The sequence below is a fragment of the Balaenoptera borealis genome, assembly GCF_965194805.1.
Source record: "Balaenoptera borealis genome assembly, chromosome: 9".
Classification (NCBI taxonomy): domain Eukaryota; kingdom Metazoa; phylum Chordata; class Mammalia; order Artiodactyla; family Balaenopteridae; genus Balaenoptera; species Balaenoptera borealis.
Genome location: NC_138873.1, coordinates 21,365,161 through 22,391,442, shown reverse-complemented (window position 1 = coordinate 22,391,442; position 1,026,282 = coordinate 21,365,161). Strand labels below are relative to the sequence as shown.

The window sequence follows — 1,026,282 nt, the reverse complement described above, 5'->3', positions numbered from 1 at the left end:
CACCTTTACCTTATAACCTGATATGCTTGTGTTTCTGCAGACACTTTTCTGGTGCAAAGTACACCCTCCAGATCATAACAGAGCCATTGTTTCTGTATAGTTTCCATAAACGGGATCAAATCAAATTTGTTTTTTAGTTGGAGATGGGAGTAATGTGTATCGAGGCAATAAAGCTTTTCGAATTCGAATCACAGACATCAAGATATGTTTATCCCGTCCCTTAAATCTTATTGCCTACTTCCTGTGGGACCGGAAGGAAGCAGCGAGGAACTGTGGGATGCAGTGATTGGCTCATGGATCTACCTGGCCTATGTAAATGGCCATTGTCATATAGCAACCGTGCACGTTGTAATTTTCCTGACAATCCAGTCCTTAAAGCTCTGAGGGATAAGACCAAGTCATTTAAAAAGAGGACAGTCATACAAAAACTGCGTGATTCCTCTTATTTGAGGCATCTAAAATAGTCAAAGGTATAGAAGTAGACAATAGAACGATGGTTACCAGGGGATGGGGGGAGGGATATATGGGGAGTTGTTTAATGAGTATATAAAGTTACAGTTATACAAGGGGAGTAAGTTCCAGAGATCTGCTATATAAAATAGTTAATAATACAGTATTGTAGACTTAAAAATTTGTTAGGAGGGTAGATTTCATGTTAAGTGTTCTTACCTCAGAAACAAAAGCAAATGAAAAAGGAACACAGGAAACTTGTGGAGGCGATGGATATATTTATAACCTGGATTGTGGTGATGTTAACACAAGTGTATACATAAGTTCAAACTCACCAAATTGTATACATTAATTATGTGCAATTGTTTCTTTACCAATTATATATCAATAAAGCTGGGGGAAAAAAAAGAGGACAGTCATAAAAAATAACTTAACTTTCCCAAAATATAAATGTTTTCATTTACTGCCAGACCATGAAAATGAACAATTAAACTATAGCATGTTTTCCCTAAGTAATTAAAAATAAAACCCTCAGTTTTCTTCCATATTCTCTTTTTTCTGAAAAGTGACAGCATCATTCTTTCATAAAACGCTTCTTTTGCATCATTAATCTTTCAGGTATGTAAGCTTTAGCTTAATTCATTGAATTATTTCAACTGCATGTGTGTTTGAGCATGATTGTGTGTATCGTAAGTCTAATATTAGATAAATAGATAACAGTAACAGTCACTATTCAGAGATGACCTATAAGTAACCAAAGTCTGGCTTCCTGTTACTTTGAATGGTTAGTTTTTCCAAATATTGTTTAAATTTTGTTATGAATTTGTAATTATATATTACTTTTTCTGTTGTCATTTGATTAAATAATTAGTTTTACATGTATATGGATATGTGCATTTTTCAGTGCTACTTTTCCATTTTCCACTTCGGCTGCTTTTATAAGATTCTAAACTTCTGGAAGAAAAACTTCCCAGAATTTATCTTTTCTGGTGATGTGCCCATATCCTTTCAGCTTTTCCAGACCACCACAGCCTTGTTAAGAGTCCTTCTTGATGTATAAACTCTGTATTCACTTGTGTAAGATATTCCCAGAGTCTACCTTGCCCCATGACACATTCACCATGTGAGAAATTTAAAAACATACCCCAGATTCATAATTATATCTTCTAATCTACAAATGTATGAAAAATTTCATATCCTCTGCTACATTTATTTGTAGTAAAACTGATTTTCTTATTTTTAACATTAGTACATTCTCATGTTGGCTAAATCAGAGGAATAAATATTTTCATATTCTTCATTCTCTAAAAGTATAAAACAGCATGAGAACTGTGTGTAAATGTATAACCGTGAGCAGCATTATTTTTTTCAATTTACATTTTAAATTGTGGCTTTAATTGTGACTTGCAAGTATACTGCCTCATCTAAATGGGAGCCATAGGTTTTTCAAGAGGTAGTGACAGGTCCTTTGGAGGTTCCCAAGATATTTCTCTGACCTCATCAAATCCTGGAGTAACCAAAATTTTGGTCGGGGTGAAAGCTACCAGTGAGTCAAGTGGCACTGACTCAAACCCCATCCCGTGTGCCGTGGGAGTCCCACTTCCTCCCAGTGTTTTGAGGGATTCCTGGGAGAGGAGGATAGGGACGGTCCTCTCTGACCTGAGTCTCTGCTCCCACTAGATAAATTCGATCACTTTGTGCATTTCTTGGTGTTACAGAGAACCTGTTACCTGCTCCTCAGCCAAACCTGGAACTGAGCCCCACCTCATGATTTCACACACATACACTCATACAGATATGGAGGTCTTTGTGTCAGTAGCAGATTTTATTGACATTTTGGTGAAAAGTAAAGAAAGTTAACATTATAGAATGAAAACTTATAACACAAACTTTTTTTCATAGTTTAAGACCTAAAAGTTTAAACCAGATATTCCTTTTGGAATATGTCCCTTCTCCAAGAAGGCTCTGTTTTCAAACAGCTGCATAATGGAGATGCCTTTCTCCTCCAACCAAGGCTTGAGTGGTTGGTCTTCATTCAAGATTTATCCCTAACCCAATTCTACATTTAAGGAAGAAAAGAAAGATTTTCCTACCAGGCCTGGACTTTGCAAGCCTGCTTCCCTCTGCACAGTGAAATTAAAATTAAGGCTTCGTATTCACATGCTAGAAAATGTTTACTTTTTCCCCTCACAACAACCCCTAACACTTTTAAGTGGCACCCTTTCAGGTCTATAGGTATCAAAAAACTATGACCCCCAAACTCTTGGTGGCTTATTTATGAAAAAAAAAAAAAAAACAGACCACCCCACCTGATACATACGTAGCTCTGAAATGACCCCAGTAAGAGCCTCAGCGCTATTCCCTGACCGGGCAGCCGCACACCAGCACCAGCCTCTGGCTGTCTCGGCTGAGCCCCTCCCTACCAATCAAAGAACCCAGGGCCCACCTAAAGGCTTGGTCACGTGGGCCACGGTGGCCTCCATTTTCACTTGTGTCCCCAGCCTTGCAAATGATAGGAAGGGTCTGGTCATTTATTATGCAAGATAATGACCTCCTCTCCAGTTTGTTAGGCCCCCAGTGGTTTTGCTCTTCCAGTTATACTGGTGTGCAAAGAGCTTGGGTAACAGGGTAATGATAAAAAAAACATGTGCAACTCTCTCAAATAATGCTACATTTTTGTTTCATGGAGTGATCCACAAGAGTGCAATAAACGGAAATTCCAGTACAGGCATACCTCAAAGATTTTTTTGTGGGTTCAGTTCCAGACCACTGCAATAAAGCAAATATTGAGAGAAAATGAGTCACACGAATTTTGGGGCTTCCCAGTGCATATAAAAGTTATGTTTATACTATACTATAGCCTGTTAATATGCTATAGCATTATCTCTAAAAAAACAATGTAGATACCTTAATTAAAAAATTTTTATTGCTCTAAAAAATGCTAACCGTCATCTGAGCTTCAGTGAATCATAGCAGTAACATCAAAGATCACTGATCACAGGTCACCATAACAAATATAACAATAATGAAAAAGTTTGAAACATTGTGAAAATTACCAAAGTATGACACAGAGACCCAAAGTGAGCAAATGCTGTTAGAAAAATGGCTCAACTCAGAGTTGCCACAAACCTTCAGTTTGCAAAAGATGCAGTATCTGCAAAGTACAGTGAAGGGAAGCACAATGAAACGAGGTACACATGTCCTGATTCACACTGTTGTTTTTAGCCCCTAAGATTGAGCTGAGATTCTAAGTGCTATCAATGAACTTTCTAATAAAACAAAACACCGTTCTCATGAAAAGAGAGATTCTTACAACTGCTTCTCATGTTTTTGGTAGGACCTTCAAGGAACTGCCTCACAGTTGGATGGAAAAAACACTAAAGTTCTCACCTTCATTACCAATATTGGGTGTGGAATATCTGCTATTTTTTCAGCAGCTACCCTCCTGACATATGTTGCTTTTGAGTAAGTATTTTTTTTTTTTCTATCTGCCAAATCCAGAGCTAACTGTCCCAGAATGTGAATAACAGAATTGCCTCAGCTTTTAAAAACACATATACACTTTGTGAATCACGTACAGTGGTTCAGTTTTAATGTTCAGATTTCTCATAAGATATATCACGAATTTTCCACCTTTAGAATCTTAATTTATAGTTACTATATTTCTATTGATAAAATGTATTTAAGCCTGTTAGAGATGCTTAGCATTTAAGTAAATAACAATTGTATGAAATGCTTTTTACATGGTAAAAGATGAAAACATTTGCTTCACAAATCTTATAAAATTGGTTTTGAAACAGGAAATTTTTTTAAAAAAAGGATCCTGACCTTATTAAAAATCAAGAAACATCAACAAATTTTAAGGAAATTGTTTTTTAACAAAAGTATCATTTTTTATAAATCTAAAATTTTTCCTGGATTAAAAAAATCAATCTGTTGTAACCAATTAGAAATTTTGGAAACAGTTTTGAAATAAAATTAGTATTTAAAAAAGTCTTTATAATTTGCCAAATACTCCTATATCTTTAGCCCTCCTCCTAGTGGAACCATGTCATAAAGATGGTACTACCTAGGCTATTGCAGAGCTGTATAAGATACGAATTTACTGCCTGTGCTTAAAAGATTTATTTACAATATTATTCTCATATATCTTTCTTTTGTCCTTTTTTTAGAAAATTACGAAGGGATTATCCCTCCAAAATCTTGATGAACCTGAGTACAGCCCTGCTGTTCCTGAATCTCCTCTTCCTCCTGGACGGCTGGATCACCTCGTTTCATGTGGATGGACTTTGCACGGCCATTGCAGCCCTGCTGCATTTCTTCCTTCTAGCTACCTTTACCTGGATGGGGCTAGAAGCGATTCATATGTACATTGCCCTGGTTAAAGTATTTAACACTTACATTCGCCGATACATACTGAAATTCTGCATCATTGGCTGGGGTAAGCCTCCTAAATTATGTTTTCTTTTTTTCCATCATGGAAATCACTAGGTTCTCATAGGAAAATCCCATTTTGAAAGAATAGCACTGCTAAAAGAAACTTCAAAATAGTGAATGATGTGGATTTGATATACATAACCTAAGGAAGGGGCTTCCTCAGAACGGTGTTTTTAAAAACTGTTCAACATTCCTCACTAAAGTCAGGAGTAAAGGGAAAAAACCCTTGCTCTCCTGAGTCACCACCACCTTATTTCCTGTGTCCAGAGCCAGCCCACCCAAGTCTGAAGAAGCAGCTGGCAGAAAGTGGTGCATTTCTATTATATTTCAAAATAGAAAGGCCAGCTCAGGCTCGGAACTAACTCTACTCACCCTAAACACATGCCCATGTCTTGGAAACCTGAGCAAGAAGGTTATTTTTGTGTGTGCAACCAGAATACTGACAGAATTCTTGCTTTGAGCTTCTTACCATGATTCCTCAGCCACGCATGGACGGCTGTGTTAGCCTGTTTGCAGTCTTCTAACTGGGCTCCTTTATCTGGGTTTTGTATTGGGCCAGGCATTTTCGAGCTTTCTCACAAATCTCTTTTTCAGATAGCAATGTAGAAATGAGATGTTTCCAAGGTGTTCAGTACCACCTTAGGAGGCAATGAAAGCATCTTTCAGGGAATTCAGGTGGTGTAGCGCTTCCCCACTGAAACATACATGGAAATACTATATTGGTTCTCTTGAGAGAAAAGAGAAGACTATAAAGACTTTCTGTCCCCATTGTTTTCCCCCCAACTTTTTCTAAAGACTTTTCCTTCTATAGAAAGGGGCAAAATGAAGCTGTAGTTACCTTCTTACCTGAACTCAGGCAGTCTGACAGGTGTCATTAATGAAACTACATTTTCTGGTGCAGCATACAGTATAAATCAGGTCCTGGTACACTAGTGGGTACCAGTAAGCAAACAGAATATTTAAATATCTGTCATTTAAGAGTAGGTTTAGATTGCTTCTAATTAAAGTTGGATGTTTCACACCACAAAAGGGATTTTATTGTTGTTTTTAACCAAGTTGCCTGTTCTAAGAAATTTGATTCTATGATATGGAGTGTTTTCTTTCTTTTTTCCCCCTTGCCATTATCAGTCTTATAAAGCAGTTTTCAGATGCTTCAGAAAAGTTGTTTCTATCATGGTCTTGTTATAACAGGTCTGCCTGCCTTAGTTGTGTCCATTGTTCTAGCAAGCAGAAACCAAAATGAAGTTTATGGAAAAGAGAGTTATGGAAAAGAACAAGGTGATGAATTGTAAGTAATAAAAGCTTGTTGGGAATTTATTTGTGATGAGTATATATCCTCTGTTTGCTGAAGTTTAATGTGAGTTTCCATCCCAATAGTGAGTGAGCTTCTATTTTGGAAGGTTGAAGTGTATTTGTATGTCTTTGCCAAGGTCTCTGCTACACCACAGATGAATTCAGTCGAATGCTCTGAACTGTGTGAGCTGCTTTTCCATATTAATGTTGTGCTTTCTCATCTGGGGGAATTCAGAAGAAGTGTAAGATACTGTCTTCTAGACACAGAAGACCTATTCTATCTGAGGAGATTCTGTGATTCTCCCACCTCCTTAAACCACACACATCTTCGAGAGAGTTAAGTAGCAGCATCGGACAGTGAAGGATTCAATGCCAATATGAGTGTTGTGTGGAAGTGGAGAGAATGGATCTTGAATAATTTGGAAAATTCCCTTCAGGCTGTGAGATCACTGAAGCTAAGATTTTTAAACTATTCAGTTTTGGCAATTAGTTCTCTTGTATTTTATGTAGTACATGGTACTCAATATTATTATTTGTTGATTGACTGAATTACTGAATGAATAAAGAGCTTACTCCTGACTGTGATGCCACATTTCTGTGCACATTTCATGGATGGATAAAAATTTTATATCCAGTCAGTATCCAATCCTGTTCCATTCCTCCTGGCCTTCCCATTTATATTTCCAAAGTAGCAGTCAAAAGCCCCCACGAGAACTAGTGGGAAATAAAGCATCTAGGTCAGGAATTTCAGATTCTAGGGGAACTTCCATATGGAAAGAAAGATTAGCTCCAGGGACAAGCAGTGTCATTTTGGGGACCTTTAAAATAAGATATATTAAAAGTAGAAGTCAATACATATGTTCTAAATAAGGGAACTTAAAAAGTATGTGAGTCAACTCTTATAGGACTTTAAAGTACGACTTATTAAATTGTTGTGCCATCAACAACTTTCATTAATTGAGCATTTACTATATGCCAGGAATCAGGTTATAAGACTCAAAGATGTTCAAGACAACTTTGCCTTTGTGAAGGTTGTGTTCCACCATGAAAGACACAACCAAAATGATGACCATTTACATTAGAATTTTAAGATTAATTTAATTGTCTTAAATAATTCTTCGATTTTTTTTGGTACCTAAGAACTTCCATAGTATTAGTTAGGCACTGGGGCATCTACAAATTGCAGTATTTTAATTTTACTCTTAGTTCCCTTTAAAATTACTTTCATCTATTTTCCGATCTATATCATTCTGAATATCAAGTATATCCTTCCTGATCTCATAAGGATGTTATGATTGATGTAAGCCTTTTAATTGTGCATGAGAAGTGTCAGCATAAGAATATCAGAGTTCTACAATAAGGTCTCGCCTCAACTAAGCCAATTATATTAATAGGAATTATTTTGTCCACAGTAAAGGAATCCACAATTATGTGTGTCTTAAATAAGTAGGATTTACTCTTCTCACATGATAAGACATGATAAGGTTTGGAAGAAGGCAACAACTGGCATTAATTTTGTGGCTGAAAATGTTAGGGCCAGCAATTCTGCAGCTCTCTTGGCCTTTCTTTCCTCGATATAAGATGATGACTACAGCTGCAGAGCTTGCATTCATGTTTGAAGCAGAAAGAAGGAATAAGGGCTTTGCCAGTTGAGTCTGTCAAGAATAGGTGTCAAAAATCCCTTAGCAGACTCTGCTTCCATTATCATTTTGTAGAACCATGTCCACATGGCCCTCCTTTAAATACAACGGAGATTGAGAAAGTTTCCCACCCTCAGGAGTGCAGGCACATAAGGGAAAGGGGGTACACATGGTTTGGGTTGAGCCAAACAGAGTGTCTTCATGCCAAGTCAGAGTTCAGGAGACCACCTTGTTTTCTTAACTGTTGACTTAAATAGCTAGGTATTAAGAGGATGACTATCCAAAACAAAGCAAAAACAAAAACAAAAAAACTATGTAAACATTGAGGAAGAAACTGAGGCCCAAGAAAACGAAGTGACTTTCTAAAGGCATTTGAGGAAGGCCCAGCTATGAAATCTGCAGAAGCCCAAACTAAGCCAGGAGGAGTCTTTTAGGTAAACAGGGCATGATGATAAATCTCATTCTTTCTTGTCTCTTCTCCTTTAAGCTGTTGGATTAAAGATCCTGTCGTATTTTATGTGACCTGTGCCGGGTATTTTGGACTCATGTTTTTCCTGAATGTCGCCATGTTCATTGTGGTGATGGTGCAGATCTGCGGGAGGAACGGCAAGAGGAGCAGCCGGACGCTACGCGAAGAAGTTCTAAGGAACCTGCGCAGTGTGGTCAGCCTGACATTTCTACTGGGCATGACGTGGGGGTTTGCTTTCTTTGCCTGGGGACCTTTGAATGTCCCTTTCATGTACCTTTTCTCCATCTTCAATTCTTTACAAGGTAAGATAAATGGTAACCGCACCATTTTCCCTTTCTAATTTTACCATATTTGCAAAGAGCTTCACTGTTGGACAGATGCCATGCTAAGTTTCTAAGTCATTGTCCCAAGTGCTGAGCACAGTTCCAGGCACAGGGTGGGTACTTGTGAAAAAGGCCTTGAGTGGAGAGAAGAGGTAGAACGTCAGTTTGTTTATTTGTTTTCAGTGATATGTATACCAACCACCTAGAACTATGCCTGGAATATAGTAGGTGCTCAATAAATACATCTTGTTGCATGAGTGGATATGGGCAAGGAGGTGCCCAAGGGGAAGTGTAAAGAGAGGCACAGATAACATTTGCTTTCTTTACAGTTTTGCTGAGTGTTGGTGCTCTCCATGGAACCATGTGGGTGTAGTGCTCTTGGCCAGAAGAATCTTTAGACTCTGCGCAGGGACAAAGCAATTCACTTTGATTCCTTGGTTCCTTGGATTTCAGAAAAAATACCAACAATCTATTTCAGAAATGCTTATTTTTTCGTAAGATATGGCAGTCAATTCAACAATCTAACAAATGGCTTGCTCTGTTTAGAAATACAAGGCTTCCTTTCAGGAGCTTACTCTCATACTTCAGATTCCGTAACACTTACCCTAGTGTACTGTAGGATGAATTTAACTTTAAAAAAAATTTTTTTTATTGAAGTATAATTGATTTACAATGTTGTGCCAATCTCTGCTGCACAGCAAAGTGACTCAGTTATCCACATACAGACATTCTTTTTTTAATATTCTTTTCCATTATGATTTATCCCAAGAGACTGGATATAGTTCCCTGTTCTATACAGTAGGACCTTGTTGTTTATCCATTCTAGATGTTATAGTTTGCATCTACCAACCCCAAATTCCCAGTCCATCCCTCTCCCTCCCCACTCTCCCCTTTGGCAACCACAAGACTGATCCCTATGTCTGTAAGTCAGTTTCTGTTTTGTAGATAGGTTCATTTGTGTCGTGTTTTAAATTCCACGTATAGGTGATATCATATGGTTTTTGTCTTTCTCCTTCTGACTTATTTCACATAGTATGATAATCTCTAGTTGCATTCATGTTGCTGCAAATGGCATTATTTCATTCTTTTTTTATGGCTGAGTAGTATTCCATTGTGTATATGTACCACATCTTCTTCATCCATTCCTCTGTTGATGGACATTTAGGTTGTTTCCATGTTTTGGCTATTGTGAATAGTCCTGCTATGAACATAGGAGTGCATATATCTTTTTGAATTATAGTTTTGTCTGGGTATATGCCCAGGAGTGGGATTGCTGGATCATATGGTAATTCTATTTTCAGTTTTCTGAGGAACCTCCATACTGTTTTCCATAGTGGCTGCACCAACTTACATTCCCACCAACAGTGTAGGAGGGTTCCCTTTTAGGATGAATTTAACTTTTAAGCTTAAGTGAACATAAAGTATTTTTTTTGAAAATTCAATAACATTCTATAAGACATTGGATATACCCTGTGTTGTTGATGAAACTCCTTAATGTTGGAAGCACCATGAAGCCCACACTCCAGTAGGAATGAGGTGACAAAGTTTGGAATCTTTTTTAGCAGGGCAGTATTACTGGCTTACCTGAAGCTACTGGTCACACACTTGAAGGTGTCTGGGGAAGGAAGAGCTGACTAAAGCTGAACAAATCTAAGCTGGGATGGAAAGTTTGGAAATCAGGTTTGTGCTTCTCACCAGGTGAGATGCCTAGGTAGGAGCTCCCAACAGGTGTGTTCTAAGAAAAGTCTGTATTTACCTGCAGGAGAGTGTTTACTGCTTTGTATCATACGTATCTGTTTTGCTTCTCCTCCTAGGTTTCCCACTAGCTCATGAGCTCCTGTAGAAAAACCTGTCACTTAGAAGGTGCTCAATAATTATTTGTTAAATCAATAACTGGATTGGTGGATGAAGAAGGGAGGGGCTTTGGGGATGGCCTAAATTCAATCTGAGACTCCTCCGGCATAAATATGCATTAATTAGTTGAGCAAATTTTATTCAGATTCATTCTCCCATAACAGAGGAACTATGTGGGCTCATTATCTTTAGTGAATAAAATAATAAGCCTCAAGTGCACCTCCACAAGTTGGAAACTGAAGAGGTAACATATGAATACCTCTGCATTGGGATCCAGCTTTGTAAAGTGAGTTTTCCTCTTTTTAATCTCTACTATCATATACAACATAAAAGTGCCTAGACAAATATTGACAAAAATGTCCATTAACATTAGAAAATTCCATGGTTTTATATTTCAGGATTGTATATGAAAGGCACATTAATCTGCCAGCCCAACCTTGTTTTTGCTTTTAGAATTTCCTGGCAGTTTCAGCAACCTTCAACAGTTACAGTTGTCTGTTCAGCTCTGTTTCCATTAATGAGAATTGGGATGTTTTATTTTTCCCAGCATAGGTCTTCTCTCAGGAGGGAAAAATGTTGTAAACCATCATCGAGTGAGTGTTCTTCATAAATCACTGACTTTTAAGGCTGATTTTAAATGATATAAATTCAGAGCAGATTTCTGCACATCCAGTGATATCAAAAACATCTCCTAAAAAGGAAATTTAAATTAAAAGACAGTGATACAGAGCACTTGTGATACAGAGCAGTTGTTAGAAGAGTCTAACAACTCCTTACTGGCCAGGCTTGTACAAAAGCTTCAGAGGACACGATGGAAAGTCATTTAATGGTTTTTATTTGCATCATTTTCAGAACCTTCCATGAGAGACTTGGTTGTTGTTAAAAGTATATGCTTTATTAAGAGAAGCATGTAGAATTTAGACAGTTTAAAGAAACAATTCAGTGAATGCATGTTGAACTTAGGTGAACTACATTGTGTCGACTTCTTTCTAATATTCTTTATTCCAGCAAAAAAACATGACTTGACCCCTTTGTCTCATGGAGTTTATATTGTAGTAGGAGAGACTAAGGTTAATCAAATACATCACTGTATAACGTGTACATGGTGGTGTTGAGAGTGCACATGACAGAAGACATGATGTCTAAGCTGAAATCTGAAGGATCAGTAGGAATTAACTAGGTGAAAGGCAGGAGTAGGAGTGAGGGAAAACTATTTCAGGTAGAGGGCACTTCGTGTGCAAAAAAATTGCTGTAGTTGGTGATTATAGCGAGGTTTAACTCTCTTGACAAGTTCATCAGGATCTAAAGTCTAGCCCCATAATGAGAGCTTAATCTTCAACTTTAGTTTTCCATGCATGTGAAACAATATTGATTGTTTTGGGGGTAATCAGCCCATCTTCTGTATGTATATATGACAACATAATACCATGCAGCATATGGTTGTGCAAATAGAAGCTGCAATGGCGAACACAGAAGGGTATCATCAGTCTACTCAAAGGTCATGTATGCCATTAATTCGTTCAGTAATATTAAGACACCCAGAGCAACAGAAATAACTTATATTTGCATAGTGCATTGTGGTTTACAAAGCCTTTCACATAACATCTGTGATCTGATATAATTCTTGTAGCAAATCTGAAAAGTAGGTACCCAAGAAAAAAGGTATTCGCTCCATTTTACAGATGAAGAAACAGGCCTAGAAGAGTTAATGACTTTCCTAAGATCAGTGTAATCCTAAGATCAGTGATTTATAACATAGCATATATGAAAATAGAAAAACACATTATTAGGTGACAAAGCATGAGCAAAAAAAATAAAACAAATTACTGCCCTTTCAATTTTTTATTTCCAAGTTTCTAGGAAGTGAGTCTCTATGTCCTTTTAAAAAAACTGTTAGTAAATGTACATTTAATGAATAAATGGAAATTTAGTCTTACCCTTATTCAGCAAAAACCATTTATAGAAATATATTTATCATTATTATTTTAATCCTATTGGTAAACTAAGAAAATTAAATAAAATTATGGGTTAGGAGCCTCCTGACGGTTAAGCTGGGCCATAATCACATGTATAACACACACGGTGAATCGGCGCCAAGGTAAAGAGATGAACCACCTTTAAACCCGTTAGCATCTGAAACGGCATCATGTTGGCCGAGACATTACACACTGCAAGGAAATAAATTACTCATCTTTTGGCAGAGCGTTTTGTGCCACAGAGAAATAATTTTCTAAAGGGCACCTTGTCGAATGAAAGGAGGATTCAAGAGGTTCCCAAAGAGAGTCATAAACTCGAGAGATTCCCCAGCCCAGCAGCCAGCTGGCTACGTCTGTGTGACAACAAAGCAGATGAGCTGCTGGAAGATTTGGACTTAGGCTTGCTGGGAAGCTCAGAAGTTATCTAGGTCGTTTTTGTCAAAGATCAGTTATCGAGACCATGTATCCTTTTTTGCCCAAGCACCTGGTTTGATTAATTCTTGATTGATTCCCTTTGTCAGAATGTACTGATGATGAGCCTTGCTGAAAGTGTCAGTGGCCCTTAGCTGGTAAAGAACTCATTAGGAAATGAGCACCTAAGGCGTTTGTTTTGTTTTGTTTTCCTTCACCAGACTTCTTGAAAGTGATTTTTTAGACCAGTAAAAGGGTGACAATACATGTTTCCCTGAATTTTACAGTATGGCATTTATTTTCAAATCCAAGGGAAGCTATTCCTGGGCAGTTTTTTTAAAAACTTTTGAAAATGAGGCTAGAGATCTGAGAACATCCTTTTGGCTACTTATTTTACATTTGCTGCACATATTTTTGCCAAAACTCAACCAAAGAGAATGAATTCTATGTGGGAGCCAAGTTCCTAGCCAAAATATTGATGCTAAGGATATCTTTTTTTTCCTAAATAAATAGTTAAATAGCTCTTAGAAAGGCCAAGATTAAACACAAGCCCCTACAGTCTGAATATAAAGCCAATACTTTACAAGGAAGCTTTTTTTTTTTTTCAAACCTGCTACTTGATGAGATTTCTCAGAGTGTTTCTCACTCCACATTTAGAGGTTTAGAGCACCCTCTTGGGTGTCCCTTCTCCTTGTTTTCTGAGCCAGCCTTGGCCCCTGGTGTGCTTCTCTAGGAGGGCTTGGCGAGGTGGAATTCATTATGTTTTCCTTCCTACCAGGACTCAGAGACAGGCCCTCTTTCCCACACGCCTGTAACGCCCTTCCTCCATCACAATGGAAAAGGTCATTTATTTTAATTGAGAAAATTGCAAGATTTGCTGAGAATTAAGATATCTTGAATTCATATATTGGTCTAAGTTATTTTTAAAAGTGAGCAGAAACCTCTGGTTAGTGAAAGATGGAGGTAAAAGGAAGGCAAGGGACGAGCAGGTAGAGAACTGGTTAGGATCTGTTCATTTAAAGAAAGTTTAACTTTTTTTTTCTTGTTTTAGCATAAAATCTGGGTTTGTACGGGTAAGATAAAGAATCAAAGCAGTTATCAAGCTGAAGAAACTATTGCTAAGGTATTGGCTTAGATTCATCAGAGTGGTCATTTTCTGGGCTAAAATTCACCCCAAAAGGACCATCATGAAACTAGCACAGGCCTGTCAAGATGAAGCAGTGACTTTGCCTCTGATTTCTATCTTTTCAGTCATTTTAGCGTCCAGCTTTTATGGGCAATGTTCCCTACTCCTTGGTCAGTTAAATAAAGCTGTAAGGCACTATGAGGAGTAAAAACCAATTATTCTGGTCCCTGGTCACAGCTTAAAGCCCTTTCCAGAAAACTAGAAGAGCATATTTTTCCAGGTGGTATGAAGAGCCTCTGTGAGGTGCGTGGGTTTATATGAAGATTCTCAAAGGGGAAACATTTGATTGAAATGAGCATTGAAAGAGAGCAGAGATGGGGATTAGAATCAAACAGATTCCCTTGGATGCCAATGTAAAACTCTATAAAGTTTTGTGATTTTAAGTGCTGCTTCTGGCACCAAAATCTGTTAAGTAGATGGAAAAAAAGAAAAACCCTCAAGACTGAAGAGGGACTAGCCCTCTGTTTTTTCACTTTGGCCTCCAAGTGCCCTTGGCTCTCCTGCTGCATTTTCTACGCCTCCTCCTTGCAGTGTTCAGAATTTCTTTCCATACTGCATGTGTGCTCTTCCAGATGTGGATACCTTCCACATTTCCCACAGCTGAACTCTAAGCGGGCTATTTTGTCCTAAAATAATCTTGGGATAATATTTATTGCCAGACTGATTTAAATTCATGTGAAAAGGGATAGTTACTACAAATAGTAAAATAACCTATTATGAGAATCCTATTCTAATTTAAAATGGAAACATATCTCACGGCTAAAGAATCTGCATAATACCTTGGAATTTTAAAATATATTTATTCCAGAGAATTCTAATTTCTCATGCCTATTATCTGCTTTTTTTTTTTTTTTTTTTTTTGTGGCTGTGTTGGGTCTTTGTTTCTGTGCGAGGGCTTTCTCTAGTTGCGGCAAGCGGGGTCCACTCTTCATCGCGGTGCGCGGGCCTCTCACTATCGCGGCCTCTCTTGTTGCGGAGCACAGGCTCCAGACGCGCAGGCTCAGTAGTTGTGGCTCACGGGCCTAGCTGCTCCGCGGCATGTGGGATCTTCCCAGACCACGGCTCGAACCCGTGTCCCCTGCATTGGCAGGCAGATTCTCAACCACAATTATCTGCTTTTGTCCCATAGCATCACAATTCATAGTGGGAGACAGAGCATGTAAATGACTTCGATCAAATAATTTTAGAGGAGATGTATCAGATTTAAAATCTAATTTATATACGTGTCTCTTAAACTTAGTGGATGCCTGTATATTTACAGGTTGCTTAAAAGTAGGCAGTGTCATCTAATGCTATGTAATTACGATACAGAGAAGCACTGCACAATCTAAAAAATTGTTTTATTAAGTCAGTTTTTCTTAGCTTTAACCTGCTCCCATGTGACAGTGGTCAACATCAGAGCCTCAAAATAATTCACATCTTAATATCCCAGCAAGGCCAAAGGAACAAATCCAAGAACTAGGTCTCTTCCAGTGTCCTCAAAACACCAGACATATGCTCGGAAGTTTTTCCTCCGATATATATGACATTTATAAAAACTTCTGAGTGTTAAGGGAAACAACATCTAGAAAATTTCAACTTCTGCCTCAACTAAAAGAAAATCATTTGCTCAGTGTGGGACCCGAGAGTGAGTAATGCCAGGATTAATGCCTGAGAACCAAAGTCCTTAATTGGAGTTTATAATCTTTTACAGCTCTGATACGTGAGTTTGTTAAACAGTTGCTTAAGAAACGCGTGGTTAGCTATATTTTCAGCTGTAGGACAAAAATACCTCCAACAACAAATTCTGCAAATTCTGCCCCAGTTCACAAAAATAGAGTCAACCCAAGGCAAAGGCTTCCTTCTCCAACCACAGGCTCCATCTGTGACCTATGATGACCTTACCTCAAGCTTCCATGGCTTCTGCTCTCTTTACTCTGAAACTGCCACCACCTCTTAAAGACTTGAAAGATTCTCAAAGGGAAACCAATCCACATTTTTTATATTCTTTGGTTATTCACACTACCCATGTTACAAAACATGTGTGCTTATTAAAGGGATTTTCTGTGTTAGCAAGCAGGTTAGGGACTTGGGGGTTTGTCGGTGAGGAAGGCTTTGAAAGGCAATCAGATTTAGTCAGAGTGTGCAGATGAGGTCCAAACCCAGTGTCTATTCTGTACTCCCTGGGAAGGTAGATCCACCTGCAGGTCCTGATTCTGAGGGGTTTTGAGTGTGGAGCAAAGTCTTTCTCCCACTCTGAGACTTGTCATGTCCGAGCTCCAGGCCAGGCTGCAAGTCGATTTCTTGTCTCCAGCTCTCCCTCCCCAACCCAGCTTCCCTCCTTGTCCACAGCACAGGGGCCTTCAGGAGGGGTGTGTGTGGGTGTGTATGTTCTGAATGAATGAAATTTGATTCATATTTATTAGAGCTTTCTTTTAAAATTAGAACTCCCCTATCCTATCTGATATCATCTTAGACAAATAACTAGGTCACTAGGATATATTTTCTTCACTAATTATTTTATTACTAATAAAGTATTATTAATAAATAATATAATAATAAAATAAGTGTTTTACTTAATAAATATGTATAAAATGATATAGTAATAATAATAAATAAACTGGTACTATTACTGATTACTAATATTACTTAGGTCATTGAATGCCTGATTTATACTTCTCAGAGGTAAATGTGTTTGAATTTCTCAGGAATGTTTTAATAGGCTAGTTGTCTATTCGAAAGCAGTGACCAAAATTTAGTCAGTATTTTCATAATGGCATTCCTCTGTGAGTCAACATATGTAATGATTTTCAACCAGTAACTTCATTAGGAATTTATAGAGCACCTTCTAAGTAAGTGTCAGGTACTCAGTGATGACCGAACAAGCCAAACTCAGAGGAGGGGAATCAGCCACGGTCATTTCACTGCAGTCAGGGCCCAGCCTGTAGAAATCCAGCACGCTCCTTTTTCTAATAGTTCATAATAATGTAATTCATTCTGGAATAAAATTATGGGCCACTTTCAGCTAAGATATTGAAAAATAAAACATACAAACATAACCTTAGATCTATTTTGCAAATTTAGCTATACACATAAAAAAAAAGAGTACTTTCAATACTTTCCCCCCACTTTTCCAGTTATATATGCTACAGTGTAATTTACATTTTTCTTGATGAATACTCCATACTCAAAAAGAACAGATAAGTCTTAATGTCCCCTAAAGGTACTATAATCATTTTTACTTTTATGCTGTTCCATGCTAGACCCTTTGCCCCTTGAACACAATGATCATCTACCTTGTTCCCCTCTGAACTTGCAGCTTCTAAATCAAAGTGCCTCCTGCTTAGCAGTGCTTCGTAGTCACTGAGTGGATTATTCTCTTGGAAACTTCCCTCACCTCCCTACCAAAAGGTTTCTTCAGGTTCAGTTTAAGCCCTTGCACCCTCCCGTATGTAGATATCCTGCTTAATATGGTGTGTCATTAAGGCAATACCTTGGCAACTAATTTGTGTACCTTTCAGAAACTTTTGCCTTAAATATATTTTATTGTATTCCTGTGACTCCTTAATTTGTGTTCTGCTCACTCCTATTTTTTAAACCCCTACCCCTAAATACATTTAAGGCATTCAGATGTACATGTAAGTATTCAATTAACTCATGTAGAATAGATGAACGATTAATCATGGTTACTATTCATTCATTCAACAAACATTTATGGAGTTCCCGCTTAGTTCCTGGCATCATTCTGGGAATGGCTAGTACAGCATTGGATAGACAAACATCCCTGTGCTCTTGAAGCTTATTATTTACTAGCAAGAGACAGTTAAGCAAAGAAATAAATGAATAAATTAGGAATACAAGAATATCAGGTAATGATCCGTGCTATAGCGAAAATAGGTGTGTGCAAGGGTGTGATCTAAAACATAAAAAATAAAAATAAACAGTTGATGATGGCCTTTTTGAGGAGTTAACAATTGATCTGAAGCCTGAATGACAGGTAAGAACCTGTTAGGGAAAGCTTTGAAGGGAGAGTCTTCAAATTATTGGGCAGAAATGAGTTTGATGTGTTTGTTTGAGGGTAATGATGAAGAAGACTTCTATTTAGAATATCAGGGGTGTGAGATGCAATAAAATGGAGATACAGCCAAATGAAGATGTCCTGCGAGCAGTGTGGGTTGGAATCCTGGTGGTGGTGGTGGGGAGAGAAGGCAATGGGGGAACATATAAAAAGTAGTGTATGGTACTTATACAGCATGATTAGTACCTACTGGAACAGTGTAGCCATAGAAAAGATGGAAATCCAGGGCTGAGTCATGGACGTGTCAACCTTTAAAAGTAAAGCTGAGGGATCTGCTACAGAGACCAGGAAGCAAATTAAAAAGACGCCTAGGAGAAAGTGGTACCGAGAATGTATTTCAAAAATGAGAGAATGGTCAATTGTGTTGAATACTGTTGAGAGATCTAGTAAAACAGGAATGAAAACTGAGTTAGTAATAGGGGAGTCCCTGTGACCTTCACAAGAGCAGTTGTAGTGGCCTTGTAGATGCGGATAGTAACCTATTTGGAGCAGGTTGAGAAGAAAAGAAATGAGAAAAGGTAGAGACGGCAAAAGTTAACCATTTCAAGTTTTATTGAGAAAGGGAATGAAGAAGTGCACGCTGGAAGAAGATTGGGCATCAAAGGAGAAATTTTTTGTTTGATTACTTAAAAGAGAGTTACTAGAATATGCTTGTAAGTAACGGGAATAACCCAAGTATGGAGGAATAGAGGGAGAAACTGAGGCAGCAAAGGGAGAGTAAAAAGGCAGAAGCAAATTCCTTGAAAAGTTAAAAAGGGTTGGCTCCCAAAGCACAAATGATACAATTAGTTTTTGATAGATGCAGGGAGTGACTAAATATGAAGACTACTTGACAATACAGAAATATTTCTGCATTAAAGTATTGAGAAACTAAAGCAGGCTAGGTGGAGCCACATGAATTTGCTGATTTGGGCCCATTTTTGACTTGTAAAAATACCGCTTTTCTATGGCCCAAACTTACAATAATATGCTTACATAAAATAGCTGAGAATATACAAGTTGAAGTAGATGATGAGCTCATGGATGTTTTCAGTTTTCTCTTTTTTTCTAAATTTTGTGAAATGTTTTCACATAATTTTAAAACAGATATAAGGGAAATATAAATGCCTCTTACATTGAATATTGCCTATTTCAGCTTAGTCTTTAGGTTAAGTCATAACGAATACCGAACAAAACAAAGACAGAATTAGATCCATGTAATTGTTCTAGTTTTATCAGAGCCTCCGTGTTCTGTTCTAAAGGATTAAAACATCTACTGCCTACCTAAAGATTCCTTAGGATCTGTTTCTTCGTGATTCGGATGTAAAAAAGTTTAAATTAAAATAAATCCATATGTTTTGTAAGATTTATCTTTAAAAATGTGTCCTTTGGCCTAATTGTTTATATTTTCTTTCTTCCCAGGCTTATTTATATTTATCTTCCACTGTGCTATGAAGGAGAATGTTCAGAAGCAGTGGAGACGGCATCTCTGCTGTGGTCGATTTCGATTAGCAGACAACTCAGGTAAAGGAGCATGTTGGTGATCGTTTTTCTTACATCAGAGAGTAGTTAGAGACCTTTGTCATTTTGATTTTCTGTGGTCTGACCAACCCAGTCCCAGTGGTAGCAAGTTGTAAAGGCAGAGTATATAAAGGTGCTTAGTTGGAGTCTTAGATTATTAGGACTGCAAGAGATCTGAGGACTCTAGGCCTGACCTTCCTATTTTGCAAAGGAGGAGCATGAATTCCAGGCAGGTTAAGTGAGTTGCCCAAGGTTTCATGTCTAATTTAACAACTCATATATCCACTATACCAAACATACCTTTCCATATTTTTGAAGTCTTTAATTACATTATTAGGCAAAGAGATCTTTCTCAATATAAAAAATCCCTGAAGAAGAATATTACTTTTTTTTTAACCCCCAGTGGTTACTTCTCCCCCTTAAGATATTAAAGTATAATTTTAAACATAGGTTCAAAGTAAGAAACTTTTCTGTTTCTTCGGGTTGTTATTGTTGACATGTCAGTCTCTTGTGTGAGTCACTGCCAGGGTGTCAGAACGTCTAATGCTCTGGATCAGTTACTTAAATAATGTGGTGATGATTCTTCAGGGCAGAGTATATTCCCCCTAAAGCAGACTCATGGAGAGATGTCATTTCTTTCAGACTGGAGTAAGACAGCTACCAATATCATCAAGAAAAGTTCTGATAATCTAGGAAAATCTTTGTCCTCAAGCTCCATTGGCTCTAACTCAACCTACCTTACATCCAAGTCTAAATACAGCTCTACCACCTACTTCAAAAGGAATAGCCACACCGGTGAGTCATTCTGGCCATGGTAAAGATGTTCTCTGGGACATCTTTGTGAATATTTTGTCTTTTTTAAAAATATTACAACCAAAATTGAATCTATATTGCCAGAATATCATTAACTGAATATTTTTGTAACTTCATTTGCTTTAAAACTTAATTTTCCTTAAAAGGTATGGTATCTTGTTTTTAAAAGTTATGTGTTTTTATTTAAAAAATACAGAAATTGAGTTGTAGATTATTTCAGCATAGTAGGAAAGTTACTTGGCAAGTTGGCATGGGAACAGAAAGAAATACCATCCAGTTTACATGTTACAGTTAAGACTTAAGTCCTTTGAAATATATACAAATATAAAATCATAATGTTGTACACCTAAAACTAATATAATGATATATGTCAATTATTCCTCAGTCAAAAAAGAAAAAAATACCTAAGTCCTTAACCGTTGGAAGAGTTATTGGCAATTGCTCTTCAAATCACTGATTAAGTATGAAATAGGGAGCATCATACTTGGAAAGTGATACAGGATGGTGAGAAACACCGGGTCTTTGTTCATCTACTGAATCTTCATGATATTTACAATGATCACACTTTCTGACACTGAGCATGTGTATGAACAATCCTGAAGACAGTGTGCAAATACAGGCAGACCTTGGACATACTGTGAATTTGGTTTCAGACCACTATAATAAAGCGAGTATTGCAATAGAGTCACACAAAGTTTTTGGTTTCCCAGTGCCTATAAAAATTATGTTTACACTATACTACAGTCTATTAAGTGTACAATACAATTATGTCAAAAAATGTACACACCTTAATTTTAAAAAGTACTTTATTGCTAAAAAAAATGCTTATCCATCATCTGACCACACAGGGTTGCCACAAAACTTCAATTTATAAAAACTATAATTTATAAAAAATATAAAGAAGATGTGGCACATATATACAATGTAATATTACTCAGCCATAAAAAAAAAAAACGAAATTGAATTATTTGTAGTGAGGTGGATGGACTTAGAGTCTGTCATACAGAGAGATTAAGTCAGAAAGAGAAAAACAGATACCGTATGCTAACACATATATATGGAATCTAAAAAAAGAAAAAAAAGATTCTGATGAACCTAGGGGCAGGACAGGAATAAAGACGCAGACGTAGAGAATGGACTTAAGGACACGGGGAGGGGGAAGGGTAAGCTGGGACGAAGTGAGAGAGTAGCACTGACATATATACACTACCAAATGTAAAATAGCTAGCTAGTGGGAAGCAGCTGCATACACAGGGAGATCAGCTCAGTGCTTTGTGACCACCTAGAGGGGTGGAATAGGGAGGGCAGGAGGGAGACGCAAGAGGGAGGGGATATAAGGATATATGTATACATATAGCGGATTCACTTTGTTATACAGCAGAAACTAACACAACATTGTAAAGCAATTATACTCCAACACAGATGTTAAAAAAAATACTTTATGAAAGAAGGAAGCAAAAAATAAAAATAAAAACTGTAATCTCTATGAAGGACAACAAAGTGAAGTGAAATAAAATGACATATGCCTGTGAAGACTATTTTGCAGTCCTTGATAGCCAGTGAGCAGTGTGAAAAGGTGTAATCCTTTAATAATTTCAATTGAAAATAGCAGAAATGCTACTTTTAAATACTAATTAAACCTCGAGCAATCAGCTCTCAACACTCAGCATCCAGCACTTTCCTAATTAAAGATGCTTCTAAAAGGATAATGGAAATAACTTTTAAAGTTTGTGTTTGTTTAGCTAATTAATGTAGGCAAAGGCGAATGGCACCAAAAAGATTCATATTTGGCTTTTTGCAAGTAGGGAGTGATTTGTGTATGTGTCTATAAATGTTCACATTGCAAACACTTGAATTTCAAATGACCCGTATGTACATTTGAATCCTTCCACATGTCCCTTGCTTGCACCACTAGGGCCCCCACTGCCTGGGATTCAAGATAGCATGTGGGAAAATAGTATGAATGTTTACTGAGTTTTTTAATTCCAAGGTTAATTAAAGAACGATCTGAAAACTTGGAACAGCTTAGTACAGCAGTTTTTAAGGTTTCTTGGAGTCAGGGACATTTTGGGGAATTGAATAAAAGCTATGGACTCTCTTCCAGCCTTTGAGTGCAGCCTTTGAGTCCTGCACACAAACAGTTTTGCCTAAAATTAAGAGGTCTGTGCGCTCCTGCTCGAAACACCTGTGTAAGAAAGTTAATAACAGGTATATAGCCTGAGATAGATAATTCTACCTAATTGGTAGTTCCCTGGCACAAAACATCTTGTACAGTTGACTCTTGAACAACACAGGTTTGAACTGTACAGGTCCACTTAACACAGATTTTTTTCAGTAGTAAAAACAACAAATAGTAGTACATGATCCGCAGTTGGCTGAATACGTGGATACAGAACTGCAGCTACAGAGGAACCTCAGACACAGAGGGTCAACTGTAAATTATACTCAGATTTTCAACTGTGCAGGAGGGTCAGTGCCCCTAACCCTTGCCATTGTTCAAGGCTCAACTGTACTTATAATGAGTGAATTTTTTACTTTATTTAATCAGCCTTAAAATCAGATACTCATTTTCTCTCCCCTTCTAAAACGCAAATACTTAATGCACTGTAGTCATTTGTGAATGGATAGGAATTAGACCAATTGAATTGTTTTCCTCTTAACACAGCTAATAGTTGGCTTAAAGAACCCCTTTTAAAAGACGAAAGAAGATAACAAAGTACATAATTTGGAACAGAGGACATTTTGGAAGTATTAAAATATTTGGAAATAGTAAGCATCATGGGGAAAACTGACTAGAAGATAAAATGAATTTCAGAAATGGGGATACCTAAGGAAAACTTAACTCTTTCAAAATCTTGTGTGTTTTTTTTTTTTAAGAATTCATTAATGTTTTTCTGTTTCTTTTAAAATCCTTGTGGTTAAATGGGCTTTTGTCAACAAGTATAAGGACGTAGTCAGCTGTATGACATTACTTCCATGGTATAATAAATTCTAGTTTCCAATCAGCAGACGTACAAACGGTCTTCTGCGACCTAGCCAGTTCTCAGTGAAACTGCTGATGTACTTGGGTCACTCAGGGTATGCAAAAAGTCACTGCATAGCATCATGGATATCTAGATGGTTTATTTCTTGGCATTGATTCATATGTTTATGGTGTAGATAATGTCTTCTAAGAGCATTCCTTCAACAAAAGTGGATCATTCAGGTAAACTTTTATTACTTCTTTGAATGCATGAATTTTTTGCAAGGTAATAAGAGAATATTTGCATGGATTAAACTAAGACTCTTGCCGCACCAGCAAAATTGCTTGTTCTTTACAATACTTCTCAGCTAGCACAAGGAAATTCCTGCCTTGAGCTGGAATTTCTGAAATTTCAAATGGTCATGTGCTGTGCTGGCTCTTCTCTGCATGGGGGTGTCTGCAAGCCGCTCCTTCTAGGAAATGTACCATGCTCTGGAGTTAGTGGGTCACATTATCAGGTAAAATAATGAAAAAAAAAAAAAAAAAAAAAGCAGTTTTTGAGAGGTTTGTTATAGAACAGAGTGAAATTCTTTACTTTTTCACTGCTCTTATGAATTACTGGATATGTCACCGTACATTCACAGAAGTCAAAAAGAGAAATTGTCGATTCCAAGCCTGCTTTTTGAGGACTTTTGTCTGCTTGAAATTTAAGCATAGGTCAAATAATAGTTCATTTCCCTAGCCCCTGGTTTTCAAACTTGCAGCCATAATCAAAATCTATATTATCCACAATATAATAGCTACCCAGAGGACTGGGAATAGCATATATATTGAAATACAAACCTTGCTCAGAATTTTACCTTCTTAGACTGTGAAGACCCAGAAAACTGGGTCACGTATTTGGAATGGAACTGGTCAAAATCTCTAAAAAGTATGTGACCCTGGAAGTTGTCAGTGAAGCAGAATGATTATATCCTTGAAGTTTCTTTGAGGATGTGTGGCTTTCTAAAAACATCAAGTACAAATTGTTCATTATTGAGATTTAAGTCAGTAGAAAAATTCCCAACAGAAAACCAATGGCTAGTGAACGTATGAACTAAAGGAAAGCACAGAATCAATCAGCTTGTTGAGAGCCGAATGGGAAGGGGCCCTTATAAAATGACTCCCTGAGCTTTTTTCTCACCAATCCTGGGACATAATCATTCCACCATGCTTCGGTCTGCCCACTCTTCGCAAAGGCTGTCTGTTCTCTCTTGCTTCCTTTAGTGGGATGGACACTCCATTTTCTATTTTAGCCTTCATTTTATTTAGTGTCTGCTCCAACACCAAGACCACAGTTGAACAATTTGAGCCGTTTCCAAAGACAACAGATAAAATGATGATGGCTTTTACCAATTATTGAGGATTTTTAATGTTATGTCACTTAGTGGGTCAAACTTACTCAAAATATAAAACACCTAGAGTGAACATTCCAATTTTTCAGCCATGATTCCTAGAAGCAGGTTTTCATGATAGAGTTTTTGCCTCTTCCACAGTGACTAGAAAAGATACAACTGTAGGGAACTGAGTACTTTGTAGAAGGTCATTTGCTCTTTCATTGATGTGAAATCTCTGTAGTTAATTTTAAGACAGCATTTTTCTCCAAAATGTGGAAAGCAGATACCTATAAGATACATGAAGACAGCCATATGTATTTGTAGATAATAGTGCTTAGCTGAGCTTCAGGGCACTAGCTGTACCACTTTTAGAAAGCTTTGGGTCTAGGAAAATAATGTTTAAATATGTGATATTGGGAAATTCAGAACAGAAATATATTTAGCAGTTCTTTATTGCTATCAATTGCTCTGATATTAGTGCTGCCAGCAATAACATCATTCTGAGACTGTAGTATAGTTAAAGAAAATATATACTTAAAATATTTCTGATACAGATAATTTTGATTTTTATAATTTAAAAATAATTAATAAAAGATACCTTTTTACTATATTGCAATCATTTCACAGGTTTTTTCCATGAGAAAATGTGTTCAAAATAGCCTTTATGTTTTTTTATTCACTTGTCTTTTCCAAAATTCTTTAAATTATATTTTATTAAAAATTGTATTATGAAAAGTGTCAAACATATGAAAAATAGAGAGGATAATATAATGAATCTCCTTGTTCATATCAACTCATAGCCACCTACCCATTTTCCCCTCCCTGTATTACTTTGAAAACATATCATAGACATCATATCATTTCTTCCACAGATATTTCAGCACCTTTTAATTCATTTGTTATATAATCTGTTACTACCTTGTTTGATTGATTTGCCACATATATTTTTGCAGCAATTTTCTGATTATTCTATTCACTGGCTCTTTGAAAAATACCACTTACAAGAATATTTCTTAAAACAACTCCCAACACAAATTACTAGAAGGCACGTTAACATTCTTTCATATGCAAGGATGCACTTTGAAGATGAAAAACATGAAATTTTAGTGCTGCCTCTTACCTAAACTAAGAGAGAAGTAGAGCTTCATTTCCTTTGTGATCTTCTTTAATGTGCAAAATAGAGCGTCCAGAACGGTAGCCCTTAGGCGTGTCACCAGCTCATCTTGCAGCCTAATTTCTTGTATCATTTCTTGCAGACAATGCTTCCATGGACAAGTCCTCATCAAAACTGACCCATGCTGATGGAGAACAAACATCAATCATCCCTGTCCATCAGGTCATTGATAAGGTCAAGGGTTATTGCAATGCTCATTCAGATAATTTCTATAAAAATATTATCATGTCAGACACCTTCAGCCACAGCACAAAGTTTTAATATCTTTAATAAAAGAAAGAGACATCAGTCTGCAGCAACGTGAAGATGTGCAAGCTGTGAAAACTCTGACTAGCAGATGTAAACGTGGTATTACCTAGGTAACTGCATATATATGAAGAATGTGTTTTGTGAGGAAGGCTTCTGTGAAATTCAAAATCTGTCTTTTCAGTGTATTTCTTCCATGGGGGAGTTTCCACCATCACTAAACTTCAGTACTAAGAGCAGCATGACTCAGTAGCCACAGGGGATAGGATTTTTTAAATATATGATTGAATGGATCAATCAGAACTTGGGCTGTGGGGTGGAATATTAAAATTAGAGGGCAAGGGACAGACCGAGCTTGGGACAAGCCCTAGTTTAGAGCTCATTCACACCCCACATAATAATTAGATTTGGATATGGCCATTTGCTCCATCATCTTTCTCTGCAATCAAAAGCATACTAATATTTATAACTATCTTGGATGCCCACAAGTCCCATCTCAGTGCTAGTTTCTATGAATGCATTAAGCATTTCCTCTTTTTTAATGAAATTTCAACCACAGATACAAAAGAATATTTAATGTCTGACTCAAAGTTTAGAAAGGAATATTTTCTTATTATCTCAGATGTTTAACCCTGAAGACCACAACATGCTTAAGAAAGAAAGAATTCCCAAAATGTTGACCCAGTTAATATGAGGCCATGTTATTTCACTTATCCTATTCAAGACACAAGGCTTAAACGTCGTCATTAATTATAATTTAGTCCTATACATTTGAATCAAGTTTAGTGTTGATGTTGCATTAGAGTGGAGCTCCCAGGAGCTGAAGAATGACCCTCTTACACCTCTGCTTTTGCTGCTCTGCTGTACATTGAGCTGCGGGCTCATGGGAGGAATGTGGATTTCCATTAGGCACGCTGTGTACAGTAGTCTCTCCCTTTCGGGAAAAACAACCATTGAGACTCTATGGTCTTGTCTTTGCTCCAGAGACTTTTTAAGACATTTCCATTTGCACAAATGAAAAGCCCCTTACTTCCTCTTTCCAGAGTTTTGTTCCAAAGAATATAAACTGAGACTTAGGTGGGTGACTTATCATAATCAAAATAATTTATAAATGTGTGGGTCTACACTTGCCAGTCTGCAAACTATTTGTACATAAGTCCTCTGATTATAAGAGCCAGAGGAGGTCTGGCAAGACAGATGGGGTGTTATTTATGGATTAGGTTTCTGCATATAAGCCATGCATAATATTAAGCAGCTTAACCTAACTGTCAAACTATCCTGAGTAATATGCTTGCCAGTGAACGTGTAAGAGACCACATTTTAATTGTTCTTAAATGACGGACTCATATCCAGTTTCTCAGAAATCGGTCTCAGTACATGCTGTACCTTTACATTTGCTCTGGGTTATCTGAGACATTTCAGGTTCTGGGAGGTGGCAGCCTAAGTGATGAGAAGATGAGACATTCTGGCAGAACCAAACTGCTTAAAGGCAGAAGCCAGACTAAGCACCTGGGGACCTTTCTCTCTGTGCAGGAAGCAGGTAGCTCTCAGTCTGAGACATAGGAAAGCTTTTAGGCTATGCAGCAAACAAGGGGCCTCTCAGCTTTTGCTGATCTTCGATCATGAAGCTTTTGGCCAGACTTAAATGGATGATAATGTGCTAATGGGTTTTCATACTGTTCCATTTTGTAGCATCCTGAAACACTGATCTGGAAGACAGGAGCATTGCCCAGCTTGGCCTTCACAGGGGAGGGGTGTAGATAGTAGGAAAGGATAGTAAATCTAAGGTCACTAAGACCCTACAGTAGAGCCATTTCCTTTTCTCTAGGCATATATATTAACAGGCTGCTTATTTTGGCAGAGGTTACATCTAGATGAAAATTAACCTTAAATAGTCACTGAATCTTCATATACTTTCCCCCAAACCTTAGAGATGGTAGAATTTAATTAGCTTTCGACTGTGAGATTTCTACTCAAAGTGCTTATTGAGTTAAAAGTAATTAAGAGATAGCTTTAAAAATAGCTTTGATTTCTACTCGTATTCATGCAGATCTGGGAAAACTTTTTTTTTTTTTTCAAATTTGACAACAGTATCACCTCCACTTTATAAATTTCCAGTAATCAGGTAAGGAAAAAAAAAAAAAAAAGGATAAACAGCTGAATAGAAACATTTGCAAGTGGACTTAAAAAACTGAGTCAAATTCTACCCTCAGTTCTGCACATGTAGAGCTCACCTTCATTTGGCCCCCCCTCAGAACAGAAATACAGGAATTTAGCTGTGGAGCCAAAATTTAGTTTAGCTTAACTTTTAGAATAATATCAATTTAGACTCTCTGGGGTATTTTGGGTTGTTTTTTATTTTCTTCTTTTTCCTTTTTTTTAACATTATGTTAGAGTCAGTCTAAGATCCTGAGATATTTTCCATTGTTGTCACGATGACTTGCATTGTAAAGCTTTTATTTGTTCAATGTTGGCATAGATTCTTTTGTATATATTTATTTATTTGTGTTTATAAATGTGAGCTTGTTTTATATCTTACATTTATATTGCCTGGCTTTGTTATTTTAATTAACTTTCTATCAGAGAGACTGTATATATTTTTTTCTAAATACTTTGTGAAATAGTTTTCTGTAGCAGTATCTCTGAATTTGATGAATAAAAAGTGACTGTGAGTGCAAATTAGAATTAGTAGTAAGAAGCTACTATACCTGATTTGCCATTTTACTTAAATAGAAAATGTTTTTCAAATAAATACTTATGTTGTTTGTGATCCAAATTATTCAATTCCTTTTTGAGTGAATGTTTTTATTTCTGACTCTTAAATAGGAAAAGATTATTTGACAACTGGAAAATAACCTGGCAGCAATTAAGCTAGTGACATGGGGCTACTTTGCCAAAACACTAAAAATGAATATTTTAGAAAGATTCAGTTCACTGGGGATTAATGCATTTTGAAGTTCTTAGATTTTCTTAAGATGACTGATGCAAAGCCAAGCTCTGTGGCAAATTAGAAGTAATGTAGGTTTCCTTTTTGGGAAGTCTTCAGCATCCTTAAAGGGAAACAAATCAATAATACTACATAGAAGTTAGGTCATGGGATGTTTTTTTCACATTTATAAGAGGCTTAGAAAATGACAGAATTTAGCCAACTTGACTTGCATGAGTAGAACAGAACCTCCTTACTTCCTTTTGCTGTGATTATTTAGGATAACTCTCTTCTGCAGAGAGCCAAGGCCCACTCTGGCTCACGGCCCTACTCAGTGCTAAGCTGTGAGGCTTGTTGGCTGGTCACTGCTCGCTCAGGTCTTCTGAGCCAACATTCACAACTCCTGGCCAAGCCGTATTAGGAAAACAGGCAAACATTTGCTGAAGCTTCATTTGCAGTTACATACAGCAGGTTAAAGCTGAGGGAGCAGCAGTGAGAAGTAGGTGGGAAACACTTATTTGATTTGCAGGCTGACCTGTATTTGTAGTAGTTTGAAATCTGAAGGAATTGGGCTTTGTAAATACCGTGTTTTGGAAGAATGCCCGTGTTTCCAGTCGGGTAACATTCTATTTTTCTTGGGTAGAAGCACTAAATCTCTCTCTCCTTCTTTCTGTCCCCCTCCCTCCCTTTCTCTGTCTACCTCCCCCCAACTTTCCTGCTTTTCTCACTTCTTCCCTCTTTCTCTCTTCCTTCCCTCCCTCCCTCTTCATCTCGAGGAAGAATACTTAACCGTTTTCTTGTTATGCTTCCCTAGAGAAAAAATAAGAATAAATGTGAAGGTGCAAGGGTGAGGATGATGAGAGTTACAGGGACAGGGTTAGCCCTGGCAAAGAGAAGAGGCATAGCTTCCTCCTGAGTTTGAAGAACAGGTTATTAGATGAGCAAGGAGGTATAGAGGGGCTGATAGTGAGGCAGTGTTGAGTTTCCTGATTTTTATCAATTAAAATAATTAGAGGCTCATTTCACAAGTTGGGTATTGTAAGGGCGGTAGTATCAGGATGGGGATATGAGTAAAATTAAAATTTGAAACAACCTTATGGGGAATGCAAATCCTTGGCTAAATTAAGTCAAATAAGCTGGTAAATGGTGTTTGCCCTTAGAGTAGCTTTTGCAAGTACATTCTCCAAATCATTTTATTAAAATTTTTTATTTGGTGTGTTTTGAAAAACTAGTTTATTTCAAGTTCATAACCAAACATTTAATATTCTAAAGTCTCAAACCTTATTGATTTATCTTAAACATTTGTGAATAATTGGATGACAAATGATTGCACACTTACCCCACAATCTTTTTAATCTTTTAAGTTACATCTTCTGGTTGGCTTATTTTCATCATGAATTAATTTAAATGATTTTTATAAATTCAGGATATCAGTGAGAATAGAATATTTGATATTCACATTAAATATAATTTAATATTGATATATATAGTCACACCGTGTGAGAAAATAACACAATAATAACAAAATAAAGAGTTTAAGTACTCTAGGAACAAAAGAAAGATCTCCAGAGCACTACAGTATTTTCCTGCTTCATCGTCCTAAAGTTCAATCAATCAATCAAGGATATTAAGTGACGACAACCCTGTAACCTTCCTACAAGGAGTTCACTGGCCTGAACTGACAGATCTGACACATTTGAAACTATTTTAACTAAAAAAAAATCAGTTTATCTGTAAAGATCTGAAATGTAATCATTACTGCCAAGTTAGAGTTAATACATTGTCTCCCATAATACTGTTAACAGCAATAAATAGTAAGTGCCTGCAATGTCTAGAGCACTTAAACGTGACACGTTATACTGTATTTTTGGTTTTTTAATTTTCATATGTGTGGCTCTTCTACTGAATGACATTAATATTAAAGTCTGATGCACTGGGTTATGTTTATTCTCATCATTTTCATAGGTGATAGCATACTGCTGGCTACATAACCAGTGCTTAGTGCTTTGTTCATGTTTATTGAATTTTTTTTTTTTAATTTATTTATTTATGGCTGTGTTGGGTCTTCGTTTCTGTGCGAGGGCTTTCTCTAGTTGTGGCAAGTGGGGACCACTCTTCATCGCGGTGCGCGGGCCTCTCACTATCGCGGCCTCTCTTGTTGCGGAGCATAGGCTCCAGACGCGCAGGCTCAGTAGTTGTGGCACACGGGCTCAGCTGCTCCATGGCATGTGGGATCTTCCCGGACCAGGGCTCGAACCCGTGTCCCCTGCATTGGCAGGCAGATTCTTGACCACTGTGCCACCAGGGAAGCCCTATGTTTATTGAATTTATATGGAGTTTACCTGGTCCATTTGCATTTTATATTTTGGAAAAGTAGATCTCAGAGTACCTCGGATTTGTGTGAGTTTGTAAGAATATGGACTAGAAATACAAAGTAAAGAGGAAAAAACATATTAGCATTACACAGTTCAAGATACTTTACCCACATTGCTAAATGTCACCTTATATGATGCAGGCAAGTAAGATAAGAGCAAGACGATACCAAGTTTGATGTTCACTCTAAATCTTTTTTTAACAGTTTTGGGAAAGGAACTAGGTTCAACCGAAGTCTGAGATGAATAAGTACACAAACCTGCTTTTGAGCAATTGTCTTGGGAACTGTTTTCTGGCTCAAACTGGCTTCAATAGGGAATTTAATGTACGAGCACAAAGGGTCCTTGTGGAGCCCTGTGACCAGACTTTGAAGAATCTGGGACCAAGGGATATTTTTCTCTATCTACTTTTACTACGTAAAGTCAAGAGATGTTTTAGAAACCAAGCTGAACTGATCATTTGAAAAATCTTTCTTTTCATCCCCATTTGATAAATTCATCAGTTTCCTTGAATGGCTGTTAGGTTGCTGAGAGAACAGTGGTAATTGGTTAACGAAAATCCAATATTTGCTAGACTTGCTTTGTATGAACTTCTGATAAATATGTTTTTGCTCTGGCTAACTCATTGCAAATAAAGAATAAACTGAGATACCAACCAACTTACTAGCCTGGGTTCTATTACTATCTGTCTAGCAGTTTCCACCAGTGAGAAAGCCATGGTACAACCTGCAGGAAGGATGGTGAGCTGTGATACTGTTAACTAGTAAGGATGAGAAGAACTAGAGAAAGCAGTCATATAGAATTACTGTTGTTTAAGGCTTACAAAGGTAGATTGACCCCATTTTGCTAAAGCCAACAGTTCCTTCACTCTGAAGGAATCACAGAATGTAGAAGAAAGGTCGCTGGTAATGGTCTGTGCTCTGTGACTTTAGTATGTCACCTCTCTGCTGTGGGCCTCAGTTTATTTATCTGGTAAATAAAAGAAGCTGCTTACGAGCTAAAATGTTTTCAGCACTAGAATTTTATAGTTCCCGTTAACTTCTTTAAATAGAAAAATTCTAGTCATTTTTATTTAAACACAGAATCCAAAGACCCAAAAACTAAATGTCAAGCAAATCATTTGATCTTGTTCAATCTGAATTTTTCAAGGGAATGCATGCATTCTATGTCTTTTTTTTTTTTTTAACATCTTTATGTCTTTTTTATTTCCAAAATAAACGCCTTTTCTATACAAACACTTCAGTATTTTCAGGGCACTAATTAAATCTTTTGCAGATAAAATTAATAGGAAGAGTCACTCTCAAATACAAAAGAGAAGATGCCCCAGCAGTAAGGCAGTACTTACTCATTGTGAAAATCAGAATTAAAATCCCGGTTTTCTTTCGGCAAATCTGTGGAATTAATGATCCTCCCAACATAGGTACAAAAGTCCCATTTCTCCTCCCCAGCTGTGTTACAACGCTGTGCATGGTCCACAGAGGGAAAGAAGAAAACAGATCAGCAGGAAATATGAAGACAGCAAGCAAAACAGATTCGACAGTTGCCAAGAATGTGCCTCAGATGGGCAATTCAGGGTCTCTTGCTGGGTAAGTGAGAAAGACAAAACCAGTAGGTGTCATGTAATAAACGCACATGGACGTGCCCCACGGTGCAGAAGAGCTTATTTACCTTTGCTCTGGGTGCCTCGGCCAGGTTTGCGTTCAAATTAGAGACAGCTGTGTGCACGTAAGTTATGGAGGGCAGTTCCTAGTGCACAACTCATTGCCAAAGATCCAAGAAGCATTTTAAAGACATAATATTTCATGTGATTCCTTTTCAAGGACCCTGAGAGTCTCCTAATTTGTATTAAACACCAGTTTACAGATTTCCCATTACAATGGGAAATCATCTATGGCAATACAAAGATGTGGAGCAAGGTGAGAGGGATGCTTGAACAGCTTAGAGGTCAATACAGCTACCAGAGTAGTATCTTAATATTTGTTTTTAAAGTAACAGATCTATTTCTGCAAGTAGAAGTTGTCACTATTTGATTAGCCCACTTCCAGTTAACATTTTAATCTGAAGGTAATAGAAAATTATTTCTTCAAAAACTTTGGTAGAAAACTATATACACAGAATGTTTTCTAAATAAAGAATTGTAAAAAGGACATTTTCTCAAGAACGATTCCAAGCAAGGATTCCAAACAAGGGTTAGACAATGTTTTACTAGGTCTTTGCCACAGTTATAGAAAACTCAGTTTGTAGTTACAAAGTGTTGGTTGGTTGTTTTTTTTTCCTTATCCGCAAAAGCTATAAGGGATTGCTAACATAGTTGTGGCTTTCATTCTTCCAAATAATTCCCAATTCACTTCTAACTTTTTTTCCTTCACAGGATCTTTTTCCTAACTTTGGTTCTGCTGTTTTACATGATCCCTGTTTACTCAAAAAGAGCACTTGAAGTTTAGACATTCTCTCCCTAATCCTCAAGTTAATTTTCCCCATATCTCACTTAGCATGTATGTGGGGTGAAGGGGGCTGTGATGAGCCCAGAGTCATGGGGAGGAAGCTGTATTTCATGGCCTCTCCTTGTTTTCAATCACCCCTTTTCTGTCCATTACTCTCACCGGTGTGAGGGGCTTTCAGGGCTTCCAAGTGCTTCTGGGTAGAATTAGGATGTGCAAAGTCTTGCTTTCTTCAGTCACAGCAAAATAGCAGGGCAAATCTACTGGACCCTAATCCCTCTTTCCTTCTAAATTTTTGTTAGCACAAACCTCTAAAAGGCTCGCGTTGGGGTGGGCAGGGACCCAGAATCTGTTTCCTAAATGATGGTAGTGCTATTTCCTAAAACTCATGAAAATGAACTGTGAGGTTTCATGAAATAGTTCTTCCCTTAAAAATTGTTCCATGTTGTTCAGGCAAATGAAAATGGTCCAAGAATGCAAAGTGGAGTTCTGTTTGCTTCCTTCACCGAGAAGAAAGCAACTCAAGCATTTAGCTGAGATTATTGTCTTCTCTCTTGAACCCTGAACCTCAAACCTAGAGACAACCAGGGCATGGCTGGCATCCTCCTAAAAGGATGTTCTCTTCACTTGGTCAGCAGGCTAGTTTTAACTTGATGTGGGGGGCAGTAGAGCTCATTCATTTCAGTGGTCGCATAGTGTGTGTGTACATATATGTTATGTACTATATAACAGATCTAACATTCTTGATTATTCAGGCTTCTCCAGAGAAACCAAACCAACAGGATATGTGTATATATAAAGAGAGTTTTATTTCAAGGAATTGGATTGTAAGATTGTGGAGGCTTGGCAAGTCCAAAATCAAGTAGTTTTGTTCATGGAAATTTCATTAATAGAAACCAAACACTGAAACAGTTTTACCTTCAGATTCCAAAGATTCTCCAGGAGAGTGGAAAGCTCTGTCTCACCTCACTTTGCATCTCCTTCCCCAGAAATACCTGCCCTGGGCTTGAAGGGCATGTGGAGTCAGGGCTTTTTCAGCATCAAAATTCTCTTTAGAACTGTCTGGGCACAGAGGCACAAGTCTGAGGAATCTGAGGCAAAGTATTCTTGTTGTTTATTAATTTTTTCATCATCTATGCTTTATAATAACTTATATAATTATGGGGATTTTATTTTCTTCATTTATATCTTATAACACCTCATACAGTTGTGGGGATTAGGTTGAAAAATTACCTTGAAACAGTCCTTCATTTCTAAGGCACTGAAATTATTTAAAGAGTCTTAAGAGACCTGATTTAAGGTTCCCCTTCCCACTCAGTAGATCTCAAATTTAACATATTTTGTGCATTTTATTCCTACATTATTGTCTAATTTTCCTTCCTGTCTCTTTTATATGTAGAGTTAACTTACTGATGTTTTGTGGAAAGAGGCAAGGTCTTCCCCTGTGTAGGTAGATTAATAACAGTTGTTTCAAATATATGAAGATAATTTACTTTTCCATTTTCATGCCCGGTGCATCTATTTGTCTCCACAATTCTTGCAGAGGTACCCCACTAAATTGTTTCTTACTTTGAGCAAATATCAATATGGTCTTTTGCAATCTTTATAATATATGCTAAAAGAAAGCAAAGTTAAATGTACTCAGAGTTGCTTATTCTCCTGATTTCAAATATGTCAGCAAGTCCTTACCACATTTAGTTCCCTATTCTTAAAACCAACGAAATAGCTTTTCAAGGATGATAGCATGATCTAATGGGAAAGAAGTCAAATCAATAAGTTGACATTTCCCATGAGAAATGAATTCATGGAAATCATGGATTTATAAAATAAAACAATCTTGGGTTTTCTTTTTGTGCCAGACGACATTGTCCCGCAAATCTTCTTCACAAATGAGAGGGAAACTACAGACAGAATACATCACATTCCATGCATTTAATTTCTATTAAATGCGAAGAGCAAGCTCTGCTTAGATATTACTAGCACGCTCTCAGTCAGCCTCCCAAAGACAGAAAACACCCCGTGTCCAGCTGGACCCCGGGGTCTAAGCTGGTGACACCTGCTCCTACTGAAGGCAGAGGGCAGGACAGATGTGTCTGTGGCTTCACTGCAGGTGCTACAGCAACTGAAAGGAGTCCTGACCCTCCCCTCCCTATCCATTATGCTTCTTCCTGGGTCTGTGAAGGCAGGTGAAATGTGCGCAGGTTTCTTGGTCTTTCTTACTCCCATAATTCCTTGTCGGGCAAAAACCCGTGTCCAGGCATTTGTCTAGTCCTTAAACAAAGGAACAAATTTTTCTAAATAGATGAGGGATCTGCAGAGTAAGCCAGCAGAATCCCTCAACAACATCATCAGTAACAACAAAAAGAAACTTTGAGTAGAAGAACTTTCAATTTATTTTTCATCCTTCATTAGGCGAAAAAGTAATAGAAAAGTCATCTACTGACCATTGGCAGATCTTACACGGGAAATGGTCATAAAAGTTATCGACATTCTTTTTTCCTATAAAAAAAGGATAAATGAAAATATGAAACCAGGCAATATGAAGTTCAAGCCTCCATAAGGAAATTTCCATAGTGGTTTTTATTATTTTTGCCCTGGATTTCCACATTAGCCTTCTAACTACTTTCTTCCTCTGTCTACCCACCTGGCAGTCTATCTCCTGTAACACAGGAATGATTTTTTTTTCCTAAAACATAAACCTGATCAAGTCAGACCAGTGCTCTGTGGGTTCACCTCACTCCTGCCTGCATCTCTAGCCTCATTTCTTATCATATCTTCCACTGAAGCCCTTACCTTCTCCTTCCTGACATGCACACAGTCCCTGAAATTGTGATGATCTTTCATTTACCCATGTGTGGGTGGACAGCACTCCCCAGGATACTGTTTTATTTTTTTATGTTTTTTTTTTTGTGTCATATTAAAATCTTTCAAATATCTGATACTTTATTAACATTTTATAGTGAAAATGCTGACGATAAACCTAATTAAACCATTCCTAGGAAACCAGGCTATTAAAAAATTAGCTTTTTTCCCCTGCTTTCCCAAATTTATGTGCCCATAATTTAATTGTTCATGCCTGTTTCCTTTTTTTTTTTCCTGAGATATACATTTTAAAGTAATAACTAGAATTATGACTTATAGCATTATACCAGAACATATAAGATTTTTAGAAATTTCATGTAATGTCTGAAACATTTATATTAGCATATTTCCATACAAATAACCCAATGAAAGTTTAGTATTAGTTGTTTTGTTTGTCTTTTTATACTGCAGGTTCTTATTAGTCATCAATTTTATACCCATCAGTGTATACATGTCAATCCCAATCGCCCAATTCAGCACACCACCATCCCCACCCCACCGCAGTTTTCCCCCCTTGGTGTCCATATGTCTGTTCTCTACATCTGTGTCTCAACTTCTGCCCTGCAAACCGGCTCATCTGTACCATTTTTCTAGGCTCCACATACATACGTTAATATACGATATTTGTTTTTCTCTTTCTGACTTACTTCACTCTGTATGATAGTGTCTAGATCCATCCACGTCTCAACAAATGACTCAATTTCGTTCCTCTTTATGGCTGAGTAATATTCCATTGTATATATGTACCACAACTTCTTTATCCATTCATCTGTCAATGAGCATTTAGGTTGCTTCCATGACCTGGCTATTGTAAATAGTGCTGCAATGAACATTGGGGTGCATGTGCAGGACACTGTTTTAAAACCATGTTCCATGCATGAGCTCTCAGGGGTCTGCTAATTCCCCAAAGCTATTTTAACATGTTTTTGTGTCATCATTTTTCAGGGGAGAGTTTATAGACTTTATTTGATTTTATCTGAGTTCTAGTAGCTATTTTATAGATTCCATTGGATGTTCTATATATACAATTGTGTCGTCCAGGAATAAAGACAATTTTAATTCTTTCTTTCCAGTCTGGATGACTTTTATTTCTTTTTATTTTACTTCACTGGATAAAACCACCAGTTCAATGTTGAATAGGAGTAATAACCAAGACGGGTTTCATTTTAGACAATCGCTGTGATGTAAACAGAATAAGGTAGAAAAACCATATTATCATCTCAATAGATATAGAAAAGTCCTCTTTATCATGAACACCTGTTAGCAAACTACAAGGAAATGTTATCTACAAAATAAAACTACAGTAAATATCAGATTTAATATTAAAATATTAGAAGTTTCCCCTGCATTTTGGAACAAGAAAGGATGCATGCCAATATCACATCTATTCAGTAGGTCTTAGCAGAACAACAAGGCAAGAAAAAAAAGGAATTTATGAGGATTAAGAAGGAAAAAATAAAAGTTTATTTGTGTATAGATAGATAATGTGATTCTGTACCCAGAAAATCTACGAGTCATAAATAAATTATTAGAATTAGTAAATAAATTTAATAGGTTACTGGATAAAATGTCAAATAAAAAATCAGATGTACTTTTGTATTTCTATATGTCAAAACTCTACTATCTATTTCTTTTTTTGGCATTCATTTTATTTATTTATTTATATCAATAAGTTGTATGAAAATAAAATTATATAAAATACCATTTGCAATTGCATAAACATAATAAATATAGAGAAAAATGTGCAAGATCTCTACATTGAAAAATGTAAAGCATTTTTGACAAAAATGAAAGATGACCTGAATAAAATGGAGATATATACAATGTTCATAGATTTTAAAAGTTAATAATATAAAAATATCACTCCTCTTCAAATTAATCTATACATTCAATTCAATCCTATTAAAAATCCCAGTGGGCTTTCTTTCTGTGTGTATAAATTGGCAAGCTAAAACTAATTTTTTTTTTTTTTTAGTACAAACCTTGTATTTTATTTTATTTTATTTTATTTTATTTTATTTTATTTTATTTTTAACATCTTTATTGTACTATAACTGCTTTACAATGGTGTGTTAGTTTCTGCTTCATAACAAAGTGAATCAGCTAGACATATACATATATCCTCATATCTCCTCCCTCTTGCGTCTCTCTCCAACCCTCCCTATCCCACCCCTATAGGTGGTCACAAAGAACTGAGCTGATCTCCCTGTGCTATGCAGCTGCTTCCCACTATCTATCTATTTTACATCTGGTAGTATATATATGTCCATGCCACTCTCTCACTTCGTCCCAGCTTAACCGTCCCCCTCCCCGTGTCCTCAAGTCCATTCTCTACGTCTGCGTCTTTATTCCTGTCCTGCCCCTAGGTTCTTCATAACGTTTTTTTTTTTTTTTAGATTCCATATATATATGTTAGCATATGGTATTTGTTTTTCTCTTTCGGACTTACTTCACTCTGCATGACAGTCTCTAGGTCCATCCACCTCACTACAAATAACTCAATTTCGTTTCTTTTTATGGCTGAGTAATATTCCATTGTATATATGTGCCACATCTTCTTTATCCATTCATCTGTCGATGGACAGTTAGGTTGCTTCCATGTCCTGGCTATTGTAAATAGAGCTGCAATGAACATTGTGGTACATGACTCTTTTTGAATTATGGTTTTCTCAGGGTATATGCCCAGTAGTGGGATTCCTGGGTAGTATGGTAGTTCTATTTTTAGTTTTTTAAGGCACCTCCATACTGTTCTCCATAGTGGCTTTATCAATTTACATTCTACCAACAGTGCAAGAGGGTTCCCTTTTCTCCCCACCCTCTCCAGCATTTATTGTTTATAGATTTTTTGATGATGGCCATTCTGACTGGTGTGAGGTGATACCTCATTGCAGTTTTGATTTGCATTTCTCTAATGATTAGTGATGTTGAGCATCCTTTCATGTGTTTGTTGGCAATCTGTATATCTTCTTTGGAGAAATGTCTATTTAGGTCTTCTGCCCATTTTTGGATTGGGTTGTTTGTTTTTTTGATATTGAGCTGCTTGTAAACTTTGGAGATTAATCCTTTGTTAGTTGCTTAATTTGAAAATATTTTCTCCCATTCTGAAGGTTGTCTTTTCGTCTTGTTTATGGTTTCCTTTGCTGTGCAAAAGCTTCTATGTTCCATTAGGTCCCATTACTTTATTTTTGTTTCTATTTCCATTTCTCTAGGAGGTGGGTCAAAAAGGATCTTGCTGTGATTTATATCATAGAGTGTTCTGCCTATGTTTTCCTCTAAGAGTTTGGTAGTGTCTGGCCTTACATTTAGGTCTTTATTCCATTTTGAGTTTATTACTGTGTATGGTATTAGGGAGTGTTCTAATTTCATTCTTTTTCATGTAGCTGTCCAGTTTTCCCAGCACCACTTATTGAAGAGACTGTCTTTTCTCCATTGTATATTTTTGCCTCCTTTATCAAAAATAGGGTGACCACATGTGTGTCAGTCTGTATGTGTCTGTAGGTCTGAAGTGGGTCTCTTGTAGACAGCATATATACGGGTCTTGTTTTTGTATCCATTCATCCAGTCTATGTCTTTTGGTTGGATCATTTAATCCATATACATTTAAGGTAATTATCGATATGTATGTTCCTATTCCCATTTTCTTAAATGTTTTGGGTTTGTTATTGTAGGTCTTTTCCTTCACTTGTGTTTCCTGCCTAGAGAAGTTCCTTTAGCATTTGTTGTAAAACTGGTTTGGTGGTGCTGAATTCTCTTAGCTTTTGCTTGTCTGTAAAGCTTTTAATTTCTCCGTCAAATCTGAATGAGATTCTTGCTGGGTAGAGTAATCTTGGTTGTAGGTTTTCCCCTTTCATCACTTTAAGTATGTCTTGCCACTCCCTTGTGACTTGCAGAGTTTCTGCTGAAAGATCAACTGTTAACCTTATAGAGATTCCCTTGTATGTTATTTGTTGATTTTCCCTTGCTGGTTTTAATATTTTTTCTTTGTATTTAATTTTTGATAGTTTGATTAATATGTGTCTTTGCTTGTTTTCCTTGGATTTATCCTGTATGGGACTCTCTATGTTTCCTGGACTTGATTATTTCCTTTTCCATATAAGGGAAGTTTTCAACTATAATCTCTTCAAATATTTTCTTAGTCTCTTTCTTTTTCTCTTCTTCTGGGACCCCTATAATTCGAATTTTGGTGCATTTAATGTTTTCCCAGAGGTCTCTGAGACTCTCCTCAATTCTTTTCATTCTTTTTTCTTTATTCTGCCCTGCAGTAGTTATTTCCACTATTTTATCTTCCAGGTCACTTATCCGTTCTTCTGCCTCAGTTATTTTGCTATTGATTCCTTCTAGAGAATTTTAAATTTCACTTATTGTGTTGTTCATCATTGTTTTTTTGCTCTTTAGTTCTTCTAGTTCCTTGTTAAACATTTCTTTTATTTTCTCCATTCTATTTCCAAGATTTTGGATCATCTTTACGATCATTACTTTGAATTCTTTTTTAGGTATACTGCCTATTTCCTCTTCATTTGTTTGGTCTGGTGGGTTTTTACCTTGCTCCTTCATCTGCTATGTGTTTCTCTGTCTTCTTATTTTGCTTCACTTACTGTGTTTGGGGTCTCCTTTTTGCAGGCTGCAAGTTCATAGTTCCCACTGTTTTTGGTGTCTGCCCCCAGTGGCTAAGATTGGTTCAGTGGGTTGTGTAGGCTTCCTGGTGGAGGGGACTAGTGCCTGTGTTCTGGTCTTTGTGGTGGGCAGAACCACGTCTGGTGGTGTGTTTCGGGGTGTCTGTGACCTTATTATGATCTTAGACAGCCTCTCTGATGATAGGTGGGGTTGTGTTCCTGTCTTGCTAGTTGTTTGGCATAGGGTGTCCAGCACTGTAGCTAGCTGGTTGTTGAGTGGAGCTGGGTCTTAATGTTGAGATGGAGATCTCTGAGAGAGCTTTTGTCATTTGATATTACATGGAGCAAGGAGGTCTCTGGTGGACCAATGTCCTGAACTTGGCTCTCCCACCTCAGAGGTTCAGGCCTGACACCCAGCCAGAGCACCAAGACCCTGTCAGCCACACAGCTCAGAAGAAAAGGGAGAAAAAAAGAAAGAAAAAAATAAAATAAAAAGAAATAAAGTTATTAAAATAAAAAAATTATTAAAACTTAAAAAATTAAAAAGTAATTAAAAAAAGAAGAAAGAAAGAGAGAGCAACCAAACCATAAAACAAATCCACCAGTGATAACAAGCGCTAAAAACTATACTAAAACAAAAACCAAAAAAAACAGACAGACAGAACCCTAGGACAAATGGTAAATGCAAAGCTATACAGACAAAATCACACAAAGAAGCATACACATACATACTCATGAAAAGAGAAAAAGGAAAAATATATCTATATCTATATCTATATATATATATATATATATAAAGGAAGAGAGCAACCAAATCAATAAACAAATCTACCAATGATAATAAAGTCTAAATCCTAAACTAAGATAAACATAAAACCAGAAAGCAGTCAATCGCATACAGCAAACCCAAGTCTACAGTTGCTCCCAAGGTCCACCGCCTCAATTTTGCGATGATTCGTTGTCCATTCAGGTATTCCACAGATGCAGGGTACATCAAGTTGATTGTGGAGATTTAATTGCTGCTCCTGAGGCTGCTGGGAGAGATTTCCCTTTCTCTTCTTTGTTCACACAGCTCCCAGTTTTGGATTTGGCCCTGCCTCTGCATGTAGGTCACCTGAGGGCGTCAGTTCCCACCCAGAGAGGACAGGGTTAAAGGAGCAGCTGCTTCGGGGGCTCTGGCTCACTCAGGCTGGGGAGAGGGAGGGGTACAGATGCCGGGCGAGCCCGCGGCGGCAGAGGCCAGCGTGACGTTGCAGCAGCCTGAGGCGCGCCGTTCGTTCTCCCGGGGAAGTTGTCCCTGGATCACAGGACCCTGGCGGTGGTGGGCTGCACAGGCTCCCGGGAGGGGCGGTGTGGATAGTGACCTGTGCTCGCACACAGGCTTCTTGGTGGCTGTAGCAGCAGCCTTAGCATCTCATGGCTGTCTCTGGGGTCCGCGCTGATAGCCGCGGCTCGCGCCCGTCTCTGGAGCTCATTTAGGCGGCACTCTGAATCCCCTCTCCTAGCGCACCAGGAAACAATGGTCTCTTGCTTCTGAGGCAGGTCCAGACTTTTTCCCAGACTCCCTCCCGGCCAGCTGTGGCGCACTAGCCCCTTCAGGCTGTGTTCACGCAGCCAACCCCAGTCCTCTGCCTGGGATCCGACCTCAGAAGCCCGAGCCTCAGCTCCCAGCCCCCGCCCGCCCCGGTGGGGGAGCAGACAAGCCTCTCGGGCTGGTGAGTGCTGCTCGGTGCTGATCCTCTGTGCAGGAATCTCTCCGCTTTGCCCTCTGCACCCCTGTGGCTGCGCTCTCCTCCATGACCCCGAAGCTTCCCCCCTCCGCCCCCTGCAATCTCTGCCCGCGAAGGGGCTTCCTAGTGTGTGGAAACCTTTCCTCCTTCACAGCTCCCTCCCACTGGTGCAGGTCCCGTCCCTATTCTTTTGTCTCTGTTTTTTCTTTTTCTTTTGCCCTACCCAGGTACATGGGGAGTTTCTTGCCTTTTGGGAAGTCTGACGTCTTCTGCCAGTGTTCAGTAAGTGTTCTGTAGGAGTTATTCTGCATGTAGATGTATTTCTAATGTATTTGTGGGGAGGAAGGTGATCTCCACATCTCACTCCTCCACCATCTTGAAGGTCCCCCCAAATTTTTATAGAAAAATGAAGGGTCGATAATAACTAAGGCAATCTTAAAGATTCATAGTGGAAAATTACATTGCCATGTATCAAGACTTACTATAAAGCTACAATAATTGAGACAATGTGATATGGTCATGGAGATTTGACAAATACACAAATAGAATAGAGAGTCCACAAATAAATCCACAGGTTTATTATGGTATCTTGACTTCTGACAAAACTAACAGCTTATGGAGTAGAGTATAGATAATTTTTTCAATAAGTAACGTGGAGTCAGTTGAATACCCATATGGAAAAAATAGGATTTGACTCCTACTGCCCACACAAAAAAATCAAATCTAGGTGACTGGTAAATCCGAATGTGAAAAGTAAAACAGTACAGCTTCTATCCAGTAACATAGGAGACAATGTCTGTGACCTTGGAGTAGGTACATATTTCTTAAAGAGAAAACACAAAAATATTGTGAATTTTTGTCCTTCAGTTTTAAATTGAGAACCTCTGTTTATCAAAAAACACCATTTAAGAGACTGACAATGCACACTATTAAAATATTGAAATACATATATCCTGCAAAAACTCACATCTAAAATATTTTTTAAATCCTACATTTGGAAAGAAAAAAAAAAAGGTTAGGTAGTCTAATAGAGAAGGGGCCAAAAGACTTGAACAGGAACTTCAAAAAATTAAAATTAAACTCACACTAAGATATCATATACACCTCATAATGGCTAACATTTACAAACCGTCAATAACAAAAGAACGTAGCACTCATACATTCTTGGTGGAAATATAAACTGATAGAACAGTCTGGAAACCTGTTTGGTAGTAATAACTCCTAAGGTTGAACAGACACATGCTCTATGCCCAGCTAGTCCATTGTTAGCTATGTGACTAATGGAACGACAAGTTGTGTGTATTGAAAAATATGCACGATGATGTCCATAATGTTACTGTGTGCAGTAACCCCAGTGTTACTGTCCATAAACAGTGCCATAGATAAATAAACTGCTTTATAATCACATAACAAAATAGTATTCAGTTGGGAAAATGAAGACAATCCAGCTACAAAACTCAACAACACAATGTCAAGTAAAAGAAGCTAGAATGAAAAGATTATATGCTGTTGATTTCATTTGTATAAGGTTCAAAACAGGAAAAAGTCAGATAGAGGTAAATTTTGGGAGAAAGCTGGTAGTGATATGAAGTGACTATGAAGAGGCACTACGGGAAGGCTTCCTGTGGTGCTGGGAATGTTCTATTTCTTGATGGATGGTGATAACATGGAAACATTCACTTTTTTCAAAATTCATCAAGTTGCACTTATGACTTCTGAGCTTCTCTTTATGTATGTATTTTTAAAAATAAAACGGTGTGATGGTTGCTAAAGAAGCAACTGTGACAGCTGTCCTTGGGGTGCTATAAAATAACACCTGCAATTTCATAATGAAAAGCAGTGGAAAAATTGATTTGAGACACCTATGTACTTTTTAGGAGTCCTTTCTGATGCATGCCTATTCCATAAGCTAAAGTATAGCTGCACTTGGAGGTAATCTCTTTGTGTGACTGTATTAGTTTCCTATGGCTGCTGTAACAAATTACCACAATCTCAGTGGCTTAAAACAATACAAGTTTATTCTCTTGTGATTCCGGAAGCCAGAAGTCTGAAATCAGTTACACTGGGCTAATATCAAGGCGTCAGCCAGGCTCTGCTCTTGAGGAGGCTCTAGGTAATTTTGCCTTGTGAGCCCTTCCTTTACCTCTAAAGTGAAATCTCTTTTTACTTCAGTCACATCACCTTCTTCTCTGTGTGTGTAATTCCTTCTGCTTCCCTCTTTTAAGGACACGTGTGATTCCATTTAAGTCCTGTGAAATTAACCAAGAATAATCTTCCCATCTCAAGAGCCTTCATTTAATCACATCTGCAAAGTCCATATTGCCGTACAAGATAACATTCACAGATTCCAGGTACATCTCTGGATATCTCTAGGAGGCAGAATTCAGCCTCCCACAGTGAGCAAGTCAAGGAGTGAAAAATCCAGGCGATATCCAGGAACCATATCACACCATAGCCTTTGAATGGTTTCATTTTGCTTTTACCGCAGCTGATATTTTGTGTGGGCGGGGCCGGGATGACATTCATTCTCAGTCTCAACTCAGGAACTAAATGATATTAATCATCACATTCCAATTTGCCTGGCTTTCAGGTACTCTCTCTGTTAGACTGTTAGTCTCTCACCTACACTTCTGCCACGGGAACTAGAGCAAGAGGTGTTCTTGCCTAAGCACTCATGCTTTGCCCTCCACCCCATCGTACATTTGTTGCACACTTCAGCTCTCTAAGCAGCAGCTATTCATGAAGAATATAAGGTGGTTTCAACAGCAGATGTTTCCAAGATTTGAATCTTGTCTCTGTTAATCACCTGTTGGATGATATTTACCAAGTTACCGACCTCTAAATTTCAGTGTGACCAACTATATGATAAGATAATACTACCTATTTCTCAGAGCTGTTATAACAATTAACTTTAAAACTGTACATAAAAAGAATTGTCACAGAGTGGCCAATCAATAAATGGTGACTTCGTCATTATAGTGTGATATCTTTCTGACTTGGTGTATAGAGTTACAATAGTGAAGTTGAATTTTCAGCAATTTCACATCAAAGCTATTATTGATGTGATCTATTTCAATTCAGCCTGCTCTTATTAAGCATCTATGATATGCTAGGACCTGGGCATTGTAGGAGATACATTACCGAATGGAATCAACACTTCTTAATAAGCTCCTGGTCTGTTGGGGAAAGTAGGTATCAAACAGGTGATGACATACACCTTGATTAGAGCTACAAAATCAAGGAAATTTGAATATGGTATTTGATATGAAGGAATGATTAATTTTGTGAAGTGTGACAGCATGATGATTGTATTAAAAATTCTTGTTTCTTAAAGATAAGTACAGGGCTTCCCTGGTGGCGCAGTGGTTGAGAATCTGCCTGCCAATGCAGGGGACACGGGTTCGAGCCCTGGTCTGGGAAGATCCCACATGCCGCGGAGCAACTGGGCCCGTGAGCCACAACTACTGAGCCTGCGCATCTGGAGCCTGTGCTCTGCAACAAGAGAGGCCGCGATAGTGAGGGGCCCGCACACCGCGATGAAGAGTGGCCCCCGCTCGCCGCAACTAGAGAAAGCCCTCGCACAGAAACGAAGACCCAACACAGCTAAAAATAAATAAATAAATTTATTTTAAAAAAAAAAGATAAGTACAGTATCAGTTCCCTCTTGCTGTAGTAACAGATTACCACAAATTTGGTGACTTGAAACAACATATTTGTTCTCTTAAAAAACAAATTTATTTTCTTAAAGTTCTGGAGGTCAGAAGTCTGAACTGAACCTTCTGGGACTAAAATCAAGGTGTCAGCATGGCTGGATCCTTCTGGAGATTCCAGAGAGAATCCATTCTTTGCCTCTTCCAGCTTCTAGAGGATGCCCACATTTGGCTGGTGGCTGTATCACTCCAGTCTCTGCTTCCGTTGTCACATTGCCTTCTCTGACTTTGGCTCTCCTTCCCCCTCTTATGAGGATCCTTGTGATTACATTGGGATGACCTGGATAATTCAGGATAATCCCCCCCATCTGAAGATTTTTAATTTAATTATATCTGTAAAGTCCCATTTGCCATGTAAATTCTCATATTCACAGGAACTACATCCTAGAGAGGGAAGGGATGGGGAGAACAGAAAAGCTGAATTGCTTATCATATTCAATGGCTTTCAGAGCTATAATTACCTTACAGTTTCTCTAGAGCAATCCATATTTCATAGGACAAACTTGAGGCCCAGAGAAATCCCACACGGCAGCAACTTATCCTGGCTTCTAATAAACAAATTGTGCTCACAAGGGTTTGTGTTAAAACGTGGTGGGAAGAACTTATACATGCTCAGGGAGATTTTATTTGTAAAGAACCAGGCCCAATAATCAATGAGACTTCGGATTTTTCTAGGGGTTCAGGAATCTCACCATTATTAAATTCTCTAAGAAAGGGTCTTACCGGTAGAACCTTCATCCCTTCATTCTAGGTAAGGCTCTGAATGTCCAGGGCGGCGCCCCTCACCATTGTTTGATTCCTTCTCTCTCAGGTGCATCTGTTTATATCCAGCCTTTCTTTTCCCAGGCTTGCGTAAATTTCTCAGTATAGGTGAGGGTACATAATTTATCATTTTGCAGGGAAAATGAAGAGATTTTCTGGTTTAAGTAGGTCATATTTTTTTATTTTATTATAAAAGACAGAAAGTGTTCACACAATATTTTCTCTAAACACTGTTAAAGCAATATAAAAGCAAAAAAAGGAAAGTGTTCCTCTAGATTCCATTCCCAGGGATGTAGCTGTAATTATGCACATTGCCAGCAGGTGGCATTGCATCATTAGTAATGGTTGAGCAAACCATTAGAACAAGGTAGTTGTTCAATTCTTCGGAGATCTATAGACTAAACAAGTGCTTATGGGTCTCTTACTGTGTGCAAGGTTCTTCTTCAGACTCCGGGTTACACTGGTAAACAAACAGACACAAACTCTGCTCTGATGAAGAATATTCTAGTGGAGTAAGTTGCACAAGCAAGATGCACAATGCTCCAGCTTGTCTTTTTAAAATTTCTTCTCCTTCTTCACCCTTTCTCAGCTCCTTGAAAGTCACATTTCTGAGAGAAAGTGTTATAGTGAAAAGAAGAAAAACAAAAGACAACTATAACTCTTTTATAAACAAGGAGACTTAAGGAAGGTAAAATGATTTGCCTAAACACACAGCTAGTAGTAGATGCAAGTCAGTTGACCCAACATTTTCTCCAGCATTTCACTACAATGATTCTTCAAGTGACACATTCAGGGCTGAAGAGCTTCTGGTCCCTGTCCTGCCACTGACTCTTTGTGGGTTCTTAAGCAAATCATTCAAAGTGGGCCTTAATTTACTTTTCTATAAAAAGTAAGGCATTGGATGAGGCAAGTAGGTTCAAACATTTTTATCAATGGAGTATTTTTTTTTTTTTTTATCTTATCCAAGAGTTCAGTAAGTAAAATAAAGCAAAATGCTTGAATTGAAAGAGATTTGTTCCCCTTGAGCTTCTGTCTTCCTCCTCTGGAATCTTCAGCTTCCCCAGAGCACAGTTTGAAAACTACCACCCTGAGGGATCTTGCAAAGACCTTCCAGCTCTAAATATCCATCATTCCCCAAATGCATAGAATCAAGTGTGAGAGAGTAATAATCTCAAAATGTGCTTGCTGCTTGGTTAAAAAAAAACCAACCCTAAATCCTGAAGATTATGACAAACCGGTGCAATCAGTCAAGAACAAAGAGAAAGTGATATTTAAAGCATTCTCAATATCTGCAGCACAATTTCTTTTGAATAAGGACATTATCTTCACGCTTGACACACGCTCAGCCAGGTCTCAGCTGCGAACATCCTCTGGCACAGAATCTCAGAGGTGAAAAGTTTGCCCATGGAGAACACTGGCTTCCCTGCATTTAGGCATCAAATACACAGGCTTTTGGCTGTGGTAAGTGCCCAAATCCTAAGGTGGTACGGCTTACTGCTGAATCATGGTGAATGGAGCCAAAGGCTTCTGGAAACCACTCAAACACAAAGCCACAAACAGTGGTGGGAAGGGCGACTTAAGGGCAAAGGACTAGGGGAGGCTGGCTGCCACAGACCTGAGAATTCATCTCCCTGGGTTTCCATCCCTGCTTCATCACTTTGGACAAGTTACTTTGGTTCCTAAATTGTAATTTTGGATAATAACAGTAACTACTTCCTAGGAATGATGAGACCTCATAGGACAAATAGTAGCAGTAAGTAAGTACCGAGTAAATGTTTCAGTGGTCTCTCACAGGATTCTTGCAAATGCCTCCAGGCTGGGTTCCTCACTCTTGTCACCTTCTAATCCTTCTCCACAGGCTGCATGACCTTTAATTGTCTGTCAGGTCACATCACTCCATTTTTAAAACCCTTCGGTGACTCTCCCTTGCACTTGAGAGAACAACTAAATTTCCCACGCTGACTCGCAAGCCCTGCATGGCCTTCCGTGTCCACCCTCCAACCTTTATTTGCCACTTGCCAACCACCCTCCGGCCACACTTGCCTCCTGACAGTTCCCGGAACAGCCCAAGTCTTTGCCATGCCCTAGAGCTCTCAGGCTTACTGCTTCTTTTCCCAGAACACACTGGCTTCCCCTAAAGTCTCAGTTAAAACATTTCTCCACAGAGAGGTCTTCTCTGACCGCTCTGTCTCAAGTATCAAGAATAAAGTGTGCTTTATTCCATTACACAGACATTGGAAAATTTTGACCCATGAACCAAACAGAGGTCTCTGCCAAAGGTCTGTAGATTTAGATACAGAAACAAATGTTTCTGTATCAATGTTAATTTCTTAGTTTTGATAGTCAAATTGTGGTTGTGAAAAGAATGCTCTTATTCTTAGGTAATATCCACTGAAGTATTCATCAATAAATGGGTACAATGTCTGCAACTTACAACTTACTCTCAAATGGTTTAGAAAAAAATTACCTATTTATGATCTATTACTTATAGAAGAGAAAGTAAGACAGATTGAATGATAAAGCAAATGTGGGAATATGGTGATGTTTGGGAATCTGGGTTAAGGGATGTACAGAAATACTTTATAGTATTTTTTCAACTTGTTTATAAATCTAAAATTGTTATGAAATATTATGCTAAAATATGAAGAATATAGGTTTCAGGGTGGCCCATGGGAAATATTATAATTTGGTCCTCACACTTCAACGTATTTTATGGTAAATTATATTTACTTTTGCAAGATGAAGCACAATACGTTCTTAGAAGGGCTTAATACTTTCATACCTTCTTCCCCCTTCCGAACATAGTAGAAGTGAGCTGGAAGGCTATATAAAAATGTATTACCAGTGTTTGTCTGTAAACTGTATATTTCCTCAAGCCATTTATTTTCTTCTTTGAAGCTTTCCATTTTTCTGAATTTTTATAATGAGTGCTTACTACATGTATTATAGAATCCTTGAATTTCTTCATATTTTCCTCAGTCCCAGAAAAGAAAGGGAAGAGGGGAGAGAGAGAGAGAGAAAGAGAGAGGCAGAGAGATACCTGATACCTTCCTGGCTGCCTCGGAGCCACTGAACGTACCTGGATGGGAAAATCCCCGAGGTTGCATGGTGTCAGCTAATACTCACAAACTGTTACCTGCAGCCCTAGTATGATCTGGCTGCTGGAAGGGAATGCAGCTGTTCAACTCTCCAGGCTTGACAACTCAGGGGTAATTGAAGATCTAGTCGGGTGGCTAAACTCAGGTTTCATTCCTCTCGTCCTCACACCACCCTAAAGAGAGAACCTCAGCTCCAAAGGCATCAGCAGAGTAAGATCAACATGCAAAGACAAAGATTGCACTGCCAGTTGGAGCATAAAACAATGAAGTATGTGTGAAGAACTGATGCTGACACAGTGCTGGACAGATGAATTTGTGCAAACTTGTTCAGTTTTAAAACTCTGGAAGAGTATCAAGGACCACAAAGTTCACAATTTCCTTTACTAGGGACAATTTGTTTATTAAATTGCACCAATGACAAGCTAAAAGCCATTTATGCACTAGCTATTTGACTTCTCTCTTCCAGAAGGAGTTACTCAAAGGCACATAAAGAGGTTTCTCCCTCCACGCCTGTCTCCTACTCCTGTAGAGAGACATACACTCCACACCTGGCAGCGCTAAACACATCACGGTGCCACATGTTCCCTAACAAAGCCACGTGTGAGGGTGGGAGTGAGTGTGGGAGAAGGAATGTCACAGAGTTTACCTGGTAGGGGGAATAACTCAGAGTACTCTGGTCTGAAGGGAGCTTCGTGATGTATGGGTGAGAAATGCCTGGACTTATTAAGCGCTGATTCTCTGAGTCTTGCCATTCTATAGGACTCCTGTTCTGAAGATGTTTTATAGACGGCAGGGGGCGGTGGGGGAGGGATATGACATCATTTCTGAGAGACCACACTGCTTCCTATTTCCACTTTCCTTCAAGCCACGCTTCACTCATTCATTCATTGGCCATTTGGAGCCATTGCTTCAGGAGCATACACGTCATAAAAATTATGTCCCATCATGGCTCACAGATTGACAAAGAAGCAGCGTGCAATACCTCCTTAGATTCAGTTAAGCCAAATGTTTCTGGGATATAACCATTTGATCTCAAATTAAATAGTCCTATCTACAACCACTCCATTTTAAACACCAAATCTACCCCAAGCATGACAGTCTTCTGAGTTTCCAGGACAGGCTGCCTGAGAAAAGAACGTGGATTTTGCCTCATGTGCACCTCACTTCCCATCCCACCTCTAATACAAGGTCACTGTGTGACCCTCAACAAGTTGCTTACTTCTGAGAGCCTCACTCTCTTTGCCTGTAAAATGGGATTAACAACAAGTACTCGTTAGAGTATTTTTAATAGGATCAGAAACAGTGTGTAGAAAGTACCTTGCACACACTAGGTGCTTAACAGGACAGTATCTATTGTTATTACTCATGTAACATGAGAATGCACTTATAATTCTTTGACAATTCTTAACAAAAGAGCTTTTTTAACATTCTCTAATCCAACTGGCAAAAAGAGTTGAGAGGAAATGTTAGAGAGAGAGAGACAGCGAAAAAGACAGAGAAAGAGAGAGCAAGTATTTAAGGAATAAGGCAGAGTTGAGAAGAGAAGGAAAGAGAGAGAGAAAGGAAGGAAGGAAGGAAGGGAGGAAGGGAGGGGGGGAAGAGAAAGGGCAGGTAAGTACAAGTACTTAGGGAATAGCTTATTAGGATATTTTGGAGACCTCAGGTCTGTTACCAGTGGAAATTTAGACATAGCCCCTTGGGCAGTCAATTTTCTTATTTTCAAAAATGAGGTCATCTGTTGTTGAGGGATGAGGCTTGGGAGGGGGCAGTTTCTGGGTGTCTACTTGAGGAAAAGTGTATATTGTCCCTATGGGCCAAAAGGTCAGCACCTCCCTCCTCTCTCCATCCCCCGTGGAAACTGCACAATTCACCTGAAGGGGCTTATTTCTCAGGGTGAGGTTTCTCCCACAGGGAATTTCCAACTGAGAATTCTACCCTCTGGAAGCCCTCACCCCCAGCCTCCTGATAAGAAGCACTCCTTGCATTGGGCCTGCATCCACTCAACACTTATCTCTTTGTTTTGAGATATTTTTAAAATGTTATTCAAAGGAACTTGTGGTGGTTTTGTGCTCTTGGGGTTTTGTTTTGGCTGGTGAAATTTTACTCTTTTATCTCATCTTCCTAATTGGGAAACATTTAGATTATTTTAGTGCCTGTCTATTTTTAAACAAAGTCTGAGATATGGCTTCAAAGAGTGAATAATCCCAAGACAGGTCCACACTTCTGTACAGATGTGTCTTCCTTCTGGTCTGCAGCCCCAAGGTGCCAGCCTTTGATAAAATCCGTAGGAAAGACGCCACTTTTAGAATTGTTTTTTTCAGGTGATTTCAGGAGAACAATAGCCAACACTAGCGCCTAAAAAGAAACACTCTGGCCACTCCAAAGAGACCACTGGATGCAGGGCTGGGACAGGATGATTGTTTTCCATTTTCAGTATCCCCAAGCTCAGCCAATGACAGTGTACTGTGAAGGTGAAGAGTACGGATTTGGGTCCAGGCCACTGTACTTGGATCCCAGCCCTGCAATTTACCAGCTGTGCCACCTGAGGTCTGTAAGTGATGACACTGTCTGCACCCAGTCGTCTTATCTCTGGAATAATACCATCCTATAGGTTGTTAACAGGGCAAATGAGTTCATTTATAAAACCCTTATAGCAGGGCCTGACATACAGAAGTGCCGTATTTAAATGCTGGTTAGATAACAGCCACTAATAAACAGAATTAGAGTTTGGATGTTCCACGTAAGTTGCCTAGTCCAAGGAGAAAAAAGGAAATAAGTGACGATTTTTACGATTTCTTTTCTCTGTGTGCGTGTGTTTTCTCCACTGTTCCACCTGCTGCTTTATTCCTCTCCATTAATTCTCATATCAGCTATGTGTGTGGTCGGCGTTGTCACTAGCTGTAAAGGGCAGAGATGGGATTCACGTTCCTGTTGCCAGCACCCAGGGCTGGTTCCCTCTGCCCTCCCCACGACCTCCAGAGATGCACACGTACACCTGCAGCTGACCCTCTACTTCTATTTTATAAGAATGACTTTGGGGATCAATTAGATGGCTTTTAACAGCAGAGGATCTGTGACAGAAAACAGTCCCAAAGGCCCAAAGTGGTTTTGTAGAATGCTGGGATAATGAACTTTTCTCCTTTCTTTAGTTTTTAAATATTCCCTTTTATAAAATTATATTACTGGGGAGGGGGAAGGGTAAGCTGGGACAAAGTGAGAGAGTGGCATGGACATATATACACTACCAAATGTAAAATTGATAGCTAGTGGGAAGCAGCCGCATAGCACAGGGAGATCAACTTGGTGCTTTGTGACCACCTAGAGGGGTGGGATGGGGAGGGTGGGAGGGAGGGAGACGCAAGAAGGAAGAGATATGGGGACATATGTATATGTATAACTGATTCACTTTGTAATAAAGCAGAAACGAACACACCATTGTAAAGCAATTATACTCCAATAAAGATGTTAAAAAAATAAAATAAAATAAATAATAAAATTCTATTACTTTTATATAAAACCATGTGCTTATTTTTTAATGCATCAGTAATTGGTAGAATTATTTTTATGTTCTCTATTTAGACTAAATTTGAGTCAACTAATTCCCTTTAAAGGAAGAGATTCAAAGACTTCCCCCTTCCCTGACCCCAAACATGAGAACTCAGGAGTCTGGGCTAAGGCTGGACTTGGGAGGACAGGGCATTGATACCCACCTTGTATTATGGGTGTCCCCCTTTTCCAAATCAAAGCCCTATACTGTCTTCTCCCATTCAGGCCTGGAAAGAATTGTTGAATCCACCAAGACGAGGGAAACTGCTTTAATTCCCAAACAGGTCAATCTACAGCTTTTTCCATAAGCATTCTGAGAGCAAACAGGGATAGCTGAGGGGCTGCCATGGGAGTAGGCCAGATGCCTCCCAGAAAAAAATGACCAGTGATGGGCCCCAGGCACCAGATAACTCAGTGGCTCTAACTACTGACCTTCCCTACTACATCCTAAGCATGAATCCCACTGCAGACTGTCTCACACCCTTGGTTCTGATAATACACTTGACACTGATCCTGTCCTCATAACAGGGGACAAAGATTTTTGGCTGGTCAGCATCTCTTTGTCCTTCTTTATTTGGGGATCTTCTGCCCTCTGAGTCGTGGTGGGTGGAACTGACTCCCATTAAGAAAGTAGAAAGTTAGGCTTGCTCTATTCGGCCCTTTTGCTCATCAGACCCACCTCTCCAGAGCTCTGAATTTGGAGATTGTGATGAAAAGAAGGAGGCAAAATGAGAATTTATGCCTTCTTGGTGCAGTGGCAACACCAGGCACTTTGAAGGGTCGGCAAAGGCAGGGGTGCCCGGGCTGTGTCTGATGGCGTCTCCAGGAGGGTTCTGGGCAGTGATTTTGGAACATTCTGCTTAGGCTATCTACGTCCCTGCTTGCTCCCGAGCCTGTATCTCCATCAGTTCCATGAGCTACATTAACCAGAGTCATATTCTGGCTCTTGCTCCCAATAACATGACTAGTTCCCAGTTCTAACTCCTGGTTTGACCAGTTTACTCCGAAATCCTTTCCAGTGGTTACCTTGACCTAACTTGCACTTCATCCATCCCAGCTCCAACTACATCAGTCAAGACATGTTATGATCCTTTTACAGTTGGATGATCCCTTCCATCTTTAGTGATCGGGCTTAGAAACCGTATCAATTCTTCCAGCACGAGTAATGCTAATAATAATAGCTAACATTTACAGTGAGTGGGGGTTTTTTGTTGTTGTTTTTTTTGGCTAGCTACTTTCAGGCATTGTATCAGATAATACTTAGGAAAAATAAATATGGGCTGTCTCCTATTGTAATACAAATTTCACGGATTAGGAAAACCGTCCTCAGACACTTATGGTTACGTAACGGTCCAGTGTGCAAAAGCCAGTGCGTGGTAGAGATGAGGACTGAATCCAAGTCTGTCCAACTCCAACGCCTGAGTTCAAATCACTTCAAATCCCATATCTCTGCGGAACCCAACTAACTGTGTTCCACTTCAGCCCAGGAAACTGGGTCAGGCTGCAAATCAATCACTACAGAATCATTTCATTTAAATTTCAAAAGGCAAATAAGTAAAAGGCACCTGAATCTGAGAGAGGTGATGAATCATATTCTATGATGATTAAAATATTTTCTCTTTTCTTAGAGAGGGAGGGAAAGACTGGAATAATTAACATTCCTCTGTAGTTTCAAAATTCAAGAAATGAGGAATTAAAAAAAAAATCTTCTCTTGTTTAGGTGTTAAGTCCTCTTTCAGTATTTCCACTGGGCAACGAGACATTGGCCAGGACACAGGGAAATTTGCACATGTCAATTTCTGTCAATTCAAAATCCAAAGCAATTCTCATCAGAGCTTTTTTTTGTTTTGAGGGCCTATATTAGGCATTGTGCTCAAACAAGTTAATCCAAAAGACTATTTCTGATCTAAATGACTGAGCAGGAAAAAAAAATATTTTTCCTCCTTCCAATGAGAGGCTGATAAGATAGACATGGAACTCGAAGTGTAAAAACTATTTCCTAGTAAGGAAGCCATTGGTGGACCCCTAGTTCCTCCTTCATAGTCATTTAATTCGTAAATATTCAAAGAACCCTGTAGTTGACAAGAAAAGTCAATGTCAAGATCAGAATTGGTGCTGCTTGAGCCTAATTCATGGATGCTTATCTTCTTAAAGACAATTTAAAATTTTTGTTCTTTTTGGTATATCATCATTACTTTTAGGATCTGCCTATTTTTTCATGATGGCGATAATTCAAAACAATGATGACATTTTACTTCAGGTTAGCCAAGCTCTAGAAACCACATCAGAGTGCATAGTCTTTCCTGGCAGGAGGGGAACATACGAAGTTTAACCAGTAACTGACAGCACATGGGGTTGGGACACCTGTGTTTCTGCCGCAAACCATGTAAACTTTGGCTAAATAACTTGATCATACAGATCTTCCTTGACTTATGATGGGGTTACATCCTAATAAATCAGTTGTAAGTTGAAAATATCCTAAGTGGAAAATGCATTTAATACACCTACCCTACCGAACATCGTAGCTTAGCCCAGCCTACCTTAAACATGCCCAGAACACTTACATCAGCCCACAGTTGGGCAAAGTCATCTAACATAAAGCCTGTTTAATAATGAAGTGTTGAGTATCTTATGTAATTTATTGAATACTGTACTGAAAGTGAAAAACAGAATGGTTGTACGTGTCCAGAATAACTGTAAGTGTACTGGTTATTTACCCTGGGGATCACGCGGCTGACCAGGAGCTGCAAGTTCCGTAAAGCTGCTCAGCGTCACAAGAGAGTATCACACCACATACCACTACCCCAGGAAAAGATCAAAAGCCAAAATTTGAAGTACAGTTTCTATTGAATGCATATCACTTTTGTACCACTGTAAATTTGAAAAATCGTAAGTCAAACCATTGTGAATTTGGAACTGCCTGTATTGCCTAAATTTTCCCAGCCAAAAGCTGGGAATGGTACCCTTGAGTCCTACAACTCAAAAGTATTATTAAAATTAGGTGATATATGATGTGTTGAAAGTACATTTCATAAAAGAGAAGATTTATAAACTTGTCTAATATCTTCCCTCAGGTTGTTTTATCAATTTTATTCTATAAGCTTCTTCCTTGAAAAAATTCACTATGTCACTCATGCTTGCCTTACTATAAAACCATGATGTATCAGCTACGGCAGAAGAGCAAGTTTAATAATGTATTCTGCAAGAACATTACCACTGACTTTATGCTATAGCCATCCTTCACGGGGCAAACTAATCCATATTCCATTAGAGGCCCAGAGCAGCTAATGAAACATATCATTGACCTCTAACCCTTATGCTCTCTGCTTGTTGCTTCTTCCTCTTCTTCTTCTTTTTTTTTTTTTTTAGTCGCTATGCCCAGTTCTGTTTTTAATGTCTCCTCTCCACTAACTGCCTTCCTAGGTTTTCTACTCTGCCTTTCCAGAGTAGAACCACAGAGACTTCACGGTGGTCGCCATGATATGGACGGGGCCCCCAGGGAGCTTGTGAAATGCCTGACAAGTTCCTGCACACTGGTCTGCTCCAAAGTTCACCAGTTTATCAGAGCTTCACTGCGGGTAACAGGAAGCAAGGAGATGAGGAGACTCTGGCTCTTGTTAGGGTCAACGTTACAGCTGAACTAAACCTTGATTCTTTAAAATTAGCTTTAACCCCTCCTAACTTTGAGGAGAACAGATGGACTCAAGATAGAAGGGTGTTAGGACCATTAGAAAGCAGCAGATTTCCCAAGATAAGAATCCTCTTTTAACCCCAGCAACTCTAGTGTGGGACATTAAAATAGGGAAAACTGGAATTGAAAAATCCAAATAGTGCCACTTACTATCACTACTGTCACTACAATGTGACAATTTCCTTAATTTCTCAGAACTTCCATTTCTTAAAAAATCATTTCTCATAGGATTGCTTATACTATGCAAAATCCTGATATATACAGTAGGCACTCATGACATGTTGGGTCTTTCCCCCAAAATATTTTTGGAAAATTAGATCTTTTAAATATTAATATACCAATATCAGCTTTAAAATCCATTTATAACAAGCACAAATCTCTCTCTCACACACATACACAGACACATATATTCATTATGTAAAATATAAGAAAGTTTAAATACACTCTGAATTTTTTTCATGGTTTCTCTGGATTGGTGGTGAGGTTTGGAATGCGATTTAAAGGAGAAGAAGAAACAAGAATTTTTTAAAAAAGATTATTTTTTAGAGCGATTTTAGGTTTATAACAAAATTAAGAGGAAGAAACAAAGATTTTTGACTTCTAATGTTTTTGAAAGGCAAATATAAGCAGAGGCTGATGTTTTACAGAATAAGATCTCCAGGCCCAAATACATCATCAACAACTGCTCTCTGCCCACAAAGAATTAGTATTGTTTGGATCGTGAAGGAATAAATATTATGAATCCCTACTGACCAATTAATAGCATGCACAATACGACTACTGAACAAATATAGATCAAAGAAAGAGCATCTGGCTTTTTGGCAATAGGAGGATACATAGCAAATGCAGTGGGAAATTATTCAGGGAACTGCAGAGAAATTAAGCTGCATTGCTCTTTGTTAAGGAAGCCACACAAAGGTCATGTTACCATGCAAAAAAGTATTGGAATGTAATCATCTCCTCTTCCTAATACAAGCTTCAATTCTATTCAATTCCAGAGATATTTATTGAGCACCTACTATGAGAATCTATTATACTATATTTCAGGGGCATTGGTTGGCATTTGTCGGGAGCAGAGCACTAGAATGGTGACAAACACAGATTTCGGGGTCAGGTACGGAGGGTTTGAAGTCCAGCTCCATCATTTACTAGCTGCTTTTTGTTTCTTGGTTTTTTTGTTTGTTTACCTTGGGATGTTTGATAGTTCGCTCTTTCTAGAAACAGACACCTAGGAGAGTGATGCTTATAGACAGACATATGGATGGACATTCATTGAGATACAATGAGAAAGGGATTACCGTGTTAAAAACCACTGGTTGAGTGATGCTTGGCAATTTTCTAAGTACATTTTATATGCCATTTTTCATTTTGATAGCATACTGAGGCTAAAGATATCAGACTTTTTTTTTTCTTATTTCTACATTATAAATGATTAAAGATGATCCAACCATAAAGAAGTTATAGTTAGGGGCTTCCCTGGTGGTGCAGTGGTTGAGAGTCTGCCTGCCAATGCAGGGGACACGGGTTCGAGCCCTGGTCTGGGAAGATCCCACATGCCGCGGAGCGACTAGGCCCGTGTGCCACAATTACTGAGCCTGTGCGTCTGGAGCCTGTGCTCCGCAACAAGAGAGGCCGCGATAGTGAGAGGCCCATGCACCGCGATGAAGAGTGGCCCCCGCTTGCCGCAACTGGGGAAAGCCCTCGCACAGAAACGAAGACCCAACACAGCCATAAATAAATAAATAAAATAAAATAAACCATCTCAGCCGTACCTTTTAAAAAAAAAAAAAAAAAAAAAAAAAGAAGTTATAGTTAAATTTGACAGAGTGTCTTCAGATGATCAGCAGTGAAGTAAGGAATTTTTACTGAAACAGTGACTGACACATAGCACGACTTCATATCACTTGGCTATACTTGACTCTGATCATAGTTGTATGAAGCAATAAAATTTTAGCAATAATCAGAGATGAAGAAGCAATAAAGCTTTTAGCAATATGTGGGAGTATATGAGAAATTAGCCTAAATAAAATTTACTGAATAAACTGTGGAGGTATATGCTTGGATCCAGCTACCTTAAAAGGTAAAAACATCTACCCAGGAACTAGTGGGATAACCAAATCTTCCTGGAATTTTCTTTTGAGAAAACAGTTCTTTTTATTTCACTTATTAGTTATTAAGAAAAATGAAATAAATACAATTATAAGAAAGCTTTTCAATCATCATTTTTGGTTTATAAATTCTAAAATACTTTATTAGAATCTTTAACACATGCCTCATAATTTGATATAATTGATGTGCAATCAACTGCATGTATTTAAAATGTACAATTTAACATTTTTATACAATTTTGTACAAAAATAAGTACAACTTTAAAGTTTTGACACATGTATACAACTGCAAAATCATCACCTCCAAAGTTTCCTCTCATCTTTTATAGTCTGTCCCATCCCATCCATGACCCCATGCCCAAGCACCCACTGACTTACTTTCTGTCACTAGAGATTAGTTTGTATTTTCTAGAGTTTTATATAAATGACAGTATGTATTCTTCTTTCACTCAGCATAATTATTTGGTGATTCATCAATATCACTGCATGTGTCCATAGTTCATTCCTTTTTATTGCCAAGTAGTTTTCTATTTTATGGATAAACCATAATTTGTTGATCCATTCATTGTAGATGGAAATTTGAATTATTTCTAGTTTGGGGAGATCATAAGTGCTCTGACATTTGTGTATAACTCTTTGTATGGCAAACGCTCTCTTCGCATAAATAATATGAGGGGAATAGCTGGATCATAAAAGGTGAATCTTTATCGTTTTTGGAAACTGATGAAATTTTCCAGAAAGGCATACCATTTTATATTCCCACCAGAAGTGAATGAGAGTGCCCATTCTTCCATATCCTTGCCAGTGCTTGGTATGGTCAGTCTTTTTAATTTTAGCCATTCTAATAAGTCTGTAATTATGATTTTAATTTGCATTTCCCTAATGACTGAAGATGATGAGCATTTTTTCATATGCTTGTTTGCCACCTCTATGTCTTCTTTGATGAAATGTCTAGTCAAATATTTTGATCGTTTTTTTAAGAATTAAGTTTTTTTTTATTTTTGGGTTTTGAGGATTTTATATATGCTGGACACAAGTTATTTATCATATGTATCTTTTAAATATTTTCTCTAGTCTATCTTTTCAGTCTATTAACAGCATCTTTTGAAGAGCTAAGGGTTTTAATTTTGATGAAGTCCACTTACCATTTTTTTCTTTTAGGTTTAGGACTTCTAGTGTGGAATCTAAGAAATCTTTGCCCAACTCAAGGTCACAATAATTTTCACCCATGTTTTCTTCAGTAAATTTTATCATTTTAGGTCTCACATTTCGTTCTACAATTCATTTTGACCTAATTTTCATATACGGTGTGATACACAGCTCAAAGTTCATTTTGGAGGAGAGGTGCATATGGATCTCCACTTATTCCAGCACCATTTGTTGAAAAGACTATTCTTTCTCCACGGAATTACCTTTGTACTTTTGTCAGACGTCAGTTGTCCATAAATGTGTGATCTATTTCTGGATTCTCTATTCTGCTACCTTTATCTGTTTACCTATTTTTGTTTTGATACCACACTGTGTTGATTACTGTCACTTTATAATAAATCTTGAAATAGCAGTGCAAGTCATACAAATTTGTTCTTCTTTTTCAAATTTGTTTTATCTGTTCTTGGTTCTATGCATTTGCATATGATTTTTACAATAAGATTGTCAATCTTTACAGAATAGCATCCTGGAATTTTGATTGAGATTGTTTGGAATCTGTAGATCAATTCTGAGAGAATTAGCATCTTAACAATATTGAGTCTTCTAAGACATGAACAAGGTATAGCTCTACATTTATCTAAATATCTTTTAATTTATCTCAGGAGCATTTTGTAGTTTTTAGTGTAGAGGTCTTACACATCTTTTGTTAGATTTATCCACTAAGTAGATCATAATTTAATGCTATTGTAAATAGTGTTTTTTAATTTCAATTTCTGATTGTTCGTTGCGTATATGTAAAAATACAACTGATTTCGTAAATTGAGCTCATATTCTACTATCTTGCAAAACCCACTTCTTGTTCTAGCGGGAGAGTGGACATCAAGTGTGGTTTATCTGAGGAATGCAAGGATGGCTTCACATTTAAAGATCAGTCAATGAAAATCACCACTTTAATAAACTAAAAAAGAAAAAAAACATATGTTATCTCAAAAGATGAAGAAAAAGCATTTGACAAAGTCCAATATCTATTCCTGAGACTCTCAATAAACCAGAAATAGAAGGGAATTTCCTGAATCTAATAAACAATGACTACTAAAAACCTAAAGCTAACATCATACTTAATTGTGAAATTTCTTCCTAAAATCAGATAAAGATAAACGTGTTATAATTTTCCTACCTGAAGCCACTACTATCTTTCACATGGAGGGCTTCAGAGACCTCCTAACTGGCCTCACTGCTTCTGTTGTCTCCTTAAAAAGAATTCACACAGCAGCCAGAGTGATATTTCTTAACCTTTAATTTTCAACTAATTCCAGACGTAGAGAAGAACTATAATAGTTCAATAAACTCCCACTTAACTTTACCCAAATCTATTAATCATTAATATTTTGCCACATTTTCTTTCTCTCATGCTTATGTATCTCTAAGTACTTTAGCATGAGTTTCCTAAGAACAAGGATAGTCTCTAAGATCATGTGCAATGATCAAATGTGCACTTTGATACCATAATATTATTTAATATTTCCTATTTAAAATTTGCCAATTTCTCAGTCATGCTCTTTATAGCAACCACATGTCCTTCAATCCAGTATCCAATCTCAGTATTGAACATTGCAGTTGATTGTGTTTTTCTTTCTTTCTTTTTTTTTTTCTTTTTGTCTCTTTTAATCTGGAACAGTTCCTCCATCTTTCACTGTTTTTTCACTACTGACATTTTTAAAGATTACACATCAGTTATTTTTGCAGAATTTGGGTTTATCTTTTCTTTCCTCATGATTAAATTCAGGTTATGTATTATTGGCAGAAATATGGCATTACGTATAGTGACGTGACATATATATATAATGACACCACATTAGCTGGCTTATTTTTCCTACTGTACCCAATCCCTTGCTCATTCTGTTTCAGATACGCTGGCTGCTTCCTACCACAGAGCTTGATAATTGAATTCTCCCTGCTTGGTTCCTCATAGGGAGGAACCTTCCAAGTCTCTGCTTGAATGTCCTCTCAAATCGGTATAAACTGACAATAATATCAAAGTAGGACCCACCTTCCTCCACTCCATGCCCAGAAGGTATCTTCTCTCATATCAAACAATTTCCATCATGGCATTTCTCATTGTTTGAAATGATTTTGTTTCTTTATGTGTTTACTTCTTCATTTCCTGTCTCCCCAGACAAGAAGTTCTTTGGGGGAAGGGATACTTCTGTTTTATTAACTTCTGAATTTCCAGCATCTGGAATGGAGAAAAAACAGTTGTGACTTCCTATTTCTTCTTCCCGTACACTTTGTTGTCATTTTAATTTCAAATATGGAAGGAGGATGGGTAGTATGTTACCGAAGTGAGATTTAGAGTTAGATGCCTGATGTTTAAAGCACCAGGCAAGACATCAAAGTTGTCGATGTAACCAAATTTGTATTTACATGCAATTTTTGCCCTTCTAAATGTTCCTGAGTCAGATAAGTGGCCTAGACCTACTTTTCATTATCCTATGCAATAGTAAATGGACATTTGGCTGTGGAAATGAGACAGTCATTTTCTTACTCAGTGCCAATTCCATTACAGACAAATAGTGTTGAATAGCAGTTACTTTTTACAACCCCATTACTTACCTCAATCACTGGATTTGCCATAAATAAGTAAATAAATAAATAAATGAATAAAGTATTTTCCCATTGATAGGTGTAAATATTCACTAACTTTAGAGATCAGAACATTTTGTCCCTCTTTTTCAGAATAAAAGAAGGCCTTTTAATCACTTCCTGGGCCCCAGAGTTCTGGTAATCTCTTTAGAGTTTTAGGTATAGAATACAGAATAGCAACCAGAGCACATTACAAAACATCTCAGTTGAAATCATTCTGGAAATGTGCACTTAATGTGATGGAGTCACTCTCAGCTGCTAGGAAATATGAGGTTTAAAAATAATTGGAACAATTTATAGAAAATTTCCAAACACTAGGTTCAAATATTCATTTAGATAAACAAAACGTGGAGAGAGAGTCATTTAAAATGTCTATTCCAATAAGGTGCACTTTAATTAAGTTTATTTCTTATTCTTTTATTTATAGTTGCCTTCATCTATTTACTTTCTGAAATCACCATATTAACCCATCAGCACTCGGGTGCTTGTGCATTCTTCAGAGCATTTCTCATTAGTAATTGTTTATAAATTGCTACCTTTGAAAGGAAACTGAACTAAAGCATTGCCTAAAATTTTTTAGCTCTAGCACAACAATTCTATATTCACACATTGAAATGAAAAGCTGTTGTGAAAAAATCCCTTTAAGGTGATTAGATGATGCTATCTACTCTTGTAGACTTTTAACATATTTCTAAGATTTTTTTAAAAAATCCACAGACAAAGGATAAAGGCAGTTTTTTGGTTCCTTCATTCATTATTCAACCAATCATTCAAGAACAGGCATTGAGTGTAAACTTGGAATCCAGAGAGAGTTCAGGCTTGCACACAGCATGGCAGTTACTATGAAAGAGCCATGTATCAGTTACTCTGGAAAGCCAGGAAGGAAGTGGGGCTAACTGAAGCTGGGGAAGTAGGAAAGCCAGCAGAGAAGAGATAATATTGGAGCTGAGCCACAGAGAGGACATATATGTTCATCAGCAGGGAATGTGAGTGAAGAGCAGTTCTGGATGACAGAATGTGTGGAAACAAAGAGGTGAGAAAGGACAGTCAGTGGTACTGCCAATCACCTTGAAATTAAAGACCTAATAGACAAAGACATAAGACAAGTTTGTTCATCTCCAAACAGCTATTAAATGCCCACTAATTGGAAACTTGGGGTTGAGTGCTGGGTGTGGGGAGAGGGTTGAATAACCCATTCCTGTCTTCCAGTTTACATTCTAATTGGGAAAAGAAGGCATAAATGCATTAAACGTAAGCAATGATACAAGGCAATAATAAATGCTGAAAGATTTAGAGAAATGGGAACTTTATTGATTACAGTAGCTGGTACTCAGCCTCTTCACTACTCATTTCTATCAGTGAAAAGTGTCAGAGTGTGCGTGCCTCTATGTGTAAATTCACTTACTTAGAAACAGTGCATACACACTATTGTCCCAATTCATTCAAATTGGTGAAGTTTAATTTTTCTTTTCAGATAAAGCGAATAGAAATAGAAATTCTAATTTTTCCCCACACCCCAGTAAGTCACTTCGTGTAGATTTTAGGGTACACACACCACTTAGAAGACCACTAGCGTCGAGCATTTAGAAAGAGTTGTGCACAAGGAATATTTTTCTTTTTCACAGCCTGGCCTAGATTTGGCCCAGAAATGAGTGCCATTTTTAAGAAAAAGTGAAAATGGGAACAGGATGTGTTCTAGAAACTGAAGGAAGAAAATACTTATTAGATCTTTGATTAAAGGAGGCCATTATATCAAGCTTAGTAAATCTATAGCAGGTTTCTCAGACAGTCTATGGACTACTTACATCAGAATGGCTTGGCGCTGCTTGTGATGTATACTGACTCCTGTGATGTATATTGACTCCAAGACTCACTGAATCAGAATATCTGGAAATGGGCGTAGGGAGTCTGTAATAAGCTGATTCTTTTCATCACTAAAATTTAAAAGAAGTAGTCTAAACAAGGGAGACTTCAAGTGGTCTAAACTAAATTTTAGTTATGAAATCTTAGAGTCACAGAGACTCTAGGTATGCAACAACAGACTGTTCAAGAATCCATAGGTCACAAAAAATATAGACTCTGTGGAAAGGATTTCTTTTCATTGCTTGGTTTTGCCACATGGAGGAAAATCTGCTATTTTGATCCCCATTCAAAATGAGAACTATTTTATTTGAGAGTAGTGAGCCCATTTACAATTAAGGTTATACAGTTGACCCTTGAACAACACAGATTTTAAAATATAAATAAAGTACCTATATTTTCATTTTACAGATCTTTAAATTAAGTAAGGATGGGGAAAAGTTTGTGTTCCAGTAGAGAGCACAATGTGTAGAATCAAGAGAACTAGGGTTTGAGTCCTGACTCTATCCAACTGTTTCGGCTTCCTGCCCTTGGGTGAATCATTCTTTCGTTTTTGAGACAGAGATAACAGTACTTGGATTTTCAACTATGCAGGAGTTGGTATCCCTTAACCCCCATGTAGTTCCAGATTCAACTAACTAACTGTACTTCTTTTTCACAATAGACTACATGTCATATTATGCAGGATAGTGGCTTTGAGTCTTTGGGACAAATTGCTTTTCATGTAGATGAGTACAGACAAAAAGTGATGGCTGATGAACAGTTCACTGTAATGATCATTAGTAAGGCTTAATCTTTGGTTTATAGCCCTTGTCATATTTTGGAAGTTCTGATACAATTAGCTCCTTCTTCTCTAAGGTTAATCTTATATGAGATAACTGAATTAGAACCAAAATTTCTGACCAGCCCGTTCCACCAATATTACATACTGGAACTGCCACTCAAGAATACAAACCGATCTTTTACCTTAAATCAAAAAGGAACCAAATATTGGTTTATGGTGCTATTTTTGACACAGTTCCAATTTGTACCCAAATGTCCCCTGATTGAACTGGAGCACAGAACTTGTTTGTGTCTCAATGACCCCCTATTCAGATATGGCATTTGTTGGGTTTAAAGTGTGGGGAGCTTTTTTAAAAAATCACATTTCTATTCCCTCCAACTGGAAGTAATAATCTTTTAAACTCCCATAACATTTGATCTATACTTTTCTTATGACACATGTCACTTTTTCACTTGTACCAATATACATATGTGCCTGTGATGACCTACGCTTTACAGAGGCAGCATTTGGGTAGATCCCACTATACCTAAAAGTAACGTAAAAAATGTCTCAAAATGATTTATTTAATATGAAATGAGCTGTCAACAGCTAATCAAGAGTCAGAGAAAATCATGTTTCTACCTACAAACATAATGCCTGCTTTTAGATCCCATTTTGGACACTCCAAGTTCTTACCATAAGCCTGCAACTCTGTACCAGGCAAGGCAAGGACTTGAGATCTGCTGCATTTCCACTCTTGGTCACCCACTTATGCCTTAATCACTAATAACAATAGTTAATATCTACTATGTTTATTTATAGAGTTGAAGAAACTGATACTTACACAGTTTAAGTAAGTTGCTCAGGGTCACAGAGCATTAACTGGGCAGAGCCAGTCTTTCAAACCAGGTCTGTTTGACACCAGAGCCGAAGACTGTGGTCATACTCAGCCTGCCCTCTGTTGCTCTCTTATCCATTTCTCCATTCTGGTCGCTGTCTAGTTCCTAAATTTATATAACAAAAGCAAAACATATCTACAATATATTTACAACTTTTAACACTGAATCATGATGCTTGGTGAAAAAACATATTATTTATCATTTAACTGGTGTATTACATTGGTTTATTCGTAAAGAGTGAAGAACATTGGCTACATTGGACAAACGTGTTGGGGCATCACTATGTTATTCATACCCCAAAGCCAGAGTTACCAAACATTTCTTGGGAAGCTATATTTAAAGGTTTGAACATTCTCTGAAATAATTATAGGTACTATTGGTTTAGCATCACTCATATATCAGGCATTATACCACCTACTTTCAGAGATAATAAAACTCCAAGGAGGTAGAGGTTAACTTGCTCATTTTAAACAAGAGAAAGCAAAGACAAGGTGGAGGGGTAAGTGTTCTTGCCCCATGAGACACAGCTGGAAAGCCACTCTCAAATCTTTCCCTCTCCAAAGCCTTGTTCTCTCCAAATAAACTACATTTCCCTTTGCATGTGTTCCCTGCTCACTTCAAAATTCTCCCTTTGAAGGGTGAAAAGAGGTGTCATATCGGAACATTTATTATGCATCTAGTCTCATACCTCTCCTGTGCTCTGTTCTTAATTTTTTATGTGGAAAAAGCTCTGTAAATCTCCAGTTTATACCTCTTTCCCTTTGACTAAGACTGATATTTTCTCAGCTAGTTGGGCATCCTACATCTAATTAATCTAGTAATCTTGTTCTATTCCATTTTTTTCTCTCTGACACTTATTCCCCATATATTTATAATTCTGCATTCCCCCCCATGAATGTGAAGATCCTTTCCATTCTCATGTTCTATTTTGAAATTTCTTTATTCCACACATATCAGCATTCTTCTCGGCCCCAGTACCAATGAAAATGTACAGTGTGAGACAAACTGATCGCCTGCCTGCTTCCCATCACCTGACTTATGGAGAAGTCCACACAGCTGCATCGTCAAAGTCCATTCTAGGGCTGAAGGAACACACTAGCCACATAAAATATTAACAGTTCAAACACCTGTCCTCTACATATCTAGAGTGGGTTGTTATTTTCACAAAAGGATTCAAATTATGCTAACATGATCCTCAAAGGGAAGAATTTTACTGAATTCTCTCTTCTCTGATTGTGACCAAGAAGAAATAGAAAGAAAAAAAAAAGCTTGCTATTTTAGTGCTGGTGGAGGCTATATTTGGAGAGAAAGCTTGTGTTCTATTGGAAGTTAATTTTGGAGAAGATTACAGTGGAAATTAAGGATAGCTGAGATGGAGGGCATTAAGTACATAAAATTGAAAATGTTACTTTTACCTAAAACCAGCCAAGCTCAGAAACACTAACACCTGTTTTGTAATATTTCTTCAATGCCTTTTTGAAGATGCTATAGATTCTGTATTAAAGGCACAGTGCATTCACCAGTTTCAATGAAGCTTCCCTTCCCTCAATTGAAAAAAAACCAAAGGCTCTTTTTTAAACATCACACTTGCATTGGAGAAAATGAAATATTCTGAAATGATAAATGAATAATAATCTACCACCTGAAGAAAGAGTCACACTTTCACAGAGCATTTTTCAGGATAATCAAGATACCCATTGATCATGAATATTTACTCCTGACATACCCAGACCACCTGTATATTTCCTGGTCTGGAATGGAACATAGAAAATGTTTGCCACACCATTACACTCCTCCCAGATGAATGCTAACACTGTGTGGACAGCCTTTTGTGTCAGAAGAGATTTAACACGAGAGTTAACTGCTTTTTGCCTGTGAAAGGAAAAGGTACAGGAAAATGTGGTCTATTAAGGATGTTAGTGATGGAGAACTATGGGCCATGTAGGTATAATGTTGACTGAAGGAGTTGATAGAATATGCATTTTTCTTGATTAAAAATAACATTTAAAAATCAGAAATACTATATTTTCATCACCAAAAAAAACTAGAAAATTTAGAAAAGAAAGAAAAAAAAAAAAAAAAAAGAAAAAACCCACCCCTGATTCAAACATGTAGGGAAAATTATGTGATACTTTGGTATATATCCTTCCAGGAATTTTTTCAATGTCTAAATTTATAATTTTTCCTAAAACAAATATTGAACATATGCTTTGTAAACTGTTTATTTCGCTTAAATGTATGTCATAAATAGGTTTTGTGTCATTAAATATGCCTATTCTTTTTCTCATTAATTTCGTGGTTGTATCGAATTTAATAAATATTTTAATGTAATTTCCTCTTACAGATTACTTTTTTCCAATTCTTTTATTATTATTAACATTGCTGTGATGAACGATTACATAATTAAATCTTTCTACTTTAAGAAATATTTTCTTTAGTTCATGGCAAATATTCAAATTATCAAAATTTGAGGGCTTCTCTGCATAACACGAAATTATTTTTTGAAGTGGACAATTGTGTAAACAGAATTCGCAAAAAAGTTACAATATCATTTAAGTCCACTTAAAAGTCAAATTGTTGGCAATAACGAAATTTAAAGGCACTTTTCAACTTAGGAATAAGTGTGTTCCAAAGGATAATTTGTAATTCAATTATTCTTTCCTTTGGACAGCAAGTTTTGTGTTTTAGGTTTGCACATGCTGGTACAGTATCTAGGTCATTCGTCATTCATTATTCATTCCACAGATAAATTTTTGAGAGCCTTCTGCATACAGAGGTATGGTTAAAATCCTATCCCTGCTGGGAAAATGGTAATAAGGACTTCTAGAAAGATGAAAAGGAGTACACCAGAGGAGAAGGCAGACATGAGGTTACTGCAGATGAGCCCGCCCCTCCCCCATGCTCCAATCTCTGGCCAAGACCTCTACTTGCACATTGGATCCTATCTTCTTTTGTCTTCTCGAAGCTAGCACTTTAGCAACTCTCCAGTCTCATTTTTTTTTTAATATTTATTTAATTAATTTATTTATTTGGCTGCACCAGGTCTTAGTTGCAGCAGGCGGGCTCCTTAGTTGTGGCATGTGGGCTCCTTTGTTGTGGCATGCGAACTCTTAGTTGCAGCATGCATGTGGGATCTAGTTCCCTGACCGGGGATCGAACCCAGGCCCCCTGCACCGGGAGCATGGTCCACTCTCATTTTTAAAAAATTGAAATATAGTTGACTTACAATGTTGTGTTAGTTTCAGGTGTACAGCAAAATGATTCAATTATTCCCCTCTCATTTTGCCATCAATTACTGCTTCTCTATATTGGGTCAGTTGGGTCATTTACATCAGTATACAAACATGTTTTTGTATTTCCTATCTTAAAAAAAATAACCTCTCAACCCAATTTCCTCCAAGAGTTTGTATCCTATTTCTCTGTCCCCCTATACAGCAAAATTCCTCAAAAGCATGGACTATACTCTCTCTTCCTCTCCTCCATCTCCTCTTTTAAAACTTAGCTCAGGCATCTCCTCAATCCAGAAATCCTCTAGGACCCTCCGAATCCAAGGTAAACAACTTTCCTCTGTCCTCCTCTGCCCATCATGGCTCCCATCACTTGGTATTGTAATGACCTGCTTACTGGATGCTTCTCTCATTAAACTGTAACGATCTCCTGAACAGCTACAATGCCTTATAAAATATTGAGTCCTGAATGCCTAATGCAGTGTCTGGAAAATTATAAATGGCCAATAAATGTTGCTGGATGAATTGAAAGATGATCAGGAGTCCATGATGACCAAGAAAAGAGCATTCTAGGCAGAAAGAACAAAATGTGCAAGGGCACAGAGGCCAGAAAGACTGGAACAGGTACATTCAGTACCAGTCATTCAGTGCGGTAGGAACACATGGCGGGAGTGTGAGGGTGGAGAAAACTAAAAGCAAATTCATCCTCTCTTGGGTCACTAAGCTTCTAGTACCCTATGCCAAAGAGGTTGGACTTTATCTTATCCACAGTAAAGATTCACAAAGGAAATGTAAGCTGGCTAGTCACCTGGTCAAATTTGCATTTTACTAATATTAACTAATATTTATTGAGCTACCTGATGTCTAGGTCACATAAAAGGAGAATCACACAAAAATTTTTTTAGTTAATTTACACAGCGTATACAACTAACCAGTTTAAGGGCAGGTATTCAGAACCAGACCTCTCTGAGCACAGGAGACATATTCTAAGCTCAGTTTTCAATAATGAAAGGTCACTGGGACACAACATGGTAGATTGGAGAGATGCACCTCTTAGGAGGCTATTGTAATAGGCTGGGGAGACATGGTGACAGTGTGAACTAAGCTAAGCTCTTTGAGGGCAGGGACCACATCTTGTTCACCATTGTCTAACATGATATTCCCAACACATTTAGGTGTTTCATAAATATTTTCTGAACAAATGAAAAGGTAACAGAAAGAGAAGCACTGCTGACGGATGGGAGGTGACGTATGAGGGTTGGTGAAAGGAATAGTTGAAGAAGACTGGTTTCTCTTAGAAGTCATGAACTGATTTGTGATGTGAAACACCAGAGGAGGTGCAGGTTTGGTGTTATTGAGGAGGATGGATTTTGTTTTGAATTTTAATGCTGAGACAGAGATTTCTGGGAGTCAGCTGGAAATACAGATCTGGAGCTCAGAGAAGAGGTCTGATCTGAAGATAGCCATCCATGTATTGACAGGCATAGATATAGATGATAAATAAACATGTGGGTATAAATTTACAGGCAAACTGTGCAATAAGAGAAGATTGCCAAGAATCAAATCTGAAATACACCAACATTTATGGATGGACAGAAGATGCTAAACGTGTAAAGGGCACTGGGAAGGAGTAAGAAAACTCAAAAAAGAACAGTGCCATGGAAACAAAGGGGAGAGGGTCAAGAAGGGAGTGGTTCACTGTATCAGATTCTGCAGGAGTCCTTATTTAAGTGTATCAGTCAGGGAAGGAAACAGAAACCCCTGCAGGTATTTTAAGTAAGAAAGAATTGAATTCATTGAATTAGCTGCTTACACAGTTGTTTAAATAGCTGAAGCTTCTAGGCTGGGCTTTCTGATCAATGCACAACTCGGTCATGTCTCTTCACTCTGTGACCCAGGCTGATGGCAATGCCTCCATCTGGAGTGTCTCTGATTTGTCATGGTAAGGGGAAGGGAGCAAGGACAGAGGAAGCACTATATCCTAAATCTCTGTCCAGAGTCGCACGTGTCACCTCCACTCAGATTTTAAAGGACAAAGCAAGTCAATGGTAATATCTGCCTTCAGGAAGCAGGAATGTGAGATCCTGTCAGGTACTCAGAAGCAGGGGAACTGTTGTACAGGCCTTCCATACCCCTAGGTTTTACATCCACGGATTCAACCAAATGAGGATTGAAAGTATTTGGAAAAAATTTCTAGAGAGTTCCAAAAAGCAAAACTTGAATTTGCCATGCACAGGCAACTATTTACATAGCATTAACCTTGTACTAGATATTATAAGTAATCTAGAAATGATTTAAAGTGTACAAGAGGACGTGCATAGGTTATATGCAAATACTACGCCATTCTGTATAAGGGACTTGAGCATCCGAGGATGTTGGTATCCATGGGGGTCCTGGAACCGATCTGCCGCGGATACTGACGGACAGCCACAGTGGTGAGCTGACTTAATTGACTCCCACAGGTAAGTTACTTAACTTTCTGTACTTCGCTTTATTCATTTGTAATAATTCTACTGTACTTATACCTGAGGGTTGTTAGAGGGTTAAATAAAATGATGTATGTAAGATGCTATGAACAGTGATTGATCTATAGTAAACTCCAAATAACTTTTAGGTATTATTTCATTCTCTAGTTCTCTATTCCTTCTCCTTAACTCTCTTCTCCTCTGGTGCATCCTTTTTCAGTCCTGGACTTGCTCTGTCCAGCCTGCATTTTGTTCTGGTCTGCCAGTGCATTCACTCTCCAAATGAGAACAGACCCTCTCTCTCCCTGCGCCCCGACAAGTCCACTGCTAGGGAAAGAAGAACAGAAAATCCCTCTTCTTTGTCCAAATAAATCAGATTTCTCTCTTAAAAGAGGACAAGTCAGGGAGATTTTAAAATTATACCTAAGAAATTTCCCTCTGCCCCCTACCTCCCCTAACTGGTAACAATGGTCAGTCTGTAACAAGCACTAAAAATTAATTTGGGGCAAATCGATTCCTTAACACTGTGATCAGCTACTCAGTGGACGTTCACTTCTAATCAGCCTCAAAGGGCTTGGAACTGCGTATCCTCCAAAGCAGCATCTCAGACAGGGAAGAGTGGGTGTGGACAAGCTTTCCTCTCTCTCTCTCTCTCTCTAAACCAGGGAACTGTATGCCTTCACCAACCTATTTCTGTCCTCTCCCTGAGAGCAACAGAATCCATCACAGCTGCAGCCTGGAAGGGGAAGTGTCCTGAGTACAAACAGCTGCCTCTACTCCTCACCAGGAGAGCTGCAGTGGAATTTATAGAACCGCACAGGGTCAGAGCAGGAATTCAGCCATTCCCCAGAGCCAGAGACCCTCTTTGCCTCTCTCTTCCCGCCCCCCACCCTTTCTCTGAATCTCCAACTCGATGGCAGTCTAAGACACACTGGGTGGTCCCCTGCTGCCCTAAGATTTTCCTCCTTCCCCCAGTCTCTTGGGAGAAAGATATTCTCCTGGGAATTCTTGACACTGATGAAAGGCATCCGGCAACCAAACATCCCTTCCTGGTTCTGACCTCGAGTTCTTAAAGAAGGAAGGATAATGATAGTTTTCTCCATACTGTCATCTTCATCACAAATACATTGTCTGGGATGTCTGAAATCTCCTACTGCTTCCCTGTGGAGTCCTTTGGAATGAATGGAGCCACTGGCCGCAAGGCTGTCACCTGCCAATGCTGCCCACCCTCTCCCTGCAAGCCTGAGGATTCTACCAGGTTTTTTCATACATGAGATATGGTACTAGAATGTTCTCTAATGGCATTAAATATTCCAAAGTCCATTGGTTGACTAACCAATGAATTAAAAACACTGTATCCCAAACATGCCCTGGATGCTGAGAATATGGGACATGATACATGTGTTACTCTGTCTTGCTCTCAAGAAATTTTTTTTTTTTTTACTATAAAACAAAGCAAATAGTCAAAAAGTACAGCCATTAATATAACACTAAGTAGATATAAATGTCAACATTTTGCCAAGTTTTCTGGAGATCTTGTATTGGTAAAAAAGAAAATGTTACCAACAGAATTAAAGAGCTTTCAACCAACAGTTTAATTTTCCTTCTCCCTCTCTCCTTCCCTCTCTCTCTCTCCATCCTTTCCCAAAGGTAACTACTAGTCTCGTTACCCGGTGGTCCTGTATTTATAAAATGTATGATTTTGATTTTTAAAAATATTTCAAAATAGTATCAGACTCTATAAGCCCTCTTGGAAGTTACATCTTCCATTCAAATTATGTTTTTGACATTTATCCAAGTTGATCCTTGTAGACTTAGTTCAATATATTCTGCAGTTGAATGTTATTTTGTTATGAGTTTATAATAATCTATATTTTCTACTTTTGATGAATATTTACACATGTCAAAGTTTTTTCTATTAAGTATAGTTCTCCAGTGAACATTCTTGTATATGCCTCCTTGTTCATGTCTGTCAGAATTTCGCTAGGGCAGTGTTTTTCATCCTCATTTTGACAACGACCCACAGTCTGACTACATTATGTATCGTCATCCACAGGCCCAGGTGCAAACACACAGAAACATATATACGTGCATTTAACTGAAACAAAATTGAGGTACGTTCTGCTGTATTTCTACTCTATTCTATTCTGTTCCTTTTTAAATTCTGAGAATGACATACTAAATTACTTCTGTGATTCAACAATGAGTTAGGACCTAAGGTTTGAAAAACACTGGTTTAAGGTATATATCTGGAGCAGAATTGCTGGGTCAGAGGGTATGAGAATTCTTAACTTGATCAGATATTGCCAATTGCTTTCTCAATAGTAAGATATATCCAAATTTAGAGATATCAAAGTGTGAAAAATGTGCATTTTATAATCTAGGTTATGAGATGTCCTGGATACTAATTCTTTGTCCATTTTACGAGTTTGTGATGTTTTGTTTACCTGTCCTTTCACTTACTTTATGTGTATTTTATTGTGTGGAAGTTTTTAATTTTAGAGTAGTCAATTGTATGCAATTTTTACTGTATGGCTTATTTATTTATTTAGGCTTTAAGTTGTCCTAATTTATGCCATTAAGATAGTCTCCTCTGTTGTTTTCTGAACTTCTGCAATTTTGACTTTTTAACTTTAGACCTTTAGACTTTTAAGGGTGTTGATATTTTGATTTAGACCTTTAATCCATATGGTGTGACATGGCAGTTAATATGAATAGCCAGTTATCAAAAAAACCATTTTGAGTAATCCATCCTTTCCTCATTGGTTTTTAATGCCATCTCTTTCATATACCAGGTACCCAAAATATGTAAGTTTGTTTCTGCTCCATTTTTTCAGTTGATCAATTTATTTATCCTTGCATCAAAAGCACAGTATTATTTACTAAAGCTTTATAAAAAAAACTCACATCAAATTGTATTGGTTCTTCTTGATGGTTTATTTTCTTATAATTTTTTAGAATCAGTTGTCTAATTCCAAGAAAAGCTATGCTGAGAATTTGGTTCAAATTACATTGAATTTATACATCAATTTAGGGAGAATTGTTTTATTTTAACTATTTATTTTTCCAGTCCATGAATGAAGTGTATCTCATATGCGTTTTGTTATTCTTTCATGTTTTATAAATTTTTAATAAATTTCTCCATAAATCTTGTATATCTTTGTTATATTTCCTTCTAGGTACCTTGGATATTTTTATGTTATGCTTTATTCTATTATTATTACATTTTCAGATTGATTAATGCATGTGAATAAAAATATGAAGGTAGTTTATATTTTGATCTTTTATCCAGCAAACTTGCTAAACTATATAATTGGTTTTAGTAGTTGGTCTGTGATTGTCTTGGCTTTTCTATGTAGACAAGCATTATATGTGAAAAAAAAAAAAAAGACAATTTGCTTTATTCATTCCAATTCTTAAACCAGTAAGTTTTCTGGCTTGTGGTGTCTTGCTGTTCTGACAACTTGTTATACCTTGTACATATGGAGGTACTGAGCCCCATGGTATGATGCACTGAGAAGAATACAACCTTATTTCAGTGTTAGACTTACCAAGTTGCATAACCCCAGCCCAATCATAAGAAAACATCAAACAAATACAAACCAAGAGACCCTCAACAAAATAACTGATCAACGCTTGCAAATGTGTCAAGGTCACGAAAGACAAGGATACACTGGTGAACTATTACAAATCACTGGAGACAGTTAGGTCTAAACAAGGAAATATAATGTAGACTCTTTTATAGGAAACTAGACCAGGAAAAGGATATCAGTGGCAAACGAGCAAAATTTGAATAAGGTCTTAGTTGATTATATTGTACCAACGTTAATTTCCTGGTTTGATAACTGTACTATGATCATATAAAGTATTAATATTAGGGGATGCTGGGTGACCGATATAAGAAGACTTTCTCTAGTTTTTTTTCAACTTTTCTGTAAGTTTAAAATTAGTTCAAAGTAAAAAGTTAAACAATCATGTTTGTAAATTAGCATCCTTGTGTTATTTGGGACTTTGCAGAAATGCCTTTAATGTTTAATAAGTAGATTATGTTATTTGCTGTAAGTGTTAGGTAGATATTCTTTACCTGTTTAAAGGGTTCCCTTCTTATTCATTGTTAGCTAAGTGTGTGTATGTGTATGTGTGTGTGTGTATCTTGAGTAACATCTGGATGTTGGATTTCATCTAATACTTTTTTTAGATCAATTGAGATATTATGCACTTTGTTTTACCCCCTTTTCCATTTTAAAATGTGTTTCCTACACATTTGTGATTTTATTACATTTTCTAATATTAATCCATCCTTATATTACTGAGATAAACCCTTCCTTGTCACATGGATTTTTTTAGACTTTAATTTTTAGAGCAGTTTTAGATTTACAGCAAAATTGAGAGGCATGTACCTACTTCCCCCACACATGCATAACCTCCCCCATTATCAACATCCCCAACCAGAGTGGTACATTTGTTACAATCAATGAACCTTCAATGCCACATCATTATCGCTCCAAATCCATAGGTTACATTATGGTTCACTCTTGGTGTTGTACATTTTATGGGTTTGGACAAATGTATGACCTGTATCCATTGCTATAGTATCATAGAGAATAGTTTCACTGACCTAAAAAGCCTCTGCGCCCTGCCTATTCATCTCTTTCTCCGCACCCTGTCTGTATTTTTAAGGTACACTGTTAGATTTGATGTGCTAATGTTTCACTCATGGTTTTTATACCTGTGTTCATTAGATGGGATTGCTAGTGGTTTTACTTTTTATAATTTCTATTGCTTTGTATTTCTACTCTTTTTCTTCTGGGTTTCATTTTACTTCCTAAATCATGGCTTTTATATTACTAGTGACTCATTCTCTTACCCTTTTTTCAGTTTAGCTTTCTCTTAGACTCCTTCTTGAACGATAGGTCCCCTGGTGTATAATTCTAGTTGAATGTTATTGTTCGTAGTATTTCAAAGGTATTGTTTTATTTTCTTCTGGCCTTTACTTTTACTGATGAGAAATTTTGTTGCCAATCTAATTTCTGTTCCTTTATAGGTTTTTTGTTTGTTTGTTTGTTTTTTAATATTTCTTCTTTGTCTTTGGTATTCTGCTGTCTATTGAGCATCTGGAGTGCTCAGGGGTCAATCTGAGGATCATGACTTTTCTTAATTTTGGAAAATTATCAGCCATTGTCTTTTAAAATATTGCCTCATTCACATTAATTTTCTTTCTTTCCTCTGGAGTTATTCTGAATACATATTGGATTTTCTTTTTCAGTCTTCCATGCCCCTTACTCAGTCTTTTACATATATATGCATATATATACATTTAATGTCTTCAACAGTTTGTGCTTCTTTCTGAACACTTGCTCCAGATTCATCTTCCAATGTGCTGATTTTTTCCTTTGGCTATGTCTAATCTATTGCTTAGTCAATTTATTAAGTTTGTAACTTTAATAACTATATTTTTTATTTCTAGAGGATCTATGTTCTCTTTTCCAAGTCCACATTACTCTTCTTCTCATCTTTCATTTTATTTTCTGTTTTTTCTTTTATGTCTTAAACACTTCAGTAACTATTTTATAGTGGATTCTTCTCATAATTGCAAATCCTTTGGATATTTTTATTATTTCAAATTTTTGTCCCTTAGTGTTTTACATGATACTTCTTTATTGTAGAACATTGGTAGATCATGTCCTTGTATGCGCTGTAATATTTTTACTGTGAGCTAATCTTCAGATGTGTGTGTGTGTGTGTGTGTGTGTTGGAGTCCTACGTGACTTGATTGGAGGAGATGTTTGCACTGATGTGGCACTATCGGTATTTCACTACCCTGGGACCAAATTTTGTATTAATGTCCTGGTAGTGGATTGAATTGTGTTCCCCAAAACAATATGTTCAAGTCATAGCTCCTAATACATGTGAATGTGACTTCAATTGGAAATAGGAACTTTGCAGATGTACTCCAATTAAGATGAGGTCGTATTGGATCCAATATATAGTATCCAATGACTTAAATCTTTTTTTTTTTTTAATTATTTTATTTTTGGCTGCATTGGGTCTTCGTTTCTGTGCGAGGGCTTTTTGTAGTTGCGGTGTGCGGGGGCCACTCTTCATCGCGGTGTGCGGGCCTCTCAGTGTCGCGGCCTCTCTTGTTGCGGAGCACAAGCTCCAGACGTGCAGGCTCAGTAGTTGTGGCGCACGGGCCTAGTTGCTCCGCGGCATGTGGGATCTTCCCAGATCAGGGCTCGAACCCGTGTGCCCTGTACTGGCAGGCAGATTCTCAACCACTGCGCCACCAGGGAAGCCCCCTTAAATCTTTATAAGAGAAAGGAGAGGGAAATTTTGATACAGAAACACAGGAAAGAAGGCCATCTAACAATGGACACAGGGATTGGAGTGATATACAAGCCAAGGAAAACCAAGGATTACTAGCTACCACCAGAAGCCAGGTGAAAGGCATGGAACAGATTCTCCCTCAGAGCCTCTAGAAGGCTGTCAACACCTTGATCTCAGACTTCTGGCCTCCAGAACTGTGACAGAATAAATTTCTGTGGCTTTAAGCTGTACAGTTGTGGTGCTGTTATGAGAGTCTAGCAAACTATAATAATATGGTCCTGGCTTGGGATTCCCTGTGAGGACATCAAAATTTCAGTGTTTAGCATTTAAGAGCTTTTATTTGGGTTAGATACCCCCTAGCACTGGCTTAGACACTCGCTGCTTTGGCTTCAAAAATCCCATTTTACCTCCTAGCACTTGAGAGTTTCCTTTCCCTATGGGTAAATTTTATAGTATTTTATTTTGTTTTAAGTATTTTATCCACTGCAGACAAGTATATCTAAAAGGAAAGATATCTATCTGTGTTAACTCAATCTGCCATAATTCTGGATGCTGAAATCTGATTGTCATTTGCAGATATGGAAAAGAATCATAATAGAATGCTCTCAAGGAAGAGTAAAACGTCCAATGGGCACAAAAGATGGAGAGGTGTGGAAAGCAGGAAGTGTGAAGGGATGCCCTGCATTTCTGCAAACCCTTCCACGCTTTCAATTACTCTCCTATGAAAGAAAGCACAAGCTCCTTCACGTAACCTGCAAGACCCTGCCTGCATGTCCCTCCTCATCTCTCACCACCTCCTTCTTTGCATAACCCAACACCCAGGCACAGGAACATGTTTCATTTACTCAAAGGAACTATTAGTCTTTCACTTGCTTCCTTCACATGGGAATTTCTTTTTCTGAGAACATTCCCAGTTCCCTTCTGGAGTCCAAATCTTACATACGTTCCGGGCCTTCTCCAGATAAGAAAAGCCCTCCAACTACTGAATAAAGAATGGACAAGAGAAGAGCAAGACTGAAATTAGGAGACCAGGAAGGACATGTTGGGATTCAGACTAAGGTTCGGGGATGGAGATAAATAGATGGTACTTGGGTGGGAAGAGTCATTGACTTCTTATTAATAAGAGTGTGGTGTTATCTAATAAACAGATACCATGTGCATATTTTGTCTTTATCTTTCTTACCAGATCAGAAATTCCTTTAGGTCAGGAATATTATGGAAACACGTTTTTATCCCATGCAAAACCAGGACTTTGTAATAACGCAATAAATATTTTTTGAATGAGGAGAGTAAAGGAATAAATTCATGAACATATATTCATTGAAAATATATTTTTTCACATATTCTAGTATATATAGTCTGACTATCAATTGATGTGTCTCACTGTGGGTTGCATTTTGTTTTTTATTGGGAGGGGGCAGTATTTTGTGTTGTTTTGAGAACAGCTGGTGGAATTCATTTTATAATTCTATAGTTGTGGCTCCTGTCTTCAACTTTTCTTTCTCTACCCCCTTTGTGTCTTGATGTGAACCTCAGAGAAAGGGATTTGCTCATTCTATGTACCACTGAGGGCTTAGCATATTTTTGGCCCTCATTAAGTGTTAACATCAACAAGAGCATCATGAAGAATGATTGCACAAGAGGGAAGTAAACAGAAAGGCAAGATTTGGCAAGCTTCAAATGGATCCACCCACTTCTTCCCCCAAACTCCTGATTAGAGAAGGTCTTTATTTTCTCAGCTTCTTTAACTCTTTCATTTCCGGTTTTAAGTACAGAGCTGAACAGACTGAAAATATCATTTTTCTAAAGAATTCATCAAGAATTCAAGTCGTTTTTTCACTGCGGCAGCTATTCCAAGAATCATAAAACAGCATTTATTCTTTTGAAACCTCCAAGGTCAGCAGCATCCATATTGGTAGGAATAGTACATACAGCCCTCATTTTCCTTTTCCCCAGTAGTGAATGGACTCCAGGGTGAGAGGCACTCTCTTGTGTCAAAGGACTGTACCTCCTCAACTCACGTCTATAGCAAAACCAGGAAAATAACAAAAAACCTAGCAAGATCCAGCTACCAAACACCTTGTCTCCATCACCAGTTCTGGTTGGATCCGCTGCTTTCTGATTCTAATTAAGCCTTTCCAAAAAAATTTATATGTCAGCAGAAGTGAGAGAAATAAAGGAAGCACTTTTACTTGGCAATGGTGAAACTTTTCGCTGGCCAAAAAATATGTGAATAAAGTAAGCTTTTAAGAGCTTATGGTTTCGGGCTTCCATGGTGGCGCAGTGGTTAAGAATCCGCCTGCCAGTGCAGGGGACACGGGTTTGAGCCCTGGTCCGGGAAGATCCCACATGCCATGGGGCAACTAAGCCCATGCGCCACAACTACTGAGCCTGCGCTCTAGAGCCCACAAGCCACAACTACTGAAGCCCGCACACCTAGAGCCCATGCTCCACAACAAGAGAAGCCACCGCAATGAGAAGCCTGCGCACCACAACAAAGAGTAAACCCTCTCGCCACAACTAGAGAAAGCCCGCATGCAGCAACAAAGACCCAATGCAGCCAAAAATAAATAAATTAAATTAATTAATTTAAAAAAAAAGAGCTTATGGTTTCTTTGTCAATATAAGCCTAATAAATTAAAATTGGAAATATTTTCTGCCATCCCCACAAGATCTCATCAATCACCAGTTTGCTTCATCTCCCTCTCTCCTCCCTGGAATCCAGTGAGGGTGGAGAGCTGGCAAGCTCTGGGGCTTAGTTGAAGCAAACCCTGTTATTAGTGAAGAAACGGGGCTCTTGCTAAAAGAAGTTTGAAGTTCTAGCTTCAGATTTATTTTGTAAATGTGCAAAAGGAAGAGGGATGTTTTTGAGGAAAGAGGGGAAAAAAAGAAAACCTTTGGAAATTTCAAAGTTAGTGTTTGTTGACATTACAGCTAAGTGTTAGCACAAAAGCCCCAAAGACATGGAAATGAGAGGAATGAATTAAATATTACCCTCACATCTACGTCCTTCAGTCTGAATGGCATATAGCACTACTCAGGCAGAGAAGTAAGTGTTCTCTGAGGATAAATTTTTAAAAAGCTTTTACTAGGTAAAATTTGCACTCTACTTAAATAACAAAACTAATTTTTTCTCCCAGATATGTCCTTAGGTTAGGATATCATTAGCTCCTTTGAGTATAAATATAATATAGACTGAAGCTTTGTCTTCCTTCTTTTGTTTTAAAAAGGGAAAGAAAATGAAAAGGGCTTTGCATTTGGATCGTTTGGATATTAAACACTAGAGCTATCAAATCATGAAACTCAGAACATCATAAAAAACTATTAAATACCTAGACAAGGGGTCATAAACTGAAATGTTTACAGATCTTAAATGAGTGCTGCAGGGCCAGTGTAAATATTGTGGAATGGCGAGGACTATGGCAAAGTGTAAAACTCAATTCTTATCTTAAGGGCATGATTTTTCAAAGCTGTCATATAAGTAAAAAATATTTTAGAAAGCAAGACCAAGTTCAAGCAACAGTGTAATGTATTATATTTACACTATGTTGAAGACCAAGAAAGACTCATCTGCAAAGTCTCTGGTTTTCAATTTGCAACCTTTTGTCTGGATAAAAGGATTGCAGAATTTCTGACCATTTTCAGATTTCTAAACAGAAAGGCTGTTGTCTTGGAACATTAGTCGAAATATTCTGATGCCAACCTGGCTTTTGTAGCCACATCTGCTTGTCTTTACAGCTCATATATATTCTGTTGCTGACACATCAACCAAAATAAGAGATTTTCTTTACTTCTTTGGCTAGAATAAAATCTCGTGTTACAAAAGTCCCCCCCCCCCCCCCGCCCTACTCCACCAAGAAATCCAGAATCGTTTTCTGTACTAAGGAGAAATGATGACATTCTAGTAACACTGCAGCTGCTCTGTAGGGACACAGAATCCAGAGCCCAGAGTTCCCATTTGAGCTCTACGGACAACATTGCATGAAGTAATGACTTCACTGTGGCGTATGTATGTTAACCAATGGTGCAACATTGAAGAATTAATGATGTGGGGTTGGTGGGAAGAACACTGGCTACGGGTAGGACAGATGCTAGTTCAGATCCTGACTCTGCTTACCGTCTGATGAGCATATTGCTTAGTCTCTCTGAACTTCAGTTTCCTCACCTGTAAGATGGAAAAGTAATTGTATTAGTTTGCTAGGGTTGCCATAACAAACTACCACAGGCTGGGTGCTCAGACAACAGAAACTTATAGACTCACAGTTCTGGAAGCTAGAAGTACAAGATCAAGGTGTTGGCAGGATCGGTTCCTTCTGAGGGCTGTGAGGGAGAGTCTATTCCGTGCCTCCTTGCTAACTTCTGGTGGTTTTCTGCCAGTCACTGGTGTTCCTTGGCTGCAGCTGCATCACTCTGATCTCTGACATCATCTTCACATGGTGTTCTCTCTGTTTCTGTATGTGTCCAAATTTCCCCTTTTTATAAGGACATCAGTCACGTTGGATCACGGCCTACTCCTGTATGGCCTCGTCTTAACTAATTATGTTTGCCATGACCACATTGCCAAAAAGGCCATATTCTGAGGCACTGAGAATTAGGCTTCAGCATATGAATCTTGAGGGGACACAATTCAACCCATCAGAGTAATTCTCGCCTCCAACAGTGGCTATAGAATTAAATGGCCCAATACCCTGTAAAAGTCTGGAACATAGTAGATAACCAGCAAACCACCTTTGTAGGATCACTGATCCCCAAATCCTCCCAAAATTGATCCTTAAGCTTGAAATATGCTTATAGCCTTATGTTCCAGCCCCTTCAATCCATCTCATGCATTAGTGCCAGAGTTAATTTTTTAAAATTCTAATGCAATCATGTTCTTCTCCTGCTTAAAGCCATGCAGTGGCTCCTTATCCCCACTGGAGGAACTCCAGTCTCCCCAGTATAACATACACGGTCCTGTCTCCATGGTCTATACTCTCCTAACTCTCCAGTCTCAGTCTCTACCTCTTCTCTTCAGAACCTCCACTCCAGCCAGGCTGAATCACTTGCTATTTGTTCTTTTCTCTTCCACACCTTGGTGCTTTTCATGGTTTGAAATGTGTTTCCTCAGTGTCCACCTGCAATGCCCACCCATCGTTTATGATTCAGCTCAAAAATATCTTTAATGAAGTCATTCCTGATATCAGCCTGTGAAACTGGCCGCTCTTTCTTTTGTGTGATTTGTGTGCTTTGTGTGCCTTATTTTATTCATAATGTGAAACTATGTCCTGGTTTTTCTTGGACCGTTCTGTTTTATGCTGTTGTCCCGATATTGCGTGTAAGTCAGCTTATCCCAAGTTAGTGCCCCCCTTAAGTTATTTAGCTACTCTACCTAAACAGAGTTTTTCTTAGCACCTACAACCCTTAGCTTACCTGCTTATAGGTCACATATTTTAAGAAGGTAAGTTCTTGTGAAAACAAGGACATTATCTTATTTATCTCTATATAACCATTGCCCAGCCCTAGCACATGCTTAATAAAGAGTAGGCTAAGCCATAGTAGGTGCTTAATAAATATTTGTTGAATTAAACATTGTGTCTATAAATGTTATAGACTAACCTACAAATTATACAATGAAATACAAAATTATAATCATGCAACCATCAATTCTTGAGGCATTTCCTTCCATATATTCCCTTTTCTCTACTTTCCTTCTCCTAGCTGTCCTTTCCATGAAAACTCAGCATGAGGAAAGAGGTCAAAAGAGCTGAAAAACAGCACAGAGATGCATCCACTAGAGGGGATCAGGAACAAGTGGTGTTCAGCCCATAGCAGAGAATCTTTGCAAGAAGAACTACTGTGGTACAAGCCTCACTTAGCAATGAGATTCCAAGCTCAGTGGTGGTGGCACAGCAGGATTTTCCATCAGGTGGCTGATTGGTCTCAAGTTATAAGGCATATTATATTGGACCCCTTCATCGCTGCCACCAGGGCTACTCCGTTCATGCACCATTGTTTATGCACTGGCATCTGATGACAGAGGCTGGCCGATCTGGCCAAGTTATTCTGTCCTGTGTACTTGGTTGTTTAGTGGTAGATATTCTTTTGTAGTGGATGCTCTCTGGTGACCATTAACATGGAAGGCAAGGATCTACCTTTCCACTCCCATAAATCCAGACACAGCTCTCTACCTAGACTTCCTTAATCCTGTTCTTCCAATCTTTCCCGATTAACTGGCTAAGCAATTTGCTTGTCCATGAATCTGTATATAAAGAAATGGAGAAAAAGAGGAAGGGAGGAAGGAAAGACAAAGGTTGAAATATTGGGTAGTCTTTTCATGAGGACATGGAGCAATCAAAATGCTGTGGAAGATGTCACATATTCCCAGATAGTTGCTACTAAAGCCTCCGAAGACTGAAGACAGATATTTTGTTTCATATTTGAAATATTCAGCAGGACAAATAATGCTGATATTTAGGTTACCTCAGACATGAATTATTTGACACATCCATAAATCATCTTCTTCTCTGAAATTTCCAGTAAATTAAAAACAGGCAGATAGAAACAGCTTTCAGAATGAGGTAGTTCCAAATAAATTTACATGAACTCAAGTAAACAAGAAAGCTTCCTTCTTTGTGAAATGCTAAGGCAGAAAGGAGGAGAAGGAGGAGAGGGGAGTGGCCAAGGAATGTGCAGGACGTACACTCCTGTCGGACACATCACACCCTCCGTCTTCAGCTCACATTTTAAAGGAAGCAGGACCCAGGGAATTGCCACTTCCTTATCTGCTCCCAACATTTTGAGCAGTTCAGAGTTTTCTCCCCAATCACATTTGCAGTTTTCTTCCCCAACACCAATGACAGTTTCAGCTCTTAAACCAAAGCTTTCATCCCTGTTACAAAGCAAACACTCTATAGATGGAATAAAGCTGTAGTGTCCTTTTTGTCACTTATTACTAACATTCTTAATAAATTTTGGTTGAATGCTTCACAAAATGCTAGGCTCTGGGTGTATGCGGATGAGTAACACAACCTGTTTGAATCCAAATATAGCAACGTATCACGCTTGTAATGATAAGAGAAAGAAGGGGATTGTGGAGGCAAGTATCAGGGGCACTTGGCCCAGTCTGGGGGGAGTTGAGGGGTGGGTTCAGAGACTTGACATTTATGCTGAGACCTGAAAAGCGTCCTTAGGAGTAAGAACAATTGAAAGAGTTAGCCATGGTGGGTGAAAGGGAGGGAGGAGAGAGTTGGAGAGGCGGCAAGCAGGTAATGAGAGGCTTGAGTCTCTCCCAAGGCCAGTAGGAAACCACTGATGGATTTCACGCATCTTTCTTTCTTTCTCCCTCTTTTCCCTCCTCTCCTTTTCCCCCTCCCTCCCTCCCTCCTTCACTTCTCTCTTCCTTCCTTCCTTCCTTCCTTTGACTACTTCCCATCATTTCCACTGCTGTTACCCTGATCTGAGCTGCCATCATTTCTCACTTGGATTCCTGAAACAGCTTTCTAATGTGTCTCCTTGTGTTTATCCTGCATCCTACAGTCTACACTCAACAGAGCAGTTCCTTTTAAAACAGAAGTCACATTAGTCATGTCACTCCTCTGGTCAAAACCCATCACTGATTTCCTAACTGGCTCAAAGTAAGGACTTATTAACAAAACAGAAACAGACTCACAGACATAGAAAACAAACTTATGGTTCCCAAAGGGGAAGGGAGGGAGGGGTAAGTTGGGAGTATGGGATTAGCAGATACACACTACCATATATAAAATAGATAAGCAACAAGGATTTACTGTATAGCACAGGGAAATATATTCAATATCTTGTAATAAACCAGATATTCGGTTTTTTATATATATATAATATTTTATACATATATATGTATCCAAATCACTTTGCTGTTCACATGAAACTAAAACAATATTGTAAATCAACTATACTTCAATTAAAAATAAATAAATAAAATAAAATAAAATTGCCATTCTTCTTGACCTAGCATTTCCAATCACATGATATCTCCTCCAACCTTGTTCTACGATTTCTTTTTCCACTGTACCTATCACCTCCTAACAAACCATATAATTTTCTTATACATGATGCTTATTCTGTATTGTCTTTCTCTCCCCACTAAAATATAAACTCCATGAGGGCAGGGATCTTTGTTCATTTTGTTTTCTAATGTATCACAAAAACCTCAAATAGTCCTGACATATAATGGGTGCTCAAAAGTGTTCATTGAATTAATGAATGCCTTCTTTTGGATAATGAGGCCATTCAGTCAGTGGTATACTCTATTACAGTTAACAAATATTCCGTGTCCCTGCCTATAAGGGAATTCAGTCACAGCACTTGTTTAGCCGATGACATCTGAGCAGAAGAAATATGTGTTATATTTGGTTGGAAACTTTAAGTACCAGCGTGTGGTTTGCACCCTCTCTCTTCCCTGCTTCTGCATTATGGAACCGTGTGGTGAGATGGGGCCTCCACCATCCCAGGTTCCTGGGTGTCTATGGTGGGGATAACCCTCTTGCCAGATCATGATGGAATGTAGATTAATGACAAAAGAATTTTGGTGTCATAGCCTATCTTGACTGACAGAATCAAAGTCTGGGATCTTCATACTCACGTTCAATATTATTAGATGGTTAGATTGCATTTAACTTTATTAACGCTTCTGTATATCATGCTCTCACAGTTAAGGCAGAACACCAGGGAGTCACACTAGGCCTTTAGAATCAAGGTGATTGCAAAGTAGGTAAGAAAATGTGTTACATGTTTTCATTGTTTCTTGACATGTCAAGATATAGGGAGGCCCCGTGATGCTAGAGGAAACACAGTGACAGCTCACTTCCTAAGGCAGCATGCACACAACAGCCAGAGACAAGGTAAATCAGATGTGGTGGATAAGCAATCACAGTGTAAATGAACCTCACCTAGATTGGGATCAATGTGTCATCACGTCAGCTCAGGTCACTTCACACATTAATCTGTTTGCAGGGCATTTTTCAGTTGTCAGAGTTTCACACCATTCATACACAGAAGAGACTGAGTCTCTCAAAAGACAAGACTAGCCAGCATCTCCATTGCTCTGCAGGCAGTGGAGACGTTCTTAAAGCCTACAAAGAATTCAACTCAATACCCAGGGAGACCAGTGGGGCCCTAGATGACCGGAGCCCCAGACCAATTTTGCCTGTAGCTGTGGACAGCTCTATCCGGTTAGCCCAATGATGGTTGCCAATATTTTAATTTTAAATGCATGCTGTGGGCTGAAAAATTCAGAAATCACTACATACCATGTGACAAGTGATAGCAGAAGGTAAGGTGCTATGGAAACCACAGGAAGGTCAACCCATCTGTGATTGTTGATCTCATTAAAAATAAATAAAGCAAAATTTCTGTCTGAATCCAGCTATAGTGCAACTATAGGTTGCTTCTTAGGAGTTACCTCACAGCCATAGTGCTTTGGGAATTATTGTCAAAACCTTTGCTTACTTTTTTATATTAAAAATATTAATGATAGACTATGACAGGGATTATAACACAATAGTATTCCGGAAATTTAATTAGATTTATCTATGACTAGAGAGGAAGTTTACCAAGACTTGGAGGTGGGGGAAGGCCTGCTGTGCCAAAACTTTCTACTTAGACATCTGTAGCATTGTCAGCAGCTGTGCTCCTCTATTTCTGCCCACGGTGGCCTAATGAACACTGCATGCTGTCCAGCAGTTAGGTAAAGGCTGTGATCCTTCTGTCTGTAGCTATGTTTCCACTATCTTCTCCAATGTGTCCGGTCACATGCATCCTCCAGAAGTTCAGAGAACCTAGGTACCCACACATATCGGAGCGAGTAGGAGAGAGAGGAAGGAGATGCACACTCCAATTCCGTTCTTTCCCACCTCAAGCCTGACCTGAGATGCCCAGCTGGCGGTCTTCCCTACTCAGAGAGGAGCAAGATACCAGGTGGTCGCTGCTTGCTGCCACTCTCACCCGGTTCCAGGCATCACTGATCGCTCAGTGTGGGCAAGAATGGAGCAGTACCCAAATAAGGCACCGCCCCCAACAGTCTCCTAACACTGATGCAACATCTGTGAAATAGTAGTGGATAATTGGAAACATTACTGAGACACAAAGACCTTGGAGCACATGTTTCTGCCTCCAGGTTCAATAACAGGTCTGGGAAAGGTTATACAGTAATTCACTTACCTATAACATGTGTAGGAAAGGGAGCAAAGGACGCACCTGCATTTTAAGGATAATATACTAGGGTTCCCAGGAAAGGCGAGCACTGAGGTAAGCGGCTGCCCTAAAACAAGGTCGAATTGGGGCAAGGGTCTTACAACACGCCACTTCGTCTCACCCAATCTTGGTTACAACATGAGGTCGCATCCCTGGTTGGTCCCTTCAGCACCCCCTTGGGATATCTCCACGTCTGGGCTCCACCCCCTGTGAGAACAGGAGGGCTAGTGCCACGTGCGTATACACACTGCTCAGAAAACAAACCAACCAACCCCAAACTGAAACTTCAGGAGTCCTGGTATATAAATCTGAGGCATTGAAGCAGTCTCTCTTCTAGAGCTACTTTTGTTTTTTTGTTTTTGTTTTTCTTCACGTCTTTATTGGATTATTGTTGCTTTACAGCGTTGTGTTAGTTTCTGCTGTATAGCAAAGTGAATCGGCCATATGCACACATACATCCCCATATCCCCTCCCTCTTGAGCCTTCCTCTCACCCCCCCATCCCACCCCTCTAGGTGGTCGCAAAGCATGGAGTTGATCTCCTTATGCTATGCAGCAGCTTCCCACTAGCCATCCGTTTTACAGTTTGAATTCAGCCAGCTCCATAACTGCTGCAGAGGCGTGTGTGTGAAGGTGGGAATGGGAGGGGGGGGTCTCCCTTTACTCCTTTCCCTGTTCTCAGATCTAGTCTGTAGAACATTCTCATACACAGTAGCTGGTGGGGAATTATTTAAACTTCAAGGAATACTATCTACCCCCCTACTTTTATTTTAAAAGAGCATATTTATTCAAGTGTCATTTATTAAAGACACTTTGTAGAAATCTTCTCTGTGCTTTCTGGGGCTCTGTACGTATTCTCTCAGAGCGTATGTAGAGTGAACCTGTCTCTCCAGTGTCCCTAAGAGATGATCTCTGCCTGCGGGGCCTTGTACAGGACTCTGTGGCAGCCGTCCCCTATCGCACTGTCCCTGTTTGAGGGTCACCGCGAGGTAGGGTGCTGAGAGAACAGTCCAACGCACACGTGTGTGCTCACACACACACACACACACATACACCCCTGTGCCGGCACACCCACACACACAGACGGGATGATTTAGTGATAATGCAGCCTTTGAGTATGTAATCTCACTTCTGAATTCAAAGCATATGGTTAACTTCTGATTTTTAAAAAATAGCCAATTTGTATGCTTGCTGTGCGCAAGGCTGGTTTGATTTAACTTAACTTTTTCCGGCTGAAAACTTTTCTCGGTTGCTGCCATCAATGGAAAACAGATTAGGAGACAAGTTTCAAATGAACGCTTGAAGCCCTTTCTTGAAAGTAGGAAAACAGAAGGGGACTACTCTGCCGGGGCTGGTTTTTGCAAGGCTCGCTGTCATCAGCGCAGGCCTTATTCTACTGCATCCCCAGCGTATATTTAACCAGTGCTGAAAATGTGCTCGGCTGTGGCAGTGTGATGGTACCCACTCCATGAACATTTCAGGGTCACATCATTTACTGGAACACAATGATATTTTTTTGCACATAAATTACCTATGTGTCTTTAGATTAAATCTACAGCCACGCTCTGTACCCAAATTCCACATCATTATTGAACTGCCGTTTCATACACTTAACCTGAAATTTCCATTCAGTCAGTATCACTCATATTACCCACAGCTTCAAAAGACTAGAATCATTTTTACTGTAACTATTTTGTTTCAATACTAGGCCAAGGGTAAATGTGGTTACACTGATTTCTCACAAACGAACCTCAAACCCCTGATTTAAAATGAAAACAACACTGGTCACAATCATTTTCCATCTGAGGTAAGTGTAACTGGCTTTAAAGAAACATTGCCAACTCATTTGCAAAAAAACGTTTAAGCTGGCTCCTGTTTCCAATATCTAGAAGAAGCTTGACCATGAAATAACCTTTCCTTCTTCACTGGTTTCATCTACTTCACCCTCCTGGTTGTTTCTCTAGGAAAGTGAAAGCCACTAGCCTCCCGTTGTCTTTCCTCCTGAGAGCCCTGTCTGCTTTGGCCAGAATTCAAGTATTCCCAGTTCCAACTCCAGATTCAGACAGTGATGTTCACTTCCAGGTTCTGAGGGTGTTATTAACAGGTAATCTCTGTTCCCAAGAGCCTTTAGTTTAGAGAATAATTATCAAATATTTGTCAATCATATATGATCAGCATTGGTCCACAGAAAGTTCACTTTGCCTTAATCTTACTCTCAGTCATTGTCTGCTCTGGTCACTCTCTGTTTGCCTCTCAGATCCACTCCCCTCACCTGCTCTTGGAGCCCTGGGAGACTGAGCTCCACCTCTGCAGCAAAGCCTCTCTTGCCCCCAGGCTTCTGGCTGGCTTCTGCCAGGGGAGGCGCTGGGAGGAGATCAGAGTGAGGAAGGAGAGGACAATCAGGGTGGGTGTGTTTCCCTGGCCCCATTACAGCTGGGTCATCACTAAGGTTGCTTGAGTTTTTTCTTTTCTTTCCCATTTTTTGTTTGAAGGCTGCAGCTCCTGTCTGCCCAATCTCGTCTACAACTACTTCTACTACTAAGTACCACACTATCTTTAGGTTCTGTTAACCTGTCCCTCTCTTTGTCCCTTAGACCCATGGGTGGTATCATCATGCCAAGGTGCTTGTTAACATTTTGTTTTTCCTTAATCTCACCAATTCCTTGATAAAACTCACTTTTAATAGCTTCTTTGAATGACCTCTGTTTCTAAGACAAATATTGATACGTTACCATAATCAAAGGACTGTTCCTTTACCTATACTTTCCCAGAATATAGAATGAAGGATATACTGCTCACCAAAAACTAAGTTCAAAAGACACAGACCTACTAGAGAATGGACTTGAGGATATGGGGAGGGGGAGGGGTAAGAGGTGACAGGGTGAGAGAGTGGCATGAACATATATACACTACCAAATGTAAAATAGCTAGTGGGAAGCAGCCGCATAGCACAAGGAGATCAGTTCGGTGCTTTGTGACCACCTAGAGGGGTGGGATAAGGAGGGTGGGAGGGAGGGAGACGCAAGAGGGAAGAGATATGGGAACATATGTATATGTATAACTGATTCACTTTGTTATAAAGCAGAAACTAACACACCATTATAAAGCAATTATACTTCAATAAAGATGTTAAAAAAAAAAAAAAAAACTAAGTTCATTAGTCACTTAAAGATACAGAGCCTGATAGAAACCCAGGCATGTGTAAGGTAAGAAAAAGGTGAGGCCTACTTTACGGTATTTCGTGTAACCTACCTGAGGACCCCCAGGCTAGCTGCTACACTCCCTTTAATTCTCTTTTCAAATTTTCTGTTAACCCTACCCACCAGAAATAAAGCTTATCTATTTGTCTGTCTGCATTAGCATTCCTTCTTAGGAGATTAAAAGATCCATTATTAATTTTTTAAAGGTGCATACATTGAATTTGAAATTACAAATTCGAGCACGTATAGCTGCTCTGAGTGACATAAACAGATATATGAAGGGAATATTAAATCCCTTACGTTTCTGCTTTGAAAGAGGATTGAGCAAAGACAGACCAGTTCAGCTGCAGATTGCTTCAGCGTTATCTACAGATGAAAGTGAAGTGGAAGCAAGGGGCCCAAAATTGATATTGATGTTTCAGAATCAGATCATCTGGGTTTAGGTCCCACTCTTAATAGCTATGCTATTTTGAGCAAATTAGTTTTAGAGAGAGGAGATTAGAAGGTAGGTTTCTATGATACAGTGTTGCTGTCCGGTATTCTGCTAGGAATTGGCTTCTCTTCATTCAAACATTAAGATCTTAATCATTGGGTTCCCTACTCTACATTGTAGCTACTGAGACATATGTTTTGATTCCTGTAATTGAAAATATTTATGTTAATCATTTAATTAAAATTAAAATGATAATAACAAAAATTTTGTCTATTTTTCTAGACTAGATTGGCTAAATTCTGTCTCTAAATTATTTCTGAAACGGACAGGAGTCACCTCCCAATTACAAGTCCTAAACTCACCTAAGCATAATGCCAAACATAAATTCATAAATTCAGCATTTCTTACTTTAAACACATCTAAACCCCAATCTCCCCATAGTGATATTTAATCCAACAGCTCCTCTTCACCAGATCAAATGTTCTTCCTCAGTCTTCAGATTTCTGGCATTTGTCCTCCTTACACAAATTGTAAGGGGACTTGTACAATTACATTAAACCCTTCTCGCTACTCATTTCCCTCACTGTTTTGAAAATACGGATCCCCAAACTTCTTATCCTTGATTTCTTCAACACTTCTGCATCCCACTCTGGCAAAATTCTGAATGTTCCAATATTCTTTGCAATGGCCTATCTCAGGTCTTTGGTTTCTTCCATTAATGATGGTGAAATCTAACCGAGGACCCTTAGGGGCACTCTGGTAGCCTGTCATTGCCTACTGGTCTTCTTCTTGATATTGCTTACACGACACACAAAGGTTTTCAGGCCATGAAGTCCCTTCTTTGATACTGGTTCAATACCCACTGAATCGAGATTAGTAGATTGCATAGCAGAAAACTAGCGCCGGCTCACAGAGATAGCACTGAAAACGCTGATTTTATTTATATTTACTATTGACAAATATACAAGGTAGATCTACTAAGTTTAGCCAGTTAGTTTAATTCAGGTATATTTCATTATAAAAAATTTCTCAAGTAAATAGAGTGTTTACAACTTATTCCATAAGAGCAACGTAGCAGGGAAAGAGAAACCCTTCCACATGCAGGAACAGCATGTCACAAATCAAGAACGTGTCATTTGATGGGCATGAGCGCACCTCCTGAGCACTTCTGACTCCTGCTTGGGTTTCCTGACATTGCTGCTAATTTAATGCAAACAAGACAAAATCCATTATTGATAATAAGCTAAATGGTAACTTTAACCTGCCTTTACTCTCCTTCTGCCTCTGGGATACTTGAAAAATGATGGAGGATGAAGTGAAGCAAGATTCACTTGTACCGATGTAAACTGACCACTCACTTATTACCCTCTTTTTTCTCAACTGATTCCAATCATACCTATACTCTGTTTAATATCAATAAAGAGGAATTATAGAAAGGAAATTTTTTCTTTAATCTTTTATTAAAGAAAAAAAACATCACTGGACAAGAACCTCATTGTCTTGTAAATCTATAACTAAAATAACCTCCCAACTGTTGCCAAATTCCTGAATTCAGATTCTCTAGACTCAGTGTTCATAAACATTTTCAGCACCTAATCCCTGAGCGTCTAAATCCAGGTTCCAGTGTCTGGTTAAGGCCTTCCATAACTGGGACTCACCCTGCTTATTCAAACTTATTTTTCATCACTTCCAGCCATGCGTGTGTCAGCTAATCTTTTAAACACCCTCTTCTCACCCCTTAAAACCATATCCCTGTTTTCCTCTCTGTCTGATTATTCTTCTCCCCTACATGTCCTCCTTTTTTTCCTTCTCGTAATTCAATCTCTTTGGTCTTCAAAGACTACCCTTCATAGCTCACTCACACCTGCTGCCTTTACCCTTCCCATACTTCCCTATACTCTTTGGTTTCTTATTGACAGTCCATGTGATTTAGCACCTCGCTTAGCACCCTTATATTGTTCCAGAATTAATGTACATGTGCTAGGCTTGTCTCCTCAAGTAGACTGTAATCAGGGACTGTGAGGGAAGTTATTTGTTTATATATATCTACGTGTGAGATTAAATTCGTTTTAACATATGTTGTGCATGAAAATAACTCTGGTCTTTTCAAAAGACGCTAAGTGATTAAATCATTTGCCTAGTGTCAAACCTGAAGATTTGGAAGACTGAAGTCATCAGAAGCTGGTCCGCACAGGCATAAGGTACCTAAACAGGATCTCAGAATTTCAGAGCGGGGAGGGTGGTCACACACAAGAGCAAGAAGCTTAGAGCAAGAGGGGCCGCTCCAGGAAGAGAAATCTTCACTTTAGATGGCAGTTTGATGTAGGAGGAAGGTGTTTTTTTGGGGGGAGGGGTTCTTTCAGGAAGAGGCAATTGACTGTTTTGAAATCCAAGAAATAAGCAAAACAGAAAGATGGAAGGTATTTAAACTCTAAACAATATTAATTTGTAATTTTCACTGGGACTTTAATTATTTAGAACAGAAGGTATATATATTTTAAAGATGATAAAACAGCCAGTGGCAATGATGGAATTAGGTCAAAATTAAAAGATTACATATCTTACAAAGAGACAGTATGTAACAGGTCCAGTTTGAATTGTATGTGTGTGTTGGGGTGAGGGGTCTGAGGGTGAAACCCAGCAGTGGGAAACGAGAGGAGATGAAAGCAGGGAGGCAGAGAGGGTACTAGAGAATGTAATGACAGGTGAGAGAACGTAATGACAGGTGAGAGGCGGCAGACAGGTAGGCTGGGAGGCAGCTTGAGGAAGGTTTGGCAGCAAGTACCAGGTACCTACTTATGGGACTGGAGTGAAGAGGCAAGATACAGTATCTCAAGGATCTGGAAGGAGCAAGCAGGAGGCTAGTTCCAGGGAAATTTGGGTATAATGATCAAGGCAAGTGTGTGCTTACTCTTTTTTGAAACATGAAGTGGGGCTTAGTGCAGTAACTGGAGGACTGCTGGCCAATCACTGGATAAGAGCCCTTATAATGCTCAGACCAGGAGGAGCTGAAAGGATGCAAAGACAATTAGTACGAACACTTTTTCTGATTTGCCTTTAGGTATCATAATGCTTGTTGCATTTAAGGTCGACTAAATAAATTATTTTATGTTTGTTTTAAGACTGTATTTTTCTTACTATGTGTCACCTTGGCTTGGTATTTCCCAGGGGTTCTTACTTAGTCAATGCCAAAGCACCTGTCTTCCCTTCTGTGCTCTATTCTCCTTTTTAGAAGATAGCATCACTTACCCTGGAGGCAGTGCATGGGGAAAACCAGCGTTCAGAATAAAAACCTTTGATGCCCTCACAGGACTGGGTTCAGCTCTTAATGTTCTGGCAAAGTCGCAGAGGCTTTTTTAAAATGCTGTTTCTGAAATCAGCCCCTCTCCACCAGCAGGCTGAGCACATGGCAGGGGCTCAGAAAACACTTGGAGGGGTCCACACAAATGTTAAAAGATGATCTCATTTGCAAAGTTTACTTGCGGGAGCCCTGTTCACTGAATAAAAGATTTTTGCCTTGGTTGCAAGAATTTAAATGTTACCATTTTCTTTCAGGGGGTACACATTTTACTTTAAATCAGCATGCATTATGCATTTCAGTTTAATTCTGTGCTGCTGACCCTGGACTCTCACAGCCCTGTAATTCTGCTGCGTACCAAGGGTCTTCTAGGAATAAGGGCCAGTCTGAAGCTGCAAATAACATAAAACCTCTGATATTTCCATTTGCAGCTAGCTACTTGGGGAAACTTCATAGCCTTTCATAAATTCATCTCCCCACCAGTAGAGGAGATAAATCTGCTGGCACAGCTCTGAGCAGAGAATATGTTCCATCCCTGAAAATACATGTTTAAATATTTAATAAAAGCATAAATTTGAAACACATCCAGCAGCTGTAGAGAGAGCCACTGAATAGAAGGCAAAAACAATCTTCATTTGAGGAGATTAAGAGAGTTGAAGCAATGGTTGTGGTATTATACGACACTATGGTAAATAAACAATCCAGGCAAAAAGGAAAGGGAAAAAATAAAATGCATGGAATGCTTGCCTTATCCATGTGAGGAAGTGAACACAGCACAAAATATTCTGGAGGTTCAAGTCTGAAGTAAAATCCATGCCTCGCTTGTAAATCAGCCTGGTCCCTGGGGAAGGCAGATGGCTCAGCGTATAACACTTACGTAACCACAACCTGAGCTGAGCCCGACCTGCCAGGAGCCAAGGAACAAGGATGCTTTTGAGAAAAGATAAATTGTGCTCGCCTTAAACCCACTGGAACTGCTCCCCCTGGCAATCCAGGATACAGCAGGGGGCATCAGAATCTTCCAACACACAGGCAACCAGCTGAACAACCTTGGCAAAGCCGCCAGTAACCACAGCCAGGCGTCTCATTAACTCAAGCCTCCAAACCCCAGGGTGGCTCCCAGGTTCCCCAGGCTGTTCACGGGAGCTGCAGGAGCCGCCTTCTGAAGGTTTAGAGAAGTGGGCATCCCAGCGCCTTGGGGTGGGGAACCTTAGTCAGCCTTCCTGAGCGTAGACAGTACCAGACTTTCACATTCCTAGTTTATAAATAAGTGATCCAGGAGTGACACAGAGGGTCATTCCTGCCCAGGCTAAAGGAAGCACTACCATTTCTGTTTCCAAGAAATTCGGAATGAAATAACAGAGCATTGAGAGAACCGTGGATCCTCAAAGCCAGGCAAAATCTGGGAAAAACAAGAACAGTTTAGAGGACTAACCTCAATCCCCGCTCAACAGAGCAAGCGCCTCACAGATAAGTCATTCACTTTCGTGGGATTCATTTGGATGAGATTGTTTTGTGTCGAATGCAAGCGCGAGATCTCATCCAGTGAGAAAATCTGCGTTGTGATTGGAGTTAAAGGGGATATTTTTAAAAGTGCAGCATTTTAGGAAATAGGACGGATCTAGGATGAGGCAAAATAGTGCTCTACGATAAATGGAAGAATCTTAAATATAAATATTCCTTGAAGGGCCAACCCCGGACAGACAGGAGAAGACAGACCCTTTCCCTTAATTTCTGCATTATGAGACCCCTGTCCCCCAGTCCCGATTTCCTTCTTGTTACTTGAGTCTGATGATTCCACAACACTCCCTGTTACACTGAATTTTATAGTTTAGGCGGGAACCTACCCACCATACATCAAAATTGGGCATTTGGGATTAACATATACACACTACTATATATGAAATAGATAATCAACAAGGACCTACTGTATAGCACAGGGAACTCTACTCAATTCTCTGTAGTAACTTATATGGGAAAAGAATCTGAAAAAGAATAGATATATGTATATGTGTAACTAAATCACTTTGCTGTACACCTGAAACTAACACAACACTGTAAATCAACTATACTCCGATATAAAATAAAAAATGTTTTAAATGTTTTTCCAAGAAACCCTTTCTGAATTTCCTACAATTTACCTAATAAAATGAGCTTTGGGAAGGCCCAATGTTTATATACTGGGGGCAAACTGTCTATAACACCCCAGCTTATCATCTGTGGTGAATAAAATTCATAAAATAGGGGAGAAATATTCCCCAAATTTCATATTTCACATCCTCTGTCATTTGATAGTTTATTGGGTACTTGCGAGAAGCTGTAGATTCAGAAATGCATGGGACATGGTCCCAGCTCTTAAAGAGTTCGTACTCTTAAGAAGCAATTACCATACGGTACATGCAGGACTGTCATAGAAGAGGAAACAAGATGCTTTCCTGAGAAGGGGGCTCCTGGGGAAGCACAGCCACAGACTTTTAGGAGGAAGTGGCTTCAGACTTGTATCTTGAACGACAAGTACATTCAATTTCTCCTGAGGACCATCCTTGCATAATACTCTCTTACAGGGTGTGGCCTGAGTCTATTACATTGTGACTATTTAAAGCAACTATTAAGTGCTGCTGTAATCTGAAAACCCCCTGGACAACACCATCTAGCTACCTCCCATGCTCCCTGGCAACACCATCTGGTCTCCCTCTCATGCTACCATATCCAGTGGAGCATTTGATTTATTTTTTGGACTTGCCTGGGATTGATCTCTCTAAAGGTAACCAAGTAGAAATATTCCTACCAAATTCCTGGATACTCTGAAAACAGTGGATCTATGGTTTAGAGACACCTGGTAGTAATGAAACCTTGACATACTTCGTGACAGACTCCGCCTCTCCCTCCAGTCTCTATGAGCCTTTAGGGTCAACTGAGCTGCTAGAATTCACAGAGGAACAATCAATGGAATTTAGCATTTTGTTGAATATTTAAATACATTCATTAATTTAGGGGATATTTCAAATATTATATAGGCATAGAATTTTGTCGGTTGGTACACATGTGGTTCATCAATATCGGTAATACAGATCAGCACTTCTCTACTGGCAGGTACTAGTGCAATGTTGGGCCATGGATAGGCCGTCGGCTGCTGAGATACCACTTTCCTTGGCCTTATGGCAGTCATGTGGGGCCTGGAGTCACCAAAGCTCCTGTACCAGTGGGCTTGGTCCAAGAGCATCTTTACCCACTTACCCAAATGCCATGAAACATTATCATTTTCTAATTTTGCATGATTGGGGAAAAACTGGGAAGCCTCAATTTGTACTCTAAGCTAGCTAACTAATGGCTTTGACCTCCATTGTGCTGGACCTTGGGCTTGATACCGGCTGACTCCTATGCCCCACGATAGCTCTCAGAAACAATCATCTGAGCATTGTGGTCGTTCATTCCAACCACGTGCAAACAGTGCTTACAAATTGTGCTTGGTGATGATGATGGTGAAGACAAACAGGTAATTGTCTTGGTGATGGTGGTGAAGTCTAGACTCCACCTGCCTCACTCACTCATGCATCTGAGTCAGAGGATCAGACAATCAGCTACAGTCCACTCCGTACGCCTCCATCTGCCTCAACACCACTCCCACCCCAACTCACTCCTCTTCCCACAGAAGCAATTGAAAGAAAAAGTTCCTACCATCAGTAGAAAACTTTGATTTGTTCTGACTTGTGAGCAATTAAATAAAAGATTTAGAAAAGTATACAATGACATATAAAAGGATAGTGTTCATATAAACCTGAGGCCAATGGACTATCAAAGCTTAGGCTTAATCATCCAATTAAGGGTGAAAACCCATCATCAAAATTCTCCCAGGGATGATAGCAAGTGAGGGAAAGAAATGTAGATGTATGTTACTGGTGGTGATGATGGCTCTGTGGCAGCCTTTAGGACACTTGTCGTGACAGAAAATAGAAGACCCCCTGAGCAGTGGAACCTGAAAGACCACACTGCTGACATGTCACCTTTGTTACCCCTCCCGCACACTGGAACTCTGGACAACGGACATTTGCTTGCTACAGAGTCCAGAAGTGTGAGGGGCAGTGGGATGGCGGGCACACGGAAGGCACCTCATCTCAGCCATTTTATGCCAATCTTACCTACATGTGTCCTTCATTTCAGACTGAGGAGTTGCACCCAGCCAAACAGCTCAGAACTGGTCACTGTCTTCCTCAGCTTGTTTGAGAGAACCAGCTGTGCCTCTGCAATGAGTGGTCACCGGCTCAGGACGGAGGGGTCACCACAGCAGGCCTAAGACCTGGAAGGCTGGCTCAGCAGCCTGGAGACAGATGTTGGAATAACAAGTGGATGAACCTATGCTTTTGAAAAGATAGAGATGTATACATCTAGACTGATGGGGAGTGTATTTTCTGAGATCTTTAAAGGCAATAGCACATAGGAATTTTCCTGGGGTCAAAGCCTAGATGGTCCAAGTTGTGAGATGACAGTAGACACTTAAAAGCAATTTCTCAGGAAGGACTCATGAATATCTGTTCTGAGTGATCCTGGTGTACATTTTGCAACAGGGTAGAAAGAAAATTACTATGTTAGATGAGAGATGTAGAAGGCACGTGAGACAAATAAGAGTTTTAAGAATAATAATTTGCTTCACACTGATCCTGTTGGGAATACATAAAGAGTGTATATACATATGTAGAATATATATATCTTCTACATATATATCGTAGTATCATATGTAATCTACATATGTACATATCCCATATGCATATATACATATACATGGGGGGGCTGTGCACGTGAATGTGTATACGTGTATTATAGTATCTTTATCCATGGTGGTTCATTCATCTCTCAAACATGAAAAGGAATTTCTTTTCCTTCTGGAAAAAGACAAACCTATAATTTGACAAGAAAAAATTCAAAAAAAGAAAGAAAAGAAATTCAATTGCATCAATACTTCAAAGAAATGCTAAAATAGAAATTAACTAAAACTGGAGGAAAATCAAATTAGTCAATTACAAATGTTAGTTGTTACTTGACTTCTCAAAGACAAGAATTGTTTTAAAATTAATTTGCATAGACTACTAGACAATTAGGTACAAGGTTTGCCCAGATCTCTTTTACATGGGATGTTCTTGAAAACAAGCAGAGAATTAAGTTACATCAACTAACTTAAAAGTTAGTTGTAACTAACTTTTAAGCAAAAAAACTTAAAAGTTTTTTAAGTTTTCTTCTCTTGTAGCCAAAAGTAAAAAAACTCAACAGTTCTAAACTCTTCTCACCCAATTTACAGTACCCACAGGGAGGCAGCATCCTGTAGAGGACAGAGCATAGGCTGGGGAATCAGATAGAATGGACTGAAATTATGGTTTCATTACTTACTAGCTGGATATGTTATTTAAGTATTTAAGGCTCAACTGGTCTATATAAGTCACAGACTATTACAGAGTTATTGTGAAGAATAGAGGAGATAGCATATGACATTCTATATGTGTGTCTAAGTGTATATGTATATGTACTAGATGCTTTTCCAACTACAATAACCTATAATAGAATTTAATACTTGCTCCAGTCCTGTATGTCTCCGTATCCCATTTTATAGATGAGTAAGCTGAAGTTCTGAAGGCTAAGTCACTGTAATCATAGAGTTTTCTTCCATATATCAAGCTCCACTGACTCTCTGTTGAAGAGAAAGTCCTATGGCAGCATTTGCTCCAACAGTTGCAGGAGACATCTGCAGTCAGGCTGGAGTATCATGTAAAGAGCCCTCCCCAGGCTCTGCCCAGCCTAAGCACTCCTTTGGCGTCCATTCAAAGACATTTACTGAGACTTCCTATATGCCAGGCATTATCATAAATACTGAAAAACTCTACTGAAGATACTTAGATAACCCAGTCTCTTGGGACTTAAATTTTTAATTTTCTCATATCTCCTGCTGTCCTCCCAGGCTTTGCTGATAACCATGTGATCTTCCCATGATCAAGCACTGCCACACACCTTGTGACTCTAATGTTTCCTTGAACGTCTGCGGATGCCATGTGCTAGCCCTGGCTTATTCCAGATCCATTTTGAGAACTATGTCAGACTCCTGAAAAGAGGGTACCTCTTCTACAGTCAGGTAAGTTCTGAGTGAAAACTGTTTGGATAATGGGCTTCATGGAAGTGGTCAGCTCAACATGTAAGTGTCTCTCCCTCCTACAAGTGTAGCATCTAGTGCATGGAGGACACAGGAAATGAATAGACACCAAACAGCAGTGCACCTTATTTTTGACTATCAAGCTGAAACCCCAGCAGCGTGACAGAGAATCTCAGTCAGCAACTACCAGAGGTGTTCCTTATAGCAGAAAACATCAACAAAAGTACCATGCAAGGTCTCATCCTTCAGAGTAAATGTTATCATCAGTCAAGGGGCACTTCTGACACTCCCCTGAAATTCCAGGATGCTCTTAGTGTCATTGGGCAGTGAGGTTGTCAGGGTTAAAGTGATTACAGAATTTACAGTGACCCAAAGCTACCTCGGGAAGCATTTTCCAGCTTGAAGGCATTTTAGCCAAATGGAACACCCTCAATCCCTCTTTTCTCTCTCCATGAGAACTGCACCAGTATCCTAAGGTTCTTGGACTTCTTATGGTTCCCTCAAACCACACTACCTCAAAGAAGCCCTCGTCTCTCCTGCTGATAGAAATGACTTCCACAGGTGACTGACTACTCAATCTTGGTCAACCCTATCAGGCTTTGTAGGATAAATATCTGTCCAGTTGCCCAACATGCTCACCAGCCCAGAAGTGAGTGTTGCCAGCATGAAGATCATCTGTGATAAAGAGAATCACCACAATCCACTCAAAACATTTGGTGAGCAGGGTTCTTTAATCGCTGGCTGAGAAGCACTCCTCATCAGTTATCTCATCATCATTTTTACTTCATGAACTCTTCAAGTATTGACCCCTTTGTTCCAAATTCTATTCCTGAAAGCTCTCTGACATGGTACATAATTTCTTCCATTTGTTGGATTAGTGTGGATCCCATAAACCCACATATGCAAGTGTGGGAAATGAACAGGAAAATGATGTCACAAAGCAAAGGAAGTAAGGCTGCAGCAAACCACAAGTCAATACAGAAGCATCAGCTAACCATTTATGACCAATCATTAGTTTTTGTCTCCAGGTGGAACAGATAAGATGTGGAAGAGACAGAGTTCTCTTCCTGTCTGTGAATCAACTTACCTTGGTCAACATTACTTTTAGAAGAGGAAAAAATACTCTTAAAAAATAAGCAACAGCCTCTCTTTCTGTTTAATTTTCTCCAGGTAGTTTTTCTGTGACTCTTTATAGAATAAAAAATAATGTTTACCCTGAGGCCATGAAGTTGCTGATACAAAGGACAAAGGAAGTTCTCTCAAATACTTGAGGACGACTTAGAAAGGTCTCTGATGTAGGCAATATGTGCTGTACTGATTCTGCATCAGTTCCCTGAAGCTGATGAAGGAGAGGGGGTGTGGAATAAGATACATGAGTCAGTGGCACCTTTATACACACACACACACACTCCCGTCAGTCACCAGATGTGTAGTCAGGAAACTTCCAGGGTCTTCTGAGCAGTTTCACACCCAGGACACGAAAAAAAGGATCTTTTGGGGCAAAGAGGAGGTCAATAGAGCAATATTTTCCTATATACAAACATATGTCTTTCTCACAATGTGACTATAGTGGCCCTGAAATTCATTGTAGGTGCTACCGTTGCAAATATTTTATTTAAAAACAACAACAACAACAAAAAGCTGTTATATTTGGCTGCAGCACACATAACATGTTGACAAAGAAAGAACTGCTTAGTCTCTAATCAGCAATTTGAGTCACAAGTAATTATTCAGAGATAATCCCCAGGGGACTGGAGAACAACCTAAAGGGCAAGTCCAGTACCAAGACCTGAGCGGCCTAAGGCAGCCACAAATGTACTGGGGAACTGTAGCTTCTTCAGGGGATTCATCACTCTATCCCTCAAAAACTGCCTAGGGGCAGTTGCCTTAGCTGCAGGCCTCTCTGGCTATCTTGCCTAAGCCAGATAAGACTCTCAGATATTCAGGGGTCTTGCCAATATGTTCCATCAATCCTCTCCATCTTCTTCCCTTTGATAACTCCTTGCTCTGATCTGGGAGCAAAACCTCAGTGAAAATCGGTTCCCAATGTTCACAGCTTTATCTCCAACCCCTTCATCCCCAAACTAGCTAAGGATGCCAAGGCTTTCTAGATTTATGGACCCTCCTCAAAAGTCAGGACAACAAATACAAAAAAAGGCCTAAAATTGTGCCCCGTACAGAAAGCTCAAGACTTGGTTCTTGTCAAGGCATTGAGAGAAAGATTGATTAAAAATGTGCACAAAAGGGCATGCCTCAGGGGCAGACTCACTGCTGGAAGGATGGGGGTGTGGCTTTACCGCATAATAGAGCTCTCAGGAGCTCTCAGGTTAAAATCCGTGTTGTTTTCTTTTTTAGCTAGGCGACCTTGGGTAAATTACTCAACAACTCTGAGCTTTGGTTCCCTTATTCACAAAATGGGGATAAGGAAATCTATACTCTTGGATTGTTGTACGAATTAAATAATAACTGGAAGGTACTTTGTGTAGCACTGTAACAGGGAAGAGCAGAATCTGACTCCATGTTGGATCTGTTTGTTTTACTTTAACCTTTGCTTTTTGTTGCTTTTGTTATTATAATCGTACATAATGGCCTGCCTCAGGGAACCCTGACCCTCTGCCTGAATGTTAAAGTGCCTTTATTCAGCTCACAGGGAGACATTCTGACCCTGCCCACTTGTGAATGGCTGCAGAAAAGAAGAAATTAACACATCCCATTCCTGATGCTGGCCAAGCCAGGAGATATTTTGCAAAGCTAATGGCCTTTTTACTTTACTTCCTCACCTCCTTCCCCTCTCTGTTCTATAAAAGAAACTGCCTTCCAGACCCCGATAAGATGTTTTGGGGGGACACTACGCCGCCATCTTCTTGGTCTCCTGGCTTTCCAAATAAAGTTGGTATTCCTTGCCTCAACACCTCGTCTCCCGATTTATTGGCCTGTCGTGCAGTGAGCAGAGTGAGCTGGGACTCAGTAACAGCAGCTGCCATATAACGGGTACTCAACAGATGATAACCCCTTAAAAAATAGTATCTTTGGTGTTTCTTAACATGCTGATTAAAAAACCCTAATAATGACCTTCATCATTTTAACTCCTACAGATGTAGAATTATAATAATAGTTAACACTTTCATAGTGTTTTCTATATGCCAGGTACTATTCAGCACTTTTACTACAAGGAGCCATTCTTACCCTCATCCCCATTTAAATATGAATAAATGAGGTCAAAGGAGAGTTTAAGCAACTCGTCCAAGGTCCGCTAGTTAGTATACAGTGGAAACCAGGTAGAAACTCACGTAGTTTGACTCAAAAGGCCATGCTTTTAGGCACTTCACTTTACTGCCTCTCAGAGCACCCAATAGTTTCAAATAAAACACAATTTATTGTTTTCAGCTCTATGTATTACAGCTACCCACAGATTTCTCTGGCTCTAATTCTGATCCTTGGATTTATAAATGTATTCCTACTCCAGTCTCCTTAGTTCATCTTATACACAAATATATACAAATAGTACACTTTCTTAGGTGTAACTCATAGTCAGTTCTCCCTGCTGACTTTAAAAAGGCAACACTTAGCTTCACCACTACAGTAAAGCTCATTTTTTAAAAAGTCCTACCCAATGGTACGACCTATTTTCTGATAGTGATGGAAATTCTAAATTTGTTCTCTCTCTCTCCCACTCTCTCTCTCTTTCCTTTCCATTTCCCAATCTCTCTTTTTTTCCCTCTCTTTCTCCTGTGTGCTCTCTGTCATCTTCGTTCCTATGTGAATAAATTTAAACATTAGAAAATAAGAAAGATTTGGAAGCAAAACATTTCCCTAGAACACTCCAGAAAACAGTCAATTCTTAAATTCAAAAAAAAAGAATGACTCCAAGGTAAGGTGATTGCTGTTTTTAATAACCTCAACAGAACTTCAGCATTCAGAATTAGCTTTTGCCTGAATCTTCCTGGAAAACAGACTCTGCTACAATCCCAGCTAGGAGATAGAGTGCCCTAGGATAGGCACAGAAAGTTCTCCAGTGTCCATGGAGGACTCCTGTGGATTAAAATCCTCAGTTTGACTAATGGTTAAGATGCTGTCTGTTACCTTTCTTTCTACCTTGTGTTAATTCCTGTGGTAGATTTGTACTGTGTCAATTTAGAAAATCTAGCACTATGTTTTTTAGAATTCCCATCACTGCATAGTTCTGGATTAACATTAGCTACACGAGACATTTTGCATGAGATCTGGCAGGCAGAAATGAAGCAACAGCAATTATTTTTTAATTTTTTTTTCATGCTTGAAAGGTTGATGCAGACCATGAAGCACTGTTGATTTCAGACATGCTGTCACTTACCTACTGAGTCTCCTGCTTAGTATCAGGCAACAGCCAGACCCACAGCCCCTTTGCTTTGCCATATCACCTCCTTTAGTTTCTATGATTCCCACGACAACTGCATGGTTAGCTCCATAGCAAAGGATGCCAGCTGCTCCTTCAGGTCACTCCATCATCAAGGTTGCTGTCCTAGAGGTGATGAGAGACCAGGAAGTTCCAAAGCATCCTTGGGACCTCTAATACTTCTTTGCAGGTTCTACTTTGTCCTTGCCTTCTCTGCTTCATAGGATCACTTTTCCTCTAGTTTCCAACAGCAAGTTCTTCATTTTCCTCTGAGATCTCACCCAGAACTGCCTTTAATGTTCATATTTCTACTAACAGTCCCTTCAAGGCAATCTTGACGTTTTCTAGGATGCACCTCAAAACTCTAGCAGACTCTACCCACTACCCAGTTCCAATGCCACTTCCACATTTTCAGGCATTTGTTATAGCAGCAGCCCACTTCATGGTACCAAAATCTATATTAGTCAGCTCAGGTTTCCATAACAAAATATCACAGATTGGGTGGTTTAAAAAACAGAAATTAATTTTTTCGTAGTTCTGGAGGCTAGAAGTCCAAGATCATGGCCTCACTTAACCTTAATTACTTCCTTAAAGGCCCTATCTCCAAATACAATCACACTGGAGGTAAAACTTCAATGTATGAATTTGAGGGGCGGGGACATCATCTGGTCCATAACCAGATAGAGAATATATCTATATCTATATCTGTTTATATCTCCTAGTTATTCTGCTTTTCTGATCAAGCACAGATTGACACAGTTCTTTACTGGGAGTTAAATTCCCCCACTATATTATAGAGAAGGGCATTTATTCCTTTTATCGCTTTATTCTCAAACTATAACCTTTTATCCACTGAGCCATCCCTACCTACAGGAGTCATCCCTGACTGTTCCGAGCCAAACAATGATTTCCCAATTCCTCCCAGCAGTAACTGACTTAGGGCTGTGCCCATTAGCCTAGTTGATCTAGTCAGAGGAAGCCCAGGTCTTTCACTAGGTAATATATATGAATGAGAGAGCATGTGACCCTGGGAGCTCCTTGCAGCCATCGTACTAGTATGTGTGAAGTCAGCCCGAGGACAAAGCAGACATGAAGAGGAGGGCAGAACCAAGCGCACAGAGCTGGAACTACAGCTTTAATGACACTGTGGACCTCTGGATCCTGAACCCCCTCTTGGCTTTCACTTTAGATGATCTGTTCCCTTTATTAAGAAAAGAGAAAAAAAGTTGCATATTCTGTAATAGAGATCCTTAATGATACACTCATTCCATGTGGGAGGCATGAATATATAACATCAGTGCCTGATGCAATGATGGATCTTGGTCCTGACCGTGGCCAGTTGGAGTGCGTGGGTGGTGGGGAAGGGACAAAGACTCAGGCAAAGGAAAAAAGATGTTGTCTCTTTTTATGACAGTCTAGCTATGTCCACCATGTAAGCCTAGATATCTTCTTTTGCAACTTTGTGGAGAGAACTTACAAAGGGTAAAACCAACACATTTTAACAAAGACCTGAGAGATGGAAAGAGACAATTCCTACTGACGTCCTCTGAGCATCTGCATCTAGTCCTATTTCAGATCACACCTTTGCATTTGCAAGATTCATAAACAAAAGTTTTCATTTTTGCTGTAGTTAATTTGCTTGGGTTTCTGTCCATTCCAACCTAAAGAGTTCTGATGAACGTATTATTTTCAGGATGCCTCTGCTAAATGCAAAAATATCCCTTAAGATGATTAACAGGAGTCCATTGTCACAATGAGTTTGTCACAGTAGTTGCCTAACTGTGCCCTATTGGGTTGACTCCTGTTGAAGGCCAAATGATTATGGCTGCAGGTCCTTCCCCCTGCAGGCTAAGCAGGTCTACTTCTATCTGTTTTATGTACTGCCGTTCTGCATGAAATGATATTTGAAGAAAGGATTCCATTATTAGAAGTATTTAAACATCATTGGCTTTTCAGATTTAGTAGAAGGGAGTGAAACAAGAAGGCAATGGGATGCAAAGCCATCTGTTTTCCAAGGCTTTCTGCAGACTTTCTGCCTAGAAGAGACTGAGCAGTACCAGCAGCGACGGCCAGAGGGTGGTCTAGAGGCACAGGAAGCCTGGGCCCCAGTTATCAAAAAGGTAAGTTGGAGGGCATTGAGAAAAGGACTGGCTCAGACTGCCTGCTTCAGTATTTTTTTTTTCAATGTTATTATTATTTATTAGTCCTCCCCATGGTGAATGTATGAATTCAACTCTAGTGAGAACAGATTTCAGAGCATTTTCCACTGCCTTTGCTGTTAATCCTTATACTTCTTGACATACATTGGCCAACTGTCAATTCATGTGCATTTTTGTTGGTTTGTTTTCTGTTTTACTAAAATGATCCTTCTGACAGAAGGGCAAACACCTCTGTATCTGTATGTTGTTCTTTCCAAATTTTTCCCCAGGTTTCATGAGTGTGTGCCTAAGTCCATTTCCCACCATGACCCATACTGGATAATTAATTAACCACTCTGGCCTCTTCTAATAATGGGGACCACAAAATCGATCTCTCAGCTGTTCTAACCTAAGGTCCAAACACTCATGCTGAAGCCAAGGTTTTTAGACTTCATATAAATCCAGGCAAATTTTCCCTAGATGTTCTTCACAGTCTTGGAAACGCAAATTCAGCTGGAATGGTTTCCACATAAGTGAATAAAAGTCTGTGACGGGAACACTAATCTCCCAGTCACCTGGCTCCCTCTGTGTCACAAGGTCTTCTAGCAGAACAAACATTCTTGGTCTAACTACTGACAGAAGTATGATACTCTCTCTCTTTCCCTTGGCTCCCAAAATCTCCATTAGTCATTTCCTCATTGAGACCATTTGCTAAAATTCTCCATAGCTTCAAAGTTGAATCTATTCTTGCTGCTTAATAGGCCATCTTATGATCTGGTTTTCTTTTCAAAAGCTTTTTATGTTCCCTCTTCTCAAAATCATTTCCACTTTGCCAAATGATACTATTTTGAATAACAGTAAGAGCATTCTAGAAGTAAATTATGATTCTAAAACTGGCTTCATCAAAATAGGAGCAGATGAAGAAAAAAAACTTTTAATGGGCCTAATTCAAAAGACCTGAGCCAAGGAGGAGAGGCAGAAATCAACTGAACTTCTAGAACTACATTTCTCAAAGCGGACCACCTGCTTTAGAATCACTTGGACTGCTGGTTAGAAATGCAAAGTCCTGGCCCCAATGTATAACTTTTAAAATCAGAATCTCTGGGAGAAGGGCCTAGACATCTGCATTTTGAACACCCTCCCCAGGGGCAGTGATGCAGGTGACACTGAGAACCTCTGCCCTAACAGCTGGGTGCATGCTCACTAAACCTTCCTTATGTGGCCTTTCCCTCACCTGGAGAGATCCCCTCACCTAGGAGGCCAAAAACAAGACCGTGGCCCTTGTTAGTCTAATACAGTTTCATGACCTCAGACTATGTCCGAGCTGTTCAGAAATCCTATTTCAAAGGCCACAAAGAAGAACAAGCAAGAGGGTATTATGAGGCACCAGACTAAATCCATCTCTACTATTGAAAAGACCAGGCCAGAACATCCCCTCCTGATCATAGGCACTTGTATCAGGCGAGAACACTGTGTAGATGGCTACACAGTTCAGTGTAGCGCTGTGTGTATAGGGGAGTCTACAGAGCACCAATCTCAATTCTTTTTATTTTTTGAAAAATTTTTATTTTTATACTATTTCTAAAGGTTACTTTCCATTTACAATTATTACAAAATATTGGCTACATTGTCCGTGTTGTACAATACATCTTTGAGCCTATATTACACTCAATAATTCGTGTCTCCCACTCCCCGCCCCTATATGGCCTGTCCCCTCCCTCCTCACCAGTAACCACTAGTTTGCTCTCTATATCTGTGAGCCTGCTTCTTTTATGTTATATTCACTAGTTTGTTGTATTTTTTTAGATTCCACATATAAGCGATATCATACAGTATTTATCTTTCTCTGTCTGACTTATTTCACTTAGCATAATGCCCTCCAAGTCCATCCACGTAGCGGCAAAATTTCATTCTTTTTTTATGGCTGAGTATTACTCTACTGTGTGTGTGTATATATATGTATATCTCACTTCTTCTTTATCCATTCATCTGTTGATTGATACTTAGGTTGTTTCTGTATCTTGGCTATTGTAAGTAGTACTGCTATAAACACTGAGGTGCTCTCAATTTTTATATATTTTTACCAAGTGATCACTCCTTGTAAATTTTTCTGTGCTACCTGGCATCATTCTCAGCCTCTTCCTACGTCATATTGTTTCTGCAGACACCTAATTTGAATTCACCTATCTATCACTGCATACAGGAGATGTGCTCCTGAAGAATTTTATGAAAAGGTGCTTTTTGGTTTTGATTTTAGTTTTGCTTGTCAAATCAAATCATCCTCAATTGATTCGAAATGTTATAGGATCTCGAGAAAAAATATATAACAATCATCTATTTTAACTTCTCATGTCACAAACGAGGAGACTTGAGTCCTTCCTGTCTCTAGAATGATATGATCTAGATAGATGTCTTCACTCTTCAATTACAAATTTTATTTCTGGAGACTGAGTCTCTTTAGGAATATGTGGGTTTAGTTTCTTATTTAACTATCACTTGATCTTAAGCTATCTTTTATGACCTGCACCCTTGAGGAGGTCTTTTAAAAGGTCAAATTTGAGACATGGGGGAAAACGCTTAACTCCTGCCTCCCCTGCCCCCATCACCCCTCCTAGTATTCCAGTATTAACCTAGAAACTTGACTGTTTTAAGACGTTAGGCTCTGTATGTTCTAAAGGTAAAATTTACAAACAGATTATATGGCCCCTTTCTTTCCTGAAAGTTAATTCATTAATTCCTTTTGGTAGAAGGGCTTCGTATTTCAACATGCATCATTCCTTATTCTAAACTTGATAGTGACATACCTCTGCCTAATCAATTCTTTCTTCTAAATTACCCTTCCCACTTCAGCCTTGAATCACATTTTATAGTACCCATAATCAAAACACAAAAGCTCCAGAGTTCTATTTGCCCTGAGCATGTGAGGTAGGAAAAGGGAGAGAGATGGGCTTAATGGTGAGACAGGAGAAGAGAAATGTGATTAGATGTCTAATGACTTAAGCAGTCACCCTCTGGGGCAGCTTCTAGAATTACGGTACCGTCTTCTTACAACTCTGTTCACCTAACACAATTCATTTAACAGTACTGCCTTCCAGTTTGCCTCTGTGCTAGGCATGTGCAAACACAGAAGGAAATAGACAGTAAAGTTCTCAAGTGGCTCATTGTCTAGTGAGAAAAACAGACATATGACTAGTAAGACAATGTGTCCAGTGACATTACAGTGTTTTGGAAAAAGGAACTTTGAAGCAAAGAAAGAACTCTTTTTTTTTTCCCCCCTCAGGAAGAAACCAGATTTTTCTTTAGATAATGAATAATGTAAAGAAGGAGAAGGACGGTTTTGAGATTTTTAGGTGATGCCTGTTTCAGAGTAGACTGCAGCAATTGATGGATAATTTTAAATATCAAATATTTAAATGACATTTTAAATATTTAAATGAGACGGTATGTAAGCAATTGCCACTGTTTATCCAGGAGACCTGAGGAGGGCTGACATCAGGTAAAGGAGGATAATGGAAGTTGAAGTACATGAAAATATAAGAGAAAATGAGCTGTAGAGCCAATGGAGGGATTCTGTCATGCATAAAAAGATCAGATTTTAAGAAAAAACTGCATGTATTATAGCCTTCTATTTCTCAGAACCTTGCACCAAACACATTATATAGCAGACTCCCTCTGCCATTAAGAAGTCAGAATCTTGATAATAAATGCTGATTTTTTAAAAAATAGATTCTGCCATTCAGGGACTATTAGTTAGTCAGCAGGGGAAGTTGGCCTTCATAAAGTGCAATATAGTAATTTGTAAATGACTGACCAACTTAAAGATTTCTTATAAACAAATGACCAAAGGAGCTCTAGAGCAGCTTTGGTTTTGGCAATGTCTGGAGACATTTTTATTGTCATGACTGAGCAGGACGGGACAGAGATGCTACCCGTATTTAGTGGGTAGAGGCCAAGAATGCTGCTAAACATTCTGCAATGCACTGGACAGTCCCCGCCACAAAGAATGATCCAGCCCCAGATGTCCATAGTGCAGAGGTCAAAAACCTTGCTCTAGAGTTTATCCAAAGTCCTTGGCATTCATATATTAAAGCTGTTGAATATGCATGTTTATAAAGAAAACAAAAGTTATCACTTTTTGGTGGTGAGCAAGCTGTACTGTATACCAAAATAGAGATATAATGTTGCACACATGAAACTTATGTAATGTTATGAACCAACGCTACTTCAATAAAAGATAAATTAAAAAGAAAAGTTATGACTAGCAGATAACCTGCATGGAACATAGAAAAAGGGGCTGCATCAGAATTTTATCAAGAGTGTATTCAGAATTACCCAAGTGAGAATAGTGTTGGCCATGGGACTATAAGTACCTTATCCCATGAGCAAGTTTATCCCTCTCTCAGCTGAAGGTCTCTTTATGAGATTATCTGAATTCCTTTTTACTTTGTATTTATTTTTTATTTTTGGCTGCGTTGGGTCTTGGTTGCTGAGCACGGGCTTTCTCTAGTTGCAGCGAGCAGGAGCTACTCTTTGTTGCGGTGCGTGGCCTTCTCGTGCAGTGGCTTCTCTTGTTGCAGAGCACGGGCTCTAGGCAGGAGGACTCAGTAGTTGTGGCACACGGGCTTAGTTGCTCCGCGGCATGTGGGGTCTTCCTGGACCAGGGATCAAACCTGTGTCCCCTACATTGGCAGGTGGATTCTTAACCACTGTGCCGCAAGCGAAGTCCCTGAATTCCTTTTAAAACTGATCTCTATATTCACATATTCACCAAAGAAACATTCTGATGATGATCTTGCTTCTTACATAACTGAACATCATTGAGAAAATGCTGAGAGTATGTCTTCTGCATTCTGGAGAAAACTTTTACTCCATTTTTAACCAATGACATTTCAGTCTCCCTTTGATTCAGAAATCCCTCTATGGCTTCTTTAATAAGAGTACATGTAGCATTAACTAAAAACTTCTGGGGTACCATTTCATTTCTTTTTTTTTTTTTTCCTGAGAGTCTGCTCTGACTCATCAATGGGTGTGAAACAGAGCTGTGGAGAAAAAGAGATAACGGCTCTGATCAAACATCAAGCATCACATTTTCCTGAAATTCACAGAAGATGCATAATGAGGTATCACCTTACATATTCTTCACAGCCTGTGTTTACCCAGAAGTACCAAAATGCAAAGCGGCCCCAAAGAACTCCTTCCTCCTTACAGGTGCCACAGACTCAGAAACCAAATAACTTGTGAGCATTTGAGCTACAATGGAAACCTCTCGTGTGCATTTTTATTTATCTAAATTAAGATTTGTCACTGAGCTCAAGCATCTATTTAAAGTTCAAAAACTTATGATTAATATCTAAATTGCTGATGAGATACTTTTCTGGTCCTGATCATCGCTGAGCAAATGGCATGATGTTAAATGCTGAAACAGCAAGATTTATTTTCCAAAGGACTGAACTCACAGAACATGAGAGGGAGGCAGGAAGAAAAGGGGTGGAAGGGTCTGAGCAGCTTAATGATAAGCAAAGATTCTTCTCTTCGCACCATGGAATCAAAGGCATCTCAGCTCATTTCCCACACCTGAGATGTTGTCACTAAGCCACTTCCTTGTCTCTGAAGTGGTTTTAGACAGTCATTTTGCTGTTCTGAAATTTACATCCTATTCTTTTCCCAAACCACATCCATCCATGCTTTTCTCAGCTCATCCTCCCCAGAAACACCTACTCCCATGTAGGGTTTGAATATGCAAGTTTAGAGCCTAACACAACAAATAGAAAACAAATTAACTGGGGGAACCGTTCTTTTTTTCCAAGGAAATTGTAAAACCTTTTGAAATGTAGCCTATTTTGCCAGATTCCTGATCTTTGCCAGCATGAAGACCAACCAAAGCAAATTACGTTGTGATAAATGTTGTCAATCCCACTGAGTTTTCTTTAAACTTTAAGTATGTTGATGGAAGCTGACAATTTAACCTTGTTTCACTGCTTACCTAAAACTCACCTCACACATTCCAATTTCTGAAGCACTTGACAAGTTTTGACTTGTTCATAGTTCTCTACTGAGTTTTCGAAGAGTAGAAACCTGGTATTTAACTTTGTGGTTGGCTAGGTTTTAAATTTCTCTTGCTATTGCAGCTGGCTTAGTATTGCTAATCCCAAAGCAAAGAGTGATGCAAAAAATTCATGCTCATTTTGAAAGCGTAAGAGACTTTTTTTTAAAATGTTGACTCCTTGAATTCTCCAGGAAATGATGTCATCCAGTGCAAGCAACCACTACTTTCCACAGAGCTGCTAGTCAAAGGCACATGCTTTCTATCTTCTGGGAACTCCCCAGGTTGGTGTTATGAGAGGTGGGCAAGGCCATTAATAAATAATAGCAAGGAGGGAGTTCTAAGGAATTTTAGTCTTGAGTGATTACCTAATTCATTCCCTTCACTTCAAACAGTTCTCTTGATAAACCATCTCTGACCAGCACCTTTCTATGTGTTTTCAAATATTTTTAGTGAACATTTCCAGGTTAGATAAAATGGGTAAACAGTCAAGCTTTAGATGAGCACTAAATGAGAATTAATATATCCACTTTCATGACTGTGAGCAAATTCTAGATTTAACTAAATCTCTTCACATTCAAGAATATGTAAAGAAATCTTTAGAGAAATGACACTGAATTATAAGAGAATATAAACATAGCTCCAAAGACTCAGTGAAAAGGCTTGTCTTTGAAAAATAACTTCAAGTAAGAAAGAAAAAAAAATTATAAATGGTATTTTCTTAATGTCATTAAAAGAAGTCAGACTACATGGCAACTGTGAAAGAGGAGTAGGAAATTACCAAGAAAATTCATTAAGATGAAGACAGATAAAAAAGAAAGCACTCGGAAATAAAATCTTCTAATGCAGAACCAAAATTAATATCTGAATTGGAGGCATTAATGAATAGACTTGACAACGCACAAAATAAATTGATCTGTGAACTATCAACTTAAGTGTCTCCCACAGTTTCAACTAAAACATGAATGAGTTTAAAATATTGAGAGTGAAGACAATTTATGATCAACATAAAGGTCCAGGGAAAGAGAGTAATAAAATTATAAATGTTCTAGAAAAAGATATGTGGCTAACAGGAATAAAACAGAAATAAAAGATTTTTAAAAATGCAATAAATACCAAGAAAGATCAAAAAGGAGAAGCATAAGGCAAAATAACAGAAGAAAAAAACAAGTAAATTAGTTTAGACAATAAAAAAAGTAAAGGGGAAAACATCCCTTTCTAAAGGACAAACACTCAGAAGAAACATAAAACTACCTAGGCTACTAGGCTCCTGATATATAAATCAGAATGACAAAGGAATATTAAATATAAAAGAATAAAACTTATTAGGCAAATATTAAACATAAAAGAGATCAGAGTTATGGTATTTCCATCCAGACAAAGTAAACTTATAATTACAATGAGGAAGGGAATCTTTTCATAAGTTGGTAAAAGTTATAATCAATAACAAAACAAAAGCAATCAAGGACATTTACATGCCACCAAACATAGCATCAAAATACAGAAAGCAAAAATTTTAGACAATCAAAGAATGATTAACAAAACCAAACACAAGTTCCAGCTACTGGTATATTGGGAGAAATAAACATCTATTGACTTCTGCACTTTAAAACAGTTTCCCAACTAATAAGCACTCTTATGTCCTAGGACCTACTAAGCCTTCGATCATTCATGGAGCTTGAGGCTGCTGGAAATTTCAGATTGGTCACCTCCAACCTTGAGCAGCATTTTTTTTTTAATATTATTTATTTATTTATTTATTTATTTATTTATTTATTTATTTGGCTGTGCTGGGTCATGGTTGCAGCATGCAGGATCTTCGTTTCAGTATGCGGGATCTTTTAGTTGCGGCATGTGGCATCTAGTTCCCTGACCAGGGATCGAACCCGGGCCCCCTTCATTGGGAGCTTTTTCTGGGACCGCTCAGGGAATAGCCTGAACAGAGTCTGACAACATGACTCTGGCAACAACAAATGCAATAACAGCATCTTTTCTCTGTACCGCAGTACACAGAGCCTGGTCAAAGAAACGCTCTATCACTTAGGAACTTGATTCAGCATCCACCTGAAGAGTGATCTGCTGCCTGCCATAGATAAAAGGCCTTGCAGTTGCTAAGGAGTTCATGTGGTGATGCCCAAGGAGCAGGTTGTGCAGCTAAGATGGAGGCTGAATGTTAGGGAACGTGAGCAGGAACATGCCCAGGCAGCAGCCCTAAGTCTCTATTACCACGTATTTTGGGTATTCCCATGCTTTTGTGTTTAATGTGCCTTTCAAGCCAGCAGCAGAATGGCTGTTCTAGTGATGCAGCACAAACCGCAAATTAGAGCTTTTGTTATTTTTAAATATTGATATACAAACTTTAATTACATATAAACCCATTTGCTTTATCACAATTTATTTCAAGAGTGCATTTTTCAGGGAAATAAAAGGAAGAACTCTTAGTTTTTTTAAAATATCATTTTAACTCTTGCAAAATTTGGGGTGGCTATTTTTTAAAATTTAAATTTGTTATCTATTTGGGTAAACAAAGTTTATTGTCAGTGGTAATGATAAATTATCTAAAGAAATTACCCTTAAAAAGTTGTGGCTAGGAATTGTGGGTACATTTAACCAGAGAATAAAAACTAATGTTCATGGAAGTAAGTTCAATTGCTCATTAAAAATATTTGGGGACTATTTTAATTTTAAAAGTATCTTAACATATCAGCATTTATTTTATTTTATAATCTTGGCATTCTGTTTTCCTTAACAAAACTGTATGTGTGTATATATATATATATAAACATATATAATCACTCCCATATTCCCTCAAGTTTACCCCATTATATCATAGAAATAGTTCCCTTTCTAGTGTGTTATTCTACGTAAAAATTGTAAAGTACTGCCCTGGAGAATAATCCTTCTTTTGCAAACGTATGTTTCTTCATGACAATTATAAATATCTAAAATTATATATGTTATTAACTTAGTTATTGATTATTGCACTTCTACCTCTGTGAGAACAGAAAATCTGTCGTTGCAGGGACCCTCCCTGTATGGTTCATTACTGTATGCCCAGAGCCTGCAATAGTGACACACATGTGGTAAGTGAAAAGCTCTGTTTGATTTGTAGACTCAAGTTCTTTTTCTATGCACTCTCTCTTGCACTTTTAATTATTGCTTTTATTCCACTCATCTACCTTTCTTCCTTTACAACAAACAGAATTGTAATTATGGACCACTATTCTCTTTCCTCTGTGATTATAATCTCCTCTCACTATTCTCAACATAGTTGACCATCTGGAAATGTTTCAAACGATCCTCTAAATTACATTACCCTCTTAGTCTGCTCAGGCTGCTATAACAAAATACTACAGACTGGGTGGCTTATAAACAACAGAAATGTATTGCTTACAGTTCTGGAGGCCAACAGTCTGAGATCAGGGTGCCAGCATGGTTGAGAGTGAAGGCCCTTTTCCAGGTTGCAGAGTTCTTGTTGTATCCTCACATGGCAGAAGGGGTGAGGGATTTCTCTTTAATAAATACATTAATCCCATTCATGAGTGTTCTGCCATAATAACCTAATTACCTCCCAAAGGCCTCATCTCCTAATACCATGACTTTGGGGGTTAGGATTCAACCTATGAATTTTCAGGAGGCACATTCAGACCATAGCAATTATTGATTCCTTTTGCTATGTTCCCAATTTTTATCTTTACTTCTTCAAATGCATAAACTTTGGTTTTGCCACTGCATTTGGAGTTTCCTTGCATTCCTTATTTTATCTGAGTCTCCTTTACTTGCACATTTGCCTTGATCTCATCTTTAATTTTAACTCATTTTCTCTTTGTTGCTCCTTGCTTTTCCATCATAACTGCCATGTATTCTTGCTTCTTTTTGAAGACACAAAGTGCATATCACTTCAATACAATATTTCTAATATGGCATGCAGACTAACATGGGATTTTAAATCAAATATGCTTATCTTGTGTCTTGTCTCTGTATCTATACAAACAACTCAAGAAATTCAAAATTTATTTTAAAATTCTGGTAATAAACTAGCAGCTTGTATCAGACCAACATTCCGACAGAAAAAAAATTATATGCTCTGGATAAAACATTTAAAAAAAATGATTGAAGGTACCATAGAACAAATCAAATCAGACAGAAACTGGGAGAAAGTTGAACCGTGAAAGAAAGGAATTGTACTAGGTGACATTTGTCTTTATACGGCTTTTCACCTGAGGAGACCTTTCAGTCTACACAGTACAGGGATATCAGGAATTGGAGCAGAAAGCCTTGACTTTACTGGTTTAAAGGGTCAAAGTGCAGGGTTCAGGGATGCCAAAGCAGCAGAAAAATGTGAAGATAATTCCAGAAAGAAGAAAAAAACAGGAGAGAGAACACCAAAATCTGAGCACAAACATCATTCAGTTTCATGCCTGAACACTTACTTATGCAGGTGTAAGGTAGACTTCATGTGTAAGGTAGACTTCAAGGATTTCAGCAAAAAGCAACAGCTGGAAGATAAAACAACAACAACAACAACAAGCTGAGAGAAGATCTCAGCTGCTGCTCCCTTCGAGAGAGAGTATGGATTTGTTTCTAGCCAAGATTATTGCTTTTTAAAACAAACAAACAAAAATCGACATTTTTTTTAGAATTAGATATAACAGAATCAACAGTTCTAAGATGTATTTTTCATGATATCCATTGTTATGGGATGAATTGTGTTCCCCCAAATTCATATGTACCTCAGAATGTGATTGTATTTGGAGACAGGACTTTTAAAGAGGCAATTAACTTAAAAAGTGTTCATTATGGTGGGCCCTAATCCAGTATGAGTGGTGCCACTATAAGAGGAAGAGATTAAGACACTGTAAGAAAATGAATTTCTCTTGTTTAACCCACCAAGTTTGTCATGTTTTGTTGTGGCAGTCCTAGAAAACTAATACAAAAATTATTCAATAAAAATTACTAGACATGTAAAGACCTGAAAATGTGACTCTTAGGAGAGAGGAAAAAGCAGTCAATAAAACAAACTCTGAGATAATGGATATTTTGCCAAAAGCAGATGAGAACCTTAAGGGAGCAATTACAAATATATTCAAAGACCTTAGTGTATTACAAATATATTCAAGACAAATTGGGCCATAATAAATGAACTTACAGGGCATTTATCAATAAAACTAAAGATATAAAAAATACAATGGAAGTTCTGGAACTAGAAAATATAATACCTAAATGAAAATTTGACTAGATAGGCTTAACAGCAGAGTAGAGATGGTAGAAGAAAGAGTAAGTTAACTTGAAGATAGAACAATAAAAATTATTCATTCTTAAGAAAAGAGAATAAAGGATCATGAACAACAGCAACAAAAGTGTACAGAGCCTCTTGACTGTGGGGCAATATAAAAACTCTGATTTACAAGTAATTAGAGTCCCACAAGGAGAGAATAAAAAGGAGACAATGGAGAAAACTTTAAAGAAGTATTTACCAAAACTTTTCTAAATTTGGTCAAAAAAATTGACTGAGAGACCAAACAAGCTCAGTGAATACCAAGCAAGATAACTTAAACACACACACACACACACACACACACACACACACACACACACACACCTACTTTGGCCCATCATAAACTGCTGAAAACAAAAGGTAAAAAAAACTTTGAAGGAAGTCAGAAAAAAAAAAATGGCACATTGCATACCAGGAACCAAGATATGAATCCTGGTTTCCATCTCAAGAGCCATAATGGAGGACAGAAGACAATTAAATGTCATCTTCAAAGTGCCTAAAGAAAATAAAAAGACTATTAACCCAGAATTCTACATTCAAAGAAAATATTGTTCAAAAATGAATGCAAAATAAAGACTGTTGCACGTAATACAGAAGTAAGAGAATTCATTGCCATCAGAGCTTACTTACAAGAAATGGAAAAAGGAAGTTCTTTAAGCTGAAGGGAAGTGACATCAGATGGAAACTTCATCTACATGAAAGAATGAAAAGCCTTGGAAATGGCAAATATGTGGGGTAAATATAAAAGACTAATTTTTTTCTTATTTTCTTTAAAAGGTATATGACTGTTTACAGCAAAAATTGTAAGGCCATATTGTGAGGCACATAATGTATGTGGACATAATGTATGTGAAAAACTCACACAAATAATGGGGGTAAAATAAGCTACACTATTACAAGGTTCTTATATTTCATATGAAATATCAGCTGTATATGTTTTAGGAATGCACATTATGATCTTTACAACAGCCTATATACATATATAAGTAGTGCAAAGAAGTACACTAAAAACCAATAGAGAAAATAAGGTAGAATTCCACAAAATACAATAATTATTCCAAGAAAAAAAGGCAAGGAAAGAGGCGGAATGAAAGAAAAGATGCCACACAGATTTATTATCTTACAGTTCTTGAGGTCAAATGTCTACACTGGGTCTCAACGGGCTAAAATCAAGGTATCAGCAATGCTGTTTTCCTTCCCAGAGGCTCTAGGGAAGAATTTATTTCCTTGCCTTTTCCAATTTCTAGAGGCTACCAGCTTTCTTTGGCTTAAGGTTTTCTTTCTCCATCTTGAAAGTCAGAAATGGCAGGTCGAATCGTATCACACTGCATCACACGGACATGTTCTTCTGCTTCCCTCCTCCTCATTTAAAGATCCTTGTGATTACATTGAGCCCACCTAGATAATCCAAGATAATCTCCCTATGTTAAAGTCAACTGATTAGAAACTTTAATTCCATCTGCAGCCTTCATTCCCTTTTGCCTTGTAACCTAACATAGTTACAGATTCCCGTGATTTAAGAGGTGGGCATCTTTTGGGGACCAATATTCTGCCTACTACAGTGAGTTTAACAGACATGAAGAAAGCCAGGGTGGCTGGAGTTCAAAGAGTATAGGGAAGGCTGACAAAAGACCACGATGAAGAGGCAAACACTGGGACTATACTGCCGCTAAGGCTACAAGAAGAGGTATAGATCCCTACTTTCCCAAACCTAATTCCCATCCTGTCTTTCACAAAAGTACTTGGAAAAAGAATGATATCTTATCTAAAAACTAATTGGAAATTTCAAAATTTTAGTTGAATGGTTAGGTATGCAAAAGCAAGGAAGGCTGGAAACACCTGAAATGGGAGGATCGATTTCTCTCCTTAGAGAGAGAGAGCAGAAGAGTCAAAAGGAGATGGTAGGGTGGCAAGAAGAGAGGAAAGATAATCAAGAAACACAGGAGATTAGCTATAGGATCTTTAATAACAAAGCTGTTTACATCTTCGTTTATTGTAAAAAAAAAATTACAGTCTACATAAATTTTTTCTGCTCCTAAAAAAAAAAATCTCTTACTTTCAGCAAAGTTTTCAGTGCATGAGCAAGACTTTGTGAATAGATTTGTCATAGGAATCAAGAATAGTGACCTCATGCATCTCTGGGAGCCATCTATGGTAGAGATAAATGAAAATTGTAGATGCAAAGTCAAAAATAATAAACCAGTAGAGGCAAAAGTCCAAATCAGAGGTCATCATAAGATGGTAAAAATACACTCCCCAAAATTCACAGATATCTTGGGAGGTCATTCAAAGCAAACTTAACCAGATCTTAAGAGTCCTGAAAACTCTAGGTTGATGTATGGACTACAGGTCTACCCTCTTCCCCTAAAAACATATAGTTTTAAAGATACTTGTTTTCAGTAGCATTTCAAATTCTCTCATTCCTTTTGCAGCTTCTTTGTTTTGCCAAGATCACTTTTCCATTATTTTACTCCAAAATAGCTCTTTGAGTAAATAGGTGTGGAGAAAATCAAGGAAGAAGAGAGCATGTTTGCAAGTACAAGTCAGAACTGAAATGGGAAATAGAGTTCGGATCTTCTGAAATAATCTCACGGGGCAGCATGTGAAGGGCAGCATGTGAAGGACAGCCTAAAGGGTAACAAGCATTGAGTTCGGCCAATTTAAGGACTTTCCGATTACTTTTAAAGCCATCAGTTGAATTTTCTATTCTAAAATAGTTGTACAGTGTTCAGTTACTCAATTCAGGACAGAGACTTTTACAAAGCAATCAGTAGTTTAGTTTCTTGAACTGTTAGCCAAATTGAAATCACTTCGGTGTCTGACACCTCGTTTTTCATGAAGTTCGGAAATGAGATGTAGTGAGAGATTAGTCTCCAAGTTAGAGAGAGTTCACAGCTCTAGAGGGAGTGAAGAGAAGCCAACTGCCCCCACCCCAAAAAGGAAATGCTTCCCAACACGTACATATTTTTAAAAGATAAGTTGCATTTTGCATGTTATTTTATTTTAAATAAAAACAGCTTGAAAAACTCTGTAGTGTCATGTACTACAGCGCCTTTCCCTACATCTCCTTTTCTGATTTCCCAGGATTTAATTTCTCTCCCCGTCTTCAACTCTGTATTTATCTTGAATCAGAGCAGTTACTCCCCTTAGAAGTATTCGCACTTCAGGCACTTCAAGGGCCTCCAGCAAAGTGGTCAGAGGAATAGTCTAGGCTTCGTACTTTGCTTTGATTTCAATAGACTTTATAATGAACCCCCAAGTACCCATCCCACAGCCCAGGAGTTGAAATAGTACATATGCTCCTGTTGAAAACCATCTTTTAAAATTACATAGAAACATGAAAAAAAGAATCATACTGTGAGGTACTGACATAATGATCTGGTTCATCCATAAATGAACCTGAGCTTTTAAAATGAGGAGAAGTGATTAATTTTGTTCCCATCAAATAATTTTTAAAGACAGGATTTATATACAGCTTTTAACATCTCATATCTGTCATGTACAAAATTCCTATGACAAGACAGAACTCTCATTGAAAACAAGATTTGATCTAGACCACTTGAAAAACCAGTGGTTATCTCTGAGCTATTTGTTTACACTAAGAGGTCTTTGGCTACTCCCAAGTTTTACTCTCTGTCTCAGAAATCAACATATTTGCACAGAAACAAAGTTACCTTGGGTTTACAGTTATTATTTTAAGAGTTTGATTTTTTAAAAATTCACTAGTCTCCCCAGTCTTTGCAAAAGACCTGCAGTGTTGTTTTGTAAAATTTTTTTTAAATGGAGGAAGTGAACAATTTCATTTAAGATAGTCAATAATGTCCTCTGGTATTGAAACCAGGATTGAAGTTTCTGCTTCTGTCTAACCTATGCTATTTTTTTTTTCTGATTCTTTGCTATATATTATAAGCATATAGATTGAAGTTTAGAAATGACTCTGCCCTAACTCCTCCCTCCCCACCCCCCAAATTTCTTTCCTCCTATCAGAAATATTTTGATTTAAAGAATGGCAACAGATGACCCACTGTGCTTGGGACTTTTAGGATGACTGTTAGGATGAGGAGGAAAGCAGCATTCAGATAAAATAAAAATGAGATGAGACTGAATGAGAAACTTGGAAAAGCTTTTTTTTTTAATTAATCAGTTAATTTATTTTTTATTGGCCGCGTTGGATCTTTGTTGCTGTGTGTGTGCTTTCTCTAGTTGTGGCGAGCGCAGGCTACTCTTCGTTGCGGTGTGTGGGCTTCTCATTGCGGTGGCTTCTCCTGTTGGGGAGCACAGGCTCTAGGCACTAGGGCTTCAGTAGTTGTGGCACACGGGCTCAGTAGCTGTGGCTCGCGGGCTCTAGAGCACAGCCTCGGTAGTTGTGGCGCACAGGATTAGTTGCTCCGCAGCATGTGGGATCCTCCCAGACCAGGGCTCGAACCCGTGTCCCCTGCATTGGCAGGTGGATTCTTAACCTCTGCGCCACCAGGGAAGTCCCGTTATTATTATTGCTTTTTTTTTTTTGGCCACGCCCATGGCTTGCAGGATCTTAGCTCCCCTCCCAGGGACTGAACCCGGGCCACGGCAGTGAAAGCGCCAAGTCCTAAATCCTGGACCACCAGGGAAGTCCCAAAACTTGGAAATGCTTTTGTAAATCACGCAGATGATTGCCAACTGAGGGGGATAATTCTTTATAAGGGAAAAGAAGGAAAATGAATACACTTAAGAGTCTACAATGTTCTCTCATTTAATTTTCAAAATGGTATATCCATTTCTGTGAATAAGAAAGCAGGTCTTGGAGAGTTTAGGTTATTGACCAAAGTGAAACTACAAATATGAGTGACGGAGTCAGTGTTAAATCCGCAGCCATCTGACTCCAGCATCTCTTCTTTTTCATTAAAAAGCATAGAGATGTGACATCTTTATGCATTCACAGGGGGAAAGGAGGAAGAATTTAACATAGAGAATGGTGAATGAAAGGGAAGAGAAGAGGCTCCCGTCAAAATGCAGCACCTCAAAAATAAAAGAGAGACGTGGTTAGGAATTTCTGAGCACAGAGGCCAAGAAAAATGCTAAGCTGGATTTCAGTGGTCCATGAGGAAAAATGATATGGATTTACTTGCTCATGTTTGTTTCTTTGAAACAAACCCCACCACTGGGCTCTCATTTGAAATGTTTCCTGCTTTGCAGGCCTCTATCTCCCTCTTTATTCTCTTTTCTCTTCCATAACTTTGTCCTCTCTATCATTTTGTTTTTTTTTAAATGGTTCTTTTTTTTTTTTAATTTATTTATTTTTGGCTGTGTTGGGTCTTCGTTTCTGTGCGAGGGCTTTCTCTAGTTGCGGCGAGCGGGGGCCACTTTTCATCGCGGTGCACGGGCCTCTCACTATCGCGGCCTCTCTTGTTGCGGAGCACAGGCTCCAGACGCGCAGGCTCAGTAGTTGTGGCTCATGGGCCTAGTTGCTCCGCGGCATGTGGGATCTTCCCAGACCAGGGCTCGAACCCGTGTCCTCTGCATTGGCAGGCAGATTCTCAACCACTGTGCCACCAGGGAAGCCCCATCCTCTCTATCTTAACGGACATCTTTACATCATCATTTAAATACCTTCATGTCTCTTTCAAAAACAAACATCTTTTTCTCTGCCCTATATTTCTCTCCAGCTACGGTTCTATTTCTTTTCTTCTTCTTTGCAAGCAAACTTGTTGAATTCACTGTTTTTACCCCCTCATTCCCCATTTACCCCTCAATCTAGTTTCCTGCCCCACCAAAATCCACCACCAGCATGTCATTAACTCCAATGAACATTTTCAGACTTCCACCTTGCTTGCACTTTCAACACTAGACACTTTCATCATTCGTGGGTTTCCCTGGCATCCCTCTCTCCTGGTTCTCTTGCTATCTCTGTCCATGCTTCAGTGTCCTTTGTAGAGTCACCTACTTCTTTCCCCCCTTCAGGTACTGGTGATCCTCCGAGTGCTACCACGGGCCCGAGGCCTTTCCTACTCTAATCACTGTCCCAAGGTATCCTTATCCATGCCCATGGCTTTGATTAACAGTCGTATGCAGATTACTCTCAATATCTCCCTTCCACTTCTCCCTCAAGAGTTCCACAACCTTATTTCCAACTATCTACTGAACATGGACACTTGGATATCTCACGGACACTTGAAACCAAGCATCTGCAAATCTGAACATGTTATATTATTCCCCAAACTAGCTATTTCTAGAGCAAATCACTCCACTCACTTTTTAGTCATGCAAGGTGATCACCTGGAACTCGACTCTTGACTTGTTCCCTCCCTCACCAACCCATTCCCACTGCAGCTCATCAATTACCCAATCACTTTTGCCTCCCAAATACTCAAATCTCTCTATCTCGCTCCATTCTCACTACCACTATGCTAACCAAGTCAACATCATTTCTCCCCCTCACAAGAGCCATCCATCCTAACTGGCTTCTCTGCTTCCAGCCTTGGACCCTTTAGCCCATTCTCCACACTGTTCTCTCAGCCCATCATGTCACTCTTCTTAAAATATTTTAATGGGCTCCAAGTGTGTTTTAGATGAACTTTGAACTCTAAAATAGCTGACAAGGCTCTGTACGATCTGATCTCCCCCTCTCTCCTACCTCATGTCCTGACACACTCTCCTCTGACTCTTATGTTCTAGTGACACAACTCTCTAGAATGCTGTTCCTTCCACCACATCCCTCTTCCTTTTCATCAGGCTGACTGTTACTCATTTTCCAGGCCTCAGCCAAAACATCACTTTTTTAGAAGGGCCTCCCTGGCTCTCAGTCTGGATTAGATTTTGCATTCCATGGCCCCCAGCATTTTCCTTATCATAAAACTCATCATACATTATGGGAACTACTGACTGGGTTGTCTTCCCCACTGGGCTGTGAGCTCTAAGAGCACAGGTGCTTGGGGACATGCTCACCACTATATTTGCATAGTACATAGTCGGTCCTTGGTAAACGCTTGTTGAATAAATGAATGCAAGCTCAAAAGACAATCGTATAAAACTAGAAGGTCACCATGAAGTCTAAGGTGGCTGTACATCAAGGGGTACTTTTCAATGCCATTAATTTGACCCCATTGTTTGTTTTTTGTCCACACCAATGTCAAGGATGGTGAGTACATAGTACACAATGTGATCAGAAGCTCATGGAATAAAGTGATTAATAACAGAATTTTTAAATCCTAAAAAAACTTAATCATGAAATGTCTGGAAAAAACCTCTCACCATCATCTCACAGACTTACTAAGAAATAAACTAATAGTCTCTTGTCCAACTCATAATGAATACTATTGAATCCAAAAATAGATTTAACAGAAATAATAAAATAAAAATATAAATAGCTAGACTGGCCTATAAATTTTGTTATTGTCCAAGTATTTATAGAAAAATGAGAAATCTTAGTAAAAGTTATAGCAGTAAATTTGATCTCAGAAAATCAGACTTGGAGAAATAATAACCATAAAAGAGAAAATTCTAAAAGGAAGAACTTATACTGCAGAAAACAATGTGGATTTCAAAAGTGATCAAATGAAATCTATAGTAAAATTAATTGATCCCACTGGAAATAATTTTAGGAAGATAAAAATGGAAAAAGAGAATTCAAAATGGTTTGACTGTTCTTTAGAAGGAAGTCAACAATAAACTAAGCTTAATGAATTTTTATCTGAAAAATAATATTTGGCAAAAATTATCATTAAATATGTATATACACACAAATATATATCATTATACTATGTATGTATGTATATATCTGTGTGTATATGTGTATATCATCAATGGTATACATACATACAGTTGATGATAAACATATAATTAAGATAAAAATATGATATATATGTATATAATAGTGAATATATTTCCTTCGAGCAAAGAGCAAAATCAGCAGGGTCAAAACAGTTGGATCAAAAATATCTGAGACCTAGGTATCATCTCTTAGGGTCAATCTCACAAGCTCACAGGAATGTCAAGTGAGAATGGAAGTATTGCTTGGTGAGCACAGAATCCAAACAAAAAGAATTAACTCAGATTAAAGTATTAGATAGGAAAAGCCTAAGATAGGCTGATGTGTCCACCTTCATAGCCACGACTGGACAGCCCAAATATTTCGGCCTCATAATTGAAGTTTTCAAAATGTGTGTGTGGGTTTTTTTGGTTTGTTTTTGCCAAATTTGGAAAACACATTTTCACCCCCTTACTCCTCAACATAAACGCTTAGTTTCCAATGGACTGGTTTTCTCATTTACTCACAAATAATGTTAGATGCAATCCCATCTTTGCAGTTTTGCTCCTTACCTGGAATCTACTTTTCCTATCCTCTTGTTCATGTCTGATCTGTGCTTTCCACTTCATAAGGTCTACTCTGATCAACACAGCCTCATATTTATCTTCTACAGCCCCCTTGAATTCTTAGAAATTGTTAGAGCTTATAGAAATACTTCTTTGGTGATTACATTTGTCATGTTTTGGAGGAATGGTACTTTATAAGAAAGAATGTATAATGTCTGTTTCTCCAAACTAAATAATTACTTCCTTGAGGAAAGTGAAAGATGATGACTTAGACGGCTTTGTATCTCCCACGTTGTCTTGCATATAGCAGGCAACTGATGCAAGTTTTACTGCCTTTTAGATTCTCAAGGAACTGGAAGATATTTAGAGAAGAGTCTATCATAACATTGTTCTGAAAGATGTATTTCTCCATGAACACTTAAGAGACAGTGATAATATCCTGTTTGATTATTTCATTTAAAAATGCCAAACCTGTGGGATGGATAGACCAGAGATTATAAATTAATAGCTTTTGGTCACAGACGTATTTTGTTTAGCACTTAAATATTGATGTTGTTTTCAAGTTAATTCATTGTCAATCTGTGAAATCAGAAAAATTCACATTAAAATCTGGATTTATATTTTCTCTTGAAAAATCAGAAGTGTTGGCAAAATTGGGTCCATATGGTTCAGCATGACAATAATGTCCTAAGCCAGGCATGGCTGCCTCTTTAGGTGCATATAGGGATTTGGGGTTGCTGCCTTGACCCTTTGTGTCATTCTGAAGCAATGACAATATCTGTGGTTAGTTTTAGAATAACTTATTTTATTAGAAGCAAACCTCTTTCTCATCAGAAATATGCCTCTGCTTTTCTGCCTTCAAACAGGTCAAATAAATCATGACTCAGATCTCATTCTACTGATGTCTGAGGCAATCCAAATAAAAGGTAGCATTCCAAATATTCAAGGAAAGAAACCAAGCTACTATTTATGTGATGAAATCATAGGATGGCTCAAGAAAAAAGGGAATATATCATTAGTCAGCCAGACAGAATGTAGGATCTGCAGGAACCGGCAGAAAGTTCACTGAAATCATAGCAGAGAGGAGTACAAGCTTGCTCAAAGAGATGTGCAGAAATTTCAGCCCAGCAAAGACAGGATTCTAGCCCAGCTCTGTGAACAACTGAACAACTGTTTTTGTTCTCACACTCAGGATACCTAATTTAGAATGCTGTAATGAGCCTCAATTGTCACATAACTTCTTAGAAACACTGTACAGCACAATCCACACCAAATGACACCAAGATTTCAGCGGTTTTAAAAAGTTGGTTGGGGGGCTTCCCTGGTGGCGCAGTGGTTGAGAATCTGCCTGCCGATGCAGGGGACACGGGTTCGAGCCCTGGTCTGGGAAGATCCCACATGCCGCGGAGCAACTGGGCCCGTGAGCCACAACTACTGAGCCTGCGCGTCTGGAGCCTGTGCTCCGCAACAAGAGAGACCGCGATAGTGAGAGGCCCGCGCACCGCGATGAAGAGTGGCCCCCACTTGCTGCAACTAGAGAAAGCCCTCGCACAGAAACGAAGACCCAACACAGCCATAAATAAATAAATAAATAAATAAATAAATAAATAAATAAAATAAATTAAAAAAAAAAAAAAGTTGGTTGGTTGATCATAAGAATATATTAGGGGTGGGATCCAGAAAGGCAGAAAGAAGAACTAAGTTCAATCAAGAGGAAATGGAGAAGAAATATATATGTGTGCGTTTTTATATGGAAAAGAATAAGAGGATATTTTGGGGCTTTGGCAAATATCAAATCCAACAGGCGCATGTCTGTTTCTCACTGAGGATATTGTCAAGATTTGAAGAATATATCACTAAAAGGAGCAGTCTCTATACTCTAACTTCTGCCCCCAAACTATCAGACCATGGAGTTTTTAACAAGTTGTTTAGTGAAAAGACACAGCCTGAAAAGACTTGGGAGATTTTAATTCTCTTGTTTTACAAGTGAAGAAACTGCAATCCAGACACTGCTAAGGTCATGCATTCAGGAATTATTTATTGCATACCTCTTTCTGATATGCAAAAACTAATTATCCAAAGTAATTGCACACAGAGAACTTACAGTCTAAGGGGAAAAGGGCAAGAACTCAAAACAGTATATACTAATGAAATAATAAAGATAATAATAATCAGTTACTATGGGCGGCCATGTGTCAGATGTGGTTACATGATGTGTTTCTGTCACCTCATTTATTCTCCCAATCTCTTACAAGTAAGTATAATTGTTTCACCATTAAAGATGCACTGATTGAGGCTCAGGAATTAAATTCATTCATTCATTCAACAAATAATTCTAATTCAAGATACTTGAAACAGAGCAGTCATCAAAAAGAAAAAGATACGTATATCTTTTTATCTTTATATATCTTTATATATATTTTTATATGTCTTACCTAGGGATAAGTCTTATGAAGAAAAATAAGACAAGAGGACAAAAGGACAACAATGGGGAGAAGTTTCCTTTGTGAGGTGATACTTAAGAAGAGACTTAAAGTAAGTGAGCAAAAGAACCATAGAGATACTGGGGGAAGAATATTTGAAGCACAAGGGATAGAAAGTGCAAAAGCCCTGGGACAGGAGTTTATGTGAGAAATATTAGTTCCCCCTTTCTTATTTCTTAGGGGATAACAAGATAAACCAGACTTGAAGCCTGCCCTCAAGAAATTTGTAATTTACTAGAAGGGTAAAACCCATGGTAGAGTAATGAAAGAGATAAAAATAAAATTAACGGTGGAAAGAGGTAGAGATTTTGTTCAATTAGGAAAGAGGGAAATAACTGCAGATTTGAGAAGACTGGAAACCTCCCCAAAGTGGCTTTTGAACTCTAACTTTAAGAACAGGTCATTTGACCGCTAGGAAGTTAGAAATGGGTAAGTTCTCCAGAGTAAGGAACAGTTTCTAACCAGTGGGAACAACTTGATCAAAGTAGAGCATTACAGAAAAAGTAGTTCAATTTGGCCAGAATATAGCAGGAAGGAGAGCAAAAGGAGACACTGAATGAGGGCATATTTAGTCCAATCTGTGGTACTTGCTCATCAGTAATGGCAGGAGTTGATGACTTTTTGAACATAGGGTTTGAGGGGGAAGGATGAATTGACATTGACGTTTTGCACCTTGATGACAAGAAGAAAGGTTAATAGAAATAAGGAAGTCAAAAAGGGGAGCTGGTGGTGACTTTGAAGACAGTCGACATGTTTAGTATGTTAACTATGGTTCCTCATACTGAGCAGTGGTCCTCAAGCAGGAGCACGCATTGAAATAATAGGGAATGTTGTTAAAACCCTGATTGCTGGGCTCCACCTGCTGAGTTTCTGAATCACTAACGAGTCATAATTTGCATTTCTAGCAAACTTCCAAGTAATTCTATTACTGCTGAAGCAAAGGCCACAGTTTGAGAACCACTATCCTGGAAGAATATTTAAGTTGAAACAGACAGAGGAAAATTCGGACGACAAAAATTTACCTGCAGAGAGCGGCAAAAAAGCCAATCAGAGCCTGTGGAAAAGTGGCAAAGTTTTACAAAAGTCACTGTGAGCGTCTTCCTAGAGAACTGAGATTACAACTCAAATCATCTCTTTCGGTTTCTCTCCATTTTCATTTTCACACATTTTCTGATCTTTAAATGCCAATGACATAGAGATGGTTCTAGGATTAAGAACAGATGTTTACAAATTAATTTGAAAGTGTTCTGGAAAGCAGTAATAGAAACATAATGTAAGTCACATATGTGATTTTTAATTTCCTAGTGCACTCATTTAAAACATTTTTTTTAAAAAGTAAGGAGAAACACATGAAATCATGTGTAAAATATATTTATTTCAAAGTGTAATAAATATAAGAGATTATTAAGGAGATATTTTACTTTTTTGTAGTAAATCTTTGAAGTCCAGTGTGTAGTTTACTCTTATAGGCCACCTCTATTTGGATTAGCCACACTGTAAGTACTCAGTACTCCATGTGAGAAGTGGCCGTCATATCGGGCACTGCAGTGCCAGAGACTTACAGTGGAAATGCCCAATAATAAAAAGACAGAATTAAGTATACCTGGGACTTAAGAGCAGCAGTCAGAGATGGGACCAAACTAATTTAAATGTTACTGATCCTAATTTCTTTACACTAAGGCAAAAGCCAGAAAATGGTTCATGAGACAGGGGAAAAGATGAGATTAAATAAAATTAAATTGACTTCTCTTCCAGCCAAGATGGAGTAACAGGAACCAGATTTACCTTCATAACTGAAAAATCAAAAAAAAACCCCAAACAAACAAAAAACCAAAATCCCTCCCAAAAGACCCCCAAATATATGAAACAATGGTTTTCATATATTAGGTGTCAGTCAGTGTAGAATGTAATTCCTGAGAGAGAAGAAATAAACAAGGTGAACCTTACAAATGCCTCAGCTTATCGTTGGGAGAATTTCTAGGGCACAGTAGACTTCTGTCTGAACTAGAACTATTAAAATAGGCCAATATCCACATTCTTTTGGCTCTAAGGATGGTGAAGTTGGTTGGTTCAGATGGATGAGGTAAATCCTACCCTGTTAAGGAAACTAATTTTAGAGTTCTTCTATATAATTTGCTATTGTCAACTATTAACTTTACAAAGTGAAACTGCTATAATTCAATTTAAAATTTAAAGTTAACAAAATAGGAAGAACATACAAATATTTACTGAGAATTGCTTAGATCCACAAATCTGATCCAGTGGATTACAAACTGCATTCCTCTTTTTTCTGTAACTCATCATTGCATTTGTTTTGTAGCTGTGCATACCCTACCCACCTTGTTCATCGTCACTGTAAGTTTAAAATAGGGTATTTCCACGGAAAAGCTTCAGGGATAGTTGTTTCTTAGCAATTCCTGTTCTTATACTCTTACTTTAAAATATGGTCATTTTTTTCCATGTATTTGATTTTCTAAGTTTCAGATTTAATATCTGTTATTTCCTAATATGTTAGTTACCAGAATATTAGAATTTGTCTAATTGCATGTGGTGGGTATTAGAGAAGTTATGGTTAAATTATAATTTAAGGGTTTTTAAAAGTGAATAAGTGGGAGGGGAGTCCCAATGGAGCAATGAAGAATATATCTCTGCAGCTTAGTTGTATTATTTGAAGAATATGCTTTTTCTCAATGCTTATGGAAGAATAAAGGAAATTATCTACAAACTCTATTTTCTCTCTCCCATATTGATTCTTACCACAATTGAAGAAGGTGTTTGCAACTCAAACTCTATAATAAAAGATTAGTTGAGAAGAAATGTTTATACTGGTTAGAAGTCTGACAACTTTTTATAAAGGTTAGCTCCCACAAGTCACGTTGAACCAAATAAGCATTGCAGAGTCCTTTCTTTAAAAGAAGAATTCAACTACTTTATCTCCCTTAAAGTTGGCTAATGCTGGTAGCTAGTCAAGGCTTTTCTGACTCCCTGCTCCCATTCCTAAAAGCAAAAACAAATGTACCAACAAGTAGGGAAAATGAGAATGTCATATGCTAAGCTTTCCCCTGAACTCTGCATATAATTTCTCAACTTTTTCATATATCAACTTTACCATAATCAAGATGGTAGCTCTCAAAGTATCTTGCAGGAAAATTAATTACTGAGTTCTTTCTGCCACACCATAGTATAGAACTATAAATTTTTATGTCTAGGACGATCTCCATTTTCAAGATGGAGAAACTGAGGCTGAGGAGAGTGAAGTCAGCTCTCTGTGGTGTTAATAGGTTTTTGATGGTGTTTTCTCCCTTGGAGGCATGTGTTAGCAATGGAAAGGACACAGCTTGGAAGTTAAATGGACCAAGATTTGAATTCTATCTTTTTAAACTATATTTACATAGACAATTTACTTAACTCATTGAGCCTAACTTTTATTAACTATAAAACGGAAATGCTAGCTATTTATTGTTGTAATAGAAATTAATGAATATATGTATGTGGCAGTGCCCAAATTTACACATTTATATTTGAATTGCTTAAATATAATTTTATTATTTATTTCTTATATCAAAATTCAACTTTTTTCTAAAGCTCCCAATCTCTGCAGAGTGAAAAATTATTATTTATCAGATTTTAATAAATCTAGAGCAATCCATTGATCTTTTTTTTTTTTTTAATTTATTTATTTATTTTTGGCTGTGTTGGGTCTTCGTTTCTGTGCGAGGGCTTTCTCTAGTTGCGGCAAGCGTAGGCCACTCTTCATCGCGGTGCGCGGGCCTCTCACTATCGCGGCCTCTCTTGTTGTGGAGCACAGGCTCCAGACGCGCAAGCTCAGTAATTGTGGCTCACGGGCCCAGTCGCTCCGCGGCATGTGGGATCTTCCCAGACCTGGGCTCGAACCCGTGTCCCCTGCATTGGCAGGCAGACCCTCAAGCACTGCGCCACCAGGGAAGCCCCCTATTGATCTTTTATTAATAAATTGAAATCTCATCTCAGTTACTTTCTAATACTTAGACACTTTGGGGTACATATTCAGTTTTTGGAGGTTTCTTCCCTTTCCTCTTCTTTATTATTAAGCCCAAATTTGACCTGAGTTCCCAAGGAGGTTCCTATGTTGCACTGTCTTGGCACCAAGAAAAATTTAAACAATGCCCCTGGGGCGTTGGTTGGAAATATCTCATCCCCATAATCTCTGGCCATGAGCCCACCATATCACCAGGCATCCTCAGCCGATACCCACTAAAGTTGGTCTTTTGGGCACTGTGCCAACATCCATCACAAAAGACAATGAAATTAGTCACTGCCTCCAGATGAGAGTTCCCTGCCTTCTTCAGCTTCTTTATCTCAAACTCAAGCTTTAGTCACCCATTTACCTCTGTACTTTCCCTCATCCTCCTTAGGTGCTCAGAAACTATCAGCTGCTTTCCATGAAATGCCCCTGAATCTTCTCTTGAGGCCAGTTGCCTGGAAATCTCCCTGGATTATGGCTACCTGATCATGCCCACTTTATGCTGGCTTCCGGAGCACTCGTATTCCAAAAAAGAAAGTGGAGCACAGCCTTCTTTGCTTTCGGATTCTCACCTCACGTTGTCTGAGGTTTGTTTTACCTCACCTCTCTCCATCCTGGGCAGACCCAGGGAATGAAGGATGCTAGTCCCCAGAGACCTCAGGTAGCATCTCCACCTTTAGTCTAGTCTCCTTAATTCTCTCCTCAAGTGCTTCCCCCAAATCCAGAGGGTCTTTTGCTTCCTGCCCCGTGAAGTGGGAGAGGAGACTTCCTTCATGCTAGGCTTCATTTTTTTCCTGCTCTATGACTTATACCATTGCCAAAGAGTTTTGCTTTCTTTAAATCCTCTCACATGTATAGAGACAAGAAGTCCAATATCAGTATCACTGGGCTGAAATTAAGGTGTTGACAGGGTCACTCTCACAACTGTGTATGTGGGAATACATTCCTTACCTCTTCCATATTCTGGAATTACATTCCTTGTCTCACGGTCCCTTCCTCCACTTGCCAAGCCAGCTTCAAACCTCTCTCTGTTTTTGCCTTCTGACCATGTCCAACCTTCCTCTGCCTCTCTCTCTCTCTCCCTCTTTTTTTTTTTTTTTAATATTTATTTATTTATTTATTTGTTGGCTGTGTCAGGTCTTAGCTGATGCATGCGGGATCTTCCATGTGGCATGCGGGATCTTTTGTTGCAGCCCATGGGCTTCTCTCTCTAGTTGTGTCGCGTGGGCTCAGTAGTTGTTGTTCATGTGCTCTGTAGTTGCGGCACGCAGGCTTAGTTGCCCCGCGACATGTGGGATCCTAGTTCCCCAACCAGGGATCAAACCTGAGTCCCCTGCATTGGAAGGAGGATTCTTAACCACTGGACCACCAGGGAAGTCCCCCTCTGCCTCTCTCTTAGCAGGACACTTAGGACACTCAGGGTCCACCCAGATAATGCAGGATAATCTCCTCATCTCAAGAGCCTTAACTTAATCACATCTGTAAAAACAACTTTACCATAGGATAATGTGCACAGGTTCTGTGGATTAGAACTTGATATTGTTGTGGGGGGGGGGGGGGTCGCCATTCAGCCTATGACAGATGCCAGTGTAATTTAATGAGAAACAAAGTTCTTTTCAACAAAATTGTACTGGAACAACTGGATATCTATATGGAAAAAGATCACATCTCATCCCTATTTCACACTATATGCAAAAATTAATTTAAAATGGATCACAGTCTTAAATGTAAAAGCTAAAACTGTAAAGCTTCTAGGATAGCTATTTTCCTGAATTTGATAGTCTTCAAAGCATCTAGTATATTGTCTAATATAGTTATATTAAAGTTGATCAGCCTAAGTACCTCATTCATTCATAACCCTTAATGGAAATTTTAAACTGATGTTTTATATCCCTCCTTATTACAATGGGAATGCACATTAATTTATAAAATGCATACACTAGAATAGGGCAACATTATAATAACCAAATAAGCAGGAATGTTAAGAAAAAAAGTGTTTGGGAAAAATTAAATTAAGTAAGGAAATAGGTTAGTAAATAAACTGCATGTTGGGAGTCCAGTCCAAGAGGCTCAAAATTTGACCTTTTTATCTATCAGCACAAAGAAGACAAAATACATACAGAGTCCATAAAATAAAAGAGTATTTGTTACCCAAAGATATCATGATTTTTCTGATACTGAGAGATGGGAAAAAATTCTGCCTGAGTTTTCATGAAGAGAGAACTGGACAGTCGAGAAGATAAACAGCAGCCTTTCAATTAGTTTAATAAGGAGCTTCCCAGACAACATCCCAGCATGCTACTCAGTGTGGGCAGATGGAAGAAAGCCAAAGGGCTGTTCAGCCAAGCATATTCTACAGAGGTCTCATAGGTTGTCATGATTGGGCTTGACCTGAGGTGAACAGGTGCTATGTAAAAGAAAAGAAAGAGGAATCATATCTTAGTTTGAGAGACACTGGATTAAAAATATGAAAGACATTTCATTGCTATAGGACTTTGCAGAGGCTTTAATTTATTAATACATATTGTGAATTTCCAAAAAAAAATGACATTATTTCCTGTACTATCAAACTATTTCGCCAGGAATTAACTTCCCAACTGTGTTTCCCAAGTTAACTTTGTGGAGAGTACTTTACTTTGGAGTATCTGTAGGGTGTAGGGGTGAGCATTTTATCTAAGACATTTTGACTAAAGGTGGTCCAAAGAAATAATATATCTATGTAAGTGCTGAGGCTCATGTCAAACTGAGGATTCTGCATTGGGAAGGAACTGTGGCTGTGGAAGTATGAGAGAGGGCAGAGCAACCTCATTTCCTGCACTCGCAGGATAGCAAGGCTACTTTGCATGGGCTCCACACCAGAGGACAGGGCATTTTTCTCATGCGTGGGCCAGAGTTGAGTATCATCCTTGGAAACTTGTCACCAGTAGATGTGTTTATATGATGAAGCACTGGTGGGGTGTTTGGCCAAATGTCCATAAATCTGAAGCATTTTTTCCCCCAGTGGCATAGAAAAAGTTGAAGAAACAAAGATTTTTACTTGGTTAGGAATAAAAACAATTTAAAATCAGTACCTAACAACAACAACTGAAAAAAAAAGGCTTAAAAAAAGACAAAATCTTCAAAACAAACACACTATGATAGAATAAAAAATTAATTCCTGTAAAAGTAAAAGCAATTCTGAATATGCAAAATATACTCACAGATTTCCAAAGCTCCATGCCTGAAGCTTTTTGCTTATAGAACAAAATACTTCTCACTCCCCTAACCCAGCTGTCTCTTAAGACATGGATGAGAGCTGCTAACTCTGGGATCCTGAGTGCCTGCTGGGGGATCCCAGGCATCGTTCCAAAGTCAGTCTCACTCGATAGCATAGTCCCCTTGCTCCCATAACCGTCGGAGAGTTCCCACTGCTGGACATGTTTCCTCCAAGCGTTCCAAGAAAGGTCAGCAAGATCAAACAGCAACTTTCAAGGAAGAGGAATTGCCCATGAACAGCCTTATCAGACATTCTGAGCTACTGTGTTGAGTAAGGAATATTATCTGCCAGACTTATTCTTTGTCTAGGCTAGTCTAGTCTTGCTATGAAATAGCTGAGGGAGAGGCAGAGATGGCTTTCTTCCTTACCCTTAGGGTTCCAGCTATTATGATTTGAGGACACAAGGAAAGATCTTTCTGCCTTAAAAAATGTATCCCACTTGTTTAAGTGGTGTCATTGTTGCCATATTTTAGAAAAATTAGGTAAAAATAAGATGAAATAAAATATTCTAAGTGTGGACTCATTTCTTAAATCTTTCCAACTAAGAGTGAAAAGAGCAGATACTTTTGGAAATGGATCCCTGAGAGATGTTAAATAAGGTCTTGAAAGGCAACTAAATGGAATAGACTCAAAGAAAAGAGAGACTGATGTCTAGCTAAACCAAAAGAGTTTGACAGACATTGACATCCTGTAAGGGGAGGGAAATCACAGCTCTGAGGTCACCTACTGTAGGGAAGGGAACAAAAATACGATAGTTCAGAGAGAAGAGTTAAGGCCAAAATATAAGTGGGGAAAGTAGATAAGTAGTTTCTAAACAGAGATTAGGTTCAACACCTAAGAATATGAGGACTGAGCCTAAGACAGCCTCTCTTACTCGTTGGTCTTCGGCATCCTGCTTAGGATGACTTGAGATGCACTGGAGGCAGAGAAATGTGCCTCCACCGGCCACTTTAATCCCTCAGCTATGGGACAGCAGAGAATCACAAGGAGAGTTCAAATAAATCTTACAACTGACTTTGCTCATTCCATTTCATCAAACAATGCATAGCAACATTGGTCCTTCATCCATTTTCTGAACTCTTCTACTTTAAAATATGTAATTCTGAGACCATGACTTTCTAATCCTACTCCTCAATCCACTCATCTTTCTCATCAAATCTTCTCTTTGATAGTGTCACACTTCAGTCCCCTGGTCCTTCCATGATGGCTCTCCTAGTTTGCCTAACTCCCTATCCAGCAGAGACAAACATTTCCCTCTGCATTCTTATCCAAACCCTCATGTGCCTCAACCCACCAAACCTAGACAATCCTCTCTCTCAGGTCAATTGAGCCATCTGTTTGTCTCTTGTATCTACTACCTAGGTGCTGAGACAATCAAATTGCATTACTCAGCTGGTTGGTTGTACTACAGAATAATGGTTTCTGGTCTTAGTTTGTCTCTCAGAGACACACTTTTTTTTGAGTTCATTTAACAAATGATCATTGCTCACTACTTTCCCAATACATGCAAAATATGCTAAGTGCTGAAATATATGGCAAGAGTACTAAATATTTATGCAAGTTTGAAAACTGAAGGGCTCTTGTGAGATGCTTGAAATGATTAAGATGCATTAATTATCTTTTTACCTTTTCTTTTACTGTAAGAATCATGGCATCTTAGAATCTCTAAGGACACCTTAAAATAAATCTGAACAAGAGCAGAAGCTAGTTGTCAGCATCCGTGGAGAGCGACACCATAGATCCCCAAACCTGTCACAGACCAAACTTCAAGGGAGAAGCACTGATGTCCAATGCCTTTTTCTCTCTCCTCCCCCTTAAGAGCCCTGTGGTCTCCAGCATTCTTTGTACTTCCTATAATTCTGGCTGTGTTACATAGTCTTTCCTCTTTAATCTGAGCTAGAAATCCATCCTCTATCCTACTCCAATTTGTTTGAGAAGGCACACATTGGATATTTACTGTATGCCAGACCCTGTACTGAGGATACAAACATGAATATCACACCTTCGAAAAGTCACTGAATCTCCTTTTGAACTTCCATTCAACTGACACTTTATGATTGTTTTTATCATCTTAGTTTAAGAAAAGATCATAGGCTTATATGCAATTTTTAATAAGGTCTGGCCTTGGAATTGGGTAAGTACATTTCTTCCTTAGAAAAATGTAGGAAAGTCAGAAGGATGGGTAACCCTCTAAATAAGTCCTAACATGAATATGAGGGAAGCGGAAAAGTTTATCTACTGGCAGCCTGAAATGTAAGAGGATCTGTGGTGAACAGTAAGGGTGATGGGGACATGGATGAAGTTGGGAACTTTAATGAGAAAAAGGTCTGGGATAGCTGTTGTTGATATGCGAAGAAAAAAGATAATATGAGCACATTTGTAAAAGCCTAATCTACTAACTTAATAGGTTATTTAACCTATTTTTTCTCAAAACCTGAATGCTAGTTTACTCAAAGGTCCATGCTTACTTGGACCTTTTAACATTAAAATACAGGCCCCTGGATAATAGTTACTGAATGATTTACTTATCTTTTAAACCATTTTCTGGTTTCCGTAATGTCTGAGAAAAGAGGTTAGAAAAGTGAATGAGACTTACCATCCAGAAGAATACAGACATGGGAGGCAGTCTGGTGCATTGATTAAAAGCATGGGTTCTTGGTTTGCAGGGCAGAAATTGAGAAATATGAGAATGTCGACCATGGAAAGCAGTAGAAGTTTCTCATGGATTTATAAATTTACAGATGATATGACCAAGATTTTACCTCAACTGAATCAAAGTTGTTTATATTTCAGAAAGGGACATCAAATCCTAAATCAGGGACCAGCTGAAAGAAGAATTTTGCTTCTTTAGGCCATACATAATGGTTTCTCTCTTGGCCCTTTTCTCAGCCTTTCTCTCTTCACTCTCTTCCTGGTAATCTCATTTAATGCCATGACTATTCCCTATCCACAAAGTCAAACTAAATTGAAAAATAGAATTATGACTTCTTTCTTCAGTTTGGAATAGATGTCCAAAAGTGGGTTTGGTGAAGAGCCTGCCCTACCAAACAAAGTCTGTAAAAAGGCTTAGGCAACAAACGGTAGGATGGAAAAGAGGTCATCAATCTCGGTCACAACCGATCACAAACACACGTCTGCATAATTATTGGCTCTAAGTCAAACGAATTTCTGAGAGCAGGGGAAAGTTAAACAATCCACATCTAGTAAACCTGGCTGTGCACTGCAGGAATCAACCTTCTTTATTAAAAGCATGTGAGCTGTGGGTAAAAGTGGTCAGGGATGACAGTGGGCCATGAACTAAGCATATGAAAATATCCCCTTCCTCCATCATATAATATCTCCTTCCTTCATTTTTATGATCCAGACTACAGAGAAAAAAATCAGGAAGTAAGAAGTTGAAAATAGTATGTAAGAAACATAGCCCTCATTCATTAGTTTTATTAGTTTAGTCAACAAAAATTCAAAAATTCCTGAATGTCCACCATGTTTCGGGCATTGTCAGATATCTAAACCATGGCATGTGGTAGGGTTGGTATTTAGCTATCCATCAATTCTACTGTCTTCTGGAGAGCATGCCTCTCTAACATTTTCACATCTTTCTGACTCCTTTAAAATATACCCTCTCACACACACAGAGTCACCAGTGGCTAAGACCTTGTTCTATGACAAAGGAAAAAAGTGTAACTATGACTGCTGATTACACAAAGACCTCATTTTTCCCATTCTTATTGTCCATGATTGTCCCTGGCATACATGTCTGGAACTACTGATGCGGTGGGCTGAAGGGACATGTCCTTCTGCTCAGACAACTGATGTCTTGGGGTGCAGGGGACACGTCCTTCTGCTGGTCTCCCTCACCTTGATGTCAGCCTCATGAGTCCTCTACGACTCAGCCTCCACTGAAGAATTAAATATTAAGCAGGATCCAGATGGAGACTGGACACAGAAGACTTTCGTTCCTTGTCTGACCATGTTTAATATTTGCAAAGATGTCAGGTTTTTATGGGTTGAATTGTGTCCTCCCCACCAAATTCATAGATTGAGGTCCTAACCCACAGTATCTCAGAAGTGACCTTACTGGGAGTTGGGATCTTTACAGAGGTAATCGAATTAAAATAAGGTTGTAAGAGTTGGTCCTATCCCAACATGACTGGTGCCCTTATTAAAAAGGAAAGTTTGGAGACAGATACACAGACAAGTAGAACACTAAATGAAGATGAAGGCAGATATCAGATACACAGACAAGTAGAACACTAAATGAAGATGAAGGCAGATATCAGAATGATGCTTCTTTCTACATGCGATGGAATGCCAAAGCATTGCCAGCAAGCCACCAGAAGCTCGAGAAGAGGCATAGAACTGATTCTTCCTCATAGCCCTTAAAAGAAATCAACTCTGGTGACATCTTGATCTTAGACTTCTAGCCTCTGGAACTGTGAGACAACAAATTGCTGTTGTTTAAGCCACTCCGTTTGTGGTATTTTATTACGGCAGCAAACTAAGACACAGGGCTAATGCCTTACACTGTACAAGGTACTGAATTGTCTCTAGGTTCATATGCAACCTCTTAAGAGATATAAATGCCTCTCGAAATCTTTTCAAGTTTGTATGTTAAGAGCTTTGAAAATGAAAAGAAAAAAGAGCAAATATTATTTCTTCAGAATGATTCTACAAAAATGATGACAGTGTGCTATTTGAAAAGACCCTCTCTTTGGAAAAGGGCACCTTACATTCTCATCATTTATTTCCAACTGAGACAAAGAACTGATCTTTTATTTCCATGTCAGATAATCACATTTTCAATGATCTAACTAAAAAAAGCGGTAATTCACATAAATTGTTGTATGTGCTGCTTGTCATTTTACACTACCTTATTTTGTCTCATGAGCAGGGCACTAATGAATTAAAAGTCCAGAACAGACCAAAGATGGGCAAGTTTGGATGCATTAATATTTACCATGAAATCTTGGTTATGATCACTCTATGTAAACTGAAAACTATTTAAACAAGTCTTCCTTGTTTCTTTGCTCTAGGCTTATAATCATCACCACTAAAATCTGGAACACCAAACCAGAGCATAGTGAGGTATAGTGACTTAGAAATTAGGAGAAAGGATTCTAACCTAAGTGTAGCAGGGCCAGCAACATAATTTTCAGGGCCCGGTGCAAGAAGAAAATGCAGGGACCCTTGGCAAAAAGCAGGAAAAAAAGAGTAATTGAAGGTAATAAAATATAAGCTATTTCTTTTCTTCTGCATCATGGTGTTTTTATTTCTATTTAATATTGTGCTAAGTAAAGAAAAATTAACATTTTAAATGATTAGCATGAATTTTGCCGTTTACCATTATATTGTGCATGGGAAGTTTTAATTTGTCCTTATGCAAATATAAGGGCATATAACTCATATGCAAAAATCACTGAAATAACACAATTCATATTTAATACTTTTTACATTCATATGTATTTCATTCTTACCAGACAGTGGAAACTCTGCACGGAACTAACTCAGCTGTTTTTTGTTTGGTTTTGTTTTGTTTTTTTAACTCAAATGTTTTTATTTCAATTCTTGATACACACATATCCTACCAATACTCTCTACCTTAGAGGTAAGGAAAGATCAAAAAGAAGAAGAACTATGAGTTGCACTATCTTTACCTTTCCTTCTGTGTCATCATGTTCAGCATAAGTGGTTAACTAATACAAGGAAGTCACATAACTAAGAAAGGATATGATAGGGTTATTTGGTTGTTTGTGTTTTCTTAGAATGCCAGAGCCTTCCTGTGTTCAAAGCAAGTTCTCATTGGAATGGAATGGGTAGTCTCTCAGGGCTGTCAGGATCCCCACCACCACCACCCACAGTTACTCAGTCGTAGAGCTAACATGCATACCTTGCACTTGCTTTGAGTCTTCTTGAACTCCATGCATCATGGGTCTACCAGAAGTCTGTGATCAGGGATACCACATGCTATGTGCAAATGAAGTAACAAAGAACAACACACACTCCATGCATTTCTCTTACAAACCACAAGTTCAAAGATAAAATGATTAAGAGTTTCTGAATAGTGACAACAGAGCATTAAACCAAACATGGGGTCCTGTGTAATGGCACAGTTTGCACGCTTACAAAGACAGCCCTGGGCTCTCACCTGGATTCTCCCAGTAACTTGCTACATCTTGAGTAATTCATTTACCTCTATGGGAGTCATTTCCTTGTCTGTGAGATAAGACGGAAGAAACTCTGACACCACTCAAAAATTCTATGGATCTTTGCTCTTCATTTCATTTCTTTCCAATCTTTACTTATCTTTTTTTTTTTTTAGCAGTCTTACCACTTCTACTCACAAGAATATAAATTTTATGAAGGTAGGAACTTTGTTTAGTTCACAACTGTATACAAAATGAGTAGAACTGGGGCTTGGGATATAGTATGTTCTCTATGAATGTAAAATAAATGAAGGAAAAATAAATATACACATCCCATGCTGCTTGATTTTCCTCACTCTATCTATATAGAAAGACCTAGAATCAAGCATTTTATCTTTTTAGTTTTTCTTTTAGTTTTTCTTTTTTTGAAGTAAAATTGCTTTACAATGTTGTGTTAATTGCTGCTGTACAATGAAGTGAATCAGCTATATGTATACATATATCCCCTCCCTCTTAGACCTCCCTCCCTCCCCCCCATCTCACCCATCTAGGTCATCACAGAGCACCAAGCTGAGCTTCCTGTCCCCAAAAACAGATGAACGGATAAAGAAGATGTGGTACATATATACAATGGAATATTACTCAGCCATAAAAAGGAACAAAGTTGGGTCATTTGTAGAGATGTGGATGGACCTAGAGTCTGTCATACAGAGTGAAGTAAGTCAGAAAGAGAAAAACAAATATCATATATTAATGCATATATGTAGAATCTAGAAAAATGGTACAGATGAACCTATTAACCTATTTACAGGACAGGAGATGCAGACATAGAGAAGGGACATGTGGACATAGTGGGGGAAGGGGAGGGTGGGACGAATTGGGAGATTAGGATTGACATATAAAGCACAGGAATCAAGCATTTTAGAGACAAGGTACATTGAAGCCAAAGGCCAATGCTAGCCTAATAATATTGTTTTGATGATCTATGCAATTAATAAAAATATAGAGCAAAGATCTTACATTTGGACGATTTCACATCGTAATACAGAATTCCACCTTTTTTTTTTAACCTAAGGAAATAGAACTACACATCCAAAGTACTCTCAAGTTTGTCACTGCCCTATAAGTCTCACTTGGCTTATGAATGTCACCTGCTGAGTCTCCTCTAAATACTTGACTTAGTGGTCCCTGCCTTAGACCATCCAGAGAGAAATAAAATAGTTGATCTTGGTGACTTGAAGTCACCTCATGGCTACATGGCTTATTGAGAATTTTTTGGCTTTTTTTTCAGGGCCAGATTTCTACCCAATGGCATGAATAAGTGTGAGTCTTCTCTCACCAAAGTCCATTCTGTATATCTTTGACCGTGTCTTTTTGCATCCACAAGTCATCCAGTACAATAGAAAAACTCTGATAAAGAAATAACTCATAGCAACATCATAATAAGCCAATGAGCTACTCCTTCTCTAAAGCAACTTCATTTTTAAAAACTCTGGCCAACTATGGAGCACAGTATGGAGGTTCCTTACAAAACTAAAAATAGAACTACCATATGACCCAGAAATCTCACAAATGGGCGTATACCCTGAGAAAACCATAATTCAAAAAGATACATGTACCACAATGTTCATTGCAGCACTATTTACAATAGCCAGGACATGGAAGCAACCTAAGTGTCCATTGACAGATGAATGGATAAAGAAGATGTGGCACATATATACAATGGAATATTACTCAGCCATAAAAAGGAATGAAATTGAGTTATTTGTAATGAGGTGGATGGACCTAGAGTCTGTCATACAGAGCAAAGTAAGTCAGAAAGAGAAAAACAAATACCGTATGCTAACACATATATATGGAATCTAAAAAAACGGTACTGGTGAAGCTAGTGCCAGGGCAGGAATAAAGACACAGACGTAGAGAATGGACTTGTGGACACAGGGAGGGGGAAGGGGAAGCTGGGACGAAGTGAGAGAGTAGCACTGACATATATACACTACCAAATGTAAAATGGATGGCTAGTGGGAAGCAGCTGCATAGCACAGGGAGATCAGCTCGGTGTTTTGTGACCACCTAGAGGGGTGGGATAGGGAGGGTGGGAGGGAGGGAGATGCAAGAGGGAGGGGATATGGGGATATATGTATATGTATAGCTGATTCACTTTGTTATAAAGCAGAAACTGACACACCACTGTAAGGCAATTATACTCCAATAAAGATGTTAAAATTTTTAAAAAAAGGGAACAGTGAACAAGTTTCATCCCTTTCAATTGGTTAAGCAATTTGAAATTCTGAGCAAATCCCATTTCAACAATTAGAAGTCTTCACTGTTTTCCTCACAAAATCCAAAGAATTACAGAATTTTTTAAAAGCTGGAAGACCTTAGAGACAGAGGTCAAGGAAAGTGCAAGATGTTCCAAAGAATGCTGTCTGGGCAAGCCATTTCAAAATATTAAATGGGTTATTGTCTTTTCAAAACAACACTACTGGGAGCTGTATAATTATATTTTATATATGGCATGTCTCATTTTATTGGTATCTCCTGGGAGTTCTGAAGTGCTTTGTGACCGAGTGGTTGCCTGCCCCCTCACCTCTGAGTAATGACAGAAGACCTGGTCGTTCTGACTTGTGCATCTAAACTGCTTGCATATATGCCTTTAATGTACCTACAGCAAATTGGAAAGAATGTGCTAGATGCTGCACAGTACATAGTACGGTTCTTCTTCATAGTCCGTGGTTAGAATACAGTCCTCTCTCGGTCTCCCTTCAGGACTGGTTCCAGGATCCCTCACAGTTACCAAAATCTGTAGATGCTCAAGTCCCTTATATAAAAGGGCATAGTCCAGTCGGCCCTGCCTATCCATGGTTGCCCGAAGATCTTCAAACCATGGTTGATTGAATCAGGGATGCCGAACCCACAGGTACCGAGGGCCGACTCTGTACAGAAACAGTTTGACTTTGAAATATAAAGAACACTGGCCCTAAGATACTGTGAAATATTCATTTACCAACTAAAGCATCAAGTTCACACTTGATTTTTAGGTATTTTCCCAGGAAATGACCCTACCATAAAAGGCCTCTGTACTTGTTTGGTGAGAGAGAAAGCACAGCCTAAGAAGAGGGGTGAAGCACTGGGCTGGAAGAAGCCTTCAAAGCTCTGCATTCAATATTCACAATGATTTATTTAACAAGCATGTATCGAGCACCTACTGAATGCTCAAAGCTGATAGCAAAGTATTTTCCATACAAAGAAGACTCCCACCCAAAGTAGGAGTGAAATTCACAATCAGTTCCAGATTTTCCTGGACACATGACTTCCTTTCAGAGCCGTAACTTGTGAATAATAAATTTGGTCACATTGCTAGGAAACTCCCCTGTGGTATTGAAGAATTAGACTTTAAAAATGCCTAGAAAAGTTGTGCCTCCAGAACATTTGTGCCCTGGGATATCTGCAGTTCTTTGGGTACCTCTATCTCTTCTGGTCCCTTGACCACTATAATATACTTCCTATTTTCTTTAAAAGTATACTGGGTTTTGCCTTAAAAGTTGTAAAGATGCTGATAGGATTTATTTCATTTTTTCATCTGTCCCCTGGGAAGGCTGGACTGAGAGAAAAATATATACCAGTAAATTTTCATTATGTGTATGTACAGTTGATCTGAGCATGAAATGAAACTCACCGTTATGGTTGAACTATTTACAGAAATCCACAGATGTGCCTTACAAAGCTGTGTATCAGGGCCCTTTGATGATATATATTAGGGAAAAGATTGTAAAAACGTGAAAATTATCACAATCCTACTGAGAACCTAGAAAATAAAAACTGAGCCAGACATACTGATATGTGCTTTTTTTCATTTACAAATATAAAGCTTTAGTCAAAGTAGTTTTATTCCAATCCATCCATACTCAGTCTCATTTTGATCATTGGTATCTATTTATAATTAATTTATAACAAAATTACTGGACTAATTCTAGTCACAGTGGAATAACTGGAATCAGACTTTCCTTCTGGCTGTAAACAATTAGATGATAGAGGTAGAAACCAAGAAAGTAAACAGTGCCCCTGCTAAATAAAAAGAAAAATTCAGATAATCTATACAATCTTACCTTTCTTGAAGCCATCACAGAGGTCACATAATTACCAGTTAACCTAAAATCTAAGGAAAGGTAAGCACCATAAGTAGAGGTGGATGCAAGCACTTGCTTCCTTTGGACAGAGCACAGAGGAAGAGATACCCGAAACCACACAAACTGCTAAAAGAATTTAGATAGATATAGTTTTTTTAAGTATTGTTAAAAGCCAATTCTATTCAAACTCTTCTGGAAAGTAGAAGAACAGGAGAGCTTCCCAACTCATTTTATGATGCTAGCATTATTCACATACCAAAACCAGACCAAGACATTACAAGAAAAGTAAACTACAGGCCAATATCCTAGTGAATATAGATCCACAAATCCTCCACAAAATGTTAGCTAATCAAGTCCAAAAATGTATTTTAAAATATATCACAATCATGTGGGAATGTTAGGCTGGTTCAACATTCAAAAATCAATGTAATTTACCATATCAACATGCTGAAAATAATAGACTATTTGCTTGTTTCAATAGAAGCAGAAAATTCATTTGTCAAAATTGAGCATATATTCCTGATCAAAAACAAATTCTCATCAAAGTAAGAATAGAAGGGAATTTCCTCAACTTGAAAAAAGGCATCTATGAAAAAACTATAGCTACCATCATACTTGATGATGAGATACTGGTTTTTTTACCCCCAAGATCAGAAACAAGACATAGCAGTATACTGTTACTGCTTCAATTTAATATTATTCTGGGGGTGATAGCCAGTGCAATAAGCCAAGAATCAGAAATAAAAATTACAGAGATTGCAAATAGAATGTCTCTAGTCACCAAAAAAGAAATTATCTACATAAAGTATTCCAAAGAATCTACAAAAATTCCTAGGCCTAATTAGTGAGTTTAGCAAGGCCTCAGGGTATAAGACCAATATTCACAAATCAAATGTATTTCTAGATACTAGCGACGAACACTTAGAAGTCAAACTTTAAAGTACCATATATGACAGCAATTAAAACCATGAAATGCATAAATATAAAGCTTAAAAATTATGTGCAAGAGCTGTATGTTGGTAATTGCAAACACTGATTATAGAAATCAAAGACCTAAATAAATGGAGAAATATATCATTCTCATGCATCAAATGACTTGATATTTAGATGTCAGTTCCCTCCTCACTCTTACATAGATTCAACACAGTATCAGTCAAAATCCCAGTTTTTTTTTTTTTTTTGGGATAAAGTGTCAAGCTAATTTGAAATTTATATGGAATTGCAAATGACCTTGATATAAAAAGCAATTTTGAAAAAATAAGATTTATATTAGAAAGTGCACATTACTAGATTTTAAAAATCACTAAAATGTTACTTGAGTCATGATAATATATCATAAGAATAAACATATAGTTCAAAGGAAGTCCAAAAATTGACCCACACATATGTCAAATGATTTTTGACACAGGTGCCAAGGAAATTCAATGGATGGAAAGATTACATTTTCAACAAATAGTGCTGAAATTTAGAAAGCAAAAATTAACCTTTACTCTCATACCATTTACAAATTTTATTGCTAAATGTGGTAAAGACTACATTTAAACTGTAAAACTATAAAACGACTCAATGAAAATATAGGTGAAAAATCTTTTCAACATTGGTTAGGCAAACATTTCTTAGACAAGACACAAAAAGCAGTAAACTTGAAGAAAAAAAGTAAAACATTTGAATTCATCAAATTGAAAACTTTCGTTCTTTGAAAGATATCATTAAGAAAATGCACAAGCAAATCACAAACTAGGATGCAATGTTTATAATACATGTACAAATGCAAAGGACCCGTATCCTAAATATAGAAAGAATTCTTAAAACGCAGTAGTAAGAAGAAACACAACCTAATTTTTTAAATTTGGTAACATAGGTGAACAGACACCTCATGAAAAACTATAAATGAATGGCCTTAAGCAAGTGAAAAAATAATCTGCATCATTAATCATCAGCTCACTAAATTAAAACCACAATGAGATACCAGTTTATATACACTAGAAGGCCTAAAATTTTTAAAGAGTGAGCGCCAAATGTTGATGAGAATACAGGACAATTGGAATTCTCATGCAATTATTGTGGAAGTAAAAAAAAAAAAATTTGTAAATCACTTAGAAAAACTGTTTGGCAGTTCCTTAAAGTTAAATGCGTAAGAAAAATTTACAAAAAAACTTGTACAAGAATGTTCATAGAAGCTTTATTTTTAAGAGCCAAAAATGGAAACAAACCAAAAGTATATCAACAAGAGTATAGTTAGAAATTTGTGATGTATTCATACAATGGAATTATTGCTCAGAAACAAAAAGGAATAGACTAATAATACATGAGAATGTGGATGAATCTCAAAAACATGCTGAATAAAGAAGACAGACACGAGAGAGTATATTCTGTATGATTTCATTCATATGCAGCTCTAGAAGAGAAAAACAATAATCTATTCTTGCAGAAAGGAGGCAGATGGTTTCCTGGAGGTAGGGTGGCAGAAGGACCCTCAGAGAAGCAGGAGTGAGGGCAGTGGTATGCCAAGGGCAGGCAGTGGGCATGATTTACCCTGGTTACTGGCCATAAAGTGGATATATTGTCTGCAGAGATTTTTAAAACAAGAATAACATGTACCAAAAAAAGTTGGACTTCTTAAAATCATTTTATCTAAACAATGTCAATGACAAATTTCTCTTTACCACCAAGCTTTTTTCACCATCCTCCTCCTCCCTCGCTAAACCAGTAGGTGATGGAAATGTTGACTGGGGGATGAATGTATACATTTATCAAAACTCATCACACTGTACACTTACAATCGATGTATATTGTTCTAGATAAATTAAAACTGAAGACAGTTGGTTTTAAATTTAAACAAATAAAATTAGTGAGCATCTCATATGCAATGTACTGTTCCAGGAATCATGTAGAGATGAATAAAATATGTTTCTAGTCTCAGGGACGTTACTCTTTATTGGAGGATGGATGATGTGCTCAGGGGACTATCAGAATGTGATAAATAGTAGAGTAGAGGTATTAATAAAATGCTTGGCGAGAAACAGCAGGGATTATCATCTGGGAATATCTAAAGCAGTTGCGCAGAGAAGGCAGAAGGCTGTGTCCACGGTGTAAAGAAAAACTAACTAGCTTCCGCAGTGGTCACATCTATCCCCGGGAGCTCAGTGAGGAATGGTTTCACATACAGAGCACTCGATGGCACTTTTAATTTGTCTTCCTTAATGTGAGAGCAGAGGCAGTGAGCGACCATAGACAAAAAGAGTACAATACCTGTGTGCCAAGATGGATCTTTAAATGTGGCTAAAATTTGTGATGTAGGTCTATGTAGGATCTGCTAACATGAATATAAAACAAGTTTATAAATTGCTGCACAATGCTGTGGTCCATAAAACGTAGGGCTGTGAAAATTCTGAAGAAGGAGGGATTGTCTTCTGAGAAGGGACTCAGAATGTATTCTGAAGGGGGTGCTATTCAAACTATAAGAAATGGGTGCTATATGAAATGGGTAGATTTTCTAGAAAGCACAGTAACACAGAGTGGGTGAGGGTGGAATAGAGTGAGGCATCCCAGGAAGCAGGATGGCATTACTAAAGATGCAGAGGGAAGAAAGGATTGGGTGGGTTTTAGGAATTTAGGGAAGTATCTTGACCTTAGCCTATTTATCTGAATCACTTGAGGCTTCTATATGCTGTGATAAAACAAAGAAATACTAAACTATGAAAAGAGTAAAGTTTTGCTGGAACATAAGGAATGTAACGTTTAAGAGAGAGGAGGAAGATAGGGTTGAAAAAGGAATTTGTAGCCGGATTATTAAGAATGGTGAATGTCAGGTTCACAAAGCTACACAACCACATGTATTATACATTTGCAAGTGAGGTATCAGAGGTGAATCCACAGGCACAGAAGCCCTGGAACTGCACTCTGCTGGTTACCATTCTCCAGCTCCACCATATACCTCTGTGTGACCCTGTCAAGTCACTTAATCCCACTGTGCTTTGCTTTCCTGTCTGAAAAATAGCTATAATAATATCTTTGCCACAGCATATGTTGATGACTAATTGAGTTAATACAACCAAAGTGTTATAGAAATGTTAGCTATAATAATTGTGTATATGTATGTGTGTATATATACACACTGACTTATATGAGACATTATTCTGTGTTTGTTTTTCTGTTATACATTCTGTGGGAAGTCACTGCTCCCTATGGTAGAGAACAAAAACATAAAGTGTCTAGCATACACCATGTATACAATTTCCTTCCATCTGAGTCCAGGAAGTCAGTCTGATAACCATCACAGTTTTCCTCCATTCATCCAACTCTAAATGGAACCATCTGGGTATTATAAAAGCTCAACCTTGAACTGCCTTCTAGCACAGCCAGGAGCCCAGGTTTATTTAAGCTTTTGAACTTCTGTTTTCCCTGTGTGTGAGATGGGATTATTTCTCCATCAGTATTTAAAAGCGAGTACCAAATGACCTTGAGTATAGTTAAATAGTTTTCTGTATCAGCTCATCTCTTTTCGTTTGGCTCCAATGAAGTTTAAGGAAGTGATTTGATTACAGAAGGAGCTGAGATTCTACTGACTGCACATTTCTAATCTTAGTGGAGGCATTTACTCATTTCATTAAATGTTCACCTGATGTCTAACCCTCTTGGAAGAGTTTTATCATGGGTACCTGCCAGGGTTCAACCAGAGAAGCAGAACCATTAGGAGATTTACACATGTAAGTATGTTTTAGGGGATTTCACAATTGTGGGAACTGGTTAAGTGGTTTTTGCAAGGTTATTGTCTTCATGTCTGATGTGGCTGCTCAAAGTCCAGAGCGCAGGCAGTCAGGAAAGATAGACGGTCATAAAGTCAGAGAGGGCAAGACCCAGCTGGAGCTCAGGCACACGGAACTGGACCTGGAACGCAGAAGGATGGACTGCAATTTGTTGGTTCCTCTTGCTTCTGGCATTAATGGTATGGGTATCCTGCAGAAGCCATGAAGATAAACACCTATATCTGGCCCAGGAGTCAGAGAAGGTGGAGAAGAATCCTGGGAAAGGTAAAGCAGGTACGACCCAGATGCTTCTTTAAGCCAACAAAGCTAAGTCAGCACATCAGTGAGTCAGAAGTACAAAATGGTTGCTGCTTCCTTTCTGCTCTCTAAATCTTCCAAGATTATCCCTTGGGGCTCAACAGCAGAAAACCTACAAGAAAAGGAATTCTGGGAAATGTAGTTCAGCCTAGCCAAGATGATGCATTACAAAGCCACCACAACTCATTTTAAACCTTTCTTTTAAATGAATAACATAGTCTTGAATACTAAAACTTCTAAATCCCTTTGCCTTTAATTTTCCCCTTATGTAAAGTCTCTGCTATTTTCTTATGATGAAAAGATCTGGGAAAACAACAGTTCTTAACACTCACTATTGTAGAGCATGATACTTCTCCTTTTAACTGACTCCTTACAGAAAACTATTGTTTATTATTTGTGTTGTAAACCAGCAGTCCCCAACCTTTTTGGCACCAGGGACCAGTTTCGTGGAAGACAATTTTTCCACGGACTGGGGGAGGGGGATGGTTTGGGGATGATTCAAGCGCATTACACTTACTGTGCACTTTATTTCTATTATTATTACATTGTAATGTATAATGAAATAATTATACAACTTACCATAATGTAGAACCAGTGGGAGCCCTGAGCTTCTTTTCACTTGCCACTCACTGATAGGGTTTTGATATGAGTCTGCAAGCAATTGATTTATTATGGTCTCTGTGCAGTCAAACCTCTCTGTTAATGATAATCTGTATTTGCAGCCACTGCCCAGAGCTAACGTCACCTCTTCAGCTCCACCTCAGATCATCAGGCATTAGATTCTCATAAGGAATGCACAACCTAGATCCCTCACATGCACCGTTCACAGTAGGGTTCTTGCTCCTGTGAGAATCTAATGCCTCTGCTGATCTGACAGGAGGTGGAGCTCAGGCGGTAATGCGAGTGATGGGGAGCGGCTGTAAATACAGATGAAGCTTCACTCGCTCACCTCCTGCTGTGCGGCTCGGTTCGTAACAGGCCACGGACTGGTACTGGTCCATGGCCCAAAGGTTGGGGGTCCCTGTTGTAAACTACCATATAAACTATGGAATCATGAGGCTAGTAGGAATTGCAGGGGTCGTTTATTCCAGTCTTCAGTCTCTGGGTGGGCTTTGTTTAAATCCTTGCAGACCAAAATTCAGCCAGCTCTCTGTGTGAAGTGTCCTCACATAGACTTTTTAACCATTCTTTGCATTATTTAACATAGATGGGACTCGGTTTATGTATCCATCAATTGGAAAATTGAAATAATGTAAAGAAGTCAGGCCAGTATATCTACTATTTAACTAACATTTCTTGAAAATTTAAACAAAATGGGATTTGGGAGAATGGTGAGAAAATAGTTATAATTCTGTACTTAGCATTGACAGTGGCTATTTCTACATTTAGCCAGTGGTCATTTTGACAGGCTACTCCAGACCTTCATGGCAGCTCTGGCTCAGCAGGTCAGAGGACTGTGCTGAGGCCATAACAAGCCCTAAGACCAAGACTCTTTTTGGAGACGCAGGTGACCATGCCTCTATCTTGTGAGTAGATATTGCCACTTCTAGTGAGATAATTTCTCCTTGTTTCTAATCTAAATCTCTTCAACTTCAAAAACTCCAGTTTCGTTATTCAGGTAGAATAAGGAACAGACTGTCCATCACCTTGCTAGAAATAGGCCTTTGGATAAATAAAGACATTTTATTGCTGCACGAATTTTCTTAGCTGATTCTGATTTCTCTTACTGTCCCTCTTCTTTATTTTCAAGCCCTTTGGTCTTTTTTTTCCCTCCATCTCCTAAGATCTTGGAAAATTCTCTTCATATTCCCTAGGCTCTAAAACTAAAAGTTGGATAGAGGACATTGTATGAACATAGCAATTTGAGGATTTGCAACGGCCATTTTTGCTGCGTAACTTGCTTATTTTAGTCAGTGTGGATGGCTTATAAACAGAATTCTGGAAAGAAAGTTATCAGTCCTTCAGCTTCTCAGCTCTGCAAGTCACCTGATCATTTTGTCTTCACAGAGTCCTCGTATAGCTGTAAAAGCTTTACAAGGACTTTAAAGATTGTTTATATCATTACTTAAGCTACAGTTATGATATAAACAATCTTTAAAGAGCCCTTGAAAAGCAAATTGAATTTTTTTTTCTCACAGTCACCAAAAGGACAACTCATCTTCTTGAGGTAGTTATGTTTTGCTTGCCAAGCATTCTGAAATAAGAATTGTACTGTAGAATTACACTGAAACACTCTCAACTGTCAATGCCTTGTACAGATCACTTGCATTGACATTACTGAAGTTGAAAAGTGAATGTAGTCTTTCTAGGTACCCTGCATGAGGCAGTGATCATATGCTTTGCTATCCTGTTACCTCTGGACTATTTAGAGATTCTCTGAAGAACTGAAATGGGTGTTGCCTCAGTCTGCTCAGGCTGCTGTAACAAAATACCACAGACAGGGTGGCTGAAACAACAGAAATTTATTTCTCACATTTCTGGAGACTGGAAAGTCCAAGATCAAGGTACCAGCTGATGTTTTGCCAGTTTTGGTGAGGCTCTCTTCCTGGCTTGTAGATGGTGACTTCTCACTGCATCTTCACATGGCAGAGAGAGGGAGAGAGAGAGCAAGTCCTGGTGTCCTTTCTTCTCCTTTACCAAAACCTGTATTAGACAGGGTTCGCCAGAGAAACACAACCAAGTAAATTACTTACTTATTATAAGGAATGGGCTTATGCAGTTACAGAGGTTGACAAGCCCAGATCTGCAGTCAGCAGGCTGCAGACCTAGGGGAGCAAAGGGTTTAGTTTCCATCCAAACTCTGGCAGGCTCAAGCACCAGAAAGTGCGATGCTTGCATTCTAGTCCAAAGCAAGGAAGAACCGATGTCCAGCTCAAGACAGTCAGGCAGAAGGAGTTCTCCCTTACTTGCCGAAGGGTCAACCTTTTGGTTTTATTCAGGCCCTCAGCTGATTAGAGGAGCAGCCCACCCCCATTAAGAAGAGCAATCCCCTTCACCCAGCCTACTGATTTAGAAATTAATCTCATCCAGAAATACCCTGAAAGACACACCCAGAGTAATGCTGGGCCAAATATCTAGGCTCCTCATGGTCCAGTCAAGTTGACCCATAAAATTAACTAGCACAGGTACCTTCCATTTATTTCCGTAAACTACCCAGATTTGGCGAGAGGATAATTTTTTTTATTATCTGTTGGATTCCTCCAACAGACATTCCTAAGTTACTATCATGTGCAGAGGTGTAGTTTTTCCTATACTCTGCACACAATTCTGCCCACTCAGAGCAAGCCTTGACTTTTTCCAATTATCACTTTAGAAGAGAAAGGGATCATTCCTTTATCTTTTCCTTTAAGAGAAATAAGAGGTTTGGAAAAATACTGGTCAGTGGACTATCTGTCCTGCTCAGCAGAGGGTTCCAACACTGGCGTAACAAAAAAGCATCTTCTCCTCTCACAAATATTGAGGCTGGCATTCTCGAGACCCAGACGTGGACAAAAATGTACAGTGCAAAATATTTTTGTTTAAAGAGTCATCTAATCACTTGCAACTGTAGACGTGTACAGATGAGAAGGGAATGAGAGCTGAGATCACCAGCCACTCGAAATTGTCTGAGGGCCCTGCCTCAGCCCTGACCCTCTCCAGGGAAGGGGCGGGCTCCCAGAGGCTGTTACATTTGGGGCCTCTGACTCTGGAGAGGTCGGCTGCACTTGTGTCATTTAAGGAAACAATTTGATGCTACGATTATTCAAAAGGTCACTGGATAACTCTGATTCTTGACCTCTGCCTGTTTCTGCCAGATTGATGTAGAAACCAACAAACAAAAAATGTTGATCAAACTACTTTCTTTCCAGAAAAGGTAAAAGATAGTAGCAGTGCAGGTAACCCAGTGACTTCTCAATGCTATTCAGATGTGGCAGAAGAACCTCAATAAAGAACTCAGGTGTCTGGTGACTGTGAGATCACCAGAGTGACACGCTGGGTTTTCAGGGGCTGGGCCTCAGTCTAAGCTACTTTCTTGATATCCGTTTTGGAGCCCATTCTGCAGTTACAAACACCAAATTGTTATTTCTGTTTTAAAGGAATCTATAACAAATGAGAGAATGATGAAATATTTACTAAAACCTTACCAATAGAGGGAAAAGGAACATAGTTTCCTAACACATCAGAGAGTTCTCTGACAGTAAATCAATTTCTAGGTAAAATAGAACTCAGTAAGTATAATCGGAACATCCAAAAACCTTCAAAAAATTTGCTCAATAATAATATAAAAAAAAAAACTAAAAAAAGTTTGCTCAAAAACCATCATGAAAAATGAGTCACAATATGGCTATTCCTGCCATTGCCTGGTGACTAGAAAAGAAGTTGATATACCAAGAACAGAGAAATGCCTTGGGTAGGAATAAATGAGCACCCCAATGGATGAAGGATTTTAAAGCACTGGAAAGATCAGTACTCTCACTAATCTCACATAATAAGTAAGTGCCATGGAGAAGTTGGGGAGGAACGCTGATGGCATTAAACTCCTTGGAAGAGTGAAAACACCAAATTAATGAGGAGTACATGGAGATTTAACTTGGTCCAATGAATGGGGATAAAATGGCAGATGAGTTCATTGTGGGTAAGTGCAAAGTACCACAGCTATGGATATAAACTGATGGGCACTGAGCTATACTTTACAACACAGAAAAATGTTTAGGGAAGTTGTGAAGGGTATTCTGAAAACATGCATAAAGCTCTTTTAGCAACAGGCAGGGAATAAATAAATGGATAAAACCCTAAATTACTGACAGGTCAAGGTGCTATTTTTAAAGCCCAGAAAAGCATTGAATATCATCAAACTCTCAAACCCCAAGCACATCTATTAACATTTATTATGTTTATAGAGATTCAATTTAATATAGTATGGAGTTTTGTATTAATATGTAATATGGCAAGCTAAGTAATCAGACCAGATGTTCTACTGAAAACATCTAAAAATGCCTGGAAGCATATTTTAAAGTATTTCTAGAAGGCACTGAAGAACTAGCAAGATACTTTTGCCCTGAAAATATTTGCCAGTCTCTGAGAATTTGAGTTCTGGTTTTGATGATTCTATGGGGGGGGGGGGGTAGTAGTCAGAAGTCAAAGCCCAAAACAAGCCCAGGATGGGGAGTCTAAGAGGAGCCCCTCTCTCCACTAGGGCTACAGTCTCAGAATGAGGGTGACCCGGAGATGATAAAGCCCATCATCTCCACCTTCAGTAGTTCTATTCATAAGCCTGCTCTCGATTTGCTGCACAGAATCATATCACCTGAGTGGTCCCTGAACCTCAAGCCAAGAATCTAAAGTTTTAGAGGGAGACAGCACAATAGTTAAGTTTTCCTCTAGCTAGATGCTACAGCCAGATTGTCTGTGTTTAAACACTGAGTCATCACTTGGCCTTGGGCCAGCCACTTAAGCTCACTGTGCCATTATTTTCTCAACAATATATTGGGATGATAGTAATGCCTCACAGGGTTGGACAGAAGGATTAAATAAATTAAAGCACTTAGGGCTGTGTCTGGCACATAGTAAGCTCTTTATAAGTGTAAATAAATTTTAAAATTTATTTGAGAATAAACCAATGAAAGATGGGAGGGAGGATATGTGATTAAAAAGGGCAGGCAGGGGGCTTTGGGGGGCTTGCAGCATTGTTCTTGACCATAGGGAGGTTATATGGAAGAAGTCATTTAATGGCATTTCTTAAATTATATATCTATATGTTTTGCACTTTTCTGTATGTGGTTGTGTCTCGTTTTTAAAATGGAGTAAACCCAGTAAAAGTGGTTCTCAAACATATTGGTCTAAGCTTCCTTTTATACTCTTTAAAATTATTAAGCATTGCAAATAACTTTTGCTTATGGGTTGTATTTATCAATACTAACAGTATTAAAAATGAAAACTGAGAATTTGAAAATATTTATTAATTCATCTTAAAATAATAAGCACATTACATAGTAACATAAGTAATACAGTTTGGTTACTTTGCCATATTTTCCAAAACAAAAAATAATGAGAAGGGTGGCGTTTTAAAATATTTTTAGCAAATCACTTTAATATCTGGCTTAATAAAAGCCAGCTAGATTCTCATGTCTTCAGCATTCAGTGTGTTGCAATATGTTGTTTCAGTTAAAGTATGTGAAGAAAATCCAGCCTTATACAAATATGCCTTTGGAAATAGAAGAATATTTTAATGGTCTTTTTAGATAATTGTGAATATTCTTCTTCGTTACAATAGGCAAAGTTGACAAGTGGCACTTTCTTAAAGGCTGGTTGCAGTATAGAATCAGAAATGATATCAATTAAGTTTCATGATCCATTGCATTAATATTCAAAAATCTAACTTCACTTTAAATGGATCTTTCATCTGTAAAAACTCATACTGGTTCCCTGAGTTAGTTAGCACATCTTCCAAACGTTGACATATTTATCAATCAATATTAAAAAAGTCACATTCATTAAAATCCCCACTGATTTCATCAGAAACTTTCTAAGTGTTGAAAAACTGTCATGCTAAAAGTGGCAGATACAAGTTTTTTAAAATTCTAATTTTTGCTTGAAACCTATTATTGTACCATTAGCAACCAACAGTGATAATTATTTTCCTTGAACTAATGGATTTTTAACAAAATGTCTGCCAAATACCCAAATCTGAATAACCGTAACTAGTCTGTCAGTTGTTCTTTCAAGAAAAAAAAATGGTATTCCACGAAAAAACTAGCTAGTTGGGCTTGCAACGGAAACCACCTCACAAGCACTTTCTATACTTTGGTAGCTAGCAGAATTACTTTATATACACTTCCCATTTTGTTATATTAGATATTAAAAAGACACGTACTCAAGAATCAGCATTTAATAATAGGATTCCCCAAGGACTGGTTGAATAGAAGCAAGAAGGAACACGTGGGCTTCTTACCTGTACTGCGAGTCTTTTGAATGAAAAGGCTATTCCCCTTACATTTAAATCCTCAAAACCTAACAATGTTACCTCAAAGTAAATTCAATAAATGTTGTATGATAAAGTGGTTTTTGCTAGTTTTGTGGCAGATGTCTTAGTGATAATGGCGTTGATAGAGATGGCAATAATTATGGCAAAGAAGCCAAAGTCAGAGAAAGGAAAAGAGAAGATCCTACCCACATGAGGGGCTACTGACCTATGGCCCCAGGTCAAGAAAGCGTTGGGGTAAAATATTTCATTTTGTGGAGAAAAGATGAAAGACATAGGAATTATCCATATGCCTCTGTGAATGGGTCAAAATGTGAGCAATATTCACTTAAACCAAGGGGTGGAGGAATTAATGCCTGCTATGTGTCAAATGCTTCTCAAGCACTGTCATATTTAATCCACCAAATTACTCAGTGGTCTAGGTATTCTATGCCAACTTTTCACTTGAAAATGGGTTCCAGGGATGTTGGTCTTTCCTGAGGTCATTCTATAAATGTCAGCCTGGTCTTCTGTCTCTGAAGAGCTCACTCCACTGTTCCACAGTTGCTGAAACTTGTCCTTCTGGAACACAACTGACAGTTCATTCTGGTCAAGGGTGAGTCCTAGCAGTATTTATTTAAGTCAGAAATCCAGGTTCCTTTCAAAGAGGAATATCACCCATACCAGTGGTTTGCCCAGACATCCTCACTGCGTTCCAGAAATCAGTGTACCTACTTTCTCGGTGCTTTCCTGCCCTTAGCTAATGATGTCCTTCCTTGCCAGGGAAGAGCAGGGCAGCCTGAAGCAATGACTAGTCAGACATAACTCTTGGTTTCTCTGTTCACAAGCCCCAGAGAAGTCATTCGACCATAAGCTGGAGGGATGTCTGGCCTCTGGAAAATGCTGCTCTTTAACCAAACCAGAAAGATTGTTGTCTGTCTTTTTCTTGACACTCAGATAAGGCAACACCCCTGATCCCCTTGGAGACTCATCGTGGTCAGTCAGGAAGTTTTCTCCCCAAGTGGCACCAGCAGTAAAAATAGAAAGGGTAATTATTAATCTTAACATAGAGACTCCAGATGGCAATCTGGCCTTTCATCTCAACGGAAGGGAAATGTCAGAGACATAATTCAAGAGATGGAAAATGGAAGAGATATCGCCTGTGGGTGCTTCAGTTAGCATTTTGACGACTTTAGAGATGAGTCTCTATCAGGCAAAATTGAGGTCTCTTTTCAGAAGGTGGACTGCAAACAAAAATTTTTAACTTACAGGATGCTGAGTGCTGCTCCCTGGTCCCTTGAGCACATGTATGGCAAATGAGGCTTATTACACAAGAATAAGGCAAATAAAATTGCTTCCAATATTTTTTGGATGAATACTGTGGGAGGCCATTGGGAAACAGAAGCCAGTTTTCACACATATTTAATTTTCAAAAAAAAAAACCACTTAAATAGTATTAAGCTTTTCCACACATCCATATTGGCTTAAAATTCATAATGTTATGATTCAAGTACTTTTTAAAAACTTAACAATTCTAAATACATGTTTATTAAAGGAAATGTATTCTGCATTGACCTTTTGCCTTTTTCTAACTCTCTTGGATTTTAATAGCTGAAAAGTATTTAATGGACAGAACTTTGCCCAGTAGTCAGGAGACCTGAGATTTCACTACTGACCATGGAATTAACCAAGTCAAATTTGTCTCTATATTCCCCTTGACTCACCAGTGCTAACACCTAACTGGAACCATCCTGATTTCTTAAGGACTTTTAGATACTAGTTGTGGTTTTCCTATTTTGTTAGAGGTCTTTGGAGGTAATAACTGAGGCTTTGAGATCAAACAGAGCCAAAGACAAACTACTTACGAACTGTATATATTTGAGCAAGTTATTTACCTCCCTGAACTTCAGTTTCTTCTTCTGTTAAACAGGAATAATAATAAGTACTTCTGAAGACTGTCATGAAGAGTTTATGAACTCACATATGTAACATAGTAGGCATTCAATAAATGGTAATTTATTTGTATTGCTGTTATTATTCTTTTCCTCTTTTAATTTATTCTGCCAAAAAAAAATCTCTCTTGTTTCTTATATTTTCATCCATTGAAATTGAAACCAAGCAGGACCCTATGGGGCATTCCCAGGGACAGGTTCCCATGTCCCCTGCCTCTTGTCTGTAGAAAAGCTTTAGCCTCCTCAGCTTTTCCCAAGTTCCAAAGAGCAAATTTAATTAGAGAAGCGAGAAAATGCAGAAACAAAGGAAAGCAGTCAAGCAAGAAAAAATAATAATAGTTTAGCCATAAAACAAAGTCAAGAACACTTAGTCCCTCCTCAAGGGCTATAGATAATATTCTGAGCTATAGCTTTGAGTTGTTTTGCAGATACTAAAACCCCCGCTAGATGGAAGAAGTTGACACAAGAATGTAGATCATAGACCGGTTGGAACCAGAAGGTTGATGATATTAACTCCCGAAATACCACCCAGTTACCTCACCACTAACCAATCAGAAGAATGTCCACAAGCTGATCAGGCACCCTGCAACCCTCACCCCTAATGTCGATTTTAAAAACTCTTCCCTAAAATCCATCAGAGACTTTGGGTTTTTTGAGCACAAGCTGCACATTCTTCTTGACTGGTGCCCTGCAAATAAGTGCTGTGCTTTCCTTCACCACAAGCCAGTGTCAGTAGATTAGCTTTGTTTTGCTTTGGGCAAGCAGACCCAAGTTTGGTTCGGTAACAAAATTTCACCTATTAGTCAATGTCCTTTCTCAGGTATGTGTTCTCCATGGTGCCTTCTCCAATCCCAGAAGCTAGAAGTGAATTTCCATAATTTCCAATCCTGTGCCACTTCTTTTATATACCTCACATAGCACTTGTCACTCATTGCCCTGTACTGTAGTTTTGTTTTGTTTTTTGCCCAAATCTGATCATTCTAATTTAAATGATACTGTCTGGAGGGCAGGAAGCAAAATGTTCTCCCTTAGAATACTTCTTGAATGTGTGTTGAATGAATATGCATGCACTGTAGAATAGTGCCATATGGTTTATACATTAATTTGTTGAATCCAAGGAAAGGGGGTTTTCGTTTTAGTATTTTTTTAATTTTAGCATTTAGATATGTCAATTCAGTAAAAAAAATTTTGTCTTGAAGTTACTAGATAATAGTTGAAGTCAGAATGAAAATTTATTTTGCTGAAAACTCTTATTCTTTTGCTCTGACAGGGCACTGCAGCTGTCAATCTTTGAATCCCTGTAAGTAGACATAATGCCTTCTAAAGCTGAGTAGTAATGCTTCCAAATACAACCATGTAACTTCCAGCAAGCCACTTCACCTTTATCTGCTTCAGTTTTCTCATTTGTAAAATGGGCGGGAGTATAAGATCAGATGATCCTTTAAGATACTTTCCTTCTCTAAAAATTTCTAGTTGCCGTTTTTAACATGAGAGCATTGAACTTGGTGACCTTGACATTTCCTTTCTGTGGTGTGATTCTTTTCTACCTTCTCTTTCTAGACTACATACGGTCCCCAGAAGAATAACCAAAATTAATTTTTCAAGCGTTGCATCTACTATTCAAAAATTTCCCAGCTACTTCTGAGAGTTCTCCTAGGGTGTTTCATATGTATTCATTGATAAGTTTCTCTCTACTCCCTAAGGATTCCATCACTGTTTTTCTTTATTCTAGCCGTATCTTCAGTTGTTCCTACTTCTCATAAAGTTACCTGTGCTACGGTGCTGTTTTTGAAACAGGATTTTTGCCTGGGCTTTCTCATCCTTTAAATTGACTACATTTTATCATGTTTAAAATGAACAATATCTCCTCCAATGTTTTCATGCAAAGCTAGGGGTGACTGAATCTGACGTAAAACATATTTCACATCACCAAGAGAGACTCCCATTTTATAATAATGAGATAATTTAGATGTACTGTAAGGTGTTTGATTCTTAAAAATAATGTTAATATAAGAGTTGATCAAAAGTAATTCTTGGGGCTTCCCTGGTGGTGCAGTGGTTGAGAATCTGCCTGCCAATGCAGGGGACACGGGTTCGAACCCTGGTCTGGGAAGATCCCACATGCCGCAGAGCAACTAGGCCCGTGAGCCATAACTACTGAGCCTGCGTGTCTGGAGCCTGTGCTCCACAATAAAAGAGGCCGCGACAGTGAGAGGTCCACGCATCGCGATGAAGAGTGGCCCCCACTCGCCACAACTAGAGAAAGCCCTCGTACAGAAACGAAGACCCAACACAGACAAAAATAAATTAATTAATTAATTTTTTTTTAAAAAGTAATTCTTATTAAGAATCCCCAAATACAACCAGGATTGAAGTAAATTTGTCAGTCACTGCTATTTGAATGATCCAAAATATTTTGTGAATTACCAGCACTTAGTGTAATTATTGGAAGGATGACACCAGCTTGGCTATCTTGGATACTGTATTAACAGTAGCTTGGAGATCCTCTGCCAGTACAATATGATCTTGAGATCTGGAAAGAGAAGTGCAGAGGCAGAGTTTCTGCATTTCTTCATTGATTCATGCAAATCATATGTGAGATGTGTATTCCAACTTCCACAAACAAAGAGCTCAAGGTAGAACTTTTGTCCAACTGCTTAATCTACATTGAGAAAAATTTGGACGAAGGTCAAAGATTTAAAAATTAAGCAAGCTTAACTAGAGATTGGAGCATTTGCAGACAGGATCAAAGTTACTAAAAATGTTTTTGCTTTGGTGGAATCCCACTTTAGGGAATTTTCCTTTGGATTGTCTCTTTTTCTTACAATAGGAAAATGGTGGTGTCAGCCTCTTGAGAGAAAGTGACCTCTCAGCTGCTGAGTGATTAGACCTTGTAAAAGAAGCTTCAGGAAGAGGTTAAGGGTGGGAAAACTGTCAACAGCTCTGCTCTCCAACGTCTAGTCTGGGTAACAGATACCTCATAGATAACGCGCAGTGCAAAGCATTTTCTCAATAGGAAGCTACATAAAAGTTTAGAGCCAAAACCTCAGCTAGGAATAGAGTGTTATTTTTCCTGGAGGGTCCCATCTTCTTGCTTCCCTGAGGACCTGCAAAGGTGGTAGGCAGGCAGTGGAGGATTCAGGGTTTTACGATCCTAGCCATCTCACTCTCTCTCATGAAAGACGCTACTAACACCTACTATATGCCTGACACTGGACTCAGCACTAGAAAGATGGGGAACTATCCAGGCAAAATTATTGCTGGGAGTTATCACTCTGCTGTAATTCCCAAAGGCTGGGACTTCAGGACTCCCGCATCCAAGCTGCTCAGGGAGCTCAGTTGCAGGAGAAGGTAGACGCTCACCACCTTCTGGAATGTGACTCCTACCCTATGAGCCAAGGTAGGAACCCTACTGCTCCACAGAAAACCACAGCACCTTACTCTGCTGTGCTGGCTGCTTCTCTAGGAGAGAAAGAGAGGCTGCAGTCAATTGAACAACATCTGTAGGTTGCAAAAGAGGACAGTTTTTCTTTAGGGAACTATTTTACTCTGAAGTGTTTTCCTTAGAAAACTGGATCTCTGTCTTCTCTTCACCCACTATTCTTTGATGAACTTATCCACTCCTTTTTGTGGGGTGGTGTTCTGGCTATCAGGGCACTGTATATTTACATTCTTGCATCTAGCTGACCAGTGTAACTAGCAAGCCAGGTTGCTAAGTTATAAGAGAGATTTAAAAGGACACACGGAGAGCTTATTATAAGCAAGATGAAGCACTGAGTGATGGTCAGCATTTCTGAGGAATTCCAGGGAGAAAAATAGTTGGCACTGAGGTGGAAAAATAACCAGGTGGAAGAGAGTATTTCTATCCCTCGCCTAACCTCTCACCCCAGCCTTCTTCCTATGAGCAATTCTTGCTGTGCCCATCTTCCCACTGGAGGGGAAAACACTGAATTAGGTGAAACAGCTGTTCTTTGAGCTTCCAAGGTTGTAGAAGTGCTAATAAATGCTGTCCTTGTTACTTTGCATCATTTCCCCTGGGTATTTGTCATTCGTACACTGAGACATTCTGACAGCCATTTGGCACTTGCATTTTGTCAGGTCGTAATGGAGTACATTTCCACTGCCTTCAATATTTTTTCATTCCAATTACATGCATTGAATCAAACCCTTGCTATGGTGAAATTCATCTGAAGCCCTCTCCAGAGCCAAGAGCCGCTGGAGAACCCTGCTCTGATAAGTGCCAGTTCTGTACAGTGACTTCCTCTCAATTTGAAGAGCAGCTAATTTGATTTGTTCTCTTATTTGAGAAGGAACCAGATCATTTGCATTGTAAATAAAACCATTTCTTGTCTCTATTTCCATCATTTTTGATTGCTTTTGGCTGCTTAACTTGGATAATTGAATCATGGGCCATATGAAAGAGAGCAGAGAAAGATTTTAAATAATTTAAGAGTGAGCTCAAAGCAAATCTGTGGCAGTAACAGATGAGTAAAACATCTCTGATTTCAGTCTTTGTGAGCGCTATATGGCACCTGAGTTACTATCGCTGCTTCTGGAGGTCATAGGGAGACTGGAATAGAGGCCTTTCAAAATACATTCCCCGTGTTAAACTAGGGCTTGGTTCTACATGTGGGGCAGCATTTCAGTGAGTCCCCTGTGTTGTACCAGCTCCCACTCAGAGCTGCCTCTGCTCTACTCAGCCTAAAGCCCAGGTGAAAGCCAGGCAGCACTGCGTGGGATTTGTTTTCTGCAATGATCCTTAGGGGATAGACAGTGGAAGAAAAACCTCTCCTAAATCATTGCCTTTTTGCTACAATTTAACCATTTTGAGAAGGCAGCCATTCCCCAGGATAGCTAAAAAGGAAATGAACTTAAAATAGACACAAAAATCATTTTAAACCTAAATTATTTCTGTTTCTACTGAGTTGTCATTGATTTGGTATCCCCAAGAGCTACAGTTATTTCTCCAGAGGATGGTACTTGAAGATGAGGCCTTCTAGATTCCCAAGAAGGTCTCAGAGGTGTTTCTTGCAAAGTTTCCAGCAAAGATTTTCAGTCCATCTCTGCTTCTTGGTGATGGCGGTGAGCAACAGGTGCTGTTTACAGTGGTGTGGAGATTCTTACCCCACTTACGGATAATGTGAAAAATCTCAAGGAGAGCCAGCCTGTCCTTGGAAGGTGCAGCCTAACCCAGCCTCAGATGACTCTTTCCAAAAAGGTAGGACTGCAAGCACCCCCTGGAGGTTCTCTCTTTCTGGAAAGGGCAGTGCCACCAGGCTGACTATGGACAGGTCTGAGGGCCACCACCTGTGAATCCACCAGGGGACCCCTGGGTATAACCTTGGCAACTCGTGGCCAGCTAAACCCATCCTGCTCACCTCCCTTGCCCCTTGGGTTCTGATCATCTCTCCTCTTTCAATATTTTATCCTCATATTGCCCTGAGCTGACTCTTTTCTTACCCAGATTTCTACAATGTTCTTCTTTTCCTAACACTTCTTCGGTGCTCCCTGGAACTCGGGGGGCCAATTCTCTTAATTCCATGATTATTCCTTTGGCCTCCTAGCCTTTACTGAAGACTGGCACTGGCCTGAGGATTGCCTGTTCCCAGAAAGTTTCTCCAGGTAGAACCTTTAAATCCTGTGTCCCAGGTTTGGGAAGATGGATTAGCAAGCTCCTCATTTCCCGCTGTTCCTTCACATCGTTATTTCTCTTCCATCAGGCAAAGTCTCCTCCCCAGCTTCAACTGAAGCTCACACCAAGCGTCCACATAGCCCTGAACACCACGCCCACTCTAGATGCCAGTGCCTGCTGGGATCACTGTTGCACCGTATTATCTCATTGTGAATATGTTGACTGTTGCATACATTTGGGGTTCTATCTTTGGTTTAGAAATAAAATTTTTCACACTTATGTACAGCCCCAGTATTTCACTGATCCTGCCACACAAATACACCCTTTGCTTTTGCCATCTCTATGCATTTATCTATCTCTACCTGACCCCCTCCTGCCCACAAGCCATCCAGTCTCTTTCTTTCCAATTCATTAAGTTTCTGTTCAACTCTTATCTTTCTCATGAAATGCCTCTAGGCATATCAGCCCAAAGTGATTTCTGATCCTGCATAACCAGGCTATGTATTACCTCTGCCAGGTGACCAAAAATGAAACATGTAATAGCTCTGATTCTGTGAAACTTTCCAGTGAATTCCCTGCCCTTTCAAATATCTTGCTGTTACTGTTTGGTACCAAACAAGAGGCTCTCATTGTGTTAGTCCTTCCTGCTCATCACCACCATGGGGTACAAGAGTGAACCCTACAAGGGGCTGGCCAACACCTCGTACCCAAACAACAGATTTATAATCACCATCACACATCTGATGATTAGAAACAAAAAAAACTGACATCAGAACTCATTCCCAATAGTAATTTACTCACTTCATTTGCACACTTATGAATTTGTTCCATAATTTAAAAATAGACTGCAAATTAGTTTTTTAAATGCAATTATAGTGACAAAACCTGCCTAGAATCATAACATTTTAGACATGAAGGGCCTTTAATTCCTACATCCCTCATTTTACAAAAAAAATTACTGTATGTTATTTTATCAGTCAGTATAACTTTAAACCAACAAAGTTTATTTTTCACTCATATTTTGTATCCAGTGTGGATCAGTTGAGGAGTCTGTTCATTGCAGTTTTGCGGGAATGCGGGTTAATTGAATCTACATCTCAATACACGTTTCTACTATGGGGCAAAGAAATCAGGGCTCTGGAGGGTCTTTCCCTAGTGACTCCAAGTTCTGACCTCGAAGTGACATCAGTTGCTTCCCCCTGAACAAGCCAAAACAATGGGCTAGAATCAATCCATGACCTGCCCAAAGGAGCCAGAAAGTTCAGAAGCAAACTAAGAAGCGATGAAATTAATGAGCAGCACTAATAACTACCATAACTATAGCTAATGTTAAGCCACCTGTGTTATATTTATTCCGTATCATTATATTATTATGAGAGTAACCGGAAGGCATTAAAATGAGCATGCATTTTGGAGCCAGAACAGCGTAGGTTCAAAACTCTATTCTGCCACTCATTAGCTGAGCCTTCTGTGGCCTGGGGCAATATGCTTGACCTCTCTGAACCTCAAATATATTAACTGCTAAATGAATATTTAACCTGGCTGCCTTGAGGGTTCAATGAGAGAAAATGTTTTTCAAAAAGTCTAGAAGAATTTCTAGCTAATAGGTAATCAATATATGTTAGTTTCTTCTTTTTCCCCTCTCTCTGTTAACGCTTTGTTCACCTGCTTTTGCCTTCTTTTTGTCCTTCCTGACTTCCCTGTGGCTATGGATTTGGTCTTGCCCTGGGTTTCAAGGATTCAACCTATTCCCCTCACCTGCAGCTGAGCATGGTCACTTCGGTGCTCTAACAAGCTGTGCTTTAATCAATACTCCACCATATTTATCACTTCCAGGGTTGGACTGTGTTAGGTAATTTTCTCTTTTTGACCTGATCCAGCTGTTGCATCAAGCCTTTAAACAATTTGTGAATCACTCCTCTCCCCAAACTCTCTAGAATTTTGTTAATTTTTCAAGACCATATTGTAACTCACCACATCAGTCATAAGTCTTTCAGCGATAAGAACCACATTATAAAACGTTATAGCACTCGCAGAGTCAAGCATTTTACTTTCTTTTACCCATAGAATATCAGATGTAAAGTAGTTCATTGATGATATCCACAGTGTATTAGTTTTCTGGGGCTGCCTGAACAATGGCCCACCAGCTGGGTGGGTGAAACAACTGAAATTTATCGTCTCACACTTCTTCAAGCTAGAAGTCCAAGATGAAGGTGTTAGCAGAGTTGGTTCCTTCTGAGCGTTGTGAGAGAACCTGTTCCATGACTCTCACCTTGCTTCTCGTGTTTTGCTGACAACAGTTTGCATTCCTGGGCTTATAGAAGCATCTCCCTGGTCTCCGCCTTCATCTTCACACGGCATTCTCCTTGTGTGTGTGCGTCCAAAGTTCCCCTTTTTAAAGGACACTGGTCATATTGGATTAGGTCCCACCCTAATGATGTCACCTTAACTAATTATATCTGCAACGTCACTATCTCTAAATACATTCACATCCTGTGGAAATAAAGGGTTAGGACAACAACATATGAATTTTGAGGGGACAAATTTAACCCACAACATATGGGTTACTATGGTCAAGGTGAATACTTAATAATTTTACAGAGGGAACAGTATGACGTCAATATTTGTGCATGTCCAAGTATAATTTTCAAATGACAAAAAGTTGATACTGATATAGAGTGAACGTTATTCAGAGATTAATTTACTTAATTCATGTGAGAACTAGCAGAATGGTAAAACTTATTCCAAGAGCATTTGAGGAACAGAAGTTTGTACATTCCTCAGCAAAGATAAGCCAAAATCAGTTTGCTAAGTTAGAGACAAAAGTGGAAAATGGTCTATAGACAATAGACTCACAACCTTTGAGATCATCTTTCCTACCAGACATAAATTATTTACATCCATACTGGACAAAAGTCAGAAACTGACATGTAACTTCACAGAGTCTGTGCTCTAATCAGTAGTATACAGCAGGTCAAAGTTGTATACTCCTATATAATTAAATATTAATTGGGGTGGAGAAATATGATATCGAAAGGACATTTAACCAACCTTTTTCCATGTTTTGGATGTGTTTTCTTAGTAGTCCTCCCTAAATAGTCTCTAAAGATTATTCCTAACACAAAAAGCTGTGTTCATAATGTGTCTACCCAATTACTTTATACAAGTGAAACAAGAGGTGTTATTTAACTATATAAACTTCTGTATGATCATCAGATCCAGAGCTAGTTACTAAGGTCATAAAATTAACTTTTGTCTTGAAATTTCATAAAGAATCCTGGACTCTGAACAGACTTTGAAAAGCCTCCATTACTTGTTCTTCTATACGGAAGCTAGGAAATGAAGCCCAAGAAATTCTCTCCACTAGGTTTCACTTGCACTATTAATAAATATGGGTGAATTCCTCTCTCTTCGAAGTTTCTAATATTTGATCATATACCTGACCTGCAAAGAAATGACCTTTCTTCCTACCTGTAATGCAAGGACTCTGTTAGTATACAACAGGTATCAGACCAGTTTCCTGGGAGGGCTTTATAGGCATATGTTCCACATGTGATTTAAAACCCTTGATCTTTAGTTATGGTCTTACTATAAGTGTATTAAATAAGATGAATTCTCAAACTTGACACTCCAAGCATGTCTTTGGTTACGCAGTCAATTTGTCCAATTATATCCTAGTAAAAAAAGAGGTCAGATTCTTATTGAACCTATGCAAATAATTATATTGCTATGAAAAGTAGAGACATAGTAAAAAAATATTTTTCTGTATTCTGAGAGTTCAAAAAGAAAGAAATAACATTTAAAGAACCTTTCATTTCAAGCTTGCCAGCTTGCTATTTCACTTGTCAGCAAGAGCTTCTCCCAACAGATGCAGCAGTGGTGTGGACTCTGCCCCCCACAGTGCTGGCTTCTGCAGGAGCCCTGGAGACAAGCTGGATGGGGAACCCGCCTGCACTCATTAGGCAGCACGTTAGGTCATGCAGAGAGGGGGGCTCCCCTGACTGCTCTCAGGATGCGACACTGCAGCTCAGAGAGGTGGAGGGTGTGCTCAGAAGTATTTTCTATTAAGTTGAGGCATAAACATAGATGAAGGAAAAGGAGAAAAGGCTTTCTGGAATACCCAGTAAAATACAGAACATTAAAGACAATACCAATAATATTTCAAGACAAACAACCATAATTCTGCTTCCTTCCTCATCAATCCTAGTTAATTGTTTCTACTGGTCCCTGGATCATCAGTTGCTTTCATGAAATTATCTCATTCTGGATTGAGAAGAGTTAATAGAAATCCTCACTTACTCCCCAAATACAGTCAGAGTTGTCCAAGTGAAGGCAGTTTGAAAGCCTGTACTATTAAAATACCACATTAAATATATTGGTTTGCTAGGATACCAGAACAAAGTACCACAAAGTGGATGGCTTAAACACTAGAAATTTATTTCCTTATGGTTCTGGAGGCCCGAAGTTCAAGATCAATGTATTAGCAGGATTGGTTTCATTCTGAGGCCACTCTCCTCGGCTCGCAGATGGCCATCTTCTCCCTTTGTCTTCAAATGGTCTTGTCTCCATGTGTCTGTGTCTTAACCTCATCTTCTGAGAAGGACACCAGTCATATTGGGTTATGACCCACCTATATGGCCTCAATTTACCTTACTTATTTCTGTAACGAACCTATCTCCAAATACAGTTACATTTTGAAGTACTGGAAGTGAAGATTTCAACATATGAATTTGGGGGGATAAAATTCGTCCATAACATTAAGTATACCTGGATTAGTCTTTTCCAAGAAATTCTCAGGTTGTCCTTTGTTGACAATCAGATTCATGACTTCAGGCAAACATGAGAGGAAAGTTGAAACAACTTGCTGATGTTAAGACTGAATGACAGTTAATTCATTATAGTAATCAACAATATCATAAAGGGGAAGAGTAAAATTCTCTATTGAAGTCAATAAGATACATAACTCTTTTTAAAGGATTAGATCCATGTTTCCATTGAGGATAAGAACATAATACAGACTGACAAATCTCCAGGGCCTTCTAATGCATCTTATAAAGTGTACAACCAATAAAACATATTTATATCAATAATTTTTTCCTGTACAAAACATATAGAAAGCTTCTTCCTTCATTTAACAACTTTTCTCATGAAACTGATTCAATGATGTTGAGCTAATTAAGAAAAATAGAACATACCAAAAATCCTAATTATTTTTATCATCTCTCTTTTTTTATAAGGTGAAAGACAAAATCTTTGTGATTTTCTAATATTCATCTGGGAAATCTCAAAGACAGTTTCAGATATAAAAGACATCTTGATATAGTTTTTTTGTTTTTAATATAAGACTTACTTTTGTGAAGAGAAAATGAAATGTGATGTTAGGAGAGAGATCATCACTTCATTAAGATTGGAGCACATATACATAAGAATAATGAATGGTTGAGCTAATACTGAGAGAGATTGAGCTAATACTGGGTGAGTTTACGTGTAAATTGAAATGATACTATAATATTTTAAACTAAATATGAAGTAAGAATATACAATTGGAAGAAACCATAACAGTTTAGAAATGAGAAACTTTTTTATTTGTTTTTTTAAACAAATAAAGATATAACAAAGTCATTACAAAGCATAGAAAGTTATTTTACTGACATATAAAATCCTGCTATCTGGTAGGATTACCTAATGAGTATAGAATATCATTTTATAAATTCTTGTTGAGAACCAGCTGGGTAATCCATGACTAATTTGCGACTTTAAGATTGAAAAAAAATGAATTAATTTTTTTTTTTTTGGCCACACAGTGTGGCTTATGGGATCTTAGTTCCCCAACCAGGTATCAAACCTGGGCCCCCATCAGTGAAAGCGCCAAGTCCTAACCACTGGACCACCAGGGAATTCCCAAAACTTTAATCTTTTTTTAACAAAACACTTTTAAGAATAAACACATCAGAATGAGACAAAATCTTCTTCTTCTAACAATGATGTAATAACAGAGACAGGATTTATCACCCCACCCTAAACAACTAGATCACTAAATAAAATTATACAAAACAATGATTCTTCAGACATGGAACAATAGCAAGCACAGGACCATGATTCCTAAGAGAAGAGAAACAAATGAGGTGAACTCTATGATTGCCCCAGCTTATTGCTTAGAAGCAGTTGAATTTGTAGTTAAAATTTTCCAACAACACCCCTCCCAAGTTGATTTAACTGAATTTCCCCATATGTCTAAAAAAAAAGAAATAATATTGATTGTATTATGTATATCTGTCTACAGAAAATTGAAGAGGAAAGAATACTTCCCAAGTCCTTTTACAAAGCCAGTATTACCCTAATAGGGAGACCAGACAAAGACATTACAAGAACAGAATACCAAAATTAATATCCTTCATGGACAGAGAAATGAAAATCCTTAGCAAAATTTCAGCAAATTGAATCAAGCTATTTATAAAAAGGGTAATATCATGACCAAATGATATTATCCCAAGAATGCAAGTTGAATTAAGCATTATAAAATCAACCAATGTATTTCATCATATTAACATACTGAATAAAGGTATGATCTTCTCAACACATATGAAAAAAGTTTTTGACAAAATTGAATACTCATTCATGACAAAAACTTTGAATAAAGAAGAAAGATCATGCACCGCACGTTTGTGGGGAACCTGGTGCTAAACCATTCGTAGACGACCTGCTTCTGGGTCGGGGTTTCGTACGTAGCAGAGCAGCTCCCTCGCTGGGATCTATTGAAAGTCAGCCCTCGACACAAGGGTTTGTAAAAAGAACAACAAATAAAAAGAAAAAAATAAACAAAAAGAGAAAAAGAAAAAATAAATAAAATATAAAATAACAAAAAAAAATAAAAAAAAAAAGAAGAAAGAGAACTTCCTCAACCTGATTAAGGACAATCTACCACAAACTTACAGCTAACATCATACATAATTAATCATGATATAATAATATATTCCCTCAAGAAAGGATAATTTGAGAAAAGCTATCTGCTTTCACCACTTCTATTCAATACTGTTTTAGACAATGCAATAAAGCAAGAAAAATAAGGCATATAAATTGGAAAAATGAGGCAAACAGAAGCTTTATTCATGGATGGCATACTTGGCATTGTATAAAATCCTAAGTAATCTACAATAGACTATTCAAACTAACAAAGGAGTTGAGCAAGGGTACAAGATACATGAACACTATACAAAAATTATTTTCATGTCTATATATTAACAATAAGCAACTGGAAATTGAAATTAATAAAAATATCATTTACAATAACATCAAAATATATGAAATACTTAAATATAAATTTGACAAAAATCATGCAAGACCAGTATACTGAAAACTACAAAATGTTGCAGAGAGACATTTAAAAGAACTAAATGGGGCTTTCCTGGTGGCTCAGTGGTTGAGAATCTGCCTGCCAATGCAGGGGACATGGGTTCGAGCCCTGGTCTGGGAAGATCCCACATGCTGCGGAGCAACTAGGCCCGTGAGCCACAACTACTGAGCCTGCATGTCTGGAGCTTGTGTTCACAACAAGAGAGGCCGCTACAGTGAGAGGCCCGCGCACCACGATGAAGAGTGGCCCCTGCTCGCCGCAACTAGAGAAAGCCCTCGCACAGAAATGAAGACCCAACACAGCCAAAAATAAATATAAATAAATAAAAGAACTAAATGAATGGAGATACATAGAGACATGTAAAAGAACTAAATGAGTGGAGATACATAAATCAATCAGAAAAGAGCTCTTTCAATTTTAGAGGTTTTATAATCTAATTTATTAATACCTTCAGAAAGTAGGAAAATATTTCAAACTTACACAGTGAGAGATAAAGACTTTTCTCAATTATAACCATACGAGCACAAAAAGAGTTTACAGCATCAGTTCTACAACTTTAGCCATAGCTAAAAACAAAAAACAAACAAACAAAAAAACCCTGCAGAACACAAAATCTTACTAGTCTGGATCTCAAAGGACCATTCTACTTTTCATGGGTCATGAAACATTGCCATAGTTGATTTAAGCTCATTAAAAACAGACTAACAATTTCCATTTCTCTGTGGTATGTCACTCAACAGAAGATAACTCTCGACTGTTCACCTGAGAGAGATCACAAAGTGATCAGATTATAAAACAAGATTTCCAGTTATCACTGTCTCCAACAGGGAATAATTTATCAGTTGTGCACAAACTATATTACTATATACAGAGTGATCTCCTGACTACTCAGTTGAGTCCAGCCTAATGGTCTGATAACCACTAGACTCCAGAGCAAGTTGTAGAAAGACACAATACCCAAACAATAAATTTTATATACAAGTTGTTCTATTGTTTAGACAGTTATAACCAGTTGATCTGATGACTATCGATCCTTGGTCCCAGCCATAGAAAGAAATAGAGTCCTAACCCTAATATAGACAAACATCAGAGACCAACTCACCTAGCCAAGATCCAGAAACAAAAATACAGAAATAGAAAGAAATAGAAAAACAGGAAGGAAAATAAAAACAAAAGAGAAAAAAGATTCAACAAAGGAAAGGTTCCAGGGCCACTTGGAATTCACTCTGGGAAGCAAAAACTGTGTGCCTGGGTAGGTCCTAATTGAAATAAATAGCAAGTCAAACAAAGATATATGCCTCTAGAAGATTGGGTAATTTTTAGTTAGACATTTCTCTCAATGACAGCCTTCCTTTACTCTAATTTTCATATATTTGACTTTTTTTTCTAACAGTTCCACGAGAAGTATTTGATTTTAGCATCGACTTCAGCCAGGAAGTGAAAATAGCAGAATTTCCCCTGCCTTCCCATCACCACATTATGAATTGGAATATAACAAAAAGTTGCAGATGGAAAGAATGTCTCAAGATGCAGGACCATGCAAACTGAAAAAGAATCCATTTTCTAGATCATAGTAAATCTGTGGCGGGGAGTTGGCATGTGCTACAGGGCACTGGTGAACACAAATCTAGGGGTCTCATTAATCAGGAAACCACTTAGGTTAAAATCTGAGAATTTGTAGAAGCACAAGCCAAGTGCATTTAATGTTTTTTTGTAAAAACTCTTCAGTCTTTGGATAAATTCTCTATGAGCTAAAGGAGGGAAACAAAGAAACACAAGCGATATGGATTTCAGAAAATACACTCATTTTAACAGGAAAGTACCAAAATAGAAAGGACACACATACACAGAAAGACCTACAATCACCAAGTGAACAGAGATTTTCCCAGTCTTTTCAGCTTTAATGTGAAAAATCAAAGAATCATTTTAAAAGTATATATTGTACAACTGCAACATACAGGTGACATGAGACATTCAAACATGAATAACACACTAACTGGCTATGTGACATCAGTAAATCTAAACCTTTCCAGGATCCAATTTTCTAATGGGTAAAAAAATCTCTCAGTCTTCTTGAAGTTGTAAAAGGCCATAAATCTATGATTTTAAAATTCATGTCCTCAAAGAGCTTAGTAAAGTTTTTGGAAGACTTTTACAGATGCACATGGTGGGAAAGTGGTTCCCAGAACAGAGATACTTTCATTCAGAGTTTTTCAGTTTTTTATTTTTTATTTTTACCACAGAATTATTTGTTCAAAAGCACTATAAACTGGAAACATAAGGAAGTAAAGCAAGTCTGTAGAGATGTTCTGATTGAATCAGGTGGGAAGTACCAGGACTCTTGCTCAGCAGCCCCTCCCATCTTGGCCTTTAGACTTCTGTGGTCCCTAAACAGCTCCTCTGAGCCCCCAGAGCTCTCTGGAGCATGTTGAAAAATCATTTATGAAGTTCTCTCTAGTTTAAAGATAAAATAATAAGCAAAAAGAAATTAAGTTTCCTTAACCGGGAAATGTTCTTCTCCCAGTTCACAGAGATCAGGGACAGAATTTGGAGCAGACCACCCAACTGCTTCCTCTCCAGGCACTCTCTGGTTCTCTATGTCATCTCTCTAAAATATTGATCATTGTCTGTACACTGCCCACTCACTGACCCTCTTTGCATAATAACTCCACAAATGCAAAAGGGACTCATATTTGCTTTCGAATCTACTAAAGGTTGTTATTTTTATAGTCTTGCAAAGGGACTTGCAAATCCAACACCAAGATCAATACATCTGAACATTTTTATATGAGACATCTAGTAAATGAAAAGAACAAAGGAAAGATGGCTTGGAGCTATAATATAGTAGGCTTGGATAATATCTGCCTCCTAAAACATTCAGTAGAATTTTCATTTTTGTTCATGAACATATTGATGGAGGATCTGTGAGTTTTCTTCTAGAGCTTCAGAGGTCATTTTCAAATCTTTCCATTTTGTCTGTCATTTTATATCACTTCCTGCTCCTAGATCATGTTCTGTATTTCCTGCCGTGTCCCTATGTTTCCAGTGAGGCAGAGTCTCGTTTTTTTTAATGGTTTATCAATTTAATGAACTGTTTTATGATTTAGACCCAAATAATGGGGATTTTGTGGAGAAAGGCACGGAGGTAGAAGGAGGGAAGGAGAGCGGGGCTGTGAAGTAGAAGAATAAACTCTAGCATATTGGGATTGCCTTTTAAAATCCTACACAGATTTTTTTTCCCCTCATTCAGATAACTTGCTGACCTTATCCTATGCTACATCTGATTGCAATTACTTCAGTTTGTTAAGCTGACCAATTTTAGAAACTTGGACAATGTACTTCGTTGCAATCAGATCTGCATTAAAACCCAGAAATGAAGGATAAATTGGTTATTGCCATTGAAGTTGTTATGGTGTGTTTTTTCCAAAAGAAATACACTCATGTCAGCAGCCCTGAACTTTCATTTCTCCAAACTTCTAACATGTCTTCTGCAAATAAGTCTGGTATCTTCTACATAATCTGTAATCTCATGAAACTCAATTACAGGCTGTTACTATAGATTTTCCTTAATTCTTCACTTCTCCTTTGTAAATTTTATAATTCTTGACAAAACATTTTAAGGTACAAAACACACAGAAAGGAAAAAAATTAGGGGAGAGTCATACCATAAATTTTTTAGCATTAGAATATAGATTCTCCCTGTTCACTGATAAATTTCAATTTATCTATCAGACTGCCATTCCCATGGGTGGATTTGGCAACTTCTCAACACAATATGATTTGAGGAGTACAAAAGAAGGTATCTCAGAGGAGTTCCCTGGTGGTCTAGTGGTTAGGATTCCGGGCTTTCACTGCCATGGCCTGGGTTCAATCCCAGGTCGGGAAACAGAATCCCCAAGCTGTGCGGTGTGGCCAAAACAAAACAAAAAACTAAAGAAGGTATCTCTGATTTTTAAAATTCCCTCCACAAATTTGCCTCCCAAATCCTGACCCTTTCCCTCTAGAGTAGGGATCTGTGTGCAGAAAACTCAGTTAAAATGCAGGTGTGTTACCAGACTCTTATTTAGGATCTGCGCTCAATGCTTTGTAATTTCCCAAGCAGACAGCAAAGCCCTGAGGGGATGAGATGGGACTTCAGAAGGGTAAAGCGAGTCAAAGAAAGAGGCAAAGCCTTTAGGGCAGCTAGCCCACTATTGGAATCATGAAGTTCTATATGTTTTTGTTGGCAGGGAAGAGCAGGCCTAGGTGAAGGACCTTGACAGGGCCACCAGCAGGTGCAAGAGAGTGAGAAAACCAACTCGTTGCCAAGCATGCGGGGTCTCAAATACATTATCTTGTCTCACTTAATCCTCAAGACAAACTTGAGGGTTAGGGGCTACTATACTAATGGAGAGAAGAGGAAATGAGCCCAAAGGGACTCAAATTCACAGCATCTGGATTTGAATTCACGGTCACATAACTTCCACTTCATTATCTCAAAGAAAAAGCAGGAAGGATGAAGGCGTGGAACATGGGGAGAGCTGGGGAGATGGAGAAAGCTGAAAGCCATTGTACTTACTCCCCATCACACAAACGGGACGTCTTGTGTGTGAATGTGAAGTGAGCCCTAAGTCTGACGGATTCTGAACAGTGTAGAAAAACTGGTTTCCGGATGGGCAAATATTCAGTTTCCAGTTCATTTCCTGAGGTTCCTCTCCCAGCTCTTCCCTGTGTTCACCCAACAGTCTACTCTGCCCCATCTCTGCCTTTGTTCATGCCATTCCCTCCACCAGGGACGTTCTTTTCTTCATCTCTGTTTGTCAGACTCCTATAAAGTGGAGTACCTTCTTGTATTTCTGGTTAGGTCATAGAATCAACACGTAGGCATAAAGCAACTTAGTCACAGTTAATCTGTATAACTCCTCAAATCACATTTAAAGTCCAATATCGGATTTGTCATTGCAAACTTCTACCGCCCAAGAGGACTGAGGCTACTGAGGAAAGGGCAGATTCATAGCTCCCATCTCCTGCTCCCTCCAGGATGCATTCTCATTAAATAGAAGGGCAGATGGAAATGGCCTTGCCCTAATTTAGTTGTTTTGTTTCTTGCTCCCTCCCTTTCAGTTAGAGCACGTATTATTCAATTAATTACTCATATGATATAGTTTTGCCATAATTCATTCAAAGTGGATTGATAGGACACTTGCTTCCTCCACAAATATGACATGACTGCCTTTCACCTCTTTTGGCACTTAATTTATTCTCCCTTGTAATGTTATTTTTATTGGGCTTGCCTTCTACATGGATTGTAAGATTTTGTGGACACAGATTGTGTTTCACTCATATTTCTAGGACCTACCATGCATAACTCATGTGTTAAATTTAATTAACTTAAGCAGGTAGTTATACAGAGAGAGTTCTGCTCTGGCTGGCCAGAATCACTTGCTGAAAAGGGCCCAGATACTTTATGACGTCTCTGGGTGTAACAGTGCCACAGGGACGTTGGGTAAAGTAGGAAACTCCTAGCAGAGCAAGAGCCCCAGCCCTAGCCTGGCAGCCGTTTATAGCCTGGTGGCATCAGCTAGGCAGTCAGTGGTTCCAGGTTAAGGTAGGGAAAGGACCCATCTTCCTGCCATCTCTCAGGAAGTACCAGAGGTTTCACTGTATAGAGTGACCCTGCCTTGAGATTGATGGACGGTGCTGGAGTTGAGAACATTGCTTAGGAAGGGAAGTGAACGGAGCAGATCATTGGAAGAATCTTAGTTAGAAGTGTCATAATGAATAAGAGAGGTAGACTTTCACAATGTTTCCTTGGGAGGCCAACAGAAGGATAAACTCTGTCTAAAGAGATTATCTACAGTAAGCACCATGGGGAGACATTTCTTTTAAACCCTCACATGAACTCAAGGTTGGCCTCAATATTTTAACATCTGTTCATCCTGAGTTTGTCTTTCAACCTTGGCAGCTTTAAGTATATGGCTTGAGTGAGTTTCTAAACTGTTCTGTGCACCAGTTTTTTCATCTCTCAGGTGGAAATGGTTATCAGACTTACCTCAGAGCATTGTTTGATAGATTAGATAAACTAGTCCAAACAAATCACATAGGATAGTATTTGACCCTTAGTGAGTTCTAGCTAAAATTAATCTTGCACTTTATCCATCATTATCAATTCATTTATTGACTGCAGTTTGGCTTTCTACACCATTTCCCACTGCCCAGTTATTCATACCCCAGCCTCTGTGCTCAGTCTGCGCCATCTCAATTTTAAGACTCTCTCAGGCTGAGTGGCAGAATCTCAACCTGCCGCAATGATAACAGTACTCCTATTATCATCTCTTTGCATCTCTCCTGAGTTTTAGCTGGTCCCTGAGCCACCCCCACTAAAGACTACATTTCCGAGCTTTCCTTGCAACTAAACATGGCCATGTGACTAAGTGCTGGCCAATGGGAGCTGAGGTGAATTGGTGTGTATAATTTCCAGAACATGCCATTAAAAAAGAAGGGGTAGGGCTTCCCTGGTGGCACAGTGGTTAGGAATCCGCCTGCCAATGCAGGGGACGCAGCTTCGAGCCCTGGTCCGGGAGGATCCAACATGCCGCGGAGCAGCTGGGCCCATGTGCCATGGGCTCTAGAGCCCACGAGCCACAACTACTGAGCCCATGTGCCACAACTACTGAAGCCCGCATGCCTGGGGCCTGTGCTCCACAACAAAGAGAGGTCATGACAGTGAGAGGCCTGCGCACTGCAACGGGGAGTGGCCCCTGCTCGCAGCAACTAGAGAAAGCCCACGCACAGCAACAAAGACCCAACACAGCCAAAAATAAAAACAAATAAATAAATAAATTTATAAGAAATAAACAAAAACAAAACAAAAAAAAGAAGGGGTATATGGGAATTCCCTGGCGGCCAGTAGTTAGGACTCGGTGCTCTCACTGCCGGGCCTGGCCATGCAGTGTGGCCAAAAAAAAAAAAAGGAATCCAAATAAATAAATAAGAAAGAAGGGGTATGCTCTCTACTCTACTGGCTTGAAGTGTGGACGTACCACAAGATGGAAGCCACGTGGTGAGGATAACCGAACAAGAAGACAGAATGAGCATAGGTCCCTGATGAATTCTTAGAGCCAGCCCCCCACATTTAAACAAACTCAGCAAGTAAACTCTTCTCTCTCTTACAACTTACCTTTTTTATAACTTATATTAGAAACAAGGATATCCGTAGAAAAAATCAGTTTCAGGCCTCCAAGAATTTATGATTTTGTGAGACCCTAAAGTGAAAGAAATGGCAAGCTGGTTTTTCCAGATTCCACTGAAAAGACATTTACAGAGACTGACTCTTTTCCCCTCTTTGCTTCCCTTTTGATTTGAAAAAAACTGAATTCACATCACCTCCCTCTTTCTTGCTAATCAGTACAATTTTTAAAAATTGAGACACCTTAGATAAATCATACATTTTTTATTAAAATGCATTCTTTGTAAGAATTTGCCATGACTCATCTATGATTGTTCCAAAGATTTATATGACCAACTCATGTCAGTTTTTCCACAGCATAATCTTCCCTCTTTTCTGAATATCTGTCAGCACACATCTGTGCTGTGTGTACAAAATTTCACCACTTGAGAGCCCTACATTTGAAAGAATCAAGTTTGCCTCATTTTTCAAACAGTGCTAATTCGGTTTAAAAATACTTTTCTCATTATGTTATTGCAAGGGTCTTCTTTTATTCTATCTCACGCTTTAGTCTATCCTGGATCTAATACTTATTTAATTAGGATTTTACTGTTGGGAAGGCAGAAGGCTGAATAAAATTTGGCTATCATTTCCCAACCCCTGTCAAATTTCTTGTCATGTATTAAAAGGATGAAGGAAGGTATTGCTTTCTTCAGATAACACAAGACAAACACTAGAAATTCAATCCATTTGGAAAACATCTTCCTCACATCTTTTATCTGTAGGGTAATTTCCTTTTTTTGTTGTTTTTTTGGTTTTTTGTTTTATTTTATTTATTTTTTTATACAGCATGTTCTTATTAGTCATCTATTTTATACATATTAGTGTATATATGTCAATCCCAATCTCCCGGTTCATCCCACCACCCCCCGCTTTCCCCCCTTGGTGTCCATATGTTTGTTCTCTACATCTGTGTCTCTATTGCTGCCTTGCAAACTGTAGGGTAATTTCCTTTGTAGTGGGTTTCTCAATGCAAATTGGACACAGTTTATTCATATACAAGTCCAGGGAAACGAATTTGTATGTACCCCACAGGAAAGATTCATGGAGACATCTACTCCTCGTCACTTTAGAACTACAGCAATCTCTGCAATATATCTCTTTCTGTAAAGATCTTAGGGCTACCCAATAGTCAGTTTTCATAAGGCAAGATACCTCCATCCCTGCTCTATATGGAAGACAAACTAGAATCATTATTACCACTTTAAATCTCTTCAGCAAGTTAGTGTATTTTTAGTAGTATAACTCAATCATCCAACATATATTTATTGATTTCCAATTAGAAGAAAGACTCTGCCCTTTATAGGAGATACAAGTAAAGATATTATTTCTGCCCTTAAGGAGTTGCCAATCCAGCTGCAGAAATTTGTAAGAGTCCCTAGCTTTTCAAGATGAACAGAAGCTTTTAAAAGAACAAAGTAATGATACCTCATAAAAGAGCATTCCTAAGAAAGGCTACATTCCGCCTTGGGCTGTTCAAATACATTATGTTTGTCATCGTATCACCTGCGTTTGAATAGACTTTTTAATCTTCAGTGAATTTAGTACTTAGTAAGGGCTGCATCCTATAAATCCTTGTGGTCCTCAATGTCCATCTTAGTGCCATAAACACAAAACACATCAATGAATGAATGAGTGAAAGAGTAAATGAATAAACTTCCGATACAGTGTCAATGGAGTTCACAAAATGATCTAATTCATCTTCAGATTAACAACCAGGACATTATGGCACAATAAAAGAGGGACTAAAGGCACCTTGCTTGCACTTGTATCAACCCAAATCTTCAACAAGTACTTACTGAGGGCTCTGTATGTGTCAGATATTGTTTTAGTTGCTGGGAATACAGTGATGAATAAGCCAAGAATTTGTCCTAAAGAAGCTTACATTCTAGGGAGAAAATAATGCTGAAGAAAGGATTTCTCTATGGTAAATGAAGCAGCCAGTGAGAAAAGGAAGATTACAACCATGTCAACTTGGGCTTACAGGTGAACAGAACTTGTTCACGCAAGCTTTATAAAATTCAACAATAAAATGGCTTCAGTCTCTCAAGTGAATAAAGCAAAATGAATTACTCTTTGAAAAGCAGAAATGAAAAGTTATTACAATTCTCTTTTACCTTATTGGTTCACCCGTAAGGGAGACATTTTTTAAATAAACTAAAATAAAAATTTTTAATTTTCAGAAAGAAATAGCTGAACTGTGGTTTGAATAAAATTTTATTCTGTGCCTTAAGCCAATGTTTCTTCAATTTATGTGCTATCCTTTCTTAATTCCTTCTGTCTCTTTTAGCAGTCTTTACCAATGCATTAATTTCTTCACTAAAATTCTTATGAGAAAAACACTGATACGTTGCCCAATTTTTAAAAAGTACTTATGTCTTATGTAATCTACTGAATAAAATACTGTTAATTAAAAGAAGTTTAACTGTTCTTAGCTTCCTCCCCATGACCAGTCAGCCCCCTCCCTTCCCCCCTCTGTAGTGAGCCAGAGATTAGCTATCAATGAAATGAATGTTTCTTTCTTTCTAAAATTTAAATTTCTAAGTTGCTATAATTGAATCACTGTCAGGAAGGTACCCTTTATCACCAGTGGTAGGTAAAGATGGAGAGTAGAAATCCATCCTTCACTAACTTGAAAAATTATTTTGAAAGTAGGAAATTTGAACTTAAAATGTTACTGCTTGTTATTCATTATAAATACTGCTAAATATTGAATTAGACTAGATAGAGCTTCCACCATATATAAAATATTTGGGCTCAATTAATTTTGGAAATATTTCACTTCTATGATGTCAGGCCATGTCAGGAGTTTTGCAGCTTTTCTGTAGAAAATAATATACTGAAGATATATATGTGTCAGCCATACTTTATTCATTTTTACCCTTTTAATTCTTAATGATTAAAAAAAATTTTTTAAAGCACTTGTTTCTGAATCTCCTTCCAGACCACCCATCCAACACTGAGTTAGGTTTCCCAGTACAGAAGTGGTACCCAGACCACTAAGGTACCATCATGGAGGGGGAGAACATGGAAACCTGTCACCAAAGCAACCAGAACACCATAGATTCTGGGAAGGAAGGAAGGAAGGAAGGAAGGAAGGAAGGAAGGAAGGATAGAAGAAAGGAAGGAAGGAAGGAAGGGAAGGACAGGGAAGGAGTCTGGCATCAGTGGTAGAGATGACCACATATTCACAATCTCATTTCTCCTGCTGCACTCAGAAATACCCCACATTTGCCATCTCCCTTGCATTTGAAAGTGACCATTAGACTATGTTCTAGGGGATGGAATGGGGCAGTGGTGTTCGCCACCTTCAGGCTTGACCCATGAAACTCCCCAAATAAAACTGCACATTCTCCTTCCCTTTTCTTCCAGGCCAGCCAGCTGCAGAGGATTAGGGAAGCTATCTCAGGAGGCTCCAGGTGATGACGGAACCACTAGTGGGAGTGAGGGCAACAGAGCATCCATATTGGATGTGTGATGTGAGTAAGAAAGACATCTTCTCTGGGGTAACCCACTGAGATTTTAAGGTGTCTCTTACAGTAATACAGCACCCTGACCAATACAGCACCTAAAGAAATGAATTGGTAAGGAACTCCATATCTCCATCTAGTCCTGTGAAGTGGTGGATCCTCATCAACAAGGCTCCGTTAGGTCATCTCTAAGGAGAAAACAAGCAGCTCTAGAAGCTTCTCCACGTCAACTGGGAAAGGGATGCATCTTGTCCATTTATATACCGTAAAACATCAGGGGGGAGAATTTCATTACTCAAAAGGGGAATTTAATATTCTTTGATGCTGTATTGATGGCAAATGATCTCTTTATTCCTTTGGGGGGGAGGCGAGAATCCTGGGGCAGTAACGATAGATTTCGTTGACATATGAAGCACTTTTGGCAAACCTAGCGAGCCTTTTGGTTGTGATTTATATCTAGTCAGGGAGAAATGACATCTGGGCTGTCTGATTTATTCACTAGCAAAATGCTGGCTGAACCTAAAATAAGAAAATAGAGATTTATGTAACAGATTGCAGCGCCTTAATTTAAGAATGGTTAGGAAACCAGCAGACACTCCACGGCTCGGCTCTGCTTGGAATCACATGCTGCAAGTTAATATTACCTTTCTCAAAGCATTAGTCACATGTTGAGAGTTAGGGCACTATTTCTTCACCTGAACATTTTCAAAATGACTATTTCATATCCAAATAAGTCCTGGCATTAAATGACCTTTTGACTGCCATGAAAAAGCAAACAGCTCTTGTGGAATTTAGCGCACCGCTATGATCTATTGTGCCTCTGCTTGGAAGCCCACAAGTGACTTCGCATGCATCTCCATGCCAGGAGAACTCGGAAAATACTGGGACTTGATAGTAAGAATTCTGTCCCCTCTATTAAGAAGTCAATGTCATAATTGTTTCCTTTTCAAAACTCCCCAAATTTTTCCTGGAGTGCACTCAATGCTGTAAACACCAAAATGCAATTTCTCCCTGGTCTCAGCGCCGGCACTAGATGTTCTTCTCCCAAGACACCAATTTCTTCTCGTCTTGGGAACACTGAGTCAAGTCACAGAGCTCTGCTTCTTGCTTCCTGCTTTACCTGGTCTGTGAGAAATCTCAGCAACGTTGTGCAATCCCCTCTAGAGAGAAAGTGGACTCCTCGGCAGGACTGTGTTGTGCTAACCTTATTCTAACCCCTCCCTGCATTTCTCCCATTTCTCATCCATACATTAGTTGATCAAGCAATACATTTATCATGTTAACTGGCTGAAATTCCAAATGAGCCTGGGGCATTCGCGGAGAGCGCGAAAAAAAAAAATGGTAGTAAAGAGAAGAATGATGAAATAAGAAGGGAAGAGGAAAGAAGATAGGGAAGAAACAACAGGATAGAGAGAGGAAAAGAGGGAGGGACGCAGTCCATATTTCCATCAGTGGTCAGCAGGTGAGAAAGTTGAGTGCCGTATCAAAGGATCATTAAACAGGAGTATTTACCTTTTTCCTTTAAGGAAAACTTTTATTTACCTTTTTCCTTTAAAGGCTCTTGCTATTGCTCCTTTATGCTTTCAAATTCCCTATACAGTGAAGAGATTGCACTGAAGAATCCCTCCCGCCATATGGAATTTTGTCAACTCATCATGCCTTCCTCAAAGCCAAGGTTTGGGAAGAGTCACTGTTGTAACAATTGAGGATGAGATTTTTATCCTTAGCAAGGTGGGGACACTAGATTATAAATACAACTTCTTCCAGGAATATTTGTCCGTTTAACTACAAGAAAAATTTTTCTTCAGCCAAAGAAATGGATCTGTAGTGGATATAAAATTTGGTCCACAAAACTAAAGTGCAAGAAATATCACATTTATTTCTTGTCTTAATCTGCTCCAAGTTCACTTTTCTCTGAGGCTGTGAGAAATTCAATCACTGTCATTACTGGGGCTTTAGTTCCACCTCCCCAATCATGCAAAGTTCCCTGTAATCTTATGGATTAGACAATGCTAGAAGGCCCTGGTCTTCTGTCCACATGTGGTCATCACTGATATGCTTGCTTCCCAACCCCAAGACGTCCCCCAGAGGCAAGGAATTCCTCAGTTTCAAGCCAAGCCTACACTCCCAGGGGCTCAGGTCATATGTCCGCCCACCTCACCCCCATCCCCCAGAGAAATCCCCCTTCTCGGGCTCTGTGTCTAAGTGTGTGATGGAGAGAAGTATCTGGCACTTTCTTGGGCCCCCAGTTTCCTTTTCTCCTTTCCAGCCCATTCAATTCTTTCTTTTGAACTCCGAGCAGTATAATTCATCTGCCCACTCCTCTTCCAGGAGCATCCAGTGTGACAAGCCCGAGTTTTCACAAATGAACACTAAGCATCGAAGAAGAAGAATCGCCTTCTTTGCCTCGTAACTCCTGCTTTCCTCCCTGTATCACACACCTTTCCAAGATAAGGGAACACAGAGACCTGGCCCCAAGAACAAAATAACAGTCAACAACTCAATAAACAATCTCTCCACAAATAACCAGACATGGAATGAGAGGCCTCACTGAGGGGATGAAGTGGAAGAAACTGCAGGGCAGTGGGGTCTCTGGCTTCACCCCGTGTCCCTCCCCTGAGGAAGAAGCACCCACGCCAGTCGCCCAGACACGAGAAGAGAACCTCCACGGGAAAGGGACTCGATTTAGTCTTGGAAGGAACAAAGCTTTTGACTGAGAAAAACTGGGGCTCAAATAGCAATTCTACCGTTGAGAAACTATGTGACACTGTGCAAATTAATCTCTACCTTGCATCTTAGAGTTCTCTCCGTAAAATGGGTAGTAACACCTTCTTGCAAAATACTCATGAGGAGTAAATGGGCCCCCCCCCCTCTCTTGACTCCTCTCCCAAATGTACCAGATGACTCTCTAGGATGCAGGATGGCCGGGCAGGCCAGGGGGAACAGCCTAAAAATCCCAGAAGCTCTTCCTCTCCAGCCCAATGTCTTAGTAAGGTCCGTGTGCCAGATCAAGCAGGTGAAAAGGAAGGTACCTGGAATGAGAGGTCACCGTTCCCACCCCCTCTCCTTTCCCTGAGGCCCTGAAGAGGATCCTCAAAAATACATGACATGGTGGTTTAAGCCCTAACTAAGCCTTGGAGTCAATCAGAACCAGGTTTGGATCCCAACTTCATCTCGACAGGCTGAGTGAGCCTACCAAAGTGTGAAACAGGGATAATCCTCTTTACAACAAGAAATATTGTAAAAAAAAAATAAATAAATAAATGAGAGGGCTTCCCTGGTGGCGCAGTGGTTGAGAGTCTGCCTGCCGGTGTGGGGGACGCGGGTTCAAGCCCTGGTCTGGGAGGATCCCGCGTGCCGCGGAGCGGCTGGGCCCGTGGGCCACAATTACTGAGCCTGCGCGTCTGGAGCCTGTGTTCCGCAGCGGGAGGGACCGCGATGGTGAGGGGCCCGCGCACCGCGGTGAAGAGTGGTGGCCCCCGCTTGCCGCGGCTGGAGAAAGTCCTCGCACAGAAACGAAGACCCGACACAGCCATAAATTAATTAATTAATTAATTTTTTAAAAAAATGAGATGACACTAAAGGTTTAGCCCAGTGTCGGACAATCATATAGCAGCACGCCTATTATCATGGTCATTAACATCTTCTGTCCACCTGCTAAGAAACCTTTCCATAAATACACCAGTTGTGGAGACCTTTCCTTTTCCTTTTGGTTTAGTTGGTTTTATTCTCAAACAATTTTTAGCCTCTTCTTGATTATGTTCAATCATGTGTGAATTCCATTAATTCACTAATTTGGAATCCTAATAATTATCAGCAACTCCAAAGCAGCTCCAAGGTATCAAAGCTCACAAACAGCAGAGAGCAGCTTCCATGGAGCTACAATGAACATCCTGCCCCACGGTGCAAAGCCAAGTGTGCACAAGACATATGCTTGTAAACAGTCTCGCCTTCACCCAGGATGCCACCTTTCATTATGATGATTACTCTCTTTTTCCTCTTCAAGGCTGACAAGTTGCACCAGGTATTTCCTTCTTACTTAGATACCAGAATAAAGTCTCTTCCAAACTTCTGGTTTTTGAGTTCTGATGTCAGGGTGTCGGAGCCAGCCCCTGAGTCACGCAGCCCGAATCCAAGCTGAGGGAAGGTGGTTTTCATTTCAGGAACTCGGCTCGGCTTCCTGGAGACTAAACACAGCAGCATCAATAAACAGGGGAGAAAAGAGGCAGTAATGAAGGAAAAATTTAAACTTCAGTTTCAGTATTAACCAACAAGCATACAGTAGTTGAACATGGCTGTACAATAAATGCATTTCTATATGGTAGAAGGCAAGGATGAAGATGGCCCGATTTTGCCATCATACAGCCAACAGGGATGGAAATAGCATTTTCTTAAATGTGCAGCCTTTCTACTAAAATAGCCCAGACGATCCTAATGGGTATTTGTAAGGACGCTTTTTTTTCTTTCATTCATTCTGTAAATATTTATAAACACCTCCTATGTACCAGATGCTGAGGATACACCAGGGAACAAGACACTGATGGTCCCTAACTTCATGGAGCTTATATTTCACTGGGAAAGACAGATCATAAGCAAAGATCTGTCCTTAAACCAAGGAATGATGAACAAACTGTGTGACCCAAGGCAAGTTGTCTTAACCTTCTTATGCCACGATTTCCTCGTCTGCTTAAGGAAGGTATTAAAAGTCCCCACCTCTGAGATTCGGTGCGGGGTAAATGAATTGCTGTGTCAGAGCCAAGAGCAGGGCCTGGCACAGGGAAAGCCTTACCTGAGTGTGGGCTCTTGGTACCACCCCACCCCGGAAGATGAGCACAGGGAGAAGGGGTCTTTTGCCACTTTCCTTTCTGCCTTATTCCCCATGCTTAGGACGTGCCTGAGATAGAATAGGTGCTCACAAGTATTTGTGGAATGACTGCAATAAAATCAAAGCGTAGACTGTAATTCATGTTGTTAAAGATGTGAATGGCATCCTCTAAAAGAAGAGTAGGAGAGCAGGGAGCAAGGATGATACAGCCAGAAGGGTCTCTCTGTACATAGCTAGGGGAAGAGTTTTCCAGTCAGAGGGAGCAGATGCAAATGCACGGAGGCAGGAAATGCTTGCTGTGCTCCAGAATCTTCTAACACAGTAGGTGAGCACAGACATCTGCTTGGATGCTGGTTTTCCAACCTGAATCCTGTTGGCGCCTCTGAGGTCCATCTCCTGCCCTTGGTCTATTTTCCCCACACAACACTACACAACTTCTTTAAATCTGAATATCTCTCAACTTGAGTATTTCCTTTAAGGAATAGTGTTGGATTGTAGAGGGAGCAGGAAGTCTCTGCAGACTCGGGGGAATCTGGTTAGTTGCAGTGTGATCACCCATGAGTTCCCAGACATTTCTCCTTATTTTTCCCTCTGTGTTTCACTCCTCTTCCTGAGATGTTTGACAACTTGGAATTCCCAAGACTTTTCCTTAAGCTCTTAAGCAAAGAGGTTGCATCTCATAAACTTGCTCCCAGTAAGGGATTTCCACCCTAGGTGTTTCCATCCCTATAAGCTCAAAATTCTTCTAAAAGGTGTTGCTGATGTGTTTTTAGAAATGCTCATATTTGCTCAAAAGAGAAAGTGGTATTTCTTTTCTCATAATAAATAAAAGTGTACTTCCCCCTGTTTTATGATGAAAACTCGTATAGTGTAGTAGGATTTAATTCTGATTAGAAAGACAGGCAGGAGGAACTCCAGCTCCTCCTGAGTCCTGATTGATCGGTCAGGCCACGGCTGTGCCCACCTAGACAATGGGACATAGCAGCTGCCACAACCCAGTTCCCTGCACTGCCCCGTTCCCTCAGCTCTCTCACCATCAGCCTTCTCAAATTCGTTGTTTCCCAGCCATGCTGAGGAAAGAAAAGAGGAGTAACTGAAGAGATATACACTCTCTCTGGTAGTCAGAGTAAAAGAAAAGAGCAAGAGAACTTCTAAATAAGTTCTCTGCTGGCTTCTTTGTCATGGTTGTTTAATATCCAGGATATGTTTATCAAGTTGGGAAATGTAATTCCTTGGAGAGTGGATCAAAATGCTTATATTTCACAGTATCTTCCTACTGGACATCAACATTGATTCCCCTTTCTTTGTTCCAAGACTGTTTGGTGTACTTATAAAAGTACCCAACTGGGAGCTGAGGCACAGGGTTTGAGTCCTGGGGGTGAAATTCCGTTCCTCAGGAAGTCCCCTTGGCCTGTGGCATCTTTGCCTATATAAAGAAGGGCATTGGACTTGGGGTCTGTCCCAGCTCTCAAACATTCCATGGATCTATGTAACAAGCTGTGGATGTTCATCTGGCACACCCAAAGAGGAATTTGCCTTGTTCGGGCACCATTTAGTGAAGTCTACTGCTTATTGTCTTTGCCAATATCAGTTGGACCCACCTAGTTAGAATATCTTTCTGTAGCTAGTTCAGATAGGATTACTTTTATTTAAATTAGATAGCTAGACAGATAGATTGATAGATCGTGAACTGATGTTGTAAACATAAAATGTATAATTTATTAATATTATGCTGAAAAATTCTGAGTTCCAACAACTAACATACAGATATAGGGTGGTTTGTTGTATTACCTCCAAAATTTCCTCACTAAAGTATTGATAAAACACTTAGCCAGATACCTGGAAGGCAAGTATTTCTATCATTGCCCTGTCCTTATCTTCCTTTTGTGTTCAGAGCAGGGCAAAAATCCTCCTAATATTCTGTACCAGTCTGTATGTGACCTTCTTTATAGACTGATTTGGAGAAATCTTAGTGTCTTCTATGATTTCACGACATTCACACATTAAAGTTCAGAGTCTGCATCAGTTGTCTTTATATAACTTTAGCTATTTCGATTCCTACTTGTGAATGCATAGACTAATGCAAATGCAAGAACTGTGGAAAGCATGGCTCATCTCCAGGGCCCACTCTACAACTTGGGAGGGATTGCTGCCACTTGCCTGCTACAGAATACCTTCTCTTCTTTGTCCCACAGCCGTAGAAGGGCTTTGACAGATCACCCTGACTTTTGGAGAGAAAAGAACATCTGAACGAGCTCTGCCTAAAGAATTCTTCCCCACTAAGCGGAAGCCATTACTCCAAGGTACTTCCTGAATCTCACCAGCCAATGGCCCCAGAAAAATAGCAGCTGTGAGTAAAACCATGAACTTTCTGGTCACAAGGATTTTCTGGTTTAATTGCTTTAACCCAGCTTATTCCCCATTATACTCTCTTGGTTGTCAGGGATTTGTCTTCTTTAGTTCTTGTCTTCTTTAGTTCATGTCTTCAGAACTCATAGTTATCTGTATGCAACCAGCGTATCGCCATTTATCAGGAATTACAGAAGAGGAAGCTCAGCTAAGCCTCCTTTCAAAAGTTGGCTCAGAATTATGCAAGTGGGTTGAAATGAGTAGTAGAAACATGATTTTAATTCGTTTCATCTGTTCACTACCTGCGGCGCAGATGTATGGTCCGTGAGTACTGCAGCCCGTGTTCCATTTCTCTATTATCACATCCCTTGCCCCCTTCAGTGAACTACAGATCCTTAAATTCCCTTCCCAGAAAGTTATATATCATCTCAACATTCCTGAATTTCCATCTTGTGCTTTTCATGTGATCAACAAAAATATATAAATGATTGTAAAACTGTGAAAGACTACTTCTTGTTTCTGCTGAGAAACGGATCCGTTCTCAACATTTCCTTACAATGTATCCCCACGTTTGTTCCCTTCAAAATGTGTGACTGTTCTGTTACTTTCACTATAAATATTCGTTCAGTTTCAACCTTAGGAGGCATCTGGTTGTGGTGCATGTAGACTCCCCCAACCCTACCTGAGGGTTTATCACTTAAGAAGAAATTGGCTTTGTATCATATACTCTCTAATCTCCAGGAAACATATATGGTACCTCCATCCCCTACAATAGGTAGTGTTCTTGTTTTGGATTGTCCTATTTGAGATATACAAGTGAAAATCCTATCAAAATGCTAACCGTCTTTAATGCTCAGCTCCAGCGTGGAGGCTTTCATAATGACTCCCACCTTCGTGGACCACCATCTCCCCTGCAGTCCCGCAGCACCAATGTCCTGTGTCCCACAGTTAGCGCGTAATCAGATCCTGTGTCAAAGTGATGCCTGCTGGTCTGGGTGGGGTACTGTGGTCTCACCAGTTACATTAGCATTTCCCAGAAGGCTGTGGACTTGTAGCTGGTTCTTGGAGTCCTCCCTGGTCCTCTGCCTCCTCCCCTTATAAACAATAAAATGAACCCTTTCTGTGATTTCCCAATCACCTTCTTTTTCCCTCTAAAATGATAGTTTTCACACTGAATGTAATTTTCTTCTGACATTCCTGGATGTACCAGTAGATTGTGAACTCATTGAAGGCAAACCAGTGTCTTGTTCATCATTATATCGTCAGGTACAGAACAACTTTTCAATAAGTATTTGTTCCATAATGAATAGATAAATGGGTGAATAAATAAACTTTGTCAAGAATTTCTTAATTGCTCGTAGCGCTTTAATCTAATGTTTCGACAGAGCACTTGTGAAGTATTAGAGAATCAATAAATATCACACTTGAACAGTTCAATGAGTATTTTTGACCAGCCAGAGTTATTTTCCTAAATGAGTAAAACATTCAATAATGTGCAAGAGGACTCAGTCATTGCTAAGATGAAAATAAAATGTAGCACCCTGTGCTAAAAAAAATGTGACCTGAAAATAGTTGCTAGTTTGTACATCACAGGCTTAGAAGAGTGCAGAAATGTTCAGTGATCCCTGTCTGATAGCTCCAAGAATGACATCAAAGTATCATTAAAAAAAAATTTCTTGCTAAATGTGGAAACCTGACAGTCTGCCTTGTCTCCTGCGGAGGGTCTGCCTCATGCCTGGTATCTGGGAGAAACACTTTCTTTGTGTCATCAAAGTCGGCAGTGGAGATTGAGGCGAACTTTCACCTCACCTGAGACGTCCAACAAAATACCCCTCTACCTCTGCTCTCTAAGCTCTCTGCCAATGAGCTACCCTAAATATCGCATCAGCCAGTTCAACCCACTGCTTTTTCAAAGTGCACCCACATGTATGAAAGGAGCCTCTGGTAAGCCTTTCAAGGTGTTAAAACCGTGACTCACTGCCAGACAGAAAAAAGGTGTTCTCTGCCCAGAAACTCAGTAACATTATGGCTAAAATTAAAAATAAAAAACTCTCAAAACAGGCCTGCGATGAATTTGTATAAATGATGGCATTACAACATAAATCCGAAAAGAAAACAGCTTAATCTTCCAGTAAGTTCATGGAAAAACATTAGATAATATCAAATAGCAGCAGCAAAACAGAAGAGATAGTCCCTGAAAAATGCCTTCTTTAACTGAATGAAGGCACAGAGTTATGAGAGGGGAAGGACGGTCTGGCTTTTTTGGCAAGACTGTATTTAAACCAAGTTTGGAAGTAATTTCAAAAAGAATTACCATTCCACACAAAGAAGTGTATCAGCCCTATAATGTTCAACAGCAATTTACTTTCCACCAAGGACAGATTCCTTCTTGTGTCCCCAGCCCATGCCTGAGATTGAGATGGTCACTGATAGTAACCACAGGCCCTGGGTCGCACTCACTACGTTTTACAGCAAGTCACCCTGTCTTTCTGGGAGTTTACAATCAATGTATCAAAAGCACATCTACATGATAAAATGAAGCAACAGTTCAGGAAAAGAAATCAATGTTGCTATTAGAAAATATTGCTTTACATTTTTTCCATCCAGGTAGTTGCTCAAGGTGAGTGAGAACAAGAAAAGATTAATATGTGTCTCCACAATGTCAAAATAGGTTGGAAAATGAAAGATTCATTTAGTCTCTCAGTTGTTTGTATTTGGGGTGTAAACAAATGCTTGACTCTTTGGGAACTGAATTGGTCCCTTTGGATATTGCAGAGCCAGAGTGGGACTTGGAGGAATGATGAGCCCACAATTATTTAAAAGAGCAAAAAGGAACGTGGAAACATGGACAAGAATAATGGAGGAAGCCTGCAGTATGTGAAGGAAAACACAGTTTAACATACGCTCATCATCCAGCTGAGAGCAACTTCTAGGAACGCCACCCAAGGAGCCAAGAAGCTTTAATGGCAGACATTTGCTTCATAAGCCAGAGCTCGTGATCAACAGCTCACGTCCAGAGCATCAGGAGCTTGTGTGAAATGTCATGTCCACACTCCATCCAAAACAAGCCTTCGGAGACTTTAAGCACATTAGCGATTTAAGCAAGGAATCCTAAAGTGAAAAATTAAGTAAATTCATATTAACCATATTCTTTACCCACTGCAAATAGATTCATTGAGAAAAGTTTCTTAATGCAAAACACAATTAGATAGATCTGGAAAAGTCTGGAGAAAGGTCTATGGTGTCACAAAAACCTGTCCTGGGCTCTCTTACATTTACCATTTCTTGATAATTCATATGATAATGTAGATGCCATTTTTATCATTCACCAAAAAAAAAAAAAAAATTAAATTGAGATCCAGAATTATCTCTGTGGGCTGGGAAAATGGGCTGAATCTCACAAGAATGAATCTCAATCTTCCTTCAGGTCTTCACCTAAATCATATTTCTTCAGCAAGGTCTTACCCAAGCCTTGGACCATGTAAGGACTCCTGTGTGCTTCTGTAGCTACATCTTCTAATCATGCACTCAGGTTGCTCTAAGCCTGAATGCATAACTTTTTGTATATTCTTTCATTAATCCAACACATACTCATTGAACACTTGTTGTGTGCCAGAAACTGCTGGGGTACTAGGGATACGATGGCGTTCTCTGCCCGTCAACAGACTTAGCAATCTGTCATAAATAAAGCACACTCCTGTGTGCTTCTGTAGCATCTTTTTAGCTATAATTACTAAAAATTTTTTTCTTTCTATCAAGTTGAAACTTACCTCTTTATAATTTATATACATTGGTCCTTTCTCTGTCCTCCAGAGCTACATGCAATAAAAAGTGTCATCCTTCTTTTCCACACAGCTCTTCAAATATGTGGAGACTGCTTTCAGATCTCTCTGAGTCTAATGTTTTTTTAATTATTATTTATTTATTTTTGGCTGTGTTGGGTCTTCGTTTCTGTGCGAGGGCTTTCTCCAGTTGTGGCAAGCGGGGGCCACTCTTCATTGCGGTGCGCGGGCCTCTCACTATCGCGGCCTCTCTTGTTGCAGAGCACAGGCTCCAGACGCGCAGGTTCAGTAGTTGTGGCTCACGGGCCTAGTTGCTCCGCGGCATGTGGGATCTTCCCAGACCAGGGCTCGAACCCGTGTCCCCTGCATCGGCAGGCAGATTCTCAACCACTGCGCCACCAAGGAAGCCCTCCCTGAGTCTAATTTTTGACCAACGTATGATTAGAAGATATAGCAGGGTGGTGGTGGAGATTGTGATTACTCAAGAGCAGCAGGTATGAGAGTAAGACATGGAAGACTCAGTAGGTCAACAACAAGTCAAGACTTCAAAAAGCAAACAGGACACTGGCTACATACAAATATTCCAAATTCCACCAAAAAAAGGAGGTGATAATCATCTTTTAATCTTCCCTGAAATATTGTATCCAATTTTGGGCAAAATGACATACTGAAATTAATCCAGAGGAGAGCTTTCATGATAGTGGAGCCTGAGAACCATAAAGAGGCCTGAAAACCTGAGGCTGATTGAAACCCAAAAATAAGACTCAGGGAGATCTGAAAGCAGTCTCCACATGTTTGAAGAGCTGTGTGGAAAAGAAGGATGACACTTTTTATCGCATGTAGCTCTGGAGGGCAGAGAAAGGACCAATGTATATAAATTATAAAGAGGTAAGTTTCAACTTGATAGAAAGAAAAAAATTTTTAGTAATTATAGCTATTTAAACAAATAAAGTATGCTTATTCAGCCTCTGAAACTGATGTTATGGAAAATTACTAATGACAAAGGATGATAAAAGCTGGTTCTAAAATATGGGTAGTATGATTTTTTCAAAATGAAAGTATACACATGTGCACACACGCACGCACACAGACACCTGGGCATATACATCAAAAGGTTAATAGTGGCTATCTCTGGGTGATAGTATTATAGATATTTTCAAATTTTATTTTGTGCTTTTCTCTTTTGTTTTATAAAATTATTACAGTGAAGATGAGTTATTTTTCTAATGACAGAAAAATACTGTCCCACAGAAATGATTGTCTTGGCACACAGGGAGTTCCTTTTAGCTGGAGGTGTTTGAGCAGAACCTATAGATGTTGTAGCTCTCAGGGGTACGGAAGGAGAGACCCTGCTATAGAAAAAAAGATGTCTATTGCTTCTATTGGCCTCTAGGGTGCCTTTAGATTCTGAAAGTCTATTGCACAAAATAATTATGAATAACTATTATAATTATCAATCAGTACAATACATAGTCATTAATGATAGGTGTTAATTATTTTTAAAACTCTCTGACTCTCAGATTTGTCAGGGAACTCAGAAGTCATCTTTTCTAGCCCATACAGGCAGAATTAAAAAGACTTTAGGCAGCAAGGACAGCTCAGTGATTGCCTATGGCCAGGAGCTCACATCTTTTCTTGTTGCGCATTTCAGCATGGTCTGCTCTGGAAAGTGTGAGACATTTCTGTCTTAAAAACACCCAGCCCTATGGTATGTGAAGCCACCTAATCTGTTCATTTCTCAAGCATGAGAGTATAGCTTGTACTCAAGCCTGTGGCATTGTAACCCTTCTCTGATCTTTCACGATGAAAATAGAGAAGAGTTATTTATCCTGTTTATACAATATCTTTCTCCTGACTTGAAAATCTCATCTTATATTTCTTCAAAGCACTTAACTTTTTCCTCAGTCATGTCATGTGTACTGTTTTCAAATCTACTTTTTGTTGTTTCCTCTGCTCAGGATGTCTGAACATTTTTACATATGTCATCTTAAGTACAAACCTAAATAGAATTCAAAACAAGCCACCTAACTCTAAGGAAAGCCTTAGGCAAAGTTTTGAGGTCCAGGATATATTTATCTTGATTGCCAGAAGAGGTCCAAATTTTCCCCAGCATCCTCTGTTCACTTCTCACAGGAACCTGGTGCCTTCCCAACTCTTCCTCTCTCTGCCACCTAAGAATCAAAACTCAGTCTTAGGAAAGAGATCTGAAATTTTTTCATATCAAAGCTGACAGTAGGAATCAACAAATTTTGTCATTGTCTCTTATATGCCCTGCATTGTGCATGCCCCCATGGAAGAAACAAAGTGGTATGACAGCCCCTGTTCTTATGAGCAGACAACTTAGCTGGGAAAACAAAACCAACTCACAAATCATGAGATCACACAGTAATATGTAGTCATTAACAATCCAGCGTTACAAACAGTTAAATGCAAATTGGTAAATACTATTTAAGTTCAGAAAATAAAAAAGAATTATCTCTGAGCTGACAAATTTACAGTGCCAGCGAAGGAATGAGGGAATCATTGAAGTGTGCTAGCAGGGCTGGTTGGAGTGTTGGTGGAGACGGCAGCCCTAGCAGAACTTCAGAATACTATAAACCACACAGGCCAATCAGAGGGGACAAACCAGCCCTGCATGCTATTTGAAGTGCTATCAAAGTGTGGTCTGTGGACCAGCATCCTCTATACCACTTGCAGCTTGTTAAAGATGCAGAATTGAGGGCTCCACCCAGAACTACCGAATCAAAAATTTTAGCAAGATCTTTGGGTGATCCACATGCACATTAACGTTTGAGAAGCTGGTCTAAACAATGGAGAGTCTGCCCACTTTCTTCACATTTGAATCCTGAGTATATCAAAGCTGCTTGCTCCTTTTAAATGATTATTAATTTGTAGTCTGCAATTGTTGCAGTTGCAAATTTAACTCATTACTGGACTTTATTTCTCATTTATTCCCCCTTAATATGTCCTATTCATCAAAGGGGGTGATTGAGAATGGCTTGAAGGATTTTTCAGCTTCAACCCAGTAACCAAGGAACTACCTTTCATCCTACACTAGGGGGTGCATGAGGACTAAGATTCAGAATTTTCTTGGCCATCTTCTCCACAGTGATTTGAATCAGCTACTGTCCCCTTTCTTCAGAATTGGTTTTCCAATGTCATGACTTGGAAGAATGAAAAGAGCTACTAGAAACCTCCCCTACACCCACAAACCAGGCCTGTCCTCCACCGGGGCTGCTCTGTCCTCTTTACCACAGGATAGGCACACCGTGACCTCCCCACCTGGAGGAGCGCCGCTGGGGCATCCTGCCTGGAATAGGGGACCCAGAGAAGAAAAGCTTTAAACACAAGGACAGGTCAGAGGACTACAGGGCTTTAAACACAAGGACAGGTCAGAGGACTACAGGGCTTTAAACACAAGGACAGGTCAGAGGACTACAGGGCATACTGCCGCTTTCTTTTCTAATGAGTTTCTTGTTTTATCGTGTGTACAGTCTTGAGATTTTTTGACACACACCCTCCTCTCTTCAGAGTCCCAGGTTTCAAATATTTCAGAAGGCCACAGTCTTTTATAATCTAATTTTTAAAAACTCCTGCTCTACTTTGTTCTTTCATTTAACAATGTTAGAGACTTCCAGAGAGAAAGTAGCTAAGTGGTGTGAGGATGAGAAATCCAGGGATGACTCTGGATTCCCCACTACATTACTCAACCTTTGGCCTGAAACCTAATTAGAAAATTTAATGTATCATTCTTTTAAAAGGACTTCCCTTTTCTCCAGTGGAACCCATTACTCTCTGGGGTTTTCTTTTAGAAGGTCTCTAGTAGAGCTCATTTACTGAGTCCACGATGTTTACCGCTTATACACAGTGCCCTAAGCATTTTGGCAGCCAGCAACTCACAAATGCATTTTGGAAATGATTGTAAATTTTCAGTGTTATATGGGTTTTCCACCTCCTAAAAGTTTTCCTCCTGGTGGGATCCTTTAAACAATTATTTAACTGTGTTTATTCCTAATAGGCTCTATTTCAAACCTTAAAAATTATGATGATTCGTATCAGTGTGCAACCCACACTTCAACAAATTGGAGCCCACTCCAAAGTAAAATTAAAATGGCTTCAAAGAATGACAGAAAAACATCTTTTTGGCAGGGAACAACAGGAAGCCAGAAGGAGTAGAGGAGAAATCCAGTGGAGAGTGTAAAGCAATGAGAGACCTTTTCCATATGTGTGGCCATTAAAAAAATTATTACCATCCCTTATGTTGCATATGCAGGAGACAACTCTATCTCACAATAAAAATAGTCTTTTTTGCCATTCCTGCAGAGATTACCAAAGAGAGTTTCTCATAGAAGAAAAAGAATATGATGAAGAAAGAAACATAAAAAAATAAAATAAGACCCAGGGCTAAAAACGGTACACCCAGCTTACACTCAGTAAACGCAGGTGGATCACAATGGTAGACTTAGGCATACCTGTGACACAGAGCAGGCTTCTTTCGCATACAGTTAGAAACTCAGAACTAGCTTCCTCAGGCTTCTCATCATAAATATCATCATGAATATTGTGAAATATTGTGTGACCCACACTCATGGCAGAGCCCCATGTGTCCTGAAATGCTCAGTCCTCAACTGTGCTCTGAGTGAAAGAAGCATTTCTGTTCACCTGTTGGGCCTCTGAGCAAGAGAACAGGGCATCTCTATAAGTTCCTTGGTTATATTTTCATCAGATGGTTAAGCAAGCCATTCATGGGTCTTTCCCTCCATCACATGGGCTTTCATTTCATGATGTAGTTTATTGACATCAAACAGAAAAAGAAGTTAGATGAAGTGTTATATACTGTGTGTTCATCCTCAAACCTCTTCCCCCCTTTACCCCTAGGAGAACAATGGCACTGCCCAGTTAACTTCCCAGGGGCTGGAGACCCCTCACTTCTTCCCCTGCTGGAGGAGAATCAGGATCCCTGGATAAGCCAAGGACACAAGCGACCACTCCTTTTAGCTCATTCATTTCCTCAGGAGTTTAGATCTATTTTTTTAAATTGGGTAATTCTTTTATTACCATACAGATATTGGCAGGGACCAGATACCGTGCCAGGCACGCGAAAGCCAATTGCCTATAGGTGCTGTGCCCCATCTATAGTCAATTTTTTCATCACCAAAATTTCTGTTTCCATAAGTCAGCAAGTAGAAACCATTGCACTTGCCAAGAACACAAACAAAAAAAACAAAAGCATCCAGTATCCGATCTAGATGTATTTGCATGGCCACAGAGAGAGGGAAACAAACCCCTTCTAAGCCTAGCGAGCAATCCCAGTGGAAACAGAGGAAGGACCAGAGGAGTGGGTTCAGAGAAGTGTGAAAAAATGCCAAGACTCAAGCAAAGCTGCACGTTGCGGTGGCAGGGGGAAATCATTTGGGATGGGCAGGCAGGGGGTTCACTGAGAGCTAGATAAAGGGTCGTTGTCATGGTAACATAGCAATTGGGAACTTCACCCTGACTTTGAGTAGAGTCTTAGAGTCAAGATATGATGAAAAAGGGTAAGGTTAGGGTTAGGAATTGCAGCGTAGATTAGAGCCACAGATGTCTGTGGTGAAACTTGTTACTGTCTTTTTAAAGTCTTTTTGTTTACATGTATCAGGAAGCAGTGGTGGTAGGCTGATCAATCAAATCAATAGGAATTTAAAGACCCGAAGTCATCTTCAGAACCCAGTGGAAGGAAGTGTAAGCAGGCTGCTTTTGACTCTGCTTTACTCTGCATATTTGCATTTCCTTCCCCCCCTCCCAAGACGGACTTGTTCCAGTTCTCCCCGCAGATGACCACCATTGCTCTAAAATGTGTGTCTGAGCCAAACTTAGATGCTAACTAGCTTTCTTTAATTCCAAATTCCTAAGAGAAAGACTATGATTGGCCAGCTTGGAACTCTGATGCAATCTATGATGGAGGTCGAGGGTTCCTGGTGAATAAACGATTACTTGAGCTTCTTTTTTTGTGCAGAGGGGGATGATTCCCAGGCAACCGCAGAGTCAAGGGCTGGGCAGGAACCCCAAAAGGTGTTTACAGAGACCAGCCAGAATTCTGCTAGTGTATTTTAATCCTGGAATGATATCAGCTTTATGTTCATACGAATGGGGGAAAGGGGGATAACTATAAGGAATTTCTGTCTTACTCCTAGTAACAGGACCAGTTTAGGACACATAGGAGTGTCAGCCATGGGGGTGGCACCAGGATAGGGTGGTCTGAGCACAGCTGAATGGAAAGAGTTGTTTACACAAGACTGCCTGAGGCAGTGTGCACTGGTCTAGGGTCAGTAGAATTCAGAGACCCACAGCGGATTGCTTTTTAGAATAACTCAGAACATCACGTGCGCTGGCTTTCTCCTTTAAGGTGGAGATGGGTGTGGAGTTCTTAAAGAGGTAAGCAAGACCTGATAATTTGCAAACATGGGAGGAAGAGTTCATCTTCAGAACATTCCCAGTATTATTAATCAATTCCCCCAATATTTACGAAGGCCCTACTCTGTGCCCAGTACTGGTCACTATTACAGTGTGTGGCTTGGGGCTCTCAAGACAGAAAGGCCATCGCTCAGCTGTGCTGGGGAAACTGAGCCCAGCTGCTGGAGAAAGCCCCTGTCTGGGGTCTGAAGGGAGCTTGACGCCAGGAAGTTTCCTCTCAGCCTCCCTTCCACAACTCAGAGGAGCACGTCCTCCCTCCGCCCTACTCTTCTGCCTGCCAGAATTTCCAGATTTGTTCTGTTTTGCAGTTTGCATCAAGCCACACTCAATTCCAACCCTAGCAGAAGGCATAAATTAACATTTTATTATGTGTACTTGTTAGGGTCTCCTAAAGCAGACATGCAAATGTGAGGCTCCCATAGTCAATGAGGGCATACCCAGATGAACTGAAAATAAACCAGGTGGCCCTGGCCAAACCCTTGGAAAGCAGGAGCTCGCTGAACTATCCTGGGACAGATACTCACCTCAGCTCCTGCCCCTCGTTGTTTACCCTGGCCCCTGGCCACTTCCTGCTCCGTTTGGCACCCTGGCCCTCCCTGTCCGGCTGCCATTGGCTCACATGACTCCTGGTCAACTTTCATTTACAAGGAACCAATTTCACAAGCAGCTGTAGGTGAGCCTTTTACGGACCTCTGGTGAGTGAGAGGGCTTCTGCATCAAGCAGCTGGACAAATACATCTGCCTTGGCCTTCCACGGGGACCAAGGCTATTTTGAGGCTGCCCTCTGATTGGCTCTTGCTGTTACTGTGCCTTTAATTCCAGCTTATAGCTCTTAAAAATTTGTATAACAGGAACTTCAAGCTAGATGAAGTTTGATTGGATTTGGATTGGCTCTAGTGGAGGAATTAGTAAAACCAAAAGTGAGAACAATTTGATAGGCCACTTATAGCTCTACCAGGTGAAAATTTAAATTGTTCTAAGGTGTTTCTTTTCTGAATGTTGATTTGGTCATATATTTTTGCATATCAGTTGGGGAAAGTCAGATAGGGCAAAGAGGGAAAGAAATTTGTCCCATTACCACTTTAATTTTCCAGGTTCTCTTTTGCATCCCTTGTATTTTATGTTATTTTAAACATCTGCCTTCTTGTAAGCATGTGTTGTACACGGATTGTAAGCAATCCCACCCAAGCAACCAAACAACCAGAGAAGGCAGGAAAAGAAAGGAAGATGGCAGAGCCTTCCAGAGTCCATCCCGGGGTATCTGGTTAGAACCAGAAATCCTGGTTCTAACCTCGTAGGTGGAAGAGCTGGATTTCAGTGGCCTTGTACCAGCCTGTGTGTGTCCAGTGAGCATTTGCAGGGTAGAATATTTGAGCCTCTTTACCTTACAGGTTACACAGGAAGCCACCTGGTAGTGGGTCCTGTGTAGTGAGCGTATCTAGAGATGCCTCCCTGATCTCTGCCCCCCGCTGCCAGGTGAAGACTGCCTGACACCCCGAGCCCTGGGGTTCTCATGATGCCCGCGTGGATTTCCAAGTGCTCATTGATGCCCCTGTACTGACAGCTGCCGCTCTGTGGTGCCTGGCTCTTGCCTGCCATGTTGCTGCCTAGGTTTTAGTTTTCTTTCTCAGCAGATGCTTCTTTACCTCCCTCCTCCCTCCTCCCACCTCTATTCCAGCTTTTCCGCTTCTCAGCTCTTCTTAGCATATCATTTCACCTTTCTGCTCTGTAGAGAGCTATGTGGGGTTCTTACCTTCCCCCAGTGGCATTTAAAGTGTTTCTTGGTACAAAACATCCTATTCATTGCCATAGAAACAGGAAGCTCAGTGTGGAAGAAAAGGGAAAAAAAAAAAAGAAGTCTGGGAGTCTGAAGCTTTGCAATTCTGTTATTTTGCCCAAATCCATAAATGGTAACACGCTGGGAGATATGCAGAAGCCTGCTCCAGTCTGGAACCCGAGGAGCAGGGGCTGCCCGTTCCAAAGGCATGGGTTTTAAACCCTGGTTTAAACCAGGAGAGAGCAGGCTTGTGCAGAAAGGATCTCTGCTTTTCCCTCACAGGGGAGCTCCCAGTTGAGTCTGGGGAAGTTGGACAAACTTACATTCTATTATCAGTTCTGCATCTTAAAAGCTGAAGTACTTAGGACACTTCCTCAACCCCTCTCAGTGTCCTCAGCTATAAAATAAACATGGGAACATCCCGGTGGCCTTTTGGTTGGGGTCACAAGAGAGACTGTGGAGTGACAGCTTCATGGCCTCCCTGAGTGGCCTCCCCATTTCCTCACCACACCATTGGACAGCACTGAGTTTGGGCCACCTGTTCTCAACTGTAAATCCCTCCCTGATACCAAAAAAGAGAACTTCACATTCACATCGTACCTAAAATCAAGCCAATCTGCTACCATTTTCCTTGAAATGCAGTAAAATATGTTTAAATTTTTACATCTTCTTGCAAAACCTGGAGAGGAGTCTTCTTCAAACCATTGATTTCAAAGATGTACCTTCAACCTACCCTCAATGCTGTCCTTTTTGTTTGTGTCCCCAGGCACCTGAGGGGGCCATTATTACTAAGCTGAGAATGGGCCAGCTCATTGTGTGGATTAGAGCCTCAAGCTAATGATGTGAAGTTTGAGGTTTCAATCTCTACTGAGACAGTGAGTTTCTCAGAGGCATTCATTAATAAATTGGCATTCATTCATCATAGGGTCGAACTAATTGCCAAAGTTGTTTACATTTCCCTTGTGATACAGATTTTGCAAGGGCACAAAAATCATAGCACAGACCCTCCAATCAATGCTGGGTCCAAACCCCCAACCACCTCTTTTAACTGACACACCAAGCCAATATTTCTCCTGCCCTGAATCACCCAGACAACTAGAGAGCCCACCCATATAGCCCAGAGCCTATCAACATCATTCAAACTAGCCAGTCCTAAGCCGTTTCCCCTGCCCACCTTTCCTTTCCCATGGAAAACACAATAAAGTCTCTGGACCATGCTTTCCCCTGGATGCTGCATCTGCCCCCCTGAGCGAACCTCGTGCTTCCCCATGTGGCCCTGCATGACATAGCATGGCCCCTCTGGGAAAATGTAAGCCCCTCCCTGTAAGTAATAAAAATCTTCTTTCAATAGGGTTAACCTCTCTGTGTTGTCAATCAGTCACATTTATAAATTAAAATCCAGGCATAAACCAACCTTGTCCATACCTGTTCTATCAGCTATAAGGATGTCCTGATGAGCAGATATAACTGGCTCATCATGTACACATCACAATTAGGGAAGGATGGTCCCAGGGGCATGCTTTGTTGGTGCTAGTTCAGCAGCATCTTCATCTATAAATAGGGTGACCATATGTCCCACTGTGGCCTGTAGAGTCCAAGCTTACCCCTGTCGACCTGTGCAGTTATTAATAGTGCCCTCTTTCACTCTCAAAGTAGTCCTGGTTTGGAATATAAATCATGTGGCTACCCTAATATAAAGGACCAACAATTAACCACTCATTAAATAGGTAAATGTCTTTGTTATAGAGGACTAATTACAACTTAATCATTTAGTTTCACATTTCCACTTGAGGAAAGGGTCTAAATGAATGTTACGGACTTTCTAAATATATAAATGTTAGTCTTCACATAATATGCAAGAAGTTAAAAAAGAAAAACCAGCTGCATGAAGTATGTATACAAAGCAGAGCAATGAATCATGATTACTCCGAGGTTTTCTCGTGAGGATTGAGGGAGACGGTAGTATTGTCCACCATGACTGAGAAGCTGAATAAGGATAAGGGTAGGAGTCACTATGGGCCAAGCCATTGCTTAAACATCTCCATGTGTTTCAATGTTTGATATTGGAGATGAGATACAGTCACTCAATCATCGCACAAACATATTTTGTTTCTCTACAATTAGAATCAGCTTCTATTCCTTTCCTCAAGGAGCTTATTCTAAAAAGGAAGAAATTAACACACAGGAGAAGTATTTCCAAAGGCGTTAAGTACAGGTTACTATAGGCCTGTCTAAGAGAAACATGTATCCTCATCCTGGGGGTATAAAGAAATTTACAACTGAAATTTGGAGTGGGTTGTGGGGAGATGGGAGAGTGAATTATAAGACCCTTTAGTAGATGACCCAATGATAGTAGAGCCCATTGTTTAAGGTTCCAGAAGTGAAAGGACAGAGTCTGAGGGTATTGGAGCATCAGGTTGGGGGACAGTCTGACATCAAGCATTCAAATAAACAGGATGTAATGATGCTTAGAATGCTACTGAAGGTCTGGCCCCAAGTCTTAGCATTTCTTTTTTTTTTTTTTTTCCTTTTTAATTATTTATTTATTTATTTTTATTTATGGCTGTGTTGGGTCTTCGTTTCTGTGCGAGGGCTTTCTCTAGTTGCGGCAGGTGGGGGCCACTCTTCATCGCGGTGCGCGGGCCTCTCACTATCGCGGCCTCTCTTGTTGCGGAGCACAGGCTCCAGACGCGCAGGCTCAGTAGCTGTGGCTCACGGGCCTAGTTGCTCCGCGGCATGTGGGATCTTCCCAGACCAGGGCTTGAACCCGTGTCCCCTGCATTGGCAGGCAGATTCTCAACCACTGCGCCACCAGGGAAGCCCTCTTAGCATTTCTTGACATGTAGAAATGAGAAATGCTCAGGATAGCCTTTTAGTAAAATTACTAAACTCAAAATATGAATTGATGGTGAATGATCCCAATTTTCAACCCATCCCTAAACAACCTATATTATTCCTTAGGTGCCAAGACTGGTGCTGATATTTGCCCTTAAAACCACTAGCCTGTTCTGTAGAGGAGAAGGATCAGCTATGTCACAGGCACAACTTCCTCATCATTCTCCCAGGGATGTCTGTCGGAGGTTGTTTGTAATCAAGCCCTAAAAATCTATGCCATGCAGCTGCACTGTCTGTGATGTCATGTACGTCAATGAGAAAAATTCATGATTTAGGAATGCATCTGAACTGTGTTTTGCTTCTCCATGCCCTAGGCAGATGTAAGCTTGTTTTGGTCCTCTACAGAGTTACAAATAAAGAGCCAGCTCTAAAGATTTGCTAAAGCAAACCCAGAGCTGAAGGAGCAATCCTTCTTAATTGACCTGACTTACACAATGTTTTGGGCATATGGTTTTGCTCTCCCCAGGCAAAGCAAATTCCTATAAAAGGAAATACATAATATTGGCCCTCACTTTGAGAGTCATGGAATGTTAGACACAAAAGGGACATTAGAAATCTTTTTCCCTTTGCTTTCATCTTAGAGATGAGGAGTGCCAGAAATTGTAGAGCTATTTAATGGAAGTCCTCAACTGGGGTTTTTTTTTTATTTCAGAAGCAAACGCAATTAGATTCAACACCTAGAACTTCGTTATATTGCTAAGTTATAGACATCAGTCTCTGTTGTATGCTTAGTACACTTAACACTTAGACTAGGCAAAATAGCACAATGGACTCTGTTCTGCACCCCAAAGTATTCAGTGTCTCATAGTACAGCCCCCAGGATCCCCAGGGCCCATAATGAGGCACTCCTGATTAGTGTCACCTACTTGGGATCTGTCTCTCCATGTCCTTACCCATCATCAAATTTTCCTATTACATTCCTTTTTATCAGAGCCCTGGCAGGTGAGAACTGGTCTGAAAAACCCATTCACCCCAAGATGTTCATATATGATAACATTCTAACGAAGGTAAATCTGTAAAATATTTATGTACTAAATAACACAAAAAAATAGACGCCAAAGTTTTTGAACGTGAAGAGTCAGGCATTGTACCAACCATTTTAAATACATCAGCTCATTTAATCATGACAACGACTCTACAAGATTGACCTCATATTATTCCCATTTTTCAGTTGAGGAAGGTGAGGTTTGGAGTGTGGTTGCTCAATATCATACTATTAAAAAGTGGCAGTACTGGGACTTGAGTCCAGGCTGTTTGCATTCAAAGCCTATGAACTTCACCACAGTGCCTGGAATGATGCAGGTACCTTATGAATTGTGACTGCTGTAAAGACAACAACAACAAAAATAATGATAATTGCATGTCTGTTATAATGCATCTCCCCAAAGGCACAAAGTGTGGTCTTCCTGATCCAATCCTCTTTCAATAGCCTTCATGTTGAGAGTTTAACTAAACTACTTCATAGTATTGCTGCCTTGGCATCCTTTTGTATGGACAAGTGGCCTGCAGGGACCTTGAACTGACACTAGCCCCTCCCCCTGGCACACCCGAGACAATAGCCCTCAGAGTCACAAGTAAATGAAAGTTCCTGACATGACTCCCCCAGTCACCCTTATGATAAACCATCTCCCCCGTCTCCCAGGGCCTTCTTCTTGCGTGCCCCTTAGGTAAGAGCCCCGAAAAGCTTACAAAAACCCTGCTCTTTTTAAATTGAATTGACCAATCCAGCCTTAGCCTCAAAGCATTCCTGATAAAGGCATGTGCCCCAGGTCCTGTCGGCTCTCTACCCACGCCTGGCCTTGACCTCCCCCTGTGGCCCCTGGAGGCACGTCATGTACTCCTCCAAGGCCTGTGAGTAATGAACTTCTCTATTCCAATTCCCTTGTGATCTTTTGTGACCCCATGGCTCAGACACCATCCGACACCCTAGGGCACTTCTTAACAAATGTGCATTTAACAGTCATAGCACTTCATATTACAGCCTATCAGCAGCTGCTTCATATCTCCATTCATCAGTTTAGCCCTAATAATTTCAGTAAACATAAAAAACAACAGCAGTAAAGACCCTCTCTGACAGTGAAGCTGCCTCTACTTTTCCAAGATGAGAGGGTGCGATTTCGGCTTCACTTCTCTGTACTCTGTTTTCAATCATAGCATCTTCATCAGTGTCATTACTGTTCTCCTCCCTCCCTCCAGACTCAGTCCAAACTACCAGCTCCTGGAAATGTTCCCTGTTCCAGTAAGTGACTGGAGAGAGAAGGGCCCTGAACTCACCCCGAACTGCTCCAGAAAGCCCATCACCCTTCGACTTCTCCTTTCCTCACCCCTAGCTCTGTCTCTGCTCTTCACCTTCCTCATCTGCAGCATGAGAAGGTGTGCGGGTGAAACGAGCACAGGACGAATCTTGGAACACACTTATTTTACTTTTCACGAAGAGAATATTCACCTCTGGGCCCAGAAGCTCACTCTCGGCCCCTCCAGCCCAGAGGAGAAGGGTCTATTACACCAGCCTCCCCGAGACTGACGCAGCCACCCTGGCAACATCACACATGGCCACCCTCCCCGGTGGGGGGTGTTTTTCACCCTCTCTAACCCTCTCTGGAGCTTCTGCAGCTGCCTACAAGTTCTTTAATCCAATCAGAGCTACAGTGTCCTGTTTCTGGTATCATCACGCTCAGATTGCCAGACACGAGGTATTCATCCATTCTGTCAAACTCATGTCTCTCAAGAGAGGCCATCTCTGAGGCAGCTTGAACTTCCTTCCCTGCCCAGACTGTCCAGGGACTTCCAAGGTAAAACTCCACTCTCCAGACCTTTCCCAAATCATTCACACTCTCTCACTCTCTCCAGGATCCTTAGGAGCAATTTCGTGTCCTTAATAATGTCCTGAGTACGAAGGGGAGCCCCGTTTCCTGCCAGGTAATAAAAGGGCATGACACACAAAGGCCACACTCTCTCTGTCCACAGTATTCAATCAAGGACCTACTTACTGTAGGAGTCTAACAAGCCACCTCCAAACTCTCCTGTAGTGGAATACTGATCTACCAGAGAGCTAGCTGCAGATAGCATTTAGAAGTTCCGTGTAGGGCTTCCCTGGTGGCGCAGTGGTTGAGAATCTGCCTGCCAATGCAGGGGACACGGGTTCGAGCCCTGGTCTGGGAAGATCCCACATGCCGCGGAGCAGCTGGGCCCGTGAGCCACAACTACTGAGCCTGTGCTTCTGGAGCCTGTGCTCCGCAACAAGAGAGGCCGCGATAGTGAGAGGCCCGCGCACCGCGATGAAGAGTGGCCCCCGCTTGCCGCAACTAGAGAAAGCCCTCGCACAGAAATGAAGACCCAACACAGTCAAAAATAAATAAATAAATAATTTTTTAAAAAAAAGAAGTTCCGTGTATAATTTTTGCCAAAAAAAATGATAATTCTCTTTTTTAGTTCAAGGTAGGCAGAAAAATAATCGCCACCCCCCCCCCCCCAAGATGTTCACATTCTCATCCCTGAAACCTGTGAATATGTTACCTTACCTGGCATAGAAGACTTTGGATTATGGTATTGATCTTGAGGTGGAGAGAGGATCCTGAATTATGCAGGTGGGTTCAATCTAGTCACATGGGTCTTAAAAACAGAGGACCTTCCCCAGTGGTGATCAGAGAGAGAAACAGGGTAAGAAAGATGAGACATTGCTGGCTTTGAAGATGGAGAAAGGGGCCACAAGCCAAGGAATGCAGACAGTCCCCACAAGCTGGAAAAGGCAAGACAACTCCTTCTCCCCTAGAGCTGCCAGAAGGAACACAGCCCTGCAGACACATTGACTTTACCCCAGTGAGACATGTGTTGGACTTTTGACCTCCAGAACGGTAAGGAAATGAATTTTTGTTGTTTTAAACCACGGAGTTTGCGGTAATTTGTTATGGCAGTCACAGAAAATAAACACGGGCTGAAAAAAAGAAGCAGGTGATTCAAAGTCCTTGTCTTCGAGTTCTGTTAGACTAAATGTTATCAAATGACTCTCAGATGGCAGTTACCTCTCAATAAGCAACTATTATTACAACTATGGAAAAGTCAAGGTCATTGTGTCTCCAAACCGGACAAAAGAAATTTCGAGAAAGAAAGAAAAAATGTAAAGGGGCAACATTAACTAGGCTATGTAAGGATATATATTGCTGCCAATGGGGGAAGGCATGGACTCATATACATTAACTCCTGAGGTCATTTTCAATGCAAACTGCTAGCCTTTAACGTAAATGTATTCTTTGATTACAAAGTAAATAATACAGCACAGGGAGATCAGCTCAGCACTTTGTGATGACCTAGAGGGGTGGGATAGGGAGGATGGGAGGGAGATGCAAGAGGGAGGGGATATGGGGATATATGTATGTATACGGCTGATTCACTTTGGTGTACAGCAGAAACTAACACAGTATTGTGAAGCAATTATACTCCAATAAAGATCTGTTTTTAAAAAAGAATACATTGCATTATATATTTGAGTTATACATTTTGTTACACATTTTGTTTTCTAGAGTCTGAAAGACATAAAGGGGTACTGAGAATCTGTGAGATCGCCTGGAATCAGGGCATCTTGAATTATCTCAACTCACTATTGAGCCTGAAGAACTTGCCTGTAGATCCCTGAGCATTCCATATCATGGCGTTTGGCAGCTGTGCAAAGTCTAATCACCAAACCCTTCGAGTAGAGAAAACTTGACTCAATGCCCTTCCACTAAGAAATGAAGCTTCGCCAAATTTGATCAAGAGCATTTAAGCAAGTGTCAAGGTATTTGATGCTTTCTTCCATCAGTGTTTCATTTCATATCCCCTCTCAAATACTAACAAAGTGAATTTTTCTCTCCCCCCTACCCTTGAATATAGTCTTGAAAATCAGTTTCATGTTTCCTCTTACTACTTACTTTTATTTATGAAATTGTAAAAAATTACATTAATAAAAATTCCTACCATTTACTGACTAACTACTATGTGCCAGACATCTGACATTCACTATCCCGTTTAATCCCTTAATTAAGGATTATTATTCCTATTCATTGGATGATAAAACCAAGGCTCAGAAAGTTCAAATAACTTGCTTAAGTATACAGAGGTGAGAGATGGCAAAAGCCAGAGCACCTTCCCTACTCCTTAATCAGGGACTTCTTGGTTTCATTAATAACTCCCCATGTTTCTTGAGTGTGAAATATGTTCAAAGACAACAGTAAGAGTCAAATAAAATGGATCAGTAACCGGTGGGTCCAGTGTTAGATCATCAGTCTATTTCCCCATCCCAAGTTTGGGGTTCCCCATAGCACACACAGAGAGGACCACTGGCTTCCCTCTCTGGGATGAACAAAGAGGGAACTAATAAACCTCTTCCTCGTTTATTAGTGTGGCTTCCATCAGTCAGTAATTAAATTTCTTTTGTAATGGGGCCTCCTGAGAACCTTGAAAGAGTAGGAATACATGGCCTGAAAGTACATATCACAGTTGAGAGTTACAGAGTTAACTGCACCATTTTTATCAGGTAAGAAAACAATGTTGTTTGATCACTAAGTCAGCACCCCCCATTCTTTACTCAGTTGCTTTAATTTTATTGCTGCTCCCCCCAAACCTTTCCTTCAAAGCAATATTTAGTGTCCCGGTGCCATGCAAAATCTACTTGCTCTGTCAAGGTAATAAACCCTCAAATATTCCTTTATCTGTAGTTCACAGCTCACCCTCCACTCTCTACATCAAAACTGTCATTTCTGTGGATGTTTTCTACAGCAATGACTGCTGGAGAATAATTCCTAAATCCCTTCTCCTTTCTTTGTTTCCTTTAGCTGTCTTATTTCTGCTCCTTTTTGCGATTTAAGAGGCCAGACTTAATTTTGCTAATTAGCTGTGTAGTTGCCATGATGTTACAATATCCTTGTAAATCACATTACAATGCCTGGAGCCCCTTTCAGGTGGGTGGAGTACATTAAGTAAACAATTAGCAATAATAGTATGATTTCATTGGCTGCTATAGAAATGACCAAGCATAAAATAAAGTGAATTAGTTGCTTTCAGTTTCCATTCACCAAGGAGCCAGCTTTAGATAATTTGTATGATTATAAATATCTATAACATTTTACCACTTATACAGGTATATAATCAATATAATACAACTGTTCTTCACATGCTGTGGCAGTAGGTAAAAGAAAAAGGAGAGGTAATTTTAGGGGGATCGTATTTATAGGCTTAGAAGAATCACAGAGACTGAGGGCAATATACCCATAGACAGGTTAAAATATGAGTAATGGCTTATGAAAAAGTAGGTCACTTCTTGTGGAGGTTGTCCTAACGCTAGGAATAAAAGAGAAAGCAATCTATCTGGGATCTGGCCTTTTGGTTTTCTGATTTCGAGTTCAGATCTAAAAGTAAGAAAACCTGGATTCTGTTTCTGTATTTGGTACTCATTCTCCTAGGGTTCCTCAGGGACAAAAGTAATGAAACAGGCAGAGGATAGTAAGCAAGAAGAAACAAACTTCCTTCTAAAATACTGGACAAGGTAGGGACAATGTACCGACTAACACAGAGTGAAATGGTGCCAGCAAACAAAAATTAAAAAGCTTAATGTCAGCTCAACCTCAGAAAATCTAGCTACCTATAATTTGCCTTAATAATTACTGAAGTGAAATGTAGGAATTATACACAAGAGTGATGAAAAATAAATTGCAGAATTTGCAGGTGCTGGTCTAGGTGCAATCAGACCTGAAACACATCCAGATTCAATATCAAGTGTCTTGATGCAAAATATTTCCCCAAAGGAAGTTGAGGAAAGCTTAGTATATTAAAATAAGAGTAGAACAGACATTGTCTTTATTGCAAGGATAACTGATATCTGCACTAATCACATATATAATCTTATTTGTGATATTGTTTTCCCCAAAACTCAGTGTTTCTACTGCACATCTCAAGGTAATGATTTTTCTCTCAATTCTAGAGTTTATCAAGCACATTAGAAATTTACTTGAATGAACTATAGCGTGGGAATAGAAAGGCAAGATGCTAGTATTTTTTTCAGGTAACTGACCAGAAGACAGGCAAAGACATGTTGAGTGATATTTTCAGAATCGTAAGTTAGACCTTTACTTCTGGCTAAGGTGAAGTAGCTTGCACCAGACCAATTATTCTGGTTAGAACAAATGGAAAAGTCAGCTGAAATGTAAAGAAAAAAACCAAATAACAGCCTTCTGATTGGAAGCCTCAGAAGTGACTGAGGCAACCAGGATTTGAGGGGCCAAGACCCAGGAAAAAAGAAAAAAGGCAACCACAGACCTCTGAGCTGATATTCTGCAAGCAAAATTTCCCCTCAGGGTAATAGCTCGTTTTTGGCTTGGAATCAGGGGCTAAGAATCCACCTAGAGAGCTTTGGCTAATTAGCAGAGAAACAAAGTTTATGAAAATATCGAAAGGCTGCAGACTGGAAAGGGAAAAAAAAAAAAAGATTGGGAGAGAAGGGGACGTTGGTTTGCCAAAGCATCCAAGACTTGAGGGAGCAGAACGCTGGAGAAAAGAGAAGCATAGAGAAATAAATTAGATACCTCATTTTCTCCTAGAAGCATATGCCAAATTCTTAAGCTGCCTAGGACAAGAAGCTAAGCAGAAAGTCACAGAAAATCGGAGCAGAGTTTTGAGCCTCACACAGTTGAAGAGACAAAAATTGGAGTTCAGAACCTGACTTGGAAGAGAAGGCCCAGTCACCACTCAGGCTCTCAGTTGGAATTCCTGGGAACTACACCACTGATGAGGAGCAAACCAGAAGTAGATGCGGCTTTTAAAACTTCAATCCAGCCTCCAGTCAGTTTAGTTACTAATTGAATCAAAGTGATCTGCCCCTTCTCTGATTACATACCAAAGGATAGGGTAACCCTCTCAAAGGAAGAGGGTGCCTAGACAGTTCTCCATATACAGTATCCATTACTCAATCAAAAATTATGGTCATATTAAGGGAAAGAACCAAGAGAAAAAAATAGGTAATATAAGCAGACCCACAAGTGTTTTAAGTATCAAACTTATTATACTTGGATTTTGAAAGATATAATTAATGTGACAAAATTAAGAAAGAAAAAGTCAAATGTAAATATATTATCAATAAAACAGGTCAAAGATGGAAAATTTTTTACTTCTCTGGCTCTCTATTGGCATTTTAGAATCAAATGAAAAGTATAGAGCAGAAAAAATATAATATTTGAAATTAAATACCCAATAGATAAACTGCTGGATTTAATAGCAGTTGGGACTCAGCAGCTATGTAGATTAGTGGTGGAAAATAGGCCAGGAGGAAATCCACCTTGAAGTACAGAGAGCATATAAGATGGAAAATGCAGAAAGGAAAATGTGATGGTTAATTTTATGGGTCAATTTAGGTAGGCCAGGATATTTGGTTAAGCATTATTCTGGATGTTTTTGTGAGGGTGTGTGTGTGTGTGTGTGTGTGTGTGTGTGTGTGTGTGTGTGTGATTAATATTTAAATCAGAGGCCTTTGAGTAAAGCAGTTTGCCCTCCACAATGTGGGTGGGCCTCATCCAATCAGTTGAAGGACTCAATAGAACAAAGACTGACCTCCCCCTAAGCAAGAATACATTCTGCCAGTGGATGGCCTTTGGACTTGAACTGTAACATCATTGCTCTTTTTTTGGGTCTTGAGCCTGCAGGCCTACCCTGCAGATTTTGGATTTGCCATGTTCCATAATCACATGAGCTTATTTTCTGTCTCTCTCTGCATATATATGTATCTTATTGGTTCTGTCTCTCTGTAAAATCTGGACTAATACAGAACATGAGAGACATGTGGGCACAGGAAAAAGGCTTAATATATGGCTTAATTGAAATGCAGGAGAGAAGAAGAGAGTGATAATGAAGAAGAAACAATATTTGAAGGTATAATGGCTTAGTATTTTCCAAACTTGATGAAAAGAATTGAGCACAGATTCAAGAAGTATTATAAGTACCAAAGAGAATAAATACAAGGAAAAACATTCCAAGACAATAGTAACATTGCTAAAAACAGAAATATCACTTGGGAGTGATATCAGCAAAATGGTGGAGTAAGCAGCTCCAAGCTCCCAAAAAACATATTCCCAAAAAAACATCGAAAACAAGCAGAAACTGTTAGAACCAACTTTTTCAAAACTCTGAAAAATACTTAAAGTTTTACAGCAACCAAACAAATGCTTAATCAAGAAAAAGGCGATGTGGAAAAGCTCCTGGTAAACAAGGAACTCCCTGTCAAAACACATTCTGAACACAAGCTGAGGAATAGAAATTCCAATGACCTCATAATTCAGGCTTCAGGAACACTTGTATATTGCTCGTGAGAATATAAAATGGTGCACCCATTTTGGGAAATAGTTGGGTAGTTTCTCAAGAAGTTAAACATAGAATACCATATGACTTAGCAATTCCACTGTTAAGTATGTACACAGAATAATTGAAAACAGGGACTCGAACATGTATGCCAATGTTTATTGCGGCATTATTCACAACAGCTAAAAGATGAAAACAACCCAAGTGTCCATTAACAGATAATTGGACAAACAAAATGTGGTCAACCCATAAAATGGAATATTATTCAGTCATAAAAAGGAATCCATTTCTAACACATGCTACAACATGTATAAACCTTGAAAACATTATGCTATGTGGAAGAAGCCAGTCACACAAGGATAAATATTGTATGACTGACTCCATTTATATGAATTATCTAGAATGGGTAAAATCACAGAGACAGAACAGAGCATAGAGGTTAGCAGAGGCTGGGGTGGGGAGGGTGTAATGGAAAGTTATTGCTTAATGGGGACAGAGTTTTGTTTGTGCTTATCTTGGTCAGCTTAGGCTGTTATAACAAAAATATCATGGACTGGGTGGCTTATAAAAAACAGAATTTTCAACACAACATTGTAAGTCAACTATACTCCAATATAAAATAAAAAAAATTTTTTTTAACCCAGAAATTTATTTCTCACAGTTCTGGAGGTGAGAAGTTTAAGAACAAGGTGCCAGCATATTCAGGTTCTGGTGAGAGCCCTCTTCCAGGTTGCATCTTGCCAGCTTCTCATCGTATCCTCAGGTGATAGAGAGCAGAGACAGGGAGCAAGCTCTCATGATTCATACGGCACTAAGCCCTCCATGAGAATTCTACCCTTATAACTTCATCGGATTAAAATTACCTTCCAAAGACCTCACCTCCTAATACCATCCCATTGTGTAGTAGGGTTTCAACTTATGAATTTTCAACAAATGTTCAACAATGGTCATGGAGAAGCTTTGGAAATAGATAGCGGTGATGGTCATACAACATTGTGAATATAATTAATGTCACTGAATTGTATAAATTGTGCACTTAAAAATGGTTAAAATGGAAAATTTTAGGATTTATATATATCCATATATATATCACCATAACAAAAGAAAAAGAAAAAATAGCATATCTTAAAAGTAGCTAGATAAAAAATATTATTTTTAAAGGATTAACCATGAGACTGACAGCTGACTTCTCAACAAATGTGAAATCAGAATATAATATACTGATAACTTCAAAGTGCTAGAATAAAGTAGTGATTTACCTTAAATTCTATAACCAGTGGAGATATACTTCAAAACTAAATGCAAAATAAATAAAAGCTTCTAGAAAAAAAAAAAACCAAGAAAATTTGTCACAGTAGATCTGCATAAAAGAAATATTAAAGGATTGCTCATACAGAAGGAAAACAGTGCAATTTTGATGTAAGGAAATGCAAAAAGGATGATGAGCAAAGGAAAGGACAAATATTTGGCCAAATATAAATAAATGTTAGCTGTACAAGCAATAATAATATGTCTTATAAAGTTTTAAATATGCATAAAATTAAAATGCATGAAGACAATAACCAAAAGGTAGGAGGAGGTAAGTGGAGTTAAAATGTTATAAAATCTTTGTATTATAGGAGAAGTGATAAATATATTCATTTTTGTTAGATACTGATATGTCAAGGATACAAGTTGTAATCTCTAGGGTAATGACTAAATGAAAAGTCAAGGAAGGTATAACTAAAAAGGTTCTGAAGAGGAAAAATGGACGGCTAGCAATAGTTGATTCATCCAAAAAAAAAAACAACACAAGAATGAGGAGGGAAAAAAAAGGAATGTAGAGCAGGTAGATAAAACAGAAAATAAGTAATAGTAAGGTGGTTGATATAAACACAAATATATCAGTTATTACATTAAATGCAATAGGATTAAATAGTCCTATTAAGAGGCAAATATTGTCCAATTAAATTTTTAAAAATTCATGTGCCAGGGACTGATCAACAGAAAGAGTCAGCTCTGTCATTGGCCAACTCTCCCTGTTTTTATAACAGTGTTTCCTCAGTCTTCAGCTTGTATAATAATCTTTTGAAGATCTTCTTAAAACACAGATTCCTGGGCAACACCCTTCAGATACTTGAGGGTTGGGAAGATGATTTGCATTTCCATGAGCTCCCAGCTCTAAGGTCATTCTGCTGCTGCTGGACTTTAAAACTCCATTTTGTGCAGCAATTATCTGCTCGATGATATCTGTAGATTCCCAGAGGCTGTGACAGAGACTTGACCTTTCTCTTTTTTAGGAGTTTATATGAAAGGTGGGATAGAGGGAGCAGATTGGCCCATGTTTTGCAATTGGGTAAGGCATCACTGTGCATTATGGTTCTGAAAAGAAATAGCATATGGATACAACATTCTTCATCTTTTCCATGAAGAAAACAAGACTTTCCTAGTTACCTATGCCCATCTACCGATCTCCCTATTGACAGGGAATCCTCACAGTGTGAGATAAATTTATGACCCTGTATCATCAAAAATTCTGCTGGTACCACTGTCAAAACAAAATGGACACCTGGCAAGAGAGGCACCACAGTAGGATGCAAGCTTAGAAATGCATCACCTATCATTTCCTGTGCTGTGTGTTCTGTCTCTTCACCTAAATTATACCCCATATGAGGCTAGGCGTCACCTCTGCCATTTCTTCTGTATCTTCCCAAACTTCAAGCACAGCCATCTCCTTCAGTGTATTATGAAGACTAAGAGCCAAGGCAATTGTTAGGAATTAGCAAGGAGATCATCCAAGTTTGTCTTCTACCCTATCCGGCACTCCTGTGTATCTTATTCATCACCCCTTATCAACTCCACCCACCTGACTCATACCAACCCACTCAGTCCTTCTGCAGTGGCTGATGGAAGCCTAGTGCTACCAATATCCCAGTAGGAAGTCATTAATGAACCTCCTACCTTCACAAGTATTCAGAGAGAACCTACCAAAATAATTGTACACTCCCTGCCACCCCCATGCTAGTGCAGACACTCTGACCCTTGGGTACAGCAGGCAAATCAATTGCTGTTGAAAGGTCAGAGCTGTTCAAATTACATTTGTAAGTCACCAACTAGTTGAGCCCTGGCAGGCAACCGACTTCGACTCAGTTCACTCGGGTCTTAACTGACATAAGCCTCCAAGACTGTTGTTGGCTTGAAGCCAGTTGGTTTGCTTAATTGTTATTTTTATGGGTAACAGGCACTGTGTTAGACACTAATGACTAATATCTCCCTTATTTAAGTGACACCAATGATCAATGGTTTCATTAGGGAAATGCCACGGTTCGTCTGCAGACTATAAAGCATGATTAATATCAGAGTTCTGAAGGAAATAGTCCTGAGGTGACTTTTGATTTTATTTAAGAGATAGCATGAAAGTCCAACCCTCTCCTTTTCTTGTCAAGAGAAGGGAGATTATGGATCTTTCCATGTAGAGTTAGGAGGTCCCCGGAAATACTAGACTAATGTCTAAGATTCAGCAAGCTTTTCTCCTTACGGTAAAGTATATTTGCTTTAAGAAAATGGATGTCTAACTCCAGATAATGTCTTTTACTTTTAAGAACCCCCTCTGAATTGGGACTAGGCGTTCTTTCAGGGCAAAGAAAGTCCTGTGAAATCTTTCTTGAGACAAATATATCAGTTGATAGCTAAGCGACTGTCCCTCAGGTATGCATTTAGTTATGGAGATATCCAGGAGAACCAAGGGAAATGAAGAGACGGGCTACTTTCCATTTCTAATTATAAAAAAATGTGTAACTTGTTTGGAAATTGCCAGTGTATCGGGGATATAGGAGACGTAGGGGACAGTGAATACATCTAATGAACATGGGCCCTAAGTAACCCCAGCTGTGTCCAGCCTGTTTCCTCATCAACTTCTCCAAGACACTGTTCCCAGACTCCCAGTCATGCAGTCTCCACCACTGGGATGTCATCTGCTACAACCTGTTGAGCCTCCAGACCACTGAGCACCTGACAGTCACCAAATTCTATGGACAGTTCACTCACTGACTGTCCCTAGAAGCAGGCACAGTGCCCTCCCAAGACCTGGTTTCCCCTCTGACACGCCCTCATGAATGTGTCTCACTTCCAAGTCCGGATCACTCGTAGTCTGACTGTATCCCTCTATCTACTGCCTCTTAAGTGTGACCCATCAAACTGTGTGCATGTGTATATACGTTCATGTGTGCATATATGTTCATGTGTGCATGCATGTTTACTCAGGGAATGATACAGTGAAAAGCACTTTAACTAATTAGCACATATATTTTAGACTTTCTTTTTATGTCCCAGGGATTCTGTAAAATCCCTTCAAGGTTAGGGGAGGAGATGAGGAAACCCAAAGGGCTCAGGGTCCCCCAAAGCCCCACGATCAGTGCAGCTTCCTCAGCATCAGATTTATATATTGACTTTTGTAGTAAGCATACTTTTGAAGAAAAGGTGCTCTCGCTTTAAAAAAATATCTGGTTTGAAAACCAGATGTCTAGTTCAACGCCCTTTGTTTTACAAATGATGTCTTTTACATAAGACATACAAATAATGTATGGAAGAAAAAAGGAAGAAAGGAAGATTCTAGAAAAAAGGAAGATTCTCCCACAGTCACATCGCTATTTAGCTGGAGTTGGAACTAGAACTGAGGTTGCTTGATTCTCCAAGTGTGCATTTTCCAGGCATCACACAGCAAGGAGAAAAGGAGAAGAAATGATACTTGTGTGCTTGTTGCATGTGTTAATGGTTAGGATGTGTCTGGATGATAATCTAGGGTTTAAATAGCACAGGCTGGGGCTGCTCAGCCTTCTGGCAAACCTCTCATACCCTGCTCCCCCAGGAGGTGCCCTGACAGCCTGAAGTTCTGCCCCAGGGAGGGAGGCTGGAGTTCTGTGGGAAGAGAACTGGAAATGTATCCAACCTCCTTGATACTTACGTTTTCATTTAGTTAGCAGGAGCCTCCTGAAAGCCTACTCTGTACTGTGTATGTGAGAGGTGGGGGAATTAGAGCTGTTCTGAGGCAGGAGGGGCAGTGGGATAATAATTCCAGGAGTCAGGAATTAGGAAGTCTGGTCCCAGGTTCATCACTAACATGCCTGGGACTAAGGGCAAAGGTCCCTTTCCACATTCCTAAAGCAAAATGCTCTCTAACGAAAGCACAATGGGAATGGAAGACTTGGTGTTTCTCTAGCTAGAAACCTGAATAGGAAAACAATTGGAGCACAAAGGAAATTATTTGAGAAGAATCCCAGGGCCACACATACAAAATTTTAAAGTACTGTCTTCAATGCCTTAAGAAAGGAATGTTATATTAAAGGAGAGGTATATGAAACAAGAATTGAGGGTGCTGAATTTCATGAAGAAACACGATTATTAATATCTGGGTCACTAGTTGCACATATAAGAATTGAATGTTCCCATTTCCTGAACACGCAGAGCCTTTGTTCTCCATAGGCTATATGTACGTTCCATGCCCTCACTTCCCATCAGAAGTGTTCAGAATGCCCAGATCTTGGAGAACTGGGATGATTTTGCATCTAATAACTTGGCTTCCAATTTGCATCCCCTGGGAAATGAAATTCTAAAGGGAAATTTAGTCCAAATGAAGCCCTCACAAGAAAAGCTTACAGGATGCCAGCTCCCTCAGTAATGCTGAGAACGGCAGGCAACCATCAAGAGGAGACAAAGAGCCAAATGTGTTTCACAGATAAATCCACACTGTGAATGTGCCAGTGAGGGTCTGAAGATGTCCCTGACAGCACAAGCTGCTCCATCATGGACTCAAGGAAGCCCCATCACTTGAGAGATCTAAAACTGGCCAGAGAGTAGGCTGACACACAGCCTTAAGTGCCCCACACTGTTCCGACAGGGAAACCCACAGTGTGTCCTCATCCAGAAGGTCTTTTCCTCTGTGGGTATCTGGGGATCTGCAGGCTGGGAGCTTCCTAGGATGAACAGAAGGACGGGTCTGTACATGTTCACACATCTCATTTCATTCATTCACACTTCAAAAGGCTCCAGATTCTGTTAAAATTTTAGCTCTTTCTTATTTTCAAATCCATTTTTGAAGCTGGCACCAGTATGCCTGAGTTCCAGGTATAATATATAGCTCCTCACTGCCTCCTACTTCCAAGCCTTGCTACCAAGTATGCCACTCACATTTTCCTCCTTTCAACACAAACATGATGCTTTTCATGCTTTCCTTGGCAAATGATGGATGGTAGCTGAGCTAAATGTGGAGACAGGGGTTACAGACACATTTTTTTCCCTTTAAATATTCTACCTCTTATGCTGTTGCCTCCTCTGCTTCACATTAGCTCACTTCCTTCCTAGCCTCTAAAAAGTAGGTGCCTATGATTGGAGCCCTGGAGGTCAAGAGCTAGACTCCATATTCCAGATCTATCATTTGGTCTAAAGAGTGTGTCTACGGATCTGCAATTTCCCATTAGGATGGAGTAAATCACCTGTCACTTTTGTGGTCTACGATCAATACGCTTTTCAAAATTTGGGACGCCTGTTGTTTTCTGATCAGTTGATGAGACTGAAGGATGAATTGTGAAAATGGCACTTCTGGAAAACTGATGTTTAAGATTTTCCTCTAGATTACTGGACTGAATGTCAATATTATGACAGAGTATGAGTGTGTTTCATGTTTGGTAATTGCAATCATTGTTGCTTTTGTTGTGGTCATCCATGTACAATGCTTGGTGTCAGTCTATTTATCTCTTGTAAAAATAAAATACAGTGTGTGTGTGTGAAAAAAAAAAAAAAGAAAGATTTTCCTCTAACTTTTAACAAGCTAAATATGGGGTCTTGTGAAAACCCATGAATACTGACAAAAAGTTGAGTGCCAGACTTTGGAGATGAGCACAACCAGTTTGGTCTCCTCTTCTTGCCTCTTACTACCTTGTGACCTGGGGCAAGTTTTTTATGCTTGGACAGCCTCGGTTTCCCACTCACGGTTCCCACATTGCATTTGATGGTCATATTTCTTTAGTCTCTGTTAATATAGAACAACTCCCCTGTATTTTTTTAAAATGTTGTTTATTCTTGTCCTTCTTGATGTTGACATTTTTTGGTAATTCAAGACAATTGTTTTGGAGAATGTCCCACATTCTGAATTTGTCCTATGATTTCCTCATGATTAGGTTCATATTAGAAATATTTGGCAAGAATACTACAAAGTTGGCGCATACTTCTCATTGCCTCTCATCAAGTGGCACTTAATAGTTTCAGATTTGATACCAAGTCTGATTACTCTTTTGAGGTAGTTTCTGCCAGAACACCCTGCTCAAAAGAAACTTCTTCTCTTTGTAATTAATAAATAATAATATTTGGTGGGGTAAAAATTTGCAAGCGTATTCTTTTACCTAGTGACTATAGTATCCATTAATTATTCTTGCATGAAACGTTTATTCATTTAGGTTTGCAAAACAGCAATTTTTTAAAAGGTCTATCATTCCTTCTGCATGTACTAATTGGAATTCCTTTGGATTTTTTAAAATGTTTTTTTTCTCTTCTTTTTTCTCTCCTTCCCTCTATCACTCTCTTTCTTTCTGTCTGAACATCATTATGAACTGATGGATTGTTTTTAATCAATGCGCCATTACGCTCATTATTCTTATTAATGTTCAAATTGCTGCAGATGTGATCAATGAAAGCCCCTTCAAAGGGGATCCTATGAAATGTTAGGTATTTCTCTTTATTTTGTTTTGCCTTTACTGGTTGCTTAAGAGTTTACAATATGCATATCTAACTAATCACAGTCTACTTTAAAATATTATACTGTCTTACAAATAATTTTAAAACTTTATGATATGGTACCGTATCTCTCCTCCAGTCATTTGTGCTGTTGTTGTCATACAATTTACTTCTGTATGTATTGTAAACACAATAATAATTGTTATTTTTGTTTTAAACAGTCAATTATGTTTCAAGCAATTAAAAATAAGAAATGTTTTATTTATATATACATATAATTTTCTAGTACTTTTTTATTCCTTTGTGTAGATCCAAACATCTACCGGGTATATCTACCTTCATCTTATTGAAGAATTTTCTTTAACATTTTTCTACTGCAGGTCTGCTCGTGGTAAATTCTACCGGATTTTTGTTGACAAAAACATCTTTATTTTGTTTCATTTATTTTTTGCTGGGTATAGAATTTTAGATTTATTTTTATCTTCTTGCACTTTAAAGATACTATTCCATTGTCTTTTAACTTGCATAACTTCTGACAAGAAGCCTGCAGTAATTCATATATTTGTTTCTCTGTTAACAACATGTCTTTTTCTTGTTAGTTGCTTTAAATATTATCTTTCTTTAGCACTGGTTTCAACACTGGGATTATGATGTACTTCAGTGTGGTTTTATTTTAGGTTTATTGTATTTGGGGTTCATTGAGCTGCTTGCATCTGTGGGGAAATATGTATATATATATATATATATATATATATATATATATATATATATATATATATATAGTCAAATCAAATTGGGGACACTTTGGCTATTTTTTCTCAAATATTTTGTCAAATACTTCCTCTTCAGAGTTCAATTACATGTATATTATATTGCTTGCTATTGTCATATAGCTCCCGAAGTTTGTTGTTCTTGTGTTTGTTTTGTTGTTGCTGTTCTTCTTCTTCCTCGTCCTCTTTCTCCTCCTTCTCTCCTCCTCCTCCCCCCAATCACTTTCTTCTCTACCTTCTCCTTCTTCTTTAGTGCTTTTTCTCTGTGATTCATGTGTTAGTTTCTATTTCTATATCTTCAAGTTTATTGACCTTTTCTTTTTCAGTTAATCTATTAATACCATTTAGTATACTTTTCATTTCTAATATGTTTTTCATCACTAGAATTTCTGTTTGGGTTTTTTGTGTCTTTCTTTTCTGTCTTCATTATGGTCATTTCTCCTTTACCTTCTTGCTCATACCAAGCATATTTATAATAGAAATGTTAATGTTTTTGTCTGCCAGTTCCAACATCTCAGTTATTTAGGGGCAAATTTGTATTGATTGACTTTTTTCATAGACATGGGTTATATTATACTACTTCATTGCATGACTATTCATTTTTGAATGGATGCTGGATATTGTGATTTTTAGGTTGTCAGTGCTGTATTTTGTCATATTCCTTCAATTATTATTGGAACTTGTTCTGGCATGTAGTTACTTGGAATAAGTTTTATTTGTTATGTAATTTGGAATAAGTTTTGTTGAAGTGGGTCAAGAGCAGCCTTTAGTTTAGGGCAAATGTATCCCCACTACAAAGATGATATCCTCCTGAGAACCCTATCCAATGTTCCATGTGCTATGAGTCTTTCCCTCCTGGCTGGTGGAAACGTAAACCATTCTCAGCCGTGTGTGAGCTCTAGAAATTCTGCAGCTTACTGCATTCCAATAGGTCATTCTTTGGCCTTGAGTATTTTCTTCTCAAGCATGCACAAAACAGTACTCTGCTAAAGCCTTGAGGTGACCCTCTGCAAATCTCTGGAGCTCTCTCTATGCAGCTCCCTCATCTTCAGTATTCTGCCATGAAAATTCTGGCTGCCTTGGCCTGAATTTTAATCTTTTTCTCCTCCAGTTGATGAGAATTCCAAGTTCTGTTAGGTTTCCCCTCCCTGCTGTAGCCTAGAAATTACCTTCAAGAAGTAAGCTAGGTCAATTGAAAGGTTAATTTTATTTATTTCCTTTTCTCAGGGTTTATAATCCTGTGATATCTGTTGTTCAATGTCTAAACACTATTGTATCTTTTTTCCCCCCAGTTTTCTAGTTATTTAGGACAGGAAGGTAAGTTAGATACCTGTTACTCTATCACTGTTGAAAGGAAAAGTCCTCTTTGTCTCTTTGTCCATCAGTATCTGATTATCTTTTTGCTGTCTAACACAACTAGTTATTCTAGGCTCATCTTGTGCTTTTCCAGTCCCATGCTCAGAGTCAGCCATTTCTGCAAGGAGCTCTGGTTCCTTTAGTAGGTAGTAGTATGGAGCTAGATTTGCTCATTTAAACTGTGTTGTCATTTGTATGGATCTGTAACTTTTAAAATCATTACTTCATACTGATACCTTGAATTCAAATCTGCCAGCATTCTCTTCACCTCCCCTGATGTCACATATCTGTCTCTCTTTTACCACAGTGCAAACCCCAGTTCATAAAACAGCAATATATTTACTCATTAGCTTAGCACACACAAAGATAACTTTATAATTATTCCATCAACACCATTGCCATGACAAAACTAATAAAGTTTGGGATTCTTTGGCAATTATTCTTTTCTTTAAAATATTTCTCACATAAGAAGTACAGCCAGAGCATTGTGTTCAAAATTATTTGGATTAATTTTTTTCTATGTGATTTCATTACAAAGTTGATATATAGGTAAGTTTTTAAAATCTAATATTAGGGTTTGCTCTTATTTCACCATTTTTAATTCAATTTTATTTTTTGATAATGTATAATATTTATATGGTACAAAAATCAAAACTAGCAGAGAAATCTCACTCCTAGCCCAGTCACCTCTACTTCATTCTCATGAACTTCTAGAGTTAACCATTTAAATTACTGATTTATTTTTCCTTTGTTTCTTTTTGAAAATATGAGAAAATATGCATATATGAGAGAACATATCTATTCTTACTTCACTTACTCTTTGCCTTATTTCATTTACTCTTTCCTCTTTTTTCGTATACAAAAGAAAAACCACTGTGTACACTCCTTTTTTTTGCATTTAACAATAAGCATGCTACATATAAGATGTCTCTTAGGCATTCAACTGTAGATATCAAATAGGTAAATTGGACATGTAATTATGGAGTTCAGAGGAGAGATTAGAGCCCAAAGATTTCTTCCTGATAAGTTTCTCTACCAAGTATAAAGTAATACCCTGCCAATTATCAAGAAATACTTCATTTTGATTTTGTTAAAGTCAACATCTCTTGAAATTTCCTGTACACAGCTTTAAAACAATAACCTATGCTCTCTAAAGCACAGTTTTAGAGACATATTTCTCTTTATCCTGACAAACTGGAGTTACATTATCCTCTTATCATTGACCCCATTTTTCAAAACTCAATTTTATCTAAGTATGACCTTTGAGAACTTTCCAAGTTAACCACAGCTTGCTTAATTTGAGGAGGTCCGTGAATGAAATTGTCCTCAATTCAGATTCAACTTCCTTGTTTCTTTCTGAACATCTCTTTAAAGTTCAGGGACCTTTTGAATTCTATATTTACTCTACAAGCAGATTTCCATAGGAGCCAACATGAAATTGGGGGCAAGAAAGAATTTCTGTCACCTGATCAATTAAAGTCATCTTAGTGCAAAACAAACAAATAAAAACTGCTCTTTGCTGAAGAACTAACATTGAAAAAATGTTGTTAGCATTACACAAGAAGAATAGCTGATGTTGATAAATTTAATAGACTGTCTTAGAGCTCTTTAGTACCATGATTTTTCATTCTTTCAACAGTGTAATACTACCAAGTGGAAGGTCTAGGCTAGGGGCTGAGCAATTGCACACCTGAATAAATCAGAACTTTGCCCTGAAAGAGCTTGCCGACAGTTAAGGGGACAACTAAATTATACTGCATATTATTATGAGAAGAGCCTTAAGTAAAAGGCAATGAGAGTTCAGTAACAGACATTAATTCTGGTGGAATTCGATAGACCTCTAGGAGGAGATAAGATTCAATCTCAATCTTTGAAGGCTGAGCAAGATTTTGACAGCAATGAGTGACAATTGGTTTTGATTTGAGCTAAAAAGACCTATTGGAGGCTGTTTTAAGACACAAGACAGCTTTAATTAAGGCAATTTCAGTGGGAATGGGGAAGACAGATTCAAAGGTCAAATGTCCTAAAGCAGGAAGATTTAGCGAAATGTCATTGTTGGTCCCACATGGCACGTTATTGAAAAGAACCTAAAATGAAGATTTAATACTTAAAGATGCTGAGAAAACAAAGTGAGTTTTCTGATGGATTTGTTTTACTTTCTTCACAGGGTTGTCATGAATATCAATGAAAGTGAATGTGAAAAATATTTTGCTTGTTGCATGATGTTCTTGCTATTTCTATTAACAAAAAGAGCAATAATAATATTGCTATTTAAAGGTTTTCTTTTTCCTTTGTGAAAGCTTGGAAGTGAAGAGAAACCAAAGACTGAAATGAGTTTTGCTGCAGAAAATAATCCTACAACAGATTTCAAAATAAACTGTCTGTAGCCGCTGGGATTGAACATATTGGGTTCTACAATGGTAGAAAAAGAGCCTCCAAACTCATTTTTAGCAGGAAAACTAGTTTTTTTCCCTGATGAGAAGGAATCTGTTGGAAATATGAACAGCTCAGTTTCCCAGGAGTGCAGGATGAGTTGTGGTAATCCGAAGCTCTCAGGAATTTGTATTTGGCTCTTGCATAGTGAGACAAATGAACACTTACTCGAGGCAGGAAGAATCCAATTCTATGACCACCTCTGACCTTTTCTGTACTGCACAGGTACATGGCCTCAAAGGGACAAATTCAGGCCATAAATTTCCAAAATAAGTATTTTCATCACCATCATCATTGCTATAGACCGAATGTTTGTGTCCCCCACCCCTCCCAAATTCATATACTGAAACCAGCACTCAATGTGTTGGTATTTGGAGGAGTGGCCTTTGGGAGGTAATTAGGTCAGGAAGGCAGAGCCCTCATGAATGGGATTAGTGCCATTACAAAAGAGACCAGAAAGAGCTCCCTTGTCCCTTCTGCCGTGTGAGGACACAGAGTGAAGACAGCTGTCTATGAGCCAGGAAGCAGTCTCTCACTAGACACTAAATCTGCCAGAGCCCTGATCTTGAACTTCTCAGTCTCCAGAACAAAATAAATGTTTGTTGTTTAAGCTGCCCTGTCTATAGTGTATTTGTTATAGCAGCTGGAACAGACTAAGACAATCAACCACAGAGCATTTTGATAAGTATCTCATTTCATATGGCAGTGTGATGAGTGGTGCTGATGGAATGACCTTGGCCTTGCCCATCCCTGGTGGTACAGATAACCATAAGCATAGGCCTTACAGACATAGCTCAACAACTATAGTGCAGCATATGTTTCTTATAAACAGGGAAAGTAATAATACTTAACAGTTATGGAGTGCATACTACACACTCAGATACTATTATAACAGATTCTCATGTTTTGTCTTATTTAATTTCAGCATCAAATCACCATCTGAGGTAAGTATAATTTTTAACCTCATTTTACTGATGAGAAAACTGAGGCAGAGAGTGATTAATTGGCTCATCCAAAATTGCACAACTAATAAGTGGTGGGTCCAGGATTTTAACCCAGGCAGTATGGCTTCAGAGTTCCCCATGTAACCATAGTTTATTTTCTCCAGCGGTACATTTTTTTTGGGGGGGGGGGTATAGTTGCTTTACAATGTTGTGTTAGTTTCTGCTGTACAACGAAGTGAATCAGCTATAAGTACACATATATCCCCTCTCTCTTGGACCTCCCTCCCACCCCCAGCCCCCATCCCACCCATCTAGGTCACCACAGAGAACCAAGCTGAGATCCCTGCACTACACAACAGGTTCCCACTAGCTATCTGTTTTACTGATGGTAGTGTATATATGTCAATCCCAATCTCCCAGTTCATCCCACCCCCCCTCCCCTACTGTGTCCACACATCCATTCTCTACATCTGTGTCTCTAGTCCTGTCCTGCAAATAGGTTCATCTGTACCATTTTTCTAGATTCTGCATATACACGTTAATATACAATATTTGTTTTTCTCTTTCTGACTTACTGTATGACAGACTCTAGGTCCACCCACATCTCTACAAATGACCCAATTTCATTCCTTTTTATGGCAAAGTAATGTTCCATTGTATATATGTACCACATTAGAGAAATGCAGATCAAAACTACAATGAGGTATCACCTCACACCAGTCAGAATGGCCATCATCAAAAAGTCTACAAATAATAAACACTGGAGAAGGTGTGGAGGAAAGGGAACACTCCTGCACTGTTGGTGGGAATGTAAATTGATACAGCCACTATGGAGAACAGTATGGAGGTTCCTTAAGAAACTAAAAATAGAACTACCATATGACCCAGCAATCCCACTACTGGGCATATACCCTGAGAAAACCATAATTCAAAAAGACATATGCACCCCAGTGTTCATTGCAGCACTATTTACAATAGCCAGGACATAGAATGTCCATGGACATTTAGGTTGCTTATAACCTGATTAAGAAGATGTGGTACATATATCCAACTGTACAGTTTAAGAGTTAAGAATAGGAAGGATTTATAACTGATTGGAGTCTAAGAAAAGAAACAGAGAACACCATGTATAGATATGGGGTCAAGAGATAATGGCAGCTTCCTGGGTCAGAAGAAAGAGAAGAGAGCAAATCAGTCAGGCCTGGGTTTGAATTAGAGCTCTACCACTTACTAGCATTGTGACTTTAGGGGGATACTTAGCCTCTGCATGTCTATTTCTTCAACTGTAAAATTAGGATGAAAGTCCTCATACAACAAGGCTTGCAGTGAGGTTTAAAGAGCTAATGCATATGAAGGTAGTAGTAGACACATAGAACATATTAAAATTATATTATTATTATCATCATCATTATCATTAAAAGTAAAAATTGAGTACTAGACAGCTCCTCCAAGGATAGAGCTTTATATTCCTGTACTAGATTGCTTGTTAACAGTTACCAGAAAGTTTTCTCTTTGGATACGGACAGATTTGAATCTAGGAGGAATTGAGTGGGAAGGTGTTTGAGGAATTGAAGGCTCACCCTTGCTGAGACTCAAGCTCTCCACTAATGGTTCCCGAGTCATGATCTTGAAGTACATCTCTGAAGTGGTTTCCTTCCTTCCTGAGACTCCAGCCTGGATTCTGGCTTTCGTGGAGTAGACTCTCCAGGACGTAGGCTCATCCTCAGTGACTTTCCCTTGCAACAGTCACAGAGCAGCACTGATGCTCACAGCCTCCTGGGTGCCCCCCTCTCACAGGAACACATGGAGATGTTGTCTCACTGGGGACGGGCCCTGTCTTTCAGAGAAGCTCAGCCTCCTAGAAGATGGAAAGAAAGCCAAAACAAAGTAAGAGCGTTAAGGCATAAGTGAAGGAGTTTATAATTTAGAACAGAAAAGGTCTTAACAGATATGTCCACTTAACAGATGAAGACATTAAAAACTGCAGAAGTGATTTTCCAAAGATTCCTTAGCCAAGGTTAGCAGAACTGAAATGGCCAGATTCCTGGTCAAAATGTTGATGTTTTCAAACTATGCTCCTCAGAGCACCAGCGTGTCTCTGATGTTCTTCAGAACCTCCAGTAGGGAAGAGAGCAGGGAGACTGCTAGACATTTCCTCAATGAGGGTACCTCCATGACAATGTGGTTTACATATGGCACTTCTGGCCAAGACTGGTTTTGAAGGAAGGGCTCTAAGGCTAAAAGAGGGTTTGAGAACCACTATCTTAGAACTTTTTGCCTCTCACTCACCATTGATTGAACAATTTCAAGAAAGCAATCTTGAAAGTTTCCCTAATCATGGAGCCTTTCATTAAATATACCAGGGGCCATGGAAGCCATATAATTATACCACAGGCCGTCAGATAAAATGCTCAAATAAATCTGAAAATAAAAGGAGACATAAACTTCAGTATGTTTCTGTGTGACTTACATGTTTATGAATTGTATTATTTTTCAAATTAATGGTAAATAATTTGTCTGAATAGGATAGATATTGAAAGAGTAATAAAGATGATATCTTCAATATTCATCAAGTGCCTACTATGTGTGTCTCAAGCCTTGCCTATAGCTTAATTAAATTTCTCACACATATGTGCTATCATTTTTCAAATGTATCCAGATGATTTCAGCACTGATCAAATTAAAATGCATCTTAAAATGTTATTGAATTTAGCATAACTTTCAGTTATGATATTTTCAGATATTTTCTAAGTTAACATTTTCCTCATTATAGGTCTATAAAATTTTTTTAACATGAAAAAGACATTCCCAGGTGTGAAAATTTATGGAACTCTGGTTGGACTGCAAGACAAGAATGAACCTTGAGTAATAAATTCTGCTATGCCATTAGCATAAGACAAGGGAGAGGTTTCTGAGCCTTTCTAGGTTAATTCAGGTTCTGCCTTCTTTTTGTGAGACTGACCATAACTGTAATTTTATTTACCACTTGAATTAAACAAAGTCTTCTGAACAGAGGGATGAGAACTTGGAGAAATGAGCTGGTTACATTATCTGGATATTAATAAAAATAAAATCTTTTGAAAAGAGATGTAATATAACTTCTTTATTTCTCTCCAACACATGACAACACTGTAACTGTATAAGGGAAGGAGTCTTATATAGAAAAGTTAACATTTCCTTAAGCTAAAAGTTGATCAGTAAAGATGAACAAGAGGGTAGACAGCAGAAGCACGAAGAACTACAATTCTTCAGCCTGTAGAACAAAAACCACATTCACAGAAAGATAGGCAAAATGAAAAGGCAAAGGACGATGTATCAGATGAAGGAACAAGATAAAACCCCAGAAAAACAACTAAATGAAGTGAAGATAGGCAACCTTCCAGAAAAAGAATTCAGAATAATGATAGTCAGGATGATCCAGGACCTCAGAAAACGAATGGAAGCAAAGATCGAGAAGATGCAAGAAATGTTTAACAAAGACCTAGAAGAATTAAAGAACAAACACTCTGAAGAATTAAAGAACAAACAAACAGAGATGAACAATACAATAACTGAAATGAAAAATACATTAGAAGGAATCAATAGCAGAATAACTGAGCCAGAACGGATAAGTGACCGGAAGACAGAACGGTGGAATTCAATGCCTCAGAACAGAATAAAGAAAAAAGAATGAAGAGAAATGAAGACAGCCTAAGAGACCTCTGGGACAACATTAAATGCACCAACATTTGCATTACAGGGGACCCAGAAGGTGAAGAGAGAGAGAAAGGACCCGAGAAAATATTTGAAGAGATTAGAGTCGAAAACTTCCCTAACATGAGAAAGGAAATAGCCACCCAAGTCCAGGAAGTGCAGAAAGTCCCAGGCAGTATAAACCCAAGGAGAAACACACCAAGAAACATAGTAATCAAACTGACAAAAATTAAAGACAAAGAAAAATTATTAAGAGCAACAAGGGGAAAATGACAAATAACATACAAGGGAACTCCCATCAGGTTAACAGCTGATTTCTCAGCAGAAACTCTACAAGCCAGAAGGGAGTGGCATGATAAATTTAAAGTGATGAAAAGGAAGAACGTACAACCAAGATTACTCTACCCAGGAAGGATCATTCAGATTTGATGGAGAAATCAAAAGCTTTACAGACAAGCAAAAGCTAAGAGAATTCAGCACCACCAAACCAGCTCTACAACAAATGCTACAGGAATTTCTTTAAGTGGGAAACACAAGAGTAGAAAAGGACCTACAAAAACAAACCCAAAACAGTTAAGAAAATGGTAATAGAAACATACATATTGATAATTACCTTAAATGTGAATGGATTAAAGACTCCAACCAAAAGACATAGGTTCACTGAATGGATACAAAAACAAGACCTGTATATATGCTGTCTACAAGAGACTCACTTCAGACTTAGGGACACATATAGACTGAAAGTGAGGGGATGGAAAAAGATATCCCATGCAAATGGATATCCAAAGAAAGCTGGAGTAGCAATACTCATATCAGATAAAATAGACTTTAAAATAAAGAATGTTACAGGAGACAAGGAAAGACACTACATAATGATCAAAGGCTCAATCCAAGAAGATATAACAATTATAAATATTTACGCACCCAACATAGGAGCACCCCAATAAATAAGGCAAATGTTAACAGCTATAAAAGAGGAAATCGACAGTAACACAAAAATAGTGGAGGACTTCAACACCTCATTTACACCAATGGACAGATCATCCAGACAGAAAATTAATATGGAAACACAAGCTTTAAATGACACAATAGACCAGGTAGATTTAATCGATATTTACAGTTCATTCTATCCGAAAACAGCAGATTACACTTTCTTCTCAAGTTCACATGGAAAATTCTCCAGGATAGATCACATCTTGGGTCACAAATCAAGCCTCAGTAAATTTAAGAAAATTGAAATCTTATCAAGCATCTTTTCTGACCACAACGCTATGAGATTAGAAATGAATTACAGGGAAAAAAACGTAAAAAACACAAGCACATGGAGGCCAAACAATACATTACTAAATAACCAAGAGATCACTGAAGAAATCAAAGAGGAAATCAAAACATTCCTAGAGACATATGACAATGAAAACACGACGATCCAAAATCTGTGGGATGCAACAAAAACAGTTCTAAGACGGAAGTTTATAGCAATACAATCTTACCTCAAGAAACAAGAAACATCTCAAATAAACAACCTAATCTTACACCTAAAGGAACTAGAGAAAGAAGAACAAACAAAACCCAAAGTTAGTAGAGGAAAGAAATCATAAAGATCAGAGCAGAAATAAATGAAATAGAAACAAAGAAAACAATAGCAGAGATCAATAAAACTAAAAGCTGGTTCTTTGAGAAGATAAACAAAATTGATAAACATTTAGCCAGACTCATCAAGAAAAAGAGGGAGAGGACTCAAATCAATAAAATTAGAAATGAAAAAGAAGTTACAACAGACACCACAGAAATACAAGCATCATAAGAGACTACTACAAGCAACCCTATGCCAATAAAATGGACAACCTGGAAGAAATGGACAAATTCTTAGAAAGGTATAAACTTCCAAGACTGAACCAGGAAAAAATAGAAAATGTGAACAGACCAATTACAAGTAATGAAATTGAAACTGTGATCAAAAATCTTCCAACAAACAAAAGTCCAGGACCAGATGGCTTCACAGGTGAATTCAATCAAACATTTAGAGAACAGCTAACACCCATCCTTCTCAAACTCTCCCGAAAAATTGCAGAGGAAGGAACACTCCCAAACTCATTCTACGAGGTCACCCTCACCCTGATACCAAAACCAGACAAAGATACTACAAAAAAAAGTAAATTACAGACCAATATCACTGATGAATATAGATGCAAATATCCTCAACAAAATACTAGCAAACAGAATCCAACAATACATTAAAAGGATCATACACCATGATCAAGTGGGATTTATACCAGGCATGCAAGGATTCTTCAATACACGCAAATCAATCAATGTGATACACCATATTAACAAACTGAAGAATAAAAACCATATGATCATCTCAGTAGATGCAGAAAAAGCTTTTGACAAAATTCAACACCCATTTATGATAAAAACTCTCCAGAAAGTGGGCATAAAAGGAACCTACCTCAACATAATAAAGGCCGTATATGACAAACCCACAGCCAGCATCATTCTCAATGGTGAGAAACTGAAAGCATTTCCTCTAAGATCAGGAACAAGACAAGGATGTTCACTCTCCCCACTGTTATTCAACATAGTTTTGGAAGTACTAGCCATGGCAATCAGAGAAGAAAAAGAAATAAAAGGAATACAAATTGGAAAAGAAGAAGTAAAAGTGCCACTGTTTGCAGATGACTGGATACTCTACATAGAGAATCCTAAAGATGCCACCAGAAAACTACTAGAGCTAATCAATGAATTTGGTAAAGTTGCAGGATACAAAATTAATGCACAGAAATCTCTTGCATTCCTATACACTAACAATGAAAGATCAGAAAGAGAAATTAAGGAAACAATCTCATTCACCATTGCAACAAAAAGAATAAAATACCTAGGAATAAACCTAAGGAGGTAAAAGACCTGTACTCAGAAAACTATAAGACACTGATGAAAGAAATCAAAGATGATACAAATAGATGGAGAGATATACCATGTTCTTGGATTGGAGGAATCAATATTGTGAAAATGGCTATACTACCCAAAGCAATCTACAGATTCAGTGCAATCCCTATCAAATTACCAATGGCATTTTTTAAAGAACTAGAACAAAAAAAATCTTAAAATTTGTATGGAGACACAAAAGACCCCGAATAGCCAAATCCATCTTGAGGGAAAAAAACGGAGCTGGAGGAATCAGACTCCCTGAATTCAGACTATACTACAAAGCTACAGTAATCAAGGCAGTATGGTACTGGCACTAAAACAAAAATATGGATCAATGGACCAGGATAGAAAGCCCAGAGATAAACCCTTGCACCTATGGTCAATTAATCTATGACAAAGGAGGCAAGGATATACAATGGAGAAAAGACAGTCTCTTCATTAAGTGGTGCTGGGAAAACTGGAAAGCTACATATAAAAGAATGAAATTAGAACACTCCCTAACACCACACACAAAATGGATTAGAGACCTAAATGTAAGACTGGACACTATAAAACTCTTAGAGGAAAACATAGGAAGAACACCCTTTGACATAATTCACAACAAGATCTTTTTTGACCCACTTCCTAGAGTAATGGAAATAAAAACAAAAATAAACAAATGGGACGTAATGAAACTTAAAAGCTTTTGCACAGCAAAGGAAACTATAAACAAGACGAAAACACAACTCTCAGAATGGGAGAAAATATTTGCAAATGAATAAATGGACAAAGGATTACTCTCCAACATATATAAACAGCTCATGCAGCTCAATATTAAAAAAACCAACAACCCAATCCAAAAATGAGCAGAAGACCTAAATAGACATTTCTCCAAAGAAGACATACAGATGGCCAAGAAGCACTTGAAAAGCTGCTCAACATCACTAATTATTAGAGAAATGCAAATCAAAACTACAATGAGGTATCACCTCACATCAGTTAGAATGGGCATCATCAGAAAATCTACAAACAACTAATGCTGGAGAGGGTGTGAAGAAAAGGGAAGCCTCTTGCACTGTTGGTGGGAATGTAAATTGATACAGCCACTATGGAGAACAATATGGAGGTTCTTTAAAAAACTAAAACAGAATTACCATATGACCCAGCAATCCCACTAGCATATACCCAGAGAAACCATAATTCAAAACGACACATGCACCCCAATATTCATTGCAGCACTATTCACAATAGCCAGGTCATGGAAGCAACCCAAATGCCCATCGACAGATGAATGGATAAAGAAGATGTGATACATATATACAATGTAATATTACTCATCCATAAAAAGGAACGAAACTGGGTCATTTGTAGAGACGTCGATGGACCTAGAGACTGTCATACAGAGTGAAGTAAGTCAGAAAGAGAAAAACAAATATCGTATATTAACGCATATATGTGGAATCTACAAAAATGGTACAGATGAACCGGTTTGCAAGGGAGAAATAGAGACTCAGATGTAGAGAACAAACGTATGGACACCAAGGGGGAAAGCGGGGTGGGGGTGGTGGTGGGATGAACTGGGAGATTGGGATTGACATATATACACTAATATGTATAAAATAGATAACTAATAGGAACCTCCTGTATAAAAACTAAATAAATAAAATTTAAAAGGATTAAAGGAATAGAATAGAAAAAAAAAAGAAAAGATGAACAAGCACATCAGAATAGATAACATAGTCACTTGCCATAGTTAGTATGAGCATGGGAGAGTGGTGTAGGCAGTCTGATATTATGATATGAATATGATATGTGATATCTGATAGGATGACATGAAAGTGAAGTTGCCACTCAGTGCATATTTGATAACTGAAGGAAAATCATAGCTGGACTTAGTTGTAATGAAAATCTAAAGTAACCAAGATATCACAATACCACCACCTTGGGAATATTGGGAACATTGGATGAGCAACATCTTTTCGTGGTGGTTTTGTTGTTCTTAATCTCCAGTCACAGTCTGGAGGATGACCATGAGGCTACTCAGAGCTTAAAGGGGCATCCTCTCAGGAGCAAGAAGGCAGTCCTGGAGGGAGAGGCAACATTACAGCCAGAAGACAGAGCTCATCACCAAAGTGTGAGGCAATTGAGACTACAAGAATTCACAGTCATGTCAGTGGACTGGTGGGTTAAACAGGAGAGCCAGAAGTCCCCCAGATGACTAGGACGAGGATCCCTTTCTCTTGGTCCTCCACTCCTGAAACTTGGGCAGACACAACTCTAAAAGGTGCCTCATGGGCTGAGCTTCCCCGGGGGGTTGAGTCACAAGCACAGCTTCTGCAGTAAAAGCTGTATTTTGTCACTGCGCTTTGAATGAATACCCTGGATGTCAGGGAAACTCCCAACACCTTCTCACCCAAGAGCAATGAAATGTTTTACTGCTCTTGAGCTTCTTGAAACCATAAGTGCTTAGGGTGGTTACCTTCCCAGATGACAGATAGTTTTTTGTCAAGTTATTTTATCCAACACTCAACGAGGCTCCTTCCAGGATTTATATTCTCTAATCATACAGTGTTATGGACTGAATGTTTGTGTTTCCTCAAAATTCATGTGTCAAAGCACTAATCCCAATGTGATGGTATTTGCAGGTGGATCCTTTAGGAGGTAATTAGGTTTAGATGAGATCATTAGGGTAAGGCTGTCATGATGGGATTAGTGACTTTGTAAGAGGAGGAAGAGACACCAGAGCTCTTTGTCTACCATGTAAATATACAGTGAGAAGGCAGCCTTCTGCAAGCCAGGAAGAGGGCTCTCACCAGGAACAGAATTAGCCAGAACCTTGATCTTGGGCTTCCTAGCCTCCAGAAGTGAGAGAAATAAGTATCTGTTATTTGAACCACCCAGTCTATGATATTTTGTTATAGCAACCCAAGCGGACTAATGCATACAGTTACAGGAGCAGGTCAGGTAACTCTTGACAATATGTTGGTATCTATTACATTCCTTTTACTTTCACAGATCCATCGAAAATACTTTTGAGAATAGATAGAGGTATGTGAAGAGCTCTTGAAAGATTCCCACAGCTCTTGGAAATCAACGCTCTAGGCCCTGTGAGGATTTGAGTGGTGTGTGAGATCATGCTAACTAATTTTTCTGGTTCAGAGAGTATATAAAAGGATCCTCGAGAACTAAGCAGACAAGAATTGTACCAGACTGAATTAACTGGGGCTCCTCAAGTGAGGGCAAGCCCAGAACACCTGCCAACAGTTAAAGATTGTGACCTACAGTCATTGTAACAAATTGTGTAAGACTGATCTGGCAGAATTCCAGGTAACACCTCACTGAGAACTGCTACCAGGAAATTACAAATGAAATGCCAAGAAAAAGTGGCTGTGAGTTGCAAGTTGCTGTCCTTTTTCTCCAGTGTAAGAATTTTATTTTTTATTCCCGTATGTGTGTGATAATTTGGATTTAGAGGTTCAAATTTTGATCTGTTTGATAGAATTCTCTTAGAATAAATGTTAAAATCCCTTGCCTCATAAAACATCATCTCCTGGGGAAGGGCAGTGAGGGGAGTATGCAGGGAAAAATGCTGTAATGGGAAAACAAGAATGAACTCACATTCCCACAGACTTTGCAGTTTGAAAACAATTGGCTTTAAGTTTTGTGTTGTTTCCTTTGCCTCAACTTCCTCCTCATATCAGTAAACCCCAATCGTGTTTCTCAAGTAATTGAAGGTCAACATGTCAGCATCTACTCCACACCCAAGGAATCTCTCTTGATGTTTTCTTGGTGAGTACCTCCTAGACCTTAATGTTTCCGGAAGCAGAGGAGACCAACAGCCACACAGACCGTCGCGGGGTTTAGTGATGCACAAACTATAACATGAAACATCTTTAATAAATCATCTTCACTGTGTTTCCTATTCCTGTAGTGCAGGAAGTGCTGGTTCCACAGTCCCCTGTGCACTCAGAGATAAGGAAGATTCTGCGCTGTTCCGGGTTTTAGAAAGACCATTGGAATTTTGCACCAGACGTAGAGTAGGCAGTCCTAAACCGACCAGACAAGAAGCCATTCTTCAGGTGTCATCACCCACTGGAACTCCAGTGGATAACGTGGATAGCTGGGTTTCCTCCCTGGGCTTGTTGTGTGTATGTATAAACTTACATCTAAGTTCCTATCTGGCCATTGCTGTGGAATTTCTTTCATGGGAGCAATGTCCATAGTAAATGAAGCAGATCAAACTGTGTTTTGTTTCTTCCCCAGATAAGAAAGCGGGCTTAGATTTGACAGCTCAGCGTCTGGTTAGAAGATCAAATGAATCAGTAGGTAAATTATTAATCATTTTTCTTTCTGTGACTTGAAATGCATTCCCACCCTGAAGTGAGGTAGGATGCGTACAAGAGTGAATATCTACATTATAAAAAGATGACATGAAAAGTCCCAAACGGGATAGTCAGAAACATTAAAATGCCTCTATAATAATTTTCAATAGATATAAAAGCAGAAAACGAGGGTTAAACACATCATAAAGCATGCAAAGATGACTTCATTGTAGAAATCGTGTGTCTATTAATGTTGCTTGAAGGAAACATAAGAAATGAAAGTAGTTATATTCTTGGAGGATAGTGGTTCTTCTTTTTCCCCCAGGACTGTCACAGTTAGGAGATACAACTCTTAGAATAGTGGACAATGCAATTTCTGCTTTCTTTGGAATCTCTTTGAAACGTACTTTGAATGTATTCTGAGGTTAGGGAATTATTTAGCGATCTGTTGTACAACATTGTTCCTAGAAGCAACAATACTGTGTTATACACTTAAATTTGTGAAGAGGGTAGATCTCCCGTTGTGTTCTTACCACAATAAAATAAATTTTTTTAAAAAATTGAAGGAATACCTGGGAAGCAGGCTGGTTTTCTTGCTTTGCTTCCAGAACTTGTTCATATTGGGAACATCAGCATATTCCCCTCAGCCAACAGCCTCCTCTCGAGGATTTGTGTATCCCAAACACTTCCCTGAAGTGGGTAAAGGAAGTATTTAAATGTTAGTCTTTTAAAATATTTTCCCACTGATAGACTCCAAGTTTGTGGGGACTTCTTTGGTCACAGTGATCATGTTCTCACTTCCACATCCTGTAGGGATCTACTAACAAAGGCCATTTTTCTGCACTTTAAGTGTCAAATCAATGCCACTGAAAATTCTGCCTATTGAGTCATGTCCACAGCTCAGATTAAATCTCTCAGAGTAATACATGATTTCTCTCCTTTTCTCTCATAGCATAGCGTGTGCTTATAGTACAGTCTATACCTTAAGAATATAAATATGACCATTCCTCCCTCACCATCATTTCTCCCCTGAACTGCTGCAATGGCTCCTAATTGGTCTCCCTGCTTCCATGCTTGCCCACCCTTGAGGACATTGTCTATGGAGTTGCCCACAGAAAGAGCTTTGGACATCCTCTTATTACTCTGTTGAAGGCAGGAGAGACCTTGAGAGAATGGATGAGATTTGGAGGCATTGACATGGACTCATGATTTCTAAAATGTGTATGTGTTTGAATATATGTATGTATTGATACACATGTGTGGATATGGACACACACACACACACACACACACACTTCCTGGTTCTATCTGCTGAAAGAATCCTGGAGCAATGACACTCCCAGTAAAAAAAAATGAGCACATTTAGCAACCAGAACTTGACTTCTGACACCACCTCCACTCAAAGGAATCGCGGATCTCAGAGAAATGATTGTTTCCTGGGCTGAGGTAAGGGAAATACAGTAAGATACAATTTTTCCCTTTATGTGAAAAACTGAGGAAATGTTGCCTCAAATTGATAAGGACTTGTCACAAGGACAAAGTGAAAAATTTGAAGTAGCTCCCACTGGGACCATTTGAGAAATAAAACAATTCAGGGCAGTAATTAACCATAAACCATTAAAAAATAGGAATCCGCAAGTCCACACTGATGATAAATAATGAGTCAAAGAATGAAGAAGAAGGAGAGGTTCTTGCTAACAGTAGAATATTGTAAATGCGGGGTGAGTACTGGATATGGAAAATCATCATTTGCAAACATCACAGTAAAGAGAAACTCAGGCAAGAATCATCAAGAAATGCTAAGTCTAGGGAGCAAATTTTGGTAAGAATCAGTATTATCTGCGTGGTTATTTGTTAGTAGCAAGGAGAAAATAATAACTATACAATGGACAACTGGATAACTTCTTGACTGGGTGCTTAAAATTAATATCACGAACAAGGCAGTTGGATATTGAGTGTCTCTAGATGGGATATTCTGAGAAGGGCGAACATCAGTTCTATGATATTCCTACCAAGAATGCTTAACCCAAATCTAATCATGAGGAAATGTTAGACAAATCCAAAATGGAGATTGATCTATTAAAAGGGGGGGGGGGGCATGGTGTGGATAGGAGGTAGAAGACTGCGTGCTTCAAACCTGTCCGTAGTCATAAAAACAGAACAAAGGCTGAGGAACTATTTATTACGGATTGAAGGAACTAAGACATGAAAACTAAGCACATGTGTAATCCTAGATTGGATCCTGTATTGGAAGAGAAAAAGAATGCTATTAAAGGTTATCACTGTCTCCATTGATGCAATTGGAATACAGATGGTAGTTTGGATAAAGGTACTATATTAATGCTAAATTTAAGTTGATAACTGTTCTGTGGTTACGTAAGGAAAATCAGGGTTCTTCAGAGAAACAGAACTAACAGGAAATAGATAGATGATAGATTAATAGATGATAGATAGATAGATTGATAGTTAATAGATAATAAGGAATTCGTTCACACAATTATGAGGGCTGGCGACTCCCAAGATCTGCAGAGTGAGTCAGCAAGCCTTCCAGTCCAAAGGCCAGTAGGCTCAACACCCAGGAAGAACAAACGTTTCAGTTTGAATCTGAAAGCGGAAAAATGTTCCAGTTTAAAGTCCATCAGGCAAGAAAAATTCTCTTACTCGGGGGAGAGTCAGCCATTGTTTTCTATACTGGCCTTCAACTGAGTGGATGAGGCCCACCAACACTAGGGAGGGCAATCCGCTTTATGCCATCTGCTGCCTTAAATGTTAATCTCACCCAAAACACCCTCACAGACCCAGGATAAGGTTTGATCAGATATCTGGGCACCCCATGGCCCAGTCAAGTTGACAGCTAAAATTAATCCTCACATAAGGAAATAGCTTTTTACTGGGAAATACACATTGCAGTGTTTAGAGTTTAAGAGTCATGATGATGTATGCAATTTACTCTCAAATGGTTCAGATAAAAAAGTTTTTGGGAAAGAGAGAGATAGTAAATAATAAAGGAAGGAAATTGAGCAAAATGTTAGTAACAAGTGAATCTGAGTAAAGAGCATAGAGATATTCTTTGTACTCCTTAACCTAAATTTTCTGTAAATTTGAAATTATTTCCAAATAAAATTTTCTTAAAAGCCTTTCAATGTCCTGCTAAAAGTATTTCAGCTTCAGTTTCCCATGCATTCGGGGTGAATCCAGCTTTCCCCACTTGGCCCGCAGCGGGAGAAACGGCCCAGCCTCTGCCTGCTCCTCACCTCAGCTGGTCCCGCTCACCTGCCACAGCAACCCCCAGTGGCCCAGCACCACCCAGCACTCGCTCTGCTCCTAGAAGAGTCCAAGGGCATTCTCTCCACAGAACTTCGCACTTGCACGCTCTCCACCTGAAAGCTCTTCTTCCCTCTTCACGCGGCCACTCCGTCTCATTGCTCAGGTGTTTTATCAGATGTCACGTCCTCAGAGAACCTCTTCCTGAAGGAGCCCATACTCAGTCACGCTGCTCTATTTCACTTTACTCTCTGAACTGAACCATGGTTACTCACTCCTTTACTTACTTATTACACCTCACTGGGACATACATTTCAGAAGGGCAGTTGCCTCATCCGCCATGTTTACTCCTATATCTCTGATATATAATACATGACCTGGCATATGGTAAGTCCTAAAGAAATAATTTTGAATAAATGGATACATGTTTAAGTGCCTATAGCACCCAAACCTTTTTTAAAAAATTTTTTTTCTGTTTCTTTCTTTTATTTATTTATTTGGCTGTGTTGGATCTTCGTTGCTGCACGCGGTCTTTCTCTAGTTGCGGCGGGTGGGAGCCACTCTTCGTTGCGGTGCGCGGGCTTCTCATTGCAGTGGCTTCTCTTGTTGTGGAGCACGGGCTCTAGGAGCTCAGGCTTCAGTAGTTGCAGCATGCAGATTCAGTAGTTGTGGCTTGCGGGCTCTAGAGCGCAGGCTCAGTAGTTGTGGTGCACGGGCTTAGTTGATCTGCGGCATGTGGGATCTTCCCGGACCAGGGCCCGAACCTGTGTCCCCTGCATTGGCAGGCGGACTCAACCACTGTGGCACCAGGGAAGCCCGAGCACCCAAACCTTTGAAATTAAAATTCTTAACTTATTAATTATTTGTTTTTCATTCATACTATATAGGCTTTTCTAGTTTGTGACAAGAATTTTAATGATAAATATTATGTTACTGGTGAGTATCAAATATAGATTGTTATAATAGAGAAGTTAAGAGAAGTACTAGTGGATAAAGGGAAACATTTTTAAAGTAATTCTTTCAATCCAAAAATTAAATTAGGCTGACCTAGTTAATGTAAAATCTCCAATAGGCATAGTAGTAAGAAAATCTCTTGGTAACAGGTCCTTGAATTCCAAATATCTAGTACAATACCCAGAAACTAGTAAAGTGCTCATAAATGTTTAACAAATGCAAGAAATAAACTATCAGTTGTTCATAAGAGGATCACTCCAGGGAAAGTGAAGAGAGAGGGCTGATTTTGCACCTTGAAACATTAAAACAGATACATTTTTTTTTAACTAGAAAAAGAGCTCATGATTGTCAGAGGTAAGTTCTCCTCAATGGAGTAAGAACAACATTAGAAATAACAATGACAGCATCTGCCTCAGGATAGGAACCACCTTCTTAACATTTTTGTTTTGTTTGGTTTCAGAAGGTTTTTTTTTTTCCACACCTCTGGTTCAATTGATGACTCATACTTCCCAAGAAGCTGTATGTTTCTGTAGAAGGCATTCACTCTCTGGATTCCCTAGGGATGAGAGCCAAGCAAATATAATAAAACCCCTTTTACCCATCAAAAACAAGAATGAAATTCCAATTTCAGCATGATTTAATTAGCAGGCTGTAAATCATTTTGGTATTGAAAGCATACACTCATCATTTTTACAAAAAATCTAGACTTTTCCAAGTTCCATGCATTTAGGTGAAAGTGTAGCCTCTGGGAGGTCCCCTTTGGTTGCTATGTCCTGTGTATTTGCCTCCCCTGTTTCTCACTTTGCAGCATGCCATACTCTGTCTCCATGGCAAGGACAACGTTCACTTACATATAACTGAGCTATTTTGTAATTAGTTTTAAAACTTGAAATTATCATTGGATCATGATTCTGTGAATATACAAATGTACTACTCTTGACCTCTTCAATAATGGAAGACCAATGTTGCCACGAGCATTTCCTAAGCTTAAGAAAACACCAAATTGTCAATCCAATCTTTCTTTTTTAAAAAAATGAGATATAATTTGTATGGAGTAAAATTTACCTTTTTAATGTATAACACCATGAATTTTGACAAATGTATGTAGTTGCATAACCACTACCACAATCAAGGTACAGAACAATTCCACCACCTCCAAAAATTCCTTCCTGACCCTCTGTAGTTAAGCCTTCCCTCCACTCCCAGCCCTGGGCAACCATCGATCAAATCCAGTATATGAACACATACAGCATACCTCACTCTTTCACCCTAATGAAAGTAAGACTTTATTAGAAGGAATTCAGGGATAAAAATGAAATTTCGTCTGCAGAAAGTGAGAAAAGGCAAGTTAATAACGATACCCTTATATTTGTTTCCATCATATGTTATGTTTAATTATTTTCTCTGTATTCTCAGTATGTAGAACTCTTGGTTAATAAAAAGAATGTTGTTATATGTCATGGTAGATAAGCAAAGAAATCATTTTGGTGCCCATGGTGAGCAAATGTCATTTCCATAGCAGTATCTAAATTATTAATTAGCTTATATTAACCTTCTGAAGTGATTGATACTAATTAACAAACCATTCTCTTAATCAGGGATATGAAAATGGTCTCAATTTGAATCCTGACTAATTGCTAGTAGCTGGCAAGAATTCTAGGTTACAAAAAATTCTGAGGCTTAATAGGAAATTTTAATATGAAACATTTAAGTCTTAGAAATTATTAAACATTATATGTGTATTATCTTATTTAATCCTAACAAGAAGCCCAAGAGAATTCCTGTTGTTATCCTTATGCCATGAGAGGGGAAACTGAGTTTTAGAGTGATTAAATAACTTATTTAAGGTCAAACGGGGAGAAGTGATGAAGGTGGTATTTGAATCCATTTAGTCAGACTCCAAAGGTTAGTATTTATCAACTTTGCCACTTTGCCCCCAGGAAATTAATCACACAATGCATGTGTGTGTCAGGGGGTCATGCAAATATTTCTGAGGAAGTGAATCTGGGGTGAAATTTGAAGCATGTGTTGAACAGAGAAGGAGGCAAAAGCACAGAGCAAGGAAGAGCTTTTCGGGCAGAAAGTAGAGCAAGTACAAAGGCCCAGTAGGTGGAGGAACAAGGCACTTTGGGGGAACTGATGTGCCCCATGTGCCTGAAGCACAGAGCCCAGGGAACGAGAAGTGCGGGAAGAGACCAGAAGAGAAGCCTGCACGCTAGGGCACTATAGTGATGTGAATGACTTTGATCTTCCTCCCAAGGGCATTGGGAAACCCTGCATCATTTTAAGCTGGCCAGTAATACAATCAAATGTAGGCTTTCAAAAGGTCACTCTGCCTGCAGGGAGGGAGGCTTATTCACAAGGGTAAGAGAGATGGAAGAATATTGCAAGTCATCCAGTTGAGGATAGTGTCTGAGTCTTCTCACTTTCTATATTCTGATGCTTGGGCATCTGGGGCCTGGCTGACCCTGGAGGGACTGCCCTCCCCAGGATTAGCTAATTCCTAGAGATTGTAAACAACTGGCCATCAAGCATATCTTTATATGCAAACCAAACAATTCAGAGCCCATACCCCCAACTGTCTTTTTTTTTTTTTTATCAAGCTCTTACAATCTGGGCCACTATCCACCTGCCCTAATCACCCCAAGACCGGGTACCAGACAACCAGACAGCCCTAGAGCCCACTGAAATTATTCAACCAGCTAAACCTAAACCTGTTTACCCTGCCTTGCCCATCCCTTCCATTGGAAACCACAATAAAGGCTTCTGCCATGTTACATTCTCTCTCCCTCTGCCTCCTGACAAACCCTGGTGCTTCCCTGTGTGACCCCCCATGGAGCGATATGCCCCTTCCTCTTGGGATCTGTGAGTATAACAAACTATCTTTTCAATGGCAATTGTCTCCCGAACCTTTGGCCTTGCTGTACCTCAATAACAGTAAAACCATATTTTACAATAGTGGCATAGTGGAGAAGAGAGGGGACATCTGAGAGATATTAGAAATCAGTAGGACATGGTGATTGATTGCATACGGGGTAAAGTAGATGTCAAGAAGGAAATCGAGATTTCTAACCTGTAGGCCGAGAGAAATAACAGTAAACACTTACACAGCATTTGTGTTGTTCCAGGCCCTGTTCATTCAATTCTCTTTAAAATTTTAATCCCATTTCACACAAGTTGAAACAGAGACACAGAGAAGTTAAGTAGTCTGCAGTGGCCGAGACTAGCGAACTATTATCCATCTCCTCTCTTTTGCTTCCTGAGAAGGCAGCTGGGCTACATTTTTTCAGCCTTTTTTGAGGCTAGGTGTGGCCAAGTGACTGAGTTCTGGCTGTGAGAACATGGTTGGGGGATGGTGTGTAGCACTGCTGGGCCTGGATCATTAAATCCTCCCATGTACCAACCATCCTTCTTGATTAATGAATGGACTCTGGAAGCCTCCTGTTACATATGGTGGAGCCATAGGTAGATGGAGCTTAGGTCCCTAAATCAAGGAGAGATCAAGCAGAATTTTTCTGTAAAATACCAAAAAGTAAATACCTTTGAGGACCAAGAAGCAGAATTGAAGGTATTATGTAGATACGACTATAACCATTTAAAATATGGTAATTTAAAAATGTAAGAACTATTCTTAGCTCATTGGTTGTACAAAAAAAGTGCAGCAGGCCAAATTCAGTCACAGGCCTTAGTTTACCAAGCCTGCCCTAAATCATTGCTTAAAGGAAAGCTACCTGCTGATCTAGTAAACTTTCCATGAGTTTCCAACAGGCAGCTTGTGTGTCCAGCCCCTGAAACTTGGGGGCTGTTTTTTCCAGCAATTAGCCTCCCATAACTTACCCAAGGCCACATAGCTGAGAAGTAGCAAAGCACAGATTTGAACTTGCTGATATTGCACAATGCTGCCTGTTGAGAAAGAGGACAAGTTTGACTGTTGACATCCTCCAAGGGCTGGGAAGGGGCTGAGGAGGCTGGCATGCTTCATACTGCCATCCCAATTCTAAACCTTGAGTCGGAAAGAAATGCACAGAGACAAGCAGTAAGAGTTCTACGTTACACAACTGTGCCTTGAAAACCCACATGTTCCCAATTTAATAAAGAGATCTTGTTTGATAGTGTCAAGGATAATGGCTTGTTACTGTTCCTTCAAGGAGTAGGACTAATGTTCCGCTTCTTATAAATACCCCCTAATTGCCATTTCTTCCAACTCCAACTCTACCTGCCACCTTCTCAGGAGTGTCCCCCAGTGCAGAGTCCACCCAAATCTGGAAGCAATACTGCACTTCTGCTGGAAAAAGGGGGGATGGAGAGATGTATAAGGGCTGGCTCTGGGACCATCCCATGCTTTCCAAAGTCTACATTCCTTAGAGATTTTTGACACCTTATTTAAAATGACTAAGAAAACAAATACAGAATTTTTTTTCCTGGAACTTTACAGAAAATAAAAATGAAAGGAATGAGGTCTGGTATAGATTATCCTAAACACGTCCATGTCCAAAATATTGGATGGTGTATACTGTACCTAAAAAATCGGCAAGTCTTCCTGGTATAAGTTTGGAAAGAAAGAAATTGGCATTCTAAAACACCATTTCTGCTCATTCTTGCCATCTTTCCCCACCAGGCAGGATTTGTTTACTTCGGTGTTTATAGTTACCGGTTGGCCTCAAAATAGATATTTTAATTCTGAGATCTCACTCATGGACAAAGAATGTGAAGAGAAGTTTTCTGTGGTGATGTTTGCATTTTTAAATTAAGGGTAATTAATCTCTCTTGTCCATCTCAGGAAAAAGAAGATGATTAATATGAAAACAGAGGTTGTTAGAAGAGAAAGCAATTAATAATGATTCATTTTGGGATTTTCCTTAGACTTTGCTTTTTTGTTTTTGGTTCAGGGAGGTAGATGAAAGATATTATTTTTACTTATCCTGGACTCTCAGTGTTTTAAAGACAAACAAATGATGATCTATATCTATATAATTTGCCCTATTTGTGAATACTCCATTATTGGTTGCTGTGGTTTGGTTCTCACATGCCAAATTCTAGAAATGCCATGCATAGTAAGTTGTCTGGTACAATGCAACCAGAACTAGTGGTTGACTGATTAATTTTAAAAAGTCAACTGATCATAAAAACTTCATAATTACATCTTCAAATATTTCCTTTTAACTTAAAAGTTAAAAATGCTCATACATTTACCATCTTTTAGTGTACTATAGTGTGCCATCTCTCTTTTGAGTATGAGTCTGTTGTTGGAAATCTAATCAGGTAGCTTAAATAAAACCCAATCACAATAAATTAAAATTTGAATTTGAATTTATTTAAAGAGGAATGAGAATTCAAAGACATTCAAGAATCAGTTGGAGGGAAGAATCATTTTTTATTTTATTTTTTGAATCTTTTACAGTTGTATCAACCACACATAATTCAATGGAAATTTTTAGTGACTCATCTTTATTAAGTCTTTCTAAAGCATATAACTTAGTCATCATAGATATAAGCACTCTATGCTTGTCGCATTTGTACTTCATAGTTTTATGGGACATTTAAATTATGTAACTTCAGTAATCCACAAAACTTGCATAAACTGGTTTGGGATTAAATTCGACCGCAGATAATTCAACTGGTGAACACCAAAAATGCACAGATGTATAGGGAGCGGCTTTGAGCATTCAGCTTGGTTTGTGAAGAGAATGAAGAAATGCAGTACTCTTACGAATCTATTAGGTAGAGGGCAATTTGAAGATCTTTGAATGTGTATGTAAAGTGATGTTTGCCTGCTTGTAGATTTTACAAGTCTATGTTATCACACTGAATAAACATAGTAATAGGGAGACTGCACGTACTACATTAATGTAATAGATATAGAAGTGATCTTGGTGTCTAAATTACTTGGATTTGAACTTTATCATCTTAGTAATAGCAGCCACAAAGTAGGAAAAAAGCAGTTATTGGCATCGTTATTTTTAAATTGACTCAAATAGTAGTAGTCTTCTTAACACGCTATGGGTGAACTTATGTGTTAACAACTATAATCAGAATAGACTTACAGAAATTGTCAAATGCTTTGAAAAATTGTTTCACACATAAAACTCACAATGCTTGATTCCATGATATTGAGGATGAGCTTTTTAGAATAAATAAATACATTTCTGTCTGATGAATTTCTATTCATCTTTATTTCCCCCAGCTTGAAACAGACCAGTGGTTCTCAGCTGGGGCAGTATCACACACATAAACACCTAGGGTATTGTGGAAAATGTATGAAGGCTTGTCAATTACTGCTATGGTTGCAGGGTGTCATTATTGCAGGGAGCTACCGGCGCTTAGTAGACCGGGTTCTGGGATACTGGGGTCCCAGCAATGCGTAGGACAGTTTTGTACAACTTTCTGATGTCCCTCCAGAGGAGACTCTCATGAAAATGAAAGATCTATTTAGATCTCTATGAATCTAGAATCTGTTTTATTATAAAGACAAATTGGGGGGGTAGATCTTTAATAAGTCATTTCTGCTATAGGAAGACGTGTGTTTCTAAAAATCACTGTGCTATGCAAAATCATGCAATAAAAACAACAGGGCTTATGAGAAAAATGGGTTAAGGGACACGATACTCAAAAACTTCATGAGTGACATAAATAAAAAGGTGGGATCCCAGTAAAAATAGTAGCACAGTTTTATACATGGTAAATGGTTAAGAAATACACAAGAACTACAATAAATACTTTACTGGAAAAAAACCTAAAGTTCGCTAGTAGAAGTGGGCAACAGAAGAGCCGCCATTTGTGAGTTATTGTGAAGTGATGGAGGGAGGGTTATGTGAAACTGGACGGAAAATTACAGCCCCATTCACTACGTGTGCAGGCGTGGTGAAACGAGGTAGCTGGTAGGTGTTTAGTGTGTTAGCATGTACATGTGTGTATTCCTACATGGCTCGTTCAGCAAAGTGCACTTCTCTGGATTTGCCTGGTGTTTCTCGCTGAAAAATTCCTCATAAGCAAATGTATTATGTTCAGATTGTTCCTTAATATATCAATTGCTTTTGAACAAATTTTAAAGCAAGTGTTACAACAGAACTAACTGTAGACTGAATTGTTCTAGGAAGGCAACTACCATGTAAATCAAGAAAAATGTTTTCTTTTGTTTGGAACTTTCCAAGATTTGTTCACCATTCCAGAAAATCATGTCCTTGAGGCAATGTCACTTGTGGTTCATGAGTTCCCAACACGACGCACTGGTATGAGCCTGCATTGGTAGCTGTCGTATTCTTGGTGATCTATATAGAGGTGCAAGTACCAAAATATTCATTAGATCTTCTACTCTAACCTTTAACTGTAATAGTTAAAGAGCATTTATCTAAGAATAAAGAAATAAAGTTGTATTAGAGATTACGTTCCTGCCATTTCTCCCTTACATACAGTTAGGATATTATATTGAAATTTTTGAAATGACATGTAAAGCCAATTATATTATATAAAAGGGGCACAATAAAATACGTATTAGGAAAAGAGGGTGGCTGTGAACCACGAGTATAGAGTATGTTTCTTTTAAAAAAGAAAGGAAATGTTGGCATATATTTTTATCCATGAATACATGTGAGGGTTAAATGAGATATGCCTGGCATATGATAGGCTTTAAATAAATGATAGTGGTATTATTATTTTTTGATACAGTATTAGAAGACACACATATCCAGTTGCTCCCTGCATCTTTCCTTTTGGATGTCCCACAGGGCCCTCAAACTTAGGAGATCAGGGTCACCAAACTGCCCATTACTCTCCCAAACATGCCCCCTACCCGGGTTATTTATTTATTTATTTATTTATTTATTTTTGGCTGCATTGGGTCTTTGTTGCTGCACGCGGGCTTTCTCTAGTTGCGGTGAGTGGGGGCTATTCTTCTTTGCGGTGCGCGGGCTTCTTATTGTGGTGGCTTCTCTTGTTGTGGAGCATGGGCTCTAGGCAAGCGGGCTTCAGTAGTTGTGGCACGCTGGCTCAGTAGTTGTGGCTCACGGGCTCTAGAGCTCAGGCTCAGTAGTTGTGGCACATGGGCTTAGTTGCTCCGCGGCATGTGGGATCCTCCCGGACCAGGGCTCGAACATGTGTCCCCTGCATTGGCAGGCGGATTCTTAACCACTGTGACACCAGTGAAGTCCCCTACCCGGGTTTAACCAATAGTGAAAAGGCTTCATGTTTAACCCAGTAGTGACCAGCTAGCAAAGGAGCATTATCAGTGACTCTTCTCTTTTTTGAGAGGCCTATATCCAATAAACCCCCATTCCCATAAATTCCAGATATCCCCCTCTCTCCCGCCATGTGTTTCAAAGCTATCTGCTTTTCTCTAATCCAACTACTACCACATTATTTCAAGCTACCATCATCTCCTACCTCAATTATGGAAATAGCCTCCGAGCTAAGCTCAGTCTCCCTTCTTATCCCCTCAGATCTATCTTCTCTTTAGCATCAACTAATAGAAATACAATGAGCCACATATGCAATTTTCAATTTTCTGGACCATCATTTAGAAAAGGAAATGTGGGCAATCAATTTTAATAACAACTTATTTAACTTACTATATCCAATTTTTAATCATTTCAACATGTTATTCATATGAAAAATTATAAAAGATATTTGGCCTCCTCCTTCTGCTATGTCTTCAAAATCTGGCACATATTTTACATTTACAGCACCTATCAGTTTGGACCCGCCACATCTCAAGTACAATTTGAGAGAATTTTATGCTGTGCTGTGATACTCAATATATAATTTCTGGAAAGCCAGGTTTGATTCCGTGACTGGGATTGAGTTGAATTGGAAAATATACCACGGTCCATCCTTTTACAAATAGGGTTCCACAAGAAGGGTAAGCCCTGATGCCCTAAGACATCCATTGTGTGTCATGAATTAACTTTTCTCCTGTGAGAGTCCTCAAACTTCCTCTTCTACCCCTCTGTGCACATACACCCTGAGTGATTTCATCCAATTCAGTGCTCTCAGCTACCAGTAAGTGACAAGAATAGACAAACCAGTCTCCAGCTTGGGCCCTTCTTGAGACTGAACTCCTCCTTCTGAACTACTGTAGGGACCTCATTTCCTTACCTGCATCTCCAGATGCAATATAAACCCACTCTTTTTCTTGGTTAACAAGGCCACCTCATTCCACTGCCAGGTTAAAACTCCAGTCGTCTTTATCCCCTCTATCTCTCTCTCCCTGACGCCAAATCAGTCACTAGTTATGATCAATTCCTCTTCATTAAGTAAACTGTCCCTTCTATCTCCATGACCCGTTTGTCTGTTTGGATTGTTGCTGCCCTTATTTCCAGGGAAACGACATAGCTTCATAATTCTCCCAGTTGGTCTCCCTGCCTCCACTCTTTCTCAAATCCATTATCTTCCTTGCTGTCACATTGATTTTTCTCTGAATAATAACAACAACACTAACAATGGCAATGTACTTTCTTGCTTCAATCTTCCCTTACCTCAGCTCCTTATTGCTTACAGGGTCAGATCCACGCTCCTTGGATTGGATTAGGAAATTGGGCTTTGACGTACCTTTCTAGCTTAACCACGTCCACCCTGTCATAGACTCAGGGAGCTAGCTGTAATACATCTGGCTTTTCCCCCATTCACAGCTTTACACAACCTGGATCATCTAACATGCCATTTTCCACTTTATTTTTATGCCTCACCTCTACCAGAATATAAAATGGAGGCAAAGACTTGCTGTGTTTTGTGCAGTACCATGCACCCAGCACACAGAACAGTGTCCCAGAGTACATGATGAAATTTATCTATTGAACGAGTAAGTCAATAAATTGTTCTGAGACAGGCTGAGACCTGGGACCCTTTGCTGCTGTGCTTACACCTGGACAAATGTCTCCTTGAGCAACAAAATACAAAGAAACTATAAGGGACTAAAAATAACTGTGTGCATGCACAGTTGAGGCAAATTATGGACAAGAAGATACAAAAAGAACAAAAGATGCCACCAAAAACTACTAGAGCTAATCAATGAATTTGGTAAAGTTGCAGGCTACAAAATTAATGCACAAAAATCTCTTGCATTCCTATACACTAACAATGAAAGATCAGAAAGAGAAATGAAGGAAACAATCCCATTCACCACTGCAACAAAAAGAATAAAATACCTAGGAATAAACCTACCTAAGGAGGTAAAAGACATGTAATCAGAAAACTATGACACTGATGAAAGAAATCAAAGATGACACAAACAGATGGAGAGATATACTATGTTCTTGGATTGGAAGAATCAATATTGTGAAAATGGCTATACTACCCAAAGCAATCTACAGATTCAGTGCAATCCCTATCAAATTACCAGTGGCATTTTGTACAGAACTAGGACAAAAAATCTTAAAATTTGTATGGAGACACAAAAGACCCTGAATAGCCAAAGCAATCTTGAGGGAAAAAAACGGAGCTGGAGGAATCAGACTCCCTGACTTCAGACTCTACTACAAAGCTACAGTAATCAAGACAATATGGTACTGGCACAAAAACAGAATTATAGATCAATGGAACAGGATAAACCCACACACCTATGGTCAACTAATCTATGACAAAGGAGGCAAGGATATACAATGGAGAAAAGACAGTCTCTTCATTAAGTGGTGCTGGGAAAACTGGACAGCTACATGTAAAAGAATGAAATTAGAGCACTCCCTAACACCATACACAAAAATAAACTCAAAATGGATTAGAGACCTAAATGTAAGACCGGACACTATAAAACTCTTAGAGGAAAACATAGGAAGAACACCCTTTGACATAATTCACAGCAAGATCTTTTTTGACCCACCTCCTACAGTAATGGAAATAAAAACAAAAATAAACAAATGGGACATAATGAAACTTAAAAGCTTTTGCAAAGCAAAGGAAACTACAAACAAGATGAAAAGACAACCCTCAGAATGGGAGAAAATATTTGCAGATGAATCAATGGACAAAGGGTTAATCTCCAAAATATATAAACAGCTCATGCAGCTCAATATTAAAAAAACAAACAACCCAATCAAAAAATGGGCAGAAGACCTAAACAGACATTTCTCCAAAGAAGACATACAGATGGCCAAGAAGCACATGAAAAGCTGCTCAACATCACTAATCATTAGAGAAATGCAAATCAAAACCACAATGAGGTATCACCTCACACCAGTCAGAATGGGCATCATCGGAAAATCTACAAACAACAAATGCTGGAGAGGGTGTGGAGAAAAGGGAACCCTCTTGCACTGTTGGTGGGAATGTAAATTGATACAGCCACTATGGAGAACAGAATGGAGGTTCCTTAAAAAACTAAAAATAGAACTACCATACGACCCAGCAATCCCAGTACTGGGCATATACCCAGAGAAAACCATAATTCAAAAAGACACATGCACCTCAATGTTCATTGCAACACTATTTACAATAGCCAGGTCATGGAAGCAACCTAAATGCCCATTGACAGACAAATGGATAAAGAAGATGTGGTACATATATACAATGGAATATTATTCAGCTATAAAAAGGAACGAAATTGGGTCATTTGTAGAGACGTGGGTGGATCTAGAGACTGTCATACAGAGTGAAGTCAGAAAGAGAAAAACAAATATCGTATATTAACGCATATATGTGGAACCTAGAAAAATGGTACAGATGAACTGGTTTGCAAGGTGCAAATAGACACAGATGTAGAGAACAAACATATGGACACCAAGGGGGGAAAGTGGCAGTGGGGTGGGGTGGTGGTGTGATGAATTGGGCGATTGGGATTTACATGTATACACTGATGTGTATAAACTGGATGACTAATAAGAACCTGCTGTATAAAAAAATAAATAAAATAAAATTCAAAAATTCAAAAAAAAAAAAAAAGAGACCAAAAAGACCAATGGCCACTTCTGAAGAGCCGGGAGCAAAAGCAGGGTACTGCGCATGCCCCCTGCACACAACACCACCAAAAGGGGGAGCAAACAACCTGAGCCATCACTCCAGCCCGACCCCTGGACCTGCACGTACCCTCACCCCATGTAAGGAACCAGCTCATTCCCCCTCAGTGAGCAAGCAAGCAAGGGAAACTGTTGCTTGTTCTTGCTGCCCCCTGCTGCAGCAGGGGCCCCCATAAAGCCTTGCCTGAATTTCTTGTCTGGCCTCTGATCAATTTCCATTGATTAAGAAGGCCAAGAACCCTGATCTGTAACAGTTCCAGGGCCACCTCTGCAGTGAAGCCTGCTCCATGCTTCCTTTCATTCTCAGCAGGGTGATTGCTCTCTCCTTTGTGACTGCAAAACACACCAAATGCGCCATTATTTTAGCACTAACAGCATACTGTATATATTTACTCACATATACATCTCTCCTCTTTATTTGCACTCCTTGATGGCAGGAATAACTCTCTTATTCATCCTAAATGCCAATTATAGTACCCAGTTCATAGTAGGCATTCAAAAACTGTTTTATGAACAAGTGAATACATGAAATGAGTTAGATAGAGGAAGAAGAGTATTTGATTTGGCCAGGGATCACACACACACATGCACACACACACACACCCCAGTGAGGAGTAAGACACACAAATCACCCTATGCAACTAAATGTTGCAAGGATTATTGTCTGTGAGAGACAGATATTAGGCTAGCTGTGGTGGCCTTTAGTTCACCTTTGTAAAACACAGTTTTAAAAAGACAGTCTGGCTCATAAAACGTAATAGGTAAGTTGTAAATCCACCAATTTGAGATTTTTGGAATGAAAATACTAATAGAGGTTGAACTTTAATGAGCTATTTCCATTATTAAAAAGGTTCTACTTTTTTGTAATGAAAGAACAATGATTTCTGGATGTTTTACGGTGTATTTGTTTCAGTTGGTTTTTACCTTCAGTCACCTCAGCAAAAATAAAGAGGTTTCCCCACTGGGGGAATTTCAGACATGTATGCATACTGAGAGGGAAGCAGAAGGGGAAATGATCATTTGATTTACTCATGACTCTTCTCAGATACCCATTCCCATGCCCAGGTTCTGAGGACCCCATTTCTAGAGCTCGCACTGTGTTGACCACTCTCTGTTCTAATCGGATGACATATGGAAGCCAGTGACTGCCTTCTCACATGTTAAAAGCGTTCATACTCTGCACACCTCGGGATAGGCAGAGCCTAGCAATTAAAAGCACAGATGGTATGTTGGTAGCCTCAAAATTTCTGCAGCAACAAAACTGGGAAATTAAAATGTAAAACAACACATAAAAACTAGACACCTCAAGCATGTAATCTTATATTTATTTCTCTTTTTAAAGAACACTCCTTAATGTAATTCAATATACAAACTTGGTTTCACAGAATTATAATCCACTATATAGCACAAAGATAACCCAGATTGTGTGTGTGTGTGTGTGTGTGTGCGTGCACACACGTGCGTGTGTGCGCATGTGTTGTACCCCTTCCCTTCCTTCCATTCTTCTGAACCTACAAACAAAGGCTCTGCCCACCGTCCACGCTAACCAAAGCCCATTCTAAATGTTATGTACAAAAGACATTATCCTCCCACAAGTTCTTTTCCCTGGAAAGCTTCTTTTCCGTTCCCCCTGAGATAGCCAGGAGTGTGACACTCTTCCCCTCTGCAGTAGGGTCAAGTGGCTTCCCCTAGAGCTGATGCCACCCCTGTTACCGTGCAGACTGGCTGACAGGAAGGGCTGGGGAGCAGGTCTCCGTGCCCTTCCCCGCTTCCACACCCACCCCTCAGTCCAAGCGCGACCCCTCTGTAGTAGCCTTAGTTCCAGTCACCATCTCGTGCAGCAAGAACCAAGGAGATTGCTAAGCCCAGGTCTTCTCCATGGGCAGCGCACAGCACTGCCTGCCAAGCCACCGGGCCGGCCGATAACCAAGCTCAACACAGTCCCATGTGCTTTGTCACTTTAATTTTTAAAGACACCCTAGCATAGGTCTGTGGCAACCTAGTGTCCAACTGAGTTACATAAAATTGTACCAGTGATGCACTTGTACATATTTACATGGGGTGGAATGTTTTCCCATATATTTAGATGAGTATATAGATCAACATGTTCACATAAGACCAAATACTTTTAATATTATTTATAACTGATTTATAAAGCTTTGAAAAAACTCACAATAGCACATTGTTTACTTTAATGCTTTACGGTACTATCAGTTTAAAATCACAATCAGCACTTAAGTTATAGTCAATCCAGCAAACAAGAGACAAAAAAATTTACAAGAGTTAAGAACTGACTGATACATCCTTTATCTTTTTTTTAAACTAATGCATAAGTGCAGAATAAGATACTCTAGTTTAAATATCTTGTTTACAATATACATTTTTGTTCTAGTTACGCAACAGTAAATCCCATGCTTCACATAGAAAAGCAATCCACAACATTAAGAAAAAATGTACAATTTATGAAACAAAGTAAATAAATATTAGTATTACAGAATCAGAGCTGTACATAAAAGCTGTTCAGTTTTAATCATATAAAAATATGTTTTAGTGCAACCTCACATATATATTGATGCTGTTTTGCTTTACATCATTTAGATCCAAGTGTCCAAAAAAGGAAAGAAATTACATTTATTACAAAGCAGATACACAAATTCTAAAATATGTACAAATTACTGCTAAAAAATGCTTATAAGAATATAAGCAAAGTAAAGAAAAGGCACAAACATCTGTACAATTTTAAAAGTACCAGACCCAATAGGTTAATTTCAAATTTTGTTTTGGTCAGGCTCATGATGACTTGTTAATTTACCTAATTCTTTTGATATAACAAAAGTATATATAATAGCAAACTACTGTAACTTAGGACAGGCATGCTATAAACTTGATTACCTCTATTTCTAGAAAAACAAAAACAAAAACAAAGGGGAAAATGTGGAAATGAAAGTCTCCATGCATCTTAGATCAATGTAGTTGACTCTTTTCTGACGAAGGTTCCTTGTCTTCCTCTGTGCTTGAGGGTAATTCTTTGCTGCCTTGAAAGCCCGACTGTTTGTCATCCAGACAACTCTTGCTGTAAAACGTGGAGTGAGCGAATGCAGTCTGTGATGTACCAAAATTGTCCTTTTCACCATCATGCAAGTCAGGGTGGGTAGCTGAGGTACAGGGCTGACCTGGCTCAGGTCCACTAAAGTGTCTAATGCTCACATGTGCACTTTCCAAGGGTTTCTGATGGGGCGCCTGCCCCCGGGCTGGCTGGTCTGCCCCCAGCAGAGCGGCCTCTTCTGTGGCAATCCGGAGGGAGGCGATGGCTTTTGTGCAAGTCTGTATGTTTTCCTCCTGTTCCCGCTCTGTTGCGTTCAGGCTGTCTTCTGAAGTGCTCTGTTTCATCAGTAGCCGAGGAGAGGAGGGTGTGCTAGGTGGACCAGATGACTGCAGAGCGTGAGGAGATCGCTTCTCATGCTGCTTAGGAACCACATAGGGATCCTTGGCGAAGGAGTCCCCTGAAGCTCCTCTCTTCTCCTCAGAGCCCTCCATTGGCAGAGGCAACGTGGGTGGAGGGTGTAAACCGGAAAGGGCCGGCGGCATGGAGTGAACCATTTGGATCCCACCAACTGGCACCATGGGGATAGGAGCTCGCACTTGCTGCTGAGAGTGGAGTGGAAGATGACTGAAGACATAGTCATTAGGACCCTCAGGGAAAAGGCTGGAGCCTGGATGTTCATAAGCACCTTCTTGGTCTCCATAGAGACTGAAGTAAGGAACCTGAGGTAATCCTCTTCTTAAATTCTGCATCGGGAAACAGAGAGCACAATACTTAGGACCCATCACGCTTCACGCTTAGGTCAAGCTGTTTCATTCATTCACTCACTCACTCATTCTTTCAAGACACGTGAAGACAAAAATCAATCTAATAAATGTCTGATATTAGCAGGTATAAGCCCCTAGAATTTACCCATCATATCCCAAGGTTATAAGAAGGCATGTTTAAATACCAGTATCTGCTGGTTAGGCTGGTGCTTAGAGCCTTACAAGTCATCCTCTCCCTCCCCTGAATTCCCTCATTCCTCTGCCCGCTATGTCCTTTGAAGCCTAATGGATCATTTTCCATCAGACATTATTATACATTCCAAACCATGGACGATAATTAAGCTTGGGCAGAGGGGCATAGAGCTGTGTTCCCAGGATCCAACGCAATAAAGTGGTTGAGCTTCACTAAGGCAGACAGGGGTCTGAACAGAACTGGAGCCAGCCCCCAGCAGAAAGGCAGATAGTACAGCTGAGAGCATAGATCCAGGCACAGCTTGGGAACAAGTTATGTAGGGTTTCTGACAGGTATCTTAGCAAAAGAAAAAAAAAAAAAAAAAAAGAAAAGAAAAGAAAAAAAAGACACGTGAAGACTCCCTAATCTTTTTATCCATTTTTTATTTCTCAAGACAAAAGAGATTTTCTCAGTGGTCTTTTAGGATTCTTGAATGAGGCGGTGGGTCTGTGAAAAGTTGCCTTTGCTGTTAAACAGCAATGTAATAAATCATGCAGTGTGTTTTCCACTAGGTACAGAGACACGTTCCAGCTCTGTTTTTTTCATAAGATGGAATGAAAAGAAAATAATGGATAATTACCAAAAAAACTTTACTGAGCCAAAAACCACTAATAATAGATTTTTTAATTCAAAAGGAAGTTAAAAGATTACCATCTGTTTACATACTGGGCAGATTTTTAATATTTTTCTTAAGTGTTGATGAATATAAATGGAGTGACAAGCCTGAAAATTAGCTTTCTTTTTTTTTTTTTAGTTTTCTACAGAACAGATGACAAAATGGTGGTGATAACACAAACTGGTTACTCCAGTGTGCAAGACATTGGTCTAAAGGAATAAATTCCTGCTCAGGAGACATCGAGGCAGAAGATCAGCACCAGCTTCTCCATCAAATCTTAATTCAAGGCCAGATTTTGTATGGAAACTATGCATCAAAGTAGTTAATATTAAATATTTCAAATCGTTACAACTCACATTCAACTACACAGCTGGGAACCAAAGATGATTGTGTTTTAATTCTTCTGTTTATACTACTATTTCCACTTAAATATCTTCTTGGCAATTAATGGATTAAGATACTTAAAACTGGGGGCCAGTATTGCAGATTTTATGGTCCCAGTCCTGAAAATGGAGAACTTATTTTGTATAATTGTTTCTGTAGCAAAACCCAACCTATACTGTGAGATTATCAGGTTTTAATCAGCCTGATGAGGTTTCAGTTACTGAGATTCATTCTTTTAATGAATCGTCATCTAAAAGAGACTCACTGTATTTTTATTTTTATTTTTTTGAGAACTTAAAATCAGAGAGATACAAATGTGTCAAATATGGTAGTAATCAGGAGAGACCAAAAAATGTTCTAACTCATTTCAAGGATGTTTCAGTTCTAAAATTCAAGATATGCTCTATACCATTAATGATTCATCCAGTTCTATTTGGATCGTGAGACCAGCTCAAGAACGATAAGTTATGCATTGCCTCTGCTACTCTGTACCATGCTTGGCCCTTACCCTGTTCTGGGCTTCACCTTATTCAAGCCAAAAACAAATGACTTGTGCTCAAAGTGCAGGAGAAATCATGTAACCATCAACCCTATAACCACAAGCATCTCATAAGCTAGGTAAGGGGAGAATTTTATGGTATGACAAAGAATCATTTAAATGCTACCAAAAAAAAAAAAAATCCCTCTTATACTTGCTCTGGTTTAGAAAAAAGGCATGTTTCCTTCATCCATCACCACGTAAGGTGGAAGAACATAATGCCTACAATAATGACCTTTGAAGATAACCAAATGAATCTTCTTTTAATTACAGATTATCACAGATTCAAAGTTTAAAATAAAACGTAGGTTGGCTATTTTTCCACTTTGCTTTTGATTGCTATTCTGTGATGTCCACTGCACACACCTAATCAGAACGGGGGTCTGTGAGGCAGCCAGAGACACAGCTGTCACATTTCATGAGATCTCCGCGTCAAGTCTAACAAAGGGAGTGATGAACTGTCCTCTAAAAATAGGAGGTATTCAGTATGTTCAAAAGCCAATAGAATTCTGTGTTAAGAGTAAAAGTGTTATAGTCAGACCTTTACTGACCAGAAATTAAATGATTACAGTCACAGAAGCAAGTGCACAAGTACAATTCCTATCATGTAACCACTTCCACGGCTCCAAATACTGTCAGGCTTTTCCACATATCCTCTGTCCTTGAATTGACCCTTTCTTCACCCTCCAAATAAACTCTCAAGAAGATTTTTCTACTCTAACTTTTACTCCATTTGCAACACTATTCTCATAACTTGGACCTTATCATTGTAATATCGTGAACACACTCCCATCTTATTGAAAAATCTTGATATGGAAAGATGAATAATGAATGCATGTGTGGGTTGTGTTAAGTGAATGCGTATGTGTGTGTATATCTATACATATACCCCATGTACCAGATATTTACCCCACTCATCTTTTCAACAGTGTCAGTAGGTCCTCTGGAAGCAAAGGCTCAGAAGGAGGTAGGGGTGCAAGAGGTTCAGCTGGGGGTGATGATGGGGGATCGGGGAGTTAATGTATGTGAAGGTAATGGGAAGAGGAAGCAGGTGGTCAGCTGGGGCTGATCCAGGCTCAGCCATTGACTGGGGGCTGCAGGGGAGAACGTGGCCTTGGCTTGCAAGTGGAGGCCTAGCCTGAAGGTATGAACAGCTGGAGGCTGTCAGCTCACTGCATTCCTTACAGCTGAATGGCAAGTTCTTTCAAGGACAGAAATCTGCTCGGCCCAGCCCCCTGACTGCCACAAACAGATTAAGAAACTGTGGCCAAGAGGTTAATTGACTTGCTCAAGATCACACAGTGAGCAAGGGATGGAACTGTAGGACGACACTTTTACTAGACAGTGTTCACGGACACTCTGTACCGAGGACCAGGACACACTTTCTTTGTCTCCTTGCTATCTATCTACCAAAACTTTAAAAATAGAAAAGGAAAATTTTTTGTTTAAAAAAGATGAGGCCAGAAACTGTACAATTTTTTCCTCATCATCCTTGAGCCACATATGATAAACCCTCAAAAAATATTTACTGAATGAATGAATAAAAAACTCTTTTCTCTCTTCTTCTCTTCCTTCCTCCCTCTCTCTCTCTCTCTCTTTCCCTTTCTATTGTTTATCTATCTACCTTTCTATCTATCATATATCTACCTATCTATCATCTATCTTAAAATTAACACTAACCGGAGGGCATTAGGGAGGAAACAGCAGCATACTAGAATCTCAGTGACTGCTCCAAACCTGCTCCCTGGGACCTACCACTCCAGACTGAACCAGGTAATGAGCATGCCACACTGGACCACAAGGTCCTTTCATGCCACAGTCACTGCCCTGTGAGCCCTTGGTCAATGTTAAACACCAAGGTATTGCTAATAGAATTTCCATCAAAAAGAATTATTTTTAGGGTTATTCCAATTTAATACGTTCATACATTATTTAGAGAGGGGGAAGCACTCATCTACTACAGCAATCGGGAGACGTACTTCTCATAGGATCATTGATTCTTTTTTGCTCTGGCAATGAAAATCTTGTCCGTACATCATAGAAAGATGAAAACCCTCTGCAGCCCCTCCAAAACGGTGTGGTAAAGCATCAAACGGGAAGCATTCGAGACCAACTGTCTCTGCTTGGGGAGGATCCTCAGGGAGGATTCCAAGGTCTATTCCTTCCTATCACATGAACAAAGCAGCCTGCTAAGAATTCTCTACAGAGGATTAAACTGGGTAATAGACCAAAGCCTCAACAGTTGGGCTTCATAAATGGTAAAGTTCAACAATTCTATTAAGTATCCAGGTGAACTGGTATTAAAAAAAAAAACTGGTGCAAACTGAATGACTAATAAAAACCAATCTCCTTTCAACAACAACCTTCTGGCCATAGATCCAAAATTTAGATGAAGTCCTTCAGTCTACTCCTTCACTTCCTTTGCCCAAGTTGGCTGCGAGTTGCTATTATTTTTTAATAACAATAGTGTGTTGGCACCAAAGGGTTATTTTTTGTGGCTGTAGTTGATCAGGAACAGGAGAGCCTCACCTCACACACTTCACCAGCATCATTGGGTCTATACCAGAAAAAGCATTTTACACCCTGGATGTGGTATCCTGGTATTGGAGGGATTTCTCACTCCATTCATGCTGCAATAGCATGAACTTCAGAAGAGCCCTGCTTTCTACTTAGCACCACCAAGACACAAAAAACCTGTGGAAATGTCCCTCTTTTTCTTAGCTTGCTAATTTATTCGTTTGACAAATAGTTACAAATAGTCCTGATAGCTACGCATGCTTCTGCAGTAATTGAACCATGAAGACTAAGCTGGTGGCGGGCTTGTAAACAGAGGGTGCTGGGGGCAGGGGAGTGGAATGCAGCAGGGAGTTTTCCTAAAGTTCAAAAATGACAACCTAAGCATATAATTCAGGGTGGTGAAAAGGTGATGAGAGGGAGGAAGCCGACCACTAGGGCAATGATAAGACGGCAGAGCTGGGAGCTGGCAGTGCTTCCTTTGGCTGTGAAGGACAGTGCCGACCCACAGGATGGAAATCCAGAGCAAAAAGAGAATGGCAAAGAACAGAGCCCAGGAAACAAAAAGCACATTTAGAGCGACCAAACTCCAAAGGTATCATTCCTCTGTCTACACTAGGTGCCTGCTTCATTCATTTTTTAAAACGCTACACAAGCTGAAAGAGACATCAAGGTCTACCACGCTGGTGGAATGAGGCAGGGCAGGTGCTTTTCTATGGATTTGCATAAGCCTACTGCCTACATTTCATCCATGGTTGCTGCTGTTGTTATCTTAATCTATAATGAGGGCATACCACAGAAATTGCCTCTGATGCTTTCTCCCTTAGCTTTCCCAACTCCCCATTCTCTGTGGGCTCAAGATCTCACTTTACAAGGGCACTCAGTAGCAGGAAGTGGTGGTACCAGGAAGAAAAGCATACATGTTCATGCCTTTCATTTATAAACATACCAAGGGGTTCATTCTCCCCTCGTCTGATCCCTCACTGGTTTCACATGTCCACTCACTGTGGGCAAAGTAATGAGTTTATTTTAAAATATTTTTTTTGATTGAAAGTCAATGCTAATGCCTGCATCAGAATCATTACCTGGCAAAGAGTTACATAAATGACACCTAAATGTCCCTGAGAACGTCTGTCTAGGCAGCCATGCGATTCCAAAGACTTCACCTTTTCTACTCATGCAAAGGTTTCAACTCCTGTCAATAATGAGTTAGGCTTAGAAAGCATTTAGAAAGATCTCCCCTGTTACCCGCTGGAAATGCTCTTCTCTGATGTAATACTACACTTGGGATAATACCACAGACATGTTACTGACAATAGCATGCAACAAAAATGTCTTCCTTCTATTTTCAGTAACCAAGTTTACTCCTCCCCATGAGAGAGACCCATGTCATAAAACATTTCACACTAGTGTGTCATCAAGAGACTCCAATGTGCTTGGACTTATATATTAGAAAGAGAAAGCTAATTATACTTACAGGAGGCCCCAATACAATTGGCTCTGCTTGCAAATACTGTCCCATGGACAACGGTGGGTTGTGGTATAAAGCCCTTCTGGGAGATGGTGCTCTTATGGTGGTCATGTATCTTCTCTCTCTTCTGGGAGAGAGGTCTCTTCTGGCCGTGATCTCTTTCCCAGGTGACACTGGCCTCCTTGGGGACAGATGCCTTCTTGGTGAAACATCTCTTTGTGATATCTCTCTTCTCAAGGCAGCTTCCTTTCTTGGTGAAAGATGTCTCATGGGCGACACATCTCTCCTAGGTGATAAATGTCTTCTGGGCGACAAATCTCCTTTGGGTATCAGATACCTCTTTGGTGAATTATCTCGACAGGGTGAAGAATCATATCCTGGTGAGGAATGGCGGCTGGAGGGTGAGAAGTCCCTTGGGGAGGAACTCGGCTCTGAAGACAGCATGCATTCTTCATCCATACAACTAGGGATGTCTAACCTGTCTTTGTCTGGTTCCGAGTCTGTACTTTTGCTCTGGAATAACCTCTGGTATTCTGTCATTGGAGTATCTTCACATGAGTCACTTGGTGTCATAAGCTGAGTAACCTGAATACTTGGCAAAGTAACCAAATAGCTGATCAATGAAGAATGCCCCAGGGAGCTATCAGAAGGAACCCCATGGGGCACAGCGCCAACATTCACAGGTAAGGAGGAGAATCTAGGAGGCTGGGGACTGGTGCTTCTTGATCTTGTTTTTGGTGTCAAATCTCCTTGGTCATCAAAGTCATCATCATCTTCATCATCATCATCATTATCATCTCCATCCTCACCATCCGATTCTTCAGCATCTGAGAACTGATGATCAGTTGAAATGCTGGACATGCTATGCTTCTCAGCCGCTTTGTGCAAATCTTCCATCGTTTCTGAAGCAATTGAACAAAGAGAGTGAAGATCAAGATCCAAACATGAAGGTTAGGAGCTAATTTAGGTCCCATCTCTTTCCAAAAGCTTTCCTCAACCCTCCAGCCCTTAGAGACAGTCCTATCTCTGAACTCCTATAACACACATGGGCACATACCTCTGTGACTCTAGATTGGTTCTTGTGTTTTTTTTATGTACCTATCTGGTTTCATCTCCACCCTGTAATACGGACTCCATAGTAGGACCTTATAACTCAAGCATCATACCACTCATAGAAAACCCTCAATAAATGGGTATGTAATGTTGTTAATGATGGTATTAGAGGAAAAAGAGAAGCAAGACTTGTCTCTACAGGTATAAGACCTCACAAGGCCCAGCTGACCCTCAGGTTTTCTATTGAGGTTAGTGATGGATTATTTTTGCTACTAGATTTCCTCTTAATAGGAAAAATAAGACAAATTGCTTTTCAAGTTTCCCAAAAAGTTTCATAAACTTTAAATCACCATCACAACTTAAGTGCAATTAGATTTCCTTTATGGTTCTAGATAGAAGTATTTCCATAGTAAGGCCTTTCCACCTCCTCAGCCAGAACTGAAATGCATTTCTTCTCAGTAAGTTTCAAGCAATTCAATGTGTCAGACTTCTTTTCTATATTTAGTATTTAGTAAAATGAAATGTGATCAGTATCTTTTTTAAATACCTAAATTTATTTCACCACCTTGGCCACAAAGCTCCAGCATGCACAGTAAGGAGGTCAGTCAACTAAAGTATGAAATACCTGCTTCCTCGGTTTCGGTATCATCCACTGATGTCATTGAGACCCCCAACTCCAGGCATTTCTTCATGTGTGCTTTAGATTTCATATGCTTCGTTAGGTTTCCTAGAAAATACAGCCCAAAAAAGAGCAATTGGTTACCAAAATGTGATGATTGCTGCAAAATTCAGTGTGAAATGAACTGACTTGAGATAACAAAGATTTGTTTCTTGCCCCTGCCCCTTGTCTCAAACTTAAGAGGAACAATTTGGCTTCTGAAGATATTAACCCCAGACAACTTCAGCCCAATCTCAGGTTTTCTTCATTCTAGAAGACTTGTCAAAGTCTAGGGTCACAGCTTTTCAAGAGTAGGCTCAAGTACGACTGGGAATCCCAGGCTTTCCTGGTTGAGAAGGGATCTAATATCTTTGGCCCAGTTGGGCCCACCTCCTTGGATTCCATATAACCAGGATGGCACAAGCTGGGTCACAACTCTCTGAGCAACTTCAGAATGAAATATTGCCATCAACACATCCACCGGACCCCAGACCTTCTGGCATTGATCAGATATAGATTAAACTTGCAGGATCCTCACTTGTCAGAAGAAAAAATATATGCAAACTAATGTTGGGGCCAATCCTGTAAATGAATTCAAAGATCCATACAAATACTTAGCTAACTACTTATAGGAAGCATTAGTCTCAGTATTTAGCATCTATCCATCTGGCATATATCAGCAAAGTTTATGACAGCAGCTTCTAAAGTTCTGGAGCAGCAAAATTCCTTTCTTATTTATCTTGAAACTCCCACTGTTCTACGAAAAAAGAAAGAATTTTATGTCAAATATGTATTATGATGATGATAAGACATATACAATTGTCCCTTATGTAAAATGGTGTAGTACAATTGGCCCTCCATATCCACAGGTTCAGCATTCACAGATATAAAGAGCTGACTATACAGTTATACGTGTACCTAAATACATATGTGTGTTTCTATAGATTTATATAATTGCTATATGGAATGTGAGAAATTATGAAAACACTGATCCAATCACCTTTGATTTAGGAGCTATGAAATTATATATATATTATTCCATGTCATATATATAACTTATCAAAAGAGATCCAGGAACTAATTCAGTTGTAATGGCCATATTATTATCTTTGTGCTTTGACGTTACTTTAGTAACATAGCAGCAAATGCTTTATTTTTAAGAGTAGGCTCATTGAATCTAGATGGAAACCCAGCCTGCTGAAATAGTTTATTTCCCCTTGTAGGAGTGTTTAGCTTACTATTAATGTAATATATGAGCCACAACTCTAAACTAGGGCACTGTTGTTTATTATTTTATTTATATTACTTTATTTTTTACTTAACGTTTGGCTTATTGCTCATATACCTATAAATTTTATGTGGTATTTTGATAACTCCAAACATAGAAATATGTTCTGGCCCTTATTGCTCTTTTTTATCAAAAAAATTATATCTACAATTTTTCTAAAGATCTAAAAAATTTTTAAAGACATATCATCAAGAATTCTACAATCTGTAAATTAATTAAATATACCTACAAATTAATGGAAATCATCTGCTTCTGTAAGGGTGCAAGTGATCTGAGTATGTGGACATATGTAGATGTTAGGTATGTCAAGATAGTTTTTTTAGATCTTAGTATGTGTTTCTTCTCCTATATTTTTCTTTCCACTCGTTTCAAGTAGGCAGTCAGGCTTTGAGCTCTCATCCTCAGGGTAGGTTTGTAGTTAGAAACAGGGCTCAGAAACAACCCCACCCTGACTTTGGCTTATTGAAGTCTTGAACATCTGAAGGATTATAGCAAAGAGAGGGGAGCAGGATGGCAGGAAAGGGCACCTGGAGAAGTGACACAGGCACAGAGGAGGTACCGGTCCTACAAGTGCGCTCTGACTCTGTGCTCAGATGACATGACAACAAGCACTTCAGCCAGAAGTGAAAACTGGCGAGGGGTTTCCCAGGATGATCTGCTCTTTTTAAGATTCCAAGACATTTGTACTTTCCCGAAGGGTGACAAGGAAACTCCAGTAATGACCAAGAATAAATTATTTCCTGCTAAAACTCCAAGACAATGGTTCAAAGCCAACTTTAATTTGGGAAAAAAGAAATAGCTATGCGATGTTTCTTCACACAGTGTTTCATGCAGCTATACCTACAGTTAACTCATATGCCCAGGGAATATCAGTTGTAATGACTGGCGGATTTGCAGTATTTCCTAAAACCAAAGTTTATGTTTTCTTATGTCCTAGGGAGTCTCTCAGTGAAGTTCTACATAAAAGGTCTTGATTGTGCAAAAGTGGATGGTATTTAAAGGACCTTATGTTTATCTCTTTTGAAATGCAAATGAACACTCCCTCCCCCTCTTTCTGGCTTACAAAGAGGCATACTTATAATATAAATATCTTTTTAATAAAGAAGAAACAGATACGTTGAGAGGCTACACATTTTTACTTCTGACAAACCAATAAAGACAATTTAGGATTTTGTGTATAAGAGAAAATAGGTACACATTTCTCTACCAAAGATTGTTTTATTTGATATTTATTTTTCTTGATGGGTAGTGGAGCAGATTAATTGACATGCAAATCTAAAGTTAAAACATTGGAAAATGTTAGTGTGAGGTTAGTGAGGGTGTGTCTAGAGGATCCATTAGTACTTCTACAGTAAGTAGTAAAACATACTTCTACAGAAGTCATCCACCTCTAATTCACTACTATTTGTATTCTGAGAACACTGGGTTTATACACATTTTCATAATTTTATAAAATGATAGAAATATAATTGAAGCAACATTTTAGTATAAAATATTTTCATATAAATCTACCTTCTAAAACCAGATTTTTTTTTAAAAAAGAGAATATCATTTCAAGGCAAGTCTTAGTTTTATGAGATTAATAGCTGTGGCCTGAGAGTAAGAAATTGTCTCTGTGCTGATAGATACACAGAATACAAGCTATCAAATTTCTATGCATAATTAATGCAAGTGTGGATGGAGGGGCCCACCAGGGAGTCTGCGGGTCTCTACATCATTTATAATCTTGAAACTGACCATGGGCACATGTTTTCTTTCCGGCTGCTGCCTTGCTTTTCTAATGCCATGGCATGGATTATCTCCCTGCAGTATTTCAATACCGGTGCAAAGATTCTCTAGACCACATAACATTTCCAACATGAGGTAATAGCTATCCAGGCAATTCTTAGCCACTTCCTTCGAGACAACTAGCCTGGACCTAAGTCTGTAGCTCTTACTTAGGTCATAAAAGGAGCCTCACTGTCTCATGTACATCCTCAGACCACTTAACATGAAGAGGAAAATACATTTTGTGGGGTCACATTTTCACAAAGAAAACCAACTAATTGTCGATGACAGTTATAAAATAGTATTCAGAATCTGGAGCAGTCATCAAAAAAAGTGTTTTTCCTCTAAAAAAAAAAAAAAAAATCAGACCTGTACCTTTTGTTTTGAAGGCGAAATTACATAACTTGCATACATAAGGCCGGACATCAGTATGAGTGCGGATATGCTTTTTGAGCATGCTCGGTTTCTTACAGCGAATCCCACATTCTTCACAAATGTACTTTCCACGTCCACGTCCTCTGACATATACATAATCTTCATTTGACTTATACCTGTTAAAAAAGGGAAAATACAGTGTGTTTCCAAATACTTTTGCATGTTATACATCAAACCAAAAGCTAATCATTTGCAAGACAAATTTTTAGGAGGGACTTTTACAAACAATTATTCAACTTTATTTCTACAAAGCCTGTGAAAACTATGCAGTAAAGTCCTGAAAGAACAGATTTGGCATTGTAAATAAAAGGGAATTTTTTTCTACACGGAGTTCAAAATGGAATTGGCTCTTCTATGAAGTGTAAATATATGGACTCCGTACAGATGTTCAATGGGCTTATATAAGCCTCAAAGAGTTGCAGAGCTGTGTACCTCACTGCCTCTGGCCAAGAAACATCCAAAAAGTTATACTAGCATATTTAAATCATCACATATCATTTGTTAACATTCCATCATCTAAGATGTGCATACACAACACACATACCCCTCTGAATTTGCTAGAATAAATATAACTGATTATAGAATTCTTCATTGCAAGTTTCTACTCTATTTTTACAATCCTGGCATGAGAGTCAGAAATTTCTAGCTTACACAGGCTGAGCTGAGCTCACCAACTGTTGCCTACAGATTTGATCTGCTCTTCCCAAGGACCATGAATCTGTACTAAAGTGAAGTCTAAATTTCAAGTGGCTTCTGGAAGGTACTGTTACATAATGAAAACTAGAAATTCTATTTTTCAATCAAATTTGCATTTCTTTCTGGAAGGATTTAATAGAGAAGTTTGAAAGGATAACTGAGGTCATCTAGTTTAATTAAATCAGTTAGATGAGCAAAGTCTTAGGTAGTCACTGTAATTATCAATGGAAGAAACCTATCTAGTGCTCACCATCCATCACATTTTGTTTAGAATACAGGGAAACATGACCTATCATAGAGTATAGCAGCATTCTACTGAATAACTCAATGAATATCATTATCTCTTAAATCTCAGGCGAGAATTATGAGTCTAATGTCATTCTTGGGAAGATATTCCTTTCGAAGGGCTCTTTTTATAACTTCAAAAGGTAAAGTGACCTACAAAATGCCCTAACTCAGTGTGGACTGACTTAAAGGCACTAGATTTACAGTTTTGTTTTGTTTTGTTTTACATTCTAAGAGCACTGCAAACTTCCCTATTTTGTTCTAGCTAATCAATCATCAGAAATAAAAGCAAGTTCAACTTCATTTGTCCAATCCACTGAAGAATATTTAAGAGAGAAAATCCATCCAACATATTTAAATATCCACTCTGCTATGGATATTATTTAATCTTAACATTATCTATTTTTTGGTCAGTACCAATCCAGGTGAGAATTGAGTAGTATCAGAAATATGAATAGTCAGTTTTGCATGCTTTCTGCTCCTTTAAATCTTTCCCGGGGCTTCCCTGGTGGCGCAGTGGTTGAGAATCTGCCTGCCAATGCAGGGGACACGGGTTCGAGCCCTGGTCTGGGAAGATCCCACATGCCGTGGAGCAACTGGGCCCGTGAGCCACAATTACTGAGCCTGCACGTCTGGAGCCTGTGCTCCGCAACAAGAAAGGCCGCGATAACGAGAGGCCCGCGCACCGCGATGAAGAGCGGCCCCCACTTGCCGCAACTAGAGAAAGCCCTTGCACAGAAACGAAGACCCAACACAGCCATAAATAAATAAATAAATAAATAAATCTTTCCCACTTAGGGACAAGGAATTTCCAAAGTCAACTTTTTCTTCAAAACTATTTTGAACTTTATCTTTCATCTCACATTGTCTTTTGTAATAAAGAAGAAGAGAACCTAAAGATGCAAAATATCTTTCATCTTTTAATATCACTATTCTCTGCCCCAAACTGGATGAAACTACCTCAGGACAATAGAATAAAACAAATAATTTTATAGAAAGCAACTTTTCTTCAGGGAAGGGTACTTTAAGCTTACTGTGGCCCAGGCCCATCATTGAACTTGATGTACAATGTATTATCTTCAAATAACACTATTTTAATGTCTCAGCTGATTAACTTGCTTCCAGAATGAAAATAGAGTAAATTTTGTATAAAATATAACTGTATTAGAAAAGTCTGCACAAATAAAATATTTACCCTTCAACAGTTCTGCAGACCCATGAATTTACTTGATACAAGAATTAATGGATTTTGAAAAAATAATTAAAAGATATGATGAATTGGGCAATTGGAATTGACATGTATACACTGATGTGTATAAAATTGATGACTAATAAGAACCTGCTGTATAAAAAAATAAATAAAATAAAATTCAAAAATTAAAAAGAAAAAAAAGAATTAATGGATTTTGAAAAAATAATTAAAAGATATGTTTGATTAAATTACTAAGTCTATGAATTAAATAGTAATAAGAAACATATACACTTAAAAATTTGGTCAGTAATACTTTTTTTTTGAACATATCACTTTGCAATTGGCAAAATAAGAGGTGGTAACACACTTCTTGGAATAAACAGCTGATTACCACCAGGCAGAAGATGGATCACAGATTAAGGAATGATATCAATTACAGGAAAAAATCTGTAAAAAATACAAACACATGGAGGCTAAACAATACACTGCTGAATAACCAAGAGATCACTGAAGAAATCAAAGAGGAAATCAAGAACTACCTAGAAACAAATGACAATGAAAACATGATGACCCAAAACCTATGGGAGGCAGAAAGAGCAGTTCTAAGAGGGAAGTTTATAGCAATACAATCCTACCTCAAGAAACAAGAAACATCTCAAATAAACAACCTAACCTTACACCTAAAGCAATTAGAGAAAGAAGAACAAAAAAACCCCAAAGTTAGCAGAAGGAAAGAAATCATAAAGATCAGATCAGAAATAAATGAAAAAGAAATGAAGGAAACAATAGCAAAGATCAATAAAACTAAAAGCTGCTTCTTTGAGAAGATAAAATTGATAAACCATTAGGCAGACTCATCAAGAAAAAAAGGGAGAAGACTCAAATCAATAGAATTAGAAATGAAAAAGAAGTAACAACTGACACTGCAGAAATACAAAGGATCATGAGAGATTACTACAAGCAACTATACGCCAATAAAATGGACAACCTGGAAGAAATGGACAAATCCTTAGAAAAGCACAACCTCCTGAAACTGAACCAGGAAGAAATAGAAAATATAAACAGACCAATCAGAAGCACTGAAATTGAGACTGTGATTAAAAATCCTCCAACAAACAAAAGCCCAGGACCAGATGGCTTCACAGGAGAATTCTATCAAGAATTTAGAGAAGAGCTAACACCTATCCTTCTCAAACTCTTCCAAAATATAGCAGAGGGAGGAACACCCCCAAACTCATTCTACGAGGCCACCATCACCCTGATACCAAAACCAGACAAAGATGTCACAAAGAAAGAAAACTATAGGCCAATATCACTGATGAACATAGATGCAGAAATCCTCAACAAAATACTAGCAAACAGAATCCAACAGCACATTAAAAGGATCATCCACTATGATCAAGTGGGGTTAATCCCAGGAATGCAAGGATTCTTCAATATATGCAAATCAATCAATGTGATACACCCTATTAACAAATAGAAGGGTAAAAACCATATGATCATCTAAGTAGATGCAGAAAAAGGTTTTGACAAAATTCAACACCCATTTATGATAAAAACCCTCCAGAAAGTAAGCATAGAGGGAACTTACCTCAACATAATAAAGGCCATATATGACAAACCCACAGCCAACATCGTTCTCAACAGTGCAAAATGGAAACCATTTCCACTAAGATCAGGAACAAGACAAGGTTGTCCACTCTCACCACTATCATTCAACATAGTTTTGAAAGTTTTAGCCACAGCAATCAGAGAAGAAAAAGAAATAAAAGGAATCCAAATCAGAAAAGAAGAAGTAAAGGTGCCACTGTTTGCAGATGACATGATACTATATAGAGAGAATCCTAAAGATGCTACCAGAAAACTACTAGAGCTAATCAATGAATTTGGTAAAGCAGCAGGATACAAAATTAATGCACAGAAATCTCTTGCATTCCTATACACTAATGATGAAAAATCTGAAAGAGAAATTAAGGAAACACTCCCATGTACCATTGCAACAAAAAGAATAAAATACCTAGGAATAAACCTGCCTAAGGAGACAAAAGACCTGTATGCAGAAAACTATATGACACTGATGAAAGAAATTAAAGATAATACAAACTGATGGAGAGATATACCATGTTCTTGGACTGGAAGAATCAACATTGTGAAAATGACTATACTACGCAAAGCAATCTACAGATTCAATGCAATCCCTATCAAACTACCAATGGCATTTTTCACAGAAGTAGAACAAAATATTTCACAATCTGTATGGAAACACAAAAGACTCCGAATAGCCAAACCAATCTTGAGAAAGAAAAACAGAGCTGGAGGAATCAGGCTCCTGGACTTCAGACTATACTACAAAGCTACAGTAATCAAGACAGCATGGTACTGGCACAAAAACAGAAATATAGATCAATGGAACAGGATAGAAAGCCCAAAGATAAACCCATGCACATATGGTCACTTTATTTTTGATAAAGGAGGCAAGAATATACAATGGAGAAAAGACAGCTTCTTCAATAAGTGGTGCTGGGAAAACTGGACAGCTACATGTAAAAGAGTGAAATTAGAACACTCCCTAACACCATACACAAAAATAAACTCAAAATGGATTAAAGACCTAAATGTAAGGCCAGACACTACCAAACTCTTAGAGGAAAACATAGGCAGAACACTCTATGACATAAATCACAGCAAGATTCTTTTTGACCCACCTCCTAGAGAAATGGAAATAAAAACAAAAATAAACAAATGGGACCTAATGAAACTTAAAAGCTTTTGCACAGCAATGGAAACCATAAATAAGATGAAAAGACAACCCTCAGAATGGGAGAAAATATTTGCAAATGAAGCAGCTAACAAAGGATTAATCTCCAAAATTTATAAGCAGCTCATGCAGCTCAATATCAAAAAAACAAACAACCCAATCCAAAAATGGGCAGAAGACCTAAACAGACATTTCTCCAAAGAAGATATACAGATTGCCAACAAACACATGAAAGGATGCTCAACATCACTAATCATTAGAGAAATGCAAATCAAAACTACAGTGAGGTATCACCTCACACCAGTCAGAATGGCCATCATCAAAAAATCTACAAGCAATAAATGCTGGAGAGGGTGTAGAGAAAAGGGGACCCTCTTGCACTGTTGGTGGGAATGTAAATTGATACAGCCACTATGGAGAACAGTATGGAGGTTCCTTAAAAAACTAAAAATAGAACTACCATACGACTCAGGAATCCCACTACTGGGCATATACCCTGAGAAAACCATAATTCAAAAAGAGTCATGTACCACAATGTTCATTGCAGCTCTATTTACAATAGCCAGGACATGGAAGCAACCTAAGTGTCCATCGACAGATGAATGGATAAAGAAGATGTGTCACATATATACAATGGACTATTACTCAGCCATAAAAAGAAACGAAATTGAGTTATTTGTAGTGAGGTGGATGGACCTAGAGTCTGTCATACAGAGTGAAGTAAGTCAGAAATAGAAAAACAAATACCGTATGCTAACACATATATATGGAATCTAAAAAAAAAAATATATATATATATATGGTTCTGAAGAACCTAGGGGCAGGGCAGGAAAAAAAGAAGCAGACGTAGAGAATGGACTTGAGGACTTATATATACTACCAAATGTAAAATAGATAGCTAGTGGGAAGCAGCTGCATAGCACAGGGAGATCAGCTCGGTGCTTTGTGACCACCTAGAGGGCTGGGATAGGGAGGGTGGGAGGGAGGCTCAAGAGGCAGGGGATATGGGGATATATGTATATGTATAGCTGATTCACTTTGTTATAAAGCAGAAACTAACACACCATTGTAAAGCAATTATACTCCAATAAAGACGTTAAAAAAAAAAAAAAGGAATGATTGGGACATAGCCCATAACATGGTACAATGAAATGAGGAGAAAATTAAATATGGCCCAATCCTTTTGGATCATCAAAACACAGCAATAAAATGTTCACATATGCTTTTTCATTTGTGTCCTTCGTTAGTGGAGCATACAGTAACTGTGAAAGTCTCGCTAATCTAGTACAAGTTCACTGTTATGAAGAAGACTGCTGAATGTAAGGGTTGATTCAGTCACAGGGATCACTCATTCTCTATAAAGATAAAATCTCTATTTCTCTTGTTTGTATTAAAAGATGAGGAATGTGAAAAAATAGTGAGACAAGCTTCATGACTACAAACAGCTGTGGCTTTAGTGGTGACAATACTAGGCATCCTTCCAAGGGGGCCAACCTTACCAGGGAACCAACTTTGATAATCCATCTCCAAACTCGTAAATCTATGTGAGAAATTGATACTTCATATCACCAACCACTCAACATTTTAGAGTCAAACAGGTAACATAATTTTGTTCTCCAAATATAATTAGAATAAATTCATGCTCATGGAAATACGTAAATTATAGATCTGTTGCAAAGATAAGGTAGACACATCACAATCCCCAAACGTGGTTAACGTCCTTTAAAATTTTTAAATTTTAAAGCAAAAGTGTGGGCTTTTTCTCTCCTGTGACTAGATTTAAGACATCTTTCTATCAAAATCTAAAACTGGATATTACACATACATGCAGTGTTTCTTAACTAGATAGACAACAAAATCATTGAACCTTATTACTTGAGTTTCTGCAACTCAGAATTCAACATTTAAAAAGAAATTCCTAAAGACAGAGAAACTGTCACAGACCAGAGAAGTTTGGGGAAACATGACAACTAAATGCGAAGTGGTGCCCTGGCTTAGATACTAGAACAGAAAGAGGGTATTGAAGGAACTGGTGAAATCCCAATAAGGTCTGGACTTTAGGTAATAATAAAAACAATAAAATAAAACTAGTTTCTAGGTTTATACATGAGTGTGCATGACTGCATTTTTGTAAGCATAGAATAAAAATATGTCCATTAGTAACACAACAAATGCCTATAAAAATAATACCAAAGAATGAACAAACTTAGACAATATCAAGAGTCCAGCAATTTAGTCGATTTCATATTAAATTAGAGGTATGAAAATTTAAGGCAGAAGTTCGAACCATATACAATAGGGACATTTTCATTAAAAGCAAGTCATGAAAGCAAGGGCACAAGCTCATTATCTATTACCAGACAGACTTCAGAAATGTGTATAGAAAAAGGAATTTGCTTTATGCTTCAGACCAGAGGAGATACGACTTTTCCATGCAGACACTCAGGACCATTTACGCTGAATTTAATGGAATACTTTAAATTTGCACATGTGTTTCCTTACCCTCCTTCAAAGATTTTAATTCGAATGGGCTCAGCTTGTTTGGATCCAATATCCTTATCTCCATGAATATCTCCTTTCCCTCTTTCCTTTAAGATATTTCCCATTAGTTTCCTTTCTAGCTTGCTGCCAAATAAAAAGGTCGCATCAGGTTTCATCTGTAGGCCAAAAAGAGAGAATCATTTCGTATGCATTCCCTAAGACACAGAGGAAGCGCACACATCCCACTCTTCCATGGTCTCTGAAAATCAGCCTAAACTCCATGCTAAAAGGCTATAGGCCAGCTACATAAAATAAGGGACAACAGGGATAAAATCAGAAAAGATGACAGTTTCTACAGAATAAATTCAACATTCTGTTAAAAAAAAAACCCAACAAGACCCCACTAGCACTTACACTGTACAACACTAATAACAATGTTAAAAACATGTTCTGTTTTTGGAAGTAGCTATTCAAACAATCTCTAGGCGTTTAGAAAATATTCTCAAAAATTATTAAAGAGAAATGGTAACTGAAATGAGTAAATATATTTTATATTTTATTTATTATATATTTTTGTTTAAGACCTCCATGTACTTCTTTATTAATTTAGCATAAATTCCAAAGTGGCCCTTATTAATATTTTTATAATCCTATATGTAAGGCAATAATTGTTCATGTAGGAATGAACCTGCTAATCCCTTGGAAAAATGAGTTTTGAGAGAAATATATTAAAAATAAATTTTAGTAAAACGTATAGCCAATGGGAACAACTCCTCCTTCAGAAGTTCACAAAGTTCAGTTCTAACACCCTGCAGCCTCCTTCCTGACCTTTCCTCTCCTGTGTCCACTCCCTGTTCTATGTCCTCATGTCACAATTTCCTGAAGTCCTCACATCAAAGGAAAGTTGGTCTGCTAGGTCACTAACAGAGGTCGGAACGGAGAGGAACTCAAAGGAATTAGTCCCTGCGGTGGGATTTCACTGCACCTGGCTGAGGAGATACTTTGTGCTTGGTACTTTCCTAAGTACTGACTGGTACTGACCCCTCATAACTAAGTTCAGGGTCAATGGGTAAGGCCTGTTTGCAGAGGACCCCCTCCCCAACTCTGGTCTTCATTTTACTTGTATGTTTTTTTCCGTACGTCCTTCACTACGTATTCTGCCCAGCAATCAAATCCACAACACAGAATGCTTTCAGAAACAATATTTGTTACCTGAGCAAACTGCTTCCAAGCACTTGATGACGTAAGCTTGCCGGCTCCAGGCCTGTGTATAGCAGCCAGGGTATAAATTTCTGCGGTGATTTTTTGCTTGGACCTCAGAAGAGCCAGCGTGGTCTTGGTGTTCAATCCTGATGGGTTTGGGTTACAGGAACTAATGCACCATGAAGCATATACCGAGGATTTGAAGGTGGCCTGTTGCACGTAATTGGGTTTTGTATAATTCAAGAAGCACCAACTCACAGTCGTTGTCGTCCGCAGACTCGGGAACTGCAGAATCTGCTGGAAATCTACCACGTCCGTGAAAAGAAGAGTTGAATTCGCCACTTTCCCGCTTGGGTCAGACGCTCTGGGGACCAGCACGCCGGCAGGCAGCTTCTGGCCCTTTCCTTGCTCTTCAAGCTGACTATCCCCGGGTGGCAATGAGGAAGTCTGCGGGCTCATGCTCATATCAGACGCCGTCTCATCAATGTCTAACTCATCTGAGGACTCTTTGCTTTCAGAAGGCCCACTGGACTTCTGCCCCAGAGCAGGTGCCCTGGAGCTTGGAGGGAAGGGCTCCCGCAAGGGCACGCTGGCAGACGGATGGTCTTGAGATGAGGAGGGGGACAGCGAGAAGGACGATGACACTGACGGCAAGCCATCCTTTGGCTCAGAAGCACAGCCCTGTCGAACCAGCTGGGGTTTCTGTGGGCGGGACAGATCCTTTTTGATGTCTGAGTTGGTCAGCTCCACGGCGCTGAGCTCCTCCACGATCTGTCCATACATCTTTTCCTCCTTGACCCTTTTCTGCTGCTTTGTTTCCATGAAGAGTTCCAAGCTGCTGGCTGGAGAAAGCATCCGCTTGCTGCCTCCCAGGGTGGCGACACTGTCCGAGGTGGAAGGTAAACATAAGGGGATCGAGGATTCCAAGCCAAGGGGTATGGTCTGAGGTACTTTCCAGATGGGGCACTTTTCCAAGCCTGCGTGCTGCCCCAATACCTGGGCAATGTTAAATCCTATCCCTTGCATGGCCGGGTTGGTTACCAGTGTTCTTTGGGTCACATTCTCGTCGACTTTGCATATGACAATGGCAGGGCTGTTCTGCCCAAGCATCTGAGAAATGCTTGTGTACATGACACTCCCATAGGACGGTACGTGGGTCTGGATCCTAACAGGAACCACTGTTCCTGGTAAGGACTGTAAAGGCCCAGCGTTTGCTGAGGTGAACTCTTCTTGAAGAACGGGCTCGGAGGGAGTATCTGTTGACTTGGTGCTCTCCCCTGATGGAAACTTTGGAAGAAGGTTCTTGGAGTGTAGCCCTGATGTTCCTGAATAACCCGGGTAGGTTTGCTCTTTCGTGTGCGCATAATCAGCGGATTTCTTTCCAGTGTGCTCTGCCACAGGCTCCAAGGGGTAGCTGGGGTGAACTTCTGCCTGGAAAGAGGGCTTTCCATAGCTCTTTGGAGCGTGCTGAGCAAGGGGGTGGGGGAAGTGCGCCTGCCACCAGGGGGGCTGCTGAGCTGGGAAATGAACCATACAGACAGTAGGATATTGGAACTGAAACAAGGTGTTCTGGATTGGAGAAAACGGAAGAGTCTCTTGATGTGGAAATAAATGGGGCTGTTCAGTCAAGTGCTTGCTTGTAATATAGGATGCCGGTTGTATCAAGGGATTTCTCAGAGATTCCTGACTATCCAGGTGCATGATCTGTTGCTGGGCCAGGTGGAGCGGTCCTGAGCTCAGCTGGGCACAGGGACCCACAGCCTGCTTCCCTGGGTCCTCTGCCTGAAGGGCGGGGAGCACAGAGCACGGGGCGTGGTGCCACGTGGACCTGAAGCTGGCGTGCAGGTGCTCCAGTTGCTCCTGCTTTACGCTCAGATCCGCCCCGGCCTCCCCCTGGGCGATCTCGGGAGAGCCACTGAATGAAGCCTGCCGCACCAGAAAGCATTTCTTTCTCTCCCGGGATGGGGACAGCGCGGATGCCGACGCCCCTGCCACCGGAGCATGGGACAGATTCCCGTAATCAAATGATTTGCTCCGAATTTCTGGGACTTCCGTTGGGTGAGGACAAGGCATCTGCTCGGACGAGCAGCGTCGCATCTCCTTTTGGTGGTGGTGGCCGGGGACGGACAACGAGTACGAACCAGCAGGGACCGTCAAAAACTCTGAGTGCTTCCCAAACTCATCCGGCTTGGGAGGTGCCGCAAGCTTCATGGTTTCTTCTCTTTCGAAAGACATGGAGAAACTGGAGCTGTGGGACAAGTTACTTTCTTGACTGGGGCTGCGGGAGAGGCCGGTGCCTGTGGATTCAAAGCTGGATTCCCCGGAGGAGTGCTCCATATCCGCGAGTCGCAAACGCTTCTTTTTGGGCGGTAGCTTCTCGGCCGGGAGCTGGGAGAGGGTCTCACTTCTCTGGGGCCACTGAAATTCCTCCACCGGCTTTTCTGGCTCTTTACTCTGGGCCTCCTTCTCCTTCTCTGGCTTGTCAGGCTCCTCGGTCACGCGGATCTCGGGGACTTGGATGTTGTGCTGACGCACGAGGCGGGGCTGCGCGTGGTAGGGCGGCTGCGGGACCGGCTGCGAAGGGGATGGTTTCCCCCCGCCTTCCGTGCTCTCCCCGGGCGGAGCCCACTCTGGGCTCACCGGGGCTTCTGAGATCTCACTGTCACAGGTCTCGGAAGGTGACGAGGCTTTCTCCTGGGCGCTAGCGGCGAGTTCAGCGGACTCGGACCTCTCAAATGAATTGGGGCGGCTCAGCGAGTTCGTATGCTGAATCACAGAGATCACATTGCCTGGAGGTTTCCTGCCCCCTCCGTCCGACGGCTTGTCTGATTCAGCAGCTGCGGGTGACTCCTCTGACCCAAGAGATGGACTTCCAGATTGCAGCGGGGGTCGACACGGGTCAAAGCGCTCAGAGTGACCATGAGAAGGGTTTTCCTGTCCAGCCAGGCCGAATCCACTCCTGGCTCCTTCCTGCATCTGCAATTTGGGCTCGTAATCTGAAGTCGTGATGCCCATGGGCGTGCTGACGACGCTACTGCAAATCATGGGGGTGTCCTCCTCGTCCCCTACACTCTTCTCTTTCCGGCGTTTTCGATTTTCACAAGTAGTTCCAAACATGGTTGGCACTCCCTGCAATGGCACCGAGGGATCCATGAAATACTCTCCGCCGTGTTTCAAGGGGCTGATGCAGGAAACATCCCTGTAGCTCTGCTTCGGTGTCTCAGAGTCCTCCCACTTCTTATAGGGTTTCCGACAGACATCATAGTCGTACCCAACCCTGTCCCCAGGAATCAATTTCTTTTCCTTCAAGGAGGGACCTGTGACGCTCTTTGACATCCTGCCATGGTGTTCTGCTTCCACGTGCCCCTCCTGTACCGAAGGCAGCTCAAAAGCCGCTTGTCTTCTTAACATGCGCTGAGGGGGTATTCCTACAGTCCCTGGATAGAACACATCGTCAGAACCAGTCATCCGTTCATCAAATGAGTGACTTCCTCTCAAAGAAGGAGGAAGACTTAAATTAGTTGCTGAAGAAGTTGGCATTGAGTTGCTTCTAATAAGGGGTGAAGAGTCAACAGGAGCTTCTAGGAGAACTGGGCTGCTGCCTTGGAAACCGGCTGGATAAAGTTTTCCTTCATTCCTGATAGATGATGGAATAGTCTGGGATTGTCTTGACTCGCTGTTGAATTTAGTGGATTTCAGCATGCTTGTCTGACTGGGGTCGATCTCTCCCTTGCTTGGGATCAGCTGTGAAACAGGATCTTCAAACATCTTGACATCCAACCTGGTGTTGACGTGAGGTAACGAGTCCATGGTGCCCTTCCTACCCATCGTGGTGCGCTCCTGACTTGTGGTTGTAACACTGAGTGTATTTCTCGGACTAAGCCGACAGTATTTTCCAAAGATGATTTCTTCATAAGACTTTGCATTTGTGTTTGGAGGGCTTATCTGCTGCTCTGCACTTTCTGAGCGGGAAAAGTAACCAGAGTCAGTGCTTCCTTTACTGTGCGGGCTCAGAAGGTTTAGAGATGGCTCAGAATCTTGTCCTTTTTTCTCCGACAGTCTTAGTGCAAGTTTCTGTTTAACTGTGTGAGAGTCATCAGCCTTAGTACTTAAAGACGGATTTGGTAGCATATCAGTGCCAATATACTGAGAACTTTCATTAGGTAAAGGAATCCCGCTTTTGGGGATAATCAAAATCGGCACCTTCATTGGACCTCCCAGGGATTCTTCCAGTGACCCATGATAGACACCTCTGCTGGCGATATCCAGCGGCATGGGTGGGCCAGGACTCATTTTGTCAGAAGCCTCAACAAACAAAGAACTCTCCTCATCTGTGTCTGTACTCTGTTCACCGTCTGAATGTATTTCTGCTTCTACGTCAATAAAACCGGCCTCTAGGTCCAATTTAGATACAGCTGACTCTGTGAAAGGGACTAATCCTGCCTTAATTGCATGGGCATGTGACTTCCTGTGCTTGTACAAATTGCTCTTTGTCTTGAAAGAGAAACCACAAGGTATACATGGATATGGCCGCTCACCAGTGTGGGACCTGATGTGTTTTTTCAGTACGCTGGGTTTGGCACACGCCCTGCTGCAGTAAGGGCAAATGTACTTGCCGGGCTTTTTGGGTTTGTGCTCTTTTTTATGAGCATCTTCCGACTGTTCGATACTTTTCTGGGAGTATTGGCTGTAAGCAGGGTTCAGACTTGAAATCTTTTTCCTAGGATAACCACCACTGTGGCCATGTATAGGAAAGGAAAATAAGTCCTCGGAGGCAACAGATGGCAAAGGGCCAGGGAAAAGCCACGGAGGGCCTTCAAGGCTCTGATGTGGCTTGTTGCTGTGCATGACCCCCTGTGGCAATGAGTGCTGAGGGAAAGAGAGTGAATGTTGGCATGAATAAGGACTCAGACGGTGCGGTGGGTATTGCTTCTCTGTGACTTGCTGTGCCACTTCGCTAGGTGAGGCCAGTTTCCCAGAACCAAAGAGTTGTGCTGATGCCGTGTTTCCGATATGCTCAGGATCTATTTGTGGTTGCCTCTGTCCCTCTTGACTGCCAAAAGTGCTCATCTTAATAACAGCTGATTGTTCCTGTCTCCATCTACCTGATGCTTTATCAGTTTCTCCAGACCTTGAGGTAGCTTTTTGTCCTAGAGCTGTGTCCCCAGTGTCCATTTTGTTACACAAGGTCTCAAGTGCTAGTTCGCTTGAAAGCCGTGCAGACTCATGGAGTGTCTTCAAAGCTGTGCCTTTCAAAGCTTGCTTGCTTCCATGTTTCAGGGTGTCTGCAAACTTGCTGAGTGCTCCTTCTCTTTGGAACCTTCCACACCCACACCGTAGTCTATGGGCATTAGATGGTAATGTCCTTGGACCGGGGCTATAACACAGTTCTCTCCATTGTAGAAATGTCCATCCAAAAGCTAAGTGCAAATCTATAAAGATTTCTTATGGCATTTGAATATTTTCAACTAGGGTGAAATTGGGGTGATGAATATTCTAGGAGAAATTTTGCCCATCAACTAGAGCAAAGTTCAATTGCCAGTTTCACTAAGATAAAATGGTCTGAAAGAAAACGAAACACAAAGAGATTGTCATAATAGTTATCAAGCAAGAAACCAAAACCAATCCTAAATAAACAGCCTAAAATTAGATAAATTGAAAATTTTTTTACTCCAAGAAATCCTTTTAATAGTTCTTACATTAATTCCACAATTAAAGGTTATTAATTTCAAACAGCATTAAGTCATAAGCATAAATCTCCTCAATGCTTAACTTTTGGTCATCCTTTTAAATACCCCTTAATTTTGGTCAGAAAAGCATTTAAAGGAAAACTTTTCATACATATTATTTATAAAATCATAAGATTTTTAAAAGCCTTCATTAAAATAAATTTAGAGCTATTTCTAACCAAGTTTTATGACTTACATGCTAAGTGTACTACATATTTCTCTATATAGATATATTTCATAGGTTAATATAAAATATGTGTTAAATATATAATATAATATAATTTATAAGTATATAATACAACAGTTAATATAAAATATTATATGTATTATATGTAATGTTAATAAAAATATAGATATATTTTACAGCTTAAAATTGGTGATTAGGAGTGATTAGAGCTAGACTAAGCCTGTAAGAATCAAAGATTGTCGCAGAACTTTGGAAAAGGCAGAAAAGTGCATCTAAATAAAATAGTTATAAAACCTTCATAATATGGACAACAAAACGTATTTTGGTGACAATTAAAAAATATAATGATTACCTGAATGGTTTAGAGTTCTCATGGGCATGATTGTCTTGACGCTTCCTGGGTAGAAAATAAATGCAGTTAGGAAAGATTGTTCCATTAAACTACAACATTGTTGTATGCAAATGTCAATTTAACGTTCATTATATGTAGAGCTTACAATGTTATGTGCTCTAAAAAAATCAGCAGGTAACTGCTTTAGAAAACACTGCACTAAAGTAGTAAACCTAATATTGATTGACACTGTGTCCAAAAACAACTCAAGGAGAAAAAAATTTTTTAAATTTCAGATTCATATTTTCTAAGATATAAGATTAATATATTAAAACATCTTAGACTTTTGACGCAATAAGCCTGGTTCTAGTTTTTTAGATATTAAAAAGTTGAGAATAGTGGGGTTTTAAAAAATTTAACCTATAGGTTTAAATATTTAAACGTATAAATATCCTTTTTAGGAAATTTGCATGACAGCAAAGTGAAGGAGTCCTCCAGATGACTGTGAATGGCTCAGGAAAATTTGACAACTTAGAAACTATCAGATTTTAAGTGAATACTCAATTTCCATAAGGGAATGGCCAATGTAGTACCCAGAGGATTCTGAGAACTTCAATGCTCAACTCTATCAATTACGACAATAGCTGAGGTATTTCCTTGATAGGCAATGTAGCAGTGCTTATCAAAGTAAGAAAGCTCATACCCTTTGGCTCAGAAATTCCATTGCTGGAAATGTATCCTCACGGATGTACACAAATGCACAAAGTTATATGTACAAGGATTAATTAAGTCAGTCATAAAACTCAGCCATTTAAAAAAATTAAGTATAGTTATAAGTACTAATATAAAAACTCATTCAGGAGATAGTAACATTGGATGTGAAAAAAAAAAAAGTTTATTGCACCCTAGAATGTATTTTATAATCCCATTTGCGTAAAAGAGAAACAGGCAATAAACAGAAAATTTCCGCAAGGATGCCAAACAGCTTTTACATTGGTTAAATCACATAAATGGAGCCAGGGAGTCAGAAGAAGGGACACAGGAAGGGATTTCTACTTTTAACCTTATGATTTTTGGTAATCTTTATTTTTGCTTATTTTTTTAACCCGGGCATGTTCACATTTTAAATAAAATACTGGTTAAGAAAAAGGGTGCCACCATGTAAACGTACTCTAATTTCCCAAACTAAAACTCAAATACTGATTTTATTTCCATGACCAATTTGCTCCCTAATATAGAATGCTACTTTGATGATGATAGTAGTTGCACTTAGAAAGGGTGGAAAACATGGAAATTCCCACAGGAACAATAAATCTTTTGGATGAGAAATCAGAAGCCCCCACGTATTTGTAGCAAGGTATCTATAATCAAAAAGTCTTTCTGCTAATAGCCATGAAGCACAGTAGATTTGTAAAGCAGTTGTCAGAAAACTAAACAACAAGCATATTAACTTTGGTTTGCTAAAAAGTTTTACTATTGAATTACATTTTTCCCCGCACAGTGATTTTCCTATGAATCCCTCTATAGGTAAAGAGGCAAACGCTGAAAGAGAAGTGATGGCTTCGTTAGACTTCAATGCAAATAAGAAGAATAAGCATCGCCAAGCCCAAATTGGCTGAATTTTTGTTTAATTAACTACATACTTAAGGTTCATGTAAACACAACCTCTGTCAGACCTTTAAAGGTAACACCCTCCAAAATGGAAGTACAGTGTATTTCCAATTCAAGTCAGAAACTTTGCACATCTTTCCTTAGTTAGGAGTCAGAGCTTGAACTGAATAACTTCTAGGTTGCTTTTCATATTTATTATCTTATCATGGTATTGATCTATGCATGCAGTTCTGTTGATGCTGATAACAAGGATGATGACTGTTGTTTACTGTGTGCTTACTACATGAACTGGTAGAGTTATACTGGTATAGAGCTTCATGACGGTCCTATGCCACAGGTGTTATTACCCATATATACAGTTGAGGATGATACTTAGGGTCAGAACCAGAATCAAATCCAGATTTGGCAGACTGCCAAGGCTAAGGGGTCTCACCTCCCCAACTAGCACCTGCCACCCCCAGCTCCACTGCTAAGTATTATCACAATGTAAAATAATACATCTTCAATAATACTTTCTCCTAAATATTTTCACTTGACTCCAATACTTCCAGTGCTTGAATATTTCATGGTCCTGGGAGAATATTTGAGTTTTGTATGGATTTCAAACAAATCCATAGTGTAGATGATGTTCAAAATCTGTATATTAAAGTATTAATGAAGACAGCTCCTCGTGAGAACATGATTAATTTTCATGACATACAACTGTTTTACTTTGTTCTTTGAAAAGCATTACTTTTAAGGAAAGTAAGAACCTCACAAGTGAAAATTAGGCATATGGTCACTTCCCATTCCTTGGTTTACATAAAATATATAATTTTGCTTAAAACACGGACTTCAAGTTAAACACATACATAAAATTTTATGAAAAACAGGACTGGGATACTATATTTAATAATTAAATAGAATGTAGTGTTTTCATTTAGCAACGAAGCAATAACTTTTTAAATCAGATTTAATTTTTATGGTTTATAGTAAAAAATTAAAATTATTACACCCTGAACCAGACATATACAATTCTTATTCACTAAGGACATATCATAAAAAGAGAATCACCAAACAAACTTCAAGCAAAAGCAATAATATTTTGCTATTAAAGAACAGACCAGAGATGAAGAAGAATGATTTACATAAAATTCAAAAGTAGATAATTAATGGTCAGAACAAAAATTATCTAGAATAGTTATTTAATTTCTGATGGGTGTAAATTTTAGAAAAGGACTCATCAAAAAAGTCACACCTACTATTTTATTTTTAAAAAATCAATTTTGCTGATCTTAACAGAAGGCCGTCCTGTATCCCAATAGCATTTATTATCAGAAAATGTTTTAAAAATTCACAGCTTTGATCCCAGTAAAAAATGACAATTATGCAAATAGCTTTGGTCAGGAAAACCTCCTCCTTTTAAATTTCTATGACAAACCTGCCTAAGATGTCCTACCATTTCATCATGAAATTAGATAAACCCGGTGCCAGGCTCCCTACTGCTGTTCAGGGAAGAGCTTCTGTCCTTCTGTCTGAGCTGGAGATCCCAGAAGTACTGGGGACACCTCTGGTCTACATTCCTCTGAACTACAGTGTCTAACTTCACTTCAGTGAAAGGCTTAATTAAGAATATTACTCGGGAATTGGAAATCACTCCTATTTCACGTGATCTCTTTACATGAGATTGTAAACATATCTGAGCATATAATATTCTCTCCAACACCATCCTTGGACAGCCTTCAACTAACTGCTATCCATAAAATCACTCTCCTTCTTGGAGTTTCTGAGGCGTATAGAAAGGTAGATCGGAGAAAACAGGAGTGATGGGTCCTTTGGGAACTTATTGATCATATTCATGAACCAATAAGAACATGGACTCTTTTCATTAATCTCTTGTCTTCAGTTGCTTTATCTTGGAAACTGAAAAAAATTCTGCAATGCAGACTGTTTGCACCATAGATCTATTCCTGGGCATGGCATGTCTGTCTAGTGTTCAAAGTCTCTTTGCTGATCTCCTCAACTTACACTTAGGGAAAAAAATTCACTTGAAAATCCATAAGGCTTTCAAAGTTTAAGCCAAAGTTTGATAATGACATTTGTCTTTTTTTGCTAGGTGATACTTTTACTTAGCCATCTTACTCTACCAACAATGGCGTAAATTCCTGAGCTTGTGCTGTATTACTTAAATGTATGAAAATGCTTATAAGATAGGGAAATATTTTCCTTGGATCTCAGAATATTATTATAAACCATCAAATGTATTATTGTATATACCTGCAATTTTACCAAAATTTTCTCAATAAAGATCTACTTGGAGCTATAAAGATCCATAGTAATGTGGTTAATTATAGCTACATTACTTCTCTATGATTGTGTAGACTCATTTCATTTTTCATATTCTCTAACTGTGTGTTATAAGTAAATCTCTGGTTTTCCCAATTGATATGTCTAAAAATGCAATATTTGAGCAATCCTCATATGAAAAGAAAACAGCCAGTTATCATTTCATTCTCTGAGATTTCTTTATATGGTAACCAAACCCGCGCAAATTCATTTTTGGCATCCATTGCCAACAAAGGAACGGTATTCCAAACACAGCTTCACATTGACATTTAAAATTTTCCCTAATGCCTTTGAGTGCTCTGAAAGGAGTAGGATATTTTGCAAGAGGATATGACTTTTGGCTTTCCTGTGGATGGTGCCCCAGCCCATAGGAGTCCTTCGGTTGGTAAAGAAAGGCAGGCATTGTCTAGCAGGCTCAGTGCATTTTTCAGAGGGGGTAATATTGAAAAAGACACTGCCCTCTGCGTGGCTATTTCAGTGGTAATGGAAATAAGGGAATTGAGCAGAAGAAAAGAAAATGATATTACTTGGAAGAGTTGCCATTTTTCTAAAAGTGTGCCCACTCCCTTGGCCACGCTTCAGTCCCACTCAAATAAATCTGGCACCCAGTTAAATAATTTCCTCAGACAGGCCCTGAAAGGAAAGGCACAGAAACAGCCTCCCGTATAGACCTCCACAGAGGTCTCTTCAGGATAACAGCTGGGTGGGATTGGCAGAAGGGCAGCCTAGCTCTGCAGATGAATAAAGGCCTACAGTATCCAGGGCTGTCAATCTGGGATCTTTTGCTTAGAAAAACACTATCTCAGAAAAAAAACTTTACCTCAGGAAATTAATCATTACTTGAGTGGTGGCAAAAGTCAAGTGAGCATTAAATAATAACATCCTAGATAATAATGGTATAAAATGATGGGCAACAAACACTACTTCTCTGCTTCCAATGTTTTAATAATAAAACATTTCAAACAAATTAAAATGGTTATTTGGGTTTTTGTGGTTGAGAATTTGGTGGTATTACACGTGTAAACAAAACATATGTCTTCTGATAGCAATTACTAGACAAAAATTTAGAGGCCATTTCCATATATTTGCTTTCAAAATGCCATAGATCAACTACAAAATATTTTAGGAAATACATGAGCATCTCGGAGCACCGTTGCTTTAATGCTGACGGACCCGCAAGTCACTACCACATGTGAGTACCAGATGAAGGAAACAAGGATCTACCGAAAAACCATGACCAGTGCCAGAGTCCAACTGAATACTGACTTATTTCCACAGGATGATTAAAAAAAGGCACCTTCCTGAGAGCCAAATTCATTATAAATGCTTCTTTTATTAGTAAAAACTCCCATAACAACCTTAGTTCTCCCTAAACGGAGCAAGTCGCCAATATGAGGAGGATACTGTATACGATACAAAACCCTGCCAAGCAATTCAGAGAACTTTTGGATAAAAGTAAAGAGACTGTGATGATCACCCTCTAATTGGGCATACATTAAAATCTAATTTGACATTTAAATCCTAATGGAAAACTGAACTATATTTTTTCCATGTTGGCTACAATGAGTGCAGATAGTTGTACAGTTTGCATATCTGTTCAGAGTATTTATGACTTATTTTGACTATAGCATGCTAATTTTAATATTTTGTCATAAATTTTTCTTGGCAATTTTTTTACAAGTGTGATTTTGCTCTTCTGGTGCAATGTGTTCCCATTCTATAACAAACGTTATTAGGATTTACTACATAGAATTTTGCATGCAAGTAAACTGTGCCAGAAAGAAATTCTCTTAAATGAGGTTATCTCAATTAAGCAAATTATAATTAAAACTGGACTATTATGAAAAACAAAACAAAACCTTCACTGTATTTCTCTCCAAATAGCATATACATTGTTTCTTCCCAGACTGGAAGACAAAGTCAATTCACATACTGGTGTGCAGTAAGTTAAAACTGCTTTTCAAGTTCAATGTAAAAACAGTAGAATAAAACAATAAATTTTAGTTATTAACCTGTTATCCTCATATCAAAAAACTGCATCATAACCGTCTTTGCTATCCACGATGCCAACTCTCTCCACAGGAACTCATGCACAACTTCCGGGAATCTAAAAGATGAACAAGAAGATTTTTTAAATGATGACACCTGTAGTGAATTTAACAGACATGCTTATTCTTCACTCATAGAAATGCCTTCCTTGAGAAAAGAAAATCTGGAACTGGATCTCTCGAGAAGACTTTTTCTTTCAAGAAAAAATTTCCTTTCTTTTCACATAGTTTAAATCTTTTGAATAAGTACTTGCATTATAAGAGAATTGTCTATAACAGCAAACGTGGAAGCAATTTGGAAAATAATGCTGGAGTTAAAACGATGTATTGGAACTAGAAATTATGCCACTGCAATCCACAATACAATTCTGTCTTAAAGCTGAGATTCCCACAAAACTTCTTTTGGTGCATCAGCAACTAAACTCCACAGGATGAAGAACCTCATAGAAAATTCTTTTCTATAGTTTATTTCAGTAATGTTATGTTCTGTGCTAAAATTAATTTCTAAAATAGGAAGCCAAAACCAACCAAAGTAAAATCCTGAGACATAACAAACTCTGGAAAGTAACAAAGAAAGGAACTTTCTCATACTTAGAATTAATTTATTCAAGTCTGATCCAAAAAAAAAAAAAAAAAAAAGCATAGAAGGTCAGTCAAACTACTTAATCCAAATAGATTAATAAGTCAACCATCTTAAGATGGTTTATCTCCTGGTAAAAAAGGCCCATATAAAAATATTACTACATATCTGCAGATATCTATTGTATATTTGTTCATTTTTAAAAACATTGCTCTTTCTTCCAGACGAGTTGTGTTTCATAGGAAGGACTAAAGCATCAAGACAGGACAGTTAAAATGTGCCTTAATCTACTACCATGTCATGTGAACGTTCAAAATGCTTACAGGAAGCAGTTAGCTTTAATTTTCTCCTCCTTTCTGCACATCACTGCAGTAGCACTTCAGGACACCCTGTGCCCTTTGCAACATGAATCATTATAAGCAAGTAGGCCCACTCGGTTCCTCAAAAGACACAAAAGGTGCAAAAATAGCTTCTGCAATTGAAGCAAGAACCACGTCAGCAGCCAGATGAATGTGGGTGGTCAGATAAGATTCTGTTGCTGCAAAGGGCAAATTATTAAGCGAATGCTAGATTTATTTTCTTTTTTAACTTTGTTCTTCTTGCCTCAAATCAACCATTTGCTGGCACTTAAATGACTCCTGACAAGCTCTACCATTCTCAAAATTGAAAGCTTCATCAAAGCCAAAGAACATGATTGATTAAACACTGAGAGAATAGTGGTGGGGTCCTTCATATATATATATATATATATATATATATATATATATATATATATATATATATGATGATTAACCACATCCATATTCACAAACCAAAGAGCACCTCTTCTGAAAAAACAATCAAGTTAAAATGCTAAAAAAACAAAACAAAACTGTACGTTGGCAACATGACCTAAACTAAAGTAAAGCATGGCATCTCTCAGATAAAAAAGAATAAATCACTGAGCTATTTTGCACTCTGAACAGAATTCACCCAAGACATAAATGGACCAAGATTCTATAGATACAGCTATTTATAGGGAACAACAACTTGCAGTATTCAGTGACTACCTGTGATTGGCAATCCCACAGTCATTGAACTAAGAGTTAAAAGAGAAAAGGAGAACTTAATCCTCAGAAGGCTAGCACTGACACCCACTCCTTCCAGCTGTGTTGCAACTATAGACAAGCACCCAACCATTCCCTAACCCAGAAATCATCATTCCTACCAACAGCTTCCACAGGCAAAAGAGAGCACGTAGGTCCTCCAGACAAGCTGTGTCAGGGACAGTGTTCCCAGTTCTGACTCTACTTTTCCAGTCTTAATCTCCAGGACTATGGCTCCTGGAAACAGAAAATAGTTGTCTCATGATACGCACATATATCTGGAATTTTAGATTACAGAAGATCCCTCTTTTCACTCACTAAGAGGATTTGAAAATTGTTTCTGTTGTCTGGATTGCTATGCATGACCTCTTCAATGATTGGTTTTTCCTTGAAGAGCAAAAAAGCGGTGGTCGTAATGTTGTACTTATATTTTACCTCACAGAAACTTCCAGGTAATTAGTGTGATTTTAAAGCAAAGATCTAAACGATATTAACATGAAAGATGTGACACCAAGTTTGGGGATTTTGCACAAATCATTTTGTTGCAGTTGAATTAGTAGTGGCCTCTACAAGGGAGGTAATTATTGTTACTCTTAAAATAAAGACATAGAGATAATCATCTCAGAAATTTGTTTTTGCATTCATTTTAATTGAGTTTTTGTGCCTCAGTTTCTTCATCAAAATAAAAGAAAAATATTTCCTCAAACAGTTCTTGAGAATTTGGTATTACAACTCATGCTTATGTTTCCTAGAAATCAGCAGTTCACATAGCACACTTTTTAAACAATGGAATAAAGGAAAGAGAGACTTCTCATTTTTTTAAACTTTACTTTTAGGTTTTTAGATTCATAAGAAATCACTATGCAATGAAACCTTAATATTCAATAAAATTAACAAGTTTTCAGAAAATTGTGTTAACGGATCTTGTTAAATATCCCCAAGTCATTTAAAATTCATTCCTGAATATGAGGTGAAAATTATCCTTCACTTTACTAACAAAGTAAAGACTGATTTTTCTGTTGTCTGCAGGTTTATAGGAGAGTGCCTTTAAAATATTTTCCAATCCTCCATCTACTATTTGTAACAAACACTTGGAAAGTTTAAGCATTATTGTTTCTCAGCCTTTCCATTTTTAGAAAAAAGATCCTTGGCATTAGATATTTATTCTTGGATGCTTACAGGTTATTATTACTAAGCTAAGCAAAGGTCATGTTGAGCTATGATTAGATAAGTAGGTAGATAGATAGATAGATAGGCAGAGACAGATTTTTAAAAAAATATCCATTGTTGGTAAGATTCTTTATTATTTCATTTCTCTATTCTTCTAAATTATTATTTAGTTATGGTTTAATGGTTTACTACGGTTAAGGCTTTATTGGCAAACTTCTCATGCAAATATCAGTGCCTCTCATCACTCCTTTTTCTGAAGTTTAACACATACAAACTAGATCATAATTTCAGTAGAAAAGCCAATAAGATATACCAGTTACACTTTAGATGAGAGTTGTCACAATTAAAAGTAATAATTATGGGCATCAACTCTATGGAAAAAGTGGCAAATAGGACCTGCAAACAAGATATGATCTTTATATTTCTTGGTTAAAAGGAACGTTTAAAAGAATGACCACCACTCTTCATATACTAGAGAAGAGATACTTCTTTTATTTTATAGAAGGGAGTAGAAGGGATTCAAAAGTACTAGGTAAAGATGGGAGGAGAGTACTGAAAGTTAAATGCACGCTCAAGATATACTTTATCAAAGTGTACCAAAAGTGTACCAAAAGAGGCAACTTTTCCCTGCTACAGAAAAAGACTCTAAATGGGGTCATTGTTCCACCTGGAGTATCTGGAGGGGCAAGGTAACAGCCACTTAGGAGGTGGTAGAGAAGGCAGTTATAGGCTGGGAAGAGACACACAAACACACACACACACACACACACACACACACAAACCCTGATCAATATGATGATTATAAGCTCAGATCTTTAGAAACATTTATGATATGAAGGTAAAGGTTGGGATTGAGTTCGGAATGTAAAGAAGATGAAAAAGGGTTAAGGAGATACAAGTAGGAATGGGAAAGAGTGTTAATCTGGGAGCACGGGGCAATTCATTGCTGGGACAACTACGTAGAAGGCTTTGAAAAGTCAAAAGTGTGTCTGGGAAAAAGGAGTTTTCACAAGAGGAGGGTGGGGCAAACTGAGTCAAAATTCGCCTACTCTGCCATTTTGTTTAGGGTTACGGTTCTGGAAACTGCCTAAAAATGATCTTAGAGCTACCTTTGGTCTATTGCCACTTCTCAGCAGGTCCTCAGTGCTTCAGCACAGAAAAGATACAAAATAAAAGCACTGTGTAAATTAGAACTACTAAAAGCACAAAAAAGTAGGTACATGTGAATTAGTGATTATAACTTAAGCCTCCTTAACTAGGGTTTCTGACTATTTTATGACACTTTTAGAAACTTACAGAATGTCCATATTTGTCAGAAAATGAGCTAAGTTTACAAAATACAAAAATGGAAAAGGCAAGCTCTACATTTAAGAGCTCAGAGCCTAGAAGGGAAATATTTGTGAACAAATAAGTGCAACAAAGTGTTTTAGGTGCTTTGAGAAAAATATAAACACAGTACAGGGGGAGCAGAAACGAGGAAATGGCCAACCCTACCAAAAGAAGTAGAAAAGGTTTTAGAGAGGCAGTGATACTGAGTAAGTCTTTAAAGAAAACTATGTACGCTAATATACAAAAGCCCACAGTTCTCAGTGTTAGATTTAGAGATAAATACATTTATCAGATGAAATAAAAACATAAGACTATCACTCCTGAGTTGCATATACTTTATTTTAGTGTGGTAAAAGGTTGGTTCATGGGGAAGCTTAGGAATACGGTGAATGTTCTAGTTAGTACAACCGTATGGTTAGGTAAAGACCACAAAGAAATAATTTTTGTTTTAACATCTGCTAGTGATTATTTTCCAAAGTACATTAGCCTTCTCCTTGAGTTAATTATAGTCTCCTGAACGTAATTTAATCTTTCTTTGATGATTCAGGATCGTATAGTGTTCTCTGCTCCTTACTCTGCATCAGGACTGTGATTGTCTGGTATTGGCAATGCAAACTTCTCCCCCACGTGTGTTCTTAAACACATGTCAAGTTTTCCAAGATCAGGGCTGTAACTGAGATTTTTTTTTTCCTGACCGCATATTTGACATCAGACTAACTTATTTTAGGAGCAAGTATATAACCATCCACTTCTATCACAATTACTTGTTGAGCTTATTCTAAATCATACAGGGAGTATTTAGTATTGTGAAAGATTTTAGAAATCATTGACTCCATCAGCCAAATAATAGGGAAAAAAAGCTGAGAACCAGATAAGTTAAAATACTTGCTTAAGGACTCATAGGTGGTTATGAATGAGTCTGGGCTATAGCTTAGGTCTTCAACCTTTCAAGTCAACTATTTTCCACTATCCATATTACTATCTTATTCAAAGTTTATTAATCTGGCCCCATTGCAGAAACTGACTGAATGAATAAAGGAATAAAAAAATGAAGAATAAATAAAATTGAACTTAGAATGAGCAAAGACATTTATCATCCATACCTTAAAGCTAATCAGTCAAATGAACGGAAAATAACAGTAGGTAAAAACCAATGTCCCATTAAACTGTTTATCAATTTTTATTCCCAAAGCAAGGACAGCTCTTTCATTCACAGTCAATGGAGGTAAGCCCTTCAGTTCATAAAATCAAAATTTCACCTATAAGGCCTATAGACATATGGTACCCCATCTCCACAGGTACTACTTCTCTTGCAGAATGGTGTTTGCTGACTTGCTTTTGCAAAAGAACAGGGCCAATTAGATGTTTTGTATAATTAAAAAAAAATTGTTTTTGTTTTCTCATGTGTGCTACATTTTATTTTTATATTCTCACTTTTATTTTTCTTTCCCTTCCTTTCAATTCCCTCTATTCTATCTCTTAATAACATTATGGCAGGTAAATAACTCCTTCTTGCCGAGCTATCTTAAATATTTATTCTTTAACTTGATATTTGGAGGATAAAACCAAAGGAGGACTATTTGACTACTATACGCTAATGAGAAATATGACATAACAAAGTCATAACTCCAAGGTATTGTTTTCTCCAGTTTTATCTTTTATGGCACTTATGGTTACTAGTTGGTTACTATTTCAGTATACTTAAATAAGGTCATAACTCTTTCTCCAATTCCCTTTTACTCCTGGACGTGCCAAGATTAGCATAAAGAAAAGCCAGCGTTAACTGTGGAGTATGTAAACAAAGAGAATGAAGAAATCAAATGGTAAAATATGCATTATATTCTTGAGTATGCATAAAACAGGCTGACCTTGCCTGAAGGAAAATCCATCTCTTAGGGAAGAGCCTCCCACATCAATGGAAATAATACCAAAAGTAACGAAAGCACAGCTGAAAACTTGAATTGCATTCCAATATTTCATGCTACAACTGATTCTCAGACGTAATGAAAAAATTGTTTTCAGTCTCCCTCCCCTAGGTCCACAATACAATAAAGATCCTTCGAAAAGAAATCAAGGCAAGGCCTATGGCATTTCATATAACCTAATCAGATGGGCCCTATCCACTGTTAGTAACTGAGCTGCTGAAAGAATCAGTTCTGTCTCTTCTCTTGAAAAGCTTTACAGGGAATGGGGAAATTGACTCATGTGCCAGTGTAGAGGTACCTCAAATCTTGATTACACACTGTCCAAGGATTGGTGAGGCAACGGAATAAATAAACAACAGGGTACCAACCCTTAAGAGTTTAGAAATGGACATAAAGTTAGAAAACAACAAATAATCTGAATATCAGTTATTAACAGAGTTTAAGAAAGCATGTGCTCAAGAAGGGTTTGAACAACCAGGTAGGACTCAACAGAGGTAAGTGGTTCAATTGCAAGCCATGCTTCATCCAAATGAAGTAAGCAGAAAAGCTTTATAATCACCTCTGCTATGTGGTTATTCAGGTACTCCCCTGGCACTTTGATAAACTCTGGATGGCGTTTATATTTTCAGCCTCATCTTGGAGTATGTCATCACCTACAAAGTTTAAGGCTAGAAAAATGCTCAAGTTTCAAGCAGGTATTTATAATATCCTAATAGGCAAACTCTGTCAGACAGTTCCAGAATTTCATCTACTGACTCATTCACTCAGTCAAATGATATTTTTTCCAAAGCTTATATATACTAATGTAATGAAATAAAATATTATTGGAAATCAAATTTCATATTACTTTGAGTTTGCATCTAGATATTATTGTCTCAGTTATCCATCTATTAATTTATATCAATTTCAATGACACCAAGTATGAATTCAAAATAATGTACACATGTGGAATTCAAAGATAAATAAGACAAGAATCCTTCCTTCAAAGAGCTTGCTGTCTAGTGTGTGAGAAAACCATATAAACAACAAGTTGTAAAAGCTACAGAGGCATAAAATGATATTATGGTAGTACAGAAACAAGAGACTGGGCATGCTGCACTCTCTTAGGTCTTAAAAGAATGCTAGGATTTGGTAAGTAGAGATGCAGAGGAAAGGCATTTAATATGAACATATCACTGTGCAATAGAGAAGAGCAGGGGATGCTGAAGAAATAGCCGGTGTGACTAGAACATTTGGCATATTGAGGTAATGGGAGTGAGGGCTGAGAAGGAAAGGTGGTGACAGATGATAAGGGAACTTCATTTGGTAGACAGTGATTGCCATCAGAGGCTGCCACAATCAGACATTTTAGAAAGTTCACACATATCTCATCTCTTTCCATCCCTTCTTGGGCAAACTACAAACGTGTTACCTGAAAAAGAATCAAGATTGAGACGAAGTTTGTTTTTTTTTTTTAATTTTATTTATTTATTTATGGCTGTGTTAGGTCTTCCTTGTTGCGGCAAGTGGGGGCCCCTCTTCATCACGGTGCGCGGGTCTCTCACTATCGCGGCCTCTTGTTGCAGAGCACAGGCTCCAGACGCGCAGGCTCAGTAATTGTGGCTCACGGGCCTAGTTGCTTCGCGGCATGTGGGATCTTCCCAGACCAGGGCTCGAACCCGTGTCCCCTGCATTGGCAGGCAGATTCTCAACCACTGCGCCACCAGGGAAGCCCACGAAGTTTGTTTTAAGATAAAGAAGCCTTGGGGTTTCCCTGGTGGCGCAGTGGTTAAGAATCCACCTGCCAATGCAGAGCACATGGGTTCAAGCCCTGGTCCGGGAAGATCCCACATGCCACGGAGCAACTAAGCCCGTGCACCACAACTACTGAGCCTGCGCTCTAGAGCCCGTGCTCTGCAACAAGAGAGGCCACCGCAGTGAGAAGCCTGCGCACCACAGCGAACAGTAGCCCCCGCTCGCCACAACTAGAGAAAGCCCGCGCACAGCAACAAAGACCCAACGCAGCCAAAAATAAAAATAAATAAATTTATTAAAAAAAAAAAAGGTAAAGAAGGCTTGAAGCTAAGGGGGAAAAGATACAAGTGATAAGATCATTAGGGAATAAACTCTTGGAAAAGTAGGAAAGAAAAGGGAGCTCAAAGGCATAAATTAAAGGATCAGTTTCAGAAGAAAGAATGAAAACTTCTGTTTTAGACTGGAGGAGAGGAAGGAATAATGAAGCAAGATGACCTTTTAGATAGAGAGAAAAGAAACTGAGAATTTCCCTTAAGATGTTCTTAATCTGCTCAGAAAAGTAGAAGGCTGGTCATCTGATGGGTGTGAGGGAGCTAGAGCTTGCTGAGGGGCTTGATGAGTTTAAACAGCTATTTTTCCCGAGTAATTAATGCATTTAACAGTCTTAGGAAGAATACTATTTCTTATTAGGCTATTTAAAAGAATATTTTGCACCAGGATATATGTAAAACTTATCTAAGTTGATAAATATACCTAAATAACATAATTATATCAAATAATACAATAAAATATATAAATTTATCTTTTATTTTTCAGTAAAACTCTGAAGATGATGAACTATATACGCCACTATCTATGGATAGTAGATTTAAAACAATTTTAAAAAACTTTATATACTCTTTTTTTTTTTTTTACTGTTTCTTTAAAAGAACAGCTGTGGAGATCTACTATAAACATGAAAACTTATCTATACTGATTGTAGAAATGTTGTAGATTTTAAAAGATCACACTGTTAGTTAATATCTGGATACAGATTCCTTACCTTATTGAATTAACTACATATATTCAACCACATATGAAATATACTAAAGGTTAAAAAAAGTCATTTGAATGTCCCACAGGATATAGGACACTGGCTGGCAGAGTAGGAAGTCAATAGATATTTGTCAGTTGAGTGAATGGATGAATAAATAAATATGAATAAATGAATGAAATAATGAATGAGTGTGAATATGCCACGTGTGTGTGCCCAGCACCTGAGAAAACACTCTTCTTGCTTAACGACTGAAAAAGAGCTTCATAAACCCTCAGACATCGAGCACAGATGGGATCTTGGTAAGTCCACCACCATGTGCAACAACTGAGGACATGGAAACCCCTCAGGACTAAGTGACTGACCTAAGTGGACTTCAGGAAAGTTGAGCATCTCAAAACCTCAAAAAGGGTTAGTTTTAGAATTTCTGGCACCTTTTCAGCTACCAAACACAAAGAGAAATTTTTTGCAAATGTTGAAAGGTGCAGAGAGGTTATTTGTTATTTAGAAGCTTAGGTAGGAAAAAAGTTAAATATATATATATATATATATATTTTTTTTTTAACCAAATAATAAGTTTAAACATCCAATCACTCTACCTTTTGTTAAGAATCTCATCTCAACACAGTAACTAAAGTAAGTAATTAAGAGTTAGGCTTAAATCTCTTTACCCAAGATGTAAACAATAAAATATTAATTTAACTTGTTCTCTCCAATTTCTCACTCTTTCTTTCCTGTCTCCTTACTGATTGGAGTGGTCATTGTAATTGCTAAAGACCTGTGAGGTCTGAGCTGATTCTATGTATACTTATGTCAAATATGTAAATGTGAAGGTCACTGAAAACCAGGGGAAAAGATTGTTCCTGGATTAGAACTTGAAGCATGGAGGCAACACAGCCACAAGCTTTTGTCTCTGCCCTGAATGGTGGTCAAGACGATTAAGGCAATGCTGACATCAATGGCCCTCATGATATAAAAAGTCATCACTTGGCGTTGATCATGAATATTTTTACTTTTGCGGTCTTAGCGTACATTTACCTCACTGACTATCAAGATGCTGGTCTACTCGCTAACTAGAAGGGCAGAATGGGGTAGTATTTAAGGCACTGCAATCAGACTGTGTAGGTTCAAATAAAGCATGAACTAAGCATCTACTAGATATGTGACCATGAAAATCTTAGCACAAAGGGAAGTAATAGTATCAAATATCACCTATCAACTTCATTTAATTGTGAGAATTCAATGAGACCCACTAATTCAATGAACCCAAAGCAATTAGTAGAGTGTCTGGCACGTGGCAATTGTGCAAATATTATCATTGTTATTATTATGGGTTCTAACTGCTCTCAGAGACTGCCGGGCCCTTGGTCACTCCAGTTCCAAATGGTACCAGGGTGTAGAGCCAAACTAGAATGTGAGGCAACTGCACTGGATGACCATGACTCAGTCAAGCTGCCTTGGTGCTAACTTAAGACCCTGAGTCTAGGTTGAGATCATCATGCACAAGGGGCACAGGAAGGAGTGAGGGATGCCTGACTGCACTTCCTTAGTGAAAGTTTCTCATTAATTGATAATTGTTAGAGACTGAATGTTCATGTCTCCCCCAAATTCACGTGCTGATGCCCTAGTCCCCAGTGTGGCTACAGTTGAAGATGTGGCTTTTAAGGAAGTAGTTAAGATTAAATGAGGTCACAAGAGTGGGCTTATATCCTCCCACACTAAAGTGTCTTTATAAGAAGAGACATCAGAAAGCTCTCTCTCAGTTTTTCTCTCTGCATACACACAAGGAAGAGGTCATGTGTGAACGCACAGTGAGATGGTGGCTGTCTACAAGCCAAGAAAAGGTCTCAGAATTAAACCTACCCTGCTGACACCTTGATCTTGGACTTCAAGCCTACAAAATGTGAGAAATGAATTTGTCGTTTAAGCCATCCAGTCGGTCGTATTTTGTTATGGCAGACTGAGCAGACTAATACAATAATTTAACACAGTTTTACAAAAGTACATAAAGCTGCTGTGATGAGGAAGAAAATGTGCAATGAAAATAATACTGCATTTTGATTCAGGAAATTCCTACCCCTGTGCTAGTTCTAATGTCTTGTAGCTGTGTAATCTTGGACAATTTATTTAACCTTTTGGATCCTTCTTTCTCCTCTCAGAAAATGAAAACAGTAATTCCTCCCAATCAGGGTTGTTGTAACTGGATGTCTGTCACAGTAGGTACTCAATAAATTAATTTTTAAAAGATAGTAAGATTAAGGGGGAATCCTGTGAGGAAGAGAATACAATAACTACAGATATCATATCTCATAATTCTATATTACCACCTAAAGCAGAACATTGCAATAGTTCAGAACATTGCAAAAGTCATGCTGTGCTTCATTCTATTAACATTAAGGAAATATTTATTGATGGCCTGAATATTCATTTTTATGGTATTGTTAATGATTGAGATGATTTGTTTCAGTGTTTTAATCAATAATTTATCAAAGAAAATTGATGATGACTCTATGCCACGTTTTGGTTTCCAATTCAATGGTAATGAAAATATGCATTGCTTGCTACTGTGGACAAGGCAAGGTGTCTATTCCAGTTTATTTAGCAATTAAAAAGGAGCTGTGCAATTTACAAGTTTTAATTGTCTATTTAAAGTGAAGACAGATGAGAGGAATTTATCTGGTATCAGTATTTAGAAGAATTTTATTTTTGCTGAAAACTGAATTTATAGACACTACATTTTAAGCCTATTTAGTGTCACTTTTTAGGTTGGCTGCTAGAAAGCAAACATCTAAATTTGGGGCCTTTCTCTAGGAAGTATCTAGGCCTTGTTGGCATGTATTCTGATCATTAACATCATTTCTAGCTTCAAATACTAGTCATACCTTTCTTTTCTATTGTCTCATGCTCACACTTACTAATTTATACACATACAAACCTCAATAATGAGGAATATTACAAAGACATAATAAATGTAGCTGGGAACTGTTTCCAAAATTGAATCTATTTGTATATTTCAATAGTGTTTGGGCAGCACAACTGTGAAAACTAATTGGTTCCAGGTATATAAAAAGTAATGTGGAAACTCCCCAAGTAGTTTTCTTTCCTTCAGGCTTCAACTGTATTGATTCCAAGAAGAGAAAGGATTTCATAAATACAACAGAAAAGGTACATATAACACAACTCAAGAAAAACATTAATTACTTTTCCTTCTCTAAGGAATTGCATATGAATAATATGGAAATAATATGGTCAAATTATATTATCTTTGAGACATGGTCAAATTTCCAGCTACTGTCAAGGCTCAGCAGCAGACGTGGTAAATGCATCTGACATATTCTTGGACACAGATAACTTACACTGGCAGATCCTACACGCAGATCCTGTGCAGAGTATTGAAAGGGTTGGATGAATGTTTTTTATTTGTTGAACATCCATAGGGTATAAAATCAGATTTGGACACATGTACTTTAACAAGTTTAGAATCCATTTGATCAGAAAGCATTTCAAGTCTCAAATCAACCTCTACTTTAAAGATAAAAGCATCGTCTATCATAAATGTTACTAAAATTTTAAACAATGAATTAGAGTCTAAAAGCCATTTTCAGTGAGGATTTGATTAGCCAATCATATGTGATTTAATTTGCTCTTTGTTTTCAAATAAATCTAAATGCTGGAGAATGTGTGTTTGGATTCATAATTTTGGGTTTCAGTCAACAATGACCAGTATCCAATATGGGCATATTAGCTTGATTTCTATATTCTTCACATTTATATAAACGACTGAGGAACACAATTTAAATAATGCAACCAGCAATAATTCACCCTGAAAAAAATTATAATAAATTTGAAAGATATGCTTTGGTTTCAGCTTTAAAGCCGTTTGCCAAAACCTGCAGGCCTACAAATGGTCTTAATTCACACATTATTCATTGACTCCACATATACTGATGTTATTTGGAATCTCACTTTCATTCTCCCTGATATATCACTGAAGGGAAAATAATTTGTTTAGAAATTTTATTAAGAATTCTTCATTAGCACAGATTCTCATCAAAACAAACAAAAGTAGAGAAAAATAAGCAAAAACAATTAAGCAAATAAAAACACAAAGAAGATTACAAAATTAACTATTTTATCGTATTGTCTAATTTATCAGGCTTGCTCTGATTTCATTAAAGGCCTTGGACTAGGTGCCAGAACTAATTTTACTGCAGCATCTGCTCTCTGGTTTTAACATGGGTGTACAAGTAGATTATAATATTTCTTTTAATTGATAACTAGCAATATAGAGAAGAAAATGTTTTAATAATGCCTTGAGTATGTACATTATTTTATTTTTCACAGCTTATCATTTCATCCTCATAATTTCCTTATATTGTGAGAAGAGCATGTGGAAATTGAGGCTTAGAAAGGTTAAGCAATTCTCAAAGCAATCTCTCAAAGATTACACAGTCAAATCAGTGAGTAGCGACCTGGCCTCCTGTCTCCTAACACGAGGCTACTTCCGTGGACCACAGAAGATCCTATAAACCAGTTTTAAGAAAGCATGTATAGGATTCGTGGGCAGGAGACATAGGTTTAAGATCCCCTCCGCCATGGACTGACCTTGGGTGTGGTTCCCTTACCTTCGCTGAGCTTAAATTTCCTCGTATACAAAATGGGAATAATAAAGGTGCCGGCCCCATTTTTCTACCGCTCAGTTGGTGAGTCAAAAATTGAGAGGACGTGAAAGTTGGTGCCATGAAAATTTTAAGTCACCAAATAGTAGATATTATTGTTGTTGATACTCATGGGCAAATCAGTTTGGTTGGTAAAGAAACAAAAACAGAAGAAATGAAAAGGCCTGAGACTTAACTAATACTTCCTACTTCCCTGACGGCCCTGACCAAGTTCTATCAACACACAGTAACCCGTCAGAAAGCTTTCTACATAATAATGTGACTACTCCATGGTTAAGCAAGGTCAGCCAAAACCTTCTGTACACATCTACCAACAACAAACTTATATTCATTTTATGTACTAATGAGAAATCACTTTAGCATCCACCCAACAGTGAGATTCCATTGACAAGGACCTGCAAAGGCTGGAAAGGCTGTAGGCACGTGAGTCCTGCTGGGCTGCGGTGGGAAGATGCGTCAGCGATGGGAGGTTTACGGCTCGTCTTAGTGCAGGCCCTGCAACATCTTCACCCCAGGAGCTAAAAACAGTATTATTTCAGCTGTGCCTGGCACAGTCTACAGTAAGCATCAACCTTTAGTTTAGTAAATGGGAGGGGACACATGAAAAAAACACTAGGATCACTAGTGTTTTTAATTGTAGGGAATCACTGATACCCTTGAAAACCCTTAAATAGTCACATCTGCTTAGTGATAAGTAGTCCATAAAAAGGACAGGGCTCTGCGTTTGCAGACACACTGCATATTCACCCTTAATGTTTTTCTATATTTGGACCATGGTCCTTTTGACTATTACGGTCCCGTCTCTTCAGATCTGTTAACAATAAAATCCATTTTTCAGAACCTGAAGATGAGTGAACAGGAGGGCAGAAACAGTGCAATAAATAAGCCTGTGGAAAACCTTATTTTATTACCTGCTACCATGACTTGTTTCATAAAATAGATCTTCCTTTCTTTTCTCCTCATGGAGAAAGGGGCACAGAGAGTGGAACTCCTTACTCATAAGAAAAAAAGCAAGAGAAAAGAAATAATACAGACATAGTACTCAGAACCAAAAAATACAAGCACATCATATGGAAAATATTTATAAATAGTACCTCCTCACCAAGGGTTTACTATAAATGGAGGGTTTTCATATTCTTGTTAGCTTATTTTCTCTGACAAAAACATCTCAGAGAAAATTTCAAGTGACTATATTGCTATGTGATTTAATTTCTATGAGATACAAAAAAAGTTCTGGATGGGAAATTGGTATTTTTATTTTTATTAGGCATTAATTAAACTTGACCTACACAAGTGAATCCAAACATCGAACTGAAATATTTAGTTATAAATTGTTTCACAACCCTTTCCTACATGGAACAAAGAAAACAGTTGTAACTCATGAAAAGCAATACATTTGAAATACTTTCTTCAAGGAGACAGCAATTAGGACTTTAAGCAAAAATTGGCACAAATCATTTAGACAGGAAATGGAGACAATGTCATCCGAAATTGTAAACAAACGGCTATTTTTCTGGAATAGCAGTTTTCCCGTTGTGTACATATGTGTTTGGTATGCCCAAATACCATGTACACACACATATGTGCCTCAAAAATCCTTCCCTGGACTTCCCTCGTGGCATGGTGGTTAAGAATCCGCCTGCCAATGCAGGGGACATGGGTTTGATCCCTGGTCCAGGAAGATCCCACATGCCGTGGAGCAACTAAGCCCGTGCACCACAACTACTGAGCCCGTGTGCCACAGCTACTGAAGCCTGAGCACCTAGAGCCTGTGCTCCGCAACAAGAGAAGCCACCGCAATGAGAAGCCCACGCACCGCATCGAAGAGTAACCCCCGCTCGCCGCAACTAAAGAAAGCCTGAGCACAGCAACGAAGACCCAACACGGCCAAAAACAAAATAAATAAATGAATAAATCCTTCCCTTTGTTTCTAATGTGGTGATATTATGTCAAGAAGAGTATTATAAGTAATTATGAATTGAGCTTCTAGGCAATAGCAGGTAGTGCCTGTCAAACATAAAAGAAGATTTTCATCCTGAAAAGCCACAAGAAATTGTCTCTTCCTTTGATTTGTGTGGTGAGGAGAGGAAGTCAGGAATCTCATCTGTCATTGCTACTACCATGAGGGGAGCGAGCCTAATGACAAATCTGATACACAGAGGAGACACAGTCAAAAAATCCCAACAGAAGAAACCAGATCCTGAAGGCTTCACAAGTCTCTGGATCAAGCCTAGCCTGAAAGCACACTACCCCTGGACTGTTGAGGATCATGAGCCAATAATGTTTCCATTTTTGTTGTAGAGAGTTTGGGTCAGGTTCTCTGTTCTTTGCTATCAAAGGCATCATTATACAAATACTATGATTAAAACACCTGGGCTGGTGTTTCCCACTTCCTAGATCTACCTCCATGGCCGTGAAGAAGGCCTGACACCAAGGAAAGGTGTACAGTCTTTCAACTGGGTTGCAATTTTCTGCCTCACTCTCTCAAAATGAAAAGTATTCTGCTCCTGACTGCTCAGGGTCACAGGTGACCCCACGAAGACTGTGTCAGGATGATGAAGTCCATGGACTCTGGAGGAGAACTGGGGTCTCGATTCTAACATACCCACCAGCTGTGAGACCTTGGTTAAATTACTAATGCTCCTAACATCTGCTTCTTCATTATAAAATGGGGTTAATGATAGTTCTTATGCAAGAAGGTTGTTGAGTGCCAGATGAGATACCACACGTAAATCACTCAGGACAATACCCGGCACATAAAACTACCAATAAAGTATTGGCATTCTTATTGATATACTATCAGAGTTAAATTTCCAGCAGCTGTAAATATAGGCAAACATTATATTTACAAAAGTAGGTACTTGACTTTTACTATTTGAGCTATATGAATAACAAATGTATCAAATTCGTTGAAAATGGTTATTTAATTTTGCCTGTATCCAACCACGTGTGAATATATTGTCTCAGTGCAGGTATAACTTAAAGCATGAAAATATTCAAAAGGTAAACTTTAAAAACCTGTATTTTGTAAAGTAAAACTTGTAAAGTAGAATATCAATGTTGTAAGAGTTTCTGATTTTTACGTATATATACATATGGCAGAATGGCTAGCCATCAAATGTAGCTGGTTTCTTGGCTTGTCAGCAGGAAAGCCATTCAGGCCCCCCAGCGCAGCCCACGAGGGACATCTAAGTACCCATGAAAAGCAAATGTGAATATGTATCTTGTCAACTTCAGGAGAGCCATCCCTCCTCGAGAGGTTAAAACGCTAAGAAAAGGAGGAGGGAGAGGGAATCAGGGATCATCTTTTCTTGGAAAAACTGGATGTCCATATTGCTGTTTATTGTTTCCTCTGCTCCTATAGAATAGTGACTAAAAATTAGTGAATTTCTGGTCGTTAATAGTTGGCTTCAAAATCGACAAGTTATTTGGAAAATTAGCACATGCTAAAAGCAATTCCACCTCCAAAATGATTAAAGTTCCCAACATCAGTTTTGTCAGCTAACTTCTATCACGCAACCTGAAACTGTAATGAAAGTTCTAGGTGGCGGAGGAACAAACTAGTCACATCAGAAAGCAGAGAAATCTCTGGGCTAAGATCCAGTTAGTGGGAGCAAACAGCACCTGTGCAGGCTGGCAAGGGGTGAAACACCCCTGACAGTGACCCAGCACCACTGATTAGTTTGGAATTCACCTGACTCACCTTGTACTTGAAAATCCACAGATCACTTAACACTAACGAACAACGGAGTGTCTTCAAATGCAGGTGAAACTGCTAGTCTATTCCACACCCCACCCCCACCCCTGTATGTTTAAAACCTTATTGCTGCCCAAGAACTCCCCAAGAAATTAGATTAAGCAGCACGTATTTTCCCTTAACTTCAGACTTAGTGCCTGGGTTGCAGTACAGCTGGGTGGCAGCAAAAAACCCTGAAAATGTCTGCATTTGACTGGTGTGAAAAAACCGTCTCAAAGCTCACAAATCACTGAGGCATTAAGCCGAGGGAGAGAGAGCATCACGGCACTCAGCTACTGCAGTGTGGCTCTATCGCTGCAATTTTTAGATACTTATCAACATTCAATTAACATCCATGATATGATATTAGTCACTGTTAACACTTATTAAGCACCTCTGTGCAAAGTGCAGAATTCAAGTTTAATAAGGTAGGGCTCCAACTGCCAGATGGCATCTTCATTTGATTTATGCTTCTTTATGAGAATTTGCTTCCATTCCAAGTGAATCGCCTCAAGTTTCAAAGTATCTGGCCTTCATTTTTATACACGCCCAATATGCTTAGGAACAAGAAATGCATGGCGGATCATCATGAGTAAATTTATGTATGAGAATTTATAAAAGAACACATTTTCTACTTAGAATATCTAGTTGATGAGAAAGATTTCAATTTGTTGAAAGAGATTAAAATGTAAAACCAGAAGGTAAAATTTTAGAAACGGCTTCCTTTTAGTATTCTGAGGGACGATAAGCAGAAGAAAAGGGGAGAATTGGGAAGATTTAGGAGGAGGAATCCCTGAAAATGCACAGAAAGTATTAACATCCATGGCAATAATTGAAAGAACTGGTCCTCTTTGCCGAAACTGGAAATATCCTTATTTAACATGGAGTGTTTCTCCCTGCTATCGACACGCAATCCAAATGGTACCAGACAACAGCTTTGAAGCCATCATCATTTTACCCTTTGCTGCTTCTTGGTGTTAATGGGTAAATGCTGGCTTTGCTTGACAAAGACTGGTTACATAATGATCATTGTGTAGAAACCCCTACATTTTGAACAGACTGAGGAAGGCAGGAACCCCCTCAGTGCATGGCATGGAGAACACTGTGCACTTAGAGTCTGCTCGGGGAAGGGGGGCCAGGATGGCTCATCCAGCGGCCCAGCCTGTCCTGCCACCCTGCTCTGATGCTCCGCAGATCTGAAAAGAGAGGGTCTTCCCCGAGGCCTTACCGAGTATGAATGAGGTTAAGCAGTGGCCGGTATCAAAAAAGCAGGAACAAGAGGCACAGAGAGGCACAGCTGTAGGTAAGAGGTCTTATAACAACAGGAAAAGAATGCTAGATTAAAGCAAGTACCAGTACACTTTACAATACCCAAATTCATTGAATTTTCATGATAATACTGAAACTTAATACTTTTACAGCTGAGAATGTTAGATAAAGCCAAAGATCACACTGATAGTACAGACCAGGCACAGAATTTTAAGCTAATTCTCTTTTACTCCAGTACCCCAAATATTTCCACTCGGCCACGGTGCCTCTCAGCACACGAATTCAGCTCTCCTGTTTATGTATCCTCGGATAAATCACTTCAAATCAGTGGGCCTTGGTTTTCCCACCTATAAAATGGACACCATAATTCCTGCCCTGCTATTTTCCTTAGTTATTTTAAGAACTAAATGAATCTATACACTTGAAAATAATAATAAAATGAAAATCATTGGAAGATATGAATATTAACTCCATGGCCCTTTTCAGTCACAGTTTTATAGATGTCCCCATCCCAGGCCTTTTGTGTCATGACTCAATTTCTAACAGGATTTTGATCTTTCATGGATTTAGGGACATGTCTGGTTTATCCCTATTCATCTTTAAGTCTGAATATGTCCTGCCTCCCTGAAGGTACCCCAGATCCTCTTCTGTGACCCCACAGGATAGACATCTACTAATGGTTCATCACCCTGTGCCATAGTTTTGATGTATGTATCTCTCAGACTAGAGTGGGAGGCCCCTGGAGGCAGGAATTCTATCTGTATTTGTTAATGTACTCCAGGGTGCTGTACCAAACAACACCCAAAACACATAATGACTCATTCACAGTAGCCGTCTAAAACAAGTGTCCTGACAGATGGGTGGCTCCCCTCAATTCAAGAACCTAAGCTCCTTCAGTCTTACAGCTCACCATCTGAAACAAGGACTGCAAGGCCACCATGATTATCTGCCTCAAGCTGGCAAAGGAGGGAAAACATGGAGGGTCACCCATGGAAGGGTTTACAAGTCAGGCATGGATGTGACACCCAGCACTTCCTACTTCATTCCATTCACCAGAACTCAGCCGCATGGCTCGCCTAACTGCAGGAGGGGCTGGGAAATGCAGTCTAACTGTGAGCCCCGGAAGAATAGGACAGAGGCTTGGTGAAGAGCCAGCCTCTCTCTGCCACGCTCATACTAGAAACTTCAGGTATGCTTCCTCATGTATGAATGGTACACCCAAGTCTTGGCCATGTAGTAATGAAGGGGAAAAATCTACTGTATCTAAAATATAGTATTTAGATGTAATTCACTGCTTGCCTTTCTTTCCCTAATGCTACACCCAAACCCAGTATTAAGGATAAAAACTATATTACCTAGAGAAAGAAGAAAAGCATCATAAGCAAAGCCCAAAGTTCCTAAAAAGAAGAATCACTCCATAATAAGGGAATACTACAGAGAGGGAGAATCATAAACAGAGAAAATGTATTGCTAGTGATACATTAAGAAAAGACAGAACATGACAGAATCTACTGGCTGTGCAATTTACTTCAGAATTTTACATTTTTATAATACTGAGAGGAAAAGTCCTGTCATGTGTCCAAGCTAAGTTAGACTTCACATCATAAAATTCTGATGTTGATGTTTTAATATCTAATTGGTTTTAAAATCAATTGAGTTTAAAAGTTGACCAAACGCACAGATGAAAAGACATTTAAAATATTTTGCTTTAAGTAAAGTCACTAAAAACAGCAAGAATGAATGCATGGTCTTTTAAAGGCATCATAGAAAACTTTGTAGAATGTAAAGTACTTTTTAAGTCTACATTTGACCAAGTCAAAATTGCTAGTGCATTTAATTTTTGCTAAAAGAAATCTATCAAGTATAAGTTTAAGCTCCAATAGGAAACTAGGTGTATATGCCAGTATTTCATCATCCCTGGGAAGTTTCAGGTGATGACAGGCTGTGTGGGTAATCCAGAGGATCTCTTTACGTTAGTGGAATTTGCTTCACCACACAAGCTCTCAAAATAGGTTTATTTCTGCTATTTTTCTAGCTATATTTTAAAAGAGAAATGACATAGGTTTCACTGATGCTGGTGAAATAATTACAGTTGCATAGGCAAGGCATATAATTAGTTGAAGAAGAGGGTAAAAAAAGACTTCACCTACACTATGTGGGCACAAAGAGTTAGGATTAACTAGGAAACAACTGCTGTCTGTATTTTGCACAGCCGTAACCAACCCTGAGGCAAAAACAACTACACATACACACACACACACACACACAAGTAAAACTGACTCAGAACACAAAGAGAAGATAGCCTTCTGCACTGAAAGTAGACTCAGTAGTTATTTTCACCTCACACGTGTGCAGCAAATATCAGGAAGTGGAGCAAAAGGAGGAGGGAAAACAATGAAGTAATTCTTCTTTTTCTATAGTCAAGGCCAAGTACACGTGCCCAAGTCACAGAGTAGAAACCTCTCTTCTGCGTGCCCTGTGTGTGGGAATGTTGCCCCTTCATGCACCTGAGTCCTCAGGCAAGGGAGGCTAGAAGTACTGGGAAAGGAACCAAATTCTCTCATTTCCATATAAACCTTTGTTGAACTGGCAAGCGTTTCAACTTCTAAGCTGAAGGAGCTCTTAAGCATGAATATCAAAAGCTATTTTCACCTGTTTTCATAATCTCCTTTAATTATTTTATGAAGCTTGCAAGCAAGTTGACAATGATACAGTACAGCAGCTCCGGTTCAAACATTAACTGCTCATGGAAGCACAATACCAGTTTACTTTTACCCAAATGTATAAATTATAATTAGAAGAATTTGCTCACAGCTTCAACAACCACACCTTCGTGGGAAGGAGCTCAAAGGAATTGGGAATAATTACAAATAAATACTACACATGGCCAGCCTCATTCACTATTAGAAAAAACTGCATCAGTATTGAACCAGATCGACTGTCCCACAAAGGTTGGACTTTTGTTGTGAAGGTATGTACAACAATAGGTTCACTCTCTCCTGTTCTAGCTTGACACCAGGATAAATTTTAGAATATCAGGGTTCACAATTCTAGTCACTTTGGGGCCAGGCAGGTAATGAAAATGAATGGAGTGTCATGGTGAAGATAAGAGGGAGTGTAGTGTCCAAGAGCCAGCTGAAGAATGAACGTGAATTTCAGGTGAATTTCACTTGAATGGACTGTGCATGTCCCCCCAGAATCCATACGTTGAAATCCTAGCCCCCAATCGGATGGCATTAGGAGGTGGAGTCTTTGGAAGCTAACTGGGTCATGGGGGTGTAGCTCTCATGCTGGGATTAATGCCCTTAGAAGGAGAGATACAAGGGCATCTGCATCCCCTCTCTCCCCATCATGTGAGGATACAATGAGAAGATGGCCATCTGTAAGCCAGGAAGATGGCCTTCACCAAGAACTTGACTACACTGGCACCCTGATCTTGGACTTCCAGCCTCCAGAACTATGAGAAATAAATGTGTGTTGTTTATACCAGCCTATGGTATTTCTGTTATAGCAGCCCAAGATAATTAAGACAGATGGCCAATGGGAGAAGGGCAAAGCTGACATTCTTTTAAGAAAATAGGGCACCCTAATAAGGACATGTGCCTGTATAGAAGGCCATTTCACCTCAGCTTGGAGAAAGGCTGAATGAATCACCACAGGAAAAGTGCTAGATTATTATTTTGAATAGACTTTAAAAAGATGGAGAAATATCAGTCCTTTACGTTTGACCCCATAGGGCACGACCACCAAAGTTTCAGCCCATGCCCCGAAAATAAACAACTACAAAAACAAGAAACACATACTCAACAGAATCCTTTAACATTGCACTAATTGAATGTCACTTTGTGTAATGCTGGACTGTGAGGTATCTACCCTGCAAGATGAACTATACGCAAAATGTAGACGAAGTAACTTAACTGGAAGCAGAAGGGTAATTACATGGGTTGCCGTGGGCAAACAGGCATCTTTAGGCAAACAAAGAACCAGGGGAGCAAGGTAAACATGGCCCGTGACCCTGGGCCACTTCTCCTGGCTGCCCTCACATAGAGGGCACAGCCCGTGCTCCCCAGGAGGGAAAGGGAAGCAACTAATGCCAACATTCCTTTCCAAGGAGCCCTCCAACTCCTCCACATTCTCTCAGATTCCAACAAGCTTCAGAGAATACAATGGGAAGAAGCCAGAACCCCTCCACCTAACACAGGAACCTTGTACACCATGGAACTTGCTCTTTCTTTTGTTGGAAGAGAGGAGCAGAGAGGCAGAGGGGCCCTGCCTTCATTTGATCTTCATTTGCTCTCTTATCAAGTAGGCAGAGTTTTTCAAAAATAAATCTTCCACTTTTCTTCTAGAAAAGGGGCTTATTCAGAAAAAAAAAAAAAAAAACTCTACATGGAAACAGTTTCTAGAGAAGGTCTGAGAATGCTAGGTGTCTCCTGACCTAGCTTTATCCTCTCATAAGCTTTCTGAGCTCATGTTTAAGGCATACCAGAGCTCTTCAGACTCTACATATATTATATTCTGCCATCTGCAAAGGACCCAAAAGGAATCTGGTAGAGACTCATGAAACACCAATATGTGGGGCGCCAAGATCCTCATCATTCGTTCATTCAACAAATATTTATTGAGCACATAACCATGCTTTAGGTGCTGTGCTTGGTGCTAGGTCTAGAGTGGGGAAACAAATGGATATGATCCCTGCCCTCGAGAAATTCTGTCTAGTAGACAGTCCTCCTATCACAGGTTAGAATGACCATTCTCCACTTACATTTAGCCTAACATATCTACACATTACTTATGCATTCATTTAAAAAGCAGCATTTAGATCATGGTCAATACCAATACAACCGAAGCATGAACTGGGTCACTGCTTTGTAGATTTGCCCTGGTTCCACTGCCCTGTCAGAACTCCCAATGCACTCAGTACATTTTGGAGAAGTGAGATATGAAATGGTTTGTGTCCTCAAGTAGATTACAATCTCCTTTAAGAGACAAAATATCTACATGAAGAATAAATAACGATATAGTTGGAAAACTACCACGGACATTTCAAAACTGCAAATATTCCATAAATAGGGTGCCCATAAGATTTATTATCCAAAACATCAGAGCAAAAGGGAGCACTATGAATACTTAATACCGGGACTTTCCTTGGCAAACCAGAACCTAAGGTCACTTTTTTCATAAAGCCCTCCTTGGGGTGTGGATTCTGCAATTTAAAGATCACATTTAGTTCCTTCTCAAAGAAATATTTACGGAATATTTGCTGTATTCAAGCACCATGACAGGCCATTTTAAAGGTAGGCTTTGGAGAGGAATTCACGAAGAAAAATAAGACAAAACACTTGACCTCAGAACTTATTCTGAGAGGAGAGACGCAAAAATTGCTAACATGTTCTGAAGACATACCACGTGACAGATAACCCTATGCTAAGCTTTTTGCATACATTATCACATTTAATCACAAAACAATTCTCAGAGGTAGGTGGCATGACTCCCATTTTATAGATGAGAGCTATAGTGGTTAAGTAACTTGTCCAGGGTCACACAGGTTGTAAATAAGGAGCTGGCATTGGAACTAGGTGCATCCCAATGCAATGCCCCAGCTCTTAGTCTGTGACAAGTAGCACAAGAATAATCCATGGGAGGTAAAAATGTATTTATGGCTGGAATAATCATGAATGGCTAAATGAAGAACAGTGACATTGGACACGGACCTAGAAGAGTTAGAAGGATTTTAAAGGCAGAGATTACAGGAGAAGGCAACCCAGGGAGGTGGGACGATGAACCAACAGCCTAGAGATGGGAAAGAGTAGGTGGGCAAAGAGGAGTCAACTTGGCTAGTACTTTGTAGTTTTGTATAGAGGATTGAGAATGGGAAGGCTAGAAAGGTCAGCTGAGGCCAATGTTGCTTTCATGTTTGATTTAAGCAAATATGAAACTCAGTTTGCATGCCCTGAGTACACTCCATATTTCATTTGCATTGAGGTCAACCAGTGCATCCAGATCAAGATATCTTGTAGGAAGAGTTCTCATGAGGCTGGGCTGAGGGGGAAGCTAAAAGGAAGACAAGCAAACATGTATTTCATCCAAAGACAGGTAGGATGACAAGTTGGGGTTGGATGCAGTCCTGGGAAATCCCTGTATGTTGAAGTGATGTAAATCAAATCTTATTTTTCCACAAGAACAATGTTATAATGAGAGTAACATTTCATATCAGTGGTCTAATAAAAAGCATCCCAATTCTAATATATGCTCCCCTCACAAATTGTTTCCCCAGCAACAATTTAAAGTTTCAGAAATTATTAATTAATTAAAAATCAATATTAATATGGTTTTACTTATTATATTGTTAATTTTTTCTTCTGGACAGCTATAATTATCTTAAATTTAAGATGTATTTGACAATCCCTGTGTCTCTCCTCGGGGCAGAAGAGTAAGCTTTGTTCATTTCTATAATCCATCATCCCCAGAGCAGGATCTGGCACACACTTGGCACTCAATAAAAGTTTCTTAGTAATATTTTATTTTAGAAGTATTTAGTTAGCATTTTATCTACTAAGTATACTCATCACTGTTAACAAGCCTGGGATATGTTGCTTAATCTCTTAGGGTAGTAGAACTTTAGTCTGACATCAGTTCTGCTTCTTACTAGGGATGTGATCTTGCACAACTCACTTACATTTCTGAGCCAATTTCTTCATGTCTCCCAAGGGGATAATAGTACCTACCTTGCAGGCTGTCGTGAGGACTAGAGTTCATGTAAATAATGCACCTAACAGAGTTCCTGGCAATTGGATGTACTCAAGGATGACAGCAGTTATAAGTACTACATCAAAAGGACAGGTAAAAGTAAATGTTGATATATTTTTTTTTCAATGAATATATATAAATCACTTTCTAGTAACCCCACACAGACATAGTCCATATCTTTGGGGCTACAAATCATTTGCCATGTTTCCAGTAAGAATCTTGATTCAACTGGCAAAGAAAATATAACAGAATCTATAGGGGATGTATTGAGTTGACAGAAAAACATGCAAAACATGGCACGAGAGGTAAGGTTATAAAGTCTGTCTTTAATCTGATTTCTATGTTATGGTTTGCCAAGGAGAATTAAAACAAAAATCAGTGGAGAGGAAAGAGGATGTTTCCCCAACATTAAATATTTAAAGTAGATTGATAAGGGCACTTCATATCAGGAATTCTTCATCAGTCTCCCAAACATTAAATATGTAAGTTGTTCATATGCATGCCATATTGAGAAAAACCAATGTGGAAAATGTGTTTCTGAAACAGTTTCCAAAGAAAAGCATCCAGTGTCTAGCTTCCAGTGTAAACAAATGTCATCACATTCAAAGAACAGTACATCAGGAAATTCTCTGGAAGATGTCTCTATTTTCGTGTGTGTGTGTGTGTGTGTGTGTGTGTGTGTGTGTGAGAGAGAGAGAGAGAGAGAGAGAGAGAGAGAGAGAGAGAGAGAGAGAGAGAGAGGGGATCTGACAGCATTCCACCACAGTGACCTCAGAAGCATTATAAGACAAATCATGAAAAATGCAGCACATCTAAACTCTTCTTCCATTGTAGATGCAGAGAGGTTAGTGAAAGCAAAATGATCACTTAAGATCAATTTTAAAAACCTGGCTTCTTACAAATAGGAGTAAGTAGGTGGATTTGTCCAAACCACACTATTTACATCTTCTAAACCCTATCATTTTGTGCAATGGCTAAAATTTCATGCCTGTCACAAGTCTCTTTCCCCTCCTCCCCCGCCACACAATGTGGCTGCTTTTAAGAATATCAGATTGGGAATAAGGAGAAGAAAGAGCCATTATTTTGAAATCTCACAAATTCACAACTGGATTTAAATCACATAACTTTTTAGTTTATTTTAAAATGGATAAAACGTTTCGAAAGGAACAGCCAACAATACTTTTGCATCGTGCTATGAAAACACCTCCTAACACATTCTCTTAACACAGATTTCACACACCTAACTCCCTATGTTAGGTGTGCACATTAAGTTAAATCCTTTATTTAGCCATTATCTAACAGCACCTTGAATTCTTCAGGCTAATGAATATTACATAAATGAGTAAATAAATACTAAAATAGGCCTTGACTCAGCCTCAGATCGACATGGAGTAGCAGGAACCAGATTTATTCTCCCGCTTGTAAAACACTATAAAGGTAGACAATAAATATATGACAATAACTTTTAAGATACTGGACAACTGGCAACAAAGGACAGACATCCTTGAGAGAAAGCAAACAAGTGAAGTGAGCCCTAAAATTGCCCCAGATTACTACCTGGAGAACGTTTTCACCATGCGCAGGAAGGGAAACTCAGGAAGAGACCAGTGGTCTCCCTAGGTTGAAGTGCCGGGAACCTAAGGTGTTTAGGGGTCACAGGGCATGATAAGGACAGCACTGGACTGAGAGAACTTGGAAGATCTGTAGATAAAGTACTCAGGTGAATTTTTTTTTAATTTTTATTTTATTTATTTTTTATACAGCAGGTTCTTATTAGTTACCTATTTTATACATATTAGTGTATACATGTCAATCCCAATCTCCCAACTCATCCCACCACCACCCCCACCCCACCACTTTCCCCCCTTGGTGTCCATATCAGGTGAATATTGACCAGCATATGCATATGAGGAAACTACCCACAGTGAGGAGAAAAAACACTGAAACTATTAGAGGCAACAGTGCCCAGTACTCAAAGGGACCAAGAAGAGTGCCTGTTTCCAACAGCCAGAGTGGATAGCCTCATAATTTACAAGGTGTCAGAGTACTAAGAAGGGTCTTGCTTTAGTAGGAGGAAAAAATTAAACCTAGGCTAAATGCTGCCCTGGTTCTACCTAACAAAGCTTAAAAGCAAGATCTGAAAAAAATCAAATTATTTTCGAGTATCTTAACTATGTCCAATAACAAAACTTGAAGATATTTGAGGAATACAAAAGTCTTTGGTACCCAACAAGGTAAAATTCTAGCATTCAATCAAAACTGACCAAGTCTGCAAAGAAGCAGAAAAATCTGACCCATAAATAGGAGAAAAATGAATGGATCAAATGACACAGATGACAGAATTAGTAGAAAAGGCCCTTAGAAGTTATTTTAACTGTATTCCCTATGTGCAAGAAACTAAAGAATGAATATATAAGTGGAAGCAATACGGAAGATATCTTTTTAAAAGGCCCCAACTGAACTTCTAGAAAGGACAATCTCAAAATCTGAAAGGAAAAATACACTGGATGGCAGATTAGACATTGCAGAAGAAAAGGATAGTGAACTTGAAGACATAGTAATAGAGACTATCCAAAATGAAACAGAGGGACAAAGTATTTGGCCCTACTCAAAGTCCACAATTCCAAAAGTGTGTCTGAAAGTTAAATGAGGGCAGTTGTCCTGAGGCTGAGACAAAATTCGCGGTATAGTTGAAGATCCATTTAACACTGTGAAAAGAAAGTACTCATATTTTCATATTCATATATTAATAAAAGTATATGACATTATGGACTTGTCTCACCTTACAATCTTTCTATTGATGGTTATACACACTGTTTATAAGACCTGTCACTGCTATAGAACCTTAAATAAGGACTAACAAAACTTATAAATAACTTTACAGTTTTAAATAACTAGTTTGACTTTACCAAGTACATATATATTAGTATATTCGGCAGTAATAAAAACCCACGGGCAGGCTATTATTTTTTATGATTGTAGACAATCATCTTATATTAATGCAATCAAAATTGTTAGGAGAGTTTATTTCACTTAAAAGATTAATGGTTCTTTGTTTTTCTGATCTACTTTCTAACTGAACCATCTTTTGGTTCATCTACCTCTCCGAGTTTTTGTTGTTGAATCTTCTGGATTCTGCAAATATTCACACTCAAGGTTTTATTACCCTAGATACATGGATAACACACATATTTAATTAATTTTCTTAAATTTGCCCCTTTAGTGTAGTAATAAATAGTATATTGTTAAACCATTTAAATGCAATGAGTTATAAACCACAAGACATTTAAATGTGGATGCCTCATCATCAATTCAGATGTTTTATAATAGAATATATATTCAGCTTCTCTTCACAACCTTTCCTTTATTACTTTACAGAATGCCTAGCAGGTCATGATGGTCACTGGAAATATAATGATGCATAAGACACAACCTTCAAAGAGCGTATGGTCTAGGGTCAGATAGGTGAAAAAACAATTGTATACCATATGTGTGGTGGAGTATGGAGAAAGCACTTCAGGAAGAGAAGTGAGAAGGTGACTAACTGTGCTGGGGTGACAGAAGATGGGAAGAGGGAGTAAGAAAAACTTCACAACAGAGGCAACCTTTACATCTCAAAGTATCTGTGGAAATTCACCTAATGTAGAAATTGGAAATGTCATTAGAGGCAGAGGAAATAGCAACCGTAAATGCACAGAAACAGGAAGAAACAAGACACATTGTAGGAATAAATAATTTGGGTATTATTGAAGTATCAGTTTTGTGAGGAACAACAGTGAGATGAGAGAAATGACGTAGGAATTACAGAGTAGGTTGAGATAATAAAGCACCTTGTATAATATGGTAAGGTTTTGAATTTCATCCTAAAGCAGAAGGAAGATTTCTCTTTTAGAAACATAGCTTTGGAAGCAGTGTGTAGGACACATGGGAGGTAGGTGGAGCTTAAGGCCAGGACACCCGTCAAGAGTCTACTGCAATAGTTCAAGGACACACCATGAGGAACTGAATGGGGCAGAGTTAGGAAGAGCTGATTAAAGAGATATTTAGGAGGAAGAATTAACAGAATTTGGGAATTGTTTTTGTGTGTTTGTGTGACCTGAAGACGAGGAAAGAGTGAAGGATCACTCTAGGGCTCTAGCTGGGATGACAACAGGGATGGTGGGACTTTTGATGAAAGAGGGAAGGAGGAACAAGCCTTGAGGGAAAAATACAATTCTGGACATGTTGAATATGAAGTGTGTCGGGTCTACTTAAGCAGAGATATCTAGTATATGGTTGGAAGTGCAGAAGTAGGAAACTAGAGCTTCTACCACAGCACAGTCGTTGAAAAAAATGGAAGAGGAGAAAAACACTCAGTCCTTGTAAATATGTAGAGTAACAAGGAAAGCAAGGAAGCCTGTGACAGAACTCTGCACTGCAACATTTATTGGGCTAATGGAGGGACAGAACCAAAGATGAAGATATGGAGAAGGCATAATCAGAGAGGCAGTAGAGAACACAGGAGAGGGTGGTGTCAAGAAAACCAATAGAGGAGAATGATTCAAGGAGGAGAGAGTTCAAATGCAACAGAAAAGTCATATTGAATAAGAAATGAAATATGTCCACTAGAGTCACCAATTAAAAGGTCAGTGGTGGCTTTAATGTGAATAATCACAGTCGAGTTGAGCTATTAAAGCCAGATTCCTAAAAACATAGGAGATAAAGAACCTGACATTGCTCATACAGATTAATATTTAGGTACGTCAGTGACAGAAGGTCTAGTCAACAGTTGTATTAACATTAATAGTAATGATAGTTATTTTTAAAAGTAATTATGGAGTACTTACCATCAGGCACTGTACTAAGCACTTTACATGCATTATCTTGTCTAGGAAATGTATATGATTCTAAAACAGTCTTTCTCTAATGCCAAATTTCCATCAAATTGCTAATATTCTACACAAAAAAATCCAGCTTGGTTATCTATACTTCAAGAATAAGGACTACCTCTAAACTTCCTTTTCCCCCCATCCAGTAAAGTTTGAGCAAAGTAGTAAAAACCCAGTACCTTTTAAAACTCTTAAAAATATATTGACTTCTTGCTATAGGCACCACTTCATATTAGACCACAGAAAAGATTTTTTGTTTTACACTATCAAATTCTACACAAGTTTAGAAGTTCACTGAAGAGACAAGACATGCAGGTGGAAATTTAAATTATAGCTTTAAACATCAATTAAGTGCCACTGCATTTACAACAGTACTATGTAAGCTCAGCAGAGGAGCAACTGCTATGAGCTAGTGTTGTGAAAGAAATATTTATGCAGCTGGTAGAAGTTAAATAAGGGCTTGAAAATTCTGACAGGCAGAGACGAGGCTTTCCAGGAGGTGGAAATGCTTGAGTAAAGGAATGGTGTGCATCTCACAAGTGCCAAGAATTCATGGCCAATGATGTATTGAGCAAAATCTTCAACTGTTCTTTGTCCCCAAGTCAGCCCATTTCCGACACGTATTTTTTCCTTCCCTATAGCTTAAATTCATCTCTTTACCTATATCTCCCAGGCACAAGCCTCTGTTCATATTCTGTTTCAACTATGACAACCTCTTCATCACTCAGCTCAACACCACTGGCACCTCTACGGATCCTCAGTTCTATTTCTGAAGTTTCTTCCATCGGTCTGATTCGCCTATCACCCCAGCCAGTGTTCAACCCATGGTTTTCTAGTACGCTAAAGATTAGGACTCATAGTTTCTTTCTGTGTGTCAAAAACCTTCCCCAGACCACCAGATATCATCCCATACTTCTCACATTTCCCTTTCTGCTCTCTCCACTCTCTTCACTTTCTCCATTCTATCTCACTGCCGTTTCCCCACACTAATTTGCTCCAAGACCCCCAGCAGCCAACTAGACGTTTCTCTCTTCCCAGCCTCCCAGGGCTCCTAAAGTCATTCTTTATGCTCAAGGCTCCAAATCATGACTTACTGCTTGGAAACCATTCAACACATATAGAAAGAACAGAGCTGACTGCCATTGAGTTATTCAAGTATTAAGACAATGTGGTTTGATATAAATTTTTTATTTAAGTTGCCTTTAAAAATATTTGTAATAGCTGCAGGTGTGTGTGTGTGTGTGTGTACTAGAAAGAGAGAGAGAGAGGTTGAGAAATGGGAGTTGACGAATGACAGCTCCTCAAAGACAGGCCACATTTTTGTTCAACTTGAATTGAAAAGCATTAGCAAGGGCAGGTGAGGACTTAATCCAAAGAAAGGCAGATCAGTACGTCCTTCAAGCTATCGTTCAACCCCAGATTCTAAATAATAAAATATAAACTAAGGCTTTGGGAGCCCACATTTTCTTCTGAGAGTCAGATAATGTATAGATATATATATTTTAGTAAGGCCATAGCATCGCTTTTCCCCAATCACCTGGTGATTAACCTGACTAAAAACTCTAGCCAAAATACCATAGCTCTGGTTTAGAATACACTCTGGACGTAGCCAAAACTGGAAAACACATACTTTCAGTTCGAAGCTCTGTTCTCTCACTAAATTTCACTTCGGCTGTACACGGATCATTTGACCTCCCTTCTGAGATGACTAGCTGCCACATAAACATTATATAATTACAATTATAAGCCCAAATCCAAATTATTTCATTTCTAATAAGCATTATACTATTACTACTAATTTAATAAACAGGAAATGTCTGTGTCTTAAGCACTATGCTGGACACAGCATGCAAAGAGATAAATAAAACATCACTAATAAAATACAAGAGCCTCAAAACTCACACCTTTAGTTGTAACCAATGAATGATGACACAATTTTAAGAGTAAAGAAATTTACAGAGCACTAGAGAAACACTGAGGGGAAAGTGAAAAAAAAATCTGCCTTCAGAAATCGCAAAAAAATGTGTAAGAAAGTGACATTTAAGCTACATCTCAAAGGAGGAAGGAAAGAAGAGAAGGGAAGGGATATATATTGAGGATGGACTATTTGCCAGACACAAGTAACATATTACCCCTGTTGCCACCATTTTACAGATCATGAAACTGAGGCAGGACACCTAAAGTCACTTGCTAAAATGTCACACAGCCACCTTCAAAGCCAGCTTTGTATGTTCTGTCCAATGTACAAGCTCCCTTCCAACGACAAGGAAGCATTTTCCAGGTGGAAAAGGGAATGAATTATTATTGCTACAGTTAAAGTTTCTTAAAAAGTGCCTCTTATAAAATCTTTACTTGGAACGAATTAACATTTTCATCATAATTTTTTATCTGTCCATAAAAAGCTTTATAAAACTAGTCCTAGAAAAAATGCCTGAGGTCCAAGGTCACTTAAGAGATCTGTGAAACTTTTAAAATTGTATGTAAAGTGTTGTTTATATATGCATTTTTCTGGGAGAAAGGGTCAGGAGCTTTTTTTCAGAGTCCTGAAGAGGTCTGCGAATCCCTCCCTGCAAAAGGCTAAGAACCACTGATTTAGAGAGCGTTTTGCTAGGTTGTTTAATGTTTTCCAAAAAGGCAAATATATAGGTAAAATCTAGTTTCATATATAAAGAAATATATTTCACATGTCGTAGGAAAGAATATTAATATAGTTTATTAATAATGTAACAACTTGATAATGAGACATTGAAGTGATCCTTTCCCAGGTTTCTAATAGCTACTCAGGATGTTAACAGTGAAAGGATCATTTAGAAAGCTAATTTCCTTTTCATCATGCTTGTTAAGTGTTTACTTTAATTCACATCCTGTGTGACCCTATGGGAAAATTTTTAACTAATACTGGGGAAAATCCCATAGGGTTACACAGGATGTGAACTGGGCCTGTACTGAACTACCTTTGGCTTGAAAAATAAAATTAGATAGGTGAGTTTCACTTTCTGTTTGTCATAAGTTCCACTTTCTGGTTCCCAAAGTTTAGATTCAGAGCCTATCTGCGTTTCTGAAACAGCAGCTCAGGAAAATCCCCAAATCCTCACTCTCTTTTTCAGGAATGATGTCTCAGTGCGGCAGAGCAAAAGCCTTTCTGCAGAAAATAAGGGGTCGTGCCCATCAAGGAGAGTCTGCTGGAGCAGCCCCAGAGACCTCCATACCTGTGCTCACAGAGCTCAGCTGCCGTTTTCCACTTCCTGTGGAGAACACACATCATACCACTTCCCCTATAGAAAAAAGAGAGCAGCCCAGCTTAATTGCTGATGGAAACACTGTCATACTTTCCACTGGCCAAGCTTGAAACCATTACTGATCTAACCTTCATTAATTTTTCCACAACAATTTGCAGAAATGTCAGGAAGCAGCTGCATGAAAACTGATTAATTGTCCTTATCACCGCTACTTCACCAGGCTATATATACATATTTTTTTCCAGTTTAAAAATAAGATTTGGGATTTTTCTGTTTTGATTGGTACTGATGGTGCTATATCTTAGTCTGAAAAACCCAGATCTATTTTTGACACTTCCAATGGCCCAACATTTTCAGATCTGGAGGAGACCCCATATAATCTGGCACGGCCTCCATGAAGGAAAAGATTGCTTCCTGCCGATTACTCAGTTATATCCGTTTAAACAGACGTTAATGAATTGAAGTCTTAGAGCAACACTGCATTTATTAGTCAACGACAGAAGCTAAATTCACTTCCGAAATGTGAATTAGAAAATCCAGTGCCCCTTTTCTATTGTTTCACTTTCTTCTCTCCCTCGTCATTTTAGCTTGCGCTATACCATCTGTCTCATGCTATCAAATAATGTGCTGTGCATGGCTGAGAAACAAGTGGAACAGTACACCTCATAACCCCAAGTATGCAACCAGTGAACATCTATAAAAGTGGTACACAACGGAATCTGGCCATCTGGGGATAACTGGTTACAACAAGCTTAGCTTCTCAGCCAGCACTCAGATTTTCAGACATTTAACTGGTTGGCAAAACAACAACTAGTGTTCAAGAAGAGAAACACTAACAAACATTTTTTTTTTTCAAAACACAAGAATTCAGGTACAAATTTTCAAAGGTATATTTGCCAATGCTGCTGATGAGAAGGCTTCAAAAGCGAAGATGAAAGCGCTGTCAAGCCCTTGAAGTGGAGACAGAGTCAGTCCACAGCAAGCATTTTGCAGCACTACTAAACCTTTTGGGTATGAATGTGTTTTTCCTTCTCCACATTGTCTGAATACATAGAAGCAAGGGATTAAAGCTGAACAGACCTGGAACCAAACGACACAGTACCTTTCGGACACAGCCCCGAGAGACTGGAAAGAGTTCCTCCTAGGACTGCCTCAAAATAATCCAAAGGCTCCCTTCGCCCCAGATATGTAGGTTCCTAGTCTAATCCCAAACCAAAGAAAGATAGAGGTTGGGCAATGGTGATGTGAGACATTGAAATAGTAACTGGACATGTGGCATAGTGACCCAGACCAGGGACTCCGGAGCCAGAATACCTCTTTTGAATCCCATATCTGACACTTAGTAGACATATAAATAACTTTTGGCAAGTTACCTAACCTTTCTGTGCCTTAGTTTTCCCATCTGTAAAATAGGGATAACAATAATATTGTTAGAACTGGTAAGAGAATTATACAGTGCTTAGAAGTGGCACTAGGAAGTGAAAGATAAATATTAGTAATTAATTCTCTATTTCTCTGCTGATTTCAGTCTTAATGTTAGTCTAAAAGAGGAAGAAACCATGTGACAAGAGCTCCTTACTTAATTTAACAAAGCCCACTGGGTTCGATGAAAGATTTGCCCTGCTAATATGGGGATACCAATATTGCCTGAAATACCACCACTAAAACGGGGTCAAGCAACCAGGATTAAATTTTCTGCTCTTTCTGTTGACCTGCTCAGGTGTCTTAGGACAACATGCTTTGTGATGCTGTGGGACCCAGGGGCAAGCACTGCTGGAGATTACTCTACCTCCCCATCCACCACCAGCAGGCCTGGAAGTGAGAGGTGGGAAGGCCACTCCAGGCCAGAGAAGCACAAAGAAAGAAGGAAGCTGGCTTGGCCTTCATCATAATAAAAGGGCTTGCTGAATAAGACCAAGGAGCTCATTTCCCTGGCCCTGAGATCAGGACTGAGGTGCCAGGAGGCCACACAGAACAGGAAGGACACCACTTTTAACTCCTGCTCCACTAGGTGACCTTAAGCAACTCACTAGCCTTTCCAAGGCCTTGATCTTCTGCAGCAAAATAGAAGATTTTATCTAGATCAGAATTTCTCAACCTTCTTGTTACCATGAACCCCTTTGACAGTCTGAAGAAGCCTGGGGATCCCTTCTTAGCATCATGTTTTAAACTACATAAAATAAAAAACACAGAATTATAAAGGAAACCAATTATAATGAAATACAGTTACCCTAAAAAAATTTTAAACAAATTTGTTGACAGGAACATATGTGACTCTTTATTAAAAATTGGAAACAAGATATAGTGCAGGGTAATATATACAATGGAATATTACTCAGCCATTAAAAAGAATGAAATAATGCCATTTGCAGCAACATGGATGGACCTGGAGATTATGATACTAAGTGAAGTAAGTCAGAGGGAGAAAGACAAATATCATATGATATCGCTTATATGTGGAATCTAAAAAAATGATACAAATGAATTTACAAAACAGAAACAGACTCACAGACTTAGAGAATGAACTTATGGTTACCAAGGGGGAAGGGTGGGGAGAGGAACAGATTGGGAGTTTGGGACTGACATGCACACACTGCTATATTTAAAATGGATAACCAATAAAGACCTACTGTATAGCACAGGGAACTCTGCTCAATATTCTGTTACAACCTAAATGGGAAAAGAATTTGAAAAACAGAATGGATACATGTATATGTAAAAATAAATAAATAAATAAATAAATTTTTAAAAGATATAGTGCAGGATAATATCCACCATCATTTTGAGTAGTTATAAAGATACTCTGAGATATTATCCACAATAGTAGTGGGACATGAAAATATCTGTGATTTCTACTGGCGACCAAGTCACAGATGCCGCTAAAACTACTATCAACTGTTGCCTACATTAATAATGGAGGGAGTGCTGAAGCTCAGTTAGATGTTTGTGAAAATAAAGTTTTAATTTTTCTCTCAACCAAGTTCTCAGACCCCCTGAATTCTATCCATTTGTGGTTAAGGCCCCCAACCTACGTAAATAATAAATCCCTTCATCATTTCACTGATCTCGGATCAATGATTTAATTGTTTCCCTAGCTCCCTCCGCAGAGAATATTCATAAAAGAAATTGGAACTATCCTATCCTTTCCAAATGTGTGGAGAAAACGGATTTCCAGGATAGAAGTGTCTTTGCCCATCCCTACGGAAGTGAAGGGAGTACTTATTGACTTGGAAATGAGCTACCCAAACACTCCCAGACCCTCTCAGCCTACAGGTGTATTCAGATGAAGTGGCATCAACACCAATTAACCACAGCTCCTGTTTCCAGCCCCACCTGCTCTTACAGGACCTCCAGTCCCCTTGAAAAGTCCCAACCAAGTATTTCTAGGATGCCAGCAAGGGGGACTTATAAGAGCCCAAAGGGAGTCTGACAGCCAGTCACAACACCATCTGCCACTTCTCCCTTCCTGCGCCAGCTCCCCCTAGTGTCCTCAGGAAGGAACCACTCTGCTGCCTCTGCAGATGGTGCCCCTCAAGGGTACGCTCACGCCCAGATACAGCCAGCAGAGCCCACACCGCCGAGCAGGAGGGGTTCCTGCCTTGGGTCCCATGCTTCAGAAAGGCCACATACCACAAATACACAAAAGAAATGTATGGACAAATATACGGGCACCTCTGTCACTGGCATCCAGTTGTCCGGTAGCACTAAACGTCCCAGCTCTTGACTAGAGCTGTTTAGGCCGCAGGAAATGCTTTTCCTCATCTTGCGCCCAATGTCTTTGCTCCAGTCAAAAAGTGAACGAGTTCAAATGCCCTGAAGGTTTGTGGGCTGTGACACTGCAAAGTGTGGAGTTCAACATCATTTCAAAAGCAGAGAAGATGTAAGCAGCATTAATGCTTAAGAAAAGACTATCTAGGTTGCTTCCATGTCCTGGCTATTGTAAACAGAGCTGCAGTGAACATTGTGGTACATGACTCTTTTTGAATTATCTAGTCAGTCATTTCTCTCAAATGGCACAACCAAGTCTTTTATAGCAAAGTACAGTAATGGCAGCATCTTTTTTCTTGCTTCTCTTAGTGATCTGATCAGTGGTTCTAGAATTATTAATAATTAGTGCAACATTTGGAAAAAGAATCACACATGGTACCTCAGGCACATTTCACAAGTAAACAATTCTTATTCTTAAATTTGTATAGATGTAAACTGCATAAAACATGACACTAATTCTTTACATTAGCAACTAAAAGAACACTGAATCCTAAACCTGTGTGTAGATTTACTTTGATTAAAATATTTAAGAAGACAATAAAATTTCTAGAAAATATATTTACAAGCTTTAGCTTTGTTTAAATAATTTAGATTTTAAATGTTTTATACATTCATTATCATATGGATTTGCCTTTTCATTTTAAAGTAATTTTGGATATTTAATAAGAAAAATCAGTGTTTTAAAATAGTTTAGTTTTTGAATTTTTACTTATCTAGTTTACGTTGTTGATGAAAACATAGTGATATTTTGTATACTTTGAATACAAGTAACATTTTATTTTTATATCCCTTAGCTCATTGAGAATGTGTGCAAGTCAAGATCTTGGTATAAGTAGCTTCTTTTTTGGAGTTCAGAAACAATAAACTAAGGGGGAAAAAAGGAAGAGAAAAATCTAAAAATTGTCAATCTGCTTAAATTTTTAAAGCTTGAAAACAATGAAAGTAAGCAAACTTTTATCAAGCATGACCCATATAAAATTCACTAACAGGACATTACAAATTCTTTAATGAGGATATAATTACTATTCACAACAAAAAGGAGCCAGAAACTTATTCTCACCAAATCCACAACTTAAACAGGTCAGATGAAATCCCTGCAAATTCACATTCTTTATAAATAAAGATTTAGTCACTGATCCAGTTAAGAAGAAGGCATGTGGGCCTCCATTTGAACTCTTGCCCTGGAGGCCCCACAAATATTGGTGGCAACAGCCGAATCCCGAGTTGTGTGTTCTTAAGTCCAAACCAAGCTTGGCTTCTAACCAACTCGCCGTCAAGACTGTCATGAAAGCAGTCCACCAGGTTTTCGTCTCTACTCCTCTTCAGAATCTCACGGATTATTATTTTAAACAGAGGAAGAATTTTAGAGGTTTTGCAGATATATATGGAAATGCAATTATATTATATATATAAAAATTAAGAGGGTGAGTAGTAGAATAAGGGAAGGTTGAGTTACTTGCCCAAGATCGTAAACTAGTCTATGAGATCCAGGGCAAGAACCTTGATGGTTTCCTGACATTTCAACCAATGACTTTTCTAACCAATCACTGCTCCCTACCTACCACAGTTAACTACCCACATAATGTTTATGTGTTGCCATGTAATGTTGGTATTATTCAATTCAGAAATCACTCATTAAGGTTTTGATAATATTAGAAAATAAGACTTAGACATCATTGAGTTACCAAGAGTCATCCTTCTCATAAGTTATATATCTTATTACTAAATGTATAAACTCAAGCATGTTTAATTATAATAGACATTGCAGAATTTATACAGAACATTTCCAAACGGAATTCTCTAAGATTTCTAAAAGAGGGTTTAAATGATAATGATACCATGAGTAAAAAGATTTTAAAATGTGTGCTTCAGAAAATGCTAACTAATTGCATCTGTTCTGAAGAATAATTCACAGTGCCAACCTTAAAATGGAATTAATTTATTTTAATTTAAATTTTTATCAGATTTCCAAAATATATCAAACATATGTATATAAAACAGGGTACATTAAAAATAAGTGATTATAATCCTAGCAATGTTTAAAATAAAGTAATAAATATCTTCAAATAAATGATTAAGTTTTCTTTGTCCACTGGCTCACCTCTATATTCTAAGTAAAATCCCAAGTGAACAGATATTATATCCCATATGTTGTACAGGCCAACCACATTTGTGTCAAAAAATACAAATATAAAATATCTGATATAGAAAATTTTTTTCAATATCTGTAGCTAGCTCTTTAAAATAAAATGTCTCATCATAAAATTCTTAAGAATAAATTTCCATTAGGTATATATTTAAATAGCTTAAGAATAAAAGCTTAGATGAGGACTCTGAAGAGCTCTATTTTTATTGAAAGTAGTAGAAAATTTCTTTTTTTTTCATATGACAAATATTTATTGAGTATTGACTCTGTGCTAGGTATATATTTATCTTCCTAATTCTTTTAATGTTCTTTTTTTTTTTAATATAGTAGAAAATTTCTTGATAACTAATCAAAGTATTTTAAGTCTTGTTCCTGCCACTGGTAAAGGTTCACAGCACATAAATTTAAAAGCACACATATAGTTCTAGACATTTTTAAAAGACTATATCCCTTTTACCTGTAAATGATCAAAGGGAATTTTATAATTAATTAATCAACAATTTATTAAAATGATCCTATTATGTATTTCCTGACCAGGTGGCAATTTTCCATCCACTTACAACAACCTTCTGTTTACATATGTTGTCAAATCCCTCCCCGTTAATACTATATTTTCCAGGTAAAAACATTTAGTTTACTCGCATTTATCAAAATGGAAAATACAAGTCGTTTGTCAACATCCGTCCCTATCCTGGATGAATGAATGAATGAATGAGTGAATGAATGAATGATCTAGGTACACACATCAGACCAGTTCCTGTCCTCTCCTCCATGGCCCCAGATAAAAGGTGTAAGAGTATATATATATGCTTAGAAAACGATATAGGCAGGCACAAATGCATACTATTTAGAAAATAATACCGAAGTGAAATTAACTTTTTTCTCTCTCTAGAATTAAAAAAAAATCCACATAAACATTTTATTTTTGTCAATAAATATTTCCAAATTTGGGTTAGTGCATTCTTAAAGTATGCATAATAAAACTTTCAAATTAACACAGAGTTGAATTAAAATATTTTAGTTATCTCTACAAAAATCTATGTTAATATGTTCATCAACTCCAAAATCTCAAAATTTTATTTTTACATAATAAAAATTATTGACATTTATAATGAAAATTATTGCCATTTACACAAATATGATTCACATATATATTTTTTATTTGATTTGGAAACAAAAGAACCCAAGATTAAGAGTTCTGGGACAAAGGTCCCATAGGTTTCTTAGTTCAACTTAAATTTTTGACTATTTAAAATAGACGTAAACATGGTAGCATGTTATAGCTGACCCCAAAACATGAATGTATGCTGAAAAATCAAATGGGGGGTAGAAGATGAAGGTCTTGTTTTCTTATACATCACCAAGGTGACATTAAAACAAGTCCTGCAAGACATAAACCTATCAGCCACAGTTGTCAGTTGGAAAAAAAGTAGAAAATTATAAAAATGAGGCAAAGAGAGGTAATAAATAAAAAAGAGTAAAAAGAGAAAGTATTACCTGGCAAGGAACATATCGCTAACTCTCTCAGGTTTACTGTGCCCAAGGAGAGCAGCCTAAGTCAGACTCAATGGTCCTTCCCACTTCTGAGTTTGATTGCTGGTTGAAAAGATCTTGACAGTGCTTTCAAAGGTAGAAGATGGCCCTACATTTGGAGAATTCCCTGAGGCTATTTCTATGGATACACAAAAAAGCATACTGACCCTATCTATCCCAAGGCATCTGACAAGACAGAGGAAAATCAGCCTGATAAATCATCCTGCCAATTCAATTCTTAAGGGAAAGGAATTCCAGTGGTGTAGTAGGTAAAGTCTGATGAGAACATATGACAATTTCTTTAGAAGCTCTAACAAGTCCCATTACCATTAATCTAGTAACTGAATTACTATATTGTAGCAGGTTGAACACATTTTAGGGTTTACAATGGCAGGAAAGAACTTTGAGGGGTAAAATCAGGAGTATATAATACTCACCTCATAAATGTACTTCCATCAAGCTGTATACTTATAAAACAGGGAAATCTACTTATATTGTCTAGTTTCCCATAATAAGGAAGTATTTTATTTTAAATGTTACTTTTTTTTCTCTACTCATTTATATTTCCCAGCACTCAGCCTGGGACACAACAGGAACTCAGTAAATGTTTATGGATTGACGGATCAAGTGTGTGAATGGATAAACGAATAAATGAGTGAATGATTATAAACACACACTTACCATGTGCATGTACTATTAAGCATCCGTGGGGTAAAGAAGCAATTGCTTCTTCCTCCACTCTACTACTCCTTTTAAATTCTCTCCTTTCATTCCTTTTAAATTACGGGGTGGCAATGGACATAGTATACATCATACACAAGAAACCCCTCATTCAGCTCTCTAGTCAAACATTACCACCTCAGAGAGGGCTTCCCTGACTTTCTATCCAAAACACTACACCCTCCTTACTTTTTAATCCCCTTAACTTACTTTATTTTTCTTTATAACACCTATCAAAACCCAAGATTGTATGGTTATTTATTTGTTCATTGTTTTTTCCCCCAATAAATTCAATGATGTCAGGAAAAAAATATAAATAAATAAATAAATTACGGGGTGGCCTGATACAATTTAAAATGCCCCTCTGTGGTAATGTGAGTGCCTCTGTGAAAGTTCTTTTACTGTGCCCAATTTGCTGTACTAATTGATTAAAAAAAAAATCCACTAAACATAACCTTGATACAAATGTCATCCCTTCACACTCTATAGTAATATGCTATTCGTCTTAACAAAGTAATTTTTAAATTTTTCTTTAAGTTCTATTATTATTCCTAAATGTTAATAGTATCCCCATTACCTCCTACGAGATGACTGCCTCCCTGCCCAGTTTCCTAAGGGTGAATGTGACACAATATGCCTGTATGTGACAGTGTGTTTTGTCTGTTTATTGGCACATGAATACCCTAAAGGACAGGAAAAGAACTGGGGTGTGTGTGTGTGTGTGTGTCTATGTGTGCGTGTACTTCCCTGGATTGTTCTCTAGAAATTTCCTTCCACGTGGGAAAAGTGCCAAGGAGAGCCCGAGGACTTCCCTGACCCTGAGCCAAGGGTGTGGCAAATGTGCTCACCCTAACCAGCCGGGTGCTTAAAGGGAAGCGGTGGGAAGGAGGAAGGAGGAAGTGAGAAAGAGGGAGGCTCGTAGTCAGTGTTGAAATCTTGGACCTGTGAGAAAATCATCTAGGCATCCAACATGTTTGCAGTATTGTAAAATTTACAAAGACTTCTCAGGACTAACACATTCTCAAGGGGTACCTCAAAGACCAGCCGGTGAGCTAAGATCTACTGAGGCTTCTATAAACTTGACCTGTCAAGGATAAATCACTGAGGAAAGCTCAGCCTTTCTTTCACTGATGGAGTTTAATTATATGTTCAAGACAAGGAATAACCTTTAGAATGTTTCCCCCCCTGCTTAACTGAAACCTCTTCAAAAACCACTCTTAACCCTTAAATTGTTGAATGCAGGGGCCCTTTCTTAGATGACATTGTTACCACTTTGCAGCACTTCACACTGTGGGGCACACCTTCCTTAAATACAGAGCTTCCAGCTCAGGATCTGACATACCAGGGGCAATAAGTAAGAGCTCCTCTATCTGTAAAGGTCCTCTCCCCTTAGCTTCTTTGACACTTGCCTCTCTAAGTTTTCTTGCTATGTTTCTGACAGCTAAAATATTTTGGATTCCTCTATCTGACCTTCCAGGCCCAAGTGTCTTCTCCCCTAGATGCTTCCCTACTTCTCCAGCATCAAAATTAATATCACTCTCCTCTGTGTTCTCATAACTCTTGGCGCTACTCCTGTTGTCACACTAATCATGATCTGGTTTGGATTTCAGTTAATTGAGTACACTTATATCCCCACTCAAATTTTCAGCTACTTGGAGACAAGACCCTTCTCATTTTTCTCAGTACACACCTCTAGCACAGAGCATAACGTCTTGCACATGGCTTGGTTTTCCATAAATGTTGGCTGGATTCAAAAGTTTACTAAAGTCGTTGCATGGAATTTTTAACTCCTTCCTCTTTTCCACCTCTCATGTAGGCAATCATGTGTCAAAACCTATAGACAAATGATTGCACTATTTCTCCCATCTGTCCCCTCCTTCGTATTCTTATTACAACCAACTTAGTTCAGAAACTTATTACCTCTCACGGAGATGATCCCAATGGCTTTTTAATTTGTCTACCTTCAGGTTTTCTACCTCTTATTTGTGAGGTGAGGTGAGGTATATTTCAAAAATATAATCCAATCATATTATTCCTTAGCTCAAAATTGGTTATTTAATGTCTGCCAAACTGATGTGCTACTTACTCCTTCAAGGTCCTCTATGCACTCTCTAGGTCTCTAGGTATCTTTCTTTCCTCTCTTTGGTTTCTCCTCTTCACCTACCAATGCTGTGTTCCAAACACATCATGTTACTTTTCGTTCCTATGACACCCACATTACCCATCCCAACTCTTTGTCTATGTGGTTGTAATTCTCTCCATCTGTCCAAACCTTGCCTGTCTTTAAAGCCTTCCTCAGGAAACACTTCCTGATCTCCAAATCCCTCCCTCCACATTCCCATGAGAAAATGCATGTGATTTCTTTCTCCTCTGAATTTGCAACACATTTTATTTATACATTTCTGATGGCGCTACTTAAGCTTCCTTATATCCAAGTCAGTTATGTACTAATCTTGTCTCTCTTTTGGGTTTACAAGCAACTTAAAGACTAAAATGCAGACTTACTCATCACTGTAGTCCTCCAACCACCAGAACACTAAATTGCATATGGCAGAAACACCATGAACATTCATTGAATTTAACCGAGTTAAAGCTTTTACAAATAGCCAAAAAAAGCTCAGGTTCCATGTAAGAAGGATGGGGGCTCAAGCCAATTTAGTGTTGGTGTCTGTGATGATTGGTGTTCTCAAACTTTCCACTTAAGGCTGATGACAGAATCAAGCTCTGCTACAGTCAATGAATAATTTATTTGTGCCCAAACATTCTGTTAATGGAAATCTTTTTATGGCTCAAGATCTAAAATATATTTACTGCCCTTTGGTTATTAAATGTTTGCTTTAATCATTAGTACACAAGGTAATGACAAATGATAATTACAGGATCGTTATATGCTTTTAAACTGATTGAATCAAGAGTGTCTCTGCTGAAATTCAAAAACTTCTCAGTGGATGGGGATGGGAGTGGATTACATTGGGACCGGCCGACTCACCGCTACCAACAAATTTAAGAGCCTAAGGATCTTGTTAGAAACAACATCAATTGAGAGGACAACTTGCAATTCGAATGGCTAATACACTTTTTCGATTTTAGCGCTCAAGTAAAAATACGCCTGCTTCCCTGAACTAGACTGCATCATAGTAAAGAAAAGAAGAAGTGCCTGTGTTGGCGCATTCCCTTGATTTTCCAGCCTGCCCAAAAGTGTTCCTTTGCTGTGCTATTTCAGCAAGTTGTGAGGTGACAATACTCATGCTTATCAAAAGGAAAAGATAGCTATTTTTCCCGTATGTTTTATTTTGGCAGGCCGAAAGGCACACTTCTGGCTGCTGTTTAATCTCCCTAATATGATTAAACATGTGCACTCTGACAAGTACACATGTTCCTAAGGAGGTGAATTTGTGGGGGATTTTGGCAGGGGTAAGGTTGAGAAAACCCAAAACATCCTAAGCTCTTGGGAAATATTTAAGGAGCTGGAAGAACAGTAAAAAGAGGAAGAAGACTAATGCCTTCCAGTGAATTCCTGTTTCCAGCTATAAATCCTCATGGGAAAAAAAAAGTTGAGTAGTATAAAGTATAAGCTTTTTATCTACTTTTATATCAAACTCAGTACACAATCAAATTCATCATCCTGAGACCCAAGCCAGCTTCTCTCTTTACTTCCTTTTTTTCTATTAAAAGTTCTATTCAAACTCGCAGGCTCAAAAGCCTGGTGTCATCACTGACAGCTTCCTCCAGTTCCCTGCCCCCAGAAGTGCGTATATAAGTGTGCGCCCGTGCACACGCACACACACACACACGCACACATACGCCTCCTACACCCAATCAGGCGGCCCTACGTGGGCCTCCTGCACATTCTCTCATCTTGTCTGCGTCCTGTCAACCCTTATTGCCGCCACTGCAATTCAGATCTTCAACACCTGCCTGAACTCCCAGTGTACAAAGTCAGATCCGAAAGTGCTTTGGGTCCACCTGTCAAATTTCCACAGGACAGGTCTAGGCACTATGCTCTCGGGTATTGGGTATATGGAATCCAGGGACAATTATCAGAGGCAATCACCTGTGGAAGCATCAGGAGAGTCCTAAGGAAAATACTTTGAGCTGAAAGTAGCCACAAAGGCACCAGGATGCAAAACTTGCGAAATGAGGAACTAAGGAAGAGATTGGAGGAAGTTAAGCCAGAATTCCAGCACAGGGTAGTATAGCCATTATTGATGGAGTGTAATCTATAAAAATACTGAATCACTATGCTGTACACCTGAAATGAACACACTATTGTAAATCAACTATACTTCAATTAAAAAAAAAAAGAATTCCCTGAACTTGGGATTCAAGTGTTCACTAAAGTTTTCTTAGTGCTTTCATCTGTGATATACGTGTGGGAGGAGAGGGAAAGGGCATATAACATGCGGTGACAGCTCTTGTGTGAATTAATGCTAAGTGCCTCCTAAGTGGCTTCTGTGCTTTCAGGGACTCTTGCACCCACGCACCCCACCCTCACCTCTACCCCCGCACCATCCAACACAACCTGGCCCGATTCAGCTTCCTAAAATGCAGCTCTGATGACATCACTCTTCTGCTGAAAAATTTTCAGGGGCTTCCCAGCACCGCAGGCCAAATTAAATGTACATCCTTAGTCCTGAAGCCAGAGACAGCTGTGCTCCACAGCCACACGACCTGTATCTCCCAGGAAGCCTCTATATTCAGAGGCCATGTTTTACTTTATCTCATTAAATCTTTTCAGAGCTCAATTGTTTTTGTTCCCATGGTCAAGACAAAGACAATAAAACATCCTTGTAGGGGAATGTAGGGAGTTTTGTTTGGTTTTGGGGGGTGGGTTTGTTATTTACTTCAAGCCTAATTTTTTGCATTCAAAAAGATCACCTAGAAAGCACATAAATTTGTTTATGGCTCTGCTCTGGATATTTAATTAGTATCAGACTTGCTGATTCATCTCCCTAATATGATTAAAATTAAATCTGTGCCCAGGTATCAATTTGCAGTCCCCAAAATGAATTTTAGATGAAAACTCACAATCAAATATTTTTATTAGGGGGCTTCCCTGGTGGCGCAGTGGTTGAGAATCTGCCTGACAATGCAGGGGACACAGGTTCGAGCCCTGGTCTGGGAAGATCCCACATGCCGCGGAGCAACTGGGCCCGTGAGCCACAACCACTGAGCCTGCGCGTCTGGAGCCTGTGCTCCGCAACAGGAGAGGCCGCGATGGTGAGAGGCCCGCGCACCATGATGAAGAGTGGCCCCCACTTGCCGCAACTAGAGAAAGCCCTCGCACAGGGACGAAGACCCAACACAGAAATAAATAAATAAATAAATAAATAAATAAATAAATAAATAAATAAAATAAAACCCAAAAAAAAGTTTTAAAAAAATATTTTTATTAAATTCAACGAATATTTATGGAATATCTATTAGTTTTTTCAACCACCATTTTCAAGGCTGAAGAGGACACCAATGAAATAAAGATGTAGTCTTTGCCCTCAAGCAGCTTACAATGTGGTAGGTGAGATAAAAGCCCCACATAAATCCCTTTACTAAAAAGCATAAGCACAAAAATACATACAAAAAAAGAGACAGGAGGGAAGTAAAAAGCATTAAGGGGATTCAGAGAGAAGAAGAGATAAAGCATGAAGATCTCTGAAGCGGATGATGCTGTTCAATATCTAATTTAGTAATTCACAGGGAAACTATAACCAAGGGAATCAGAATTCCAAAAGCCATTCTTGATCTATAAGGATGTTGCTTGGAGTCTATGAGATTCTCAGAGCAGGGGAGTGACTGGGTGAATTTCACAGTTATCATCAAGGAAGGGAAGGTACACTGCCTCCAAGATTCCCTAAAACTCTGAGATCTGATTCTTCCCCCAAACTCCAATATGGCTTCTACTTCCTTTATATGTTTCATACTAAACAGAATATACAGATCGTATCAACAAAGCTCCAATATTTGAACACTACCAGTCAACCAGACCAGTGATCTGGCATCGAATGACATATTGCCTGTAGTTGGGAGAACCAGGGTTGAATCCTGCTTCATGACGCACTAATGCTGTGACTTTGAGCAAATCACTCAACTGTAACCCTTAGAGCCTCTGTTTGCTCATATACAAAATAAATCGTAAGTAATATCTACATAACAGTTCTTGCCTTAAGTGAGATCATGTAACATGGAAGCCATTGGTAAACTGTACAGCATTACACAAATGGTAATTCAGGTCGTCCTAGAAACAAGGTATTCTATGTAGCCAGTAAAAGATGAGAGGTCCCGCCACACACAGCCATCCTACACTGCAAGCTAAAGGAAGGAGACGGGAAGGACGAAAAGCAGGAGGAGTACTATGAAATGACATAAAAGTAACCCTCAGTCAGTTTTTCAAATGGCTACAGAATGCTCAAGGAACAAAATGTGTTTTGCTCATACTACTGGTTTAATTAATCTTGCTGATGATGAATAAATGAATGGGTAAGGAGCTGAATGTATGAATGAATCAAGGTATAGTCAAGTGAAGTGCTTGAAAAACAAAGCAGGAGGAGTCCAGTATTATAGAAGAGGTTAAGAAAATAATTCTGGAAAAGTGAAACCATGTAGCCTGAGAAGCTAACAGTAATGGGCTCCACTCACAAAGGCTGTAATGGCAAAACAAACCGCAGTCCGTATAGTAAGTAAGAGCTTACGAGTCTATAGGTTTCACATCGGTTTAGTAAAATTCAGTCATAAATACTGATACCCTCTTCAGTTACCTTAAAACACAAAGGACCCAACAGAAGAACTGTATGCATCTGAAAACCTATAAAAATGGCCCTATATAAAAGGAAACGTACTGAAGGCCACAACACATTGAAGCTCATAAGGTTTGCTCTGAATTTTATGTGATTGCAAGAAAAGTTGTATCAAACCACAGTGAACAGAGAGCAAATCTTATCTGCAACCTCATCAAATCTTTATAAGACCTACTAAAATGTGCCCAAGTTAAATAGATTAAAAGTTTCCCATTTTATTTTCCATACTGGTGTAAGTAATAACAAAAAAAGTAAAAACATAAAGGAACAGATGGATGGATAAACACTGAGTCTGGGGAAATCACAAAATACAGCAATTTCTACAGGAAATAGAGTTATACAGTTTGGATTTTCTAATTTAAAGTAAGATTTCAATAACTTCTGACTCCAAAAATTACTATCATAACTATGTAATTCTCACCAAATTAATTTCTGCTCTGAAACCTGATTTTCTCAAATGAATATGGGATTCTTAATTCTTACTTTTCTAAGATTAAGCCGCTATAGCAAAGAACCTGACTCTGCAGAACACATCCAGTGAATGCTAACAATTTTCGCCTTCCTTCTTATCTTTCCTCAGCTTAAAGAAGACATACCACTTACATAATTCTTAAATAATTACATCCAATGCAATGAGAGCATATAAATCTGTGCACCTGGTTTAAAGGTCTATAGTCCAGCTACTATTACCTTAAAATGTATAAGGTCAAGACCAGTCAAAACCCTGGCTATCTGAAGGAAAATGACATGAAAAGTCACATTATTATAAAGTAATTTGTATTTATTATCTTTTACAAAAAGTACCATAAAAGAAAGACCATTCTAATGATGCGGGTTTTTTCCTTTTATAGCGTGTAAAATTTTATCACGCAAACTTTCCCTTTTTATCTTTTTTACCTTGTTTTCTCTTACTACCAATTTGGAGTGGGGGAAATTGGACAAATTTTTTAAATTTATTATTTGAAAGAAAAATCCTTGCTTGGCTCAATGGACAAGACCAGGCTCAGGCAATAAAGTGATTGAGAGGTTGCTGATTATGTTGTATACAGCACGAAAAAAGCTTACCAATTTCATATGAAGTGTTTCCTTACCAAGTGTTTGGTTTAATGTTACTCATCTCTATGTACATTTCTATTATGTCCATGATGATAGGCTAAAGAATCAGTCATGTGATTAATAAAATACAATTACTGTTACATTTAAACCATGATTGTGACTATTACCAACATGAATCACTACTGTCAATAATCACTACTAGCTACTGAGTCTCTACCTCCTGCCAGGAGTTTAATCCTCACATAACCTTATGAATTAAGTAGCCTCCTTATGTAATTAACAAAAAAATTATTTTAAAACACAGTGACCTCAAAGAGGTGACTTAACCAAAGACACCCAGAATTCATAGTGAGATAAGCAAGAAGGCCAATGTCCATTCTCAGGAGGCACTTACAGAACAGTTTCCTAAACATTTAAATTAGGTCCCACCAATCGAAATTTAACTGTTAACACAATGGGGTACCTTGGGAATAACTGTAAAAGCCAATCCTTGTGAGTAGAAGGAAAATTAAATGTGGCAGACAAAGACATTTAAGTGAGTAGTTCAGAGTATCAATTTTCATCTTCTAACATCTATTATGACTACTGAAGAAATTAAGGCTTTGCTTTTGAAACTTTATCATTTCTCTTCATGATGGGTTTTTCAATCTAACTGCCTTATATCCCTCTAATTATCCAAAAAATGTTCCGAATGGCACCATGTGCCCATAACAATGGAAATTACTGGTCACAAATGAATCTTGGGTAATGAACCTCACAGGCCAAATGAAAAGATTCCCTGGGTTTCCACACTTGATATTTCTGCACTCACTGGATGCTCAAAAGCTACACTAACAAATCAAGTTCCAGGGAAGCAGCCTCAAGGAAGATTATTTTAGACAAAGCAAAGGCAGTTGTCAGCACTGTATAAACCATATGCGACAGTATCCCTGAAAAATCACCTGACCCCACCACATCTGAAGATGCCCAGAGGTAAAGCAGACACTACTAGTTTGGTTTGGAAGTCTGCTCCCCGAATGATTAGACACTTTCCTCTCTTATTTACCATCATTCATCAGATTTTTAAATACTTCTAGTTTATCCAGAGGGAAATTGAGTAACGAGATGCACAATTTAGAATCATGAATAAAATTTAGAATTTCAGAAACTAAAATCTTGTGACCTAGACTCGGAATACAAAATTTTTTCCAAATTTTCTGTGACTGTGTAAAGAGTTAATTAAAGCATGAGTTTGCCTGGATTAAAACAAAAATTACCAAACCCTAAAATCAGTATCATTTAGATTTCTGATGTCAAAAATCTGTTTGACAGAGCAGGCTTTACTACACTGACATTTTAACAGTAGCCAAAGTCCTGTTCCCACTAAATTCTGTCTTGGCAGTGCCAAGAATTTGCTAAAAGCCTAAACTCTTCCTGGTTAAGAATTCTCTACCTCAAGAGCGTTCCAAAGCAACACAGTGCAACAAGGAAGCTGGATTAAGCAAGTCCTTAAGATTTCTATTCTTATCACAGAAACTAAGCTTTCTGCAAAATGAGAATGGTTTAAAACAAGGAGGGTGGACTTCCCGGTGGCACAGTGGCTAGGAGTCCGCCTGCCAATGCAGGGGACACGGGTTCGAGCCCTGGTCCGGGAAGATCCCACATGCCGCGAAGTGGCTAAGCCCGTGCGCACAACTACTGAAGCCCGTGCGCCTAGAGCCCGTGCGCCTAGAGCCCGTGCTCCGCAACAAGAGAAGCCACTGCAATGAGAAGCCCACGCACCGCAACGAAGAGTAGCCCCCACTCGCCACAACTAGAGAAAGCCCACACGCAGCAATGAAGACCCAACGCAGCCAAAAACAGAAATAAAATAAGGAGGGTTACTAATTTACTCAATATATTCTTTATACCTTAGATTTGAATCTGATACTATACAGTACAATTACACATATCTCACTAAAAGTAAAATTCGATATTCTCACATTACCTCAAGATTACAACAAGCAAATAATCATTAGAACAGTAAATGAAGGGATCTGGTTTCAAACTGTAAATGACAACATTTTCTAATCTTCCCATTTTTCTAATCAGGATAGTTCCGCTGATGTGGTAAAGACTTATCAACATTTTCATTTAGATAGCATCCCAGACATCTTTCACAGGTTTTGAGGTCCTCAAGTTATTACTGTCAAAACTTCACATAAAGCTTAATATTTTGCTTGAGAGATCTTTCCAATAATTTTGAAATCAAACCACATAGAAAGTACTTGACTCAACTTACCCAGTGGTTAAATGTTAAAGAACTGGTAAAAGAGTGTCCCAAACAAATCAATTCACTTAATTTTTCAAGTAGATCTGATTACCATCGTCTTTTAAAAAATTCAAAGACTCCACCTAATGAAGAAAGAAAAAAAACACAACAAAGAATTGCATTTAAACCAGAGCAGCATTATATGATCTATACATTAATAACACAGAAATCAAAGCAAGATTATTATTATTATATCTTCTCCTAAGTTACTGTGCTACTTAAAACTATAAAACAACAAAAGCATCTGGCAACTAGATTAAATTTTCCAGTTTGGAAATAAAAAGAATGTTCAAGCATAGAAAAAGCAATAAAATAACAAAGTGCAAGAGCAGAAGAGTTTATTTTCAGTCCTGATTGGCATACGAAAGTGATGACTACATAATGTCAGTTAGGACATGTAAAATCAAAGATGAGGAAAAGATGCAACTGACTACTTTGGAATTCTATTCATTGGTTCTTATTAGTTTATTGATGCAATGAAAATGTGTAGGTTGCAGTTCTTTAAAACTGTTAAGCCCTAGGTACAGGCAATTTCTGTTGAGGAATATAAACTAATACCCAGACAGATCATTTGAAGAGAATTCACTAGCATAAATTTCCAAATCATTCTTAGAATGTTATACCTTGTCTCCCACAGAAAGTGTTTACTAAAGATCCATAAACAGCTTAATTACGGTTCATAAATAATATCAGTTAATTCTATTCATTTTACCAGTAGATGTACCTTTTCTGAAGCTCAAATATTAAATTGCTATCTTAGCTCCAAGAGAAAGTTTTAGAGAAGGAAAGCTATATCTCAACTGACAGAACCTAAGATAAATGGGATTCTGGGGGGCAGAGCAGAAGAGTGAGACCGAAAATTGGACAGCTTCCAGCTACTTCTGAATCAGGTCCCCCCAGGGTAGATTAAGTAATTTTAAAGTCCCTGGACATCAGACACAGCTATATTCCAGTGAAAGTTCAAAAACCTATTGCAAGGCCATAAATACATGATTTTTTACTATGCAATTTGGAATTAGCCACATATTGTCACTCCCCTAGTCTCACTACACATATTAGGAAAATTGACAGTTACTTCAGTTGTAAAAAAAAGGAGATTGAAATAGATTTGTTCCCACTATTTGAAGGTAGATGCTCCAACTAAACAAAACAACAAAAAAAAAAGTTCCTACCAATGGAGAAGACAAATAGCAATAATTATACTAAGTAGAAACCCATAGTAGTCATGGGAAATATGTTTTCACTTCCAAGACAACTAATGTCTAGATTCTAGTCTTGCTGCTATTCAAGAAATAGTTATCTAGGAAACTCATTTGGATATGGTCTCAAATGGCTTCTTCATTAACAATGATAAACAGCCATAATTATTATTCTAGGGTTCTTGCCATCAATATGACAAGACAAATGTCAAATGGTTTGGTTATTTTAATTACACTGGACCAACAAATATAGCACCTAAACAATGAGATGCAAAATGGTATATAATTTGCACGCTGAGTATCTAGAGCTGTGAAAATATTTTTTGGTACTTTTACAGGCCCTTTATGAAAGAGTTACAAAGGCGCTTTCAAATGATGTTGGGTAACTAACTTCCTATAATCTCTGGATTCTTACATGATGGTTTTGTGCTAGCATACTGTTTAAGTTAGTCACTTTCCAAGAAAAAGCTAGGGCACATCCCATCATGATGCAGAATGACTTGAAGATTCTTAAGAATCCTTTTCTCACTGATTTTTCCATGTATAATATGAAACTGACCTGTATAAGAGTCTAGATCTACAATCCCTCTTTGTGTCATTGTTCATTTTTTTGGTAAAGTACTTTTTTCTTCAATTATGTAGTTTTTGCCTCATTTCTTGCACCACTTCATGGCTAGCCACCAAGCCAATATCTTATTTAGGTTTTTCACCTACAATATAGCAAGTATGCTCTAGTTTCAAATCTAACTATGGTTATCTGAGTGGTCAGTGACTTCAAATCATTTAGGAATTTTTCAGCTGGCATGGGCACTTCCTACCAAGCTTCAAAAGCAATAAGTACAAAATATGTTAGTCACCTGTATGGATGTATCAGTTAAATGACCACCCTTAACTGACACGGAAGGTACAGATATGTTGCCTGTATGACAAGGGAGCCTCATGTGTACAAACCATGATACAACATTCCTTAGAAATGTTCATTTCCTTGGCAATGACTAACACCTGAGAGATGATGGCTGGTTCCCTATAATTCTTATACCATACAGTAGTACCTACCTAAAACAATTTTATAAGCTGATGAAAGCAGTTGAGTCTACTTCTCCTTGCCTTCAACTTGTTTTTGTTGCCTGCCTCACCACACTAGGAAAAAAGAAAAGCAAGACCAAAAAAAACCACTTCAGTCAGCGGTAGTTTGGCTCCATCAGAAAATCTAAATACATCTGAACTTTGTATTTCAGTCAGGTACATACTCTAAACAATGGAGTAATTTATCATTAGCTAATATTTGATCATGCTTGTCACCAATTGGTGTGTTTCAGTCATTTTTGTATAATAAATAGGTGTACCTACAATGCAGGATTAGAGTGACTTTCTCTGGCTGAATGGTTGGTTCCCCATGTAGTAGCCAGGAACCACGCTCCCTGAGCTGACCAGGCCATTCCCGGGAACACTTTAGCTGTCTGCTCTGTTGCAACAGTGAACACAGTAAATTAGCTCTTTTAGGAGCACGCAAAATTGCCCTTGAAAGGAGTAAATGACACCCTGGAGTAAGCTTGTGAACTGTAATGTCTTTATAGCCCTGGTACTTAAAGCTTAGCAGCCGTGGATCACCCTCCTTGTATTGAGGATGAGACTGAGGCCCAGAAGGTCACAGTCACTTGCCTCAGGTCACACAGCCGGAAGGCAGGTCTCCTGACTACTCTGCTACCATTTTCCCCTTTACATCACAGAGCGTCTTTGCCTCCCGTAGGCGAAAGTTCAATAACACTGAGCAGGAGTTTACTGAGTACCAACGACATTAAAGATGCTTCTCCGTTTAGGAGAGGAAGAAAGTGGGTGCAAAGTGAGTGAGAACAGACCCACAAATACCACAGGTGCCATACCACCCTCTTCAGCATAGTTAAAGTCAACTCACTTCTCTGCAAACTTAGTGAAAAACTGGCCAAGGAGAACAGGAGACTGAGAATACCTTAGACTCTTACACACCCAAAACGTCTGGGCATATTTTAGCAGAGCTCCAAAATAACAGTTAGAAAACAGTGTCCTAACGGTCAGTTAGTACAGCTGCCTTACTTAGTCATAAAGATTATTTTTCCTTATAAATACATAACAACATTGAAAACATTTTTAACCAGAGAAACACCCTTAATGCCATGACTCAAACACAATTATTTTCATTAAAAAAAATTTCTAATCTAGTATTTATTTGCTCCCCACGTAAGCATATTTTCACACAGATGCTCTCATAACACACATAATTAGGCATTCTATTTTTTTTCATTTAACACTTCATAAACCTATACTATATTGCCATGTAATTCACAAAGTTCTCATTTTTACCAGCCATATAATATTGCATAGAGTTAGCATGCTTACTTAGTCATTTCGTTAATCATTCCTATATGTGGGAGTATTTCAGATGTTCTCATTTATTTTTAACACTGGAAACACAACTTTCTCCTTAAAATACTAACAGAAATACAATTACTAAATCAAAGGGTATAAATATTTGTATGGACTTCATAAAAAGCCATATTGATGTCAAGAGATTGAAATTACCTATAAAGCCACCAGCAACATGAGCATTCTACTTTCACTAAACTTCCTCACCGTTGTATGTGATTAAATTTGTTTGGTGATTTACTTAATATAAAATGGTATTTTAGGATTGCTTTTTTATTTTAATGGTGATCATAGTCTCCTATTTTAAGATCATTTTATTGCTTCATCTTTAATATAAAATTTTACATTATTCTATTCACATAATTTGACTGTATTTAGGTCCTAATTTTTCTTATGAATTTAAATGGCCTTTTAATATATGTATACATTAAATTTTATACAAATTGTTCTTAAGTTTGTTTTTAGATACTAACCAGTTAATATGTCTGGTGTGCATTTGGATCCTCAGTGTGAGGTATATATTCAAAGATTTTTTGACCAAGCCCATTCTCCCACAATGCTGTTTACTAAACTTGCTACATTATGTTTTATGTGTATATTGTGTTATTATGGGTCCATTTCTGGGTTCCTCATTTTGTTACATTGATCTACATATTTAAAAGGGAATGTTTGTTCAGACCTAATAAATGTTATGTGATGGGCATTGTGCTATATAGTTTTCATGTGCATTATTACATGAACTTGTGTGTGTGTTAGGTGGTTTTAATTACTGTTATTTTTTTATAGTATGTTTGAATCCACAGTAGGTCTAGATTCTACTCCCTAGTCTCTTTTTTTTTCAAATATTCCTTAATATTTCCTTGTACGCACACATATACTTGAGAAATTCTCACCCATTTTCCCAGATTATATTATTTGATTAAGTGCATTTTCTACCCTCCATATTCAGCCATACCCAAACAATTCTCATCAGGAGTTTGAATAGAATTGTGTTGAATCGCATATATAAGCATCTTTCTAATATTCTGTTTTCCCATGTAAAGAAAACATAGTATATTATAATGCACCTCTACTTCTATTACATTTTAACTTTTATATTCAATAAACATTTACATTCTACAAGTCTCCTCCTTCTGTGTCTTTCCTCATTTCCATTTCACTTGCTTGGAAATACTTCATTCTCAAGTTCAGCTACTAAATTGTGTTAATTCCTCACAAGGTCCCCTGAATAATATCCGGCACATGTAGGTGAACACTGATTAAATGGAAGACAAGTATTTTAAGCCCTATCCTAAATAAAACATCTTAATTGCCTCAACGAAAATGAAATGAAGCTGTCTAAAAGGACAAAACCACCACAAAATAATAGCCCTGGCAACCACTTTATTTTCTTAGTGTATTTACAAGACAAAGCCCTGAGTTCATTTAAAACAAAGCTGAATGGCTGAGGTTACCTAATACCTTCTTTTCCCTCCATCTTGACCAATATCTCTTATTTCTGCTCTTCGTGAAATAGGTGTGTATTCACAGAGAAAGAAAAACCAACAGGGAATGTAAATGACTTAAAATTAAATATTTTAAATGTAAACTTGACTGAGATTAGTCTACATAATGTTATACATCATAATTAAATCCACGTTATCTTCCTTGATTTAATGGACCTAGATACTCTAAAAAGAAAAATCTCATATTTTATGAAATCTATGTGGTATATGAAGAATTGTAGACACTACGGTGAAAGGGAAGAGAAGGACAAATAGAAGGAATGGGAGGGGAAAAGCCAGGAATATCTATCAGTGTGAAGGTAGACAAATAAGGACAGGAGTCGTTTTCCATCCACACTTAGAAAGTCACACTTTGTGTCAAATTGAGTGAAAGCATGAATGATGTGCTTCTCCACTTCCCTGAAGAAAGAAACACGGAGAAAATGTGGCAAATATTTAATCTGAGCCTTGTTTCCTGAAAGACTGCAAGATGCCCACAAATTTTCTTTCCCAGAGTTCAAAATAGCAAGTTGAGTGGGTGTAAGCACTTCAAGTGCAAAAAAAAAGGTAACTAAGAAAAAGGAAATCATACTTTTTGCTCCTCAGTTTGAAATTTTAAAAGAGGCCATTTAAAGGGATTTTAAGGATTTGGATCTAGCGTTTGTCTTGAATCAGAACACAAATACGGTCCTGAATAGTTAAACAAGCCCTCTGGCCCTTTTAAATGGTACAGTTTCTATGTAAAGACCACATTTACAACCTCATTCTTACAGTAAGAGTGCGCAGTTTCCACCCTGTTACAATCAGATACCTAAATACAATGCTGGCAGAAAGTAAAAGTTAGTTGAAGGTTCATGGGATCTCTGCCATGCCCAGGGAGAAGGACCTTCCTCAATAGGGCAATGAAGACTTTACGATGCATATCAGTCACCAGGGGAGCTTGTTAAAATGTAGATTCTGATTCTACAGGTCTGGGTGGGGTCCAGCTTGGAGTTCCCAGGTGATGCTGACGCGCTCGACTGAGGTCCACACTTTGAGAAGCAAGATTCTGGTCTGTAACAATTGTTACTGACTGCCAGGCAACAGAAATAATAATCAACAACTAAGAATGTTTGCAAGGTACCTAACACTAGGCTGCTTGTTACAGGAGATAATAAAGTACATATGATTAGCCCTGAGCTAACCCATCAAAAATGATTTTTTTTAAAAATTAAGTGCTAAATGCTAAAATGTGCGCTAATGATTCTAAGAATAATAGGAATTGAAAACAGGAAGAGTTCAGTCAGGGCTAGAATAGTGGCAAGGGGCTTCAAAGAGCAGGTTGGACTTGGTCAGGCCCCAGGCTGGGGGGATGTGGATAGAGAAAGAGCAGGACCAGAAAAGGCAATTCTCGAAGGGAGCTATGCACCTGGAGTTCCAATAAGAGAAAATTACGTCACCTGCTTTGTGGCTGCAGACATCATCATTAGAAATGTTAACCAGAATTCACTTTTAACCAGGTGAAGGGAACTTCTGACCTTGTTTAAAATGTGTAGGTTTGGTGGGGCTTCCCTGGTGGCGCAGTGGTTAGGAATCTGCCTGTCGATGCAGGGGACACGGGTTCGAGCCCTGGTCTGGGAAGATCCCACATGCCGCGGAGCAACTGGGCCCGTGAGCCACAACTACTGAGCCTGCGCGTCTGGAGCCTGTGCTCCGCAACGGGAGAGGCCGCGACAGTGAGAGGCCCGCGAACCGCGATGAAGAGTGGCCCCTGCTTGCCACAACTAGAGAAAGCCCTCGCACAGAAACGAAGACCCAACACAGCCAAACATAAATAAATAAATTTATTAAAAAAAAGTGTAGGTTTGGGAATTACAATGCTGTTTGAGGACAGTAAAGCAACAGGCAATCTTGCTTTAGTCTTAAATTTTCTTCACCAGCAACATGAAGAGTTATTAATGACATTTGAAATGTTTAAGCCTGGTACCACAAAGTTACCATTTTTGTATACATATTTATGCAGTATATGCCTTTGATTAACTGATGTTTTTTAATGATTAATGATTTTAACAGCATTAGGATATAACTTTTCACTACAGTAGAATTAATAATTTTCTGTTATTCAGAGTGTTTGAATTCTACTTTTATTATAAAAATAAACACTTTTTTTCTCCTAGAAGATACTTTTGCATGGCACATACCCACACAACACCCCCGGCTCCAGCATTATTCTTCCCTTTCCTCCCACGCTGGCTGACAATGGGAAGAAAACACATCCAGAAACAGAATGAAACTATTAATGAATTATACCTTAGGGTTTTGGTTTTTTTTTTTTTAACCTCCTTAGAGAACTTTTCCCATCAACCCCCAGTATGTCGGATATATTGTCCAATGGATTCAACTGAAAAGGAACAGAGGATCGCAAGAGTCAATATAAACATGAGAATTCAAACTCCACACTTTTTTTACTAAAGGAAATTACAGGGCGATGAGGATACCTATAAGCTGCAGGAGGGAAGGGAGCATCTGAAAGAGAAACAGTACATTTTAGCATTCCCAAGGCAGGTCAACAATCTCACCAAGTTCCTGTTCTGTCTTTGGCACTGCCAACCTTATCACCTTATCGTAAACAACAAGAAATGCTACGTGAGCTACCTGCAAATATTACACTTCACATGAATGTTAAATGCCATGAATATGGTTTAACCACAACTACTGTCCCTTCTATGTTTCTGTCCTACAAAACTTCCCTGTGCTTGCTGGAAGATGGAATTTAGGTAATAGATTATGACAAAACTCTGCAAGTTCAAAGTCTTGAAACTTGAACATAAGATACATTCATCACTACAGCTGTGCTAAATGAGGCCCTGGTATTCAGGATGCACGGCTGGTTACCTACTCCCCCACTACTCTCCCCTATGCCCCACTAATCCACTCAGGCGAATCCCCATTAATGACAAGAAAAAGAGATTAATATGAGACTGCTAAATTAACTGTTACCCATGAATGGTTGCAAAATACTAAATAGAAGGCAAGCGGGCATGCCCTAATAAGACTGTGAAGTTTATCTTCTACAAATCTCTTCCCCTTTCTATTCTGAACCCTTTCAGGTGTCCTCCCCTGACTAGGTCATGGGATCCTTCAGGCTGCACTCCCCATCTACTGCAAAAAAGAGCTAATAATCTTTTTCATACTTGGCTGCCAAAAATGTAATACACTCTCATTAGGAAAAGAATTTACTTTATGAAAACAAACAAACAAAAAACTTGGAAGATTATAAAACTTAATACAAAGGAATAAATAATGGCTGGCAAAGAGGTATATTTGGGGAGTGGGTTTTACTAGGATAGAAGCAAGAAAGCCCCCCTCTGTGGGAGATGCTATTACTAATCCTATGCAGATCCAGGGCAAGGTACTGTGCCATCTAAACTACAATGAGATATGGTCTGCTTTCAGTTTTGTAAGGCCATTTCTATTTGAATCGAATTGGCCCTTCTGAAGACGGTTCACCAATGAGAACTATTCTCTCTCTTTCTCTCTCTCTCCCCCCTCCCCCCTCCCTTTGGCTTGGATCTGGCCTTTTGGTTAGTCATAAGACATAGCCCCATTTTTTCTTCTCTGGTATCTCTCCTTGTAATCCTCTGTGTTTATGCATCCACCTACTTTTAGAATTACCCACAGATATTACCAGAAGTTTTAAGAGTTAAATTTACAATGGCACCGACTTCTTACTGCAAGCCTGGAACCATGGTGGAAATAGGTTCAGTGAAGAGAGATTTCCCAGAGCCAGAACTGATGTCCTCACTAACCGGGCTGCCAGGCCTAGATCAAATGAAGGTCGATTCACGGTCCCCAGAGGAAGCTGTTCAACTCGTCGGGTCGGTTCCCCTGAGCCCTGCCAAGGAGGCCCTTCAGACTGACAGCCGACCTGGCAGAGCTGGTGTCTTCCCCCAGGCAGAGAGGCCCTCCCCCAGGACAGGCACCAAAAGCCAGCAGAGCGAGCTGAGCGGCTGGGGGCAGCCACTTGTGGTGACACAAAGGCAGCTCTCTCTGCCTCGGGGGGGTTAGAAACCCCTGATGATGACTTGGGCTGTCGAAATGTATACTGCGAGACAGGACATCCCTTCTGGCCTTGTGGGTGAGTGAAGCCCAGGCCCGGGCAGCAACAAAAGCCTGGCCCGAGGACAGCCTGCTCCTCACATCAAAGCCGGAGGCCCTGGGAGGCTGGCGAGCAGCCAGAGACGCAAAGAGCGGCAGGGGGGTGTGTTGCCTTAGGATAATAGCAAACTGGGACAGGGTAGCGTCTGTGAATTCCAAGCACTGGGGAGGTCTGCTCAGAGATTTTACCCTCTCCTGTCAGGGATGTGATTTAATTTCCTTTGAAGAAAAAAAAGAAAGAAAGAAAGAAAGAACAGCAAAGAACATACATTCCCAAACCTTCTGTCTGCAAAAGCAGACACCACAATGCAAGTGAATGCACTCTGGTCCTTTTCAGCTTGCAGCCACTGTCTCAAACAATAGGGCTAAGTGAGACGTGACATTCTCCCGTCCATCTTAATAGGGCATTAAGTCTAAGGGGTAATTAAGATCATTTAAATGCAAACATCACTGTTCCATTGCTAATATCCTCCCAGATATTTCCCATCAATTCTGTTTAATTAGAGAAGCACTGCATGTTAATTATAACCTGACAGTTTTATTTATTTGACAGGACACAGCATAGAGTCTCATTTTGAGTAACAAGAACTTACTTTCGGTGAGGCATCGAACTCTGTCATAAAGATGACTCAGCTTTTGGACCCAGAATGTTCTACCTGGAAAAGTTTACCCTACTTGCTCAACAGAAATGGGAGTTCATTCAGGAATTAATTATCTTCTCTCCTCCCCACTTTATTGTATAGTTTTTTGCATAGAAACATACAAAAAACAAAGTAAGAAAGAAAAATCTGTAAGAGAGTAAAAGAAAAATTAATCAACCACTCTCCCTTCTGTAATCTTAAAATGTGATTCCTCAGGACCAGGATAAATGTTGTGAATGAACCGAAGCCCTTTCAAGGAAGCAAGCATCACAGGGAAACATGGCACACGTAGGCCACTGGAGTGACTGGGTGCCGTCGTGAGAACCCACACTGCATAAACACTGCTTAGAACAGAAAGGGCCCTGTGAGCTTTCCTTTCCGAGGAAATGAATATGAGTTGAGGTCACTCAGCTCTAATCCACCCAGGACGTCAGGGTTATCCTTCCAGCCGCACATGCTCCCTTTAGGCGGCAGGTTGTCATAGCCCAGCTAGTCATCCCTAGTGGCATGCTGGGGGCAGAATAACTTCCAACTCCTTACTAATCCGGTGTGGGGAAGGCCAAGGTACAGAGTTTTACTTGATTGCATAAAATGTAGAGTTATTTTCAGCTTCTGAATCATCGTTCTGGCTCTTTTACCAGTCCGAAAGCCATAGTACAACCCTTTAAAAATATCTTTTCTATTCAATTTTAACTTATTTGAACATAAGCAAAGTTAATCCTGCAGAATTTCAAAAAGATGAAACCGTGAAATGGAAGGGAAAAAAAAAGATCAAAAAGAGTTTTACAAATATTTGCAATTTAAAATGGTCACCACTGCTATTCCGTTTTCTTCAAACTCAATATAAAAACCCTGGACAATTAACACTTAGCAGGACTTCGGTGCCTGAGGACACAAATCAATTTTGTTTTAGTTACACTTCTAAGACTTTGAAGAGAAACATTAAATAATGGAAGTTCCAAAAAACTGCTAACTGTTATAGGAAGAACCTTAGCTATTTCTGAAATAATTCCACTGGGATTTGTTCTGGATATTATAAAAACAGGATGTTGTGTTTGTTGTTCCTCATAAAAGACTACGAAGCCAGTATAAGGCTACAAAATACAACAAAAAGACAAATCTATGTGCAGTATTAAAAAAACCAGATGGAATTTTTATTCATGTATTTAAAATTTTTGCTCAATGTGGGATGACCTCTGGAGACATATTTCTTGTTTTTATGAATGCCAAAAGGGAAATAGTTACATAACATAATTCTGCAGTGGTCCAGTATCACAGTGCAGAGAACTTAATCTTAAATACAGGACGTTCAGAGATGAGTCTTCACTGCTAAGACCTCTTATTAACATGGATTAATCCATTAATATTATACCTGTTCCATTTAGTTAGAAGCTGATCCCAACAACATAAAGATTCCAATAAGAAACTTTTTTTTTAATACTCCTTCAATGCAATGTGATGAAGCTACTCTTACCAAAGGATAATATTAGTGGATTTAGAGATGATTTTAAATGGGTGTGACTAGCCCACCCAGATACACAATTTTATCTGTGCGTATGGGGGCAGGGAGGGAGGATGGAGCAGGGGTTAGCACTCTGTAAGTTAAACCGTGATTTTTCACTACTTTCTGCCTAAGTAACCAGAAGCCTATATATCATCCCCGTATCCTGACCCACATAGCCCCATTTGGGAATGAAGAGTAAGTGGAGAGGAAGTGCATCTAGGAAAAAATTACACCTAAATGTTCTCCCAGCAGATAGTTGAGCTCTGCTCTGCGCATTCAGATGCTTTTTGAAATAGCTGGGAAAACCACTCAAAAAACTACACCTGCTACCAGGACTCCATGAATGAGTCTCCATTCAAACCAAGTGCAAGTACCGGGTCGACCATGAGTCTAGGAAGGAAATATAGGCTTCTCTTCCCTTCTGAAGTCCTAGGAGCTACATCTAATCAACAAAGGTTTCATTTTCTATAAAACTATTAGAAAATACCTTTTTAATACCCAATCACTTACAAACGTTTCTGCCTGGTGAAATAAAAATTTTGTTTCCTATTTCAATATCTATAATTTGCAGTTTCTGTCACCTGTTAACATATTCAGCAATCATTTTCCAAGTACCTATCCCACACCAGGCACTGTGCTGCATCCGAAGGCACACAAATGTGTTTTCTGATCTCAACGAATACCTGGCTTGCAGGTAGCATGAAAAGTGCTGTAGTACAAGTTATAATAAGGCCCACAGGAGAGTGAGGTGTACGGATCAAGGAAGGGCTGAGAATGGAGACACTTGAAATGGACCTGGAGTAATCAGCAGAAGCTTGTCAGGTAAACAAGGAGAAAACCAAGTTTGAGAGGAAATAGAGTATATTCCGTTTTATAACAAACTAGGTTTGAGGTGCCTTAAGAATATTCAGATAGAAATGTCCAAGCAGACAGCGGGACATATAGATATAAAACCCACAAGAGGGCTTCCCTGGTGGTGCAGTGGTTAAGAATCCGCCTGCCAATGCAGGGGACACGGTGTTCGAGCCCTGGTCCGGGAGATCCCACATGCCGCGGAGCAACTAAGCAGGTGCGCCACAACTACTGAGCCTGCGCTCTGGAGCCCACGAGCCACAGCTGCTGAGCTCAAGTGCCACAACTACTGAAGCTCGCACGTCTAGAGGCTGTGCTCCGCGACAAGAGAAGCCACCAAAATGAAAAGCCTGCGCACTGCAGCAAAGAGTGGCCCCGCTCGCCGCCAACTAGAGAAAGCCCACATGCAACAATGAAGACCCGATGCAGCCCAAAATAAATAAATAAATAAATAAAATTTATTTTAAAAAAAAAAAACAAAAAACCCACAAGAATATGCGAGCTGAAAACCCAGTTTAGAAGACCACTAGCATCATTGGCATCTAGGGTGATACTTGAAACAATGGGCCTTGTCAACGGTTTGGGAAGCTACAGAGAGAAGAGGCATAAGGGCTGCATTTTGGGGAAAGCCACAAAGACTGAGGAGTGTGGGAAGGGGCTGAGAACAGAGGTGGGTACCAGGTCACAGCATCACACAGCCAAGTGGAGAAAAAAATCAAATGATAAACAGTGTCAAATATAAATCAAAAATAGGTAAAAAAGGCAAAGACCTAAAAGATTTCACTGAATTTCAAAATTAAGAGGTTACTGAGATTCCTTTCTAAAGCAGGTGGCCAAAACCGTGATGCAGTTGATACGATACGATAGATAACGTATGAGCTAGAAAAGCCATTAAGATTATTGGTTTCAGTTTGCTTGTTTGTTTACTTCCAAAATGGAAGATATTTGACCCTGTTTAATTTTTGAAGTTGGGAGACCTTTCAAAAGCTATAGTCCTGGAAAAAAAAAGTGTTCTAACAAGATTATATTTTAGCCACAGTGGAGAGACATAATTAAAACTTGACCACGTTAAAGTAAAATTTCAAATTCTCAACAATTAACTAACTACTAATATTGATTTATTGATTTGGGGAACCAAAAGGAATCAGCAAGAAATCACACAAAACTGGAGAAATCTTAAAAGTAAAACTACTAAAAGGCAAAAAGGTGAACTTTAATCATAGGATTTTCAAGCTGAACAAAACTTTACAGATGATCCACTTAAATCCCTTATTTTAAAACAGATTTTAACTCCATGCACTAATAACAACTTCCACCGGGAAATATCAAAACCAAATTTAAACTGTGCAAGATGAAAGAAATTGCTCATGACAAAGAGGAGGCAATTCCTAAACCTGGCAATTACAAGTTCCCGGTGATGTACCAGGAAGATTTCTGAAGAGCCCCCTAAAAGGTCCACTGACATCCCACACGCTTGGTACCTCATGACTAACTCATCCCGCTCAGTCTGGGGTCATGCCCCTCAGTGATCCCCACCCTGAAAGTTATGACATGAAAAAGAAGTCCTAAAAAGAGTAGACAAGAAATTTTACCAAGGTAAACATATTAATGTTCATGTGATGGTTTGTGTTGCATGATTATAACTGAAAACCCAGTTTCATTTATGTGATGAAAAATTCAGGAAAAAAGAGTTTCTTTAGAACTTTGAAAATGATTTATAAAGTCAGTTTCTGGGAAACATAAAAATAATAGAAGCACTTTTGTACTTCTTTTATAAGTTTAATTTATAGGTTTCCAACTCCCTTGGTCTTTATGTTTTAAATAAGAGTTGAGAAAAAAAAAAAAAATCACCCAGAGGAAGCATCTTTATCAGGCCTGAAATAAATAAGGCCTGGTAATAGGATTTTGGTTCCCAGCCAAGAGTGGGATCCACCTGCCCTCGGTCTGGCAAGATTTAGGGTTGTGATTCTTTCATATGGAGGCCCACACATGTAAAACAAGCATTATCTTATCTCTTTATAAGATGTAGCAGATAGTTTTGGCAGCCTTGACTCTGTTTAGACTCTGACTTCCATAAAAAGGAAGCTTAAAAGTTTGGGCTTACTACTGAAAACCTTAAGAAAATGAAAGATCTAGAAATAGTAATGGAGTTTGAAATAATCATCACATAGAATGATATAAACAATCAACATTTACTGAGTCCTTGTGTTCCAGCAATGTACTAAGTGATTTATGTGTATTTTCTCATTAAATCTTTTATGAGGCAGGTACCATTACTATCTCCCTTAGAGAGGACTTAAGGCCCCAAGAGTTTAAGAAACTTGTCCATGGCCTCACAGTAAGTGCTGAAAATGGCTTTCTAATCCAGTGAGCCTGACTCTAAACCAATGCTCTTGAAAAGATACACATAGTGGCAATATAAAAAGATTCTCGAGTTGAAGAAATCCAAGTACCCTGTAGTTACTTGCACTCAATTTTCAGTTCTACTCATGATTTTGATCTGGCAAATGGACCATCAGTGCCAAACCAAAGAAAGTTTAATATACTGAACCATTCCTGATTACTCACTATCTATGTTGGTACTACTGAACCACATGGCAACAGAGTTTTGGGTGGGTCAACCAGGTCTTTATACGACGACGAGGGAAGGCTTTCATGCTTAGAATGAAGGTCATTGCTCTAAGTTTGGCAACAAAATCAAAATCTTTCTTATACAGCTCAAGATTATTCTTTTACCCTGATCATTGTCCTAATTTACTCTGGCACTAAAAAGTGTTTATTACTATAAACTAAGACTAAAATTGATGGGTTTAGAGGACTTTATATGCCCATGTTCCACTAGATTAATTTTGGAGGGCATGCCATGCTCTCCTTCTCTAGAAAACACAATATTTCTTTGTTCTTAAAAAAAGCCAAAAATTTCCAAAAAGGAAACAAAACTTCACTACATGACATTCTTTTCAATCTTGTTTTAACTTCATTATTGGAAAATTTCTATATTTTATTTTTCTATTAAAAAAAAGCACTATGCTTTTCTTATATAATGTTCATGATGAATTTTTTCCCCTCATTTATTCAATTATTCACTCAACAAAAAACTGTGTACTCCCAAAGCCATGGCTCTTGTCCTCATGGAACTTAGGGGCTAGTGATGGACGGACATTGAAAACAGATTGTTACTGTGTAAATTCCAAACAAAAGGCATGCTGTGTAATCAGAAAGCTATGTAATAGTATTTGAGTAAGGCAACTCTTTTCTAAATGTTCACTATTTAAAAGTTGGGGTCTAAGCATTCCTCCTGTCATGATCTGAAGCCTCAAATTTAGAGGTGATTAAAACAGACACATGTCAAATCCACCACAACTATACTTTTTTCAAAACTTCTAGATGTTCCAGGATACCCTGAAAATCTAATTTGAAAGTCATCAGTATAGGTGTTCTAGAAACTTCCCCAAAGAAGTCATTGGCTACCATTCTTATATTCTAGTTTGCATAGATTTATCACTCAGTCTAACATGTTAATGTGTGCAACTTGACAAATTTAGAGGGAAAGGGAAAAAAAACCATAGGATTATCAGAATTGGAAGACCCTTTCAAGTCTTGGAGTAGCCTTCTTTTCCGTTGGATGTTTCTAGTCTAAAATGAAAAGCATTCCTATCTTTGACAAATTTGATGTAAATATTTGTGATTTGATGTAGAAACAAAGAGTAAGGTAATTTTTTGTACTTATCTTTTAATTAATCCAAACTCTCCTTAGTTTAATTGCACACTTGCACAACATATATCTTTCTCTTACTATTTCTAGACCTGCTAAGATTCCAGTTGTTTTCTTATTGATTTCCTTCATTTAGTATCTCAACCCATAGATTAAGGTGTTCTTCTCTTCCTCTTTTGGCAAACTCTGGCAGCCTAAGTTCACTTGGCAGAGATTATACACACAAGCATGTCCAAATGGAATCCAAGGAGATTGCCAGATGCCTATTTTTTCCACATCAGAGAAGCAAACCGTAGCTGGTCCAGCTCGTCTGCCTGCCAAGTCTGGGACTTAGGGTAAGAAGGTTCAGTCCCAATGGAAGGGAGAGAGTCTGAGCTGCCTATCTGAGGGTCTCTTTGTGGTTTGGGGGAAGAACTTGCTTGAAACAGGTGCAAGCTGGACTACTACATCTCATCTGCCAGCCTGCCAAAGTGGTTCCCACTTAACGTAAGTTGTGTTCTAAAAGTTTGCTTTTAAACCTACTATTTGAAATTTGGAATGTGTCCCTCTGGAACCAGTGTCACAAATAGTGGTTGGCATTCCAGGCTAGCCTTCAAAAGTTTATATAACCTGATTGAGAATTAGCCTAAGTCAATGTAATAAGTGGACTCTGGGGCCTACTCACCTTATACGGCATAGCTTCTATTAGAAAAAAATAGTCACACTGAGGACTGGCGTCCATAGGATACGAAACTCCTCACCGTTCCCTACACGGGCCATAAAAATCTAGGTAAAATTCTAATAAGTAAATAACGAAGTAAGAATAGCAAGACGCTTTCCCCAGGATCGGAGTGATGGGTCAGCGTCATCAGCTGGAAGATCCCAGTGGCTCTAGGCTTTTGCCGAGGCAGCAGTGGTGGACCAGTCCCTGGTGGCAACAGACAGACATGGCAGAAGAGTGGAAGAGAAAGTGAATCGGAAGCTAGGGCAGTCCTGAAAAGGGAGCGTCCTACAGTAGAGGGCGGCGGGCGGGAGGAAGAGAAAGGGAATTCCTGCCACAAGCCAGCAGGGGAAATCCCCGGTTTAGGTTGCTATTCACTGACTAGGAATGTTCATTATTTAGTAATTTAACCCTCCCAATCCTTACTTCTGACTCTGGCTTCTTAGAGTCAAGCTGTATGTTGTTAACGACAATCTGCTTCAGTCTGGTTGATGCGCCATCCTACCAAGATAGACTGTTAGCCTACAGTGGGTTCACAACCAGGGTGATTTTGACCCCCCAAGGGACGCGGGGCCACGTCTGGGGTTATTTCTAGTTGTTATGACCAGGGCGGAGGTGCTATTGTCATCTAGTGGGTAGAAGCCAGGGATGCTGGAAAATATCCTACAATGCACAGGACAGCCCTCTACAGCAAAGAATTACCCATCCCCTAATGTTAATGGCACCAAAGTTGAGAAACCCTCTAACCTTTGTACTGCAGTAACTTTCTGTTACCTGTGAACCGTGCTCCTGATGTGTTTAAGCAAGTGATTATGACACAAACACTCAGACTGCACTGTGAAGGTCATGCTCAACTAAGAGAAATTCTGCAAACAACCAACAGCACTATTCAGCGTTACAAAGAATGACATTTGTTTTTTCATTGATGTAATTAAAGCAGGAGAGCCAGACTTCGAGAGGATGGCAGAAAGGGTATGGCACGAACTTGGTATATCACCTGGATCACACGGCAGCTTTCTAGAGCAGCATACTGTGCAAGCTCCTATGTGAAGGTAAACCCTGCCACCAAGGCCACATCCTGTTTCTTAAGCATTTCCATAAACAGCAGCCGTATCCTTCCCCTAGCATCCAATGACAACCGAGGCACGTCAGCTAGTTCCTGAAATGCTCACAGCTCACTAGTATTAAAGTAACCATCTCCCCCAGGAAAAGCCTTACCGTGCTGTCTGTGTGAAAAAGAATGAAAACAGAGCCACTAACCAGGGCACAAAGAGTTCCACGACCCTGGCAAGGAACGTAACCTCTTTCTGGCCCTCTCTTCAACTAAGAAGAGAAAGAGTGTGACTTAGTCATCTCCAACCTCCCTGTCGAGTCTCACCACCATGATGGTTTTCTTCCCAGATGGTAATGAGAGGCGGGGCTGCTCCAAAGAGAGTAGGTAAAGTCCCTTTGTGAAGCCCTCCACAGCGAAGGCTCCACTGGGTGGGGGGGTGCCTGGGAGCACAGCACAAAGTCCCCGCAGTCCCCGCAAGAGAAACCTCCCGGCCCCAAGCTTGACACAGCGAGTCTCCATTTCGCTTCGGGCTATACTAGGAGTGATGACAGCAAGACATCAAGGGACAATCTCCATGTGCGCACCTCAGGAAAGGGCTGATCATCACACACTGGCCTCGTCAGCCACAGCCTCCTGCACAAACAGGCATCACCTCCCAGCACCACCTTCTCATTCGGAAGGACAGGAAAAGAGTACAGTGTGTTTTTAACTATGTCTTTGTCGTAACAATTGCCAAGGAAAACAAAATGGGAGGGCAACAACAATAGGAATTGGAGGACCCTTTAGTAGTTAACAAACACATACTTTAATAACCCTTTGGTAGAGACCCAAATTAGTTCTGGGGAACCGCTCAGCATTGCTGCATGATCTACTGGGATTGTTTTCATTCATTGCTCTACTGAAGGAGTGGATATGGTTTCCCCCAGTCTCCCCACTGAGATTTCTACTCTGTGTTTTTTCTGTTCATATGCTTAGTGGGGCTATTTAAAAGTAATAATGTCAATGACAGCCTCAGGCTCTACCAAGTCTGAAAAGTAGATTATATTTCTAGTCCTCAAGATTTAAAAAATCTGAATATGAAAACATATTAAAAATAAACCGGGCTTCCCTGGTGGCACAGTGGTTGAGAATCTGCCTGCCAATGCAGGGCACACGGGTTCGAGCCCTGGTCTGGGAAGATCCCACATGCCACGGAGCGACTAGGCCCGTGAGCCACAACTACTGAGCCTGTGCGTCTGGAGCCTGTGCTCCGCAACAAGAGAGGCCGCGATAGTGAGAGGCCCGCGCACCGCGATGAAGAGTGGCCCCCGCTTGCCGCAACTAGAGAAAACCCTCGCACAGAAACGAAGACCCAACACAGTCAAAAATAAATAAATCAATTAATTAAAAAAATAAAAATAAAAATAAAATAATAAACCATGCTAGAGAAGAAGGGAAAGTAATAAAAAGCCATTTTTTCTGCCATTTCAACATTATCACACATTCCCAGGGCTGTTTTCCCAGCTAAAAACCAGTATTTTAATGTGTTTGAAATAGGAGGCATTCTGATAAAACACGTTTGTTTGCTGGGTTCATTTATTATTTTGTTTTTCTCAGTAAGAGCTGGTACTTTTTTTTTTTTTAAGTTTTTGTTTTGTTTACTCTCATTTGTTAAACTGATAATACATGGTACAAAATTAAAAATATATAGAAGAGTATTTGATAAAGTGTCTTCCCTCTCCCATTCCCCAGGCACCCATCTTTCCTTTTCAGAGCTACTCAGTGTTGCTTGTTCTTGCATATCTTTACAGAGATTTTTAAAACACTTTATCGAAGTATAATTTACATACCATAAAATACATCCATTTTAAGTACACAATTCAATTATTTTTAGTAAATTTACAGAGCTGTGCAATCATCACCACAATCCAGTTTGAGAACACTTGTGTTACCCAGAAAAGTCCCTTATACCTGTTTGCAATCAATCCACATTCCCAGCCCCAGACAACCTCCAATCTGCCTTTTTCCTTTTCTGCACGTTTCATGTAAACAGAATTATATAATATCTAGTCTTTTGCATCTAGCTTCTTAGCATGATGTTTTCAAGATTCATCCTTGTTATAGTATGCATCAGTACTCCTTTTTATTGCTGGTTAGTATTCCATTGTATGGCTCTACCACATTTTGTTTATCCAGTTGCCAGTTGTTGGACATTTGGATTGTTTGATTTTTTTTTTTTCAGATAACGTCACTCATGCTGCTATGAACATATCTGAAAAAGTTTTTGTGTGGACATATGTTTTCGTTTCTTCTGCATATATATGTAGGACTCGAATTGCTGGGTCATATGGTAAGTTTATGTTTAGCTTTTAAGAAAATGCCAAAGTGCAAGCCCCACATCTCTAATTCCACATTTAAAACATCTGTCATCTGCATTTGAGAGTACTTGACAACCATTGTCTCCTTACTTTTGGCCACATGCTGGTGAGGGGGAAATGGCAGGTACTCCCATCCCATTTCACTAGGAAGCAGGTTGCAAATGGTTAAAAATAGGGTGACCTTCATGCCCCCCGGTCCACCTACTGCTCCCCAGGCTGCCCCTAGAGAAAGGAGGGAAAAGAATCTCCCTTGAGTCCTGTTACTGCCACCAAGAGACTAAAGTGTTGGTATACAGTACTTTTGTAGTGAAACAAAAAGGCAGATGCAAGGAGTTGACTTCCCTTTCATTGCAAATAACTCTAACATGACCAACATGCTACAAAAATCAATAGCAGTAACGATTGCCCTTTTGGAGCAGACTGGGCAGTCAGCTGGACAGGGGGCATTGCTTAGCCCAGGCACACCACCTGGATCAAGCACTGCAAACAAGTTTCACCAGCGAGAAGCATAATTTACTTATTAAAGAGATAACTGTAAAGTCTGATGCAAACAGACAAGCGTAAATCCTTCAACGCACAGACCAAATGCTTGGCTTGGCGACCATAAAATGCAATAAGCAATCAAATCTAGGTTCTATTACTCAACCCCTTTTTATCCTTTAAAAGATGACATCTCCACATGCACAAAGAAATGGCCTACAAGGGAGTGCTCTGGTTTAGAGGGGCTCCCCAATAACACTGAACCCACACAGGAAGTTGAGGGGAAACCTCAGTGACTAGTGTGTACTAACCTGGTCTTCCGTATACGAATAAGTGCAGATAAAGGGAACTGCTCTTTTTCAATTTGGTTCTAAAGCATTTTACCTTATTCAAAAGAACACAGAACTAATCAATAATTGCCCAAACAATCCCTTCTGTAATCATTTTTCCTATTTCACAAATGCAGCAGTAAGGGCACATTTGTGAGATTCTGAGAGCAAGAGACAACATCTCTATGACTTCAACAATTTTACTTTTTAAATCATATTTAATTGCCACCAACCAGCAAATATAAGCAAAAAATAAAGAGGTCTGAAACATTGTTAGAAAGTAGAGCTTGAGTTAATGAGCAAATTAGAAAAAATATTATGTCACTTGCCATCAAATGTTGTTTGGCAACTTTAAAAAAATCCAAATAAAGAGAGAATTCAAACCGTCCATCTACAATAAGCTATTGTATGGTTCACAGGTCTGGGTCATTCACAACTCCTGGAAATAGCTGCATGGTGGTCAAACACTCTTATTTTCTGTGTTTTCACGGGCTTTCAGGACTTGTGCAAATTGTTTTCCAAGCACCATCCGGCCATAATAACCAGGTTACTACTGATAATTATGCTTGCCTCTCTATAGGTTTGTCAGCTGAAGAAATCCACAGACAGCTGTCATAATGAGCAGAAATCTACTTCTGGCACAGCTGCACTGACCACAATGCATTAGAAAAACAACCCTCTCTGCAATAACCAGTTCTGGGCATTGCTGGTTAAAAAAGACTAGTTTCCTGTTTTTCTCAAAAACTTCAGAGTGTGGGTATTGCTATTTTTTACCCCACCCACACCTTTTCTCTTTAATTGTTGAAGATTCCGTACTGTAAACACCTAATCATGGCATTTTTTTTTTTTTATATTATAGCTCCAGGTTTAATTTTAGGTCAGATTCATCCTTTCCAAGCCAGGGCCTTCCCTGTGCCAAGACCCAAGGGTGGGAGGAGGAGCTGAGGCATAGGGTCAGGACCTAGGGAGGAAGGGGGGGCACCCTTCTGGAAAGGGGATCTCAGCCTGGGCTTGGGCAACACTCCAACTCCACGGCCGTGCCCAGGACCGGGAGCCGGCCAATGGCACCTCCAGGTTGGCCGAAGCCTAGGTATGAAACCTGGTGGCCCACACATGGTATAAAGCATCAAATGCCCTGCCTGATATATTATCCCATTTATAATAAGCTATCCCTCTTCCTCACTTTAAAATGTTCATTCCTTTCTTTCAAGGGGACATGTAAATATATGTATGCAGCCCACACTATTACAAGGGCAGCTTTTCCTTCTGCCGGAATGGTCAGGTCCCTGCTCCAATGTCATCTGCCCCCATACCTTTTCCTCTCCCTACCTAAATCACACACACACACACACACACACACACACACACACACACACACACACATACACACAAAGCATATGTGCTAGGAAGGTTGATATATATCTGTCCCCCACACTAGGATAGAAACTTCTCAAGAGAGGCAGTATTGTTTTGTTTACTCCCTGTAGCCTGGACACCTTAAGCAGTGCCTAGAAAACAGCAAGTGATTGATTAATATCAGAATGAATGCCTCTTTCCCTCCACTGTTATTCACAACCTCCCGCCTTCTGTGCCGGCCTCTGTGGAAACCCTCACCTACTGCACTGAGTTCGTTAATATCTGCCTTTCTTCTAAACCCAGAGCTTCTGGAGGTGGAAACTCTGCTGAGCACCTAGCACATACCAGGTGCTCAAAACAACATCTGCTGAGTGTTGTTAAATGAATCACTTGTGATCGCCTACTTTGGGGCCAGGGACCATGTAGACAGTGTAGAAATATAAAAAGGAGTAAAACACAGATTTCTGTCTGTATTTTTCTTCTTTTATTGATACTGTAACTTTTGGTCACTACTAGAGAAGTCTGCGGCATTTTCTCAGCCAACGACATCCTCTCAGAGGCAAAGCAATAAGACTTAAATCCACGTAAACTTGTCCAAACAAAGACCAGAGAAAGAATTTTTTTAAAGGAAGTTGGAAATAAAATATTTATTGCTGTCCCGCTAAGCAAGAAGTTGAGGTAATATCCTTTGAAAGTCACTGAAAGGGAAGGATTCCAACCAGAATCAAAATCTTCATTTGGGTTACACTTCACAACAGGGAAAGTGTAAACACTTCCCCCCTTCCTACAAGTTCTCCTTTTAAAAGGCAGAAATCAACAAAGAAAATAGAGATCCTCTCAGACCTGAACTGTAACATGGATAAGAAAAACTCTGAGTCACAATTATGCTTAAATGTACATGTGTTCCCTTCACATGATTCCCACTAATATTAAGAAGAACAAGAGGATAAAAACTTAAAGGAGCTCCTAATGTGAGAGAAATAAACTCACAGTACTCATCATCTGTTTCAAGATTTTTTTTCATTACTTATATGTTCACTCCTATTATAAAGTTCCACAAGCTATCTGTTACTGTCACTACTGGCCCTGGTAGAAGGCCTTATTCCTAACAAATGTTGCAACTTGTCTGAGTAATAAATAGACTTCTTAAAATGAGGTAAATACTCTTTAATTTCTAGGTGCTTCATTAAACTATGGAAAAAATAAAAGAGAAAGAGAAGTTAAAATTCAACCATCATTTCATAGAAGACTTGGATCAATTTTCAAGGAAGTTAAAAATCTACTTAGAGAGTACATGCATCAGATAACTGGAAAACACCTCAACAGAGTCACTAACAACAAGTGACAAATGAAGGCAGCACAAGCAGCATATGCAAATGCTGAAGTGCATTCACAAAGACAAATGTTGGCTAGAATAACAAAGCCTCTTTGCTTCTATATGTTTGGAAATAAACATGATCACTGTTGTATTTTATTAGGAAGCAGCAAAGTCTTTCCCTGTTCATTGACAGATCAATTAGAATGGCCTTCCCCAGTAGTAATACTCACATGATTGATCTATAGAAGCAATTTGCTAATAATGGTGAGCTCTAACAAATGTATACTACTGGGCTTCCCTGGAGGCACAGTGGTTGAGAATCTGCCTGCCAATGCAGGGGACACGGGTTCGAGCCCTGGTCTGGAAAACTCCCACATGCCGCGGAGCAACTGGGCCCGTGAGCCACAACTACTGAGCCTGCGCGTCTGGAGCCTGTGCTCCGCAACAAGAGAGGCTGCGACAGTGAGAGGCCCGCGCACCGCGATGAAGAGTGGTCCCCGCTCGCCGCAACTAGAGAAAGCCCTCGCACAGAAACGAAGACCCAACACAGCCAAAAATAAATAAATAAATAAATAAATAATAAAAATAAAGGAATTCCTTTAAAAAAAAAAAAAGTAAAACACATGTATACTACTATAAACTTGAGATGAATAAGCTTTAGTTTCTGCATAGGAAAAAAAGGAAGGCCATGTCCCATGTAAACTAAAGATCTGATGCAATAACATTGATGAACTATGAGCAACACGACCCACCGAACAAAATTATTCTGTTTCTTGCAGGTGTCCTTGGATAAAGTAGAATAGCACCACACAAATAACAGGAGTTTCTAAAAGATACACACAAAAACACACACATACACATTTTGCAGTCAGGCTGATGTTAAAAATTTAATATTCCAAAAAACAAGATCTGTTTTGGCTTTCTTTCCAAGTTGTCAATAAATGCCCTTGAAATTCATCCTTTCCCTCTGAACAATTTCATGTCTTCTTAGGTTCAAAGTTGTCAGCCCCACACTTTCAAATTATAAATAGATAAAATTCAGTGTATGGAACTTCTATTTAGAAAAGGATTCCATTTCAAAGTGGGATCCTAAGAAAGAAATGGTAAGTAAGCAGACCAGACAGTGTGACAAGCCTTACTAGAGATTAGAATTTGGTCCACCTGCAAGAGCAGATGGTAATTCCGGACAGCTGCAGGAAGATGGGGAAAATAGTTTGAGAGCTATTGATTTATGTAATGATTAAAACCAACAACAACAACAATGAAACAGCATTTGGATTTTTATAATGTCACTTGAAAATTTTTTCAGATTTTAGGTTTATAAAGTTAAGGAAGCACATCAGCCAGCAATCTCGATAAGACTCTGTTGTCAACATTTTATACCTGAATCTTTATCAAGCTCTGTCCTCTTTTTCTACTATATAAATCTCCATAACAGAGAAGAAACACTAATAATTGAAACATGTGTTTGACTAACATAATTACAAGAAAGCATGACACAAATTTATTTGTATTAGATTCCAGATGTGAAAGACAAGTGTCACTTCTTCCTCAATTTTTAATACTTCCAACAGTTAAAAAATATATTGAATAATGGATTTGTTACTGTAGCAAATGAAATACATAAAAATGGCAAAAACAGATTTGGTTATATTTTTCTTATAAATTCTCTGTCCATAGCTCCATACATAAAACACCACAAAATTTAATATGAAACCTCAGACAGCAGAACTATATGTATAAATAAACTCTGAATTCTACTAGTTTGGGTTTCTTTAATATAAATTTTGAATACAGGCAAAATCTTTTCTCAGCCTTGTCAATGTTCCTGACGTTAACACAGACACTACTTTTATTTTAAAACCTAAGATCTTTTTGGAAATTACGAATTAACTTCTTTAGATTATTAATGTCTATTAATGGTTATTATGCATAAAAAACTTTCTAAAATACTGCTTTCTGAAGAACCAAAAAGCATATAAGATACAAATCAATTATCACTGCAAAGTAAAGGAGCTGTTACAGTGGAGGATTACTGGACTGAAGGTCAATTTATGACATAGTATGAGTGTGTTTCGTGTTTGGTAATTGCAATCATTGTTGCTTTTGTTGTGGTCATCCATTTACAATGCTTGGTGTCAGTCTATTTATCTCTTGTAAAAATAAAATACAGTGTGTGTGTGTGTGTGTGTGTGTGTGAAGAAAAAAAGCATATAAGATATAATATTACAAAATATTTCTAAAGATAGTGCATGGCAAATATCAAGTTATGAATCCTTCTACAGATTTAATTGAGTTCTTAGAAGTAAAGAGGAAATAAGTTTAGAAAGTCTTTCCCCAAAGAGGTCAAATTCAACAGTAAATGTCATGCCAGATTTAAAGTAAATGAAAAATATCAAATCAAAGTTTTCACAATAATTCACATCTATCTTCGTCTAACCATGCTTTTACATGTTACACATTTTGAGGGCCTGTAATTTATCAAACTCTGGGACAAGAGCTAGGATCTTATTAGATGCATATCTTTCTATGGAAAAGCTCACATTCCACTGAGCATTGATTTGAGGAATACTTATAGTCCACAGGTCCCTAAAACACATTTATATGCAAAATCTTTATTTAAATATCATCCTTATTATTTTATGCAGCTTTTGTTCCAGTATGGAAAAATGTTTATACTGCTATAAACAAAGACTGTATTAAAAGGATATATATGTGTTAGCAATTTTCAAATTAAAAGTACATGATTTACCTTTTGCTCTTCCACTGGAAAGACCACCCAGTAAGCAGCCAGACCAGCAAAAGGGCCGTAGGGGATTCCTTTTCCCTCCACTACCCACATTGGGGATATCACTCTTTCGCCTCCCTCTCCCCCCTAGTCCTGCAGCCTGAAACCAAAACCGACCTTTACGGGTTCTCTCCCCTACTCTCCAGCCCACAAGAGTGTCAGTAGGAGCCTCCCCGCATCTCTTCAATCAAGAACTCTAGGAGAAGCCTAGAAATCAGACGTAGGAGAGACACTGCTCCCACAATAGCAGAAAGAGCTGTGTTCCCCAATATCGCTCAGAATGCATTTCTGCAGAGAAACTGACACCCAGGTATGTAACTCCTTAATTATTACCAATAATTCAAGTACTTTACAGGTCATCTCAGCTTTTGTGACTCAGCAAAGAAAAATAAATATTATCCAAGAAAACTGTTTATAAGTTGAGGATATCTTATATGCACATAGAGGGGCAAAGAAACTGGAATCTTTACATGTGATACTTGTTTATCCACGAGTTGTCTGAGAATCTAGTAACTTTTAGGCATGTACATTTGCTAATACATAACTCAATTAAATGTGTTTATTCTGCTCTCCATTGCCTTTTCTTTTTTTAAGGATTGCCTCTTTTGGAATTACAGCCTTCAGTTCCATCCACCCCCCAAAAAATTAAACACGAGGAGGGGAAAATCCACTGCACACAATCTGTCACTCACGTGGATGACACCTGATCATGTCTCTCAGTATTCTCCTTTTCCTGAAGGCCCAGATCCCAAAAGAACAAATTCAGCCAATTCCATTACAAAATGTAATTACTTCCCAAGGGGCTGAAACACCTATCCAAGTTATTTCTCCCCTCACGTAATAAATATACATATATATGCACTAGAGCTTAGAATTGAAAAGTAAACTCTTCAAAAATAGTTTCCTCCAGCAAGAGTTTAATTATACCCTATTTGGTTTTTGTTTTTGTTGCTGTGGTTTTTGTATTCCTTAATAAGAAAATAAGCATCTTAACAGTCAATATGGCTCTGGGAAAACCAAATCTCCTCTGAATGATTCCAGGTATCTAAAATGCTACCATTTTTATAGTTCAAGACAGAATTGGACTGCAATATATAACCCATGAATTTAAGTTTTGTTTTCTATTATATTTCTAATTGCTTATTCAGTTAGGATGTGGGATGGTGCGCATTAATGCTGCCAGGAGCATTATAAGAAAATGCTGAGTGAAAGACCTAAAAATCCTAATTCATTAAAAGTTACCCCCCAAGACATTAGGGTTATGCTACTAACTAGTGAGGATCTCAAATTATTGAACTGAGAAGAGCAGAAATAGAAAAACCTTTAAAGACTAGTGTTACCATTTGTTTTCTCTTTCACTTGGTTCTAAATCCTTGAATAATTAATACAGTAACTTAATAAATGCATATGAATCCACCACCTCTCTTCTCTTGCAGTTTAATTAGATGATTGACTTCAGGCATACTATAAATTGTAAAGACAATTTAATTACTTCTGTAATGTGCACACTTAAAAGATTTATAAACAGGAATAGAACAGCCCAGTGCATTGAAAAGAGGCACACCAAACGAACTGAAGCACAACCCAGGAGGATGACATAGGCAGATGATTTCTGGAAGAGAGTTGAGCCAGAACGGGTTTCTCATGCCTAAGTAAACAGCTACTCTATTGCCTTATGACGAGCTATGAACAACCTACACAGGATTCTCTATAACCTTAACTGTCTTTACAAGGAAAGAGTTAGACCTCCCATATTTTGTGTGTGCCAGCTGGGCCACTGAGCCTTCCCAAGAAGGCCTCCTCTTGCAGTGAAAAGGCACAGACCTTCGAGAGAGTCAGACCTTGGTTCAAATCCTTCTTCTGCCTTTGGCCACCAGTGACTTTGACAAAGGTAACTCTGGGCTTCAATTTCTTCAATTTGTAAAGTAAGGAAAACCCCTAGTTTGCAGGGCTGTGATGGAAATTGAATTAGATAGACAGCAGGGTGCATTGGTTAAGAGGCATACTCTGCCTCTTATTACCTCTAGAACCTTAAGCATGTTATTTATTCTCCTTGTGCCTCAGTTTCCTCATCTAGAAGGTGGAGGTAGTAACAGTAACTGCCTCAAAAGCTTGTTGGATAACTAAATAAGTTGATACAGTTGGCCCTCCATATCCGTGGGTTCCACATCTGGGGATTCAACCAACGGAGGATTGAAAATATTCAGAAAAACATTCCAGAAGATTCCAAAAAAGCAAAACTTAAATTTGCTGCACACTGGCAACAATTTACATGGCATTTGCATTGTATTTACAACGATTTACCTAGCATTTACAATGTACTAGGTATTACAAGTAACCTAGAGCTGATTTAAAGTATAAAGGAGGATTTGTGAAGGTTATATGCAAATACTATGCCATTTTATATATGGGACTTGAGCATCCACAAATGTTGGTATCTGCAGGGATCCTGGAACCAATTCCCCAGGGATACTGAGGGGTCACTGTACATATAAAGCACTCCCGCCTGGCACAGAGTAAGTACTCAGTAAATGTTAGCTATTAATAAGTCACTGAGCATAAACATTGGCACGCACTTCCTTTTCCTCAACCCCCAGCCACACAGATATTTCAGCAATAAAGAGTTCCTGAAATTCCATGTCACTGTGAAGCTTTTTTTCAGAATTAGGTAAGAGCTAACTCCTTTATTATCTTTGTCCAGTGTATGTGTATCCATATCAAAGCACCTATCTTTAATGTTAAGTATTTTGTCTGGGAGGCTGTCTTTGTAAGGCATCTATAGCCTAATGAATCAGTATATGCTATCAGTTACTTAGAAAACATGTGGACAATCTCAAAAGCAGTATGTATTCTGATGTTAATGACAGTGAGAAGAATTATTGGGAGGTCTAATATGTAAAACTGTCAAAGGGCTTTCTTTTTATCTTTAAGGTAAGTCTCTCCCTTAATTGATTTGACCATATCAGGATTTCATTTTACTCCAACAGGGTTAAAGAACAAGGAGAGGCAGCCCAACATGGCTAATTATCCCTTTCTAACTGCTACTAAGAAAATAGTTTCTCTTTCCCCTGAACTGTCTTCATAAAAAGTGGGAAAAAAGATAAAAATCTGGCTACAACTTTTTGATGGGGATTTTTAGTTCTCTTCTCGGCCCTCATGGTAAACTGGAAAATGAGAATGATGAAAGATGGGGAAAGGTGAGATCCAGTAGGTTATGAGAAATCTTAGATAGGACTATACTAAGTCCAGTATTCCTAACCAGCTCTAGTAAGTGTGGTGTTAATATTCTTCTAATAAGCAACTGGATATGTGCCTTGGTGTAAATATTTACTTTAATCAAAATACATTTAATTAGAAAGCATCATTGCCCACTTACATCAGAAAACATATATTTTACTCTTTGGCTATTATGTATTTTCATTTGTCCTCTTTTAAAATGTTGCATGCTATTAAAAATCAAGCTTTATGTTAATAACTTTATAGAAAGGCTGCAACCAAAACTAATGAATATTTCACATTAATGAGTATTTCTTATTGTACAAGTCAGACAATCGTATATCCACAAACAGTTTATTAACTATCAGCAGTACTTATCGCTATGGCATCCAAGCTACTGTACATTTGGTCAAAGATGAAACACATATCTGGCTTTATCTGCCTTCTACAAGCCAGTTGTTATCATCACAGATTGACTGCAACAGATATGCTTCTGAAACACAGAACCTGAACACAGCATCTCTGATTCTTCCTCCACCCACTTCTCCAACAGCCTTGGTCAGCAACAGCTGCAGCTGATATATTACTCTACTTGTTTAAGAACGTGGCATAAATATAGAGATGAGATGACATAAAGCTGTGGATACTGGACATAGCTCTTATAAAGTTTTCCTGAGCTAGTTAGAAAAAACATAAGCTATGTGATGAAAGGATTTGTATGTGCTATCAGTTACTTAGAAAACATGTGGACAAAAATATGCTTTCAGTAATTAATACATGAATAGTGGAGGAGTAGCATGCAAGAGTTGCAAGGCACCCTAGTGGTTTTAAGACAATAAAAATTCCAACAGGATCCCATGTGAAATTCTTGAAATTTTGTGCTAGGTCATTTCTGTCTGTCTATGTTCTTATTTTTAAAAAGAAAAAAGAAACTTCCAACAGTCTCAGGGTCACCCATCTGAATAACCCAACTTCAAGTCTTATATATTATCTTGTACCTCTAATTGGCACAATTAGCAACAGAAAGGAAACATATGTCTATAATCTTAAAACTAGAAAGACATCACATTGCAAGACTGCTGTGTCAGTAATTTCCGTTTTCAAGAGTTACACAATGCTTAAACAATAGTTACCCTACTGAGCCACAGTTCACTTAACCTCACAGTCTGGCTGATGACTGATGAAGGGTCAAGAGGGTAGCAGACTTTGGGTGCACAACACTTCAATCCTTTATCAAAGATGGCGAGAGGCCATGTACTATAATAACGGAACAAATACTTCCTTTTACCTTACAGTCCATTCCTTCCTCTGATTGGCTAAAGCTTCAGTTCATGGTTCACAAGAATAAAAAATATGTTCTATCCTTAACAAAACACATTTTAGAAAGCAGTCATGTAATTCCTGGGCCAAGTGAAATGTCTGTATCCCTATGGGAGTTAATAGCCAGGTGTATCTATCTGTCTCCTTATGCTAAAACATCCACTAAAAAGTCCAGAAAGGGGTTTCTGAAACTAAACTTCAGCACCTTTTGCACAACTGCTTCACTGAGGCACATGCTCATCTGTAAAGGCAATGAAGCCTTTCAGTATGTGCATGAGGAACATACAGAATGTTCTTATCAGAGAGAGCATTTAATATGTGGCAAACCACACTATTATTTCCAGTTATGTGAAGTTAAAAAAAAGTCATTGTTATAAATTAATTCAGAATCAAAGGGATACATCTACTTTGAGAGAAAATGAGGAGACAGAATATCCAAACATCTGGAATGCTGGTAAATTGGATTTGTCATGGTAACTGAGAGTTCATAAAAAACATTTCAATGCATAGTGAAGAAAAATCTTATTTTTTTTATAATTGATGAGTACAGTTTATTGCCTCTATAAATATAGTATTTGCTTCTTTTTGGTATGATTCTGAACATCTATTCAAAATCATAAAATAATATAGATTTAGGTAAGGTAGACGATTTGAGTATACATTGAAAATCCTAGATCAATGGTTCTCAACTGGGGATGATTTTGCTCTCTCAGGAACCTTTCACAATGTCTGGAGACATTTTTGATTGTCAAGACTGGGAATAGGGGGTACTATTGGTGACTACTGGTGGGTAGCCAGGGACGCTACTACACATCCTATAATATACAAAACAGCCTACCCACAACAAAGCACTGTCCAGACTCAAATGTCAACAGTATCAAGATTGAGAATACCTGGTCTAGATGTTGCTTAAAAAAAAAGTCACTGTTACCTACCTCTTCTCTGAAAAATACAGTGCATATAGACCAAAAAAAAAAAAAGGGGGGGGGGCTTCCCTGGTGGCGCAGTGGTTAAGAATCTTCCTGCCAATGCAGGGGACACGGGTTCGAGCCCTGGTCTGGAAAGATCCCACATGCCGCGGAGCAACTAAGCCCGTGAGCCACAACTACTGAGCCTGCGCGTCTGGAGCCTGTGCTCCGCAACAAGAGAGGCCGCGACAGTGAGAGGCCCGCACACCGCGATGAAGAGTGGCCCCCACTTGCCACAACTGGAGAAAGCCCTCGCACAGAAACGAAGACCCAACACAGCCAAAAATAAATAAATAAATAAAAAATTTTTTAAAAAAAAGTATTATCGCTAATCAAAATTTTAATGCATAAAAACAAATTTATTTATTTGAAAAACATATTGTATCAACTATATATAAATTTCTTATTCAGAGGAGAAAATGATTTCATAAAAATAATGTATTTAAATATAATACTAAAATCAATTCAGTCTCTACTCGTTAGCAAGCATAAATTAATTCTTCCAATTTTAATTTGTTCTCAATGTTTTTAAAATTCCAAAGCACTCTACTGAATTTTCCCTGATCACTTGATTTTTAATATGACAAATAGGACCACCAGGATAAGGAGAAAATCGAACTTTTAAAGCTGTGTTTAATCTTAGAACCCGCCCCCCCAAAAGTAAAATACATATTATATAACAACCACCATTTTAAAATGTACACTTGAACCGACTCACAATCAGAAGACTTACTTAAATCAAACTAAGGTTTAGATTATATATGTTAGTAATTTCAAGTTCATCAACCCCAGCGACCCCAAACAGGTCTAGGTTAAGGTATATGCATACTGCTAATCTTGCATCGCTTGTGTCTGACCACTCAATAGACGTTCATTCCCTTCCTCCCTAGCAAGAAGGACAGACTGACAAATTCTCCCATAGAACACCAATTCGAAATGGCCCTTCAGAGAAATGAAACACAATTGTCACACAGAGGCCAAGAGGAGCTAGGGGACGCTTACAACCCTAGCAGTGGCAAGACCAGCCCTGAACAGCAGCGGGTTAGTACTCTGAGGGCCACAGGAGGAGACGCCCCTACCACCAGATCTCCACCAATACCCTCCCCCCGGGTCTGCAGCAGCATGTGACCCTCTGCTCCTTTGGGATTCAGCACCAAGGTTATCATAAACACTTGTATACAGCAGAGAAGGACCATGTCCTGGAAGGACATTACCACCCAAGTCTAGGAGTTCTGCTTCTCTGACCTCCTTGAGCCCCTTTCTGGCTACTTGTCTGGGAGCCAGTCAAGGAGTATCTCCGAGGCACAGTTCCCATTTCCATAAAATACGGGTTGTTGTGAGGAGTGAAGGGAAGATATGTACATGAGAGAACTCTGTAAGCTGCTGAGTACCGTAAAGCACGTGGGTTTGTGTCTAGGAAGGGCCACCCCAGCCCCGCACCTTCCTTCGTGTTCCTCCACGTGCAGCCTCTGCTCTAACCACCCCTCCTCGTCCCTTTCTCTTCCTCTCAAGACACAGTGTCAAACTCAACCAAATTCCATCAAATAGAGCCTAAAACAGTATAAGAAATGGTACATGTCATCACTTCAACACAGAATTTTATTTCCTCTTTAATCTATATTGAGTGCAAACTACTCTAGATGCATTACTCCATTTAAGCTTCATAACAACCCTACCGTGTAATGAAATTATCCCTATTTTAGAGTTAAAAAAACTGAGGCACAAAGTGATTAAAAGCTTGCCCAATTTTCACCCAGCTACAAATGAAGGAATCAGGATGAGAAGCATGACAATTTAATTCCAGAGCCTGCACTCTTAACCACTACCAAGAACAGCCTCTCACTTTAAGAATAAAGATATTTATAAAAACCAAGTATCAGTTTTGTAAAGTGAGCCTCACGGTATGCAGATAGCCAAACAACGCACAATTACCACACAATATAAATAGACTGAATCTTTTCCCTTTATAAACCTCCTCATCACCTCTTTTCTCTGACAATCTCACAATCTCAGTCAGGACACCAATAGCAGGTCTGGTGAAATCAACATTTTGCCTATGACAAGGTCCCATCAGTGAACCAAATTTTCTTAAGCTCAAGCAGAAAGTAGCTTCTATATTGAGATAGTCACAGTCATCTCTGACATTGCAGAAGTGAAGTATGCTTGGTAGGACAATGCAAACAGTGGTTACATGAAAACAGTAACAACAATGATAGTAACAATAATAATATATGCTTATTCACAATACCTCCCAGCTTACAAAATGCTTCCTTATACGTTATCTCCTTAGATCTGGATCATCCAGCCAAGAGTGTAGGAGAAGGTTTGCAAGAATTGGAAGGAAAAAGGCAAGTCAAGTGTCAAAATAACCAAGGAGAGAACTACTGTCTGAAATTCCCAAGGTTCTTGTTTACTCAAAGGCCAGAAGTGCAATTTTGGAGCTTCTGAAGGGCTGGAAAATAACACATATCTTGTGATTTCAGATAATTATGAAAATTCTTATTTTCTTTTTAAGGAAGATAATAAAACAAAAGTTTTATAAAAGAAATTCTATCTGCGTCTTTATATTGTAAATTAAATCCTAAAAATACAAAATTTACCTTATGCAACACACTATGCAATACAGCAGTCCCCAATGTTTTTGGCACCAGGGACCCGTTTCATGGAAGACAATTTTTCCACAGATGGGGGTTGGGGGGGCGTGCCAGCGGTTCAGGCGGTCATACGAGAGATGCGGAGCGGCAGATGAAGCTTCACTCACTCACCTGCCCGCCACTCCTCCTGCTGTGCAGCTCCATTCCTAACAAGCCGAGGACCAATACTGGTCTGCAGCCCAGGGGTTGGGGACCCCTGATGTAATAGACTTATAAACTAAAATCATAGAAATACGTAACTGTAATAGTAACATTGCATATGTTTACATTAACACCCTTTTGGGCCCCTCCATTTTGATCTCTTATCTCCCCAAGTACCACTGCCTCCTGAATGGGTACAAATGACTACCTTGCCGGAAATGATTTACCTTTGCCTGTGGAGCCCCAGGCCTCCAACAGGACTTTGTACATAGTGGGAACTCAACTAAGGCATGGACTGGTTAAGTGATGGAAATTAGGCATTAACCCACTACTATAAAGTAAATAATCTTTAAAAATATACTGTTGAAAGCAAACAGACAAGCAATCCTAAACTCAGCTGAAATGCAACTTTGAGCAAAAGCAAACAGCAGATTTAATGGTAGTGCAACAAAAATGCTCCTTTTGAATTTGACAGCGTCCAGTCATTCAGGTTCAGTGTTACGCGCAGGGAGCAGTCCTCTAAAACTACTGTGGTATCTTCTGAATCACTGCCATCACCGGAGAAAACCCCAGGAAGTGGTTTGATTGAGTAGCTGGACCAGTGCGTAGGTATTACCTGATGTCTCTCACATATACACACAAGTCGGTAACAATGCGGACATTGTGAAACCAGGAATAACCTTCTCTTATCTTCAGTAGTTTGGGAAATCTTTTCTAACCCAGTGAGTATATAACTTGGGAACAAGTCAAATGGTTAATTATTCACTGAGAGTTCAGTAATCAATCTGCTTTAGACCAAATACCGTAGAACCTGAAAAACATAAGGATGTCCGATGTCTGGAACAATGAGTCTTTGGAACCATTCCAAAAAAGCAGCAATCTTCCCTCAACAGTTATGACCCAACCAAGAACAAAGCCCAAGTGCGGGCAGTTGCTGGCAAAAATTAATCAAAATGGACGGTGATTTCATAAAACCTTTCAAACTCTATTTTAAAGTATAAAGTGATGCCTTCTTTTTTTGTTCAAGCAAATGTGTGGTGAAAGTCACACTACTACTTGGTGAAACACCAGCTGCTGATGAGTCTGGGGGATGACAAGCCGGTGAGCTCACCGGGAAAGGAAACCCACAGAATATCACAGGGAATCATTTAAAGAGCATTCACGTCTTTACCCAAAAACAAAAGGAAAAAGTCCAATTCATCCTACCAAAACAAACTAAAGAGATACTGTGATTTACCTAAACACATAGGTCTGAATTAAATATTTAACCTTTCCCTGAAACTGAAGTCAGCCCTTTTATGGCCAATTTTGAGGGTTACAGTAAAATTCCATGCGTTATTGGGTTTCTTCCTGGTTCATTTCCCATCCGACACTTTTCGGTGTATTACCCCGATGGTTCCCACCCTTTTCAATTGAGGCACCCTGAATCCACTGTTTCTCTATATTGCCAGTCTCCTCAGCCCCGACCTCTGTAGGTATTAATTCCCTGAGGGATCTAACTGGGTCACACCAGCAGCCATAGGATACAATCCTTCCACCATCCATATCAGCAATGTTCCCCTAACGGGAAGAATTTGCAACGCCAATCCTAAAGCATTACACAGCAAACCTTTTTCCAGACACCACACAGCTAGACCCCAGCATGAGGCTGCTGTATAAGGACACAGAACAAGATTCCCCTGCCTTCAACAGCCCTCAGTGCACCCAACAAGTGTTCTCCCAGCTCTCCCATGCAAAAGTACAGCAACCTTTTGGGAAATACTTTGCATCTATTCACTAGAAAAAAAAAAATGGCTATTTACCCCAAACAAGATATTTATAGAAGCAGACTTTTTTTTTCTCATCTCTACTTTTCCAAAAGAAATGGATGCCTCGAAAACAAGCCGTTTATGCAAAACAGCAAATTCTGGGATAGACCAAGAATTAATCCAATCACAGGCATTATTTAGAATAATGCTCTTCACCAATAGTTGATGTACACAATGATTACCATGGGCTACTAAGCGCCATTTATGTTATTAAAAATAAACTTTAAATACTCTCAGTGTATTTGACTGAATTCTTTGAAAACAGTTAATCCATGAATGGAATATATGATTACCCTTAATTTTGAGCACACATTTTCCAGCCACTCTGGATTAAGAGGAATTTACCATTTGTGTATACACACAATCATACAGCATTAGGTTTACACACGAAATGAAGAAACAAGCCTGTGATTCTCCCCAACACCAGCTCTTCCTGTCCTAGCCAACGGAAATTTGAAAAACAGCCTCTAAAAAAACATAATAAATCAACATGTTTATAGCAAGAATAGATGAGGTGTTCCCTAGCTCCTGAATTTTTAAAAATTTGACCAGTAATTCTTCTACTTTTATAAGAATGGGTAACATCCTGAGTTACTGAGTTTTCAGGCATCTGGCCAACAGCAAAAAGCAAACACATTTGCACCAATCCCTGGGCAGTTAGCATGACTTCTGCTTGGGATGGGAGGACACACTGTACTTAAATTTACCCACTACAAATGGTCCCCCCTCCACTCAGCCATTTGCTATTAAAAGAACCAAGCTGTTCCGAAGATAAGCAGGAAGTGGATATTCAAAATGTGTAGGTGGGATATTTTCATAGAGCTTCTCTAAATTCCTAATATCTGAACCAACCAAACCAAATTAAAAACCCAGCTCAAGCTTTAACCTCAGTTTATAAGAACACAATGCCCATTTATTTCTCTTTTCAAATATCTATGAATATATATTTTTTAAAAACTTTTTTGTTAAGATTGCTTACAAATGTTTGCAAAATATCACATCATCATAAGCCTAAATTTCCATTTGCAGATTTTTTTTTTCTCCAGTTCAGGCTTAAAAAAGATATACCTATTTGGTTGCTTTTTAAAAATGTTTTGTTCCAAGTAAATTAGTAAAACAGTCCAAACATTCTTACTGTTCTGAAATCAACATTTTGTGACATCATGCCCTCATTACTGAGTTATAAGGCATGTACTGAGTATGTGGTATAGGCTAGCACCATAATAGCTGTCATGGGGATTCAAAGTTATAACTATAATTTATAGCCCCATGCTTAGGAGCTAACTATCTAGTAGCACAGGCAAGACACATAGACATAAAACAATTACATTCCTCTCTGAGGGTTACAGACAAAAGGAGAAGAAGGGAAATCCTTAAGGAATCTGTCAGGCACAGAAGAGGGGAAGGACATTCAGGAGAGAAGAGAGTGAGCAAAGGCCTAAAGACCTGAATAAACACAGCCCATTCACAGGACATTAAGGAGGTAAGTGGACTCCATCAGAGGGCTGAGACATGATGAGAATTAAAACTGTCTGGGTAGGACAGGTTCGGAAGTCACCTGTCCAAACACCTTTATTTAATAAATAAGGAACTGGGTTCAAGGTGGTGAACAAGTCCACAAAAACTTTGACATGCCCACTATGCACTATTTACTCTGCTGGGCACTGAGATGCAGAGAGGCGTGGCAAAATGTCACTGATCTCACAGAGTCCAGAGTGGGGAGAGTCACACAAAAAAACACATAAACAATTAAATTGATCATTTCAGGTTCTGATAAGTTCTATCACAATAGTGTGATATCGGGTGCATTGCAGATGGAGAGAAGAACTCCTCAGACTTGGGTCCCAGATGGCCTGTCCAAAGAAGGCATGTTGCAGTTGAGATTTAAACTAGGAAAAGAAGCCATACCTCAGAAGATGTGGCTTGACCACATTCCAAGCAGGAAAAACAGTAAGTGCAAGACCAAGCAAGGAGGCGGGGGTTAGCAAATTTAAGGAATAGAATGAAGGCTGAACGTTTGGTTGAGTCTCACAGGGAATGGGGAGTGTAGAGGGAGATGCGCTCAGAACGGCAGAGCCCTGCGGGGCATGGTGAGAAGCTTGCATTTTATTCTAAGGGTAATGAAAATATACTGGAGAATTTGTAGCAAGGGAATGCGTTATATGATTTATACTTAATAGGCAACTCTGGGGAGTGCGGGGTCAGGGAAGTGAGCTAAGAGTTTTTGCATCAGACTAGGCCAGATGCTGGTGGCTTGAACTGAGGCTATGGCAGAGGAGACAGTAAGAAGACCTCTCATTCAGCAGTTATTTTGGAGAGAGAGCCAAAGGACTCGCTGCGCTGAATGGGAAGCCAGAGGGAAGGAGATGAATTCTGGAATTTGGGCCTGAGCAATGGGGGCGCATGGTGGTTCTACTTACTGAAATGGGTCAAGTTCGGTATGGGATCAGAGCTGTTGCAGGGGGACACTGATAGCTCCTTTTGGACTTTCCTAACTTTCAAATGTCCATCAGACTGCCCAGGGCACATATTAAGGAAGTATTTAAGTCAGGAACTTAGGAGAAGACCCATTCATAGATATAAAACTTTGAAAATTACCAGCATATAGATGATATTTGAAACCATGCAATTATTGATATCTGCTAGAGAGTTTAGATAAAGAAGATAAATGGATTTAGGACAGAGCCACGGGGGACTACAACACTTAGGTGAAGGCCAGCAAAGAAGACTGAGAAGGCAAGGCAGACAAAGAGCCCTGAAAGTGTAGGATCAGGGAAGCTGGGAGAATCAAGCATTTCATTACGGAAGGTGATGGTCAACTGCTCCAAACACTGTTAAGAGTTGAATATAGGAAGACAAAGAATGACACCACTGGCTTCGATAAGATGTACGGGAGGTGAACAACTTGAGACTGTTAGTAGAAACATATAAATCTGAGGAGTGTTGATGAACAGTCATGTTTCCAGGCCCAGCAATTTAAAAGCAGGTGTCTGGACTCCACGCCCTATGCTGTTTTTTGTCTCTAAGCTGCCTCTCATCTTGTAAACAATAAAGACCCCCTGAGGAATTCTGAACCAGAAAGAGGGGTGCTCTGAGAGAGTTATGGTCAAGTTAACTGGACCATGTACAAGATCAAGTTGAGGTGGAAGATGCCGTGGTCTCCAGCTGCAGGGTGATGATAGTCTGCATTGGCGGGGCGAGAATGGAGGTGAATGGGCCACAGGGGCAGCTCTAAAGAAGTGAGGATGACTTTAAACTGAGTGCCACTAATAGTAAAAGTCATTTAACAAGGTAGGAGAAAAACAATGTGGTGATATACAAAAAGGCTAAGTAAGCCCTTTTGAAAAATCCTATTACAGATATGTCACGTGACATCTCTATTTAAAAAGACTGGCATAAAGATATCTACAAAATATCAATTTTCCATATTTTTGTTCTTCTCCTTATCAAATATTATAATCAGGCTTCTTTTAGTTTTGCTAATACTTTAAATAAAATATAACTTAGTCTACCTAACCATCTTTTACCTTATTGTACAGTCCAACAGGTATGCTAACAATCTTTAACAGTACATATATATCTAATCATTTTTAACCAAGAATGTCCTCTTTAATTATTCAATTTTTATTACCTGGCCAGCTAATTGTAACTAAGGCCCAATGAAGAATATAAGGTCACAATATAAGTCAGTATTTCCAATGAGTACCTTAATAAATAAAACTTCAAAAAATTACCTAGAAGGTAAATAATACAACATTAAGAGTTCAGAATGGAAATTCCATTTCAGAAATATTTCCATTCAACACTATTTAGAATTTACATATCTTGTTGCCTCCCTAAAATGCTTCACTACCCAAGTTCAAACTGTATGTCATTCCAGTATTTTGTATATCATAATACCTTTGGTAAAATTAAAGAAAGTAAAGGGAAAAAAATCCAGAGTTTAGCAGTTGAATCCTTCATATTCCTACCCCCATACCTTTACTGGCCTTTTAATTCCAACATATGGAAAGCATTAGAAAAAAATTAAGAGATACATATCTCAGTCTCCTGAGACGTACGCTGTCGTTCCCAGGAGGAATGTACTATTACAAGGGGGTGGAAAACAATGAGGACTATAAAATACTTCATTTTACAAAAAAGTATTGCAACTATTCTTCCTAAGCTTTTGTCATTGGAAAGATGCACCCTTCATCACAGAAACACAGCTTAAAGGATTCAGGGTCACAATTTCCAAACAGATTCCAGGATTTGTGCGTGTGTGAGTGTGTGTGTGTGTGTGTGTGTGTGTGTGTGTCTTAAAGTGGAGCCCTCAAGGCAGTGCAACACTCTTGCAATACATTCTTTAGCTAATCCTTATGCATGTATTTCCTACATCTGTTTTTATAGGAGTGGAGGCAATTCTTGATATTCTAGACAACTGTCAGGCATATTTTTTTATATCATTTAAATTTCGAATACAGTAAATTGCCTCCCCAAACTGTCAAAATCCAAATCACATTGGCTTCAGTACAGTGAGAAAATGATGGAAACAGAGTGTACTCTAAAATCATGTTAACACAGACTCACTCATCATTGCATTCTAACAAATGTTCCTGATTTTAACAAGTAGTTCAAAGCACAGCTCTACCTCCTTCTGTATACAGTATTTCCCAGAACTATTCATGTCTAAATGGTAACAAATCTATACATTCATCAATATAACAAATAAGAATACATTTTTAAACAAGTTTTCAGACCATTAGTTCCTCTGGGTGAAAAGGCAAACTGTGCTTCAGTGACACCTTATCGGAGAGAGAGCAGTCAAAGGGGGAAGAGATGGTCCTGCCAGCAGTCAAAAGACATCCATAAACCACTGCAAAGTCAGTGAAAACCCCCTCTACAAGTCCCATGAGACAAGCAGGCACTAAGGATGACATCAGGGAAGTACAGAGTGTTTTCTGTGCCTCCCCAGATGTCCTGGCAGGAGACAGACTTTTCCCGGTCTAAGGGAAAATCAGCCAGGAAATGTGTCTCCATTGACAACTCTAGATCACAATTTCCCAGCGGTTCTCAGCAGATAGAACAGTGACTCCAAGGATGCCGAGAGGCCTCAGTGTACTCCTGCTGGAAGGGAAGGCACACCGACCACCTTGTCACCCTAATTACAGAAATCACAGGGTTAGAAGGGAGATGGGGCTCCACAGGCAAGGTGAGGCCATGGTGTGGTACAAAGCACCTTGAACTTGAACTCAGAAGCCCCTGATTTCTATTCCTGGCTCTGCCATTCATGAACTCTGTGACTCCGGGCATGTCATTTAACCTGTCTGATCCTCTGTTATGTCATTTATGAATTTAGAAAGAGAGCAATATCTGTCCTGTACACCATACGGGTTTTGTAAGAACTCAGTAAGGTTATGTATATGAAGCCCTTGGTAAATTATGAAGCCTTGTGAAAATGGACATTTCTCATTTTATGGAGGAGCACATCCTTTAAACTGTAGGCAATGGGTAGCCAGTGAAGGTTCTAGATCTTACAGTAACCTATTAAAAATGGTATTTTAAGAAAATGAGCCTTGCAGCGGACTGAGAAATGAATCACAGGTAGAGTAACTTGAGTCAGGAGTACCATCTAAAAGGCTGTAGTAGATTAGGTGTGACATGGCAAAGCCTTTCGAGGGTAGTGGTAGCTGAAATATACAGTAGGGAATTTTTTTTTTTTTTTTTTGGAAGAACACAAAGGTTGAGTATCAGGGATAATAATGCATTAGGGATGGATAGTACATGAGCTACCATTAGGATCAACTCAGTCACTCAACCTTTTCAGCCCTCCACTAACATTCCAAATTTAACCCTCTTGGACCTTCTTTCTCCTCTATCTCAAACTCAGATCTCTATTTGCTCAGGCCAGACTCCTTTCATGAAATGTTTTTCACTTCCTCACAGCTGGAGAGGAGGCTCTTTGCCCTCCTGTTGACTTCTGGTCCCTTAATCTCACCCTTCCCAGGCCTTTGGACTTCAGCTGTTTGGGCAACCACGGACCACAGAGTCAGACATTTCAGTAACACCCTCACCAGCCTTCTACGGTGTCTTCTCCTCACATCCCTCCATCTTCCCACCCCGACCCCTCTCCTAACCTGGCTCACCCCACAGGCTGCTTCTCTGTTTCTCTGGGTTTCTTTGAAACACCAGCAGAAGTCACTCAATCGTGCCACGTGGGCAGAGATCTCTGGCTTCCAAAGACTTCTTTGAGGACAAGGACAATGTCTGGTTCACTACTGTATCCACAGAAGCTAGCACAGGGCCTGGCATACAGAACACCCTCTCTATATATATTGAACAAGTAAATTTGATAGTATTTGGAAACTCTATAATGCACCTCTCTTATTCACTCTCTTTTCTTGTCTTCCATCTACCCCCTCACTGCTCCTCTCTACTAGATTCTGCTTTTCTTCCTGTCCCCCAAATAAGACTATTTCCCAGGGTTCTAAAGTCGGCTCTCTTACATTCCCTTTTTATTCTCTCTCCAACAGAGATCCATCCCCACCAACACAGGAGAACGTTGAGATATTTCAGACAATTATTCTCACTAGGACACAAATTCAACACTCCTGCCAAGATTCCCATAACTTGAGGGCTGCTCCAGGAGGTCAAGCCTTGCCAAAAAAAACTGATTCCAGTGAAAAGGAACAAAGGTCAGAGAGGAATCGGACCCTCCCAGTGGGACAGCTGAGCCTCAAGTGGGACTGACAGGCAGGCCTTTGCCACCAGACAGTCACCAACGTGTCCTACATTAATGACAAAGAAGCCTCTTTTCTCAGGGATCATTACTGCCTTTCAAAGTCCAGGCTCTCAGAGGCCCGAGGGCTTTACACCTTTAAAAGCACTTGGTGCCCTTCCTTGAAGACAGTCTTCCACATAAAAGAGAAAGGTCTCTTCAGTACTTCATTACAAATGGGGAAAACGGACCCACTCTGCTTCCGCAGTTGGCCAAACCTGCCCTTTAGCCAACATGGCTTTGACTCTGACTACATCTCCAGGCAAAGTTCAGCCTACAGCTGGGTTCCATCTTGATTTCTCTTTCCCATCAACGCCCAGGCATAACTCAAAGTCACGATCATAATGGCAGGTTCCTCACACATCTATTGGACAGAGCAGTTCTATAAAATCAAATATGTCTTCACCCCAGTGATTCTGCCTTCTCTTATTAGGACCCCCCTGCCTTCCTTGACCCACTGGGGCTCAAACCTCAGTCACCCTTGATGCGTCCAGCACTCAGTTTAGATAAAGCATGGGACACACACCATTTTCTCCCCATACTAGACTCAAGTTTCTTGAGGACAGAGGTTTTCTATCTTATGCTTTACAGTTAAAAAGCATAGGCCTTTTTCATGGTTGGTACCATTTATTCTTGGTCTTTCTTAAACTTATTCTCTCAGAAGGAAGATAAATTATTTATTGGATTATGCTATGTGGCCTTGTGAATACCGCTCCACTCACATAAAACTAACCTAAATAACAGAAGGAAACCATTTTCAATATGACCTTACCTAGTTCACACAGGAGTCAGACTGCAATTTTATAGAAAATGAGGCACTTGTGCACAATTAGTTATTTAAATACCTGTAAGTCTCCATGTCAAGAATTTTTAAACAATCTAAAGATTTGGAAAGGGAGATATTTTTAGATGAAATTCTGCAGTAAGTGAATGCTGAGAAGGTGAGTGTAGATAATTACAGCAACCTGTTTAAGACACAGCAAGAATTCCCCTACACAGGATCTTAGAGGATATTCCTGTCCATCCCTTAGCTTTGAGGAAATTAGATAGTGTCATCTAACTTTAGTAAGTTAGAAGGATGCCTCTGATGAAAATTCTTAGACCTGAGTTCCATCATTTGTATCCAAAAATATAGCATCTGGGTTCTTCCTTTTATAGAAAATAGACCTTCCACACTAAGTGAAAAGAGTAGAATGAAATATTTCCACAAGAAATACACTTATCTCCATCCACTGTTGTCCAGAGTGATTTGCATCTATCACTGAGCTCCTTGTTCCTGCTCTATGAGCCACCATTCAACAGGAACCTCTACCCTGCTGACTCAGGTAATGATGTCTTGTAGTAGACATCTGAGGACCTCACACTGGATCCACACAGCAGTCACTGAAGGACACTGGCAACTTCTGTCCCAGGAAAATCAAGACAAAACATTCAAAGATGCAAACATTGCCCTACCTAATTAGCAGAGTTCTGTTACCATTATCAGGGCTGCAGGAGGACTGGGCCCAGTGTCTCCAAGCTCTCTCCTGACACCACACCTATGAGATCTGAGCCTTCCACCTCCTAAGCCACAGCAGGAAAGTTCCAATGGAGAGGGCCTGTCCCTTAGCTGCTTTCAGTACAATGTGTAATTTTGGGTATAAAGCCCGTCGGTTTATTAGACCTCTTAGTCCTCATCTGTAAAATGACAACAGTAAAATACAAAGCCTCTTGAAACTTGAAAAATCACTAAGAAGAATTCATAAAACTAAGGAATTCCTTCCATTCTGTTAACATACTAATTACATAGGTAAGAAGCGGAAGAATCATTCGCCAAATGAAATCTTTTTACACCCTCCAAGAATGAGCTATATATGTAGGTCATTCAATTGTTCTGACACTTCCCTATAGGTATTATCCTAATTTTACATAATTTTGAGGGTTTCTTCTTTTCCTTGTGTAACACTGGAGTAACGTATCTATAAGAAGGTAAAATTAATTATCATAGCGCCTCAATGTTTTAGGTGGGTTTTTGGTATTTGCATCAACCCCTTGCAACATAACAAGAAACTTAGTGAAAGATCACATATTAACCAGGAAACCCCACCAGCCGCACTGACCAAAGCCGATACGCCAGTCACTCCTACTACATTCAAATGTTCTGATCATCCATAAGTAATAAAAGTGTCTCCATAGAAACCAAGTATACAGAGGAATCCACTCACAGTGAAGGGTCTGCTTTAACAAAAAGACTCCACTTCAAGGCAAGGTATTGCTCTAACTTAGATTTATACATCACCGTACACTATCATTAGATATTACACCTTTGGAATTTCACAGTCTTGAAGACTGCAAAAAGCTCTGCACATAGAGAGAGGGGGAAAGAAAAGGTTTGGAAGAAAAGATTTGTACATGTAGTTACAAAAATACCAAAGCAGATTCCATGCTAAGTTCTGCCAAAAAGAGAATAATTACTGTTGCCCATCAGCATGCAGCCTTGAAATTACATTCCCTTCTTCAAGCAGAAGCAGTCATCAAATTATCAAAATGAGGTTATCCTTTCTAAACTCAAATAGTTCTTACACGGAATAAGCACAATGCAATCAGCAGACAAGCAGCTATTTCCCTCCCACACAAACTATAATCTTTTGTGAAATATATTTTTAATGAAGAATACATAACCCTCCTACATGTTTGGTTCCGCTCTTACACTCCTCCACATAAAAGCATACATACATTTTAAAGAGAAGGAGAATTTTACAGCTTCTAATAACATCCCCTACAATGTAGGGCAAAAAAGAATCTTAACATCTGAGCAAACACCCAAATGTACCTTTTTCACATAATGTTACTTTCATGAAAGTAAAGCTAGTCACCAATGGTTCCTGCAGAAAGTATCATGATATAAACATAAACAACAAATCTAACACTTTAATGATTTCTTTCGAATTAGATACATTATGAAGCCTTACCTCATTCAGCTACTAATGACTCAAAACTCACAGAGTTCTGAATTTTAATCTTTCACAAATTTCAAATTATAAATTGCTGGTCATGAGTCACACTGCTTACCCAAGAAGAGATTTTTTGAGAGGAAAGAAAAGTGGGCTTTTTTGGTAGATGAGGTTTACAAAGGCATTCATTTATCTTTCTCCTTTAGCCATCTGAATTTTAAATGTCTGAAATTGAAACAATAAGACTTGACAGTTGGACAGATCTTTACCATTAGGATAGCTAATTGGAAATGAGGCTATCAAAATAATAATGCACTCAGTGGCATCGGATGAGGTACAAAAGATCGGAATAAACATCTCTTTTTACCATTAGGAATTTTTTTACCCCACCTAGCACCTGTTTGGGGATACTAGCCTCTTGGATATATCTCAGAATGTGGTTCCCAGGAGGCAAGCCAGTAAGAAATTAGTTACATGAATGGTAACCTTAGTAATCTGTCACACTAAGGGGCTATGGCTTCAGTACTGGGGAAGAAAGGGGGGAATAAAACTTGGATAGTCAAATCAATAAATGTTATATTTCCATAATGAAAATAGTCTTAAAAGATCAGAAAACCAATTTTGCCTAAATGCTTAAATGATATAATTGCATTACACTAAAAAGAGTGCTGTAATTTTGTCTAATTGTCGCTTAAAAAAACAAAATAATCACTGGAAGGACAGCCTGCAAACACGGGCAGACCAGCATCGGTTTGATTCACATGTGTACCTCACTCCATCTGTGCAGGATCTGGTCATCTTTAACTCAGCAAAAGGCCAAGAACTGCTTTTGCAAACAAAATAACACCAGGGAAAAATAGAGAGGAAGAGGAAAAAAGAGGATGAAGAAGAAAAGGAGGAGACGGGAAGTCAGAGACGAGGAAAAATGTTTAGGAGATGGACACGCTTATCCGAAAGCAAATGTAGCTCTGAAAATGCTGGTAACTCTCATTCTACGGTTCAGGAAACTTATTCACCATGTGTAAGAAAGAGGTGGGGAAAAGGAAGAAAATGAGAAAACATTTTTGTGAATTCAGTTATAATTCATTTCCACACACATACACCAATGCACGGCTCTACTCCCCAAAAATGTGTTGATGTGAGGTGCAGGTTAACTTTTTCGAATCACCTCCAAACATTTCTAGATGAAAGACAGCACTGGATTCCTGTGCATCGCCACGAATGCTGGTACATCTTCAATTCAAAGCCCCTACTTCTCTCCAGGATCAGAACAATCCAGTGGCTCATGGATCAACCCAACTGATTAGAAAAACAAAATCTTAACTCATGAAAGAGAACTCAAGGCCCTCCCTGGCCAACCCCACGGAGTCACTGGGTGCGTCCATCAAGGCTCTGACTGCCGCTTCCTCGGGTTCAGAAAACGCACCTTTCCCCACACAACACAGCCTCCAAGGGCGAAGCAACCAGCTGAGCTAGAATTGCCGCCGTTCACCAAAGGAATTCCCCGTCCCTTCCCCTCCTTCTCCCTCCCCTTGCTTCTCCTATCCCTCCTCCCATCCTCCGCTGGTGAATAATATCACTCTGCTACCTGCCTGGATCAACACCGTGAGCCCCTGTCTTCAAGCATTCAGAGAATGTGACAGCCTGGAAATTCCTGTTGTCCGTTCGCTGAGGTCACAGATAAGCTAAACAACAGCCGTGGTTCCCATCAATCATAAGTCACTCACTGATAGAATGTATGGTAGGAGACCTGATGTAAGCAAGTCACCAGAGAAAATACCCACTGATGACGCATATCCAGGCATAAAAATAGTTACAGGGCCCTCAAAGGGATTATTCAACAGCCTACATTTAGACTTTCTTACAAGAGACCTGAAGTCACTATGCTGCAGTTAAATGGCTGGAGAGAGTTGAAGCTTAAGCTTCCTCACCAGACATAACCACAAAGAGCTGGTTTAAATAAGCTCCTGCAATACCAAGCTATTTAGTAAATTTTAACACAACTTTATAAGCATTAAACAGTACCACCATCTTATAAAATGCCACATAATCTTTTCTCTTAGTCACAATCTCCTTCATATAACAGTCCCTCGTTTTTCAAAGCGTGCTCCCCAAACATTAACACTTAATCAATCCACAGAAGAACATTAGTTGCTTTCCAAATAAATGTTAGGAAAGTGACAGATTGCAGTTCTGCAGCTATATTCTTTTAAAACATGCTTTTAAGTAGAGTTAAGCTTAATTATAAGTTTCACCCAAGGAATGGACGTTTTGCACACCATATTTGCAATTAATCTCTTCTGAATTGGTCTGATAATTTATAGAAATAAATCTTACATGTATTAGAAATACCTACTGTGGTATTTTACACATAGTAGGCATATTACTGTGTGCCAAAAAGGTGAATGAATGAATCAATCAACCAATGAAATGCAATATGCAAATATTTTAATTAAGTGACAAGATGTTAACTCAGACTAAATTCTGGTTTTTTATTTTATGAGGAGGAAAATAACTTTTTACATGTGTAACAATTTCAATAGTTTTCAAATTATCTGTCTTTTTTCTCCCACTCAAACATATGGACAGTTACCCTGCAAAGGAAGGTCTTTTCACACAGCTTTCATGTTAGAAAATGCTGGATTTATGCACGTTTTAATATTTGAATATCTAAAAATGTTCCCTCTCCAGTTTCCTTTAAGCAAGTGTGCCGACACAATGAACCAGAAAGGCAACTGGCTTTGACGGAACCCAAAATGCTGTCTCGGGACCTGAACACTTCCTACTTGCATGCCCTATTTGGAAGTCTTAATTACCAATCTTTTCCTAATAGTGGACAGATTTTCATTGTTACCCAGTTAATTATTAGGCACAGAACACTTCTCTGTGATAGAATGTATCTCAGTACTTAATGATATTAACTATCCTGCCCATGCAATTGGAGAAGACTTACGAGCAGCATTGCTCTAACTTTGGACAAACTGAAGGGCTTTATTCTAGAGGGCAGCTCTCCAGGAACAGTAACAAGATGACATTTTTCTTCCTATACTGGTAGGTTCTACATCACTTTCCTCAAGTATGATAACACTGCTATAAATACAGGTGGAAATTATTTTTAGTACTAAGATTTCGCAAAGCATTCACGTTTCTCTCCTGTGCATACGTGTCAACAGTATGTGGCCTAGTTTAAAGAACCCAAATAGAAATGTTCGCTGGTGCCCTCTAGTTCATCACTGCTAAGCAACTTTGAAGAAATACACACGTACCTGCATCACTCTCCCCATAGAAGTATTGCAAAGTTCCTAATTAATAACAGCTCTGCAGGTAATTCCTAACATAAAATGTGAGATAATAAAACATTAAATCTAGACTCTATTTTATTTCATAAGATTTTATTATTCATTTTGAAAATGAATAGAGGAAAAAAAATTTTAAGAAACTGGAAAAAAAAAATCTAAAACACAAGATAATGAGATATGTCTGTATTTGCCCAAGAAGAAAGAAGTACTTAAAGTTAACTGACTCAGAAACCAAAAATGTTTCACAAATTTTACAGAAGCTCGTGTTTTTAAATAGCTCAAAACTAGACAAGGCACCCGGAAATAATCAGGTTTCACCCCACATCATGCATTTGACAGCCTTCTGTCATGGTGGTCTACGCTGGTCAAATCTGAATTGAGGATCCTCATATAATTTTAAAAGAATGACAATCTCCAAAGCAGACACTGTTTCAAACTGTACAGACATAACTATCAATCCAGAGACCACAGATTGAGTTCCAGAAGAAATTATTTCCATCAGCACTCCTGGTTTTAGTAATTCCATGTCTGTTAAATGTACTATCAGCAGAACAACTGATTTTTTTTTCCTAAAGAAAATGGAACCTCCTTACTCTAGATTGGAACCTATGCTATCATTATAATTATTTAACCCTATGAGGTTATTTTCTGTTGCAACACAAACAAACCGCTGCTTAAAATTAAGAACTGCCAGAAACCATGTTAGAGAACACCTGCTAACTTTTATCTTTTAGAAATATCAAACAACATAATTACCTGGTCACTAAGTTAAAGACAGATTATTTAATTATATAAAAAGAAGAGGGGGGGCGCATATACCAAAGAAAATGTAGCAAAAATCTGCCTTTTCAACATTAGGCTCCCTAGAAGCCATACTTAAATCCATCCTCTATGTCACTATTGGAATCTCATGATAATAAATATTTTTACATGTTGTGACTATATGGAAAAATGGGAAAATACATCTCTAGTTCACTATCCTATGCCTAGCCTAGGACAGATGCATCCTATTTAGACTATAAGGTTAGTTCTCCCTTTTAGTCTCAGTATTATGGCAGGATTCTGTTTTATTTTTCATTTTTTTAATTGCATTCTTAAAAGATGTCGTTGTTTTATAGCGGCCTTTTCCACTTGCCAAATAAGATTGCTTTCTGGATATTTTATGGGCTTGTGGTCAATTAAGTCATTATCTTCACCCCTTCCCACCCTGCAATTCACCTACTTGAGGGTGATTGCTCACACACACAAAACACACACCACATACACAATACACACAACACACAACAACACACAACACACACTCATGCACAACATTTTCCTCATAGCTAATCTACTTTGAGGAAGCCAAACATTCACCAGGCACCCAAGGTAGATACGAGAGAGTCATCTTTAACTGCTCCTTACCCTCAGCTCTAATCACCGAAACCTGACAATTTTATCAAGTTGCCTCTCTCTCTCATCAATCTTCTCTCTAACTCCACCACTATGACCTTAGTTTTAGCCTTCAACATTCCTTCACTTAGGTAAATACAATAACTATCATAGGTTCTCCCTTTCCTCTCAAACAAGACTCTCCATGACTAAAAAGGGAGTTTTACCAAATATAAATCTGACTATGGCACTCATTGGATTGAACCTTTCAATGGCTCCTGGTTGCATCACACAGTCTTGGGTCAGAGACTATGCTCCACTATCACAATTATTCTTTATATGTCTGAACTCTCTATTTGGTTTGGAGCTCCCTATGGTCAGAGACTGTGCTGTGCTGATTGCTGCACCTCCTGCTTCCAACAGAGTGACTGCCTGGCACATTTGCTGAACTGAAGTGGACTGAATGATAAGACAATGCATTGAGAATGTTAACTCCTGATGTAATCCAATTAGGCTACACAGAAAGACAGCATGCTACAGCAAAAGAGCGTCCTCTTTGAAATCAAAGAAAACTGGCATCAATCCATAGCCCTATCATATCTTAGGCAGTTACATAACCTCTCAAACCTCTCTCAGATTCCCAGTATGAAAAACGGTGTTAGGATAAAATAAAATAATATACATTATGTGCCTAGTGCTTATTGAGAAGGTGCTCAATAAATGGTAGCTATCATTATGTCTTAGGTAGAAATGTATAACAGAACAATTTCACTTCCGGTGTGCAATTATACATACATGTATCAGACATCAAAATTATCTATTTCAGTGACCAGACACATATCTACATATCTGTACTATCCAGTATAGTAGCCACCAACCTTAGGTGGCTATTGACACTTGGAATGTGGTTAGTGTGACCAAGGAACTGATTTTTAAATTTTAATTAATGTAAATGTAAATAGCCCTATGGGACTGGGGGACTACCTTATTGGACAGCAAAGATTTATTTTGACTCTGACATCAGTGGTTCCCCCTTTCATGGCCTGTCTCCTCTTCTCCCCCAACCCCAAACCAGTATTTTTGCAAGGTTCAAGTGTATGTGTCACTACTTCTCCTTCCATTAAAGGAATCAGACATAAAACAACCCATTCTATCCAAAGAGATTTAGTCCTGGAGTATGAGATAATATGACAGAGTTCCACATAGAGTATTCATGTTGAATGAATGACTGTATCAATGAAAGAAACCAATGAAGAGTACAGTCCACAGAATGGAACCCCCAACACAGCACAAAGAGACAGGTTACAGCGGCAAGTGCACAGGATGTGGGACCAGAAGACCTTGTTTCAATTCCCAGCTCTGCCATTCACATTCCATAAGGTCTTAGGAAAATCTTTTGACCTCTCATTCATCAGATAATGATAATATTAATTAAAACTCACAAATATTCTGTAATATCAAATGAGATAAATCAGACATATAAATATTAGAGCAAATGGTGTAACTGAGAACGTCGTAAAAATAACATTTAAATCTCTACCTTCTATATGATTATACTTCCATTTGGAAACTATAATAAAAGGACTTATTAATTCATTGCAATCACTATCTGCAGAGTACAGTCTTTATCTGACACCAAGGTCAGAAAATGTTGAAGTCTGCTTTTGAATATATGACCTATCTCCTTAAACATACCTCATATGCTCTCTGGATAGGGTTTGTGGCCCTCAGGAATATTTGGTAATAATAATTCATTTCTGTGCATTACGGTTCATGTAGTACTTTCACATATATTCATAAAGTTATCTTCAGGACAACTTAAGATAGGCCGAGAAATTTATTATTCCCATTTTTCAGAAAGGTAGAGTAATGATAGCATTAGTAGGTAAAACTGTCAGGTTAATGACTTTAAGTCTAGAGTTTTTACCATACATCCGGGAATTTCATGGTGCTTCACATTTCCAAAGAAGAATCCAGATTTTTGTTAATATGCTCCCACAAGAAGAATTTTAACAAAATATTAGGTATCACAGAGTACATATATCTCATCATATGTGTATATATATAATCTACTATTAATTAATATTAATATATACTTTAATAGTTTTTAAAAGTGTTTCCACCCACAGTCATTTAGCAGATCCTTAAAATATCCTACAAAGAAGGTATGCCAGGTAGCAGAATCCCCATTTCTAGATAAGGAAACAGGGACTTGGAGAGATCTTGACTCTTTACAATGTCATTGCAGCGTGAGGAAGAGCAATGATGTGTGTACTTGGGCTGTAGGTCCAGATCTACTTCCAACCTAAAGTTCAGTAACTTTAGGTAAGTCACCCAACCTCTCTGAGCCACATCTTCCTTCTAGGAAAATTAAAGAATGTGAGTCATTCACAGATACCACTTAGCTGACAAAACTCAATTATTCTGCAGCTCAGCTAATTCAGTAGCATGGCTGAGACAAGGCCCCGGATGGTCTAAGCCCTTGCTGGTTCTTTGCCCCCTCCCATACTGTACCGCCTCTTAAGATATCTCACTGTTTTCACAATTGAAGACTTCATTCCATTTGTTTGTTTGTTTATCTTTACAGAGCATTAGGCCCTGTTTATTCTTTGTTCCTTGGGCTTATGTACAGCCAGTAAAAACATTCCTTACAAGAAAGGCTGGTGAGACAGACACGTGCAGGCACAGGGGGTCCAGGGGAAAAGGCCGTGTCCTCCCGTGACCTCCCCTCACTGCACTGCCATGCTTTCAATTTTGGGATGGGAGGTGCAGTTTGTTTTGATGGCTTTTGATATCGTTTTCATTTCTGTTTTTCAAAGAAACAATCCAAAAGCCAGGGTTGATAGGAAAGACTGGCTCCGACATCCAGGTCCAGGGACAGGGTCACAATGAATCGAATGCCACTTAAGTGGCCCAACCAAAAACCTTCCTACCATGAAAAAGGGGGCACGTCCAGAAAAAGTCAGAGGTGAGGGCTCCTGGCTAGAGGTGGGGACTCCAGTGCACAGATCCACCCAGACCCCCTCTGCTGGCATAAATAAACTTCTTCCTACATTCCTGCTGAGGTAGGTGCCAGAGAAATAAGCAACCTGACCCCCTGAAGAGTCTTTGGAGCCTGGCAGTAACCTGAGCTGCTCTAGGTTATTTTTGCTGAGGGCTAGTGGTTCTTAAAGGGACTGTGCTCTGAGTGCACATATCCAGACACAGGATGCAAATCAATGAAAAGACCGACGTGATGTGCCCATCTCCACCTAAGGCAGTTGATCGGAAGTACGTAACAGATCAATGAGAAGGTATGTGAGCAAAAATTTTAATGCCCTTTCAAGGGGATCGGTTGCAGAATCCTGTGATATAACACCATTGGTTTAAAACATGGGAGTGCTGAATAACAGAGAACCCCATTGGTTTAAAGTGGAAGAAGAAAGCAGGCATTCCCCCAAGGCTCTGTCCTCAGTGCCAGACTGCTACTTAAGAAGGGAGTGGGGAGCAGAGATTAGAACTGGAGATGGTTGCCAGCACTGTGCCCTCATCCCCCGTTTAAATGCTCACTGCAATCCTGACAAGTATAAAACTGTACAAAGAAGGAAAGTGGAGCTCTACAAGGCTTCATAACATACTCAAAAGTTACATGATGGGTAAGCGCTGGCCCCTTCCAATACCGTCTACCCGAACGAAGATTCCGAAAGCAAATACTCACCCTACTCAAAAAACAATTCTCGTGAAACAACTAGTCCTTTCATTCTCTGTCCCACATCCCTAAACTGGCCAGGGAGGAACAGGAATAATCCAGTAACTAGGGAAGTGGGATCCGGAGTCACAAGCGCCCAGGTTTGGAAACCTGCTCCGCCATAAACTTGCTGGGTGACCTTGGACACGTTAGTTACACTCCTGGAGCCTCAGTGGTCGTAACAGTAATACCTCCATCATCAGGCTGTTTTGGAGATTAAATAAATACTCATAGGTGTAGTGTACTTGGACTTGTGCCCGGCACATGGAACCCTTCAGTTAAACAGTTGCTATTATTAGTTGCATTAGTATTCCTATTCAGCAAGTGTGTAATTCAAGTTGCCTTGAAATTTGGCAGTGTATAATCATGAGAAAAATAACATATCAGCTAGCTGCTGGGCAGGTACCTTGCAGACGTGATCTCTAGTGCCCACAACTCTGCCAGGCAAGTGATTCTACCCCTCTGCAGATGAGGGACGTGAGACTCACAGAGGTTTCGTAACTTGCCTGAGTCACAGCTAGTAAGTGACAGAGCAGGGATTTTAACTCAGGTCTGACTTCAAAGCCTGTACTCCTTCCACTCAGTTGAGAAATAGTCAAGGAATGGTGTGGAGAGCGGAGGGGAGAATCCTCCGGTTCAGTTCCTATTCCACAGCTTGTGAACTGTTTCCTTAGGTCAGACACATAACCTCTCTGTCCTGTTTCACCTTCCAGCTGCGACTTTTTGGGGCCTCTGATTTCTGCCACAAGTTACCCATCTATTATTGATCTACAGGTAATTCTACAGAGAATAATAAAGTTCTCTGTAATCCTATTAAATCTACATTATTCTAAGTGCTCATTTCTGAGCCATGGATCTTCAGAAATCCGCAAGCCTTATATAATATAAATCATGAAAAAAACCATACAAATGCCTAACATCTCGTAGTTCATAAAACATCTTCACAAACATTGGCTTATTTAAACAAGCTACTCAGCAAAGTGGCTATGTGCCTGTTTCTCAGGTGAAGAAATGGAGACATAGGTCAAATCAATTGCCTACAGTCACATAATCAGGAAATAGCAGACTTAGCACTTGAATATCCAGTTTTTCTGATATTGTATCTCTGTTGCATCCATTTTACTATATCTAGCTCTGGAAGAATACCAACATCTTTTCTTGGGTGATCTGCTATACTTAGAAATACATCAAGGTATGATCTATTATTAGCATCCCCTTCTGTCCTTCATGCACTATCTTTTACTTGTGCTACAAAACATAGTTTCAATTAACACCTATGCCATTCCCCAACATAGCATAACATCTACCCCAGAAAACCAAGTTAACAGGATAACTTACCAAGGCTCGAGTGTCCAGGGAGATGGGGCCATGTTTTACTTGTCACAGAGCTTGGAGTGTCTTAGGAGTGGGTATTCAATGATTTAATCGACTAAGGCTCAATATAGGTATAACTTAATAAAATCGTATGTATGTCCCTATTTTGAATAATCATTTTTAAAAATGTACGTGCTTTTATGGAGAATGACAATAGATGTTATGTTTCAGAGTAACATTTGTTGAATGTCTACCATGTGGCCTGCACTTTTCCAAATACTTTACATTTACTAACTTATTTATTTTTGGCAACATTGCTACAGGTAGGCACTATTATTATCCTATTTCACAAATGAAGAAACTAAGCCGCATTAACTTGCCCAAAGGTATAAAGCTGGTTAGTGGCAGGGCAATAATTTGAACCCAGGGATTCTGGCATCCAGAGTTCAAATCTCATTTAATCTTTACAACAACCCTAGGCAGCAGTGCTAATCATCTTGGACATTGAAGGTTGCCTTGATAACTCACTGGCATGATCTGATATTCAGGAGAAAAATAAAATAATCCAATTTAATTGTTTATAATAACAATCCTGTTCTATCCCAAGTAATACACCCATCACATTACAATTTCAAAAGTTGTTGGAAAAATAAAACTTACTGCTACATTTTAATTTTGATACTTGAAGTTTGAATTTATAACCAGTTTGGCTCTTCATGGACAGTATCTTTTGATATTTTTTCCCATGTAACCTTGCATACTTCACATTATTTTTCACTTGTAATCTTAAAATCGCTGTGATTCTATCTATCATCCTTTGAAATCTGCCTTTTAAAACAGAAATTTGTAGAGGGATTTCTTCAGGACTTAAAATTCTTGTCTCTTTTCTTGCCCTCATCAATCTTATTTTCTCCTTATCTTTTTCTTTTCTACTTTACTTTTTCTACTTTCTACTTTTTCTTTTCTTGTTGTTTATTTTGTTTCTTTGTCACAATGACTTAGGGTGGTGCCCAGTACTGTAGCAATTGTTGTTTTCCCGCCTCACAGAGACACTCAGTTCCTCAGCCCCTCTCCTCCAATAGTTCAGGACCTCTTCCTCCCCATCCTATCTCTCTCTTCCCCAGCTCCTTCCTCTCCTCCCCCTCCTCCTCCAGGCTCCTTTCTCCATCCTGTCTAGATCCTGCTGGGAACCAACTTCTCCCTTATCCTTGCCAGCACCCTCTGCCACCTTGGCCTTCAGCGTACTCAGCCACAAAACCACTTTTAGATCACTGCCCCTCCGGGTCCTGCATCACCTCCTCGGAGTGGCTGAGGACCATCACCTGTGGAGACAGAGCTACTTCTGCTGAGCCGTCTGCAGGTCAGGTGAGCATTATCACCATGCTTCTAGAGGCAGCTCCAAATGTTCCCCATTTTCTTCAGCATTATCCAGTTCTTACGGACAAGTGGCTTTGCCTTCTCCTTCACAAAAACCGTAAGTAAAATGTAAGGTACAAACTACTGGGTGTAAGACAGGCTACAGGAATGTACTGTACAACACAATATTTTGTAACAACTGTAAATGGAGTATAACCTTTAGAAATTGTATATAAAATAAAAATAGTAATAAATAATAAATTTTAAGAAAAATAAAATAATGAGTTTGTGAAGGAAAAATTTCGTCCACGTACAGTTTCTGCCCATAAACTTAGTAGCACACCTCCCTATCCTCCCCTCCTTCTGCCCCAATCAGCCCTTCCGGAGTTAAGAGCACTCTGGCTGCTTCAGCATTCTGCTTAATCAATGATCACCTTTCCTTTATATCAACCACCTTTCCCTCTCCAGTGGCTCTATATTGGTAGCACACATACATAGGTTCACATCTATACAAAAATGCTCTCTGGGTCCCACCGCTATCTGTCAATCATCTCACTCCTCCTGTGCACAGCCAAGCTTTTGGAAAGACTGGTCAAGATTATGAGGGCAAAAGTATGACTCTACTGTCCTCTCCTCTGATCCCCCTGCTAGAATAGCTCTTGGTAGGTCCTCCGTAAATAATTCTCCTTGTTTAAAATTGATGCTTGAAAAAGGCAGAAAGTTCAATAGAAAAGTGAACGAAATATTTCAAGCACTTTATAAATATTACAGGCACTTTATAAAAGAGAGCATAAAACAGCCAAAAACTTATGAAAAGGGGCTCAACTTCATTAATCATCAGAGAAATGAAAACTAATACTACAAGGCTATACCACTACATAACCATGAGAATGGACAAAATGAGAAAGATGAAAATACCACAGCAGGGTGGGGGCAATTAGGACCCTCAGGTACTGTTGAAAGGAGTATAAATCGGCACATCCACTTTGAAAAAGTGTGTGGTTGTTAACTACTAACACTAAATATGAACAAGCCCTGAGATCCAGCAATTCCACCCCTACGTATACACCCAACAGATATGTACTAAGATATTCACAGAAGCATTATTTGTAATAGCCAAAAACAAAACCCAAATTCATTAATAGCAGAATGAATAAATTGTAGTAAATTCATACAGTGGGATTCCATACAACAATGAGACAATGATTGTTACATCCCGAAACATGAATGAATCTTGCTAACGTATTGGTAAGTGAAAGAAGCCAGAAACAAAAGAGAACACAGCGTTCATCACAGCGTTCATCCATACATGTACGGTATGATTCCATACATGTAAGGTACAAAAGTTGGCAAAATCTATATGATAGTAGTTACCCTTGTGCTGGAAAAAGACAAGAGAAGTGCTCTTGGAATGCTAATAATGTCCTGTTTTTTGATCTGCTCTTTAGTTCATGAAAATTCATCCAACTGTATATGTCCTTTTATGAATATATGTTATGTTACACAACTTTTTTTTTTTTTTAATTTATTTTTGGCTGTGTTGGGTCTTCGTTTCTGTGCGAGGGCTTTCTCTAGTTGTGGCGAGGAGGTGCCGCTCTTCATCGCGGTGCGCGGGCCTCTCACTATCGCGGCCTCTCTTGTTGCGGAGCACAGGCTCCAGACGCGCAGGCTCAGTAATTGTGGCTCACGGGCCCAGCCGCTCCACGGCATGTGGGATCTTCCCAGACCAGGGCTCGAACCCGTGTCCCCTGCATTGGCAGGCAGATTCTCAACCACTGCACCACCAGGGAAGCCCTATACAACTTTTAAAATCTGGATATATTGATTTGTCCTGATCCTCTTCTTATTCAAAACACTCTTGATTCCCTTCCCTGTGTCACCCTTATAGACTCTAAGATCCTTGAGGCCAGAGACAGTCTTTTTCGTCTTAACTTCCCTAGTTCTTGCACAGAACTTGACACATACCCGCTCTGAACAACTGATTCTGGACGAATGAATGGGCAGGCTGCCTTGGCCCCTGATAAATTCTGTTCTTGCCTATGCTCTTGACTCTGAAGGCCGCATTTTCAGCCTCCCCTCTAGGCTCCAGTTTTCAAGATCTGCCTACAGACCATAGCAGAGATAATAATCCGCCCTTTATTTAAAAACTGGCTTTGAGTCAGGAGCTTTACGTAGATTATCTCTCTTCTCCCTCACCAATGGGCTTCAAGCTAGTAACTACTAGTGCCCACTTAACAGACCAGGAAACTTAAGGACCCCAGAGGTTACGTAACTTACCTAAAACTACACAGATGATAAATTGGAGAAGTAAAATTGAAACTGAGGTTCTTTCTGATCCCCAAACCAGCGATCCTTCCATAGACCACAGATGACGATAGATACAACAAGTTTAAAACGCAGGTTCACTGCTTTTCTCAAAGGCCTGCTCATCCTTCTGTATTTCTCATCCCGGGCAATGTCATCACTATGCACCTTGTGGTCCAGCTAGAGTCCTGAGAACTGCCTTCTCTTTCCCTCATCCTTCACACTGACTCAGTCACTAGTACTGTTTCCCAGACTTGAAAATCCATCCTGTGCTCACTATTCTGAATATCCCAGCGTGAGTTCAGGCCTCCAGTTTTTTCTTTTGAATATTACTGTAACTGTCTGCAAACTATGTCTTCCAATGCAGGCTTGGGTCCCGCTAATTCATTCTCGTGATGCTGCCTGAGAGCTCTTGGTAAAATGCAAATCTGAACGTGTCTCTCCTCCTTGCCTACAGGATAGAGCTCCAACATAAAGCATGGCATACCTTCCTTGACCTGGTTCCTGCCAAGCATTCCAGATCCTTCCCTCGTGACATCCACTCCTCCTCTCCCTATACCCTGTAATCCAGCCATATGAAGATTGACTTGTTGGTTTTATGTCTTTGGGTCTTCGCATGCCAGGGCTCTGTCTTCCTGGAATGCCTTTCCTTGTGCTGCCTTCCAGACAGACTGCAATGCAGCTTGCGAGATGCAGCTCTAGCATTTACTCCTCTGTCAAGCCCCTCGGCAGAGCTTGATTCCCTGTTATGTCACAGCTAGGCTTTGTGTATTTTCTCTTACAGCCCATTTCAACGCATTGCAATATTTTGCAGTCTGCACTTTACTTCTAGAACGTTAGCTCAGACACTTGCCAGTTGTGTTTTGCATGCTCAGGCCAGCACACAAAAGTAAGTCAAAAATAGTAAAGTCATAAATTAATTAATAAATGAAACTGATGGTATGTGGGTATATGTCGTATTAGTTGCAGATCATTTATTTTTAAGAGTAAAGCCAGAAAGAATGTTTCAAGCAGAAACAATGGGGGAAATAGATCATTTCTTTGGGTGAAGAAATGATGAGTGTGGCCCAAAGTGTAAGTTGAAAACATTTAGCTATTATGCCCTCAGGCACATAAAATCCTCAGGCCTCTCATCAATAATTTCCTTCTACCACCACAGAGCCATCCATGAGGTTGGGCAGGCATAACATTTAGGAATGAAAGGAAAAGAGTAAACATTTGTACCTCTGAACCTAGTGCAGAGAGCCATCCAAATTCAACCTCAAATTTTAAGTGGTACAAAAATGGTCAAAGACTTATTAGAGATTATTCTCAGAGCTAACCAAGATAGAGCAGGACATTTGATTTATCCCATGGATCAGCTAAATTGAAGCACAGCAAAAATAAACATTTTCCAGATTTTTCTGTCATTCCCGAAATACAGGACAGGGACATGGACAAATAATAAATAGTCGGGTTGTGAAGTTATCTCTTCAAGTGAAGAAACTAACCAAAGGATTGGTGGGATTGACGGAGATGAGCGTGGCTGTGAGGCACAAGTTCGGTAAGGGACTTGAAATTTCAGAGTTGAGACAGAGGCCAAGTAATGGTGGGCAGGGATACTTAATTCACCAATCACTCCACGCCACCCCCAGGGCCTTAAGTAGAAGGCAGGACACCAGATGACCACCAAAAAGCACTCCTACCCACAAAGGAGGAAGCTGATTACAGCTTTCAGGAGCCCCCCACTACGTGAAGACTGCAATTCAAAGGCTCTCCCTAGAAAAAGACGGTGGACAGAAGCAGCCAAATACCCCTAGAGACACACAGAAAAGCCGTAACTCTGTTGACATTCCAAAAAGAAAAAGGGGGAGGAGCATTTCCCTCCCAGCAGTATTCTTTAATTGCCTTTTCTTGCTTCCTTTCTGAAGAGACAAGGGAGGTGGGTGATGGCAGCTAGATCATGTAAAAGTCCAGAGGGCAGCGGACATGAAGTTCTATCTAGCCTCCTTGCACAAAGGCCTTATTATAATACACACATAAAAATGCGTTGGCAAGACTTGGAGGGTTGGTCCCCGTGCCCCGGCCACCGTGCCCGCCCCTAACTCACTCCCACCCCCGTGCTTTGAATGCATTTGTGTACACACACCCTCTGACAGATAGGTTCTTCATGTTCCCATGGAGCTGAAATCTCTGTAGTTTAGCTGGAGGGATCACGCTGCTTTTATACTTCCAACAGCAAAGGTAAGAATCACTGCATGATGTTAATTCTAGTTGTATTCCAGATTTTCAGTTGCTTGTCTTCATGTTCACATGAACTCGATTTTTTTTAACTTACTCTTTGTAAGACTGCCACAGTGGCAAACTGATGCTTGTTTTTGTAACATCAGTACGCAGATACTCGAGCACATGTGCGATCTGGGAGCTTCCTCTCCCTGAGCCCCTCCTTTCTAACAGAGTTTATGACCTTATCACATCTTAGGGGAGTTGATGAGAAATGTCAACTAGAAATCAATCCGTATTTAGTAAATATTCTGTGAAACACATAAAACATCCTGTAACCACAGCTGTCTTCTGACACGAAAAATCTGATTATTATTTCTACTCTGATGGGTACTTCTCAATAGGCCTCAACGTTCAAAATCATATCTATAATAATTTTGCAAATACAGATAGACTTCTCCAAGTTCCCCTTGGGTTTCATTTCAAAGCTCAGCTATTACCTTACTGTTTAAAAATCAAATAAAAGAATCTTAAAAAGAATCTAAAAGAGGAACACAACGTGATTTGCTAACGCAACCCCAATATTTATGCCACCCCTCCTTTTGGAATTTTGCATGTCACAAGAAATGGTGATTTGACGTCTACAAAATCAAGTGCAAAGGAATTAAAGAAAATCATTCTGATTTCCTACCTGGAAATCTGCTTTCGGTCCTAGTCACACATTCTCACAATCTTGAGTCTCAATTTCTCAGGTAAATTCGCCAATCTGCTGACAAGAAGCTTTGTGTTATGACTTCTCCTCCCACAGCACATACATTAAGACTTGACTATGAAAATGACCTTAAGTGCTAACCAAAGCTGCAAAACCAAATCTCTTGGTTTGAAGAAAGAACATAAACACGTGGAGGTGGGACAGGCCAAAAAGGCATGTGATGCATGCGGCACCAAGCTACATACAATACCAGGTGGCTAAGCAAAATACAATTTTAAAAGTTTAAAATAGCTTATGAGCAACAAAATAAAGAGTGATTAGCACTGGATGATAACCGAAAGAATAAAATAATAAATATTTATGAGTCCATACCAAAATAAATAAATCATGTAGATACTCCCTCCCTCCAAGGGGTAAAGCTTAATTATTCTCCCTTTAAGTGTGGGCTGATTTCCAATGAACAGAACATGGAAAGAGAAAAGTAGTAACTTTACAGTGGAAACCCTAGCAGACTCTACCTTAACCAAGTGATCAAGGTTAATATCATCGTGATCAGTTATGTTGACAGGACACACCCCATAATATAATGCAATGAGAAGGGCACCTTCTCTGGTCTTCTTCTCCAAAACCCATAACTCCAGTCTACAAAATTCCTGGCCAATATTCTTCAAAAATATCCATCCCTTCTGAAACAAGTGGGGTATGCCGTGGTATGCTAGGTATGTTATTATCTATCATATTGTATTTTGTGTTAGTTTATATTTAATATTTTAAAAGTGAGTAGCCAATTAATACTAAATGAACTTTTCAGGAAAACCAGACAAGTCTTTTAAACTGTTAACCAAGCAGTCAAACAGACTAGTGTTTTTAGGCAGTAATTTTGTTTAAATAGTCATTTTTCTTTTTCTTTAATTTTAATGCTTCCATAACACGTCAGAATGACATCTCCAAATGCTGTAGACGTCAGTTTTTTTCTCACCACAAATAGTATGTATATTTTCACTATGACTAGCAACAACATGCCTGCTATTGGTGATTCTGGTAATTATTTAAATAGGCTGACTCTACATGGATTTCAATGGCACAACAGTGACGACAATTCAGTGTTAGCCAGTTACAGGACCTGGTGAGCACCCTAGCCAGACACCCCATGCTGCTTGTGGACAGGCATTCCCCAGCCTCTTGGCCGGGTGACAGCAAGCACAACAGCCCACAAGGCGGGTGGAGAACCGATGAATAAAATGATAAATATTTGTGATGAAACAGGATGTTGGAGAGGGGGGAGCAGGGATGGAATAGCTCAACTACTGAACTACTGAAGCTACTTTGGAACTTTAACAGTATTCCCTTGTTGTAAAACTGGGAGCAGTACACAGATAGATCTTTTCTCCAGTATTTTCCCCTTTACTGTAAATAATTTACAGAATTACTACTGTACAACACAGCATCTACCCGGGCACAAGATTTAAGACTTTGGGCTGTTGAACCATAAGCACTATACCCTGAACAAATGCTGTAATCATCCTTTGAAGGCAATGCAAACAATGATGTGAAAATATAATATTTTTTCAGGCCAGAAAACACTTTTAATAGATCTGCCCTTGCCGTTGATTGAATATATAATTTAAATGATTATTTACTAAGTTCAGTCTCTCATCTATGCCACTTAGTAACAACAATGATAATAATTTACAGGCTCAGGGGCATTCTTGTCAAGAGTAAATTCAAGAAATTCTGAAATAAAACATAGTGCTTCTTCTGTATAGAGTATCTAGATTCAGAGACTTCATTTATATGGAGTCTCCATACTCGGGCAGATGACTCAAGTGATTCCCTTTTATTCCCATACTGATTCTGATATCCGATATCAATTAAGAGAACAAAACAGGGCTTCCCTGGTGGCGCAGTGGTTCAGAGTCTGCCTGCCAATGCAGGGGACACGGGTTCGAGCCCTGGTCTGGGAAGATCCCACATGCCGCAGAGCAACTGGGCCCGTGAGCCACAACTGCTGAGCCTGCGCGTCTGGAGCCTGTGCTCCGCAACAAGAGAGGCCGCGACAGTGAGAGGCCTGCGCACCGCGATGAAGAGTGGCCCTGCTCGCTGCAACTAGAGAAAGCCCTCGTACAGAAACGAAGACCCTACACAGCTAAAAAAAAATTAATTAATTAATTAATTATTTTTTTAAAAATTCATATAAGAGAACAAAACAAATCGCCACTATGGGGGTACACTTTAGGGCTCGTTTGTCAAGAAAGTGTTATCAACCAACAATGCCTTCTTGAAGTCCACAATATTCCTCTATTTCACTCCTCTCTTGTTTTCTTGCTGATTATTCCACCAAAATAAAGTAAAAAATAGCCAAAACTAAACCACATCTCTGTGACAATTTGCTGCTTAAATAAGTCTCTGAGCATCTCTTTCACTCAAAGTGTCCTAACACTGATTGGTCATTTTGTTATATTATAAGGAGACAGAATGGCAGCCTGGTATTGGGGAATGAGGACAGAGAAAAGAACTGAGCAGGATGTACAAGCTCACTCACTGAAGACTAAATATAAATATAAGAGCTTGTATCAATATAAAACACGAGCTTCTCGTACTTTTAAGACTTACGATATCAATTCGCCCTGCCTGGATTTCAACTAGTATATTTGACAAGAACCTCCAAATGAGGAAGAAGGAAATAGATGAGTAGGAAGTAGATGAGTTTGAAGACACATGTTCTTTTGTTTTCCATTTGTTTTGTTTTCCATTTGTTATAATGGAAATCATTATAACATCATTCCCAAATATGATTTATCAATTCCTTTTATGCCAGAGAATCCCTTTGATTCTCCTTAAAAATCATTTCATGGAAAACTTAGTAAATAACACTTGAAAACAATACTAGAGTCAAAAGGTCACAGTGTCACATATACTTTCCTTCAATAATATATTAGATATGATTCTATAAATCTGTTGTTCAGCATGAGCAATGGGACAGCAAACTTGAAATGAAAAAATAAAACCTATGAGAAAATACAGTAGGTGCAGAATCAGAGATGAATGTCATATTCCATTCCAAACACTATCAGAACTGACAAATTTCCCTTTAGTGTACTTAGGTCTAAACAGTAACTCATTATGGATATTAGTTCCTATCCTCTTTCTGAGTGAAAATAAAGCAGCTCAATGAAATTGATCATGTGATCAAAGAAGATAAATTGCCCTTTCTTACCCCTCAAAAGAAAAAGTCCCACATGCAAGAACATCTTTACCAATACTGAAGATATTAAAAATGTAAAACCGAACCTATAATAGTCTGTAAGAATAGTTTATTATTCATTTGCTCTCATCTGTCAATCCTAACTTGCCTCAAACTTCATTCTGAGCCTTCCTAATTGAATTGGTTCAATTTCATATCCCACACCATAATTTATCAGTTAAGTAACCATGAGCAAACTGTGGTTTTCGTATCTATTGACCCAGGGTAAGAGTATGCTGATATGTCATAAGCACACAACTGGCATGACTCCTCCTCCTCTGTGATGTATTAAAACCAACCTAACTACTGTTTTGATGATTTTGTTTACCCATTTATATTTTTGATATAGCAATTTATCTTCTGAAATTACTTAAAGGAAACAGTCTTTCATTAGCTTTTTAAATTCTTCCTCCCTGTAATGAAATACTGGAAGATATATTGAACTCCTATTTCTAAATCAGTTGAGAAATAAAACTGCTCAACTATTACCAATAAACTAAATATTTATCAGGTAACTGAGGTTATTTTTAAATGATTATAAGATCAATTAAACCAATAAAAAGAAAATGTTGAAGTGCTTTATAAATTCCAAAAGTATACCCCAGTTACATAATAGAATCTGAGCCTCAGAAGAAGAAAAGCAACAACAAGACGCAGTTTAGATAATCAATAAGAGGCCACTAAAGTGATTTTTGCAAATGACCAATGATTTAAAGCCACATTTCTGAAATTATATTTAAATTTTAAAGTTAGGACACTGGAAAGCAGTGTCATAAATGCTCAAAAACATGGAAAAATTGATTTTCAAACAGTGTTTTTAAAGTGTTTTATAAACATGATACAATTTTTCGTTATTAAACCCTGAAGTTAAATATATTTCTTAATTTACCAACCAGCTTCACTGTATTCAGGTCTTAAATGTAATTTTCATCTACTTTCTAAACTCTCATCTGGAAATCTACATTTATCTGTAGATATGGGAAATATTATTTGTTAGATCCTCTAAATATTAAAAATATAAGCTGATAATTTCCCTCTGGCTTGATCAGTCCATGATTCTAGAATATACACGTCTTTAAGAATCCAATACACTTGACAGTAGACCAAGAAGCAACATGAATAATAAGCAGAGAACTGCACTACCTTTATGACTATAATTTTTAAAAAACTTTGAAAGTATTCATCAAATACTAATCAGAAATAGATACACCAGATAAAACTAAGCTAAAATGGTTAAACTTACAAAATAACAAAACAAAATTAAATCCCATTGTGAAATATTAGAACCAAGTATAAGTAATAAGAATTAATATTTATAATATGTAAAGAGCTCATAGAAATTTATTTTTCAAAAATAGCTAGGAAATAAAGTAGAAAATATGACAAGCCAATTCAGAAAAGAAATATAATTAAAAAGGAAGCTCACTAATTATTAAAGAAATACAAACCAAAACAACAATGCAGGGAAGATTTTCACTTTGGCACTGTTATGATGAAAATGGGAAGTGACCTAAAAATAGGGACCATGTATACTAAAAATATTCAAACCCTTTAGCAAACAATCCCACAGGAGAAAATTTGAATATTCACAAATAAGAGAATTTTAAGAAAACTGTGACCATTAAAATAAATCAAAATTATATAACTATTAAAATTAGAGTACAGAAATTAGCAAAATGGGAAGTGTTTATGAAAATATGGTTTTGAAAATAAGGGCTATATCAATATCATGATTATAACTATTTCAAATGTGTGACTAGGAGCAAAGATCAGGAGTATACAAGGAAAAATTAAAAATCAGATCGATAGATTGTAAAAGGTGATTGGATAGTTATATCTTTTATTTATTTGTTTCATAATAGTGCATGAGGGATAAAATTTTAGACTTGACTAGAACAAATGAATGCAGTAATCTAATGAGTTCCTAAATAAAATCTCCCAAATGCATCAACCAGTACCTACCATGAGACAATGACTATTCCCCAGGCAAGTTCACCAACGGCCGGATCTCTGTACCCAAAGCAAGACTCAAATTTTACACAAAATGAGACTGTGAAGGACCCATAGCATATCCGTGTCCTCAGAGCCATTAATCCACACCCAGGTCTTTAAACATTTACTGTATAGCTTGTGATGTTAGGAATGGCTCACTGTTATCCTTTTAACTGTACCACATCCATTATTTCTACGGGAGTTCATGACATGCTACCAAATCACGTTGCTTGAATACAGGCAATTCTCAACTTACAAACACCTGACTGAGGAAAACCAAAAATAAAACCAGCTGCCGCTGTCCCCGGGTTGTTGCCTTCTAACACTACCAGAGTTCTTGCTGATACTCCCAGAGAGACTCAGCTGTTGTGAAAAAAATCTTAAACTTCTTAGAGCATTGGAAGGGAGGAAGGGTCAAAGAAATGAAAGCAGGACCAGCCAGGGAAGCCACACAAGGCCGGTGCTTACCCTCAAGAGGGCTCAATAAACATTTGATGAATTAATGAATTACTTTCCATGTTCACTCCTGTAGTTTGAGCCTGATGACTCTGTCCCTATCCTATTCCAACAGCCTAATAACAGGCCTCCTTCTTGGGCTCCTGATTCATGGAGCTGGAGCTAAAGAAGGGAATCGAAATCCAGAAACAAACAGCTGTGATCAAGAGGCTGCCCACTAAGGCAGTTCACAGGACAGAGTCCAAGCCTAGGACCAACTCAGAAAGGTCTATTTCCAAAAGTGCAGGCAGAGGGTACATGATATACAGAAAGACAAGACATAAATGGTGAAAGAAATACAGAAGTTGAAAGTCTAGCAAAGCTTATTAATAAGGATGCCAAATGAGAGATCAAAAAAATGAAGTCTTAGTGTGATATGGAAGAAGTAAAGATGTATCAAAGTTAAGGGTGGGCTGGTTTGGGAATAATCTTGTGACCCCTCAGAGCCCCAGTTTGATGTATTACTCCAGCATCACTTAGACGGCAGAATCACTTTATACACATCTGAAGTCTAGTAACTTCTCAGTTCATTTCACCATATATATATATATATACTCATCTTCTGAAAATTTGAGCCACTCCATTGCTCAAAAATCTTCCTCAGTCCCTCTTACCAACTGAATTAGAGAAATCATAGAATCTTAGAGTTTGAGAAGGTTTTAAGACCTTTTCGCTCACAGTGAAAGGGGTAAAACAACTTCACTCTTTCATTAAAGATCCATCACAATATCGTCCAGGCTATATACTCCTTATGATTCTCTGATCCTATCCTTGCACGCTTCTTGCCTCCTGGCTTTCACTCACGGCCACAATGCTGAACAACTACAGGGGGCACCATTTATATCACAGTCTATGTGAATGGTGCCTTCAAAAGTTTTGCAATATTCAACTCTTAGGCAGCCATATGGGGTGCTCCTACTTTCACCTGTAACACTCTCTCCACCTGGAATGCCATCTTTCAACCGCATCTCTGCTTTTAAAATGTTAAACATTCTTCAAAGTCCATAAAACCTTTCCCAGTTCCCACAATTGGTTGTAATCTTTTTCTTTGAACTTTCATTTCATTTGGTTTATGCCTCTTTTATGCATATTCTGTCTTCTAGTGTAATGAGTTAGTTATGCATGTCTTATAAGCAATCCTAGATTGTATGTATACTCCCTGAAAATGTAAATAGCATAGGATTCACCTTTCCTTCTACACAGTTCCAAGCCCATTGCCCAAATCAGGACAGGTACTTAAATAACTGTTGGCTGGGACTTTTGGTTGGAATGGAAACAGATGATTCAGGAACTAGAAATGTTGGAGTAGTTTAGACTGGAAAGGAATACAGCAATAGAAAACATAGGACTAAATTTTGATAACCTGATGCCCTCAGGCCCACTAGGTTGGAGGGGGTGCTAAGTGGCAGGATGTCACTCTCAGAGTCACACTTCTCCTTATTTCAAAATTTTGCCTAAGACCAAACATGTACTTATGGGAAAAGAGAATTTCCTCTTCACCTCTTCCTCCTCCCAGTAAGACACAACCTTCTGAGAAAATGAATTCCCAATTCTACACGACCAATTAAAAACACAGTTTTGAAACAAAATACAAAGTAAGCCAGCACAATTTAACCTGCTTTATATAATATCAAGAAATAATTTTCCTTTTTCAGTTAACAAAAACCTACTAAAGAGCAAGTTTAAACACAAATGAGAAACACCTGGAGAGCAGATATACCATCTCGGAGGGATCTAAATATGGTTTTCTCTACTATATGGAGCCCATGTTTTTGCCTAGCGCATAATATATGTTTTCTTAATTAGTGTGCATGCTAAAATATCTATTTTAATAGATGTATCATGCTCCAGGGAAACCATTATGATATATCAAAGGATAATTAGCCATATAAAATATGATTTGGCATTAACTATATAAAAAGAGACATCTTCAAATTGGTATATACAGATTTCTATCTATATACATAAATCTATCTGAATATTTTTGAAGACTTTAAAATATGCTGTGTTCATGTGGCATTGGTATAGTGTACACTGGTTGATGATTCAAAATATTTTAGTATACATCTACATATATGAGCATTTATAATCTGAAAAATAAACCCCATGCATTTTAAGACAATTTAAATATGAACAGGGCAGAGGAAAGGGCAACAATATTAAAGAGTTCAGAGCTGGGGAATGAATTACACACTAAGGATGTAGAATAAGCCTTCACATACCAAAAATTTTTGAGATTTTTTTAAAATATATATCGAAAAGTTTAAAAGTACTCGGCTTTCAGCCAAAAAATTCTCAGGGTCATTATCATGAACCCAGATCACCCAGAAAACCTACATATTTATTTATATTGATTTATTAGAAAAATACTAGAGTCATTATCATGAGCATAGATTACTATAGCAAATCTTATATACGCACACACACACACAAACACTTATGGAGACTCTTCTATAAGACAAGGAATACATTAAGCCCTGGAAATGCAGTACCAGATGGGATAAGCATGGTCTCAGCCCTGGTAGAACTCAGATTCTAAGAAGAAAGATCAACAAACAGTTACTGTAAACTGGGGTAACTCAGTAATGCCTCCTCAAGCTACTGAGATGCATGCATTTGCTTACTCCTTCACTCTTCGGCTTCCCCCTTGGCCTACATTTTGTTTGCCTTTTTAAGATCTTACGTCTGATCTCTATAGTTTGTCTATTTCCTTCTTCACTTTCAGGCTGTCCGCTATCACTCTTGCAATCAGTGTGCCATCCTTTACCAGCGACACTCTTCTCCTTCCCTCTAATGTACAGCTCTTCATCATCTCTAGAAGATTGGATCATTGAGCCAGTGAAAACTGAGACTAAAATAAGGACAAATAAGCTCCAAGTGATGGCTTATTAAGTGTTTTATATCACTGTGGTTTGATGAAATTGTGGCGTTCTTTCTGATGTGATATTTCTATTATCTCATTGACCCAGACAGGCATTTGAGAAGACAGTTTAAGCAAATGTTCTACCCACAAAATTTCCCACCTCTTCTCCCATCCCCTTCTAAAAAAATTACAAAAACATTAAAATCCCCACACTTCTGCTTAAAAGAAATATATTTGCTGTCAGAAAAGGTTTCTTTAAGCAGAGTACTTGGAAATGGTATCATAACATATAGACTATGTTTCTCAAAGAGCAGTCCTCAAATCACCTGCATCAGAGTTACCTGATTTGCTTCTTAAAATTCAGGTTTCCTATGCTCCTCCTCAGACCTAGTGAATCATATTTATAGAGCTTAAGAACTTGAACTTTTTTAAAGCACCTCGGGAGCCTGTTGAGCATGATAAAGCTTGAAACCACTGATCTGAATAATCAAAGAGTGCTCATTGAAGATGTCAGGCTGAGCTTAAAGACCCAAGTCCTTATTTCACTATCAGCCTGTCACATTTACCGAGTGCCACCCTCTGCAAAGCACTGGATAAAATTAAGTTTAAAAAGTTTTAAAAAAATAACGTTGAAAAGCTGTCGCTGCCCAGGAAGCTTCCATTCTGACCAGGAAGACAAAACATAGACAAATGAAAAAGCTTTAAAATAGACACACGCAGCATTCAGGGGGAGCTGATGGGGGCCCAGCAGCACTCCGCTGTACGGTGGGCAAACGAACATTGAGAGGGGCCGAGTCCAGAACTGAGCAGAGTACCACTGGAACCCATAAAGGACGACTTCCAAGACAAGCGTGGGGCAGAACTGAAAAGGAGAGATTTTCAAGCGCGAGCCTCTGAAGAGGTGTAGGGGTTGCCAGAGGGCACTTAAGATCAAGAAGAAAATACGTATCATCATATGTCTTGCTGCCACAGAGAAATGCCCAGATGCAGGGTTAGCAAAACCTTAGACATTGTTTGGGCGAACCTTGAAAATGAGCTTTTACAAATACATATCCTTTGAGGCAGACAGAGGAGGTATTGTTATGCCCAGTCTATAGATGAGGAAACTAAGAATCATCTGAGGCCCTTTCCAGAACTGGTCCTTTCCTTCCATCAGAGATTCTCCGCCCGGCCTGACACTGCCCCAGGTAGAAGGGTAATTAGTTCATCACCTGTGCTTCAGAACAGCAAGCCATTCAAAAACATTATGTTTCTCCCTCCCTCCATTTCAAGAAGCCAGGGGGAAGATGTGTGTGTGTGTGTTTGTGTGTGTGTGCACGCACCTGTGTGCACGTGGCCACATGTGAGCATACACGTATGCACAAGAGTGTGTGACTAATTTAACTAACCAGTCATTATTTCTTAATAAAGTCACTGTATTTTAGCATTCTCACGACTGCTCCAGCAGCACTAGCATTTATGACAAATTACGTTGAAAAATAATCAAAGTCTCTTTGATTTGTAATCAAAATGACCACCCCAAATCGCCATACTGGGTTAGCCAGGCACATCTTTCCTCTGGTTGTAGTGTCCAATGTGATAACCACAGGTAGCTGTTTAAATTTAATTTAAAATTAACATTAAATAAAATTAAACATTTAGTCCCTCAGGTGCACCAGCCACATTTCAAGTGCTCCAAAGCCACATGGGGTTAGTAGCTACCCTGTGGCCAGTGCAGATATAGGGCAGTCCCATCGCTGCAGAGTTCTGTTGGACACCACTGCTCTAGAGTACCATTCCTTCCGAAAATACAACTACAGATCCCAATACAAACAACAGTTGTTATTTACATCTAGTTCTAAACATATGCCAACAACACTGACCAAACTGTGTTGTTCCCTTCCACTAAGCCTGTCCAAGTGCCTTGAGTGGAAATTCATAGCTTGCTCCTCAGACATCTATTAATCCCTTCTGCTCATCGTACTTCTCTTTTCATGGTGGTTTTCATCCTAGCTTGATAGTTATGTGCACATCATTCCCCCTACAGTGAGCTCCTCCAGACCAGCGGGGTCACAGTCACTTGAGCACTCTCACAACCCAACTCAGTAAGAGTTCCATAAATACAAGGTATATTCTTAATTAAAAGACTACTAGGTAGAACATAATATTAATGGGAACATCCAGAGGATAAAAATATAGATATGAAAGGAAGACAGAAAAAAGTCTAAAGCATGGTAAGGTTTTGTAATCATTATCAAGTGGTAACTGCTTACTTGGAAATATTGCTTGTGCTGCATATTTAGAAGGAGAAAAATCAAATTCTTTTAGGAGTAGGTCCGAAAATGTACTGAGCTGATATCATAAATCAGAGGGCTATCTGTCAGCTACGCTACGTCAGTGTCATCAGCCAGCACACAGAGACTGGCCCCAACCCCTGTGCAGGGTGACAAAGCCAGTGCTCTCAGTGACCTGTGGGAATTGGACAGCATAGCTTAGGAGAAGCTTTTTCAATAAAGTTTGTATCCATTTGATTCTTATTCATGCAACTACACTGTCCTCAAAAACTCAAGCCTTGGGAGTCAAATGAGAACCCCTTCTCTCACTCTGAGAACTTCCTCTGGACCACTGAAAAAAAAGAAAAAAAAAAAAAAAGGTACATTTCCTTCATGTTATCATTTGGATAGTTTCAAATAATCTAACATATGAACAATATCTGATATTTTTTTAAAAACCTATTGGGGCGGGCTTCCCTGGTGGTGCAGTGGTTGAGAATCTGCCTGCCAATGCAGGGGACACGGGTTCAAGCCCTGGTCCGGGAAGATCCCACATGCCGCAGAGCAGCTAAGCCCGTGCGCCACAACCACTGAGCCTGCGCTCTAGAGCCCGCGAACCACAACTACTGAGCCCACACGCCTAGAGCCCGTGCTCTGCAACAAGAGAAGCCACCACGATGAGAAGCCCACGCACTGCAACGAAGAGTAGCCCCCGCTTGCCACAATTAGAGAGAGCCCGCACACAGCAACAAAGACCCAATGCAGCCAATAAATAAATAAATAAATAAATAAATAAATAAAAGGTCTCATTTAAAAAAAGAAAAAAACCTGTTGCGGGGGGCAACCCATGTATCAGGGCACACTGGATGTGTCTATGAAGACGGAAAAATTAAAAAGGAAAAGTTATCACGTTTGTACTTCACCACTCAGGGTTTTATTTAGTCAACTTTAATTCAGTTTCCAGTTCTTAATTAAGCTTCAGGACACTTTCCCACAAGCCGTGGAAGCTAAAGATACCTTCAGGGCCACCTTAGGCCAGGGGAAAGGTAACTTCACAGGAAATGAAACCAGGCAAAAGAGCGAGAGCACAAGTGATGACAGTCGGAGAGATTCGAGATAAGGGCTAGAGGGGGTGCTGAGGTGGCCTACAGAGGAAGCACTACTTCAAACCCGTGTAGACGCATCATTTTCCACAAGAAAGTCACCCACTTCTGCCCCAACCTCACCTTCACCCCCATCTTCTTTGCTCATCATTTTGGCCTTTCTTCATTTTTAACATTTTAGATTGATAAAAAGCAGCCAACCAAAAGCCCCACCCTGCCAAAAGCTTGATTAGTCAAATCGCCAGCAGCAAGTTGCACCTCTGCACACACCTTTTCTGCCACAACATCCCCCAAACTTGGTCAACCTGGGGCCCTGAAACACTACCAGGCTCTCAGTATATGAACAAAGGCGCTGGGGAGGTGCTCGGATTTTGCAGTCACGGTACAGGCGATGGAGCAGGATGGCTAAGCCCCCTGTGTTAGAATCCGGGCATCACTGCATATCTGTGTGTGACCCTGGGCAAGCTATTTACCTTCTCGGTGCCTCCATTTCCTCATCTGTCAACTAACGACAGTTACCATATGCCATCAAATTTAAGTTGTCCACCAATTCTGAGACATATGCATATTCTTCATATTTCAACATTTCTGAAACCAGATGGTGTCTTACTATCATCAAGAGCATCTTTCAATTAATTGCAGGGTTTATTGTTCTTTCTTAGAAGTACATCAAATGCCATCTTACAAGTGATGGTACCTTAACGTCTATGAAATATTGTAGAACCTATTTCACAGGGGTTTTGGTAAAGATTAAATTTGTTAATATAATGTTAGTATTTAGAATAGTGCTTGGCCCTGAGTAAGATGTGCAATTATTATTAGTTAAATTTATGACTCTGAAAATGGATGAGGTCATAAGATAAAATCCTCCTATTATTAACCATAAACTGTGTGTTAGAATGATGGTTAATGCAGAGGTGTGGGGAGGGATGGTGAAATACCTAATTAAAATCTGATTTATCCCCAGCCCTTGGCACTGTGCCTGGCACATAGTAAGTTCTCAGTAAGCAACTGCTGACTAAAGCAACTGAATGTACAACCCAGCCTTGTTCATGCCACAAGACTCCTTGCAACAAACAAAACACCTAATATCCCTTTATATAAAAGGAAACCAGTAGGCACATGGCTCTTTAATGTTAAATTACATATAACAGATTCCTACGTTTTAAAGCCTGGGGACATTTTTCTAGATCAAGACTTTGGGCAGATTTTCTCCCCCATAATGGCCCCTCTACTTCGACTGTCCGCAAATTTAAATCCTGAACGCCATCTGTCAAGGCCCAATTCAAATTTCATTTCTTCTAAGATTTTTTTCCCATCTTATCCTCCCTCTTTCTATCCCCACCCTCACATTCATCTCAGCCACCATACTCACTTTATTTGGACCTCATTGGACAGAAGAACACTACCTGTGCTAAAATATTATATCAGAATGGGAACTCTGTCTTAATTGTCACTGCCTCCCCTGTAAGGTCTCACACAGAGTCCATCTGCTTGTATTTGAATTGGGGCCCTGCCCCACAAAAAAAAAAAGATACTGAAGTTCGAACCCCAGTACCTCAGAATGTAACCTTATTTGGAAATAGAGGTGTTGCAGATATAATTAGTTAAGATGAGGTGATACTGGAGTACAGTGGGACCCTAATCCAGTATGACTAGTGTTCTTATGAGAAGATGCCATGTGAAGACACAGAGACACAGAGAGAACACCATGTGAAGATGGAGACCGATATTGCAGTGATGTATGTACCAGCCAGGGAACCACAAGGACTGTAGGCCTGGACCAGAAGCTAGGAGAGGGGCACGGAATATATTCTTCCTCATGGCCCTCAGAAGGAACCAACCCTGCTGACATTTCGACTTCAGACTTCTAATATCCAGAGCTGTGAGAAAATAAATTTCTGCTATTTTCAGGTACCTAGTTTATGGTACTTTGTCATAGCAGCCCTGGAAAACTAACATCTCTCCTCACTTTGAGGCTGTGACACTGGACTTTCTTTATTGTTGTCCTTCTTCTCTGGCCAGCCTTTTCTAATCTTCTTGGTGGGCTCATTCCCTTGTTTCAAGCCTTTAAAAGTTGGGGATTCTCCAGGGTTGGCCCCAAGACTTCTCTTCTTCTCACACTAAATATCCTCCTTTACATCCTCTCATCTACCCCAATTCAATTACCATCTATATGCTGATGGCTCCCAAATTTCTATCTGCAATCTATCCTCTCCTCTAGATCCACATGTGCAACTGGCTACTTGACATCTCCACATAGATAGTTCAAAGCCACTTTATACTCAACAAATCCAAAAACTAACGTCACCACTCCCTGAAACCGGGCTCCTCTCAGGCCAATGAACGGCAACTCTGCCCATTCAGGTGCACAGGCCACACACAGGATTCATTCTTGGCTATTTCCTCTCCTTCACTCTCCACATCCAATCCACCATCAAATCCTCTATTTCTCCCCATGGAAATTTCTCAAATCTCCCCTCTTTTCCCCATTCTCCACCTACACCGCTCCACTGCAGTGGGTTAATCCAATGTTAACAATCCACTCCCTAGATTACTGCACTAGCCTCTTGACTAGCTCCAGATCCATTCTTGGCACCCTCCAGTTTGTTCCCCAGCAGACTGAGTAATATGCACAAAGCAAATCTGACCCTTTCATCTCCATGCTCAAACAACTTCTTTGGCTTTCCATTCCATTCGTCTTAGGATAAAGACCAAAATCCTAAACCAAGGCTCTGCATGGAATGGCCCTACCGACTCTCCCCCTTCACCTCCCTTGCTCTTGAAGATGCTCCAGCCACAGCAGTGCTCCTTTGATTTTGATGGGACCCATGATCCCGCCCATCACGGGCCAGTGTGCAAGCTGCTCCCTCCACCTGCAGAACCCGCCAACTCCCTTCACTTAGTTAACGTCTCCTCATCAGTCACTCTGGGCTCAACACAACCCTCCTCAGAAGATCTTTCCTTGGCTTCGCCAAAAAGACGAAGCTGCCCCATTCTCCTCTCCTCGCACCTTACTCTTCTCCTGTGTAGCACTTAAGCATAGTTTGTAATTATACATTCATATGATTATTGGATTAATATGGATGAGTGTCCCCCACAAGGGCTGAAACCACGACTTTCTTGTTCCCGCTGTATCTCCAGCTCTTAAAACAGTGTTTGGCATATAAACAGACATTCGATAAATATTTGTTAAGTAACTTAAGGAATAGTAAGCAAACATGATATATGTGTTGAAAGAAGCTACGGTGTTTTAATTGTCTATCATACTGTAATGCAAATTCTTTCTTTATATACAGTAATTTTTAATTTTCCAAAATTCTATTCTAACCCAGTGGACATACAAAAATATTAAAGGCAATAGTTTAGTTTAGCTAAACTAGATTTTAAACATATTTCTTCTAATATGGTATTGTTAATATGTATGCTGCCATAAACAATTATTAATTTATGTCACTAAAAATTTCAAAGCTAATTAGCTAACTTCTTTCCTACTCTTATTCTAATTGTCCACATATGAGTAAGTGAAAGTTAAGTAACAGTTTCATCTGTGATATGCTCTCAGTTTTGCCACCAATTCTTCCTTCTCTAAGATGATCAATCTACTTGATTTGAAAAATAAAATATGCTTAATAATAGCAAAATAAAGTACTGGTGTTACATCACCAAAATGAGAGTCACTTACTCACCCCAGCCCTATTAAAACATTTTCCTCAAATTTTCCTGAGAGCATGTCTTGGTGTGGTGCTGAGAAGGCCACAGCAACAGCCAGCAGAAGTCACATGTATGACTTCCCTGTAAAGCTCACCCACTGAAGATGGCAACAGGTATGAGTGTATGTGAACTTCAAATTGACAAATTTCATTCTCATTAACAGTGATGATAAAAGAGAATGTAACACATCTTTCTAAATGATGAGGAAATGTTAGTATTTCAGATTTTATTTTATTTAATGAGAGCCTTATATACAACTTCCAACGATATGTGTACCCAACAGCTGCCACAAACCTTGGACATGATTGTACAAAGGGCAACAACGCTAAGCAATATCCCCAAAATAATCGTATCTGTACATCAGATAAACAAATTCTGTCTCTCAAATAGCTTCACACACATTCTCAAAACCATATTTTTCCAGAATTTTAACAAGAACACTATTAGTACTGAAATGAAACTATCACAATAGTCTCTCTCCTCTCTTTTTCAATACTTTCTTCCTTCAACCCCCCCGACCCTTCTCTTCACCATCCTATTTATTTTTTCTATTAAGCAAACTCAGAGTTAAAACTGCAACAGTACCCAGAATTTTCATGGATGCAAATTCTGCTTCCTACTAGCTACATCCTCCTGGGCCGTATACCCTACTTGGTCCTCTTATCTTTGAATTCAGTTTTGAATTTAGATTCTACTTAAAAAAAAAAACAAAAAAACCCTATTAAAGCACTAATAGACTAGATGCCTCCTAACTACAGCATTTGAGCATTCTGCATTGGCTTTCAACTCTGCAGGCCTGTGGCTGTTTCAGAATTGTCTCCCCAAGATTCATGCCCATGAGGTCATGCCCAGCTGACCTCTTTGGAACGTGATGCCATGAAGCACAGCTGTAAAAATAGAGCACTCTATAAGAACTTCTTATTCACCAATAAACACAATGTGCTTTCAATTTTAGAGAACTAACATGTTCATATCTTGTAAGTACAGGGGAAATAAATGAATGAAAGAGCCTTAACTTACACAAATGTTTTCTTCCCATGACCAAGCAATGTAAAAACAAACTGACACATACAGGTTTCAATAATTTCAAAAATGAGGATGGCATAAAAGCAATTTAACTGAGAGAGCCTGAAGTCTCAGATTAAATCATTCCCACCATTATTTTTTTTTAATATAAATATCTGTTATTAACACATTCATGTGTTTCTTCATAGTATATAATTCCCTACATATTATTTTACTTTTAAGTCATACAATTTAGATTGTTTTATTTTTTAAGACATATTTTCCACTTTGATTTAAGTGTCTTTGTTAACTCCAAGTCACTGATCTATCCCATATTCTACCTAGTTTAATGACATTTTCATTCACTCACACTGGATTTCTTAATTCCAGTGTATTCGCCATTTTTTAAAAAATTTTAGGTCTATAAAAACACAAGCAAAAAGAACTGTCAAAAATTATAAAGACCTTTAAAGTAAGTCAGCTCAACTCTCTTTTTTCATGAGATATGATCTAAATAAAATAAATAAAAGGAAAACTAGAAAATAATAGTATGAAATGCATTTTGTATGAAATATATAAAATTCCTCTATCCTCTTCCTGATGACAGAGCTTTGATTCACCCATTTCAGAGCTTCATATTTTAAGATTTGATTATAATTGTGCTTTAGAAATTAAAAAGTGAATCTTACTAGATTCTCTTTGGTGAGGCCAGGGATGTGCTTTACCAATGACAGCTCAAATCAGGAACCGTCTACAAATATCTTCTAATTAAATCTAGGTCCACAGTAACCTTCTCACATACAGGCTTTTTTTTCAAATCACATTGCTCTTAATGAAACACATGTCGTAATGCAGTTTATAGGATGGATAAGTCTATTATTATTCTATTCAAAGACCCACTTTTATAAATTTCCTCTTATTTGCCTTCTACAAATAAACTCTATGTTCAAACCTATTAACCTTTAGGAAATAAAACACAATATCCATCATCTGTGCAAGAATAGTAACGTTACATGTTTAAATATTGATAATCATATTTAGTTTAAAAAAACATACCCTGACACAGCTCTCACTCCACTCCTTTCACATTTAGTGTGACTATTCTCAAGTAATATTAATAACTTATAAATAAATATATACCAACTCCACATTGGTCAGTAATGTTAAAGAGCAAAGAATCTTGGTCCTCAGTGGAGGCAGAAATGTCTCAGTTACCTATTCACAGATAAAACCACAGGAGTTAAAAAACACTCTACATATTCTTTATTCTGGGTAAAAACAGAGACCTTTCAAGCACATTTTTATGTCCTTAAACTTTTAAAAAGTATTTCTACAGTAGGAAATTTAGTTTCATCATATGAAGTTATTCTGTTCATTGTAAAGACACAGTAGTCAAATTTTCTATAAGCCCTGCAAACATTTCCTTTCACACTCATTTCACCTCCAAAGATAAGAAGTATAGACCATTTTGCATACCTGCTACATAAGGTCACAGAGTTACAGCTAAAAAGAAAGTCACAAACATAAGAATAATGTCCCTCCTGTCATCTTCTGCTACTTATTTGTCACTTAGTTATCTTAGTATCTCCAAGAGTCCTGGCTTCCAAAGGTCAGGGCACTCAGAGCTGGCCTTGGTCCAGTGGCTCACAGTGCTACCATTTCCCGGGGAGCTCCAGTGCTGTTCCACTCTTGCACCACCCAGATAACACGTTCCCGTTCTGGATTACCACCACTAACAAACTGAGGACCCACCCCCCCCAAGACCCATACCAGAAAGAGAGCTCATTTGGCTATTCCCCAACTACCAAGAAACAAATTCCCAAATACATCTTAAACTTCAAGACTTTAGGAGCTGGATTATTGTTTGAAATAATTAAAAAAAAAAAAAAAGTGCCCTTAGAAAAAGAAAAGAAACTTAACCACTAACAGGGAGAAAGACTTTTTAAAATCAGGTTTACTAACCTGGATAAGAGTAATTATCAATCCCATCTGTTTTCAGTCATTCATTCATTCATTCATTCACCCATGTATCCAGCAAATGTATAACAGCTACAGTAAGGAAGCAGGAGGGTCAGTCATGATAAAGAGGTGTCTTGAGGTTTTAATTCAGACTGCCTGTTAAATGCAAGCTCCAAAACACACTAGCTTTGTGACCTTGGACAAGATACTTTATCTCTCTGTCCTTCAGTTTTTTCACCTATAAAATAAGGAGACTGAAAGCCCCGCCTGATAAGAGGATAAAGATTTAAAGATATGGATTAAATTAACACACGTAAAGTGCCTAGAAAAGTGCCTGGCACTCAATAATTTTTATTTTTAGTTATCACTATTAACTAAAAGCTTGATCAGATTCTAAAGTTACAATGATAAATAAGCTCCATTGCCCACTCCCAACTGAAGATGACAATGGAGTGGGGCCATGAACTAACTTTGAACTTGTTTATCCTAATCTGAAAACACTAGAGAAAAAAGGATTTTAAACTTCTTTTGGTAATTCGAGGATTTAATCCGAAATCAGAAACCTCTGTGTCTAATTTAAATGTCTCCCCTACACCTACCAATAGTAGGAGCTTAAATAGCCATTCACACGACATAGCAAATGACAGACAAAAAATAAACGCCAGCCATCTCCTAGTTATTAAATCACTTTTCAGTTTTTATCTTACTTTAACTGTCCATAGCCTTTGGTATTGACACTTCCTCCCTCTTTGGGGAAACCCTGGCTCCTACAATATGACTTTCCTGGTTGCCCTCCTGTATCTCTGGTCCACATCTTCATGGCCTGGCCTCAGCTTACATCTCTACCCTATTTTTCATGAGCTCCCAATTATCCTTTAAGCTTCACACACACTAAACTATTTAGGATTCCCCAAACTCCCCCATGCACTCTCAAACCCTCACCACACTCTTCTAGAGACCTACTGACCCTCAGAAGAACGGCTGAGAAAACGGTTCACCCCTCCCCCAAGGATGGCTTAGGGCTCCTTCTAGGCCTTCTTATCACCCTCTACTTCCTTCTATTTTTGTACTTATTCCACAATATCCTAGTCCTTAGATTCCAAGTCAGTTCCCTCGCTAGACCATGATGTCTTTGAGGGTAGCGATGTAAGCTTTCAATTATTATTTGATAATATGTAAGTAACTTAAATAGGTAAATAAGTAGACTTTTTACAATTTCCTCCTTACCTAGTATGTACTGAGTGCTTATGATAGACCAAGTACTTCACATATATTAACTCATTTAATCCTCAGAACAACCTTTGAGATCCGTTTTAGGAATTACCCCTGTTGTACAGGTGAGGAAAACTGAGGCTAAGAGACATAATGCAACTTTCCCGAAGTCACACAGCTAGAAAGTGGCTGAAGCAACGTTCAAACCCAGGCAGCCCAGCTCTGAAACCCACACTCCTGGTCATGCTCTACACTGCCTCTTCTCCAGCCATAAACCTGATTAAGCAACAGAACTGGCTCTCAACAAGGATGATGAAATTTACATCCCTAGAGCGTTAAGTATAGATTTTTTTTTTTTTAAAGATCAACTTGCCTCTGGAGGCAAAGGAAAGGCCAGATGACCACAGCATGCTCCTTCCACTACTATATACCTTCTCTCATTATTTTACATACTCATCCATACTCTCCAGAAAACAAAGAAACATGTTTTAATATAAATTCTGCCCAATATCTAACACACTGAGTATTATCAATAAATCCATAATTATGAACAATTGTATCACTGATAAGGACAAATATTTAAAAGTTAATATTTAAATAAACATGAACTGAAATACAGCTGACACTATAAAGAAAAGAATAAAATAGAGAGGTGATGCTATTACATTTCCCATTATGTTAGCTTCAATCCTCCACATTCTATCAGAACTTTTACTTAGGCCAACCCAACCAAGAGGTTATATTGAACACTTTGGAAAATACTTTTTTTTTTTAAGGTCATTCATATTCACTTCCAAATAAGTTTCTAGTTGAGATACTTTATCGGATGGAACCCAGTCTGTTTTTCATTCATTGCACCTCAGAGAGATAGGGAAACTAAGACCCACCATCAAACCAATGCTTTCAGGAATAAAATATCTAAGCTTCCAAGTCCTATAGTCAAGTTACTCATTTTGTCACAAATATTTATTGAGCACCAAGATCAGCTACATAATTTACAAAGCCCAGTGCAAAGCAGAAATACAAGGCCCCTCGTTCAAAAAATAAGAATTTCCAGGCAACAGAGCATTAAACCAAGCTCAGGGGCCTGTGGGACTGCACAGGTCACACACCCACCCAAGAAGCTAGCCCCCTTGAGCCCCTAGATTCTATGCTGGGCACCATCCTAGGCACTGAAAGTAGAGCAGTGGCCTTTTAATCCACAATCCCCAATTCCAGAAAGGTTCAAAGGCAACATCAAAGATCCTATTAGGCAATGAATGGTAAAAGAGAAATCATGTTTAAGAGCTCAAAGAATCTTTGGATCTCATACTGGTATGTAGCGCCTTAGGGTTAAGTGCTAATAAAAATGATTCAAATTCAAGTGGACTGATCTTTTGCTTCACTGAATGTCTTCCTTTGTAAATCAACAGGTCAATACGTTTGTTAAAAAACGATTCTCCTTAGATGAAAAAGGAGGACTACACATAATTAGAACAGTAAACAAAGCACCCAGGCTGACAATATTGCTAAATATCATGCTTCTTTCAACATTTTTCAATGTACTAAATGCCTACTGTGCATTTACTGTGTGTTTACACTTCGTTGAAAAAAATCAAATACTGTCTCATATTCGCTGAATTCAAACCACTGAACAAAAAGAGGACTCTGAAATTACAGCCCAGAAACAGGAAACAGCGTCTAAAACATGAGAGATAGTGGCAGCATCTTGGTATCTTCAATGGGCACCTGTGCCCTGGGCATCTGCTCTGGGGAGGGCCCTGCTCTAGGTCTTGAGGAATCAGTGAGGACAAGACAAACTCTGCCCTGGCTTGTGAAATTCACTGGGAAAGGCAGACAGTAGAAAACAAATTTTTTTAAAAAATACTCTAAAATATTTCAAATTATGATTCCAAGATATAATGGATTGCATTTATTCTAGAATTTTACTCCAAGAAGCACAAACTTCTCAGCTGAGAAATAAACGATTTATTCCTCTACCCATCCTACTCAGATTTATAGTTTTGTTCACTATCCAGGCACAAAATTCTCCTGCCGCATAAAAAGTAGAATCTACCCCCCATAGTAGATATATTTGTAACTCCTATATGAATCAAGTTATATATGTTTGGACCACAATTACAGATGAGGTGTTGGGTTTGGGTTAACATTATAAAAAGGCAGATTCTATGTACAGTCCATAAGAATTCCTCACACAGCGGTTTTTACAAAACAGCACGCTAATCTCCTGGTTGTTATGCGATTTAATTAATGTGTCTAAGGATCCTACTTGGCACCCCCAATGAGATGCTGCATAAAAACTGCGGATTATTGCTAATACAGATCTGGAGTAATTGACCCTTATATTAATACTGCTAAATAAATACTCCCATAATACCAGTGCTATAAATGGCCAAGCTGGGTTTAAAAGCAGTTAAATCTTACCATAAAGCAAATAAGCATAGTGCAGGAGACCCAACTCTATTGTGGCCACAAAGGACTGAAACTAATTTCCACTTTAACAGTTTTCCTTGTTGTATCAGATATTCCTCCTGTGTAATTTTATTATGGGGCAGAGATGGGAAAAAAGAATCACATTAAAAAAAAACACACACACACACAATCTTGCATTAACGTATTGCTTTCCAGCTTTACAACACATTTTCCCTCAAACCATCCCATTTGCCCCTTGAATCCGTTTAACTATTGAGAGCAACCTTCAGTGGAGTCCACTCTCTTTGGCATAATATGGAGCAGTCACAATTTCCCCTCTGTTTTTAATTTCTAACTTTATTTCCTTTAGAGGGTCACCGAGAATATCTGTACAAGTATTTGTGTGCATCTCACAACCAAATAAGAGTGCTATGAAAACAACTTGAATGAGGCTCCCATGGTAAAAAGAGAGGATATTTAAGTTATATTCCGTCAAAGGAAAAAGCTATCTAGGGCCTTCCCTGCTGGCGCAGTGGTTGAGAATCTGCCTGCCAATGCAGGGGACACGGGTTCGAGCCCTGGTCTGGGAAGATCCCACATGCCGCGGAGCAACTGGGCCCGTGAGCCACAATTACTGAGCCTGTGCGTCTGGAGCCTGTGCTCCGCAACAAGAGAGGCCGCGATAGTGAGAGGCCCGCACACCGCGATGAAGAGTGGCCCCCACTTGCCACAACTAGAGAAAGCCCTCGCACAGAAACGAAGACCCAACACAGCCATAAATAAATAAATAATTTTTTTTAAAAAGACACTAGAACCAGAACATTAAAAAAAAAAAAAGCTATCTAAAAACGATGTAATGTTTAAGTCTATAGCTCTTATTCCAAGGGTACTCAAATACTCTTTAATTCCCATATTGCATAGATCAGCTGAAAGCATCCCAAGGGAAATGACATGGTACTACATCCACATCTAATGATCCTGCGGGAATTTTTCTAAAGGAAAATATTTAGGCAACGATTGTAAAAGCATAGGTCAGTCATTAGCTTTGTGACTCAGTTTGACTTAAAACATGTTAACAGTGTATGTGCCAGTTTAGAATGATTTTCTAGGTTTACTATGAACTACTAAATCATATTTTCATCTATTAAATCCTCTCTCTGTCAAGTCTGTGATATAAGAAACCTTAGCAGACCTCCCAGGGAACCCTGGCATTTTGACCGTGGGACCAAAGGCACAACCTACCATTACAAAGGCCACTTGTGAGTCGACCAGAGAAGTAATCACAATCATGACCGCCCAGCTGATGTTACTATTACTCTTCTTTACCATGCTCACTAGTATAGGAAAGAGGCAAGATTCATGTGACTAAATAATAGATTATTACTGAACATTGATTCTAAAATGTAACTCAAAAGATCATTAACGCAGAGTAAAACACGTTGTTATTAAAAAGGCTGGATTTGCTTGGCTTCAATTTTTTAAGCCTATCTATAGCAAAAGAAAAAAAAAAAGTAGAAAAATAGTAAAAACAAAAAAACAAAAAAAACCTGCATCTATAATTTGAGCATAGTAAATCCAGGGCCACAGTACTGTTCCTAAATTCACAAGATCATAAGCATTTTTTCAAATAAGATTCACGACCTAAATAACAACGATGAAAATCATAAATACTGAGTTTTCTTGTAATGATTCTGTCTCGAAGAGGATAAGGGCACGACGCTTGTGCTTTGCACTAAACATCCTATCTTTGCTTCCACAACAAAGTCAAAAGGTGACAGAAGTAGGGTGAAACAAGAGGTTGCCTGTAGGGCTTTGTAAAAGGAAAGATGGTACATTCTGTCAAGGCAATGAAAACGTCCGCTCAGGCCCTCTGCAGCCAGCATTATTTAGCACTTATCCGCCCCAAGGCTTCTGGTCCAGCGGACCGGGGTTCTCTATGATGCAAGTGCCGTGGTCTCCCCCAGGGCCTGTGACGCCCGACCTCCCGGCCCTTCCAGCACAGCGGAGTCCCCAGGCAGGCTGGGCAGAGGGAGCCTTGGCAAAGTCGGTGCCTTGCCCCCGGGGGAGCCGGCGGCGCCGCGGCCCCGAAACTAGGTCTGGGCCGGCGCAGCGGGAGCACGAGCACGAGCCCCACTTTCTCCGGGCAGGAAGCGGGGAGGCCGAGAGCATTTCCTGTTGTGCAGCTGAAACCGGCGGGGACGTCACCGCATTCACACTCTCTCGGGTGTCAGCGGCCCGGGGGGCCCAAGTTCAGTCCCTTCCTGGGCGGGCGGCCCGGGGTCGCCGGGGCTGCAAGGACCCCGGCGCCGGGGGCCGCGCGGGAGCCGCTTTTCCGCCCGCCCGGGTCAGCCCAGCCCAGCCCGGCCCGGCCGCTCCTCCTCCTGCTTCTTCCGTGGAGTGAGGGGAAAGGCGTGGGTTTCCAGGTGCTCAGAGGAAGCAGTTTCCTGGCGCAAGTTTCTTTTCTTAATTTTTCACGTAATTTCCCCCAAGATGACTTTTTCTCCAGTAGGATTATTTTTAAATAATCAGAAGTTAAAAGCATGTCAGTGTTGTTGCAATTATGTTTTCTCCTCGTTTGCCATCTCCTGTTTGTGGATTCCTTAAGTAACTGTCAGGTGTAAGAGGAAAAAGAACATTTCTCTCCTGCACAGCTCCAGTGGGGTCAAAGAAAGCAAGAAGACACCCCTTAGATGTTTCTAAAATCATATTCTGAACGTTTTCATTATTAAAATACTCACTACACAACATATAAAGTCCTTTTACTTATTAGGTCCTAAGTTATCATATCTAATATTTTAAAAAATCAGAGTCTCTTAAGAATCAGTCTTGTACGTATCCACTTTAATGGCACACAAAACTTTTGGCCAGAATGTTTTAAAATGGAAATTACCTATTCATATAAAAATAATGGTGAATTTTAAAGTTTCCTTTATCCTAAATTTCCAGCCTTCCATTTAGTTACAAACCATAAACCAGATTATAACCACGTGTAATTCCAGAGAAGCAGTGACTTAAGGTTAATAAGGGTTAAAAATGAGACCATAAGGTATTGTATAATCATTTTTAAATAAAAACTGAATGAGCTTAACAAATTATAGATTCTGTTCTGGCGAATCAATGTTACAGACGTTATACTATGCCAATATCTTTAACATTTGAACTAAGCAATGTTTCACATCAGGACATGGAATTTAAATATTTAGGGCTTTACCATGGACTTTAGGTGATAATGACATGTCACTGTAGGTTCACTGATTGTAATAAATGTACCACTCTGTGCAAGACTTTAATAGTGGAGGAGGCGTGCTGGGAGGAGGAGGGGAGGAGGGAGGGGGAAGAGGTGGATGGGAGCCAAGGGAGTATATGGACGTCTCTATTCCACTCAATTTTGATGTGAACCTAAAACTGCTCTAAAAAAATAGTCTATTTTTAAATACATTTAGGCTGCTAAAAGAATCATGATATTGAAAAAGTGCACTGCATTGTAACCTATGGATTCACAAGTAAATGAATCTAAAGACTTACAAATCATCATCTTGATGCTTTCATGAAGTTCATCATCCAGGTCTACCCCTCCATGATAAAGAAGTTACTTTTTTTCATTTTTCGGCCACGCAGCTTGTGGGATCTTAGGTCCCCGAACAAGGATTGAACCCAGGTCCACGGCAGTGAAAGCGCTGAGTCCTAACCACCGGACCACCAGGGAACTGCCAGAAGTTACATTTTTTTAAGTTTACTAAGATTTTCTTTTTTTTTTTTTACATTTTAAACATACATGAAAGACCTTACGATTTAGTAAATGTTAGTTGTCCTATCCGGGCATGTACTACCTAAGGGCAATATGGAAGGTAACCTTGGCTTCCACTCAAAGTAACCCAAAGCCCCTGAGAACTTCTGCTGTCCTATTTTCCAAACATCTGAATAACACAATGGGATATTTTATCACCTAATAATATCAAAGTGGCACAGTTTATTAGAATTAACATTTATTTCACATATATTCCCTATCCCCATTTTATCAAGAAACTGGCTCAGAGAACACAGGACTAGCATAGATGTACGGACCTCAGATGGGCTCCTTCCAATCTTTTTGAAAAGGAATACAAACCCTTCCTATTTCCATACTCGTAACTCCAAACTAAAACCACCCTTCTGTACTACATAAGATGTTCTTAGGCTAGCTTGGTAGCCAGCGCCTCTGTAATACCAGTGCTGGGAGAGGCCTGGGAAATAATCAAACTGTTATTTCCTTAGTTTGAATACAGCAACTTTTAAACTACTTCCCTGGGCTTCCCAAGTTGTATCAAAGGATTCTCGATTGTAAAAGTGTTTCCGAAAGTGTTCGATCCTAGGAAATGCTGCTGTGGTTGTCTGTCTCCTGGGTGATCTCACATCAACTTTTTTGTGTCTTTTTTCTCCTCATATCAATCATCCTTTTATCCATTAAATCACTGCAGTGATTCTTGTGTTTTTGATTAGAACATATTTTTACTTATTCTTTCAATCATCTGTCAATGGTATATAATTAACACTCCACAAGCTGCAAGTAACTGCCCAAATACTGTCTAAGCTCACTGAAGATTTTATGCAAAGTTCATGCTCTCTGGTTTATACTTAATTGCTGACGATGGCACTTGGAAAGAACAAAAGAAGGACGACTAAAAATCACCCTATTTTATAATCCTAATTACATACTAAAGGAAATCAGTATTACCATAAATCTAGTATAGACTTATGATATGAAGACCAGTATGACAGCAATAAAATAAATCAACTTGTGAATAAACATATAATTGAAAATATAAATCATAATAATAAACTATGAATTCTTTAGGTTCCTGGTGCTATTTTCAAATGCATCTCTTTTATATCATGAAAGAGAACAAATAAACGTGAGGATAAAAGGATGTTTTGCAGGATAGCATATTTTAGACTTTCTCGTTAACAACTGCCAGAAAAAATTTTTTAAATGTTCCAATTTTTTGCTTTGAAGTATGTTATGAGAGTGAACAAATCCAACTTAATAAAATATATTATCACTTCATTCAATGAAAAGGATTGAGACTTGAATTTTCCCAAGTTAATTCTTTTAAAACTCATTATTTCATTCAGGATTGGTTTCCCTTAGATGTGTAGTGACGAGATGAGAGTAATAGTGAGTTACTGCAGTAATTATTTGGGTCTCCATGTTTCTTGAGATGCCAGTTTGCTACAAGAGGTTCCACATTTTCTTAGACTCTGACTAGTCTTTGATGTAACTTGACTGTGAGAGACTGACTTGTCTCACAAGCTGGCATCTCTAAAAATATACAGGCATCCTAAGTTTTTATTCTTCTCTCATAATATCCAATATTGAGTCTTTCTCCTTCTCAAATGGGCATCTGCCAGTCATTTGTTGTTTTTCCAGAAAACTGGCTCCCAAGAAATGCAGTGACAAAATCATCAGGACGCTCTTCTTTCTCAGGTCACATCCTATTTCATTACACACTGTAGGACTGCACTGTTCCTCTAGAGCCAGAACTTTCCCAGGTCAGAGCCCGGCTCAAAATGAAATATCTGAAGCATAGTCCAATGGAGAGGATAGCTCACTGAGTGAACAGGAAAGTACAGGAATAAAGGGAAAACCGCTTTTTACACACACACATAGATGCACACACACACACACACACACAAATGAATAAACCTTTCCTGAAAAACCTACCTGCTTACATGCTTCACAATCTGGTTCCAGTAAGACCATTTTTCTACTTCCGTATTTCCAAGCCCCATGATTTTATTTTTCTTACAAATCACCCCCCGAATTATAACTTTCTCTTTATTAAGTGGCCTTCAGCACAAATGACTAGTGCCTTGATCTCTTCAAGACTGGATAACCATACAAAGGACAACACTAAAACAGTCCGAGAACCTACAGGTGGTTCACCCCCTCCTCTAGACGACAGCAAGAGGAGGAATCATCACCTCATACCCTTCAGGCTCTCGGTAAAAGTCAGTGTCTTCTCCAAATGGAAATATATTTATGCAGCACTCAAATGCTTAAGAACACCCTTCCTTTTCCCTCCATCTATATTTAATATTTCAGAATCGGCCCTCGATAAAGTCTAAATAATAGTAAGTGCCCCCATGGCCTATCATCAAGCATGTTATTGGGACATCAGTGCTCCCATATGAACTAAAGTGAGATCAAAAATTAATGAACTCTACAAATTCTTTTATTACGATACCATATTTTTTTTTTCTCTCCTAGTTCCTCACAAAATCCTGTGTACTTCCTCAGAGACTAAACGTGTGACTAGAGTTAAATCTAAAATAAGCTACTTTCCATAGTGGTTACAAGGATTCCACAGTCAAAGTGCCCACTCAGAAAATGATAACCTTTGTTTCAGTAACATACAGTTATTAACTTTCAGTTATTGTCTGATACATCGCTTCTACATACAGTGTCACTTGTTCTATGAAATATGCCCCCATCTAGGTACCCACCTTCTTTCCTATTCATTATGTGGATTAATAAGCAATCTGTGCAGGCAAATTAAAAGAAGAGAGTTTTCTCACGGACACTAAAGACAAGCTAGATCTAAATTAAGAATATTTCTCAAAACTGTGATTAAGATGCAACAAAACCCATGCAGGTACTGTCTAGATAATATTCTTAAAAGTAATACACCTGCATGGAAGTACCTCCCAACATTCTATATCTGCACTTTTAATTAACAGAAAACATAAATTGAAGAAAAGGTTAATTTATATTAAAGTGGTAACCATTTGAGCTAAACTTAATATCAGTATGGCATGTCATTTCTATGGCCAAAAAGTGGGAAGTAGAAAAGGTTTGAATAACTGGCACAGGTTTGAATAACTGGTACAGGTGTGAATAACAGTGTGTCCACTAGCAATATATTTGCTTTATTTTTATGATTAAAGTCATTATACTCGAGATTTCTGGGCTCCCGGGACAAAGACAGCAATAATAATATGCTAATTCAAAGCTAATATGTCTCCTATGCAAAATACACATACTTCAAACTATTTGTAAATGCAATAGGATTTTCTACATAGAAGTTTTCACATACATGTCTTTCATCTGTTTCATTTAACTGTGTTTGTATGGAACTGCCCAAATCGGGGACCAAACTCTCCATGTGTTACAGTACGTATGCCTACCACTACTTACCATTTTAGGTACAAACTCTTTACGCTGAAATACAAGCCCTTAGACAACATACCGCAACCTTTCTAACTTTTTCAGCAACATTCACTTAATATGCATTTTGTGCTGCCCTCAAATCAGATGCTTCTCTGAAAACACTCTTGGCAGTTTCCCAGGTTGGTGCCTATCAACATCAAGGCCTATCTAAAGCATCTCCTCCCAGGTAACCTCTCTGGATATCCCCAGCCAAGGGTGATACTCCATATATGCCTCTTAATACTTAATACTTAAGTATTAAGTATTGGTTAATTAATTCATATATGAAGTATTAAGTATATTATACACCTTAATACTTAATATATGCCTCTCTTGTGGTACTTAACCTGCTTCTTTTAATTATGGCTTCTTTTGCATAGTTCTTTTCCTCACTATAGTAAATTGTAAAAGTTTTGATGACGACACACAGGGGCAGAAGAAAGCTTCTGGCAGTGAGGATTATGTTCATTATCTTGATCGTAGTGATAGTCTCACAGGTGTAAACAGTTTGAAACCGTGCCCCATAGGGTTAAGAGAAACTGGTGATTACCAGAAATTCTTGAGCTTGTCTTAAAGAACAGCAGGTAAGGGAACCGCTTGTTAAAAACCCCTCTGCTTATAACCTGCCTTCACTGACCAAGCTCGCCTTAATTATTATTTAAGTTTATTTTATTAAAAAAAAGTTTTGATGATGAGAATAGTGAAACACTCTTCTTTATATTTTATACTCTATTTATATTTTATTTCATATTCCCATATATCTTACACGTACCAGGATCTCCAAAATTATATATGTTAAAATAGGTTTGTATTATATTATTAGACATTCCTGCTCTGTTCCAGTTGTTAAGTCTCAGCAAACATGTCTAGGCCTTTACTGTAAAACGTTTCTAAACCAGTTGGCAAGAGGATATATTCTGAAGAGTAACTGAACATAAGTAATTCTTTTTGAGGATTCATTAAAAAAAATAATAGCCTGGAGTAAATTTCAGAAATGAATAGCCTGATCCCTAAAGAAATTAATAAAATAAAAATGAAAACTATATAATAAGAGGTCTAGTTGAAGGAGTTAGGGATATTTAGCCTGGAGAAAAGGACACTTACGGTGAACATGATCGCTATCTTTAAATAATGGTAAGATTGTCATGCAAGTTGATGAGCAAACTTGCTCTGGATAGCGGCAGAGGGCTCAACTGCTGATAAATTGAAGTGTCCAACAGTGGAAAAGGCCTCCCTAAGAAAGGAAGAGGTGTGTAAGCAGAGACCAAATACAGGCAGTCCTTGGTGATTTGTCCTGAGTGATTTCTACTCGCTCAGTTGGGGATTAAATGATGGTTTTCTCTAATCCTGCAATTCTATGAAAGACTTCACATTGCAAAGTGTCCTGTCACCACTTGGCAAATCAATACATCAGATCCTACCCTTAAGGAAATTAACCAGCATAATTCAAATTAGGCACTTTAAGGGATGCCCTAAATAAGTCATCACTGCAGTACCACACATTGTATCAGAGTGACAGGAAGAGGTAAAATTTCCCACAAAACACTAAACTGATACTGAAGATGCAGCCTGTTCAAAACCAAGATCTGACCTGTCTGGAAAAAAGCACAAGGAGAGGTTCCATTGAATAAGGAAGGAGGCCATTTGCATATTACAAAAGAGTCTCAAAATCCCATTTCCCCATGCCTACCCCTCTCATTGCCTCATTTTTCAGAAATACTTACATGCCAGACATAAGAACAGTAGTTTGATTTACACAATTGTGTGGCATATTATAAAATTTTTTTATGAAACTTAAACCAAAACCAGTTGGCTTAAAGGAGATGACAAATGTTAAATATACTGTTAGACATTGATTGCTTTTACAGCTATAAAAAGGTTACAATAATCACAGCAAGTTTCAAAGCCAGGAAAACTTTGTTATTAATTTCAAAATGTCTTCTATTTGCTTCTCATTGTTCCCATTCTATATAACCCAAAAGAATATAGGAAAAGAAAGACAAATTATCAGGACAATGTCTTCACAATATAAGTTCCTGAGATTATTAGCTAGAATGTAAAATTTTTTCCAGATCAGCTATTAATATCCATCATACCTATTTTCAGACACTATTAGGTTTAACATTAGTAAATTCTCACCAAACATGGACAAAAATCAACTGATGACAGAACGAATTTGGAGTTTATCCATTTAAAAATCTAATCTCCACACAGCATCCCATTATTTGCTATATTCTATACTGTCAGGTGATTTATTTTTAAAGGTCATTTTGAATATTCTCAGCCACTTGGCCCATTTTAAAAGCTAGACTTGATTAAATTTGGGCAACAAGTTCATCGTAAATATTACTGAGGTCATCTGAAGATGTAAACAGATTACAAATTCAAAAACAAATGTCTTCGGATTCCTTTTCTTTTGCTTCACATGGGTATAACTATCTCGAAATTTTTACACGTGTGCATTAGTGACCTACGCAAAATTTAGATGCATCAGGGATATTACACCAAGCTGTGGAGCTGCTGACCATGATCTTTCTGAAAACAATTACATATGCCTGTAATAAACTGCATCAATAGCAGTCAATTATCTCAAGAACACTCTACTAACCCTTGTCACAAATGTATTGCTGTGCATCAGATTTTTTTTCAACAATTGAATTATTCTCAAAACTTAGTGTTGCTTCACATCCTAAAAATAGTTCCAATTCTCTCCTGTTACCCTGCTCTGTTCCCAGGAGGCAGGGCAGTGCTATAAACAATGCTTCATTTTTTACAGATGAAGAAACAGTGAAATATAACAGAGGTACAGCCACTTGGCCTGAATCATTTTGAAAATCAATAATGAGGCAAGCAGTAAACTAGTGGGGATCAGGGTTTCCCGTCAGCCATTCGGTGTCCTCTGCACCCCTGGCGTGGGCTCTAATGAGCACACCCACACGATGCGGGCACAAAAGATATTTGAAATCCCCATTTTACCCCCCAAAATCTCTATTTCTCCCAACATAAACTTGACACACGACAAATACACTGAATGACAAGAAAATTAATTCAATGTTTCTGACCCTGGATTTTTCCCTTGCTTAGAGAAATGGGGATTATTCAAAATGTAAGCATCAGGAGAAAAAAGAAAAATAAAGTTTGATAATTGTTCCATGGATAATGAGAAGCTGAACTTCCCATGACCTGTCCATAAAGTCTCAGCGCCAGCCATCAGGATTGTCCCATGGGCACTACTGAGTTGCAAAGCCAGATTTCATCACTAGCTTCAAATGAGAGGAAAAGATTCACCCCCAGCCTTTGCTTATTCATTTTTCTTTGCCTCCATGGGGCAAGCGTCTTCAGAGGAGGAAAGGAATATATACAGTACTCCCTCTTTTCTGCTAATTCATCCAAGCAGGCCCACCAAGAAACAACTCTTCCTCAAACCCCACCCTCCTGAGCAATGACCATCCTCACACCGCTCTCCTTCTCAGAGGACCCTGCACAAAACACATGCAAAGAAAACTGTCCTGTACAGAAGAATTCCAGTTCAACTCTAAACTTCTCTGTCCAACTGTAGGAAAAAATTACCTCAAGATGACTCCATCTGTGCCCTGGCTATAAAAACAAACGGGAACTGCAGAGCCCTAGGAGGCGCTGACTATGGCTTCAAGCAGCGTCTGTGATCGCAGCGTGGATAGGTGAGGCAGCTGTTTCCTGGAGGACTTCTTTACAAAACCAAAGAAGCAGTGAAGGGTGAACAGACTGATGGACCGTGCGTGCGGGAGCCGGACTTCATCCCCTGTGTGGTTCTGATACCCCTCCTCTTACACTGGGTCAAACATCTTTTCTCACCATGTAGACAGTAAGCTTCTTGAGAATTATGACTATAAGCATTCACCAAATATCTATTGTGTGCCTACTGCATACCACGCACTGCGTTTACCATACTTTTGTAAAAGTGTACACCAGCCTAACCCACTAGAGATTTTATAACAAAAATTATCAGTTAAAAAAATGAAAAACTCATTTAAATAAGATTAAAAATATACATTCCAAATATAATTTGTGGTAATCTCTTCACTTTAACAAGCTTATCAATGCATTTTACAATAATATGTGTCATTTGTAAACCATTTTTTTTCTCCTCCCCATAAAAAAATAGCCAGAACCTGATTCTACAGGTATGAAGAGTGGAAATGCTGACCCATAAAGAGGAACTTTTTTTTAAAAAAACTAATGCTATGGGGAATTCCCTCGTGGTCCAGTGGTTAGGACTCCGTGCTCTCACTGCTGAGGGCCCAGGTTCAATTCCTGATAGGGGAACTAAGATCCCACAAGCTGTGCGGCACAGCCAAAGAACAAAAGAACAGAAAAAACTAATCCTATAATATTTAGTCATGTAAAAACAGTACCTCTTCATAAACTACCTTACTAAGAAAAAAAATATATATATATAATAAATGGGATATTTTCATTATTGATTTAGTAAGATTTTGCAATGCTTCTATAACAGTTATTTGGGTTGAGAGACCCAATTAAAAAGTAGAAATTCCTAAAAACACTAGAAAGTAGTACAGTGGCTGAATATGCCATAAAAAGTTTCTAAATTAGTCCACTAGCATGTAAACGTCATGAGGACAGGGAATTTTTTTTTTCACTGTTTTGTTCACTGATGAATCCCCAGTGTCTAGAATAACACTTTTTCCAGAGTAGGTGCTTAATAAGTTTTTGTTGAATTAATAAATGTTTGTTTAAAAGTCAGCAGTCCCATATATACACTACCAAATGTAAAACCGATAGCTAGTGGGAAGCAGCCACATAGCACAGGGAGATCAGCTAGGTGCTTTGTGACCACCTAGAGGGGTGGAATAGGGAGGGAGGGAGGGAGGGAGGGAGGGAGACACAAGAGGGAAGAGATATGGGGATATATGTATATGTATAGCTGATTCACTTTGTTATAAAGCAGAAACTAACACATCATTGTAAAGCAATTATACTCCAATAAAGATGTTTAAAAAAAGAAAAAAACAAAACAATAAAAGTCAGCAGTCCCAAGAACACTTTAGCTGGTCTCCTAAGAAAGCCCAAGGCCCCAGGGGTAAATACTGATTCTCTGGCTCTTGCAATTTACGTAGAAGTTCAAGTTGGGTAATTCCGGCCCCAAAGGCTATTTTTAGACCAAAAACTCCAGAAGGATGATCCACAGAGAACCAGAGAATTTAGTTCACTTCACTAGTGTAGCACTGGCTGAGCTAAAGGAAGAACACCCCGAACTTTAATTGCTATTTGCATTTGTTAACTATTGAAAAACAAGTGCCTTCTGACTTCATTTCTTAAACCATTTCAATCAAATTTAAGTATTTTATTGTCATTTCTTTTGATCTCACCTTTTCTTAATAATAATCATAGCTACCAGGTATCAAATGTTTACTGTGTGCTCATTGCGATTGGTATACACATTCTCACAAAAATTTCACAGTGGCCCTTAAACAGATATTATCATCCTCATTTTGTAACCTCGGAAAGGTAACTGACCTTCCTAAATTCCCCCAGCTGGTCATGGAGCTGGAATTCACCCAGCTCTGTCTGACTTCAAACCAGGCTCTTAACCCCTAGGGCTACCTGCATTTCCCACTGGCCGATGTGCATAAACTGTTGTGAAGAACATTGTGCTAAGGGATAAAATGGTTGACGATTTTTTAAATTTTTGAAATAATTTTGATGTGTAAACAATTGCTTATGCTGTATGGAATGGTGAAAAGACCAAACGTTTTTGGAACCAAATGGCCCCGAGTTCAAATTCTGCTTCACCACCAACTATCAGAGTGTCCTTACAAAAACCACTTAACCTTTCTGAGTCTCAGTTTCCTTAAGTGTAACCATGAATATGGCAACAAATCTTCTCGGGTTTGTTACTGGAGAGTGCCTGGTCTGAAGCCTGCACAGAGTACGTGCTCTTCAAGCCTAAATTCCTTTCCTTCTAACGGATTTGCTAAATTGGCACTGTGGTGATTTTTTTAAGTGTTTAGTTCATCCTTGTAATACCATAATTACAGAATATAATGACACTGCATTCTCTATAACTACAAAGTAGAATTTATAAACTGATAAAATATGAGTTGGAAGAGGCTTTAGAGGCCATCTGTTCCCATCCTTTCCATTTCCAAATCAAGTCCAGAGAGTTTAAAACGACCTGTTTCCAAGTTTTGACGGAAAGTTAATTGCAAAGACACAACTAGACCTTACGTCCTCCGCCCCCCCCACTCCCACTATACCCCCAGTTTTTGCCTCACATTACACAGGCATGGCAACGCATGTCATTGTCAGACAATTAAGCAGTATAAAATAACCTCAGTTTAATTGCATCCAATTAACAAGCCCAATTAGTGTTTCATATGTACACTATTAAACTAGTTGTCTGGCTTCCAAAAGAAATAAAACATGTTTCAAATGAATGTAGCATTTTAGTGAACAAAGCTGCTTACAATTTAAATTACCTTTCCTATAATCTTCTTTTTATGGAATTAGACTTAATCTCCATTTTAAAAGAAATACTTCCTGCGACTATAAGGATGAGAATTACTATGCTGTATTTTACGTATCAAAATTTTCTTTCTCACTGAATACATATGATTTTCTAAGATTAGTATATGTGTGTGTTCACGTGCACACACGTGCCCATATACATATGCATGCCTACAGATCCCCAAGCAAATACAAATGAGGGTGTGTCTACATTTACCTACTGCCTAGTTTCAAAAGTCCCATCTATTTGTTAAGCTTCTGAAATTAAGTGAATCTGCCACAATGCAAATAATAAGAGCTTTAGTGAACTCCTGCTTTCTTCTTCAGAGAAAGTGAAACCACCAAATAAATCTTTGTCAAAAAAAACACTGCTTTTCAAATACACTGCACTAGGCTATATCTGTCCAGTATTGTCGTGAGTTAGGTACAATTGGGTATCAAATAAAAAGCAGCACTCTAATGAACCATGAAATGAATCATCTATTCATTTCTTAAATATTTATACCTAAAAACACAAATACCTTGCAATTCTAAGTATAACCATTTTTATAAGTTGGCGTTTGATGGTCAACTTTCACTATTATATTTATGAGTATTTTCTGGAGTAAAAAGTTTTGTAGTAGGTTACAATAATAATGCAGTACTGTAGTTAAAATGTAATTCAGAATGACAATCTGCCATATCTATTTGGCCATGTTTATCAAAATATTTTAATCACTCTTGTTACTATTTTATAGGGTGCTTTAAAGATGTCCATTAACAGGATGAAAGAATTCCTATTGTTAGGCAGTAGTATCAATCTACTACTGAGTAGAAGTAAGAGTAGTTACTTCTCTTTTGGGCGTTACAGAAATTTTACTGCCTCTTAGCTACCAAGATATCCATCTCACATACCCTTTTGTAAAATTATTTATTTGTTTATTTGGCTGCGCCGGGTCTTAGTTGCAGTATCCCCTATACCGTTATAATCTTTCTAAAACATACATATTATAGCATCACTCTTCCGCTCAAAAATCTTAAGTGAAGTCCAGCTTTTTTAGGAGGGCCATACAGCCCCACAGGATCTGGAACCAATATGCCCTCCCAGGCTCACCTTGTTCTTTCCCTCCCGTTACTTTTAACTATTCCCCACGACTCCAGATCAAATTATGCTGAAGCCCTCCCTTCCCTTTTTGCTCACCGAAATTCTACTCAACTTTCAAAGGCCCCCAATCAAAAAAATCACATCTTCCCATAAAGACTTTCTAATCTTTCTTGTTGGAAAAAAATATGCCTTCATTTATACACTGCTTTCACTTGTTTTTCTGGGGGTTTTTTTGGTTTTTTGGTTTTTTTGGGTTTTTTTGCTGTAGCTATATGATTCCATTTATTTAACATTATTAATGTGAAGAAATTACAGAGATGGAGAACAAATTAATTATTGTCTAGATTTAGGGATGGTGGGGAGGAAGGAGATAGGTATGATCTATATCCACACCTCCTCAAGGCAGCACAAGGAACATCTTTTGGTTCTGTTTCTTGATTGCAGGGTAGTTACATGAATCTATACCTGTGGTAACAAGACATAGGAGTATACACATGCCATATAACAATATCAATTTCTTTGTTTTGGTATAATACTCTCATTCTGGAAGGCAGCCACTGGGAAAAAACCAAGTGAAGAGTACATAGGACCTGTCTGTAGTATTTTTATAACTTTCTGTGACTCTATAATTAGTTCAAATAAAATCACTAGTAAGTTTTAATAAAGTTTACTTAGAAGCCATATGCCTTCTCTAGACTATAAAATTCTTGCAGTCAGGGATCTTTGTCCTTTTATTCTCTCAGTTACTCATTCTGACCCCCAGTATGACTCCACAGCCCAGGCTTGGGATTACTACATACCCTTTCTGCCACCTAAATAGAATTTTCTATATTATATAAATTTTAAAACAGGGAGCAAATAGTTAAATGATACTGACAAAATGGAATATGAGTCCAAGGCTACATAAAGGAATGTTGTATTTCAAGAACCTCGTTTTTTCTATTCTTTGCCTTCATACTCTTTTGTATGTATTACACTGACTCCTCATCATACGGAAAGTAAAAAAATCACATCCAAATTTCTCTAAACTTTCTGATATTTGCAAACATGTAGACAAATTATCTGGGGAATTGACTGTTTCAGTAGCTATTTAGAATCATACGGATTCAGCTCATGCAGGGCTCTAAAGATTAATCGGTTACTTCACACAGTGACCTTGTAGAGACTTTTGAATTTGCAGTTATTCATTAACTGAATCAATGATGCTGGCCAATTTGGTTAACTGGAGCCCCAAATAATTATTTTTTAAAACAAATTATTTATTCCTAAAAAAAATTATCTGCAAATAATTATACAACTAAACCCCTCAAACTAATGTCAGCACATAAAATCATAACAAATTTCCAGGGGGGTCATTTATGTGGAAGCATTGTGAAAAGACACATGCTATACATAAGCCTCCTCCAGCTTCTAGGCCCTGCCCCCCAAATTCCCTCTCCAACGATCAGTCTCTAACATGGCTAATAGTAGGGTCATCACCTGCCCTGATTTGCCAAGGACAGTCTCCATTTATGCCAAGTTAGATAATGATTCATGTGGTCAACGTGCCCACATGCTCTGGCCTCACCTTGCATTACCTCTCCTGTTATGTGCCCTCCAGCCCCACTGGCTTGCTTTCAACTCCTCAAAACACTGTACATTCCCCAACCTCAGTGCATTTGCATCGTTTCTTCTTTGTACAATATTCTCCCTCTCCCCACCTACCTTTTTCTTCTCTTATTTATCCTGCAGTCTCAGCTCAAACATCACCTCCTCAGAGAGACCTCTTCCTCACTCCCAGACAGGGGCGGTAGACCCCTTGTTATACACTCCTTTACATTTCTTCCACAGTACGTATAACAAACCTCACGTTTACTATCTGTCAGCCTCACTAGATTACAAGCTCTTTTTCTGGTCTGGGTCATCATTATACCTTTGGTGTCTAGCACAAGGCCTGACCCATAGTAAATATTGGTTGAATGAATGGACGAATAAATTGCATTGATCAAGACAACGAGGGCACCTGTCATAATACTCTGAAGAAAGGGCTAAGATCAGAAGTGAGTGACAAGTCAAAAATGCTGGACGTCCCTGAGTACTTCCTGACCTTACATCCAACCATCTTGTGACCGAAGGGGTAGGTCAAACCCCACCTGCTTTCTGCCCAGAATTGTCATAAGGCACACAAACATCATTTCCATCGTTTCTCTCCAAAGCACTTTCTTCAAATATGTCAAATGGTCAGACTCCAAATTTGTAACTGTTAGGAAATCTAACATTATGGACACTTGTAGGGTAGATCACACGTCACAGTTAATACCACACATGATGGGTAACGGGAGTGTATGTTAAGATTAGCAGAGCATTATTTGGCCCAGGACAATGGTGACACAAAATATCAAGCAGTTCTGATTCTATTCGAAATGCAGTGTTTAAGACGGTATAGTCCTATATCTAACTTCATGCTAGTAGCCATGATCCACCTCACAGAAACCAAAGATTGCACAGACCAAGTAAGCTGTGTCCTCTCTGTATATAAAGACCTGGGTGTTGCTTCACAGGAATAGACAAAATGCTGAAATATTTTTTCCAAATTATTTAGAGCCATCTCATAGCTACAAATACTGATTTATAACCTCCTTTTTGTTAGCGTTGCCATAAATAGCATATAGAAAGCAATGCTTTTGACTGTGATCAAATATCAGGAACAAACAGAAAATTACATCACTTACAAAATTTGCTTCAAATAAGCACAATCTTGTTTTCATAAAGTTTTCCCATTTTCCCTCCATCTTCTGTGTTCACCCACAACTTCAAACTTTGAGAAGACTCACTGGAACATTCACTATAGTTTTACTCAAGATTAATGAAGGCGGGCTTCCCTGGTGGCGCAGTGGTTGAGAATCTGCTTGCTAATGCAGGGGGCACGGGTTCGAGCCCTGATCTGGGAAGATCCCACATGCCACAGAGCAGCTGGGCCCGTGAGCCACAATTACTGAGCCTGCGCGTCTGGAGCCTGTGCCCCGCAACGGGAGGGGCCGCGATAGTGAAAGGCCCGCGCACCGCGATGAAGAGTGGCCCCCGCTTGCCGCAACTAGAGAAAGCCCTCGCACGAACCGAAGACCCAACACAGCCAAAAATAAATAAATAAATAAATAAAGTAGCTATTAAAAAAAAAAAAAAAGATTAATGAAGGCTCTGCCCCTGTGGTTACAGCAAAGCCATACACATGGTCTGAAGTTCCTTATGAAATCTGAAGTCCACTGAGTTGAGTTAGAAAACTGCCTCTGCTCCTTTTTATAATATCACTTAAAAAGGTGCAATACTTACCTACCAAGTTTTAGCCAAAATATGGATTCACAATGAATTCATATATAAATACATTAACCAGAAGCATATCACTTGAATTTTCAGGTGGAGATTTAAATTGCGAACCATTTCTCCACCTACAGGACTACTGCACAGACCTACAGAGAGTTCCACTGATGTTGACTATGAACCAAACATGAAAACAGTGTTTATTTGTGATAGACATAGGTGATTAGTTTGATCCACCACCATCTACCCAGTTGATCTTAGCCACCTTCCCCTTATTATAATAGTTACCACATCAGGTATTAAATTATTCCCTGTCTTAATGGATTACACTTTCCACGCCAAATAACATTTTCTATAAGTCTTTAAAGCTACTTTTCGTATGTTGAAGCTTTCTGATTAACTTCAGCTAATTACTGATAACTCAAAAATCTAAAACCAACACAGATAGAGTACACGTTATTTGTTGTTACTACTTGTTGAAATAAGTCCTGCTTCAAAAAACAAAACTGGTAAATTCTTAAAGATTCTTCATTTTAGACTGAATCAGCATAAAAGATTCAGCCTAATTTTTTGAACAGTGACAAAGTGCCAAAAGCTCAAGCAGACACATGTACCATTATTCCACAAGGAACACCTGCATACATGTTGTCTCTGTTTTGGTTTCATAGTAACAAGAACATTTGTAAACACATCTCATGTAAAAGGAGCCTGATCAATTGAAAGATTCTTCTGGCTAATCTTTCAATGTAGTCAAATAGCATGATTTCATTATGTGATAACATATACATAGTTAATTCACTTTTACATTCCATGTTTAAGAGAAATATAGACATGTTTTATCTATTCTAATGGTATTTTTCCAAAGAACTCCACAAGGATCTAACCAGTTAAAAATCACTTATATCTTAATTTGTAATATCATTAATATATTACCATTCTCAAAATTGTCCCCAAATCAATTTCACATCAGTTTAATCATAAATACCCTTACATAAATAAAAGCAGTCCCTAATAAAGCCACCACATAAAATACAGTCACCATCACAGAAATAGTCGCCAACACGCAGATTTTCTTTTATACCTGACCTATGTTCAAAGCAAGAAATTCAGACAATTTTCAAAAGATTCACCATTGTAATATAACATTTTTCTGTATATAAGAAATATACTGCATTTCAAACCTAGTGGTCAAAAGGGATTATGACACTTGAAGCACACTATCATTAAGGTGATGTTGGTAAATCCCATTCACCTCAAAATGAAAATGCACAGTTTTCATCTGGTACCATGACTTCTTGGTGTTCCACAGGAATTTTGTCTGAATAATGAAAATAATATGCATTTTACTCACGTGGAGGGCATTTCTGTCTTGATAAACTATTTGGCCTATATCCTAAAAATCAAAACCAATCTACTCATTACACAATCTTCTTGGTTAAAATTTTGCTTTGGCACTCTTATAAGGTGAAAAAGCACAGGACATTTGCAAATTCTAATATATATATGTGATATGAATATAATATATATAATATATACCTACACATAATATATATGCAAATATTTTTTAAAACTTGATTTCCTCAAGGACAAATATCACCAAATATTACTGTATCACTAGAGGAAATGTTTCTAATAAAGTTAAACTGCCTTTTTCTAGGAGGACAGATCATTGCAAACTTAATTAAAATGGATCTTATTAATATTTCAAGTAATTTCTGGGCTTGATTATGCACTACAGAAGAAACAACTGTACTGAAAAGAAAAATCAATAGCCCTTGACTAGGGCTCTGAGCATGCTAGAAAAACACAGCTCTCTTGTGACTTACCCAGGTCTAGCCTTTGGGGATGGGGGAGGGTACTAATATTAATTTGGAAGTAGACTGAATTATTTTTAAAATGGCAAAAAAAGGAAGGAGAAAAATCAGTTCAAATTTTCCACTATAATGAAAGTACCGGAAACGAGCCTTTTTATGTTCATTTTAGGCCTAAGTAAGTGTGCAGAGAGTAAGGCTTTTGCAATGTCAGTTGCACACTCCGCTTCCTGTGCGAATTCTAAACCATTACAGGTGTCCTAAACCCTCCAGCGAAACCTATCTGTTATCAGGGGATTCCTCCGGTCCCCGCAAAGCCATCCCCACTGCCCCCTACCCCGCACGTATTATTGCCCATCTCCTCCGAGTGTCTTTATTAAGGACCCTCTCTCTTCTCTGCACTCCCGAGGTTAAAGTACCCACTTTTCTTCGGCGTAGCATGTAAAAGCTTTCCCATTAGAGAGGACTAGTTCCTGCAGTCCTTTTTACTTAGATGCTTTCAAGTCAGACAAGAAGAAGAGCCACTTGAAGAAAACCCTCCTTCCCCCCCTTCTTTTCCCCCACTGGAGCCACGTCCCTGAAGGACAACACCGAGGGACACTTCCTGACCTTCTATCCCCTCACCCAGTTTGGTCTTGGAGGGCTGGGGTCGCATTTTCTCGTGTCCTCTGCTGCACTGGATGTGTTATGTAAGAGGGACAGGACACGGGAGGCACATGCGTAAAAAGCGCACCGATCTGTGATAACAGCTGGGCTGGCAGAGCAGATCTGGAGTCTCCCCCACCAAATACGACAGACACCACACACACATCACCACCCCCATCCCCACCCCCACCCCACCCCCGCCCAGCAGTGTTTTCCTGTCTCACCCCTACCAGTACCAGACGCTCAGAATGGAAAGGCGGGGGGAGGGGTGAAGGGAGGTGAGAGAGGAGGAGGAGCAGCGGCAGCACATCTGCTTTGATAGCAGCCGGCAGAGCCGCCGCGGCAGAGAGCCCCTCGTTAACCCCCTTCCTGTGGCTGCACCACGTCATGGAACATTCCCGGAACGGGCCAACGTTCCACCCACTTCAGGGAACAGACATAAAGGCGCAGACCCAGCTCCCCACAGTGCACAGCCCAAACACACATGTCCCTTCCCGGTCCCCGGGCAGACGCACAGAGGAACACGCATGCAAACCGCCCCCACCCGTCTCCGCGCGCCCCCGGCCAGCCCGCCGCGCGGGGAGCCGCTCTGCGGCCGGTGCACCCGCAAGCCGAGGGCGCCTCCGCCTGAACCTTCCATCGAGTCAGTCCCCTCCTTCCTCGCTTCCTTCCTTCTCTCGTTCCTTCCTTCCTTCCTCGCTCGGGAGGAGAAAGGAGTCGCCGAAATGCCAACAGCCGGCTCCTGCGCTGCGCACGCTCGGCCGCAGGCCGGCGGCCCGGCCCTCGCGCCGCCCGGCCGCCCGCCCCCGGCCAGCGCCGCGCGGCCCCCTCCCCCGCTACCTGAAGACTGGCGGCCGGCGGCCGCGGCAGCCGCAGCGGTGGCCCGGCGGTGCACGCCGGTGCACGTCCCTCATTAGTAACCAGGCACATTCCTGCCTCCAGCGCTCCCGCGCCACCCCCTCCCCCCCCCCAGGACCTTACGCAAAGCAGCGTCCCCTCATCTGCATAGCTCCTCGGCCAGGGTATTCCCCGCATTTCCCAACGCGCCGGACCCCCCTCCCGAGGTCTCCCCCATCCCCGCCCCCTCCGACCCTCACCCTCTGGACGCCCGCCCGAAGCCGGGGGCGCGCGGCGGGAGGGGCCGTGGGGTCCGGCGGAGGCGATTTCGTGTAAAGTGAAACGAGCTCCTAATGCTAAAGGAGACAGGAAAAACACCGCGCCGAGGCCACTTACCGAGCCGAGGAACCTAGATTCCCGCCGCTCCACTCGCCCGAATGGTCTGTCCGCCCTCCGCGCACCCCAAGGCTGCACCCAGCACCCCAAAGTCGAGACGTGTAGGAATATGGTTAACTGGCCGGGAGACCCTCCAAGTTGCTCCGGGCTCCCGGGAGCTTCAACGTCCAGGACACAACTTGGCCAAGACTTGTGCCACAGTCACCGAAGATGTTCCTGTGGAGACCCTCCTCCGGCGGGGAGAGACAGCGCTCGGCGGCGCCCCGCTCGCCTCCTCTCCACCCCCTCACCTCCAGCCCGCCTCCCGCCGGCCGCCAGCCTCCGGGCCGCGAGCCCCTCGGGCGGCTGTCAGCTCCCGGCCGCCGCCGGGTGACAGGGGCGGGAGGAGGGCGCGACGCGGCGGCCCGAGCCCAAGCGGGCGAGGGGGATCCTCGCAGCAGCAGCGGCGGCCGCTCACCTGGAAAGTCACCGCTGAGAAGAAGGAGGAGGAGGAGGAGGAGGACGGAGAGGAGGAGGAGGAAGAGGAGGGAGAGGAGGAGGGGGAGGAAACCCCCCTGGTGCCCTTGTTCTCGCTGCCGCGGCGGCCGCTCCTCGCCAAGGCTGAGCGTGTCTGGTGGGGGGTGTCTGGTAGCATTTCCTTAAGGACAGAGGGAGGGCGGGCGCGGAGGGAGGGAAGCGATCCCGACCGCCTGCCCAGGCTCCTCTTCCCTTTATTTATTTTTCTGACACGGTACGGAGATGGGCCCGGGGCAGGGGCCACCGGGCTCGGGAGGGAGCCACGAGGCCCGGGCCGCAGTAGTCTGCGTGCGGGAGCCGCAGCGGCCGCCTCCCCTCCCGGTCTGTGGACGCACCGGGTTATTCCTGGCAGCGCCTCCCCGAACAGAAGTTACTAGGAGGAGTGCGCGGCGAGGGCGGGCGGGGGGAGAGGCGGGGGGAGGGAGGGAGGGAGGAAGAGGGAGAGACTCAGCCAGCGACGTCATCGGATCCCCCAGCGCGTCCCAGGGAGGGAGGCTGAACCAGAAAAACCAGTCTGGAGCCGGCGAACAGAGAGGGTTGAGCGGCGAGCGGGGAGACTGGGGAGGGAGGCGACCGGGAGGGCAGGGCCGGGCCCTGCCAAGGCCGCTCCGGGCGGGAAGATCGCGGCCGCGCTCCCGCTCCCTCCGGTCGGGGAACTCCCCGGAGAGCCGGTCTCTACTTGTCTTGCAAAAAAAAAAAAAAACCTTGGGCGTCTCTAGGAGCCTGAGAATTTCCTTTAGGGATGTGGAAACCTCCTCCCCCCACCCCCATCTTCCCCATTCCCCAGATGATAGTTCCCTGTCTTGAAGACACGCGGAATTATAGAATAATTAGTATTCTTTATGATTTTGTCCGGGTACCTCTGATCCCTTTCCTCTCCCTCGCCCCCGCCTCTACTCACATTTATGCTATCGGTCAAGAAAAACAAAATCAGACTGTAGCTCCTGGCTGCGTTTCTGGAGCTTTGCAAAGTGTTTTAGTAGCCCTTCCCTTGCCTCTGGGGAAGCACGAACTTTTCACGCGCTCGAAATGCCCCCATTGCCTTCCCCGGGGTCACTCCTCAGGGCTCCCTGGGCGCACCCAGTTCGGGGAACGCGGCCCGCCCTCGCCGGGGTATTCAAATCGGCTTGGGCAGCGGCGCGGGGAGCAGCTGCCGGTTTCCTGGTGGGCCGCGCTGGGACCTGGGGCGAGCAGCCGCCTCCAGCCTGCGCGCTTCCCTTCCTCCGATGGGACGCGAGTGAAATCACACCCAGAGCGGGGAGAGCGGGGCCAGCGGGCGGGGGAATCCCAGGCGAATGGGGCCGGGGCGCTGGGCTTCCTCCCCGGCCCGGCAACACCCGGGGGACACCGGGGCTCCCTCGAGCCGCTAGCCTGCCTGTGTGGACTCGTGTGCACCCTCGGGGGAGGTTCCCGGGAGGCCGCGGCGGCCGGACCGCGGCGAGGGGCCGCCGGGCCGAGCGGACGCCCTGAGCGCCGCGTCCGGGTGGTCTCCGGGCCGGGCGGGGACCGCGCGCCGCCCCTCCCGGGCGCCCAAGCAGCCGAGCCGAGCGGAGCCGAGTGCCCGGGCGCCGCTGGCCGAAGCGGCCCTCCCCACCCAGCGGCCGCGCCGCCGCCCTGCCCCGGGCGGAGTAAACAAGAGACGCGCAAGATTTGACCTGGCGCGACCCGGATTTCTGGCCGGGGTTCCCCCTGAGCAGGTGACTCCGTGGGAGGGGTGGAAATTAGTCTCTGGAATTCCGGGCCAAAGACATTCACTGTGGTTCTGCTTTTAAGGCAGGTATTTCACCGACAACTGCGGAATGTTTTGCATCTCAAGTTTCAGATTTCGCGGAAAGGGACCAAATGTCAAGGCATATCAAATATTCCTTTCCCTTTTCATTAAAAGCGAGTGCATTAAAAGGACAGCCCCTTTAATGACTGCGAGAATAGCACTGCCGGTTTCGTTTTTGTTTTGTTTTCATTTCGACCTCTAATCAGTGTATTTCTGAGGTGCCCGAGCAATAGCGACATAGCCGTGAAGGGCGACTCTGCAAAATAAAAAGGTGATACATTTTTTTATCGATACTTTTTTTTCAAAGGAGAAAAATCTGAACTATTTGAAATAAGTTGCACTGTGTCCTTTGAGATTGATCTCATTTAACTTCAGGGCCTACTTCCACTTAAGCGGCTTCTTTCATTGTATAAGTTCTTTAATATTCAGCCTTTCTTGACTTGAAGCAATTAATAAAAACTCCCTCATCATCATTTTCTCTTAAATGTACGCCATTGCATTTTTAAACATCCACTTAAAACGCAAAACGTGATTTTCGAAAATTTTTTTCACTTCCAAACCCACCTGCTACATACTCCCAGAGCCCATTTTATTTAATTGCTTAATAGAGAAGATTAAACACTTTCTTTAAGAATCCAATTTCCCTTCAGCACACACAACAGCAGCTGCCCAAGCTCCCAGAAACTGAGCAAGGAAAGTAGCAAGCAGCGTTTTGCTTCACAAGAATAAATATTAGTTGAAATCTTAAATGCCTATTTTAAAGGACTAGATTAAGTGGTATAATGTGAATATTAGGATATTTGGGTAATTAATTTAAATACTTTTTGTAAAAAAAAAGCAAATAGACATCAGTTTTGATGACCTAAGACCCCTAAAGACAGTCATTAGTCAAACTTTGATTCTTACTGCCTTGTTCCAAAATCATCAAGCACTAAAGAAGATAGCCTGAATTGAGTTGAAGCACAAGTAAAAATATTTATGAATATGTGTAAACTAGGTGACATCCCCTCTGCTAGGAAGAATCACTGTCTTTAAGTAAAGGCATCCCTGTCTCCAGCCCCTAATGCTGAGACATGTCTGTCTAGTTGCTTATATTTAAGGGCAATATGGTAACAGAAAAACTCCTCTCCCCAGAAAACTTCTGAAGTCAAAACCAAAACTGGCATTGGTAAACTGTGCACTCAGCCCTAAGGAGATCTATGGGAAGTGAGGCTGGCTGGAGCATAGCTGACCCCATCTAGCTGACCCCATCTAGCTGACCCCATCTAGCTGACCCCATCTAGCTGACCCCATCTGACCCATATGGAGCATCACAACAAGGTAGGAACTTTCTTTTCATTGTCTTTCTCATTACTTTTCAGTTTCAAAGGAAAGGGAAATCTGGTAATCTGGATTATGAGATATTAAGAAAGTAAAAGAATTAATGTCCACATGGCAGTATGGAATTTTTACAGAGTCAGAAATCACTTTGAACTGACAGCACTTTCATTCAAAAAATATGCACTGAGTGCCTACTATGTGCTGAAGATACTTAAGATACATCAGTGAACACATGAAAGATCTCTGCTCTCCTGGAGCTTGTATCCTAGTTGGGGGAAAGGAGATGGAGGAGGAACAGGATAGAAAATAGCCATAAGAAATAAATGGTAGAGAACTTCGGAAGATAAGAAGAATTACAGGGAAAAACAAAAATAGGGTAAAGGATATGGGTGGGGTGGGAGGTGTGTTTCTGTATTAAATAGGAATGTCAGAATAGGACTCATTGAGAAGTGACATTCCTGCCAAGGCTTGAAGGAAATGATTTAGCGGTGGACAGACCTGGAGTAAAGAACTTTTCAGGTAGAGGGACCAGCTAAGATAAAGCTCTAAGACCAGAGCAAGCCTGGCATGTTTGTGGACCTTAAGAGAAACAGTGTGATGGGAACAGCTGTGACAGCCAGTGAATAGAACAGCCTCCCAGGCCACGGTAAGGACTTTTCTCATTCAGGAAAAAGCTTGACAAAGGACAGATTTATGGCCATTGCCACCCAATCCCACTGAATCTGAATCTTTGTGGGCCCAGGAATCTGCATTTTAACAGATAATGCAGTTGATACTTATCCATTCTAAAGCTTAAGACCTACTGCCACAGAGCACGGAAGCTGATACACCCAGGCAGGAGAACTGGGTACCAGGAGCCATTGTACATAAAGCTTCCAGAACCAGGCAAGGCCATGTTACTAATCAGGACTCTTTCAGTTGGCAAGTTTCAATCCTCAACCCAAATTAGCTTAATGAAAGGGACTTCATTGACTCACACAACTAGAATTTCAAGGACTAAATTCCAACTCAGTGGGATCCTGAGGCTCAAATGATGTTACCCTGGTTCAGTCATTTCCCCTCTCACAGCTCTTTGTGTCTCTCTGCTTCATTTCGGTCTTCAGACAAACATTCTGCACGGTGGTGGCAGCAGTCCCAGATTATTGTTTTCCTAGGTTAGCAACCCCAGTAGGAAAAGACCTTCCCACATAGCTCAGGCAGCCTTAGTAGTCAAGTCCTTGCACCTGAACCAATCACTGAGCTCTGGGTGATGGGATGATCTGATTGGTCATATCTTTCCCTGGAGTGGGGATGTGGTCCTCATGGAAAGACAAGTTCCCAAAGGAAAGAAGAGGAGTTAGGTATTGGGGGTTGGAGGGGCCTACTAGTTTCCTTAAGTCTTTGGCCTTGGTTTCTCTCTTTTTTAAGTAAGGGAGTGGGTCAAGATGATGTGGCTGATTCCTTATGACTATACATTCTGTATAAATCTCTGTAATAAATACCTCCGCAAAACTGTGCAAAATGAATGAACTGGCATGCCGTTCCCTCAGATAAATTTATAAAAAAGGTTTGAGATACTGGCAGCTATTAACATTGCAAAACTGGACTATACTTCCCTTATTTAAACAAAATGTGTTCCTGGAATAAGTGGCAGCTGAACACCACAACCAAGTTCCAACTCTGTTTCTACTCGCCTCCAGATTATGTGAGTTTAAGTACGCTTCTTCCTCTCAGCATCCAATAATCGTGGCCTCTTGATTTCTTTGTGGTCACCTGGGGTACAGAGCAAGAAATCTTGCTCTACACAAATGTATCTATAAAATGCCAGACCCTGTTTGGCATGAGCATACAATTTTTTTTCTAATAATATGGCCCTATTTGGGGAAACTACTCCAAATCAGAAAGGATGTGGAAACTATGATGTAGTTCAAACTCTGGGCAGCCTGTGAATGAAATGCTATTTTCTTTAGAATTATAGTAGCTGCCTTCAACATTATGAGGTATATAACTAGTATTTAATATGTCCTATAAATGTCTTCAGTGTTCTTCAGGGTAATTGGGATCTCAAAAGGTTTAGTTAGGATCCAAACACATACACATTCTGTATTTTAGCTCAGTGTTTTTTTTAAAAAAAAGAAAATGCCACACATCAAAAGGTGTTTACTTTGCTGGACAAACCAAATCGGTTCTCAAAAAATGACCATCGCTTATGAAAAGTAATTATTCAGGAGCTCTAAAACAAACCACCTGAATGCTTATGACCAAGAAGGAAATCAGACTGTATCTAGTATTTACATTAGACACCAGTTTCATAATCACTGACTTGTGTGAAAACTGGTGCAGAAATTCTGTAAACTCTTTGCTGTTTTTGATACCTGCTTTTTGTTCTGTTTTGTAAAAATGATAAACTTCAGAAAATAAAATGTCAGTGTTGAATAAAAAATATATATATATATATATATATCAATAAAATACTAAATGGGTACCTGCTATGGGGTTCTGATGAATAAATGGATTATAGCCTTGGGTCTTACTAAAGAGGGATGATTTAGAACTGCCTTCTAATGGATCTCCCACTTCCTACTCATCTGCTTTAATTGGTATATGGAGAAAAATTAAGCAGAATCATGATTTGTGTGGTGTGAAGAAGACTTAGGTCTCCAAAAATTAGTTGAAGAAAAGAATCTTGAGGGAGAATCAGCCTGTCTGTTGAATTGTTACTAGGATACAAGCCACTGTAATGCAGACCAGTCTCTTTATCCCACTATAACCTCCTTTGGTTGGGGAGTGGAAGGAGGGGGGGGTAATTAAGGACCAATCAGCTAAGCCAGACTTATTGAGTGAGTCGCAAGGTGACATCTGTTAGGATGAAGGATAAAGCTCTGGTCCTCCTGCCTTTCTTAGGGTGGGTGGAGCCCAGAGATATCCAACCAACCACATGTCACCCCACACTCCAGAGTTTCTCTAGGTATATTCCAAAGACCACCTGTAGCAACATTTCTTGAAATGCTTATTTAAAAGTCTGGGCTGTCCCCTAAACTTACAAATCAGAATCCTCAAGATTAGGCCTGGGAAACTCCTAAGTGAATAAGATACCCCTGACTCCTATTCTCATTTAAGCTTGAGAACCACTGCTTTACACTTTACCCCTAAGACTGATCTGGGGCTGGCTGGCTGCCTGAGAACCCCCTTCTCCCCTCTTTATCACATTCCTCAGGTTTCATGTGATCCCTTTTGACAAGTTGGCCCTTTTTATTCTTCAAAGACATTCTCTTGGATCTTATTTTAACCAGATTTCATCTTTGTAAAAATATGTTAGAAAAGAAAAGGCCCCAGTGAATAAACCAGCCCTTGGGATGGGAAGGATGGAGAACGGATGAAGGCATGCTGGAGAACAGAATTAGGAATGCACAGGGGAGAAAAGGGTGAGGGAGAGTTTAGTTGATGGGATGAACAAGATGCAAACAAACTTTGATGATTTTCTGGGTTAGCTTTGGACTAGCCACGTCCACAGTTTCTGGAAGGGTACTGCACATTTCAGCAGTCCAAGCTGCTAGGGAAACTAGCTTCTTCATTCTTGAGAGCACTCAAGGGCTGCACACTCTGGTCTTTATCCCAAGGAAGACAAGTTCAGTGGTTTCTCATGGAAAACCTTCTTGAAGAGTAAAGAACAAAAAAATCAGATTAGGAAACAGTCAGTAGCAGGAGTAGGACTCTTTCCAGGATTACTGAAGCCCAAATGCCCCCTTAGATATAGGGAAATGTAGGCTTACAATGCCTCATTAATAATTTAACAACATCAAATTAGACCTTCCCCACTCTACTCTCTTCCATCACCTCCCCACTCCAAAATAAGTCGGAGCTAAAATTCCTTCACTCAACAGTCATTACTTGGGGTTAAGGCTTTGCACCTATAGAAATCTTCCATTACAAGCCAAATACAAATAGTGAGGTCTTAATATCCTAAGCTCTTAATAAGTCATTAACTTCTTATGAGAGATTAATTTATTAAATTGCCTTTCCAGAGTGACAGCTACCTCAGGACGCACACTGATTTATCTTGATAAAGCAAAAATGGGAATGATATGGGGAGGGGGGTAAGACAGAGAGGCCAAAGCTTGGACAGGACTGCTATGGGCTAAACTAGAGGTCTAGGAATAGGACATAGACTAAAGGGGAAAAGTTGTGGAAATATGAAGTGAGACAGAGGCAAAGCAGAACAAGGTCTTTGGCACCCACTGAGGATGCCTCTGCTCAGGGCCCGTGGAGAGGGCACCATGATGATCTGCGCTTCTCAGGGAGCAGTGAGGTGGGTGGCTCTGTCAGCCCAGAGTATATGTCCCACTCTCACCCTGAGCTAGAGGGAGACTTGTCTTCCCTCTCTAGGCCTCCACTTCCTCATCCAAACAGCAAGGGGATCCCCTTCTAACCACAGATTCTGAAATTTGAACTCCTGGCAATCCAGCAGGGTCAGAAGGGAGGGAACAGGAAGAGTGGAGAGCAGAAAGGAGAAAAATAGGGGAAAGAGCTTATCAAGGACCTTTGCATTCCTCCCAAGCTCTTGAGTGGTTTCTTAAGGCAAAACCTCAATTTCTAGTTCTAAAGAAATTGATATATTTGGGAGGATGGATAAATAATGGGTAAGTTCGGATGCAGCAAAAGCAGTTCTAAGAGGGAAGTTTATAGCAATACAATCCTACCTTAAGAAACAAGAAACATCTCAAATAAACAACCTAACCTTACACCTAAAGCAATTAGAGAATGAAGAACAAAAAACCCCCAAAGTTCGCAGAAGGAAAGAAATCATAAAGATCAGATCAGAAATAAATGAAAAAGAAGTGAAGCAAACGATAGCAAAGTTCAATAAAACTAAAAGCTGGTTCTTTGAGAAGATAAACAAAATTGATAAACCATTAACCAGACTCATCAAGAAAAAAAGGGAGAAGACTCAAATCAATAGAATTAGAAATGAAAAAGGAGAAGTAACAACTGACACTGCAGAAATAGGATCATGAGAGATTACTACAAGGAACTCTATGCCAATAAAATAGACAACCTGGAAGAAATGGACACATTCTTAGAAATGCACAACCTTCCAAGACTGAACCAGGAAGAAATAGAAAATATGAACAGACCAATCACAAGCACTGAAATTGAAACTGTGATTAAAAACCTTCCAACAAACACAAGCCCAGGACCAAATGGCTTCACAGACGAATTCTATCAAACATTTAGAGAAGACCTAACACCTATACTTCTCAAACGCTTCCAAAATATAACAGAGGGAAGAACACTCCCAAACTCATTCTACGAGGCCACCATCACCCTGATACCAAAACCAGACAAAGATGTCACAAAGAAAGAAAACTACAGGCCAATATCACTGATGAACATAGATGCAAAAATCCTCAACAAAATACTAGCAAACAGAATCCAACAGCACATTAAAAAGATCATACACCATGATCAAGTGGGGTTTATCCTAGGAATGCAAGGATTCTTCAATATACGCAAATCAATCAGTGTGATACACCATATTAACAAACTGAAGGAGAAAAACCATATGATCATCTCAATAGATGCAGAGAAAGCTTTTGACAAAATTCAACACCCATTTTTGATAAAAACCCTGCAGAAAGTAGGCATAGAGGGAACTTTCTTCAACATAATAAAGGCCATATATGACAAACCCACAGCCAACATCATCCTCAATGGTGAAAAACTGAAACCATTTCCACTAAGATCAGGAACAAGACAAGGTTGCCCACTCTCACTACTATTATTCAACATAGTTTTGGAAGTTTTAGCCACATCAATCAGAGAAGAAAAAGAAATAAAAGGAATCCAAATAGGAAAAGAAGAAGTAAAGGTGCCACTGTTTGCAGATGACATGATACTATACATAGAGAATCCTAAAGATGCTACCAGAAAACTACTAGAGCTAATCAATGAATTGGGTAAAGTAGCAGGATACAAAATTAGTGCACAGAAATCTCTAGCATTCCTATACACTAATGATGAAAAATCTGAAAGTGAAATGAAGAAAACACTCCCATTTACTATTGCAGCAAAAAGAATAAAATATCTAGGAATAAACCTACCTAAGGAGACAAAAGACCTGTATGCAGAAAATTATAAGACACTGATGAAAGAAATTAAAGATTGATACAAATAGATGGAGAGATATACCATGTTCTTGGATTGGAAGAATCAACATTGTGAAAATGGCTCTACTACCCAAAGCAATCTACAGATTCAATGCAATCCCTATCAAACTACCACAGGCATTTTTCACAGAACTAGAACAAAAAATTTCACAATTTGTATGGAAATGCAAAAGACCCCAAATAGCCAAAGCAATCTTGAGAAAGAAAAACGGAGCTGGAGGAATCAGGCTCCCTGACTTCAGACTATACTCCAAAGCTACAGTAGTCAAGACAGTATGGTACTGGCACAAAAACAGAAATATAGATCAATGGAACAGGATAGAAAGCCCAGAGATAAACCCACGCACATATGGTCACCTTATCTTTGATAAAGGAGGCAAGAATATACAGTGGAGAAAAGACAGCCTCTTCAATAAGTGGTGCTGGGAAAACTGGACAGCTACATGTAAAAGAATGAAACTAGAACACTCCCTAACACCATACACAAAAATAAACTCAAGATGGATTAAAGACCTAAATGTAAGGCCAGACACTATCAAACTCTTAGATGAAAACATAGGCAGCACACTCTATGATATAAATAACAGCAAGATCCTTTTTGACCCACCTCCTAGAGAAATGGAAATAAAAACACAAATAAACAAATGGGACCTAATGAAACTTCAAAGCTTTTGCACAACAAAGGAAACCATAAACAAGACCAAAAGACAACCCTCAGAATGGGAGAAAGTATTTGCAAATGAAGCAATGGACAAAGGTTTAATCTCCAAAATTTATAAGCAGCTCATGGAGCTCAATATCAAAAAAAACAAACAACCCAATCCAAAAGTGGGCAGAAGACCTAAATAGACAGTTCTCCAAAGAAGATATACAGATTGCCAACAAACACATGAAAGAATGCTCAACATCACTAATCATTAGAGAAAATCAAAACTACAATGAGGTATCATCTCACACTGGTCAGAATGGCCATCATCAAAAAATCTACAAACAATAAATGCTGGAGAGGGTGTGGAGAAAAGGGAACCCTCTTGCACTGTTAGTGAGAATGTAAATTGATACAGCCACTATGGAGAACAGTATGGACGTTCCTCAAAAAACTAAAAATAGAACTACCATACGACCCAGCAATCCCACTACTTGGCATATACCCTGAGAAAACCATAATTCAAAAAGAGTCAGGTACCAAAATGTTCACTGCAGCTCTATTTACAATAGCCAGGACATGGAAGCAACCTAAGTGTCCATCGACAGATGAATGGATAAAGAAGATGTGGCACATATGTACAATGGAATATTACTCAGCCATAAAAAGAAACGAAATTGAGTTATTTGTAGTGAGGTGGATGGACCTAGAGTCTGTCATACAGAGTGAAGTAAGTCAGAAAGAGAAAAACAAATACCGTATGCTAACACATATGTATGGAATCTAAGAAAAAAAAAAAAAAAAAAGAGGTCATGAAGAACCTAGGGGCAAGACGGGAATAAAGACACAGACCTACTAGAAAATGGACTTGAGGATATGCGGAGGGGGAAGGGGAAGCTGGGACAAAGTGAGAGAGTGGCATGGACATATATACACTACCAAATGTAAAATAGATAGCTAGTGGGAAGCAGCTGCATAGCACAGGGACATCAGCTCGGTGCTTTGTGACCACCTAGAGGGGTGGGATAGAGAGGGTGGGAGGGAGGGAGACGCAAGAGGGAAGTGATATGGGAACATATGTATGTGCTTTGTTATAAAGCAGAAACTAACACACCATTGTAAAGCAATTATACTCCAATAAAGATGTTAAAAAAATAATAATAATGGGTATGGATAAGGGGATAGAGATTTTGGTTTAAACCTATGCTACATAAATTCGATGTGCTGTATGCCCAGAAATGAGAAGAATTTTTTCCCATTATCAGCCTTAAAACGTTTTAGGGAAAAAAGTGTTTTTCTTGAATTTATCCAGTGAAGTCTTTTATTGGTACCTAAATCCTTACACTTTGGTTATTTCTGAGAATAGTGACTTGACCCACTCCCAATCTATCCACTGATCAGATCTGACCCTCTTTTATATAGCTTGGATTCTGAGTTAAGAGGAGAAAAAAAATGTCAAATAGTTGTCACAAAGCTTGAGTAGTGACTCAGGCCCTTAGCTAGACACTTTATGTAAAATAAGGTAGCATGTTAAAAGCATTACGTCAAAGAGGAGATGTACTAGTGGAGGATATTATCTGAGACCCAGAGCAGAACACTCTCAGCAAAGAAGGAGATACCAAAATTACATAGATGTGCAGCAGGGGCGTTCATCAAGCTGTTACTTCAATAGCAACACAGTACAGGGCATAACCACTGAGATGGTCCCGTGCAACCATCAGTGTGCATCATGAGCTCAAACAGCTCAAACAGGAGTGTGTCATAGCAATACATTTTGCATAAGGAAAGGAAGAAATCCATGATCGATAGAAAGATTTCCACAAGAGAAAATTAAAGTTATTTTAAAAATATTTTGTAGCTAAAAGGGTTAAGATTCAATTATTTGGAAAGTCCACCTACATAGATGAGACCATTCTCATTGATTTTCATAGACTATAGCAGTACCAGAAAGCTAATTATTCGGTTTATATCTTTTTAAAAAATTTTTATGGAGGGGCCACTTATTCAGTATGTCATTTCCCATTGACATTTTGCCTATATAGATGAATATGTCAAAAGGCTCTGTCCCAGCAAACTGACATACTTCATGTCCCCCTAGTGCCCTCTAATTTTATCTATCATTGTCTTCTAATTATTTCTCTTGATCTAGACTGTGGAATCCTCAGTTAGCAGAGGCTGTGTCAACTATGCATTGGGGTGAATAAATACAATAAATTTTAAAGTTAATGTTTTACACCTGCCTTCTTACCTTTTCCTGGCCACTATGTACAAGCCATGGCATGGCCTTAGCCAAATAAAGTCTCATATAATGACACAGATAGGGTCAGAGTTAAAACAGGTCTACATTAAAAAGAATAATATTTGGATCTGTTCTGCTGTTGATCTTAGATCTGTCCTTTAAGGCAATAATTACTTTCGCACAATCAAAGATTTTGTGCTGAGCATTAGGGTTGCCTGGCAAAGCACCAAGCTTACCAAATGCCATGTGCATAGACTGGGCCTTGTTGGACTGATACATCGGTTAGTATTATTTTTAAATTTAGGTACACAAAATGAACACATTGTAAGTATATAACTAGATCACTTTTTGCTTATACCTGTGTGTGCGTTTGTGTAACCATTACCCTGATCAAGATGGAGGCTGTTTTTAACACTGCAAGATGATTTCTTGTGGCTTTTCCCAGTTATTATACCCCTGAGGTAATCAGCATTCTAACTCCTATCTCCATAGATTACCTTTTGAGTGAAGACATCTATCATCTATCCATCTATCTATTTTTTTGTTCCCAAAATTAATGTATCGAGTGCCCATGTGGTGGGTACTATTTGGTAGCTAGAGATATAGGGATAAACAAGGCAGACGAGGCCTCTGGGCTCCGTGGGGCTCACACTCTGGTTGGGGAACTGATAATAGACAAATTAACAAGATAGTTCTAAATCATGAAAAAAGTCATGAAGAATGAAACAAGGTAATCGATAGACAGTAGATAGATAAGGTAGAGAAATATTGGATGGGGGTGGGGAGTATCCTCAGAGGTGACATTTGCGCTGAGAACTGACCTAAGAGCAGGGAAAGAGAGCCCCAGGACGAGGGAACTGAAAGTGTAAAGTCCCTAAGACAAGAAGAAGCTCTGTGCCAAGCAGAACTGAAAGGCCAAGTGTGGCTGGACGTGAGAAGTGGGGAGTCGGGGAGAGAATCGTGAGAGATGATGTAAGAGAAGCCACCAGGAGCCAGAGGAACATGCCTTTTTGGGGTAAGTGACTTAAAAAAAGGGGACAGACATTGGAGATAAAAAAAAATATGTATGATATATTCTTTTAACTAACTTTTAAAACTTTTCCCATAAAGAACCTTCAGTAAATAAGTAGTGGCTGCTGGATATGACTTGCAACTGGGTGGCAGGTCAGCAAGGAAAGAATTCCAAAGCAGAGGACTTTCTGAAAGCGTAATTATACGCTTTGAACATAACAAAAGGAAAATAGTTTTTAAGGTAGCAAATCCTAAAGAGAATTTGGATAATATGGGTGCTATTCTTCACATTTTTCTATGGCTAATTAGAAAGAACTGGGAAACACATAATGCTGCCCACAGCCCTGCCAACCCATTATGGGCACTTCTAGTTTCAGATAAATGAAGCCCTTGGTTACCACCCCCAGCTTGTCTCAGACATTCATTGTGTTATCAGAGTAGATGAGTAAAAATAATAGCCTTCTGAATATCTATTAAGGGTAGCTTTCTCTTATTAGCGAATACTTAACAAGTTCAAATCACGTCTCCATGTTAATGAAGCAACTCCCAAATTCACTTTGCTCTTGAAAATCTAATTTTTCAGTTTTTCCCCTTTATACAGAAAATGTGATATTTGGCCGGGCAGCTTAGAAAACCAACATTTTCATGTGTGTGTAACTAGAAAAAATGTGATTATATAAAATTTCAGTTGGGATCGACATATATACACTAATATGTATAAAATGGATAACTAATAAGAACCTGCTGTATAAAAAAATAAATAAAATAAAATTCAAACATTCAAAAAAATTTCAGGTATATATATATATGCACACGTATATATCTTCTCTTTAGTCAATAATATATATTTCTCATTTTAAAAAGCATTTCTAATATTTACTGGTCCAAATGTGTAGAAACAAATATATGCTAAAAACAAATAGCCAGTTATCACCTTTAAAACATCCCTTATTAATTAAAACCATGATGTTATTTGAAAAAAAAAACTGTGAGATATACATACTGGGAAATATTAAATTTCATTGTCAGGGTGAAATTTGAGGAAGGAAAAAATCAAGACAACTTACATTTGAATTTAACTTCTCAATAAGTGGTTTCATCACTAGGTTCATTCATATAAATATAATAGCAGTGTTTGCAATAAGCAACCTCCCCCCCCCCAAAAAAACCTAAATGAAAGCAGAAATGAAGAAAATTTGCATGATTTTAAATATCAAAATGTCTGAAAGCATAAAGCTATATGGTTGAATTTTCTATTATTATGGAGGTTTGGTTTTATATGGAAAAAATTGAAAGGCTCTTACTGGTTTAGGTGGTTCAGAATTTAGAAGAGAAGCTGCCACTCATTTTGGTTTATTTCTTCAATCATTCCAGGATCCCATGAACTGCTTCCTCCCTCATCAGACCTCACAAGATCAGAGATTAACATGCAGCTGCTTATAGCCTAAGGAGGAGGCCAGCTGGTACGGGGGAAAGCACACACAGGAGAGGTGGTCCTATTTGGAAGGCAGTCTACTGATATTATTAAGACCTCTAGTGAGAGACCCAAGTCCAAATCCGAAAACCCTCATTTACCTGAGGTCAATTTGCACAAATACCTTAACATCTCTGAGAGCCTATTCTCCTGCAGAATGGGACAATAGTATTTATTTCAGTGTTACTGCAACAGGTAAGTGGCATGCAGTAAGTGCTTAATATGTGCTGGTTGTTTATATAAATATCTGTGGCTTTGCCACTAACTTTTTATGTGACTCTGAGTAAGACATTAATCTCTGAGCCTAAGAATTCTTGTTTATAAACTGAGAGTTGAACAATGTGAGCCCGAAGTGTCCTTTTAACTCTAATATTCTGTAATTCTTACTATGTGGCCTCAGTTTCCTCATCTTTATAATGGGCATACTAAGAGCACCTACCTCACAGAATTTTTGAGAGGATAAAATGAATTAAGACAGGTAGAAATTCTTAGAACATTGCCTAGCACATACATGTTAGCCATGATGGTGATGATGATACTGATAACTCCATTGGTAAATAGTGTGATAGTTATAAAACATTTAGTATCTGATTGATCATATGATCTCTTCTTTCTGGAGTCAATGCCAGCGTTACCAAGATTTTATCCCCTAAAGTTCTTCAAGACTAAACTTATTCACTTCTCAGTAAGAAATAGAGATTTCCCAGTGTAGATACCCTGATCTGCTAACATCTTCATTTTTTCTTTTGGTAACAATGTTTTAAAAGATTAATTGACTCACTTATCACCACCCTCTCTTTTTGTGAGTCTGAATATGAGTACTTTTTGTGTGCACTTTCGTTCTAAAAAACTATGGCACCAAAATCCTACACATATTGTCAAAGCTCACTAAATTTGCTTGGAGAGTTTCCTGCTTCAAGTTATTTTAAATAAAACATAATTTCATCAAGTAACTCAAGCATGCTAATGTTTAATTGGCACTTGAAGAAAAGTTGTGATTTATCCAGAACTGCGATTTGCATAGGTCATTTCCTCACTCTCCCTAACCTTTTTGTGAAATGCTACACACAATTAAATAAGCCAGTTAAACCAAATGAACCGGTGAGTGCGTTATAAATAGCAACCAAAATTATACTTCAGATGTTAACTGGTTTGTCCTGATTCAATAATGAATTACATCATTTGACAAATGAGATAAGGCCTTCACCTTTATCTTTCTGATCCAAACTTCTAATAGTTGAAATGTACTATTACCATCTGTTGTCTGGCCTCTGAAATGCTCCGGTGATGTCTGCCTCATTTCAAGTAGTCAGAGCTTGTCTGCCAAAAAAGCACTCTCCTAAGTGTCTTGATTGGCAGGCCCAGTGAGAAGGCTAAGAACCTAATGAACCATGGAGACACAGCTCACACTCTGTAGAAGTTTCCTCTAGTTCAAAGCAGACTCATTTTCTTAGTTTGTGTTGCAAAGAAATTGTCACTATTGAAGTTGTTTTTATTTTGCATCTCAATCTTGAAAGATGCAATTCCTACTCTTTTTAAGAATGTTTGGACCTCTCTTAAGCTATTAGGCACCCTTTACCAGATGGCCATCATTTCAGTGCCTTTCATCCTCAGCGAAAATAATCTGAGAATGAAGCTGAGAGTGCTATATAGCCTAGGGTTTTAACTCTGTGAAGCCACACGAATCTGTTCTTTATTGTTCTTCATATTGCTCTAGGTTCTGGGACAAGGCAAGATGAATCTTTCTGCTTTCAAGAAACTTACAATAAGTTAGGAAGGGCAGAGTAAACACACACAGAACCATAGCCAATAACATAGATGAAGGTGAAAGTAAGTGCCAAACAGAATGACGCAGGTTATAAGTGTGATCAGTTCCTTGGTATGTATAAAAGAACATTTAAAAAGGCAAAATTTAGGAAAACAAATAGAAATGAAATGCAAATAACAAGATAGAGAGTGACTCTAGAGTTGAAAAGGATCTGTCTTGGTAGGTTTGAGCAGTGTAGAAATGCCAAGCCCGGGCAAAACAGGAGTTTCCAATAATAATGTCGGCAGCATTCATTACTAGACATATCCAAAAGACAGTTGGTGTTAAGTCCCTGTTGGTCTGTGGGAAGGCTGAGAGCAAGAGAAGTTAAATAATCTACCCATAATGACCCAGCCAGCAAGTGAGAGCTGAGATTCAAGTCCAAGAGTAAGGGCTCTAAAGATATGGGCCAGACTCTTCACAAATGCGTTTAGTAACCACATTTCCCTTTGATTGACTTTACTGAAGTGACCATACATTTGAGAGTGAAAGGAGAAGCTATGAATAAACAAGCTTGGGCAACTGGCATGAACCAAGACAGTCCAGGGCCAACTGGGATGTATGATCACCCTCTCTCTTCATCTCTCCACTCCCAGCCATCTATCAGACACTCTTCTGGCCAGGTGCTGATTTCTTGGACTAAATTGATTAAAGTCTTATAATTCTAGGAAGTCTTCCATTTTCAAAGAGCCCACAAAGAAACAGTTCCAATCAAATAAATCACTGACAGTGAAATTACAAGTAGTCAGGTGTCTGATAATGAGAACTATTTCAAAACAACTGTATTTTCCTGGCATCTGTCAAATCACACCTCTCCTATGAGACTTAGCCAGCTGGGTGTTTAAGAATTATTGGTCAGCTACGTACTACATGTATTGATGGATTCACAGGTAAAAACTGTAAATTAACGAGGTAAAGATGAAAGGCGTTCTGCCCAAGATGTTTAGCACTACCCAGACCTCTGTGAGAGTTTCATATCCAGTTCAGAACTCATCAACAGGATGAAAAATATGGAAACTTGGAGCGATTCAGAAGAGACTAAAGACTAAAACAAAATTATACATATGTTGAAATGTTTAAAGCTACCAAAATGTAATGTGTTTCAATAAAATGGTATATGTCCTCAACACAGCCAAGTTCATAAATGTGTAGTAGATGCAGAGTGACAGATTACCAAATGCCTGTGTATCATTTGTATAAAATATAAGTTAAAACTCATTTCCATCCCAAGTATATGTGACACCTAAATTAATATTCTACCTGTTTTGCTTTTATTTTAGATTTTTGGCAATTTTAAATTTCTTTTTGATTTGCAAAAAAAATTAAAAGGTGTCTACTAGCAAAATTAATGGAAAAAAGGGCAAATAAGGGAGGGGATAAAATAAATACTAAAGGAGGAAATGGGAACAAGGAAAAACACCAACACATAGAAACATAAAAATACTCCAGCCAGGCTCAGAGAACCAGCATCCTTGGAAGCAAGTGTTGTTAAACATCGGAACGGGTTGCTGAGGGAGGTGAGGGAATCTCCCTTTCCCAGAAGTCTTTAAAAATAGGATCACATCTGTTGGGATAGAATAATGGTGGCACTGCCTGACTAAACAGCTTCTCAAGCAAACCCATAGGCTGGTAATTCTACCACTTCTATTTCTGATTGTGAAAAAGTAACAAATAGCTTCAGTTCACCTAGCAAACTGGGACTTACAACGACTATCATTTTAATTGCGTTATAAAACAGTTTTCATTGGGTTTTGCAATGCAAAGATAGATAACTAAATTATTCAGGATATAGTTGAATGTACAGCAAAGGCTCAAAACTTACTTAATATTAATGTAATATTTTCCCAAAACATTATGAAACCAGAAAGGTACTCAGTTTATGTCCTCACATGGAAGTTAGAGATAAGGCAATGTACAGAATCCTATATTTAATTTTTAATTTTAACTGAGTAGCACTTGCAGGGGTGAAGTTACAGGAGGGCTGGATTGGATAAACCTTATTAAAAATAAGAGTCTTCCAGGCCGGTATCCCAAGAAGTAAAAGGATATTTGTTCCCTGAAGAGAATTTAGGTTGTGATCTGATGTATCTGCAGTGCCCCCTCCATCAATGATATTTTGCTTTATACTAAGCTATCAGATTCCAGAAATATCACAAAATCTAGGGGAAAAAACTATATTTTTTATTAGTTAACTACCTGGTTCACATCTATAATTCTATTTGTCCTACATTTTGGTTGCATATTGTTGACCACATGACAAGAATTTTGTTATATCATTTCCCATAGAATGATAATTCAGTTATTCCTCTGGTATGCTTGATCAAAATTTGTTTTCTTTCCGGTTCACAACTTATTCATAATTAAAAGTAAATTTTCAGAATTGTCGAGTAGAGAAAAAACTCAGTCAAGTTTCTTTCATACATAAGCTGTAAGAGCTGTAAGATTTCAGGGCACTGCAAATTTTCTGATGTATGAATAATTTTAAATACTCTTCCTATTGATGATGCTTGTGAATCAGCTAGTCATTCGTGTCCTTTTTATAATGGTATATTGTGAATTTGATTTTGTCTCCATCAAAGCCAGTGTTGTGTATCTAATTTGAAAGACATTTAAATATTTTTCCAAAAAGTTGATGTAATTCACTCTTCTTCATTAATTAGATTATCAAAGAATAAAGAGCCTGTTTAGTACTTTTAATTCAAAACTTATCTCTTCCTCTTAATGAATTATTGCTCTTTGTATTATCTGAAAAATGTTTTTGCTATAATTTACTTCTTGATATTAAAAGAATCTCTGTTGATTTTATCACTCGATTTTCTTTTACAGTCTTTTTTCATCTGGATTTTTTCTCAGTGCTTTCATAAATTAATTCATGGAAGTCATTGATTCCTCAGGTTTTTTTAAAATTGAAAAGTTCCAAAACATCTACAAATTGCAGTTAAAATGACAGGGAAGTCTGGGGCTTCCCTGGCGGTCCCATGGTTAAGACTCCGTGCTTCAAATGCAGGGGACGCAGGTTCAATCCCTGCTCAGGGAACTAAGATTCCCACATGCCGCACGGTGAGGCCAAAAAAAAAAAGTATTTATGCTTTATCATCTTCTTGAGTAAATTTTTTACACCTAGTTTGTGTTTATAGTTCTCTTCCATGACTTTGAGAATATATTTTAGGGTCATTATATTGTAATGGACCACACTGCAAGACTTGAGCAGCTTTTCTGTGGGCAAACAGTATTATTATCCTTAGACTCTTGAAAGAAATATTCTCGTTGGCCTTTTAAAAGATGGAGGTATAATTATCATTCAATAAAATGCATAGATCATAGAGTTTAACTCAATGAGTTTTGACTAAACCCATGTAACCACCACCTAAAACAGGAGAAAGAATATTTCCACCATCCCAGGAAATTCCCTTTGTCTCTTTCCTATCGATTTCCCCTTCCCCATCCACCCTGACACCCAGAGCAATCACTTTCTGATTTCTGTCACCGTAATATATTTTGCCTGTTCTTGAACTTTATATAAATTGGATCATATAGTATGTGATCTGTGTCTGTCTTACTTTGCTCAGCATAGTGATTTTCAGGAGCAGCTATGTAGTTGCATGTCTTGGTAACTTGCTCTGTTTTATGACTCTGATTCCATTATTTAAATATATCACAATTATTCATTCTCCCATTGACAGACATTTGGGTTCTTTCCAGTTTAAGGCTATTATGGATAAAGTTGCTTTGAAAAGTCTTGTACAAGTCTTTGTGTGGACATAATGTGTTTTCCTTTCTCTTGAGTAAATACCTGAGAATAGAATTGCTGGGTGACAGGGTAGAAGCTTGTTTAACTGTATTAGAAACATGGAATATGGATTTAAAATATTCCATCTACAAGGAAAAAACAAAACAAAACATGTAACTGCTGTACAATATCCACGTGGTCAATGAATGTGTGTTCTGTAAAAGCAGCTCTTCCTCCACCTGTGCTTCCCCTCCTGTTGCTCCTCACCCACCGTCATTCACTGGTCCAGCCATGCAGAATGATTTGCTGTTCTGTGAGTACGTGACTTAGTCTCTTCCCTGTAAGTCTGCCAGAAAGGTACCTCCTCTGGCTGGCTGCTCTTCTCTTCTCCTTTATCTGCCGTAGCTATCCTTAAAGACTTGACTTAATTATTTTTATCTCTGGAATGCCTTTATACCACCCTTCTCCAACCTCCCCACCATCAATACCAAGGCTGAATGAAGGGTCCTTCCTAGGTGCTCACATAGAAACTTGTGTTTTCCCCTGTAAGTGGAAAACTTGGTTATTTATCTCTGGTTATTTATCTGTCTCCACCACTGGACGATAAGCTCCCCAAGGATAGAGTCCTGATCACAGCCAGAATCTAATATCCAGCAAAGTTCTTCACCCAGAGTAGTGCTCAACAAATATTAGTTGAATCCATGAATAAACACTTGAACAGGTTTGATGTTGTTGTTGGGGATGGAGAAGTTGCTTTATACCTGTGTGATATTCAGGTAGAAACAGGCAGTTGACAGTATAGGTCTGGAGTGTGAGTATTGGGCTTATGGTATGGGCAGGAGGTGGACTGCAGTATAGATAATAGGGACACTCGTTACTCTCGGTCATGTTGTACATAGGTAAGAGTTGAAAGTTTGGGATCGGATGAGCTCACCTGGGAGCAGGTGCCATTTTTGAAAGTAATTGAGAATGAGAGGAAGGGGCCAAATTGTAGTAGACTGTGGAGTAAATGGTAAGAGAGGAGAGAAATGCAAACTGTATGGACAACTAACTCAAGAAATTTGGTGCTGAGATGTTGAGTAAAGCAATTAAGATAATATCCTAACAAGTAAATGAGATTGGATAGTGTTATACTGTTTTCACTTTTGTTTTCACTAGTTTAAAAAAGAAAAGCCCATTGAGCCTACTTTCAAATTGAGAGACCAGAGTCACTGGAGAGATGATATTATTTTGAAATACGATACCAAATGAGAAAAGCTTAGTTTGTATAAAGTTTTTGCTGAGGTCTCACACTGTAGACCCTGATTTGGGTTTTATTTTCCATCCTCAATGACCATATTTTCATTTCAAGGCATTGATTAGGATTGGAGGTCAAAAGTATCTGGGTGGCTTAAAGTAGAAGCCTTTATCCATAATGAGTGCAACTGAGTGAAGGCTGTATGAGAGGCTTGGATATCCACCAGGAACTCCATGTGCTTGCTCTACTGCTTGTATTAGAGAGAGAGACCATTTCATAATGGATTCTAGATAATGACATTTTGGAGCTGGAAATAAGCTAAGACCATCTTGTCCAGCATCTTCCAGACTTTATTTCTTGGTCGGGACACAGCTTAGCTATCATATCTTCTGGGAATTCTTCCTCAGGATGTGAATAAGTACACCTTAAAAAAAGTCACAGGCAAATTTTACATCCTCCTCTTGGAGTTTCATAATGTTTATTATTAAATGTACACATTAATTCTGCAGTAAATATTAAACCTGCTTAATATTGACTCACAAGGTAGTTTTCAATCTTACTTGAGCATGAAACCCTTATGTTCTTATTTTGTGGACACCTATAGGCACCTCATAGAACCTACTCTGAGAATCACTAAACTACTCTAATTCTTTCATTCAGACGGAGGTCTCATTCAATGTTTTTATCTCCTTGTTTCAGCTAATTAAACTTAGTAGCTTTTTATTTTATTATCTTTGTTGACTGGGATAATCTGGGCAGTTCTGTTCCACATGTTGGCTGAGTCTGCAGTTATCTGTGGCTTGACTTGGCTAGAACACCCAAGATGGCCCACTCTAATGCCTCGATAAGGATGGATGTGAGGCCAAACTTAGCTTTGGATGCTGGAATGATCGGGCCTCTCTCTCTCCATCTAGTTTCAGGATCTCTAGCTCTTCACATGTGTTTACCATGTGATCTCCCCTTATGGTATCTTCATAGGGTAAGAAGATGACTTACATAGTGGCTCAGGGCTCCCAAATTATAAAATCAGAATATTCTAAGGCCTTCTTAAGGTTTAGGCACAGAACTGGTACAGTATCACTTTCATCACATTCTATTGGTTAAAGTGATCACAGGGCCAGCTCAGATTCAAGGGGAGCAGAAATAAACCACCTCTTCATGGTGGGGACAAAAAAATTGCAGTCATATTTAATCCACCACACTTCTCATGGGCTTTTGGCATCTTGTGAGATAAAGAATCTGTTCACTGACATTGGAAAAGTCCCCAGATAACTCAGGCTTCTTGGCACCACAGAGATGGCTGAGATCCATTGATGACTTTCCTGATATCCAAGATCAATGAGTTAGGCAAATGGCCAGTAGGACACAGATCCAACTTATCAAGTAGGGGGAAGTTTGAAAGACTCACAGCAGTGCTAATAATCTAAACCAGGGGGCCAAATCCACTCACTGTCTGTTTTTGTCAATAAAGTTTTATTGGATCACTGCCATCCCCATTCATTTATGTATTGTTTATAGCTGCTTTTGTGTGGTAAAGTCAGAACTGAATAGTTGTGACAGTGACAATCTGGTCTGCTAAGCCTAAAATATATACTATCTGGCCCTTCATATAAAGAGTTTGTCACTCCCTGGTCTAGACTGTATAAGCATTGCATTACTAAATGACAGTTACATTATCATGAGATGACTCTATCCATATATCTTAGTCAATTCCAGCTGCTGCAACAAATATACCATAGATTGGATGGCTTAAAAAGCAGAAATTTAATTTCGGTTTTGGAAGCTGGGTAGTCCAAGATCAAGGTGCTGGCTGATTCAGTTCCTGGCTCCATCCTCTTCCTCGTTTGCAGAAGGATTGTCTTCTTACTGTAGCCTTACATGACACAGAGAGAGATCATCTCTTTTGTGTCTTTTTTTATAAAGGCACTAATCCCATTCATGAGGGCCCTACCCTCATGATCTGATTGCCTTCCAAAGACTCCTACCTCTAAATACCATCACATTAGGAATTAAGGCTTCAACATGTGAATCTGGGGGGATATAAACATTCAGTTCATAGCATCATACATTCGGAAATGCAAAATATTAGCAAACTGTAAAGCACTTTCCATGGATACAAATATTGTTTTGTGTTGTCACATGCATCAGCAGTTCATTATTTGTCAATGCGGATTGTATTTTATTTTTTATCCATTCACCTGTTGATGGATATTTAAGTCATTTGCAGTTTTTGATCATTACAAATAAAGCCTCTGTGAACATTCATGTACAGCTTTTTGAAGAGAGATATGCTGTTATTTCTCTTGAGTAAATACCTAGAGCCAAAATGTCTGGATCATGTGATTGGTATATATTTAACTTCTTCAGAAACTGTCAAAATATTTTCCAAATATTTTACATTCCCATTAGCAGTTTATAAGAATTCTCCTTCTGCCACAGCCTTGTCAACACTTGGTGTGGTCAGTCCTTTAATTTTAACGATTGTAATAGGTATGTAGTGGTACCCTATTGTGGTTTTAACTTGCATTTCTCTAATGACTAATGATGTTGGGCATCTTTTCACATGCTGATTAGCTGTAAAGTATCTTTTGAGATACTTTGGCCTATAAAGTATCTGTTGAGAACTTTGGCCCATTTACAAAAATTGAGTTATTTCTTATTGTTGAGTTTTGAGAGTTCTTTAAATATTCTGGATAGAAATGTTTATCAGATATCTGATTTACAAATATTTTCTTCCAGTCTATGGCTTGTCTTTCATTCTCTTTTGATGAAGTTCAACATTTCCATTTTGTTTTCTTTCATGGATAATGCTTTTGTTGTCATATCTAAGAAATCCTTGCCTAATCCAAGGTCACAAATGTTTCCAAACAGTGGTGATAAGAATGGAGAGAAATGTACAGATTAAAGAATTATGTGAGAGTAAGGTCTACAGGACCCAGTTAAAGAGAAATAGGAATTAAGAATGATTCTCAATTTTTTGGCCTGGGCGCTTAGGTGATGTCATTCAAAGGTATAGGGAAAGATAATGGATTCAATGTGGCTATCTTGTGCTTGAGAGTTTGCAGGTACATAGTAAGTTTTTGGCATAACCTTGGTGCATAGTAATTGTTTGATTTTTAAAAATTAATAAATAAAGGAGTCAAATTTGTTAATTATTTCTTCAGCTATTTTTATCCTGAAGATGGAAAAGATAAGGAAAACTTCCTCTAAGGTCTAGAGAAGCCTGAATCAATTGATGCTCTGGTAAATTCACGTACTTCTATGGAGATTTGTCTAGAAATGAAACAATGTTATTATTCTTGAAATTTTGTTTTGTTCTAGACTCACTCATTGTATTAAGCAGATGGTAATAAACAATCCCCAAATCAGGGATTTAATATGATAAAAATTCACTCTCTTGAAACATTTCAAAGTTGGTCTAGTGGTTCCCCTTATCAGAGCTCCTGCTAGCTCAGTGATTTAAGCTCCTGCAATTTTATAAATCTGCTATCTTAGAGATGTGACTTCTGAGGGTGTCACATTAGGTGATAGGGCTGAAGAATTGGAATATGCCTAGAAGGAGATTAAATCACCTTTGCCCACATTCCATTGACCAGACAGAGTCACATGGTCTCAACCCAATGCAAAGAGGCTGTTAAATCCAACCCTGTGTCTGCCTAGGAATAGGAACTAGGATAGATGACCATCTAGTCAGTCTCTACAACAATTCAAAATCAAAGAGCTAGTTTTCAGGTAAGTGCTCAAATAACAAGTATACAATACCAATTGTCAACATTTGTGCTCCCATGCAGATTTATTGTTCAAAGAATGTATCATTTATTTTGTAATTCCAAAATAAGATCATACTAGTCTCTTCTACTCATTTAAGACACTTTGTTATTTGGATGCCAAAGGCTTGCTTAATTCTTCCAGAGAAATTCAAATCCTTATGCTAAAGATAATACTTAGTGGTTCTTTAATCCTGCATCAACTTTTAAAGTTTTGAAGCACTTTTCTCATTGCTATCGAGACTTAAGAAAAGTTTCGTCAGGATAGAATAATTACTGCACTGTATCTAGATAGGTCAGCCTTTCCAATACTTAGTGGTTCTTTAATCCTGCATCAGCTCTATGAGAATTTGCCACCATAACTACAGAGGAGAATTTGGCAAACTGAAACAGAGACCTTCAAGAGATGTAGAACTCAGATGTTTCAAGTTACAAAATCTCAAATGTCGTTGTTTAAAAAAAAAAAAAAACAGTCTTTTTAGGGATATCCTAATTAAATAACATCTGGCATAATACATAAGAATCCCTTATGTTCACATAATATCTTATGTACATGTATTATCTTATTTGATTATCATAGTCACCCTAATATATTCTCTTTATTTGTCATCATAGTACCCAGATTTTCTATGGGGAATGCTACTCTTCACCTACTCTCTCAAGTTCCTACTGTTTGAGTGGAGCTGATACCTCTCATTTATGGGACGGACATACAGCCTAGACCGGGCCAATAAAACTTCACATCTGCCTTATTGCAAGGAGTAATTCAGAGATAAACACAAATCCAAGTCATGCTAATCAGAGTCATTGCCAATCAATGATTTAACTACTGTTGTAACAGTTGAGAAACAGACCTTCTCTTTCTGAAGCTCGCTGGATATAAGCTGGAGTTTTTGGTGGCCATCTCACCCCATGAGCAGAACCTGCCTGAGAGTTGGATCTAACAGAAGAAAGCAGAGCCACGGCATCGAGAGTGACTGTCTTAGTCTGTTCGGACTGCTGTTGCAAAATACCATAAACTGGGTGGTGTATAAACAACAGAAATTTGTTTCTCTCAGTTCTGGAGGATGGGAAGTCCAAGATCAAGTTGCTTGGCAGACTGATGTCTGGTGAGAGCCTGCTTCCTAGTTCATAGATGTCATTTTCTTGCTGTGTCCTCACATGCAAGAAGGGGCAGGGGTGCTCTCTGTGGTCTCTTTTATTTATTTATTTATATTTTGGTCACGCCACACGGCCTGCGGGATCTTAGCTCCCCAACCAGGGATCGAACCCCAGGCCCACGCCAGTGAGAGTGCCAAGTTTTAACCACTGGACTGCGAGGGAATTCCCTGGGGCCTCTTTTAAAAGGCACTACCTTTTATCAGGTCACCTCATGACCTTCATGCCCTAATCACCTGCCAAAAGCCCCACCTCCAAATACCATCACACTGGGGATTAGGTTTCAACATATGAGTTCTGGGGGCGACACAAGCTTTCAGTCTATAGCAGTGACTGAGTCCTCAGTGATATTGTTTGAACCGGAATCCAGCCACACCAATGCAAGGCTACTCCTGGAGGGTCAATGCATTATTTTTGTTTCCTTTTGCCATTTTGAGCTGAGTATCTCTCATTTGCAGCTGAAAGAGTCCTATGCTTTTACTTGAGCTGTTACTACTTTCCCTATTTTATAGGAAAATAAACTGAGGTTTAGAGAGCTTAGGCAACTTAACTGGTAGGGCAAAAGGAAAATTGACTGAAAGGGCAATGCTCTAATTTTTTATTTAATTAAGATTCTTTTAAAGTTTTAAAGCACTTTTCTCTTTGCCATCAAGACTTAAGAAAAGTTTCGTCAGGATATAATAATTACTGCACTGTATCTAGATAGGTCAGCCTTTCCAATATTTATTGGCAGTTGTTGTGTAGCATTTTGTTATTATAAATATGAATGCTGAGTCATTCCCAAGAAGTAAATAGTAAATTTAAGCACTTTATGAGCCGTATGATGGATGTCTCTGCTTCTGTTCTGTACTGTACTTGAAATGAAATTTTATCTACAGTTGAGCCCCATGTCTGATCTAAAATCAACAGAGAAGGTTTGAAATACTCAAATGTGTGCCTCTTATGAAATCTAGTGGTTTTAGAAAAAAGCATGTATGTACTGTATACTTCAAAATAACTAAATAACAGTATTCTTAATGGGAAAAAAATCCCATTTTTTCCTGGAACTGTGAATGGAAAACTCAACTGCATACCATTCCAATTCAAGGATCGGTAATCTTAGACCATTGAAGAGTTCCTCTTTCCAAGGAATGTTTCTCTGTGTGGTTTCTAAACCTCCTGACTTTTTGCAAAAATTTAGCATACCCTGGGAAGCTTAAGAGAAACAGCAATATAAGAATATTACGGGTCTTCTTGAGTTTTCACGTTTGACGCATACTTCTTCCATTTTTATCTATCCTATTTAGTCACACTCTTTACTTCATTTGCTTTTACTTAATCTTCAGAACAAAACAGTGAGCTATCAGGTAGTCACAAGGATTTTCTCTTTCACAACAAATGTGAAGACAAAATTTGCTAGGCCTCAGCCATAGGTACTACAGAAACATGTGGACAGCCAAGTTGTTAGGAATCTGGTGTTCTGCTTTACTCTTTTAAAAGTCAATAGTTATAATTTCAGAGCGCTAGATTTAAGATTTTTCTTTTTATAATAATAATAATAGCAATAATTAACATTATAGAGTGTTACTTTGTAGTAATTAATATGCAAATAACGTTATGCACATTTTCTCCATCCTGACAATAGCCATTAATTTTATTTGAATTTCAAAGAAATTAAACAACTGTCTCAATTTAATCAACTAAAAAAAATAAAATAAAAATAAAAGTCAATAGTTATCATTTTAATCAAACTCTGTAGCATTCTATATGGTGTTTGTTTACCTTACTCAGATTGTTTCCTAATTGCCTGCTTCCTCCTGATGCCCTCTGAACAACATATGTGAATAAATAGCTCACACAGAGTCACAAACAGGGTAGAGAGGGAAGTTAAGTTTCCTTAGCTGTTAAATAGAAATACTAATGCCTTCCTCAGGGAATTTGTGCAGATTGAAAGGTTAAATGTTCTTTTCACCTTTACTGTTCAGTCCAAAAATAAGCACTGTAAATCTGTATGTGAATATAAGATATTAACGATAATTTAGCACCAGTTTTTTTAACTCCTCCCCTGACATAAAAATTATGGAAATACATTTAAAATCCAAGAACTAACAAACTACAGTCACCTATAAAACATAACCTCTGACAAATTAAAGTCAAGTTAGAACAAGAGTAATTGTACAGTTAAACTGTATTAGCTACCATATATATATACACACACACATACACATAGTTTCAATTTAAGTTTAGCCAAATAGAGAAATCAGATTTGAGAAAAGTCCCTGTCCAATAGATGAAGATGTTAGGAAGTGATTTCTGTGGCAGTGCTCTGATGACTCATCCCTCAACTACCATGGTTTCTTAATTAATTTGAGATATTTTAATTAGATTCTTCCTCATCGTCACTTTAGCCCGGCATCTCTGGGTGGGATCAATCCCTCCTCTCCCCCACCCTCACCATCCCCAACCCCAGCCCAGGCAGCAGCCAGTTAAATTTTTTTTTAATATAAATTTATTTATGTATTTATTTATTCATTCATTCATTCACTTATTCCTGGCTGCACTGGGTCTTCGCCGCTGCACGCGGGCTCCCTCCAGCCACGGCGAGCGGGGGTCACTCCCCACCTAGGTGTGCAAGCCTCTCACTGCAGTGGCCTCTCCTGTTGCGGAGCGCGGGCTCCAGGCGCACGGGCTTCAGCATTTGTGGCACGTGGTGTTTAGCAGTTGTGGCGCACGGGCCCAGCCGCTCCGCGGCATGTGGGATCCTCCCGGACCGGGGCCCGAACCCGCGTCCCCCGCATTGGCAGGCAGACTCCCGACCACTGTGCCACCAGGGAAGTCCCTGCCAGTTAAATTGCCACCAGGCAAAGCATTTCATCACCTAACCACAAGGAGAGTCAAGTGGCAATAGGACATAAATAAAACTTGTCTTTGCTACTTCGCATTTCAACTTCTTGGTCCTTATCCTCTGTCTCCTAACCCTCTCCTTATCCTTACCCAGATTCCTGCTCCCCTGCTCCCTTGAGTCTCATGTCTTCTCTGAGGTCCCCTCCCTGCCTCCTCTGAAGGCTCTCCCCCTCCAAGATGATCACTACTTTTTTCCAGTTTCCTTTTCCATCAAACTCACATTCTTTCAGACCTGCTGATCTCAGAGAAGTGTAAACAGAAAAACCAACTAATCAAGCCTAAAGTGTGAAAAGTTGCTTTTTCCTGCCTGGGATTTTGCATTTTAAGCATGTTAACCCATACTCATCTACAATTAGTGAAATCCCATGGAATTTAAAGGGGATTTTGGTTACAGGGTGGGGACATCTATGGCAACAGACTTCTTCATTCCCTTAACTTTCAACTCATTTGTGAAGCTTCCTCCCCCTTCGGTTAGGGCCAGTCTCTAAAGACTCTACATTTATTTCCCCAGAAAAGTCGCTTCCGGCTGCCATCTCAAGCTTGATGGCAAGAGTGCAGCGTTGTTCATGGAGCATGAAAGCAGCTTGCAGAGTCCTGCTGACTGGTATGAACCCACGAGGAAATAAAGTTTTTCATTCATGTGTGCACATACACACACACACACACACACACACATACACGCATATGCACACAAAGCAACACTTCTTCCTCATTCATGGGCAAACACAGTTTCAATTGCATTGGACACTTTTTCACCTTTTTGGTCTTAGAACATAGAAAAAAATACAGGTGTGACTGGTGATTAAATACTGAATTGTCAATTGACAAGTATAGAAGCTACAAACTTCAACTTCCTTGGCCTTTGATGAACTTACTCTCTGGAGGTCTTAGAGAATCTTGGGAAGAATGAGTGTTTTGTGTAAATTTTATTATTTTTGCTGAATATATGAAGTTGCAGTGATTCTGTCTAGGGCAGTGTTCATAAATTTTTGCAATGTATTATCTTTATTAATTGCTTTGCATAAACTTACATCGAATTTATTGGTAGAAATAAATTGCATTTATGGTTTATTTGATATTTTTTGTTTGCGCCCCTTGAACTCCAGGAACCAGGAAAATCAAAGTGTTCGAGGACCATAGAACCCCATATTCCCTCAGTCTGAGCACAGACCCATGAAGGGAGCAAGAAACGTACATTTGCTCTTTAGCTCTTGTTCTCAAGAGCTAAAAGTGAGGCGGGAGTTACTAAACTGTTTATGTGAAAAAAAATGATTTATGAGACAGGGCTTGAAAAAATAGTCTCAACATTCTTCCACATGTATAATCCACCTTTTGCCTCCACCATGCTACTAAGATACTTCACAGGCTGATTCACCACCTGACTTCCAATGGTCATGTTTTATGGCCTCATTTTAGTCCTTGTATCCCACACTTGACACATTCTCATATTGATCCTTCAATGCTGGAGTTCCCAGAGTTTCATCCACTGTCTACTGGGCTCACTCTTCTTCAGAGTTCTCAAAGTAGAGGCCCACAAACTGGATACAGTCCACAGATACTTTCAATTTGGGCTCAGTAGTATTTTAGGCAAATATAAGAAACAGGATTTGAAACCTGAACTTTTCATTTATTCATTTAGATTTTCCAGGTTCTTTTAAAACATGGAAAGATTTGACAACACTAGACCAACATTTGTGCATCATAGCTAATTAGTTGGAACTAAATAGAAGTTGCTGGCCATTTGCTCTCCGGTTACTATAGTCCTCACCACTCCCTACTTACTGAAATCTCTGGTCCACCCCCTAAACTCACTTCCATGAGTGAGTATTTGCAGCTACGCCTCATGAACTCCTCCTGTGGAGTCTTATCCTTACTTGTGGTTTGAACTACCTCACTCTAAAGTTCTAATCCAGAACACATTCTCAGACACCCTACAGTATCTCTGGTCCCCCCAGATGTACTGTAGGTTCCTCACTCTCGACGTGTCCAAAACCAAACAGATTTTTTTCTCAATTGCCCCCAAATTCGCTTCTCCTGTAGTCTCTATACAGTTAATAGTGTCACCGTCTGTAATGGTCAGTTGTATATGTCAACTTGTCTAGGCCATAGTAGCCAGTTATCAGATAAACACTAATCTAGGCCTTGCTTAGAAGGTATTTTGTAGATGTGGTTAACATCTACAGTTAGTTGACTTGAAGTCAAGGAGAATATCTTTATAATCTGAGTGAACCTCATCCAATCAGGTGCAAAGCGACATTGAGTCTTTCCTGAAGAAGAAGAAATTTGGCCTCAAGACAGCAGCATCAGCTTAGCTCCTGCCTGAGAGCTTTCAACCTGCCAACCTCCCCTACGTACTTCAGACGTGCCATCACCCACCATCCTACTGGCTCTGTTTCTCTGAAGAACCGTGGAATTGATGCCCCAGCCATTTCGACATCCATACTAAGAATCTAAAAGCCTTCCTCAACACTTTCTCCTCCATATAGCTTTCATCCAGTCATAGCCCTTTCCAATTATTTTTCAAAATAATTATCAGATCTGATTTCATATTTCTGTAACTTGGATCTTTTCCCTATTACTTAGACATCCAAGTCCAAACTCCTAAGTAGGGTACACATGGCTACTCATTTTCTGGTACCTGCCTACTTCTCCAGACTCATTTCTTACTGTGCTACCCGCTTCCCTGAGGCTGATGAGCTCAGCAGTGAGCCGGCTGTGTCTGGGTTTTAAAAGCTCGGGTCTGGTGTTTGCATTTGGTCCTCCTGTTGTTTGCACAGGGTATCTTCTGCTTTTCAACCTCTGGACTTTGACTTAGTTCCAGCTCCAGTCCCTGGGAAACCCAGTCTTTGACACATTCTGCTCCACTTGGCCAGTATCTGACTGACCAGGCCAATTCCATCTCCTACACGTAGGGGTGAGTTAGCAAATCAAACAAGGGGGAGGAATGGCTAGGTTAGAGCCAAGATTGAGGCGAGATAGGAGGCTGTGAGCTGAGTGGAGAAAGTGCCAGCAGCAAAGCAAAGAATTTGAGCCCACAGTTGGTGCAATGGGAAAACAAGACTAGGAGAGAAATATGCCAAACTATTGCTAGGGTGATCTGATTTACTGCTTCAAAGACCATGTTCATTTCATGCCCAGATGAAATATCTATATTACACATTATGACCCTTTTCCGACATAGGTGTAGGAAATGGACACTCTTAGGTACTCGAGTGGGAGTATAAATTAGAAAAATTTTTAAGAGGGCAACTTGACAAGTCCCTTAAATATTTTAAATGTGCATTCACTAGCAGCAAAATATTTTTTAAGGAAAGAAGGGGTTCAGCTTTATTATTTAATATTGCTCAAGATGTCCTACTTATGCAATAAGACAGACCCACACTCACCTATCTACTCTATTCCCAAGAGTAATAATTAATTTAATAATAAATACATAAAACTCATATGAAGAAAACTATAATTTCATTGATGTTTATATGAGGGCTAAAAACATCTCTCTTTGATGATGCTAGTATTCTTATATATAGAAAACCCAAAGAAATAACTGATAGTTTCACATTAGAGTTCAGTAAGGCGGTTAGAAAGAAGGTAAATATATAGAATTAATTATATACATCAGCAATACTACTTAGAAAAAAGAATGAGGAAAAGGAAGCAGTTCAAATAGGTAAATGACAGGTAGATTAATCAATAAATAATTTGGGAAAATTTGCTAGCCAAGAAAAATTATATTCTTTCTTCATACAACACACACACAATCCAGATGGTTTAAATATGCAAATAAAGAATATAATAATATAATAAAATATGGGAGCACCAAAACAAAATATAGCACTAAAACAAAACTCTTTCACGGTGTAGAAAAGCCTATTGTGACACTCAGGAAAAAATCCAAAAAGTGAAAAGGAAAATATTGACAGTTGATTGCATAAATTTAGAAACTTAAATACCATAGAAAACTTGGCCAGTATATAACAGACTAAGAGGAAATACTTGTGATGCATTTGAAAGGTTGAATATTTTTGTTATAAAGCGTGCCTACACATGGGAAAAGAATCTAAAAAAAAAAAAAAAGAGTGGCTATATGTATATGTATAACTGATTTACTTTGCTGTACACCTGAAACTAACACAGCAACATCGTAAATCAACTATACTCCAATTAAAAAAAAAAAAGAGTGCCTACATATCAGTAAGTCAAACACTCATTAGGAAATAAGCAAAGAAAATGAAAAGGTAATTCACAGGAGAGACTTATAAATGAAGAACAAACGCAGGAGAAGTTGACCAACATCACTAAATAAAATACATACAAATTCAAACAAAGCAAAACATAATCTAATACCTATTAGGGTGACAAAGATTAAAAAGATTTCTAATCAATGTGGAAGACAAGAAACACCTCAAGAGAAGAATGAGCAAAGAAAAAAAACCAATTTTTGTATATCAGATTAACAGAGATGAAAAAGATAGACATAATGAAGCAGAACAGAGTGATTAATTTGTGTTTGTTCTTCCTGTAAGCATGTTCTACCCCCATTCCAGCCTTTCTATTTTCTTATCTCATGGATTTTTCCAGATTTGCCAGACAAAATCTCCCTGGCTCTCCCTGTCATTTGTACATAACTGAACTTATTGACCAAATTGTCTGGTTTCATAGAGAGGTGGGGAGAAAGTGGTAAGAGAGATGGAGACAGGGATCGAAGAAAACAGAGGGTGATTTACAGGGAAAGAGAAAGTTGAGGTTCAAAGGGTCATGAGGGCGGCAGGACTTGAGCCCCCTGCCCCCCACCCCGGGGTGGGGGCAGCACCCTCCCTTCGGAGTCTGGAAACCAGCTCTAGGTTTACAGCTTTTTAAAGTTCCCCAAGTATGGCGTGGAAACGGCAGAGTCATCAGATGCCAAGGGATAGTGAGGCCCTGGAGAATAAGCACGGCTGTTGCAGCCCTGTGGACAGAAGGCTTTGGGGATCTCTCTGCTGCACTGGAATAGCTTTAAGAATCCCCAGATTTTGCAAGACCTTGTGGCTTAGGGTGGGGGACAGGTTTGGAGGAGATCCCCAGTTACAGCTGTAATTTAATCCCTTTTCCCACGTCAACAGGATAGACCACCAAGTCTAATTTAAGTTTTGTTTTGTTTTGTTTTTAAGTAAATAAGGGAATATGACATTTCTTGTGCACCAAGGCTTGGTGGCTTAGTTGCAACATTGTTATCCAGCATGTGGAAGAACAGGCACCGCCAGAAAATAAGCATAACTATTCAGGAGGACTGTTTGTTAATACGTGTTAAAGTGTAAAATGAGCGTTTTTTTCACTAGCAATCTTAATCCCAGGACTTTACACTAAAGAACTGTATTTATTGAGCAAAGCGAATAGATATACTGCAAAATTGCTTATAATGGCGAAAAGAATTTGGAAAATTCTGCTTGCCTATCAGTAGGAAACGGCTTAAATAAATTGTGAAATAAACCAGGGTACATACATACAATGGACTATTCTGAAGCATTAAAAGTGATTATGTGCTCAAAACATTAGTCATTAAGGAAATACAAATCAAAACCACAATGAGATGCCACTTCATATCCACTAGGCTAAGTATAATTTAAAAAAAGAAAGAAAATGACAAGTGTTCGTGAGGATGTGGAGAAATTGGAATCCTCATACATTGCTAGTGGGAAGGTAAAATGGTGCAGCCACTGTGGAAAACAGTTTGGCAGTTCCTCAAAAACTTAAACATAGAATAATCATACCACCCAGCAATTCCACTCTTGGTTATATATCCAAATGAATTGAAAACATATGTCTACACAACAACTTGTACATGTATGTTTGTAGCAGCATTATTCATAATAACCAAAAAGTGGAAACAATTGGAATATAGATGAATGGGTAAACAGAAGTGGTGTATCCATGCAATGAAACATTATGTAATGATAAAAGGGAATGAAGTACTGATACAACCATAAAAAGGAACAAAGTACTGTGATGGTTAATATTTTGTGTCAGCTTGACTGGGCTAAGGGATGCCCAGATAGTTGATAAAACATTATTTCTAGATATGTCTGTGGGAGTGTCTCTGGAAGAGAATCAATAGACTGAGAAAGAAGATCTGCCCTCCCCACTGTGGATGGGCATCATCCAATCCAATCCAATCCAATCCACTGAGGGCTCAAATAGAACAAAAAGGCAGAGGAAGGGTAAGAGTTACATTGTGTGGTTCTTGTAAAGACTGAGAAAATGCGCATTAAAAGATCCAGATTGAAAAAAAGAGTGAGAGAGAGGGAGAGAGAGATGGGACATTCACCTCTCCTGCCCTACGACATTGGAGCTCTTGGTTCTCCAGCCTTCAGACTCTGGGACTTACATCAACAGATCCAAGTTCTCAGGCTTTTGACTTCAGACTGGGAGTTACATCACTGACTCCCCTAGTTCTCAGGCCTACAGACTCTGACTGAATTATACCACCAGCTTTCCTGGTTCTGGGGTTCCAAACTGTGGGACTTCTTGGCCTCCATAATTGCATGAGCCAATTCCTATAATGTCTCCTTCTATCTATATCCTTATATATCCTACTAGTTCTGTTTCTCTGAGGAACCCTGACTAATACAGGTACTGCTACTGATACCTTTCTCCACATGAGTTACATTCACAGGTTCCTGGTGGACATACCTCTGTGGAGGCACCAATCAACACACTACAGACATGTAGCAAAATATCTCAAAAGAAATCCTTGAAGGGTGTGATTTCAAGCATTATTAGTTTTTCATATACTTAACTGTATTTTTAAAATAAGGAACATGCACTATTTTCCCAAAACCAGTAGAAAAAAAAGAATTGTTAACAACTAGAGTTTGCTGGGGTGTAGAGAATTGAGATTTTCATGTACCATTGGTATAATTGTAAATTGGTAGAGCCTTTTAGAGGGCAATTTGACAATTCAATTTCTAGGAATTTATCCTGTGGGAGTAGTTATACCCTTGTGCAAAGTTATATAGGCTCAATGATGTCCATTAGAGCATTGTTTGTGATGGCAGAAAAGTTTTAAAAATTACTTTTTGTGGTCTATTTCCCCTAGGCAAAATTTCCTTATGGACCTAGAGCAAGAAAGAGTAAATAGTTCTATATTATGCAGCCATTAAAAATAAAGGAGAGGGGTTGTTTTCTGTATAATGACAAGGATTAAGAGCCACAATACATTGTTAAATAAAAATAGCAAGTTAAAAGCACTATGTATAGTGTGATCTCATTTAAAATTACTGTTTTTATACACTCCAGAGAAAAATTCCAAAGGATGTATACCAATTGGATAGCAACAATTATCTTTGAGGGATGGTATTACAGAATTTTTACTTCCCGTTTTATGCATTTCTACATTGTAGGAATATTTTACAATTAGCATCTATTATTTCCATTATAAGAAGGAAAACAATGTAGGTTTTTTTTTTTTTTTTAAGAAAGAAAGAAAAATCCCACAGAGAGCAGCCTTGTTGCAGGGCTGGGTCTTGGGCCAAGATTTAGACTCTGCTGCACAGCAGTGGACAGGACCTTACTCAGCTGGAGCTTGTGAATAGCTTGATTGACGTTCTCTGCCTGGGCTGGGCTTTCATGCATCTGGCATGGCTCAGCTGGGAACCCCCTTGAAATTTCCATGAAAGGGCCTCTCCTGCTGTGTGTGTGATATTGACCATTTCTTAGTTTTCTGCACAGAGAGCCAAGAATGCCACCAGCAGTGGAACCAAGCTCTACTCAGCTCATTACTTCTTAGCTGTGTGACCTCAAGTAAGTTATTTAACCTCTCTAGGCTGCCTACCTCAAAGGTCGATTTTGAAAATGAAGTTAAAAAACATGTAAGATATCTTCATAGATGTTGCAACATAGTAGGTGTGTAATAAATGTCAATTCACACCCCCACCAACTCCGCCACTCAATGGGAGCCCTACCATCCTCTTGGTGGCATTTTATAAATGGGAGAAGGAACAATTTTGGGTTGTCACCACAATGAAGAAGCTACTGACTTTGACTAGATCTGTAGGCAGGGTCCAGGAATGCTAGATGTCCTGGAATACAAGAGACAGTCCAGACAATAAAAATTTATCTAGAATCCTACAAAACTTGTCATTGTTCCACAAGGTATTCATATAAGTTAAAAACCTATTTATATTACCTGAGTCTAGAAGCTAATTCTATTTTATATAACAACACTACATTTCCCAGGGGGAAGATCGTATTTTGTTTTGTTTGGACTTTACCACTGTTTTTGATCATATTCTGACAGTAGCACCACTTATGTATGCTATTTCAGTCTCCAAATAAAACACACCTCTAACCATCTGCCTTTATAGTTGTCACAAGTAGGTTTGGTACATAGGTACAGTCATCTCACTACAGTGTTATGTCTTCTAGAATGCTCATTCCTATGCATTTACATAATGAAATCCATGCTAATCTATTATGAATTATTTTTCTCCTATTTCTCTTTTATATAAGTTTGTACATTCTTTTTAATTTTTTAGGAAACTTTGTGTATATAGGTTACATTATTCTTGGCTTTTACTTTGGAATCATAAAGGTAGCATTACAAAATAGTTATTACAAAAAGAAGACATGACAGAGTCTAGAAGATCATAAATTTTTTCAATTGCAGCCAAAAACCTGGAAGAGAATATCTCTCCGGTGAAGTAGGGTAGGTTCAACAATTGCATGCTTTCAATTGTAGAATAGTGACATTGACAAAAACTCAAGTATCTCACTGTCTGCATTTCCACAGGGCTTATAAGCATTCAAGATAACAGCCAACATTGATCCTCTGGAGCCAGAACCAGGGAGGCAACAGGGCCCAGAATAACACTTACGAGAAAAGGTTCTGTCCAGTTCGAGAAATCAAATAATCTTGCTGTCCTTTGTCAAACTGGAAGGCAAGAGATACATCATGATCCTATAGAGAAAGTGAAAGGCAAGAAGCAGAGATGCAAGTACACTAAGAAGGGGCAAGGTGGAGACAGGTGTTGGCAGGTAGTGGACAAAGTAATAAGTTGGATGGGAGTAGGGTGAGGAGTGTGGAGCTCTTTTTTGGCCACAGCATCTCTTTAATATGGGGACTGGGCTCCAGCTGGGCACCTTGATTTGCATGATTCCACTGAACAGTGAATCTTTGTTACATGGCTTCTTAAAGGTGTCATCCAGCATCTGAAAGACAAGAATTAACACATCTGACTTCCTCAGTGGGCCAGATGCTAATGGGCCAGAAGATGGAGGAAAAGCATCAAAAATTGCCAATAAATAAATTGCTATTTATATTTTGGAATACTCTGTGTTACTTTTATTTTAGTTTATATCTGCTGGTGATGGAAGGTCTTCCTTCACAAAGTCACTGAGAACATCAGCATAGGAAGAACCATGGTAAGCTTGGTCTAGACTTAATAAGGATAAAGTGTACGTTTTGTTTGGAACTGCGGGCATACTGCTGGATAAGGGCAGGTCCCTCGCTGTCCTCACACCAAGCATCCTGAATGGAAGAGCATTAAACTCTTGGAGCAGTAGGTGGGAAGTCTCCAAGCTCTGCTCCAGGAAATCTCACCTTGTCGTGATGGGCAGTATAGATTAAAGTCAGGCAGGACTAATGGCAGAGAGACCAACCAGGTTTCAACAATCCAATCACTATGTGAAAAAGGCATCTACTTGGTGGCTCTGTGAGTATGGAAAGGAAAGGGTATTAGAGAGACCATGAGGTAAGAGAGAGAATCTAGAAGGCAAGTGAGAGAGAAGAATCTCCATCCTTGGACATGCTGGTTGAAAACGCCAGTTAGCCTTGCCCCACTGCAGAAACTGTGGGGATCAGGCGAAACCAACTGAAATGTCAGCACAAGTATCAATATTTGCCTCTATTAGTAATGTGAGTACTAAGTTACCAGTCCTCATAATAAATACAACACAGAGCATGGAGACCATGAGATGGTACTTGTGAAAGCAGTTGTTTTCTTGGAAGACTTGACTTCGGTGCTGTTAAAAAACAAAGCTAGAGGGGCTTCCCTGGTGGCGCAGTGGTTGAGAGTCTGCATGCCAATGCAGAGGACACGAGTTCGAGCCCTGGTCTGGGAGGATCCCACATGCCGCGGAGCAACTGGGCCCGTGAGCCACAACTGCTGAGCCTGCGCGTCTGGAGCCTGTGCTCCGCAACGAGAGGCCGCGATAGTGAGAGGCCCGCGCACCGCGATGAAGAGTGGCCCCCGCTCGCTGCAACTGGAGAAAGCCCTTGCATAGAAACAAAGACCCAACACAGCCAAAAATAATAAATAAATTAATTTATTAAAAAAAAAAAAACAAAGCTAGACAGCTCAGTTGTTATTTGGCCGATAAGATTTATTTATCTTGCTTATATGAAGTAATAGTTAACAACCTTAATAGTTTTAAATAGCCCTGAACAGTTCTCTGTCTGAGAAAAGTTAGTCAGCTCATATATAGGTAGGTATGATGGTGTCTCAATATAAATTAATTAGTACACAGAACCACAGACAAATCATTTGTTTTCTCCACTTTCTCCACGATGGCACACCAGCTCCTCCACCTTTTACCACTGGTTAACACCGGCCCGGGAGAATCCAAAGGAATACATTCATTGCAGGGTTCTTTTCTACATACCTAGATGCCTATGTGGAAAACTTACAAAGAAATACTAATAGAGAATAATAAAGAATAAGCCGATTTCAGGACTCGAGTGGGTGAGATGCCTTGAAACTTGGTTTCAGTACTAATTTTAAGAAACAGACAATTGAGAAGCATGGCAAGTTCCTGAACTAGGTAGGGACAATTAAAATGGTGTTTTAACATTTAATTATAGTTATTGTTTAAGGTAAAAGCGGGAGGGAAAAGACCAGAAGGCTTTACGGGAGCTTGCAGGAGGAAGAGTCGTCGTGATCCATTCAGGCTGCTATAACAAACAACCGCAGATGCAGTAGCTTATAAGCAGCAGAAATTTACTCACAGTTCTTGAGGCTGGAGGTCCAAGACCAGCATGATAGGGTGAGGTCCTCTTCCAGGTCCCAGACTTCTTTCATCTTCCCATGGTGGAGGGTCTAGGGAGCTCCGTGGGATCTCTTTTGTAAGAGCACTATCCCAATCATGAGGGCTTCACTCTCACTACGTAATCACCTCCAAGGTCCCCATCTACTGATACCATCATCTTTAGGGCTTAGGATTTCAACATAAGAGTTTTGAGAGTACACAGACACTCAGATCATGGCATTCTGAGTGTGTTTTCTGTCATGCACTGTATAGCTGTATCATGTTAGGTGGAATTATGATCCTGTTACTGTCCTTACTTGAAAGTTAAGTTGAAGGAGATGCATATGGGTACCAAGCTGATAAGAGTAGACTCGTGATGGCCAGTTTTATGCATCAACTTGACTGGGCGAAGGGATGCCCAAATTGCTGGTAAAATATCATTTCCGGGTGGGTCTATGAGGTGTTTCTGGTAGAGACTAGCATTTGGTTCAGTAGATTGAGTAAAGAGATCCATTCTCACCAATGTGGAGGGCATCATTCAATTCATTATGGGTGCAGATGGGACAAAAAGACAAAGGAAGGGTGAATTCCTTCTCTCTTCTTGAGCAGGGACACCCATCTTTTCCTGCCCTTGGATATTGGAGCTCCTGGCTCTTGGGCCTTCAGACTCCAGGGCTCACAGCAACAGCCTCCCTGGTTCTCAGGCTTTCAGACTGAGACTGAATTCCACCCCCAGCTTTCCTGGTACGTCTGCCTGCAGATGGCAGATTATGAGACTTGTCAGCCTCCATAGTCACATAAGTCAATTCCTATAATAAATCTCCTCTTCGATCTATCTCTCTATCTCTCTATCTATTCACCCATCTAACATCTATCTATCAATCATCTATCTATCTATCCTGTTGATTCTGTTTCTCTGGAGATCCCTAACAATCATCATAGCAAATAAAATGGAAAACAGGTGGAGTTTCAGATTTTTTTAGTGCCTGGAAAAAGGGAAAAGAAAAAGTGGCTATAAAAGATGTTTTAGATAATGTGGGTACTATAATTTGAAGCTATGCCACGTGTGAGAATGAGGAACTGGATGAGAGATGTGAGGAAATAGGTGCTACCACAGAAGAACAGATTAAACAGCAAGGCCAGTAATTAGCATTAAGGCCAGTAATTAGCATTACGGTCAGTACAGGGCAACTAAATTTAGAGATGCAAGGCCACTAGATTTAACCCAGAAGAAATCACTGTTAATCTCAAGTGGATACCCAATTAAAGGATAGTGCAAAAGGAGGGGGAAAATGCTAATAGAAAGCAAGGGAATAATGAAATTACAAAGAGGGATAGGGGGTGGGAGAAAGAAAGCAACAACATGTGTCTGGACCTCAGAAATATGGAAGTTGAAAGATAAATTTGAAAAGCGTGAGTGAAAGTCAGAACGTTCTGGTAGTTTTAGAATTCCTGCTACTTTTTATTGCTCTATGAAGTATGAATTGTGGAGCCTTAAAATTGTTTTGAACATAGCATAATAGATGGGGGAGAGCACGGTTTCAGCACACAGCACCTCTGTCTTGTCATCCATCCATGAGAAGGACAAAGGCAGTGCCTGAACACAGGGGAGCGGGAGAAGCCGGTAGACGAAAGACGGATACAGTAACGGGAATAATGATTAAAGAAACAGAGGAAATAAGTGTGGGGAGGGAATAAACATCTATTTCCTGATAGGAACCAGATGCTCTAAATACATTATCTCATTCAACCTTCACCACAGCCCCGAGGAGTACGCGTCACCACGACCCGTTTAGGATCGAAGAAGCAGGAGGTTAAGCAACTGGTCCAAGAACATACAGCTACATGGAAGCTGAGACTGTGTTCAGAGTCTCCTATCACAACACTCGTCTCCTCGATACGACAAAAAAAAAAAAAAAAGGCATTTGTAGAGTCGAAGAAACAAAAGGAGAAAAACTGAAGCTGAAAATTATTAAGTAGAAAAAGTCCTAGAGAGGTGATGTTAAAAACATTCTCACAAGCCATGGTCAAAGTCAAGTCAAGGGTCACAGTCATGGAACAGTTGTGGAAAATGCCCCTGAACTATTAAGGAAATAGTAACTATTTACGAAAATGTAATTTCACATATGGAGTGGTGGGAAGAGACTTGGATAATCAACCGAGACATAGTATGAAAATTGTAAATAATGAGGAGACTGTCATGTTTCCTCTGGCAGAAAAATACGGCCAGATTGTGGCAACAGTTCAAGAATTTTATGAAGGAGAGACCCCCCCCGGAGAAGAGTCATCTTTCCTCTCCCTTTCCCCAGTCCCTTCTACGAGCCAGACCTTTCTCAGAAACTCTTGATTTGGGGAAATAAAACCGGCAGGAAATTCAGTGTTTGCTCCTGGCAGCACTGCCTTTCTTTTCAGGCCGCCCCCCTACATTTCCCATTTGATTCATCTATTATAATATGTATCCACATCTCATAGCCTCCATAACTAAAAGAACTACTAGCTATTAGCAAAAAAGTATCTCCTTCACAAGCGATTTTCTTAAACGTCATTACTTTAAGTCCACGTAGAATAAATAAATCAATAAAATGTAAAATGTCTCTTTCCTGGACAAAACATTTCTGAAAATTGTTTATTTCATGAGAAATGCATGACAGATGGTGTGAGGAGTGGTGAGGCATTCAAAACAGTACAAAGTTTCCTACTGTTCTGTCAGATGTTTCCACTCTCTGTTCCATCCATTAAACGCTGACTGACTTTTCCTCCACAAACTTCAGTTTGACTTTTTAAAAACAAATAATGCTTCTGGTATTCATTTAAGATTTTATTACACTGTTACTGGAAACCTCCATCTGAAATGGAACCTTCACGTGACACAGAACAAGTGGTTGGAAGCATCCATTCTCACATAAATGTCACAACACAGAGAATATGATGCTCGTTGCTCAAGGAGCGTTGATTAAATTACCTATGATCGCCGAAATTATTAAATTCAATGTGTAGCGTGATACATAAGTAGTTGTTAAATTTGTTTAGTTAAAGAAAATTACTGTTAAGATTTTAAACGTCCCATCTGTCAGTAACTGATTTGTTAAAACAATACCATAGAAAATTATGTTACCTCAAGGATAGTTCTATTTGGCTACATTTGGGTAAACGATGACTGGTATTCCCCTTGAGGTCCACTCTACTTTATGGCTGTGAATTGATAAATACATGAAATTGAAGTATTTGCACGCCCACTGGCACACGTGTGCATACAAACACAACTTCCAACAAGATATTGTTTAAATATGGTCCTACATGACCCAGATGTTCCAAGCCTACTACATGATTCTCCCTCATTCAGTTTGTTTCATTCATTCTCCTTTTATGAATCTTTCGAAAAACAATTTTGGATCGAAAGGAACAATGAGCTTCTAGAAGAAAACTTGTAGAGATGTGGATGATAATGTTTTCAGTGGGCCTTCCAGATGACAAGTGTGTCACCTTTTTGTTCTTCCTGCTGAGTCAGATCCTTTATTGAATCAAGTGACTTGGTATGTGCTGATCTATGGTCAAAACCTAGATTTTTATCACATTTATATAAAAAAGACCATAATCTCTAAAAAGAAACAAGAAAAAAGGAAAGATATTTGGATGAAATACCCCAATTAAAGGCCAAAAACTTTTCAGCAAAACCATATCTGCTGAAAATTAGAAGAACGTTTTCAAAGTCATTCTGGAAATAAATTGACTCTACTTGGCAACCTTCACGAAATGGAAAGTACTGCAGTGTCTCCTGCCAGTTTTCTTGTGTGCAACTGACCAGTGCTAAATAAGAAACAAGCCCCAAACTCCTTTGCTTTAGTTTTTTGTCTGACCAGCAAACCAGCTTAACGAATTATATCATTTTTATAAAAGATTCGTGAAGTAGATTGCCATCTGTAATTGTCTGTTTTTGAAACACAGCATTCAGTAGCATAATTGGCTAAAATTTCGTTGTTAATAGAATCCTAATGGTAATTACCAACTGAAGAGAAAACGAAGATATTGAAATCTGAGTAATTTGAAGCCACATTTTTAAAGTGGCAGCAAAATAAGTCTGCTATGCTGTCTTGCCTTCTAGGTTTCTTGTCTCCAGAATTCAAATTTGTGACAAGCACAGGTTGGTACTTCAGCATTATAGAGTTAAGTTTCACTGGAGGATTAATGGAGAGAGAGATTGGGAGAGAGGGAGAGAGAGAGAAAGAGAGGGGCTAGCAATGCAAGCATGCTACACATGGTTCAGAACAGATGCCTAAGTCACCTTGTCCTGACTTCCATGGTACATTCCAACCATCTTAGTAGAAGAAAGAAAATGTGATTCCTTCTTCTGAGGCTAACTAACTACTTTAGTGCATCCATTAAGAAGTATGTATAGAGTATTTATTTGCCAGTAATTACAAAGTGAATGTTAGCCCCAAAAAGCAATTTCATTACCAATGGTGAATATTACCACTAAAGAATGGAATTTTTAGGTTCTGGTCCTTTGTTATGATATGAGGATTAAAATAAGATTCTGCTGAGATTAAGTCTCTGTTGGAGGAAGGGAGATAGAACTATCATCAATTCTCTTGTGATAGTTTTTTGGTCAGACATCCTACTTAGCATTAGGATCTAGCTCAGCCCCTCCATTCCCCATTTCAACCAGATGTTCATCTTAAGTTGCAAAATGTCAGTAAACTAACATACAATCCTTATATATTTTGCATTAGATCGTGGTTCCCATTGCCCTTAGAATAAAACACTAATGCTTTTCCAGGCCACACGAAGCCTCCTACAATCTGGACCCTGCCTATCTCACTGATTTCATATCTACTACACTGCTCCACTATTCTCTAGCCACACTGCTCTTATTAATTTTCCTATAACATTCAAGGTCACTTTTTAACTTAATTTTTAAATTTTTGCACTTCCTGTTCCCTCTATCTGAAATGCTCTCACTCCAATCTTTTTTTTTTTTAACATCTTTATTGGAGTATAATTGCTTTAAAATGGTGTGTTAGTTTCTGCTTTATAACAAAGTGAATCAGTTATACATATACATATGTTCCCATATCTCTTCCCTCTTGCATCTCCCTCTCTCCCACCCTCCCTATCCCACCCCTCTAGGTGGTCACAAAGCACCGAGCTGATCTCCCTGTGCTATGTGGGCTGCTTCCCACCAGCTAGCTATTTTATGTTTGGTAGTGTATATATGTCCATGCCACTCTCTCACTTTGTCCCAGCTTACCCTTCCCCCCTCCCCGTATCCTCAAGTCCATTCTCTAGTAGGTCTGCGTCTTTATTCCTGCCCGTCTTCCCCCTAGGTTCTTCATGACCTTTTTTTTTTTTTTTTTTTTTTTTAGATTCCATATATATGTGTTAGCATACGGTATTTGTTTTTCTCTTTCTGACTTACTTCACTCTGTATGACAGACTCTAGGTCCATCCACCTCACTACAAATAACTCAATTTCATTTCTTTTTATGGCTGAGTAATATTCCATTGTATACATGTGCCACATCTTCTTTATCCATTCATCTGTTGATGGACACTTAGGTTGCTTCCATGTCCTGGCTATTGTAAATAGAGCTGCAATGAACATTGTGGTACATGACTCTTTTTGAATTATGGTTTTCTCAGGGTATATGCCCAGTAGTGGGATTGCTGGGTCGTATGGGAGTTCTATTTTTAGTTTTTTAAGGAACCTCCATACTGTTCTCCATAATGGCTGTATCAATTTACATTCTCACCAACAGTGCAAGAGGGTTCCCATTTCTCCACACCCTCTCCAGCATTTATTGTTTGTAGATTTTTTGATGATGGCCATTCTGGCTGGTGTGAGATGATATCTCATTGTAGTTTTGATTTGCATTTCTCTAATGATTAATGATGTTGAGCATTCTTTCATGTGTCTGTAGGCCATCTGTATATCTTCTTTGGAGAAATGTCTATTTAGGTCTTCTGCCCATTTTTGGATTGGGTTGTTCGTTTTTTTGTTATTGAGCTGCATGAGCTGCTTGTAAATCTTGGAGATTAATCCTTTGTCAGTTGCTTCATTTGCAAATATTTTCTCCCATTCTGAGGGTTGTCTTTTGGTCTTGTTTATGGTTTCCTTTGCTGTGCAAAAGCTTTTAAGTTTCATTAGGTCCCATTTGTTTATTTGTGTTCTTATTTCCATTTCTCTGGGAGCTGGGTCAAAAAGAATCTTGCTGTGATGTATGTCATAGAGTGTTCTGCCTATGTTTTCCTCTAAGAGTTTGATAGTGTAGTGTAGTTTTGATTTGCATTTCTCTAATGATAAATGATGTTGAGCATTCTTTCACGTGTTTATTGGCAATCTGTATATCTTCTTTCTCACTCCAATCTTCATGGCTGAGCTCAAATGTTGCTTCCTTACACTGACCTTCCTTCACCTTCTTAGTTACTGTTACTTCACCTTGCTTTATTTTCTTGGTAACAGTTATTTTTATTTGAAAAATTTGTGTTCATTTGTTTGCTGGTTTATGGTCTATCTTTTCTGTTGCTAAAATGTAAAGGACATGAATGCATAAACCTCATTTCTCTTTTCCATTGCTGTGTTTCCTGTGCCTATGACGATGCCTGGCACCTATTTGGTGAATAAATGATTGAATAAAAGAATATGTAGAAAAAATCCTTGATTGAGGTCTCTGTTCACAAGGTCTTCTGGTTATTGGTGCCTCTTCTCCATTTTTCATGACCGGCCAGTCTAAGTTGCTCAGATTTTATTTCCCCAAATTTGAAGGCTCTGATCTCGCTCCACCCCCTGGTGTTTATGTCCTCCTACCTTTGTGCATCCACTTGGCATGTGGCTGACTCTAGTACTCCCCATGCCCGATGCCCCTAGCTGGACCCAGATGTAACAACTTAATTTCTTGCCACGGCTTCTGATGCCCAAGGCAGCTGTGGGATAATGGGAAAAAAGCCTGGATCTGAGTCCAATTCTCCTGCCACTCTGTGACCTCTGGGAAAATCATGCAAAGCATTAAACCTGATGTGTTTTCTGAGAGGCTAGGTGTGGGCTGTAAGAGAAAGGAAAAAAAAGAGACTCTCACGTATTTGACTTGAGTAAACAGAGCTGTGTTTACTGAGATGGAGATGAACATTAGAGAAGCAGGCGTGAGATGGGGGAGAAGGTGGGCAGCTCCATGTTGGATGTGTTAATTTCGAGGGTCTAATTAGACATGCAAAGTTAGAGGTCAGAAAGGCACTTTACTATAGATGTCTAGATATCAGGAGAGCAGTCCGGGCTAGAGGTACAATTTTAGAAGAATTAGCGTATTGGAAGTGTTTAATGTTTCAAGATTGGATGAGATCACCTACCTGTCACCTACAGCATAGAAAGAAAAGAGAAGTGGCCCAAAGTTTGAGGTCTGGGCATGCAACATTTAGAAGTGGATGAGTGAAGGAGCAACTGGCAAATGAAGGGCAAACAAGGGTGAAGAGAATCCAGGAGAATGTGAAGAAATGATGTAACCTCAATCACATATTTTATATATAACTTAATAGATATTTACTAAGCATGTAATCAGTGCAAGTCACTTCAGGGTAACAAAATGAATCAGATTTGCCATGAATCCTGCCTTCAAGGTGATTTCACTCTAGTAGAAGGATAAAGGTCTACAAATCATTCAAATGCAAGGTAAAGAGTGATAAATGAGTCACAGATAATAGTATAAGATTTTAAAAGTGTGTAACTAAGTGCAGTGTGGTATCCTGGATTGAATCCTGGAACAGAAAAGCACATCAGTGGAAAAGCCAGTGAAATCTGAATTAACTCTGTGTTTTAGTTAATAGTATTGTACTTTTGTTAATTTCCTAGTTTGGACAAATATGCTATTGTTATTTAAGAGTTAACTTTTAGGGAAGCTGAGTCAGTGGCATACAGAGATTCTCTGTAATGTCTTTGCAACTTTTATGAAAGTCTAAAATCATTTTAAAAAAGTTAAACAGTCTGGAGATTGAGATGAGACAGACCTGGGGAGCGGAAGGTACAAAGGGGAAAACATCATGGTTTAAAGGGGGGTGGGTAGGATTAGTACACAAAACTGAAGAGGGGGTGCATTCTAAGCAGAGGCAAAAACATTTTCAAAAGCAAGGAGGTACAGTTCTGACTAAACATAAGATGTCAAACAGCACGAGCTCCTCGGCTAAGTGGTTCTAAGTGTGGTTTAGAACTACTTCCTTGCTAGACTCAGAAATGGGGGACCAATCACTAGACCTCGGATTTTGCATCATGTCCCCAAACTTCTTATCTATTAGACACTCAACCCAGTTCCCCCAGAGACTATCTGTCCCCATCTGGTGAATCTCATTTTCTTATTTGGTCCGTGATGGCAGATATATAACATATTTTTACAGCTACTTTGATCAAGCTGTTTTGACATGGGACTTTTTGACATCACTTTACCCATGTCACAACTTCAATTCAAATGCTACTTAAAAATGAAGGAGTCTTCCTTTCTTTCTCTTGGACTCTTGAGCATTTTTCTGAAGGAATCACTTAGTAATTATCACTTTTTGCCTTAAAGCAAACCAGTGCCTGAGAAAAAAGACACTGTACTGCAATGGGGAAGTACTCATGGTCTGTAGTTGCTGTTCTATTTCCTGCTGGTTACATAAGGTATAACCATAATCATCGTCTTTAACTTTTCTGAATGGTTTCCTCACTATTGTGATGCTAGTAACCTAAGCATTGGGTTGCTGTAAGCATGTAATGAAGTAAAATCATGTAGTCCAGGGCCTGGAATAAAAGAAGTGCTTGATAAATGTTTGATATCATTCTCAAGAAGTTTTTCTCTAAGAGGAGAGATTTTGTCTTATTCATCTTGAAACCCCTATAACACAGTGCCTTATGACTATCAAGCTGAATCCTCAAAGGAAAAGACAAACAGCCTGTCGAGATATTGTTCAGTCCCTCTTGAGAACTGTACTGCATTGCTAGTCTTTAGTGTATAGAAAGTGTAGTGCTTTGTGCTGTAGATATCTTAGCATTAAAGGGCTCTCATTGTATAAATTTTACATAAAGAAATTAAAGATCAAAGGGGTTAAATGACTTGCTTAAGAATATACAAGATGGCCAGTGGCCATGTTACTCCTATGAGATAGTTTCTATTTCACAAAAGATGAGTCAACATATATTATTTAAATATCTACTCTGTGTCAATCACTATCATGAGTACTTTCAAATAAAGATTTTATTCTTAAATATGATCTTAGAATTTGGATGTTACTTCCTGCATTTCCCCTGACTACTGAATTGTATTTTGGTTGTGAGCAGTTGTAGCTGGATGCCCTGACCTAAAAGAGTCCATTTTAGTTTGCTGTCTAATCTCATTAAGTTCCTAAAGTCATGTGACAAGTTTCAGATTACTAACAGACTTCTTTCCTACTCTTTCCTTTACTCATACCTGCTTTCTCTGCTATTCTATGGCCAAGGAACTCACCATAACTCCTGTCACAGCTGATGAATGATATCATTCAGCTCAAAAACATCCACTTCTTCATTCTAGGTGAAAATTCTACCTAATTCAGACAAGATGTAAAGTCACAATATGTGATGTGTGACAATGTCTGGTAAAAGATCAGCAAATTTCCCTAGTGCTTTTAACGCAAAAGTGTGTGATGCTGCACTTCCTTTCTATAATTAGAGGTGGATATTTGTTTTATATATATATGTGTATGTTTTATATATCTATAAAACATATAATTCTTCTCATTTGTGAACATTAAAACATATTTTAAAAACTCAACATGTTAGCCACAATATTGAAATCATTGGAATGAGTGTCTTTATTTTTTCTATCATATTTGTAAATTAACAATATTTTATAAAACCCTATATTTCTATTTATACTTAATATGAAAGTGTGCTTGGGGTTGAGACAGTAAAAATCTGAATATGGTTGAAAGCTATATTAAAGTATTTTTAATTAGTTTTTTCTAAATTTTTATAGAATTTAAAACTTGTTGTGTTCATCAAGTTAACTATTAATACATAATAATATAATAATTGCAGACGTCCCCTTTTATATTGTAAGAAATACATGACTGGTTTGGTGCAAAAGATGTAGAACACAGATCTTTCCTTTCTATGTCAGCAGAGAGATGTTACATGCCCAAGTTCTTGCATTTGATCAAAGCAAAACCTGTTTGTTCAATACCTCCTCTAACCTCCTGAAGAATTGTTTTTTCTAAGTGAATTTGTTACAAATATTTATTTTATGGTTGTTAATAATCTATTTGCCTAGTACTGTGCTTTTGTTTAGCTTACTGGGTCCTCATATGGATGTTAGGGTGGATTGGTGAATAGAGATTTTTATTGAAATTTGAGCCTTTCTAAGTTTCCTGAGAATGTCCTTTATTACTCTTCTGCATAGCAATTTTACTCCTTGAGCTGTGGGCAGCTTAAGAAGAAATAACTAAGGATATGAATAGAGTAAGAAAACGTTGTTTTTTAAAACCAGTATTTTTAAATGTATCAATGTCTTCTATTGAATCATACCATGTAAAATTGGTGTCCCAAAATATTGTAATGTAATTTCAAAAGAATTGCCCTGATGTAATTTTTTTATAATTGGCCTATATGCAATTGTCTACCTAATCTTTTGTTCCTATAATGATAAGAGAGAAGTTCCTTAATTCCATGTTTTCCACAAAGATTCCTTTGACAAAGTTGACTCTTTAAAAGAAGATGCTTTCAATAAGCCAATCAATTAAATTCCCCAGGAGGTCAAGACACAGGTAAACACTCCTACCCTGGCTGCCTCTTACCTTTCCTTTCTCCACACATTTGTTGTTGCTGTTGTTCCATGAACCCCTACCCCAAACTAAGACGGTTTGCCAAGACCAGAGCTGATTCTATTCTGTCTAGTACAAATTTATAGTTAGTAAATTCCTTCTAGTTTTATTCCATGAATGAAATTCCATGTCTCTTCATTATGGTGTTTTATAATAATCCCCTCACTCATTGATTCATTTATTTTTCTGGAAAATTTTTATTATCTGGCTAAAATGTGTCAACCACAATATTAGAATTTAGAGATGAAAATATGAATAGGAGAAATTTACAGTCTTCATAGACCAATGGTAATATAGGCTTATAAATCATCAAAATACACTATAACAGATAAAAGTGCTAACTGTATAGAAGCACAGAGGAAGAAGTAAGAAACTATAGTTGACTGAACAGAAGTTTCCCAGAAGAGCTGGGTCATAAAAACTGTGTAGGTGCTCATCGGGTGGAGAGGATGAGGATGGACACCTAGGGCGCAGGCAAGGAGTGGCAGAGCAGGCAAGTCAAAAGAAGAATCTAGGCATTTTTCCAAAGAAAACATACAAATGGCCAATAGATACATAAAGAGAAGCTCCACGTCACTAGTATCACTAATAATCAGGGAAATGCAAATCAAAACTACAATGAGATAGCACCTCATATGTTAGAATGGCTATTATCAAAAACATAAAAAATAACAAGGGTTGGCAAGGATGTGGAGGAAAGGGAAGACGTGTGCACTGTTGGTGGGAATATAAATTGGTGCAGCCATTATGGCTTCCCAGTAAGAAGGTTCCTCAAAAAGCTAAAAATAGAACTATCATATAATACAGCAGTCCCACTTCTGGGTATATATCTGAAGGAAATAAGAACACTATCTGCACTCCCATGTTCATTGCCACATTGTTCACAAAGCCAAGACATGGATACAACTTAAGTGTCAATCAATGGATGAGTGGATAAAGAAGTTGTGGCATATATTTATATATACAATGGGATATTATTTAGCCATAAAAAAGGAACACCTGCCATTTGTGACAACACGGATGAACCTAGAGGACATTATGCTAAGTGAAATCAGTCAGAGAAAGACAAAAACTGTACATTTTCACTTATATGTGGAATCTAAAATAAATAGATTAAATAAAATAAATAGATTAAATAGTTGAAATCATAGAAATAAAGAGTAGAACGGTGGTTGCAAGGGGCCACAGGCTGGTGGAAATGTGCAATTGTTGGTCCAAGGACACAAACTCCCAGATATAAAATGAATAAGTTCTGTGGATCTAATACACAGTGTAGTGACTGTAATTAACAATACTGTATCGTATATTGGAAGGTTGTTAAGAGAGTAGATCTTAAATATTAATACCACAAAAAATCGATAATTATGTGAGGGGATGGAGGTGTTAGCTAACTTTATTGTAATCATTTTGTAATATATACATGTATCAAATCACCACAGTGTACATCACAAACTTACATGTGTTATATGTCCATAATGTCTCAATAGGGGCTTCCCTGGTGGCGCAGTGGTTGAGAATCTGCCTGCCAATGCAGGGGACACGGGTTCGAGCCCTGGTCTGGGAAGATCCCACATGTCGTGGAGCAACTGGGACCGTGAGCCACAACTACTGAGCCTGCGCGTCTGGAGCCTGTGCTCCGCAACAAGAGAGGCCGCGATAGTGAGAGGCCCGCGCACCGCAATGAAGAGTGGCCCCCACTTGCTGCAACTAGAGAAAGCCCTCGCACAGAAACGAAGACCCAACACAGCCATAAATTAATTAATTAATTTAAAAAAATAATGTCTCAATAAAGCTGGAAAATAAAAGAGAGAAGAGTCTAGAAAAATAGAACTCAGCCAGATACTAAAGGGTCTATATCCCAATCATCTTGAGAACAGGGAGGATTTATAAAAGGGTTTCAGTCACAGGTTGAAATAAACACACAAAGTCATAATTTCCTCTACATAATATATATCATTTTCTTTTTTCTGGCACAGAATGTTAGGATGTTGTTTAATTTGGCTATTATTATCGTTAGGTATGACTTTATTGATATTAGAACACTTAGCAGCCAAAAATGGTCCAGAATTATTTCTTGTTTAATTAACTCTTCCCCTCCAAGTCCCTAGTGAGGATTCATAAAATTTTACTTGATGATAGGAAAGCATTCCCTTCTAAGAAAAGAGCCGGGTTATTGGGCCATCAATATGCAGCCCACTGGGGGACCTTCAAGATGGCGGAGGATTAAGAGGCAGAGATCACCTTTCTCCCCACAAATACATCAGAAATACATCTACATGAGGAACAACTCCTACAGAACACCTACTGAACGCTGGCAGAAGACCTCAGACCTCCCAAAAGGCAAGAAACTCCCCACGTACCTGGGTAGGGTAAAAAAAAACAGAGACAAAAGAATAGGGACAGGACCCGCACCAGTGGGAGGGAGCTGTGAAGGAGGAAAGGTTTCCACACACTAGGAAGGCCCTTCTCGGGCGGAGACTGTGGGTGGAGGAGGGGGGAGCTTCGGAGCCACGGAGGAGAGCACAGCCACAGGGGTGCGGAGGGCAAAGCGGAGAGATTCCCACACAGAGGATCGGTGCCGAGCAGCACTCACCAGCCCGAGAGGCTTGTCTGCTCACCCGCCGGGGCGGGTGGGGGCTGGGAGCTGAGGCTCGGGCTTCGGTCGGATCCCAGGGAGAGGACTGGGGTTGGCTGCGTGAACACAGCCTGAAGGGGCTAGTGCGCCACAGCTGGCCGGGAGGGAGTCCAGGGAAAAGTCTGGAGCTGCTAAAGAGGCAAGAGACCATTGTTTCAGGTGCGCTAGGAGAGGGGATTCAGAGCACCGCCTAAAGGAGCTCCAGAGACGGGCGCGAGCCGCGGCTATCAGTGTGGACCCCAGAGACGGGCATGAGACGCTAAGGCTGCTGCTGCCGCCACCAAGAAGCCTGTGTGCGAGCACAGGTCACTCTCCACACCACCCCTCCCAGGAGCCGGTGCAGCCCGCCACTGCCAGGGTCCTGTGATCCAGGGACAACTTCCCCGGGAGAACGCTTGGTGCTCCTCAGGCTGTTGCAACGTCACGCTGGCCTCTGCCGCTGCAGGCTCGCCCCGCATCCATACCCCCCCCCTCGCCCCAGCTTGAGTGAGCCAGAGCCCCCGAATCAGCTTCCCCTTTAACCCCATCCCGTCTGAGTGAAGAACAGATGCCCTCAGGTGACCTACATGCAGAGGCGGGGCCAAACCCAAAACTGAACCCCGGGAGCTGTGCGAACAAAGAAGAGAAAGGGAAATCTCTCCCAGCAGCCTCAGGAGCAGCGTATGAAATCTCCACCATCAACTTGATGTACCCTGCATCTGTGGAATACCTGAATAGACAACGAATCATCCCACAGTTTGGGGGGTGGACTTTGGGAGCAATGATATATATATATATTTTTTTCCTTTTTCTCCTTTTGTGAGTGTGTATGTGTATGCTTCTTTGTGTGATTTTGTCTGTATAGCATTGTTTTTACCATTTGTCCTAGGGTTCTGTCAGTTTTGGTTCTTTTTTAGTATAGTTTTTAGCCCTTGTTATCATTGGTGGATTTGTTTTTTGGTTTGGTTGCTCTCTTCTTTCTTTTTTCTTTTTTTTAATTACTTTTAAATTTTTTTATTTTTAATAATTATTTTTTATTTTATTTTATTTTGATTTTTTTCTTTCTTCTTTCTTTTTTTCTCCTTTTCTTCTGAGCCGTGTGGCTGACAGGGTCTTGGTGCTCTGGCTGGGTGTCAGGCCTGTGCCTCTGAGGTGGGAGAGCCGAGTTCAGGACATTGGTCCACCAGAGACCTCCAGGCTCCACATACTATCAAATGGTGAAAACTCTCCCAGAGATCTCCATCTCAATGCTAAGACCCAGCTCCACTCAACGATCAGCAAGCTACAGTGCTGGACACCCTATGCCAAACAACTAGCAAGACAGGAACACAACCCCACGCATTAGCAGAGAGGCTGCCTAAAATCATAATAAGGTCACAGACACCCCCACACACACCACCGGACGTGGCCCTGCCAACCAGAAAGACAAGATCCAGTCTCATCCACCAGAACACAGGTACTAGTCCCCTCCACCAGGAAGCCTACACAACCCACTGAACCAACCATAGCCACTGGGGGCAGACACCAAAAAACAACGGGAACTACGAACCAGCAGCCTTCAAAAAGGAGACCCCAAACACAGTGAGTTAAGCAAAATGAGGAGACAGAGAAACACCCAGCAGATGAAGGAGCAAGGTAAAAACCCACCAGACCCAACAAATGAAGAGGAAATACGAAGTCTATGTGAAAAAGAATTCAGAGTAATGACAGTAAGAATGATCCAAAATCTTGAAAATAGAATGGAGAAAATACAAGAAATGTTTAACAAGGACTTAGAAGGACTAAAGAGCAAACAGACAAAGATGAACAACACAATAAATGAAATTAAAAATTCTCTAGAAGGAATCAATAGCAGAATAACTGAGGCAGAGAACAGATAAGTGACCTGGAAGATAAAATAGTGGAAATAACTACTGTAGAGCAGAATAAAGAAAAAAGAATGAACAGAATTGAGGACAATCTTAGAGACCTCTGGGACAATATTAAATGCACCAACATTCGAATTATAGGGGTCCCAGAAGAAGAAGAGAAAAAGAAAGGGGCTGAGAAAATATTTGAAGAGATTATAGTTGAAAACTTCCCTAATATGGGAAAGGAAATAGTCAAGTACAGGAAGTGCAGAGAGTCCCATACAGGATAAATCCAAGGAGAAACATGCCAAGACACATAGTAATCAAACTATCAAAAATTAAATACAAAGAAAAAATATTAAAAGCAGCAAGGGAAAAACAACAAATAACATACAAAGGAATCCCCATAAGGTTAACAGCTGATCTTTCAGCAGAAACTCTGCAAGACACAAGAGAGTGGCAGGACATATTTAAAGTGATGAAAGGGAAAAACCTACAACCAAGATTACTCTATCCAGCAAGGATCTCATTCAGATTCGATGGAGAAATTAAAACCTTTACAGACAAGCAAAAGCTAAGCACGACCAAACCAGCTCTACAACAAATGCTAAAGGAACTTCTCTAGGCAGGAAACACAAGAGAAGGAAAAGATCTACAATAACAAACCCAAAACAATTAAGAAAATGGTAATAGGAACATACATATCGATAATTACCCTAAATGTAAATGGATTAAATGCTCCAACCAAAAGACATAGACTGGCTGAATGGAAACCAAAACAAGACCCATATATATGCTGTCTACAAGAGACCCACTTCAGACCTAGGGACACATACAGACTGAAAGTGAGGGGATGGAAAAAGGTATTCCATGCAAATGGAAATCAAAAGAAAGCTGGAGTAGCAATTCTCATATCAGACAAAATAGACTTTAAAATAAAGACTATTACAAGAGACAAAGAAGGACACGACATAATGATCAAGAGATCAATCCAAGAAGATATAACAATTGTAAGTATTTATGTACCCAACATAGGAGCACCTCAATACATAAGGCAAATGCTAACAACCATAAAAGGGGAAACGGACAGTAACACAATCATAGTATGGGACTTTAACATCCCACTTTCACCTATGGACAGATCATCCAAAATGAAAATAAATAAGGAAACAGAAGCTTTAAAAGATACATTAAACAAGATGTACTTAATTGGTATCTATAGGACATTCCATCCAAAAACAAAGGAATGCACTTTTTTCTCAAGTGCTCATGGAACATTCTCCAGGATAGATCATATCTTGGGTCACAAATCAAACCTTGGTAAATTTAAGAAAATTGAAATCGTATCAAGTATCTTTTCTGACAACAATGCTATGAGACTAGATATCAATTACAGGAAAAAATCTGTAAAAAATACAAAGACATGGAGACTAAACAATACACTACTTAATAACCAAGAGATCACTGAAGAAATCAAAGAAGACATCAAAAATACCTAGAAACAAATGACAATGAAAACACGACAACTCAAAACCTATGGGATGCAGCAAAAGCAGTTCTAAGAGGGAAGTTTATAGCAATACAATCCTATCTCAAGAAACAAGAAACATCTCAAATAAACAACCTAACCTTACACCTAAATCAATTAGAGAAAGAAGAACCAAGAAACCCCAAAGTTAGCAGAGGAAAAGAAATCATAAAGATAAGATCAGAAATAAATGAAAAATAAAGGAAACAATAGTAAAGATCAATAAAACTAAAAGCTTCTTCTTTGAGAAGATAAACAAAATTGATAAACCATTAGCCAGACTCATCAAGAAGAAAAGGGAGAAGACTCAAATCAATAGAATTAGAAATGAAAAAGGAGAAGTAACAACTGACACTGGAGAAATACAAAGGATCATGAGAGATTACTGCAAGCAACTATATGCCTATAAAATGGACAACCTGGAAGAAATGGACAAATTCTTAGGAAACCACAGCCTTCTGTGACTGAACCAGGAAGAAATAGAAAATATAAACAGACCAATCAGAAGCACTGAAATTGAGACTGTGATTAAAAATCTTCCAACAAACAAAAGCCCAGGACCAGATGGCTTCACAGGCGAATTCTACCAAACATTTAGAGAAGAGCTAACACCTATCCTTCTAAAACTCTTCCAAAATATAGCAGAAGGAGGAACACTCCCAAACTCATTCTACGAGGCCACAATCACCCTGATACCAAAATCAAACAAAGATGTCACAAAAAAAAGAAAATTACAGACCAATATCACTGATGAACATACATGCAAAAATCCTCAATAAAATACTAGCAAACAGAATCCAACAGCACATTAAAAGTATCATACACCATGATCAAGTGGGGTTTATCCCAGGAATGCAAGGATTCTTCAATATATGCAAATCAATCAGTGTGATACACCATATTAACAAATTGAAGGAGAAAAACCATATGATCATCTCAATAGATGCAGAAAAAGCTTTCGACAGAATTCAACACCCATTTATGATAAAAACCCTCCAGAAAGTAGGCATAGAGGGAATTTACCTCAACATAACAAAGGCCATATATGACAAACCCACAGCCAACATTGTTCTTAATGGTGAAACACTGAAACCATTTCCACTAAGATCAGGAACAAGACAAGGTTGCCCACTCTCACCACTATTATTCAACATAGTTTTGGAAGTGTTAGCCACAGCAATCAGAGAAGAAAAAGAAATAAAAGGAATCCAAATAGGAAAAGGAGAAGTAAAGCTGTCACTGTTTGCAGATGACATGATACTATACAAAGAGATTCCTAAAGATGCTACCAGAAGACTACTAGAACTAATCAATGAATTTAGTAAAGTAGCAGTATACAAAATTAATGCACAGAAATCTCTTGCATTCCTATACACTAATCATGAAAAATCTGAAAGAGAAATGAAGGAAACACTCCCATTTACCACTGCAAGAAAAAGAATAAAATATCTAGGAATAAACCTACCTAAGAAGACAAAAGACCTGTATGCAGAATAGTATAAGACACTGATGAAAGAAATTAAAGACGATACAAACAGATGGAGAGATATACCGTGTTCTTAGATAGGAAGAATCAACATTGTGAAAATGATTATACTACCCAAAGCAATCCACAGATTCAATGCAATCCCTATCAAACTACCAATGGCATTTTTCACAGAACAAGAACAAAAAATTTCACAATTTGTATGGAAACACAGAAGACCCCAAATAGCCAAAGCAATCTTGAGAAAGAAAAAGGGAGCTGGAGGAATCAGACTCTCTGACTTCAGACTATACTACAAAGCCACAGTAATCAAGACAGTATGGTACTGGCACGAAAACAGAAATATAGATCAATGGAACAGGATAGAAAGCCCAGAGATAAACCCACACACATATGATCACCTTATTTTTGATAAAGGAGGCAAGAATATACAATGGAGAAAAGACAGCCTCTTCAATAAGTGGTGCTGGGAAAACTGGACAGCTATATGTAAAAGAATGAAATTAGAACACTCCCTAAGACCATACACAAAAATAAACTCAAAATGGATTAAAGACCTAAATGTAAGGCCAGACACTATCAAACTCTTAAAGGAAAACATAGGCAGAACACTCTATGTGATAAAACACAGCAAGAACCTTTTTGACTCACCTCCTAGAGTAATGGAAATAAAAACAAAAAATAAACAAATGGAACCTAATGAAACTTAAATGCTTTTGCACAGCAAGGGAAATCATAAACAAGATGAAAAGAAAACCCTTGGAATGGGAGAAAATATTTGCAACTGAAGCAACGGACAAAGGATTAATCTCCAAAATTTATAAGCAGCTCATGCAGCTCAATATCAAAAAAACAAACAACCCAATCCAAAAATGGGCAGAGGACCTAAATAGACATTTCTCCAAAGAAGATATACAGATTGCCAACAAACACATGAAAGAATGCTCAACATCACTAATCATTAGAGAAATGCAAATCAAAAGTACAATGAGGTATCACCTCACGCCAGTCAGATTGGCCATCATCAAAAAATCTACAAACAATAAATGCTGGAGAGGGTGTGGAGAAAAGGAACCCTCTTGCCCTGTTGGTGGGAGTGTAAATTGATACAGCCACTATGGAGAACAGTATGGACGTTCCTTAAAAAACTAAAAATAGAACTACCATACGACCCAGCAATCCCACTACTGGGCATATACCCTGAGAAAACCATAATTCAAAAACAGTCAGGTACCACAATGTTCATTGCAGCTCTATTTACAATAGCCAGGACATGGAAGCAACCTAAGTGTCCATCGACAGATGAATGGATAAAGAATATGTGGCACATATATACAATGGAATATTACTCAGCCATAAAAAGAAATGAAATTGAGTTATTTATCGTGAGGTGGGTGGACCTAGAGTGTGTCATACAGAGTGAAGTAAGTCAGAAAGAGAAAAATAAATACCGTATGCTAACACATATATATGGAATCTAAAAAAAAAAAAAAAAAACTTCTGAAGAACCTAGGGGCAGGACAGGAATAAAGACGCAGATGTAGAGAATGGACTTGAGGACTCGGGGAGGGGAAAGGGTAAGCTGGGACGAAGTGAGAGAGTGGCATGGACTTATATATATTACCAAATGTAAAATAGATAGCTAGTGGGAAGCAGCTGCATAGCACAGGGAGCTCGGCTCGGTGTTTTATGACCACCTAGAGGGGTGGGATAGGGAAGATGGGAGGGAGACGCAAGAGGGAGGAGATATGAGGATATATGTATATGTATAGCTGATTCAGTTTGTTATAAAGCAGAAACTAACACATCATTGTAAAGCATTTATACTCCAATAAACTCCATAAAGAGCAGATATGACTGCTTTCCTCCAATAAAGATGTTAAAAAAAAAAAAAGATTCAGCCCATCTTTATGCTTATTTAACGTCACTTCGACCTTGAGAGCATTTAAATGTTTTATTCATTATTTCATGTGCTTGATATGGTCTCATTTCTTGTTTAGGTCCTCTCTAAGGAATTGAATCATTAAAGTGAAGCAGAAAGCTCTCTGCAGTCTTTGAAACACAGGTCAGTGTGGGGAAAAATGGGCTTAAGAAACAGTGACTTTGTGAGATGTAACTTAGCAAATCAGAAGAAAAATAGTAGACCTCTGTATTCAGCCTTAATAGAGTAACAGAACTCAGATTTACCTTCCTGCCGTAGACAGCTGGAACACTGGACAAAATACATGAAACAAATGTTTTTAGATATTTGGCAATAGGCACTGCATGTCTGTGATCTCTGATAAAATTTCTTTTTTTTTTTAAACATGAATCAAGCATCAGTGACCTGTGGAACAATACCGGGTGGTTTAACATATTTGAGTCTTGGGGAGAGGGTAAGATTATTTGAGGAAATAATGAACAAAAATGTTGTAAATTTAATGAAAATTTCAAAAATGTCTTCAAAGAAAAGCTAACAATGTAAATTAAGAATAATAATTTAGATCTAAATTCCAGATTACATCAATCAAAATTGTGAAGTGGGGAGAGACAGTAAGGACAGTAAAAGACTAAAAGATTTCTCATTTTACACAGATGATAAGTAATAGATACAGTTACATTATTAACCTTGATAGAAAATATTTCAAACTGCTTTTAATAACAAAAAGATAATCACTAATAGAAAAAATTGTAATTGTGCCTTCCAAATTACTAGAGAAATAAGAGCTAAGAAAATATAGTTGATGAAAATATAACAGGGTAAAAAAACTATTATACAATATGATCCTGTTTTATTATACGTATATATGACATATATCGGAAAATAAAAAAAAGAGAAAAACCCCCAAATTATAAAAGTGGTTGTTGGGCTTCCCTGGTGGCGCAGTGGTTGAGAGTCTCCCTGCCAATGCGGGAGACACGGGTTCGAGCTCTGGTCTGGGAGGATCCCACATGCCACGGAGCAAATGGGCCCGTGAGCCACAATTGCTGAGCCTGCGCATCTGGAGCCTGTGCGAGAGGCCGCGACAGAGAGAGGCCCGCGCACCGTGGTGAAGAGTGGCCCCCGCTTGCCACAACTGGAGAGGGCCCTCGCACAGAAACGAAGATCCAACACAGCCATAAATAAATAAATAAAGCACACCTAGTATAGTGTAATTAAAAAAAAAAATTCATTAAAAAAAAAAAAAAGTGGTTGTCTCCAACAGGTTGGGATCATGGGGTTTGTGGTTTGTTTTCTTATTAATGTGTTTCAACTGTTCCTAAATATTCTACAATTAGAACACTATTTCTGTGATTTAAAAAAATCAATAAACATTAAAATTTTAAATTAAAAAAAAAACCTCATGATATATGCATCCAGATAGATTAGATTCCATGTTGGTGAGGATGGGGAGTAGTAATTGGAACTTCCATTCATTGCTGATAGGATGTAAACTGGTACACCATTGTGGAAAAACAACTTGACAGTTTCTCATAAAGTTAACATATGCTTACTATACAACCAAGAAGTCCCATTTCTAGATATTTACACAAGAGAAATGAAAACACATGTCCACAAAAAGACTTGTACATTAATGTCCATTGCAACTTTATTTATAATAACCAAAGATGTAAATAGTTCAAATGCTCATCAACAAATGGTGAATGGATAAAGAAATTGTGGCATATGCGTACAAAGGACTACTACTATAAAAAATAACATATTACTGACATAGTCAACAACAGGGATGAGTTTCAAAACATTATCCTGAGCAAGAGATGTCAGACACAAAAGAATATACACCACATGATTCCATTTATATGAGGCCTTAAAATGACAAATTCAATTTAAATGGACAGAGAGCAGATATGACTGCTTGGGGCTGGGAGAACGGCAGCAATTGACTACAAAGGTGCATAAAGGAATTTTGGGGTTTGACAGAATGTTCTATAGTTTGATCGTGGTGGTTGTTACATGGCTATCTATATCTCTCAAAACTCACCAAACTGTACTGTTAAAATAGGTACATATTATTGTATATAAATTATTTCTCAATAAAGGTGATTTTTAAAGCAGAATAACAATGGCATAATTATATGATGAAATTGAATTCTAACGTAGCACTTATCTTTTAAGGCTTTAAAGTCAGAAGGTCTTGAAGTCAACATTCACTGACCCTGGGATCTTACAGCAAGTGACTTCAACTTTCTTAACTTTTTCCTTATCTTAAAAATATCGATACTGCCTCACAGGATTGTTACTACTAAAAGTACTTCAAATTCTATGTAAAATTATTTTTCAACCCATTTTTATGCGTTGAAAATAATTTTTTACTTAATTTTCATATAATTTCAGATTTATAAAATAATCACATTCTCCATATAACTTCACTCAGATTCCCCAAGAGTTAACATCATGTATAACCAAGAGATAAAAATAAAGAAATTAACATTGGTCAGTACAATCATTGAATCTTACTCACATTTTTATCAGTTATCCTTCGAATGTCATTCTTCTTGTCCAGGATCCAATTCATTCCAGGATCTCCTGTGACACTTAGTTGCCACATATTCTTAGTTTCCTTTAATCTGGAACTGTCCCTCAATCTTTCTTTGTCTTTCACGCCCTCGACACTTTTGAAGAGTGCTGGTCAGTTATTTTTTAAAATGTTCCTAAATTTAGGTTTATCTGATATTTTCTCAAGATTAAACTCAGGTTATTTATTTTGGATAAAAATTCCACAGAAATGTTATTGTGTCCTCTTCACTGTAACACATCAGCAGACACCTGCTGTTGATCGTCGTCTCATTACTGGTAATGTTAACTTTGATTAGTTGGTTAAGATGATATCTTCCAGGTTTCTTCACTGTGGTTACTATTTTCCCATTTCAATCAATAAGTAACTTGTAGAGAAATACTTTGAGACTACATAAATATCCCATTTCTCATCATATTTTTCACCCAGTATTTTGGCATCTATTGCTGATTCTTGCCTGAAACATTTATTACCGTGTTGGTTGCCAAGTGATGATTTTCTGTTTTCACCCTTCCTTCTCTATTTGTTAGTTGGAACTCTAGCATGAGGAAGAGCTTTCCACTCTCTCCACTTATTTATTTGTTTCAATTATCTATTTACATCAGTATGCATTCATGGCTTGTTATTTTAGCCTATAGATTTTAATCCATTATAATCATTATTAGTTCATTCATTTTTTGCTCAAATTGTCCCAGATTTGACCATTGAAATTCCATTCAAATTGACTCCTGTATATTTTTGACATTTCCCCATCACTTTTAGGCACCTCCTTGTTTTCTGGTACCACAACATATTTATCTTGCACTTTTTTGGTCTCAGTCCTGGAGTCAGACATTTCTCTATGGAACACTGCCTTCTTTCATTAGGCAATAATTTAACACTCTATTAATGAAAATGAAAGCTCATGTTCCACCTCTTTAATCAATCTTAAAATATGAGCCTCAGAAACGGAATGAATAATAGATGGTAGTAGAAAGATGAGAAAAGACATGTGGAAGCTTGGGTTTTCATCAAGTGATTGGCTTTATAATCAAAATTGTTGTTGGCTTTCAGTCTTGCCAGTTGAAACATACCTTGGGATTTTACATACTATCCAACTGATACTGGAGTCAGAAGGTAAGGATGGGTTGGGAAGAGTATGAAACTGCCATTCAAGATCTTGCTGGTGCTGCACAGAATGCCTCAAACATGGGTCATAAGCAGGACTGTGGAGCTAATATTTGAGTCATCATAAAATTCTGGGCTCAGAGCATGGCAAAGAGGAACTAAGTTTAGAGAGTCAATGAATGAGCCATTTGTTGTCCCAAATGACTTACTAGTTAGGCAGTAACACAAAAAAGCCTGACTGAGCTCTGGGTGAAGTTCAACAACCTGTCTATGAGGGAATCCAAAAGAGTAACTTCAGTCTCTTCTGCACTGAGAAATGGGATTGAGACCCTAAAAGACATTTTCCATTGGAATTTCTGTGAAAAAGGGAAATTCAGTCACAATTTTAGAGAAATGACTATCATATGGACCATTTCACTTGGTAGAACTTTTCAAAATGACTCTCCTAAATTTTTAATCAATCTTCAAACATCATATATCTTTTCAACACAAGAGTGAAAATTAATATGATTAGCATGTAACTGGCATAACAATACTTGAAGAGTAGCCCACATCCTGAAGCTACTCAGGCAAAATTCCAGGCTTTTATAAAAATGGATAAAAATCCTCAGAAAGTGTACACTGCCACATTTTCCCACCCAGGTTGGCATAAATAGAGAGAGAGAGAGCGAGCGCAGAGTCCTGACATTTTTTTCAGGGGTACATTGTATCCCTTTCTACATTTCCATATCTTTCCTCTAGTCTAAGTGTTTTTCTTGAACTACTTTAATTTTTTTTTTAAAGTAGAGATGGAAGGAATCTCCTCTATCCCCATCCCAGTCAGGTTGGAGTTAACGGAGCCATGCCAGGGACAAAGAACTCACCAGGCCCCTGAATTGTGCTGATAGCAACTCCTTTTAAGTGGGAAAGCCTAAGAAATCTGTAAGGGGACCAAGAGTGTGCTAATGTGGGTCTTTTCCTGGGTTTTTCTCCACGTAGCATGCCATTTTCTGCTTCATAAAATAGTCATGTGAGCTGCTGTCCCTCATTCCACCCTAGAAGATGGCCTTGAATAGCCTGGAGAAGTCAGGAGTTCCCTCTCTGGAATGTTGAGCAAGTACATTTTTACCTGATGCTGTAACCCTGGATTCATCCTTGGCTCTGAAATCTTCTCCCACGTGGTCTGCAAATCAACTTATCCTCATCCCACTACGCCTGCTTACTCCACTGCTTCATCTGATGATTGCTTGTAATGGCAACATCTGTTGCTTATCTGCCTTTTAGGAGGTTGTGGAGATGAGTGAGGTAATACGTGTGAAAGTGAAAGGAAAGCACTTCAGCTCACCCTTTGCCAGGGGTAGAGTGTCACTGAACACCTCATTTTCCCAGAATGCCTCCTGATTTAATAATAGGTGTCCTTTTACGTATAGGAAAACATAATTACCAAAGAATGAAGAGACTTCGTGGAAACACAATTGAAGATGCATATAATCCAAATTTAGGACTCAAATTTCCAGATTTTACAAGGGCTATATTTAAAACACTGCTATCTCCCTACTCCATGGAACACATAAGAAATGTGTACTAACACATGTAAGATCCAGCTTCCTAGTTACACCAAATTGCGGCTTTCTAGACTCTAAAGCACGAGGCAGAGTAATTCTTCTCATGGTGGAATGCATTTAATTAAGAGTAAGGCTATGGTCAAACCATTTGAAAATAACTTTATTGAATTTACGTTCATATCACAGCCTATTTCTAAGCGATTAAATTTTTTAAAATAATATGCATATTTTCTGGTTTAAAAAGTAATATAGAATCTATGTAAACCTTGAAAATGTAGAAAAAATGTAATGTAAAAAATGTGAAGTGTAACACAATAAAAATAAAAATCACTGTTAAAGATAACCACTACTATAATTTTGGTTAGTAAATCCCCTCCAATTTTTTTCTTTCTGTTTTTTGAGGTGTAATTGACACATGCCATTGTGTAAGCTTAAAGTGTATAGCATGTTGATTTGATACATTTATATATTGCAATGTGATCGCCACCCAAAACTTTTCTGTCCATGTATTATAATTATACTTTTATATATTTTACAATTACATTGTATTATACAATTACATTTATTACATATAGTTATATAGATTTATATAATATAACATACATGTGTTATATATCAATGTATTATAGAATATTATATATTAGTATCTATTATTATACACTATTAATATTATATAGCAATAATTATTATTATTTTATTTAAAAATCAGATGGCTCCTACTTTGAAAAAAACTCCTTCTTACATTTATTATGAAACTTTTCCTGTGAACTTATACAACCTGAGTTTTAATGACTGTGAAGTATTCTATTGGATGATTGTACCATAATTTATGTAAACATTTTACAATACTTAGGTAAATAACATATTGTTGGGACATGGATTCTTTTTTTTATATTATTAACAGTGGTCAAATTAGTGTTCATATATTTGAATCTCTATGCATATCCGTAATTTTTCCCATAGAATACAAATAGGCGAAATATGTACGTATTCAAATTTAAAAGTTTTTGTCACATATCTCCATATTGACTGTAGAAAGTTTGCCTCAAGTTACACCCTTCAGGCCCTGTTTCCCTATTTCTTTATTCTAACTATTAGGATTGCATCTGGCTACAGACAACATAAAAATCTGACCATAGTGGTTTTCAAAAGTAAGAGGTCTAATTGTCTCAGGCCGCAAAAAGCCAGGAGTCAAGGTCCGCCTGGTACAGGTGCTCAATGATATCATCGGAAAGCCTGTCTTCTTCTGATCAGTTTTGCCAGATTTGGCATTCGGCTTGCATCCCCTGGGTTGAAAGATGGCTGTTGCGCTTACGGGCATGTGTCAGTAATGCTGATTCAGAGAAGGAAGAGCACAAAGCTTTCTCCTCGTGAACCATCATCATTTGTTCAGGAAGGGCCTCCCCAGGGACAACTACCTGCATTCCATCACAGCACACCCCTTGCTACCAGGATAGGTGATTATTTTAGACTTCCTAATTCCTGATTCTATAATAGGAAAAGGCAGGAAGAGGGGTTTTGAATATCGTTGAGTAGTCAGACTCAGGGCTTGCAACGTATGGTACGTCTATTTGAAGTTTTTTAAAACATAATGCTAAAATTACCCTTCCCCCTGAACGCTTGAACCAAAATACACATATTTTGATATATGTGTTGTTCATATTTTTTTGCATTTTTTTTACTGGAGTATAGTTGCTTTGCAATGTTGTGTTACAGTTGTTTCTACTGTACAGCCAAGTGAATCAGCTATACGTATACACATATCCCCTCTTTTTTGGATTTCCTTCCTGTTTAGGTCATTGCAGAGCACTGAGTAGAGTTCCCTGTGCTATACAGTAGGTTCCCATTAGTTATCTATTTTATACATAGTATCAATAGTATATATGTGTCAATCCCCACCTCCCAATTCATTCCACCCCCCGGCTTCCCCCTTGGTATCCATACCTTTGTTCTCTACATCTGTGTCTCTATTTCTGCTTTGCAAATAAGATCATCTATACCATTTTTTTTTTAGATTCCACATATATGTGTTAGTATATGATATTTGTTTTTCTCCCTCTGACTTACTTCACTCTGTATGACAGTCTCTATATATAATTTAATATCATCTTTTCATTTAATATTATTTCATATGCATTCTCCTATGCCATTATACTTTTGAAAAATTGACACCAAATGGCTGCCTAATATGATGATTTTATTCTTATCTTCCCCAATTTCCCCTTTTTTGCTATCTTGATTAATTCTGTTTTGAACAGCTCTACGTGTAATTTTTAGTCTGAATCTTGGATTATTAGAGTTCTATGAATGAGGGCTTCTATCTACTTTGATGTTGTGGTCTAGTACGTTTTTTAAAATTAAAATTTTTTTTTAAATTTATTTTTAAATGAACTTTTTATTCTAGAATATTTTTAGATTTATAGGAAAATTGTAAAGATTGTAAGAAGGTTCCCATAAGCCTTGTACCCATTTTCCCCAGCTGTCAACACCTGACATTAGTAGAGTACATTTGTCACAACTAATGAGTCAACGTTGGTACATTATTATTTACTAATGTCCATACTTTATTCAGATGTCCTTAGATTCTACCTATTGTCCTTTTTCTGTTCCAGGATCCCATCCAGGATATCATTTATTAACATGTCTCCTAAGGATCCTCCACACTGTGGCACTTTCTCAGACTTACCTTGTTTATCACGGTCTTAACAGTTTTGAGGAATACTGGTCAAGTACTTTGTAAAATATCCCTCAAATTGTACTTTTATGATATTTTCTTCATGACTAGACAGGGATTATGAATTTGGGAGAGGAAGAACACAGAGGAGGAGTATTATTTTTATCACCTCATATCAAAGGTACATGCTATCAACATGACTTATCACTAATAATGTTAAGTTTGATCTCTTGGCTGAGGTAGTGTCCTTAAGCCTTCTCCACTGTGGGGTCACTCTTTCCCCCTCTTTCCATACTGTACTCTGGAAGGGCACCACTATGAGAAGCCCACACTTAAGGGGTGGACGTTATTCTCCACCTCCTTGAGAAGGCAGTATCTATATAAACTGTTTGGAAATTCTTCTGCATGTGCAGTTATTTATTCATTCATTTATTTACGCCAGTAAGAAACTCATGGATATTTGTTAAATACTTTGGGTTATAATTCAATACTACATTATATCTTTTCTTGCTCAAATGGTTCCAGCTTTGGCCACTGGGAGCTCTTTCTGTTGGCTCCTGTTTCCCTCTGGCATACTTCCATCTTTGGTTTTGTTGTTGCTGTTGAACACTTCCCTACTTTATAACACTACAAAATGCTTCAGGCTTATCTTGTGTATTGCCTGGTCCAGGCCTAGAATCAGTCATTTCTCCAAAAAGCCTGGTTCCTTTTTCTGGAGAATAGAATTAGAAACTAGAATCTGGACACTGGGCTTGTTTAGTACTTTACATCTTGTAATCATGAATATATTTTCTCCAATTTTAATCTTGTTCTCATTATTTATATATTCATTATTTATATATTCTAAGCCTATTCTTTGTGTCCTTTTCTTGATAGAAATAAAGCAAGGATGTTTCCAAACATACGTTAGGTTTCTTCTAATTTTAATATGAGTAAGGGTGATACATGGATATTTGCTTGCTGACAGAGGCCTTTTCAAACTTCCTGAGGTCCACCTGAAGTTCCCAGCCTCAGCCTTCTGGTCACCCTTTACAAACCCTGTGAACTTGCACAGGAGGAAGGAGAAGGTCCACTCTCTCATTCTGCATCACCTCAGTAAACCCAGCCATAAAAAGGCACTTCTGTTGTAGTTTCTCTTCCTTCACACCTCCCACTAAATACCCCCAAGAGTCTGCCTCTGAAAAATAAATTTTATATAGCAAAGTAGCAACTGAGCAAAATACACCCTGATCTGAAGCTCCATTTTGTACCATTCCATTTTTAACACCGTTTTTGTGAAATGACAAAACAAGAAGAACAGATTTAAGAAACATGAGGAGCCCCATTCATTCTTATGCAGGCATTATAGGCATCATACAGTGACAGAGGCCACTGGCATCAGAGCTAAAATAAGAAGAGAAGTAGTGTAATGGGGAATCCATCAATCATATTAACAGCAAATTGCATACTAATCATTTATCTATTATTTATCATACAGATAAGTGTATCCTGTCTAGACTGCAGAAGCACTTAAATACAAAGGTGCCAATAATTACAAATAGAGAATAACTTTATTGAATAATAATAGACATTAATTATAAATTAAAATGAATGGAATATAAGGAAAAACACCTTCTAGACTGTGTTTATTGACACAGCCTATTCTATGAAATTGTTCAAGGAATTATGGTTTATGTTAGCTGCTGAATCTGATTTTGGAAATTAGGTGAAAAAAGTACTTGTTCAGATTTTTCAAATAAACATACTTGTTAGAAAAAGGATCCCAAAAATGAGTAGAATTTTTAATTTACATAACCAGTGGCTTTGGTGTTTCCAGATATTTTTATTTGATTTTCAAATTTTTATTATATCAATTTTATGTCCAATAAAAGAACTAAAGCAAATAGTTTACTTGGTCAAATTTACCAATCATGACTTGTGTAGTGTTAAACAGGGAAAGATCTCTGTTAAAGACAATCACTATTATAATTTTGGTTAGTAAAAATCACAAAATGTAGTGTAGAATTTAACACATATTTAGATAAAGTCAGGAAATAGCCCCAAATCTTCCTAATTTTTTTTCATTCAAAAACTGAGTTTCCCCTTTTTTGCTTAGTTGTTCAGTTAAAAGAGAATTTCATTTGGACAGTGTGACCAATGGCTCACAGTGGGACAGGGCAGGCAGGGAGGAGCCAGGCCTGACAGAAGGGCCCATTCTGTCCAGTGGGAAAGCTGACCTGCCTCCTAAGGCTTGTAGCCTGGGTTCAAGCTCATGGGCATTTACTCAGAGAAAATTGAGTACGTGGGGGACCCTGGAAATCATTACCTTCATCTAGGGAGTCCTTGGCTCATGTGATAGACGCCAGGGTTGAGAGTGGTGATCCATGACACGACACCAGCGTCTCAATGAATGTGTGGGTCCCAGCCGCAGGAGATCCAGGTGTCCACGGATGGACTTGATTTCAGGAACAAGATTCCAATATCTGGCAGAGCATTTGCCTGGAATAAAACAAGCTCCTCATTTTCTGAGAATATCCAGATAGGTCATTTAAGAAAGGTCTTGAACTGGATTAAAGCAGAAGCCCAACTTTAGAATCGGAAGCACATAGCAAGAGTGGGTTTGGGTACAAGACCACCTTTTAAGAACATGGCACCAAAGGGAGGTTGTGTTAGGGCATGAATGCAGAAGTCAAAGTTCAGCTGAAGACACTTCATACTGGATCAAATAAAAAGCAAAGGGGTCTTGGTCTCAGCAAATCAGTTGCTGGAACAGAGCACCATGGAAAGCTTCGGGACTGATTTGGTACCTCAGCAGGAACCTTTAGTATGGGGTCAGTTTGATGATGATGGGATTTTAGGTGAAGGCTTCTTTCTGCTGGACCAGAGCAGATTAAATATCGTTGACTCAGGGCTGGAATTGCTCTAGAAAATGGGAAGGCAGGAGGCACAGCTGTGGGGAACTGGGAATTACAGGAAGCTCAAATCTGGAGACGTGACAACTAAAGGTAACGTGACATCCTGAATGGGATCCTGGGACAAAAAAAGATCATAGCTATCTGAATAATGTATGGACTTTAGTTAATTATAATGTATCAATTGTATATTATTAGTTACAAATGTGTCATAAAATGTACAGTGTTAACAGTAAGAGAAACTGGGTCCAGGGTATCTAGCAATCTTTTGTACTATCTATGACTTTTCTTTAAATCTGAAACAATTCAAAAATAAATGTTTAGTTTAAAAAAATCAAGCTTCTCATCATCTTCCTCTTCTTTTTTCTCTTTTTCTTGTAAACATTTTTCCTGTTCAATGAGAAACAGCATTTCTAATTTATTTGATCTGGGTGTTTTTGTTATTATACAACTCAAAATGTCTTCCCAGTAATATGACATTTATACATATATTTTGTGTATTTCATGTACAAAAACTGGCCCATTTGCCTATGTACTACTCTCTGTACTGTATCAAGAACAAACATATACTATGACTTCAAATGTAATAACTCATTTGAAAAAATACTTTTGTTAATTTGGAAAAAGCACATTTTAAGAACAGTATTATTGAAAAACAGAATCAACTTTTGCCAATAAAGATTAGATTAAAACTTGAAATCATTCTAAATTTACTTCCTTACTTCTTTCCTTCTTTCCTTCACCTCTCGCTTTCCTTTTTCTTTCCTCCTCTGCCTCCTTCTGTTCCTTCTTTTCCTCATTCCCATTTTCTTTTTTTTTTTTTTTAATAAATTTATATTTATTTATTTTTGGCTGTGTTTGGTCTACGTTTCTGTGCGAGGGCTTCCTCTAGTTGCGGCGAGCGGGGACCACTCTTCATCGCGGTGCGCGGGCCTCTCACTGTCGCAGCCTCTCTTGTTGCGGAGCACAGGCTCCAGACGCGCAGGCTCAGTAATTGTGGCTCACGGGCCCAGCCGCTCCGCGGCATGTGGGATCTTCCCAGACCAGGGCTCGAACCCGTGTCCCCCGCATTGGCAGACAGATTCTCAACTACTAGCGCCACCAGGGAAGCCCCGGGAAGCCCCCCATTGTCTTTATTTTTCATTTTAATAGGTTTGAAGTCCTTACTTAGATAAGTCTTCTTTGGATTCCTCCACATTCTAACATTATTTAGCAACTCCCTGTGGATTAATAACCTGGAATATATATACCATGAAGTATTCTGTTAAAATCTACAATTATATTTGATAACTATAAACATCTAGTTCAATCCCATCTTTTGATAAAGAACTTGAGGTTTAGGGTTTGGAGAGGTTGCCCAAGATGAGCTATGTAATTCCACAGATTAATAAATAGCAGAACTGGGCCTGAATCCAGTGGTCCACCTCCCAGTCAAACGCACATTTCACTGCACAGTATTGTCTTCACTCTATAAAAATTACTCTGTTTGCAGAGTTACTCTTGAAATTTCCCTTCCTATAAGGAGAAAAACAAGTTTGTGCCAGTAACTATTTGCCTGGACTTTATCATCTATTGTTCAGCAGGATGTCGTGAATCCTTTTACAGCCTAACTTTATTATCTCCCTAAAAGTAAATGCTGAGAAAAATTCATGATTCTCTTACTTAGATGAAAGTGTCAGCTAGCTAATAATTTATAAAATTAATTTACTACCGTATGGATTTCCCTCTCATCTAAACCTTTTTTACAAGTACATATATGGGCTGAAATTTTAATAGTGTAAAGAGTGGTGTTGTTTTTCAAATTGTCTTTACAGTTATACAGCTGTAAAGGAGATGAAATTTGTTAGCTGTGAAGGTGATGCTGTAAAGATATACAGTTACTTGTTCAAAGAGGCATGCTCATTTGTGTATTCTGGGCTGTTCTCTATTTTGTAGCTATAGTCTATTTGCTGCAATTTTCTCTGAGGGAATTTCTGCTTCTATCACAAATGGTCTGTGTCCCAGAAGAGCTATCCAAGTTAATTTCTAATATTCTTTTTATTCCCTACAAGTCAATGTCCTGCTTCATGAAAGATATGTTTTCATGTCCTGAGGGCAATTCTTTTGCTCAAACTAGCAGCTGCCTCAGGTGGTTTTACCTGATATAGCAACTGCTGTCATCTTACTTGTCTTTCAGTGGTGGTGCATGGACCAATGGAAGAGTATTTAGAGATTTTTAAAAATGGCTCTATAGGTCAGATTATTGGTTTGGCAGGCATGGGTTTCTGGTTTTGTTGACAGGGGATCCTACCCTGCTCTAACACTTGAGTTTCATTAGGGCTAGGTGACTCTCTGGCGCCACACACTGGCATCCTGCTCATAGGCAAATCCCTTTGGACTCTCCATCAATCAGTGCAGCAGGTAATATCCAGAAAAATCAGGGGAAGAGCAAGGTAAACATTTCTGCAAAATCTATCTGATTTCAGAGATTTAGGACTAGCCTAAGTAATTTTCTTTCAAACTTTCTTCCCTTCAAGTATTTAAAGTTAGAGCTAAAGCACAAATTTAGCTTTGAGTTCCCATTTGTACCATATATTTCTTAATTTTCATGTTTTTCTGTTTTAGATTTTCTAATTACAAATAACATAAGCATCATTGAAACAAATCATTTAAAAGGAAGAAAATAGCGAGAATCTCCACCCTATCCCTTAGAGAAAACCACTAATCACACGCAGTATATATCCTTCCAGCTTTTTAACTGTGTTTATGCAAACATGTATGTAAACATACTACCAAATACTACCAAATAATACATCATAGTGTTTGTGTGTGTGTGTGTGATTTGCACTAGCTTTTTAACTTAACAGTACACATTGACCATCTTTCTATATCAATACACAGAGTCATCCCACTCTTTTTAATAGCTGCGTAGTATTCCACTCTCTGTTATATGGAGTTGTCATAATTTATTTAACCAGTCCCTCAGTCACGTACCTTTGGATTGCGTTTATGTTTTTGCTGAAGGTAACAGCATTATACATGTACCTCTGATTACTTGGGACAATATTTCTGTAGGGTAAATTCCTAGAAGAGAAATTACTAAGATGAAATATTATTTCAGTTTATACTTTTCCACCAAGAATGTATGAAAATGCTTATTTTCTTATGGTCATACCTAATACTTTAAATTTTAATCCTTTTTATTCTTCACCAGTCTAAGTGAAATTTGCTTTCAGAAGTGAGTATCTTTTTTAAAAATGTTTCATGATCATCTGAATTCTTTTATGAATTTTATGTTCATATTTTTTGGGTATTTTACATAGTAGTGTTTTCCTTTATCTCACAGATTTGACAGTTAAATTTCCCTCCTTTGTCATTTGTCTTTTATCTTTGTTTATATAATCATTTCTGTTCATCTTTTTCTTTACGGTTTCTATCATGCTGTTATTTAGCAAGGTATTCGTCACATAAAAATTATTTTCTTCTGGGACATTTATTATTTTTGTAATATGTTCTAATAAACTACAAGTCTAGATTTCATTAATCCTTTGTATATTTTTCTTGGCTGTTCTAACTTATTTATTCTTTTCCAAGTGAAATTTAAAAATAATTTTTCAAGGTTCTGAAAATGCTACATTTAGTTTTCAATTGTAGTTGCAATAACTTTATTATAATTTATCACTTTATACTCTTTCCCCGATATGGTTATGTTTACTCTTTATTTTGCTTTTTGTATTTCATTAAAGGCTTACGTCTTTCTTGTTGGATTTATTTCTAAGTATGTTTATTAGTGTTTTTAATGAGTCTTCTCTCCTGTTTCATTTTCTAACTTGTTATTGATTTTTGGTATATTACTCTTGAATTGACTGTTTCCCTGTACTTACTTTCTGTTGCTATTAATACATCAAATAATTTTCTTGGTCTTGCTCCAAGGATGTTATATAATTGTTGTTAAGTGATAGTACATTTTCTCCGAATATGTATACTTTATTTCTTTTCCTTATATTCTTTCATTGGTTAGAAGTTCCAGAATATTGTTGACTGATAGTGGTATTAGCAGAAAGATTTCTTTAATTTATGACTTCAATGTAATTATTTTTGATATTTAATTACTAAGTATCATATTTGTTCTGGATTTCTGAAAAATACTCCTTATCAAGTTAAGAAAGCTTGTTTCTTTCATAGCTCACTAAGAATTTTAATCAGAAGTAATGTTGAGATTTAGGAGATGACCTTTTAGCATCTATTAACATTAAATTTACGTATTTCCAACACTGGATACATGACATCATACATTTGTCAAACCCATAGAACTGGACGACACAAAAAGTGATCCCTAATGTAACTATGGACTTTTATTAGTAATAATGATCAATTGTAACAAAAATACCACACTAATGTAAGATATTAATAATAGGGGAAACTGTGTGTGGCAGGGAGAGAGGGAATATATGAGAACTCTATACTTTCTGCTCCATTTTTCTATAAACCTGAAACTGCTCTAAAAAATAAAATCTATTAATTTAAACAAAATAAAAAAAGAAAAAATACACTAAAAAAGTCATTTAACTCTCCTCAGCCTCAGTTCCATCATCTATAAAATGAGAGGCTTAGACTAGTTGATCTCTAACTTTTCATCCAAAAAGAAGATTCTATCATTCTCACTGCCAATATAAAGATGTCTGGCTGCCAATATATATATTTTTTCTTCCAGTTTTACTGAGATATAACTGGCATACAGCATTGTGTAAGTTTAAGGTGTACAGTATAATTATTTGATTTACATGCACCACGAAATGATTATCACAATAAGTTTAGTGAACATCCATCATCTCATATACATACAAAATTAAAGAATTAGAAAAAAAATTTTTTTCTTCTGAACTTAGGGTTTACTCTTTTCACAACTTTCATATATAACATACAGCAGTGTTAATTATATTTATCATGTTGTACATCACACCCTCAGTGCTTATCCATCTTATTACTGGAAGTTTCTACCTTTTGACCACCTTCATCCAATTTCCCCTCTCCCACCCTCCACCTCTGGTAACCACAAATCTGATCTCTTTTTCTATGAGTGAGTTTGTTTCTTTGTTTTTGAAGTATAATTGACCTACAACACTATGCTAGTTCCTATTACACAACATAGTGATTCAATATTTCTATACATTTCAAACTGATCACCACAGTAAGTCTAGTTATGATATTATATAGTTATTGACTATATTTCCCACACTGTACATTTCACACCTGTGACTAATTTATTTTGTAATTGGAAGTTTGTACCTCTTAATATCTCTCACCTATTTCTTTCCTCCCCCCCACCTCTCTCCCCTCTGGCAACCACCTGTTTGTTCACTGTATCTATAACTCTGTTTCTGTTTTGTTATACTTGTTCATTTGATTTGTTTTTTTCTTTAGATTCCACATATGAGTAATATCATGATTTTTTTTTCTCTGTTTGACTTACTTCACTTAGTATGAGAATCTCTAGGTCCATCCATGTTGTCACAAATGGCAAGATTTCATTCTTTTTTATGGCTGAGTAGTATTCCAGATATATATATATCACATCTTCTTTGTCCACTCATCTGTTGATGGATACTTAGGTTGCTTCCATATCTTGAATACTGTAAATAATGCTGCAATGAACACAGAGGTGCATATATCTTTTGTAATTAGTGTTTTTGGTTGTTTTCGGATAAATACTCAGGAGTGGAATTGCTGGATCATATGGTAGTTCTATTTTTAATTTTTTGAGGAATCTCCATATTGTTTTCCATAGTATATTTTCCATAGTATATATTTTCCAATATTTATGAAGGTAGAAGAAAAGAGTATTTTGAAAAACATAACTCATCAGTTTAAGCAAACTGTAAAGGAACATCATTATGCAATTCTGGAAAATAAATGGAACCATATAATTATTGAATGAATCTGGTAATGAAATTGTAGTTTATGTGAAAGGGATAATGGTGAAATGGAGTGTAAATAGGTATTGATGAAGCATTCATTTAAAGAAAATAGCTCAAGTTTTTAAAAGATAACTTCAGATGCCTCAGGTGCCGTGAAACTAAATGACATGGTCTAATGATAACTAAAAGATTGTCAATCATGGAAGTTTTATGAAAATTATTATAAAATGATTTGTGGCTTGGGGAATTCGTATCTAAAATTTTCTCATCCTTATAAATCAGACGATGATGTCCACAAAGATGCTGAGATACAGATGTTGTTTCTGCCTCATATGATATATTTCTGTCAGATATATCAGATATATCTGCATGGGTGGAGCAGGCAGCTGCCTGTGAGGGGTGGTGGGAACTGTAACATATGAGAAAACACAACCTAGAGCACATGGCTCTTCAGTAACAGAAAGGGAATTAAACCTGGGGTGTGAGAGGCACTGACTGGCAGTATCCACAGCGTGGTGTTATGATTAAAACCCCAAAATACATGATTTCATATCCCAGTTCTGCCCTTTGCTGGCTGTGTGACTTTTTGGGCAGTTTACCTAATTTTCTCTCTGTCTCCATTTCCTTTTATGTAAGATGCAGATAATAATAGTAACCATTCTCAGTGAGGATAAGAAGAGCTAATATTTGTAAAGTGCTTAGATCAGAGCCTGGCCCACAGTAGGTGTTATATGGGTGTTTATTAAATAAAAATAGATACACTTGAACCCTGGTTTCCTTAGCACTATCCCACTATCCTATGACTCAGCACTTTTTTGAAGCCTGCCAGGAAATCACCCCAAGTATCTCCTGGTATCATCATTTAGCTGCGTGTAACAGAACACCCTACTACATTGCTTTCAACAAATAGGGGGTTATTCTCACATCACAAGAAGCCTGGAAGGAGGCCACTGCTGGCATGGGTTCAGCAGGTTATAGATGTTAGGGCAAAGAGCTCTGGGATCCTCTGATTCTTTTCTTCGTGCTTACAAGGTGACTACTGAAGCTCCAGTCATCCTGTATGCAGTGAAACAGGAAAAATAAGGATGGCGGTAGGGCTGTAGGGAGGGGTGTACTAATGGAATACTTCTCAGAAGTGCTTTCAGCAGATTTTGACTTTACACAGAATCGTGGCTTGGCCCAGACACATCACTGCACGCTCCAAACGTCCTTTTGGGTCTGTTCTCTTCTTCTGTGTGCAGAGTCCAGCAGGCTTGAGAGGGTTTTTTGGACACCCTGGGTAAGATGTTAACATGGCACTCTTCCAAAGTCCCACCCTGCAGCCTGCTAGCTGACTCCAGCATACAGGTGTGGTGGTGTTGTTCTCGTTGTTGTTGTCTTGGCTGATACAATTTTTAAAAATTTGGACTACAATGAGTCTACATAGGGCATTTGCTCCAGTTTTTCAAAGATCCAATTTTACACTCTTACCTTACATCTAGCTTGACTGAATTATATACATGCCTGGTCTCTGAAGGATTTGGATTTAAGACTTCTGAAATATCTTTAAACTATCTGTTGAACATTTATTTAGACTAGAAGCTGAAGGCTGTTGGGAAAAAAGCCCCCCTGGTGGTAGGGGTCTGCCTCTTCTCTACTCCCCTGAGCAAGTAAGTTCTAGTCCCAAACTCCTGCATATGGTCTACTCAGCAAAACAAAAGCTCTGCAATTATCCTGACACCCACTGGGGAGAAGAAGTTTAGCAATGATTTACTATTACTCTAGAGCGCATTAGGAGGGCTCTCTCACCAGTCATTCATCCACTGAAGCAGTTTATGAAAACGTTTCCTCCCTGAGAATAATTCTGGTAAGTGGATTACCTTCAATTTGCCACACTTCCAGGGATATTTTGGTGCCATTAAGTGACTGGCACCCCCAGGCCATCTGGCTCTTCTAACACAGCACACTTGTGATGCTTCCAGACAATGCAGACACTGCAAAGGGGGCAGTTTTTGACAAAGGAAATGGTGAGTACAGGTAGAATTCGGATCGCCACTAAGCCATCCACGTGGATTGTTCAAAGCAGGAAGATGACATCCTACATCCCGAAGAGGGACTGGCAAAGTGGGCTTTCACTGAGTCTTGCCCAATGTGCTGGGTCTGGATATGTGCACACCGAGAGCATTCCTGGCAGGACGAGTAGCTTTGGCAAAGTTACTGACAAATCTCAGGAGTGAAGGGGATGTTTCAGATCTGTCTGAGATCTAGCCGGTGCCTCACGCCAAATGTCAGCACTACTTTTTCTAAATCTTTTCAGTCACTGTCTGTAGAATCCTTGGTGTTTAGAAATCTCATAACTTAGGGTTCTTTATATATATATATATATATATATATATATATATTTTTTTTTTTTTTGGTGGCACTCGGTCTTAGTTGCAGCTTGCTGGCTCCTTACTTGCGGCACATGGGCTCCTTTAGTGGTGGCATGCAAACTCTTAGTTGCAGCATGCATGTGGGATCTAGCTCCCTGGCCAGGGATCGAACCCGGGCCCCCTGCATAAATCAGTCGTAACCACTGCATAAATCAGTCGTAACCACTGCGCCACCAGGGAAGTCCCGTTAGAGTTTTCTATAGCAATTCAGTCCATTTTTAAACCTGAAAAAAACTGTTGCGATCAGCAACATGAGCACAACTGCTCGTTGCTGCCGCTCATTTGCCGTGTAAGTAACAACCCTTCCTGGTTAATAGCAAAAAAGTCTGGCTAATGAAATGTATTGGCACTATGTTTCATATCTAAAGCAATTAAGAATATCTGTAGTGAGCATCAATTATTGGGGAAAAGAGTGATTTTTGCCCACTTCTTAATCTTCCCAATTGCCCTCTAGGGCAAAAGAGCTCTCCTTGGAACCTCAGTCCATAATAAACACATGTGAACAAATATACACATTAGGTTGTAAAAGGATGGTTTCTTAACTGGTTTTTGAGCTACAAATAATCCCTAAAAAGTGGCTTTCTCAACTAAATATGCAGACATTACAGTGTATTTATAGTGATTAGAAACTGGAAACAAACTAAATATCCAAAAATAAAATTTAAGCAAAATTATGTTCCTATTATGTCATGCTATGCAACAATTAAAAATGATTTTTACAAAGAGTTTTAAATAATAAGGTAATCTACTTATTAAATTTAAAGCAAAAAGAATCTGCTTGATGCAAATTGTTACACGGTATGTCACAACTAAGTATATATTGTAAGAAGGACTGGCAGGTATGTGCTAAAATGTTAACAGTGTTTTCTGTGGGTGGTGAGAGTGGGAGTAATTTTTTTTAATTTCCTATTTTAATATCATAAATATGCTGCTTTTATAATGAAGAAAAATGAGCAACCCAAAGGTATCTTTTCTGCGATACTGAAGGGATTCTTCCCAAGCCCAAACCTCTCAAAGGGACACATCCCATCTTCTACCCTTATGGTGCAGACAACTGTGAAGGGGGAAAAATAATCCTTTCAAATACATTGACACTGTTAGAAAATGCTTATCCAATGTAAACACAGAACCAAAGGAAATGCATAAACATTGAATATTATAAGGATACGCATAAACACAATTACTCCTCCTGAATTTGTAAGCAAATACCCATGGCTATATGAAGTTGGCTTGGTGGAATACAATGTAAGGGAGATAGAGGGTCCTTGTCATTTCCAAAATTAGTAGGGATTATCATCACCAGTATGTTAGATGCTCTCCCCCTTCAAAAAAAAAGAAAAAAAAAGAGAAAGAATGAAGAGTCTGTATCAGTTTTTAGAAGTACTTAAGGAGGAATAACTTGAGCCCATATATAGACTAAGAACTATTAACAATAATCAAAGAAACACTAATGTATAATAACTAGAAGCTAAAACAAGGTCTTAAACTCTTCCCTTGGGAAACACGTTTTCATGAAACTCCACTGGACAAGGCTATTCTCCTCCATCCCCACTCATTGTGGGGCAGTATGAAAAAGCTAAAAAAGTGACATGCAGATATTTCTTCTGTATAGTGTACAATGAAAAACAGTATTCTCTAACTCAAATATGGAATCATGTAAAACTTATCAGTGATTAATGTATTATAGTTCATAAAAAAGGATAACCTTCCCCAGAGTGAGGTTTTAAGTGCAATACTGTATTGCTGTACTTACACTAAAAAAAACGCAGTCTGTGTGTAGGTTAATATTTTTTTCACAGAGACATGTGAAACATGTCTAAGATTACTAGATATGGTCTAAAAAGCAAAAAGAGCAACCTGGATGTGTTCATAAATAATCATCAAGATGTTCCAAAAATTGTAGACTGACATTCTCATAAAATATTTGAGTCAATGTTTATGCAAATGTTTCATTTTTTTTAAAAAAAGCCCACAAAACTCATTATCTTATTATGGTTAGCAAATAACAAAAGCAAACCATTAGAATAGGTTCAAAACACTTTTTGAATGCTATAGTTACTTAAAAAGAAATTGAGTACAGAATAAAATTTTAAATGGCTTTATACAAATATTATTATATTTTTCAAGGATGGGATAGGGAGTCTTATTTATGATTTTCTAAATTGTAAGGTAGGAAGGTATATCAAATTTTAAGGATATCACACGAACTCAAAACTCTATTAAGGACTTAGATCTTCAGTAGATCTACTTTTTAATTTTGCAATCTTATGAACCTGTAGCGTGGACACACAATTTTTAAAAATGCACCCAACTTTTACATGAAGATAAAACTAGAAATCATCAATAATGAATAGTTTTATGCTGGCAGAACCTTCTTGGAATTATCTTGATTTGGAGGACATTAACTTCTATTGGCATAATTATGAGGCCGATTAGAAAATATCTACTGGGTTTCTTTATTTTGGTTAAGGGACTGGTTGGAAAAATTCAGGAAAACGTTCATGAGTTGCTACTTTACCTCTTAACACTCTGCACTCTGCTTTCCCTGCCCCCTCACTCCACATTCTGTGACTCAGAGACTATTTTCAGAGGACACCTGTTTTAAATGGATCCACAGGAAATACCTATGTTGTCTTTTCATAATCTGACCCTGCATCTGGTTAGCTGAAATGTGATGCGGCCCACAGAATGAAGCAACTTCAGTGTGACAACATTTACTGGAAGGCGGAGGGGATACAGTTTATATTTATTTTCCTTCCATTAAGCCCTGGCATTGGAGTGTAGGAAAAAAATAAATAAGGAAAAGGGCAAAACCAGTTTAACCCTCAAAAGATTAGTATTAAATTACACAAACGGGTTTTACATCCAGACTCAGGATGATCTGCTCCTGAACTGAATGTAATCTTGCAGCAGAAACTTATCTGACACTCCTTTCTTTACAACGTTTTATTTATAAACCCCTGGTCCACAGTTCACAGTCTGCCTTGTTATATATTGATAGGATATTTATAAACCCCCTGTGGAAAGTGCAGGGCAGCCTAACCCATTGGAATAGAATAATAAGGGAATTTCAGAGTGGTTAACAGTAGTCTACCACTAAAATTCCAGTTGGGTCCAAAATAAAGCAAGTCACTCGGGGGGCCCCGTTTCACGGGTTTGCACCCCCCCCCCCCACGTGCGCGCCTCCACCGGTGCCACTTGGCCAGCAAGTCCCCGAGCTGGACCGTTTGCCCACACTGGGGTCCGCTCCTTCCGGGCGGGTTGCCCGGCCCCCGCGTCCGGCCCCGCGCCCGCTCACCCTGGGCCGCGCTCCCTCTCCGCCCGGCCGCTACCGCTGGCGGCGGTCCCCGCAGCTCGGCGCGCGCTCCCCGAGCCCCGGTCGCCCTCGGAGGCCGCCCACCCGCTCCCGGGGCTCTGAGGGGCTGCCCCGGGCCGGGTCTCCGGGGCCCGCGAAGGCAGGAGCAGAATGACGGAGATGACGAAAGAGCTGACGCCACGCCGCCCACCCGGCAGCCGCCGGTGCCCGCACACACCGCCCCGCCCCGCCCCGCCCGCGAGGTCGCCCGCGCGCTCGCGCTCGCGCCGGTCCCGCGGGACACGTCCCGCCCCGGCCCCCGCCCGCCCGCCCGCGGCCGGAGTTCCCACAGCGCCCGCCCGAGCCCTGTGCCGCCCGCCCTCCTGGTCGCCGAGCCCGTCCAGGCCTTTCGCGAACATGGCGCTTGTCCCTTGCCAGGTGCTGCGGGTGGCCATCCTGCTGTCCTACTGCTCTATCCTGTGCAACTACAAGGCCATCGAAATGCCCTCGCACCAGACCTACGGAGGGAGCTGGAAATTCCTGACTTTCATTGATCTGGTAAGGCCGCCCCCCTCCCCCTCCCCCGTCCTCCCCTCACCCCGAGCCCGTGTGTGTTTGTGGCTGCGCCGGCACCTGCGCGCGTGCTCCAGCATCCACCCCGGTCCTCGCCTCCTCCCCAGTGACTGCGTCTAAAGGCCAGGCTGCCCCCGCAGCAGCACCTTCTGAAGCACCCAACGTTACCTGGTAGCTGGGGCACGAGTGGAGGTGGGGCGCAGCCAGGTGGTGGGTTCTTTGGAGGGGAACACACACCTGCTTCTAAGAGGTGACACGGGAAGATTCTCAACTTAGCAACTGGATCAGACGACCTTGATCATGAGCGGCCTCAGCCCCATTCGCCCCCAAGGTGCTTTCCAGAACACCCACCGTGGGATCAAGTCGCAGCAGCTGAAGGAAACTGGGTATTGTCGAATTACTTGGCGCTTCCTCTGAAAGGACTGCCCTCCTAACAAAGGAGAGAAAGCTCCTCATAAAGAAGAAAAATCGCCTAATAAAGTTGTCTTCTTTGCATCTGTTTTTGCCCATTGTCAGTAATTTACTTCCAACCTCCCCCCCCCCCCCCCACCCCAGAAGCATTAGAAGAGAGAGCTTTTCAAAACGCATTCACAGTGGGACTTTATACTTTCCCCATCTTCCTATGTAAAAGTTCACAATAGTCTGCATAAGCAGTTCCTCTGTTGGCACAATGATGGCCTTGGCAGTTGGAGGGTTTTGGTTTTTGGTTTGTTTTTTTTTAACAGTTTATCCACTTCTGGCACTAAAAGGGCTGGAGAAATATCACATGAGCATAAAATCCAATAAGGACATGGGGTGGAACCTAGGAACTTCAGGGTGAAAGACTGGCTCAAACATACACTAAAAGATGGTCAAGTATGGACAGAGAATTAAAACAAAAGCGAGGAGTTCTGAGGACTAGAGAAAAAGTAGAACCAATTCCTGGATCGCCAGAACTGCCCGTCCAAGGTTATACACAAGGTTGGCTACACAAGCAAGATTGTAATCTCTAATTGTTGACCCTTCATTTTGATGAAGAGAACTTGACACCTGTTTTAAGATACTTCCAAAGGCTTAGGATGCTTCAAAGATATGCAGTCAGCAGGTTTTTGTATAGAAATACCATTTTAAATTTGTATCATGTTAGATACTTTCAGAGAGGAATTTAAGTCCTTTTCCCCAGCACTTTCCAAACTGAGCACCAAGACTGACCAGGACATAGAGTGTTTCAGGGGTTTCAATTTTCAGTTCCTCAACTTCCAGCTCTTTCTTGAAACTGATCTTCTCTGAATACGGGTGTTGCCTGCCAGTTCTCCTTTCTTCTGCCCTGTTCATCCAAGGGACGAGCACGTGACAAGGCTCTGTGCTATATTTATCTGTTCCTTTTAGGATTCAGAAGATAGACAGTTGTCACTAGAACTATCTTCATATTTGATTGAAAAACAAAGTCAGACTTATCTTGACAGAAAGTCTTCTTGGGTTGATTGGCTCGTCATTGAGGATTGGCTCTACCTTTTATGTTATGTAGCAGACTTCCGGAGACTGAAACCTGCAGCCCTGAAGTTCTGATAAATATGTATCAGAGTGTTAGAAATCATGTCCCCTTTTCAACTGTTCAAACTTATGTTAAAAATATTTAGATGTTATTTAAAAAATATGTGCATAGATTTGCAGAATTCTTTTACTGGCTATGTGAACAAAATTTCTCTTGGATCACTACCTTATCCCATTTCTCCTGATCTCACTTTGAGCTGGCCCATTTGAGTGTTGTCAAGGAACAGCACTGAGCTGAAATACGGATGGAAACCCTACCAGAACCATAGAAACTATGAACAGTTCTCAGAAGCACCTTTGCATTAGATATAGTTTTGGGGGCGCAGGGGAGGAGATTAGCAGGTGAGAGCGGTAGAAATTGAAGGTATTGTTAACCCATGGGAGAAATGACAACTCACATTGGCATTGCTTACTGTGTGTTATAATACAAGTCTCACAAGAAACAATGTACCTCTCATAACCTTTGAGTGACGTGAAACTGTAGTAGAGCCAGTCTGACTCTGCTTAAACTGTCATACACTTTATATTTTAGCATTTGGTGGTTGGACCTGCCTATTTTAAATAATAATCATGACAAATATATTTTTGTCTCTCAGAATTCAGGCCATAAATTCAAATTTGAAACTTTTACTTTGTTTCATATTTAAATTCAGTTTGTATAGGGCCTTCAGCCAATTATTCAAACTTTTTATCTCTGTGGCTTCTGATTAAAATATAATAAATCTTTAATTGAGGGTTCCTGTGAGAAAATATGTCTAGAATATATTCAAAGAAACAGTCATACAAAGTGTTATTCTTTTTGTTATTAGAGATTTAGAGTCTTTGGAGCCTAAACATTGTACAGCTGTTAAAACAACCAGCCTGTGAGTCCCTACTATTGGCATGAAAAGATTAGGCTACTATAATTTACCCATTTAACTTTTCATTTTTCTGTGTTAAAGAAAACTGAATAAACTTTATTACTTAGTGCTTTGGACATTTTTAATGATTCTAAGCTCATTAGAGCAATTTTGGAAGAGGGTTTAGCCTCTCAAAACTTCAGTGAGAAGGCCCTTGTTCTAGCCAACTTGGATCACAGAGAGTCAGGACATTTATCCTGGTGGCCACAGTCTGATTCCATGATCCGTGGCATCAGTGTACCAGAATGTAGCTCAGGAATCTCAGGCGACACATATCCAGGAGCATGTGGTTATGTGGCAGGGGCCGTTCCAGCTATATCCATACCTTACTTTGAGTATGAGAGTCATCCCAATAGAATCAGAGCTCATGGCAAAAAGTGAAATGAAAGTTATTGCATAAGTGAATGAATCTGCATCATTTGAAGAAAATTCATCAGCTGTGATACTGGTTAAGAAGATACTTGAACATTAGTAATGTTCAGTAATCTTATCCTGTTATCAGTAATCTTATACTCTTATTGTTATTCCCCAAGAGCTTCTTTTCCTAGAATCGAAGAACTGTAAAAGAACTAAAAAGTGCTTCAGGAAAATTCAAGCTAGTAAATGGAAATGGAATACTGTCTCCGCATGATAGGCAGAATAATAGGCCCCCAAAGCATGTCTACATCCTAATCCCTGGAACCCGTGAGTATGTTAGGTTACCTGGCAAAGTAATTAAAGTTGCTAATCAACTGACTTTCAGATAGGGAGATTTGCTCAGATTATCCATGTTACCCCAAGGTTTCTTAAAAATGGAGGGAGGCAGGGGAGAAGAGTCAGTTGGAGGAAGATGTGATGGTGGAAGAAAGTCCCAGAGAGGTGCAACATTGCTGGCTTTGAAGATGGAGGAAGGGACCAGGAGCCAAGGAATGTGGGAGGTGTCTACAAGCTGGAAAGGGCAAGGAAATAAATTATCCCTAGAGCCTCCAGAAGGAACACAGCTCTGCTGACACCTTGATTTTAGCCCAGTGAGACCCATTTTGGACTTCTGACCTCCAAAACTATAAAATAATAAATTTGTGTTTAAATCACTAAATTTATGCTAATTTGTTGCAGCAGCAATAGAAGACTAGTACACTTGGCTCTAAATCCTGTGACCTAGAAAAAAAACCTTAAATGTTGTTGTACTGATGTGGTGACTCAGCTAGTTCTTTATGTGTATTAGATAACTGGTTAATTTTAGTTTTAACCAGAAACTATGCTGAGGAGACATACATGTGACAACAGGCAATATGAGAATCTATAAAAATGGAATAACTTTGGAAAAACTAGGCCTTTTCTTTACTGTGAAGTATTTTAGAAATTATCATTGCGAAACATGCCATGCTGGGAGGAATACTCTTAACTGGAAATAAGCTGGAAAGAAAAAAAAATTAAACTGACTAATGTTCAAATATTTTCTTAACCAATATCACAACTGGTGGATTTTCTTCAAATGATGCAGATTCATTCACTTATTCACTAATCAAATAGTTTCCCAAGTTATATAATAATTGTCCCCCAAAATAATAGAAATGAGGAATCAGTCAAACCAACATACATAAATTAAAAGAAAGAAACTGGATGTTGAGGCCTCAAAGTAGTGCTGGAATACATTGGGTGTTAGGAAACATTTGAATAAATGGAACTTTCCAGATGTTCAATGAGTATTCTTTTCTTGTCCCGTTTCCTCCTAAAAACATTCAAAACACTACGGATTTTTTTTTTTTTTAAATATATCAACCAGAATTTTATTCGGCTCTATATGGTAGAACGTCTAATATGTGAATAAGAATCAACTTCTTTGAAAAACATGAACTGGACATTTGTTATAAAAAATTAATATTGATTTTGGATTTAAGACACTCTGATTTTTAAAGGTTGAAATAGAAATGTGATGATCCCGTTTGCTCTAGTTTGTGGTACTCGCCATTTGGATAGTTATCATGTCTTAGGGCTCCATTATATTCATTATTTCTCCTATACTGACTTTCCATTCATGCACAGGCTGAACACCGGTGAGGCCCCACCTCCTCAAAGTGTGGTGTGAGGACCAGCAGTGATCTTATCTGGGAACCTGGTAGAAATGTGGACCCTCCAGCTCCACCCCAGACCTTCTGAATAAGAATCTACCTGTTGATAAGATCACTAGGTGATTCTTTTTCACATTTTAGTTTGAAAAATGCTGCTCTAGGCCATGCTGTTTTTGTTTTGTAATTTAACATGGAATAGCTTGTAGGACACAGCCTTCATATATTAATTCTGCCAACTATATTTAAAACATATTTAAACATATTTCAAAATATATTTAATTATGTCACTTTTACTGTGACATAGTTAAAAACATGTTGTAAAAAAATTACAACTGTAAAATAAAAGAAAGAGAAAAGTATGTATTTGGCACCAAGGGTAAGCTATTTGTTGCAATTGAGAAACAAGTTTGGCTAATCTTCAGGGAAATCAGGTGAAAAAGAATACACGTTTGATTGCATTGTCTCTACTGTTGGAATAAAGGAAGCATAACAATTTATCAGGAAAAATACAATTCTTTCCAGGCACTGACTTTGCAAGGTTATTTATCACTCAACTAGTCATATAAATGACATCGGATAGCATAGCAGATAGTGCCTTTGATTGTTTTCTAGCAGATTATCTATAGAAATATTCTTATCGTTGATTTTTTTTATATTGTGATTTTATGAAAGCCAAAGGCATGGTCTTCTGTTTTGACTGGGTGAAGGCATTTTTGCAGAGGTTTAAGGTAATACAATCTGGGTACTTATTTTTGTTATCTAAATCCGTTTTGCAAAAGAATTTGAGAAAACCACAGAGTGAGCAGGATAAATAAGGGCTGGGATGTTGAAAAGCTTGGGGTGTTCAAAGAGCAGGAAATGGTCAAGTACACCTGGAGGATACATTTTTTGCTTTTAGACACACTAAGAATTTTTGACCTTTAAAAATGTTTAAAAGGGAGAAAAAACTGCATAAGTATACTAAGTGATGCGTTTGAGTTTGTCTTATATTTACTTATATACTTATAATAAAATATTCTTGACTCCATTAAGTCCATGGCTTAATTTTAAATAGGAAATAAAATATCTTGAGAAGAGATTCTATATACTATTATGTAACTATGATATTTAGCTTTGCCAGTCAAAACTGCAGAGTGCCATGTGAAGGCCAGTAGTTCATTGAGTAGTCTGAACAAAATTAGATTGGTTTGTTTTGGTTTGGTTTTTTCTTTTTTTTGTTGTTGGATATTATACAAAGAGGGTGAAACTGCAAATTTTTTTTCAGTACAATCAGACTTGACCCTAAAATGCACGTAAACTTTAAGGATTAAATAATGCTTTTTCCTAACCTGGGAGAAGAATTTTGAGTATAATACTTTACACAGAGTCCTCTTCCCCCTCTTTGAAAGTGTTTCTTTTGGATCAAACATAAAATAGGGGCCTGGTTTTGTCAGAGTCGGGGAAACAGTTGATGATATAATCTCTAATTCCCTTTCTTAGTTGCAAATGTTATTGAAATTACAGAGTCATCTGACCATGTTGAGGTCACTTCTTTTCCCATCTCTGCCATCCCCCATGTCTGGTATAACATTTAACAAAATTGGTAGCTGCTCTTGAGGCTTTCATTTGTTTCTCTGTGTTCCCCTGAAATGTCATATGTTTCTGTGGAAGTGTGAACAATAGTACAATTTTCCATATTGAATCAGATGTTCCTGTGATCCAAGCACGCTTGGAAAAATCTTACTGCTTAGGATTCCATAACAACATAGCTTTCTTTTGTGTCTAGCAGCCCGTGGCTAGACAGTTAAAGGGCCCCTGTCTCACCTGCAGGGTAGTCCTGCCAGAGGACAGTGAGTACAGACCTCTCTGCATGTGAGAGACCCCTGGATCAGATCCATCGTGGAGGGCAGCAAGGTATGCAATGTTGCTTTGATAGGCTGGATCAAGACAGGCTAATTGGGAATCACCAGAGAAATTGCTTGAATTCACCAAGTGATAAGAATACTGTCATTTTGAATCTTGAGCAAATGGCATGTGTTCATGACAGTGCTTTAGAAGCATGGAATTCTAAAAAGTCAGTGAGACAATGGTCTAGCCCTTTCAGACTGACATATTTAGAACTGTCAGGCTGTGTTATAACTTAAAATTTTAATTTCAAAAGCAGTACATAAAATTCCAGAAAATTTGTATAATACCGGAAACCGTAGGGAAGCAAATATATTCCATCTTAAGTAACCCTAATTTTCAGTGCATCTTAGCATTGTAGTGCTTCAAGATGGTATTTACTTCAGAACTTCATGAACACTCAGAAACACACATAGAGGGAAAGTCAGACTGCATATATATGCATGTATACATTATATGCATGTATGTGTGTATATGTGTGTGCACATTTATATATTCAGGTTTCAGAAAAATCATATTATTTATAAAAATTATTTTTAAATTATATTTAAATTAAAGGAGATACCAATGTTAGTATTTTGACATTTGCCGTTTGAGCCATATATGTACTTTTCTTTAAAACAGAAATTCAATATATACATATGGTTTGTATAAATTTGTTTTTTAAAATTAATATACACCATAATTCACTCTTTTTGGTGTGCAGTTCTGAGTTTTGACGGATGCATAGTAGCCACCGCCACAATCACCTAAAAATATTAAAATATTCCCTTGTGCTGTCCCCTTATAGTCAAACCCTCCCCTGAATCTTAACAATCACAGGTTTGTTTTCTATCCTTGTAGTTTTGCCTTTTCTAGAAAAATACGTAAAGCATACAGGATATAGCCTTTGAGCCTGGCGCTTTTCGTTTAGCAGAATGCATTTCAGATTCCTCTCTGCTGCTGTGTGTATCCATAATTTGTTCCATTTTAACGCTGAGTAGTATTTTATGGTATTGATGTATCGCTTTGTTGATTCACTCATAAATTGAAGTGCATTTGAGTTTTTCCTAGTTTGGGGTGATTATGAGGAAAGCTGCTATAAACATTTGCATACAAGTTTTTGTATGAACATGAGTTTTTATTTTTCCTGGGAGTGGGATCGCTTGGTTATATGGCAAATATATGTTTAGCTTGATAAGAAAGTGCCAAACTGTTTTCCAGAGTGGTTGTGCCATGTTGCACTGCCATCAGCAATGTATGAGAGTTGCAGTTGCTCTGCGTCCTGTCAGTGTGTGGCATTGTCAATTTTTCTTCTACTTTAGCTATTCTAATAGTTGTGCAGTGGTATCTCATTGTGGTTTTAATTTGCATTTCCCTCATGACTAATGGTATTAAGCCTCTTTTCTTATACATTCTTTTTTTTTTTTAAACATCTTTATTGAAGTATAATTGCTTTACAATGGTGTGTTAGTTTCTGCTTCATAACAAAGTGAATCAGTTATACATATACATATGTTCCCATATCTCTTCCCTCTTGCGTCTCCCTCCCTCCCACCCTCCCTATCCCACCCCTCTAGGTGGTCACAAAGCACCGAGCTGATCACCCTGTGCTATGTGGCTGCTTCCCACTAGCTATCTATTTTACATTTGGTAGTGTATATATGTCCATGACACTCTCTCACTCTGTCACATCTCATTCTTATCATACATATATCTTCTTTACGAAGTGCCTGTTCAAATCCTTTGCCCATTTAAAAAAAAAGGGTTGTTTTCTTATTGTTAAGCTTTGAGAATTTTTGTGTATGCTGAATAGAAGTTCTTTGTCAAATACATGATTTGCAAACATTTTCTCCCTGTCTGGGGGTATCTTTACGTTTTGTTGGTATAGACAGGCCCCAATTTACAATGGTTCGACTTTATGATTTTTTGACTTTTTTATAGTATGAAACTGATACACATTCAGTTGAAACTGTACTTCCAGTTTTGAATTTTGATCTCTTCCTGGGTTAGTGATATGTGGCACGATATGCTCTTGCAATGCTGGGCAGGGCAGTGAGCCCCAGCTCCCAGTCAGCCATGCGATCAGGAGGGTAAACAACCAATACACTTACATTCTGTTTTTCACTTTCAGTAGAGTATTCAGTAAATTACATGAGACATTCAACACTTTATTATAAAATAGGCTTTGGGTTAGATGATTTTGCCCAACTGTAGGCTAATGTAAGTATTTTGAGCACGTTTAAGGCAGGCTAGGCTAAGCTATGATGTTCAGTAGGTTATGTGTTCAGTGCATTTTTGACTTAGGCAATATTTTCACCTTACCATGAGTTTATCAGGATGTGACACCGTGGTAAATTGAGGATGATCTGTAGTGTCTTTTGCAGAGCAGAAGTTTATCATTTTGATGACATCCAATTAATTTCTGATTGGTGTGTAGTGCTATCTCATTGGGGTTATAATTTGCATTTCTCAAATGTCTAATACTCTTGAACATCTTTTCATGTCTTACTTGCCATGTGTATGTCTTCTTCAGTGAAACAAATAGTATTGTTTTGTTAAGTTTTACTTTTTGTTAAATATTAAATACATTTGATTTTTGCATATTGACCTTATATCCTATGATTTTGCTAATTCACTTATTCATTCTAGGAGCTTTGTTGTGGATTTCATGGAATTTTCTTTTTTTATATAGACAATCATATCATCTGCTAATAGAGACAGTTTTCTTCCTTTCTAATTGCCATGGCTTTTATTTCTTTTTCATGTGTTATTGCATTGATTAAGACTTCTAATATGATACTGAACATAAGTGGTGAGAGTGGATATTCTTGTCATTTCTTTTTTAGGAGGAAACAGTCTTTTACAAGTAAGTATAATAGTAACTATAGACTTTTTTTGCATATACCCTTTATCAGTTTGGGTACATTTCCTTCTGTTTCTTGTTTACTGAGAAGCTTTTTTAAAAAATATCATAAATGGATGTTGAATTTTGTCAAATGATTTTAACTGCATCTATTGATATGTTCATATGGCTTTTTTTCCCTCTTAATATGGTGAATTACATTGATTGATTTTTGAATATTAAGTCAGTGTTACATTCCTGGGGTGAATGCACTTGATTGTGGTATATTGTGCTTTTTATATATTGCTTAATTTGATTTGCTAATATTTTGTTGATTTTACCTCTTTGTTAATGAGGAATATTTGTGTGTAGTTTTTTATTTTTCTTCTTTGCCTGACTTTGGTATTAGTGTAATGCTAGCCTTATTCCTCCTCAGTGTTCTGGAAGAGATTGAGCAGAATTGGTTTTGCTTCTTCCTGAAATTTGTGACAGAATCTATAAGTGAAAACCACTGGGCCAGGAGTTTTCTTTGTTGAAAATTCATTTTGGTTGATTGCAAGATATAGGAGTATTCAGCTTATTTCTTTCTTTTCACTGAGATTTGGTAGTTTATATCTTTCAAAAAGTTGATCCATTTCATCTAATATCAACATTCTTTCCTTATCTTTCTCTTATTGTCTTTAGGGTCTGTGGTGATAACCACATTTCATTCCTGGTATTGGGAATCTGTGTCTTATCTCTTTTTTCTTCATCAGTGTGGCTAAGGACGTCTCAATTTTATTTATGTTTTTCAAAGATCAGCTTTTGGTTTCACTAATTTTTTCCTATTGTTTTTCTGTTTTCAATTTCATTGATTTCTGTTTTTAAAGTTTATTACTTTCTCCCTTTTGTTTTGGGTTAAATTGGTTCTTCTTTATTAGTTTCTTAACTAATAAATCTGTGGAAACAGATTGTTTATTTATTAAATTGAGTCCTTCTTCCCTTTTAAAACATTTAATACTAAGTACTGCTTTAGTTGCATCTCACAAGTTTTAATACATTTTATTTTCATTGTCATTCACTTCAAAATATTTTTTAAATTCCTTTGAGTCTTTCTATTTGAAAAAATTATCAAGTCTTTTTTTTTGGAGCAGTTTTAGGTTCACAGCAAAATTGAGGGAAATGTAGAGAGATTTCCCGTATATTCCTTGCCCCCACAAGAGTCTTTCTATTTTACAATGGTTATTTAAACATGTGGGGTTTAATTTACACATTTTTGGCTATATCTGAGATATCTTTCTGTCATTTGTTTCTAGTTTAAATTCCATTATGATCAGAGATCATTTTCTGCATGATTTCAATTCTTTTAAATTTGTTAAATTTGTTTTTATGGCCTAAAATATGGACTATCATGTTGAATAGTTCATGTACACTTGAAAAAAAATGTATTCTTCTCTTGTTAGGTAGAGTGTTCCTTAAATGTCAATTACATTAAGTTAGTGGATAACATTGATCAGGTCTCCTATATCTTGCTGATTTTCTGTCTGCCTGCTCTCTCATTAACAGAGAGGAGCACTGAAGTCTCTCTGTAATGGTGTGATTGTGTAAAAGTGTAATTGTGGGTTTGTCTATTTCTTGTTTCAGTTTTATCAGTTTTGCTTCCCATATTTTGGGGCATATACATTGTTAAGTACATACACATTTAAGAATGCTATATAGCTTGATGAATTGTTTGTTTTATGATTATAAATATTCTTCTTTTTCCTTGATAATTTTCCTTGTTCCAAAGTCTGCTTTGCTTGCTATTAACATAACTTTTCCAGCTTTCTTTTGATTGTATATTTTTTTCATCCTTTTACTTTTATCTTATCTATAGTGATATATTTAAAGTGGATTGTTTTTTGACAACATACTGAGTCTTAATTTTAAATTTATTTGATAATCTCTATACTTCAGTAGATACCATTTACATTTAATTTAATTATTGAAATGGTTGGATTTAGGTCTACCGTTTATTATTTGTTTTCTTTTTCTTACCCTTTTTTTTGTTCCCTCATTCCCCATTTCCTGCCTTCTTCTGGATTATGTGAGTATTTTTTAGTATTCATTTTAATTTAACTATTGGCTATTTGGATTATCTCTTTGTATTATCATTTTAGTTGCTGTTCTGGGATTATCATATACACACCTCACTTTACACAATCTAGAGTGAATAGTTTACCACTTCAATTAAAACATACAAACCTTATCACTTTACCCTCCCCACTTTATGTGATAATTGTCATATTAAGTACATCCAAATAACTTGAGAACTCCATAGACAATATCATAAGTTTTGCCATCAAGTCAAATATTTTAAATAATTTAGTAGAGTAAAATAGTCTATTATATTTACCCAGATATTTACCATTTTTATTGTTCTTCGTTCAGTCCTTGTGTCTATATTTCCCTCTGATATCATTTCCTATAAGCCTGAGAACTTTTTTTTAGCATTTCTTTAAGAACGGATCTACTGGCAACAAATTCCTTTAGTTTTCCTTAATCAAAGACTTCTTCTGTTTTGCCTTCAGTCCTGAAAGATATTTTCACTGGGTATAAAATTCTTGTTAATAGTTCTTTTATCACTTGAAAGATGTTGTGCCACTGTCATCTGGCCTCTGTGATTTCTGATGAGAAATCTGCAATCATCCAAACCATTGCTCCCTTGAATGTAATGTGTTGTTTTCCTCTGGCTTGCTTTAAGTTTTTTCCCTTTATCTTTAGTTTTCAACAGTTTGATTTTGATGTGTCTGGCCCTGTTTTTGTGAGTTTATGCTATTAGGGATTTGCTGAACCTCTTGAATCTGCAATCTGATATCTTTCACTCAATTTGAGAAGTTTTCAGTCATTGTTTCTTCAGATATTCTTTCTGCACCCATCTATCTCCTTTATCTCTTCTTCTGGGACTCCATTGATATGAATATCAGACCTTTTGATTATTGTCACACAGGTTTCTGAGGACGTGGGGGTTTTTTTTTCAGTCTTTTTTTTCCTCTCTGTTCTTTAGGTTGTATAATTTCTATTGATTTGTCTCCAAATTCACTGACTCTTTCCTTTGTTATCTGCATTCTGCTATTAAGTGCATACAATGAGTTTTTAAATTTCAGCTTTTGTCTTTTTCAGTTGTAAAATTTCCATTTTCTTCATAGCTTCTACTTCCCAACTAAGCATTTCTATCTTTTATTCTTTTAAACAATGTTCACCTTTTACCTTATGGAGGATCGTTGAAGAGCTGTCCTAAAGTCCTTGCCTGATAATTCCAACGTCTGGGTCATCTTGGAAGTGGCATTTGTTAATTGTCTTTTTCCTTGAATATTGATCAGATTCTGGCTCTTTGTATGTCAAGTTATTTTTGAATGTACCCTGAACATTTGGAATATTATGTTGTGAGACTCTGGGTCTTGTTAAAGCCCTTTGGAAAACGTTGACTTGCTTTTCTGTTTGATTGTTTAAGAGGCAATCAATCGGGTTAGGTTCTAACTTCATATTCTGTCTCATAGTGGTTCTGATGTCAGCTGAATTTTCAAAGATTTTGCAAAGCTTTTTGGATCTTACTGGAGCTTACACCACTCAAGGGTTAGTCTAGAACTACGGTAATGTTTTCTATGGTAGTTCAGGTCTTGATGCCTCTGCTATGCTTCTTTAGGTTTGTTCTGGGCACGTCCAAGACTTATGTCAGTTCATAACATAGACTTAGGAGTTGCTTCTTTTCAGCTCTCTTCTCTCCATGATTTCTCCCATACTCTCCAGCCCTCAGACACTCTTTTTCTTGGTTTCTCTGGCCAGAAAGATGGAGTCCTCTCAGAATCTGAGCCTCCTATGCTGCCATGCAGTCCTACATAATTGGAGCGTCCTTCACAGAGAAGCAGCAAGAGAAAAAATCCTCTGTAAGAAGGCCTTTTCCCAGTTCCTCTGGTTTTTCTTGGGGTTTAAGATACATGTGCTGTTGCCTGTGCAACTCTGTGACTGGGCCTGGCCTCAGAGCACGGCTGGGAGAGAAATGAAAGGTGAAAAAAAAGGGATCTCCCTCAAAATCTCCAGCACACAGGAGTCTTTTTCCCAGACCTCTGGCCGAGAAGAAGGTGTTTCTCCTGGAGTTTTTGCTGTCTGTACTTGCTGCACAGTTCCAGAATTCAGCTTGCCCTCAAGTCAATTCTAGGGAAAAAAGGAAAATAAAAATTCATGAATCTCACCCATTATGGATCCTTAATTCAAGTTTTCACTTTAATTCCCAATACACCTGGTATGTGTACTTTTCAAAGTCCTTAGGTGGTGGTTTTTTGTATTCTGTTGTGAGTTTTAGTTGTGATCAGTGGAAATGATAGGCTGCGGTCAGCTTTCTCCATCATGGCTGGCACTGGAAGTAGCTTACATATCATTTTAATACCTGTTTTTTCCACCTAGAATATTTTGTAAATATTTTTCCATGCCATTATACATTCTTCCATAACATCATTTTTAATGACTGCATATTCCTTTTTATATGGGTGTTTATATTGATTGTCTTAGTGAACAAATGGATAAATAAATTTTTACACACATCTGTGATTATTTTCTTAGGATAAATTATTAGAGGCAGAATTGCTATACAAAGTCTTTAAAAGAGTATCTTAAACTTTAAGTCAGTAAATTTACATTCTCTCCAATATTTAGAGTGCTTATTTCTCTGTATTCCTGCTAATACATTTTTCTATGAATAGAAAAATAATGCTAGTGATCACTTGAGGTGCTTCAACCACACAGTTTCCTGTCCAGGAGATGCTGTGTAAATATTTCACCACATATGTCATAAATATAAGTGACTAGCTATCTTTGCCTGTTTATAAAACCCAGTGGTATTAGGCACATTTAGTTTGGGCTCATAAATACTTGAGGCAAACATAAATCTTTAAGTGCCTAAAACATCCCAGTTAGGATGGAATTGACATGGCTGAAGTGAGCAAAATAGTTTTCTATGCGCAGTAATCGTGGGTTTGCTTGTTCATTCTACTCATCTTGCATTAAAATTGTATGTTAACTGAGTCATGAATGATTTATTAGATCCAATTTGAAAAGTCAACATTAGGAGTCCAAGGAAAGTGTGTTTGCTGTAACATTACCCATCCTTTTCTTTGTAATTACACTTACACATCTTTGCTATTTCTAAAAAGACATATGAACATTAAGAATGCATATAGTATGGGAAAATATCCTCTTCTAAAATATTAAGGCATTTGTTCTATGCCAGAACAGATCATTTCTGTATCAGCCCAGGTCTTTGCAGAGAAGAGAGATGGCACACTTAATTTCGGTAATTTGAGTGAATTTAGTGAAGGGATGATTTACAAGGGTGGACAGGGTGTAGAGAAGTCACAAGATATAGCACAAAACTTGTGGGCTAGTAACAGGGGCAAGTTACCACTGTGAGGCCCGAGCAGTGACCTTCGGTGCTCATCTGGCATGCAAGGACCCTCAGGGATTGAGGGAACAAAACAAATACCCCTGATTTCCTGCCCCTTCCTCTGTCTGATTTCCTGCCAGTACTCCTCCTTGGTTAAACCCTACAGGAAGTCAGAGGGTAAGAAAGCCCCTTCATGCAGTGCACAGAGATCTACCAAAATGAATATAGGAAAATTTATTGAATTTAAATCCCCTACCACAAGCACATTCAGAAATCTCTGGCCAATTTGCAACCATTTGTATATGATGAAGGAAAATTTTTGTTTCAGAAGGTATTAATTTATAGTTGAATATATAAAATGATAATTCTTAACATATGAGATTTTTAGCAAAATATACTATCAATTTATTGTAGAATTATATGCAACATATTATACCTGTTAAATAGAGGCTTTATAGCATAAAAGGTGAGCAGTTGGGTTTAGAAGTCAGATCGAATTTGAATCCGAGCCTTTCCATCTACCAGATCTGATTCTGGGTAAATTTATTACCATCTCTAAGGCCTAATGTTATTATTGCTGTTGTTTTTAATTTGTTAAATGGGAATAATGATAGTATCTATCACATAGAGTTGTGAGGATTAAATGTGATAATGTATATTAATTGTATAACCCAATGCCTGGCACATATCAAGTAGTAAATAAATGTTATCTACTATTTTTCTAATTGTTACATATACACCTGTCAACAGAGACAAGAACCATGATTTGAGAGGACTGTGGTCATTATAGGATGAAACTAATTTTTTAACTAAGTATAGTGTTCAGAAAGGATAGAGAGTTCAATGATTAAGTGCACAGGCTCTGGAGTAAAATCTCCTGGGTTGGCAGCCTAGTCCTGCCTCTGACTGCTTCCTTAGACAAGCCACTTATCTGCTCTGTGACCTAGTTTCTTCATCTGAAAAGTGAGGATGATAGAAATATGTGTATACATAGAAAGGATGAGGGACTTCCCTGGTGGTCCAGTGGTTGAGACTTCACCTTCCAATGCAGGGGGTGCAGGTTCAATCCCTGGTCCGGGAGCTAAGATCCCACATGCCTCAGGGCCAAAAAACCAAAACATAAAACAGAAGCAATATTGTAACAAATTCAATAAAGACTTTAAAAGTGGTCCACATCAAAAAATCTTTAAAACAAAATAGAAAGGATGAAATTCACAATAATGTAAAAAATTTAGAATTTACAGTCAACCTGGTTTCAGAATCTGAGAGGATAGTCCCATGAAAGCCAGGGCTAGCGAAATTGTTTCCAGATATGTAACTGATGGCCCTCCATATCTGCTGGTCTAAAATCTGAGATGATAGTACTGAAGCTCTTTTCTTGTTTCTGATTCAGGGATAAAGTGCCTGGAAAGACTTCTTTATTCCAGGGGCGTACATCTGGGAGGCAGCCAAAGTGTTGCCTAATTGGTGTCTGTAAAACCCAGAAACAACTAGGCAAGAGGGAAGTAGGAAAAGGTCTAACAGAAGTGCATTACGTCCTAAGAAATGTAATATACACGAACAGAGCATTGTAGGTTTCTACTAATAAGCAGTAGTGTACTCTGAGATTTATAGTTTCTTTTTCATGTACTCCATTACTTCAGAGTGATAGAGAACCAACCTATGAGTGGGGCAAAATGCCTTCTCAACAGGGCAAATGCTCATTACCTGGAAAGCTTACAAAATACTACTAAATTGAGCTAAAATTGTACATATAAATTATTATTCATCCATAGTTTTGGGACTAGAGCAGCACTGAAGTAAAAGAGTGACCCCCAGATCAATCTACATATCCTATCTGTTGGAAAATACTAGTCTTAGATAAATCTTTTTTTGTTATGAGCTGATAAATAGAATAAAACCCAACTATATGCAACCCTTGAAAATATTTGAATAACAAAGGAAATGTAATATCATCTTAGAAACTCACAAGAAGAGCATGGTAATAAAGATTATTTACACTAGGAAACCAAAAAATTTTAGAAAACTATTCAGAATTCTCAGATTCATTAGAATGAATGGCCTCCAAGAAACAGAGTACAATGTTGCAAGTTGAGAATAGAAAAATGAAAAAGCAACAGGATGAGATGAAAAGGAAGGTGGGTGAGAGAACATTAATTGCGAGACTCTAAAATCCACAATGGGACCAGTAAAAACTAAAATCGATACTGTGGAAAATCAGATCAGTTTGATGGAGAACAAGCTAAAAAAATTCTCCCAGAATTCAAAAGAAAAAGGAAAAGGAACTAAAATAATGAAAATGAAGCCATAATGTAAAGAGAATGGAAATTCAATAACAATTATTGATTATTTCTGAAAGATAAACCACAGCAGTTAGAACAGAAATAATAATCAAAACAAAATTGAAAAAAATTCCCAGTGCTGGGAGGAAGAAAGTTCTGGGTATATGAATTGAAAAGGTTCATTATCTCTCAGGCAAAATAAATAAGAAATGACACACATCTGGACTCATCCTGGCAAAGTTTGTGATTTAAAATAATTATTAACTATCATATAAGTCTCCATGCATGAAAAACAAAATAAGACATAAACATAGAGCACTTTAACAAATTACCTGCTAGGGAGCAAATGTTACAGTACTCTGAGTCATCTAAATTTAGTATCTATCATTTAGACTCCAAATTAAAGTAACAGAGCAACACCCACAGAATTTTGAGGAGAAAATGATGTGATTTAAAATTTTGTATTCAACGAAGTTATCTTTTTGAGTTCAGGTAATTGACATTCATTATCAGTTATGCCAGTTTTCATAGAATCCCACCCCTATTTACCTCTTCTTTTTTAAAAAAATTCTATTTATTACTGCCTTTTTATTGAACAAACTGAGAGGAATTAAAATGTAAAATTCAAGAATGAAGTAGGCATAGTATAAAACTTGTGTTGTCTATGAAAATGATGAATTATAAGGTAAAGTCTAAAGAATCTGTTAGGTTTTTTCAGGTTGCAAGGACCAGTGGAATAGTTAAAAACTAAAATGTCACTAAGGGAGACTATTGGCCAGACATCTAGCTGAGTTAGTGAGGTCCGAATTATATATTTTTCTAATGTTGTTTTCTTGATTAAAGTTACACAGAACTAATCTGAACAAATGTTTCCTAGCAGAGAGACTACTTTAGTGAGTACAAGAGAATTATTTGTAATTAGCACCTGAAAGTACTAATCTGAACAGTGTTGGTTTTGCTGCTTCTGTTGCAGTTTACATGAATTGATATACCAAAACTGGCTAAATCACCTTTCTAAACTGTTAGAATGCTTTTATTATTGGTCAGTTTCAAAGGCAAATTACAGTCTTATTTAGGCCAGTCTAAAATAAGAGATCTCACCTGTCTAGACTGCTCCTCTCTTTGCTCTTAAAATATGATTTCAAATAGCATAGAATTTAAAAAAAGAAGAACCTTGTGTTGTCACTGTAAATAAGACTTAATCTTGAAATCTCACGATATGAATTTCCTTGGACTAAGATTTCACTTATGTGTATACCACCACAGTGCTATAAATACTATATGATGGTCAATAAATACTATATGATATTACTTGATTAGAAGTTTTCTTGATAACTTCTCTGTCTTCAAAAAAATAATTTTAAAAAAAGGAATATCCTTCAATCTAGACATGGGTCTCTACCAAATTTAAGTTAGAAATTAATAGGAGTATATCATAGATACAGTAATACAATTACAATTGCTTTATTCCTACTTTACATTTTTACTGAAGGACAACCTAGCATTATCATTTTAAATGAACTTTTCCTTCTAATATCTAAAATTTCTCCATATGTTAACAGAAGTTAAACTCATAACTTGACTGTAATAAACATAATCTGAGCCAATTTCTGTTTGTCACAGAGAACCATTATGATGTGACCTAATTTGATATTTTAAAAATTGCTACTAATGACTTTAGGCATAAATAGAAAGGGAGCAGCACTATACCAGAGGATCGAAATTATAAAGGAAAAGTGAGATGTTTTTTTTCTAGAAGAATGCCTGTCAGATGTAACCTCCCTTGCTTTTTGCTGAAATGGGGATTGCTCTGTTATTTTGTAGAGGGAGAATTTCTCAGAGATATTCTGCTGTAGCCTCTTTCCCAGTCCTTATGTCCCCCCTCATTTCCTCATTTTTTACGCATAGATTCCATGGTCCAACATTTTCACACCCTTGCACACCATCAACTACCATGTCCTTTTCTGCTTTCAGTCTTATTGGCCTAGAGAACCTTTAATTCTGATTAAATCCAGCTACTACCTACTCATTCTTGCACCTGAGCAGCTGAGCATGATTAAAGAAAATCATGGAAGCATGCTGTTTGGTCCTCCTTCATATTTATGGCCACAGATATCATGTGGGCCCTCAGTACTGCCCAACAATGCACTACATTTCCCTAATCATTTGAATCTCCTATTTTCACAGCACCTTTTTCATCCGTTTTCCTCTATCCTTAAATCTTGGGCATCCCTTCCCTGATCCTCTCACACAGAGAACAATCTTTATACTGGCCAAAGAGCATGGTGAACGTGCTGTTTGTTTCAATTAGAAAACAAAAACAATCAGAAGAAACTTCTTCATCCTCCCACCGTCAAATCTGCCAATCTACCTTCATCTGAGCCTGTACTCCATGTTCCCTCTGTTAGGATGGATGAACTGCCCGTACTTCTAAGGACAACTCTTCCATGTGTGCACTGGACTCCAAAACTTCTTGCCTACTTGAGTGTTCCATTACTGAGATTATTTCCTCTCCTTCCTGTATTATACAGTTTCCCACTTCAGCTGCTTCATTTCCATTAATCTGCAAACATACTTTACTATCTTTTATCATAAACAAAATAAAATAAAATTTATCTTGGTCTTGAATCTTTTAGTGCCACCCTATGTCTCTTGTTCTGTTTCCAGCAAAACTCTTTGAAAGAGCTGTCTACACTTCCAGTTTCCACTTCCTCTTCCCCCATTATCTCTTAAACCCACTCCATTCTGATTAAGGTTACCAATGACCACCACAATGACAAATATAATGGCCAATTCTGAGTCCTCAGTTAACTTAAACTCTCAGGAACATTTGATCCAGTCAGTCACCTTCTCTTTCTTGAGACACTTTCTTAAAACTTGGCTTCTGGGAAAATACACTCTCCTGACTTTCCAGCTACCTTTCTGGCTGTTTCTTCTTAGTCTTCCTTTTGTAATTCTCTTCCTCTTCTTAACCTTTCAATTTCGAATGCCCCAGAAATCAGTCCTAGATCCTCTTCCCTGTATAGTCCACACTCACTCCCTTGAGGAACTCATTTAGCATCATGACTTTAAATATATTCTATGTGATGATGATCCTCCAAATTTATATCTTGAGCCCCAATCTCTCCTGAGCTCCTTATTCTTATATCCAACTGCCTGCTTTTTGTCTCTGCTTAGAGGATTAATATGCATTTCAAACTTATGTTCAAAAACAATTACTGGTTTCACCTTCCAAACTTGTTTTTACCTCATTGTTCTCTATTTCAATAAATATCACCATCATCCCGGACAGCGGTGTTGTACAAATCTGGGTTGCATTGTTCCTCTGAATTAACTGAATTTTTAATTTGCATCTTCTGTGTACTTTTCCCACTGGGATCTCATTTATTCAAAATAGGCTTAAAAATGTAAACAATTAAGCATCAGTATCTAGCTCTTGAAATTTTTAACCTAACTGGGCAGCTACTATATTAATAATATGATGAAAATGATCAACTAATATCCCTTTGTTAGAGAAATTGCTGTAAATCAGGGAATAACCTTCATACCAGTCAAAGCACACACATAATGCACCCAAAAATCTTTTAACCAGTTTTATGTCTTGAAGATTTTTTAGCAAAGGGTTTTTGATTTTTAAAAATTCAGCTTTTACCTAGTGTTTAGGGAAGTAGCAAATATTTTGTAATAACTGTGAATGGAAAGAAGTCTTTAAAAATTGTATAAATAATTAAAAAAATAAATAATGGATAGAGGACCTGAATAGACATGTCTCAAAAGAAGACATACAAATGGCCTACAGCTATATGAAAATGTGCAAAACATCACTAGTCATCAGGGAAATGCAAATCAAAAGCACAATGAAATATCACCTCACACCTGTTAGGATGGATCTTGTTAAAAAGACAAGAGATGACAAGTATTGGCAAGGATGTGGAGAAAAGGGAATGCTTGTACACTGTTGGTGGGAATGTAAATTCGTATAGTCATTATAGAAAGCAGTATGGAGGCTCCTAGAAAAATTAAAAATAGAACTACCATATGATCCAGCAATCCCACTTCTGGATATATATCCAAAGGAAACGAATTCACTATCTTGAAGAGATATCTGCATTCCCATGTTCACTGCAGCATCATTCACAGTTGCCAAGATACGAAAACAACCTAAATGTCTGTCAGTGGATGAGCAAATAAAGAAAATGAAATAGACAGATAGATAAATAGATAGAAAGAAACAATGGGATATTTTTCAGCCTTAAGAAAAGAAGGAAATACTACCATTTGCAACAACTGGGATGAACCTGGAGAACACTATGCCAAGTGAAAAAAGCCAGACACAGAAAGACAAATACTTCATGATCTCACTAATATGGGAAATCTAAACTGGCCAAACTCATAGAAGCAGAGACTAGAATGGTGCTTGCCAGGAACTGGGAGAAGGGGAAAACGGAGATGTTTATCAAAGGATGCAAAATTTCAGTTATGCAAGATGAATAACTTCTGGAGCAGTACTATATTATACACTTGAAATTTGCTAAGAGGGTAGATCTTAGACATCTTGAAAGAAAGAGAAAGGAAGGGAGGAAGGAAGGAAGAAAAAGAGGGAGGGAAAGAAAATGATAACTATGTGAAGTGATGGATGTGTTAATTAGCTTGATTGTGGTAATCATTTCACAATGTATACATATATCAAAATATCAAATTATAAATCTTAAATATATACAATTTTATTTGTCAATTATACCTTGATAAAGCTGAAAAAACCAGTTTTTACCTAGTGTTTAGAGAAATAACCATAAATCATTTTTTGATTTGACCAAAGATGGCCACATTGTTTTTGACTAAAAAGTGGTAAATATTATGTAGAAAATCTGAAAAAGATTGACCAAAAAAACCTCCTGGAACTAATAAGTGATTATAGCAAGGTTACAGGATACACTCACTTTCCTGTATACTAGCAGTAAACAAATGGAATTTGAAATTTAAAAAAAAATACCATTTACATTAAGATGCCCCAAAATGGAATACTTAGGTATAAATCTAAAATAATCTGTGTAGGATCTATATGAGAAAAACTACAAAATTCTGATGATGAAACCAAAGAAGAACTAAATAAATGGGGAGAGATTCTATGTTCATGGATAGGAAGACTCAACACGTCTGTTTCTCCCAACTTGATTTAATGCAGTCCCAATCAAAATTCCCAGAAAGTTAGTTTGTGGATATTAAAACACTGATTCTGGCAAAAGACCCAGAAAGCCAACAGAAGATTGAAGAAGAACAAATTTGGGGGGCTGACTCTACCTGACTTCAAGACTTGCTATAAAGCTATAGTAATTAAGGCAGTGTGGCATTGGTGAAAGAACAGATGGACAGATCAGTGGAACAAAATAGAGCCCAGAAATAGACCCAAATAAACACAGACTAATCTTTGACCAAGGAGCAAAGGCAATACAATGGAGTAAAGATAGATAGTCTTTGCTGGAACAACTGGAGGTCTACATGCAAAAAATGAATCCAGACATAGACGTTACACTCTACACAAAAATTAACTCAAAATGGATCACAGGCCTAAATGTAAAAAGCCAGACTATAAAACTCCTAGAAGATAGTATAGGAGAAAACCTAGATAACCTTGGGTATGGCGATGACTTTTTAGATACAACAGTAAAGGCATGATCCATGAAAGAAATAATTGATAAGATGGACTTTATTAAAATTAAAAATGTCTGCTCTGCAACAGAAAAGAAGAAGACAGATTGGAAAAAGTATTTTCAAAAGACATATCTTAAAGATCTGCTGTCCAAAGTATACAAAGAACTCTTAAACCTCAACAATAAAAAACAACCCAATTAAAAAATGGGCCAAAAACCTTAACAGACACCTCACCAAAGAAGCTATATGGATGGAAAATAAGCATATGAAAAGACACTCCACATCATATGTCATCAGTGAAATAAAAATTAAAACGAGATACCACTACACACCTATTACAATGGCCAAAATCCAGAACACTGATGACACCAAATGTTGACAAGAATGTGAAGCAACAGGAACTCTCATTCATTGCTGGAAAAGGTACAGCCACTTTGGAAGAGAGTCTGGCTATTTCTTACAAAACTAAATATACTCTTGCCATATGATCCAGCATTTGTGCTCCTTGGAACTTATCCAGAATAGTTGAAAACTTATGTTCACAAATGAACTTGCACATGGTTGTTTATCGTGACTTTATTTGTAATTGCGAAAACTTGGAAGCAACCAAGATGTTTTTTTGGTAGGTGAATGAATAAATAAACTGTGGTGCATCCAGACAATGGAATATTATTTAGCACTAAGAAGAAATGAGCTATCAAGCCATGAAAAGACATGGAGGAATCTTAAATGTGTGTTACGAAGTGAAAGAAATCAATCTGAAAAGGCTATATACTGTAGGATTACAACTATAGGACACTGGGAAAAAGGCAAAACTATGGATACAATGAAAAGATCAGTGGTTGCCAGGAGTTGAGGGATGGGAGGATGAATAGGCAGAGCATAGAGGATTTTTAAGGCAGTGAAAATACTTTGTATGTATTACCATAGTAATGGATACATGCCATTATACATTTGTCCAAACCCATAGAATTTACACACCAAGAGTGAACCCTAAGTTAAACTGTGGACTTCGGGTGATTATAATGTGTCGATATTGGTTCATCAGGTGTAACAAATGTACTGCTCTGATGAGGGATGTTGATAATGTTGGATCTTGTGGAGGAGGGGCAGGGGGTATATAGGAAATCTCTGTACCTTTCCCTCAATTTTGCTGTGAACCTAAAACTGCTCTAAAAAAACAAACAAACAAAACAAAACAGAGCTGGAGGAATTAGGCTCCCTGACTTCAGACTATACTACAAAGCCACAGTCATCAAAACAGTATGATACTGGTGCACAAAACCAGAAATATAGATCAATAGAACAGGATAGAAAGCCCAGAAATAAATCCACACACCTATGGTCAAATTAATCTACAACAAAGGAGGCAAGACTATATGATGGAGGAAGGACAGACTCTTCAAGAAATAGTGCTGGGAAAACTGGATAGCTACATATAAAAAAAAAAGGAATTAGAATATTCTTTAACACCATACACACAAAAAAGACTCAAAATGGATTAAAGACTTAAATGTAAGACCGGATACATTAAAACTTGTAGAGGAAAACATAGGCAGAACACTCTTCGACATAAATTGCAGCCATATCTTTTTTGAGCTGTTTCCTAGAGTAATGGAAATAAAAACAAAAATAAACAAATGAGATATAATTAAACTCAAAAGCTTTTGCACAGCAAAGGACACCATAAACAGAATGAAAAGACAGCCCACAGAATGGGGAAAATATTCGCAAGTGATGTGACCGACAAGGGATTAGTCTCCAAAATTTACAAACAGCTTATGTGGCTCAATATCAAAAAACCAAACAACCCAATCAAAAAATGGGCAGAAGACCTAAAGAGACATTTCTCCAAAGAAGACATACAGATGACCAAGAGGCACGTGAAAATATGCTCAACATTGCTAATTATTAGAGAAATGCAAATCAAAACTGCAATGAGATATCACCTCACAGCAGTCAGAATGGCCATCACCAAAAAAATCTGCAAACAATAAATGCTGGAGAGGGTGTGGAGAAAAGGTATTGCCACTATGTATTCCCACTACATATTCCCACTATGCTGTTGGTGGGAATGTAAATTGGTAGAGCCACTGTGGAGAACAGTATGGAGATTCATTAAAAAACTAAAAGTGGAGCTATCATATGATCCAGCAATCCCACTCCTGGGCATATATTCAGAGAAAAACATAGTTCAAAAGGATACATGGACCCCAGTGTTCATTGCAGTGCTGTTTACAATAGCCAAGATATGGAAGCAACCTAAATGTCCATTGACAGATGAATGGATAAAGAAGTTGTGGTACATATATACGATGGAATATTACTCAGCCATTAAAAAGAATGAAATAATGCCATTTGCAGCAACATGGATAGACCTGGAGATTATCTTACTAAGTGAAGTAAGTCAGACAAAGACAAATATCGTATGATATCGCTTATATGTGGAATCTAAAAAAAATGATACAAATGAACTTATTTACAAAACAGAAACAGACTCACAGAGTTAGAGAACAAACTTATAGTTACCAGGAGGGGAGAGTGAGGGGAGGGATAGATTGGGAGTTTGGGATTGACATGTACACACTGCTGTATTTAAAATATTAGATAACTGACAAGGACCTACTGTATAACACAGGGAACTCTGCTCAATATTCTGTAATAACCTAAATGGGAAAATAATTTGAAAACAAATAGATACATGTATATGTTTAACCGAATCAATCACTGTGCTGTACACCCGAAACTAACACAACTTTGTTAATCAACTATATTCCAATATAAAATAAAATTAAAAATAAATAAAGTCCTAATTTTGGGACTTCCTGGCGGTCCAGTGGTTAAGACTCCACGCTTCCACTGCAGGGTGTGTGGGTTCGATCCCTGGTCAGGGAACTAAGATCTCAGATGCCATGCAGTGTGGCCAAAAATAAATAAATAAATAAATAAAGTCCTAATTTTCAAAGAAGTGTAAATATCAAAGAACTAAAAGTGCATCATTAGCTCTTTTTATATGCTGCTACTACTGTCGAAAACTTTATTTGCTTTTCAGCCAGAAATATTGCAAAGATCAAAGAGCTTTCTAAGGGATTTCTAACTAACAATAAAAATAGGTACCCTGCATAATCCAGGCTTGCAATGCTCTCTTACATAGAGGACTCCATATTCCAGGAAAGATAGAGACTTTTCAAAAGTCAATCGTGGAAAAAATTATACACATAAAATAGTATAATAGATATATGCAAAAGTTATTAAGCATAATTATAAAATTGATTTTGCTGTTGTTGTTTTCCACGTCATGTTCCTTTCCCATCCCATATTTCTGCCTCCTGCCTAGAGGTAGCCGCCATCCTGAATTTTGTGTTTATCATTCCCACTTTTAAAAGTTAGTGTGTACTCCTAAACAATATATCGTGTTGGTTAGTTTTGCTTGATTAGGGCCTTCCTAAAAATGGTATCATTGTGGAGGCTTTCTTTATGCAAATAGAAATGGCATGTTTAAGTAGGGTAAACCTGACAGTACAATGAGCCATTGTGACATTGTTTACATGCCTGTGTTTCTTATTGCCTCAGTACTGTGTAATTTGGTCTTGCAACTGATTAGCCAGTTAGGAACTGGAAGGGTGATATGTAAATGTTACTGTCTAACTGACAGAATGATTTATTAGATGCGTATATTTGAGGAATTTCACCTGCTTTGTTGTTTGGGAGGCCCAGTGCCAAACTGAAACATGTGTGTCAAGGGCAGAACTGTGGCCAGCTTTTTAAGAAAATTCAGCCAAAGTTGAGTTCCATTCAAGTACAATTTGGTTTGTTTGCCAGTGGTGTCATACTGATTTAAAAATGGATTTATCTTTCCTGTAGCTTTGATCAGCAATGTTGAAACTTTCAGCACGCTTAGATATAACCCATGGGTCCTGATGTCACCCACTCGTTGACTACACTAGCTTAATTTTTGCCACTGCTCATGCTAGGACTTTCTATTCTTCCAATGTCAGCTGCCAAGTGGAGCCCCTGAACCATAAGATTTCCATAAAGATGTCTTCCCTTTTTGCTTAGAAAACTATGTGTACTATTCATTGACCCAGGTTGTTTACTTTGGTCTCAGAGATGGTTGGCGTTTTGTTTTCATTAAAAATATTCTTTTGGGGCTTCCCTGGTGGCGCAGTGGTTGAGAGTCTGCCTGCCAATGCAGGGGACATGGGTTCGAGCCCTGGTCTGGGAAGATCCCACATGCCGCGGAGCAACTGGGCCCGTGAGCCACAGTTACTGAGCCTGCGCGTCTGGAGCCTGTGCTCCGCAATAAGTGAGGCCGCGATGGTGAGAGCCCCGCGCACCGTGATGAAGAGTGGCCCCCACTTGCCACAACTGGAGAAAGCCCTCGCACAGAGGCGAAGACCCAACACAGCCATAAATAAATAAAACTAAAAAAAAAAAAAAAAAAAAAAAAAATTCTTTTGAATTCAGTATTTTGTCTCAGTGTGATTTGGATAGAAAATGCTATCAATTATTTTTATAAAGAAAGCAGAAAAAGAAGAAACTTGACAGTTGGCCATAACTTTAATCAAAAAATAAAAAAGCATTCATTTACTTTAGGAAATAACAGGACTCAATATTATAAAAATGTGTTAGTTAAAGGTTCCTAATTTTAAAATGGCTCCCTTAATATTCTGATCTTTTTAACCTTTGTTTTAAAAGGCAAGTGATATATACATACCCCCATAAAGATTTTATAAGATGCTAATGGAGAATAAAATAATATGGTCATACTTAAAGTTTATTACCTTAAATAATTAATTTAAGCTCGCTGGTATAAAAGCTTGAATTTTATTTTGTACCATTTTTGTATGCATATCTGAGAAGCTTTTATTTTTCTTATAACTCCTTTTACTTGTACTGATGTCAAACTGCTTTAAGTAGCAGACATAGGTAAAATTTATAAAAATGAGCTGTCAGGTTGATGGTTTTTATTCTTCAAGTTTCTATTTTAGTGGAATAAGGTGAGAAAATATGGCAGTGAGATGGCACATCTAGAGGCATCTGAACCCAATGCTCAAAAATCCCAGGGAGCACATTCTATCAACTAAAGTACAAGTAGCCCACGAGGGTGGTACATATCAATAATACCCAACATGTGTGAATTACTCTGTAATCACATTGTTTGCATTCTAACATCTTAGTCTAATTTCTAGGGAATTGTTGGTTGGAGGAAAGAGGAGCAAGTTGGAAGTGTTGGGGAGAGGAAGACCATGCTCAAGGGCATGAATGGAGCCTGGAACAGAGAGATCTGCAGGGGCTGGCATCTGTTGGAGGACACATGAAGGGTGGGGTCCTGAAAATGAGGGAGAAAGAATCCAGAATGGCTTGTCAGACAAGACCACCATAGAAATCATCTACTGTGACTCCTGAATTAATGTCTGAGCAAACATTTTCAGTCAGAAGAATGGCTTAAAACATCCAGGAGATGTTAAATGGAAATGTCATTATTGCAGGTCTCTGAATATTTTTTAAAGCTCACACACAGAACATACCCAGTGGGAGATTACATTAATTGTTCATCATTGCATTCATTTTAACATTCGGAACCCTGCATGTAAAACTGTCTAGATAAAATAATACTGCTTGATATTATTTTTCATCACCATCATACATATTTACTTTCTGTTCTAGTTAACAGATATCTGACTTAAAATACAAAAGTTAGTTATGAGCAGAGACAGATGTAGACATGCCAAAGTCGTCATTTATATTTTCACCAAAGCCAAAACCAAAGTAAAACAAAGAAACAAACCAAAAACTCCATACATCTGATTGCCACTTTATTTATTTATTTATTTATTTTGTGTACTTAACATAGGTGTTGAACTTATCTTTTTTTAAGTTTGGATATCATTACTTTATTATAAAAGAAACACGGAAATTATTTACAGGATGAAAGATTTCAGAACTTCAGTGGCAGCTTCACATGATGCCATTGGGGGAACGGGCAGCTTCACGTGATGCCATTTCAATAGTGACTTATTTTAGTCGACATATTTTCCAAGAATGTCACCATCTCTAAATAAGAAATAATCCTTGTCATCTAGAACTACTTTGGTTCCTCCATATTCTGGGAGAAGAACTTTATCTCCAACTTTCACACTAACTGGTTGAATCTCTCCACCCTTTCCTTTAGAGCCTGATCCAACAGCTACTACCATTGCTTGCAATACTTTTCCTTGCGATTTTTCTGGAAGCATAATGCCTCCTTTGGTTACAACTTCGGGTGCACTTCTTTCAACTAATACTCAGTCAAAGAGGGGAAGAAACTTTCTAAATGCCTGTCCTGCCATGACTTGGGTTGCCGCACTTTGTACTCTCGCTCTCTGGCCGCCGCCGCCGCCACAAAGGAGAGCTGAATTTATCTTGATATTGACTTTATCCAATTATTTTTTTTGAATTTTATTTTATTTATGTTTTTATACAGCAGGTTCTTATTAGTCATCAATTTTATACACATCAGTGTATACATGTCAATCCCAATCGCCCAATTCATCCAACCACCACCCCCACCCCCCGTCCCTTTCCCCCGTTGGTGTCCATACGTTTGTTCTCTACAACTGTGTCTCAATTTCTGCCCTGCAAACCAGTTCATCTGTACCATTTTTCTAGATTCCACATATATGCGTTAATATACGATATTTGTTTTTCTCTTTCTGACTTACTTCACTCTGTATGACAGTCTCTAGATCCATCCACGTCTCTACAAATGACCCAATTTTGTTCATTTTTATGGCTGACTAATATTCTATTGTATATATGTACCACATCTTCTTTATCCATTCGTCTGTCGATGGGCATTTAGGTTGCTTCCATGACCTGGCTATTGTAAATAGTGCTGCAATGAACATTGGGGTGCATGTGTCTTTTTGAATTATGGTTTTCTCAGGGTATATGCCCAGTAGTGGGATCGCTGGGTCATATGGTAATTCTATTTTTAGTTTTTTAAGGAACCTCCATATTGTTCTCCATAGTGGCTGTATCAATTTACATTCCCACCAACAGTGCAAGAGGGTTCCCTTTTCTCCACACCCTCTCCAGCATTTGTTGTTTGGAGATTTTCTGATGATGCCCATACTAACTGGTGTGAGGTGATACCTCATTGTAGTTTTGATTTGCATTTCTCTAATAATTAATGATGTTGAGTAGTTTTTCATATGCTTCTTGGCCATCTGTATGTCTTCTTTGGAGAAATGTCTATTTAGGTCTTCTGCCCATTTTTGGATTGGGTTGTTTGTTTTTTTAATATTGAGCTACGTGAGCTGTTTATATATTTTGGAGATTAATCCTTTGTCTGTTGATTCGTTTGCAAATATTTTCTCCCATTCTGAGGGTTGTCTTTTCGTCTTGTTTGTAGTTTCCTTTGCTTTGCAAAAGCTTTTAAGTTTCATTAGGTCCCATTTGTTTATTTTTGTTTTTATTTCCATTACTCTAGGAGGTGGATCAAAAAAGATCTTGCTGTGATTTATGTCAAAGAGTGTTCTTCCTATGTTTTCCTCTAAGAGTTTTACAGTGTCCGGTCTTACATTTAGGTCTCTAATCCACTTTGAGTTTATTTTTGTGTATGGTGTTAGGGAGTGTTCTAATTTCATTTTTTTACATGCAGCTGTCCAGTTTTCCCAGCACCACTTATTGAAGAGACTGTCTTTTCTCCATTGAATATCCTTGCCTCCTTTGTCATAGATTAGTTGACCATAGGTGTGTGGATTTATCTTTGGGCTTTCTATCTTGTTCCATTGATCTATGTTTCTGTTTTTGTGCCAGTACCATATTGTCTTGATTACTGTAGCTTTGTAGCATAGTCTGAAGTCAGGTAGTCTGATTCCTCCAGCTCCGTTTTTTTCCCTCAAGACTGCTTTGGCTATTTGAGGTCTTTTGTGTCTCCACACAAATTTTAAGATTTTTTGTTCTAGTTCCATAAAAAATGCCATTGGTAATTTATATAGGAATTGCATTGAATCTGAGATTGCTTTCGATAGTATAGTCATTTTCACAATATTGATTCTTCCAATCCAAGAACATGGTATATCTCTCCATCTGTTGGTACCATCTTTAATTTCTTTCATCAGTGTCTTATAGTTTTCTGCATACAGGTCTTTTGTCTCCCTAGGCAGGTTTATTCCCAGGTATTTTATTCATCTTGTTGCAATGGTAAATGGGAGTGTTTCCTTAATTTCTTTTTCAGATTTTTCATCATTAGTGTATAGGAATGCAAGAGATTCTTGTGTATTAATTTTGTATCCTGCAACTTTACCAAATTCATTGATTAGCTCTAGTAGTTTTCTGGTGGCATCTTTAGGATTCTCAATGTATAGTATCATGTCATCTGTGAAGAGTGACAGTTTTACTTCTTCTTTTCCAATTTGTATTCCTTTTATTTCTTTTTCTTCTCTGATTGCTGTGGCTAGGACTTCCAAAGCTATGTTGAATAATAGTGGTGAGAGTGGACATCTTGTCTTGTTCCTGATCTTAGAGGAAATGCTTTCAGTTTTTCACCATTGAGAATGATGTTTGCTGTGGGTTTGTCATATATGGCCTTTATTATGTTGAGGTAGGTTCCCTCTATGCCCACTTTCTGGAGAGTTTTTATCATAAATGGGTGTTGAATTTTGTCAAAAGCTTTTTCTGCATCTATTGAGATGATCATATGGTGTTTATTCTTCAATTTGTTAATATGGTTTATCACATTGATTGATTTACGTATACTGAAGAATCCTTGCATCCCTGGGATAAATCCCACTTGATCGTGGTGTATGATCCTTTTAATGTGTTGCTGGATCCTGTTTGCTAGTATGTTGTTGAGGATTTTTGCATATATATTCATCAGTGATATTGGTCTGTAATTTTTTTTTTTTTGTATTATCTTTGTCTGGTTTTGGTATCAGGGTGATGGTGGCCTCATTGAATGAGTTAGGGAATGTTCCTTCCTCCGCAATTTTTTGGAAGAGTTTGAGAAGGATGGGTGTTAGCTCTTCTCTAAATGTTTGATAGAATTCACCTGTGAAGCCATCTGGTCCTGGACTTTTGTTTGTTGGAAGATTTTTAATCACAGTTTCAATTTCATTATTTGTGATTGGTCTGTTCATATTTTCTATTTCTTCCTGGTTCAGTCTTGGAAGGTTATACCTTTCTAAGAATTTGTCCATTTCTTCCAGGTTGTCCAATTTATTGACATAGAGTTGCTTGTGGTAGTCTCTTAGGATGCTTTGTATTTCTGCGGTGTCTGTTGTAACTTCTCCTTTTTCGTTTCTAATTTTATTGACTTGAGTCCTCTCCCTCTTTTTCTTGATGAGTCTGGCTAATGCTTTATCAATTTTGTTTATCTTCTCAAAGAATCAGCTTTTAGTTTTATTGATCTTTGCTATTGTTTTCTTTGTTTCTATTTCATTTATTTCTGCTCTGATCTTTATGATTTCTTTCCTTCTCCTAACTTTGGGTTTTGTTTGTTTTTCTTTCTCTAGTTCCTTTAGGTGTAAGGTTAGATTGTTTATTCGAGATTTTTCTTGTTTCTTCAGGTAGGCTGTATACCTATAAACTTCCCTCTTAGAACTGCTTTTGCTGCATCCCATAGGTTTTGGATCGTCGTGTTTTCATTGTCATTTGTCTCTAGGTATTTTTTGTTTTCCTCTTTGATCTCTTTATTGATCTCTTGGTTATTTAGTAACGTACTGTTTAGCCTCCATGTATTTGTGTTTTTTACGTTTTTTTCCCTGTAATTCATTTCTAATCTCATAGCGTTGTGGTCAGAAAAGATGCTTGATATGATTTCAATTTTCTTAAATTTACTGAGGCTTGATTTGTGACCCAGGATGTGATCTATCCTGGAGAATGTTCCATGCACACTTGAGAAGAAAGTGTAATCTGATGTTTTTGGGTGGAATATCCTATAAATATCAATTAAATCTATCTGGGCTATTGTGTCATTTAAAGCTTCTGTTTCCTTATTTATTTTCATTTTGGATGATCTGTCCATTGGTGTAAGTGAGGTGTTAAAGTTCCCCACTATTACTGTGTTACTGTTGATTTCCTCTTTTATAGCTCTTAGCAGTTGCATTATGTATTGAGGTGCTCCTATGTTGGGTGCATATATATTTATAATTATTATATCTTCTTCTTGGATTGATCCCTTGATCATTATGTAGTGTCTTTCCTTGTCTCTTGTAACATTCTTTATTTTAAAGTCTATTTTATCTGATATGAGTATTGCTACTCCAGCTTTGTTTTGATTTCCATTTGCATGGAATATCTTTTTCCATCCCTTCTCTTTCAGTCTGTATGTGTCCCTAGGTCTGAAGTGAGTCTCTTGTAGACAGCATATAGATGGGTCTTGGTTTTGTACCCATTCAGCAAGCCTGTGTCTTTTGGTTGGAGCATTTAATCCATTCACGTTTAAGGTAATTATCGATATGTATGTTCCTATGACCATTTTCTTAATTGTTTTGGGTTTGTTTTTGTAGGTCCTTTTCTTCTCTTGTGTTTCCCACTTAGAGAAGTTCCTTTAGCATTTGTTGTAGAGCTGGTTTGGTGGTGCTGAATTCTCTTAGCTTTTGCTTGTCTGTAAAGCTTTTGATTTCTCCGTCGAATCTGAATGAGATCCTTGCCGGGTAGAGTAATCTTGGTTGTAAGTTCTTCCCTTTCATCACTTTAAATATATCATGCCACTCCTTTCTGGCTTGCAGAGTTTCTGCTGAGAAATCAGCTGTTAACCTTATGGGAGTTCCCTTGTATGTTATTTGTTGTTTTTCCCTTGCTGCTTTCAATAATTTTTCTTTGTCTTTAATTTTTACCAATTTGATTACTATGTGTCTTGGCATGTTTCTCCTTGGGTTTATCCTGTATGGGACTGTCTGTGCTTCCTGGACTTGGGTGACTATTTCCTTTCTCATGTTAGGGAAGTTTTCGACTGTAATCTCTTCAAATATTTTCTCTGGTCCTTTCTCTCTCTCTTCTCCTTCTGGGACCCCTATAATGAGAATGTTGTTGCATTTAATGTTGTCCCAGAGGTCTCTTAGGCTGTCTTCATTTCTTTTCACTCTTTTTTCTTTATTCTGTTCTGCAGCTGTGAATTCCACCATTCTGTCTTCCAGGTCACTTATCCGTTCTTCTGCCTCAGTTATTCTGCTATTGATTCCTTCTAGTGTATTTTTCATTTCAATTATTGTATTGTTCATTTCTGTTTGTTTGTTCTTTAATTCTTCTAGGTTTTTGTTAAACATTTCTTGCATCTTCTTGATCTTTGCCTTCATTTTTTTTCCGAGGTCCTGGATCATCTTCACTGTCATTATTCTGAATTCTTTTTCTGGAAGGTTGCCTATCTCCACTTCATTTAGTTGTTTTTCTGGGGTTTTATCTTGTTCCTTCATCTGGTACATAGCCCTCTGCCTTTTCATCTTGCCTGTCTTTCTGTGAATGTGGTTTTTGTTCCACAGGCTGCAGGATTATAGTTCTTCTTGCTTCTGCTGTCTGCTCTCTGGTGGATGAGGCTGTCTAAGAGGCTTGTCGCCACTTTATTTTTTTATAATATCGCAGAGTCCTGAAGATTTGTGTACACTTTAAGCACAAGTATCTAGCATTCAAATATGACTTAGGCCGTTACCAGTGAATCTGTATTTGTTGCTGGAGTGTACATTTAAAATCAACACAAAGTGGGGCTTCCCTGGTGGTGCAGTGGTTGAGAATCTGCCTGCCAATGCAGGGGACATGGGTTCGAGCCGTGGTCTGGGAAGATCCCACATGCTGCAGAGCAACTAAGCCCGTGCGCCACAACTACTGGGCCTGTGTGCTGCAACTACTGAAGCCTGCACGCCTAGAGCTCGTGCTCCACCACAATGAGAAGCCCATGCACTGCAACGAAGAATAGCCCCTGCTCTCCGCAACTAGAGAAAGCCTGCACACAGCAACAAAGACCCAACACAGCCAAAAATAAATAAATTAAATAAATAATTTTTTTTAAAAGATTCATTTCAATATAAAGATGCCTACACATTGTAGAGATGTGTCATGAGTAAATAACCTATGTGGACAGTTTATTTAGATGGAGCAAAGTGATAACTTATCTATAACATTGCCATAGACGCAAATATCTATCATCTAGATTGTGGGAACTAACTATACAAAATTCTAGTGATGTTGCGAGTGAACTGAGATATTTTCAAACTAGAAGTGAAAATGTGAGTCCTTAAACGTAAACTGGAAAAATTCCTCCCCTCCAAGTGCAAGCAATGAAAACATGCCAACTGGCTGTATGTGGAAACCTCATCATTTGTTTACTTACCATTTAGCCTTTGTTCCAAGTGGCTGAAAAGCAGAGGGGAAAGAGCCTTAGTGAAGACTCTGAAGGGGACAAGACAATTCAGAAGGACACAAGGAAGGGGAGAAGAATTCTGAATCAGAGGTGGAAGGGATATCTTCTGTAATACTCGTTCTCAGAACCCCTGAGTTACAAGTCTTTTCTGAAAACTTGGAAATCACTGAAGTATCCTTACACCGTGATAACTTGGAAACACTTCTAATTTAATATCTTTCATGTGTTTTGGTTCCTGTGGTTCTTTGTGTTTGGTTGGTTGTGTTTCTTCTAAAAGAGGGAAACGAAGAACAAACACTTTCATTAAATTCATGGTCTGGTTAAACAGATGATGGACAGCATGGTTTTACAGAAAACTTCCCTCGGAAAATTTATGTGCTTGAATTATTGTTGTTTTAACTGGAGTTATATGTTTTGCATCAATGTTTCGACCTGTCAGAATGGCTGCACAAAAGCTTTCATGCTGAATTACATCTCTCAATTGACAGTTATGTAAAAAGTATTTTCAGAGTACAAGGAAGATATATCCTATGTGGTCAGAGGTGACTCCATGGCAGCTTTCTCGTACTGTGTTTACTGGGTGAGATTATTGTAAAGTGAGCTGCAGGCTCTAGAGTCAAACCTAGTTTAGGAATATTCCAGATTTACTCTACTGAAAATGGAAGGTAAAAGTTTTCTGTGAGATTTCTTACCTGCTACATAACACTTAAGAAAAATTTACTCAAGACAGTATCTCGAGAAACCTAAACCCAAGCGAAAAGGCTTGAAAGGGAAGACATCTTCTGACCCTGATGGTCATTCGTGGTGTCTATATGATAGCGCAACAAGCGAAATAGAACTCCTTGCTTTTCCTTTTCCCTGATCTAACCTCTATTTCTAGGAATACAAAAAAAAAGGGCAGTTTGCAGCTCAGAGAATTCTCACTTAACAACTTCAGCTGGATGGGACCCAGAACCTGGCTCTGGTGTATAAAATTACACTTTTAACTGTACGTGAGAATATTAACACTTGCCTTTGCCAGTTTCAAACAGACACATATATGTGGTATACACGCAGGTATTTAACTTTCTGAGATATTTACTGTTAGAAATGCCTTTTAAACCCCTGGACTATAGGTGTATTAGTGTGGAATGCCATGATTCCATACACTTGACCATACCTCCTTACTGTGTCCCTTATACATTTATTTATTCACTCACTCACTTGTTTATTTTATTTTATTTGTTTATTTATTTATTTTCTAAGCACAACAGATATACTGAGAAGTGCGCAGATCTTACATGAGTAGCTCAAAAAACGTTTACAAAGGGAACATATCTGTGTAACCACCACCCAGGTCAAGATATCAAACACCAGCACCCCAGAAGCCACCCTTGGCCCCTCCCTGTCATCACCCCCTCAAAGGTAACCACTCTTATGGCCTCTATCACTATAGACTAGTGCTGCCTGTTCTTGATTTCTATAGAAATGGAATCATGCATTTGTGCCGGGTTTTGTGGTCCAGCTTCTTTTGCTCAGTATTGTGTCTGTGTGGTTCATTCATGTGTTTGCACGTAGCAGTGATTTCTCCTTTTTCATTGCCATGTAGGATTCTACTTTGTGTATTTTAAAATTTACTTTCCTTTCTATTGCTGATGCACTTCTGGGTTAGTTTCAGTTTAAAGCTATTAAGAATAATGCATCTATGAACATGGTGGTGTATGTGTTTGTTGCACGTGTATGTCTGCCTAGGAGTAGAATTGCTAGGTTAATATAGACTACACTTATGTTTAGTTTAGTAGATACTGCCAAACGGTTTTCCAGAGTGGCTTTAAAATTTTACATTCCTGCCAGCAATGTTTAAAAGTTCCAGTTATTCTATATCTTCACCAACAATTTATGGTGCCAATTTTTTAAAATTTATTTTATTTTATTATTTTAATTTAGCTATCTGGGGGTTATACATTAATACTTCATTGTGTTTTAATTTATATTTCTCTAATCACTAATAATGTTAAAATTTTTTATTTGCTTATTGGCCATTTGAATAGCCTCTTTTATGCAGTACCTGTTAAAGTCCTTTGCCATTTAAAAAAATTTGGGTAGTCTTTCTTTTCTGATTTGTAGGAGGCTTTTAAAATACATATATTAATATATATAGTATATATTAATATATATACGTATATATATTAATATATGGATAGATGTGTATATGTATATGTATATGTATGTATATTAATATATACATATACATATATATAGGAGTCCTATTTCAGAAGTATATATATATATATATATTACAAATATATTTTCTTTCAAGATATCTTGTCTTCGCTCTTCATGGTGCCTTTCGATCAATTGAAGTTCTTACTTTCAATGAAGCTCAATTTATTAATCTGTTCCATTACTGTACATGCTTTCTTTTGTCCTTTTAAGAAATAGTTATATAATCCAAGATCATGAAGATATTCCCCTATGCTATATTTCCAGAAGTTTTGTCATTTCACTTTTCACATTTATCATCCATCTGGTAGTGATTTTTGTGTCTTGTGGGAAGTAGGAGTCAAAGATCATTTTCTCTCATGTGGATATCTGTTCTTTTGCCCAAAGAATGGCAGTGGCAGCTTTGTTATAGATCAGGTGACTGTTTATGTGTCTGTCTGTGTCTGGATTCTCTTCTGTTCCATTGGTCTATCTATTCTTGCACCAATGCCCCACACTTATAATTACAGTAACTATAAATTAAACCTTGATAGCTGGTAGTGTAAGTAAGTCCTCCAACTTTACTCTTCAAGGTTGTTTTTATTCCTCTCGGCCTTTTGCATTTCCATTTAATTTTAGAATCAGCTTGCCATTTTTTACACACAAAAATTAGGATATTAATTGAAATAACATTGAATGTTATCCATTTAGGGAGAATTCACATTTTGCAATATTGTACCTTCCAGGAACATAGTATATTCCTCCATTTCTTTAGGGCTCCTTTAACCTTATCTTAGTAAAGGTTTGTGGTTTTCTATGTGGTGGTCTCGCACATTTTTATTAGCTTTATTCCTAGTTATGTGCCCTCCTTTTAGTTAGAGAGCTGCTTCTAGTTTGTATAGAAGCAAAATCTTCCTTTAGACTCACAACCTCAAGCAAAATGTTATGGAGAAACTATTTTGAAGCTGAAGAGAGGAAGTGCCCCTGTGCCTTGAGGAGGAGGTGGGAGTTTTTTTGGTTGGTGGTTTAAGGTAGGTGAGATGCAGTATGTCTTGTCCAGATGGAATCTCTGGAAATCTTAAAAGCAGCAGATGGGTGTGGGAAGAATGACAGAGAATATTGAGAAGCAGACTGACTTACTGTCTTGGGTAATTGCATAGTTGAATGAAGAAACCAATGTGTATTTTAAGTATCTGAACCAAATTCATTGACTTGAAGCAAAGACCCATTCTAAACAAATAAATTATATCCTGGACCTACCTTTCTACATCTTTGACTTACTTCACCAATCACCAGAGATTAAAAATTTTATAATTAATGATCAAAATATTATCCAGGTGACTAAGTGATAAACTTGTTGGATTTACCATCAAGCGGATTTCCCATTAAATAAAACAAATCTTCAAAATTTAATAAATCATGCATGAGTCAGTGAGAGCATACTGCTTCAGAGTTTCAGAAGTCTCTTGGAATTCCTTCTAATTACTCTTCTGTTTTTCTTCCCTTCCCCAGACATGCTTTGGGAAAGAATATTTCTTATTCACTGACTTCAGTGTCTCAGCTCCAAATGACTTCTCACACTGGCTCCTGATGTCTGTTGAAATTGCTTTTCTCATCAAGACACAAAATCTCCTCATTGTCAGATTCAGTGGAAACATTTGTACTTCTCCAGCTTCTTTTCAATATTTGAGGTTATTGAAATACTCCTTCTCCATGGAACTCTTCTGTCATGGCTTCCTTGACGTTCATCATCCTCTCCTGGTCTTTCTCTTCCCTCTCTGACACTCTTCATCAGGCCCTCTCTGACACTCTTCATCAGGCCATTTTCCAGGCTCTCTTTGTCCTGCAAATGTTGGTATTGCACACGGCCAGCTTCAGACTCGTTTTCTGATTGTGAACTCTCATTCTAGTGGAACTCATTCATCTCTGTGGTTTCATCGATAAATCAGCATTCTGATATTTTCGAAGGCTGTCTTGAAATATCCTATGCCACAAACACCTCTGTCCAGCTACTCGTTGGATTTCTCCATTTAGTGCCCCAATGACACCTTAAAATTAATGTCAAAAACGGATACTTTGTAACATGCTCTGCATTTTGGTGAGTGGCACCCTTTACAGTGGGCCTGAAACTGGGAGGTGGTTATTGACTCTTCTTTCTCCTTTCTCCTCCCATGTCCAGTGACAACATCCTGGCTAGTCTTCCTCCTTAGTATCCTTAATATTCTGCAGTCTCGGTCTTCTTCTCTATATCCACTACTATTTTTCTGTTCCCACATCCCCTCACACCTGGCCTTCCTAAACAGCCTCCTGATTGGCTCCTCTGCCTTCAATATTCTCACACTCCAAGCTGTTATCTGCTCTCAGGGTGAGCTCTCCTAAATGTGCTGCTCCTCTGTTTAAAATCGTACAGGGCTTCTATTTCTCCTTTGACATAAAGGCCGAACTCCTCGCCATGGATTTCTAAACCTGGCCCTACTGGAGCCCCTCTCTGCTTCTCTTGTCTCCTCTCTTGACGTTAATTCTCCAGAACTGCTCGCCGTCCCTTCCATCACTCTGCTCGCGCTTCAGAAGTGCTGCTGCTTCTGCCCAGAACAGGCACACCCCTCTCCTCATCCATCCCCCTCCTTCTGGCCTCCTACTCATTCTCCAGAACTCAACGCAGATAGGACACTCTAGTGAGACCTCATCTCATCCTTCCCCACCAATCTCGACTCTAATGTTATATTGCATCGTGTTTATCTGTTTTGATCCCCCCCACTCTGAACTTCTTGAAGGCAAGAAACATGCCTTTCATGTTTTTTTTTTTTAAATAAATTTATTTATTTTTGGCTGCATTGGGTCTTTGTTGCTGCGCTTGGATTTCTCTAGTTGCGTCAAGCGGGGGCTACTCTTCGTTGTGCAGCTCGGGCTCTAGGTGCGTGGACTTCAGTACTTGTGGCTCGTGGGCTCTAGAGTGCAGGCTCAGTAATTGTGGCACATGGGCTTAGTTGCTCCACAGCATGTGGGATCTTCCCGGACCAGGGCTCGAACCCGTGTCCCCTGCATTGGCAGGCGGATTCTTAACCACTGCGCCACCAGGGAAGCCCGCCTTTCATGTTTGTGTTCTCCCTCCACAGTTGCTTTTATAAATAGGCACTGTGTTAGGCCCTGGGGATGCAAAGATGAATAAGACATCATCTTTGCTCATGGGCTCTCACAATATAGAAGGTGAAACAGAAACATCAACAGGTAATTACTGTGTGATTTGATGAGTGCCGTGTTACAGGTGTTTTTAAAACAGGGAAGAAGCGGCACCTGATTCCAGGTCTAAGAGAGTTCTATTAAAGTGTACGCAAGGGCTCTCTAGAGAAATAATGTGTGGGGAAATAATCCGCTGAGTAAAGATCATCTCCAGGAAAATTCCTGGCAACCCTATAACACTGTAGTCGGTGTTACCGGTTGCTCTCCTGAGATTGTCCCTCAGATCTCCAGAGGCAGAGAACTGTATAGGAGTTAAAATATTTACAGTTGATACCAGAACATGTAAATAAACATTATGAGGTTTGGATGGAGAGATATATGCATTAAGCTGTATTTTGACTAGAGAGATATATATGCATTAAGCTTAGTGGAGACTTGAGAGAATTAGCATCTTATTTTGTGTGCCCAGGAGCTCTCTGACCAAAACCCAACCCTACTTGAGACAAAAGTTCACCCTGACTTTGTAAATGTTTGCCTTTACGATGAATGAGAAGAACCTAAAGCCTTGAAATGTTCAGTCTAGTTCTTTTTTCAGATATAATGTTAAATCCCAGAAAAGAATCCAGCAAAGCAGGATCTTCACATTTTGGTTTCCCTCTATCCATATCCGAGGAGGGGACACTTCACGGTTGAGAGTGATTCCATAGGTGTTCTACTGGGCCTGGAGGGTGGCCAGAGCCTTGTGCAGTTTAGGATGAACTGACACTAGAGCAGTCAGAGAAGGAAGCTGAATTCATCTGGACCAGGGTAATCTAGTCTGTGTACAGGATTGTCTATGGTAGGGCCTTGTTCTGATGTCTATATACTTGAGGGACCATGACTGAACTTCAGGAGGTTTGGAGAGTCCCTGAAATTCCACACAAAATTGAGTATGTGTGCATAGGGGGAGAAAGGCCATCGCTTTCATCATATATTTGAAGCTCTTGTAACTCAGAGAACCGCTGGTCTACACCCTTTGGTTTCTGTTTACTATATTTACTCCTCTGATAATCATGTCGTGAGGATCTAGGTCTTAGGCATTTTGCTCCATTCTGACTTACTATTTTGACGTGTGTTGCAGCAATTCAAGTCAGCAGTCATTGAGAGCCTAGGTTGCAGGTGCTTCCACGTGCAAGATCTTGTTAAATCATCACAGTAAATCTGTGTGTTATATATTCTTATGACCCTTTTACAGAAGAGGAAACTGAAGTTCAGAGTGTAAAAAGAACTTTCCTAAGAGCAGCTGAGCCCTCAAGCAGGTGAACTGGGCCTAAGAATCTGAAGATGAATAGAACATTATGCTCTTCTTCAGGAAAAGCTCACAGTCTTCTAGGGCAGCCAGACAGAAATGAACACCTAAATACAGCGACATAAATTCAAGGGTAAACCAATATACAATATAAAATCTCAGCACCAAGGTGTATTTCATCCCTGCAGCTGTGCTTTGTCAAGGAGAGAGGAGCGGGTCTTGAAGGAGGAGTAATAGTGCACTAGGTGGACTGAAATTAAAATGCATACCAGGCTGATGTAAAAGCATTTGCAAAACACAGGTGTGAGCTAGTCTTCTGCTTGTGATAAAATGATAGTGGTTTGGGATGGTGAGCCCATAAATAAATATCAGAGCTTAGAAAGAGGCAAGTCGGAGAACCAGGTTCTGCCCTGTGTATTTCCACATATATTAACAAATCTACTGTTCCTTTCCAGAAGGTAGCCCAGGCTATACAGGTAGCCACAATTTAAAATGCCTGTTTAAGATTTTTTTTCCCCAAGGCTAATTCAGTAGGTGTGTCCCTCACACTAATAAGTACTGGAACGACTTGTTGATTCTGTGAGTTCTCTTAGGACAGAGACGCACTGTAAACATTTTCTTAACTTGATCTGAATACAAACCAAATCCCAATCTAACAACTCACCCAGACACACAGGTAATTGTTTTCATCTACTTCATAGCTCTGAATAGCAGGAAAGTTCATAGAAAGTACATCTTCAAGCTGAGCTATCAAAACATATCTGTTTTCAAAACTCTTATAGGGATAGTAAATTAATGCTTGTTTTTTTCTCCTGAAAAACAGTGTAACTAGTTTCAAACAATGCTAGGTAATTCCTAAGGGGAAATAGTGTGAGAAGCTTTGACATAATTAGTTTATGCTTTAGCTTACTGTTTTCATTACAAGTTTTCAACAAGTTCTCAGAAATATGAATGGAAAAACTTCTCTGATTCCACTTTAGAATATGTGGGAAAGAAAATGCACAAAGGTGAAAGTGATGGCAGGGAAAGAAAGAGAATACAAGCAAATATGAGGCCAGCACTATTTTTATTTTATTACCAATTAGACATAGTGAGTTATAATTTGAATAAAATGTTCAGCTTGTAAGTGTATATTTTTCCACTTGAAAAAGTCAGTTAAACTGTGATAAGATTTTCAATGGATGTCAGCTTACTGGTAGTCCATCACTAGAACATAGTATCCTGGCATACTATATACCCTTATAGGATCATGTCCATCGATTGCTTCAGGTATCCTGACTAAAACCTGTATTTTTAGGTCTCTGTTTCTTTGTATGTTTTACAAAAACTTGAGATCATGCTCTATATCAAATATTTTTCTGGGCCTGTATTCCCTCATCTGTAATATCGAGATTATTGGAGTCCCTGGCTCCCGGGGTTATTGTGAGGATTAAATGAGAAGGGTTAGTAGAGAGCGTAGCTCAGTGCCTGGCACACAGTCAGCATTCAGTTATATTAGTCGTTGCTGTTGCGGTTATGGTTACTTCGTGTGTGATGAGAACTTTTGAGATCCTTCTCTTAGCAACTTTCAAATAAGCAATACAATACCATTAACTATAGTCATCTGTGGTTACTTTTTGTTACTTGTTTTTCACACTTGATTATATGAGTATTTTCACAAGTTGGTAACTATTGTTCAAAGGTATGATGTTTCAAGGATATATAAACATCCCACCATTCCTTCAAGTTTTAAATACGTCATTTTGGTCAGTTTAACAATTTCCAGATTGTTAATAGTATAAACTCCAGTGAAATAAACATTCTTGTCTGTAAGTTTTTGTGACCCAGTAAGGTGCATTTATAAAAGTATTTTAAAGACTTTTGATTCATCTGTTCAGATTACATCCCTGAAAGATTGTACCCGTTTAGAACTCCCCATTTCTATTACAGTGTTGAAATAAGAATTAAGTAAATGTAAAAGAATGTGGAGAAACGTAACAGAAAGCTGTAAGTTTCAGAACCAGAATATTTGCTTTCTTTTATACCTTGGGAGGCAAGGCAAATATAATGTCTATTATCTTTCATATTTAAAAGAAGCTTTTGTGTGGGGACATAAAACATTGTGTAGAAGTCAAGAGGGCTAATTCCAAGACTGACTGATAGTGGAATGTATACAAGCTTGAGGAATTCACTCTACCTCTCATAGTTATATAGTTATAGTTTGTAAAATGGTGATACAGTACCTATCTTAAAGGACTCTTGTGGTAGTTAAATAAGATTGTTAAGCACCAGGCAAAGATCTTGGCACAAAGTAAGTACCTGTGGTTGACCACAGTGCTATTGACCAAGGATATAATTTTTGCTGAAGAGCAAGGCTTCAGCCTTCCTCATTTACTGCAACTGTAGATTCGTGAAGTAGCAGAGTTCCCATCAGGTGTCCTGGCTGCTCTGTGAATGAGCAAGGGGAAGAATGCCATGACACCTGTCAGCTGTGCTGTCAACATTTTCGATGATCCTGGTTAAGGTTAGCTTAATATGGTTCTCTTTCTTGATTGAGCATACATTTAGCTCCAGCCTTGTTCCAAGCACTGAACCAAGCACTGGTGATTTGAGAATGAATAAAATGTAATCTTTGTCCTTGATGGGCTCACAATATAGACAGGAAGTGGTTACCATCTTCTCTGGGTAAAATCCTTCTCTGTACTTTTAGTGAACATTTTTTATGTTCTTCTGTTGAGACATGCACTGGTAGATATTTGGGGTTAAAAGTGAGTAATCAGAAAACCAGGCCCACCCCCTGAGATGGTAAGAATGTGGTATTACAAGTTAATAAGCAAGCATTGGTAGAAAGAGGATGAGCTTTCCATCAAAAGACCTGGGTTCACAGTCAGCCTGCAAAACATACTGGTTGAATGATTTTGAGCAGGCCAGGCCACTGTATTCTAAGCAAGAAGACAAAAAGAGTTAAAATTTGATTATTCATTCATTCATTTGGCAAGTATTTATTGAGCGCCAGGGAATAACATATACAACAAATCCCAACCTTCAGGGATATCAGATTCTAGTGAGAGAAAGGGGAGGATATAAAAAATGTTTCTTGTAAAGAAAAAGAAAAGGCAGAGAAGAGAGCTAGGGAGTGTCACTGGGGAGGAGGGGTGGACATTTTACAGAGAGTTACAGGGAAGGCCTCACTGCAAGCTAATGTTTGAATGAAGACAGTGAGTAAGTAGTTCAAGGAAACAGCAAGTTTAGAGGCTCCAAAGAGGAGAGCACTGGGGCTGGAGCAGGGTGAGGGAGGGGGCCAGTGGCAGGAGACAGGGGAGGGCCTTGTGGAACATGCTATTGAGGACTTTGGCTTTTACTGCACATGAGATAGGAAGCTTTTGAAGGACTTTGAGCAGAGTGACATGATCTGACTTTTCACAACCTCATTCTGGCTGCTGTGTAGAATAGAGTGGAGAAAGGCAGAAAAGCAAGGTGGTCAGATGGGAGCTTTTCCAACAATCTAGGGGAGAGTTGGTGGTGACACGGACCGTGGAGGTAGCACTAGAAGTGGTACAAAGTGTCAGACTCTGGAGATGATTTTTTAAAATAGAGCCATCAGGATTTGCTAATGAATTGCATGAGCAGAGCTTGGGGGCTGCGTTACTATGAAGTCAAAGTTGCCATCCATGGAGATGAGGATGACTGTGGGAGGAACATATTTGTTGGAGAACACAAGGAGTTTGATGTTGGACCTGTGAAGTTTGAGATGCCTATTTGAAACATTCAAATGAGGATGTTGAATAGATAGTTGGACTTCAAGGGAGAGGTCTGGGCTAGAGATGTAAATGTGGATAGGAGTCCTTATCAGAGATGGTATTCAAAGTCAGGAGACTGGATCAGATCTCCAATGTAGTGAATGTGGCTGGAAAAGAGAAGCAGTCCAATATCTGAGCCCTGCGGTACACAGAGTTTAGAGGTTGAGAAGTTTGGGAGGAACTAGCAAAGAGACTGAGAAGGAATATCCAGTGGGAAAGGGGGAAAGGCCAACTTGCATAGCAACTATATAAAAGCACATTACATGTTGTAGACTACCATATAGATGATCATTATATTACTATAACATGCTTTTGGAAAAATGCAGTATATCATGATTTTGGGTGCAAAATTTGACTGGAGTATATTTCATGTATAGCCTTTACAACGTGTTCAATTGTGGTGACTACCAAACACACACACACACACACACACACACACACACACACACACATATTTTTTTTCTAAATGTTGTCCTCATGACATGAAAAATTTAAAGAATTTTCTTATCAGAGATTAATTCAGGCACAAAGATAATTTGGGCATCACTGGAGCTGGTTACATGCAGCCCTGTGCAGAATGTTTCATGATAATGTTCAAGTAGAAATAGTCATCTCAATCTCTATATTTACTACGTGATTTGGAAAAACACCAAAGGAATTTGGGTCCACAGAGATTATAATATTACTAAAATCGATGTATACATTATTTACAATATGCTTTCAACATTAAGGTAAGACAGACCTGTTGATTGGACTTAAGACAGGGGCCAATTTTTCTATATAAAAGACACCTCCCAGAAAATGGTTTGTGTAAACATGCTTTTGTCATTATGTATCTGTAGAGAGCCTTTTCACATGTTGACTGTATTTATTCAATTTAAAGACCTTAGTTTAGTAGCTTGACACATTATGCTAAGTGAAATAAGCCAGTCACAGAAGGACAAATACTGCATGATTCCACTTATACAAGGTATCTAAAATAATCAAATTCATAGAAGAGAGTAGAATGGTGGTTGCTAGGCGGTGGGCAGAGGGGGAAATGAGGAGTTGCTAATCAATGGGTATGAAGTTTCAGTTATGGAAGGTGAATGAATTCTAGAGACCTTTTTTACAACATTGTGCCTGTAATTAATAATACTGTGTGGTACACTTAAAATTGGTAAGAGGGTAGATCTCATGTTAAGTGTTCTTACTGCAATAACATAAAAAATAAAAATGAATTAAACAAAGGAATTAATTTAGTGGCATAACCCCAAGACCTGTCATTTATTGCCTTATGATTTGGTAGTGTTAATAAGTAACTAAATCATAATATCCTATTAAGAGTTTTACAACAAAGAGGGAATTGAGAGACCTAAAGAAAAACATTGCCAATGCCACTCCTATATGGAGCTTCTGGAGAGTGTTCCAAAGAAAGAATTTTCATAGTACTTTCTCTTCATCACTTAGTAACACATTTCTAAGCTCATGTCTGGGAGCATTCTGGCTACCAGAGCAACTTAGATTTTTGCCCATATGTGCTCAATTTAAATATCAAACATGTCATAAACTTTGCCACATATATCTTTAAATCAAAGATTTCTGAAGACAAAGCAATTCAAAAGTATGGAATAATTTTCATAATATGCTGCCCTCTCAAGATGTATCCGTCTCTAGAGCGATACTTGAGTTAAGTGGAGTAAAATCCACTTCTGCGCATGGGTAACAACCACTAATCCAAAAGCGCACAGGCAGCTGGTCCTGATCATAATAGATGCATATACTGTGGATGGAAGAGAATAGCACTGAAGCACTACGCTTCCTATACTCCCAGAGGAAGGTAGGCTTTGCAAAACTGTGGAGCCTTCACTTAAGATAAAGGGGAAAACAGTTATGTGTTTGCAGTAGCTCATGAACACTTTGGACTTAGTTATCTAGGTGGCTTATCCCTTCTTCCTCCAGTGTTTGGGATTTGAGGCTTCTACCTAGATAAAGAGTCTTGGGCAGAGGCCTTCGTCCCTACCTGTAAACCCTATTCAGTGCACTGCTTGGTGTGATTAGCACAATCACAGCATAACAAAGGAAAAGAAGGCCACTAAAAAGAAAGATTTTTCTGATTCTGCATTTGGGGAGATTTCATTCATAATATTTTGTTGTCACAAAAGTATATTCTGTCCTGGGCTCAAAATCAGTAATAGATTTTTTTTAAATAGCCAAAGCAGATGTTATATATACTATACATAAGCTTCCTCGTGGTCAATCTATAAATTTGACATAATTTGATGAACACCTGTAGATACGATTTTCAATTCAGTTCTAGCATCTGATGTCAGTCACAATAGAAAAGATGGCTAGATTAGCTGTTATTTGCCCACCATATTTCTATGTGATTTCTTCTAGCATTTACCAGTTTGAAACATCAACCTTCAGCTGCTGCATTCTGATCAAGAGAGTTATTGACTGTAAGTTGAACATCCATGTAATATTAAGAATGAAGCGTATATGTATTTTTTCCTTCAGAATGTGTGAGCATACTACAACTTTACGTTTTCTACGGACTAAATTTTTGTCTCCCTCCCCCAAAATTCATATGTTGAAATCATAACCCTCAAGGTGATGGTATTAAGAGGTGGAATCTTTGGGGTGATTAGGTCATGATAATGGAGCCCTAGTGAATGAGATTAGTGCCCTTATAAAAGAGACTCCACAGAGGTCTCTTGACCCTTCTGCCATGTAAGGGCGCAGCAAAACCAAATGTAAAATAGATAGCTACGGGGAAGCAGCCACATAACACAGGGAGATCAGCTCGGTGCTTTGTGGCCACCTAGAGGGGTGGGATAGCGAGGGTGGGAGGGAGACGCAAGAGGGAAGAGATATGGGGATATATATATGTATAGCTGATGCACTTTGTTATAAAGCAGAAACTAACACACCATTGTAAAGCAATTATACTCCAACAAAGATGTTTAAAAAATAAATAAATAATTATTTTTTAAAAAAATGATCCTGAAAAATAAAAAAAGACAGCCATCTATGAACCAGAAAGCAGGTCTTCACCAGACACCAAATCTGCCAGCACCTTGATCTTGGACTTCCCAGCTTCCAGAACTGTAAGAAATAAATTTCATAGTTTATAAGCCACCCAGTGTATGATATTTCTATTATAGAGCCCAGATGGACTAAGATAACATTACATAAAGCTTTTCTCCCAAAGATCATTTAACATATCTTCCTTTCCCTTTTTTTCCCTTCCTCCTTCCCTCTCTCCTTCTCTTCCTTCTTTACCTACCAAAGTTGCCATTAAAATATCGCTACTAGTTATTTGGAGAAGCTATTAAGGCACTTTCTTAGGATCAGCTCCAGTGTGGTCCGCAGCTAGGGCTTTCTCACTAGCAAGTGGTCGAAGGCTGCACTGTTCACATCTTAACTCGTAGAAAACATAAGTAAGCATTTGATTTTTCTAAAGCCCCGTGGCAATTATTTCAAATAAAGTTATTGTTAATGGTTCTGATTTTTAAAAACTACATCCAGAAAAATCTTATTTGGAATCACTTAGAAATTTATAAACAGTTTTTTTTTTTATATACTAAATTTAGTATACTATACCCTGGACAGGACAGTTTTTCATAAAGTTGTTTTTCCCAGCCATCTTTAAAGTTTGGTATAAATTTTAGTATGCTTCCTGATATAAAATTTAGTATACTTTCTGATTTCTAACCAACAACAGATGATTTTCATTTATTTGTTATTCTGGTGAGGAAATTATTGCTAGCTTTCAAAGTTAATGTACCTTATGAAGCAACATAAAATATGCATTTTCTGTTTTCTGAGTTTTTAGAGCTCTTAGGCTGTTTCTCCTTGATTTTATACTTTTAAATTTATTTCGATTTCTTAATGGGTGGTATTGAATTAGAATCTGTCGGGAGAAGTTTCCAGATGAATACTGTTTTTAGAAGAAGAACTGCGTATTTTTATTAATACCTATTGGAACTCCAGAAGATTTTGGATTTTCCTTCATTATCCCATCCACAATAAAAGTGATGAGACTACCTTTACCCCTTTATGGGGTATATTCATTATTTTTTTTTGTTCTGTCCGTGTACAGCCTTGGCTACTGATGGGTTTTTACTATTTATTAGCTTTTAAACACACACTTTGTATGTTTATGAGAACGGAAATGTGACAAAGTCAAAAGAAGATGTATTACTTTAATGTAACTGAAAGGAAAAATGCCATTGCTTGTATTTCTACTGCTGCAAGGCACTCAGTTGCTCTTCACTGTTTTATAAACATATATTTTATATTGATATACTTAATTGATAGTTCTCTAAATTATCTCTGATATTTTTTTTAGAACCTATGCTTCTGCGCATTTTGGTTCCAATTTCTTTTTAAATTTTTCTTTGTCCCAGACGTTTACAATCACCTCAGTACATGAAATTCCCTCCTCACAGTACTTTTTTTCTCCTCAACTCCCCTGACACTTATCATAACCACCCAGGATCTTCTTGCCACGGCCATCCCTGGGTCTCGTGGTCATTGAGAACAGCTTGACCTCTAGCTCATTCTTGGATCACAGCCTCCCATCATTCAACTTGTTCACTCCTACCGGACCTGTGACTCGTACCCCCCGCCCCCAAAAAGAGCTCATGCTGTATCACTCCCCTGTTTTTCTCTAACCACTCTAAACCCTGTGATCTAGCTCTTTAGTTATTCAGCTCCGGACACCCTCACTGCCCTAGCACCTTGTGGGTTTGCCCCGCCGACCCTCATACCCATTAGGTCCGTTTGCGTGCCCCGTGACTGGGGCACTGAGCACGAGTGGAAGCAAATGCAGGTACCCCCCGATTTTCCAGAGCTCACTGTACACCACTTGGCTTTTATGAAAGTACCTGTTTTCCCTAACTGAAAGAAATCCATAGAGGACTTTCACTTTTATGGAAAAAAGAAAAAGATAAAAAGTGGAAAGAGCGTTCAGCATTTGTTTTACAGTGAGTTATTATAGACGCTCCTGAGCAGTGAGAATGGCCTTGCCACGCTTCTTTCCCTGGAAATACATTCAGTATCACAGCATCAAGTCACCATAGCTTTGAACTGTGTCTGTGAGCACCTGTGCTTTATGTCAGTTTATTTTGTGCACCTGTTAGCAAGATGTGTCCTAAGGTAATTGCTTCTCTGCTTTACCCTTTTCAGCTTATGAGAGGTTCATACGAACACTCTACTTTCGGAGAGCGGGGGACACCTGTAATAAAACAGTGCAGCTCAGTTGAAATATCGCTGTGTGATCTCCTTCTTTACAGGGCCCCCAGCATTTCCCGGCCATCCTTCTACTGGCCCCAAGTCAGGTCCCCTCTCTCTCCACTCAGCTGTCTTTGCCACTGTCGTTAATTCTGTAATTAGTAAATGTGTGTTAATACTACACCCCAGATGTTGTGCCAGTCTCTAGGGATACAACATTGAACTAAAACCTAACCCTGCCGCCATGTGCCTACAAAAAAGTCAGGCATTTATAAAACAGCAACACTAATGGTGATTGCATTACACTTGAATCAAGTGGCAAAAAAAAATAAAAGGTGACCTGAAATGCAGATTGGGGCAGGGAGAGGGAGACTCTAACTTGCTCTAGGTAGCATTTTATTGTTATTCTTGTCTTGCTTTTCCTTACAGTTTTACCACATGTGTGTCCCTGGTCTAATATTGTGGGGTTGGTTTTTTTTTCCATTTCTTTTAGAACTTTATCTAAATAGTGTGATACTTTTTCAGTCTTCTAAGATTTGCTTTTATTGTTCAGTGTTATGCTTGTGCAATCATCTGTGTTGATATATGTAACTCTAGGTAATTTATTTTCACTGCTGTATATTATTTTTTTAATATCTCTGTTTATCCATGGTTGAGTCTGTGCACATTTGGGTTGTTTTATTTATTTTTGTCATTATAAACAATTCAGATATGAATAGGAAAGGTATGATAGAGATTGGTTAATTTTCAATATGCATGCAAATTTCAGTTCTGGTCTTTCACTTCAGCCTTCTCTATCGAACACAAGTACCACAAATTAGTAGCAAATTTGACCACTTTGAATGTTGCATCATATTTAAAATGTTACAATAATATCTCCATCAGTTTTCCTGATGTACTATCTATAGAAGGTGGCATAAAATAATTAAATGACCCAAAGTCAAGAGATAGGTCAGACCGTCTATCTGAATAATTAAAAGCAAATGTCCTTCCCTCATTCGTAGCATTTCATTAGAATAACTAAAATATTGTCAGCAACGCTATTAAATATCAGGGAAGTCATGGTGAATTAAATGAGGTCTCTATTGTCTCTCGGCTCCAAATTCACCCTATAATACCTGCTCTTCTGTAACTTTTTAAGCATTTCTCCTTCACATTGAGGATAATGTTGAGCTTTCTCAGTAAAGGGCACTGAAGGAACATTGCAGGAGGATGGGGCTTCACTTACTGCTTCCAGCTGCTGCCCCAGTGGTCAGCTGTGTGGGTAGAAGGACATTCAGTATCGTTCTGCCCCAGCCACAGGCAGGGAACGTGCAGTCCCTGCAGCTCTTCCAACAAGAGCACCACCTGCACCAGGTCTCCTGCCCACAGTGGTCACTCAACTCTTGTGCACCTGCCCATCAGCAGAGGCCCCCTTTCCCTGGGAAGGCTGCTTCTTGGTGGAGAATTTCTCCACCATCCAACTGGCTGCAAACACACCTTCTCTAGTCTGAAGCCCATCCTTGGGGAGGGGACTTCTTCCAAGTTCTTCTTTCCTTGGGTACTCTCCCTGAGCCCTGAGGCACCCTCTAGCATTCTGTTTACATCTAATACTTACTCTCCTATGATAGCCTAATCATTCTTTATATTAAACTTACCTTACTTTAAAAAAGTCAATGAAAAATCTAAAACCTAGCATAAACTTACACATCCAGTGTTCTAAATGTCACCAGTTTTTAAAGTACAAGAAAATCATGTTACAATTTAGTTATGACTCAAAATTATGTCCATTAAGTTACAGTTGACCCTTGAATAAGGTAGGAGTTAGGGGCGCCGACCCCCATGCAATAGAAACACCCATGTATAACTTTATAGTCAGCCCTTTGTATCCAAGGTTCCTCATCTGTGGATTCACCCAACTGCAGATCATGTAGTATGTAGTATTTACTACTGAAAAAAATCCGTATGTAAATGGACCTGGGCAGTTCAAACCCATGTTGTTCAAGGGTCAACTATTTTAAAGCTATAAGAATAGCTTGTTTCTCAATAGAAACATAAGGTGATAACTTTGTGAAGAAAGTAATGGTCATATTTACTTTGTTACCTAAGTAATTGAGAACTGTAATGTATTTCTTAAGTTTCCTAATGTCATAAATAACAGTACCACTTCTAACTTTTTAAAATTTCATACTCGTCTAAAGGACAGAAGCGTATACCTAAAACTCCAATCCCATTCCATGTTGTATACTCTAGGTACCAGGAGACATACATAAGACCATTCATAGGTATATGCATCCTCAACTTTACTAGATAATGCCATTATTTTCCAAAGTGATTGAACCAAAATATACTCCCTCTAGCATTGTTCCACATCATCTTCCACAATTGATATTATCAGACTTTTCTGTATCATTAATGTAATTATAAAATGTCTTAGGGACCTTTCATTTTTTCTGAGATTTTATATTGGCACTTGAGTTGATTGGTGGTAGGACCCTTCCAGCACTAGCTTCGTACTTTCTCAAACTATAAGAACCCTGGTATTTTATAAATACTCTTAATCTAGAGGTAAAATATTATGGAGTCATAGATGAACTAGTGGAGAATAGAAATGAAAAGAATGGTTCATCTTATACCTTTTAGGCTCTGCACCAGTAAACTTCAAAATGATATATTAAACAAATTAACGTGGTAGAACAATGGCCGGTTTGAGTTAAAAATAGAAAATATTATCTGTTAGGGAGTGAGACCTTTCAGAGCCCATCCAAAAGCTTTGTGTGGAAGACCCTGTTTCTGAAGGCAGAAGGCAGCATCTAGAAACAGGGAACTGCTTTCATAAGTATTTTAACCATTCAGTTCCCTGCCAAGTATTTATCTACAATTATGCAGACATAGTCTTTATGTAGACTCAATGTTAGACCAAAATCAATAGATTCATAAATATTAAAATAGAAACGTCTATGGACAGGGGCCATGTTTTTCTAATCGACTTTATTAATACAACTTTACCTGCAGGTGTATATGCTCTTAATACATACAGTTTTGTTTGTTATATATAGATTGTGCATGGGTTATGATTCTATGTCAACTTATCACTTAAGATCTGATTTGGCCTTAATTCACGTCCTTTTTTATTTAGGTTTCAGATTTATCTAACTCTTTAACTAATGATTATGTTTGGCACTTAAATCATCTTCTGCTGCAGTAAATTGTTACCACAAGTAAAAATTTAGTCAGATAAAATAGATTTTACAGTGTTAGAAAATTTAATGCACTTCAGAACAGATTTGTGTTATTAAAGTTACAACATTTTTTTCTTTAAATAACTGTTCACCACTGTTACTGTGCACTTAGCAAACACAGGTGCCACTAAGTTAGAGGTTAGACACTTCTAAGTACATTCACGTTTGTCGCACAACATACGATTGTTTAATAGTCTGCGTTAGTAGTTTACTAAGTGTTTTGTATGTAGTAATCAATAAATATTTGTTAAATAAATCAATGGTGTGTTTAATTCAGTATTTGAAAGGATTCATGCTAATACTAATAGTTGAAAAAAATCTTTAAGCCTATAAAAGTTTTGAGTAACTTCTAATGTCAGTGTAGCGCCGTGAAAACACCCAAGGGAAATTTTCTGTCGTATTTGCAGATTAGAATGGAATCTCTGGAAAGATCCCTGCAGTACTCTTATCAGGATGGTGTTGGAACATGGCATGATTGCACCCATCACTTTGTGAAGCACATCCAAATGCTTTCTTTAGATGACTGTTCTCCTTACTACTTAGATATTGAAAATGATTCTGTGATATTGTAACGAATTTGTGGAAAAGCTTTCCTTTCCAAAGCTGCTTATCTAAGTGCATTATTTCTGACTGAAAAGCTTATTTTTCTTTCTGTCTGTCTGAATGGATTGCTAGCCAGTGGTGACTTATGGCTGACTTCATCGATTTTCAGTAATGAGATAGACCAGTATGAGGTAAATGTCTGTGTACATGGGCAAGGACTCTAAATCACATTCTGAAAACCACGGGCTTGATGATGCAATGAGTCCATCTCCTCAGAAATGTTTGTGGTGAAGATTCCTTGAAAATGCTTGGGCTTAAAGCACATCACTTAAATGGCGGATTTAGAAAAACAAAGTTACAGTCATTAGAGTGGGAGAACCATATTGTCTTGTTCAGGCTAACTCTCTCCAAGGGTAGTAACGGAAAATTCACCAGGCAGTACATCTGATGGGTATAGTCTCAGTGGATGAAGGAGGCAGAGAGAACTTGTGGTACTTTTAAATGCATTTATTTCTCTACAGAGTAACATTCAAAAATGTAACTGATCATGGCTTCCATGTAACTGATGGACTCTATACTGTAGAATTGCCACAGATGTTTAGATGTCTCAGGCAAGGAAGGCACTGGAAGCAAATGCAAAAGAATCCTTGCAGAATGCACTCATCTGATTTCATACTGAGTCACTGCCCCTTGGTGTTGAAATACGTTTGGGATTCACTCTTGATCTGGATAATAAGAAGGAGTTGTGCACTATTAAAAAGTAAGACATTTGTGGAATGGAGGGGGAGTCCCTTAGAAGATTGTGTGTTATGGTATTGCTATTTTGTAGCTGTTGTATTCTTTCAACATGGTGTTTAACTCCTTCAGTCAAATTCACTCTTCATTGAACACACGAATTGCCATGGATTGCTTTTAGGCAAGAACTGCATTGAAATTTTTATGAACTGAAAATAAAATAACTGTTTATGCTATACAGTACCACATGATATATGACTGTGTGAGATACAGGAAGACCTCCAACTCACACCATTTTTCCAAATGTGTTATTCACCCTTCTGCATAGGAGAAATTACACAGATACAAGACATCCATGTATGTTACATGGGCATGAGTCACCTTTCTTTTCTTCTCTTTTCTTTTCTTTTCTTCCTTCCTCCCTCCCTCTCTCTCTCTCTCTCTCTCTCTCTCTCTTTCTTTCTTTCTATTCTACTATTCTTTCCTAGATTACATGTACGTTTACTATACATAATATTGTACACTAATTACAGAAGAGTTTAGATAGATTTTTCATTTCTTCTGTATCATCTCCCCTTTAATTCATGCTCTGTCCTCATACAGAGGACTCCTCTAGACCTTCCCTTATGACACCTATAAATCTCACTGCCTTCTTCCCATCTGTTCTCTCCACAGTTTTCCTTCATTCCATGATCCACGTCACTCCAGTTTCATTGCCACCCCTCAGACTTCTGCCTTCTTGTTTCCTCTGTCTGCCGTGTCTAAAATTAACTTTAAAATAAGCAAAATCTTCAAAACAAACACTGTGGTACTCTTTGCATTAATCTTATGAAAGTACAATATAATCAAAACGCAGTTCAAGATAGATACAAGTTACTGGAAATCTTACTCCTCCCAAAGGTCAAGACAGCTGTACTGTCTTTAAAAATTCATACAAATAGTGATTCCATTTCTTACTTAAGGTGCTGCTTTTCTTATTTTGGTGCATGCTTAGTTCTTGCCTGAGTTTGGCCAAGTAGGCTGAAATATAAAAATTAGCAACTGAAGTAATGACATAACTTGATATATAGACTATAGCTTTCGTACAATCACATATAAATGAGGATATCGAAGATGACCTAGTGAAATAAAATAAAGCCCATTCTGGATAAACTATATCATATATGTTTGGGAATAAATGTTAGAGATCTAATGAATTTGCCCTCTAGTACAAACAGAATTGTAATAGTTTAGTGCATTCCAGAGAAAAAAGGAAAATAATGTTAAATTAATTTAATAAAAACCACTCATGTAAAAAAGATAAAGATATGAATGGAATTTTGGTACATTTCCACACTTGTGGAAATGAACCTAAACCTAAAATGACTCAGTAAACAAGTTGTGATTTCTGACAGGGAGAATTGAGGGGGCGGAGAGAAGATGCAGGGCGAATTAAACAGTAGAGAACATTCTAGAGGAGCAAATGCTAGAATGGCTCAAAAATATCCTGGGATTTTTTTTTTCATTCTGATAGATTTCTATTTATATTTCTTGGAGAGGTATGGTACATTTGACCACTTCATTTCTACACATGATGATACAAAATAATAGGAGCAACCAGCCTGCTAAGAACTCAAAGCCAGATGGTGTATATGTGTGTCATGCTGGGTTGATGGTTTGGAAATGCCAGCTCTGCAGAATGGCTGGAGCCGAATAATGCTTCAACGTAATCCTACATAAGATTCACTTGTGCATCTCCATGTAACTTTTACATTCTTAACTTAATGAATTTTAAGTTACAATGGACAACATGATATATATAGGCAATAGAGTAAAATGTCTCTAATGTGATTTGTTAGCTGTCAGCTCAAATCAAATTTTAACAAAGTAGCAGAAATCTAAAATGGTTTAACAGTTTTGGCTAACTGCTTCTTAAACTAGCAAATAACCAAAAGTCAATCCTTGCTTCTCTGCAGGGAGTGATGGCCTGTTCCATCATTTTTAGGTATTACATTTTGAGGATTAGCCAGTGTGAGTTAAAAAAACAAAAACAAAAACAAACAAACAAAAAACAACCCTAACAAAACCCAACAATTCTCTCTCTGTCTCCTGATGTTTGGAAATCAGGTGAAAATTGTTTTGGGTACCTCCTTTCTTTGATTTCCACATACTCACTTTGGGGAAGTCTTCCACAGCAGTTCAGGCATGGCGGCCATACTGTGGTCATAAGCAGGGGAGAGCCAGTGGAGAGACCTACAGACAGTGACAGGGTAGCCACCAGGTAATAGTGAGGGGACTGCTGTGTTAGATGACACCAGTGGATAAAAAGAGTAAGAAAAGGAATCAGCTGTAAAGAAGTATAAGATTTCATAATACCATTAATCTTCTAAATTTGGCAAAATGTTGTTTAGACTATTACATTTATATTTGCAGAACTTCTTTTATTTTTCTCTTCTAGAATATGAGATTGTTTCTCCCCTTTCATTTGCATTTTAAATCTTCATAAAAGTGTCTGTTTCCCAAGAACCAGTGAATCATTTATTTATTTAACAAACACTTATTGAGTAATTTAAACCCTTCTTAAATAAGTTTTTGCTTCCTCTGTTTTGAGGCTCAGCTACAGTATTACACATTTAAGATCATTATGCCTTCTTAGTGAATTGATCCCTTTATCATTATGAAATGTTCTTCTTTATTTCCGGTAATATTCTTTATCTTGAAACCTACTTTTTGATATTAGTATAGCTATTCCATCTTTCTTATGATTAGCATTCGTATTCATTTACCTTTTAACAAATCTGTACCTTAACACTTGAAGTGCTGTTTGCTTTTTAAATGCAATCTGTCAATCTCTGCCTTTTAATTGGAGAGTTTAAACCATTTGTATTTAATGTAATTATAGGTATTGCTGGATTAAAGTCTGATATCTTATTTTTTTCCTCTGTGTCATCTATTCTTTGTTCCTTTTTCCCAATTTCTGACTTCTTTTGGACTACTTTGGTATTGTTAGTATTCCATTTTATTTCCAGTATTGGTTTATTAGCTGTGATAGAAAGAATTTCTAAATTGACCCCGAAAGATGTCCCACTGTAATCCTGGGAACCTGTCAATGAAAGAGCTATAACTCCTCTGATTACACTATGATATATGCACAGTTGACCTTAAGAAAGAGACATTATCCATGTGGGCCTGATCTTATCACATGAACCCTTAAAATCAGAAAGCTTTTTCAGGCCAGAAGAGGAAAGCAGAAGAGTCAGAGAGATCTGAAGCATAAAGAGTATTTGATATTCTGTTGTTGGATTTGAATATGGAGGGAGCCATCATACAAAGATTGGAGAGCAGATACAAGGAGCTGAGAGTGACTCTGGCTAAGAACTAACAAGGGAACATGAACCTCAGTTTTATAGTCTAAAAGAACTGGATTCTACCAACAATCAGAATGAGCTTGGAAGTAGATCCTTTCCTTGAACCTTGAAATAAGAGCCCTACTTGGCCAACGCGATGAGTTTGGTATTGTGGAACCCTGAGCATAGAAGCCAGACTAATCCACCTGGACTTCTGACCTAAAGAACTGTAACCTAATAAATTGGTGTTTTAAGCTGCTAAGTCTGTGGTAATTTGTTTTGCCACACAGACAACCAACACATTAGCTAAAGATCTCCATTTTATTGTTTTAGTGGTTGCTCTAGGGTTTACTATATGCATCTTTAACTTATCACTGTCTTCTACCAAATAATATTATACCACCTTATATGTAACTAAGAATTCAACAGTAGTATGCCTTCCATTTCTACCTTTTTGTCTTTTGTACTATTGTAGTCATAATTTTATTTCTAAATATGTTTAAGACCTCACAATATATTGTTATATTTTTGCTTTAAATAGTCAATATCTTTTAAAAATTAAAACAAATTAGAAGATAAATCTTTTACAATTATCCACATATTTACTATTTTAGCAACTGTCATTGCTTAGTATAGATTTGAAGTTATATTTGGTATCATATTCTCAATTCCTTTTACATTTCTTATAGTGAAAGGCTATTGGCAATGAATTCTCTCAGCTTCTATTTGTCTGAAAATGTCTTTCACCTTTGACAATTTTTCCCCCTTAAGCACTTTAAAGATATCATTTTACTGTTTTTGGCTTGTGTCGTTTTATACAAGAAGTCTGAGATAATTTTTATCTTTACTTTTCTGTACATGATGTCTTTTTCTGTAGTGACTTTCAAGATTTCCTCTTTTTCACAATTTTCAGCATTTGATTGCACTTCTGTATACCCAATAATCAACTTAAGAAATAAAATACTGATATAGTTTAGGACCTTGTGTCCTTTCCTCAATCTTATCCTCCTTGTAGAGGTACCTAAATTTACTGTTATTAATTCCATGTGTTTCTTCATATTTTACTTCATATACATGCATCTTTAAATTTATCTTTGCACTTTTTGAAATTTATTTTAATGGTGTCAATATGCAGCATTTTTTGTTTCCTTTTTTGTTTGTTTAGTGTTTTGTTGTGAGAATGAAAAATTGATGTGTGCTTAGAATTCCATTGTGTGACTATAGCATGATTTATTTATCTAGTCAACTATTAAGAGATATTTAGATTGTGTCATTTTTCTGAAGCAATGAATGTTAAAATTAACTTTCATGTAAATGTGACTTCATAGTGAAGTCACTAGATAAAAGAGTATATGCATCTTTAAATTACTAGATATTGCCAATTGTTCTTCAAAATGGTTTTCCCAATTTGCGCTCCCACCATAAGGATTCTGGTTATTATCCATCCTTATAATACTTGGTACTCTCAGAATTAAATTGTGAGTAGTTACATGGATGAGAAATGTTATCTAAATTTGCATTTCCCTGGTTATCGATCAGGTAGGACACGTTTTAATATATTCACTGCCAGATTGTCATAGAGATTATTATTCCCCAGTATGGCCACTTCAATTTCTCAACCCCCTTTAGGGTTGACATAAACATCTAACATCTAAAGTCATAAGATGTGCTATGGAAAATTTTCCCAAGTAGGAAATTATTCTCTGAGTCATTTAAATCATTTCTGGTCATCACAGCATGATTCTTGCCAACACTTTAATTGTGCCATGCTCAACGTGGCAGTCTTAACTTCTCCTCTGGTTTTTCTAGTTGTAGAAAAGCAAGAACCCTTAAATCATTGAAGGCAAAAGATAGGCTAAATTATGAAGAAGAATAGAACATTACTCTGACTAAGAATGACTGATAATAGCCGGATTTGTTGAGTTCAGAAGAGCCTGGTGTATTATACGTAAAAAATACTGCAGGATTTTTGTTTATTTGACTAAACCTGGTGGTGGAATCTCCATTACTGGGAATTTTCAATGTGTCTAAGATAAGAGTTTAAACAGAGTGATTAACAATCTGAGTATGTCAGTGCTTTGCTGAGGATAATTTTGAGGGTCCTTCTTCCTTTTGTTCTGTGCCTCAGTGAGGAACAGAGTTTTCATAGATTTGTTCCACTGCCAAGATGGTAATTCACTAAAAAAATTATTTTGTTATGTTTGCTAAACATAATGAGTAAAGTTGTATCTTTTACAAATAAATCATCAGTAAATTATTTCTTGTAAATGAAATCAGAAAAATTCCCCTAAATCTATTCTCGGTGCTAAATGGGTATGATTTTGAGCCTAGGGAATATATTTTCTGCCCTTTCCATAATTTGAATTATCATCTGCCAAGCTGTATTACAGTATGCTGCCTGCCTTCACTCGAGGCTAGGGATCATCAATACTTTTACCCCCACTTTAGGAATTTCACAAATAACTGGGCTCTAGCGTTTCAATGTTCTCTCTCTGTGATAGTCCAAGTAAACATAGCTGATGTCAGTAATTCAATTTGTAATTGATTGGGGAAGGTACAAGCGGTTGTTTTACATTTTTTGGGAAAATGGTGTGGGTATCTAAGTTTACATTACTTTGGACAGATTTTATTTCATAAAGATTGAAAACCCGAGAAGGAGGTCATCTAGTTCAAGTCTGACAACAGAAAATTCCTCCATTTCAGTCTTGATTATTGCGTTCAGTTGATTTCTCTATGACTCAAGGACTAGAAGCTTTCTACCACTTCCTTCGGTAGAAAAAATTTTGACTCTAAGAGATTAAATCATAGGAAGGTTTCTTCACATTCAGACTAAACTGTCTCATTTATTATTGATCTTTTTTTTAATGTATTTATTTTATTTATTTATTTTTGGCTGTGTTGGGTCTTCGTTGCTGTATGCGGGCTTTCTCTAGTTGCAGCGAGCTGGGGCTACTGTTCGTTGAGGTGCACGGGCTCCTCTTTGAGGGGACTTCTCTTGTGTGGAGCACGGGCTCTAGGTGCATGGGCTTCAGTAGTTGTGGCACGTGAGCTCAGTAGTTGTGGCTCGCGGGCTCTAGAGCGCAGGCTCAGTAGTTGTGGTGCACGGGCTTAGTTGCTCCGCGGCATGTGAGATCTTCCCGGACCAGGGCTCGAACCTGTGTCCCCTGCATTGGCAGGCGGAGTCTTAACCACTGCGCCACCAGGGAAGCCCTATTGATCTTTTTTAAGTCTTTTTCTTTGCACTTTTTAGATGTTTGTTAAATCACACTAGTCAATATTACTAAACCACAGATGTGATGTTTTAAAATAAGGGACATGTCATTTGAGAACTGATACCACTTTCTGTCCATGCATGTTTTGCATTTGTCCTTAGGTGTGCAAAAATGGAAGCAGTGTTTTTAAGATGAATTTTCTCACCTATGATAGCAAGTTGTAAATGTCTGACTCTTTTTCTATTTGCAGGGCTAGCTCTTAAAATGTGCTTCTGATCCTCTTTTACCCTGTGTCATGTTGCAGAGGTGTAGCTTGTTTGCTGCCCTACAGCTTGGGTTTCTTTCGATCTCATTGACTAATACCAATCATTGTCTCCCTCCAGGTTATCCAAGCTGTCTTTTTTGGCATCTGTGTGCTGACTGATCTTTCCAGTCTTCTGACTAGAGGAAGTGGGAGCCAAGAACAAGAGAGGCAGCTCAAGAAGCTCATCTCTCTCCGGGACTGGATGCTGGCTGTATTGGCCTTTCCTGTTGGGATTGTGAGTAGGATGTAAAAAAGCATTTAACCACAAAAGAAACTTGGGTCTTATATCAGACTTCTAAGAGGGAAAAAAGGGCTCATTATAGGCTTCCGTATTGGGGCTGCCATAACAAAGCACCACAGACTGAGTAGCTTAAACAGCAGAAATTTATTTTCTCATGGTTCTGGAGGTTGGAAGTCTGAGATCCAGGTGTCTGCAGGGTTGATTTCTTCTGAGGCCTCTCTCCTTGGCTTGTAAAGGGCCTCCTTCTCCTTGTGTCTTCATATGGTTTTCCCTCTGTGTGTATCCCTCTCCCAATCTCCCCTTCTTAAAAGGACACGAGTCATACTGACCAGAGCCCCTCAATGAACTCATTCAATCTCAATTGCTTCATTAAAGACCCTGCCTCCAAATACGGTCACATTCCGAGACACTAGGAGTTAGGACTTCGGCGTGTGAATTTTAGGGGGACACAGTTCAACCCATAACCGTTTCTTAAGCAGCCCAAACTTGAAATGTATGTTCCGTGGGTCTGTGACCATTCTGGTATTTTTGAACTTGGGAGAGGAAGTCAGTATTAGCTCATACTTCTTCACTTACCCAGCGGTGCCATTAGCTAATATCACTTAAGTAAATGCTGCTTAATGTTTGGGTCTGTTCTGGCTTCGTTGATTTTCATTGTTTTCAGTTAGATTCCCTCCTTAGCTTAACTTCCTTTACAGATCTGTTCATCATCCATTGTCTGTACATAAACCATGTTTCTTGAAAGGGCTGGGGCCCCATGAGATTCTATAGATTTTAACCTGTGTATAGCCAGGAGAAGGATGAGAGAATGCTTGTAAATTGTGAGAACAATTAAGAGTGTGTTATCTAATTCAAATTCAGAACTTTCATTGGCCACCTGATTTCTGGGAAAAATAGAAACCCATGCACCGAGTCCAAGGTCCTCTGTAGGCAGAGTCAGAAAGTTGTTTTTTAAATCCTTCCAGGACTTCCCTGGTAGCTCAGTGGTTAAGAATCTGCCTGCCAGTGCAGGGGACATGGGTTCGATCCCTGGTCTGGTAAGATCCCACATACCGCAGAGCAACTAAGCCCGTACACCACAACTACTGAGCCTGCACTCTGGATCCTGCGAGCCACAACTACTGAGCCCACGTGCCACAACTACTGAAGCCCATGCACTCTAGGGCCCGTGTGCCACAACTACTGAGCCCACATGCTGCAACTACTGAAGCCCGTGTGCCTAGAGCCCATGCTCTACAACAAGAGAAGCCACCAAAATGAGAAGCCCGTGCACTCCAACTAGAGAAAGCTCGCACACAACAACAAAGACCCAACTCAGCCAAAAAAAAAAACTTTAAAAAAATAAATAAATAAATCCTTCCAATGACTCTTATTTATACCTGGCAGAAACCTCTACGTGCTTATTCTAAGACCAGTTAGTGGACACCCAGACTATCACTGAATTGCTTTTTCTATGTACTGAATTGTGTTTTCTTGGATGAAGTAACCCTCAGCTCTTGACAACAACACAAGGAGAGTAGTATAATCTGGTCACACTTCTCTGTTCATTCCTCATCCTTACCCTCTGAAAACCTAGATAGATGCTCCGATTGAAGCCATCTACCAAATCTCTCAAACTCTGTTGCTTAACATAACAGAGTTAAATGCTTTATATAATATATTTGATATTTCCTTCTCTGGACTTGCCTTATAAAATGCAAACACCTTCTATCAGAATACTCATCTGAGAGAAAATTTCCATTGGTATAAACTGTAAAGACTAAACTTTCTGCATGAAAGAATTATCTAGAAAATCCAAGTCTGTATATTTTCTGTTACTTTTTACTGGCTTACTCCCTTGGAATTTTTCTTCTTCTTCTTCTTCTTTTTTTTTTTTTTAGTTGCAGCATGCAGGATCTTTTAGTTGTGGCATGCAAACTCTTAGTTGCAGCCTGTGGGATCTAGTTCCCTGACCAGGGATTGAACCTGGGTCCCCTGCATTGGGAGCGTGGAGTCATAGCCACTGGACCACCAGGGAAGTCCCCTTACTCCCTTGGAATTTCCATAGGCATGTCACTGACTCTGGAAATCTTCCTTGGCTAGAAGGAATATAATAATAACACAATACAAAGGTAAATAGGAATACAATATTAACCATTTCTCTTAGCTCTGCCTCCCCTTCTGTTACGTGGTGTCAAACTGTGTCTCTGTGAGCTTAAGTTGTATGTCTTGCCACTCTCACCAAAGGCTCATTGCATATGCCCTTTAGACATTTATGACATTACTTTAGCCGAAAACTTTTTGCTCCTGCTTGAGACTTGAGATACTTGTCAGCTTTCAGTATCCTTCCTGAGTTTAGCCCATGTATGTATGCTTCATGGTTTGTAAAAGAATGGGAGCCTTTTTTGTTTGCTTGTTTGTTTGATTACATCTGATATTTTCCTTTGTGCTTCACAATTTTTGTTGTTTTCTGTGTGTTTTAGAAGAGGGAAGAGAAGTAATAATGCCTTTAATTTCACCCCCCTTTTTAAGCCAGAAATCATAATATTATATTTGCATTACATAATGTACCTTCTAACTGATGAGCCTCACAGAAGAATTTAAAGAACAAATAATGAATCAGAGATGTGCGGTTTCAATGATTTCTTTAACTCTTATTTTTTTCTTGCCCACTGGTATTTTATAGTCAATATTTATGTTTTTCATAATTTTTCCTGTTATTATGAGTCATTTTCCCTTTTACAGTCACTGGCCTTTTATTTTTCCTGACCTTTTTGGAGCCTCCTCCCCACTCCTTCCTCTCTTTTTCTCTTTCTGTCTCTCTCTTTAATATTAGGAAGAATCCTGGCCCGTAATTTCCTTACATTTTCCATTGTTCCTTACTCAGTCATTTGATTTTTTGTATCTGTTTACCTGACTTCTCACTCTAATGCACAGAAATTCATTCTGAGGCAAAAAGCTGTTAATGCCTTCTTCCTAGACCCCATTAATTTTATTGTGAAGTCATATTTACAGAGGATATGAATTTGGTTCTTTATAATCATTTTTATCCAAAATATTTTTTTCATTAAAACATACAGTTTCATGATTTTTTCCTATCTTTCCCCATGGTTATTTCCCAGCTTTCCTTCCCAATGAGCCCTAATCTTTGCTATGACTTCTGTATCTCCTCCATCTCCCCCAGCTGCTCAGTAGGGTCTGGAATTCCATGGTAGTTTTACCACTTAAGATTTTCTTCCTTGTTAACATATGTACCCTTCCTGAAGCAATGCCATTAGGAATCACCTGAAGTGGTGTCGTCTTTACTCTTCCTGTGGCTCCCGGCCTGGGAGGGAGGTGCCTGGCCCAAAGAGTTCATTATATCAGAAGGACAGGAATAGTAGTAATGCCCAGGACCTGTGGGATCTGTAGTGTAAGAATGCCTATGTGTGCAAATGATTGGTTATAACATTTGTAATTAAACAGCTTGTACCATGTTGGTTGACACAGTCAAGATCCTAAAGGGCAAACTATGCCCAGAGAGCCTGGGGCGTGGCTCAAGCATCCTAAGGAGGAAGGTACAGAGGCTCCACTTAGAAGCCTGTGGTCGGTCCCCAGAGACCTCCAGGCTCTGACTGCCAGGTGACTGCCAACCTCACAGAGGACTTCCTCTGCTATCTTCTTCTGGCTTCCTCAGCTCCACGCCTTCTGTTTGTCAACCACAAGTTTGCGGGGGGAAAGCAATGTTATTTTTGCTTCCTGGTACAGGGCAAAAAGGCGATGGGCATAAAAAGAGGGCAGAATGGCAGCTGAATGTATCACCTCTGCTCAAAGTTTCCCAAAGAGACCTCTTAGCCCCGAGCTTTTCTGGCACTCCCATTGTCTCTCTCTCTCTCACCTCAGCTGTAACTATGGCAGCAAGAAAGACCTGGTAGGTTATCTAGGATTTGTATTTTCTCCACTAATGCTTCCTCCAGTAACGAGCTGACAGTAATTGCTTTATGTGGGCATGAGGCACTAAATATGATTTTGTGACCCATGGACCTGATGTGTGTCTACTTCATGTACTCTCTGTCTCTCTCTCAAGTATATATAAAAATAATGAAGCATTCCAATCCAAGATAATTGGGGTAAGGCTTTGTTTCAGCATAACCTTGAAGAAATCAGGCAGGGTTGCTTGAGTGAACATAGCATGTATCATCCTGATTTGTGTAGATTCCCATCAATGCAAAGCTGGCCTTGATTAGTAACGCTAATGGCCGGAAACCACCGCCACTCCCAAAGCCTTGCAGCTCATTTTTGCAGGGATAACCCCTTGGAGGCTCTTCTTACCATGTGCAGTTCATTTCTGAACGCTGTCCCCCTTTTAAAGAAGCATTACAAATAATTCTATGACATTATGTGGTCTGGAAGCACTGAAGTTTATTAGGAGCAATCAAACCAAGAATGTCTTTTGTCTCCTGTGAGTTTGTTGACTTTTGTGCTGGCAGATACTCTTCTAGTTAAGAGAATAAAGCTAAGGCTTTTTCAACCAAAAAGAAAAAAAGAGAAAGAGTAGCAAACAATGAGTATGATGAGTATGAAATTGCCTCTTTCAAAAATCCTAAATGTGTCTCCAACTGCTATCCCAAGCAGCCCATTTAATGACGAAGAACAATTATATATTTTCCATTCATTCGAGTCTGTGCCTCCCGTTCCTCCGCAGCTGCTCAGCTTGCGTGATGCACATAATCAGACCTCACCACCTCTCCAGTACACCTTTGTCCCTGGGCTTACTTGGGTTACTCTAGACCAGATGCTGGGTGGCTGCTTTGCTAACCGTGATGGATGGGTGAAGATGAGGATGTACCTGTCTCAGTAAAGAAGCAGTGGGTCTGAGAAGGTCCTGGAAATTTGGATCTGTTCTAACCCAGGATGGGATCCAGGGTATCCTGAGCAAACTAGCATGTGCCCCGATGAACTTTTCTGGAATCTGAGCTTTTCATCTGAGTTTCGTCTCAAAGCTATTTGTTAACTCTTTCTGGTGTTATAATCATGTTCTGGTAAAGACTTTGTGAAGGTTTTACATGTAACAACCTAGTCTAGAACCCTTTAAAGCTCATTTTTGCTTGTGGTGGGAACTGTATGGTACCTGCTGCCTTAGGAAACATGGAAAATGGAGTTTGAGGTTTCAAATGCACACTCAAAGAAAAAGTATCTAGCAATTATTTTCAGAAAGAGATTCCTCAAAGTCTTCATTTATTGATATACTAGCTAACTCTAAGCTATCCTTCAGAAAAATTTTGTGATGCATATAAATTTAGATTGTCATACCTCTACGATTTAAAAAAACATTATTTTCATTTCCGATTTTTAGAGGTAAGAGATTGGCTTAAATGGAAAGCAAACTTAGTAATGAATATTAGTTACTAATATTAATGTCTGTTAATGTAACACACAAAGGAAGGGAATTTGATTCTATTTGAGATTGTAAATAAAAGCCAATGCTTTTCTTTCTGTTTTGATATTAAGGGGAAACTTGGGATTTAATACACTTAATATCTCCTGATCCTCTCTTTATTAAATTTTCACACAGGTACCTAAAATCAAACTCTTTTCTATTTTCTTTAAGCCTTCACTGATGTTATAAGTTTCTTCAAATGCCCTTTTTCTTTCTCTTCACCTTTGAAGTTAAAAATATAATATCTGCTAGGTCATATTTTATGGTTAAACCCAGTTCATTTGGGGTTGAGTCAGTCATAGGCTTTCCCCCTGCGCTGAAATGAGTGTGAGTTGAGTTGCCTAAGGGGAGGTTCAGAGATGAGAATTCATTCAAGATCAGTTAGCAAAGGGAGCCTTTACCTCCCATACCATTTTTCAGTCTTCTGAAAAATGTTCAGAAGACTGTCATAACCTAACCTAGGTGAGTTGTCTTAAACTCACCTTTTTGAACGCCTTTTCAAAAGACCAAGGGCATAATATGACTAGACAGACGTACCCGATAGAGAACCAGGTTGCTTCTTGACCATCTTATATATTCTTCTCTCCTAAATGAAAACCAAAGATTTTCTGCCTTGGTGAACTATTTAATTTGTACACATTCATGCTAACTCAGAGTAGTCAGCTTGCAAGACAAATATCTTCAACACAAAAAATAACCACACTTTGACAAAAATTTTACTGTAGGTGCCTACTTTTAATCACTCTACAGTGAAAACCACACATTTATATCCAGAACATTCAAAGGACAGAAGTTCGAGTCAAGTCAGTAGTTATTTGCAGGTACGTGGAGTTTACTAGGTATAGCAGGTACTGAGTGCTAGGAGCCATATAGTGGTGACTAAGAACTGATCTTGCCCTTCAGGGTCTCACAGTTTAGAGAAGGTGACTTTATAAGCCATATCAGCAAGTAAATTAAAAGGTAACATGATGAGTATAACAACATATGCAGGTACAGAAGTAGCCCATAAGAGGAAAGGATTGGTTTTACTGAGTGGGAGGTCCTGGAAGACTTCCCAGAAATGATGATATCGGAGCTCTGTTTTGAAGAATAACTAAAAAACTTATTGGATGTGTAAGTTAGTGATACTCTCAGCTGCAAGTAACAGAACACCCCCAGATATTCACCTGGCTCACTCTTTCACTTCATTCAAGTCTCTACTCAAATTATTCCACCTCAGAAAATCTACCATGAATAACCTTTATAAATCAGCCTCCCTCCATCATTCTGTATGCCCTTAACTTACTTTATATTCTCCTTCATTGTTACTGCTACCTGGCACATTATATGTTTATTCTTTTATTTCTACTGTATGTCTTCTCTGACTCGACACCTGCCCTATGAGGTTAGGGAGATTGTGTGTCTAATTTACTGCTATAAGCCAAGCATCAGAAGCAACGTGTAAATAATTCAGTATTTTTTGAGTGACTATCCAACCAACCGTGGCTTAAGCAGTAAAGATATTTAATGTTTCATAAAACAAGAAGCCTATAAGCAGGTAGTTTCCGGGTTGTATTGCTCAGTATTATCATTTGAGGCTTATGCATTTTCTGTTTTCCCCTTTTCTGTCTCCAGAGTCTTGGCTTTTTGTCTTTGAACATGCTACCTACAATCTCAAAAGGGTTGATAAACCACCAAACATCATATGCTTTGCACCCATGTTCAGGGCATGGAGAGGAAGACACTCTTAAGGGAGCTCTCCCTAAGGGTTTGTCTCTTCATCGTACCAATGAACCTTTCCCAGAAGCTCCATCAGCCAGTTTGCCCATACATCTCATTTGACTGTCACATGGCTAGAACTAGCTGCATGGAATGCTGGGAAAGCCAGTAGGAGACAAAGGGAATGAGCTCACCATGAGGGCTTAAAGTAATTATGATTTCTCCTCATGAGTTAGGCACACTGCTGCCCAAACAAAATCACTAGTTTCAAGAAATATTATAAGTAACAAATTTTGAGAATAATAATTAAATGTAAAGTAAATAAAAACTAATAGAATTTTAGGTTATTTATTGTTTATGTTGATATAAAAAATAGATATTGTAAAACTGATGAGACTAATCATGGACATTTTCTATCTTAGCCAAGAAAGGCAGATTTTTTCCATTCATTCTCTGCCAATACCATTTTTTGGTGCATTCTCAGCAGTATTATCATGAACAACTGTCTAAGTCTGACATTTGAAGAAGTTCTTCTCAAAGAAAATCACATATGTTACACAACTGACTAAATGGCTTATGTTCATGTTCTGAAACTCCATATGAAATTTGTCAGAGGTAGCCCTGCTTTAGTCCAGCAACCGGGTTCAGTGAGTAAAAATCTGCCTTTAATAATAGTCCCCTAGAAATCGTAGAGAATTATCGTGTTCTGTATACCATCTCACAGAGTTCCCACTCTCTCTAGGCGAAAAGGCCACAAATATATTCAGAAAATGAAGATATCTTCTTCCCATATTTATATCCATAAGTAAGATATGTATTTGAAATATGTAATGGAGAAAAAAGTAGACTTGTTAATTAAGTCTATTAACAATTAACATAATTAATGTTAATTCAATAACATTAATAATGTATATGATTCTTGTTCTCAAAAATATGAACCCCCAAGACTTCTCTGGTGGTGCAGTAGTAGAATCCACTGCCAATGCAGGGGACACGGGTTCGAGCCCTGGTCCGGGAAGATCCCACATGCCACAGAGAACTAAGCCCATGAGCCACAACTACTGAGCCCACGAGCCACAACTACTGAAGCCCACGTGCCTAGAGCCTGTGCTCCGCAACAAGAGAAGCCACCACGGTGAGAAGCTCGCGCACCATAATGAAGAGTAACCCCCGCTTGCCGCAACTAGAGAAAGCCCACACGCAGCAACGAAGACCCAACACAGCCATAAATAAATAAATTTATTAAAAAAAAAAAAGTGACCCCCCCCCCCCAAGAAACCAGGACCTTTTGTATGCCCTTGTTTGGGGGACCAAGAACAAGATGCAGTATTAGTTGTTGATTTAAAAAAAAAAAAAGAAAAGGAAAGAAAAGAGGAACACTTTCATTTTTCGTCTTCCTTCTCTGCATGTTTCCTTCCCTCCCTATCTCTCTACTTCTGTTTCTGTCTCTCTTTCTCTCTTACCTTTGCCCCACCCCATCCTTCTACCACAAGCGTCTCCTTCTTCATAGAAAAATAAATAACAATTTGCTGTATGGGTGTTCCTGAAATTACTACAGCCCCTGTGAGCATTTTGAGGTAACTCTTACCTGTTTTAGCTGGATCAAAATGTGCTGTGTTAAAGCAGCCGATATCAAAAGGAATATTTCCCCCCAAGGAAGGAGCTAGTGGAATTTCCACCTACACAGAATGTATTAACTTTTTGTTGTGCGATTACCATGCTAATGATTTGTTTATTTTACCACAAAGAGCCAGTCTTGGATAGGACTTTCATTCATCATGCCTTCTTGTAACTCTCCTAGGAACAGAAGTTGAGGCATGATTCTGGCTTTGGGGGACGTTTTCCCAGAGACACAGGCAGGAAGGCGGGAAGGAGAGAAGACGGGAAGATGAGGGATGGTGAGGGGAGAGAACGTGTGCAGCCACAGTTCACAGGTGGCCCTGTTGCCCTGCCCACTGTCTCCTAAGTGCCTGTGAAGAAACTTTTCCAAGAAGTTTCCCTCTTCAGAACGTCCCTTTAGCCTGTAGGTTAGGTCTGTGCTTCAGTTACACAAGGGAACAAACATATGCCAGCAGTTTGGGCAGTGGTGGCCAAAGTTTGGTGCAACATAAGGAAAATGAAGGGAGCTGTGTCTCAGAGGGAACCAGAGGAGCCCTTCTGTCCCAATCTGCTTCTATGCTTCTCTGAGTTCCCTACCACTTTGTTCATTATTCACCAAGGGGAAACTGGGGAGGGATGTGAAGTAGGAAAGAATCCTAAGCATAAATTAGTGGTGTGCCAAGGTTGGAAGGCGTGAATGGAGAGGAGTTTTCTCTGCCCATTTTTATCACCTCACCCCGCTTAATCCTAAGGAGGGCCCCTCCCCTTTCTTTGCCTTAACAACCAACTACAAAATTAGAATGGCTGCCTTCATACAAACACAAATAACAAAACAGAAAGAGCCTCAGCGCCCCCATGCCTAGAAAATAATACATAGGAGCCCAGGGGTTTGCTGTCAAAATTAGCAGAGTCAACAAGGGAAAACAGCCCCTACATTCACTGATATGGTAACATTATTGTCTGACTATTCAGAAATTCTACCTATACCCCCTTCCCTCCCAAATTACTTTAGAGTCCTAAAGAAGATACTACATACGCAGAGGCATTTGCTGTCACCTTCTGAAACTTCTTGCCGTCTCCCTTCCCATAGTGGCAAAACCCACCAGCATCTCAAGAGCCTGAAAAGTCTATGAATGAGAGCTCGCTCCTACTACATGCTGCTGGGGGTCAGACACTGCACCAAGGGCTGTACTCTGATTGTTTATTTAATCCTCAGAGCCCCCAAAGGTAGGAATGTCCATCATTCCCACTTCACAGAAGATGCTTCTGTTGTACAGCTAGACAGACAGGGCTCCCATTTTACAGGTCCCTTGCCTGAGGTCCACAGCTAGGAAACGGTGCGACCTGGACTTGAACCCAATCATTCTGATAATGGAGTGCTTGCTCTTTGCAAGTACTCTAAACTTTTTGACAAACCAAACCCAGCTTTGCTTTTCATCATTCAGCTGATAGACACTTCCAGCTATGTACGTGAACTCCAAGCTGACCACAATTTCTCATTTAGGACAATGCATCAAAAATGAGAAAGGGGCTTATGCAGAATCTGGCTCAAAAGTCACTGTTTATCTTTTTCCTTGAGGCTGTTTAACCAAAGCCTGTTCATTTGTGCTTATTATTGTTTCTCTGTGATACATTATTTCATTGGCACCATAGAGCCAGTGGTTTCATACGGTTTTACAGGCCAGTTTACAAAGTACGAATTTTGGCAAGGAGAGAACATCTTCCTGCCTTGTCTTCTTGTTTCAACAATTGGATACAGATTTAAGCCACCACGGATTTTACCCAATATACTGGTTTTTAATATGTGAAAATAAGGTATTATCAGTAGAATTAGCTACGTTTTTTAAAAATGGATACTGAATGTATCTAGTATCATCTGTAAATCATCTCTGGGTTTCTAAGAAGGCATAGTTCAGAGCTACACAGTTGCAAAAGAATATTTTTGGCAAGAGATGATCCAGTACATTCTGCATGGGTATCCTAACAAATCAGCTGTGCCTACCCAGTGAAATACCTTACTAAGAATTCTTAAGAGCCATTTTGTTCTGCTTTATCAAGAGAGAGTTTTCTGTCAAATTCGCTTTTCTTTTAAAATGTATAATTTATCCCCCCCCCCCGCCTCCTATTTTCGACAAGGATTTGAGGTGGTCTGAGGTACATCAGTTAATCAAAGTGGCCCAGCCTCCTGGGCCTCAGCATCGTTCAGCAAATGCCGCCTGTAAGTAATCTTGCCTATTTGATGTGTCTTCTATATTACACTGCGGGATACACAGAGGAACTTGCTTATGTACTTTATCTTGAAAAATGAGGCAAGCCAGGAAAATGGGGAGAAACCTTCGATAGACCTTCTGGCAAATTCAGTTAACATTTATTGAGTGCTATACACCAGGTACTGTGTGAAATGCTCTCACACGGTTTCACTCACTCTATTAGGGGATCTTATAAAAACAAGAGGCAGTAGGCAATAGGAAGCTCAGTCATCCCTACAGACTGTGATGCCAACATAGAGGACTGGGGCACCGAGGAGGGGAAGCTGCTGCCATGCTGGCCATCAGAGCCGCTTCTTGCTTTGCTCAGTCCTATCTAGAGAGTAATGCCTGTCGTATCGGACCCAGTCAGAAATATCTGTTGCTCTGTGCTTGAAGAGTCTCAAGCAAAAATGGAGTAAGGGAGGAGAAAGCAAGCAAGCTCTGGGGGTGGTGGGGATCATCCATACAAAGTAGATTTTCTTTGGGTCTCCTTGCTCTGTTAGCACAGCTTAAAAACAGATGTTTCTTCCCAATCTTGGCACCTTCCTGAGATGCTGATCCTCAAAGTAATTAGTTTAGCGTAACCTCCTGGCTCTTAATTGACGAGAAGGGTTCTTGAACCAAAAAAAAAAAAAAAAAATCTGTAATTGGTCAGCAGTTCTAGAGGGGGCCTAAACAGATGACAGAGAGTTCAGGTAGACCAAATGCCAAGGAAAAAAACTCCTGAAGTGCTGTCAGGCAGACCGATTGCTGACACTCAGGCTGCACGCGTGCATCTTTGAGCCATTTTGGTTCCAAAGATGACGATTTGCTTTTTGACTCCTTCCACTTTATTTATACAGCATAGATCATCATAGAATGATATAAAGGCAAAAACAAAAATCCACACAAATTTCTACAATAAGCGTTTGTTACTTTTGTAATAGGAAAACCGCACATGTGTTCTCATTTGCAAATGTCTTATTTAGAGATGGTCTAAATTTAAAGGGTAAATTGTTCATAGAGGGAAAAAGAAGGAACACTGGTGTGTTGTTGATATGATACTAAAAAACAAACACACCAACCTCTCCAAAAGGTCTTTTCCCATTGCAAACTATGGCTAGAACTGGCTACACGTTTTCCTAGTTTGTTTATGCACATAATCTAAAAATTAACAAAACACAGAAAACCTTAACCTCCTTCCTCTCTTATCTCCATAGCAATTCAAAGGCAGTGAGGTGGCCATTTGTGGGTGTCCCAGCTGGGACAGTACTCAAATGCCATTAAAGCCTGGGACCAAAGACCCAGACATTCAGTTTTGTGAGTCTTTTTTACAGGAATTCTTCTCTCAGTAAATGAACTCATGCTAAGTGATTATAGACTGAAGTATAGCTCAGAAAGATAATTAATTTATAATTACAAAAAAAATGGTCAGGGCAACTGGAGTCTCTGTAAGCTCTTCCTAGAGGCAGAGCAACTTTGAAGAAGACAAAGGATAGCCAGAAGAATCCTGGGGGAACTCAAAAGCAAGGCACAGGGTTGGGGGGTGGTAACTGGATGATAATAGTGGCAGGTAGTCAGATTACTATGGTCTGATCCATTCTTTTGCATCCTAAGGATTGACTTGCTAGGTAGACTATAATGCTACCTTGGGTGGCCAGGGGACCCCCTGCTCTATACAAAACTGGAGACACGTTCGTGTTCTTTAATACCAATAAGCCTAACCACTGTGATGACCAGTTTTCTCCTGTTAACATATCCTTCTTGGGTGGCTCTAATTCATTTGTTCAGGCTTCGTCTTCCACTGTTACTGTAGTATTCCTGTCAAGCCATTCTGATACTACACCCAAGACACTGAATATAGGCAATCATTGACACATAGCCACCTAACATAGGATGCTTCTATGAAAGAATGATCTAATTACTTACTTAATTAACTTTTTATTAGATTAGATTACATTAGATTTTTCTTTATTCTCTGGTGGAACTTTAAATTCAAGTTGTGGTTAGCTGGATGTCTCTCTTATGTACTTATAGCTACCCTGTGAATATTCATTTTAATGTAATCATATTAAATAACTATAGTCCCCTTTTATTAAAAAGAGAGGGAAAGAGACAGCAAGAGTTGGATTATTCAGTGATTTTATAATGACAAAACATCCAAATCGTTTTTCGAAAAAGAAACTTCTATCAATGCTAATTGACTGGCGGTGGTTTTCTAACATAATAAGATAGTCTTGTGTGAGGTTTCTGGATGTGTTTAATTATTCTATTTATGTCACTTGACAGAGAGTGAGAGAAGCCTTGATCAATTTATTTGGGTGCAGAATTCAGTTTAAAATGGATCCATTTATACACTAATATGTATACAATAAATAACTAAGGAGAACCTACTGTATAGTTCAGGGAACTCTACTCAATGCTCTGTGGTGACCTAAATGGGAAGGAAATCCAAAAAAGAGGGGATATGTGTATACATATGGCTGATTCACTTCACTGTACAGTAGAAACTAACACAACATTGTAAAACAACTATACCTCAATAAAAAAAATAAATAAATAAAATGGGTTAATTTAAAACTTTGAACCCATAAAGGAGAGTCAGTTATTAGAATGCTAAAATGACACACCTTATGGGGTCATCTCACCAGTGTGAGGCGTAAGGTAACCAGATATTGTCAAAAGAGCATGAGCCTGGAGACAGACCGGTAGTGATCAATCTGTGTCTGTCTCGCACTCTTTATGGGAAGATTTTTAACTTCTGATTTGATTTCACAATTATAAGGCCATTTGTGTTTTGTCCCTGTTTCTGTAGTTTGGCGGATGACCAAAAAGCGGAATAAACAGAGTTTCCGCCCTCAGGGTCCCCTCTTTTCCACGCCCTACCCTCTCACAATGCACACCACTTTCCTAACCAGGTCCACCGCCTGTGGGACGCTCTCAGCACAGTGTAATAAGCCTTCAAATATCACTCTTCACAAAAGAAGACTGCCACCATTAGAAGCCAACCCCAGGCAATTTGGGTTCTGTTGGTGGGAAAGAAAAGCAATCTTTAATAAAGGCCATTAGTTTCATGTTTCAGTCAGTGGTGAAACAGGCCAGGCGGAGGTGCCATGAAACGCTGGAAAGAGCCAGAATCGGGGGAACCACGTGATTGGTGTGGTTTCAGCCTGTAGGCACAGGGATGACCCTGGACATGACCCTGGGCAAATAGTCTGGAGACTCCAGGTCGTAGGGCTCCAGCCCCACAAGCTAGTATTGTGGGGAAAAGCTTGCATCTCAAAGATGACATGAAAATAAGAGAGGATCCTGCTAACTGAACTTTGAGTAAGGAAGGGGGCATGGCTCTGCGGAGCAGGACAAGCCCCTAGTGTCAGTTAGGACCAGCACATGTTCTACATCGGCACTGCGTCTCTGTCCTGTGGACGCGAATTTGCCAGAGGGAAGATGTACCTGGTCAAATCATCCTTGCTGAGGCGCTTGCGATTCTATGAATACACTTTTTACTAATGAAGGCAAGAATGATGCTTCCACCTTGTTCTGTGTTTCATGCTACTGTCCTGTGGTTTTACATGTATGTCATGTTAGATCCATGATTTTTGGTGATTTTTCTCCATCTCTGACCATTTTCCTTTTCCTTTTTCTAGAATGATTAATCAAAAGTATTTACTCACCAAACATTCATTGAGTCCCTGCTCTATGCAGGCCTTCCTAGAGAACTGAGAAATGAAATAGTCTTTGGCATCTGTGAGATAATAGAAATATATATATGGGTCTCTGCCCACAGTTCCTGGCACAGAGCTCCTAAAACCCTTGTAATTTCCTAAGTGATAAGAACACTACTAGCATCTCTTGTTCTAATATTTAGTCGTTGACCCCGTAACTGACACAGGGCTCCTGAAACCTTTGTAAATTCCTAAGTCAAAAGAGCACCAGGAATGTCTTTTGTTCTAATGAGGTGACTCTGGGTGTGCTCCTGGATAGGGGCTGGTCACCAGAAAGACCAAGGCATGATAGAAGCTTGGAATTTTCAGTCCCACTCTCTATTCTCTTGAGCAGGGAGAAAGGCTGAAAATGGAGTAAATGATCAATTATGTGTACATGATGAAGCTTCCAAAACTGCCAATAATATGGTGGTCGGGGGCTTCTGGGTTGGTGAAGACGTGGAGGGAGAGTGGTGAACCCAGACAGGGCACTGAAGCTCCACACCGCTTCCCACATACCTGCCCTATGCATCTCTTCCATCTAGATGTTTATATGTATCCTTTATCATATCCTTTATAGTAAAGCAGTAAATGTAAGTAAGTGTTTCCCTGAGTTGTGTGAGCCGCTCTAGCAAGTTAATCGAACCCAAGATGAGGATTGTTGGACCCTCGATCTACGGCCAGTCAAGCCAGAAGCACAGGTGACAACCCAGGCCTGTGGCTGGCCTTTGAAGGGTGGAGGGGCCCAGGCTCATGGGACTGAGCCCATAACCTGTGGGATCTGCTGCTATCTCCAGACAGTAGTATATGAACTGAGTTAAACTGTAGGACACCCAGCTGGTGTCAGAGAATTGGTTGGGGGGGGAAAATAGCCTCCACACAGTTGGTGACCAGACGTGTCAGAAGTGGAGTGTTCTTGGTGAAGGTAAAGAGACACACAGGAAAGAAAGACATAGTAGGGGAGAACTGGATTTTTCTCCTACTCAGGAAGGAAAAACCTGAGTTTTTCCTTTATAGCACTGAATTATTCGTTCATTCAATTATAATTCCTTCAAGAGTATGAACTATGTGCAAAAAGTGTTTAAGGAGGTTAATAGCAATGGCTCTGGGTTCCCACTGTCTGGCCTCACATTCTGGCCAGCTTATTAACTTTTTGACTCTGGGAAAGTTAAGTTTTCTAAAGCTAAGTTTCTTCATCTATAAAAGTAGAAAAATAATAGTAGCTATCTCAAGGTAGTTGTGATTCTTAAATAAGATCTTACTCATGAAGCCTCTGGCCCATATATAGTTGAAACTAAATAGATGTAAACCATCCTTCATAAAGTACTAGGAAAGATTACATTCATATAATATTCTAGAAATGACGAAATGTAGTGATGGAGAACAGATCCATGATTGCCAGGGGTTAAGATTGGGCGGAGGGTGTGATTCTAAAGGAATAACATTGGGGAGTGTCTTTATGGGGATGGGACTCTTCTGAATCCTGATTGTGGTAGAGGTTGCATAAATGTATACACATGGTAAATTTTTATAGTGCAATAACACCCTCTAAAAAAGAATGCATGTAAAAACTGGAAGAAGATCTGTAGTTTAGTTAATAGTATTATACCAATGCCAGTTATGTGAGATGTTATCATTGGGGAGAGCTGGGTGAAGGGTACACAGGAACTCTCTGTATTATTTTTCAACTTCTTGTAAGTCTTAGATTATTTCAAAATGAAGAGTTAAGAAAATTATGAAGCACCAAGAGAGATGTGATGACACAACAGAGAGGGAACAGTCGGATCCTTGCCTTCATGGACCTTCCATTCGACTGGAAAGAGAAACTATTAATTACACCATCAATTATCTAATCCTAATTACACTCAGTGTTAGAAAGGAAAAGCATAATATGCTTTGAGAGCACATGCAGGGAAAGGGGGCCTGAGTCTGGGGCAACTCAGGGGAGGCTTCTTGGAGGTTATGACATTTCTGAACCATCTCTATGGTAAGGATGAGCTGGGAGGGCTGGTAGAAGGCATTCCAGGCAAAGAGAGCAGCACATGAGGGGGACTTGGGGTGGAAGGAGCCCTCCAGCAGCTTAGAGGGGCCAGCAGGTTAGAAGGCTTGTAAGAGTCACAGCTAAATGGGCTACTGTTACAAGCAGAAACCTGTGATGGGTCAGGGAAGGAAATAATTACTCCGGATAAGAGACTGGGGTGGGGGAGGGGAGGAAACAACTGCACAATGAGAGTAACACTGATTGAGCTTGGATTTTGAAAAAAAAATTGTAATGAGTTTTAAGCTATGGTTATAAAAAGCACAAAGGAATGGGTACTTGGAGGTGTGTGGTGAGTTTGGAAAACGACACATAGTGTGGTGATTGGGTTCCTGAAAGGAGCTGGCAAGGGACTGCAAAGAGAATTTGGGGCCATATCACAAAGGGAGTTTGGATTTTATTCTGCAAGCAAGGGAGAGTCATTGGAAGCTTTAAACTGGGAAGTTCTTGAATGTTGTTATAACAAACATTTTATAACTCTGAGGCCAAGATAAAGTAGAAATAGAGTTAAGAGGACACTGAAGCCAGTGGGTCTAAACAAGAAGCGACCACAACAGTCCAGGACAGGGACAGGGACACGGTGGCCTGCAGCTGGGGTAAAGGCAGCTGGCGCTGGGAGCGGGGAGTGACAGAGGAGCCTTTGTGAAAGTCAGCTCGACAGGCAGTGGTGATCTCGGATCCAAGAGCTTCACGTCTAGTCATTTATTCCCCTGAGGTTCTCATATAGGTGCAAAAACCATTAACATAACATGTCCACTGCAACGTTATTGGAAATTGTAATAATTGGAACGAACGTAGGTATTCATTAGTGAGTGCTTAAGTAAATGATGGTGTGTAGCATACAGTGGGGTACTATGAAGTGCTTCAGAAAAATGGGGTATCTTTTTAAAATATTTTTAAATTAAAAAATTGCAGAAGACTAGGTATAGTATGACCTAATTTTGTAAAATACCGTATGGAATGCATTTTAACTGCGTGGAAAAAAATCTTGAAGGATATACCTGTCCTTTTGGCAATGACTCACTACTGCAGGGTGAGATTGCAACTAATTTTTGTACAATTCTTTATGGTGATTGATTTACAACAAATGTTTTCATATTTAAAAATATCTGTCTCTTGCACTTTTACATGAATGGCATGGTCTTGGATTGGGGTCCCTGTGAACAGCTCTGAGATGGAGAGTGCGTGCAGGAGGGGGCTCTTGGGAGATATACCTGTTAGGAAGTGAGGAAGACAGCACTGGGTAGAGGGAGAAGATGACCCACCCTGCAGCTGTAACGGGCATCCTGGGAGCTCTTAGAGCAGGGATGACCCTTCAGCGTTGCCTTAAATTGAGGCAAAGGCGCTGGGTCTTTGTATCCTTTCATCCGTAAGTCATTGGATTTAGACTGTCCCTGGGGTAGGGGCATGGCCTTGAGCAAAGCAGTTCCTTGCAGTTGAGGGCAATTCTAATGAGGGATGCAGCTGACAGTGGCCAGCAACTGATATTCCCAACATCTGCAGGATGGAGGCATGGACCCTGAAGAGGGAATCTGGGGTAAGTACTACAATATCCACTACAGTTAATTGATATAAGTATAAAATTTATTTTCTGACTTTGCAAAACTTGCCTAATTACCACACGTAGCTTTCATGAATACAAAGATAAAGGAGGAAAAAGGATGATCTCAGTGCAGAACAAAATCAATGAAATGAAACCTTTTTGATTAAAACAATCTTAGCAGTTAGGAATAGAAAGCAATTGATTTAACCAGATGAAGGGTGCTTCCTCTAGCCTACCCTTTCTTTGAAGGTGGGCCAGGCCCCTCAGGTTCAGGACCCAGTCCATAGATTTGCATGGGCCCAAGGCCATTGTCATTCATCTCAGTGGCCACAGTTCACAGAACACTCAGATTCTGGTGTTAGCATTTGCCTCCAGGGCAGTCCCAGTTTCTGTGTTTGCTACTGTTCTGGTTTTTTTCCTTGTTCTTTTTTGTCTGTATGGTTTTCTTGGCTCCTAGTGATTTCCCTTCCTTTCTTGTCCGCTCAGCAATACATTTGAAAGTATATTTGTCGTAATTTATTTAGCACCTAGTGTTTCACAGCAGGAAGGTTTCTCAGTGTACCTAGTCCACAGGACTGAGGAGAGCTAAACCCCCATTGTCTATACCAAAGGCAGTTTTTCCTTTCACTGCTTATAATGCGACTTTCAGTTTTATGTGGTTTTATTTTTTATACTTTATTTCTTGCCAAAATTCTACCCATTCACTTTTATCCTCTTCTCTCGCTCTATCTTCTCTTCTTTAAGTCTCAATTTTTCATCTCTGACTGCTTTTCTTTAATGGAGAATTATTTGATCATAAGTTAATTAATACATTTTCTGGTTTGTATTGTTCAGTTACCCCCCGCCCTTTTGGTCATATTCAGCTTTATCTCGCTCTCTTTTTTGTGGTATCTCTTTTTTTGTGGTAATGTAATGAATACATTCCATGCTATTTCTTTTTTAATGATTACTCATCCTTAAATCGGTTTGTTCTTTCTGAGCCAGCTATTTGTGAAAGGCTAGAACTAGAGACAGGCTAAGGAACTGAGTGAGGGCAGCTTGAATTTCTGTCTGTTTCCCACCACCGCCCTCCCCTGGAGAATGGTTTCTTTCTGGGTCTGACTCATTTCTCTCTCTTTGACTCATATTGATCACAGCCCTGTCGTATGGTGACAGAAAGCTTGGTCTTCATCAGGTGAGCAGGAGAGGTCCATTCGGGCTGGTTACCACAGATCCTGTCTTGTTTACCTCACATGCCCACATCCTGCTTCTTGCAGAGATGCCATGCTTGCCCACTGCCTCACTGAACGTCATCACCTCTGACCCCTGAACGTTTCCCCAGGGCTCCCATACATCTCAGAGCTCTGGTTCCCAGCAAGGGTCACAGAGTGTCCCTTAGAGTGTGTCACCTGTAGCAATCTCTCTGTTCTGCTCGCTAGACCAGAGAGCCCTCGGATCTTGTTTCTTACATCAGTGTCTCCCCCTGGCCGTGTTCAATTTCCTTAACACCTGGCAGCCAGTTGAGAAGAGTGATTATTGGATTAAGGATGTTCCCTGCTTCCATTGGTTTCTTTCTGTTTCTTATTCCCCTTATTCTTGGTTGATTTCAAGAAAGAGAGCCTTTAGTCTTCCATCTTGATCTAGAAATTCAGGGAAGGATTATTTTAAGATGATAGAAGACATAAACAGGTAAAAGAAGAGCTAACGGATAAAAGATCTGAGAAGGGATGAGCTAAAAGAAAAATCTTGGAAAGAAAGGCTTATCTCCTCACCGACAGGAGGACACAAAATGTGGACAACATAAAAGAGAAATCTTAGGTCAATGGGAAGAAAATTGAAGAAGTAAAAAGGTACTTGCTTCTCTGGGAGATGTGGGGTCTGACACATATAAGGAACAGCAATGCACCTTTATTCATTTATTCAGCAAATTTTTACCATAAACATGTTATATGCCAGTTAGTGGGGAAACAGCAGTAAACAAGACGGAGAAGTCCCTACTTCCTGAGACTTCACTTTCTCATAAAAGAGCCAGACAGTGAACAATTGAACAACAACAAAAAGCCTATTTTCTATCAGGGTTTCTGATAGAAAATAATGGAACAGTGGTGAGGCTTCCATGCTGTCTAAAGTAGACCTGAAGGAACAGAGAATCCAGCCATATGAAAATGAGGGAAGGACATTCCTGGCATAGAGTGGAAAATGCTGTGGTTCTGAGGCAGGAAAGCACATGATGAGTTTTAGGAACAATCAAATTGCCAATTTTAGCTTAGGGAGCAAGAAAGAATACGGTACAAGTGAAGGTTGGAAATATAGGCAGGCATCAAATCATGCGGGCTCCTGTAGGAGCTGGGCTTTTATTCTCACATAATTACTCAGTCAGAAAAGATAATTAAGGACCTAAGTGTGGATAAATATGGAGAAATTATAAATTCTACCAAAAAGATGAAAGCCATGAGAAAGGTATAACATCAACATGTGCTTTAGAAACTCTCTAAATGGAGATTCTGGTTTTTAAAGTAATTTGAGCAGAATGTACAGCATAAAAAAATATAATGTAACTCACAACCTCATCATTACAGTAGAGGAGTTCTTTGTCACACTTCTAGGAATGAGTACTAGAAAAAAATTGTACTCTGGAACAAAAGATACTATAACATTTCAGAGTGCCCTATGCTTCCCTGTGCATTTCTGAAGTTAACAGTATGACTGAGGGAAGTCAGCCAGAAGGAGAGCACCTGCGGACTCAGGATCTCCTAGATGTGCAAAGTGGGAAGACAAGGGCCATGTCAAAATGAGGCATTCACTGTCTGCATGGAGGCCATCAGAGACAAAGCCAGCTAGCATCCAGAGCACACAACTTACTCTCATGCTCTGTGCATTTGGAAAGAGAAATCACAGCTGGAAACATGTCTAAATGTTACTTCTCAGCAACAGTGTGACCTTGGAAAGAATCGATGGGAAAGCAAATCATGAAAAGGAAATCTAGAAGCAAAGGAGTAGAGCCCAAAAGAGAATTTAAATGTTTTCCAATCAGTAATTGGTAAAGTCTGAGTACTAATAGATTTGTTTCAAAAGGGAAAGCAATTCCATAAACTCATGTCATGTTGAAGCTGAAAACTTAAAGATGCATTCATTTAGTTCCTCCTTCCCTCCTTCAACAGTGGATGTTTGAGATCACGCTAAATGGCCTTCACAGACCAATCTACAGATAAGTGACTTTTTAGCCTCCTTCAGGGTAAATGTCTCTGTGACATCCTTTGCATTCTAATTGGTGTTACTCAACTCCAAGGAATTTCCCACTGATCACTAAAGCTTTTTCTTAGAAGTAAACTAAAGCTGATTAGCTTCAGCTTCTACTGGACTCCATATGAGAGACTCCTTACAAAAAGAGGACAAAGTATGAATCCAGTTTTCTTTTGTGTTTATTTCTAATCCTTCCGGGGGGTTCAAATGAGGCCTCAATAACCACTGTAACACAGGTGTTTTGTCTGGGAAGCTTGAAGAACTCGGAAGTGACTGTGCTTCTCCCACTCTCAGTTCAAGTACAGTATTCTGGTCCTGGCAGCACAGAAGCAGCAGGTGTGTGCTGGGGAACAGCTGGCTACCAGTCCTGGACAGAGAAGAAGCTTCTTCACAACAGTAGGACGTTTCAATATCACTTAGCCTGTCCAGGAGAACCTATTTTTGTTCATATCCATGCCCTGGTAGTAGAGTTCAAACTTATTTTGGGTTTGCTGATGACCATACCATCAAGAGGATGTCAGTGCAGGAAGCCAAGAAGCTACCATCTGTGTAGCGTTTTTATCTCAAGAATTGTTTAGAAGGCTGATTACTCAGTTAGCTGTACCTCTTGATCTTCTAGTGTTACACTGAGAAAGGTGACTAACACTTTCTTGAAAGTCACTTTGCTTTTAATAACCCATATAATTCCGTCAATCTATGGTAGGGGTCAAAGGATTGGCCAAATTGCACTATTAAGTATCGACCCCACAATGCTTTATATGTGGTAGGGACACCATGAATGATCATTCCTGGTGAACAGAAAGTTGCTCTCCGAGTGATGTGCTGGCAAACTTTAACAACCAGCTCTCTAAGGATAAACTACCTGATTTGTAGCATTTGCTGACTTCCATAGCAGAATATTCAGAACAACTTTATAAATTCAAAAATTTAGATGAAATGGAGAAAATCTATAAAAGGCAAAAATGACTAAAACTAACTCAAGAAAAAGTAGAAACCTGAAACCTCTATATCTATTAAAGAAATTGAATTCACAATTAAATCTTCTCACAAGAAAACTTATAAGTCCAGATGATGCCACTGGAGAAGTATATCAAATAGGTAAGGAAGAAATAATACCAACTTTGCACAAAGTCCTTCACAAAATAGAGGAGGGAATACTTCCCACTTTATTTTTTGAGGCCAGCATTATCCTGTAACCAATATTAGAAAATGATGTTATGGGGAAAAAAAAACTAGCTAGACGTTGATATACTTTATGAATAAAGATGGAAAAAATTCCTTAAAATATCAGCAAGTCGAATCCAATAATATATAAAATATTATAAAATAAAAAATAAAATAAAATAATTAAATATAAAAAAGATCATCATAATGACCAGGAAGGCTGGTTTAACATTAAAAATCAATTGCTATCATTCATCATATTAACAGAATAAAGGAGAAAAAAATATGTGGTCACCTGAAGATATGCAGCAAAACTATCTGAAAAAATTCAGTACTCATTCATTACATACATAAATTAAGAATAGGAGAGATTTTCCTCAACTTGATAAAAGACATCTAAGAAAAACCTGCAATTAATATTAAACTGAAATGTTGAGAAACTGAACACTTTCCCTAAGTAGGGAAGAAGACAAAGATGCTCACTCTTCATCACTTCTGGTCAACATTGTTTAATAAGAAAAGAAAAAGAACTAAAAGGCATACAAATTGTAAAGAAAGAAGAAAAACTGTCTTCATTTGTAGATCATGTACATATAAAAACCAAAATAATTTATAACATAACCACTCAAATGACTAAGTGAATTTAGCAAAGATACAGGATACCATGTCAATATACAAAAAATCATTTGTGTTTTTATATGCTAGCAAACAAAGAATGTAAAAAAAAATTTAATGCTATCTACAATAGCAGAAAAAACATAAAATGCTTAGTGGTAGACTTAAAATATGTGTAAGAGCTGTCACTGAAGACTACGAACATTGAGAAATTAAAGATCTTAATAAATGGAGACAAATTATGTTCATAGGTTAGAAGACTCAATATTGTTAAGATATCTTTTCTCCTCATATTGAATATATTGATTCAGTACAGTCATAATCAGAATTCTAGGGGGATGTCTTTGTAGAAATTCACAAGCTGAGATTCTAAAATTTAAATGAAAATGCCAAGGACTTAAAATAGCCAAAACAATATTGGAAAAGAAGAGTAGAAGCATATGGTAAGCAGGAATCTAAGATGGCCCAAAGATTCTGCCCCCTGCTACACGGGCCTGTATAATCCCCTCCCCTTGAGTATGGGAGGGGACTTGTGACTGTGATGGGATGTCGCTGTCATGATTAAATTACATTATGTGGCAAAGGTAAAGGGATTCTACTGATGGCTCCATCCAGGATTGAAATGGTTTCATGCCTGTGTATGGACACCCAGGCCACATGTAAAACTTTGGTTCTCATCCTACAGGAGTAAATACCCCTTAACCATCTCTCTGGTCAAGGGATACAAACAATTATTGCACAGTCAGTCTTCCAGGGTCAGACCCGAGAAGGAGACCCACACAGGCCCTGAGGCATACTTGTGTCTACTTAGGCAGGAAATTCCAAGGTCATGGTTTCCCAGGATGTGGTTTAGAAGGGGAGGGGGTGCAGGCTCTGGGTAGACCAGCCACTTGGACCTGGGATTGCCTCACTCCATGGCGAGGGAGGAGGCTCCAGGTGGCTGGAGGAGAGCCTTCCAAAGCAGGACATCTCAAACGTTTACGTGCATAGGAATGACCTCAGGATCTTATTAAAATACAGGATCAGAACATATCAGGCTGAGACCTGCATTCTGCACATCTAACAAGCTCTCAGGTGGCGTGGGTGCCGCTGATTCATGGGACCACACTTTGCGTAACAAGAGTGTAAAGCATGGAGCCCACCCAGGTCTGAGGGCAGGGAACACTGATATTCAATACACATGAAGTTAGTAGTGGAATGAACAAACCCAAATTGTGGATAATTCAAAAATTATTTGTTGTACTTGGAAAGATCCTGATGATAGTTAACCTTAAGCTAATAATAGATGTTTTTTTCTTTTTTCCTCTTGTGCATTTATCCACTGAGTGAAAATAGTTGCCCCCAAAGCAGGATAAATAACTGGGGACCCTAATCTGGTATTAAAACTACGTGTGTTATCTACAGTTGCCTATTGTAATTATCATTCAATGTGTTTTATGAATCAGTAAATGTTCATAACATCCTGGGTTTTAAGGGTGAATTTTTTGGGGGGGTTAAGACTATCCGTGTGATAACTGACGTGCTTCTAAAAGAACTTTGGAATCCTTCTGATTACTAGCCTTGAGCTATAAACACCAGGAGTTTTATAAAAAGTGGCAATAAAATATATATTATTAATAAAATGACAGGGCATGGATGACTTACAAGAAATGAGATAAAATTGTTTCTGTTTAACATTGATGCCACGTTTTATCATTGCGTAGTATTTATTATTTTGACACATAACTCTGAAGAGACTATGAGACCTCCCTCTGGGATGGTTCATTCCCTTTTCTATGCTACATTTATAGACTATTTACAAAAGCATTCATTTTTTAAAAAAAAAATTCTATGGTGAAGGTTAAGGCCTTGGGCCATTCATTTCTTTATTTTATCTGAGCTTCTTCTCTCGCCATTAGTTTGAGGAAAGATAAGATAATAAATTGAGTACTTTCCTTGCTTTTGTTGATGTTGCTGATGGGTCAAAATAAACCTCTGGAATCCAGATGAATTTATGAGTTATTCATAAATTAGGAATCTTCCTTAACTCTTCGTACACTCTGCTTCTCAGTGTCGCTAAAGCCCCCGCTTAGGCTATATAAATTAATACATTTGCTGGAATTGTGACTTTGGGACATTTTATAGCAGTGATTTCAATGCTGTGAGTGGTGAAATAGAAACTTGAGAATGTGAAGATTAATTTAAACCACATGATGGGTTCAAGGAAAATACACTACAGCTTCTTGAATGTGTTCTAATGCTGTACAGTGGGGAATGGGATCCAAAAAACCACCAATGAACTTTTAAACCCTCTTGAGAGGAATCAAACCAACACATTTAGCCCTGGAAGGGAGCTGTTTCAGATGACAGAGAGACCATCTCTCTCTCTCCCTCACAAACAGAACCCTTCGCCTGAGAGAACACAGTTGGGAGATCAAGGAAAGAGGAAGGACCCCAACAGTTACCACTAATGGGTTGACGTTAGAACAATCTTTGCAGTTATTAGCTGGCTTACTGATTTGTCTTTCATTATAAATTATAGTTTTGTTGGGTTCTTTGAACAATAGATAACCAACAAATTGTATGCTGTGGACAGTTGGTGCCTTTGAAATAAAGGATCTCTTTTTCCCTTCCAGTTCGTTGTAGCGGTGTTCTGGATCATTTATGCCTATGACAGAGAGATGATTTACCCGAAGTTGCTTGATAATTTTATCCCAGGGTGGCTGAATCATGGAATGGTAAGTGGACTAAAACAAATGATTTCCTTTTATTTAAAAAAAAAATCTACTAAAGAGCTGTTTTCTAATTTAGGCTGTCCACAGAATCTACCTAAATAGCTGTGAATTGAAAATTATAATGAGAGAGTACAGTTAGAGAAGAAAACTGAACGTAAATAAAAAAGGTCTTCTCATGAAATTGAGTCACTATTAAAACTACGTAGTAGATGAATCCATAGTTTATAAGAGGTGTCAGTGGTGTCAGGTATAATGCAATTGGCTCACTCCAGGATCGATTTAATTTCTGTGCCATTCAAAGGTTTGTCCCCTGTTGGAGACTAAGGATTGATTCCCACCTGCACCACTATGGACACCCCATGCCTCCTCCACTTCACATCAATGAGACTGTGTTGGAAGTAACCAGTGTACTTGGAGAATTTCCCCTGGAGGGGAGGCAGGGCTGTTACTTTCCGTGGGAGAGTTGCTACAGACGTTGGAGGTGTCCTCAGTGGTGGTTGTCCACCTTGTCAGGGTCTGCCCATCCCAGGGTATTTGCCTGCAGCTGCGAGGTCTTTTCCTTCTTCTCAGTCTAATCCTTTCAGATGCTTTAGCACTGATGTTACCTTCACAAGTTTCAAATCAAATACTTTGGCTGGTTTGCACATTGCTTGACAAGATTTGAGGGTATATTTTCTGCAGACAAATTTTGTGTCGTCTTCCCTTTCCATCTCTGGGATTGAGCACTGTTTTGTTATTAACTAAGAAGCCTGCATTTTTTGGTTACAGCAATTTTTAGAATGTGTCCCTGGGTGCTCCTAGTGAAAAGGGCAACCCATGACAGAAATTATAGGGGAATGGAGAACTGGAAATCACGCATCTGAGGTCCAAAGTGTTTCCCTTCTGCCCCCAATTTTGGTATATTTTAAGAAAATGCTGTGTAGTAACAAACAAACATTATTGTACTGAGGGGCATTGACCAAACCTTTTGTAAGCCAACCCCTCAAAAGTAGCACATCTCAGAGAACTGGAATTTTCCTTGAGTCCAATTAGAGCCACACTGTAGAATGATTAACATGGCACCTCAGGTCTAGTTACAAACAAATCAGTTGGGTCTTGTCAATTAAATTTAACCAGGAGCCTGACATGGTTACTCTGCCTCTCTCCAACTTTTTGCTTTTCTTGAATGTGGAAATGCTTTCATAACTCCCAAGTCTTTGCAATCCTCTGCCCCCAATGCCCTTCCCATTCTTCACTGGGAAACTCTTGCTTATCCTGCCAGCTTGTATACTGTCTTCTTCATGGAACCTTTCCCCACTTTTACAAGCCAAGTTTGCTCCGCTGTTAGCTGTGCTGGCCCCGCACTTCTGTATCTCCATGGTACATGTCCGCAAAAATGTTATACAGCTAGTGCAAAATGGCAGCCTTCGAATCCTGCGTCTCTGCCCAGCCACCTGGCATACAGGAAGACCAGTACATAATCATTAGATTGATGACTAATGCAGTACAGCCAGTCCCCATAATTCTTTGCCAGTCAATACTAATAACTACTATTTTTTGATAACCTACTATGTACCAGGCTATATAATTTAATTTTCTTAGTGGTTCTATGAACAAGAAATTATTATCCCTTTTACAGATGAAGAAACTGAGGCTTAGAAAGTTTCTGACACCAGAAGGGCCTTAGCTGAGAACAAATGATTGCATCATGTGCTATAGAAGTAGAGTCCTGAGCAATCTGGCCTGTTGTCTACATCCCTAAACTGTACAGTGTTACCTTCTGGCCAGAGAATAAATCACAATCTTTGCAGATACTGGCACTGTCTAATGTTGCAAATGAATGGTTTATTAAGTTTGTATGAAGTTATTAGAACTTCAGCTGGACTCTCCTAATTTTCCCTTGATTCACTTTGATGGGTTAAAATTCTCACTCTTGGAGAAAAACACTACTTAGAAATGCAAGGAGGATTTGAGTGACAGAAATATTTAGGAAAGGGAAAAGATAAATTAACGAACATGTCAAGTCCTCTCAGATAATATGAGCTCAGTAGATTTCTTTCCCAATGAATTTTGTCTTAGAAAAGCTGAATGACCATTTCTTGGCTTTTTTTCGTGTTCCAATTCATGGTTCCAGAATTACTAACAAAGATGTTGGATTTGATGGCTGAGGAATATTTTGCAATATTAAACTATTTACATTACTCTAAATATGTATATATGAAACTTTAAATACATCATGCATAAAACATGGTGCTAATGCTTTGGATTGGCAATTAAAATATGAACATTAAATGCTGGAATCATGAATAATTTAATCTTTATAAAAATGTGTAATATGATTTATGAAACATCAAAAAATTAAATGAGCATTTTCAGCTTTTTAAAAATTGTATTTAATTAATTATAGTTTGTATTTGCCTTTAATTTTAATAACTACTTTTGAATATCTACCTTTAAAGTATGAAAATAATTCATTAAAATTTTTCCATGTATTTAATGTTCATGTTTTGATGAAAACATTCAAGTTGTATACACTTTAATTATAATTACATTTTATTTTTAATTGATATTTTAGATTAATACTGTTAGTAGAGCTCCAGTTTTGTAAGAATTTCCATTATAAAAACATATTTAGTGAATTTGCTGAAATGAAGGTGAGAAAATAAAATTTGGGGATATTTATATTATACTAAATATTTATATTTGTAATTTATAAATTTTACTACTCATCCAATCATATTATTTTATTTTATTTTACGAAAATATATCTAAGAATGTAGGAGGATAGAACATATTTTATTTAATACTGCCTAGTTTAATTTGTAACCGTCAAATATTTCTGCAAATGGTTTACGGCTCTCTAGGCCTGTTCACTATTATTACCTGCTTAGATCTTTATAACTACAAGAATTCCAAGAGAGAACGTACTCTGTTCTTACATATAGAATTGTATTCATTGTTTGAAGAATCTCAACATAATTTCTAGGGATCCAGAGCCCCGAACCACAGAACTGAGATGCAGTGTATAAGTCTATCAATCATGACACCATTTCAGGAGAATCATCAAGTCAGTCTTGAATTTGCAGCATTCAAACAGGCATAAGAGAAAACTTACAGGGTCTGAAATCCACAGGGGTTTCAATTTTGATTTACACTAAAGTTGCCCAAAGTTAGACATGATTATAACTAAAGGAAAATATTCTACCTCTTTCTTTCCATTGTCTTCCTCTTTTCTCTCAGCAAGCAATCCTAGAATTTATTTGCAGAAGAGAAGAGGAAATGGGTGAATAGCAGGGTAATACACCCTTGCTGTGTAAACACTAGGTTATCTCCAGGCTCCATTAAAATAGCACACACACACACCCCCTCCACACAAAGAATTTTAATTTATTACAACTAAAAATACAAACATATAAAGTATAGCATATTTATTTATTTATTTATTTATTTGATTTTGGCTGCATTGGGCCTTCACTGCTGTCCATGGGCTTTCTCTAGTTGCGGCGAGCGGGGGCTACTCTTCGTTGCGGTGCACGGGCTTCTCACTGTGGTGGCTTCTTTTGTTGCAGAGCACAGGCTCTAGGCGCAAGAGCTTCAGCAATTGTGGCACGCGGGCTCAGTAGCTGTGGCTCGTGGGCTCTAAAGTGCAGGCTCAGTAGTTGTGGTGTACAGGCTTAGTTGCTCCGTGGCATGTGGGATCTTCCCAGACCAGGGCTCGAACCCATGTCCCCTGCATTGGCAGGTGGATTCTTAACCACTGCACCACCAGGGAAGCCCCAGTATAGCACATTTAAATGGAGTCAGTTCAATATTCAAAATCAAAAATTGTTCTGTCCTTGCAACCCTATTTATCTTTGTATTCCCAGCAATTCAAACAGCATACATGCCCATTAGGCATTCACTAAGTGTTGATAATGTAAAGGATGTTTGTGTATGTGCTTTTGAAACTTAGAAGAATGTCAAGTTTACATTTATTTCTTTCTATCACCTTTTATTCTCAGTCCACTGATAATCAGACAAAAGGAAAAGAGAAGTGATATCAGCAAATGAATCGGAGTTTCCAAAATGTAATGAGAGTGGTCACAGATAGTTGTGGTAGGATTCCGCATGGCTGCCACATATGGGGGCTGAGCTTTGGTTTAATTCAATCTAGCAAACATTTTTTGAAAACCCACCACATGCAAAGCACCCTGCTAGGCACTGTGTAGTTAGGGGATGAGAAAAACACATGCAGTTTTAAAGGATGGGAAGGGCATGTTTGAAGTGGATAAAGGTAAGTAAGAAAACAGTTTCCCAGACCAACAGAGTACCCCCAACAGACTGTGTTCACTCTGGCAAGGAGAAGCACTGTTGTTACTCTGGCTTGTTTCTTAGTTGCAAAAGTAGAACTGTGAACATTTCTCTTCTGCTGATTATAATTTTAAAGCATTGTCAATGGAGTAAATACACTTTAAAAGCAATAAGTAAATAAATATTTAAACTCTAGAAAGATGGCAGACTCTCAGTGATGCTATAACAGGAAAAAACCAACAAGACAGTATCAGCTTATTGAAGACCTAATTAATGTTTATAAAGTGCTTTTGAGAATGCCAAGCACTGCAGAAGGTTAGGATATTATTATTATTCCACAGATCTTTAAGCAGACATGACCTAGATGTTCTTATAATCACAACAGGAGTTATCCATTCCCCATATAATTTATCAGGAGACAAAAACATAAATCCCACCTCTCATCATGCTTGATTTGTCAGTTGTTCTTGTTATATGTAACTGATCCTCAAGAGAACCTTAATTTAGGCAAATGTTTATTCTGTTCAATATTATTTTGACATTTGGTAATTACTAAAGTTTTTGTACATCTGTCTTTCCCAGAAAAGAAGGCATTAAATACTGCTTGGATGATCATTGGTTTTGCAGGAACTCAAATTTGACACTATTCTTTTGGTAAATAATACAGCTTATAGAAATTTTCCTTTTCTGGGATAAAAAGATTATGCATTTCATGACCTGTGGAGTCTGCCACCCTGATATTGGATATTTCATAGAATAAGTTGTTGGTTGAAAGAAGACCTTCTTTTTCATATGAAAAAACTACCTTTCTCAATTTTCACAATATATTCTAAAGTAACTAGAAGATATCTGAAAATTTTCAAAAATAAAAGTAAGACTGGAACAGAGGTCAGAAATTTCTTGGGAACGTCTTGCTAAGACTCCTAATGGACCTTCCAAAGAAAACAAATAAGACCCCAAAGAACAAGAAGGAGAGCTACATCCACAGTGAGGCAGATACTTTCAGAATTATTGAATACTGTTCTCGTCTGTAAGCTTTTTTCGTGTCAAATTTTACTGATTTTAGCTTCTTCCATTGTGAATTTTCATTTGTGATCATTAGTTCTACCAAGCCCAGTTCTCCTGTGTTAGATATTGCCCTTCTAAAGTTTGACATGAAGATTCGATTATTCTGTCTCTTTTAAATCAGTAATGGATTTTAAGGTATTTTATTTTAGCTTTTGTCGATTCTCTTTCTTATTTATTATTTCAACTGGAAATATTGTAAATTGAGAAAATGTATTCTTTTAAATGACGTTTGAGAAACCTTTGAACAAGTTTGTGAGGCAGAGACGAAGAGGGTTTTCTGGTTCCACATATGAGGAGCTTGGAAGTTGCAACTCCGTCATAACAGGTAAAAAGCTCAACAGATTGAAAACATCAACAACGCTTCTTGGATCCATATGAGAAGGGAGAACATAGAGCAAACCACTGCCCCAAGGTTAGAGAGACAGACAAGCAAATACAGAGAATAACAACTAAACTGGAGCAGAGTCTCCTGAGCAGAAACACTGCGGGAACCAGCACCCGGGGAGGGAAACCTGAATGGTAATTGATGGATTACTGGAGGCTCAGAGAGGACAACCTGAGAGTGAAAAAGTCCAGGGTGGCCCAGGCATAGAGAGGTTCCCACAATATTGTGAGATTTACCTGCAGGAGCTCAACCAGATTCCCAGAATAAATTTCAGAGAAACATACCTTCATGCTTCCAGCAGAGGGAAGAGAAAGGAACCATTGTGAAATACATCAGAACACTCAGCTCTTAGCAAAGCCTGACCTTAATGGAAACTAGTTAACCAGAGTCTAACCTGCTGAGGTATCATCAGAGCCTAACTGACCTGGGAGGAGGGACATACCCAACTCCAGCGGGCTCTAGCCTTCCTGTCCTACCTGAGGGGGAAAAAAAAACCCAAGAAACACTTGGGAAGTTCATAGTCCAGAGGCACCGTCTCACTAAAAGACTGAGTCCTAATCATAGGACTGTAGAACACTTTTCCTCCTCTGACACCTCACCACTATATTACTAAAGGCCTTTTACAGTAGTTCCTTTTACTCAGTACATCATGTCCGGCTGTCAAAAAAAAAAACATCACAAGGCATACCAAAGACAACAAACACAATTAGAAGAGAGAGCAAGCATCAGAACCAGACATGGCAGGGATGTTGGAATTATCAGACTGGGAATTTAGAACAACTATGATTAATATGCTAAGGGTTAAAGTAGGCATCATGCAAGAACAGATGGGCAATGTAAGCAGAGAGATGAAAATCCTAGGAAAGAACCAGAAAGAAATGCTAGCAATAAAAAACACTGTAACAGAAATAGAGAATGCCTTTGGTGGGCTTATTAGTAGACTAGACACAGCTGAGGAAAGACTCTCTGAGCTAGAAAATATATCAATAGAATCCTCAAAACCCGAAAGGCATAAAGAACAAAGACTGAAAAAGCAGAACAGACATCCAAGAACTATGGGATAACTACTGAAGGTGTAACAGATGCATGATGGGATTACCAGAAGGAGAAGAAGGAGAAAGAAACAGAAGAAATATGACTGAGAATTTCCCTCAAATTAATTTTAGACCTTAAACCACAAATCCAGGAAGCTCAGCGGACACCAAACAGGATAAATGCAAAATAAAACAAAACAAACAAACAAAAAACCCTATGCCTAGGCGTATCACTTTTAAACTACAGAAAATCAAAGGTAAAGAAAAAGTCCTGAAAGAAGCAAGAAAGAAGAGGAGGAGATAGAGAGGCTAGGATGGGGAAGGGGAAAAGATAGAGAGAAGAGAAAAGGAAAGGAGGGAACATCATGGATGAGAAGAGAAATGGCCACGAAAAGGAGGGAGATCGAATAGGAGATGAGAAAGAGGAAGATGGGGGGAAAGGGAGTTAAAAATGTCCTAGGGTAAAGAAGGCACAGTGTCACGGCCAAACCACACAGTTTTAAATACCATATCTCCTTCATAGCTTCTCGAGCTTTGGGGATTAATTTTTCTCTCTTCAGTACCTGGCACAGTCCTTGGCATAGTATAGGTACTCAATAATCATTTGATGAATCAATAGATGTTAGTAGATTGAGCTGGCCTCCTTTCTGTTCCTTGAACACACCAAGCACTCGGCTTGTCTTGGAATGCTCTACACCAGAGATCTGCCTAACTCACTTCTTCAACCCCCCTCAAATCCTTGCTCAATGGCACTTTCTCAGTAAGGCTTATGCTGAGTAGCCTATTCGGCACTTCAGCCACCCCGTCCCCCCGGAATCCCCTTACCTTGCTCCTTATCCCCCTCATGGCACTTACTGTCTTTGACGTATTATATGCTTTTATTTATATGTTGTATTTAGAGCTTATTGTCCATCTCCTTCTTCTAGAATTTAATTTCCATAAAGGCAGGGATCTTTGTTCTAGTGACTGATTTATCCCTAGCACCTGGAACAGTACCTAATTCATTGCATGAATGAATCGACTTTATCAGTAGTCTATGTCCACATTTTCTCTTGTTCTCTTTTATCCCACTCTTTCTCGTTTCCCCTCCATAATTGTTGACAGAGAATGCCACCCCAAACCATTCCCTTTTTTCTAACTTGTATTTTACTTCATTTTTCAAATTCAGCTGCACTGCAGCCAAATCTTGCATGCATGGCCTGCTGTCCCCCCAGAGGGGCTTATTGGTTGTACGTATATTGTTTCTCTTACCTGAAAAGGCCAGAATTGATGTCTGAAGAACACACCATGGGTCCTTGGAACATCTAAGAGCTACAGGCCAGATAAGTAGTAGCCTGGATCAAATGTATTGAAAAGCTCTTCCATATATTGATTGTTTTATTTGGGTATTAGTTATTTTTTCTCTAGCGTAATAGCCAGATGCCTTTTTAAAGTAACTTCCTGCCATCACAAATTCCTTTGTAGAACTGATTTTCCATGCAAGGGTAGAATTCAAGGCTAATATTACTTGGCTTACACTCTGCCCTTTTTCTTGCTACATTTAATAGATGAGCAGGCCCAGCAGTACTGTGAGTTCATCAAAAGGTCTATAAATTATATTCAGATATTTTGGGGTCAGCAAAACCCAAAGAGTGGTTTACTCAAGTTTTTTTACCCCTAATCCTTAAATCCATAGATATTTCAAAGTAAACTTCATTCATATGTTTCCCATTCATCTGCCCTTAGCTCTTCATAGTTGGGGGACGGGTGGGGACAGGCAGGCAGGTGTTGTCCTGGAAACTGGCTTCCTTCTTCACTACCACAGACAGATCATTCATTAGCCACAGACTTAACTCCTTGGCAGAAGTCCATCCCTATATCCTTTCCAGTTCCCTTTTAATTGAAGTTCCAACCTCAGCAAGCATCAGTGATGGCTGCCAAAGAAAGTGAAGTGGGAAAAAAGCTGCATTTTCTGTCACAGAGGCACAGAATGCCAGAATCTTGGACTTGGGAAGTGACTCCAAAGATCATCTGGTCCATACACCATGTGATACTTAAATCACTTGAACAATATACTGGCAAATTCAGTCTCTGCTTGAGCATCCCTGATGATGGAGCTTCAGTAGTAGACCAAGACCACGGGGTCTTCAGCTTAGGAAAGACTCTCATAAGGAACTGAGTCTTCCGTTCTTTTTAAGTCCAAATCTGCCCAGTCCCTTCATCCATTATTCAAGATTGAAACACCAGTCCTATTTGTTCTCCTCATGTTCTCTTCCAAAAGGGTCTGACTCTCCCTCATGACTTCTATCTCTGCCCTACAAGAGTTATTCCCAAGTCTGTACTTCCTGGTCCAGTGTCTCATAGGGCATCACACTCTGCATTTGACACAAGGACCGTGAGATAAACATATTGAAACAACCTCATTAACCCCTCCTCTAAATCTTGTAACCCCATCTTTCATCTCCTTCTCAATAATGGCAAGATGCATCTAAAAGCTCCTTTTTACCAGACCCCTCAGAGTTAGTTGGCAAGCCATATGGTATATACCTCCAAAGTAGCTGTCGAGTCTGCCCCAGCCTCCTAACCTCCACCATCCTTGCTTTAGTTCAAGGCTTCATCATCATTCAACTGAACTGAGGCAACAAGCTCAATTCATCTCTCTCCTCCCCACTGTCTCATCACCAGACCCCTCTCCGCACTGCTGCCTCAGTTACTTTTCTAGAAGAACTGAAGGTCTGATGCCCCCTTTCTGCATTTCTTTCTCAGACACCACCTATGAGTGAAGTAGCCCAGAGGCTCCTCGGCATCTGAGTAGGTCTTCTCACTGCACTCATAACACTTTGTTTATACACCTATGTTTTCTCTCATCACATTGTTTGGTTACTGTTCAGTTACTTGCTTACTCCTCCAATTGGCTATGAGGCCATAAAGGACAATAAAATTTTTTATCCTTTCCTCCAAAACCTAGCATAGTGTCTGGGATTAAGTGCACACTCAGTAAACGTTTATTGAGGAAATGGTATACACGCCCTTCATCACACTCTCTCCGCTGACCAGGCTTCAGCTTGTCTAGATTTGTTTTTACACTTTCACATGATTTGGCAAGTGCAATCGTCCTTGCTTATTAGTGTTGTCCAAGCTTCCATCAACTTTTTTGGCAGTTTCCCTGTTCTCTACACTAAAGCTTCCACATCATTCTTACCTGACCAGTGTGGTTAAGCTAAGATTTAAAGTTGTTGTTATTTTTGTTTTTCCACAAATTGCAGGACCCTAAGATGTATTCCTAGGGAATTCCAGCTTGTTAAATGCAGTGTGAATATGGGATGGGCTCTGGGGAAGCTGCAGGACTAAGAACTTGAGGATCATTGAATGGATACACTGGGGTTTAGTAAAATGATGTATTCTTTGTTTTGAATTGCGGTGCCTAAGTTTGTGCCATTGAGTTGAAGCTGCTTTGGAGACGACGCTCTGAGTAAAGTCAGTAACAACATAATTGATTTTTCAGAGCAGTAAATTATAACCACGTTGTAACTGTGCGTGGAGAGGACGGTTGATTCCTAAGGTCAAGACAGGTATTTAGATGATGATGACATACGTGGTGGCAGACAGGAAGAGCAGGCAGCAGTAACTGTTACTGAGAATGATGTCCGCTTGTCCAAGCTCACCCCGCTGGTGAGGGGACTAGCTGGGAGTAGAATGCTGAGCTGCCTGACCCCACGGCACTTGCTCTACCGAGGGCCTCTCTCCAGGGAGCTTGAACGTCGAGTTAAAGACATGTCTTTCAACGTGAATTGTCATTATAGCTCACAAACATATTTCATCAAGACACTGGTAAACATTCCTGGCATTTTAAATTATTTTCCTTTTCATCTAAGCAAGAGTGATTTTTTTCCTATTGTTCTGCCATATCCATATTCAGAGAAGGAGCTTACACCTAATGATCTAATTAAGATATGCTTTAACCTAAGTGCAAAGATTAGCCCTGATTGGTGGAAATGTCTCCCTTTAATGCAAACTTTTTCATCCTTATCAAATACATTAATTCATGTGATCTGGTAATAGATCTAATTATCTTATAGGTCCACGTGCTGCTGTTAACATTGCTACTCTCTATATGTGTAGGGTAAAAAGATCGATGTTAATAAACATTCCTTTCTTTTTTTTTTTAATTAATTTATTTATTTATGGCCGCGTTGGGTCTTCATTGCTGCATGAGGGCTTTCTCTAGTTGCGGTGAGCGGGGCCACTCTTCATTGCGGTGCGCAGGCTTCTCGCTGCGGTGGCTTCTCTTGTTGCGGAGCACGGGCTCTAGGCACGCGGGCTTCAGTAGTTGCGCACGTGGGTTTAGTTGCTACGCAGCATGTGGGATCTTCCCAGACCAGGGCTCGAACCCGAGTCCCCTGCATTGGCAGGCAGATTCTTAACCACTGCACCACCAGGGAAGCCCTAAACATTCCTTTCTATACGTCCTTGTTGCCTTGACCGCACACACAACAGAATGTCTTTTTTGCTCTATTCTCTTTCTCACACCACGTAAACTCAAAAAAAGCTGCTCCGTTACCGTATGCCGTACTTCAAATAGATGCAGACCTGTGAGCCACCTAGAAAAGGGAACTGAACCAAGTGACCTCCGTAGTTTTCTCCAGTTTTATTATTCTATGGAAACAGTTTAGTGTATGTGATTTAAGAGGCTAATCAGAATAGCATTCTCTGCTCAACAGTCTCTCTAAATTTCTCTGCCGAGTTCCACTAGTGGAGAATTTAAAGCTTATTGTGGGAGTTCATGAGATTGTAGCCATGGAAGTACATAGCCCAGTGCCTGCCACATAGTAGGCCAAATAAATGTAAATCCTCTAAAATAGGATGGGAAAAGATAAGATAAGGTAAAATAAAATAAAGTACATCCCTTAGCTAATGATTTCAACTTATCATCATATAGTAAGTAACAAATTAGTGTCAAACTCTGTCTAAAGCTTCCAGGGAAGGTGCCCTGGTAGAAATCTTGTATTTGTAGCAACACGGAATTTGTATATACTCCTAACCTAAAAAGTTAATGAAATTCCTTAAAGGCTTATATAAAATGTAAAATATTTATCTTTGGACATAGGCTTCAGATCTTCTTTATTTATTTTTAAGCATTTGCCCTCAGTTGCACTTCTTGAAAAGAACTTTGCTTAAACTCAGAATTCGACTGCTAATATTCACACATATGGCAAATATGAACTAATCAGACCACAGATATTTTGCTGCATTCCATGGTGTCTCATTTATTTGTTTAATTTGCAGCTATAGCAACTAGATTCCACCACTTCAGGCTTTCACACAGACCTACAGTCTGATTAGCTTGGTCAAAGTTTGGCACTCGACACTGTTCTCAATTGAAGACATATGCACAAACTTCACTTACCACATTTTTTAACCCGGTTTTCACACTGGGTAGAGATGTAATATTTGCATAAAAATATGAAAAGCCACCGTCTGCAAGGATAGTAGGCAATTAAAAGAGGCAGCAACCTTCTTTTCTGTAGCATTTCAAATCTTAAAGTTTTCTTGGCATGCTTTCTAAAGCCCATCTGACTCTGAAGCCGGCTGCCTCTCCACAGAAGGCTCACTCCAGCAATGACTAATGGATTGACCTGGTGCCATGCTAGTGCTGCTCCACGCATGCTGCTCTGCACAAGACGAGCACTTGGAAATGACCTTGAAACGAAGTTTTGCCAAGTTAGTGAAATATGGGCCTTCAAGGAGTGCCATTTCACCAGCCATTTCCAGAAGGGTATTCATCACATTGTCAAAACTCAGCCCCTTCATTTGGTATTGGTGTACCATGAGTGTTTAACCTGCACAAGGAACGATGCTCCCTCTTGATGTTATTAGTTGCGCTTTGTAACAGGTTGGAAAAATTAGGTAATGGTGAAAATTGGCTTCCCGCTGTTGTTCCTCCTAGGTGTTTCTTTTTCAAACGTTTGCTGAAGGAAGGGAAGATGTTCAAAGGATCCAACTGTAAGTGGGGAGATGGGAGCTTAAAACGGAGGGTTAGCTGCAAACGGGGGCGAAGATGCAGGTGGTGGATAAAGAAAGGACGGTAGGAAGAAGTAACTCTCTGTGCTTGAAAACTGCCCAGTTGATATGATTCCATTTCATCAGATTTAGACTCCAGGCAGGGAACGTTTCTTTTATCTCAGTATGCGCACCCATATAGTAATCTGTTGCAGTTGTTTAAAAATGTTCAGCGATGTTGACATCAGTTGTTGCTGTATGGATTTCCGTTTTACTGAGTGGTGTGTTTTAAGTCAGTGCCCAATGTCTCCTTTTGATTGCACTTCTCATGCTGGTGAAGTTGGCTGACATTTCAGGCTCTGGATAATGAAGCTGTGCTTTAACCTTATTTGGAAGTCAGTGATCAAGCTGCTGGATCGGTATGACTTGGAAAGGTCCCCCTCAGCTGCCCCTCCTGTGACCTCGCTTTGACCCACATGGGACAGTTGTGACAGTCCAAGGTCAGGGCAGTCAAGGTGGGCTGTTGGAAGGACATTGGGGAACAAGTCATTTCTCTTAATTCATTCTTAATTAATTCTCTTAATTCTTCATGATTTCTCTGAAGCCAGCTCTCAGATTTTTATGCAAAATCAGATTCTATACTTCTTTTTAAAAAAGAAGAAGAAAAGACCATTCAACCCCTCTAGAGTTCCCTGAGGAGACTGTAAAAGACCTCCAGCAAGTGTAATTTTTTTAATGCTGATAATCCTCTCTAAGTAATCCTGGGAAACATACATCTATAAGATCAGGGCAACACACTGTCAACAGCAACTTCCCAGAACATTCCTTGTTACTTCATCTGGGATTTTTCAGTAAGTAATTTGATATTTCTGTGAGTGTAGACTGGACTCACTAAAATGAAGGCATTTTTTCCTTATAAGCTCAAGCCTTCCAGACTCATCATTTTGTAGAGTTACATAAGTAAGCCATACAACTAAGCTAAAAGTCTAAATTATAGAATATAACTATTGCAACACACCTTCTACAGCAACCTATGTTAAAACCAGTAATGTATTTGCAAAACAGTTTTTGCATGCAGCAATTTTATATTGAAATCAAGTTTGGTGATTTTTCATTAGATTTTACTAAGTGTCATGTGCTAAATTATTTGCTTGTGAATTTTCTTTCTCCCCAGTTGCCTGTATTTGGAAAGTTTGCTTGAAAAGTGCTGGCATAGGAAACTCAGAAAGATTCCTTTATCTTATCCTGTTTTCTTTGTCTGTATTTAGGAAGATTTGCTTTAAATTGCAGTTACTACCTTTTTTCCCCCACTTTTCAATATTTTAAAATGGAGAACATAATTTGCCAAATAGCCCTCATTCCTAATATAAAGCTCTCTCATATTAACATGACTGATTTTTAATGTATTTCCTAAAACATCTCTCAACTTCTTAAACGATGTAGGAATGAAAAAAATGAATAAAAGACTGAAGGAGGAATGATAAAAGGAGAGGGAAATGCAGCAGGGAACATCAACTATAAGGAACACTGTGACTTCTGGTATTCAACATCATAGATCACAGACCATAGGGACCGAGAGCCAGAATAAAAAAGAGAAGGCCCAGGCCAAAGAGCTTTTGATCACCGAGAATCCTTGTGTCGTTGTTTTGCTGACTTCAGCACACAACACTGCCTTTCTCCTGATGATATTTTTCATTTATCTTTTCAGTAAACATTTTAGATCTGAGAAAGCAGGGAGCTTATCACTATTCAATATAAGTCAGACAACACCTTCACCTTTAATCTATATTCACAATCTCACCATCCTATTTATTAGAATCATATGAGATTATTTATGTGTATGTGAATAGAATGTAAAGCATTTTCTTGAGAAAAATGCATTGATCTATTCTGCATTCCCCCATAGCTCCCTTCAATTGAACAGGGGCCTTCTCTCCAAAGGTGGGGACTTTCTCAACCTTTATTCTAACATGACGGCACTTTGTCTTCTTTGCTGTTGTGGCTTATCATTGCAAAATCTCTCTCAAATGTTTTCTATGTACCTTCATATATATTTATACTAGAACATACAGTTAAAAGAACTATGATCCTGTGTTGGTCAGGGTTCTCCAGAGAAACAGAATCAGTAGGATGTGTGTATATAATAAGGAATTGGCTCACGTAACTATGGAGGGTGAAAAGTCCCAAGATCTGAAGTCGACAAGCTGCAAACCCAGGAGAGCCAATTATATAGTTTCAGTCCAAGCAAAGGCTTGAGAACCAGAAGAGCTGATGGTGTAGATTCTAGTCCAAGTCTGAGTCCAAAGGCAGGAGTAGATTCTAGTCCAAGTCTGAGTCCAAAGGCAGGAGAAGACCAATGTTTCAGCTAGAAGACAGTTAGGCAGAGAGAGCAAATTCTCCCTTACTCAGCCTTTTATTCTATTTTAAGGCCTTCAGTAGATTTGGATGTAGCCGATCCCCATTGGGGAGGCTAATGTGCTTTACTCAGCCTATTAATTCAAATGTTAATCTCATCCAGAAACACCCTCACAGACACACCCAGAATAATGTTTAACCAAATACCTGGGCACCCCGTGTTGACCCATAAAATTAACCATTACAGATCCCCAATGAAAACTCCTCTTTCCCTTTAAAAACAACTTCACTTTTAGAGGTCTTGAATAATGCCTTCTTCTTTCCATGCCGTTAAAACTGCACTAATGTTGGTCAGCCAGGTTGGCTTAGGTCTCGTGCTCAGAGACCAACCAATGAATGCTGACCGATTCAGTCTGCGATGGGACCCATGCATCATCTGTATTTTTTTTTAATGCTCCTTCACATGGTTCTGAGGCACAGTCAAGTTTGAGAGCCCTTGAATTCATGCGTCTCTAGGCTTCCTTGGGGTTTGATGAAAGTGGCTGATGGAAGAACACAGAGAGGGAAGTCACCGTGGTGATGGCTGGAGCTGAGCTGAGTGGAGGGCACGGCAAAGAGACAAACCTGGGTAAACATGCATGACCAGGTCAACTTAACCATTATGCGTTGGTCACAAGGTGCCTCGGTTTCTACTGGGATAGAATCTGGCACCACCCCAAGATTCTAAGAAAAATGAATCAATATTAACATTACTTAGAAGATTAAAGGCATAATACATGTGTCAGTTATCATTAATCCTTGAAAATATTTATGGAGTTAAATGGTCTGTAACTAATTAGAGACGGCAGTTAACAGGGGATATGGGTTTCCTCTGAGTTATATGAAACAAAATATAAATCTTTTATATAACTCTATTTCCTACAGAATGGATTTTTACTTGTCAGTGGGATTTTTAAAGTTTTATTTTATTCTCTTGGATTTCACTCCTATTCCATAAATCCTACAAGGAGAATTACAATGAGGTGAGTCACAGCCTTAACACTTTTTTGGAGCTTCTTCTGCCAATGCGGCTTAGAATATAGGGAATTTTTTTTTAACTGTGTTTGGGAAACATGGTAAGAGAAAAGGAGGGATGGAGGGAGGAAGGAGAAAAGGAAAGGTACAAAATATTTTACTTTAGATTACATTTTTTAACACCATGGCATTATGAAGGTGAAACTCTCATAGTATCTATCAGTACGTTGTAGACCACCTGAAGTACAAATGGACCGGGTTTCAGAAGTTCATTCATGAGCTAGTCATTTAGAACTGGGAACATATTTTCACCCAAAAATTTTGTTCTATAAATGGTCATTCATTTTCGAGGCTAGCTCATAAACTCTCCTCATTCTGTTTTGAAGCTGATTGTGCACTTTCAGTGATAAATAGTAGACTGTACTGTTGGAAACACATAGATCTAAAGAACATAAAAGCAATGAAATCAATAGCTGAGTTGCTTAACAATTTTCACTTGAATGCTGGTGCTGGAGGGAAAGCAGATTTAAATGGAGGAGCATGAGATATTCAGAACATCTAACGTGGATATTTGAGAGCGCCTGTCAAGTGAGCAGAAACCGTTCTCTCTTGAGGGTCTCTGCATCCACGTGTACTCCTCAAGCTACTCACCAGAAAGCAACACGCTTAGACCATGTTAGTAAGTTCTCACTAAAAATGCCTTCTTTCCTTCCCGCAATAAATATTGGTGGAGCACATACTTGTGTAGTGTGCTCCTTACCACTTATGCCAGAAGAAAAAACAGGAAGTACCTCTCTCCTTGTGGAGCTTGCAGTCTAGTGGGAGAGACAATCAAACAATTTTACAAATAGACAACTTATGATTCATCCATTTTTATGAAGAATTATAGATGAGCATTAAAGTCCATACATATTTATTAGGAATAATGACTCATACAGGGTACACCTGTGGGTGGGGGACACAAGTCTTTGTTAAACGCTTGCCGTGGCCAGCCACTTACTTGCGCGATCTCATTTCACCCTCAGAGTGACCCTGGGGAGCAGGGATCATGATCACCGTTTCTGAGATTCAGAGAAGTTAATGTGTCAAAGAGGGTAGGACACTGTAGCCTAGCCTGGATGTAAACCAAGCCTGTCTGACTCCAGGCACTTTTCTGTCAATCTCAGCTGCCTGTTCTGCAAAACGACTCTGAAGATATTTCCTATTATTCGACTCAGTATTTTTTTATGTAAGTATCCATGCAATAATCTCCTCCTAGAATCTAATACTGGAAACAGTGCTGTCTCTCCTGGTGCTTCTCATTAATGGGAGATATTTCCGCTTCTCCTCTGATGCCACATTTCGTGTTCTCATGCCATAGCCAGCTGGTTTTCTCTCCTTTCCCAGTGTACTTTTTTCATCTGATTCTTTATTTTGTGTTGATTTCCACTGCCCTGAGTGTTTTATATGGCAAGCTGCCTTGTCGTTTTGAGAAATGGTTAGAATATACAGCACACAAATAGAAAAGAAATAGTTATGACTTCCGCAATTCCTCGCTGCTCTTTTTTTGTATCCTCCACATGACCTAGAATAGGGCCTTGCACTTAGGAGTGAGAAATAAGTGTTGACTGATTGTTCTGGTTATTTTAAAGAGGGTGAGGAAGTTGATGGCTCTGGCCATATATGTTAACTTCACCATAAGACTTACTATCCTTTTCCTTAGTAGGGATTTATCTCTTGCATCGTCCTGCGTTTGTTACCCATAAATGGAATATAAAGGGCAATGATCACAGCCCGCATATACCACGCTCCCCCCTTCTGCTGTGCTAAGCAGTTTATAGATATTGTACACTTCATCCCAACCCTATCCTTATTCCCATTTCACAGAAGGAGAAACTGAGGGCTAGAAAATTTAAGTGGTCAATGGGGAAATAACCTTTTTCCTGGTAATTCAGCAAGAGATGGAAGAAAAGAGTGGGGAAAGAAAAAGGATTATATAAGAGAAATAAATTGCTTCAAGTGTGATCAGTCAAATGCAAAAGAAGGCCGGGAAGAATTGCAAGTGACTTAGAAGGGAATTATTCTTCCCACCCATCCCCTGCTCTGTTGACCGAGAGGAGGAAGAAGTCACATGCAAATGGCTATTTTTATATATGAGACAGTCTGTCATCAGGAGATCATAACTCAGTGGGAGGCTGATCTTAGAAATGTCTTTAATCCACATATTTATTTGGATAATTTCAAGTTATATAGTTTAACGTATGGACAGAAACCTAAAGGTCTTCTTTATCCTTCTGGGCTGGCCCTTACTTTCCCGTGGGTCCCCAGCCTGCTGTAACCTCAGGATCCCTGGAGAATCTGGATGTGTGCTCGATTCCTCTACCTCTTGGGTAGTGACCCCAACACACCTGTGGTCATTACTGCCCCGGGAGCAGTAGCTGAGGCTCTCAGTGCACCTCTGCGGCTCTTCATGGCAGAAGGACAAAGAAACACACTGGAAGGAGGGAGAAGCAGGACCATCAGGCCTCCCCGAGGGAATTGAGGGAGAGTCAGAGTAAGAGATGAACCCATTCATGGGTATTTGCTCAACTGAACACTCTTGTGCTTGGGACTGTTCTGGGTACTGATTTTGTTCTTCTTGAGAAAGAACAGCCAATCATGGGAGAAAAATTAAAACTCCAGGAGAGGATGGAGGAGGTGACCACTTTTCAGGAGCTGACATTGGAAGTAGATGCCATGATTCCGGGAGAATTTCCTTTCAGGCTGAGCTTCGGGAACTCAAAATAATTGGATATTTCTGGAAGTGAAGTCAAAGATATGGGCATAACTGGAGCTTTGGTTAGAGAAATAAGCAGGGGCTCAGATCTGGGAAAGCCCTACATACCAAAAACTAGTTTCGGTTTTATCTCTTAGGAAACAAGAAGCAGGGCAAAGTTTTGCATGAGGGCAATGATTTGATTTACACATTAGAGAGATGGGGAAAAAAAGGAAGGGTGTCCGAGCTAGAGGAACAGCATATACAAAGGCAGGAAATACCACCATATGTTGGACAAGCTGTGTGGAGAGTAATCTGAATGCAGAAAAGGTGTGAGGAGTTCGGTGGCACTGGGAGGTCACCCAGGACCAGGCCAGAAACACCCAGTGTCCTGGTGGAGGAGACTGAACTTGATCCTAATGGCTTTGGGGAGTGGTTGAAGGATTTCAGAGGGAGTGTGGAATCAGACAGTTATTTCCTTCTTCGGGGTTGAAGGAGAAGAATTGACAGGGACAGCCTGCATTTAGGAGGGAGGGGAAGAGGCTGAGGGTGGAGCCTTGGCCAACGCCCACACTACGGGGAGGAAAAACTGAGAAGGTGTCATCACAGGGGTGGGGGAATAGCTGAGGGAGAAGGGGAAGAGAGAGGAACCAAGAGAGGAGAGTACTTCCTGGATGTTACAGGGCACTTCCGGAGACGACAGGTGCGCAGTATCCTGGGCCACAGGGAGGTCTGATCAGACGAGGGCAGCAACCCGCACAGGTGCTGACGAGTGGCAAAAGGACCACAAGGGGACAGACAGTGGAGAAAAGAGGAGCCTGCCTGAAGAGCAAAAAGCATCTTTTAAAAAAATCTCATCAGGGGCTTCCCTGGTGGCGCAGTGGTTGAGAATCTGCCTGCCAATGCAGGGGACACGGGTTCGAGCCCTGGTCTGGGAAGATCCCACATGCCGCGGAGCAACTAGGCCCGTGAGCCACAACTACTGAGCCTGCGCGTCTGGAGCCTGTGCTGCGCAACAAGAGAGGCCGCGATAGTGAGAGGCCCGCGCACCGCGATGAAGAGTGGCCCCTGCTCGCCACAACTAGAGAAAGCCCTCGCACAGAAACGAAAACCCAACACAGCCATAAATAAATAAAATTTAAAAAAATTTTTTTAAAATCTCATCCATGTGGCATTTCTTTAGATGAGGGAAGATGGATCGCTTCATCTTTCACTTGAGCCAGAGACAAGGACAGCTCAGCATTTGAGGGGTAGATGATTCTTCCCTTACTGGTCTCACCTCCTTGTGACCCTCCATTTTCTCCTGGTGAAAAAGGGGCTATTTCTGACACACACCTTCCACAGGGTCAGTTTTCCCAGCTACACGAAGATGGCCTTTGGTGTTCTTACTACCGCTTAGTGTACTGTCATCCAGAATTTTTTTTCTATATTGATCTGAATGTTAATCTATACATAATAAGGATAAATCATAGGAGAATGTGGGAACCACTGATAAAAAGAATTTTTTCTTGTTTTGTGCATTTCTTGAGGGGTGGAGAAAAGAAACTTTAAAATAATACTTCCCATTTGTGACATCCCGTTTGTCAACACATCAGAAGCCAGAAAAACAAAAACAAAAACATAATTTGATTAATTGGAAAGCTGAATGATTTAGATTATATATCTTTCTTTAAAATTTTCTGAAATCTGATTTAGATGTTTAACAGCCTTCGGAAATTTCTGTGGACGTGTCGTTAGAGACAAGCCATTTGTTTTGGTGAGGATTCAAAGAGAAATGTATTTTAGAAAATGGATGAAATTGGACCTGACTTAGAGAAATAGTTCCCTGAAGTTCATTTGAAGACATTGAACTGTGGGCTCCCTGCTTTGACCATTTCTCAAGATAAATATGGAGACAGGAACCGGAACGGGCATTTTAGGTTGCTGTGAAGTTGGTGTTAGAATGTGCTAAGCATGCCCATGACATCCTTGGAGGTACGAGAGTACAGATGAGACATAAATGCTTCTCAGTTCTTTCTCATACTTTCTCTAATCTTTCTGGCAATAAAAAAAAAGAAAAAAAGAAAAAAATTTTCAGGAGTATGAAATGTTATTGAATTTGCAGCCGTTGTCATGGTTACCTGCATAGTTTCATTGCTTTATTAATGTGTAATCCCCTTTATTTCTGGAAATATCATTATAGTGAAACATAATAGTCCGCAGCCTCTTAGCAGGTTTCACCACGTATCTCAGAGATTCTGACAGTGGCTGTGATGAATGTGTTTGTGGTTTCTGGGCCACCTGTGTACTGTTGATTCAGTACCTAGGACATCATTGTTTAGGAAAAGACAACTTGAAGTTAATAACTCTGAGAATCCCTTAAAAGTTTAAATGCTTTCCTAAACAAAAGTGCTTATTTTTTCTTAGAGGAAAATGATCCACGGCTTGAGTCTTTTTCTAACTAAAATAATTTAGGTTTTCTGACATTGAAACTTTTTAAAGTAATTTTTATTACTTACTAAAGTCACTTGGAGGTGATCAGGAGATTTTTTTTCTGATCAACTCTTTAAAATATTATCTTTCCTAAATTTGTTTCTTACATCATAAAAGGGTTTTTGTGAGAAACTGTTAATAGAGATTTTGAGTAAGTTTTTCCAAGTGTATTCTCCCACTACTCAAGTTGAAGCTAAATACTATAGTTCAGTAAATTATCTTTCACTCTCACTGCTACTTATGGTAGATGCTGCTGGCTGATCCCCAGATTCATTTCTCTTCTTCCTGGGTGCTCAGCTGACTACATTTCCCAGCATCCCTTGCAGTTAGGTCTGACCATAAGACTCATGGGACAGTGGAATGTGGTGGAAGTTATGAAATAATATATCAACTTCAAATCATACATCAGCTTCCAGTTGTGGCCCATAAGTACCTCCCCCTTGACCCTCCCATCCCTTGTTACCACGCTGGTTGGTGACTCTGCCAATCTGGACCCTTGAATAACTAGATGGAGCAGAGCCTCCCTGCCAACCAGAAACATCTATTGTTATTGAAAGGATTCAAACCCTCTGAGATGTGAGGGTTGTGTGCTATATTCAGCTCATGTTACCCTAACTAATACGCTACTAATCAACATTTCTTCTAAGCAGCCGTATAATCCTTGGGATAAGGTCCGTGATTTTCATCCACAAGTTTTTCCTATAACTTCTTTCACAGTCTTTAGAAACAAACTGGCATTGAAAATCCCAGGACCCCTAATCAGTGTCCAGTGATAACTTTGCTGTTTTGAACAAGTGCTGGAGACCTGAATGGCTACAGCTATAGTAGAGAATTGGAAAACATCATTAGATCCTTCTGACTTATGGCACAGAGAACCAAAAGAAATGGAATTAACCTTTTCTGGATACTTCTGTGTGTCAAGTACCATGTTCACTCCTTTAATATACATTATTCACTGTAATTCGTCTTCTAGGGAACACTGTTATTCCCATTTTATAGATTTTTAAAGTGTCATATAGTTTTAATAATTTCTTCATAGGTAGTAGCATGGGGAGGACTCAAATAAAAGTTTGCCTGGAAAGTGTCCATCGACAGATGAATGGATAAAGAAGATGTGGCATATATATACAATGGAATATTACTCAGCCATAAAAAGAAACGAAATTGAGTTATTTGTAGTGAGGTGGATGGACCTAGAGTCTGTCATACAGAGTGAAGTAAGTCAGAAAGAGAAAAACAAATACCATATGCTAACACATATGTATGGAATCTAAAAACAATGGTTCTGAAGAACCTAGGGACAGGACAGGAATAAAGAGGCAGATGTAGAGAAGGGACTTGAGGACACGGGGAGGGGGAAGGGTAAGCTGGGACGAAGTGAGAGAGTGGCATGGACTTATATATACTACCAAATGTAAAATAGATAGCTAGTGGGAAGCAGCCACATGGCACAGGGAGATCAGCTTGGTGCTTTGTGACCACTTAGAGGGGTGGGATAGGGAGGGCGGGAGGGAGACACAAGAGGGAGGAGATATGGGGATATATGTATATGTATAGCTGATTCACTTTGTTATAAAGCAGAAACTAACACACCATTGTAAAGCAATTATACTCCAATAAAGATGTTAAAAAAAAAAAAGTTTGTCTGGAACAAAATCCAGCCACACTGGATTTTCACAGTGTACATTCAGTTAACTAGTGTCAGTCAATCATCATACTTCAAGACAGAGATAGCTAGTAATAATTGAAAACACATGCAAAGAATATTGGATTATCTGTCATGTTGGCAATAGAAACTCTCATTAGATTTTTAGAAAATTATAAGACTGACATTGTTGAGTTTTACCTTCTATCTTAATTAAGATATCAGAACAGCTGTTGTAACAGATACCAAAATAACCATAGTTTAAAACTGATGGTCTGGAGGTTGGCAGGCCAGCTCTTCCTCATGAGGTCAACCAGGGCCCCCGGCTCTTTGATCTGGTTGCTTTGGGATCCTCTAGGGTTTTTCTTCATCGGCATCTGCATATAAGCCCTTAAGAAGTGGGTATAAGAGAGGAGAGGGCACACGTCTTTCCAGTTAAAAGTGTGATCCCGAAATGGCACACATCACTTTTGCTCAAAAAATTGCATGGTCTCATAGCTATCTAACTGCAACAGAGTCTAGGAAACGTCATCTCTAAGTGCTTAGCCTTGTGCCAGGACTTCTATTCTTATAGAAGAAAGGGACAAGAGGTATGGTAGGACAAATCACAGCTTTTGCCCCACCTCCTTTCCCTTCCCATTCTTTGATAAACATGCTAATGAGAAAGATCCAAAACAGCAGTAGTGGAAAAAGGGAAGGAAATGAATCAAGCAAACTAAGTAATTCAGAAATTGAATATCTCCTTTCTCCTTAACCTCTTCCAGCACATATGCTAAAAGAATCAAGAGTTAGTGCCTTGCACTAAGTTGTTTAAAATAGGCTATAACTATTAAAGCAAGCATTCTCTGAATAAAATGATTGCAACAAATGGAGGACATATGAACAAAGACTAGATATTAAATCATCTTAAGTAATTAGGATTAATTTCGTTAGGTCTGACATGTGGTTGAATTATAAAACAAACCTCATCTGGTAGAGATATTTCCTGAGGGATATATAAGTGAAATGATATACTGTCTGGAGTTTGCTTTAAAATACTCCAGAAAAAAAAAAAAAAAATGGGAGTAAGGTTGATGAACAGATGAAATTAGATTGGGAAAATGTTATGAGTTGTTGAAACTGGATGATGGGTTCATGGGGGTTCATTATGCTATTCTTTCTACTTTTATGTATATTTGAAATATTCCATACCATAATACAAAGTTAAATAAATATTTGTTCCAGGAAAGAAAAGCAGTTTTTGGCAGTGCCCTGATATTCATATGAGCTCATTTCTGTACTCCAGTTAAGTACACTCTTAAGTTTCCAGTGAACTATTATTTATTTTGCATGCATACAACTGGAAAAATTCACTTCATCTAAAGAATTCATTAATAATTTGAGCCAATTAAACAAAACTTTGGTGAGTGCCTGCTGCATCTAGTGACGCAAGGGATGCAAAAATGAATACAATAAAGCCCATGAGTTTAAAGTCTAATCAAGCAGATAAGACAGTCTCTCAAATAAATCTAATTTAAGAGAAGTATACAAGGAGGTTTAAAGGTTAGGAGATCACATCAAATTGGAAGGATTAGCAGAAGTTTCCTGGATCAGATATCATAAGCTTTAAAGAAAAGGGTAGGCTTTTGGCAGATGGGAGTGGTGGAGAGAGTGGTCTGGGCAGGGGACCACCAAGAGAAAGGCTCCAAGCCAAAGACTATGAGTTGGTTCCCTGGTGACAGGAAAGGCAGATATGGTTTTGAGTGTTGAGTATCTGGATGTCCCATTAATGGAAATCGGGGAGTAAAGAGGACCCAACTGAGAAAATTTGTGTTCTTTATAGAGACCTGTTATCTTTGAGACCCTGGTGAGACCCCAGATGAGATGTCCATCTCCAAATATGGTGTTGAGGTACAGAGAGGGGTTAGTGTGGGTAGTCAGCTGCATAAATGGGTGGTTGAAACTGTAGTTACATGATGGATATACTACTGAAGAGAACAGAGAAAAGATTTATTTTAAGACTAGTTTTATTAGAGTAGAGGATGGGAATTATGACAACAACATCATTGTGAAAACTACATAATGATTTCAGTTGATTTTTTTTTGACTCTTTTTTTAAAAATTTTATTTATTTATTTATTTTTGGCTGTGTTGGGTCTTCGTTTCTGTGAGGGCTTTCTCTAGTTGTGGCAAGTGGGGGCCACTCTTCATCGCGGTGCACGGGCCTCTCACTATCGTGGCATCCCTTGTTGCGGAGCACAGGCTCCAGACGCGCAGGCTCAGTAGTTGTGGCTCACGGGCCTAGTTGCTCCGTGGCATGTGGGATCCTCCCAGACCAGGGCTCGAACCTGTGTCCCCTGCATTAGCAGGCAGACTCTCAACCACTGTGCCACCAGGGAAGCCCCCATTTCAGTTGATACTAAAGACAAAATGAGTCTCTGGTGTGACAAGATCTGTATCTCTCCCTCCCCACTCCCCGCTGAGTTCTCAGCCTTTCTTACCCTCCCAGAGCCCACCTATCTCTACTTTATCTCTCCTCTCTCCTTCAGCTTAAGCTTCTCCAAAGAGTTGTCCCCACAGAATGTCTGCATCCCTGACTTCCATTCACCCTTTACCCAACTCTGCGTCAGAAGCCTGCTGCACCACTCCACTGAAACTGTGTTCAGTTCAACATGGAGGATTTGCAGTGACCTCTGTTGACCAATTCCATTGACAGTTTTTACTCCTCACTTCCCTTGACATTCTGAGCAGTATTTGAGCGAACTGGCCACTCCCTCTTCCTTAAAATACTCTCTTCTTGGCCTCTGGTTTTCTCCTGGCTACTGCTTCTCATTTTCTGTGCAATCTCCTCCTCTCCAGAAGGTTTATGTATTGTGGTGCCTTGGCACCAATGCTGGACTCTCTTTTCTTCCTACAGTGTCTCCTAGAGGGGTTTCCTCCTCTGTTCCATAGTTTCACTTAACAAAAACCAACAAAGCTCTCACGTGTTTATCTCATCTGAGTTTTGTATCTACCTAATACCTCCACTCAGATTTCTCATAGGCATTTCATATACAACAGATCCAAACTGAAATTTGGACCCCTCCCTCCCTCCCAAACCTGTTCTCCATCTGAGTAAATATCACCGCCATCTACTTTGCTTTTCAAGCAGGTCAAGTGAATCATTTCGTCTGCAAAAGATCCATAGGACAATTCCACTAGGAAGCCCAAGCAACCACCACTTCCTTATGAAATGTCCTTTGATACCCAGACTGTTCCCTAAAGTAGCTAAAGTGTGTAAGCCATAAAAATAACGCTTTCCCACATAGCTTCATTGTAGCCCAGCAGTTTGATTTAGGCACCAGTGCTAGCTTTACATTTAAATCTGTGCTTGGCTTTAAGCTGTACATTTTAAAGGGGTGTGTGGGCTACTTATACTGGGCAGACCGGCTCTCCGAGCTGACCTCACTTGGTTACAGTCAGGACTAGTCCCAGGGGGCCCCATGAGTAGATGGGACCCCACAAAGCATCCAAAAGATGCTTTTCTCTCAGCCAGATTAGAAATCCACAGGCTGTGGACCTCTTCATCACCCTTTACTGCCCAGAGTGGTGAAAAACGATAACTCTAATTCTCTTTGGTGGAGAATTGGGGGCACTTTCCTTTCTATCCCACTAGGTCTCAAGAAGTGGAATTAAAGTCGACTTGTGTTTTATCCTTGTCTTATGAATCTCTGTTCTCTGTGGGAAAGCACAGTGACTTGGAGGAAAGAGAACCTGCTTCTAGTTCCACCTCAGGGACTAGGAAGTTAGCTGTACAACTGATGGGTAGAGTTGTCCTTACCTCTTTCCTGTACCACCCTCCACATCCAACACGTAGCAATAAGTAACACTTCTTGAGTATTTACCTTGTGCCAGACACTGTCCTAATGCTTTGCACCTATGAACTCATCTAATTCTCATAACAACCTATGAATTAATTGTCATTTTTATCCTTATTTAATAGATGAGAAAACTGAGGCATAGGAAGTTAGTAAATTGCTCAAAGACACCCAGCTAATGTGAAGCCAGGACTTAAATTCAGGTTATTCGACTCCAACTTGCACCCTCTTAACCACTCTGTTATACCAAACTGCTTAGAAACTACCTCTGAATTACGTTTCATTCCCTCACTGCTATTGTGTCATTGATGTCAGATGTACCGTCATTTTAATTTAATCATAGTTTTCAGGAGGAAAGTAAGCGCTACCAAATCAAGTGTAGTTATAGTAGGACTGTCTTTTCAAATTCTAACCAATGTTTTTTTCTTCTTGGTAATTCCTTTTTTTACCTCATACACAAGCTAATTGCAGAAAACAAAGAAACAAAGAGGCAAATTCTTGGTGATTGACTTCTAAGATTGGGTCATGCAATTCATAAAGGATAGTCTGGAGCCAGGGTTGGGGTTTTGTTTTGTTTTGTTTAATTACTAGGGAAAATTTTTTAAAAGATAAACTTCAAAAAATGTCTTCAAGGTTTGCTTTGCATATCAAGAGCCAAAGCCTGACAACTTAGTAGTTGGGGAGAAGGAAGGGTGGTGTCTGAGAAGTTTTGTGTCCCAAAGGAGATAACATTTTAGCTGTTGGCAGGAGAGGAATCTGCAGTTGAGATGCTGAAGGACCCTTAGAAGGTGATCCACACCCAGTGCCTCTGGAGATGGGAGATAACGGAAACCCCAGCAGCACCTGGGGAGATCCCACAATACAAGAGAGCCGGGTTAGATTCCAACCATCGTTCCGGGGGGAGCCACACCTAATAGGATCTCTTGCAGCAGCATAATGGTGGGGAGGAAGCAGCAGCAGCTGGTTGAGACATCCACACAACCTGGAAAGCATCTTAAAATTCCCTGTGTCTCCAGAGGCTTCCCTGGGAGGGGATCCAAAAGGCCTTGGTGTCCTATGGAAGGAACACCATCAGCATATTTGATGCAGATTCCATGTTCCAGAGGCTGTGGAAACAGAAGCAACCTCAACAGCAAAAGCACTGTGGGTCGAAATCCCCCAAAAAGATTAGCAGGATTGGTGGAAGGGTGGAGGGTTGCGGGGGGGGGGGGGGGGGCGGAGATTAGCAGGATTGGGGGTGGGTGAAAACTAATGGACCAGATGTCTCTTCCTTGATGCCATGACACATATGGGCCTTCTTAGAAGTTAGATACTACCCCAGGAAAAAGAAAAGGAAGGGCAGAACCCTAATTTGACTCTAAACAAGTTCTGAATTTGACTGAAATAACTGAACATGATTGAGTATCCCTAGAAGTGGCTGTAGTTTTAGAGGCTAAATTTCTGAAGGTCATATAGATAAGAAAGAACTGCAGCTAGGATTCTACCACCATCTATGCTGTATCATTCTGTACTCTACTATCTCCATGTTTCCCATAGCTAAATGGAATGATGTCTCAAGACCCAAGTTCAATTACATTATAGAAACAAAAGAGGTGATTGTGACATTCACCCCGTGACATTAAGCATCAATTTTAAGATGCATACACATTTCAATACCACTAAGATGTCTTTGACTGGAAGAAGTGTAAAATATACTCTCTTCTCTCCATCTCTACTGCCACCACCTAATCCATGTGTTACCTGGATGATTGCCCAGTGCCTCCAACTTGGAGAGATTAGTCTTTTTGTATATAATGAGGAGCAAGAGAACTAGGACCAATGGATGGAAACTTTAAAGAGACAGAATTCTGTGCAGAATCAGAGGACTTCCTGTAATCTCAGATATCCAAAGATAGAATGAGTATCCTTGAGTGGCACCAAGCGCCACATCCCTTGAGCTGTTAAGAGTATCATCAAGACGCCTACTACTGAGAAGGGACCTTATGGAAGGGAATTCAGGAGAGAACATATGGCTGGTTGATGCAGCCTTTAAGGTACCTTCCAACTTTGGAATCCTGCCATTTCAGAATGGAGACTGTGACTGCCAGATTGCTGTGTATTTAAAGAGTGAAATGAGGACATGAGCAGTGGACTAGTCTTTTGAAGCTGTTTACCATCGAAGGAAGCAGAGCTTTGTTGTATGATGTGGTAGGGTTGAGGGAAGATTTTAACACTGGAAGAACTGAGCAGATTTCTAGGAGAAGGTAATGAACTGGTAAACATGAGAAATTAAAAGTTAGAGTTCTGTTCCAGCACCTACAGCTAGAAAACACACTACCCCCAAACTTAGTGGCTTTAAACAGCAACCTCTGTGCTACATCTCAGGATTTTGTAGCTCTGGAATTGAGGCAGTGCTCAGCTGGGTGGTTTTTCTGTTCCACCTGGTATCAACAGAGGTCACTCAGTGGTATTCAGCTGGCACAGTCCTGTGCCTTGGTGGGGATGGCTGGAAGGCTGTGTTCAGCTGGGACGGTTGACCAGGGCACCTACATATGGCCTCACCAGTCTCTCAGGCTAGTCCAACTTCTTACATGGCAGCTCACAGCTCCCAGAGAAGTGTTCCAGGAGGTCCAGGCAAACTGCAAGGTTTCTTAAGACCTAGCCTCAGAAGCCTAAAGAATCACTTAGGCCACATCCTATTGGTCAGTCAAGTCCTTAAGGCCAGGTCAGATTCAAGGGGAAAGGAATTTTATGCCACCTCTCAGTGAGAGGAGTAGCAAAGGATTTATAGCCATCTTTAATCTCCCATATAGAGAAAATTACTCATATTCTGAACCATGTGGGGGGTTCAAGTTGACAGCAAAGATAGAAAGATTATCCTTAGAATGGTGGGGGGACATGTCTGCCTTGGCAATAAGGACCAGGAAAAAGGGTTCCAGGGAGTGGAGATAGAAATTTCGAGATGAAAACAAGAGAACTTAGAAGGAGTTATTTTCATCGATTTCAAGTAATCCAAGGCTATCTAGTGGAAGAAGAGTTTCACATAATGGAAATTACACTGCCTACCCACTCTCCATATATTTTACCTCTGGGTTGCTTCCTCATTCTGATAGTATATCTTCACTGGTTTTTACCAGGCATGCCTCACACAGACTTTTGTCTGAAGTCACTGACAGCAAGATTTGGGGCTTATATTTTCAATGCTCTTCATGCACTCCATCCAGCACACCAAAGTCTGCTGTGGTCCAGGGCTGTGAGGGAGGTAAATTGGTCTCCCTAGAAAGGGAGCCCGTCTGTGGCTTCATCCCCAGTCCATGCTTAAGGGATTGAGCAGACCAGCCGTGAACCAAGGCTGGAGTAGCAAAACATGAACTCTGCCTTCTACAAATTATCCAGATAATCTCTTCCAAGCCCCTTCTGGATAAAAAAACTGAGCCACGTGAGGGTGACATTCTGGCAGGTACTCAAAGCAGCAGTGGTCGTGGCTTAGCTCCTGTTGTATGCACAGAGCAGTTGGTTTGGGTTGATTGATATAGGTCTACTTGTATGTAACCTTTTAATAAGTTTCTCAAGAAGCTTGCTAATTAATTTTAAAGGAATGTTTCTCTTTTGCATCATGTCTCATTCTTTTCACATTATATATTCTGGTGATAAATGATGGATGCATAAATACATTACTTTTGCTCAATCAGTGTTTGCTGTTGTTGATATAAAGTTCACAAATTGGATTTGTTTCAGGATAGCTGAATTTGGAATGTAACATTTTGCCAAGTCAGAAGCTCACTTGCCCAGACAACACACATGTGGATTTTGCTGTTGTTTTCCTTTTAAAATAGTGTATGTCTCTGGTGTCATTGATTAATGTAATATTGCATTAATGTGCTATCACAACACCCTAGGGCATGCATGAGTTCTTTTAGCCAGCAGTAAAGAATTCCCCAAACTAAAGTTTTTAATAAAATACAGATTGCAGGGCAAAAGAAAAAAAATCAACCTTGAGAATTTATGGATAGCAAAATTGCTTGAGAAATCAACTTTTGGTGGATTTGCCAATGGAAATACAGGGCAATTGTTATATAATTTCATTCCTCTAAATCATTAGACATTGTCTGTATCTATTTATTTATTGTATCTGTGTTTTTAAGTGCCCCAGATATCTGACTACATTGTTCCACAACTTCTCTTTTTATTTTTAAGTTTCCACTTGCTCCAGTGTTTGTATAGTCGTTATTGTTGGATCCAAAACTTCAATGAAGGCTGACATAGCCACATGTGCAACATAGCTCAAAATGCAAAAATTAGAATTGAATTCTTCACTGTCCATTGTAAATAGCTAGCAGGCAACTTTCTTCACTGCAGTGCTGATGTAACTCTGGCATGGGGTCATTCTGTACCTATTATAAGTAACAACTATTTTTTTTCTTTCTCAAGATAGTTTTCAATCTTTAACCATCATATTTTCTTTTCACAAAAATCTGGAATAATATTTTTTTAAATCAATTAACTGATGTAAAATTTAACTGAATAAAAACATTCTTGATACAATATCTTCAACTTTGTAAATGAAGATGCTACTGCAGCCTGCTAACAGAGGGTATAAAGCCAACTCTGCTCTTTTTTTTATTCCAGGGGTATTGTTGTTTCCCGACATTATTTGATAAGAAAAACACAGGAAAGGTTTTGCTTTTTTACTGTTAACCTATCTTAGCCTTACAGCAGATGTAAAATACAGAAAGTATCATCTTTCCTTTTAACCCCCTAAAACTCTTAAGATCCACAAGAAAGCAAAAGATGAGAAAACAAACAAAAAAAATATGGTGCTCCTTAATGGAAAGAAAATTTTTATGTAAGCAAGTTATATGAATCAGCACTTCGATACAAATAATTTACAGCTATGATCATAAGATCAGTAAGCATGCAGAAAACCATCCTGCTCTTTGCTAATAGTGCTTAATAGAGGCCAATTGAAATGAGGTAGGTCACTGGTCTTAACATGCTTTCAAATCCAACTGCCATTGATGGTCACAGCTGAGATAAAGAAGATGGTATTTCTCTTATATTTGGATACTTTTAGATCTGAACATTTTTCAATGGAGTCTGTAAAATAAATATCAATTAAGATTGACAATTAAAATTTAAAATAGGGGATGATATCTCTGTGGTGAGTGGTTATCTGTGTTTAAAAACTGTATGCCAAGGGACAGGGCTTATAATGTCATAAGTAATATAAACCCAGAAGGCGTTGGGGCAGGTATCCACTACCCTGTAAAGTGGTGCAAGGAGGGTGTGGTGGAACTGTCACTCCTTCCCAGATATCATCTCTTTTGTTAATGCAGAGTTTTTTTCTCTGTTACCCAAATTGTAATGACCTAAGACATAGATTCCATCCCATGACTGTCCTTTCCCTAAAACCACCAGATAGAATGCCTCCCATGTCCCAATTATACAGTCCTCTTGTGTTTTTCTGGTGTTTGTATTCCCATAGTTGCAAATAAAAAGTATATTTTTAGTTTTAGAATTTTCCTTTCCATTAAAAAAAAAATCCCCGAAGATTTGTGGCACCACTGTTATTTCTGTTAATGTCATTGCTTCCATAGCAGCAAGCTAAGACTTTGTAAGAAACTATGTTTGCAAAAAAAAAAAGAAAAAGAAAAGCAGTAACTTAAGTGAACATTATAGCTACATGTAGCAAAGTTTCAATTTAGATTTTTTGTAACCATTACAGCACACACACATACCTTCCAATTTGTGTTATAAACACAGTGTAACTGGCTATATTCTACTATCCGTGGAGCTGAGATGTGACTGATTCTTTGGGTTTCTGTGGCAGAATGAAAGGTCAGGCAACTCACATTCTGAACCATAGAAAGTGGATTCTTCTCTGCTCTCCATTCCCAGTGGGAGTAGAATATAAAATACATGAGTTTGTACTGATATTTAAGCATTAGGGTGGATTTAAGGAAAATTTAAAAATAGAAAACAAAGAAAAAATTTCTGGTTTTCACAGATCATTGTGCTAAGCATAAACCTTACATATTTATTTTGCCTAGAAGTTTTTTTCCTCTCAGAATTTCAGTTGGTAGAATCGTGTCTTCAATTTGGGAGATTTCAGGTTTGCTTTACCATCTTCTAGGTCAAAGATTTCAGTGACTGTTCTATAGAGAAATAAAAATGTCTGTATGAATGATCATATCTAATTCTATCTAACTTGGCATGAGGTAAGACGAGAACATTTAGAGAAACCATGCTAAGGAATGCACTGCTGAGTTTTTATCCTTAGATGAGTTGGGTTGGCCTCAAGTGTCCAAATGTGGCTTGGCGTTACCAGTTTTCTCTGAAAAACTAATTCCAAAATCTTTCTGATAGACATGGCCTGTGTTCAGTTCTACAGGTAAAAGTTAGCTGAGAAGTAATATTAATATTTTTCTGCAGCATTTTCAAGCAATGCTTTTTACTAAAATAATTCATAGCACCTTTTGGCCACAGAACTCTGTAGCCGTTGTGTAGAAGTACAAGCAAAATAACAGCGATGTGCCACTTCCTCCCTTCCTGCTGAGAGCTTACAGTTGCATGGAGAACATAGCCATGAATCCAGAGTAAAATAGATGGATACAAATAAAAGAAGCAAAGTGACACATATTCAGCCAACTGTGTTATATAATCAGGGGGCAGGAAGGATCACTGATGCATGGTCTTGTTAAATTGTCAAAGCTTAATTCTTATAAGACATTTTGAGGAACGAAGGCTATAATTTAGTGAGGAGGAAGAATTGCATGCTTTGGACCAGCAAAATCGTGGCAGCAAAATAGTGGCATCCAGCAAAACAGGGGCATCATAAAATCAAGCAACACTGCAGAAATTAAAAATTAAACTCACCATATTCATACTGCCTAAAAGCAAACCCTAAAACTATCTAATCTCACAGTCACCAGGCAAAAGTCTTTCTAAATCACTTTAGATATTTCCCCCCAGCTATTCTAAAATTCAGTTTCCTTATCTGGAACATGTTCTCCTAGGATCTTTTTTAAAAACTGCATTTTATAATTCAGGAAAATTGCCAAAGCCAACAGAAATCAAGGTAGTGGAGCTCTCAGGAAGCTGCAAAAAGAAAGGCTGTGGGAGGAGAGGAAGGACGATCACCACCAGGGATCCCGCACTAGTGATACCGCGGGGGCCAGCCCCACAGGAGAAGCAGAGGGGGCTTCTCCTCCAGAGCCTGATGCGGCAGGGGCTACTGAGCCTCTCTCTGTGTTGGGATAACTTTGAGTTAACCTGGAAGGTTGACCGAAACTACCCACCCCTCACCAATTCTGCAATACAGAAAACACAGCTCTTGTTGTGGTCATTTAACAAGAAGCAAATGTATATAGTTCTGATCCATTCACTAAGTATTGAATTTATTAAGCATCTATTCTATGTAGGTTTAGAAGAGGATACTAAAATTATAGTCCCTCCTTATATCATTGTGCTAAGCAGATTAATGGACCCCAAAAAAAGTCTATGCCCTAATCCCAGAAACCTGTGAATATGGTAGAGGGGGGAATTAAGATTATAGATGGAATGTAAATGGCTAATCAGTTGACTTTAAGATAAAGAGATTATCCTGAATTATCCAGGTGGATGCAAGGGTCCTTTATATGTGAAAGAGGGAGGCAATGTCAGAGAGAGAGATGATTTAAGAAAGGCCTAACTGGCCATCGCTCGTTCTGAAGATGGAGGAAGGGGCCACTAGCCAAGGAATGTGGACCCCCTTCTAGATCCTGGAAAAAGCAAGAAAATGGATTCTCCCCTAGAGCCTTCAGAAAGACAGCAGCCCTGACAACATCTAGAGTTTAGTCCATTGAGACTCATGTCAGCCTTCTGACCTCCAGAACTGTAAGATAATAAATTTGTGTTGTTTTAAGCCACCAAGTTTGTGGCAATTTGTTATAGCAGGCATAGAAAACTAAGGCAATCATGCTGTTGATCTCCTTTATATAGTGTCAGAAATTACCTTTTGCATTTGCTTCTTTGTTTTCTTTGGTCCCCCTTCACACTCAAGAATGCCCCCTCCAGGAAGGCAGGACCTTGCTTACGTGTTCACTGCTGTACCTAGGAGCTGGGAGCAGAGTTTGGCATACACTGGCGCTCCATAAATGCTTCCTGAGTGTCAAGTGAATGATTGCATACATAAAAGAATGATTAGAAATCATGCCTCTCTCTGGAGCTTCTGCAAGATATATTACGTAGGAAATAACCAAGGAAAAACGAAGAGTAGTACGGGATCAGAGACCTGAAGGGAGAGTAGTTGTGAAGAGCAGAAAATATCAATTACAAAACAATTAAGATTTAAATCCTCTGGGTGCTTGAGAGAGTCCTATGCTACAGAAGAATGTAAGACTGCAGAAAGAAGTAGCATTTACACAGGAAGAAGGCTAGCAGTGTTCAACCACAGAAAACTGTTAAAGCCCTTTTTGAGGTTGACTAACCATAGTGCCGTAAATCAGTTTTTAGGAGGAGACGATAGAAAATGAAATTAACCTATCACAATAAATACAGTGAGAAAACTGGACGTGGCAGAGAAACTGGGTAGAACATTTATTGTGAAGTAAAATCAATATGGCAAAAATGTATATCCTGCTAAGACTTTCACTGCTTTTGCCTATAAATATTAACAAACTGCTTTCCACATTTGTTTCATCACAAAGAAGAAAAATCTTACATTTCGAAGCTCCCACAAAGTAAAAGCCAAGTTGTTTTATGTGTTTTTCTTCGTTCTTCATTTTCTTCATTGGTGGTTTGCAGGCAGATTTTTTTTTAATTTTTACTGAAATATAGTTTACTTACAATGTTGTGTTAGTTTCAGGTGTACAGCAGAGTGATTCAGTTTTAAATATATGTATATATATATATATATTTGTGTGTTTTTACTTTCTCTTCCATTATAGGTTATTACAAGATATTGAGTATAGTTCCCTGTGCCATAGAGTAGGTCCTTGTTGTTAATCTATTTTATATATAGTAGTGTGTATATTTTAATCCCAAACTCCTAATCTATCCACCCCACACACACACAGGCTGATTTTTAACCCTATCTTTGTTTGCTTTTTTGATGCTTCACCCATCGACAAATATTAATTAAGCACTTTGTGCATATTAAATTACTTAATTCTACTTATGAGGCAGGTGCCATATATCCTTGTTTTTGTAGATGAGGAAACAGAGTTTTTGTGAGAGTGAAGTGACTTGTCCTGGGTCAGACCGTGAGTTAGTGGAAGAATGCGGGTTTCAGCCCAGGCAGTGGGACTCCAGCATCCACTCTCTTCGCTTCCCCCCAGCCCATCCCCAACATGAGATGCTGAGCTGGGTCCTAGGATAGACGGGAGACACATCAGTCCCTGGCCTCATGAGGCTTACACTCTAGGAGGAGAGGCATATCACAAATAAGAATGACACAGTGTTCATGGTGCCTGGCGCTATGAAGGAGACACAGCACAGGATGCTGAAGAATGAACACCAGGGTAGACTGACCCAGTTCCGGGAGCACCAGGGGCCAGTCACACTGCACATCTCCTAGTAATACTCTGTACCAAGAGCAAATGAATATTTGTATGTGAAAAAGTGCCTCGTATGCAAACATTAGATGAGGTGGAGGTTGATGAGATGTGATCTGAATGATTTTTTTAAATTCCAGCAGTAAGTTAATTTCTACATTTTTTTTCCTTCTTAGTACGACACCTGCTCTGAATGTCTTTTGTCTAGCCCAGGGCTTCCCAGCCTCAGCAGTATGGAATATTTGAGCCAGATAGTTCTTTATTGCGGGCGAGGGGTGCATTGTAGGGTGCTTAGCAATGTTTCTGGCCTCCTCCCACTAGCAATGACCCCTCCCACCCCCAAGTGTGACAACCAAACATGTCTCCAGACATTGCTGAATGTTCCCTGGAGAGCAAAATCGCCCTGGTTGAGAAGCACTGGTTACCACCCCCCTCTCTGATAATTCAAATTCCACCGATCCTTGAAGGCCAACTATCTGGTCTGATGCTTCTGGCTGTTCCCCTCGCCACCTTCTCTTCTCAGCAACCCTGCACAGTCTCAGAAGCTCAGCCGTTACATTTCTTGTATTCAGCCATCCCCCGGCCTCCACACCGGCCACCTTAGGATGGGACGACCACATCACAGAGGGCAGTCAGTCTGCCCTCAGCTCCCCATTGCTTCACACAAGGCTTGATTTGGGGTTTCTTCCGTACTCTGCCCCACAGACTCTCCCCTCTGCATCCCTGAGCTCTGAAGGTGTGCAGGTTTGGGGGCTCAAGAGCAGAAGAAAAGAGGAAAACTGAGCTTAACAAAGCAAATGGAAGGAAAGAGAGAAAGGTCAGGGTGGAAGGAACTGTTCTAGAGCTAGAGACTGGTTGAGGGTATGGATATGAACAGCGTCTGAGGCAGTTCTGAAAGATGGCTTCCAGACATGTGTAGAGCAAGGGACCGACCAGATAATGAATTCTGATCTGTTGGTGAAAATGTCTCATTACTTTGTAGTTACACCTATTCAGTCCTCAAAACTGAATCATAAAATGAAAGCATGGTACCGTATGCTGCTGGGCTCTGGAGGAGAGAGGGTAAGCTGTGTGAGTGGAGAAGAGCTTTGGATCTGAATGCCTAGGACAAGAGGTTCCTTGTGTTTAGCTCCCATGTGGGCCAAAACTTTAGGGGCTCCTTACTGTAAAGTACCAACATGGAGAGCAGACAAAGAATAGAAATCAAAGTGAATTTTAAAGGCATATGTGCCCAGCATAACATCTGGTCTTCTAAAACAGCAACTCAAGAAAGCAGAAAGACTTTGCTTTTAAACCAAGAAAAGCAGACTTAATCTGTAAAGCCTAGGCTTCTTGTGGGCGATGTGACGGAGGGGCAAGGGAAAGGAACCTTGAAGCAGCCATCTCTGGATCAACTTGTTAAAAAGGCATTGTGGTCCTAAGTCTAAACAAACAGCAAAATAGACCCCTAAACAGCCCCTCTGAATTCCACACCCCTGAAGCTTTACCTAGAGCTTTTGATTTTTTTGCAGGAAAATTACAGTGAAGGTAGATTTTTTTTAAATGTGCTCAATATTCTACTCCAGTGCCATTTTAAATGTAATTGTATGTGTTTAGTTACATTGTTGGTCCATGTTATTAATTAATCTACAAACAGTTATTGTGGGCTATCAAGTGCCAATTACTGTGCCTGGAGATGGTATAAAGATAAATAAATACCCTGTTGCTGACCTCAAGGATCTTACTGTCTAGTGGAGAAAAAGACAAGGAAACTAACTAGCAATCACAATGCAGGTTTTTAAGTGTCTTGACAGAGTGTGGGTGAGAACAGGTATCTGGAAAGTTCTTTCTGAGAAGACAAAAATCTATGAGAAAAATAAAAATATTATTTAATTCTGTTGATTCAAGACTTTAAACAAGTCTGTTTTGAGAATCTTTACGGCTCCCCACATAAACGAGGAAAGATGGGCTATAATCAAATAGAAAGTTGGAACCGTAGAGAAACATAGATCTTTCATGAGTGTTTGAATAATTGCCACAGCACTGAACAAAGAATAATAAAATATATGGTTGATTTTTCCTATTAAGAGAATTTTCCAAAACCTAATAAAATACTCTTGATATCTTGCCTCACAAAGTAACTGAAGGGAAATGCCTCCATGTTTTCCTACATTTAATGCCACTAAGATATGCTACTGCCAAGACATGCAAATAGTACTGCCTGGCCTGGATTTAGGGGTGACAGGTTGAGTCTGGAATGCTTGCTGCTCTCAACATGCAGTAAAAAGAGCACTGGACTTGGGATCAGAAAACCTTAATGCAAGCCCCACTCTGCCACTTACTAGTTGCGAGATTTCAGATAAACCACTTAACCTTTCTGAGCCTCAGTTACCTCATGTGTAAGGTGGGGCTTCACAGGAGGGCTGGGAGGATTAAATGAAATACAGGTTATTTTTATTCATCATATCTCTCTATTAATTAGCTTTTGGGTGAATGGATCTTCTCATGCAACAATACAAGATTATACTTTAACTTAAGCATAATTGCAAACATGTAAATGGAAGCCTTCTGCTGTCTTCCTATCTCTTCACCCCACCCCAATCTATCCTCACTATGACCAGAATGATCTTTATGAAACACAGATTGATCATGTCACTTTCCCAAGTGATACCCTTCAGTGCCTACTCACCACTGTCCAGAGGAAACCTAGCACCTTGGTGCCAAGATCCCTTCTGTTCTGGGGGTGATGTGTGCCCACTTCCCCAGCTGATCTCTTGTGGCCCCTGGCACACCCTGTGCTCAGCCAGGCTATCCATGCTCATTCTCTTTCTCCTCATGTCTTTGCACATGCTGCTCCCTCATATTGGAATGCCCTTGCTCCCACTTCTTCACTGGCAAATTCCTTCCAACTAGTTCTTCAACATTCAGCTCAAGTCTTAAGACCTTCCTGTGTGCTTTCCATGATATGCCAATATCTACCTCCCCAGGAAACTTCTCTCCCTGAAATACCAGTGTCCACAAGCTTATCTGTCTCCCTTGCTGACTCAGACTTTTTGAGGGCAGGAACTGGAGGTCATCACACTTTGCCTTTGCCTCATACCATGCGTGGAACATTGCAGGTCCCCAGTAAGCCTTGTTGAATGGATGAATTGATCAAGCACTATGATGGACTAAATGGTTGTGTCCTCACCAAATTCGTATGTTGAAATTGTAACCCTCAAATGGTATTTGATGCTATTAGCGGTAGGGCCCTTGGAAGGTGGTTAGGTCATAAGGGTGGAGCCCTCATGAATGGGATTAGTGCCCTTATAAAAGGGACCCCCAGAATGCCTTCTTGTTCTCTACCACATGAGAACCCAGTGAGAAGAAGGCTGGTTATGAACCAGCAATGGGGTCCTCAACAGACATCAAATCTTGCCAGCACCTTGATCTTGGACTTCACAGCCTCCGCAACTATGAGAAATAAATGTTTGTTTTTTAAGTCACCTAGTCTATGATAGTTTTGTTATTTTTGTTATGGCAGCTCGAATGGGCTAAGACAATCACTGACATAATTGGCTAATATACATACCAAATGGTAAACATAAGACAAAACAAGTAGTATTTATGATGTCAGAATACAAATTCTTCATTCTTTAAAAATTTCCACCCTGTAAGGTATAGGGAAAAAGTATGGGTTACCTGTGAATCTACTACTTGTGATTTCACTACATAGTGTTTTATGGCCACGACTGCTACTTGCCTAACTCAGCATCCACACTCTCTTTTCTCCAAAATAATAGACCCTTATTTTTAGGTGGGCACAGGGCCACCAGAAATTTTTAAAAAACAAAAACAAAAAACCTTTATTTCCCAGTCGCCTTTGCAGCTAGACAAGACAAATGGCGAGGTTCTGACAAATAAAATGGAAGTGAAAGTGTTTTGTGGAACTTCCAGGAAGGCTTCTTATTATGAGCTGACTCATCAAGGAGGGGTCCCCCTTTACCTTCTGCTTGTCCTCTTTCTTCTGGCCTGAATTTTAGAAATGGTAATGAGAGTCTCAGAAGCCAGTTGGATCACGAGGTGCTCTTGACGATGAAAGTTAGGATGTCAAAGCAGAAAGGTAGAAGGAGTCCGTTCCCTGATGACACTATTAATCCTCTGTGCCGCTGGCCTCTGGGCTTCTTTACATGAGAGAGAACTAAATTGACACTATAAGACAGTGGTAGGCACACTTTTTCTGTAAAGGGCCAGATAGTAAGTGTTTTAGGCTTTGTGGGCCATATAATCTCTATCACAACTGCTCGACTCTGCTGTTGGAGTGCCAAGGCAGCCACAGACAACACATAAACAGATGAGTGCCTGTCTTCAAATAAAATTCTAATCTACACAAGTAGGTGGCAGGATAGATTGGAGCTTGCTAATCCCTGCTCTAAGGCACTGAGATGTCAAGTCTTTCTGATACGTGTAGCAAATCTAACCCTAATACATCTTGTTGGGTGAGATGAATCTTTTGATTTGGAAGAGAGAAATTGCCAAGACTCTTGTTTCATTTTTTAAAATGTTTTATTTCAGTAGACTCTTTCTCCCTTACCGTCTCCTGATTGAATTATACAAAGTTCTGACATTGCTCTTTCCAGATTCTTTTGATTATAAAGACCAACTGAATTGGACTCGGGTTTGTCTAAGTTTCCCTCAACTTCATTATGTTCAGTTTGGAGGATTCCAGCAGAATATAAATGGACAGGCATCAGGTGTGTGGACAAGGAGAACAGAGGACAAAAGGCAAGGCCTGTAAGAACTGAATGACGAATGCCACGCTGAGCGCTCCTAAAATGTGTTTGAACTATACAACAAAACTTTCAGGCTGATGGGATGATACCTCATTGTAGTCAGTTACCAGGGAGATCGTACAAGCTGAACTGATGTTTAGCAGCAGGACAACAGCTGGTCTTGAAGATTCTTTTGAGCAAAGACTTTGTCTGATGCTCTTAGGATATCTTGGTTTTTCTGGTTTAGCTCATCCTGTGAAAGCAGAAAAATATACTACAGACCAGGAATGGCAAATTGATTTCCCCTTACATGCAAACTCCAACCGATGGGTAGTAGATATCTGGAATATTGAGAAGGATTCTGTGGCTGTATTGTGTTTTAACAGAAGTGGCCTCTGCTTCTTCCCTAACAGTGTTTTTCCCCAGGTGCATGGGTGCAGGAGAGGAGGGGCTCAGACAGGTCTCTCTCTTGGAATAGACTCAAGGATCATGAAAGCTAGAAGGGAGCCATAGTTTAAACCATCTCTAACCTGGTTCTTTATTTTACAGAGAGTGGTATTAAGGCTCAGAAATGTAAAATAACTTACGCAGGGTTACACAACTAATTAGAGGTAAAACCACAATTAATAGTCAACAGTGGGTTCTTTCATTATACAACACTACACGCATTTAATTAAGATCTTTTTATACTTTTCACTAATTTTTCATACTTTCTTTCTAACACAAAACTTGAACCAGCTTGTTAGTGAGATGTTGCTTGGTTCCCATGACCACACCTCTAGACCTCTTGTTCCTGGCACTTTACAAGATGATCCTTCAGACTCCATTTAGTCCTGTGAGCCCCTGATAGCCTTCCAAAAATTGCTTGTTGTTGTTGTTGGGTTACTGATGATCAGAGTCAGTTTCAATTGCCTGCATTCAAGAACTATTGTTGATATGAAAATTGATCCTGGGAGTGGGGTTCAGGAAACATATTCAGGAAATAGGAAGAAATGGGAACTGATTTTCTAACGTAGATTAGGTGAGATGCAGAGAAGTCCTAGTTGATAACTAGAGTACAGTTCTAACAGCTCATGGCAACCAGTGGCAAGTGAATGAATTAAATTCACCTGTGCTCACCTGGCATCATGGAGAGAAGGCAAGGTTTTGGATTACCACTGTCATAGAAGAGTAGAAAGGATCTGAGGGGTTAAAGGGCCCAGAGGTGAGAAGTAGAATGACAAGCTCAAATCCAAACGTGCCTGGTTCAAGATAAAGAAAAATCCAAGAACTTTCTGATAACCTATATGAGAAAAGAATCTGAAAAAGAATTAATATATGTATATGTATAACTGAATCACTTTGCTGTACACCTGAAACTAATGCAACATTGTAAATTAACTATACTCCAATAGAATTAAAATATTTTTTAAAAAAAGAGAAACCCAAGAACTTTCAATGGCTACGTTTGAAAAAGACGCTTTTATGTAGCCTCGAAACAGCGCTATGTTTTTAAAAAGCCCACAAAGATTGATGCTGTGGGTATTTGAATCACAGTGTTAGTTGAACTCACAGTGTCTTCAGGTCTCCTGGAAAGAGCAGCGTCCAGGGAACTGGAGCAGTTAATTTAGGGGCTCACAATACCTGGGAAACCCCTGCCCCCGTGGGCCTCCATCGCTCTTGGACATGGCTTCTCCTCCTTACATTGCCTGCAGGAGTTCATTGCCGGCGGAAGCCGCTTTTCCCACCTTGGTTAGGACACCAGAATCGTATCTGTTCTTCACTTTGGAGTGAATTTTAGCCTATCATTTTTAGGTAGCAGAATTGTGTAAGCTCATGCTTCAGAGTAACTTTTATTTATGTGAAATTCATAAGGCCTCCATGAGGGAAATTCAATAAATCTGTGGTTTAGAACCCTCATAATTTTTCCACTAAAATAACACAGTTTATTGAACTAACAAATCATTTGTATTAATAATTGCTAAAGATATACAACTAAAAGCAGTTTTTAAATAAATAAAAATTCTTAACTATACTTAGTACTTTTCCTCATTAATCTTCATCTTTATTCAATCACCACCTCATTTTTCTGTTTCTCTTCTTGTTTATTATTATCTTTATTTTAAAGGCACTATAACCACATTAGAGTCAAGAAAAAGAAAACATGACCCATTCATTATTCCATCATTGTTACCATTTTAGTTTACTTCCTGCTTGGCTTTTTCATTTGTTTTTTTCTCCTAAACACTGTGGTAAATATAATGCTTGTTTACAGCTTTTTAAATTTAATATATCACACACATTTTAATCACTTAAAATGTATTTCCATGGCCTCCTTTCCAGTGGTTTCATAATATTGAAAAGAGGACAGGCATTAAGTTGTGATTATGAATTATTGAGGGAAGGAATTCTGCTTTATTATACCCAGCTACTTATAGGTATTCAATTTTCATTTGTTGAATTGAATTGAAATCCCATGCCCATTCTAAGTTTGTAATATTTTGAACACTATTCCAACAAACACCCTTATGGATATAGCTTTTCACATATTTTTTTAATTTAAGATAGATTTCCACAAGTGGGATTACTGGTCATGTGGTACGATCATGTTTATGGCTCAATACATATTGCCAAATTGCTTTCCTTTTAGAAGGGCTGTATCGATTTACAACGCCCCCTGCAATGCATGAGATCACCAGTTTTCCTATACCCTTGTCATCACTCATGGCATAGGCGTACAGCATCTCATTGTGATTTTATTTTCTCATGTCTGTCTTTACTAATTGCATTTTCTTGTTTGTGAATTCACTTACTTGAGCAACTTGAATGAACTCTATATAGAGTGAAGATGTTAACTTACATTTACTGCTAGTATTGTCCTCATTTGGGATTTTTTTTTTTTCCATCCAGTTGTGGGATTTTTTGGAACACCTTTACTCTCCTTTGAATAGAAACCTGTTAGCCTTCTTCTGAAAGTACCTTGAGCTCTGAAAAGTTGCAACCTGTGAGCATGTGCCTGTCACCTTGCTTTCGCCGCCAACATTAATTGACTCAAAGAGGGCAATTTATCCATGACTACTGTCAGCCAGTCCAGGAAACACCTTGAATTACCTTCTCCCACATGCTGGTATTGCTTTCCATGGTTAAAAATAGAATAAAATATCATAATATCATACGTTCCCCATTGTTAACTATCCTCTTCCAAGTAGGAAATTTGCCTGTATTTGACCCAACTCTCCTGCCCAACTTCTGTCCTTGAAGGAGGTGTCTGACATATGTCTTTACAAATCTTTGCAGACTTCTGCCTTCCTCTAAACCTGCTTCCAATGTTTTAAAGTAGCCAGGTTGTCCTCCCGTCCACCAGAACTTGAGTCTAAACAGAACATAAACTGTTCCCTCTACCTCAGGTAGTGATTCTTAAAAAATAGGCATCCTGAAGGATCCCTTATTCGTTCTCAGTATTTTGCAAACCATGTCTTTTCTTGTTTTCCTAAACCTGTGGTGCTTTCTGACCCCTGATTCTGTTTACCCTTTTACCAATTTCAGTTTTAGTTTTTCCTCAGGTAGGAAAGAGGGATTCAGCTTTTTAAAAATCTTGTCAGAAGTTGCTGCTTTAATCCTATTCCCTCAAATTTCACTCCTCAGCCCTAACTGACACCTCCTTTGGTTCTGAGGAAACCTCTGTGAACTTCAAGGCACTGAATACAGATCCTGTATTGTTGTTCAAAATTAATTAAATAGAAGTGGTACTTCCCAAAGCATCAGAACTCAGAGCAACAGAATTCACATAATTATAGTTAACAACAGAACCTGGATTCAAACTCAAGTTTGGCCTAAGAACAACACTCCCCTGTTTCTTGGCCTCTCTTGGTGGAAACATTTTCAACTCTAATCAATGCCCATATCTACGTGATGGAATGCTAATAAGAAAATGATCACAATGACCATGAAAATTGTTATACCAATAACTGTACACCCTGTGAGTGTTTCCTGGGCCTCCCTCTTCTTGGTCACCCACAAAGCACACACCACCTCAGCCAGCAGCACAGTTGTCGTTGGATACCACTGGTTTTTTTTTAAAAGTTCTCTCTTTTATCTTGAGCCAAAATCTACCTTCATGCAACTTCCACTCACTGATCCTCATTTACTCCTCTAACAAAGCAAAAACAGAATGAATCCTTTCTAGTTGCCAGGTTGGAGAGGAAGTGGGTAGCCGTAGGGCGGACTCTGTCTGGATCTCCCTAGTTTCTTGCCAGTGTGCAAGCACCTGGTATGCCAAGCACTCCCAAGTGGGCAATTTACAGGGCAGTTTACCTGCCATGAGTGCTTTATTGAGTAGTATTGTTGTTGTTTCATCTTAATTAATGGTGATATTCTTATCCTCCACCAGGAGATCGGTACATTCTTATTAAGGAAGTTGGGTCCTCACCACTGACTTTGAGTGATTAGTTTTGTCTTTGCAAACTGCCTTCATATGAAAGAGGTCTTCATACTATGTTCACTTTCCTCTCCAACTTGAATGTGGTTAAGATTGATGAGGAGATGGGCGGTAAACCCTCTGAGCTCTTTGAAACCAGTGCCCAATACAAACCTGTTTAATTCTGTTCTTTTGTGGTCTCTGGCTTCAGCATTTGGCCTTTGAGAGCATTTTGGTCCAAGCTACACTGTGGTCTCTGTGGTCTCCACTGGTGGCAACTGGTTCCCTGGGATATTACCTATGTTTGAATCTTGTATGGCTTATAACTTTCATCTAGATCCAACTTCTCTGGTCTGTTCCACATGAAGAAATAAGGGAAAATGTGATAATAACAGCTAGTATTAGTATGCCCTGTGAGCCAAGAGCTGTTCTAAATCCCTACCTTGGATTATTACATTTAATAGACAATCATGTATCCTGGGAAAACAGCATAGGCTGTGTGCTAAGTGCTTCACATTCATTATTTCATTTCATTCTTCATTTCCATTTCTTACTTTATGGTAGTCTAGCCTCCTCAATGACATGACATTAGATGCAATAATCCATGTAAAGTGCTTAGAACAGTGCCTGGCATAGCTAACACTTGAGAAATGTTTATTATAATTACTTTCTTAATGCTGAATAGATTTAGTATTTTTGGATCTAGACTCACAGTGAAGCATGCATTTTTCTGGCTTAAATCAACACACCAGGGACTTCCCTGATGGCGCAGTGGTTAAGAATCCACCTGCCAATGCAAGAGACACGGGTTCAATCCCTGGTCTGGGAAGATCCCACATACCGCGGACCAACTAAGCCCGTGCGCCACAACTATTGAGCCTGCACTCTAGAGCCCGTGAGCCACAACCACTGAGCCCACACACCGCAACTACTGAAGCCCACGTGCTCTAGGGCCCACATGCCACAACTACTGAAGCCCATGCGCCTAGAGCCCGTGCTCCACAACAAGAGAAGCCACCGCAATGAGAAGCCCGCGCACTGCAACAAAGAGTAGCCCCCACTCGCCGCAACTAGAGAAAGCCCATGCGCAGTAGTGAAGACCCAACATAGCCAAAAGAAAAAAAAATCAACACACCATACTACAGTAGACAGGTTAATAAGGTAGAAATTGCAACAGGGCAAGAGATCAGGAGTCAGGCATGAGCTGTGCCATTAAATAGACTGAGCACCCAAGCAATTTCCTTGTCTCCTGAGAGCTTTGATTTCCTCATCTGTACATGAGATATATGACCCCGATGATCTGTAAGATCCCTTGACCTCTATAAATCTTCCCCCACATATTTCTTTGTCAAAATGTGAATTTTACCTTATTGAGGGCTATGTTTAGTCTTAGTCCATACACCATGTTAAAGACCCAAAGCACCACACTGGAAGATGCTTCTGGAAATTCTTGGGAAGGAAGGTGAGAAGAGCACCCTCCAGGACACCTTCTGTCTGCTCCCCCAGCCCTCTCACTAGTAGGTGAAGCCGTCAGTAACCAATTGGTTTAGGAGTTGTCAGTGAAAGTGCAGTGTAAAATGCATTATTGGTAGTATTGTTTTTATTTGCTTTTTAAATCAGTTTCTTATAATTCTACTGCATGGAGGTGGTATGTTATAGTAAGAGAAGTGCTGGCCCAGGAATCAAGAGCCTTTGAGTTTAATTCCAACTCCAGCTCTGCCACTGTCTGGTCCTCAGGCAAATGACATTTACCTTTCTTGGGTCTTAGTTATTTCAGCTGTCAAAAAGGGATTGTTAAAAATTTCTTCCAATTCTAAAACTCTGCTACTAAGTTCTTTATATGAGAACAAAACTCAGATGAAATCCTATGGACAGAAAAGCATTTTGTCTCTCCTTTCTCCTTTCTTTGCCAGGCATAATGAGAGTTGGTGTGGGAAAAAAAAAAAAATCTGCTGTGAAAAGGTTCATTCAGCCTTTTCTTAATAGATTGAGTGGTTGGTATTTCTGCTGGCTTCTGAAATACATTACAAATCACAATCTGGAAAAAGTTCCAAAGCAGCTCCAAGCCTTCCTGCTGAATTTGGATACATCTTTAGGTCTTACTCTGCAGCTCATCCTTAACAACTGACAAAATATTTACTTTGCTCGGTACAGAAAAGGGTAACATTTTCCAAAATATTAAACTAGGTTGGATTCAGAACACAGACAATGAGGCAAAAAGTTGGACCTCTGTTTGAAGCCATGTCGTTGAATCATTTTCCAGAGTGCCATGAGAAACAGGGCCTGAGTGCGTGTTTGTGCTCCAGGGTAATTCTGAAAAGGACAGAAGCCAGCCGGTCCCTGTCTAGCGTATCCGCTGGTGTGTAGACCAGAGGTTCTCAAAGTGTGGTCCCCGGACCAGCAGCCTCGGCATCACCTGGGAACTGGTTAAAGATGCAAACTGTCACAACCCATCCCAGAGCTACCGAATCAGAAAGTCAGATGTGGCCCCGCAGTCTGTGTGGTAATGAGTCCTCCCAGTAAACAATTCCAGGGAAATCTCATGCCAGGAAGAGTCTGAGAACCACTGGTGAGGCCCATGGGAGCTACAGTGCTTATTAGCTTTGAATTAAAAGTATGAAGCAATGACGAGACTAGTAACTTAAGTTCTCATTAATAAATTTTTCTAATATAAATGAACGGGTATGTAAATTGGAAGCCTGGGCGTATTGCTTTTTGAAATGCTCTCCACTCTTTACCTCCACCCCTCTCCTCTCCCCACCTTCCTCTACCCTCTCCCCAGCCCCACTTACAGGTTCATGACAATAGTGTCTGAGTTTTGCTTGGCTGCTATTTAGGACGGTAAAGAGGCACAGCAATTTGTTTTCACATACTTGCATGTAGCTAGTGATTTTGATAAGCACTAATTGCACTTTTAAAAACCTCTCATTTGAGGCCTCTCCTAAGATAAAAATGTGGACAAAGATTGAATGACTACAGTTTATCATTTTCTTTTCTATTAAGTAAGGCTTATCATTAACAAATTACTATTTCTGCAAATAAATTGTGATTTCTTTTTAATTAAATTACTGGAAATTGCTGTAGCTGCCCGCTTTAATTAAGAAATAGACTACTGTTTTAATGACTGTATTGTTTCGATAAAATTGCAAATACTTTCTGGGAGAAATTAGGATAATCCTCACAAACACCTCCCTCTTCCACTGCTACCTCACTCACGTGTGTTACTTGCCTGGCCGCTGCAGGCATCTGAGCTGTGACCTTTGTCCTGCAGTCTCATGCTTGGCGATGTCATTCAGTCCCAGGGTCCTGCATCTGTTGATTTGGAAGGCTCACAAATCTGTAACTAGAGTGTGATTTTGCTCCCAAATTCCAGCCAATATCTCCAACTGCTTCAGTATCCTCCCAGCACCTTAAGGAAGGAAGGGAGGGAGGGGAGAAAAGAAAGGAAGGAAGGGAGGAAGGAAGGGAGAGAAAGAAAAAAAGAAAGAAAGGAAAAGAAAACAAGGCATAAACTCAGACTGTGCCAAGAAGAGCAGGATGTACGTTCATCCTGTGTCATGTATTGTGATGTGTTAGAGTAACATGTAGTATGTCCTCAATAAATACCAGTTCCCTCACCTTTCCTTCCCACCATCCCGATGTCTGCCTTCAGTGTTTTCTGGATCGGCCTTTAATTTTCCTTCCTCCTGCCCCCAAAGCTATCCTCAGTCCCTGTCACTGGGAGGATAGTAATGCTGTCTTGATTGGTATTTCATCCCTCTGTTGTAATCTATGTACTGTTGCCAGATTAATCTTCTGGAAACACCTCTCTTAAACCATTCTCTGCCTCAAGACCCTTTAACGACTTTCCATTGCCCACTTAATAGAGGTAAAACTCCCCAGCATGGCATTTAAGAGCCTCCCTGTTTGGGGTCCAATCTATTTGTTCAGACTTCATTTCAAGCACTGCCCTTTATCTATACCAGGTTCTCGGCAAACCCGACCACTTCCCCAACTGTCCTGTCTTCCCTTGTGCCTTTGCTTCTGTGCTGCTCCCTGACTGTACATCCTTCGTTTTTGTCCCCACTGTTGAAATCCACTTTGTCTTTCATGCTGAAGGTGACTTCTTACAAAAAGCCTTCTCCAGGCTGCCCAGTGAGAAGCTCTCCCTCTACCCCCTAAATTCTAAACATGTCACATTCCTATCCTAGAGCCCTGGATGCTCTCTGTTTTATTTTGAAGTTCATCAGGTTTATGTTTTAGGCATACCACAGTAGGGGGTGGGGAGGGGAGGCAGCAAATACATCTGGCTCAGGCCTCTTTGCCTTAGATGATCTGCACATAAGAGGAACTCAGTAAATGCTGCTTGAATGAATAAATGACTGAATGAAAGTCACTTTTGCTCTGCCAATAACTAAATACTGCCATTGCCTCCTCAGTTAGCCAAAAGTTCCTTAAACTATATGGCAAAGATTCCCATTGACTTTGCTTTTTTTAAGAACTGGGAGATTAAAGCCATCAAGTCTGTAACAGTAAAGATTCTAAAACTACACATAACTTTCCCTTGACGCTTCACATTGATTCTTTTAGCCTGATTTGCCCAAAAGGAGATTATTTGATATTTTTTTTAAAAAAATTTTGGCAAAATAAGCAAATTTTACACATGCATATTGTGAAAGCCAGGTATCTGCTTACAACTTGGACATTGTAAAATACTTAAAATCAATCTCTTTGGCTGCCTCTCTCCAAACTCCAGAATGTCTGGGACAATTTTGTCTAGCTTTTTCCTTGTTCTGTCCCAGTTTGAGAAGCAAATTTATATATATTCTAAGGTAAGGTGGCATTACTATCTCTTTTGGCATACTTGTTTATGTAACTGTTTTATAGTCAATAAAAATATACAGACTTTTTTATGAGTATCTGCAGTTAAAAGAATGGAAACAATAGGTTTTGTCAAAACATTTTTTTTAAATTTTTACTCAAAATCTCTTTAAGAGAAAGTGCCTTGTCTGAAAAGAGATCACTTGGAATGGTGGTAACAGAGGAACTCAGTCATAATTTTCTGAATTCTTCTATTTTGATATTTATCCACTTGTTTGACTTACAAAAGTGCTCTGGTGTAGTGAAAAAAAGTCACACCTGTACAAGCTTACCTTAAAATGACAGTTCTAGATCCCCTTCTCCATTAACTTTTTAATTCGAGATCATTTTTTTGGATTCAATAATTGCTCAAATAATTCTGCAAACTGCTGTGAATATTTTTACCCAAGACTTTTATCTCAGCATGAGCTTTCAGAAATGAAAATACAGGCAGTTAACTTTCATTGAATTTGAAATGCTTAGGCCTCAGAATTTTTATAATTTTATGAAAATAATAGAGAAACTACTTAACTTAGGTAACCATTAAAAAATCAATGGAATTACAGAGGGGCAGTTAATTCACATTCTGTCTAAGGAAACTCTGGGATGTCAGGACAGGCCACCAAGCATCCTATTTCCAAAGATAACCTAATGCCCTATGGAAAAATAATTAACTGTCTGAATTTCTGTCGTTGAGTTAAGACTCTTGAACAAAGATAATAGACTTCTCAGAGGTAGGAGGGTTGTCCCAGAAAGCAAGAATCTTACCTGGAGTCAGTCCGTCAGTCAGTCAGCCTGTCCATAAGTGCTTATACAGTGCCTGCCGTACACCAGGTACTGGGCTAAGTGCTGGGATACAGAGGGAAGCCAGGCACTGCCCTGCCACACGGAGCACGGTGTCTAGTGGAAAGGAGCCATCACAGCAATGCCAGTGCCTCTGCCCTGGGCCCTTCCTTCACCCCCATCCAACTCAACTGGCATCAGGAGGAGGGCTTTAGAAAGCAACACTGAGAGGTATCCTACAAGTGTCCTCCAATCTGGGATCTGGACATTTCTAAATTCTTTGACCTAAGAGATTATGAGACTGGGAAAAAAAAAAAAGGCAAAAAATAGACCAACTCTTAGGGCCTAAAATACCTGTATGATGATGCAGAGGTCAAGTCCTTCCATGATACGCCAAAAGAGCTGTGATCTCTCGGTTAAAATCTTTTGGGTAGTTTGGGGTTCCTTTAACAGGTTCTTCAGATGCAGGACCACTCACTCAGCTGCCTTAAGTGATTGGATGGGGGGAGGAAGTGGGGTGCGGGGTGTGACCATTTACTCTACACCGGGCCCGGGGCAGCCAGGAAGAGCCGGGGCCCCAGAGGAGCAGAAGTGCATGGCTCTTGAATCAGTGGTCTGCATTAATGGCCATTCTCCCAGGGCCACTGCCTCCTCCTTCACCTGTTAGATAGCTATTATCTAGCTTCCTTAAGCTTCTTTGGTTCTATTTTTTTCTCTTTTTTATGACTTTCAAACACTTTTAAGCAGTAAAAACCTTTCTTCAAGCAACATCGTATACTTAAAGCTGGTAAAAGTGGAAATAGTCTGAATAAAGTGGGTGTGGGCTTGTCTCCTCCCCGTGGACCTCCCTCACCCTTACCTCCGTCCCTTGTGTTACATCCACAGACCTCCAGTGACTCCTTGGAATGAGCTCTGAAAACCTTCACTCTCCCCTTTTTGGCTTTCTCATCGTTTACTTTTCCCCATCACCTAATATAACCACTGTGGGCCCTCAAGAGAGAATCTAATGGGCTGTATCTTGACTTTTTGCACTAGGCCTATTTACAGAGCAGACTATTCTGGAATGAAGTGGTCACCCTTGATTCAATCAGTTGAGGCCAGGGTGGGCGTGGGGTTAAGTGGTGCAAAATGTGGCTACGTGGGTCTGTCCCTCCAACCAGGGCTGGATAAGATGGTGGCCCTGGGCGGGGACGGTGTGTGTGGCGGGCACCATGACAATGTCTAATGCATGGTGGGTGTGGGACCTTGCTGGCACCCAAACCAGCAGAGTATGTGGAAAGACGGAAGCATCAAAGAGCCATAGGCCAACACGAAGGAGAGAACAGCTGAGGAGCAGGAAAGAGAATCTGGGCAGCCGTTATGGGGATATGAACCTCCTTTCCTTACACAAATGAGAGAGACTCTGAGGGCTCTGGACTCGGGGGACTGTTGGAAGCTCAAAACCAATAAAGAATTGATTGTCACCAAATTGATGGGTGTGGTCTGGGGAGCAGGGAAAACAAAGGTAACTTTCATCTGCCTCTTTGTGTAGGTGTAGAGCTAGCTTTTTAAAAATGTGTTCTTTCTGTTTCAAGTGTAAAGCACCAACTCATTCTCAATTTAAGAGTTCAATTCTTATTCCCAGGAAGTCAAAAGTTGCTTTTGTGGCCTCATGAGACATTATTTTGAAGGATGCTTGGCCAAGACTTTTTTTGCTGTTGGATCACACCAACACCGTGGTAGAAACCCAGATGGGAGGAACTGTGATCTTTCCAGCCAGAGGAAGCTGAAGGCCCCTACGTGGGCCCTGTGCCTCCTGCGGAGGGAAGGCCTGACTCCAGGAATGCCCTTGGACTTGGCGGTGAGGCACTGTGAAGAATGCAGCTCTATTTCCTGCAGTTTGAACAAAGTACTTTAAAACTATTTGTACTTACTACTCACATTTGAAGACCTTTGCCTCCAAAACAGAGTAAGTCTGAAGAGACTCAACTTCTAACTCTGTCACTGGCACCGGCTTAAGGTGTAATTGAGCTCCACTTGCCTAGCCCCTTGGTGTCTCTTTCTGTGAAAGAAGCATTCCACAGCTAATATTTCCCAAGTCGGGAATCCCAACAAAGCATTCCCACAACCTAGTGCTGGTTCTCTTCCACCTTCTCTGGGTTCTATCCCAAACAGATAGGTGGTGCTTGTTGGCAGTTGGAAAAAAGACATTGCATCATGTAATATACATTTCACATTTGCAAGTTAATGCCTTAAAATCCACTAGAACAGGGCTTCCCTGGTGGTGCAGTGGTTGAGAGTCCGCCTGCCAATGCGGGGACACAGGTTCGAGCCCTGGTCTGGGAGGATCCCACATGCCGCGGAGCAACTGGGCCCATGAGCCACAATTACTGAGCCTGCACGTCTGGAGCCTGTGCTCCGCAACAAGAGAGGCCGCGATAGTGAGAGGCCCGTGCACCGCGATGAAAAGTGGCCCCCGCTCGCCGCAACTAGAGAAAGCCCTTGCACAGAAACGAAGACCCAACACAGCCAAAAATAAATAAATAAATAAATAAATTTATTTAAAAAAAAAAAATCCACTAGAACACATAGTGGATGCTACAACTCCTGCCGTACGGGGAGACTGCTATGACGTCACTGACTGTGTGTCTCACGTGGGCTGGGCAACCATGGCCTGGCCAACTGGTCACTCTTATTTCATCAGATAACACCATCTTTGCAAACCACCCTCCGCAGAAAATGATCAGGCCGATACCATTTAATTTTTTTTCTTAATCCTTTTATAATAATTTCATTGTTTGGTTGCTTCTGGTATTTGGACTCCCAGAAAAATGATTTTTGACTATAGTCATGGAAGAACTTTGCTGGATTATGTAGTACTATTTCATATGCAGCCTGCCCCATTTACAAGGCCTCATTTAGAGGTAGAAACTGACATTACATCAGACGCAACATGACATTTCATGATCTTAGTGTTTATTTTATTTAAAGGTAATTTAAAATGTGGTTCCAAGCTCACACGACTTCTCTTAACTTACTATTTGCTAGAGTTCCCATCCCAATGTCCTTCCTTCTTTTCACCCTCAGATTAGGAGATTGGCTTCTAGAAGTCTACAGGGTCAACCTGATTATGTCACTTCCAGGTTTAAAATCCTTTAAAGGATCCCTGATGTCCACAGCAGTTTCCCAGCGGATGGTATGGATATTCCTAATGATGTGTGAAATTATTTTAGGGACATACTGGTGAATATTTTTACTACTTACATATCTATTTTACTATTTATTAGGAAAACTATAAGTATATATGTTTAAAGCTAAACTGAGGCATATTAAAAAGAGTTTATTTGAGCAAAAAATCAATTTGAATCGGGCAGTGCCAAACCAGAAGTGGTTCGAAGCACCACACAGATGGGAGCTGGGGCAAGACTTTTATAGAGAAGACATGGAAACAAAGCAAGGAATTATTTGATGGGCTGTAGCTTAAGCAGTTGCCTTATTTGGGAAAGCCTAGTTGGCTTTGTGATCTGTTGTTCTTAGGTGTTGATTACTTAACCTTGAGGCATTTACAGGCTTAGGTTTTGGCATTAGAACTTCCTCCTCTAATGGCTTCCTTGTTTAATTAATTTTACATATATTAGAGTAAAACTATAGTATATATTACATAGAAATTATTATATATTAAGAATATATTGTACATTAATAAGAATAGTATACTATCATATTATTGTATTTTAATAATAGTATGTATATATCAAACCATTGTTATTGCTGCTTAACATGAAAAGTAAAGTAAATCAGTCAATATATTATAGAATCCATTTTAAAAGTACTAAGAAATAGTAGCCCAGGTTGTTCACAGGTGTGGCAGAGTTCATAAAGATGGTAGGGACTGACTAAAAGTAGAGGAACATTGAGAAAATTCAACTCCTTAAAGTGTCTCCAGCTTTCTATCTTGCCACCCATCATTTCAGCCACTCAGAACTATTTGTTGCTCCTTAAATATGCAATAAACTCCCATTCTTGGGTTCTAGTGTCGCATGACCTTGGGAAAGTCATTTAAACTCTTTGGGCCTTAGTTCCCTCATCTAAAAGAGGAATACAAATAAAATGGCCTACACCCAGCAGAGGTTTTTTTTTGGAAGAAAGTTACTGGACATAATAGTACTTTGTAAACCATAATAAATTATACAAACATAAGGGATTATAATATTTCATCTTTGTGTCTCTCATAGTGCATAGCAAGTGCCCATTGAATGTGTGTTAGGGAGTAAATGAATGAATACCATGAACGCTCAAGTTTGAAATGGCATTTATTTAATTGAGTATTCATGGAATGGCAGGGCCTCATGCAGAAATATTGGAGAAAGGGTTTTTATCTTCAAAGAGTCAATCCAGTGGAGGAGACCAACACCTTAAAGAGGTGCTTGCAATGTCAGGTATCATGTTAATGTTTTTTATAATACAGATAAGGATGAGGAGCATTAATTCAGCTAGGCAAGCTTCCCAGGAGAGGTGATGCTGAAGCTGAGTCTTACAGGGTGAGGAGTTGCATCTCGGTGGACGAAGTGAAAAAGGGAATGTGGGCATAGCTGTAGACCAGCATTGCCTAGCAGAAACATCATGCAAGCCACAAATATGAACCAGATTAAACAAAAGTACAAAAAAGCAAGTGAAATCAATTGTAATCATATATTTTATTTAATTCAACAAATCTTAAGTATTATCATTCAGCAGATAACCAATATTTTTAAACTATTGATGAGATATTTTGCATTCTTTATTTCATACTAGGCCTTCGAAATCTGGTGTGTATCTTACACATAAAGCACAGGCCAATTTTAACTAATCACATTCCAAGTGCTCAACAGCCATGTATGGCTAGTGGATACTATCTTTGGCAGCACAGGCATAGATGGTAGAGGAAAAGTCTGGAATATTAAATAAACTGTGAGTTCCTTGATATGCCTTTTGCACAACCTGTGTGTGGACGGTGGGGGATGAAAGGAAGAGGTAGTCAGACACCAGACCACAAAGGCCTTAGATGCCAAGTCAGGAGAGTCTCAGTTTAATCATGCGGGCATTCAGGAGCCTTTGCTGCCTCGGACAGGTTTTATGTAGATCAAATTTAAGGTTTTGAAACATTATGCTGGCAACTGTGGGAAAGGTTGATTGGGGAAGCAAAGAACAGTGGTGGTGTTTCTCAGTCTTGGTGTTTCTCAGTCTGTTGCGTTTCTCTGCATTTAATGAAACTTTCATATAAACTGTAGCAATTAGTAGACAGCTGTTCTCAATTTCCAGTGTTTTATGAGTTTTTATCATTTTTCTGGACCTGTATGAGAATTTTAAGGGTAAGGTGGAAGAAGAACTGAGACTATCAGGTTGTAAGAGAGAAAATATTGGGCTGAGGCTAAGCAGCTCCCGGTGAATTCATAGACAGACCCTGCCCTCCACAAAGCTCTTTGTTCAGGCATCGTGGCATTACTAAACACGTGTGTGCAGGCCACCTGTCCTTAAGGCAAGGTGAATGCATTGAAGGAACTATCTCACCATCACCTTCCAAATACTTTCTTTTCCAAGATGTTCCAACCCCTAAATTCCTTTGGGAATCCTTCCTATAGCTTTCCTTTTTGGGGTAAAATTTGATTGTTTTCTAGGCATCTTCTCTAAAAAGGCAAATGTCTTAAATAGGCTACTTATTTTATCACCATAACCTGCTTATAATTTGGTTCCTTGCTTTGCTTTTCCCTTTGCTGCAGAATACAAGCTTTCTGGATTCTTTTTTTTTTTTTTTAAAGCATTACCTACCTTACAGGGTGCTTTCTTTTTCTTCCCATCTGCCCTTCCGCCATTTTGTTCCACAGCTCCATTTCAACTCCATTGGTTTCTAATCTAAAAACAGCATCTCAGGGCTTCCCTGGTGGCGCAGTGGTTGAGAATCTGCCTGCCAATGCAGGGGACACGGGTTCGAGCCCTGGTCTGGGAGGATCCCACATGCCGCGGAGCAACTGGGCCCGTGAACCACAATTACTGAGCCTGCGCATCTGGAGTCTGTGCCCCGCAACGGGAGGGGCCGCGATAGTGAGAGGCCCGCGCACCGCGATGAAGAGTGGCCCCCGCTTGCCGCAACTAGAGAAAGCCCTCGCACAGAAACGAAGACCCAACACAGCCAAAAAATAATTAATTAATTAATTTTTAAAAAATTACTTAACAACAACAAAAAAACCCAGCATATCAATACATTTTTATGTGTGAAAGGTAGAGCAAATGAACACAGAAACGTAAAATGGTGTTGTTTCAAAATGATATGCTGGCCACGCCCCCTCTTTCTGATGCTCTGGAAGCTCCCCAGCCCACGCTAGTCTCCTGAGCCAAATGATAACAACTAAAATGTATACGGAGCGGCTGGCAAGGACAGAAGCCAGGAGCAAAGCGAGGTGTTGTCCTCACTGATGGGGGGGCTGTCTGTGAGTCTCACATCCCCCCCACTTTAAGCCCTAGCCAACCCGCCTGTCCCTGACGCCCAGAATGTGACAAAAGCATGTGAAAGTGGCTGAAGCCTGAGGTGCTTCTGATGTCACCTTAGGGTTTGGTCCATAGCGGTGGCTCTACCTGACACTGCATCCATTTCTCAAATCTTATATTTTCAACCTAAATTTTAAAATCTACAATTTCTTAAATGTCAAAACCAAGTCCTTGGATTACATGCCCATGGTTGATTGATTTATTTCGCTCAAATGAAAGACCAGGAAATTCAGGAATGATTGGTAGTTTGATGAGATAATAAAGAGGAAGGGGGGAATGAACCCTGTTTAGGTACTTGGGAAATCGCCTCAGCTTTGCTGGGCCAGTTGTGAATAATTGCTGTTCTGTCTCTATCATGTCCACGGTTTACTGAGTTAGTAAATCATTAGAAAAGGCTTTCTTTCTTCCTTTCTTTAAAAAAAAAAAAAAAGTATCTGCATTTTGAGTTAGATGCTTCTTCTGGGAAGCCAGCCCCAGTGCCTGCCTGGCATCTGTCCATGGTGCTCGAGCAGCAGGGGTGATGTTCTGAAAACAACAAAGCCCTCCTAAAACGTACCCCCGCCCAGCCTTGTGGGGCTAGGGGGGCGGGGGGGGGCGGGGGGGGGAGGGGGTTAGTGGGTGTGGATAATGTCACAGGGAGGAGAGGAAAACCTGGGCTTTGACAGTTTTTCCCACTGTTAAATAAAACACTAGGCAACTAGCCTTTTTAAAGGTAAAAGCTTTCTTTTTATGATCTCTTCACACATTGTCCTCACTCATAAAAGAAGAAAAAGTAATTATGCTCTGGAAGACTGCATGTGGTCTATTCCTGTTCTTTGTCAGTTGCCTTCTTTCAAAGGTAGATTAGAGTGATTAGTGATAATCAGATAAGTATCCTAAGGGGGTTTCCCAAAGAAAAGAGAAAATCCTTGAGATTTTCCCACTTGGTTGGGAGCATCTGATACCTTTCAGGAACTTTGTCTCAAAAGAGAAGAAAAATTGACTGAGCGCTGACCTGGAGGTTTTGTCTTTGTATGGGGGAAAAATAATAATAAAGTTAATTGCTGGAGAAATATAGTAGGAAGGGAAAACAAGAATTCATCCAACCAGTGTCACCTTGCAGGATCTTCTTTTCTCTTAAGGTAGATGTTTCACATGCTCTTTTTGGATGGGGGTGAGTGAGGATTCCTCAGACAAATCCTGATTAGGATCCTTTTATCAGGGAAGAACGGATCCCAATTAGACTCTAGAGCCTAAACCAACACCATTGATAACAGGGTGGAACAGAAATACTTGGACCTTGAATTTAGAAAGTGGCCTTTCACACCTGGGGGTGAATATTCTATGATTCATAACATCAGCGAAAACTAATTGGGGGATGAGGATGAAATGAACTTCAATCAGATTGGCTGACAACACAGCAAAGGGATTATTCCATGCTGAGCTCAGATGCACTGCCCTTCCTGGGGAAAAAAATTAATGATTACTCCATGGCCCTGTATGCATGCGTTTATCCATTCACTCATCAGTCATTAATTGAGGGCCCACTAAATGTTAGGTAGGTGGTCAGGGATTTAAAAATGACCAATATATGATGCTGACCTTAGAGGGGCTGAAATTCTAGTAGCAGAAGTGGGTTAAGGAATGGTCACAGACAAGGTAAGGGAGTAGAATGTGTGGAAGGCGGAAATCCGGAAGACAGGCTTTGTCTTCAGATGGAATGCCGTGAGGACTTTATTCCATGCAAGAGTTTTTTTAAATAGTATTTAGTATTTTCTTTTCATCGTTGCATGTCTGCATCAGGGCACATGTTATGTGTTTCTATATTGTTGGAAGAAGAAGAAAATCTACAATTTATTTCGATACTTTTGCACATGGCTTGGCACGTGCCTATATTTTATAAAATAATTGCAGGAAAAATATGTGGGAAATATACGTATCTACAGGACATTTCTGATTTGAAGCTAAACCTGTGTGTGAGAAAGTAAGTGTCTCAGATACGTTCCTGGAATGAAGAACAGGAGAGTTTTTCTGCTAAATGCCTCCCCCAGACTCTCCATCTTCCTCCCTTCTCCCCTGATACATTTTTATTTTCTTGAACCAGTAAGCCCAAAAAGAGGTGTGAAGTTTTACCTGGCCAGGATATTTTGGTTTGTTTGATCCTGGGAAGCCTCTGTGGGCTTTACAGGCTGTGCCAGCTCTCGGGAGTGGAGCGTGTTACGGCTGGTGTCTCTCCTGGTGACCTCCGTGGCCATCTGGGCTGGGACCTGCGTCTGCCCGCTCAGCCCAGCAGGGCAGGACCTTGGCCGTGAGTTTGCAGATGCTTCACTCAGACTCCGCTTCCGTGACTCACGCCATCTGTTGGCAATTTGTCGTTATTCTGGAGTCGGGGGTTTCAAATGCTTCCGTCCCTGGAGTCCCTCCATGGAGTGTGCTGTCTGACTGCAGTTTTCTGACACCAGCTTCCCATCCGGTCTCAAGCCAGACCCCAGCGCTGGGTCAAGCTGCCATGAATGTAATGATAATGTTGTTTGCACTTTCGAGAGCTTCACACCAAGTTCCTGGCCCCTCTTGAGCAAGTTACGCTTTTCGTGGGACTCGTTTGAAGTTCGGCCAAGCTGGCAGCGTGGGGTTCCATTTTTACAAGCTCTAGAAACAGTAGGCTGCAGTCCTTTGTGTCACCAGGCCATCTGCTTAGCTTTTTCCCCTCTTCAAACTGTAAGTAAAATGAGCTACCTGCACCAGAAATGCACCCCCCATTAAAACCCATTTTCATTGTCAACCCAAATGCCACTGCTTTGTCTGTTCTAAACCACATTCCTTTCTCATACCTCTTTAAGAAATTTTATTTGCACCAAAAGCATAGACAACAATAATAGTGAATATATATTAATTTTTTTCTACGTACCAGGCACTGTGCTACATCTTTTGTGTTCACACGATTCCATTTTATCCTCAGAAAAAAAACATGAAAGAGGTACTGTTCCTATTCCTGTTTCTGCATGTAAGGAAATAGGGGCTCAGACAGGTGAAGTAACTTACCCATGACTGTTCTGCTAGTTAGTGATGATACCCACACCTAAACTTCACCACCTGGCTCCTGAGTGCAAGAGCTTAACTTTTTGCGTGTACTGCCCCCCTCTTGACATTAATTCTCCAATGCTTTGAATTTGAATTAGTGTCTTTGACTAATTAATCCCTCACTCCCTAAATACAGCATCACATCCGTTAGCAATTCCCGTTCATTCATCCACCCAACAAATATCAGTATTTATTGAGCATCCACTGTGTGCCATGCACTGTACTGGGCCCTGAGGACGCAATTATGAAGAGGTCTTATCTCGTGGAGCTTATAACATAGTTGGGGCTACATTTATTTATTTAACAAACTTTTGTAAGGAACATTGTACACTCACTGTGCTAGAGACCGGGCCTATAAAGTCAAAAACGATACGATCCCTCAACTGTGTGACTCTCAGAGTTAAGATTTCCAGTATAGCGGGACTCTCAGGGAACTGCAATTCCAGGATTAGGAATCAGAAGAACTGGGTGCCAGCACCAGTATTTACGTTCTGTCCAAATCATTGAACTTCTCCCTCCTTTGGTTTCTTCATCTACTCTAGAAAAATCATCTCTACTCTAACCGAACTTAGGTTCGCAGGAAGGCTAGGGTTTAGAACTGTGGGGAAAGAGAAAAGAGGAAAGTCTAGGTTCATGAGAAAAGCAGGAAAAAACTTCAAGAAGTGAATTAATCAGAAAGCTTTTGGCTTCAAGTAACAGAAAACATGACCAATGACTTGAAAAATTAGGAATTTATTTTCTCACATAAAAGAAGTCAAAGGGTAAGTGTTTCTGGTGTTATTTCAGTTGCTCATTGATGCCACCAAGGACCTTGTTTCCTTCTAAGTTTCTGATCTGCCACCCTTACTGTGTTGGCCTTTCGTCTTCAAAGTTCATGCCTCGTGGTTACAGGATGATTCCTATTGTTTCCAGAATTCTTTTCTTATGATGGTGTCCAGAGCGGAAAGGAAACCATAGGAGAACAAGCCTTTCTCCCTAGTGTGGCACTTTTTTTGGTGCTTATTCTCAGTTCCTGTACTTATCTCTCCATGGATCTGTACCAACAGCCAGCATTGGTCCACAGACCACACTCTGAGTGTCTGATTGAAAGGACTTCCATGAGGAGCTAGTTATTCCTCAGGCGGAAATGTTATACATTTCTGTTTGCCCTTTGCTGGCAATATTCCTCAGATCTCTCTAGATTTTCCTACACAAACATTGATTGACCTGATGTTTGCAAGGCCGCCTGGAGAACTTCTATCCATCCTCACAGGGCATGAGAAAAATGATCTGAAAAAAACAAAAACAAAACCCCACAACCTCTGCAGTTGATCCTGTGCTGGGCACAGGTAAATGATAAAGTCACTTTTAGCAGAGTCAAGAGAGCTGCTGAAAGAGACAGGCCCTGGGCGTACTCAGAAACCCTGTTTTAGCCCGGAATTAGTGCAAATCCCCCGTGAAGCCCAGCCCCCGTGAATGAGACTGAGCCACATTAGGGTTATGTGGTGCCCTTTTACCCCTCACCCTATACCCCGACTCAAGCCAAACTTGCTTGACAACTTTTTCCTCGGGTCCAAACTCACATTTGACTGTCACCATCTTCCCACTTCTGGGATGGGTTGTTAAAAGACAAACAGAAAGAAAGGAACCAGGCAGAGGGTTTATTCCCATTCAGCCCAGCTCTTACACCTCCTATCAAAATTTCCATTTTCTATTTTATTTCCTTTTATTTCTGTTTAACAAATATTTTCACAGTGCTTATTGTGTGTCAGGCACTGTTCTAAGGAATTTGCAAACAAATTCCTCATGACAGTCTTATGAGGTAAGTTCTGTTACCCTCCCTATTTTATAGGTGAGGAAACTAAAGCACAGAACATTTAAGCAATATCTCAAAGTCACACAGCCAGGTTTTTATCCGTGTCAATGCATCTTCTCATCTGGGGTAAGAAGGAGAGTAGAGGGAAGGGTTTAGAATGAGTGAGAGTGATAGCAGTGTGAGGAGAATTGAGCCTCAGTCCAGAAGAAACAAGGCTTCTGGCATGAGAAAGCAGCCACATCTCAGAAATAACAAAAAAGGGATTCTAGTCACCGTAAGGGAAAACAAACTTCAGTATGAGTGGCAGGGTTGGGATGTAATATGAGAAAACAGAACCAAAATCACATGTATATCGTAACCAGACTCACATCAAAGGGCATGGTGATACATCTGTAGCAATAACAATAATAAAATGGCTATGCTATTTTGAATATTATATGGCAGCTTAGGTATGTAACTTTGTTTAATTTTACAATCCTATGAAAAAAAAACAGTGTTATTCCCATTTTTCAGATGAAAAAGTTAATAAAGGGAAAAAGAGGTACAATCACTTGCTCGTAATCTCACAGCTACTGATTGGCAGAGCCAGAATTTCTATCCAGTTTTATCTTGACTCCAAATCATAGGCCGTTGTTACTCAGCAACACTGCCAGAGTTAGTGACTCCCATGCCATGGGGGAATGGGATAGGGGAATCCTAAATCTATGTGCCCAGTCACTATGTGTCCAAGAAGTCTCAGAACTATGGCACCCACAGATAAAACTAAACCAGTTATTAGTTTGTTTTCAATTGGAAAAACCCAAGAAAGGTAAACCTAGCCCCCCCCCCCACCACTAACTAGAAACAGAACACTTCTACTTCCTAGAAGTGGCAATGTCTTAGGCATCTTGCAAGAGGACTATCCCACATGATGGCTGAGACTATGTGCCCCTGACAACCTCAGTGAAACTTCAGTGTCGGGGGCGGGGGGGGTCTGTCTCTAACACCAGGTTGTGTGTGGTCTATGGAAGGTGAAGTGTTACTGAGCCTGACGCTGATCTGATGCCCTGGATGGATGACCCACTGGAGGTCTGGGGTTCTGCCAAGGTTATTTCCATCCTAGATCCACATAGAGTTTGTTGGCAGATAGAGCTGGTTCTTGAGACTAGACCAGAGGGTGTTTTCATTACCTCACGGAGCTTATATAAATTCATTCCCTTCCGTTTACAGTGATCTTTGGTCCAGCTTCTTTTCAGTCGTTGATAAACAATCAGTTGATTGTGTGGGAACATTTGCAGTTGCATATGTAGATGCTAAAGCCTTACTGAGTGCAGAATTGGAATTCTAGCTAGGATATTCATGGTTTATCTAAAGCAATTCAAGAAGGTAATAAAAGCCAAATAATTCCAGGATGGGTCATCCGGAGTGATATTCTTGGAATGCTAAGTGAAATTGTGAAAATAGCATTGATAGGCATTTCAGAAGAAAGAAAGAGACAAAGAAAGAAACAGAGAGAGAGAGGGAGGGAGGGAGGGAAGGAAAGAAGGAAGGAAGGAAGGAAGGAAGGAAGGAAGGAAGGAAGGAAGGAAGGAAGGAAGGAAGGAAGGAAGAGAGGGAGAGAAGAGGGAGGGAGGAGGGAAGGAGGGAAGGGAGGAGGGAAGGGAGGAGGGAAGGAGGGAAGGAGGGAAGAAAGAAGCTCATGCATTCTTGGAATTGACAAGGTACTTTCCCATAATTATATACTTGCTTGGCACCCTAGTCTTATCTCTCTTTGGATGACCTCCCAGTTAAAAATAACCAGATAAAGTATCCTAGATTCCAAAATGCCAGGAATCTTTTGACCAGGTGAAGTCTCATCTTTCAAGATATCTGATGTTAAGTCACCCCAGATCGACTTGTACATTTTATTTGGTGACATAGGTATTGTTATAGTATTGCTACAGGACAGTGGAGGAAGGAGACTTTCTATAACTTGTTTAAGAAGAGAAATAATTCTATATTGCCACCCAGCTATGTTTCAGAAGTATTGCTCTGGACTGTCACTGAGGGTAAAATAGGAAGAGAAATTCCCTGTGGTGTGGGGGGAAAGGAAGATTCAATAGATGGAGATTTTCTGGAGAGAGCTGAGGTTAAGGGAGGGGAAAAAACAACAAGTATTTGTAATCTGTTCTTGCCAGACTCATCTGTGACTAGATGTCCATTCAGTTTGAACCAGAAAGCATTCTCCGTCCACACCACAGACATTATCAAGCTCACACCTCTATGGAAAAGCTCTTAACTCTCCCCTCCTGCTCTCAGTGCAGACATAGCTAATCAATCACAGCACTCTTCCCTGCCAAGCCAAGATTTGGCATCAAAATGCTCCTCACCCCAGTGCTCCAGGCAGATCCTCTCATGTGCCGTGACGGTTAGCACATGAGTTGAAAGCTGTTTACTTTCTCGGTCAGCACTGGTGATGCAAACATGAATAAAACATAGCACCTGACCTCCAACAGCTCACAGACTCTTGAGGGAAACAGATCTAGCAGCAGTGACTGACAATATTTTGAGATGAAATGATAGAATTATATATTCAATGGTGTGGCCACACAGAAGGAAAAGTCACTGTCTACTCCTGAAGGAGTTTTTCCCAGAGGAAATGAACATGAATGAGACTGGAAAGAGGAGAGAGCTCACTTCTTAGTCAAAATGGGATAGGCATGGGAGCTCTGAAGAGCTTGATCTGTGACGGTGCTTTCTCAGCCTCGGGTCTGAGTGGGGGAATGGCAAGACTCTGGGGGCAAGGGGCAGGCCAAAGGTCAAGAGCTATCTCCCCTTGATCGCCAGGTAAGATGTTGAGGATTTTTCATATAGAAAAATTACCCTTCTGCAGCATGTGGACCCCTTGGGGGCATAAAATTATTACAAGGGCTCCGTGAATTCACAGCGCATTGAGTAGCCTCCAGTAACAGTAAATGCGTCACATGGGTGTGTACTCATAATGTCACTGCTAAGAAGGTACAATGTGCTTGGAGCAGAAGATACAGGGGAAAGAATACTTTCACCCTCAACAGTTTAACCCGAAGTCCACAAACCAAAGACTGTGGACATAGGGGGGGTACCAGCTTGGAGAATCAATTTAATTGTGAAAATGCACTACCTGTGCAAGCTGGGAAAATGTGAAGAGCTTAGAAGAGTTCTGGACATCTACTCAGGTGCTCTTATGGTATTTTACAGGTTAATTCTCCTTTTTTTGGACAAATACATAAATTCAGTTTGGGTTCACAAGCTCATAGCATCTGTTACCCCTAAAGCCTTTTCCTGACAACCTGGAGTACTTGAACTTATGTTCATTCTCTGAGCAGTCATTATATTTAAATAAATACTCTATAAAGGAAATAAGCTCAGCCAGTAATCTAATAGTTCAACCTTGAAAGAAGAAACAATCTGTAACATTGTTATCACTAAATTAGCAGCATTAAGAATCAGCAACCATTATCATTTTTAGTTGGGCGTCACACCTCTCAAAGCCCAGTTAATGAACAAGGCTTTTGCGTTTATTCATCAAAATATTAAACACTAGCCAGCCCTCATTACACAAGTTAATATTATAATAATCTCTTACATTTGAATAGGACAGTTCGCAAAGCACTTTCTCTGATGTACATGATATCTTTCGAAGCTCATAATAACCATTCAGGGTAGAGGGAAAGGTATTATTAAACCTAGTTTAGTGGTAAGTATTGCCATTATCCTAGGTCTGGGTTTTTTGTTTTTTTGTTTTTTTGAACAAATATCTGTATAAACAGAATGAAACAGAGGATTGAATAATTATCTTCAATGAGAATTTGGGGACAATTAAGTGTACTGGCCCTTTCCCACACCATGCCAGTTAAATCATAGGAGGGCTATGCAGGGTTTATAGGAGCCCTTTAATACTTTTCAAGGTGAGTAGGCACCCCAAAGATGAACCAAGTGAACCTAATAAAAAATTGGGTCCCCTGGCAACCAGGCAGCATGCAATTTGAGGAATTATCCCAATTTGAAACATTGCTATTAATAGCACATTTTCATAAGTACAGAATGTACTCTGGGAAGCATGAAAAACAAAGTCAAATTTGTAAGAAACTGAAGAAAAAGGAAGGAAGTTGAAATGAACAAGACTGGGAAGGAGAAAAGGCTGGGGTGCTAGTTGCCAAGGAAAGGTGAAATAGCGGGTGTGTCATCAGTTCGATCCATCAAAGGAGAGAAATTGCAGGATTTATTGTCACTTCTTTTTCTAGACAGCATTTTGATGTGTGCAGCAGCAAAGTGTACTGAAATGGCATCTATTTATACAAAAGTAGTAAAAAAAAAAAAAAAAAAAAAAAAAGGGTGTGGGAGAAAAACACAGCTTCCAGAGATTTTAAGTGTGTAGAGTTTCATGGTGATTTGATTTTTCCCCTGAGGGTTCTACACTAAATTTACTGCTTCTTTCATTTTATTGATACTGTAATGGAATTTGATACTCTCTAATTCAGAAACTAAAATGTTTATTCATTTCATATGGCAGTACAAAATCCAATCAAGAAAAAAGATTGCCCCTCCCAAAGCTAAAATCATACAGAGTGATAATTGCTTGGAAAAGAAAGAAACAAACTTGAGATGAGGGTGCTGTTCTCTGCTATCAGCCAATGAAGCAGTTTCAAAAGTGGGGCTCTTCTTCCAGATTTTTCCTGCAGAAATATTTGTGTATTTCCATGCAGGAAGGACAAACACTGGGAACTTGATGGCTGTGGCTCCCATTGATTGATCACTTTGCTTGGGAGCTTGCAAACCTCATCTGTAATCATAGCAATGTAGTCCGTGTATACCCTCAACAGTGGTATCTTATGCCGCAGTCTAGCTTATCAGCTAGAAGCAAAGGCTTTCACGAAATACGGGTCTGTGTTCAAGTCACAAAGATTAGGGTTTGAGTCCTGGCTTCTGCTGACTAACTGACTTAACTTAGGTAACCCCTGTAAGTTTCATTCAGTTTCCCCATAGAGTTAGTGGGAAATAAATGAGACAATCCATTTGAGCCATTCAACACAGAAACAGGCACATAGTACGTGTTCATTTAAAAAATGATTTGTAAGTGTGTGTAAAGTTTATAAAATAAAAGCCAACATTTATTGAGCAATTTATATACTATGTATTGTCCTAGATATTTTGCATGTCAAAACTTGTGTAACCCTCTCAACAACTATATGAGGGAATGCAAAAGGTTCAGCCCACAGTGAGAGCCAACTACAAAATTACACAAGACCAGCCTCACTACTGACACCCATTGCAAGTTCAGGGGTTCTTGAAACCATCCTCAGGTTCACAAATCCACTAGAAGGACTCACAGAACTCACTGAATGCTGCTAGGCTCCTGCTTATGTTTATTACAGGAAAAGGACACAGATAAAATCAGCCAAGGGAACAGGCACAGAGCAGAGTCCTGGATGGATCCACATGTGGAACTTCAGTTGAACAGCGTGAATTCCTCCTGGTGAGGGTGTGTGACCCTGTGCACAGAGTACAGCCAGCCAGGGAAGCTCACCTGAGCCTTTGGTGTCCAGAGTTTTACTGGGGCTCAATCCCATACTGCCCGCATGGCTGACCTTCAGTCTCCAGTCCTTCCTGGGGGCAGAACTGCTACCACGCGGCCCAAAGCCCTCATCATAAAATCACATTCTTAGATTGGCTGGTGGCCAAAGTTCCCAGGCAAACAAAGACACTCCCCATCAGGCAGGATATTCCAAGGGTCTAGAGAGCAAGTCCTAATAGCTAAGAGCAAAGACCAGACCTCTCTTTGGGTAGGTTCATTCTTCATTACGAATATTCCCGTCTCATAGAGGAAGAAACTGAAATGCAGAGAGGTTAAAAAAAACTGGCCTAAATAAGTAAATAAATTGCCTTAAAAAAAAAGAAAAAAAAAACTGGCCTAAGAGCTCCTAGCTGTAAGTGGGAGAGCCAGGATTCAAATCTAGGCAGTCTTTCCCTGGATCTGTAAACATTACCCCTTGCTGCCTGCTGCTGTGTTCATTGAGTCTATGGAGATCAGACTGCTGATAGATAGGAGGATCTGGATTTGAACTTGGGTGGATCTGATTCAAAAGTTCTTGGTCTCTCTGTTTTCCTCTGGCTTTTCCTTGCAAAATCATAAGAACCCCACTGACCAGTGTCTAAGAGACTCTTCTTTGGCTTCTTGTACCCCTGAACGCAGATGAAGTTGCTAGCAACCCTCCCTGGGTTCTGTCTCTGGCACATCGAGCTGTGATGAACGTCAGTGCCTGGCTCAGAAGGCAAGTGCTCCTTAGTGGTTTCCTGGGACTGTCTTATGACTATTAAGAGTCAGTGGAGTTTTTATGAGCCCTGAAAATAATATTATCTATGAAACTAATAATTCTGTATTATTTCTACAGGAAAAAAAAAATGTGCTACCAGTACTTACCCATATATGCATGTAAGTTTAAGCCAAGGGAAGGTATTTTAGTCCCGAGCTGTAAGTGTCTCCATGAAAGCACGGCTAGAGCTGCCTGTTTACATACAGTGCATCACAATGGTACATGGAAGACCATGCTTCCTCACATATTCTTGAAGGCACAGTTTGATGTCTCTAGTACTCTGAAATTTAGGATGTAATTACAGATACCAGGCTAAAGCTTGTAAAACCCTAAAACCCTGTCTCGGTTGCTTGTCAGGCCTGGAAGGTTTTGAGGGGAGTAGTGGGAGGGAAGCCATACCCCATCACCCTCAGAGAAGAGCTTTTCTGAGTACACTGCAAACAGAGAGGGATCACTGATGAAAACCAAAGGGGCGAGCGTCTCCCACCCACAGATCAGCCATGCTGATGTACACGACCCGCTCAACACCAAGCCAGGGGTCAAGTTATGTGAGTTCAGTTGATTGAACTTGAATCAAGGCAAAAAGTAGGTGTAACCCAACCCCCCCCCCCTTCCTACAGCTCCCATCAGTTACTTGAATTCCTCATTAATCAGAATCTCCCAGGGTAAGACATATATTCTCAAAGTTCCACAGAGATTCTGAGGTGCAGCAAACGTCAAGAGCGTAATAGATCTGAAATGATGCCACCACTGAAAAACTTAAATTTGCAAAATATATGAAACAGAACAACCTATCATCTAATATTCATTTTCAGCATCTAGAGCACGTTCATTCTTTAAAAGGAAATGAAATAACCAACCCCCACTTACATTTAATTTTGGTTTGTCAGAGGGGCTGTTAGTATTAAGTGAAAGTTAAGCACATAATTATATAGTATGCACATTTTTAAAATTAGGGCAAGTGTACCACAAAGTAATTTAATTGTCATTTACAAATACATTGCAGTTTTTAAAGGGTTTTCACACTGGATGTTAATGCCCACAGCTGAAGAAAATCCTAAAGCCACTTCCAGGCATGGGGATGTCCCTTGACTCATGTTTCTTCTTTGGGGACAAAGGGTTGGTTTGAAGCTCTTTCCTCCATGCACAGTCAGTTTCACACTGGCAGAATAATCAGTTATTAACTATTTATTGACACCAATGGGATGTGCAGGCTGTGTTTCAGGTTCTTTCACTGAAGTACACGTGGATGCAGTAGGAGGGTACACGGTAAAGTGAGGGAAGACATAACACCAGCTGGGCAGCCTTACAGCCGGGCCTCACAGAGAAGCGAACATAGGTCATTGTTAAGGCCAGGACCGGACAGTAGCTCCTTTCATCTGAAAGTAGTTCTAGAAACCCGACAGCAACTCTAATAGCCTCCCAAGTTCAATGCTCAGCTCTTCCATCTCTGTTCCTCCCTCTGGACTTCTCATTCCATAACCAGCTATGGTTTCTGCTGCTGCTACAGACGACCTTCCCACATCAAAGCTTCTGTTTACGCAGAGCTTCTACTATCTCATGGCTTCTGCTTTCTGCCTTCTTCTTGTGTCTCTTGCTTTAGCTCACCCTACTGTTTGCTGATGCTCTCTGTGTGTCTACCACTTAAAGCCTCTAAAAGCAAGACTGGGGGCTTCCCTGGTGGCGCAGTGGTTGAGAATCTGCCTGCTAATGCAGGGGACACGGGTTCGCGCCCTGGTCTGGGAAGATCCCACATGCCGCGGAGCAACTGGGCCCGTGAGCCACAACTACTGAGCCTGCGCGTCTGGAGCCTGTGCTCCGCAACAAGAGAGGCCGCGAAAGTGAGAGGCCCATGCACCGCGATGAAGAGTGGCCCCCGCTTGCTGCAACTAGAGAAAGCCCTAGCACAAAAACGAAGACCCAACATAGCAATCAATCAATCAATCAATCTTTAAAAAAAAAAAAAAGAATCCGCCTGCCAATGCAGGGGACACAGGTTCGAGCCCTGGTCCGGGAAGATCCCACGTGCCATGGGGCAACTAAGCCCGTGCGCCACAACTACTGACCCTAAGCTCTAGAGCCCGTGAGCCACAACTACTGAAGCCCACTCACCTAGAGCCCGTGCTCTGCAACAAGAGAAGCCACCGCGATGAGAAGTTCACGCACCGCAACGAAGAGTAGACCCTGCTCGCCTCAACTAAAGAAAGCCCGCGCGCAGCAACGAAGACCCAACACAGCCAAATACATAAATAAAAGAAAGACTGGAATCAGCAGTCAGGATTCCATATGATGCACCTCCACTGAGTACATATCGCAACAAGCAAGTCACCATGAGGGTCACAGACTGCCTGCCGAAGGCTGGCTGTGGATCAACCACTGGTTCTGCATCCAGGTGGCTTCAACCAGGAATGGAGAGTCATGGGATATACAGCATGACAAGCTATGCATAATAAATCCCTTAGGAAAAGGAAACTGTGAGCATGGCAGGCACCGTGGCGCTTCTCAGAAAGCACTGCAGCTGTCCACAACAAGGCGAGCCACATCAGCACCGCTGTGGGTTGACGTCTGGCCTGGTCCCCCTTCAGCCCAGCTGTCTGTGTGCCCTGAGCTCAGGCCCAGGGGTTCAATCGCTCTTCTCCATGAATGCTTTCCCATCCAGGCTGGCTCTCCAATAGGAAGCAGCTCTTTATATTCTTCCTCCCCTACCCTCTGTCCCTGAAGGAACCATGTGGCTTTTTTGTTTCAAATGCTTTCCTGCTAATTACCCTGGTTTGAGTATGGGCTAACTACAACACCAAACATTAGGGAAGTTATACATCTCAAAGTAGTTCCATGAGTTATTTAGATTGAAATGTAAAAATTTTTGACCAAAAAATATGTCCTCATCTTAATTTACAGAACCTGTGAATTTTACCTATTATGGCAAAAGAATGACTGTTAACTTAGATGGCAAAATGATGTGATTCGTTAAGGATCTAGAAAGGAGGAGCTTATCCTGAATCATGAGTGTCGTTATATGAGAAAGGCAGAGGGAGATTAGACAGAACAGAGGAGAAGAGGAGGCAATCTGACCACGGAGGCGGAGGTTGGAGTGATGCAGCCACAAGCCAGAGAATGTTGGCAGCCTCAAGATGCTGGAAGAGGTAAGGAAGGATTCTCCCCTGGAGACTTTGGAAGCACTGCATCCCTACCGACACTTTAACTTCAGATTTCTAGCCTCTAGGACTGTGAGGGAATAAAATTTTATTGTTTTGTTATCCAACTTATGGCACTCTTTATAGAACCCCTAGGTATGTAATACCTATACTGTCTTAAATGTTCCCTGGAAGTCTCCAGAGTTCTTACATTGAGAGACAACCTATCTGATGCTATTTGTTTGCAAACTAGAGGGGACTGTGGCCTGAGGTAGGTTCAGGGTAACATCATGACTAGATCTGCTGACATAGGTGGTCTGCAAGCTTCATGAGAGTAGAACTGGGCTGCACATTACAGGTGCATGTTTGTTGAATGAATTAATGCATTCTCTGGTTTCCTTCTAATTGTTTTTTATTTTCTGGTTCTGTGCACCCAAATGACTCCTCTGGCCTCAGATGGCACTGAACTTGAAAGCTGGGACTTTTCTGGCCTTTTTCTGCATCCTATCCTGGCCCCTGGCTTTTTACAATTCTTTCCACTGTTCTTCCTTTCACCACCTGCATACACACTCTGGATAAGAAAGGCATTCTGCCCTTCCTTTTGTTCCCTTTAAATCAAGCAAACTGTTGTTTCTGAAATAAACCTCAATACAAACAGACCTTGTTTTATTGCATTTTGCTTTATTGCACTTTGCAGATGTTATCTTTTTTACAAATTGAAGGTTTGTGGCAACCCTGCATCGAGCAAGTCTATTGGCTCCATCTTCCTAACAATACTTGCTCACTTCGTGTCTTTGTGTCATGTTTTGGTAATTCTCACAATATTTCAGACTTTTTCATAATTGTTATATTTGTTTTGGTGATCTGCCATCAGTGATCTTTGATGTTACTTTTATGACTCACTGAAGGCTCAGATGATAGCATTTTTAGCAATGAAGTATTTTTTAATTAAGATATGTACATTTTTTAGACATAATGCTATTGTACACTTAATAGACTGCAGTATAGTGTAAACATACCATTAATTTGCAACTGGGAAACCAGAAAGTTTGTGTGACTCGATTTATTGCAATATTTGCAGTGTGGTCTAGAATCAAACCTGCAATATTTCCAAGGTACGCCTGTATATCTTCTTTCCATTTCTACTCTCCATTTCTCCATCTCCAAAGCTTAATCAAACTCTATCCTCCCCACAGACAGAACTTTCTCCTCCTTGGAATTTTCATGTCACCTTATCCTTTTTCTATGTCACTTATTTCTCTCTTGAAAACAGATATTTATGTGAATACCATCCTTTCTGCCAGACTTTAGAGTATTCTTACCATCCACTTCATCTTTCTCTTAGTGCATGTTATAGGAACAGCTAACAGTATAGCAACCCAAAAAATACTGGATAATTGAATAGACAGAATATGCGGGAGAATTGGGGATGTTCAACAAGAGAAGAGAAATTTTGCAATAAAATCCTTAATATGCTAAGAAGTTAATAAGGTAAATAAAATTATTTTGAAACAGCGTTGAAGGCCCAGTTGAAATGATGGTGGGCTAGTCTGAACTTGGATGGGTAAAGTTGGAATAGTTAGATGAATCTACACTTGGTTTCTTAGGTTTTTTCTGTGGCTCCATAACAAATTACTACAAACTTCGCAGCCTAAAACAGCACATATTTATCATCTCACAGTTTCTGAAGGTCAGGGCTCCAAACGTGGTTTAGCTGGGTCTTTTGCTACAGGGCCTCTTACAAGATGCAAAGTGTCAGCCAGGGTTGGGGTCTTATTAGAAGGATTGAGTGGGGAAGGATCTGCTTGTAAGTGCACATGGCTGTTGGCAGGATTCAGTTCTTCAAGGGCTGCTGGACTGAGGGCCTCTGTTTCTAGCCATCTGTTGGCCAGAGGATGCTCCCTTTAGGTCTTGCTATGTGGGCTTCCCCAGCATAGCTACGTGCCTCATCAAAGCCAGCAAGGGAAGTAGCCTGCTAGCAAAACAGAACCCACAGTCTCATCTAAACTAATCATAGAGGTGATATCTTATCAACTTTACCAAATACCATGAGTTAAAAGCAAATCCGTGCCTATCTTCAAACAAAGGCATAGATACCAGGAAGCTGGTATCATTGAAAATACATCTTAGAATTTGTCTGCCATGTCTGGTAAGTACCATAGGCATTCCCTGGGTATTTTGAAAGGGTCATGTTCCAAAACTTGTTTCTTGCTTGGTTGGAACTAAGAATTCAGTAGGATTTCCTTATAAAAACAATGGAGTTAAATCCCTGGGCTTACCTCCAGATAAGAGCCATTTTACCCAAAGTAGACTAAGTAGCATGCCAACCAAACTACTCTAACTTACGTTTATTTATGCCGTTGTTATTCTTTGAGAATATGCTTTTCAAATGTCAAGTTGGGATGCTGGGACAAATTCTCCAATTAACAAATCTTTAGCATAGCCATGTAGGGAAGTTAGGAGTACTATGCCTCTGCCATCAGGAACTCATTAATTATTTCACACTGTGTATATGAACAGATGATCCCCAAGCAAAGTATTTATCCATAAGCTGATAATCAATGATGCATTTACTGTGTACTCATTATCTGAAGTCCTCAATATTTGTACTGAAATTCTGAATGTTTCAACAGGGAGTGCGGATCATTTTCAAAGTCTTTCAGAAAATATAATTCAAGGAACCATTTCAAATCATTTTTAAATTCTTAAGACTAAACAAAAACTTCCACCACAGCAACACTGAAGCCCCTATGCTGAAGTTCCTGGTCCCGGTTAGTTTACACTAAATCTCACAGGTTAGTAATGATGCCACCTCCTCTCCCTACAGGTGAATGTGGAAGAATCTCCTCATTAGGCCAGCAGAAGAAATTCTTTTGAATTTTCAGCTTCATCAAAGACTGGCCCTTTCCCTGTTTGAAGTCTTCTCTTGCTTCTTAGCCATTGGGGGTGCTTTGAACTCAGCTCCCACTGACCCTGTTTCCTCTTCAAAGGCTTCTTCCCTTCCATGTAGGGAGAAGATGCCTTTTGAAAGTAGTGGGTTCCTGCCTTATGTGAGTCTGTCGGTGTAAGCAGAAATAAACAAAAATAATAATAAGCAGAAGTAACAGGTCTTGGTAATTACAGAGAGATCCAGAGAAAATGGGAAAATGGAAGGCAAGCCACTCTGCAGTATTACGTGGAAGAGAGGGTATTTAACATGCCTTATTCTCCTCTGTGCTGCAACTTCTGTAGCTTGCATGAAGCAGGGGATGGGCATTTAAAGTGGCCCGTCCTTAGGTGGAAATTTCGGCCCAGGTGGACACCCCAGAGATGTTATACGTGGGAAATTTAAATTTAAAACAACTTCAGTTATCTGAGTGAGACTCTTCCCCAGGCACCTAAACAGTTAGACCCTGTCATGAGACAAAGTCCTAGACATCTTGCATCTGTAAACACCATCAGAAGCTGAAAATTCTTGAGAATTTTTCTTTTTCTTAGCTATTGACTCATGAACTCATGGACTAGTTATGGGTTGATTCTATTGTACTTTTTTTTTTTTCCCCAGTTTAAGTTGCTAACTTACATATGTACAACTTTAGCTCCAATGAAGTATTTTCTGTTTTATTTTCTAAGGAAGATGCTACTAGAGCTGTGATAGCTTGTAAGACACTTAAAAGTAGGTCCTTCCCATTCTGGAAGTCTCTGATTATGTGATCTTAGGTAAACTATCAGGTAGGAGCATCAGCCAGCGTGACGTAGAATAGCTCCTTAAATTGCTGCCTGATACAGAATAGTTCAGGTATTAAACAGCAGTGGCCTGTACTTAGCAACACTAATCAAACCACACTTTCCTTCATATCTGATAATGGGGTGTATTAATATGCTAGGGCTGCCATAACAAAATACCATGGACAGGGCAGCTTAAACAACAGAAATTTATTACTCACAGTTCTGGAGGCTGGAAGGCCAAGATCAAGGTGTTGACAGGGTTGGTTTCTCCTGAGGCTTCTCTACATGGCTTGCAGATGGCCGCCTTCTCACTGTGTCCTCACATGGCTTCTTCTATGCATGATCACACCCCTGGTGTCTCTTCCTCTACTTATAAGGACACTAGTCCTATTGCGTTAGGGCTCCACCCTTATGATCTCATTTAACCTCAATTACTTCTTTAAAGACACTATCTTCAAATAGTCACATTGGGGGTTAGCACTTCAACATATGAATTTTGGGAGAACATAATTCAGTCCGTAACATGGGGTTACCAATAATGCCCATAGATGGATTGGAGGTCATAAATAGTTTGTGAAAATGTGTGAGTGTGTGCGTTTGTGGATTTTTCTGGAGAGAAAGTTCACGCCTTTCATGGGAATTTCAAAGAATGCTAATAGATAGGACACATTGCTTTATATCAACTTCTCTAATTACTTTTTTAGTTGGGATGATATATGCTGATCCTTCACAAAGATTCTGTGACTTTATTAACTCTATTGTTCCATCCTCCCCAGATTTTGAGATATTCTGTTTGGCTGTGAATCATTACTCTGTCCAAAGATTAGGGAATAGTTGGAGAACGTGTTTTCTTACCCTGCTGAGATGACTAAAATAATGATGTCGCATTTTTTTAATTGATGTCCAGTTTTAGAGTGTCTTCCTTTGTAAATGGTGGCCTAGGTACTTAAGAAAATATGTAGTTTTATAAATCAAATAAATATCTGAGGAAGTTAAAGAGAATAGCAATTAAAATCAATTATGAATTTAGGACATAGAAGTAGTACTTCAAAAATAAATAAAGTTGAACTTCCCAATTATAGGCAGTGTTGTTTATGCCTATATCATGTGCAAAGGAAAGCACTGAAAACAAGTGGTAGGGAAATGGGCCCTATGATAAAAACCTAAAGAAATTAGACATTTTTAAATGGAAAATAGAGTATGACTAATACTTCAAAAGTTACCCCTACCCATTACTTTCTCTCCCTCTCTCATAGGCCTGTACCTTTATTTGGGTCCTATCATATGCTGATCTCTGGGGCTACTATTTTTATTGCATATATGTGCCACTGACTTTTTAAACCAGAACTTAGGATTTTCATTTGCCATCAATAAATTTCGTTTTGATAGGTTTAGACATTTTTCTTACCCAGTGGTTTTTATTTTTATTTTTTTTTAGTTATGGAAACATTAAATCCACACAAAATCAAAATCTTCCACAGATGCCAAGTGGATAAAAATGGAACTTATAGCTGAAAGAGGGAGAGGAAAGGGTCCTGCTGAAATAAAAACATGTTATCAATATGGTATTTCCCCAATCCAAAGTCTTCTCTATGTGGAATTCCCAGTCCATCAACTGCCCATAGTAGATTATTTCTTTCTTTGCTTAGCATTCTCTATATATTAAAATATCAGAAGAAACAAAATTATGTTCCCAGTTTGTTTTTTTTTAAAAAAGGACAAAATCAGCTGGGACATATTTATTTCCTCTGACTGCAACCTCTTGTAAAAATGTCAGTAGTGGATGGGAAAATTAAGACAGTGCTCACTTCCCTCTCCTCACTTAGGAGAGTGATAGTGGGAGGGGATTGGAAATCCTAAATCCTAAAATTGGCTTTGGAAACATTTTCAATCTTTGGTCTCATTTGCTCCTAAAGCACGCAGCTGCAGTCATAGAAAGTAAATATGTAAGACATCCTATGACTTTCTGGTGAATGGCTATTTTGGAAAGACTCCTTTCAAAGCCCCCAGGTCATTTTTTGCTGAAGTCATTGTGTCAGTATCGAAGACATCTGGCAGCTCACTGCCTTGATCCATGCCTGATGGCTTTTAGGGAGCACTCCAAGCTCCTGGGGTTCCATCCATTCTGTTCCTGGAGTCAATAACACCTGAATCACTAAAGTAAAATGAAGTTTGAAATGTGCTGTTTACTATTAGAGACAGTTTGAATATTTCCAATTTTTAAATAAAAAATGTTAAAAGAAAAAATCTTCATTTACTGACCTTTGCAAAGAACTGAGGAAACCTTTTTTAAAGAAAAACAAATTAAACCTCTGAAATTAGTACAAATGCAACACTTGTGAGTCTTTAGGGTTTTCCGTGGAAATGCATACTGAATCCCTGCATGTGTGTATGTGTTGAACTGTTACAATTAAGCATTTATATTTTTACAGAAAGTTTTATGCTTGCTTTTTTGGTTTTTGTTTGTTTGTTTGTTTTTGGTTTAGTTTGGTTTGCTTTGGTTTAGTCTGGTTTGCTTTGGTTTGGTTTAGTTTAGGTTGGGTTTTTTGTTTTGTTTTTATTCTCACATTTTGGCTCGAAATGGCTCGGCAAAGAAATAAAGTTGCAATGTTTTATGTAATTTGCCCCCAAGTCATGCAGAGTTTGTGTCAAAACTAAATTGAGATTTTTTTTTTTCAGCCAGGATTTTTAAATCTGCTTTAACTAGCCAACACACCATCCTCTGTTTCTTAAGGTATCTGGTAGGTTCTGATACTGTACTAGGGGCCATGAGGACACAGAAATATAAGTCATGGCCCCTCTCCTCACATGTGCACACTATGCCTTGACTCGACAAACTCAGTCAGTCCAATAGGCCAGCATAACCTCTTCATGAGTTCTAATTTTTACTTGTGCCAAATAATGTCTGTGGAAGATGGAGACTTAGTTCCAAAAGCATGCATTTTGGTGAGAGGCTGAGTTCCCCTTACCATTCATCACTTCCTGCCAGCCCTCAAGGTTAAGCATATCCACGTGCAGCTGGTGGTGCTTTTTCTTTTGGGATTTTGAAATTTAAGGAGGGAAGGGAAAGAAAACTAATAACTGTTGAATGCCTGTTTATGCTCAGCTGTGGGTTTATATAATTTAATCTTCATGACAATATTATTATCCTCATTTAACAGATGAGGAATAAGAATCAGAAAAGCCAAGCAGATGTCCAAGGTCCTCCAGCTTAGTCCCTGACATCAGCTGTATTTGAATCTAGGTTTCTCCAAAGGCAAAGGGCAGATGTTTCCCACTAGACTGAACCATTTCTATGCAATTGCTAGAGAAGCCCTTAGTTTCCTCACCAGTAAAATAAAGACAAAATCTTCCACCTTGTTTAATATGTAATAAAATAAGAGAGTATTGAACATGCTGAATAAATTCAAATGAGATTGTGCTCATTCAGCCTCTTCTTGAGTTGTGAACAACCACTGGCAAATTATGACTCAAGTCATCAATAACATTAATGTTCAAGCTGACTCAGCAGTGCTGAGTCATCCCGTCAGTTTTCTTCTTTACCATTGTTAACATTAAAGAGAGTACTACCTTCCCCCTTCTCACCCACACCCTTTTGCAAAACTCATAAAACTTTTGTTTAAAGATTTTTCTTCTCTCAAATGCTTCTTACCCTGCAACCTCTGCTAGCCAATGAAGGTATTTCATAGACTTAGTTGGCAGAGAGAATCAAAAAGGGACATGTAAAAAGAATGAGAAAAGAAACCTGTAGAGGGACTGGCATAGCTGAGGCAAAGAGACACTTTGAAAATTATATATGAAAGCTTAAGTTGAAAACAACTTGAGGAACAATGAAGGAAAGGTCTTAAATTCTAGTACCAAGAGTTTAGATTGGATAATATGGGTTATCAGGATCTACTGCACTTTCGTCTTCTGTCCCCATCAACTACTGACATGGGTTTTACTGAGGTCTCTTTTGTTCTCCATTTGCCAGAACATTGGTAGACATTTTTGGTCCTCATTTTGCCTTCTCAGTGCCATTAAATGCAGTTGACTGCTCCATCCTTGTATCTTCTTCCCCTTGGCTTCCATGATACATTTTCAGGCTTTCCTTTTCTCTCTCTGGCTACTTCCTCTACTATGCATTGCAGGCTTATCTTCTGCCATCCAGCTTTAAACATGGAGTTCTTCAAGGTTTGTTCTCAGGCCCTCTTCTGGTCTTAATGTACACCTTTCTCTTAAGTGAGCTTGTCTACACCATGGCTTCACCTAACTAAGGATTCTTTCCCAAGCTCTAGACCCACATGAACTTGAACATCATAAAGTTTCCTCTTGTCTAACATGCTCATAGCCAAAGTTGGGAATGTACACAATGTCTTTTTTGAGCAAGTGTTTGGATAATGGACAGGGAACACTAGGAGAGCAATGACATGGCAAAATGGCTGATGGTGAATTTACTTTTGGACTTGCTGCTTTTCAGCTGCCTAAAGTTTCAGTTCAGTAAGATTTGGATATAGTGACCTGGAGGCCAACTGAACAATTTCTGTAGAATATGTGGGCCAAAGTTGTATTGGAGAAGGGGATAAATGGAGACAGAGAGGGTCTTCTACTTCTTAAAGACAGCCCTCCCTACCCACTACTTCAGTTCATTATACATAATTGTACTCAGTGTTTATAGTTGGGATTTACTTCTGTCCTCTGCTTTTCTTTGGGGACCAGTAAACTTAATCCATTCATTCGTTCATTCATTCATGCATGATCATAGATTACCCATACTGGCCAATTAAGTCTGTTCTATTCTAAGTTCACTGAAAAACCTTTGGGATACTGTGATCACAAGGGAGAATCAAGGAAAGACTAGAGCTAGAACAATTAAACAACGATTAACACAAACATTTATTGAGTGCATACTCTATGTCAGGTACTGTGATGAATGCTTTCTCTATGTTGTCAGTTTTATTCCTGCACAGCACGATTCAGTTATTCTCTCTAACCCCCTTTTAGAGATGTGTGAACTGAGGTTTAAATAAGTTAACTGTCTGTCCCAAGATCACAAAGCTAGTGAATGAAAAGCTAGAATTCCACCCAGGTCTAAATTGAGAGCCCTTCCCTTAACCACTGTTCTTCTTATCCCACACCTGCAAAAGTTTCCAATTCATTGATTGGTATATTTTGCATAGAGAAGCCCGCCGTTGGCCTCCTTCTTCATTTTGCTCATTAAAGTTAACAAACAAACCAAAAAGCATGCCTTTCTCTTTAACTTCAGCTCTTTAGTTGAAGGGAAAGGGAAGAAAAATTAAAAATGACAGTCCCCTGGAGATGACCTGAGAACCTTATTATCTCCCACACACGGAGGATGCCGTGCAGAGGATCAGGGAAGGAGGAAGGGAAGCACAGCTTACTCTTCAAGTTGGCATCTTGCGACCCATGCAAGGCTGGATTCTGGGGTCACGTGTGACTACTGGTGGCCTTGACCTAAGCAGACAAGTTTCCCCCTGAAAAGTAGCTTTGTTTAAATGTTTAACAAACCCTTTGTTTAATAGGGGGAAAATAAAGCTATTTTAAAAAACATAGGCAAATTGGGGCTTCCCTGGTGGCTCAGTGGTTAAGAATCCGCCTGCCAATGCAGGGGACACGGGTTCGAGCCCTGGTCCGGGAAGATCCCACATGCCGCGGAGCAGCTAAGCCCGTGCGCCACAACTACTGAGCCTGCGCTCTAGAGCCCATGAGTCACAACTACTGAGCCCGTGCACCACAACTACTGAGCCCGTGCGCCACAACTACTGAAGCCCGCGTGCCTAGAGCCCGTGCTCCGCAACAAGAGAAGCCTCTGTGATGAGAAGCCCGCGTACTGCAACGAAGAGTAGCCCCCACTCGCCACAACTAGAGAAAGCCCGGGCACAGCAACGAAGACCCAACACAGCCAAAAATAAATAAATAAAATAAATACACTTATATTAAAAAAAAAATAGGCAAATTGTAACCCTTACCTTTCCTTCATGTAAAAAATTTTTTAATGCTTGAGCCTCAAGTTTTTCAACACAGCTGGAGAAATAGAATCACCAGCAGACTAACCCCACAATGGGTGGAGTTCACAAAAATGGAAAGTTAGAGGAAACCCCATTAACTTAGAGTTAACATTGCCTCATGAAAAGAGAAGAAATCTAGTTCAGGACACCTCCAAGAGAGCAATGAGCTAAACAAACAGCTCTAACCGCACAGTGATTTAAGGAACTTCCTGAAGTTCTTTTCCCTCCTTGCTGTTAGTGCATTAAATTTAAGTTGGCTGGTAATCCTTGGGCTCTGGGAAAATCAAATGGTTAGTTTATGGTCAATTTCTCTCAATGATTATCTTTCAGAAAACGTGTGAGTTGTGAGAGAGAATGGGAGTACTTAATTCATCCTGCTGTTGAAGAATAGAATTGGATGACAGGTCCTAGGTGCTGCTGCTAAGAGGCTTTCAGCAACTGCTGTGCTCAGCCATGGATATTTCAGTGAAATAAATAACCAAAAGCAGTCTAAGAATTTGCAAGAGGAAGTGTTTTCATACTATGGCTTAGCAAAAACATCTCTATATTAAATCTACTTGCAAATTTAAACTGTACCAGGGGAAGGGAGATGGGTTTATATAATCCAAGTAGCATAGGAAATATTAAATACTTCATGTTGTTAAAACAGAGTGACGTCATTGGCAAGGCACTTTTTTCTCTAGGAAATTGAAGGCTCCATCCACCAGTAAGAGGTAGGAAGAATTAGTCACTGTGGGAGAAAGTCTAACATACTCACAGCCCTGCCTAATGTTTGTGGTGCCTCTGGAAAACAAGAACTGCCCTGTTTTATCTCATCATATTTTCAAGCTGCAAAACAAAAAGAGGAGCAGAGGTAGGGAAAATAAGGAAATTCTGGGAATCCATGGCCTTCAAATAGAGGAAACTGTGGCCAGGAATCACATTAACTTACTACTTGATCATATATGGGTTTTAAGAAAAAGGATTCTTAAGGATTTCCAGAATGAAGGAAGCGATTTTACTCAGGATTAAAAAAAGATAGAGGCAGCCAATATACATCAAACAGAACTACAAACCGAGGACTTTTTTTTTCAAAGGTTTACAGTCTAGCAAGTGGAAGATCTTAGACAGACATATAACAATTATGCTGTCCACTCGTTTCCCAGAGGGCCAATCCAGGGATAGAAAATCATTAAGGGGACCACAGATGAGAGTTATGCAATTTACACTTTTCTGCCTAAACATTGTGGTCAATATTTCAGAAGTTTTCAATGTGCATTGTTACTGCAATCCTTTCTAATATTCTCCCCTTTACATTCCTCCTCAAATAAATCTGCTTAGCCATCCTGAAATATTATACACAAAATTAACAAAAGAGATAAACAGGGGGGATACTAATCCAGTTGGCAGGGGAAAGCCACAAGGAATATTTGCTAGGACACTTAGGTCCCAGGGGGCCGACTTGAAAACTTGAAACCTAAAACACCATGACTCTTGGCCATGACTGCGTACAAGGGAAGTCACACTAGTAACTCTTCCGCACTTGGCCCAACTGTCTTTGACGTTTCTGTTTGTAAAGTCAGTGTTACTTATGGTGACCAGGCATTTTTAAGTGGCCCTCTAGCCAAGCGAAAGGGTTCTACTATTTGGCTCTACAACTTTTATTTGATACATTTTCCTTTTCCTTTTCTGTGTCTTGGTATTTTACTGGGTTTTCTTCCTTACTTGTCACTTACTTAAGCTTCTCCTTCCCCCTCACTCTATTTTATTTCTGGTATCTGGAACTTGCTCATTTGCCCCTTCTCCCGTTCATCTTCTCAGCTTATACTATAAGCTGTGTCTTGTTTCTTCGTATTTCTTTTTTCTTGAAAATGCTATATTCTAATATTTTCCTATACATATGCCACATTCTCTTCAGTGTATCCTTTTAAACATTTAAATGAAGTTAACTTTAAGATGTGCAAATTAAAGAACATTTGAAAAAATAGAAAAATGTAGAAACAGGAAGGAAGACCCCTCATTGTTCTTCAGACAAAGGAAGTCACTGTTAACACTAGAATGTGTTCTTTTTAGACTGCTTTACACACAAGATTTTTTAAAACTATGTTTGATAGTATAAGTAGTCTTTGATAGTCTTTAATGTCTAAATATGGTAATGTAAGTGTTTTTCTTAATATGTTTTAATGGCTACATAATTGAGTGGATATATCTTAGTTTAAAAACCGTTTCCTCATTGTAGATCATTAAGATAATTTTTAATTATTTTACTGTTGTAAATAGTGTTAGGGAAAATATCTTTGTTTACTAAGCCAAGGAAGGGTGTATTTTTATTTTGTGTTTATTTGTTTTATTTAGGGTGATTATTATTTCTTTAGCATAGATCCCAGAAGTTCAATTACAGTCTTTGGGAAAGGGTTTGGGGACCTTGATAATAAGGTCAATTTGCTTTCAAAACAATATTTGCAATGTATTCTTTGTCTGGCGTTCATGAGCGTGTGTTTTTCACCTCATTCTTGCAACATTAAGTGTTCTCATTTTAAAAGAAAGGTTTGCTAATATAATATGTGAAAATGGCTTTTCTCTTGAATGAAACTGCTTATTAGTAAGGGTGCATGCATTTCCATGAATCTGTTTATTATTAACCCTTATTCATTAGGTCTTTCACCCCTTCTTTCCCTTTCCATTACCTCGTGCCCACATGCTAATTTCCTGTGCTTATCCTTAGTCCCTTCTGCTTGCTTTTTAACCCCCAAAGTTAATTTTGTAATTCTCTTTTGTCTCGTGTCCAGTAACTTGTGGGGCAGTGGGACCCAAACTGCATTTTAGGAGCATTTTTATGAGTTGTTCTCAGCAGGTGTCTTCAAGGCCCCAAGTTCTTTTTTTGTCCCCCACTGTGAAAAACTGATTGGCAGCTGGTGACAGGCAGGGCACTGGTGCTTGGCACTCACAGGAAGCCTTGCAGGAGGTGCCCAGAGTCACAGTGGAGGAAGTGTGGCCAAGCCAGCACAAGGTGGGGGACCAGATGTCGCCCGATTATGTTCCATTGAAATCCAAACAAAGCCCCGGATTCAGGATCATTTCCTTGAGACTCCCCAGTTGGAAACTGGCACCGATTCAGAACCTCACAACAGCTGGTCTCCCCATGCTAGGATTTATGTGCCTTGCAGGAAACTTTACCTGTGTGTTATTGATTGATTTCTGTAAAGCAATCAAACACTATCTCGAAGACCCAAAGCGTACTGCTCTCTGCTGAAAATAAAAAGAGCCCGTATATCACTGAACACGTGAGCAGTCTTATTACAGGCTTGGGAACTCTGAGAAGGATGCTTTGTCCTTGTTATTTATGCCACCCATGTTAACCTTGAGGCTGTATCCTGACACTCGCAGCTTGGCAATGACAATGCTCCACTCTTGTTAGGAGACTAAACCCACCCTTTAGAAATAAATTCTATTATAAAATAAGCTTTCAGGGGACACCAGCAGATGAGAAATCATGCTTATGCTTCTCATATTCCAGTTCATGTTGGGAAATCTGAGAATCTTTCCAAAAGCTCCTTACTTGTAATCGTCCAGGTCATTTGCATCTATGCCACCCACTTTCCTGCTCCCAAGGAAGGTGAGCCGGAAGCCTGACAATTTCCTTTTCTGAATATCAAGGAGGAAAAGCAAACAGAAACCGTCCTCCCCACCCACCGTCACCCCCAAAGATATTGTAGTTGTTTGTGCTGAGCAGCAGAGGAAGGTTTCAATCTGAAAACAAAACAAGTATTTTTAAGAAAAACTAGAACAAAGAATAGTGAAAGTACATCAGTTTATCTAATATTTAGCTAAATACGTATTCCTGACTTAGATCCAGGAGCTCTATTTTATGCATCACCTTTATAATACTGGCTGCTCCTGCTGTTTCCATCACCTGATAAGGTCTGGGTGACTCTCCCTTCCTCTCTCCCTCTCCCTCTGACTGCCTGGCGGTCCTCAACCCAGATTCTCAGACCTCACAGTGAGATTCTGGAGCTAGCCCTCTCCATTAGAAACAAACAAAATAAATTGTTTCCATTCCCCAAAGGAATGTGCTAAAGCCTTTTTTCCTCTTTAACATGGATGCAATTTAAATTTGGCAAGAGCTGGACACAGTATACCTCACTCTGAGGAGAAAGCCTTGTGAGAGAGACCCTTACAGAAAGACCCCTTCATCCTCCCTGTGAACTGTCAATGACAGAAAGTAAGCAGGTCATGCCCTCAGCATCCACAGGGTTTCTGCAGAATCCTCACCCATTCCCTCATTCCACAAAAATGTCTTCAGTACCTACTACCTGGAAACCCTGTGTGCAGGTTCCTCCCCGGCTGTTCCCGCAAGGCTGTGAAGTCAGAGCTTCTTACCGTGTGCGTTTCGTCCCCTTCATCTCTTACCACACCAGGGGCGCCCAAATATCGTTCAGTGGCATTTCTCTTCGTTACTCTGATTCAGAATCCTGCTTGTCTGTAATGCTCCGTAGGTGAGGAATTAAAGGGAAATAAGGATAAGACATGGCCCATTCATGACAGGCATTAAAGGGAAATCACCTGAGATGATCCGTCAAAACTTGATCAAAGACAATAATGTGATCAAGGGCCAACTCAAGCAGAACCAAAGAATATGCACATGACTCAGAAAAGCAGCCCTGGCCCTTGCCAGTGTCCTGCTTCTTTCTCCTTCCCTTCCCTGTTCCTCCTCTATGTTGGTAAAACATTTCCTGCTCAAGAATCTAACAGATTCCAACATTTTTGCTCAAACACTGGATGTCATCTTGTTTCCCCTGGACTGGGGCAATCATCTCGGAGGGTCAGACCCCAGGTCAGTTAAGGCCAGAGGAAAGGGTCCTCAAGGTCATGTTGGAGATGGACTTATCTGTCTTTCCTTAACTCTAAAAACACTTGATATTCTTTTTTCCTTTTTGAACAACTATTTTTGAATTTTATTTTATTTTTTTATACAGCAGGTTCTTATTAGTTATCCATTTTATACATATTAGTGTATACATGTCAATCCCAATCTCCCAGTTCATCACACCACCACCAACACCCCCCGCCACTTTCCCCCCTAATGTCCATACGTTTGTTCTCTACATCTGTGTCTCTGTTTCTGCCCTGCAAACCGGTTCATCTGTACCATTTTTCTAGGTTCCACATATATGCGTTAATATACGATATTTGTTTTTCTAAAGACACTTGATATTCTTAACGCACCCTAGCCTGTCCTAGTAATCCTTTATTCATTGATCATACTCACAAATTCACCAAAACATTTACTGAATCAATTTATACTTTGAGTCCGTTCCACTTTCACAACCCCTCTTACGGCACAGCACACAGCTTTTCATGTTCCTCAGCTCACTTTATCCCTAGCCCCAGTGTTCTGGGAACCGGTTGTCGTGTCTAGTTCACACAACCCATAACGGTTCTCATTTTATACCTTTTGAACAGTCTTTCTCTCATCCATTCTCCCTTCATCCTCTTCAATTCTTGAAACTGAAAAGATTCTCAAGGTTCCAAGTGAGCTCTGACCTCATCCTGCTTCCTTCTTTAGTGGCTCCCGTAAAGCTTAGATTCATGAGTATCAAAGTGAGAGGAGCATTGGGTCAGGGAGACATGTTGGCTGGAGCAAGGGGTTGACCTGCAGACAAAAAGTGACGAACGGCCCTTAAAAGTCCACTGTCCACTAATGAGGAAGGTTCCTGGTGAAGTGTCATAAATTCCACTCATCACTACAGACACTGGGGATTTTTATGTTCACCTCAGATATTCGCAGAATGGTGACCTGACTCCCAAGGGGTCAACGAAAGCAGGTGTGGGGAAGAGTCCACAAGCTGTGTATAAGCTTACAAGATGCATCTCTACCCTTGATTAGTCTGGAGAGGCTAAGGAAAATGTCAAGTTTCTTTGATTTGGCTGAACTATGTGTACAGTGTAGTTAATCCTGTGGATCTCATACTGATCCAAACAAAGCTGGCCAACATATATGTCTTTGATTAATTATATTAAAATGGGGAGAATTAGGACTTGAAATATACGTTTTGGCAAATAAAGCATTTAAAATATTAGCCTGTGTGTGCAAATAACAAGACATAAGGCCTTAAGGAAAACCTAAAGCTGAAGATCTTTCCTGTGATCTAGATATGGAGCGTGAAGCATTTTTCTTCCTCCAGCAACCCCTCCCAAATGCAGTGTCTCACAAGGGAATACGAGCTTTATGACAGGGGCTTCCTGGTGGTGCAGTGGTTAAGAATCCGCCTGCCAATACAGGGAACACGGGTTCGAGCCCCGGTCCAGGAATATCCCACATGCCACGGAGCAACTAAGCCCGTGAGGCACAACTACTGAGCCTGTGCTCTAGAGCCTGCACGCCGCAACTACTGAGCCCACGTACCACAACTACTGAAACCCGCGTGCCTAGAGCCCGTGCTCCGCAGCAAGAGAAGCCACCGCAATGAGAAGCCCGCGCACTGCAATGAAGACATAACACAGCCAAAAATAAAAGAAATAAATATAAATAAATAAATAAATACATTTTTTTTAAAAAAGACCTTTACGACATCCGTATGACTGGCATTGTTCCTAGAGCCTCAGGTTCACAGGGATCGAAACTAAGTGGTCTAGCTTGTGCCTTATTCAGCCTTCCTCAGCGGAATACATTGTTCAATAGCTAAAGATTGATAACAAGTTTTAAAGAGCATGATGTGCCAGCTATGCCTTGGTTAATGAGAAACCCAGTTACGTGTCAAGGAAGCTTATTAGTCACGCGTGACCATATATAAAATTACGGTAGCTGCCTTTATGGCCCCCAAATTAGGCGGTAGTGAGGAATTTACCGTATACTGACCAGTTTCTTGTCTCCTAAAACAGTCAAAAGTCATACGATGCCAGCGTAGTCATACTCCTGCAGTGCAGTTGTGAGCTGTCAGGCTCCATCACTGTAAATATTCCCTTGAAGAGTTTCACACACAGAGGCTGGAGCTGGCTATGTGATGACCGTGGGTGTGTACTCGTGATGCTGTGATGTGCTAGCCAGGTCCCCTTTGGGGACTGAAGGACTTACTTCCCCAGCAGCTGGGGACGCTGCCTCTTCAGCCCCTCACTGAAGATCCTCTCCAGGAGCCACTCTCACCTGAACTGAGCTGTCTTGCTAAAGGTCAGGCCCCCTTCCCTGGGGCAGCCCCATCCCATCACTGGTCCATGCTTGATATAAAGACCTGCCCCACTTACCCCACTTTGGGGCAACACTGAACGGCCAGCCCAGCTTCAGAGCTCTTGGTGGGGTCAGCTAAGGCCCTTGTTGAGACTGCATCATAGGCACGCTTCTCCCTCTGCCGTACCACCCTTCCTTCTTTTCTGATCCTCAGACACTCCCTAATAAACCTGAGTCTGCTGGTTCCCATCTCAGAGTCTGCTCCACAGGGAACCTGACCTGCTGTCAACTGCTGCAGACTCTTACAGGTGAGGAGCCTGGGGTCCAGAAAGGCCCCAGTTGGCTCAAAGTTATGTAGTCAGCTACTGGTGAACGGCTTCCTGGTCCTGTCTTCTCTCCACCTCTCCACAGCGAGCAGAGCCTATGTAGTCACTAGAGTCTGGACTCAGTGCTGGCCACATAATCATCAGTGCAGCCTAAGCAAGACGAGAATGTGCAGGGAAATACTGCTTGAATAAAGACCTAGAAGGAGCACTGAACTTGATGTACTGAGCCCAGGATAATCCATTTCTTAGAAGCCTCCCTCCACCCAGTACCTACTGTCTGCCCACCCACACGTCGGTAACCACCAACATTGCTTTAGGTAGAAAGTGTGTCCTTTTCTGTTTGCAAAGCCAAATTAAGAGGCGACGGAGAAAAAGTTTTGAGCTTTGAGCTAAATTGCCTCTTTCTCCCTTGACTTTCCCCTGTAATCTTTGGGAGAACATTTGAATACTTTGTGCTGTAAAGTTTCCTTCTGACAGTATTACCTTATGTCATGGAATCACTGTAAAAAAGAGCTAAGTTACAGCTACTTCTATATGTGTTAAATAGTGCTTCTGCAAAAGCTTGAATTTAGTTTAATAGATAATAGAGATGAACTTCAAGATTAAAACTGAAATCTTCCCCATTCCTTAAGTATGTTGGTATGTCTGTGTGTGCGCATTTGTGTATATATACATATGGGTGTGTGTATGTGTGTGTTTGCACGGGTATGTGTGGGTTTATGCGTGTGTGAATGTATGGGTGTGTGTTTGCATGGATGTGGGGGGGGGGTATATGCATGGATATGTTTGCGTGTATATGTGTGTGTTTGCATTGTGTATGTGTGTGTATGCATGCACGTGAATGCATGGATGTGTTTGCATGTGTGTATGTATGGGTGTGTTTGCATGGACATGTTTGCATATGCCTTATGGTGTATGCATATGTGTGTTTGCATGTGTGTGTGTGCACATGCACATTCTCTATTAACATGATGCCATTGGCAGGGTGCATGTCACTCTCTGGAGACTCACGGCTCTCTGCTTTCGATTACACTCAGCCTAGTCCAAAACCCCTCTGAACTAATCCTAATCAACTTGGAAGCCACCAGTCTCAGGCATGAGGCTGTCAAATGTGAGTGTTTGCAGATGTCAGTGAGGATGGCAGGAATCCAGGAGGACAGATCAAGGCTTAGTCACTGAAAAATGCATGCCAGTGCATCCTAGCTCCAGAGCCCCATCGCAGCCGTAAGAAAAATGTGTCGTGACAATAAATCAATAACCTCTTGGAGATGATTCTTCTCTGAAATATCCCTGATTAATTATGCCAGCGCACACTTGGCCACAGTACTTTGCTCCAGCATTAACTTAATGCTTTTTGCGTGAAGCAGGATTATAACTCATTCTCATAAGTCAAATTTGACATTTCAAATTGGGCTTTAAAGGTTTGGGTTATAGATTTTATAACGTCTTCATGTCAAACATAATTGCTCTTATTGCTGCAATCAATAAACGTTTGCCAATCAATCAGAATAACATTTATTTTATCATAAACAAGGCTAAATTAAAACCATTTGAAATCATTGTATTTGAAGACTCAGTGAAGAAGGTTCTTTAGGACCATTGAAATCTGCTTGTGCACTGCGGTGGAAGAGTGCGGGGAAATTACCAAAGTTGATGGAAATGTGTTACTATTATCTCACTTCAGAAGAATTAATGCCTCTCTATATTTTGTGAACATGTAGCTTTAGTTGGGGGACTTAGTCCCAGATGAATATGGTTTGGGGCAAAGTAGTTCCCTTCCTTTCTGTAATAGAAGATTATAATTTTTGTACCTTCAAGATGAAGGTACTTTTTAATTTATTTATATACTTCATCCAGGAACTTATTTTTTTTATTCATCTTAAATTACCAGGGTTTTTTTTTTAAATAATAAAACTAATGGAAAATACTGTTTACCTAAGGGAAAATCATACTATCATGGTCCTTGAAGAAAGGTTTGTTGAGACCCTGTTAAGTTCTGCACGGAGAAGAGAGCTGAGTGTACAGCGGTCAGTAAAGCTTGTTTCTTCTCCCTAAAGAAGCGTTCCCCACGCCTCAGGGCCCCCTTCCTTCGTGTTCACTGTGGCATTATGTGGCATATTAATATTCAATCTCTTCACAGCTGCATCGGCCTAGAATAGTGTCCACATCACTCCTATTAATAACAGCCCGTTGACCAGAACTCGTCCCAACGGCCCCACCAAGCTGTGAAGGGGCAGAGGTCTGTGAGGGATGATTCCCGGATGAGCAGAAAATAAATGACCTTGCCTTAAGTGTGTACTACAGAGAAGGCCCCAAATATCCAGGGGATTCTAATCAGAGAGAAGAGCATGGGCAAAGGCATGGCCGTGGAAAGCCTCTTGGTGGAGCGGTGAAGTTGCCAGTACAGAGCGGTAGGAGATTAGTCTAGAGAAGCACGCTGTGTCCGATAGATAGTAAGAGTCTCTGAAGGCAATGCTAAGAAGCTTGGATTTTGTTCTGAAGATAGTGAGAATCTTCTAGAGAAGGGAATCAAGGGGTCAGAATAATACTCTGAGAGTGGAGGATGCACACGTGCGTGCATGAGTGGATTCTGTGGAGCTCAGAATAATTTTTGAGAAGCATATGAATAACATTACAATCCTAGTTTCTTATTTTTTCAGTTTCTTTTTTAATTTCAGAGCACTCCTAATAATGAGTTTCGTTTTTCTGTACTTGCTCCCTGAACTTGACTGTGTGTAATGATCTTTAAGAATGCTGTAAATTTTACTGATGACAGGAACACTTGATTAAATTTCCTTTCCCTTGCCTTCTACTACATCTCCCATTGCTCTTCCTTCCACCCCTCTTCTACCCACCCCCTAAATGCTTTCCAAGTACTTTTAAGGAGAGTAGACCAAAGAAAAGACAGGAGACTAACACCAATAGCATCTCAGAGAGTGCCTGTCTGTGTCAGTGGATTGGGGTTATTCTTATTCCTGCCGCTCTGCCTGCCTGAGGGCCTTAGTACCCATGGGATTTACCCCCAAGCATGAGCACAAAGTCTGGTCTGACAGTCTGCCTTTTAAACTTGGATGTAGAGGCCACTCATCTCTCAGCCCCTGAGTCCCCCTGAGATGAGTGGCTGGGTGAGGGAAGGGCCAGGCTCCTTCTCCCAGGCACAGCCATGAGACCAAGAGCTTCCCTTCCCTGTACCCGTTCTTGCATTGACTGTTCCCAATCCTCACGTCTTCCCAAGGGCTTCACAGGTAATAGAGCATCACGGTTAAAGGATAAGCTCAGAAGCCAAACTGCCCAAGTCTAAGCCCAAACCCACCGCCTTCCAGTTGGTAACCTCAAGCAACTTCTCAACTTCTCTGTGCCTCAGTTTTTGTAAAACAGAACTGATGTTAACATATGCCTCAGAGGAGCCCTGTGAGATGCAAATGACTTTAATCCGTGTAGAGGACTGGCATGCAGTAGATGTTAGATGATATTATTGAGCACTTTGTCTTAAGTGAGAAATATCCCAAAATAACTTCAATTATTTTTTGTTTATACTGTACAAGCCACTTTTACTACAGAATCTCATACAATCCTCATGCAGCCCTAATGAATTTGGTCTTTTCTGAGCTGAGAGACTCCACGTTTGTATTAGCCTCATTGAAATGCATTCCCAAGAACAGCCGTCTATTGGGGCAAGGATCTTTGTCTGCTCTGTTCTGGGATATATTTAAATACCTGAAATCGTGAGTGGCACATGGCAGGAATACAATCAGCATTTATTGAATGAATGAACAAACAAGCAAGCTTGGGGAGCAGTGTGTGTCACAGTAAAAGCACAGATTTGTGGTCTGGTAGATCTGAGGTCTGAGGCTGGCTGCACCGTTTACTAGTTCTACATGACCTCTGACAAGTTAATCCCTCTGTTCCTGCATTTCTTCATTTATAAAATGAAGGTGCAAATACCAATTTCATTAGAGTTGCTCTAAGAATTAAACATGATGCTGGTGCAAAATGTTTAGTATAGAACTGAGCTTGTTTTACTAGCTCAGGAGATGGTAGCCATTCTTATCACTATGTATTCAGTATTTCTGCACATAAATGAATGACGGGGGAAGCAACATAAGACACAGAGGGATGAATGAAGTCATTAACGTGTTTACCTATCATATATATGCTTTGCCAGAATTAAGACCAGCTTTCTTTTTTAACCTTTCCCCTATGCTGTTTTCAGTATTATGGTAATTACTAAAGTAAAAGAGAAAAGAAGAGTAGAAACGGGGAAATTGTAGGTGAGGAGGCTGAGGAGAGGTAGGGGAGAGGGGAGGCTGAGGAAGACCTAGAAGAAAGTCATGGAGAGAATCAAGTCCCTTTCTTCAGGAAAGAGCGAGAAGGAAGGAAAAGAGGCAGGAGAGAGCAGCAGGTCGGTAGATAAATCTGTCCTCTCTGCAGTCTGTCCTCCACCCAGCCTCCAGCTTGCTCTTTCTACTATTAATACCCAAATATGTTTCCCCTGTGTCTGTATACCTTCAACTCTATGGAGGAGTTTAAGCCTATAGAGCTAGCTCTGCTTCTTCCAGGACAAAGTCCATGTACAAGCCTTCCGCATTTTGGCTTCTGCCTACCTCACCTGTCCAGACTTAAGTCTTCATGGCCTTTCACGTCCCACAATGGTGACAGTCCCTCGGTGGTCTGTACTGTGCTTCACACACTATTTCTTCTTCTTGGCCTTGTGAATGAACTTCTTCCTTTACCCTTTCTTCTGCTTGCGAAGCCCTAGTCACACATAAAAACCTGGTTGAACTGTCTCCTGCTGTGTGAATCCTTCCCTCAACCCGCCCTAGCAGACCAGATCACTCTGGCCATTGCACTGTTGCGAGTCTGCACGTCTGCATGCATCTCATCGTATTATAATCACTTGATCATCTGAGGGCAGTAATTCGAGGTGCTCTTCTGTGAGAACTCCAAACACTAATTGTGAAATGTTCACGGAAGAAGTGAATATCAGGTCATTTTCAAGTTGCTGTTACGTTTTAAGGTACAACGTGGGTTAATTCTGGAATCACATTCACAAAAAGAAGAATTCCTTTTGGTGGCCCACAGGCTGCTGGGCTGAAAAGAAGGCACCACTCTGGAGCCCCCCAGTAATGCCACAGACCCTTGGCACCTTGTGGATACCTTCATTAGGAAGATTCAGGAAGAGATATTAACTTCCCTCAAGTCATATTAAAAATGCTTTTTAAATGCAAAAATAACAGCCCAGTAAAATGGTGCCACTGTCTTAGCGTAATTGTTTCTGTAATGCACCATTTGCTCTTAATTGCAAGGATATGCATGGCTTGGTTTAATGCGTGGCACTATTTTGTTTATTTGGCCTAATTATTAAAACCATATCCTAAGAGCTGTCGGGGCTAATGTTAGAACTGGATGAGTCCATAAAGCATTCTGGAAATGCCTGGAACATACTGGCACTTAATGGCACTTAATAAATATTGGTTCCATCTGAATCTGAGTTTCTGACCCTGGGTCACTTTTCTAATGTCATTCTGAGATGCCCTTGTAAGCGCCTCTCAGACCGATTTGACAGCCAGCAGGAACGGGTATCCAACACCACACAGGAAAAGGCACAATTTAAAAGGCTCTGGCAGTTTCTGGGGAGATTCTGTGTCATATTGTACCGGCATCACCACATTAAAACCAGCACCTCAGCCCTTAGGAGAGGGAGGCCCGTGACGCGGGAAAGTTCCATTTGACTCCTGGAGACTGGAAACTACTGAGGTTAAAACGGGCAGTTTTAAAGCACTAAAATATCCCTACTGTGAAGAGAGTGAGGGAAGGTGGCGAATCCTGAGCTGACCCATCAGTAAAATTAATAATGACAGTTTCTGGTGGCAGGATAAAACATTTGGTCAGGGTTTCAGAGTTAAAAATGTAGGTTTTTTAGAGCCTGCATCAGCTTTGTTTCCAAGCTTCCTGGGATGACATTGCCGTGTCCTCACATCCACTGACTGAATTTACGCTTGCTCCAGGGGAAGCCCCCACCCCAGCTCTGCGCATGCCCCACCCAACGCTGCTTTTCCCTGCGTTCATCAAACGTTTGCCTTATTTGGAGAGCCCGGAAGATTTGCAAAGGTTAGGATCAGTTAGTGTTTTGTGATTTTTTTTTTTTTTTTTTTTTTTTTTTTGCCAGTCTTTCTCATGTCACCCTTCCTATCGTTTTAGAACACATTTTGCTAATACGATGGGTTTTGTCTTCAAACTTGGAAATTCCTTCTTGCTTTATTATAGCACAAAAATTTCTATTTTAATCCCCTTTTACTCTAGAGGTGGTTAAGGGGTGGGGGGAGCAAAGGAACAAAATATTCATGTTACAATATGGAATTAATAATAATTATTAATTTTACCTTTCTGTATCCTAGAGCAGTTTTCCATATTATTTTTATGTATGATATACCTGTCAATTGTTAGGACATCATAAGGACTCTCCCTCACCACATCCTCCCCAGCAAATCTAGTCACACCTCTAGCCCTGCCTGCAGCCAAGTACCCACAAGAATGCAAGTGCTCTGAACATGTACACACACACACACACACACACACGCACACAGCCATCCTTCAACTTTTTACTTACGATCAAAAGTTGTCATAGGATATAAGAAAAACTAGATATCCTGACACCCATGAAGGCAAGAGCTGTGGTCTACCGTCGTGGGGGCCACCATGAGTGCTACTCCACTGGAATCCAGTAAAGCAAATGCCGCAGGAGCTGGGCCCAACAATCTCATTTTTAACAAGCTCATCTGGCGATTTGATGCATCCGTTACTTTGAGGACATTCCCAGAGGTCTGCCTGTGCTCTACAGATGCAAATAAGTGGATATGGGGTTGCCGGCTCTCTCATTATCCAGGTAGGCAGGGGCTGGTCTGGCACACCTTATGTTCTAAAGCTGCTTTTGCTTCCAAGGAAGAAACAATTCTTTTTGTCTTTTCTTTAAATTCATTTTTATTGGCATACAGTTGATTTACAATGTTGTGTTAGTTTCTGCTATACAGCAAAGTGAGTCAGTTGTACATATATATATATCAACTCTTTTTTAGATTCTATTCCTATATAGATCATTACAGGATATTGAATAGAGTTCCCTGTGCTATACAGTAGGTCCTTATTAGTTATCTATTTAATATATAGTAGTGTGTATATGTCAATCCCAATCTCCCAATTTATCCCTCCCCCCCCTTCCCCCTTGGTAACCATAAGTTTGTTTTCTACATCTGTGACTCTATTTCTGTTTTGTAAATAGGTTCATTTGTGCCATTTTTTTAGATTCCATGTATAAGCGATATCATATGATATTTGTCTTTCTCTGTCTGACTTATTTCACTCAGTATGACAATCTCTAGGCCCATCCATGAGGCTGCAAATGGCATTATTTTGTTCTTTTTTATGGCTGAGTAATATTCCATTGTATGTATGTGCCACATCTTCTTTATCCATTCCTCCACTGATGGACATTTAGGTTGCTTCCATGTCCTGGCTATTCAAAAAGATACATGTATCCCACTGTTCACTGAAACAATTTTTAATCTTTGTTCATATGGTATGGTAGCAGTACTCTTCTATTTAAAAAAAAAAAATACTTTGGAGAGAAGGAGAAAGACCAGAGAAATGGCAGGTGAAGAGTCCTCACATCTTGTTTAATATTTTTTGTGTTGCACACTCTGACTGCAGCCACAGATGCTAGAGCTCTGAAGTAATCTTGAGTGCTCCCCTAATTCATCCGCTCTAGTTGCCTGAATCCATACTATCACACAGCATATATTTTTATCCTTCTATTTATTCCACAGCAAAGTTTATTATAGAACTTCCCTTTAGTTTATAGGCTACTGAATGCCATCACAGATAATGAAAATATTTTTCCCCATAGCAAGTCCAGATCCTTCTTGTGTCATGTAAATTCATTTCTTTAATCTTGTTAAATACCATTAAGTTCCTCCATCAATACCTAAACTTCCTACTCATCTGTCTTTCCATTTTTCTGGCAAAAGAACACCTGTTCATAAATCAAATAATTTAGCAGTTAGAAGGTACAGCTACAATTTATAGATAATCTGTTCCAGTGCATAGGTGTGTCTCTGATTGTATGTGAGATAATTTATGTGGTACAGGGGCCTGGCATTAAATAGTGTTGAATCACCTGGTGAAAAGGTAGTTCCCCGTCAATTATCTTTCAGTCCTTCTGATTTCATTTAGAAGAGTCTGTATTGCATTCTAGTATGTCTTTAATGCCCCTCTAATACTGACTAACATCCCTATTTAGCAGGCCTCAGAATCAAACAGGCAAACATGTCTATCAAACATTTATTAAGATCAATTAGTTTTCATTGTATTTGTTTTTGTGGTTATCTTTCTTAATGTGTTCCATTTATGAGAGTTTATAAATCTCATAAGTTTTCCTTTAAATATATTTATTTAAGAAAAAATGTGAATTGACTAAGAAAATAATTTTTTTTAAAAAAATCAAGTAGCATGCGACAGGACTGCATTAGGACTTTTGACTTTAGTAGGCACTTTGCATTTGTGGGTCCCTTCCTCCGTATAATATTGTTCAGAATGCTTATATGCCACAGGAAAGAACTCATTTAGTAAAATATGCTTTTCACAGTGAAAATCTTTTTGTTTATTTTGAGGCTCAACCAAAAAATAGTTCTTGTCTGTTGAGAGACATCGTAAGTGATCTTCAATCATGCACTCCCACAGGTTTTTTGAGTCAAAGATTATTTAACTCTGATATCTTTTAAAGATATAATTCTAATATAGAAAACAGAGCATGGAATTTGGAGACAGACGGAACTGGTCTTGAACCCTCTCCAGACTTAATAGCTCTGTGATCTTGGGCAAGACAATTACCTTTTATGAGTCTTTATTATCTCATCCGCAGGATGGAGTTGGTAACTCCCACTTAAGGTATGGTTTTGAAGATGAAATTATCTCCACCAATATTTATTGAGCCCCTCCTATATGCCAGGCTCTTTTTTAAGTGCTACAAATACCACAGTGAACAAAACATAAGCTTACCATTCTTGTCCAGCTGATGGTCTTACATGGAGTTGAATATTTCCTTGCTGGTTCTTAAGTCATTGAAGCAGAGTGTTGCCTGGGAGTGGATTAGAACTGAATTTCTTGTACTCCTAGTTCTAAAATAATTATCCCTCTTGCTGCTACAGATTTTGAGTCACAATTAGCTACCAAAGGTTACTTAGAGATTCAGCAAGACCTTTTGTAGATTTTTTTACCGATTTTTTTTTTTTTTTTTAGTTCATAAAACTTCAGCTACCTTCAGGGAAATATATTTGCTATAAATATTTTGCACTATTTTTACCTTTTTTAATATATACTGTTTATCAGTAAACATAATTTGCATTATAAATTTTTAGAAAGGCAGATACACATTCTTCAGTGCCTGAAAATTCTTGATGATAAGCTGTTACCCTCATATAACATTTGCTGCTGGCCAGACTGACATAGGCACAGCTAGCCCCCAAAAGATCTTTTGTCCTCGCTTACGGAACAAGTAGCTCCTTTTTAGTGGTGATGATGCCAGAAATGGAGTGATCTGGAGAGATTTTCATCTTTCAAAGAGATTTTTTTTTTTTTGCCTGGCATCACCAAAGCACATCCTAAGCTTTCCAGGTATGACATCTGATGATCAGCAAGTAGGCTAGGTAAAATAAAGTTAACTGGATAACTGGATAAGAATATTCAGATTAGTTATTTGAACTTATATAACTTTATAGAAAAATGAGTGAATTTTTACTCAGTTTGGAGCAATGGAGGAAGAGGTAGAGCTTAGATATTTTTTAATATTAATGAGTCAAAAATAACATCATCATTCTACAACCCACACAGGCTATTAGAGTCAGCATTATCTTCAGTGTAAACGTTTCATTTGCAGGTATTTTTCTTCTACGATCGATTCGATAAGTCTTGGCCTTAGTGCTAACTATATATTTGAATTTTACATGAATGCGCTATTGTAAAACTGTTGTTGGCATCTCAAATTGTTGGTGAAATTCCAGGCCAATGTTATCTGAGGTGACTAGATTATAGTGAAAAAAAACCAATAAAATAGATCTTTAAAATACATACTGTCTCTGTTTTAACACATATGTATATTTTGTGTGGTTCCCTTCAGAGCTAATTATACTGTTTTAAAACAATAACAGAGAAGCAAAGGATAAGGAAATATAAAGCTGCCCAACTGTGGAATCACCCACCTGACATTCTAGGCATACCATAGTCTAATTACCATGTATTGGCAGTCAGAACAGTTACGTAGAGGAGAAAGTTTAAAGCAAAGAGTTTCCAGTGTCTTATTATTTCTTACAGTATCCTGTCTATTTTTTCTATGAATATAAACAACAAGTTGCTCCGAAGATGTTCGCTTTGATATCCCCACCGTGTCTTTTCCTGCCAAGACCTGCCTGTCACCTGGTTCCATTTTGCTACAATATTTATTAGAGTTTGAAAATCATAACATTCAATTTCCTGCCTTTTCCTTGAATATGCAAACTATACAGCAAGAGCAGAGCAAAGATTCTTTCATGGCCATTAAGGAGTATCCTTAATAGAATCCAAACTTGCTGGTGGTTCAGTTCTCAGTTCCACCATCTTCTTACTCTTGGGAAGCTTTCCAATGCTGGAAGGTAAATCTATATCCTGAGCCAGTTTTACCTAAGAAGCTCTTTTTCCCTTATATCTGTCCACCAAATTTCAATATCAAGAGTGCTTGACTTTCTGCTTACCATATGGAGGGGGTAAGTTTTACCCCACCCTGCCCTGCTGAACTGAGTATCTGGAGTGGCCACTGGGTTTGAGAAACAAATGGAAATGTTCCATGCAACTTCTTTGGCGTCTATCTTCCAACATAGTATCTAAATCCATGCACTGCTGGCATCCTTTCTGGAAGCTCATTTGGCTTTATTTTCCAACCTGCTGCTGGTTCACACATAATTTGGCATTATGTATCAACAGCCTTAAAATCTTCATAGCCTTTGACTATAAGAAAATAATTTAAATAACTATGTTGTACACCTGACACTAATATAATATTGTAACTCATCAATACTTCAATTAAAAAATTAAAAATAAATTTAAAAAATAGTTTAACATTCAAAGACTTCTACAAAAGATATTCATCATGATATTTTTAATAAATTAAAAATTGAAAATCTTTTACTACTTAATGTCCAAGAATAAGAATCAGTTAAATAAATGTTGGTCAGGGAATTCCCTGGCGGTCCAGTGATTAGGACTCGGCACTTTCACTGCTGGGGCCCAGGTCCATCCCCTGGTCAGGGAACTAAGATCCCACAAGCTGCTCGGCCAAAAATCAATCAATCAATCAATCAATCAATCAATAAATGTTGGTACATCTATAAAATGGAGTTTCAAGCAGCTCTGGTCAGCGTTTATATTCTAGAAGTATTTCTATAATGGCATGTCAAAAAGTCTCATACTATAATCCCAAACAAAACTGCATGCACAGTATGATCTTAACTTCTTAACTGTGTATAAATAGCATGAACAAAGAGTGAGGGAAAAGAACGTATAGCAAAATATTAACAGTCGTAATTTTTATTCCTTTCTTATGTTCCAACTTTTTTCCCTATATATCTTTCTATAATTTCTATAATTTCCTGTAACGGGCATAAAGAAAATACAATTTTAAAAATTAAGATACAGAAGAAAAAGAAGGGGAGCAATTGATGGGCTGCATGTTTTCACGTCCATTCTACCTCCTAGGTGAGCCATATACTGCTCTCTGCTGTGGCACTTTGGCTAGAAATGTACACTATCCATTCTCCTACTGAAGACAAATAGCTAATTAGGGGTGATGATAAGAACCTGTGTCACCTGGTCTCTTCTTTTTCAGCACACGACGGTTTTGCCCTTTATATTAATTGAGATGAGGACATCACACCATGCGTATCCCAGCAGGAGCAGCGGACTGGCCGCCATATGTACCTTCTCTGTTGGCTATATATTATGGTAAGGACAGTGCCTGCTGGGCTTTCTTACTGTATTAGATTTTGCACTGCTAAATTTGGGCACATATTTCATTATGGATATAATCACTAACAGATTCACACTGCGTGCCTCATTTGGTCCAAGACCTGGGCTTTGTCTCATTTCCCCAGATGCTTATATTTTTAGAAAGTATATGCCAAACCTCACACAACAGGAATTTGTTGAACAATTCCATGTAAGCAGTGGTTCTTCCAAGGCTACATTTTTCAACTCTTTTTCAAACTAAATGTTTTTCTTGGACATCAGTTTTATTGCTTAAGGGCTTTTTTGCTTGGGATTTTTTGTTGTTGTTGCTTTTTTTGGAAGTGAGGGAGTTGCAGCAAATGCAAATGAGGACAGAAGAAATGACCTCTTAGAGGAGTGACTTCTATCCTCTAAGTGAAACAAGTGAAAATGTACATTTTCCTGAGTCAGTTTAAAACCTTTTCCAGAATTTGCTATTACATATAGCATGCATTTAATGGTTTTGTTTTGAAAAATTGAGATAAATAAATAGCAGGAAATCTCTGCTTTGTCTATTGGGCATGAATAAGCCCCAAGTGTGAGGTGCCAAATTTATCTGATAAAAGAATTTTTGCCTGTTGAGTTTACTTCACTTTAATTTCAGTTCTAACCATGTTTTAACATTTCAAAATTATTTATCTTAAGATAGTTTCTTATTTCTCTGTATAATTCCAAGTGCTCTTTGATATATTAGCATACACAGAAAAGGTCTCTCCCGTCAGCATTTCCGCCTCTTGGGACTCTCTTGTCCTGAGTTCTGGGTCACCATCACCTCCTTTAAGTCTTTAGGACTGAATCACGTTCTTCCAAACCCAGGACTGCACTTAATCCCACCAAAATCCGGGAGCACTTTGGGAGGTCCAGTCCCTGTGGAGCGTTTGGCTCCAGCCAGTCAAGAGATATAAAATAAAGGTCAGTACAGTACTTCACATACTCTGCCTGAATGATCACATAATGCTCCAAATCTGAACAAAAAGGGAATTTGCTTTTAGGAAGTCACACCCTGTGGCTGGATCTAAGGGGACATCCAGGCTACAGACCCCAGAACAAACATGCGGTCATGTTCAATTCCATCTGCCACTTCATTGATGAGTCACCGACTGTTCACGAGGACTGGGGAACGTTTGTTTTCCTAGTGACTTTTTAGATTTTTTTTTCTACCCAAAACATTAAGTATTGGCTTTCTCTGAAAGAAAAAATTCAAATGATCCGGGCTCACAGGTGAAGTGTGACTGTGAAATTATATCTTAAAAATGAATGCATGTGCTTTATACATAAGAACTTGATGTTCCAATGACTCTTATCTTTCAGAAGAGTCAGGTAGGAAAGCTAACAGTTATTCCAGGGTTGCTACAATGTTTACAACACGTCTGGAACTGCCTATAGATTTAGTTTAAAAATCAAACGCCCCGGGGCTTCCCTGGTGGCGCAGTGGTTGAGAGTCTGCCTGCCAATGCGGGGGACGCGGGTTCGAGCCCTGGTCTGGAAGGATCCCGCATGCCACGGAGCAACTGGGCCCGTGAGCCGCAACTGCTGAGCCTGCGCGTCTGGAGCCTGTGCTCCGCAACAAGAGAGGCCGCGATGGTGAGAGGCCCGCGCACCGCGATGAAGAGTGGCTCCCGCTTGCCACAACTAGAGAAAGCCCTCGCACAGAAAACGAAGACCTAACACAGCCAAAAATAAATAAATAAATAATTCTTTAAAAAAAAAAAAAAAAAAAAAATCAAACGCCCGGGCTTCCCTGGTGGTGCAGTAGTTAAGAATCCGCCTGCCAATGCAGGGGACACAGGTTCAAGCCCTCGTCCAGGAAGATCCCACATGCCTTGGAGCAACTAAGCCCGTGTGCCACGGCTACTGAGCCTGCGCTCTAGAGCCCGCGAGCCACAATTACTGAGCCCAGGTGCCACAACTACTGAAGCCCGCAAACCTAGAGCCCGTGCTCCGCAACAAGAGTAGCCCCCGCTCGCCGCAGCTAGAGAAAGCCCATGCGCAGCAATGAAGACCCAACGCAGCCAAAAATAATAAATAAATAAATAAATAAATAATAAAAATGATAAATTTAAAAAATAAAAATAAAATGCCCTTCCCACCTCTCCCCCCAAAACACAGCCTCATTACTTTGCACTCATATTCACTTACCTGTGGGAAGGGAAGACTTTTACTCTGGGAACTCTGGGTGTATTTCTGTGAATTCATTTATATGCCATTAAATTATCCGAATCTTGTAGAGCCCCAGAGATTTTAGGAACTACATACTTTCTGATGGCTTTTCTTCCACTGTGGGTGCCATCAGTCCACATTCCAAAGAGACACGTGGGAAATACCACATAGTCTTCATTGTAGACCCCCAAGATCCCTCATTAAAATGAAGCATTACTCACGCTCTCTGTGCCAAGGGCGGCCTGCCAACTCTGCACCCTCCCTGAGCAAACCAGTGCTTGTTTGGACACGTATCTGCATTAACCAGCGAACTCTCCCAGCTATGTTCTGAGAAAGCTTTCAAAGTAGACTTTCCTTTGGTGTTCTGCCCTAGGCATTCATAGCTATGCCAAGAGCTAAACAATGCCCTTCACACCAATGTCACATTATACAAACCCAGGGATTTTAATTGTCATCAAAAAAGTACTGGGTTTTACTCCCTTCCGGACTATCTCAGATGCGACGTACCAGTGACACAACAGCAAAAGGTTCAGAATGTGAAATCTTTACCATACCACATACCAGGGTTGTTCTGGACATTCCAGGACCTTATGCCAAAATGTAAGAAAGCATTCCTCTTGTCACAGGCTAATTATAAAGTAGATCTCCCTTAAAATCCTCTGTGTGGTTGAGCTGAATCTATACCTCCGAGGCTGCTGGCCAGCCTGCCTGTCTGCTTGGCTCTGATTCTAGCTCGCTGCCCATTTTCACAAGTCTCCCTACCCATCTGAATCTGCTGTCTTCCTAGGTTTGGGTCACAAGAGTTGAGAAAGCGAGGGGCACCGGAGCTTTCCCTCATGGACTGGAGCCCACTGAGCTCCCACGCTCAGTGGCTCCACTTCCCAGCCCCCATCTCAGTCCGACCCAAGCTCAGCATCTGAAGTCATCCCAGACCCTTCCCTTGCCCACCTCCACTTGTCTTTCCACTTACCCAGGGGTCTGGGACACAAATATGCCCTGACCATTGATGGTGGGCTCTTAACTCCCTTTCTGTACACCTCTCCTCCACCATCCCTCCTCCGCGCATTTCTCTGCACCTTATTTGTGACATTTCCCCTTAATGAGTGAGATGATCCATATTCTCCTATGCAGGACACAACACAGAAGTCCCCTTGGTTTCTAATGCAACAGCAATTATCAGGAATTGTACTGAGTACCATTTTTTCGACTGCTGTGCCAAAAGCGATTTTAAATATTACCGTATTTAGTTCCCCAAAAAACACTTGGAGATAAGCATTATCTGGCTCATTTCCACACTCCAAATCCTACTGCCCCAAATGTGTCCATTGTACAACTTTCCAACCTAGAAAATAAAACAAAGTAAAATCATAGTGAAGCGTGATCTTTTATGATATAGACTTAAATGGTCCAAAATCAGAATTTTATCACCACCAAACTTGGTTATGTCTCAGCCGTACAATTGCAGATTTTTTTTTTGTTTTCTTATTGAAACGTTTCTATATTTCCTCAAATTTTTGCTGGAAACATACATTATTTTTAAAGTAGAGAAAAAATTCTTAAAAATAAAAATAAGAGTGTACTCTAATTAAGAAGTCTTGGAAAGAATATTAAGCCATGAACAAGTAAAAATTTTTTGCATAAAATTTGCACCTGCTTCACTAAGAAAATTAAATTTTGGACCACATTAAACTCCTGTTTAGTTGGATGTTTCTTCACCAGTTAAACAGATCTGGCCAGCAGATGACCAGCATTTTCTTTTGTTCAACTTGAATCTTTCACTCTACCATAACTGCCTACTCTGTTGACCTTTACATCTGGGATAGTGTGTGAAAGTTTTCCTAATTTCCTGGCATCGGAAAACTGGAACCAAGCTGAAAGAGTGACGTGCTAAGTGCCTCCCATTCTGAAGAGAGATACCTTTCTTGGGTCTTATAAGAGACAGCCAGAGGACCCTGCTTCCTTACCCATCCCCAAAGCCATCGACACTCTTTGCCATGCCCATCCTCTCCACCCTCCTTCCTCAGCCTGGCTGGGGAAGAGGGAGAGGGTCTTTGCATTCTTGAGTTTGGGGTCTAGGGGAGCTACTGGGAAAGGAAGTGCCTCCCCACACTCGCCAAAGCCAGTTAGTTTTAAGAGGCTCCAAAAGAAGCCCTGGTAAATATCCAGGGTGAGACAGGAATCTAATTTAGGAATCAGACTTGTTAACCTTCCTTATGCCTCCTTCCTGAGCAAAGAAAAGGGCATTGGAAGGATATGGCAGGGTGGAGGGAGGGGCAGCTGTAGAGCAGCCTAGATCCTACCATCGTAAGTGGCAAAGATAGATGGGTAAGTTTCTTGTGGATCTGGTGTGACATCAAGGGAGGTTGCTGGGCTTGAACTATCCACTCAAGAAGGCCAGCCCCTGGACAAGGGTTTCCCAGGGGCAAAAAACTAGAAGGTTCCGCCGTGGGCAGGAGCCAGGGGGTGTTGAAGAGGGCACGCTGGAGCCAGCCAGGCTCCCACAACGTCTGCAAGTAGAGAAGCCCTTCAGAGACCCCCTACAAACCTCCTGCCTATGTACCCCATGCACGAGTGAGCATCTGAGAATCAGCCTCACAGCCTGAATCAGTGCGAATTTGGTATTAGCCAGAGGAGCAGTGGCAACCACTTGTACAACTATAGGCAATGAAGGCAGAAGATAGTCATCCTCCCATTTCACTTCCTGGATGGAGAAGAGACATCCCAGAATCAGGATTTACCCTCCCCTTCTACATCAAGGTACTGGAGTGGAGGGCAGCATGAAAATGTAGCGTCCCCTCCCGCTCAAGTCTCCAGCGATAATCCTGGTGTGTTCAAGGAAAGCAGAAAGCCAGTGTGTTGGAGCAGAGCAAGAGGGAGAGTGAACAGAGACTCTTGGGGTAGAGGGAGGGTCATGTAGGACCTCGTAGGCCATTGTAAGGACTGTGTCCTTAATTCAGAATGAAATTGAGAGTCACTGGAAAGTTTTTTTTTTTTTTTTTTTTTATTTATTTATGGCTGTGTTGGGTCTTCGTTTCTGTGCAAGGGCTTTCTCTAGTTGCGGCAAGCGGGGGCCACTCTTCATCGCGGTGCACGGGCCTCTCACTATCGCGGCCTCTCTTGTTGCAGAGCACAGGCTCCAGACGCGCAGGCTCAGTAATTGTGGCTCACGGGCCCAGCTGCTCTGCGGCATGTGGGATCCTCCCAGACCAGGGCTCAAACCCGTGTCCCCTGCATTGGCAGGCAGATTCTCAACCACTGCGCCACCAGGGAAACCCCACTGGAAAGTTCTGAACAGAGAATTGACATGATCTTAGACGTTTTTAAAAATTCACTTTGGCTACTGTGTTAAGAACAGATGGGGGCAAGGATGGAACAAGAGAGCAGTTAAGAAGCTATAGAAGTCATTTTGGAGGGAGATGATGTGATTTGGACCAAGGTGGTAGAAATGGCAGTGTGAGAAATAGTAGGATTCTGAATATATTTTGAAGATAGAATCAACTGTATTTCCTGTTTAATTTAGACCAAATCCAAATTAAACTCCAGACTCAAACCCCTTTAATACTTTTTAACTTCGGTGTGTGATAGGCAGAATAATGATTCCCAAAGATGTCCACATCCTAATCCCCGGAACCTGTGACTATGTCACTTCACATGACAAAAGAGACTTTGCGGATGTGATTACATTAAAGATATTGACCTGAGGAGATTAGCCTGCATTATCCAAGGGGGCCCAATCTAATCTTAAAAGGAGAGACCCTTTCCCAGCTGTGGTCAGAGAGAGACGTGACTGGGAGAACAGTCAGACACACGTGCTGTGAAAAGGACTCAAACGACATTTGCTGGCTTTGAAGATGGAGTAAGAGGCTATGAACTAAGGAGTACGGGCTGTCTCTAGAAGCTACAAAAGTCAAGGAAACAGATTTTCCTCCAGAGCCTCCAGAAAGGCATGCATCCGCACCAATATCTTGATGTTAGTCCCATGAGACCTGTGTTGGATTTCTAACCTACAGAATTAGAAGATAAATTTGTGTGGTTTCAAGGCACAGAGCTTGTGGTAATGTGGTACAGTAACAACAGACAACCCATACACTTGAGCAAGTCACTTAGTCTCTGTGGACCTCAGTTTCCCCATCTGAAAAAATAGAGGGTGATGATACTTAGGCAGGATTGCTGTGAGAATCAGAAAAATGGGTACAAAATGCCTGCCACGTGATTGGCACTCAGTACAGTATCCATTGTTGTTGATCTGTGTTTATGCTAAGAATACTCAGTCCTTAGGGAGCCTGAATCAGCCCCTTTCTGCATGTTTCTTCACTCGTTAACCTGTCATGCTACTCTGGCAGGTAGAGGTCCATATCCTTGAAGTCAGACAGTCCTTGTTCAGATCCCCTCTTCCTAAGGGCTTTGAGCAAATTACTTATTCTCTCTTAGCCTCATTTTTACCACCTCTAAAATGGGAGGTAATGCCTGCACATTATCTCCCACTAGAGATAATAGATTATTGAGCACGTGGGTCACTCAAGAAATGATAGTATCTTTCCTTTCTCCCAGGCGATAAAAATCCTGAGTGTCTGAGTCTCTGTGAAGAGGTCTCATTTCTCTCCCTTCCTCTTTTCCCCACCATCCTTATTTTCATTTTATCCTCGGCTCTTCTTAAGGATTTTGGTCCTGCTTGGTGGGGTTTGTGTCTCCTTGCTACCTATTAAGAATGCTAAAGAATGTTCTGAAAATTTCTTATGCTTCATGTATTAAGTTATTCCCCAAGCTCGGCTTTTCCCCTGAGATTTGAGAATGTCGTTGCTTTCCCATTATTCTAATCTGTTTGTTTCTACAAACACTTTGTGTAGTGGTAGTTGTTGTTTTCTTATCCTCTGAGGAGGAGAAGCCTATCTAGACAGTTGAGGACTTGCCGAGTAGGAATGTGGCTGGCACGGGACTCCTCAGAGTGTCCATTTGGGTGCTGGTTGAATCAGCATCTGGACAGAAAAGGTTTTTGTGTACCATCCATCTCAATTCCCAGTGTTTATTATTCTGAGTTTCATCTTCTCTTACCCCGAACAGCTGGTTCTCAGGCATCCTGGGTATACATGAAGAACTAGAATTCCCCATATGCTATTAACCAGGCCCCTCACCAAGACCATTTTATATGCACTTATGACCTTTCCCCCACTCCTCAACACCCCTACCCTCCATCCACCCCAACACTACTACTTCTCTTCCCTGCCGTCTTCCGGAACCGCCGTTTGGATGCTGCTTGTGCCTTTGATGCTATCGGCAATTTTACTTTGTATTTCTCCAGCCAGCTCTGCCCATCCCCCTCCCCCTCCCCCTCACTGTCCCCTGTCCTCTCTCAGCAGACGGCCTAGTCTTTAACTTCGCAAAGAATGTAAAAAACTCTCTGGGCATCATTTGCTGGCTCTTCCCACTCTACCCAAACCTCAGTGCTGGAGTTGTTTGGAGTTCAGCACACGGTCTTTTTCTCTTTTTGTTTATTATTTTTAAATTTTTTTTTGTGGCAAGAATACTTAACTTGAAATCTACCCTTGTAACCTAGGTCTTCTTTTTTTAGTACCTCTTCTCCCTGGATAAATCCATCCACTCCGTGTTTACAACTACCTCCATCTCAGATCTCCAGCTTGGAGCTGTCTCCTGATGTCCGCTCACAAGCCTCTCACACTTAGCAACTGCAAACCAAACTCACGCAGTGCCTGCTTTCCCAATCACACCCCCAAACCTGTATCCCCTTGGCATTGCCACCCATCCAGTTATTCATGCCAGAAATCTATGAAACCACCTCTTCAGCCCACCTCTCTTGGGCCTATTACAGAGAATCATCCACCAATTTCTAGCTTCTATACCTCTGAAGTACTTTTAGAATCTGTACACTTTGCTCCCTCTCCACTGCCAACACCATGGTCCAAGCTGCAGTCATCCCTCTTCTGAACCACTGCTTAGAGCTGGCATTCCCCCACTGCCACCCCATCTACACGTAGGATCCCTCAGCTCTTTTTTAAAAATACATATGATCATGCCACTCCCTTGCTCAGAGAATGTGGATGACTTCCCATTGCTTCTAGGGATAAAGTCCAAAATTCCTTTACATGGCTTAGGGGCCCTGCATTACGTGACCCCACCGACCTCTCTGGCCTTATCCTCCTCCTCTTCCCCCTTTGCTTATTACAGCCACGGTGACCTTCTCACTGATGGTCAAGAGCTATATGGTCCTTCCAGCTTCAAAGCTTCCACCTGCCCCACACCACCATCCAAACCCCATCTCTCCTCAGTCACATCACCCATAATTATTAGTTACAAATCCTACGCATCCTTCAGGTAGTAGCTGAAATCTCTTTCTCAGGGAGACCTTCTCTGATTCCCAAGACTTGGGTCAGCCCCTCGATGGTACACTACTGTAGTCACCTGTTCATTTCCATCTAGGAAGTGAAAAACCAGTTGTAGTTATATGGTTATTTGGTTAATTTTTTTTTCAAAGTCTGCCACCCAAATCCCTTCCCCTCACTATCTAGAGGGAGAGAAAGAAAGTTGCAATGATCTTCAAGAAAATAAAAAGAGCCTCTTCGTCTACAGTTTTCTAAGGGTTTATACAAATCCATTCTCTTTAGACATCACATCAATCAAATTGTCAGAGAAACCATTCTTAAGATAGATTGCTTAATAAGAGAAATTGTGATAGTATGTGAGTTTTAAACACAAGCAGATAAAGTAAGGAAACAATTTTAAATTATATATATTTTACACCTACCTTACCCTTAGCTCAATCATAACCATGTAAAGTGTTTATGATACTCCTACCATCTACTCCTCTGATGTTGAATTTCAGCTTTATTGCCACTTCTCCTACTTGCCTGGTTCATTTAAGTTGCCGACTGACGTTGATAGACGTGTAGGAGGGCTCACAGTCTGTGCACCTCGCCAGAGTAACATCCTATAGGGGATCCTGGGGAGCTGACCCAGTTCAGGCAATAAAAAATTCCAGGTAGAGGAAAGATCCATTTATTAGCCAAAGTACAGCCTCTCCATTTCCCTGAGGGGAGCCTTCTCGATTTCTTGGAGAACGTAAGAGTGTTTTGAAGGCTCAGAACATACTCTCTGGCGGCTGCATGGGTGGGATTACGTAAACCTCTTTGCCGTGATCCCAGGCCCGCCCGGTCCCGCCTTCAGCAGGTGGTTTCCACAGCCTGCGATAACTGGGCAGAAGCGTGTTCCGAGCTTTGCATCACCCACAGCACCCAGCAGGGCTGGGCTCCCAGGAGACACAAAATGAAAACCAACTGAAAATAATTCAGATGAGGAGATATCTGCGCCAGAGTTGAGCTTATACCCCAAGGGTCAAAAGAAATTTACAGCCCCAAAGACCTTTTGTTTGAGATATAATGGAAATGGCAAGAGAACTTGGTCTAAAATACCCATGCAAAACTTTGTCTTTATTCATTTAAGTAGGCCCATTTCGCTAATAATTTTCAAAGTAAGAGAAGGAACTAGCTTGATTATTATTATCATATTTTAATTCTCCCATATTCTGAAAGAACCAGGTCCATGTAGATTCAGCATGAAATTCCTTAACTCTCTCCAGCAGGTATTTATTTATTGAGTCCCTCCCATGCGCCAGGCATGGTGCTAAGTGCAGGAGGTAAACAGTATATAAAGCTTTGGCTCTGTCCTCAGGAGCTTACAGTCTGTTGGAGGATACAGGGAGATTAAAAAGCAACTACCCTACAGTTCATAAGTGCTATGTATAAGAGAAGAAATACAGGAGGCTCTCAGAGTCCAGAGGTACATTCCCTATCCCAAACTTACGGGGTCATGGAAGGCTTCCCTGAAGAAGTGACATGTAAGCTGGCCCTTGAGGGTGACTAAGAGTTAGCCATATGAAGGTCCAGGGTAAGGGTATCCAGGGCAGAGAAGGGAGATGGCCTGGAGGCAAGAAAGAGCAAATCACAGTCAGGCAGTGAAAGAAGTTTAGTGCACCTGGAACCACTGGCATTTTCCCAACTCCAATCACTACCTCTACTCTCCCCACCACAACTGCTTTTATTTCACCTCTCCACAACATCCTTCTTTGAGTTGGGATTTTGTTTGGTTGGTTGGTTGATTGATTTGCCTGTTTCCTGAGATGCCAGGCTGTGTATGGCTGCTCTCTCAGCCTCCTTGATGGGCCCCGTTCGTCTGCTCACTCCCTAACGCTCAAGCCTCTGAGCAAGCTTTCCCCACCGCCTCCCATCCACTTGCTACTTCCTGGCCAAAGATTATTTTAAAATGCAAATCTGATCCTGTCAATGCTCCTACTCAAAGCTCTTCAGTAGTTTTTTTTTTTTTTCTTTTTTGGTAGCACTTTTATTTTTCCTTATACCATGACATATCCTTGGGCCATGATATTCTCACCTGACAGTAGAAAAACAAGATGTTTCAGTCATCCTTAAAAGCTGAGAATTCCGTACAAAAATCTCACGTAAATTAAAACAGTGCATAAATTTGCAGGTACAAATACAAATCGTTTTGTGACTATAGTGAGTAATTTAGCCCCATGATATTCTGCTGGAAAAACATTGGATAAGAAAGAAAATGGAGTCTGAAAGCTTGGGTTAGCTATGTTTCTTAGCTGTGATGGAAGACTGCAAGAAAGAAGTCACAATTCATTCATAAATTCTTGTCAGCCTCTAGAGAAATCCAGAAATTGTCATTAGTGCTCTGTTCAGATCTGATCAGGCCCCAGAGGGGTGAACAGCTCACAAGAAATTGTCATCAGATCAGGCCAAGTCCCTTCCATAGACACATTACCCTTTGCCTCCCTTGGTTACACAAAATCTTCAACCAGATACACTAATCTTTAAACCAAATGTATGTACAGAATTTCAGAAAACATGTTATAAATAGTTAACTTGAGTACAATGTGAAATGGTGCTATTTGCCTGCCTATCAGGCAAGGGCAGGTGTCTTTTTAAAAAAGACATATTCGGGTAGATGAGTCTAACATAAGATACGTACCTCTGCCAGGGCAAACTTGTACTTGTGAACTAACTCGTACAGAAAGTCAGTGTATCTGCCAGCAGTCCATTTAAAAGTATTTGCAGTGGCCAATGCCGGACTCATCAGAGCCCTGCTTGCTGGTCCACATCAGCTGGAGTAGCCAGATACCATATTTGCACTCAGAGGAGTGATCATCTTAATTGTCATCGTGGTTGGTTCCAGGGCTGTGCATCTGTTTGTGTTCTAAAGTCACTAACACCAAGATACTTGGTGATCCCACCAGACCACACAGTGCACATTGTGTTGGCATATAGGTCCTTTCCAATATCAGCATCACATCTTTAGGTTGAATTGGAAGCATTCCCGTGAATGCCAGGATTCCATGCCCAAGAAGAGTGGCTGGAAAGCGCTCCCGGCTCTCAGAGCCTCCCACGGCTGGAGAGCCTTAGCTGACGTCAGGGAGCTCAGTTCTCTTCTCCAGGGAGGACGGGAAGCAGCACGAGCTCCTGTTTGACAACCAGGGTGGGGCAGCACCTCTTCTCCTTGATGTCATGTGCAATTTCTGCTGTGGCAGTGAAGCTGTAACGTCTTTTTCTCACAACCTTTAGAAATATTCTTCCCAGTATGAGCTAGCTCGGTCCAGAAACAGGATAACATGGAGCGTGCGTAACCGTCCTAGATGGGCATCGTGTGGGTGACAGCATCACCCCAAGTCTGTACACGCAGCAGTGTATGACCAGAGGCGCACAGGGATGGCACAGCTGGAAGAGCAGCATGCACGGCTGGTTACTGAAGGGGTCAAACAGGACCTGTGACAAGTGGCCTTGAGGTCCAAGGGAGCTTCACCAGGGAGAGCACGGTGTTTCCCAGGAGCAGCACGAATCACCGCAGTAGGTGTGGTGCCAGATTCCCCTCCTCAGCCGGTAGGAACTGAGCTACGTTCATCAGCGTTCTTCTCTGACAGACACCTCTCTTGTTCTGGGTTCGTCGTCCGTATGGTTTTCCTTCTGCCCCATACCTACCATTACGTCCTGTTATCTTTGGCAATAAATAACAGAAGGTAACCAGGCACAGGGGTTATCGTCCCCAGCAGAGACCCCTTTGCTTGTGCCCGAGCCATTGTTGAGGGAAAGAAGAGTGAGTTCTTGATTCTTCCTGTGACTTTCATTTGCTGCACGCATAGATGGAGAAGAACTGGCCGTGAAGCAGGGACGGTACCATTTCACACTGTACTCAGCTATTTATAACATGCTTTCTGAAATTCTGTACATACATTTGGTTTAAAGTTTAGTACATCCAGTTGGAGGTTTTGTGTAACCAAGGAACGCTAGGGGTAATGTGTCTATGGAAGGGACTTGGCCTGATCTGACGGCTCTTCAGCCAGCTGACAATTTCTTGTGAGCTGTTCACCCCTCTGGGGCCTGATCTGATCTGAACAGAGCACTAATGACAATTTTTGGATTTCTCTAGAGGCCCTGTGAGATCTCGCCCCTGCCTACCTGTGCTACCTCTTCTTCCCGTCCTTGCACTCTCACCTCCCACCCTCCAGCCACACTCCACTTCTTTCCACCCCTCAGAGCCGCCATGCTCTTTCTTGCCTCAAGACATTCACACATGCTTTTCCCTCACTGATCACTTGATTTCCAGCCCAACCCCTTAACCTACTGAGAGGTTATCTACCCGCCCTTGGATTTTTACCTTAAACATCACTTCTTCCAAGAAACCTTCCCTGATTCCTCATCTAGTTTAGGTCTGTACTGCTTCTTCCTTCTTGCTTCTTGCTTATTTGGAATTACTCCTTAGATATCTGGCTTTCCTACTGGATGGGGATGTCCTGAGGGTGGGAGCTAGGCCTCTTCTGTTTTTTCTATATCCCCACCTCCTAGCATAATGTTTGTGCAAAGCGTTTGTCAAGAGGGAAGAGATATGGGGATATATATATATGTATATGTATAACTGACTCACTTTGTTATAAAGCAGAAACTAACACACCATTGTAAAGCAATTATACTCCAATAAAAATGTTAAAAAACAAAAAAAACACAGAAATGAAAGAATGAGGAAAGGCTATAAGCAAATGTTAAGGTTTGGTGACCACAAGCTGAGTAAATTATCTCTTGATTTCTGTTTTCATTGTGACATGAAATTATCTAAATGCAAGGAGAAAGGTGGGTGACAAAGAAGGGGGTTTTTGTTTTCTTTTTAAAGAAAGAATAATATAATATACCCCTCTTATCCATCACCTAGTTTCAACAATTATCAATATATTGCCAAACGTGTTTCACCTACACTTCCAGCTTGTTTTTTTATAGAGATATAGTTTACATACCATAGAATTCACCCTTTTAAAGTGTACAATCCAGTGGTTTTTAGAATATTCACAAAGTTGTGCAACCATTACCCTAATTCCAGAACATTTTTATCACCCCCTAAAGAATCCCTGTACCCTTTAAGCAATCACTGTCCCGTCCATCTCCTCTTCCCCCAGATCCCAGCAATGACTCATCTACTTTCTGTCTATATGCATTTGCCTATTCTGGACATTTCATATAAATGGAATCATACAAAATGTGGTCTTTATGCTGTCTTCTTTCACTTGTCATAATGATTTCAAGGTTCATCCATGTTGTAGTACAAATTCATACTTCAGACATTTTTATAGCCAAATAATATGTCATTGTATGGATATACCACAATTCTTTTATCCATTTATCAGTTGATGGACATTTTTAGATTATTTCCACTTTTTTGGCTGAAGATGGAAATGTGAAGGTATAAGGTATCCACATAATTAAAGGGAGAAGAGCTAACAGGGAAGCAGAAGGATGTCAGGACACAGAGAGGACCCATTTGAATTGAGACCAAAAATAATGCTGCACAGGCATGTAACTTTATGGCACACAAAACCCTTTAAACGTGAGCTCTGCCTCTTCTCCAGAACTGCACAAGCCAGTTCTACTAATCTTCTTGTAGTTCCCCAAACCTCCCTTGGTCTGTCTTACCTCTGGCATTTGCAGTATCCTCTCCATGGGGACCATTTTCTTCCAGGCTTTACTCCCACATGCAGTCTATCTTTGAATCTCAGATCAGATGTCACTTCCTGCAGGAAACCATCCCTGACACTCTGTGTTGGTGTTAGGTGCCCCTTTCCAGTCCTCCCATGGCATCCCCCCAGTCACTCATCAAAACACTCACAGCACTGCTCTGCAATCTCATCCCTGCACCACTGCCAGGCTGGTGGGCAGTAACTACTACGACATTCTCCATGTGATCCTTAGTGCCTCAGACAAAGCCTGGTACATAATCAGGGCTCAGTACATTTTGAAGGAATAAATGAATGAATGAGTGATGTATATTTTAAAAACCGTGAGTCCATGAGGGTCAAAGATGCTAAGAACTGGGGTAGGATAGTAATATGGCTGTCTTTCCAACACACTGACAGTTGCAATTCCTCAGAGATAAATTTTCACACCCTTGATAAGTGAGAACTAGAGTGATTAATGTTTTTCAAAACATAATTATTTGTATTTCTGAATAAGTTTTCCATCAAAGTTGGAAATAAATATTTCAGAAATATTAGTTCATCTATTCTTCCGTTTTCTTTCTTTGTCCACATTTGGTATTCCATTCTTGAATGAAGGTCTCTAGAATATAAACCAAAGTGGCAAGAGGCTGTTCACCCAGGTGAAAACAGGTAAAGAAGAATAGGATACTAGCCAGGATTTCAAATGTAATCTAGCATTAGAGAGATAGACTCTTAATTGACACTGGAAAGGGTGAAAGTGCTTTTTCAAAAGAAAGAAAACTACTAGTGATATACCGCCCATGGGGTACCATCCATTTTGTTAACTCAATTTTTTATTCCTTTTGTTAACTCAGTTAAAATTTTGACTATGTATACTCCCCCAAAATATTAAATATTATGGAAAATTAAAAATTTTACTAGCATAGTGAGTTAATAGGGATAGTTCCTGAACTTAACCAAATAAATCCTTCTTTAAAATATTTATGCATATAAAATTCAGCAACATTTAAAACATTGTATGCTCCAAGCCTTTGAATTAATTTTCCTTTGAGGAAGGCACTGTGTAGAGGAAGCAATATTGGACACATACAAATTAAGTGAGGTTGATCTATTGAAATGTAGCTGGCAACGATCCAGCTTCCTAGTTTGCTTTCAGTAGTTTATTTCTGAGTGCATGCATCTTTAAACTAACTATGTAGCTTGTTTTTACAGGAGACAGATAGTGGGAGATGGCCTTAAATTGACTCTTGCTTTGCAATCCAAAGTATATCTTAATGCAAGTTCCCCTGTGTTTATCTAATAATGAGGTTGGACAAGAATAATGCTGCCTCAGATTGCAATGTCCAAGGCATTCATTAAAGTTAAGAATCAGTGCTCTTGCAGAGAAGCTTTATGCCTAATGTTGATCAGCCCTTTATTGTGTGGAGTTTGCATGTATTCAAGTAGCAAGGAGCTCACCACAAAGGCCACCAGGTGGGTTTCCATGGTAGCAGTCCTTCTTTTGTTATTCCCATTTGAAACATAGACAGTATCCAAATACTCACCATGTCACTGCTTAATGAAAAGAAATAGAATATTGGTAATGCCAGTAGAGTCAGGAAGCTGGTCTTTGGGTGCAACACCAAAGGAGGACATGCTGTCCCCTCAGGTTTTCTTTTAAGCAGCTGTCCATGAAGCGGGACTAATGTCCCTTTGATCTTATATTATGTCCTATTAATGACCTTCAGTGGCCTCATATCATTGCTCTAGGGACAAATAGAGCTAAATGATGACCAGGATAGTGCTGAATCTTACGAAAGACAAGTTTGTGATTGTAACTAAGAAGAGTGCAATGTGAAACTAGGGAAGAAAAAAATCAGCTTTTTAACATATAAAGGATAACACTGTGGAAAGAAAATTGCTTCTGGATTTTTGTTGTGTTTGTGTAGGTGTTCATCTTTCCTAGTGACTCAACACCTGGATTTGCCCACTGTCTTTGTTGTTTAAAAATAAATGTAACTGGGAGGTGTCATTCCCATTGGTTGTGAGTCAGTTATTGGAGTTCACAGCAGCACATGGGAGCTCTATGATGCAGCCTGGCTTGTTCTAACAGAGATCGCTGGAGAAGTCAACTGGTACTCAGTCATTCAAATAGAATAATTTACTAAGGCTTAACATTATTTTTCTATTCAGTCCTCCCAAAACATCATTTCTGCCACTTACTCAGGAGAGAATAAAAACTGTAACTCTTAATTTAATTTACTTTTCTCCCTCCCAGAGACTAGGAGATCCGAAAACGTTTATGAACTGGTAAGACTTTAGTGCTTTAATTTTAGCTACTTAAATTCATGAAATCTCCACAGGGCTCTATAGGGCTTTCCCTTGTAGTACTAGCCTTCATCATAAATGGCTCAAGTAAGTGTAAAATACGTGGAGGTATGTAAAATTATGCCAGATATTAAATATATTTTAAAATACTTTAAAAAGAAAACTTCAGTGAGATCGAGAGTAGGAATTACTATGGAATTGGATAAGAGTGTGGCTGGTGAGACAGAAATGGAAAGGACCCAAGACTGAGATGGAAGAAATTTAAACTGAATCAAGGGTTGAAGGTTTCCAGCTTGAAGTTGTTGGGAAGCATCCATTTACCTTTCAGGTGGGATGGATGATAGAGGAAATGTGGGCTTTCCCAATGAACAGAGAAGAATGAGTTCAAGGGAGAGATTCAAAGTCAACAGGACTAGAAACTGGGGGACTTACTGGATACCAGAAGGAGAAAAAGCTAGGGCAAGCAATTAAGGTCTTGCAAAAGAAAAAACTTCTGAGGTCAGTGTTCATTTATCTATAGTTTCCATTGCTTTATTTACAATTGACTTGGATTACAAAATGTTGAAAGGAAAAACCAACAACCTAGAATTCTTTATCCAGCAAAATTATCGTCCAAACGTGAAGGAAAAATAAAGATTTTCTCAGACAAAAAAAAAAAAAAAAAACCTGAGGCAATTCATTGCCTGCAAACCTGTCCTAGAAGAAATGTTAAAAGATATTCTTTAGGGAGAAAGAAAATCATGAAGGTCAGAAACTTGGATCTACATAAAGAAAGGAATAACAAAGATAAAAGAATAAGTAAAGATGAAATAAAATATTTATTTTTCTTACTCTTAATTGATCTATTAGAGAAGTGTTCCTCAAAATTACAATAGTAACCATGTATGTGGATAAATGAAATGAATGACAATGAAGTTATAAGGGATGGAAACGAGGAAGTGAGAATACCCTGTATTAGGTATCTGCACTACCTAAGAATCAGTATTTGAAAGTGGACTTATATTAGTTATGAACATGAAACACTAGAAAAAATGTGGAAAAAGAAGTATAATTGATATTCTGAGAGAGAAGAGAAAATGGAAGCATATAAAACACTTAATTAAAACCAGAGAAAATGGAAACAAGGGAGAAGAAAAAAAGAAACAAAAAACAAGTACAATGAATAGATGCTACAAACAGTTATTAGTCCAACTATATCAATAATCACTTTAAATGTAAATGTTTAAATACATCAATTAAAAGACAAAGATAACAGTAACCAAATATGTGTTGCCTACAAGAAACCCACTTTAAATATAAAGACATAGATAGGCCAAGATTAAAGGGATGGAGAAAGATTTAACAGGCTAATACTAATCAAAATAAAAATGGTTTAGCTATATTTATTTCAGACAAAGCACACTTCAAAACAAACAAAATTATCACAGATAAGAAGAAGCACTATATAATGATAAAGGGATTTATTCTCCAAGAAGACATAACGACCTTTAACGTGTGCTTCTAACAACAGAACATCAAAAACCATGTGAGGGAAAAACTGATAGAACTACAAGAAGACATATTCAAATCCACTATTATAGTTGGAGATTACAACAACTGTTTTTCAGTAATTGATACATCAAGCAGGCAAAAATTAGTAAGGATATAGTTGACCTGAACAGCACCATCAATCAACTTGATCAAATTGACATATATAGACTACTCTATTCAACAAGAGCAGAGTACACATTCTACTCAAGCTCACATGGAACATTCACCAAGACATAATATTCTGAGCCAGAAAACACACCTTAAATTTAAAATAATAGAAATCATACAAAATATATTCATAGTCCACAATGGAATTAAACTAGAAATTAATAACAGAAAGATATCTAAAAGATCCCAAAATATTTGGAGTTTAAGTAATATGCTAATAAATTACACAGGTCAAAGAAGTGTCAAGAGAAATTTAAAATATTCTGAACTGAAAGAAGATGAAGATACAACTTATCAAAATTTATAGGATTCAGAGAATGCAGTGCTCAGAGGTTAATTCAGAGCATTAAATGCATATATTAGAAAAGAAATAGATCTAAAACCAATAACCTAAGTTTCCACTTTAAGAGACTAGATAAAGAAGAGCAATTTAAACCAAAATCAAGCAGAAGAAAGAAAATAATAAAAATTATAGATGAAATTGAAAGCTGGAAATTGATAAAACCAAAAACTAATTCTTTGAAAAGATCAGTAAAATTGATTAAGCTCTAGCCAGGCTAACCAGGAAAAGAACAGAGAAGACACACATTACTAATATTAGAAATTTAAGAGGAGTCTCACTACTGATCCCATGGACATTAAAAGAATAATTAGGGAATATTATGAACAACTCTGTGTCCACAAACTTGATAATAACTAGATGAAAGGGACCAATTTACCAAAACTCACAGAGGAAAAATAGACAATCTGAATAGGCCTACATCTACTAGAGAAATGAAATCAATTTTTAGTAACCTTCCAAAGCAGAAAGCTTCAGGCCCAGAGGGTTTTACTGGTGAATTCTGCCAAATGTTTAAGGAAGAAATGATACCAATTCTTTACAATCTCTTTCAGAAAATAGAAGCAGAGAAAGCACCCTCTAACTCATTTTATGAGGCCATCAATATCAATACTAGAGAAAGACATTACAAGAAGGAAACTTACAGACACATATCTGTCTTGAATATAGATGTAAAACTTCTCAAAAATATTAGCAAATCTAATCCAACAGTGTATAAAAAGTTTTATTCACCAAGACCAAGTGGAATTTATTCCAGGTATGCAAGGCCAGTCAACATTGCAAAATCAATTAATGTAATCCACCACATCAACAGACTAAACGGGAAAAATTGTATGATGATATTAATAGATGTAGAAAAAGAATTTGACAAAGGCCAACACCCATTCATGACTTAAAAAAAAAAAAGAAAACTCAGCAAAGTATGAATAGAGGAGAACTTTCTGAGGTTGATAAAGAACATCTATCAAAAAAACCCACAGCTAACATCATACTTAATAGTGAAAAACTGGATGTTTTCTCTTTAATGTTGGGAACAAGGCAAGGATGTCCCCTCTCATCATTTCTGAAGTCCTAGTGCATCATTCCTAGCTAGTGCAATAAGACAAGAAAAGAAGGTAAAAAGTATATATAGATTAAGGGAAAGAATAAAGCTTTTTGTTCACAGATGACATGATTGTCCATGTAAACAATCCCAAAGAATTAACAAAAAACTCCTGGAACTAATTAGTCACTGAATACAAGGTCAATTGATTTCCTGTATACTAGCAATGAATAATTGGTATTTGAAATTGAAAACAATACCACTCACACTAGCATCAAAATAGTGAAATACTTAGATAAAAATCTGACAAAATATGTACAAGATTTATATGCAAAACTATAAAACACTTGTGAAAGAAGTAAATAAGATGTAAATAAGTAAAGAGAGAGTCTGTGTTCACGGATTTGAAGACCCAATATTTTTAAGATGTCAGTTCTTACCAGCTTGACCTATAGATTCAACACAAGCCCAGTTAAGATCCCAACAAGTTATTTTGTGGACATAAAAAACTGGATCTAATTTTATGTTGAAAGGCAAAAGATCCAGAATAGCCAATGCAATATTGAAAAAGAAGAAAATTGGAGAACTGACACCACATGATGTCAAGACTTACTATAAAGCTACAGTAATCAAGACACTGTGGTCTTGATGAAAGAATATACACAAAGATCAATGAAACAAAATAGAGAGCCCAGAGGTAGAAATCTAGTCAACTGATACTTGACAAAGGAGCAAAGGTAATTCAATGAAGAAACCATACCTTTACAACAAATTGTGCTGAGACAGAAGTCCTTATGAAAAAAACTGAATCTAGACACAAACCTTATACCTTTCACAAAAAATAACTCAAAATGCATCATAAATCTAAATGTAAAACTCAATACCATCAACTCCCAGAAGAAAACACAAGGAATTTGAGTTTTAGATACAACACCAAAGCATAAGGAAAAAAATACTGAAAATGTATTCAGCTTCCCAAAATATGTTACAAATGTATTTGGTGGGCAAAAAATAGGAAAAAAAGAGAAAAGAGATTGTAACAGAGCTGAACCCATATCTTTCATCTTAGGAAGTCAGAAGATAATATCTAAAATTGATAAGTCAAGAAACAGCAATATATGGGTATTTTTAAGAAACATGGGACTAAAGATAAACGAAACAGCTGAAATTGTTGAAATGTGGCTTCCTCTGGGGAAGAGGATGGGGCATGGGAAGGAGACTAAGGGCTGCAGTTGGATGGGGCAGAGAGTTTCTGCTTTTTTAACTTCAGCTTTATAGAACTTTTGATGGTTTAATTTGGACAAAAATTAAAATGAAGTTGAAAAATGAACACTACAACTCGACTTAAAAATAGTAATTGACTATTACTCCTCCCTCGTGCATAATACTAAGGTGTCATCTAATGTCTGTGTTACTGTTAGACTTGGGACCCTGTCTCAAGGGCAGGGATCACATCTACTTCACATACTGCTATATTCATGTCTGACACATCCAGGCCCTGATATGTATTTGTTGAATGAAAAAAAATAAAAGAAACATTTAGCAGTTGTAGAAGCAGCACACAGAGGAGAAATATGACAAATAATGCAGAGATGGCCTCACTATAACTTGACACAGGGCACTGGCACAAAGCAGGAGCTCAAGAAATGTCTGGAAATGTTGCTGTTTATTAAAGAAGGTTGGCAATTAGAGAGAGGTTGGATCAAAGAAGATGTAATCATGGCAGGGATAACCCAAACATTGTTTGTAACCTAAAAATAAGAATCTAGGCGAGGGAGATGCATGAAATGTGCTAGAGAGACACTAGAGATCATTTCTGCAAAATATGGAAAATTATGATTTTCTGTTGTGGGTATACCATGTTCTTCCTCCTCCTTTTCCAGAGGTAGTAGTTTAAACGCATGGCTTTCTCATTCCTGCAGCCAATTCTGATGATTGCTTGGGCCATAACAATCCCTTGCTGACCACCCTTCCCACCTCCCTCCAGAAAGAACACATGTTCCCTATGGTGTTCAGAAATGTGTCAACTTGATGTTTGGTACCTGTATGCTTTGAGAACATCCATCCAAATGATTAAAGTTAAGCAAAACCAGTCATGAATTTTATTAAGGGAAATTTGAACTGAATTCTCTCCAGGGCAACATCACCATAAGACCAGGTAGGCTGTAGAAAGTGGGACCCAAAGGAAGCCAATAATTTGAAACCAGTTTAGACGTGTGCCAGGACATTTGTTGTGGGAAAATATTCTGAGGTAGCTTATTGGCCTGCCTTTGTGGATAAATTACTCTGATATTTGTGATTTAGAATCAGGAAGAAAACACATCCTCTCATTACCTCATTACAGGAATTCATTTTGGGAGGCACACACAATTTGCCTGTTTCCCCAGGGATGGGTGGAGGGACTAGTAACCTTGAAAACATCTTTGTGTATGAGAAGTTTGGGAAAATATTCTATATTTCTGCATAAAGAGAAGCAGTGGAAAGCTTACTCGTTTGTTTGGTTTGCTTGTTTCTTTGTCTAACCTAAGTTGACTGTGCTAAGAACTTCACACTATCTAACGATTACAGTTCTGAGGGAAGCAGTACTGTTTACACCCTTTACCAAAGGGGAGACCGAGGCTTAAGAAGTTCAATAATACCCAAGGTGACCGGACTACCACGTGGATGGTCTGCAAGTTAATCTGAAGTATAAATGGCACAACTACATGAACAGGACCCACTACATAATTTGTGGGGTCCAGGGCAAAACAAAAGTGTGGAGCCCATTGTTCAAAAATTGTTACGAATTTCAAGATGGTGACAGCAGAGCATTAAGCCAACTGTGAGGCCCTTCTGAGCACAGGGCCCCATGTGTCTGCACCCATAAACCTTGCTCCATGTATAGATACATCCCAGGTTCTATAAATTTGGGCTAGCTCTAAGGAGAACATTGAAAAGACTTTGATGAATCTTAAATTATGATTTTACCTTAAAAGATTGTCTTGAAGAATACTCTATTAAACCTGCAGTAAATGAAGAATTATATAATTATGTCTGTAGCTTCTAAAATTATGTCTGTAACTGAGCTAGAGGATGTTTCAGCACTGCTTCAGATGGGATGCCTCCATCTGGTATTTGCCTGTGAATTAACACATTAATTCTCTAGCACCACCATACACATCACCAAGGAGAATTTGTTGAGTCCTGTTTTCAGAGCCCTGTTCTCTTCTAGACAAATGTCCTTTGTCATATTCCCTGGGACCTACAGCCTTTTCAGTGGGAAACTTGGCACTCCTCCTCAAGGGCACACCTTTGCACCCCGACTGCTGCTTGCTCCCACCCGGCACACAGTGGGAACTCAAGAAATGTTTGTTGAATAAATCAGTGAGTACATGAACTCCAGAACACTTCAGAATTCTAGATTCTCAGAAATGTAGCAAGAACCAGTCTCCATGCAATCAATACTCAGGAGATGTCCAAGGGGCCTTTAGATTGGCCCTAAAATGAGACAGTTAGATCTAAAGAGAGGGCTAGGTCTAAAGTCAGCATTTGAGCCAAAGGTCAAAACTACCCTTGAAAAGTCCTTCAGAAGCATCAGGTTGGAGGTACCATGTGAGACACACAGAATCCGCTGGGCAAGAAGCTGATGCACATCCTTTGTCTAACCCAACCTTGGGGCACAGGCTCATTGCAGAATCGTAAATTCCAGTAGGCTAACTGCACGTATGATGTGACTGTTTCTTAAGAGGTGAGTCAAAGCTTTCTCTGAAGGAAGTGTTTAATCATTTTATCCCTGCAGTGGCTTTTCTCCCCTTGGGAGAAATTGTAAAATTCGATTTCTGAGTTTTATAAGAGACTCAGTCTTGTGTTAAAACGTCACCAAAACTGATTTATCTTACATCTTGTAAAATTTCTATATCTCACACATTTTCTACACTGAGCATGAGTTGCTTTTATAGTCAGTGGGGAAAAAAAGAAAAAAATTTACACAGAGATTTCAAACTTGGATCATTTTTTTTGGTTCCGAGCACATTAACAGCTGTTCCCATCCACTGTAGCCTAGTCTTCAGAGCATGAGGGGAGCCTGGCATACAGGCTAAGAGCTAAACCACTCAGGTGGGTATCTCCGCTTCTCCACTTATTGACCCTCTCAGGGCCTTGGTGTCTTCATCCGTAAAATGGTACTAATATAATCCCTTCCCCGAAGATTTGCTCCTATAAAACACTTAGCACCGTGCCTGTCACTAAGAATTCAATGTCGTTACCTATTAGCTGTTACTGCATATGAGTCTGTGTCCTGTGTCTTTTGCGCTAATAGCCCAGCTGTCAAATAGCCTAGCTCCTTATTTAAATGTGAATAATAAAATCAGTTTTTCAATCCTCTTTCAAATAAACTAATCTTAAGAACTGAAAGGTTATCTGAGGTAAGATAGGTACATGTGTCTATCTAGGATAAACAAGGGTGACAGAGCCAAAAAAGGGAAGGATGCTATTTCTCCCTTACTACAACTCCTCAAGGGCTCCAGTGACCACCGCAATTCATGGTTTATGTGATAGGATGAAATTTGGCCATGGGACAGAAAGAGCTACTGAGCTTGACAAGGGCAATTTTTCTTTACTTACTATTTATCATTTATACCTAGTCAACCAAAGTAGATTTCAGTGATACACATACCACTTGGAATCTGAATTTTTTCTTGCTTCCACTTTGTAGGTGGAAAGTCAGTTTTCTAATTATTCTCAGTTCTCAAAGATACTGTGATAATAGATGCCTACTCTCCCCTGGAACCACTTGTCCACTGGCTTCAAGGCGCTACACTTCTGGCTTTCTTGCATGTCTCCAGCCCATCTTTTTCAGCCTCTTTTTAACCTCATCCTCCTCGAACTACCCCTTAAATCTTGATCTTTTTCGGGGCTCTCTTATGGACATACTTCCTTCATACTGTGTACTCTACCTTAATCTGTTCTGATGGCCTCAACCACCATCTTTTTGCCAGTGAACCCAATATCTGTATTGCCACATCAGTCCTTTCTCTACAGTCCAAACCCATGTAACTGCCTTCAAGATCTCTCCACTTGGATATCTTACAGATGCCTCAAACTCAACGTGTCCAAACTGAATTCATCATCCCCCCAAATCAGCTCTCTGACAGCATTCCCTATCTCAGGAAATGGCAACACTCTCCACCCAGTTAATCAAGCCAGGCATCTATGATTAATCCTTAACTCATCTCAGTTCCCTCATTGCCTAAATCCAATCAATCACCAAGTTCTCTTAATTCCATTTCCTAAATCAGTGCCTTTCACACTAATTTTACTGTAAATAAATGAAACATCTTTTGCATCATGACCCAACCAGCATGCACACACACACACACACACACACATACACACACATACAAGTGAAACAGAAGTTTTGCAAAAAAAATTTTATCATCGTTATATGCAAGGCTTTCTGATATTTTCTATTATGTTTTCTTCTGTTGTTGCTTTTTAAAATGCTAGTAACCAGTGGGTTACTGGCAAGTGTTTAACAGCCAGCTCTCTGGAGGCGAGGCAAGGAGAGCCAGATATGTAGCATTTGGCAGTTTTTGGTATAAATACTCCCACCATGGTTGAATTTAAGCCACCAACTAACAAGCCTGCAAACATCCTAAAGATACCAGCTCTCCTGACCATATACAGCATGCAACTGCTTATGACCTACAGTTTTTGATGGACACTGGTCTAAATAGCTCTAAATCTACCAACTAATTTCCATTCCCAACGCTACCATTCCAGACCTGGCCACTGCCGTTTCTGATACAATTGTTTTCCAGGTCAGTCTGATCTGTTTCATATTTATTTAATACCCTTCAAAGACTTCCTGTTGTCCACACTAGGACAGAGTCTATAATTCTTACCATGGCTTAAAAAGCCACCCACAGCTTGGCACCTGCCTGCCCCTCATGCCCTCTTCCTTGATTTCAATAAGAATGGTTTCTTCTTGAACATCTGGGAATTCACCCTTGCTTTCATGTCTTTGACTAGAAAGTTCTTGCCGCCCATCTTTGTTCAACTAACTGTTACTCATCCTTCCCATCACAGCTTAAATGCTACGTTATTCATTTATTCCTTCTCTTACTATATAACAGGCATTGTGGTAAGCACTGAGGATACAATGATATGTAGAAATAGACTCAGTCCCTCACCTCACAGAACTTAGATATGCTAGAAGGGGAGAACCATTATGCAAATGAAGATATTCAAATTTAAGTACTAATAAAAGAAGAGCTTAAAAAATAAAAGAGATTCATGGTTCTATAAGAATGTATAAAATCTGACCTACTCTAGCAGATCAGGGAAAACTTTCCAATGTGATGGCTGGTTAGTTATAATAGTTGAGCTAAGCTATAAAATAGAAATATAACTTAATGAGTCTAAGGGGTGGATAACTAACAGCATAGGCAGAAACAGAAGCATGTGTAAATCCACATGGCAGGAAGGAACGTGGTAAAATCAAGGAAACAAATGAAAGCCAGTGTAAGAGGAGCAAGGTAGGAGGTGGGGGTATGAGACAGGTAGAAGCCAACTCTATGAAGGGCACTCTAGGCTTCATTAAAAATAGGGGTCTTTCGCAGATGTAGAGAATGGATGTGAGGACGTGGGGAGGGGGAAGGGTAAGCTGGGACGAAGTGAGAGAGTGGCATGGACATATATACACTACCAAACGTGAAATAGCTAGCTAGTGGGAAGCAGCCACATAGCACAGGGAGATCCGCTCGGTGCTTTGTGACCACCTAGAGGGGTGGGATAGGGAGGGTGGGAGGGAGATGCAAGAGGGAGGAGATATGGGGATGTATGTATATGTATAGTTGATTCACTTTGTTATACAGCAGAAACTAACACACCATTGTAAAGCAATTATACTCCAATAAAGATGTTAAAAAAATTTTTTTTTAATAAAAAAAGATAGGGGTCTTTGAAAAAGAGCAATGGAAGGCCAATAACATGTTTGAAGCTGGCATATAATGTGTCAGGTTTCTAGTTTGAAACACTCACTCTGGTGGTTGTGAGAATGAACTGGAAGGAGGCAAAAATAAATGCAGAGACAAACTAGAAACTATTACACTGCTCTACACAGAGATGATCACAAAAATTAAGATGTTGTTCATGGAGATGGGAAAAATTGACTTATTAGAGAGATGTGTGAGACGACCTTAACAAGACAAAGTAATGGACTGAATATATATATGCGGTGAAAGAGATGGACACAGCAAAGATGACCCCCAGGCTTGAGTTACAAAACTGAATGAATGATAGTACCATTGAATGAAATGGAATACCAGAGGAGGACCAAGCTTGTTGGAAAAAAGCATGACTTCGGCTGTAGCTGTATCGAGTTTGAGGTACCATTAAGATGTGTAAAATGAGATGTTCTGAGGACTATTTGATCAACTGTTCTGGAACAGAGGAGAAATCTGGATTAGGACATAGATCTGTGGAATATCTGTATAGGTGGTAGACATGCAGCATTGAACATGGAAGAACTCATCAACCAAGAAGACATAATATGAGAAGAGTGTTTAAAAGCCAATCCTTAAGGAAATTCAACGTTTAATGGCTGGAGTAAAGGGTGAACTTAGAAAGGAAACCAAGAAGTGCAGCCAAAAAGGTAGGAAGAAAACAGGAGAAACTGAGGTCGAAGAGCCAATATGTTTTGGTGAAGCATAAGAAAAGAAGCCAGACTGTTGGAGGAGGAGGAGTGCAGAGTACAGACCGGGAATCAATGAGTGTAGACTCACTGGAGAAGTTTGTCTTTGAAGAGAAGGAGAGATATAGAGCAGTATTTGTGAAGTTGATGGAAACTTTTTGATTGTGTTTGAATGAAAAGCATTTGAGCATATTCATAAGCTGTGAAAAAACTGGTTTGAAAGGAAGGTGAACACTTATAAGAGAAAGAATGCCTAATGGTAAGTGTAAGGTTCACAAAAAAGCAGAGAATGATCCCTGTGCCCCCATGACACTCCTACACTTACCCTAATTCTGACTACACTTGTGTTTTCTCTGTGAATATCTGTATTCCTCGTTAGACTGTACTGCGTGAGAACAAGAACCACCCTTGCCTCATTTGCTTCTGTATCCCTAGTGTGCAGCACAACTCAGACAGGAGGCATTAATAAATTTCATTCTTTTTTTTTTTTTAATTATTTATTTATTTATTTATTTTTGGCTGTGTTGGGTCTTCGTTTTTGTGCGAGGGCTTTCTCTAGTTGCGGCGAGTGGGGACCACTCTTCATCGCGGTGCGCGGGCCTCTCACCATCGCGGCCTCTCCTGCTGCAGAGCAGAAGCTCCAGACGCGCAGGCTCAGCAATTGTGGCTCACGGGCCCAGTTGCTCCGCGGCATGTGGGATCCTCCCGGACCAGGGCCCGAACCCGCGTGCCCTGCATTGGCAGGCGGACTCTCAACCACCGCGCCACCAGGGAAGCCCAATACATTTCATTCTTAATTGCACATTCAAGTGAATGAAATTGGAGGTACATTTAATAAAATAGTCAACCCCAGAAGTCTCATAATACTATAGCATATGTATATATATGTATGCACACACACTATGGTTATCAATTTCTTTAGACTAAAATTTAAATTGACATCATTACCTTAAGCATAAGCTGTTTGGGCACTAAGATGAGAAGGTCTTAGAATGAGATAGAAATTGAAAGTCAACCAATAACTGAGAACTCTCCACAAATAGATGAGCAAGGCCGTGAGTCATTTTTGTGCAGAAAATTGAGCCCTGATTATATCAAGGAAACAAATTGTGAAAGCACACAACCTGTTAAGACAAGTGGATGCATCATTCACACCAATCCAGGTGAAACCCCACATAACAGGACTTCTGTATCTGAGATGGTATGATGACCTACTAAGTCAAAACAACTTAAAAAGAAAAGAAAAGAAAAGAAAACCTTCTCTTTGTTTTTGGAGACAATATTAAATGCCTCATATAAAGAAGCGAGTCCATGCAGGAGAAGAGAAATCAGATGTGCGTTCCTTTCCCAGCTTTGCCATTTTTAAAGACAAGTTCTTTAATCTAGTCTCAGTTTCTTTATCTGTGAAATGGGGATAATCGTACTTCATAGGGTGCTTGAATAAGGTAAGGGGGATTATATACTCAGAATAGCTATCCACTTCCCTAACCTGAGAATTTTACATTTCCATTGTCAGTTCTGACATATTCTGACTATACTCTATAAACTCTGATTTTTACCTCAGTAGAATGAGGATGACATGCTGTATCTGGGATTGCTGAGAAGACTAAATAAGATAATGTGCATGAAGGTCCTTTGTGAAATAAAAAGAACTACTTTTTTAAATTGAAGTATAGTTGACTTACAATATCATATTAGTTTCAGATGTACGACATAGTGATTCGATATTTTTATAGATTATACTCCATATAAAATTATTATAAAATAATGGCTATATTCCCTGTGTTGTACATTACATCCTTGTAGCTTATTTTGTACCTAATAGTTTGTACCTCTTAATCCCCTTCACCTATCTTGCCCCTCCCCTCACACTTCTCCCTTCTGGTAACCACTAGTTTATTCTCTGTTAACTGTGAGTCTGTTTCTGTTTTATTATATTAACTCATTCGTTGTATTTTTTAGATTGCACGTATAAGTGATAACATGCAGTATTTGTCTTTCTCTAATTTATTTCACTAAGCATAATTCTCTCCAGGCCCATCCATGTTGTTGCAATGGCAAAATTTCATTTTTTTTATGGCTGAGTAATTTTTCATTGTGTATATATACCACATCTTTATCCATTCATCTGTTGATGAACACTTAAGATAGTTTTCCTATCTTGGCTACTGCAAATAATGCTGCTATGGACATTGGAGTGAATATATCTTTATGAATTAGTGTTTTCATTTTTTTCAGGTATAATTCCAGGAGTGGAATTGCTGGATCATATTGTAGTTCTATTTTTAATTTCTTGAGGAACTGCCATACTGTTTTCCATAGTGGCTGCACCAACTTACATTCCCACCAACGTATATTACGGTTCCCTTTTCGTTACATCTTCACCAACACTTATTATTTCTTGACTTTTTGAGGATAGCCATTCTGACAAGTATGAGATGATATCTCATTGTGGTTTTGACTTGCATTTCCCTGATGATTAGCGATGTTGAGCACCTCTTCATGCGCCTATTGGCCATTATACAAAGAACTACTTAAATTAGGGAGCAGCAGACTACAGCCAGTGGGCCATATCCAGCCCACCCACCGTCTGTTTTTCTTTTTTTGTTCTTTTATGACCCAGCTAAGAATGGTTTTTACATTATTTAATGATTGGGAAAATATCAAAAGAAGATGAATATTTCAAGACATGTGAAAATTATATGAAATTCAAACAAAATATGATGCATCAGAATCCCTTAGGGTAGTTCAACTTAACTTCTGTTGATTCTCACAAATGCTTCCGTTTTTTTTGTTTTTTGTTTTTAATTGTGACTAGCTTGGCTTCCTCTTTTGGTAAAAATCTTTTAGTTTGGACAATCAGTCAAGGTGACCTGGGTGGGCTTAATGAGTGCCTCTCCCCTCTATGGCAGTGTTTCTCAATCTTTCTTTCATTATTGACTCCCTCCACCAAGGAAATTTTTAGATATTTTTTTCCTAATTTCCACCCCATGGAAATGTTTTATTGTGGTAAAATATGCATAGCACAACATAATATTTATCATTTTAAGCATTTATAAGGGTACAATTGAGTGTCATTGAATCCATTCACAGTGTTATATAAGCATCATCACTATCTATACCCAAAATATTATCATTATCCCCAACTTAAGCTCTGTACCATATATAATCATTCCCTATTCCCCACTCCCCCCAGGCCCTGGTAACCTCTATTATACATTTCATCTCTGTGAAGTATTCTAGGTATTCTAGTATCTTATATAAATGGAGTCATATAATATTTGTCCTTCTGTGTCTGGCTTATTTCACTTAGCGTTAAGTTTTCAAGGTCAGAATTCCGTTCCTCTTTATGGCTGAATATTGTCCCGTTGTACGTGTATACAGCATTCTGCTCATCCATTTATCAGCTGACAGACACTTGGGATGTTGCAGAGTATCAGAAGCAAACGGCGACTGGCCTTGCTGAAGAATGTTTGGAGTAGGGGGGGTCTGTATTTGTAATATCAGCAGCTTTAAAATCTGACACAAGAGTAACTGCTGTCTCTGTCTTGTTTCCGATTCCACTGCAGGGTGTGTTGGGTGCATCACGTAACGGGGATGTGGGTGTACCCTTTCCTGGAACACATTGGCCCAGGAGCCAGAATCCTCTTCTTTGGGTCTACAACCATCTTAATGAACTTTTTGTACCTGCTGGGAGAAGTTCTGAACAGCTATATCTGGGATACACAGAGAAGTAAGTATTGTTTGGGGGAGCATAAAACAAAAGAATTGCTGCCTAAGAGAGTGTGTGCAGAGACGGATGGAAAATTCCACTGTAGCACAGGATCCCTTATGAAGAGTTTCATTTTTATAACTACCATATTAATGTGAGCTGCTGGCAGTTACCTGAAAGGTTTATTACTCACTTTGTCATATTAGCTAGTAAAACATCCAAATCTAAGACAAAAGAAGCATGTCTATAAAATTTTATAGGGAGAAATGTAGCGTTAGCAGAAAAAAAAAGTTTAGGAAGTTCACTCTGACTAACAAAACACTGCTGTAGCTAAAGGGACCCCCCCCCCCGGTGAAATAGACAAATTATTAAATGTAACCAAATAGTCTCATTAGAAATCAGCCAAATCTCCACTTCTTACATCATCCTTCGCGTGGGCGCAGCAGCTTCCAAGAGGGCTTGCCACCACTCTGCCAGAACTCTCAGCAGTGCAGAATACCTCTGGCAAGTGTGATGAAGCAGTGACTGTCATATTCAAGACTTGAAGGTGGCAAAGAGGGACAGGCAGTAAAGGGTAATACTTCATTGCTGCAAAAACTCTCTTCACCTATGATTTGATTTCCCTTTTGTTTCTATTTATGGCAGAGCCTCCATCTTGGCAAGGCATGTAATCTTAGCCCAGCTGTGCAAAACATAACTTGTCCAAAGTGTATGTCAGATAACGTAAAAATAGGAAGGTGGAAAAAACGACAGCACAGATATGTAGTGACTTGAGTCCTGCATGAAAATACATCCAAAGGCAAGATGGGTTGGGGATTTTAGAGACCTCTGGGTATCGCCTCCGATACAGTCACAACATCGTAGACATCACCTGCAAATGATCTCTGTTCCACAAACATTGAGCACCCTCCTTTGTGCCAAATACTATGCCAGGAAGTTGATCTAATTAGACAAATAAAACACAGTCATTGCATGTTATCGAATTGGACTTCTTCTGTGCATGGATCTTCTAGGACTGTATGCGTCAAGGTGTTAGCCAATGTTAAATGGCCCAGAGGAATTTGAGGGTTTCCTTTCACAGTAGCTGGCTTGATTTTAGGCAGTGGTCTATTAGAAAAAGTGTTAAATATTTTTACCAATTCCTGCTACAGCTTGGGGGACCAGAAATTAATCTTTTAATAATTTTCTTCTCTGTTCAGTGGGAATTGTAATCTTTCTCTATTAGATAACTTATAAAAATATTTAGTTAACTTACAAAAATATTTTCAAAACAAAATATAAACTTTTCTCAGCTTCTTGGGAGAAAGGCTATATTTAAATTTAAGCTAATGTGTCCAATCTATGTTATTCAGGAAGTACTTATGACTCCTGTTTCCCCTTGATTAGCTCGATTCCAAAGTTCATTTGGCCGTTGTTCTACTACTTTTAAGAGAAGATTGCCTGAAAACCAGGAGAGAAAAAATCCAGTCTAGATTAATAGAATATTGCTGTTTAGCAGCTTTGAGTTAGACGTTAAAAATGAATAGTGAAGCTAAGGTTTTTGTTTCTTGTTTTTAATGATCTGTCCAATTTAATTTGTGCCATTCTCTTAATAACATGAGTTAAGGTTGACTAACATTTTGTAACTCATTTCAGATGTAGAGATTAATTTTATCTACATGGAACCATCTAGTTAATTCCCCAGAGGCAGATGTTTTGTGTCAAGTGCATCTTTTTTGTTTATGAGAGTGATTGCAAACTGATGGCCTCCTCCAAATTTTACCTGCCAAAAAGTTTTGTTAGGCCTACATAGGATTTTTGTTTTTGAACCAACATTTAAAAATTGGGAGATTTCACATAAAGGACAGATTTCTCAGCTAATCAAGTATTTTAACATCTGGCAACACCAAGCCCACTATCCTCTTCTGGCAACAATGGATTAGAAATGAGTATCAGTTGCCCCTGTTATATGGCCCTTTAATTTTCCCTAGTTCTCACCAGGCCATTTTGCTCCCTCACAGTGGCTTGGTTCTGTAGGTAGTTGAGTTTGAAACTGTTGATTAAAAGCAGTCGTTTCTGTGTGTGCATGTGTGTTTGTATGTATTAGAAGGAATTGAATACAATCAAGTACAGTATTACAATCCTGAGTACATTTATTACACCCCAAATAAAACCCCCCAAGGAGCAGGAATACCACATTTGAGCCCCCTTCCTTGGATCCATCTTTACAGGTTTTTAATGGCTCAGCTTCCTTCACTTGGTTATGTTGGCTTCAACTTCAAAATAAAAATCACATTATTACAGAATCTTAGAATCAAAAATTAGATTAGAAACCATCTATGACAATTTTTTTTTTTTTTTTAACTAAGAGGCAGCTGAGGCCCAGCAATAAGTGACCCACCAAAATAAGTGGTTGTGGCTTCCCTGGTGGCGCAGTGGTTGAGAATCTGCCTGCCAGTGCAGGGGACACGGGTTCGAGCCCTGGTCTGGGAAGATCCCACATGCCGCGGAGCAACTGGGCCCGTGAGCCACAATTGCTGAGCCTGCGCGTCTGGAGCCTGTGCTCCGCAACAAGAGAGGATGCAATAGTGAGAGGCCCGCGCACCACGATGAAAAGTGGCCCCCGCTTGCCACAACTAGAGAAAGCCCTCGCACAGAAACGAAGACCCAACACAGCCATAAATTAATTAATTAATTAATTTTTTAAAAAAATAAATAAGTGTTTGCAAAGTCAACACCTTCTGACTGATGTTCAATCCTCTGTTATTTCTAGTAAACCATCAGAATGTCACCATTGGAAACCCAGACACATGAGAGCTCAGAAATTTTACTCAGAATCATGGATCTAGCTTATAAAATAACAAAACAGATAAGCCTGATATGAACTATGAACAAAAAGCCCTTAAAATAGGCTAAATTAACAATGAAGCATTTGTTCTTTTTAAAAGAAAGTAACTCGGACTTCCCTCGTGGTGCAGTGGTTAAGAATCCGCCTGCCAATGCAGGGGACGCGGGTTCGAGCCCTGGTCCAGGAAGATCCCATATGCCGCGGAGCAACTAAGCCCGTGAGCCGCAACTACCGAGCCTGCGCTCTAGAGCCCACGAGCCACAACTACTGAGCCTGTGTGCCCTAGAGCCCACGCGCCACAACTACTAAGCCCACGTGCTGCAACTACTGAAGCCCACACACCTAGAACTCATGCTCTGCAACAAGAGAAGCCACCGCAATGAGAAGCCCACGCACCGCAACGAAGAGTAGCTCCCGCTCACTGCAGCTAGAGAAAAGCCCGTGCACAGCAACAAAGACCCAACGCAGCCAAAATAAATAAATATTTTTTAAAAAAATAAATAAGGGCTTCCCTGGTGGCGCAGTGGTTGAGAATCTGCCTGCCAACGCAGGGGACACGGGTTCGAGCCCTGGTCTGGGAAGATCCCACATGCCGCGGAGCAACTAGGCCCGTGAGCCACACCTACTGAGCCTGCGTGTCTGGAGCCTGTGCTCCGCAACAAGAGAGACTGCGATAGTGACAGGCCCGTGCACCGCGATGAGGAGTGGCCCCCACTTGCCACAACTAGAGAAAGCCCTCACACAGAAATGAAGACCCAACACAGCAAGAAAGAAAGAGAAAGAAAGAAAGAAAGAAAGAAAGAAAGAAAGAAAGAAAGAAAGAAAGAAAGAAAGAAAGAAAGAGAAAGGGAAAGGGAAAGGGAAAGGAAAGAAAAGAAAAAAGAAAAGAAAAGAAAGTAACTCAAGGTGGCTTTGTGGATGTTACATTGGTTTGCTAGGGAAGCTACAACAAAGGACCACTAAAGAGCTTAAACAATAGAAATGTAATGTCCCACAGTTCTGGAGGCCTGAAGTCCAAAATCGGGAGATTGGCAGGATTGGTTGCTTCTGAGGACTGTGAGGGAGGGATCTGGCCCAGGCCTCTCTCCTTGGTTTGTAGATGACCGTCTTCATGTTTACATGGCATTCTCCCCTATATGTGAGGCGATCTCCACATTTCCCCTTTTTGTAAAGACATCAGCCATATTTGATTAGGGCTCACCCTAATTTTAACTTGGAAAAGACCCTATTCCCAAATACAATCACATTCTGAGGTAAGAGGGGTTATATTTGAAGAGACACAATTCAGCCCATAACATTCTACCTCTGCCCCCCAAAATTCATGTCCTTCATTCATGCAAAGTACATTCCCAACAACCCCCAAAGTATTTCCAGCATCAACTCTTATGTCCAAAATCTCATCTTAAATATCATCTAAATCAGGTATGGGTAAGACCCAGGGTATGATTCATCCTGAAGCAAAATTGCTCTCCAGTTGTGAACCTGTGAAACCAGACAGGAATTTATCTACTTCCAAAACACAGTGGTGGAACAGGCATAGAACATACATTCCCCTTTCCAAAAAACAGAATCATAGGGAGAAAAGGGTCACAGTTCTCAACCAAGTTTGAAAGCTAGCAGGACAAATTCCGTTCGAGTTTAAGGCTTGAGAATAATCCTCTTTGGCCGAATGCCATATCCTCAGGACTCCTCAGGAAGGAGGGTGTGGCCCCGCCCTCTTGGCGCTGGGTGGCGGCCCTCTGGGGCCAAGGAGCAGCCAGCCCCTGGGCCACCTTCAGATTCATTCTTCCTTTATTTCATCCTGTCTCTGTCTCTTTCAGTCCAGGCTGGCTGTGTTTCTGCTGGTACAGAATTCTCCCATGTAATTCGTGGGGTTCCAAGTCATCAGATGAGAGGTCTCCCACAGGTCCTTCCTGGCTTCTACTGAGATGGTTCCTTGGATCCATGAGTCACATGCTTCATCTCTTTAGCAAATGGTTGTGCAGACACACCCTTGGCCTCCTCTCACATTCTGAGGCCCTGGGCATCAGGACTTCAACACATGAATTTGAGGGAGACACAGTTCAGCCTATAATTGCTGAAATATTCTGTGCTTAAGCTAAAAATTTATTCTAATTCCAGTGTGTCTGACTGGGATGACCAGTCTTATTAAAGTCAAATTTTATACGACGAGAAATGCAAGTGTCCAAAAGTGAAAGGTTGGGGTGAGGGCGGGGAAAGCAGGTAAAAGAGGAGACGGGAGAGGAGGTCGGAGCCAGGCCCATGTGACAGAAACCTCCACCTTTGTTCTCCCCCAGCCTTCCATCCAGCTCATGTCCCACGCAGGCCTCCAGGGTTCCAGCGCCGCCGGCCCGGCAGGCCCCTCTCCCAGCATGGGGGAACCGCATGTGACTGACTCTCTCAGGGTCAATCAGCTCTTCCTCTACGTTTCTGAAAGAGCATCCTGCCTCAGCTTTGTGACAGGTTTCTTTCTGCTAGTTGTGTGGAAATTATACCTCTGGTTCTTCCAAATATTATTTACAGCTGTCTAATTTTTTCCGTCCACCTCAAAGCTGCCAAACTAAAGTAGGTGGGGAGCCATTTTCCCTGTCTGGGTCAATGAACACCCCCTGTTCTCCACCCCCGCTTTTTAAGATTCCACTATTGCTGCCAACTCAACCCATCTGCAGGAGAACACTTAGGAGAAAAGAGACTTTGAAAAGAAAAGCAAGCAGTTATTAGCTTCTCCACAGGAGAGGGAACATGGGACAGAGCTGGGACCCAAGTCATGTGTGCTGTTTGAACAGAATCTATGTTGTGTTTTTCTGCCTTTGCCTTGGTTACCCAACAACTAAGCCATCTCCTGCCTTCTCCCCCTCAACCCTATTCCTCCTCCCTTCAGACGTCCTTACTCTTCAATTTGAAGTTTTCCTTAAAATGATTTCTGAGAAGTACTTTGGAAAAAGTGTTATAGATCTCTGCCAGTTCCTTAGTCATGAAAACCAAACCTAAAAGACTGTCTAAGGACACCTGTTCTGAGAATGTTACCCGCATTCTGCTGCTACCACCCTGATCACACAAACACATGGTGCTAGGAGCTGGGAGCTGGGGGAAGGCGCAGGGGTGTCTCTCCTACTCTAAGCCCTATTGTGACGACCCTCCATGTTTCATTCTACTGCTTTCCCACTAGTTCGGCCTTCTCTATGTTCACCGTTTATTAATTTATTCCATAAAGATTAATTGAACTCCTACTCTCAGACAGACACTGTGTTAGGTGCTTGGGTTATAATCAGGAACAAAACAGTTAAGGGCTCTACCTTCAGAGAATTTGCAACTTATAAGAGAATACCAACAAAACCTGCAATGCAGTATCTGGGGTTCTTTTGTTCCAGCAAAAAGGCTCTGAGAATTTGGTGTTAGGAAAAAGGTGTTTACGTAGAAGCAAAAGAAAAAAGAAGTGGGGAGCATTTACCAGATTTAACTTTAATTTATGAGAATGACTTAAACATTTTCATCTCCGGGAAAATGAAATATCACTAACTATTCATTACAGACAACAGGCAAGGTCTTACCAATCCGGTACGTATGAGTCTTTCAGGAAGAAAAACATAGTTCTACCGGGCCTGGGTAGAACAGAGGGAGAACTTGAGTTTAAGTACACGTGGGTCTGGAAATAAATAGTTCTTGTGGCTAATAAGCTCTCTATGGGCCTTAAAAACAAAACAAAACAAAACAAATAAACAAAAAGATTTGCTTTTGAAAATCCAGAGTCCTTGCCTTGGGAAGGGACAGGAGTAAAATAAAAATAAATGAGGTCTCTTTGAAACTCATCAGCTCCACACCTCCTGTTGCTAGAAGCTGGTTACAAGGCAGTCCAGTTGGGATTTCTGTGCAAACTCAACGAGTCAAGAAATAACTTGCGTCCCTCACTCCCAGAGGCCTTAAGAGCTGGGTGTGTCTCAGAGAAGTTATGTCCCGATTTGGGGGGAAGGGGAGGGAGGGAGGTCACTGAGGAAGTTTCTGGAGAAAGTTGTAAATGACTTTTCTTCTTAGCGAGGCGAAAAGGGGTGAGCATGAAGGGTTTGTGGGGAGAAGTGTGGAGAGATGAGAGTGGCAAACCTGCTCCTAGTTTAATCTGATGTCCAAATAAAGAACTTTGCCTGTATTTCTAGGTATGGAAGAAGAGAAAGAGAAGCCTAAATTGGAATGAGATCTAAGTCTAAAGGGAAGAGCAGGATGGAGCCACCAATGAAGACTCATTACCCCCGGGCGTTGGTAACGCAGGAGAGGAAGCTTCAAAGAAACCATTGGAATCCACCTTCACCTCCCTGCCCCAGAGAGAGGGAACACCTTTTATGTAGAAATATATACATAAGAATAAAATACAGATATTTCCAAAATAAATTGCCCTCAACTGTGTTTTAAAGAATTCTTTCCAAATTCATTATTGATAATAACATCTTTTTTCTTTTTTTTTTTACCTCTTCTAATTTTTAAAACTAAAATTGGTCATTGGATTTTAATTTTTGCAATTGTAATTCCATTTAATCAAGGAAGAATAGAATCCTACTGTGTTTCTTGTTGAGAAATATGTGAAAGTCAAAGGAGCAGATGTGAGGCATAGCATTCATGTATTTATTTAGTCCTTACAGGAGGCTGAAGAATGTAAGCATAAGCCTGGAGGAAACAAGATGGATGTTCCCTATTGCAATAATGTCACAGTTGGTCTCCAACAGGCAATATGAGTAATAATTGCATTGATTTAGTTAAAACCCTGAGTGTATTTGGATCTCATGATTTAATTTTGTGAAACATTTCCTAGATGCAAACTATAACTTTAATAAAGAGCAAGCAACCCCTAGCCTAATGCCTGCATGGTGCGTCTCAAACCCCTAACAACACTGGTGTTTCCTTTCTTATTTTGTTTCTATTACCTGTTGAAAATGGGTTTACTGAGCCTGGTTCTTGCAATTTTTTTATTTTAAAAATATGTATCTTTTTGATAAATCCAAAAAGAATAATCTTGTTGAAAAAAAAAGCTAACTTACAAAATCTTTGACCATACTGATTTTTAATAATACTAATGCCAAATAGGTAGTAGAAAACACATAAAAATAAATCTTAGAGAAATATAAGGAAGGAGTGAATAAAAGCAGAAATTAGGGGCTTCCCTGGTGGCGCAGTGGTTGAGAATTCGCCTGCCAATGCAGGGGACATGGGTTCGAGCCCTGGTCTGGGAAGATCCCACATGCCGCAGAGCAACTAGGCCCGTGAGCCACAATTACTGAGCCTGCGCGTCTGGAGCCTGTGCTCCGCAACAAGAGAGGCCACGATAGTGAGAGGCCCGCGCACCGCGATGAAGAGTGGCCCCCGCTCGCCGCAACTAGAGAAAGCCCTCGCACAGAAACGGAGACCCAACACAGCCAAAAAATAAATAAATAAATAAAATTAAAAAAAAAAAAAAAGCAGAAATTAAGTAAGGCAGCAAGAAAAGAAACAGTGGAACTGATAAATAAATTGATTAATAAATGCAGTATCTCATCTATACAAATAGCATTAAAATATGAAACTACTGATATATTAACTGAAAAGAGAGAAACACAAACTACTTGGCAATACAAGCACAGATGTGAACAAATTTTTAGTTATACAAGTGTCATAACTATGACAACAAATTCTTAGAATCCAATGAAATTGAAGGAAAATGGATTCAATAAGAATTAGAAAGCTGTAATAGACTGATATTCGTGAAAGCCATTTTTTTAAACATCTTTATTGGAGTATAATTGCTTTACAAGGGTGTGTTAGTTTCTGCTGTATAACAAAGTGAATCAGCTATACATAAACATATATCCTCATATCTCCTCCCGCTTACATCTCCCTCCCACCCTCCCTATCCCACCCCTCTAGGTAGTCACAAAGCACCGAGCTGATCTCCCTCTGGAAAGCCATTTTTTTAATGTTCAATTAACTATCTCCAAAAAAGGAGTTGGGTCCAGAGCATTTTATGAGCAAGTTCTTGAAAACTTTCAAGTAACAGTTCTCATGTTTATTAAACTGTTCCAAGATTACAGAATGATGAAACACTTCCCAAATTATTTTTCAAAGTTAATAAAACTCTCAAAACAAAGGCAACATGCAAAAAAATACTTTTTTACTTGCTTTAGCTAAAATGTCAGCAACATAAAGCCAACACTATAGAAATCATTTTTCAAAAGTAAGGTTTATTCTAAAAATTCAAGGCTGGCTTAATATTAGGATCTTTGTTAAAAACATTGTCTCAATAGTGCACAAAGAAAAAATCATATGATTCTCTCCACAGTTGCTCTAAGGCATTTGAGAAATTTTAACATTTATTTTTGATAATACCATTAGTAATATAAAAAGATCTCATATCATGAGAAGAAACAGTCATCTCAAATACCAAAGGCATTCCCTTTTAAGGTCAGAAACCAGATAAAGATGTCCGTGACAGTGTTATTTTTCTGAGAGGTTTGTGTGTTACATCTAGCATCAAATAAGTTATATTTTGACCTGAAGTGAGAAAGGTCTATGTTTTAAAAAAAAAAGTTTTATATAACTATAGAATTGATATTATTAACAGAAAATCAAATGTTGTTTAAAAAAAAAAAAAGGCAGGAAAGAAGAAAAACCACCATTTAAAAGGAGATTATTTCTCCAGTTGACTCTCAGAATGAAAAAACCTCAAGGAATGGAATATTTTTAAGGACTTTCTGGGACTGTTCATCTGGAGCCCTGTTACTACCCCTCTTCTTTAGCAAATAACACTTTCCTACTTTTTGCCACCAAACCAACACCTAAAGGAGTTGACACCTGTGGGGCCTTAGACCTAAGGCTGATTCAACTCACTTATACTGCAGCACGTTGGATTTATACATCACTGCTAGGTTTGAAATACGATTATACGATCAGATTTGGGGTTTGGTTTGGTTTTCCCATGGTGGGTCATCTTTGCTTTGGGAACCCCAGGCCCTGAACTCTGGCCACACTTCTGGCAAGACACCCAGGGCTGTCCCTCCGGGGAAAGGGAATGTGCTAAGACACGCCCACCCAGCCCAGGTGCTGCCAATGCACCCACTGACCCTTCACAGAAACTCCAGGCTTGTCCTGGAGCAGAATCCATCCGGATGACTCTACTACTTGCTCTATAATCACCGAGTGGTGAGAAAAAAATGACCTGCGGTTTCTCCCTTTGGCTTGGAACCTCCGGCTTAACCCCACCAGTGCTCAAAAGGATGTTCACGCTTTACCCTTTTCTCTACGTGCAAGTGTAAAGACGAATCCACCATCCACATTCTTGAGGAGGGGAGAGGAGGAGGAATGTGCTTCTAGCTCCACTTCTGGAACAAGAAATAATAATTAACTAATGCAAATTAATAGGCAAGCATTTAACAAGAAATTGTACCAAAGGTGCAGAACAATGAAAAGCTTCTCAAATTATTTTTCAGACTTAATATACCCCTCAAACTAAAACCAAAATTTTGCTTATCATAGATAAAATACCAGCAACCTAAATCTAATACTATAATAAAATGATAATTTTTCTCCTGAGGGACTTTTTAAAAAGACAAATAAAAATGGAAAAATATCCTAAATTCTGGAAAAGAAGACTCCATTCTTAAAGAGGTTATTTCTTCCTCCAAATAATTTATAAGTACTATGTAACTCCATTCTAAAATTGCCGTAGTTTTTTTTTCATTTAACAGAAGAAACAGGTAAAAACAACTGAAAAATCTTGAAAATGACACATAATTCAAGCATACTTGTGCTGTTAAAACATATTATAAAAATGCAATAACTAAAATACTGTGGTATGGCTCAAGAATAGAGAGGAAAATCAATAAAATAGAAAGCAAACCCAGAAACAGGTCCTAGAATATATATACATTTAGTAAATAATAAAGATAGCATTTCAAATCAGCAAGGCATACTAAATGATTGAAAGGTGCTACCACAAATGAATAACTATTTGGTAAAGAAGAAAAAGCTAGATTCCTCCCTTAAAACACACACCCACACACACACGCAAAACGTACACACATACAATTTCAGATAGATTAAATAATGAAATGTAAAAAAAAGTATAAAAAATATAAGAATATAGATGAACATCTGATCCTATAATAGAGATATGGGAAAAGTATGTACATATTATATATAATATGTATAGTATATGTACAATAATGTATAATGTATTTATGTATAATATAGGTATTAGGAAATTGACTATTATATATAATATATATGAGGAAATTGAATATAACATATATTAAGAAATTGAATCTTCAGGTCTTGTAGCTGATATACTGTAGGGTAATTGAGAGAATACCATCTAAGATGCGATCAAGATAATGAGAGCACCATTTCCTTAAATAAGAAACCTGGAGGAGAATTAGCCTGGGATGGGTTTGATAATGAACTTGACTTTGGATTTTTCTGTATGTAGGTCAGGTGCCAATTCAGTGAAATTGTAGGGACAGAATCTAGATTCCAGAGAATTGAGGAGTCATTGGCATTAGTGGATGGTAAAGAAGTAGAGCTAGCAATTACAGGATGCCATTTTTTGTTTTTGGCCACACCCCGAGGCATGCAGGATCTTAGTTCCCTGACCAGGGATTGAACCTATGACCCCTGTGGTGGAAGTGCAGAGTCCAAACCACTGGACCACCAGGGAGTCCCCCAGAATGCCATTTTGAAAGCAGAACTTAGACCTGTAGAACACAGCCTGCGAGGGGAATGTGAATCAATTGTGGATATTCCTGGTTTGTGACTATTCTGGGTTAGCCTTAGGAGGAAACACCTCTCCCACTGTCACAGGAAAGAGGAAAGAGACAAAAGTCCTTGGAAGTGAGTTTGCAGGACAAAGGGCAAAGTTCATGGACTTCTTTTTTGGTGGCTTTGATGGCTGCAATTTTTTCCTCAAAGAATTGTCTGAAGAGAGTGAGAGAACAGAGAATGGGGTTGGAGTCTATAACGTACCCTAAAAGAGTGGCCTAGGCTATGAAAATATAGAAAGCTGTCAAGCCCACACTGAGGGCCCTCAAAGATCATGAATTTACCTTGGTGATAACAAGGACCATTTGGGGATTTCCTCCAAGAGACTTCAACAAACCAGGCATCATGAAGAAGTTGAAAGTAGGTGCTACAAAAGAACAAGCAGGTGTGAGCCAAGGGCATTGGCAAGGATGGTCGGAAGGATGAACCATGGGGTCTAGAAGGAACTGAGGAGGAAAGACAGAGGACCAACACTGGGACACAGTAAAATGGTCCAGAGATTGGCAGTCTCAATAAGGTTGCAGACAGGGAAATGAGGGCAATAGACAGATAGGAAGTCATGATCATAACAGTTATTGGAATTTAACGTTTTACAGGTGCACGAGATCATACGATTTTTTGCTTTTTTAGTTAATGTGACGTGGTAGTAACATCCCCCAAAGATGTCCACATCCTCTAATCACCAGAGCCTTTGAATATCTTACCTTTCATGGCAAAAGGGACTTTGACATAGAATTAAGGTTAAGATTTTGATATGTGACGGTTACCCTGGATTATCCAGTGTATCCAGCGTAATTACAAAGGTCCCTGTAAGAGGGAGCAGGAAACTCACAGTGATTGCAAGACATGTGACCATGGTAACAGAAGTTGGAGTGATGCAAGGAAGAGGCCACAAGCCAAAGATTGCAGGTAGCCTCTAGAGGCTCAAAAAGGCAAGGAAACAGACTCTCCCCCAGAGCCTCAATACTGCCCTTATTAGCACCTTGACTTTAGGACTTCTGACCTCCAGAACTGTTAGGTAATTAATTTGAGTTTTAAGCCACTAAGTTTTGATAATTTTTTACAGCAGCAATAAGAAACATATGTTATCATTAAGCATTTTTATATGTTTATGTGGGCTAGACTTGTGCTACGCTAAACACACACACACACACACACACACACACACCTCTACACACAGAGTAATAGCCACGTGGTAATGTCTAAAACTCATATTTGTGACTTTCTAATCATTGAGTGACCAACACTGCTGTCCTTCACTAAGCCGAACCAATTACCCAGTGCTGAAAGCCTGTCAAAATCGCTCAGAATCTGATTTATTGAAATGGAAGTGCTGAGGATCATTGAAGAAGTCCCCATGGAAACATCCAAAGACATTTGGATGCTTTGCCTCCTCATCAACTAAGCAATGAAAACTTTTGAGACAGATAACTCTAATTTCAAGTACAATTCGAAGGATTTTGGAGTAATAACAAATGCCTATGTTAGCTACAGGGAGATTTGCCGGGAAGAGAGGTAGCCATCTTACGTCCAAGCTTTATTGAAAATATACATTTTCAAAGCCCCAGTCAAATCAACCCATGCAGTAATATTCTCTCAAGGGAATTGTGCAAGCATGTAAAATCAAACACAACGTAAGAGCTTTTTTACTGCTATCTCCAGTTTTACATACATGCACAAGCATATTAATAAGTTTGAAAGAATAGTCTCAACATAGATATTTGCAAGAATGGAATTCATTCATTATCAAGCAGCGCTAAATGTTCTGGGCCCTCAACCCTGCATCCTACCTGAGCCAGACACCTTATTTCTTCATCCCATTCAGGTTTAATATTTCATCCTGTGCTTTTTGAAATCCAAACTGTCAAAACTTCCCCATCCCCCTCTCTCTCCTCCCTGTGCCTGGGGAAAAAGGGAGGGACTTCTGCTTGTAGAGCAAATGACATCAGAGCTGGCAACTCCCTTCTCTGCCTCTCAGTCTGACACCAAGGGGCTGGAAACAAGTGTTGGCTCTGGCTTTAGAGTGGGGATGAAACTGTCAGCTCTTTAGGGAGCTCCACGAGGGTCCATCCTCTGCTCCCCTATTTCCAAGGCAACAAGCAATCCACCCCGAGGTCTCTGCTTCTGTCCAGCCCCAGCTACCTTCCATGACAGGCACTCCTCCATCCTTGCCAAGCTAAGGGTGGGTACCCAGGCTGCTCTGGGGCACCCTCTCTCACAGCTCCAGCAGCAGCACCAAATGTTCTGTCAGCTCCATGGCACACAACCCTACCCCCAACCCCACAGCTCTTACTGAGGGTGGAGGGAATTGGGGAAACACAGATTTCAACAGAAGAGGGTGGAACAAATAGAAATCTCCCTGCTTTCTGTCTCCCAGGCTCTCCAGCAAGGAAGGAAGGAAGGAAAAGGCATTGTTAATACTTCATGAACCTTCCTTCAGAAGTCTAATACCCTTGTCCCTGCTGTGTTCTTTATTCTATAAAGACCAAAGTAGTGGGGTTTAAGAAACTGGTTCTGGGCTTCCCTGGTGGCACAGTGGTTGAGAATCTGCCTGCCAATGCAGGGGACACGGGTTCGAGCCCTGGTCTGGGAAGATCCCACATGCCGCGAAGCAACTAGGCCCGTGAGCCACAATTACTGAGCCTGCGCGTCTGGAGCCTGTGCTACGCAACAAGAGAGGCCACGATAGTGAGAGGCCCACGCACTGCGATGAAGAGCGGCCCCCGCTTGCTGCAACTAGAGAAAGCCCTCGCACAGAAACGAAGACCCAACACAGCCATAAATAAATAAAATAAAATAAAACAAACCTATAGAAAAAGAAACTGGTTCTGCTGAAGGCCTTCCGTTAGCACATCTCACAATGTGGGACTGGCATCAAGAAGGCAGCTCTCTGAACTGAAGAGGTGAGACACTTGGCAAGTTTTATCCTGAACCATAGATTCTGGTTGGCAGTTCCAGGGAAGCACGAATGTCCTTCATCACCATTTTACCACTCCTTTTATATATATAAATTCTGTAGTATGGTTACCAGTAATTTTGGAATTTTTATATTACAAAATGGTTTTCCAAAGACAGATCCCCTAAAAGATTGTACCTCTAAGAAGTGAGTTTTCCACTTAAACTGGCTCAACTGGAGACTATAATCTTGGCACTAGTTCAATTATAATTTAGGAAGTCCCTATATTGATTTCAAAAGTCTAGTTGAAAGTCTGGGTAAAAGTTTCTGAGAACTGAGGGTGGTAGGTATGAGGGGAGGAAGCCCAATAATAAATAGAGCTTGCATCTGTGATAGAACCTGGCAATTTGCAGCATGTATTCTGCACTCAAAGCAGAATATTAAGGCAAAGTTGAAAGAAAGTACATTGTGTCTAGGGAATTTCTGCTTCCAGCCATGAAGAAGTGATAACATCTGGAATTATCTCCCCCACACTGTAAACTAGAAAAGATTGTTAAAATATAATAAAAGAACTAATTTTCAGACATTGGTCAACAGAGCTGCTGAAGGCTATGATCCCTGAAGAAAGAGAATTAACTATGTGTGCCCTTTAATCGCCTTGGCTTTCTGCCTGGAGGCGATTCCCAGGTCATAGCACTGGGAGAGGAATCTCAAACAAAGCCCTGGGGGTCTCACTGAGTTAAGGAGCCCAGAGTTCAGAGATCCTGAGGTGGTAGAATTTGTGGAGAGAGTACTGGAACATAAGGGAGCTCTGAAGAGAAGGGGCTGCAAAAATCTGCATAGAGTTCCTTCTAGTCTTTGGCTGAATATCAGTCTTCACATGAATAGGATGAAGCTCTACAGTTTGAGGAAAAGAACAATTACTGAGGGTCTATAAACTGAATAAATCCAAGAGCCCATTTACGGCCAGGAGTAATTCGTGTTCCCACTAGCCAGAGTAAAGAGACCTCATTGAACAGAAAGGGCATAAAGGGTCAGGTATGAGTCACTGTTCTTGAGTAAATGTTACTCAAGTCCCACTCTTTAAAGCGTTAAAAGTAGCTTCAAAATTATTCAACTGATCTTCAGAAACTAACTGCCTGAGAGAAAAAAGAACACTACCCTTTAAGGAAGAACAAAACAAAACAAAAATTCAAGACAAAATTTATCATGCCTGGCATCCAACCAAAATTTCTAGACATGCAAGATGCAGGAGAACTTGACCCAAAACCAAGGGAAAAGTCAGTCAATAGAAACAGACTCAGAATGGATAGAGATGAAATTACCTGACAAGGACATTAAAGTGACTATTATAAATGTACTCCATAGGTCAAGAAGACAGAGGGAAAGTTGACATGACTGGGAGAAGAAAGGGAAGATGTTAAAAATGCAAACAAAACTTTTATGTATAAAAAATACACTGAATGGGATTGACAGAAGATTAGAGAATGTAGGGGGAAAAGGATCTGTGAATGTGAAACCTTGCAATAGAAATTATCCATCCTGAAGCACAGAGAATAGAAAGACTGGAGGAAGAAAATGAACACAGTCTCAGTGACTTGTGGAACTATATATATATAACTGGAGTCTTATTTTTAAAAAGAAGAGAAGGGGAGGAGGCAGAAAATAATATTTGAATAAATAATGGCAGAAATTTTTCCAAATTTGTTGAAAACTATAAATCCACAAATCTGAGCTCAACAGATCCCACGCAGGATAAAAACAAAGAAAATCACATCAAGAGAAATAATAATCATGTTACTGAAAGCAAGTCATAAAGAGGAAATCTTAAAACTGTCCGTAGAAAAAAGACAGATTACATAGAAAGGGATAAAGATAAGAATCATAGGTTTCTTCTCAGAAATTATGCAAGTTCAAAGAAATGTAATGACATCGTTAAAGTGCTGAGAGAAAATAACAGTGAACCTAAAGTTACATACCCAGAGAAATGTATTTCCAAAATTAAGGCAAAATAGAGATTTTTTTTGAGACAAACTAAAGTTGAGAGAATCTTTCATCAGCACTACACCTGCAGTACGGGCAGAAGGCAAATGAAACCAGATGGAACTTGGCTGTCCATACAGAATGAAGAATATTAAAAATGGCAAATTTGTGGGTAAATATATGTCATTTTCTCATATTATTATCTCTTTAAAAGATAATGAATGTTTAAAGCAAAAATAAAACAATACATTGTGAGGTTTAAAACACACGTAGGAGTAAAATGTATGAAAACTTGTAGCACAAAGAATGGGAGAAGGAAACTTCATAAGGTTCTTCCATAATTCAGAAATTGGTATACTGTTTTTGAAGACAAACTGTCATAAATTAAAGATGTAATTCGTAAATCCGAAGGCAACTACTAAAAAGGGGAGATATGGCTAATAAACTAATTGTGGAGATAAAATGGAATACTAAAAATGCCCAATTATGGAAGTGTTCTGTATCTTGATTGTGGTGGTGATTCAATATGTGTATACAACTATCAAAACTTATCAAATGTACATTTTAAAAGAATGCAGTTTATTGTACATGAATTATTTCTCAATAAAGTTAAAAAAATAATCTAGTGGAAAGCAGTAAAAGAAGAAGCATAAAACAGATGGAACAAATAGAAAATAAATCATAAGATTTTAAATTTAAACCCAACCATTCAATAATTACATGAATCTAAATATTTCAATAAGAGTTAGGAATTTTCTGGCTGAGTAAAAAGGCAAGACCAAACTATAGTCTGCCTATAAGAAATCCAATTTTAAAATAAAGTTACTGGTTAAAAATAAAAGGATTAAAAATATATAACATGCACCACTAGTCATAAGAAAGCTGGAATAGCTAAATTAATAACAGACAAAATAAACTTCACAACAAAGAATACTACCAGAATAAAGAAAAACATGTGGGACTTCCCTGGTGGCGCAGTGGTTGAGAATCCACCTGCCAATGCAGGGCACACGGGTTCGAGCCCTGGTCTGGGAAGATCCCACATGCCACGGAGCAACTAGGCCCGTGAGCCACAGCTACTGAGCCTGCGCGTCTGGAGCCTGTGTTTCGCAACAAGAGAGGCCGCGATAGTGAGAGGCCCGCGCACCGCGATGAAGAGCGGCCCCCGCTTGCCGCAACTGGAGAAAGCCCTCGCACAGAAACGAAGACCCAACACAGCCATAAATAAATAAATAAATAAATAAATAAATAAATAAATAAATAAATAAATAAATCACACACACAAAAAAGAAAAACGTTATAATGATAAAATTGCTAATTCATCAAAAAGACATAACAATCCTAAATGTGTGTGCAACTAACAATTGTTTCAAAATATATAAGGAAAAAACTCATAGTTTTGAAAAAGAAATCAGCAAATCCACAATTGTAATTGGATATTTCAACACTCAGTAAGTAATTGATAGAACAGTTAAACAAGATATCAGTAAGGGTATAGAAACTTAAATAATACTATCAACCAACTTAACCTAATTGACAGAGACCACTCCTAGTAACAACTGCAGAATACACATTCTTTTCAAGTACACATAGGACATACAACAAGGCAGACCATATACTGAGCAATACAATGTCTCAAATATTTAAAAGGATTGAAATCATTTTAAGTATATTCTTCAGCTACAATGGGATTAAAATGAGCTAAGTGATATTGAAAATTCAACATATCAAAATTTGTGTGCTACAGCTAAAATAGTGCTTAGAAGAAAATTTATAGCTACAGATACTTATTTTAGGGGAAAAAAAAAAAAGGTCTAAATCCAATGCTCTAATCGTCTACCTTAGCAGGTAGAAGAAGAAATCAAAACAAACCTGAAGTCAAAGACAGAAGGAAATAATAAGAACAAAAATGAATGAAACAGAAAATGAACAAACAATAAAGTCAAAGAAACCAAAAAATGGTTCTTTGAAAATATTGATAAAATTGGTAAACTTCTAGCTAAACTGATCAAGAAAAAAAAGAAGATAAACATTCACCAATATTAGGAATGAAAGAAGGGAAATCCTACACTATACTAGAAATCCTACAGACATTAAAAGGGTCATAAGAGAATATCATGAACAAATTTATGCTAATAATTTAAATTCAGGTAAAATAGACAATTTCCTTGAAAAGAAAAAAATTACCAAAATGTGCTCAGGAAGAAATAGAAAACCTAAATTCCCTATAAAAACTGAATAAATTTAATTCCTAATTCAATTGTCACTAAGATAATTCCAGGCTCAGAAGCCTTCACTGGAAAATTCTATGAAACACTTAAAGAAGAAATAATATAATCCCCACTTTCAAGAAGTCTCTCACACAGTTCTGGCCCGGGGCGGGGGACTGGCCTAGGCACCTACACTGGGAAACCCGACAGCATTTGCCTGGGGCAGGCTGTGAGCAGAGCGGCTGGAGAACCCAGGGGCTGTGACCAAACGACCTCTCCAGCTACCCCTGTGGCCACATCGCAGGGAGCAGAACCAACTCTACTTCACACGTGGGTGGTGGGACCCTGACCCTTGGGCAGTGTCCATGGCCAACCCTGTCCCTGCGCAGGACCAGGAGCTGGCAAAGGCCCAGGGAGCTGCCCCAGTGAGAGGGCACCCTGTGGGTCCTCACTGGCCCGTAGAGTAGAGGTAAAGGTGGGGTGGCTCTTTGTTTAGTGGTTTAATGCCCTCCTGGAAGGCCGGGCTGCGTCCACCGTGTTCTCACTGTGTCCTGGGGTCCTCAGCGTGCCTGGCACGAGGCAGCCTTAATAGTTGTTGTACCGATGAACAAATGAATGCATAAATTGGGAACATGAAGGAACCCTCCAGGTGAGGAAGGATTATAGACAATGACGTTGAGCCTGGAGAGGATCAAGAGCCCCAAGTCATGAAAGGGATGTTTGGGGTACTAATTCATATAAAGAAGGCACTAAACTACAAAGAAGAAGAAGGAAAAAGAGAAGGAGTCATCTCTCACAGAATGGGGGTTGCCAGAAGTGGAGAGTAGAAGGTGGAGGAAATGGATGAAAGTGGTCAAAAGTTACTAACTTCCAGTTATAATATAAAGCATTTGGGGGGACGTAATGTACAACATGGTAACTATAGTTAACAATATTGTATATTTGGAGGTTGTTAAGAGGGATTTCCCTGGTGGTCCAGTGGTAAAGAATCCGCCTCACAATGCAGGGGATGCAGGTTCGATTCCTGGTCAGGGAACTAAGATCCCACATGCCGCGGGGCAACTAAGCCCATGTGCTGCAACTACTGAGCTTGCGTGCCACAACTAGACCCCCCGGGTGGCAAACTACAGAGCCCACGCGCTCTGGAGCCCACGCATTACAACCAGAGAAGAGAAAACCAGCAGGCCACAGCTAGAGAGGAGCCCACGCACCTCAACGGAGATCCCGTCTGCCACAACTAAGACCTGACACAGCCTAAAATAAATAAATAAATAAATAAATAATAAATCTTAAAAAAAAAAAAGAGTTGTTAAGAGAGTAAATCTTAAAAGTTCGTATCACAAGAAAATAAATTGTAACTGTGAGGTGATGAATGTTAACTAAACTTATTGTGCTAGTTATTCTCCAGTATATACATATATCATATCATTATGTTGTACACCTTAAACTAACACAATGTTATATGCCAATTATATCTCAATAAAACTGGGGAAAAACATTTAAAGAACAAAGAATACCAATCCTGCATAAACAGTTATAGATTACAGAGGAGGGAGGAATGCTTCCCAACTCATTCTATGAGGCCAGCATCATTCTGATATCCAGTAGATATCCCTTACACCTGAGCAAGCAGGGTCCTTGCTCTGGACTCTTAAGCCTCAGGTAGCCCCATACTTTGAAGTGCACTCCTTAAGATTTCCTAAGTCCCCTCTGGTGCCTGGGATCAGCTGAGGCTAGCAATGACACCTTGGGCAGGGTGCCTTGAGCTTGGACTGGGACCCTCAGAAGTCCTGGCCCCATGTTCTTTCTTATCTGACCCTCTACCCTTCACCTGGGCTCAACCATATGCCCCTATTTGCTCAGGCATTCATACCTATAGGGTCAACCCAAGATCCCAGGGCAAGGTTCCAGTACCAGGAAGGAGGCCTGGCAAGCAGATTGCTCCCTCTGACTAACACAATATTGCTTTTGAGGGATCATGAAAGGTTGGGCCTCCAGAATGGAGCTGATGTGCAGAGTGTGAGCGACTCTCACTTATGTCAGACACATAGCAAGTTTAGGTCTCTGGGCTACTAAGAGTTCACTGCCAACACTTGGGTTTGAGCCACATATTTGGACCCATGCCTTGAATCTCACCCCCTACATGCTGACTGCTGCGCTGCCCGTGAGCACAGCCCCTGAAGGCAGCAGGCGTCTTTTTCCTGTGGTGGCAAGAATGCCTCACCCTGTGCGCTCCGCACTCTGGCATCTGGGTTGATCACCCAAACCTTCTGAAAGCTCTGTATGCCGTGTCAGGCAGTCCCCTGGAAGTGGCTGCACCTGTCTCCTCCGGGGGCTTTAAGATCATTGCTCAGTACACCCATTGCCTTTCCGATTGATTTCTCCCTCTCACCTCTGACTGGTGCGGTTGTGCTAACCCAGGATGGTTTTAATCATGCCAAATGATCAGGGGACATTCCTTGTACAAATGGGACTGCCCTTCCTGCTCTACCCACAGGCCCCCACGTCTTTTCCCAGCTCGTGGCAGTGTCTGGAAAGCAGCAGTGTGGTCAACATTGAGAAAGAGCACATGCTAGAAGGCACTGATTATAGTCTAAAGGCTTCTACATCCATGTTCTAAAATTCCGAACAGTACATTGACCATGACCAGAAAAAGAAATATCATTCTGGGGTGAGACCTGCATTTGTGGTCACCATCAACAAAGCATAGTAACAACTTTACTGTGTCTCATTGGAAGCCAGTATTCATGGGTGGCAGATGGGTGATGTGACATCATGAGTAATGGTGTGATCAGCATTAAGTCGAAGGTAGTAGAGAATTGCAGAGGTAATACGGCAAACAGTGCAAACAGATTCCAGCTTTATGAGTAATACTAGCATTGCTACATCATCTCTAGTTGTGAGATAAGAAATAAGCCAAATGGAATATTACTCAGCCATGAAAAGGAATGAAATTGAGTTGTTTGTAATGAGGTGGATGGACCTACAGTCTGTCATACAGAGTGAAGTACGTCAGAAAGAGAAAAATAGGGCTTCCCTGGTGGCGCAGTGGTTGAGAATCTGCCTGCTAATGCAGGGGACACGGGTTCGAGCCCTGGTCTGGGAGGATCCCACATGCCGCGGAGCAACTAGGCCCGTGAGCCACAACTACTGAGCCTGCGCGTCTGGAGCCTGTGCCCCGCAACGGGAGGGGCCGCGATAGTGAGAGGCCCGCACACCGCGATGAAGAGTGGCCCCCACTTGCCGCAACCAGAGAAAGCCCTCGCACGAAACGAAGACCCAACACAGCCAAAAATAAATAAATAAAGTGTCTATTAATTTAAAAAAAAAAGAAAGAGAAAAACAAATACCGTATGCTAACGCACATATATGGAATCTAAAAAAATGGTACTGATGAACCTAGTGGCAGGGCAGGAATAAAGACACAGACGTAGAGAACGGACTTGAGGACCCTGAGGGGGAAGGGGAAGCTGGGACGAAGTGAGAGAGTGGCATGGACATATATACACTACCAAATGTAAAATGGATGGCTAGTGGGAAGCAGCTGCATAGCACAGGGAGATCAGCTCGGTGCTTTGTGACGACCTTGAGGGGTGGGGTAGGGAGGGTGGGAGGGAGACGCAAGAGGGAGGACATATGGGGATATATGTATATGTAAAGCTGATTCACTTTGTTATAAAGCAGAAACGAACACACCATTGTAAAGCAATTATACTCCAGTAAAGATATTTAAAACATAAAAAAATAAAAATTGAACATGGAAACTCAAAAAAAAAAAAGAAAGAAAGAAGCCAGAAATGATGCATTTGATAATAAAGAACTGGAAGAAACAGTTCCTGGACCTAAACAGGAAGAGTTGGATGCTACAAAGAAACTTTATGTGCACCAATTAGACAATAAACAAATACTTGAACATCTCTTTTCTACCTATGCCTGACAGAGGCCCATGGATTTTGTAATACATTTTTAATCAAATTGTTTAGATAGACAAAGACGTTGCAAAAAAAAAAAAAAATTGCCTGGAGCCCCACACAGTCTAGGGGCCCTCCTGCTAATACCAAACCAAATACATCACACAGAAAAGAGACCTAGAGACCAGTATCCCTCAAGATCTCAAAGACAAAACTTCTTAACAGAACATTAGCAAGTTGAATCCAGCAATTTATTAAAAAAGATAATCCATCACTACTAAGTGGAGTTTATAAAAATCCACCAATGGCAGTCCAGTGGTTAAGACTCCACGCTTCCACTGCAGGGGGCCCAGGTTCCATCCCTGGTCGGGAAACTAAGATCCCATATGCCTCGAGGCGTGGCCAAAAAAAAAAAATCCATCAGTTCACTATGTTAGCTGAATAGAAGAGAAAAAGATATAACAATCTCAATAGATCCAGGGAAAAATATTGACAAAATTAAATATCCATTCATGAAAGCATCTGTGTCTGGTAGAAGGGTTTGGGCGGCAGATCCTCCTGAAATAGAGAGAGCCCTGGTCCTGGAGATGAACTGACTCATGATTGTGTACTTGCTATACCTCATTCCAGAACTGAGGCTCAGGGAAGACCAGGAACATTCTCAAGGTCAGCCGCAGAGCTGGGATCCAAATGTTTTCCTGTCTGTCTCTAGACCACATTTCTTTCCTCATACCACAGTGTCCTCTATAAAGAAGAGCTAATTTCATTGAGGGAAACTGCATTTAATACTGTTAGAAAAAAAAAGTAAGAAAAATTTCAAACACTATTTCTACTAACAGCGAAATAACATTTATTTTGTATATTGAGATGCTCATGAGGGCATTTTTGAGACATGAGTTCACTGCACAAAGATTGCTATTCTTTTTTTTTTTTTCCTATATCTGTATCAGGAACTAATACAGTTACGTGGGCAGCAGATTGGAGGCCCTTTTTAAGAAAAAGAATGCAACACAAAATTATACACTAAAAATTAGATACAAACATGAACACTTATTCACAACAAATCACTAATTTTACAAAGCTGACAAATACCACAAGCAGAAAATCCAGAAAAGTAACAAATATTCTTGGTCATTAATTGTCCGTGTCACCTCTGTGCTATTTTTTCCTTGCCTTTTTTGACTCATACTTGGTTTTTGTGATATGACTTTTCAATGGAGAGGCTAAAAAGGTAATTTACTTTTTTCCCTAACATAGTCAAATGCGTTGCTTATTATCACATTAGGATTCATAAAACGTGCACCTTCACATACAGATGTACTATCTGTACGGTTTTCATCACATGAACACAAAGATCCTTCTAAATTCTATTTCCACAATCCCCGTTAAAAAGGAAAACAAATGGCATGTTTATATTTAAATCCGTTGCATTACTGAGTATATTCCTGCAGGAGAGAATTCCAGACCAAGAGCCAGGCATCGGGATGTCTCCACCAGAGCAGCCTCTGAATTCTGTGGCCTCTCTCTCATCCTGCTCTATCTCACCAATGACTTGGCTCAATCTGGGAAGCAGGCTGCAAAGCCCCGTTCTGGAATCTCACTTTCTCAATCCTCCTTGAACTCTCTCCCCTTCTCCAGCTTAGAGGTTCTTCATCTGCTCATGACAGGGACCAGTGATGCCCAACTGCATCTTCTTTCAAACCACTCCTATCTCATGTTTGCGCTCAGGACTTTGGCACATGGAGACCAAGAACTTGACATTCTTATTCACAGCTTCCTATGTGCTTCCATCCTTGTTATCTGGGCCTGAGCAAAGAGTCCCAGAGATCAGGGGAAGAAATCCAATAAATAAGAGTAGAAAACACCTGGGTTGTCATCCATGAGGTACCACCAGTGAGTACCAAATCCTAGTCAGGCTCATTTTCAGGCAAATCGCTCTTGACAGATGTCCCACGTTTTAGAGTTACTGGATTTTTGCAAATAATATTCCCTGAGTTAACCTCTTGCTACATAATCTAATTTTTAAGAAGAGTTATTTAGGGCACAGAGTGCTCTATTATTTTAATATCAATTAAGACTACGACTAAGAGAAAAGCCTGTTTCGGGCTTCCCTGGTGGCACAGTGGTTAAGAATCTGCCTACCAATGCAAGGGACACAGGTTCGGGCCCTTGCCCGGGAAGATCCCACATGCCTTGGAGCAACTAAGCCCGTGCGCCACAACTACTGAGCCTGAGCTCTAGAGCCCGCGAGCCACAACTACTGAGCCCACATGCCACAACTACTGAAGCCCACACGCCTAGAGCCCGTGATCCGCAACAAGAGAAGCCACGACAATGAGAAGCCCGCGCACCGCAATGAAGAGTAGCCCCCACTTGCCGCAACTAGAGAAAGCCTGCACACAGCAACGAAGACCCAACGCAGCCAAAAAATTAATTAACTAATTAATTAATTAATTTTTCTTTTAAGAAAGCCGTTTCCCTGCAGGAGGGCTTGAATGTAAAGCGTCTCTCCAATTCAGCTGTGTAGGGGATGTGAATGGGGAGCCCTGAAAACAGGGCAAAACTGTTCGCTTCCCTAAAAATAATTTTTTTACCTGCAATATACTCTTTCAAGCAGTCAAGGGGCAATTTTTCAATGCTCCACTCTAGGTAAAGACATATCTCCCCTTCTTGTATTCTCACCCAGGAAGAGAGCCTGTTTTACCTATTGTGTACTTTCTTACACTTTATTTAGACATGAAATTGTAACAGCTTAAAAATAATCTGGGATATGTACATATTCCTCTGTATGTATCAAATATTTAAACATTTAAAACAACACAGGAAAAATAATTTGGAGATGGCTGTGGCCCATTCCCTCTCTCCTTTCTCTGGCCTACCCCCCATCTCCACAGGGACCCTCCTCCTCCTTTTCCCAGATTTCTGGCCATTTGCTAGCAAGGCAGTTTTTTAACTCATTATTTTTGCCCATTTATCAGCCTTCAGCCCCCTTCTCTTTATTCCTGTCCATGCTGCCCCCCTACCCAACAATTTTCATTCTTTCTCCTTCCTTGAGACAGCAGGTTTCATAACCTCAACTGGGAGTGGTGGGCATACCCCACCGCTGGGAGGCATGGTCCCTTTTATCCAGAGGAATGACAGGCGAGGGGGCCACACAAGGGTGTGGACATGGGGACAGAGTGGGGCTGGGATTCTGCCAGGCCCCCTGCTAACCTGAACAGAGTGCTTTTGTGTCCCCCACTGCATGGGAATAGAAATGGAAAGTGTGGGTCCCAGGATGCTGGAAGTACTCATGTTAAATTGTTTGGGGATTGTTAGGTGATTAGCATATTGATTGTTGCCACAGACCCCATACCCTGGATCTCCCCAAGACCCTTCAGCCTTCCCTCATATCTGTGGCTGTCCCAGCCACAGCCCCTTCAGTTAGTGAAAAGGAAAAATTGTAATAGATAAGAAATGGCAGAAACGAACAGAAAAACAACATTCATGGCCTTTTGTGACAAATTCCCGAGTTTACCTTCCTAAGGCTGAAAGAAAACTATTCTGTCTGAAACAAAAAGGAAGTGAATGGTGAGCTCGAATAATGTAGTGCCTAGTCGCTCAAGCTGCAGAATCAGACAGGCATGGCTTTGATTCCCAGCTGGGCTGTTCCCTCTCTGAGGGACCACTTTATTCAGCCCTCCAAGCCTCAGCGTTCTCATCTAGAGAGTGGAGATGATAATCTGCCCTTCCTCACTGAGCTGTTGTACACATGCAGTGAGACAGTTATAATGGGCTTGACCTAGATTATAAGAAGGACTCAAGAGATGGAAGGCGGTCCTACTTTTCCAATGCAATGCAATGTAGAAACTAAAGGACTAATTAGAGAGGAAGGTATTTGCTGCCCTTTAGGAACCCACAGTCTAATAAAAGAAACAAAAACACAAAGAAAAAATAAATAACAGTATAATTCAGGAAAAGATCAGTGTTACAGACAATAGCCACTATAAGAGACAAGAGAAATTTGTGAACACTTGAGGAAGGGTTTCAAGATGCTACAAAGGGCACAGAACATTCGCTTAACTTTAAGAAATCAGAATTGTGTGTGTACAGCCATTCCCATACTGTCTTTATTATCCTTAAAGTTCAGAGATAGTGGAAAATTACAGACAGTTTTGGAGGACAAAGTCTGTGACTACAATTGAAATTGGCCTGAATCTTAGCCTTCTGCCCTAATGGCTACGAGAATCCTATCAAAGGGAAAATCGGAATAAGCTCTGAATAAGATATTTGTGGAGACGGCCGTGAGGATGCTCACCTCAGCCCCATGATCTTAGACAACCTGCAGGAATAGCTGAGCACTAACCGTATCTGCTCCTATCACCCGTCTCTTTTAGGTGGTCCTCAGTCTAATCATCAACAAGCCAAGGCCATTTTTTTGACCCCCCATACAGTCATGTCCTCAACTCTTATGTTGCTGCAAGGACCAATCAAGGCCCAAGGATGAAAAAATTATTTTTCCCTCAAACAAATATTTTATTATTAATAATTTTACATATTAATAAAAGTGAAATTAGATTAATAAAAAAGAGTAGCAAAAGCACAAACTTAGATGTGTAAGGAAAAAGCCAATTATATTGCATTGTAAAATGAGGCTCAAGATCCTCTAGGTCATAGATGTCAGCTTCCTTGAGCAATTAGAAGAGGCCCTTACGGGGCACTCAGTGGGCAAGGCCATTAGGAAATTCTGGAAAAATGAGGTTAATCGTACTCAGAGCATCTGGCAGGGGTCTAGTGTATACCAGATGCTGGGGCCATTCTGTTCTCTCTGCTTCTATCATGGCCAATCTGTAGCCCCTGGAGTAACCCAAAGTGTAGGAAAGAGAATCCTCAGCTGATCCAGCAGCAGAGCATGGAAAGAAGAGAAAAAACTCATCAGCACATGGCTCAGACAAGCCAAATGCAAATTAGAATCTGGGCTGGTGCACTCTGGCATTGTCAGGTTAAACATACAGACAATGGACTAAGGTGTCACAGTGATGGCCACGCTAACCTGCTGGTCTCCTGAGTCACACTGGCTGCTGAGCACCCTTGCCCAGTGAACTGAGGGTCCCCCAGTCCTTCAGCACTGTATCTTCTATTTCTTCTATCATATCCCATGGTTCTTTTTTCTTGGTTTGCTCCCATTTTGTACTTGCCGTATCTTCTACTAGCTTCATAAGAAATGATAAGTGGAAATGTTTTGAGAACTTGTATGTCTGCAAGCAGAAATTTTATTTTATCTTCACACTTGAGTGAATAGCTTGAGTCAGCATAGAATTCTGGGTCAGAAAGAATTTTCCTTCAGAATTCTACCATCTTCTAGCTCTACTGTCGTTTAGCCTCAGCGTTGCTTTGAGAAGTCCAAAACCATTCTGACTCCTGATACTCTGTGTCTGAAGCATATCAGAGATTCTGCGTTTGTAGAATCTTCTTTTCATCCTCAGTATTCCTAAATTCTATGATGATGTGCCTTGGACTGCATCTTTTTCTTTTATAGTGCTCGGCAGGGATCCCTTTCAAATCCCTTTTAATCAAGAAACTGATGTTTTTCAGGCCTAGAAAATATTGTGAATTATTTATTGGTAATTTATTCCCTTCATTTTTCTCTGTTCTTCGTGTCTGGAAATGCTGTTATTCAGATGTTAGACAGTCTGGACCGGTTCTCTAATTCATCAGTCTTTCCTCTAATCATTTATCTCTTTGTCTTTTTGTTTGCTCTACTTTCTTCAGAATTTCCTTAATTTATCTTCCAACCCTTCAATTGAGCTTTTCAACTGCTAACATGTTTTTAATTTCCAAAAGCTCTTTTTATGTTTCCTGAATGTTTCTATTTTATAGCATCCTATTTTTTTATTTTCTGGATGCAATCCCTTCTCTTATTTCTTGAGGCTATTGATAGTGTTTTAAATATATTATTCCTTTCTATATAGTTTTTGTTGACTACATGCTGCATTTGCTGCTTTTTTATTTGGGTGTCTCTGTTTCATTTCAGAGCTTTCCCCAGAAGCAAGACAGTTTTTTGTTGTCCATTCATGTTTAAGAGAGAGATGTTAAAAAAATCAATCTGTGTCCCTAAGAAGGTGGAAGGGGTTGTCAACCCACCACTTCCCATTAGAGGATTTATCTGGACAGCTTGATGCTCTCCAATTTCACCATCTGTAGGTCCTTTTTCTTTGATTGATTAGATGCCCTGAGAAGACTCTTTCAAACTCTTGCCTGGAGACCTAACTGCCAGGGGTCTGGGAGTCAAATAAGGAAGACGAGTGGTGGAGGAGGAATGTCTCGGCATTCGGGATTGCTAGTTGTGTGCATGTGTGTACTGTACACAGATAAACTGTCTTAGTCAGCTCCATGGCCCTCTCCACAATTATCTTATTCAGGCTGCTATAACAAATGCCATAGATAGGATGGTTTAAACCACAAACTTTTATTTTTTACAGTTCTGGAAGCTGGGAAGTCTAAGATCAAGGTGCTGACAGATCCAGTGTCTGGTGAGAGCCCTCTCCCTGGCTTGCAGAAGGCCATGTTCTCGTTGGATTTTCACATAGTGGAGAACACAGAGAGGATTCTCATGTCTCGTCTTAGAAGGGCACTAATCCCATTCAAAATAATCCCCAGGATAGATGGATGGACAGATAGAGAGATAGGTAGATAGATAGATAGATAGATAGATAGATAGATAGATAGACAGACAGACAGACAGACAGGTACTCTACACACACATAGAGACAGAGAAAGAGAATAAATCACATAATTACCTGACCTGAAGCCTGAGATTAAAAAACAGTCAAGTGTTTGGGTGAGAATGGGAGAAAAACTGTATTGAATTCTTTGTCTCTAATTGAGGGGATTCATATATACAATTTATTATGACAATCAAAGAAATTTAGGTTTAAAGCCTTAAAAATCTTTTTTTAAAAATATAATCATATTATATTCTATATATTTATTATATTCTAGACTAGGTATGAGCAGAGAAAATGCAATTCATATTGCAAAAATGCCATCAATGTGGCTGGTATAAAATATACATATCAAACTTTCTACTCTACAACAGAGATTTTTACCCTCTTTTTCGGGCCCACATACAACACTGATAGAAATAGCTATATATTAACCCACAAAAGAACTCAATAAATCCCTAAAACAAACAGGCTAGGGGCAAAAAATAGTAGACACTTAATTGTCCAAATGAGCTGGAAGAATTCACAGATAAGATCACTGTTTTAAACTTACAAGTGTAAGCATAAATATACCAAGTAGAGATGTAAGTGGAGAACTTTCTAGACAAAGCGGATGAATGAACCAATTTTCTCAGACCAGGCACATAAAGAGGGAGGGAGAGGGAGAAGGCGGGAAATGAGGAGGGAGGGTCTTTCCAGAGCTTCCACTCGCAGGAGTTTGGATTTCATCTTGTGGAAGATTTTGAGCAGGAGAATAGCAAGCAGATTTGCATTTTTAAAAGACCGCCCTAGTTTCAGTGCGGAGGCTGAAAGCAGGAGACCTCTGCCCTGGGAAAGTAAGGTAGGGCATGGACATGAGAATGAGGGGTGAGTGGGAGAATGATGTACAACAATGCTGTAGAACTTTCTGCCATGATGGCAATGTTATATGTCTACACTATCTGTTATGGGAGACACTAGCCATATGTGGCCCTTGAGCACTTGAAATGTGTCTAGTGCAACTAAGGAATTGAATTTCTAATTTTCTTTCATTTTAATTAACTGAAATAGCCACGGGAGTTTATCGGACAGTGTAACTTTAGAAGTAGAACTGTATGTGCATGCATGCATGTGCATGTGTGCATTTAAAAAACATTTTTAAATACCTTTAGTGAGGTATAATCAGTAAAAAATAAATTGCATATGTTTAAAGTCCACATTTCGATGATTTGACATTTGCATCTACCTTGAAACCATGACCATAATAAGAAAGTGAGCACATCCACCACTCTGAAAGTTATATATAAAATTAATGCACCTGAAAAACAGATGCTGGATAAACATTAAAGGACACTGGATTGTATCAGCTGTTTCTTTTTCTGCTTCAAGGATAAAAATGCAGAAAAACAAAACTTTACACCTTTTTTGTTTTTTGGTTCTTTGGGGTTTTTTCCTTTCCAATTTCAACATTGTATAAAGAATCTTACAGCTAAGGTGAAAGTTTTAGAAAGGATGAAGAAGGTTAAGAGATAGATTCAGACACAGAAAATGATTTGGGACCCAGAAAAGCAGGAGGTAGTCTCTGCACCAGGGTCTTCACTGTGCTTCAGGAAGAGCTCTCAACCAACACCAGCACATGCTGTGCATGAAATTTGGGCTATTTTCAATAAATTACCATTAGGCCTGCACTTGAGAATTCTACTGTCCCTGCATATTTCACTTGAGATTAAGATTTTCTGAATAAACTGTTTCTTGTGGGGTTTTTTTTCATTGTATAGATTTTACCACTTAAATATTTGAATGATGTAGGATTTCTGTCAGGAACGCCAATGTGCTAATCCAGTGGGGTAAGCTATTTTCAACATTTCAGGGAAAAAGAGAGAAAACGGTTGAAAAAAAGTTAATGGGGGAGCATTTAAAATATACCAATCTTGGGAATTCCTTGGAGGTCCAGTGGTTAAGACGTCTCACTTCCACTGCAGGTTCAATCCCTGGTCAGGGAACTAAGATCCCACATGCAGCATGGCGCAGTCAAAAATATACATGTATATCTATCTTAAGACATGCTCCTCTACTGTCTTGGCTCTGAGGTTCACAGAGTGTGTCTGCGGGAGCCTGGGCCCCCACTCTGCCTGCGGCGGGACACTGTTATCTCCTGAAGTATTCTTAAAGCTAATTCTTATGACTACCTGAAAAACTAGTCATGTTGACTTAGGAACTGTCCTTAGAGGCTGATATGGGCCTCTTCATTTAATGATAAAGATGAGAGAATTCCTTGCATTAAAAAACAGATTTGTGGGAATTCCCTGGTGGTCCAGTGGTGAGGACTCAGTGCTTTCACTGCAGTGGCCCGAGTTGAATCCCTGGTTCTGGAATTAATAACCCACAGGCCGTGCGGCAAGGCCATAAATAAATAAATAAATAGATTTGTGATAAATCCAGGCACTCTACTTAACACTGGTCTTCCATTTTCCTTCACCTCATAAACATCCTCCAGCCCTGGATAGAGCAAGAGTGCTTCATGCATGCATGCACGCATCCATTGATTTCATTCACTAAATATTAATGAAAGTTCTCTATGTGCCAGGCACTTTTCTAAGAACTGGATGTACAACAGTGAACAACAACAACATATCCTACTCTCATCCTGGCTGACATGGGTAAGACAGAAAATTAAAAAGAACAGCAGTAGGGGCTTTCCTGGTGGCGCAGTGGTTAAGAACCTGCCTACCAATGCAGGGGACACGGGTTCAAGCCCTCATCCAGGAAGATCCCATATGCCGCGGAACAACTAAGCCCGTGCGCCACAACTACTGAGCCTGCACTCTAGAGCCCGCGAGCCACAACTACTGAGCCCACATGCCACAACTACTGAAGCCTGCATGCCTAGAGCCCGTGCTCCACAACAAGAGAAGCCACCACCATGGACATATATACACTACCAAATGTAAAATAGATAGCTAGTGGGAAGCAGCTGCATAGCACAGGGAGATCAGCTCGGTGCTTTGTGACCACCTAGAGGGGTGGGATAGGGAGGGTGGGAGGGAGATGCAAGAGAGAGGAGATATGGGGATATATGTATATGTAAAGCTGATTCACTTTGATATAAAGCAGAAACTAACACACTATTGTAAAGCAATTATATGCCAATAAAGGTGTTAAAATAAATTAATTTAATTAATTTTTTAAAAAAAGAGAAGTCACCACAATAAGAAGCCTGCGCACCGCAGCAAAGAGTAGCCCCCACTCACCGCATCTAGAGAAAAGCCCACATGCAGCAACAAAGACCCAACACAGCCAAAAATAAAGTAAATAAATCTATAAATAAATAAATACAAATAAAAAGAACAGCAGTAAATATACAGTAGGGTGTGGCAGGCAGAATAATGTCCATGTCCTAATCCCTGGAACTTTTGAATATGCTATGTCACATGGCAAAAGGGAATTAAGGTGGCTAATCAGTTGGGGAGAAATAGGGAGATTATCCTGGATTGTCTGGGTGGGCCCAATGTAACCACAAGGATCCTTATTATAAGTGAAAGAGGGAGACAGGAGAGTCAGAGTCAAGAATGAGACAATGTCAAAGACTTGTCCGTCATTGCTGGCTTTGAAGATGGGAGGGGGCCATGAACCAAGAAATTCAGGCAGCTCAGAAGCTGGAAAGGGCAAGGAAGTGGATTCTTTCCTAGAACCTCTAAAAGGAATTCAGCCTTCCAACACATTTTAAATTTCTCATCTCCAGAAATGTGAGATCATAAATTTATTTTGTTTGAAGCCACTAAGCTTGTGCTAATTTGTTATAGCAGCAATAAGAAACTAATAGAGATGGGGTGCAAAGGTGGAAGCAGAGATAGTTTAATCACTGGGCCCTTACCATGTGCCAGACACTGGGTTAGATGTTGATGATAAAAAAAGAAAAGATATGGTTCCTATCATTAAAAAGTACACAGTCTAAAAGAGACATATAAACAAGTAAATATAGAAGAGAGTAAACACTGCAATACAGATGTACATGTAAGCCTCATTTCTGCCACAAAGGGAGAAGCTGTCAGTCCCCTTCTTCTCTTTGGGAATTAGGAAAGTTTTTCATAAAGGCTCTAGATGAATGTTGAGGAAGAAAAAGAACTAGACATGCCCAATGGTAAAACCAGCATATGTAAAGACAAAGAGATATGAAATAGGGTGGAATGGTCCAGCACTATAAACAGTTGGGAGATCATGAATATGGTGGAGCAGTGGGAAATGAATTGTGAGACACACAGATCATGAAGAGTTTTCCGTACTAAGAATTGTAGAGAGTGGGAAAATTGCAATAATTGCAGGAGATTAATTAGGGATTTGATCTATTTTAGAAAGATCATTCCAGTGGCAGTGTGGAGCATATATTGGATAAGGATGAAGGACAGGATAGGAAAAATAAAGGCTTAAAAGAAGAGAGAAAATAAAGACACAGACATAGAGAATGAACTTAAGGACACGGGGTGGGGGGAAGGGTAAGCTGGGACGAAGTGAGAGAGTGGCATGGACATATATACACTACCAGATGTAAAACAGATAACTAGTGGGAAGCAACCACATAGCACAGGGAGATCAGCTCGGTGCTTTATGACCACCTAGAGGGGTGGGATAGGGAGGGTGGGAGGGAGATGCAAGAGGGAGGAGATATGGGGATATATATATATGTATAACTGATTCACTTTGTTATAAAGCAGAAACTAACACACCATTGTAAAGCAATTATAATCCAATAAAGATGTTAAAAAAGTAATAATAAATAAATAAATAAATAAATAAATAAAATACCATTTTAAAAAAAAAAAAAAAGAAGAGAGAAAGATACCAGAGTGGTAGACTCAATAGGACTTGATGACTGATTGGATGTGGGTCTTGGAGGAGAGGGGATAGTCTAACATTACTCTAGGATTTTGGTTTGGCTATATGTCAGTTAGGATTAGGTTTGGCTGTGAGTAATAAAGACAAAAATAGCAAAGTCTAGAGAAAATTGGTGCTTAATTTCTTCTTTTGTTTTTTTGGTGTTTTTTTAAAAATTTATTTTATTCCTTTTAATTTTGGCTTCGTTGCTGTGCACGGGCTTTTCTCTAGTTGAGGTGAGTGGGGGCTACTCTTTGCTGAGGTGCATGGGCCTCTCACTGCGGTGGCTTCTCTTGTTGCGGAGCACGGGCTCTAGGCGCGCGGGCTCAGTAGTTGTGGCTCGTGGGCTCTAGAGCACAGGCTTGGTAGTTGTGGCGTGAGGGCTTAGTTGCTCCATGGCATGTGGGATCTTCCCAGACTAGGGCTTGAATCCGTGTCCCCTGCATTGGCAGGTGGATTCTTAACCACTGTGCCACCAGGGAAGCCCGATGCTTAATTTCTTGTATGTAAGTCCAGAAGTCATCAATGTAGGATTAGAATAGCTCAGCTCCTTGAAGTCCTCAGAGATCCAGGCTCCTTCTTGCATGAAATTCAGTATTTCTAAGGTGTAACCTCAGTCTTGTGGTCCAAAATGGCAGCTCAAGCGCCAGTCATCACATTCACTTTCCAGGTAGCAGGATGGAGGAAGGAACAAAGAAAGTAAAGGCAAAGGAAAGATGCTAGCAATATTTTAAAGGTTTCCAAAAACTGCCACGTAACACATCAATTTGCATTTTCCTTTGGCCAAAACTTAGGTACAGTGAGATTAGGAAAGTAGCCTTTATTCTGAATGGCCATTAGTCCAGCTAGAAATATGGGACTGTAGTACTATGGAAGGAGGGGAGAATAGATAATGGGAGACAACAGCAGCTCTGCCCCAGCCGACACTGGATGATGCTATCACTGAACCAGATAGAGAGTAAAGAAGGAAGAAGTGGAAACAAAGAGAAAGAACTTGGTCTGTGTCATGCTGAGTTTCAGGGGTTTGGAGGCTATAAAAATGGAGCTGTCCAGTGGTTGTTGAAAAAGTGGGTCTGAAGAGCAGGAGCAAGTAATATCCTAGAGGCGAATACTTGGAAATCATTGTGATTTAAGAGTAAAGGTGAGTTCATTCGAATAGAATCTAGAGAATGTCAAAAGAAAAAGATCAAGAAGGCCTTGGCCACGTCAATATTTACAGGAAACAGAGGAAAAAAGGAGTCAGCAAAGGCACATAGAGAGAGGACCGTAAGAAAGTAGTATCTCGGTAGCTACAGGAAGAGCGAGTTTCAAAAGTGTGAAAATAGCAGTGTGAAATCTTAGAAAGGATGACAAAAGGAAGATCAGTTGGAGAAGGAACCATACAAATTAGTAATTAGGAAGTCATCATAAAGACGGACAAGATGATTTCAGAGGTGTGATGAAGGGAGAAGCTAGACTGAAGAGAGTTAAGAGGTAGATTTTTAAAAAATAAGTGTAACGGACTTCCCCGGTGGCGCAGTGGTTGAGAATCTGCCTGCCAATGCAGGGGACACGGGTTCAAGCCCCGGTCTGGGAAGATCCCACATGCCGCGGAGCAACTAGGCCCGTGAGCCACAACTACTGAGCCTGCGCGTCTGGAGCCTGTGCTCCGCAACGAGAGGCCGCGATAGTGAGGCCCATGCATCGCTATGAAGAGTGGCCCCCATTTGCCGCAACTAGAGAAAGCCCTCGCACAGAAACGAAGACCCAACACAGCCAAAAATAAAAATAAATTAATTAATTAATTTAAAAAAAATAAGTGTAACAACTATAGACATCTTTTAAAGATGAAGAGTTTAACAAAACAGAAACACAGGGTGATAAAGAAATTTTACGTGGCCATATGTAGAAGATGATTTTATTTAACCTGAATTTCCTTTTGAATGAAGTAAAGGTGAATCAAGGGAAAAGAGAGGCAAATGGCCATTCTGTACCCACAGGTCTACAGCTACGGCAAACTAGACCCCATGTTTACCCACAGGCACTGAACGCTGGGGCGATATTCAAAGAGCTCATTTTGGTCTCTAATTTCATTTTATACTTCTTCTCTCTAATCATATCTCCCTCTACATCACCAACTCCCACTCCCTCACTGGTCTCCCCCACATTCACATCCTGTCCTTCTCTCTCTCCTTGCCTCTCCTCTCCAGGGCTAGATATCGAGTTCACTCACTCACAGAGAACACTATTTTGTTTTTTTTAAATAAAAAAAATCTATTTCCCCAGGATAACAGTCAGAAAAAATTACAACAGTTGTAATCATAATTGGACTCTTAGTGTTAAAAGAAGAGAGGCTGACTTAGCCACCATAAGAAATTAGAAAACCCACCAGGACATGGGACTTTCAGAGTCAAAACCAGGGAAGTCCAGGAAAACTCGGACAAGTTGGTCACCCCCAATGGCAAGCTGTCACGATCTGAGGTCATGGGAGGAAGTTGTTACTCTCCATTTCTCTCTCATGGCGATTCTGCCTCTTCAGAAGAGTCTTCCCTATTCTCTTCTTGCTAGGAATAAACCAGTCTTCCATGACCCACATTCTAGGAGGAGCTAATCTGAATGACTTAGCTAATAACCTTTGCCCGACCCCTCTCCACCCACCACACATACACACACAGGGTTCCCAGCCAACCTAGGAGTGGGCTGACCTTGGGTCAGGTGACAACCCCATCCAATCTGCGAGCATCTCTTTATAAAGTTAGTTGGCTAATTTCCTGAGCCCTTAACTTTCTTTCATAAGACAATTTCAGAGCAAAATGGAGCTGGGTGTGGTAGGTACCACGTCATAGATATTGTTTGCTAACCTAAGACAGTGTATTAGTCTGCTAGGGCTGCCATAACCACCTTCTGGTTTTTTCCTGTGTGCTCACATTCCTGGTATTTCTCTCTCTTATACTAAGGACACCAGTCATATTGGATTAGGGTCACCCTTACAATCTCATTTACCTTTATTACCTCTTTTAAGGCCCTATGTCCAAATACAGTCACATTAGGGGATAGAGCTTCAAATTATGAATCTGAGGAGGACATAATTCAGTCCATAACAGTCAACATTAATCCCTGTTTGGGGGAAGAGCTGCTCCCTCACTCTCACCCTGTGGTCCTGGCAGGGTCTGTCTATCACCTGCCCTGGCCATAAGAGTGGGCATGTGACCAAGGCAGGGCCTATGATAGTACTCCATCGCTCTGACTCTAGTAATTAGTCCACAGATGAACAGCTAAGCCAAGTTCAGCCATTAGAGTTCCCCTCTCCAGGTTTTAACTTTTTAAAAACAGGATCTTCCCTTTTACTTTATACAACTGGAAGGATATGAATCTGGAACAGCCATATTTTTACCACGTTTTTACTACATGTTGAAAGCCAGTATGTCGGAGGAGAGAGTTAAACTGATGTAGAAAGGAAATAGAGAAAACAATGCGGGAAGGAGAGGGTACACGATGTTACCTAGCCCCTGATTCTAGACCTGTTGCTGCAGGAGCTAATCTGACTCCTGGTTTACACAGTGCTTCCTCTCTGAGAGCTACCCTGGGTCTTTCCAATAATTTCCCCTTTTTGGTTAGGCTAAGTTCAGGAGTGATTTCTCTGACTTAACTGAATATACATGAGGGCTAATGTGGTCCCCCAATTCCCACCAACCCCTGCAAGGTACACTCAGGTGGGAATAAATATAATAAACATGTAGGTCTGGGCAGCTAGGCATCCAAAACAAATACAGGTGGCTTCACTGTGGTCAGGAACTCCAGGCAAATGAGCACACAGTACCCAGCAACTGTTTTGGAGGAATGAAGGCAACACCCTCTGGAGGTCAAAGGTTCAGACGTTCAGGAAGATGAGAGAAGTCTGGGATACAGAAGTTTGAAAAGATACAGAAGTATACAAAGATACAGACAGACGTTTGGGAAGAATTGCGAACATGGAGAAAAAAAGACCAATATAGAGTTCTACTTGAATTAAGAAAATTAAAGTGAATTGCTTAAGAACAATTGAATGAATTGCCTTACCACATAAAATAAATCACTGGGGCTTTAGGAATTGCTTTGGGGAAATACAGATGGTCAAGATGATTCGATGTCACTGACTGTAATAACAAACTGTTTGGCAATGGTAATTGCCATCAAACATTAACATGTCACTTAAGTACTTTTGGACACCTATTAGGGACTCAGAGAGAAGAACACAAAAGAAACAGGAGGCTCTGACCTCAAATGTTGAAGTGTTATATAGAAGACAAGGCTTGACACGCCTGAAACACAAGAGTTTAAGAGAAAATAAAGGATAGAATATATGGTATTTTACCTCAAGATTTCAGTAACACAGAAGCAACTGAAGGCTTTTGCATCTCTACTTGTGACTTTAGAGGATTCCGTTTCCTAAATTGGACCAGCCTAGAAGGGAAAATATAAAACCCTGAGTATTACCAACACCACTTTTTTGCCCAGTGAAACTCAATACATCCAAACCAGAAACATAGAGAATAAAGTTAATTTAGCTCAATTGGTAAAAGCACTAGAGGGCTTTAAACATCATCTGTAACCCCCAAGGCACTCTAACATGAAGTTGAATACAAAGAGAATGTCCCAGAATGTTGAATTACCTTTTACCCACACAGTGTGGACTTGAGATCACGTGGATAAAAATGACAGCAAATAGAACGGGAGAATAAAATATTAAAATATTACAATTTTGTGCTTTATTAAAAAATGTTAGAAGAGAGATGTTTGCTTTAAATTTCATAAATAGTACTTCCTTAAGCTTTTAATTGTTCATATAATACTTAGAATCTAAAGCTGAAAATAAAATTAGGATAACATAAATAATTCGTTAACAAAGTAAACACAACCACAATTGAATGTCTGAATGAACAAAGGTTACATTAAATGATTCCAGGGGCTATTTTTATTATTCACATGTTTTTAGAGAAGGAGGAAACTGTTTAATCATGCAATTGCTCAGATTTTCCTGCAATGCAAATTTCAATTCTCTGCATCTTTATACAATTGCAATTTTTTTAAAGATAGAGCTTTATCAGAAAAAAAAAAAAAAAAAAGCAGTCCTAATACAATCCAGAAATATTTTCCAGGTCAAAGCTTACTTTCACATACATGGAGTGAAAAAATTTAACTTAATTGAAATGCATCAAAGCATGCTCATTATTTTATACACCCATGCACATTTTGGATGTTTCATATTACTTTTCCTGGGCATCCAGGTGGGTTCTAAGGAAAACTCTACTGGATTACATTCCATCTACACAGCTAAAAGAAGGAGAATTGCATTCTCCTAACTTGGTGGTGGTTTTTTACTCAAATTTGAGATTAAAGAGGTTTAAGTTCTTGCAATCACAGCTCTTTAGACCACATCAATGAGTCTTCACGGACTTACCTTCACTAGAAATTGTACAACTGAAGAGATGAGAGAACAATGATATCCTCTTTAATTAGAGCTTTTGTGGATCCATTCTGTGGATATTATAGACATCCTTCAACTTGATTCTGACACATTTAAGGCAACTGAGGAAACAAAGGTGAACGGATCCCCTAACAACTTTAGCTATGCCTCTCATTAATTACTATTTTCAAGGGGCCATAGAACTTCCTGTGGTTAATGGTTGACACCATCTGGTGGCCTGCAGGACAAGTGGCAAACATAGACTATTAGGGCTCAAGGAGTCTTGAGAGGCCACTTACATCCATCTCTCTGCCTTTAGGCAGAAGTGGGGAAATATGAGATGCTATCAAATTTTTCAAGACTTTCAAGAAAGTAGATTCTAAGACATAAAAACAGTAACTCCAAAAAAACTTCAGTGTCTAGCAACCCGCATCATCAACTCTCATTGTCATTGTCAAGATATTTTAAATCTATCAAATTTTTCAAGACTTTCAAGAAAGTAGATTCTAAGACATAAAAACAGTAACTCCAAAAAAACTTCAGTGTCTAGCAACCCGCATCATCAACTCTCATTGTCATTGTCAAGATATTTTAAAGCTGTGAGCCTGGAAAATAGATGCATGACACAACAACTAATCTCTGGATGCCAACACACTTGCCAATTGTGTGACTCCCCAGAAAATACACACAACTCACATCTGCACTGTAAAAAAAGAAGTGCTCAAAGCCCTCATCATTTCTAAAGGGGTTCTAAGCCAGAATGACTTCCAGTCTCTTGAGAATAAAATATTGATTTCAGGAGAGTGAAACCACCTGTCCCATTTCTATTTACCAGGACTAGTCAAGATTTGAGATTTTCAAATTTTATTGTTCTCTTTGTTTCTTCTCTTTGAAATTTGTTTTTACATTGGAAACATCAATGTGAACATGTGCTTTAAGGACTTGAAAAGAAACACACCCTTTAAATGCTAAGTGTGTCTATAATTACCTAGCACCTGCTCAAATAAAGGCAAGAATTGCTCCAAACAAAGAGTGTTGCTTATTTTTGTTGATCATAGGATCCTGGAGAAGAAGGTGGGATTTTGGAGAGGAGAGGAAATAAAACCCTGAGAGTATGACAAAGAGAAACTAGGTTAAACTATGGTAGTTGCAAATCAAAACTATCACAAGCCAATGACTGTATTCTTTGTTTTTCTTTGATCACATCAAATCTCAATTCATAACACAAATTATATCACGCTGTGGAGTTCGTTGCTCTATCAATCCCAGTTCATACCTGAGAGCCCTGGGTGACCTCATGTTCTTAACCAGATGTGCCTTGAAGAATAAATTGAGGAAACAGAACGTAAGATGGTTACAGACCTACAAGTCAGGATATAAAAAGATCTGTGGCTATTCCAAAGCAGATGTTTACAGTGAAAAAAAGCTGCCCAAGAATTTCCATGGAAAGAATAGCAGAAAGAAAAGAAGTAGAAGGAGAAAGTGGAAACATTATAAGAAGACATAAAAAGAAGAATGGAAATAAAAGCAAAGGGAGAAGATGGCAGCATCAACTTGTGTGCGGTGAGATAGAAATGTGACTTCCAGGGAAGACGAATGCACGTGTGTCTATATGTAGGTGCGTGTGTGTGCACGCATGTGCAGAGTATGAGGAAAAGAGCTTGGGGTCTGAAATCTGGATTCAAAACACCTGTATTTTGAACCCAGATTTAGCCTTCTCTGGTGACATGACCATAGGTACATGTGTTAGTTTGCTAGGGCTACCAAAATAAAGCACCACAGACTGGGTAGCTAAACCAACAGAAATTTATTTTCTCACACCTCTGGAGGCTAGAAGTCCACGATCAAAGCGTTATCAGAGTTGGTTTCTTTCGAGGCCTTGTAGATGACCATTATTCTTCTCCCTGTGTCTTCACATGGTTTTCCCTCTGCACCTGTTTGTGTCCTAATTTCCTTTTATAAGGACACCAGTCATATTGGACTAGAACCTACCCTAATGACTTCATCTTCATTTAATTACCTCATTAAAGGCCTGATCTCCAAGTACAGTCACATTGTGAGGTACTGAGTGTTAGGACTTCAACATAACGTTATGTAACCTTTCCAAGGTCTTTTTTTAAAAAAAAAAAAAGGATTATAATAAGAAGTAACTCAAAATGCTATTGTAATGACTAAATGAAGTAATACATTTTAAAAGTTAAATGTTCAACAGCAGTAAAATGGCTAATTACATAATGTTCAAACAACTGAGTATTATGCAAAAAAATTAGGAAAAAAATTTTAATCACGTAAGAGAATACCTCTTATATTAAGTACTTAAAACGCACAATTCTTCTTAATATATGTGTGAACATATTTAAATATATTTAGTTTGTAACAAAAAATATTTATTGAAGGACAACACAATAAGACGTTAATGGCTAAGTGTGGGTGGAGAAATTATTCAGAGATGATCTTTGTTCTTTCTGTATTAATCTATATTTTCTAAGTCATCTACAATGTGCATGCATTTGTTTTATTTCATTTTGCATCAGGATAATACTCATCTTTAATTTTAAAAGTCAAGTATACTATCAGACTCCAGTCCTCCTCAGTCTCAACTCCTGCTACATGAGTGAATGCTTTCGACTCTTTTGCCTGTGTCTTCTGATATTTATCTCCATGTTTCTAACACAGGTTTAAACTTTTTTTCTTGATATTACATTTTTTTTCTATTGACTGTCTACTCTGGGCAATGAGGAATTAGGCCTCTTACACTTACAAGCTCTCATCCTCCAGACATTGTCTATCTCCTAGCATCCTAATCTAGTTTTATTACATTGTTATTAATTAAATAGATATTCAGTGTTCACATTTTATGACAAATAAAACCTCCTTTCTCAGTTCTAAAAATTTGTTGACATCTGTTAGCAATTGTCTTCTCCTCTCCCCAAAACCAGTTTTTTAAATGGAAAAGGAAAAAATTGTATTTTAATTACAACCAGTCTTGAAAAAATAAACATGAGGATGATTTATCATATAATTTACTGACATACATAAATATATACATATGATAGTGTTAATATACACATCTATGCTTAAATCTTGGCTTTGCCACTTACTAGCTGTATGGCTTTGGAAAAGATACTTAACTTTTCTGATGCTCAGTTTTTCTCATTTGATAAATAATAATAATACTGCCTGTCTTGCATGGTTGTAGTTTGAAATGAAAATGATGTGTATAAAATGACAATAATGTATTTAGAATGTACTAATGGCTCAAACCAGGAAATCAGTATATATCAATAGTTGATTTTATTAACATAATTATCAGTTATAATTTTAAGTTACTTTGTATAAATATATGATATAAAAATCTGAGACTACCATGTTTCAAGTCAAACAGTGCAAAAGGAGATCAGGAGACTACTAAGAAATTTTTTTGCCTATTTCCTGGTGGAGATATGACTTAATTAGAGTGAAACCGGCCATTTTATTTCAAAGTGTAGGTAATTTGGAGGTATAAATAGCTAGCACTGCCCTTAGTATAGTCCAGATGGTCTTATCAGATCTTATCAAGTTTCTTGTACATTAAGAAACTGAGTTTAATGAGCCAACAACACCCTAAAGCAGGCTTGCAATAAACTCAACAAACGTACTGGCAGCCCTCCAAGTGTGTGAAAAACAATCTCCTCCCCTCCTGTGACAAAGAAGGGGATCTTGACTCCAGAGCACTACTTACCTTCGGCAGACAGGTGAGTGGTCCTTGGAAGGACTGCTGCAAAAATGTTTTTGAAACCAAATACCTTAAAGCAGCTGAGAGACTTGGGCATTATTTTTTTCATTTGGGGACAAAAGATCCAAAGAAGAGTCTTCCCTCTCTTAAACCACTGTCTTGAGAAAGGAAATGAAGAATAGACATTGGTGGGGAGATGGGAAGAAAGAGTTGGCAGAGGGCAGAGGAGGGCTTTTGTGAGGAAGGAAGGAAAGAGGAAGGAAGGAAAGAAGGAAGGGAGGGAGGAAGGGAGGAAGCGTGGGTAGGGAAATGTCCTCTCTTGATTCTCAGTGTCTGATCCATGTCCCTCAAGGATGTCTCATTCCTCCCACAGACCAGAGCAAGCAAGGAGGCCCTTCCATCCTCCCAGTTCCATTAGAGGTCCAAAATAAATCGATTATATTCAATAGGAAATTATTCCTTTAACCCTAACATAACTAATCCTGTCTATTCTACTAGACTCTGCACTCCTTAAGGGCATAGAACATAGCTAATTGTCTTCAAATCAACAATACTTACACTCTCTGGCACATAGTAGGTACTAAATAAACAAACATTTTCCTATTAAAACATTTTAGGGCCCATATGCTCTATTTTTTCCCATGAAGTCCATTGTTTATCCTGGGCTGGAAAAAAATTTAGCTTATATGTTAATAATAAAATTTTCTATTTGGTCCTACATAATAAAAAGATGAGTTAAAAGCCCATTTTCTATAAAAAAAACTTGGGTCTTCCGCTGATGAATGGGTGTCTGCTGGTGGATAGAGAGATGTCCTTAGCTGAGACTGACTTTTTGAAGCGGTGATGGCAATTCCTACCCTCAGAGAGGCAGGTGAGTTTAGGAACATGATTACTGTGGAATATCATTCAGGAAGTCATTGAACTCTTATTCTAAATAGTGAAAACATTAAATAAAGGAAAGATCAAGGTACCTCACTGAATTTCAGAGTTTTGATGATATATGAAACAAATAACTATAAAGCTAAATTTACTTTGGCTTGTTACTCCTTTAAGGAGAGGAGAACTTGAAAGTATTTTTAAATAAGTAAATATTGAGTTAGAAAGGTTTGGAAAAGAATTATTAGAATTGTAATAAAGTTCCCCACTTTTGACTTTTTCCTATTTGGATACTGGTCAACGAAGTAGAGTTCATAACAAAAATCTAAGTAGGGATTAATCTGCACCTGCCTCTAACTCCAGAACTATAGTGGTTTTATTTGCATGACTGCCTCTAGGGAATTAAGAATAGATGTTAAAGAGAACTTTTAAGACCAGGATGGGAGAATAAGTTTGCCCAACACCTGTGGGTAGGATAAGGATGTCCCAGGTGGGGGAATAGTGATATCATCCTAAGGTAGGAGAGAATCAAATGACGTGAGTTTTGGGGGATACTCAGTGAGGTCAGGATGAGTCATGTGGTGCCTACATTCATCTTCTGGTATAGTCTTAGGTAAGTTACTCTGAGTCCTCAAAGGAGTGCTGTCACATTGAAGGTTCAGACTACATATAAGATCTCAGGTTACTGAGAAGCAGTGTCATCCAAGGTTGGGCTGAGAAAGCTTAGTCCATGAGTTGAGACATAACCATCCTCCATCTTCAGAGGTCCTTGTGGAGATTAGAGTCAAACATCAAACACGAAGTAGCAGCAGATGGGGACAAAGACACAAACAGAGGTAGTTGTAGAAGCAACATCCACTGAATGAAGCCACCAAGCACCAAGACTGCAGGAAAAATTTAATGACTACCAGGGAGAGTGAGAATCCATCCCATCGGGGGAAGGAGAGAAGATAATGAGGAATCAATGCCTTAATAACTTTACTAGGTGGGTACTTAGATGCAAAGGTTAAGGAAACAATAGTCTCATTAGCTGTCTACAATGCTAAAGTAACCAAGAAAAACAAGAGTTATGTCTATTTACTTAATCACATATGTTAAGTTTCTCAGCAAATTATGTGCCAAGCACTGTGCTATGTGCTGTGTATAAAACACTTAGAGAAACAGACAAGGTTCCTGCCCTCCTTGAGCTTACAGTCTTGGGTTTAAATATCCCTTATTAACAGTGCTGCCGGTTTTATTGCGGTAGACAACCCAAGTTCTTCTGCAGTTTTAAGATTCACCCGTTATGAAAAAGGTAAAGAGAAGTTAACGTAATGGCCACAAAGAGACTTATATGGTGATTTTACCACCAACCTGAAGATACACTTGCTTTAAAACTAGAGTAACTTGAATTAGAAGAAAACATACTACTACTAAATGTAATACTATATCGCTTCTAAAAAGGAACCGGTTTAAGTAGTAATGTCCTTGTGTAGACTGAAAATGGAAATTCACTAAAACTCCAATCCTAATTGCACTTGGAAAATATCTGCAGCCTCCTAGAGTTGGAAAGTCATGACCTAGTATGAGGGAAAGTCCAGTCTCTTGCTTCTCTTGCTCCTCTGTTTATTTATTCACTCATGTAGCAAATATTGACTGAGTACCTGCTACATGCCAGGCACAGTTGTAAGCACTTGAGATGCAGTGATGAACAAGACACACAAATCCCTCACTCTCATGACATTTAAATTCTAGTGGGTAGGAAAGACAAGAGAAAATAAGAAAAAGTAAATAAATAAATTTCCAGTAGTGGTAAGTGCAAAGAAGCAGCAGCAGCAGAATACGAGGTAGCAACGGGGGGAATAGAAAGAAGTTAGAGACAGAGAAGGAGGAAGGGGGTGGGAGGATGGGGACTCTATTACCCAGAGCTGCCCAGGAAGGCCTCCTTGAACAGATGCCTGAAGGTAGCGAGGGAGTGAGCCATGCAAAGATCCAGAATTACGGGCGTGTGAAGCCTGAAGCAGAACCAGTGTAGCCAAAGCAGAGTGAGGAGAGAACGGTAGGAAATATCGTGGCAGGGGCTAGATCCTGTTGGACTGCGTAGATTTTACTGAGGCATTTTCACTTCTCCCCCTGTATGTTGCTTCTGCTGTGTTGTGCTGTATTTTCTCAAGGACGCGAAGCTGTTGGAGTGTCTCTGAGCTGGGGAGTGAGGGCTCCTCTTTTTAGCTGCCAGGGCTTTTTCAATGGCACATTTTATTAGCACTTATTCCAGACTGGGCTCTCTGTAAATTTTGTATGTTGCTTGAGGCGATCCTGGACACCCACAGCCCAGCTTCCCGTCTCATGCAGGTAAGAAATTCCCTCAAAAGGGGCCATTCATTAGACTTTCCAATGAGGGTTCAAAAAGTTATGGGGGAGGGAGGCATTTACAATGATGGTGTGGCTAGAAGAGGAGTGAGGGAGCCCATGTATCCCTGTCGCCATGACAATGGGAAATCAGGGTGTGACTGCCGGAGAGTAGTTTTCACATATGTTTGTATTAACAGGGCTTCCTCCAGGACCCTTTACCTCAGTGAGTAGCAAGCCTGCTCTCCTGTCCACATCCAGGATATATTGGTGCTTTCTCATCCTGCATGCACACTGTAGCTGGGAGTGGTGTAACAGGCCAGGTCCATTAAATGGAATAACAATAGCTACTGTTACTGAACTCCTATCAAACGCTAGTCACTGTGTACTTAAATATATTATCTCTAATTTTCACAACCATTCCCTAAGATACTATCTCTATTTGATAGATGAGAAACCTGAAGTAGAGACAGATGGCAGAACTCACCCAAGTTCACACAGAAGTGGCAATGCCAGGGTTTGAGGCCAGAATTGCCTGACTCTGAAACTTGAACTCTTTGCCTTCTATCATGCTGCCTCCAAATAGGTCAAATGACTAGAAAAAGAAGATTTAAGTTCAGAATTGTCATTGTAGATTGTTTCCACCAGTTTATTTTATGTAAAACCCCAAATGGGTCAAATCTCATAATAATGAAATTCAAGAGAACTTCTGTGCCATTTTGTTGTAGGGCAGCTGCCTTAGAATTTGTGTCATAACTTATTATGTTGGCTATTTTTGAAATAAGTAGACCTCAATTGAAAATGGGAAGATTTAGCATATATAATTTTTAAATAAATAAATAATTTCATTTAATGAATTTCTTAGGGCCTGAAATTGCTTTACTCCATATAAATTTCATTAAAACACAGACCTATAGCTAAAGCAGGGAATAGAGTATAATTTGAGTGTTATTTACAATTAAGGATACTATTTTTCTGCTAACAGACTCTGGCTCAGGACTGCCTCACTTCTCCACCCACGGTTTTGTCAATTCCATGAAATTTTTCCACTCTTTTTTTAAAATTTTATTTTATATTGGAGTATAGTTGATTAATGTTGTTGTGTTAGTTTCAGGTGTACAACAAAGTGATTCAGTTATACATATATTTGTATATGTATATGTATTCTTTTTCAAATTCTTTTCCCATTTAGGTTATTACAGAATATTGAGCAGAGTTCCCTGTGCTATACAGTAGGTCCTTGTTGGTTATCCATTTTAAATGGATACAAGTCAATCCTAAACTCCCAAGCTATCCCTCCCCCTCCAACCTTCCCACTGGTAACCATAAATTCGTTCTCTAAGTCTGTGAGTCTGTTTCTGTTTTGTAAATAAGTTCATTTGTATCATTTTTTTTAGATTTCACATATAAGTGATATCATATGATATTTGTCTTTCTTTATCTGACTTAGTTCACTTACTATGATAATCTCCAGGCCCATCCATGTTGCTGCAAACGGCATTATTTCATTCTTTTCAATGGCTGAGTACTATTCCACTGTGTATACACCACATCTCTTTATCTGTTCCTCTGTTGATGGACATTTAGGTTGTCTCCATGCCTTGGCTATTGTAAAGAGCGCTGCAGTGAACATTGGGGTGTGTGTATCCTTTTAACATTGTGCTTCTCAGAGCATAACTCTCTCTCTATCTCTCCCTTCTCTGTCTCTCTCTCTCTCTCTCTCTCACACACACACACACACACGTCTTCTACAGAGAAATTAACTCTCCATGGAAGATTTTTGGGGCAGAATAGGATGCATTTTTCTCAGACCAACAAAACAGACAGGGGCCAATTACCAGGTTCTAGATCCGGTGTCTCACTAAGTTCTTCATGTAGATAAATGCTGGGAAAATATTCTCCAGGTAAAGATTTTGCCTCAGTGGCTATAGACTTTGACCCTCACTAAACTAGTCCTCACACACCAGAGAGCACTGGGTGACAGAACTAGAATATTCAACTAGAAGAACTAAAATATTACAGTAGAAGGAACCTTGAAAATAACCTCATTCAACCTCCATGACAAATAGAAGAAGAAACTAAGGTCTTGTATAAAGGGTTAGAAGGTGAAATGAGACTGGAACTCAGGTCTTCTTACCTTGAGGAAACTTCCTCAACACACCATATTTTCTTTCTCCATGTTTTCTTTTTGTTGAATTCTCCTGAAACTACTTATTCTTGTAAAACCTGAATTAGGAAGAACACATCTATATGAAAATCATTGTCCTCTGATACCAATACGGATGGAGCTCATTTCTCTTTTCCCATCTTCCCAACTCAGTGATTGTAACTTTTTTCCTCTGAAATGCTGCAGTCCCTGTGAACACTCACCTGTAGGGATTTCAGAATTCAGAACAAATCCTTGTTGAACAGGAAAGGAGATCAAGGGAACATTGCCTCTTCATGTGTAGAAATTTTATGGCATTTCTCCCAAGTGTGTAATATGTGTGTGGTTGTATTTTGTGAAACTTTTATGAGAGCACTTCATTTCAGCTCTCCTGTTCCTTTTATGGTGGGCCTGATCCTATTATTTTTCTGTAACTGAAATTTTATTTTTAAATATTAAATTGTGATTATGAGAAAAGGTTCTTTATTCCCATGCACTCATGTACATGTAACTTCTTCTGACTTGTGGGGAAGCAAGTCCCAGATCAGAGCTTCAGCCCTGGGCCCATAATTGGCAAGCATCAAATGGAGCCTCGTATTGCAATTCAAATTATAGTACCCAGGGATCTGCTGTATAATCACCCAGTTACAAGGAAGGTAAAGACGAGAGCAAATTACCATAATGGGCCACAGAATATACACAAGAGAATGCTCAGAGGCCTATATGGCAGATTTCACCACCATTCGACAGATGTGCTTGCTTTCCTCTGAAAATGTGCTCTCCTTGGTAGAGAAAGATGTTGTTGGCTCCGTCTTGGAGAAACTTGATCTTCAGCTTTTTTGGTAGCGATGGATTGGACTGAATTACTTATATTCTCTCATCTGAACTGTGAAATGGCCAACTAGGAGTTGGGATCGTTTCAGAAGCTGAACTTCAATGAATGAGTAGGTTGAAATATGGAAACATGGAAAGTGAGAGAGAAGAGCATTCCAGGAGGAGGAAAAAGAGTGAGCAAAGGTGTAGAGACAGAAAGACCTGTTTAAAGAGAAGCACAGTCCCCTTGGGCTAAAGTGTGGGAGGACACATTTCTGGCACACAGCCATTTGAACTGAGGCCCCCATTACCCAGTGGAGCTTAGAGCCTGGGCCTCTGGGACCCTGATGAACAAGTTCATCTGAGCGGAAAGCTTTCTCTGATCCACTAAACATCTGTCCCTGGGGCAAGATTCCAGAAAGCCCTCTCTGTGAGGGATGAAAGAGACCTGGAACTCTTCCATTTTGATTCCTAGAATTTCTCCAATTGGCAGCAATCACAATTTCTTCTAGGATGATACCTAATAGAATACTGAACATAGGTGGCTCTTCCTAAAATCACTTGGAAATGGGCAAAGGATAACCCAATATTTCTTATAAGAAATATTTGTTAATTAAGTTCTTTAAATTCTTTTTTTTAAATTATTCAACAAACAATTATTGAGCACCTACTGAATATGGAGATAGAAAAATAAATGACACACTCCCTGCACACAGCCCCTTCTTGGAAGTGTTGGAGATGACAATCAGATATACAATTTTAGGGAACTATGGAAAAATAAATGCTAGAGGAATGTGAATGAATCATGGGAGCCAGAGGAAGAGTGCTCACCCCACCTAGGTGGCTGTAGGTGTGGAGGTCAGTGATGGGAATACCCACACTGAGTCATATGAGTAAACAGGATTTGACCAAGCAAATGGGGGCTGGAGCGAGAAAGAAACATGGGTGGGAGGGAGAGGGTATTCCAGGCAGGAGGGATGGCAGCAAACTAGCAGAGGCAGGAAAGAGCGTGGTGTGGGTGGTGAGCATCAGACAGACTAAAGTTGCTGGAACGTAAAGCACTAAGTAGGATATAGTGTTTCCTATGGCTGCTGTGACCCACTGCCACAAACACAGTGGCTTAAAACAACATAAATTTGCTCTCTTTACAGCTTTGGAGGTCGGAAATCCAAATTCAGTTTCACAGGGCTAATGTCTAGGTGTCGGCAGGGCTGATCCCTTCTGGAAGCTCTAGGAGAGAACCTGCTTCCTTGTCCTTTCCATCGTCTGCTGTTGGTCTGCATTCCTTGGCTTTTGGCTCCTTCTTTGTCCATCTTCAAAGTGAATGACTCCAATCTCTGCTTCTGTCATCATATCGCCTTCTCCTGTGATTCTGCCTGTCCTCCCTTTCCCTTACTTCCTCGTTGACCTTCTTGCCGCCCTTTCATAAGGACCACTGTAAGTAGATCAGATCCACCCAGGTAATTTTAGGATAATCTCCCCATCTCAAGATTTAATTTAATCACAGCTGCAAAGTCCCTTTTTATAAGATAATATTGACAGGTTCCAGGGATTAGGATGTGAACATATTTGGGAGGCTATGATTCAGTCTGTCACATAGGGAAAAGCAGGAAATGAGTTTTAGGAAGCAAAAGGGAATCCAGAAAAAGAGGGTGTTGTAAGCCACGGTAGGAGCTTGACTATAATCCTGTAGTCAGTGGGGAGCCATTGAAGGGTCATAAGCAGGGGAGAGATAGCACAGTAGAAGCTGGACTGAGAGTGAACTCGCTGGAAGCAGAGAAACCACCTGGGAAGCTCCTGTGAGAGTTGATAAGAAACACCGCTTATGCCTAAATATTAGACAAAGTGCTTCCCCATCCCCACATAATCCTATGGAGAAGATAAACAAACCTTATATGTGAATTTTTATAAATCCTTATTAGGGAGTTCTTTCAATTACCTTAGTTGGAACAACAAACCGGTACTTGATGATATGATTAATGATCAAACTGGGACACTTTTGAGATGGTCCTATTGATAACTACACAGGGACAACATGCTAAACCAGCACTGCCCCCGGCCAACTGGGCATATGGTCGCCCTATGTTTGGAGAAGGCACACTGGCCTGAAATGGCTTGAATCAGTGCTGGTTTGGGGTGTTAGAGAGGCCTCCTGACTGATTCAATCAAAAAAAAGGCAAAGGCAATTAATCGAACTGCAGTAATTTTTCCTGGGATTATGACCTCACAATACAAGTGTTGCATGGTGTTATAAACAAGCGTTTGAAAGATTACTTTTAAATGAATATATTAAGTGATTACATAGTGAGGACTACAATACACAGTTGAAAAAAATCCAGCTGTTTGATGGGTTCTTGTGACTTTAGGAACTGCTTCCAGAGACAGAATCACATTTGGATTCTAAAAATGCTGTGTCTCAAACAACACAGAAGTGACCATGATTTGCTCTAGAAAACCATCTTAATTCTACACTCCAGTGAGGAAAGAAATCCTGGTGTCAAAATTGCATGTGAGGAATTTGAATAAAACTCTTTCAGAAACATGAGTGAGGATGTTGATTCCTAAATTAATATCTTTATAGCTTAAGTGCTATTTTTAAATATACACGTGTAGCTAAATTAATAATTTAAATATAGACATTTGACTGTCAATTAAATTTGCCCCCCTCAAAAATAGTTGAGTCTGAGAGAAGATTATCTCCCAGTTGAAAATCCAGGGGGCTCTATTTTATATGCTCATGCCTTCTAGTTTGACATATGCAGTATTTTGAGAGTAAACACTGTAAGATTTGATAGGTAAGATGTAGGGTGAGGGAGAAGGATAGTCAGCTGGATGGGTGGTGGTATCACCAACTGAACTAGTCAATGGCAGAGACATTTGTTTACAGGGATAGGGTGGGCAAAAGGATACAAGAAGTTCATCGTTGGCAGTGCTGAGTTTGAGATGCCTGTTAGGGCATGCAGAAGATTCTTGGATATGGAATTGGTTAAGGATACAGGAAAGTTTATTTGCATTGGAACCACAGAGGCAAGACAGCCACAGAAAACTACAATAAAAAAGAAGAAGCATAGAGATCAAGCATGATGATACCAGAGAGGCTAGATGACCATAGGGTTTTATGTTTGGGGAAGTTAATAAAATAGACCCAGAATGTGTGGCACAGTACAGTCAAGTGGCCTTGGGGTTTCTAATAGCACCGGTCTAAAGGGACTCCTATAGACATGAGCTAATACTCCACTGTAGTCAAACCTGGTACAGCCAGCATGAGGCATCTGGTAGCCTGGGGCAGGGTGAGACCAAAAGGGGTCAGGGTGAGACCAAAAGCGGTCAGGGGCCTTATCTGTAAGGTTGAGGCCAGATCAGGGACATATGACTTTTGGTTTCTTGGCTCTCAAAATTGAGGTGTGAAGGAAGGAATGGGGGCCACACACACACACACACACACACACACACACAAACAAGAGAGAGAGAGAAAGGGAGAAGAGAGAGCAAGTGTAATTATTGTCACAGACAGAACATTTCTGTCTTCCCCAAAATTCATATGTTGAAGCCCTAACCCCTAATGTGATGGCATTAGGAGATTAGGAGGTGGGGCATTTGGAAGGTAATGAGGTTTAGATGAAGTCATGAGGGTGGAGCCCCAATGATGGGATTAGTGCCCTTATAAGAAGACTCACCAGAGCCTCCTCTCTCCTCCATGTGATGATATAGTGAGAAGGCAAAGGTGGCCATTTGCAAGCCAGGAAGAGAGCACTTATCAAGAAATGAATCTGCCAGCACCTGGATCTCGGACTTCCCAACCTCCAGAACCCTGAGAAATAAGTGCTGTTGTTGTTTTTTTATGGCAGCCAGGGCAGACTAAGACAATTATACCTCAGGAATTGTTTGACTAGAGGGATTGTCATTCTGTCTTTTCAGTGTGTTGGGGCATCCCTGTTGCTAAAGAATGGGGACAGGAGCTTGGGGTTACCAGGAGCAACTATGGGTCTACATCCCATACTCACACTTCGCCATCTGTGAGACTCACTGTGATCAGAGGTGAGCATCACGATCCCCCCCAACCCCTTCTTGCTACCCAGAGTTAGGGAAGAGCCTGCTTCTTGCCCTTGTTGGCTGGTCAGAACCGTATGAGTTCCAAGACCTTGTTATGGAATGACTCTCCCTGAGCACTTCCCTGAGGCCGCTGGCCCTCCAGACAGGCACAAGCATCCTCTCTTTCCACAAACATCTGTTCTGTTGGGCCTCCAAGTGGGAGGGTGGGCACTTGGTGGCTGCCTGGCTCAGAAAGTGCCCATTATGAGCAGTAGATCATCTTGCATTCCATTAAGCATGTGATTACAGCCAGATGCTGTGGTGATGGGCATACAACAACTCCCTATAATAACCGTAATTACGATCCTGGTGTTTCTTTAGCTCAACATACTCTGAACTTCTTAAGTCAGAAGAAATTTGAAAGAATTGCTTATTAGAGGCTGCAATCAAATGGAGAAGGAGAACTTTCTTTATAAAGGGGGAAAATTCCTCCCTGACATTTTGGCTTATGCGCAGCTTTGCCCTGACAATGGCATGGTTCTGGAGTCCAGAATGAGCACGGCTCTGGCTCCACACGCCTACACTTATTTCTCTGCTTCCCTGTGCTTTGCTCTGCCTGGTTCCTTCTCAGCTGCTTCTCCTGGCTGGAAAGGAAAACAAGCACCTGCCTGCCCATCAGCTCCCATGCCCCCCACTGTGGGAGTCTGCCAAGTGGGGCACCTCCCCTGCCCACTCGGGTGAAGTTCTTGGAATACCCAGGGAGAGGGGGTCGTTCGACGCTGAAATTGGCTATGTGCTGTGATGACTAACAGCCACCTGGGCCTGCCATTCTTGTGGAGTCATCTATTTGTGGAACACGGAGCTGTTTAGGGGATATTTGTGCACACGCAAAGTCTTTACTTGTAGGAGCACATTTAAGGAGCTGGAAACCCAGTCTGTGAAGAAATATGTTGCCTTCGTTTTCTAGGGTTGCCATAACAAAATACCGCACACTGGCTGGCTTCGGTAAGGCATTTATTGTCTCGCAGTTCTGAAGGCTAGAAGCCAGAGATCAAGGTTTCTGCAGGAGTGGTTCCTTCCAAGGGCTGTGAGGGAGGGATCTGCTCCAGGCCGCCTTCCTTGGCTTGTAGATGAATGTCTTCTCCCTGGATTATCTTCACATTATTTTCCCTCTATGCGTGTCTTTCTCTTCACATTTTTTTTTTTTTAAGGACACCAGTCAGATTGGATTAGGGGCTCACCCTTCTCCAGTATTTTAACTCCCATCATTTTAACTAATTACATCTGCAACAACACCATTTCCAAGTAAGGTCACATTCTGAGGTACTGGAGGTCACATTCTGAGAACGTCAACATATGAATTTGGGGGAGGACATAAATTCAACCTATAACATGCATTGTGAGCCTACCATGTGCCCGGCACTGTGCTGAATTCAGGGGATACACTTGAACAAGAAAGGCAGTTTCTACCCTCCCAGAGCTTGACAGGAATACAGAGAGTAAAGAGAAAAATGACACAACAAAGTAATCAATAGATAAAGTGATCAACACTGCAATAGGGCCCTAGAAGGGGCCGTGGGAAATCACAGGAGGAGCTCCAACCCAGCTTAAGGAACCTGGGGAAGGCAGCCCCCGAGGAGGTGAGGTTGAGGCTGAGGTCTGGAGGATGATAGGAGCTCACCAGGGAAAGGTGGGGCAGAGCAGAGAGATATGCCAGGCGGATGTGACTAAAAGAGCCGAGGTCCAGAGGGGAGAAAGATTGTGGCCTGCAGAGAGAACTAAAAGAAATTCCGCAGGGTTGAAGTATAGCGTGTGAGGGTGTTTCCTGGGGGTTAAAGAGAGGAGGAAAAGGAGGACCAAGACAATGGTGGAAGGAAAATGATGCGGGGCCTGGTAAGCCCCCTGAGGATACTTGCATATAGACCTGAGGGAACTTGGGAGCCACTGAAGAATGCCATTTAGGAAACGACACAATCAGACTTAAGATTTAGAAACACCCCACTGGCTGCTGTCTGGCGAGGAGGGGAACAGGAAAGAAGACCACTTAGAGGGACATTTCTGTGGTCCAGGAGAGAGGTGACTGTAGCTTGAACGAGGACAGTGGCAGGAGATGGAGGTTTTGATGCCCACTCGTCCTTCACATCCCAGCCCAGGCTCCTGGGATCTCACAGAGCCTCCACCCTCTCCCACCTGCCACTTCACTTGTTTGTGTGAAGGCTTGATACCAATCTCTCTCCTATCATTTTATTTTTCAAATACTCACACAGTATTTACCATGTGCCAGGCACTGAGTGCATTAGAAATTATAATTCATGTAGGTGTCAAAAAGTAACCACGAAGCAGATGCTATTACTATCCCCATTTTACATAGGGAGACAAAAAGACCTTGTCAAAGGTCACAGAGCTAATGGTGGCAGCGCCAGCCCGTGACCTCTGGCTTCAGGGTCCACACTCTTAACCATGACGCTACCCTCTATCCTACAGGCAGGCGCCACTTCCTCATCCCACCCAGCAGAACACCAGGCATGCAACAGGCCCTTAATACATACTTGTTGAATGAATGTTGGCGATGATCAGATGTGTATGGTAGGTGACAGAGGTTGGGGGGCAGGTGTCAAAGGTGACTTCCAGGACTTTCAGCTTGGGTGGGAGGTGAGGCTATTCACTGAGCTGAGGATCAAGAAGGCAGAAGCTGTTACAGGGGCTGTGAAGGGAAAGCAACTGGGACATCCTGATGGGACACAGCGCTTCTTACACCCTGGGCATCTGGAGCCTTGGGGCCCCCCTCAATAGTTTTGTATCACCGCTGCCTTGGTGAGAATAACATTAATCTGAAACTTTTTCGGCCTTACCCCATAACAGCTGAATAACAGCTATTAGCTTTGGACTCTAGGCATTTTTATGAGATCTTAGTTCCAGGGCTTGAGGTTTGGCAAAAAGAGCATATTATTCACACACAAAATAACTACATTAAAATAGCATTAAGAGTCTGGTTTACACTGACAAAACCTAGGAAATTCAGAACTATGGGGAAAAGCCTGTCCTGAGTTCACCCTCACCACTAGGCTGGTGTGGCTCCTTCGGCATTGAGGGCAGAGAGAAAGGTTCCCACTGGGCAGAAGGAGCCACGCTGGGGAAATACGAGGCAGCCCAGGTGAGGGGGGAAGGAGGAGGAGGAGGAGGAGGAGGAGGAGGAGGAGGAGGTGGAGGAAGGGCCATTACAGCAAGGGCCATGGTCCCCGGGCCAGGCCCACTCCCTGGAGCCTGTATGGTGATGCAGGCATGAAGCACCGGCCCTGGAGGTCACAGCCCAATCCCAGGGCCAGGAAAACATGTCAGCACCAGCCTCTGGCTCCTCTGGGCTGGAGACCTCCTTCCTACAAGCTGATGACAATGAGACATTCACATCTTTGCCCCATGGGGAAGAAGCCTCATATTTCCATCCCTCTACTGAACTTGGACACAAGGGAACTCACAGGCAGATACATTGCTTCCCCACCTAATACTCATCTTTTTTTTTTTTTTTATTTATTTATTTATGTATTTATTTTTGGCTGTGTTGGGTCTTCGTTTCTGTGCGAGGGCTTTCTCTAGTTGCGGCAAGCGGGGACCACTCTTCATCGCGGTGCGTGGGCCTTTCACTGTCGCGGCCTCTCTTGTTGCGGAGCACAGGCTCCAGACACGCAGGCTCAGTAGTTGTGGCTCACGGGCGTAGTTGCTCCGCGGCATGTGGGATCTTCCCAGACCGGGGCTCGAACCCGTGTCCCCTGCATTGGCAGGCAGATTCTCAACCACTGCGCCACCAGGGAAGCCCCTAATACTCATCTTTTGAAGGAACTGAAGAGAAAGAAGCTCAATAATGGGTGAACAAAAAGTGTTGGCTGTGTTTCCACACGGAAGCGTGGCTGGTTATAGCACTGGGAGACCATTCTGTTAAGTAAGTTTGAGAATTTAAATAATCTTGATTTGGGGTTGCATTGAGAGTTGGGGAGAGAAGTAAGGAAAAGAAATTCCCTCCTCTTGGCCAAAAAAGACCTTTCTCTATTTGAGAGGAGGTGGAACCATTTGTTACTCACTTACTTGCTTGCTTTATTTATTTATTTATCTATCTATCTATCTATCTATCCGTCCAGGTTTATTGAGGTATAATTGACAAACAAAATTGTAAGATATTTAAAGTGTACAACATGATGATTTTCCATATATATTCACTGTGAAAAGATTTCCCCTGTGGAGTTAATTACCACGTTCATCACCTCACATAGTTATCTTTTTTGTGTGCGTGAGAACATTTTAGTTCTACTCTCTTGGCAAATTTCAATTATATGATATAGTGTTATCAATTATAGTCACCATGTTATACATTAGGTCCTCAGACCTTATTCATCTTATAACTGACAGTTTGTATAGTTGGTTCTTCAGATGTACTTTGGAAGAAATTTCTGTAATTCTAGAATTCACCAGGGCATTTTGGGTAAGAACTTCCCCCAAGCTTTTGAAAATAAAGTGTAATCCAAGAGCTCGAAAATGAGTCAGGTTGTTTTTAAATATGGTGAGAGTTACCCCATCTAACCAATTTTAAAATGACAAAATACAGTCCTTGGAGAAGCTGCCATGGTCTAGCCTAAAGTGACAGGGGCGGAAGGGATAGCGAGACACCCCTCCATATACAAGAATCCCAAAGGGATTTTGTAAAATAAAAATAAAATGTGATGTTAATTCCATCAAGTTATTGCCCTCTTCCAATAGCTTTTGAATTTCATTAAACTGTTCATCCTCCCGATTTCTCAGTGATTAATAAATCCCTTTTCTCTGCCCTACAATTACTATTCACCAGAATAATAACCAAATGGATGGGCTCATTTAACCCTTATAGTAATCCTATGAGGTAGCTACTCTTGTTATCCCCACTGATAACGTACCGATGTTATTTATCATTGTGATCTGTAATGATGTTAAGGTATTGACCAAGGTCACACATATGTGGTGGAGCTGGAACTGGAACCCCACGTTCCAATTAAGCTGGCACTTAGCCATCCATCCCCCACCCCAGACCTGAGTTGCCTGTTAAAACCAGCTGGGAGATATCCAGAGCCATAGAGCTCATGACTCTTCCAGAAGTTCTCATCTTAGCTTGAGAAACCCTTTTCTCTATTAACCAAATGAGGGATAGAAAAAGCAATTGTGCTCATTTCTAAATTGTTCAAAGTGACTTTAAAAATCATGTCTTCTTGAAAGCACATTGAAGGCCCATTTCATTCACCTCTCATCTCAAATGGGAAAACTGAGAGGGTTTTATGCTACCGGTTCAAAAGCTGAGCTGGGGATAAAGTGCAGGAAGACTCAGGCTTTAGCAAATGACCTGGCATCGGGACTTCCCTGGTGGTGCAGTGGGTAAGACTCCATGCTCCCAATTTATGGGGTCCGGGTTCAATCCCTGGTCGGGGAACTAGATTCCTCAAGCATGCCACAACTAAGAGTTCACAAGCTGCAACCAAGAAACCCGCATGCCGCAACTAAAAGATCCCACGTGCCGCCACTAAGATCTGGCGCAGCCAAAATAAATAAATAAATAATTTTTTTAAAAAAGGAAAGAAAAAAGAAAATGACCTGACATCACTTTTCCAATACGCTATAAAATGTTAATAATTCTGAGTAATCTGACTGAAAATGCATTAAAGTACAGGACAGCAGGAGGTTGAGAGAAAGTCATTTTTTGTGCCCCTCCTGACCTGCCATTTAGCAAAGCAGGGACAACTTTGGCTCTGTCATGGAGTGCAGCTATTAAGATGTCACAGCCGTGATTCTGTGACACTCCATCAGAGGACACTGGTGGTACCTCCCTCTTTTCTGTTTGGAAGAAAGAGACAGGAGGGGTTGTTCAAATACTGGCTGCGGATGGGGTGTGGAGAGACAGTGTAAACATGGGCTAGAACAAGTTCAGAGAGACACACAGGACACGGTGACATCAGTAGAACCAGGCCTGTCAAAGCCAGTGACAGACAGCACATGGAAGATTTCTTGTGGAGCTCTAGATAATTCTGTTCCGGCTGGAATCTTTAGTTAACAGTCCAGAAGGGCCTGTTAACTGTGACTTAACTTTAAGTTTGAATGAAAAGCACAAGTAGTTGACACGTTTCTTGGTAACACCTTTTGATAAAGGATGCATTTGTCTCTAGTTTTGTACTAAAATTCTTTAGTTGGGACTCTCTTAAAACTCCTCTCCGGAGGTTGAATTTTGAGCCTTTTCCACCCTCCCCATCCCACGAGCCTGCTCCTAGCGCACATACACACGCACACATACACACATGTGCACAGACCCACCAATCCCGGGTGAGGGCTCGCTCGACTGGGATGTGAGCTGCAGGCCTGCGCTCAGTATATCCCCACCAGACTGAAGCTGGGAGGCCCCAGCGGGACCAACGCAGGAGGTCTGAGCCAGTCTTGCTCCCTACCTCCCAGGAAATATCTCTTTTCAATCATGCCCATGGGTTGTTTGCTACTTGAGCTGTGAGGACTCAGTGAGAAGAAAATGGTAGAAGGAAGAAATGCTTGGGTATCAGAAACAGGGGTGTTGAGAAATGAAAATGAAGTATAGGGTTTCACTGACCCTTTCTCTTTCCCCTTTGCTGCTTTTTTGTAGTTCAAAATCCCACAGGTGTGAACGTGGTAAACTATGTATCCTTGTTTTATCACCTCATTAAATAACACCTCACTCTGAGACAGGCTGAGTTATGACACCTGAAGGTACAGAAAGTCAGATCGAGGATGGGGGGACACACCTGCTCTATGAAGTCTCTGGGTTCATCCCCCAGCACTTGGCATCCTGGTGAAGGACGAGGCCGTCACCGCATGACCAGCTAGCTTCTCCTGGAGATGACGAAACCCACACACCACGCTGAGGTTTTGGCTTTGGAAACACTGAAGAGAAAGTGTGTGTGGTTCTTGTAAAAGCTGTTTGACTACAGTGGGTTGGCTTTGTCGCTGCCCAGAGGCAGGAGAAAGGACGAGGTGAGTAATCTCGTTATTCATTGGCTCTGCTGCAGTGCTGGATGGCTTCACAGGGTCTGTCCTGGGCTGGGAGGTGGGCAGAGACCTCCAAAATCCTGCAACCTGTGATTCACAGGAGTAAGTGCCCTTCTTCACGTGCTGCTGTCAAGGACCATGGACACGTTGTCATTACTGGAAAGGGTGAGACCATTCTGATTGGATACAGTCACATTGGGTGTTTTAAATTTTAGTCAGCAGACAAACAAGCCTTTGTTCTTTCAGGCAACAAACTACCTTTCTGAAGATGACAGCAGGCCCATTTAATAGAAGACCCAGGTGGCTTCCGATATCAGTTAACAGCATTAAACAATTTTTGCAAAGGGGGAAAAAAATCACAATTTCTTACTTTCAAGTAACTGATAATATGATTACAAAGTACCCTTGCCTGTCCTCTCCCTGTTACCTCTACATCAAAGGATAAAGTTACTTTTCTAGAAAAGGACATCAGCAAGTGCAAATTCACACATAGGATGCCTGTGAACGTGCCAGCACCCAGATGTGCTGAGGAGTGAGAACGGAGGTGGAGGGACAGGCTGATGAGAAGGGCTTCCTCAGGGCAGGAGCTGCAAATCGGCTTTAGAGGAGACAGGGGAGCAGGGCCGGCAGCGCGAGCGATTTCCAAGGCGACAGGGATGCGAGGAAGCAAATGCATGCAGGCAAGTCTCTGGGAGAAGAGAATTGTGCTTTTTCGTTTGTCCAAAAGCAAGCGATGTAAATCCAGCGGGAAAGGCAGATTTATGACATGGTTGGGACAATCGTTCCAAAGAAATTTTAGTTTCCCAGTTTAGTTTGTTGTTGTCGTTCTGACTCTCAAAACATGACGCTCACTTTGCAGCCAGCGCAGGTGTGGTCACTGAGTCCACACATGTGGAGCTAGCCACCCCTCCGTGCCAGGCCCGTTTCTCGGGGCTGCCCGGGGGCCTTGAAGAACACCGGCAATGTCCCTGCTGCCGTTGAGCTCGCTCTCTTGCCTGGGAGACGGGCAGATGGCAAGTGGATAAACAGAGATCAAGTCTCAGAGTGAGAAGAAAAATAAAACGCTCATGTGATAAGTGACGGAGAGGGAGTAGCGTTTGATAGGGTAGTTGGGAAAGACCTCTCGGAGGTTGGGACATTTGGTCAGGGAACTGAATAAATGTCAAGAAGCAGCAGCCAATCTTGCAGAGTGAAACGTGCATTCCAGGCAGAGAGAACAGAAAGTGTGACAGCCCTGAGGAAATGAGATTGGTGCTCTAGGAACAGAAAGAAGGCCAGGGCGGCTGAGAAGGAGAGGGATTGGGCAGGACAGTGACAGGAGAGGAGGTGGGAGGTATGGGCCAGATCAGAGGGGCCTTGGAACTCAAGCAAGGAATTTGACTTTATTGTTACAGGTAACAGGAAAGCAAGGCAGTGATTTGATTTAGGCAGAGTAGGATTATAATTCAACATGTAAATACAGTGTATGAATTAGACCCTAGCAGGCAATCCCAGAAGCTCTCAGAGCACTGGGGACGTGGGTGAATGGATGACTAACCAGGGATCAGAGGTGTCCTTGGGGTCTATAAGGTGGACAGATCCACACGGGATTTTTTTGGACCTTATAAGAGACTCTAGTACCTTACACAGATACATTTTCACAAGTGTACGTACTGTACCAGGAGCATCCAAATGACATATGTATACTCCACTTCCTAAGCATGTGTGTGGTCATGAATGATATCCAAATTTAAAAGACAATGAATTCTACAGACTGCATCTAGCATTCGCAGTGGCTCTTCTAAGATTCCATGTCTGGCGAGCATGCTGCAAACACAATCTGAAAAGGAGAGGGGGAAATCTCAGCTCTGGTTCCAAACCAGCCGCCATCCTCAGGAAGCCCCCAGGACCCTCGGGAAGAACCAATCTGTCTGTTATCATCTCTGTGACAGATCAGAATCATGGGTATCTTGTCATCATTTCCTGGCCAAGATTTTGTCTCCAGACTCTAGCTCACTCATTTCTGACAACATGTTGAAAGTGAAATACGCCTCCCCACCCCTCTTCTTTCCTTTTAAAATTTATGACTTTTGCAGTTTTGTTAAAATTAAAAGTTGCTTGAGATTTTCAGAATGAGATATCCCTTCACCCATCAGCATGTAGATGGCAAGATTTAAGGGGGTGGAAAAATATTAAATGCAGATCATCTTGGAACATACAGAATGAGATATAACATTTTTAGAGAAAGGAAGAGGATTTTAAAATTCAGGCAGCCCACCATACACCAATGAGGAGTGTGTCAGAATTATTCTTATTCATCAATTCTGATGGCTCCGGGGCCCCAGCAGAGAAGCCACCCCGTTCTCTGTTGTTTAATGGATGCTGGTTAAAAGGTTTCTGTGCAGAAAAGTGGTATCCATCTCCAATCTTGCCTGCCTTGTTCCATCAAGTCAGGGTTGATGACAGAGGCCCAGGTAATTTGTTCTGCTGCTCTTGTCCTGATAGCTGATCTCAGGATGGCACTAGATGTGATGTTTACTATTTGGCCACCTGCCATGAGTCTTGTATTTTAAAGGACTTTAAAGAGAAACACACACACACAATTCAGAATGCTAAGCTAGAAGACTCTTATTTTCTGTTTTAAATATTTCAACTTACAATTAAGGAAACAGATCCATGACGAATGGTTTATTTCCCAAGGTAGCAACAGGACAGGAAGTCACATTTCCTTCTACCAAATTCACCCAGAGCCACTTTTCGGTTTTATAGTCCCCCAACAGTCTAGGCTCACTGACAGCTCTCCTAGGGCTCAGCCACGTGGTGTTAAAGCAGTTGTAGGGGATTCTGCCTTAACGTGGTCAGGGTAGAACACAACCTCCAAATACAATATGGCCTTTACCCTATTTTTATTCATCTTTTTCCTTCAAATCACAGGGATTCCTAATCTATCAAATTACGCTAGCCAAAACCCTCATCTACACAAAACACAGCCAGCGATCAAGAAGTAAGCAAGAAAGGCACCTTTTAGGCAAAAATAGCTCTCTTCTGGTCCACACTAAAAGATGGTGCATGCTGGGTCCTCTCAGGCCTTGGTTGGTGTCTCAGACTCCAGTTTAACAACCTTAACAAGCTGGTTTGAAGGGTTTTTCAGCACCCAGAAGCCTGGGAGCAGCAAAGAAGGAAATAGAAGAGATGCTCCTATGGGTCAGAAGCTGCAGGCCACACACTGATGGCACTGAGAAGGCGCCCCAGACCGCAAGGCAGGGAAGCAACACCAATATCCACCCAAAGCAGACACGCTATTCAAAAGGATGGTCTCCCAAACCTCCACGGGCCCTGGAACCAGCTCTGCCAACAGCTGGAGACAGCGATCAATGCTTTAAAGCTATTCCTGATTTAAACATTTCAAAGTACACGCTGCTATATTTAAAAGAGATAACAAACAAGGACTTAGTGTATAGCACAGGGAACTCTGCTCAATACTCAATACCCTGTAGTAACCTAAATGGGAAAAGAATTTGAAAAAAAATGGAATTAATTAAAAAAAGGTTTTATTTATCATGCTTTGAAGAAACAGAAAAGTACAATATGTTTTAGCAAGACTGGCAAGACTACGATGCAACGTGGCAGTAACGGTTAAAATTGTATTGTGTGAAGGGTATAAAGACACAAAACCCCTCAGGTGTGTAAGATCCCCAGCGGCTTCGCGTGGCCCAAATATTCCCGATGCTCAATTCTCTTCTCTTCAGCCTCCCCTGAAATCCAACCCCAGCCAGCCAAGGAGATCACGTGCTGATCCCCGATTTTTACGCTAAGGAAGCATTGATCGTCTTGGAAAACAGCTTCAATTACACCTCAGTGCAAATTACAGACGACCTGGACGGCGAGCATGTTTGAGACGATGTCCATCCCAGTCCTGGGTCTATATCCACAGCACTCAGCAGACCCTGAGGGGGAGGTCAGTTCTTCTACATTTTCTACCTAAACTGGACACTTTCTCTGCACGCTGCTCTCAACCTCCTCCCCTTGAAGAGTAATTTGTTTGGTACTGGGATTTTTTTTTTTTTAATGTGCTGGACCATGCTGGTTAGACGAAGACATTGTCACAGCTGTTTTGTTAAAGTGTGCATTTCTTCTATGCTCTTTATCCCACTCCTCCTTATAAATGAATATGTTTTTATGGTTTCTCCTCATAAAAAGCAAATTGGAAACCAAAGAATACTATTTTTAAAACAAAGAATCTTTACAAGAAAAGATTCTCTTCTCAGGACTTTAAACAGAAACACACACGCCCCCAACCTCAACCTACCCACCCCACACACACCAAAGTCATGAAATAGGAAAAAATTCTCAGTACAACGTGGGGACACTGAAGTGTTCTTTTAAAGCTATTTACAAACAGGGCTGTTGTTCAAACCCTGGAGTCCGGGTCACAAAATCTAAGTATGTAGGGGACACTTCCACGTGCAGGAGAAGGAGCCGAAGTCCTGGCCTGGCCACCCTGCTGGGTAGACTCATAGGAGGGTTGTGAGCACATCAGTAATTGTTCTAAGGCCAAACACACAGCCTTCGGGAGAAACAAAAAGATGCCCAAGAGCTCTCCTCACTAGTGGCTGTCCACAAACAAAACCAGTGGCCCAGGCTGGTAATCCCTAAGATACCAGAGTCAGTTAGAAAAAAACTATGGCACCAATTAATTTGGATTTCCACACCCGACTCTTTCCCTATCTGATCAATTGTAAACTGGTTTTTTTCCAGTTGGACCGAACAACCCAGGAAAATAAAAATTTTAAACAAGCAAAAAAAAAAAAAAAAAAAAAAAAATCCTCAACAAACTAGCATTTCTTAATCAAGTAGTTGTTTTGTTCCCTACCTCCCCATGCCCAATGTGGACTTACAAATAGGCACAGCCCCACTCAGACCATTCCACCAGTCCTGCCAGCAGCTGAGAGTTTAGCTAAAATGATCATCATAGTCAACTGGAATTCTGAAACCAACTAATGCTCGGTTTGGTGCTGTTTATTGGAAATGGGTGAATTATTCCATGATCTAAGTGTTGACCCCTTTAGTGTGCCTTCCCAGACAGCTGCGTTCTTCGGAAAACTGCAAAAGAACATAGGAGAGTATAAGAACCCAGGATGGCTGAGAAAGATTTTGCTGGCACAAAAGTCAAGGGAAAACAAAGCGTTTTTGAGCAATACCGTGTAAGTTTAGCAATCTAAGTACTTATTCTCTCTGCAGAGAGTGTACATGACTAACACAGCCAATTGTGAGTGAGTGAGTGAAGTGAGTGTTGAAAAAAAAGTGTAAAATGAAAGACAATTTCAAATAGTTATAATGTTATGTTTCTGAAATTAAACTTCTGGTTAACGTGGTAGAAGAAGTAGGGATTTTATTTTACTCTCTTCTCTGAAAACTGTTTTCAATGAAACAAAGAAATGACCATGCCCCAAACAAAACACACTGCCAAAAACTCTAAAGCCTGGACTGAGGCGGGGAAGGAGGCTAAGGACCACGTCTTTAGAGCTCAGGCAAAATGCCGATTTCCTCAATGTCAGATCTGAAGACAAAGCCGGCATCCTTGGCAGGGCTTCAGGTAAGGGTGTGCAGGCAGGGCCCTGCAGAAGGATGCCTGGCCCAGAGGGTAAGCAGACGGAGCTGGAATCAAGCCCCTGCCCTGTTCTACAAGCAGCGCTAAATGCCTTCCCCAGATCACCCGAAGACAGCATCTGCTCCCCGAGCACTAGCCAGCAGGCATTACCCAAAGCCTTCCTGTAATTCACACATGACCCCGTGTAGGCTGCTGACAGCCCTGGGTCTTCAGTGAGAGAAAGGAGACCTGGGAGCTGGACATGCTGTGGATGAAGAGGAGAAAGTCCGCGCAGAATCCAGTCCACCCTCTAAAATGGCACGGAGTCAGCCTGTGCTTGAGGTATCTCCCCATACCTGCTAATTCATTTCTTTGGAAACACATCTCCCGTTTATTTTTGACCTTCAAGAATGAGGGTGGCTCTCAGCAAAGTCCTTTAAATAAAAAATAACCCAGTTACAGTTGCTTCCCTCTCTCTAACTAAGCAAGCAAGGATGAAAGGAACATAGGGGAAAACAAGTGAAGGACACACATCACAGGAAGACTCTCTTAAGGAAACAAATTTCAGCCAGCAAGATTTCTTTTAAAAAAAGAAAGAAGGGAAGAAAAGAAAGAAAGAAGGAAGGAAGGAAGGGAGGGAGGGAGGGAGGGAGGGAGAAAGGAAGGAAGGAAGGAAGGAAAGAAAAAGATTTTATGTGTTAATTTTACAGGTCAATATGATTGGGCTAAGGGATGCCCGGATAGCTGGTTAAACATTATTTCTGAGTGTGTTTGTGAGAGTGTTTCTAGAAGAGATTAGCATTTGAGTCTGTAGACTGGGTAAAGAAGACTGCCCTCACCAGTGTGAGTGGGCCTCACTGAATCCATTGAAGGCCCAAAAGAACAAAAAGGCAAAAGAAAGAGGAATTTGCTCTGTTTGCTTGAGCTGGGACAGCTGTCTTCTGCCTTCAGTGTTCCTGGTTCTCAGACCTTCAGACCTGGACTGAATTACACCACTGGCATTGCTGGTCCTTTAGCTTGCAGATGGCAAATAGTGGGACTCCTTGGCCTCCATAATCATGTGAGCAAATTCTATAATAAACCTCTTTTATTTACAGCTATAGCTAGCTAGCTACTTCTCTACCTATCTATCCATCTATCTACCTCCTGTTGTTTCTCTTTCTCTGGAGAAGCCTGACTAACACAGGGGAAAAAAAGAGACAAAAATTCAAAAAATAATTGGCAAACAACAGAAAACAATCAAAAGGAAACTAGCAAATATGTACATTTGAAATTTTGATCAACCCTGTTAATTGGACATCTAAAGATGTTCATCAATATTCACTCGTACCAAAAATAGATGAAAGTTTTCCCACATCCATGCTAACTTGGGATATTTTCAAGTTTTTAAACTCATGGTAGTCTGTTGGATGGAAAAATGGCTACTCTTAATTTTAATTATCATTTGCCCAGTGGTTAGTGGAAGTCAAGCATGTTTACATTTGTTTACTGGTCATGTGTATTTGGCCACATCTAGAAGTATCCTCCTGTGCTGGGAAGAATTCTGAAAAGAAATATGAATGACATTCTCAATTGGGAAAAAGCAGACTCAGTACTTTTGAGGTCAGACTCTGCTGGCGTTTTAGCAGTGTAGAGTAAGCTCAGTCATTAGGGACAGACTTTTGAGAAAATCTAGAGGGTCAAATTACAAGGTTTTCTAAATTTGGGGTCAGCCAAAGGCACAGAAAAGAGAGGAAACAGAATCAGAGAAGTCAGGGAAATCTTATTCAGGGTCAGACAAAGCAGTGTCCTAAACAGTGTGGCTGAGATAAAAGAGTAATACTGAAAAGGCCTCCATCTACCAAAGTAGCCTTGCTAACACCCACAACTTCGAAAGTAATGATTTGGGGACCAGGCTTCGAATCTTTGAAGGTCCATGGTTAAGCAACACATGAGCACAAGATTTCTGAGTACCAACTATGCAGCAGACATTGTCCTAGGCATTGAATAAATCAGAAGGCACTGGAGGGGGGCCCTTCAAGATGGCGGAGGAGTAAGATGTGGAGATCACCTGCCTCCCCACAAATACATCAGAAATACATCTACGTGTGAAACAACTCCTACAGAACACCTACTGAATGCTGGCAGAAGACCTCAGACTTCCCAAAAGGCAAGAAACTCCCCATGTACTTGAGTAGGGCAAAAGAAAAAAGAAAAAACAGAGACAAAAGAATAGGGACAGGACCTGCACCTCTGAAAGGGAGCTGTGAAGGAGGAAAAGTTTCCACACACTAGGAAGCCCCTTCATTGGCGGAGACTGCGGGGGGCGGAGGGGGGAAGCTTAGGAGCCACGGAGGAGAGCGCAGCTACAGGGGTGCAGAGGGCAAAGCGGAGAGATTCCCGCACAGAGAATCGGTGCCAGCAAGCACTCACCAGCCTGAGAGACTTGTCTGCTCACTCAGACAAGTGAGCGGGGGCGGGGGCTGGGAGCTGAGGCTCTGGCTTCGGAGGTCGGATCCCAGGGAGAGGACTGGGGTTGGCTGCGTGAACACAGCCTGAAGGGGGCTAGTGCGCCACAGCTAGCTGGAAGGGAGTCCGGGAAAAGGTCTGGAGCTGCCAAAGAGGCAAGAGACCATTGTTTCGGGGTGCGCGAGGAGAGGGGATTCCTTCCCCGTGTGCCCACAGATGGCAGAGCACTGCCTAAACTAGCTCCAGAGATGATAGCCATGGCTATCAGCTCGGACCCTAGAGATGGGCATGAAATGCTAAGGCTGCTGCCACTGCCACCAAGAATACCGCATGCAAGCACAGGTCACTATCCACACAACCCCCGCCCCCCACCCCTGAGAGCCTGTGCAGCCCGCCACTGCCAGGGTCCCATGACCCAGGGACAACTTCCCTGGGAGAACACATGGCGTGCCTCAGGCTGTTGCAATGTCATGCCGGCCTCTGCCACTGCAGGCTCGCCCCGCATTCCAATTATGACTACTGTACCCCTCCCTCCCCCAGACCTGAGTGAGCCAGAGCCCCCAGTCAGCCACTGCTTTAACCCCCTCCTGTCTTGGCAGGGAACAGACACCTGAGGGTGGCCTACATGCAGAGGCGGGACCAAAACCAAAGCTAAACCCCAGGAGCTGTGCAAACAATGAAGGGAAAGAGAAATTTCTCCATGCAGCCTCAGGAGCAGCAGATTAAATCCCCACAATCAACTTGATGTACCCTGCATCTGTGGAATACTGAATAGACAATGAATCGTCCCAAAATTGAGGTGATGGACATTGGGAGCAACTGTAGGCTTGGGGTTTGCTGTCTGCGACTGAGTTGTTTCTGATTTTTATGTTTATCTTAGTTTAGTTTTTAGCACTAGTTATCATTGGTGGATTTGTCTATTGGTTGGGTTGCTCTTCTTTTTTTTTTTAATTATTTTTTTATGTTAATAATTTTTTAATTTATTATTTTTATTCTTTTTTCTTTCTTTTTTTCACCTTTTTCTTCTGAGCCATGTGGCTGACAGGCCTGAGCCTCTGAGGTGGGAGAGCCAAGTTCAGGACATTGGACCACCTGAGACCTCCTGGCCCTATGTACTATCAATCGGTGAGAGCTCTCCCAGAGATCTCTGTCTCAATGCTAAGACCCAGCTCCACCTAATGGCCAGCAAGCTCCAGTACTGAATGCCCCATGCCAAACAACTAATAAGACAGGAACACAACCCTACCCATTAGCAGAGAGGCTGCCTAAAATCATACTAAGTTCACAGACACCCCAAAACACACCACTGGATGCAGCCCTGCCCACCAGGAAGACAAGATCCAGCCCCACCCACCAGAACATAGACACCAGTCCCCTCCACTAGGAAGCCTACACAAGCCACTGAACCAACCTCACCCACTGGAGGCAGACACCAAAAACAATGAGAACTACAAACCTGCAGACTGTGAAAAGGAGACCCCAAACACAGTAAGTTAAACAAAATGAGAAGACAGAGAAATATGCAGCAGATGAAGGAGCAAGGTAAAAACTCACCAGAAAAAACAAATGAAGAGTAAATAGGCAGGCTACCTGAAAAAGAATTCAGAGTACTGACAGTAAAGATGATCCAAAAGTTTAGACATAGAATGGAGAAAATAAAAGAAACGTTTAACAAGGACCTAGAAGAACTAAAGAGCAAACAAACAATGATGAACAACACAATAAATGAAATTAAAAATTCTCTAGAAGGAATAAATAGAATAACTGAGGCAGAAGAACGGAGAAGTGACATGGAAGATAAAAGAGTGCAAATAACTATCGTAGAGCAGAATAAAGAAAAAAGAATGAAAAGAATTCAGGACAGTCTCAGAGACCTCTGGGACAACATTAAATGCACCAACATTCAAATTATAGGGGTCCCAGAAGAAGAAGAGAAAAAGAAATGGTCGGAGAAAATATTTGAAGAGATTATAGTTAAAAACTTCCCTAACATGGGAAAAGAAATAGTCAATCAAGTACAGGAAGTGCAGAGAGTCCCATACAGGATAAATTCAAGGAGAAAAATGCCAAGACACATATTAATCAAACTATCAAAAATTAAATACAAAGAAAAAATATTAAAAGCAGCAAGGGAAAAGCAACAAATAACATACAAAGGAATCCCCATAGGGTTAACAGCTGATCTTTCAGCAGAAACTCTGCAAGCCAGAAGGAAGTGGCAGAACATATTTAAAGTGATGAAAGAAAAATAAAATAAAATAAAATAAATAAAGTGATGAAAGAGAAAAACCTACAACCAAGATTACTCTACCCAGCAAGGACCTCATTCAGATTCGAGGGAGAAATTAAAACCTTTACATACAAGCAAAAGTTAAGAGAATCCAGCACCACCAAACCAGTTTTACAACAAATGCTAAAGGAACTTCTCTAGGCAGGAAACACAAGAGAAGGAAAAGACCTACAAACACAAACACAAAACAATTAATAAAATGGTAATAGGAACATACATATTGATAATTACCTTAAATGTAAATGGATTAAATGCTCCAACCAAAAGACACAGACTGGCTGAAAGGATACAAAAACAAGACCCATATATATGCCGTCTACAAGAGACCCACTTCAGACCTAGGGACACATACAGACTGAAAGTGAGGGGATGGGAAAAGATATTCCATGCAAATGGAAATCAAAAGAAAGCTGCAGTAGCAATTCTCATATAAGACAAAATGGACTTTAAAATAAAGACTATTACAAGAGACAAAGAAGGACACTACATAATGATCAAGGGATCAATCCAAGAAGAAGATATAACAATTGTAAATATGTATGCACCCAACATAGGAGCACCTCAATACATAAGGCAAATGCTAAGAGCCATAAAAGAGGAAATCAACAGTAACACAATAATAGTAGGGGACTTTAACACCCCACTTTCACCAATGGACAGATCATCCAAAATGAAAATAAATAAGGAAACACAAGCTTTAAATGACAAATGAGACAAGGTGGACTTAATTGATATTTATAGGACAGTCCATCCAAAAACAACAGAATACATTTACTTCCCAAGTCCTCATGGAACATTCTCCAGGATAGATCATATCTTGGGTCACAAATCAAGCTTTGGTAAATTTAAGAAAATTGGAATCATATCAAGTATCTTTCCGACCACAATGTTATGAATCTAGATATCAGTTACAGAAAAAAAATGTAAAAAATACAAACACATGGAGGCTAAACAATATGCTACTAAATACCCAAGAGATAACTGAAGAATCAAAGAGGAAATCAAAAAATACCGGGCTTCCCTGGTGGCGCAGTGGTTTAGAATCCACCTGCCAATGCAGGGGACACGGGTCCGAGCCCTGGTCTGGGAAGGTCCCACATGCTGCAGAGCAACTAAGCCAGTGAGCCATAACTACTGAGCCTGCACTCTAGAGCCCCTGAGCCACAACTACTGAGCCCGCGAGCCACAACTACTGAAGCCCACAGGCCTAGAGCCCATGCTTCGCAACAAGAGAAGCCACCACAATGAGAAACCTACGCACAGCAACAAAGAGTAGCCCCTGCTCGTTGCAACTAGAGAAAACCTGCACGCAGCAATGAAGACCTAACACAGCCAAAAATAAATAAATAAATAAATTTATATAGATTTAAAAAAATACCTAGAAATAAATGACAATGAAAATACGAAGACCTAAAACCTATGGGATGCAACAAAAGCAGTTCTAACAGGGAATTTTATAGCAACACAATCCTACCTCAAGAAACAAGAAAAATCTCAAATAAACAACATAACCTTACACCTAAAGCAATTAGAGAAAGAAGGACAAAAAAAACCCTAGCAGAAGGAAAGAAATCATAAAGCTCAGATCAGAAATAAATGAAAAAGAAATGAAGGAAACAATAGCAAAGATCAATAAAACTAAAAGCTGGTTCTTTGAGGAGATAAACAAAATTGATAAACCATTAGCCAGACTCATCAAGAAGAAAAGGGAGAAGACTCAAATCAACAGAATCAGAAATTAAAAAGGAGAAGTAACAACTGACACTGCAGATATACAAAGGATCATGAGAGATTACTACAAGCAACTCTGCCAATAAAATGGACAACCTGGAAGAAATGGACAAGTTCTTCGAAAAGCACAACCTTCTGAGACTGAACCAGGAAGAAATAGAAAATATAAACAGACCAATCACAAGCACTGAAATTGAAACTGTGATTTAAAATCTCCCAACAAACAAAAGCCCAGGACCAGATGGCTTCACAGGCGAATTCTATCAAACATCTAGAGAAGAGCTAACACCTATCGTTCTCAAACTCTTCCAAAATATAGCAGAGGGAGGAACACTCCCAAACTCATTCTATGACATCACCATCACCCTGATACCAAAACGAGACAAAGACGTCACAAAGAAAAAAAACTACAGGCCAATATCACTGATGAACATAGATGCAAAAATCCTCAACAAAATACTAGCAAACAGAATCCAACAGCACATTAAAAGGATCATACACCATGATGAAGTGGGGTTTATCCCAGGAATGCAAGGATTCCTCAATACATGCAAATCAATCAATGTGATAAACCATATTAACAAACTGAAGGAGAAATACCATATGATCATCTCAGTACCTGCAGAAAAAGCTTTGGACAAAATTCAACACCCATTTATGATAAAAACTCTCCAGAAAGTAGCCATAGAGGGAACCTACCTTAACATAATAAAGGCCATATATGACAAACTCACAGACAACATCGTTCTCAATGGTGATAAACTGAAACCATTTCCTCTAAGATCAGGAACAAGACAAGGTTGTCCACTCTCACTGCTATTATTTAACATAGTTTTGGAAGTTTTAGCCACGGCAATCACAGAAGAAAAAGAAATAAAAGGAATCCAAATCAGAAAAGAAGAAGTAAAACTGTCACTGTTTGCAGATGACATGATGCTATACATAGAGAATCCTAAAGAGGCTACCAGAAAACTACTAGAGCTAATCAATGAATTTGGTAAAGTAGCAGGATACAAAATTAATGCACAGAAATCTCTTGCATTCCTATACACTAACAACCAAAAATCTGAAACAGAAATTAAGGAAACACTCCCATTTACCACTGTAACAAAAAGAATAAAATACCTAGGAATAAACCTACCTAAGGAGACAAAAGAACTGTATGCAGAAAACTATAAGACACAGATGAAAGAAATTAAAGACGATACAAACAGATGGAGAGATATACCATGTTCTTGGATTGGAAGAATCAACTTTGTGAAAATGACTATACTACCCAAAGCAATCTACAGATTCAATGTAATCCCTATCAAACTACCAATGGCATTTTTCACAGAACTAGAACAAAAAATTTCACAATTTGTATGGAAACACAAAAGACCGCGAATAGCCAAAGCAATCTTGAGAAAGAAAAACGGAGCTGGAGGAATCAGGCTCCCTGACTTCAGACTATACTACAAAGCTACAGTAATCAAGACAGTATGGTACTGGCACAAAAACAGAAATATAGATCAACGGAACAGGATAGAAAGCCCAGAGATAAACCCACGCACATATGGTCACCTTATCTTTGATAAAGGAGGCAAGAGTATACAATGGAGAAAAGAGAGCCTCTTCAATAAGTGGTGCTGGGAAAACTGGACAGCTACACGTAAAAGAATAAAATTAGAACACTCCCTAACACCGTATACAAAAATAAACTCAAAATGCATTAAAGACCTAAATGTAAGGCCAGACACTATAAAATTCTTAGAGGAAAACATAGGTACAACACTCTATGACATAAATCACAACAAGATCCTTTTTGACCCACTTCCTAGAGAAATGGAAATAAAAACAAAAATAAACAAATGGGACCTAATGAAACTTCAAAGCTTTTGCACAGCAAAGGAAAACATAAACAAGACGAAAAGACAACCCTCAGAATGGAGAAAATATTTGCAAACAAAGCAACAGACAAAGGATTAATCTGCAAAATATACAAGCAGCTCATGCAGCTCAATATCAAAAAAACAAACAACCCAATCCAAAGACGGGCAGAAGACCTAAACAGACATTTCTCCAAAGAAGATATACAGATTGCCAACAAACACATGGAAGGATGCTCAACATCGCTAATCATTAGAGAAATGCAAATCAAAACCACAATGAGGTATCACCTCACACCAGTCAGAATGGCCATCATCAAAAAATCTACAAACAATAAATGCTGGAGAGGGTGTGGAGAAAAGGGAACCCTCTTGCACTGTTGGTGGGAATGTAAATTGATACAGCCACTATGGAGAACAGTATGGAGGTTCCTTAAGAAAGTAAAAATAGAACTACCATATGACCAAGCAATCCGACTAGTGGGCATATACCCTAAGAAAACCATAATTCAAAAAGCGACACATACCACAATGTTCATTGCAGCACTATTTACAATAGCTAGGACATGGAAGCAACCTAAGCGTCCATCGACAGATGAGTGGATAAAGAAGATGTGGCACATATATACAATGGAATATTACTCAGCCATAAAAAGGAACGAAATTGAGTTATTTGTAGTGAGGTGGATGGACCTAGAGTCTGTCATACAGAGTGAAGTAAGTCAGAGAGAGAAAAACAAATACCATATGCTGACACATATATATGGAATCTAAAAAAAAAAAAAAATGGTTCTGATGAACCTAGGGGCAGGACAGGAATAAAGACTCAGACGTAGAGAATGGACTTGAGGACACGGGGAGGGGGAAGGGTAAGCTGGGACGAAGTGAGAGAGTGGCATGGACATATATACATTACGAAATGTAAAACAGATAGCTAGTGGGAAGCAGCTGCATAGCACAGGGAGATCAGCTTGGTGCTGTGTGACCACCTAGAAGAGTGGGATAGGGAGGGTGGGAGGGAGAGGCAAGAGGGAGGGGATATGGGGATATATGTATAGTATAGCTGATTCACTTTGTTACACAGCAGAAACTAACACAACATTGTAAAGCAATTATACTCCAATAAAGATGTTAAAAAAAAAAGAAAAAATGAAGGCACCATAATTCAGCAAGGGCTCTGGGTCAGGCAGAGGCAAGAGAAAATCTGGCTAATGAATGACACAGTGAAAAAAATGAGGCTAGAAATGCCCACTTCATGGAGGGGTATGACATTTAGATGAAACAAGGTACTTAAAGCACTTTTGCCTTGGACAAAGTAGATGCTCTATAGATATTAATTCCCTTCCCTTTTCCTCCAATTTGCTTTCCAGTTAATTTGCCATTATCAACCCTTGTTAACGTAACAATGTTCATGCACTGGACGCAGAACCAGGGACACGGGGCATCTCCAAGCAACAGGGCAGGATGAGATGGTACCATGGGAGAAAGGGGTGAGGACGTGACAAACCGAGCTTACTTCACAGTCTTATCACCAGGTTGGATAAATCAGGGTTTATTGTTTACCTGTTTATGAGCATATGCTCTGCTGGATTCTTTACAAACATTAGGCTAAAATTACAAAGCTCTTGAATTTACTTTAGGAAAAAAGAGAAACACAGCAGGTGGCAATTTTATGCTTATAAGGAGAAAAGATTCAGAAGAGTGTGCAAAGGGGCTTCAGGTCCTGCTTTTTTATGAGAGGGAAAAAGTGACGTGTGTGTGTGGAGGGCAGGACTGGTGGAGCCCTGTGTGACAGGGAGTGGGTGGGAGTGAGGCCGTAGCCACAGCCAACCTCCGGGCTACAAATTCTAACTCTCCACTCAGGGATGTGATGTTTTCTTACTGCAAAAGTCAAACCTGACACCATCTAAAATTTTTCTTTTATCATGAACACTTTATTTCCTTAAATGTTTCACTTTACAGTAACCATGCTTTAGAAAAGGTACCATGCTCAAGATTATTTAAGGAAAGAAACCCTTTGCCATCCCAGAAACTGAAATAGCCCCAAATGTGAGAATTTGCATCAGCTCTCGCTGCTATGCAAATCAGACAGCGGCTTGCAGGGTGGCCTTGTTTATTTTGGTAAATGTGTGGGCAGGGGAGGGAAAGTGGCTGTTTAAAATGCATTTAAAACTTTTAGTTTCAAATTATTGAACTCTGCAAGAGGGAACTTAGATTTCCCAGGAACAAAATGAGACAAAGCTTACTCCAGAAATATGTCAGGCATAAATACATTTAAACAAAACTCTTTAAAGCCACATTGTTGGTTATTTGAATAGAGAGTTGAGAATTTTCCTACCCAATGGGTAATTTAAGTTCACTTCACCTGTGGACTCAGAATTTGTGGGCTCCCACACTGAGACTGCTGGCTCTTTACCACAGTTGTGTAAGGTTGTGATTTGCCAACTTCTGAGCTTGGCCACTGCTTCTGAACTTCTGATTTGAGGTTCTAGCCAACCATGATTTCCAGGATATGGATCTTACCTGGTGTTTGCCTCCTACCTCTATGACTTTTCTTACTCCATCTGCGCTACTGATGCTAGGTCCCAAGTCTCTCTGCCATGGACTCCCATTGGCTGAATTATTAACTGCTGATGCAATGTACCTCTGGGCTCCTGAATTGCTTCCTCAGTTTATCATCACATAATTCAATCATATTAACTATCAAGGACAATTTGATATTAACATTAGTATGGAAAAATAAATGTGCAAGTATAGCCAGGAGATCAATTAAAAAGAATAACTCTAAGGGAAACTGGCTCTACCAAACACTAAAGTCTGCTATAAAGCCTTTATATCTAAAGCAGTTGGATACTGGCATATGATTAGGCAAACAGACCAGTGGGATAGAATAAAAAGTCCCTGAAGAGACCCACGTACATATGGAAATTTAGTGTGTGACAAAGGGCATCTCACATTGCTGGGGCAAAAATAGGGAAAACTGGGTAACTACCGGAAAAAGACAAAATCTATACCTATCTCACACCATACACAAGAATAAACTAAATGAATCAGGAATCTGAGAATAGACATTTAAACTATGTAAGTATGGGAAGAAAATATGGGTATATTCCTCTTTAACCTCGGTACAGGGAAAGTCTTTCTAACCGTGACTCCCAATACAGGAAAGAAATAAAAGAATAGATTGACTTGTATGGCAAAAGTCAAAAGGCTGTTGACATGCTGGGAAAAATGTTTGTAACTTATACCAGAGACAAGGGGCTAATATCCTCAATATTTAAAGAATTCTGTAAGAAGGAGAAATGACCAAACTCAAGAGAAAAACAGAAAAAAAGACAGGAACAGAAAATTTATTTTAAAATGTATATATGTCATTTAAACATTTGAAAAGATATTCAAATAATTCATAATTAAAGAAATGCAAGTTAGAACTATACCGTTTCTCACCTATCAGATAAGCAAAAATTCAAAAAGCATGACAACACATCCTGTTGGCAGGGTTAGGGGAAAACAGGCGCTCTCACGCATTGCTGATGGGAATACAAATTGGCACAGCCCTTTGGGAGGGGAACTTGGCAATGACTAACAAAACAATTCATTCACTTACCTCTCAACTGAGAGATCCCACTTCTAGGAATCTACCCTGAAGATACATCTCCAAAAATACAAAAATATATATGTGCAGATTATTTATTGCAACATTGTTTGAAAACAACCATGTTTTTTAAAATAATCATGTTAAATAACCATTTTTAATAACCATGATTAAAAGAGTAGCTGAATAAACTATAGTACATGCAGACAATGGAGTACTATGCAGCTGTAAAAAAAGAGTGATAAAGATTTCTATGAACTGGCATGGTGTATTTACTAGGACATATTAAGTGAAAAAAGCAAAGTATAAAAGAATAACAGTAGGATGCTATCCTTTGTGAAAGAAAAAAGGAAATAAGAAATTATACATGTATCTGCTTAATAGTGCAAAAGGAAATAGAGAAAGGATAAACTAGAAACTAATGAGATTGGTTACATACAAGGAGCAGGTGGAATGGGTTGTAAAGGATGGGGGAAATGAGAAGAGGGTAGAATCGACTGATGGGGGCGGGGATTGACTCTTCTGAGCAACCCTTTTTAAATAGTTCTGACTTTTGGCAACGATAGTAGTGATTCACTTACTCAAGGCATATAGATAGACAAAATCAACAAGGATGGGAAAGGGAAACCAAATGAAATATGTATGAATCCAATCAGGAGGTATAAATCATGCAGTAATTCAAACAGGGAAATTTAATGTAAACTATAACATGGGAGTAACTGTAAAGGTGTAAGCAGTACTCTAAAAAATACTCTAACAGAGAGAGAGAGAGTATAAGGAATGAACAAACTTGGAAGGCGCTCCTCCCTGAGGATGAGATTCAGACCTCATTGGTTTCAGTGAAGGCTAAAAATTAGTGGATTTCCTGGGCCAGAGCAGCTCCACAGTCACCAGATAAACAGGAAATAACCCTCTGTGGTACAGGCAAGCCAAAGCTTTCAGGAAGGAAATGCAGCTGGCCAGCAAACCAAAAGCACTCCTCTGGGGTCCAAGTGGCCAAGACTAGCAGACTGGCACACAGAAGGAGTTGGGACACTGGAAGCCCATTCATCAGCAGAGCAGCACGAGGCCCAGAGTGTGTGATGTCCGTGCTGGGAGGGCCACAGTGAGGTGGTCACTGGACCAGGGTCAAGGCAATGAGCTCACCAAGGGACACTGTGGTCCGGACAAGCAGCCCTGGATTTTTCCACACACCGCTGGTAGCCAAGTGATAGGAGTGAGAAGATAACAAAACAGCAGCACACTGGAACCAGGAAGAGAAATCCCTTTCTCTACAATGTCCCTGTAGTGCCCTTCACTGGCAAATTATAACACTGTGCTTATTGCAAAAAAGAAATACTTAAAGGATCCATCTCCATTTTTGCAGAGTAAGTAATGAAGGGTGAATTTGGAGATGAAGGGCAATAAACTGGTAACTGGTAGAGAAGGCAAACAAAGAAATAAACCTAACTGTATAATAACAAATGAATAACACAACCATACAGAAAGCGAAGGAGAAAAAGGAACAAACCTCAGTTACTTTGAAAAACAGTATTTTTACTATGTGCACTAAAACTAAAGATAAAATGAACCATGCACAAATGTACATATAGGGGTATGGGAAATTACTTCCTGTGAATTCTAGTATTAAGTAAATAAATGAAAAAATTGTGGCTAATGAGAGCCTGTTTTATCGTTGTCAGAGAAAGGGGTTACAAGTAAAGAGCATTCAGGATAAACCTTGTGGTATTCGAATGGAATTGGAGGTATCACTATGAAATAATGGTTTTTATTATATATAAAGAAAGATAGATATACAAATAGATATAAACATGTGTATATGCACATATGTTTCTAGCTCTCTCCTCTGAGAGAAACTAGAAGCAATGATACTCCAGCAGCAGTAAGTACACCTAATGCCCAGATCTTGGTTTCTGAATACCATGCTCCAACAGAATGAACCAGGGCTCCTTGGAGAAATGGCTCATGTCATGGCTCGGCAGTGAAAGTACAAGATGGGCCTGGGAAAACCTGTGATGCCAGAAAGTAAGTGCTTAAAACAAAATGATGGGAACACATCAAAAGGATCCAGGAGCCAACTCGAAGGGGGTTTTTTGGCCAAATTTGAACAAACAAAATAAATAATGACAGTAATAGACTGTAAACCACAGAATCCATCAGTCCATTCTAATATAAACAAATAACTGAATAAACAGGGAAGAAGAAAAAGCTCTTCCTTACAATAAAATTCCAATTAATAGATGTAGAAGTAATGATGGAAAAAGAATGTCACCATTTTCAAACACTATAATAATCACTGTTTTAGACAAGAGTGATCAATAAATGATAAAATTAGTGGCAAAAGTATTATGAGAAACAGGATATTTACATAGTCTCAAAGTAGCTCCCCTGCAAAATACTTATTAATGGCAAAGGAAAAATAGTTTATAGTAGGGAAATCTAGCAGGTACTACCTTAACCAAATGATCAAAGGTAGTATCACAAGCGACGTGACAAATCAACATCACATGCCACTTGGTACAATGCACCAAGAAGGACACAACATAACTTCTATAGTTATGTTGTATAGTTAACCCACAATGCAAATTTATTCATGAAGAAACAGCAGACAAACACAAATCAAGAAACATTCTGCAGAAATAACTGGCGAGTACTTTTTTTAAAGGGTTAAGGCTGTGAAAGGCAAAGAAAGACTGAAGAGCTGTTCTAGACGAAAGGGACTGGAGTGAAGCAAGCAAAGCCCCTCGGGTGCAAAATCTGCAGAAGCACTCACTCCCAGGGTCACGCGAGCGTAGGGCTGGCCCTGAAGGAAATCAAGGAGACGTGACAACTAAATGCAATATGTCATCCTGGTTTAGGTCCTGGACAGTAGTTGGAAAACTGGTGAAATGTGAATAAGTTCTGTAGATAATATAATAGAATGGTATTAATGTTAATTTCCTGATTTTGAGCATTATACTCTATTATGTAAGATTAACTTTTTTTTTTGAGATTAACTTTTGAGGAATCTGGATATACAGGGATTTTTGTACCGCTTGTACAAGTTTTTTAAGTTTAAAATTAACTTAAAAGGAAAATTTTTAAATTTTTTAATTAAAAAATATTAAAGACAAACAAGTAAGGGTACCGGTTTCTGGTGAAGAACTTAGCATAACGTCACATACAGAGGCATTTATTAAGTAAAGAAACTATAATGCATGGTGAAAGGGTAGGCTTTGGAACCATCCAGATGTATGCTCAAGTCTGGCCCTGTTAGTCACTAATTGTGTGATACCAGGCTAGTTACCTAGTCTTCCTAAGCCTCACTGTCCTCATTACACATTTACATAAATGGGTCATCATAATAATACCTACTTCATATGATTATGATTATCTATAGTCCAATCTACATTATGATTACCTATATTCAATAGACAATATTTGTAAGGAACTTAGTTCAAACTCAATCAATAGGAGTCCCAGTGGTTGTGACTGTGGTTGTTAGGATTAGCCATATTAATGACTAGGTTATGCCTTGTGAAGAATTATACACAGTATACTAAAGGGCCCCTTTAAGACCAGGTAGATACATTTTTTAAACTGAAAAATGGTTAAATAAAAGGTGATTGGGCTTCCCTGGTGGCGCAGTGGTTGAGAATCTGCCTGCTAATGCAGGGGACACGGGTTCGAGCCCTGGTCTGGGAAGATCCCACATGCCGCAGAGCAGCAAGGCCCATGAGCCACAATTACTGAGCCTGTGTGTCTGGAGCCTGTGCTCCGCAACAAGAAAGGCTGCGATAGTGAGAGGCCCGCGCACCGCGATAAAGAGTGGCCCCCGCTTGCCACAACTAGAGAAAGCCCTCGCACAGAAACGAAGACCCAACACAGCCATAAATAAATAAATAAAAATTAAAAAAAAAAAAGGTGATTATTTTTTATCAAAACATGATTCATAGACTTCTTTGGGAGCAGATAGATTTTGGTTTACTTTTAATTCTGTAAAACCAGATCTATGACATAAAGCAATTATTTGTGCATTGCCTTAAGCAGTTGGGGAAAGGGCCACCACAGGGTGACTTGGGCATGGGGAGAATCTGGCTCACTAATAAGTCTTAATGCTGACTCTTTCAAAGGGGTGAAGAGAAGCCAAACTCCCTAGTTGTCTTTTCTAAGCAGATTCTGAATGACTTAAATGTGATGACATAGATCAAATATTTGAGGTTAAGGATTGCTTGTAGGTTCATGCTTTCTCCTATAATCCATTTTTTGAGATAACTCCAGCATAAATAATGGGCAAGCATAGAAGATGGCTGAAAATGGCTAAACAGATTCTATTTGGTGCTATTTCAGTGCTAAGTCAAACACTAAAATGTCTGGTGTTTCTAGTGATTCATTTATTTTATGAAAAAGATATGAGACCAAGAGACTTCTGTGGCAACTATTCCCTATATAAACAAAGGAAACCATCACAAACAAAATATGTCAATCTGCTGTCTTCCAAATATTTCCAATAATCCTTTAAGTTTAGGAACAAAGGCTACATTCCTGAATAAGTTTTCTTATCTTTAAAATCAACTCCAAAGTTTTGGAAACCCTAGCTTTTGAATATTAACCCAAAATAGTTTCTATACAGTCATTTGGAAATGCAACTCAAATTCATGCTAACCTTAACGGAGGCAGAGATATTGTCTGTGATCTCTCACTGACCCCTTTTTGATTTCTGAGAACTCTAACCATATTGGATATTCCAAAGCATCTTCATCTTTGAATCCTCATCCAGCACGGCTCCCTTCACTCAGTAGTGACCTCTACCTGATGTGGCTAAGATCTGGTCTGTTTAGAACAAGTGTCATCTAAACTGTTGTGCTGATAGCTCCACCCTCACCCAGCCCCTGCCTATCCTCCAGCCTCTGGACAAGTGGTGACTCTCTCCTTCTTCATGACTTACCCCTTCACTTGGATTCTCAATCTCATACCCAGAAGCTCCTCCCAGTGTATCATTTATTTTTCTGATTTTCTTTCAAAACTACATAGGCTTCCCTTATACTTTCCGGGAATATCTTCTATTCGGATAGCTCTACACTTATGTTTCCCTGCCCAAATCATTGATTTATCCTTTAAACCTGGTATCTGTCCTCACTTCTCTACTGAGACAAATCCAAGGACTTTTTACTAACTTCTGTTTTCTCTGTCTCTGCCACGTCTAACTTTGGTGAACACGCAGCGTCAATCCTAACTCTGAACCTTTGCCCCTCTTGCGGCCCCACCTGAAATCTTCCCTCCTCTTCATTTGTGTCATTCTCACCCATCCTTAAAGGTCCAGCTTGAACCCCTTTTCATCTGTGAAGTCTCACCAGAATCCCCCTTCTCTGAACTCTTGTAATACTGCCAGTAGGATGCACTGCATCTCAGAGATGCACCCAAATTATCCTTTGGGAAACTACATGGTTCCCACTTTATGCATTCTTGCCCAGCGGCTCTTTCTTGGCCAAGGAGTGAGCATGTATCCCTAATCATGCCAACGGGATTCTCTCTCCCAGGAACATGAATCCTGAATGGAACGACAGGAGAAAGTGGATAGAACTAAACCATCCCAGCTGTAGGGTCCTGCTGCGCCTGTGTCCTAGCCCCACCCCCTAGATCCTGGGAGGTGTAGGATCTGATCTTCCGGGTTGTGACTCTTCCACATTTCCTTCATTTCTGCGAGCCATGCTTTTTTTTCTCTTAAGTTGACAAGAGTAAATGTTTCTCCCTACATCCAAATATACTTAACTAGGATTTTCCCATTGCCTTTTATTACTGTTTAATTTGAGGGAAGAGGAGCTAATTAAGTCTTGTGTGCCAATGAGACAGGAAGTTTCTTGAGGGCAGAAATTCTGCCTTACAACTTTATATATCTTACATAAGTTTTTAACAATTCAACTGCATGAATAATCATATATGAAAATCTCAATCTATAAACAAAGAGACAAGAATAATTATCTGAGATCATCTTTATGATTCTATGTTACAGTTTAGGATCATTTGTTAATTCCATAAACACATCCCAAGTGTCAGCTATTGACCATGCACCAAGTTAGACACTGGAGTCCTGTGCAAGATGAAAAAGACAAAAGACATGGCTCCTATATCTGGAGTTCTTCTTTCCAGTTTAACTTGTGTCTTATATAATGATAGTACCTAGTGTCAATTTGGCACTTATAATTCTGAAAAACTTTCAAATATAAATGGGAAAGCTTCTGATGGATCATGTGACCAAGATCAAAACCAGAGCAACAAGGAGAAGACAGGTCCCCTGACTTACAGTGATGTTCCTTCCTTCTGTCTACCACAATGAGAAACATTTCCTTCAGACACAATTAAATAAATTGTGGTATTATGTTTTATTTAATTCCCACGTTACATCCAACTCATGGGTTATTCTTTTGTTACACAAGATAAAGGCAGTTTTTGAGTTCTTGCTAGAGGAAAACAACAGAAGTATTAGCTGGTTCTGGGACATTTGATTAACAAATATTTATGTAGTGCGTGCTAAGTGCAATGCATTGGTCTATCCTGTGATTACACCACTCAAGACATAGTGACAGTCCCTGCCCTAAGTGGTCTTGTGGGAGAGCAGGGGAGTGTCATATATGTGGTAAGTGCTAGAATGCAGAGATACAGCCCATACTCAAGTTCCCCAAATTATTATGTTCACAAAGAATCTGAATTGAATTTCTCAGTCTCCCCCAATCATTTGTATGTTGATTGAAACTTATCAGCCTTGTTTTTTCCCCTCATTCCAGAACCAATGTCCCTTCATCTTCACAGTATCACCTCTCTCCAAATTTTCCCTTTTCTTTATATTCTCCCTTCCTAAATCTGAATTTCCAAGGTGATCCCCAAAACCTTACTGATCCACAGGACATTCACAAAGACCCTGATGGACCCTCAGTGGTCCTCAGAGCTCTATAAAAAATTCCTTTTTCTGAGAAGCAGGAAGTTGTCTTTGTTATATTGTCAATGGTCCAGGACAAGACCAGAGACCAAGAGCCAAAGGGTACACCATGAAATTACTTTTTTAGAAATGCATTGTTGGCAAGCCACATGCTTGAATGTACCGTTCTGCTCTTTTGCTTTTAGGGTCAACAGAAGTATATAAAATTTTTCAACTTTCTTCAGAACATGTGCCATGAAATTGACTTAATAAAAGGAATAACAACAGTAGCTGCAAGTTACAAAGCAAAACTAGGCTAGGACACATCTGTTGAAAGGGCAGTTGAGGACTTCCCTGGTGGCGCAGTGGTTAAGAATCTGCCTGCCAATGCAGGGGACACGGGTTCGAGCCCTGGTCCGCGAAGATTCCACATGCTGCAGAGCAACTAAGCCCGTGCGCCACAACTACTGAACCTGCACTCTAGAGCCCACGAGCCACAACTACTGAGCCCACGTGCCACAACTACTGAAGCTCACATGCCTAGAGCCTGTGCTCCTCAACAACAGAAGCCGCCGCAATGAGAAGCCCGCGCACCGCAACAAAGAGTACCCCCCGCTCGCCACAACTAGAGAAAAGCCCACATGCAGCAACAAAGACCCAATGCAGCCAAAAATAAATAAATAAATTTATTTAAAGAAAAGGCAGTTGATATAAAGACTAAATATTCTATCAGCTAAGAGTCCACATTTATCAACTGTTAAAACATACAACTTTCTGGACAATCTTAAAGATATTACTGTCATTTTTATAAAAGCAATTTGTATAGGGTATAACTTTCATGTATAATTACTGCTAGTATAGGCAGATTGGGGCATTGCTAGGATGATTTGAGGCAGAGAGGAGTGAGAATATTAAGAAATGTTATACTCAGTACATTTCTAAACTATGGCAGGTAAGAGAGATCTGAAAGACTACACAATGTAAAATGAGGTCAGGCAGTGATTTAAAAGTCTGTGTGTTTCTTTGATCATAATACCTAGCACTTTTTCAGAGAATTTACTAACATTAATTACTCCTCACCGCATTTTCATGATATAATATCAACAGCTGCATTTTGTCTTCATTGGTTAAGAGGCATAATGAGGGAGTTAAATGATGGCTTATATCTGGAAAGGAGTTGGAGGCATATCTAGTTTCTAAAGCTTGCATTTATAGTACATCATTAAGAGCTCCAGCTTTGAGAAAAGACAAACCCAGGTTCAAATTCAAGCTCTGTCACTTAATATATCTATGTGACCCTAGGTAAGACACTTACTGTCTAAGCCTCATGTTCTCCAGCTGAAAAAGCGAACATGTCCTAGATTGCAAAAATGGGCCCAATTGTTCATCATTTCTTATCTACCTTTTGCCCTGCCATTTTCCAATGCTCTCTACAGGGATGGAATGACTTATTTAACATCCTTACATTTAACTATATGACTTGCTTTAACCAATATGTCTGAGATATTAACAGACATGTTGCACAAAGAAGGTTGAAATGGACTTATGCAATTAGGCTTGTTCAGAGCTTGCAGCTCTCCAGTCACAACAGAACATGCCCAGCCCAGCCCATTGGAGGAGGAGATACAAATGGAGGAGCTGGATTGCCCCATTTATCCCAGCCAAGGCCAGGCTAGATCAGCCTTCAGTGAGCCAAATCCTACATGTCATGAGCCAATCCAGCCAAGACTGGCAGATCTCTTTAGCCAGTCACCCCACGTGTATGAGCAATAAATAGTTATTTTTGCATGCCACTGAGGTTTTGTGGGGTTTTGTTACATAACACTGCTGTGACAACAGAAAACTGATACATGATGGTAGCACCTATCACATACATGTCAGTGTGAGAAGATACGTGTAAATCACTTAGTACAGAACCGAATGATAATTATAACAGTAAAAGTGATAATAGGTACTGTTATTTTGGAGAAAGGATTACAGAATATGCAAAGGCATTGGCAATTCATCTGCGGATCCTGAATAAGACCTGTCTCATTGAAAAGTTTTTACAAAATCATGCAATTTTACTTCTAGTTTTTGCAAAGAACCAGGCAGATGGTCCGGCTGTATTTTTTAAGCTTGTGAGTATCCTGGGATCTGTTCTTATAAGTAAAACAGTTCTTTTCCTTCTATAAGATTTACCTTGTAAAGATTCAAAAATACAAAACAAAACCAAACCAAAACACCACACACAGAGTACAGACAGACATTCAAATTCATGACCTGCTGAGGGAAGCCAAAGGCTAGCCTCATGAATAAACCAGAGTTACGGAGTTTTGCTCCAGCGGAGGGCTGGGCAGGGAAGAACAATCCTCATCCTTTTGGTTCTTTTCCTATTTGGGTAATCTTCTTGAAATAGTTCAGTATAATGGTGAAGAAATGTGGCTCTAGAGTTTAAATTCTGGTTCTGCCCCTTATTAGCTTTGCCATCTTGAGCACGTTAAACTCTGCATACATTAACTCACTCCTTAAGTGGGAAAAAAAACAGTAACCACCGCAGGTTGCTGCGAGGATCCCATAATAGCTGCAAAGCCTTTACAGCTGTGCCTGGCACACAATGAAGTCAGTAAATATCAGCGATTACTAGTTATTCTAACAGATGAGTCTGTGTTCCGTCAGCTCCATTTCTAACTACGCTAGAGAACGCCGCTATCTAAGCCAGGTGAGCCTAATTGGCCTGGATACAAAACAGCCCATTAGTATTGAACTACCTATATCCATCCTAAGTACAGAACAAAAACTGAACCTCAGATTTTATACTCCAAGGTGGGGAAAAGCCACACTCATGAGAGAGAAGAAGATACAAGGCCTGGATGAATGCCAAGGGTGATGTTTCTCAGCGGCTCCCAAGCCATCTCACCTAGTTCTCGTAAGAGCTATGAGAAAGAGTCCAAAGTGACTTCGAACTTTGCACTGCAGTTCTGTCCATTAGCACAAAGACAAATCAAATGCTCTTCACCTAACCAACCAGTAGCTTGAATAGACAAGTGACTTGCTCTCTTTTAGACACCAACATTCTTCCTTTTTTGGCTGTTTCTCTTACTAATCCAGTGAAATTAACCATGGGAGCCATAGTCTACTCTGGGAGTTACTGTCCTCCTTAGGAAAAGGAGATCAGGACAGAAGCCAAAGAAAGTCTTACCCTCTCCTTCATGGAGGCACTTCTTCCATATCCTCTCCTAAATTCTCTTCCTCCATATCATCCAGGAGTCAAGGAGTTGCTACTTCATTCCTTCACGGTTTTTATGAATGCTTCTCTATTGTAGCCCCAAAAGCTGCTGAACAGATCAGGACATTAATTACATTAGCCCCAATGCCACCGTCAGCCCCCATTCTCTTTCTCCTCTTAGATCCTGCTCAGCTATGCTATCCAACCAAGCAGGGTGAACAAAAAGCACCAGATGAAAATATAGCCCAAATAATACGCCAGCACTGTAAAATTCCTGAAATTGACTGCCACCTTGTAAAAGTTAACAATACAAACTTTCTGCTATTATCAGTTCAATCTGTTGCTGCCACAGAGAAATTTCAGTCCAAAATTCTGCCCTACCCTATTTCCTTCTACTGACTCAGTTCCAGGCAGAAGAGATGGTATTTGGGCCTTTGGGTGGAATCTGCACCCTGGGCCATCTGCCAGTATAATTGGAATAGAGTCTTAGCACCTCCAAAGTTTGATCATTTCAACCCTAAGACTCTCATTTCCCTCTTTTCTGAAATACCTAAGGGTCGACAGAACAAATGAGAATATCACAGCACCAGCCTTAATCCCACAAAATTCAAAAGCACAAACAAATTCCCAGTAATAACCTAAACATCAATTTCCATCTGAGGGCAGTTACCAAGCAAAAGATTCCATTTCCCAGAGCATATTCCAGACGCTTATTGCTATTGCCAGCTACAGACCATTGTAAAGATTTGGCATTATCCAGGTCTGCAAGGAAACAAACAAAAAAAAGAGAGCAAGAGAGAGAAAAAGGCCTCTTCCTTTAGATTTCAGGATGCCATTGACTTTGTACCAACTGTTAGAATTCCAGCCTTGGAAAGCCAAGTTCATGGGGAGAGAGAAATCGTGTATCAAGACATGAATTGTGTGGATAACTACTAAGAACCTGTTGTATAAAAATATAATTCTAAAATTAAAAAAAAACAAAAAAAACCCGACACGAATTGTGACACTGTGTGCTCCTTGCCATGCTTTGCCTGCACAACTGAGCTTATATACACAATTAAAATGGCAACTTAAAAATAAAAAGATGAAAGATGTTCTATAGCCCTCATTGCTAACTCTGCTGTTGCCAAGAGTAATCAGCAGTGAAAAGATAAATCCATCAGTATTTGAATTTAAATGTTAAAATAATAATAAAGCTTATGGTCTCCCTAAGGTTAGTTTATAATAAAAATAACTTCTTGAACCGGAAAACTTATCTGGTTTCTTTCTTCCTTTCATTATCCACTTAATGACTGAAGTTATTATTTCCATGGTGGTCTCCAAGCCACACTTGGTTTCTATGTAGATTGGCGTGTCACCTTCAACAATTTCACCAGCTGCCTTTTCCTCTCAAGAGAATATGATTAAAATATTAATCCAGCTTCTGGACTAATCTAGCAAAAAATTTTAAAAAGTTATATAAATCAATCTCTGCACCACATTTTCCTCGCTCTGAAATGTGCAATGTGTCCTTGTTTTATTTGTGATGCATCCACAGGAAGGTTAGGTACTAGCAAAGCAGATCTAAAATGTTTACCTCTCTGCCCCTCTCCTGCTTTGTCCTCCTGACTTCTCAAACCTGGAAATGGCAAACTGCGAGCCCCAGTCCGAATAAGAAGAGAAGAGCTGGAGGAAATCGCCAGGGGTCTAAGTCACGCTACCTGGGCGGCCCAGGTGCCTGGCAGTGATCCGCCAAAGCGCCCAGAGATGGAGGGCACACTCAGCCAGCCGACGTGGCGCTCTCTCGGCAGTGCTAACACGCCCGTTTGTCCTGCTGCCTGGAAACCATCCAGAACTGCAAATCCATTGCTCCGCAAGCATTGACCGAAACCGCCCCTGGGCCTAGCATCGGGCTAAATCCTTGCTTTTGAGGAGATTACAATCTAATTACTGTAATTAGACACCAATTGAGTATTAAACTATGTGACACTAAGTAGGAATTTGAAGAAAATGGTCATTGTGGGCTGGAGTCATTGGAAAAGATTTCATGGAGCCTCCAAGACTTTGAAGGGAAGAGTAAAGTAATGCTTCAGGTTGATGAAGTTGATAAAATGGGCTTAGGATAAAAAAAAAAAACACCGTGTGGAGTCTCGGGCTTACCTGAGGAGGAAATCCACCAATAAAGGTGCCGAAGGCACACTGGGTTCCCCGGACCGTTGTGTCAGCAGAGCTCATCACTAAGAAAATGGGTTTCCTCTCAGGTGAGGAAGAAATTTCATCCTTCCTGAAATTGTTTAGCATTTGAATCAGGATGGTGACGTTGTTGATACAAAAATCAAGCTGACATCCTTAAGTTACTTAGGCCTCCAATATAGAAATGTCATTGAAAGAAATGGCTTTCTAGCAATGCCAGTTCAGACTAGATTAAAAGTTGAAAGTACTTTCCTGTGAAGTCAGGATTACTGATGGAGGAACAGGTCTTTTTCCAAAGGGCACTAACAGCCAAGAAAGATCATTAGTAGAACCTTCTAGGACTAGGATTGGAATGATTGAGCCGTAGAATTCTGTTCCACTAATTTTAAAAAGTCATACTGTAGGTTTCAGTCTAAGTAATTAATAAAAATAGCAAGACTTTGTTTCTTATGTGCCCTTATTAACTTTGCATTAATCTGCATATTTTAATTGAACTACATGCATTACGTGACAAAAGTGTCTCTGGAGAAACTCTGGTTTCTCCAGTTCGTCCCATGATTAATGACAGAGAAGGTGGACGGGGGTGAAAGCATTGTTCAACATGGCTAACTTGATTTCCAAGAGAAAAGCTGTCAAGGCCCATTTTCTCCCTCACGCTTAGCTAAATTGCTGACTGAATCAACTAGTGTAATGGGTTAATTCTGAAATCTTATCTCTAATTATTGTGTAAAACTGAAATGTACCTCTGTCTCCTTTTTGGGAGGATTTTTTTTAATGGCGGAATGACAATCATTTCATTCCAAGTATCATCTGCAAGTCAGGTTTTCCATAAGGCAGACAGGGCCTTGGTGAAACTGATGTTTCTGAAGAGTTTGTCTACACTTCAGCCTGGGAACAGACTGCAAAGTGGGCTGGGGTGGAAATAAGAGCTGGGCTTTCTGTGAGCTTTCTGGAAGGTCAAAGGAGGCGTGACGTTCACTCGGCTCTGTGCTGTAAGGAACTCAGGCCTCTCTTCTCCGTTTGAAGACTGTAACGTGGGCCTGGTATCCGCCATTCATTCCCACAATTCCCAACTGTCAAGGAGTATCTCGGAAGCGTCTAGGAACAGGTGTGGCTGCAGGCTCAGAGAAGCTGCTTCTCAGCTACCACCAGCTGGGAGCTGAGTTTGCTGTGCTGACCACAAGCCTAGGACTCCTCCAGACCAGCAACTCTGGCACTTTGCAGCGAACACACATGATGAATGGTGTATGGGCACACACCCGTGGGCGTTCCCAGGATCATGCACCATTCCCTGAGTGCTGGCTTTAACCCCACCCTTTCTCCAAAACAAGAAAGCATGGCACAATATTAGATGAGAGAGACAGCATAATCGGGAAAGGCTTGAATCCGCTCTAAGGTATGCGTCGAACAAAAATAAATAATTCAGAGACGTCAGCACATTATTAAGAAAAAAATGGACTGAAACATTTCACAGAGTTGCGACACCACGTTGAGAACTGCTGCCTTTGACACGAAGCTGCCTGGGACACCGGACACTTGTCACACAAGTTGACAGCAACTGATCAGTCTCGAGGGCTACCCTGACTGGCTGTCTACCACCGTGCTGCCCTTTCTCCGTAGCGAACAGACCCACACCTATGATCGTACGGAGTGATGATTAAGAGCATGTACTTCTGTATATAAAATAGATAAACAACAAGGACCAACTGTATAGCACAGGAAACTATATTCAGTATCTTGTAATAACCTATAATGGAGAAGAATCTGAAAAAGAATAGATATAAAAATAGATATATATAGATATATAGATATATCTGAATCACTTTGCTGTATACCTGAAGGTAACACAACATTGTAAATTAACTACAATTCAATTTTTTTAAATGGTTAAAAAATAAAATAAAATCTAGGAAAATAAATGTGAAAACCGAAACCTTTAAAAAAAAAAAGCACGCACTCTGAAGACAGCCTGCCTGAATTCAAATCCTAATTTCTCATTTTTTCGCTCTTCATTAGGGCTGTTCACAAATACTCCCATTCTCCTCCTCCTGAGGTAGATGGTGCCTTACATTTCCTGCCACCTTGAAGTTGGGCATGTCTGTGTGACTTACTTTAATTCCTATGTGAGAAGTGATGATTCACTTCTGGGCAAAAGTCAGTAAGCCCGGGCTTCCCTGGTGGTGCAGTGGTTGAGAATCTGCCTGCCAATGCAGGGGACACGGGTTCGAGCCCTGGTCTGGGAAGATCTCACATGTCGCGGAGCAACTAGGCCCGTGAGCCACAACTACTGAGCCTGCGCGTCTGGAGCCTGTGCTCTGCAACAGGAGAGGCCGTGATAGTGAGAGGCCCGCGCACCGCGATGAAGAGTGGCCCCCACTTGCCGCAACTATAGAAAGCCCTCGCACAGAAACGAAGACCCAACATAGCAATCAATCAATCAATCAATCTTTAAAAAAAAAAAAAAAGTCAATAAGCCCTCCTTACTCGAGTGGCCCACGGTCCAGCAGTATAGGACTCACCTGGAAGCTTGCTAGAAATGCAGAATCTCAGGCCCACCCCAGACCTCCTGATTCGCGATGTGTACTTCACAAGCTCCCCAGGCCATGCACACGCACATTCGAGTGGGAAGCCCTGCTCCAAAGCAAGAGCCCTGCTCGCCATTTGCTCATCTCCCTGCCACTGTGACTGATGATGTCCCAGACGGTGGCCTAAGCCCTTGGCCTGATCTGAGATGGACAAGAAGTAAAGCACAAGAGAATCAAAGCTTTGTTCTAAGCCACTAAAACGTGAGGGCTGTTCCTGTGGCATAAACAAGCCTATTCGGGTACAATCACTTAGTGCTCTGCGACCCTGGACAGGTCACTTAACCTCTCTGTGCCTCAGTTTCCTTGATGTAAAACGGAGATGATAACAGTACTGATTCTTAGGGTTGATGTGAGGATTACTGAGGTAACATATGAATAGAGCCTGGCACACATTCAATGTAAATAAATGTTAGCGTCTGTTACTGACACACCCCGTGCCCACAACTCAAATCTTGCCTAGTGATGTGTGATTCCTCAGTGACAGTAGGATCAGAACCTTTGCCCCCTGGCAATCCCCTACCCCAAACCACTCATACTCCAGGATGAGTATGAAATCACTCACATCAGAAAGAGAATGAAAAATGACTCCTCCTCGGAAAGAAGTAGGGGATCTTTGTAACCTGGCCCAAGCATCCCTGGCCTGGAGCTTCACATCACTGCCTTTCCCCTACTCTAATATCGCATATGCAGCCCTCACCCTCCCACCTGCCTTCCCAAATCCTACTTGCCTTTCAGGGCACAGCTAGTGTCCCTCCTTCTCCATGAAGTGTGCCTCAAAGACTTCTTTACTATGCAGTTTAGAATTAAGACATAGTATCTGCCTATTATGCATAAGGCTTTGCCCTGAACTCAATGCTGGATTAAAACACACACACACACACACACACACACACACACACACACACACACACACACACAATACCTAATAAATGTTTATTTTTTGTCTTTTCTAGCACCAAAGGGTTACCAAGCCTGTTCCCCAAGAAAACTGGCAAAGGCACAGTGATGGGGATGGTATAGAGGTAGTTTCTGTTTAAGTCCTGCTTTTTAAAAGGGTCCAATAGATTTCTGACATTATAGTAACTGTCTTAAAAGTGATAAATACTTGACAACATTTTTTATATGATGATCATGAATAAAATGGGCTTTTTTAGTCTAAACCCAAATAAAATGATAAATTATCTTTTCTCCTTGCCACTCCCTTAAAGTGTATGTAAGGAAACAAACTATTCTAAGCCAGGGTAAATATTTTAGTGTCCTGAATCTCTCTTTCATATTCATAAACCGACTTGAAAAAAGAATCACGGTACCGAAGCGATTCACCACAGCTGCGCAATGAACCACATGACTCAGTTCCAAAGTCACAGAACTTGAATAAGCACCTTAGAAATCCAACCTCAACATTTCATATTCTCTAGACCAGGGGGCAGCAAACATTTTCTTAAAGGGCCAGACACTGGACATTTTAGGCTGTGGGAACCACAGGTCTCTGTCACTGCCACTCGACTCTGCCACTGTAGCACAGAAGCAGCCCCAGACGATACAGCCACAAATGGGCATGGCTATGTTCCAACCACACTCAATTTATGGACACTGACCTTTGAATTTCACATGTTCACGGGTCACTAAAATCTCCTTTTGATTTTTTTTCAACCATTTAAAAATGTAAAACCATTTTCAACCTGTGAGCTGTTCCCCAACAGCCAGCAAGCAGGGTATGCCAGCTCCTGCTCCAGACCCCCAGGTTCATGCTTCTTCAACCACAGCACAAAGTCTCCCTGGTAGTCATGGATACATGGTATGGAGCCCAGTGGTCACTTAAAAATCAGGTGAGAAATAATCCCACGAGCCCGTTTTTATTAGCTCAACTTGAAAAAACAAAGATCCTAAAGATGTCAAACTTTTGCCGGAACATATGCCAGTCTTACCACAAAAATAACGTCACCCATCACCCCTTTCCTCACCACACACAATTAACAGTTCACGGAGTAAGAAAAGAGTTGGCCGTTGTCTTCATAGATGAAGTCAATGTCGTCTCACTCCTTTGCCAAAAGGCAGGGAAAGCAGTTCCTGACGGCTCTTCTCCCCAGGGCTATTCAAGGCCAGTTGATGCAGAATGACTAGGAAGGACAAGCTTTGGCTTCAACGTGGATTTTTAACCAGGAATCTCACTACTTTAAAAAAGATGTTTAATTTTTTTTCAAAAAGAGCCTTGGCTTTTGCTATTTTTACTGACAGTCATTTTGAAAGTAGCAGTGCTTAAAACATTTTAAGTCTAGATATCTCTATGGAAACCCAAGAGAATTCACATTTTATGGCCAAATGACTACCTACCTAGATCCTCTCGGATCACTATAGGCCATCTGTGAAATCAGAAACATCTTAGACCTATTTTTCCAAAACTCTATCTTATCAGATATATAATTAAATTGGTATAATTATTAGTTTTGCTGAGGAAAAGATTAGGAGAGAACTTATTTCTGAGGCTGCCTTTTGATTTTTAAGACATCCCTATTTAAAATATTATTAGGAAAAGAATTTTGTAAAGAATTTTATAAATTTTGGCAGACGTAATAAAAGAGGAAGAACGCAATCAAGTAATTTAACAGTTGCTTTGAAATATATGTCATTAATTTTTCTTCCCCCTCCTTTCCATCAATGTTGAATACATTTTCTTTTAAAAAATGTCACAGTTCCTCTCCCCAGACTGCATATTCTTTGCAAGAGAGGGGAGAAAAAACAATAATTATTTGGCGAAGAAATCAGATAACACTTTCACCAGGTGACCAAAATTAACATCACCAGCGAGGGACAGATGGCCTTTAGGGGCCTCCAGATGCCACACTCTGAGAAGAACATAACATCACCTAGAATGCATAACCTGAATCTAATCATGAGGAAACACCATTATAAAAAAATAAAAAGAAAGGAGGTGGGGCAGAAGGGTTGTATTATTTTTAAAATGTCAATGTCACAAAAGACAAAGAAAGGCTGTGGAAATGTTCTAGAGTAAAAGAAGCTAAAGATACATGAAAATCAAATGCAATATGTGACCTTACAATGGATCTGATATTGCAGGGGGGTGGGGAAAATTCTCTAAAGGAGGTGAAGGGGTCAACAGACAAAACTGGAATACAAATGGTATACTAAAGTATTGTAACAATATTAAATTTACTGACGTCAATAACTATACCATGATTATATGAGAATTATATAAGAATGTACGATGTATATAACTTTCTACTAAATGGTTCAGAAAAACATATATTGATATATATGTATTTTATATATATATATTTATATATACATATTTTTTACAGAGAGAATAGTATATATCAAATGATAAATCTAAAGGTATAAAATGTTAATAGGTTTAAGGAATAAGGGATATATAGGTATTTCTGCAACTTTTCTCTAAGTTTGAAGTTATTTCCAAATAGAGTTTAAAGAAAAATTAACAGTTCTTGCCTACGTTGGAGTTCTTGGCTATCTATTTTCTCTCCATGATATTCCAAATACAACACAGTAGGGGAGAGTGCCAAGTCACAAGAAAACACAGATATTTTAACATGATCTTTTATCAGTGACTGAAGGTGCCAAAGCATTACACACCACCCATTCTCAGCAGAGTCCGGTGCACAGACCAGTAAACATTGGGTACTCCAGCAACTTAGATGCAATCGTTTCCCACTAATTTCTCCAAACAAGGCTGTGATTCTAAAACCTCTGTGCATCCCACAACTTGCAGGATTATGTCATACACAAAACAAGCCTCTCAGCTGGTCTCTTTGACACACTCCATCAGTATCAATCACTTGGATTCAATCTTTCTAACTGCAGCATTTCAATATTTTAAGCCACGTCTAAGTAGCTAGAGAATGTGCCACTCAGGAAGCAGGATCACGTCATCATACATCCTCAACTCCTCACCACCACTGCTTAACTGCTGTCAAAATCCCACAGCCTTCACATCTGTGAGCCCACAATGGCCCTGTATCAGTGCTGGAGGTGCTGACCTCCCATCTTCAGTACTCCATCCAAACTGATTGTTCCCCAAAGCAATGGAGGGAACTGTGCCTAAGACCAAAAATTTAGGAGAGACTATTCTATAAGTCGATCACTGGAGAGAGAATCAAAAAAGTAATAACCAGAATTAAAATTTTCAGCCATCCTTAGGAATTTGGAACACTTACCCATTCTCCAAAACACAGCAAGGACAGAACATATGTATAGCGGTAAGTCTTTTCTGTCCTTCCCTCTTTTTAGTTTTATTATTTTCTTGATCCTTTTAGTAGTGACTATCTCTGGGTTAAAATACCCAGGTACTATTTGGCTTTGGCTTTTTATCCCAGATATTCTCCTTATTATTAATTTTTCCCTAAATTTCAATCAATAATTTTATTTAACAAATGTTTACCAAGAACCAACTTGACGTAAGATGCTTGGCTGGACTTAAAGGGTGGTACTCCCCAGAAAAAAGTTCCCAGGGTTTTTATCTACCAATAATCCCCAAGAAAATGACACGAAGACAATAAGTGCAATGAAGTCTGCTTGCAGAAAAGCATAAGCAGAAATGAATCATGACCAATGGCAAAAAGGAATAACCTAGTCAAAGCACTAAAATTTAATGAGATCATTTTTAAAGTAGGTGAAATTGAAGGGAAGGTATATGTAACATTATTATAGATTTAAAATCATGCATATTCTTCTCCATAAAACTTCTCAAATGCAGATAAAAACACACATGTACAAAACCAAGCAATTATAAATCCTCTGAAGCATGTAACTGTGATTAACTGCTACTCTTGGCAATATAAAAATACTTTACCACAATTACATTCCAGCCTATAATGTAATTCAAAACAAACAAGTCAGAGACATCGCTCAAATGGCAGAACCAACAAATACAGATGCTTTGCATCAAGGAAATAAATCCACTGAAGAAATGCAACGGAGGAGCTGCCCTCCAGGGCCTGGAGCTGGGCTTCTGGTGGAACGGCGAGGCCCCCTTCTGGGCAGATGCAGAGCATCCCGGCATGGCTCTGCAAAGCTGCAGTTCATCAGAGGCAACCCCTGCCGCAGTCAGGAAGCATCGATACCTGGGACTTCCTGCTGTGGATACCCTTTGAGGGTTGTGCTCACACTTTCACATTTTAGTTTTGCTTTTTGTTTTGTTTTGTTTTTTGCCGCGCCGCACGGCATGTAGGATCTTAGTTCCCTGACCAGGGAAGGAACCCTTGCCACCTGCAGTGCAAGTGAGGAGTCTTAACCACTGGACCTCCAGGGAAGTCCTTTTACATTTTAGATTTTAAATTCTACATCTGGATTTTTATAAAGAGAAATAACTGTGTTTGATTTCAGATGAAACGAACCATAATTCTGCAACCAGCATTCCCACCACCAAATGGCATGCCCACCCCTTCTACCCTGTTCTGTTTCTTTTTGCCATAATTCTTATCACCCTCTAACATACTGTGTAATCTGTTATGTTCATTATCTGTCTCCTCCTCCTAGAATATGAGCTCCATGAGGGCAGGATTCTTTGTTTTGCTCACTGCTTCAGCGAACAAACAGAGCCTGGCACAGTATAGTTGCTCAATAACAAAGAAGGAGTTGTCCATTTATGCATTTCTTTTACTGTTAAGACTATTCATCTTCAAAGAAGGCATAAATAAGATTTTACAATAGCAGTATGCTGTAATTTTTAAATGATACTTAAGCACTTGTTTTAACAGTATGTATTTTCTCTAAATGCTTTATAAAAGCAAAAATCTGCTCTAAGGACCATAGAATCACGGTCTATATGTATATGATTCATATACAATTTCCAAGGAAGTCACATCCTGCCCCCCACACCCTGGGAGAACATAGTGGCTGCCAAGAATGAAGGGTCCGAGTCTGAAAGGCCAGGCCTGGACCAGGTGTCCACAGGGCACCGTGCTCCATGCAGACACACCAGGTAACTGAGTCCAGATATACACATCCTCTGAAAGTCAGCACTTTCCTGGACCGAGCATAACGATTTTGGCAGGAAGAGCAGGCACTGCTTACTAATTTCTAAAACGTCAATCTTTAATTTTTCCCCTTCTTAAAAATGTTCTTCCAGCTTGTGGAAAATCTAGGAGTTGTTTGCAGTTGTCAGATTTTTTAAAAGTGCTAATTTGTTCCCTTAACAGAGCAAATGATGAAAAACCATTTTCCCATGGATTAAGGACAATATATAAACATACGATTCAACAATGTCAACAGCTTTCTGTCCAAGGATGTCGTCCAGGAGCATGAGTCTTTCATTAGAACAAGTTCAGGATTTCTGACATTCCTTTTTCCGAACCTTTGATTTTGGTGCTGTGAAAAGAATAGAAAAGAAAAAGAGAAAATGAAGAGGTAGGCCCGTGCAGACTCTCTTCGTACTGATTTAAGTGAAGTACATACATACAGTAGCGGAAAACTGACCATTTGGATTTTCTTGTTTGTAGAAGGTCTTTAACATCTCCACCGCTTCCTCAGCCCGATATCCAGGGATGCACTGATGAAACGAGAAAGCTGAGAATGAATGTAGGCCTAGGAAAATGTGTATTGTATCCCACACAAACTGCAATATATACATAATTATGTAAACACATTTCCAATGTTAACACGCCTTGTGGATATTAGTAACATGGGTAAGGAAGCATATTTCCAAAAACAAAAATAGACATATGGTCTCAAACATCTCTCTCAATCAACTAATTATTATTTCTCAATCAACTACTGTGTGATCATAGTACAAATCACTAGCTATGTGATCTTGGGTAAGATACTTAAACTTTCTATGCTTCGGTTCCCTCATATGTAAAATACAGGGAATTATAGCAATTAACCCAAAAGGATTTTGTGAGGATTAAATGAGATTAGATAATACAACCCCTGTTAAATACCTGGCATATCATTAAGTGCTCACTAAGCACTAAGCTATTTTTATCTGCTGTTCTTTACTGGTGGCCCATTAAGTGTTTGATTCTATAGAGCTAGGGTTGGCAGTCCACAGCTAGAAATGGTCAGCTAAGAATGGTTTTTATATTTTTAAAGGGTTAAAAAAATAAATAATATGTGACAGAGATGTAAGTGGCTCACAAAGGCTAAAATATTTACCCTCAGGCTTTTTAAAGAAAAAATCAGTCGATCCTTACCACAAAGGATTTTTTTTCAAGTGTTCAGTTTGTTCTATCTTTGGTAGATTCCTTCAGAGAAGTGATCAACATGTGAAAGAGTAAGAAATTGTAGTAACAGCAGGGGGATGAAACTTAAACTTGCCTTAACGATAGAGAATATTTAAAAAGAGTCAGCAGATCATCTCAGGGGAAGAGTAGGAATAGGCTTAGGTTGTGAGTGAGAAAACCAACTGATGGGGGTGGGGTGATTATTAAGGGAGTACAAGGAAAGAAACTAAAGCAATAAAAACGAAGTCAAAATATATAGGGCTTTGAAGGATTTTGGACTTGTTACGCCGCCCCCTTCGGAGGTGCAAGAAGTGATGCAATGAATGGAGGAGATTCCAGGGAATCTTCCATCTGGAAGCAGTGCCCAGGAGAGGATGGAGCCAGCACTGGGCCGGCGAGTGTGGTCCACTGCTCAAGATGAGCCTCCCTTTCTCTTGTGCTTCAGTTGGCTCCTGCCTGGGCCCACAAAGCCTGCATAAACCTTCCCCAGCAAAACAACCTGCTACAAGTTCGATGTTTTTGGATTCCACATGTAAGGGAGATCATACAGTATTTGTCTTTCTCTGGCTTATTTTGCTTAGCATTAACACCCTTGAGGTCCAGCCATGCTGTTGAAAATGGCAGAATTTCCTTCTTTTTTTATGGCTGAATAATATTCATATATATATATATATATGACCATATATACAATACTTTCTTTATAGAAACAGAGAGTAGAATGGTGATTGACGGGGGCGGAGGGGGTGGGGGAAATGGGGAGACTTTGGTCAAAGGGTACAAGCTGTCAGTTATAAGAAGAATAAGTTCCAGCATGGTGACTATAGAGAACAATACTGTATTGTACGCTTGAAAGTTGCTATGAGAGGGGAGCTTAAGTGTTCTCACCATAACGTAATAACAACAACAACAAAATAGTAGTTATGTGAAGTGAAGGATGTATGAACTAACCTTATTGTGGTATAAACATTTTGCTATATACGTGCATCAAATCATCACACTGTACACCTTATAATCACACAATGCTGTACGTCAATTATATCTCAATAAAGCTGGGGAAAAAAAACCCAGTCATCTTCCTTCTACCCTGTCCCCCACGCAAGCTGATACCCTGCTCCTCCCAGAGAACATTCCGGAATCGTGGCCGTCACTTTTGCGGCTCTCGGTTCCTCCTCAACCTCATCCTCACTGGCTTGTGCTCCCAGGATTGCCCTCTTAGATATCTCAAGGGCCCCTATTGACCAAAACACTGGTCTTTTCACTCTCCTCAACTCTCTGCAGTCGTGGAGACTACTGGCTACGCTTGCTTCTCTTTAGAACCCTCTCCTCCCTTGGCTTCTCAGTACTTCATCTTCTAACCATGTTGGTGAGTACGGCGTTTCCTACACTGTTCAGTGTTCCTGTCCCCCGGGTCCCCCACCTCTCCTCATTGTCTCAGGAGCACCCAGCTGCACAAAGCACTCTCCTCTCAGGTAAAGTCAGAACCTTGGTTTTCCACCTTGGCTGCTCAGTGGAATCACTTGGGAGCTCACTGAAAAAAGTACCAATGCTCCCCCTCCCTCCACGGCTTCCGATTCAGTGGGTCTGGGGTGGGGACCAAGCACAGGCTTGGGTTCAAGCTCTCCAGGTGATTCTAATGTGTACTCAGGGACCAGACCCACTGAGTTACAGGTGGAGAAGGAAACTGCATCCCTCTAAGCTACCAAGGTAATCTTTTCCGGCATCTAGTATAGCTACAAATTTGTGGCTTTAACAAAAAGCACATATTCTTATTAAAATAATTTTTTTACACAAGGCAGGTGAAGTAAATTAATCACCATCTTCTTTGAAAAGAATAGTTCTCTAGGTCTCCTCTATGAACTTTAATGCTGCTTATAATACAGTATTAAAAGAATCTATAATTCTGCAATACAAAAACAGCATCGCACCTCCCACAAATTCCTGCCTCACCCCTACCCACACCCTAAGCCAGCCAAATAAAAGAAGAAAACACAGCATCCAGAACCCTGGGGTATCGATAGTTTCTCTAGAATCTCAAAACACTGTAAAAAAAACCCCATATTTTGGCATCAAATCTGGAGATGTGGCTTCAAACCATGGCCATTCATTTTGATGGGGCCAATCTGGCCAGGTACACACACTGCAAGTGAACTTATTTTTTGGTTCAACCAGATCCTGTTGGACTCTGTGCAGGGACATGCAGGAGAGGACGGTGTGCACTCAATGTCACCGGCATGTTGGTCAAAAATGTTCCCCCGTGTCCGATATCAAATAGCTCATCTTTGTTCTGCCCAGAAGCTTTGAGAAATTCTTTAGATCTTTCTCATAAATGAAGTAGAGTCAGCAATTCACTTGCAAAGAGTTATATAAGCAAAATTTGAGCTACTGATAGAAGCAACTGGAAAAAGCAAATCACTTTGCAGATTTTTTTAATGATCAAGCTAACTGTATTGCTTACTCTCCATCATTCTACTACAATTTCTTTTCTGATGTGATGTTAAAAGTCATCTATTCTCAAAAGTGCAGGAGTTGTTAAGAAAGCCAATGTTCAGCTGGGAAAACTCAAAATAGAATGTTTTCCAAATCTTGTTCTCAGTGGGATTCAGCCAAATTTAGCCCTTCATAGGTATTTAATATTCTCCCAAGAATATCTGAGGTCTTTGTTGTTAACTACCCACCATGTCCAGCAATTTGTTAAGTCCTTTTCTTATTAAAGCATAATACTTTTAGGATTAACCTTACATCTGGAGAAAAAAACAATCAAACCAGTTTATGGAAACTGGTATTTGTCTACAGACCAAATGCTGAAATATAAATTTCTACTGCTCATAGCCTTAAACATAAAAACTTTGGGAGACGTGGCAAGGTTAAAGGGAAAGTAGAATTTCTAAGTGGATTCTTGGGCCTGGGGGAAATTTCAACATTAAAAAGGCAGGAAAAAAAAAAATGAAAACAGGTATTGATTGCTAGACACCAAAAATAGTACAGGGCAATCAAGCAAAACGACTGACTTTGTGCAAAATTATTGTACATTCACTGTAGATAGCATCTACTGTCACAGAGCCTCACACAAACTTCGTACAGCGTAGAGCCAGGCACACGCATGGATGGAGAACGCCCACAGTGGCAGGGTCCTCAAACATAGCTGAAGGCATGGGTGAAGACTGTTAGAGGAAAACTCAGAAGGCTGGGGACTCTCCTTCTGGAGGGATTCTGTCAGTTAAGAGAGCTGAGCACTCACCTGGAAATGATTACCTGTTGTCTTACACTGAGGCATCAATGACCTTGACCAGAGGTCCCAAGAGCCCACCTGGTTCTAGCGTGGCTTCTTGGTGTACTGAGCACACGCTAACTATTTGCAAGCCCATAGTGAGGTCACAGTCATTAGGAAAAAAGTATAACAGTTCATGTTACCTGAAATGGTCTCCCAGTATTCGGTAGATCAGCAGAGGCAATATCTAGAACAGAGCCACAACCACCAAATCGTTCATTCTGACAGCCATAGACAACCAGCGGGATTTCTAAGGAAGAATTAAGGTCCTACAAAGAGTGTGCAGTTCAAGTGCCTATTGTGACAAAACTAGGGTGGGTTTATACCAGCTAGCCTGGAGAGGAAAGCCCATGCTACTCTTAAAAACAATTAAACTGGGACTTCCCTGGTGGTGCAGTGGTTAAGAATCCACCTGCCAATGCAGGGGACATGGGTTCGATCCCTGGTCTGGGAAGATCCCACATGCCGCGGAGCAACTAAGCCCGTGCGCCACAACTACTGAGCCTGCGCTCTAGAGCCCGCGAGCCACAACTACTGAGCCCGCGTGCCACAACTACTGAAGCCCACGCGCCTAGAGCCCATGCTCCACAACGAGAAGCCACCGCAATGAGAAGCCCGCTCACCACAACGAAGAATAGCCCCCGCTCGCCACAACTAGAGAAAGCCTGCATGCAGCAGCAAACCCCAACGCAGCCAAAAAATAAATTATCAAAAAAATAGCCACACTTATTAAAAAAAAATTAAACTTAGGCTTCGTCTTAAAAATCCAGTTACACAATCCAGTTACACAAAAGAAAGAGATTTAAAGAATATAGAAACTAATGTGTCACAACTGCAAACCTAATGAAAACTGACTGTGTAGCTGCTGAATGCTCAGAGCTCAGTGCTCTCTCTGATCTTTCCTAGATGATTTTTTGGACTCATTAGAGAATTGGAGCCAGAAAGGAGGCAGGAATTTAATTCAGGGATTTTCACCTCATAAAAATAATAGATTTTTCCCTGTTCTTTCCTCAAACAAATACAACCTGTGACCTAGTACAAACCAGACTAAAGCAGAGCCACTCTGTAAGGCAGGATGGGCAGAGAGCTTATAAAGTGGAAATTGTACATATTTTCATACTCAAAACCCTCTCTATTATTTTTAAAGTGATTAAATGATTCACACACACAGCAAAATAAGTACATAAAAATATGCAAGTATGAAATTGAGTTGTTGAATTATCAAATAATTTTTTAAAATATCTTTAGAGGTTAACTCGCTGTATTCAGTATTTGTATCGCTTATTATGTGAAAGAATTCAAAGAGCTGTAACTTTATCAATTTCCCATTTATTTACAATTATAGTATCATAAATGATTTTTTACTTTGTATTTACTTCTGACTTAAAATTTTTCAAGCCTCCTATGTAATAGGTATTCATGGCAAAAATAAACAATAAAAACATATTAACAGAGAAAGAAAAATTTTAAATCACCTATAATCTCTTCACTAAAGGCAAAACAGATGCATAGTCTTCAGATCTTTTCCTATGCACGCTGTTTTATAACCTAATTTATGGTTTACCTTTACACGACAGTTTGTCATGTGTTTCTTGCTCTAGCTTACTTAATAGTTATATGTTTATTGATATTAAAAATGAGGTAATTTTATTATTCAAAAATCTTTCCTAAAAATTTTTTGGCCAAGGGATACTGTATTTTATAATGTGCACCTCCTATAATTTGTTTCATAAGTCTCTGTTTTCATGTAGTAGAAATGGGTTATGTTTCTACTATAATGTTTGGCCATTTTCTAGTTCACAGGAAGAGTACGAGACATTAACCTGTGAAGTCAAAGGATACTCATCAGGCGGAGAGCGGCTGCGCACATGATACACGGCTCCACGGTGACGTACAGTACCGTGTGTTCAAACACCTCCGAAGGACTCTTGCCATGTCGACGACACCAATCTAGGGCCTGGTCGATGGCCACCATTTCTGCATGTCGAGTAGCCTGAAAGAAGAGGTGCTTGCATTGACCTTGTTGGCTACATGTAACTGAATTTTACAAATATTCAAAAGTAAATATGAAAAATAGGCCTATCATTTCTGCCAGCGTTTTAGCGAATAAAGGTTTCAGGACACCCTTAGCAGTTGACAGTGTATTTCCTAGTTCAAGTACCATAACCTCACCAACAAAAGACACCTAATCTGAGATGCCACACGAATTATGCTCTATTTTTAGTTAAGTACCTAAGTACTTTAGGGGACACTCTTTCAATTAAAATGCCATAGAGAGATAAGTCTCAAAAAAAAAAAAAAAGATGTGTCTATGGTTCCTGAATATTTCAGGGGACACTTGAAATTTTCCTAAGCATATGTTCCAGTTACGAGTATGTTTTCAAGGCGGTCACTGACCTCACTCTAAGCAAATCTATATTTAGAATGTCATCACTGGAATGTCATCCCTTGTATTTTCTTTGGGATGAGATTTTATATACTGGCAGACTCTAGAGAGAAGCAGAGATTTGGTATCAGTCTCAGATACCTCATGGGAGTAGTTGAGTAGAGGAGAAATCACATAGTCTGGAATCAACCACACTTCAATCTGAATCCTGACTGTGACGTTACTGATTATACAGCTCTGGGCAAGTTACATAGCTTCTCCAAGCCTTGGTTTCCCCAATGTAATACTGGATATACTGGTATCTACAACTCATAAAGCGATCTGAATTATATGAAGCACAATGACGCATAACGTGATATATGCACTCTGTTATGTGATAATTATTTATAATATTCATGATAATCATGTTTATCAATAAACTTACACGGAGTGTCAACTATGTATAAGCCACTGTGCTAAACTCTTTGTGGGAAAAAAAGTCTCTGTCCTCAACGAGCATAAAATTTGATGGGACAAACAGAAAGGTGTTCATTTACCTGTGACATAGGGCAGGGTGGAAAGTGCTGGCACAGTGGCCAAGCTGCCATGGAAACCAGAGGCAGATGGGAGCATTGCTGGCCCAGAATTAATATAAACTCAGAGCTGGAAGGTGCTTTAGCAAAGAGGTTCCCATACATGACTGCATACCAGAACCAACTAGGGAGCTTAAAAAAGAAAAGTTTCCCCAACTCGGGTGCTTTTTAAAAATCAGATTCAGAACTACTGAATCAAATGTCCCCATAGTTCTCAAGAAATAATCGTTGACCTAAATCATCTCAATCAACTCTCTTACTGCTGAAGAACCAGAAGCTAAGCTACATTAGGAGCTACTAAAGACACACAGCTGGGAGAGGTGATGGTGGTCGTGACAGAGGGTGATGGTATCAGAGCCAAAAGTAGGATTCGGGTCTCCTCATTTGGGGTCAAGAGTCTTTCTATACTGTGATTATAGGGTAATCTTCTATAGAGCATAGAAAACTAAAAATAAATCCAGGTTAATTTCAAGGTGTGGAAGAAACCCAGGTCACTGGGGTTTAGATGGATGTTGCTACGACATTCAATGATCTCACATTAAAGATATTGTACTGAACTACAAAATACACATAGGGAGATATGACAATTATTTAAAACACAAAATTCCACTCCTGCATAAGTATCTGTATATTCACTAATTGCTGTATTATGGTTTATTACTTATCTCATAAGCATTTTGATATCCACATAACAATTGCTTCGTGAATCTGGGTTCCTATTTTGCTTGTGTTTCACTAAATCTGAGTTTTCTTTTTGATAGATGTGATGGACGAACTTTAAAGTCCTCACAGCACCAGTTCCAACACCAGCTTGTTCTCTGGCTCCCAAGTAAGATCAAGGTCTGTGTGAGGGGTATTAAAGTTATAAGCTATCCTTAGGTGCACCTAGCACTTTTTATAATCCTAAAACTTGATACTTCATTTATACTCACTGTGACACACTGTTGTGATACCATGTTCAGGAAGTGTTGCCTTAATTCATGAACTTCTCAACCTAACCACAATAAATTAAAGTCACACAAGCTTTTAAAGTGTACCTGTAGACAGAGACAGCAGGTGGTGGAGACTGTTTTTCACTGAATTATCTGATTTAGGAATAGCTTCCTTTATACAATCTTTTTATACCTCCATAGCTATCAACTGAGGGTGACTTTTTAATTTTCCAGGAAGAATACATTATTTAAAGGTACTAACGGATACGATATGAATTAAATTGATGTGTTTTATAAAGTAGAATTTTCATTAAAAAAATCAACATGTATCACTTTTATAATCAGAAAAAAAGGGCATTCAAAACAAGAGATGTTTAGGGAACCCATCCTTCCATTGATACTCACGGGACTCTACACAGACTCATCTTCTAGTCAACTACGATAAATTCATTCCACACCTACCATCACTTCCATATGTCTGCAATTATACTATTCAACTCACATACATTTTTGGTTTGATTAACTTCATTTCTTCCCTTCCCTACAACTTCATTGTTGTAGACCAAAAGGCAGCCAACAGGAACCTCAATATTTTCTAGGGCTTCTTTGGCCTGAAAGACAAAATGGAAAATCTAAGAGGTAATGTTTAAAACATGAAAAGATGGCAGGAGAGAAAAGATGCAGCCTGAGCAGTACACACATGTACAAACACCAGAACAAAGAAATGCAGGTCAGCTTTCCCTTTTCTCAAACATACTTTAGTATTTAGTGCCTTTGTTCTCTGTCGTATCCATATTAAGGAGACTCAGGAACAAATCCCCTTCATGGGTCCTGAGCCCTCTGACTTTTTTCTTCCCATTGGAAGCAGAAGTAATCAAAAGACTGCTATTGGCTCTTTTTTTTTAATTGCCAGGGTCTATGCACCTTTTCTGAGATAGTGTATATATCTGCAAAGAGGTAGAAGAATAAGTAACATTTATAAATCTTTTGTTAAAATTCTTTCCTTGTTGAAATTCTACTTGTTTTTTTTGTTTCTTTAAAAATTAAAGAAAATATCCTCTAGAGTTCCAACAGCATAAAGGTGACCAGACTGGATATCTCCCTGTGCCCACAATTTCTGCTCGAAGTGAGACAATAAAAGTTTAGGAGCACTCTACACAAAGAAATAGCATAACCACTTTGGAAAACATTTTGGAAGTTTCTTTAAGAAGTAAACATACATATAGCCTGTGAACATATAGCCTATTCTACTCCTAAGTATTTATTTAAGAGAAGGGAATATACGTCCACCAAAAAACCTTGTAAAAGAATGTTCGTAACAGCTTGATTCATAATAGCCAAACTCTGGAAATAGCACAGGTGTCCATCAACAAAAGAATGAATAAACAAACTGGCATATGCACACAATGGAATACTATTCAGCAATAAAAAGAAACAAACTACTGATACACACACCAACATGGATGAATCTCAGACGTGTTAAGGTAAAAGAAGTCAAACACAAATCACGTGAAGTACTAGAACAGACTAAACTACGATGAAAGAAATTGGAACGGTGGTTGCTTCATGAAAGGGGATGTGTAGATTGGAAAGGGACACAAGGAAATTTTCTGTGGTGGTGAAAACTTTATCTTGATAAGGATGTGGCTTACACAGATGTCTGCATCACTCAAAACTGAATGAACAATACATTTAAGACCTGTGCATCTCACTGTATGTGAAGTACACCTCAACTGAAAAACACAAATGAGAAAAATAAGTTTAGGCATAGTTCCATCACCACCCCAGAAATGGCAAACCAATTATTATATTTGCAAAGTTTCCCCTCTATCAGAGGCTGTCCATTTTTCTTCTAGCGCTATGGCTGAGGGAACCCCAGCAGCTCCGGGGCCCAGGACAGCTAAGGAATACTTCTTCAGGCAGAGAGCAAAAACAGGCAGGTTACCTCTGGGATGCCCTGATATCACAGGTGAGAGAGAACTTTAAACGGGTGCAACCCTTGGACTACTATACAATCACTGCCACCTCACTACAGTTAAAAAACCCAAATACAGCTGTTTCTAGAAAGGCACAGCATTTCCTACTTTGGCAGGCTGGAAGACCCTTTGCAAGACAAGACTCCCATTTAAGTGGAGGTATTTTCACACACCATAGGGCACATAAAGTGCCAAGTTGAAGACTTAGCGGAAAACAGTGTGTTCTATCTCCTGCACTAGCCTCTTGCTCCCAGCTACACTATTTATAGTAGCAATAACGTCCTATCATAATGCCAGCATGGGTTCCTTAGCTGCTTCAAGCGTGCTCAACTGCAACTTATCATTTGGCCAAAAGCGCTGAAAGGAGAGGCACATGGTGGGAGCATTTTGTACTTCTCTCCCATCTGGAGTGGTGGGATAGAGCTGGGGCATGGAGAGGTGTAAACAGACAGTATCTGAAACAATAAGACCGCATTCTTCAGAATTGTGTCATGAACTACCCACAGGCTAGTGCTGTCCCAGTTCTGTAAAAACAGTTAAAGCATACCCAGTTAATGCAAAGTTTGAAAGACTGAAGAGTTCCAAGGTTTGGTGATTATATACAAATAAATATACAAATGCACCACAGGCTACTATAGAAAGGAAAGCCAGGAGGAGGACTGACAGCTGGGGAGGGTGGAGACTAAGTACTGGTGCAGTTAAGGCAATCATCGCACAAAGAATGAAATTTAAAGTAAGCTTAAATCACCATTCTGACTTAACTACACCAGTTTTTGAACTTTATATAAATGGACTCACGGCGTAGGTATTTTGTTTCTAGCTGCTTTTGTTTCACATACGTTTTTGAGTTGCATCCATGTTCATTCCTGTAACTGTCGTTCACTTTCATTGCCCTATAATATTACTTTGTATGTATATACCACAGTTTATTTATACAATCTGTTGATAGATGTTTGGGTTGTTTCCACTTCATGATTATTACTAATAATGCTGTATGAACATGTTTATACCTGTCTCTTCAGGTACTATTAATTTCTGTTGAGTATATACCTAACAGTAAATTTACTGGGTTAGAGGCTATGTGTGTGTTTGCCTTTAGTACAATAGATACTGCCAGCTTCCCAAAGTGGTTGGAATAATTTACATTCCCATGAACAGTGTGTGAGAGTTCCCGTTGCTCTACATCCTCACTGACAACTGGAATTGCTAATATTATTTATTTTGGATATTCTGATGGATATGAGGTAGTGTTTGTGGTTTTAATTTTCATTTCCCTGGTGAGTTAAGAGGTTTACCATTTTTTTGTAAGCTTATTGACATTTGGATATCTCTTGTGAAGTTCCTGTTCAAATATTTTGATCAGTTTTGCTTTGTGTTGTTTGTCTTCACAAAAATAAAAAATTAATTGAAGGAAAATAAAATAAAATAAGCTTAGGATGACACATAACCTGGGGTACACAAGAGAGACAAATCATTTTTTCATCCATCAAGTATTTGTTGAGCATCTTGAGACAGGAAAGTTACCCTGGGTTATTCAGGTGGCCCTAAATGCAATCATAAGTGTCCTTATGAGAGAGGCAGAGAGAAATTTGACACATAAAGTATAAAGCACTGTGATGATGGAAGCAGAGACAGAGAGTTGAAGATGCTATGCTATTGACTTTGAAGATGGCGGAAGGGGCCAAGAACCAAGCAAGGAATGTCGCTCCAGAAGCTGCAAAAGGCAAGGAGACATATTCTCCTCTAGAGTCTCCAGAGGGCGCACAGCCCCACTGACAATTGGTTTTGGCACAGTGAAACTCAGTGTGGACTCTGGGCCTCCAGAACCATAAGAGAATAAACTTGTGTTGTTTTTAGCTATCAAGTGTACAGTAATTTGTTACAGCACCCATAGGAAACTAATACACCCTGTTAAGAGGAAGAAAAGATAAGCTAAAACTGGAAGAAAATATTTACAAACCACATTTTCAACAAAAGTCTAGATCTGGACTATGTAAAGAATGCTCAAAATTCAACAGTTAAAAAAAACTGTTAGAAAATGGGCAACAGATATTTAAAGACATTTTATCAAAGAGGGCGTACAGATGGCAAATAAGCACATGAAAAGATGGTCACAACATCAGCCATTAGGGAATGCAAATTAAAACCACAGTGAGATTATCACTACACATTTACCAGAATGGCTAAAATAAAAAGTATCAACGCCAAATACCAGCAAGGCAGAGAAACAGGATCGCTCATATATTGCCAGTAGGAATGTAAAATGGTACAGCCACCCTGGGAGACTGTTCGGTAGTTCCTTAAAAAGCTAAACGTGCACTTAACATATGACCCAACAATTGCACTCCTGGGCATTTATTTACCCAGGGAAATGAAACCTTATGTTCATATAATACACAATTTTGTATACAGACATGAATGTTCATAGGAGTTTTATTCATAATAGCCAAAAACTGGAAATGACTCAAATGTCCTTCAAAGGGTGACTGGTTAGACAAAGTGTGCTACATCTATCCATGGAAAACTACACAGCAATAAAAAGGAATCAACTATTAATTGACTCAAAACTTGGATGGATCTCAAGGAAATTATGTTGAATGGAAAAAAAAAATCCCCAAAGGTGACATATTCATGTATAAAACATTCTTGAATGACAAAACCACAGGTATGGAGAACAGATTAATGACTGCCGGGGTTTAGGGTTTGGGAGGGATGGTGGCTATAAAGAGGTAGCATGAGGAAGCCTTGTGGTGATGGAGCCGTTCTGGTGGTGATTACACAAAACTAAACAGGTGACAAAATTGCATAGAAGTACACAGACACACAGACACACGCACATACACAAACAGTTTAAGGTTAGCACATGAAGGTGATGAAATCTGAACAAGCCCTGCAGACTGGGTCAATGCCACTTTCCTGGCTCTAATATTTCACTACAGTTACGGAAGATGTTACCATTGGAGGGAACTGCCTGAAGGGTATGTGGGCCTTCTCTGTATACTCTGTGTATTCATTCCTATGAATCTGTAATTATTTCAAATTGAAACATTAAAAAAAATAAAGGTGGAATAAACAGAGAAGGCTCTTACAATGGCGATTAAAAGAGGTGCCTACTGAGGTAGGAGGAAAACCAGGAGTGTCTGGTGTTATGGAAAATCCAAGGAAAAAACTAGGCCAAGAAAGAAGGGTCAATTTGGGCGGAATGGAGGGAATGAAACCAGTGACCTGAAGAGTGACTTATCTATAAGTTACATTTCTAGTTTCTATTACAACAGACTGTTATGTCTACATCTCAAGTGTTCTGATTCTGAGCTTGCAAATAATAAGAGCTTAGAGCTCACTGAAAAACTTACCTTGATCCAGGACTATTTTAAGCACTGTATTAATTCATTTAGTTTATAACCCTATGAGACCGGTTCCGTGAGCTTCCCCATTTTACAGATGAGGAGACGGAGCCATGGGAAGGTTATGGAATTAGCCCCTGTAAGAGGCTAGGACTAGAGCCCAGGCAATCTGGCTCCATCCACTCACTTGTTCGACAAGTCTTTGTGGAGCACCTACCAGATGTCAGGTTCCTGGGCTCTCTGCCATGGCTCTGTCTCTAATTTCTACTGTAGTCACCGCTGATCAGCTACTTTATCAGTGTTTGGGTTCTTAGTAGGTCTAGTTCAAGGGACAAATGGAGAGGGGACATTTAGCAAGAGAGTGAGGCATAGAAAGTTTAAAGATTAAAAAAAAACTGCAAGAGTAAACAAATGGGGAGCCATGTGACAAGGACTTTCTGTAAAACTAACTCCTGAAGGATTCTATGTGAGGCTATGTGGCCATTTCAAACGTGCACAAGAGAATCCAAGAGCAAGAGGAGAGTCAGCTCTACCCACCACCAGAGCCTCCCATCAAGCCTCTTAGATAGCCTCAAACACCAGAGGGCAGACAGCAGAAGCAAGAAAAACTACAATCCTGCAGCCTGTGGACCAAAAACCACAGTTACAGAAAGATAGACAAGATGAAAAGGCAGAGGGCTATGTACCAGATGAAGGAACAAGAAAAAACCCCAGAAAAACAACTAAATGAAGTGGAGATAGGCAACCTTCCAGAAAAAGAATTCAGCATAACGATAGTGAAGATGATCCAGGACCTTGGAATAAGAATGGAGGCAAAGATTGAGAAGATGCAAGAAATGATTAACAAAGACCTAGAAGAATTAAAGAACAAACAAACAGAGATGACCAATACAATAACTGAAATGAAAACTACACTAGAAGGAATCAATAGCAGAATAACTGAGGCAGAAGAACGGATAAGTGACCTGGAAGACAGAATGGTGGAATTCACTGCTGCGGAACAGACTAAAGAAAAAAGAATGAAAAGAAATGAAGACAGCTTAAGAGACCTCTGGGACAACATTAAACGCAACAACATTCGCATTATAGGGGTCCCAGAAGGTGAAGAGAGAGAGAAAGGACCAGAGAAAATATTTGAAGAGATTATAGTCGAAAACTTCCCTAACATGGGAAAGGAAATAGCCACCCAAGTCCAGGAAGCGCAGAGAGTCCCATACAGGATAAACCCAAGGAGAAACACGCTGAGACACATAGTAATCAAAGTGGCAAAAATTAAAGACAAAGAAAAATTATTGAAAGCAGCAAGGGAAAAACGACAAATAACATACAAGGGAACTCCCATAAGGTTAACAGCTGATTTCTCAGCAGAAACTCTGCAAGCCAGAAGGGAGTGGCATGATATACTTAAAGTGATGAAAGGGAAGAACCTACAACCAAGATTACTCTACCCGGCAAGGATCTCATTTAGATTTGATGGAGAAATCAAAACTTTGCAGACAAGCAAAAGCTAAGAGAATTCAGCACCACCAAACCAGCTCTACAACAAATGCTAAAGGAACTTCTCTAAGTGGGAAACACAAGAGAAGAAAAGGACCTACAAAAACAAACCCAAAACAATTAAGAAAATGGTCATAGGAACATACATATCGATAATTACCTTAAACGTGAATGGATTAAATGCCCCAACCAAAAGACATAGACTGGCTGAATGGATACAAAAACAAGACCCATATATACGCTGTCTACAAGAGACCCACTTTAGACCTAGGGACACATACAGACTGAAAGTGAGGGGATGGAAAAAGATATTCCATGCAAATGGAAATCAAAAGAAAGCTGGAGTAACTATACTCATATCAGATAAAATAGACTTTAAAATAAAGAATGTTACAAGAGACAAGGAAGGACACTACATAATGATCAAGGGATCAATCCAAGAAGAAGATATAACAATTATAAATATATATGCACCCAACATAGGAGCACCTCAATACATAAGGCAACTGCTAACAGCTATAAAAGAGGAAATTGACAGTAACACAATCATAGTGGGGGACTTTAACACCTCACTTACACCAATGGACAGATCATCCAAAATGAAAATAAATAAGGAAACAGAAGCTTTAAATGACACAATAGACCAGATAGATTTAATTGATATATATAGGACATTCCATCCAAAAACAGCAGATTACACGTTCTTCTCAAGTGCGCATGGAACATTCTCCAGGATAGATCACATCTTGGGTCACAAATCAAGCCTCAGTAAATTTAAGAAAATTGAAATCATATCAAGCATCTTTTCTGACCACAATGCTATGAGATTAGAAATGAATTACAGGGAAAAAAACGTAAAAAAGACAAACACATGGAGGCTAAACAATACGTTACTAAATAACCAAGAGATCACTGAAGAAATCAAAGAGGAAATAAAAAAATACCTAGAGACAAATGACAATGAAAACACGACGACCCAAAACCTATGGGATGCAGCGAAAGCAGTTCTAAGAGGGAAGTTTATAGCTATACAAGCCTACCTAAAGAAACAAGAAAAATCTCAAATAAACAATCTAACCTTACACCTAAAGAAACTAGAGAAAGAAGAACAAACAAAACCCAAAGTTAGCAGAAGGAAAGAAATCATAAAGATCAGAGCAGAAATAAATGAAATAGAAACAAAGAAAACAATAGCAAAGATCAATAAAACTAAAAGTTGGTTCTTTGAGAAGATAAACAAAATTGATAAGCCATTAGCCAGACTCATCAAGAAAAAGAGGGAGAGGACTCAAATCAATAAAATCAGAAATGAAAAAGGAGAAGTTACAACAGACACCACAGAAATACAAAGCATCCTAAGAGACTACTACAAGCAACTTTATGCCAATAAAATGGACAACCTGGAAGAAATGGACAAATTTTTAGAAAGGTATAACCTTCCAAGACTGAACCAGGAAGAAACAGAAAATATGAACAGACCAATCACAAGTAATGAAATTGAAACTGTGATTAAAAATCTTCCAACAAACAAAAGTCCAGGACCAGGTGGCTTCACAGGTGAATTCTATCAAACATTTAGAGAAGAGCTAACACCTATCCTTCTCAAACTCTTCCAAAAAATTGCAGAGGAAGGAACACTCCCAAACTCATTCTATGAGGCCACCATCACCCTGATACCAAAACCAGACAAAGACACTACAAAAAAAGAAAATTACAGACCAATATCACTGATGAATATAGATGCAAAAATCCTCAACAAAATACTAGCAAACAGAATCCAACAACACATTAAAAGGATCATAAACCACGATCAAGTGGGATTTATCCCAGGGATGCAAGGATTCTTCAATATACGCAAATCAATCAGTGTGATACACCATATTAACAAATTGAAGAGGAAAAACCATATGATCATCTCAATAGATGCAGAAAAAGCTTTCGACAAAATTCAACACCCATTTATGATAAAAACTCTCCAGAAAGTGGGCATAGAGGGAACCTACCTCAACATAATAAAGGCCATATATGACAAACCCACAGCAAACATCATTCTCAATGGTGAAAAACTGAAAGCATTTCCTCTAAGATCAGGAACGAGACAAGGATGTCCACTCTCACCACTATTATTCAACATAGTTCTGGAAGTCCTAGCCACAGCAATCAGAGAAGAAAAAGAAATAAAAGGAATACAAATTGGAAAAGAAGAAGTAAAACTGTCACTCTTCACAGATGACATGATACTATACATAGAGAATCCTAAAACTGCCACCAGAAAACTGCTAGAGCTAATTAATGAATATGGTAAAGTTGCAGGATACAAAATTAATGCACAGAAATCTCTTGCATTCCTAAACACTAATGATGAAAAATCTGAAAGAGAAATTATGGAAACACTCCCATTTACCATTGCAACAAAAAGAATAAAATATCTAGGAATAAACCTACCTAGGGAGACAAAAGACCTGTATGCAGAAAACTGTAAGACACTGATGAAAGAAATTAAAGATGATACCAACAGATGGAGAGATATACCATGTTCTTGGATTGGAAGAATCAACATTGTGAAAATGAGTATACTACCCAAAGCAATCTACAGATTCAATGCAATCCCTATCAAATTACCAATGGCATTTTTTACGGAGCTAGAACAAATCATCTTAAAATTTGTAGGGAGACACAAAAGACCCCGAATAGCCAAAGCAGTCTTGAGGGAAAAAAACGGAGCTGGAGGAATCAGACTCCCTGACTTCAGACTATACTACAAAGCTACAGTAATCAAGACAGTATGGTACTGGCACAAAAACAGAAACATAGATCAATGGAACAAGATAGAAAGCCCAGAGATAAACCCATGCACCTATGGTCAACTAATCTATGACAAAGGAGGCAAAGATATACAATGGAGAAAAGACAGTCTCTTCAATAAGTGGTGCTGGGAAAACTGGACAGCTACATGTAAAAGAATGAAATTAGAATACTCCCTAACACCATACACAAAAATAAACTCAAAATGGATTAGAGACCTAAATATAAGACTGGACACTATAAAACTCTTAGAGGAAAACATAGGAAGAACACTCTTTGACATAAATCACAGCAAGATCTTTTTTGATCCACCTCCTAGAGTAATGGAAATAAAAACAAAAATAAACAAATGGGACCTAATGAAACTTCAAAGCTTTTGCACAGCAAAGGAAACCATAAACAAGACAAAAAGACAACCCTCAGAATGGGAGAAAATATTTGCAAACGAATCAACGGACAAAGGATTAATCTCCAAAATATATAAACAGCTCATTCAGCTCAATATTAAAGAAACAAACACCCCAATCCAAAAATGGGCAGAAGACCTAAATAGACATTTCTCCAAAGAAGACATACAGACGGCCACGAAGCACATGAAAAGATGCTCAACATCATTAATTATTAGAGAAATGCAAATCAAAACTACAATGAGGTATCACCTCACTCCTGTTAGAATGGGCATCATCAGAAAATCTACAAACAACAAATGCTGGAGAGGGTGTGGAGAAAAGGGAACCCTCTTGCACTGTTGGTGGGAATGTAAATTGATACAGCCACTATGGAGAACAATATGGAGGTTCCTTAAAAAACTAAGAATAGAATTACCATATGACCCAGCAATCCCACTACTGGGCATATACCCAGAGAAAACCGTAATTCAAAAAGACACATGCACCCGAATGTTCATTGCAGCACTATTTACAATAGCCAGGTCATGGAAGCAACCTAAATGCCCATCAACAGACGAATGGATAAAGAAGTTGTGGTACATATATACAATGGAATATTACTCAGCCATAAAAAGGAACGAAATTGAGTCGTTTGTTGAGAAGTGGATGGATCTAGAGACTGTCATACAGAGTGAAGTAAGTCAGAAAGAGAAAAACAAATATCGTATATTAATGCATGTATGTGGAACCTAGAAAAATGGTACAGATGAGCTGGTTTGCAGGGCAGAAGTTGAGACACAGATGTAGAGAATGGACATATGGACACCAAGGGGGGAAAACTGCAGTGGGGTGGGGATGGTGGTGTGCTGAATTGGGCGATTGGGATTGACATGTATACACTGATGTGTATAAAATTGATGCCTAATAAGAACCTGCAGTATAAAACAACAAACAAACAAAACAACTAATACTAAACTTTCATTGGGTTATTTGTATGGAAATATGTTAATATAAATGTTTCAGACATTACATGAAATTTCTAAAAATCTTATATTTGTATTTGTATGGAAATATGTACGGAAATATGTTAATATAAATGTTTCAGACATTACATGAAATTTCTAAAAAAAAAAAAAAGACTCAAATGTTTAGTCCAGAAGTCTAGAGAATAGTACAAAGATATGAAAGGATGGAAAGAAAACATATTTCTGATACACAAAGTGGAAAAGCTCAATGACTGATTAAACTTAGCTGTTTATGGAACCACTATTGAGTCCTCTATGACAGCAACTCTCAAAATTTCATCTACACAAGCTCCACATATATACTCTGAGGAGAGCTCCTGAAGCAAATGAAAATAAACGGAAGAGACCACGAATTCCCAGTATTCCAGCATTCCCTGGCCTCCAGGTCTCTCGCCCATAGAAAGATATAAACGCAGCTTAATCTGAGATATTTTAGCCTTCATGTGCATTTATTATCATCCTCACTACTTATTAAGATGCTTCCCAAGGGGGCTTCCCAAGGGGGCTTCCCTGGTGGCGCAGTGGTTGAGAATTCGCCTGCCAATGCAGGGGACATGGGTTCGAGCCCTGGTCTGGGAAGATCCCACATGCCGCGGAGCAACTAGGCCCGTGAGCCACAACCACTGAGCCTGCGCGTCTGGAGCCTGCGCCGCAACAAGAGAGGCCACGACAGTGAGAGGCCCGCGCACCGCGATGAAGAGTGGCCCCCGCTCGCCGCACCTGGAGAAAGCCCTCGCACAGAAATGAAGACTCAACACAGCCAAAAATAAATAAAATAAATAAATGAATTTAAAAAAAAAAAAAAAAGATGCTGCCCAGGGACTTCCCTGGCCGTGCAGTGGTTAAGACTCTGCGCTCCCACTGCAGTGGGCACGGGTTTGATCGCTGGTGGGGGAACTAAGATCCCACACGCCGCGCAGCGCGGCCGGAAAAAAAAAGACGCTGCCAGGCATGTGATATTATTGAAATGATTTGGGGTACGGAGAGTGAGATTTTTGATATCACATGAAAACTTGTCTCCAACTTGGAGAATTTAGTAACATAAAAGGAGTTCAGGACAAACAACTCCATGTTACAAATTACAAATTAATTATTTAAAGGCACATGTGAACATTAAAGTATCAGACAGAAAGTTATGCATCCTGTAAGTTTAATGGGGGAAATAAATTTTGAAGTGGGCTTAAAGAGTGGGTCATGAAATCAAATCAGGGGTGATGACCAGCACTTTTTTTTTTTCCAAAATGCAATGAAAGAGAAATACCAGGAAAACTGTACATAGGAAGATTAAGTACTGTTCTGTAAAACTTTTGTTTCAATTTTATCTATGTGTGTGTTTACGGGAATGTAATACAAAATAGATTTTTTTCTTACTGTGAGCCACTTTCAAAAGAGTATGAGAAACAAGTTTAAAAGAACATATGCATATATGTGTGTGTGTGCATGATTTACATACATATACATATATGCCAAATACACTTTTATCCCTATTAAAGAGTTCGCTGGGACACGTAAGTATGGCTAAAGCTTGTATTATACACAAATCTTATTAGAGCCCTCCTTAATCAGGAATCCCTCCTTAATCAGGAGTCCTGAAGGGAGCGAGGGAAGTGAAAGGATGGATGGATGGATGAGAATCTGGCTGTTCAGGGACTTGTTTTTACCCTGCTCTCTACCGGAAACATCCTCAGCTTCCTTCCTTCTACTAGATAGATTCAAGAGGTCATAAATACAAAATAATGTGACTTCGAGGATTTGCGAACGTCCACAGGAAACAAGGGGACGCAGCACGCCCGTGCCAGCAGCCCCCGAATAGGGATGTTTGGCGCATACTTCAAACAAGTGAAAAAGAAATAATTTCTGTATTTCCTCTCTTCCTTTCCTCAGAACCACTGTGAGAATGGGCTAAAGAACATTTCAGGACAGTAAAGCCAGCTGTTTACCCAGAGAAGGCGAGCGCCATCGAGATTACTGAGACCAGAAAGCACCCCCGGGGACGTTTACTCAAATGCTTGGGTCAGGATAAGCCGGAGAAAATTCCCACCCTATACATCCACGTCCCGACCCCTCACCATTTGCATCGCCTGTTCCATCCACTTTTCGGTCTCCTCCGCCAACACAGAGCACGCGCCGCCGGTAGTCTGCGTGGACCCCACCTTCGCCTCCATACTGCACCGGGGCGGCCTCGCTCAGCGCCAGAGGCCGCGGCGGAGGAGGAGCGCTGGCAACGGAACGCGGCGGGGCGGGCTGTCGTTTCCGGGGGAATCGAACTCTGAGGCACTCGGGAGCGAATTCTAGACGGACCTCGGCGCCCCAGGCTAGTGAGCGGCGGCGGCGGCGCGCCGGCAGCAACAGAAAGCGCAGCTGCTCAGCTGCAGTCCACGCCCCCTTCCCGCTCCGGTGACAGTCTCTGCGGAAAGTCGCGTTCGTGATTTTTGGAGAGCACCGAGTGGGACGACGGCGGTCCAGCCGGGTCGTCCGTGCCTGGCGACGAAGAAACGTTTTCCTGGTGAACCATTCCTCCTTCCCTTTAGGCAGCCCGCACCCCCAGGGCCTGAAGATGCTGAGATCTACGTGGAATTTTCTGAAACGTCACAAAAAGAAATGCATCTTCCTGGGTACGGTCCTCGGAGGTGGGTGACAGCGTTCTTGGAAAGGGGCATAGGGAGGAGGGGGTGGGAGAGAGGTGTCTGTCTTCTAAAATAGAGGTGGAGGGATCATGGCCCAGGATTCGTTCAACCGTGGGACGGGGAACCGGGTGACAAACCTCCAGGATTCTTTACATCTCTGCAGTTGTGAAATTTGTGCCCTTTACCCTGACACTGCCGCTTACTCTCTTTCTCGCCTTTTACTCACCCACCTTGGGAGAAACCACCACAATTTTTTTGTTTGTTTGTTTCTGTTTCAAGGCACCGTTCTCTTACAGACATATTTTTTTTTTACTTCTCTTCTATTGTTTTACTGTGAGGTTCTTCGTTTCTGTTTGGTACTCCCAGTACTTTGGCATTCACCGTCCGCAGAAGTTTCATAATATTCGAGGGAAGTTAACTAAAGCCTGCACTTCGAGTTCTTGTTTAAAGTTAATTTGAATTTTTGAAAACAGCACAGTTGTACTGAAGGACTGGAAGGTATATGCTAGACAAAGAAACACAAATCAGTATTTTAGCTCTGTTTCTGCTGTTTTAGAATACAAACTATGTAGTAAATTATGCAGTAAGAAAGTGCTTTCGGGATGTTGTGCAGTCTTCTCAGGATCTTCAAGATTGGGATCACCTAGCTCACATAACTGAGTTGCACAGGCTGAGAGGAGATTTAGAAACAGATTAGATAGCAATCTTGAGAGCCTTTTTCTCATAAGACACTCATGCAGGAATGTAAAGGAGAAAATAAAAGGTCTTGTGTGATACAGGAGAAGGAAATGTAGGACTGTTAAGAGGGAATTTTTAGCATTGGAGTTTTTTGAGAAGTATTATCACGGACTACATGCTTTGGTTACAGAAATAGTTAAAAGCAAGAGCAGAAGTTTCCCAAAGAATTTGGTTGTTTTTCTCTTACTATTGATTATATTCTTTTGCCCCAAAACAATTTGAAATTAGCAATACTCTTAGCATCAATAATTCAGCTCTGTTGATTCTTGAAAATTTGAAACAGGCTTCTTGTTAATGAGGCAAGGAGAGTGTTTTTCTCGTCTCTGAGGTCTACCACAGATCGATAATGATTATATGTAAATTTTAATGGCATTCTTTGAAAAATTCTTTATAGATAAAATGTATTTTCTAATATCTTCATGCACTGATATCTAATGTATATTTAAATTACACAAAGACTACTGAGTCCAGTTTATTTGTAGAAGCTAATGATTTATGTGTGATGGAAGAAGTGTAAATAAGATATTTTTGCCTCTACTGAAGGAAAGAAAATAGTGTCTCTTTAGCAATCTCAGAAAAAATAGCATACCCCATCAGATTTATGGAACAACCTAATGGTAGATTAGAAATAATCATAGGGGAAGCAAAAGAGTACACTTAAGAGATAGTTATAGGTGTGATGAATTGGGAGATTGGGATTGACATATATACACTAATATGTATAAAATGGATAACTATTAAGAACCTGCTGTATAAAAAAATAAATTTCAAAAATTCAAAAAAAAGAGATAGTTATAGATTTTTTTCAAAAATCTATTGAGAGCTTTATAGTTAGAGATTAAGAGGAATGAGAAAGGGGGGAAGAGGTTCAGAGGAACAGAAAAAGAATATAATCCTACTGTTTTATAACAAGAAGGGATGTAAGTCTGAAAAGAAAAAAGAGTGGATGACCGTGATTGGCATTTGTTTGAGCCTCATAGTCTTTCTGCTTCAAGGGAAAGGTCCTATAACATGGTACATATCAGTTAATCAATTTTAAGAAATATTTATCCAGTGCCTGTAGTGTTGAAGGTAATATGATTGGAAATACAAGATTTACAGAGATTTTTAGTAGTAATAGCTACCATTTTGTGGGTGCCCAGTGGGCCCTGTGTTAAGCTCTTCTATTCAGTGGGGATGATGACAGGATAGTTATTGTTTTCCCCATTCAAAAATGTGGGAACCAGAGTGCTAAGAATTTAAAAACTTGCTGAGGGTCCCAGAGTTAGTAACGGGGAAGCTAGAACTCAAACCCAGGTGCGTTAGATCCCGAAGCACATTCTCTTTCCGCACTATACCACTCTGTCTTCATGGACTTTATGGTCTAAAAGGAATGAAAACAAATGACTTAGTTTGTTCAGGCTGCTATAACAAATACCACCGACTGGGTGGCTTATAAACAACAGAAATTTATTTCTCCCAGTTCTGGAGTCTGGAAATCAAAGATCAGGGTACAAGCATGGTTAGGTGAAGGTCCGCTTCGGGGTTGCAGACTTCTTGTAGTCTCACATGGCAGAAGGGGCTGGGGATCTCTGTGAAGACCCTTTGAAAAGAACACTGATCTCATTCTTGAGAGCCCCACCATCATGCCCTAAGTGCCTCCCAAAGAGTCCCATCTCCTAATACCATCCCATAGGGCATTAGAATTTCAACATATGAATTTAGGGGAGACACAAACATTCAAACCACAGCAACAAACATACAAATAATTAAAATACAACACAATAAGAGCTGAAAAATGCTGTATATAGCAAACTGGCAGGTAGCCTGTGCAGCTGGAAATAATTAGGAAAGGGCTTCATGGAAGAAGTAGCACATTTTGACAGATTTGCAAACTAGATAAGAAATCAACTTGCATGCTCAGGAAGCTTGGCCATTCAGTGGTGGGGAAAAAACTTTAATGTTTGGTCTCTTTGGTTTTTCATTCATTCAACAAACATTTGAATTAGAGGGCCTACTCTCTCTATATTGGGCTCTGGTGATACGCAGGAATAAGATACAGTTCTTCACTTTGAGGAACTCATAGTGCAGTCCAGAAAGCAGAAATGGAAATAAACAAAAGTAGTACAGTGATAGTATTAGAGTACCATAATAGAGCAGGGTTCTGTGGGAGCACAGAGAGAGAGAATCATGGAGGTGTTCAGCAAGCCTCCCTTAATCCACTGGAGGGACTTCCCTGGTGGTGCAGTGGTTAAGAATCCGCTTGCCAATGCAGGGGACACAGGTTCGATCCGTAGTCCGGGAAGATCACACATGCCACGGAGCAACTAAGCCCACAGGCCACAACTACTGAGCCCATGTGCCACAAATACTGAAGGCCGCGCGCCTAAGAGTCCGTGCTCCGCAACAAGAGAAGCCACCGCAATGAGAAGCCCGCGCACCGCAACGAAGAGTAGCCCCCGCTCGCCGCAACTAGAGAAAGCCCGCGCGCAGCAACGAAGACCCAGCGCAGCCCAAAATTAATTAATTAATTTTTAAAAAAAGAAGAATCCCCTGGAGTTACAGCTAGCAAAGTAGAGGGGGCACAGCAGGTAAAGGGGTTGCTCAGCAGATTCAGAGACCTTGCTTTTGGTGAATCAAAGTGTATTTCACTATGGCTAAGCGCAGGGAACAAATGGGCAGTGGCAAAAGATAAATTTGGAGAAGTAGCTAGAGTGCAGATTGTGAAGGGCCTTCCTTACTGTGCCATTCTACAGAATTTGGAGCTTCTCAGACTTTAGTATGGATAAAAATCACTGAAGGGACTTAATGAAAATATAGAATTCTTTCTCCGAGATTCTGATTCTTTAGGTCCAGAGTGCAGTTCATTAATTCTTTAATTCATTCAACAAATATTTATTGAGCTCCAATTGTGTACCAATATTATATATTTGGGGTACAGCATCATGTAAGACAAAACATTTGGGGATGTTTTCAAGGAACTTCCTCAAAGGCTACATTTTTAACAAGTACCCCATCAGTAATTCTGATGTAAGTGGAACAGGGGCTGTACATTAAGAAATGATGGCAGGGTGTTGAAGAATTCTAAATATGGCGATAGTACAGTCAGATTTAAGTTTTAGATAATCACTTTGCATATAAAAGATGGATTGGAAAGGTGTGAGACCAGAAACAAAGGAGAGTTAGGAAGCTGTTAAAACAGTTCAAGAGCATTAATAATCTGGGTCTGAATGAAGACAGTGGTAGAGAAGTGGACTAAAGTGGCAAAATTTAGAAAATATTTCTGAAATAGAATCAGAATAGAAGGGTTTGGTGGTCTTTTGTATGGGAGTGAAGTTAATAGATTATTTTCAAACTCTTATTGACATTATTAACCTAGTAAAATAGAATAGTTATACTGAAGGATTTTCATCCATTAAGACACTAAGTGATGGTTTTAGAAAACCAAATTCGTAATATGGGAAGGCTAGAAGATATTTTGCTTTACTAGCAGTGTTCTGAAAGGGAACGTCAAAACATTTTACGTTTATTTTTTGAGGTATTTAGTGAATGTTTTCATTATTCATAAATAAAGTCATAGCTAAAGAAGAAACTTTAAAGCTCATATAATCCTAGCCTTTCATTTTATGAAGAAATTTAGACCCAGAGAGAGGAAAGACTTGCTTAAAGTTACCTGCCTAGTTGGTGCCACAGCCATCAGTATCTACTCTCTTCTGGGCCAAAATTCAGGCAGCAAGTCAGGTGTATCCTGAGCTCCACATTTTAGGTAATGAATTCTCTGCCTTCGTTCTTACTTCCGTAGGGAAACAAATCGGACAAAATCAGAATTTATGAATTTTGCGAATGAGAGCCTGGGTAAATTAGTCCTTGTTATAGGAATTTACTTCAGTGCTAACTCGAGGAAAATAATGGATTGTGGGATTTTAGCCTAATGCCTTGTATCAGTTTGCTAGGGCTGCCATAACGAAGCACCACAAACTGAGTCGCTTAAGCAACAGAAATGTATTGTCTCTCAATTCTGGAGGCCAGAAATCCAAGATCAATGTGTTGGCAGGATTTGTTCCATCTCAGGGCTATAAGAGAGGATCTGTTCTAGGCCCTTCTCCTTGGCTTGTAGATAGCTTTCTCCTCCCTGTGTCTTTACATCATCTTTCCTCTACACACGTCTATGTCCAAACTTCCCGTTCTTATAAGAATACCAGTCGTACTGGATAAGGCCCACCTTAGTGACCTCCTTTTAACTTGATTATCTCTGCAAAGACCCTATCTCCAAATAATGTCACTTTCTGAAGTACTAGAGCTTCAACATGTTAATTTGGGGTAGGATACACTTCAACCCATAATAATTTATCTTTTAGCTTTAGTAAGAATATACTACATTTACCAAATAAACACAGTACAGTTAGTTGACCCTTGAACAAAACAGGTTTGAACTGCACAGGGCCACTTACACAGTACATTTGACCCTTGAACAACTCAGGTTTGAACTGTGCAAGGCCACTTATATGCAGACTTTTTTCAGTAAATACTGCAGCACAACAGATCCTCGGTTGAATCCAAGGGCACAGAACTATGAATTGAGCCCACTGTAAAGTTACAAGCAGATTTTCCACTTCTGGAGGGAGTGTTCTGCACCCCTAACCCTGGAGTTGTTCAGAGGTCAACTGTAGTTCCTAAAGTGTTTTTGTCAGACACTGTTGAAAATCTAATGAAAGCAGTGGACCTTCTCCCCAGGAAAACACATAGACCAATCAAATTTACTATTATTCCAGAAAATTCTTAACTATACAAGGGGTGTCATTGCAGCATTTCATTTTATGCTATTATTATTATTTGAGGAATAATAATCATTTTACACATAACTTTTAGCCATCTGTTGTGCAAATAAAATAGAAACAATTCATTGAGAAGTAGTTATTATATAAGAGTTGCCTGTCAAAGGGTTACTTTGTGAAACGTAAGTCAGTTGCTTCATTCTGTTAGTATTATGGCACTGTCTTCAGTTTACTGGGGGTGAATTACAAGAAAGGTAGCTCTGAAGACATTTATATGAATTTTTATTTATTCTTTAAGGAGATTATAATACATTTTTTGCATATAGACATAACAGCAGTCACACTTTATTTCTAATTATTTGTAGCACATACTCTTTCACTGTCTTTTTAAGACATATAACATGTTATCAGTTCATCTGTATTGCTTACATTAGTGAAAATAATTCAGGATACGTGTTTGCTTTGCAGTTCTTAGTGGGCTTCCTCCTTCCCACCTGTGACAAACAGACCAAATCCAATTATTTAGGTCATGTACAATTCTTATGTTCTTTTTTGTTATATTGGAGGCTACAGACAGTCGGAGGTAGGTGAGGATTAGTTACTCTCCTACAGCCTTGTTGCCAGGTTATCATGAAACAAATTCTGGCTCACATTAAAACATGTATTATCAAGCATAGATAAAACAGTATCATAACTTGTTCTATAAGCTCATTGAAATCCCATTGTCCTTTCTTGGTGCTACAACAGAACCATGCATAAACGATTTACCCAAAGCAAATGCAACAGTATTCTAGATGTAGGATTCTGCTGGCCATTTGGTTAACCCTCTTGACTAAGAATCCTTCGAACTAGCGGCGGAGGATCCGAGACTAAGCCATTCCTAAGGGTGAAGGACTTGCTCGTATATTCTTGTTCAAATGAATATTACTAAAATGTTTCAGCTAACCCAGTATCTTAAACACCATTCATTTAATCTGTGAAAAGCCATTTCTGATATTAATTGTGCTAGGTTAGTTGAAGTGCTTAAACCTTGAAATGTGGCTTTTGATCAAATGCTAACTAACCACGCTGGAGTGTTAACATTCCCAGTCAGGAAAACTGACTGCCTATAAGGTATGACCAAAATGTGCACATTTTATATTATACTGTCTGTACTGAAATGTGTCAAAGTGAATTACAGGCCGCAAGACCCCACCTATATTTTTATATCGTAGTGTCATAATTTAGGAATTTTTGTACCCTCTTCACCTTCCCTTTTTCACTTGTTTCTGGTTTTAGATGTCTGCTTGACAACCTACCTTTCTTTTATTCTTCCTTTTAAATTTTTTCTTATATTTTTAAGAAGTATTATATTTTGATTGAAGAAAATGTGTAAACTACAGAGAAGCAAGCAGAAGGAAAAAAATCACCTGCTATCCCACTATTCAGCAATGATCATTGTTTAATATATGTAAGAAATTAAAATCCATCTGTTGTCATATATGTTTACTTACATTAAAAAGCAAAACTTCCAGGATCTTATTTTATCCTCTAACACTATAACATGGATGTTTCCTTAAGTCATTAACTATTTAGCAATGTAGTTTTTAATAGCTATGTAAGAGTCCATTGTATGGCTAGACCATAATGTATTTAAACAGTTCCCTTTTGCTGGACATTTAGAATATCTCCAGTTCACTATTAAAGGCATTGCCTGACTTTGTAGATTTAATTCCTTCCTGTTTCTTTAGACCTAGTCTTTATGTACCCATCTATCATTGGCTTTTAAAATGCCAGTCTCCTTTTCCTTCTCTTCAGGTTGCAATTCTTATACAGTTCTTTAATTTAGGTTCTTAAAAGTTGTAATTTTTAGCTTTTCATTAATATAAGCCTCATATTTGGATAAAGTGGGTTAAAAATACTGTTTAGAATTTTTAATACTCTAATTAACTGCATTAATATACTAACTTGTTTTAAAAAATAATTTTAGGAGTATATATCCTGGGGAAATATGGACAGAAGAAAATCAGAGAAATACAAGAAAGGGAGGCTGCAGAATACATTGCCCAAGCACGACGACAGTATCATTTTGAAAGTAACCAGAGGACTTGCAATATGACAGGTAAGACAAAGAGAAATATTTATACATGTATAAAGTTGCTTGATGATTTATATTAATTTGCATACCTCCAGGGCCAAAGTTAAAGGAAAAGGCAAAAATGATAAATCTAGCAAGTATTTACATGATTTAACTGAAATACATCATTTAATGTGGATTTGGAAAATCAGTGTAAATTAATATGCAACATAGATGCTTGTTCATTCCTTTTATTTATTCATTCAGCAAATACTCAGAGTACTCAGCACTGGGGAAAGAGAAGGTGAACAATTAAAAAAAAAAAAAAACCTGACTTTCGGAGTTTATTTACTAGTGAGAGAAAAAGATGATAAACAACAGATAGATGACTTTAGGCAGTGATGACTGCTTACAGGAGAATGAGCTGTGTGAGGGGTGGGTGCTCTTTAAGGCGGGGCAGCCAGGAGAGTCAGGCCGCTTTAAGGAGGTGACATTTGAGGAGAAATTAAATGGTACAATGGAGGGAGCCATACAAGATGCCTGTGGTGGGAACGAGCTTGGCGTATTTGAGAAATAGCGAAAAAGGCTGTGTAGCTAGAGTAGCATGAGCAATGGAAGAAGAGTGATAGGAGACAGGGCTGCAGCAGTGGGCCTGATGCCATTGGGCCATATATGTCATAGTAAAGAATTTCTTACACTTACAAGGCATCTAGAGACCTATAAGTCTAACACAGTAGTATACACTCAGTGTTAATCGGTGGTAATAATTTAATCTTCAGAGCTAGAAACCTACTGGGAGGATGCTATAACAAAATCAGCTGCCCATATTTGAAGAAAACAAGGTGTTATGTTATAATTGGCATAACTCCTTGAAGAATTAGTTCTCAAATCCATGTCAAACTTGTTTTTCTTTGTTATTGTTTGAAGCTTAATGCTAGAATACCATTTCTTTCAAGAACGATTAATTTAGAAAAATTTTATAAAGGTAGGTTCTCTTTGTTCAATTTTAAAAGTAGAATATTTTTTCAAGGTTGGAAGAACTTTGTTTTTAGTTCAGTCTCATTTGATAAAGAGGCTGGGATTAAGAAGGTTAAGAGACACATTCCATTTCAGCTGGAGTATGATTTTTTTTTTTTTTTTTTTTGTCTGTGCCATGCAGCATGCGGGATCTTAGTTCCCCTACCTGGGATTGAACACGTGCCCCCTGCATTGGGAGCGCAGAGTCTTAACCACTGGACTGCCAGGGAAGTCCCATGATTTTTAATGTTTGAAATAATAATACTTCAATCTATAAAGCAAAAATTAATCATAAATGCTGTATAAAATGGCAACTCAGTTAAGGTACAGGAAGTAAGAGCACAGGCTCAAGCGTGAGGCAGATCTGGTTCCGTTCCTAGTTTTGCCTTGTAATATCTGTGTGTCTTTGGGCAAATCTAAATCTAGTTCTTTCCTCTATAAAATGAACATCATAAAACCCACTTCATAAATGTTTTATGAGAATGCGATAATTCATATAAAGTGCTTGGTACATAATAAATACTCAGTAACTGATAACTTTTTTAAAATTACACAATTCTTTAAATCAATATTTAGCGTTCAATGTAGTGGTACTACCAAGGACATTTTAATGAATTTTTAAAGAATAAGAGCAGTCCATTTCTTTTTTTTCTTTTCTTTTTTTTTTAATTGAATATAAGATTCTTTAAATTCTTTAGTGCTTTACAATTTTCAAAAGTTTCACATACATGATTTCATATAATCCCATAATAATCCTTTTTTTTTTCCTACCCCTGTGTTGCCCCTGCCCTCTTCCCTCTCCCCACTGGTAACCACTAGTTTAAGAACAGTTCATTTCCAGTTACTACTCAAATTTTCAAAAAAATGAAAAAAGCTAACTTCTGGGATCTCAGAATACATCTTAGTTTGACATGGACCCTTGTGTCAGTTTAGGTGCTCTGGGAAGCACAGCTAAGATGGGATTAGATGTGCAGGAGACTGATTAGGGGGACACCCATGCAGAATAAAGAGGAGGGAGCAGAAGTAAGCAAGGAAAGCCTTTAGACCACCGTACGGGTCTGATAGTTGTGAGTAGAATGGGCAAAGGAAGGAAGGTTAGGTAAGAAGAGTCTCTGACTACAGCACGGTTTTAAGAAAGTTTTGGCAGGCCAGTCGGGAGTCCTCAAGCCTAAGTTCCCTGGTAGAGGAGTCCCTCAGGATCGGGCCTGCTTTAGTATCCCCACCAAGCACTGTCATTGGCTGAGAGCAGTGTAGATCCCGAGGGGCGGCAGCTGGAGCTGTCAGTTAATTATGCTCTTCCCAGCAGAAGATGCGAGTGGCACATTTCCATGACCATCACACCCCTCAGATGAGTAAATAGCTGATATAGGCAGTTAAAACTAGAATATGGTGCCCACCAAGAGCCAAAATATAGGTTCACTGAAAAAATTTCCAAACTAACTTTCTGATATGTATTGATAATGGGCTTACAAATCATATAATTAAATTTCTATTCTTTTGAATAAGATGTAATGGACATACTAGAAAAATTTAGTACTTTTAGGTAAATATAATCAGTTTTTTAACCCAAGAAGTTGGCCCCAACTTGAAAGATAGTATCTAATGGAATGCTTCTGTGCCCTGCCCATTGACTTTACCATCTTCATGATTTTACTAAAGATTTGGGAGAAGTGCTTATTAAATTTACACATGACACAATGCTTGGATGCATAACTGACACCACAAATGAAGTTTTGGGATGCAAAATAGTCTAGTCCCGTTTAAGTGCTAGACTGGGATAAAAGAATTGTTCTGCATTAAAAGTCAATTGTACTGATACAGAATTGTCCAAGCTTGCTTAAAAACAGGATGTATGAGTAAAGATTGGGAATTCTAGTTGAACATAAGCTTGTTATGAACCAGAGTATGATGTGACTTCTGGAAATACTAATTTAATCTTAGACTGCAGTAATGAAGTCTGTGATTCAGCTCAAAGGTAGTTACAACATGCTCTGTGGTAGTCAGAGCACAGGTGCATTTCTGCCTCTCACATGTTAAGAAGATACAAACTGGCACATGTCAGAAGAAGCCAAGTAAGGATAATAATAAAAAGAGCTAACACTTCCTGAGCATTTCCATGTGTAAAGAAGCACTGTTCTAATGCCTTTTATCCTTAATCCTTACAACAGTCCTGTAAGGTAGATCCACTGTCATCCTCAGTTTACAGATGAGGAAACTGAGGCACAGAGAAGTTAAATAATTTGCTCAGGGTCACACAGATTCAAGGCTGGTGAAGGGTTGTCCTGTGATTTGTGGTTGGACTGGGGATGTTTATCATGGAGACCAGGTGGCTAAAGCAAGACATGAAAGCTGTATTCAACTCAATACAGAAACATATTTGTTCAGTGTTAGTACAGATGGCTAGAAGAGAAGAACAGCCTTGTCTGTGGTTGGGTATGCTGAAGTGGAAAGTCAGAAGCTCTTATCTCTCAGGAGAATTATTGAAGAGATTCCTCTTAAATCATGTTGTCATACCACATAATCTTTAAAGTTCCCTACTAACTCCTTTTTCTGAATGTAGGACTCTAGCGTTGCTTTTTCTTGGTAAGATAAAATACCGTGTTTAGGCTAGATATATATACCACGGGCACTAAGAGAGAAACCACGTTTTACATTGACTGAGCTGCTACTTTAGTTAGTGGTCTAAATAACTTAGGTGATTTAATCATATATCTTGAGGAAGTATGCTGAAGCTACACAATGCAGCACTGAAATAAATGTTTAGAGTAGGTTAAAAGCTGGATTTTCTATAGAAAAAAATAACATGGATCTTGTAATTAATATCTTGCCTTGTCAGGAAGTAAAAATCATACACTAAAGTTTTCCCTTTTAGAATATGGCATTTGTAATCTCTTGATATTTTTTCATTTTGTTATCACTACTTCTTTAGTGTTAGAAATACATTTTAAATTTATGTATGTACATTTCACCAACATTTTTTATACCATGCATAGAGCCATAAATAAACTCCCATAAATTACATGCAGTCTTTTTTTCCATAGAGTATTATATCTTATTGTATCTTCATGTTGGTATTCGAACAGTAGCCATTGTCAAAACCAGAACTACAGCTCGGCAGCTCTTAATTCCTAGCCTGATGCACTTTTGTCTAGGTTGTAACAAATGCCTGTTGCTTTGTCGTATTTAAGAAATAAATGTTTTCTAAAATTAGAAATAAAATGTGAAGCAAGAAGTATAGCTAAAGACAAAAGATCATTTTATTGAATCAGAAATAAACATTTATTGTAAAAGATCTGGAAAAGAAAAAAAAAGAATTATCCTTAGTCTGTAGCCCAAAGACCAACACTGTTAACATTTGGGAATAATTCTTCCCATTCTTTCTTCTACGTGTACTTGTTTGCATCACTATGATCATAACATGTATATGCATAATTTTGCTTCACTTGAGCAGATAAATGATTTATTAGTATGTAACTGGTTTTTATTCTTAATAATAATTTGAAAGCCCTTACCTTCCCTACCAACTCTTGCTAGTTGCTAGTCCTGTCATACAGCCTAAAACAATGTGCATTTCTCAGTGAGGGCAGTCCTATCACTTGTGACCTTTTTAATTTTCTGTTTGTATTATAGTGCTGTCCATGCTTCCAACACTGAGAGAGGCCTTAATGCAGCAACTCAATTCTGAGAGCCTTACAGCTCTGCTAAAAAACAGGTAAATGCAGTTACAGCAATTCTCATTTATACATTGCACTGAAAATTTATAGAATGTAACTGAAATACTTTTCAAAAGTCTTTGTTTTCTTATTTTTCTTTCTATTTAAAGCTTATAATAAATAAGCTCATTTAGAAAAAAATATTTACTTACAATATCATTTAATTCATATTTTGTCCATTTATTTATGTTCTACCTTGATGTGCAAAGTATTTAGGGTGACAATATTTGTATGTATTCTGGTTTTCATATGAAGAGATCTTCTGTCACTTTGACATTTTTTCAGAAATTTAATTATTGAGTACTTAGGGAATGTGTTCCTGAACCAGATGTTGTGAAGCAACAGTAATGTTAAATATTAAATATTAATTCTTTAATATTCTTAAAGAGTTTACAGCGTACTAGCTAAAGCATGTGAACATACATTTTAAATAACTAAAGCATATGAACTTACATTTTATATCATTAACAAATGAAGTACAAATATAACATGAACATATGATAATGATAATTTATCTTACCATGACAGTGTACTGTGTACAAAGCACTTTCATACATAGGACCTTGTATGTGGAGAGTAGTATGTATTGGAGTATTGTAATTTAGTGTGATGCTGTGTTAGTTTGAGAAGACTTCCAGAAGGAAATGGCTTCTTCTTTTAATGAACAAGAAGGGGGGTGGAGGGGAATGGTTTCACTAAATATATTTTAATCATTGTGGCCTTATCGAAAGATATTCATTTTCCTTGTAATCATCCTCCAGTAGTCAGGGAAAAGAAAGTGCTCTTTCTGGGGTGTCTCTTTGTGCCAGGCCCAGTGCTAGATACATTACTCCCATTTAATTTCCACAGTATCCTTGTGAGGCAGATTTTTTTTTTTTAACATCTTTATTGGAGTATAATTGCTTTACAATGGCGTGTTAGTTTCTGCTTTATAACAAAGTGAATCAGCTATACGTATACATATATCCCCATATCTCCTCCCTCTTGTGTCTCCCTCCCTCCCACCCTCCCTATCCCTCACCTCTGATGCAGACCAAGCTGATCTCCCTGTGCTATGTGGCTGCTTCCCACTAGCTAGCTATTTTGGTAGTATATATAAGTCCATGTCACACTCTCACTTCGTCCCAGCTTACCCTCCCCCCTCCCCGTGTCCTCAAGTCCACTCTCTGCATCTGCATCTTTATTCCTGCCCTGCCCCTATGTTCTTCATAACCATTTTTTTTCTTTAAATTCCATATATATGTGTTAGCATACAGTATTTGTTTTTCTCTTTCTGACTTACTTCACTCTGTATGACAGACTCTAGGTCCATCCACCTCACTACAAATAACTCACTTTCGTTTCTTTTTATGGCTGAGTAATATTCCATTGTATATATGTGCCGCATCTTCTTTATCCATTCATCTGTCGATGGACACTTAGGTTGCTTCTGAGGCAGATATTATTAACTCCATTTTGCAAATAGGAATTTAGTGCTCGGGCAGGTTATGCAGCAAGCTGGAAAATTTCTTTGAAGACATTTTCTGTAGTCAGATAATACCTCCCAAAATAACAGTGAATTTATATACAATTGGTTTGTGTACTTTTTTTGGATGGGGGTATAAATTGTAATATTTTTATTAGAAAACAAATACACAACTTGGAATGGATTTGAGGCAAATTGTGTCATAACAGTTTTTAAGTGGCTAAAACAAAGTTTAAAAATCAAGTAACAGGAACTTCCCTGGTGGTCCAGTGGTTAAGAATCCATCTTCCAATGCAGGGGACACAGGTTCAATCCCTGGTTGGGGAGCTAAGATCCCACACGCCATGAACTAAGCCTGCGCGTCGCAACTACTGAGCCCGCACGCCACAACTACTGAGGCTGTGCACCACAACTAGAGAGAAAGCCCATGCACGCACCACAGCAAAGAGCACACGCGCCACAACAAAGAGCCCACACACTGCAACAAAAGATCCCACATGCTGCAACCAAGACCCAACGCAGCCAACAAAAATAAATTTTAAAAAAATAAATAAAAATCAAGTAACAATAAAAGAAAAGTGTATGAGTACCTGGATAATACACCCGTTTTGCAATAGTGCAACTTTTAAATACATATTATTGACTGTCCATAATCCACGCAAAGTTACAACTCTGCACTTCAACAACATGATGACGGTTCCTAAAGAAAACAGTTTAAAAAAGGGCATAACCTAGATGTTCCCTCATTCAACCAACTGATCAGGTTTTTTAATCTGATTATGGTATAATGCTAGTGATAAGAATTTTTTCCCTAGTTTCATGATTCTTAGAGGTTGACACACTTTTACTACTACTTATGGATGTAAGATTTGGTTTATAAATTAGTTCATGTGATTATATAAAGAAGAAACATATAGAAAAATAAATTTTAACTGCCTCAAGTTTTAGTCTTACTGAGAAGGCAAGACAAATGAAATAAGTGAATACACTTTTATAAAAGCAACATAGGAACACACACATTAAACATAAGTGGGATTCTTTCTTGGTAACCCTGTTTCCTGTAAGGCCCTACATTCCCTGTGTTTTGGGGGCTTCAAGATAATTAAGATAAGGTCTCTTTCTCTCTAAGACCTTGTCATCCAAAGAAGGAATTAGATGAAATAAATTGTCATAATTCAAGACATACTATGGTTAGTCTGTGGTAAAAAGTAAAAGCAAAATGTGGGGAGAAAATGTGGGAGGCTAGAGAGCAAAGGGATTAATGATTGGTAATCCTGGATAGCTTTAAAGAAAAGGCATGAGCCCTCTTTTCTTTATACACAGGAGAATTTCTTAAATTCTTGGAAGGATAAGATGCACAACAGTTCTCCTCATTGCCTGTTTCCTCTTTAAACATCTCCGTGTTATTTTTTCTTTCCTTTCTTTTGATTTGAAATTACTATTTGCAGTTTGGGAGCTGGGGGAGAGGAGAATGTCCATTTGAAAAGTATTCGCATAAAGAGGAGCTTGAGCCCTTACAAAGTGTAATTAAAGTAAGGCCTCCAATCTTATGACTGCTTTTGTATTGGTTTTCAGTCAGCTCTGGTGTCATATAAGCCTGTCAAGCAAGTTAATTTTCTCCTTAAACTAATTGTGATAATAACTAATCAGAAATAAATGAAAGATTTGATAGTCTTATTTTATCAGTTTTATAGTAGCAAATAAACAGCCATCACTGCCTTTAATATTTGACATTTCTTGGGCTTCCCTGATGGCGCAGTGGTTGAGAATCTGCCTGCCAATGCAGAGGACTCGGGTTCGAGCCCTGGTCTGGGAGGATCCCACATGCCGCGGAGCAACTAGGCCCGTGAGCCACAATTGCTGAGCCTGCGCGTCTGGAGCCTGTGCTCCGCAACAAGAGAGGCCGCGATAGTGAGAGGCCCGCGCACCGCGATGAAGAGTGGCCCCTACTTGCCGCAACTAGAGAAAGCCCTCGCACAGAAACGAAGACCCAACACAGCCATAAATAAATTTAATTAATTAATTAATTTAATTAAATTTTTTAAAAAATACAAGGTGCTATAGAAGCACTTTAAAAAATATATATATATTTGACATTCTTATTGATGATTGATAATGGCAGTGTAGTTTCAATGGCAAAGGATCTTAAACATCCTTCATCACAAGACAGGTAGAACACTTTGAAAGGATTAGTTTAATTCTTAAACATATTTTGGTAATATTAAAGAGTCTGATTGTGTTTAACTTGGAGTTGGTTTCCATCAGACAAATCATTTGAAAGGAATCTTGGCCTAGAAAGTACTTAACTCTGTTCTAAATAGGTTTGGAATCAGAATCTTTAAAACAGATAAGGTGAATTTTTTTTTCATTTTTCGTAAATGTATATATTAAAAATGATTACCACAGTCAAGCTAATTAACATATCCATCACCTCATGTAGTTACCATTTTTTTGGTGTGTGGTGAGAACACTTAAGATCTATTCTCAGGAAATTTCAAGTATACGAAAGCATTATTATCAACTGTATTCACCGTGCTGTACATTAGGTCTCATCTTATAACTCAATTAAATCTACTTTTAAGTCTGATAGTGGTGAATGTCAACATGAATAAGTGTCCTGCATGGCTGTAGTTCAGTCCTGTCCCACCAAAATCATGCCAAATAAGTACAGTTTCAAGACAGATACCCTAATTTGCCCTTCCACAGCCTGCTGCTATTGAGCACTTCCTGTGTTAAAATTTTGGAACCACTGTTTTCTTATCTTGTTTCATTTAGAATTTCTATAAGAATCACTTTGAAATTTATCTTAGATAACATTCAAAAGCAGTGATTTACTTGCATTAAAATACCTAACCCTTGAATTGTGGTTGATTCCCAATTTAATATGGGACTAAAATATGGTGTTCTGCCACAAGGCCTGAACAGTAGCATAAGGTTGCAGCAGGGCCTGGTAGGATTTTCTCCATATATCTACCAAACTTGTGCCATCTAGGAAAGGGATGCCTGAAGCTCTACAGTCTCTCCAGTGCCAAAGAAAGATAAGAAGCTAGTAATATCCCATAATTGTAATGGTAACTCATTGTCTGATTATAATTATAAAGAATATGGGATTGTATTTTTTGTATCTTTGTGGTTTTTTAATTTCATTTTTCTAGTAATTCATTTTTATTGTATTTTACCAAACTGTTCATCTGTGACAGATTAGAAATAAGAAAAAAAACTGGTTCTACCACAAAGGTGATTTGAAAAGCACTGAACTTCGTCCACATAGTATATACGCACAGTGAGTGGAGTACTATGCCGTGGTTTTTTAAAAAAAAAAAAAGAAGATGGCCACTATCTCTATACTATTATGGAATGATCCCCAGGATATATTGTTATATTTTGTAAAAAGATAAAGGAAAATGTGTATAGTATGCCACCATTTATCTAAGGGGGCAGATATGAATATATATACATATTTGCCTATATAAAGCAAAACAATGGGAAGTTAAAGTATATTTTTTTAATAGTTACCTATGAAGAAGAAAAAGAATAAAGGTGGGTAGGAATGGACTTCTTTGAATATACTGTGTTGTATAAATTTGAGTTTGGAACCATATAAATATTTTACATATTTATAAAACTATGTTTAGTGTTTAAAAAGCAATGTCTAAAAAGTGATAGTAAAATAAATGAAATTAACCCAAATGCGTATCTAGTTGGTGTTGTAATCACAAAAACAGAAACTATGCCAAGTGACTTTAAAATAGAAATTTGACTGTGTGTTTTTAGTGGGATATATACTCTTAGAGCATACAGAATTGAAAAAAAAAAACTTAAACTCTTTTCACTGTTGCTATTGCTATTCTGAGACTGTTGTCCATAGAGTGAGGGATGAAGCAAATTAGTAATTATGTTAGTTTCACTGATTTCTAGTGTGGGCAAAAAGAAATACAGTTGTAAGAGCAATGAGATTGTTAAAAAACCCAGTGGTCCTAATTTTAAATTAGAAGTATCAGTATGAATTCATGATGTATTTTATCTCTTTGAATATATGTTCATATAAATAAATACATACATACATATACTGATATTTACTAGCTTAGCCTACTGAAAAGGCTTAGAAATAATGACCTACCCAGTAGCAATGAACATCCTTAATCGAAGTTTGCAGTCTCAGACTACCATTTTCCACTACTAGGAACCAGGACCCTCAGAGAAATGGATGATTTCAGGTTTGCAGCAAGAATTGAACAAGATGAACCCAGAACAGCTTTTTATGTCAGAAAGCAAGGAAGTTGTCAAAGACTAAAGGGGTCGTGTCAAAAGGACTTAGGAACTAACCTGAATATCAATATTACTGAACATCAATAAGGATAATAACGACAGTGGGTAGAAACACATCAAACACACATTTAAATGCATGTGTTTGTAATGATACTTTTAAACAAAAAATACTTCATTACTTACCTTTGAAGGATTATAGAACCTACTGCATTATTTATGAAACAGTAAATAAGGGAAAGAAATAAATACTATTCCTGCTTTTCCTGTATGATTTTATAACACACATATGCGTATGCTAGAAGGAGGAGAAAGACTGGAAGGATATGCACCAGGATACTAGTGAAAATGGTTGTTATTATCAGTTACTGAAATTACAGTTGTTTTTTACTATATTTTATGGGCTTTGTTTTCTGCAGTTACCCTGTGATAAAATATAATTAAGTATAGAGCTGTAAAGTTCAAAGTTTTCTATTAGATTACCTGTATTATTATTTTCATATTTTCTGATATTTTTCTTTAGGCCTTCAAACAAGCTAGACATATGGGAGGATCTGAAGATAATAAGTAAGCCTACGTATTCTGTGTAACAGCACAGCCTTAAAATATTTTTAATGGGAAATTTTTGTACTCTATCATGTGGGTAACTCTTCTTTACCTACCTCATAGAGTTTTTGTCAGATTAAATAATTCTCATAAAGCAAGTAGATCAATGTCTGGTCATAGAAACTACTCAATAAATGTTAGCGGTGGTGGTGGTATTATTATTGTTATGATAATATGTAAACCTGTCCTAGACTACATATATGCATATTAGGTACTGATATCAACAATATATACTTTGAAGGAAGTTTTTACTCCAACCCAGATAATAACTTTACTTTGATATTGTATGCAAACTTTGATTAGTGATAAAAATTTGTAGCAAAAACTGCCCTAGAGTAGCTATATCTCCGTGTCTCAGAACTTCATGCTCTATCAGATATTCCTGTGTTTTCCTATCCATTCAACTAATCCTTATCAACTGAATCATGCTTAAACTTTGCCTGTTTGAAAATGAACTAAACTTTTGTAGTACCCTGTATTTCCTTTCAGCTATTGTACTTCCTCACATCCATTGTATAATACAAAAGATTTCTACGTTCACTTTCTTTCCTTCTTCACTCCTACTCACTCTTTGACATACTAGAGCCTGGTTTCCAGTCGTGTATCTCCACCCAAGCAGATGTCTCAAGCATCAGTAGTAACTTCTGTGTTGCTAAATCCACTGGACATTTTCCTCCTACTAGACCTCTCCACAAGAGTCAACACCTTTCTCTGTCCTCTGGTTTGAACACTCTGTCCTAGCCAGGTCTCTGGGTGTTTCCCTGTCTTTGTGTACCTTCCTCCAGCCCTTTAATGGGCTTATCCTTTATCCTCTTTCACCTGCCATTGACGGCTGGAGCTCTTCCATGCTCAGCCCTCTTCTCTTACTCAGAACTAGCTCCCTGGACAGCTCTGAGTTCTGAGGCTGCAACTCTTAGTGCTTCCCAGTCCTTTCTTTTTTTTCTTTCTAAGCTAATAATATATAACCCTTCACTGAATATATTGGTTATTGTTTTTTTTGGTTACTGTTTCAATTAAGAGATCATTCCTAATTTACAATAAACATTTTGTAAGCAGATAAACTATGAAATATTTTGAATTGATATATTTTTGTACTTGAAACAATTACAAATATATTTTTAAAGTCATCTTATGAAAAAATAACTGTAGGAATGGTTTGTGATTTTACACATTTGTTTGTATTTTAATAATTAGTACCAAGTGGTTTTCTTTTCTCTGTAAAGGTTTCACAAGAAGTATCGTAGCTGTGTACAGTACTTGCATGCTGGTGGTTCTTTTGCGAGTCCAGTTAAACATAATTGGTGGATATATTTACCTGGATAATGCAGCAGTTGGCAAAAATGGCACCGTAAGTTTAATAGACTTAAATATATATTGCCCTTTCTTTCAAGAGGTTCAAAATTTAACCAAAAATTATTTATCATGATAATTCATATAGAATAAATATCTTTATATTTCATGTGATTATAAACTTTTAACATTATTATTCTTCATATTTTGAAGCTAGGCTTTTTGTTATGTTAAAGAATAGTATTTTTCCTGTCGTTCCAGGTCCTAAAGAATCTCAGCTCAAGTTATAATGAAAATATTATTATTTACTAATAATATTGGGTACCTTATTTCTGTTTTATACAGACAGTTCTTGCCCCCCCAGATGTCCAACAGCAATATTTATCAAGTATTCAGCACCTCCTTGGAGATGGTAAGATTCTTATTCGTGACCTGTAAACTAATTCTGATTCATTCATTTGTATTATTGAGGAATTGAAAAAGTGAACAAGGCTTTTATGTTTGTTTTTGCTTTAATAGGCCTGACAGAATTGATCACTGTCATTAAACAAGTTGTGCAGAAGATTTTAGGAAGGTAAGACATTTTGCTTTGGCTTTTCTGACTTACTGATTCTGATGAATAAAAGAAAAATTAGAATTGTTCTAATGAAGCTAGTGATTTGACAAATGGTGGTCTGCGAAACTCTTTTAACCTAATATGGACACAGCCCTGGGGTGTTACATTGTGAAATCCATTTTCTTCAGCAGTATCAACCTTTTCATACTAAGGGAAAAGATTTAATGTTTCATTGTTTATTGATTGATTTCCAAACAAACCAGAGATATTTGGGTCATGAGATAAAAGACCTGCTTTTAAAAATCTGTGTCTGAGGCTTTTAACTCCCGTTCATACTAGTAATATCTTTAGTTACAGTGGGAATTTTCTTGTGAAATCTGCAACAAGATTTTTCTTGGCCCTTAACTGGTAGCTGATTTCTTAATCTACTCTAGTGATTTCACAGTCAGCAGTTTCAGGTTTGACTGGTTGAAACAGGATCTCAGGTAGTAACCTGTTAGGGAAAGAGTGTGTATAGGATGTGTTGTATAGTTTCAATTTATCCCAATTCCCTTTTCTCTGTTTCTAGTGTTTCTCTTAAACATTCTTTGTCCCTTTTGGACTTGGAGCAAAAACTAAAAGAAATCAGAGATCTCGTTGAGCAACATAAACCTTCTTCTTGGATTAATAACGATGGATCCAGATCTTTATTGTGCCATTATATGATGCCAGATGAAGAAACTCCATTAGCAGTGCAGGTGCTTAATTCATAACCATTTAACCAAACGAATTACTCTTTTTTTTTTAAGGTTTTTTTCACTATCTCTTAAAATTTAGATTTCTGAGTCTGTTGAAAGGTAAGTGATTGAAAGACATGTATTTCAGTAATTTAAATAAAACCTCATTAATTTAGAAAACAAACTGTAAATGGAACTGACTTCTAGTTAGAAACAACTTTAGATATTCAGCAGAATTTTATTGAATATTAGTTATGTGACAGACACTAGTATGATTGGGATATAAAATGAATAAGACATATTCATTACACCTGGGGAACACAGGAGACAAATTCAGTTCCTTTGGCTAGAGCATTTCTGTATGAGGTCAGGTAACAGAAGATAAAGCTGGTAGTTGGGGCAAGATCCTAAAGAGCTTTGTGTGCCAAGATAAAGAGTCTGAACTGCCATTTCAAATTCTAATCAGACCAGTACCACAATCACATTTGCTTTTTAAGATGAATCAATGATGGCAGTATCTGAATAGACTGAAGGAGTCATCCAGTTGAGAAACAAAGAAGGCCTAATCTAACATTTATCAACCATGGTGTTGCTATACACTGGTGTGTCCCAGCCAGTTGTGATTTAAGTTATTCATTGATTAAGAATAATAAAAATGCCAAAGATTACAGGTTATAGACCTCATTTTTTAAAAATTTTATATGTAAGTGGATTGCATCCATTCTTTGCAGTTGAGAGAAGAATATCTCTCACTTAACAATTGGAGAAGTCTTAGACCAGAGAGGCCCCTATGCCATACCTCAGCGTAAAGGCCCTGTTAGAACAAAGACTGCCATGTTTTTCATTGCCTGCCGGTTTCCCCCTTCCCCAGAAACCCCAGAGATAGATGTTTGTGGGTACTGAGAGACCCTGCATTCATGAGTAGGCCAAAGAAAAATGCAAACCATCTAAGGAAACCCTGTGAACTGCAGGATGGAGGCTAAATTGAACGAGCAGAACAGACCTCACAGAATTAATGAAAGAAACAGGAGAAAACTTACTTACAAGTTAGAATCTTGAGGAGATGCAATAATAGTATTTAAAAAGCTTTCTGGAATGATAAAGAAATTTCCAAATTTTAAAATTCATCAGTGGAATTAAAAAAGAAAATGATTCAAAAGAACGGATGATAGAGAGGGATGATAGACCAAATCTTACCTGAATTAAATTTAAACCTGCAACTTCAGATTGAAAGGACACACAGAGCCTTAGATGAAACTAGATTGATGAGAAAAGACACATACATATCCTGATAAAATGTCTTAACAATCAAAGAAAAAAATCCCTGGCCTCTGCAACCTCAAAGACTATTTTCTTCTTTGTAAGTGTGTTCTAGAAATGTGTCCAAGAGGGGTCAGATAAACAAAGATCTTACTGTGACTCATGTTTTAAATACTACTTACCTGTGCACATGCACCTTTATAGTTTTTTGAGTTTAACATTTTTTGATTGTTGATAGAACATAGACTTTTAGACTTCCTGAACTTTTGAGTTTATTAATATGATTTGTTTCATCATAACTCTGTGCTAATATTTGAAACCCTGAAATGTGGCCTTTTAATTTCACAGGCCTGTGGGCTTTCTCCTAGAGATGTTACCACTATTAAACTACTCAATGAAACTAGAGACATGTTGGAAAGGTATGTATACTGCATGTAACAGAAAACATGTGTTTCTTTTTTGAATGTACTTATGACCATTTTATAGTTTTTCTTGAACAACGTTCAACATAATATTTTGTTAAAATTAAATTTTAAATCTATTCCCCTGCCTTAAGTAGGATTTCCTACCTAAACTAATGGTCCTCTTATTAGGGTGGGGAGGGAAGCAAAGATTTTTTTTAGGATACCCATGCCTTGCCCCCCGCCTACTTTCCTAGCCTAGAGACTCTGATATACTACTTAAGGAACTGGAAGATAGTTAGCATTTATATTTTGAGGAAAGCTTTCCAGGGTGATTCTCATATGCTCAGTGTATAGTGGTAAATGGTTAACAACCAGCCCTGTAAAGAAAAAAGACCAGAAACAAATTGTAGCCACAGCAGTGCTGACTACCAACTTGACGTCACTCAGTGCTGACTTGGGAGAGTTGGGAAAAGATGCTCTTGGCAGCCAAAGCTAGCCAGCTCCAGCTAGGCCTCAGGTGTAGACACATGTACACACATGCTAATGTGTATGCACACACACCTATACTCAATTTTGAGAACTACTTCCCCTAACCCTTTCAGGATAGTCTGTAATGTTCCTAAATCTTTGAGTGATAAAAATTTCACATCCTCCCTAAACTGAGTATTACTATTTTAAATCACCCAGAAGAGAGCCAGAGTGTTAGAAATGGAAAAAGCATCAGATTATGCATTAGAAGACGAGAGGACCTAGATTCAAGGTTGGCTGTCCTATTTATTATCTGGTCAACCTTGGTTGAGCCACTTACACTCATTGAGGTAGTTCTATCATTGTAAAATCTTAGTGGTAATACCAGTTCCATCCACTTTATCTTAAGTGATTAAAATAGCAAAGTTTCTTTTCAATTAAAGATAATTTAAGATCATTTTTTCTAGTTCTGTTTTCTGGGCAAATCATATCCTTTGTTTATAATATTTTTTCATAATCTTGAAGAAAATCAGCAAATTTTTAGGTTAACTCAGCTACTGACTCTACTATCTGAATTCATCAAGTTCTAGTCCCTTGACTTTCTACAGTAGCGATCTCCACTTTTTTCTTATTCAAAGCACTCCATGAAGCTCTAGAAAAAGGTCATCAGTGATCTTTTGCCAAATCCAGTCAACATGTAATGTTCATCTTACTTGGCCTTTCTCTAATAATTGACACTGTTGATCGAGGCTTTCTTGAAATTCCTTTCTCTTATGGCTTCAATGAAAAATCTAATTTTTCTCCCAGTTCTCAGATCATTTCTTCTTAGGTTCCTCTATGCCTGCCTTTCCTTTAAATATTAGTGTTTCCCAGGTATTTCTTCTTATTTCATCTTCAGCTGCCCCAAGCAATTTTATATACTCCCATTAATTTACTGTCTGTATGTTAATAATTCCCAAACTTACACCCCTAGCCCTCCACTCTCATGAGTTGAATTGAGATTTCTACATGTCGAAGATAGAACTAGTCTGTTCAACTAGGCAGTTTCTAACTCTCATAGCATACATATATTATTCTTTATATCAAAGAGTTTTTGTGAGGTACTGAAATGATGTAACGAAAAGAGCTTGAACTTTAAGATCAAAAAGGCCTGGGTTCAAATTCTGGCTCCCGTATTTACTAATTACATAACCTTTGGACAGATTTCTTCATCCCTCAAGTATCCAGTTCCTCATCTGTTGTACATGTTAATAAAATATTCTGTCTCACTGGGATGATATGATAGAGTATATAAAGCAAACCAATAATCTGTGACTATAAGAGGATTCCTCTTCAAGTGTTTCCTCAAGAGAAGTAATACTATTTATTGATATTTATAAAAATACACTTATAAAGTGCTACCTAATGTAAGAAAATCTAGCAAAATACATGAATATTCTCATTGTGTTGTGCTAAATAATAAGCTCACTTTTTATGCTTAACTTTTAAGATTGACTCCTTGATATATTTTTATAGTGTTTTAGTCTAAAAACTAAATTGTGACTAGAAATGTTGGTGGCTGTCAAAGGTAACCACATGATTATTGAATTTGTGTCCTTTCCCTTGAAAATCTGAAAAGTAACTTATCCTCTTATTTTGTGTAGTCCAGATTTTAGTACAGTTTTGAATACCTGTCTAAACCGAGGATTTAGTAGACTGCTAGACAATATGGCTGAGTTCTTTCGACCTACTGAACAGGACCTGCAACACGGTAACTCCATGAATAGGTAAGAAGACATAAAAGAATGTTATCAGTCTAAAGAATGTTCTAATAAAATAGTGCTTTTGGATGTGTTTATTTTTTGTTCCAGGTAACAAAAATATCTTAGAGGATAAATTTGAATGTTTGTTTTTTCAACAAATTAAACTCTGTTCAACCAATGACTCCTTCATTAGGAGGAGCTCTTTCAGTATTCAATATTAAAACTTTCATTTCTTCCAAAAATTTTGCCACTGTATAGAGTACTTAAGTTGTGAAACTATTTTTCTATAGGCCAAATTTCAATTATTGGGGCTTTTTAAATTTAACTCTTTAGAATACAAAACTGAAAACGTTATTTAAGTTTTAATGTTTTCTCTTATATTATTCCAGTACTATAAGCCATAATTAGCCTGTATAATTCAGCCAAGCATTCTTGTTCTAAATTCCCACTTGATGAATTATCATCTCCTAGTTCTACAGCCCTTCTTGTAGGATTAGGAATGTTTAGTTAGTGCAACTGGTAGTGATTTTAATCATAACTATTACTAAGTCATGGATTCACACTGCCAAAAGGTATCTTATGGTTTTATTATATTCTTATCATCTCAGCATGAGCACCTTGAATCTCCTATTAGGATTTACACTCTTTTGCAGTTTTTTATGTTAAATTCAGAAAATAATAGGTACTAAATCAATGTTAACTGAGTATAAACTCATCTGTTAAAATTAGGGGTAACAGTAACTGATATGCAGTATGTATGTGCAATGTCCAATTTAATTCTCAAATACACAGGGCAAGATTATTTGCCCAGTTCTCTGGGACCCATCTTTATTATACAAAAAGGAATAATTTGCAGTTAACATTGAGGATTTGGAATGCCTAGTGTCATAAAATTTATTTTCTGAAGCAATTTAAATATCATCCTAAAATCTTTTTTAGCAGTTCTTTAAATTATCAAAAAAAAAAATTTCAGCCTCTATAAAATACTCCCTAAATCAAGGTGCTCCAGTCAACAAAACTATAATCTCTACCTAGCAGAAGTATTAGTTATTTCCTGAGTAGTTATAAGAATTGTAATAGTTGTTATAATATAAACAAATACTTGATCTTGTACACTAAAGAATTATCAAAATTATGTTACAATTACATCAGCCATTGATAATCTTTTCTGGACTCCTGTAGTACTCAGTGTTTATACTTAACTATTGGCAAAGAGACAAAATATCACTAATTATGTGTACTACAATTAATAATCCAGAACCCTCAAGAGAATCAACAGAAAAATGATGTAAACTAATAAAACATTAAATTTTACATATATATATGTGGTATATATTACATATGTATATATTTATGTATATACTATATATACAACATGTGCATATATGTGTATACATAAACATATATATATATATAATATTAAAAGTTTTCCTATCACAAGAAACAACCCAATAGAAAATATAATGGATAAACATGGCATGTAAAAGAAAAACTATACAGACTTAAAGTATGAATATAGATATAAGAATCCTAAATAAAATATAAACAAATGAAATACAGAAATATATAGCAATAATAATAGTGACCAGTACTTCTGTTTCTTTTTCTACGTACAGTATGATAGGTATTTTTCAGAACATTATCTCATTGAATTCTTAAAATAGCCCTAGGAACTAAGTACTAGTATCTTCCTCTTGCCACAGGTGAGGAAACTAAGAAAGAGAAAAATTAAATAATTTGAGGTCAAGCAGCTAGCGAGTAGTAAAGCCAGATGTTCACTCACTTTTGTCTCACATCAGAGCCTGGAATTTCTAGTTATTCTCCAAGACTGTGACTAATTAAGGTTTATTTTAAGAATGCAAGGAAGTTTAAACATTAAGAAAGTTATTACACTAATTCATAACATTAATAAGTTAATAGGACAGAAAACAAGCATCATCTTCAGTGTTGCTGAAAAAGCATTCAATAAAACATAACTTTTATTACTGATAAAACCTCTTCTAGAAATAAAAAATCCTTTTTATATAATAAAATATTTGAAATCAAAAGCAAATGTTATACTTAATGGCAACACACTAGAATTATTTCCATTAAATTAAAAACAATATAAAGATGGTCACTACCGACATATTTATTCAACATCATTTTATTATTCTAACCAGTGCAGTAAGAATAGGAAAAGACAATTTTTAGAACCAAATTCAGGAATGCCAGTGATTTTTATATATTTATTTTGCGAAGAGACACTTACTGAATGTTTATTACTATATAATAAACTGTTAGTTGACTCTTGATTTTCTAAGTTAAATTCTTATCTTCAGAAAATGACATTAGTTTCGGAAAGGGAGAGAAAAAGGTTATTGTTATATGAAAGTGACATGATTTTATACTTAGAAATCCAAGAGAATCAGCTAAAAATTGTAAAGTTAGCTTCCCAAAATTAATCTATAAATGTGGTCAAACTACCATCAAAATCCACTGAGGATTAGAGAGTGGTTGCCTTGTTATTTTTGAACCTGAAAAATTGATAGTACTAAAGGAGGAATAAAGGGCTGAGAATATTCAAGAAATTATTGAAAAAGTAGAGCAATGAATGTACTTTCCCTATAGAACATGTATTATAAGGTACAGTTATTCAAATAATATGTTACTAGGAATAGATGAATCTGTGAAATAGGATATAAAATCCAGAAACAGGCTCTAAAATATACAAGATATAGCATATGATAAAAGTGAGGAAGAGATGTATTATTTAGTAAATAACAGTAAGACAGTCATTGTAAAATGACTAATTGTAAAATAAAGTTAGAGCCCTTCTGTACCATACTTATAGCCAAAAACAAAAACAAAAGCAAAAACCAGGGGGTTTAAACAATCGAAACATAAATGAAGTGATAGAAAACAGGTGAATATTTAGCTGATCTCAAGATGGAGAAAGTTTTTCTAAGAATGAAAGTAAAGAACTGTATATGAATAAAATAATGTTTGGCGGTAAAATTTAAAAGTTAAAGATCAAGCAAGTTTTAAGTTTATAATCAATATTAAATGCAAATGATGTGTTAGGGGAAGTATTTGCAAACTATATGCATCATATAAAGAGGTTAATAGCATTATATACACATCAGTTAAGGAAGGAAACCCAAAGAAAGAGATGGTCAGAGATACAAACATAATTCACAAAAGAGCATATAGAAATGACCAATTTGTCCATTCATCTATAATCTGTTTATTGAACATCTGCTATTTATCAGGTACTTTACTAAATCTCTGTCCTCATGGATCTTACAATCTAGTAGGAGAAACAGACAGTAAACATGATTGTATTAACTATGATAAGTGTTATATAGGAAAAGAATGTTGAGCATATAATAGAAGTATTTGAACAAACATGGAAAGTCAAGCAGAGTTTGCAAGGAAATAATTTGAACAAGAACAAAAAGATGAGGTCTTGGATGGAGTGAGGCAGTTGACATTCAGAGCAGAAAGCATAGCGCAAAGACTTTGAAGACGGGGACCGCAGTACACTTCCAGGACCTGGAAGACCAGTGTGGTAGCTGAAAGGATGGAACTCGGAAAAGAACGGTGTGAGATGAAGTTGGAGAATTCAGCACATACAGGTCATGATTGTCAACTTGAGAATGCTGGGGAGCCACTAGAAAAGTGTCAGGAGAGTGACAGGATGGGATTTACATTGTAGGATCACTTTGATTGCTTTGTGAAGATGGAATCGGGAAAGTGGACATTGGGGGTGGGACATAGCAATGGATGAATGAAACTTTTATTAATCGCGTCAACAAGTATGTTTTGAGCACACACTGCACCAAGCCCTTTACAAAGTGCTAGGATAATACAGTGAGTGAGGTAGGCATGAAACCACATGGACCTTGTGTGGTAGTGCTGTCTTCAATTTCTGTTGAAGACAAATTCACTAATCTATAAAGAGACACATCAAACAAAAATCATGACAAGTTTTGAAAAATGCTGCAATGGTACCAAGGGGGAGAAGTGGCGGGGGGTGGGGTGGTGGGATGAACTGGGAGATTGGGATTGACATGTATACACTGATGTGTATAAAATAGGTAACTAATAAGAACCTGCTGTATAAAAAATAAATTAGGGCTTCCCTGGTGGCGCAGTGGTTGAGAATCTGCCTGCCGATGCAGGGGACACAGGTTCGTGCCCTGGTCTGGGAAGATCCCACATGCCGCGGAGCAACTAGGCCTGTGAGCCACAACTACTGAGCCTGCGCGTCTGGAGCCTGTGCTCCGCAATAAGAGAGGCCGCGATAGTGAGAGGCCCGCGCACCGCGATGAAGAGTGGCCCCCGCTTGCCACAACTGGAGAAAGCCCTCGCACAGAAACGAAGACCCAACACAGCCAAAAATAAATAAATAAATAAATAATAATTTAAAAATAAATAAATTAAATTTAAAAATTCAAAAAAAAAAAGAAAAATGCTGCAAAGGTACTGTGAAGGAGAATAATGACTGATCTCTTCAGGAATGCATAAATCTCTCCACTTTTTTCATTTTAAGCATTCCCTCAAATCTTAGCACAGCATACTAGTTAGATACCATAGCTTCAGCATTTTCTTGATATTTAAAAGGAAAATTTTAGTGTAGTCCCGGGTTTAAATGTATGAAATGTGATATTTTATGTAATAAACCAAGTCTTTAACCCACACACAAAAAGTAGTTTCAGTATTTAACAGTCATTATATATATAGTCACACATAACATTCATTCATTCATTCATCCAGGAAATGTTTATTGAGCATATTTACAGGTTAGAAGATCATTGCTGTAGTCTAGAGAAGAGATAATGCTTAGTGTGGATAAGTTTGGCAATGGGGAGAAGTAGACACATTTAACGAATATTGAGGATTGTGGAGAGGCTGGATATAGGCAGGAGAAGGAAGTACCGATGATCCCAGGTTTCCTGCTTACTCAGCTGACTAGATGACAGTACAGTTCACTGAAGTAGAGGAAAAAAACATTTGACGTTGCTAGTAATTAAGAGAAATACAGACCAAAACTGTGAGATACCATTTTCAGCTATCAGACATATGAAGGTTAAAGAAAAAGGTAATGCTTGATGTAGAAAGAAGGCATAATAGAGCAGGTATCCTCATAAACTGTTAGAGAATCAGAGAGCATTTGGCAATATACATTTTAAAGCTTAAAAGCATTCATGCCCTTCGACCCAGTAATTTACTGTAAATACAAAAAGTTATTTATATTAAGGAATATTAGGCAAAAACTTAAATGCCCAACTGTAGGGAGCTGATGATATAAATTGTCAGCTAGAGGATGGGTTACTATATAGTTATTAAAAAACAGACAAAAACTTTGGAAGAAATTTTAATGAGCTGGAAAAATGATTATAACCTGTGAACAAAAATGCAAAACAAGTGCTGCTTGGGAGGTTATAGTTGTGTGTTAAAAACACAAAAAGGGGCTTCCCTGGTGGCGCAGTGGTTGAGAATCTGCCTGCCAATGCAGGGGACACGGGTTCGAGCCCTGGTCTGGGAAGATCCCACATGCCGCGGAGCAGCTGGGCCCGTGAGCCACAATTACTGAGCCTGCGCGTCTGGAGCCTGTGCTCCGCAACAAGAGAGGCCACGATAGTGAGAGGCCCGCGCACCGCGATGAACAGTGGCCCCCGCTTGCCGCAACTAGAGAAAGACCTCACACAGAAACAAAGACCCAACACAGCCATAAATTAATTAATTAATTAATTAATTTTTAAAAAAACACACAAAAAGTATAGATATGTATATATAAAAAATTACTGGAAGAAATTAACTATGATGTCAATTATAGTTGTTATTTCTAGGTGGTAGAATTATGTGTGGTTTTTATTTTATTATTAATACATTTCTATAAGTACTTTTCAATGACTGTTACTTTTATAATTAAAATATTAAGTTCCTATAAGATAATTTCAGAAAATAATTATTACTGTGATGATTTTTTAGTCTTTCCAGTGTCAGCCTGCCTCTAGCTAAGATAATTCCAATAATAAATGGACAGATCCATTCAGTTTGCAGTGAAACACCTAGTCATTTTGTTCAGGTAAGAGGAAAGCTTGGGGGTATTATTAAAAACAGATTGTACTCTTGGTTGTGGTCCTATTTGTCCAACATAAAATTACATTTCTCTTCTATGATATTTGTTCAAAGAAACCAAAAACTTGAAACCACATGTAGAGTATGGTAGAATGACCTGTGAGAGTAATAATGTATCATGGCACTTTTATGAGGTTGGGAATACCTTTCTCCATGTTATAGTCCAACACGTGTTAGACAGACTACATTTTAGTCCAAGTACATTCTAGTGGTCAGTTGAATTTACAGTGTTACTGTTTTGTATTAAGCTGTGCTAGTAGAAAAGTTGAGCCTTGAGGCAAATCAGCGAACCAGTTCCGCACATTTTGAGGAAATATTAAAAATTTTTGTGGGAAAGTAAAGCATTTTAATAGCTAATAAATACAACAATTAATAGTGTACCAATAATCTGCTCATTAAAAACTGCATACTCAGTAGGTTATTTAAATTTTTCATTAGACTACCTATAACTCCATCTCCTTTCTTAGGAAAGCATTTTAGAATACATTGAGTAAGACTGATTTTATTAAAAGGACAACTTTGAATCCATAGGATTTTTTCCGAGTCACTTGCAAACTTGGAAACTATAACAAGTAATAAATTACTCGCAATACACCTCAGTTCCAAACCACTGCCATAATGTGCAGTGAGAAGAGACCCTAGGCCTAAGTGTAAAGATGGTGTCTTCTCAGTATCGTTTATCTCTGTGGACTTCTACTTGAGGACATGAAGAGCCCTGAGAGTATGGGTTGTAGTTCTTCCTTTCTCTGTGTAGTGTCATTCGCTTGTCCTTAACATGCTACTTTTCCTCACTGTTCTCTTCAGTCTTCTGTGTCATCCTCTCACCCATGAGAATTAGCCATTCATATTTCAGAAGAAAGAATGAATAAGGCTGATCTCATTTCACTTAATTTTAAGCTTAATTTAAGCTCAAAAAAAATCTTAAAAGCTTAGTTTAAAATTTTCTGTTTATTTTTTTTAAATTTTTACATGTGTATTCGTGTGAGAAAAAAAATTGTAACTTCTGGCATTTGAACCTTAACTTTATCTTTCTCCATTTTCATAAAGTCTCTGGCTTCGTCAGTAAGCTGTTCATCTTGACAAGTGGGAAATACAGCTAAGCGTAATACAACACCAGCTTTGGTGCTTAAGTAATTTATGTACTACATTAATTAAAGTCTGTATAATTGAGAATGAAGACAAAAGGTTTCAACCTAGTAAAAACATCATTGATACTAATGCTTAGTAAATTTTCTAGTGTGACTGGATGTAGATTAAGTTTATAAACTAGACCATTAATTGACAAGACTTCCACCAATTTTTCTAACTATGATTTCTATGAGTTAGAATGCCACGTGGTATTCAGAGAATTTAACCTTGAATTTGTGAGATCAAGACTTAACCTAAGCTCGCTTGGGTTTTCTGATGCTGAGGAGAGAACACAAAGGATACGTTCACTTCTTGTTTCTCTGCTGCTCATAGGGCACTTAAGGGTTTCTGTTGTCATAGATCCTTTCACTATCTGGAGAAGCCTGTGGACGCCTCCTCAGAATAATGCCTATAAATGCATATTGTAAAATACATAGGTTTTAAAGAAAACCAATTGCATACAGTTTTAAAATACTTTTTAAAATCAAATTTACGATATAGCAATATTGCTTCTTTGTTCATGCATTAAATAACAAGATGTAATGGCACTTCATGTAACTTCCACAACTGTCTATCATAAGATATAAAAATGTCTGATTTCTACTAAAGGCAAATTCACAGGTTCTGCTAATACTATCAGTTTGTTGCTTACATTCATAACTGAAGGAAATGCTAGATTTTAGTTGAAGGTTAATGAAAATAAAGATGTAATTTTTTTCCTTATCTATGTTCACAAATCCCTTAAGAACCCCTGTTCTCAGGTGTATATGTGTGATTATGTATGTGTGTATATATAATATATGATATACTACATATATTCTGTTAGAAAGTAATATACCTCAATCATGTCATGTCAGCTTCCAGCAAAAGTACCTTTAGACTTGTATAGTTAGTGTTGTAATCATTTATTCAACAGATACTCTTCTAGCACTTGACACACACAGAAATCCATTTGAAGACTATTTTGGGTCTTCTTCTCAAAGCCACATTTGAATACATATCATATCCACTATCCCTCACGTAAGAACTTAAACATCTGCAGGAATTTATTATAAGAAAAACTACTTCTTTCATTAAATGGTTTTCTTTTTGGCCTTAATGCCACAAAACTTAGAGCTAACTTTGTTGCTTGATTGCAGAAATGAATTCTGATTATCTGTTCTTTTTATAAACTGTAATGTTTTATTGTCGTCTTTGCTAGGATCTGTTAATGATGGAGCAAGTGAAAGACTTCGCTGCTAACGTGTACGAGGCCTTTAGTACTCCTCAACAACTGGAGAAATGATTTTTTCCTTCAGGAAGAACTACAGTGGAATTCATTTGCTTTAAAAAATACACTGAATAAATCAACTATATAGAGGGTAATGATTTGGTACCGAAATGTCTAATAAAAATATATTCATAATCAAAGTCTTCATTTCATAATAAAATAGATTTATTTGGCATCTTAATATATTTTTTTAAAGTCATCAACAGACTGGTTTTTGTGGGCATATCTGAGTGTACACAGGGCAAATGTCAGAATTGTTAATAATTTGTTACACCATGGATATTAGTTACAAACTGATTAATGTAGATACTTTTTTTATATAATAGGAAATTCAGTATACTTTGACATGAATACTGAGGTAAAATCTGTTTGGGAAGTAGGTGTGAAGTCTTGAAAATATGCTATTTAATCATAAAGTTCTCTGGACTGCAGTATACAGGAGTGAATCAGACTTTTCTCCAGTTAGTCTTCAAAGGGATAAATTATTTATCTTAAATATACCTGATTGAGGACTTCATTTTTTATAGAAATCAGTTAATTTAGCAACTGTGATCGGGACTTCCCTGGCGGTCCAGTGGTTAAAACTCCCCACTTCTCCTGCATGGGGAACGGGTTTGATCCCTGATCCCTGGTCGGGGGAACTAAGATTTTGCATGCCGCGTGGCACGGCCAAAAAAAAATAGGGAACAACTATGATCAGCAATTTTTTTCTTTACTGTTGTTAACAATCCTTAGGAAACTACATACTGATTTAGGGGCAAAAATTGTGTTTATGCCGTTTACTCACAGCTATGATTAACTACTGTACATAGTTTCATTCATTTGTATGTAAATAATTTTAATAACTTACTTTGTATTGATTTTGAGCACAGTGAATCTTATTGCAATAAAATATTTTAGTAAAATATGGTTTTATTGAGTTAATACTTTACAGCTATTAATTTATTTGTCCCATAGCATTTTTGCTGTTATTTTTGGAGATTACACTAGCTTTCAAGTTTCATTTTAACTGGTAATTGATGCTTTCTTTTAACTTATTTGTTTAGAAAAAATAAATAGCATTTCCTTCTGAAAAGAAATAATTCATTGTTCTAGTAAATCTTTAGTTCTTTATATGGGTAATTAGAGCAGAGATAAATGAATCATGTATCATCATTATATTAGATATATTTTCAGTAGCATAAGAATATTTTCAGTAGCATAATTTTATGTTGTTTTATGTTTCTCTAACATATAACATATAGCTAAATAGTAGAAGGTAGAAAATGAATTGTGAAGTCTCTTCTAAGGCCAGGTTAGGCCTGAAGCCAACCACTAGGGAATCTATGCCTAGAATATTTTTTTAAAAAAACAAAAAACAAAACAAAAAAAAGCAGAAAAAACAGATGTAAAAGTGGAGAGGAGAGCAAATGCTTCTTTTCAAAATTTGACAGAATATAATGATGTTATTTCTCATAGGGTGTTGGAAAAACTGTATTTTGGAAAATTAGTGAATGTGTGTATAATAGGGCATGCATCTCTTCCAGCAGTATTAACCCAGGATTTCATCCAAGGAAATTTTGAGAATGAACAGGTGCGACCTTGTTAAGGCTAGAAAGCTGATCATCTGAAAATTACCACCTGGAATCATCTACCTCTGTAGAGTTGTAGCAGTTGTAGAGATGACAAGGTAAAAACCACATGTATTTGAAGCTAATTGGACTTAGACATTATAAATTTGTCTTCTAATTGTACAGTAGGAGCCCTTTTATCTGGGACCCTTAGTTGTTTGGTTAATCCAAAAAGTCATTTAAAGCAGGGTATCATTAAAAAAATAACACATGTGTTCTTAGGTATTTTAACTTAAAATATAAATAATCTTTATTTGCCAGTTATTGAATGTAGGACCCAGGTCTTTTCTACCTTTTCAGTGTAGGTCTGCTTATAAGGGTTCTCTAATTGTCTTTCTTATACAAATCACATGTATTACATTATATAGTTGTAAACCAGGGGTACAGAATTCTTGTAGATTTTTACTATATTTCCCTTCAGTCTTTTACAACTTTTTTTTTTTTTTTTTTGGCTGCGTTGGGTCTTCGTTGCTGCGCGCAGGCTTTCTCTAGTTGCGGCGAGCAGGGGCTTCTCATTGCAGTGGTTTCTCTTGTTGCGGAGCACGGGCTCTAGGCGCACGGGCTCAGTAGTTGTGACTCACGGGCTCTAGAGCGCAGGCTCCGTAGTTGTGGCGCACGGGATTAGTTGCTCCACGGCATGTGGGATCTTCCCAGACCAGGAATCAAACCTGTGTTCCCTGCATTGGCAGGCAGATTCTTAACCACTGTGCCACCTGGGAAGTCCTTTTACAACTGTTTTACCCACAATTAATTAACCAGTACATTTAAATAGGAAAAAAAAAGGCAACATACTTTTATCTAGTTTTTCCAAAGTATTCAACTTGGTTTTCACAGAAACTATAACTGTTCACACTCATTTCATCCGCTTATGCAACATGATAAAAAGTTCTACTGGCATAATCAGTTTGGTAACTGTATTAGTTTCCTAGAACTGCCGTAACAAATTACCACTAACTGTGTGGCTTAAACAATAGAAATTTATGCTCTCACCATTCTGGTGCTTAGAAATCCAAAATTAAGGTGTCAGCAGGGCCATGCTCCCTCTGAAGACTGTAAGGAAGAATCCCTCCAATCCTTCCTTGACTCTTCCAGCTTCTGGGAGCCCCAAGAATTCCTTGGCTTGTAGCAGCATAGTCTCTGCTTCTGTCTCCATATGGTCATCTTTTACATGTTTGTGACCCCCACGTCCAGTATGATCTTACCTCAATATTTACCTTAATTGCATCTGCAGAGACACTACTTCCAAGTAAGATCATATTCTGAGCTTTTGGGTAGAGGTGAATTATTGGGGAACACTATTCAACCCATAACAGTAACAAACTCAACTAACCCTTGGTAAACATATATTGCAGCAAGTGAAAATCAAGGTGAAGCATGTGCCAGACAGAAGCCTACTAACTGAAAGCCTGCAGTTTGCCTGGGCGTCAATCAGTATGCTTTTCCAAGGAAATGGAGAGCATCCGTTAATCTAGTGAGTTGTTTAAATGGAGATTACTTAAAACAGTTTCTACTTTCTCCTTCAAACTTGTATAAATGTGTTTGTTACTGTGTATATATAAAAATCTGATATGAACAGTTATTTATTTTTTTGCAAGTTAGGAAGGTTTTTATCTAACCAGGTCTTTTACTTACAAAATTGAAATGAACAGAAGGCAAAACATCTGTCTTGTTTTCTGTTGTCCTAATTCATATTTATTTGATTAGCCTGACCTTTTAAAGTAATTGTGTTGCTTCAATGTGGCACTCATAAGAAAATGAGATAGAGTCTTATTAAAGTGATATCCATATTTTAAATGATATCAATGTCTAAATCATTCAGTCTAATAATCTAGCTTTGCTTGCCTTCAATATTTCTCGTCATTAAAGAAAAATCCAAAGTTACTGAAATTCAAAACAAGTCAATTTTGTGCCTATTTAGTAACTCTGGGAAAAGGCACAATTGCTTGGAGGGATAAGAACTATTGGCTTAAAATAGGTAATAAGAGCTCTGATGTTTAATTATCCTTACTATAATTCTTACCCTCCATACCAATGATAATGCTAGGAATTTGATGGAATATTTTTAAATGTTTGTTATGAGTCCCACTTATAGTATATTTCACATATAAGCAAGATATACCTTAAATAAACTTAAATTTGGTATCTCATTCTGTTTCATACATAATATCTGGTTATTAGCAAAGCATTTTATCAGCACCTCTGAATGCTGAGCTGTACTTTATCATTTAGCTCCCTCACAGCTACCCATTAATTAAACCCTATACCTAACTATAATTTGCTTAAATAGTTCCATTTTCCCTCTATATTCTCTTATTTGTAAAGGTCAAGATGGACAAGGTAGGAGTTTAAATGACTGACAGGTTTTTAGTCTCAAAAATACTTTCTTCAAACAGATGACCTCACTTTTATGTTAAGATTCTTCTAACCCTGTTTATTTGGGTTTGTTTGAGGGCTTCTTTCCTTTTTTTGTTTTGCCTTAGTCTAGTGTTTGGGATCATGTAAATCTGTCTTTGTTGGACCTCTAATAAAATGTTACTTGGGATTTAGAACTCTTAAAGTACTTATTCATGTAAATACTTTGGCATGGTTTCAAAATTTTGATAGTTGTAGAAACTTCAGCAATGAATAATTTTTTTTAAGATTTTCAACTTCAAGATGATTTTAGAAAATAAATATGAATAGTATTTTATTTCCCTGTTTACTTGAAGCATTTATAGGGAACAATGAGATGTCTGCATTTGATTGATATGACAAAATGAAGCCTGTAGCACTTCAAATAAAGATCTAGCCATGTGGAACATCTTTTGTTAAGGGGAGTGAGTTCTTTAATCAGTGTTTCTTTACATTTACATCAATATCAGTATTATTTTTGCTTCATTCTTAGGGAAGATCTGAATAGACTTCTTAATTTTCAGCTAGGTGTTCAACTTCAATTTGCTTAAAGGCATATACAGGAAGTAAATTAATTTAAATTGGACCTCAAATTAGCCCACCTACAAAAATAGGCCCATACCTCCAATCCCACACACTCACCTCCCCCTGCCAAAAAAAAACCTGGAAGAATATATATGAAAATATTAGTAGTGGTGATCTTAACAGTGGTTTTGCCTTTAAGCATTTCTGTATAATTTTAACTATCTATAGTGAACATATCAGTTTTATTACCAAGAGGGAAAAAAAGACAAATTTTTTTTATAAAAAGAAAATTACTGTAAGCATCGGAAATAAATATTAAGCCAAATTTATTATATACCTATGTACCTGTATTAGTCGGCTAGGGTTGCCATAATAAATAAATACCACATATAGGATGGCTTAAACAACAGTAATTTATTTTCTCACAGTTCTGAAGGCTGAAAGCCCAAGGCGTCAGCAGGTTTGGCTTCTCTTGAGGCCTCTGTCCTTGGCTTGCAGATGGCCACCTTCTCACTGCATCCTTACATGGTCTTTCCTCCATATGCTTGCATCCGTGCTCTTCCTCTTCTTATAAGGACTCCAGTCATATTGGATTAAGGTCCCACTCTTATGACTTCATTTAACCTTAGTTACTTCTTTAAAATCTCCAAATACAATCACATTGGGGCTTAGGGCTTCAACATGTGAATTTGGCAGAAGACACGACTCAGCCCTTAACACCACCAATTCCTCAGTATTCTGAAACAAAATCCCCACCTCTGAATCACACGTGGAAATAAATTCAGTGTGAAGGGACGTCAATAGCAAAGTGCACTGGAGAGTTAAACCAGTTATGTGAGTAATTTAGGAAATTCTGGGCCAATTTTACATTTGCTTTCTCTGTGTGCTACAATTATAGAAACCTGATACATTCTAGTCTTAGATATAACTGCATCAGGAAGCACTCTACTGCAAATCAGGTCACATTAGTTAGTGCTAGAGCCCAGCCCCATTTACAGGGCATCTGATGAACAGTTAGCTGAGGCAGTTCTACCATGATGCCATTTTGCTCCAAAGGAGTCCATTGAAGTGGCTGTCCATGTCCCAGTAGTTCAACCTGAAATTAAAAACATACACACAAATGTCTCCAAGTGTATCTCTGACTCCCTCACTTTATTGGGAAGGAGTGGTTTATATCTCTTAAAAACCATTGTGGACAGGAGATTCAGTTTTTACTTTTATTTAGTGGATCACAAGCTGTTTTAAAACGAGTGTATTCATCTGTCTTGCTCCCATATTACTCTCAAAAGTGTGCAGGATTTGGGGAAGAATTGTAAAGATTGAATAGTGTCAGAGTAGAGAAAATTATTCTCAAACCAATCTGCATGACTAAGGCCTGCCCAGTTCTCACACAGAATGTTTGAAGAAAGGCTCAGCTTCCTTATCCAGCCCCCATTCCTCCCCAGATATTCCAATAACCTCCACTAATCAACAATACCTAAGTGTGATCAATTATTACTGTAACTGTTCTATATTCTTAGTCTTATATAAGGTGAATTTAAATAAGTAGTTTTCTATATATCTATGGTTATTTTGAACCAGAAAACTTTGCTTATCATGTAGAGTAATACAAAAACAAAACCCATGAACTTTCAAATAACAGTATTAATGGCAGCCAAAGAGAACATAAATAAAGTAAAAAGATAATGTCATGCCCAGGACACGAAGCTGTAATTAAACATCAGATCTGAACTCTTATCTCCTTTTCTGCCTGATTGGCCACAAGTGTTAGAAATGAAATATGGAAAAATGATGCAAGGAAAAGCATTTGGACAATTCATATCCCAGAAAATTTTCAGTTTCTTAAAAATAATCTATAAAATATATCAAAGTGAACTCAGTGCCAGAGCTGATGGTTACAACTGTGAGATTAACCTTTAATTTTCCCCCAGTTTTTTGTGAACTTGAGATGGTAGGGCCATGACATCTCATAGTTATTCAGATGTGTTCTGGGGTGGGATGTCAGGGGAAGAATCTGGACTCCAGTTTTACGAAAAGAGTCATTTTGGATGCATGCAGTGAGCCTGAACAACATAGAATGACTGTGAAGAAGATATTTTAATTGATATGCATGGAGATAATGTAGCCATTTTATAGGTTTGGTTTTCTGGGAAATGAAAGAAAATTTTCAAAGGTTTTTGCCAAACATTGCCATTGATGAAGTCCATTTTTAAATTACTCTTACGAGGTATAAGAGGAACACATATAAGGCTCACCCTGAAGTTAAAAGTCATGTCTTCATCAGGTTATTCTAGTCAGCAAGTTAAAGGAACAATAAAAACAAAATTCCCTCTTACCTCTGTTGCCCCCAGAGTAGCTTTGGGCTGACCAAGAAACAGCTGTCCTGATGTGGGCCATTTGAGAAACATGGCATAGACCAATTTGTTTTTAGGTTTGGATGTGTACCTGGTTAAATGGGAAAAAAAGCATAGTAATATTTCTCGTTATTTATGGGTCAGCTCTAGAATTATTTTAGAGAGATACTTCCATTCAGTAAATATTTACCAATGTTTTTATTAATAGAGTGAAGGAAAACTAGCCCGATGGTAGCATAAAAAGCACCCAGAAGGGTTCTGATCCCAATTCCCGTGTATGTGTGTGGAGTGGGGGAGAAGTTCACCACACCACCAAGCAATTCTCGGACACTAACTGGGTGTCCTACAATTCAACTCAATTCTGACACCATCTACCCAGAGATAGTGTCAGATTCCACAGGTTAAGGGTTTAGTCCTACAAGACTGCCCCCCCCCCCCCAAATTCGGACACCAGTCACAAGTCCAGATTGTCACCTGGGCTTCTGACCCACAGGCTATAGATTGGAGCTTCCTACGACCCCCTCCTTGAGTTCAATTAATTTTCTAGAGCAGCTCACAGAATTCACAGAAACATTTTACTTCCTGGATTACAGGTCTATTATAAAAGGATATATCTCAGGAACAGCCAGATGGAAGAGATGCACGAGGCAAGGTATGTGGGAAGGGGCAGGGAGCTTCCATGCCCTCTCCAGGTGCCCCACTCTCCCTGTACCTCCACCAATCCAGAAGTTCTCTAAACCTCATCCTTGGGGTTTTTATGGAGGCTTCATTAGTCATTATTGATTAAATCAATGACCACTGATGATTGGTTCAAGCTCCACCCTCTCACCCCTCCCTGGAGGCCATGGGTGGGACTGAAAGTTCCAACCCTCTAATAATATGGTCGGGTCTCCTGGCAACCAGCCCTCATCCTTTGGTAGTGTCCAAAATTACCTCACTGACATAACAAAAGACACCTTTATGGCTCTCATCGCTTAGGAAATTCGAAGAGTTTTAGGAGCGCTGTCCCAGAAACGGAAAAAGACCAAATATATATTTCTTATTATAAATCACAATTATCACAGCACCTCTCTTCCCCACTTCCCCAGTGCTAAAAGGAAGTTCTTGGAACAGAGATTTTTCTAGTACTGCGCTTCTTCATCAGACTTTTCTCATGGAGCTGGAAACAGGTGGGGGAACGTGAGCAAAGAGCGTAAGATGCAAGAATAGATGGCTTTCCACCTGATGATCAAATCTTCATATTCCTTCATTTAACAGGTATGTACCTGTCAATGCTGGGCCCAGTACTGTGCTTGGTGTTAGGGATACAATAGAAAACAAAACACACTTAGTTCTTGTTCTTGTAAAGTTTAGACTAGAGTGAGGAAGAGAGACATCAAATAATCACACAAATAATATAGAAGTGTGAATTTTGTATGAAAAGTATGAAAGAAGAGGAAATTGAAAGATTATAATAAAGGCATCTTTTTAGGTTATACCATTAGCAAGAAAATGACATTTAATCTGAGACTTAAAGGACGAATGTGAGCAAAAGGGAAAAGGTAAGAAGAGTAAGGTCTAGACAAAGAAAACAGAATCCATTCATTTTTTCACTCAATTATTTGACAAATATTTATTGACATCTTAAAATGCTCATCACTGTTTCAGAGCTGGAGACGTAGCATTGAACACAGTCCCTGTCCTCATGGAGCTTACATGTAGTGGAGAAAATTAGAATGAGCAAAAAAATATATGTCAGATGATGATTAAATGTTATGGAGAAAACTGAAGCCCAGTAAGAAGAATAGAGCATGCCAGTGTAAAAATTAATAAACAGGAAGCTCAATTAAAATAGAGTCAGGAGACCAGAGAGGGGAGCTCCCATGCCCTGCAACAATAGCAGAGCCCACAGAAAGTAGGAAGGCTCCTCTTATTTCCTGACTACAACTCAGCCAATGAAAAGCCATGGACTCTTCGTTTACTATAGCTTTCCCAACTTCCTTTTCCCCGCAGTAAGAGTTCTCCTTCCCTTGCTGTGCAGGGACTTGCATGTGGCTTGCCATGTTTGCAGACCCCAAATTACAATTCTTGCTGATCCCAAATAAACCCAGTTTTGCTGAAGAAATAACTGGCAGTCTATTTTAGGTCAACACTAGGTTGGCAAAAAGGGATCTAGGTGTTCTTTTAAATAAAATAGTCAAAAAAGAAAACTACCGACCGATATCACTGATGAACACAGATGCAAAAATCCTCAACAAAATACTAGCAAACAGAATACAACAGCACATTAAAAGGATCATACACCATGATCAAGTGGGGTTTATCCCAGGAATGCAAGGATTCTTCAATATACGCAAATCAATCAATGTGATACACCATATTAACAAACTGAAGAATAAAAACCATATGATCATCTGAATAGATGCAGAGAAAGCTTTTGACAAAATTCAACACCCATTTATGATAAAAACCCTCCAGAAAGTAGACATAGAAGGAACTTACCTCAACATAATAAAGAGCATATATGACAAACCCACAGCCAACATCATCCTCAATGGTGAAAAACTGAAACCATTTCCACTAAGATCAGAAACAAGACAAGGTTGCCCACTCTCACCACTATTATTCAACATAGTTTTGGAACTTTTAGCCACAGCAATCAGAGAAAAAAAACAAATAAAAGGAGTCCAAATTGGAAAAGAAGAAGTAAAGCGGTTACTGTTTGCAGCTGACATGATACTGTACATAGAGAATCCTAAAGATGCTACTAGAAAACTACTAGAGCTAATCAATGAATTTGGTAAAGTAGCAGGATACAAAATTAATACACAGAAATCTCTTGCATTCCTATACACTAATGATGAAAAATCTGAAAGTGAAATTAAGAAAACACTCCCATTTACCATTGCAACAAAGAGAATAAAACACCTAGGAATAAACCTACCTAAGGAGACAAAAGACCTGTATGCAGAAAATTATAAGACACTGATGAAAGAAATTAAAGATGATACAAATAGATGGAGAGATATACCATGTTCTTGGATTGGAAGAATCAACATTGTGAAAATGACTATACTACCCAAAGCAATCTACAGATTCAGTGCAATCCCTATCAAACTACCACTGGCATTTTTCACAGAACTAGAATGAAAAATTTCACAATCTTTATGGAAACACAAAAAACCCCGAATAGCCAAAGCAATCTTAAGAAAAATGGAGCTGGAGGAATCAGGCTCCCAGACTTCAGACTATACTACAAAGCTACAGTAATCAAGACAGTATGGTACTGGCACAAAAACAGAAATATAGATCAATGGAACAGGATAGAAAGCCCAGAGGTAAACCCACGCACATATGGTCACCTTATCTTTTATAAAGGAGGCAAGAATATACAATGGAGAAAAGACAGCCTCTTCAATAAGTGGTGCTGGGAAAACTGGACAGCTACATGTAAAAGAATGAAATTAGAACAACATACACAATAATAAACTCAAAATGGAATAAAGACCTAAATGTAAGGCCAGACACTATCAAACTCTTAGAGGAAAACATAGGCAGAACACTCTATGACATAAATCACAGCAAGATCCTTTTTGACCCACCTCCTAGAGAAATGGAAATAAAAACAAAAATAAACAAATGGGACCTAATGAAACTTCAAAGCTTTTGCACAGCAAACGAAACCATAAACAAGATGAAAAGACAACCCTCAGAATGGAAGAAAATATTTGCAAATGAAGCAACTGACAAAGGATTAATCTCCAAAATTTACAAGCAGCTCATGCAGCTCAATATCAAAAAAACAAACAACCCAATCCAAAGATGGGCAGAAGACCTAAATAGACATTTCTCCAAAGAAGATATACAGATTGCCAGCAAACACATGAAAGAATGCTCAACATCATTAATCATTAGAGAAATGCAAATCAAAACTACAATGCAATATCATCTCACACTGGTCAGAATGGCCATCATCAAAAAATCTACAAACAATAAATGCTGGAGAGGGTGTGGAGAAAAGGGAACCCTCATACCCTGTTGGTGGGGATGTAAATTGATACAGCCACTATGGAGAACAGTGTGGAGGTTCCTTAAAAAACTAAAAATAGGACTACCATACTACCAAGCAATCCGACTACTGGGCATATACCCTGAGAAAACCATAATTCAAAAAGAGTCATGTACCACAATGTTCATTGCAGCTCTATTTACAATAGCCAGGACATGGAAGCAACGTAAGTGTCCATCAACAGATGAATGGATAAAGAAGATGTGGCACATATATACAATGGAATATTACTCAGCCATAAGAAGAAACAAAATTGAGTTATTTGTAGTGAGGTGGATGGACCTAGAGTCTGTCATACAGAGTGAAGTAAGTCAGAAAGAGAAAAACAAATACCGTATGCTAACACATATATATGGAATCTAAAAAAAAAAAAAGGTCATGAAGAACCTAGGGGCAAGACGGGAATAAAGACGCAGACCTACTAGAGAATGGACTTGAGGACACGGGGAGGGGGAAGGGTAAGCTGGGACAAAGTGAGAGAGTGGTAGTGTATATATGGACATATATACACTACCAAATGTAAAATAGATAGCTAGTGGGAAGCAGTCGCATAGCACAAGGAGCTCAGCTCGGTGCTTTGTGACCAGCTAGAAGGGTGGGAGGGAGACGCAAGAGGGAATAGATATGGGGATATATGTATATGTATAATTGATTCACTTTGTTATAAAGCAGAAACTAACACACCATTGTAAAGCAATTATACTCCAATAAAAATGTTAAAAAAAAATGATCAGAGGATTGTTAGCGGATTCTTTGGCTCCTCTGTGTTTATACTAACCTCAAATTAAATATCTGTACATTCTGTCACATTAATTTAAATCTTCACTAAACTTACTTTGTTAAAAGGAATAGACAATTTGTTCTCAAGGTAAATAAGTGATGAAGAAAACAGAAAAAATCATAGACCTTCTGATTCTCTAGACTGATTCCTTACTGATTTGGAGACAAACTTCAAATTATAAAAAATTATTTTGAGCCATGTTAGAAATCATAATCACTCTCACATTTGGTAATCTGAAGCAGTTTTAATTTCTTAAACCAATGGCATTGCTGGAAATTACCTGACCCCTAAATTTTAAAATGTGTTCATTTATTCAAAAATTATCTATTTGTGACTACAACGTGCCTGGAACTCTTTTAAGTTCTGGGTGTACAGCAATAAAGAAGAAAGTCTACATGCAAAACAATAAAAAAATAAAAATAAATAGAATAGTCAAGGAAGACCTCTTTGAGGAGGTGGCATTGAGGAGACCTGAAGGATGTGAGGGAGAACCACGTGACTAGAGGAAGAGAACAGCAAGCACAGATGTCCCAATGCAGCAGTATGCTTGGCCTGTTGATAGAACAGCAAGGAGGGCAGAGTGGCTGAAGGAGAGGAAGTGAGGGATAGCATGATAGCCAGTGAGATCACAGAGACAACAAGGTGCTCGTTTTTATAGGACCTTATAAGCCTTTGTAAGTCCTGGATTTTTCTCTAAGACTGGAAGCCGCTGGGAGTGTCGTAACCTGACTTATTATTTAAAAGGTTTTGTAGCAGATAGATTAAAGGAGCACGGATGGAAATAGATCAGACAAGAAGCTACAGAAATAATCCAGGGGGGAAACAATGGAGACTAACAGGAAGAGGGTTGCCACAGAGAGGATAAGAAGTGGTCAGATTCCAGATATATTTCAAAGATATGACGAATTTACTGATGGACTGGCTGTGGGATGTAAAGGAAAGGGAAGTTAAGAATTCCAAGGTTTTTGGGCCTGACAGTCACCTAAAAGGATGAAGCTGCCATTGACTGAGATGGGGGAGACTGTGGTGGAGCTAATTTAGAGCAAAATTTTAAGGACCTAAGTTTTGGACACAACAGGTTTAAGATGCTTATTTATATTTTTAAGTGGAGACGCTGACTAGGAAGTTGAACATATGAGTCTCGAGTTTAAGAAAGATGTTTGCACTGTAGAGGGTCATCAGTATGGCATTTAAAGCCCTGAAAATAGATGAGATCACCTGGGGAATTAAGATAAAGTATAGAAGTCCAAGGGCTGAGCCTCAGGGCACTTCAAGGTTTAGTGGTTGGGGACTTGAGGTGGAACCAGCAAAGGAGACTAAGAAGGAATGGCCAACAGGCACAGTGAAGACAGAGACAGCCATCACCTGGGGCAAATGCTGACAGTAAGCTCAGATGATAGGGACCGGGACTGACCCAGTGAGGGAGAGGTTCCTGTGGACCTGGATAACAGTGATTTTATAGAGTGTGGGGTGGAAGTCTGACCAGAGTGAGTTTAAGAGGAAAACTGGAGCAAGAAACTGGAGATAGCAAGTAAAAACCATTCTTTCAAGATGTTCTACTATAAAGGAAAGTAGAGAAATGGGAAAGTAGCTGGAGATCTAAGTAGGATGGAAAGAGTTCAAGATTAAAAAAAACAAAACAGATTTTTATGCTGATAGGAAAGGATCTAACAAAGAGGGGAAATTGAAGATGAGGAGCAAACGGGGAGAATTGCTAGAACAATATCCTTGAGTGGATAATCTGGGATGGGATCCAGGATACAGGGGTTGGCTTTAAAGTCAAAAGTGAGAGCATTTGACATTGTGTGTGTGTGTGTGTGTGTATTCCTAGTCACATTTAGCTGCACAGGGGAAGACATGGAATAAGTAGAGCTGAGTTTAATCAAAGCTGAGTTTTAATGAGTACGACAGAGGGAGAGAGAGTTAAGGAGTTGAGGGTGGATGCACTGGAGTGATGCATAGAATCTGACCTGGATAAGGAAAAAGAGAAGACACGAGAGGGCTGAGGCAGGAGGAAGAGAAAAAGTGACAGAATCAAAGACGGCAGATGCCTTTGGAAGCCGAAGTGAGCTGAAATATAAGAGGTGGGAGTTAGACAATGGAATGCTTCAGACTGAGAGCATAGAAGGGGTACAGTTATTGGAAATGCAAGGTCTAAGGTACGACCAACAGAAGGGGAAAGGAGCCCTAGAAGGGAGGAGGTACAGGAACTGAGGGGCCAGCAAATTAGAAGAGCTGTGAATATAGACATTAAAATCACTACGAATTATGTGAAGAGTAGTTCTGGGGACAGTGACAGTGAGCCAGGGCTAAAATGTCAAAGGATTTCAAGGGTAGCCCTGGGAGTCTAGATAGTTATCTAAAGATGCAGCAAGGAGAGGAAGCACAGGCGATGAACCTGCGGGGAGAGAGCTCCTCTGGTGAGGCAGGGAGAGCAGGCCACTGGGCTCGGTGCAGTGGGGCCAGGCTATGGCTTTATAGGTCTTGCTAATAAGTAATTTGGCTTTTATCTTTACTTATTGAAAGAAAATGTAACGGAATAATGGTTAACCATTGTCAAATCCCAGATCAGACGCCCTCATAGTCAAATATAAACACAGAAGCAAATTCTAAAACCCAAGTTAAACTAGCCTCTGTAAAATGAAAGATTGGTTCTGAGTTCTTACTGTGGCTTCTCCCAGACCCAGCATTCTAAAATTCTATAGTCAGTTGCTTCTGTGTAGACTGCCTTACTTTATTTTCTTCAATGAACTGACAATTTGTTTTAAGTCGTAAGTTCAAGGAAGATTATTTAGTCTAATCTTTTGATATATACTTGATCAGGCTGTACTCGCTTTGGTGGCAACACAAGGTGAATTTTTAGAGCTTCACTAATACTACTCTTATTTATATATGTTAAGACCCCACATCAGTAACCACCATATTTGCAGAGTCTGACTCATTGGCCCATAGAACTTTCCAAAGCTCAGACAGAACCTGAGGCAAGGCTTTTAAAGGAGATACTAGTTAAAAGAAAAGTTAGCCAGTTAAGATAATTTTAAAGAAACTTCAGGTTTAGATTTATTAGAATAATAGGAACAAGGTACAAGATTTTTAATCAATTTAAATAATGCTGTTATTTTTGCAGATTTTTAATATTTTTTCTGCCCTTCCGCACCTCCTGCTAATTTGATGCGATGTAACACCTGCAAGAGTTAGAATTTACCTGACTAAACCAGAAGTCTCTTTTGGATTAACCACTCAGCATTTTTTTTTCATTTTACTGAATGGCCTACAATTTTTGTAAGAGCTGAATATTTTTCCCTGAAATCTGTCCACTGTTTGGAGGAATCTAGAGATGATTTCAGCTCAATTTGATAAATAATGTGTTTTAAAATATGCTAATTTCTTCTAGAGTAAGTAAAGAAAGTGTTTTGTGTAGGTGGGCATTCATCCCATTTCCTTTTTTATTTTACTTTTCTCTTTACCTCTGAGAAATGTTAAATGCCTTCCTCTATCTAATAGTACTTACCATACATCTGGGGTGACAGTGTCATTCTGCGATCTCCAAGCATGGGTGTCATAGATGGCTTCTCCATTGACTTTTAGCCAGGTCCCCATTTGCCTTAATCTCTCCTCAAAAATTGCAGAAATGATGCCATCTTTTGTGGGCCCAATATTCATCAAAAGATTTCCTCCACATGAAACTGTTTCTACAAGTTGCTAAAAAATTAAGAATAAATATGGTTCTTAGAGAAAGAAAACAATTCCATCCTGAATGTGTTAACATGTGGTATTTATGGACTTCGACATATATATATAGTCACTATCTAGGAGAACACACATAGAAAAAAGAGTAATGTCCTGTGTTATAGGCCACTGAGCTATACAATTTAGAAAAAATAATTCTCATACACCTACACTATTACAAGTGTTACCATAATGGTCACCAGACATTTTACTGTACCTTCACCAATTCTTCAATTGTAAGATAGTCAGAGATTCCAGCATTCCTCCTATAGCCCCAGGAAAACTGGTCTATTGTCATGCAGTTTTCCCATTTATGTGGCAAAAGATGTCCTGGGTTATAACGATCACTGCAGGTATAGTAGCCACCGTGCTTACAGATGCTACCAGCTCCCCAACGGTCATTGGTGACCACTGTGTCCCGAACTGGGCTGAAATGAAAAGGATGATTTTTTTTTTTTTAAACAAAAAGTAAAAAATGTTTACATAAAAGCAGTGTCACTGAAAAGAGGTCTGACTGAAATCCATTCCTGGAAAATAACCCTAGTGGAATATAATACAAAGCCCACGGTTTTGAAGTCAAATAGACCTGGGGAGATTGTAGTCCTGGCCTGTCACTTTCTAAGTTCCCTGTCCTACAGCAAGTTACCTAACTCTTCTGAATAATCAATTTCCTCATCTATTATTAGAACAGCACTAATTTATGTAAAACACCCAGCCCAGTGCCCAGCACACATAACACTTATAAGCGTATTATACTATTATTTGAAGGTTCTCCTCCCTGCCCCATATTGTGAATGATAGCTAAAATTGAATTTACAGTCAAGATATTCTTCACCTATGACTGAATAATCTCCTACATATATTCTAGCCTTTCTTTCTCTTACAATTGTGCCTAATATTGAAAAATCTCAGGAAAGTTGACTGTTATCATGGAATTCACTGTGGCATGAAATATCCCCACTACATTATTCATCGTAGCAGTTGGTACCTCCTGCACTTCTCCACTTAGAGGGGATCGTTTGGTTCACAAATTGAAGTGGAGGGCTCCCCATATTTCCTTTTGGAAGGAGTACCTAGAGAAACTTCAGTTACATATCAAGAGCTCTCCAGAGTATTTGTATGTGCGCCCTTTGTGGGCCCAGAGAACACAAGCAGGACACTCCCTGACTTCTTAGCGTGATACCAAGTACTTTCTAGTTACAAATATAAATTTGGTCCATATGGTGTAAGCCTTATAAAGGAGCTCAGTCAGAACTTCCTGTTCTAATGGGGTAGCTTGGAACATGCTAGAAAGCAAGAGGAGAGAACAGGGAGAGGTGAAATGCTGACGATGAGGGAAAAGAGGAGACAGACAAGGGTGACATTGTCTGAGCAGCAAAGATTATCAAATGTATGAGGATGAAAAGAAGCAATTAGAGGAATTGAAAAGCACATCATCAGAAACAGTGATGAATAAATAGAGTTGTCCCAGAATAGGAGATGAAAATGAGGACCCACAAAATTAATGTCTTCAAAGTTCTTGATCCTGTGATGTTTAGTCTGATTTCAAAATCAGACTATTGAGTTGTATTTGACTCCTGATTTGTAACTCTTGATTATTCTGAGTAAATATTGATATATCTAATGAGCATTATTTACAATGATTTCCTCCCCCATGCCACAAATGAGCCTGAAAGGACATATTTCAAGAAGCAAGGGAATTAAAATGTTATACATGTATTAGGAATGTTTAAGGTCACGACAGCAATCTAATAACATACACACCTCTCATTGTACAACCATGCTAGGAAGCCTGTGCTGTTCCAGTAGGTATCTGGGGCCCCTCCATCGCCATCTGACCACAGGACCTCGGGCTGATACTGGTTCACTAACTCGTAGAGCTCGGGCAGCATCTTAGACAGTGGATATTGTTGTTTCTGGAATGAGCTGGATTCATCCTCAAGGAAGAGCGGATGAAACCATTCAAAAAGGGAATAGTACAGTCCAAAGCGCAGGTCAGTCCTGGTCCTAATGGCTGCTGCAAGTTCCTTGACAATGTCCCTCTTTGGCCCCTCATCTACAGCATTCCAGTTCCACGAATGCTCTGAGCCCCACAAAGTGAAACCTGAAACATTATATTAAAAAGCTTGTAAGCATATCAATTCTGTTTTAGTAAATTTCCACATATACAAACACCAAAACAAATTACATAGGGGGAATTCCCTGGTGGTCCAATGGTTAGGACTCTGCGCTTTCACTGCCAAGGGCATGGGTTCGATCCCTGGTTGGGGAACTAAGATACCACAAGCTGCACAGTGCAGCCAAAAAAAAAACAAAAAGAAAGCTTTCAAATTACATAGGCAGTACACGTAATATATAAATCACTGTTTCTACAAACAACTGCTTTATGGCAATTTTTTTCCATAGTATACATTTTGCTTTCATACAAGAAACAAATGAGAATTTAAACAAAGTAGAACAAAGATTTTTAAAAGCAACTCTCAGAGTTCCCCATAAAGTCCGTATAGTCTGATCTATCTCCTGTATTCTCCCCCTTAGACTATAAGCTCCTTGAGGGACAGCATCAAGTCTGCAGTGTTCCCCACTATATCCTCAGCCAACGGCTAGCACAGGGTCTAGCACAAAATCAGCAATCAACATTAGCGACCACAGCTAAGACAGGAACATCTTCCACATCTACCATGCTAAACAATGACTATTATTACTTACAGTGAAGATCCTGAGATGCACTCCTGCAAGATTCTTATTTGTCTTCTAAACCAAAAATTAAAGTATATTCCCTGGTTTTAGGATTATTTGTTTTATTATAGTATGATTCTTAGAACACTGGTGTCCATGTGTAGTAGTAAGTCTCCTTTACCCTCATTATTCATTTTACCAAGGTGGGGGTGGGGTACTAGTCCCCAGTAGTTCTGTACTTTGCAATGTACCCACCATTTGTAATCTCATCCTACTCTAAAATCATAAGCTTGGATGTCGTGCTTTAAATTACCTAAAAGTGAATTATCTACCAACTGAATAGGTAAGAAGAATGTCTGCCTTTACATAAGCACTTTGAAATAATTCATATTTTAAAAGGAATTTGCATTTAGATTGCTGGTTGTTCTATATAAAAACCATAGAAGCCCTATATAAACTGAAATACTTAAGAAATAATTAAAAAGCCTCAAAATGTTTAGTTGGCACCTAGGAACATAAATACATTGTTGCTGTCCCACTAAAATCTAAAAGAATCTTTGAGAACAGACATAAGTAAGGTGCTTTGGTGCAACACTTTACTCTTGTAAATTAGGACAAGACTAAGACGGACACACTCTGGATTCATTTTGAAGAAGCTTTTAAAAGAGCTCACACTGGTTCTAAAGATGTTTGTGGTAAGCTTCAAAGCATTGCTGATGATATTTAAAGTCTTATTCAAAATGTTTCAACTTGACAGACCCTAATGTCTGGCGGTGCTAAAACCACATGGGTTTTCGGTTCAGTAGCACCACCAGAAGCTCACACAGTGGTCTTCCCACCTAGCCAGGCTCAGCAGGGTCTCTCCCATAAGCATGAAAACTTCCAACAATATGAGTCTTAGAGAGTTGATAAATGTGGGCTACATCATCTGTCCTCACAATGTGATTAAGAATTGTTTTGTTTTGTTTTTAAATAAGCCCACTATGTAATACTTTGTGCCATACAGCTTGGAGAAGTTCCTAGGCATCAGGAAATCAACATGTTCACAAGCAAATATGCTTTATAAATATCCATCTCAGCCTGAGAAACATCTATAGAAGAAAATCATTAAGCCACTAGAATGTGGCCAAAGGGAAAAATATTCTAAGATAATTCCTTATTTTGGGTTTTGGTTCTTCACTTCTAATCCCCTACCCACCCCTGGAGAAAATAATGAGGCAAAATTTTTTATTCCAAGGCAAAGATGGTTATGCAAACAAATTGTCTAATTATTAACATGCTGTTGGAACAATAATAATTTGCTGATGCTTCCTTGATCTTATGGATACTGGAATGGTAATGGGTGGAATCTATCCTATTAGTGGAAGATCACTATGATGGTAACTTTATGTGTCAACTTGATTGGGCCACTCGGTGCCCAGATATTTGGTTAAACATCATTCGGGATATGTTCCTGAAGGTGTTTCTAGATGAAATTAACATTTGAATAGGTAGACTGAGTAAAGCAGATTGCCCTCCCCAAGTGGGTGGGCCTCATCTAATCCACTGAAGGCCTAAGCAGAATAAAAGGCTGATTAAGAAAGAATTCTTTTCTCTGCATGTCTTTGAGCTGAGACATCGGTCTTCTCCTGCCTTTGCACTCATACTTGGACAGGAACCTAAATCATCCACTCTCCTGGTTCTAAGGCCTTTGGACTCAGACTGGAACAATACAACTGGCTCTCTTGGGTCTAGACTTCTCAGCCTCCATAGTTGCATGAGTCAATTTCTTATGATAAGCCTCTTTCTATATATTATACTGCCTATTCGTTCTGTTTCTCTGAAGAACCCTAATACAACCACTGTGTTTCCTTTACATATTCTTCCACCATCTCTGATATTTCTGGGCACCATTACAGCTCCATAATCCTGTTCCTTCCAGGTGACCTGTGTCATTTTCATCACTAGCAAACTGTCCTCAATTGGGCCATATAAGAGTTGGCCAAAAGCACAACCTTGTGTGTCAGTCATGATGCAAAACTACAGCAAAATAATCCCCTGGGTGCCTTCCCAGAATGCATTACAGAGGTAGAAAGAAAGGAAGAATGCAATTCCAAGTGTAAACTTTGACCTGCAACCCACTTCCCACTTCAAATAGCTTCAAATCAAATCTTGGATTACTTGGAAATTGTTAAATATGCATATAACATAATGTGATCAGTTTCCATTTTTTCTCTGTTATGTGGAGGGTATGATCTTTCTGCATACATAGTGCTTCTTAACTGGGTGGAACACATGGTCTCTGAAGTTGCAAGCAAATGTCAATAGCCACTTACGATAGCTCCTAAGAGAAAACTCTGATTTCGTGTGGATGACCTTGCTTCAGTTTCTTGTTCCAAAAGAACTACTTTACATTTCATAACCACTGTGAGTTTTTGCAAATGTTGTACTTACCTTCATGATGTTTGGAAGTTAAGACAACATATTTGGCACCAGAAGCCTGTAAAATATCTGCCCACCGGTTTGCATCAAAAAATTTTGCTGTAAATAGTGGTCCAAAATCTGCATATGTGAAATCAGGAGGGTAATTATTTTTCATAAAGTCCACATAACTTGGTAACTTTTCCTTTTGCCAATACCACCTAAGGGGATGAAGGAAACAGCATATAAGCAGCATTCACATAAACATCTGAAATATAGTTATCCCTCAGTATCCATGCGCAATTAGTCCCAGGAGCCTCAGCAGATACCAAAATCTGTGGGTGCTCAAGTCCGTTATATAAAATGGCATAGTATTGGGTTGGCCAAAAGTTCGTTCGTTTTTTTCTGTAAGATGGCTATAATATCACTTGTCTTTAACTTCATTCAAAACAATTTTGTTAGGTTGTATTGTGACAGCTGTCATATCAGCGTGCATTTAAAAAAAAAACTTATCAAAATTGGTGAATTTTTGTGTAGACATTTTAATATTGAAGATGGAAGAAAAAAGTAACATTTTTGGTATATTATGCTTTATTATTTCAAGAAAGGTAAAAACATGACTGAAACACAAAAAAAGATTTGTGCAGTGTATGGAGAAGGTGCTGTGACTGATTGAACGTATCAAAAGTGGTTTTCGAAGTTTCATGCTGGAGATTTTTCGCTGGACGATGATCCACTCTCAGGTAGACCAGTTGAAGTTGATAGTGATCAAATCGAGACATTAGTTGAGAACAATCAACATTATACCACGCGGGAGATAGCCGACATGCTCAAAATATCCACATCAAGCGTTGAAAATCATTTGCCCTTGGTTATGTTCATCGCTTTGATGTTTGGGTACCACATAAGTTAAGCGAAAAAAACCTTCTTGACCATATTTCCGCATGCAATTCTCTACTTAAACATAAAGAAAATGTTCCATTTTTAAAACAAATTGTGACGGGCGATGAAAAGTGGATACTGTACAATAATGTGGAATGGAAGAGATCGTGGGGCAAGTGAAATAAACCACCACCAACCACACCAAAGGCCAGTCTTCATTCAAAGAAGGTGATGTTGTGTATATGGTGGGATTGGAAGGGAGTCCTCTACTATGAGCTCCTTCCAGAACACCAAACGATTAATTCTAACAAGTACTGCTCCCAATTAGACCAACTGAAAGCAGCACTCGACTAAAAGCGTCTGGAATTAGTCAACAGAAAACTCGTAATCTTCCATCAGGATAACGCAAGACTACACGTTTCTTTAATGACCAGGCAAAAACTGTTACGGTTTGGCTGGGAAGTTCTGATTCATCTGCCATATTCACCAGACATTGCACCTCCAGATTTCCATTTATTTCAGTCTTTACAAAATTCTCTTAATGGGAAAAATTTTGATTCCCTGGAAGACTGTAAAAGGCACCTGGAACAGTTCTTTGCTCAAAAAGATGAAAAGTTTTGGGAAGATGGAATTATGAAGTTGCCTGAAAAATGGCAGAAGGTAGTGGAACAAAACAGTGAATATGTTGTTCAATAAAGTTCTTGGTAAAAATGAAAAATGTCTTTTATTTTTACTTAAAAACTGAAGGAACTTTTTGGCCAATACAGTCAGCCCTCCATATCCACAGTTTTGGCATCTGTGGATTCAAGCAACCGTGGATGAAAATTTCCATCTGAGGTTGGTTGAATCCAGAGACGTGAAATCCTCAAAAACAGAGGGCCAAGTGTATATTTATTGAAAAAAATCCACATAAAAGTGGACCAAACCTGTGTCGTTCAAGGGTCAACTGTAACTGCCCCAGCTCCCTTTACTAAATCCCCCTTACTCACATATTACCAAGATTCTCTTCCTCACTTCCCCATTTAGTTTGACTTCACCTTAAAGAAAGCTTATGTAAACTTCCATAGTTTTCCATCTAGCCCTCCGTGAACTCCACTCAGCTCATCAACCTGAACATTCTAGACAACACAGCCACCCATTTGCTCTTAATTCTTCACTTTTAAATTGCAACATGTAGTATCTTTACATAGTTAGTCCTTTGTAACATAAGTGATGCAGGCTTCAAAAGAAGACAGAGCACATAAAGCATAACACAAATGTATTATATTCACTAGCAGAGAACAAGTGGGGGAGGAGATGACAGTAAAATTAAGAAGATGCTGTTATTTTAATATATTGACTCAGCCTTCAAGGATTACTGGTTATATGCATGTTTTCTGAGCAATGGGGCCTAAACTGCCTAAGCAAAGCTTCAGGAGGAAAACAACATCGAAAACATAATTTTTAGATAAACATGGCAGTAATCTTATGCTCATGAAATAGATGCAAGCCCCATCTCTGACCCATCTTCTACTCTTCCTTCCACCACTCCTTTCATAAGAGTGTTTCTAAAGGATGAGTAAATTCATAATCAGCATTACATCCCCAAAGATGATCAGGAGGTTCATCCCACTGAGAAGCCTTCACTGAAGGACATAAGATGTCACAGGCACTATTCTTTACCTGCCCAAGAGTCAGATACATACTTTCCCAGTTTCCATCACACCTACCACATGGACAACTGACCCATGCTGGCCAATGGAACTTGAGGGGAAGCCAACTTGGGAGATTCTGGGAATGGTTTCCTCTCTAATAGAAAGAGATACAACTTGCCTTTGGACAAGGTTGTATAAAGTGATGCCTGTCCACCATCATGTGACCATGACAGGACAAGTCAACAGGCTGAGGATGACAGAAAGAGCTTAGGTCTTTGATTTCATCAATGAGCCAACTACCTCTAAATTTCTCATTATGTAGAGTAACAAACCCCTATTGTTAAACCTTTTATTTGGGTTTTCTGTACCTTGAAGTGAAAGTATCCTAATTGATCCATGATGCATTTTTACCTTTTAAATCGAACTACAAAAGAGAAACTGGGACAGTCAGAAAGTTAAAAGATAAGAGATTTCTATTTTTTCCTAGCACATCTGATTTGAACCTGCATTCTCTATTATAGTCTAGAGTCACTTCTCAAATTTCATACTAATAGAGATGAGAAGAGGCACTTACAGTAAACAGCCCATAATTTATATTTGGCTTCGAACTGCCATTAAGGACAGTGAGATATAGTCATCTCTACTGTTGATGGCTCCAGGTCAAATTGGGGTGGGGAGCAGAGATTTAGAGGGGACATAAAGGGAAACTATAGATAATTAAAGAATCTTCCACAGGGTTATTGCACTTCCAGACCATAAAAAATATACTCTGTTTTGTATGAGAATTATCTTTATTGTTCTAGGTCAAAACAAACAACTTTGTGTTCATTTGTAGAAAGTAAAAAGTTAACAATTACAAAGAATAAGATGACTCAAAACTAGCTGTTTTGCACAGAGCACTAGTTTCAATTAACAAACATCAAATCCTCTCCCAGCACCAAATGTATATTTACCGAATCTTCCCAGTTGAACAAAATGGCAAATTCAAGTATAATTTATTATATCTTAAGAGGAAAAAATCTGTTAATTGATGTACCTTGCTAATCTGAAACATTTCAAAAATAAACTCAAAATGCCTCACAGCACAAAACTTGCAAAGAAAGATTTATAACATCCTGAAGCAAATATATTTGGTAATACAAGTTATGGGAAGAAAGAGTCCCTTGGTTTTTAAGTTGATTTCCAAAGAGTATATGAATAGTACTCCATAGTTTATACAGTTCTTTTACATCAACTGGCTTAAGTGAATAAGAAAAGTTACTGGTTGCAGAAAGTCAGTCTCTTTATACAAAATGGTACAATGTTTATAGCGTAACGTTAATACAATATATAGTTTATACTCTGTATTGTATCTGCCAACTAAAAATTGTCACTTGCCATCTGGTTCTATAAGAATGAAGTCGCTAACCACTGAAGTCACTGACCTTCATCACACCCTGGAAGGAGTTCAGGGTGGAGATCAGGAATGAGGCGCTCTGTGCTCAGGGAAAAACTGGCAGAACAGGCCTTCAGGTAGTTAGATATTTTCAGGAGAAGATTTTATGAGCCCAAATTCTTGCATCTTCTCATATCTAGAAAAGCACTAAAATCACAAGGGAGACATCTGCTCCTGGTGACTAGCAGCACCCTTCTCGTGACCAGCAGTAACCTTCTGCCAGAATGCGTGCTTGATTGCACGTATCCCCCTTTGCCAGAATCACATATGTACTGATCTCTCCCCACCACCTCTTCAGAGCAGTTCCTCAGAGCTCTCTGAGAGGCTGTCTCCCAAGCTTCAGTCCTCATTTTGCCCCAAATAAAACTTAATTCACAACTCTCACATAGGGCATTTTTTTTCAGTTGACATATCTAACATATATTGTATATATTAAATATGTTGTACACTATGTATATAGTATAAAGCAGGTTTAAATACTCATTGTTTATTTTCTTATTTCACTAGGAATATATTATATATGTATACTATATATATATATATATATATAACATTTCTATCTTGAAGAACTTAAAATACCTGAGGTATTTAATCAGGAAAGTATGTGAGACACTTCAAAGTTGTAAGGGATTACATGCACATTTTTACATAGATCTCAAGGTAAAATCTAAAGAGCAATTTTTTGTGCAGCACTTTCCACATAGTGGTCTATTAATAATTGGGGTTTTTTAGGGTAAACATTCTAGAACTTTTTGTTTGTTTCTTGAGCCACACGTGGTAACATTTTAACATTAAAGAGCCAGTGAACGCCCAAAGGAACAGAAGTCTCACATACCCATGAATTTATGTTTAAACCATACTTCATGGCAGAACAACTAAAAATTGACAGGTAGCAGCAGAACTGCGATGGGACAAGGTGTCTGATTCTCTAAGGACAAGGACGGCAGTTTAGGCCCAAGCTTCACAATATGACCCCACACAGTCGATTACTTTTCTGCTGTTTTAGTCATCCGGTGGCTACAGAGTGATAACTACAACTTGATAAGTGCAGCTATCAAGAAGCTGAGAAGCCAGAGTCACATCAGTTGTCTGACAACTCTTGCAGTCACACGGAAGAAAAATTCATTGTTCACCCAGCGCGAACCACTTACACAGTAAATTATTCGTTTAACACCCGGAAATGCTAAACACCGCTAAAACAGCGGGAGGTGAAACTGACTAGGGGGCAAAACAAACTAGCATAGGCTGCGATCTGGGTCGTGGCTGGAGGCCAGTGGGGTGCAAAGCGGGGTCAGAGGAGACGGAGGGAGGTGCGCTCACCAGAACCATTCGCTCCCGAAACTGGGCACGGAGAACACGCCCCAGTGGATGAAGATGCCGAACTTGGCCTGGTCGAACCAGGCGGGCAGCTGGCGGGCATCCAGGGACTCCCAGGTGGGGTCGAAGCGCGCGGCGCCGCCAACTGGACCCGGCGGCGGCAGCAGCAGCAGCAGCGGGAGTACGAGCCCAGGCAGCTTCGGGGACCTCATGGCCCCGCGCCCGCCGTCCTGCCCGCACGCCCGCGGCCTCCTGATCCCTCGTCCTTCCGGGTCCCCGGCTAAGTACGAGCCGCCAAGGTCACCTGACCAAGCTGTCCTAAGAGAAAGGCACCCTCCTCGCTGGGATGGGAGTGGCCGCGGTCCCGGCGCCCGCGCGGAGCAGAACGACCCCAGGAGGCCTGCATCGCTCACTTGCAAAACTAAGGACGCCAGTATTACCCCAAAGCCAGCCCTGAGGCTGCTCAGCTAAGCCTCCTAGTCAAACCGCTTGGGGGAGAAAAAAAGAGTTTGGTCCAGGGACCTGTGGGAGCACCTCTCCCCTCAACCGGCAGGACCCTTCTAGAAACCGCCGGAGAAGACGCGAGAGACCAGCCTGGGTGGAACCGTGGACCTGGATCCCAAGGCGGGAACCTCAGCCGCGTCATCCAGTCGCTCCCTGGCCGGTGGCACCGAAAAATCCAGATCCTTCTCAGCCTCTGCATTTTACACCCCGCTCCCACTCCCCAAGGTCCTGGGTGTGTTTAAAACTGTGGCTGTCAACCTTGAGTCTGTATCAGGTGAAATTCCAGGAGTTTCCAATGCAGGTTGGAGCCCCAGAATTTGCGTGTCTAACCAAGTTCAAGGTAATGCTGATTTTGCTGGTCTGAACATTAAACTTTGAGAACCACTGGAGTAGAAAACAAAGTGATCTAAGACAGGTGAAACCAGTGAAATGAATGTTTAAGAAATCTGCTGATGGCGCAGCGGTTAAGAATCTGCCTGCCAACAAGCCCTAGTCTGGGAAGATCCCACATGCTGGGGAGCAACTAAGCCTGTGCGCCACAACCACTGAGCCCACATGCCACAACTACTGAGCCCACGCACCTAGAGCCCATGCTCCGCAACGAGAAGCCACCGCAATGAAAAGCCCGCACACCACAACGAAGAGTAGCCCCTGCTCGCTGCAACTAGACAAAGCCCGAGCGCAGCAACAAAGACCCAACGCAGCCAAAAATAAATAAATAAATAAATAAATAAATGTTCCTTTAAAAAAAAATCTGCTGGCTTGGGAAAGAAGGCAGAAACTTGGAATGATTAATCAAGGTGAAACTGCACAGCTCAGATGGGCTTCAAACCCAGCCAAAGCTCAGATCGGGACGTGAACCCACTGTCTTTTAATTGAAATCACACAGTAGGTTTCAGGACTTTCTGAAGCTCAGATTCTTTATGTCTCTGCGCAGAAGGAATTCAGCGAGAGGCAAAGTGATAGGTAAGAAGTTGATTTATTTAGAGAGAAACACATGCCATAGACAGAGTGCGGCCCATTTTAAAAGGCGAGAGTGGCCCTGGGAGGAACACACTTCACAGGCAGAGTGTGGGCCATCTCAGAAGGTGAGAGACCCTGGAATATGGGGTGGTTAGTTTTTATTGGCTGGGTAATTTCATAGGCTAATGAGTGGGAGGATTATTCCAAGTATTTTGGGGGAGGGGCAGGGATTTCCAGGAATTTGGCCACCATCCACTTTTTGGCCTTTTATGGTCAGCCTCGGAACTGTCATGGTGCCTGTGGGTGTGTCATTTAGTATATGATAATGTATTACAATGAGTGTATAATGAGGTTCAAGGTCCACTGGAAGTCGAATCTTCCGCCATCTTGGGCCCAACTGGGTCTAACCAGTTTTTGTCATATCCTCAAGGGCTATGTCATTTCTTTTAAAGGTTGTGCCCTGCTGCCTTCCCTCCTGTTTCAAAGGGAGGTCATCAGAAGCTCATTGTCTTCTCCTCTTAAATGCTTTCAGAGTAAAGCCAGAATCCCCACCCTTTCTGCTCCCATAGAAAACTGCCTCTCATGGTACCATGGGCCAGTTCAAATGTCAGTGCCTCTGTGAAGCTTTCTGTCACCACCTTCCCTCCCAGACGTTTTACTCCCTCCTGTGTGTTCCCATTAATATCTCATTCCAATCACTAATATAGCAGTCCATGGATTATCTTGTAGCTAGGATACAGATCTCATTTCCCATTAGGCTGTGTGTGAGCATCCCAAGGACAGGAAGTGATCTGCCTTTCTGTAGTCCTGAATTTACGGCAGAGCCTGGCACGGAGCAGCACACTAAGCATGCTTGTTGAAGTCCTTCAATGAATCAGGGTTCTAATTATCGAGTGTGTTCAAAAAACAAAATTCAGTGGAGTGAATTTGAAGATTGAATTGGCTTTATTCAACCACTCATAAAAGGGCAGCCTCCTATCTAGCAAGTAGAAAGGCAATCCAAGGAGTTTTACAAAATAGAAGATTTTTATGGGCAAAAAGAGGGTGGGACAAGGAAGTTCAAAGAGTGGATTATTTCAGGTAAGGTCACCTTTCCTTAAGGGAATGCAGGCGGTCTAGGGCAGATTACCTCCCTAGTGTGGACCAGGAAGTTTCAGACTGACTGATTTAAAATTCCACTCCTGGGAGAGGCTGAAACTACAATGAGTTAGGTATTAAGTCTTGGTGGGGTTTAGCACAAATGACTCCATTTGGGACTGCTTGTTTCCTTTTAACAAGTATTATTAAAGTATTAAAGAAGGAAATGACACTAAGTAGCTGTTGCCCTCATTCTCCTATCTCTGCAAAGACATGGGAGTAGCAGCAGCCACTTGTCACCCCAGGTATAAGGACATTTACCCTCTTGATGCAGTGTCAATAGCTTCCCAGAACTACAGCTCTGCCATAAGGGCCCCCAGTCTTTCCAGGCTGTGGGTCTCCTGGAAGACAGGGGTCTGAGAATCCACTGAACATCATTACCTATCGCAGTAGCCCCAGTTAGTGATAAAGTGGGGTGACAATTTTTATGATCCAGTCTTTGATCCTAGAATGATCTAGTACCTCAGTGGCCCCTGAACCTCCAGGGCATATTTGAAAAAAAAAAAAAAATGGCCCTTTAGTCACTGTGCCTTGATGTCCCTTGAAACAGTTGCATAATAAGCATAAAAGACATTTTTCACAGTGACAATGAGACGGTGAACTCTCAGAGGGACAGTAGACATAGCCATGGTGAGAAGGCAGTAGTGGGGCCCTGTCTTCTCATCAAGCATCCTTTGCACATGTGAACCTCACCTTTTGAAAGCTTCCATCTTCCAAACCAATTTCTTTTATCATGTAATAAGTTATTTACATTTCCATGTATTTCAGTTAAAGAGTGCTAATCAGACCTTCCGATCTGCATAAATGCCACTGGGTCATTTATCATTTCACTTGAAGGCAAAGAACATTTTTACAACCTTATCATAAAAGTACAATTTCTGTAGGATATACTGAAAACAGATGAAAGGCCTTCCTTAGTGCCCCGAGGACACATAAGAATCCTAGAATGCCAGGTGGGGAATCGTTGATAAAGAATTTGGAATGAATAAGAAATAGATTTATCTGGAAATGAAGAGATTTGTTCAGAATATACTTGTTAAATGACTAAAAGGATGAAAGCTATGAAACATTTTAGAACACGGTGGCTGATGGAGAGCTGGCACTTCCCACTTTATAAGATAATGCTTTACAGAGCTGCAGTCTTCACACTTAAAGCTACTGCTAATTGAGCAATAGAACCACACCACCCTAAGGCTTCAACTATGTAATTAAAGGCTTTGATAGAGGATCCAGATACATGAGAAACAATAGATCTCCAAGTGTGCTTGGCTCATCTTGGGGAACCTTGGGCCCCAGTGGGCAACACGGTCAAGGAGCCCTGCTCCCATCCTGTTTGTCTGAGGTCACCTGGAGGTGCCAGGTGAAGGAAGTAGAAAGATAACGTATTTGTCCCTTGCAACAACAGGTGGGCCTCAGTGTGGAGACACCAGGGCCGGCAGCCACACATTGGGCAGCTGCAGGTACACAGGGTGCTTACCATGGTCACTGCTCCTGATCTCCCAGTGGGACAGGGCAGCCCAGCCAGGCTTGGTCAACTTCTGTTGCTGCCAGAGGACGAAGTCATGCTGTTGATGTCCTCGGGGATGTCGTGAGCTGCCGAGGGTGGAGCTGATATCTGCGTGAGGCTCTCGAGGACACATTCTGGATCTCCATATGGGAGTTGGATGGCTGCCACCAGCCAGTCTCAGCAGTTCCCAGAATTCCGCTGAAGTGGACAATGGGAGAAGGAAACGTTTGCCTCACGGGTGACATCAGTATATATACAGCCGCCTTCTGGAAATGCAGAAGAAAAGTGTTCAAAACAAACCAAACCCATGCCGTTCTTTATATGGTAAATAAACCAGCTTCAGGGTAGAGAGAGCATATGACGTGGGGAAATAAAATCCTGCCTTTTTCTGGCCTGGGGGCGGGGAGTAGAAGGAGGAATGAAGGGAAGAGGCCAAGGGGCTCAGAGGAGGCAGGGGAGCAGCGTAGCTCAGAGTCTGAGAGCACGGATTCTGCAGCTGGGCCACCAGGATGCTCGTCCTGGCTCCACCCTCGACTCCAGGGCTCTGTGACCCTGAGGGAGTCATTCAACCTTCCTGTGCCTCAGTTTCCACACCTATTAGATGTGAACGATAATAGTACATCTTCCTCATAGGGTTCTGAGAATTAAACCACGCAAAGCACATATTGAGCTTCATCTAAGTACAGGCTATTATTATTATATGTGTCAGATAAATAAGGGGTGACTGAGGGAAGGGGCATTTCTCTGCCGATTCCCACTTAGGACTTGAGAGGAAGCCTCTTAGGCTGACGGGCAAATTTAAGTAGGTGGAGCCTTGTTAGACAGAAGGAGAGGCTGCTTGTAGGTTTCCTGGGCGACCTTGATACTCCAGTGATACAGACAGGACCCAGAGGTAGCAGAGAACCTAACAGGGAATCTGGCTCCAGTGGTTCCCTGGGGCCTCTGTGCCAAGGATTTGGGGCTCACAGTCATATCTCAGAGGACTCCAGCATACCACTGAGAGCTGAGGTGGGCTGATAGAGACCAGATCATGAATTATAGCAGCTTCAGGCTTCATCTGGGAACATCAACAGGACAAATATTGGCACCCGAAGACCAGAAGGGGCAGGGGTGCCATGTTTCTTCCCAGCACCTGGAGAACAACAACTAAGCCTGCCACCTTAGGGAGAAGCAGGGAATGGAGAAGCATCTGAGATACTGAGCTTTTTTACCCAAAGGGGAGCCTAAATATTTGCTAAAGAGGCTAATTTATGGGATTTGTCTACCTGTAATCCAGATTGAACAATTAATTTTGCTCACCAACCAACTGGTGGGGGGCTGGGGCGGCGGGGGGAATTGGGTGGTCTGCAAGGCAAGCAGGTTGACTACTAACAAAACAAAGGAGCCACATTTTCTCTGGATGAGAGTGGGTGGCCCAGGTAATTTTATGAACCTGATACGCAGCCAAGCATCAGAATGTGCGATCCACTTGCCTTCTATTTCTCTCCTTCCCAATGTCTTCACTGAAAAATTAATGATCTAATTAGTGTCTCTGCATGGAGGCCCAATTCAGGAAGAAGAGGTCTCTGTCACATGTCAAGTCTCCTTTCCTGTGGCCTTTCTGGCTGTGGGGATCAGAGCAGAGGGTGGAGTTTCCACAGCCCTGGTTAGATGAGAGGTAAGGGACCACATCCTCAGAGGAAGAGGAAGCAGAATAAAAGAAATGGAACTAACAGAAAACTGAAAAAGGACTGGGCAAAAGGGAGAAAGGAGACATTAAAGAAAAAAAAACTTAAGAGCACAGAGCTCTTAAACAATAAAATAAATAAGTAAATAAAGCAGAAGAAATAAAGAGTGCCTGAAATTGGAATCAAAAGGAACTACAATGCAGAGAAAAGTAGACGACGTGCAAGAACAATGAGTGACAAGAAGGAAGAGAGGGATAAGGTAGAGGGACCCAAAAGCATTGCTAAAGAAGCAAAGCAATGTGGGAAACACAGGGGAGCATCCAAGAGGTGAAGGATGCTGAAAGCTAAGAGGAGGCTGAGTGCTTTAGAGGAAGCCAGCTGGGGCAGAGGAAAGTGAACGCGGGGGAGATGGGAAAAGAGGTGAGTGTGGGCAGGAAACCTGTGGGTGAGGAGGTGCGGGAGGGCTGAGGAAGCAGTGGGAGAGAGAGGAGGGCAGGGAGCGGAGTCCTCTCCGCAGCCCAGCTCTAGCAGAGCGCATTTGCTTTCAGAGGGTAGACCCAGAATAGCAAGATCACCTACTGCCAGGGCTGTGCTTTCTCAAGGAGCTGCCTGCCCTTACCAGAAACTATACAGATGGTGCGCAAAAGTTGTGACACAGCCATGGTGGCGTTTTTGTTCTCATTTCTTCTAACTGAAGAGTGAAGGCTCTGATGCAGAGTGTCAGGCTGAGAACTGCCGGGCTGCCCTCTGACTTTCCTGGACACTGTTGCCTTCAGGGCCCCTTCCTCCTCCGTAAAAATAAACAAACAAACAAAGCATATATTTTATGACTATGCTGGGGTAAAGGCAAGTATATTAATATTATGTATTAAAACATTTTTCTTTAACCTAAAATCTCTTATTTTTTTGCCCCTTCAGATTTTAGAAGACATGAAAACATTTCTGTGGGTCTCTACAAGTATTATGGGCCTGGGCACTGTGCCTGCTACACCGATAGATAAGTCAGCCCTGGAGAACGTAGAGACAGGATAAGAAGCACTAAAAATATACAAAGAGATTAGATGAAATATTGATATTAATGTGCACCAGGGTAAGTGCATCAGAATAACAATGGCTGAATGCGGTGATCATGAGAATGCTGTGATCACAGGGAGCGGGAGTTTTAAGGTTTGGTAAATGCTGTTTAGTGCTTACTATATGCTGGGCATTCTTCTAAATATTTAAAGATATGTATATGGATATTTATCTACTTACCGGTCAATCTATCTGTATACATACATACAGTTTCATTAAATCCTCATAAGGCACTTTTATTATCCCCATTCTACAGATGAGGATAAGAGGCACAGAGAAACTAAATAACTTGCCTAAATTGACTAGGGCCCATGTTTTTGACCATCATGCTAAACTGAGGAGAGCTACCTGGACTCTGGTTATTATATTAATGAAACACTCTTCATTCATTTAGTCATTACTCCTTTATTTCATTAGGTCAATATATATTTAGTTAGTCCTGACTTTGGGCCAGGTACTGAGCTGGGCCCAGCAGATGCAATGGCAAGAAAACAGACCCAGTTCTTTCCCTCATATGGCTTTCTCTCTAGTGGGAAATATGGACATTAAACAAATGACCCAAATATAATATTGCAAACTGGGGTACATGCTATGAAGTAAAGACTACTATGAAAGCATATGGCAGGGGACCCCAATCTAGTCTGGTGGTCAGAGAAGGCTTCCCTGGGGAATTAAAATTTGAACTGAGGTCTCTCAAGCATGAGTAAGTTAATTAGGTAGACAGACAGTGGGAGCAAAGGTATTTCAGACAGAGGCCAACAGCATGGGTCAGGTGCCCAGGATATAAAGCCAGCCCATAAGAAGCTTCCAAAACTCTGTTGCCCTCAAGAACCAGAGTCCAGTGTGAAGAGAGAAGGAATCCACAGAGGTGAGCAATGATGACGTGCTGCTGCGAGAGAGATGTGTGGAGCATTTGAGTGGTGGGAGGGAAGGCACTGGGGTGGGGGGTATTCTAAGCAATAATCGAAGGGTAAGACCTGTAAGGAAGACTCAAGAAGCCTCGAGCAATTTTCACAAGAGGCAGGCAGAGGATTTTATCCATTTTAGAGCCCTGAGGGCTATTCACTGGAGTAGCTGAAGACACTAAGAAGGTCAAGAGTCAGTCCTGTAGACAGAGTCGAACGAAGAAGAAATTGCTACAATCTTCTGATAAGATGATCAGAGCCCCATGTGAGGCTACATAGGTGAGACCTGTATCGCTATCAAAGATTCTATCCTGACACACTGGTCAAAATAGAGAAGCTAGTGCGTGCAGTGGTGAGGTGGTAGCTCACCTGAAGAGATGCCATGCCCGACAGATTGGCGTATTATTATCTGTAGAGTCTCTTATCGAGGAATAAAGATGGCGGCGTGTGTAATACACATGACTGCAATCCCTGGAAGCTCTCTAGATGGGGGCCACATCCCAGTTCCCTTCACAACAGTCTCTTCGTCCATAAATATTGATACCTTGGGAACGTACCAGAAAGAATGTCATTCATTCTGTAAAGATCAGTAAAACCCACATTATCTGACCACAAAACTGCTCAAATGTTCATTCCAAAATGTAAAATACTCCCTCGAATATCCGTATAAGATTTATTCTCTATATTTTATGTGTTTTCCCAATTTTCTTCACAGGAAATTTAAAATTTAAACCATGTAGCTACTCATTGACAAGGGAAATGGAATTATAAAAATGGAACATTCATTACAGTTTTCCAGAAACTATCAATACTATGAAATCTTGCTTATTTTTGAAGGTAAGAGCCATGGCTAAATCCTTTTATATCAGCTACTGAGCAGCATAATAAATGAGGAACTCACAGGGCTGCCTTACTTTTGTCCACAATGTTGAAACTTGTTCTCACATGTCTGGATTCATCCTCAGAATAACAGGATTTTTTTCACTTACTCTTTTTTTTTTTTCCCCCTTAAGTGCAGGATTGGATCCTGTCTTTATTTAAAATTTTGATATTTTGTTCATAGTGTTTTGCTTGTTTGTATTAATTCTACCTCAATACCCACTTATCATCTTGGCAGAAAGCTTATTATCTCCCTCTTTCCACATGAGCTGTTGTAGGCACTCACACTACCCAAAAAGACATAAGTCCAACTTCCACATTCCAGTGGGGAGACCACTGTTGTGGGACTGCCCACTACTGCCCTGCTTCCTGCTGCTTCCTGTACTGGTTACAAAATTTGTTGCGAACCGCCCTACGGAGTTAAACGATTCTATCAATAATTCCGTGCTGTGGCACATTTGGGGCTGGCGCCTTGGGTTCTTCAAGAGAGGATGCTCCCACATGCTTTACTTCCACACATAGTCATCTTCCTGAGTGCCCAGGCTGATGGTGCCTGGCTTCTCATGACGGTCACCTCTCCACGGCTAGCTCATTGAATTCACATGCCTGACCATCTCTTGCATGCCTAGAATGCCTGTACATAGGTTCTCAAAGTGGTAGGTCTTTGTAGTCAGCTGTTTCAGTTTACATTATGTGGTGGGCCAAGTAACAGCCCCACAAGGATGTTCACTCCTGATCCTTAGAACCTGTGAATATGTTACAAGAGATGGCAAAGGGGAATTTAGACTGCAGATGGAATTTAGGTTGCTAATACGCTGATCTTGAAATAAGAAGATTAGGGACTGGTGGTCCAGTGGTTAAGACTCCCCGCTTCCACTGCAGAAGGCAAGGATTTGATCCCTGGCCTGGGAACTAAGATCCTGCATGTCACGTGGCATGACCAAAAAAAAAAAAAAAAGAAGAAGAGAAAAAGAAATAAGCAGATTAGCTGGGATTATTTGGGCGAGCCCAGTGTAACCACAAAGGCCCTTAAATGGGGAAGAGGGATGCAGAAGAGTCAGAACCAGAGGGATGGCATCATGAGAAAGGCTTGACTGGTCACCGCTAGCTTTGAAGGTGGATGAGAGTCAGGAGCCAGAGAATGCTCACAGCCTCTAGAAGCTGAAAAATGAAAGAAAATGGATTCTTCCCTAGAGCTTCCAGAAGGAACACAGCTCTGCTAACACTTTGACTTTAGCTCACTGAGACCCATTTTGGACTCTGACCTCCAGAACTGTAAGACAATAGATTTGTGTTGTTTTCAGCCACTAAGTTTGTGCTAATTTGTTACAGCAGCAATAGGAAACTAATCACACATGGGGCCTCCCTAAATTCCCAGGGTACTGGTACGTGGGTTTTCAAGGTAGTAACTCTCCATGGTCCCTTCTTTTGGCTTGCACGTTGTAGCTATCTCCCAGAGGGCCTAGGGGTCCATGTCTGGATTTTCAAAGTGATAGGTCTTTATGGTTAGCAATTTTGGCTCACATGAGTGGCCATCTCTCTCCGTGCCTAGATGCCCTCCTCTCTGAGTTCAGTCCCTTAAGTTCACACACACGGCCATCTCCAGAATCCTGGGGCCACTGCATCATGACTAGTTCTGGAGTCTGAGCCCTTATGGATTTGGAACATCTATTCTGCTTTCCTTCCCAGGGAATAAGAACTCAGTGCCAGGAATAGGAAAACTTTTCCTTGTAAACCCTCAAAACACAAATGGTCTAACTAACCCTCTCTGACCACGGATATTAGAGCTACTCACTAATTTCCTGAAGGAAGATTATCTTCAGTGCTTCCAGGGGACCCATGGTTCCGTAAGGGCGGCTACCTTCAGTAGAGCCAAGTTTCTTTACCTTTCAAGGGGCCACATCTATCTTTGTGGAAGTGGGGGTAATTCTAGAAAACGCCAACAAATTCGTAATGACAAAAACGCAGATCAGTGGTTGCCCAGGTTTGTGGACAAAGGGAGGAATGGACTGCAAAAAAGCAGGAGGTATCTTCTGGGGGTGATGGAAATTGTCAGTATCTTGATTGTGGCAGTTTCACTGGTGTGTCCATCTGTCAAAATTCATCAAATCATACATTAAAATGGATACAGTGTATTATATGTAAATTAAACTTCAGTGAAGTTGTTTTCATCTTTGTTTTTTTTAAGGGAAAAGGAGTACTGCCCAAAGGAAAATCAAGGGACTGTTTTAAAAAAAATTGTCCACAACACATAGAATAAAATTGAGGACTTTTTCCCCCCCCAAACTAAATATTGGGCTGGCCAAAAAGTTCATTCGTGTTTTCCATGCTATCTTATGGAAAAACCCAAACGAACTTTTTGGCTACCCAATACGTAGTGTTGCTAGTGTGTTTTCTGCATGAAGTTTAAAATTTTGCTTTCTTTCCTGTTACCATCTTTCATAGATAGGAATAATATCCTGCCACAATATATGCTTTAAAAAAACTTAGAAGGGTGATTCCTATGATAATTATTAATATCTATATCAAAGCAAAAGCCAGCTTCATACTTAAGAGTGAAATTCCAGAGACATTCTCATTAGATTAAGAGGAAAAAAACCTGATATTTATTATCACCAAAGTTACTGGAAATTCTGCCTAAAAAAATAACACAACAGCCTAAATAAGAGTTTTATTATTAGCAAGGAGGAGAAAACATCCCCACGCCCTCTTCTTTCCTCCTTTACTCACTCCATCCCTCCCTTCTTTTTTTAGACAATATTATTATAGACCCCCAAAAACCCAAGAGAGAATCAACTAAAAACTCTTAGAGCTAAAAAGAGTTTAGTAGGTACCAGGTTACAGAGATTCGTAAATCAATAGCTTTACTGTATACACAGCAACTGGCTTGAAAAAGGAGAAGACTATTCCATTAATAGCAACCCCTCCAAAAAACGTGAAATAGAAACTGAAAGGTAAACAATGAACGGGGCAAATACATTTCCTACAAATGTGAAAAAAACTGTACTCTTCTTGGTCTGTAAAGCGCTCATACAAATCAATAAGGCTAAAACTCCTGCAGATAAACAGAGAAAGTGCATGAACAACCATTTCACAAACAGGAAATGCAAATGGCCAATAAAGATATCAAACAGGTGATTGAATTACCATTTTAAAATGCTAATTATAACAACAAATGCTTACCATTTTCTTTCTTGTCAATTTAGAAAATGTTTTTTTTAATTTTATGGCCAATGCTGGCAAAGTATGATGGGTACTCTCAAACACTGCAGGAAGGGTATAAATTGCTACCATCTTGTGAACCATAATGTAAATTGGATACAATACTTCTGGAAAGCAATTTACTTTTTATTTTGTTTCTTAATTGTTTTGCATTATGGTTTTTAATTTTTATGAAGTCAAACTTATTGATTTTTTTCTTTGTGATTTCTTCCATTACTTTCATTTCTAAACAGTGCTTTTCTATCTCATGTTTTCTTCTAAATTTTTACTGTTTGTGTGTGTGTGTGGTTTTTGTTTTTTTAATATTTACCTTTTTAATCTGTCTTTATTTAGTGTATTAGTGAATGTGCCAAAGGAAGATTTAAAAAGTAGGTTTCAAATACTTTGGAAAGTTTCCAAACACTGTTCATTGGCTAATTCCCATTGATTCCCATGTGATGGTACCTTTATGATAGACTAAGATTTAGGTGTATTTGGGACTTTTTAGGATTCCACATTACGTTCCATTGGCCTGGGATGGGTAGGGATATGTGGTTGGAGCATTGGTTCTGGAGCCAGACTACCTCCGAGTTTTGGACTTGGGACATTTTACTTACTCTTTCTGTGCTTTTGGTCTTCATCCTTAAAATAGTGCTACTGGGTCCCCATCTTATAGGTTTTTTTGTAAGGATTAAATGTGTTATACATCCAAAGTACTTAGAGGGATGCCTGGTGCATTTTACCTGTTAAATAAGTCTTAACAACTCTTAATACACGAGCACCAAATTATTTTAATTATTATAGCTTTGTCTCATTTAAAAAATATTGACTAGGGCTTCCCCAGTGGTGCAGTGGTTGGGGGTCCGCCTGCCGGTGCAGGGGACATGGGTTCAAGCCCTGGTCTGGGAAGGTCCCACATGCCGCGGAGCACCTGGGCCCGTGAGCCACAGCTACTGAGCCTGCGCGTCTGGAGCCTGTGCTCCGCAATAAGAGAGGCCGCGACAGTGAGAGGCCCACGCACCGCGATGAAGAGTGGCCCCCGCTCACCGCAACTGGAGAGGGCCCTCGTGCAGAAACGAAGACCCAACACAGCCATAAATAAATAAATTTAAAAAAAAAATTGACTAAAACAAGTCTTCCTCATTTCTGTCCCTTAAAAAAAAAAAAAAAGAGCTAATTTTACCATTTTCAAGCCAAAAATCTTGCAGTGAGCCCTGGTTCACTGCTTTTCTCAACCCTCCTGCCCCCTCAACCCATCAGTACTTGCATTAAAAAAAAATGCAGAGTTTTTTTTTTTTAATGTAATTCAGATCATGTCATTCTCCTGCTTAAAACCTTTCATCGACTTCATTCCACATGAATTAGTGGAGGGTCTGGACCTCCCTTCCCTCTCTGGGTCACCTTTACCACCACCCACCCCCCTACCCTCCCACCCTAGACAACTTGCTCGTTACTTACCAGCCTCCTTGGCTTCCTTTCTGCAGCTTATTCTTCCAGCAGGGTTTTCACATGTGCTGGTCCCTCAGCCTGTAATGGCACCCTCTGTGCTCTTGGTACCTTGAATGCCTCATCTTTCAGGTCTGTACAAAGGTCCCATCTTCAGAAAGGCCTTCCTTGATCATCCTAGCTAATGGAGCCCTTCTTCCAGCTGTTTCCTATCAGATCACCCGATTAATTTTCTTCAAAGTATTACAACTGTGAGAAATGACCTTGTTTGTTGGTTTACTTTTTTCAGCCTCCCCTGCTACACTCCCTGATCCTCTGTGAGCTCCCTGGAGCTTGCCCCCTCACTCCAGCAGCCCCAGCCTTCAGAACAAATCCTGGGATGGAATGCTATTCTGTGATAGAATGTAACAGAAAACTTGTTGAGAAGTTACATTACCTTATTTCTCTGCAGGACAGTCTGATCCAGGAATAAAGGTAATTTTTATCTTCTCCTCCCCCTTCTGGAAGTTCAAGCTTAAAAACAAACAAAAATTGCGAAGTCCAAAAACAACCCCTAAACTGACCTCTGGTTCTTGTTGTTATTGTTGTTTGTTTTGGTTGTTTTGGGTTTTCCACCTCCCACTCCCACCACCATGCAACTGGAGACGCATCAAGAAGGGACAAAAGAGAATTTTGTCTCCCTTCCAGAAGGGTAGACCTTTGCTTCCTGGGAGCCATATAATAGCATTTTAACATTTAAAAAATGTTTCTGTATGTGAGTACGAGGCTTCCAGACCAGAGAAATGTCTAAGCACAGAACAACCTCTAAGCAGGTCTCTGTTTGCTGAAAGTCTTGGCCATTCAAGAGAATTAGGCTGGATTGTCCCAAAAGGGAAGGAAACTTTTTTTTTTCTTGAGGTATAATTTACACACAATAAATTTCCCTCTTCTTGGCATACAATTCTATGACTTTTGACAAATAACGGTTGTTTACTCACCACCACAGTCAAGACATAGAAGAGTTCTATCAGCCAAAAAAAGTCATCCCCGCTCTCTGCTCCCAGCAACTGGCAACTATTGCTCTGTTTTCGATCCCCCATAGTTTTGCTTTTTCCAGAATGTCACTGAAGTGGAACAATAATGTACAAAGCCATTTGAGTCTGGCTTCTTTTCCTTAGCAGAACGCTTTTGAGATTCTTCCATGATGTATGTACTAGTAGTTCATACATTTATATTGCTAAGTAGTATTCCATTGTATGGATGTACTTATTAGGGTTGTTTTCAGTTTTTGGAGATTGTGAATAAAGCCACTATAAACACTTGCTTTCAGGTTTTTGCATGAGCATAAGTTTTCATTTCCTTTGGACAAATACCTATGAATGGGATTGCTGAGGCACAGGGTAAATGTACAGTTCACTGTATAAAAACTGTCAAACTAGATTCCAAATTGGCTGGGCACTTTTGCATTCCCATCAACAACTGGTTTTAGTTGAGAGTTCAGTTAAGAAGGATGTAATCCCCAGGTGTGCTGAACACTTCCACCCCCCGTGGGAATGGGGTTGAGAGTTTTGACAGCTGAGTGATGGGCACCTTAGCACCTTCTCTGACAGTCTCTAAGGAATCAGGACATGGAAGGGGTGGCTTCTGTAGGGACTGGGTGTCCTGGACACAACATGCAGATGCCTTGGAAGTCTAGGTGAAAGAAGCTATAGCTGACCTTGGCAACCACTGGACTAAGAATTAGGACAGTCCCTTCCTATCTTCCTAAATGCAAAAGTACTAAAGTTCTTGTTTGATACAAGGAGAAGGAAGGAATCCTGGAAAATGTCTTTTGGGTAACCTTTGTGGATGGAGCTGAGTTGGGTATGATTTACGGAAATAAAGAAATATAGGGACTTCCCTGGTGGCGCAGTGGATAAGACTCTGCTCTCCCACTGCGGGGTCTCAGGTTCGATCCCTGGTCAGGGAACTAGATCCCTGCATGCCGCAACTAAGACTTCACATTCCACAACTAAGGAGTCCTCCTGCCGCAACGAAGACCCAGTGCAAATAAGTAAATAAATATTAAAAAAAAGAGAAATATAATGCATATCCCCAATGTCTTAGAGCATTGAGTTCCCAGAATATGCCAGTCATTACGCTCAGCACTTTATATATGTTTTTCAATCCTTAAAAACAACCAACAAATTAAGTATATGCATCACTTAGGTATCAGATTTAGGTATCCAAATTGAAGCAAAAGATGATGCCTGTGATCATGTTACTATTATGCTTAAATCTTTTGACAACCCTCTCTGTTTCACAACCCACCACTTCCCCACTCCTCTCTGAGTCCAGCCAGACTCACCTCCCTCCTCCTCTCTACTGTTTCCTACCCTGGGCCTCACACATGGTATTCCCATTGCCTGGCAGCTTTCCCTGCCTTTTCCTCTTTTTCATCCCCACTCACTTTTATGGCTCGCTTGTGTTTTCTCCATTGAAGTTTTCCCTGACTCATCCAAAAAGGGTCAATGATTTCCTCTGCTGTATCTCTGCTGTATTTTGTGCACCTCTGTCTCCTAGGCTGTTAGTCTGAGATTAGAGAGATTCCTTTATCTCTGTGTGCGTAGCACAGAGCCTAGGCATCTTAGGACAGAGCGGCTGTATTTAGAGAAGAAGGGAGAAGAAGGAAGGAAGGAAGAAAGAGAGGGAGGGAGAAAGGAAGGAGTATGCAACCTAGCACCTTAAAGAGAAATAGTAGTTCGGGTTCAAAACTATGAACCAGCTTTGGCCTCTCTCATAAAACAATTTTATCTTCAATTTTAAAATGAATCCAAATAAAAATTTTCATAGAACCATCAAATCCCAGACCAGAATAAACCTTAGAGGTCATCAAAACTGGTTTCCTATTTTTTGGGTGTTTTTGTTTTCTGTTTTTTTGTTTTTTGTTTTGTTTTGTTTTTTAATGTGACCTTAATGCAGACCTACTGTCACTATATTATGGTCCTTTACCCTAGTTTCCTTTGTTACCAACTCTCTTTATTACCTGGATTCCTTGCCTTTCTGTTATTTCATTTTGACTGTGTATCATCCATTCTGATCTCTGCCACTTCTTTTCTTTTTTTTTTTAATAAATTTATTTATTTTAATTTTTTTTTGGCTGCATTGGGTCTTCGTTGCTGCACGCGGGCTTTCTCTAGTTGCAGTGAGCGGGGGCTACTCTTCCTTGAGGTGCGCGGGCTTCTCACTGAGGTGGCTTCGCTTGTTGTGGAGCACAGGTTTTAGGTGTGCAGGCTTCAGTAGTTGTGGCACGTGGGCTCTAGTGCAGGCTCAGTAGTTGTGGCGCACGGGCTTAGTCGGTCCGTGGCATGTGGGATCTTCCTGGACCAGGGCTCAAACCCGTGTCCCCTGCATTGGCAGGTGGATTCTTAAGCACTGTGCCACCCGGGAAGCCCCTCTTCTTTTCTGATATTACTTTGGTCACCTTTCCTTTCATTCATAGAGATTTTATCTACCTGTATTAAGGAAACAATATTGTCCATAAAAGACACTAATTTCTAATGCCATGTATTTTGGAATAGTATTTCCTAAGAAAACACGTATACTGTATTTGTGTGTGTGTTTTACATATAAAGTCTGATCAATGGAACTTTGTGTATGTGTGGGGGGATGGGAAGACACCAAAATAAAATTGCAGTTATGATAATAATCCATGTGCTTCTGCTGAAAGCAGGGTGTACTAAGCATTAATGGGCAGACCAAACTAGTCAATACATTTTCATTTATGTCTTTTATAATCTTACATAAATCATAATTTTTTTTAAATGGTAAAACAAAGATATTATAATTTTGGTGTGTTAAATCACTGTTACAACACTCTGTAATTAAAAGTAATTCCTTTTTCATCTTCAGTTTTTATTTCCAAGCTTTCAGAAATGATATTTAATGAAAAGAGCAGAACAAACAAACTAACACTGACAAACATTTTGCTTTGAAAAATTGAATGTTCTGCCTCTCTTTTTATCAGTCTGTCAAATAGCTACATTTATTAAGTGCTGGGCAGAATATTGTCCTAGGTGCTGAGGAACATTGTTAAGGAAACTGAAATCTTATACCAGGGGTGAGATAAGATCAACAAAACTGGAAATAAACAAGACCCCCAGTAAATATGACATCTCATCATTTTAGGATTGCAGATACATAATGGCATTTGCAAAGTGAACCCTAATCCATTTCTTGTCCACTCTTCAGGCTCAAAAATTAGCTACTTCCCATGGACTTCCTGTTCTCCAGCTATTACAGAGTCCTGAGGAGCCCCACTTTCTCAAGCTTCTGTGTCTTTCAGATGCCCTCCCGCATCCTGGGTGCCTATGCATCTCAGGTGCCCCTTCCTCTGGGAAGCCTTCCCGGATCCTCCCCCTCAGACAGGTTAGGTCCTACTCCTCTGGGTTTCCATAGCACTTTCCATGAATTGCCAGGGAAGGACTTGTTAATGTCTGTCTGCCCAAATAGCCTTCATTAACTGGTTCATTCATCCAACACACAGCGGTGCTGGGAGAACACAACCCAGTCTAGGTACTTTCTGCCCTGAGGCAGCTCACAGGGAGAGGGAGAGATAGATTAGCACCCCAACATCTGCAATCCTGTGTGAAAAGGGACGTAACAGAGATATACAGGGAACGTTATGGCACTGCTCAGGAAGGGCCCTTGCCTGGCTCCGAGGTCAGGGAGGCGTCAGGAAAGCTTCGTGGATGGGGAGACACTTGACCTGAGGCTCGAAGGATGAGAGATGGTCGGTGAGTTGGGCAAAGTTAGAGAAGGTGGAGGGTGATGGTTCAAGCAGAGGAAATGGGGATGCAAAGCTACCATTAGAAGAGGAACAGAGAACTACAAATAGGTCTGGACACTAGAGAGCAGGGTGTGTCTAACAGCGGCAGGATGTAGAAGCCCTGATGCGCCACGCTGAGGCGCCATGCTGAGGAGCATGTGCCTGAACATGTGGCATGGATCCTTGTTTTGAAGGCATGTAAATGGGGGAGCAGCAAAGTCTTGTGAGTATTTTGGAAAGATCATTCTAGGAATGAGAAAGGGAGCACAGTGGAAGAAAGTGAGCCTAGAAGCAGAGTCCCTTCCTTTAAGGGGAAATAGAAGATGAAGGTTCGCGCTAAAGACATGGCAGTGAAAGCAGGGTCGAAACCCATTCTGGAGAGATTTGTTTTAGACGGAGAATAGACAGAACGGATTCACGGAGGAGCAAGCGTTCAGCTCTGGGAACACGGACTGCCGAGTGTCAAGGAAACACCCAGAAGACAAGCCCTGTTGGATCCTGGGATCTAGAGACCAGGAAAGAAGTCTCTAGACTGGAGGAAAAGATTTGGGAGTTGTCTCTGCACAGTTTAAAGCTGAAGGTGAGGTTTCCCAGGAAAAAATACGTCAGGTGTGAAGAGAAGAGGGCTGAGGCTGGACCCCAGGGGAGCATTAGGTAAGAACAGACAGAAAAAAAAGAGATCCTGAGAAGAGGGTATCTGGGAGGCAGAGAGGTGAGATGAGTGTCCCAGAAGCCAGGGACACAGAGTCCAGAAAAGGAACAAGTGGTCCAGAGTGTCAAGAGCTGCAGCAGGGGTCAGACCTGAGAGGTCCTCAGTACGTTGTTTGGCAACTAAATGCTCAGAAGTGATAGTGGCAAAGCAGCCCATGCAGTAAGTAGCAGGCGCAGAAGTCACCCTGTAGATAGTGAAGGAATGCGGACGGGGAAGGGGGACTATAAAAACAGGCACCAGCAAGTGGAGGCTACTCTCTTTAGAGGCTTGGTGGTGAAAGGAAAACGCATGGAGGGAGGGAGGGTTGAGGGGTTCCTTGAGGGCATGGAGGGCCCAGCACAGTGTCTGGCCCTCAAGAGGCACTCCAGTAGGTACCGACTAAGTGAAAGTTGAAATGATAAATTACTGAATAATGAGCAGGGGAAGACTTCATGTGTTTTGGAATATTTAGTTATTCATTTATTTCGCTTCAAAAGAGGTGACATAAAGGATAAACCTGAAAGGGAGAAGCAGGAGGCCTGGGAGGATGGTGGAGGCGCTCATGCTGTAAGCAATGGGGAGAATCCAGTGGGGTGAGACCCAAGCGCAGAGGAGAGGCAAATGTGCCCCAGAAAGAAGGCAGCTGACAAGGGGAGCTAACCGCTAAGGAAATGGGCGTGAGGAGTACAGACAGCATCACTGGGTAATAAATACAACACGCAGCATAGCAGATGATGACGAGAAACACCATCATAATCTAATGTCGATTACAAGGGAAAGGGGGAAATCCTTCCAAGGGCCCTTTCAATCCTACCAAAGACGTATCTACTGAAACATTGCAAGTTAATGCTCTGAAGCAAAGGCGTCTTTTTTTTCCGTCCTAAACTACACAAGATATCAAGGCAGTAACACTTGGAGCCGTGTAAATTTAAAGAGGTGGGAAAATAGGAGACATTTAGAGCAGGACCAGACAAGCATGGCTGACTCTGTGGAAATGGACCTGTATTTGGAGAGTTCTCACAGCAAAACTGGGAAAATAAGGCCCTTCCCAGAGTTGCTGTGAGAATTACAGGTGAAAACCCTTCTAAATCGTTACAGGCGAGCTGTTGTCATTATTATGACCTAGTTGCTACAAAGGCCTCTGTGGGTATTCATGTACCTCTCTAGCTTGCACCCCTCACTTTTGACCCGCCTTCCTCTTACCTTCTCTGCTAGGGTTTATTTATTAAAAGATATCATATGTGCAAAGTGTCTGACATCACACCTGGAATATGGGTGTGTGTGTCAATAAATGTTAAAGGCTAACCCTCCTCCCACCCCCAGCCCCCAATCTCCTTCTCTTCCTGCTGCCTCTCTAGGGCCTGTGGGTGAACCCAGGGACCTTTGTCCCCTGCCATGAGCTTTCAAGAGTGGTGACTCCTGAGTGTGATTCTGGGCAAGTCACAACTTAGGGGCCTAATCGTGAAACTGATAAAGCTTAGGTTGTGAAATCACCAGCTGAATCAGCAATCATACAAGGCATGGTGGTAACTCACTGATTTCCAATCAACAGCAGCTGAGAGACCAGTCTTTCCACTAGAAAGCTTTGACTGAGACTTCCAATCTGTGTTAATTTATTCCGTTCTTTGGAAGCCTGACCTTTTAAACATGACCTACGAGTCTACCCAGCAGACAGAAACCCAGGAATGTGGGCAAAGGTTGGAGGCAGAGAGGGCTTCGAGGGTAAAGGGTGAGAGGCGAAGGTCACTGGCCTTGACTTAAGGGTCTCCAGGATGGGTCACGAACGCACCAGCAAGCCCAGTGCCCTTTGGCGTTGCAGTTTCGAGTTTCGCATCCTTAAACTAGGTATGATCATTTCGGTTCCATCACAGGGCGCTCAAGCGTGTGTACATGGCCTTCCTCAAAACCCCCGCCCACCGCGTGTCCCCCACCCCTAATGAAAATAGTATTGTTAACCTTGACCTTGCATCCCAGCTCCTGAAGCCCCAAGCTCCACTAATCTGAGGCCTGCTACCTGGGTGACGACCAGAGGGGACCCTATGGCTGCCATCCTGCCAAAGGCCGTGCCCAGGCCCTGGGGGTGGAGCAGCGGGCAGGTTCGCGGGCACAGAGGGCGGCCCAGCTCCGAACCCTGCGGCTTTCGCCGGCGGGAGCGAGAGCCGGCTGTAGGCGGCTCCTTCCTGTGCAAACTTTTCTGTCCTCTTCCTCCTCCCGCCCTCCCCACCAGCTTCTCGGCGCCGGGCGTCCAGCCTCCCCGCCCTCGTCGCTGCCTCGGGGTAGCCGCGCGCCGGGCAGCGCGGTCCTCGGCGCCGGCCCCACCCCGCGCTCCGGGCCGCCAGAAGCCGATGGCCGAGGCGGGCAGGAGCCCCGCGGAGCCCCCGGGAGAGCCGGCCGGGCAGGCGGCGGCCGAGGTCCCCGAGCCCGAGGCGCCCGCCCGGCCGCCAGCGCCTGCCCTGCGCCGGCTGCCCGGGGACCCGAGCCCCCGCGGCCGCTCGCAGAGCGACCTGTCGTCGTGCTCGAGTCGGGGCCGCCCGCTCCGGGTCCACATCTCCGGCTCAGGTAAGGGCAGCTCGGGCGCTGGGGGCCGGGGGTAGGGCCGGCGCGGGCAGGTGGCTGCAATGGGGACCCGGCCAGCCCAGGGCGTCAGCGGGCAATGGCCCAGCCGGTTGGCGGCGGGAGTGGAGGAGGGGCTTGTGGGGGGGGGGGTGTCGGGGCTGGGAGAAGCTGAACTCCCCCACCCCGCTGCCGCTATCCTCCTTGGTGGCCGGCGGCTCGGTACCCTCGGCGGGAGATGCTCCGCCCCGGCTGGGGCGCCGGGTGGGCGCGCGTTTCTCCCGGGCGAGACGCACCCGGCGGGATGCGGAGCGCTCCCACGCGGCCGTGCGGCTCTGCGGCGCCGGGGAGCCCCGGCTGCTCTGGTTCTTAGGCTTGTGCATCGGGAAGAGGAGGCTTCCCTCGGTCTTCAGCGCGACTTTGGCCCCTCGGAAGGGTGCGGTCCTCTCACGGTGGGGGTGGGGGGTTGGGCCAGTGCGAGTCTTGAACACCCTCCCAACCGCTCCTGCTTCTGAAACAAAGCCTTCCTTGGGGGTTTGCTGGTCCGAGGACCCGGAGTATGAGTTCTTCCTCCCTGTAAAACCCCACGCAGGTGGTGGTGAGAGTTTGGCCGTGATCCTTCACTGTGTGACCAAGGCTGGAGCCAGCCCCTCTGCGGTAGCACCTGCCCGCGGGTTCTCCTCTGCCCCGTGTGCACCCCCGGCTCCGGCGACTGCTCGGGGCACCGGACGGCCAGATCCAGGCTGAGGGCCGGTGCTGCCAGCGCGGAGCTGCGTAACGAGGGGGGCAAATCGCTTAACCTTGTCTCTCACATCTCGGTGTTTAAAGTGGGAAGGAGAGTGTGGAACTACCACATGGGGAGGTTATGGGGGGATTAAATAATTAATGATTTAAAAATGCTTTTAAACAAAGCATTCTCTTAAGAACTGTAGAACCGTTTTTAAAAGTCCACCAGGCTTGTTAAGTTTCTGCAGATCGTTTTCTGATTTGCCATCTCCGGAGGATGCGTGAGAGCTGGGAAGCTGGGACTGAAGCTAACATCAAAGCTACCAGTAGCAGCGACAGGCCCTTGTAATGGTGCAGAGCTTACACCCTACCCTCCACCACTACTGCCTCAGGCTCTGTGCTCGGGGGCCAGGCCTTGAAGCGCCCAGGCGACCTCACTCCTACCTGAAGCCTAGTTTCCCCTTCAAAAAAAAGGCACATTTCCATGTCTCTGACTCCACTCCACCGGCAAGCCAGCTCTGTTTTCCATCAAAGCCCTCTTTCTTATTCCTTTTTTTAAAAATTTTTTCCTTATTTTTAAAAAATTTATTTATTTATTATTTATTTATTTTAGGCTGCGTCGGGTCTCAGTTGCGAGCGCCAGCTCTTCCTTGTGGTGCCCGGGCTTCTCTCTAGCTGTGGTGTGCGGGGGTTTTTTTCTCTCTCTAGTTGTGGCACGCGGGCTTAGTTGCCCCGCGGCATGTGGCATCTTAGTTCCCTGACCAGGGAAGAACCTGCGTCCGCTGCGTTGTAAGGCGGATTCTTTACCCCTGGACCACCAGGGAAGTCCCCTCTTACTTTTGTAATATCGCTTTTGCCGCACAACGTGTATATGTAGAAAAACATCAAACGTATTGTTGATCTGACTTCGCAGATCACTTTGGTTAAAGCCGGTTGGAATTGTTAAATACAGGTAGTGGGATGTAGGTTATGGGATGTTTGTGAAGAATCTTCTGCCAGATTCATATTGTGGAAAGTATTGAGTTGAATGTATTTTTCCTCCTGGTTTTTATGTCTTGGCCAGACTGAACTTGACCCCTGGATAATCTTGATTGATTTTTTTTTTTTTTAACAAAGATTAACCATTCAGGTGACTCTAAAGAGGCAACTGCAAATGTGTCCAGATGGTGACGGTAGACAAAATAAGCATAGCGTGTATCACCATTTTTCATTTTCATAGATGGAAATCAAGGCCTACACGTAGAAAAGGGGCAGTAAAAACCTTTTAAATGTGTATGTGCAAAGTGCCCCTCATGTGAACTGTGAACTTCAATTTATAAAATTATTTTACCTCCAAGAACTCTATGCCTTCTGTGTACTTTTAAAGGATATTAGGAAGTGACAACTTTCAGCTGAGTTGTCCCCTGCACCCCAGGATGCTGACCCACGTGTGAAAGAGTGAACTTCTACGTGAGTGTATTTTATCTTCAGAACTGAGCCTTGGATTTCTTTAAGAGCAGGCTAAACATGATGAGGAACTTCCTGCATTTCTTAGGAGTCAGAGAGAAAACGAATGAGTCGGTCCCTCACTGACACACAGTATTTCCCTAGAATCCTGCAGCCTCTGCAACCAGGCTGGATGGATGGGGAATCAGCCAGATGACCGGGCTGATAACAGAATTGTCTTAGAGACACAATAGGAAGGTTACAACCTCTTGTGAAAACATTCCTTGACCATAGGGTAGCCCAGTTTCTAGGCCCTCCCCAGAAGTTCTGGGGACACAAGTGGGCAGTATCCAAAGCGAGATCATATGTGGCCTGGCCAGAGCCAGCCCCAGACCAGCAGCTCCGGCATCATCTCAGAATCTTGGACCCTACCCCAGACCTGCTTAATCCCAGTCTGCATTTCACAAGATCCCCAGGTTGTTATAGGAACATTAACGTTTGAGAAGCATTACTCTCTGCCACTGGTTTGCAAAGTTGGTTACACATAGGAGTCCCTTGGCGAGTTAAAAAAAAAACCACCACCACCAAAATCACAGCAAAACAATTCATGGCTAGGTCCCAGCCCCAGAGATTCTGATTTAATTGGCATCAGGTGATTCTAATGTGTGGCAAGGTTTGGGAACCACCGTGCTATGGCCTATATATCAGCATGACTTGCTGCCGTATGTATTGTGATATTGTGACCAGGGTTGGCCTGGGCAAGTGTAAGGCTGAAGGCTTTGGTTTGGTACCTTCTCACATCCCTACTGGTATTCTCTGCTGCTCCCACCTCCCAAGTGGCTTTTCTCACTCCCTTTTTTTGATTTCAGCTAGTTGCCAGTAAGTCCTTCCCAAGGGTTAATTTCTAATAATGAGTTAATTACCTGGTGGGAGTCTTTGGGAGAGTGTTGAGGGGGGAGGGAACTTTGCAGTGGTGTGTGGCTGGGAGGGGGCAGAGGAGGAGAGGGAGGAGAATACTGCAAAGTGTTCACCAAGGGTTGTCAGAGAAGAGCCTCACTCCAGAACAAACGGCCATCCCCATCTGTCACCCCACATCCCAGCACTGCTTCCTTTCTGCCCTTCTGTCCGTAAAAGAATAATAAAAACTATGAAACTCGAAGTTTTTGCCTATTATGCCAATAAGAGACAATCCAATACAAAAAAATATTTTTAAAAGACCAGCTCTGTACTTGCACTGTATTGGTGCTGTGGAGATATCACAAGAGAATCCACTTTCTGTTTGTACTTTATTACTGGATTTTTGTCAAGAAAAGCATCTCAGGCTTCAATGGCTTTTATTTAACTTGTGATTTGAATAGTTAATTTTTCACATGATAAAAATGCATGTGCTTTGTCAGCAAAATCTCTAGTTTTAAATTTTAAAATCCATACAAAATGTGAAGAAAGCCATATATTTTCAAATAAGTACACTTTAAAAATATAACTGAAGTAAAATTGGAATTGATACATCAGCCCTGTTATTGAGCTTAGAAAACCATTGCTTTATGGTTTTGAATTCACTGTTCTGGAATTCAACAGAAGTTCTGGATTTTTAAAATCTAGTATTTCTTTGTAAATAAAGTGGTGTTTTATCCATTAAAAAAAATAAAATCCCAAAGCAAGGTTTTCATGATACATGGACAGGTGTTCTCTTAATTTTCAGGTCACTCTTCTTCTGCATTGAGAACTTTAATATATTCAGCGGGTTCTGATGGTCTTTTCTGATAAGCCCAATGTTTAGTAAGTAAAGAGCCTTAGGACACAGTCCAGGATTTACTCCTATTGTAAGCTCTCATCAAGTACTGACTGTGGACCTACTGTGTACCAGGTGCTGTGCTGGACCCATCGGGCTGTAGGAGTACCAAGAGGCGTTTGCTGTCTTCAAGCTATGACTCTTAGTCTTGCACGTAGGGCTGCACACAACAGAAAACATTTGAGCCACCTTAAAAAGGGAGGTATGAGCAGATGGGCCACTTCATCAGCTTGGTGTCCAGACACAGTCTCATCTCTTTTGGTACCCTGATTCATCCCTCCGGCATCCCTTTGCCCTAGTATACATAGGTGTGTAGGTAATGGCAAATCCAGTATCTTTGTCTTGAGTCTTTCATCGCTGGTGTGTTCAGTGCCTGGTGGAGTGAGAATCTAGTCAACCTAGATGTTCTCTCCATCCATACCTGCTACTACCTGGCCACTGCCACGAGGTGCTGCTGTCCAAGACAGGTTCTGCAGTTGATGGTCACCTGTCCCACTGGGGGATGTCCTTGCTGTCTACACCTTGCCGGTGCTCCCAGAGTGCCTCCCACTGCCCTCTAGGTTCTAACTACTCTAGTTGGTGTTTGCAGGCTCAGCCTTTGTTATCCAAAGCATAATGACGTGCTGTGCCAGGGTGGGGAGGTCCCAAGGGAACTCTTGGTCCCCGATCACAGCGGGGCTGGAGCAGCGCTAGGCAGGAACAATGGATGCTGGCTCACTTTCCATTCACATAACTCAGAGTGTTTTTTGTTTTGTTTTTTTTTTTACCAAAAAAATACCATTTGGCTCTGGGTGTACTTTCTGTCTCTGCCTTCTCACAGGAGAGTAAAACCATCCTGCCAGGAAAGGCAGGGCAGTCTGGGCAGAGCAGACAAGGGGGGCTCAAATGCAGCCTGTGCCCTGCCCTGGCCAAGCTATACAGTCTGGGGTGGACCTGCATGCCCCCACCTCCTCCAAGAAGGGAACCTTTTTCTTTGTGCAAAGGCTGTGGGCTTCCCATCCAGCTAGGAGCTGCCCACTGGTCAGGCTTCATCCCAGAAGGGGTGCCTTTATCTAATGCTCACAAAGTCACCATATAAGCCAAGATGATCCTGTACCCGAGGTTAAGACATTTTAAAACTCAACATCACCTGTTATCCTGCAGCAGAGGCTGAAACACTAAAAATCATCTTCACGTGTTAGGTAAGGACATGCCTGTTAAGTCAGGCTGCGCTTGACCTGGAGCTGAGACCAGAGAGCTGTCAGGAATGGAGGCGGCCCTACGGACCAGTTCCTCTTTCTCTTCTAGCGCTTCCTCAGGGATGGCACGGCCTCCCCAACTCTCAGCTTCTCTTTGCCTCTCTGCTTCCTAATCTGAACAGATGCTCCTGGTGAGAATCTGTTTTGTGGGTGCTTCCTCGTCCATCGACTTACACAAACCCTACCTCATAGCTCCTACCTCCCCACCACAGCTTACCTTCGCTTCCTCTTGGCTCTTGTCTGTATTTTACCTGGACAACTTTCTTCATGTTTTTCAGTTCAAATTCCCTAGAGAAGATCCACTGTTTGAAGCCATAGGTCATAGGTCACACAGAGGTCACAGAGACATTGTCTGTCTTGATCCGATACCCACCCAAACTCAAGCCAGCTGTGGCCTGGAGGGTGAAATCTTCACTTAGTGCCAATAAGGTCACTTAGGAAGAAGTGAGCCGGGGCAGTTTCATTCATTCATTCAACTAGTATTTATCGAGGTGAGGCCTGCTATGTGCCAGTCACTGTTCTAGGCTCTGGGTGTACAGAGATGAGCAGATATGGTCTGCAATTTGGGGAGTAAGAATGGAAGCAGAAAGGATATGGCTGGCCAGAGACAGCAGCCTGTGTAGTGGTCTAAGCCATTGTTATTTGCCATGTTTATGCTCAAAAAATGACTGGTGATGGTGGTAATGACTCTTGTTCTTGTTTTCAGAGGATGCCTGAAGAGCAAATTATACCTAAACTGGGGAAGCTCTAGTTGGCATCAGTAGTTCAATAGTAGCTCTGAGACTGCTGGCAAAGCTGTGGACTTGTTTTGAGCTCCAGCCACTGCAGGTAGTACACTAGGTGAGGGAGCATACCTTGATTTTTTCTTCATTCATTCAGTCAACAAACAGCTAGTGGGCTAAACACAGAGGCTGTAAAGACATCCCTAAAGGAACAGTGGGGGGAAGACAGGCAAATAAACCAGTGACTGCAGTGCCACCAAGTCTGAGCTATGACTTGTGCCCAGTCCTGGGCCTGGGGGAGAACTTAGAAGGCTCAGCTGTAGGAAATGGCTTGGGGGAGGGTAATCAGGAAGGGCTTCCTGGAGGAGGTGAAACCTATACTATCTCCAGGCAAGAGGAGGAACAGGAAGATGGAGGAGGAGTGTTTGGGGAGAGGAAAGAGTACAGGAAAAACACCAAGGCCTGAAACAACCCGGCATCATCAGAAAACACTCAGCAGTAGGGTCCTGGGGGAGAGAAGGGAGGTTAGGGTGCTGGGCCAAGGCCAGAGAATGAGAGCTTCCTGTGTCTGAATGCTTCCCGGGAGACACAATTTAGGTGACATTTCTAAGGCATTTGCAAGCTTGATAGGGGGCGTGTTCGGAGTATATTCTGACATGGACACTGAGGGACAATGGTGGGGAGAACACAGCCAGCTGAGATTTGAGACACAGAATCACGGTTATTATCAGTGTGATCCTGGTCGGCTTACTTCCCCTCCTTCTGCTTGGCTTCCTTATATCTGACCTGGAAATGATTACTAACGGTAACGCCTAGCTCATAGGGTTCATGTCAGGCTGACTGTAAAAGTGCTTTTGGACTTTAAAGTGCCATGTAAATGGTGGCGCCTTGGGCACCCGTCTATTACAGGACTTACTATGGTGTAGTAAACTGTGCATCCTTCCTCGTGCTGTAACAGCACTGAAAACAGAAACTATGTTTATTTGATTTTTGCATTCTCAGTGCCAGATACGGGGCCTGGTATATAGTAGGTGCTTACTAAATATTTATGGACTTGATGCATGAATTCCCTAAAAGTCAGTTCTTTTGACATGAAGTCATAAATCAAAAAACTAGGCAAAATGATAAAAAATATAAATGGAAAGTTGGATAGAAGCTATGATTTCCAAATGTTTAAAACACACACACACACACACACACACACACACACACACACACACACCCACACACACACACACACACACACACACCCCAAAATTAACTGGAGTGTTTTTGAAGAGCTGTTGATGAAATCCTGAGCGCTTCCTTGGGAGTATTGTGCGAACCTTGCTTCACAGTATCTTCGTAAAAGCAGTTTGTGAAAGGGAAGTCGTGAATGTCAGTCCAGCCTCGGGCTGGTGTCGGGGATTCTGCAGCCTCCTTGCAGGGCAGTGCTGGGTATTGGATGCAAGAGCGTAGGCAAGAGGGCTTAGAAGGAAGTGAACTTTCACGCGAATCCAGTCCTGCATATTTATACACGCTATCACATTTCACCTTTATAGCAACCCTGTGACATAGCTAAGTATCAGCTCCACTTTTTAGCTAAGGAAACTGGCTTCAGAAAAATGGAATAACCCAGCCAGTCCCACAGGTAGCAGAGAAGTAGTAGAATGGATACTCAAATCTTTATGACTTCTAAGCTCACGCTCTTTTCCTTACCTAATAGAACCTTAGTGCACAGCCATCGCCACTCAGGGAAAACGACTCGTATGTACCCCACCACCAGGGCGGAAATCCAGTTATGTTTTACTCTACAGATACTATTCTGAGATCATCAGAATAAACACGTTTCTATCAAAAGGTCATTTTCAGGCCCCAGCCAGTTGTCTGTCTATTTTAAGGTCTATCCAACACTTCAGATTTCTAGTATAAACAACAAATTTGGATTAACTGTAACAGGATTCTGGGATCCTGTATTTTCAGGCAAGCATGCTTCAGTGATCATTACTGAGGTGCGTTCTTTTAACCTAAAACTACTCAATCTTGGAGTCATGTGTGTATTTCATGCCCAGGAACCACGTCTTGTCGCAGAGTACAAGTGTAGTTTCAGTTACAAAAGTGAAGCTCAGGAAGAAAACCCTGAAGCAGCTTTAGTGTTTTTAAAACACCCTACTGGCTGACTCATTATCTTTGATCACACTAGCTGAAATTTGCACGGAGAAGTGGGTTGCAAGGCTTGCCTTAGAAAGGTTTCTGAGATCTAGCTCACTGCGTGACCTATTGGCTAAAACTTGACATTTATATACCTTACTTAGCAGTTTCTCGATGCCTCTGTGAAGGCTTGAGAAAAAGTAGCTATTGCTTACCCCTCATAACAGGAAGAAACTTGTGACTTAAAGAAAAGTGCATTATCTATCCCCAGAGCTCAGGGCTGTGACTAGGGTGGGAATATCATCGGTGTGATGCTTCAATTCTAGATCAGCAGCTCACATATTTTAAGCGCGTGACGTATAATTTATGGCCACGATTCAGGTCATCAGGTTGGTCTGTAATCTTTTGCCTTCAGGTATATTTTAAACTACCTGAATGGCGTCTTCTTTATGGGTCTCATTTCTATTAGATAATAATTGAGTAACCTAAACATCAATAACAAACATTTATCAAATCCTTCTCCAACCTGCTGGGCTTTATAAATCTTTGATTGCTGCTTCTCTAGATGAAGAGGACAGAAAGATTTGATGATGACAAAGAACATGATTTGTATTTAATAAATGTAATAGAACTTATGTCTTCAAATGAATGTTATCTTTTAGAATTGTCATATACTTATTCCAATTATGGAAGATATGCTTATTTCAATTAGGATTCTGCTGGGTGAAACAGTGTTTAACAAAAGCTTGATGATTAAAATATTCAATCCCTCATTTTATCCACTTTCCCTGATTACAGCATGACTGTAGCTCTTTCTAAAAATCATGTCTAACTTTCAGAGACATGGATTTACTGTCAGTGGGGAAGATTTGAAGAGACATTCCAGAAATGGCCAGGATAGTGGCCACATTGTGGGAATATGTATACTGTCTCCCAGCATGATTATTTTGGTGGGAATAACAATCATTTGGACATCTAAGTCATTCATGTTACTTTATAGTAATACTTCATACCCCCAGAATATATAACAATTCGATTTAGTGTGTGGTAACCAAGCAGGTCAGTTTGGGCCATTAACGTAGTGACTCTGAGGTTAAGAAAGTAAAGAAGACAATGTGACATTTGTGGGAGGGCTTCAGTAAGGCATGAATGAGAAGATTATTAAGTTATAGCAAGGATTTGCTCAAAATGAACAGTTTTCCATAGCCAGGAATAGAGATTCCCTTGTTCGAAAGAAGTTTTTGTTTTTGTTTGTATAAGGATATAAGAGCAGTTCAAAACCAGTAAGTAGAGTTGTGTGTCATGAGGACCCAGAACCAGGAGCTGATAAATTGCCTGTGGCCAAGGAGGGCACTCTTGCGCCATCTCTCCATCACTTTTTTTCCCCTAGGGCTCTATCCATCTATCCATCTATCTATCTATCTATCTATCTATCTATCTATCTATCAATCATCTTCCCATCCATCCTTGCATCCATCCATCAATGCATCCAACCATACCAGATTTCTCTGCTATTACAAGCACGCGTTTCCTCAGAGTTTCCGCATTCACACGTCTTCAGTTAGAGCAAACAGAGACTCCTTGGTGTCCTTGGATCCAATTCCAAATGCCCAGCCTGGGTCAGGTAGCCATTCCCATAACCAGCTATATCCATTGTATGGGACAAGCAAGGCTGCTGGCACGTAGTCTTATAAGTGCGGACAGGATAGTTCTTAGATTAGAGACGGTTAGGATGGGAAAACACACCAACGGTATCCACTACCTCAGTGTACCAGCGGACTGGCAAAGTGAGGAATTCCTGGGCTTCTGGGAAGGGAAAGAGCCACTGAAAAAAGCCAAATGCCTGTTCAGGTCAGATAGAAGAAAAAAAGTGGGGTGGAGAGAGGGACAAATTAGGAATATGGGATTAACAGATACAGACTACTATACATAAACTAGATAAGCAATGAGGATTTACTGTATAGCACAGGAAATGATACTCAATATCTTGTAATAACCTACAATGGAATATAATCTGCAAACAAAAACAAAACCCAAAACGAATCACTATGCTGCACACCTGAAACTAACGCAGTATTGTAAATCAACTCTACTTCAATTAAAAAATAAATTAACTAAAAAAAGAGTGGGGTAATAAAATTGGATTGCATAAGGAAACAGTTGTCTCTGATGAAGCATATGTTCTATAGCACAGCGGGGTGTTTTGGAGTTATGGGGAAGGAAGCGAGAAGGCGGGATCTTCCTAGGGAACAAGGTAAGAGTAGCAGGATGATGGAAGTCGTTGGCCGGGATGCGGGGTGGGGACACCTGTTGGAGGGGTGGGTCACAGGGCGGATCTTATGGATTGAGGAGTGTGAAGAACACAGGGGAGATGGTTTGGGTGTGAAGACAGACAATCTTCTCTCTTGGCCGATTGATGGGATACCCCGTGTCTCCCTCCACAACCACCACACCAGCTGTAGGGTGCACATAATCGTGGTGCCACCTGGGCCCCTTGTATTTCCGTTCAGCCCTCATTGGTCATTTACCAGACACCCTCCACCTCGCATTCCTTTAGGAGCTTTAACGATGGGTCTCACACAGCAGATCATTTGTGCCTCTTTCCAAATGGAACTCTGAGGCAGTGAGGCTGATTCAAACCCTGGCTCTCTGTGGATTATGTTCTCCCAGAGGGTGACCCTGGCTTCTGGGGCCTGTTTGGGGGGTGTGGGATGGCATTCCTGTGGCCTGATCGGATAAAACATTTCTTAGCATAGGTTTAGGGTTGGCATTAGGTCACATGCAATTATCCAAATCAAGATTGGTAGTTTTTCACTGGGATGGTGTTTCTTCAGGCAGCTGACAAATTCCCAGTGGGCTGGGATATGAAAAATGTCTGTGGCCTCAGGCAGTGGCAAGATGGGAGTGTCTGCCCAGGCCCAGGAATACACTGGAGGGACCAGCAGTTGCCAGAAAGCTACAGAAAGAAAAAAGAAGGTGTTTTGAATTCTAGTGCCGGAAAACTTACCTTGTGCATCAAAATCTGTGTGTAAATGGCCCCCCGTCCCACCGTCCCGCTTTGGGCTTCCTGGCTGCCACTCCTCCCTTCTGTTTCTGCACACACATACTTTAACTGCTGCTCTTTGAGCCCTCTCCCTCCAAGGCGTCCCTTGATGTTCACGTTCGCAGGCCGTCACCTGTGTTAAACTCTTACTGAGGCTGGGGGTGGAGGTGTCTCGATATGATTCAGCTGGTCCCTGTGCCCCAGCAAGGAAGCCCTTAATCCCAGGCTGTGGTTTTCAGCCATCATCACCTTGCCGCTCTGCTCATAGTCAACAAGCAGCAAAGGCGTGCCACAAACGATGAAAAATTAGAGTCCTAGTCAGACCCCCCAGGAAGCACTAAGTCCACCATTTTCTTCTAGAAGGGGTGATGTTTCAGTGCATCAGTGGACGACTCACATCAACCTGCTGTAATGGCCTGTTGACCAGAGCTCTCGCCCGAGTCCACATCTGATTTAGGTGACAGGGTTACAGTATCCAATTTCTCAAATGTTACTGTGCTTATGAATCACCTGAGGATCTCGTTGAAATTCAGTAGGGGTGGAGATTGAGCTTCTGCATTTTCTTATAGACTTCTAAGCTTTGCTGATGCTGCTGGCCCCTGAACCACACTTTGGGGAGCAAGCCTCTGTGGATAGCTTTCACTGGGCTTGTCAACTATTTTAAGGATGGATTCCTTCTAGCGCTACTGTAGCTTACAATTCCATCCATGGAAACTTCTACACTGCTTGCAAGTCTACTCTTGCTTTCCTGTTTGGTAAGCCTGACTATGTATTATTTATAAGAGGTGGAAGCTCTGAAAGATTTAGTGAGAGGAGCCTTTAGAACTTCCACCCATGCAGGATATTTTGCTTCTAGAGTGCCCATGTAAATTGGCTCCTGGGATTTTATCTGTAAAGGCTTTATGCGTCTAGTGTCTAGCGGGTTTTCAGATGGTAGGATGAAGAGATGGAGATAGAATCTTTTTTGAGATGTAATTTTCATATAACATTGTATTAATTTTAGGTGTACAACATAATGATTGATGTATGTATGTGTTGTGAAATGATTAGCACAATAAGTTTAGTTGACATCCATCCCTGCCTTCAGTTACAAAAAAATTTATTGTCATGATGAGAACTGGTAAGATCTACTCTCTTAGCAACTTTCAAATACACAGTACAGTACTGTTAGCTATGGTCACCATGCTGTCCATTACACCCCAGGACTTATTTATCTTATAATTGGAAGTTCGCACCCTTTGACCCAGAATTTTAAACTTTGACCCAGAATTTTTTTTTTAACCTAAGATTAAAACACTTTAATCACTGGAAACTCATGACTCAAATCCAGTTTTTGAGATGGCATTACTCCAAACATGTAAAGACAAGAGTAAATTATGAATATGCACGTTTGAAAAGCTTTACGTCCGTGTAAAGCTTTACATTTCTCATTCCTCATTTCTCAGTGTCTGTGATACCTTTTGTAGAGAAGAGGGAGGGGCTGAAGGGGACTGGAGTTGAGGTTATTGACACCCAGACCAGGGCTTCTCATGGATGTGAGAAGGAAGGGAGGCCTCAGGAACTTCTGCCCTGATGGGCTGGGCATGGACCTCCTTCCAAGGAGACTGCAGATGTTAAGATGTACCTGAGGATCGGAATGTTGGTGGTCCCCCTGAGAATCACAAGGATGCTGGAAAATACGCAGATCTGAGGATGTAATAAGCAGATATGTTAGTTTAGTCAACTGTGGTTGCTGTTACAATCCCCACAGAAAATACCCTTTAGAAGTGAGAAGTATAACAATGGGGAGAAGCCACAGCTCTAAATGGAGAACTTTGACTTATTGTGTCAATCATGTAGCAGTTTATTATTGCCTTGGATAGTGCCAGAATCTTCCTACCTAACCACTTCATTCAACAAATAATTGTTAAAGCAACCACTGTGCAGTAAACTTTAACTTCTCATATGAGTGTAGACTGTCTCCGATCTCTTTGAGTGCAGCATTTGAGTATTAGACTTTTGTAATCTCCGTACTACCTCACTTATAGCAGTTGCTTATAAAGCATGTGTTGGAAGTGACAGATTATACTTGGGACAGCTTGCAGTCACCTAAAAGTGGTGAGAAGCCACAGCTGAAAAAAAATGAGAAGAATAAGGGAGAAAGAGTATAGTGAGGTCGGTTAGCAGCACTCAGATCACCTAAGAGAACCTAAAGAATAAACACTGAAAAGACATCATTGGATTGCATCGGAAAAATGTTACTGGAATTCATAGCCAAAGCACTTTCATTGAAGTTTGGGGAATGGAGACCCAGAGAGGCACGGGGGGAATTGGGTTGAAGGGTAGTTTCAACACCAGGGCCATGGATGGAAATAAAGGGTGGGAAGTGGAGGAAATAACCGTCAACAATAAAAGTCTTTCTGTGAAGCAAACACTTTTCGCACAGTACTTTTCAATAATCGTTCGTTAGCATGGTATTCTGTGCTCGGTCGTATATGTTTATGGAGGATATTAAGCATGTAGCAGATGGTGCTCTATCGGGATTAAAAACAAATCGAAGATAAGTGTAGGAAGTGTAGGAAGACTGGAATGATCTGTGATAGTCAGGCACCTGTCACTTGCCAGGTATTTAAAGAGTGAAGTGAGCAATATATTTCATCCAAAAGCTTAAACATGCTTATCCCAGCCTGGAAATGTTCCTGTAGGACTAAAACCCACGCACGTTCGTCCATCCATCAATGATGTTCAGCAGGTATTTACTGAGTCTCTACTATGTGCCAGTAAGAAAACAAAACCCAGGCCTTGGAGCCTATATTACAGTGGGGAATGTTAAACATAAACAAAGCCTGATGCTAGTGAAAGTGGGAAGGACAGATTTTGAGCAGTAACATTCTAAGGAATAGGGAAAAGAGTCCAGGATGGACTGAACTTGACTTCAGTTTGTACAGAGGTGACTGGGTGTTTTAAAGGGAGAAGGAGGTGGACTTCCCTGGCGGTCCAGTGATTAGGACTGCGTGCTTCCACTGCAGGGGAAACAGGTTCAATCCCTGGTTGGGGAACCAAGATCCCACAAGCCGTGCAGCGCAGCCAAAATATATATATATGTGTGTGTGTGTGTGTCTGCATGTGTGTGTGTATTATATATAAAAAATATTTTAAAAATGGAAGAAGGAGGGAGTAGTGAAGGGAGTGGGCAGGGACTCAGTAGGGTCAGGGAGTTGAAAAATTACAAAAAGTGTGAAAAAGGGGCGTTGGTCCATGTGAAACCAGTTTGGGCTTGTTTGCTGGTGCTCATTCCTTATCACTTATGGAAGTTAGGCTCCTACCCTCCCACAGAGGCTGGGAGCCAGGGGGCCCTATCTTCAGATTGGTTGGAACAAATAGTAAATTCTTTGGCAGCCTTGAGTTTTCTCAGGCAGACACTTTAAGGGGGGCTGGGGTCATCCTAGGGAAGCAGCCTTGAGCCATTAGAAACAACGTTAGCGTTAGTTCAAATATTTACAGGCTAAGATTGAGGCCTAGTCAAGAAGAGGGCTCAGAGGAGCCTGGCTAAAGTTTGGCCATGGAGAGAATCTTTGTCATTGGAGAGAGACAGTAAACAAAATAAATTAAAACATAATAGATAGTGATAATAAAGTGTGGGAGAGATCAGGGAATCTTGGGGTGGAGGTATGGAGATTGCAAACTTAGATATGGTAGTCAATGTGGGTCTCACTAAAAGGCACCAAAAGAAAGGCACTTTCCTTTCTCAGGAAAGCTCTGAGAGAAGTGATGGTGAGAGACTTGGGGATACCTGAGGGAAAAGCCTTCTGGGCAGAGGGAAGACAAGGGCGAAAGCTCAGAGGCAGGGATTTTTTCTGTGTCTGAGAAACAGAAAAGAGGCCCGAAGGGTAAAGTGAGTTGACAGGATCAGTAGGAGGCCATGGGCCTCTGGACCGTATACGGATGTCGATTTTTCTGAGTGAGATGGGAAGTCAGTGGAGGGCTTGGGCAGAGGGGTGCCATGTTCTCTGATGAAGCAAATGTGGAAAGTGAACTTGGGGAGACAACTGCTTCATACCAATATCCACTGAAGAGTGAGGCCACAGGTCTGACAGGGCTGAGATGTCTGCCTCTTCTTTCCCACTCCCCTTAGTTAATGGGCAGTAATTAGCAAATTAGCGGGGCACTTTAAATGTTCTGTGAAAGTAGCTGAACTAATCAGTTACCTTCAGACCTCTTCATCTGACCCCAACAATTCACGCTGAGATTGAAGAACAACCGAAACAACGTTTTCCACTTTTCCAGCCTCAGCAAAATCAACCTATATTTCTTCCATCATTAAAATACACAATACATTCTTGATACAGATACATGTGAAAGAAGAAGTGTAATTCCTCTCACATCCCCCCAACCTCACCTGTCTTCAGCTGGTGTCCTTTTAGACTACTTCTATGGAAATACACATGAATATATAGGCATCATTTTTTTCTTCACAAATTTGGAATTATGCGATGCATAATCTGTGCAAACTGCACTTTTTAGTCAAAAGTTTCTTGGACATGCTTTCATGTCAATATACACGATTTTATCTCACTCATTTTAAAGTTTGCAGAAAATTTCACAGTCTAGCTGTATCATATTTTGTATAAGCACTTCCCTGTTGATAAACATTGCATTTTTCCCTGCATTTTTGATTTTACAAACAATGTTCAGTGAACCTTGGACGCGTGTATCTTTCTGAATATGTGGGTGTATTTCCATGAGAAGACGCCCAAATCAAAGGTAATCGGGGCGGGGAAGGGGAGGGTGGAATGAATTGGGAGATTAGGTTTGACATACATACACTACCATGTGTAAAATAGATAGCTTGCGGGGAACCTGCTGTATAGCACAGGGAGCTCAGCTCGGTGCTCTGTGATGACCTAGATGGGTGGGATGGGGGAGAGGGATGTGGGAGAGAGGTCCAAGAGGGAGGGGGTATATGTATACGTATAGCTGATTCACTTCATTGTACAGCAGAAACTAACACATTATAAAGCAATTATACTCCAATAAAAAAAATCTAATAGGCACTACCATATTTTCCTCTGAAGTCTGTACAAATGTACACTCCCAGGAGATTGTGAGAGTACCTGTTTCCCCATACCCTCCCCAGGACAGAAAACTATGAACATTTTTTAGCCTTTGCTAGTTTAAGATGGATAGATTGTCTTTAGTTTTACATTTCTGTGATCACTGCTGTACTTAGCAAGTAGTTTATGTTATCAGCCATTTGTATTTTTTTCCCTCTGTGGTCTTGCTATACATTTCCTCTGCCCATTTTTCTAGTGTATTACTTTCTTAGCTCTTGGTGTATTAAAAGTAGTACTCCTTTGTTGTATACGTTGGAAGTATGTATTTTCTACAATTCAGTTACTTTCACTTTGTTCTCAGTACATTCTGTGGCTCAGGAACAAATCCAGTTTTGATGTGTGAAGGTACATGTTTATACACATATATGGAGGATTTACAAATAGCCATATATGTCTACATTGGCTTTGAAATGCCCTTCAATAAAAGCCATTTGGCTTCTGTGATTCTTATCTTCGATTTCTAGTGTGGGAGGCTTCCGGCTTTGCTTTTGTCTGGCCTTTGCATAACTTCATTTAACCAGCGGGGAATTACAGAGAGAAGATATTTACAATCAGGTCAGGTTACTGTGAATATCTGTGAAATTCAGGATATTTTCTGGGGGCAAGTTAAAATGTGGGACACCACCCTGCCTGAAGCAAGTTTCTATTGTTGTTACCTGGCAGATTCAAAGGTGTTACTTGGGGCCAAAGCCTTATCTCTTTAAGAACAGCACTGCTGCTGAATTTCATTGCCTCTAGCCCCCAATCCTTGTATAAGTTTGGAAACAACTAATATAACCATCTGTGAAAACTTGTGGGAAAAAAGAATTGGGGGGTGAGGTCTTTCTGGTCTGTTCTGCTCTCTACCACAATGATCACCAACAGAAATACTTTACATTTCATGTATCAGTTTACTTTCTGCTTGTCCTCTTGCTCCAGTTTGCATTCCTAAATTTCTGGCCATAGAGGGACAAATAAAATATATGACCACTTCATCTGAGTGTCAGAATTTCCTTGATCAGAAAGTAACCCCAGCCACCTGTTTGAGTAATTTTTTTTCCCCTAACTAATCATGTGAATTGCCTTGTTTTGGTCAAATGTTGACACTCCCACCTACTCCCATCTTGCCACCACTACTCACAGATAAAATCTAATTATCACCTCAGGATGGTTTCTTGTCATATAGTACATCACAGGCAGAAAAGAATTTAGGGCACTTGACATTTAGTGGTTTTTAAAAAAAATGTTATTTTTTAAACTGATGTTTTAAGCTGATATTTCACAATTATTAAAAAAAGGAAAAAAGGAAAAAAAGAAGGGAAGGAAAGAAGGGACAGAGGGAGGGAGGAAGGAAGGGAGGGAGGGAACCAAATGTTTTACTAATTAATCTATTTGTAATGTTACATGGAAGTTACTAGTAGAAGGGACAGTGAAAACAAAGTGTTTAAGAAATTAATGAATGAAGGAACAGATTTCAGGGAGCTCAGGCAGGTTTCTGTTCTCGGTAGATAATTACCAAATTCCCCAGCTTTGATTTGTGATTGTTCAACACAGAATTTTATGGCGCCAGGTACTTCATCATCCAATCCCAGGTCATTCCAGACTTTAGTCCTTAAAGTTATTTATTTCAAGACATTAAGTATGGACTTTTGGTCTGAGCATCTCCAGTGCACCTAGGTGCCGGTATAAAAAGTGGGCCAATAACTGATGGAAATGATGCTTGCTTGTCTTCCTCCATCCTAGAAACCATATTTGTCTTTGAAATAAAAATGAGGCCAGAATGAAAGGGCTGACTTGCCCCAGACTCACTTAAAGGGGGCCAGAAGAATTGGTCAAGCAGAGTTCACCAATGAGAGATTCATTTGATTTGACAGACTTTCCTTTTTTTTTTTTTTTAATTTTTAATTTTTATTTATTTATTTATGGCTGTGTTGGGTCTTCGTTTCTGTGCGAGGGCTTTCTCTAGTTGCGGCAAGTGGGGGCCACTCTTCATCGCGGTGCGCGAGCCTCTCACTATCGCGGCCTCTCTTGTTGCGGAGCACAGGCTCCAGACGCACAGACTCAGTAGTTGTGGCTCACGGGCCTAGTTGCTCCGCGGCATCTGGGATCTTCCCAGACCAGGACTCGAACCCGTGTCCCCTGCATTGGCAGGCAGATTCTCAACCACTGCGCCACCAGGGAAGCCCCAGACTTTCCATTTTAAAGATAAATATTACCTGAAGGACGAAGGCCGTTTGATGGTCATTCACATTGGTCATTGTATAAATTACTTTAATCATCATCATAAATGTAGTATTATAGAGTTCACTGTTAACATATTTAATCCTCATAATTTTGGACTCCTGTTTGACTCTTTTTTCTTTTTAAAAAATATTTATTTATTTATTTTGGCTGCACTGGGTCTTAGTTGCGACACACGGGATCTTAGTTGCGGCATGCAGACTTCCTAGTTGTGGCATGCAGACTCTTAGTTGAGGCATGCATGTGGGATCTAGTTCCCCAACCAGGGATCAAACCCAGGCCGCCTGCGTTGGGAGCCCGGAGTCTTACCCTGGACCACCAGGGAAGTCCCCTGTTTGACTCTTATTTATCCCACCTCATAGATGAGGGAAGTGAGAGGTAGCCTGGGCCATACAGCCTGTGAATGCCAAGTGGGATTCCAACCCCGATCTTCTGATTCCAAGTTTAGGCTGCTGCCACCACACCAGATAATCAGATAATTTACACTCCCACATCTGTGGGAGCGGACACTTGGTTGGGGATTGGAGGAGGAGGAAAGAGAAGGGTATGGGAGTGCCAGAGGCAGGTGGGCAGCGGGAGATGTGGCCTGATGGTGAGATAGCTCCCTCTTACTGCACAGGGTCTGGATGTTTGATAACTGACCTGGCCATCAGGGCCTGATCCAGCTCCTTTGAAACCACAGATATGTGTGTCAGGGGTCTCCAAGGAGCTCTGGTTCTTTATGTGTCAGTGCAGAAAGAATTCAGCGAGAGGCAAACTGATAGATAAGAAGTGATTTATTAAAATAGGACGCTTGTGAGGCTTACAAGCAGGCAGGTGAGAGAGTGCTATGTCCCAAGAACTTAGTGGGCTACAGTTTTATAATCAAAGGAAAAATGGAGAGGGGGAGAAGACCGCCTTCTTTCTCATTCTTGTGTAGATGTCATGCTTCCATCCTTAGTTCCTCCTCTGTGTCAGGGGGGTAGGTTTCTTATCTGACATGGTCAGGCTGGGACTGTCATGGTGCTATTTAAATTAGCAGAAGGGCAGTGACATATGCTAAAAATGGTGAATCATCTCAGGTTTTAGTATAATGTCACCTTTTCCTTATATTTTTGTTTTTAGTGTGCTCAGAGGAGCGTGTCCTAGTAATCATTAACTTACTGAGCTCACTGGGCAGGATGTGGGTCTCAGTCCACCAGTGTTTTATTGTTTGGGGGCATGTCTCATGCTTCTCTTGCATGCTTTTGTTGCTAAGCAAGCCTGCTCGGCTTTGTGGTTAAGCAAACCTGCTTTCTTGAGTGATCAGTAATTTACAGGGGTCTCCCATACTTTTTTCTTTACTTACAATCCCCTAGTGGGATTAACTCTTCAGTCACCTACTTTGTCCCTTTACTCTGTCCCTAGCACCTCCAGACTCTAGTTGTTTTACCTTGGCCACTTCTCCTACCAGATGGTCTTGTCTCAGGCTTCCTTGCGCTTCTCCGCCTCCCCTCCCCTGTTAGCATGCTGCAGCCTTGGAAATATAGATGTGTCGTTTCTTTTGCCTGGACTCTGAAAGAAACATAAAGGTGATGCCTTGTGAGTAGAAACATAAGGTAACCATGTTCTTGAACAGGTCAGATTTAGGCCAAGGGTCCATGGAACAAGCTGGAACAGCACAGTCTGCACATTGCTGCCAGAAGCACCCTTCCCCAGTGCTGCTTTTATTTTTCTCCTTCCTTCCTAGAAACACACTTGAAGGATGGAGAGGGTCCCTCGTGTCCAGTTCAGCCTCACTGGCTTCAGGAGACCCCCCAGCGTGAGCTCTTTCCTCTGAGCCTCCCTTGGCTCCACCCACCGTGCTGCCCCAGGGACATCTTCCTTGTTCCCTCATGTCTCATGTCTTTATTTTTGCCCCAAATCAGGAACCCATAGGTTCAAAGAGAATTAAGAGAAACATTGTATTGATAAAATCAAAATGTAAACACCTCCCTTTACTTGCATATAACAATATCATAGGGAGAAAAAAAATTACCCACCCTTTTTTCTCCAAAATGTTCAAATCTCCAGTTGACTTACTTTTTCCCTTTACCGTATAAACAATGTTCTATCAGCATGAGAAATGTTCAGTTACTAAGTTCACATGTAGTAATAGTATTAGGTTTTAAAAACATAAGTCGTGAATGTCAGATCTATCATAAGGACCAAATTAAATGTTTTCATGTTCATGTTCACTTCTGGGGCCACATGATGGAGAGACCAGGAAGCTCACTATTTTACTTTTTCTTATCATCTTTATCAGTTTTTCTTAGTAATATTCTGGGCAGAGGAAGGTAAAGAGGATATGTAAGTAGATTATGTATTTCCAAGGTAGATTCAGGCTGTTTTTGTAATGCAAAGAAGTAGAGATCGTCTTACAAAAATCTAGTGAATGCTATTTGTTTCTGAACTGGTCTTTGAGTAGACAGGTATGTTTGACTTTTAGCCCTTTGAAGGAAATTCCAGGACCTCACTGCAAACTGGACCAGCAGCTGGAATGCCTGGGTGTGGGTTAGGTGTCTCCCCCTCCCTGGGGGGAGGGGAGGTCTGTGACAAAGGCGAATGAAAGAAAGGGCTGCTGGGCAGATTATAGTGGCTTTCAGCCACTTCCAGCCCATCTTTGGCCTTCTCCCACATATGGGGTGACTGGAGAGGTCCTGGGCCAAATAAGGTATGACCTTCTCTTTAATGGTCTGTGAAGGTTTCCTGGAATGGGGTCAAGGCTTTCCCCCACTGTAATATATAGAGGACTGTTCTGAGGGAGAAAGTGTCCTCGTACTCTGCTGCTTTGGGGTAGCTTTGGGTCTTGGCTGAAACATCCTCGTTGCAGGCATCTGCTTTTTATTTGCACCTGATCTAGTGGGTCAGCTCCAGCCACGTCTCTTGGACCATTATGAATTCAGAGTCAGCATCCCCCGGATCTAACGTGAGACCAGCGCGTTTCAAAATCGTCACGAATCCTACTGCTGAGATGTCAGGAGAAAGGGAGAAAAGGAGAAGGGGAAGATTCATGGGTTATTTATTAGTTTGCTATACTATGTATATCAATGGTAACTCTATCCTGACATCTCTCCCTCCCACCACACCCCTCACTCTGCTTGGGTCTGAAGTAGGAAGAGACAATGGAGGAAGGAACTGAATATAATTCATTTATGAGCACGTAAGATAACTCCTTCTCCTCTCCCTTCTTACTTTACCATATAGCAACTGTTACCAGTTACTTTCCAGTACTTCAGAAAAAATTTAGAACAGGGATTATCAGGATTATTATGCAAACATTATGAAGATGTAGAGTTCTTATACATATGGGAATTATGTGAAGAAAATACGTACTTGATATTTTTTAACATTTTTAGTAAATATTACATAGTATTATTTATTAAAATAGAATTCACTGTGTTTTAAAAATTAAAATCAATTCCCTAAATAATTCTACTTATGGAGATAGATTTGTGGGGGAAAGTATGTTGCAGAATTTTTATCTTTATAAAAAGAGCCCTCCACAATGTTCATTGCAGCTCTATTTACAATAGCCAGGACATGGAAGCAACCTAAATGTCCATCAACAGATGAATGGATAAAGAAGATGTGGCACATGTACACAATGGAATATTACTCAGCCATAAAAAGGAATGAAATTTATTTGTAGTGAGGTGGATGGACCTAGAGTCTGTCTTACAGAGTGAAGTAAGTCAGAAAGAGAAAAACAAATACCATATGCTAACACATATGTATGGAATCTAAAAAAAATGGTACTGATGAACCTAGTGGCAGGGCAGGAATAAAGACACAGACCTAGATAACAGACTTGAGGACACAGGGGGGGAAGGGTAAGCTGGGACGAAGTGAGAGAGTGGCATGGACATATATACACTACCAAATGTAAAATCGATAGCTAGTGGGCAGCAGCTACATAGCACAGGGAGATCAGCTCGGTGCTTTGTGTCCACCTAGAGGGGTGGGATAGGGAGGGTGGGAGGGAGACGCAAGAGGGAGGAGATATGAGGATATATGTATATGTATAGCTGATTCACTTTGTTATAAAGCAGAAACTAACACAATATTGTAAAGCAATTATACTCCAATAGAGAAGTGAAAAAAAAAGAGCCCTGCAGTTCGATTGATCCGATCGATCAGTTAACTGATTAGAAACTGAAGCAAGTGTTCAATTCTGCATCTTAAATCAGGCTGATTCATCTGTGAACCATGTGACTAGTAGCCAATTAAAAATGACTAGAAATCTGATTAGTTTAGGGCAACTGTCTTGAGCTGTCTCTCTTTGATTCTACCATTTATCCATTTATTCATTTGATCAGCCCCGATTGAGAATCTGCTGTGGGGAAGGTGCTAGAGGCACAACTATGAGTAAGACATCGTTAGTCCCTGTATCTAGGAGCTTATTTCTGTGGCATAAACAGACCTCTGACTAGTCTACTTCTCTTACCTTTCCACATAGTGCAGTATGGGCTACCGTGGGAGGGAGGCCTGACATGGGCTGGAATTGTCAGGAGAGGCCCCCCAGAGGAGGTGATGGACGCTGAGCTGAGTCATGAAGGATTAAGTGGGTGCTTGCCAGGTAAGGGAGAAAAGGTCCAGGCAAAGGGAGCAGTGTGGGTACACAGAGGAGAGGGAGTCTAGGGGCCGTGAGAAATACAAAATGCACCTGATGTGTGTGTGCGTGTGTGTGCGTGTGTGTGTGATCAGAGGTGACGAGGGGGAGGAAGGGGACATCAAGATTTGCTAGGAATTCCAGGCTTAGGACCAGTCAGAATTCTGGGGAGCTTTAAGTGATGATGTGGCCAGACTCCTGAACCTGGCCGCCGGGCTGGGTTCATCAGTCTTGGACCAGTTAGGCTCAGCCGGCGGCCAGCCTGGCCCAGGCCCAGTGCACAGCAGACACGGGCGAGGATTGGAGTGGGAGGAGCTGCCGCAGGACTGACCTCCTTCTGACCTTGGCATGATGTGTGTGCTGCTGGCGAGCCATTCTGCCTCTCTCAGGAGGTTCTGGTCTTCTGAGCAAGGTTTCCCTATCTGTGTGACGATGGTCTTAGCGCCTAGAGATGCCGTGGCTTATCAGTCATGGGGCGGGTAGGGGCTGTCCCATTGCTGTTCAACTAGGGCATCCACGTGGTACTTGCAGACTCTTCTGAACTCGGCGGGTGTGAAGACCCTCAGACCCTCCAGCATGGCAGAGGGTTCTTAGCTGTCCAGGATGCTATAGAGGCTGTAATCGCGGCTTCTTCACGAGAACTACTCCACAAGGGGGCCTCACCCACGAGGACTGGGCCACCTCACATCAGACACAGAGCAGACAGGAAGGAAGGAGTTGCCCGAAGGGAAAATAACTCACCGAAAGTTTTCCTTCTGTTACTTACATATCATTGCTTTTATTGCATATGGAAGTAAAAATGAATGTGAAATATTTTTTATCTAATTTCAACATGAAAAGTTATTAGTATGTAGCATGTCTTTTTTTTATTACTAGATACTATTTAAAAGGAGTTTCATAACTCCATTCTGAGATTCATTCTGTAATTCTGAGAAAGTGACATTTATAGGTTATTCACGTAAACAAAGTGTGGGGTTACTCTAAGCCCACTCATGCTTTTTTTGAAGACTCTGGGCAAAAGCCAGAATTATGCACCTGAAACGAGGCAGTGTGCTGTGAATTTGGTGGGGTGGGTGGTAGGAACGTAGGGTTTCTGTTCTCAGAGTGCCCTCCCTGGAGGACGTGGCCACCCCACGCCCGAGCTCCTGGGGCCGCTTATACCCAGCATCAAGCTGCGTTGTCCCGCACCCCCTTCATCATTCAGTACATTCCTTGCTGAGTTTTGTTTGTATTCCCCTCCACCCCACCCCGCCCGAGCTTCATGAGAACAGGGGTCGGCCTTCTTCTTCTTTTTTTTTTTTGTTGGCCGTGCCGCGAGGCATTTGGGACCTTAGTTCCCCGACCAGGGATCGAACCCGTGCCCCCTGCACTGGAAGCGTGGAGTCCTAGTCACTGGACCACCGGGGAAGACCCTGCCGTCTTCTTTTTTTTTTTTTTTTTTTTAATTTTACTTATTATTTAATTTATTTTTATTTTTGACTGTGTTGGGTCTTAGTTTCTGTGCGAGGACTTTCTCTAGTTGCGGCGAGCGGGCCCACTCTTCATCGCGGTGCGCGGGCCTCTCACTATCGCGGCCTCTCTTGTTGCGGAGCACAGGCTCCAGACGCGCAGGCTCAGTAATTGTGGCTCACGGGCCTAGTCGCTCCGCGGCATGTGGGATCCTCCCAGACCAGGGCTCGAACCCGTGTCCCCCGCACTGGCAGGCAGACTCTCAACCACTGCGCCACCAGGGAAGCCCTGCCGTCTTCTTTTTAACTCTATCTTCAGCGCCTAGAATCTTAGATAGTTGCTCAATAAATATGAGTTGAATGAATAACTGAATGAGGGAGGTTGATGGAGAAGAACTTTCAGGAAGGAATTTTGTGGTGGGCACCCACCAGGCTCCACAGTTTAGGTCTCAGTCCTTTGGAGAAAGGAGCTATGAGGCTAAAATGGACTGGATCTACAGGGGCCACTGTGGGCCCAGAGGGCAGGGGCCACGCACAGTCCCCTGGATGGCTCAGTGCTCAGGGTGCCCGGCACGATGTATGGGAGTGCAGCATCTGTGGGCCTCTGGCACAGGGGTAGCAGTGAGGTACCTCATCGTGCCCCTTGAAGGCAGGTCACCTGAGGGGAGTGGAAGAACAGGGATGGACACTCCCAGATTCACCGGACAGCTTTGCTGGGGACCAGAAACCCCGCATCACTAGTGAGGAGTGAGCCAGAGAGGGCTGCTTTATCCCTGCTCATGCCGTCACACCCTTAACCACTGGCTTATGAAGTCTGAGGAAATTCACGTGGCTTCACCTCCCACAAGACTATCACTGGTTGAGGTTCTAGAAAATGTTTTCTCTTCCTTTAATGTCTCTGTGGTGTGGAGCCTGGTTTCTCCATTATGTCCTGTTCTCCAAACACACCCTCTCTTTTCATCCCATGTCTTGACATGTGTGATTCTCTGTGCTTCAGGGGTCTCCTATTTCTTCTTCCTCTGATGTAGAGCTTCCACATGTCCTTCAAAACCCTGGTCAGTTGCTGTTGCCTCACTAAACACTTAATTAGCTCCTCTGGCCAGAGTAGCTTGCTCCCTCTGGTATGGTCCAATAGCCTCATCACTGTGTCTCTGCCTTGTGCTGGAATAATCTGTTTATTCAACTGTCTCTTCAGTGGGACTGAGCTTTCAAGAGTAATAATCCTCTTTTGAAATTTGCTTATCTCATCTTCATGTCACAGTATCTAGTTTTGAAAGAAAAAAACAGAATTTAAAAAGAACATGTTCAAAGTGTTAAAAACACATCACCCACAATTTTTTTCTAAAAGGCAGTGAGTAGCTGGATTAACAAGATATGGTGTATACATGCAATGGAATATTATTCATCCACTGAAAGGAATAAAATTCTGATATACAACTACAATGTGAATGAACCCTAAAAACATTATGTTAGGTGAAATAAGCCAGGCACAGAAGAATAAATATTGTGTGATTCCACTTACGTGAGATGTCTAGCATAAGCAAACTCAGTGACAGAAAGTAAACTTGAGGTTGCCAGGGGCTGGGGGGTGAGAAGGAGGAAACAGGTACAGAGTTTCTGTTTAAGATGATGAGAAGTTCTGGAAATAGCGGGGGGTATACTTAATACCACTGAATTGTACATATAAAAATGGTTAAAATGGTAAATTTTATGTTATGTATATTTTACCACAATCAAAACAAAGGCAATGAGTAGAGAATAAATAAATGAAAGAATTAACAGTAAAATGTTCCAAAGACACAAATGCAGAATAGTTCAAAAGTATGTAGATCAGATAAATGTGATACAACTCACTACAGCCTCTTTATCCAGAGAAGAAAACCTGTGTTCTTTCTCTTGACACTATTTTTAGGGTAGTCAGTAAGATTCCATCAAAGTCAGCATTGTATTCTCTTATTCTTCTGCAATATCTGCAGCAACTACTTTTCCCCAACATTAAACTACTTCTACAAAATGTTATTGCAAGTAAGCTGTGATAACTCAAACTTGGGGTATTGAAAAGTCTTAGAAAATTAACTTCCTTGGTAAACTTTAGTTTTTAATCTATGTTTTAATATTATATATCCAAATAATCTTCAAGAGTGAAAATTACGTAAACAGTTATAACATCATTAGTGGTTACATTTTTATTTTCCTGAGATTGGAACCCTCTGTTATGCCAGATAAATTTTTTGCTTGGATTTTGTATTTTTAACTCATGCACATTTATGGAAACTCGTTAGAGGGGGAAGCCTGTACTTAAAATTTCCCTTCATGAGTTAGAGAACAAGAGGTAAATTGTGTGGGACATAAGGAAGCCCATCAGAGCTGACGACAAGGCCTGGGGTTGTGTTTTGGATCATGTAGGGGCGCGACGCCCCAAGAAGGTGGCTAGTAAATGATCAGATGGCAGTTCTCGGAAAGGTTGCTGAGGAGAAGCAGAGGCTTTGACAGTACCTAAATGGCAAAGTCACAAACAGTAACAGACTCTAAAAATAACAACTGCAACCCCAGCAAAATGCAAGCAAAATGCAAGCATTTTCCCAGCAAAATGTGGGAAGTGTAACGGGAAATGTATTGATTGGTATTTTTGTCCAGCTGCATGAATAGTGATCACAAGTAGAGATACTCACCTTTTCTCCAAAGGTGGGTGGTGTAAAACATTGATCACCATTAGCAGTCTTCTAGTAAGAATGACAACTCAAGTCAGTAGATGTGTATGAGGAGTTTTCTGACTGCAAGTGGCTGGAATAGAACTAAAATCAGCTTTCATGTATTCATTCTTTCATTCTTCTCATGTTTAATTAGCACCTACTATATGCCAAGCATTGTTCTAGGTGCTTGGAATATATCACTGAATCAAATCAAGACCAAGTTCTTTGCCCTCATGAAGCTTATGCTGTAGCAGGAAAAGGCAGAAAATAAGGAATAAAGTTTATATGTAAGTACATTATATAATGTGTTAGAAAATGGCAAATGCTACAGAAAAAGGAAAAAGCAGAGCAGGAAAAGGAAACTTGAGAGTGCCAAAGGGAGGTAGACATGGGGACCGGTGGCTGCAGTAGGGTGGTCAGGGCGAGCTTTATGGAGACAGTGGTATTCGCACAAAGCCTTGCAGCAGGGAGTTGGTATGACTTCCGATGGAGGGGTATGGTATGTGAGAGGAGTCTAGGATGGGTCCGAGGTGTCTGTCCTAAGCAATGGAGGGGTGGAGTTGCTATAGGTTGAAAGCATGGAGGCTGTGCGTGTAACAGGCTTGGGGTGAAGATCAGGAGTTCACTTTGGACACGTCGAGTTTGACATGTCTGTTAGACATCCAGGGGGAGATATTGAATAGATCATTGGTATTCTCATTTCCTATTCTTGTTGTAATGAATTACCACAAATTTAGTAGGCTAAAACAACACAGATTTCTTATTGCATAGTTTTGAAGGTCAGTAGTCCTAAAATTAAGGTATTGGTAGGACTGTGTTCCTTGTGGAGAATCTAGGGGAGAATCTGTTTCCTTGCCTTTTCCAGCTACCAGAGGCTGCCTGCATTCCTCGAGTTGTCGCCCCTTCCTCCATCTGCAAAGTGCATCACTCCAACCTCTGCTTCATCGTCCTATTCCTTTCTCTGACCCTCTTGCCTTCCTTCTTCCTTCCTTATAAGGACACTTAGGATTATACTGGACCCCCTGGATTATCCAGGATAATCTTCCCTTCTCCAGATCCTTAAATCAGTCACATCCGCAAAGTTATTTGAGTCTGGAGTTCCAGTAAGAGACCCAGGCTAGAGTAAACCTCTGGCATTTAAAGCCCTTACAGGGGAACTTAGTGGCTCCCACAACTTAGGACAGGGAAGAATTGGACACTGGATGCTTGGATCGAAAAGCTGTCCTCATGTCTCTTATTCTCGCCCTCTCTTTCCACTCTTCTCTCCAACCGGCCTCAGCCCCACTCTCTTGGCTCTGGGTGTCTCAGATGGGTTCATTCTCTCCCACTGCAGGATCAAGTATGGTTGCCAGTAACTCCAGGTTTAAATGATCTTAGTGAGAAACTGCAGAGAAAAAATAGAACTTCTCTCTCATGGGGTCCACACGTAAAATCCCTCAGGGCTCTGACAGGGCCTAGCTGGATGGGGCCTTTGGTGTCACCCCTGTGACTCGTGACTGTCGGTCCCCGAGGAAACCAAAGGGAACCAGGGGAGGGACAGTTTCCCAGAGTAAAGAGGGAGGGGCTGTTTCTAGAAAAGAGGAAGAGATGCTGGTGAAACAAAAGCCAGAGCTACACTAAAAACACTGCAGACTTTTATTTTTAAGATTATCTTTTAGAAAAATTTAAGTATAACCAAAAGCAGATAGAATAGTCTAATGATCCCTCATGTACCCATCACCTGCACTTCAGTCGTTACTAACTCTTAATCCAACTTACTTCTGTGTGCCTAACTCCTCCCCCAGCCCCACCTCAGACTATATTAAAGTAAATTCCAGACATCATATCACTTTCCTGTAAATATTGCAGTATGTAACACTAAAGAATAAGGACTCAAAAACGACAAAGCCACAAAACGATTATCGCACTAAAAATATTTTAACATTAATATCATTAACTATTCTGTCAGTGTTCAAATTTCCCCAGTTGTCTCATAAATGATGGTTTGAATCAGGATCCAAATGTGGTTGGTCCATTCCGTCTGGTTCAGAATTTCCTTGTGAGATATATCTGTAGGTTATTTGTCTAAAGCCATTGACAAACAAACACTTGGTTCTGTGTTCCTCATAATCTATACAGTGTGGGCTTGATTCTGTCTCTGCCAGGTCAGTTGCCTTTCTCTTGTCAGTATAACACTTTCACTTCTTTAAATTCACTGCCTCTAAACAGCAAAGTGGCTTTTGTGCAGAAAGTATTCTGGAGTCATTTTGAAAGCAGCAGATGTGGTTTAGGTGAGTTTGGCTTTTGAAAACCCCCCAAAATCTAAATAGGCCGCATGGCTGCCATACTTCCTTTCCTCCTGTGGTCTCCCATTTGGAGATGAAAACAAAGACGTTTCCTCCGCATCATTCTCTCCATATAGGCTTACGTCCTATGGTTTCATATTCCAGTTTGCTTCAGGCAGAGGCTTCGCTGAGTGGGTCCACCTGGACCTGCTAAGACAGACGAATTGCTGAGCTGAGGAATGAACTTCCTCTTTGTGGTTTGTGTGTTGGGTTTTTGACCCATCAGTGGATTCCTTAAGGATGCTCTAGCGGAGAGGAATGGAGAGAAGGAAGAGGGCCTTGAAAATATGAACAAAGAAGCGCCAAGTGTCAAACCTGCCCTTTAGAAAGGGTTCAGCAAATCCCACTGCACTCTCAGTGCCATGGAGAGAATGGCATAGTTGCTTTGCTGTGCATCTTTTCATGGAATTGTAATCACCTATACAGTTTCACTCTTTTTCATTCACTGTGATATCATAAACACTTCTTTTTTGTTATTACATATTTTCCTTTACCTTAATTTTTTAAACATTCATAATAGCCAAGAAATTCTTTTTTGGCAGAAAGATGAACCTACTGGGCGGTGAAAGGAACACTTGGGGTCAGGACTGTGTTACAGGCCTGGCTTCGCCCCTAACTAGAGACATGGCCAGAGGCCTACCCCCGAACTTCTCTGGGTTTCCTCCTCCATTAAATGGGGACAATAGTTCTTATTTCACAGGATAGTTACAGAGATGAAATGAAATAATGAAATTATAGGGCCTTTGTACCCTCTAAATTAATGTTCAGAAATAACATGCTAATGTCTGTGTTTAGGTTGTTTAGGTGCAGTAAGTGAGGTAGAAGCTCTCATTCTTCCTGTTCATCAAAGATACTCAATCCTTAAAGCCAGAGCCTGAGAGTCAAGGAGAAAGAACATGCTTGTTTAGACTGTGCTCCAGTTGCTGCACTTTCTGGAAGATGTTCATACTCTTCCTCATTCCCTCCCTCCCTCCCGTGTATAAGCAGCGGGGAATTCCTAAAGCGCAGGTGAAGTGTTAAATCCAGAGTGTGGTAAATCCCAGAAAAACTGTTACTCTGGTTTCTTTATAAATGGAGCTGAGAATCTCAAATGTTTCTGGTGAAGATTTGTGGAGTCTTCTCATTCTTCCCTTGTTATCTTTTTTTATATTTTAGAATGAATGTGCTTAGAGTTTAACATGTTTCTTGCACATTGTAGGAGTCCAATAGATCTGTGTTGACCTGAGTTAAGGTATAAGCAGAGGATATTTGCAGCAATATGGATGGACTTGGAGGGCATTATGCTAAGTGAATAAGTCAGAGAAAGACAAATACTCTATGATATCACCCGTATGTGGAATTTTAAAAATACAACACACTAGTGAATATAACAAAAAAGAAGTAGACTTACAGATATAGAGAACAAACTTGTGGTTACCAGTGGGGAGAGGGAAGGAGAGATGGGCAGTATTGGGATAGGGGATTAAGAGGTACAAACTATTAGGTACAAAATAAGCTACAAGGATATATTATACAACATGGAGAATATAGCCAATATTTTGTAATGACTATAAATGGAGTATAACCTTTAAAAATTGTGAATGACTATATTGTATACCTGTAACTTATATAATGTTGCACAGCAACTATACTTTAATAAAAAAATTACATTTTGAAAAAAATACATATATTTTACATTAAAAACAGGTATAAGCAGAGGAGAATTATGCATGTAAATATGGTAATTATTTCTATTTCTCTTATCATCGAAGAGGTGATTACAGCATTTCTACAGAATAATATAGATCCATATGCACATTTTAGGTTTTATTAATCAGAGCTGCACATACGATCAGACAATACTTCTTCTCCATTCGGTTCTATTCCCTTGTCTGTTTTCTCTCTTCCTATCCCCAGATACATTTCTCCCTGGAGATTATTTTCTTCTGGACCAGTTAATCTTCCCAACCCATATTTGCTAGAGACTTATAGCGCTCACTCACATCCATGAGAAAGGGGTACACTTTCCTGCCTCCCGGGCAGCTGGGCAGGGCTGTGATTAATCCTGCCCACCGGGCTATGAGGGTTAGAAAAATGTGTCGCATATGAGCTGAGGCAGTGAGACGCTCAGCTCATGCATAATTCTCCAGGCTTCCCTTCCTCACCTCATCAACTGAGGAAGTCACAAGTTCAGGAAATTGCAGCTGCATGATGGTAAAACCTCCATCAGCTCTGACCTTGAGTCACCATATGAAGGCAGCTTCCTTAGAGAGTTACCAGGCCCCACAGTGGACTCTGTGATTGAGAAATAAATTTAGATGGTGGCATTAAGTCAATGAGACCTGGGGACTTTTTGTTACTGTGGCACAACCTAGTCTATCCTGACTGCTGCATACTCCATCTCTAAAATTGCCTCCACCTACTCTTTGACTGTTAAGTCTTTCCTGTACGTCAGTAGTAAATCCTTAAAATTTTGATGTATCTACATTTTTTAGATTGTATTGAAGTATTTTCCAAACTGTAGCATACATACCACTAGTGGTATGTGAGATAATTTTATATGGGATATAGATAGGCTTGTTCATATTTTAGATATTTATTTACATTTATAATTTGCTTCTATTTATAGGAAGTGATTCCCATTTTCCATTCATAGTAGTTACATAAATATTTCTTTTAATGTAACCTTGGAGAAAATGAAGTCATTTAAGGGAAAAATCCAATAGATAAAAGTATCATCAGTACACAGATATGGCAAAAGTCAGAGAGGTGGTATTCAAATGACTGACTGGTTGGAAACTGTATATAATAAATCATTTGATGGCATGTCTGTTAAAGAAGATCCCCACCAGAAAGGGAGACTTTCATTTTTGATACCCAGTGCTTAGCGTCAGATTCAATAAATGTTTTTGAAAGAGTGATATTATAATAACAATAATAACAATTATTATCATACTTAAACAACATAAGCCCCAGTCCAGTTCTTTGAGGTCAGTTGCAATGTTTTTCCCATTCTTCTTTGTTCTGTTTTTTGGCTGTGCCACACAGCTTGTGGGATCTTAGTTCCCTGACCAGGGATGGAACCTGGGCCCAGAGCAGTGGAAGCGTGGAGTCCTAACCACTGGACCGCCAGGGAATTCCCTCTTCTCTGTTTGTAAGAGATTCTGTTTGCAGTAAGTGTATTAGGCTCAAATCAGATTCAACCAAAGATTAACATCTGTGGCATCATGACATTTAAGAATTTAAAATGTTGGGAGCACAGTTGACATTTTAAAAATGATGATTTGTTGAGCTTATATTCAAAAGGGGTGTTGTTCTTGTTCTGACTGCAGTCACACGTGTAGCCCCTTTGGTTCTTCCTTTACTCCATCCCCTGGGCCCTAACCACACGCGACTTTGTATTCACAGTCATACCATCAGTGTGGTGCTTTGACTTCTCTTCCTGTGCTGGGTATTAAGATGTGAGATGAGGTGTAACATGTTTATCAGCAACATGGACAAAAAACATTGTTCTTGTGGGGGAACATCATATATTTCATTTCAAATGTAGCTAGGAAGATGTTCTGTCAATAGCTTTCTCTTGGTTGGCATTTTCGTGCTTTTTCAGTACAGCCCCCAGAGCTGTTCCTGAGGAGGTGGTGGGCATGGCACACTGGGTGTGTCAGCCCCTCCCCCCTCTCCCTCTCCCTTTGCTCTCCCTCCTTAAGACCCGCACATTGTTAGGGAGATTAGTCAATTTAGCAGCAGCTTTAGAGACGTCTACAGTAGAAAAAGAATCCACAGAATGTTGGCCAGAGAGCGGTGCATTTGCATGTGGAGAAGTGAGCGATTCATCCACTCTTCCTAGTAGAGGGACTTCTGCTCTGACTGATCAAGTGCCATTCCAAGCCTTCCAGAGGGCGACAGCTGGTTGTCCTTCTGAGTCTCTGCTCAGCCACCGGAGCCCTCCCCTGCACTCCTCCCCTTCCTCTGAAATTCAAGCGGACGACAATTGCCCTGATTTACCCGGCCTAAGCGACGGCTCTGGAAGTAGTGATTGATGCTTATTATCGTAATGACTCTGAGCCCCGAAGAGGCAAATTATGTTTATATTTTTTTCGTAAATATTTAAAACTTTCTAATCTAAAATAATGTTAGTCTTATGAAACTTGTGGAACTAGTACATGAATTCTCACATACCCTTCACATGGCTTCCCCAAATAACATCTTACAAAACCATGGTACAATTATGGAAACCAGGAAAAGAACATTGATAGAATGATACTAGCTAATATACAGGTCTTATTCAAAGTTAGCCAATTACCCCACTGAGAGCCTTAAAAAATTCTTGCCTGCAGCAATTATTATTGTGGTGCTTGCCACGTGGTGATTTTCTATTTCTGTCATTCCTTCTGTATTTTACTAATTGGAATTCCACTGTAGGGAAGAGCTGTCTCTTTTGATCCGTTTATTATTCATTCAATTATTTGTTTATATCAGTATGGACTCATGAATATTTATTTTATTCTATGTGTTATAATCCATTACTGTTATTATTTTGTTGCCCAAATTGCTGCATATTTGGCTATTGAGAGCTTGTTCAAGTTGGCTCCTATATCCTTTTGACCTGTCCCCATCATTTTTTTAAAGCACTTCCTTATCTTCTGGCACCATATGACGTTGCAGGTTCATCTTGTGTCCCCTGTCCCCATCCTGAAATCAGCCACTTCTGCTAGGGCCCTCGTTTCGGTCTTGTTTTCATGTTATGTTTATAACATTCTATAAAAAATGGTATTTACCTTGTGTGATGTTTATGTAGGAGACATTGGATATTTTCCTGCCATATATATATAGTACTTGATTAATTATGAAACATTGGTCCCCCAACATGTCAGATTACAAAAAAACATATTTTATGTTGTTCTATATGGTTAAAAAAAAAAAGGGAAGCCACACAATTAGGGTTTTCACCAAAAGCTCTGCTGTGCTCTTTCTTATTTCTCTGTTTCTTTTTTGTACCTAACCACAGAGTCAATATCTTTTAGACTTTTCCTTGCTTTTAGACTTTGTTCTTGCTAAAAAATTCTTTTCTGCCTCATATAAATTGTCTCTGACATTCCTCTTCTGCAATTTACCTTCTCACTGGCCTAAATTCCTCTCACCTCGTGTATTATCCTGACACCGCCATCCTTTGCTGAATTCCTGATATAGCATCTCTGTTTCTCTGACTCCTGTGCCAGTTTTCTAGTCAATTCAATCAATATATACAGCTCAACACTGCGGTGGACCAGAAAGTTTCTTGGTCAAATCTAGAGGGCCTAAATGCCTCCATCAGATGTAACCCAATCATATATTTTTTTTTTTCCAAAGAGAGCGAGTGTGTTTCTTTTTTTTTTTTTAATTTATTTATTTTAATTAATTTATTTTTGGCTGCGTTGGGTCTTCGTTGTTGCACGGGCTTTCTCTAGTTGTGGCGAGCAGGGGTTCTCGTTGCAGTGGCTTCTCTTGTTGCAGAGCAGGGGCTCTAGGCACACAGGCTTCAGTAGTTGCAGCACATGGGCTCAGTAGTTGTGGCACATGGGCTTAGTTGCTCCGCGGCATGTGGAATCTTCCTGAACGAGGGCTTGAACCCGTGTCCCCTGCATTGGCAGGCGGATTCTTAACCACTGCGCCACCAGGGAAGTCCCCGAGAGTGTGTTTCTTATAGAAATTGATTTCAGGCTCAAAGAGTGGTTTCTTTTGAAATTCACAAACCTTACTGCTACAAATCTATTTTTTATTGTCACATTTTTTTTTTAATCTGTGGAAGGTTGGTCTTCATCATGTCTAATCCAGAGTACAAAATGAAATGTTTTTAATTTTTAATTTGAAATAATTTTATATTTACCGAACTATTGGGAACCTAGTATACACAGTGTTCTCATATACCCTTCATGTGGGTATAATTTCCTCATACATGGTATTTCATTATATATTACATCCATGATCTCCCCACTTAAAATTAGCAAGGCCCCGTGGTCAGCATTGGTTGGTGACCGCCTTTGCACTGATTTCCCTTAACTCCCACCAATTACCCTTAGATTTTCCTGTAGAAATACCCCCTCTATGCAGCATTATCATCTGTGTGGTTTAGAGGGAATGACCCATTCTTTGCTCCAGGGCTGATCTCTGATTGGCTATGGCATGGAGCTTGGTTGAAGGGTGTGTCTGTGATCCAATCTGGCCAATGAGATGCACGGAGACTTTCACTGGGGCTTATGGAAGAGAAATTTCTTCTGTATTTCATGGTATCCTGTGGCCCCTGTGGCCCTGAGGATGGATGCAACTACTCTTGAGGCCAGCCCTACCTCCAAATTTCAGTTTTGTGAATCAGTGAATTCCTCCCCAGTCTTTTTTTTGCTAATTATTTTTTATTTGGATTTTCTGTAGCTTGAAAAGATCTGTATTGATTCAGACCGTTTTCTGTGCACCCTGTCATGTTACTTGTACCTGTGTTAACGTTTATTTTAGTTATTCATCAGAGTTAATCACACGTCCATTTTTCCTCAAATAGATTATGATGTCCTTGGAACTGTACATTAAACTCTTACCTGCCTTTCTGATCTTAGTATAGGGCATAGCATATCCATTTATTTATGCTGTCAGGGCCTACTGTAGGCCAGGCTCAGACCTGGATCTAGTTCTCAATATGTGTTTGTAGAATTGTGAATTTTATTTACCATGCTACCTATATTAGTTTTATATTCCTGCATCACAAACTACCACAAAGTTAGCAGCTAAAACAAGTCACAACCTCCCTGAATCAGAAGCCTGAGACAACTCAGCTCTCTGCTTAGGGTCTTGCCAGGCTGCAAAAGGTATCGGTGGGCTGTGTTCTCACCTGGAGGCTTGGATGGGGCAGAGTCTACTTCTAAGCTCATTCACCTTGTTGGCAGAATTCCTTTTCAGGGGCTGTATGACTGAGGGCTCCAACGTTTTGCTGGCTGTTGATCAAAGGCTGCTTACAGTGGGCTTCCTCAACCTGGCTGCTCACTTCCTTAACCCAGAAAGGAGGATCTCTTGCTCTAGTCTGCTGAAACTGTCTTATAGAATATAACATAATCACAGAGGGTTACCCTATCCACTTTGCCACATTCTGCTGGCTGGTCACAGGTCCAATTCTCACCCAAGAGTAGGGGACGACACAAAGGCACAGACATCAGGAGGTGGGAAATCATTGTAGGTCACCTTAGGGTTTGTCCTCCACACTACTTTAAATGTTCATGTTTAAAGTACAGGAGATATTGCTGGTTCAGCCCCAGACCACCACAATAAAGTGATACAGTGATAAAGTGAGTCACACGAGCTTTTGGTTTCCCATTGCATAAAAAAGTTATGTTTACACTGTAGTCTGTTAAGTGTGCAATAATATTATATCAAAAAAAACAATGCACATGCCTTAATTTAAAAATACTTTATTGTTTAAAAAATGCTAACCATCATCTGAGCCTTCAGTGAGTATAGTAGTAATATCAAAGATCACTGATCACAGATCATTATAAATATAGTAATAATGAAAAAACTTGAAATATTGCAAGAATTACGAAAATGTGACGTAGAGACATGAAGTAAGCAAATGCTGTTGGAAAAATGTCGTTGATAGACTTGCTCGACTCAGTTGCCACAAACCTTCAATTTGTAAACAAACAAACAAACAAAAAAACCACAGTATCTGTGAAGCACAATAAAGTGAATTGCAATAAAACAAGGTCTGCCTGTATCTTCTTTTAGCTCCGTAAGTAGGTTTTATCTCTCTCAACATACAAGCTCCTATAGAATTCAGTTTTTTAAAATTATAGATACATTTTTTTTCACCTCAGCAAAGACATTGAGTTTACTTGAAATTTCTTTTTATGATCACCTGCATTTTCTTTAGGTTGAATCATTTTATAAATACTCAAAATAATTCTTGACATGTTTAAAATTTCAAAATATTTTTATGTTCTTTTAATGACACTAAAAAAGCAGCAGCTCCTAGAGTTGGTTACGTTGAAAATTTGATGTAAATATTTTTCAAACAAACCAGGACCTCTTCAATAGCAATATTGAAAAGAACCATGAACAATGAGGCACTGTCTCCTATGGATATTTCATTTCAGTTCTAAATCTAACAGGTGGCCTTCTGCCATTTGCTTTTTTTCAGTAATAGAATGGTGTTAACAAAACAAAAAAACAAAAAAAAACACCTCCTTTCCCAAATGTAAAAATTAACACTTTTAATAGTGACCTGTAAAATTTGGCCAGAGTTTTCTTTATTTCTACACAGTGGCTAGGTATAACGGTCGGATTAGATTTCTCAGTATTTACTTGGCTAGTTAATTCCAACAAAATATCCTTTTGGAACATAATTTAGAGCTATAATTAGGCAAATAAATAATCATTGACAACTCTGAAAACATTTCCAACCAATAAATTATTTTCTTGCATATATTTTCATACTTTTATGTTTGACTTTATATCTGCCAGTGTTTTCCTCCATTTGAACTGTAGAGTCTATGAATGTCATAATTCTTAGCCACAGTTCAATAAGATATCTTTAGCTTTCTTATTTACCAAAAGTCTTAAAATTATAAGTCGGTCAACTCATTCCTATCTGTACCTGTGTTGTAAAAATTGTTTTATATAGTTTGTATGACATTTTTAGGCACCTGATCTTAATTTCCTAAGACACCTGGAAATGTTATGGTACAGAATAGTTCATATATAAACAATCTGTCTTTTATATTCTTGGTAATAATCTACTTTCAGAAGCCAGTTTAACAAGATGGCATTCAGAAAGATGGGCTTGCCGAAAAATCTCTCCATAGTTGCTGTTTGAAGTTTGGCCACTAGATGGCATAGTGTTTATACTGATCAGCAAATGTTAGCCACAAAGGAGACGTTATTTGTACTTAATAGCTTCTATTGAAAAGACAGATGTACCTGTAAAAGCGTTCTTTGAGTTTTTTCCTCTTGCAAAGTACTACCGTCCTTGAGAAGCAATATTAGATGAATGACTTTTTGTTTTTAACTACTTAATGTTTATTTATCTTCCAATCTATTAAAACTGTTATTGGACTGTTTTGTTAAAATAAAAATCCAGTCCCTCATGGGGTAAATTGTTTTCAGAATACAATTGATTCTTAAGTACATTAAGTCTTTCTAAGTGGACATTTGTTTTCAATTTAGAAAAATAGAGTCTGTGTCCAGGCTGTGAACAATTGTTTAAAAAGATTTTAGAAACTTTTAAAGGGTCCCTGTTTTCAGCTAATAGGGCATAATCACATTTCTGGAATGAGATATGTCAGAGCAAGCCAATGTCCTTGGTTAAATTGAATCTCTTTTAAATCAATGTCCAACATAGCTGACGTAGATGTTATAAGCTATATATCCATAGGGCCTTTCTTTATGTTGGCCGGAAATTTGGAGCATCTCCAAACTTGGTGTCTTCACATTAGATTGCTCTTCATGTGATAGGATTCGCACCCCAAGCCTGATTCTCTTAATTACACCCAGGGTGTGACTAGTGAGAAAGGCTGCTGTATGAATGACACTGGGCTCTCATGACCTGGTTCTGGAAGGGTTCCCTTCTCCCATATTTTCTGGTTTACATATTTTACAAGTCAAAGGGTAATTTTCTATTCCTGTAAAAGACAATTTGCTGAGTTGCATTCATTCAAGAAGGAGCTGTTTTGAAAACAAAAATGTTTAACAGACTTTACATCTATTAACTTTTAGAATAGTGTTTCATTACTACCTAAACACCTGCAAGTGAGACGTTTGTTTCTAATATTTAGCTTTTCGGTTTTAAAACATAAGTCAACAGAGGTAATATTTGTTCCTTTTAAAGTTGGTAACCTAAAATTCTTTACAGAGGGCTAGATTTTCTACCACAGCTTATGTTGTAGGTAAACTATACTTCAGACTCAGTAACACACATGCACACATATACAAACACACAAAACAAAAAACTTCTATATCAGATTATGTATTTATATCCTTTAATTTTGATAAGATGCTTATTTCATAGTTTGTGATTAAACTTTAAAATTAAGTGAACTTCTATTTGAGAAGTTGAATGGAATGTAACAATAATTTTTTTATTTTCAAAGTCATATTTTAAGTCCACCAAGAATTTTGTTATGGTGGCTCTTCTGGTAAAAGGAAGACTCAGTCGATCAATCATTTTATTTTGCTTTTGTGCAAAACCCAGTGCTAGGCAACACGGAAGATGTGAAATTGTAGACAGTTGCTCTGGTTCCTGTCCCTAGGAACTCACAGTCAAGGGCCTCAGCATTTTAAAATAAATTATTATGTAATGTAGGGAAATTAAATTGTGATCACAAATAATATAAAAGATGAGAAGGGACTTTAGGGGTTAAAGGAGTTAGGAAAGGCTTTGGGAGAAGGGAAAATTTTAATGTTAATATTTAACCATTAATATGTTGTATAAGATTTTGTAGAAGTTTTTGATTTAAAAAAAAAAAGGTGTGTAAAAAATCCCAACCACAAGAAATGGGTTGGGCAGAGGCATTGAGAGGAGAGAGCTCCAGGTAAATTTTCAGTTTGGTCGGTATCACAGGTTAAGGGAATGGGAGAGGAAGCAGAACATATACATTGAGACCCAGTAGGTAAGGCCTTAAACCCAGGTGAAGACTGAGCTACAGCCTCTAATCAGTGAGGAGCAGTTAAAAATGTTTGGGTACCACAGGGATATCCTGAAAGTCACGTTTTAAAGAGATTAATCTGGTAATTATATAATAGATGGGGGAAAAAAATGAGAGAAGAGAGATGCAGGGAAAGGCCTGAAGCACCTATTTAAGTAGCTTAAATATGAAATAGAGCCTCAGCAAAGGCTTAAAAAGGAGTGCAAGTAGAAACAAGGGTTACATGGGCAGTTTAGTGAGGGGAATATGGGTATGGATATAATGTTATACTGTGCAGGTAAAGTCTGGTTATTTATCTTTCTGAATTAATCTAAGTCTGGTCCAAGGCACCCTATCCCTCATTTATTTGCCAACACCGGGGAGACCATCATGATCTACCTACTTACCAGTCCCACTCGCCCTCCAGTGGGTCACAGCAGGAGCAGTGCAGGCACAGTGGCGGAGGAGCCTCATCCTTTGCGCCTTTTGCTCACAATTACTGTTGCTCCTTCACTGAGCATTGCATGTGTGGGGCTCTGTGGCTGCTGGAGATGCACCCCCAGACCTGCCACCCTCATGGACTAGGGTAGGGAAGTCATAGCCAGATTTATCCATTCCCCCTTTTCAGTACAAAACATCGTCCTTCATCTCCCTACTTCTTGGATGATCTAATTTAGCTCTTGTTGGCCCTTGACTTTCTTCAGGGAGGCAAGGGAGCCCAGAACTCAAGAGAGCAAATGTCTGGCCCTAGGCTTTCCCTGTGTGAAGGGTTGAGCAGGGTAGTAATGTAAGGATGTATAGGTTGTTCACTGCGCAACAGCACTGGCCCTGGGAGAGAGTACGGCCTGAAATCCAGCCTATACACTGCTTGCCAAACTAGGAAGCTGCCAAGAAGAAAAGCGACCCCTTTAAAAATTTTGCATGAGGAGCCTTATTGGCTAGCAGAGGTCCAGGTTGAAGGATGGAAAATATTTTCATTTGGAGGGAGTGTGTCCTTAGTAGAAAACAACATCTACAACAACCCAGCAAAAACACCAGTTTCAGCAAATTACCGTTATGTGTATAGTTTTAAACTAGATTTTCATATTTCAGGTTTAAAATGGGTGATATGGCAGTGCAACCCCACACCAAAGAAATAGACTGTCTCAAAAAACTTTAAAAATATCCATTCCTGGTACATTTATTCACCATATTATTATTATTAAGGGCCTTTTATGTTCAAAGGATGGTGGTAGGAACTGAGGATAAAACAATTAACCGGATCAGCGTGGCTCCTGTCTTCACTTGGTTTATACTCTTAAAAGCGGTGAGTGGACACGTGTGATGAGGAAGCAGAAGGAGCCTGCAAGTCAAGCAAGATCTCGGAGGAAGAGCTTGTTTGTGGGGGACAGACTAGGACCTGGGAAGGTGGGAAGGAAAGGGGCCTCTCCCCCAGGTGACGGAACGTGCCCCAGACTGGGGGACGCTCCTTTCCCATTGCAACAAGGACGATGGCAGGAAGAGTGAGTGGGCCTGTGTATTTATTATCTATTGCTGTGTAACAGCAAATTACCCCAAAATGGAGCTGCCTGAAATAATGTGTTTGTTATTTCTGTGGTCAGGAAACCAGGCATCTTATCTGGGTCCTCTGGCTCAGAGTGTCTCAGAGGTTGCAATCCAGGTATGTGCCAGGGCTGTAGCATCTCCACCCTCAACGCGGGAAGGACCTGCTTCCAAGCTCACTTACGACGTTGTTGGCAGGATCCCGTCATTGCTGAGCTGTTGGAGTGGGAATCGCAGTTCCTGGCTGCCCGCTGGCCGGCACACCCCCCTCAGTTTCCTGCCGTATTGGCCTCTTCCCAGGGCAGCTCAAAACATGGCAGAGGGAGCCGGAGAGAAAGCAAGAGAGGGCCAGCAAGGTGAATGTCACTGTCTTTGTGTAACCTGACCTCAGAGGTGATCTATCCTGTCACTTCTGCTGAACTCTATTCAGTAGAAGGGAGTCATTTGGCCCAGCCCATGCCCAAAGGAAGGTGACTGTACAAGAGTGTGAATCCTGGGAAGAGGGACCATTAGGGACCATCTTACGAGGCTGCCTGCCACGGTGGGGTTAGGTTGAAATTCGGCGGCAGGAAAGCTGCAGGAGTTCTCCTCTGATGGCTTTCGCTTCTTCTAGGAGGTAGGAGGACAATTCTTTTGTAAAGGGCTGTGGAGAGAGTCACAGTTTGCTGGAGAAGGTTTGAAATGATTGTTGTGTATCATGGAAGAGGGAATTAACTATGGAGACCTAAAAGCATTGCCGAGCCGTTTAGAGCAACCAGATACAGAACTTGAATATAAGAGGTACCATCTACATAGTTTATGTGGATTTTTCCCAGAAGCTCAGGGGAAGGTGTGAAAAAGGGAGACTGTTGGATTCCCTGACTATGGTGTTTTTGTTCAGGCAGGTGCAACTGAAAGGTGCTTGGGCGAAATGGGTGGATTGAGAGTGTGAAGTATGGACTCTGGGATGTAGACTGGACAGGAGGGAAAGGGAAGATGGAGGTAACTGAATAAGAGAATTGGAAATACAAGAGATTGCGGTCCAAGAGTAACAAAATGGATTTAATCGTTTGTGAAGGTGGTGCCATTGATGTGGTGGAAAAGGCCCGTAGTGGGCTGCTGAAAGAACGTGAAGATAAATGTCACTAAAAATGAGAAATTCAAGGAGTTGAGAGGCTAAGATGTTGCATGGGTCACCCACATCCATGCTGTAGTGGCCCAGAATGATGAGAGGGCTTGGAGTGGAGGTAGAAATGTGAGCTGGGTGCCAACACCTTTGGAGAGTGAGGGAGAGTGAAAATAGGTCTAGAGGTGACAGATGGGACCACGTCTGGCAATATGGCAGACAAGATATCCTGAAAACTCTTCCATTGCGGAACACCTACAAATCAGAGGGACAAAATTAGATACATCCCTTTAAATGTCTAGCTGAAATTTCAAAAACGTGAGAAATCCCTCAGAGCCAAAGCCAGAGGGAGTTGGACACCAGAGTGGTAAACAGGTGCCAAAGCCATTGCTGACCTCAGGGCTTTTGTCCGTGTCCCAGGGCTTTGGGGGAAGTGCTCTGGTCTCCAGGTGGACAGGGGAGATATCATCTGGTATCCCACTGTTCACTGAGTTGATGTCTCTCATTGACCTGGAAAGTAGGAGTGGGGGTGTGTGAAGAAGACTGGAACAAGCCTTTCTCCTCTCATCTGCTGGACCACTGAGACCCCTTTAAATGAATGCGGTTTATCTTGACAATTAGACATGAGGATGGCGAGGCAGCCTTCTGGGAACTGGCACCAGGGCCTTGGGTTTTAATGCCTAGGTGTGTCACATAAACCCTAAACAAAGGGTTGCACCCTAGTAAGACGGAAAGCTATGGGAAAAAAACCTGTCATTAAAAGGAATAAGGAAACTTACCTGTTTCCTCTTAGGCTGTGGATGGAAAAAGACTGCCTATAAAAATTCATAACCATAGTCCCATCCTCATGCAGGTTGGGCTTAGAATTTACGCCACTTATTTAGCCAAACAAATAACTTACAGTGGTTCTGGATTGGAGCACCATGGGGTACTGGCATGATCCAGAGCAAACTCCTTCTGGAAGTGGAACCTCAGTCCAAGCTTCACGCCATTCCCACAATGCTCAGTTGACCATGAGCTCACAAACCACAATCACAAAATACACTAGGAAACAAGCCACAAGGAGAGGGAAGCAGAAGGAAAATAATATGACATAAAATTAGATTCCTAATTATCTGGTACAGACAACGGACACCAGCAGGAGGAGAGAAAGCAGGTAATTTGATTCCCTGGCAGGTAACTGGAACACAGTTTGGCTGTTTACTCAAAAACCTTAAAAAAGTTCATTACCTTTTTTTTTTTTTTTTTAGGAAAAAAAATTTTTTTTTTAAACATCTTTATTGAAGTATAATTGCTTCACAGTGGTGTGTTAGTTTCTGCTTTATAACAAAGTGAATCAGCTACACATATACACACGTTCCCATATCTCCTCCCTCCCGCATCTCCTTTTATTTAGCAGTTTGGTTCCTTGCAAATTTTTACCAAAGAAGGATCAGATATAGACATAGAATGATATTCATCATAGTGTTATTTATAATAGTAAAAAAAAAACACTTGGATATCCTTCATATCCAAGAATAGGGCAACAAGTACGTAAATGATAGAAATTGTAGACTATCATCCGTGTTCATCAACAGTTTTAGTGGCATGGGAATGTGCTTACAATATAGTATTAAGGAATAAGAGCAAGATCAAAAACTGCTTGCCAGATATGGTGTGTTTAACTCTCTAAATTATTTAGCTAAATAAAAATATTTTACACTGTTTAAATAGGTATTTGATGCATTCAGCAGTGGCAGAAAGGGCATAGGAAAATTGATAGCCTTGCCAAGATTTGTTGAAGGATTCAGCTGTATTAAAAGAGAAAAGTCTACAAAGAATTTAAGTATAAGAATATATAAATAATAGTTTGTCCACATAGACTTTAATTTCAAACCCTGATGCATTTAAAACATGCAGTCAGCATTCACATACTTGAATTAGAAACACTGTACTGACTCTTTCTATTTTGGGTATGAAACTCAGAGAACTTAGGAATTAGTAAATTTCTGTTCCTGTCTTTGAATGTAATTTTGTATCAACTATTTATGCCATAAGAGCCAAAATATGGGCCCCTTAGGTACCAGTGATTTCACCATGACTCACAGTAGCAATAAAGAGCATTCCCCTGCAATCCTTCCATCTCTATGAGTCAAGAAGACTGAATATTTTTTTACTAAACAGTGATTTAGCTAATGAAAGCACTTATATCACACAGGGATGGATTACAGAAATGCATGCTAACAACTATCCTCAGATTGCATCTGCACAGAACTATCTACGGAGAAAACACAATCCCTTTCTCAACTTTTGAGGTTGGTAGAACATTGGTTTACACTCCCGAGATTCATCATAAAGTTGCCAAGTGACAAAATGATATGTTTGCATTTTGCATAATCACAAAAGCAAGGAATCTGGCAAGAACTTATGAAAAGTCCATAGAATATGAATCCTATGGAACTGGCGATAACAGAGCTGTAAGGCACCTCTGTCTTAATTGGAAGGCAGCTAGTCCCACCGGCAAGAGTGAGGCTAAGGTAGATGGCAGTAGGTTCAAATCTGGCGGTACAATTTGATTCATTCATTCAACAAGCATTGATTTTCTTTTTTGGTTTGGTAATTTTATTTTATTTTTTTAACTAATTTTTATTGGAATATAGTTGATTTACAATGTTGTGTTAGTTTCTGCTGTACAGCAATCAGTTATACATATACCTATATCCACTCTTTTTCAGACTGTATTCCCATATAGGCTATTACAGAATATTGAGTAGAGTTCCCTGTGGTATATAGTAGCTTCTCATTAGTTATCTATTTTATATATAGTAATGTGTATATGTCAATCCCAATCTCCCAGTGTATCCCTCCTTTCCCTTTCCCACTTGGTAACTATAGTTTTCTATGTCTGTGACTCTATTTCTGTTTTGTAAATAGGTTCATTTGTACCGTTTTTTAGATTCCACATATAAGCGACATCATATGATATTTGTCTTTCTCTGTTTGACTTACTTCACTCAGTATGACAACCTCTAGGCCCATCCGTGTCGCTGCAAATGGCATTATTTCGTTCTTTTTATGTCTGAGTAATATTCCATTGTATATATGTACCACATCTTCTTTATCCATCCTCCATCGATGGACATTTAGGTTGCTTCTATGTCTTGGCTATTGTAAATAGTGCTGCAATGAACTTTGAGGTACATGTATCTTTTCGGATTATGGTTTTCTCTGGATATATGCCCAGGAGTGGGATTGCTGGGTCAACAAGTGTTGATTGAATTGGAAACTTAATACATTTCAAACACTGCTAAATGCTGTGGAAAGAAATTCTTAAAAGACACAGTTCCTGACCTCAAGGAGATTATAATGTGGATTAAATGAAGCCATACATGTAAAGAGACTGGCAGCTAGTAAGGGGTCAATGAAGATTAGTTCCCTTGCCCTTCAGGATAAAAAAGACATATTTTTTACTGTGGAGCTTAGCGGGGCACTTGAGAATAATGGTTAAAAGTGTGAGCTTTGTCATCCAATTGCCTCCATTCAAATACTGGCTGTACTCCATACTAGCTGTATAATCCTAGGTAAGCTGGTACATCTTTCTCAATTTTCTCATCTGTAAAATGGGTCTAATAATTGTACCTTCATTATAGAGTTGTTGTGAGGGTTATGAGTTTAGCACACTACCTGGCAGTTAGGAAATACCCTAAAATGTTAGCTACTGTTTTTAATAGTTTAATCAGAACTTGAGATGAGGGATGAGGATATTTTGTAAGCAGTTTCTCCTGCACAGAAAAAGACAGTAATCATGAAAATCTAAATACCTCATTCCAAACAGGGCAGCCCCATGCTTTGGTGTTAACAGGCTGTTTGGAAAGGGGTGGAATGTCTTTTTTTTCTGGGAGCCACTGTACACCATCAGTTATAATAAGACATGGTTATGGATTATTTTGGACGTTTTTCTCATGCAAATTTTGATTTTGACCATTGCTCATTTTGTGGATTGAACATTCCGGAACAGCATCCAGCCTGTAAGTCTTTCAGTGTCTCCTGATAGCAAGGACAGGTCTAAGGACATTGTTGCTGGCAGAGCTGGACTTTCTGGAGCCCATGTATGCTCTGGGGGTGGTTCAGGATGAGAGCTGAAGTGAAATTATCATCTCCAACTTGCTTGTTTGGAAATAGGAATTTTGCTTAGAAGTCTTAATTTCTGAGTTGCAGAAATTGCCCTATACCCAGTTTACAAAAGAAGTTATTGTAGGGATGGGCTGCCTCAAACAGCTTGATGGGTGTAGGGCGTCTCATTACTCCTTAACCTGATGTCCCATTCATCTTCAGTGCCAGCTCTGCAACAGTGAGGCCAAAGGTAACCCCATCACACCTACCTGCAACTCCTACTTTTTGTGGGAAACAGAAAGAATCTTTATCTGACTCTTATCTGACCCAGACTCTTTACTCCTTAGTTTGGTGTAACAGTGATTGTGGTCAATAGCCCAACACTATAATAGGTGTAAGGTGGATATTAAAGTAGTAAAACCCTGCCCTTGCTAACAAGAAGTTGATTACCTGCTGGCCTATCACAGCACTTGGAACCTAGCAGGCTCTCGATAAATGTTTGTGGATGGAGATTGATGTTTGTTACAAAAAAAATAAAATCATATCTGATGTGTTCAGTGTGGTATATGATCCCCTGTGAATGTCCTATAGAAACAAGTTCATTTAGAAGATGCAAATTAGAACCCTGAAATCTTCTGAAGTTGTGTTCTATGAGAGGATCAGCTGAAGCAATATGAGACATGGAGGCTAGAGAAGATCCTTTGGGGGAGGTTGTTGAATTGCTCCTGGTGCCAGCCAGTGGTACACCGTCTGACTCAGCCCGGTTGTCTGGGGTGGGACAACGTGGTGGGATGGGAGGCACGTATATCATAATGGAGCTTCTGTCAGTTCAGGGGGCTGACAGCACACAGCCTCCAAAGGTTATGCCCGTGACCACAGGAAGGGGTCCTGGTTCACAGTTAACATCTTTGGGAGGATGGAAGGTCAAGGGCGGTAGTCGTGGGTCAGAGTAGTTTGGCACAGCTCGGCAATGGGAATCCTGGGGTAGGAGGTACTCAGAGCTAATCGGCCAGCAGGGAGGTAGGCGGCTTCAGGGAGAGAGTCTGCCAGTGGGTTGAAGAGCCTTAGCTGCCGTTTGTAAATCCATTCCTTTATCAAATTGTAAAGAGTATCCTGGGTGCCAGGCATGGTGCCAGACAGAGAAGTAGCAGTGATCAGTAAGACACAGTCCCTAACTCTCCCTCCCCACCTGGTAACCATAAGTTCATTCTCTAAGTCTGTGAGTCTGTTTCTGTTTTGCAAATAAGTTCATTTGAATCATTTTTTTTTTCTTAGATATTGCTCTTTCTCTGTTTGACTGACTTCACTCGATAGTTAGGGAGTTTGGGATGGACATGTACACACTGCTATATTTAAAATGGATAACCAACAAGGACCTACTGTACAGCACAGGGAACTCTGCTCAATATTCTGTAACAACCTAATTGGGAAAAGAATTTGAAAAAGAGTAGATATTGATACATGTATATGTATAACTGAATCACTTTGTTGTACACCTGAAATTAACACAACATTTTTTTGGAATTTTATTTCATTTTTTTTATGCAGCAGGTTCTTATTAGTTACCTATTTTATACATATTAGTGTATGTATGTCAATCAACACAACATTTTTAAATCAACTATACTCCAATATAAAATAAAAAGTTTTTAAAAATCCTCTGATAAACCATAATGGAAAAGAATCTGAAAAAGAATATATATATATATATACACACACACACACACACACACACATATATATAAAACTGAATCACTTTGCTGTTCAGTAGAAATTAACACAACATTGTAAATCAAATATACTTCAATAGAATAAATTAAAAAAAAAAGACACAGTCCCTGCCCTCTAGACCCCTCAGAATCCTGGAAGTCCGCATCTGAATGAATCCTGGCTACTCTACGTCCCTCTCTGGGTATGATGCCTGCCCCCTGTTATAGTAGTCCAGGTTTTTTTTTTTTTTTAATTAATTAATTAATTTATTTATTTATTTATTTTTGGCTGTGTTGGGTCTTCATTTCTGTGCGAGGGCTTTCTCTAGTTGTGGCAAGCGGGGGCCACTCTTCATCACAGTGCACGGGCCTCTCACTATCGCGGCCTCTCTTGTTGCGGAGCACAGGCTCCAGACGCGCAGGCTCAGTAGTTGTGGCTCACAGGCCTAGGTGCTCCGCGGCATGTGGGATCTTCCCAGACTAGGGCTCGAACCCGTGTCCCCTGCATTGGCAGGCAGATTCTCAACCACTGCGCCACCAGGGAAGCCCAGTCCAGGTATTTTTAAATCAATCGATCAATCAGTGATTATTTTGCATCTAACACGTGCTAAGTACATATGCTTCTGGACTCAGGTTCAAAGCCATTGGGTGGGGAACTAGCAAAACAGAGCTACCAGTTCTGGAAATTACAGTAGTAGGCAGGTAACTCAGAAAGGGATTTGGCCTTGGCAGCCAACTACTAGAACTCGGGTTCAGATGGATCGGCTTTTGGGATCAAAGCAATTAAGTAATGAGAGCTGGGACCAGAAAGTTAGAGATATGAATAGAGATTAATGGAAAAGTGACTTGATGTTGAATCTCAGAGTGCTGGACTAGGCATCTGAATCCCTCCCTTGTACAGCAAAGGTTGGTCCCAGCTGTGACTTCCAGGGAAGATCAAGTGGCCTCAGTTCTGGAGGAAAAATGGTAAAGAGTGGAATAAGCAGTGTCTGATTCAAGTGAAGCGTCACATGACCTCTAGTTATGGCACCAGAAGAGCCTGGCTTTACTTGATAATATTCCCTGGAGACCCTAAGGCAGAGTTTCATCTGGCCTGGAAGACCTCAGAAGGTTCTAACGTTGTATAGGGTTTGATGCAATTATTCAACAAACCTTGGCCAATTTCTACTGCGTGATGTAAGAAATGAGCAAATGTGCATTGCTGGCTCAGTGACTGTCAGACTCTGGATGATCATATTCGCCACTGCTCATTGGGAGGGATGAGTACAGGGTGAGAGGGAGTGGCTGTGCTGGGGGCAGAAGTTTCTTTCTTTGGGACCAGAGTAACGGACAGGTAATAAAGACTAGGACCCCAGCACCAAGGAAGAGAGCCATGTACGGCTGGGAGCCATGGAGAGGCAGATGCTGGCTTTCTCCTCTAAACATCAAGAGCCTGATTTGTCTGGTCCAGATAAAGGAAGCGCACCTCTAGGCTTGCCTGTCGTAATTAAGTAGGGGAAACACATGACTATTTAATCAGCAGTTAAGGCGTGGTTGATGGGCAGGACCAGGACCCCAAGTTAGACCTGTGCACTGAGGGAAACCAGTGGAAGAGTCTTAACGGGCTGCAGGGACTGAGAGCGGGGCTCAGCTGGGTGGAACCGCACCTGCTCCCAGATGCAGGCAGAGCCTTGTGACAGAGAATAGGCGGGGGGCGGGGGGGGGTACTTTGGAAACACAGCTAAGTAGTCCCTGTCAGGAAGCAGGTCTGTCTGTTGGAGATGGATTCCAGACACTAGGAAGGCATTGGAAGCTGACTTTTAAGTGTCGGGTGAGATTGATTTAACCCAGGCAAAATCTCTGTTCAAAGTATAAACTGAGGTACCAGATAGGACAAGGACAACACACTGCAAAGAGGGAACTAGGTTCACTGCTAACCTCTGGCTTAAGGAGTGGGGAAGGGATTCAGAACGAGAGTCGCTAGAGCCTCCTACCGAGCAGGATACCCCAAGAGGGCAGTATAGAGACTGATGGCATTGTCTTGGGAATACTGGGCTCTGAAAAAGACCAGCCAGGACTCGAAAGCAAGCTCCGTGAAGACAGGATCTTCCCTGGTTATCGTAGGGCTTCACACCTGATAGGTGCTCAAAAAATGTTTGTGAGTGAATGAGCTATGTGAGCGACTCTGTCCCCCAAGCCCTGCAAAATGATGTGGAAGAATGAGGCTTCTTATGTAATTTGATGCAAATTAAATTTGGCCAGGGAATTAATGTACAGAACGTCTGATGAGCCCAACAGCAGGGAGTTTTTTTTTTTTTAATTTTATTTATTTATTTATTTATTTATTTATTTTTATGGCTGTGTTGGGTCTTCGTTTCTGTGTGAGGGCTTTCTCTAATTGCGGCAAGTGGGGGCCACTCTTCATCGTGGCAGCAGGGAGTTTTAAGCTGGGGCTGCTAGCACTTCATGGAAGGGACAGTTTCTTTTTTCTTTAAAACAAAACATAAACCTCAGAAACCCATTTATCTCACTTGGATGAGACCTGGGCATTCTGCATCATATAATACGGAAAAGAAGTTTTTATTTTGGATAATTTTAACGGCAGATACTACCAACTGGCCACACAGCTCAAAGGAACCATCGTATGTCTAATTATGAGAAAACCTGCCGTGGGTCTATCGTGCTGCACTAATTGAAATATATCTTTCTCCAGAGTTCTGAAAGGATGCACATATTTAATGATGTTTAGCACCATGTATAACAATATTAAAGATTATCTAAATCAGCAGTTGAGATTTTTGTTATTGTTGAGTTGTTTTTTTTCTGATGGTAATTAGCTAGCTGGTTCAGCTAATTACTGCTCCTGGTTTGTGAAATCCACATCATTTCCATGAAGACAGATAATCATCTATTTGCCATGGTTGGAAAGACATGATAATTATTATAAACTTTAAATCAAGTTACTTAGCTGCAAGTGTAAAAAAAGAGTTGCAGCTAAGACTCAGTACTGTTCTGTAGTATTTTAATTTTTAATTTGTTTTTCTAAGAAACCATCACACTAATTTTTTGGCAATAAAATGTGATACAGACATAAGAGAAACATTTATAGGCGATTTATGCCAAATCATTTAGATAAGTCCATAAATTATTTCTGCCTGTGGAATCAAAGGCATATATTAGATGAATTAATCTTATCCAAGGTTTTACACTAAAAAATACAATCTGATGTTATTCTTAACGCATCTCTCAGTAACATGAAATAGTTTATGGCAATGATCTGTAATAGAATAATTGTACCAAAAGCCTGTTAGCAACTCATTCAAGATTAAAAGATTAAGTCTGGAGACTATGGAGAAAAGAACTGGAGTAGTTTTTCATAGACACATTCAACAAACTAATGAAATATTTGAAAGCAAGTTGTCTGTTTTGAAATTGAGAAATACCATTCTTTCATCCATCTCATGGGAACTCTGCCTGAAGGGATAGTTAGAGTAAAAAAATTAGTCCAATACTCAGCACAAATTCTATACATTACTGGGCAGAGAACGATCTCCCAAAGCCTTTTATACTTAAGATCACTGATCTTATAGATACAATTACAGGATCTCAGTTTAGAAGGATTCTGGCATTGACAAATGTGGAGAGATTTCCCTAGTTATAAGCTGGTACTTTTAAGATTAACTCACTACACTGTCAATAGGAATATGTGTAGCTATAAGAACTAGAAGTTATGTTATGGGAGAACTAGATCTCATTGGCTCAATCCTTCTGTAGTCTTCAAATTTAAAAAAAAAATTTTTTTTCTTTTTTAGAGGTGCAACCATTTTCCCCCGAACTTTATGGAAATTCTACATGTAAAATGGATAAAGGTAGAGCTACTTTGATTTTTATTTATTTATTTATTTTTGGCTATGTGGCTTGCAGGATCTTGGTTCCCCAACGAGGGATCGAACCTGTGCCCCCTGCAGTGGAAGCACGGAGTCTTAACCACTGGACCGCCAGGGAATTCCCAGAGCTACTTTGATTAAAATAGCTGAGCTTTCTTTGTGGCAAGTGGAGTGGGTGGGAGTGAGGAACCCTCGATGGTAGCCACTGAGACACCACCAAAGAATATCCCAGGGTCTTGCCCAGCAGAGCTTTAAAACCACTGATTTACACTAGATGTCCCAAATGTCAGTTCTTAGAGTAAGACTTTCCCAGAAACAACCCAAGAAAGCAGAAGGAAGGAAATAATAAAGATAAATGTAAGAATTCATGAAACGGAAACAAATATATGAGGATCAACAAAACCAAAAGTTGGCTCTATGAATAGACTAATGGAAACACACCTGGGAATATCCATGAGGGAAGGAAGAAAAGTACAGTAAACAATAGTAGAAATGAAAAAGAACATACCTACGGAGGCTGCACGGATTAAAAGGTAGCAAGAGGATGTGATAAACAATTTGATTTCTGTAACCTTGGAAACAGATGAAATGTACACGTTCCTAAAAAAATTGGCTCAAGAAGAAATAGAATATTGAAAAGTCCCAGAATTATTAACTAATTTAAATCAGTGATCAAAAATCTGGTTTCACCACACCCAAAAGCTTTTAACTAGTGAGTTCAACTCGGCATTCAAGGAACAAGTCATTCTAATTGTATTAGTCCAGCAAGGCTGCTATAATAAAACACCACAGAACCGGTGGCTTAAACAACAGAAATTCATTTTCTCACAGGTCCGGAAGCTAAAAGACCAAGATCAAGGTGTCAGCAGATTTGATGTCTTCTAAGGCCTCTCAACGTTGGCTTGCAGATGGCTGCCTTCTTGCTGCGTCCTCACAAGACCTCTTCTCTATGCGTGAACATCCTGGTGTCTCTTTAGGTCCAGAGCTCCTCTTCTCATAAGGACACTAGTCAGACTGGATTAGGGCCCACCCTAAGGGCCTCATGTTAACTTAATCACCTCTTTAGAGGTCCTATCTCCAAATACAGTCATGTTCCAAGGTACCAGGGGTTAGAACTTCAACATATGAATTTGGGGAACACAGTTCAGCCTATAACACTAATCTTACGCAAACTATTTCATGTTACAGAAAATAATGAAACACAGCTCGGTCTAAAGCCAGAAGGGAAAATGACAGATGACTCTCCCTCATAAAGATAGATGGAAAATTCCTAAACAAAGTGTTCGTAACCTAACCCAGCCATGTATTTAAAAATATAATAATCATGCCCAGGTTGAGTTGATTTCAGAGTATTATAGTCAATAAAACTCTGTGTTCAACAATTAAAATTCATGGTAACAGAGTTTAAAATTGGGTTACTGGTACTTAGTGGTTAAAGAAAATGTACTTACTTGAAAGTAAATTTGATTTACATGAGAATTGGAATTTTGGGTGGCCTTACAGTCATTGAAATCTACAGGTTTTTTACAAAACTGATATTTTTACTGTGGTATCTTCCCTGTATTCGGTCAAATAGTCATTAAAAATTTTTTCATGTGCTTCAGATGCCTTTCAGGAACTCAGCACCTTGAAGGTGAAGGATCCACATTCATAAGATCGTGCAAGTCCTAATGAGCTTCCGGTTGAATTGTTCAGAGGCAAATGCCAGCCTCTGACTTTAAATGTACTTTTGAGTCTCTGGCTTTAAACGTACTTTTGGGGCCAACGTCTATCAGCATGTGGCTGCTTACTTCTGTTATTTTAAGACACTAATCACGAGGAACATAGCATTTCACCTCCCCCATGTTACTTACATGCCTTAATATAAAATCGGTGTTAGAAAGCTAATTACAGTATTCTGGATTGCACAGTTGATAGGCATTTGCGATCACAAGTGGGTGCTATTGAAGACAAGCAAGGAAGAAAAGACCCCTGGGCAAAGACCATTCAGTGAACTCTTTAGGTTTACATGTCACTCCGGGAGCTCAACAACTTTCTATTTATTTACTTGTTTGTTTCTTTGTTTATTTAGTTATAGGAACAAGCTGTCTTATATGCTATTTCTGAAGATCTAAGAAAGAAAAAGTCTTGTGTCTTATTCGCTGAGGTTACCGTGGGAAAGACAGGTCACGAGAATAGTCTGTTATGATATCTTCGTGTGGATAGATTCATTTGCTCCACTGTGCGGTCTCATTCTGTCCCCCAAACCCAGATGGCCATCTTGCCACTGCATGTGCTGGTCAACAGGTGGATGAGCTGATACGATGGACGAAGTGGAGCAAATCCATACCTGCTACCAGAAAAACACAGCATCTATATCCTACTGCCAGCCGGCCAATGTAATTATATTTGTATATGAAGGACAGCGTTTCTTATACTAATTTTATGTATGTTTTGGAGACAATATTTTGAAATAGTAACAGATTTTTTTCTGTAACCCTTTGTGCCTTGTGACATCACCATTGGTACAGGCAGCTGGGGCATTCTGCAGTCACTTCCTTACGAAAGGGTGACAGAGCCGAATGCAGAGAACAGTGAAGCCAATTCTTGACTTCTGAGTTTCCAAAGACTAGGCCTGGCATAAGATAAAACACTGGAAAGAATTCCTTGAGGATAATCATGGATGCAGACAGACGGAGACACATTTAGGACACTCTGGAAGGACCCTGCATGAAGCCCGCCGAGAAAGAAAAAGAGACATCTGCGTGGTGTTCTGGGTCACTTGCCTGAGAATGTCACCAAGTTCCCTGCCCCACAAGAGCAGAGAATGAGCTCACGAGGCCAGCAGAGCCTGAGGTAGCCTTTCCCCTGCCCAGAGTTACGTGAGAGCAGCAGAGGGTTTCCAAACGCCAGGAGCAGCATGAACAGGCCACAGAGGGGCCACAGATCCGAGGAGTGTGTACGTTCAGGAAGGAGGCTGGACACAGCAGTGACCGCCGAGGGCCTCTGGCCTAAGGCCAGTGAGGGCCAGATGGGATGAAGGACTTCCCAGGAGATGCCAGGACAGTAGATGCTGACCTCAATGCCGCCCTTAGACCCAGGCATGAGGAGCCCCTGCCCTGGGCCCCCTTGGCCTCCTCCAGTTGCCCCTCTCTCACAAGGAGGGAACATGCTGCCCTCTTTCTAGGACATGCCTTGTGTACCTGGGGTCCTGGAACTCCCGTTCCAAACAGCCCTCAGCCCACTTCCAGGGCCTGCCTGGGCTACTTCCCTAGACATAGCTTTCTGAGGGTGACAGCAGACTGTACTGCTGGTGTTTGTTCCCCTAGACCAGAGGGGTGGCTGTGTGGGGATGTGTGACAGAAAGTGCATATATCACTCTCTGGATATGAGTGGAGTGGGCAGCTCTCACGGTACAGGACAAACCTGGGGATGGGCAGAGAAGGGTGGGCCTCAGAGCTGCCATGTTCTAGGTCATGATGAAGGTATATTTATTAAGGTTGGAGGATAGAACACATTTTAATTGACAGTATAATATTAATATTATTAAATTTAATATTTACATTTTTAAATTTAATATTTGTTTAAATAATAACAAATGTTCAGACACTCAGGATGTGGACTTCCTCTGTACACTTGTCTTATCCTCTGCCCACTTTGAACCTTCGGAGCCGCGGCCCATCCACTGCTGAGCCCCTCTCCTCGACGCTCTGCTACATCGGTGCTCAGTGAGGGTTGATTGAATGAATTTGTAAAATAAATGTGTATTTTTGACAGCTCTGCAGCTGAAAAGCCGTTCGAGGTTAACTACTTGTATTTAGAACCAATGACAATATTCCCTGGGATATGGAAACACACAGGGGCTGGCATAGACTGAGCATGCCTAAGTGGAGATGGGTGTCGTTGCTGTCTCTGGGAAGGGAAGTAGGAAAAGCTCTTGACTCGATAATGACGATGATCCAGGGAGCGGGCCCGGGCTTCTGCCTCGGCACTGGCCTTGGCCAGACCCAGCAGACCAGCATGCGGGCCTTTCTAGAGGTGGCCATTGACTAGTCTGGAGCCAACAGCCTGCGCTTCTGGACAGGCAGGGCTCGGCCCCTGCACCTGTGCAAGGAAACAGCGCTGGGGCTGCTACAGAGCCCTCGCTCCTGCGTTGCTCTCATTCACCAGGCTGTCTGTCGGGTGAATCGAGTCTGGCGGGACATCAACTTGGGGCTCTCTTCTTCCAATCAGCTGGTTTAAGCAGACTTTCTTTGCAAACACATTAGCTAGGGGAAGAAGTTCTGAAAGGAAGATTATTACATAATGATTTTATGAATAACGTACAGCTTCCTAAAATTGGTCTTTTTCTGTTACATTTTCAATTCAGGTTTTCAGAAGCAAGCCAATTTTAGAATCCTATAGTAAGAACAAATTTAGAAACCTTTATAAGGTGTGATGCATTTGATGCAAAATATAGACGGGCAAGGAATGACGTTGCTCAGTAAGAAGTCCAGTTAGATGATGGGCCCCGAAATATACATGAGCTAGGGTAAGGATGTCAAGTGACACAGGAAAGGCTAATAAGGTAAAAAAAAAAAAAAAAGGGTAGGTGATAGGCCTCTGATATTCTAGCTTTATTTGGCATGAAACAAAAATGGATGGTTTTGTGCCACATTTACTAGGTGGAGGGTTTCGTGCCATGTTTCCTTGATGCTGGGAGAGTTATTGAACTGTTGACATGGAGTGCACAGGGCCCAGTACATCTGCAGGGTCGTAGCATTCTGTGGTGCTGACTGGCTTTGGAGTTTAATTATTTAAATGTTTCCAGACTCAAATGACTGATGAGTTAACATATTTTTAATTCAGACTTTCACAGAGCAAGCTGTAAGGTGTGCTCAAAGCAAACATCCCAGGGGACCTTGACAAGCCGATACTAACTGAAAGTTCCATGCCTGTACGCTATTTTAACATTCGCATTTTAAATTACAAGTTTCAAACTTTACCCAAGGTTCAAGGGAACAGAGTCCTACATTAGGCTTTCACAAAGAGGACTAGAGCTTATTTTGTTGTTGTTTTTTAAAGGAAGAAGGAATGCTGTTAGAATAAAGAAAAAGAATGTTGCCAGAATGTTCTACTTAATGTAGCCCTCCAAAGATAAACACGCTCGTGATTCACTGCATGGTGATGTTACTATTTTAACATTCATTCTGTAACTTTTCCCCCCTCCCTTCCTGTCTCTGAGTAGGTGGGTTACAGGTAGTCTCACTTAGAGGTTTGTTCCTGTCAGATTCTTTTTAAGTTTCCTTTGGTCCCAACTATTTCTGGTATTAAGCAATGGCTACTGGGGACCCTTAAAATAGTACTTTAAAGAATAAGAGTGTATTTGAGAATTGTACAGTTTGCAGAGATTCTGTAAAGTTAAGAGAGTTTGCTAATCATCAAACATACTAAGTAATTTAATTTGACTCTTTCAAATGAATTACAGATATTTTATAGCACAGTGCAAATGGTCATTGAATCTTGATCATCGGTCCTGCCAAATTGGCCATGAAAAATACTTTTTTTGTCCCCAGCGAGCCAGATCTGTGTATCACTCTGTTCCTGGTCTCCCCTCATCCTTGATACCGTGTCTTTTTAGCATGTTTCATTTTCCAAGTTGATGGAGGCTAATTAAGCTGGTCATCCTTTCTCAGAAGGTTTACCTCTTGGCGGTTATTCTTGGTGCAGAGGTTCCCATGTACCTGAGCTTCACTAGCAAAGAGACGGTCTTAGTTATATCTGTACCAGGGTATCAGCAATAAGCATTTCTGGATAGATAATGTAGTAGGTTTTAAGCAAGTGAATGATTTTTGCTCTATAAATACCAAATCTCACTGTGAGAATCAGAGCGTCTACCCACAAGGCTGTTCCTAGGGCTCTGCAGCACTGGCTCCAAGTCCTGTGACCTCACTTAGCTGGCCCCTTCTGTCTCCACCTCATGTCCTGTGCCAGCAGGTCCCGTGGCTGTCACGAAGCTCCGGCTCCCGCCTCCTTCTGGCCTTTGCTTTTGTTCCCAGCATCCATGTCAAGGCCACATCATTCTGCTGTATAATCTGGACCTTTCTTTTCTTCTCTTGGCATATGTTTCCCCCTTCAGTGCTCTCACTCTCCATTCTAAGGAAGAACCCATTCATTTTTATCTTGGGAAAACCCATTGTGGGAGAGGGACAGGAATGACTTCCAGGAAGACAGTTACCTTCGCCTCCGAGAAATGAGAGAAACAACACTTAGGAGCTGATGGCCCATTCCTCCTTTAAGGATTGCTGTGGAGGTCAAGGACGCCTCCGTGGCTTTGCTTTTTCACCATGAGCAGTTGTACCGAAACATAAGACTGGCCTCCAGGAAAGTGGTGAAGTCCTCATGCATTTTCATTAAAGGGTTAAAGGTGATTTCTTTTACTCAAGGTGAATATCATCCTCTATCCATAGACCTTCCTAAAAATAAGGTGAAATCCCTACTCCCTATAATCCATACACCAAACTTGGGGACAAAGTTCAGAATAACATGTATGACATACACGGTGTTTGCAGAGTTCTGCCTCTTGGTTTTCTCTTCCGCTATCTATATTTCCTAATGGGGAGCCAGTGAAACAGGGGTTGAGGGATTTGATCCCCCCATCCTCCCTCCTATAACACAGAGTTCCAGCTGTGCTCTTGCAAAAAGGTTTTTAAATTCTTAATCTAGCTTTGGCCTAAACACTTTTGGTGGTAGCCTCAGGGTCATCCCAGACTCAGTTCTTTCGAATGCCACATGGAATTAGATTCTTGGAAGTCCCTCGCATCCATTATTATATTGACATTCTTCTTTATAATTCTGTCTTTTTCTCTTGCTAAATACTCTTTTATTACCTGCTCAAATCCCACTACTGGCACCCTTTCTGATACCCCTCCCACCACTTTCTACCTATTACCCGACACTCAAGACCTCAAATATACTTAAGGGGGCAGCAGGAGGGACTTTGGCTGTCTCTGAGCAGTTTCCAGGGAGAGAGAACTTTTATTAAGATGACTGGCTGGATGAGATATAGTTTGTTAAGATGATGATGATGTGGTAGGTTGAATAATGTCCCCCCCGCCCCCTCTAAATGGTCCACACCCTAATCCCTGGAACCTGTGAATATGTTTCTTTACATGGAAACGGGGACTTTGCAGTCATGATTAAGTTAAGAATCTTGAGTTGGGGAAATTATCCTGGATTATTCAGCTGAACTCAATGTAATCCCGAGGGTCCTTATAGTAGAGAGGCAAGAAGGTCAGGAGAGGAGAAGGCAAGGTGACAGCAGAAATAAAGATTGGAGTGATATGGCCACAAGCCAAGGAAGAGGCAAAGAATGGTTTCTCCCCTGGAGCCTCCAGAAGTCCGGTCATGTCATCACTTTAATTTCAGCCCCATAAAACCTCATTTCAGACTTCTGACCTCCAGAACTGTACGAATAAAATTTAGGTTGTTATAAGCCACTAAATTTGTGGTAATTTATTACAGTGGCAACAGGAAACTAATATAGATGAAAAGATGATGGAGAAAGCAAATTGAAAGCAGAAGTGTGAATCAGGTAGAGAAAGCAGTCATAGGACGGCTAATTTCTTTACTGAGAACAATCACATGGGCTCCTCCTCTTGGCCCATTTCCCTGCTGTTCTTTTAGAACCTGGTTAAACCCCGACTGTTATCCAGTGCCTTTCCTTGCCTTGCCCCTCACATCAGAGACATATGTTTATCTCTTTTTTCCCCATGGCTCCCAGGAACTTTTCTACAACCACCTTGGAGGAATCACTCAGCCTTACACTCCTCAAAGACAGCAACTAGATGTTTGCTGTGGTCCTAACGAGTCCTTCTAGAAACGTTTAGATGGCTGGTGTTTCTCACTGTTATCTGTGCCAGGTTTAGGGGGTGAGTAGTAAGCACGTGAGATTAGTCCCTAGTAATTAACTTAGGATCTTATCCCTCACTCCCTTAGAACGATGATGTTAGTGGGAAAAGTCAGAGAACTTAGTCCCCAGTTAAATCAGCCAGGCATTTATTGATAACTACTGTGTACTCAGCACTTTGTTCTAGGTGTCCTGGGCTGATATAAAAAATTCAGGTTGTCTGCTTCTTTCTTCAGTGAGTGCCTGGATGAGGAGATAGAAGCAGCATAGAGAAAAAGAATCATTTCCCCAATTGATCTGAAGACTAAGTAAGTATCAGTACTTACCCACTGTTTACTAATAGACGGCAAAGTGTACTTTCGTAGGAGGAAACTAAATTTTCTGGGGGCCCTTTAAGGAGATCAGGCAGAATTTGATGACTGAGTGAAAAAAAATGACCAGTGCTTTTGAGGCATGGTGGGATTCTCCTGTTGGAGAAATGGATGTGCCTGGATCACAATGTTTATTTCCAACCATCACTTATCTAGTCATGTATTCATTCTAAAAATAATTGCTGAGCACTTAGGACTGTTTTTGGAGCTATGAGGAAGACTGACCAGATCCCTCCTCTCATGGACTGTATCTTGTATAGAGGTAATCAGTACATGTTTAATAAGGAATTGTCCAAGTTAAGAAACATCTTTGCACTAAAGAAATGTTTAGCCATTTAAATTTAATTCACTTAGAGCCCAGGGCCCCTTGTTGCATGAATCCCAGAAAGATATCCCATGAAGGAACTTCTTTTGGTTGCAAAGCAGTGTTTGCCGTGCCAGCCTTGTAGGCACTGCTCATTAAGATCCAGCCTAGGGACTTCCCTGCCGGCCCAGCGGTTAAGACTCCATGCTTCCACGGCAGGGGGCATGGGTTCGATCCCTGGTCGGGGAATTAAGATCCCGAACGCAGCGCAGTGCAGCCAAAAAAAAAAAAAAAAAAAGATCCAGCCTAAACGTTTCCACCTTTCCAAGCTATACAGGTAGTTGAAATATCCTACCCTCTCTTTATAAAACCATGATTCAGGAAAGGATTTGAGAGGTCATCAGTCCATTCTGCTGCCTTGGACACACATGCTTTCAAGAGCCAGGCAGGTCACAAAGGTGTGTGCAGCTCAGTATAATACAACAGGGAATGGTGGGGACATTGGCAGACTGAGAGCATGTGACTCCTCTAAAGCTTTTGGGCTCTGGTCTGGCCAAATGATCGTGTTAGTGGGCCATTGATTACACTGCCAGTTGGCAGCCCTTGACTGCTCATCTGAGAAAACCGTAGTCTGACCCTTTCTTCAAGTCTGCCAAAGACAGTCGTCTCTGTGAGTTTGGGTGGCAGGCTGCCTTCAGTCAGCCAGCGTGCGCCTGCCAGCCACCTGTCAGTTGAGGAGAGCTAGCTATCTGCTTGGAGTGGGCACCCATCATGCTTTCAGCTAAGAGATGACTCGTAGGGAGAACTTGTTGAGGCTGTATATTCCTGGAGCAAATTCTGTGAATCAGTTTTTCCCTTTGTTTGCTGGTTTTATAACAGTAGACTCATCCACAAGTATCTGTATCTGCCCTTTAAGCAACAAGCCACCCTTTTGGCTGATGGATGGAGTCAGGAGCTGTCTTTTGCCAGTTACTCAGTACCGAATCACACATGGCCCTTCCTCTGTTTACCAGTGACCTGGTTGTATTGCTGCCGACTCAATAATTTTTTTGAGAATTGGCCGTAATAAAGTAGATGGAAAGTTTCTGAAAACTATTTTAAAAAATCCTTGAAGTGATAAATAAATTGAACTGGATAATAGTCAGCCTATATCATTCTGCTATAAGTTATAGATTTATAATTTAGTCTCCCTTCAGAAATAATTTTTAAATGCAGCTCTCTCCTGGAATTTAGAAAGAGGCTCATATGTCTCTTTACAGGCAGAAATTCTACCAAGTTTATTTTCATATCAATACTATTGAGTATTGTTGAAGACCAAGAGATTTCTTTTTTGGCAAGGCACAAAAAATTAGCTTTAAACGTTTTATTAGTCAAATTGAGAGAGAAACCTGCAGGCTTAAAAGAAATTATTCACAGGCAACAAACTTATGGTTACCAAAGGTGAAAGGGGAGGAGGAGGGATAAATTAGGAGGACGGGATTAATTGATACACACCACTATATATAAAATAGATAAACTACAAGGACCTACTGTATAGCACATGGAACTATATTCAATACCTTTACTTACAATGAATTAAGTAAAATGTTAGTATGAACAAGCCAAAAAGTAATTGTATTTTGTATGGTGATTAGCAAAAGTAGAGTACTAGAAGTTTCATGTGCCTCTAGGTTGTTGGGGAAAGTTTTATAGACAAGGTGAGAAGGATGTAATTCCTTGAATGAAGGAAAGAAAGTGATCTAGTGATTGATAGGAGAGTAAATGTGTCTGGGAGTTCAGTGACCAGTAGAGAGAGAAGGATATACAGACTTCTTCCATGGTAACAGCAGCAGGACATCAACAACAACAACAAAAGCCCCAAAAGACAAACACAGAGGAGAATTAGGAAGAACGAACAGAATTTGCATGGAAGGAGTTTGTGCTGCAGATGCCTGGCAGGGTGCTACAGTAATCTAGTCAGAAAAAATTAGCATGTTTTCTCAATATATGTGTACTTACTAATTGAGAAGTTATATACGTTGACTACTATATTAATAGATCATGTATATTATGTAGCATGAAAACAAAACACTTTAAAGCCAGGATCAAGGTGAAATAAACAATATTTCAAAAACAATAAAAGTTTATTATATTAATAGGACAAAAGTCCTATGCACAAAAATTATTAATTTTTTAATGAAGGCAGTGACTGAGTATGCATCATTATTTTTTTACATCTTGGTTTAATGTTTCAAGAAATAGCAAGTCCACTGTTTGATTGTCGATGAGTTTATTGTGATACCTGGTTTTAATGGCAGTCAGAGTTGAAAAACATATCCGAGTTGAAAAATTGCATCATTGACTGAACTTGCTAAATCATAATTCAATCCCATCAACTTTTCATGCAGAACTCTTGGTTGAAATTCAGCTAGTAAATGGCTTTCTCCCCTGTTGTCCCTGGTTGTTCTTAAAAACTAATCAATGTGTGTTGCACTTTTGTATTTTAGCAAACGAGTTGAAAATCCACTGAAATTCTTCATTTGGAAGCTTTTAAAACCAAATTAAGGATTTGGTTTCCTAATTTGGGTCAATTTTATGATATGGAACTATTTACAGTATGTTTCAAGTCTGACATATAGAAAAGTGAAGGTGCCAAGGAAACCTGTATGTTAAATATTATTATAGCTTAATAGTTTATCTTTTATACAAAAAGAAATGTTAATAGACATTCTAGTATTTTCTTCCCTCAAAACAGTGGATCACTTTGTACCTTCTTGGTATGCAATTCAGGTGATTTTAGAGACTTGATCTAAGTAACCAAATTATTTCCATTCTTTTAGTGGTTCTTAATTTTTACAAAACATATATTACTATAAATTTATCTACCAATCTGAAATTTAAATCTAAAGTTATTCAGTGTTTCTATTTTCCTTTCACACTTTAAGTTCTCATTGAACATCTCCCCTTATTTTGTTAGGTTTATCCTGTTTGACCTCTTTTTGCAGACTTTTTTGTGAATTATAAAATAATTGTTTCCTAATCAATAGGTATTTAAATATACAACTACATCTTATTAGCTTCTTACTCATCATTGTTTTTTATCCCGTGCCTTCTCTCTGGGTTGACTTTTCATCTTACTGAATTGCATCCTTTACCAATTTTTAGTCTCCGTATCTGTATCTATGAACATGTCAGTGTTTTGCTCGTGAATGGTAGTAGAGCTGGGTATACAGTTCAAGGTCAACATTTATTTTCTTTCAGCTTCTTGTCTGCTGGCATCTGTGGCTGCTGATGAGAAGTCTGTGCTGGTCTAAATGTCATGACTCTCTTTCATTGCCAAGATTTCCTGTAAGTTATTTTCCATATCCATCTATTCTTCTCTCATAGCCACCTATTTTCTTTTCCTATTTGTTTTTGATAGATGTCATGCCTTCACTTATCTCTTTGATAAACATAGTTATTAAAAAATCTTTATGAGACTTCCATAACCTTGATATCATCAATATTGAAATCATGTTCTATGGGGTATTTTATTTACTTGCTTTTTAAAATATTAGCAAACAATTTGGGAATTCAGTTTATGCGTTAATTTTGAGTGGAAGGTCATTTTTTTTTTTTTATTGTTTGCCTCATTGGGTTTGGTCTTGACTCTCTTCCTCTCTAATAGTTTTATGGTTTGAAGTTGCCTCCACCTCGTCCTTCTGGTCCTCCAGTCTAGAGTCAGGTCTTCTAATGACTTTTGGGTGTCCTGCTCTATTTTGAGGGGATATCGCAGATCTTGTATTGAGGGAGACAGCACGAAGCTTATTTTGTTCTTGGTTGTGAGGGTTTATCTTCCCTCCGCCCACCTAGGCTTTATAAAGTCTTGGCTTCTGGAAGTAAGTCAACGGCCATTTTTTTCAACTTCCTTTCTTGAGTCAAGGAGCCCCTTTCAAGGAGAGCCTGACTCTGACCCCTCCTTTCTTTTTTTTTTTTTTTAATACATTTATTTTATTTATTTTTTATTTTTGGCTGCGTTGGGTCTTCGTTGCGGTGCACGGGCTTCTCATTGCAGTGGCTTCTCTTATTGCAGAGCATGGTGCGCGGGCTTCAGTAGTTGTGGCTCACGGGCTTAGTTGCTCTGCAGCATGTGGGATCTGCCCAGGCCAGGGCTTGAACCCATGTTCCCTGCATTGGCAGGCAGATTCTTAACCACTGCGCCACCAGGGAAGCCCCCGCCTTTCTTTTCTTTTCTTTTTTTTTCCTCCTTTCTTAAGTGGAGCTCTTTTAAATCCATCACCACACAGGAACCAGGCACCTGGCCTCCAGCCTCTACTTTTGCCCCTTGAGCACAGCAGGGCTCAGTGGAAGCTCAGTCAGTGCTTTGAGCTTTCCATTCCTTTCTAATTCATGGAAATGGTTATCTAGCTTTTCAAGCCCAGCTGTGATTTACCTATTTAATATTTTATATCGCATTGCTGTGTCTTTGGAGGAGAAGGGTGGTATTCTGGACCAGAAGTCCAAACATGTCAGAAGACTGTCTGATGGCTATAGCTTCATTAAGGTCTAGATGCCAGCTGAAGTTCTGAATTTGCTGAAAAGTTTCATGGCCTCTGCATTAAGATGTTATCTAAGTCTGTGTGAATAGAAGTCATAATCTAAGGATCATGTATAAGGAAAGAGAAGCAAATGTTAACAAGTAATTCAGGAGACCCCTCCCCACAGCCCCACCTTACGACGGAAGAGAAATCTCAAAAGGAGAATGGTGAGGGATAATCCAAAACATATGGATATGAAGTAAATATTGTCCTAAAATCCAGATAATATAACATGAGGTAAATATCTAGTGTTTTTCTGCCCAGATCTTCCTGGAGATACTATCTGTTGCAGAACTTCATCCTGTAAATTTTTTTTTTGTAGTAGTAGTTCAGGGACTGGGTTTAATACTTAGGAGAGTTATAAATCCAAGCCCTTTACACATCAAAACTATCTGTTCTTGTCAAAGCAGTGGCCGAAATCTTTTCAGAACAGATTTCTGGTAGGGACCAGGAGCAAGCTTGACGACCTCCTAAATTGGTAGTCAATATTTCGGCACTTCTTTATTTCTTTGGATGAATCAAGAAATGACAGACTGATCAGGGTGTCCCAGAGATCTGCTGGGACAAGCAACATAACGACGTGGGTGATTCATTCTCTGATTCTTCCATTCTAAGGAATAGAGTCTAACTTGGTAGCGAAGGATCCTAATTGGTCCCTGAAAGCCAAACCATGGTATCTGTAGCTTATGGTTCTGGAGTTGCTCCAGCTCTTGGAAAAGCCTTTCTGCCTCTAGCTTTCCACAGCCTCCATTTGAGCTGCTCTTGGTCCACCGGGGCTCGGATGCCAGTCAGAAAAGTAGAGCATGGTTGCCGCCAGTTCTTCCCTGTGTCCCCAACACATGAAAGCATCTCCTAGGAAAGCTGAGAAATAAGGTGAAAGGTACAGACTTCCAATTATAAGAGAAACAATTACTGGAAGGTAAAGTACAACCTGGTGACTATAGTTAACATTGCTGTGTGGTGCATTTGAAAGTTGTAAGAGAGTAGATCACAAGTTTTTATCACAAGGGAAAAAACATTTTTTTCTTTTGTATCTATATGAGATGATGGATGTTAATTAAACTTATTGTGATAATCCTTTCGCAATATATGTAGGTCATTATGCTGTACGTCTTAAACTTATACAGTGCCATGTCAATTATATCTCAATAAAACTGGGGGAGGGGCGAGAAATAATGTGAAATAAGCAGAACTTTTCTAGGAAGCTAAGACATCCTCTTCTTCTTTGAAACTGAGAGGGAGAGTTGCTAATAGAGGTTTTTGTTTGTTTTTGTTTTTGACAAAGATATGATACTAGCCAGGTGATCACTAGGTGCTTGGCAATACATTTGAAGGTGCTGGACGCCACTGGTCGCCTTGCAGTTGCTACCTCAGCTGGCCAGGCCTGGAGTCATGAACACCTTACAACCAACCTCAGGCAAACAGTTCTTAGAAAACCCGGCCAGTGATAGGTTGTAGCCTTCTTTCTGCAGGTGGGATAGCACAGAGGGTATTTTGGATGCAGGTACTCCAAATTACCACTGGCCTCAAACAAATTAGTCTGATTATAAGAAAGTTGAGGAATATAGATATGGGAAGGTTAATAAAAACAGGAACTAAATCAATTTTAAAACCTGATGTAGAGCATTAGGCTTATTGATGCTGCTACTATGCCATACAGCATCTCTGGAACCATTAGAAAGGGTCTGCTTTGTATTCAGGCATTCCCCACCTAGAGCATATTATTTGTGGGCCTGAATTGAATCAGTGGAGGGAGTGGGTTCTCCCTGGAGCTTGAGGAAAATGTTCCACTCACCATGCTTTTCCATTGTTATGCTGGCTTCTTCTGATGCTGGGTCGGGGCAGTGATGGTGCTGGTGGCAAGTAGGGAGACCTGAAGCAGATGTGTCCTTGGCAATTTGCGCAGTATTTAAATGGCCTGATTCTTAATAGACCCTCAATGTTAGTTTCATTATTTCTTGACACCTTTCTACGTTGCCTATCCCTTGTTTTTCTCTTACAACATCAGTAGTTCGAACATCAGTACCTGAACTTAGCAGGTGAGGGAGGGAGATTGTGAGTTCCTAAATAAGGAGTATGATCCTGAAGTAAAATAGTAGAAAGAATTCCTTCCTACTATTTTTAAATTGCAAAAATGTAGTGAAGGACCTTAGTCCCTCATCTGAAACTCTTGGAATCAGGTGCATTTCTAAATTCAGAATCTTTGCATTTTAAAAAGGTAACATAATGCATATACTATATATTATATATCAGTCCCAGCAGGGTCTGGACAATCGATTCCCATACCTGTAACATTAAAATTTCTGAAGCAAAATATGTTATTCACTCTAAATGAGATAAGTAAAGATTTTAAATATCCTCATGTCACTTCAAGTTTGTTGTGACACCAAATGCATTTTGGAGCCAAACTCTAAAAAAATTAAGAGTTTTAGAACTTTCTGGATTTTATCATTGTGTATAAAAGATTGTGGATCTTAGATAAATCACATCATGAGTTAAACGGCGTTTAATGTCCTGTTCTTGGAACCTAATCAGTGTTTATGAGAAAAAGTGTTTTTCAAATAATCAACAAAACAAACTTTTTAAAAAATGAATTTATTTTTCAATGAAGTATAGTTGATTTACAATGCTGTGTTAGTTTCATGTGTACAGCAAAGTGATTTTATATATATATATATACACACACACACACACATATATATATTCAGATTCTTTTCTATATAGTTTATTACAAAACATTGAGTAGAGTTCCCTGTGCTATACAATAGGTCCTTGTTGGTTATCTTTTTTAAAATAATTAATTAATTAATTAATTTTCGGCTGTGTTGGATCTTCGTTCCTGCATGTGGGCTTTCTCTAGTTGCTGCGAGCAGGGGCTACTCTTTGCTGCGGTGCATGGGCTTCTCATTGCGGTAACTTCTCTTGTTGCAGAGCATGAACTCTAGGCACGTGGGCTTCAGTAGTTGTGGCACACGGGCTCAGTAGTTGTGGCTCGCGGGCTCTAGATCAGAGGCTCAGTAGTTGTGGCTCATGGGCTTAGTTGCTCTGTGGCATGTGGGATCTTCCCAGACCAGGGCTCGAACCCATGTCCCCTGCATTGGCAGGCTGATTCTTAACCACTGCACCAGGGAAGTCCCTACCTATTTGATATATAGTAGTTTGTATATGTTACTCCCAGACTCCTAATTTGTCCCGCATCCCACCTTTCCCCTTTGGTAACCATAACTTTGTTTTCTACGTCTGTGAGTCTCTTTCTAAAACAAACTTTTAGAACACAATCCATTTGTACTTTGGGGACTGATTGTATTAATAAAAATAATCGAGTCACATTTTGAACTGTGTGCAAAGATAATATAAATTATAATCATATTAGTCAGTATGCATGCCAATAGATGACACTTCTTAGCTCTTCCTTACCGAAATCTCAGGCTTCATGATATTTCTTC

General features: G+C 39.5%; 8 protein-coding genes, 2 long non-coding RNA genes and 1 pseudogene across 35 annotated transcripts in view; 7 read left to right on the top strand and 4 right to left on the bottom strand.

Moving 5' to 3' along the window:
* ADGRG6 (adhesion G protein-coupled receptor G6) overlaps positions 1–28,943 on the top strand; it is a 133,896-nt gene extending 104,953 nt beyond the window's left edge. Inside the window, exons 18-26 of the mRNA XM_082406053.1 lie at positions 138–282; positions 2,169–2,289; positions 3,788–3,915; positions 4,623–4,891; positions 6,079–6,175; positions 8,308–8,591; positions 19,498–19,599; positions 20,239–20,391; positions 26,004–28,943. Of these exons, the coding sequence (XP_082262179.1) occupies positions 138–282; positions 2,169–2,289; positions 3,788–3,915; positions 4,623–4,891; positions 6,079–6,175; positions 8,308–8,591; positions 19,498–19,599; positions 20,239–20,391; positions 26,004–26,182 (1,478 nt within the window). The 3' untranslated portion in view covers positions 26,183–28,943. The remainder of the gene's footprint in view (positions 1–137; positions 283–2,168; positions 2,290–3,787; positions 3,916–4,622; positions 4,892–6,078; positions 6,176–8,307; positions 8,592–19,497; positions 19,600–20,238; positions 20,392–26,003) is intronic.
* Positions 28,944–135,202: 106,259 nt separating this feature from the next.
* LOC309634953 lies at positions 135,203–874,119 on the top strand. The gene is made up of 2 exons (XR_014248523.1): positions 135,203–148,974; positions 871,453–874,119. It is a non-coding gene; the product is annotated as an uncharacterized lncRNA (long non-coding RNA).
* Positions 259,397–452,646, bottom strand: HIVEP2 (HIVEP zinc finger 2). 5 transcript variants are annotated; one of them, XM_082405422.1, is made up of 12 exons: positions 451,424–451,509; positions 407,782–407,856; positions 347,659–347,742; positions 345,374–345,486; positions 293,667–293,761; positions 287,740–287,784; positions 281,481–287,033; positions 280,290–280,444; positions 272,797–272,972; positions 269,334–269,435; positions 267,662–268,557; positions 259,397–261,879 (listed from the first exon to the last, which is right to left on the bottom strand). In XM_082405422.1, the coding sequence occupies exons 7-12, from the start codon at positions 286,644–286,646 to the stop codon at positions 261,055–261,057; spliced, it is 7,320 nt and encodes a 2,439-aa protein (XP_082261548.1). In that variant the 5' UTR covers positions 286,647–287,033; positions 287,740–287,784; positions 293,667–293,761; positions 345,374–345,486; positions 347,659–347,742; positions 407,782–407,856; positions 451,424–451,509; the 3' UTR covers positions 259,397–261,054. The 5 variants fall into 5 exon arrangements, with proteins under 5 accessions (XP_082261548.1, XP_082261546.1, XP_082261547.1 ...); XM_082405420.1 differs by lacking the exons at positions 347,659–347,742; positions 451,424–451,509 and adding an exon at positions 451,817–452,646; XM_082405421.1 differs by lacking the exon at positions 347,659–347,742.
* Positions 453,075–487,466, top strand: LOC309634927 (uncharacterized protein; the record flags this gene model as incomplete). Of its 2 annotated transcripts, none has more annotated exons than XM_082405566.1 (2): positions 453,075–455,423; positions 482,033–487,466. In XM_082405566.1, one exon carries the CDS (start codon positions 453,075–453,077, stop codon positions 453,984–453,986), a length of 912 nt encoding a protein of 303 aa, XP_082261692.1. In that variant the 3' UTR covers positions 453,987–455,423; positions 482,033–487,466. The 2 variants fall into 2 exon arrangements, with proteins under 2 accessions (XP_082261692.1, XP_082261691.1); XM_082405565.1 differs by having other exon boundaries at positions 478,096–487,466.
* On the top strand, positions 535,181–763,434 carry AIG1 (androgen induced 1). 8 transcript variants are annotated; one of them, XR_014248502.1, is made up of 7 exons: positions 535,287–535,688; positions 597,635–597,790; positions 623,621–623,722; positions 636,402–636,457; positions 639,326–639,437; positions 640,849–641,051; positions 692,317–693,100. XR_014248502.1 is itself a non-coding variant. In XM_082405555.1 (6 exons), exons 1-6 carry the CDS (start codon positions 535,302–535,304, stop codon positions 762,781–762,783), a joined length of 963 nt encoding a protein of 320 aa, XP_082261681.1. In that variant the 5' UTR covers positions 535,287–535,301; the 3' UTR covers positions 762,784–763,434. The 8 variants fall into 8 exon arrangements, 5 of the variants coding, with proteins under 5 accessions (XP_082261685.1, XP_082261681.1, XP_082261682.1 ...); XR_014248503.1 differs by having other exon boundaries at positions 639,326–639,831; XR_014248504.1 differs by having other exon boundaries at positions 639,326–641,051.
* Positions 564,132–564,573, bottom strand: LOC309634942 (10 kDa heat shock protein, mitochondrial pseudogene; annotated as a pseudogene). Its single transcript has one exon. The product of its transcript is annotated as a 10 kDa heat shock protein, mitochondrial pseudogene (transcript).
* ADAT2 (adenosine deaminase tRNA specific 2) lies at positions 764,200–876,333 on the bottom strand. Of its 7 annotated transcripts, none has more exons than XR_014248505.1 (10): positions 876,109–876,333; positions 863,510–863,614; positions 860,956–861,106; positions 859,257–859,363; positions 855,100–855,172; positions 854,877–854,991; positions 811,809–811,929; positions 803,728–804,494; positions 794,258–794,346; positions 764,200–765,934 (listed from the first exon to the last, which is right to left on the bottom strand). XR_014248505.1 is itself a non-coding variant. In XM_082405585.1 (6 exons), the coding sequence occupies exons 1-6, from the start codon at positions 876,202–876,204 to the stop codon at positions 854,948–854,950; spliced, it is 576 nt and encodes a 191-aa protein (XP_082261711.1). In that variant the 5' UTR covers positions 876,205–876,333; the 3' UTR covers positions 854,260–854,947. The 7 variants fall into 7 exon arrangements, 1 of the variants encoding a protein (XP_082261711.1); XR_014248506.1 differs by having other exon boundaries at positions 804,406–804,494; XR_014248507.1 differs by lacking the exon at positions 803,728–804,494.
* LOC309634968 lies at positions 777,131–791,208 on the top strand. Its single transcript, XR_014248539.1, has 2 exons — positions 777,131–785,037; positions 785,078–791,208. It is a non-coding gene; the product is annotated as an uncharacterized lncRNA (long non-coding RNA).
* A 36-nt stretch (positions 876,334–876,369) lies between the features above and the next one.
* On the top strand, positions 876,370–914,400 carry PEX3 (peroxisomal biogenesis factor 3). 3 transcript variants are annotated; one of them, XM_082405544.1, is made up of 12 exons: positions 876,370–876,654; positions 884,128–884,259; positions 888,862–888,943; positions 895,199–895,242; positions 896,505–896,629; positions 896,917–896,983; positions 897,091–897,145; positions 897,696–897,864; positions 899,452–899,522; positions 901,619–901,741; positions 907,694–907,790; positions 910,173–914,400. In XM_082405544.1, exons 1-12 carry the CDS (start codon positions 876,597–876,599, stop codon positions 910,254–910,256), a joined length of 1,107 nt encoding a protein of 368 aa, XP_082261670.1. In that variant the 5' UTR covers positions 876,370–876,596; the 3' UTR covers positions 910,257–914,400. The 3 variants fall into 3 exon arrangements, with proteins under 3 accessions (XP_082261670.1, XP_082261671.1, XP_082261669.1); XM_082405543.1 differs by having other exon boundaries at positions 876,536–876,669; XM_082405545.1 differs by lacking the exon at positions 907,694–907,790 and having other exon boundaries at positions 876,370–876,669.
* A 762-nt stretch (positions 914,401–915,162) lies between these two features.
* FUCA2 (alpha-L-fucosidase 2) lies at positions 915,163–936,447 on the bottom strand. The gene is given in 8 exon segments (XM_082405490.1): positions 915,163–915,863; positions 917,104–917,212; positions 925,462–925,652; positions 925,897–926,107; positions 927,444–927,783; positions 930,792–930,979; positions 936,030–936,400; positions 936,403–936,447. Coding segments are annotated over 8 exon segments (1,581 nt in total). The 5' UTR covers positions 936,433–936,447; the 3' UTR covers positions 915,163–915,722.
* A 20,459-nt stretch (positions 936,448–956,906) lies between these two features.
* Positions 956,907–1,026,282, top strand: part of PHACTR2 (phosphatase and actin regulator 2) — a gene marked incomplete at its 3' end in the record, with an annotated part of 263,313 nt that continues 193,937 nt past the window's right edge. The window contains exon 1 of one of the 5 annotated variants that reach the window (XM_082405469.1): positions 956,907–957,345. In XM_082405469.1, the coding sequence (XP_082261595.1) occupies positions 957,132–957,345 (214 nt within the window). In that variant the 5' untranslated portion in view covers positions 956,907–957,131. The remainder of the gene's footprint in view (positions 957,346–1,026,282) is intronic. The other 4 variants (XM_082405471.1, XM_082405470.1, XM_082405472.1 and 1 more) reach the window with 4 other exon arrangements.

Excerpts from the sequence above, each read along its gene's own strand:
- ADAT2 (XM_082405585.1), bottom strand. The coding sequence starts at position 876,204 with ATGGAGGCGAAGGTGGGGTCCACGCAGACTACCGGCGGCGCGTGCTCT. Across the intron at positions 861,107-863,509 it reads AAGTTAATCAAACCAAAAAT|GCTACTCGACATGCAGAAAT; the intron begins GTATGTGAGTTG and ends CTCTTCTTTCAG. Across the intron at positions 855,173-859,256 it reads ATACTGGGAGACCATTTCAG|TGCATCCCTGGATATCGGGC; the intron begins GTAACATGAACT and ends TCGTTTCATCAG.
- PEX3 (XM_082405543.1), top strand. The coding sequence starts at position 876,597 with ATGCTGAGATCTACGTGGAATTTTCTGAAACGTCACAAAAAGAAATGC. Across the intron at positions 896,984-897,090 it reads TCAGCACCTCCTTGGAGATG|GCCTGACAGAATTGATCACT; the intron begins GTAAGATTCTTA and ends TTGCTTTAATAG. Across the intron at positions 899,523-901,618 it reads ACTAGAGACATGTTGGAAAG|TCCAGATTTTAGTACAGTTT; the intron begins GTATGTATACTG and ends TATTTTGTGTAG.
- AIG1 (XM_082405555.1), top strand. The coding sequence starts at position 535,302 with ATGACGGAGATGACGAAAGAGCTGACGCCACGCCGCCCACCCGGCAGC. Across the intron at positions 535,689-597,634 it reads TCCTGACTTTCATTGATCTG|GTTATCCAAGCTGTCTTTTT; the intron begins GTAAGGCCGCCC and ends GTCTCCCTCCAG. Across the intron at positions 755,789-762,745 it reads TATCTGGGATACACAGAGAA|GTATGGAAGAAGAGAAAGAG; the intron begins GTAAGTATTGTT and ends CTGTATTTCTAG.
- HIVEP2 (XM_082405420.1), bottom strand. The coding sequence starts at position 286,646 with ATGGACACTGGGGACACAGCTCTAGGACAAAAAGCTACCTCAAGGTCT. Across the intron at positions 269,436-272,796 it reads TTTCGCCTTCAAAACAAAAG|GAAACCTAACGAAGCATATG; the intron begins GTACAGGTCTGA and ends TGTATTTTCTAG. Across the intron at positions 261,880-267,661 it reads CAATTGTATTGGGGCCTCCT|AATTTAAGAAGAGGATTACC; the intron begins GTAAGTATAATT and ends TTCCCGATGCAG.